Source organism: Macaca mulatta, chromosome 7 (genome assembly GCF_049350105.2).
Source record: "Macaca mulatta isolate MMU2019108-1 chromosome 7, T2T-MMU8v2.0, whole genome shotgun sequence".
NCBI classification, from domain to species: Eukaryota; Metazoa; Chordata; class Mammalia; order Primates; family Cercopithecidae; genus Macaca; species Macaca mulatta.
In genome coordinates, this window is record NC_133412.1 from 120,031,484 (window position 1) to 121,184,916 (window position 1,153,433).

The following is a 1,153,433-nucleotide window of genomic DNA, read 5'->3' on the forward strand; positions in this document are numbered from 1 at the left end:
TTCTATTCTTGACCATGCATATCTCCATTCTTTGCCAAGCATGTTTTCAGTGAGTCATATTCTAGCTGAATTTTGTCCCTTTGTTAATGCTTTCTATATTCTGCAAGTCTGCTTTGTTTTACAAATCAAAGTTTACTGTTTCAATTCTTTTTTTATTTCTTATATTCATCAAATTATTCTGAAGCAAAATTTAACCTATTTCTTTATAACTCATAATTTTTTTTATTTGTATATGAACAGACAAATAATTTATTTTTCTAAATATTCGTAAATTCCCTGTGGGAGTTTTATAGGCTGAGATTTTTTTCTGCATTATTTTTTTCTTTATTTTACAAAATAGATGATTTTATGGAAATTCATAAATTTAATTTTGATTTTGCTGTTTGTTTGCAGTTATATTGTTATTAGAAATTAGGTATATTAATATGCTATGCATCAGGTTCAGTACTAAGTAATCTAAATGGATTATTTTATTACATTAAAAGAACTGTATAAAAATTTATGTCATTACACTCACCTTTCAATTGATGAAACTGAGGAACAGATATTCTAAGTAAATTTCCCAGGCTGGTTTTGTAGCTAACAAAGATCCTGCAACCACACATCTTGTATTCTGTAAATATTGATTCGTGCAGTTTATCTTACTGTTTATTAATAACTGACAGCAGGCCCATTTTGTTCAAGGACTAATGATGCTTTTTGTCAGTACACTTAAAAGAGATTTCTTTATTTTGGAAAGCAGATGTGCCAAAGGCTGATAATGTTCAATCTGAAGCCTTCAAGGCCAATGTCTCATATCTGTGGTCTGGGGAAAAGTATGAAGTTGTAATAAACTAAACACCCCTTTGGAGTTTGAATAGTGGATTCAAATATATGTATCACAGCTATGTGTAACCTTGCCTGTTTTGTCCTCCAGTCCTACCATCGTTGGATATCCAAACCTAAGTGGCATGAGAGAAGGATACAAAGGGAAAAATTATAATCATCCCAATGTCTTTATTTTCCTGACCATCACACAGCCACCTAATAGATGCTTCCAGAGAATGTGGTAAGAGATGAGGACTTTGTCAGTTTTGTCCCTAGAGTGCAGTCAATGTCCTCCTTCCAATCCAGAGATTCACAGGTACTACAGGTAGTATGGCTGTTTCTCAATCCTGCTTCAAGTGTGCATTTGTAGAATTATAACAGATATCTTTATTTGAAAAAAGGACTTCCACAGTTCGTTTATCTGTTTGTCACATAACTTGTTTGACGCTTTCATGGCTATTTTAATGAGAAATAGAGAAAGGCAATCACTAACAGAAAAGCTTGGTTAACAGCTTTTGGAAGTACTGGCTTGTGTTCATTGATGCAAATATCATATTTGGACATCAAAGAAATCTTTGAAGCCAGCTTTTTCTCACCCAGATATTAATTCAAAAAATTTTTATTTTTCCTTCATATTTTTAGACCCTTTGCTTTCAGATTTATATATTCAATTACTCTATACAAGCACATACATATCTAAAACATTAAGAGATATACAAGATATATTATTCTGATATTTTGAATGAGAAAGGGTTGTATACACACACTTTCTAAAATAATTTAATAGAAAAATTACATCAACTTTAGCAACATAATTAGATGAAAAGGAGCATGTTTCTTTTATAATTATCTTAAAATTTGTAAAGAAATGACTTAATTTAACTTGAAATTTATTCACAGACATAATCAGCTGTCTTGACAATGTTTGGAATTCAAAACCCTATGCCCGTTAAGTAGTTATTCTCCCTATTCTCAAAAGTGTATTATGTAGGCCGGACATGGTGGCTCATGCCTGTAATTCCAGCACTTTGGGAGGCCGAGGCAGGTGGATCACGAGGTCAGGAGATCGAGACCATCCTGGCTAACACAGTGAAACCCCGTCTCTACTAAAAATACAAAAAATTAGCTGGGCGTGGTGGCAGGTGCCTGTACTCCCAGCTACTCCGGAGGCTGAGGCAGGAGAATGGCGTGAGCCCGGGAGGCGGAGCTTGCAGTAAGCCGAGATCACGCCACTACCTTCCAACCTAGGTGACAGAGAAAGACTCCGTGTCAAAAAAAAAAAAAAAAGTGTATTACGTATTTCTAATTATACACACACACGACTATATGTGTGTGTATGTATGTATATGTGTGTGTGTATATATGTGTGTGTATATATGTGTGTGTGTGTATATATGTGTGTGTGTATATATATATATAAAGCAACCTTGTTTTCAGATTGTTCTTATGGTTGTTTTCCTAGAGCTGTTTAGCATTCCCTTCTACTATGCCTCAGTTCATTTTGTTACTCTACTTTTAAATGTCTCCAGAGATTCCTCATTTAAAAAAAAAAAAAAAAAAATCTCTGCCCTGCTTTTTACAGAAAGCCTCTTGGGATTTCTAATTGTTGCTATCCCAGCCATCTGTCCAGGTTTCTTCTCCCAACATCTCCTTTTTTCCTTTGCCTGGGACCCACATGCTTAGCTCCTTTCAGTTGCCTCACCACCACCCATTTTCTACTCCTCGGTGTTTCCCTTCATCCCAGGTTCCTAGCTCTTGCCTCTGCTGTTCCAAGCCAGCAGCATCCTCTGTTTTCATGCCCCTATTGATGTTTTTTTTTCATAAAATGCTTTCCTATTTTATTTTGTCTATTTTACTTTTATAGATTCAATTAAAATCTATCTTTTGCATAAAACCTTGCCAAAGAACACAAATGCTGATTTTCCTCCAGATTCCTAAACTCCTTATAGTCAATACAAAATTGTAAAGTACTTACCTATTTATCCTTCGATACTATTTATGCTGAAATTTCAAAATTTCAGTTGTTCAAACTACAGTTTTTCTCCCACAACCGTTTTTCACAATGGTAGATGAGTTGTATTATGAGATCTCTTACTAGAAAGAGTTATGAGAAAAAATGTTTGACCACACTACTGGACTCCATCTTGGTTTGATTCACTGTGCCAATTTGATTTAGCAACCCTAAAGTGTACAGAAAGAGAAATAACTCCTTAAATTAGTTCATAGATCAGCAATCAGTCAACATAGTACTCCCAGGCAGCCAACCAATCTTCAGTTATCAAAGACAGACTTGACTAACAGAACAATCACTTTTTCTGATAAAATATGTTGCACTTTCCCTTAATAAGACACCCCTTTGCCTCTGTTCGAAGTTAATGGTCTTCACAGAGAGTGCTCTTCCTTACTATGTATATGAGTTAATAAAATACACTTTTTAAAAAGTAAAAGTACCATTCTAATACAGCTATAAAATTAATGCATGTCAAAGATTGTATACATACTTATTGAGGGAACTGGTTTGGGTTCAAATAAAAATTTGACATATACAATATATGTTTGCACACCTTGGAGATATTGCAGGTTGCATTCCAGACCACCACAATAAAGTGAATAAAGCAATAAGGTGATTGCTTCATTTACTAAAACCAATTTTTTTTTTTAGTTTTCCAAGGCATATAAAATTTATGTTTACAATATACTCTAGTCTATTAAGTGTGCAGTAGCATTATGTCTAAAAATATGTACATAACTAAACTAAAAAGTATTTTGTTGCTAAAAAAAAAGAACTAATGATCATCTGAGCCTTCAGAGAGTTGTAATCTTTTTACCGGAGAAGGATCTTTCCTCGATGACTACAAACTGATTAGGGCGGTGGTTGCTGAAGGTTGGGGTGGCTGTGGCAATTTTTTTAAAATTTGACAACAATGAAGTTTTGCTCCATCAATTGACTCTTCCTTTCATGAAAAATTTCTTTGTAGGATGCGATGTTCTTCAATAACATTTCACCCACAGTAGAACTTCTTTCAAAATGGGAGTCAGTCCTCTCAAATTCTGCCACTGCTTTATCAACAAAATTGATTAAATATTCTAAATGTATTGTTGTCATTCCGACAACATTGACAACAACTTCACCAGGTTGTGAATGTTATTGAATGACAACAACAGATTTGGAATATTTAATAAATATATTGTGTCTCAAGAAACCACTTTCATTCTTTATCCATTTAAAAAAACCTCCTCATCAGTTAAAATTTTGTCAGATTGTAGCAATTTAGTCACATCTTTGGGCTCATCTTCTAATTCTATTCCCTTGCTCTTTCTGTCACATCTGTGGTTATTTCCTCCACTGAAGTCTTAAATCCCTAAAATATTACCCGTGAGGTTTGGAATCAATTTCTTCCAAACTCTCGTTAATGTTGATATTTTGACCTTGTCCCATGAATCACAAATGTTCTTAATGGCATCTAGAATAATAAATCCTTTCCAGAAAGTTTTTAATGTACTTTTGCCCAGATTTATTAAAGGTATCACTATTTATTGCAGCAATAGCTGTATGAAATGTATTTCATAGATAATAAGACTTGAAAGTCAAAATTATTCCTTGATCCATGGGCTAAAGAATGGATATTTTGTTAGCAGGCATGAAAACAACATTAATCTCTTTGTACATCTCCACTGGAGTTCTTGGGTAACCAGGTGCATTGTCAATGAGCAGTAATATTTTCAAAGAAATCTTTTTTCTGAGCAATGGGTCTCAATAGTAGGCATAAAATACTCAGTAAACCATATTATAAACAAATACACTGTCGTTCAGACTTTGTTGTTTAATTTATAGACCACAGGAAGAGTAGATTTAGCACAATTCTTAAGGGCTCTATGCTTTTCAGAATGGTAAACAAGCATTCATTTCAACTTAAAGTCACCAGCTGCATTAGCTCCTAAAAAGAGAGTCAGCCTGCTCTTTGAAGTTGTGAAGCCAGGCATTGATTTCTCTTCTGCTTTGAAAGTCCAAGGTGGCATGTTTTTTTTCAATAGAAGGCTGTTTCATCTACATTGAACATCTACTGTTTCATGTAGACACCTTCATTAATGACCTCGACTAGATCTTCTGGGTCACTTGCTTCTACATCAGCACTTGCTGCTTTGCCTTGCACTTTTTATGTTATGGGGATGGCTTCTTTCCTTAAACCTCATGAACCAACAAGTGTTAACCAAATGTTTTTCTCCTGCAAGTCCCCACCTATCTCAGCTTTCATAAAATTCAAGAGAGTTAGGTCCTTCTTCTATATTAGGCTTACAAGAATGTTGTTGCTGATTTGGTCTTTTATCCAAACCACTAAACTTTCTCCATATTAGCAATAAGGGTGTTTTGCTTTCTTATCATTTGTGTGTTCACTGGAGTAGTACTTTTAATTTCCTTCAAGGACTTTAACTTTGCATTAAAAATTTGACTGTTTGGTGCAAGAGGCCCGGCTTTTGGTCACTCAGCTCTCGACATGCCTTCCTCACTAAGCTTAATCATTTCTAGCTTTAGATTTAACATGAGAGATATAAGACTCTTTCTTTCATTTGGATGCTTAGAAGTCACTGTAGGACTATTAACTGGTCTATTTCAATATTGCTGTGTCTCAGAGAATAGGCAGGCCAGGAGAGAGATGCAGAGAGAGAGAGACAGGGAGACAGAGAGAGGAACTGCTGGTTGGTGGAGCAGTCAGAACACTTACATAACACTTGTCAATTAAGTTTGCCATCTTATGAGTGCAGCCCAAGGTGCTCCAAAACAATTACAATAATAACATCAAAAAACACTGATCACAGATCATCATAACAAATATAAAAATAATGAAAATGTTTGAAATATTTTGAGAATTACCAAAATGTAATAGAGATATGAAGTGAGCATATGCTATTGGAAAAATGGTGCCACTAAACTTGCTCAACACAAGTTGCCCCAAATCTTCAATTTGTAAAAAATACATCAGTGAAGCACAGTAAACTTAGGTATGCCTGTATTATATGTACATATTATCTACTGGACATTATATACTTGCATTAATGTGCACAAGAAGTATTTGCATTCCCATCAGTTTTCTACAACAAACTAAGTTGTTTTATCACTCAGGAATGTAAAATAGCCTTGTCAAAACAACAAAAGATACACATTCTTTTTTTTAACTTTGATTTTAGACTGGGGAGTACATGTGAAGGTTTGTCACATAGGTAAACACAGGTCACAGGGGTTAATTGTACATCTTATTTCATCACCCAGATATTAAACCCAGTACCAAATATTTATCTTTTCTGCTCCTGTCCCTCCTCCCACCTTCCACCCAGGGCCAGAACCCAGTGTGTCGTTTCCTTCTTTGTGTTCATAAGTTCTTATCGTTTAGGTCCCACTTGTAAGTGAGTACATGAGTGAATACATGAGGTTTTCTGTTCCTGCATTAGTTTGCTAAGGATAAGAGCCTCCAGCTCCATCCATGTTTCTGCAAAAGACATGATCTCATTCTTTTTATAGCTGCATAGTATTCCATGGTATGTATGTATCACATTTTCTTTATGCAATCTCTAATTGATGGGTATTTAGGTTGATTCCACGTCTTTGCTATTGTGAATAGTGCTTCAGTGAACATTTGCATTCATGTGTCTTTATGGTAGAATGATTTATATTCCTCTGGGTATATACCCAGTAATAGGATTGCTGGGTTGAAGGGTAATTCTGCTTTTAGCTCTTTGAAGAATCTCCATACTGCCTTTCACAATGGTTGAACTAATTTACACTCCTAACTGTGTATATGGGTTCCTTTTTCTCCACAGCCTCGCCAGCATCTGCTATTTTTTGACTTTTTACTAATAGCCATTCTGACTAGTGTGAGATGGTACCTCATTGTGATTTTGAGTTATATTTTTCTAATGATGAGTGACATTGAGCTTTTTTGTTCATATTATTGTTGGTCACACATATGTTGTCTTTTGAGAAGTGTCTGTTTATGTCCTTTGCCCACTTTTTAATGGGATTTTTTTTTTCTTGTAAATTTGTGTATGTTCCTTATTGATGCTGGATATTAGACCTCTGTCAGATGCATAGTTTGCAAAAATTTCCTCCCATTATCTAGGTTGTCTGTTTCCTCTGTTGATAGTTTATTTTGCTGTGCAGAAATTCTTAAGTGTAATTAGATTCCACTTGTCAATTTTTGCTTTTGTCGCAATTGCCTTTGGTGTCTTCATCACAGAGCCTTTGCCTGTTCCTATATCCAAATATTGTATTCCTTAGGTTGTCTTTCAGGATTTTTATAGTTTTGAGTTTTATATTTAAGTCTTTAATCCATTTTGAGTTAGTTTTTATGTATGGTGTAAGGAAAGGATCCAGCTTCAATCTTTGGCATATGTCTGGCCAGTTATCCCAGCATTATTTATTGAATAGAGAGTCTTTTCCTCATTGCTTGCTGTTGTCACCTTTGTTGAAGATCAGATAGTCTCAGATGTGCGACCTTATTTCTGGGCTCTCTATTCTGTTCTATTGGTCTATGTGCCTGTTTTTGTACAAGTACCATGCTGTTTTGGTTACTTTATCACTGTAGTATAGTTTGAAGTTAGGTAACGTTATGCTTCCAGCTTTGTTCTTTTTGCTTAGGATTGCCTTGGCTATTTGGGCTCATTTATTTTTTTATTTTTATTTTTATTTATTTTTTTGTCCCATATGAATTTTAAAATAGTTTTTTCTAGTTCTGTGAATAATATCATTAATAGTTTGATAGGCATATCATTGAGTCTGTAAGTTGCCTTGGGCAGTATAGCCATTTTAATGATATTGATTCTTCCTATCCATGAGCATGGGATGTTTTTCTATTTGTTTGTGTCTTCTCTGATTTCTTTGAGCAGTGTTTGGTAATTCTCATTGTAGAGATCTTTCACTTCTCTGGTTAGCTGTATTCCCTGGTATTTTATTCTTTTTGTGGCAATTGTGAATGGAATTGCCTTTCTGATTTGGCTCTTTGTTTTGCTGTTGTGGTGTATAGGAATGCTAGTAATTTTTGTACATTGATTTTGTGTCTTGCAATTTTGCTGAAGTTGTTTATCAGCTGAAGGAACTTTTGGGCCAAGATTATGGTGTTTTCTCTTTATAGAATTATGTCATCTGCAAACAGAGATAGTTTGAGTTCCTCTCTTCCTATTTGGATGCCGTTTATTTCTTTCTCTTGCCTGATTGCTCGGCTAGGATTTCAATACTATGTTAAATAGAAGTCGTGAGAGAGGACATCCTTGTATTGTGACCGTTTTCAAGGGGTTTTCTTGAAAGCCAGGTTTTTCTCATTCAATATTATGGTTGTGGGTTTGTCATAGAAGGCTCTTATTATTTTGAGGTATAGTCCTTGAATACCTAATTTATTGAGAGTTTTTAACATGAAGGGGTGTTGAAATTTATCAAATTTATTAAAATTCACATTATTATTGAATCAGATTATTCCCAGAAGTATCTATAATACAAGAACAATCCATTGCAAGGATACTCAGTCATTGCTTTTGTTTATTTCTGTTAGAAGTAATTTATTTATTAATTGTGTTAGAAGTAATAGGCATTAGAGTTGCAATGATTTAAACAACGGAGAAAGGGAAGGAGACAAACTCCTGGCTCAGAAGCAGCTCACAGTAAGACACAGTAAAATCATGTAAAATAAATTACAAAACAGTATGACAAATATGAGATAAAGGTATGAATAAGTATTAAGAGTACTATTCAAAAGTGTCAAAAAACTTTAGAAGTATTTAGATTAATAAAACATTTTTTAAAAATAAATTGATTTATGTTAACAAAGTATGAGTCTATTTAAAATTAAGGAAAGCAGACAAATGAAAATTTATAAACACTGTAAGGAGCAAAAACAAAAATAAAAGTCCATGCTTTAATACACAGCAATTAACTTAAGATTAATCCACTGGAGTTCCCCCAGACTTGAGATGGCCTTCCTCAATTTTCCTTCTTGAGTGTATATCTTAAGGAATGTGTCATTTGAGGTCTCTAACCTCTGCCCTTGTTACTTTCCTTCTAATACTAACTTTTACTGCAACATTTTTTCAAGCCTCTTAAAATATTGGCACTTTTTTCTTCCCCTTTGTTTTGTTCATCATTCTCTTGCTTTATTATTGCCATCACAAAGTTATTATTCTTTAATCTGTGTTTGCTAATCTTTGGGAGAAAAAATAAAGGTTATGATTCTTTTAGAAATGTGCTGTAATATGTCTAACATTCCTACATAATTTTTTTTCTTGTTTTCAATTTCAAGAAGAACAACCTTAAAGATGCTATCTTTTCAGGGTCCCGCGCTTTCTTTAGTTTGGTTTCTTTCAACTCAGAGACAAAACAACAACAACAACAATAAAAACCCTAAAACAAAACAAAACAACTGTAAGTTGTGTTTCCTTTAGTGTTGTGTATATTTTATCTACATGTCTAATATTATCTTTTGGTTATGTAACAATATTAATTTTCATTGTCATGACGATTAATTGTTACTTGTCTTTTTTTTCAGTTTCCTACCCAATCCCTATTTTCAGTAGATTCATTATTAAAACATAAGATTAAAATTAGAAGAGGCTCATAAGAAAGAATGAGTTTTGTTTGTAAGTGCAAAGACTTGACCTCAAATGTCTTTGATGAAAAACAAAATTATAGAAATAGTATATTGTTGTACATAAGAAAACTAAGGGAAAGATAATGGTTATGAGAACTTCAGATTAAAATGCATTCAGGTCTCACTCTCTAATTCTTATTTCTATAATTGTCTGTATTTTCTTTAACTGTATTTCTTGAAAAACGAGAAGCATTTACTTTTGTATCAATAGGACTACATGCTCGCAACTCCGATCTGTGATAAAATACTCCTTTTTAAATGTGTAATATTTAACAGAAACCATGGAAGTCTTCTTATGTCTCTTGCTTTAGGTATATGTTTGTATTTTGGACTACTTTATCTCCTGAGATGATCATGAATTTAGCCCTTTATTCTATTAATGTGGTGAATAAGATTGATTATTAAATAATAACCCAGGATACATTTTTGGAATAAACCACACTAGATAAGTTTTCTAGTTACCTATTACTGCCTAAAAAACCATCCTAAACTCAGGGTTGATATAATAACAAATTATTTTTATTTTTAGTTTGTATGGCTTAGGGGGTTAACTAGGCTCACATGGGTGGGTTTTGCTCACAATCTCTTATAAGTTTGCAGGCAGATAGTGGCCCAGGCTGGAATCATTCCAAAGTCTTCCTTATCCGTATGTAAGGCAAATGAAGCTGGAAATCTCTCCATGTGATCTAGGCTTTTCCACAGCAGTGACTGGGTTCTCAGGACAATACCACTGAGAGAAAGGAGGAGAAATGTTGTGTTGCTCTTTAAAGTCTAGCCTCGTAAGTCTTTTTAAGTAAACAAAAATTAAGATAATTCGTCAGAAATAGGTCTACACTTTAAGAATGTTAAAGGAGTTTCTTCAGGTGATGGATTTTGCATAAACCTGGGATTATGGAGGTTTTCTGCCTCTCTCCTACTGGCTAATATTTGCTTCATAGGAGAGAATACTCTAGAAAACTGTCTGAGATTTCTAGGCCAAACCCCAAAGCAGTAAATCACCCACTGCATAATTTTACCTCCAACAGGAATTTCCCTCTCCTGTTCCATGCTCAGTTCCCAAACTTTCTCAAGAGCATCTAGTGATGACCCATGGAAAAGATCTGGAGGGTGTGTGTGTGAAACAGTCTTGCTACAGAACATTCACAGTTCTGTAAATTGTCTTGCTACCTTATTTTTGCTCTTTTATTTTTTCCTTTTTTTTTTTTTTTTCTTTGACACACAGTCTTGCTCTGTTGCCCAGGCTGAAGTGCGGTGGCAAGATCATGGCTCATTGCAACCTTGACCTCCCAGACTCGGGTGATCCTCCTCAGCTTCCAAAGTAGCTGATGCTACAGGCATGTACCACAATGCCTGGCTAATTTTTTGCATTTTTTGTAGAGACAGGGTTTTGTCCTGCTGCCCATGCTGGTCTTGAACTTCTTGGCTCAAGCAATCCTCCCCGCTCAACCTCCCAAAGTGCTGGGATTACAGGATTGAGTTGCCACACCTAGCCTTGCTCTTTAAGAATGTGTTAAAATTGTTGTTTTTTCTTACATGATTTTATTCTCCTAATTTTTTTCTTTCAGTACTTTGCCAAAGGTAAAACAGTTTCCGTGTTCCATGTTTTCCAAGAGAAATTTGTCACCCTTTGGAATTCAAAATACTTATTGTTATATGACTTCATATTTCTGATTACCTTAAATCAAACAACACAGTTTTTTATATTGTTTAGCTATTTTCTTACTGCTACTGGAATAATGACATTCACTTGGGTCTTTCCATGTCCTAATATTATCTTTAACACTGATGGATCTTTTTGCTGGATGTAGAATTTTCCTTTGACAGATTATTTTTCCCTTTGAACATTCTAAGAATAGCTTTTCATATTTGCCTTAATTGCATCATTGTGATTAGCAAGATTTTAAGTTTTATCTCTTTTAAATATACCATATATCTTTTTGGCTGACTTTAAGATTTGCCTTTTTATTTCAATTTTCAACTTTTGATTATTATGTACCTAGTTATAATGTCGGGGGGTTTATCATACTTTAAATTTACTGAGCTCCTTGGACATATGAGTTGATATTCTTGATAAAAATTGATATTGGGACTTTATTTCTTCAAATATTCTTCTACCCCAATTTTTATTTTCTTTAGTTTTCTTCTTCTCTTCCATTAAAAATCTATTGGATTCTTTGATATAATCTATTTTTTAAAGAATTGGTCTTACATGTGTATATATGTGAAAAAATATGGAAAAGAAGAAAGTAATTATGAAATCTAAATATGTTTGGAACAATTTAGAATAACTGTCTTCACATAGCCTCTTTCTCTCTGTGCTTCAATTAAGATAATTTTTATATATTTATCATTTCTTCTGCAGTGCCTAATCTGCTGTTAAGCGTATTCACTAATGCTTTATTTTATAGATAATAATTTTATTCTATAATTTCTAGTATAATTTCTAGTCAGTTCTTTTTTATATTATTTCATTTCTTTGCTGAGATTCCTATCTCGTAACTCATCATATTCATCTTTTTTTTTTTTTTTTTTTTTTTTTTTTTTTTGAGACGGAGTCTCACTCTGTCGCCCAGGCTGGAGTGCAGTGGCCGGATCTCAGCTCACTGCAAGCTCCGCCTCCCGGGTTCACGCCATTCTCCTGCCTCAGCCTCCCGAGTAGCTGGGACTACAGGTGCCCGCCACCTCGCCCGACTAGTTTTTTGTACTTTTTTTAGTAGAGACGGGGTTTCACTGTGTTAGCCAGGATGGTCGCGATCTCCCGACCTCGTGATCCGCCCGTCTCGGCCTCCCAAAGTGCTGGGATTACAGGCTTGAGCCACCGCGCCCGGCCATCTTTTTTCATTAAATCATCAACCTCATTTATAATTGGCTTCACATTCATTGCTGGCTACTTTAACATCTGTGTTAACTATATTATATGCTATACATTGTCAATGCTATGTTTCTGACAGCTTAGAATTTATTTATTAATTTATTTATTTTAAAGGGTATTAAATTCTGTTCTACCAACATGTTTTTAAAATAGTAAATAAACTTGGTTGTCTCCATATTCTGTTTCAAGATTTTGAGGGAAGTTCAAGAATAGTCAATTTTCTCATGCTACAATCGCTTTATTTCTAAAATCTGGTTAAGTTTTAATTTATAACAACTTCAGGCTGACTCCTCTTTCAAATAAACTTTGACTTTTCTTTCCCTAGTCTTGCTTTACTTTAAAAGAAAGTACATCTATTTTCATGATTGACCAAGTCATGGTGTCATAGAATTGGAGTGTTTTGTTTATGCTGTTTTCCATTTATTCTATTTTGTAGTAATGACAATTGCTGTGGAACGATATTGATGTGAAGAACACTTGTCTAGTGCTTACTTTTATGCAATACTCTTCCACATGAGCAACATAGAACTGATCAATTTGCAAACCATTATTACTTTTGGAATTGCTCCCAGGAGAGAAAAAATAACGATTTTCTTATTTCATCTTCTTAAGAGTCACTGTTTTCTTATCATTACCCTCATTTTTTTTTTTTTTTTTTTTGAGACGGAGTCTTGCTCTGTCACCCAGGCTGGAGTGCAGTGGCCGGATCTCAGCTCACTGCAAGCTCCGCCTCCCGGGTTTACGCCATTCTCCTGCCTCAGCCTCCCGGGTAGCTGGGACTACAGGCGCCCGCCACCTCGCCCGGCTATTTTTTGTATTTTTTAGTAGAGACGGGGTTTCACCGTGTTAGCCGGGATCGTCTCTCGGTCTCCTGACCTCGTGATCCGCCCATCTCGGCCTCCCAAAGTGCTGGGATTACAGGCTTGAGCCACCACGCCCGGCCAATTACCCTCATTTTTTGTGATAAAATTTTTTTTTACTTTCATAGTAACAAAACGAATGGCATCTCTTTATTAAAAGGTGTGAAGAAGTCAGCTAAATAACTAGTGCTGACAGCTGTAATTCATTTCCTCAGCAATCAATATGCTCCAAAATGAAATCATTTATAAAAACATCTCAGAAAGTAATTTATAGGAATCAGTTACTGCCACATGATGGAGAGGTATTATAAGCTGTTATCTAATAATAAAGAGAACAATCTATCAAATATAACTGACCCAGAAATGACAAATTAATAGAATTATTATCAAAGGAATAGAAAAAGATATTAGAACAGTGACTGTAACTGTATTTCATATGTTCAAGAAAATAGAGAAAGATTGAAGATGTTAAGTTGTATTAGCCTGTTTTCATCCTGCTGATAAAGACATACTCAAGACTGGACAATCTACAAAAGAAAGAAATTTAATTGGATTTACAGTTCCACATTCCAGGGGAAGCCTCACAATGATGACAGGAGGCAAGGAGGAGCAAGTCACCTCTTAAGTGGATGGTAACAGATAAAGAGAGAGATTGGGCAGGGAAACTCCACCTTATGATACCATCAGATCTCATGAGACTTATTTACTATCTCGAGAACAGCACAGGAAAGACGTGCACCCATACTTCAACTACCTCCCACCAGGTCCCTCTCACAACACGTGGGAATTCAGGATAAGATTTGGGTGGGGACACAGCCAAACCGTATCATAAATGGAGACATAGAAGAATCAAAAAGACATAAATCAACTTCTAGAGATGAAAGTATATTTAAGATTAAACAATACATTTGATGGAACTAATAGAAGGTTATATTTTACAGAAAAAAAAAATTAACGAATTTAAAGACATAGCAATAGAAAGCATCCAAAAGGAAATGTATAGAAAAAACGAATAGATTATCTAGAGCTGTTGAGCAACTTCACGCAGACTAATAAGTGTATAATTAAAGCAAATGAAGTCTCCACAACAGGACTGTATGGTGGTTTTAAAATGTAACTAAGAGAGGAGACCACCCCTCATATTGTCCTATGCCCAATTTCTGCCTCCAAAGAAAGAAAAAGTAAAACCTAAAGGCAGAAATGAAATCCACAAACAGACAGCCCGGCACCACACCCTGGGCCTGGTAAAGATCGACCCCTGACCTAATCGCTTATGTTATCTATAGATCACAGACATTGTATAGAAAAGCACTGTGAAAATCCCTATCCTGTTTTGTTCCCATCTAATTACCGGTGCATGCAGCCCCCAGTCACATATCCACTGCTTGCTCAGTCGATCACGACCCTCTTACGCGCACCCTCTTAGAGTTGCGATCCCTTAAAAGGGACAGGAATTGCTCACTCAGGGAGCTCAGCTCTTGAGACAGGAGTCTTGCCGATGCCCCCAGCCGAATAAACCCCTTCCTTCTTTAACTCGGTGTCTAAGGAGTTTTGTCTGCAGCTTGTCCTGCTACATAACCACAAATTCATTAATATTCTTGTTTTTAATATAAGGAGCCTTATATTGATGCTCTTGAATGTGAAATGGACTTATGACTTGGTTCTAAAGAATAGAAGAAAGTGACAAGGATGGAGTGGGACTTTGGAGAGTAGGTCATAAGAGGTACCGTAGCTTTCTTCTCAGTCACTCACATTTGAGAAGAAATTAGCTACCATGTTGTGAAAATAGTCCTACCTGGTAAAAAACTAACGCCTTTTGCCAACAAGAATTGAGGAACTGAGGCATCCTGCCAGCAGTTAGGTGAGTGAGCTACCTTTAAACACATTATTTAGTCCAGACAAGCCACTAGATGACAGCAGCCCTGTCCAACAAGTAACTCTAACTGCATGAGAGACTCTGATTCAGAACTATCCAGTAAGCTTCTTCTAAATTCCTACTCACAAAAACAATGATATAATATTCAGTTATTAAAGCTGCTAGTTTTTATTTAGGAATTTATAATACATTTAAGAATTTATAATATATTGGGAATTTATAATATAGGAATTTATAATAAATTGATATTAATATAGTATAACATGAATAACATGTTATACAGCAATAGATTACTAATATACATTTTTATGCCTAAAAATGAGGAACTGCCACAAAATAACCATATACTGTGAGAATGACTATTAAACTGAACAGTGGGAAGAAGTTGGGAACATTTGAGAAGGTTTATAAAAGCTGAAAAAACTTAGAATAAAGTGTTTGTAGAAGTACCATGAACTTTTGGGAGGCTCTAAGTGAGGGCTTAAAGGAAAGTGAGACAAATTTAAAATTGGAGGAGAGTGGATACTTGTTACGTAGTGGGAGTTGGAAATACTGTACCTTCTAGTAATGTTTAACATAAAAAAATACACCTAATGAACTGGATTATCTAGCTAAGGACATTCCACCCTCATTGTTGAACATGCTTTCTGGTGGCTTCTTACTGCTTACAGTAAAATATGAGAGGAAAGAGGTAAACAATGGAAATGCTCTAAAACAATAATAATTAGAGATTTAATAGCATTGAAAATTATCAGACTTTCCAAAAAACAAAACCTGTGAAAATCAAGCAATGGCTTCCAAGAAATAGTCAAACACAGTTCACTGTAAGAAAATCATTGTCTAAATATGAAACCAAAGGCATGAATGTAAAATGCGTTGTTAGGATCTCAGAAGTATCAATGGTCTTGCCTCAGACAAAAGATCCACTGAAGAATTTAATTAATCATCTCATGGATCCTCTCAAACAAGTGATAGGTTTTCTAAGAAGCTTGAAGGCATTACCCTTGCTGTCACAGTAGAAGTCCTATGTAGAGAAGACTTATCTTGAAGAAATTTGTGAGTATAACTTTTGAGAATGAAGTGAACTCCAGTATTATTCATGCATGACCTACGAAATTTGAAGACAATTACATTCACTAAACACTGTGAATTTACAATTAAAAGACACAAAGGCAGTAAAAAGTGAAAATAAGTTTTTGGATTTCCAAAATTTGACTAGCAGGAAGCGGCCTAAGTAAATTATGCATCAGCAAACATGGGTTACCTTTTACAGAAAAGAAGTATGATTTATGGGGAGAAACCAAGAGCCCAAAAAGCACAGTAAAAAGCCCCAGAAGGCAAAGACAATTGTCAGGAAGCATTATTTCTTAGAAAGACTAGCATGAGTTACAGTCAAGGACCTTCTAACACTTGTTTGGATGAATTTCAAAATTAGCAAGAATTAATGATTTTGTTATTTCCATGTTTTTCCCTTTGTGAACAGGAATGTCTATAATAGTTATTGTATATCTGTCCCACCACTGTATGTTGAGAGTAGGTGGATATCATGTCTGTTTATACCTTAGGTCTTACTTCAGTAACTGTATCTAAGAAACTAAAGTGAGGGAGCGGCTTCTCCATATGGAACTGGTATAAATGGCAAGATAAGGAACTTTTTGTTAGTTATATAACGGGATAAGACTTTGGGAAACTTGGAAAGAGATGAATGAATTTTGCATATGATAGGATTATAAATAGTTTATCACCAGAAGCTAGCACTGTATATTGCAAAGATTTGTCTTTTCTTTATTAAATTACCTTGGCATATTTGTCAAAAATCTGTTGACTTTATATGTGTGGGTGTATAGTAGGATATGCTATTCTGTCATATATATTTATGTATCCATACTTTTACCAATACTACACTGTCTTAACATTGTCTTGAAGTCAAGTAGTGTGTGTTCTCATTTTTTTTTCTTTTTCAAAATTGTCTTGACTAGTGTAGTTATTTTTTATTTTTCATGTAAATTTTAGAATCAGCTTGTAAATTTTTACAAAAGAAATCCCCCTAAAATTTTGATTGTAGTGTATTAAATTTGTACAAAAATTTAGCTTCTTAACAATTTCTCGAGAATAGTGAGTCTTCCTATCTTTCAACTTATAAATCTCTCCATTAATTTCAATCTTTTGAATTTCTTTCATGAGTATTTTGTAATTTTCAGCACAGAGATTTTTACATTTTTTGTGCTATGTATACCTGTTTCATGTTTTTCAGTACTATTATAAGTATTATTGTTTTTTCAATTTCAATTTCCAGCTGTTCATTGCTATTATGTAGAAATATAATTGATTGCCGTATATTTATCTTACATATATTTACTTCATTAAGCTCACAATATTTGTAGTAACTAATTTTTGTATCTTTGGATTTTTCTATGCAGACCATGATTTTCCTGTGCATAGAAACAGTTTATATCTTCCTTTCCAAATGTATGCCTTTTACTCCTTTTTCTTATCTTATTGTACAGTCCAGATCCTCCAGGATAATGTTGAATAGGAGTGGAGAGATTGAATATTCTTTCCTTGTTTACTGTTTTCGGGAGAAAGACTTTCACTATTGTCTATAATGTGAGCTGTAAGCTTTGTTTTTAATAGAAAGCCTTTATCAGGTAGAGGAATTTATAATAAGTTGATATTGACATTTTTTGCATTTACTGACATTTTTATTATTTTTTTCCTTTTTTGTATGTTTAATTATATTGTTCTTCACATGTTGAATCAACTCTACATTTCCTGTATAAACCCACTTGTCAGGATGTGGTATACCTTTATACATTGCTAGATTGGACTTCCTGACATGTTGTTTGTAATCTTTCTGTCTATGTCCACACCGTGTAGTTATATTTTCTTATATTTTTTATCACTGTTGAATAAACTATTTTTGACCTTCATGTCTCTCTTCTAATGTTAGACTTATATTTAAAATTTAACAGGGCCACATCTTTGATGAAATAAAAAACTCCTTTAATTGGCAATGTGTCACTTATATCATACAAAGTTGTTTAAAAGGAATAACCCATAAGTTTTATAAATTCCAATTTTCATCATTTAATTTAATGCTAAAGATATGATTCTCTGTTGCTAGGGAATTCAGGGAAGTCAATGTTATATTTTAGGAATACTATGTAAAGAAAATGCTAAAAATAAAGCATTTTAACTATGGTGAGTAGGTTTTTTAAATTATTATTACTAGTTTACCTAAACACCAGCTCAGAGTGTTGTGATTATCAAATGCACTGTAGTTTAGTATGTTATTCAGCACCCATTATCTCCTTCCTTGTTACTAACTTAGGGATTTTTTTCATGCATATGTTGCCAGAGGGCTTAGGTGTGTCTCCAGGTGCTGATGAGATCACTAGCCCCAGCTGGTGTTTCAGGTTCTTGAAACTGCCACAAGAAAGCATTCAGAGACAAGTTAGAATGAAGCAAAAGGCAAGAAGCATTTATTGCAAAGTGAAAGTACACACTCAAGAGGGGGAGTGCAGGTGTATTTGGGAGAGTAAGTCGCGCACAATGGAGTTTGAGTTTCTAATTTTATGGACTCTTCTAATTAGGGAGTGGAATAATCTTGAGGTTTTCAAGGGAAAAGGTGGAGATTTCTTACAGTTGAGATGCCACTAGTTTTTATACTCAATATGGGCATGCTCGGATATGTCATGATGCTGGTGGGTGTGTGATTTAGTATGGTAATCAGCACATAATTAAGTCTGTGATATGGCGTGGGTGAAACTCAACACTATGTTGGACCCAGTCAGTTTCAACTAGCTTAGTCTCCACCCTGTTTTGTTAGGATCTTATCAGCCCAGGCTCATCATCGTCCTTGTAGCTAACGTTAACAACTCCTTTCTTGCTGTTATGTGAAATTACTGCTGATACGTTTCCCACTTCTCTGGTGACCCAGCATTCCTATTTTATAGGTGTTTCTTTTTTTTTTTTTTTTTTTTTTTTTTTTTGTTGAGATGGAGTCTCGCTCTGTCGCCTAGGCTGGTGTTTCTTTAATTAGGGGGTGGAATAGTCATTAGATACTCTAGAAAAGGAGGGGATTTCTGGGACCCTCAGTTACTGACCCCTTTTCCCCTTCTTTAGGTTTGCCTGAGTCATGGACATGTCACTCTGATTGGGATTTTGGCCATTTTCTCTCCCTTTTGTTGGGTTTTCTCTTATCCTGTGGTTTCTTTGCCTAGTTCTGTTTCAGCTGTCGCTAGGGTTTTTCCATTGTCCTGTTACCATACAGCACTATTCCTACATCATATCCATCTCTCCTCCACCAGTTTACCCACTTCAGAAGGAACTGATCCCACCATAACCTACAGGGCTGGACTTTTTTACTTATGACATTAGATTTCATTCCTTTAACTTCAGTGGCTATTTCTGAGGTAGGTATATGATATATACCTAATAATTAGGATGAATTTCAGATATCTTATTTAATATTCTGTAAGAATAACTCCCTCTTCTCTTTTGGATGATGGTATATGTGACATGAAGCCTTGAAGTGCTGTAGTCATTTGGTTATTAGAAATAAAGGAGTCTTATACAAAAGTGAATCATATAGTAAAGAAAAGAAATGGGATTCTTCAGTGACCATTTAGGCACTAAATTAGATAATTCCAGAAGCTCACTCTATATCGGCACTTTCAACAATGTAAGCCAACTTTATTTAGGTTTCCTGTTATTTATAAGTATTTGACTCCTGAAAGACGAATAATGTTTATGAAATTATTTTATTAATTTGGCTATGACATTTTCCTCGATAAAGTCATTTTATTAATTCCAATTGTTTAGGGGGTAAAGGTACAGTTTATAACATAATCAGCCAGTCACTGCCTAAAGTAGACTAGGGAGGCCACCCTCCCCTCCCCTTCACTCTCTAAACTTCACTCTTTCAAATATACCATATCCTGTTCTGCTTGAGGATTTTGTATATGCTATTTTTTCCACCTAGAATGCCTACCTTTGCCTAGTCATTGAGCATATCTCATGCTGACCAATATTTCTTCCAAGGCACCTCTACTTATGACCACCCAACCAGATTACATATTCCTATTATTCCTTTTTTTTCTTTTTTTGGCTCAGTTGAGAAATTTCTGCCTCCCCACAGGATTTCAAGGCATCTTCTTTGCAGCCATTTTATACCCAGTGCTTATATTTAGGATATAACATAATAAGTCTTCAATAAATATTAATAATAAAATTATATTTTATGTAATTACATATGATTGAAAATTATGTATTAACAAAATTATTAATATTATTTTAATGGCATTATAATATATTTTTACTCACAACATTACTAACATCAAACATGTGGGTTTTGTCCATACCAACAACCACTTCTTCAATTCTCTGAACCATCAACTGGATGTGACACAACTCAATTCAATTGTGACATCAACTCCCAGGAGTAATTGTCAGATTCCACCAGTTTAAGGGATCCATACCACAAGATTGTCCTCATTACAGATGCAAATTACAAGAATCGTGAGACTAGGGTACCCACACTCTGTCTGAGCTGGCTACAATGATGAGGATTCCTACAACCTCCTCCTTCAGGTTTGATTATTTCTAGAATGGCTCATAGAACTCAGGAAGACACTTTACTTAACTGTCATTGGTTTATTATAAAGAATACAATAAAACACAGCCAGATTAAGAGGTACATTGGGCTAGGTCTGGAAGGATCCTGAACACAGGAGTTTGGGTGTGTCACCCTCCCGGCATGCTGATGTGTTTGCCAGCTCCGAAGTTCTGCAAATACCCTTGTTTAGGGTGTTTTTGATGTTCTCGCTTTTTTTTTTTTTTTTTTTTTTTGGACATTTTGCTATAGAAAAGGGGCCCTAATCCAGATCCCAAGAGAGGGTTCTTGGATCTTGCACAAGAAACAATTCAGGGCAAGTCCGTATAGTGAAAGCAAGTTTATCAGGAAAGTGAACGAATACAAGAATGGCTACTCCATAGACAGAGCAGCCCTAAGGGCTGCTGGTTGCCCTCCCTGCCTCCCCCCCAACCCCGCTTTTTTTTTTTTTGAGACGGAGTCTCGCTCTGTCGCCCAGGCTGGAGGCAGTGGTGCGATCTCGGCTCACTGCAAGCTCTGCCTCCTGGGTTCACGCCATTCTCCTGCCTCAGCCTCCTGAGTAGCTGGGACTACAGGTGTGCACCACTGCGCCCGGCTAGTTTTTTGTGTTTTTAATAGAGATGGGGTTTCACCGTGTTAGCCAGGACGGTCGCTATCTCCTGACCTCATGAACCGCCTGCCTTGGCCTCCCAAAGTGCTGGGCCCGGCTGGTTGCCCATTTTCATGGTTATTTCTTGATGATATGCTGAACAAGGGGTGGATTATTCATGCCTCCTCTGTTTAGACCATATAGGGTAACTTCCTGATGTTGCCATAGCATTTGTAAACTGTCATGGCACTGATAGGAGTATAGCAATGAGGACGAACAGCCATCACTCTCGTGGCCATCTTGCTTTTGGTGGGTTTTAGCCAGCTTCTTCCCTGCAACCTGTTTTATCAGCAGGGTCTTTATGACCTGCATCTGGCGCTGACCTTCTATCTCATCCTGTGCCTTAACCATCTGAGAATGCAGCACAACAGGTTTCAGCCTCATTTTACCCAGCTCCTATTCAAGATGCAGTTGTTCTGATTCTCAAGACACTGACACTTTCACTACATAAGCATGATTGATTACATCAATGGCCATTAGCTATTAACTCAACCTTCAGCCCCTATCCTCTCTTTGGTAGTTGTAGGATGTGGCTAAAATTTTTAAGCTTCAAATCAAGACTTGGTCTTTCTGGCAACCAGACCCCATCCTGAAGCTATCCAGAAGCACCTCAGTCAAAAAGTCATATTATTAGCATATGAAAGTCACTCATCACTCAGGCGATTCCAGGGGTTTAAGAAGCTGGGTGCCAGTAGACAGGAACTAAGCCCAAATATGTATACATATATTTATTTTGCCACAGACATGGAATTTTAAAATGTAGTTAGAATGGTTTACAAAAAATGATAATTACTAGGAAAGAAGTTATTTTTATATCATATGGTCATAAATGAGGGAAACTTTGAATAATAAACTTGTCTTTAAATATTGAACTATACTGGGTTTTGGAGGTAATAAAAAAGAAAAAAATATCCAGTGTTTCCTAAAACAGAGTTGACTCACTTCCTAAAATATCTGTTAACTATTATACTCATATATATGAAATAGGCAAACTTCCAAAATGATTCTAAAATTATATTTTGAGATATATATGACTTTAGCTTGCTTAATTTATTTTTGTTAGTTTGAGTCTTTTGGCAGAATAGATACTTTGGGTTTCTTTTTCTCAATTTCCAGATAGTGAAAAATTTATAATTTAACAAAGCATTACTCTTATTAATGAAATAATTTACGCTTGCATATTATGAGGGTTTTCAATAAATTATGTAGTACATGGTAACTGTTATATATGACTGTGATTTTTTTTTATAACTGTGAATGGTGGATTTATATAGTATGTTCTGTATCCCATTTTCTCCTTGGAAATCTGCAATGTTGAATTGAAATGCATGAAATTTAAGATTGGACTCTTTCAGCCTGGGAGATGTTGAAGGGACAACATCAGTTTTCATGGCAGTTATCTTATTCTTCAACTGCTGGGGAAAACAAACCAAAAAAAAAAAAAACAAATAATGAAAGGAACAAAAACTTTAGCTTCTAATCAGGCATCCAAGAAATCTCTCTTTTGTCTCCCATTTCAGGAGATTGAGAAGAAAATGGATGAAATAAAATGATTTTACAAACGTCTTATGATGTTAATATTTCTTAGGGAGCAAGCTATTGAAATGTCAGAAGTTGCTAAAAGAAGGGGATATATTTGGGAACAGATTACATTGCCAGTTTTTCATTGTTTAGCACATTTTATAACCCTCCCTAAAGAACACGGCTTGATAACATTACCAAATATAATCTGACATGAGCCAAAGAGTAGAAAGTAATTCCTACTAGGATAGAGTACAGTTATTAAACATAATCAAAGTAATGCCCTGATCATGTTCAGTGGTTTGGGAATGCATCAGAGATAATCATAATGACATAAATACCTAATTGGTCTGAAAGGAAAGAAAAAGTGACACACAAAGTGAGAGTCTTGGATATGCCCCTGGTTGAACAGAGATGATATGTTCACCCTTTGGAGAAGCAATGAATCCTCATCGAAAATGGGTTAGGATATCAAGATTGATGACACCACACACATACAAAAATGAATCAATAGATTTATCCATAACACAATGAGGCTTTTGAGAGAAGCAGGGGAGGCTCCCAAGGATGTCCTAGAATGGCTTGACAGAGCAAGGATGAATCACTAGTCTGGGCTTTTATTGGGGTTAAGAGTGGGGTTAATGTGATGGTTTCCTCATGAAATCCAGGGACCATGTGATTTGAACTTCTTGCCAGTGCCACAGGAGATAGCATATAGCTTTCTGATTGGTTTGCTCAAATGTTGGGGAAAGAAGAGAAGAGGAAGAGGGAAGGATTCAAATTGTCTGCAGTTTAACATTTAAAATTGAATTAGCCTTTCTATTACAATAGGTTTATTTGACAAGTCCTGTACAACGGAATCCTGCTTAGGTATGTTAGGTATGCAATACACCTTATCCCCAAGGGAAGGGTCCTTATCTAGTGACCCCACCCCATGTACCACCACCAGCATAGCCACTAACATTCTGGTCTAGAAGAGGAGTTTTGCCACTGATAAAAGGGGAGGAGACCTAACTGGGTTTTAATGCTCAGATGCACATATTTTCAAGAAAAATAAGTAATTGTAGTGCTCTTGCTTGTAGTGGTTTTGCTTCCTCGTGGAGTATAGGTGAAGGCTTCAGTGAAACATCCCTTTTAGCTGTTTTTATTTTTTCTCCTTTTAAGATTTTTAAAATCATATTTTCTTTTCTGGCCTTTTTGCCCATAGCCTCCTTTTAGATATCTTACTCTGCTTCCTCTTCTTATTTTTGGGAATATTTCTCTGTCTAGACTCACATGGTTGTTTCAGCAAGGGCTGAGGATCAAGCATACTTTGTAATCCTATTGCCAGTGGTACCACTGTTTATAAAGTGAAGTGAAAATTTAAATAAGGCCTTGGAGAGAGTATGTATACAATATTTTGGCATGCCTATTGTTGCTCCCATATTGTCCTGTTAGGTTGATATGATAAACTGTCATCATAACTAGCACACAGTAAACAAGACTAAATACTTCTCAGTCACATATATATGATAATATTGTAAATGAGTCATTGGATACAACTTAGCACAGTGCCAGACATATAGCAAACCTCAGTAAATGATAGCTAATATTATTAATATTATTATTATAACTAGCACATCTTGTGTTCTTGATTTCATGGTCATGAGAATAGAATGAAGAAAATCTTGGCTTGCTATCAAGGAAAGATAGATATATTTATATATACCTTTCTGTATGTGTATCCACATGATAGATAGAGTTCTGTGACACGCTCCGGTATAAACCTTTGGAAGAAGCTATGCTAATCTCTCAAACTCTCAGAATATTCATGTGGACGTGGGAATGATGGCAAGAATGTGCCAGTAAGTGGTGGCAGTCATGCTAAAATAATACAAGAGTGCAATCTGGTCATAACTCAGCACAGAAGAATCAATAAATGTCCACAAGCAAGTCTAATAGTACCCTATGGATCTATAGTATTTATACTTCTGTTATTCTTCAAAGCATCTTGTGAAGTGAGAACCATGTCATGCTCTTTTAGAAGGAGAGAAAGGCTAAGGCACCAGAAATCATTCAGTTTGTTTCATTTATTTCATTACACGCATGCATTCAATTTGCTTATTGGGAGTGCTTCAAAGCAACATGTTAGGCAAGAGATATACAGATATATCTGTAAGTCTATAGGTATAACTGTGTGTGCATGTGTATAAATAAATATAATAAATATATAGATTTAATAAAACACAGATAAGTCCTGACCAAACTCAAGCTAGAACTACCTATGCTGTTAAATAGGCAAATGAATCTAAGAAGTTTTACATTTGGATCTATAACCAGAATTCTTTTCCAAACTTTAGGCTTATATCTGCTATTTTAAAAAGACATATCTTAACATTTTAAAAGACAAAATATGCAAAAAGAACCCTTGACCTCAAACCAGCCCTGCACCCCAAAAAGCTCTACCTATATAATTTCTTTTCTTATTAACACATCTACTTTCCAGTTGCCCAGCCCAAAACCTGGGAGTCTTTTTTAACTGTTAGCTTACTTTCATACCACATGTCCAATCAATCAGGAAATATTGCCACTATCTTCAAAATATATACAAATTTATCCACCCCACACTATTTCCAGTGGTTCTGGTCACTACTATATTTTACCTGGATTTCTACAGTAGCCTTGTGATTTGATTCTCTACTTCCACCTTTGCTCTTTCTAGTCAGTTTTCAACAAAGCGGTCAATATGATCCACTTAAAACACGGGAGAAGACAAAAAAAAGAAAACTATAGGCCAATATCCCTAATGAACATAGATGCAGAAACCCTCTACAAATATTAGCAAACCAAATCCAGTAACAGTACATCAGAAAGTCAATTCATTGTGTTGAAGCAAGCTTTATTCAGGGATGCAAGGGTGGTTGAACATACACAAATCATAAATGTGATCCACTACATGAACAGAACTAAGAACGAAAACCATATGATAATCTCCATAGATGCAAAAAAAGCATTTGATAAAAGCCAACATCTCTTAATGATAAAACTCCTCAACAAACTGGGAATAGATGGAACATGCCTCATAATAATAAGAGCCATCTATGACAAATCCACGGCCAACATTATACTCACTGGGGAAAGGTTGAAAGCATTTCCACTAAAAACTGGAACAAGACAAGGATGTCTGCTCTTACCACTCCTATTCAAATGGTACTGGAAGTCCTAGCCAGGGAAACCAGGCAGGAGAAAGAAATAAAACGCATCCAAATTGGAAAAAGGAAATCAAATTATCTCCTTTTGGTGAATGATAGTACACCTAGAAACCCCTAAATGATAATCGTGACCAGAAACATTGGAAATAGTGTTGGGTGATTGAGTTCGTACATATTCTGAAGATAGTGGCAATATTTCCTGGTGGATTTTATATATCAGAATCCTATACCTAGAAAACCCTAAATACTCTCTTGGAAGTCTTCTAGACCTGATTCAGTAAAATCTCAGCATACAAAATCAATGTACAAAAACACTAGCATTTTTAAACAATAACATTCATGCTGAGAAACAAATCAAGAACTCAATCTTATTTACAAATGGCTATAAAAATTATAAAATGTCGGCCGGGCGCGGTGGCTCAAGCCTGTAATCCCAGCACTTTGGGAGGCCGAGACGGGCGGATCACGAGGTCAGGAGATCGAGACCATCCTGGCTAACACGGTGAAACCCCGTCTCTACTAAAAAAATACAAAAAAACTAGCCGGGCGCGGTGGCGGGCGCCTGTAGTCCCAACTACTCGGGAGGCTGAGGCAGGAGAATGGCGTGAACCCGGGAGGCGGAGCTTGCAGTGAGCTGAGATCCGGCCACTGCACTCCAGCCTGGGCGGCAGAGCGAGACTCCGTCTCAAAAAAAAAAAAAAAAAAAAAAAATTATAAAATGTCTAGGAATACAGCTAGCCAAGGAGGTGAAATATCACTCTGTAAGGGGGACTATAAAACACTGATGAAAGAAATTGTAGATGACACAAATAAATGGAAAATATACCATGCTCATGGATCAGAAGAATTAATATTGTTAAAATGATCATATTACCCAAAGCAGTCTACAGATTCAAAACTATTCTTATAAAATTACCAATGCCATTTTTCAGAGTTAAAAAAAAAATCCTCAAGTTCATATGAAACCAAAAAAAGCCTGAATAGCCAAAGTAAGAAAAAAGAACACATTCGGAGACATCACACTGCCTGACTTCAAATTTTACTATGAGGCTATAGTAAATAAAACAACATGGTATTGATACAAAGATAAACAGATCCACCAATGGAACATCATAGAAAAACAAGAAATAAAGTCACATATCTACTCAAAACTGATCTTTGATAAAGTTGACAAAAATAAACAATGGGTAAAGAACACCCTATCCAGTAAATGTTGCAGGGAAGACCGTCTAGCTATATGCAGAAGAATGAAACTGGACTCCCATCTCTCACCATGTAAAAAACTAAGTTAAGATGGATTAAAGACCTAAATGTATGATCTGAAACTATAAAAATAATCTAAGAAAACCTAGGAAAAAAATCTTCTGGACATTGGCCGAGGCAAAGAATTTATGACAGAGACCCTAAAAGCAATTGCAACAAAAACAAAATGAAAAATGGGATTTAATTAAACTAAAGTGTTTTTGCACAGCAAAATAATAATAATAATAAAAAAATAAATAATAGACTAAACGCATAACCTACAGAATGGAAGAAAATATTTATGAGTGATGCCTTTAATAAAGGACTAATATTGAGAATTTATTAAAAAAAAAAAAAAAAAAAAAACAGTAAAAACTAGGCAAAGGCCCTGAACAGACACTTAAAAAAAAAAAAAAAAAAAGAATACAGCCAACAAACACATGAAAAAATGCTCAACATCAATAATCAGCAGAGATATGCAAACCACACTGATATGTTATGTGTCAGAATAGCTTTTATTAAAAAGTCAAAAAATAAAATTAAATGTTGGCAGGAATGTGGAGAAAAGAAAATGCTTTTACACTGTTGGTGGGAATGCAAATCAGTTCAACCTCAATGGAAAAACGTATGGAGATATCTTAAAGCACTAAAAATAGCACTGTCATTCAACCCAGCAACCCCACTACTGGGTATGTACCCAAAGGATAAGAAATCATTATATTAAAAAGGACACCGACATTCATACGTTTATCACAGCACTACTCACAATAGCAAAGTCATAAAATCAACCTAAGTGTCCACAAAAAGATACTTAGTTGATTAGATAAGTAAAATGTGGTGTATAGGTTCACCATGGAATACTATGCAGCGATAAAAAAAGAATGAAACAATATCCTTTGCAGCAACATAAGTGGAGTTGGAGGCCATATACCAAGTGAGTTAACACAGAAGCAGAAAATCAAATATCACATGTTCTCACATATAAGTGAGAGCTAAACAAAGGGCACATATGGATATAAATTTGAAGAGAATACACACTGAAGACTCCAAAATGGGGGTGGGAATGAGAGGAAAAGGTTTGAAAGATTATCTGTTAGGTACAATGTCCAATATTGGGGTGATAGGTACACTAGAAGCCCAATTCCCACCATTAGGCATGTAATACCCATGTACACAAGCACGTGTACCTCCTGAATCTAAAATTAAAATAAATAAATAAATATTATAGATCATATTCTCTTCAAAAGTCCTCAAAATCTTTATGCTTCACTCAGCAGGAAATACAAAAGGCCCTACATCCTCTGCTTTCCCTCCTTATCTCTCTGATCTTACCTCCTACTAATGTCCCTGATCAACATGCTCTAGCCACAGAGGACGCCTTATGGTTTTTGGGACATAAGAGGCACACTCTCACCTCTGACCTTTGTTCTAACAGTTCTCTCTTTCTGGAACATTTTCCCCCCAGACTTTCATGGAGCTAACTTCTTCACCACCTTCAAGTCTCTGCTCGGACTTCATCTTATCAACAGAAACTTCTTATTAAAATTATAATCTCTTTTAATTTTAAAATTAAAAATTATGGTTTCAAATTACCATTGCTCTGCTTTACATTTTTATTTTTTCTTTATAACACGGATCACCATCTAACATAATTTACTTTCCAAATGATATTTATTGTTTATCATCAGTCTCTCCACAACTAAGATAAACATTCAGGAAATCTGGATATATATCTGTTTTGTTCACTGATGTTCAAGTTCCAAATGCCAAGAATATAATCTGGCACATGATAGGCATTCAGTAAACATTTATTGCATGCATAGGAAAGCCAATTGGTAGCAGAAAGAGAGGAAAATCGATTCAGATAGAAATAAACATACAGAGACAGTTGAGGCACTGTAAATGGAGAGCTGTATCATGCACATTCTTAACGTTTTGTTGCTTATACAAGCCTTAGATTTAAAAAGAATTCTATTCTCCAGCCAATAAAAGTTCCTCCTCATCGATGTTGTAAAAGTTGGGTTCTCTTATACCCAGGCACATCCTTACTTCTAACCTGCACTACCTGAAATAACCTGTTCCTGTGATCAACAATGCCAGGCAAAAACACAAACAAAAAATATCCTAGACTATGACACGAAGCATCTACAAAATGTGTTTCAAAATAATTTTGGCTCTCAATATACCATGGGCTTTTTATATCTATAACTGAGTAGTATTCATATAAGAGACTTGATCATTAAATCTATTCATTAATATTCATCCATTATAAAAGCATTGTAAAGTAGACTAGCATAAAGATAGCTGGTTGCAAGATTCAGAATCAGCAATTCTTAGAGTAAACTTATTTTTATTTAAAAAAGCAAACTCAGGGGCTATTGTATGTGGTGTTCTTTTTGAAGCCTGAGCTGAAATATGAAAATAAAATACACCAATTAATCAAAACTTCTTTAACCTTTCAATGTATGTACCATGTTTATACCCTTGTGTTCTTCATGTCCTTATGTAATTAAACATTATATCTATAAGGTCAGATATACTTTTTGCTTGTTAATTGAATAACCTTGAATAATTAGCTCTCTACTTATGTATGGGTGGCTTTTTTTCCCTTTTTCCTTTGAACAGCTTCACATTATGGTGTTTAGCATTTGCAGTAAGATTTCAGGATAGTTCTTACTTTGACTCTCAAGTATTGAGAGAAAACTAACTTTGTCAACTACAATTTGTCACATCAAACTTAATCCATTTAATATTCCAAAAAGGCTCTTAAAGTTTCTAACTTCTTAAGAACATGCAATACCTAACTGCTTATGTTATGGTGTATTTTTTCCTTATTCATTTTTAATGATAATTTTCATTCCTGCAATCCCTGAATATACAGATAATCCAATAGTAATGAAGTGATTGAGTGCTTACCTTTGTGGGGTGCATTAGATCTTTCAGGCCACTTAGGTCCATTTAGTAAATTGCTACTCCAGTGCATTAAGTGCAACTCCAGTAGCCTAAAATTGTTAATGCACTTAATAATTTGGCACTTGTAATTGCCAGTGATGGTAGTACATTTGCTTTCAGATTCTCTTAGTAATGATTATGAAAAAAGAATTTGTGCCCAAAGAATTACATGGTTGGCCATTAGAATTATATAGCCTCTTTAAAATTTATAATAAACCCCTTTGCCATCTAATACTAAATAATGGATACTTCAGAAGATGCTGCCAAAGATTTTCTTTCTTCTCAAAATGCAAAATTTGTTCCTCTATGCAATAAAAGAAGCCACATACCTATACTCTAGTAAATAAGTCAGTGCTACATTTTCATGTTGTCTTTACATTTAACTGCATCCACTGTGAAAAACCTCATGTAAAAGTAATATATTCTATGTTATGGAGGGAAACGGAAGTGTCAGGGTACAATGTTTCAATTATGTAGGATGAAAGAGTTCTGGAGACCTAATTGATGGCATGATGACTATAGTTAATAATACTATGTATGCCTGAAAGTTGCTAAGAGAGTAGATCTTAAATCTTTTCAACACACACACAAAAGGTGACAAATATGTTAATTAGATTGATAGTGGCAATTGTTTTACAATATATGTATATAAAAAAGTCATAGTGTTCACCTTAAATATATACAATTTTCATTTGTCAGTTATACCTTATTAAAGGTTAGTAGGAAATGATATCACAGAATGAGAAGGAATTTGGCAGTTCCTTCCAATAGCTGAAATACTATACCTTCCCAACCACAATGCAGAATGCCACATTTAAAACTCTACAGGATTTTTTTTTCTTTAAGCATCAAAATTTTTTACTAAGAAAATAATGGTTAGTTTTTATCCAAATTGAAGGCATAATCACATATTTCTAATTTTCTATGTTGCACGAAATGACTACTCAGTTATCAAAGGCAACCATGGGTAACAAGTAATTAGTTTTAGTCAATAGACTTCCTTTATGGCTCATTTAAAGCCACCCATTATCTCTCACTGCCGTGTGGCTCACCTTTGTCAACGTAACAATCAGAGAAGCAGCATCTTTAACGTGATGCGCTTTCCAAAGCATAAGCACATGTTACAGACGATCTAATTCACCCTCCGTGTTTCAATTCTAAAAGTTCAGCAGAATTCACCATGTGTTTTCAGGAATCCTAATTTCTTGGCATTTCACTTCTTAATTAGTTGGTGAGAGGTAAACCAAGCTCTGTGATCCTGAGAGGAATTGATGTAAGGGCAGTGTTTAATTGGAGGTTTAAAATCACTCAGAAATTGCTGTTATCCTTAAATATATGGTGTCCTTCCATCATGTTGGTGTCATTTAATGAACTGATATAGATCAAGAGTCAGCTTATAAGCTAGATAATGAAACCACTTTGTTTATGCTTTGCTTCTGTAAATTTTCTGCTGCACTCTGTGAAGAGTTTCGTCTCTGTCAAGTATAAACATAAAATGGCTTTATTTTACCTGTAACTCTTACCCACTCTGTTCTGTTACCATTATTTTTGCTGAGCATCAAGATCACTTTTGAATATTTTAGTCCGATTCCATGACTTGTTATTCACCTTGGGTTATCACAACAATGTGATTCAGTTACTGCGATTCTATCCTACAGATTTAAAATGTAGATTCGTATTTACTGAATGTTCTTCCCCTTCCCCGCTACCAGGGTAAGTAAAGCCCCAGTAGCATGCATTGTAGGGTGGGTAAACTTGGTGTGCTTCTCTCAAAGTGGCCTTTCCACTGTCCTTGCTCTCGGGGGTGAGACAAAAAGGAAGAGGGAAAGATGACTGTTTTTCAATGTCTGTGGCAATTTATCTAATTCTTATGATCAATCATACGTAACACAAGCAGCCACACACTGGAGATGATAAAGTTGTGGTCCTTTCTACGGTGGTCATTATCTTGAGACAGTCAAGTATAAAGGGGTCCCTGGGGAACTCCCCACCGGCCTGTGCACTGGGAGAAATGGGTGGAGCTACAGTAAGTTTGCACCTTTTGCAGTAGGGAGGAGCGTGGCCTCTCCTTTTCCAGGATGGGAACCTGGGATTCAGTCTGCGAGATGAGGGCCTGTTAACAGGAACCCCTCTCTGGCTTTGCTGTGTTGTTTTTTCCTTTTACCTTTTCACCCAATAAATTCCGTTTCTCCCACCCTTCTATGTGTCTGTGAGCCTAATCTTTCCTGGTTGTGTGATAAGAACCCAGCTTTTAGCTGAAGCAAGGAGAAAGTCGTCCTACAACAATCTCTTGTGTAGTTTATAGGATCAATGAGAAGAAAGGCAAAAACTTCCTTGAGAAGACACTTAATTTTAAACAGTCTCTCTAGGCATGGGGAATTTATTTTGGCTTGGGCTACATCTTTCACTTGCCTCCCCAGCTCGGGGGCTTTACATTGCATTCCACTGTATGGATCCTCTTGCTCTATGTTGCAGTAAGTGAGGCAAACTTGCTCTACAAACTTCACCTACTTCTTATGTCCCAGATCTGGGGAGCTACAAATCCCAGAGATCTATCTTCACTACCTTTCAGGAACCTACACTGCAGAAATAGTCTTCAGTCAGTCAGTCACACAGTATTACTAAGTCATCTTGGCTGAAATGGCACCTCACAGACCTCAGGTGTGTGCTTCTCTGGGTTGACTGGATGCTTCTGAACTTTTTAACTATTAACTCTTTTGGTTTGTGTGTTTGTTTGTTTGTTTGTTTTTTAAGAGACAGAGTCTTTCTCTGTCCCCGTGGCTGGAGTGCAATGGGCCAATAGTGGCTCACTGCAGCCTCAAACTCCTGGGCTCAAGCAATCCTCCCAACTCAGACTCCCTAACTGCTGAATTACAGGTATAAGCCACGTACCTGGCCCTATTTATTCATCAATAAGAGCTGTGGACAATACCTTCAGGTCATGGTTCTCAAACTACGATGTTCATGTTTCATTTGGCAAGCTTTAAAAAATGTGGATGATGGTTTATTTTAAGAATATGTACTGAGTTAAGGACAATTTAAAAATATGGGCCTCACTTGGAAAAACATACAGTGAAAAACAAAAGACTTGAGAATACAGACTGCCTCAAAGCAGACCTCGTAGTTCTGGTTGTGATTACAAGGTAGCTCAGCAGAAATCTGTGGGGTTCTATCATCTATATGCATAGCATGTCTCTCCACATCTTCTCTCCTCTCAGACATTATAAACTACTTTTTCTCTTTCTTTATTATCAATATTTTTCCCAACTTTGTAGCTTCTCATATTTCTTAGAATACCTGCTCTAGATTGTTCCTTTTTCTACAACCGAAAACAACTAACTCTAAACTCAGCCCCACACGAAGCTAGTATTAGACAGAAAGATTTAAGGAACCCTGACTCAAAATGTTGGGGCTTAGCCCCAAGTTAACATTCTTGCCATTTGGATCTTTGTTTGTGCTGTAATTCAATGGAATTTAATTTAATAACCAATTAATTAGTAAATGCTTTGTGCTTGACACTGTTCTAGGGATAAATTTAAATAAGGAGTTCACAGTGTGAGAGAGAAGACAGATGTCTAAAGAGTACTTATAAACAAATTAGGTAGTTAGAGTATATTTTGGGAAAATTGAGGAAGCCAAAACTAACTCAGCTAAGAAGTGCATCATGGAAGAGGGAACACATAAATTGGGTCTGATAGGGTGATTAAATTTTGAGTTGCTAGACTGAACTTTGATCCCTTCAGTAATAGCTGTCTCCCCCAATGTCCACTCATCTCAGAGGACAGGAAGAATTCTAGGGCTTTCTTTTCCTAAAATGCTCAGCATTTGCCAAGATTCAAATCGATAAAACGTAATATTAAATTAGAGCAAGACAAAATAATATAAGCCATGCTAATAAGTGATGAGGGAACAAGCCCACATGAACATAAAATAATAAAGATATTTTAGTGGAAAACAGCAAAAGACAGCGTATTGAAAACCTAGAATTTAAGAAAACGAATATGTATGCATAAGGCCATTTTGTGCAGAAAGGAAAGAAGATACCTTGGAAAGGAAGATATCATGAGCGAAGTTTATAGTCAAGAGAGCAAAGGATATATTAATAAAATCAGTAATGCAAAGACATGGGAAGAATAACTTACTGGTAGAATTTGCTTACTGATCAGATTCAAGACAGATAATCAAGCAAAGAAAGATAGGAGTTGGACTCTAAAATTTTGGATGTTTTCTCTGGAAATACAGATTGGAGAAGAGTTTAAAGATAAAGGCAATTGACTTCTCTATATTTAGAAATCAATTAGAGTTAAAATTATGAAACTTATTTTTCATATGTATGTGCCTTTTGGAGAGAGAGACAAGGAGTCAAAATCAGAAAACATTGGTCAGATTAAGTAAATAATCTGAACACCCAGCTTTGAATTGGTAAACAATATATAACAAAAACTGAGTTAATTTGCAAGTAACTCACACAGAACTATAAAGATTTAAGTGTTCTAAATGTAAGGTAATTGCTTGGATACTAACTATAATGTTCACGCTACTTATTATAGACAGCAATTCAATTTTTGATGTAATAATTTTCTTCTTTCTAAAGGTATTTAACACATCAGAAGTTGTAAATGACGGTAAATACATCTCTAATTTTTTTTATAGCGAAAGTGTGAGAGCTTACCTGCAAATAGCCCCTTTTATCCATCTTCTAAAACAAAATATGGTGCATAAGAGAAGTGAGATATGTACAATAATCAACACACCTCATATGAATTTTAATATCACAATTTTTATATTTTAAAATTCTATTAAAAATCAGTTATTGTTTTCAATCCTAGCATAGTTGTTTGAGAGATATCTGATTTTGAATTATTTCTATACATGTGCAATTCTTGATTTTTATTTTTTCTGTTCCTCCTATTAGGGGAGAAAGAAAGAAAAAAGATTTATTTTTAGGTAATTTTCATTCATTTCATTTGATACAAATGAATGCTTTTTTTCTCTTTATTTCTTTGTCATACATCATTTCAATTAATTTCCTAAACTGTTCTTAAACCTATGAAGAGCAAATCATCTTACAACATCTTAAAATTCCAATGCTTTCCTTCTCCCTGGCTTTATTATTATTTTTTATTCATAGCACTTGTCACAATTCAACGTGTAAAGCAGTATATTTTGTTTTGTTTGTGGTGGCACAGGTGGTGGTTTATACTTCTATTAGAACGTAAGCTACATAAGTGTAGGTATTTTTGTCATTTATCCTGTTGTGTTCTTAACACATAGAACAATGCCTGGCTCATAGATGCCACTGATTTGTTGTTGTTCTTATTATCAAATGAATAGGAAGACAGATACATTCTTGAACCCATCATTTTAAAAAAAGCCCATTACATTTGTGAATAGAACCATTTTATTACAACTTAGAAATTGATTAAACAAAAATGAAACAACTTTAACTATAATATCACTGAAAATTGTCACTTTACAGAATCATTCAATCTGCGGAAATTTCTATAGATTGGGGACACAATGTGGTTGAAACAAAATACAGGTAGTCCTCTAAATCCAATGATGTTATTTCTAGGTTATTTTTCCTTTATACTTGCAACACAACCCTGGAAGGTTTGCTTGCAATAGCTAATCAGATAAGTATTAATTTACTTAAGGATAAAGAAAGTCAGGCTTGTAATAGCTTCTTTAGAAATGGGCATATTTACCCAAAGACTCTTTAAATATAACTTCTTTCTCAATTGACTGCACAGCATCACAGATTTTGTTAAGCTCCTGGTAAGTATATTTCTTTTTTGAAATTAAATTTAGGTTTTGGGTCAGAGCTAACCTCACAAAAAGATAGTTTGCTTATGTTATACCCCCAGAATTTTTAATACACTTGCCTTATAGCTCTAACTAATGATTTTGCAAAATATCAGATCTGAGAGAAGTGAGGGCTCTGAGCAACTGACTTTGACAGAGCCTCACAGCATCCTTTCTCCAGAGTGTCTGCATTCCCTCCATTCACGACCACCATATTTTGTCACTATAGCAGTTTCACCAAATAAAGGGATACTGGGTTCATGGGCTAAGAGTAGTTTGTGGAGGCAGAGTTTTATCTTATTTTCAATGTGATTCTCCTTAATGTTGCAATGCAAAACCAAGAGTAGATCCAACATTCACAAATACTGGGTGGGTGGGGTATATTTAAGAAACATTTTACTGAGAATTGAATAGAGCTACTGCAAGTATGCACGTAAATATTTCATTCAAGATTTATTACTGTTTCCCACCAAGAAGACTGAGACTAGATTGCCTTAAATATAAAAAAACAAAAGCTCACTTAAATTGATGATATTAACTTGAGAATGGGCAGTGTCGTACATCTTGTTCACATTGCATTCCAAGTTCTAAGCAGCATGCCTAACTTGTAAGAGCATACTCTATAGTTCTGTGAAATTCATGCATGCTTGAAGAAATGAATTCAGAAGTAAAAAGAAAGCAGAATAGTCTAACTCCAGCATGACTGAGTTGTAAGGCCTATACTCTAGTTAGTACATGCAACCCATCTGCCTTTCCCTCAATACTAAGCACCCAATCAACTCACAATTAAAAAGAATATAAATCCAAATGTAGGAAAAAAACCCACAAAAAAACTCAGAGAAATTCAACAAAACAAATAATATCATTTAAACTACTTTTAAAAGACTTAAATGTTCCTTTTGTCAGCAAATATTTCTTAGAACAAACTTTTCCTTTCTAACAGAAATTATGTTTCATGTAGGACATTGCTCTTACACTATCAAGTTGCAAAATTGTTATTTTTCTAGGCTTATTCTTTGGGACAGAAAATAAATTTATTCAAAGAAATTAGCAGTAGCAATACTGGGAAATCTTTTCAGAAGAGGCATGACCTTCTCCTTTGCGTATTCATTATAAATAAAAACATTAATCCTGTTTATTTGACTTCCTTACTTGAATTCTGCCTTTATGAAGTTTATCTCTACTCAGTTTCAGCATAGAATTAACAGTCTAGAAATTCCTTCTTAATATTTGTAGCCAATTGGAAACAGTCATAGTACTTCTTGACAAACGGGGTGAAGGGAAATTACAAATAGATTTTCCTTACAACTAAGTCATGTCATTTCTTTAGCAATATCAGCGCACTTGCACTTAAATCTCTTAGTCACACCAAGTACTTAGTGTGTCAGAAAAGTCTTTTATATGTTTTTGATATGAAAACATTTCATATTATTACCATGGAAATTCCAGTTCTTCCCTTGAGCCTGTATTCAATGCTAAGGATGAATGAAGAAGACTATTGAAGTTTAAACACCATGTCTTCCTTGTACAATTTTCAACATGACTCTGAATCCAAAATGCAAAGTGTCACAAGGGGATTTGAATCTGACTTATTCATGTGAAGACTGCTGTGTACAAATAACACTAAAATAATTGAAGTGGCTGCAGTTATATGAACCTTAGTTTATGCTGATACATTACAGATAATTTCAAACTAGAATGAACATGGTCAAATTTTGAGAAGAATGTAAATATTTTCCAATTTTCTTCCCCTTTGAACTTCTATATTATATACAGATTCATGATCCCTCGTCAAGAAATTAGTTTAGCTTCTGAGAGATAATTCTCACAACATTTATTCTAAATTATAAGATGTTTGGGAGAAATAATTAGGTACCTAGAATTTTCAGTCATAAGCTATGTATGTATATGTGCTGATCTATCTACATACATTTACAACAAATTGTGTGTGCATATATATTCATATACACATACATATATGTATATGCATAAACATGTATTCCTAATTTTATGCATGTGTGCCTATATAATTATAAATAACTAATAAATTCTAATTATTGCCATTTCTTGTTTTTGCATTAGTTTTGTCAGTCTTCCCTTCATCTTTAAGAATATTCAGAATATGTTTACATATATTATGCCTTTAGATAAAAAAATTAAACTATCAAACACCATTGATACATTAATTCATTTTATATTTGCAAATAAATATTACTGGGATTATGAGACAGTGTAAAATGGTGATGAATGTTAAAAGACCCTGGTTTTAGTTCTATGCGCATCACGTTTTGGGGCCTTAGTAGGTCTGTTATAAAATCTCTTACTCCGGTTTGCTGATCTTTAGAATGAATATTCTATTATTTATTCTGACTATTTCACAGAACATTTGGGAATATCACATTAAGGTTTTATTAGATAATTTGAAGACAAATCCTATAAGCATTAATAATATTAAATCTTATAATAAAACAAATGATACAGCAGGAACAATAAAGTCTTTATTCTATACATTCTGATGTACAAATTTTAATGATTTCTTGAATCTTTTCTATATATGTACATTTTTATTAGTCTGGTTTCCTATATATTTAGTTTAATTCAACAAATATTAATTGAGCACCTGGTATATGCCAATCTTTGAAATTGCATGACTGGGAACATAAAACTAATAAGAAATAATACCTGCTCTCAAGGAGCTTACAGTCTCCATTAAGGAAATAAGACAAGGACCTAATAGTTATGATATAAAGCAAAGTATTCATAAAAGAGCTGCCAAAATGTGTTATGGAGTTCAAGAAAGTTATCAGAATAAAAAGTAGCATTTGACACGAATGTTCAAGAATGAGTAGGACTCCTACCTCAAGATCATAAGCTAGAAGTCACTTAAGTCAAGTGGAATAGTAAGATAAAGCTTAAAGAATTTAGAAAGTGTGAATATGTTCAGTGGAGAGTATGCTTTTCAGGAAAATTTCAATGCATAGTAATCTGGCAAGATATATTATAAACATTTAAGAAAAATTGTGGGTACTCACTTAGGAGTTTGTACCTTAGTCAGCATACAATAGGTAGATACTAAGGATCCCTGAGCAGGGGACCAAAATATTTGAGGCTCCACATTCTTGTAAAGGAGTAAAACTATCTTTAGGAGGACAGATTTCACACGGTTGTGATGATGAATCTCGGGTACAAGGGTAATGACATGAGTTAGTATGCTGTTACAATGTCAAGACAGGTTCTGTCTGAATTTCTCTGAAAGCAGAATGAAATTTTAAAAGGGTTAGAGATGACAGAATAAGGAAGCAATATTGATTAAGTTTTGGATACAACATATGGAGGCAAAGATGATTCTATGGGTTTTGAATATACTTGAACATAGTTGACTGGAAAAATGGGAGCATAATGGTGACCAAATTAACCAAGATAGAGAATTCAGAAGAATATCACAATTTAGGAGAAAAAACGTTTTTTAGTGATGAAGAGGAAACTGGTTTCTGATTTGGACTGTAGCGTATATGATTCATCATAAATTTTGAATCTATATAACAAATGTAGTCTGGGAGATTGAAGTCAGTTTGGATATTATCTATTGAGATATAGTTCTTGTAATGGGTGGGATGAACATAGATCTATGGAAAATAGCCACAGTTGAAGATAAAAGAAGAAATAGGTGGTATGTGAAGCAACAGATACTACTCAAAACAATTAAGAAAAACCAGCAAACATAGTAACACCAACATGTTTTAATTTCAAAATTAAAAAGTGTGATGAACAGTCTAAAATAACTGAAGAGAATGAATCTTTGGGGAAATCTTTGGACTTGGCTTCTAAGGGATCAATAGAGGGGAAATATAGTCATTCATTGTCTTTTAACAAATATTCGAAACCCTCCTATGAATTTTTTTAAAGGTAAGCAAAACAAGCATATTTCCTCTGGCTTCCTAGAGCTTACAGTGTAATAAGCTGATAATTAACTGACAATAATAAAACACACAAATATTCATTAAACTTTTGAGGAATGTTCTAAGGGAAAGGGTAAATATAATAGAAAAAAACCTATTTGGCCTAAATAATAAAGAAAGGATTTTCAGAGGTTTGCATGTATAAGCTGAGACCAGGAATGAACTGGACAAAGGAAGAGGGGTTTAGAGCATTAGGAGACAAAACAAAAGCAGACACAACCCTAAGTATGGAGGTGGCACTAGGGAAACTAAAAAAAAAAAAAAAAAGTTCTGAAGCAACGTGAGTGAAGGTGGTAGGATAATCATTCATTTCTTTATTTAAATCTGATGATAGATTATGAAATATGATATGTCCTGGGGAGTACCAAGTGCCCACCAAACGGGAGATATAAGGCTGGATTGGTGAGAAGAAACCAGGTCATACAGGCTTTATGTCCTACTTTAAGGAATTCATCTTTATTTGGTGAGCAATGGGAAGATTTTAAAAGGCTTTAAGAAGGAGAATGTGTATAGTATTTGCATTTTAAGACAGTCACATAAGGTATAACAGAGAATGACTAGAGATGGCAGGATTGGTTGTAAAGGTCTATAAGAAGAAGTTATTGCAATATTCTAGCAAGAGTACATGGTAACCTAGTCTGGGGTAGTGACATTAGACATGACAAGATAGATTTGAAATATATTCAGGAGGCAAAACAAATAGATGTGATGGTTGATTGAATAGAGGGAATGAAGAATGTGGAGGTATCAAGGTTGATTCCCAGTTTTCTGCCTTAAATTTTAGTGACTGTTGCTGCCATTCCAGACAAGGGGAATACTGGAGAAGCATAGGGTATTAATACACCAGTGAAAAACAAAGTTTTGATATTTTTATTCAATAACGGTAATGAAAACCATCAATTTAGCTGCACAATCTTAGTCCCATTTCTGACTGAGAATAAGCATTGGTCCGATGTTTGGCCAAGAGTAGCAGGTTTTTCCATGGAGTTCATCTCTCCATGTATAGCTAATTAGGATGGGGTTTGAATCTACAGCACTGGCCTCATTACCACATGCCCAAATCAACAGAGCTAGCCAGGCCAGTGAGATGAAAAGAAATGCATTCACTGTGATGGCGATTACTTTCATATGCAGTGTACTATTTTCCAGAACAAATAAATACAATTGAGAGACTATAACTGAGATCAACAAATAATTAGTGTACTGGAAAGAAGGGATAAAAGTGGGAAAGTAGTCTTAAGCACATGTCCATTATATTCTAACACAGAAATTCTACATGTTTCTTCTGGCATTTAAACTCGTCATTGTTACCAGTCATTAATACACATATTATAGTTTTCATGAACTCACAATCAAGATTTTTTCTTTTCTTCCAACTAATATTCCCAGCCTAAACTTTGAATTAAGTATGCTTCACCAAGTAGAGCATAATTTGGCTTTTCAACCTACTTGATTTCCTCTGCCAATGTGCACCATTAAGTGATATTTGCCTTTGATAATTATCCTGTTTTCTGTATCCCAGCACATCCCTAGGACTTCACTAGGCAGATGTGGTTCTCCTTACTGTATTATACTTCCCTTGTAGAATGCCTAAAGCTTTATTTCCTAGGCCAAATCTAGAAAAGATTCACTTTTGAAAAATAAAAACTCCAAAGAAAACCTTTCCTTGCACTGAACAATTTTCTTCCTTTTCTCTCATCAGGTGTTTTCCTTCCTTTTTTAAGACAACAAAACTAACATATGTTCAATGTAGGGGGAAAAAAAAAAAGGAACCCAGAATAGAAAATGAATAAAAAATGAAACTGCTTCACTATATCTACGAGGCAGGAAGAATCCTAGCAGTTTAGGGTATACATGTTTTTATAAATGTATCAGATGACATATAACTTTATGTATTTTTTAGCTAAACGATATATAGTGGACATATTTATATGTCAATACATATATCCGATGTTAAGTTTGAGCCCATTTTCTTAAACAGATTCTTGCTTCTCTATTCTACAAATAAATCATTGTTCTTTCAATGCAGTATTTTATCTGGATGGTGATGCCAGTAAATTTTGAGATGGGAGGAAACGAGAAAGGGAGTTAAGACAACCAATAAAGGATTGCTCTTGATCCAGGGACCATGGTGAGTAATAAACTTGGTCTCACTGGAGAACTCTGGGTGTCTATAAAACAGGCTCCTCAGAGCTATTCTCTCTCAGGGATGGAAATCTGAGGAGTTGATCCAAGGCTGTGGTGCAGGGTGGGGAAACAGGAGAGTGTCTGGTTGTGGTGGTGGTAAATGTCTGACACTTTTGAATCACAATCATGGATAGGTCCTGGTTCCTGAAAAAATCTCTCATGCAGTCAGCTGTCCTCAGGATGCACTGTGCTATTAAAGCTGGAGTAGATATAAGAGCACACATGCTTTATGTCATGCTCCCTTTCTGATGGGCAATTAGATCGTTTCCATTTCTTTCAACATTATAAACTACCACAATATCCTTGTACATAATTATTTGTATGACTGTCTGATTTTTTACATGATATAATTCCTATAGTGATATTAAAGGGTACTTCAAAAAATTCAAGGTTATAATCTGTGGGTATGTTTTGGGATAAAGAGAGGCAACTTTCTTCTTCTTAAACGAATGTTTCTATGGAATGTCAGATAATATATAATTAAATGTTACCTTCTAAATTTAGATTTAATACTTAAAATATCTAACTTTTGACCACATTTGATAATTTTACATATTTCATCATTGCTATGAAAAAAGCCAGTACTTTGAGCTAAAATAAATGTACCTAACATAATACAAGTCTAAAAATTTGTTTTATTTTCTATTTTAAGATAAGGGCAACATTGATTTGAAAATTACAACGGGAAGAAAATATTTAGTAGTTAAGCCTAGACAAAGCATCCTTAGACTTTACATCAAAAAAACGCAATCCATAAAGGAAAAATAAATAATTTGGACCTTATCAAAACTAAAAACTTTCTCTCTGCAAAATACCATGTGAAAAGGATAAGACAAGGTGCAGGCAGGGAGAAAATATCTGAACAACACATTTCTGGCAAATGACTTTGATGTTGAATATAAAAAGAGCTCTCAAAACTAAACAATTTAAAAATGCAATTATAAAACAAACAAAGGACATGGTTAGACATTTCACAGAAGAGGATATTCAGATGGCAAATGAAAAGATGTTCAACTTTATTAGCCTTTAGGAAAATGCAAACTAAAATTGCAATGAGATATTACTATACACCTATCGGAATAGTTAAAACAAAAACAAAACAGTGACAATAACATATGTTGGTGAGAATGTACAGAAATTTGATCACTCATACATCGTTGGCAGAAATGCAAAATGATATACTTACTCTGGAAAGCAATTTGGCAGTTTCTTATGCAACTAAACATGCAACTACTATGTTGCATGCCATTATAGTCCTGGACATTTATCTCAGAGTAATGGAAATCTAAGTTCACACAAAAATGTGTACATGAATGTTCATAGCAGCTTTATTTATAATAGCCCTGCACTGGAAACAATCCAGATGTCCTTCAATGGGTAAATGGTTACACAAAATGTAGTACGTGCATACTACACAATATTACTCAGCAATAAAAAGGCACAATCTATTGATACATACCACAACTTGGATAAATCTCCAGGAAATTAGGCTGAAAAAAGCAACTCCCCAATATTTACGTAGTGTATGATACATTTATGTAACATTCCTGAATTGACAAAACTGTAGAAATGGAGAATAGATTAATTGTTGCCAGTGGTATAGAATTGGCTGGCTGAAGGGAGATGTATTGTCAAAAGGCAACACTAAAGCAATCCTTGTGGTGGTTGAACTGTTGTGTATTGACTGTGGTGATGGATAATGAACCTACGGATGTGTTTAAAATACACAGAATTAAATACACACTTACACGCAAGCACAAATAAACCTGGGGAACAAGATTAGTGGATTGTATCAATGTCAATGTGTTTGTGATATTGTACTACAGTTTTAAAAGTTATCATTGGGGGAAAATGGGTAAAGTGTATATGAAACCTCTGTGTTATCTCTTACAACTGCATGTAAATCTATGTCAAAATAAAAGGTTAAATTTTTACAAATTAGCAACATTTCTGTCTATAATATATGTACATATATAAATATTAATGATTAACTTTTGAAGAATGCCAAACTTGTGCTTATTCACTAATACATGTCTAATTTTTCTAACTTTTACATTCTAAAATAAGCATGATTATTCAAAAGTCATTTATATTAGAAAGTAATACCAGAGAACTTACTTCATTTGAGGGCTAATATAATTTATGTCAGTTACATAACAATATGAAAATATTTGCATCATTAAAATGTCGTGGAAAATTCTTCCTTGTCTATCCTCAAGATAAAACAAGGTTAAAAAAAGGGTTATTCATGAACAAAAATTTAAAACTATTTAGAAGATAGATTACTGCATTAAGCCATTATTTTGGGGAAAAAATCCAAAATGGTTTCTTTGCTAAATATTACACCTGATATGCATTACCTCATTTAATCATCATGGCATTATGAGATGGGTATTATTATTGCTGTGCCTTTTTTTACAGGTGAGTAAACACTTATGTAGCACTTCTTATTTACCAGTAATGTTCTAAGTGTTTTACATATATTAGCTCATAAATTAGACAACATACTACCCCCTTTTACACCTGAAGGAATGGAGGGAAATTGTATAAGGAAGAATACAGGCAGTCTGGCTCCAGACTGTTCTACGATGTGTCCAAGAGACACTAAGTAACAGATAATTTAAACCATCTACATAAAGTCACACAGCTACTAATGGTGAAATCCGGATTTGAATGTATATTCTTTCCACTATACCAATGTTTACCAAATTCTGATTTTTTGATCATATACATCAGAATTATTTAAGCAGCTTGTTTAAAACCTAGGCCCTCTCCCTTCCTGCATCTCTATTGACTCTAAACTTCTAGTGCCAAAACCTTGGAATCTGAATTGTCAACAACCATCCTAGGAGGTTTTGATTAACATTAAAGTCCCAATCTGGCTGCATTCTAATACACAAAGCAGGTTTTCTATGAGGCTCGAATGAAGTATCTGGAATAATTATAAATGATACCATATTTTATCAATTTTAATGTTATTTATTTATTTATTTATTTGAGAAGGAGTTTTTGCTCTGTTGCCCAGGCTGGAGTGCAATGGTACAATCTCAGCTTACTGCAACCTCCACCTCCTGGGTTCAAGCGATTCTCCTGCCTCAGCCTTCTAAGTAGCTGGGACTACAGGTGCCTGCCACTACATCCAGCCAATTTTTGTATTTTTAGTAGAGACGGGGTTTCACCATATTGGCCAGGTTGGTCTTGAACTCCTGACCTCAGGTGATCCACCCATCTCGACCTCCCAAAGATCTAGGATTACAGGCGTGAGCTGCCGCGCCCGGCCAGTTAATGTTTAATTTTTAAGAACACTTTAACATCTCTGAAATAGGACTAACTGGTAAAACTGGTGGTTCCCGTAATCACAATAAAAACAGATTTTTTTTTCTTCTTCATGCTACGTAAAATAATGTTGCTTTAGATGTGTTAATGTATGCAGGTTCACTGGATATTAAAATACAAGAGACATTGCTTATTAAGCACTGTTTTTGTTTGTTTGTTTGTTTGTTTGTTTTTCGCTCCGGGGTCACACATGAAAGGGTGCCCTTCTACATGCCGTAAGAGTCAGAGTTCTGGAAAAAAAAAAAATCTTAAGTCTTCCATCATATGTAGAATCACATATACTGTGTGTAAGTTACTAACCCATGAACAGATAAAATAATGAGTTTCAGAACACTTTGAAAATGATAAATCGTTATGTAAATGCTGTGTGTGTATGAGTGTAAGTGTAAGCATGGGCTTGAAGTAAGATTATTAGAGAAAGTAGAAATAACTTGATGATGCTCATTTCCAAACTTGGCACATGCGCATTGTAACAGACATCATGATTTTCAATATTCTTCTTTTTCTTTCTCTAATAATAGGAAGCATATCAATAAAGAGTGCTCTTTATTGCTTGCTATGCTCTAGGAAATTATTTAAGTGCTTTTCACAGATTATCTTATTTGAGCCTCCCATGAATCCTGTGAGATACCATATTATTACTCTTGCTATTATCCCTATTTTACAGGAGAAAAAAGCTGAGTTGTAGGAACATTAAATAAGTTGATTAAAATTACTTAATGAGAAAGCGCTAAAGTAAAAGTGTGAGCAGAAGCACTCTGAGACAGGAACTTGCTTGTTGAAATACGTCTTAAAGTAAAATTTACTCTAAACTAACCTACATAATGCGACTTCACATAATACAGTAAGGAGAAAGTGGACAGAGAAGTCAAGTTGTAAATAGTCACTGAAAAGGAAAGAAGAGAAAGCAAGAAGATCATGCGGTAAAATATTTGCAAATGTGTTTATTGCAACTCCTTTTCAAACTTACTTGAATACTTTATTTTCACTTTCTAGATTCTGTCTCTACCAAATGCATTTGATTACAAAATTTTCCTTTTGTCTCTCTTGTACTGATGTGAGCACTCATTTAACTAACTTCATTTTAAACTACATTATCCATACCTATTCATATTTTCCCATCTCTGTGACTTCATTGTCTGTGATTCTGTTCTATAAACTCTACAACTCTGTTCTTTGATCTGCTGCATATATCTGACAGGTGGACATTCTTCTCATTCTATCTACATTTTCTGCATTGGGTATGCGATCTGAACCTACTCTCAGGAAAATTATGAAATGAATGTAGTCTTTCAAGTCCTATACATCTTCTTTTAGCATGCTTCTCCTTCTTTTTCCTAGTCCTTCCTGGTAAGTTTTCTCAGTCTATTATTCTAGTTATTGGAAGATTTTGATCTGATAAAATGTGCCCCATATTATTAGGAACTAATATCTTTGTCTTATGAAAGTATTTGTAGTTTAAAAGAAGACTAAATGGAAAAAAGTAACGCTAAGGATGAAGGAATGGATAACTGAGTGAGAAATTGCAGAATAATTGCATCATATTCTGTAGTGGGGGCATTGATTCAGAATGGGTACCCTTCTAGCATGCCCAGATACGACTGTATTGGAAAAGCCTTTTGGATACATTGGAAATCTCAGTCTTGTACAAGATACTATCAAAATCTGAAAAAAGAAAGATGTATGTTTCTTTCATTAAAAATTCCAAACAGACATTGTATTACTTATTTTTCATTTACTTAATAATTATTATTTGGCTGCCATATATTAGCACCATACAATCCTTATATTTTGGACTCATCAACCTGTTAAATTGTGTTAGTTTTGAAAATTAAAAAATGTAATTTAAGGCCGGGCGCGGTGGCTCAAGCCTGTAATCCCAGCACTTTGGGAGGCCGAGACGGGTGGATCACGAGGTCAGGAGATCGAGACCATCCTGGCTAACACGGTGAAACCCCGTCTCTACTAAAAAATACAAAAAACTAGCCGGGCAAGGTGGCGGGCGCCTGTAGTCCCAGCTACTCGGGAGGCTGAGGCAGGAGAATGGCGTAAACCCGGGAGGCGGAGCTTGCAGTGAGCTGAGATCCGGCCACTGCACTCCAGCCTGGGCAACAGAGCGAGACTCTGTCTCAAAAAAAAAAAAAAAATGTAATTCAAGGCAGAAACAAGTTAAAATAATAAAAATTAATAGTCCTCTCTATTCAAGGCTGTTTCCAATTTTGAAAAATAATTTGTTTCTTATTATTTTGTTCCATTCATAAGATCTAGTTTCTGCTGCATGAACTATTATCCCAAAATAGTCTTAATTTAAAAATTTTGTTTTACAATTCAAATTATCATACAACTCTGAAAAATATTTGCATGTCTGAGTATACTACACTTCAAGTTTAGATCCCAAGAAATATATACTGCAAGGAACACTAGAAAGGAGCTAAGACTTTGAATTTAGTTGGAGCTTATATGATCCTACTCATGTAAAATGAAGCATAATATTCTATAATTAATACATTTTAGTTATAGAGATTCCCTAAAGTATTATTTTCATGTATAATTATGATATCTAACACAAAATATACAGAATTCATCTAATTTTCCTTAGTTTAAATATACAATGATTTTCTTTGCAGAAACATTGACATTTGCTCTTTTATTAAGAAATACGATTGTTTTCTGTAAAAGTAAGAAGTGCTAGTAAATTATGTTGCAAATGGTTAAACTGTTTCTTCAGTTGGCTTCTAATTTTTTCTCAATATACAGGAGATCTCTTCTGTCTATGAAATTACATTGATCTCATTAGTGAAAGATGAAGTTGCTGCTTATTTTTAGGTTAAATGAAAAAATTCTGGTCTAAATATGACTCTAAATCATAAATTATTTCAATAATCATTAATTCAGTAGTCTCCATAGAACCCTGACTTACAATTTACCTAGGTTCAATAGAGACTACTGAAGATGTGAATGACACATCCTTGCGATGGAAGAGGTTACAGTTTCATTGGGGAAGCAAGTATGTAGACAACTAAAGACTATTCAACTAAAAAAGCATATGAAAAATAAACAGTAATTAACGCACAGTTAGAAAGCAGTTGGGGGGTTGACTTTTGAACACTGTCAATGAGTCTGTTAATGTTAATTGTACCTGCATTTCCAAAATTTGTTAGATTTATTTAGATATGTAATACCAAAAATAAAGATAAAATTAAGCTAAAATGTCAGTAGGGAAACAATGATACGCAAGTTAATTTTTAGAATTCTCTTTACGCTTTGGTTCATTCAATCATTGTCAAGCAACATTATTTGTTTCTCCCAGAAAACTCACATTTAGCCTAGTGTCCCCATGAAATATGTGATTAAAACTATCTTCCTGAATAACATTAGCACCATTAAACCACAATTATTTCACCTATCATACAGAAGCCCAGAGTTACTAAACTGAGTTATAATTCTTAAATCACATTAATTCAGGAAGATTTTAGTGCCTGCTTGTTTAACACAATCTTATAAATGATCCCATAGAAAGGATGTAAAAATCCACACATATCTTAATGGGCTAATTGTGCTCACTGCAGTGTTGAGTCTATAAAAGCTTTTCAAAAGTGAGAGAAATGATGGCATTTTTATCTTAAATTGCAAACATAATTGCTCTTCTAAATATCTTTTTGTTTCTAACTTAAGTGCTATTGACAGTAGAAATTTCCCCAAAACACTAATAGAGTATTTAACATAATTTCATTTATTGAAAAAAAAATCCAAGGGAAAATAACATACAGCTATCTGAAACTATTTAGCAGGAGGAAAATATCAAAAGGAAAATGAAATTAAATCTAAACTTTGAGATTTGAAATGAAACTAATATTCAATATAAATTTAATACAATGTATATTTGATTAAACTTACACATTTAAATATATTGATGAAACTCAAGAAATAAAAATGACATCCTGGAAACCCAGGACAACAATTAAGAGTACAAAAACAAACTGAAACTAACAAGCTAATCCCTATTTTATAGAATTTCCCATTGTTTTATTGAAAAATAAGAATACATTTTAGCTCAACTCATGGAAAATTAGTACAATTGAAACTAAATTCAATCAGTTGTAAATATTTCCTCGAGAAAACTATTTCAGTTTCTACCCAGTGTTTAACCTCTGCCCTACTCAACATTTTGAATTCCAGTTCCCTAATTTCAATATGTTCAATGTACGTTCAGGGTAGTGATATCCGCACTCTTAATTTATTAAGCTTTAAATTAATATGTTAATAAAGTCATCCATATACAAATATATGGAATATTTCTCCCTCTCTAAGCCTCGCTTATTTTTCTAAGCAGACATGAACATATGGATTGATTCAGAACTGACATAGTTCACATAAAGATTTCAAGTCTTTAGTCTTTCTTTTTCTGTGTAATAACAACATACATGTTTACTGATAAATATTATGCATATTCGGCAAAGAACGTTTTATATTAGATTTGAAAAAAATTCCGATCATTCTGTGGTAGCTTTTCTCCTACATAGAAGTAGAAAATGCCAGACATTGCTTTTTAAAAATAAGCACTAAGAAAACTAATAAACTGATTAGTCACAAAGGGAACATTATAGGAAAGGAAATAGCTTGGGAGTGAACCCTATGATTTTATTGTTTTCACAGAAAATGCAATAACTCCTCATTGACATCAACTACCCAGTTGCAAGAAGAGTGTACCTTCTGCTTTGGTGAGACACAGATGAAGCAATTAGTAAAAAGTAGTCATCAACCAAGAAGCAAATTAATTTGGGGTAAAATTTTTCCAGTTTAAATGTCTGTTGATTGGCCCTGATCTTTGAAAGGCACATTAAAAAAAAAAAAAAAAGTATTGTGGTAAATAATATGCATTCACAAGAATACTTGGAAATCAGTCTATAAAAATCAGATTATTCCATCACCATCTTTCAAATCACTAATCAGAGCAAAGAAAAATCGATCATGAAAAACAACACAGTCAGGTTCATACAGTCTTTATAACTAAATGAATTAATTGTTCTTCGAGTTACACATTTTATTGACATATGTTTATTATAAAGTTTTTAAAATAAAAATGCATGTTTGGTGAAAAGTTAATACAGTTGTAATTTGTATTTCATCATATTTTAAAATACAAAAGAATGGAATTGTTTTTACTCTATTACATGATGTAACTGACTAGCTGGGTTGTAATTCTCAATGTTATAATTATCATAATTCATTGCCATGCCGAAGTCAATTCTGCGTTATGTGTGAAATGAAATTCCTCTTTAGTTTAGCCTATTGCATGACATTGTGGTGCACCATGCATCTTTCAAATCTCTTTAAGAAAAATTAATGACAGGCCAAACTTGTGACAAAGTACTGTGAATAACATTGAAGGAAGAAACATTTTAAACAGGGGTATATTATGATTTGTGGTGGAATTAAAAAACACGTAGCAGGAAAAAGAAAAAAAAAAGAGTGAACCTAGGTATATATATAATGTACTTAAAGAGAGGACTCAGATTTTTTAAATGGTCAACATAAAAATTACATTATTTTTAAATACTGCATAGTCAGTGAGCATTTGATGTAAACCTTACAAATATGGTTGGGTGTTTTTTTTTTTTCACTTTAGGGTTTGTTGAAAAGTAGTAACATTAGGCATTGTTTGGCACTTCTGGCAATGTTAGTGACTTCAGTGAATTTCATTATATCTATGATGCATTTCACATATCACTACAAAGAAATGCTGCCAATTGCAGTTAAAATGGGCCCAATTGCAGAGATGTTAATATGGAGAGAGACAAGCATTCTTGAACCCATGAAATAGAATAATACTCCAAATTAAAATTGGGATCAATTACTGGCAATAAGAGATTACATGGTATATTCTTTCTTCCAGAACATTAAAAACTCCATTGCCTGGTGCCTCTCTATAAAAGAACAAAAAATATTGGCATCAATTACACTTTAAATATGTTATCAAAATGGAAAAGGAAAAATACGTTGGTGAGTCCAGTTCATAATAAATACAAAAAGTATTAGGAAAAGGAAGGCAGTTGCTAAATGGGTGTTTTAAAAGTTTCATTATTTTTACTAACATTAAAGAAGAGGTTACTTAACAAAATTTACATTTCACTTGTTCCAGTCTTTTAAAATTTCTGCATTTTATCCATGTACTTTCAATTAAAGCAACTGAACATATGATCTGTAGTGAAAAATGTTGATTCAAATTGTTTGTTGGTTTATGTGAATGATCCAGAACCCATTTGAGATATACATTTTATTACCATCTCAATAAGCCTGATTGCTTTGCACTTCTTCTGATTGCCCCTTTGTTCTTCACATTCATCTGCAATTTTTAAAAAAATTAATCAAAATTAATTTGTGAAGTACCAGCCAGTTCTCATCAACTTCTGAAGCATTGTGTATTCTTACTATTTGAGATGGTAGGAAAGATTTTAGTATTTTATAAATGCTTAGTAGGAGGATTGAAACTTTTTCTTACAGTAGTTTCTTTGTGCAGGATTACTTAGGATAATAGGACATTTGATTGTTTACTGGAAAAGGACACATGTATATTCAAATATTCTGAAAATAGTCTTTTTTTATTTAATTCTTATTTTTTTGCAAAAGCCTCACTCAAATCAATTTAAAGATCAAGGGAGGGAGAGGCAATGAGTTGAGTCTCCTTTTAGATCTCAAACATTTTCATTGCTACTATCATGAATGAGAGTACAGAAAATCAATTAAAAAGGGTGATCTACTGATAAGAGATAGTGGAGAAAAGGGGCTAGTTGCCACAAAATGGAAGTCAAGATGAAGAGAAATTTTGTAAAAAGTAAAAGAAATGCCCCAGATATCGTGTACTTGAATCTCTTTGGTCTGATAAAGTGTTTAGGTTACTGTGAAACTCTGAAAAAATTTTAGTATGCCTAATTCATTCAAATAAGTTATGAAACTCATTTGTTTATTATGTTTAATTTAAAGGGCTTGGTTCAGATCAATTCCATCATTACCTAAATATTCAAACTGGTCCCCTTTTGAACTGACTGAAAATAGACATTAAATTCCAGGTTCATATATATTTCATATTTAACTTTCAAAGGTTTAACTGCTTTTTGCATGTATTACAAATATAGGAGAGTGCATCAGGGAGTTCCTATTAAAATTTCTTTCTGCAGACATTAAGGTATGTGGAACACTGAAGATTTATCCCATGGTAACCAATAAATTGTATAACTAATTTCATTTTAGTGATAAGTGAATATTTCTCAACAAACACACATACTGCTTGTCATACCTTACCTGGAAAGAGGCTTTATTGAACATAAGCTGTAAAATTATATTTTAAGTTGAATTACTGAATTTGCACAAACATTTCTACAGAATTGTTTTAAAAAATCAAGCTTTGTCATTTTCCACTACATTTTGTTGTGCTTTTTATATTAATACTCGCAAATGTTATAATTTAATACTTATATTCCAATTACTTGCATAAGCAGGTTTTTTTAAATCCTGGGGTGTTGAGAGAACATATAATAATAATATTCTTCTTAGACAAAAGTCTTTTTAAATGAAGTTAAAAGCTGAGATAATTTAAGGAAAAGGATCTTCAAATTTTCATAACCAAGAGGTTTAAGTGAAATTTACAATGCATTGGAAAACTGGCTGGTTAAAGATATGATTTGTCCTCAGGTAGCTCAAAATCATTTTTACAGGTTTTTGTTTTTTTGTAAAAGTGTTTTTTAATCTTGGTAAAATAATAAAATAATATTTCACAATTTGCACAGAGTCTGACTAAAGGGCAGAGGCATATTACCCTCAGAGTTTAGAATAAAGCCAGATTTTTCAGGCCCAGTTCCACTGTAGAGTTAGTATGCACTGCAATCCCAAACATTTTCTTGTTCCCTCTAAAGCTAGGGCCAATTTCATTTCAAATGGAGGTTAGAGTAAAAAAAATCACTTTTGTGTTCTACCACTTTCTGCACTAAGTATTCTTAATAACCTTTTGCTCTGGTTGACCCATTTAATAACCTGGAAGAAAAACAGTGTTGCTCCATGTCTGGTCTCAATGGAAGTAATTTTCTAATGGACAATAAGCCGAAAGGCCATGGCTGTCTAGGAGGTTAAACAACAAATATCTTGTCTGCATGGGCTTACGCAGCAGCTTCGGTCCTTTCTTCTTCAGAAGCGGCTTTGTTGTCTTGCCTGTAATTTGCACATTTAGGCTCTGTAGTTTGTTTATAAAATAGTTTTACACAAACCACTCTTAGCAGTGCAAGCTTCTGAGTTGAAAATTATTCAGGCTTGTTTCATTGAAGGCACTTGGTTTCCATGGCAATTTATAAAAGATGGTGGTTTGGTTTCTTCATTGGAACAGATGACGTAGTTTGGGTGTTCAAGTGGCCGCAAGCAAACTCCGATAAGCCTGTGTAATATGTAAGCCCAGGTTTACCATCCTGGATAGTAGTGCATGCAAAAAGAGACAGCATACAGTTATCTAGCTTAGCCATGGGAGAAAAATAATAATAATAAATGTGGGATGGGGATAAGGTGGGGAGAAACATGAATGCTTTAAATAATTCTGAGTTCGGGTTATTTTCAAGGAAGGGTAACAGCCAAAGGTAAAAGGGCCTACATTTATTTAATTCTCTATGAAAACCTTCTCGAAAGGAAAATAAATGCCAGCTCTTCACGTACCCTGTTTACAGTGAGGTTTTTGTTGGCAGGCCATTAGGTTTCCATGGTAACAAGCAAACTATTCATTTGAAACAAAACCAGCCATGACTTTGTGCTTTGACAAGGATTTCTATAGCTCTTTTTTTTTTTCTTTTTTTCGTTTTTTTTTTTTTTTTTTCCAGAGTTCAACCAGATGACGCTGTAATCTTTTTTAGCCACAAAAGCACCTGAAGGTCTCTTCTCTACTCAGGTCAAGAATATCTTTTATGTTTAGTTTGGAATAAGTTATACTTCCATGATGTCTTTTTATCCCCAGTGCTTAAAAAAATTTGTTTTTATTATTTTGTTTTTGAGTCAGTAGTCAGTGGAGGAATCTTTGGTAGTTTGTTTGTTCAATGTCCATTTACAAAGACTCTTTCTTCATGCCAGTGCCTGGTGAATCTTTTATAGCCTCTGCCAGGATAAGGTCACCTTCGAGGACTTAAGATAGAGATGAGGACGATAATGGGAAAAAGCCATATATGAACCAAAATCCCAACAGCACCATCAACGGAATCTAAAGATAAGGAAAATAAATGCAAACAAAAAGAAAAGAAGAATAAGCATTTCACGTAGCTACTAACACAATCTGGGTGAATAATAAAACAAGTATATGGAAGATATTTATTTTTATTTTGTTTTGTTTATCAGCTTCATTGCTAAGGGAAGTGAAAAGGAAAATGAATATATGGTAAGGCACTTGATAAAAAGATTTACAGATTTTATATTGATATAATATGCTATGATAACTTGTTCGTGAGCTATTCACAGAGGTTTGTGGTTGAGCTCAATCTTAGAGAGTTCTGCTAGCCCTAGGAAAGCAGGAACATGGAGAAAATTATCAGAAATCACAAAGTAAGATTTTTGTTTTTCAAGCTTCCAGAAGTGGATAAGTTTGAAGACTGAAAGAATATCTTAATGAAAACTAGAAAGGGATGATTATGTGTACCGAAATTAACTATTGCAACTAGTAGATTATCCATGTTTAGATCAGTCCATTATCTATAAATTATACAAATCATTTTCTCTTTAACTTTTAGAGGCATGATGAAGTCCATTCTAACTAAAAAATCCCTTCCACCAATCAGCCTGGAAAGTTCTACTTAATTGGGATTTCTGTTAAAACCTGGTGTCCAGGTGATACCTCTTAGAGTGCATGCCTCACTGAGGAGGGATAACACAGGTATAATTCATTAACCTAGCTAAAGTTACAAAATGACTTGTATCTAGGGTAGAGTTGAGTTTGCCAATGGAGACATACAATCTTATATCTGGATGCTGTGGACCATAGTTCCATTTATCGCCTGGAAATAATTGGCAGCCTGAGGAATCAGGAAGAGGCTTTCAGCCTTCAGGTTGGTCTGTACTTAGAATATAATATTCATTTAATAATCATCAATCAATCAAATCCTAGTCATCAAAATGAACTTAATAAATGGTAATTAAATGACACAAATGTAACTGTAAACTTTCTGATACCAAATAGATTATTTTTGTTCAATTAAGATTATTTATTTCCCCTAATTTATAGAGTTTAAATAAAAATATCCCCAATACATATAGGGGGTATTTTCATATTTAAAACTGCCGCACATTTCTTGGACTTGCTAGTTTAAGAGGAAAAAAACTAATTATAAAAATGTTCTATTGTAATAGAACTTGTACAGTAATGAAGTCCCTATGGGCTTTCACAGGCTACTTTTATCAGTTATGCTTTCTTTCTGCACTAGGGAGTAAATAATTTCCTTTGCTTTCCTCCTTTGAAAAGTTTAATTCAATTTATTGAATTTATTTATAAGATTTGTGCTTACATTATGAAAATGTAAAATTTCTGTATATAGTTGTAACTGCCTTTAATAAAATGTTACTGCCACTCAGTCATACTATGAAATTCAAAAGAAATACTATTATCCTTTGAGGAGAATACATGTTTTCCTGTGCATTAGAAAAACTGTTCTTTTGAGTATAGATACTGGTTTTCTAAAGCAGAACTAGACAGACACAAAGATAAATTTTTACTAAATATGTTATTTGAAATACTAAGTTTATGACAAGATACTATGAGCAAAATGGCTCGTTGTTATATAAAAATCTTAGTTTTTGTCTTTTGACAATACTTAAGAATTGAGTCAATTCAGTTCATATGAGTAATCAGTGGACAATTGTACACATTTAACTTTGAACATCTAGACTGATATAGTTTCTCACCAAATATAGAAAATTAACAAAGACTCTGATTTGCTCTAGACTTACACAAGATAGATTTTCATGCTTTTGTATGTGCTAAATAATTGATGAGCAATTTGCGTAAATTTAGTTTGATTACTTTCTCTATATATGACCACAAAATAAAAGATTCCAAATGAGTCTAAGATAATCCTTCAATTGCAGTCATTTTTAACAGGAATGATTTTATAGATTTCATAGCTTCAAATGTGAAATACAGAGATGAGGATTTTCAGAAGCAGCTAAACACATACTTCTAAATCTTTGTGCATTATTTATCATGTTTTATTTATATCTCTTCTATTATAAAATGGACCTGTGATGAAAAAATAAAATTAAAGATATCATTAAACCGTCATATTCAGAAGAGGGTATAAAGTGAAAATCAAATTACTAAACAAGCTTTTGGTGCAGATAGGAGATTAGACCATATTAGGGCTACTTCATTACTTAATATATGTGTTTAGGCTCTTTACAATGCTGAATCTGTTAAAATGGCTGGCAAAAGGCCAGGAGCGGTGGCTCACGCCTGTAATCCCAGCAGTTTGGGAGGCCGAGGCAGGTGGATCACCTGAGGTTGGGAGTTCAAGACCAGCCTGGCCAACATGGTGAAATCCCGTCTCTACTAAAAATACAAAAAATTAGCAGGGCGTGGTGCCGCGTGCCTGTAATCCCAGCTACTCAGGAGGCTGAGGGAAGAAAAATAACTTGAACCCGAGAGGCGGAGATTGCAGAGTGAGCAGAGATTGCACAGTTGCACTCCAGCCTGGGCAGTGAGAGCAAAACTCTGTCTCAAAAAAAAAAAAAAAAAAAAAAAAAAAAAAAAAAATTGGCTAAGTCAGGACATATATTCACTATATTCACAAACGGGAGGCATAAAAACATCTATGCTGACATGGTAAGGCTTGTGTCCTCACACAAATCTCATCTTGAAATATAATCCCCATAATCCCCACGTTTCAAGGGAGAGACCAGGTGGAGGTAATTGAATGATGGGGGCGGTTCCCCCATACTGTTCTCATGAAAGTGAGTTTTCACTAGATCTGATGACTTTATTATTTTTATTTATTTATTTATTTATTTATTTATGTATTTTGAGACGGAATCTTGCTCTGTCGCTCAGGCTACAGTGCAGTTACGTGATCTCAGCTGACTGCAAGCTCCGCCTCCCGGGTTCACGCCATTCTCATGCCTCAGACTCCCGAGTAGCTGGGACTATAGGGGCCGGCACCACGCCTGGCTAATTTTTTCTTTGTATTTTTTAATAGAGACGGGGTTTCACCGTGTTAGCCAGGATGGTCTCCATCTCCTGACCTCGTGATCCACCCACCTCGGCCTCCCAAAGTGCTGGTATTACAGGGGTGAGCCGCCGCGCCCGGCCAATCTGATGATTTTATAAGGGGCACTTCCCCCTTCTCTCAGCAATTCTCCTTACCGCCTTGTGAAGAAGGTACTTTGCTTCCCCTTCACCTTCTGCCATGATTGTGAGTTTCCTTAGGCGTTGACCAGCCTTGCTGAACTGTGAGTCAATTAAATCTCTTTCCTTTATAAATTGCCCAGTCTTGGGCAGTTCTTTTTTTTTTTTTTTTTTTTTTTTTTTTTTTGAGACGGAGTCTCGCTCTGTCACCCAGGCTGGAGTGCAGTGGCCGGATCTCAGCTCACTGCAAGCTCCGCCTCCCGGGTTCGGGCCATTCTCCTGTCTCAGCCTCCTGAGTAGCTGGGACTACAGGCGCCCGCCACCTCGCCCGGCTAGTTTTTTGTATTTTTTTAGTAGAGACGGGGTTTCACCATGTTAGCCAGGATGGTCTCGATCTCCTGACCTAGTGATCCACCCGTCTCGGCCTCCCAAAGTGCTGGGATTACAGGCTTGAGCCACCGCGCCCGGCCTGGGCAGTTCTTTATAGCAGTATGAAGATTGACTAATACAATTTACATTATAAATATGTGCTACGTATACAGGTTCATCAAATATTTTAATAAAAGTTTTAAAATCGTCTAAAACAAGTAATGTGAAATAAAGTTTTAAAATCTTAAAAATAAAAGTGTACTTGCCTTACACAAATCTAAATCAAAATCTCACTTCTATTTTATCTTAGGCCAAATATGTCTGCAATTGAATTTAATACTTTAAAAATAACTGAAGAAACTTTAGGGTATTAGATATAAGAATTTTTAAATAAACCAACTAAAAATAACTTTTTAAAATTAATTAAATTAAATGTTAATCTAATAGTAATATTACTTTAACGTTACAACAAACCAATCTCAAGCAAAGATACTTACTCTTAGTTGCTAGGTCTTGTTTTGCACATTCTCCTTCTGCAATTGATACATCATCAATAGCAATGTCACCTTCTATTCCAGGACCTCGGATACCTTCAAAAATGAGCTACAAATATGAATGAAACAAACCTAAATATGGAGCTTTGATTTGCAGATCAATTTCTTTTGAGAAATCAAGGAGACAAAAGTAAACTTGTCAGTAATCCTGGCATCTTTTAGATTTGATGACTTTCAGAATTAAAACATGCAGAAAACATAAACTTTCATCCCCAAACCGGTAATTCAGTCTTCCTTGCATTATATTAGTTTTTCTCATCAAAAGCTCTGTGTCAATTTTAAAGCAAAACTAAATTTAATCAAATAATACAATAAAAAAACAATGACTACACATCCTCTTTTAATTTTTAAGGATAAGAAAACAATGTTTTATTTGAAAAGTCTTTCTCTGACATAGATATTTTCTGGTTTTATCTGAACATAACTCGTAACGTTAGTTTTCTAGAAATACTTTAAAGAATGAATCAATTCTGGATTCTTTACAACAGTAATATGTATATTGAAGCCCAGACCAAAGTTTTTCTATCTCTGAAATTGATTTCTCACAAACAGATTGAATATGTTCGTCATATTCCCATGTTGACTTTATAATTTACCTCCATGGTTTCACTGCTGATATTCCATTTTTTAAACTTGAAGATATTTATCAGTCTATTTATGTTGAATATCTCATGGTATACCTTTGAATTTATGGTGGCTATAACAATGGTGGTCACTGAGGCTCAGTGCATGAATATTGAAAGAATAAATGAGTACAATCAGAATCCTTTATTATTAAATACTCAATACAATGACAATAGAAGCACAATTAGCAAATTTATATATATATTTTATTTTTACAGAAACAAGACTCTTAGAATTTTCTTTATGACTCCCAAATTATTCCTTGCTTTCAGGGAAACTTTTTAATCTTTTTGATGCTGTAAGGCAATTCTTGCATTTAGTGGTGGGTGTATAGTTCTAGAAAAATATTTACATGTTAAAAGAAAATATCTACTTTGGTCATTCCAAAGAATAGTTTTATAAAAAGCTGTTTCTAACATCAATCTGGTAATGTACATTATTAATAACATTTCTAGACTTATGTCATCACAACAGATTTGACAATGTTTATTTTTATCAATGCCAAAGTTTTTGTTTTTGTTTTTATTTGAAAACATCTCCTCAAAGGCAAATCAGAGTCATTTCTGAACTTTTCAAAGCTGCTGTCCTGGGAGAGCCGTAGCTTAATTACGATGATTTTGAGAGAACTTAGGCTATTTTTGAAAATTGATCCAATGGTCTTTGATATGCTCTCATAATTTTATCAAAGGGAATTTCCAGGTAGTAAGCAGAGGGAATCAGTTACCAACTTTTGTATTGAGACCCCGTCCTTCACTTAAATGTAGTTCATAAACAAAGAATAATTTTCATGATTTGATAGCAGAGAAAAATGTGAGTTCTTACTGATATATAAATATGATAAATATGGAGTTTCCTGCTTATCTATGTTAAGATAAGCATGTTCTTAAAGATTCTCCAAAGCCATCTCTTTGAAAAACATTTAAAATGGTCTGTTTCACTGAAGCCAAAACAAAATGGCAGCTGCTAGCTTGGTTCTCCTGTTTTATGTATTACGCTTGTTCCTTTGAATGATAAAAGGTTTTGTAGCTACCATGGCTCATCAGAAAACTTCAGCACAAGTGTATTACATAAAACACTATAACCAAGTTAGCAGTTTAGCAAATTCTCAGTCCTCAGATAGAAGTATTATTGTGGCTGCTTGGAATTGATGACTTCCATTTGAGATAGGATGGTGTCTGGAAAGGTAACTGGGAAGTGCCTTTAAAAAGTCTCAGAAAACTTTTAATGAATTTAGAAAAAAAATGAAAAGTATAAACATTTGAGAGAATTGAATATGGAGAAAGGGAAGTCATTTTAAGGTGCAGGATATTCCACATTATGGATATAATTTATTTAACCAGTACCCTATAGTCATTGTTAGACATTAAAACTATTATCTCCTATTATGAACAAGGCTGAGGTGACTACATTTCAAGCACATTGTTGTTTAAGGTCTATAAAGTGTCCCTATGAGCAAACTACCTGTAAGAAAATATTTCCATTTTTCCAAAAGGTAGATTTTTAAGTCTTGGGGTATATTTTCCCTCTTTGATATGTGTCCTTACATGATAGAGAGTCAATGTTAGAGTAAATCAACAGTTACTATTAAATACTGTTTGTAGAGTGCAATACAGGTTTTACAATGTAGCCATAGCAAAGATAAGGGGTTTGCATTCCCATGTGCTTTATGTGGGCAAGTGAAATGTGGTGAAGAGTCTAATAAAGGTGGGTTAAAATGCTCTGCACCTGCTCGCACTTGAAATTTACACAGATGAAGCTGAAGTCAAAATCCATTTATTAGGAAGGATGTTTGAAAAACATCCCTGTGTTCTGTATCACTGAAGCCAAAACAAAATGGCAGTACATGGATTTCCCATCTTAGCTATGTAAGGGTAAAAAGTTTGAAGAAAATACCTACGCTTTTTCTTACTCAAAGTACACAATTGCTTTTACTTAGTAAGTTCTTGTTAATTCCAGGTAGGAGTCATATAAAATGGTGAGATTTCTTTAAAAATCAGAACTAAAACATACATGTCATCAAAGTCATTTCTGAGTTTTTCAAAGCTGCTGTCCTGGGAAAGTCATAGTTTAATTACAATGATTGTGCCATTACTCAAAGCATTTCAACACTTCTTCTGCTACTGCCTTTAAAGGATTAAACAATTCTCCTTTTTCTGTTACTTTTCTTTTTCATCCTGCCTTCCTGCCTCCCTGTGCAGCTTGATCAAAATCAAAAGGTTGGACCTAGGCTTGTGCTAAAAAAAAAAAAGTCCAAGAGCAGTGAAATTGTGAAAGACAGACCCTTTTGTAGTCAGATTGAGAGAATGTGTCGGAAACCATCTGTAGTAAACATCAGGAAGCAGACTGACTAATGTAATTTAATATGTGTGCCACCTACCTACTGGCAATATGTTGACTGTAAGTTTGTGTTCTGCTGAAGAGCAAAAGTAGAAATCAACAAAAATCAAAGCGTCATGTGTCCACAGGGCTTCCTATACCTACAACATTACCTTATGTGAATATTTCATCCCTTGGTGATACCGAATGAATGAAGTGGTACAGTAAAAAAAAAAGTAGGCTGATTTGCAAATATATTATTTACAGTTACATTTACAGTTATTGATACTACATTTTGTCATTGATAAAGCAAGGTAATTTCTTTAAGTATAGCAGGAATTTTAGACATTGTGTGTAAATAAATCTAATTAGTGGTTATTTATTGGAATGATAAAAATAATTTCTAGGAATAAAACTCTTAGTACAGTCATAATTTATATTTTTAATATTTATTTGTAATCTTGTGATGATGAATCTATTTTAATAGGCCAGAGAAATACTTGCAGTCTTCCACAGGGTCCTTTTTGAACAGAAAGAAAAAGGTCCTGTGTAGCATGTTTGTTTCCTTTTGATTTCCACAGTTTTGCTATTAGGAAAATATAGATTAGTTTTTAACTGGTTGAATTTCACAAAGAAATATTTATTGCATTGTTTTATTTATGCTCTGAGCTCTTGACCACGATTATATTTCTGAATTATTGTAATTAAATTTTACAGATTCGAACAGATTCATAAATGACTCCTAGACTAAGATCTGGAAAGAGCATGTTTGACTTGACATTGTTTTTGTGTGAGTTAGATTAGACAAATATAAAGTGTAGATATTAAATTTAAATGATGTGCCTTAGACAAACTTTTAAGCATTTTTAAAAATAAATCTTTGCTTGGCATTTTCTAGAATATAAAGATGAGAAATTATAAGTCCATTAAAATATGATGTGTTTAGCCATAGAAGATGTGATCTTTACACAACAACAAAAAACATTAATTATATTTATTTTGAGAATTAAGACTCTAGTTTAAAAAGTTAAATTGTCATATTTTTATGACTTTCCATCATTATTTTGACTACTATTACATTACAGAGATAAAACCATTTTCGTTTCCTCTTCAGTATTTCTGAAATGCATTTTAATGGTGACTTTTGCAAATATTTACAACATAGCTTCTTCCTGACAAAAGGCAAATCACTTCTAATCATTACTGCTAAGGCAAATGCAAAACCCTAAGACTGCAGTTTGAAAACCAACAGTACATATCACTTTGAAAAACTTCAGGATATAAATATATTTTAAAATAACCATTAGCATTAATAATATTATCTTTATTTTATTACTGGTTTAGCAAATAATTGAACTATCCTCAACCATTACAAAACAAATTTGAAGAGAGACAACATAATAGACCTAGTGGGTAGCCTTGGCTTTTTCCCTGGGGAAACCATCTCAAATCAGAACGGTGAGTTTAACTTCACAGTGCTCTGCCAGTTCAACTTGTGAGACAAATGTCAATTAGCTGTCAGAATTTCTAATGTTAAATAATAACATGAAAGTCGACTGTTGGGAAAGACAAAGAAATTCATCAAGTTGTGAGCTGCAATTGGTAAATGTTTTTAATGGTTAAGTCAGGAGTCACCATTGTGTCCATATAATTGCCCTGGAATGTGGCTTAGAATGCCAGATATGCTACATGAGCATGTAATGTCTGCTAATGAGGACAATATTTTCTAGCTTATTATTATTCTTAGTTGGAACATAGGGCAGAATGATGTAAGGAGAGCAGTATAGTCTCTTTTCCAGTCCCTGTTACAGTGTTAAGCATTTCTACCTTTATTTTCTCAAAAATTATGTCAAAACCTATTTCTAAGTCTTAAAATGAATAAGTAAGAGCAGGAGATTTCCAGAATCCCTTTCACTTAAACTAAGAAAATGTAAGGAGCATTTTGTGTCTTATAATCTATTTATATACTTTACCCCTGGAAAATATTTGGAATATACTATGAAAGAAGTAAAACATTAAAAGGGGATGGTTAAATATTTTCCTTGGTATGGGATGCAAAATTAATTGACATTATAAGAATATATCCATTTTGTTTCTTTGGAATTGTTGCCCTAATTTTTCCAAATGTAGCAAAATATATTTTCATCCCAAGCACTGATCATGCTAAGTTAATTCTAGTAAATGAACCCAACATAAATTTCAGTAGAATAAAACTTCTACTTGTCTTGAAAAGTACTAAACAATAATTGTATTTTCAACTAAGCAAACTAATTGGACCCACTCAAACAAAGGACTGTCCAAGTAATTTTGTAAAGGATTTATGGATCAAATTAATTTAAAGTCATGCAACTCAAAACAAATAAAACAGCATAAATGTTAGTGAAAGAGACTCAAAGTCACTTATATTACATTTAAAATTTCAAGAGGTAAAAGTTTTGCCTTCCACTTGAAGTAAATACATCCTCAAATGCCAGAAAGTTACATTTGAGTAATATTAAAGCTTCTCACAACTTAATTTATATGGTAATATATTGGTATCATTGTTGTTATCAGGAGTTCCTAGAAGATGTTACACACCAAAAAAAGTATTTTTGAGAAGCTTGACAAGTTATAAAAGATTTTTGGGTAAAAAAAATACTTTGTATAAAAAATTCAAAACATATCTTCTCTAAAATGAAATAAGACAAAAACAACAAAAGCGGCACGGGATTATTTAGTTGTGTTTCATGTTTCCTTAAACAATCAAGATTAATGAAATAGAGTCCTTAGCCAATAGACCTAGAAATATGTTGGGAAATGAAAGAGCATAGATCAAAATAAAAAGATGATTTTATCTATCTTTATTTTCCATTGGTAATTTAAATAGCTTAAACATGCATCAATTCAAACTATTTACAAATACAAATTTTTCCATTTGTTTCCAAGAAAAATAGAGTAACAGGAACAAGAGCTATCTTTCTACTTTAAACAACCAAATAACTGGGCCAAGTATATGAAACCACAGTGTTAAGGATACTAGATATCAGATAATGAAGACGTGTGTTCCCTGGGAAATGGGAGTCAAATAAGGTGAATTCTTTTGACCAATACAAAGTTTATAGGCCATGGTGCAAGTAGGGGAAAAGAAGGTGAAACCTGGTAGAAAATCTGAGTTGAGGAGATGAGAGTTCAAAAAAACAAAGGAAGCTGGAATGTTCAGGGCAGAATACCAGAGAAAAACAGTGGCAGAGAAAAAGAGAGAGAGAAACAGAGCACTGCAGAGAGTCCCCCTTGAGTATTCAGCAGAGTACTGATCAGGACATGAAATGAGAAATCTACCCAATACTTGGGAAAGAACCAGAGGGATCAATTTGAGTTAACAGTGCCCAGCCTTCACAGGACTGGGAATGGTGACTGCTCCCATCCACCACATGGAAAAATTTCATAATACATGGGACATTTGATGGAGGATTCAGAATAGTCTTGCCTCCATCATGAGAAATAATTAGCCCTATATCAAACATTACTCTAGTCTCACCTGACAAATCTTAACAGCAACACCTAAAATAATGAAACTGTTTTGAAGTGACTTAACTATCTTCCCTGAAAAAGCTCAAGAATATTTATAAGAATACAAAAATATGCAGCACCTATCAAGGTAACAGTCACAATGTCTGGTACCCAGTCAAATTACCAGACTTGTAAAAAAATAACGAAAACAATGATCCATTATGAGAAGAAAAATCAATCAACTGAAACCAACCAAGAACTTATATAGATGTTGACAATAGCAGATAATTTAAAATGGTTATGATAACTGGATTTCATACATTTAAAATATTAACTAAAGACATACATATATTTGCTAAAAAGATTCAAATTGAACTTACAGAGATGAAAAATCCAATGACTTAGATGAAAAATACACCAAATAAAACTAAAAGTAAATTAGACATTGTGGAAGAAACTATTGTTGAATGTGAAGACAGAATAAAAACTATCACAAATTAAACATTAATAGAAAAAAATGAAAATGCCTTAATGATTTGTGTGACACTTTCAAGCGATTTTATCTATGTGTGATTGAAATCTTCAAAGGAGAGGAGGACTAGCAGAAGTATCTGAAGAAACATTAGTGAGAAAAACCTCAAATTTTATGAAAACTATAAATCCACAGATCCAAGAAATTTAATGAACACGAAGCACATATAGAAGGAAGAAAAATATATCAAAGCACATCACAATACAATTTATAAAAATGAATGATAAGGAAAATCTTAAAAGCAACCAGAGAAAAAAGTCACATTACATACAGAAGAATAAATTTAAGGCTATCCACAGATTTATTCCTGGAAACAATGCAAACAAGAAGAATATGGTACAATATCTGAAAAGTTCTTAAAAACAACAACAACAACAACAATAACAACAACAAAAAACAAGGATGCTTAATCAGAGGAAACTTTCAAAAAATGTGTGGTATATTATGATCTTGGTATTTTGTTTATTGTGAACTTTGCTGGAATTTCGTGTTGGAGAGGCAGTCATGTGGGAAGTGAAAGTATATCTAGAATAATATCAACTTTTTAGAAAAAATTTTGCTTTTTAATGACAATATCAGTATATACATTTTAATATTAAAGTTACTTCTGTCAGTAATACTTTGGAATCCTATCTTCACAGTTTAATTTAGTCTGATGATATGTTGTCATTCATTCGACTGTATTGTTCTTCATAGAAACAAAATGATTCTTTTATTTTTCAGAATCATATGGGAATAAATCTTTTATATATCTGTAGATAATTGGCTAGTCTTACTCTCTGATTCTTTATCATTGTGAATGACTATGTATTTTTATCATCCTGGTTTGATTTAGAAGTGCAATCTCCAAAGCAATTAGAATTTATAGATTAGATTACAAGAAAAGGTCATTCCACCAATTAAAAATTGGCACGATTTTCTATACCCTTACAACATATGCCATGAAATGCATCCAAAAAAAACACTAGTAGAGGAAACATTCAATGCTATAAATACAGTGTCATGAAATAGATTTGAATTCTTTTGAAATAAGGCATAGAGCTGCAGAAGATATATGTCATAGACTTTGAAGATATTTTACCATATTTTTAAAATATAAAAATATTTGGATATGTAGATATATATTTATATATGTATATATGTTTATACACATTAAAATTATTAAAAACTGTATTAACTCCATTGAAATAGCTTAATCATCTGTTGTCTCTAAGTATAATGGCCAGTGTTGCAGTCTTTACAATTTCTGTATTTTTACTGGTAACTCTCTTAGCTAACTCTCTAAGTTTTACTTCTTTTCTATATAGAAACAAAGAAAAATAAAGTCATCTTAATTTTAATAATCAGTGATCAATTACTGATATGGCATTAAATCAAAAGGAACTTTTTGCTATGAGTACATAAAACTTCATCAAGAAGAATTCAAACAGATTGATAATTGATTACCAAGTTCCATTATTATAGAAACTTATATATATATATATATATATTTTTTTTTTTTCAGGGAGTAAAATATAAGCATGTGGTTTTATAGAAATGGATTACATTTTTTCCAGGCAAATCATTTAAATTTTGATAAACTATTATTCAAACCAATTACTTGATGAGTATTAATGAATAAAGGAAAAGCGCATTTATCTTTATAAAGCAGCTTTTAGAACTAAAGCAAAACTTAATCATAATTTTTGTGATGCTTATATCATGGGATTTCTGAATATTCATATTTTAATATTTCCTCAAGATCTACCTTTAATGTTATGCTCATTTACAGCAACTAATTAGCCAAAATTACTATTCTTACCTGAAATGAAGTAATTGGATATATATTAACATGAGCCTCATTCCATCTTTGTCCTTTATTCCCACTTGAAGACCACAGTGGATTCTCTATTGTTGTTTGCCCTTTCAAACGTAGATAAACATTTAAGACGCCTAAAAATGACAATAAAATTTTATTTTGCATAGTCATTTTCAACTCAAATTTGTTTTTCCTTGACCAAATACTCGTAAACTTTTTAAACTGAAATTTTACAGAACACTCTAGTGTCTTGTCCTCTCTTCTCCTCTCATTTCCTATTTTGCTCTTATGACATTTGACATTTGATCCAAAAGTAACCATGTCCTAATTCCCTAGAACATGTGAATGTTGCCGGATACTGCAAAAGGGATTTAAGGATTTTGCAATGGGGAGATTATTCTAGATTATTAGGGTGAGTCCTAAATGCAATTACATATAGCTTTATAAAACAGAGGCCGAGGGAGATTTGATACAGGAAGGAAGGCCATGAGAGAGAAAGAGATGTTACATGGCTGGTTTCGAAGATGGAGGAAGGGGCCACAAGGACTACTGGCAGCTTCTTGAAGCTAGTAAAGACAGAGGAAAGGGCTTCTCTCCTGGAGCTTCAGAAGAAGCCAGCTCTGATGACATCTTGATTTTAGGCCCAGAATGCTTTCTGTAGATTTCTATGCTCAAGAATAAGATAATAAATTTGTGTTGTTTTAGGTCATGAAGTTGGTGACCATTTGTTATTTGTTACAGTAGCAAGAGGAAATGAATATAGCATGTAATCATGTACTGACTAACTTGCTCAGAGTTGGACTCTAATTCTGTCGTCTTATATTATCATTTAGAATCTTATTTTTTCAGTTCGATTTTTACCCGTCTCATTTTTCTTCTAAAATAGTTATTGGAATATAAAATGAAGATAGCTTTTATCTCATTTGATATCTCTTTCAACAGTTTAATGTGCTGTACACAGTAATGATATTAATGATGATAATGATATTAATACAATAAATATATTTCGAACACTTACTCCAGATGAGGAATTAATCCTCTCAACAATCCTATGAAGTATTTATTATTATTATCCCCACATTATAGATGAGAAAACTTAGAGGGGTTAAACAATTTGCTCTATGTCATACAGTAAGAACATAGCACAAGCAGGATTTGAACTCAGGGAGTTTCAGAGTCTTACATCTTAATCACTAGGCAATCAATATTTTAATAGATAATTTTAAAAATCAACTTTATTGAGGTAAAATTTACATGCAATAAAATTCATTCATTACTATGTGTATACGCCAATAATCTTAGACTAATGTCTACTACAATGTAAGTACTTGATCAAGATACAATCAATGTATCTTGATCAATGTTCAAGATACAGAACATTTCCACTTCCTCAAACAATTCTCTCACTTTCCTCTGTAGTTTATCTTGCCAGCCACCCTACCTTTGCTAGATAACTAGTGATCAGGCTTCTATCTCTAATTAATGATTTCTTTTATAGAGTGTCATATTAATGGAATTAGGCAGTATATAATTTTTGTGTGTTTGGTGACTTTCCCTCAGTGTAATACTGATGATATTTATGTCATTGTTTTATTAGTCATTTTAAATTCAATGCTTAGTTTACTTATGTTTAATGTACTTTATTGATGTGTTTATACTTAAATACACCATCTTGTTGGTTTGCATTTCTTTCTTCTGTTTTTCCTTCTCCCTATCCCCTTCCATTCCTTTTTTCCAGGAACAGATTTTTTTCAGGATTTATAAAAAAATAAAAGATTTCAATTTATGTAGTCTACTGACTTCTTAACTATATCTCCTTTTACTATGCATTAGTGATTATTTTAGAGTTAACAAGATATAACTTTTCAGAGTCTAATTAGAGTCAATATTTTACTTCTTCATACTTACAAATCGTAATTCAAACTCCCTTCACATGTTCCCCTATTACCTTATCCTATTCACTTCAGATTCTATATCTCCACAAATGTAACAACCTTACACAACATATAATTCATTTATCTGCCTCATTTCTTTACTCAAATATATTTTACTTTTGTTTACATTGTAAACCTCACCTTACGGTACTATTTTTAAGAGCCAGATATGAATATATTTTCTATAAATTATAAGAAGAAAGGAAATATGGCATTTCAGTTTCCACTTATTCCCATTTCTGGTGGTTTACATTTCTACCTGTAGATCTGAGTTGCAATCTGGCACCCACGGCCCAAAAGGCATCCCTTAGCAGTTTTTTGCAGTGATGAGCTTCTAGGGACAACATTTCTCTGATTCCTTTAGGTAAAAATATTCTCATTTCTCTCATATTGCTCGTGAGGTATAGATGGCAGGGTTTGTTTTTTTTTTCCAGCATATTAAAGGTGTACCATTATCTTCTGCATGCTATTTCTAATGTGAAATAAACCATCATTCATTTTTGTCTGTCTTGTACATAGTATGCTTTTCTTTCTCTCTCAGGCCACTTTGGAGAATTTCCCTTTGTCTTTGGTTTGCAGTAGTTGATTGTGATGAATGTAAATACGGTTTTCTTTAGATTCATCTTGCTCAGGGTTATGCTGAGTTTCTTCTAAGTCTTTTCCATTAATTCTTTTTCAAATTTGTTTTATTTAATCTTACTCTTTTTTTAAGAGATGGGGTCTTGCTCTGTCACCCAGACTGGTGTGCAGTGGTGCCGTCGCACCTCACTGCAGCCTCAAACTCCTGGGCTCAAGGGATCTTCCCACCTCAGCTTCCAAAGTAGCTCATACTGCAGGGGCACCCCAACATGCCTAGCTTTTTTTTTTTTTTTTTTTTTTAATGAATGGAGTCTCTCCATCTTACTCAGGTAGATCTCCAACTGAGTTCAACCAATCCTTCTGCCTTGGCTTCCCAAAGTGTTTGGGATTACAGATGTGAGTTACCATGCCCGGCCCCATTATTTCTAACAATATTTTCTGCCACGTGTCTCTTTCCTCTCTTTTGCACAATTGACTTATATATAAGTCAATTATATATATAATATATATATTTAAGTACTTATATATGTAATGTAACTTGATATTCTTGTATAGGTCATTATGGCTCTGTTTATTTTTCTTCAATATTTTCCCATATTTTCTCAGATTAGAAAATTTTTCTTGTCTTCAAGTTCATTGACTTTTTTTTCTGTCATCTCCAGTCTTCTGTTAAGCCCATCCAGTAAATTTTTTGTTTATTGTACTTTGTAGTATAATTCTTATTTAGTCCTTTTGTATAGTTTCTTTCTCTGCTGAACTTTATCCATTCACTCATTTTATTTCCTTTGATTCTTTCAGCACATTCTCTTATTTCATTGAACACATTTATAATATCTTTTTTTTTTTGAGACGGATTCTCTCTCTGTCGCCCAGGCTGGAGTGCAGTGGCGCGATCTCGATCTTGGCTCACTGCAAGCTCTGCCTCCCGGGTTCACGCCATTCTCCTGCCTCAGCTTCCCACGTAGCTGGGACTACAGGTGCCAGCTACCACACCCGGCTAATTTTTTGTATATTTAGTAGAGATGGGGTTTCACCGTGTTAGCCAGAATGGTCTCCATCTCCTGACCTCGTGATCCACCTGCCTCGGCCTCCCAAAGTGCTGGGATTACAGGCGTGAGCCCCCGCGCCCGGCCTATAATACCTTCTTTAAAGCCTCTATCTGCTAAGTCCAAAGTTTTACTTTCTTAACTTTGGTTTCTACGAACTGATGTTAACTTTTTATGGCTATGAATCATATTTTCTATTTATTTGTATATCTAGTGACTTTCAGTGAGTTATGGGCATTGTAGATAGACCATTATAGAGACTCTTCAGCTGTAATGTTTCTCAGAAGGCTATTGGCTCTTGTTATAGCAGTTCAGTTATAAATTGACCATGCTGAACTTGTATAGGCTTGGTTTTCCACTACTAATGCAGATCTGTGAAAACCCAAAATTGTTGCCCTAAATTCTCTAACTTTATGGGACTCAATCTCCAAATCTGTCTTACCTATGAATCTTATTGGGGCTTGCATTTAGGCTTTTTTAGAGAATGTCTAGAGAAGGCCTTTCTCCCAGGTATGATTCTAGCCTTTCTGGTTTCATCGTGCTGCCAGGGATTTTATGAGATCTCTACACTCTCATCAAGTTTCATGGCTGAGACTTCAATATTGCATGCTGCTCTCCTCTCAGGTCTCTTTGCACTCCCCATCTTTGTTGTGCTGCCAGTCTCACAAAGGTTGCTATAAGTCTTGGTTTTTCTAGTCTTCTACATGTACAGTCTAGCCTTCAGCAAATACTCCTGAGGGAACCCCGTACAGACTTCTGGATTCAACCCTGCACATCTCTTTTCTTTCTGTTGTCCTGACCCACAGATTCCAATGACATCAATTGTACAGTACGCTAATCTTTGTTCCCTGACTGAGTGGGATCTTCACATTCTGCTTGAATTTCTGGGATGTGTGGCAAGTTCAGGAAATTGTCCTTAGGCAGAGAGCTTGACTGTCATGGAGATCACTCCATTAGTTTCTCTTTTCTCATCCATTGCAGTCTTACCCTGTTTTTTGGTCTATTCTCTAAAAAATGGTTTCTAACATATTTTGCCCATTTTTATGCTTGTTTAGGGCAATAGGACTTATCTGATATCATTTACTACTCCTTGGCTTTAAGACGATCTCATTTTGATAACAGATAATTATATAAATTATTAGTAATATGTTAATATATACACTTCACAATAGACATATAAAATTTCCACATAATGTAGTATATAGACTTATTTATATGAATATTGTACATAAATTCTAATGAACAGAAAAGACAATATAACATTTTCATTAAATGAAATCACTCAGAGGGTAGCCTTCTTAACATTTTGTTGTATGTTGCTTTAGCTTTTAAAGCAATGTATCGTTATATGTATCGTTATATGATATAGTTTATTCTTCCAATTTTTAGAGAAATTTTCTTTAATTCTTTACACGTAAGACTATATGTATGCATATAATAGAAGTATATAAATATGGGTATCCACTTTTTAAGCAAAAACTGCATTCTTTATATCACAGCTGGATGACTGTCTTCATATCTAAATCTCTAATTCCCTCAACTTCCTCATTAGGCAAATGATAACTAAATGATGATAACTAGCATAAGCTTTAGTGAGAATTAAAGTATGTAAACCATATATTATTTCTTATATAATCAGCACTACATTTCTTATTACAGGAAGATATTCAACTAAGGTTTCTCTATTACTCTATTGACGTGTTAGGTTATATTAATGCACTTTATAATATTGAACTAAATATTATATTGCAGGAATAAAATGTACTTTATAATAGACCATTGACTTTTTATTATAAGGTTGAGTCAATTTGCTAGTATTTTATTTTGGAATAATCCGTGTATATTTATCCATATGGTTCTCCAGTTTTCTTTTTTGATTTTATCTTTCAGTGTCGCATTTTCACTTTTTGCTTCAAAATTACCTTCTATCATTTTTCCCCTTTAGGGTCAGAAAGAATCTCAGACTTGTCTTCCACAGAACTGACGTTAATTTCCATAGCATATTTTTGTTTCTGTTGTTTTGTTTGTAATGTCATCTTTATTCTGCTATTATACTATTTAAAGTGTATTACTCTTTTGTGACCTCAGAATTCTCCTTTATATCTAGACTTTATCCAATTCCATCTTTTTCTTGGTCCACTGTTCTCTTATATTCTTTCATAAAGTTCATATTCTTATATGCTTTATTAAACATATAAAGCATATGCTGTACACATTTTACTTTCACTGGAAGTAATTCAGTAAGTCTTTTTCACCAGTATGTGTTTCTTCTACTACATGCCATGTGAGCCAGTTTTTATTCTATGAAATTTTCATTAGAACCTCATGTTTTTCTCTATTTTCTTCATCTTTATTCATTCTTGAATAATAAGAAGTAATCCTTTGGCATTTTTCACCAGACAATTTTTGAGGCTTCTCTTATACCCTTTCATATAGAGTTTTATTTCTCTTGGGTTGCATGACCTTTTATTTTGATTTAATTGACAGGAAATATATCCATCCAATCAAGAAATGGACTTTTTAAAAAATATTAAAAGAATATTTTAAGACCTATTATAGTTCGCTAACAAAACAGTGCATACTACATGTCTTTCAGAATTCATGCGTTTTAATACATACATGATTTAGTAAAACACATTAATATGTATGACTTATCTTTCTTATATCAATAATGATAGGGCATTGTGTCAGTAATGAATAATGTTTCTCACTAAGGGAATTCTGTTTGCCTGTGATTATGTTTATTTCTTAACATTTTCTTTTTACATATGTAATATACATTCAAACTTGAGTTATTTCTGTTTGTTGAATACATAATATGTAAAAAAATGTTTTGCCTAGGTTTAAAGAAGTCAGGTCTGAATTATTCGAGCTCTTGTTAGGTTTGAGAATAGACTAAATAAGGTATATTCATTTGTGGCTAGATTATATTTAAAAAGGCAAATTTTACTTGTTTGATAAGAAAAAGACAAAAGAACTACAACATTGAAATAAATCTTTCAAATATAATTTCAATGTCTTACATATATAGTAATAATTATATTATTATCCCAGTCAGTGAATGCAAACTACTTATTACTGGTATATTTTAGAAGTGATGAGAAAAGCAGTGTTAATCAACAAATGATTTTGGAACTTTTCTCTCAGTAAGTTTCCAGTTCTTAAGTTTATAAAAGAGAAATTCATGCCAAAAGATATTTAAACTTATGTCAAGTCATCTTGGTCAACAAAATTAGAACTTCTGAAATAGAATAAAGCTATTCGGGAGAAGTTAGGTTCAGCAAAGCTGATTCAGCACATTATAGATTTATAGTAAAAAAAAAAAAAAAAAAAAAAAAAACAAACTCTGAAGTGAATATGATGGATTGTGTTAATACTCCTTAAAAGTAAGTTTAAATCCCCAGAGACACTGTGTTCATGCTTTAGTAGACATCAGATACCAAAACGTATAAATTTAATCATCCCCAAGGATTTTCAATTTTATAGGAGTTTTCAAATTCTGCAGTTCTAGAATACGAGTTTGAAGAAGCTAAGCAAAACTCAACTTTTTCTTTTCCTTTGTTTCTTCATTCTCATCTTTTGATCACAACTCTCCAAAAATCAGGTGCTAGAGCTTAGAGGACTTTAGTCAGCTCTTATGTTTAAAGACTGCAGGCAAGGCTGGGCACGGTGGCTAACACTTGTAATCCCAGCATGTTGGGAGGCCGAGGCAGGTGGATCTCCTGGGGTCAGGAGTTCGAGACCATCCTGGCCAACATGGTGAAACCCCGTCTCTACTAAAAATACAAAAAATTAGCTGGGCGTAGTGGCGAGTGCCTGTAATCCCAGCTACTTGGGAGGTTGAGGCAGGAGGATTACTTGAACCTGGGGGGCAGAGGTTGCAGTGAGCTGAGATCATGCCACTGCACTCCAGCCTGGGCAACAAGAGTGAAACTCCTATCTCAAAAAAAAAAAAAAAGACTTCAGGCAAAAATGCTAAATGATGTAAGTGCTGTCTTATCTCATGAATAATGGCCAAAACTTTGAGGTTATTCATGGCATTATGTAATAGTCCGATTATTATTTTAATATTATTTACTATATCTTATAATATAAACTATAATTTGCAAAAATAATATTTCTCACTAATGTTACCTAGTTCTCTTAAGTTCTTAACATAATTTTACTTTTAATTATTTTTCTATAAATATGTATTGTATATATTTTTGATACATAATTTAAGTATATATTCTAAAATGTGCATACATATTCCCAATAGAGTCTTGAAATTGCCAAGTTCACATGAATTAATTTATAATGTGGTTTATTCTGAGGTGTGGAGATCACTTGCATATGAATCACATTGTTGTTATAATCAGTAACACACTTACTAATTTGAGTTTCACGTTTCATGAAAAATAAGGATGTGCCAAAATCATCCAGCTCTAGGCAAGATCTATGTATACTGATAGGTAATTGCTAGCATCATTTGTTTTATACATACATACAAAATGAGAAATTATAAAATCATTATTTTCTGCTTGAATAAAAACAGCTGCACACACCCATTGATATTATTTTTTCAACATATAATTGCAGTGTTATCCTAAATGAAAAATGTCAGTTTATTTTCTACAGTTATTACCATTCCTTCTGGTGCACAGGTGAATTTGTACATTAGAGTCCAAAATGTTTTTAAATTATAGCTTTCCTTTCTATTTCTCTGATGTAAGTCAGATCCCTTATGCTAACCTTTTCCGTCTTGGGTTCTATCACTTTCTCTACTCTCCCATAAGCACAGTATTCTCCCTTGTCATACACTGGCTCTGTCCATTTCTCATATTCTTTGACCTTTGTTCTCCTCCTCCTATATAATTACCTCTTTTGGAGGACGCCTTATATTTCTTCTCTTCCATAGACACTTTTATTTTAATGTACTCCTCAGTGTTCTCTCCCTTGTTCACCCATGCCATGGGCTTGTCCTACATTTTGATACATATTACTTTCAATTTTTATTTTATTCAGAAATTTATTACCTAAAAAAGATGATGAACTATTTTATGAATAAAAAAATTTCATCATATTTGTATTTTATTCTCTATAGAACCCTAAACACTATTAGGCACACAGCCTGTGCAATTCATCTTATTGTAGAGAAATGAATGAATTCAAAACCTAAGGGTAAAAAAAACCTTAATGTCAGTGAAATTAGTTTTAAAAGTTTGGTACACTGGATGAGAAACAGAAGCAGTTAATTCAATTGCTTACCATCAAGTCAATTGATGAAATAATATTGTCTGTTAATTATGCTGAAAATGAGACTCATATGGTTTGAAGTAACAGTCTTTCTCAGCTACTGAGTTCTCAGCCTTACTCAGTTCATACATTAATTTTGCCTAAACACACTAGATTTTATTATATACACTGTCTAAGGGACCATCATCAATGAAGAATTAAATAGAAAAAAGATTAGTTTAGAAGTAGTTAGTGGTTCAAACCTGGATTCTAAAAAGATAAATGTATTAGAGATTACATATAGTTTTACTAGCAGGTCTGTAACAAGTATCTGTAAAAAGAGTTTTATTGTAAACTTTTTTATTTTAAGTTTTTATTGTAAAAAGAGACTTATTGTAATAAGTCATGGCTAGATTCTATCCACCTCCTCAATTTTAAAATATATCTCACTTAGCAAAGCAGTTTACTGAATGAATGTCTTCCACCCATAGCATTATTTTCACATTGACAGCATTGGCATCATCAGTATTAAATATAAACAGGACTTCACTGACAGCATTGACTAATTCTTAACAGAAAGCGTGAATTAATATTAACTATTATCAAACAGCTCATGGTTTGGTAGTTATTCCCTAATATCTAAATGGAGAACACTAAGTAGCCTTATCTATCCCCTTGGCCACCTAAGAGTTGTCTCCTGCAAGGAACTTAATTCTGAAAATTTATCAGAATACAAGTACCTTAATATTTTATGTTTATTCCACTGAGATTCTCCCAGAGTCAGTGTAATCAAGGCTCTAAAATAATAGTTCCTTGTCTTAAGATTCTTTCTCATATGGCATTTAACTCCACGGAAGAAAAATCCCAGTATGTGAGCTGATTCCCTATTTGAGAATGTATTTGATATGTAAGCAAGAATCTTGACATTTTAAATTCTAATCAGAAGAAATACAGTCTTTGACCAAGACGAGAATAAAAATCAAACTCTTAAAATCTTGCAAAACATTATCTTTGCTTTCTCAATATCTTGTATAAAAATATTTAAGTTCCTAGTTTAAAATCCTTGAATGCCAGCATATCTGTTGAAAGCATTAATCCATTCTTGCCAAACTCTTGCTTAATCTAATAAATCTTATTAAGAGAAACTTAATGAGTAATTTCAGATTCTTTACATTTGAACTCTACATTAAGTTAGATCATCATAAGGTGACATACCTGGTCCTTAATATTTCAGCTCAAAACAAAAATTTTGTTTTATCCCTGTATTATGGTTTATCAATATATTAAATTTTTATTTGAACAAGTTTTATATGTTTATTCTTTATATGAATATCTTACTAAGTAAAGATATTACTGATTACATTACTCAAGTGTAGTTTTATAATATGCATTTCTGTTTGCATTAATTGTTAAGAATATGTGACACTTCTGCTTTTCTTTTTGCTTTAGTTGCCAGAGCATGTAGATGAAAATTCAAGTTAAGTCATTTAAGTTACTAATAAACAACTTCTTCTCTCTCTCTTTTTTTTTTTTTTTTTTTACAATCTATAATGTCTTCATGAAACTACCTTCTGTTTCCAAACTAAACTGCATACTTTCAGTTCCCTTGTTTTGTTATTCTAGTATATTCAGAAGCAAAAGAATCTAGTTTGGATCATTCTTTAAATCTATTGTGTAAATGTTGTTTCAGAGAATCACATATAAATAAATCATGGTTATTGCTCTCAAGAAGTTTACAATTTTACAGGGGTCAGTGTGACAAACATTATGATAGGTATGCATATCAGGAGTTTTGGGAATAAAAGGAGCAGAGAAGATAGGAAAGAATTTCAGCAGATGTCCCTGAATTGCCTTTTCTGTTTGTTTGTTTGTTTTGTTTTGTTTTTGAGAGGAAGTCTCGCTCTGTCCCCCAGGCTGGAGTGCATTTGCGCATCTCAGCTCACTGCAAGCTCCGACTCTCGGGTTCACACCATTCTCCTGCCTCAGCCTTCCGAGTAGCTGGACTACAGGCGCCCGCCACCACGCCCAGCTAATTTTTTTGTATTTTTAGTAGAGACGGGGTTTCACCGTGTAAGCCAGGACGGTCTCCATCTCCTGACCTCGTGATCCGCCCGTCTCAGCCTCCCATAGTGCCTGAATTGCCTTTTTAAGGAAGGTTATGCATGACTTAGAAGATTAAATAGGAGAAAAAGTACTTATACAATTAGACAATTAAACAAATATTTGTTTATTAATTTTTTGGGGGGTACTTGAATATTTACATGCAGGGCAGGGTGTTATCAGAAGAGACATTATTTCTACTCCCATCAAGCCTACAGTTCATCAGGACAAGGGAGACAGCCTGTGAAGAGGCTCCAGGCACAAGAGAGCTTGTCCAGGAAAACTTCAAGTATGACTGGAATAGACTATGAAGTTAGCCCAAGGAGAAGCCAGAGGGGCATATATCCTTAGGGTCCTGTTACTGCTTTTAGAGAAAGATCTTTACCCTGGAAGCTATGGACTAAAAAGACAGCAAGAAAATCAGTTAACAAGCGAAATGTAGTACTATGCACAGATGGAGACTCAAACTGGCCATTATATTCCAAAATGCATTTCAGAAACCTAAAGACTGATGTCCTCATCTCCAACCTCTCCAACTGTGTCTATATTGTCAGTTACTTTGTGTTCCCATTTACCACTCTCCTAAAGCTATCTCCTCTTGGAACATGTACATCTGTATCTGTTTTGTAGAGAAAATAGAGACTGTTAGGAAGGCAACTTTCATGTTAGCTTGCTGTTATTGCAGCTAGAAATCTATCAGAAGCTATGTTACTATTAATACTTAATTCTTTTTTTCCCACTTTAGTGGAAATGGCATCAGTTTCTCTCTTCAAGTCTCATTTCCCAACCAGAGCTCTAAATTCTCATCTAAGCTTACCCTTTTTATTACCTCTTTTTCCTCTTAAAATAAGCCCCTCTACAATCCCACATCTCTCTACTTATCAGTTCTTTTACACTCTCCTGCTTCTTCATTAATGAACTCCTTTGCTTTCCTCCTAATTCTACTTTGCTTTACTCCATAGTAGAATTAGCTTTGTAGAGACACAACTTTATTGAACCATTCGTATCAAGTATAGTGAATGTATTTATAAGTGCCTTAATTTCCTGGTATGATATGACCCTTACATTGCACATTCTTTTTTTAAAGAAATGAATAATATATTTAACTTATTTTTATAAGCTTTTGTCATATCTAGTGATATCATATGAGATCCCCCCCTTTTTTTTTGCAAGAACATTAGAAATTCAGTAGATTCATTGAGAATTGAAATGTCCATTAGTAGTCACAGGAATGCTGAAAAAATATTTTAGTATTATCAATGGCCAGATATTATATCACTTACATATAAATCAGCAGGTACTTTAAGGATAACATTATAGTTTTCCTTTGGAAACATGTTTTTTTTTCTTCAATCAATTTTGATGAAACATTTAACTAAAAAGAAATTGTACCAGTGTGGCAGAGCTCAACTCAACCTAGGTCCTAGCATGAACACTCTTGTGCATTTCTCTTCCCTTGGGTAGGGGCTTGGATTATCAACACAGTCACATTAAATGGAACAAGACACATATTATGGGATATCACTTCAGGAGTTAGGTTATGAAAAATCCTGGGCATGCATTCTCTCTCTCTTATTAATGGATTACTTGCTTTGAAGAAAGCCTGCTGCCATGTCATGCGACAGCCCCGTAGAGATGTCCAAATGGTGAGGAATTGAGGGAGGCCTCCAATCAACAGGCAGCAAGAAATCAGTATCTATAGTCCAATCTCTTGTGAGAGCAAAGCCTGCCAAAAATCAAGCAAGTGGGCTTGGAAGTGTATCCTCCCCAAACTGAGTCTTCAAATTATAGCAGGGCCCTTGTCTGAAAACTTGACTACAACCTTAGAAGGGACCTTGAGCCAAAGGCACTCAGCTGAGCTATACTTGTATTGACCCACAGCAATTGTGAGATAATAAATATTTATTGTTTTAAGTCACAAAAGTTTGGGGAAACTTGTTATACTGCGAATAAGTAATGCAACATATTTGACTTTGGTTCAAAGAGGAAACTCTCTTCTTAGTAGGGTATTTCTCATTTCTGTATTAGATAATTCTGAACCTTCTCAATGGTATACCGTCCTTTTAGTCACAGTTAAAAGTGCAAGATTTATTTACAATTACTCAAGAAGTTATAAATTTAATTAGGCTATTAGAAATTCAAGACAAGGCATCTTTGAACCTGGATTTCCAAAAGAATGACTAAAACTGAAAATACAATTTGTAAAACCAGTGACTATAAGTGCCTCTTGAGTTTACAGATGAATGAAAGTCTGAGAATAATATATGCAAAGAGGGAATGTTTTAACTACCAGCAGATCTCTCTAATGAACTATCTCATCTAGTTTTAACTGATTACTCAATGTCTGGAACAGGTATTTTTGCCTAGATTTTACTAAGCAGCATGCCATGCCTGCAGCTTGCTGAGAGGAACCCAAGTAATAGACCTGATTCCCAGACTGCAACCTTCAGTCTGATGAAGCAAAGAAATGACACAGGGGTCAAAATATAAATGTTTGCCAAGACATGGAGAACTGTCCTCCTAATTTGCCCTTATCCCAAAATAATCAGAATAAAACTAGCAGAACGTCAACTGGACATCCATTGACAATAAAGAAGATAAGACTAACTAACAACTGTTAAGTTAAAAGTATATTACAATGATGTATTAAAAGTATTTTTAAAGTATTTTAAAAATTATTTTAAAATAAAGCCCTAAAATCTAGTCTTATAAATAAGGTGAACATATTTTATGACTTAAAGTAATTCTAAATATTGGTCTTGGAAATATTTATTTAAAAATCAATTAAAATATGTGATCCAATGTAAATCAGAAGAGGAGAAGGAACGTACATGAAATATATTCAAAATAAAGAGGAAATAGAGTATACATTATTGACAAAAAGGAAGAACTAGAGTTGAGCTAATCCTACATTAGTAATAATATAGTAATCCCGCAATAAATAAAATGGTTTGGCAATTATGCGATTTGTTTCCTTTCATTGGTTTTTTAAGTGATTCCCAGTTTTCCCAGTTTAGATTTTGTTTCTGAATGATTTTTACCTATTTTTATGTTTTTTTTTCCTAAATCAAATATCTCATTATGCTTTTTGAGGAAAAATCTAATAACTCATGCCACTACTAAATAAATGTCACATACTTAGCTAGGCTTGCAAAAATCTTCCAGCAAGTGTTCCTGCGCAGTAAGAAAACAGGCAGACTCTGTCCACCTTCCCATGTTTGTATTATGGCTTCACTACTTAGCCATATGATGGGCATGGTAACTAAAGTTCTTTGTATTTCAATTTTGTTATCTATGAAACAGGATAATGATTTTAATAAGCACAAATGTTGATCATGAAAATTAAGAGAAATAATCCACAAAGTATCCTAGCCCACGATGAATACTTCATAAATGTCGACTATTACTTTATTATTGCTATTATTATTGCTTTTTCAGATTCAAAGTAACCTAAGATTATGAGTGTCTGCCATCTGGTTGAAGATACTATGTATGTTGCCTAATTTAACTTAAACTACAGCTTTCTGAAATAAGAGTTATTAGTCTCATTTTACAGATAAGGGAAACTAAGGTTCAGACATTTTAAGTGATTTCTCTAAAGTATTATAGTGATTAAGTGCTACAGCCAAGTTCCTGCCCAGGTCTCCTGATTTCAAGTATATAGTAGTTTAACTTCTCAAGAGCTTTCTGGCTAGGCACAATGACTCATGCCTGTAATCCCAGCATTTTGAGATGCGGAGGTGGGAAGGTTGTTTGAGACCAGCCTGGGCAACATAGCAAGAGCCTGTCTCATAAATAAAAATGAAAATAAATTATAAAACAAAACAAAAAAAAACTCGAGTGCTATCCATTTAGGCTTGTCAGTATACTATGAAGAATACTAGTTAATACTGTTGGGTATGAGTTTGAATCCCAGCACAACCATTTACTTGGAAGTTCACACAAACTTCTTGAGGTTCAGTTTTCTCCATGGTAAAAGATAGACAGTGACGTTCACTTTTGCAGACTTAATTGAGAGTATTACTTAGCTTAAATAATATGGTGGCTGATATATATTATGAGTCCAATTGTATTAGTTTATATCATATATATTTATACTATTATTTTATTAATTTATATAAAGACACTAATGTAATCCTAACTTCTCAAATTTTACTTCCTTATTACCAGTGCCTTAACCTTCCCTGTGCTAATCTCTGCTTATTGAAAACATACCCCTTTTGCATACCCAGAGAAATGCTCTCGTTTGTATTGATGCACTGACTCATTCCTTAACTAGATATAGATCCACAATCCCTGGTTCAAGCTCTATGCTTCATTATTCAGAATTTTGTCGTATGTTAGAAAGGTGAGAGATTATATCATTTATATTATGTGATATGTCCTGGAATGATGTGGAGTAGAATCCTATTATTAAGAAGAGTAACATTTTTGCTGCAAATGGTATAAATGTTCACATTGATTTGGATAGAGAATATAAATAGGTTCATATCAGTTCAGCTTATATATCAGGCTAACATGTAATGTCAAATAATTAAATTTTAAAAATTGATATTCAATTCTCAGGATTTTAGAATTGCAGATAAAGAATGGTAGACCTGCATGATCTTTTTCCCTGCAGAGTTTACTAGGTCTACTCTCAGTGTAATGTCATGCTCTATCTGGCACAGTTGTGCATCTAATCTTATCCTCTATTACTGTACAAAGTCTCTAAAGGAAGGAAATGTGTCTTTATCTTTGTATGCTGTGAAGGACCTAGAACATTCTAGGTGTGTGTTTGGCATACTTTAAAAACATGAAAAAAATCACACCAATATTTCAAAAAGGTGGATGGTGCTAAAAATAACTGTCAATATGGCAACATGATAATGTTACTTTTCATCATGATTAATATGCATTCAATCACTATCGAAGCAAGTTTCTTTGGAAAGAAGCAGCCTAAATTATGCTGTGTCAATTCTATGAGATCTGGTAAAGAGTTTAACTAATTGATGGTCTACCTGATTTAGAATTCCAAAGGGAGGTAGGTGATGCTCTAAAATGTCAAATTCTAATCTAAATTAGATGATGGGAAAAACTTCTTAGTATCTTATTTTGCAATTTGCAGATAAATCATTTAAAAAGTAAATTGTAGCATTCTTTGACCAAAAATCGTTTTAATGCTGTGTGTTTATGAACTTTTTTCTTCTTAGTTATCATTAATTTTATAAGAATCAGTAATTATTGCTATCTCACCTATATGTTGTCCATACATGTGATAAAAGAAGCTGAAACAATATGCAGTGTTTGTGGGTCCATAAGGGTTTTTGGGAGCTATGCTGAAAACAGGGCTGAGAAGTCGAGCCTTTTCGCCTTCCAATCTGGGTCGTGATGTCTCAATGTACATATAAAAACCTTAAAACAGACAAAATAAACTGTTTAAACACATTATTCTTAGGCATAATGAAATTTCAAATCACTGAGAAGTCTTATAGTTTTCATACAAAATAAAGATGGATAGGAAGATTTGCATCTCATTTATAAAATCTGTATGTGTATATGTAACTAATAGTGGCTTTAACACAAAGAGTAAATGATCTACCAATTTAAAGATAAAATGTATAAAAAGTTGAGGACAAATTAGAAATTTAGACTTGAATTATCAAAAAATTCCTCTTCTCTCTACTATACCTATCAGTGAGTTCTGAGAAAAAATTAATATCTACAAAGTTTTATAAATATCTAAATTGATAATGCATGGAAAATTTAATATTTTATTCCATAATCTTCAAGTATATGGCTAAATAATAGTATTTCATACTTATAGCAATTTTTAAAAGTCTCTGATTGTTATGAACACAACAGGTCATACCCTCATACCTTCTTTGGAGCCACTACGGTCAGCATTAGGTCCTGTATTAGGAGTATATTTTGTATTTCTTGTTGCAGTACTTTGTTTTGTCCAGTCAAAATTATCTGTATCATCTTGAGTGAACAAACAAATATTACCATCTTCAAATCCACAATGAAATTCTCCTGTTGATAAATTTTAATTAAATTAATATACATACTGCAATATTTTCATAAGAAAAAATAAAATATTACATAGCAATAATAATGCAAGATTGTGATAATGGCATGAGAGCCATAATAGTGAATAAGATTACAACTAAACATAAAACCGATATTTAACATCTCATTGAATAATTTAATATCTCATTGAATAACCAAACAATTTTTCTCTAAAATATCCAGATAACTCAAATTAAAGAATACAATTATGCTTGAATTATTGCTGAAGAATTTTCCCAACTTTCATTTTGTCAGTACAGAACCAACCAAAACAAAACTGTCAATAGGAAAATTACCTTTATTAATTTACCTGAGGGTAGTTTTAAATAGGTGTACTTTAAGTTTATAATTTTTCATGCATGTCTGGAGATGCTTTCAAATATCCATTTGCATAAATGGAAGTGTGTTTAGGGCAAGCTAATAGCAAATTATTTTGAAAAGTATTTATCCTTCCTACTTTATCTGAATGTGGGTTTCCCAGATACTTGAAATTCAGTATGGAAATGAAGTTTAAAAGAGCTTTTAAAGACTTTGAAGAAGGAGTGTGATTTCTTGGATGCCTAACGTATGTTGAGTTCAGGGCCAACACAAGTTGAGAGAAAGACTCTTTCAGTTATCCCTGAAATGTGGGTAGTAGTAATGTTTCTAGGTATCAAAGATTTTCTTACTGCTTGAAAAAACAGGTGTAAATAAAGAAGTTGATAAGGTCCACTAGATACATTATTAAAGAGTGTGTATCCTTGAGAAAAAATAAATGTAATGTATATTATTTCACTCAGCCTCATAACAACTCTATGAAATCACAATAATCCTTACTCATGAGGCTTCACAGAGGAGAAAACGCTGGCAAAGGTCAGCTATTAAATGATAAAGTCAAATGGAATCCAAATTCCCTGGAATTCATAGAGATATAAACACTTAAAGAACAGATACTTCCATTTTAGTCTCTCTCCAACCTACCACAAGGGGTTAGATTTATCAGATATCCTTGGAAATGGAGCCCTGGTTGAGATCATGTACCAATTAATTGAAAATTATTGGTACTTACAAATAAAAATAAAACAGAAGGCTTTCCCTTTAAATTTAGGAAATGAGTTTATGTTTTGTTTTTGTTTTTTAGACTAAATACTTGCTTTATCTCTTTGTATTTATTTATATTCTATATTCTGGGTAGGTCAGGTTACAGGAAATATACATATTTAAGGGAGTATAAATAAATAAATCAATAAATTTCTGAATAAATAATATTATACATAAAATATTGATTAGACACATATTTATGTCACAGACCTTGTACCAAACAAGACATAACCTTTTGATGCTATCAGTTGGAAAAATAATGTTGGTAACAGCAGTGTAGCAGTGTATGCATTTATATACATGCATGTATTTCTTTAACGATATTTTAGTCATGACATGAAATTCCATTAGTTGCTACTCTGGAGTTTTGAATTCTATAAAGGCAACGTTTGATTTTGAATGTTTTCAGTTATTTAATTACATATTACATATGCACAAAAAAGAGTTACAGAACAAATGTAAAGATTAAGGATTTCAGTTTATATATCTACTGCCAAGTCTTCCTTTTTATATGTTATTAAAATTATGTATAATGAATTTTTATAACACTGTTGAACCATTTTTTTTTGTAATTTGAACTTGGTTAAAAAGAGAAAATATCTTGTCTTTAAAAATCATACAATACTTTTTGAGACTTAAATATTTAAATCTTTCATAGTAAAATTAAGCAATAATGCAGATTATGAAAACTACAAAAAATGTCAGTTGTGCTTAAAAATTTTCATAGTTTAGGTTATTTTATATGGTGTAAGTTGTTTATAATATTATAACTAGTGTAATAATTCAAATCAAATAAAGATACTTAAGCAACATCAATAGCTCTTGATTCCTTCTAAGGACATATATCTTTACAATAAATAAACCTATTACTGAAGAAAATTCATAAAAAGTTGGCAGGTAAAATGAAAATGAAACTCACTAGTTAAAACCCAAGAATTTTATGATTGTCCTGTCACTTTAAAAAGAGACAATTATAAATATGTGCAAATACATTTAATCATTTAAAAAGTTTATTTGAATAAAGAATACCTGATAGATAATGATCATGCAATGAGTTGTACAAACTTTTCAAAAGCCAATGCAATATAAAATACGAAAAGAATTTATAAGTAGGAAAGTAATAAAGTCCAGGATTTTCACAAAGATGTAGAACTGAGAATTGAGTGGATCTTGAATTTTCCACTGGTTTTCTAATTTCAGCATGATTTTGGCAGAGTTTCTGGGGCTACATAGAAATAACTAAAGATATTTTAAATATTCTCCATTACATGGTCTTCAAAATTTTGCTTTATTTGGTCTGCAGAATTTTCCCTGAATCCTTCCTAATATGATGAAAAAATAAAAATAAAAACTCAGGAATAAGAAGCCTGATACCCAGTGGTCCTTTTGCACCCAGAGACGACGCAATGCTCTTTAGTCCTTAAATTTGTAAAAAATCTAACCTTAAATTACAAATAAATAGCTCGGATTTTAGAATATGTCTTCATAGTAAATCCTCTGTTGATTAAAAATTATTTTCCAGGGAGAGATAAGTTTTAATATATGGGAATATTTTTCAGGTAGATACATATCATCTTATAACATTTAATATAAAACAAAATAAAAATAACTTTCCAGAAGTCCCCAAATTTAACAATTTTACAGAATTCATAACCTAAATTAAACCAAATACATTGGGGTGTAAGCTAGTGTTCTATAAAAGAAAGTCTCAATTAAACCCATCAAACACCAACTTTCTAAGTAACCATACTCTTTTATAAGTGGAATATAGAAATTCAAAGAAGGAAAATCAAAGAAACATGTAACAACAATAAAAATGATATGCAATCCCACAAAAGAAAAAAATAATCCCACAGTTGCAGAAATAGCAAGTATTAAGCAGGTTGGTAAATGGCTCCATATTTCAATATTTAGGAAAATCTATAAACCTCAATTATCAGTATTAAAAAATTTGTCTTTATACCCCTATCTTTTGAAATTTAAAATCTACATTTAATGCCAATTTTACTGATTCTGAACCATTGTGTTTTAAACCAACTAAGTTACTAAACAATCTTTGTATATTTATAAACATTCTATTTTTGTATTTATTAAATATAGTACCATTTTGTAAGTTAAAATATACTTACTCAAATGAGGATTTACAGGAGCTACAAGAAAAGCAAAAGAAACAAACAAACAAACAAACAAAAAAAACAATGTTAGCATGGCTCGAATGTCTTTTATAAATAAAAGTCTAATCAGTGTCTCATAGTTCCTTACCAAAACTTAATGATCTTTCCCACTGTGGCCATTGAGATTTACATCTGCAATCCATTTTGTTTTAGAGGATTGAATAGAATCTGCTTTGGAGCTCAGCAATAACAGCCTCAAATTACCAAAAAGACCAATGCTAAACAGTACAGGAAATGTTCCTTTTTCAAGGTATAGAGTTTCTGACCTCTTAAATATCTGAACTAATACTAAACAAAAATATTCAGATATCAAAACTGAGGCTGACACTAGGCCAATCTATAATCTAGATGATTTAACAATGAAAACAATTATCTAGCAGAATTTCCACTTCTGTTTTTTGCTGATTTCTACTTCTACTGAGAATAAAGCAGAAAGTTAAAGGCACATATGAAAGTAAAGCAATCCTGATATGTTGTAATATGTGTACTAACATGAATAGCTACATCAATGCCTTTTTGTCTAATTACATTAAAATATACACATACATACACAGGAGTGCATGCACACAGAGTTTTAAAATGATGAGCAACAAATTTTGTGTTCTGGGGTACCAAAAGAATTGTTTTTCCTAGAAAACTAATTATATTTGCAATACAAGTGCCAATGAATTTCCACCCAAAGAGAAACAAATACTTTAAATATAACTAACACATCAACAAAAGTATCTCTCATCTAAGGGCCAAAGTATCTGTATGTATAAATTAAACACTTATCATTCTGAGAAAATATTCCAATCTGGATGATAGAGAGCATTGATGTAATTCCCCAAGATTACAATGGGCAGAATTTAGTTTCCCAGGATTACAATGGGCAGTTAATCTACAGTGCAGAAGAACTTGTCATTTTTTTAGTGGTTGTCATTAACCACCTTTATTAAATTTGTGCAATACTAATAAAGTCTGATGGGCAAAAATATTAATATATAATTGTAACATTAATATACAAATGGTAAATTTTAACAGAGTAAGTTTTTCAATGATTTTCACTATCCCTACATACAGAAGACAATTCCCATTACTGTAGTTGTTTTTGATTCTACATTCCACATTGCAAATTATGAAAAGAATAACATAGAAAAGGAGCTGAAAGTGAACTAAAAATAACAACTGAATTTTATGGCAAGATATCAATGTATTTTAATTTTAAAATTAATAAAAATTAAAATTATTTCACAGTTAATATGAAAATTTTTTAAAATTATGTGCTATCTTTCAAAGATGTAAGCATCCTTGAATTATAATTTAGTTCTAAGTATGTCATATGTACATGTAAAGCTCTTACCAGATTGAATTTTAATTGAGACTTCTCCTCCCACATTTTAGTCACCAAATTCACTATACAAAATGCAGCTAACTTTGTGAAAATTTGCAAATCTAACTTCTAAATATTGTGGCGAGTCCATTTTTTTCTTTTTTCATTTGAACTTGCATGTATAATTTTTTATAAATGCATATTATAGACTATTGTGTCCCCACAAAAATTCATATGTCAATGCTTAATCCCCAATGTGATTGTATTTGGGGATAAAGCCTTTAGGGAGGTAATTAAGATTAAATTAATCTTGGTCCTAATCCAATTGGATTGGTGTCCTTATAAGAGGAGGAGACACAGAGAGCTCTCACTGACATGTGAAGAAAACACGGTGAAAAGGTGACCATCTAGAAATTAGGAAGAGAGCTCTCACCAGAAGCTAACTGTGCCAGTGCTTTGATCTTGGACTTCTCAGTCTCTAAAAGTGTGAGAAATAAATCTGTGTTGTTTAAGCCTCGCACTATGATATTTTGTTATGAAAGCTCAAACAGACTAGTACATTGCCTCTAAACCATTAAAGTATACATTGCGCAAACCTGTATTACATAAAAATAATTTTAATAACAATGTTGGAGATTTTAACATGTATGCCTAAGTATGTAAAAACAATTTTGAAAACTTATTAAAAGTAATATCTATTTTCCACATCTATTTTTCATTTTAGTTTGTTGCCTCAGAGTTTTCAATAACAACTACTGAGCTAATTAACTTTTTAAAATCTCTTAAGGAAAGTCATAATGATCAATTAACTTTAGCAAAGAAGTCAAGATCTTCTCTAATGGAGTGGTGAACCCTAATTCTAGTCAGGTTTGTCATTTCACAGTCATTTAACTTTGCAGGACACTGAAACTTTCTGGGTCCTAATATCTTCATCTTTTAAAAATATTGATATTAATGCACTCTACATTATACATCTTATTTTTTTTGTAAAAATTGTAAGTACAAACAACTTTAATGAGTTTTTAATAGTTTTACTTCATTTTTCACATTTGACAGTATGCACTACTTCCCCCTTAAGCAGGAAACGTATACTTAAGGGTAAACACAATGGAGAACTTCAGCTACAAACAAAGTATTCTATTATCTTTTTAAGTCAAGCTCTGATAATCAATGATAAAAAGAATCATGTTCCTGCCGGGTGCTGTGGCTCATGCCTGTAATCCTAATACTTTGGGAGGCCGAGGCAGGTGGATCACCTGAGGTCAGAAGTTTGAGGCCAGGCTGCCCATGGAGAAACCCCCTCTTTACTAAAAATACAAACATTAGCTGGGCGTGGTGGCAGGTGCCTGTAATCCCAGCTACTGGGGAGGCTGAACCAGGAGATTCACTTGAACTCAAGAGGCGGAGGTTGCAGTGAGCCGAGATCACACCACCGCACTCCAGCCTGGGAGACAGAGTGAGATTCCATCTCAAGAAAATATATATAATAATAATAATATTCTACTGAAACAATACAATAAATACGACTTTAAATAATGATTCATTCAAACCTGAAATACATTGAAAATTCTACAACTAACACTGAATATTAAAATTCTAAAATGCACACAAATTTCAATTTTTAAAATATTTCTCTCTTTAGTATACAGTAAAATAACATATCTAGGCTGAGCGCGGTGGCTCATGCCTGTAATCCAGCACTTTGGGAGGCCCAGGCTGGTGGATCACCTGAGGTTGGGAGTTCCAGACCAGCCTGACCAACATGGAAAAACCCCGTCTCTACTAAAAATACAAAATTAGGAGAGCATGGTGGCACATGCCTGTAATCCCAGCTACTCGGGAGGCGGAGGCAGGATAATTGCTTGAACCCGGGAGGCAGAGGTTGCGGTGAGCCGAGATCGTGCTATTGCACTCCCATCTGGGCAACAAAAGCAAAACCCTGTCTCCAAAAAAAAAAAAAAAAGAAAAAGAAAAAAGAAAAAATATATATCTAATTGCCGTTGTTTCTCTTTGAGGTATTAATTCTAGACAAAAGTTTTAGATCTACTTTTAACTTTTTCAAAGTTCTGCGCTAATTTCTATTTTTCTCCAAATAGGACATTTAAGTAGTGAAGAAATATTTTATGCATATAGTTAATAAAAAGAAAACTATGACTAACACACACACAAACATTTAGCATTTTTTAACATTAGCAATACGAAAAATGAATGGCCACCAACAACCAAGACCAAAATCCAGCAACTAAGATGTCTTTTGATATGTATACAAATAAACTGTAGTACATTTATACAAGGGAGATTATTCAATGATAAAAAGAAATGTGCTATGAAAGCCCAAAAAGGCATACAGAAACCTTATGTATTTCTAAGTGAAATAAGGCAGTCTAAAAAGCATTACATGCTGTATGATTCCAAATTTACAACATTCCCGAAAAGGAGAAACTATAGACAGAGTAAACATATCACTGGTTGTCTGAACTGGAGAAAGGAGAGAGAAATGGGTAGAGCATGGGGATTTTTCAGGCAGTGAAACTATTCTGTGTGATACTGTAATGGTGGAGAAATTATATACACTTGTCAAAATCCATATAACTGTACAACACAAGTAACTGTAATGTAAAATACTGATTTTAATAATAATTTCTCAGTATTTGTTAATCAGTTTTTACCAGTGTACTACAATAATGTAAGATGTTAATAATGGGGATACTGTGTCAGGGAAACAGGGCTCTCTATACTTCCTGCCAATTTTCTGTACACCTTAAACTGCTCTAAAACTGAAATCTATTAATTTTATTTAAAAAACAGAAAATGACATTTTGATCCTTTTTTACTTCTTAATAAGTTTTAAAGTCATTAATAATTTGAAAAGATAAAATGCAGACAAATATTGTACTATAACTTGTGGGATCAAAAATAAAGAAACATTGCTTATATCACATAGGTTCACAAGTAAATTATCCTGTATCTCTATATTTGTAATCAAATGTCACATTTGTGGTGATTAAGGTTTTGGTTTTGGTTTGTTTAGTTAACTGGCTAATGATCCAGAAAGTCTATGGGCTAAGTTTTACTTTGTGTCTACATTTGGTAGAGAGCAGCACCAAAATTTTCCATACGGTTTGATATATAAATAATTTTAAATAAAAGGCTACTTACCACTGTATTTGATCACACGAATTGTTGAATCTCCTTCACCAAATTTGGTGAGAGGAGTCAGTCGGACTTCATAAGCTTCTGGTTTAATTAGCTCTGTCAAGTTATATGTAATTAATTCTCCCTTTTGAATATTCCCATTTATTTTAATCTCCTGCTCCCACCAACGCTGCTGCCCAGCCTGAAATCAAAACAATAGTAGAATAATGTTCCCAGTATGTTCTTCAGAGGTACTAAGAAAATTGAAAGCACATTCTGAAATTTTATTAAATTAAAATGTACATTAATGAACACATATCATTAAAGTTCAAGTTTCTATAATGAGACACAAATTTTGAGATGTTTGCATGCATATGTTTGCAGGTAATTGCCAAATGATCAAAGGTATTTAATAGATTTAATATATCAACTAATGTTTAGTAAGAGAAAATTCCAAAGTGTCTGTGATCTGGAAGTCGGGAGAGATCTAAGTTTAGCTACTCCTTGCTTAACATATTAATGGCATATGAGATTCTTGAATCCTTACAACTCTTTATCACATTAGCAAACATATGCATTGCATATATAACAGTTCCCATATATTCTGGGCAGTAGAAGTATAAAACAAAGACAAATCCGTAACTTTTCAAGTCTATTAAAAAGAGGCACAATAAACAAATGTATAATATAAAATTTCAATTAGTCATATGTACAATAAAGAAAAATAAAAAATCACAAGGGGATTAAGAGTCATAGTGGAAAGGCTGGAGAGGGGCACTCTTTTATCTAGTTAACCAGGACATCTCCATAAGAAGAATGTTGGGAAGTTAAGATGAAGGCTAGGAATTTACCGTGGGATTTGGCAAGATGGAAGCGATGGTCACCTTGAAATAAATGGTGTCAGAGTAATGACGATGAAAGGATGATTGTAGTATGTTAAAAGAAGAATGAATTTCCCAATGCTTCCCTCACTAAAAAATCACAATGCTCAGATAATTTCACAGCACAGTTATCAAAATGTTCAGGAAACAATTTTAATCTTTTATAAAATCTTGCAGATATTTTTAAAAAGAAAAACAATAACTCTCCAGCTATATTATTTAATTTAAACCAAAAAGTAAGGATGGTACAAGAAAGAAAAATTATATGCATACAAACTAAATTCATAAAGTTTTAACATACAGTATTGTTTCCAAATTCATTATACAGTACTGTTACCAAATTCATCAAGTTTTACATCCAGTATTGTTTCTCTTGCAAGGATGCAAGAATTGCTTAACATTAGAAAGTATGTTAACATAGTTAACTGGTAAAAGAAGAAAAAACATATTTCTATTAGATGGAGAAAAATTTGGGAAACATCAACTCCTATTTATAATAAAATTATGAACAAGCTAGGAATGGAAGGGAACTTGATTAATCTGATAAAGAAGGTCCAACAAAAAGGTAAAGGATGCTTTATTTTTAATGCTTATATATTAGAATTTTTTTTAGAATTACAAGTGAGAAAGAATGTTCAACATCATCTATTTAAAATTGTACTTTAGTAACAATGAAGTGTATAATAATTGGAAAAACAAAACCAAAATAGATCTATAGAGCTGTCTACGTAGGAATCTCTCTCTCTCCTTTTCTCTTGCTCTACCCTTCCATATGCATATACACATGAATGTCTTTTACAAGCACTTTGAAGCTTTCTTTATTAAATTTATGTATATAATTTATTATATTAGATAACAGGTAATCCACAGCTTTGTTTGCTATTGTAAATTGTCACTTTTAAGCTATTAATATTTTGCTGGCTTATACAATTGTGACAGATTTTTTATTCTCCTTACATTCAGAGAGAGATATATATGTATATATAACTGTATTTGTTATATACATATGTATCTATACTATATAGTATAAGTATACATATGTATCTATATTTATACATATAGTATGCATCATTGCCTTGTAATATGTGTCTGATATTTTTCATAGTTGAAATCTATGGTATCCTCTTTAATGGGGCTTTTCTCCTTTTATTTGCTTGGTTATTTTTCATTGGGTGCTGATAATATGGGTTAAAATTCTATTATTGGGGGTTATCTGTGGCCTATGACAAAGACATATTCTGAATAGATGTACCGTTGTTTCTGACATTCTCCTAAGGTCATCAACAATATGGTCTACTTTTACTTTGATTGTGAAACTCTTTGGTGTCACAAATTAGAGTGGAGAAGATCCCTTGTTTTCAGAAGGTCTTGAGTTTTCATTGCTGTCTGCCTCAATGGTGACAAACTATTAAGAATCAAAGTTCAAGTTTGTCTGGGTTGGCAAACAGCTGAGGGCAAAAGTAGTTTGGGCAGAAATTCTATTTGTTACTTTGGAATGCCATTTTTCCTTGGATTTTTACCTAGTACTTTCTCTCTCTCTGTATACACACATACACACGTCCACACTATATGCACATGTACACACACATATACATATCACACAATATGCACATATGTTCACATATATGCACATACTATATGTTCATAAATATTTGTTTTCTGAAGGTTAAGTTGGTCCTAATTATATAGTCTTGACTGCTACATTTCTGGAAATAAAAAAATACAATATGTGTGCTACTAGCACAGTCCTACACAAATGACAAATTAAATAATGGAATGGGACAGAAAGCCCAAATATAAAATCTATAGAGTATCTGCACAGTAGAGAGAAAAATATAAACTATTCCGTTGGTTATGCATATGGAAAAAAAACACTTGAATTGGAACCTTATATCTTATACATAAAATTCCGTCTCAGGATAATTAAACAATTAAATTTAAAACACAAAATTTAAATCATTTAAATTTAAATCATTAAATCATTTAGGAAAAATACAGAGAAAATGTTATGATCTCAGGTAATATATTTCTTTTTTTTCCTTTTCCTTTTTGTTTTTCTTTTTTTTCTACTTAGACAGAGTCTCGCCCTGTCACCCAGGCTGGAGTGCAATGGTGCTATCTCAGCTCACTGCAACCTCCGCTTCCAGGATTCAAGCAATTCTCCTGCCTCGGCCTCCTGAGTAGCTGTAATTACAGGGACCCATCACCATACCTGGCTAATTTTTTGTATTTTTAGTAGAGACAGAGTTACACCAAGTTGGCCAGGCTACACCAAGTTGGCCAGGCTGGTCTCAAACTCTTGACCTCAAGTAATCGCCCACCTTGGCCTCCCAAAGTGCTGGGATTACAGGCGTGAGTCACCATGCCTGGCCAATATATTGCTTTCTTAAACAGAACAGGGAAGGATGAATCATGAAGAAAAAGACTGATAAATTTGTCTATCAAATTTAAAATTAATTAAATATAAACTTTCAAGTTAAAAAATTTGTTCTCATCGGTATTCACCATTAACAGGAAAAATACAAGCCAGAGTTTGAAGAAGATAGTATACACATGTTAATATACACAATTAACCAGACTTTATTAAAAACTTATTTTAATAAACAAGGAAAAGAATTCAGTAGCAAATTCAGCCAAATAACAACAAGTAATCATAGACGAAGAAACCCAAATAAGTAACTAAAGAAGAGCCTCAGCCTCACAATGAATCAAGGAAACAGAGATTAAAACCACAATATTACTTTCTACCATCAGGTAGGCAAAAACTTTTTAAAAATTAACTATTAGGGCTTTGTATAGATGTAAAACAATGAGAATCTTTGTTCATGTCAGAACCAGGGGATTGAGGGGGGGAACAAATGAGATTTTTATCCTACATATAATCTAACAAGTTAGCCTTGTTAGACTGGAGACTACTTGGGTCAAATGAAATGACTGACTCAGCATATATCCCAAGCTTTATTTTAGCGTTGATCCTTCTTACCTCTGAAGTTCCACAGAAGTACTGCAGATGTGCCAAGGAGGACGCTGCACATGCCTTGATTGTGCATCACATCTGAAGGACTCTGAGTTTAAGAAACCTTAGTCTTTATAACTGATAGTAACCAAATGTGTCCAACCATTGCCCAAAAAGGAGACATCCTTATTATACAGGACATCAAACAAATCTCACCTCTGTTCTAGAGGAAGGCACTACATTCAAAAGACGTTTGCTATGCAAATGACTTGAAAAGATAGGCTGTAATATAAGGGCAACTGGTGCTTCTGTACACAAGACACAAAGAAATATAAGAAAACCATGAAAAACGGAGGTTGCGTTATATCCTTGATGAAAATGCAAGTTGGTATACGTTTAGAGAGTAATTTGGCAATAAAAGCCATGTTACAATGAGAACAGGTAAATTCTTATACTTGGAAACAAATATATTCATGGCATAGAAAATGGAAAATGATCTATACCTCAATCGTTTAAGAGGTGATAATCAAATTGCAGACTCTTCATAAAATGGAATATAAAATATAGCATGAAAAAGGAACCTATTCCACATACATCAACATGGGTAAATTTCACAAAAGTAATATTGAACTAAAATTAATTTTGAAGTAGATATAAAATTTACTTTTAAACTATGTATTTTAAAGAGGATGTATAGATATATATGCATTAAAGAATAAAGAAATTCAGAGAAATAATAAACACTGAGTTGAAGATACTGTTTAAATAGGTTAGGAGAGTGTCAAAAGAAGATGATGCAATTGTGTGGGATAAAGAAAGGACTTCAACTCTGCTGGGTGATTTCTGTTGTTTTGTTTTAGATTAATGGTAGATGTAAAAAATATGATTATGTTCTTTTGTGTAGGTCTGAAATGTTTCTCTGTTTTTAATAAAGAGAATTAGAGAATAAGAGAGAGAAGGAATTCTGAATTTTCTTAAAACTCTTTCTCCCTTGAATTCTATGACAGTGCTGTCTCTCATATTGCTTCCCACATCTGCATCTTTGACTACTCCTTATTTTCTTTTCCTGTGTTCTAAATGTTGATGTTCTCCAGAATTTTGTATATGGTGTTTTTGGTACTCTGTATTAGTGGTTCTCATATTTCCGCATGCATGAGAATCACCGGACGACACTGTTAACCAAAATTGTAAGTCTCAACCATCAGTAAGTATGGTTCAATGAGATCTAGAAATACAATCTTTGAAAAGCATCCCCTCTCCCACATAGTAATCTGGATACAAATAATCCAGAGGCTACATTTGGTGAGGCACAGATTAGTCCTGCTAAACCACCTCATTACTATTAGTAGCTTCTTCTAATATCTCTACATTGATAACTTCTTAACTTGTATTTTCAGCTCAGAAAATTAAGAAAAAAATGTATCTATTAGTCTTTACCATGTGCCACCATTTTAACTGTCTTATACCTATCATTATATGTACTTTATCCCACAAACCCTAGTAGGTAGTAACTATATTTAGCCCTATTTCATGAATGAAAAAACTGAGGCAGAGAGAGGTTAAGGTAACTCTTTAACTGGCAGCTTCAGAATGTGGTTAGACCAAAAATGGCTCTTTTGGGTATCACTTCCTCCTTTGTTTTCCCTGAATATATTGCTCCTTTAATTGTTTTTACCAGATCTGTTATATATTTAGTTACAATACACTATGTCTGGTCATTAACTTGATAGAAATATGATGAAATTAAATGCCAGCATACAATGTATATTTAACTGGCCTCCAAGGAGTAGGGCAGAAAATCAAAGTTATTTCAGTGAAAACTGCCTACAGTCACTGAATTTACATACAGTGGTGAAGGATAAAAAACCTAATTCCACAGAAAGTACTTATCTTTCAGATAAGAACGCATAGTTAATACTAAGTATTATGAAGCTTCTATTAGTTCAGTAGGTTCAAATTCTATAACATAATATAAATGATGACACTTTTACTGTCTCTTAATTTTCGATTTATATATATATATATGAACAATGGGCAAAGTGCTATGATTTTTAAAGATAGATAAAATCAATTTAAACACACAAAAATATATACAGAATAATTTGACATTTTACTGTTACCTAAAGACACAAGTTTAATCAAGGTGTACTTTTCTGGATGTTAACACTAAGTTTAAATAAGAGTTTAATACCACTGAAAATTTGTAGTACATCACAAAGGAGACACTGCTGGTCTCCTCTTATTATAATGAGTGTTCTACTCAAGTAATTTTGGTCGGGAAATACATTAATGTTCTTACTTATTACAAACTCCAGTGTCCATAACTTCATATGTGTATTAAAAAAGCAATAATTTTGATTCCAAGTCTTTAATGTAAGCTGTAATGAAAGTATATACTTCAGCAGTTGGCAGAATAAGCAATTAAATACTTCATATTGTATCTCAGTGAGCTGTGCAAAATGTAAAAATGGAAAACTAAATGCAATGTTTGCACACACACAAAAGGAGATGCAATATTATTCCACTGATTGAAAGTAATACCAGAAAACTCTGAAGAAGATGGGTTCTAAACAATACTGCAGATGACAATCCCAGATCATACTTATAAGCATGATGATATGTAAGTAAGTGTTAAACTATTTTCTTCATATCAATTTTAAAAATCCATTGAATTTTTCTTTTATCCCTAGGAGGTATATTCCATTCAGATGATTTAGAGGTTAGCCTAAAAACCCCCAAGTCCCCTAAAATGAGACTTTTTATTAAAAACTGTAATTTGTTATTTTTACCACAGAGGATAAATAAAAAGCTATTGCTGAAAAGGTCTCAGGAGGAAAAATCATGTTAATTTTTTCTCTTAATTTTATAAGAAACAAAATTAGCTAATTTAAAAGCAGAAGGCTGCAACAGATTCTGAAATGTGAAGGGAATAGAAGTGGCCATGTTTTCTTTTTTTTTTTTTTTCTTGGACTATAAATCTTTTTAACCACTATAATGAGCTCCACTGAAAAGTACCAGGTAAGTGAAAACTAAAACAGGAGGGGAAATGCAACAACTGAATACAAGGCATATATGTGTGTTTATTTCAATTATTTTTATGTAACTCTGTAAGAGACAGATTGATATATCCATTTTATAGGAAACTTCTGTTCATGTTTAGCAACCACAGTGATAGTAAAAATAATAGCTGATGTTAAAAATCCAGGTGTTACAGACCCTAAATCATGCACACTAATGATTATTCAACAGAATAAGAAATCATGAAGATGACATTTTCATGGATTAAAATCAAATTGTCTATAATCCCAAATAAAATGTAACACTGATTTTTAAGATGCACTAGTGTTTTAATAACCCCTTTTAGGGGAAAGGAGATAATAAGTAACATGGCATTAAATGAATCTTATTTTTATTTTCTACTAATAATAGCAAACATTTATTCAACTAACTACATAACTTTTCTTCTTTCATTACCACAAATTTGAGTATCAACTTCTTTACATTCAGCAAGAATTCTTCTGAGTAGGTAGGCACTTTTCACATCATATAAATATTTTTCTTATCATACTTTGCTCATGCTATTAACACCTTTAGAAGTGACAGTGTATTTTTTAGATATCCAGATATTTATAAGTTTTTGTCTGCCTTTGGTCTTTGGAATCTTGTATTATTCTTCTTAATTGAATTACATCTAAATTGAAAGCATCCTGGCGTGGTAGTGGGGCAAATACTTCTTGATTGAACTCAGTCAATTTCAACTGGTCTTTCTAGTTGTGTTCTAGTGTCTAGCATCTATAGCATTTACTTTTTATGTCCTTGGAACTGTCTTGGCCTTTAGTCACTAGTTCTATTCAGTCTGCATTTTTCTTAGGCAAATCACAAGTTCTTTGAGTCTAACATCATTATCTTTGCCTTTTCTTTTGAAGGGGTGTGGAATTGGTGAATCCTGACAGCTTCCCCAGAAATACAGTAAGGCAAAGAACTAGCCAGGCCCCATTCCTTGAAAATTTGACTCAGTCTACCCTACTATGCTACTTGAGTGCTCCCCCAAGTGGGACCTAGATCTCAGATCTTCTAGGCAAGTCTTGCTATCTTCCCTAACTACATGTCGGGAAGTGAGCAGGCATCGTTCTTTCCTACTGTGGTGGGTTGTAGATGCCTTTTTTCAGGGAATATAGGCACCCACTCTATTGCCCTTCTTTATCAGGGAATATGGGACCCACTCTATTGCTCTTCTCTCACTTACACTAAAATAATCCTCTTTCCCATGCCTGGAACTCTGTATTTTCATTGGGAATTGCTCCTGATATTTTTATTCCTGACATAAAGCATTTCAGAACTCAACGCTTTTTCTCCCTTAGCCACCTTCTGCTCACTTCTGCCACCATGACCTCTATTAGATTTAAATACTAGGTTTTCAAGGCTACTGTTTTTGCTTGGACTTTATACAATCTATTAAAAGTTCATTTGTCACCTTTCTTGTTTTGTGCAGGTGTGGGTTAGTCTTCCCATTCTTGTGCCATAAACCTTAGCCTTCTCTGTTGTAATTTTAAGTAAAGAGAGAAATAAAGAAAATTACAAGAATAGAAAAATGCATTTGTTAATTTGTCAAGTTCTCAACTGACCTTTTCAAAAAGTTTTTAACTTATATAGCAAACTACTTTGAACTTGCATTTAACTTTGAGTATCTTGAAAATAATTCCCTATAGTATTATTTATATTTCTTTTAGCATCAGTTACTGATTATAAAACAAAACAAACACAGCAGCTCTCAGGCAAAGACAGCATTGAATGTGTCCACAGCATCAGTGGGTCTCTCAGTCTTCCATGCAGTTTAGCAAGTTTTCTTCCTTCACCTATCTTAGTGAGTCACTGCTGTCTGAAGAGATTTGAACTGGCTATGCAAGCAGAGTCTCTGGTAAAGCTCACCAGTAAATAAATGAAAGGCCTTGCAAATATACTTCAAGGATTTTTTTAAAGAAAACTAAGCATTAAGCACAGAGAACAAGGTCTTTAGTGACAACCAAGGGAAATATTCTTGCTCAGTGATCACATAAATAGAAGTAATAGAAAAAGTAGAAATTGACGTTGAAAAAACATCAAACCTAAAACTTCCTACATATATGAAGGGTGTTATGACAAAGTTAAATATGTAGTTCCAAAAAAACTATGACACATACAATAAAACAGAACTTTTGAAAAAAGTAAGTTCTTTATTATGCTTTCACAGTAGCTAAAATTGAAGTGAAGATGAAAACAAAGATTGGCATTTTACATAGTCTTTAATATTTAGTACATATTTTATGTGACTTTATGTTCCTAATGTGTCAGTTTAAAGTATATTAAAGAGATATGTGAGAATATTTAAAACATAGCCAATACTTATTGAGTGATTGCTATGTTCTTTTAGTTAATTTAATCCCAAGCAAATCAATGAGATAATTAACTTTAAATTGTTTCTATATTTTTATATTTTAACCCTTTCTATTAAAATGTGTAGAATTATTGTTTCTAAATATAATTCTAGAAAAAATAAAATAAAAATGAAGAGAAAAGAGTAAATAAGGTATCAGAAAACATACAGAATAAATAATGTTCAAATGAATCTTGTTAGCCTTTCTTATTCTTGCCCCTTTGTAATATTTGAAAGGTAATTGCTAACACTTACCTTAGGGAATGATTAATGTTTTTAACTTGCAGAGCATATTTATCATGTTATATTAATATAATTTATTTCCTGTGTTATATAGTTAGCAGTACGTTTAATAATGAATTATAATCATGATTAAGTAAATTATATTGACTAATACTGTTTATATTCATGATTTGGTAGAGTTTAAAAGATTTGACATTTAATGAATAGGACATAAGAAGGTGAAATTTAGATAAATTAAATAATTTTTTATTTTAGTTTCTAAAAGAATAGGTTATTATTATTTAAAATCTAGCACATATATAGGATTCTAGTAACTACAGTTTAATCACCAAAGCATTTCCTTATTATTGGATTTTTTAAAATGATGGGACTTGCTTTATAACACTTATAATAAATATCATAACAAATATTTTAAGACTTAAAAATGAAATGATATTTGAACTTTTGCAAGTTTCCTATCTAAACTTACAGAAGTAAATGTGTTATGTAGTAGAAGTTAATATGAGACATTCTGGCTCATAATAGCCACTTTGGTCACAGTCAGATTAACATACCCTCATCTGTGGGGAAATGAGCCATAGAAAATATAGAAAACATCAATCCTTAAGATACAAGTGGCTTTATTAAAAATGTTTTTAAAATAAGCTTATTTAAAGAAAATAATATAAAAATGTATTCACAAAGCAATAGTAATCAAAACAATATTGGACTAGCATAAAAACAGACATACAGACAAATGGAACAGAGAGCCTAGAAATAAACTCAAGCATATACAGTCAACAAATTTTTGACAAGTCCACCAGGAAGACCCAATGAAGAGAGAATAGCCTCTTCAGTAAATAGTGTGGGAAAATGAATATCCAATGCAAAAGAATGAAACTGGCTCTTATCTTACAGCATACACGGATTAACTCAAAATGGATTAAAGATCTTTGCATAAGACCTGAAGCTATATGATCCTAGAAGAAAAAGGGGTGGAAGCTCCTTGATATTGGCTCTGACAAGAATTTTTTGGATATTCAACCAAAGGCATAAGCAGCAAAATAAAAAATAAACAATTGGGACTACATCAAACTAAAAAGCTTCAGTACAACAAAGGGAACAATTAACAAAATGCAAAGCTAGCAATGAACTGTAAAAATCATGTGTGAACCGCATTATCAGATAAAGGTTTAATGTCCAAACTATGTAATTAACTCATGCAGATCGACAGCAAAAAAACAAATAATCTGACCCTGCAAAAATAAGCAAAAGACAAAAGATATTTCTTTAAAGAAGAAGTAAAATGGTCAACAGGTAGATGAAAAGGTGCTCAATATTACTAATCATCATAAAAATGGAAATCAAAACCAAAATGAAATATCATCTTACATCTGTTGGCATAACTATTATAACAAAGATGAGATAAGAAGTATTGGCAAGGGTTTGGAGATAAAGGAAACTTCTACACTATTAATGGGTACGTAGACTGGTTCAGCCATTGTGAAAAACAGTATGAAGCGTCCTTAAAAAGTTAAAAATCGAACTACCATATGACCCAGAAATCTCTTTTCTAGATACCTACCCAGAAGGAATCACCAACTTACAAAGACAACTGCACACCCAGGTTTATTGCAGCATTATGCACAATAGCCAAGATATGGAAACAACATCAATGTCCATGAATGAATGAATGGATAAAGAAATTGCAGATTACACAATTGAATATTACTCAGCTTAAAAAAAAACAAGGTACCGCTATTTGCAACAGCAGGACGGACCTAGAAGAATTAAGCTAAGTAAAATAAAGCAGACCCAGAAAGAAATAGAGTGCACAATATCACTTATATGTGGAATCTAAAACAAAACAAAACAAAACAAAAACTCACATACACAAAAATAGAACATGGAAAAGTGGCTACCAGGGGTGTAAGTGTGAGGAAAATTGAGAGATGAAGGCCAAAGGGTACAACGTTCAGTTATGTAGGATAAATAAGGATAGAGATTTATCACAGAACATAAGGACCACAGTTAATAGTATTACATAGTATAAATTTGCTAAGAGAGTCAATTTTAGGTACTCGTACCACATACACCCACATATGGACAAACAAAAGAGAACTATGTAAGATAATGAATATGTTGATTTGCAAGACTGTAGTAATCATTTTATTATGTATATTTATGTCAAAACATCATGTTGTATACCTTAAAAATGTACAGTTAAAAAATAGAAATTTAAAAATTATTGACAGTACATTCACATTTTAATACTACAAATTTCTAAAAACAACTTTGACAACTACATTATTCTTTACATAGGAATTAAAAAATGTAATCAAAGAGATTGAGCTATTTTAAACATTATCTTCTGTGTTTTTAGTACAAATTGTACTGTCAGTCTCCCTTAAATTCACTGTGATTTCCGTCAGTAGGGTGCCTAAATATGAAATTTATAATGTCACCATGGATATTTTATACATTTTTTTAGACTTCTATATATATATGTCCCTTAATTCCACCACCAGACATCAGAAAGGCTGGCCCCTTTAATGGCACATTTTATTCATTTTCCACAATTTTCAGAATTGCAGTTTGGGGTGACAGTTGAGACTACTCAACTAAAGTATTTTTGTTTACTAAGAAAAACAAAAAAGTAGTAACTATAATATTTTTGAGGACTCACTATTGCCAGATATTTTGCTAAATATTTTACACATTATTTTAATTTAAATCTTATAAAAATCTATTGAGGTTAGTATTATTATCTTTATTTCCTCAGTTGAAGAAGTGGATTAAACCAATAAACTTTCCCAGGTCATACAGTTGCTAAGAAGCAGAAGATAATATAGAATTATTACCCAATATTGTCCAATTTCAAGGCTACTCTCTTAATCACTATTCTCCATTTCTTCTTCTTATATCAAATGTGTTGCTTTCACAGGTTTTCCTGACAAATATGCGCTGTATTTACATTCCCTTAGAAATTTATAAATTTTTTTTCACCATTGGAAATGCCTAATTATGTTGAACTCAATTACATAGCAAGGGGCGACAGAGGAAGATAATAAATCTAGCTTTTATCTTTAGGACAAGGGTTAGTCATACAAAAAGCTTTTGATTTTGTGAGACATGACAGTTAAAGTGAATTCGGATTCCGCTTTCCATTTTATTTAGAGACTCCAGTGAATGTGTGCTTTGGTTGTGCTGAGTTTGTACTCCGAACTGTTACATAAATCATCAAATGACAGGGTATTTCATACTGCCTCAGGAAAGAATTTATATGTATTACTCACATATCCCCCTACCATGTATTTATTACTTCCATCTGTTAAAGCAAAACAGCATTGAAAACCACCCAAGAGACCATGTGTAACAGTAAAAATAATCATTCTTTAGCAGGTTCCGATAAATTATTATGAAAGAAAAACTTGCTTCCTATCAAGTTTGGAAAAAAACACATTCTAATTATTTTCTTGTCATGCTTGGATCAGCAGGTGAAAGGACACCTCAACCTAAAAATTCATTTGTTATAGATTTCAACCCTGATAAATTGGAATTAAGCAGTTCAGTCAGCATCTTTCTTCATCAGGTATGTTTTCTAAGGACTACTAAAAAAATTTCTAGGAGGTAGGAATAAATTAATAATTAGGGATTAATTTTTTAAGTTTTTATTCATCTTGGTATCAGATATGGTTTGGCTGTGTCCCCACCCAAATTTCATCTTGAATTGTAGTTCTCATAATCTTCACGTGGTGTGGGAGGAACCCAGTGGGAGGTAATTGAATCGGGGGGCAGTTGCCCCCATACTGCTGTTCTCCTGATAGTGAGTGAGTTCTGACAAGATCTGATGGTTTTATAAAAGGCTTTTACCCCTTTGCAAGGCACTTTTCTCCTTTATAAATTACCCAGTCTCAGGTATTTCCTCATAGAAGCATGTGAATGGACTAACACAGTATCTATTTTATATAAGGGGAATCATAACCACTTCCTTCAATTATTTTTAAGAATAACTAGGTTGGCCAGGCAAGGTGGCTCATGCCTGTAATCCCAGCACTTTGGGAGGCCGAGGCGGGTGCATCACCTGAGGTCAGGAGTTCAAGATCACCCAGGCCAATATGGTGAAACCCCGTCTCTATTAAAATACAAAAATTAGCCTGGCATGGTGGCGGGTGCCTGCAATCCCAGCTACTCGGGAGGCTGATGCAGGAGAATTAGCTTGAACCCGGGAGGCGGAGGTTGCAGTGAGCCGAGATTGCGCCACTGCACTCCAGCCTGGCCGACAGAGCGAGACCCCATCTCAAAAAAAAAAAAAAAGAATAGGTATATTTCAATAAACTTACAGGATATTTTAGTACTGCTATGTTCTGGATTTATTACTAATAGTCTTATATTTTGATTCTGCAGTGCCGCTTGTCCCTTCTGTGTGTCGTTGATAACTTCCTTTAACAGTCTTTCAAGTGAAGTTCTTGGCTTCTGGTGAGTACCGATTACTGTCCATAGTACGTATTGCAACTAAAGTTCAATCTTACTCCCCTGCTTAAACTATTTGAGTAATTGCTCTTTTGTAAAATTATTTATAGTAATAGGTATTATACCACTTTGATTCACTTTAACTGGGTTAAAATGTATAGTGTCATCATGGATATTTTCTAAGTTTTGTTAGGCTATTTTAGCTTGATATCACTTAAATATCCATTTGGGCAGTCATTTTGGTTAAAATATTTTCATAGACTTTACACAGTAGAGCATATTGATACATATATTTAAACATACTGATGTACTGTAGCTTTAATTCAATTATTGACAATGATAAAACAATTTAATTCTCAAAGTGTCCTAAAATTATAGACATAGAACAAAAGTAAGAAAAACAGGCAATGCTTCTTGTTGTGAATACTCATACAAATGTATAAATAGAGATTAGCATCACTTACTACGCTTTGGATTTAAAATGTCAGTAATAGTTTCTTCTCATAGAAATTGTACAACATTAACTGATACATTTATTCATTCATTTAAAATCATCTAACTTATGTTGGCATGATAAAAGTAATGAAGGACCAAGCAGAGTAAGCTCTTTTTATATTATATATTATATATTTGATATTTGTAATCCCAATTTTAATATGAGCATTAAAATTGGGAGTGTAAGGTAGAACAGACATGAGCATGAGGATGTTATCTAAAGCATATTCAAACATAATTTAATATAATTTTAAGCTCTCTATACATTTTACCTGAGTCTTAGAAAATTCAAAATTTAAAATTACCTGAAATGAAATATTGTTTTTAGTGATTTTATGGCCAATGAAACATAATAACTTTTTCTTAATGAATATATAGGACATTATGACAAGAAATGCTACTTGCTAATCTTTTCCCAGTCCACTTACTCATTAACAATTTTTAGCAGTGCTGTATTTCTGAGCATTCCTCTAAATTAGGTGTGGTCATATGACCTAGTCCTGGCCAATGACATGTAAGTGGAGGTGCTGTGTGAGGCCTCTACATCTTTTCAGTAGTAACTATTGAAATAGTGATATATCCAGTAGGGTTCTTAAACATGCCTCCCAAATGGCACAAAGTAAATTGATAATTGAACCAACCAATGACAATTTAGAATACATATTTTAAATGTTTTTCAGAAAGCCCTAATGTGATATCCATATTTATTCCTATATGAAATCCATATTTAGATTATTGTTCTCTACTAACATACTTACATTTACTAAGCATCTAATCTAGTATCACTCTCCACTGAAATATGCCTGTTTAAATATTATTTTAACTTAATATCATCTTCATATTTGTACTGTATATTCCTGTCAGTTTCTAGAAAAATGCTTTTTAATCATCAAAGATTTCTTAATGCATTGCTTTAGGAAATTAACAGTCGGAGAGACACTCAATGTCTTATACGAAGATGTACATTAAGGTCATTTGATATTTTGAATGGCAAATAACTACAACATTCTATTTTAATGGAAAATGTTGCACAATATCATAGATTGATTCAGTCACTGAAAGCCATCTGTTGAGAGCCTATTAAACAAATTAGACAGTCTTTGTTCTCCTTATATGTTAAAGTGTAACCTATACTTGCCTCATTGAGTTATTCTGAGGATTAGAAGAATTAATATATATAAAGCCCTTAAAAATGTTTAACAGAAAGTAAGCATTATATAAGTGTTAGCTAATGAAACAACATCTTCTATTCTTACTACCATTATGATTAAAATTACTTGGTTGCAATTGGTACGTGTGCAGAAAGAATGCAGTGAGCAATTAATTTAATTATCACTCAAAATATATAATAATAATCTGGGAGCATATAATATGAAAAACATGGAGATATGACCTTGCTTAGGAATAGTAATAATCTTTATCTATTTTTGGAAATTGGAAAATTCACCAATATAAATGATAGATAGATCCTAATTTAAAAGTAAACAATGAAACTATAAAGTGTTACAAGTAAATATCTGAGAATGTTTTTAGATCTTTGAGTGCACTATGTTTTCTAAGAGGATCTGAAATTCAGAGACCACACAATGGAAATATTGCATAAAAATGTAAAAATATGAAAAATAAAAATAAATAAATGAAAAGATAAATGCATGGAGGACTATTTCCAAAACATATCACATAATCTTTCTTAATATATACAGGGTCTGTATAATCAATAAGAAAATATTAGCAATTAAAAATATAAAATATAAATGGAAAACAATTTGGAGGTCAAGAGTTTATTTTGGAAGATAATCTGGTAATTTCTCTGGTAAGAAATTGAAGTTAGTGATGGTGGTAGATACGAATAAGGGTTGAAGGATTTGAAGACTATTGAAAAATAAAATTGGTAGAAATTATTGATGAATTGGATATAGAGAATAAAATAGAGAAAGGTGTCAAGGTACATTTTCTTGCTGGCTTGAGCAATGGGACAGATAATGGCCATTCAGTCTAATGGAGATCACAAAAGGAGGACAAGGTTTGAGACAGAATAGGTTAGAATATAGAAGCATTAAGTTTGAGAGGCCACTGAGGTATGCAAGTACAGGTTTTTCAAATAAAGAGGTCTAGGGAGGTAACATTAAAACTCTGACAACTTCATTCATCAACATGTTCTTTGGTACTTGACAAATAATTTGAAGTATTATGGCAATCACATATTGTGTATTGGCTCCTTTAAAGAAAACAACCAAAGAAAGGAAGTTAGGGAAAAAAGAGATTTATTTACTCCAGGACAAGACTACAAGACTAGATAGGACGTGAGGTTTGCAGGAAAATGAAATATTTCATTAAGGTCAGACAACTGACTAAGAACAAAGGGTGTCAATCTTTTCAATCATATAGATGGCATCAACAAAAATAATGAAACAGTATAAAATATTAGCTTAGGATAAGCAAATAAATTATTTAATTGTCCACACTGCAGTTCTCAATTAAAAAATAAACAAACAAACAAAAAACTAACAGAATCTGTGCCTCTCCCCAAACTCAACCTTGGAGACACCATAAAATTAGAGGGAGATTTCTGAACCTAAGGGGAAAATTGCAGCCCCTAATGGAAAGGGGATTATGTCACAAACAGGAAATAGGGTGGCATATTATATTTTATTTCTTTTGTCCCACACCACATCATTTTTATAAGTCTGTCATTACTGAAGATTTTTCCTCTGAGAAAACAAAAATTAATCATTCCAGGTAATAGGTCAGGAGTAGATAAAATTTGTACCAAACTGGCAACCTCAGTATTTTCTCTCCTCCCCACCCTTTTTTCCCCAAAATGATTACATGTGAAGGAGCCTTTTCAAAGCAGAAGTACAAGAAATTTCCCTGAGAGCTATAATAATGTATGGAGAGGAGTCAAGTCCAGTCTGCAATGCCAAAGGCTATGCTCTGAGATGAATCATTTGTACCATTCACTTTCTGTTTGATTATCGAACTCAGGTGGTTAGAAAGAAGTTACGATTTGAGTTTTAGCTTATCTCACAGAAATATATTACTGCCCAAGACAATTGACATGGGCAAAAGACTCTATGCTCACCAAAAGAATATGCACTCACCAAGAATATGGGGCTCACAGAAAAGCTCAACCACGATAAATAATGATAGAAAAAAAAAAAACCTAGACCAGCTGAGGATGCAATTAATGTTAATTTTTAAACCCAAATGTAAGATAAAAATTTTAAATTAACAAAACTATTCTCAAGGAAACAGAAGTGATATTGTAAGTTGTTACTTGGCAAAAATATAGCTTTAACACCTTTGAGAAATACTGGGTACTGCAATACTAATTGCAATAAAGAACCCAACAGATAGGCTGAATTGCAAAATAGATCTAACTTAAGAGAAGGTTTTGAACCAGATTATGTCAAACAATGCTCTCAGAAGGCATCAGGAGAGTATCAGTATGGTTTAAAAATTATAAAAGAAGTCAAGAAATATGTAGGAAAGAAATGTGTCAATATCCATATATACTTAGAAAAGAAAAAAATAAACTTAAAGTAGTCACTACTTGAAAATACAATGGTACAATTTTCTAGGATATTACCTCATATTTTTTAAAAGTGGGCAAAAAGACATGCACAGACATTTCTCTGAAGAAGATATACAGATGGAAAATAAACATCTGAAATATCATTGGCCATTAGAGAAATACAAATTAAGACTAAATATTATATGACTACACACCTATCAGGATGGCTGAGATGAAAATAGTGAAAACAACAAATCCTGATAAGCATATACAGAAAGTGACTCACTCATGTATTTCTGGTGGGAATGTAAAGAATAAAACCACTTCATAAAATAGTTTGGCAGTTTCTTTAAAACTAAAAATGGACTTACTACACCACTCAGCAACTGCATTGTTGGGCATTTATCCCAGTAAAACAAGTATTTATTTTCACAGAGGAACTTGTACATGAATGCTTGTAGTACCTTTATTGTTAATAGCTAAAAACTTGAACCACCCAAATGTATTTTAAAGAAAGAATTATTAAACAAACTGTAGGACATCCATACCATTAGAATACTACTCAACCATGGAAAGAGTGAACTACTGATACATCAACAAGTTGGATAAATCTCAAGGAAATTACACTAAATAGAAAAGTTAATTTCAAACAAATAAGTATTGCATAATTCCATTTATGTAACAACTGTGAAATAATACAATTATAGAGATGAGGAGGATATTAGTGGTTTCCAGGGATAAGCGTAGATTTATTAAAAGAGTAAGATGAGGGAGTCTTATGGTGATGATACAGTTGAGTATCTTGTTTGCGTTATGGTTACACAAAGCTACACACATGCAAACACACATACACAAACAAATGAGTACATGCATGTACAATGGATGAACTCTGATTAAATTTCATGGATTGTACCAATGCCAGTTTCTTGGTTTTCATAACGTACTTATGTTTGTGTAGGATTCTGGCTTGAAGTGGGCATAGTGGGGGAGGGTTTCATGGAACTTTCCTGTACATTTCTATGTAACTTCCTGTGAATATGTAATTATTTCAGAATAAATGTTTTTTACAAAGAAAAAAAATACACTGCTTATTGAAAAGGCTTTTAAAGTACTGAAGGGGATATGTAAAGGTGAGAAAAAGATACACAAATGACACACATGAATACTTACACACAAGCTTGTTATAGTAAATTTTAAGAATATCAAAGAAATAGAAAATATTGGAAAATCTAATAAGCATGAGTATTCAAGCACAAAGGATGGAAAATCGGATTCGCATGCTTCTTCCTAGCATCTTGCATACAAGAGACAATGGAGCAATATTAAAGGAGAAGAAAATCAAACCTAGAATAAATATTCAGCGAAACTATCCCACATGTATTTATTCATTTATTCAGTAAATACTTACTGTACAACCACTATGTGCCAAATAGTACCAGGCACTGAGGATAATGCAGAAAATAAAATGAGAAAAATATCTTATTCCATGTTTTTATGCAATTGTAAAAGCAATTTAATTAACCTATAATGCTCTCCACATTTCTCAACCACTCTGGAAAGCCTTGTTCAAACCTTTTCCTTTCCCTTAATAACCGATGCTCACTGCTAAGGCTTAAGGATGGTGAGCTGAGCCTGTGACCAAAACTGAGCATTCTCTGAACCATATTGCCATGGCAATCTTAATTGAAAAGCTATGGCCGCCGGGCGCGGTGGCTCACGCCTGTAATCCCAGCACTTTGGGAGGCCAAGGCGGACAGATCACAAGGTCAGGAGATGAAGACCCTCCTGGCTAACCCGGTGAAACCCCGTCTCCACCAAAAATACAAAAAATTATCTGGGTGTGGTAGCGGTCGCCTGTAGTCCCAGCTACTCCGGAGGCTGAGGCACGAGAATGGCGTGAACCCGGGAGGCGGAGCTTGCAGTGAGCGGGGACCCTGCCACTGCCCTCCAACCTGGGCGACAGAGCGAGACTCGTCTCACAAAAAAAAAAAAAAAAAAAAAAAAAAAAAAAAAAAAAAAAAAGAAGAAGAAGAAGAAGAAGAAAAGAAAAGCTATGGCCAAGTCTGAAAGGAGACTCAGAAAGGAGAACTGTGGCTTGTGTGGAGATCTTAATTATTCATCACCATGAAGAATATTGCTTGGGAATAAGGATGACTTTTAAGCAATTACTTCATAAGGTATATCCAGATGCCACTAGGTTTAAATGCAGTTGTCACCGATGAACCCCTCTTTCTTGTTCCCTCCCTTTTAGGGATATAAAAGCATGACTGATTATTTGCCCTCATTTTCTCCTTGTTTTACAAGAAAGAGTTTTATGCAAACCATATACCGCTGTAGAATAAGTGTAAATGTCTTTATATAAATACGTCTATTTTTAGTTTAGTTGGTTTTTTTCAATAGTAGCACCATGACCTCAATTTTGAAAGTGTTTGCATTTAAATTGTTATTACTATTTTTGTTTACTTCCCAATGTTAACATAAGTGGTAATTAGTGGAACTGGATATTTGCCTCAGAGCTCTTTTCAAAATAAATAAAACTTTGCATATGTATGGAACCCACATTCTATCTTTTCTTAAACCTGTCTCCTCCCTCCCTTACTACAGGGAAGAACTATATACAGTAGGTACCTTTTTTCTTTTCCCAAATATGGTTATATACCTTTCCAGCATATATTTGAATACACAGAAATTATACTCTTTGAAGAATAAAAATCTTATTTCCTTCCAAAATATTTGCTTTCTTTTCTATGCTAAGAGAAATTTTCTATAACTAAGGTTTTGTTTTGTTTTTTAAGCAACTGAAATAAGGTAAGCATAGCATTGTATTGACGCTGAATGTATATAATACAAGGACTACAATGAGGTCCTTCCCACTATTTGTCTACTTTTATTGCTTCATATATGGCCATGATATTTTCACACTCTCAATTAATAATGTCTAAGAATCTGCTTTATGTTCAAGGTAATGCCATCTAGAATTTTATGGTAGAGAATATAAGCATTTTCTGAAGATTTACACTACTTAATGTGACAATGCTTCATTTGCTATAATTTCTAAGGCACCAGGAATACACAGACCTAGTTAAATATACAGATTAATCAGTGTTTCTTTTCTTTATTTTATAACCTAGTGATAGATGCAGAAGGCAAACAAGGGGGAGGGCCCCAGAGAATCTCCCACCACCCTACACACTGCAAGAATGGGTTGGAGCCACGGGAAGTTTGAGCCATGTGCAGCAGGGAGGAGCCTCGCCTCTTCAGTTCCTGTGCTGTGGCCTGTTATTCCATCTGTGAGATGGGAGCGCTGGCAGGAACCCCTCTCATTTTGCTAAGAGTTTTCTGTTGTTGTTGTTTTGTTTTTTCCTTTTCGTCCAATAAATTCCGTTCCCGTCACCTTTCAATGTGTCTGCATGCCTAACTTTTCCTGGTTGTGACACAAGAACCCAGATTTAGCTGAACTAAGGAACAGAAATTCTGCAACAATAATCTCCCTTTTAGAATATATGTTAACAGAAAGGGTTATGGAGTCATGTCATGTCAAGAAACACATTCTTTTAATTTTATTGTTAGGGCAGAATTAGTCTAGTGTAACCTGTATAGGTAAGAATGTAAGAATGACAGTTACTTATATACCTTGACTTTTTCTTACCTCAAAACAATAAATTTTATTTGGATGATTTAGAAGTCTTATGTTAGAATCTTAATCAAAATATCTAATCCTATACTTGACTTCAGAGAATGTCATTCTATTTCAAATATATGAAAGCATTTCCCCTTTTCATCTTTATTACAGAGCCATTGCTCTATAATTAATTATTATATTTCTATTTATTATTGATCATCAATATAATTTAATTTTTCTCCAAAAATTCCAGTTGAAGTTAATATTAGTCTAATACATATGCTGGTTACATTATTTGTAATATGTGGCATACTGGAATGCCTGTTTTACTCTATGGCAAAAAGTTCCTACTTTATCTTGGTTTGTGGCTTTGCCCATTTACTGAACATGACTGTGTGATTTATTATGATAGCCTGGTTTCCAAGCAACAGTTTTTTCAAGTTGAAATAAAATCTAATACCTTAATATATAACAATGTATTCATGCTTTCTGTGTGTTCATCAAATTTGAACTGTCAAATCCAGATCATACTATGAAATTATCATCTAAAAAGGAAGAAGATTTTTAAACCATGTTGAATCAATTAGAATTGCTTTATAAACAAGGGTGTTTTCAATGTATCCATTTGTTACTGAAAGGAAGACATATAAAAATGGCCAATTTTGGGCCAGGCATGGTGGCTCACACCTGTAATCTCAGCACTTTGGGAGGCCGAGGCAGGCGGATCACTTGAGGTCAGGAGTTCAAGACTAGCCTGGCCAACATGGTGAAAACCCATCTCTACTATAAATATAAAAAATTAAAAATTAGCTGGGCCTGGTGGCATGTGCCTGTAATCTCAGCTACTCAGGAGGTTGAGGCAGGAGAATCGCAGGAACTCAGAATGCGGAGGTTGCAGTGAACCAAGATCTGCCTGCAAGAGAGAGGGAGACTCCATCTCAAAAAAGGAAAAAAAAAGCCAATTTTATTTTAAATATTTGATTAAGAAATTACAATTTGTAAACAACAGGTGCTGGAGAGGATGTGGAGAAACAGGAACACTTTTACACTGTCGGTGGGTCTGTAAACTAGTTCAACCATTGTGGAAAACAGTGTGGCGATTCCTCAAGGAGCTAGAACTAGAAATACCATTTGACCCAGCCATCCCATTACTGGGGATATACCCAAAGGATTATAAGTCATGCTGCTATAAAGACACATGCACATGTATGTTTACTGCAGCACTATTCACAATAGCAAAGACTTGGAATCAACCCAAATGTCCATCAGTGACAGACTGGATTAAGAAAATGTGGCACATATACACCACGGAATACTATGCAGCCATAAAAAAGGATGAGTTCGTGTCCTTTGTAGGGACATGGAAGCAGCTGGAAACCATCATTCTCAGCAAACTATCGCAGAACAGAAAACCAAATACCACATGTTCTCACTCATAGGTGGGAATTGAACAATGCGATCACTTGGACATGGGAAGGGGAACATCACACACTGGGTCCTATTGTGGGGAGGGGCAGGGGGGGAGGGATAGCATTAGGAGATATACCTAATGTAAATGACGAGTTAATGGGTGCAGCACACCAACTTGGCACATATGTAACAAACCTGCACATTGTGCTCATGTACTCTAGAACTTAAAGTATAATAATAATAAAAAGAAATTACAATTTGTATGGTCATTATTAAGAAATTACAATTCGTATGGCCATTATTATCGATACTGGCATTAATAGCAGAAGTGCTAATTAGGAAAATTGGGTCAAAATTGGATCTAATCTACAAAAGAATATGTAGCTATCCAGAGCTTTGAAGAGGCTAAGTACTTTTATGTGCCTAATACACTCCACCTGTGAGCAACCCAAAAAGGGTTGCTCATTACTCGTGATTGTTCAAATGTACTAAGAATGTTTGAGAAAATTCATACCAAAGTCATTTATTTTTATCAAACATTTTTATGTCTGTACCACACAAGCTAATGTGTTTCAGTGTTCATAGCCACATGTTTACATTTAAAGAGTAGAGGCCCATAAATAATGAAAACTTATATAGTTCTTAATCCTTAAATTCCTAAGATGAACCTTCACTAGAAACTCCGAACTCAGGTGAGTTCTCTTTTGACATATCCAACTTCAGGCTCTCAACATCCTTGTTTCTTAGAAAATTCACCCTTGTTCCATAGAAAGCTACCTCCAGTTTCTGAAGTTGTATTATCAGGATAGTCTATGTGGAACCAATGGAAATAAATGGGAATCTCTGTAACTATGAGAAAGGATATGGAAGTCACATTCTATCAAAACAAAAGTAATGGAACATGCAGGGACAGCCCTATTCAAACCAGACAACCAGGCAAATTTTTAATGTTGCACAAGACTCTTCTCTGTACCTAGATGATTATCTTTTATTTCATTTCATTCTCACAATGTCATTATTAAGTTCCCAGAAGATAACTTAAGTCTTTAAAGTGAGTCCTGGAAAACTCGTTTCATACAAGAGGAGATGTGGACAGAAAGTATTTCAGATAGTCAATGAAATTTGTAATGGTGCAATTTTAAGGTCAGAAAAGGCTATTTTCAAGCAGTTGAGACTTATTGAAACCTATGACAAAATAAGTACTAACCACTGCAGGAGCACAAGTAAAACAATTTCTTTCTTTTTTTTTTTTTTTCTCTTGGCAAGTGTATTCATTATGCTTCCAAATTCCATTTTACAATTTTATTTAAGTCATTTTGAGATTGCATGCAAACTATCCCATACATAACTGTTGATACCAATTTGTGGTATTATGCATATGCACAGTAAACAATGCACATATTGAAATACATGCGAATGCAAGCAGATTGAAAAAGACTATGTAATGTTTCTTAAATCTTAAAATTTATCAAGTTATTATCTGGGTATCCAATATGTTACTAAAATATTGTAAAAGAGTTACTATATTGCTAGATGCTTTGAGCATCAATATGACTGATGATCTACATGACTGAAAAAATGAAATATTCATAGGCATAAAGTTCAATTCATGATGACAAAAAGAAAAAAAATCATGTTCGTTGAATTCTTTGAAAATTAGATAACTAAAACAAACAAAAAACCCCACAAATCTCCTCTTTGGTGAGCAGCCATAGTTAATCTTTGTTGGAAGTAGTAAAAGTTACCAAATTAAACATAAATCCCTGAGGGTCAACAGGTATATAGTGGGCACTGAAAATATGCATAGTTGTATAGATAAAGTTGTTGAAAATTGAAATAGAAATATTGTGTTATATTAATAGAATTTATAAAATTTTCAAAACTTACAATGGCATGTTGTCATTCTATAAAAGAGTCATCAATAATTTATGCATAGTATATAATTAGTATTAATATTATACAGTTAGTATTGATATTGCATATTAAGCCACTCTGTGCTAGATACTGTACTACAGAATAAGCAGGGAGAGAGGGAGATGTACTTCAGAAAGGAATGACATTTTTCTTGCTTTTGAAATGATTTCATTCATTTATCTGTACAATATATACCCCCAAAATGAGTGCATAAGCTTACTTTGCTTAAAATGAGATGTGTCCTTAAAATAATAATAATAATGATAATTTTACTGAGAGTTTACTGTGTGCTACTAAATTCATAGTCCTAAAATATTTAAAATATGAAGTAATAGTTGGGACCAGAATTATCGTACTTTCTTTTTGCGAGTAAATAGGTGCCTAGGACATGCTAAATAAACCTGGATATTGATAGAAACACTGAGCCTTGTCATTTCCTTGTTTTATAAAATAAAACCTATCATGGCACTTTCTAGTAAAACCATTAATTAAAAAATATGATTACACACATGTTCTGTTTAAAATTTGGTAAGACTTCACAGTTCTATTGCTGATACAAATTGGAGCATATATTTACTTGCCATCTGTTAGCTAGAACTTTGTACTTTATAACAAACAATAGGTTAATGTATCTTTTATAATACAACTCTATGAAGGGAGATAATTTTCTTTGTTTGGATCACCGTAATATTCCCACAGTCTAGACTAGTATTTATTAAAACGATGTATAACCATAGTAGAGTCAATTACTCAACAGAGAGATGTGTCTTTCTGGATCAGAAGGAAATCATTTTGCCCACCCTGACAAAATGTGCCATTATTTAAAGTTAATGGCACATTAAAAATGTGCCAATACACAGATTAATTACCAATGGACTCCCATTAAGCAATCTCAATTACAACATTGCATTCTTCGCTTACTTTTTTTTTTTTTTTTTTTTGAGACGGAGTCTTGCTCTGTCACCCAGAGTGGAGTGCAGTGGCATGAACTCAGCTCACTGCAACCTCTGCCTCACAGATTCAAGCAATTCTCCTGCCTCACCCTCCCAAGCAGCTGGGATTACAGGCCCATGCCACCATGCCTGGCTAATTTTTGTATTTTTGGTAGAGACTGGGGTTTTACCATGTTGGCCAGGCTGGTCTTGAACTCCTGACCCCAGGTGATCCTCCTGCCTCGGCCTCCCAAAGTGCTGGGGTTACAGGCGTGAGCCACTGCACCCGGCCTGCTTGTCTTGCTTTCTGGCAAATCATTTGTGGATTTTGCATTTTCATCTCCCACTAACAAGTGTTCTATTGGTCCTCTCATTCCAACAATTTGAGAATATCTGCTGATCACTCTTCTAATCTGCAAAATGTCAATCCTCTCCTGTTGACCTCTATATTATTCTAATGATTAGATTCACACTACATTTTTTAATTTAGACCTCTATTATTCTCATAATATACCACTGTAAATTTTGTCCAAGAGACTTTTGATGATATAGTGCCTACAGAAATAGATATTATATATATGTATTTGATTTACATATGTATAATTTACTGAGGCTTTTATTTTCCTATGACGTACTTATGTGCTGCTCTCATTTCTTAGCTGAATTATTTTGTGACACCTTTTTTCATATCATTTATGTCTCTATTCAAATGCCAACTCCTTAGAGAGGCATTCCGTGACCACACTATCTTATACAATAGCAATGCCACTCTTTTTCCATTATCTGATTGTCTTCTACCCCTCAAAAAAAAAATTATTAGTACCTGATATCACAGTAGCTGTTTATTTGTGTACAGTATTTGTATTTCTCCTAAATAAAAAGAGAAGTTTCACAAAGTAGGAATTTTTCCTGAGTACATAGTTAAGGTTGTTTCTGTCTTCTCATTAGTGCAGAATGAGAGGCACATCTTTGTCCTGGGAATTAGAATATTATATACCAATTTAAAGGCAACAAAAAGAGTTTTAGGCACCATTGTGTTACATTGATATAAGTCCCCACAAAGAGACAATAACTGTCACACATATCATCACACATCAGAAATAAAACAAAAATGATCCTTAAAATTACAATTTCTGGTGCTTATTATAAAATATGAACTAACAATTTGGAGTGGTGTAAACCTCTTTCAAAATTTCAGAGGCTTAAAATGTAAAACAAAAGCTATTTGCTAGAGTAGGCTGCCTGAAAGGGGATGGAAAGAGCTAAAACTCTAGCTCTTGATTTCCTAGTACTTTATATGCTGACTGGAACAACTCTTCCCTTGAAAATTTTATCTTCTGCCACTTCTCTGTTAGCTTTTGTGACACTCTAACCCTGATCAATTCTTTGGAACTATTTAGGATTATTCTATCCTATTTAAAAATTGTGATTATTGAAATAGAAAATTCACAATAATTATTTAAGTAAGCATGAAAATGCAGTATTGATTGAAACATTTAGGAGTCTTAACCACTTTTAAAGCAGGGCTAATTGCCTCCATGACAATGCCTCCTAGGTCCTCATAAGTTCTTGTTTGTTAAGAGTTTGCTGTGCCAAGTGATCTGTCTTGTAAATTGTCCACAGGTTTTTACATATCCCCCAGACATAACACATCCTCAAAATACATAGATTTAAACCGTATTCCAGCTCCGAAGATTTTTAGATTTTTAATTTCTTATTCCTGAACATAATTTACGGTTCTAAATGTAGCCACTAAATTTTTAGGTAATTTACCTTATCTCATATAGTTTTTAAGAATAAGTAAAATGTCAAGTGAACATGAGAGAAGTTATTGCTTCATTTTAATTATTGTGCTTGATTATCCAAAATTAGATTCCTTCTTTCCCCAGATTGAAGTGTAAGTCCACTTTCCACCCAGGTGGTTTGAAAATTGTCCCAAAATAATGAACATGTGGGAAATGTAAAGATCAGCTTCTGCCACCTTCTCAAATTTTCAATCATTTGGCACACAGAATGAATGTTAACGATGCCAGTTTTCCCTCTATGTCTGTTTTATTTTTTGCATAGCATTAATTGCTTTTTATCCATTAATTTTTTGTCTGCTTTCTACTCTACCAAACTATAAGCTTCATGATATCATGGATATTTTCTTTCTGGTGCACTTCTTATCCCATTTACCCATAGTAGAATATAATACATTTAATTGCAAAAGAGGAATCAAATCTTTATTCTTATTCCTTTAGTATTCTACAAATAAACTTTAAAAGTAGATCTTTTTGAGGTTATATTTTTAGGAAATCAAACATACTATTAATATATTCAATCAAATACTGCTATTCAGAAAGGCAGAACTTTGTAGTAATTTGAGCTCTTCTCAAGTATTTGGTTCTTTGATTTCTTGCAAGTTCAAAGAACATCTTATATTCCCTGTGTTTTCCTCAGATCAAGTCAAGGGGTTGCTTTGGTGAAGAAAGTGTGAGCAGAAGCACTGTATGTCCTTTCCAAAAGGAGAAATTGAGACCTGGTACATGCATCAACATGCTCCCTCCAAAATACAGTTGACATTCCAAAGATAATTTTGTATCAATACATAGAAACACTTAACCTAGTTCACTAAGATTAGTGGGATACTAACACACTTTCCTTTTTTTTTTTTTTTTTTTTTTTTTTTTGAGACAGAGTCTCGCCCCAGCGCTAGGCTGGAGTGCAATGGCGCGATCTCAGCTCACTGAAAGCTCCACCTTGGCTAATTTTTTGTATTTTTAGTAGAGACAGGGTTTCACTGTGTTAGCCAGGATGGTCTCTATCTCCTGACCGCGTGATACGCCTGCCTTGGCCTCCCAAAGTGCTGGGATTACAGGCGTGAGCCACCGCGCCCAGCTAAGATAGATTCTAATATGAGGAAAGAGTAATTAAAAATTATAGAGGAGATACTGTAAAGGAAAAAAAATACATCTAAATAGAAATTATTTTTAAAAATTCTTCCTTTTTAAAAATTATGACCTATCATTGCAGTACCTTATATTATAGCATGAACACATATATCTTCAAAATTCGCTTATCTAAGCAGATAAACTGCTTATTAAATATAAGAAAACTATGAATTTTGTATTGTGTCATTTTGCTAAGATATGGAACTCTAAAGGAAAAATTTTAGCTTAAGATCTTTAGAACACAAAACAAATGAACCTCATGGATATATTAGTACATTGCAGATATTTTTACATTTTAACTTGAAACTTTCCACAGATTTTGTTTATAAATGTTATAATTTTACATTTCCTTGAAAACATTTCATGAAACCTGTGCCTAACATCCATCTCAATGACAGTTAATTTTCATTTTTAATATAACAATCATGTTCAAGGATATGTTCTCAATATATAGAAATGAGAAAAATATTTATATGAATTGACACAAGGTTGTCAAAAGACAATAAGCATGTAAATAGTGAACATTGTTTTCATTCGTGCCTTTTTACTCTCTCCCTTCCCCCAGCCTCCATTCAATCATCAAATCCTCCAGATTTTGCCACATATATTTCTCTCGAATTTCCAGTGCAGCATCAGATTCAGGTCATTATATTTCATTTGAAAAAAAGAACAGCTTTTACTTCGTGCTTGTTGCCTATTAATTTAGTACCATATTAATGAGTATTTGACTTTTCTCTTTTGACTCTTTCAGTGTCTCCCCACTTTTCAAGGTAAAGTTTAACTTCTTTGGAACTGTTCCTATGGCCCTTCATGCCTCAAAATAATAACAGCCATCTATGACAATACTGCAGCTAACATCATACTGAATGGGCAAAAGCTGGACACATTCCCCTTGAAAACCAGCACAAGGCAAGGATGCCCTCTCTCACCAATCTTATTCAACATAATAATGGGAGTTCTGGCCAGAGCAATCAGGCAAGAAAAAGAAATAGAGGACATTCAAATAGGTAGGAAAGAAGTCAAACCATCAGACTTAATGACATGATCCTGTATCTAGTAAACCCATAGTCCCGGCCATCAGTGTTCATCAGTGGTAGACTGGATAAACAAAACATGGTACATATGCACAAGGAATACTATGCAGCCATAAAAACGAATGCAATTATATCCTTTGCAGGGACATGGATGCAGCTGGAGGGTATTATCCTTAGCAAATGAATGCAGGAATAGAAAACCAAATACAGTATGTTCTCAGTTATAAGTGGTAGCTAAATGATGTGAACACATGGACACATAGAGGGGAACAACACATACTGGGGCCTATTGAAGGGTGTAGGTTGGGCGGAGGAAGAGAATCAGGAAAAATAAACTAGTGGGTACTAGGATTAATACCTGGGTGATGAAATAATCTTCACAACAAACACCCATGACACAAGTTTACCCATATAACAAACTTGCGCATGTACACCTAAACTTAAAATAAAAGTTAAATAAAAAAGATAAGTGATGCCTATGATATCTAAACCATTACCTTCAAATTTCTACTTACATTATTGCTTTCATCTTTTTACAAATGGTTTCCAAAACTTGAAGTCTGATAAAGCAACTTAAACACTCAGTGATATTTTGCATTTCTTTCTTGAACGTTTTAAAACAGAAAACAGAAGCTGAGAAAACATGGCAGTCCATTATTGAGTAGTTGTACAGCGCTAGTTATGCAGTTTTATTGACATCTGTCATGTCAAACACTTATTATTCAAAGATAGATATTGTTTCAGCTATTTTAGTTAAACTTTTAAATGTTAAAAAACCGTCAGATTTTTGGTATAAAAGTATAAAAGTAATGGGAAAATGTGGATGACTCCACACTTCAAGATAACTTAAGAAACTTGAACTGCAACTGAAAATGATAAAGCTAAACTAATAGTCATTTATCATTAAACTTAAAAGGAGCAATTTAAACTGATGATAGATTCAAAATCAACTGCAAGTTTAAGTGAAATGACATATAAGGAAACCAATTTTACCTTAAGTTAATTGATATCTAAACAAGTGTTAAGATCCCATGGCATAGTTCTGGTAATAAAAACATCACCAAACTTCTAAATAAAGCCCTAAACACTTCTAATATTAAACATAAAATAAATGTGAGCTATACATACATTTAAGAAATATTCATAAAAACAAGGAAGATAATTATTTCCCAGTTATTCCAGTTGAGGTTCCTGGTGTGGGGGCAGGGCTTATTCCAGCAGCCAGGGCACAAGACAGGAACCAACACTGAACAGGGCTCTGTCCCATTGCAGGGCACACTCAGACACACCCCACTCTCACTCAGACTGGGAGTGATTCATTTAGACATGCCAATTCACCTCATGTGCACATCTTTGGGATGTAAAAGGAAACCAGAGAAATCCACAGACAAGAGAGAACATGGAATCTCCATACAGACAGTGGTCCCAGCCAGGAACTGAATTTTTTTATCATCAACATTATAGCCATATGACCTTAAACAAATGATATTATTCAAGGATCTGCTGTACTTTGCTCATAAGCAAATTTGCATTTTCATATTTTAAAATTTTGTTTGTAATACAAACATACACACAAATGCACATTCACACACTGTCTTCTTAGTTTCCATACAAATATAAGATTTTTCTACCTTTCAGTTCGTTTTTGCCGGAAATTCTATGACTACTGTCTTCAGATGGAAAATTTACGCCTAAATTTTTGCTACCTTCAGTTTCATATCTAATGCTTCGACTTATAAATTAGTATATTGAAGAAAAAGTATTCACCCAAATTCTAGTAGCACGTTTCTAATCTGGATAACTGTTTTATGCTCCCCTGTCACTTCAGCCTAACAAGTCCACATCTGGAAATATGGGAATACTTGTAAACATTGATTAAAAATCTCATTAATGTCAATAATTTAACCTTCTTTCACTCTTTTAAGTGTTTTTGAGGTTGCTTGTTTCCTCCACATTCCTAATTAGTTTTCTCAAACCGTATTTCTAAACAGAATTAAATCTATACAAAGGCAACAGAGAAAATCCTCAGGAAGTACTTGGAGTTTTCCAACACAAGGTACCCTTATTTTACAGAAACTTCTACATCAATCAAGGGTCAATCCCTCAGCCAGGTCTCTCAAATTTACCATTTATATATCCCTTCTAATAAACACATTGTAAAATTAGTTGGCAGGAATGAAATAGTATGTCCAATGTCCTTCATTTGGAACATGAAGATAAACTTTACTTTTTACAACTGACATATGGCTTATTTCTTTTCCAGAGCCACAGAGACCATTTACAAAATGGTTTCTCTACATTTCTCTCAGTCCTTCATTCTCTCTCATTTCTATATGTTTAGTGCTTTCCAGAGCATTCACTAAGGAAATCGAAGTGAATATCAGAGAAATAAGGTCACTATCTTTTTCAAAATAGTTCCTCAAAACAAAGTCAAAATTCAAGTTCTGCCTATTTTAACATTTTCTTAATTCAATTTTTCTTCTTCTCCCCTTTCACTATTCTAATCTAAATCATCAGTACGTACCCCAAATATGTGCCTAACTATTGTACCTGTCTCTATTGTAAAAACATTCAGTATACTCAGTATGGTATTATAAGATTAATCTATTGGAAGATGTCATTTTATTCATGATATAAGATTATACAAAGAATCCAGATTATCAAATCTCCACAGATTTTCCTGAACTGGCATGAAATGTTCCTCCAAACAGTTCTTGCAATAAAATCTGTCTAAATGGGTTAAGTCAAGCACACAGGTTATCCCAATTTCATTTGTCTTATCCTACCGTTCTCTTTCAGCACCTGTAGACTGTACAACACTATTAAGCCTTCAACAAGCAACAATAAGCAAACAATTATTCACTACAATAACTTTTAAAAATGTTTTAGCTGAAAGGAGAAATAAGCAACAGCTCAACCGTTACAGTCACATCAACTGAAGACCAAAATTAAATTTGTAATAAAGTTATCCAACAATCAATTGTATCAAACACATGTATTGGCTTAGTAGTTTTTTATTAGTAATTAGTGATTACTAGTGGTCGCCATTTAAGAAGAAAGTTGAGGAATAAACTTATAAAACTAACAAACAAATGAAGTTTGCACCTTAGTGATCTTGTCTCTTGCCCCACTACCTGGCAGTACTAACTGCCCCCATGGATTTCTATAGTACTCTTTGTTTATTTGTATCATACCACTTACTTTTATAAGATGCTGAGGACAATACTTCTTCATTTTTAAATTCCTGGAAATTACCATATAACTAATCTAATCAAAATTTTATTGACTGAATGGGAGAGCAAATAAGTATGATAATTCTAAATTTTTAAATACAACATGACTTAAAAAGACAGGAATGGGTCAATTAAGGTTTTTTTTTTTTTTTTAAATAAAATATCCTACTTTCCAAAGGTATAGTCAAAAAGTCACATCATTGTGTATTTCTATGGCTGAATATAAAAAAGGAAGCTGTATAAAATTGTTTATTATTTAAAACTGTAATTGTGTACATTTCAAATGAAGTCAAATGATGTTTACGTTGCTTGGTATATTTAGATAACTTAGAAACATTTTCCCTGTTTTTTAAATTCCTTAGATACCAAGGAAAGTAGACATTCAAATAACCTTTTTCTCTTTCCTGTTAAGCAACAAATGAAGCAAATAATTGGAGGTTAGTAGCTGTCTAAGGAGATTAAACAATTGCTTAGCTAAGCCTAAAAAGTACAACTTTGTTAGGACATAAAGATTCTGAGAAAACTTTTTCCACAAATTAATGTTTTAGCTTCTCATTATATATTGGTTCTTAAGTTTCTTAAAGTAGTGATTTCTGTACTTTTTTTCTAGATATAATGCATTATTTTATAAGAAAATTGTATAAGTCAATACTGAAATCTGAGACAATCTTCCTAATCAGATTTAAATACAGACCATACAGTTTAACCAACAGGGAATGCTGGGTTCAACTTATCAACCCCATACATCTATGAGTTTAATAACACAGCAATGGTTTTACAGTCTTATTTTATTTAAGAATCACTAATAAGGTTTCTAAAGGTTTCTGGATTAAAAACAAGGTAAAGTCTTAGGAACTTAATTTGCTATTAGTCTTAAAGAATCTAATTTGTTTTCAGATTTCATCTCATACACAAATGCATTGTGTAATCAAGGCAATGTTTGATATTAAGAGGTGAGATATTTTGTACTAGATAACCTAGGTATTTTATAGATAGAAGAAATCATTTACATGTATAGGCTAAAAATAGAAATATTGCCTAAAATAATAAGACTTTAAAATCACAAAATATTTAACATAAATTAATAATCCTTTGAATAAAATTTGGCCTTCTAGTAAAAGACATGAACTACAGTTATTAGGACAGAAATCCATGTGTTTAAAAATGTATATTGCTTAGGCCAATGCCTAACTCAGTTTATTTAAACCATCTAAGTTATGTTTACTATGTTCAAAAGCTCGTTGATTTAGGATTCTGAAATAGTTTGGCAGAAGAAAAAGTCTACATGCATGTAATATAAAATATTCATTAAAATAATAAACAGTTCAGTATTCAAGAGTGATTTCAATTTCTTTCCCCAAAGGTGATTTTTAAAAGTTAGTATCTGATTGTGTCCTAAGATAATATCGATATTTAAATGTCAATGCCTGGTAAAGGAGAAATTCAAATTTTCTGAGATAATATAAAAATACACCTATTTCCATTAATGTCTTTGTTTCCTGTTATTACAAAAGAATTTTTTAAAAAGAACTACATCGATTGTATTGTATCTAGAATACTTTTGCCTTATCATCCTAAACTTTTGTTTGTAAGTGAATCTTCAAAAGCAATGTTGCTTGCTGGGACCATTTTGCATGTAGAGATGTTTTATGCAAGAGTTCAGTGCAGGGGTTATAGTTGTGAAAAAAAAAAGAGGTGTGTGTCTACGTGCTCCTTCTCTTCTTACACTCCATCTACAAACAGCACCATCTTATTCACATTGGCAGAATAGCGCAAAGTCATTACTCTTTATTGAGACATCCCTGAAAGGTACATCAAAGTTTTCTCTCCCATGGAAAGAGTAAAATTACCAATTAGAATATGGCATCATGAAAAGCACCCTAGAAAAAAATACTTATTTCTAAATATAAAAGACAATCCTAAGAACAAAGGAGTCCAGAAAAGAATGTACATAGTGGCAGGTAAAGAGTTAGTTTCAAAAATTGAGTAAGGGAAGTATCTGTTTTCTGCACCATGATTTATTACACCAGAAATATGTTTTCTTTCTCTAGTGGATAGCATGCCTCTTACAAAACCTGGAAAGAAGAGTATTAGTATCAGACTTACTGATCCAATCAAGAAGGCTTGAAATGAACACTTGAAGTGGAAGAGAAAAATGTGAATCAATAACACAGACCTTACAGAAGACAATAGGTTTGAAATGAAAATGAGACATAATAATAATAAAAAAAAGGTCTAGAAATTGTTTTGTAAAAACCATGACTTGAAATAATGCATAGGCTTAGAATATAGAGTATACTAAATAAAACTCAAATAATAAAAATATTAGACATGCTCAGCTCATGAAATGTACTCTTTTAAAAAATCTGTATACAACACCGACAGCTGAGTATAAGAATTGCCATAACTGTTTGTGCAAGGAGTGCCCTGCACAAGAGTACCTGGCCTGTGGAACAAGTGGGGGACATAATCCACTTCATACTCCAATTGCCTGACAGGTATAATCTTCAATTTACAGGATAAAAACCCAGGCTTAGATATGTTCAGAAACATGCTCAAGGTTATGTAGCTATAAAAATATGAGGCTATTTTGGCTAGAATTGGAAGCCAAGTGTGTCTGGAATTCATTATTTTTAAAAAACATAGAAAAGGGAAATTTATATATACATATGGAAACATATATAATTTATTCTAAAGGAGAGGAGTAGGAGAAAATTCACTAATTTTTCAAAAGGAACAATACAATGACTGAGAAATGTGTGTCACTGCATATCAGGGAGTTATAACACCAGTTTTATGATAAAAATATTAAAAATTGAATTTGGAGATGTTCATGTCAGGAAAGGAAAATAAAAGAAGAATTTGTCACTGGAAAATGGTGCAGCAATCCTAACAAAAATATTACAGAGGATAGTTTGCGAATAAGTACAAGATATGGATGAGAAAGAGAAGGCTTAAATAATGGGATCTCTTTTGGGAGGAATTCTAACTTACTAAAATTTGGCTTATAGGTAAGGATTTGATTTGCATCCACAACACAGATACTGTGTGGAAACAAAGTTTTTGAGGTGCATACGAGTAAAGGAAGAGGATGATGAGAAGGGTTGGGTAAATTCTATGAATTTAAAACACACAGTTAGTAATGGGAAGTTACCCAGAGACTCCAAGAAAACACAACTGAGGAAGAAAGTAAGAAACTAAATATACAATTATGACTTTATCTTTGCAAATAAACCCATAACCAGAAAATAGCACAATAATTACCTAAAGAAAACAATTTTACAAATGAAAATTTAGTCATAGGTTCTTACATTTTTACAAAGAATGTATAACAAAAAAGTGAATGTGAATGATTAAACAATGTAGTAAAGAGTTTTAAAAAGTGTATTAGGGTGTAAAGTCAAGAATCCTTATAGATACTCCAAATATGAAAGGTTATAAAATACTAGCTGTGTTAAGAAAAAAAGAAGCCCACAAACTGAGGGAGAAAGAACTGCTAATTTGTTTTGTTGCTGCTATTGTTTGTATCTTCTCTGTTAAAGAAAATTAGCAAATTAGAATGAGTAGAACAATGTTCATATAGATTTTGGTTTTGCTCAGATTTACCTACAGACCTTTTTCAATGAGGGATAACCAGGGAAACATCAAGAATGATCCACTATGGTCTGCTATATCGGTAGCCTGTGAGCACTTAGAGAAGATTCCAGTAATTATCAAAGGCCAGGATAGGAAAAGCTCTTTCACTTTTTTGAGAATCTTAAACAGGCTGAATAAGAATATGCAATTCACAATGTATCTTAATGTGAGTAATGTATTATACAAGTGATTTTATTGTAACCTTGTGAGCAAGATTAAAAAAACAATGGTTTTATGATAGAATAGCTGAATGAATCGTTGGCGGTTAATCAATCTTACTCTATGACAATTTTATCCTTTCTACCATCCCAACTCAAAAGATTATTCTGTGATTTAGTTAAGGAAGTGGAACATATACTTTGCCAATCCAGGGATAATACAAGATTTTGGGAGAGAGCTAATAGATTACGTGATGATCAAATAAATCTTCAAAAATGTTTTGTTATGCTGAAATTCATCCAGATAATATGCTAACAAGAAACAATGTAAAGACCTACATTTAAATTTCAAAAATATCATTTATACGAAGGATACGTGAATTTAACATTTTAACCCTTTGAAAAAGATACAATTTTTTCCACATAACCCTTGATTTTCAGCTCCCTTAAGAAACTATCATACTTTAATTTCTGTTCATTTTACAAAAATATTTCTATTTCTCAGACATATTAAATTAGCTTATGCAACATTCTGTATATATCTTGAACTCCTAAAGTAAAAATATGTACGACTTCTGGCTTCTTAGGAAACAAGACAAATGCTTATGCAGTACAGATGAGTGTGAGCACATCTGAAGTAAGTTCCTTTTATGAAGTTATACCATGTAATTTATCTCACATATCTAGTGATGAAGGATTTTAGAAGGCTCAAAGGCTGTCACTTTAATATGTCTGCTGTCATAGTGAAAAATGTGTAATTTCAAAGATTTTTAAGTAATTTGGAACAATTTGTGTAGAGTAATATACATATGGTGAAAACATATATATATGTGTGTATAGATACACACACACACACAAACACATACACATAAAATATATTTTGGAATCCATGCAAAACTATTAGAAAAATGGTAACAACAAGGTCTTCACAGAGGACCACAAAGTAAAAAGGACATCGATTAGATTTCTCACCTGTCTGATACCCAACCGGTATGCAACAATCCGATCCACTGCATCAGGATTCATCTGTGTCCACTGTAGACTGTAAGAATAAACACGGTGTCTGTTCTGCCATACTGGATTGTAGGTATCATAATAGAATTCTGGAGCATAGGCCTTTCCTGAAAACAGAAGTGTGTTTAAATTTGAATGATGACATATTGTAGTGTAAGCACACTTATTCCCTTTGGCCCTTTTACCATTTCTCCTCTACCTTCCACTAGTAAAAATCCAGTCAATTCTCTGGATACATTTTGAGAACCATGTGAGATTTCCTGGTTGACTGGATGAGCAGGGTGAGAAGAGAAGGATGAACACAAAGTGTTTGGTCTAAGTGATTGGAGGAATGGGATTTTCATCAACCAAAATGGAAATCTATGGGAGGATGAAATCTGGAGAAAGAAGATCAAAGTCATTTTTAAATAATTTGAGTGATCTAAACGGATACATCAAGTATGCAGTAGGATATAACTAGTCTGGAATATAAGAGAGATCAGAACTGGAGATATAATCTTGCTAACCGTAGGTATGCAGATAGAATTTAAATTTAAAGCCATGATACTGAAGGAGTGTGAGTAGATAGAGAAAGTGAAAGTCTGACACTGGGGCAATCCAAGGTTGAGAATTATGGGAGGAGATAAAAATCACACAGAAGCCCAAGAGGGAACAACCATAAATTTGGGGAAAACTAAAAATGTGGTATCCTAGAGGTCAAAAGAGGTATTTTGGGAAGTGAGTGATTCACTGTGTAGAAAACAATTAGCAGAAATGAAAATTTGTGTTTGTATTACCTGCGGCTTTCATCAATAAAGTGAACTTAATACAACTTAAAACAATTACTTAATAAAAGATCTAGTCAATATTTAGCTTATATTTAGATTTTTAAAGAAATATGAATTACATATAGCGTATATAGCACATAAAAAACATCTGTTTTTCTTAATTGCCAAAATGAAAAGTTTACACACCATTTGGAATTATAGATCCAACTTCCCAATATTCTGAAGCATAATTTTTTCTATTACAAATAACATATTTATTTAATAATACAACAATATTTAATGACAATCTATTCAATGAAAAATATTGTCCTAGATATTAAGAACACAATGAATGAGGAGGTGTGGCCTCCTCATTCATGGAAATTAATTACATTTTTTCCAGACTTTTCATGTAGCTTTGCAATTCTTAATAAGTGGAAAAGCTGCATTTCTGTCATCACTCATTTAACATCTTTTCTTTTTTTCTTTCTTTCTTTTTTTTTCTTTTAATTAGATTAGGCCAGCTGTAGGGCTCATGCCTGTAATCCCAACACTTTGGGCAGCAGAGGTGCTCGGATCTGTTGAGCCCGGTTGTTAAAGACCCACCAATCTGAGCAACGAAGCGAAATCATGCCTCTACCAGAAGAAAAAAAAAAAAAAGCAAAGTCCCAAATGAGAGGAAAACAACATACTGAGTGAAGGAATCAATTAGCAAAACATTCTTGGTAATTTGTATTTGAAACAAAATTTTTCAAAATGAAATAAAGGTGGTGAATTTAGTAGTAGCTGAGTCAGATAGCTAGAGGTTTTAATTAAAAATACACATTCAATACCTACAAATTTACTAGAGAAGTAATGAGCTGCTTAGATGAGTAACATAAACCTAGAGTGTTTTCATTACAGACTGGTATCTAGATTGAATTGGGGAGGTAAAAGTCTAGTGTTTCTTTTCTATGAAGACTGAGGGGTTGCTTTTGTTATTTAATCAAGGAAGAAGCCTAAGGGTGACTGATTCAGTTCTAGGTAGCCCATTCTTAATAAAGTAAACAATTCATTCAAAGAGAATCAAGAAGAGAATACTGGCACAACTAGGGATTATTTAGCATGGGAAAAAAGCGGGGGTGGGGGGTGGGAGAATAGAGTTTTCTAGGAGTTGAAATAGATCACAGATAAAATCAGAATAAACGTTAACAGATATATGAAATAAGATGAACACCAGTGATTTCCTATTAAAATGGGTACATACTTTGACTTAGAAATATTCTACCAATGACTTTTGAATATGGAATGGCCTACCTCAGTAGACTATAAATTTCCCTTTACTTGAGGTATTTAGTCAACACTTAAACAGCCATTTAGCAGGGCTGAGGTGGGTAGCTGCCCACAAGATGGTCATTTAAAATAACTTTCAGTCCTGAAACTGAACTGTAGGCTGCTATAAAACATTGCCTGTCAAACTGGATTTGATATGTTAACTAATTTTAGACTAAATAAGGTTTAAATACAGAGGAACTGGCACTTCAAAATTATCTCATAACATTAAAAAAAAAGTTCTCTTGAAAGGCTACATATTTATTGTAAAGAAAACTATCTTTCCAAATATAGTATTCATAAGGATGAATTCACCTCTAAGGTGGTGACCAGGAATTCAGACATTCTCAAATACCCTGGGTTATTCTGATGCAAGGAAATACAGGTCTTACAATTTGGAATGCTTTAAACAGGCTGAAATTTCTCTCTGAAATTACCTCCAAGTCTATATAATAAAAGATGTAAAAACTTATCCTAAAGTCATAAGAAACATCTCTTTGGTCTTCTTCCTCCTCTGAGACTGGATGCCTGATCCGACAGCCAGGATCTCTCTGGGGCAAGACTGAGAGACATCAGATAATGGGGATGGGGCGAAGTAGGATAGAATAATAACCGGAAATATTCGAAGCATTTCAGGAAGTAGCTATCCTAGTATAGTTGACTTTTGTTGACTACCACGAGGATAACTGGCTGCATGCCCTGAATACAAATTGCCATTGTTCTAGGAACATTATTTATCTAAATGAACACTTTTGAGGTTACTGAAATAGTTTTACCCTGAAGTTAAAAAACAGATCCTCATGATCTTGTGAGTAATATGAATTTGTTTATCAAGATCCATTTTCAAGGTAGTAAAAAATTAAGCTCCAATCTAACCCATTAAAATATTACAAATAGATCCAATTTCACTATAAAATGTTATCTTTATATTTAATTGCAGGCTATTACAAAGGTTTTCCAATGTATTTTTAAAAATGCTTTATCTGCATTGGCTAAACCACAGGTAATATTTTTTCATGGATCATTAGATGAGAAAATACTTTAGAGACTATTTCAATATCTCATATTATATATAAATAAATAAAGGTGCAGAATGGAGATGGGGATAACATATGAAAAGTTATACAAATAAATAATCAAATACAATAAGATCTATTACTTTTTTTACTTAGAATCATGAGATTAAAAAACAAATTAGTGAAAGTTTTTTTTAGTTGAATAATCATATTACTTGGAATTAAAGGTAAAAAACATTTTTAGATGGTGCATAAATAGTAATGTTTAGTAATAAGTAATTGCTAATCAGAAATAATTTTCAGTTATCACGATTAAATATAGACGTGCTTACTTATTAAATATAGACGTGCTTACTTACGCCTCACGGCATACTTTCTACTGAACCTACCAAGGAAAAGCTTTAAAAAGGAAAAATGCTTCTTGATTTTATTGGAAAAGGGCATCTTCAATTTTTTGAAATGGGACACACTTAATTTTCTCCTCTAATTTCAGAGCCAATTATACTTTATGCTTATATACTGATTTGTAAAAAAGACACAGTAAAACTAAGGAAATAGCCTTATAATAATCTTGGGCTTTGACATCCAAACATGACATCTACTGGTTGAAAAGGGAAAGAATTTGTAAATATTTTTTTCCATTTTATACCTCAGGCATTTTAATTCTTCCAGTAAGCATACCAAGAACATTTTCTTACTCTTTCACATTCTAGTTTTATTCTTATACAATGTTGTTCCAATCTAAATATTTTCAGATTAACTGACCTAGAACTATATTCATTAACTGAACTGGGAGGTAATTTTTGGAATCATCATGTATGATTATATATAAATCTTGGATTTAAAAAATATCCCTAAAATATCTATATAGAAAAATTTGTTTTTGAAAATATTCTATAGATTTATATAGAAATACTGGTATTTTGCAAAATGGTTTTGAAAAATAATTACATTGAGATTACAAAATATAATTTTATGCATAAAGTTCAAACATAAATTAAAAACAATTATTATTCCCACTATGAACACTTAAAATGTGCTTGGATAAAGGAACTGATTTTAGTAAAGTCAATACAGTTTTTGAAATAAAAACAAAAAAATATATAATAGTGATCAAGACCAAACATACCTTGCTTTTGAAAATAATTCACATTTTGGAAAACAGACTGTAGGAAGATAAACTTAAAAGAACTACACAGGTTTATAGGACATGTGTGCAAATTTAGGGATATCTATTAATTTTTCACTTTGTAAAAGAGACAATATGTAGCTAATATATATTGCTTTCCTACGAGGTGCTGAGAAAATCTAGATAAATAAAATGAGCCCACTTTATCATGAAATTGCACAATCTCAGAAAAAAAGAAAAGAAAAGAAAACTCATACAACAAATTCTGATACAGTTGTTGGCATAATTGACTCAAAACAAGAACAAATTTATATCTCTCATCTAGAAATGCTAGATAAAATTATGCCAAACATCTTTTTAGATGTATGTTTGCAAGCAAGAAGAAGAAGTCTCTAGGGATCACAAAACACCACTGAAAACAAGACATTTAATGAGAGTTAGGGGAGATAAATAGAGTGCTGTTCGTCTTTTTTACCATTGGGAGATGGATTTTCAGGCCCATGGGAGATAAGGTTAACAGACTATTGCAAGAAGAGACGTTGGTAATGAGGCCACCACCTATGAACAAAATCTAGAAAAGTTATGGTTTCAGACATAGGATATACTAGAAAACATTTGACCCTCACCAGTATAGGAAGATGACAAAAATATTTATGTTACCATAAAATTTTTTTTGACTAGTGATACTGCTGGAGTGCTTGAAAAGAGCTAATGCCAAAATGATCTTGAAAGACATGTTGTCAATTTAAGGTGCAGATAATTCCTCTAAATCCCAATGATTATAAATTCACAAACATTTTGAATACACAAATACACAAGAAAACATTCCACTGTGAGAGATTAACAAGGTAAATAAATAGCAAGATTAGATATCAGATAAGAGAAAAATAAAATAGAATTTAGGCTGGGCACAGTGGCTCACGACTGTAATTCCAGCACTTTGGAAGCCCAAGGTTGGAGGATCATTTGAGGTCAGGAGTTCAAGACCAGCCTGGCAAACATGTTGAAACTCCATCTCCACTAAAAATACAAAAATCAACTGGGAGTGGTGGCAGGCACCCATAATCCCAGCTACTTGGGAGGCTGAGGCAGGGGAATTGCTTGAATACAGGAGGCAGAGGTTGCAGTGGTCCGAGATCGCCCAACTGCACTCCAGCCTGGAAGACAAAGCAAGACTCTACCTCAAAAACAAACAAACGAAAAAACAAAAAAGAAAAAAAGAAAAGAAACGAAAACAGAATTTGTAAGTATACATAAGTATACTTAATAAGACTGAAGTCATACAATAGAAAAATATAAACGAACACCATGGAACATTCTATGAAAGAATAATTGATACTCTCTACTGGGACCATAGAAAGCCTTCACAAGAGAAATGTCTGGCATTTTAACTGATCTCGAAGAAGAAAAAATAAAATCTCTCAGACAGACAAGGTTGGTTCATGAAGGGATAAAAAAGAGAAGAAATAAAGTGTGACTATATGTGGAGAAAAATGAATATGTTATAGATACTTTTGAAACTACTTTAGGATACGGTACTGTTGTAACATTCAGTGCTCACCTTTCCTACCAAACTGTGCACTTCTCAAGAACAGGGATGATATCATCAGCTCTTACCACAATGGCTGACATAATCCATGTGCTTGCAGAATACAGGAAAAATATGTCAGTGCTAACTGGTGAAGCATCTATAAGATGTTGAATATTTACTCTAAAGTCCAGTTATTCTGAAATGATTTTAACCAGTTCTCATGTAAATGGGAGAAAAGATTTTATAGTGAATCCACTGATTTTCATTTTTTTAGTGTGAAAAGAATTGAGTGATGGCAAATAATTGGATAGGAACCAAATAATTTAAATGATGGTAAGGAAAGAATTTCACAAAAAACACATTTGCAAAGTATCAAAAATAATTAAACCTAATTCAAAACTTCTCAAATGTATACTGAAATCCAAGGTGAACTTAAACACTGATGATACACTGATTTGAAAAAAAAAAAGAAAAAAGAAAAAAAAAGCCTTCTAAAAATCAGAAATCACAGCTCTAGAAGCTAATCAATATAGTGAAACTATTTGAGAATCAAAGTCATATTGTGTTTACATACATAGACTGGCTAAGGCGGTGGGTTATGTGTTAAAATATTAGATAAAATATACAATAAAAATATATGCAGCTCTCTGTCATTCCTCCATAGGGCAAATCACAGATGTTAACATGCAACTATTGGAACCAAAATTACATTCTCTTCAAATTAATGAATCTTGAGTCATATTAATTAGAAGAGAGAAAAAAATGTTTCTACAAAAAAAAAAGGCATTTTTCTAAATATTTAATCAGGGAAATGATATAAATTTATTTTATGTTTTACAACAATAACTGCTGGGAAAGAAGCTAATGGATTGAATGAGTGAGAAACCTTAGGCAGGAAACTAGTAAAAAAATACTGCCTATAAAAAACAAAAGATATATTATTTGAGAAAAGAAGAAAAGCTGATGAATTCAAAAGTGATTGTGCATAAACTCCTGATCAGCATGTGTCTTCTGACTGGATCCTGAGCGTAGACTACTAAATTTTCAGTCTTGAGAGACTGAATGGTCACTAGCATCTCTGAGAGGGAAAATGACTGTGAGCATCTCATCCTGGAAAAGGAGTGAAAAATTTCATCACCTCTTGAGATTCTGTCCATCTGAAGGCTTATTGTTTAGATTCAAAGCCATATAAAAATATGTGTCATGAAATTAGGAGCATAAAGAGTACTTTGAGGAAAATAAGATTTAATTCTGTCAAGTCAAAAGAAAAATTTTAAAAATAGCAATATACTCATCTCAGTTATCTTTATTTGGCATTTATTTGTATGGTATTTAATATTAGGTCTTATCATATTAAAAGTAAGTAATACAGGAATTATTACCAATTTGATGAGTTCTACCTAGTTCAGTGGCTTGAAAGATGCTAAATTAATATGAAGAAGGAATTAAAAATGTTAAACATGCAGGCAGTACTTAACAAAATAAACAATTGTATCTGACTTTAAAACAATATATTGGAATTAAGAAGAATGTCACAGCAGCAATAAAACTCAATGTCATTAATAGTTTGTTCAACAGTGATAACTTGTCAATATGTATGCAGGAAATAAAAACATAACAACAAATTAATACAACTGTGAAGTCAATGACAACATCTGTCAGTTAAAGATTCATTTTTAAAATGAATGCAAGATGTGTGCAACAATTTTTAATCCAACTAAATCATTTAGGTCAAGTGCCTTTGTACTTGAGACAGAGAAGTGTTTATCAAAACTGTGTCTTCCCATTTAGTAACAGCGAATATATTCTTCAATGACCAGTCATTATCACGACATTAGTTTTAAATTGCAATATAGCTGGTTTATTCATCCGTTACTTGAATTCATTTTCTTCTGCTGGAGGCAGAGCTGTACACATCACATTAAGGCAGACTACCCTGGGACTACATTTCAGCACTCAAGAACTTCCTAAGAATTTATAGCCTTGGAAAGTAGGTTTACTGATTAGTTAAATAATAAAACTATTGATTATATTGTCAGTCTTTACAAATCTCTGGGATCTTTATAGAAAGCCTTTAAATCTTCTCAGGCATAAGGTACAATTGCTTTGGTTACAATATTATGATTTCTCTTGTAGGTTATGCCTCTTCAAAATAAATCTGCTGAAGAAATAAATGTCTCATTTCCCAGAAATGATTTTATTTAAAACATTCTGTGTCAAGTTAGTATTCTTATTATTAATCTGGAAAACTTGTTTATAAAAATCAATTTTAGCATTATTTTTTAAAAATTCAGTCACAAAAACAATACATTCAGCCAATATATGAATTTATGAACTGATAAAGTCATAATAATATGTATAAAGCATTTTTATGATGAACATATACCAGGAGAAACTGGGAACAAGCTTTATGGAACTTATGGCTAAATTCACTTATAAAAGGAAGTCTTGCCCACTCATCTTTTTCTGATTCCTCTCTTGCATTTACAGATTCATCTTTTAGAATGCCTCTTCTTTGTAACTATTAGAGTTTATTCTAATAACATTGGATCTTACTCTTATCACTTCACACCAACAAAAGCTTTGCAACTCAGTATTTATTGAATAAATCAATCAATGAATTTTCCACATGATTTCACTTCTCCTATTCACTTTCTAGTGACTCAGCATGCCAATGACTGAATGTTTCTAAAGCCCCAGTTTTATCTTCACACACCTTGATCCCATAAACTAAAATACTTTCCTCCTGCAGTTCCTCTCTGCTTTTCAATTGTTATCTATCTTTTAACACCAAAATCACGACTATCCTTCCTTCCTTTAGTAACTCTTTGTTCTATGATAATTATTTACATCATAGTACTTAGCATTTAATTACAAAAATGTCATAATTTTATTCCAATACAAAATAATTTCTGAAAATGCATTCTATAAAATCATTTTTATTTCTTGTTGAGGCCCTTTCCCAGGATTAGACATAATATAGTTGAGGCCAGTAGAGGGTACTGAGCAATACAAAGCAACCACGCCATTTAAAATGTAAAAAACATTCTTAGCTCATGGGCCATATATACACAGTTGGCCAGCCGAATTTGGCTCTGGGGTCACATCTATGACCCATGATTGCTAAACATATATATATATATATATGTGTATATATATTCGTATACACATATATAGAGATATACATATACATACACACACACACACACACACACACACACACACACACACACACACATATCTATTTTTTTTGAGATGGACTCTCACTCTGTCTCCCAGGCTGGAGTACAATGGCGCCATCTTGGCTCACTGCAACATCTGCCTTCCGGGTTCAAGTGATTCTCCTACTTCAGCCTCCCGAGTAGCTGGGATTACACATCCAGCTAATTTTTGTATTTTTAGTAGAGACAGGGTTTTGCCATGTTGGCCAGCTGGTCTCGAACTCCTGACCTCAGGTGATCCGCCCTCCTCAGCCAGCCAAAGTGTTGGGATTACAAACATGAGCCACCGCTCCCGGCCCATGATTATATAATTTGAGAGGGTGACAAATGCAGAATTCACCTAATCATGCAATGAGTTGACAGGTTATTTGTGCTCCTATTTTTATTATTTTCAGAATTGACCATGTCATTCCAATTCTAAGTATTCATTTACAACTGAAAACTATTTATTTCATGAATATGCAACACCCAAAGAAGGAAAGAAATAAAACTGAAAAGATTGAGAAGTTCAATATTTCTAACATGTAATACCCAAATGTTGGCAAATGGCTTCAATAAAGTTTAACAGAATTTGTCTCCCACAGATAGATAATTAAAACTTAGTCCCCACTGCACTTTGTAGATGCAGTACAAACAATACTTTTCAAAAGTTCTCTAGAACAAATTAAAAGAGATTTAAGATGTCATCAGAGTATTTTTTTAAGCCAAATTACTGTCATATCCTTTTTGGTGTTCTATGCATTATTCTTTCATATACCAACACCAGTGAAAAAAATAAACTTTGGTAAATAAAAACGGTAATATTTAGAATATTTAATGGACTTTTTAAAAATCACAAACTTAAAAACCCTTAGAAGAAAACTTCAGCTAAAATAAGCGCTTATTTTCCTTGCTTAACTAATCTTATATAAGACCTGTTTAATGACAAATAATGACTAAGAAGATTCTATTTGTCACATGTACTTGAAATGAGAAAGAGTTAATCACTCTGGCATATCTTTTCTTTCCTTAGGATTATTCATAAAATCCCTATCCTTATAACTACCTTCATTTTGATAAAATGACTGCTGTTACTAACGAAAATACCTCCATGCAATGACCACATTATATTTTAACACCTTTTCAATAGTTTATTGTCGTAATTTATCTTCCTGTTTTTTAAATAAATTGTAAGCTGCAGATGGCAAATATCTCTTTTTCATATATTGTCCCATCGGTTGAGGATCTAAAAGGAAATCAATTGTACTTAAAATAAAACTCTTTTTAAAAATCTCAAAATCTGGGCTGGGCACGGTAGTTCACGCCTGTAATCCCAACACTTTGGGAGGCCGAGGCGGGCGGATCATGAGGCCAGGAGTTCAAGACCAGCCTGACTAACATGGTGAAACACCGTCTCTACTAAAAATACAAAAATTAGCAGGGCATGATGGCACACGCCTGTAATCCCAGCTACTCAGCAGGCTGAGGCAGGAGAATCACTTGAACCAGGGAGGAGAAGTTACAGTGAGCCAAGATCATGCCACTACACTCCAACATGAGTGACAGAGTGAGACTACGTCTCAAAACAAAACAAAACAAAAAAACTCAAAATCTTTTTATTGAGATAGTCATTTGCAGCTGGTAGGGAAGAAGCAGGAATTTAGGCACTTCTTACAGAGTTATCAGAAATGTGTTAATTTACATTTTGTCAATTGAAATAATATTTTAAAATTTGTTAATATTAGGGAAAATATCTCCTCTGAATAAAGCACTCAAATGTGTACCACGTTTTTCAGTAGAACCTTGGAGGACAATTTCTTTTATAATTTTCAATTATAATTTAGAAAAAAAATGTGTTTCATTCCAATTTCTTTGTTTATTTTTACTTCTTTTTTTTTTTTTTTGAGATGGAGTCTAGCTCTGGCACCCAGGCTGGAGTGCAGTGGTGCCATCTCAACTCAGTGCAACCTCTGCCTTCTGGGTTCCAGTGATTCTCCTGCCTCAGCCTCCTGAGTAGCAGGCACTAGACGCATGAGCAACCACGCTCAGCTAATTTTTGTATTTTTAGTAGAGACAGGGTTTCACCGTGTTGGCCAGGCTGGTCTCGAACTCATGACCTCAGGTGATTCACTTGCCTCAGCCTCCCAAAGTGCTGAGATTACAGGCATGAGCCACCGCGCCCAGCCTACTTTCGTTAGTATAATTGAGAAATGTAATCAATTTAATTGTAGTCATATGAATAAAAACATTTTTAAATTTTTCATTATATTTTTAAGTACATAAAAATGACTGGAGTAATCCATAGAATATCAAAAATATCCATGGAATAACAGTAACTAATATAGAGTAAAATGGAATAATGTGTGTGTACATAACCCATAATTTGACAAATTCCAATTATTTAAGCTTTAAGTTTTTTACAATACTCCAATCTTCAGAGACGCATTTAAAGAAAATGCCATATAGCAGGATTCTCATGATATGCAGATCATTTCCTTTATTAATATGTATAAGCATAAGGAATGATAGCTATGAAGTAATTAAAATTATGGCAACTTCAATTTTCTTTTCCTAATTAAAAAAATGGAAAGGAAGATCTTTAGACTTGTATGAAAACTTGTAACTTAGTCTTTTTATAATTTGCTTTAATAATTTAAGTTCACACGAATATAATATTACGTTATATAATCTAATTTCCTTTACAGATACTTTTAAAATGTTTAGATATTCACAGAATGTATGTTTATAAAAATATATACTTGAAAAGTTATTTAAGTATAATGAGTTAAAATGATCTAAATTTAAAAATCATTTTTTCTTCAATATTTTAAATACAGGATGAACACAAATCTAGTTTTATAACCTTTCCTAAAATCATCTTCCTGTATTAATACTTTATAACCATTGGGAAGGCAAAGATCATTAAAATAAGGCCCACGATGATGCCCTCCAGGCTTACTGCTAAGAATTAGAAACTAGAAAAATGATGATCAGGTCCCAAGACTGTGTAATTCACCAAGAATCCTGCCATTGGTTATTAGGAAACAAGTCACTCAGACTGAAATAGGTAGGCAACCTACTTGGGAAGGGTAGAAATAACATGGTTTAGTAATTACTTCATCCTTACAAAATCATGTCTGTTTTACCAAACCACCAAATGTTCACTCCACACATACTCCACATCAGTTGAATGCTAACCTGATATATTTCCCATTGTAAAATTTCTCCCCTAGTTTAAGACACATTCCAGAAGAATTCATGTCATTTGAGTAGAGCTCTGTCATGGAAAATCAAGAGTTCTTACTCATAAAATTAATTAATAAATATAGTTAATTAGCAAAATAATATTAGTAATAGATTGATTTCATTACTAGCAAGAAGTCTTCAAAAAATATTTTGGTTCTCAAAAGGACAATTACTTTATGAATTTGGCTAGAATAAAAAGACATATCTGAAGATCCAAAAGGATCATAATACACAAATTATTTTTAAAAGTACCTGGATTAGTCTATATAAAATACCTATCATAACACTTGGCAAAATATAAGTGTTTAATAAATATTGATCTCCCACTACACTTCCCTTGCCACTCCAACAACAAAAGAAAATCAAATCAAATAACGTTCTTTAGGAAGATTTCCATAAGTTAATTTGATTATTGTTAACAATCAAATTTGATTGTTATCAAATTCCTCAAAGGAATTTGAAGGAATTTTAAAATTAACTAGACAATTTTAAATGAGTTTGCATTTATTTTCTTGAAACTTTAGTGAGGCATTATTTCAACGCAATTGTGTCACCCATGGCTTCTTTTTGGCATTGCCCTACAGAACTATACAAAGTTCTATTGGCTTATGCAACAAATATATATATAACATATATATATATATATGCTTTTCTTGGGCAATATAAAATAAATTCATGATTTAACAGATAAATAGTGTTTCAACTTAAATGAATAACTCCTTGACTCTGAAATCCTGGATATACTTTGCAAAAAATGATGAAAAATATGAGTAATACGTGTCAATTTTTTTTCTCAAAATAAGTTTAGTTAAGAATTTTGTCCAAAAATTCAAAAAGATTATTTAAATTTGATGAAATGATAGTGTTTACACTTGGCATGCAAGTAGGAAATTGTCTAGGACTTAAAAAATGTTGGGAAATAAAAACTATATTTTCATTTATGTTGTACTTGGAATCTTCAAATTCTCTACTCTTATTATCCTCTTGTTTGTCTATTATAGAGATTTCCAAGGGGCCTTCATTCATCACTACTGTAGCAAGTATTTAAGACACATACCAGAATTATGGACCTGCACTGCTGTTTATAAATTATTCTTTTATAATTTACCACTAAAAACATGGACTTATGAAGCAAGAAAAACCTTGATAAATGAAAATGGTATCTCAGTTTTATATAGGAATTTACAGCTCACAAAGAACTTTCACAAATATTAACTTAGTTCACTCTTCACAGAGCTGAGGGATTTCAAATACACAGAGGCATATTTCTTGGCTTGAATTGCAAATCTTAAAAGTTTATAAGATAATCATAATTACTGAACTGACACATACTACTGTCCTTGTCTGGTCTGCAGATCATACCTCAAAAAGATCTAAATGGATATTTTGAAGGAAGAGAAGTTGCATAATTCACCTAAATCTACAAAGAAAGCTGGCATTCAAACTGAGAGGTTCTGAGTACTACCTTCCTTAAGGTATGTTATATCAGGAATGTTATGGTAAAATGAAATGCTCAGAAATCCCTCCTTATGGAAATATTACAGCAAATGCTGTAAGAATGCAGAAAGAACACAAACCTACTTTTGCTTCATTTTATATTTTAAAAAATCATTTCATTAATACACGGTGTATGTCAATTGTCATTACTACTTTTTTTATCAGTGGGTGAGGAAAGCACAGGTCAGAATAGCCATGACATGCTGCATTTGGCTTTCGTCACAGTTACGGTTCTGGGTCAATTTTGTGATTCTCTTTTGCTTGTACAGAATGTTCTGCAAACTACTGCTTCAAGAGTTATGCCACTTCATCTCCAGGTGGATAGTGTCAGAATTAAAAAAAAAAAAAAAAAAAGAGTTATGCCACTTATTTCACATTTCACCACCATATGTTTTACTGAACCAACCGTAGAGAATGTGAATTGGTGGCATGGAGAGCACAGACATTATCAGGAGTTCAGAAGAAATTCCACGGATGTTATTTAATGAGATGGAAGCAGAAAATGATTAATGTACATTATGCCCAATTTCTGAGATCAGCACAAATCACCCATTTTGCAGTGAGTGCACCTTTGTTATAAATCTCCCACATTATAGGCACCGTGAGCACACTTTAGTTCTCTTACCAATCCAGCTCACCCTATATATCCCACACCTAAGAAATACTACTTGATTCTCTGCTGAGACTCAATCTCTAAACTATCTAGCCAACCATATAGAAACTCAATTGTTTGTTTGCATGTGGGCCATAAAAGAAACATAAATGTTATCTGTAATCCTCCTAAATACACAAGATATACAAAAGCATTTATAAGCCAATATATAAAATAACCCCAAACTCAGTTTATTTAGTAGAACCCACATTCTTACAAGCCCTAAAACCTTTTCCTGGCTCTTTCTGAGAATCCCCAAGAGATTTCTCACATGTGATCACAAAGCCACTTACATCAGGTTTTCCTGCCCTTCCTTTCTTGCTCCATCTTCCACCAGTCCACGGTAAATGCCCACAAAGCTAGCTAGACAAAGCTAACCACTGCCTTCACCTTCACCATCGCCACTACCAGATATTCTATCTAGAGGCTTCCAACACTTCCATGAGTGTGGAACGCAAGGAGAGGTTTGGCAGAAAGTGCCTGGGTTGACATGGAGAGTTGGGGGAAGTTGTGACACTTCCATTTTACTTGACAGAACTGATTTATTCATTAGACACAGGAGTCACAGCACCTAGGACCTATGATAATTTAGAGGTCCAAGAAAATGTTTTAAATTTAATTCATTTTAAAATTGGAAAAAATTAACATAATACTAAATAAATAATAATAATAATAATTTTGGGATGTAGATCCTATTTATATAAATGCAGTCATAAATATATAATTTTAAATTTTGATGTATTACTTATTTTATTTTTTAATGAAGGAAGTGGTCCACAAAGACAAAGGTGCCTATGGTTAAAAGTCATAATTTGTCTCTGCCAGTCAATCACTTGAGCTCATGTTCATGTCTACAATTTCATTCTTGAAAAGTTCTGTCAACTTCTGACACCAGCCCATAAGATAGGGGCAAACCACAAGCAACCAGACAATCAGAGAACAGATATACACCTTTCCCTTACATCATCTTTGCTCTTCTGCTGGGCCTTCTCTTCTCCCATGAGGGACTGCTACTTTTCGCCCCCCATTATTAAATAAAATATCTTTATTTATGGGAATGGAGGTCCATGTATATTGGTACATGTAGGGAGATGTTATAAGAATTTGAATTGTATAAGTAAAATAATATGTGAAAAAATGCCAACATACAAAATTTGAAATAGAGTGTATATCCAAACAAGGAAAAAATCTCACTGATAATGTATTAGAAATTTAATTTATTTTTGTTCATCTCTGTAATATCAGATATTGAAGGACTTTTCTCTTCCCTTCATATACTGTGGTATGGATAGCTTCTCATATATCACATCAACAGGATAAAGGACAAAAACCATATGATCATCTCAATAGACACAGAACAAGCATTTGATAAAATTGAACATTCCTTCATGAAAAAAACAAAAGCTCTCAATAAATTAGGCATAGAAGGCCCACAATACAAGGAACCTCAACACAATAATGTCTATATAGGACAAACCCACAGCTAACATCATACTGAATGAAGAAAAGCTAAACATGTTTTTTTCGAAGAACTGGAATAAGACAAGGATGCCCACTCTTGTTCAACGCAGTACTAGATGTCCTAGTCAGAGCAATTAGTCAAGAGAAAGAAATAAAAGGCATCCAAATTGGAAAAGAAGAAGTCAAATTGTCCCTTTTTGCAGATGGCATACTTTTATATGCAGAAAAACCTAAAGACTCTACCAAAAAACTCTTAGAACTGATAAATAAATTTTTAAAAGTTGCAGGATACAATATCAGCATACACAAATCAGTAGCATTTACATATGCCAGGAGTGAACAGTCTGAAAAAGAAATAAAGCAAGCTATGCCATTTACAACAGGCATACCACACCCCCCAACACACGAATACCTGAAGCAAATTTAACAAAGGAAGTAAAAGATCTTTATAAGTAAAACTATAAAATACTGGTTAAAAAAATTGAGGAAGACACCAAAAAGCGGAAAAACATCCCATGTTAATGGTCTGGAAGAATACTGTTACAATGACCACACACAAAAGTAATATATAGATTCAATGCAATCACTATCAATTACTAATCAAAGTACCAATGACATTCTTCACAGAAATAGAAAAAAAAAATCCTAAAATTTGTATGGAACCACAAAAGATTCTAAATAGCCAAAACAATCTCAAGCAAAAGAAACAAAGCTGAAGGCGTTATACTACCAATTTCAAAATATACTACAAAGTTATAATAACCAAAACAGTATGGTGCTGGCACATAGACAAATGGAATAGAATAGAGAACCCTGAAATTAATTGACATTTCTACAGCCAACTGATTTTTGACAAAGGTGCCAAGAACATTTCTTTGGGAAAGGACAGTCTGTTCAATAATGGTGCTATGCAAACTAGATATCCATATGCAGAAGAATGAAACTAGACCTCTATCTCTTACTCTATGTAAAAATTAATTCCAAACAGATTAAAGGCTTAAATGTAAGATCTGGAATTATAAAACCACTGGAAGAAAACATAGGGGAAATGCTTCAGAACATTGGGCTGAGAAAAGATTTTATGAATAAGACTTCAAAAACACAAGCAACAAAAGCAATAATAAACAAATGGGATTACATTAAAAAGATTGTGAACATCAAAAGAAGAAATCGAGAGACCGAAAAGACAATGCAGAATGGCAGAAAATATTTGCAAACTATTCATATTACAGGGACTTACTATCCAGAAAATACAATGATCTCAAACATCTCTAGCACAGAAATAAACAATCTGTTTTAAATGGACTAACAATCTGAAAAGATATTTATCAAAAGAAGACATATAAATGGCCAAAAAATATTTGAAAAAGTGCTCAACATCACTAATTATCAGGGAAATGCAAATCAGAACCACAGTAAGATATCATCCTGCCGAGCATGGTGGCTCACGCTTGTAATCCCAGCACTTTGGGAGGTCAAGGCGGGTGGATCACCTGAGGTCAGGAGTTCGAGACCAGCCTGACCAACATGGTGAAACCCCTTCTCTACTAAAAATACAAAAATTAGCTGGGTGTGCTGGCGGGAGCCTGTATTCCCAGCTACTTGGGAGGGCTGAGGCAGAGGAATTGCCTAAACCCTGGAGGTGGAGGTTGCAGTGAGCCGAGATCGTGCCATTGCACTCCAGTTTGGGCAACAAGAGTGAATCTCCATCTCAAAAAAAAAAGGACATCATCTGACCCCAATTAGAACAGCTATTATGAAAAAACCAAAAAATGACAAATGCTGGTGAAGACGGGAAGGGGAATGCAAACATTGTTGGTGGGAATGTAAATTAGTATAGCCACTACAGGGAACAGTATGGCAGTTCCTCAAAAAACTGCAAATGAAAGTACCATATGATTTAACAATCCCTCTACTGACATTTATCCAAAGGGAAGGAAATCAGTACAGTACAGAGATGTTTACGCTCCCATATTTATTGTAGCACTATTCACAATAGTCAGAATATGAAATCAACCTTAGTATCCATTAAGGGATGAATTGAAAGATAAAATGTAGTACATATACACAATGAAACACTATTTGGCCATAAAAAAGTATGAAATTCTGTCATTTGCAACAGCATGGATAAGCCTGGAGGGCATTATGTTAAGTGAAATAAGCAAAGAACAGGAAGTTGAACATTTCATGATCTCATGCATTTATGGAAGCTAAAAAGGTTGATCTCATAGATGTAAAGGGTAGAAGAGGTTACTAGAGCCTGGGAGGGGTAGTTGAGAGGGAGAGAATAGGGTGAGATTTGTGAGAGAATAAAAAATTACAGATAGGAGGGATAAATTGTACTATCTATAGCACTATAGGATGACTACAGTTTACAATATATTATATATTTTCTAATAGCTAGTAGAGGGGATATTGAATGTTCCCGACACAATGAAATAATAAATGTTTGAGATAGTAGATATGCTAATTACTATGATTTGATCACTACATATTGTATATATCAAAACATTGCTTTGGACTCCATAAATATGTAAAATTGTTATATGTCACTTAAAAAATTTTTAACAAGGTTCTCATGAAATGCTTTCCACTGAGATCTTTCTATTCATAACCTTGTAAACCTGCTTCCAGTGTTCTACCACAGAACATTGTTCACAGTAAATACTACAAATTGCAGTTTCTAAAGCATTATTTGGAAGCTTAATCTTGGATAAAACAATTATTTCTAGGCCTAAGGAAGAATTGGTTCTTAATCTCTCCCAGACAGAACAAGATGTTTTAAGGCACTTTTGTTGTTAGTTGCTGTATTTGTCAGGCACCATGCTAATCAAGTTGTATACATATATTTTTTAAAATATTTACAGTCTCATGCAAGATGGCAATATGATTATCATTTTGTCCTTTCACAAGACTAAAGTGCAGATTAGAGATCTTAAACCACTTGCCCTATAGTAAGCAACCATCAAGTCACGAAGCTACATTGTGAACTCAGGCTGTCCAAAGTCCATTTTACACTAATTTCCAATACCTTTGGGTATGATTTCTCACAACCAAGTGCATGCCTGGCTGAAGGCATGACTGAGGCTGAAATCCAGGCTATATTACTATTGCTACCACTTGTGCCCTGGTATAGGAACTACATCTACTTCAAGAAAGGAGCTTTTCTCCCCTCCTAATGTACAGAGTTACTGTATAGGTTAGTGGACTTCCTGATAGGATGGAGGACTTACTGCAAAAGGATATCCACTTTGCCTCTCTGAGTATGGAAACTTAAACTACAAGTTTATCCCTAGCACTCAACCATATTTGCTATAGTATATCATTATTTGAAAGTATTGTCGACTCAGAAATTTATAAAGATAAGGATTGACTAAATCTCTAGAATAAGAACTACAAGTACTTTGTTAAATATTTAACTCAGGAATAATAAGTATACTATAAGCTGCAAGTAAATGTATTTAGTCTTCACTAAAGCTATACATTTCCTTAAAACTTAATAGTACTGGCCGGGCGCGGTGGCTCATCCCCATAATCCCAGCACGTTGGGAGGCCGAGGCGGGCGGATCACCTGAGGTCAGGAATCCAAGACCAGCCTGGCCAACGTGGTGAAACACCGTCTCTACAGAAATGCAAAAACTGGCCAGGCATGATGGCAGGAGCCTGTAATCCCAGCTACTAGAGAGGCTGAAGTGGAAGAATCGCTTGAACACGGGAGGTGGAGGTTGCAGTGAGCTGAGATCATGCCACTGCACTCCAGCCTGGGTGCCAGAGCGCGACTCTGTCTCAAAAAAAAAAAAAAAAAAAACTTAATAGTTCCAAAATATCTAAAAGCCTTGTGTTCATTTAAAGGACCATTGGTTGAGTGTGTGCGTGGAGGGGAACAGATGGATGAACTGATCCAGCGACTCTCAGGCTGAAAGAACTGAATGTTCAGTGGTGTACTTATAGACCACATTAACTTCTTGGCAAGTGCTGCTGCTGCACATGTGGGTGGTCCATTGCTGAATATGAATGTGCTGAATATCATTTGGGCAGGGAGCAAGAGGTGTTCAAGTGAGTTGGAGAGAAGCCCAGAAGGTATGCTGTTTATCTTCTAGGAACATTTATTTTCTCCAAAATATATAACTTGAGTTAATAAAGTAGATATAGATGTGGATAAAGGAAACTGGTTATTGAACCTGCATCACTGTGACTCTCCAGGAATAACTGAAAGTCTTGAATATGAATCCTAGAACAAGAAAAAGGATACAACACAAATAACTGCTCTTATCACCTTGCAAGGAATCACTGGACTGGATCTGACTGCAAAGCAGGTATCTATCTGCTGGCAGTTGGATCCCAATGCTCCTAGTAACTGTCATTGTGATACATTCTTTTAAAATAGTCATTAGAATGATAAAAGAAGGAGATTTCTCAAGTAATGCTCACTTAAGTAATGTGAAATTATAAGACTTTGGTTATATCCTCTGGTCTGAATCCTTGACAGAATTTTTAACAAGAAAACCTCTATTGACTTTCTAAACTTAGAGACCTGTCACAAAATCTCTCTTGAGAAATGATGCCAGATCAGGCTGTGGGCTATCATCTGTGGAATCTCTCTCCTGACCACTTTAAGTCTGGCTTCAGGTATGCCCTTGGAACACACTCTGAACTGTTCTTATCCATTAATCATTCCTTCAGGGTGAAAGACAGAGGCCAGGTGCTTAAACAGACACCGGGAGGTTTGAGAGATGGCTTTGATTCCACTGAACTAAAAAGTTCTGTGATTCCTTCACAGATTGGTTTTATTACCACTCAATATCTACTGAAAAATCCAAATGTGCTAAGAGCTAAATAGGCCCTTAAGAAGAGCAGTACTAAACATAGGATATTAATATACATAGATGTGCTTTTCTACATTCAGTTTTCTTTGTTTCATTCTTCTCTGATGTCAGTAAATATTAGAAAGTTTCTTTTCTCTCAGAGGAAACTGTTTGAAATTTTAGACCGTTTCTTATTATCTACAAATTAGATCTAATGCAGACTAAAAAATAATGTGAGCAAGCTGTAAGACACGGTTTGCAACCCTACACCCTACCTTGTTCGAGACTGATATCTCCATCTTTCCATTATTTTATACAGCAGTGACCGTCTCTGCTTACAAAATGGTAATATTCTAAAACCTAATTGATATCTTTCTGATTCAACTTTTATATATGACTTTTGCTACCAATTTGCTACCAACAAATTGGGTCATTCCATATTTTTGATGTAACATTTGCTGTCTCTTCATGCAAGAAACATAATAGAGAAACAATGATATGGAGAGGCGAAATACTGTGAAGAATAACTATTTTCGCTCCCCCAACTAAAAGAATTTTGAAGGCTAGTGGAGAAGAAAAAGGAACAAATCATTCTTGAGGAAAAATTAATTTTGCTAAATTACTTTGCATATGTTACTACAATATGCATTAGAAAAATTACATACATTCTAACATTACATGGAACAAATGCCATTCACAATATGAAACACTTCCTATTCTCAAGCCTACCTTAGCTGGCAGATTTTTTATCCATTTACAACACCATAGTACCTTATTAAGATATAATTTACATATAATAAAATTCATACATTTTAAGTGTGATTATTGATGAGTTTGGAAAAATACATATTGGTATGTAATCACCACAATAATCAAGATACAGATTCCCATCTCTGCAGAGAGTTACCTCCGGCCCCTTCGTAATTAGTCACCTCCACCCTTGGCCCAGGCAAACAAAAATCCACTTTTCATTAATAAAGATTAGTTTTTCCTATTCAGCAAATTCATACAAATGAAATAATAAAATAAGCACTTTCTGTGTTTGGTTCTTTTCACTCGACATTGTTTTTGAAATCCATCCACTTGCATGTATCAGTAGTTCTTTCCATTTTTAACACTGAGTAAAATTCCGTTTCATGAATAGATCACAAGTTGTTCACCTGTTGATGGATATTTGGATTGTTTCTAGTTTGAGGCTATTACAAATGAAGCTGATATTAAAGTTTGTGCCTAAGTCTTTGTGTATACATATGGTTTCATATCTATTGGGTAAATTAATTTAATTTACTTAATAGTATGCTTAAAATCTTCTAAGACATTAGTGATTTTTTTTATCTCCATATTCTATCAATCACGAATAAATGGGTATTAAAATCGTGAACTATAATTGTGGAATAGGGTGTTACTCCTGGTAGTATTTTTTATTTAGGAATTTTGAGGCTGTATTAATAGATGTTCACATAATTTGAACCGTTTTGTCTTCCCTATAAATTCCTGTTGTAGTATTATTGTGTTCCTCTTTAACTCTTGTAATTATTCTATCTTGAAGTCTACTTTTTCTGATAATAGTACAGCCATGCCAGCATTTTTATGTCTGCTGTTTGAAAGCTATGTATTCCCCCATTTCCTTTCAGTCTTTTTGTGTCTTTCTATTTGAAGTGCATTTCACATAGAAAACAGTGTGTATCTTATAGATAGTTTGCATTTTTTTTCTCAATCCAGTTCTACCATTTCTGACAGCTAATTGGAATCTTAAATTCATTTACATTTAACGTAATTGTTAACAGGACTGAGTTAAAGTCTGCCATCTTTCTCTTTGTTTTGTCTCTTCAATATTTCATTCTTCTGTTACTCATTTCCTGGGGGTATTTTGACTAATTCAAAAAAACTTTTTAAAGATTTTTATATGGCTTAAAGTATGCAACATTCACTTACCGATTCTACTTAGAGTCAATATTGTACCAGTTAACATATCACATTCCATACTTCGTGCTTCTCTGAGGTCTCTGTTTACTTTTCACTTCCCACATCACAAATGTAATAAATTTACAACAGTATAATTCAAATTAATTCCATCGCTTGTGCTATTGGCATGTTTTAGTTCTAAACATGCTGTGAACCATAACTTACAATGTTATTATTTTTTCTTCAAACCGAAGATTGATTGGCAGACTTATTTGTAAAGGGCCAGACAGTAAATATTCTTGGCTTGAGCCATATGGTCATTGTTGCAACTACTCACCTCTGCGGTTGTAGCGTGAAAGCAGGTATAGACGATACATAAACAAATCAGGGAAGGTGTGTTCCAATTAAACTTTATTTACAAAAACAGTTTGCTGACCTCAGGCTGCTATTTGTTGACCACCATTTATACAGATGTTTATCAGGAAAATTGAAAGATAAAAGAAACATAACCTTTTATCTTTATCCACTTATTTACTATATCTAATCCTCTTCATTTATTTTTATAGAAACTGGTTTTCACTGATAGCCTTTCCCTTAAGTATAAAGATCACCGTTTAGCATTTTTTGTACTGCAGTTTTGAAAACTACCAATTCTCTAGCTTTTATTTTTCAGAATATGTATGTTTATTTGACTCTAATTTTTAAAGTATATTTTCACTAGACATAAAATATAAATTGACAGTATTTTCAAAAGATATTTAAAGATTTAAAGATGTCCCATTTTTTCTAGGCTGTATTGTTTCTAATGAGAAAGTAATTGTCATGCATATCATCAGAATATCATTTTTTTTTTTCTGGCTGCTTTGAAAATTTTCTCTTTATTATTAGTTTTCCACAGTTGGACTATGGTATTCTTACGTGTGGTTTTCTTGTATTTTTCTTGCTTTGTGCACCATGATATGCTTGGATCTGAGGGTTCGATTCAAAAATTTGTAGAAAACTTCAGCCATTTTTTCTGCCCCATTCTCACTCTATTTTAGAACTTCAAGTGCACTTGTTTTCAACTGTTTTACATTGTGCCCCATGTTTTTAGGTCTCTTCTCTTTATTCTTCAATCCCTCTATTTTTTTTTTTTTAATCTACCAGGTTGGATCAGCTCTTTCAATTTGTTTTCAATTTTACCAGTCCTCTTGCCTTTTCCAATATACTATTAAGCCCACCCATAGAATTTTTCATTTCAATTATTTTGAGTTTTAGTTGTTCAATTTGCATCTAGTTCTTTTTTAGGGTTTTCTGTATGCTAAAATTTCTTATTCATTTGCTCATAAAATCTGCATTTTTCTTTAATTATTTGAACATATTTTCCCATAATACTTTGAAAATATTTATAATAGCTACCTGAAGCTGTTTGCTACATCCAACATCTGATCTACCTTAAGGTTAGTTTTTAATAAACTACTATTATTCTGGACCATAAGTAACATTTTCCTCTTTTCTTTGCATGTCAGGTAATTTTTATTGTTTAATGAACATCATGAATAATATATTATAAATAACTGGTCTGTGCTCTCTTTCACCCTGTAAAGAGTGTCAAGTTTTAGTTTAGTAGACAGTTCAATTACCTGCTGTCCCTTTTGAACCTTTGTTTGCCAGCTTTTTTACATTTCATTAAATGTAAAAAGTGATGAAATCTGTGGAAATCCAAGGATGTTCCTAAGCTCTTCTAACTTGGTGGGACTCACTGTGAAATTCTACCTCCCTCTAAATTTTAGCAGAGCTTGGTATTCATTTTTGTTATGGAGTACCTAGAGTAAGTCTTTACTCTGACATGGTTTTTATTGCTCTGACTTAATCCTTTTGGAGTTGTTTAGAATTTAAGGAGGTATAATCTATCCTGATGAGCTGAAATTCCGGCTTCCTTTAGCATTGCTAGAACTCTATTATCAATTTTCTGCTTGCAAAAATCCCATAGAGAAGAAAATGGTAAATCACCTCATCCTTGTAGAGTCTAGCCCTGTGGTAAGGATCCACACTAACCCCTATGACCCTTCTTCTACAGAGTTTTTTAACTATACATTTTGTCCTGCGGATAGATGCTTTTGCTGCTTTGAGTTTTAATACATGTTTCTTTAGCTTAGCCAGAAATTCATGCTCTGCTCGGACTCTACCTTGCTATGTTTATATATAGCAAATTCCCCAAAATGGAGAGCTAGAATAATCATGGGGCTCAATTCATTGGTTTCCCTCTCACAGGAAATGCAGTCTTGCACTGTCTGTTTTTATTCCTTAAAACTGTAACCTCATGTAGTTTGCCCGATGTTATGGTTGTTTGTAGTAGAAAGGCTGGCTCCATTAGTATTTTCCAGATAACTTTCAAGATTTTAGTAAAGCTACAACACAGTATTCAAAAGCTTTTAACGGAGACATGAGTTGTATAATGCATGTATTTTAAAGACATGCTTAACACATATGGTTAAGTAGATAATGTTGCTTAAATTAGAAGTCAAAGAAAATTAGAATAAAGAAAAAAATATGCTATAACACAGATAAACTAAGTCAAAAAGTGGACAAAAATCTTTAAAACTATAAATGATGTTTTAATTTAATCTAAATAAAAATTCAGGTATGAGATCTAAACTTCTAAATTTTCCTTCTCTTCCTATAGCTTCACTCATTGAACAAGTATTCACTGGTAGTGCTCTATGTATAAGGAATTCCTACAGATATTGGAGGGGAGATTGTAGGCAGTGAGCTCAATATGATATAACCTTATTGTTTGATTTTACAGCTATATTGCCAATTTATATGATAATTATTGAAACTTGGTATATTCTCCCTTGTTTACTCACAAAACAATCTATTAACGTGCCTGCAAAAAAAAAAAAAAAAAAAGACATTTTCAAAGGTTTCTGTACTTCGAAACGAATTAATGCATTTGCTTGTGAACTAATATTGCACTGGAGTTGTGTTGCCAATATAGCAGTAAATGAAAGGCTAACAAGCAGGAATAAGTGCTTGTTAAGAGAAATCTTAATGGCCTGAAATATTCATTCAATAAATGGACTGATGTTTGCTCCTATGGAACATACATTATGATGTGGATGTAGTCAACAAACAGTTACATAATTTCTGGGTTTGACAATATTCTGAAGACAATCTCAGAGATGACATATATTAAGACTTGTAGAACAAGAAAAGGCTAGTCATACCAAGGCCAGAGAAGAGGATTCCAAAACTAGAATTTTCTCTTTTATCCCGAAGTTCCTCCAGTCACCTCACTTACACCATAGGCCCAGAGAAAACTGACAATAGAGTGAAACACTGATTTTTTAGTGTCAATAACTCCCTACCATGACTGACAGGTCAGAAGAAGGATGCCAGGTCCTTCCCCTTATGTCCTCATAAGACCTGTCCCCTTACGTTATATTGGCATCGACTCCAGTCTTAATACTGAATTATTATGAATAAAATATTTTAAGCATTACTTATTTACAAAAAACGGACTTGATTAGGTCTTTACTCATCCTTTCTTCTTTCTCATATTCCATTCTTTTCCCCCAGATTCATCTCTTTCTTGCTTAATTCCAACACTCAAGAATTTTTTTAAAAATAATCTTTGTAAGATCAACTTTTAGAATAGGAGTATTTTTATCATGTCCTCACAATTAAATGTACACTTATTTGCATGCAAAATTCTTTTTCAATGTATTTTATCTTTAATATTTTGAAAACATAACTTCATTATCTCTCTGCATGTCAAGTTGCATGAAGTTTAATGTCTATATAATTCTAAATCCTGTATAAATGATCTACTTTATCTCTATAAATAGCTTTTTAAACATTTTTGTACTTGATATTTTAAAATTCATTTAAATTTATCAGAGCATGTAAATTTTTCTCCCAATCTATTGCTACTGTCATTCCATGAGCCACATCACTCAGAGGTCTAGCCAACATGGTTTGGCTGTGTCCCCACCCAAATCTAATTTTGAATTCCCACATGTTGTGGGAGGCACCAGGTGGGAGGTAACTGAAACATGGGGCAAGTCTTTCCCATGCTGTTTTCCTGATAGTGAATAAGTCTCATGAGATCTGATGGTTTTAAAAAAGAGGAGTTCCCCTGCACAAGCTCCCTCTCTCTCTTTGCCTGCTGCCATCCATCTAAGTAAGACATGACTTGCTCCTCCTTGCCTTCCACCATGATTGTGAGGCTTCCCCAGCTACATAGAGCTGTAAGTCCAATGAAACCTCTTTCTTTTGTAAATGTCTCAGTCTCGGGTATGTCTTTATCAGGAGTGTGAAAACGGACTAATACACTAGTGCTTTGTACTTTCTAAATTAAAAAATATCTGTTATTTTTTTTTTAATTTAATTTTATTTCTGCATTTGGTCTTTTACTTCCTTATGGGTTTCCTGCTAAGCAGATATTTATTCTTTTTCCTTCACATCTCTTAACACTTGACTTATCTTTGTGTCCCCTGCTGGGAGAGTTCCTCTATGATATCTTTCAAACTACTTATTCCTGCCTTGTCCCTATTCTGCAATTTAGTCTAGTAATGTAGTTATTTCTATCAACTGTTATATTTGTATACCCATTGTCATCAATTTCTTTTCTGCAATGCTCTTTTTTCTTCTTCATGTTTTTTATATCCTTCCTGCTTTCTTTGAGGATGAAATTTTATGTATTTAAAACTCTTACTTTCTGTTTCTTAATACTGCTACCTAATGTGGAATAGATTATTCCATTTGTCTTCTTTCTTTCATAATTGTTTTGCTCCGGATTTTGCAGATTTTATTCCTGTGAGAGCCCTAATTGCCTTGTACCATCTATGAGAGTTAAGGATGACCTAGGCTCTTGCTTGTGTTCCTTAGGTAAAGAGAAGGAGTGCTTCAGGATGGAGAGATCTGGTTGCAGTATCATTTTTACCATTTCTATCTTCTCTTCCCTCTACTCTTCAGTTTTCTCCCTCCAGTTCTCCCAGTTTAAAATACTCTAGGTCCAGGCCCTGCTGTTATCTTAGGTTGGCCTGCCTCTTGGGTGTGGTCTAGCTTGAGGCAGTGTGAATGGAGATGTGAGGAGAGGAAGAACAGTAGAAACTCTGAGAGCCAACCACTCTGGCTGCCCTCATTTCTAGACACTGTCCATTCCAGCTCTTGTTCTCTCTCAATTTTTCTCCTAATATTTGAAGTTAGAATTGCTGCTTTTCTGCTCCTTGGTAATGTCAGGCAATAAGCCATCCAGAATAATACACAGAGCAGAAAAAGCGCACCTAAAATGCAAAGTTCTCTCTCAGACTAGCCACAAAATATTGTCACTGGCCTCATTGGCTCCAGCCTAATAATCTTACCACACTTCTCTTCCAACCAAAGCTCAGTTGTGCATTGATTACTTACTTTATCTCTGAAATCAGTCATCCTCCCCATCTCTGCCTTTTTGGAGGGGCATTTTTAATTGTTGTGTTATTCAGAGAGAAAGTAGCTTACCTATGGCTAAATCTGGAAATCTTCTCATCTTACGTTTATATGATCATATTGCTTTGTTTTTAAAACACTCACATTGATTAGCTTATCAGATAATCCTAAAATTATGTGAGTCATGGGAAGCAGATTTATCATCTCCCATTCGACAGATAGAGGAAGCAAGACCACAAAGAATTACATCGCTTGTACAGAGCTAATCTGTTAGAAGATGTTAAAATCTTTCATTTATGGGAGAACTTTCTTTACATACTGACCAAGAATAAAAGACAGCTGTACCCACAACAGATTATCCACAAGAGTTCCATGTGGACTAGAGGAGTTCACGTAATTTTCTCCATGTTGTAATTTGATACTGTGATTTCTTTTTTTTTTTTTTTAAGATTTTTGGGGCATATGTGTAGCTTTTTACATGGGTATATTGCATAATACACCCATGTAAAATTGCCTTCTAGTGTACCCATCATTCAAATAGTGAGCATTGAAATGTTTCCCAATGTGTAATTGTTTAACCCTCACCTCCCTTTCTCTTCTCTCATTTTGGAATCCCCAAAGTCTATTATTTCCATCTTTATGTCCATGTGTATCCATCGTTTAGGTCCCATTTATAGATGAGAACATTGGTATTTGATTTTCTGTTTCTCAGTTATTTCACTTAGAATAATGGCCTCCAGCTTCATCCATGTTGCTGCAAAGGACATGATTTCATTAATTTTTATGGCTATATAGTATTCCTCATATATATATAACACATTTTTTAATCAAGTCACCTATTAATTGATACTTAGTTGGATTCCATGACTCTGCTATTGTAAATAGTGCTGTGATAAACATACAAGTTGAGGTATCTTTTTTATATAATGATTTCTTTTCCTTTGGGTTGATACTCAGCAGTGGGACTGCGGGGTTGAATGGTAGTTGCGCTTTAAATTGATCTTTAGCATTGCAATGCTTTAGTTTTAAGAGGGTCCAATAGTAGATTTTTGATAGTAATATTGCTCTGAATCTTTTATTGAAGAAATTACATGATTTTATAATGAAGAAAATGAGTAATGCAAATAAATTAAGGAGCCATCAAACTGCTGTACAAATAACAAAAATTTTAATTGAAGTTTTTATTTAAGTATAATATGAAATATAAATACCTCGTCATACGTTTACTGGAGAAAAATAAATTTTTAAAAACATTATATGAATTTAAGTCAAATATTAAGGTATATATTGTAGTAATAAGTGACAGCATTAACTTCGTTAAGTGATACTTACATTTTTATCCCTAATTTTCCAGTTTTGCATGGACTCTCTTATATTTTATCTGGCTTGATTATTCAAATATTCCTTTATCATCACTAATAAAAGAGTCACTGACATGTGTCAAAAAGAGTTTGAACTATGCTATTCTTGGCTTCCTGGACCTCTGTTAGTTTATCTGTCAAAGGAGGGTGACACCATCTCTTCTGCCTATGTAGTAGGGTTGTTGGAGATGATAAGGGTATGTGTGGAATCACTCAGTAAACTACAGAAGGCTGTACATGGAATGGTTAGGATATATTATAATTTTCTACTTAAGGTTATTTTGCAATACAACTGCAACTCATAAGCTGGCTAAAATATTGGGATCCACTAGTCCACCTGTTATCATCATAAATAAAATTCTAATACATTTAGCAAAATTCTGGCCTTGAGAAACTTTGATTTGACACTGAAATTTCTTGTCTTTTAGAGTTATCACAGGCAATTTTACTGGCAATTATTTTTCATTTTCAAAGTATATTTAGACTACTTCTGATAGTTATTAATGATTTTTCAACAATATTATTTTGCTCATTTTTAGACATTATTAAGAAAGAAATATCTAGCTGAATAGCAATAAATAAATAAATAAATAAATAAATAAATAAATAAATACAAACACTGCCAGAGACTAAAATATATTTTCTATCTGGTCACTATTAATTCAATCCAAAATTAGAAAGGAAAAAGATAAAACACTTTAGTTTTTATGTGTAGTCAAATCTCCTTTAGTAGCTGTTTCTTCTCACTTATTCTTCAGGAATAAGACATGCTAGATTCCTCCAACATCTTGTTTTAGGTGATATTAAAATCCTCAGTCATTTTGAAATTCTTCATATACTGAACATGGAGAAATTGGTAGTTTCAATATGTCAATATGAATATTGTCATATGCCAAAAGGAAAACACAGGATGTGAAATCCTAGCTCAAATATTTCCAAACTAAAGGTTAGAGTAGCAGTTACAGGCAAACTTTTGCTTTGTAAAACCCTATTTGGCAGGATTAAGGAAAGGGATTAAACTCTGAAGGATTTCTTTAGTTAATATTTCAATAGATATAGCAGTTTCATTCCTATGTAGGCTATGTTCAAAAAGGACTCCCAGTGGCAGGAAATGCTGGTACTTGTGGCAGAAAGACCCTAAGATGACTCCCAGTGATTCCTGTCTCCTGTTTTTCATATCTTTGCATAATTCCTTCAGTGTCAGGGAAAAACCGTGACTTCTTTCTGATTAATAGAATCTAAAAACTGTGACAGAATGTCACTTCTGTGATTGTATTATGTACATAAGATTCCAGTTTAGCAGACTGGAGCTAGAGATTCTTCTTGTGGGTTTGAAATAAGCAGCCATTTTTGAGAAGCCCATGGGACAAACTATTGAGGGCAGCTTCTAGGACCTGCAGGCATATTCTAGGGTCTCAGGGTAGGTCCAGCAAATAGCCAGCAAATGCCAGGGCCTCTATCATACAACACAAGGAAATTAATTCTTTCTGTAATGTGAATAAGCTTGGAAGGTATTTTTCCCCAGCTGAGCCTCTATACAAGAACACAGCCCAACCAACAGTCTGATTGCAGCCTTGTGAGACCCAGAACAGAGGACCTACCTAAGCCATGCTTGGAATCCTGACATATAGAAACCGTGAGACAATAAATATGTTATTTAAAGCTTTTGACTCTGTAGTAATTCTTTATGCAGAAATAATAACCAACACAGCACCATCAATTTTATTATGTTTAGCATTAAAATATCTTGAGTCACTAATCAAACCTCTTATCATCTATCTTTTGAAATTATTCTGAGACTCTAAATGTTCATGGCTCTGAAAAAGGGGTATAATAGTGTTGGTGCAAGGTTTACACAAATAAAACTATAGTTCAAGGATTCTCTTTGGCAATCTCATTTTAATTTCATTGTACTATTTTCAATAAAGGCAACATATATATACACACACACACACATATAGTATATATATGTATATATACACACATATATGCACATATATATACACATATATATATGCACATATATATACACACATATATGTGTATATATATAATGCAATTTAATCTTCTTAAAATAAAATATATGCCCACAACATTAATTGACAGTGAAGAAATATGATTATTTTCAATATCCAACCAGAAAAAAATGTGTAAAATTATTGGGAAGTGTCCTCAAAAAGAAGAAGCATGCTTCACTTTTGGAGGAAATGTGGAATTAATAGCTGCAATTTAAGTAGTCAGAGTTATAAGATGTACCATTTATTGACGGTGGTTGAGGATTAAGATGGAAGAAGCCTGAATTCCCAAGGACTTTGTGGAGCAGAATCATCGTGTTACTTTCTGAAATGATACATCACAACCTGAGTGAAATAATTTTCTAGACTGTTTAAATAATGGTTAAGCCATGTTTAAATCCTGGTTATTTGGAGTTTATTTACACGTTCAGAGAGAAGCAGTTACAGCAGTAATCATGAATTTGTGAATCATAAAATTTTATCACAGCCTGCACCTGTGTATTTGGTTGAAGAACAATGATCGACATAACCCTGGCAAAGTCATATGCAAAAGTCACTATAACTGTAGCATAGAGATACACAAAAGGCTAGTATTTCAGAATAAAGAAATATGTGAAGAAAGACAGAGTCCTACAAATGTGTGATGATTTGGGAGAAGCAGCATAGTCACATTTGAATTGAATTTGGAATAACTGGTAGAACTGAAGTAGAGATTATGCTACATATTTTATTTGAGATATTAATGAGTGCTTTGAAGAATTATGACAGTGAAGAATTTGCATATCATCCTATAGGCAATGAACAGAATCAACCTTTCTCACTTAAGATAAGCTAGGTTTTCAAGGAAAATAAAGCCCAACAATATGAAAATTTCAGAGATCAGATAAAAGGAAACTGCAATGTCCCAGAAGAGAATATAAGGCTTAAGAAGTGCAATAGATACAAAAACAAAATTACTTCAAGATGCTATGCACATGTAAAACTGGCAAAGTTTTTCAGAGAAAGTTTTTATTGTTCTCTTTTTGATGTTTAATCTTGTACCTCACACTTAGTAAGTAGACAGGAAATACTTGTTAAATACATTCCTGATTGTAAAAAACAACTCAGTTGAGAGTACATACTGGTGGTTTTATATTCAATTATAATTTATGGCTATGCAATAAAAAATCTATTATATATATACACTGTTACCTTTAAAAAAAAAACACTCCTTTAGTATCTTTCATTTAAAAGAATCTTAAAATGTCTCCATTGATAAAATTCCTAAATGTTTTACAAGTTTAAGTATATATAACTGTATACATGCACTTTCTGGAAGTTAGAAGGGCATTCTACTTTTATCTCCTGGATTATATAGGGAACATCGATTACCATTTTATTTTGCTCTTATTTTCTTTTATCTAAAACCATGTAATAGGCCGGGCGCGGTGGCTCAAGCCTGTAATTCCAGCACTTTGGGAGGCCGAGACAGGCGGATCACGAGGTCAGGAGATCGAGACCATCCTGGCTAACACAGTGAAACCCCGTCTCTACTAAAAAATACAAAAAACTAGCTGGGCAAGGTGGCGGGCGCCTGTAGTCCCAGCTGCTCGGGAGGCTGAGGCAGGAGAATGGCCGTAAACCCGGGAGGCGGAGCTTGCAGTGAGCTGAGATCCGGCCACTGCACTCCAGCCTGGGCGACAGAGCGAGACTCCGTCTCAAAAAAAAAAAAAAAACAAAAAAAACCATGTAATAAATGCATATGTTTAGACTATTGCATTTAAGCAACTAGACAAAAAAGCTAATATAAAAATTATACTTTTTTCATATTATTTATTGCCTTGCCTGACTTGTCAAGAAATCTTAGTCTCCTGACACCCATAAACATTTCAATAAAAACATAATGTCAGAAGCAAGTCTGTTAAAGTGAAGAAATATGAAGAAAGTGTAGTTAGTGGGAACATAATTAGAATAGCTTAGAGCAAACATCTTGATTGCTAAATATTTAGGAATATCAATTAGAACAATTTGAAAGGCACAGATAATTTAAAACTTTACAAATAAACACTGCATTTGGCTGCAGATTACCTGGGTCTTCATGTTCAAAAAAAGAATAAAAGTGCATCTTCATTAATCTGTGGTGTTGTCAACAGAATCTACCAGTAGATTCTGTCATCTGGTTTCTTACATAATCAAGCTGCTGGAAACATCTTTTCTCTGCTATATTATGTAATGGGCATAACATTTCAATGTTGAAGCATCCCTTGTGGTTGGTTTAAGCCAATGTGTAGCTTAAACCTACACAATCTACTGATGTAGATGACCTGAGACCTCCCAGGTTGATTTTCCGCACTGACTGCCTCTTGCAGTTGTACGCTTGTTCCAGCTGGCCTTTTAGGTGGCAAAAGCAACCCCTTCTTACAACTTTGCTGAGATGTAAGACACGTGCACCCATGTCTCCAGGGTCTAGCCTGCTTAGTGTGATAAAGCTGAGGACAGTTGACAAAACTGTTCTATTCATCACGTAAAATTTTTAAGAGAGGGGTTCTTTGAAATAGTGAGTTGTAATGTGTATTTGTTATCTAAGACTGCCATAACAAACAGCCACAAACTGGACGGCTTAAACAAACAAACAAACAAAAACTATCTTCTCCCAATTCTGAAGGCCAGAAGTCTGAAACCAAGGTCCTGGCAGGACCCTACTTCCTACTTCTGTAGAGACTCTAGGGGAGAATATATTCCTTGCCTCTTACAGCTTCTGGTGGCTCCAGGGGTTCTTCAGATTGTGGTTGCATTACTGCATACTCACATTGCCTCCTCTTCTCTCTTAAAACTCCCCCTGCCTCTCTCTTATAAGAATACATGTTATTGCATTTGAGACCCACCCAGATAATTCAAGATAAGCTCCTCCTCTCAAAATCCTTAACTTAATTACATATGTTGCCTTGTAAGTTAATATCCACAGTTCCCAGGGATTAGGACATAGACTTACCTTTTTCGGAGGGCACTAGTTAGCTTTCTAAAATATATATGATTTATTTTCAACTTAAGCCATCCTTTTACTCTCTCTGTATTCACTTTCTTTCTCATTTAAAAATTATTTTCAGAAATTTTCTTTCATTGAATCAATTCTTTTGTTCATCCTTCATCTATTTAATCACTCTAGAGTTACTGGTTTTCTTTTCTAGATCAAGCAATGTGATGGGACATAATGGGGTATAACATAGAATGATATTCAGTCATGCCATGAAAAAATAAGCCCAGATATTTTGAAGTATTGAAGAATATGTTTTTCCAGAGTTAAATATTGAGACATTTTGAATCTTTGATAAACTGAAATGCATACTCCAGTTAAATCCTGTGCTGTAATATTACAGAACTATTAAAATGGAAATATTTATGTCTACATATTAATATATAAGTAATATAGGTAATACTTGGAATTTCAAATTTACAAATGGGCTTATTCTAATAAATCAATATGCTACATTAACCTTTAGAACTTGTAAAACATAGCCCATCGTAGAAGATGAAAAATGGCATCTGGGTTTCTACTAAAGCTCATGAAGCTCACTTAAACCACATAAAACTGCTGTGACTTCACCATTAAAATATGAATACATAAAATGTATACAAATGCAAAGTATTTTTTAGTATTATAGTTAATTATCTTTAATATAGATAGCATACTACAAGCTAGGCTCATCACAGTTTCCAAAATACCTTGGCTTACTTTCTTCTTTTTCCTAGCAGGAAAATATTCTCACACCTCTTCTGACATCTAAGTGAACACAACTCTATTCTTTTAGCCCCTTACTTTAACATACATCATAAACATAGAATTTTAAAAGAAGAAAGAAAAGAGGAATACTCTTTTAAGATTTCCTGTGAGTTAATACAGGTATAGATGTCATTGCCTTTTAGTTTGATTCTATACATTTTGGTGTATAGTTAGATCAAGTCTACTTTGGGATGACTATACAAAATTCATGGTAAGTGGAAGAGTAAAATAATTGTAAAAAATAAAATTTAAAATGTTTTTAGTTAATTTGAGTCTCAGAAGTAAACAGCATTATCTTGAAAGATTTGTTTTGTGCATTAAAAATATATGGATCTTTGTATACTTCTATTCCATGGCTCTCTTATGTTAGATTCAAAATTTTGAGTTATGAGAAATCCATAAGGAATACTAATCCTGATATGTTTTAGTAGATGAACTAATTGGTGTTTCAAAGTTTCATCCAGACATCTGATATGCTTTCCTAGATTAGACTAGCTAATATTACATTTCAGAAAGCAAAAATGGCTAAAGGCAGTTCATAATTAGAAAGTTCCCTCACAAGTTAGAAATTATCATTTATAATTTATGCTATTAATAAGTTTTAAGTTTGGAACATTTTAATCACTTTTATGACTTCTTTTTAGATAATACACAATGTCCAGTTTCTTTTTTTACTACCATGAACATTTCAACTATTACAACTAACTACCTATGACAAAAAAAAATGAGGAGTATTTTCTTTTAATGCATTCCTAATTTGTCACTCAAAAATAATGTGCAGTATATAGATTATAAAAACAATGTAAATAATTACATAAGTCATAATACAGAGGGAATGTTTAAAAGACAATGACATCAAAAGTCAATACTTCTCCCTAATTTACTATCTGTCAGATACAACTCTACTGCTTTTTCTTGGAATATTTGTAAACATATGGCCAGTCAAAGACAAAATTGAAAGTTACCATATATTGAGAGGTAGTAAATAAATACATACATAAATAAGCAAATAAACAAAAGAAAAAAATTCTGGTAATAAGAAAACCAGAGCAATTATCTATTCACATGAGATTTGAAAAGAAAAAAAAAATTTGCAACTTGATCTAATTAAAGCCAGCCAACACCACAGTATGTCTCATTATTACTGAAATACTCTAAATAACTGATATGGTTTAGCTCTGTGTCCCCACCTAAATCTCATGTGGCATTGCAATCCCCACATGTCAGGGGAGGGCCCTGGTGGGAAGTGATTGGATCATGGGGGTGGATTTCCCCCTTGCTGTTCTCGTGATGGTAAGTGAGTTCCCATGAGGTCTGATGGTTTAAAAGTGTGTGACACTTCCCCCTTCACTCTCTCTCTCTCTTTCCTGCCACCATGTGAAGTAGGTCCTTGCTTCGCCTTTGCCTTCTGCCATGATTGTAAGTTTCCTGAGGCTTCCAAGTCATGCTTCCCGTTCAGCTGGCAGAACTGTGAGTCAGTTAAACCTCTTTTCTCCATAAATTACCCAGTCTCAGGTAGTTCTTTATAGCAGTGTGAGAATCGACTAATACAATAACCTACCTCCTCCTCACTAACTCTACTAGAATTCAGATAAACTTCTATGTAATTTTGTAGACCCGTGCACCCTTTATACTATTAAAATAAATTTGACTTAAAAATAAATGTGTAGAAGCTCTAACTTGAGTAGTCAAGCTGTTCTATGCTCCGTTGATTTACAAAGTGTTTTCATTCTTATATTGGCATAGCTCTAAACTCTCTTGGTCTAAAAAAACAAAACATATAAAAAGAAAATATCTGGAATCCTACCTGTTACAAGAAAGCTGCATCTCCCAGCTCCAGCTTCATTTATGATGCTACAGTTATAAACTCCATAGTTTTCATTGGAAAGACTCTTCACAGGGTACTCTGTGTATTCCTGAGAGTCAAATTGACCCGTCCTTAATAATTTATTGCCCAAGCGCCACTCGTAGGTCAGCACCCGTATTGGATAGGCTCTCAGTACTCTGCAGCTCATAGTGACACTTCGATCCTGTCCTTGCCGGATTTCCAAGAATGCTGGTTCCACTGCAGGGGGATCTGTAGAAAAGATATGTAAAAACAGATGAAAGATGTGACTTGCAATAAGCCAAAAGCTACTCTTATTAGAAGAAGCCATTTTTAATAACACATGCAGCAATAGAGGAGGAGTGTGAGAAGTGAATGAAGAACACATTTAAGCCCAGAAATTTTAGCTTGGGTTGGGAAATGTGATTTCCTGAGGGTAGGAAGTAAATGAGTCTCCTTGCTTTACAAATGCATTTGCAGGTGAAACTACTAGAGCTGACTGATCCTTCTTACCTCTTTCAGCAAATATTTTTAAACTTACCTATTAATTCTAATATTATCAATATTCTCCTCTTTTCTTTTTTGTTTGGGGCCCTTTGTTTAAAAGTGGTAAGAATTCCTTTTTTAATGTAAAATGAAAAGATTCCTCCCTTCATTCACTTCATGGTCTGATACCGAAGGCAGCTATTTAAAAAGCTAATTTACAAAACTGTATGAAAAATTATTCTACAGTGCTAAGTAAATAAGAATTGAATGACAGTATGAGAGTTGACCAGGCAAATATGTTACAAAAATGATACTCAGTTGTGTCTTCAAGAATGTACAGGGAATGGTCAGGTGAGTAAGCAGTAAGAGAAAGTATTCCAGGTAGAGAGATGTGTATATTCAAAGGTACAAAATCTGAAGAGGAAGGGATGTTCAGAGAAATGCAGATGGATTAGCATAGCTGATGCACAAAAGAAGACCATAAGCGCTTGGTGGGAAATAAAGATGAAAAGAAAGAGACTCTATTCAAGGAATGCATTTTCTTGGTATTGAGGAGATCTTCTAAAATTTTTAAATAAAGGATTTATATGATCAAATTAATTTTTTTTTTTTTTTAGGAAAAATATTGTGGTAGATAGGAAAAGCAGAAACCACAGAGGGAAGAGACGAGTTGCAAAAAAATTAAATCACTGGTGAAAGTCTGAACCAAGGTGAGGTCAGTGGGACCAAAAATGATGCCTTAGGCAATGAAGGGGATAATAGCGCCAGTCATGAAGACAGCGAGGAAAAGGAGAGGTAGATCGATGTATGTATAATGTGTCAATTTTATGCATCTGTCAATCACACATCCAGAAGCAGTGTTTCTTCATTTCCAAATATATGCGTAACATTTTATTTTCTCTTTGCTTTTGATTTTTTGCTTAACTGAACTGTAGTCAGATAAAATAGTCCACGTTTTCAATCCTCTGAATTTGTTAACACTTGCTGTATGACACAATATACAGAAGATTTCTGTTCTTGGTGTGCTCGCTAAGAAGGAATAGTCTGCACTTTTGAAGTGTGATATGTATCTATTGGGCTGAGTCTAATATCGAGGAGTTGTCCAAATCATCCATATAGTTGTTTATTTATTTTTTGCCTACTTATTCCAGTTGAATTAATTCAGAAGAGTATGTTAAACTCCTCTAAAAAAAGTTATAAGTTTTAGATACCTAATTTAAAAATTCTCCTTGTAGTTCTGCCTCCGTTTTGCTTGACCTGTTTTGAGGCTATGCTATTAGGTAGATATGAATTTAGAACTGGTTTATGTTGTCCATGAGTTGAATATTGAATATTTTATCACTATGGTCTCTTTTGTCTCCAGCAATGCGATATCTATATATGTGTGTGTGTGTGTGTGTGTGTGTGTGTGTATGTGTGTGTATATATATATACACATATATAGTCTAACATTATTATAGTTACATTGGCATTTATTTTGTTAGTATTTGCATGTGATTTTTTTCCATCCTTTTAATCTTATACTTTCAATATCTTTATAAGTATTCTTATTCTTATACTTTCAGTATCTTTAAATTTTACAAGCATCTCTTTTAAACATCGTGAGCTTATGTTTTATTTTTTAGGATATTTTTAAAGTCTGTCAATCGTTTTTTAACCCAGAGCACTTATTAGCACTTTATTCATTGACATTTACTGTAACTACTTATTTTGTACTTTTATTTTATTGCATTTTTGTATTAAATTTACTGTAACTTATTATTGTGTACTGTTTGTTTTCTGCTACTTTTTATTGCCTTCTTTTAGATGGATGGATTACATTATCATTCTGATCTTTTTGCTGCTACTACTTGAAGATTTATTTACTCTGTTTCTATTATTCCGATTATCTCAAAGCTTGCAACATGCATACTTAAGTTATCCAAAAACATCAATCAATACCCTTATTATACTACTGAAGAAAACAATAATCTAAGGATAATTTATTCCTTTTATTCTCATTCTAACATGTGTTAGTGAGTCATGAATTTCAATTCTCTTTTTTTTAATAAAAAGTCTATTGTACATAGTCGGGCGTGGTGGCTCACGCCTGTGAGCCTCCCAGCACTTTGGGAGGCTAAGGAGGGCGGATCATGAGATCAGGACTTTGAGACCAGCCTGGCCAACATAGTGAAACTCCGTCTTTACTAAAAATACAAAAATTAGCCGGGCATGTGGCGTGTGGCTGTAGCCCCAGCTACTCAGGAGGCTGAGGCAGTCGAATCGCTTGAACCCAGGAAGCAGAGGTTGTGGTGAGCTGAGATTGCGCCACTGCACTCCAGCCTGGGAAACAGAGCTAGACTCTGTCTCAAAAAAAAAAAAAAAATTATATTGTACATTATAGTATAATATTGTATACCTATAGTATTTTTTTAAAGTCCAGATATTTGCTAGCTTATTTGCCCTTCATTCCTTCTTTCATTGTAGACTTTCCATCTGTGACCACTCTCCTTGTGTCTGAAGTTATCATTTAGATCTATCATATCTTTAGTGAACTCTTCGATCATGATTTTCTAAAAAATATATTTTAGTTTGTGGGGCTGGGAAACCAAGAGCTCTTAATGCTATGCCCAAAGACTGAAGTTCTCTATAGGAAACCATACACATGCAATAGTGTTATGTTTTCCTGAGGAAATCCAAGACTTAGCCACTCATAAGCATGCAATAATCCATGACTAGTGATGTGGAGAAGTAAACAAAGGTCCCAAAGTGTATGTATATATGTATTTACGTGTGTGTGTGTATACATGTATATGTTATATACATACACACATATACATACATATATGTATATATACATATATGTGTACATGAAATATAATTTTCATTTTTCATATGTATATGTGTATATGCACATATACACATATGTAGAATTTGTGTGTACATATACATATATAGAATTATACATATTATGTATAACATATATATGTACATATAAGTTAAAATACATATATATTTTAATATTTTATATATACATATAAATATGTTTTATATATACATACATGTATGTGTATATATATTTAATGTTTTATATATACATATATGTGTATGCATATATATACACACACACACATTAAACATTAAAAGGTATTTTCTTTGTAGGTTGTCAGGCTTTGTTCTTTCAGTGCACCATTATATAATTCCACTGTCTTCAGATGGCTCTTGTTGGTGTAAAGAGGTCAACTCAAAGTCTTACACTTTGAAATGAATGTCTTTTTTTTCCTCCAGCCACTTTCAAAATATCTGTGTCATTGCTGTTCTGCAGTTTCAATATACGGTTCCTAGGGATGGGTTTCTTTTTCACTTACGGGTTTGAAATTTGTTGGGCTTCTTAAATCTGTTAAGTTTGGTGTCTTTCATTTGAAGTAATTTTGGAAAATTCTCATGATTAGTTGTTTAAATAACACCTCTATTTCCTTCTTTATATCCTCGTTAGATGATCCTGTTCATTCTGTTTTTGATGTCTTTTAACCCCTTTTCAAATTTTCCACTTGTTGATTTTTCTGAACTGCATTATGAATAAATTCATCTGAACTAATTCAGTTCATTAATTCTTTCTCCAATCCTACTTAATCTGCAAAATATATATTGTGTTTTTAATTCCAATAATGTATACTTCATTTATTCCTCTTCTGTGTAGTTATTTTGTACACCTGCCATACAACTTTTTTGTATGTTTCCACTACCTGAAAAAGTAGTTAAGCTTATCTTACACTTTTGTGAACAAAGTAATTGTTTTATACTGCCTGATATTTTTTTTTTTTTTTTTTTTTGAGACGGAGTCTCAGTCTGTCACCCAGGCTGGGATGCAGTGGCACGATCTCGGCTCACTGCAAGCTCCTCCTCCTAGGTTCACGCCATTCTCCTGCCTCAGCCTCCCGAGTAGCTGGTACTACAGGCACCCGCCACCATGCCCGGCTAATTTTTTTATTTTTAGTAGAGATGGGGTTTCATCGTGTTAGCCAGGATGGTCTCGATCTCCTGACCTTGTGATCCACTCACCTCAGCCTCCCAAAATGCTGGGATTACAGGCGTGAGACACCGCACCGGGCCACTGCCTGATAATTTCAATTGAAGTTTTGAGGAAGTTTTTCTGTTGGTTTTCTTTCGAAGTACTGTCGTCCTGTGTGTTCTTGATTACTTTCGATAAATTTGATTCTATGCTATTCATTGACCTTTAAAAATATTTATAGGATATTTCAATGACTAAAATGATGGTTTCTTTCTCCAGAGAAAATTTGTGTCCGCAGGCAACTATAGACATCACTGTCTAGGATCACATTTAAGTGCATGACCTCAGGCTAATTTGATTTATCAAGTGACTTGAATTTGAGTTAAAAATCCATATAAAGGTCAACTATCAACTATAATTTCAAGAATGCATTACCACATCATCCCATCCTGTTCATTTCAAAGTCACACATTTCTTGCACTCCCTTAGGAGTGGGAATGTGTAGATTGGGTTTACCTCTGCTTTACTCCTACCCTACAGATATAATCCTTTGAGTTCCAACTTCTTGGCAGAAAGTTCCACCAACAGATCCCTCCCCTAGTGAATACTCTGGGTTTGAAGTTCTGCACCTCTTGCCCAAAGATGCCATCAGAATTTGGAAGCTTAGATTTGTCCATGTTCAACAAATATCCTCAAGGCAAATGTAACTTCATTTTACTTCTTTCATTAAATTCGACAAAGTAATTTTTCAAATAAACATTTTAAATGTTTTTAAAATTAATTTTACAATATTGTCCAGAATTTTTAGTTGTTTACATTGGAGAGGTTTTACATAATATTTTGTCTATTACATGCCTAGAAGCATGTATCTAATTGTCAAGAGAAAATATGGATCTAAAACTCAGAAGAAAGGACTGACCAAAGGTTACAGTTATTAAGATAGCTCAGAGTGAATACAGATAAAAAATAAGTAAAATGCCAAATATGGACTTTATTCTTGAATATAATCACTTATGGGGTTAGAGAAAAATAAAAGCTTTTAAAGGAGAATAATCATAAACAATCAATGAGATGTGGGGATCCAGAGTGTTGTGTTACAAAAATTAAAGGAGCTGCATGTTTTAGAGAATATGAGCGGTCAAAAGTACCAAATGCCATCAAAAACCAAGTTAAGACTGATGATATGTAGAATATATATTTTTTCTTTGACAAGTTTAGTACCATTAAGGAATACAGTAAAAGCAGTTTTACTGTGTATTATACGTAATTTGGGTTTGGGGTATGTGAATTGATGGTTAAACTGTGGAAATAATGAGTGATAACTGTTCAAGAACACTGTCCATGATTTTAAAAGATAATTATTTATGTTGATTCTACCTTAAAATATTTTAGGAGCTTATAAATTTGTCACTTTATCCACTACCACTACCATTGTTTCTCACATGGACTACTACAAATTCCCTGCAGTGGACTTGTAATAGGTCAATGTACTCCTTTTGTTCTCTCATTCTTCTGAGATTTTTCAAATGTGCGTTTAACAGAAAAATAAGCTCATGTTACTTTCCTGTTCAAAAAACTTTATGGACTCACCCCTGCTTGCTATTCAGGACTTCAAGGTCCTGCAAGTTCTGGCTCTGCCCATGTTCTCAACCATTCTTGTCTTGATGACTATGTCCCAAACACGTAAGTTTTCTTCTTGTTTCTACATGACAAGACTTTTGTAGACTTTAGACCTCTAATTTGTTCTTTCTGCCTGAGATGTTCTTTCCTTTGGTTTTTCAATAGCTCGCTCATTCTCATCATTCAGATTTTACCCCTTCAGAAAGCCCATCTTTGATGACAAGTTGGTAAAGTAACTTCTCCCATGGTTAATTTTTATTTATTATTCCATGTATTTTCTGCATATCTTCACTATTTGTTCATATCTTGTTTATGTAAGCTCCATTACAAAGGGACCTAAAATTCTCCAATCATTGTTGCATCCCATGTGTCCATCACAGTATCTGTCATTATAGTTGGTGATATATCATTATTCATTGAATAAACGAATACATGAGTGGTGTTAAAAGACTAAAGATGTATACATTTTCTTCAAAATTCCTCCCATCAAGACCTGGAGTTTACGTTTATTTCATTAAGTCTGGATGGGCTCTGTGATTATTTTCACTATTGGAACACAGAGCAGAAGTGATGCTGTGCCAATTGCTGGGACCAGGACACAAGTGTCTGGCAGTTCCACTTCCTATCTTTTGAAGTACCCACTCTGGAAGCTCTGAACCCCATGTAAAACTTCAACCTCTCCTCTGCAGAAACCATATGAAGAGGCCCAGAGACAATATGGAGAAGCAGAGGGCACAGTATAGCTAAGACTTCCAGTTGTCCCCACCAAGGTTCCAGACATATGAAATCATCTTGGACATTAGAGACCAAATCAGCTATCCACTGGTTAGAATTACTATGATTAGATATAATAAAATGTGGTTCTTTTAAGCTCTGAAGTATTGCAGTAGTTTGTTATACAGCAAGAAATAACTGAAACAGATGCCTTCTCTCCTTCAAAAGTCGAGTCTGACACTATGAGTGGAGTCAAAAGAACAAGGAGGCAAAACATTAAGGCACAGTTTAAGGGACAGTCTAAGTTGGTTCAGGAAGGAAATAATTCAGAAGGAAACTCATGGGGGAAGACAACCAACAGATTGATTTGCTAGAACAACTAAAAAACTTGAAAAGCAAATATATTGAGAACAAAGGTGTCTGAGAGCCAGAATGTTGCAGTCAATACACAGGATATTGTTGCAATTTAATAGTTCACAGGTAGAGAAGTTTGGAATGATTACAAAATCAAAGATATGATCATTGGAATGTAATACTGAAGTGGAGTGAAGATTAATGATACTAGAATCAAATGCTAATAAGTTAAGTGAATACAGTCTTCGCTCTCCAGTTATATTTGTATTTGCCTAACAAAGCTAAATGTGTTTGCAGCTATTTTGTTTCTTCTTATAAAAGGAGAAATTTCCTTTTAAGTGGAAGTAGTTATCAGTGTAATTAATTATACCTAATGGGAAAATATCCCCAAATGCATATTTACTTTTTTATAGATTATTTTTGTGAGAATTCTTTGAAAGTATCTGACTTAATGAATTATTACCAGCAATGGGGGTTTTTCTAGACTCTCTCTCTCTATGTCATTTGTCCACATCTGAAAGATTCAGCCCATTCAATTTTCAATGGCCAGTAAGGAAGAATGATAATGTTGGCTTAAAATTCTTCAAACATAGTCTATTTTCATACAGTTTAATAGAGTCTGAGTTGGAAAGCATCCCTAAATTAAAGGCTACTTAAAAGGTCTTTTATTTAAAAGACTGCCCACACTACTTTGATTCCAGGGTAGTTTCTTCACCTCAAAAAAGCTAAATAATACGAAACCAAGCACACTCATTATAGTGCACTCAAGTCTGCCAATGGAAATTTTCTCCTGATAGAAGGTTCATTTTAAGCATACTAGCTATTAATAGTTTGACATTTCATTCTTTGGAATATCCAGTGAGAAGGATAGGCCTTTGCAGTTATGATTAAATGTACAGTGTGAAAAATTTGAACATGATGAAAGAAAGCTTCAGGTGTTAAAAAAAAGAAAGTTAGAGCTCACTATTCTGATAGAATCAGTTTTTTTATGGCATAAAATTTATTCAGAATGTTATTATGAAATATTTAACATGAAGGAAATGAAATATATAGGAACATTATAAGAAAATCTACTTAGCATATTCTGAAATGCTTAAAAAGTAGGATTTCTTAAGAAAAGTAGGTGCCTGTGTTTTGTTCAATTATATTATACAAGTTTTTCACTTATACTGAAATATCTGATTAAAAAGTCTATGAAACTACCACACTACATGTATACTAAAGGATGATGATTATAAAAACAAAAATAAAGATTATATTTCTTGATACTGAATATTTACTAAATGCTAGATACTGTATTAAGATATTCACGGCCGGGCGCAGTGGCTCACGCCAGTAATCCCAGCACTTTGGGAGGCCGAGGCGGGCGGATCACAAGGTCAGGAGATGGAGACCATCCTGGCTAACACAGTGAAACCCCGTCTCTATTAAAAATACAAAAAAATTAGCCAGGCGTGGTGGCGGCCGCCTGTAGTCCCCACTACTCGGGAGGCTGAGGCAGGAGAATGGCACGAACCCGGGAGGTGGAGCTTACAGTGAGCTGAGATCGAGGCACTGCACTCCAGCCTGGGCGACAGAGCGAGACTGTCTCAAAAAAAAAAAAAAAAAAAAAAAAAAGATCTTCACACAGATTATCTTTTTATAACAATAACCCATTTATAGAAGAAAAAGAGAAGAGGAACAGAAAAATTAAGCAAAATCACCCAGCTAAAAAGTAGCAGAATAAGGAATCAAACAAGGCAATCTGATTCCACAGCCTATGTCACATTATTTCCAATTGCAAATACTACCAGTGGTTCATGAATTAGCTCTCTGCCTAAAAGAGGACTTTGAAAATCTTGCCTTACTGGTTATATAAAGTTGTCAATTAAAACAGAGGTTGACCTACTCACACCATCATTTAGAATTCACAAACTTGCAAAGGCATTAAAAGAAAAGTCACGCTTTGTGGAAAGCATCAAAGTATTACAATAAAACTACTAATTTAAAGAAAAATATTACAGAATTTTAAATCAAATTCAAATTGCAGTTTATATGGCAATGTAATTCATGTAAATTAATTTTGGTAGTACCCATATATTATAATATATACAAGTGTTTGTAGAATATGAAATGTCTGAAGGTAAAAGTGTGACCTTTCAAAGTAACTAAGGATTTTAGTTGTAATAAAGTCATTAAGTAACACGTGCCCAAAATTAATGATTTTAGCATTTTCATTTTGTATCTACTGGCTCAAGATGTCCGGCAAGGTTTCCAAATACTCAGTTCTAATGTTCAAATCCATATAGAGATATCTACCTTATTTGGGAAGAATAACGCATGAAAATATCAGATTATAGGAAAATGTTTATTTGTGTATATTTCTTAATAAGGGGATGAGAGAGTAGTTCATGCATTTTTTTCACAATATGAATAAAATTTTGCCTTTATTTCTTGAAAAACAATTGCCAGTTTCAATGAGTACCAGAAGTGTAGGCAAAGCAATAATTTTAATTTTAAAAACAATAAAAGATGTTGAAATAAATAAAACCTTCAAATTAATATTAAAAATATTAATATAACCTGTTTTTAAATATTTAAGGGAGTGTGAGACAATGGATGTTAAATATGCATAGGGCTGTCTTCAATCACTTACAGTTGAAAGAGGAGTTGAAACAGTCCTGTCTATTTGGAGGACTTCATGTAAGTACAGTCTTAATTATTTAACCATTAGAGGAGCACTGAGAAATATGTACTCATTAGAGTGATTTCCTCTCGAGCCACATCTTCCCAAGTCAAAAGCATGCCCAACCAAATACTTGTTGTCTGGTTCTTTGTTGGGATTAAAGTCATTTAAGGAAAATTGTGCTCTTAATTATTTACAAAAGCAATATAAAAGAAAATCTAGGAGTTAGAGTATTAGGTCAGTGAATTAAATTCTTCCATTGCCCATTAAAAAGAGTTAAATTGCTACAATTAATGTATGACAACCTCTGTCTCCATGAACATATAGAAGTGTTGGCGGGGTGGTGTCCCTGAAGAGAGCATGGAAGATCTGTACTTCACCTTCATCAGTCCTTACCTACTACATCTTTTCTATTTGGCTGTCCCTGAGTTGTATTCACTACAGTTGTCCCCCCTTATCCATGCAGGATACATTCCAAGACCCCCAGCAGATGACAGAACTTGCAGATAGTATTGAACACTATATTTACTGTTTTTTTCCTTATACAAACATACATACCTATGACAAATTTTCATTTATTAATTAGGCACAGTAAGAGATGGACAACAATAACTAATAATAAAATAGAACAATTATAATATACAGTAATAAAAAAATGTAAATATAATCCCTCCTCTTCTCTCTCAAAATACTATAAAAAGGAAAGAAGCTGCAGATTCAGGGAGTGAGTGACTGACCCCCAGGACTTCACAACCTCACCAATAACTTCAATAATCCTAAGCATGAGAAAACCCCTTGACTCTCTGGGGGCCTCAAGGCGAACACAGAAAGCTGCCTAGATATTATGTAGAGGAATTGCTCCGAGAAGGAACTCATTCTGGGTCCCACATGTTTCTGAGACCTGAGCAGGTGCAACATGGTGCCATTCTGAGAGCTCAGTCCTCAAAGACCTGCGAACTGCCCTGGGGCTAACACTACCTCTGGCGCAGCTGGCCAAGGTAGAAGGCGGGAGGCTGGGCACTTTCACACACCCTGAGGACAAATCGCCCTGATGCTGCTGCTGCAGGCTGTTATGGGACCAAGACAAGGGGAGATCACCTGCCCCACAGGTGCCTGCCTGAGCTGCTCCCACAGACAGTGGTTCCACCTTCTCCAGAGACAGGCTCACAGCACAGCAGGCCAAAATCTCTGAAGGTAGGTGTAAAAATTCCCAACAAAATATTACCAAATAGAATCCAGCAGCACATCAACATAGTACTGGACGTCCTAGTCAGAGCAATTAGCCAAGAAAAAGAAATAAAAGGCATCTATATTGAAAACGATGAAGTCAAAGTGACCTCTTTGCTGATGACATGATCTTAGGTCTAGAAAAATATAAAGACTTCATTTAAAAATTCCTAGATTTGGGCTGGGCGCAGTGGCTCACACCTGTAATCGCAGCACTTTGGGAAGCCAAGGTGGGTGGATCAACACCAGCTTGGCCAACATGGTGAAACCCCGTCTCTACTAAAAATACAACAACAACAAAAAAAATTAGCTGGGTGTGGTGGTGTATGCCTGTAGTCCCAGCTACTTGGGAAGCTGAGGCAGGAGAATTGCTTGAACCTGGGAGGCAGAGGTTGTAGTGAGCTGAGATCATGCTACTGCACTGCAGCCTAGTCAACAGAGCAAGACTCTGTCTCAAAAAAATAAAAATAAAAATAAAAATAAATAAATAAATATCCTAGATTTGATAAATAAATTGAGGAATGTTGCAGGATACAAAATCAGCACATAAAAATCAGTAGTGTTTCTATATACCAATAATGAACTAGCTGAGAAAAAAATCAAGAAAACAATCCCACTTACAATAGCTACAAAAAATAAATAGGAATAAATTTAACAAAGGAGGTAAAAGATCTCTGCAAGGGCAACTACAGAACTGATGAAATAAATTAAAGAGGACACAAACAACTGGAAAGACATTCCATGTTCATAAGTAAGAAGAATTGATGTCATTAAAATGATTCTACTGGACAAAGCAATCTATAGATTGAAAGCAATCCCTATAAAAATGTCAATGTAATTTTTCACAGAATTAGAAAAAGAAAATAATCATAGAATTTGTATGAAACCAAAAAAGAGTCAGAATAGCCAAAGCAATCCTAAGCAAAAAGAAGAAAGTTAGAGGCATCATATTACCCAACTTCGAAATATAATATAATACAAGGCCATGGTAACAATAACAGTATAGTATTCATATAAAAACAGGCATAGACCAATGGAATGGAATAATGAGTCCAGAAATAAATCCACATATTTTCAGCCAACTGACATTCTGTATAGGTGCCAAGAACATACACTGGGGAAAAGATACTATTTTTAATAAATGGTGCTGGAAAACTGAATATCCACATGCAGAAGAAGAAAACTGGATGTCCATCTTTACCCATGTACAAACCCAAGATGGATTAAAGACTTAAATGTAAAATTTAAAATTATAAAGCCAACTAGAAAACAACATAGGGGAAACACTTTAAGACATCAGTCTAGGCAAAGATTTCATGGCTAAGACATTGCAATCACTGACAACTATAACAAAAATAGACAAATGGGACTATATTAAATTTAAAAGCATCTGCACAGCAAGAGAAAAAACAGAATGAACTGACAACCTGCTGAATGGGAGAAAATATCTTCAAACTATTTATCTGACAAATGATAATGTCTAGAATATACAAAGAACCCAATAACTCAATAATTTTTTAAAACTCTCATTAAAAGTGGCCTAAAGCCATAAATAGATATTTCTCAAAAGAAGACATAAAAATGGCCAACAGGTATCTGAAAAACTGCTCAACATCACTAATCATTATGGAAAGCAAATCAAAACCACAATTACCTTACCAATCACTTTACCCCAGTTAGAATGGCTATTAAAAAGACCAAAAAAAACACAAAACACAAAAAACAAAAACAAAAACAAAAAACAGATACTGGTGAGGATGCAGAGAAAAGACAATTCATACACTACTAGTGGGCATGTAAATTAGTACACCCACTATAGAAATCATTATGGCAATTACTCAAAAAAACTAAAAATAGAACTATCACAATCCACCAATCCCACTGGCTATTTATCCAAAGGAAAAGAAATGTATATATCAAAGGGATATGTACCTGAATTTGCACATTTATCACAGCATGATTCACAATAGCAAAGATATAGAATCAACCTACGTCCACCAATGGATGAATGGATAAAGTAGCATATGTACACAATGGAGTACTATTCAGCAATTAAAATAAATGAAATCATGTCATGCAGTAACATGGATGAAACTGGGGGACATTATCGTAAGTGAGGTAAGACAGTCACTGAAAGACAAATACCACATATTCTCTTTCACATGTGAGAGATACAAAATTAGATCTTATGGAGATAGAGTATAGATAGATACTAGAGGCTTGGAAGGTATATGGATGGGAGGAGGGGATAAAGATATGTTGATTACTGGGTACAAATATGCAGTTAGATAGAAGACATAAACCCCAAAACTCGATAGCGGATTAGGGAGACCATAGGTAGCAACAATGTATTATATAATAAAAATAGTTAAAGGAGAGGTAAATAAAGAGGTAAACAGTTAAAAAAAAAAAAAAAAAAAAAAGCTAAAAGAGCCATGTGTTACCTACACATACAAATGATAAATACTCAGGGTAATGGATAGCCCAGATACGCTGACTTGATCATTACACCTTCTATACATGTAACACATCCTCACATGTACCTCATAAATATGTAAAATACATTGTTATCAATACAATTTTTAAAATTCTGTAGTATTTTTTGGACCACTGTTGACTTTGGGTTGTTGAAATAATGGAAAGTAAAACCTACTGTATAATAAACCTATAAATGTAATTAAGATGTTTTCTTGTGTTCCATGAGTTCATCGAGTCAACTATCTAACCTGAGGTGGCAGGGGTTGTCATAGGAACCTCAGAATCTATAGCTGGTAGGTTAGAAATATGGGTGGCAAACTGGGATTTGTGACTGGCATTTGAAATGGGGCCAATCTAGTGGGGCTGAGTCCTTTAACTTATAGGATGTGTGCTACCTCAGGATATTTACTGTGAGAATTGAACTGAATTGTTGAATACCCAGTTAGTGCCGGAGAATTGGAGAATTGATGTGGAAAACACACCAGGTATTTGGTGTCAGAAAGAACAAAAGAACTGCCAATTAAGTTTTAAAATAAATCCAATTTATTCAGTAGAGAACTATATGAAAATCATCTACTTGAGAAAAGATACTGAGACGTTTGTAGGATCTGTCTGAATGTATATAGAAGAAAAAAGGATTGAGATGGCCAACAGTTTTTAGATTAACTCAGTATGATTATGCTAGCACATTTCACATACTTATTACTTCATTTAATATTTATAACAAATTTGTAAACTATTATCACTAGCTACATTTTATAGATAAGGAAATTAAATATGAGAAGTTACATTTTCAAGCAACCCACGCATTCCAGATAACAGGTTTAGATCCAAATCCAAATCACATGACATCAAAGTCCAAAGCTACACCACTCCTACAAAATAACATAGAAAAAAAGCTAGATGACCTTGGGCTTGGTGATAGCTTTTTAGATACAACAACAACGGAATAATTACTGAAAGAAGTAGCTTTTAAGCTGAACTCTAATTGAAATTATTATTTCGTTGTTCTGCAAACACATGGTCAAGAACATGAAAAGAAAAACTACAGACTGGGAGAAAATATTTGCCAAGACATATCTAATAAATGATTGTTATTGAAAACATACAGAAACTCTAAAAACTCAACAATAAGAAAATAAATGACCTTATTTTAAAAATGGGTCAAAGACCTTAACAGACACCTCACCAAAGAAGAAAAACAGATGGAAATTATGAGGAGATGCTGTGCATCATGTCATCAAGGAAATGCAAATTAAAACAATAAAATACTCTGATATGGTTATTAGAATGCCCAAAATCCAGAAGAATGACATCACCAAATGCTGGTAAGGATGTAGAGCAATGTGAATTTTCATTCATTGCTGGTAGAAATGCAACATGGCACAGCCACTTTGGAAAATATTTTGGCAGTTTCTTACAAAAGTATACATATTCTTACCGTGTGATCCAGCAATCATAGACCTTAGTATTTACTCAAAGGATTTGAAAACTTATGTTTACAAACAAACAAACAAAAAAACAACCAATATCACAGTGCAGTTAAATTCAGCTAGTAATTTTTTTGAAGAAGACTTGTTCAATAAAGGAAGTAGTGCATCACCTTACATTTTAATACAAACAATGTAATCCTATTGTGCAGCTTGTACAAAAAGCCCCTTTGAGAAACACTGACCTGGACTCCATGTCTTAATGAAATAATTGGTCAATGTTTAACAGACAATGCAGGAAGCTCTGTACGGAAGGCAAAACTGTCATGACAGGACTCAGCCTGCTGTGAAATTAAAAAATGAATGGAGATTTAGAATATATGCATTCAAAAATATAGCTATCAGTGACATGTGGGCAGTTTTTTCTAAAAGGCAAAAGATTGTTTCAGCTAAAGATGTTTCAGGTAAAATGAAACAAACTCCAAACTAACGGTATCCAAATTGTAAAGAAAAAACTAAAATTACCTCTGTTTGCAGATGATAGAAAACTATGTGAAAACCCTAAAGATTCCATGTTAAATAGTTGTTATAACAAATAAATCAAAAAAGTAAGCAAGCAAAAAAGTCAACATACTAAATCAGTTTCATTTCTTTCTTTATTATTATTATTACTATTACTACTATTATTGGAGATACAGTTTTATTCACAATCATAGCCACTGCATCCTCGGACTGCTGGATTTAAGTGATCCTCCCAACTCACCCTCCCAAAATGCTGGAATGGCAGGTATAAGCCACCACACCCAGCTAATCAGTTGCATTTCTATACACTAACAATAAACATTTTGAAAGAGAAATTACAAAAAAAAATCCATTTATAATAGTGTCAAAAGTAATAAAACATGTAAGAATTCATTTAAATACTTAGGAGTTAATTTAAACAAGGAATTAAAGGACTTGTGCAATAGAAACTACAGACCATTTCTGAAAGAAACAAGACATAAATAAATGAAAATATATCACATGTTCATTAATTGGAAGACCTAGTATTGTTAATACATCAAAACTACCCAAAGACATATGCAGATTCAACGTAATCTCTATCAAAATCCCAATGCCATTTGTTTTTTGCAGAAATAGAAAAACCCATTCTAAAATTCTTATTAATCTCAAGGGTCCCTGAATAGCCACAACAAATCTTGAAAAAGAAAACAAAGCTGGAAAACTTGCACTTCTTGATTTCAAAAGTCACCACAAAGCTCCAGCAATCAAAACAGCATGGTATTGGCATAAAAATAGACATATGGATCAATCAAACAGAATGGAGAACCCAGAAGTACCCCTTGCATATATGGTGAAGTTATTTTGTAAAAAGGAGGCGAGGTCATTCAACGGGGAATAGATAGTCTTCTCAACAAACGGTGTTGTGAAAACTGGATATTCACATGCAAAAGAATAAAGTTAGATCACTATATACGGAAATTAATTTAAAATGAGTCAAAGGCCTGAATGTAAGATTTAAAAATATAAAACTCTTAGAAGAAAACATGGGACAAAACTTCATGACATTGAATTTGTTGGTAATTTTTTGGGTATGACACTAAAGGCACGGATGACAACAGAAAACAAATGGAATTCATAATTTTTTTTCAAGTTGTGCATTAAAATAGCAACAGAGTAAAAATGTAACCCACAGAATGAAAGAAAATATTTGCAACTCTCATTTATGGTAAGCAATTAGTATACAGAATGGATAAAAACTCCTAAAACTCAATAAAAAAGCAATAGCTCAATTCAAAAATGGGCAAATAACTTGAACAGATATTTCTCCAATGATATTCAAATGGCCAGTAAGCACATAAAGATGCTGAACATCAGTAGTCATTAGAAAAATGCTAATTAAAACTACAATGAGATGCCATTTAACATTAGAAGAGCTATTAGAAGAGCTTCTACTTAAAAAAATGAAAATAACAAATGTTGGTGAGAATGTAGGGAAATTAGAACCCTTAAGCACTGTTGGAGGGAATGCAAAATGGTACAGCCACTGTGAAAACAGTATAGTTGTTTCTCACAATTTATAAAAAAGGATTACTACATGATCCAGGGATTCTACTTCTAAGTGGACACTTAATTGCAAGCAGAGTCTCAAAGATATATTTGTACATCCAGGTTCATATCAGCATTATTCACAACACCTAAAATATAGGATCAAAGCAAGTTTTCATCAACAGATGAATGGATAAACAAAATGAGGTCTACACGTACAATAGAATATCAATCAGCTTTTAAGGGGAATGAAATTCTGACATATGCTACAACATGGATGAAGTTTGAGGACATTATGCTAGGTGACATAAACTAGTCACAAAAAGAGAAGTACTTTATGATTTCACTCATATAGAGTACTTAGATAAGTTAAACTTTTAAAAACAAAATGAAATAGTGGTTGCCAGAGGCTGTTGGAGATTTCTTAGTCCATTTGAGTTACTATAAAAAAAAATACCATAAACTGAATGGCTTATGAACATTTATTTCTCACAGTTCTAAAAGCAGGGAAGTTCAAGATCAGGAAACCCGCAGATTCAGTGTCTGAGGGGGGCCAGTTTCCTGGTTCAGACATAAGGATTCTTGCTATGTCCTGATACGTGGAAGGAACAAGACAACAATAGTGAACCTCTTTTATACAGGCACTAATACCATTCTTCAGAGCTCTGCCCTCATGACCTAACCACCTCCCAAAAGGATCAACCTTCTAATACCTAACAACATTGGTGAATAGGTATCAACACAATAATTTTCAGAGAAAATGAGGAGTTATTGTTTAATATATTGAGAGTTTCAGTTTTACAAGATGAAAAGTGTTATGAAGATGGATGATAGTGTTGGATACACATCATTATGAATGTATTAATACCACTAAACTATATGCTTAAAAATATTTGAGATGGTAAATTATGTGTATTTTACCACAGTCACAAAAATGAACTCAGAGGCTTAAAACAAACAAAAACAAAAACACAGTGGCTTAAAACAAAACAAAAAAGAACAAAACAGAACATCAATAAACCACTGTTACAGAAATTGATCAATAATCAATCGTTACAGAAATTGTTTATTTATTGATCAATAAACCACTGTTACAGAAGATTACTGTAAATTTTAAAAAATAGAACTGAAAAAGGACAGTGACATCATTCTTTACCTCTAGAACAAATGATACTATTTGATGTGACTTCATAGTTGTGAATCAGGAAGTAAGAAAACAGCTTTGTTAGAGTTGTTTTCTCTAACAGTTGGTTAGACATTCAGGCAGTAATTTGCTTTTATTTTACATGATCTAGCATGCATAAAAACCAATCTGTGAATAATTCTTTGAAAATACAAAAAGGTTGATCCCAAAACAAAGCTATCATATCCATTATTGGTGCATATAATGTTATTAATTTGATATTGAATTGAGTGTGCTGTCTTCATTGTTTTATTTAATGACTGTCAAGATTTTTCATTCATTCACACATTTCTTCAGTTATTTAACATACTTTTTTCTCATATTTTTCTAAAAGCAATTCTTCTAGAATTGAGTTTTCAGGAATATAATTTCACAGGTAGAAAGGAACTGTGCTTTTCTTACTCATCTGCTCTCAAATTACATGCACCATTATTGAAACTAATGAGTAGATAATTGCAGATTAATTGTAATTTTAACAAGTTTGTGCCTTGGAATGTAAACATACCATTTTATATTATTCAAACTTCATCATTCTCATGGAAATTAAGACAGAAGTCAAAAAAGATTGTCTATCCAAATTATGTTACTAATGACATGGCGACCAAATTCTCAATTCTTTATTATTTACAGTTTTGTTTTATAAAATAGATATAGCACATTAGAGTATGCATGACTATATGACATATGTATCATCAAGCTCCAAGAGTAAAAATTAACTCTAGAAATTTCTTTTTTTTTTTTTTCTTTTTTATTATACTTTAAGTTCTAGGGTACATGTACATAACGTGCAGGTTTGTTACATATGTATACATGCGCCACGCTGGCGTGTTGCACCCATTAACTCATCATTTACATTAGGTATATCTCCTAAGCTATCCCTCCCCCCTCCCCCCACCCCACAACAGACCCTGGTGTGTGATGTTCCCCTTCCTGTGTCCAAGTGTTCTCATTGTTCAATTCCCACCTATGAGTGAGAACATGCGGTGTTTGGTTTTCCGTTCTTGAGATAGTTTGCTGAGAATGATGGTTTCCAGCTGTATCCATGTCCCTACAAAGGACATGAACTCATCTGTTTTTATGGCTGCATAGTATTCCATGGTGTATATGTGCCACATTTTCTTTCTTTCTTTTTTTTTTTTTTGAGGCGGAGTCTTCACTCTGTCGCCTGGGCTGGAGTGCAGTGGCACCATCCCGGCTCACTGCAAGCTCCGCCTCCCGGGTTCGCGCCATTCTCCGGCCTCAGCCTCCCGAGTACCTGGGACTATAGGCGCCTGCCACCGCACCCGGCTAATTTTTTTGTATTTTAGTAGAGATGGGGTTTCACCGTATTAGCCAGGATGGTCTCGATCTCCTGACCTCGTGATCCGCCGGCCTTGCTTCCCAAAGTGCAGGGATTACAGGCGTGAGCCACCGAGCCTGGCCTTATGTGCCACATTTTCTTAATGCAATCTGTCATTGATGGACATTTGGGTTGGTTCCAAGTCTTTGCTATTGTGAATAGTGCCACAATAAACATATATGTGCACGTGTCTTCATAGCAGCATGATTTATAACCCTTTGGGTATATACCCAGTAATGGGATGGCTGGGTCAAATGGTATTTCTAGTTTTAGATCCTTGCGGAATCACCACACTGTCTTCCACAATGGTTGAACTAGTTTACAGTCCCAGCAATAGTGTAAAAGTGTTCCTATTTCTCCACATCCTCTCCAGTACCTGTTGTTTCCTGACTTTTTAATAATCACCATTCTAACTGGTGTGAGATAGTATCTCATTGTGGTTTTGATTTACATTTCTCTGACGGCTAGTGATGATGAGCATTTTTTAATGTGACTGTTGGCTGCATAAATGTCTTCTCTTGAGAAATGTCTGTTCATAACCTTTGCCCACTTTTTGAAGGGTTTTTTTTTTCTTGTAAATTTGAGTTCTTTGTACGTTCTGGATATTAGCCCTTTGTCAGGTGAGTAGATTGCAAAAATTTTCTCCCATTCTGTAGGTTGCCTGTTCACTCTGATGGTAGTTTCTTTTGCTGTGCAGAAGCTCTTTCAATCCTAAGCCAAAAGAACAAAGCTGGAGGCATCATGCTACCTGACTTCAAACTATACTACAAGGCTACAGTAACCAAAACAGCATGGTACTGGTACCAAAACAGAGCTATAGACCAACGGAACAGAGCCCTCAGAAATAATACCACACATCTACAACCATCTGATCTTTGACAAACCTGACAAAAACAAGAAATGGGGAAAGGATTCCCTATTTAATAAATGGTGCTGGGAAAACTGGCTAGCCATAAGTAGAAAGCTGAAACTGGATCCCTTCCTTACACCTTATACAAAAATTAATTCAAGATGGATTAGAGACTTAAATGTTATACCGAAAACCCTAAAAACCCTAGAGGTAAACCTAGGCAATGCCATTCAGGACATAGGCATGGGCAAGGACTTCATGTCTAAAACATCAAAAGCAATGACAACACAAGCTGAAATTGACAAATGGGATCTAATTAAACTAAAGAGCTTCTACACAGCAATAGAATTTCATATCAGAAAAAAAGCCAATTTTCACATTTCTTCTCATTTTTTTTTTTTTTAAACACTTTCACTAGTCACTCTAGAATTCAAGGCCCTCCTTTTTTTCTTAAAGGATAATATGAATGGGAGGGGTTGAAATAAGAAGTTACGTTTCTAATTTTTTTTCCCTGTCACAAAGATTGACAAGCATTAATGCAAGAAACAAAAAAAGATGAAAACAGAGATTTCATTTCCTAGAATAAGTAACCCTAACTATATTAGTAAGTAATCATAATTAGACCATCTATTTTATCATTGTCCACATTTTTACATCCAAATACGAAATGGCCATTTGATAATAGCCACAATTAGGCAAATATTGGCCTCCCAGAAATGTAGTTAAAATGCAGCCTTTTACACCAGGAAGTCTATTATAACTAACCATTTTATATGCTGATAGTTCTAATTAAGTCAGAATTTTACTTAAGAAGACAGATGCTTAGTTTGACAAATGCAGTATAAATTGATCATCTTTTACAAACCAGTTACAGATATACTATTGATCAATAACATGGTAGTAAACTTAGTAGGTATAAAACTTTTCAGAAATAATTTTTTCACAACAACAGAAATTGGGGCGATAATGTAGGGGGACCCAGCAAAAGAAATATCCTTGAAAATCTTGCTGGAGAAATTGTGAAGACTCGTCTTAGGCCAAAAAAGTAGATAATGTGTTGCTTTAGTCTCAGTAGTAAGGGACTATAAAAATAAATTTCATCACCAAAAATGTGAGTGAGTAGAGATTGTTTTCTTTCCAGTTTTTGCTTATGGCTTAACAGTTTTTTTCAGAGTATCTTTATATTGAAGAAGTATGTTTGTCATTTTATTTTTCTTGAGGATTAAAGACATTCATTATGTTCTAGGTATAATAGTTTCAACAAAACAAAATAAAGCAAGAAAATAAAACTAAAATGATTATAATTCCAGTAGCTGTAAAATTGTGTCATATCAAGCATAGTGATCACATTGTCTTACTTTACTCTTTTGTCTATTTTAACAAAGATAAACATTCTGATGAAAAATGTTAGGAACCACTCATATTTAGAAAATGTTTTAATATACCACTGTTATTAGGTTTCAAAATTGGCTTCTTCATTTATTGTAATTTAAGGAAGATATTTAACATATGTGCTAATATTGAAGTGCTGCATTAAATGAAGAAATGAAATGAAGAATATGGGCAATAATTTAGACAGCAATGAGTTTTGCTGCTGATATTAATTACCAAGCATTATAGTGGATGCTCTCATGATATACTTCAAAATAGTGACTATAAAAATATATTTTTTCACTATATTTCACATACAGGTACTGACAGAAGAAGCAATGCACTTTTTAATGTGCCATAAATTCCTTTATATCAAGTAGCTATAAATATGAAGTTTCAGCTTTTGGAGATTATTGTTGGTAACAGGAGAAAAGCTGTTATCATTGCCTCTCCCAAGTCATAGTTGCTGCATTTAGAAACATTGAGAAAATACTACAGAATCCCTATTATAAAAAATGCTAAATCCTTCCTGAATGACTCAGAGAGGCAAGCTAATATTTATATCTCCATTCACATTCAGTATTATGGTAACTACATTTTTCTTAAATACTGAGTTTGCAAAACAGGTCATTTCATAGACTTTCAATATATATGTGAATTGACTGCTCATGTAAACAGAGGTTGCTATTCAACATTGTAACTATTTAAAAACATACCTTGTTTTATTGCATTACACTTTATTGTGCTTCACAGACAACGCATTTTTTACAAATTGCAGATCTGTGCCAATCCTGCATTGAGCAAATTTATTAGTGTCACTTTTCCTATAGCATATAAGAAGTTACGTTTCTAATTTTTTTTCCCTGTCACAAAGATTGACAAGTATTAATGCAAGAAACAAAAAAAGAGACTTTGTGTCTCTGTGTGACATTTTGGTAATTATTAAAATATTTCCAACTTTTTCACTATTATTATATGCAAAATGGTAACCTTTTTTTCAGTGATCTTACTATTGTTACTGCTATTATTGTTTTGGAATGCTGGGAACTGCACATATATGACAAACTTAATATGTGTCGTGTGTGTTCTGACTGCTCCACCAACCAGCCGTTTCCCTGTCTCTCATCTTCTCCTTCTCCTTAAGCCTTCCTCTTCTCTGAGACACAACAATGTTGAAATTAGGCCAATTAACAACACTACAATGGTCATTAAGTGTTCACATGAAAGGAAGAGTTGCACATCTCTCACTTTAAATCAAAGCTTAAAATAATTAAACTTACTAAGGAAAGCATATATGAAAGATATTTCATATCTCATATTGAAAACTGAGATAAGCCAATAGCTAAGCCTTTTGCTTAGTGAAAGCAAATAAAAGGTTCATGATGAAAATTAAAAGTGCTACTCCAGTGAACACAGAAAATGATTAAAAAAAAAAAAAGCAAAACAACTTTATTGCTGATATGGAGAAAGTTTAGCGGTCTGAATAGAAGATCAAACCAGCCACAATATGCCCTTACCCCAAACCCTAATTTACAGCAGGGTTCTAACTCTCTTTAATGGTATCAAGGCTGAAAGATGTGAGGAAGCTGCAGAAGAATAGTTTGAAGCTATCAAAGGTTGATTCATGGGGTTAAAGGTAAGAAGCCATCATGATAACTGAAAAGTACAAGATGAAGCTGCAAGTGCTGATGTATAAGCTATAGCAAGTTATCTGGAAGATCTAGGTAAGGTTATTGACAAAGGTGGCTACACCAAACAACAGATTTTCAATGTAGATGAAACAGCCTTCTTTGGAGAAGATGCCATTTAAACCTTTCATAGCTAAAGAGAAGTCATTGCATGGCTTCAAACCTTCATATTACAGATTGATTATACTGTTGGGGGCTAATGTAGCTGGGGTAAGTGCATTAGTGTAAGTGTAAGTCAATGCTCAATGGCCATTCCAAAATCCTTGTGCCCTTAAGAATTATGCTAAATCAACATTATGAATTATGCTACAATCTACATTTGTGATTAATGGGAGGAGGTCAAAATATCAACACTAACAGGAGTTTGGAAAAAGTTGATTCCAACACTCATGGAAAACTTTGAGAGGATCAAGACTTCAGTTGAGGAAATCACCTCAGATGTGCCGGAAATAGCAAGATAACTAAAATTAGAAGTGGAGCCTGAAGATGTGACTGAACTGCTGCAATCTCACAAAATAATTTCAGTGAATGAAGAGTTGTTTTTTATGAATAAGCAAAGAAAGTGCTTTCTTGAGATGGAATCTAATTCTAGTGAAGATGCTGTGAACATTGCTGAAATTACCACAAAGGATTTAGAATATTACATAACATTCATTGATAAAGCAGTGGCAGGGTTTGAGAGGATTGACTCCAATTTTGAAAGAAGTTTTACTGTGGATAAAATGCTATCAAACATCATGACATGCTAAAGATAAATCTCTCATGAAATGAAATGATGAGTTAATGTGGCAAACTTCACTGTTGTTTTATTTTAAGAAATTGCCACAGCCTTCAGTAACCACCACCACATTGAGTCAGCAGCCATAAACATCAAGGCAAGACCCTCCACCAGCAAAAATAGTATGACTCAATGACTCAATAAAGGTTCAGATGATTGTGAACATTTATTAACAATAAAGTATGTTTAGTTCAGCTATGTACACTTTTTAGATATAATGCTATTGCACACTTAATAGACAACAGTATAATGTAGCTATAAATTTAATATTCACTAGGAAACCAGAAAATTGTGTGACTTGTCTCATTTCAGAATTTGCTTTATTGCAGTAGTCTGGAACTGAACTCCCAATATCTTTGAGGAATGCCTGTGTTTCAAATTCTGACTTTCGATCATCTTAGACTTTAAAAAGCCTTTTATTATTTGTCTCTGGATAACAGCATATATTTATGATAATAAATAATCTCTATTGAGATTGAAGACTACCATCTAAGACATTTTTTTACCCTTCAAAATACTTTTTAAGAGTCTGGGCCAGGCGTGGTAGCTCATGCCTGTAATCCCAGCACTTTGGGAGGCCGAGGAGGGCAGACCATAAGGTCAGGAGTCTGAGATCAGCCTGACCAACACGGTGAAACCCTGTCTCTACTAAAACTACAAAAACTAGCCGGCTGTGGTGGTATGCACCTGTAATCCCAGCTACTTAAGAGGCTGAGGCAGGAGAATCGCTTGAACCCGGAAGGCGGAGGTTGCAGTGAGCAGAGATCGTGCCACTGCACTCCAGCCTGGGTGACAGAGCGAGACTCCAAGAAAAAAAAAAAGAAAGTCTGTACTAGAATATAATAAATTAAAATATAAATTTATGTTTTTAATACTACTGTATGGAAATATGCATTTCAGGCCCTCTTTTTATAGGGTTTATGGCTAAGATAAAGAAGATAAGGCATAAATATATACACATTTAAATAATACAATAGATAAGTTTAATAGTTTAAAAATGTCAAGTGGTAGGTGTCAAAAGAGTGATATAGAGTACCAATGCTGTAAGTTTTCATAAGAAGAGCACATCATTGTGGGATGAAGTGATCTAGGTTATCATGACCTGTTTTGTAAATAATCTTTTGATCAGACAGAGAGAAAGAAGTCGAGAAAATTGTGAGAAGGTAGCATTCACAGTAGAGAGGGGCTGAGACTAAAAATCAGAGCATTGTACACCTTCTGAGTCTGCATTTTTAATATATTTGGGTCTTGGTCAACTAAAAGATACGGACTAGCCACAAAGATGAATGATTCTTTAAACAAAATCACAGAGGTGACACACCAAAAGCATGTTGACAAAAGTGATGGATAGCAGGATACTATCAGTTCAACTTAGAGCTTCAGAGGTTGAGCAATATGTGATATGCATATAATCGGATTTATGAGTCCATGCATCCATTCAAAAGTATTTGAGCATCACCTAAATATTAACTAGTCTTTCAGACATAGTATTTCTGAGTGATGTCTGACACAAGTGTTGTAACAAGAACTTTTCAATTTTCCTCAGTGTTTCAGCTATATACACAAGTGACTACAATAAAAGACACCATATGATACGAGTACTAACATGAAAAGACTAGTAGGGTAACCATATAATTTATCTTCCAAACTGTGTAAAGGAGGTCCATAAATTATTAAAATAGTATTATGCTATGATTAAAATGGTGTAAAACTAGTACTATTAAAATGGTATATAATTATTAAAATAAAAATATTTATTTACAGATGGACAAATTAGTTTTAATATATTAGTATAACCAAAAATTAGTTCCTTTAAAAAACTAATGCAGGCTGGGCATGGTGGCTCACGCCTGTAATCCCAGCACTTTGGGGGGCCGAGGCAGGCAGATCACGAGGTCAGGAGATAGAGACCATCCTGGCCAACATGGTGAAACCCTTTCTCTACTAAAAATAGAAAAATTAGCTGGGCGTGGTGGCACATGCTTGTAATCCCAGCTACTTGGGCTGCTGAGACAGGAGAATCATTGAACCCAGGAGGTGGAGGTTGCAGTGAGCCAAGATCGCGCCACTGCACTGCAGCCTGGCGACACAGGGAGACTCCATCAAAAAAAATAATAATAATAAAAAAATAAACTAATGCAAAAATATTTTTAAAAAGTAAAATATAGCCTATATCTATGCACACTCCTAAAGAAATATTTTAATTACATTGTATTGGTTAAAGGAGCATTATAAATAAAATAAACAAAATTGTTTTTGGCAAATAATCATGTACCTTATTCAGTTGCTTAGCTGAATCCCTCTAATATTCTCATTAATATTTTTCTGATGAATATATTTTCTAATGTCTCATATTATTTTTAATTTTTACATAAAATTTTCTGAAATTTTCTTCACAGTTATATTTTATGACTTATAAATTTGAAATTAACAGAATCTTGAATTGGTTTTTCTCTGTCAACTGAAATGTTCTATTAATAAAATAATGCCTTTAAGTGTGCTTCCAGCAAAGCATCATCAAAAAATTCCTACCACAAGTTGAGATATCCTAAGTGCCACTGGAGAATTAAAAATTAAATGTCATACATTTGAGAACTTGTTTAATTTGTTTAGTCTACTTGCTCTGTAGGATGAATTTCAATATCTTGCCGGTTGCAGACCCGATTTTCAGTAATATCAAGGTGCTGAAAGTGTCAAAATTTAAATTTTTTGGCACTCCACACATTAAGAGAGAATAGTTTCAGCTGTATGGTAACTTTTCACTGACATATTTCTTGTCTTTGCCCTTCAAAACAGATGAGAGACAGTAAGAATTTTGATTAATTCTCTTCTCCATCCAACAAACTGCTAACCACATAATACTGGGACGCTCAATAAAATTAGTTTGAATATTTAAGTGTATAGAATTAATATTATAATTAATATTTATAGAATATTACAATTATATTTGTATATTATGTTAATTATATTATAACTAATATGATTAATATTATAAGTGCAAATACAGTGCTGTAAGTATATTAGTAATAAAACATAGTTATATTACTTGAATAAAAATATGTCAAATATTTTACATGATTCCACTGGATATCTTAGAACTCTAGATTTCAACCCCCAGGGCATATGTACCGGTCTCTACATCTGCATCCTCAGTCTTGCTTCTTTACTTATGTTATCAAACACAGAAAATCATATACTCAGTATTTCATTTTCCTGGTATTCCAAATGAGTATCGGGTGTAAATTTCTATGTCCTTAAACCGTTCCACTTCCTCTTCCTTAATAATGTTCAGTAAAAGTGTTCCTATTTGTCATACAAATATGGAAGCATTTATTTTATTTTTACTTGTGTGTGGGCAGAAAGTATTTTCTAATTGGAAATATTATGAGTGCTTCAATTACATTTCATATATTTTATATAATTCTATTTTTGATTATATTTTATATAATCAAAGCACCCATAATATTGCCAATTAGAAAATAGATGCTTTCTGCTCACACATCTCTAACTAGAAAATCAATGCAATTATATCAAAATCATGATAGTGGTTTCCAATGGATTCTTGTATCCAGCTGTCCCCACTACATTTCTCAAGAATATTTACCTTGTCCATCAATTCCCCAGTTATAATCTTACACAGTGGATTTATAGTACTACAGTTTGTCTTCAACTATTTAACTAGATGTGTTCTGGCAACGATATCAAAGTACTGATAGATGAATAGTTAGTTGCAATTGCCAATTTGCAAAAGAATTAACAATTACTTCCATGTTGTAATTTTCTGTTAAGAAAAATACAAAATTTACACTTAACTCAAGTTTCCACTTTGCGCTTTCATATTTAACACCCAGTTTTGCTAACACTGGCAAAACTTAAGCTTAGGCCTAATAACAGTCATTCTAAATTATACTTAATTCTGAAATTTCTAAGTAGGCACTTGCTGAATTTCCCTTAAAGTACTTTTAACTAGTAATTGTTCTTTAAATATCAGTAGTGTACATTTTTTTCATATTCATTTTCTCCCTTAAATCTTCAGAAGAGAATTAGACTGCAGTAAGAGAAGAATAGAGTAGAGCTACAGACATGGAAAGAGAACTCTCCTCCCATTGCTCAAGCTGATAGCTTGAGTTACTAGGACCAAGCTACTGACCTTTCTGGGATTCAATTTCCTAGTTTGCATTTTGTGAAACTTAGATATAGATTTCTCCTGTCTTTATAAATGAGTTCTTATAAAGATTAAATGAAATAACGTGAAAATGGCTAGAAAGAAGTAATACAAATATAATACCTTGGCAAGGGATAATCTAGTAGCATCAATTTTGTTTTCTGCTACTAATTTGTTTGATCTGTGTTTAAGGAATCCAGTGCAAGTACTTAAGTATAAGTAGGAATCTGTTGAAAAGAGCTGAACTGAACCTAGAGGATTAGGCATTTATATGTAATCATACATTTAAGTTTTTATGTACCATGGGATGCTGAATTGCTTTATCAATTTTTTGGAGAAGAGTAAATTTTGTGGGGCATACTTGTTTCTTACCTGAGTTACTGCTACCCCAAATACTGTTCTGTCAAAAAGATATTGTATACTTAAAAAGAATTCAAACAATAGTAGAAAAATCTGCTCTCAAAATTAAGCAATGGAATACGGCACTTATCCTGACAACTCAGCAAACCTTTGCTTGAATGGTTTACTGTGGAGCTGATGAAGTCGAGCATCAGTGAGCTGCACATTTGGCATGGTAACATATATTGATCATGAAAATAACACAAAGCAAAGTCAAAGAACACCTTCATGGACCTTACATAATTTCAATGAACAGGTTAATCAAGTGAAAAGAGTGTTAAGAATCACAGACCTCTTCCACTTATCTTATTTCATTAATAATGCTCTTATTCACCTTATTGAGAGTCACCATTAGTTATTTACAAGTGAGTCATTTTTTCTAGGAAAAAGACACAAAACTCCAAGACTTCTAAGGTTTCAAAAGTTTCTGCAAGAATATGATTCAGCAAGAGGCAAACATTAGGAGTGTTATCTTTGCCTACCAAAAAAGTGCCATTGTAGTTTGTTAGCCATGACAGCCTGAGGAATCTTGCTAAAATATCAAGTTCCAAGTGAAGCTTGTAGCTAGTACACTATAGTGCTCACAGACCACTGTTTTTTGCTTATAGTGTGGGCACTTGGCACAGACACAACATAACAGATGGCACAAATATATCGATTGTTCTCAATTCAAGAGCAGTGTCACACACAGAACTCAATTATGCACATATGGATACACAAGTCCTTTGTACAAGAAGTTTTATCAGCTACCTCTACATCTGTGCCTTTATTATTTATACCAACAAAACCTCTTCAGGAATTCTTTCTGAGATAAAGCTACTCCCTTTAATTATAAAGCACCAGGGTGCTTTGCTCAACACTAATGACTGCATAAAATGGGAAAACAATATTGAAGGCTGACAACCTGGGTGTCTGCCAACCCTGATGCCAGAATATCCCAATCATATTCCCCCAAAATACTGATGTTAGATCTTCTTTCTGATTATCATGTACAGGTTGAGTAAATTCATAATTAACTTTGCTGGATTCCAGATAGCCTCAAACAGGCTATTGATGAAATTTCCAAAAGATAAATGTCTCAAGGAAATTAGTTTCAACAGAAATCATCTACCCAAAAGACACAACTAGCTGCTTAGCATGCTGTCTTAGTTGTCTTATAAACATACTGGCAAATTGTTTGTCCCAAAGCATCAAGAGTAAGCTATATTATATTGCCTAGGACTGATTTAATTATTGAAGTCAGTAGAACTGAGTAACTTATTCTACACTTTTTAGCATAATCTGCCAAGTGTGTCTGATTTTCTATCAGAAATTACTTAGAAAGCTTGGTTAAGAATGCTTATTGATTTTCACGACCATTCTGAGAGATGTACTTTACAACTCATGAAGGCAACTTTTCACATTTGCTCAAAGTGGCCCTAGCTCAATTTCATGTCATTACAGTGACACAACTCTGTCCCAGTTTTATGTAAGTAGACATGTAGGTATGCATGTGTGCATGTATGTGTCTGCATATTAGTAGTAATAATAGTTCATGATAGTGACACTAAACACCTAACATAGAATGTACATTCACCTCAACTTATTTTAATAAATTTATTGACAGAAAGCTTATTTTCAAATGACAGTTCTCTCAAGTAAATGGTGAACACTAATATGCCCATGGTGACTCTTTGGGATAAGACTGGTCAAGCAAACAGGGCTGGTATTTTCATCACTGGTTTGTTAGTCCATGTGATGAGTGAGTCCTCTTGATTACTACTGAAGCACTGTCACAAAATATTTTTGTGATTTGCCCTGCCAAGGCATAACTGAGAATTTGACACAAAAATGTCTAACTTACAAAATGTTGTTATTCACTATTTACTCATGATATCCACAAGAGCTACTCTTTATCAGAAATCACAGAGCAGCTTAATAGATATTCTCTCCTTTATGCAGAGGGCAGAAGGCCTGTGTTCTGAGTGTTCCCGAAGTCAGATGCAGCCACGTGTCACTTAGCACATTGAAAAATTGAGAAGGGGCCGGGCGCGGTGGCTCAAGCCTGTAATCCCAGCACTTTGGGAGGCTGAGACGGGCGGATCACGAGGTCAGGGGATCGAAATCATCCTGGCTAACACGGTTAAACCCCGTCTCTACTAAAAAATACGAAAAAACTAGCCGGGCGAGGTGGCGGGCGCCTGTAGTCCCAGCTACTCGGGAGGCTGAGGCAGGAGAATGGCGTAAACCCGGGAGGCGGAGCTTGCAGTGAGCCGAGATCCGGCCACTGCACTCCAGCCTGGGTGACAGAGCGAGACTCCGTCTCAAAAAAAAAAAAAAAAAAAAAATTGAGAAGGAATTTACCTTGGTGATACGAAAATAGAAAATCATTTTAAGGAGCAACACTCGTGTATCTGATCGTTTTTGTTTAATTAAGCTCCTAAGTATGCATAAGACTAACAAAAAGAACAATGCCTCGCTGATCTTGAAGGGAAAGAAATGACAGTGAAACTTACAACTATGTGAAAGGCAACTACTATGTTGCTTCTATGTGCAAAGCAATTTAACCTGCATTAAGTTAATTCAAAATACGGTAATATAAAACTGTTAAGGGCCTCAGAAGAGAACATCTTCCTTATTAATAAACTGCTATATCTAGTAAAGTAAGGGAACTATATATGCCAAAAAGTGTTGGGACTGAATATTCTGGGGTAGGGGTGTGTGCGCGTGTGTGTATGTTGTAATTTGCTGTGGAAGTATGTTACTATTATGTAAAGTACAGAGTATAGTGTGTGACGGTGAAAGGAAAAATGAGTAATATAATACTGAAATTAATATTATTAAAGTAAAATAGTAATAAAGAGTGGAGAACATGGCTTCTTAGGATGGTGCTAGCTATCAGTGCCATATATGAATGTATGAGAAGGGTTGTATTTTTTTTGCTCTCTGTGGTCTATTATTGTGTCCTCAGATTCATAATTGGAGAATCATGCTGATTATTCCATAAATCATAAAGAACGAAATAGAAAACTAGGGTCAAATAAAAAGAAGCAGAGTTACTAAGAATTTATATTTACCTTACAGAATGAATAGAAACAAGAAGGGTTGATGGGAAAAAAAATCAGGTAACAGTAGCATAATTTTGATTCGACGACTGAGACAGCTGTTGCCATAAAGTTTAATTTGAACATAAGCAACTTAATAAAAACTGAAACACCAGGGAAGCAAAGGTTAGATTCTGACATGTTTGCTGATAGGAAGCTGCTGACGTGGTGTATGGTGACAGTTATGTTTCAGTTTTCAAAAGATTTAGTGTAGCAGTTTGACACCGGGGTAGGCATATTATGGTGAGGAAGAAGCTAATGAGTGGCAGAAAGACTCATAGAAAACCAAATCTTAATGAAGATAATAAATAAGTGCAGCTTCCATATGCATCAGTGAGGATGCCCTGTGTGAGCTGGAAAGAGGGATGGATGGAGTAGAGCTTTAAGGAATTTTAGGGAGATGTCATTTATCTATCTCTTCTCAGGTAGAAGTGAAATTTGTGTTCTATAATGATTCTACCAGCAGGAATGAGACGTATTTCAGAATAGATTCTTTAGGAGAGTAATTTTCAACTGTTTCTCCACCATAATGCTTGGAAAATAGTCCTATGCACAACAGAATCCTATGTGTTCTCAGATTAGAGGTAAGGATTTTAAAAGGCTATGTGCAAAGTACAGTTTCTGGACTGCTAAACTCCATCCTTCATTTTAAAGAAAGCATATCCATGGCATAAGCTCAAATTTGTAATAATCTCTTATCATTTATACTTACATAAAAAACCAAGTCACAGACTTTAGTACTTTACATGAATAAAAAATTAGTCATTACATGCACCTATAATTCTTTGCTCGGCTATCACTTTTCTTTGTATCTGTCCACACAACTCTGAGTTCTAATGCCATTTCGAACTTCCACTTTCTGTGTCTATGTAGTTTTCCCCAATTCCACTAGCAGCTGTTAGTGGTTTGCTCCATTTATATGGGCTAGGAATACTTGTAGGATAGTGGAGGGAAAATGGAACTTCCCCCACACATATCAGAAAAGGATAGCTGCACTGGAGGAAAAAAAAAAAGGTACCCTTGTGAAGACAATAAAAAAGACTTGCCTTGGGGAACATGATTTCTTACCAGAGTGAACTCCAGGTACATTTAAACACAAAGTGGAAAGCTCATAATTTTTCATCTTGGCAGGTGACAATATGTGACTAATCCATCTTTTTCTTCATGGCTAGATTACATAATGCTAGTACTATCACAGGAAAGACTAAAGATTACATCAACTTGAAACTTCTGTTGGCAATAGCTACTCAATAAAGATGCAGTAAACTACTGAGTAACTTGCCAGTGGGAAATAAAAATATGTAGACAATATGAGATAATGGATTGCTTCTACTTGCTTCTACTTCCATATAGATTGTGTTTTTTTCAGATAGAGCTATATACAGGGACTTACATATATTCTACACAATTAGCTACCTAGGCAGGACCACACCAGATGGCAGAGGAGACAGCTGGCAGGGACCACCAAGTAAATCATTAATATTTCATAAAATCAAAAAGAATTCTCAGAATTTGAAAGAACAACAGAGGCTAGCATGTCAACAGCCCATTTAGTTGAACTGAAATTTCTGGTACCAGTATCCCAGCATTCAATTTATCCATATTATGAAATTAAAATAACAGCCCCAATTTTTATGTATATGACAGAATATTTGCTTTTGTCTTTTATAGGACAGGCTGTTATTAAAGAATACTCTTCTATATAATACAGTGTTCCTAAGAGTTCATAGGTTGAAATCCAGACTTTATCACTTGTTAGACATGTGACCTTGAAATGTGTTAACTTCATTTCCCTTAGGTTTCAGTTTCCACATTTTTAAAATGAAGATAACAGTGCTTAACTCTTAGGTTTGTCTTGAAAATCAAATGAGATATCATATATGAAGCACTTAATTATAGTCCCTTACTCCCTCTCAGCAATTAGAAAGTTTCTGTGGAATATTAGTCATAATAGACTAGTTTACTGTGAGATTAGGACTTGTAATGCTTTGTTTACTATAGTAATTCAAGTACTCATTTAATATTTCTTAAATAAATTACTAGATATAAATCATGAACATTTCATGAAAACTAAAACCTTTAGAGTAAAATTTGTTTAGAAATTCTGCTACAGTTTCTATTCTCCTCTTGAAAAATCCATGATATTCTTTAACAAAAAAAATGTTCTGAGAAGTATTGTAAACATACAGGAAACAGGTAAAGAAACATGTTGACATTTGTTACACATTTTCAAAAAACTGGTCACCACTCCTTTTATTTTTGAGGTTCTGCTAATGTCTAATTACACATTAGAAAATAGGAGTCTTTGAAACATTGTGTAATTTATTATAAAGCAAGGTCAAAGATTAAAAATAATTTATAGTAAGGCTCCTAGATTCAGATACATAATAAAATACAAATTTTGCTTGGATAGTATGTCAAACTTTACTTTGTTGGTTATAGAAAGATGATTACTAATCTGATTAAGTACAAAGAGGTATAAACATCAAGCTTCGAATAATCATATATGGATTCAAACGCACACACACACACACACAGACACACAGACACACACTGCATAAGACAGAGCTGGAAAATACAGAAGCAAGAGATCATTGATTGCTTCTTTAAAGGATTATGGGATTACAGTGCAAGTATCAGAGCACACACTCTGAATTAGGCTTTATCTCAATGATTTTGTCTGGCTACCAACTGGTCCTTCAATTTGAAATAAGTAGTGGTAATATATTTAACTTGTCTTATTGGGGTCATATAGCCAGACATTTTTTTATTATTATGAATGTACTTCCTGTTCTGTCCTTTCATATTTCTATTTAAAGTTCTGTGGAAATGTCACATAGTTCGACAGGAGCATCAAGATACAGAATAATAAAAGGAAAGACATCCTCTGCCTTAGAAAGGTCATTTCCTGAGGATTATTTAAATCTTTTATAGAATGTAAAGGAGATCTTATAGTTTTCAGAAAGAAAAGAAATATTATGCTCATCTTGGGACTTAGAAAACAACTTTTATTTTTAAGTACTGACTTGTCCATTCTATTTATCAAAGAGAACACTTATTAAACAGCAATACCAGCTGTCACTCAATCATTTGCCTTGATAGTCCCTAGCACCATCCCTTTTTCATTTGTGTCTTAAGAGTCAAAGCAGTAAAGTTTAGTCATCTATGGCCTGGACATTTAAATTATTTGGAAATTTTATATTCACTAAATGGTACATATGAAAACAATACATTTTATGGAAAAAAGTTAATGATGTCTGTGAGAACATTTTCAAACTTACAACAATAGTTAATCAGTTTTTCTCCCCTCAGACTGGAATGTTTCTAAGGGAAAAATATGAAATTCCTTCATTCACTGAAACTAAAACTTAGTCATTTTCCCTAATGTTTGCAAGAGAAACAAAATAGTTAAGACAACTGTGTTTTATAATAAACTCCTAAAATTAAAAGTTAATGTTCAAATATTTTTGTTCCGTCAATACACTAGCTAGATCACTTGGCTAGAACTCAGCTAAATCACTATCTGTAATAACATAGAATTCAGGATAAGACTCTCTTGGATCCCATCCAAAGGTCGAAATACAAAAAGAGACTTGTTTATAGGTTAGCATTTTGTCATGGACTCACAAACTTGCACAGTTGTATGATCTCACTAGGAGGAGAATAATTGCTTCCAACTCATAATTTCATGATTTAGTAATAAAAGCTACTCCTAACAATATATTCTTTCTGTCAAAAGATCAAAACTAGCAGATACTTTCAATAGTTGAGGTACACAACACGACAATAAAACTGCTTCCACTGACAAAGTTTAAGAAATTCTCAATTAAAATCTATCCACAATATGAACATAAGCAAAAGAAAGAAAAGAGTGGTAATAACTATAGCAAATCTAATTTGGAATTTTAAATTTGGAGGTGGCTAAAATTGTTAAAATGTCCACAGTAAAATTAAATCTGTATTTTTATTCAAAAGAAAAAATAAAATGTAGATTAAAATCTACCAATGTTACCAGAAGAAGTTAAGGACTATTTACCATTTAAGTGATTAGTTAAGTTTTGAACTTATTTTTTTTTTAAATCTCACAGTTTTCTTCTTCCCATAAGGGGACAATTATTGGCAACTCCATGTTTGTTACAATGAAATGCTTCAGAACAATTTCCTAGTAATTTATATACTATAACAGTTGGTAGAAATCATTTATGCTTAAATTTATTATGCATTAGAATAGTACAGTGCAGTGACTTTTATTTGTATAATGTTTTTCACTCAAGAATAGAATATTCTATCACATCATTCGGATCATTTGTTGGTACTATTTCATAGTAATTTGATAGAAACCGGAGTTCTCCAGCAATCATATACTTATTTGTACTTTGCCAAAAGCTCCTATAAGATGAGCATAGCTGTGGAAATTGTTTCACTTTGATATGTAGAGAAATTAAATTTTGAGTTCAGTGCTGCAAAATGAATTGTGAGCAAAAATAGCATCCATGTCTGTCCTGATGATTCCTGAGCCATGCATGAAGTTGATTAATAGCATAGCAATATGCCTTGACTAAACCTAATCACTTACATATAATTTAATATTGACAAGCGAAAATGAGTGATGTGAAAACATTTTCAACCAAAAGCACTGAAATTGTATACTTCGTTCCCCAATAACTATAACTTATTCAATCTTAAGCTTTACTTGGCTCTTTAGTTATTTGTCGTAAATAGTTATCCTTAAAAAAAAGATTCTTCTCATACACTAGGAAAGCAACCTCTGATAAAAAATGTTAACAGATTATTAGAAATAAATAAATACATTTTATTATTCTAGCATTATGATGATGCGAGGCATGCTTTTAATAAAATAGCATTGTTTATTAAGCATATTTTGTCCCAGTTATTCATAATTGAATAGAGATTGCTTGAAAACACCTGGAAGCAATTTACCTTCCCTATCAACATTTTACTTCCAGCAAGGTTATTTACTTCCTAGTTTGGTTTCAAATTTAGTTTGGTTCTCAATACTTCATAATTAATAACTATTTATAAATACTGAACATTTACACCACTGATGATAAATAATACTTATTGTACATTTTACACAATTGTCACTTTTTTTCTATTTTTTTTTTTTTGAGACTTTTTTTTTTCTGACACAGAGTGTTGCTCTGTGGCCCAGGCTGTAGTGCAGTGGTGCAATCTCAGTTCACTACAACTTCTGCCTCCCGAGTTCAAGCCATTCTTTTGCATCAGCCTCCCGAGTATCTGGGATTACTGGTGCATGCCACCACGCCCAGCTAATTTTTGTATTTTCACTAGAGACGGGTTTCGCCATGTTGGCCAGGCTGGTCTTGAACTCCTGGTCTCAACCGATTCGCCCACCTCGGCCTCCCAAAGTGTTGGGATTACAGGCATGAGCCACTGCACCTGGCCCCTATGTTGTTCTTATATACTAGGATCCATACTGACTTTTAATTTAATCTTTCTGCTTTAAAAAACTATGTAGTATAAGATTTCGTCTTGCCCAAAGAGAGGTACTGCCTTTGTATTCAGCTTCTGGGAGGTATCTATGTTATACTTGATACAAGTGTCTTTGCTTAGGTTGGGAACTGGCCACACCCAACAATCTTAGGTTGTAGTATAGACATGCCAGAAGGACCAACCACGTGATTTAGAGGGGAGACTTTGGGTCAGACCATCTCAGTTGACCTGAGTTCAACCACGAGGTAATCGATCAATCAGTCATGCCTATATAATGGACCTTCAAAAAAATATCTGAACACAGAGGTTTGAGTAAGTTTCTCTTGTTGGCAATACTCTGTGCATACTGTCACAAATCAGTGCTGGGAAGGTAATGCCCATCCTGCTTCCATTGGAAAAAGGATGGAAGCCTAACACTCAGAACCCTACCAAGCTCTGCCCTACATGACTCTTCCTTTGGCTGATTTTAGTCTGTATTTTTCCCTATAATAATCTGTAACTTTAAATACAGTCACTCCCAATGAGTTTTGAGTCCTTCTAGTTATCAAACCTAACAGTGACCTTCAGGACTTGCAATTGGTGTCAGGAGTTAGGGCAGTCTGCAAAGGATTGTGTCCTCAAGCTTTGCAGTTGGACTAACTCATGGGCAGAAGTGCTTGGATGACAAATTAACTAAAAGGCAAACACGCACACATACAAACACACACACACACTCACACACCCAAAACACTCGAATACATTAACACAGAAACTCAGTCCACACATAAAAAGGAACATCAACAGACCAAACTGTAGATTAATAAATATATTTTAATAACTTACTGTCAGTGCCACGTTACTTCCTCTCATGCCTCTTGCACTATAAATGGATTTTAATAGTCAATTCAAGTGTTGATGCAAAACAGCCTTAAATATAAGAGCAAAACACCCTTAAGTATAAAGCTTCTAAAATTGAAAATATTAAATCATTAATTGTTTGTCTTGATGAAAAGGTAATAACATAGGATGGTGGAAATGCAATTAAATATAATTCCCTATAATGTGTTCCTTCTTTAAAACACAAAGGATAGCTCCTTTAATCAGTTTTCTGAAGACATCATTTTCAGATCTTGCCTCATTACTTTGTCCACAGGTATCATTCTTGTGGATACACCCATATTGGTCAATACCAACATTAAAATAAAAAATTTGGAATTCCGAATTCTAAGTTTATCTTGTTTAGTACAGAGTAAAATCATATATCTAAAATTTAATAAGAGTAAAATAGCATTTCTCTGATCAAACAGAGATGGCAACAAATATTTTATGAAAAGGATTTGAGGCATCAAAAGACAATTTAAGTAAAACAAAAAATTATTCTGTTTACCTTAATTCCATTTTGTTCTACTAAAGTACTATTACTGGCTGTCAAATCAATGTCCATTAGAACCAACTAGGGAGTTTTTTGATTTTCAGATCCTAATTCATGATATCCCAAATTGACAGACTGGGCAGAATCCTGAGTTTCTGCATTTTAACAAGCTCCTAGATAGTACTGTTGCAGACTAAAGTTTAAGAACTACTGATAATATAATTTAAAAGCTTAAGGACTGGACCTAGAACACTGCTTTGTGTTAAATAAATATGGCAAAATTTAAATTAATTACATTTTAGGAAGTTAATGAATTAACATTTTTAAATTAATTTGTGATTTTTGACAGGTAATCAATGTGTTTAAACTATTTCATAACCATTGCTTTTTTTTGACTATACATTTTGCTGATCCCTTATATAAAAATAAGTCTTGCCAGTTGTTCTGAATGTTCTAATGTTTCATTTGATAATGTTTATATCAAAGTTTTTTCAGCAGAAACTTCTTCAATATACCTTTATAAATATGAAAAATCGTTCTTCACACATTTAAAATAAGGAAAAGATTAGTATAAGAAAATTATCAAATGTTTTTAATGCAATAATAAACATTTATATTCATTTCTTTAATATAAAATTATTTATTTTATTATTCACCTAACAGGGTAAAAATATTTAGAATTAAAGCAAGTTAAACAAAAAATTTCTTAAATTCTGTATATTATATATTTTGTGTAAAGGTGAGATGTTTAACTCAGTTGGTTGAAAAAATGAAGACCCCAATTTATTTTTTATATTAAAAAAAAAGCACTGGTCTATATCCAGTGGTCTATATCCATCCAGTGTCTACTCACTTCTAAGCCTGTGGTCATAAAAGGAGGAAAATCGTAAGTTTGTGTTAAGAGTTCTGTAAAATCCTTAAGTAGCATCTTGGGAGATATGATATAAGCATCATTATTTTCACAGGTTTTAGGAAAAGTTTCTTATTGTCTAAGTTTTACCATTACTTTCAAAGAGCACCAAATTTCTGCTGATAGGAAATTAAATTCTTACATACTTGAATTATCTTTCTAAATCTCTGTTTACTCAACATTGTTTGTATCCAAAATGCCAAGGAAAACCAGTGAAAGGTAGACTGCTGCAGGAGCTACAGGGTTCTGAGGTATCTTGGGAACCTACCATACCCAAGCCTTCTGGGCCTCCTTCCTGAGGGAACCACAACCAAGATGTGGAATAGTGCATTTGAAATCCATGGCTACTCCAGCTATGGAAGAGCCAGTGGTTGTGCAGAGTTCCCTGGGGATTTGGAACACTGATGTCGTCTCAGAAAAAAATATCAAGAGCCTAAGCCCAGAACATTGTACTCTGTACTGTATCTCAGCTGCTTTTTGCTATTCTTGTTGGTGAAATATTCAAAATTTGGAATGTTGAGATTTCTCAGATCATTACTGTGGAGGTAATGAGATATTGCAGAGAGGACTCCAGTCAATATTGTTGATGAAATGGATGACACAACGGTTGCATCAATGGGTGCTCACCAGTGATTTGATGCAGAGGGTGTCAGTGGTAACCACACTGTGGTTCCTTCAAAAACATATGGGAAAGTGACGGCCATCTGAGACCTTTTCAGAACAAAAAGAGCCTAGTAGCTTTTAACATCATGCCCCTCAAGGATATGAATGAGTTTTCCACACATATTCTGGAAGTAGCCAACGGATATGATGCTCAGCAAATCTAACAGCAAGGGAGAGCACCTAGCAGCAAACCAGGAATGGGTGAAGTAGGGAACTTTGGTGGGAATAGCTTCATGCCAGGAAATGGCTTTATAGTGGCCAAAAACTAGGTGCTGGATTTGATTAAGGTTTGCCCAAGATTTGAAAGATTGAGCTTTCAGGATCTTAAGAAACAACTCCAATATGTCTGTAGCCTCAATCAAGGAAGCAGTGAATTTTCTTAGAATACAGGGATACATTTATTCCACTGTGAATGATGATCATTTCAAATCTATGGACACCAATAACTGGATTTAATTGGGTATTGGAGATATTTTCCAGCAGGACCTGTTTTCAGAATCCATTGGCTACAGCTGTGTCTATGTTTGGCCAGTTGACTTCTAAGAAGTAGGTCTCATAATAGTTTCAGTGGCATCCTTATGAAACCTCCTAGTCTTCTGTTTCTGCTTTGTTGTTGATTTTTTTAAGCTCAAAGGGAACTGATAGAGATGCATATTCTAGGCAAGAATTTCCCGAAGAAATTACAAATAAGCTTGTTATAACATCAGGCTAGAAGGAAGAAAAGTGCCACCAACAGAGGTAAGCAGTATTACTTAAATAACATTTGGGGGTTTGTATTCTTAAAATGTTTCCTGTTGAGAGAAAATGAGCAGAACTAAGGCCCATGGTTAAAGAACTAGCTAAGAAACCCACTAACCCCTGCCTATTTGTGTTTCTCACTTTGATGATTTAGCATTACTGTCAGAATTGCATTTTCTTTCACTTTTTTGTTGTTACTGCTGCCAAAAATGAGTTTATAGGAACATAAGGTTCTGGAGTGGTGGCCTCAAGGGGCAGAGGAGAGAAAGAATTGTGACTACATTTTGTACCGAATAAATGCTTCCCCATGCTTAATAAAAGTGTTGTATTGTAAAAAAAAAAAAATGCAAAAGAGAATATAAAATGCTTCTTATATTTATGAGTATTACTAATGAAATTCTATTATAATGGGAAGGAAGTAGGGTGAACAAGTTTTGTGTGTGGCTGATTTCAAAATCATAAACAATCAAACCTTCTGTAGATACTTTAAGTTTAAAGGCCCGTGAATACAGGATTTTATGTAGATTGTGCTTTATCAGGAAAATGGTGGTTTTGTTATTTGAAGATTTTTGAATAATCCTTACTGAATATCATCAGAAAAAAATAAGAACCAAGAGTCAGAAATTTAGACAAATAGATGGAAGAGAAGGAAAAAAGTGTTATTTTTGAAGACCCCTGAAGAAGAAAAGGGAAATGAAGTCAAATATCATAGGGCTTAGAAAATAATTTATCTAGACCAGGAATGGTGGCCCACACCTAAAATTCCAGAACTTTGGGAGGCCGAGGCAGGAGGATTGCTTGAGCCCGGGAGTTCGAGACTGTCCTGGGCAACACGGTGCGATCCAGTCTCTATAAAAACTGATGAAAAGAAAAAATAATAATTTATCTATCTATGAGGAGTGAGGAAACCAAGTCAATTGTAAGAAGGGTGGAGCTAATGAAGCTATCTTGAAAAACCTAGGGTTATATAAACATATGTATTAGAGGAAACTTTAGAAATATATTATCTGGACATATTTAATAAAGCTAAGTTGTCTAAATAAAGGTTACATAAACTTCTCTATTTAATCTTAAAACTCCAATATCAAGCTCTTCCGCATTTCTGAATCCAGTGTGAGACCCAGAAGTTGAAAGCCAATAAGTATGAGTCACAAAATGAGAAAAGCTCGTGGAAAGTCTGATACTGGTACAAAATACTTTTTAGTATAGCTATTCTTTGCAAAATAAAAATAATTAAAATCATTTTTCAAACCACTCAGAGAATTTTAAAGAAATTTAAAGAATTTAAAAGAATTTTAAAGTTTATGTTGCCAATTGTGAATAATAAATGAACACTAATTATCCACTACCCATCAATATTAACTAAATATGTGTATGATATTATTTATATAATCTTAATTAGTGGATCAACTTTTATCTTATTCAAGGTACTTACAAATTGGACAAGGAACTTGATGCCTTCATTTCTAACCTTGATTTCCCTTGCTCTGTTTTTCCTATATAATGTTAAGTTGTTCAACTACAAATTGTTCTATCATAAGAAATCTCAGGAACCTACCCTTCCCAGTAGGAAACAATCCACTGTTTACTAAATAATCTGTCAACAAAATGATAACGTGAAATAGAAATGCAGAATGGAATATAGTAGATGAAAAATACTATCTCTGGCATACGCTGGTTATTATTATTTTTATTCACCAATCAGTAGTGTTGTTTTTTTAGTCAAATTTAAAATACAGCATCTTAAAATATGATTTAAGTATACATTGTGGAATCAGAAGGCAAAAGTTCTACTGTTGTCACAGCAGGTAAAAAAAAAAAATCTGCAAAGCAATGCAGTCCACCTATTTTACAATATAATGCTAATAAAGGTAATTAAGGTAATAAATAAAAAAACCTTTTTTCCCCAATTATTGAGATCATAAGCACTAGTGAAAAAGCAGTATTTGCAGATACTATTGATTAGTTTTTAAATTAAGGTCAAGTGTTTGGAAAGGTTTTGCAAAACTAGATTTGTCATTACTAGCCCAAATAGGCACAAAATTACTTGATTCTAAATGTGGTGTAATATCTCAAAAAGAAAATGTATTTTATTGCATTGTAATTGAAGAGTAGAACAAATTTTCCCCTGATATTTCTCTTTGCAATTTATTGATAGATGTATTTGCAGTAAGGTAGACTTATTCTCATAAGTATAACTGAATAAACATGAATCCATCATTATTTAAATATTTAAAGTATTGACTAAGAAAGAAGGGGGCTGTCAAGGAAACAAGGGCCACTGTATCTTCCCTCTTCTGACAGCTGGGAAACCAAAAAGAAGGCATTCCTCCACCCCCTTTTCTCTGGATTATCTTTGTGGGTATCAAATCCCTCTTCTGAAATTTTGAATCATCCTGACTAATATTTCCATTGGTGAAGAAACAGCCTGGAAGGGCACACATACCAAACAAATTAGGACATGTAAGATCATCTGCTCTGTCTACCTTCACACATGTCTAAGTGGTGATACATGCTCATTAGATTTAACACATAGTATTTAATTATGGTGAAGTTTGAAGTGAATCACCTGGATTGAAATACCAGCATTGTCCTTTGATAGCTGCACACATTTTACAAGTCATTTACCCTTTACAACTTTTAGTTATCTTGCCTAAAAAAACCTGCAATTATATGTATAAAAATAACAAAACTATTATAGCTAAAAAATACACTAATATTAGTGGTTGCCATTTATCTGATACTTACTATATGCTAGACATATTTAATTCTCACAACACTGTGAGTTAGACATAATTATATCTATTTAATACACAAGGAAGTTAAAGGGTAGAAAGCCTGACTTCAAAGCATGTAACTGCTCTAAGGATAATAATAGCTTTCTTGTTTAGGTTCCAGACAGCTGTGAGTATATATATGTGTGTGTGTGTGTGTGTGTGTGTGTATATATATATATATATATATATATATATAAAACTATGTGCAAGATCTTTGTAAGTTAAATTGCTAACTCTGCATTGTTGGCTATTATATCATGATTTTTAAATATAAGAGGAGGTTTAACTCCCAAATTCATAAGAAAATGGTATAGAATGATTATAAAGTTTTAACATTCAATATAAAACAAAAGCTTTCGAGATCTTTTAGGCCTTTGTAATCCATAAGTTCAAATATTAGATATAGGGCAGTCAAGTAAATTGCCTAAGGTCATGCAATGAGGTTGCAGCAGACCTGGGAAGAGAACTGAATAGCTTAGATTCATAATCATGGTGTTTTAGCATCCAAAGGAGGCTACGCTTTGAATCTTTGACTTTTCACAGATGATGTTCCTTTCAGTATCAACATATAGAAGAAAATAATATAACATTTGAAACCTAAGTAATTCTTTTTTTTTTTTTTTGAGACGGAGTCTCGCTCTGTCACCCAGGCTGGAGTGCAGTGGCCGGATCTCAGCTCACTGCAAGCTCCGCCTCCCGGGTTTACGCCATTCTCCTGCCTCAGCCTGCCGAGTAGCTGGTACTACAGGCGCCCGCCACCTCGCCCGGCTAGTTTTTTGTATTTTTTAGTAGAGACGGGGTTTCACCGGGTTAGCCCGGATGGTCTCGATCTCCTGACCTCGTGATCCGCCCGTCTCGGCCTCCCAAAGTGCTGGGATTACAGGCTTGAGCCACCGCGCCCGGCCTTGAAACCTAAGTAATTCTTTGATTATTAAAGTAACCATAGTTTGATCCTAAAACTAAGAAAACTACATATTATTTCAATACGACACATAAAGAAAATAGGTTAGCTTATCAAAGTATTTTAGGTGAGAAAAAAGTACTACATCATCAGCCCATGATGTGTACAAAACATAAAATACTCAGACTTCCAACACTGAACTAGGGGAGGAAACAGTGGAACTACAGTCAGGAAGTCAACTGCATCATATCACAGCAAGTAAATTTTCTCTTTTAACCTGTGAAATCAGGAACAAGATGGAAAAAGTTTCAAGTCATTGATGCAGCCAGGTTAGGAATACAAAATATAAGCAAAAATTTAAAAAGGAAAGGAATATGATGTACAAATGTGGACAAGAAATCCAGCTGAGTAAAAAAAAAAAAAAAAAAAAAAAAAATCACAATTGCAGGAATAGAAGAAAATTTTATATAAGTGCTCTATGAAATAGGATATCTTAATAAGAAATTGAGTTCTATAAAATAGGTGTTCATAAACGAGGAGTTAAAGCAACAAAACAGGATGAAAAGAAATACTAGGCACTATGAAAACAATCTGAGGACCAAAACAACCAAGAAGATAAATTAGAAACAAAAGGGAACAAAACTTATGTGGCTGAAAGTTGTTACTAACATGGTAGAAAGACTTGCTGTCTTTCTACCAGGATACATGCGTATAGGAAAAGAAAGAGACTTTTCAAATAAGAAAGGAACTAATATATGGAGAAATCAAACACTATTCAATACAAAAATAAAGTATTCCTGAGGTAGTGACCTGAACAAATGAAACTGCAAACTACACAAAATGTTATTCATTTTTCCTTAAAATAAATAATGCACGTTATCCCAAGAGAAAAACAAAACGATGTATAATACTCAACACTGGTACATATCCTGGTTAGGTTACTGAACTGCAAGGATATAAGACATAGTTCTTCAGTAATTCACATGGACAGAATAAACTGCCTGGGAGAAGTATTGGTGGCAGCAGTGGTGGTATATACATTCTAGACATTTTCACAGTAGTAATCATTGGAGTGGGGAGAGAGAGGGAGTGCACAGGCAAGAGAGATCTCCAGCCAAAATGTTGCTAAGCTATGAAAGCAAGAATTAAGATTCTCAACTACACATTTTTAAAGGCAAAATATATTGTATCTATTATCTTCAGGTGGTGGAGTGGGGGCAATTCAATTGAAGATGCTGGGAATGGAGAAGTGCTGAGTAAACGGAACTGGTGGTGGGCACTAAACTAATGTAATGCAACTATTAGACTAACACTAAATTTAAAAAATAATAATTATAAAACAAAGTAAATTGGATAAACCTTCCCAATGTAAAACTAATGACAAAACTTACAAAAACAAGGCTAGAAAATCAGCTTGAATAAGGAATAAGAAGGCTTAAATTCATGAATATGGTCTGAAGTTCTATATATTGTTAAACAATATATAATGGTTTATGTGTCTTAATTTTTCTTATAATTTCTTTTTGTAAGTTTAGAGAAATGTTTTAGAACAAAATATCTGTTGTGGTGAATAAATATTCCTGACGGATTAAGCAATTCAATAACTTATTTCTTACATTAAAAATTTTGAGGCCAGGCACAGTGGCTCACACCTGTAATTCCAGCACTTTGGGAGGCCAAGGTGGGTGGATCACCTGAGGTCAGGAGTTCAAGACCAGTCTGACCAATATGGCGAAACTCTGTCTCTAATAAGTAGAAAAAAAATTAGCCAGGCATGGTGGTGCATGTCTGTAATCCCTGCTACTTGGGAGTCTGAAGCAGGAGAATTGCTTGAACCCAGGTGGCTGAGGTTGCAGTGAGCCGAGATTGCACCACTGCACTCCAGGCTGGGCAACAGAGCGAGACTCCATCTAAAAAAAATTTAAATTTATTTATACTTGAACTTAACATATTTGATAAAGTATAATTAATATGATATTTTTAGATAAATATATGCATTTTGTGTAAGCCTGTCTTAGCTTTGTTGAGGTATAATTGTCAAAAAATAAACTACACATATGTAAGTATAAAATTTGATAATTAACGACATATACTTTGACAAACCTGTGAAGTCATCACCACAATTAAGTTAGAGAACATGTCCATCAACCCCAACTTTCTTCATGCTCCTTGGTAAATCATTCCTTTCAATCCTTCCTCCTCACTTTGTCCACAAACAAGAAATGATCTACTCTCTCTCACTGTACATTAGTTTGCATTTTCTAGAATTAATGCAACTCAAATCAGACAATATGTACTTTTTAGAAACAATCTGGCTTCTTCCATGAAGAATAACTATTTTGAGATTCATATATGTTGTTGCGTGTGTCCATGATTGAAGTTTGTTTCCTTCACCTATTTGTGGACACTTGAGTTGTTGCCAGCTTTTGACTATCACAACCCAAGATGCTATGTACATTTGTGTACAAGTTGTTAAGTAGACTTATGGCTTCATGTTTCACTGGTAAATACCTAGATGTGGATTATAATAAGTGAATGTTTAATCCAAAAAAAAAAAAAAAAAAAAAACTACCACACTGTTTGCCACAGTGGTTTGTACCCTTTTACATTCCTCAACAGCAGAGTATGTTAAGTTCCATTGCCTACTCATACCCTCCAGCACTTAGTATGGCTAGTCTTTTTAATATGAGCCATCCTAATAAGTGAGTAGTGGAATCTCACTGTGGTTTGAATTGCATTTCTCTGATGAGTAATAATGTTGAGTACTCATTCTGGTGATCATTTGCCATCCATATATCTTCTCTGGTAAAGTGTCTATACTACTACTTTTTAAAATAATTTTCTCATCAGTGAGTTTTGAAAATTCTTTACATATTCTAAATTTGCAAATATTTTCTTCCAAACTATGGCTTGTCTTTTCATTCTTTTATCAGTATCTTTCAAACAGCAGAAGTTTATGGAGTTTATTCTGTAGTGTCTATTTTATTATTTATTTCTTTTGTGGATTGCATTTTGGGTGTTAAATTTAAGACATCATGAAACCATAAAACTTGTAGAAGAAAATATTTGTGACCTCAGATTAAGCAAAGATTTCTTAGATACAATACCAAAACAGAATTTATAAAAGAAAGAAACGATAAGTTAGACTGTATCGAAATAAAAAAATAAAACAACTTCTGTTGAAAGACACTTAAAAGAATGAAAATACAAGCTACAGACTGTGAGAAAACATTGGCAAAGTATACATTTAATGAAAGATACATATTCAGAATATGTAAAGGTGTTTCAGAACTACACAATGAGACAATGGCTTAAAAATAGATAAAATTTGAACTGACACTTCATCAATAAAGATATATGAATAGCTAATAATTACATGAGAAGATACTCAACCTTGTTAGTCATCAGATAAATAAAAATTAATGATAAATTTTGTGTTAATTTTTGTATGTCGATCAACAGGTGGATCAAAGTTCACTTTTTGGTGTATAGAAATTGAATTGTGATGATATAATTTGTTTAAAACACTATCCTTTCCCAGCTAAATTGCCTTAGCATTTTTTGTAATAACCAGTTGTCCACATATATGTGGGTTTATTTATGGATCTCTATTCTGTTCCATTAATCTAAGTCCATCTATTCCAGGACCACATTCTATTTTTGTAATAAGCCATCAGATAGTGTTAGTCACCCAACTTTGTTGTTCCTTTCCAAAGTTACTCTGGCCATAGTTGTTCCTTTGTATTTCCATCTAAATTTTAGAATCAACTTGTCAATGTTTGCCACACCAAAATCCAAAAACACAAAGAAAACTTCAAGAATTTCAAATGAGCTTGTTTTGAAAATATAGATTCAATTGAGGAGAATTGAAAACAATATTGAATATCACAATTTATGAATACCACATATCTCTCCATTTATTTAGGACTTTGTTAATTTTTTTCTCTCAGCAGTATTTTATAGCTTTTAGTGTGCAGGTCTTTCATATCTTTTCACAGATTTTTTTCCCTGACAATCATATGGCATCACATTTTAAATGTTTTTAAAATGGTATTCTTTCCTAATTCTAACTTCTGTTTATTATTTGGTCATACATAGAACATAAACAGAAGATATGTGGTGAATTACAATTAATTTTTGTATATTGAAATCTTATTCTGCAACCTTGTTGAACTCATTAGTTCTAGTATCTTTTGTAGATTCCATCAGATTATTTACATAGATAAGATCATCTGTGAATAAAGACAGTTTTATTTCTTTCTTTGAAATATTGATGCGATTTATGTCTTTTCCTTGTCTTATTGTAGTAGCTAGAACCTCTAGTAGGTTAATGAACAGAAATAATAAGCGATGACATCCTCGGCCTTTTCCTAACTTAGGTGAAAGCATTCAGTCTTTTATCATAGAATATGATGTTAACTAGGATTTTGGTATCTAGTTTTATCAGACTTAGTAAGTTCCCTTCTATGTCTAGTTATCTAAGAGGTTTTTTTGGGGTTCTCTAGGAACTGTTGTTGGATTTTAACAAATTTTTTTGGCACTTATTGAAAGAAGCACATGGATTTTTTTCTTCAGTTTATTAACATGAATTATATTGCTTAACTGTTGAGTGTTAAAGCAACTTCATATTCTCAGGATAAACTCCACATCATCATAACATATTATTATTTTTATATATTGCTTGATTCAGCAACTAAAGTTTTGTTTAGAATTTTCATGTCCATGTTCATGAAGGATTTTCGTTGGTAGGGATTTTTTTATATTTTTGTATGGTTATTTTCTTTTTTATATATCTGAATAATGTTGGCATAATAGAATGACTTGGGAAGTATTGGCTACACTTCGGTTTTCTGAAAAAATGTGTATAATACGAACCTAATTTTGATATTAAAATTTTATACAGTTATTTTTCTATTTTTCATCTCCCTATATGTATATTGATACCAATCTAATATTATTGATACTAACTGCTGAGTGGTAAGAATTATAGTGCTTTGTCTATATTTTTATTTGTATACTTAAACATTGATTGTATGTTTATAAGCCATGTGTAGTATTTTTAAAACTATGCAAATCTATGTGTTAAATTTTTTAAAAAAATTAAAAACTATATTATAATATTCTGCAATTATAAATGGATGCTGTCAGCACTTTAAGCTGATTGTCAGAGGACTATACTTTTCAAAATGTTTTCTGAGAATCACTAGTTTATCTGGAGTCCTATGATGTGGTCATCAGTAAACATGGTTGTGGAAAATAACAGTACGTTCAACTATTTCACCTCTGTTTACCAATTTGAAATTTATGAATAGGAACTATTTTCAAAAAAATTTTGTTAAAAATAATTACTTTTTTCAAGTGTTGAGCATACATTGCAAGGACTATTAGGGTCAGTTAATCTCAGGTATCTTTCAGCTGTCAAGATGCAATTCATTTCGTCTCATGTTATTTTCAGAATCTTGTGGTATTAGTGCTTATAGTAGCTAAATTTGAAATAATGTTCAGTCTCCATTTCACAAAAAAAGATGTAAAAATGGTTCACTACAACATAAACTAAAAATAAAATGACAATTATTATAATTATATATTTAATTATAAATATATTTATATAATTATATAAAATATATTTATATAATTATAAATATATAAATAAAATTTATATATTTATATAATTATATTTTAATTATAAATATGATTTTAAAATATATAAAATATCATTAATAACATAAAGAGTGAACAGAATTCCAGTTTGTGAATGTGATAAAATGTGTATTTATGAGCACCAGTCAACTATTCTATCATATCAGATAACTTAAATAATATAAATCAAGTGTACAATAAGAAAAGGAAAATGTCTTTAATCCCCCATTGTTAGGGAAGCTGATGATGTCTATTATTTAGTTCTTTCTCAGAATTGACTTGCTTGGAGTATCACCTGATGAGGAAATGGACATAGAACTTTTATTTTCTATTATTTTTTAAGCTATAAGAATTCCATTTAAAATTTGCTAACTTTTTTCCTTTAAAAGGCAAGATGCAAACTGATCTTTAAACAGAGTTCTTGTGTCAGAAAATGACCCCCTAGGTCTCCAATTTTAGCTAGGTAGATGTAAAATAGAAAAGTATGCATTATTCTGGGAGAATAGTATTAACAGACTATTATTGTCCCGGAGCAGGCTGGAGACTTAGATGAACTCTTTGAAGGCTAATTTAAGCAATGTTCTTTCTCATTGCAACTCATTGCCTCCACAAATTTATGTATATACCAAGAAACTTTAAGGAAAGAATATTTCCTTTTAAAAGTTCCAAGTTCCGGGTAACTGATAAACTGTGATAACATCCATGGAGGATACATCGAGGACTTCATATGGAATTTGCATCATAAAAGAGTGATAATCTGGTCTTGTGGTTTAATCCCCACTTCTGGGTCAAGATTTTTAGAGAAAGGATGGACTAATGAACAGAGATACCTGATGGTGAGTAATATTATGTATTGAACAAGCAGAGTAATAAATATCAAATACAAATGCTTAAGGAAAAAAATCCAAACATCCAGTCATAAATTGCTGCCCTACAATTTTTCACATTGATTCTACTTAATGAACTGAAGTTTGAGATTTCATGTTGGGTAAGTGCTCACCATACACCTACTCATAAAGGCTATTTTAGTATACACTAAAATTGTATGGTATCTTCTTAGGTGTGAGAGGCACACAGATAACTTAATGAAGACACCTTGAACATGAGCTTGCTACTTTGAGAAGGAATAAAACTTTACGTAGCCTGTTTAGAATGTAACAATCATTACAGAGGGTCAATTTGCGTTTCCTCTAAGATTAGAAAATTAAAGAAGATAGGTAGGGAAATTAAACACAGTGCAAAAGCATTGATACTTTTCAAAGATCACCCAATCATTCCTCTTGTTCCTCAATTATCTGTTTACCGACATAAATGTGTATCAGATTATTTTGCCTCTCATGTAAGTGATACTCATTTTAATGTCATAAGTTGTTTCATTTGCTAGAATTATATTAAATTAGAGTGGAACAAATTCTAAAAGTACTCAAATATATTCATTTCCAATTATGATCTAAGAAAATAAAATCAGCACAGAGTGTATTGTAATGATAAAAATTTTTGAAAGCATGCAATTTCCAAATGCATTTGTTTTATTTGTGACCTCTATTTGTTTCTACAATTCCAATTTTGAGTTTACTAAGCATTAAATAGCAACTAGTAGTCAACTACTGGATAACCGTGTCTTTAAATATTCCATAATGGATAAGTATGTACTGAGTCTCATTCTATATATAAATTATGTGGACCAGGGGACCTATGTTTTAGAAATGTGTATGTTAGAGAAACAAAAACATTTCAGAGGTCCTCCGAACAAATATGAAGAAGGGCAAAGATACTATGAGAAAAACAAAAACATAAAGGGTAAATACAATTTCAAAGCTAAAGGTGGATAAAAAGATTCCTAACAGGTAGTGTTGGCAGAACAAGACCATACCTAATGTTATTGTTCTCCTAGCTGGCTCAAACAAGCAGCTAAACAATATATCTGGCATATGGAAGTAAGTCTTTGAAACCAAATATTCCCTCGACCGCCTTGCTAAACAAGCTGTAGTTTCTAAGACTGATATCCCTTGGTTTCTACAGTTAAGAAGCATGATGTATTTTACATTTCTGCCCAGTAAAGCTATTTTAGACAGACTTAAATATTTAAATACTTTACGGGATTTGACAGCATGGGTGAAAAATGGCACAGGTCTAGAAATTTTGGCCCCAGTTCTGTCGCTAATAAGGTGTGTGATTTAGTTCAGTCACTTAACCTCTTAAGCTATAATGTCATTGTCTATAAAATATCTGCTCTGGAAGTACAGTTAAAATAATGTGCTTGGAGGGGTTTTTAAAAATTAAAATGCTTTAAAAATATAATTAACAATCATTCTATCAGATCTCACTCTCCAGTATTTTTCTGCAATAATATTTATGATATTTAAAACTAGGAAAGATCTTTATTAAATATTAATTCAAATGTTTATTTCTCCCTGAGCACATCTTAGCTGTTCAATCATTAAATCTTACTCAGCAAATTGTGATTATCTTTCTTTCTATTTTTAAAAAAGGGGCTTGGAAGGACAAGAAAATATTCCCATTGTCCAACTCATAAATAAAATAATGTGCATTTGTTCCTAGTGAATATCAACAGGTTTAATATTTAATTAAGCAATGTAATTTAATGTAGCACTCATTTGATAGATAAATAAAATGGTACAGTATAGCACTCCAAATAGTCCTATAGTTTAGTTTACATTTTCCACATAAATCAAGTTAGTACTACAATAAGTTTTTGCTTATATATAAATTTATTCTATTGTCTGGAATGAACATTAAAGCAATAATACATTATAGAAATAAAGAGATGAGATGTTCTAAAAAAGTTAGCCAATTTAATATGCTATAGTTTCTCCTAAGATAACTACTACGAGAATAAAACATGAATGCTGCTGATTTCAATCTGACTACTCTTTACGAATCAGACTACCTGAAACTTTTTTACCACTTTACCTAATTATGGAATCCTGACATGCTATCTGGCCTCTCTATCCCTCTGGTTCCCAATTACTAAAATCTAATCAATATCCACTTTTCTCTAACCAAGCACATTTTAAGTTCTATCAGCAATACAAACTCAAAAGGAAAAAAGGCAGACCTATAGCAACTAGGATGTAAGAATTACTTTTTTATGGTCAATGTGATACAATGAATGAACACTATGTATACAACATTAAATTGTCATTCTATCTTCTCCCAGTGAGGCAGTGCATTTAATTTCCTCAATTGGACATACTTACTGAATCAGATTAGATGTCGGTAAGAATTTTGAACTTTTAGTTTCTCAGGGAAAGAGGGCAGCAGTAGGAAGAGACAGACAACACTTTAGCATTCCATGACTTGATCCCTACCACACCTTTTCCGTCCAAGCTGTGCCTTTTCTATCTTTAATTTTCACTCTAGAAATGCTGAGCCTATCTTTGTCATCCATATACATCATGCTATTTCTAGCCCTCTGAATCTTCATGCATGCTGGTTTCTCTGCCCCTTACCCACCTTTCCCAACCTATTAAGTCTGATCATCTTTTAAAACTCAGTTTAGACACCACCTTAAAGAAGAGTTCTGATTACTCCTTCTACTATGTAGGATTGAATCTTCCTCCATTAATGATCTTGTAACATCAAGTCCCTGTGGCGTCTTTGCCTTTACTGACTGGCATGGAAATGATCCATGGATATTACTGACTTCCTGGCCAGTTGGAAATTGTGTAAGGATAGAAATTAGATCGTAATAATCTTTGGATCCTCAGCACTTAGTCCAATTGCTGGCATGCAAATAGTCAATATATGCTTTTTGAACTGATACAAAGAAATCTTAGAGATAATCGAAGTGCTAGCTTAAAGGTAATCAGATAAGGATTTAAGATCTTAGGAAAAATTAAATTAGATATGAAAAAATAACATAAAATTCTAGTTTACTAAAGCGGAATGTATACACTCTGAGGTAAAATATTGGGGGACTTACCTGGTTAAAATATGGGTACTTTATTTACCTTTCTGACATATTCCAATAAACTAATCATTTTTTCTTTTATTATGCCTATTATAAAACTGATTATTTAAATTCATAACTATACATTTCCCAGTTTTGTCTCCTACCCCACTTTAAATATTTGGTGGGAACATTTAAGGGAGTCATTAACACAATGCAAAACACATAAATTTTGCATTGTATTGTTGACTCCCCTGTGTCCCCACAAAATGTCATGAAGTTTTTGGCATTGCATTAATGACATAGGTAAGTGTCCCTACCTAAGTAATTAATACAATGTGAAATTTAAGTTTTTCTAGTCATTGAATATAAACAATTGCATAGAAATATCTTCATCTAACTTATTCAATGCTTTTGAATGTCTAGTTTCCTTTTGTTAACCAACTAAATACTGTATTAATTAAACTTGGTACCTCATTATGATTAAATAAATGTAAGTCATGGACAGATGGACATGAATTAATTAGATCAGATTTATTTTCCATTAATATCCATTTGCAGTAAGATAATGGAGTTTTATTTTGTTAACTCATACTTCACATTATGTTTATGTAGAGAGAGTATTTGAGGTTAATGATTAGAAGTATACTTTGGAAAATAAAGAAAGTAGGTAACTTTTTAGCATTATAGGGAAAAGTGAATTTGGAACTGGGCAAAGATAATCTGAAGAAAAGCAGAACAATTGCAAACAAACATGCAAACAAACACACAAAAACTTACTCTACTGTGGAATTAGAGCTCGGAGAAAAAAAATGACTTCCTACATAGCATGAAATTAGAACTATGAACTTGGAATAACATTGTTCTTGCCATAATTCATGAACATTACATAAATCTGTGGTTGGCCATAGGAATGTACACACAATTCATCACATTATTTTCTATGTGAATGCATGTTCTAAAATTTAAAATTTAAATAACTGCCTTATAAGTGAACTTTTATAAGATAATCTAATGAATCTGTTTTCTGCTCATATGTTGAGAAACAAAAGTAACAAGTTCAGTTGGGTGTTTCTGTTGAACCTATACATTCTACGAGTGTTTCATCAAAACATGTTTCAAAGTAGTATATTGGGAGTTCTAGAAATAAATTTTTCATAAATTCCACTGACTGTGTATGTACAGTCTACTAGTTTCACACTCTAGTATATATATTTTAATTTATTTAATGACATGTGGACAAAAAATGACACTGTGTTAAATGCATATTTGTAATAGGATGCTTATATATATGGTTTATTTTTTACACTTTATTTCTGATACTGTATAACAATTAGGACAATCTACATTAAGAGATCCAAAGGAGAGTAGAGAATATCAGCATGTGGATAGCTCTGATATCCACTATGGAAAACAGTAACATACTTTGTAAGTCATGTAAAAGTAGAAATCATGAAATTGTATACAGTTTTTCTCAGATTCTCTCTTTGCTATTTTTCTCAATTTCAATCTTCACCAGCAAAGAAGAAATGTAATGTCAACGTGTTCATTTGAATATGTGCTATTGTCATCAGCACTTTCCTGAATTGTGTTGTCATCATTAGCTTTTAGGCATTTACTTTTTTTTTTTTAACTTTAAGATTTTGATGATTTCCTCAGTCTCCATGTATGCCAGGACTATACTAATTAAAATAGTGTATGATGACAAGATCAGAGAAAAAAATGCAAAAGTGAATTAATTTAAAAATCAAAGATTGGTATAAAGGATAGAGATTCACTCAAATGTCTCCTGAAAAATCTCTTCTCTATAAACTGAATATACTCGTTTGCATAAAATGATTTGACTTGTCCATAAAATAGTCAGTTGAATCAACCTCCATGATGCAAAAGGTAAATCAGTTAAAACATACACTTCAGGTGCTGCATTCTTAGAGTAACATTTTCCACTGATTTATTACATCATTTAGTAATTTTTTATGAATATTTCATTTTCAAATACCAATTTAATGTCAACTACTAAACTGTCTATAACAGAAAATACAAAGATAAATCAATCACAACTTTAGCTTTAACAAACTTAATAAGCTTAGCTCCTAGGTTAGGAAAGGAACACAGAAGACTTAAACACAAAACCAAATAAAAATACATGTACATTTGGAGAGTGACTTAAAGTTTAAACCAAATAGTGCATATAAAGCACTTACTATAGTGTTTAGCATAAAGTGAGTATTCGACAAATATCGTTCTCATTGTTACTGATGTTATGTTGATTAACCTGGGTGTAGAGGCAGGAGGTCATATTTCAGTGGGAAGGTTCAGTACAGACATCTTGATGGAGTTGGCATGTACAAGCATACCTCTGAGATATTGCAGTTCACTTCCAGACAACTGCAATAAGCAAATATTGCAGAAGAGCAAGCCACCACATTTTTTGGTTTCCCTGTGCACATAAAAATTACATTTACACTATACTGCAATCTATACAGCATGCAATAGCATTGATCTAAAAAAAAAAAAACAAAAACAAACAAAAAAAAAAACAAAAAAAAAACCAATGTACTTGCCTTAATTTAAAAATCCCCTAAGGCAAAAAAAATGCTAATGATCATCCAAGCCTTCACCGAGTTGTACTCTTTTTGCTGAAGTGTCTTGCCTCGATGTTGATGGTTGCTGACTGATCAGGGTGGTGGTTGTTAACCACCACCGGCCTGTGGTGATTTCTTAAAATAAGAAAACAATGAAGTTTGCTGCATCAATGAACTCATCTTTTCATTAAGGATTCTCTGAAGCATGTCATGATGTTTGATAGCGTTTTACCCATAGTAGGACTTCCTTCAAATTGGAGTCAATCCTTTCAAACCCTACCACTACTTAATCAACGAAGTTTGTAATATTGTAAATCTTTTGTTGTCATTTCAACGATGTTCATAGCATCTTCATTAGGAGTAGATTCCACTTCAAGAAATGACTTTCTTTGCTTATCCACAAGAAGCAACTCTTCATCCACTGAAGTTCTTTTGTGAGATTGCAGCAATTCAGTCACATCCTCAGGCTCTACTTTCTAATTCTAGCTCTCTTGCTATTTCCAGCACTTCTGCAGTTACTTTCTCCATTGAAATCTTGAATCCCTCATCCATAAGGGTTGAAATCAACTTCTTCCAAACACGTATTAATGTTTATATTTTGACCTCATCTTATGAATTATGAATGTTCTTAATGACATCTAGAATGGTGCATTCTTTCCAGAAGGTTTTTAATTTATTTTGCCCAGATTCATCAGAAGATCTGCTACCTATGGCAGTTATAACCTCATAAAATGTATTACTTAAAGACTTGAAAGTCAAAATGACTCCTGGATTCATGGGCTGCAGAATGGATATTGTGTTATTAGGTGTATGAACACATTAATTTCCTTGTATCTCTCTCCTTTTTTTTTTTTTTTTTGGACAGAGTTTTGCACTTTTTGCCCAGGCTGGAGTGCAATGGTGTGATCTCAGCTCACTGCACCCCCGCCTCCTGGGTTCAAGTCATTCTCCTGCCTCAGTCACCCAAGTAGCTGGGATTACAGGCGTGCACCACCACGCCTAGCTGATTTTGTGTTTTGAGTACAGACGGGGTTTCACCATGTTGGCCAGACTGATCTTGAACTCCTGACCTCAGGTGATCTGCCCACGTTGGTCTCCCAAAGTGTTGAGATTACAGGCTTGAGCCACCACCCCTGGCCCTTCTTGTATATCTTTATCAGAGTTATTGAGTGACCAGGTGCATTGTCAGTGAGCAGTAATATTTTGAAAGGAATCTTTTTCTGAACAGTAAGTCTCATCAGTGGGCTTAAAATATTCCATAAACTATGCTGTAAAGAGATGTGCTGCATCCAAGCTTTGTTATTCCATTTATAAAGCACAGGCAGAGTAGACTTAGCATGATTCTTAAAAGCCCTTGGATTTTTGAAATGGCAAAAGAGCATTGGCTTCAACTTAAATGCACCAGCTACATTAGCCCCTAACAAGAGATTCAACCTATCCTTTGAAGTTTTGAAGCCAGGCATTGATTTCTGTCCCGCTATGAAAATCCTACTGACATTTTCTTTCAATAGAAGGCTGTTTTTTCTACATTGAAAATCTGTTGTTTAGGGCTAGTCACCTTCATTAATGATTTTAGCTAAATCTTCCAGATAGCTTGCTGCAGCTTCTACATCAGGACTCGCTGCTTCACCTTGCACTTTTTATGTTATGGAGATGGCTTCTTACCTTAAACCTCATGAACTGACATTTGTTAGCTTCAAACTTTTCTTCTGCAGTTTCTTCATGTCTCTCAGCCTTCATAGAATTGAAGATAATTTAGCTTCTTGTTCTCAGTTAAGCTTTGGTTTAACGGAATTTTGTGCCAGGTTTGATCTTCTATCCAGACCACTAAAACCTTCTCCGTATCAGAAATAAAGCTGTTTTGCTTTCTTATCATCCATGTGTTCACTGGAGTAGCACTTTTAGTTTCCCTCAAGAATTTTCCTTTGCATCCACAACTTGGCTACCTGGTGCAAGAGGCCTAGCTTTTCACCCTCTCAGCTTTTGACATGCCTTCCACACTAAGCTTAATCATTTCTAGTTTTTTATTTAACATGAGAGATGCAAGACTCTTCCTTTCACTTGAACACTTAGAAGCCATTGTAGGGTTACTAATTGGCCTAATTGTAATATTGTTGTGTCTCAGAGAATAGGGAGACCCAAGGAACAGAGGAAGAAAGACATGAGAACAGCCGGTCAGTAATATAGTCAGAACACAGTATTTAACAGTTAAGTTTACTGTCTTTTATGGGTGTGGTTCATGGCACCTCTAAACAATTAAAATAATAACATCAAGGATCACTGCTCACAGATCACCATCACAGATATAATAATAATACAAAAGTTTGAAATATTGCAAATTACCAAAATGTGACATGGAGACATAAAGTGAGCATATGCTGTTAAAAAAAAAAAAATGGTACCATAGATTTGCTGGAAACAAAGCTTCAATTTATAAAAAACATAGTATGTGAAAAGTCAAAAGAAGTAAACGACAACAAAACGAAGTATGCCTCACTATCCTCAGGTAAAAAAAGCAAAGGAGAAATGTAAATCAAGTCGACATGAACAAAAAGTGGCAATATGAAAACGTGGGGAAGTGAAAACTGAGCTATCTATGGCTGCAATGGAGAGCACATGTGGAAAAGTCATGGCTGGGAAGGCTGGAGACCAATTAAGTTGTGCCAATAATCCAAGGCTAAAGGATGAGAATAACAGAATTCCAAGAAAAGAGAATATCAAAAAATGAAGCCAGGACTCAAGAAAGGGTAGGCAAGAGCCAAGGAGTGTCTGAACTAGGACTTTGGAAGTGAAAACAAGAATGTAACATATGCTTCCAAATAAGGAGTCTGAGAAACATACTGATAAAATTAGAGAGGAGAAAAAAAATAAACCCCCAAAATGCAGAATTACAGAAATCTAAGGAGCCCAGACATAAAAAACAAAAACAAAACATGAAGTAAGAATTTGGAGAGGTATAATGACCAAGAAAAAGGTAAACCATTTGGAAGTAGTATCCCAGACTAACCACTAAGGTGGTACTAGTAAAGCATTAAGTGATCCTGCTTGTCTGTTTATTTGGTAGAGACATAACATTGTTATTAGAATACAGGCAAAAACACATTTAAAAATTTTTAAACTTATTTCTTTAATTGTATTTTTTTACAACTATCTAGGTGGACAGAGTCTGCAAGCTGTCCTGTGGATTCCATGTCTTTTAGTTACTTCAATTGCCAACTCACTTACAATATTTGCATGGTTTTTAATGGCTTAGTCATTTAAAAATTGTTGAGTAGGTATGTGTTCTTCATAGGATTGCTCTGAAGAGTAACAGTAAGTCCTTCATAACATGAGGTCCAAATTATATTAAATCATTAATAGCACTTCAAGTATTTTCCCAAATAATGTAGTATTTGTTATTATGTTACATCCTTAAGCCTGCTAATTTTTTAAGATTTACAAACAAAGATTTACCAAAAAAAAAAAAAAAAAATTGTTCTTTATATTTCACTTTGTATAGTCAACATAAAGTTATAACTTTATATGAAAAGTATTTCTAAATATATAGTTAAAAAATAAATGCACTGAAAAGGCTATGATCGTATGAATTTCCATGACTCACTCTGAATATCTACGTATGAGGAAAGAGCTCAAAACCATCATTATTACTCTACTAATTTGAAACCTATGATGATGCAACTTGGACACAGCTTTTGGAACTGTGAAAATGTTTTACGAAACAAATTCATAGTGAATATAACTAACATGAGTATGTTTTAAAGCAAGGTTTATTATTTATTGTAAATATATATTCATAATCAAAAAATTAAAGAAATAAAATTAATAGTCTAAACTCTGTTTTGTTAATCCACATCATATAGATCCAAGTTAATAGGAAATTATGGAGCGTTTACGCAACTCACCTGCAAAAGCCTCTAAAACATTTGCTCAAAATATTTTTATATGTCTTATTCATAGTCATTTTTACTGTTTTCTTCCACATTCTATCCCATTTTCTGTTTTGTTGTGTTTCCAGCTTGCAAAATACTTGCATTTTATGTGTAACCTCCTTTCCTATTTAGGAAAAGTATATGATATTGCATATCTATTTATGTCTCTATTTCTCTTGGTTTCCATTTGTGTTTATCTAGTCTGATTGACTTTTATCAAGGTGCTTTATCCTTGAAGTTGACTTTTCAAGCTTATCAAAGGTAAACATTTTCCTGACTTCATGCTCTTTTGCTGTCCATAGGTTTTAGTTTAGATCTAGAAAGGGAAGCATTGCTCCATAAGGGCCTCTGACCCAGAGGGTCAAAAAGAATTCATCAAGGCCCACATTAAAAAAAAGAAGAAGAAGAAGAAGAAGAAGAAGAAGAAGAAGAAGAAGAAGAAGAAGAAGAAGAAGAAGAAGAAGAAGAAGAAGAAAATTTAAATCTAGTTTTATTTTTGCATTGTCTTTAGTGAGAGATATAAAATATTCCACTGATTGATATTTAAACTGAGTAGGAAATACACATAATAAGAAATAAAATACATTCTAATTCTATATTATGTCCAACTACAAAGATACAGAGCCATAAAAAGGGAAACGAGAAGAGCAGAGAAACAAAGCATGACACAGTCTCAGGGTTTAACCAACCCTGAAATCAGAGCAGGAACATTTATATAAATATATGCAATCTTCAACATTCAGGGGGAAAAATACAATACAATATTCACATAATTTCTTAAGAAAATTGTTTTAAAATTCCACATAAAGCTGAAAAATACAGAATAAAAATAATTGCCCTCATTTATTAGAGATATAGGCCCTATCTTCCTGCTCTAGTGAGTGAAAAATATATGTTCTCAAATTCCAGAGATCCCATGTAAATCTACACTACCATCTTGTATTTTAAATATTGCTTCTAATGATCTAAAACACATTGCAAGAAATGAAACTAACATGATGTCAAACTCTCAAGAGGACTCCATGCAAAATGTCTGTTTGCTTAGATATTTTTATTTTATCACTATGCCGAATTTTAGACTCAATATTTCTGGTATTTGTTGCTCTCTGTTCTTTTCCCCAGTGCATTCTGCCTGCTTTATCTTTGATATTCCTTCCTACAGACACAAGAGCACTAGTACATGCAGAAACATATATATTCACACACTATAGACAGAAGTAAAAAAATGTACTGTTTTAAAGTCCAAATTGACCCTATGTTGTGGAAATATAATTTTTTTTCCCCTGGGGTAATTGACTTTTTTTCCCCCTGTTCTTTTTTTTAAAGAAACGACTTTAGTAGTCTGTTAGATTGTGACAGGAGTCTAAATAGGAGAACATTACCATGAAAAAACTAAATTGCTGTACATGAGAAGTAGGATGTTTATGAGTTGTGCCTTCTGCTAGTGACTTTAGCACTAAGGATAAAGAGAAGTAAAGATCTCACTCAGATGGGAATTAACAAAAGGCTTACAAAGGAAAAGTTGCTTATGCAGAAAAATGCTAATGATGGCTATCTGGGAACACTGATAATTCATTCGGAATATCTCTTTCATTTCCCCTCCTCTTGGCTTCTAGAAATCTTCAATAATCTGTTCTGCCTCTTGTCCTTAGATTAAAACTGCTCTGAAAAAATTATAAAAAGAGATTATGTCTAACAAATGAAGTAATGTGAGAGGAAAATTATAATTGCTAAGGGATGATAGCAAAGTAGATACTGAGAACACAGGAAGAATTCAAAGCAAGAGATTCGCAGAGGACTTGGAGTCTCCAGAAATTCTCAGAAATATTAGGAAGGCAGGCCAAGCAACTTCCCAAACTGTAAGGCTCAAGCCATTTTACAAAAAAAAAAAAAAAGTTTCTATTGAGAGAATCAAAACAAAATGAGAAAATGGGGGAAATCTTTTTACACATTCACATCTATACCTATTGATACTGGTAAACTCAAATGTAAAAATACACACCAGACACGTATGGCTGTCAGGACAAAGCATAATTAGCTTCCACCACCCCTCCTCTGTGTTCACATGGCACCTCTGAAACCTACCTTAAAAGTCTTTGTCTGATTCTACATTGGATTATAAACTTCCTGGTATACAGATTACCTTTAATTCTTACTGAATTTCCCTTAATCTATCAGAGAAATTGGTAAAATTTTATTGACTGAATTAATATTTATTGATGAGTTAATTGAAGTAAATATTTATGGACTGAATTCCTTAAAGCTTTCAAATTTGAATACTGGTTAAAGTTGAAATACATGAAAAATAGTTTCATTACATTGAAAATAATGAAGCATTAAAAAATAAACATCACTAAGCCAAGAATGAAAACAATGCCGATGTCTTGAGTATAATGCAGGAAGAATCATCATAATTTTGACAAAATTATAGGAATATGTAAGTACACAAAACAATAATAATGAGATATAGAGGATACACTATAAGTAGATGTTCTTTTATAATCTGGCTTTTTTAAAAGTCAGTTCATTGTTGTTATCTTTATTGTTGCTGTTGTTTTATTAGGTTGGTGCAAAGTAATTGTGATTTTTGACATTAAAAGTAATGGCCAAAACCTCAATTACTTTCTCAACAACCTAATAACAACATGTAAAGGGATTTGGAACAATCAACATTTCAAGTCAAAACATCATCTACTTCTTGTAGGCCAGGTGCGGTAGCTCATGCCTGTAATCCCAGCACTTTGGGAGGCCGAGGCGGTCGGATCACAATATCAGGAGATCGAGACCATCCTGGCTAACGCGGTGAAACCGCATCTCTACTAAAAATACAAAGAATTAGCCGGGCGTGGTGGTGGGCACCTGTAGTCCCAGCTACTCAGGACGCTGAGGCAGGAAAATGACCTGACCCAGGAGGTGGAGCTTGCAGTGAGTCGAGATTGCACCACTGCACTCCAGCCTAGGCGACAGAGTAACATTCCGTCTCAAAAAAAAAAAAAAAAAAAAAAAAAAATCTACCTGGTAAAAGAGATAAAACACTTTAAAACCTCAGCATCATATTTAAACGGATTTGTGCAGCATTACTATTGCTAAAAGGAAAATAGTATGCATTTATATTTCTATTGGTTTTAGTGTAATTGGATGAATGCAGAAACTTCACTTTCAGTAGGGTCATACATACATTTTATAGACATATTGTGCACAACTTTTAAAACTAAAGCTGAGAATTCAAGGCACAGATATTTTAGGATCAATTGTCAACAAAGAGAATATAAATGCAGATCTTCAATCTTTTTCCACCTATGGGAACCTCTTTATCTAACAATGAAAATGCATCAGTGTTAAGGAATTCTATGGATGAGCTAATTAAAATATAAAAATATGAAATTACTGGAGCCTATATTTGAGAGTTGTAAGATCAGCATCAGATGGGATTCTTAATAAATACTAGAATACATTTATTTAGTCATCAATGTCAAAACTCTAGAATTATGGTCAAGCTACAACTTGGGGTATTTCATAGGATGGTACCCATCTTATGTACAAAAATGAAAAAAAGATCAAGAATGTCTTATGTAGAATTCTAGAGAAAACCGATCTGATTGTTTAAAACTAGTAAGTGACAGATATGTTCCATCTTCACACAAGGAGCAATAGACTCAAATTACAATCCCCTAAAAGTATGTATGAACCTACATGTGTGTATAGAAAGAGAGAGGAAAAGAGGAAAGACAGAGAAAAACTGTGTGAAGCTAAGAAAGCTAAGAATATTCAAAAGCAGCCTAAGAAAATAATCACATTTTCCCAAGACTATTGAAGGAAACCTAACACACCTACTGTGCCATTGTCACATGACTTATTAAAAGTTACTTTGTGTGCTGCCAAAGATCAAAATGGTCATTTCAATTCAAATGTTTTTCAACTCCAGACAAAGGAATTTTTGTGTGCTGAACAAATTAGTTTTTCTTACCCGAATGAACTAATACATGTAAAACACTGGAAGCAAACCTTTATGACAGTGTACTTTCAGAGAAAAAAAAAAAAAGAAGAAGCTTTTTAAAAAAGACACTAAAAGAAAAAGAAAATAATTTTTAAATTAGGCATTTGACATAAAATGGCCTTTGAGAGAGAAATATGAATTTCCAGACTACTATATTTTTCCATCGCTTTGTAAAATTTATCTTCTTTACAGATAAGCTGCAAAGAATATCTACAAAGAAACAGACATGCAGACAAAAATAAAACAATTTAAGTCGATTTATCAAGCATTATGATGTTTTTCTTTGTATTTATGTAAATGTTTGGCTACATCAAGAAGAAACAAAATAATAGTATCCTTCATAAATTAGCACATCCACAGTCTTTAAAACTAAGGAATTGTAAAATAACATACGTTTAGAGGCACGATATGTGGATCCAGTAGTGTACCTAGCAACCATCCTTATTCTAAACAGAAGCTAACCACAAAACAACGAAAGAGAAAGATTAAGGTAAAATTCACAAGACATCATCCTTTATAAACTTTGAAAATTTTATTTCACCGGGCACTGAAATTTTGTCATTATATATAGCAAGAATTCTTTTTTAATAAGATTGCAAATGCACTGCATTTTCTCTAGTGGAAACAAAGTTAAGTATATATAATTATGTATGCCTCTAGCCTTCAATCTCTTATTTTTTATTCTTGTCTTTCATTATAACATATAACTGAATTATTTTAACACAGATAACTTGTTGCAATGAAATTTTGTCATCCATGCATCCTTTAATTCAAGCATGTAGTTTCTAGGAGATTTCTGAAACAATTAATAGAATATGCGGTTTCTGTTACATATGCATTATTATATAAATCAGAAAATTTTGTTGGTAATAACTTCCATACTCAAAGATTACTTAGAGACCATCATACTAAGCCCTTTATTTGCATAGAAAATTTGGTGGTAGAAACCGACACAAGTCACACAATTAAAATTGGCACTGCTAGAATTTGAATCCAGAGCCAGACTTAGAATCAATCCTCCATATTTATAGTTCTTTATTATGCCTCTATTCCAGACTGTAACCATATTCATAGTTATGGTTAAAACTGTTTCATATTTTATTATTTATTATTATTGTACTATGTCACCTGGGTTGAATTGCAGTATCAAAAAACTTTGTGTATAGAGTTATATCTTCTCTGACAACACTGTAGCTGAAAAATACAATCTGAATTATCTGAAAATAAAACAATTGAATCTAAAAAAAAATTTTTTTTGAGACAGGGTCTCACTCTGTCTCCCAGACTAGAGTGCAGTGACACAACAATGGCTCACTGCACCCCTGACCTCCCCAGGCTCAGGTAAGTCTTCCACCTCAGCCTCCCAAGTAGCTAGAACTATAGGTGTGCATAGTTCTAGCTACTTGGCTAATTTTTGTAGTTTTTTGTAGAGATGGGGTGTTTCCCAGGCTTGTCTTGAACTCCTGGACTCAAGCAATCTGCCCACCTTAGCTTCCCAAAGAGCTGGGATTACAGGTATGAGCCACCACGCCCAGCCTAAATAAATAAACATTGAAAATGAAATAAATGAAAAACATAACCATATTTCAAATAATTCACCAATTTACACACTTACTGATCTAGGCATTTTTAGAGTACACAATTATGTCACGAAGAAAGGAGTTTATAATCTCTTATGAGAGAGACAGAGAGAAAAAAAGAAACACGGAAAATGTCTCTGTATATTACTTAGGAGTTGAAGACTGAAATTGCTAAGTTCAGAAAATTTTTAAAAAGGTACAGATTCAGAATTTTAAAAAATTACATATAGCTGGAGACTTCAGGGGAGAGCACTAGAGAAATGACATTTGAGTAATGTCTTGAAGATTGTAAAGAGTGGGCTCATAAAGATTATTTTAAGGATATTCATGACATGGGGAATGAAATGACAAAAAGTAATGAGTTCAAATGTGCATAAGAGAATGAACTGTTCACCTTGACTGGAACATGAAATGTGATCTCACAAAGGGTAGGGAATGCTATTTGCCAGTTTAGGATACCAAACTTTGAATCACAGATAATGAGTAGTCATAGAGAATTTCCAAATAGAACAATGCTTGCATTTATGCCTCTGCTGTGGAGTGTGGTTACCCAAGCCAAACCAATCACGTCTCTTTGTAGTTAATCTCCGGGTGAGAGACAAAGGGGCAAGCTTTTTCAGGTGGACTGAAATGAGAACCACTGAGTGAAGCAAATACAGAAAGAACTGAGTGGATAGTTGAGAAGATGGTAATGTTTACATTCCTGGAACCCACTACACTTTCCTGCCTATAACAGTTAGATAAGAATTTTCCACCAGTTGCAACTGAAAGTATTCTCACTCATAAAAAAAGAAAAAAAAGAAAAAAAAAAGTTCATCTGACAGCAATGCAGCAATGTTGCCAAGGTAAAGAGATCAAAGGTTGTAAAAATAGTAGGAATTTCTTGCAGGAGGTAAAAGGGTCTGACCTTTGAAAAAAAGTTGGAATGGAAAAGCAGGGATGAATTCAGAGGATTTTGGAAAGAAGAGGTACCTTAAGGAGTACTACTGACATTGTCAAACACTGGTCTAAATGCTTTGTAGGCATCATCTAATTTAATCCTCAGAGAAATCCATCATAACAAGATTTCTTTTCATCATGGAAAATAAGAAAGTGAATATTTAGAGAAGTTATGAATAAAGAGCAAAGCTGGAATTCAAACCAGGTCTTTAATTCAGAATACAATATCCTAATTTGAAATGTATGGTAGAGAAAGGAAAGACAGAATGACTTTGCTCTTGATAATAGAGAGGAAAGGGATCTTTTTGGAGGAACAGGGAATTCAAGAGGAAAAAAATAATGAAAAGGAATTACTATACTTTTAATTTTAGTCACATTAGATTTTAGAATTCATGCAGAAACTAAGTTGACATTTTGCAGTAGCTAAATATCTCAGATACAAATTTGGGGAAGATCTGCTTAGCAATGACAGTTTAAGTCATTATACTGCCAAGCAAGAAAGTGTAGAGTAAGGAAACAATAGGATCAAAATCTGATTTAAAGATAGGAAGAATAAATAGCAGCCAAAACAAGACTGAAAAGTAAAAACAGAACTAGCATTTACAATATCATAAAAGACAAAGAAGAAAAATGCATTAACAGGAATGAGTGTTCACTCAATAAATGCCTCCTCTGCATGGAGACAACACAGACATAGACAGACAGACAGGTGGATGGATAAATAAGTAAATAGGGATACATCACTGCATTCATACATATCTCTCTAAATATCTGCATCATCTGCCTCTATATCTATGTATATCTGTGATTGAATGATTGTGACTTAGAGCTTCAAGTGAGCACTTAAAGTGAAAACTTTGTGTACTCGAATTACTTACATCTTTTAACTGAGCTATAAAGCACTATTCATCATTTTATGTTGTACACAAGGCAGTTATGTTGTGTTTATGAACATATGGCTTCAAACACTGGATAAACTGTTGAAACTAATGGGCACAAAGAAACAAAATACTCAAGAAACATCTGATCGCTTCTGTCATTTCATCCATGTATTTCAATGCAAATAATTTAAATTATAAGAATTAATACTTCCTATTTTTCTTAAATACATTTCAGTTTCCTGCTTAGCTTTTAATAGTTTCCTCCCTTGATTAATTGAGTGCAATTATCTTCTTAAAAAGAAATCTTACTCAAGTTAAATAATCTTTTTCTAGAAAAATATTTTAAAACTTTTATTTCATTGAATGAAAAACAGTATCAAAGAAAACAATACACATATTAAATTTCAAGAAAAGTATTTGACTTATTTCTTTATGAAAATAGTTTGAATTAAGAAGAAAGAGTAATTTCCACATTTAAAATAAGTCTTAATGGTATATAATCAAGATTTTATTTTAATGTTATAATGCATGGTCAGTTTAAGTCCTGACGTGTCCTTTTGAAGAATCTTTATTTTTGCTTATTATAATTTTTAAGGCTTCAAGGAAATATTCATTTGCCAGAAGAAAGGAACTCACAAGGTAGACTGAAATGATTTGATGGAACAGCATGAAATACAGCTACTTCCTGCCAAACCCAGACACAAAGCCAAAAGGCTTATGAAGGAAGAATACAGGCACAGCAGTTCTTAGAAGATGAATCAAAAGCCAAGTTAAAAAACAAAAAGATATATTGGAAACATACTTTCTTAATATATAAAACTATAATTATTATTATCAAATGCAGAAAAAAATAAGAGTAAAAGAATTGCTAAGAGTTTAGTATGGCAGATGAAAAGAGTAGGTGCAATTAAAGGAATAAACCTTTTCCCTTCTGTATGAGAATTTGACCTTCTTTTAAAATTCTATCTCTGATCCCCTGATAACCTGACAAGGGAAGAATGTCAACTATAATCTTAGGAGGCATTTCTACATTAAGTTGCTTCTGGATTTGAGAGGAATGTTAATACTTAATAGGAAGCCATAGCTTTGAGCTTAGTGCAGCGGTTCTTGTAACTGGCATGTCTCTTCAAGGACCCTGGAAATTCTGCCTATAGATTTGTTACAAGAGACATTGGCTCCTGTGGGGCAGAGGATTCTCCCAGAGTTCCCATCCCCAAATTATGTAGACCTTGTCTCCTTGTCTATGAGTCATCATCTAGGCAGTGGTTCTTAACCGGGGGTGATTTTGCCAGTCGGGGATATTTGGCAATGTCTGGAGACAGTTTGTATCATCATGACATAGGGAAGAAGGACATATTACTGGAATCTAAAGATTACAAGCCTATGTAGCCTCTAAACACCATACAATAAACAAGCTAGAGCCTCCTCCACCACAAAAATATATATATATTCTGGGCAAGAAAACTCTGTGTTGGAAGACTGCCATATGCGTTTGGGACAATTAGCAGTAGCCCTGGTCTCTACTCTCTAGATGCCAGGAGCATTCCTTTTCCTCCACTGACTCAATTAAAACATGTTTTTAGACATTTTCAAAAATCTGCAGGGAATGGGAGTGGAAGGGCATGTTGGCAAGCTATTGTTTCTGTCTTATACCCTTGTATGTGAATTTTGATACCAAATATGCCTCTAGTAGTCCCGCAAGTTTAAAAGCAGTGGAATCTAAGACCCTTGGTAGATTATTCAATACAGGAATTTACTACAAAGTAAAGTTATTAGTGTCATGTAATATAACCCAACATAATATGATATACGCAAAACCAAAAAATGTGTGGCTGGTACTGAATATTAAAATATGATATTACATCAAAAATTGATAATAAAGATACAATTGCTAACAACATATAAGCTAAAAATCTACATGAATACTGCCTGGAGGGGATTAAACACTCCAGTAAATTAAACACTCCCATTGCTGGAGGGAGAGGAAGTCATGTCTTTCTCTCAAATACCGCCTTTGATTTCTCACTTTCAGATTGGCTTTATCATGCATTAATTAAAGTACTTTTTTGACAATCAATTTCTTATATTTTACTTAACATCTGAAGTTCTTTGAATTTATTTTTTTCTAATCAAAGACCAAAATACATGGGTCTTTGATTAGAAAAAATTAACTTATACCCTTGTAAGTTAATTTGATAGCACTTTATATTTCCCTCTGCACTAAGCATATTATTGTTGGTATATTTAAAATAAATTGATAATACCACAGGAATGTTCATATGATATATTATTGTTCACCTTTATGTGTGATTTATTATAATTATTTATTATTATTACCTTATTACAGTTACAGGGGAGATGATCACAGTATGAATGAAATGCTCAAATTCTGTATTTGGGAAGAATGAATTTAGTTTTTGGAATAAAGATAAATTCCTTTTTAACTAAGAAAGATTATGAAGGCACAGAATTTTTATAGTTATACATATATATTTATATATGTGTTTATGTTCATTTTTCTTAGAAGAAACTATATTTCCATAAAGCAAAAAAGGGAGAAAGAAAAAAGCCCGCAGGAACAGAGGCATGTAAACTTTTTATTGAAAACTTAACTCAGTGGGGCATAGTGGTTCACACCTTCGATGCCAGCACTTTTGGAAAGCTGAGATGGGAGGAGCGCTTGAGGCCAGGAGTTTGAATCCAGGCTGGGCAACACAGCAAGACTCTGTCTCTAAAAAAAATGTAAAAATTAGCCCAGCATGGTGGCTCACACCTGTAATCCCAGTTACTCAGAAGACTGAGGATTGCCTGGGCCAAGGAGTTGAGGCTATAGTAAGCTATGATTGTGCTACTGCAATCCAGCTTGGGTAAGAGAGAAACCCTGTCTCAAAAAATGGCGGGGGGGGGGGGGGGAACCTATAAAATAAATTTAACTTAATCACATATCTGAAGGGTTTCAATGGAAGAAAATATCCCACGGCCTTAAGGTATTATGGAAATGATATAATGATATTATCCAGTTGAATTCATTTTGCATAGTTGGCGTGGACAGAAGTACCTAGCTGACAATACCAATAAAAATAAGTCTTGCCTGGCTTAATTTGTACCTTTAATCATTCTGTTAAAACTACCTGGTCACTCTCACACTTCTTTGCATAGATTCTGAAAAATAAAAATTTTAATCCATACACTTTTCTAAACGTTAAATTTTGGTTGTACTTACATTAAGACAGCAGCAGAGAAGAAACCAGAAAAATAAACTATGCACTTACTTTCCTTACATGAGCCACATACTTGATAAACTGATCTTCTTTTCAGATAATGTGTAGTCAATTGCTGTATCTGAAGATATTTTATATATATATATATATGCAATGTACTCCATCTTTAAGTACATTTGGAAAATAACTTTGAACTTACCTTAATGTTTCTACTAGAGTCTTTGGAATAATCTCAAAGGTAAGTCTTCAAATTTTGAGTATAAATTTATATTATGGAAGGAAACTAAAGGCTGTTAGAACCAAGTCACTTTGGTATTAAGAAATAAATACAATTAGATAATAACAGTTCAGTGTAAACATACACAACCATTAGAATTATTTCTCAACTATCTGTATAGCCAATATTACAGGATAGTTCTGAGAAAGGCAATACTGAAATAAAACCTAGTGATTTTGAAAGAAACATATCATCTAATGTGTATCTTCAAAATGAAGTTTTACTTTGAAGCTCTAAATTGTCTTCTACATACTAAGGCTAGTGTCCATGGAGCTATCAATAAAGATCTTTCATCATCATCAAGAGGCAGTATAGAGGGGTGCGACTTAGCTAGGACTTAAATGGCAAAAAGATTGGAAGAATTGTTATAAACAGAAGAGGAGCATAAAAGCCTAGCCAGAGAGGCAACATTCAATTACCATGCTTATGAGACTGAGAAGAGATGGACTGAATTATTACAGAAAATAAGAAACAGACCTGGACAAGTAAAACTTGTTCAGGCTACTGAGCTGAAAGTCATTATTACCCTCTTAATAAATTAAAAATTCATTTATTCATTTGTAAAATTTTTGGATAGCCTTTTTGCCTGGCCTAGATCCTCTTGTATTTCCTCTTTTATCAGTAATTACCTTGTCTTTGATATTAGTTTTAGATTAATCCCTAGTCACACTGATATTTCCAGAATAATTTTGCTTTTAAAAAATCACAAAATTGTTATATTACCTCAGTACACTAATTCTATCTATGTCAACACTACAGAACATTACTCAGTAAGTTGTCTAACAATAGTGAGCATATGTGTTAGAGCACTTTCCAATCTATCTTTAATTTTCTTTTTCTTTGCAAGGTTCATGAGATTTTGCTTTTGTTGAATATTCATTTTGATTAAAAGTAACTGGCATACTCTCTTCATTAGATTTCTTGAGAAAAAGCCTCAAAAATAAAACCTTGATCTCTGGCTTTCTCTCCTTCACCTAATTTGGTCTTGCTTTGGAAACTGAAACAGGTGAGGAACATCGGTTTATCAACAGTCCTGATTATTTTCTTTCATAATTTTTCTTTGTTTGGAAAATACAAATTATAAGGGGTGTATTAATTAGATTTGGAATTAGGTAAAAGGCAGTTATTTAACACAATCTAACACTAACATCTGTCTTTGGTTTTCAGTATATATTTTATACCTCTTAACAGAAATATCATGTCATTAGTTGAAGGTACAACAAATGTGCATATCCATGGTGGAGACTTAACAGCAAAAGTAACATTCAATGCAATATATTCTCCAGTTAATTTTCAAGGAATTATACTTTGAAATATACTCACGTTACTAAAAGACTTGAATAGTGCTTTGAGATGAAACTAAAGGACAGCTTATATTAAAAATAAAATGTATAGTTTATCAAATTAAAATTGTAGCATATAATTTTATAAGTGTAAATATAGTTATATAATACAGATATGAAAAACAATACTTTCTTTTAGGAAGACAATAAGCATATCCTGTATCTTGTTTTTGCTTTATTTTGTTTTGTTTTGTTTTGTTTGAGACGAGTCTCGCCCTGTCACTCATGCTTGAGGGCAGTGGCGAGATCTCGGCTCACTGCAACCTCCACCTCCTGGGTTCAAGCGATTCTCCTAAGCCTCCCGAGTAGCTGGGACTACAGGCGCACACCACCACGTCCAGCTAATTTTTGTATTTTTAATAGAGATGGGGTTTCACCATGTTGACCAGGATGGTCTTAATCTCTTGACCTCGTGATCCACCCACCTCAGTCTCCCAAAGCGCTGGGATTACAAGTATGAGCCACCTGCTTGCCCGCATATCCTGGTTTCTCATTTAACATATATATTTGAAAATTCAATGGAACTTTTGTTTAATTAGTATTCAAACAATCAGGTACTTTGTTTAGAAAGTTATTTTACTTGACTGGGCGCAGTGACTCACACCTGTCAAATCCCAACACTTTGGGAGGCCGAGGCGGGTGGATCACCTGAGGTCAGGAGTTGGAGACCAGCCTGACCAAAATGGAGAAACCCCATGTCTACTAAAAATACAAAAGTAGCTGATCATGGTGGCACATGCATGTAATCCAAGCTACTCGGGAGGCTGAAGTAGGAGAATTGCTTGAACCAGGGAGGCGGAGGTTGTGGTGAGCCGAGATCATGCCACTGCACCCCAGCCTGGGCAACAAGAATGAAACTCCGTCTCAAAAAGAAAAAAAAAAGAGGAAAAAAAAGAAAGTTGTTTCAGTTGTGTTTGGTAAGCCCTATACATACTGTGATTTTTAAATACTATGAATAAATTAATATATGTAATACCTTTATTTTCAATTATGCTATTCTAATGCTGCTTCAAATAAAAATGAGTCAAATACTTAAAAAAAATCATATTACCATTCCAAAAAATGGGAATAAATTAAACAATGGATAAAATTTTTTAATGTTATTAAAAGTTTTACCCAGAAAAACCTTTTAAGTTTAATTTTAAAATATTTTTGTTTCAAAAAACTTATATTTTCAACTTCATACTCTGGTCGATAAACTGTGTGGTAACTGACAATTGTAGAAGTTAAAGGTCATAAAGAAAAAACCTTTTGCTTTCTACAAATTAGCAATGTGAACAAGAATTAATCAAACTGTTTCGTTGTTGTGACTATGTTACTCTTAACAGGATATAGAAGGGTCTGAAATATCTCTAGGCTTCTGTCCTTCATTTTGTACAAATTTTAACAAGAGGCAAATTAATTAGTGAGAGTAAATAATTTGAAAAGTTTGTATAAACTTTATAATTTTGTAAATTATATTGCTTCCTTTTAAGCATAACATTAGCTAAGAATAAACCTCATTTGGATATTTAGACCCATAAGTGGATGGTTCCATTATTTATATTATTTAGAAATATATATATGTACTATTTCCTTTTAGGGATGGATGCCCTTCACTCATTGATGTCCTATATACAATTCATTCTGTGCTCCTTTAGTTTTTTTGAGTGGTTATTGTTTAGTTGGATGCAAGTAAAACTAAGCAAGTAAAAAATGTCTTGAAAATACTAGATTTTTTCTATCTTATTTATTATTGCCACCTCTTTTACATTATTTTATGTCTTAAAAGATAAAATTATACATAAACGTGTGTGTGCTCGTGTGTAAAATAGGCAGTTCCAGAATTAACCAATGTAATAAACATCTTAAGGAAGAAATCTGTATGCAGCAAATCCTCAGCTACCCCTGAAACTTAAGTAATAAAGAAACAGGTGATATGGTTTGGATCTGTGTCCCTGCCCAAATGTCATACTGAAATGTAATCCTCAGTGTTGGAAGTGAGGCCTGGTGATAAGTGATTGGATCTTGGTGTGAGATTTCTCATGAATGGGTTAAACACCATTCCCCCTTGGTACTGTCATTGCAATAGGATAGTGTGAATTCTCGTGAGATGTATTCATTTAAAAATGTGTAGCGAATCCCAGGTTACTCTCTTGCCCCTGTTCTGGTGCAAGCTCCCACTTCACCTTCTGCCATGATTGTAAGCTTCCAGAAGCCTACCCAGAAGCAGATATCAGCATCATGCTTCCTATACAGCCTGCAAAACTGTAAGCCAATTAAACCTCTTTTCTTTATAAAGTACCCAGTCTTAGGTATTTCTTTATAGCAATGCAACAATAGACTAACAAACCAGGCATGAACTTTTTGTGTGTTGTGTTTACACAATAAATTTACTGTTGAGTAAACTTATATTTACTCAACAAATTTACTGAACAGCTATAATGTAAAATATATTATGCTGGGAATACAAAATATATAAAGCATAGATTGTTATCTGCATTGATAGACTTAATTGCTAAGGATGATACAAAATATATATATATATGTATACATATGTATGTTCACATATGTATGATATAACTTAGTTTTAATATTACATATTAATATTTCTTACATGTAGCACAGGTATCCAAGTTAAGCAAATGATAAATTATTTTCAAATTAAAAAAAAAATCAGCATGAACATGGTGACTCATACCTGTAGTCTCAACATTTTGGGAGGCCGAGGCAGGAAGATCACTTGAAGCCAGGTGTTAGAGACAAGCCTGAGCAACATAGCAAGACCCCGTGTCTACACAAAATTTAAAAATTAGCCAGGTATGGAGGTGCACACCTGTAGTCTCAGCTACTCGGAAAGCTGAGGTGAAAGCATCGGTTGAGCCCGATTTTACTGAGCAAAGCTGCAGTAAGCTATAATCATGCCACTGTAGTTCAGCCTGGGCAACAGAGTGAAACCCTGTCTCTTAAAAAAAATGACTATAAAAGTTAGACTGTTTATCAATTTAAAAACATTATCTGAATTCCTATACTATTAGTTTTGCAAGAATAAGCCTTAGATAGGCATGTAGGCAAGATCTGCTGGCAGAGAATATATGTCTGGAAAATGAACCTTTGATGTACTCAGGAATATTCTGGAGTTGTTACCAGTTATTTGTACCTGGAAAATTACCATGTTGTACCAGGTTCTTCAGAAGAGTTGGAAATATATGGAAGCGAGGTCCTTGAAAGCCATGATAACATGATCCTCACCTAGAGCTGGCAAGATTGCCTGCATTTGGTTGCCTTCCTGGGCAGGCCAGGGAAGTTTGCCTCTGAGAGGAAATGCTGTTGGATTATACCCCCTGCTCCAGGAAGTCACCTTGGGATGCAGATAAATTGTATCATCTTACCCATGTTAAAATAACTAAACTTTGCCTGTGTCTATCGGTATTTTTTATTCAATTATGTTCATCCCTGTCACACTAGACAACTGTGCCACTGTTAATTGTCATTCCTATTATAAAGTTGAATTTTAAAATCTTATGCTGAATTTATTTTCTAGGGGACTAATTAAGAGGCAGGAAAAAGGAAAAAACAGGAAATTTAGTTAATCAATAAAATTCTGGATTTAAGTATATTCTATGGAGAACAGAGATTCTGATTTCTTGAAACTTTAATTTGAAGTTCTCTAGAGCCATCTGGGTTCTGTAGCTTTTATTAGCATCAGAGCCTCTGCAGAAAGGAGTGAGCAGAGTGAAAACTAATTGCACTAATAGCTGCAGGAACACTGAAGCTTTGTGCATAACTCGAAGCAGCTCAGAATTCTGTGCTTACCAACAAGATTGAAGTGTTCCAAAGTATATCAAATTCCTTTGTGGTCACTTAAGGTATCTTTTTTTTTTTTTTTTTTTTTTTTTTTTTTTTTTTTTTAGAAAATGGGAAGCAGTTTCTCTCTCTTTTCTTTTTTTCAGAAACCTGTTTTCACATGATCCTCATACCCATGAACAGACTGTCATGAGTATAGAGACCAGTGAGAAAAAGGCAATATTCCATTGCCGAATGGAACCTGACATTGAAAACCTACCTTATTTGGAGAAAAAAACTCATAATCAATTAGAAATCAAGCCAAGTTATTTGTCATTTGTTTGCAAATATCAGTTTGCATATTTATAGGACAAATAGCACAACTGGAATCTGAGGTTCTATAGGAGAGGGGCAGGGAATGGTTACGCAGCACCCAGAACCTTGTCTCTCACCCCACACTCATATCTCATACACAAATACATTTGTAGCTAAGCAGTTCCACGCATATTTTCATACTTTCATTATTCTCTAAAATATAAAATAGTTAATTCATTCTGCCAACAACTTTAAGTCTAATATAAAAATAGACATTCTTGGACTAAATTCTATTTTCAAGTTCCTGAGTTACAAAAGAGTTAGATAAAAATGACATTGTTTACTGATGTGCATGGTTTTAACCTAATTCATCTGTTTAATGAAAACTTTATGCCATATATTTAACAAATAGTATATCAACTAAAATTTGCAGTAGAACTATTAGAAACTGAGTAGACTGTGTTTCGTTTTCTCCTCTTTCAGCAGTGTCTTTACCATTGGGCAGCCCAGTTACCAGGGCATTCTGTAAAAACCAAACAATAGTAACACTGGTGCATTTTCTTGACCCTTAAGTGTGTAGATTTAGGTGGTTTTAATGCTAAAAGCAAATGTAAAGTCCATAATATCTATATTTTTAATTAGAACTATAACTATGATTTCAGTAAAAATAGAAAAATAGTTAAAAATGTATCTTATTCAGTTCTCAGAGTAAAACAATTACCTGCTAAGATTAAATCAGGTAAAAATTCAGCATCTAAGACTTTCCTGAATTATCACTATATTACTAGATAATTATGTAATTCACTGTTACAACTTCAGGTATGCAAATATAACATTTCAATGATTAGATCTCCAAAATTTAAGCAAAGAGATGCTTGAAATAGGTAGATAATTTGGGAAAAGGACATGCAATTGCCTGAAGTAAAAACACGGACTGTGAAAACAAACATGTATTACAACCTGAATTAGCAATTACTTCCAGTTTCCACTTTGCTTATTGCACATGGACAGTTTCTCACCATTAGATTTGTTGATTATTTGGCATTAACTAACCAGATAACATCATCATAATTATCATACACACACACACAACACTATTAGTGTGTATAAACTCATGCAAAAAGCAGATTTAGGGTAGATTACAGTTTAAATTGGGTATCATTAATGTAGAAATAGTTCATTCAATCCCATTACAAAAATCACCTCATATTACTAGTAGAATAATGGTAACAATTCTTCCCTTGTCCCCACATGGAAATGCATAAAAGGGAATTTACTTACACTGAACGATGAGCTGCACCAAGGCTTCCCTTGGTTTCACGTTAAATCCATTGTATTGGCTGGTCTGACATCTGTACATTCCTGACATTTCCCTAGACACATTCACAATCCTCAGTGTTCCATCATAACTCTCCATTTGCATTGATCCATCAGGCATTGCAACTTCTTTATCCGCTCTAGACCAAAGGATGATTGGTTTAGGTTTGCCAGTTACTTGACATTGCAGTTCTATTGTGTCTCCTTCTCTGGTGACCAATGGTGATTTTTCCTGTGGAACAGTCAGATTGGGTGGAACTTGAAATGGGAAAAAGAAAATTTTTCAAGGTTAGTATAAACTGGTAAAGCATATTCAGATACAGAAAATCATAAGGAAACAATTTCTGCTGTTGGAAGAAATGTGACAATTCGGATGCTCAAAAACCTTGGGAATAAATGGAATATACTCTCACTTAAAATCATTCTTAATTGTTTTCACTGTATATTTTAAAATGAGGACTTCAAACATTAGCAAAATAAATAAGGCATTCAATTGAAAAATGAATGGTCAACATAAAAATAATCTTCTCAATGACCTGTAATAATTAGTCATTAACTGGGGCTTTAACATTTGCATTTCATAGGAGAGTAGCATTCAGCTGTGTAGACTTAGCAGTCACAGTAAGTGCAAGTAGTCAGAAAGGGAAAAAGAGAAACCTCTGATCTAAAATCATAAGATTTGACTGGTTTAAAACTTGCCAAATTGCTAAGATTTAAGATTTGTTTTTTTTCCCTAGTGGGAGTAAAATCAAGCAATTTGACAATCCATTCTATTCTCCATTTTTGGACTTTTAATTTTTTGTGATATTTGAATTTCTTATTATTTCACTTCATAATATTTTGATGTCATTGTAAATAGTTTGCCATAATGTTGCCAATATTTCTACAAAGTTAATTTTAATTAAATCTTTAAAATATATTTCAATGAATATAAGAATTATAATTTTTCTCAAGTAAAGCTAGTTTCTGATTTACAGCAGATATTTATGAAAAGTTAGATTGATTTTACTGTAACTTACTTTATTGTGCTGAAATATATTTAGGTTAGAATTCAGTGAAAAGCATTAAGTGATATGAGGGAAGTACTATACAATGATCTTTCTTACAAACATTATCACTAGTTCCACTGGAAGATTCTTATTTCTTTTATAATTGTATATGATTTCAAATGCATTTGTGCAGTAGAACATCTATCAAAAAAGGGCAAGCTAAATAGAATGCTATAAATACAAATAACCAGAAATATGAATAATTCTATCCTTCTGATAAATGTTATCTGTTCCCTTTGGAAGTAGTACTGCACATGAATGAAAAGTGAAAGGTTTTATTCTTCCTTTTAGTTTGATTATGCCCCAGTGTCCAGGTACAAAACCAAACATAGTTACGTTTAAAATTATTTTTCAACTAATTTTGAAATGTTGTTGCCCTTATTATAGAGACAAATAAATTCAAGTTCAAAGTGATATGACAACTATCTTCCCATTCAAATATCTTCAATTCACTTTTTAATTTAATTCCTTCACTTACTTATTGTTTAAAAAACAAATTACATAATGCATAACATCTTAGAATTTAAACAATATGAAATATTAACCACCATCATTTTGAAGTAGATATATACATCCTAGAAATTGACATTAACAAAATACATGTTTAAAATGGCTTCATTTTATAAACCCAAATGGCTAAATAATTTGTTCTGGTATATAGAAACAATTAAATAATTTTGGCAAAGTATTTGTTCTTTTCAAAGTGAATGATGTAATTAAAATCTAAGCAGCATACTGTAACAATGGGACTGGAATGGAACTATGATACTTACCCTCCATGAGAAAGGGTGCAGAATAACCTCAGCATTTAACATTTATTATCCCCCTACTATGTGACAGGCGCAATTAAGTATTTTATGTTTTCATTTAAACCCCCTTGATAATATTAAGGACCAAATATTTAATATTAAAATAAACAATTAAGAACATTGAGAATAAGAGACAATAAATACTTCAATTTGAACAGAATACAAACAAAAACTAATTTATAGTAGGTAGCTAATGTATAAATATGAATACTGAAGCAGGCTCAATAAACAATGGTATCTGGAATTAATAACTTTTGAGTGTTCGCAATAGACTCCTCTCTTCATGCTCGTGACAAATTGGACAAAATCCCTGCCTGTCGTTTGGTCACTGTTTCAAATATGAAAGAGTCAAGATGAATGTGAGGGAATATACAGTAAGTATTTTGCAAATTATCTTATCTATCTTTTATCATCTTATTTATTTAGTCATTTATTACTGCTATCACAGTGGATAAGGCCAACGTCTATATTTCTTAAATAACTACGTTGATCAATTATCTATATCTGAATATTTTTCATATGTCAAAACTGCTTATAAGATATACCAACCCCAAAATAAATATCCAAATTTAGATAAATCTGTGAAAAATAAATGAAAAAATGTATAACTTTAAAGACTAATGGAGTGTTATTACTTGAAATATACAATCCATATCTGTTCCAAAAACAAGCTACATGATCTTGGCCAACCAAAAACACTGTCTGTATTAATTTTACTTTTGGTGGTGGTGGTTGTTTTGAGATAGTCTTGCTCTGTTTTCCAGGCTGGGGTGCAGTGGCGCAATCTCCACTCAGTGCAACCTCCATGTCCCAGGTTCAAGTGATTGTTCTGCCTCAGCCTCCTGAGTAGCTGGGATTACAGGTGTGCACCACCACACCCAGCTAATTTTTTCGTATGTTTAGTAGAGACAGGGTTTCATCATGTTGACCAGGCTGGTCTCAAACTCCTGATCTTAGGTGATCACCTTCCTCAGTCTCCCAAAGTGCTGGGATTACAGGCGTGAACCACTGTGCTTGACCTTACCATTTTTGAAACTAAGAATTTGTACTTTATTAGCCTCAACGTTAATGATGTTCTGATTACATGAATAGTAAAAAGTTAAAAAGAGAAGTGGTGTCAAAAGATAGTGCTTACTTCCTAACTTAATAAAATGGATATTTAAACAACTTATTACATTAGACCATTCAAATCACAATAGATTCTTGACTAGCTATAATTTTTTAAAATGTTATCATGCTAAATAGTTCAAATATCCCTTTTAAAATTTGTTTATGTTTTTCATGTATTTAGATAAACTTTCCTCCCTGCCGAATTAAAGTTACAGAAATATAAACCTCAATTTTAATCTCAATAACACAAAAATTGATTTTTAGATAAATTAGCCCAGGTTTTACAAAATAGCAAAATCTAGCTAAAAGATTATTTAATATTTATCTCTTCCTAGGCCAGATGTGGTGGCTCACGCCTATAATTCCAGTACTTTGGGCGGCCGAGGAGGGCGGCAGGAGATCACACTGTCAGGAGATCAAGACCATCTTGGCCAACACGGTAAACCCCGTCTCTACTAAAAATACAAAAAAAAAAAAAAAAAAATTAGCCGGTTATGGCAGTGTGCACCTGGAGTCCCAGCTACTCTGGAGGCTCAGGGGCTCAGGCAGGAGAATCGTTTGAACTCGGGAGGTGGAGGCTGCAGTGAACCAAGATCGCACCACTGCACTCCAGCCTGTGTGACAGAGGGAAACTCCATCTCAAAAATAAATAAATAAATAAATTTTAAATCTAGAAGTCAGGGTTAACCTTTCCCTACAACTCTCCTGGCCAAAAAACTATAATTCTCAAAGCTGTTATATGCTTCTCTATCTCTCTGTCCCCACTAAATTTTCTATCCCTTAGAATTACTCAACTCTCTTAATTGTTCCTATAATTTTTTCTGTTGAGAGATCTCATTTGTTCTCATAGATTTCTCTTTATGTGTTGATAATAACAAATTATAACTTTATTCCAATGGCTCATAATTGCAGCCTGTCTTTATATTCCAAAAGTCTTTCAAACCTAAACACTATTTTATTTCTTGACTTGGTTAATACTTAATTTCAACAGATTCCATCTGTTAATTGAAAACCATACAATATTATGTTTCACCATTTCCTCTTGTTCACCACTTCAAAACAGCCATCAAATCTTGTTGTTTCTTTATTTAAAACTATGTCTCATATCTGCCTGTTTCTTTTCATGGCCATAGGCAGTTTTCTCAGTAGAAGTCATCATTTTATCCTCTTGTGACAGCATCCTAAGTGGTCTCTCTGTCACTAGCCTCATCTTCCAGGCTTCCTGCTGCCCTGTCTAAGCTTTATCATCATAAACAGTTTTGTTCATGTCACTATGAAGACTACAATCCTAGATGAGAGTGCTTGTCACAACACTGGTTTAGTTTAAAAAACAACCTGAAAACAGCTTAACGGAGTTGTTAAATAAATCATAAAATAGTTGAAAAATAGAATATGACACAGTCTTTTTAAATGATGATGCAATAGACCTATATATTGATAAGGCATTTATATTAAGTGGGAAAAGCATGTTAGCAAGTAGTATAAATAGCTATAACCACTACTATTCAGTGTGTAAAACATGTCACTGTGCAGTATAAACAGTTATATCTAATTTTTATATATTAAATAACTAGGTATTAGCTGCTCTTGGCTCACACACACACACACACACACACACACACACAGAAGTAACTATGCGAGATGATGAATATGTTAACTTACTTCACTATAGTAACCATTTTACTATCCATATGTATCCCATAATATGTTGCAATCCTCAAATATATACAATAAATTTTTTTAAAAAAAAATTTCAATGAGTGTTAACAGGAAGCTTCTTGAAGGGTAGGCTGTACATACATGCTCTGTCTTTATATTGTTATCATCTAGCACACCATCTCTCACAAACAGAAATAGAGTACAAAATTTTACACAGAATATGTACATTAAGTAGCAAGGTAATTGGGCACCAATTCAGGGAAGAGGAGACTTACATAGGGAAAAGTCTAGAGGAAAAGAAATCCTAGAAAGAACTATACCAAAACACTAAGAGTGGTTCTCTCTGAGTGTGGGATTACTGATAAATTTTATTTTCTTTATTTCCCTCTTTTTTTTTTTACTGTTTAAACAATATATATAGTACATATTAACATATTACAGGGCCCAAGAAGCCCAGAAAATTTAAAAATGTTAATTCAATCTATTTCCCAAAACTTATTCAATGAAAACTTCACATTTTAGTAACACAAATGTTTCACTCTGGAAATGATACTCTGAAAACATAGACTGAGAAATGCTTTTCTAAAATCACTAACTCCTGTTAACACTCCTTTACTGAAGTTTCACCGACTAGTTCACCTCTGAGCCCTTGAACGAGGAGTTCTTTTCCATGGTCAGAGCGTCTGGCTCTTGCTGTCTTCTAGCACCCTCTGTCTGCCCCATGTGTTGAAACTCAGTTCAAATCTTATTCCTTTTGTAACCCCAGGCTGACCTGGTTACTTATTCTTCCTGACTACATACTACATTGTATGTTTTACCCATTTAACTTATCCTTGTGACTTTGTCCTGTATTTTCTTCTATGTTTATATCCCTGACTAGGCAGCTCCTTAAAGGCACAGAGCCTTAAGCTGTCTCTAAAGTCTAGGGTCTTGCTTTCCTGCTTGGCACAGATAAGAAAGTTGTGAAATAACTGAGAAAGAAAGAAAGGCAGAGCAGAAGATGGTAGGAACATAGGAAAATAAAAAGCTATCAAATAATAGATAATAGAGATAAACATAATCGATATGAATCGTGTATTTTGGAAGAAATGTGATAAATAATAATGAAATATAGTAATTCTACAATTAGTAGCTCATACAAGTAGCATAATCTTATGCAAAATACATTGTTAGAATATATTTCTGATGCAGATCTGGAGATGTGTGGGTGTGTGAAAAAGTTAAAGAAGTCAAGAAAAGATTCTTCCAGTTTTCTTTTTTCTTTCATTTAAATATTTGAATAGATAAGTTATGAATTATTTTAAAATAACACAGAGGAAAGAGGCAATTTGAAGACATGAAATTTAATTTTATCACTTGGTTTTTAGGTCTTAAATCAAATTATTTTTTTAAAAAATTGTCTCATAATGAAAACATATCAAATTTAGCATAAATATTTGAAATGTCTATACCATGTAAGATCCACATTTATGCAATGTACTTGCTAGAAAAATTCACTCCTCCTCTACTCCCTCCTTGGCGACTGATCATGCACCCCTTACCATCTCATTAAAACCTAATCACCCTTACCCCACTCAACGCCAATATCCCATCCTGCCACATGCTTTAAAAGGATTAAAGCCTGTTATCACTTGCCTACTACAGCATGGCCTTTTAAAGCCTGTAAACTCCCCTTACAATTCCCCTATTTTGCCTGTCCTAAAACCAGACAAGGCTTACAGGTTAGTTCAAGATCTGCACCTTATCCACCAAATTGTCTTGCCTATCTACCCTGTAGTGCCAAACCCATATACTCTCCTATCCTCAATACCTTCCTCCACAACCCATTATTCTGTTCTGGATCTCAAACATACTTTCTTTACTATTCCTTTACACCCCTAGTCCCAGCCTCTCTTTGCTTTCACCTGGACTGACCCTGACACCCATCAGTCCCAGCAGCTTACCTGGGCTGTGCTGCCACAAGGTTTCAGGGACAGCCCTCATTACTTCAGTCAAGCTCTTTCCCATGATTTACTTTCTTTCCACCTCTCTGCTTCTCACCTTATTCAATATATTGATGACCTTCTTCTTTGTAGCCCCTCCTTTGAATCTTCTCAACAAGACACACTTCTGCTCCTTCAGCATTTATTCTCCAAAGGATATTGGGTATCCCCCTCCAAAGCTCAAATTTCTTCACCATCCGTTACCTACCTCGGCATAATTCTTCATAAAAACACATGTGCTCTCCCTGCCGATGGTGTCCGATTGATCTCCCAAATCCCAACCCCTTCACAAAACAACAACACCTTTCCTTCCTAGACATGGTTAGTGCAGTCAGAATTCTTATACAAGAGCCGGGACCGTGTCCTGTAACCTTTCTGTCCAAATGACCTTACTGTTTTAGCCTAGCCCTCATGTCCGCGCGCAGCGGCTGCCACTGCTTTAATACTGTTAGAGGCCCTAAAAATCACAAACTATGCTCAACTCTCTAGAGTTCTCATAACTTCCAAAATCTATTTTCTTCCCCCAACCATCGCTCAAGACAACACTTATGCTGATAATGTAGCTAAAACAGTAGCCATCAAAAGGCATCAGATGCCGTCACTCAGGACAATGCTTATGCTGATAAGTTAGCTAAAAAAGCAGCTAGCTTCCAACTTCTATCCCTCAAGGCAGTTTTCCTTCTTCACTTCGGCCACTCCCACCTACTCCCCCGCTGAAACTTCCACCTATCAATCTCTTCCCACACAAGGCAAATGGTTCTTAGACCAAGGAAAATATCTCCTTCCATCCTCACAGGCCCATTCTATTCTGTCGTCATTTCAGAACCTCTTCCATGTAGGTTACAAGCCAGTAGCCCGTCTCTTAGAACCTCTCATTTCCTTTCCATCCTAGAAATCTATCCTCAAGGAGATCACGTCTCAGTGTTCCATCTGCTATTCTACTACCCCTCAGGGATTGTGCAGGCCCCCTCCCTTCCCTACACATCAAGCTCGAGGATTTGCCCCTGCCCAGGACTGCCAAATTGACTTTACTCACATGCTCCGAGTCAGAAAACTAAAATATCTCTTAGTCTGGGTAGACACTTTCACTGGATGGGTAGAGGCCTTTCCCACAGAGTCTGAGGAGGCCACCGCGGTCATTTCAGACATAATACCTTGGTTTGGCCTTCCTGCCTCTATACAGTCTGATAATGGACCAGCCTTTAATAGTCAAATCACCCAAGCAGTTTCTCAGGCTCTTAGAATTCAGTGAAACCTTTATATCCTTTACCGTCCTCAATCTTCAGGAAAGGTAGAACAGACTAATAGTCTTTTAAAAACACACCTCACCAAGCTCAGTCACCAACTTAAAAAGGACTAGACAATACTTTTACCACTTTCCTTTCTCAGAATTCAGGCCTGTCCTCGGAATGCTACAGGTTACAGCCCATTTGAGCTCCTGTGTGGACACTCCTTTTTATTAGGTCCCAGTCTCATTCCAGACACCAGATCAACTTAGACTGCACCCCAAAAAACTTTCATCCCTACTGTCTTCTGTCTAGTCATACTCCTATTCACCGTTCTCAACTACTCATAAATGCCCTGCTCGTGTGTACACTGCCGGTTTACACTGTTTCTCCAAGCCATCACAGCTGATATCTCCTAGTGCTATCCGAAACCGCCACTCTAAATTCCCTTTTAAAGTAAATAAATAATGTCTGCTGGCAAGGCTATGCTGAACCTCCTTGGGCACTCTCTAATTAGATGTCCTAGGTCCTCCCAATTCTTAGTCCTTCCATACCTGTTTTTTCTCCTTCTCTTACCTTGTATCTTCCATTTAGTTTTTCAATTCATACAAAACTGCATCCAGGCCATCACCAATCATTCAATACGACAAATGTTTTTTCTAATGACCCCACAATATCACCCCTTACTACAAAATCTTCCTTCAGCTTAGTCTCTCCCACTCTAGGTTCCCACGCCGCCCCTAATCCCGCTTGAAGCAGCCCTGAGAAACATCGCCCATTCTCTCTCCACACCACCCCCCAAAAATTTTCGCCACCCCAACACTTCAACACTATTTTGTTTTATTTTTCTTATTAATATAAGGAGGCAGTAATGTCAGGCCTCTGAGCCCAAGCCAAGCCATCGCATCCCCTGTGACTTGCACGTATATATGCCCAGATGGCCTGAAGTAACTGAAGAATCACAAAAGAAGTGCAAATGCCCTGCCCCGCCTTAACTGATGACATTCCACCACAAAAGAAGTGAAAATGGCCGGTCCTTGCCTTAAGCGATGATATCTTGTGAAATTCCTTTTTCTGGCTCATCCTGGCTCAAAAAGCTCCCCCACTGAGCACCTTGTGACCCCCACTCCTGCCCACCAGAGAACAACCCCCCTTTGACTGTAATTTTCCTTTACCTACCCAAATCCTATAAAACGGCCCCACCCTTATCTCCCTTCGCTGACTCTCTTTTCGGACTCAGCCCGCCTGTACCCAGGTGAAATAAACAGCCATGTTGCTCTCACACACACACACACACACACACACACAAGAAAAAAGAAAAATTCACTCCTAAAAAATGCAGATACATTCTCTAACATACAGTCTATACACAGCCCTTGATATTTTTTTGTCTGAAATGCTACTGTAGGAGATGTAATCAGAGAAACTGGAAAAACATGATATGACACCAAAGTTTCTCATTCCAAATGTAAATAAATAGACAAACGACTAGAACAAATTGCTTTTCTGTCAACTTTTCCACTGATCACAGACTGTAAAATAAAGCAAATATAGAAAAAGAAAATATTTTCATTTCTTCATTGGGAAGGCAGCTGAGAAAATTTAATCTTTATTCTTTACTTAGAAAATGGCTTAAAAAGAATGCAGAAGTTTAGTTCATTTGAACTATGCGGAAAAATATCATGCTGTCTGAAACAAAGACATCTGAATGTGCTTTTTATGGAATTATTGGTTTAAATAGATGACTGTAGTGTACTTTAATAGTAAATATTGAAACAAAAGCTATATTTCTTTCAATATAAGAATCATAAGAAGCTCAGTAATAAATAGAATTTTCCTCCGAAAGACAATCAGACTCATATTTCCAAGAATCCTAAAATAAGCATGGCACTAATTCAATTATACCTGAATTTTGGAGGGAAGTACTTTATAAAAGATATGTATGTTCTCAAGTAGAATGTATAGTCTACATTTAACATATAAATAAATAAAACTTCAGAGATACTGTGTTTATGAAAGTTACCCTTAGAGAACAGAATTCAATAATTCTCATCCTGACCAGATATAAACAAATGTAAAAAAGTACAACTAAAGTAAGTAGTAAATGTGTCAATGCAAATAATCCAAATGAACCAAATCTGTGTTGTGTGTGTGTGTGTGTGTGTGTATGTATGCGTGTGCACACAGGTGCGTTTCTTCAAAACAAGAGATGGGTTAAAAAATTGCTGTAGACTTGATGAGTTTCATCTTTGGTGATCTGATTGAGACTCCAAGGTAAGCAACATCTTTATTTCAGAGCACAGTTTTAAAGGAAAGATATTCTGTCACACTTGAGTGCTGTTTCAGTGTTTGTGTCAGCAGTCCTCCACTCCATCTCTTCTTTGCTAGCACATTTACAGATTGGCTTCATAAGCATGAGACATGCACATGAATATACTCAGATTTTGAAGTTTTGAGAAGTCACAAAGTAGTTTTACATAGAAGCAAAGAACTAAATAATATGCGTTGCAACAACTGTCAATGGCACATCAGTAATGATAGCTCACAATAGGATAAGTAAGATAAGCCTCTGGTTAAGTGAAATTGTCAGTATGCTTGTTGTAACTCCACTCATTTCTCTTCCATTCAAGAAAGTACATTCAGTGTAAGTGAGAATAATGTCATGACTGTAATATGTATTTTAAAACCTCCATACATTAATATTTGAAATATTATAATTACCATATACCTCACAGCTGATATGAACACACCACTGAGATTTGGAAGAATTGCCTTAAAATACAAAATTTATAAGAACACAGTGGCCACTGGAAAATATTCATATAATGATACAAGGCAAATTTGAGAATTTCATTCAAATTAAAAATAATTCCATTCCAAGTCTGAATAATACCTTTTAAACTAGTATGTTGACCCATTTCCAGTATGATTATAACTGCGTGTCAATTTTTAAAACACAATAATGTGCGTTTGAGAGATGTTCAGGGTGACCAAAAAAATCCAACATGCTAGACATTCCTCATTTATTAATGGACCTGCTGATATTTGCTTCCTTTTAGAGATCATGATTGGCAACAAACGGTTTGATGGAAGATGGCTAAACTACAACTCATTTTTTATTAAAGGAATAAAGGTTGCTATTGGATACTTACTGGAAAAAATTCTTAGTATATAAAAATGTGAAGTTAACATGGTGAGTAATATAGTATGCAGCACCTAATTTTTTTGTGTGTGGTGGTTGTTTGAAAATATGCAGAACTTGCCTGAGCCATAGGTTAATATAATAATGTTATCTTGTTACACGTCCTTCTGGATTGTCTTTCCCCTTTTAAATGAATTACTAAGATCTGATTGACTAATGTCTCTTCTTCATCTAAAAAAATTATTTACCATTTCTCAATTAAATCTTTCTTAAAAATCATGTCACTATATTATTTAAATAGCTACAGTAGTTTCCCATTTACCAGAACAGAAGGTCTAAATCCCACTGCTTGTTTTCCATCTTATTTGTCAAACCTTAATAAGCCATAGTGCTTCTGTGGAAAGCTCTCTATTCAGTTGAGGCTGGTCTTTTCATCTGCTTAACATACTTGACTTATTCAAAACCCCAAACCTTCCTTCCTTCTCTTCAGGAATGAGTTTGACCGCACATCCAATGATTGTTACGTTCTTTAAGGTCCAATTTAAATTTCATGTTGTATTTAGTCTTTCCTGATTTCTGCATTTTTATTCATCTTCCATGTCTCTGAATTAGAGCATGTCCAATTTATTCTGTATATGTCATGACGAAATGTACACTTACATATGTAACTAAAGTGTCCTGATGTAAGCATCAGGGTTTTATTATTTCTTCAGTAGCTCCCACATCATGTAATATTTTAAAGTTTTTTTTTTTTTTTTTTGAGGTGCTTAATAAGTGGATTGATTGATGGAGCACCAATCAAGGTTATTAAGCAACCAAAGTAAGAAAACCATTGATTAATAATCAGCTCTTGATTATCCAAGGCTTAATTTTAAAGCATATAAATTTCAAGATCATTTTTCATATATGAACTATTTTCTTTTTAAATTTTAAATATCCACCAAGAAACAATATATTTTTGTAATGTTAGTACTTCTACTAGACTTTGATTTGGAGACAGTAACGATACAAGGAGGTAGAAATAATACGCTAAAATATTGGCAGCACTTGGTAATACTGAGCAATCTGTCCATTCCATGACTTTCCTCAATCAACAGTAAAGGAAAGGCTAGTTGGCCTTATGATAGAATGTCCATGTGGATCTATATTCTAAGACTTGTATTACTTGCACTCCTGTGTGTAAATGTTTCATATATGAAACAAGCAGTTATTTATAAATACATCTTCACACCAGATGGTATGCCTAGTGTTTTTGTCCATAATATGAATAAGCATAATACAACTCTTATCACACTCTAAATAAAAACTGCCTTTTTTTACACTGACAGACACTTTCAAGTAGCTCACCCATAATAAATCAGAAGATGCTAACAAACCAGGATTGACAATGTTTACAAATCTAGCAATCGAACAGGATGAAAACCTACATTAAAAACAAACATGAGGTTAAAATATCACAGCATGTGCATTTGGAAGTTTTAAGGGGAAATGTCCGTGCATATACACACATACACAATGCCTATATTTGAAAGAAATGGGGAAATCTTATTAGAATGGCATTGTTCATTACTTGAAACATATGGGGAGAAATAGGTTCCTAGAGGGTAGCAACTCTAAAAGGTTTGGTATTGGACATGGGGAGCATGCAGTGCCATTCAATCAGGAAAACAGGTTTGGCAGGCAACAGTTGTGGCTGTTCCAACTTCCCTCACCCAGCAGGTGTTGCTATGGCATAAGAATAGTCTCTGAGGGATTCAGTAGAACACATAGTGTAAGATGAAAGAACAAAATAGAAAATCATTCTCTGCGTGGCATTCATATTTTCCCTGCTACTCAAGCTACAAGACCAGTTGCAAATAAACACAGGTTCTATTCTTGCTGCCTCATGAACAGATAAGTGAATGGAACTTCAGCTAAGGTTGCTACGGTACTATTTGGCTAAGATTTCAAGTATCTCAAATTGTTATGATTTTCATATAATTTGGTTTTCTAACTTGAGCTTATAATAAAACATTTTTAGAATAATTAAAATAAATCTCTTAAGAGAATGTCCTAACCTCTTTGGGAAAAAAAAAAAAAAAAAAAAAGAAACATAAAAGCAAATATTTCTTTCTTTTTTTAACCTCCCTGACTTGTATGTTTCTCATATACTAAAATACATAAATAAATAATCATCACTAATTAAGTATATAAAGTCTCACATGTGGAAAACTTTTTTTTTCTGAAACATGTAAACAGGAGCAAGATATTTCAACTTGTTAAAGAATTATGTCAAAATTGTAGTAAGCAACAAATATATATTAGATTGAGAATGTTGGAGGGGACTCTATAAAAGAAACACTGGATTTTTTTTGCTATAATAAGAAAGGGGGGCCAGACACAGTGGTTCACACCTGTAATCCCAGCACTTTGGGAGGCCAAGGTGGGTGGATCACCTGAACTCAGGAGTTTGAGACCAGTCTGGCCAACATGGAGAAACCCTGTCTCTACTAAAAATACAAAAATTAGCTGGGCGTGGTGGTGGGCGCCTGTAATCACAGCTACTTGGAAGGCTGAGGCAGGAGAATGACTTGAACCTGGGAGGTGGATGTTGCAATGAGCCGAGATTGCGCCATTGCACTCCAGCCTGGGCAACAGAGTGAGACTTAATCTCAAAAAAAAAGGTAAATAAAAGAAAGGGGGTATGATAGAATGCAAAACATCAAGTAAAGCGATGAGATACTTATTTACTAAGAAATGACTAGGTCATTCCATGAAGAACTAGTAACCTATAACCATTTCTGAGAACTAGAAACCAATTCCTCAAATTAACTTTCTTAATCAAGTTTTAGTCATGTTTATTATTTTTTCAAATAATGCAGAGTAAATCTGAAAAACTGTAATTATTTACATATAAGCAGGCAATAAAGAATTTTAGCCTTAAAAGTTGGATACTGCACTCCAAACAGTTTATTATACAAACCACAAATAATAGGCAGGAGGATCCTATAGCTAAAAAGCCAACTAAGATTCTCAAATTCCTACAGTTCTTATATTCCATAACATATTTGCATCCTTGCCTACTTGCTCTTAGAAATGCTGCCATGATTTACCCAAATACACTTTTATACATTTATACAAATGTATTAGCCTTTAAATTAATAGCAAGCACTCTGGGAGTAACAAAAGCAGAGTCACATATGTTACAATTTGTACCCAATGTTAGAGATAATACCAATTTATTTTAATATACATTTTTGATTCCCTTGAATCAACAAATATGCCTAAGACTAGGGGCAAGACTGATAAATTTGGTTATTCATTATCTTCAATTACACTATGTATTATGAAAACATATATTTGTATTTCACAAGAAGACTTCTTGTAGCTGATAGTTGCTAACGATTGTTTCCAAATTAAAAGATTCTTTTTAATAAACATGGAGAGTCTGGAAGGCTTGTAAATTTACAAGATTAGAAATTTGACTTGGGCTCAGGTTGTAATCCACATACTGGCTGTGTAACCTTGGCAAAGGGATGTCTTAATTTTAGTTTTCTTGTCTGCAGATTAAGCTGATGAAAAGAAGAATTTAATGAGTAATGATAAAATGGCACAATGCTCAAGAAAGTGTCCTCTAAACACTTTGAATTTTGTAATATATTTGTAAAGAGCAAGACTTAGGTCTGGCTGCCTAGATTCAGTTCCTAGCTCTATCACCTACTAGCTGGGTGACCTTGGGAAAGTTGGCTAGTCTGCACCTTTCAGTTTACCTAAAGTGAGCATAATCGTACCTACTTCACATTTTTTAACACTCATAACCTCTTAAGCCAAGGTATGGCATATAGTAAACACTCAATATATTAATATGTTAGTTATTATGATGTTTTCTTATCACTGTACTTTGTGTAATATCAATAACCATACTTCATTATTATGCATACATTTCTATATAGAGGGCATAGATTTTGTTTATTCATACTTATGATGTCTCAAGTACTGAGCATAGGTACTTACATGGTCAAACAAAGGTTTATATAATTCAAATATATAAATATATTTATACCTATATAAATACATTTTATTGCTATTGTCTGTTGTCCAGGAGACACATACGCATTTTAGATGAGGATACTATTTGAAGAAAATGACATTTTAGAAAAGACAGGAATACACCTTTTCTAATCTGAATAGTCAGACGCATTCGCCCAAAGCCATCCAAGGAAAGAAGATTGCATTTGTCTCCCATTAGACATAATAATTTGATCCATATGTTTGGTTAATATAACAAAATGGCACATAATACAGATATCTCAGCTCTCATTCTATTTCTCTGAAATAATGAGTTTTGGACATCTCTATATACATCTACACCTCCTTTACAAGGATAACAAAATGTCAGTGCTGTCCATTTTTACAAAGGTCAAGGTGTTGCCATGAAAACCAGGGACTAGTAACGTATCAGGAGCTGTCTGATCATGTTAATTATGGTATTGCTTTCTGGTGGATAAAGGAATTCTAAATTAAAAGGAAGATAAGCTATAAATTATACATTAAAGGCATTTTATAAAAGCATTGAAAAAGAAAGATGCTTTAAAGTAATCCACAATTTATTTTACTTTCTGGAGCAACTGTTGCTCACAGTGGTAAACTCTTCAACGCAGAATGGCCAGAAAAAATCAATTTTTTATTACTTTTGCAATAAAAAGGCCATTTGTCTCCTTGTAGAACCCACGTGACATTGTTAGCTCTCTTATAAATGATCACTCTGGACAATGCCTGTTTTACAAATTCCCTAATTACACCACTGATTGTATACCACTGAATATGCCTTATCCTGTGGAAATAGACACTACTGCCACCTTAATAAACATTTTGACATAAAACGAAGCTGACAAAAGCTCGTCCTTTGTCAAGAGCAAAATGAAACAACCAGTGAACACAATGTTCTATCAACGGATCAGGGTCACATGTTCTTTAGAGCAAATGAGGTTTAATTAACAGATCCGATAATAGATAACTGGTTAATTAAAAAAGGAGTGTCTTCTTATAGCTGCATGAAGGCCTTATTAACAAATATTCTACTGAAGGATGATTGCATTTTACAAACCATTCTGCTAGTCTGTAGAAGTATATAGAAGTCTACAATAAACTTATGGACCTGATTTTAAAACCACATAAAAACTTATATAATGTGGTTGATTGGAATGACAGACAACTCATTCTGCGCTAATATGTGAGTGTGAAGAGTTTAAAATAATTTTTAAATATGGTTTTATGCTGCATTTTATTCCCAAGAAAGGACATTTCTTTTTAAATGTCAACTGTATCTATTTTGTTTGCAAGTATTATTTAGATAGCCTTGGTAAAAGTGGACTACTTATGTTTCATTTGCAGTGGACTGTCATTCATGCTAAACGCATTTTAGACATAGACATTTCAACTGCTTTTCATTTTATTATTTCTACTTCACATATTTAAATTACCAGCATACAGATACAATTCTTCCTTGATATTCACAGGACATGGAGATGGAGGTGGGGGGAGGTATTGGTTTCAGACCACATCAGATACCAAAATCTGTAGATTTTCAAGCCCCTTATGTAAAATGGTACAGTATTTGCATATAACCTATCTCATCTTCCCACACATGTTAAATAATCTCTAGAGTAGTCATATCTAATACAATGTAAATGCTATTTAATAGCTGTAGTATATTAGTTATTTGTATAATTTTTATTGTTGTATTTTTAATTGTTTTTCTTCTGAATACTTTTTAATAACTTTGACTTTTATTTTAGACTCAAGGGGTACACATGCAGTTTTGTTACATGAGTATATTGCATGATGCTGACCTTTGGGGTAGGAATGATCCCACCACACAGTGAGCACAGTTCAAGACTGATTGAATTGATGGATGTAGAAGCACTATATATGGACAGCCGACTGTATTTCATTTCATATTCTGCATAGAATCTTTTCAAAAGTGCAGTGACAGTCTTCTCATTTCACACATTTTTGGTCTAGTGATTATTGCTGACAGACCATCTATAAAATTTGGGAAATTCTGACTTCTTTACCCATCATATACTTGGAGAGGAGTCCACTGTTCTCAACTCTTTCCCTCCCCTGCAAATCATTGCTCTGCAACCTTTTCTAAAGCTTTTGGTCCTGATCCTCAGCATCCTCTTGGGCTAAATTACACCCAACAGGATTTGCCAGGCTCCAATTCCTTAATCAAATAGGTCAGAAGGCAGACACAATGTGATTTGAAGTTTCTAAAATGGATTCCCTCATAAAAAATACATTTCTCACAGTGTATCTCCAGAGCCTAAAATCTCATTACCTGATAATCTCGTGCCCCATGATCAACAGAATATGTCATCACATGATCCAACTAGAACGTTACCTGAATCACCTCTAGAATATTGCAACACCTGTCTACAACGACCATTTCTTGTGTGTTCTGTGTAAAGAACCCAGGTTCTTCAGCCAGAATTGACCTATGTTCAACACTTTATGTCACTACTTAGTAACTGTGATGTCGATAAAAGTCAGGCCTATGCTTTCTACAGCTTAAGCTTCTCATATGTAAAATGAATATAATCACAAAATCTGCTTAAATGGTGTCCTGAGGAGTCAATGAAATACCAACTGTAAAGTGTTTAACCTAGCAACCAGAATGTAATAAGCACTCCAAACACCTTAGTTTTTCTGTCTATTTGTAACTTACTTTGAAATACTTCAGCATATGGCAACACTTTGTATCTTAAATTTGGTTTTGACACGTGTGTTTCACAAAACTGCATGCTTACAATTTATGCATTTTTCTGTTTCTGTTATATACTGCAATAAGGGTTGAAAAAATAATTCACCATAAACAATGTGATCTTCATTTGTGTGCTGTAAATTTTATTGTATATTCTAGCGATGCTGTTAATATTATACTACTCATGTGTATACACTCCAGTTGCAGTTAGATAGCAATTTAGAAACCCAAACCATGGGTCCACTATTTTCAGGCAGCTAGGAGAAGCCAAGTATCATCTTGAGCTGAACCAGAGAAATTTTAATGTCGCATGATGTTGAATATGTTCTTCTGTGGTGAAATAAATACTATTAAAGATACTTGCATTGGTTAGAATAAGTAAGATCTCTCCCAACTTTTGTGAGCGGGATATGGGGCTAGCAAGCAGAGCCTAACATCCTAACACTCTTTGGAGTCGCATCCTTGGAATATGGCTCTGATAATCTTGTGCCCCATGATCAACAGAATATGTCATCACATGATCCAACTAGAACGTTACCTGAATCACCTCTAGAATATTGCAACACCTGTCTACAACGACCATTTCTTGCAAGGCCTTTATCAAAGGGGTATGACTGAGTATTTGAATTGCCTGAGATAATAAAGGGAAATATTCATTTAATCTAAGATTCTAATGCATACTGCAAGCTTTCATACTGGATTTGAAATCTGAGATTTCAAGCTCAAGTCAGGATAAAGCTTTAGGAAGTGAACATAGTATCTATACTTCTGGGCTCTATTTCCTTCTCTATAAAATGAAAGGCATTAGGTCATCAATAAGCCCTCAGTATTTTAAGTCTGTGCTAATAATTAAGACATGTAGGGATCTTTTAAAATCGTTTTATGAAACAAATATGTGGGGACCTGCATCAATAATCCTTTATTTTCTTTTTAAATTAAGAATAGATATTTAGAATACACCACATATTCCATAAAGGCACCACCAAAACCCAAATTCAAGATTTTCTACATTTTTCTAGTCCCTCTTCCAAACCTCACTGATATCTAACAATGTTGAATGAAAAATAATCAAAAGATTATGAAAATTAATTAGGTTCTTTTAAAACTGAAAAGATATTTATTGGCAAGCAGATTTGAGGGGAGAAGTTCTTTGCACTAATCATAGTTCTAGTTTCTATTTGGAACCCTTGAAAGAAAGAGCTTTAAGACATTCCAAACTGTAAAATGAAACTTAAACACATCACATACAAATTAAATCACTTTAGTAACTGCTCTCTCTGTTGCTAGGAGGTCTAGAGTTCTAGAGCTTTCACTACCACATAGAAGAAAATGGTGATGAAACTGTTAGCCTATGGATCCAATCATCATAAATATTTCTATTTAATTTTCTTTTTGCCAGTTGTGAATGGTAGGTTAGTAGTGTCATGGGTGACCATAAAAATCTGAAGTGTGATCATAACTACATTAGTAGTGAACATACCATTTCCTATATACCTCTATCTTCTCCTCTAATAAAAGACTTCAGGGTAGGTCTTGGTATTACAGCCTTTAAATAATATGCTGTAATGTACATTCCATTGTTAACTATAAATCTGGTGGAGGCATTTATTCTTTATCAGTGAATGGAGATATTTGTCACGAGTGTTTCTTTAACTCTAATACATTACTCACTGTTATCATTTTAAATGCAAATTTTGAAGCTAAAATATTATTTTCAGTCCTCATTGGAGAATTTTATATCCAGTCATTCAAAATTCAGATAGTTTCTATGTTCCCATTGCTTGCATTAGAAAATAATGAAGGGCATAGGAAGCATATATTGGGTATACTTTCTTATTTCTCATTGATCTGCTCTTATTTTCATATCACCTGAGAATTTGAAAAAGTATTTAATTTTATCAAATGAAGAAAGTCCCCAACACCTGGGACAGTAATTAGACAAAAGCAAATTAACCACTGTTAAACAAGTTGTAAAGTCAAACCTTTGTTCTGATATTTGGGGAAAATATTGGAGTATTTTCAGATGATAATTGGAGGGGAATTTATAAATCCAATGTTCTTTCCATAGTAATACAGATTCAATTTTATGTGAAAAATTCCAATAGAAAAACATGTTTAATGTTTACTGAACGATTATAGGCCCATTTTTATATTTATGTCCCTCAAAATATCAATAATAAAATATTGATATAACTTATGCTTCTCAAAACAACTTGCAACTAATGATGTTTTAAATAATCCCTTTCACTCCTTTAAATGGTCTTCTTGAAAAGAGGATTCATGTAATTGTCACTTTCTACAAGTGTCTATAATGCTACCTGTGGCTTTTTAAAGAAGATGCCACATAATCTGAGGATGTATGTTCTTCATACCAAAATACTCTATTTAGACTCTGATGACCTCTTATCTTGACCTTCCCATTTTCCCCTCTCCTCTTTTCCTCTTATTCCTCTGTCTCATACTGTCTCTTTCATACTCCCTCACTCTTTCCATATTCAATCCTTTCACTTAAATGAAAATAAGGGCTCACTTCCATTATCAAAATCTATGCATCAATATTACGGTTTCTGGGACAAATACAATCATTCACATTTATTTTCATGCAGATGAAGAAGTATTGAAGGCTATGAAGATGCTCTAAATACAAAAAGCTTTCCACTGCATGAATTTTTTTTTTTTTTTTTTTTTAAGATGGAGTCTCGCTCTGTCATCCAGAGTGGAGTGCAGGGGCACAGTCTCGGCTGACTGCAAGCTCCGCCTCCCAGGTTCACGCCCTTCTCCCGCCTCAGCCTCCCGAGTATCTGGGACTACAGACGCCCACCACCACGCCCGGCTGATTTTTTGTATTTTTAGTAGAGACGAGGTTTCACCGAGTTAGCCAGGATGGTCTCGATCTCCTGACCTCGTGATCCACCCGCCTCGGCCTCCCAAAGTGCTAGGATTACAGGCGTGAGCCACCGCACCCGGCCGATATTCTTTTTTTTACTCAAATTAGAGAGCTTATTTTCCTTGATTTCCATTGATCAGTCTTCTCATTTGCTTCATGGTTTCTTCTTTTTGCTGTCATCTCCGTGGACAGTAATAGCTTTGCTTCTTATTCTCTTCTTGGGTGGGACCATCTGTTTCAAATTAATACAATCACTTGTGAAGTCTGTTTTAGTTCTGACCTTTTCCTGATCATCAGAACTGATTTTCTAATTGCTCACCAGAAGCATGAAGATGTTTCACCATCCCTTCAGTTACAACTAATCCCAAACCACTTTGTTCTCTCAAACCTTCTCATAGACATAAATCCTTTATGTGACATTACTGTATTCTAAATGACCGAGGCATAACATTTTGGGATCATAGTAGCAAAACAACACACTTAAAAGGAATGGAAGAATTCATCTAAGCTGATGGCTTTCAACTATGAGTAGTAAATACTACTAGTGTGTATGTATGTGTATATATATGTGTTTGTGTGTATATATATATACACACACACATACACACACACACACACATATATATGGCTGAGAATCAGAATCCTTTGTCCAAATATAATCTTACATAGAAGTTCTATGTATACAAGAGAAACATATTTCACTCTGATTGAAGTTGGAAAGGGAAGAAATGAGTAAAATTCTCTGCTGGTTATTTCCTTTCTCTCTGCAGTTTAGTAGCACTTGCAAATATTCCAAATTGCCATTAAAACACTATTTGGAAATCAGTTCTCCAGCTGATCCCATTGTTCTATAGATGAAAAGTTTTGAGGCCCAGCCAGACCAAAGTCATAAAGCTACTAGGAGGTAAATTTGGGCCTGGACTCTGCACTGCATTCGTCTGCCTGATGTCAATCAGGCTCTTTCTTAAATTGACTTAAGAACATTGGTCACTGACTTAACTGTCCCTTTATGAGAGGTTATGAGGACTACTCAGCACCTTATCTGATTCCTATCTATCCATCCAGCTGAATAAGTGGTACCCTTCACACACAATCTGCAGAATTTTTTCTTATGCTCCCTTTCATTCATTCTGTTTCCTCAAGCTCTGCCTTGTAAATATTCCAAACCCGTGGTGGAGAGATAAGAAATCTAACATGCAAAGAGGTTAACTGACTTCTCAGATGTTGTTCCTGAGTCTCAAAGCTTTTTTTGTTAGCTAAGCTTTCTGTATCTTTTTTTCTTACCTAGCCACTATTCATAAAATATTGCTTGTCCCCATTGTCCAATTGTTTTTTTCTTTTCTTTTTTTTTCTCAACAGCTCTCACTCTGTCACCCAGGCAATTTTTCTAATAAGAGTGTTTTGCCTTTCTCTTTTACATTATCTCCAAATAATTCACTGAATACTCTGTCACGACGTAAAGGTAGTCTCACTGTTTGGGAAACAGGAAAAGCTGTCTTTGTCAGATTGATTGTTAAGCCTTAAGAATGTCTTTTGAAACTCTCTTTTATTTCTCCACCATCATTTCTCTAATTGTCTCTTTTCTGAACTCTGAAGATTCACCAACTGAATAGGCCCCCAAAGCACAAATCAGATCATATTGCTGCCCTGATAAATACTTTGGTCATTCTTGATTGTGTGAATGTGAGCTAGTAAGATCTAATGAGATTCATTTCCTTCTAAGATCTAGTGCCTTATTCTTAATCCAGCTCAGATGCTACCTGCTCTATGGAACTCTTGCTGACCAGATTCAGTAACATTATTCTGTATGCTCCCGTATAATTTCTATAGTTTATTAAAGCAAGTGCTAGATTATATCTGTTAATAAGATTTTGCCTCAATCTTACAAAATTTATTAATGTTTGTATAGAAAAGTAACAGTTATGTGTGAGTTTAATTTTTTTACTAAGCCCATGAGGTTCAGCTTTGTAATTATTTTCTTTCTGAATTAATAGGTATCAAAAGTGTAGGTTTGAGGTCAATGCATTATAGCCTGTGGGCAAAATATGGCTACCACCTGTTTTTGTAAATAAAGTATTATTAGAACACAGCTGTGCCCATTCATTTATTGCCTATGGCAGCTTGCCCATTATCATAGCAGAGTGGAATAGTTGTGATGGAAACCATATGGCCTGAAAAGCTGAAAATATTTACTATCCAGCCCTTTACAAAATGTTTGCCAGCCTCTGATGTCCATCATTAATTCAGAGGTCATGGATTGTACTTCACAATTTTGGATTCAAGGAAAGAAATTGTTTATCTGTTCAGTAACTCAGATGCTAATTACATAACTTTTGATTTCAGGGTAGCTTCCTCTGATCAAAGGTTTGCCAGGGTATTTTATGTGATAATCTTAGGACTTCTACTTACATAAAATAACCTATTCCTTACCATAGCCATTCTATAGAACTTCAGTTTTAATCAGCAGAATTTCATGAGTTTCTATTTCTCCTTAACTGGCAAAAGGACAAGGAAGCAAATCCAATTAAGCGGACTTAGTAATTTTTTTCTGTTGCCCTCCTGTTTACTAACTATTCTTCTTTCTTGTGTACTGTAGTCCTGTCCTGTGTTATCAACAACTGTCAGCACTTTGGGAGGCCGAGACGGGCGGATCACGAGGTCAGGAGATCGAGACCATCCTGACTAACACGGTGAAAGCCCATCTCTACTAAAAAATACAAAAAAAAACTAGCCGGGCGTGGTGGCGGGGGCCTGTAGTCCCAGCTACTCGGGAGGCTGAGGCAGGAGAATGGCGTCAACCCAGGAGGCGGAGCTTGCAGTGAGCTGAGATCCGGTCACTGCACTCCAGCCTGAACGGCAGAGCGAGACTCCGTCTCAAAAAAAAACAACAACAACAACAACAACAACAACAACAACAAAAAACAACTGTCATTTTGCAGATGTGAATACTTGTACAGACACTGGTTAAATAAAATAATTATAGTAACTAAATGGGTGGCAGCAAACTAAAAATTTGAACAGATTTTCTCAGTTGGTCACCACTATGCACCTATGCCTATGCTTCAGCTTCTTGTTTAAACCTCTAAATTTTGATCCACTTTCTGCCTAAAAATGTCCATGTGCTCTAACAAGGTAGAAAAAAAAATCATCAGAATGTGTATTGACTGTTCTGCTATATTTGTCCACCAGATGTCTCATCATGGGAATTCCACAGATCAGCAGTTTCACTGTTTAGGTTTTCAAGGCATGATGCAGATGCTTCTGAGTTTACTATAAACCTACAAGTTTGTCAAGTCATACGAAGAAATAAATGCAAGCTAATGAGCATCCAAGGACTCTACCATGGAATAATACTGTAAGAAGCAATGAGATATTTTGCAACAATGCCTCTGAAAATTAAGTCTACTGCTGTATAACAATTACTTTTTTGCAAATGTGTGACAATCAAGTGACAATAATTAAGAATTTAACTTTCGTCAAAATTTTAGGCTAAAATTCACATGCATTTTTCAGCAAATATGTAAAGTTTTTTTTATTTTGTAAAATCGAATTATAGCCGTTAAAGTTTCAGTATATTTAAATTTTAATTGAAACATTTATAACAATTTTAAGTTACCTACAGTCTAGCCAGATAAAACATAGTTTCAATAATAAAAAAACTATAAAGTTGTGATAAACCAATATAATTTGCTTATATTCCTATCAGTGAATATCAGTCCTACAGTAAAAACAATAATTATCACTTTAATATTCTTGAGACTTTCTTCATCCTATATATTCTGCCAAATATATCCTCCTTCCACTGTCACTAGCACAATGCTACTTTTGTCAACATTTATCTCAAATGTCATTTCTCTGTGAAAGTTTCTTATATTCACATGAACAAAAAATTCACAATTTCTACAGAAGTCCAACCAAGCTTTAAGCACAGTATGCAACCACTACATATTGCCTAGTTTCTATGTAATCTGTCTTGACGATTTAGATTTTAAGCTCCTTAAGGGCAAGGCCCATTTGTACTATCACCATATAACACAGAGTGTGTATGCAGCAGTAATACAGGAAAGAAATCTAAGGGAAACACTCATTTTAAATAAAAAAAATACTCCCAATGAAACAATTTGCATGTTTAAAGAATCAGGAGGAAAAAGGTATCTAATATTCAATTAATGTGAAAGACAACCTATAATCATATATATCATAGTTTTCATCACTCAATCAAATTCAAACTCCAAAATACATGAGGCCTCTCTTCTCTCTTCTTTCCTTTTCTTTCTCTCCCCTCCCTTCTTCTCTCCTCTCCAGTCTGCCTTGCCTTGCCTTGCCCTGCCATACCTTGCCCTGCCCTGCCCTGCCCTGCCTTGCCTTGCTTTGCTTTTATGAGACAGAGACAGAGTGTTGGTCTGTCAACCAGGCTGAAGTGAAGTGGTACCATGGTAGCCCACTGCAGCCTCAAACGTCTGGCCTCAAGAAGTCCTGCTGAGTCAGCCTCCCACAGTGCTGGGATTACAGGTGTGAGCCACCATGCCTGGCCCTAAACTGTCTTTGAAAATCAAATCACTGTGTTTTAAGAATATGAATAATTCTGTAAATTAGGATTTACTTCCCTGAAATATTTTGTATTTCAATTTTAAAAGTCATCAAAAACATGTTGAAATGTGGCTCTGTCATTTAAGAAAAATGATTTTCTGTCTTAGGTAAAAATGCCTTGTGGTACCTCAGCCTCTACTTTAAAAATATCATTATATGTCTCTTAAAACATAGTAACACTCAAATTGAATGATGAAGAATTAAAGAGAGAGGAAAAAGAAACAACACAGTAACAATTGAAAGTCGATGTAAGATTTTATATGAAAAACAAAAAGCTCAGAAATGTTCAAAATGTTTTAAAATGTCACCCCAAAATGCCTTATATTTAACATAAAGAAATGCTTAGCACACAGGTAAGCTACTGACCATTTGGTCAATGCTCGATTTCCTATAATAGAAATACTAGCAAAACCAAGAATCTAACACATCACCACATATATATTTATGTCTTACATCATTGTTTCCTTTTCTTTGACTCACTCACCCCATTTGTGCGAATTTCCTCAGTATCCTCCAGGGTTCATAAAATTGATATAATCCAAGATTTCCTTTCATGCTATAGCTTATTCATTTTCACTGTTCAAACTATATCCTAGAATACATCTATTTTCATATTAAAGCACTTCAGTCCTCAATAGTATTGGGATAAAAATCATTTTAATGATGTCAGTTGAATCATACAATCTCAGATTTATAGAACTTTATACTGCATTCTAGTATTCCACTCTATTGTAAGCAAATTGGAATATCAAAAGTCAGTTTTGGCTTGAAGACAGAATATGTAATTGTCTTCGGTAACTCATTCTTTAGGTTAGGCATCATCTTTTCTAGGCCTTCTATCACAATACAATCTCCTGGTCCATCTAGACTCAAGAGTCTGCCATCTGTGTAGCCACACTAAGAAGAGCCCCAACTTTGCCTTAATGCTCTAATGTTGCCATAGTGAATTTATTAATTTTTGAAAAAGGGGCAGGCATTTTTATTTTCACTGGACACCACTGATTGAGAAGCTGCTCCTCTCTTTGGGAGTGATAAAACATTAAGTCACTATAAATTTATCTATCAAATAACTTTAAGTCAGTAAGGAATTAAAACAAGGGTAGTAAGCAGAACAGTAAATGTCTATATTACAGAGACAATGGGAGGAAGGAAAACCTAAAATGAAAGGCGTATGTATAAATTAGTCATTTTCTTAGTTAATAATTATCTATTTAGTACCTTCTATGTGCCACGTATTGTTTCGACTATTGAGATTATAGCAATGATTGATGCAGACAAAATCTCAGACTTCGTGGAGCTTCCACTCTATGGAGAAACCACATCTATCTATAGTAAGTGGGGGCTTTCCAGGGGCAGTGTTTTGGAAGAAGACAATATATTTCTTTTATCTCCAATAGTGCTACCTTTGGTAGCCAGGAAAATTAATGATAGTTAAGAAAATTTAATGATTACAACCAATCTCTTATTACTAATCTTGAATTTTCTTTAAAGGATTGTTGGACATTTCACAAATCAATGTTGGTCATCTTTACTATTTTGTCCCATATAAAACATAGTTTCAAACAGGCCATATAACTAGTATATTTAAAAATAAATGTTAGGGCTCGTTTTGTGAGCCCTATATATAATGCTGCTTTCTTCTCTCCATTCTGTGCTCCATCTTTTGTCTAAGTTTAATGGTATATAAACTGTGCTCCCATCAAAGGAGTTCTTTTAGATAAAAGCATTGATTCTTTGGATCTGAGCTTTGTGTCACTGGTTCTGCAAAGGAAACAAGAAAAAAAAACCAAACAAACAGCAAAACCCAACCAAACAAAGCAATGGTTTTGATTAAGTCTAGAACATTTCTGGAAACTATCCCTCAGAAAATGAGGACAAATTATCCTGGATCTACAAAATTGTTCTTACTCTCTTAAGGAAATATCATATTGGAATGTCATATAGTACAGTTTACAGTATCACCTAGCACACTGAGGTGAAGAATCAATGGATATTTGTTGATTGAATGAATACATAAACAAGTAATAACTGACTGTGTGTATCAACAGTTTTCCCTCAGAGATCCTAAAAGAATCCCTCTCTTAGTGCTAGCACCAATGTTTAAATGTCAGTTAGATTAAAAAAAAAAAAAAAAAAGTTTTTTTTTTGTCTCTAGCTATTTTTTAAGCTAGAAAAGAAATAATGTCCAAACACAAGTAATTTTCATCACCCTAATTTCCTTTTGTTTTAGTTATAGATGAAAAAAATTAAATATCTTTTAGGAACAAAGCACAATTGTACAAAGTTACCACACTTTTGTCAGCCTGAATCATAAGCTTCTATTCTTAAGAAGTAAAATCAATCCAGTGTTCACTGTAATTTGGAACCATGAGAAGGCACAAAATTATAGGTGAATACCTCAATGTACAAGATACAAAATGCTGCCTGATCATGTGTCTACTACATTTGTCTCTATGTTTTCAACACATATTATTTATCTTGAATGATGTAAAAATCTTCCATTAAAATTCAATTTGGTAACAAGTTGGCAAAACAAATACAGCTACTTTGGAACTCTGGATGTGTGCTGATTGTGCCTCACAGAATCACAGGGCTTTAAAGCATCTGAATGAACCCTCCTCCAACAAATCCCTGTAATTTTCCTTGTCAACAGATGTACATTTAATCAAGAAAAAACTAATAACATGTTTTCGTTTTTAACTTTAAAAGAAAGAATTTCACTCCAATATATTTTCGTACTTAACTATTTTCATTATGAACAGATTTCACCATATGATTCTGCAAAAAAAAAAAAATCACATCTGACTACAACTTTAACATATCAATTTTTGTTAGTGTACGGTACATTTCTTACGTATTTTGCATCTGAACAGTCTTAAATTATCTCAGTATTTTCTTCTTAGCACTATGCATTTATGCTTTCTTTAAAATGTCTGAAAATTGTCTTAACTCTAGACATTTGCTGTTTAACTTTATTAATATAATTTTAGATTCTGCAGAGTATTTTGATGAAATACTAGTATTATTAGAAGCCTATATCTATCTTAGTCAATGCTATTAATTTTATTTGGATAATTTCTGTAAAATCTCATGTAAATCCAAATCAAAACAGATGAAAACGGTATTTCAGAACCTAATATTCATTGAGCATTCAGAACATTATAATTTTGTTTTTAGGAAATGTAAAAGGGAAAAAATATTTTTAACTAAAAACTACTTGATCTGCTAAACTTCAATTATTCTAAATGTGAACATCTTTTACATCATAAATATATGCCTCTTACCTGTGCTGCTGGATATATTAACATCGATACTGATATCAGATATTCCTCCTCCCTTCAGAGATGCTACACATGTGTACGTTCCAAAATCCGTGAATTTTAAATCAATGATGTCCAAGTTTGTTGTTCCTGGAGAGACATCAGGATCAGTCTGTGTAATGACCATCCGCTCAGAACTTCTTAATGGACGACCATTTTTAAACCAACTAAATGTTAGCTCCTCAGAAGGAACAGCTTCTACTTGGCAAGATATTTTCACCTCACGGCCAATCTGGATGTTGTCATCTTTGTGATAAGGATCTGGTGTGATCCAAAATCGTCCTTTTTTTAATGCTACAACATAAAAATTCCATAAGGGGTTAGTGTTACTTTCATAATTTTAAGGATTCATTCACTCTAGATAATCATCTCTGAGTTGAAATAAAGTAAAACCAAACTTGGTTATAGCCAAGTAGTGTGCATATCAGTAAACCTCATTTAGGTAATCCAGAAATAATCTTAAAAAATCTAAGTCAATTAAAGACTGTGAACACTTATTTTTATAAATTTGGTAATATTTTCCAGTGATATTAAAAGTAATGCCTTAGGTCTATGTGCAATTATACTTAAATATTGACATTTAATTTTGAACAAATAACAGATTCTATGTAGTCATAGGGTATTAAAATTAAAAGTAAGAATATGGGTCTCATTTAATCTAATTATTTCCCTATGTCATTACTTAATTATCATATAATTTTCCAAACAACTCAAAAATTACACAAAGGACATATGAACATTCTCCTAAGTTGTATCTACATGTTGACCAACACTAGTTTGGTAACATTTGAGTCCATTTCCAGTTAAAACTGTTTGTTGGCTCTCTAATGCAGATGACCAAAAGAACCTCTCCACAGATAGCTTAGAAAACAGGTTTGTATGCTAACAGAAGTGTTTTCTAGGTCTAAATGCAGTGCTGTTTTCACAAGAGATCAGTAGTAATGACTACCAGAAGGCTGCCAAGGGAGCATCTATAGGCTTTCTAGTAAGGGCCTGAACGTTGAATGATACTACAGTACTCAATATGGAAAAGCATTTTCTCTCTATTGTGATAGTGATTCTCTTATGCACACATTTTTCTTTTTTTTCATCATCTTCCCCATTTCCCTCTCCTTTAACATGACTGTCCCCACATGACAAAATGTAGCATAAACAGTGAAACACAATTATCAGGATAAAATATTGGTCATTCACTTTTACCATGAAGCCCAAATATGTAATGATATTGTCAAAAATGCCATGAATTTAGTGGACCTGCAGACACTAGAAGGCTGCTAACAGCATTCTGGATAGCCCCTCTTTAGTTTAACCACATTTTTGTCAGTTAGTCCAATAAAAACCAGTGAGAACTATGAAAATCTATAAAATCATGCAGAATGAACTAGAGATGAATATACTTTTAAATGTGAAAAACTTTTCTAGGTTTTAAAACTCTTTAGCCTCAAATATTTTCATGTGCTTTTTTGTTGACATCTTAATAAGATATAATTAGATATCAAAAACAATGTTTGTATCTTTCTTTTTCATTTATTTGAAGGGCTCCTCCTCAAGACTAGCCACTAGGCTGGGTTCTGACTACAGGACATGAACGAAATAGACATAACCATGGCCCTCATGTACTGCAGCTTGCAGATTCATAGATTAGAGGCCAACTTATTCACACAACACTTATGATACTTATGTCTAGAGAAACCACAGACATATATAGCGATGAAATGTTTTATATGCCTGAAGAAGTTTCAATCTCAGAGCACAGTGTCTCTAAATTATTGTTTAGAAAATGCACTAAGCTTTAATCTTAATGAAAACATGAGAAGACAAATACTTAAATCACATTCTCATACTGTCATTTGTTACATTTTTTCATAATAAAATGCAACTTATGAATCTTATTTACCCCGAACCATATCTTTATCAGTAAGTTGCTCTAGGGTGAAATTAGGATACATTTTGGTATTCTGTTACCTAGAATCATATATTTATATTTTCACAGGCACTGAAGTATGACTTTGCATTGTATTAGGGAAGGGAAATGTGATGAAAACGTCCATATCTGGCTGCTATATTTGGTATATAATAATCGTGCTCATACAATGCCAATGTAATGGAAGTTTTACAGTACAAAGCAAATTATATGAGTAAAAACATATTTTCTTTTAAAAACAGATGTAAAATTTAATATGTCAGGAGCATTTACTTTTATTAACACCGTAACACTTAAAGGAGAGTTTCCTTTCATTTGCTAAGAATTTTCTTTATCCTATTTTTAAAGAGAAATTTTAGTCATAATTTTGAAAGTTTTACTATTGCATATATTAATTTATTAATAACCATATGATTAATATCAGGGTTCATATGGGATACCTTTTAGAATAGTTTTCACTACAAAGATACATGTTGGTTGCGTATATAAACACACACAAAATGGAGATGTTTAAGTGGTTGTCATTTATTTACCATGCAGCTATTGTTTTCTAGTTCTGTGCTCTGCATAGTGACATATTAAAGTGACATTGAGAGAACTGCAAACTTATCAAATTAGATTTAATGTACTAAACAACTCAAAAAACACTGATTAAAAATATGAAATCAATATCTGTATTATGTGTTATAGAATATAACAACTTTAAAACCCAAAGTAAAAATATTAGAGATTATAAACCCATAATCAATTAATACCTAAGATCATATATAATATGCAATTATACAAATTAATAAAAAGCAATATAATCAAGCATGCTTTTAAGAATGAACTCGCAGCAAAAAACATTGGTTAATCTTAGTATCAGATAATTCTATGATTTGGCCTAAGTCAATTGTACTAGTCTTCCAAATGACACAGAATCTAAAGTGAAAAAGAGAAACAAGTCTGCTAAGTGAGTTCAAGTTAAGAAATATCAGAATAACTAACATAGATTATTTAATAGAGAGTCATTTCTCTGTTTATGTTGTCCCTCTAACAAAATAACGTAACTGATTTTGCATACAAAAAAGAAATGTTCAGATAAAAGATGTGTGTGTGTACTTATATATAGTAACAGAGGACAGAGAAATTCTGTTTTCTTATTAAGCTCAGAAAACTAAGAGCATAGCTTTGTAAACTAGGTCTGGGTACATTGAGAACTTGCAACCTAATTCCAGTTTTTCATGTCTATGTAGTCCAAGATGGGCAATCTCATTTTTTTTTTTTTTTTTTTTTTGAGACGGAGTCTCGCTCTGTCGCCCAGGCTGGAGTGCAGTGGCCTGATCTCAGCTCACTGCAAGCTCCGCCTCCCGGGTTCACGCCATTCTCCTGCCTCAGCCTCCCGAGTAGCTGGGACTACAGGCGCCCGCCACCTCGCCCAGCTAGTTTTTTGTAGTTTTAGTAGAGACGGGGTTTCACTGTGTTCACCAGGATGGTCTCGATCTCCTGACCTCGTGATCCACCCGTCTCGGCCTCCCAAAGTGCTGGGATTACAGGCTTGAGCCACCGCGCCCGGCCAGGCAATCTCATTTTTATGGATCAAGCACATCATTTATAAAAATAGAAGGTGATAGAGTTAGGCTCCCTTAGAGACACATTGTGAGAAATAGCTTATTAACAATTGTGCCTGAGTTTTGAAAATATAGAGTGTTTAATATAGTTAATCAACTGGGCAGCAGGTTCCTTCGTTTATAATTAAACACTCTCTTTTTCAGTGAACAATTTATAGTAGTTCACGTAATGTTAATTTAAAGCCATTTCCTGCTACCAGTTAAGATTTCAAACTTTTAAAATCAATCTGTGATTAGTACTGGAGTATAACAGAGGTCCAATAGACTTAACGAGACTCTATAGAACTAAAGAAATTCTATGGAAAAAGGATCAGAGAAATCCCTTTCCCCAGATGCAATTTCTCAGTCTGAATATTGAAAATCCCCTAACACCAGCCTTAGAGAACATTAGATTTGGCTTAATGTATCATAAATCGTGATGGATGAACCTTAAAAAGTACTTGTTTAGTCTGGCAGTGCATGTAAAAGATTGGCATCAAGTTGAACCTCTGTTCTGGATAATCATTTTGGAAACACTGCAATGTAACTATAGCTTCCCTTTTTTTAATATTGTGAATTGAATGCAGGCTTGGCTCTACATTCATTTTTTAGCAGTTTACTTGCAAGGACATTCTAATTGCACTTACTGAAATCCTTCTTCTTCAGGCTATACAGATGTGCTCTGTAAATGGAGTGAAACCCATGTACTGAAACGGAGGCCACTCACTGCAAAAATTTGGGTAGGGTTTGTTGCTGACCTTCCCTAGAAATAAGAGTCCATGCCTGTGAATGTGAATGCCAATGGTTCAATGGAAGACTTCAGTTATGTAAAACTAGATTACATCTTGAACTTATGCTTGAAAGAGGGAACACTGCCTTCAGAGAAGTCTAGGCTTGTGGCTTCCACAAAGAGGAGGCTGAGAGATTGTATCTTGACTGTAGTTATAGATTTAAAATTATAACATACACTGTTTTGTTGGTCAAATGTTCCATGAAGTATGCAATACATAGTAATTCAATAATAAACTAAAATTTATTGACAGAACAAAAAAAGACAACAGTCTTATACTTTAATGTGAAAAACATCACTTTGGAGATAATAAATATGAGGTGTCAGCTTTTAAGTTTCTGTTAAGTATCTATTTCAGAAGAATGATAAGATACAGAGTGACCATTGATCACCATTTCAGGTTGATAAATTGCTGAACAGAGTGTCTTAATTGATTATGTTTTATAATCAGGTTGTAGGATTCTGGACAACCTGAAGAACTGACAAAACCTTGTTGAGATCTGGATATAGAAACCATTAATAGTGTAATCAGATAAATAAAAATCAATTTCCTATTTATTTATTCTTTGTTGAAGAAAATAAAAATATCTATGTGTGAAAGATGAAGTATTTTCCTGACCCACCGAATGCCAATTAAATAAGCAGTTGGAAATAGGTTACATCAGCAAAGCAACTTAAAAGATAGTAAATGATAGTATGTATAATCTGTCCTACTATACCTAGCAATCTATCTTTCTCCTCAATAGGACTGTGAACACCTGGGGTTGGAGTGGGTACACCTTACTCTTCTTCATTGCCCCCAAATCCTGAATATGGTGCTTTGTTACAGTTGGTACTCAATACACTTTATTGAATTTAATTATAATTGACATTTCAAAGCATTAACTTTATAGATGCCAACAGTATGATAACTTCCTGTTAATTTTGATTTTGTGTTGCAGTCGTGTCTTCTGAGATGCATCTGGGGAAATAGAATAGGAAAAAGAACAGATCTGATGTCCTCAAGGATTCAGTGATTTTGTTGTGGGAACAGAATAACACTTGATGAACAAACAGCATCAACATGGGAATATATGTGAGGAAGAGAATTCTGTACACAACACAAGAAACCTCATTCTAGCACATCCACTGACTAGTTAGCTATGTGTATGGGACATCAACTACCAAACAACTCTCTTTATAAAGGAGGATTTCATCCAAAAGGGCTTGTTTATATGCTTCAGATAATAATCATTTCTGAGCAAATATGGATAATTACTCAACTGATAATCAGTTGATAATCTGAGGAAAGATGGAAGAAGGAAAAAAACTGACATCTAAGCAGATTTATATTGTCTGAAATAGTATTTGCCAAAATCTGTTTCAGAAAAAGGTTAATAGAGGTTACATTAAAACAAAGTGTAGGCCAGGTGTGGTGGCTCATGCCTGCAATTTGGGAGGCCGAGGTGGGCAGAGCACCTGAGGTCAGGAGTTCAAGACCAGTCTGTCCAACACAGTGAAACCCCGTCTCTACTAAAAAATACAAAAAATTAGCCCGGCATGGTGACGGGCACCTGTAATCCCAGCTACTTGGGAGGCTGAGGCAGGAGAATCTCTTGAACCCAGGAGCTGGAGGTTGCAGTGAGCCACGATCACACCACTGTACTCCAGCCTGGGTGACAAGAGCAAAACTCCATTTCACACAAACAAACAAACAAAAAACCAAAGTGTAACAAAGTTTGGAGATTGACTATATGAATAAAAGTTTGCATTTTCCCCAAACTTTTCAGCACTTTGAACATGCTAACATGCACATTGTCACATTACTAGAGAGGCGATTGCATCTACCAAGGGACCCTTTATTTATGGAACATCTCTTTGACGACTAGCATCCCAGAAAATGAAGTTTGGGAAACAATGACCTAAGAAAATCTATCAGTCAAAGAGAGTCAGTGAAAAGACACTAAAATTAGATTCCATTCTTAATATTGTAGGCATTTCCCTTATGAACATCACGAAATACTCAACAAGGTGTGACTCTCTAGTGAAAATAATATTTATTATTTAAAAAGCTAAAGGGCTTGGCAATGATCTTAATTTTTTAAGTTAATAAGTAATGGTACATTGAAGTTACAAAAATATATTTCAGAGTCATCTAATAAACTCACCTACACTAAGGGCCGCATGCCTCTTTCTTTCCAACCAACAATTTAGAAAACAAAATTAACTTATCAATTTGTTCCTGTCTCTGAAATGTACATTTTGCAATATGCAAACAGCATTAAAAAGAAGATAAATGCATCAGCTTTTGTACAACTCCAAGCACTGGTGTCAACAAGACTTAATCTTTCTCATTTGTTTGAAGAAATAATAATTTGAGTTAATTTATTTATATCTTATGTTATTATTAAAAGTATATGCAGTGTTAGTCTTAAAAGTATTAAAGCCTCTAGAAAATGGATATGAGCAGGAAGGTCTTTTAAATTTTTTTTCTCTGATAAGCTATTAAGTGTTCTTATATTCACTTTTCTGTATCTAACAACTCCAATTGCCAATCTAGTCTGAATGGAAGTTCATTAATAATGCAAGAACAAAAATACATTATACCCTTTCCTAAAAGTGGTTTAACATAGCACCCCGATCATCAAAATGTAGAATCAGATGATGAAATGAAGTTGGGGTTCTATTTAATTATAAAGTATCAAGGCTTTATTTATTTTGTGAATTTACTCAAAGCTAATTAGTACAGTTAATCATTTAAATTGTTTAAGCATAGTATGGTTGAATTGAAAGTGTCTTTTGAATGTCCTTTCTCAAAAGAACATCAGCAGGTAAGCATTTTGGGTAAGAATTAAAGAAAGAAAGGACATTTTAGGCAGGCACAAATTATGCTTTTTGGGGTAAATTCTTCAGAAGGGGGAAAAAGTGAACTAAAATAATAATAACATTATTATCATTATTATTTTGCCATTCCTAGCCCTATTTTGCCATTTTAGCCCTATTTTAAGTAGGAAAAAATATATATATTGCTGATAAATTACCAAAATGTCTATACTAGTGTCATAAATAAAAATCTTTTACATGTGGCTACCATGTATATGGTATTTGAATTAGCATGATACCTTAGCACCAGTTACTTGAATAGAAGATTATCACTTTGCTGGTCCTATAATGTTAAAAATTAGTGGGTATTTTGAGCTCACCTTTTCTATGAAATTTAATAATACTTTTTCACTATGAGAAATGAGAATGTGTTCAGGTATATTATATTTTTTATTAGTTGCTAAAGACCTAGGACTGGAAGCAGCCATCAGATGAATGGCAGCTGAGAAAGATTGGTACAAAATATAATTCATTTGAAATCCTTTTGAAAATAGTACATCCTTAATATTTATGAAACTGATCATGTAGTAGTGAAAATTAGATGAGATAATGAGACTAATTTAATCTAAAATCTTTCATTACCTTTATTGAGCTTTTTTATTTTCTGTCTCATAAGCAGTGCTCTTTCCCTTTCTAAAGTGATTCTGCCCCTCTGCCAGCCTCTCTCATGGGACCCTGAGGCCCTACATTCAGTTGGCCACTTCTTTTGAAATATCAATATTTCCTTTTCCATACTTTATTCCCTCAGACTGGAAACTTGTTTAGGTCACATCTAAACTTAAAACCCTTCTCTTAACCCCAATAATCCCTCAAACCATTTGTGGCATATTGCTTGATAAAATGGTGACATACCAGTTGCACTCACTCACTAGGATATCTTATGTGCTGGGTTTCACTGGCGCTACTCTGGCAGTGAGGGCTCAAAGATTAGCAATGATCTCCTAATCAATTAATCCAATATTTTCTAGCTCCCATTCATGTTTGTATTATTCACACTTTCCACTTCTTGTCACTTTACATTATTGGCTCTTCTTTCTTGAACACCTCTTTTATACTGGCCTCTATAACTGGTAGGATATAACATTTAAGAAAACAAATTAATGGAATGTTCTAATTCACATCACAATTGTCAGGAGAGTCTCCCTTGTTCATTTGAGTTCTGTCATTCGAACAGTTCATTTCAGTTTTATCACTTGAACAGTTCTAACATTAGAAAATAAATTAGTGAACTGTTCTCATTCACATCACAATTGTCACGACATTCTCCCAGTTCTATCATTTGAACAGCAGTTGTAAAGTCAGGCTTGTTGAGAAAGGTAGGATTTTTCTAAATTATTTTGCCATAATTGGAAGCCATGGAGTTTTTCCTTGATGTTCTCTCTTTCCTTTTGCTGCCCATGTTAGAACATGTGATAGTTGTTTGTTTGTTTTGTTTCTTGAGCTGTAGAATATTGCAATCATATTTGTGCATATTTCAATTTAAAAGAAAAATGTGTTAAAATCATTTTAATATATGTTTTCATTTTAACACTACAAAGCAAATAAAATAACTTAGATATATTGAATGACTAAATGAGAAATATCTTTAATTACTAAGAATTTATATAAATTATCTTAATTACCTTATCTGATAAGAAGATGAAAAGTGAATACTATTGACCTGGTCCATCTAAACATTCCCCTTATTTTAACTAAACTTTAGACAGATTTATTTCTTTTTCTTTTTTTTGGGAGGGGTGGGGTGGGGTTATCCATCTCTTCAAGTACTTATCCTTTGTGTTACAATTCAATTACACTTTGTTATTTTTAAAGGTACAATTAAATAATTATAATTGACTGTAGTCCTCCTGTTGTGCTATCAAATACAAGGTCATACTCATTCTTTCTAACTATTTTTTTATACCCATTAACCATGCTCATCTTCCTCCCCCCAACCCCCGCCACCACCACTCTCCTTCCCAGGCTCCAGTAATCATCCTTCTCTTCTGTTACATAGATTTATTTTTTACTATAGGCCCCTGGTCCTCATTTTCACAGAGCATTTATGCTAGAAAACTTGAAAATTTAGAGAAATTGTAAATTCTTCCTCTGCTCCATCGAGTTGTAAATAATCTGAAACTCAAAAATGTTTTTTCTCAAGTATCTGGGAGCCACTCCTTTGAAATACAATCATCATCTTTGAAGTCTCTGAGACATCGTCGCTATCTCCCATTCTCTGAGGAGGGTAAGAGCTTAACTTTGAAATGTGAAAAGAGACAAATAGCAAAGACAGATGTCTTAATCACATTGACCAACCTCTCCCATAAAGTCTTTCAGTACTTTTTGTTTTGTTTTGTTTTGTTTGTTTTTACATAGTCTCGTTCTGTCACCCATGCTGGAGTGCAGTGGTGTGATCTCGGCTCACTGCAACCTCTGCCTCCTGGGTTCAAGTGATTCTCCTGCCTCAGCGTCCTGAGTAGCTGAGACTACAGGCGTATGCCACCAAGCCTAGCTAATTTTTGTATTTTTTTGGTAGAGACTGGGTTTCACCATGTTGGCCAGGCTAATCTCAAACTCCTGACCTCAAGTGATCCACCTGCCTTGGCCTCCCAAAGTGCTGGGATTACAGGTGTGAACCACCACACCCAGCCTATTCCAGTACTTTCTATTAGTTCACCCAGGATTTAAAAATCCTCCTGCTTTTATTTCACCTGAGTTGAGTTAAATATCTCTCCCCACTGTAATGGTTTTAAATATTCCTTGTTATTTTTAACAAGCGTCCAATGTAATTTTTCTTTCACAACATTAAATTTAATCATGTGCATTTTTAAAATAGATGAAAATAGGATCAGTCTAGGAAATTCGTTGCTACAAAATTTCAAATGTCAAAGAAATACTTATGGTTACAACACATACACACACAGACACACACATACACACATACACACACACACACCACAGTATGTTGCTCAAAGATGGAATGTCATATAAGTACAAGAGTATTAGAGAGTTAAAGACGTTAATTTAATCCCTTTATAAAGCTATCTTCTCCAATGTGGTAAGCTCTATTTAATCTTTAATGCCCTGCAGGTATAGAGTTTCTGATAATAAACCACAAAACAAAGATCTGAATGTGTTGGTTAATTAAAAGATGGCAGGACTGCAGAGGCACGAAGAGACTCAAAATTAAATAAATTTAATATGTTATATGTATTATAAATAGAAACGTATAACCTTTCCTTTTTGAAGAAGTATACCCTACCTTTCTTTAGATGTGTTTAAAGTATATTTTTAAAATACATACTATAGTGTGTGTGGATTTTTTTTCTCTTTTTAATGAGAAAATTCTATCAAATAAGCAAATAAGATAGGTCAAAATGATGGTGGTATAGACATACTTTTCCATTCTGTACAATTGTTAGTTGAGCCACAAATTGGCTTTACTCTTTGCAGTAAGAAAGGCAAAGAGGGAAATACTAATTTCACAATTCACAGTATCTGGGACTTAAAAATACTCTAATTCCTCAAATAAACAACAAACAAAAATTACTATTCCTGTTTCAGAGATCTGAATTGAATTTATTTTCTGCACCTGCATAAAGGAGACATGCAACAAGTAGCATTTTTACTCACTTCTTTAGAGTAATCATAACAATGAAATTCACAATCCTAGTTGTCAATCTATACCTCAAGGTGAGCTAACTACTGTAACTTTATACAGGAACCAAATGAGTATGTTATCACCGTATAGTTGTTCAGGCTCAATTTAAGGAAAACTCCAAAGACATTGTCTGGGTAAGTATTAAACAAGAGTGAATACAAGTTTATGTTCTATGAAAATGACCTAGGAAGGTTGTTGGTTGTTGTTTGGGAGGGGGTTTTGCAGATATTAAATGTTACAGATACATGAAAATATATTTATTAATAGTTAACTGATAAGAAATAAGAGTCACATAATCTTAGAAAGGAGAAAAGACAAACTAGGACCTAGATGCTGTAGTGAGGTAGATAGAAGAATATATGTGGAGGGAGACATTATAGAAAGCTTATATTGTACCTATACACAGTAAAAATACAATTTTTTCAGTGCAAAAACTGTGAGCACCTCAAGAAAATATTTTGCATTCAATTGTTTGCATTTCTTAGAGACTTGTTGGACATAAGCCCGTCTAATGTTAAGACACGTTTAACAGAAACAATGACTATTATGTTGGAGGAGTTGATCTAAACTCATTCTCAAAGAAAAATGAGTTGATGGTAAGCCCAGTAATCCACTAAAGTTATCTCTACTTTTTGAAAGTAAAACTATGATAGCGATAGTTTGAAATATTGGTTCTCCAAGTATGGACCCTAGTCCAATAGCAGCAGCATCACCTGAGAATTTGTTAGAAAGGCAAGTTCTTGGATGACACCCTGGACCCAATCCTCAGTTTTGGGGATAGAGTTCAGCCATCTGCATTTGGACAATCTCTCTGAGTGATTCTGATGTACTCTCAGGTTTGAGAACCTCTGTTATTGAAAACATTTATGCTACCATTCTTTAGAAATACAGAGAGAAGGCAGGTCATCAGCTTATCCAGAAGGATTATTGAGATATTAAAGCACAAACTAAAAAGTGCCATAGAGTATCTTTTTACTTTACAGGGTCTTCAAAAGCCTGTTAATCCTAATTATAACATTTGAAATATTATTTTAAAAAAGCTCCCATAATATCTAACAAAAGAGTCTAACATTGTCTCACATAGATTAACATGGAACTACTTCCTTTCCACATGGCCAAAGCTTGAGAAAAATTTCACAAAAACACTTATTATTTCCAGATTTCTTCAGAAAATGATAAAAATGTAGAGTGCTCAATATTAAGCACCTTAAAGTCAATCTTCTTTACCAACGAATTTCTAACACTGAGTATTAAGAAGGTAACCAATCCTCGTTAGGGAATATCTAAATACCTGATATGGTCATAATTTAGGGGTAAGCGATTAATAGTTTATTAAGTTTTTTTGTGAGTGGCAATGGTTTCTGGGAGAGTCAACACAGAAAACAGTGAAGAGCAAGCATTCTGGGGTCAGACTGTCTGGTTCTAATATGATTTCATCATTTATTGGCAGTGTAACATACGGTTAGCTCTACAGAGACTCAATCTCCCAAATCTGTAAAATAGTAGTAATTATGAAGCATACAATTGATCCATGAAGCTCTAGTATGCTAGTCCCAACACAGAATAACCAAACACTAGATGTGAGCTGCTTTTTATTCTGTATTTCTGAGCACTCACAACATGTCTATCCCTATACTTGCTGCCAAGGGTGCATAGATGAAGAGCTTAGTGGTGGGGAAAAGTATAGAAACCAAAAATCTTATAAAGACAAGGAGTGACAGTACTTTATTGTAAGACAACTCATTATTGTGAAATGGTAAGGGAAGACTTCATGTATTTGGTGGCGCCCGAGAATTCAGGTAAAAAGGAAGACGGACAGTTAAAGATGCCGAAAGGCCATTCCAGACCGTGGCAGCTTCATGGGTATTAGAACAGGAATTCTTACAGTACCAACCATTGGTTTCAGCTCAGCTTTCAATAACTCTAGACAATCCTCTCATATTCCTTCAAAATGTGTTTCTCTATGATTTCAAACATTCACTTTCATTTCCCTCCCATCTCTGAGGATGTGGGGTTAATCTTGCTAAAGCTGACCTTTTAAATTTTGCGTCTGAACTGAGATCCAGCTTTGCATTGAACATCATTCACACATCATCAATTTTCTCTTAAATTTCTTCCTCACAGGAAAAAATTCTTTTTTATACGAAAATTCTTTCCCATGTATTTATGAACATGATCAGAACCTCTTCATTAATTAAAACAAAGAGACAACTACATAATACAGAAAGCCTTTCCTCAACTTCTTTATCTTCTGAAGCGACTTCTTATTTACTCTCTTTATCTCTCACTCTCAAAATAGTAATATAGTAATATATAAACTACTCACTTTTAACTTCTTTCCATAGTTTTGATTCCCACCAGTAAAAGAAGTTTGTTTTTTTTTTTTTGAAACAGGGTCTCGCTCTGTCGCCCAGGCTGGAGTGCAGTGGCGCGATCTCGGCTCACTGCAGGCTCCGCCTCCCGGGTTCCCGTCATTCTCCTGCCTCAACCTCCCGAGTAGCTGGGACTACAGGCGCCCGCCACCACACCCAGCTAATTTTTTTGTATTTTTAGTAGAGACGGGGTTTCACCGTGTTAGCCAGGAAGGTCTCCATCTCCTGACCTCGTGATCCACCCATCTCGGCCTCCCAAAGTGCTGGGATTACAGGCGTAAACCACAGCGCCTGGCCTAGTAACAGAACTTTTAACAATTGCCAGGGAGAGTATGTTCTAAGGAGCGACAGCTCAGTCCAAACTCCTGCTGCATTTGCTGTATACAACCTATTCTGACTTTTTGTTTATAGCTCCCAGACTAATTAGACTGCCATTTCCTTTGTCCTGAATCTGGGCACCTCTTGTCTCCTCTCCGTCTACACTATCACTTCTTCACAGCTTGCTTTTACATCCATAGTTTCTATCTCAGCACAGGTGCTACTTAAGTAAAACCCTCTGGTCTCAACTCTCTGAGATACAGTTGCTTATTTCCCAATGCCTGTTCGATTTTTATGTGATGCAGCACTTCAGTCAATGTTCCTCAATTAAATGTCTTGTATCACTAAGGTATGTCTGATCTTTTTTTCCTTCTCACTCTTTCATTTATGACACATTCTCCACATAATTAAACCTTTCCCCGCCTTTTCCTTTACTGTTTTCAGTCTCCCAGAATCTGCCCTTACTGTTGCATTCACCTTGTATGACATCTTGTCCATGCTCTCTGTCCACATTGGATCCAGTCACTGAAGCCCAGATCTAATGTCATCTTTTTTATAATGCTTTCCGCAATTCATGTAATGAGTCTGAAGAATTGCCACTATTCTTTGTCTATAAGAAAACCCTCTTCCAGATATTTTATATTCTATGGACTCGCAAGCTTCGTGAAAACGGAAGTACTTCATATTACTGTCTTCCTGAGCACCTTCTCTTCCACAGAAAAAACTGTCACAGCACTTAGGTTGGTGATGTGGAAGATAAAACACATGTAAAGCTTTTCATCCACAAGGGACATATCTGAAGCTATTACCAAGTAGTCATCAGATTGATTGTTGACACCTAATAATTAACCTGAACAAATTTGTTCAATTTTGTAAATTATCACACAACTGACAAAATTTGAATAATGGGCTATCGATGAAGTAGTATTTTGTCAAGGTAAAATTTCCACATTTTAATAACTATACTGTGGTTATACAGGAAATGCTCACTAAAGTGTCTTGTGTAAAGGGGCACTATATCTCCAAGCTACTCTCAAAGGACTCACAAAACATTTATACATGTATTTATAAAAAGAATGATAATGTTAATAGAAAAACTCTTAACTAACAGTGAAGCTGGGTAAAGGCTGTATATGAGAGTTTTTTGTACTATTCTTGATATTTAAAAACAGTTTTCTTAAGAAGTTGAGAAATTAATATTAAAAAATCAACTGGTTTGTTGTTGTTATTTATATCTACAGATACAAAATCTGTACCCTCCAGTGATAACAGTGGAGTATGTTACATTTCTAGATTATCCTCCTCCTATTAAACTATTCTCCTCAAATTAAGCTTAACATTTATGACCCTTTGAAAATTATCACCAACATAAAAAATTAGTATCGAATACTGACAAAAAACCGAAAGAATAACAAATAAAACTAGTGAAGAAAACTGACTTTTACTCAATAAAATATTTGTCAAGCAAATAAATTAATCCTTCTTATACAAATGGGTACAATTAGTGATGTTGCCTGATAAATACTATATACTTTTTGTAAACTACTACTCAATATCTCATAGAAACTTATACAACATTTTTTTAGTTTAATTAAAACAAATGAACTGTCATTCTGAAAAACATGCAGAGAAAAAAAACTGTTAATACTTCTAGATATTTTGAAAAAAAATCAACAAAAATATAAAATATGGAGCCATCCAATATATACCATGTGTAATATTTTTCATTAATATTCATAATTTCTTAAGATTAAGTCAAAAGGATACATTTTTCTTAATGTTTCCCACACCTATGCAGCCACATATGACTCTGTGAAAGCTCAGTTAGGCCAAATGAAGATGTATAAATGGGGCTGCTGAAAGTACAATGCCATGTTCCATCACATTTTATCAGGGTATGACATATTTCAACATATGTGTATGAGTGTGTGTATGTACGTGTGTGTGTGTGTGTGTATTACCCAATGAGCATTATTTTTTAAAAACATCTTTAATTACTCTGACTCTCCTTTTTCACTTCATATTTTATCTACATATTTGAAATCATACTATATGAACCATATACCTTTATTTGGAAGTCCACATGAAACTTGGGAACAAACCAATGAGAATTTTATAAAGCTATTATTCTGAAGATTATATCAGAATTAATTCCCTTGAATCCACTCCCTTGACCAAGGCGATAGTGCAATACATTAGCTTCATATGTTTTATTTCATCGTTATTATTCATGGAAACAAAACAGAGTCGTAATTGAAATTTATCTGACCTGGAAAACACTTCCTTACGTGAACATCCTGCACATTTCTACTCATCCATTTTTTATAAGATAATGATTTCTCATTTAATAGGGCTTTGCAGCAAAGTTAAAACTTGCCTGGTTGGCAACTCATCATGAACTTGTAACAAGTTTTTGTTTGTTTGTTTTTAGTATCATTGAAAACACCACTCTAAAACCACAACTTTAAACATTAAGCATTTTGAGGCACCAGCATCATGAATTTACACTACTGAACAGCACAGTTAGGCACTGGATTCCTTTTGATTATTTTTTTTCCCCCTTCACTAAATGGCTACAGGCAGGCATGCATTTTTTACTTTGTGTCAGTTGCTTTTGGTTTTGGTCACTTTCTTTGCTAGTAACTATCAGCTCTTATTCCTTACAATCATCATAGGGTTAGTGCAAAAGCTTTATTCCTTTCCTAATTTCCTATACAGCCTCTTTTGTGAAAGATGTATGTGAACTTTATCATATGCAGTTGTTCTCTACCTTTTCATAGTTATATTACTGTTTTTTTTTTTTTGTTTCCTTTTGTTGTTTTCCAATTCTTAGTCGTGTTCTTCTGGGCTCAGTATGATTGCTGTATATGTGTGATGTTATTTTGTATTTCTACATAATGGGACTTAACCCAAGTTAGAAGCTGAAATTAATTTACTTATACCTAGCCATGTTCTAAGAACATTTTGCCAGGCGTTCATATTTATTGTTAACATAGTGCATCCTGCAGAAAAACAAAAACACACACACACACAAAGAAGCAATGACAATATCCAGTTAAGAAAATAAGACAAAGCCAGAACTGACATTGATAAAAAAAAGTACAATAAATTCTATATATTTTACAGTGGTAAGTCATATATTACATAATAAACATTACAGCAACCAAAATAATAAGGAAACCATGGTCAATTATAAAACGGACAGTTTTTGCAGATTAAAAAAATAGTTGTACAAGAGAAGTACAATTTCTCTTTTATGCTTCTCAGAAAAATGGTATAAGATACAGTGATTAATAATATCTTTGAAAACTTTCTTACAACAAACAAGAAACAATTTTGGAGGACTATTTATTTAAAAATTGCTTAGTGTGGGCTTAAAACATCAGGTGAAGAGAAATAAGCAAAAGGAATTATAATACGTGAGGGATGAGGAAATATGATATAATATGATAGGATATGTCAATCCAGGGACAGATTTCAGTTCATTGAGGCCAGTTGTTCTTAACAAAAGGTAAACATCAGACCACAATGTCTGAATTACATCCCTTACTGATTCCAAGTATGTTATTTTAGAGTAGAGACTGGATCTAGATTTTTAAGGTCTACTAAAGATTCTGATTCATCCTTCAGAATGAGATCTACTGACCTAGAAGAATAATTGAAAACATATAGTACATGCTTCTCCTCCATATATATTGATATCCTGAATTAAGGCTTTGAAAGATATTTGTAGCAATAACTGAGTTTATACTCCCCGACAAATAACTACAGGGCAAGTAATCTGAAATGACAGTTAAGTACAGAATCATGTGCTTCAACAGTCAGTCAAGCTGAGACAGCCTCCCATAAAAACCAAGGAGCTAAAATCTCTCACAAACTCATTAGAATGTCAATATATCAAAGAAAACATCCATATCAAATTTTTGAAATATAAATCCAAATTAAACATTAGGACAGCACAACCCATCAACCTATGTGCCTGTTTTTTCCTTCTAAAATTTGGGGGGAAATTATTAAGAAAAAACTGAGATAACTTCATTCACACATTTTTCACTAGAGAAGTAAAATAATCTTTCAAAAATAAACTCCTGGAAAGAAAATGTTGTTGACTACTAAGCACAGCAAATATATATTTCCATCTCTACTTTCTCTATCTATAACAATTGCTGAAAAATGATCCTAACAGTCCTTCCAATCCAGGCCAGATAACACCTAGAATTTATTTAGGACATAGTTCTCTAGGAAGCTACTAATATTTGACCAGCACTTGCCTTGCCAAAAAGACCTCTCTGGGCTTATTCCTCCTACCTGAAATTTTGTATCCTTTGACCAACATCTCCCCAGTACTCTCTATGGCCCCAGTCTCTCGTAACCACCATTCTACTTTCTACTTTTGTGAGTACAACTTTTTTAGATTCCACATGTAAGTGAGACGGAAAAAAAAAAAAAAAAAAAAAAAGGAAAACTAGGATGGAAGGAAGAAAGGAAGAGAGGGACAAAGGGAAGAAAACTTTCTGAACATCAACAGTTACTTAATCTTCACTTGACATAAACATTCCTTAATAAAATACCCTTTGTAATTTACAGATTGCTCGGGTGATATTTTTAGTCATTTAAAGAAGGCATAAATTAGGACAAGTTATTATGTGGATAAGTTCTCATTAATAGATTGAGAGATTCACAACTACTCACTGCTCAAAACAATGGAGCCAAACATTTAATTTTGTCCTTGATTCTAACATTTCTGTTTGCAAAACTGAGCAAAACCCAAGCATTGATGAAATGTCGTAACTTCAACCTTTAGATATCAGAAAAATTCAGCATGGAATTATATTTTTATTAAGTATTCCCTTATTCTTAACACTACTTGGGGTACAAGCTAGAATGAAATAATATTGGAATGTAGGCAAATCAAATATGAAAAATATAGATAATTTCTGATAGCATTATTTAAAATTTGGCAATACATTTTAGTGATAAGAACAGCCAAATTATCCCTTTGCACTCAGTTTTACTTTAGAAAGACATTTATTGCATCCAAATGTCAGTAGTTATGTGGTAATAAGTAGTTTTAGGCTGTGTTGACAAAATATGAATGTTGCCAAATACTGTGTTATTTGATTCAGCTGTTTTTCTCCTAAATTCTATTTGTCGTACACCTGAAATTCAGTAAAATAGAATGAGTAAAGTATAGGAAGGTGAAAGTTAACACTTTGTCTAATTCAATTTAACACATACTAAATGTCAATTACATAATTCAGGCATTAGTGGGATATAGTCCTATCATTACAGATAGGGTAGAAGAAATGATTGTAAAATCAAGCTGGACATGCTAGAGACTAAGAGTAGTAAAAATAAGTTTACATTTCACTTACGTTTAATTCAATTATTTCTGGAGGAGATGTCTATTCAATTTATAACACAAGATCAAGCTAATTTTCTTCCACCGAGGTTTTGGAAAGGTTTTATTCAATGAGAAAATATAATTTCTGACCGTCAATTAAAAATATTTTTCCATAAAACAAATCTTGAGATATATATGAGTTAGTTTTAAGTTATTTTATTTGTTATTAATAAATATTAAGAACATGGCCACTTAATATGCAACAATCTCTCTGTTACTCAGTGATGTTTTGTGCATCCTCCCTCACATGCCCTTATCTTTGCTTCCAGAATCTGTTCGTATTATCCTCAAATCCATACCTGAGCCTAATGGTCACAGTCAGCAAAAACTATGGCCTCTTACTTCACTAAAATGGCATTAAGTATAAATGCCCAAAGTGAATTGCATACCACGTCAAAGCTCATTTATAGTTCCACCTCTTTCTAGCCTTTTCCATTGTGTCTCATAATGATTCATTCTTTGTCCTACTGCTATTGTACCTGGGCCTGGATCTATCATGCTCCAGCGCTCAGCTCACTTCTTTTCAATTGTCAGTCTCCATCTTGTGCTAATTACTTAACTCAAGCTTTTGCAAGTGCTCAAGTCTCTGTAATATTAAAAACCATTCTTTCACAAATCCTACTTTTACTTTTATTTACAGTCAACTTCTGCAAATCATCCAACTTCAGTCTTTATTTCTGAAATACTAGTTACTTCCACGCTCTGCCAAAATGTGCTTTCTTACTCGCGTCTCTATGTTACAGTATACCAGCGGCTTTATTTTCATGTTTCAGTCTTCATCTACCTTAACTCATTCTGGCATTTTACATTGTTGACACCTTCATTTTTAAAACTTCCTTTAAAAATATTTAAAATAGTATTACTTTCTGGTTCTCATTTTACCTCATAAACAACTCTTTCTCATTAAAAAAAAATTAGCTATTAATTGTATATATTTTTCAAAAGTTCATATCCAGGTCATTTATACCATATTATCTTTAGTCTATAGATGGTGAAACAGAAACACGAAAAACTTAGTGATAAGATGTTTCTAAGTATCGAAAGTATCAAGCTTATAAAAATCAAATATTTTCCAACTAATATTTTAAATATAATTTCACAAAAGTATTTTTGTAAAACAATATACTACCCACTTATAATGCAACTTCTAAACATAACATCTGTGCCTTTAGTTTTTTTCTCCAAGGTCAGGAAAACTAGGCAGAGAATTTGGACACATGTGTTTTTAGAAAAACAAAACAAAAACACTAGAGTTTAGTCATCTAGAAAATACTATTATGAGCTTATTTTTGGAAATGACATGTAAATAAAATTGCTGTATTGCCCACAACCATATATCATATGTTAACTGGTAATTATGAATGGTTCCTAAATTATCACTGGAAAAACACATATCCATTACCATATTATTTTTAGTATGCAGTGACTGCAATTCAGACATAACCAATTAGGGAAGAAAGAATTCTGAATTTATTGCTCAATTTAAATGTTGTCGTCATTTTCTGATGGAACCATTTGCCAATTATTGTTTCAGGGCTGTTGATCATTACGTTGTAAAATTATGCTACTGTTATCACCTTTACTATGTAAATACATGAGATTATAAGTCTTTTCAGATTTTGTTACATTTTTTGCTACTCAAATTTAAGAGATAGCAAAAGCTCCTTTAACTATAGGAGTTTAAGGCAGTATCAGATTTATGCTGGAAAAAATGAACCAACTTAAGCTACTCAGTTATGTTTTATTTTACTCACTTATAAAATTTGAGTTTTCTGTGTTCTATCATCATTGTTCTTCAAATACTCATACAAACTTAGTCTATCTCACTACAAATACATTCTGTTCAAAGTACACTGAATTGCATTTCCATTTCTGACTTTTCTGGGGTCACTGGCAGCTGATCAACACTCCCATAGAGAAAAAAGAAAATCCAATGAGATTTTTTTAAGTCCTTTTTGAAAGTATCAGATATCAGTTCAGGCAACCTCAACTTGAGAGATCTAATTCCAGAGAAGGAAAACAAAACAAAACAAAACAAAAAATGAGCTTTGCATACTATAGCTACTTTTCTTTCAAGTCATTGTCTATTTCAGGTATATAGCTGTAGGCTGAAAATGCAAGCAAAAATCTGCAGTGAATGACCCAGAGTATTCGACTGGAAACACTGAAAGGTTATGTCCTAGGAATAGGGCAAATAGCAGACAAATATAGCATTACCAAGCCAATCTTCAATATGCTCAGCCCCTGATTGGAATGAAACAATAAGACTACTTTATCTGCCTAACATAAGATGAAGTAATATAAAAAAGAAAAGAAAAATATTTCTGAAGAAAGATAACCTAATCCTGAGCCAGTTTTTCATACAAAATAAATGGCAGTCAGTAAAAAATAAGACGTGTCAAGAGAGAAGACAAAGAAAAATAGAGCAAAGTCAACAGACCACAGATGATCAAAACAGGTGTTCTCAGATAAAAATAGTAAAATAGCTATGATAGCAGTGCTTAAGAACATAGGATACAAAGCTGGGAAAAGCTAAATGAAAACATGAAAAATTTTGCCAGATAATTGGAACCTATAAAACTAAATCAAATGTAAAGTTTACAATGAAAAAAATTAAATAAGTGAAATGAAGAATTCAATAAATATGTCTAGTAGTAGATTAGAAACAGGAGAATACAAGACTGGTGAACAAGAAGATGGGGCAATAAGCAATATGTAGACTGAAGCACAGATGGAGAAGAACAAGGAGGAAAAATTAGGAAACAGCATAAAATATGTAAAACTCAGTGAAAGGTCTAACATAAGTAAAAATTGAATTAATGAAGGAAACAGGAAAAATAATGAGAAAAAATAAATATCTGCAGAAATGCTGGTCCAAGATTTTCTAAAACTTACACAACTGTAATCTACATATTCAAGAAGCTCATAAAAATCCAAGCACAATAAACACACAAAAAAATCCACATTTAAGCACTTACTATAAAATGTCTAAAGATACAGAGAAACTCTTAGAAATATAGCTAGGGCCTAGGTGGGTGGGGTGGAGGGTGGAAAGCTATATAAAAACATACACTTAAAAATACTCTACATCAAAATGTAAAACAGAACTCTTGGGATACAGTTAATAGTACCTCTAAAGGAACATTTACAGTCTTAAGAGGCTACATGAGGAAAAATAGAAAAGATAAAATCAATACTCAAATCATTGCTTTAAAATGATTACTTAGTGAAAGGAACAGGGAAAAGTACACTACTCCATATTCTAGGAAGTTCTTCATGTTCAAGAAACCCATAGGAGGTCAAGACAAAGAAAACAGAAATAAGAAATAGAGAATTAGAAACGAAAGGTAAGTTGCAGACAAGCTCTAATATTTCAATAATTATACTCAGGTGTACATTATCTAAATACACCGATTGAAACAAGGATTGGCAGAGTGGATTTTAAAAACTTGACTCACCTATATATTATCTATAAGAAATTCATTTCAAATATAATGATATAGGTAGATTAAAAGTAAAAGGACAAAAAATATATATCATGCAAACAACCATCAAAAGTAAGCAGGGTGGCTAGATAATGTAGACTTTAGGGCAAAGAAAATTGCCAGATTCAGAGAGGGACATATGTAATGACAAAAGGTCCAACCACTAAAAAGTCACAGCAATTGTATATCTGTATATACCTTTCCCCATCCAAAACAAGCAGAAAATATGTGAAGCAAAAACAAATAGAACTGAAAGGAAAAATAGACAAATCCACAATTATACTTGGAGACTTTGACATCCCCCCTTTAAATAGATGGAAAAACTAGATAACCAATCAACAAAGATTCCATAGAACTCAACTAATAGTATCAAATCAACATTTATAGAGCATTATTCCCAACAACAGAAGAATGCTTACTCTTCTCAGGTTCCCATGGAACATAGGATAGACCATATGCTGCTTAAAAACAAACCTCAACATATTTTTTAAAAAACAAATTGTACGGAGTGAGTTCTCTAACCACAATAGAATTAAAAGAGAAATAAGTGACAGAAAGATTATAGGAAATCTCCAAATTCCTGGAAACTGAACAACACTCGTCTAAATAATCTATGGGTCAAAGAAGAAGTACCAAGGGAAATTAAAAAACAAATACACTGAACTGAATGAAAACAGAAGATACCAAAATTTGTAAGACAGCTAAAGAAGTGTTGACAGGGAAATTTGCACTGCTAAATGCATACAGTAGAAAAGAGGAAAAGTGTCGAGTAAATTATCTAATTCTCACTTCAAGAAGCTAAAAAAACAGCAAAAATTAAAAAAAATAAAGCTGACATGCTGAGTCATAAAGTAAAAATAAAAGTAATTCAGTGTTATGGACTGAACGCATGTGTTTTTCCAACATTTCTTTTGTTGTAACCCTACTTCCCCACCCTAACCCATTTGTAATAGTATCAGGACGTGGGGCTTTTCAGAAGGAATTAGGATTAGACAAAGTAATCAGAGTGGAGATCTCATGAGTGGGATTAGTACCCATATAAGAGTTACAGAGAGAGCTGGCTTTCCCTCTCTGCTGTATTCCATGTGAGGATATGAAACGTTTGCAGTGTGCAGCCCAGAAGTGTGTCCTCACTAGAATCCAACCATGCCGACGCACTGATCTTGGACTTCCAGGATCTAGAACTGTGAGACATCACTTTTTGTTGTTTAGAAACACCCAGTCTATGGTATTTTTGTCATAGGAACACATGCTAAGATATTCAGAATCTAAATTCTGATCAAAATGAAATTAAACAATAACAAAAATATAATTAGAAAACCCACATGTTTGAAACTTCAGAAATAAAATTCTAAGTAATCCCTGGGTCAAAGAAAAAAAAAATCACAGTGAAAATAAGAAAGTCTTTCAAACTGAATAATAATAAACTTATTACATATCAGAACTCTTGGGATACAGTTAATAGTACCTCTAAAGGAACATTTACAGTCTTAAGAGGCTACATGAGGAAAAATAGAAAAGATAAAATCAATACTCAAATCATTGCTTTAAAATTAGAAAAATAATTAGCATTTGAAATATAATGATATGGAAGGAAGGAATAATCAAGGATAGAAATCATTATAATAGAAAACACATGTACAACAATCAAGAAAACCTAGAATTCAAATGTTGGTTCTTCAAAATAACTAAGGAATTTGAATAACCTCTAGCAAAACTAATAGAGAAAAATTGAATGATATTGACACAGATGATCAATATCACAGTCTGGTCTCACTACAGATTACAACAGTGGTTTGTTGGAACCACTTCAGTCTTGCTTGTGACAGAAACAAAGAATTATGTTTGATTAAATATATTTAGAAATAATTGGAAGCATTTAGAATGAGCACTGAATTGGAAGACAGCAGATTATATGCATCTCTTTCCAACTACAAAACTTGGATATTGGCCATGATCTGATTATATATGCCATGAAAATTGGTAAATACTGTAAATCAAGTCTTTTTTTTTTTCCAGAGAGCTGGTTTACCAGCACACCCTGGACCCTCTTCCCCCCAAATTAAAAAACATAATTACAGGAATTACAACAACTTTATATTAATAAACTTGACAACTGAACTGGCATATTCAGATTCCTATAAAAACAAAACTAAGATGTAAAAATGTTTATTCCTGAACATTTGGCTAGTCTTATACTTATTATAAAAAGTAAATCTAAAATTGCCAATCTTTGTACAAAGCAATCTGCAAGCCCAGACGGCTTCTCCTCAGAATTATTTCAAACAATTAAAGAGAAAGTAACACTGATTTTACATAAACTTCAAGATAGCAGAAAAGAATATATCCCAATGCTTTTAAATTAATTATCTTATTTTGAATACTGAAATATAATTTACATACATTGAAATGTTCATGTCTTAAATGTATAGTTTAATCAGTTTTAACTACTGTGATTATGGACTTTGAATGTGTAAGTTTTTTTGTTTTGTTTTGTTTTGTTTTAAGCAGTCACTAATTCTTAGTTCATCTTAACAGATTGTTTGGCTAAGATGGATTTGAATTACTGGGTTGATGATTTCCATTTTCATACAGTTTTCAGATAAGTATATTTGTTGAGCCAACAAAGTAAAAAGAAGATGAGAAGATTCTTTGAAAACTAAAATTAAGAAATTTTCCTATGGAATCTAGAAAATAAACAATTAAAGAATTATATTTGATTAAATATTTAGAAATAATTGGAAGCATTTAGAATGAGCACTGATATTGGAAGAATTTGGACAGAATTCAAAGAGAAACAAAAACACGGCAAATGGAAAATTTGTCAGGTTGTTATTTCAATTAAAAATTGTATGTAAAATCTCATGCAATTCAAAATTGCAAAAATAAGTTTTAAGCATTATTTTGAAATCAGAGAATAGAATGTATACTTACTTTTTGAAAAGATTATATTATTAAAGATAGAAGTTAAACATAGATATTTTTACTTTAAATAATTATCAACAGTTTCTAATACTTCATAAATAAGAAAATGAAGTAAGTTCAAAAAAACTAGTTAATGTCACCATTCTGGGCAGCAAATGAAAGAGATATTTTATTTCTGAATATGTAGAGACTCTCATTTTTCAAAGCCCAGCTAATTGGAACCATCCTCTGAGGAATTTTCTCTATCTCCCTAATCAGAATTAATTGTTTCTTCATCTGAGATTTGAACAGCACATTGCCTATGCATCAATTGTGATGTTAGTTTATTCTTTTGCATGCTATATGGAGAGAATTGCCCTGATATCTTTGTCACATAAGCATATGAACTCTATGGCCTCAAGGACTTTTCCCTTGTAGCAACTAACACAGATATAGCAAAGAGGAGAAATTATTAAAATACCTATTATAGCATCACTTGCATTTATTTTCCTGGTTTAATATCCTGACATAAATAATCTATACATAGTTTTTTAGAGTATAACTTCATTAGGAAATTAGTGTTCTTCAATAATTATATGTTAATACATGTAAATCCATAAAGACGCATGTCCTCTTCCATTTGTAATGAGTATGGATCACGGAGCATTTTGCTCTTATAAAATTATAGACGGTTGGCTGGGTGAGGTGGCTCACACCTGTAATCCCAGCACTTTGGGAGGCCTAGGGGGTTGGATCACCTGAGATCAGGTGTTTGAGACCAGCCTGGCTAACAGGGTGAAACCCCATCTCTACAAAAAAAACACAAAAAATTAGCCAGGTGTGGTGGCAGGTGCCTGTAATCCCAGCTACTCAGAAGGTTGAGGCATGAGAATCACTTGAACTTGAGAGGCAGAGTCCATTTCAAAAATAATAATAATAATAATTATAGATAGAGCAAATCTATCTTAAAGCTTATGTACTGCAGTTTCTTAGTATCACAGAGAAGTAACCAAAGGCCTATTTACATATCCATGATGTGAAAGCTAATTTAAGGCAAAACCACAACCAGATCACAGATACCTTGCCCGATATCTTCCTGCCTATAGATCATTTAGTCCAAACTAAATCTGGTAAGCCAGTGAATCTGGGAATTAAGTTCGTGCCATAACAATGGTAAAAATGCTGAATTATGTGTTTTCATATTAGTATTCATTGTCTTGGCACTGTTTTACAACTGTAGGGTATCAAAAAAAAAAAAAAACAAAAAAAACTACCAAGGGTCTCACAGAAACTAATTAAAAAATTTTAGAAATGTTATTATTTGAATAAAATCCCCCTTTTCTGGACACTAACCAGTGCTGACTTTTAGAGCACTATTATCATTTTTAAAAGAAAACTGAAAGATTTTCTCTTGGCTAGAGTAAATATGACAAAGGAGACTCCATTTACTAAGTAGGAAAATTTAAAAGTTTTAATAAAATAATCATGTATAACTAAGCTGCCTGAATATCACTACATAAAAGTAATTATAAGATTTTTCAATATCTAGACAAAATTTTTTATTTGAAATTGTATTTATGATAATTTTCATAAATTATTTTAATTAACAAGGATAAGTTATATTTATTTTATTTACAAAAGGAAACTGAGCTACCTAAATTCAGATGAGAACTACTGAATGATAATTTTTAGATTTCATATGGCCTTGATTAATTTTTAAAAGATAATAATGAAACCATTTTTGAGCTACAAAATAATACAATAAAATTCGCTCTGGTGTTTTGGGGAGGTGTAATTACTACAGAATATTAAATTGGGAAAAGAGAAATAAGCACTTAATCTGCATGAATAATTGGGACATCTGCACAGAGCAGACAGTTCTGCTTTTGGGGAATGTGAAGGCATTGGTTTTCTACAATTTTAGCCATCATCATTATAGTTTTAATAATGAAAGATTATGTAACAAAGCTATTGACTAAAAATTAAATTTGATGAATCTAAATGCTTGGGAAGAACTACACTGGCCCAGTAACTGGAATTTCACCACTAATTTATATTCAGAAATGGATATGGGCATATGGGCTAAATTTTATCAAATCATTCTAGGAAATTGCCAATTAACTCTGATTGACACTCCGATTAATAGCTTAAGAAACATACCTTTCAACAAAAACAGTGAACACACATTTGTAAGTATACGTTGTATTTTCTTGCTTATGCTAAATGTTTTAGTTATGCAAATATTTTGTTACGTAAATATTTGTCTTTAGTGATCCCATTGATCTCTTCCAGTAACTACAAATTCTTTAAAAACTTTGTACAGTCATTTATAAGAAAGCCAGTGAAAGTCAGTCATATCAAGTTCTTCAAAATATAATGATATTCAGAAAATCATAAACTGTAAACACTATGATAGTTAGAACTTGACATTAAGTAAGATTATGTCCACCATTACTGGAGGAAAAATACTGATTAACAAAAACAGAATTTCCTTCAATTCAAAGAGTCTGTATATATGGGAAAGAAAACAATGTTACTAAGAAAAATGTCTGAAGACTCAGTATTGTTGAGATTTTTTTCATGAGTATAAAAAGAAGGGATTCACAATCTAGAAAGAATCCCTAGTACATCTTTGGCAATGCAAGAATAGAGGAAATAAAAAAGGACCATTATCAGTTCAAATATTTGGAAGAAAATTAAATATCTGTAAAAACTTGGCTAAAATTTGAATGGCTCCTTGGCTAAGAAAATGGCCCTGGAAACTTATTGTGTGATCTTTGAATCCCAGCTCTATTATTTAAACAAAGCTTGCTTTGGGGAAGTTACCTAATGCTCTTTTTTTCTTTCTTTCTTTCTTTTTCTTTTTTTTTTTCTTTGGAGATGGAGTCTCAAAGGCTGTCTCCCAGGCTGGAGTGCAGTGGGGCAATCTCAGCTCACTGCAGCCTCCGCCTCCTGTGTTCAAGCAATTCCCCTGCCTCAGCTTCCCAAGTAGTTGGGATTACAGGTACATGCTCCCACGCTGGGCTAATTTTTGTAATTTTTAGTAGAGATGGGGGTTTCCCCGTGTTGGCCAGGATAGTCTTTTTTTTGTATTTTTTTTATTATTATATTTTAAGTTCTAGGGTACATATGAGCAACATGCAGGTTTGTTACATATGTATAGCACATATACACCATGGAATACTATGCAGCCATAAAAAAGGATGAGTTCATGTCCTTTGTAGGGACATGGATGAACCAGGATGGTCTTAATCTCCTAATCTTGTGATCCACCTGCTCAGCCTCCCAAAGTGCTGGGATTACAGGCATGAGCCACCGCACCCGGCCTTCTGTTTTACTTTTGAAAAAAAATGGGAATAATAATTTTTTACCTCATAACTGTGTTGAGATGATTAAAAAGCTTATGCATATAGTGTTACTGGTAGCCTGGTATACAATAAGTGCTCAATCAATGTTATTTATTACTATTCTCTAAACATACTGGTACACTCAAATGTCAAAAACTTTTAATCATAAAACTTTGGAATTACAAGTCTTTCTGTAATAAGCATAAAGATAATTTAGAAATATTAGCAGTGCTAATATTTTACATGTTTTAGTCAAATATATTCATAATAAATTACTTAATATTAAAATTGATATTTTAAAAAATACAGTCCTTTCACGTCGATAAACTAGAATTAGTTAAATCATCACTTTTTGGAACAGAGTTATGATGTTCCTGTAGGTTACAGGATATTTCTGTGCAGTTAGGAAAGTATAAATTCATGCCTCACTGAATACATATTGACTTCTTCCAAAAAGGTTAACTCTATTTCAATATTGACATACTTCTTTACTTCTTTATATTAGGACTCTTAGATCCTAGCCAAAAAAAAAAAAAAATGCTGAAATAATTCTAAAATTAATAAAGAGCACATTTCATTGATTCTAAAATCATTTACAGTGTCATTTTGCAGAGGCTATGGGTTCAAAAATGGAAAAAGTAAAGGTCTAAATGAGTATCAAGGCATCATGGGAGCATGATGTGAAGAATATAGTTTATGAAGTATACTGCATACTACAGTGGCTTTAAAACGTGTCTGTTCCATAACAGGGTAGAGATATTTGACCCTTCCAGGGACTGGGTCAGACTTTGTCACTGCACTGAAGAATGGAATACAATAATGATACTGCATTTCTTCAGAAGCTACATTACAAAAACCCATGCAGTTCTTGGAACACTAGGTCTGGTAGTCTTATAGAAGTCTGGCTACCTTGAAGCTGCCATGTGAAGAAATCATGTAAAGAGAAAAGAATGAGAGAGAGACAAAGAGAAGAGACAGACTGCCCTGAGGAGCCCAGCTGTAGGAGCTTCTTAGTACAGGCACTAGATATTTGAATAAAAAAAATTGAAGATTACTGCAGACCTAACCACCCTCTAGCTGCAATTATATGGGATACCCTGAATTTTTTAGCTGAGCCTCTCAACTCCCAGATTTGTGAACAAAACAAATGATTACTATTGTTATAAGCTACTCTTTTGGGATGGTTTGTTACATAGCAATAAATAATTAGAACAATGTGGCCTTTCAAACAAGTTGGTCACATCACACAAATTATTTAATGATTGAGTATGTACATGGAATTTTCTAGTTTTACTTAACATCATTTAATACATACTTAGGCTATCAAAGAGTCATACCCAGAAAAGAAATCTGAGCCGATGAACTTAAAAAAGAGATTCTCTCACTAACCACATGTTTATTGAGCATCTACTATATGCTGGGTAATATTCTAGGCTCCAAGACTACATCACTAAATAAGACAACAAACAGACAAATTCTGTACCCCTATAGTCCTATTAAAAAGACAGAGAATAAGTGAAGAAATATGGATAAAATAATTCCAGGTAGTGATGTGATAAGAAGCAATAAATCATGGTATGGAAATTAGAGATATGCTATGTTAAGATAGGGGAGTCAGAGAAGGTGTTTACCAGAGGGTAGTATTTGAAAAACAACATTCAAAGCAGAAAGACCAATGTGTCTAAAGTAGAGCAACTAAAAATGGGAGGCATATGAAATGATGATGAGGAATTTTAATTCCATTTTGGGTGAGATGAAAAGCTATGGGAGGAATTTGATCAGGATAATGAGATTTTTAAAATTATTTGAGTGCATAGTACGAATTTTCCAGCCTTCAAGTCATTGGGTATGAGCATGTGTCTGAGTTCCAGTCAATAGACTTGACTGGAACTGATGTGTACTTCCCATAAAAATCTCCCATGTGTGCTCATTCAAGCTCCATCCCATTCCCGACGACAGGGATGGAGGTAATACCCATAATAACCTTAGCAGCCACTGACTGAAGATGGCAGAGACATGATGAGCCTTGATACCTGAATGACCACATGGAGCAACCCCAAGTACACTCAGCAGCAATATGAACTAGTAAACACTCTGTACGCTTTCATGAACAAAATCTGAAGTTCTTTTCTTTTGAGAAATTACGTGTATGGGTATATTTATTAACTTAGCGCAGGCTACTTTATCTAATATAGCAGGTGAATTTCTAAAAAAGGGGTACAGTGGAAAGAATAACAATAGAAAGCTATTTTAATCAACCAGGAGAGATACATCAATGATTTGGACATGTGTGGTAGCAGTGAACATGGAAAGGTAGGATCAGATTAAAAGTATATTTTGAAGACAGAACCAGAAGGACTTGCTGATAAATCGCCTTCAAGAATGCCAGTTAGAAAATCTGAAAATTCCTCTAATCCTCCTACATTTTTGTAAAGCTAGATGATAGAATAGACTTTTACCAGCTCACTTTTACCTGAAAATAGAACACACAGAATTCCATAGTAAGTGCAAAACAGACCTCCCTCTTACGTAGAATTTTTGGAGAAAGTGGAATAAATTTCAAGCCATGATTCTTAGACTTTACAGACAATTAAAGGTAAAAGAAGAGTAAGAAACCAAATTTAATTAGAAGGATATCTTTAGAGAAAACTGTGAGATGCAACTTCTTCCAAACCCAAGGTGGAGAAAGGAGACCCTGTCTGTTTCATTTCAGTCCTACTGAGGAGCTTTCCATGGGACCTGTCAGCTTTGAAATATTTTCCCTCCAATGTTGCCTGACTCATATCTGAGGAAACTAAAACCGGTGTGGCAAGAGAACAGAGGTAGTACACTGAAATTTATGTGCTCTCATAGTCTATTGGTAAGCATTTCCACCAGACAGATGTGAGTCTCACAAGGAAGGGACATGACCATGTCTTGGGCTCTGTTTAGTTGGCTGCTTAGAGGAAAAAGGAAGCCATCAGCAGAGAGGGGGTAGGGGCACAGCACAAGATGCTCAGGAAATGTGGCATATCCATGGACTCAGGGAAATGCCCAATCACTGGATACCTCGCTTTGATCTACATAGATGCATATATTGTCTGGGTAGAGAAACTTTCTAAGGGTCCATTAACATGTCACCAAGGAATTGGGAAAGCTTTGTATACAGATCTTCATAGCTCACTCTGAGCTAGGGTGGTCAGAACCTAGCTATCAGGCTGGGGTTGGGCTAAGTGGAGAGGTAGGTGGAGAGATAATAGACAAAAAAGCCAACTGTGCTCCATCTCCTTTTCTTACTTCAGGTCTCCAGCCCAAAGTGGACACAAGTTGGGGAGGGGAGAGAATTTTGCATTAAATCAGGTTTAGAGTTATTACTATTTTGGACCATGAATCCAAAACACTGAACTAAATGTGTTTGTGATTTGAATATACTACAGAACATTCAAAGAGGCCACTGTACACTAAAATACAGTAATGTCTTGATATTTTGAACCATACATGTTCAACACAGTGGTTTAATTCATGACACAAGAGAAATGTAGGCATTTCTAAGTAGAATGAAGCATGAAAACAGAGACCTTTACATGGAAGTGTCATATCTAACAGAAGTTTGGAAAGCATTGAGCTCAGGGCATGGAACATGTGGATAGGAAATCAATGCAACATGCCTTTTAGGCAACTGCTTCTCTCCTAACTTAGGAGAAATGTAGCTCAGTCACTGCATTTAAAAAAAAAAATGATAAGAAAAGGCATTGGTGCTACGTTAATAAATGTTCTCCCAAAGTAGTAAACCATATGAGATTTGTATTCAGTTTTCTACTTCTTATCTACATGGAGTGTTATCTCCATTATTTACTTTACACTGTTCTCTATTTTTATAAAAGTAGAATAAAGAATTCAGAAATGTTTCTTGAATTTTGTTTCTATCAGCACTCTACACTCTTATTCTGTGCATGGACCTTCTTAAATGAGGATGGGAATTCCATGCACAAAATATCTTTGTGGTTACTCAGAAACCTGGTCCATGGATCCTGATTTAATTACAGAGAAGAATGAGAGGAGATAAACCTAGGTTTCTATATCTACTGTATCCATGACACAGTTCATCTAAGACTCACAGAGGTCTATACATTCAGAAGGCTTGAAAATAATTTCTTTGTGTAATAAAAAGAAAACTGTTTTCCTTAATTGAATTTCTTGACATCTGTGGACCAGAAATCAGATGCCTCATATTATTGCAGTGGTTTTTCTCCCCACAATTTAATCTAGGATCCTTTAAAACCAAGGCTACTTCTATATTCACTAAGATTATATACAAACTTGATTTTATGAATTATGTGAATGCCACTGCTGAGAAGTCCCACTAGCAATATAATACGATTATGCAAATGTACACATCAGACAAATTAAAGGCATAAAAAGAAATCATAAGATTGAAGAAATACATTTTTTTTTTTTTTTTTTTTGAGACGCAGTCTCGCTCTGTCGCCCAGGTTGGAGTGCAGTGGCCGGATCTCAGCTCACTGCAAGCTCCACCTCCCAGGTTTACGCCATTCTCCTGCCTCAGCCTCCTGAGTAGCTGGGACTACAGGCGCCCGCCACCTCGCCCGGCTAGTTTTTTGTATTTTTAGTAGAGACGGGGGTTTCACCGTGTTAGCCAGGATGGTCTTGATCTCCTGACCTCGTGATCCGCCCGTCTCGGCCTCCCAAAGTGCTGGGATTACAGGCTTGAGCCACCGCGCCTGGCCGAAGAAATACATTTTTAAGGCTTTGTTGATTTCAGGTCTTTCATGTCAAAGTTGGAAACTTTCTTTTGTAAGAATACAGGTGAAACTTGTTAGGTGGGGTAGAGAGGAGAAAATCATTCTCTAGGCACATATTTGCTGTTCACTGGGTTAGTCCCTTATAAAGGGTGTATAAGCCACATAGATATTTTATACTGGACATTTTGCCAGTTGTATGTGGGTTCCATATAGTTGCAAATGATTCCATTATGAAAATTAAATTCAATTCATCATTTTTCTCTAACAAGTTACTGTTCTTGATAAAATAATGGAATAAAAGATTCTGCATTGTATCGGCGGCACTTAAGGACAGATGTTGTGGTACTTTGATATTACACTTTCATCATTATACTTCAATACTTCAATGCTTTAATCATCATACTTCAATACTTTCATAATTACAGTAAGATTTGGTAGATTATTTTATGCCTACTTAGAAAAACAAGTATTTTAAAGCAAACAAACAAAAAATAGAAATAAAACAAACACCGAGGACAATACAATTTTTCTATTTCTTTTTAAAAAAATGGGGTAGAAAGAGAACAGAATCTGGTTGCTCACTGACACAAGGCTTAAAATGTGCCCCATTTCTCAATACTAATATTTTTAAAAATAAAAGTTGGATACTTCCATTGTGAATTATTTGTTTTCTATATATTTCCATATACAATTCCTTTGTATTTCTATATTCCATAACGGACTGTAAACTCCTTTGAGGGCAGACGTTTAGTCACTGATCTTTGCAGTCACACTCATGCATTCCTTACATTTGCTGCATCCTTAGCATATGGTAGTTGTGCAGTAGAAGTTTGTTAAACAATTGAAACAAAGAGCACATTTCATTGATTCTAAAATCCATCTTTATTTTTATATTTTAACAATTCTGAGATCAGAATGCCTCTTACATTCAATAGTCTGTCATGGTTGCTATTAGTAATCATGACCTGACTTAAAAGAAAATCTCAGAGACAGTATTTCTCTATAATTTGGAATTATTAATGCTCTTAATGACACAAGAACAATATCGTATAGCAAAGCATCATCATCAATGACCTTGTAATAAAAACTAATTTAGAAGTCGAGTTCTGAGTGTGAAGTGTTATGAATAATTTAATCAATTTAGTTTGCTTTTATTGGCCTTTTTATGTAGGCTAATAAATGTTTTAAAAGAAACATTTTAAAAGCATGTTTTAAAAGAAAATCTAAGTATAAACAAATTTAGAAGAGCTTTTTCAATAATCTTCTATCTCATAACACATTATGGTAGTTTAACTGGCAGTATGTTTTATTTTGTATTGATATGTAAAATAATTGTACATGTTATAATTACTAAATATTGTATGGTATACAATTTTGTGGCAGATGGTATGCTATTCACAGTGTTTTGATTTACACTGTAACTTGAAATGTTTTGAATAGAGTATACTTTTGTCAAATTGCATATTTCTAATAATTTGCATAACAGATAACTAAAACCACCACAGTCTATATTCACATGTTTATCTCTATACACTTGATTATGTTTTGCTTCCATCATAAGTAATTTTCATTTGCATGTTCAAAAGGTCATCTTCAGCATATGGATGTCTATTTTAACTTCAGAGGCATCAGTGTCCACCCTCCACTTCCAACCCAGGACCATACCAGGTGAAGTGAGACATGAAGAAGCATATGGTCTCTTTGTACATCTGCCTCAGAACTTCTTTCCATCTTCCAAAATGGAGGGAAAACATGCCTGCGTGGTGCCAGCATACTAGCTGGTAATGGCCACATTAGAACAGCATTGCTACTTTGACTTACTGACTTACATTTTGCTTCAGTTCCTCAAATAAGCATTGCATGTTCTATCTCTGAATTTTCTGTCTTTTCTCAATTTCAATCTGTCAAAACACTACTCAACTTATAAGCTCTAGTACAAATGTCATTAGATATTCCCTAATAACCTCAGCCTGAAGTGGCTATACATTTCTCTTTAATTTCTATATCTTTTGTTTGTTCTTTTCAAACACCTTATCACATGACTATTGATAAATATTATTTTCACTATCTGACAGTGAAATCCTGAGTACAGGGTAATAATGTTTGATAGATCTCTATATAACCTCACAATTTAAAACCATGATTGTAATAGGGGCTGAATGAAAGTTTATTAAATTGATAAATTTACTGAATTCCTAAACTATGTTACAATCCATATATTTTACACAGTGAATGTTTTAAGCTGTATGCCACATTTTTTGTTTCAATTTTTTTAACAACATATAAAAAGCATTTGATGGTATCACTAAGAATGTGTTGTGAAAGCTATTCAATGCAAATATAAAGCACTGTTATTAATCTTTAACCTGTTTAAGTTCCACTTATAATTATCCACCATTATGATTTATACATGATTTTCTCCGTAAAGATATATGCAATATTTGAAGAGGTAATTTTGTATCAAGCATTATTCGCTTTTTGAGAGCCTAACCTAGGAATCTATGTTGTAACATCCTCTCAGCAAACTTACCTCTCACAATGATGTTGGTGGACTTTTTTGCAGGGTTTCCCACATTATTATTGGCAATGCAGCTGTAAGTACCAGCATCATCTGAGGTGATAGCAGGTATGGTCAAAGTTCCTCCATTCAAAACAGTCTTTTCAGGCAGAGTCCCAAAGGACCTGACCCAGGTGAGAGAAGGTGCAGGCTCTCCTCCTGTTGTAACACATACTAATGTTATGGCCTCTCCAGGATTTACAACTATAGGATCATCCACCAAGAGTTTAATTGACGGTGATGCTAAAAGACATAAACAAAAGAACATGCACCTATTTAGATATGCCACAACTAGAATTCAACAGCATGCATTATATTGGTTCATTCAAGAAATTAAAATGAAATACAGTCCTCTGTTGCCAAAATCATACTGTATTATACTCTCTTACTCAAATTTAAACAAGATTTAATGGTTTCTTATTTTAATTAAGTGGTATAAACATGTAGAACTGTATTAAGAATCTTACACATAGAAAGGGGAAATAAAATTTATATTTCCTGGATTATTGTTCTGAAATTGGAATAATAAGCATGATTAAGGTTTTAAAACAAAATATCCCTTTCTTTTTTAATGCTGACAATCGTCTTCTGTTTTTATCATTCCCAGTACAGATACTGCAGATATTCAGTCCTTGTATTTTCATGGTGAAGATGGTTAATCATTTATTTTTTGGATCATTCTGAGATGAAATGATAATTTTTTGCAATCTGAATACAACCAAGTGACAGATAAAGTCATGGATCACCCAGGCTTTTACCATTCAGTGAGCCTGATTTTTGTTCTCAAAAGAAAACGTAAAATCATCTAATTCTAATGCAGTGTCCATACTTCATCTCTAACCTCTTCACTTACAAAGGTCAAGGCAGTGAGCTCCTATAAACACTGCTTTAAAACTTATAAACAAACATTTGAGAGCTCAAACAGCCACTAAACCATGCTTGCCACTACTGTTTGGGTTATAATAATCCCTTACTAAAAACAAGTCTTTTGTAATCTTTTAGGTTAAAAAATACAAAGATAAACATTCATTCAATAGAAAAAGCTGTGTGCAGCCTTTTCATCAAACACTCCAAATAGAAACTGTACAAAAACTTTATTCACATATAGCACTTTTTTTTTCTGCTTCCACTGCCGTGCTAGCCTAAATAATGCATCCCTAAATAAAAACAGGGGAAATACATTATAATGACATTTCAAGTCACACATTCAGAAATATTTTGTCAATGTTAGAGCTGTATTGTATGAAATCAATCTATATTAGAAATATTTAAACTATTCAATTGTACTGTGTGATTTTTTAAAATATATTAACTTCAGCTTAGAGTTGAGTGTTTTACTCAGAATAAAAGTTAGACTACTTGTGAAGTTCAAAATTGTCTGCCTTATTTGAAAAAAAAAAAAAAAAAAACACGCCAGAAGAGGCAAGAAAATAATTCCACATTATAGTTCTATGGGAAAGGCATGAAGTGCCTGTATGACCTTTTTAAACATCAATGTTTCATGTTGACTCTTCCAACATCACTTTAAATAATATGGGAATTTTTAAAATGTCATACTATTAGCCCTTCTGAAGAGTTAATATGAAATTATAAATATTTATGATTGAAAATCTGTTGGGAAATGCACATCATGAAAAAGTATGCAAAAGTTGCCATATTTTAGTGACAAAAATCTCAAAGAGTTATTTAATGTTAAATTGATGGAGGACATTACTAATTAAATATTCTGAAAATAGACATTATACTTAATTATTAACATATCGTCATGAAGAGGTAAAGAAAATCTCTATAGCCTGACTTAAAGTAAATAGCATAATCATAGAAAATTATTTGATTAAAATATAACTATAGAGATCTCAACATTTATATCATATTAACAAAAATTTATTTCTTTTACATCACATTTTAGTCTAATTAAAAGACCCAAGGCCTAAAGGTCATAAACAGCTTATATTTGGACTATGGACACACACAATGGTGACATTAAGTCAAGGAATATTTGCCCCTGAAATTGATTTGTATCGGATGAGTTGTTTTCTATTAGATATTATTTAATGAACAAAAGCTTAAGATAATTTCAAAGTTTAAAAATAATGCATATATAACAAGATCACTGTTCTAACTATAATACATTTTAGAACTACCTTCACAACATTATTAAAAATGTTTTCTTCCAAATTTGACTTGAAAACACAGTATTGCTCAAGTTACTTTTATTGATGGTGGCACTTATTTTATCTGATTATACCTGAAACTAAAAATAGCCCAGGTAGACCACAAAACACATAACAATTTCAAGACTTTTAAAACATGTATATATATTTTAATACCAAAATTTGCTAGCTTTAAATTTCAAAAAAAGAAAAAAAAAGTTGAAATCATTGTCATTTTGTTCTAGTATTTCACTTTTTCTTTCTTTCTTTCTTTTTTTTTTTTTTTTTTGAGATGGAGTCTCGCTCTGTCGCCCAGGCTGGAGTGCAGTGGCCAGATCTCAGCTCACTGCAAGCTCCGCCTCCCGGGTTGACGCCATTCTCCTGCCTCAGCCTCCCGAGTAGCTGGGACCACAGGCGCCGCCACCTCGCCCGGCTAATTTTTTGTGTTTTTAGTAGAGACGGGGTTTCGCCGTGTTAGCCAGGATGGTCTCGATCTCCTGACCTTGTGATCTGCCTGTCTCGGCCTCCCAAAGTGCTGGGATTACAGGCTTGAGCCACCGCGCCCGGCCTATTTTACTTTTTCTTTCATAAATATCAGCTTTTTAAAACTGTAAGCCTTTGCTTAAGAACCAGAGACATTAGGATTTATCAAGCTTCAGTGTAAATCATGTCCTTGAGTAAAAACTGATATACGAAAAACATAAACATATTTTTGTCTATTAAAATATTTGAAGGAAAATATCTCATATTGGATGAATCATTTGCTAATTTGGGGGTATACAAAGAGTAACATAAAACATTCTAGGTTAGTCATTCTCTTTTTATAGGTTTCCATAGCTACCCCTGTCAATTTTTTCTTCATATTACCTTGTATGTTAGCCAGGCTACCACTATGACTCTTCAGCCAGATGAAAAGTGTCATGATTGCATTCTGTGAAGTATTATATAATGTGATAGCTAAGTGGTAAGAGTACAAATTCCAGAGCAAGGTACCTGGTTCAAGTCTTGACTCTGCCATTTAATACCTATGTGAACTTGAGTAAGTTCTTTGTCTTCAGTTGAGGGTCTCAATTTTCCATTGTTGAAATGGGGAAAATAATTGTAACTATCTTGCAGCATTTAGATAATTTAACATGCATAATCTAAAGCCCTTTCAATAATAGCTAGTACAAAGGATGCACAAAGTGATAGATAGATAGATAGATAGATAGATAGATAGATAGATAGATAGATAGAAAGAAATAATTGGTCCTGGAGAGGCATGGCGAAGTTGAATGACAAGAAAATAAGAGAGAAAGAAAGCGAAAGAAAGGAAGGGAAAGGGGAGCAAAAAGTCTGTGGTTTCTATTTTCCAAAATCATAAAATCTTAATAGAATTTCAATAACTGCAACATAGAAAGTATATTTTAGAAAATACCTTTGAGAAAAAGGAATTCTTCCTATGTCCCCATAAGCACCTCTTCTCCTGGCAAACAAAGTTTTCTTGGACTGAGCAACAGACATTTCAGTGGGTCCAAGAGAGGAATAACTGGCCTCTTGACCCACACCAAATCCCAAACATTTGGATATTCAAGATCATAGGAGATCAATTTGTCCCTTCCTATTTGAGCTCACTGAGTGTGGCTGCCTATGTAGACAAGGACATAGTCATCTCATGGAAAAGACTCCCATGTTCCAGGGAAACAGCTCCCAGTCCACAGTGGTGGAATGGAGGGAGCAGAGAGACCAGCTAGCACTGAAAAGTGCCAAAACAATAGGGATGAGAGAAGTCTCAGGAAATATATGCCTGTCAAAGGATTCAGATCTCATGCTCCAGGCCTTGGTACAACAGCATCTCCTAGAATTTAAATTAAGTGGGAATTCCAAATTGATAAAGTTTTCTGAGGTTATGGCAGAATAGGGAGTTGAAAGAAAAAATAATATTGAATTATGAAATAGTAGAGACAGATACATATTTTTCAAACCCAAGTTTGTATACTGGGGTTGACGCCCACTAAAAATTGTAGTGATTCAGTTCCTCATGACGTATGCTGGGTGTGTGATGCAAATATTTAATTTGGGGGTTAACTAAGAATACATTATATAGAAAGAAAATACTATTTTAGCAGAAGTCATTGACTTCTTAGGTGCTTTGTTTTTGTCGCTACCTAACATAATAGGTAAACATGAAGATAAGCATCTTTTTTAAAATCTGAAAGCAGGATACAGTGTTAATCATCTTTACATTCTTACAGACTTTGACTCTCTGTAGATCTGGAGCACTTAATTATGAAAAAGGAACCCAGCTTTCCATCCAGACTCCAAGCAAATTAGAAAGCAGTTAACAACTGTATAAACCTTCCAGTTGCCTTGAATTAGAGATATTCTAACTTAAGCTCAAGACTTTCTTTTTTTGAATGGAAATAATCTAAGTATTATAGAGTAACCTAATTCACAGAGAACATTGTGAGGAAGGAGAAACACACGTACACACACACACACACACACACACACACACAAATAAATAAATAATAATTTAAAAAAAAAAACAGAAAAAAACTCCAATTTTAAAATGCTCAGGTAGGAAATAACTGCTTAGTTTGAATCCCCTTAAAAGCAGGTCCTGGCACAGCAGTTCATTTGGGCTGAGATCACAGGAAACATTGAAGAAGCAGAAAAGGGCAAACCAAGGATAGAAGAAACGCCAGTAAAGGGGCACTAATGAGCAGGTTATCACTGTGGGAAACTTGGCTCCCTGCTGCTAGGAACCCTCTGAGAGACCAAGTTGAGGGCACCTCAAAGCTCTCTATCTAAAGAACAAGGAGCCTGACTCAGGTGTTTATCCGTCAACTCCTGCTCCTCATTAATTGGGCCTTAACTTTCCCATCTCATGCTCTGGCTGAACACATTCCTGCATTCAATGAAAGTTGCCAGATCGAATAATAAACATGCAATCTGTCCAAAGAAACTGCAGTAACCTCCAGGTCAGGACAGGAGGAAAGGCAAGACACACACAGTGTCTGCTATGACTTTTTTTCCATGTAAATCCAGTGATCAGCGAGTGGCTACATGGAGACAATGTGTAAAGGGTAAAGAAAGAACACGGAAGGGGTAGGTGGTAAGTGAAAGCACCCTTATCAATCAAGATATAGTTGAAAAATGAAATAATGAGAGCACAGTATGAATTTAAGAGAGACGAGGTAAAAATACACAATTAACTTTTTGCTTCTGTTCCATGACTACATTATTTAAATCATAGAACATACACAGATGCTAAACAAATTAAATCCAGCTTGTATGTAGAGAAACATGCTTAAACTGTGCTTACAGATTCAAGGAACAGAAAAATATTTCTCTTGGAAGAACTAGTCATTTCACTGCGATGAAGATATCACTGTATTTTCATATATTTCATTGAAATTCATTTTCAACATGTATTTCATTGAATAGAAGTAGCAATGAATATTTCACAAAATAAAGATGAGATAATATATTAGAAGTTGATATGAAAACTCAAAATAATCTACCCATTTATGTGGAGTTATTATTCAAATACTATCATTCACATATTGATTGATTCTCATTAAGCCCAAGATTGGTATCATGCTGGGAAATTCTATTTAAAATGATGCTCTAAGAAATAACAATATTTGAAATTGTATTCATAAACAGTTTTTAATGTAGGAGTAAACTTTTACTACAAATATTGAAGCCAACATGCATTTCTCATTACTTTAATATTCACAGGACAGACATTTATGGAAATGATTGCGAAGGCAGAGTAACTGTTTCTTTTTTGACAATTGTATAACTTTTAGGAAGAGATGTGATTCATACGACCATGGGTCCTAAATGAGAGATACCCTAGATGGGTTTTGTTTGCCTGGCACAGTATCTATTGTTGTTGTTATCATGAGTGAATGAATGCCTTTAGGCATTGCTTGTTCTCCCGAGTACAATACGTTCCCTATCCATTCATTCAGAAGTATTTCTACAGCATCTACTATGTGTCCCGCCCTGTGATAGTAAGCTGTGAGGTATCAGCGAACAAAAGAGTCAAAGAATCCCTGCAGTCAGAAGCTTACAACTTAACAAGAAGAGAAAGAGCACACTCCGCATGACTCTCCTTGTCTTAACTGACTTTGTATGTTTACTTCACCTGCCTGTTCTCTAAAGTCATATGCATTTATCATGCTTGACTGGGATGTTTATGTCATCAGAGCACAGTGAGCAAAGAAAACTGCCAAAAGGTACATGCTTCAGTAAACTAAGACTTTACGAAATACAGTAAGTGACACTTACGCTGGAATCTAATCACTGAACAATACAAGTAGAAAATCTAGAGAAATAGAACTTGTGTTCTAAGGTGAGCAAAAGTCAATGAAGCAAAAAAGATGATCCCCGTGTATAAGCTATACCAGTAGTTGGGGTACTAATACCTAGCAGCTTGAAAGGTCTTTATAAACATTGTCAAGGTATGGTGAAGAAAAAAATTAGCACTGCACATATCTCCTTCCCTTGATCAACAGTCCTTTACTGTTCTTTCCAACAGGTGAGCCCCCGGCAAACTTGGTCTCATTCAAGTTGACAGGAAGCTGAGCATTCATTTGCTGCAGAATCCCAGAGGGTAATCTCTTATAGAGAGAAAAATCCAAGCTAAGCATTTCCAACTGAAGTATTTGTTGTCCATAAAATTTTCTTATTATTAATGGAAAACACCAGAATTTTAAGGACAGTACTAGATTGTAAAGACACTTTCATCACAAGATCAGCAAAGAATGAACTTTCTATTTCTTCTGCCTGGAATTCTCTTCCAGTGCTTGTCCACTCATTAAACCAGTCATCAGGAAATTTATCATGTTCAAATAACAACAACAATTCTTCCCTAAAATTTCCAGCTTTTGTCCAGACCAACTGAGTTGCTTCTTTCTTTGTGTGAGAATAGTTGTTTATGATACCCCCTCATTAGAACATTTGCCCCTATGCTTTCACTGTGAGATATTTAGAAATAGGACACCAGAGTAAAAAGGGTAGTGTTTTTCATCTTTGTACCACCAGCACCCAGAAGAATATCTGACAAAGAATAGGTGCTCAATAAAGTTTTACTGAATAAAAGAAAGTTGAATTTAAAAATTAGTAAACTGAAACTCCACCTAAGCTCTGAATATTCATCAAACTTAATTTAAAATGATGAAAAGGTCAGGCATGATGACTCACACTTGTAATCCCACACTTTGGGAGGCCGAGGCGGGAGTAACACTTGAGGTCAGGAGTTCAAGACCATCCTGGCCAACATGGCAAAAATATGCCTCTACTAAAAATACGAAGATTAGCCAGGTATGGTGGCACAGACCTGTAGTCCCAGCTACTTGGGAGCCAGAGGCACAAGAATTGTTAGGACCCGGGAGATGGAGGCTGCAATGAACTGAGATTGGGCCACTGCACTCAAGCCTAGGGAGACAGTGAGACTTTGTTTCAAAAACTAAATAAAATAAAATAATAAAAAAAAACCTACCAACTGTGAAATAATGTGACAGATGATAAGAATTTCATGAGCCATTTATTGACAAATTCTAGTTATGACAACTTGCAAATTCTTTCATTGTTCTACCCATTTAAACTTACCTATGTTTTATATTATTAACAAGGAGATGACAAAGCATTTATCTATCAAAATGTAATGCACCACTCACAAAAAAGTAAATACAGCATATTGTTTGCACTCCTTTGTACTTATTTGTTCAGTTATACCATCGAACATTATGTTTAATAAACCATGTAACTCAGCCAAATGCTGACTCTGAAACCAAAATAAAGGCTACATGGCCTTTTTCACAAGAGGGCTACTATGTACATACTTTAATAGGGATTTAGCAAATTAGTCAAGATTTAAAGCTCTTTTCTGAGTATGAAATAGCAACAGCAGAAGAGATAAAGACATCACCTCTAAGACCAACTGGTGTTGATCTCATAGCTATAGTTTTTACTTTTTCATTTTGTACCATATGGAAAGGTACTCTCCTATTGGGAAAAAGATTTTGTCTGAAAAAGATTAGTTTTCTTTCTCATAATCCATTCTGGGGACACTTTATCGCAGTGTAATATTTTGAGCACCTTTATGACTCTGTAATTTTATTTTATAGAAATTTCGACTAACATTTATTTATAGCCAATCTTAAAGAATAATGTTGAATAAATTTAACTCTGCTGGGCCTCTGTTTGCTCTTCTAAAAAATAAGAAAATTCTGTTAAATAATTTCTAAAGGATTGCTTAGAGTAAGTTTTTATCATGATTAGGAAAACACCTGGGCATATAGCCTCTATATCTATGATATATCTATGTTTGGCTACTCAAATGTCTACATTGGTTCCATAATATGGCAAAGATTAAAAATCACATCAGGAGCTTAATTAGGTAGGCCAACGATTACTACCAAATAAACTCATTGTAAATTTAGAGATGTACATATGTTCTATTTTAAGAAAAAATGTTATTTCAACATATATTTATTAAGTACCAATTGCATACCAGGCATTTAGGATGTTAGAAAAAAAAACAGGCCAAAATCCTGCCCTTGTGCAGTCTGTAATTAGATGGAAACAATTACAGCCCTTAAAATGTCCTAGACATTCTCCAAAAGCTTTGCATATATTAACTCACTTAATTATAGGAGATAGGTACTATTATTACTTTATTTTACTTTTTACCAAACTTGAGAAACCATTTAGAAACACTTTTGATAACCCCTAAGTCACACAGCTAGTGAAAGGTGAAGCCAGGATTCTATTCTAGGGAGGCTGGCTTAAGATGAATGTAAAGGGCTGTAAACTCTAATGCAAAATAAACAAAGTTCATAATTTCCAAGTTTGATTGAATATTTGACGATATTTTGGCCAGGAGAAGAATTAGTGCTGCCTCTCTAACAGAAAGAAGGAATAACATTGATGACCTCTAGTATATTATGAAAAAATTGGATAGAGTAAAAACAAACTTGATTTGCTAGTCAGAATTCCAGAAATATTCACCCTCCAAAATAGAAGTTGAAAAGGTTTGTGAACCACATAAGTCATAATTACAAAGCCTAAATTCTGAAATGTCTGCGGAAGAGGTTCTTAAGCCATTGCTGTGGATGTGTTCATGTCTCACACATAAAAAACTTTTTAATTGGCTCAGTGCTTTAAATTCTCAGAATCTAAGAGGTAATGAGGAGAAATTTAAAATAGAAAGACTTCTTGAGGCAGGAAAATGGAGAGCAACAGTTGCAGTTGGTAATCCACCAGCAAGAAAAGGGTAAAATAAACAACTATCTAATATAGAATAGTAAATGGGGTCACAAAGAACAATATTAACCTAGCTTCCATATGTTTCAACCATCATCCCAAAATGCCAGATTAAAAAAGATAAGAGGTAATACACTTGAGCAGCTAGATGTTGGTAATAATATGAAGATTTTGAGATACAAAAATTTCATAGTTTTCCATAGAAGAGCCTGACAAGGATGTAGATTGTCTGACTGCAGAGCTCATGCTCTTACTCTCTGCTCAGGCTAACTCTGTATCATGGATGTATAATATGAACAATGAATGGGCTAAGTTGAAAGGACAGAGATGAGGAACCTGGAATGCAGAACAATGGCAAAGTTTATTCAACACTAAGAAAAGGGAGGAAGGAAAGAAAAAGACAGAAATGGGGAGAGAAGAGAAAGAGTGAGCAGAAAAAGAAAGACCGAATGAGAAAATTTTTTGCTTATGCTTTAAAAAAAAAAATTATTTTATTTTAAGCTCTTGGATACATGTGCAGGACATGCGGTTTTGTTACATAGGTAAACGTGTGCTATGGTGGTTTTCTGCAGCTATAAACCCATCACCCAGGTATTAAGCCTGGCATTCATTAGCTATTTATCATGATGCTCTCCCTCCCCTATGCCTCAAGACAGGCTCTAGTGTGTGTTTTTCTCCTCCCTGTGTCCATGGGTCCTTATTGTTCAGCTCTCACTTATAAGCAAGAGCATGCCGTGTTTGATTTTCTGTTCCTCATTAGTTTGCTAAAGATAGTGGCTTTAAACTCCATCCATGTACCTGCAAAGAACATCTTGTTCCTTTTTATGGCTGCATAGTATTCCGTGGTATATATGTACCACATTTGCTTTATCCTGTCTATCACTGATGGGCATTTGGGTTGATTCCATGTCTTTGCTATTGTAAACAGTGCTGCGATGAACATATGCATGCATATATCTTTATAAAAGAATGATTTATATTAGTTTGGGTATATACCCAGTAATGGGATTGTTGGGTCAAGTGATATCTCTGTTTCTACGCCTTTGAGGAATGCCAACACTGTCTTGCCACAATGGTTGAACTAATTTACATTCCCACCAACAGTGTAAAAACGTTCCTATTTCTCCACAGCCTCACCAGCATCAGTTGTTTCTTGACTTTTTAATAATCATCATTCTGACTGGCATGAGGTGGTATCTCATTGGGGTTTTGATTTGCATTTCTCTAGTAATCAGTGATGTTGAGTTTTTTTTCATATGTTTGTTGGCTGCATAAGTATCTTTTGAGAAGTGTCTGTTCATGTCCTTTGCTAACTTTTTAATGGGGATATTTTTCTCTTGTAAATTTGCTTAAATTCCTTATAGATTCTGGATATCCACTGACCCCACAGAAATATAAAAAAAATCAGAGAATACTATAAACACCTCCATTAAAATAAACTAGAAAATCTAGAAGAAATTAATAAATTCCTAGACACATACACCCTTCCAAGTTGAATCCCTGAATAGACCAATAACAAGTTCTGAAATTGAGGCAGTAATAAATAGCCTACCAACAACAATAAAAAAAGCCAACGACCAGACGGATTTACTGAAACTATTCCAAACTATTGAAAAGGAGGGATTCCTCCCTAACTCAGTTTATGAGGCCAGCAAGATCCTAGTACCAAAACCTGGCAGAGATACAACAAAAAAAGGAAATTGCAGGCCAATATCTCTGATGAACATCCATGCGAATATCCTCCATGAAATACTGGCAAACTGAATTCAGCAGTGCATCAAAAAACTTTTCCACCACGATCAAGTTGGCTTCAACTTGCAAGGTTGGTTCAACATACATAAATCAATAAATGTGGCCGGGCGCGGTGGCTCACACCTGTAATCCCAGCACTTTGGGAGGCCGAGGCGGGCGGATCACAAGGTCAGGAGATCGAGACCACGGTGAAACCCCGTCTCTACTAAAAATACAAAAAATTAGCCGGGCGCGGTTGTGGGCGCCTGTAGTCCCAGCTACTGGGGAGGCTGAGGCAGGAGAATGGCGTGAACCCGGGAGGCGGAGCTTGCAGTGAGCCGAGATCGCGCCACTGCACTCCAGCCTGGGCGACAGAGCGAGACTCCGTCTCAAAAAAAAAAAAATAAAATAAATGTAATTCATCACATAAACAGAACTACAGACAAAAACCACTTGATTATCTCAATAGACACTGAAAAGGCCTTTGATAAAATTCAACATCCCTTCATGTTAAAAACTCTCAATAAACTACGTATTGATGGAACATACCTCAAAATAATAAGAGCCATTTATGAAAAACTCACAGCCAATATCATACCGAATGGGCAAAAGCTGGAAGCATTCCCCTTGAAAATCAGCACAAGACAAGAATGCCATCTCTCACGAATCCTAATCAAAATAGTACTGGAACTTCTGGCCAGGGCAATCAGGCAAGAGAAAGAAATAAAGGGTATTCAAATAGAAAGAGAGGAAGTCAAATTGTATCTCTTTGGAGATGACATGATCCTATATCTAGAAAACCCCATTGTCTCACCCCTAAAGCTTCTTAAGCTGATAAGCAGCTTCAGCAAAGTCTCAGGATACAAAATCAATGTGTAAAAATCACAAGCATTCCTATACAGACACAGAAGACAAGCGGAGAGCCAAATCATGAGTGAACTCCCATTCACAATTGCTACAAAGATAATAAAATACCAGAGAATAAAATAGCAAAGGAATACAGCTAACAAGGGAAGTTAACAACCTCTTTGAGGAGAACTACAAACCACTATTCAAGGAAATCAGAGAGGACACTAACAAATGGAAGAACATTCCATGTTCATGGATATGAAGAATCAGTATTGTGAAAATGGTCATCCTGCCCAATATAATTTATATACTCAATGCTATTCTCATTAAACTACCATTGATATTCTTCACAGAATTAGTTAAAAAACTACTAAATTCATATGGAACCCAAAAAGATCCCATATAGCCAAGACAATCCTAAGGAAAAAAGAACAAAGCTGGAGGCATCACACTACCAACTTCAAACTATACTACAAGGTTACAGTAATCAAAACAGCAGGGTATTGGTACAAAACAGACACACAGACCAATGGAACAGAATAGAGTTCTCAGAAATAAAACTGCACATCTACAACCATCTGATCTTTGACAAACCTGACAAAAACAAGCAATGGGGAAAGGATTCCCTATTTAATATATAGTGCTAGGAGAATGGGCTAGCCACATGCAGAAAATTGAAACTAGACCCCTTCCTTACACCTTATACAAAAATTAACTCAAGGTGGACTAAAGACTTATATGTAAAACACCAAACTATAAAAACTGTAGAAGAAAATCTAGACAATACCATTCAGAACATAGGCATGGGCAAAGATTTCATGACAAAAACATCAAAAGTAATTGCAACAAAAGTGAAAATTGACAAATGGGACCTAATTAATCTAAACAGCTTCTGCACAGCAAAAAAGAAAAAAAAAAAAAAAAAAAAAAAGAAAAGAAAAAGAAAAAGAAAAAAGAAATACCTATCATCTGAGACAGCCTACAAAATGGAAGAAAATTTTTGCTTATGCTTTTAGGGTGTGCTATAAAATATAAGAAGTGGACAAAAGGACAAAAGTGATCAACATTTTGCTGAATACACTCTAGACTAAAGGGCAGATAAAATAAATAAAAAGTATTCAAATTACATATAAATTCATACTTAACACATTCAAGCATTACAATTGTCAATTACTTTTAATTTTAGAAGTAATTTTATAAAATATAATAAGAATATCATACCTTGATTTCTTGAGTTGGGTCACAACTCAGACAAGTACAGTGTCACGTATCCCTTAAATCTCACCAAATACTCATTACTAGTTCATGTCTGGGATTGCTGCTCTACCTTCTAATGGATATGTGTGCATTGAAGATGTCCAGATGAGGAGTCTAATTCTAGAAGGCAGAAATGCCTCAATAAATTGAGGCCTTCCCTAAGAAACCCAAGAAATATATAGATTTTGTTTTATATGTTTGTGTGAGATATTTGCTTTTCAGGCACAGATATATCAAGTTTTTTAATTTTTATGTTTATATTGATATGCCTTCCACATGACTAATTAAATAAAAAAAAGCGGGGGGAAGAGAAAGAAAAAGATTCAGAGCATCATTTGTTACAGGTATCATTCAACATAAGAAAATCAATTAATATGATACACTACATTAATAGAATAAAGGATAAAAAACACATGATTATCTTAAGAGATGTAGAAAAAGCATTTGTAACAGTTCAGCACCCTTTCATTATAACATTCTCAACAAACTAAGAATGGTAGGAAATTACCTTAAATTAATACAATCCTATATGTAATTCCCACAGATAATATCATATTCAGTGTGAAAATCAAAAAGGTTTTCCTATAAGGTCTTAGGATGCCTGCTTTCACCACTTCTTTTCAACACAGTACTGTTTGTACCAGTCAGAGTAATTCAGCAAGAAAAAAGAATAGGAGGCATTAAAACTGGAAAGGAAGGAGTGAAACTGTCCCGGTTGGCAGAACATATGATCTTATTAATAGCAAGCCCTAAAAACCCTATGAAAAAATACGTCAGGAAAATTGCAGGATACAAAATAAATGTACAAAAACCAGTTCTGTTTGTACTATTAGCAACAAACTGTCTAAAAAGAAAATTTGAAAAACAGTCACATTTACAATAACACCAAAAAAATAAAATACATGGGAATAAGCTTAACTATGGAAGCAAAAGGTTTGTATACTAAAAACTACAAAACATTGGTGAAGGAGGTAAACCAAGACCCAAACAAATGAAAAGACATACCATTTTATGGATTGGAAGACTTAATATTGTTAAAATGTCCACACTGCCCAAAGTGATCTACAGATTCAATGCAATCTCATTTATTATTCCAGTGGTATTTTTTACAGAAATAGAAAAAAAATTCTAAAATTCATATGGAACCACAGAAACCACAAATAGCCAAATCAATCTTGAGAAAGGAGAACAAAGCAGGAGGTAGCACACTAGTTGATTTCAAATTGTATTACAAAGCTATAGTAATCAAAACAGTAGAGCACTGGCATAAAGACAGACAAATAGACAAATGGAGCAGAATAGGGAGCTCAGAAACCAATCCACAAATATACGTTTGACAAGTGGGTCAAGAAAACACAACAGGGAAAAGACAGTCTCCTAGACAAAGTCAAGAGGTATTGGAAATACTGGATTTTCATATGCAAAAAAAAAAAAAAAAAATTAAATCAGATTCCTAATTTACACCATACACCAAAAGCAACTCAAAATGGACTAAAGATTTAAATATAAGACCTGAAATTACAAAACTATTATAACAAAACACAGGGGAAATGATTCATTCCATTGATCTTGGGAATTATTTCATAGATATAACACAATAAGTATAGACAATAACAACAAAAATAAACAAGTGGGACCATATCAAAAAAAAAAAAAAAAAAAAAAAAGCTTCTGCATAGAAAAAAAAAAGAGAGAATGAAAAGACAGTCTATTAAGTGGGAGAAAAAAAACTGCAAACCATATATCCAATTGAGATTAATCTTAAAATATTTAAAGAAATCCCAAAACTCCATAGCAAAAAACAAACAAACAAAAAACAAATAACCTGATTCAAAAATGGGATAAAGATTTGAACAGACAGCCTCCAAAGAAGACACACAAATGGATAAATATATGAACAAATGCTCAGTGTTACAAATCATTAAGGAAATGCAGATCAAAATCATAATAAGATACCAACCCACACCTGTCAGGATAACTACTACTTTTAAAGAGAGACAGTAAGTGTCAGCAAGGATGTGAAGAAATTGGAAGTGTTGTGCAATGCAAAATAGTCCAGCTGCAATGGAAAACAATATAGAGGTTCCTCAAAATATTAAAACTGTGTCTACCATATGACCCAGTAATCCTACTTCCAGGACTGCTTATTTTTCCAAAATAAATGAAATCAGGATCTCAAAGATATATTAGGATTCCTATATTCACTGCAGCTCTGTTCACTATAGTCAAGAGGTGCACACAACCTAAATGTGCATCAACTGATGAATGAATATAGAAAATGTGGTATGTACATATAATGGAATATTATTCGGTGTTAAAAAAATAAGCAAAGTCTGTAGCATGTGACAAAATAGATGAGCCTTCAGAACATTATTCTAAGTGAAAGGAGCCAGAAAGACAAATACTGCATGATTGCATTTATATAAGGTACCTAAAGTGGTCAAATTCATAGACTCATAGAATCAAAGGATGGAAATGTGGCTATCAGGGGTTGGGTGAGGAGGGAAATGGGGAGTTACTAATCAACAGGTATAAAGTTTAAGTCAAGCAAGAAGCATAAGCTCTAGAGATCTGTGGTACAACATTGTAATTATAGTCAACAATAATGTGCTGTGCACTTAAAACTTTAGAAGCATATATTTCATGTTGAGTTCTTACTGTAATAAAATAAATTTTAAAAACCATATTTTAAAAAATAAATGTGCCAAGGAGATGGATTTAGTTCCAAGTTTTGCATGCAGTTAGAAGTCAATTTAATGAACTGAATTACAAAGCCATAAAAAAGTGTTTTATCTGAATAAAATGACAATTTTAAACTACAGAACTTGTAGTAGGTGTCATTACTTATTGACTTACCATAAATACTTAATGCTGCTTAGTACTGTTATTACAGATCTAATTTCAACAAGAGCCAATTCAAGCCTAACTATTCAACTAGCTACATTTCTTATCAGGGATTTCAGACAGTCAGAGCAGATTGTTGCCATGTTCTAGGACAATGCTGCTATGTGATAAAGGAGGTATTTATTTTTTGAATAAGATAATACTGTAATGAAATACATATAGAAGAACTAAATAGATTACTACACAAAATGGAATATTGTTTTTTATTTTTGGAATATTGTTTAAGGAAATATTAAAAAGCAATAAAATCTTTTTAATACTATTTTTAAATGAAAGATAAAACATTGGCTCACCTCTGAATTCACTTCCTCTCTGTCAATATTTTACTTCTTGAAGCTACTGAAAATACAGCTTTCAAATTCTAGTTCTGGTATTTTCAATATAGATTTTGGTACCATCACATTTCTCTTTTTTATATGATTAATGAGCTACTAAAATATCCTTGTAGAGCAAAAACAAAAATACCATTTGTTTTCAATATAGAATTATTTTAATTTACGGTTTTCAAGTTCTTAATGTCTGTTTGTGTTGATTTGCCTATTTAACTCTCCAATGACTTGAAAGTTAGACCCATATTATATATGCTTTTTTTGAAAAAACAAACAAACAAACAAAAAAGGTACCTCACTCTGTTGTTCAGTCTGGAGTGCAGTGGCGTGATCAGAGCTCACTGCAGCCTCGACCTGGCAGGCTCAAGTGATTCTCTTGCCTCAGCCTCCCAAGTAGCTGGGATAACAGGCACGCACCACCATACCTGGATAATTTTTTCAAATATTTTTCACAGAAATGAGTCTCACTATATTGCCAGACTGGTCTCAAACTCCTGGCCTTAAGCAATCCTCCCGCTTCTGCCTCCCAAAGCAGAGATTGGGATTACAGGTGTGAGCCACCACGTCCAGCCTACATACTATCTTTTGTTTGTTTGTTTGTTTTTTGAGACGGAGTCTTGCTCTGTTGCCCAGGCTGGAGTGCAGTGGTGCAATTTTGGCTCACTGAAAGCTCCGCCTCCCGGATTCACGCCATTCTCCTGCCTCTGCCTCTCCAGCAGCTGGGCCTACAGGCACCCACCACCACTCCTGGCTAGTTTTTTGTATTTTTAGTAGAGACGGGGTTTCACCGTGTTAGCCAGGATGGTCTTGATCGCCTGGTCTCATGATCTGCCCACCTGGGCCTCCCAAAGTGCTAGGATTACAGACGTGAGTCACTGGGTCCAGCCCTACATATTCTTTAACTGTGGATCTGTATGCATACAATAATGCTTTCTTAAATGTGTATTCATATCTAACATTTTGCTTAAACACACAATGTTTAGTGTGCAGACCATGCATATTCACTGAATATTTGAGTTCCTTAAAATGTAGTATCTTTGTACAGTTCACAGTATCATAATTTTATATGGCTATCACATCAGATTGCTTTTTACTGATGATTCCAGAATGAACAAACAAAGCCACAAACATTACAGCTTTCTTCACATTGAACTAATTTAAATTTGAAAGACAATATGCAGTAAGGCAGGACTTTATTAAGTATTCCTGATCAAGGGAATTAGAAAGATGTATTAAGAATATAAGGAATTTAGTCTCTGTTCCTCCTTTTTTCTGCTTCAAGACAATTGTCTTTGTAGATTAAATCCCAGATAAATAAATAACCCATATCACCTGCTTGCTTTTCCAATAGTTTTGTTTGTCTTTTCTGTGGTGCCTAATATTTTCTCTTTTCACTTTGGACATAGGTATTTTAATTTGCACTTAATATGTGACAATCATTTTGAAGGACTCTCATCTACTGTTACCTGTTAAATCAAGCTATATAAAATTACCTCTATTTGGTCATTTCAGAACTATAAACATTTGCCAGCAAAACAGTGAAAATGGGTTTTGATGAATTTTCTAAAAAGATACAACACTACCCAGTGATGCTTCATTGGGAACTACAAATCCTACCTTTTCCTCAGTTGAGTACAATGTCATAATGCCAAATCAAAGTAAAAAACTTTAAGAGTAGCTTCTTAAAGTAAAAACGTAAAGAGGAGCTTCAATTGTCACACCTATTTGTGCCCAAAATCTAATACCTTGTTTCTTGATAATTTCCATGCTTATGAAACCAAGGCAATAGGTACCCAGAACATGAGGGCAAGGTTCCAATAAAAAAAATTCCTATGACACACGGTGCCTATCAAAAATCAATACTGCTAACTGCAGATTTATTGGATAGAATATGATTGAAAATGCAGTCCATAAATGATTAAACAGTAGAATAGAGCAACTAAAGCAGAATGACTAAGGACGTAGAAGAAAGAAATACCTTTGAAAAATGTAAACAAAAGCATATTACTAAACAACTGGACATACCTATTTTCTTCAGCAACAGAACAGTAGCAAGAAGAGTATGTTGTTATCAAGAAAAAAATAAATATAAAGGTGGCTCTTAGAAGAGACTTTGCAGAAGCTGGAAATTGAGGGAACCCCTGAAACTACTGTGATGCTTTGGAAATAGTTGCCACAACTATAGACCAAAAGTACACACTGCATCCAGATGTACAGTCAAAGGTTGATGCTAATACATCTCTGATACTCTGCCTGTTCACTATTGCCCAGCGTACCAATCTTCTTTCCTTTTAGTCCCTATAACAATGGACTGTATACACTATCCCGGCAATATGGACTACCACATAGAGTCATTTTTTTCTGATCTAATTAAAAGCTCCATGTAAACCAACGTGGATGTTTTAAATCATGCCTAGTTGTGGTACACATGCCTCTGTAATATTAACAGTGGCCCCAAGGCTACGTTTAGCTATACCGCATTATTAAATCCTATGAGTGTAGCTAACGTCAGAAAATGTTTTGAAAGCACAAATATTTTAGCATGAAGATTTAACAAAAACGTGTTTCATCATATCAGAATATCAGAGGGGAAAAACCCACTCATTTATGACTGAGCCAAAGGAAAGCTGTTTGCATTTTGCCTTGTCTCTAACGTGGAAATGTATCCTATAAGTGTTCTTTGGAGAGATAAAAACCAGTTTCTATTTTCCTACTAAAACATTTTTTTAAATTGTATTTACCTGGCACTGATTAGTACACTTGGTCTTCAGACACAACAAGAACATGTTTAGGTTTCTTCATTAAGTAAACATAGAATATTCCAAAAAGGCTTTAGAAAATTCAGCAGAACTAATGTAATAAACATACTCTAACATGCGTAATAATAATATAATTTACTTTTAATGGATATACAATTTTTATATTTACTTATTTTGCCAACTATTGACAAAATTTTGGAATTTAGCTATGATTTGATATTAGTTCTGAAACATACATATTAGTAGATAGATTCTATCATTAATACTTTTCACTAAATAGGAAGGAAAAAGGAAAATTGATGAGCTAGATGATATTTTAGAAAGCCTCTTTGCTTTTTTCACAAAGGATATTTTCAGTACACCCACTACCACCACCATAACTAAGAGCCTACTATTTGCCAGGCACTATAAACATATGATTTAATTTTATCTTCACAATATCTGTAGTGAGGTACAAATCTGGAGAAACTGGTACTCTAAATGACTTAGAGCTTGAAGAAGAACAGTGGCTAGGTGTGCATCTTCTCTTAAGTTAGGATAAAATATTCCTGACAGTGACTTTTTCTATCAGAAATATTGATAGCACAAATATTTGCAAAGATTCACTCAAATATGTGCATTAGGTCAAGAAATAACTTGCCAGTTAATTTTTAAGAAATAATCATGTAAGCCCCATGTATAAAAGGATAACAGCACAATCAGGTAATAATCTTCTCAAATTCCATACGACTGAACTTTGCTTGCATGTACCTTGGGGCTCAAGGGCAGCTGTGTACTTATGGGCTGCATCTACTCTTTTGTAGCAATCTCATTTCTTCTGTGTTTTGTTATTGTTGTTATTGTCATTATTTTGCTAAATAAATGTAAAATTTTATTGTGAGCGTTCTCTTCCCAACATTATGTTACCTACCCGAGAGCATCTCATAAACATGATTTAGCAGAAAGCAAATTCAAAGAGTTGAAGGAATTGATCATAAGAGAACCAGAATCCACACCCAGCTCTTGTTCAATAATGCTTCTTTAGGTAGAGTTGTTTAAGGCTCCATATGCACCCACATTAACAATTGACATTAAGACTTGAATCTTGTATGGAGGTAGGCTGGATAGTTGATTAGTTCATTGAGTGACCAATTGTTTTGTTTTGGGAGAACTATTGGGTTTCCCAGGATGTGGGACTTCCACTAAGTCCAAGGCAAATTGGGATGGTTGCTCTGCCTAAAGATGACATTTTGACATAATCTATCCTAGTATTCGGAGTGAATAAGCAATATGACTGGCTACATGCACTTAAGAAAATAATATTTTGTATTTTATTGGATCTCCTTTGTTAGAGCCAGTAACCTATAAAAGCAAATTGTCAGTAAATGATCATGGAGCTATTCTAAGCCACAAGTTATATATGGCTAGCTCCAAAATCATGAAGAAATTGTAAAATGCATTTCTACCAAATGAATTATTGCCTATGATAATGCAATTCTTAGTATTTCACTAGACTAGTAAAACTCTGAAAAGGTTGGTCTACAAATCCATAATCTAGGAACAGTTTGAAAATTAAAAATTAATTGTTTTTAGTAGTATAAAAATCCTATTACTTTATTTTAGCATATCCTCGACCCAATCTACTGAAACAAATATAAAATACATGGTCTGAGCTTTTGCAAGATTTTCTCATGAATAACTATTTTAAATTTTGAATTATAATCTAAGAGCATATTAAAAATAATAAATACTTAAAGTTAGAAAAATATAATCAATGACTATCCTAGATGTTTGCTAAAACACAGATTATTGGATATGGTCCAAAGTATTTCTATTGTGAGATGGCTTTTAGTGTTGCCTTTCATTTGACTAAGGTTGTTTATTGTATCTGGATTATGATATCTTCTGGGAGAGTTACTAGTTTTTGGGGTATATTTATGTACGAACCCATAGTTTCAAGATACATTTGAATAAAGAAATACAAAAATTTCATTGCTAGGACAATAAAATGCACAGGTGTAGGGAGATCCCAGCAACATGTAAACTTCCTTTTACGACAGCAATAGAATTTTGAAAAATCTGGATCATCTTATTGCTCTATATACTGCCTTAGTAAAACCAAAGTTGAAACCTCACAATGACCATTGCTTCTATTTAAGATGTGCTGACTTATCATCATCTATATTTTTCCTCTCTGAAGTTACATTAGTGAAAATAGGTCATATATATGCTTGATTACCTCAGGAAATGACAGAGCACTGAAATGAAGAATCTGTTGAATATCAACAACCTTGAAGTTTCTTCATTTCCTAACAAACCACTATCAATTTCATAAATAATATTTTGTATTTATGTTAAACATTTGTTCTCTTAATAGGTTAGATATAAATATACTTACAATATGAATCATTTCTATAGATTTTAGTGGGAAATACTAGTATCTAACATATGCAGTGACAAAAGTCATCCATAAAATGATTGTGAACTTATTTCAAGATTAATCATCAATGATTGAAGCTATACACTGTAGGCAGAATAATGCTCTCCCCAAAAGATGCCCATGTGTTATTATTTTTGAAAACAAAAATGTTTTCTTCATTTTTAAGAAGGTGAAAAATAAGTTAAGAGAAGCTAACTATTAGTAACTTCCTAAAAGATTTAGGAACCAAAATTTAAACCTTAGACTTTTGAATGCTAAAACGTATGCAAAAGAGCTATAGGGAACATCTTATTCTCTATATCTACAATATTCTAATAATATTTGTTGTGTTCCATTATTGGCTGTAGCAGTAAACACTGTTGTTCAGATAACCTGGATTGTTATCTATGACAAAAAATTATTAAAGCACCCATATTTCCAATATTTTAGCACGTGAAATGTGAAAAGTCCAATGTTTTTTCTTCCATTTCACATATTAGCTTTGCCCTCACTGAAAAAGAGACTCAGGGGAAAAAAAATCCAAGAATAATGCACAAGTTCACTGACTTATCATTTATGTCCCTGCTGCAATCTTTTGACCATGCTTTTAAAAATTCATGATGTATTACAGGAGTGATATCTGTCTCTCCCTAAAATTTCATCTTACTTTCTTCCTTTAGAGTTGCATTCTTCATATTTCCTGAAAGCTAAGAATACAGGGCCATAAATGCTATCAATGGAGTCACTTCTTTAATTTGAGTTCCCAGTGAGGAATAGGCTCTTTAACACATCTGACTCATTTTCTTGCTTTGATTTAGCATATATTATAAACTTATGTCTGAAATTTTAAGGAAAAGCAATCCTAAATGCGAAGTTCACATTCAGTAATTTGTGAGTATTATAGACTGAATTGTGTCCTTCCCTCCAAATTCATATCCCGAATCCTGTCTTCCAGTGTGACTGTATTTGAAGACAGGGCTTTTACAGAGAGGTAACCAAGGGTAAATTAGGTCCTAAGGATGGGACTCTAATCAAATACGGCTAGTGTCCATATTTGGGACACTAGAGGAAGGGACACTAGAGCTTTCTCTCTTTCCCTCCATGAAAGCACAGAGGAAAGGTTATGTGAAGACACAGCAAGAAAGCTGTCACCTTCAAGTCAAGAAGATAGCCTTCATGAGAAACCAACCCTGATGGCACTTTGATCTTAAACTTGTGGCCTCTAGACCTATGAGAATTTAAATTTCTACTGTTTCAGTCTCTCAGTCTGTGGTGCTCTGCTATGGCAGCCCAAGCTGACTAACATAGAACATCATCATATGTATACCATCTATTTTCACAAATCTAAATAGTCCTTAAAAACTGATATTGATGGTTAACTAGCATATCTAGATTCTAAATAAATGATTCTCTTGATCATCTAGATGCTATGAAGATCATCTAAACCCAAGAGGCTAGAAAAATTCATATGACTAAGGAAAATGGCTGATGTTAGTATTAAGGTGCAGGTTAGGGCAAAATTTTTACTGTTACTTCCTCTTGCACTTACATTGGCTGTCTATGACCATAGGTGTAGCATATCACAAGACAAATTGTTTTTGTATTTTGTTTCATGCTCACAGTTATAAAAATTCTATAACTAAAATATTTTCTTTTTCATAAGGCTTAAGTAAGTTACTTAAATTCCTCTAAACATGAAGGGAACTATCATGAATAGATAACAGTATACAAAATGTGGGGGTTTTTTTTGTTTTATTTTATTTTATTTTATTTTTTCATTTTTTGAGATGGAGTCTCGCTCTGTCACCCAGGCTGGAGTGCAGTGGCCGGATCTCAGCTCACTGCAAGCTCCGCCTCCTGGGTTTACGCCATTCTCCTGCCTCAGCCTCCCGAGTAGCTGGGACTACAGGCACCCGCCACCTCGCCCGGCTAGTTTTTTTTGTATTTTTTAGTAGAGACTGGGTTTCACTGTGTTAGCCAGGATGGTCTCGATCTCCTGACCTCGTGATCTGCCCGACTCGGCCTCCCAAAGTGCTGGGATTACAGGCTTGAGCCACCGCGCCCGGCCCTACAAAATGTTTTATATTGAAATTCACAACAATTGCTGGGCATTTATATTACAACTTCCCTAAGAGCTACATAAAATAATAAAAAGAGATAATAGCTGCCTAACATAGGCAGCCTAACAAAGCAGCCTAACAAAGACGTTTCTTGACCTCTATCTTCTTCCATGATAATTTATTGAGACAAAAAGAAAAAACAAAAACAGAGTAGAAGAGAAAGGACAAAAAATTGAAGAATAAATGAGAGAGGGAAGGAGGAGAAAGATATATATTTTCCCCCTATTTCTATAGCCAGTAATACTTTTATGGCTTGGTTCCTTGAATTAAATCCCATTTAAAGATGATATCTTAATTAGATAACGTTTATAAATGCTAAGGTAGAGCAGACTAAATCAAGGGACTTATATAATTAGGCCAAATGAGCCACACCTATCCCTTTTTTATACACTTCATCATAACCTCTCAAGCAGGTAAAAAATATGTTTTTCATCCTAATATAGGTAACGTACTTAATTCTTATTTGCCTTTGAAATTGTGAGACATCAAGTCATTAAGTGCTTGAAATTCATTAAAATAAATAAAATTTGTTTTATCATAATTTCTATGTGTCCTAGTGTTGGTAACACACATAATATGAGAAACTTAAAATAATTTATACTCAGTTATCCTAATTATGATAATTTCAAAATACACCTATATTACCATCTAAACTTATAAATTTTAACAGGCTTATTTTAATAAACTATGAGAAATATAGCTACATTAAGAATTTACCAATCAAGGATCAAGGGAGTATATATTCACGACAATTTGAATTTATGCTCCCAGGTTAAATATATACATATATATATATACACATGTTTTAAAGATAATTTACCAGTCAAGAGGTGATACCCCTTTTCATCCAAATATGAGTAGGGAAACAACCAAAACAACTTCTAGACCCTCCCAAGCACTGTGTCAATTGATCAGGGTGCATGACAATAAATAAATAAATAAGTCACTTTATCTTTTATAAAATTCTATGCACTGTCTCAATAAATTTTAAGACACCTAGATTAGGTGTGATACATAATGACACTTCTGTGGCAGGAGACATTTTCATAGCATGCCAAACAAGAAATGGGAGCCAACAAATTAATTAACACTTTCTATGGCTGATAGACAATTATGAGTTCCATCACGACACTATTTCATAGTAGGAAAGTTAAGAAACCACGTTATTGGTAATTCTACAGATGACATTGACTTTACCATGACACCCAGACATTGCCTTTCGGAGCAATTCTAGAAAATTAATTTCTATTCACAAAATGGAATGGGCTCATGGAAACAGTAGGATAACAAAGACTACATATTGCTATCATCCAAAGTAATTATTTAACTTGTTTAAAGTGTATATATTGCCAGGTCATCTGCCAGAAAGTCTAATTCAGCACGTATGGGAGGGAGCCAGAAAACTTACTCCATGGTGTAACTGTTCCACTGTAAGAACATTTTAGAAATTTTTACTTCTATTATACATTATTTCCATCTTTACATCCTGTTTCATTTGGACATTGTGCAAATCAGGTCCATAGACTAATTGCAATTAAAAAGTTGATGTGATTGTGGAGATGTTCCAATGGCATTTTGTCTCTACCAAAAGTACATTTATTAGCCAATTATTTGACATTAATTGTAAGAATAATTTCTAAACTAAAGTAAGACTTTTATAAACATATTGCCTTACAGAGAAGATTAACCAAACATATTACAATATTTATAATTTTCTCCTGTCAATAAGGTACACATTTTCCTTGACATTTTGCAAACCAACAGTTTAAAATACGGTAATTTTACATACATCACTTAGAGATTCAAAACAGTAAGAATCACTAGGAGCAACTGACTTTCACATTGATTATAGCAATGGTAACTAATATTCCTCTTTCACTATTAAAAGAGCACTGAAATATCTGGCATGTAATTATTTGTAGTTTACAGACCTATTTGCATGAGGATGTTCTAAGCTTAATTTATGCCCTGTGTACTTTGAAAGCTACCTCAATAATTTCACCTATCTGAAATTCATAAACTCTTCCAACTATGAGCACCACCAGATGGAAAAATTTCTGAAATAACCCAGTTTGAACGTGTAAAGCATGAGGCATATGACATGTCTGATTACAGTTACTGAAGAGTTGAACGGATACTAGCTTATGTTTTTAAACTCAATTACTTACCATAATTCTAATACTTATTTTGTAGTGAACATCAATCAACATTTTTGTGAGATAATTTATAAAGGTGAATAATAGGTTTTTATGTTTGCCCAGTCTAGATACATATTAGCTGAAAAATAAAAAATGCAACATAAAGCTGAAAGGTTAAATAAAATATCTCTAGTTATAGCACTACTGTGCCCTCCATAGAACAGGTATTCAACGACTGTTTTCTGAGCCTTTTTTTTTTTTTTAATAATCACAGAAATAAAGTCATCCAATTACTTTAAAAGATTTCAGAAATTCTACCACTTTTCCCGGTAATCTTCCCCTTTTAGCTTTAAGGTATGAAGTCCTTATTTATTCCTAACAAAACACTCTGGCTGAGATTTAAGTTCATTTTCTCCATCTCTACGAAAACTAAGAAGAGCTGTCAGTCTCCTATTTAGAATAACTTTTCAAACATTGGAGTCAATCTAGTCCCCATTCCTTATGAGCTGTGGGACCTTGGAAAATGATAAAAATCACATCTACAAGATAAATATATTAAATATAATTTTATTGGTTATCTTTGTCTTTAAAGAATTTTTGTGTATGTCAATTTAGTTCATTCTCAAAACAATCCAATGAGGATGTTTCATTACTGCAGGACAGTTCATTATGTGTCAGATGATAGAAAAAGACATGACAAGAAAAATCTGTTTATGTTCCTATAGTTATAAAAATAAACTGAGATAAAAAACACTAAAGACTTTAAAAATTATAAGGCACTGCTAAAGTGCAAGGTGGTAACTTAAGTAATAATATATCTCAGTGTTTTTTTCTTCCTCATTCCAGAGTAATGCTTTTATTCATCCCATAGGTCATACTTTCATTTTATTTTTTCCTCTGTGGATCATATATATTTCAAGAAAAATATCAAAGAAGCTAAGAAAAACAAAATTAGTTATAAGGCACAATGCATTTCATGCCAAGAAGAATAACATAATTACAACCAGTTCTTACGTGTTAACCTGTTTATTCTTGTTTCTCAATATCCAATTTCCCCTTTTTTAAGTCAGATGATATTAACTTTTTTAAGTCCCAAGTCCACTAAGATTTTATATTTCTATTTTTTTTCTGCAACATAATTTCCATCAACTTTTTTTTGGGGGGGAAACAGACTCTCGCTCTGTTGCCCAGGCTGGAGTGCAGTGGCACTATCTTGGCTCACTGCAACCTCCACCTCCCAGGTTCATGCCATTCTCCTGCCTCAGCCTCCTGAGTAGCTGGGACTACAGGCGCCCGCCACCACGCCCAGCTAATTTTTTTGTATTTTTAGTAGAGACGGAGTTTCACCGTGTTAGCTAGGGTAGTCTCGATCTCCTGACCTCGTGATCTGCCCACCTCGGCCTCCCAAAGTGCTGGGATTACAGGTGTGAGCCACCACGCCCTGCCTCCGTCAACAATTTCCTACGATTATTGACAAAGTTTAATTTTCTCTCATTGTTCTTGTACTTTAATGACTTTTAACTGATATGAAATAGAGCATTCTCTAGTTTAAGACAATTTAAATCTTAGCCAAAATCAGTGTTCCTATCATTGCTGAACCATAGGAGGGTCCCAATACGTTTGATGAATAGAAAAATTAATGTATAAATGAATGAACATTTCAAAATCTTGGCAGCTCGATGGAACATATGTTGATGAACCAATGCCGTAGCTGACTTTTTAAAATATATTTTACAATAAAGTCCTAAGTTTCATCTTTTTACCAACTAAGTTGGTTGGATTTGCTGACCAGCTCTTTGTTAGAAGAACTAGTAAAGTGTGTTCCACATGCTTTATATGTATCCACTCTAATTCTTTCTACAACTTCATGAATTTATGAGGAAATCAGGCAAAGAAGAGTTAGGTGACTTGCTCGACAAGGTGCAAAAGCTAGTAAGTGGCACAAGCAGAGTCTAGACCCAGACACAAAAAAGCCCATACTTTTAGAGATTTTTGTTAATGGGAAAAGGGTCTTTAAAAATCTTTAGTTTAATACAGTTACTTAAAAGTAAAAATTTATATTAATTGACACAAAAAGTTGGAGTTTCTCAAGACCAGTTCAAATTTTAATTTATTAAGGTGATTGTTTAAGCACAATCATACAAAATATGTTTTACTCATATACTCTCTCTTTGCTCTTTCATTCATCAATTTATTTTTAAGATGTTTACCATTATTCTGGGGTCTATATTATTGAACAAAGGCTAACTTAAGTTTCAATCCTATTAAGGCTTTAACTTTTATTTTTTTTTTTTTGAGACGGAGTTTTGCTGGTGTTGTCCAGGCTGGAGTGCAATGATGCGATCTTGGCTCACCGCAACCTCCGCCTCCCTGGTTCAAGCGATTCTCCTGGCTCAACCTCATGAGTAGCTGGGATTACAGGCACCCACCACCACGCCCAGCTAATTTTTGTATTTTTAGTAGAGACAGGGTCTCGCCATGTTGGCCAGGCTGGTCTTGAACTCCTGACCTCGGGTGATCCACCCGCCTCGGCCTCCCAAAGTGCTGGGGATTACAGGAGTGAGCTACCGTGCCCAGTCATTTTCTACAAAAATACTGTTTTAAAAACATCTATCTGAAATTACCTATTAGTTTTCTTGATTTGACACAAAGCAAAAGAAAGATTATTTTACTTAACTCTGAAAGCACAAAACTCATTTAGCAACTTCAATCATGAATTTTTATATGAAGCATCTAGTATTTCTCAAGAATATTTTTGAACAGGATATACGCTCATTAGTGACATTTTAGAATGCAATACTTTAAAGAGCTATAATATTGTATGTTTACATGTAAACATATTACATGGAGTATATTACAATGACATTTTACTGTGTCCATGTATGAAGCTTTTCAGATATCCCAGGATTTTCTGGGAATAAAGGTGCTTATTCCTACATACACCATAGAAATAATTTGGTCTTTAAAAAGTTAAAGAGAGTTTTTAAACATTAGTTGTAGATAAGATACATGTAACATATGGAGATAATTCCATACCTGTTTTATTGGACAGTCTAAATGACACCATCTTATCAGGAATATTACATACGTTCCTCACTGAAGCAATGCAGCTATAATTAGCATAGTCCTGAGGTCGAAGATTCTTTAGTTTTAAGATCTTTGTTTCACCCTGAAAATGTAAAAAAAAAAAAAAAAAAGCATTAGAAAAAGCCAACACAACCAGAATGAATGAAACATCACATTACATTGTATTAAATCATATTATTATGAGAATATGACAAGCTGTCTTTTTTTAAGGGGCATGCCCTAACTTTAAAATAAGTTATAAATGAACTAACTTTAAAATAACACTGCATTTTAAAATAATACTGTAATATTAAGTATGCCTGGAGATAAAAACTAACAGACTACAATGAAAATTCATAACATTTTCTTTGCAAACTAGTTTCCCCAGGGGAAAAGTCTATTTCTGGTGGTAGTTACACAAATTATTATACAAGGATCAGAACAGTGTACTTAATAATGGAGTGCATTCAACAAACACTGCAAGCTATTCAGACATTGACGTGAGAAGACAAAGAAAAGAATCTGAAGAAGAGCCAACAAATGAAACACAGTTGTTAGAACAAAGTTAATTAAGTAAATCTAATGATAGATAATTAAATTTATAAACATAAATATTTTGTATATGAAGCAATGACAGGTGACAGATCTAAAACTGAAGGAAAGAAGCATTCATGAGTGTTTCTATATTATTATTGTTCTTGTTATTTCATGTTCAAGAGTTTAAGGGCTAACCCTCCAGGTAAATCTGCACAACTGTAGATAGATGCAAATCAAGCAAGTGGCCAGAAGTATCTAACAAACTCTTGATGAGCCAAGAAAAACTTTGTAAAAACATTGGATTGAAATTGCTGAAGGGAAAAAAAGAACATACAACAAAATTTAGTCTCCTGCCCAATTCAAATTAGGTCCCCTGGACTTTCTTTGCCTTCTAAAGTTATTAATGCATTATCTCAAAACAGTTCTTCTTGTAAATAACTTACTTATTTTGATGGCAAAATAGTGTCCCAGTGATTTTATAGTATTAGGGATACTATAAAAATTCAAAATGTTAATTTTTTTCCAGATAATGTGTGTATGGAACAATGTGTTTCATCACTTTACCTGGGTAACATGTGTCGAGTTCTAAAACTTGTAATACTTTCATATGTTACTGAGGAGGACTGGAATACTTAGTGACTTACTACATAAAAACACTGCTGTTCATTTGCAAGAAAGCTTACCCAGACATAGGCACACAGTTTTGCAAATGTGTCAAATGAATCTCTATTCTAATGTGCATGGAATTATGGTCATAAGTATTTTCATTCACTGTTCAAATTCAGTCTTAAATCAGTCACTCCTTTAGCATTTCCCTCAGTGGTATAAAAAAAAAAAATACCTTTCAATTTTTGTTTAGAGGAAACACTGAATTTTTAACATACGATAAAAATAAATGTATCCCGTACAAATATACACAGAAGTCTATGCGTTTCTAGAGTTTATATAAAAAACTATTATCTTGCGTTACAGAATTCCCATACATGATATAAAATGCCTAGAAAATGTGCTTAGCTAGAAAGAATAGTTGAAAGAAAATGATATGCTAGAATGAGTCAACTCAGATAATTTTTGAATAAAGTGATACATCTTACCTCTCCTACCTTTGTCATACTTATTGCTCAGATTTCCTTGCTTTTATTTCTCCTCTCTATATGACTAGTGTTATTCCTTGGAATTCTACTTGTTCCATAGTTAACCTCACTTTATAATATTTCATTAGGTGGCATTATCCTTGCTGATGAATTTCTACTACAAGCTCTATTTCTTGCCCCACTCCAAAGTCTGAGCCCCCATTCCAGAATTCTCCCTGAAGTTTCAGATACACATAACAAATGTTTGTCAATATGTCCATTCTGATGCTTCAGACACATCTAAACTCAACATATCCTAAATTGAACTTCAAATCTGTTCCTTTAAACCTACTCCTATTTCTGTAAAAATTGTAATTTACACCTCAGCAGTTTAGACCTTATCAGTTATAAGTACTTTACCTTTCTTTGGAATATCCACTGCATCTTATACTATGACATATATTTGTAACTCACTATTTAGTGTTTGCTTATGAGTTATCATTTGATGTGTTGAGTTGTGCTCTTTAACTGAATCGTAAGCCCCCTAGGGGCAGAGGTATCCTGTATGTCCCACAACAGCTAAAAGAAAGCATTTCCTATCCATAGCTTAATAAATATTTGGATTAACAAGACATACTTAAATTTTGGTCTTTCTGACAGGAAGACCATTTAACCCAGCCATACTATTATTACTGGGTATATACCTAAAGGAATATAAATCATTCTATTACACAGATACATGCACACACATGTTTATTGCAACACTATTCACAATAGTAAAGACGTGGAATCAACCTAAATGTCCATCATGTTAGACACTGGATAAAGAAAATGTGGTACACATACACCATGGAATACTATGCAGCCACAAACACACAAAAATGAAATCATGTCCTTTGCAGGAACATGGACGGAGCTGGAGAACATTATCCTTAGCAAACTAATGCAGTTAAAGAAAACCAAATACCACATGTTCTCACTTATAAGTGGGAGCTAAATGATGAGAACACACAGACACATAAGGGGGAAATCATACACACTGGGGCCTATTGGAGGGTAGATGCTAGAAGCAGGGAAAGGATCAGGAAAAATAACTAATAGATACTAGGCTTAATACCTGGGTGATGAAATAACCTGTACAACAAACCCCTATGAACACGTTTACCTCCCAAGTAGCTGGGATTACAGGCGTGCGCCATCATGCCCGGCTAATTTTTGTATTTTTAGTAGAGACGGGGTTTCACCATGTTGGCCAGGCTGGTCTTGAACTCCTGACCTCAAGTGACCCGTCTGCCTCGGCCTCCCAAAGTGCTGGGATTACAGGCATGAGCCTCTGTATCCGGCCCACAATGATTTTACAATAATAAAAGATAGAAAACATAAAATCTATCTATACAAATTAGACATCTTCATTCTTCCTCATTAAACAACTCTGCCCTTAGCTTATGTCTGCTGTACTTCTTATATTATCCTCATTACTTTATAATTTTTTGCCCCTTTTACAAATGTTGTCATACTAATAATCAGCTGGAAACTGTCTGATTTTTTCACTGTAATGTTTCTATATTTAAATATTTTTACTTGAACTACTAAAACCTGTACATGGCCAAACTGTCTCCATGTTCCCTGTAAAACATAAAAATCATATCAAGGAAACTCAATGATTTTAAATGTTATCTTGCCATGGCATGTCCTATCTCACAGTTTAAGAAATAGTCAGTTGTTTACTTTAAATTAACTAAAAACAAGGAGGGGATGAACTCCTCTAATGTTCTGTTTCTTGATCTTCAAGCTACTACAAGGGGTGTGATCTCTCTAAAAACTCATCAAGCTGTACACTTATGTTTCATGTGCTTTTCTACACATACATTTCGATAAAAGTTTATGTAAAATTAACTATAGCCTTATTTCAACAAACAGACAATCATTTAGTGTATACTCTGTGCCAATTACCTTTTGAACGCTGGGAACACAGCGGAAAGAACATGGAGCATATGTGTGAAACAATAAATGTCTACACAAATACAGAGGATGATTTAAAAGAGTATTAAATACTACGAAATAAATCAAACAAGAGAATAGATAGAAATGAAGATGTAGTAAGCTACTTTAGATGGAACAGACTGGAAAGCAGCTCTCATTAGGTCTTACTTGAGTTGAAAGTTGAAGGGCTAGAAATACACTGGAGAGATGAGTGATACAGAATGACACTGGGACCCACAACCGTGGAGACCCTGACACAGCAGTAACGTTGGCATGTTGGAAAGCTAGAAAGAAAATTAATGTGACTGGAGTGCAGCACAATAAAGAACATAAAATGAGGTAAGATTTCAAAGCTTGGAAAAGGTCATATTAGATGGGCTATGATTGCAGATTTGTATTTATTCTAAAGTTACTTATTCTGTGTTTAATGCTACTAGTCTCTTCCTTCTAATTTTTTTCACCAAGGATTGCTTTCTCCTCTTGGAAAATACTTTAAACTTGATTTCCACCATCCCTAATTCTCCATTTCACCAAGCAACTCTACTCTCCAGTCCTTTTGAAAATTATCTGACAGCCATTATTTCAAGAAAGAGTTTTCTCTTTCTTTCTTTCTCTCTTTCTCTCTTTCTCTCTTTCTCTCTCTCTCTCTCTCTCTCTCTCTCTCTCTCTCTCTCTTTCTCTCTTTCTCTCTTTCTCTCTTTCTCTCTTTCTCTCTTTCTCTCTTTCTCTCTTTCTCTCTTTCTCTCTTTCTTTCTTTCTTTCTTTCTTTTTTGACATAGTTTAGCTCTGTCACCCAGGAGTGCAGTGGTGTGACCTCGGCTCGCTGAAACTCCGCCTCCACGTTCAAGCAATTCTCATGCTTCAGCATCACAAGTAACTGGGATTATAGGCGCGTGACATCACACTGGGCTAATTTTTATATTTTTAGTAGAGATGGGGTTTCACCATATTGACCAGGCTGGTCTGTAACTCCTGGCCTCAAGTGATCTGCCTGCCTTGGCCTCCCAAAGTGTTGGGATTACAGGCATAAGCCGCTGCACCAGCCTCAATATGAAGAGATTTCAACCTAAAAGTTCTTACTTCTGATCCATCCTCTAAAAGTGTATTCTTCCTATGGGTATTCTCCTTTACTTTTTGAGTTAATGCTTTTTGTCTATTTATATCAATCACATTTGAGTATATATTTATATATGTTTTTATTGTTTATATTATGTCTATGTATTGATCCTGCCTTTTCATTTAATGAGATCACTTCAAATTCTCTTCCCTACCATTTGGGCAGTGTTTTGCATGTTGTCAACTCAGAAAAGATTGCTGACTAGAAAGGAATAGAGCCAGCTCATCATATTGCACATAGTAAGTTTTTAGTAAGTTTCCTGAACCATGTTGACTCTAATGGTAGTAATGGAAATTTAAAAAATCTTTACATTAGGGTAGCCTGCAAGATAGATTTATGAAGCTGCATTTGGGGCCATCCATAGGAGAGCTGAACAGTCAATTATGGAAAAGAGAATGTAAAAGAAAGGTAAGCCCCAAGGAAATATATACAATAATCAAGTACAGAGAACCAATATCAATGCAGCTCTGGCCATTAAAATGCAGAGGTGGTTTTTGTAAAGGATGCATTCTTAAAATATTTTGTACACCTGAATTTTTGTGATCAGGGACACTGCTAGTATTTATGTTATCTAAAGGTAAAAAATAAGAATTTGGTGGTAATATTGAGATTACAAAAGAGAATTTGTGCTACTGTTTGAGATGATTTCTATTCTTTAAAGACCTACAAGTATAGCCCTATAAATACAATGGTATGCATATGTATATCCTAGTTAATTCTTATTCAGAACACAGCAGCAAAATGGACACATGAGAAGGTGCTGTAGTTTAGATGTTTGTCCTTAATCCTCATGTTGAAATTTAATCCCAATGTTGGAAGTAGCGCCTAATGAAAGATATCTGGGTCATGGGGGTAGATGCCTCATGAATAGATTAATCTACTGAGGGGGGCTGTGAATGAGTTCTAACTCTATTAGTTTCCTTGAGAGCTGGTTGTTAAAAATAAATCTGGAACATCCCCCCTCTCTCTCTTGCTTCCTCTCTCATCATGTGATCTCTGCACATACCAGCTCCCCTTTGCCTTTTGCCATGAGTGAAAGCAGCATGAAGCCCTCACCAGATGCAGATGCCATATCATGCTTCCTGTACAGTCTGCAAAACTGAGAACCAAATAAATATCTTTTCTTTATACATTATCTAATCTCAGGCGTTCCTTTATGGCAACACAAAACGGACTGAGAAGAATAGACAAAAAAAGAAAGAAAAGCCTCTAGATGCATGATTTCCCAGTGGTTCAGCTATCATGGGATTGGAGAGTTGTTCTGGGTCAGCTAAAATGATTACTTCTTGCAGTCAGAAAACAAGATACCAAGATATGTGAAACTAGAGGAGCCAGGTAACATGGTCTGTAAGTCAATATATAAGATTAATGTATATACCATGTCAATGGGTAGAGTGGGTAATTCAGATGAAGTCTGTTAATGGAATATTTTTTAAAATAACAGAATTATGGAAAACTTTGAGGCTTACCTTCTTAATTCATGACAGTCAGGATATAATAAAAATATTTTAAAACAACACAGCAGAATGTATAAGAAAGCAGAGAATATATGCACACACAGATTAATGTTATCAAATGGCATATATGTGTACATGTGGTAATGAGTATCATTTAGACTTTACTATTTATAACTACTTTATCACATAACATTAATTGCATTTTGTTATCATTTGAGTTTGATATTTTGGGTGTTGGGAGGCTTTTTGTATGTGAATTTTCATGATTTGTAAAAAGGAATTTTGAGTTGATTATTGTCTAATTGTATAATTAGTCTAATTAGACTAATTACAACTAATTATGTAATTGATGTAAACATGTTCAGTCTTGCAATTAGATGGTGTAATTACAATACACAAGATGATGTCATGAACATCTTTACAAAGTTCTAGACAAATGGAAAGTGAATTTTCAATTTGTAAGATTTAAGTAATTGTTTAACATTTCTTAAACAATTACAAAATTATCTGCAATATATATATTTAACTTTTGACATTACTTTTTAACAAAAGAAATAAAAGGAAGACATACAATGTATATTAGTTAGTGGCCCTTACCAATGCTGACATTGCTCTAGTGAAGGAATACACACAGCCTCAAGCGGTATTTCCATATTACTTATAAAATAAAGCAGAACTTTAAAAAAATTATATTCATTCATTTTGATACTTAGATATCAGTAAAAACTAAAGCCTGTCAAGTTAGATTCATTTTATGAAGCTCTAATGACTAATTTACTACAAACTTATAAATAGAAAATTATATATGCTAGCCTATGTCTTTTAGTAGTAAGTGAGTGGAAGTACAAAAAATATACTTATTCCTCCTAGAAATATTGCATTATGTACTTATGAATTCATACCAGCTTTAGGAACACAGACCAATTTTTTTCTGGAAACATTGTCTATAAAAAGGTATAAACAAGATTTTTGTCACTCAACAGAATTTAGGAATAAATATTCAATTCAAATTACTATAGTTATTAGCATATTATTAATCAGCATACAAAATAGATATATCTCATTATCTTAGAAATTCTATTTATTAAAAACAAGACGTTAGTAAATAACATTATTATTGAAAACATATCTTGAAAAGAAGTTTCATTTTCTAACATTAAAACTTCAGCAGACATCTGAACCCTTCCACCATATATTCCCAATATGCCTCCCCAGCTTCACAGTTCCCTGTCATCCACACATACTAAGTATTGTTCTAACGAACGAGAGACATGGATACTCTTTGGAGACATTGTCTTTCTTCTGCATTTCTTGCAGGTGCTAATGTCTCCACCTTGAATGCTCCCTCCATAGCAGTGTTGTGTATCTCTATTTTGACAATGATTTTTATTTTATATCATAATTATTGATCATCTTAAGTTTTCCTTTATATATCAACAAACATCAGAGGAGGAGCCTTGCCTAGTACCTCTGTATTTCTGGCAAAGGTATGCCCATATCTTGAATATAGTAGATCTTAGTTATTTTAACTGAATCTTATTTACGTCATGAAGCCACAAAGGCCAATGGCTATCAACCTAAGGAGATAAATTTAAAAATTAAAATATTATTGAAGTGCCCCAATATGAACAATGCTAACATAAAAGTTTTTTTCATTATAAAGTACACATGGCAGTATGGGAAACAGTAGTTCAAGAAATCAATAACATCTAAGAAGTATATATGTATATGTTTGTGTAAAGTTATATATACATATATATACACACACATATGTTTTGTCCTTCCCTACATATATATATGTATACATATATATACATATATATATATAGAGAGAGACATAAAAACATTAGCACAATAAGCAAAAGATAAAGTAAACAGAGAAAGAGTAACCCAATATGGAGGTATAAAGAAGGAAGGAATGAGACGTTGTATCAGCTTTTCAGAGACAGCTTCCCTGAGATGATGAGTCTTCAGTGTTAAGAAGGCCTCTGCCATATTATCTAACTAAAGAATACCTAGAAATAAATTTAACCAAGGAGGGGAAAGATTGATACAATGCAAACCATCAAACATTGATGAGAAAAATTGAAGAGGATACAATTAAATTGGAAGATATCACAGGTTAACAGATTGGAAGAATTAACATTGTTAAAATGTCTGTACTATCCAAAGTGATCCACAGATTCAATCCAATCCTGTTAAAATACCAATGAAATTCTTCACAGATATAAGAAAACACAATCCAAAATGTGTATGAAACCACAAAAAATCCCAAACAGCCAAAGCAATTTTGAGCAAAAACAACAAAGTTGGCATCATACTATCTGACTTCAAAATATTCTACAATACTATAGTATCCAAAACAGCATAGTACTGACATAAAAATAGACATATAGGCCAATGGAATGGAATAGACAGCACATAACCAAATCAACACACTTACAGCCAATGAATTTTCAACAAAAGTGCCAAAATCTCACATTAGGGAAAGGAAAATGTGTCTTCAGTAGATAGTGCTGGGAAGCTTGAATATTCACATGCAGAAAGGTAAAGCTACACTTCTATTTCTCCTCATATACAAACAACAACTCAAAATGAATTCAACCCTTAAATGTAAGACCGGAGATAACACAACTACTAGAAGAAAACATAGGGGAAATGCTTCATGACATTGGTCTAGGGACAGGCAACTGAAACAGAAATAGAAAAATAGAATTATATTGAACTAAAAAGCTTGGGCATATGAATGGAAACAATCAACACAGTGAAGAAACAACCTACAGAATGGGAGAAAATATTTGCAGACTATGCATTCAAAGTGATAAGAGGTTAATATCTAGAAAATACACAGAACTTAACAGCAAAAAAAAAAAAATCTTATTTTAAAATGGGCAAAAGATGTAAATAGACATTACTCAAAAGAATATATACAAATGACCAACAGTTATGTGAAAAAATGCTCAAAATCACTGATTACTAAGGACATGCAAAACAAAACCACAGTGAGCTATCACCCCCCCTCCCATTCGAATGGCTATTATCAAAAAGACAAAAAATAACAAATTCTGGTGTGGATGCAGAGTAAGAGGAACACTTATACACTGTTGGCGGGAATGCAAATTAGTACAGCCATTATGGAAAACAGCATAGGGGTTCCTCAAAAAATTAAAAATAGAGCTATAATATGATCCAGCAATCCTACTGTTGGATAAATCCAAAAGAAATTAAAACAGTATGTTGAGGAGATACTTGCACTTCCATATTTATTACAGGACCATTCACAATAGACAAAATAGGTAATAAACCTAAGTGTTCATCAACAGATGAATGGATAAAGAAAATGTGGAATATGTACATAATGGAATACTATTCAGCTATGAAACAACGAATGCAGCTATAAAATAATGAATGTTTATTTTACCTAATATAATGTCCTCCAGATCCGTCCACATTGCTGCAAATGATGGGTCTGTCCCAGAGCCAGCAACATGGATGGATCTGAAGGACATTATGTTAAGTAAAATAATCAAGGTACAGAAAGACAAATACTATATTATTTACTCATGTGTGGAATCTAAAAAAGTTGACCTCCTAGAATTAGAGAGCACAATAATCGTTAGCAGTGGCTAGAGAAAGGGAGGTAGAAGGGAGAATAGAAAGAGATCGGTCAATAGGTGCAAAGTTACACTTTGGAGGAACAGATTCTAGTGTTCCATTGCAGAATAAGTTGACCATTTAACAATATTGTATTGTATATTTCAATACAGCTAGAAGAGAATATTTTGATCATTATCATCATGAAGAAATGATAAATGTATCAGGTAATGGATATGCTAAATACCCTGATTTGATTATGATACAATGTGCAGACATGTATCAAAACATCACACCATACCAGATACATATGGACAGTTATAATGTATCAATTTTTTAAAAGTTTGACTGTGCTTGTTTAGTAAATTTAAAATAAATCCTTAAATATTTTGATAGTATGAAAGATTTTCCAAAATCTGGACAAGACCCATGTGTTCAATTCCAAGTGATTGGACCCATTTGCAGGTTAGAAATAGCCATATAGCTAGGCACGGTGGCTCACACCTGTAATCCCGGCACATTGCAAGGCCAAGGCGGGTGGATTGCTTGAGGTCAGGAGTTTGAGATCAGCCTAGCCAACATGGTAAATCCCATTTCTACTAAATTTACAAACATTAGCCTAGTGTGGTGGTGGACACCTTTAATCCCAGCTACTCAGGAGGCTGAGGCATGAGAAACGCTTAAACCCGGAGGCAGAGATTGCAGTAAGCAGAGATCATGTCACTGCACTCCAGCCCAGGTGACAGAGCGAGGCTCCATCTCAAAAACAAGCAAACAAAAAGAAATAACCATATAGTGAAAAGATGTTTAGAATTACCTTATTTTCTATAAATGTTACCATGTTTGAAAAGATTCTAGAGGAAAAGATGTTTTCTAAATCTTAATAATGTGCATATTTTAAAAATAAATTGACAATAGAAAAATAAAATACGTAATAGATGATCATTTATCTGGATAACATTTTAAACCAAAAAATCATTTTAGTAACAATTGAAGAATGAATTAAAGCATTACAGAAAGTATGGGGGAAAATTCAGTCCTACCCGTTGGCAGAGAACACTTAGTGTCACAGTGGCCTAAATCAAGAGACAATCAGATTAGAACAGGCCTCAGTACTATGTTATGGTGAACTGACTAGCAATGCCATGTGCGATGCTGATTTTCAGAGATTTATATTTTGGCAAGTTAAAACTGTTCTATACCTTTTAAAAAATAAAGAATACATATTTTTATTTACAATCTATTTGCAAAACAGGAATATATATGACATGTGCAGATGTTATATAATCACTGCATTATTCCACAGTTAATGTCTAAATATTGGCAATTATATTAATCTGAAAGAGGTCAGGCCTTAGTTTACCATATAAGGAAATATATTCAATGGTGAAAAATGGGATGCTGGGATATTTACAAAGTCAAAGTAACCTTATGTTATTAGAGTTTAGATATGAAAGCTGTATTAATCTTTAAAACTGTGGAGTAAAATATTTATAATAATTAAAGATTAATTATACATTTTCCTAGTTAGGGATATATACATATCTCAAATGTATGTACAATGTGTCAAATTCCTGCCTATCTTGTGATCTATATAATATCCTTTTTTTTTTTTTTTTTTTTTTGACAGACTCTCACTCTGTTGCCAGGCTGGAGCACAGTGGTGCGAGATCTCGGCTCACTGCAACCTCTGCCTCCCGGGTTCAGGCGATTTTCCTGCCTCAGCCTCCTGAGTAGTTGGGACTACAGGCACATGCCACCATGCCCAGCTAATTTTTGTATTTTTAGTAGAGATGGGGTTTCACCATGTTGTCCAGGATTATCTCTATCTCTTGACCTCGTCTCAGCCTCAGCCTCCCAAAGCGCTGAGATTACAGGCATGAGCCACCACGCCCAGCCAATTTATATAATTTTAAAAATTATTTTTCTTTGTCACAATACTTTTGAACATTCGTCCACATTTTTTTTATTTAAAACTTTTTCCTTGTTAATTTAGGTTTGTGCTTCTTTCTAGTCATCAAAAAACCTTTATAATAACAGCACGCAAATATTCCCACAAATTTCAGTATCTTCCTGAAGACTTATTAATTCCTTACTCTTCGTGTATTACACAATAATATTTCATATTACATTCATTCTATGTAAAATTAATTCAACTTTTATTAAATACATTTGTAATGACTCCTTAAATATTTTCATTTTTAGCACAATTAAAGCTCTATTTCTAAACCAAGTCAAAAGCGAACATGACTAAAGGAAATTAAAGATATATCTCTCCTAAAACCAAAGCCAAATAAATTTCAAACAGGTTTCTTCATGTGTTTAATAGCTATTCACCATTTGCAAATGGGGAAATCAAAATCTCTCCTTTTGAGAAATACTTTCCACAAAACCCAAATCAGCCAGCAAAATGTATAACTATGTATGTTATAGTGAAACATAGGAAAACTTACATATTAAAAAAAATGTTAGGACATATTAAGTTAAAAAATGTTTTCAAGAGTTAACATTTTAAATTTAACCACATAAAAATAAGTTGTCCTTTATATTTAAGTTCTCTAATCTTTAAGGCAAGCACATATTGGTTTTTGAAAGGCCAGAATAGAGAAACTATGTTTTCAAATAGCTATGAATTCATGCTGCCTGAATTAGGAAAGTATCCTAGCAGAGTAGGGTGGAAATACTGTACCTTAATTCATACCTGGGTAAAGAATGGTTCATAAATCTCAACTCCTTTATCAGATCCTTGCAGCAAGACCTCCTGGCCACGTCTCCAGCTATACCGAACAGGAGGATTGGAATTGGCAACACACCGGAGGAACACTGTTCTCTCATAGTAAAATTGTTCTTTAGCTTCACCTATACTTTGATGAACAGTTACTACTGGATCATCCAAATCTAGAAGAAATAAAAACAACCAAATGGCAATGTTATGAGATAGATGACTTTTAAAGAATTGTGCATATACGACCCAACCAAAAATGCACATTCCTCACTGACTGTATTACTTATCACTAGGTACTTTTTTTTCACTCAGCTTATTGAATTCATTTGCAAAGACATTTCCAATGATAAGAAGTAAAGCATATTAGTATCTCTATTTGTTGATATAGTACAAATAATCTTGTATATTTCTAACTTTTTGTCTATAGCCACATAAAACAGGGTTCCATGAGAGAGATAAAAAATTAAAACACTCAAATTCAAGAGCTTAGCCAAAACAATGAACCTCAGTGACCAAAAAATTTAATATCAAGCTGCCTGACTTACTCTTTCTCTTTTTTCTTTTTTTAAAACAGGGTCTTGCTCTGTCAACCAGGCTGAAGTCCTGTGGCACAACTCAGAGCTTACTGCAGCCTCAACCTCCTGAACCCAAGCAATCCCCCTGCTTCAGTCTCCTGAGTAGCTGAGACTACAGGCATGTACCACCATGCCCGGCTAATTTTTTTTTTTTTTTTTTTTGTACATACAGGGACTGGCTATGTTTTTGGTACAGACAGAGACTGGTTGTTCTTAAACTCCTAGCTTCAAGTGATCCTACCACCTCGGTTTCCCAAAGTGCTAGATTACAGGCGTGAACTACTATACTAGACCTCTTTGTCTTAATATACTTCTTTTTCCAATTATTTATAACTGATATATTAAAAATAATAAAAAAAACTTTATAAATTATTAGTCTATGTTTTGTACCAAAATATGATCTTGCACAGGACTAAATGTTATCTCAAATTTTATATTCCAGATTATATTTGTTAATTTGAAGGGTGCTAAAAGGTATTATTAAAAGGCACTCCTATTTCTATTACTGGATATTGGAACCAATTATGTGTCATTTTGCATGTATCGTAAAGAAAGACTGTACAGCAGAGGCTCAGCATTTTCTGAAAAAGGTTGATTCATAAATACCTTGGGCTTTGGAGGTCAAATGATTGTTTCAACTACTCATCTCTACCATTGCAGTGTGAAAGCAGCCTAACACAATAGGTAAATTAATAATGAATGTTGCTGAGTTCCAATGAAGCTTTATTTATAAATACAGACACTCCTCAACCAGCTTTGGCTACTGGGCCATAATTTGCCAACCCTGACATGGCATATTCCAGGTTCTTTTCTTAAGAGTAAAATAAATTTTAAAAGTGTACTTGCATTAAAGCAGCAAGTTCTTAGTTCCGTGTGCTAGTATAAACTTAGTATATACTTTAAGTATGATACAAAACCTGCTGTGTTCATTACCACCTTCACCCAGCTTTACCCCTTTGAATTATAACCAAGAAAGATTACTTAACTTTGGAGTCTTCAATTTCCTTGTCAGCAAATCAGAATAATAATGATACCATATTATTTAGGCTGTTGAAGGATTGAATTAGATAGTCCACAAAGCCCTGGACACAGAGTTTTAAATTGGTGCAAAAGTAATTTCAGTTTTTGTCATTACTTTTAATGAATGCTTAATAAAAGTTAGCTATTACTATTATTAATAATATTATTACTATCATTATTGGAGTCTCATTTAAACTCCTATTGATTCTATGCTGTTTTCTTGTTTTTATTTCACCAATTCATAATACATTCAACTCTTATTATAAATAAGTAAAATGCCACTTGTCCATTGTCCAGACTATCAAACGCTTCTACATGACAAAAACTTTTACAAAGGCCTGGAAATAACCTACAGTATTTATGTGGACATAAGAATAGTGAAGTGTGTGAGCATATGCTACCCTGAATATTTAAAAGACATTGGTCCTTAGAAAAGATTCTGTCTGATGTGTTAACATAATAAAAAGGCAACCAAAGTAGTGAAGTAATAGCTACCCTAGAGAATCAAAGTAAAGAACAGAATCCAAAATTTCCCCATTCTTTAAAAAGTTTTAAATTTTTTTTCAAATGTGATTTGCTTGACAGTCCTACTTTGATTTCTAGTTTTGCAACATTCTGAGGGTTTTTTTTTTTTTCTTCCAACATCAGAATATTTTCACAGCTACCTCAAAGGCCTCTAATTTTAGTAGTGTAAATTTACAGAACAACTGCTGCTTTTTGGTAAAGCTTAAAGGAACTTTCCATTTAAATTCACTCTATTAGCTGTGCAGTGATATATGCTGTCAGGTTTTATTAAGTTGGGATATTTAGGGATACCAGCATCATTATCATAAAATGTTTTGAGATTTTAAAAATCTATCAAATATTTATTAATTTGGTGGTTAGCCTTTCATATATATCATATATATTGATTAACTGAATTTAGCCTTAGTGACTTGAAAAAAGATACTCTGATTCAATTGTAAAAAATTTATTTATTTTTCTTGTTCAAAACATAATTTCTTTAGTCACAGGCTCATTTTTAGAAGTTATGAGCTGTATATTTTGTAAAGATTAAATTCTGAATTCAGAAAGCTCAGGAATAAAACAGAATTGGATGGTAAACAGTGTAACAATGATGACTTCCGAACAGTTAATAGGGTTGTACTTTCCAACACCCATTTATTGATGTATCCCCAGCTGTTTTCTTGTTAGGTGGTAGTGTCAACAGACTCAGTCAGGAATAGACCAAACCTGTTCTTCCCTGGTCTGGATGACTTGTGGGTCATTGGTCTTCAAGATTCTAATTTTGTGACAATGGCTTATTGTACTGGCTAGGTTATCTGTTGAATTCACTCATGCTTAGAAATTTCTAAGTGTTTTTTACATTTCAGATTTAAAAACAACATGCCAGAACAAGATTTGTGTAAGACAAGTGAAATGGGAGCACAGCTAAAAATATATAATTTTAAGGGAGATTATATATGTATGTTTGTGTGTGCCTACATCTATGCACATGTGTAGATACACATAATTATATATAATAATATATAATGTAAGTAATTTATACACACATATCACTTAAATCTATTTTAATATATATTCTTTAGATTACTAAATATATATCGAATATTTGTATTTGAGTTAGGACAGGTTTCTGAGAAAACAGATGAAGAGATGTGTGTGCAGAAATGGTTCTGGTAAGTACCTTATAGATCAACACATGTGAGAGAGTGAAAGAAGTAGGATTGATCAAGGGGAGGGTTGAACTACAAAAGGTCTCAGTAGCCTTGCAGAACTTTCTGAGCCGTGATAGCCCCTCAAAGCTGCCCTGCCCTGAGGCAAAGGTGCTAAGCCTTTATACACCCACCCCCTCCCCTATCAACAGGTCATTCAATTTATGCTACTCCTCACTAGGAGACATAACCTTAGGAGGGCCTGCTCTGTTCGGCTTATTTCTAGAGAGGGCAGTTCTAGCTGACAGCAATCATCTTCTAATACTCTCAGCAGTGGGAGGAATGAGTGCTTCAGTCCCGAGGAAGGGATGTGACTGCTGCACTGCAGTATCCAGGCAGATCTACTTGCTAGGTGTGATAAATCTATCTGGGAAAAGCTACTCCAAGACTCTGGTTAGTCTCTTCCTGGGAAAACTTTCAAAAGGAACTATAGTAGGACTATATCCATCATCTCCTTCTACTATTGCCATTCCAGATTCCTCTCACCCTGAGCTAGTACATTTTTTGGTGTAGGTAGCTTACCTTGTTGCATTACTAGAATTTTGTCAAATTTGAGCCCTTGATCATCATATCCTTCTCAAACCAAGGTTGATGTACTTGTCTGTTTATGACCAAAATTGAACAAGAGAATACCAAGAAATGACTCATTGCATTAACTGGTTATCAAACATATTGCTCCCTGCCTCACTATGTAACAACAGTCCTACCAACACAGCCTCATATAGGCTGGTCACTCCCACTAGGATAGTGATTCCTCTTATCTGCTGCTTCCTGACACAGAAGCCTAAAGTAGCTGAGCTGATGCCATGGCTTAAAGATTAATGGGAATCTTGCTATGTCACTTAATAGAAGGTTTTTCCCTTTCTGGGAACTGGGAACTCTAAACTGGCAGAGCCCAGAGTTGCAGGAAGGAAAGCATTCCCCCAGTGGGTCATTGGATGTGATGATAGTGAGGTCACTTCTTGGTTCTTGGACCTGTGTATTCTATAAGGAGAAAAAGCAGCATATAATAATGGTCATTGATTTAGAATTTAACTGCATCCTGGAGGGTAGAACCCACCCCTTACTGGATATTTTCTCTGTAAAACTCAATTGCCCTCTCTAAAAGGCCATTCCATCTCTCTATTAAGTTGGCAATTTTAGTTGACGTAGTACGTGATATGACCAGATAATCCATGGCAATGTGCCCACTCCGGAATCCTGATATCCAAGTCAATTTGGATCCTGTGTATGACATCTCTCAAAGTATCTCAGGAGTCCATTTTCCCTAGTGTATGATTATTCAAGTAAATCGATGTAGGTTTTCTGTAGAAAGAACTGAGAGAATAATTACCATATACATTAGCTATGGTGTTTCAGGGTTCTTTCTGGTGATTCAGTTGAAGTCTTCAGTTAACAAGCTCAAAGTCTGAAAACTGCCTCAGGTACAGTAATTGGACAAGGATGGTGGCTTTTTATTAGGCAGCCATATGCAGACTCTTATTCACCGATTTTTAATTTATTTAAATTGTGTAGATTGTGCAATAGTTTGTTGGCTGTCCACTTATTTTCCCCTAGAGATGCTGTGTTCTGTTAACCATCTCCATAGCTCTCTGTGATTCTGGAGTCTTAGATATATTTGAACAAGCCATTCATTAAGATAAGTGCACCTGGCTGGGCACAGTGGATCATGCCTATAATCCCAGTGCTTTGGGAGGCCCAGGTTGGGTGGATCATTTGAGGTCAGGGGTTTGAGACAAGCCTGGCCAACATGGTGAAACCCATATCTACCAAATATACAAAAATTAGCCAGGCATGGTGGCAGGCACTTGTAGTACCAGCTAGTCGGGAGGTTGAGTGGAGAACTGCTTGAACCCGGGAGGTGGAGGTTGCAATGGGTCAAGATCGCACCACTGCATTCCAACCAGAGTGAGACTCTGTCTCAAAAACAAAAACAAAAAACAAAAAATAAGTGTGCTTACTTTTCTTGTGACAACTAAGAACTACCTCCTAGCCTCTATTACTTTGAAAATCTGTCATCCCCACTGTTATGAGAGAGGCCAATTCTATAATAGCATCTACTGATATCAACATTTGCCTATAGAGAACAGTCCAGTCACCACTGAGCTTCTTAATGATGCTTGTGTCTCAGTCATCAGCATATTCTTACTGCTTTAGTCAATGAGGTGTTGTCCAAGCCTTTACAAAGAAAAAGTGAGCTGATGATATTTCTGGAACTTATATGACATATTCACTTTAGCATTCGCACTTCTCTGAGTCATTTGGTCCTTTTTTCACTGTCTGCACAGCTGTTTGGGCATTTATACTTTATTTAGTGGAGACCATTGCTTTCCCCAAGTTTCCAAGAGCCATCCTAGCAGTGTATGACACTATTTCCTGCTGTCTTTGTCTAAGTGTTAAATCTTGTATCATGGTAGAATGTTCCCATATCAAGAATCTATGTCACTATCCTCACTTGATCCTATTTTCCACCCTCATTGTTATTCAGTCTCTTATTCTCCATCCCATCTCATCCAGCAGCCTCAGGATCTAGCTCCATACATACTTCCCTAACTCCCGGCTGGGGTCTACAGCTAATTTAAAGCAAAATATTTTTCCTCTCTTAGAAGCCCAACAATTCCAGAGCCAAGTAATGTTATCTAATGGCCCTATATGGATCTGGTGGCCAGAATGGAGGTGGGGTTATTTCCTAAGAAGGGTGTGAGTTACCTCCAAGGGAAGAAGTTTCTGTGTCATCTTCAAGCAAGATGGAAATGACTGCCTCTAATTGGAAGGAATAGGCAAGTTCTGTAGGTCCAGATGGTTTAGGAAAATTTGAGACTTCAAGGTTATGGAGTCCATAAACCCAGTTGTAACCACCCCCTATAAGACTCGCCTTGTTCCCAACCAGGGTTCAGACTCTGGCATAGCTGAGGATGCAGGCCTCTTGAAATTCTGTTATACTTTTAAATAAGCCCTAAGCCTTATTATCTGCTGGTATGACCTTTGACTGCAGAAGATAAGAATCTCTTTGTATTTTTCCAAAGAGGTCTTATGCTCACATACCATGGTCAAGTGATGATTAATTACACTTAGCCTTTCATTTTTTTTTCCTCCACTGCATAACAGGAACCCAGCAGAACCTAATTGATTCCATTGTCCTTATAATTATTACTTTCCTCTGAATTCCTCAGAAGCCTGAAATATTGAATTCACAAGGCATTACCTTTCATCAGTACCTATCCTTATCACAGGTGAAGATTTTAAAAACTTCCCACTATAGCAATCAAGAGTGGTTGGCCAGGCGTGGTGGCTCATGCCTGTAATTCCAGCACTTTGGAAGGCCAAGGCAGGCAGATCATCTGAGATAGGGAATTAAAAGACCAGCCTGGGCAACATGGTGAATTAGTCTCTTCTAAAAATATAAAAATTAGCTGGACATGGTGGCACACGCCTGTAATCCCAGCTATTCAGAAGGCTGAGGCACAAGAATCGCTTGAACCCGGGAGGTAGAGGTTGTAGTGAGCTGAGATCATGCCACTTTACTCCAGCCTGGGTGACAGAGCAAGATTCTGTCTCAAAAAAAAAAAAAAAAAAAAAAAAAAAAAAAAAAAAAAAAAAAAGAGCTATCAGTGGCTGCCCTCCAACAGCAATGGGGCCCTCATTACAGCCAGCTAGTTGGCTGGTGAGTGATCCATCTCTAAAGTTCCATTTTAAAGTTATCTTCCTCAGATCACCTAGAATGGGTTCTTTGGAAATCTTATTCTTTGATGAAGACATGCATTTTGGAAGATGTTGGAGAGTGCCCTCAGAATCAACTCATGTGGTAGTGTTTTAAAAAAAGAAGGATTAGGCAGTGGAATGAGTTCAACTGTGATGTATTACTTCCAAATAGGTCAGATGGAGCTGTTGAGTTGAGAAGGCCTTTCAGAGTCACCCTGCAGAGTTTTCCTACAAAGGATATTGATGCTTCACTGCATTAGCACTTCCCATAGTGAGGTGGCTTTTGCCAGCTGAGGACAATTCCATTAGAAGGACTGACTTCAGAGCCAACATCTTCCAATGCTTCCAGGAAGAAAAAGCACCTGCTACACACTTTTATCATAAGAACTTGAAGTTACTATTCATAATTTTCTCTAGCTTTTGAATGTAGTTCAGAGAGCATAAAATGTCTCCATATTTATTCAACAGTCAATTTTCATACTCTATGACCCTGACAACATTACATAACCACACTGAACTATTTTCTGTTATTGTTATTTTATTTGTATTTATCTATTCTCTTTAAAATAAATTTAATTTTATAGGCTAAATGTGTTAAATTCAAATATATAAATATTAAATAATGTAATTTTAAGAGCATATGATTTTTATTATTAAACTGGGGCCAAAATTCTTCACATGTATATAGTAATGTACATAATTGAGTATCTTATTTGATATATGAATATTTATTTTAAATATATTTTGATAACATAATATGGTTTCCTATAAAATATATTTCTATGTGTATAGGACTCATACCATAGTTATATTTATATTCTTAAAAACCAATATAATGGGCATAAATACTCAATAATAATCTAATAAATTAATATAAAGGAAGATTATTCTGTCATGAATATAGTCAATGTCAGTTTTCAGCAAAGAAACTGATATATATCATAATGATAATCTAAGAAAAATTTGTTTTTTCATTTAAATGCAGTAGCTACCCCTTTATAACTAAACTACTTTTCTTGAAACTTTTTTTGGCTGATTAAATGTGCCAAACACTAGTAGATTAAAGTCAGTTTAAGAAAATTAATGTAATGTATGCTGTTTTCCTTAACTCTAGAAATAACTATCTCCCAATTGTCTCCCAAAAGAATTTGTGGTATGAAAAAATTTGACAAAGGTTTTGATGTAATGGTAAGAGAAATGTTCCAAGACAATCTGAACATTTCCACAGTTTTTCTCTGTATACCTGTAAGAATTATCTTCTTAAGATGGCCGAATAGGAACAGCTCCAGGCTACAGCTCCCAGGGTGAGCGACATAGAAGATGGGTGATTTCTGCATTTCCAATTGAGGTACCGAGTTCATCTCAGTGGGGCGTGTCTGATAGTGGGTCAGGACAGTGGGTGCAGCCCACCGAGCAAGAGCCAAAGCAGGGCGAGGCATCGCCTCACCCAGGAAATGCAAGGGGTAAGGGAATTCCCTTTCCTAGCCAAGGGAAACCATGACACACAGCACCTGGAAAATCGGGTCACTCTCACCCTAATACTGCACTTTTCCGAGGGTCTTAGCAAATAGCACACCAAGAGATTATATACTGTGCCTGGCTCAGAGGGTCCTAAGCCCACGGAGCCTCCCTCATTGCCAGCACAGCAGTCTGAGATCAAACTGCAAGGCGCCAGGGAGGCTGGGGGAGGGAGACCCGCCATTGAGGCTTGAGTAGGTAAACAAAGTGGCCAGGAAGCTCGAATTGGGTGGAGCCCACTGTAGCTCAAGGAGGCCTGGCTACCTCTGTAGACTCTGCCTCTGGGGACAGGGCATAGCTAAACAAAAGGCTGCAGAAACCTCTGCAGATTTAAATGTCCCTGTCTGAAAGCTTTGAAGAGAGTAGTGGTTCTCCCAGCAAGGAGTTTGAGATCTGAGAATGGACAGACTGCCTCCTCAAGTAGGTCCCTGACCTCCGAGTAGCCTAACTGGGAGGCACCCCCCAGCAGACTGACACCTCACACAGCCAGGTACCCTCCGAGAGGAAGCTTCCAGAGGAACAATCAGGCAGCAACATTTGCTGTTCAGCAATATTCGCTGTTCTGCAGCCTCCGCTGCTGATACCTAGGCAAACAGGGTCTGGAGTGGATCTCCAGCAAACTCCAACAGACCTGCAGCTGAGGGTCCTGACAGTTAGAAGGAAAACTAACAAACAGAAAGGACATCCACACCAAAACCCCATCTCTACGTCACCATCACCAAAGACCAAAGGTAGATAAAACCACAAAGATGGGGAAAAAACAGAGCAGAAAAGCTGAAAATTCTAACAATCAGAGTGCCTCTCCCCCTCCAAAGGATCGCAGCTGCTCACCAGCAATGGAACAAAGCTGGATGGAGAATGACTTTGACAAGTTGAGAGAAGAAGGCTTCAGACGATCAACTTTCTATGAGTTAAAGGAGAAAGTTTGAACTCATCACAAAGAAGCCAAAAACCTTGAAAAAAGATTAGACGAATGGCTACCTAGAATAACCAATGTAGAGAAATCCTTAAATGACCTGATGGAGTTGAAAACCATGGTATGAGAACTACATGATTAATGAACAAGTTTCAGTGACTGATTTGATCAACTGGAAGAAAGGGTATCAGTGATTGAAGATCAAATGAATGAAATGAAGCAAGAAGAGAAGTTTAGAGAAAAAAGAGTAAAAAGAAATGAACAAAGCCTCCAAGAAATATGGGACTATGTGAAAAGACAAAATCTACGTCTGATTGGTGTACCTGAAAGTGATGGGGATAATGGAACCAAGTTGGAAAACACTCTGCAGGATATTATCCAGGAGAACTTCCCAACCTAGCAAGGCAGGCCAACATTCAAAGTCAGGAAATACAGACCACGCCACAAAGATAATCCTCGAGAAGAGCAACGCCAAGACACATAATCATCAGATTCAAGAAGTTGAAATGAAGGAAAAAATGTTAAGGGTAGCCAGAGAGAAACGTCGAGTTACCCACAAAGGGAAGCCCATCAGACTAACAGTGGATCTCTCGGCAGAAACTCTACAAGGCCAGAAGAGAGTGGCAGCCAATATTCAACATTCTTAAGGAAAAGAATTTTCAACCCGGAATTTCATATCCAGCCAAAGTAAGTTTCATAAGTGAAGGAGAAATAAAATCCTTTACAGATAAGCAAATGCTGAGAGATTTTGTCACCACCAGGCCTGCCTTACAAGAGCTCCTGAAGGAAGCACTAAACATGGAAAGGAACAACCAGTACCAGCCACTGTAAAAACATGCCAAAATGTAAAGATCATCGATGCTAGGAAGAAACTGCATCTACTAATGAGCAAAATAACCAGCTAACATAATAATGACAGGATCAAATTCACACATAAAAATATTAACCGTAAATGTAAATGGGCTAAATGCTCCAATTAAAAGACACAGACTGGCAAATTTTATAAAGACTCAAAACCCATTAGTGTGCTGTAGTCAGGAGACCCATCTCATATGCAGAGACACACATAGGCTCAAAATAAAGGGATGGAGGAAGATCTACTAAGAAAATGGAAAACAATAAAAGGCAGAGGTTGCAATCCTACTTTCTGATAAAACAGACTTTAAACCAACAAGGATCAAAAGAGACAAAGAAGGTCATTACATAATGGTAAAGGGATCAATTCAACAAGAAGAGCTAACTATCCTAAATATATATGCGCCCAATGCAGGAGCACCCAGATTCATATAGCAAGTCCTTAGAGACTTACAAAAAGACTTAGACTCCCACACAATAATAATGAGAGACTTTAACACTCCACTGTTAACATTAGACAGAACGAGACAGAAAGTTAACAAGGATATCTAGGAATTGAACTCAGCTCTGCACCAAGCAGACCTAATAGACATCTACAGAACTCTCCACCACAAATCAACAGAATACTTCTCAGCACCACATCATATTTATTCCAAAACTGACCACACAGTTGGAAGTAAAGCACTCCTCAGCAAATGTAAAAGAACAGAAATGTTAACAAACTGTCTCTCAGACCACAGTGTAATCAAACTAGAACCAAGGATTCAGAAACTCACTCAAAACCACTCAACTACATGGAAACTGAACAACCTGCTCCTGAATGACTACTGGGTACATAACAAAATGAAAGCAGAAATAAAGATGCTCTTTGAAACCAATGAGAACAAAGATACAACATACCAGAATCTCTGGGACACATTTAAAGCAGTGTGTAGAGGGAAATTTATAGTACTAAATGCCCACAAGAGAAAGCAGGAAGGATCTAAAATTGACACCCTAACATCACAATTGAAGGAACTAGAGAAGCAAGAGCAAACACATTCAAAAGCTAGCAGAAGGCAAGAAATAACTAAGATCAGAGCAGAACTGAAGGAGGTAGAGACACAAAAAAACCCTTCAAAAAATCAATGAATCCAGGAGCTGGTTTTTTGAAAAGATCAACGAAATTGATAGACCACTAGCAAGACTAATAAAGAAGAAAAGAGAAAAGACTCAAATAGATGTAATAAAAAAATGAGAAAGGGGATATCACCACCGACCCCACAGAAATACAAACTGCCATCAGAGAATACTATAAACACTTCTATGCAAATAAACTAGAAAACCTAGAAGAAACAGATAAATTCCTGGACACATACATACTCCCAAGACTAAACCCAGAAGATGTTGAATCCCTGAAGAGACCAATAACAGGCTCTGAAACTGAGGCAATAATTAATAGCCTACCAACCAAAAAAAGTCCAGGATCAGACGGATTCATAGCCGAATTCTACCAGAGGTACAAGGAGGAGCTGGTATCATTCCTTCTGAAACTATTCCAATCAATAGAAAAAGAGGGAATCCTCCCTAACTCATTTTATGAGGCCAACGTCATCCTGATACAAAAGCCTGGCAGAGACACAACAAAAAAAGAGAATTTTAGACCAATATCCCTGATGAACATCGACGCAAAAATCCTAAATAAAATACTGGCAAACCAAATCCAGCAGCATATCGAAAAGCCTATCTGCCATGATCAAGTGAGCTTCATCCCTGGGATGCAAGACTGGTTCAACATACACAAATCAATAAACATAATCCAGCATGTACACAGAACCAAAGACAAAAACCACATGATTAATCTCGATAAATGCAGAAAAGGCCTTTGACAAAATTCAACAGCCTTTCATGCTAAAAAACTCTCAATAAATTCGGTATTGATGGAATGTATCTCAAAATAATAAGAGCTATTTATGACAAACCCACAGCCAATATCATAGTGAATGGACAAAAACTGGAAGCATTCCCTTTGAAAACTGGCACAAAACAAGGATGCCCTCTCTCACCACTCCTATTCAACACAGTGTTGGAAGTGCTGGCCAGTGCAATCAGGCAGGAGAAAGAAATAAAGGGTATTCAATTAGGAAAACAGGAAGTCAAATTGTCCCTGTTTGCAGATGACATGATTGTATATTTAGAAAACCCCCTTGTCTCAGTCCAAAATCTCCTTAAGCTGATAAGCAACTTCAGCAAAGTCTCTGGATACAAAATCAATGTACAAAAATCACAAGCATTCCTACACACCAAAAACAGACAAACAGAGAGCCAAATCATGAGTGAACTCCCATTCACAATTGCTTCAAAGAGAATAAAATACCTAGGAATCCAACTTACAAGGGATGCAAAGGACCTCTTCAAGGAGAACTACAAACCACTGCTCAACAAAATAAAAGAGGACACAAACAAATGGAAGAACATCCCATGCTCATAGATAGGAAGTTCAATAACGTGAAAATGGCCATGCTGCCCAAGGTAATTTACAGATTCAATGCCATCCCCATTAAGCTACCAATGACTTTCTTCACAGAATTGGAAAAAACTACTTTAAAGTTCATATGGAACCAAAAAAGAGCCCACATTGCCAAGACAATCCTAAGCCAAAAGAAGAAAGCTGGAGGCATCACGCTACCTGACTTCAAACTATACTACAAGGCTATAATAACCAAAACAGCATGGTACTGGTACCAAAACAGAGATATAGACCAATGGAACAGAACAGAGACCTCAGAAATAATACCACACATCTACAACTACCTGATCTTTGACAAACCTGACAAAAACAAGAAATGGGGAAAGGATTCCCTATTTAATAAATGGTTCTGGGAAAACTGGCTAGCCATATGTAGAAAGTTGAAACTGGATCCCTTCCTTACACCTCATACAAAAAAAAAAAAAATACAAGATGGATTAGAGACTTAAATGTTAGACCTACAACCATAAAAACCCTAGAAGAAAACCTAGGTAATACCATTCAGGACATAGGCATGGGCAAGGACTTCATATCTAAAACACCAAAAGCAATGGCAACAGAAGCCAGAGTTGACAAGTGGTATCTAATTAAAGAGCTTCTGCACAGCAAAATAAACTACTATCAGAGTGAACAGGCAACCTACAGAATGGGAGAAAATTTTTGCAATCTACTTATGTGACAAAGTGCTAATATCCAGAACCTACAAAGAACTTAAATGAATTTATAAGGAAAAAACGAACAACCCCATCAAAAAGTGGATGAAGGATATGATCAGACACTTCTCAGAAGAAAGCATTTATGCAGCCAACAGACACATGAAAAAATGCTCATCATCACTCGCCATCAGAGAAATGCAAATCAAAACCACTCATATATTTTCCTTTTTTGACTCATGAACTGTAGGCTACTTGTAAACTGAGTGATTTATATAATGCTCAGCATACTGTAGACATGTAAAATGTGCATGAAAATAATAAACATAAACTTTTTTTTTTTTTTTGAGACGGAGTCTTGCTCTGTGCCCCAGGCTGGAGTGCAGTGGCGCGATCTCGGCTCACTGCAAGCTCCGCCTCCCGGGTTCACGCCATTCTCCTGCCTCAGCCTCCCGAGTAGCTGGGACTACAGGCCCCCGCAACCTCGCCCGGCTAATTTTCTTGTATTTTTAGTAGAGACGGGGTTTCACCGTGTTAGCCAGGATGGTCTCAATCTCCTGACCTCGTGATCCGCCCGTCTCGGCCTCCCAACATAAACATTTTAGATTAAGACATATTTGATAATACTCATCATGTCACATATATACTGGCAAATTACTTCATCTCTCTGAAACTCGACTTCCCAGGACATTAAAAGAGATGAAGTTGCTATAAAGATGAAATTAGTTGGCATATGTAAAGTTTCTTCCAAAACATCGTAGCCCCAAATAGGTTTTCAATAAATATTAGGTATATCACTCATTAGTTGATTATTTGTACACCATGTCCTGAACACCTACATGTTGAGATTAATAGAAGCTCAAAAAAATATTGCAAAGTAAAACTGGGGAAGTAGATGATTTTTTTTTCTATTTGATAGAATGTTTATTTTTTCATTAATTTACTCACATATTTGTACGATGACTACATCATACTTTTAAAATTAATTAATTTTTATTATGCTTTAAGTTATACTTATTATACTTTATTATACTCTAAGTCTTCCACAATGGTTGAACTAGTTTACAGTCCCACCAACAGTGTAAAAGTGTTCCTATTTCTCCACATCCTCTCCAGCACCTGTTGTTTCCTGACTTTTTAATGATCGCCATTCTAGCCTGTGCGCCTGTCGTGGGGTGGGGGGATGGGGGAGGGATAGCATTAGGAGATATACCTAATGTAAATGACCAGTTAATGGGTGCAGCACACCAACATGGCACATGTATACATATGTAACAAACCTGCACATTGTGCACATGTACCCTAGAACTTAAACTATAATAAAAAATAAATAAATTAATTTTAAATAGTATGATGTAAATAGTCATCATACAAATATGTGAGTGAATTAATGAACAAATAAACATTCTATCAAATAGAAAACAAAAGAATCATCTACTTCCCCAGTTTTACTTTGCAATATTTTTTTTGAGCTTCTATTAATCTCAACATGTAGGTGTTCAGGACATGGCGTACAAATAATCAACTAATGAGTGATATACCTAATATTTATTGAAAACCTATTTGGGGCTACGATGTTTTGGAAGAAACTTTACATATGCCAACTAATTTCATCTTTATAGCAACTTCATCTCTTTTAATGTCCTGGGAAGTCGAGTTTCAGAGAGATGAAGTAATTTGCCAGTATATATGTAACATGATGAGTATTACCAAATACGTCTTAATCTAAAATGTTTATGTTCATTATTTTCATGCACATTTTACATGTCAACAATATGCTGAGCATTATATAAATCACTCGGTTTACAAGTAGCCTACAGTTCATGAGTCAAAAAAGGAAAATATATGAGTAAGAAGAAAAAAAACAACGCAGTTAAAATAAATGATCCTATAGAGATCTAAGCCAAATACAGACAACTATTTCTTTCCAGAAAGAATAGTAAAGACTTCCTGAAAAGATGATACCTGAAATAAATCCTAAATTGTGAAGAGAGTATGCCAGATAATATATTAAAATAAATTGTAAAATGTTCTTTTAAGAGCATATGATTTTTATTATTCAACAGGGGCCAAAATTCTTCACAAGTATACAGTATTGTATACATGTGAAGAGTAGGAAGTAGCACATACAAAGTTCTGAGATATCAGAGCCAATATCAGATACCAGCAAAACTAGAAAAGACTTCTGAGTATTGGGGAATAATAATTTGGTATGATGTTTGAGAGACAAAAATGGGCCAAATCACTAGTAGCACCGTCTATACTAAAGAAAATCCATTCCATTATGTTACTATTTTAGCCAGGCTTTCACTTTAGAAAGATTATCCTGGCTCTTTCTGGAGAATAGATTTGGAGGTGGCAAAAAGAGTGGTAAGGAGATTAGTAAGAAGGTGGTGGTAACAACTGAGATGAACAATGACGGGGGCTTTGAAATAAGGGTGACAATGGGCATGGAGAGGAGGCTTAAATGAACTGAACTGGGTGAGTGATTAGAAACCGGGGTGGGCAAAAGGTGAGAGTTAAAGAAGGTCTCTAAGGACCTGGATTTGGCAGTTAGGTAGACAGTGCACTAACTGAAACATGAAATGTAAAGAGAGAACTTTACCTGGCTGTGGGTGAGGTGGGATGGGAGGTGTAAAAGGTAAGAAAAAGTTGTAAAAAGTAAGAAAGTACAGGTCTCCTAAGACCTGTACTATTGCTCAATACTTTAGGTGTTTGGCTCACGCAGCTCCTCCAGTTGCAATGTACATGACCTAGAGCCAGAATAAGTCTGGGCTACAGATACGGATTTGAGAGTCATCAGTATGCTGTGGAGGGCAATGGACCACTCGAGGAGTATGTAGAATGGAAAAAGGGAAGGACCCAGTGACAGAGGTCTGGGTAGCACTAAGTACAGGGAAAAAAAAAAAAAAAAAAGTTGGGTGGGAGAAGTTTGTAAAAGACTAAGGAAAAAGTGATAAAGAGGAAGAGAGGTAGAGTCAAAACAAATCAATAGTAAATAAAATAGCACTTCCACAGCCATGGAGAGGTTGGAGAGCAGAATAAGTGGTGAAAAGACAACAGAACTGGAAAGTGGCTTTAAATTTGGCAAGTAATAGATCACTGGTGACCTTTGCCAGAGTTGTGTCAGTGGAGTGATGGGTCTAGCATTTTCCTGTACTTTATAGAGTGAAAGTCAAGTAAAAACATGGAGAGATTAATGGGTATAATCCTTTCAAGAAACTTGGCTCTAACAGAAAATAAATAAATAAATAAATAAATAAATAAATAAATAAATAAATAAAAATAAAGGAGTTAGGGGGCTAGAGGACATGTGATCAAGAGAGTCTTGTTTTGCTTTGTTTTTTGTTAAGCGGAGAGTTTGTTTTTCCTTAAGCTGAGTGCATTTAAATTCCTAGGATAAAATAAAACATAAGGAGCTTTAGGAAAATACCCAATGTTTGAAATAGCTATTTTTGTAGTAAATAATTATTATTTTAGTGGTACAATTTGATGGCAGCAGTGGCACCATTTGGAGTGGCAGCTGGAAAGGCGATGACTGCAGTGGAGGAGATGTAGCTAGGGCTGTGCACTCCATGGACGCTGCAGGAGCCGGGAACAGGCAAGAGCCCTGCCCCCTTCCAAGTTGGTAGGGTGGGAGCCCTGTGATCCCAGGTGCAGCTGCAGCCGCCCAGCCGCAGCAGCAGACCCGGACATCCCTGTGCTCTTGACCCGCGACGCCCCCCGGCCCTTGCATACTTGGAAGTGCCGGCTCCCACTGCCTGGCCTCTCCCGGCTCCCAGCACCTGCTCCAATTTTGGAGCAAAGTTGTGGTCCAGCCCGGGCGCTGTCATGACCAGGCCTGGTGTGTTTGTGCTAGGGTTGACACTGACACACCAGCCTCCTACTGTCTCACCCACCTCTGGACTTTAGGTGCTGACAAATACAGTACAGAGGCCCAGATGGGGCTGAGGGCCACTTGGCACCGGCCTGCAGGTACCCCCTAGCATGAATAGCCAGGGCGCCATGAAGAGGGCAGAAGGCAGATAGGCACCTAGACAGAAAAGGGCAGGACCCCTGTGAAATCCCACCTTCAAACCATGGACTCTGTAGCATGGTGCCCAGGCTGCCAGTTCCCTCTACTAAAGTGAGAACTTATGGTGCTTTTTCCAGGCTTGCCCGTGGCTGCCCATGGACCAATCAGCACGCACTTCATCCCCTCTTAAGCCCATTAAATTCCCAGACTCAGCCAGACTGGGATAGACAATGGAATGACCTGCCTAGGGAAAAGAGCTACACACTGTGGGTCTCCTCTCCACTGAGAGCTGCACACTCATCATGACAACCTGCCTGCAGATAGGAGCTACCCGCTCTGAGTCTCCTCTCTGCCGAGGGCCGCACAGATGCTTCCATGACCTGCCTGCGAAAGGAGCTACCCACTTCAGGTCTCCTGAGACCTGTACTATTGCTCAATAAAGCTCCTCTTTGCCTTGCTCACGCCTGTAGTTGTCCTTGTACCTCATGCTTTCTGGATGCGGGACAAGAACTTGGGACCTTCTGAATGGCAGGACTGAAAGAGTTGTAACACAAACAGGAATGAAACATGCACCCCTGCTCACCACATTGTGGGTGATGAGAAGAAGAGAAGACAGAAACAGAGAAGAGCCATGGTCCTTCGGGAAAGCCAGACCTGGGAGCTCCCCAAGCCAGAGCCATGACACTCTCTTTGGAGCTCTGCAGTTTCTTGCATCTCCAAGATTCAGGGCACCACCACATTCCCCAGTGTCTGCAGTGAAAGCCACTTGCAGTACGCCTGGTCCAGCTGCGACCTAGCAGGGAGCAAATGCCCATGCCAGTGCCGGTAGCTGCCCACCCCGCCACACCTGGCGTGCCTGGCTGTACACAGTGGCCAGACCCTGTGGTTGCTCACACAGCCTTCACCATTCCGTGCCTGGCTCACTCTTGACGGGTGTGAGATCCAGGCCAGTAGCGCAAGCTGAGCGCAGCCTAACAGGCCGAGTGGGCAAAACAAACCCAATGGACCTGAGCAAAACTTGGGCAAAGGTGCCACCCAAGGGCCTTGTGACACTTTTTATATGAATTTTTTACAACTCCACGCTCGACATTAGTAAGATCTCTCTCTCTCTCTCTCTTTCTTGAGTCTCGTTCTGTCACCCAGGCTGGAGTGCGGTGGCGCCATCTCAGCTCACTGCAACCTCCGCCTCCCAGGTTAAGAGATTTTCATGCCTCAGCCGCCGGTGTAGCTGGGATTACAGGTGCGCCCCGGGCTAATTTTTGTATTTTTAGTAGAGGCGGGGTTTCACCATGCTGGCCAGGCTGGTCACAAATATCTAACCTCAAGTGATCTGCCCACCTCAGCCTCCCAAAGTGTGGGATTATAGGCATGAGCCATTGCACCTGACCAAGATTTATTTTATCAGTTGTGTGTCCCTATTTTTCAGAAGGTTTTCATTTCAGATTCTAGGATTCTAGGCTAGAAAACTTAAAATTATTTTTGACCCCTCCCTATACTTACATCAAGGCATACGCTTTCTTAACTTTAAAAATTCCAAAGTTAGTTATTAAATTATGGAAGCATTTGTTTAGTCCACTCTCCACTACCACTCAAGTTTCTCTAGTGACATAAACAAGCTCACTCACCTCCCAACATGCACTGGCGCAATTAATCCATAAGCTTATGATTAATCAGTTATTAACTGCAACTGAAGTCACAGGGTGCAGTTACAAATTAAAAAATCAGTTAATCGCAAAAATAATCACAGCAGAAGCATGTTTTCCACAGGGGTTTATTCCACCATTTGGTCCAATTTTTCTGTCTTTAATCTTTGAATTAAACCAAATTAATCTGAAAACCCAGATGGAAAGACACACTAAAAACTATATTGGATGTCATCTTTTTTCTCTGGAAAGTTCCAGAAATCTTAAAAACCTATACAGAAGATATGTAAATGTGGTTCCTTAAGGAAAATAACTGCTCAATATACTTGGAAGCACTAAAGCTAGAAAAGTGTATTATTTTTTCACTTTATGAACAAGAATTTATATTACTAATATAACTATAGTATGAATGCACTATATGAGTGACAGCTCATAATAATAGATAATGCTAATTACATGCATATGACTGTCAATGACCACAACCTGAATGAAATGGTTACTGTGAAGCTATACAAAAGAGAAATTAAATCATTGTTAGACATTAATAATTAAGAACAAAGCATCAATATAAATGATTTGTAGTTCTGCAGATATCAATTCAAAAGCACTGTTTTCTTTGATAAATCAATGGGAAATTTTGTGCAAATATTGATGACAGGAAATGTTTCATATCTTTCCTACATAGCAATTTTTGAACAATGGGTAATCTTATTTGATCATCCATAATAAAAGACAAAATGAATACTTACAGCCAACTTCCCCAAATTGGATATTTCTAAGAATGAGGCTATGTATAAAACTTAGATTCATTCATTCTAATGTGAAATTTTGTTTTTACTCATTTACTCACACAAATTAGAATCCATTGCACCTTCAATAAGTTTTTAAAAATATATGCAACTACCTTTTTCACATATCTTTGTTAATATTATCCTGATGGTTTTATGTATCATTCTAGAGAAATAGTTTTTGAACCTTGATATGTCCTGGAAAAACTCTCGAGGATTTTTCTTTTACCTCTTCCTCACTCATTTTCTATCAAACTCCTGAAAAATGAAAATAACAAAGGATATAAATTTTTAAACTATGTATATATATATATATGTGTGTGTGTGTGTGTGTATCTGATATGGTTTGGTTGTGTCCCCACCAAATCTCATCCTGAATCATAGTTCCCATAATCCCCACGTGTGGTGGGAGGGACCCGGTGGGATGTAATGGAACCATGGGGACAGTGTCCCTCATGCTATTCTCTGATAGTAAGTTCTCACAAGATCTCATGGTTTTATAAGAGCTCCCCACCTCACTCAGCTCTCATTTTTCTCTCTCCTACTGCACTGTGAAGAAGTGCTTTTAACCATGATTTTAAATTTCTGGAGGCCTCCCTACCCATGCAGAACTGTGAGTCAATTAAACATCTTTTTTCGTAAATTATTGTCTCTGCTATTTCTTCACAGCAGTGTGGAACAGACTAATACAGTATCTATACTCACATACAAACACACACACATACGGTATACAATCATGTGCTGCATAACCGTGTTTTTGTCAACAACAGACTGCATATAAAATGGTGGTTCCACAAAGTATTGTTGTTTTATTGTTGTTTTTCTATGTTTAGATACACAAATATATATTGTTGTTTTTTTGTTGTTTTTTTTTGTTGCTGTTGTTTTTGTTGTTTTTCTATGTTTAGATACACAATATATATTTTTATTGTTGTTTTTCTATGTTTAGATACACAAATATATATCACTGTGTTACGATCGCCTACAGTATGCAGTATAGTAACATGCTGTAGAGGTTTGTGGTCTAGGGGCAATAGGCTATACCATATCACCTAGGTGTGTATTAGGCTATACTATCTAGGTTTGCATAAGTATGCTCTACAATGTTCATACAATGATGAAATCATTTAAGGACATATTTCTCAGAACATATCCCTGGTGTGTGTATGTATGTGTGTGTGTGTGTGTGCATGCACACATATAATGTATACAGATTTTTGTCTTTTTGTAAAAATTAAATCATATAACACTTTTTTGATATTTATAGAAGCTTTCTTTCTTTTTTTTGAGACAGAGTCTCACTCTGACACTCAGGCTGGAGAGCAGTGGCACGATCTCGGCTCACTGCAATCTCCACCTCCTGGGTTCAAGCGATTCTCCTGCCTCAACCTCCCGAGCAGCTGCCAGGCTAATTTTTGTATTTTCAGTAGAGACAGGGTTTCACCATGTTGGCCGGGCCTGCCTCAAACTACTAACCTCAGGTGATCAACCTGCCTTGGCCTCTCAAAGTGCTGGGATTACAGGCGTGAGCCACAATGCCGAGCCAGCAGCTTTATTTCTAATTGTCAAAACTTGGAGGCAACTAGGATGTCCTTCAGTGGGTGAACTGATAAATAAAAGGTAGTACATACAGACGGTGGAATATTATTCAGTACTGAAAAGAAGTGAGCTCTCAAGCCATGAATACACTCGGAGGAATCTTAAAAGCATTATCAGTAGGTGAAAGAAGCCAATCTATAAAGGCAACATGATATGATTCCAAATATATGACATTCTGGAAAAGGCAAGCAATGGAGACAGTAAAAAGGCCAGTGGCTGTCAAAAGTTTGTAGGGATGGAGGGATAAATAGGCAGAGCACAGAAGATTTTTAGGGCAATGGAACTACTCTGTGTGATACTAAAATGGTGGATATGTGTCATGATACATTGTTCAAACCTATAGAATTTACAACAGTAAGAGTGAAGCCTAATGTAAACTATGGACTTGGGTGATAATGATATGTCAATGCAGTTTCATCAACTATAATCAGTCACTCTGGTACTGGAAGTAGACAGTGGGAGGGGTTGTGCATGCATGGAGGAGGAAGTACATGGGAATTTTAAAATAACACTTAAAAAAAAAAAACAAAAAACAACAACTTACTTTTCTCACACAAACTACTTCATTGAAATTCCTCCAAGGTAGAGCTCTAATCCTCCTCAACCTTTTAAAAATAGTTGTATAATATTCCTGGTCATGAATGTTTTCTAATTTAGTCAATCATTCCCATTAATTGACTCTAAACTCATACCTTCAAACTGGTGGCTTTATTTTGTTAGGAGAAATTCTTGTAAGGAACCTGGTTTGTAACTAGTTGTATCGAATTTTGTCTGATAGCTTTCCAAAATGAATGTACATTTCACCACAAGCATATGAGTATTCTTCTTCCTGAATTTCAGCCATAACAGGCTTTTTTGCTCTTCTAAATTTTTGTGCATTCTGATTGTGTGAAGTGATAGCTCATTGTTACTTTATATTTGCATTTCCCTGATGACTGGTGAACTTGATTTGGCTTTCATTTGATGATTTTCTAGACTTTTGCTTCCTTGAACTGTCTACTTAGATCCTTTGTCTATTTTTATCTTGGATTAGTTATCTTTTTATTTAAAAATTAAAAAAAATATATTGGTATATTATGGATAATCTTTTGGTTATTATTTTTCTATTAATTCTGTTCAGCAAATCTCATTTCATAGATATATAACTTAATTTTTATATGGTAAGATATGACTGTCTTTTCTTGCATAGCTTTGGATGGCAAAGTATAATAAAGTATGACTAGTTTTCCTCTAGATTGCAGATGAAGTCTTTACTCCATCCAGAACCGAATTTTGAATGTTGTGTCACTTTGAGGTCTAATTTTATTTTCTTTTAATGGAGATATAGTAGCCACACCACCATTGAATACTCATTCTACCACAATGAGTTGAACCCAAAATTTACCATGCATTAAAGTTTCACAAGTTGGGATCTACTTCTGGCTTATCTTCTCTGTTACAAGAATTTATTTTTCTTTTCTTGTGCAAAACCATATTAGTGTGACATAGAAGTTTTTAGCTTCTGAACTCTACTAATAAAACTTCACCCTGTCCCAGTCCCTTGCTGCTATTCTATTTTGTGCTTTTTTGGTTATTCTCAGGCATCTATCTTGCAGTTAATGCTCACATTATTTTCTTTTACAAACAAACAAAAAAGCAGCTGAGAAGTGGTTCATGCCTGTAATCCCAGCACTTTGGCTACAATTTCAACACCAGCCTGAGCAACATAGCGAAATCCTGCCTCTATAAAAACTAAAAATTAGTTGGGCATGGTGCATCCTGTAATCCTTGCTGAGGTTGAGGTAAGAGAATCGCTTAAGCCCAGGAGGTCGAGGCTGCAGTTGTGAGTCATAATTGCATGCCACTCCACTCCATTCTGGACCACACAGCGAGACCCTGTCTCTAAAATAAATGAATAAATAAATAAACACACACAGGGAGAAACAAAACTATGCTGGGATTGTTCATTGGGAATCAATTAAATTCACATATAAATTTTAATTTTAGGTAAGTGAAAACTCAGATATCCATCTGACATGGTACCATCACCAAATACAGATATTTAATCACATTTCTAACACTAACTTTAAAAGCATATTTTTTTACTTGGCACTGCTCTTTGGACAATATTTAACAATTTAAATTTTGCTAGAAAATAATCAATTTCCTTAAGAACTGCATGAAGCATCTCTTAATTTTGTGATCTCTCCTTTATCTAAGGTTATGTCTCTTTCCTCATTCTGAATCAGGAATATTTTTACTTCCTTTCTTCCCTCTTTTATTAGAATGACAAGTTTGTCATTTTTATTTTCCTTTTAACATAACCAGATTTGCGTTTTAAAAAATTTCTAGCTGTATTTCCTTGCTGTTATGCTACTTTCAGCTTTTACTTTACTAATGCTGTATTAATTTACTTAATTTAATTACACCTTTATGATTCATTAGGATGAGAATTTTCAGTGTTCCATTACTTTCTTTTTAATAACTACGGCATTTTGAGCTGATTTTCCATTGAATTTAGCATTTGTTTTGTTCATAGTTTTTACTATCAATTATCTCTTTAAGTGCCTCCTAAATGGTATATAATTTGCCTATTGATTTTCCTTTGGTACAGAGATTATCAAGGTATGTTTAAAATGTCCAAGAAGAGGCCGGGCGCGGTGGCTCAAGCCTGTAATCCCAGCACTCTGGGAGGCCGAGGCGGGCGGATCACGAGGTCAGGAGATCGAGACCATCCTGGCTAACACGGTGAAACCCCGTCTCTACTAAAAAAAATACCAAAAAAAAAACTAGCCGGGCGAGGTGGCGGGCGCCTGTAGTCCCAGCTATTCGGGAGGCTGAGGCAGGAGAATGGCGTAAACCCGGGAGGCGGAGCTTGCAGTGAGCTGAGATCCGGCCACTGCACTCCAGCCCGGGCGACAGAGTGAGACTCCGTCTCAAAAAAAAAAAAAAAAAAAAATGTCCAAGAAGAAATAATTTAACAATCATCTTTTTATTACTTATTTCTATTATGGTTAGAACTTATGCCATCCAAATATTTACATATTGGAATTTGAGGTTTTATATATATATATATTTAGTCAAATACAATAATTTTTGAGAGAATACCCAAGAAGAGGTAATTTTTTTCATTTCCAAGGTGATCAATTTCTCCCTCTTCCCCTCATTTCAATAAAGCAAAAATTTTAGATGCCCTTCAGGGCACACTCTTACCCCATCCTCTGCTGCCCACATCCTTGCCCCTGATAAGGAACCTTAGAACACTTTTTATTTCTTCCTTTCTCTGCTGCCAACCTCAACTCCTACATTTTGTTTTTGTAGCTTTAGATTTCCCTTAAACTCATAGCTTTCAATTTTAAGAATCTAGTTGAGTTCTTATTCCGCATACTGCAGATTGTTTATTCATATCCATTAGATTTAAACACCCCACTCCCCACATTCCTTTTTTTTTTTTTTTTTTTTTTTGAGATGGAGTCTCGCTCTGTTATCCAGGCTGGAGTGCAATGGCACAATCTCAGCTCACTGCAACCTCCGCCTCCCAGGTTCAAGTGATTCTCCTGCTTTAGCCTCCCGAGTAGCTGGGACTACAGGTGCGTGCCACCACGCCCAGCTATTTTTTTGCATTTTTAGTAGAGACAGGGTTTCACTGTGTTAGCCAGGCTGGTGTGGATCTCCTGACCTCGTGATCTGCAGGCCTGGGCCTCCTGAAGTGCTGGGATTACAGGCATGAGCCACCGTGCCCGGCCAACCCACATTCTTGCCCCATTTGAGGTCACTATTTTTTTCTTTCAATCTTTTCTAGAGTATATACCTTAGACTGTATAATGTAAAGGAATTCTCACTGGATTCCTGTACAATAATATTTTCTCCTTATGGTCAATGATATGGTCACTGGCTATAGGATTCCTGAGTTGCAGTCTTCTTCTTTAATAACCTATAGATAGTATTCTGCTGCCTTTTATCTTTTGAAATCAAATATAAGAACTCTGATATAAATCCTTTTTTAAAATTTGTCCTTTTTTGCTTCGTGATTTCCTCTTTCTCCTAGGAGTTCATATTTTTTTGTATTAGCTCAGGCGGTTATCTTTTCTCCCCATTCAGTATGGGTTCAGGATTTTCAGTAATCACAGCTACAAATTCAAGCCTTTTCAAGTTAATGTAATTATTTTCTAAAATTTCTGGTATTTGTATATTACTTCCATAGGCTATATCCTCCAAGTCTTTCTCCCTCTTCCCCCTCCACATGATTTATATATCTTCATACTTCGTGCTCTGTATTTTGAGATATTTCTAGCACTTCCTGTCCTAGGCCACTAATTTGATTCCCATTTTGAGTTTATTTACTGAACTATTTAGTTAAGAAATTATGATTTTCAGTATCACCAAATCTAGCATGCATATGTGTATATATGTGCACATGCACTCAAAGGTATGTACCTGGCAAATAAATCTCTTTAAATATTAGCCTTCTTTTTATTTATTTGTATTTATTAACACTTAAGCTGTTCTGTGTTTCACTGGGTATATATTCCATTTAATTTTTACTAACCTTTGCTTCTGACACAGGACACTGTTGATAGGTTACTCTTCTTTGTCAGATCTTTGGGGCTCTAATCTGGGTGGTGGTGAAGAGGCAGGCTAGCCTCTTCTGAAGCACTGGAGACAATCTCCCTGCCTTCTTTGTCGCTTCTTTCAGCCTCAGGACAGAGAACACTTTCCCAGCCTATCTCTTCTATGTGCATGATATGGTTTGGCTCTGCGTCCCCACCCAAATTTCATCTTGTAACTCACATAATTCCCACTTGTTATGGGAGGGACCTGGTGGGAATCATGACTGAATCATGGTGGCGGGTTGTTGGGGTGGGGGGCCTTTCCCATGCTGTTCTGGTGATAGTGAATGGGTCTGGTGAGATCTGGTGGTTTTAAAACTGGGAGTTTCTTTGCACAGGCTCTCTTTTTGCCTGCTGCCATCTGTGTAAGATATGACATGCTCCTCCTTGCCTTCTACCATGATTGTGAGGTCTCCCAAACCATATGGAACCGTAAGTCCAATAAACCTCCTTCTTTTGTAAATTGCCCTGTCTCGGGTATGTCTTTATCAACAACATGAAAATGAACTAATACAATGCACTTTTGTTTTTCAGCTGAGGAGGAAAACACATTTAGCCAACCTTGCACTCAGACAAATCTAGTCCCCTAATATTCTGTTGGTGAAGAACTGGAAGGACCCATTCCAGTGGCATATGGTCATAGTAGTGACAACAATGTTGTTTCCTGGGAAGCAGAAGCAACTGTGCTAATTACAGCACCCTGAATTTAATATGAGCAACAACAGCACACATTAAGAAATTCAGCACACACTGGCTGCAAAAGAGGCAGCCATGTCGTCACTGGCTTGTGGAGGGATCGAGGGCTGTGCTTCTCCATGTCATCCAGCTCACAGACTGTTTTCCAAATTTCATTCTATGACCATAAAGCAATTCTATAAAGTTCACTTTTACTTATTTATTTGTTTAGTTAGGAGGTGAGTCACTAAGTTAGTTGATTAATTTAAATCAGCCAATTTTGTAATCTGCTGCTTGTATGGAACAGTTTATTAAATGAGTATTAATCAATAAATAGAGCTATAGATTAACTCCATTCCCCCTCCCACTGGCCCAGAAAGCCTATGTGATAGGCTATTTCTTATCCCACTATTGGATGAAATTTTAGGCACATTCCACAGCTTTCCCAGTCCCCTGAGTCAATCACAAGAACAGTCTCATTTCTGTAATTAAACTGTCCAGTTCAATAATTTTGAAAAAGACCTGTGAAGTTTCTGCTTTAAAATTTCTCTATTCCTCCCAGCTGTCTTCTAGTTCAGGCTTGATATCCTGAAAGTTTGAGGGGGAAAGAGTGGAAGTGGTGTTACTTATCCTTTCTTCCCTCTTTACCTACTTTGTTCTTTGACCCTTCCATTTTCACTAGCCATAGGGTATAACTCCTTCAGGGTTGTAGAGGTGATGATGGAAGGAGGGGAGGTAAGGGATAGAGGTATCCCATCCTTTGTAGAGGAAACAGTCTACAGATCTTAGGGTGGAACTCTTGAAGGATCCCTCAATTGCTTCCATTTCTAGGTTCCACTCTCAGCTGCTTATATATACCAAAGTGGAAGGGTCTCCCATGCTGGTATGGATGGTCTTTTAAAATGATTTCACCTTTAGGCCGGGCGTGGTGGCTCAAGCCTGTAATCCCAGCACTTTGGGAGGCCGAGACGGGCAGAACACAAGGTCAGGAGACCGAGACCATCCTGGCTAACACGGTGAAACCCCGTCTCTACTAAAAAATACAAAAAAACTAGCCAGGCGAGGCGGTGGGCGCCTGTAGTCCCAGCTACTCGGGAGGCTGAGGCAGGAGAATGGCGGGAACCCGGGAGGCGGAGCTTGCAGTGAGCTGAGATCCAGCCACTGTACTCCAGCCTGGGCGACAGAGCGAGACTCCGTCTCAAAAAACAAACAAACAAACAAACAAACAAACAAACAAAAAAAAGATTTCACCTTTTAGGCCTTTGCCAAAACTGATATACAAAGAGGCTCGGTTAAAAATAATATTTTCAGAACAAATTAGTAGTAATAATGGAACTATAAGCCCTCATACATAGATATTTTTGGCTCTTGTAACAAACCCTTGTCCCAAACTAATCTCTACATACTGATAGGCAGAATAAAAACACACATTTGTGTTCTACCTTGATTTGCATAAATAAAAAAAGAATTGGTGGCTAAATATGAGATAATTCCATTTTTTGAAGACCCGTATACACCTTTTTCTCTGTTTTGATTTATCCCATTTTATGAGCGGCACTGTTAACTTTTTTTTTTTTTTTTTTTTTCCTCCAGACAGAGTCTCGCTCTGTTACCCAGGCTGGACTGTAATGGGGCGATCTCAACTCACTGCAACCTCCATCTTCTGGGTTCAAATGATTCTCCTGCCTCAGCTTCCCGAGTAGCTAGGACTACCGGTGCATGCCACCACGCCCGGCTAATTTTTGTATTTTTAGTAGAGATAGGGTTTTACTGTGTTAGTCAGGATGGTATTGATCTCTTGACCTTTTGATCTGCCTGCCTCAGCCTCCCAAAGTGCTGGGATTACAGGTGTGAGCCACGGCGTCCCACCACTGTTTACTATTTTAACCTTTAATTCACTCTTAAAAACTTTCAAAAGATTTAATACCAATAATAACATATATAGAATTTATTTCATCAGTTCAAAAAATAGTTATAGATATATAATTTCCTATATTTTCTATCTACTCAAAGGAAACATAACTGCATTTCTTTCTTTTAACAACACTGGCTCTGTCATCCACAATGCAGTCATCAGCATTGTCTGGTCTTAGGCAAGATAGCTTTATTAGCACCTCTTCTAAGAATAGGTCTTTAGAATTGTCCTCAAAAGAGATACAACCAAGAGAGAACTTTATCTCCAGTTCTAGACTTCTAGTCTACAAAGCTTGAAGGAATAGGAGGAATAAAACTTGAAACAAATGATTATCAAAATGAAAAACAAAAGCCAAAACAAAAATATGAACCACCACAACAAAAACTTCACCTGACATAAGAGCATATTATACACATGACTCCAGTTGTAGTCTGATGCTACTAAGAGCACAACCAACTTTGTACCTTCCACTGATTACCAAATGCTCCTCATTCTAATTATTACTTTTAAAACTGATAAACAGGGCCTCCAGGCTGACAAGACAGTTTGTGTCAGCTAGAATAATCAGACAATCCAGCCAAGTACCCAGCACATAGGATTCTGCTCTCAGTTGCCATCTCTGGTCTGGGCTTAGCTCTCAGAAAATTGGGGAAAATTAACAATATTCTCAAATGTAAACTCTGACCAGTCACCACCGGTATGCCTAACTTAGGAAAATCCACCGACTCTCTCTGTATATACTTTCAATGCTGTTCTAGGATAAGCTTTCCAAATGCAGATGTGATCATTCATCTTTTTTTTTTCTTTGTCCAGACTATTATTGCTGAAGTTGATACATATTTTTTTAAAAATAACTGGATAAAACAAATTCTCATTTAAGTTGAATAAGAATTAGTTTATATGGCTGGGCGCCGTGGCTCAAGCCTGTTATCTTAGCACTTTGGGAGGCCGAGACGGGCAGATCACGAGGTCAGGAGATTGAGACCATCCTAGCTAACACGGTGAAATCCCGTCTCTACTAAAAAAATACAATAAACTAGCCAGGCAAGGTGGCGGGCGCCTGTAGTCCCAGCTACTCGGGAGGCTGAGGCAGGAGAATGGTGTAAACCCGGGAGGCGGAACTTTCAGTGAGCTGAGATCTGGCCACTGCACTCCAGCCTGGGTGACAGAGCGAGACTCTGTCTCAAAAATAATAATAATAATAATAATAATTAAAAGAATTAGTTTATCATACTGGTTACAAGGTGAACTAAGTAATCACCAAGATCTTTGCTCTTCTTATAAAACTAATATTGCAATTTAAGGCAAGATACTTAACCTCTCTGTGTGTTCATGTCTTCTCTTTATAAAGGCTCTGCTGTGGGAAGCACCTCCAAGCCAGTTGATTATGAAAAACATAAAGCACGTTCTGAGTGAGTGCATAGGGAGAAAGGCAATATAGGTTTTCTAGGAAGAAAAAATCAGCAGCAGTAAGTGTTCTTCTCACAAGAGACAAAGTTACAGAGGCCAAAAGGAGCAGAAGGGAGGCAAGAATAGCAAAAGTGAAGGACTTCCAAGCATCAGGGAGCGTTCTGATTGACACTCCTCTCACGCATATTAGATTACAAGAGTTAAAGCACATTCCAGATACACATGGAAAACATCTCACGGAGTTATGGAAATAATTCAGGAAGGTCAATCCTAGAAAAATATTTCAATTTCTTATTTGACAAGTGAGTGGTTATATGAACAAAATGATATTTTACTCTAAGTATAATTATTTCATTTATAGTCTCAATCAGGTAAAACTTGAAAATCTTGGTAGACCAGCCTTGCAATAATGAGTGACTGCTGCCTGTGTAATGTCCCAAGTATATAACTTAATTGCATTTCAACCACAGCTGCATCTCTTTTATTGCATATTTCCATTTGATAAAATGTACAACTCCATTGCATTTGGCCATTTATGCATTGTTTATGGAAAAATATCTCTATTTCCCCATTTTAAACTAACAGGATTGGATTGTCAACATATTAGACATGTGTTACAGAAAACCTGTGTATCTGTAACTGGCTTGGATGCAATGGGAGTAGGTCTACATCTCTTTATTTGACAACTGCCTTCCCTTCTCTGCCACAAGCGAGTTTGCTTTTCTTCTCATGGAGTTTCTAAGAATATTTTTTTAAAAAGAAAAAGAAGCCTAAAAGCAACTATTTGCTGTTTCTCTCTCTCTCTCTCTCTCTCTCTCTCTACACACACACACACACACACGTATATACATATACAAATATATATACACATATATATACATATATACATATATGAATATATATATATAGCGCGACAGGGCGAGACTCCATCACCAAAGAAAAAAAAGGCTTAACATCTTGACCACAATTAAATGCCAGTTTATTTTCAATAACATCTATACTCTATATAATTTTTCATCATAACTTTACCATAATTTCATTATCATAATTTGAGTAAAATGCTGTTATTTATATATAGTTTATATATATATACAGTTTATATATATATACAGTTTGTGTGTGTATATATATACAGTTTGTATATATACACACACACACACAGACAAAAAAAAATCTCAATCAAAATAATGGGAATTTCAGCAAGAATACCATACACAAGAGAAAAGTATAACCGGCCTGGGGGGACCTCACGTCGATATCCTGCTTTATGACATTATCATCTGCTGTGTGATTGTCTTTGAATCCAGCATTCAAACCTCCCCCATACCACCACCACCAAAAAGCAAAAAAAAGGGAGTCAGGAACTGGTTTCCTGCTGTTGAGAATGCTAAAACATTCTAAGGTTAAGAACCCACATAATTTATTTGGGTCAGATTTATCGTTTCTGCAGAACTAGGGGCTCTCAATCAAAATGATCAATGGCTACTTATTCATGATTGTCAAAATGTGCTAGGATTCCTCCACACTAGTTTGTAAATAAATTTCTAGCATGGGAGCAATAATAAGGTCAGCTATTGGCTAGACTTCAGGTAACGATGAGATATTTGAAATTCAGTACCTTCACTTTCAACACTGAGTGGCATCATCAAAAGCAGACATAGAAGGTAAGGCCTTAAGTTCCAAAAAAAAAAAAAAAAAAAAAAAAAAAAAAACTTTTTTAGAGACATTTTACAGAATTCCTTCAGATTAGAAACCAGAGTCATGATTCCATGATTGTGCTTAAAAAGGCAAGCTAGACATGCTTAAATTGTCAGATGAAATTGTCAAGCTTGCCCATGTGCAGGTTTGTGAAGGAGGTCTTGTAGTCCACCCATTATATTACGTTAGCAAAAAGTCTCACCATAAAAGCTTAACATCGGGCTGGGCATGGTGGCTCACGCCTGTAATCCCAGCACTTTGGGAGGACGAGGCAGGTGGATCACGAGGTAAGGAGTTCGAGACCAGCCTGGCCAACATGGTGAAACCCCGTCTCTACTAAAAATACAAAAATTAGCTGGGCGTGGAGGCGTGCACCTGTAATCCCAGCTACTCCGGAGGCTGAGGCAGGAGAATCGCTTGAAGCCAGGGGCAGAGATTGCAGTGAGCCAAGATCGTGCCATTGCACTCCAGCTTAACATCTTGACCTCAATTAAATGCCAGTTCAATTTTGTTTTCAGTAATGTTTATACTCTATATAATTTTTCATCATAATTTCATCATATAATTTCATTACCATAATTTGAGTAAAATACTGCTAAAGTAATACACAACTCTTCAGATTATTTTAAGTTGGGTATTCTTAACTGATATAAGCTATTGTATTTCTTTTGCTCAAGTTCTTTTCCCCTAATTACCTGTTTCTCATTGGACAATTGATGAAAAGTTATTACTAAAGAGAGTGTTAAAACTAATAATACATTACATAATTTAGATGTAGAGCAGTTAAATGGCATGTACTGAGTTCTAGAAACAAAGATAACTTGAATAAATGTGTGCTAAGTTTTATATTCTGATATTGAGCTATCAACTAAGTTCATTTTAAGAAACTGCCTCAAACTCAAATTAATTCACCTTAAATTACATTTATATGTTAAATTAAAGAAGATGAAATTTCACAGCAAAGTAATAAAATGCTAATAAGGCTAATGGAAGAAATTTTGCCTTCAAGACACTAATTCAACGATTTTCCTTTTGACTGAAAACTGAATCACCTGAAGTATTTCAATCTGTTAAACCTTAGCAACATTTAGACCTGATATTTCTGGATATAACTAAAATAACATGAGACTTTAAATAGTACTCTTTTGTTGTCGCATTATTGATAAAATTAAGTGGCTAATTCAGATATCTATATAGTTAGAAATTTAATTAATTAGTTTTATTTACTTAGTTGGTCTTTCTTAGGCATTAAGGAGTTCCATGTGAACTTACCTAAATTCCCCTTCCCAATGGGCATGGTAAGGTGACAGGAAACAAAAGCCATTTTGCTTTATTTACATACATCCTTCAACACAGGCATGCTGAGTATATTGAATCTCAGCTTACTTATGAGTTCGATACGACCAAATATAACATTTGACAATTTTAACAACTAATTTCCTTTCAGAATATTTTCTTCCATTTCTTGTTCTTAAAATATTCATAGATATTTCTATAATTAATTAATTATACAAGGAATTGTGAGCCAATGGCTTATATGATGTTACTTTTTCATATATATATATATATATATATTTGAATTAAGTTGTATGCATGAAGCCAATATTTAGTGTGTCAATCCCTGCGATTAAAGGGCACGAACTGGTTTTTTTCTAATCAGAAGAGCTCTGTGTTCATGTATGAACTCTAGGATTTATTCTGGTGATTGACAGTATAGGCAGATTAACTCAGGATTGTTGCAATATTATATTTAACATTCTGTATTTACTTAGTAATTCATTGTATTGTCTTGGCCTGACTGGGAATGTTGTGAATGTGGAAGGAGAGTGGAGTGATTTTTTAACAGTATATGTAATTTTTTTAAATTTCTGGATGAGTTTTCTCATTTAAATATATTTGATTTATAATCATATTTTAGAGTAAATTATCATTTAAAAACTTTTAATCAAGTAGTATCTAGTTAATAAGCTGAGAAACTACAGAAATTTTCAGTTTTAGTAAACTATAGAAAAGTTTGTCTATTATACCATTGTTATTTTATCATAACTGTCAAGTAGAAAAACTGATTATGTATTATTAGCAAATATAAAAATCTCAGTTTTTAAGTTAATACTAGGCTTACTTTTGTTCTAATTAGATCCATAAATTTATGCCTTAGTATTAAAATTTTTTTTCATATGTAAGTAGTAGTTTATTTCCATGTTGACAATTTTTGGAAATTCTTAGCAAAATTACTCATTACCAATAAATATGAATCTTTTTAGTAGTATTTATAGAAAAGTGAAGGCAACATTATATATTTTGAAAAGTTATAGGTACAATTATATCTGATTGACAGATGAATTGTTGAGGAACAAAGGTTAATAGAACTGCTTAGCAGATTAACTGCAAATATATATAGTAATATTTCATCATAATCAATTCTGTTCCATGGCTATTAGTGTCAAAGTAGATTCCCCTTGGAATAGTGTCACAAAAGAAGATTCCCCTTGGAGTGCATCCCAGGGATATATTACTTAATATACACATTGAAGGGGTTGGGTGTTGTAGATTCATAATCCAAAAATATAGTCAAGGACAGCTCCATTTTGATTGGAAAAAAATGTTAAAGGCATTAAGTAATATTAAAATTCATTTGAAAAGTACCATGGTGTTTTAAAGTAACTGACATAGCACTGTCATTTTCCGTTTTAAAACAAGAAATTCACATTTGGCAACTCATTAAATTCCCAGGTCTTTTCTAGGGCCATTGTTTCTTTCCATACCTAAAAAGCATTCAAAAGCATCTCTACTTGGTCGAGAGCCATGAGGCTGACATCAATCTTTTTTCACTATTCATAATAGATATTTAAAGCTGGGACTATGCCTGGAAACCTTTGACTATATTGCCTTTTATTGGTTTCTAACTTTGGGCTCTTGGAGATACAAAATACCTTTTTCCCAGTCTATTTTCTTTCAGAGCTTTACAAAATGCATTGTTCAGTTAATTCACTTATTATACAAAAAGGTTTCATGTTTACCATTTATGTACCAGGCACTGACCTAGGTATAATAAATAAATAAATAAAAGAACATTTCTACTTTGGAAGAAGTCACAATTCAATGAGGCAGAAAGAAACAAATATAAACCATCATCATCTTGTGTTGTGGTGCTATGGAAACTATCAGAAAAAATTATGTTATAGAAATGTGATTAACTACACAACCTGTCCAAATATATAGAGAGACTCAGTCAGAAATAGCAATAAATTCTACCTGAAGGAATGTAGAGAAGGCTACTTTACCTGAGTTTAGAAAGTGAGTACTGTTCCAGGTAGAGGGAACAGCAAATACTTGTAGGTGTAAGAGAACAAGGTATATTCAGGAAACTGCAAAGAGCTATCTATTAGAGCGACATATGGGAGCATTGGTCTTAAAAGCAATGAAGATCCACCAGGGACTTTGGTAGATAACAGGTCTATATATTATTAGAATGTTAATTTGTTTGGTAAACAATTTTAGTTGACAACCTACTGTGCACAGCCTTTTGTTAGAAGACAAACAATTGATTGTGACCAAAACACAGAGATTGTCCTCATGGGGAAGACAAATATTCAACAAATAATAATGATTAAATAATAATTACATGTGTACAATATTATATGCTGAACCGAATCAACAGGACTCATAAAGTTTTCATATGTAATAAAAATATTTATATTTATGTTCTCTAATTTTGATAGAATCATTACTTGAAACTTTTACTATTTTTCTTCTATTTATATCTACACTACATAATTCTTTCTACTGTAGCTTAATAATATTTGAGGTCAAATATCCTCACTTTTTTCATAACTCTTTGACTTTTAAATATTTGTATTATTGCAAGTAAACCATTACATATTTGTGAAGACCTGACATATCCATACTATTCAACTCCTAAAATCATGTTCACAACACATCCCTGTATTAATTAAAATCCTATTTATACATAATTAAAGTTTGGGGTTTTCTTTGTAAAATCATTTTTTGTTATATATTTTAATAGGCTACTGTGATATTGGAGATTTAATTATATATACATCACATAAAAGTATTTAAAACACAGAATTATAAGGTTCTGTGGTTCACAGAGGTAGGTAAAGAATGTTAAACTAACAATTGTAAAAATTTTATTATCAAATTGAAATATTTCAAACTCAAATATTTCTTCTCACTAAAATATTATATTGGAGTAGTTACTCACAGATTCATGACACAAAGTTATTCTATTTTTTATTCTGTCTTAACCAGATTATCTTTTGTAGAACTAAACTTGAATATTTCCTTAATTTGTCAATATCTTCTTAGTGACTACTTTGGGATTGTTAGACATACTTTTATTAGTTATGTTAATATATTTTAAGGTGTTCTAATAAACTTGACTTCTTCATTATTTTATTCTTATTCTATTCTTTTTTTAACTTTTATTTTAAACTTTTATTTTGAGTTCAGGAGTACAGGTGCAGGTTTGTTATACAGGCAAAATTGTGTCATGGGGGTTTGTTGTACAGATTATTGCATCACCCAGGTATATTGAGCCCAGAACCCATTAGTTATTTTTCCTGATCTTCTCCTTCCACCCACCCTCTGGCCTCTGACAGGCCCCAGTGTATATTGTTCCCCTCTATGCATCCAGTGTGTTCTCATCATTTAGCTCCCACTTATAAGGAAAAGGACATAGGCACAGGCAAAGATTTCATGACAGAGACACCAAAAGCAATTGCAACAAAAGTAAAAATTGACAAATGGGATTTCATTAAACTTAGGAGCTTCTGAACAGCAAAAGGAACTATCAACAGAGGAATCAACCTACAAAATGAGAGAAATTTTTTGCAAACTATGCATCTGACAAAGGTGTACTATCTAGCATCTATAAGGAACCTAAACAAATTTACAAGAGAAAACCCCATAAAAAGTAGGCAAAGGACATGAACAGAAAATTTTCAAAAGAAGACATACATGCAGCCAAAAAGCACACGAAATAAAGCTGAACATCACTGATCACTAGAGAAATGCAAATCAAAATTACAATGAAATACCATCTCATAGCAGTCAGAATGGCTATTACTAAACTCATACCTGTAATCCAGCCCTTTGGGAGACTGAGGTGGGTGGTGGATCATGAGGTCAGTAATTCGAGACCAGCCTGGCCAACATAGTGAAACCCCGTCTCTACTAAAAATACAAAAATTAGCCGGACATGATGGCACGCACCTGTAGTCCCAGAAACTAGGGAGGATGAGGTAGGAGAATTGCTTGAACCCAGGATACTAAGGTTGCAGTGAGCTGAGATCATGCCACTGCACTCCAGCTTGGGCGACAGAGCAAGACTTCCTCTCAAAACACACACACACAAACACACACACACACACACACACACACACACACACACACAGATGCTGGTGAGGTTGCAGAGGAAAAGGATCGTTTATATACTTGGTAGTAGTGTAAATTAGTTCAACCACTGTGGAAGACAATGTAGTGATTCCTCTTATTCTATTTCTTTAAAATCTTTTTTTACTTTAAATTCCAGGATGCATGTGCAGAATGTGCATTTTTGTTACATAGGTAAACATGAATCATGGTGGTTCACTGCACCTAGTTATACAGGTTTTAAGCCCTGCATGCATTAGGTATTTGTCCTAATGCTCTCCCTCTCCTTGTCCCCCACCCCTGATAGGCCCTGGTGTGTGAAGTTTCCCTCCCTGTGTCCATGTTTTCTTATTGTTCAACTCCCATTTATGAGTGAGAACATGTGGTGTTTGGTTTTCTGTTGTGTTTTGTTGCAGCATTGTTTACAATAGCAAAGCCATAGAAGCAACCTAAAGGCCCATCAATGACAGATTGGATAAAGAAAATGTGGTACATATACACCATGGAATACTATGCAGCCATAAAAAGAAATGAGATCATGTCTTTTGCAGGGACATGGATGAGGCTGGAAGCCATCATCCTCAGCAAATTATTCTATTATTGAATCCTTTCATTTATATCACTATGCTTTTACTTAATCATAAATAGATTAATACAATCTTAGCTTGTGATATTTTAGAAACCAGGGTTTACTACTTCTCACTTCAGATTCATAGATGACAGTCCATTTTAGTTGAAATTTAGTTTTATCTTTTCAATTATTTAATTTTTTCCTATTAAATAAGTGAACGTCACTTCTCTTGATCTTTTTTCTCTCCTGATTTCTATTTTCATACTTTGCTTTGCAAGTCACATTATACTGCTGTTCCTGTAAAGCAATATACATCATGAACTAGTGTGGATGAAACAAAAATTAAAAATACTATGTTCTAAACACAATTTTTCCATTAAATAACTGTGTGACATTTGAAAAGCATTTCGACTGATCTTTAATTTTATTCGTATTTATATTAAAAAGGTGAAACTGAATTATTTCTTAGTTCCTGTATATAAACATCTAATTGTCTACATTTACTGATAAACTAATCAAATAGTAATTTTTCACTTAGTGTTCATTCAAAACTTAATAGTTTAACACGTTAATTTATGCTAGGAACTGTTCCAAATATGTGTGGGAGCAGGCACCCTCCTTAATATTTGATTCTTCTGTTTATCTATGATATCAGGATAATTACTCTTATCTCTTCATATAAAATACTCTTAAGGGCTAGGTTTTTTGCTTGTAATAATTATTTCATTGAGGTAGTTTTAATCCTCCAGCAGATTAGGATTTTCAACTAGTTTTGATATTGTAACTGTTATAGACTAAGTTATATACCCCACTCCCAAATTAAGATGTTGAAGCCCTCACCCCCAATGTGGCTTTATTTGGAAATAGGGCCTTTAGTGATGTAATTAAAGTTAAATAAGTTCATAAAGGTGGGGTCTTAATCCAATAGGACTGGGGTCCTCATAAGAAGAGGAAGAGACACTAGGAGTGCATGCAAACAGTGGAAAGGCCAGCAGAAGAAGACAGAGAAAGAAGTCAGCCATCTGCAAGCCAGGAAGAGAGGTTCACTGGAAACCCACAGGGCAGACACTTTAATCTTGAACTTTCCATCTCTAGAACTGGGAGATAACAAATTTCTATTGTTTACAGCCAGTCTGCAGTATTGTATATCAGACTGAGCAGACTAAGACAGTAACCAAAGATGTATACTTTAACGCAAAATTGGTCTTTGTAGTTGACATTTTGAATTAGTTGAAAATAACACCAACATATTACAAGAGCTATAACTCATACAGTTTTATATTTTCTGCTTTCCTAATGAAATTCACATACAAATCTGCTCTCAAATTAAACTGCTTTTTTGGATTTTTTTGTGAGCTCTTTTTATTCCATTTGATATTTAAATATGGGTGGGTGTTTCTCAGGTGTGTTCTCACTCTTCACAGAACCTCAATTCAATTTAATTCACTTCATGATTTTAGCTTTAATCTACATGTTGATTGTTAATCTACATCTTTATTGTTAGTTGACATATCTCCTAAACTGAAATCCAGCTCAAAAAACTGCTTGCTTAGACGCATACATTTGGTTGTTTTCTGAACATTTATATGTGTACATGTTCAAAATTAGACTCATTATCTTCCTCTGCATATGGGCTCATCCCTCTGTTTGTTTTTCCAGGGAACTATATTATCATCTATCTAATTTACTATGTTTGAGACATCTTCATCAGCCTTGATTTATTCTGGTTCAACTGCTGGATCTAATAACTAAGCCCAGCGCAGTTGAACCCATAAGTATCTCTCCAATTTTATCACTCTCTACTGCATCTACCACAATTTAGGCCCATCATCTCTTATGTTACAAGCATTTTTCCTTTCTGTTTCATTCCACCTGCCCCTACATTCATTCATCACAGTATAGCAAGAAAGAGCTTTCTATATTCCAATTTTGACATTTCAATACATCCCTACTGCCACAAAGTAATGTTCATATGTTTTAATGAGATTGATAAGATGGTTCATGATCTTCCCTAGTTTGTCTTTTTCTCCTACTTTAATTCTTACTACTCTTTCATTTTAGGTGTGCTCAAATTATGTAGAAATAATTCTAGTATCTTAAATAAGCAACAGTAATAATGACAGCAAACACTGCAACAATAATTATAATAGCATATTTATTGGTCACTTACTTTGGGCTAGGAATTGCACAAAACATACACACACACATATATATGCATAGCAAATCTCTAAAACAAATTCGAGATAGATATTATTATTAGAGATTATACAAGTATTTGAAATAAAATGACTTTTACAAAATAGTTGAGCACCAGAATTCAAATCCAGGTCTACCTGACACGAAAATCCCCTGGGTACTTTTGCCTCTGTGCCTTATATATTATACTTTCCTCTGTATAGAAATCTCCACCTCTCTTTTTACATCCTTAACTCTTACATAGTTCTTAAGGTCTCAACTTAGACATCAATTCCAGGAATATGCCTTCCATAATTCCTCCTGTTTACAAATACTGACTTAAATCCTCTTTCCATGCAATTTAGATGAAAGACTTTATTTCCTCTATTATACATTCACTATATATAATAAATAAATTTTAAAATCTATGTGTATGTGTGTATGTATGAATGTGGAACAAAAATATTTATTTTAATATGTTTTATAATTGTTTACTGTTTAAACTTCACCCTGTTTTAATATTGTCTTATTGATTTAAACTCTTTTGCTTCCATATTCCTTAATTAAAATGTATTAGTGGTCAATATTTCCTTGAAAGCTAGTCTAAGATGTATTTATTCATGAATAATTGCTTTGTAGATAATAGTAGGGTAAAACAATCAACCAGCTGCAAATTAGAACTCCATTGGGATATTTTAGAACATTTTTTTGTCCATGTAGTCAATTGGAAATCAACCCAGATAATGACAAATTTTATAAATTGATACTGGTATAACTTTGGGTTATTTTATTAAATGCCCATGTAGCCCAGATTCATTTCTATATTCTCTCTTTCTCTTCCCAAGTTCTTACACTGTTTCATAACCTATAAGACTAGCAACATTTGCATTTTTCAAAGGAAGTTTGGCTCTTTGATACCAATATGGCTATATACAACAAATATTCTATGACACTTCTTTAAAAATACCACTAATTAGATGACACTTAAGGTGAAATAATTGTTTTATAAAAGCAGAGCATAATATTCTCTCTTTAATTTTCAGTAGTAACAATACTATATTAAAAAATTTTGATTATACTAACAGACTTGTAGCACATAGAAGATTGAGTTGAATAAATATATCTAAAGCATATATATCATGAAGGGAACTGAGACACTGCTTAGTGTTTAACACAGAAGGTTGAATATGCATGCTAAAATTTTAGTTGTTAAAATGTAAAAATAGAATGTGTGAATTTAAAACCCGTTAAAAGAATAAATAAAACTAAAAAAAAAAAAAAGGTATGAAAGAAAAAAATGAAGCAAATAAACCATACAAAGTAGAAATTAATGAGTAATATGCTAGAAATATATCAAATATATGTTTAACTTGATAATAAAAGAAAAAAATAATAATTTGCTTTTCAAAAAGTCTAATGATCTTTTACAGGAGACATACATAAAATATAATGTTAACATAATTTTATAAAGTTTTTGAATAAAAAATATGAATAGGAAAAATAAAATATTAACCAGAATAATATTATGGCAGCACTATTAATGTAGAAAATAAGGCAATAGTGATAAAGTGTGTCATTACTTTATAATACGAATAATTATTCTGGAAAAAATGAAAAACTATATGCCAGGTGGTGTTCTTTAATCACTTAACATGTATTATCTTAATTAATCCTAAAAGCACCCCTACGCTTTAGGTACTATTAATATTCCCATTTTCTAGTTAATGAAGCTAAAGGTCAGAAAGTTTAAGCAATTTGCCTATTACCACACATTATTATATGATGGCTATATATATACTATAAGCATTCGTACACAGTATCAAAATTGGCTCAAGAGTAAATAGAAGACATGAATAGAATTATAATTCAATAAAATTAAATGAGAGTCAAAACTGTAAAAAGAAACATGTAGACAGTTTACAGAGAATGTTTACCAAATTACCTAGGAAAGAAAAAATCTGTTTCATGTGGCTAACATAATCCTAACCGTAAAACTGGTTAATACCATAGGAGAAAGGACATTTAGCTAATCTCATTTATGATTACAAATCTTATTTATAAACATATTCAAAAATCTTAAATATTAGCAAGATCATTCTTAATTGTATTAATCACAGAAATATCGGTAAAATTTGATGTTTGGAAGTCGAGTACTATATTTAGCCACATTAATATAAAAGATACAAAAAACCACAAATATAGATGACAAATCAATGCAGACAGAAAATAACATTCAAACATTTCAATACCTATTTATAATTAGGATGGAAGTCTTGCTATATGCAAGCTTAATACATCAAAATCAGTAATATGTGTACATATGTTCATACCATCAATACTCATTTAGACAAAAAAGAAGAAAAAATTCATTCATAAAACAAGATTCCATAAAAAATTCAGGGCCAAATTAAATAAAATAAATTCAAAACTATTAGAAAAAAATAGAACTATTTTATTGAAGTCATTAAGAAAAATACCTAAATAATTGAAACAATTTCCGTGGTCACAGATAAAAATATTCATTATTGTAAAGCAGAAACTCCCACCCCATATCAATTCATAAATGTAATGCAATGATTACATAAAGATTATGTTATGGAATTCAGCTTTTAATTTATTAATTTTATAATTTATTAATTTATAATTTTTTAATTTTATAATTCACATAAAAGAATAAATTGCCAAAATAATAAGACAAACTTGAAAAAAGAGGAGTGGAAGGACTTGCCCTATTAAATATCGAATTTCTTATAAACCTATAATACTAAATTATTTTCAAATAATCGGAAATCCACACATACATGAATCACTTGTAAGAGCTAACATTTATAGGGTGCTTACCATAGCCTCGTTACTTTTCTTCATGCTTTGTGAAAATTAACTCAATATTCAGAGAAATCCTATGAAGCATAGGAGGATTACAAGCAAGGAAACAGAACTGGAGTATTTAGGAAACTGTCAAGATTCCATAGCTATTAAGTAATTGAGTTGATTTTCAAATCCAGACAGTCTAGCTCATGGTATGAACCAATGTGCCTTAAATATCAGTTGACTTAACTGTCATTGAAACCTCTAGTAATTTAATCCTTTTCAAATTATTCGACATTTGTAAATCAACAGATGGAATCTAATCCTCTCTGAAGAAATATATCTGCTAGATTTCTTCGATTTTCTAGGATTATTATGTATTGTTGATTATCGTTATTACCACCCTTCTTTTGACAATCTGTTCTCTTGTTTTGCTATGAGTTTATAATCATTTGTTTTATCTCATTCTGAATATGGCTCTGTTTCTACAATGAGCCGGGCCAATATTCCCATTTATTTCTGCTGCCAATAATGAAGAGTTAGAAAGATGCTATTTACACATGTTATTATTTAAAATGTAAATAGTTAGCCACAGCTGCTGCAATTTTCCCAATTGTAAGAAAGCGAAATGAGGTGGGGAAATGGGGGCACAACTACATCTATCAATTCTCTAGGCATTCAGAATAAAATATGAAAGAAAAAAAAATAAGAAATAATAATTTGCTTCCAGGGCACTAAACTTTGAATTGAATAAGCCTACGTAAATCCCAGCTACACTTAATATATACAATAAGCATAGTCATAAGATAGGCTTGGAATTAGTAATTTAAAAGTTTACACTTTCATAAGAGTTTTCAGAAATATTCTGTTTAATTTCCCCATATAAACAGTTGGCAAACTGAAGAAACAAAGTGTAAGATATAATTTCTTCAGTTTCAGGAAAGGTGACTTATATGCATTTTTAGCAAGTAACTTTGAACCACTTAAAAATTAGGTGAGTAAAAATATGTATTAAACATATTTTCTTCAATTTAATGCTTGTGAGATGAATCCATGTTAATATGTGACTCTAGTTCATTCATTTTCACTGTGCATAATATTCAACTTTATGAATACACCAAAATTTATGTATCCATTCTGTTATTAATAGATATGTTGATTGTTTCCTCTTTAAAAGTTTTAGATGTTTTGGTTGTTATGAACAATGCACTTTCCAACAATCTTTAACATTTATTCATGGGAACACATAAAGATACCATTAAAGTTTTAACACAACAAAATAATAACACATTGTTAATAGTGCATATATCTAGCAAAATTACAAGTAAATATATTGGGAGGAAAATCATCAAAGTCAGGATGTCAGTCATCCCTAGGAAAGGAAGGGTACATCAGGGATTTTAACTACATTGTTCATGTTTTATTATTAAAGTAGATTTTGTGTGTGTGTGTGTGTGTCTTATTGCTGTACATTTTTTATGTTTCAAATACTCCGTCAAATTACAAAAAGTGTAGTAAAAACATGAATGTAACAACAGTCTAAAGGAAAAAAATATTTTCCCATTAGAGATTCTGTAAAAATGACTCAGGAAACTGTCTTTTTCTGTTAGATTATTTGGTAACATCGTTGGTTGCATGTCACTATTTGTGATAAATAGCTCCTAAAACAAAAACCCAATGATTGCCTCTATCTGATAGTCATGTCTTGGTATAAGCTTTTCCCTTTGAATGTGGGCTGGACCTACTGACTCACTTCTAACAAACAGAATACAGCAGAAATGATAGAATTTCATCTCAAAAATTATGTTACAAAGGCAGTGTGGCTTCCTTCTTGGGTGTCCACTATTGCTCTCTTGCTTGCTCTAAGAGAAGGTGCTTACTATGTTGTGCGCTGCCACATGGCAAGGAACGGATATTTCTGGCAAACAGACTGTGAGGGAACAGCACTTGAAGCCCACCAACAATCATGTGAGTAAGCCTGAAAGTGAATCTTCCCCGAGTCAAACTTCTCCTAGATGACAGATTTATGACAGCCTTACCTGAGACTCTAAACAGGAGACCTAGCTAAGCCATGAAGGGATCCTGGACACACATAAGCTGTGAGATAATAAATGTTGGTTATTTGAAGTCATAAAACTTTGGAGTAATTTATTCCACAGTAATAAATAAGATTCTCTTCTTAGGAAAATACTATAAACTGGGCTATGAAATGTAAAAAATGTTTCTAGCAGTAAAATTACAAAGAACAAAAATGAAATAGTCTTGAAATATTCAAAAAGATGATTACAGGAGATTCATTTCTAGCATGTCAGAGCAAGGAGATAAAAAAAAAAAATTCTCAAATACTCTCCCCAAAAGAAAACCAACATTCCAATATCCTGGAGAAGGACCGTAAACATACAACAAGCTGTTGTGTGAACATTTATTCACAAAATTTACTGAACTTCAAGTAAAAGCAGAAAAAAATGTGTGATGTTTATGCTTGTGGCTACTCCTCTACCCCAATCAGGTTTTGTCTGTATAGTAGTCTAAGCAGTCCTTAGAAACAAGAAGCTTTGCTGTTGTTGTTGGAGACAGCTTACTTAATTTGAGATATTTTTCAGTTAACAACAAGCAGACAGGAGAGCCAACAGCTTTGGTATCCTGAGATTGCAACTCCAATCTCACTCTATCCTGTGGCACATATTCTCTCTCTTCCCCCTTCCCCTTTTTCACCCCAGCGTCCCCTCCCAAACCCCTCCTCTGGCTTATATAGAAATACCCATACATGCTTAGCCACAAACACACACTAAAGTATATGAACAATTTTATCAGCGCTGCCACTGCAATCCTTCATGCTTCAGGGACAATTCAGAGCTATCATGTTGCTCTTTTGTGAAAAGATTCCTCCCAGAGTGACTTGACAAGAAACCATAGAGATTACTGCCCCACAGCCATGGAATATAGTAGGTTTAAGTACCTCTGCTTAAGAATCATAAGATAAAGGTGAAAAATACTACTTATGGCAACCACAGCTGCTGATACCGAGTCAGCTGTCATTTATATTCCTCATTAAAAAAATTGAGATATTCTGAATCCATTTACTTTTCCTCCTCTCCATCACCTTTTAAACAAAAAATGCTGTCATTGATTTGCAGGTTTCATGATGACTGAAAGCACGCTTTTGCTGTTAGACAAACAGTCATCATTTAAAAGTTTAATCCCATAATTGTTTCCTAAATCATAAAAACAAATCTTAAATTTCAATGTATATTTAAATTATTAATGTGACAGACAGAACTTAGATACATGATTTTTGAAGAGTACAGACTTAAAGAGGTATTTAATCACTTTGCCAGGTAGGAGATGGACTTAATATATCTAAAATCATTTTTGGTGGTCTTTCTCACTGAGGTGGTGATAATTAACACCTAAAAGATACCTTCATGTAGCAATAAAAATAAATAATGAGGCTGTGTTACAAAGCCCTAGGAAAATGTCACTCTTTTGATTACTTCTCCAGAATTTGTCTGCCAAATCCCATCATTTCTCTCATTTATCTGTCACTTTAGCTGTAGGGTAGTGGTAGCATCTTACAGAAGTGCTCAGGTTCCTGGCTATTTACTAAACAGTCCATGATAAATTCAAATCAAATCTGTCACTACACCCAAAATGAGGCTAGAGTTAATTTACTTGTATAAATTGAAACATGCCAGATCTTCCTTTTGTTTCCATATAGTTCCCGGACATGGCCACTTTGCTGATCTAGAAGTTGGAACCTAATTACCCTTTGCAACGCTGCAGTGGTAAAATAGCATGAATGTGTAACCAGTCTCAGTGACAGCAATATACACAGCCTCCCAGGACAGAAAGCCAGATTAAAATCAATGACTTGGGTCGAAGGGCCTTCTTGTCCTTTGGGCTGAAATATTAGAAAGTCAGGACATGCTGTATTATATAAACACATCGACCTTCAAGGTATATGTCCTTTGGAATTTTTCTTATAATCTCCAGAGGAAATATAAAAACAGCAAATTCAATCAAGTTACTTCACAGATTGTCTTGAATGGTCAAAGTTCCCAGATATAGACCTTAAAACATTATCTTTGGCTATGTAAAAATAACAACAAAAACAAGAAAATAAAAGCAAAAGTGCATCTCTACAAGGTTGCCATACCTGTACAACATTATGTAACATTTAGTTTCATAATGTTGAGAAAATCATGATCCCATATAAACTATTGGGTATTTTTCTTTCCTCTCTTAATAAAATAAGTTTTATCAACAGAAATATTTCCGGGGTGGGGGTACAAAAGAGAAAGTAGCTCACTGTGGAACTAACTAAATCAATTTTCATTTCACATCCATAGTTGAATACAACTATAACTGGCAGGGGTAATATAGTGGAAAAACCAATATGGAGACTTGTATGTGCACTGGATTTTCAATCTTATTACACTACCTTGTTTGAAACAATACAGTTAGAGGTCAGCTAGTGCAGTTTTTTTCTCTGCATAAGCTCAGTTTGTCAGGAGACAGTCATTCATTCAACTGTTTGAAAATGCATCAAGTTGAGACTTGCCCTATGGTTGTTATATTAGATTTAAGGAAGGATAGTTTTTCAACTGAATGTTAAATTTTTTTAAGTTCAAAAAATACTTGTAGCATCATGAATTTAGCCACTCCAACATACATATATATACATATCTCTCTCTCTCTCTCTCTCTGTGTGTGTGTGTGTGTGTGTGTGTGTGAGAGAGAGAGAGAGAGAGAGAGAGAGAGCGCTCAAGTATGTGTCTATTTTTCCCCCTTAGGACTACAATCTCATGCATACTAACACTTCAAAAATTTGAAAACAATGTGGAAACCCTAGAAACCCACCACAATGTTCTTAAATATGCTGCTTTTATACATCTATATTTTTAGACTCAATAAAATTAACTAGTATCATTTATTTCATTTTAAGAAAGCAAAAATTTCTTCCTACAAAATACATTAACTTCTGAATATATGCATTTAGGATATATATCTCATATATATTCACACACACACACATACACACACATATATATATGAAAATTCTAGAAGTATTATCACCAATTCTTATAGTATCCATTATTAGAAAACACTATCTTAGGGCTATCTTTATATTCTCAAAAAGTTTCAGTTATCACATCTGTTGTTTTAACATCTTGATTTGATTAGGTGTTGATTAACAACTTTTTTAAATGAACTTATTTACTAGAAAAATGACACTAAGTCCATGAAAACAACAAGATTACCAAAATAAGAATAATATAAATTTTCCCACTAATAATGACTTGCTACTTTTCTACCCATTTTTTCATCGACTGGCCAATCTTTGCAATTAATGGACATATCATAGTTAAATAATAAATCTCCTGATGTACCATAGTCTGAAAAGAGTACTACTGCATATCTATTTTTTAGCTTTTCTTCTCAGAGTCAGAACAGAGTAAATGAACCCACCCATGGTGAGCACATAGGGAGGGAATATCAAGGCAGAAAAAACTGGATGCTAATCAAGTGCAGAATACTACAGCTCATGTAAATGAGAAAAACCAACCCAGATAATGAGTAACTGACTGCTTGCACCTTAGTGAGCATATTGGAGAAAACAACCACCCTAGCCAGGCAATTAATGAAGCCTCTACATTTAAAATCTGAACTGTGCTCAAGTACAGACATTAAGAACTTTCTGCAATTAGTACTTGATAATAAGGGCAAGAAAATGACAATTGCAGCGGAGATAAGTGTGAGATGGACTGAGAGAAATTTGTGACAGACAAGAAGAGCAACAATTGCTTTTCTAATTCTTTGAAAAGATGTGTGGGGCCGAACGAGGTGGCTCATACCTGTAAGCCCAGAAAGTATGAGATGGACTAAGAGAAATTTGGGACAGACAGAAAGAAAAAAAATTGCTTTTCTAATTCTTTGAAAAGAGGTATGGGGCCGAAAGAGGTGACTCATGCCTGTAAGCCCAGAACTTTGGGAGGCTGAGGTGTGTGGATTGCTTGAGCTCAGGAGTTGGAGACCAGCCTGGGCAACATGGCAAAACCCCATCTCTACAAAATATACAAAAATTAGCCTGGTCTGGTGGCACGCAGTTGTGGTCCCAGCTACTTGGGAGGCTGAGGTATGGAAATTGCTTGAACCTGGGGGCAGAGGCTGCAGTGAACTGAGATCACCCCATTGCATTCCATCCTGGGTGACAGAGGGAGACCCTGTCTCAAAAATAAAATAAATAAATAAAAATAAACAAGATATGGGAACAATAGTATATCTTCAGAATATATTTAGACTTTATTGTACAAAACTCTCTTGAATTTAGCTATAAAACAAATTATACAAAATTATTATTTTATAGAATGTGTTCAATCATTCTCAGAGTTATTAAATGTGTTAGTTAAATAGGCCAACAATGTATGCTTGTTAACTTCAGCAAGGGTGTCTTCTAACCAGTCATGTGTAAAAACAGATTGATATTCACTGTTATAGACCTCCTCCCCAAAAACTTACCAGTGGTGCAGGCCTGTGTTCAAAGGCAGGTGCTATCAATACAGTTTTCATGTAAACCTCCCGTGAGAGCTATCTGAATCCCATTGGAAGCCTATCATTGTATTGTTTAAAAATCCCAAGTTCAGGAAACCTTTTTATTCTTAAGTTATTTGGTAAAATTCCTAAGCATACTTTAAGATTTAAGTATTATCTTTCTTGGAAAACTTTCTCAGTCCTCTTCAAAAGAGTAAGATTTCAGTAATCGAATGCAACCTTATTTATCCTCTGTAATAACTAGATTCCAGGCAGGATCTGTCATAATAGCAACAGCAACAGCAGAAACAGCAACTAATATTGTTTGGCACTGAATGTAGCATTTTACCATATTATATTGTTTAATACCTGTCATTACATTGTATGGTAGCTACCATACCACTATTAACTACTTTAATATCTGGAACCTTACCTATTGTCTCATAGATGGAGTAGATTAGGAATCAGACCCATCTGTCCCAGAGTCTGGGATCTTAACCATGTGACTATATAATACTTCCTCATTATTCCAAATTTTTTTGCAGTAGCCTATGAACTTTCTGAAGATGTTGACTATGTCATCCTGTTTATCTTTGATCTCTCAATGTATAAGATGGGGAAGTGGTGGTTTTCACGATACCTATCATGGGGGAATGCTTTAAATAGAAAAATGCACATAAAGGGCTTAGTACACTAGCGTTCTCATATTAGCCGACAGAAAGCTACTAATTAGTGTCTGCAAAGTCAGTGAATTATGGCATTATTTTAGGTGTCCTAGCCTGGATTCACAGCCTACCTAGAGCTCAGAGAATGATAAAATTGTACTCCTTTCTTAGGGTGCTTTTCAGTGGCTTCCTTCAGACAGCTACTGAAAATGCCACTTGTCACTTCTTGCTTGTTATAAAATTACATTAAACATGCTATAACTATAAAAGACAGTAGGAAAAAGATTTCCTATAGTGGTCTTCAATTAATTTAGTCTTATGGTATAGTTATTAAATGGTCAGACTTACCTCTTTAGCCACTAAGATCAAAAGCAGAATAAATTTTCTGAAGTCTCTTTAGCACAAGTAACTCAAAAATCAGTTCTCCGGCATTATATCTCAAAGAGGTGTATAAGAAATATTTTCACATATTTCCCATAATTATATTTCTATTTTACTACAATGTATCCTAAATAGCAAAATGACATGCTGGTAATAGTGTTGAAATTTAACTGAAAGGGATTTTCTAGACACAGCAACAATGCTCTTCAATATTTTGAGAGACAAGACTGATTTAATTAAATAACAACAGATTCAGAAGGTTCAGGCTTAAGTTCATCCAGAAGAATGTGGGTCATTCTTTTTCCATTTTTCTTCTGCTGACTCACCAATAATAAAGGCTTTTATCAAAAAGTACTTTCAAAGCAGCTTCATTTTAGATGTATATATAACATAGACACCTTTAATCATCAGTAGGTTTTCAATGAAGAATTGCTGTTAACTCACCCAGTTTGAGAGAGACAGGTGTGTGTGTGCATATATATATATATATATATATATGCACACACACACACACACACACACACATATATATATATACATACTTTTTTTTTTTTTTTACAGTATCTATACTTGAAAGTTGTTGAGCCTTTTAAAAATAGGTATTATCCCTTTGCATAAGAGGAATAGTAAATTCTCATTCAACTAGGTTAACTGGACCCTTGGGCCCTCTCTAGGAAGCACAGTTTCAAGATAAGCACTTGAATCTGACAAAATAAAGCAATCAGCTAACAATAAACCAGGAAACAATAATAAAACTATAGTATTGAACTGAAGATTCAGATAAAGGAATGCCACAGAGATATGATGCTTTAAGTTATCCTAGAATTACAATTAGGAAGTGAGGTGAATCTCAATCTCTCTCTCTCTCTTTCTCTCTCACGCTCTCTTTCCTTGTCACAACTTTGCAAGATTATTACTATTATACTTGTTTTTAAAAATAGGAAATTTGATTTTAAGGATACTTCATGCCTTTCTCACAGCCATGTAGCCAAAAAATGTAGAGACAGGACCAAATGCATTGTTTGTGTTCTCTGTTACAATGTATCATTTTCTTACTAATTTTATATATTCTGGAATAATTGTAATATTAATGTGTTTGACATAAACGCAAGTTCTCACTTTTTCTCTCCTGTGCATTAAGGTACAATTGTCATATTTAGGCTAAAATTCAGTGTATCTGTTAAATAATGATGGTACACATTCTATTTAAAACTAGTGGCATAAAAATTTTTCTTCATTCAACTTCAAATTATATTCTTTTCATGCACACTTTACTTATATTTCAAGTTTCAATGATTGCATTTTGTTATTTTAGTTTCCATCAAGGTTGGCAATACTTTTTATATTTATTTAACTACCATGAAAAGCATCCTCTTTCAACAAAATTATTAATAATATTGCTATTCTACTAGAAAATAGAGAAAATATTCTTAAAACTCCAAGGAGCACTCTTAAGCCCTTAAATTATTTAAAATTTGCAAATACCTTTTATTAAAATGTGAAGACATTAAGGCCCATCAGCTACTACATCTCAATGCAGGGAGTGTTGGATGTGTTTGATGAACTGGTTTTATTGGGCCATGGGAAAATGATACAGAATTAATATGGGCTTACATCTACAAAGTTTAATCATCTTCCTATTAAGGTTTCTTTTGATATTCAAATCAAGAAATAACCTGGTGATTTGAAAAAAAAAAACCATATAAAAAGAGGTAAGTTCAAACAGTTCATTGACTTTTGTTGTGTATCTTAAACAGAAATTCAAAATGCTATTGCAGCTGAGATTTAAAATTTGCTTAAGTCTGTAACTGACAATTGAAAGTCAGGAAGGCAGCCGAGGAATTTATAGATTACATATTCCCTTCAATCTGTGGATAACATCTTAAGTGCCTGAGAAGTGCATTTAGAGAAAGTCATCCAAAAACCATGCCTAATAAAAATAATTAAAAGCCACGTTTGAAATAAAGTTAAAAGTGACACAAAGAGAAAATGCAGCAAATTATGATTTTTGAGCATTCTAGTATCAACTAATTTTAATTTCATTTACATTTTAAATATATCCTATTTTGGCACTTACTCCAGGCATTTAGTCCTATATACATATATATCACTAGTTAAATAGTAAGCTTATAAGGAAGAATTTTCAAAACAAAGAGACATTTATATAATGACTTGGTAATCTACTTAATTTCTAAGAATATTGCAGTCATTTTTAAAAAGTGTTTTCTGCTTTTAGTTACTTATTTTCAGGGAAAATGGAACTAGAATACCTTAAAATAAGCTAAATAATTTTCCCTTGAGTTGTAAAATTTATGTAAAGCACCAAACACATTGTATGAAACAACTGGTACTCATTAAACATATTATAGGAGAGCATAAGTAGCTGTAGTAGTAATAGTCTACAGGTTCTCAGTGACAAGAACCCTGGGATGAAGAAATCATTATTTCCATTTATTATTTAAGAGAATGATGAAGAGGTTTTAAATACTTTAAGATTAAACAACTTCTAAGCATTGGAGCCAGAATTTTAAGTACTAGCTGCTTCCTAAGCTTATACTTTTTGCAGTGATTTAACACCACCCACTAACTTCATATAACATCAGGTCCCACAAGCTACATTATAATATAAACAGATGAAGAGTGGCATAACCCTAAAAAGTTGATTTATAAGAGCTTCACATTTTAAGAAGTTAAAAATTATTTCACTATTTAAAAGTATCTTCTCAATTTAGGGTTCATGTAGCATCATTTACAACATAGGCATTATTTTTCTTCATTTTAGGTTCAAAGAGTATGTGTAGGTTTGTTATACAGGTAAACTGTGTGTTGCTGAGGTTTGGTATACAAATGAGCCTATCACCAAGGTAGTGAGCCTAATACCCAATGGATAGCCTTCCAATGCACACCCTCCTCCCCACTCTCTACCCTCAAGCAGTCCCCAGTCTATTGTTCCCTTCTTTGTGTCCATGTATATTCAGTGTTTAGCTGCCACTTATAAGTGAAAATATGCAGTATTTGGTTTTCTGTTCCTGTGTTAGTTCACTTCAGATAATGGCCTCCCGCTGCATTCAAGTTGAGGCAGAAGACATGATTTCATTATTTTGTATGACTGCATAGTATTCCATGCTGTATATGTAGCACATTTTCCTTAGCCAGTCTACCATTGATGGGCATCTAGGTTGATTCCATGTCTTTGATATTGTGAATAGTTCTGTGATGAATACAAGAGTGCATGTGTCTATTTTTATAATACATAAAACATATTTCTAAGGGTTAATTGCTGCTATTGACTGAATGTTTATGTTCCCTCAAAATTTATATGTTGAAATCTTGACCCCAAATGATATGGTATCTGGAGGTGGAGCCCTTGGTCAACAATTAGGTAATGAGGGTGGAAGCCTTACGAATGGGATTAGTATCCTTTTAAGAGATAGATCCTTGCTGTCACTCTCTGTTCTCCACCATGTGAAGATAAAGCAAGAAGACAGCCATCTGCAAAGCAGAAAGTGCTCCATGGCTCACCAGATACCATATCTTCCAGCACCTTGATCTTGGACTTCCTAGGCTCCAGAACTGCAAGAAATAAATGTTTGATATTTATGCCGCCCAGTCATCTATGGTATTGTAATAGTAGCTTGATTGACTAAGACAACAGCCCTTCAAGAATTATCATATATTCTATACTACCTGATTCTCGAATAAAGAATATTATTATCAGGGTCTTTATTTTTAAAGTAGACATAAGTCCTTTGAATTTAAGTACTTTTTAGTATTTGCAACCTCAAGCAATATTTAGCACAACAATTGCCATGACTTAATAATGAATGATTTCTAGAATTCTTTTTAAATAATACGTGAGATATAGTGGAGTCAGCCAAGAAATTTCAGTGAGGTGAAGTGGTGAGATAATGATTTAAAAAAAAAAATATTGGGAAACTATTGTTGTGCATTTACAAATAGGAAAAAGAACTGTGTAGGCAAGAAAATAACTGTGAAAAGTACTAGTAAGAAGAATTCCTGTTTAGAATCAATTCTGCCATACTGGCCAAGCTAGACACACCCAGTAAAATATATATAAAATAAATAATATATAACATATTATTAATTATAATTATTATTTTATAATTAATAATTACAATAATTATTAATTAGAATAGTATAAATATTATAATATATATGTTGAGAGGTTGATATCATATAGCGAAATATACTAATCACTTGAGATTATTTTTAGCCTAAAATAAAAACAATCATATATTAATGTGTTGTCAATGATATGCTTTAAAGCAACAAGAATTATGTTTTTTTAACTCAGACATGTTTGTCAGAAATGTTCTTGTTGATGAATTTGAAACAAGATTAGAAAAAGGTACCATAGGCTGGGCGCAGTGGCTCACACCTGTAATCCCAGAACTTTGGGAGGCCGAGGCGGGCGGATCACGAGGTCAGGGGTTCGAGACTAGCTTGACAAACATGGTGAAACCCCGTCTCTGCTAAAAATACAAAAATTAGCCGGCGTGGTGGCGGTGCCTGCAATCCCAGCTTCTCAGGAGGCCGAGGCAGGAGAATCGCGTGAACCTGGGAGGCAGAGGTTACAGTGAGCCAAGACTGTGCCACTGCACTCCAGCCTGGGCGACAGAGCTAGACTTCACCTCAAAAAAAAAAAAAAAAAATCTATTCATAGCCATATAATTATATCTCTAGCTACAGATATGTGCATATTATTGTCTTCATATATATGCATTGAATTACTTTTATGTGACCTAGTCCAAAACAAACTGGTCAAAACAACAATTCGTTTAAAATAGATTAAATGGTTAGTTTTTACTTTTTAAACTTCAGCTAGTGATATCCACTTTAACTTGCTTAAAAAATGATTGAGGGCTGGATGCAGTGGCCCACGCCTGTAATCCCAGCACTTTGGGAGGCCAAAGCGGGTGGATCACGGGGTCAGGAGATCGAGACCATCCTGGCTAACACAGTGAAACCTCGTCTCTACTAAAAATACAAAAAATTCACTGGGCGTGGTGGCAGGCACCTGTACTCCCAGCTACTCAGGATGCTGAGGAAGGAGAATGGTGTGAACCCGGGAGGCAGAGTTTGCAGTGAGCCGAAATCGTGCCACTGCACTCCAGCCTGGGTGACAGAACGAGACTCCGTCTCAAAAAAAAAAAGATTGATAAAATGATAGGATGAGTACTAGCTATAAATGAATAAAATTATGATGAAAAGATTGCAATGATGATATGAATATTCTGTTAAAGCTTTCAACCAGATTCATTTATTTTATTTAGCAATGTTTTTAAATTTTTATTTTATATGTCTTTTATTTTTAAAGAGAATTAATTAGACATTTGGATGAAGAACAAACTCTCAAAATGATTGAAAGAGATGTGATGAGTAATTTTATGTGTCAATTTGCCTAGGTTATGGTGCCCATTTGCCTGGTCAAACATTAATACTTGGAAGTTATTGTTTAGATGTGAATATATCTTAATCAATAAATGTTGAATAAAACATATTATTCTTAACAATGTGAACAAGCTTCAAGTTGAAAACTTTAAGAACAGAGACTGAGGTTTCCAGAAAAGAAGAAATTCTCTCCAAGACTGCAATATAAAAACTCTGCCTAAGTTTCCATCCTGCTGCTTTGTGAAATTAGGATTCAAGACTGAAACATTAATTCTTACCTAAATTTCTATCCTACTGACCTGCCTTACAAATTTCAGACTTGTCAGCTCCCACAATTGTGGGAGCCAATTTCTTAAAATAAATCTCCTCTCTCCCTCTCTCTCTCTATACATGTATATGTCATATATATAACTTGAAATAGTATTTTCACATCTGATTTTTTAAATAAAGACACATAAAACTTGATGTCTAGGTAACTTCCCATCTTCCAATTCAACATTCCAACAATTTTAGCTATTTATCCTAGGAACACTGTTTCTTTAATTCAACAAATCATTATAACAAAGTTAAAGTGAGCATCTCGGAAAGAATAATAATAAAATGAGTTTTTAAAATATTCACTTTCTACTAATTTTTTGGTTTCACTAATTTGTTGCTTTGAAACCATAAACTTATCAGAAATGAAGATTGTAGTAAAATGTCAGTGCTAGAGTGGACCTGAGAAAAACGTCTTCCAACTCCCTCATTTCAAAGTGATTGTTGCTCTGAGGTCATACAAATAACATAACAGGTTGAAGTCTACCAATAAGGTACTACATTGATATCATACTCAAAGAAAAACAATCATACATTATGTGGAATAAATATTAACAATAAGCAGACAGGTATTTATTACATAATTGACAAAAGATAAGGACAGTTTCTTCCTCCCCTTTTTTTCCAGCTTACAGAATAGTAATTCAGATCAATTTGTAAAGAATGTAAATATGAACTTGATTCTCAGAAGTTTTAGAACAACATAATGTATGACATTTCTACTTCATTGCAAGTTTTGGTTTAAATGGCTGACCAGTGGTAAAAAGCATCCTTAAGTAAATTTAAAAATATAAAACAATAATATGGATCTCATAATATAAAACACAGATAATATTTATAAGAACCCAGAAATAATACGTAAACCAAACACAATGAATAAGGGTAAATGAAAGAAAAAATTAGGAGACTGAAACAAAAAGACAGCTGATAATAGAGAAGAAATGGAAAAAGAAAACAGAATACATGCTTTATATATATATATATTTATATATATTTACTTATATGTTTTATATATGTTTATATATGTTTATTCTATATAGTAATAAGGATGACCAAAGAATGAAAAAGGAAGAATGAACATAATAGTAGAGAAGCCTTAGCACAAAAAAAATCAATTGTTACCACCATATATAGCATTTTTATTTATTTTTTGCTAAAGTAAAATGTAATCAAATACAATAGAGCTAAAATAATTAGAAATATTTATTGAAGACAGAACAGAATGAACAAAACAATTTAAAAGAATATCATATTTCTAAAACTATTCTCTTTGTATAGAATAAATCTGTTTCACTGGAGGCAATCAAGAGTTTAATGCCATAATCAATATATCACACTAGTTTTTAATTACTCATATATGCAACCACTTCCCTTTTTCTATTTTTATTGCATTATCTGCTAGTTTACCTACTCCATCAACTTCTTGAGGAACACTTTTCACCTGGTTATAACCCCTCTCTCTTACATGATTCCTGCTACGAAATGCTGTGATTTCAATATCCGCATCAATACTATATCCATCCTCACTAGCTCCATATTCCCTAATACCCTCTACTGAAAGGACAGTCACTTCCATTTCACCTTGGCAACACTCTCACAAAATTATTACCTAGACCTTAGGATCACACAAAGACATCCTAGCTCTGAAATTATAAATCCAGATGGTTCTCCCTTCTACCTTGGCCTACAATCTCCTGTTCTTTCTCTGTCTTGCCTGGTGCACCTACTCATCAACCTGACTGAAGCCTTAGTGCTGTTTCACAAACCTCTTTCCTCCAAATAAATGGCATGTCCTATGTTTCATAAGAATTGTTTCAATTATGTAGAATTCTCTTCAGACCTCTAACCCAGCTGTTGCTCACATTCTCACCAAAATAACTTACTTTCTATTTTGGTGTCTCAAAATGGACAACAGATATGAACTCCTTCAACTTCCTAGCCACTACCAGCCTACTTTATCTGTTTTTCTATTTCCTTCTTATCTACCTTTGTATTACAAAGTAAGATAATTTTTCCTAAAGTTATCTGAGTTTTTATTCCAGTCCCTCCGGATTCTCAATTCCATCAAATATCCTCTTTGCTTTACATCATTTATCTTTCTTCCCACTCATCATCTGTAAAATGGGACTTGTATATATTTAATGAATTATGTGATATATGTAAAGCACTTGACACATGTACAGTACATATTAAACGCTATGAAATGTTATCTTTTATTGTTAGTAGAGTACCAGTAGTGATATAATTTTAACATACATGAAGTCTTTTACACCTACATATAAACAAATTAAATATGACATATCCCACTCCCTCTTCCTTTCACTCCTACTCTTTTTCTTCTTAGCATCCTTTCATTGAGTTCTCACCATGTCATTCACCATTTTAAACCTTTCTATAGTTGTAAAACTTAAAATCCTTATAATGGTCTTAACACTTTTGGGGGCAAATAGCAAGTACTTGATTAATGTTAGTAAAAGTAGTTGTGATGATTAGATAATAAAAACAACTGTATAGATTAGATATCATCATTGTCCTTTGATAAGGAGCTAAGGAAACTGCCCAAGGCTAAAGGTGAAGATGTATGCTTCCAATTAGATTAACTCATTGACACATTGGCTTAACAATCCCTACCCTTGGAATATTTCCACTAACTTCCTGATTTATTTTTTTAAAAAAGAGCCTCTTATCAGGCACCAACCCATGTGAAGGTCACAATGCTGTCAATAACAACAATTCTTCTTGGAGCTTTTGTCTCCTATAACCCTAGCATGCCATTTGTCAATAGGAATTAAGAGCTGACCTTCCTGAGTTCTGACTTTGTGTCAGCCATTGAACCAATAACTATACAGGCCCTGACTTATTTTATCCTCACAGCAATTCTATAAGAGACAAATTGTTATTATTGTCTCCATTTTACAAATGAGCAGCATTTAGTTGCATGAGCTTCCAACAGTGAAAATATCTGGATCATATGGTGATAAAATGTATACAAGTGACAAAGTATAAATCCAGGATGAGAAGTCAGCAACTTGGCTCATGTTTGTACTCACAATGGTGCTCTAATGACCTTAGTGCCAAGTTAGTAGCACATAATACTGAATACATGGTTGTGGGACAAATGTTTATGCTATAGAATTAATATAACACATAGCTAAATACAATGTTAAGGAAGCTCTTTGAAATATTGGAAAATAACTTTTCTCTCCAGTTTTGGTGCTTTAAATGCCTAAAAAGAGCTTCCAATCCTCACGTTCAATTTGAAGCTAAAGGATTTGTGTTCACAGTCTTAACATATACCGAGACATTAAAAAAGGAGAAGGGTAAAAGCAATTACAGATCCTATCACGAACACCACCTGGGCACTCTGCAGTTACAGGAATCTAGGTATTTCTTATGTGGATATAACAAGGTAGAGGCATTTCATTGATCTAATATTTGGCCCTAGTTTCCCCAAAGAGATCACTCTTTTAAAAATACATTTATAGGTGTTCAGGGTGAAGGTAGAGCTGGGAGGTTGGGAGGGAAGGCCTATCAGGGCTTAAAGAAGGGGAATGCTATTTATCATGACATGGGAGTTGATGACAGATGGGGAAAGAGATTTGTTGAAAGGAAGAAGGAAGGAGAAGCATGCAGGGATGAATGGTGCCAGGAAGACAGAGAATGTTTGAATACACTGAGGGAACACAAGAAACTAGGATCAATGATTCCATCAGGTCCAGGTAAAGCTTTTGGTATGGCTAGGAGCCTCAATTATATGTGGACAATTTTCAGTTAAGTCTGCTGGGCTCATGGAAGCTTGGTGGTAGTGGAGTTTTGGTGTGAAAACAAATGGCAGCATGCTTTATGGTTGGCCCAAGCAAGATTGCACAGTGACAGAGAAAGAGAAATAGAAGTCCAGGAGGCAGAGGGCTTTGTGAACCAGGGTAATTTTCAGAAACCCTGGGGGAAGACTTTTGACAGTGTTAAAATGACACACCTAGTTTTGATTCAAGAGATTTGGGCTTAGACCAAAAGTCTCCAAATGTTTTAAATCCCAAGAGATTAGGATACACAACCAGAGTTAAAACCCACAATGTAGTTTCAGAGCTAGGAGAAGGAAACTTCTCCGAAAATACTTCCTGAGGATACACTCTAATTGCAACAGAGCAGATAAATGTCTTTGGGGCCTTTCGGCAAGTTAAGAGAGGTGGTGAGATCTGACAGTTGTCAATATGAAAAATTAGAGTTGGCACACAATAATATTTAGAAAAGTACAAAGATGAAAAATTCAAACAGAATTAGAAATGAGCACATACACAGTGGACATTTTGAAAGGACTATACAATCTTAATTGAAAGGCTTATTAATTAATTTTTTATGCGTACTAACACGGGAGTCATTCCACCTTGTTTTATCCAGCAGTTACAGTCAATATTACCAGTATTACCATTGTTGTCTTAGAACAACACTACATGTTTAACTTACAAGAGAAGATATATGGTAGACAAAGCTGAATGGAAATGAACTTATTGTGGAGAGAAAATAAAGCAGCAACAATTTAGTAAAATTATTTTATTATAAAGTTATGCAGAAAATGTGTAATTTATGTATATATGTCTTTCAAGTAAAATAAAACACAAATTCAATGGGAAAGGAAATCCTGAAATAGAAGTGAAAACTGAAATCTTCTCTGTCAAAAGGTTAACGAACTTACTGAAAAAGTATATAATAATCAGTTACTTCATTTTAGGTATATTTTGCATTCTCTTCTAAACTAGAGTACAGAAACTATATTCATGGGTTTTTAAAAAAATATTATCTCATTCCTCTAATTCCCATTGGGTGCAACACCTTCTTCATACCTAGTATTATTCTATTAACAGTAGAACTTCAAACAGTTGTGCTCACTGAATGAATTAGCTTGTTGACAACAGTTTAGAACAGTTCAGACTCATAGCGAACTTGTTATTCATTATGTTATTAATAAAACATGTCATTTGCTAAATAATATGCTGAAAAGGAAAATGTGCTAGTTTTCTATTTCTAATGTTGAGTTCTTCTACTACCAACATTATATATTTCAAGACAATTTTACTATATACCAATTGTGGGTACATAGTTACAAGACTTAATTTCTAATTCTTAGTTTTTGCCAACAACATGCTGTGAAGATTTAAAATTGGAGTGGCCTAAGTCACAAATGTAGAAAACAGGGCTTCTGTTGATTGCTTTCTCTCTCTCAGCTCCTTCGTCATTCACACATATACTAGCAAATCTTTTTCAAATGACAATTGATATATATAGATACATAACATACATATATAGTTTGTTTCTGTCTGTAAGTGTATACTTGTGTTTGTGTGTACATATATGTGCATATGTGTGTGTGTATTTGTGCATATGTGTGTGTGTGTGTATATGTGCATATGTATGCATATATATGTATCCCCATTCTCCCTGTTGGAAAAATACCTCCCTCTCATCTAGACTTGCTAAGTCAACTCTTTCTTGACAACTTCAACACTTCCTTTGATCATGATGGTCTTTAGTGACTATTTATTCCCCTCAACTTCTGTAATACCTCTTCCTTGTGCTTATGATCCTATGTCTATTCTTACTTCTCAGAGTGTCTACAATTTGTTATTCGGTAGATAATATGCTTTATACATTTTAATATCTCCAAGCCTAATGAGTATTCAGAAAATATTTATTGGTATATTAAAATTATTCAGAACTGTTCTTAGAAAAAGAAAGTAAATATATGTTTATTAGAGGTATATTTTTCCTTCCATACTACAAAACACCCTCAAAAATCTTCATTCTAGATGATTTCTGCTTAATGTGAAATATCCTTTCAACAGAAAAAAAAAGTTCATAAAGCATCTAAAACTTTTGCAAATGATTAAGGATGTTTCATCCAATTTTTTCACTTAGAAAGGAAAAAAACAAGCTTAGACCTAGAAAGGTTAAGTAAGTCTCTTTGTTAAATTCACAATTTTGCAAGTCTGAGAGCTAACACAAGAAGAAATGGAACCATGATCTTCTAATCTTAGCTTAGCATTTCGGCTACTACAAGAAGTATCTTAACTCTTCTATGCTGGATTCTACTCTCTCTGATGATATAACTATGCTGGTTCTGTTTACCACTGTGTTCCCAGCACTGAGTCACACAAAATCTGCCACACAGAAGTCATTTGATAATTGTTTGTTGAATGAATACTGAATGCTTCACTATATACTCTACCATATGAAGTAGAATTTTACTCCCATAAAAGGCACTATTCAAAAGCATTGTTTTGCGGATCTCAGTCTCACTTTGAAAATACTGCTGTTCATAGAAAAAAGAAAGGACATGGTTAAATTCTAACTCTGGGTTTTCCAACCAAAACATACTGCCCCCTCAGAGAACTGCCATTAAGATTATTAGTCACTTGCTCTCTTTTTCATAATATACATATGGACACATGCCATCATGTCTTTGCCTGGATGCTTGCTTTGAGGAAATTTATAAGAACACAGTTTTTAAGCAGTAAGTTATTGTAATCACTGGGAATGAGTGATCACAGACTTTAATTTAAAATATATAGAGAGGCCAGGCCTGGTGGCTCATGCCTGTAATCCCAGCACTTTGGGAGGCAGAGGCAGCAGAATCTCTCGAGACCAGGAGTTTGAGATTAGCCTAGTTAACAGAGTGAGACCTCGTCTGTACAAAAACAAACAAACAAAAAAATAGCCAGGCATGTTGGCACCTGCCTGTAGTCCCAGCTACTCAAGAGGCTGTGGTGGAAAGATTGCTTGAGCCCAGGAGTTAAAGGTTGCAGTAAGCTAGGATCACTCCACTGCAATTTGCCTCTGTCTCAAAAATAAATATAAAATAAAATAAAATAAGTATATAGGGCTGGGTGCAGTGGCTCACACCTGTAATCCCAGCACTTTAGGAGATTGAGGCGGGAGGATTGCTTGAGGCCAGGAGTTCAAGACCAAACTGGGCAATATGGCTAGAATCAGTCTCTACAAAAAACTAGTAAATTAGCCATCCATGGCAGTGTGCACCTGGAGTTCTAGCTACTCAGGAGGCTGAGGCGAGAGGATCACTTGAGCCCAGAAGTTCGAGGATGCAGTGAGCTGTTAACCGCACCACCGCACTTCAGCCTTGGCAACAGAGTGAGATCTTGTACTAAAAAATGGAGAGAGGATAGATAGATGGATGGATAGATAGATGACTGATAGACTATTTCTTAGAATTCAGAGATCATAAAAAAAGCCCACAAGTCTAAGGAAGGATGAAGATAAAAATTCAAATGCACATTTTAAAAGAGGTAACATCTAACAGTTTGATTTTATCTACAATGCCCTTTAGTAATTAAGCAACACGTGTTTCTCATACCCTATTATAAGTTTGTCACTGAGTTGTTCATTTGGACATAGTTAGGGTAAATAATGACATAAGGTGACCTCTATTCTGTAGGAGTTTACAAGACCTTTGGGAGAACAGAATGTATAGCTATGAATATGGGGGTCAAGAAGCATGATAGAGGATAAGGAGCAGGGAGGTGAGGCCGAAGGATGTTGCTTTAGGAGGATGAGGAATTAAATTTCAACACAACAGGAGAAAAAATAAGCAGAGAGGCTTGGATTTTTTTTAATCAAAAACATGGAAAGAACGTAAATTTCTAGCAGCAAGTACTGTGATGAGCATTGAATTTAAGGAAGATTGATCTGGCAATAATATGTAGAATAAATTTAAGGAGTGAACTATTATTGAGGGAGAGGTCTGCTGGGAGGTCTTTTGTAGGAACCAGGTGTGAAGTGATGAGAGACTGGAATAAGATAGTGGAAGTGGGAATAGAAAATGAAATTTGTTCCCCTTTCTCTATTTTAGCTCATTCTGAAAACTGGAAAATATTTCTAAAAGCTTTTTTTCACATGTTCCCTTCTACATTTAGAATATAGCGCTTAGGGATGGACACCTGAAAATGTTTGAAACAAACCCTTTCATTTATTTCATTCACAGCCATCTGGATGTCTTGATTGCATATCTGCCTCAGCGTTACCTCATGAAAAAGGGATTTTTATATTCTAAGCCTGGTGACAAACTCAAGAGATCATGAATAAAAACACTGCAGTGCCCTTTAGTAGGGTGCAGAAATTTGCACTTCACTTTCAGTTTAAGAGATTGAAAGTAGGCTGCTTTTCAGATATTTCAGTATTTCATGGATCAATCACACCAGTATGTTTCAGAAGCTAAGACATATTAAATTTTTCCCTCTATCAAGAGAGAACAGAGCTAAGTTTTTGAAAACATCAAGTATCGAAGCAAGGTCAGATTTATTCTCCGATACCCTTCTCAAGAATCATTTCCTTCAATTGTCGAAGGGAAAAAATAAAATAAACTCTTGCCTTAAAGTTGGAGGTAGAAATAATTTTAAGTTTAAAGAGCTTCTTATTTTGTATGAATCTCATGGCTTTTTTACTCTTTAGGAGAATCCTTCCACCTTATCCTGTAACACCAGTCAACAATGGGTATTTCAAATTTCTCGACCTGACTTGGTATAGACCAAATAGCAAAATCAAAGGTGGCCAGGTTTTCTTGAAACTGTTATAAATTTAAATTTGATAGTACAGTGTATTCTGAATACATTCAGAGAAAGTATGGCCTCAAGTGCTAAATAATTAAGTAGGCAATAATTTACCTTTCAAACTTTTACTTTATCTTCTGTGTGACTCAGAATGTGGACTTTAAAATACATGGGGAAAAAAAAAACACATTAAACATCCTCTCTTTTTTATATTCAAACCATTTTATTAGCTCACTTTACTTGTACAAATTATATACCTTCTCCAAACATTTTTTTTTTTTTTAATGAAATGTGTATGCAATACAGAGTTGATGATAGCAGACTTCGCCCTTAGGAAGAAAGCTAGATTCAGAGGGCTCCATGGACTGCCTGGAAATCAGAACACTGGATGCCAATCTCCATTCTCTGGCTGACTCAGCAGGAGCATCTGCCTGCCGCTTAACCTTTGGCTAGAGAATCCCACCCAGACCATGGTCTGTGTTCTTACAGGCCTTTTATTCAGTTTAACCATAGATTTACCTCTTTTAAATGACAAAATGTATAAATAATTTTTAGATGAAAGAGAACCTTTACGAAATTCAGATGTGAACATTTTAAAAGATATCTTGGTAACAATAAGAGCAAAAGTATAAACACAGTCACACATTCTAATAGCCTTCTATCTTTATGAAAAACACTACGAGCTTTCACTACAAACGTATTCCTGAGAATATGTTTGCTCAGGAATGGATAGTTTTTACCAGAGTAACAACCTAGAAATTAAATGCAGACTGATATAATGATTATATCCATTTTTTTGAATTCCTTAACATATTTAGTGAGAGGGCTTTCTAAGGAATGTCACGCATCACTTCTCCCTTAGTACTTTTGATATGTAAATAAATTTTTTAGACTTACCTAATTTTTAACCAAAATACTTTTACGTCTATTTTTCATGTCTCCAACTGATTACAAGGTTTACAGGGCAAAAGCCTTGTATTTTTGTTTCATCTCTCACCAGTAGTACGAGTAGAGGGTTTTTCATATTGTAGGTCATCCGTTAATATTGCAAACTGAGACTAATTGAAGTGGCCTTCCCAGCTCTCCAGCTCAGAGGGCTGATAGAATGCCTGAGATTTTCAGAATCAGGTTGAATGAGGGACCTAAAGGCAGTAGGAACAGGTGCAGAGCAACTGAGGGAAAGCTACCAGTTGCCATTCTGATTGTGTATTTGTGAGATTCAGGAAGATTCCAGTAGGTGCTCTTTGAATGCATCTTAAGAGGGTGCATTTGACCAGTACTGAATGGATAATAATTGAGATAGGACTAAACTGATTTAAAAGTAATTCTTCTCTAATGTCTCCTGAATAAGAATCAGTAAACAGGTATGTAATAGGATTTTTGACAAAGCTCTTTTATTAGGAACTCTAACACTATTTGGAAATTAGACTGGTTGTATGTCCCACTTGTAAATAACACTGATAAGCAAGCACTCCATCGGTATAATTCAGAAAATTGTGAAATCCTGTCTCAAATGTTATTAATAGGGCAATTTGCATGACAGCAACTCATTTCAATAAGCATTTTAATTGCCACATCAAATATTATTAAGACCTTCCAAACCCAAGACTGATGTTTTGGGAGGATGGGTGGTAGGTGAGAAAACTATGCTTAATAGGATTTACATAAAGGATTTTTTTTTTCCAGGGTGTTTCCAGAATTCCCATTAGTCATTCTAGCACTTTTCCTAAACTTTTCTGTCCAAAAATCATGATGGTTCCACTAAAAATAAACTCATTGTCAATAATATTTTGCTGCTTGGTTTATAATTTTAACACAGGTAAATTGTCCTTGTAGAATAAACTGATAATGTTATACTAATCTCCCAGGTGAAAACATAATAAATCTATCAGACAAGGACCAAAAATATCACTGCTTGTTCTAAACATAATGAAATGCAGCAATCTACCTAAGTGACATTAAAGTAGGGGATATGCTTCAGAAATAAGAATGCTTACAACATGTTTAATGGATATTGGAAAAGATTTGTCTCATGTGTGAACAGTGTCTGCACACATAAAAACTTATTAAGCTAATGGCTCTCAGTCTAATTCCTTTTTGAATTAAAAATAAGTTGTAATCAAACCCTAACCTTTAAAGTTATATGACCTCTATTACCCTATGAACCACACAGTCATGGCTAAGAATAAGTGAAAAGATTAGATGAACACACTCCTAGAAAATTATTTAAATGTACTCAAAAATCTAAAGGTAACAAATATATTTGGGAATAAGCACATTAAATTCTATGACAACATTTTTTTTTCTACCTAGGATATACTCTTTCTTCCTCCAAAGACAGATTTTAGGGTTCTCAATAAGTGGCCATTGCTTCTTAGAGAGGACAAACGAAGCAGTATCAGTATTAGGATAATGCTGACTCTCATCAGTAGTTCTACAGTTATAAAATTACAGTTGCAGGGGCTGGGCACAAGTGGCTCATGCCTGTAATCCCAACACTTTGGACTGCTTGAGGCCAGGCATTTGAGACCAGCGTGAGCAACACAGCAAGACCCCACCATGCATGCCTGTAGTCCTAGCTACTCAGGAGCCTGAGGCAGGAGGATCCCTTGAGCCCAGGAGTCCAAGGTTACAGTGAGCTATGATTGCACTGCTGCACTGGAGCCTAGGTAACAGAGCATACCCTGTCTCTAAAAAGAAATAAAAATAAAAAGTTACAGTTTATTTATTTTGCATCTTACATAAATGGCAGATCATCATTCATATGGTAAAAACATTGGCAATAAAAGTTCAACATAACTATGACATAATTAACAGTCTATCTTTCAATTTAAGCTCTCATTTCTCCTCCAAACCCACCATCTTAACCACTAGTCCCTAAACTCTGTGGGATTATTCTCCCTTATTTTGTGCCTTAAATCAAATTTCTCACCCATTAAAAGATATCTTTGGCCTTCCCCACTACTCTGTTAAGAATGGTGAGGGGTCTGACATTTTCCCTATTTGCTGGCTAATATGTTAGCCTGCCACAGTTTCATGGATGCTAACTGAAAACACAAGACTCCTGGGTCTGAGAGAAACGACCTCATTACTGAAGCCTCAAAAGTTTCCTGTTTTCACAGGTTTTCCCGCCTTAATTTTCATAGGGACAATATATTGGGCAGCCCAGGTGAATGCCATGCACACCACTGGTTTTTGACACAGCTAAGGGACCCTGAGCTCAGGAAGCTCCCCATCTTATAAAGGTCCTGCAAGAAAGCCTGATAATAAAGATATTATCTTTACTATCCTGGTCAGGAAACAAATCTGCCCTCTTCCCTAAAGGCAGGCACTATCTCTATTGCCCAAGGCTGTTTGTTACACAAGCACTCTTGAAAAGGAGAGTACCTGGCACAAGCTGTCAAAAGATGTGTAGAAATGTCAGGGAGAATTCTTTCAAAACCCATCCTTAAAACTGCAATGTAAATCCTACTTCTTTCATAAGAGGCCACAGTAACCTTTTACTTCCAGCACTATATTTTCAGGGTCATTAGCATATCATTCACTGTTGTGTGGCATAATTTATGTTACTAACCTTATTGCTTCACATTTGTAAACCATTTAAATGAATTAAATTTTCACTTTGTCTTCTTAAGTACTTTAGACTCACTGAAGGTACAAATTATTTAATAAGTTCCTTTTTAGCCCCACAAAATTCAGTGGAGCTATATTTTGAATACTACTCAATGAATGATGTAAAAGTCAAAGTTATTTTTTAAAATATTTTATTCTAAACAACATGTAAGAAAACTGTAGTGGAAATTAACCTAAAGAGTTTTATTCCAAAAAGTTTAGAAGAAAAATTAGTTATCAGAATGTAGCACCAACATTCCCTGTGCTATTTGCCTATCTTTTATATAGGAGATAATATGTTTTTAGTCAACTTTATTTGGTGTCAAATATCAAGGAATACCAATTCTTATGAATAAATAAAGTGTGAGTATAAATCTAGTTTTAAGTTTTTGAATTAATAATGATCTGCTAAAAATTTGGAATGAAATCGGTTTTGACTTCAGGGAGCTTAATAACAAGAACCTCCAAGGTAAAAATCTTCAAATCTATATTTTATTAATTTTTTAAAAATCAAACTATGCAAGTGCAGTTTTAAAAGCCAAATAATGATACATCAAACAACCTTAGGCATTTCCAATACCCAGAGGCAACCTTTTCTAATGCATCGCTTAACTATTTATGAATGGTTTTGCCTTCATATTTTTAAGTGTTGAACTATTTATAGACTTACTTTTCATTTTCATATTGTCTTGCTGATTTCTTCTTATAGAAAGGAAGCATTTAACTCTTATACTAACCTTCCCTCATCCGCTATATATTTATAGCATGCTTGTGGTTAAATCAAGTGTTGGTATTACGACTCTGAAGCAATCTTTACAGCTGAACCTTGTAGTATATTTAGATTACATTTCATTTAATAAAGTTTCTTACATTCCCTTAATAACTCACATTTTGTATACTCAATTTTGTATCCAATTGTCATTACCATATTATTAAGCTTTCCATGATAATTCATCTCTAAAATATCAGGTAAGCATCGTTATTCCAGCTTCAATCTGTCCTGGTTGCTTCTGAAGCTCAAAGTATGACAAGCTGCTATTGTCATGCCATCCTGCTTCCTTATCATTTTTAGATTAACTTCAGTATTTTCCTATACATAGCTTCCTATTTTGGGGATGATATTTCTTTCTTTTTTGTTTACTTCTTAGTTTTGGAGGAAAATAGATAAAAGTAGTATCCTCAGCAAGGGTGCATTAGCCAAAAAAAAAGAAATCTTATAGGTCTAAAAATGTCTTTCTTCTTCTTTGATATTTGAAAAAAAAATAGCCTGGCTGTACAGAAGATTCTAGTTGAAATAATTTTTCTTCAGAATTTCAAAAGCTTTACTCAGTTGCCTTCTGGCCCCAGATTTCCATTGTGCAGACCTGTGCCATTTTGATTCCTAATTTTTTATATGAGAGCAGTTTGGAAAAAATAAAAACTCTTTGGACATTTTTAAGATCTTCGGTTTTTTCTTAATGTTTTGAAGTTGTATGCTGATAAGTGCATTGGTGAAGATTTTATTTATTCCATTGTATTGAGGATCCAGCGATAGCTTTATAATTAAAAACACATGTTCAACTATGATAGGAAATTCTTAATTTAAAAAAAAAAAAAAAACTTCACTTTGACTCCGTTTGGAACTCTTATTATTCTAATGTTAGATCTGCTAGATTAACACGAATTTTCTTATCTTCTTTCTTATGTAGTATCCACTTGATTGTAAAATTTTGTTTTACTGTTTTATTTCCCAGCCCTTCCCCTGTTTTATGTTATCACTTTTAATATTGTAAGAGCTATTTTATATCCTCTGAAAGTCCCTTGTTTGTGTTTTCCTGTTCTTGTTACATGAATGCAGTATTTTCCTTTTTTTTTTTCTGACAATACTAATTGTATTAGTCCGTTTTCATACCGCTATAAAAAACTGCCCAAGACAGGGTAATTCATGAAAGAAAGAAGTTTAATTGATTCACAGTTCAGCATGATTGAGGAGACCTCAGTAAACTTACAATCATGGCGGAAGGCAAAGTGGAAGCAAGGCACTTTCTTCGCAAGGCGGTAGTGCTGAGCACAGAAAGGAAAGAGCCCCTCTTTAGCTAGTAGTCACCTTCTTCCCAAGGAAAAGTGCCGAGCGAAGTGGGGAAGAATCCCTCATAAAACCATCAGATCTCATGAGAACTCATTCACTATCGTGAGACACCCGCATGAGTCAATTACCTCCACCTGGTCTCTCCCTTGACACGTGGAGATTATGGGGATTACAATTCAAGATGAGATTTGTGTGGGCATGGGGGAAACTATGTTCAGACATTCAGAAGACACTCAGAAGCAATTTCCCCCAACCAAAAACAATTGTAATTGGTTAGCTTTTGATCAGAAATATTTGCATAAATAACCAAATCAGATTTGGGAAAGAAATTTAAGTCACTGGTTATAAAATCTACCAGCCTATAAATATATTTTATCAATAAATTATATTTCCTAAAACTCTTGGAATGCTTTTACAATTCTTAAATGATAAAATTATAGGTCCTATAAATTGAGGAACATGATTATACTAATTTTTCAAACTGTATTCTTGATTAACACAATAAAAAAATGCATATTGTAGTTCCTTTATAAAATCTATATAGCTTAATATTTTCTCCTAAATGAAATTTTAGAAAATTATGTGGGAAAAAGTCGCCAATAAAGATACATAAACTTTCTCAAAGTGATAAAAATGTTAATATAGCTATTACAAAGATTTCAAAATATCGATCTAAAGAAAGTCATTTCATTTTATATTATTCACCATTGTGTTAAATTCCTTTCCTGAAACTACATTTCCTCATCAAAATAATGACTGGTTAGCACGTAATTTTATTTTAGGAAGGTTTTTGCTCTAAAGGTAGAAAGCTGTATCAGAACGTGGGATTTGATGAGAGATACCCATTTTCACTATTATAAAAACTCTCTAAGACTACTGATGCATTACATTAATATCTACATTATGTGTTGTTATACATCAATAGATTATGGGGCAGATTTTAGAGATAATATTTTACAAGGGATTCAAGAATAAATTCTAACATTATTAGTTATTATTTTTGGTAAATCCAAGTCATAGTCTGCCTCAGCTTGGTGTTGTAAAAATATTTTTTACTGCCGATTTTGCATGAGTGTATTTTGTTTTTATGCATATCCTCTTTCCAAGTTCTACCGATGGTGATGAAAGTACCACATGTGAAATCAGTTTAGAAAAAGAAACAGACACCTACAATGCAGTGGATGATTTTAAAGGCATGATTCCAAACAGAAAAAAAAGTCCTATTTTTTTTTTAGTATTTCCTAAAATAATTAAAGCAAAAGTACCTGAAATAAATTAAGTCATTCACCTGCTTGTAGTTTATATAAATGAGTATCTATTCAACTAAGCTGTCCAACATCCAACCAAAATTAGAGCACAAATAAATCTTAAGGATTATAATTCAAATTTAGACACCAACATTGCCAAATTTAAACATAACATGAATACAGTAGTCATGTCTTTATCAGCAACGATAAAGCATGTTTTAAATTATAGAAATTCAGGTAGAGAAAATGTACTTGAACCGAAAAACTCTGGGCTTCAATCAAGGTTGTATTTGGAGCACATGAACTCCTTAGATAGGTCTAGTGATCTCTGTTGTTAAGTGTTCTTATCACTCAAAGCATGTTTGAAAATTTACTATCTGAAGGAATTCATTTATTCAAGCCCTCAAAAATAGGCATAACTACTTTAAATGTATGTTTACATCCACAGAGTAGAAAGATCTCTGGCGCTAAAGGTAAGGCATTCTCTGGGAAATTCATATTAGAGAGATGTCATGTTTATTCATAGAGTGTGGAACTTAACATCATGTTATTTTCTCAAATGGTACAATTTTAGACAGTTGTTAATAAATCCTAGCCACCAAACATGTACTGAAAATAGAACTTCAACATGGTATGCATCACAGTGATATTTCACTGAAATAACATAGAACGAGATGCTTGTCAAGTTGAGGTTGCAAGAGAAAACCCCAAAGGAAGTAAAAGAAAAGGAAGGTTAACAAAACAAATGTCTTCAGGCGTGGTTGAATGGAAGAGGAGTCAAACTTTAAAAGGCTAGCAGGGTTTGGGAAACCTGGAGAGAACGGTGCTATTATTTCCAGTAAGGTGTGCGATATGAATAAGGCACTCAGGCACAACCCAGTCTGCAGAGCAAGAGATATGAGCAGGTAGAAAGGAGAAGGGATAATGGAGACTAGCAATGAAAAAGGCTTTCTAGTAAAAGGAAAAAAGAGAAAAACTTTTTTAAGTCTCTAAAAATGTGAATTTTCCCCTTTATATTTAACTTGTTAACCCAGCAATACAAATTTTAAATTATCAGACCTATTGTTGTAGAAATGCAAGCCAAAAACCCCATATTCAAAACCTTTGGAGTATGTGTTTCAGAAATTTTCAGATTTTAGAAAGGTAATATAGTATACATGCCATCTATTATATAACATACTCAGCTGGATCTTTGGCTATATTTTGTAATCAAACACATTTCCTGGGCAAAACGTGATTATTCAAAGTCTGGTAAATAAGGAGTGTAAAGCTTTTTTCTACTTTTCTATTCAAGTCATTTGAGGTCAAATTTTGACACTACACTAGCTAACATCAGGTTTTGCTTACAAAAGTTACAAATAAAACATGCCCACTGGTTTTCAGAATTTTTTAGATTTTAGAATTGTGTTTAAGGTATTGAAGAAGTGTATTTTAAAATTTAATGACTTAAACTACAATAACTAAAAGAGCAGAAGTATGTACTCTAGACTATTATATTACAAAAAGTATTCAATTCTGTAAATTAAACTTAATCTAATTTAAAATTGCATATGAACAAAAACACTGAAAATATTTGGTCAGGAAAATGGAAGCCAGGGGCTGTATTATTTTGGGTAGTATACAGGTATGGTCAACCTGTGCACCACAATAAGGAAAGGGTAGTACAGGGGATGAAGGTTTCCAAATTATGCTGAGGGATAAGGGGGAAGGTGCCTTAGGAAATAGAAGATATCAGAGAGGATGAAACAAGGATCTCTCGCCCATCCTTTCCAGAAGGAAAGCAGGTATCTGAAAGTGGAAAGCAAATTCCAAGTGCTGCTTTATCACACACTTCTCAGTCATCTGAATAACTAAATGAGATTCAGCAGAGCATCTCACAAATAGACCATGTATAATTTCAAGCCCCTTCCTAACTATGTAACATCCTATCCTGCACTGAAAAAAAGGAAAGGGAAAAGAAAGGAAGATAGGCAGAAAAACAACATCCTCACTTGTTGCTTATGTCTAAATTACTTTAAGAAAAGAAAAATAATTACCTTACACTAGAGACTTAAAAATTAAAATGCAAATTCTTGTAAAAACATAATGAAATGATAGAAAAACCTGGGCAAAAGACCAAATTAAATGTAGGCCTTTGCTTTGTTTTGGTGGGGAAATAAGTAAGGAGACCAAAAAGATTTAAAATATTATCATCAAGAGCAAAATGTAGGAAAATGAGACTAAGAACAAAAATAAATCAACAAACACTTTTCAGGTGGCACAGCACTGTCCAGGGTTGGTGCTGATTACTTTTAACAGAGTTGGACCAAACGCAGACTATACGTAGAGATTTTTGGTCATTTACAGGCCAATTCATAATGCTCTGTTTGTATGATGTACATAAAAAAAAAAAAAAAGAAAGAAAGAATAGCTGTATTCACATGTAGGTAAAATTCACAAACATAAGTTAAAGAATATACAGCATGATCTTATTTTAATAAAAATATAAAAATGCATGTATATATGTATATATAAAGATAAAAAACTTATACATTAAAACACTAGTTATTGGTGGGATTACCCATGGTTATTGTCTTCTTGTTAATGTTGTTCCTAAGTGTTCTACAATGAATATGTATTATATCATAGAAGTTATGAAAGTTTCTAGTGAAGATTCCTTTCTTCAGGGATGTTTTAAGGGAGCTATCATTATTTTACACAGTTTTCATTCTCAACTAAACAGAACTCTACGTTTTTTGAGAAAACCATAGACGTGTAGGACAAAGGAAATCCGTACTAGGCTTAATTATAGTTTTCTGGAAAATTTACTTACAGTATACATCCACTCTGATTGACTTTATCGCTGGGGACCCCAAGCCATTCTCTGCTTTACAGTAATACCGGCCTCCTTGGTGTCGCTGAATATTTGTAATCCTCAAAGTCTCATTGAAGACACTTGAGTCTTGGAATCTGTCAGAGGCACTTCCTGCTGTTTTGGTCCACCTGATCTGAGCAAGCATCAACAAAGATTGTTACTTTAGGTTGGTTTCCCCACAGATAAATCAAATAGCAATCACTCATTTGAAGAGTTTGCATTTAGAGCTGCTACATTGCCTCTCCCATCAAATTATTGAAAAAAAAATTAAAGTTTACAGACACGATTGAATTTAAAAAATTTTAATGTAATGTCATCATTGTACAGTGTGTGTAATTTGAATTCAATTGCATAGAATTCATCAACTGCCTAATCAGTGTGGAGGGCAATATAAATTATAACATAAAGGGAGTTAAATATCAGTAGTACATTGAAAATACAGATTAACTTTTCTTTTTGTTGGACATTTAAATTTGTTTTTCATATTTTCCAAACCTTATAAGATTATTTTACTTATTTAGTTCAAGTAGGTTCTCATTTTATTTTTGGACTTGCCTCATTCTTTTATTTGAAATTTCCTATTTGATTTGAATAGTTTAGACATAATACCATAATGGCGTATTGAAATTATGTATAATTTTAAACACCTGGTTGTTTAAGAGTTTTTTTTCTTTGATGGCTTTGCTGTAATAAGCTCACAAATGATTTGTCTATTTTGGTCATTAGTATTCACTTTACATCAATAATTATTTTTTAAAAAATATGTAAACTTTTCAAGGAGAACATTTCTAGTAAACTGCCAAAACATTTTGAATATCTAAAACATTTCATTATAAACAATACCATTCTTTTAAACACAGCTGTGTACAACAGACTTCATTCTTGCTAGCAATAATGACTAGTATTCAACTCAACTTTTGTGTATTTTAGTGTATAAAACCTGAATAAAAGCCACACGCTCATACTGTAAAGTGATACAAAATAGAAAGTAAAAATAATTTGATTTTATTTCCCTTTGTGCGCCGCTGTATATTTCAGTTTGTTTTTATTTTAAGGTTGAGAAACAGCTGATAGAAATCCTCTGTTCAAACACATATGCTGTGACATGGAAAATGAAACTAAATACTGAATCATCAAAACACAAATCCTATACTATTGCCATTATATATACCTATTTTCATATGAAGTTAATTAAAATGTATGATCTAATGGCATAAAAAGTATCTTTAAAAAGTTATCCACATAATTAAAATATCTGTATAAATATAACCATGTTTGCCCTTAATTGTGAATGGAATAAAAATGTTATTAAGAGATGAATTTTTTAAAAATCTGTAAATCACAAAAAGAAATACCAAATATTTATTCAAAATCTTCTATATATCTGGAATACACAAAGATGAAAATGGCATAATTTCTGATTTCAAGTAGTTTATAAATGTATTACTAATATACCCATAAGAAGAAAAGGAGAATTGTGTAAATTATGTCAAAAATGGAAGCATACTCACACTTTCACTTAGCAATTATCTGGTTAAAATTTACCTTACTAACATATTTGCAAAATAATGCATAGAAATTAGCCTACTGTATGTGTAAAACTGTAACACTGGAAATGATATAAATGCTAAATGATAGAGAGGTGGTTATAAACTGACTCTAAAATTGAACTGAATACAGTCATTAGAAAAAATAAAATACGAAATGTATTATTAAGTTAAAAAAGACAAAAAGCAAGAAACAGAGAATATTCTCATCTGTGTAAAAATAGCATATGTGTATATTTGTGTGTGTACATATTACTAAATGTTTATTAAAATTACACAAGGAAACATACAAAGCTCTGTAAATGAGACTGGGAGTAAAAAGAGGATAGTGAAATGTGTTCTTTTCTTAAGTTGTACTTTAAATTCTTATTTATACTTAATTTACTTTACCAGAAGCAAATATTGTGTTTATTATAAAGAAGTTTTAAAAAGTGAAACAATTCTCAAATGAAACATAGGAAAGAGAAAAGTAAACAATAGAAGTAGAAAGGAATGCAAATAATCACTTAGAAAATTTTTCCTCCCTTTTTATTCTCTACTTTTAAGAAATAAATACTGAAATAAAATATTCCTGAGTAGTAGAAAGATATAAGTTTACACATTGGGAGAGTTTACCAAGTCATATGCCTAACTGATGAGAAAAGAAACCTCCATATATACTCTGACAAAAACTGTGACCTCTAAGTCTATAAAGAAAACTGTTCAGCCTTCCAGGAAAAAGGGACTAACTTGTAATGTCATAGGGCCTGGTCACTCCCTAATGTTAAGTATTTTCTTCTTCTTACACCGCAAATTATTAATCGCCACATGACTGCCCGGGATAAAAACATTTCCCAGTCATCCATTTAGCCACATTCTTGTTGTTTCAAGCAGAAATGTCCTTATAGGGAAGCAGCCCTTCATGTTTTGCACATTTTTTGGTAGCTTCCATTTGAACAGTGAGCCGATTTGAAACGAAAATCAAGCACAGAGAAGTAGTACAATAGAAGAAACCTGAAATCCTGACACCATGGAGTTATACCTACCTAACCTAAACTATTGATAGCCCTGGAGTTCTATATGGGGAAAAATAAAATTCTTGTTTACTTCTTCTTCAGGTTTTTCTGTGACTGATAGCCAAACTCAATTCTAACTGATTTTCCTGGAGTGGTATGGAGGTTAGTTTGTCTTCAGGATTCTCATTTCCAGCACCGAAAGCTCAAAAACAGCGGAATAACATCCACATTTACTGAAAAAGGTGAGGGAAAGGGATATCTCCCAATAGCCCATACCCATTCAAGAGCTCATTTGTTCTAGGGTGAAATAAAAATATTCAGTGCTATGCAAACATGTTAACCTCAGGGTTCAAATAGCCCCGCATGATGAAAATCTTTGAAATACTCTAACTCCCAACAAATGAATTGTATCTGAGGTCTGGGATTTTGAGAAGATATAGAAAAGCACATCACAGTGGGCAGTTAATAGATACTCATTTAATGAATAAGGAGGATTTCCTTGGGTTAGTATACAATTTAAATACTAAGTAAAGTTTCTTAAAACCAAAAGGACATAGAATAAGAAGATCTGTAATAACCTAGCAAAACCTAGAAGTTTGGGGTGGAAATGTAATGCAAAGCAGAGGTAACATTGTAGGGATGGAAGGAAAGGAAAGGAGAGAAAAAAGTTACTCTGGAATCTTAAACTTTGGGATAATTGAAAGGGGAAAATGTATCCCTGTGGGAGAAACAGTTAGGTATCTTGTATATACATTTTAAAAAGCATAAATGTCAATTAAAGTAACAGGAAAAAAATCAGTTTCATTAATGGAAGGAAACATGAGATAAAGTTGGCCAGGCGCGGTGGCTTACACCTGTAATCCCAGCACTTTGGGAGGCTGAGGCGGGTGGATCACGAGGTCAGGAGATCGAGACCATCCTGGCTAACACGGTGAAACCCCATCTCTACTAAAAATACAAAAAATTAGCCGGGAGTGGTGGCGAGCACCTGTAGTCCCAGCTACTCAGGAGGCTGAGGCAGGAGAATGGCATGAACCCAGGAGGCGGAGCTTGCAGTGAGCAGAGATCACACCACTGCACTCCAGCCTGGGCGATAGAGCGAGACTTAGTCTCAAAAAAAAAAAAAAAAAAAAGAAGAGATAAAGGGAAGAGAGTGGAAAAAATATAAACTTGATAAAACGGGCAGAAAAAAAATAGGGCAAAGGTAAAAGAAAAATGTATAATTTAAAATGAATACATATTTAATTTTCATTTTATTTTTAATTGCCAAAAATATACATGTGTATATATACTTGGGGTATGATGTGATGTTTTAATATAAGTTTACATTGTAGAATGATAAATCAAGCACATTGACAAATTCATCTCTTCGAATACTTTTTTGTGGTGAAACATTTGAAATCTACTCTTTTATTAATTTTGAAACCGGTTAACAGTATATTATTATTAACTAGAGTCACCATTCTATGCAATAGACCACTATCGAGTAAGATACAACATTTATATCAGTCATAGACTAGATGTGAATAGACTGAATTTGCCCACTGAAAGAGCCTACTAGACTGAATTTAAAAGTTAAAACAAGCTTGCATGCAGTTAACATCTAATAACAATAAATGATTGGAACAATAGAAAACTGGAAGCCAAGATGGGAAAAGAAGGCATGGATAAAGTTGTAATGGAATTATGTAAACTAAAATCAATCAACCAATTAGGAGTGATATATATATAATATGTGATATATATGTGTATATATATATCACATTACAAGATTATATATACACATATGTGTAATCTTAATACATATATTAAGATTAAATTAATAATAAATTTGCAGTTAAAAACTAACAGGAAGAGAAAGGCATCACTTTTTGTAATATTAAAAGTCAAAAGCATAAATATATTACTTGTAATTGGTATTCAGTAAAGTACAGAGCCACTAAAGACAAAAAGCAAACAAAATTAAAAAGGGAAGAATTTGACAAACATGCAATTGCAGTAGAAAGTTCCAATACAGCTCTCTGAGATTCAGGCAGTTCTTGATAGTGCAACTTTTTTAGTTAAGAGGAAAGACAGGACAAACTAAAAAACTACAATCAACATATAAGACTAATAAATATACAGAAAGTCGTCTATCCACAGGATTAGTAATTTTTTTCTTATGTGCATTAAATATTTACAAAAATTGATCATGTAGTTGATAGCAAAGTAAAACTTCACTAATAAAAAATTAGAGGTAGGACAGGCATGCTATCGAAACTTAGTTCAATACGTTATAAATAACTTATCAAAAGTTGACTAATACACGGAAACCTTTATTCACATTGTTATTGTTCAAAGAGAAAATTAAAAAGAAAATTGCTAAGTATCCAGAAGCCAATGAATAGAAAACCATTTCATACTAAAATCTATCAATACAGTTGTACTGGTATGTTTTCACACTGCCCATAAAGACATACCTGAGACTGAGAAGAAAAAGAGTTTTAATTGGACTTACAGTTCCAAATGGCTGGCAAGGCCTCAGAATCATGGCAAGAGGCAAAAGGCACTTCTTAAATGATGGTGGCAAGAGAAAATGAGAAAGAAGCAAAAGCGGAAACCCCTGATAAACCTGTCAGATCTTGTGAGACTTATTCACTATCACAAGAATAGCACGGGAAAGATCGGCTCCCATGATTAAGTTACCTACCAGAACATGTGGAAATTCCGGTAGATAAAATTCAAGTTGAGATTTGGGTGGGGACACAACCAAACCATATCAACAGTGAAAAGAATACATATAGGAAAATATAAACCTTAAGTACTCTCTACATATTAAAGAATGAATGAATGAATAAATAACTCATCTGAATTTATTTTAACTTAATTCAGTACTCATCGGAATTTATTTTAATTTAATTTTGGCTTGAGCTGTATCCTAAACCACTGCTTGAGATTGTTTAGGAGAGAGGAACAGGCAAAAAGCATCTGCTAGTTGTTTTTTACAGAAGGTTCTAGAAGCTGCCTCATGACACTGCTTATATGATATAGTTATTCTTCCTTAGTTACAAGAAATGCTGGGAAATATACTCTTTACTCTGAATAGCATCTTCTTCCTCTCCCCCAGCTAAAATTTGATAGTTCCTTAATTCTGGAAAAACAGAAGAGTGGATGTTTGGGACAACCCCTAGTTTCACAATGTGAATAAAATACATCCAAATTTCAGATATGTTATTGCATTAGTCCATTCTCATGCTGCTATGAAGAAATACCCAAGACTAGGTAATTTATAAAGGAAACAGGTTTAATTGACTCACAGTTCTACATGACTGGGGAAGCCTCAAGAAACTTACAATCATGGGGGAAGGGGAAAGCAAAAACATCCTTTTTCACATGGCGGCAGGAGAGAGAAGTGCTGAGCAAAGTTGGAAAAGGCCCTTAAAAACCCATGAGATCTTATGAGGACTCAATCACTATCACGAGAACAGCATGGGGGGAACCACCCCCATGATTCAATTATCTCTCACTGGATCCCTTCTACCACACATGGGGGTTGTGGGAACTATAATTCAAGATGAGATTTGAGTGGGGACACAGCTAAACCACATGGGCTATATTATTACATTTGTGTTTAAATCCTCTTACAATATAACATTAAACTCATTTCTGTAAAAATAACATTAACAGAAAAAGAATAATACGAGAGTTTAGGAAATACTTTTCTTGGTAACTCTTCCTAATCTGAAGAAACAACATGGAGATTCTCTTATTTTAGGCCTATTCAATTCCCAATAGTATTACAGATATAGATAAAGATATAGATATAGATACAGATACAGATATAGATATTTCCTGAAACATCATTGCTTTTACATAGCCTTAAATAAAATCAGTATTGATTGAGATAGTCTTAGGAAAATATTAAAAACCTGAAGCATAGATAGACTTGGCTGAATCCAAAAAGTATATTGTGTAGATGCAACAAACTCAATAAAAACTTTGACCCGAGACTTCTAGGTTGCCCCATTTAATTAATGTCTAGTGAATGAGGATTTGTACACTGAAGCTCCTTTCTATTGTTTGCCAAGGAGTTCAGCCAGATGTACTCATATCAATGTGAGCATTGTCCCAGCATTATTTATACTCTGAAGGAAGATCCTTTAGCAGTAAGAGAATCCTTGAGAGAAAATCAGATAAACATCACCTGACCTGCTATAATTATTGGGATGATCTGCCACCAGAGCCTTGGGAACTAAACCTAAAAAGGTACAGAGTGCCAGCTTGCAAGAGTATTAAGAACTATCAATGGTATGTAATTACTAATAGGTAGTGTTTATTAGAGTTTTCAAAATAAAAGTTATTCCTTTCTCCTGCACTGATATCAGGGAAAATTACAGAAGAAATAGGTTCTCTTTGAATTACTTAATAGAATAAGTGGAATTCTGAATGGCACAGGACTCTAGAGCATACAGGTACAATTTTTAATAAATTGTATCAGTCTACAATAATTATAGCAATATGTCTCACTTATTTCTAAATCTGTTTTTATAAAAAAAGAACCACAATTTTCTAACAAAGCAAAAAAAAAAATTAACCTTAACAATTGTCTACTCTATGCATAAAAAACCATTTTTCTAGTATATCCAGAATATTAGGGACCATGATTACTATTACTATTACCACCACCACTACTACTACTAAGATGCAATTTGAAATATTTCTACAAGATATATGCAGATAAGAAGCTCATGACAGTAACAGAAAAAGGGAGACTGGCCAGCTCTTGGGGAGGCCAAGGCAGAAGGATGGATTGAAGCCAGGAGTTTGAGACCAGTCTGGGCAACATAGAGAGATCCCTCTCTCTACAAAAACTAAAAATAAAAAAATTTCCTGGCTGCAGTGAGTTATGATGGCACTCCAGCCCAGGCAGCAAAGTGAGACACTGTCTCACCATAAATAAACAAATAGGAGGAGTCTGAAGAACAAGGGATTCACAAAGCAGGTCTACTCACTATGCAGAAAACAGAATGATGAAGAGGGAGCCATCACGGTAGACAAGAAACAGAGGTAAAATAACGGGGCGAGGACATGATATTTCTGAACACTAGACGGGCCTTAAAGCAGATAGCAATAGGTTTTCTGATCCTTTTTTGCATTTGTCTTTTCTTTGAATTTAACCTTTGAGGAATGTATTCACCTCTTGTGTGAATAAACAATCGGAGAAAACAGATAAACTTAGTACTTTTCTTAAACAGCATCAGACTTCCTATATGCATCTGAAGCACTACGATAGGGCCTGCTGGCACTATTTCACACCAGAGGTGACAGAGAAGGGTACATCTTGGTGCAAATGCTTATAAATATAAAATGCTGGAAATTAATGCAATCATCATAGAAAGGTTTGATTTTGTAGCATGGCCAAGACATTACTCCTGGTCCCCAAACCACCATTATCAGAATTCGATTTCTTTAAAAGTTTACAAAATGTTATTGTTCCATCCTCTGATTTTAATGCCATGACATGCTTAGAAGGCAAGAAAACTTTTTCTCCCATTTTACAGCTCCAGTCCTTCCACGGCCATGAGACTATGTGCTATTATATACTGGGATCCTTTCTGACTTGAAAGTTCTCCCTTTTTCCTTCATTTAGTATCTAGTTAACACCCTCTGGTCCTCCAGATATCATTTTATTAGAAAGCTTTCCATCTCTCATAGAGCTCTATTATGTCCTGCCCCCTTTGTTGCCATGGCACTCTGAGATTCCCTCTGTGAGAGTGCTTATCACATGCTTTAGAAATCAGCTGTTTAGATGTTGTAGGAGACAACTGGTGTTCTGTCTGATTCCCTTAGAACCCTTTACCTTTCCTATATGTTACCTTACTAGGACATTTTGTTTTTCATGAAATGAAAACACTAGGGATTCAGAGTTACCTGCAGTCAGAGGGAAATCCTGGGAAATCTTGGGAGTTTATTCCCTACCCCTGTGACTCTTAGCCGATGAATGATTATTGTGGAATATGAAAGCCCTGCTCCCGTGCCTCTAGATGGGATAAATTCTGCAGCATAATTTACACCCCAATTTCTTTGCAGTGTCAGGCTGACGCCAACCTCGTGAAACCACATCCTGGCCCAGCTTCCTCCCTTTCCTCTCCTGCTTTCTTGCTCCATTATCAGTTTCTCCTAAGGGCATTTCCTTAATAAATCAGTTGCACATGAATCTTCATCTCAAGCTCCATTTCTAAAGAATCAGACCAAAAACAATGACTTTGCCTTAACCAATGGTAAGTTCATTAAGGCAAGGACTATTCTTAAACTTGGTATCTCCAGCCCAAATAACTGAGCCTGAGACATAGTAATGATTAAAAATATATATATATCATTGTTGCTTGAATTGATTCCTGGCACTATAATTCTGCTCAGAATACAATTATGAATTAGACAAAATTCCACTCCACGATGCATCCAAAATAGAATGAGTTTAGTCTATTTTGGTGGTGTTTACTTATCTCCCTGACTTCTGAACAATCGACTGCCTTAAAGCCTCATCATTTTCTTTGTACATTCACTTCCTCAGTCACTTTATGGAGTACTTTAAATACCATTTATGTAATGATGGTTCCTAAATTAGTATTTGTAGTTCAGGCCTCTCCTTTGAATCCCAGACTTTTAGCCACCAAGTGCCTGCTCTCCATTGCCAACATAACATATCCAAAATGAACTCTTGATCTCCCCTCCAAACCAACTCTCCCAGTCTTTCCCATCTCGATTAGTAGTAACTCCATCCTTCCAGTTATTCAAACCAAAACTTTACAGTCCACCTTGATGAAAAGAGAATGCTAATAAAAACACAAAATACTAGTATTTATCTTAGTTATAAAAAAACTATACTGCATCTGTGATAGACTTTAAAACGTGTTTTATAACTTGAAAAGTAGTAAAATAGTCATTTACTAAATATTCTTGTTTGTCAGGGATCCCCAAGACCCCATCAAGGTTCAATGATTCACAGAGGACTTTGTGGAACTCATTATACAGTCTCTGACTGATGGTTTCACTTACAATTTTTTTGACTTAGTGATTTTTCTACTTGACTTTTGACTTTATGATGGTGTGAAAAAATACACATTCAGTAGAAACCATACTTCAAATTTTGATCTTTTCAATAAATTACAGGAGGTATTCAACACTTTATTACAAAATAGGCTTTTTGTTAGATGATTTTGCCCAGTTGTATGATAATGTAACTGTTCTGAGCATGTTTAACTATCATGTTAAGGTAGGCTAAGCAAAGCTATGATGTTCAGTAGCTTAGGTAAATTAAAGCATTTTTTTCTACTTATAGTGGGTTTATTGGAATGTAACCTCATTGTAAGTCAAGAAGCATATGTATAGTTATATTCATGACTATGATATATTATAGTGAAAGAAGACAAAGCACAATTAATAAAAGGAAAAGGCGTTTTGGGCAAAGTTTGGTGAAAAAAGGATACAAGGTCCTGAGTCCTCTCCCTATGGAGTCACATAGGACATGTTTAATGTTGAATTATGACAGCTCTTGGGAAATGCTATCTACCAGGGAAGTTCATCAGAAACTCAGTGCCCAATATTTTTGCTGGGGGCTGGCCACTTACGCGCCCTCTGCCCAGTATATCAAAATTCCAGTCTCCCAAAACTAAAGCAAATTTCTAGCATAAGCTGTATTGTTTGCAAGAATAGAAGAAGAAGAAGAAGGAGGAGGAGGAGGAGGAGGAGGAGGAAGAAAAAAATAGACATAGTGAGCCATTCTTATCAGCTGGAGAATGGTGGGACCTCTCTTGAAATCCAGATTCACAGATGCCAGCCAAAGGCCAACCTTGCAAGCAAGCATGGCATTTTCAAGCTTGCTAGATTAACTATTTTATTTTTTTACACACATATACTATACTGTGTAAGCAGAAGTGTCATGTGGGAATTCTGAAGAAGCCCCTTAAAGGAGCTTATCTTTCTAGCTTTTCTTCCTTATTCCTGAAATTCAAATGTGATAGCTGGGAATTCAGGATCCAATTTAAATTGTGAGCATACCTCAAGATAGAAGTCACCTGCTAAGAATGGGTCCCTGGTGACACCATGAAGCCACTATACCATCTCAATAATCTCTATCACTAAACTTTCTTTTCTGTGAGCAGAATTGATGTCTATCTTGTTTTAACTATTATTTCTAAATTCAGAATTAGCAGCCAATTTATAATAAAAAATTAATTAATAAAAATTAACAAATACATTTTTAAAATGTGAAGGCCCTGTAAATAAAAGATCTTCTCTGTTAATCAAATGCAAAATAATAAAAGTAATGCTCTTGAAGAAACAACTAAAAGTAACTAAAGAAATAAATGAAACTGCATTCATTAGAAATGCTATATTTTAAAAATCTAAAAAAAAAAATATATTGAGTAGTAGCTCATGAGGGAAAGAATACACTATTCATTTAAAAAAATTAAACTGGGCCTTTAATAGCCTAAAACAGGAAATCATAGCTTAATTATCAATATGTCATTTTTATGTAGGTAAAGATGCTGTAATGACATACAGCATATTCCAAGCCCTTTTTTGTAATGAGAGTTAATAAACACAGGATGATATTCCAGTTGGCTGTAATGTTTCTCCCATAACTTCAAAAGATTTTCCTGATCTAAATTTGGCACTTTTATACTTAATAATCAATATTGATTTATCACACATTTTACAAATGGAGGATATTTTTTACGTGTTGCTATGGAACAGCATTTCCATCTTTTCCTTGTGAGTTTCTTATGGGAATTTTTTTTCACCATTACTCTCAATCTTGTTGAAAATGAAGCAGAAATTCCTTTAATGATTTTTTATAATAGAATATAATCTAAATTAACAATATTACAAACACTGACGAGTATTAGAAATGTAATAAAAAATAAATAGCTCTGTTCCACTGTGCTCTACTACAGTCATATTTATATCTATTCATAAGGTAACCAAATAAACTCCTGCTATTTAAGGGATAAAACACCAGCACTATTATACAACAGCATAATTATAGAAAAATGGGATGCTTCCAAGGCATATAGGTTTGACATAGATGTTTGTAATTACACCATTCAAGTATTCTCCTGGTAGGTAAATTTAGCCAGACTACACCAAATACATAATATAGTGCAATTCTAACAGTGTTTTCTAATAATTAATCTAAAATCCCCCCCAAAACAAGTTACATTAAAATGGCTTAAGGAATATTACAGAGTGAATCATCTGCCCCTCTGCATTTTTCCAGGCACCTAGAACTGGGAAGAGAAAATTAACATCTCCAATTCCTATGGGTACATTTTCAATCTTATGGACACATTTTTACCTCACATTTTGCCACTATAATATCTGAACTACTTTTAGAAAACTAAGAACAAGAAAAACAACATATTTTATGGGTACCTTGCAACATTTGGAGATGTCGATGACCTTTACATCTAACTGTCAGTTTACAATTTAAACTCCATTCAACATCCAGATGATTGAAAAATATCAATAAGATGTGCAAAACTAAACGGAGGCATAAGAAATAATATACATTAGAGGACCATGTTAAATGTTCATGTAAATAGCCCAATTTTAGGACCAATGAATCAGAGAGCATTAACAGTACACTATTCCTACACACATTTGAAATATTTCAACCCACTAGATTAATGTCAGGGTTAAATATTGTAACAATTTATATTTAACCTCTTTGGATTTTGAATACAGCTTAAAAAGATAAGAAATGTGAACTAATTTGTCGCTGGATTTTCTATTGGGAACTTTGCAATAATTGTTTTCATGTAAACTCCACTAGTAAATATATTGTAGTCTTCAATTTGTAATGACTAAATTGAGATTCAGAAATATTAACTAAGTTTCCTAGTACTGCAAAATTAGTAAATAGTGGTTCCAGGATTCCAAAAAGTATCTGTATGACTGTTGTTTTACTGAAAGTCACACATATTTACTAAGGACTTACGTGTGCAAATTATTTATTAATGTATCTCATTTAATCCTCCTAAGAATCACATCAACTAAGTACTATATCCTCACTTTACAGATGAGGAAACTGATGCTGCAGACAGGAAAATGATTTTCCCAGATTTCAAAGTAGTATATGAGCAAGCTAGGATGGAAGTCCCATGCCATCTGAGTCCAGAGCCTATGCTCAATCTCACTTTGATATTAAGAGACATTGACTCCAGTAGCTTTAATTTAGGTAGACCAGAAAACCTTTCTTCAAGAACAAGTGAAAATAGAAGGTTGCTGTAACTCTTGGTAAACTGAGCACACATTATTAAATTTTATTCACCATTGTAAAGTTTCCTATACATATTTACATATCTACCAGATTTTTTTTTCTAATTGAAATGGAAATGAAGAATAAAACACAAAGTTATCCTATAATAACAATACCTGGGTTTCTTGGAACTGAATGTGCCTGGGACGAAAAAACAAGAAGAAAAAAAATTGAACCTGCATGTTTGAAAAAAAGAGAGAAGATGGAGAATTCAAAAGTTAAAATGAAAAAGGTCTATCTGAGAACCTTCGTAAAACAGAGTGTTCTTTTCCACAAATAGCAGGGAAATGACAGGACATAATCATCAACATATTGGCAGCTTCCAGACATATGTCTTGGGTAGCAAGTTAGATATTTTGACTTTTGTTCAAAGACGGTAAGAACAAATGGGTTATGGGAGTAGATGGATAGGAAAGTTCTGAACATGATTGCCCCATATGACCAAAGGATACAGTTTATTGGACACTCATTGTCTCTTTCAATTTTTGACTAGAAGGCCTTCTTGCAATTCAGGGGCCAGAAAGCCAAAATCTACATTTACCAGACTCCCTTGCTCTAAGCTTGCAGACAGAGTTTGGGTATACCATCAAGAATTCAGAACCAGATTAAGTGGGAAGAGATGTGCTTGTATTAAGAATTCAGAACCAGATTAAGTGGGAAGAGATGTGCTTTGTAGAGAATCAGTTTTTGTTGGTGCAAATCACAGTATACATGGTTAAGAAACAGATCCAACAGTTTTAGGGCAGGCTTCTTCATCCTTCGATTATAACTAACGTATATTTTTCTTGGACCTTGGTAGGGAGGGTTACTTTGTTTTTCTAATAGAAGAAGCAGTTGTCTTGGTGGGCAAGTGCTGTGATATTATTCTGTATGTTATTCTTGCAGGCATAGCCTTAGGACGTTTCTCTGCAGACTTTACTTTATGTTTTGTAAGGAATTAATTACCTAGAGTAATCCACTTGTGTTTAAACAAGCTAAATGAATTCTATTATCTGTAGTTGAACCCTGACTGCTAAACCTTTTCTCCCTTCACTCTCCACTACCCTCAATGAGGTTCACCTTTAAAGCCAGGCCAAGGAAAGTGAAGTGTAAAGTCAGGACTACTATGCCACCTCTACAGCCCCCACTCTCCAACACTATGCTCCCTCCAGGGAATTACCTGTGGCACCTATAGATGAAAACTGCAGCTTTGTTCCAAAATTATAAATCAACACCAAGAATCTAACTGCCCAGCGAAATTTATATATTGACAGATACTCTTAGCTGCCTAAGTATTATCTGTAAATCCATGAGTTTAAATAATGGTTTTCAATTCTATAATTTTAATGAGAGAAAGAGGAATGATGGAAAATAGGAGGGCATTGGTAACTGAAGAGAGAAGTGGCACCATCAACAGAGTGTGAACAATCAGAAGTTACATTCTGCTGAATAAAAACATTACTTGGTACTACTTGAAACATGCAGAAGCTACTCTGAATAATTCATAAAGACTTTAATGTATCTTTATGAAAGTAACTGAAAGTACTGAAAGTAACTGCTATTATAAAAGAGTTTCATACTCAGTATTTAAATTATCAATGTGCTTACATTTTAATAAATAACTTTATAAAGTTTAAAACTAAAAGTTGGCCGGGCGTGGTGGCTCACGCCTGTAATCCCAGCACTTTGGGAGGCCAAGGCAGGTGGATCACGAGGTCAGGAGATCGAGACCATCCTGGATAACACAGTGAAACCCCGTCTCTACTAAAAATACAAAAAATTAGCCGGGCGTCGTGGCGGGCGCCTGTAGTCCCAGCTACTTAGGAGGCTGAGGCAGGAGAATGTCATGAATCCAGGAGGCAGGGCTCTTACAGTGAGCAGAGAGAGCGCCACTGCAGTCTCGCCTGGGCAAAAGGGCGAGACTCCGTCTCAAAAACAAACAAACAAACAAACAAAAGAAACCTAAAAGTTTGCTGTTTGACAGTAAATTATGTTACAAGTTCATCTATCCACGTAAAGATAAAATCAAAATCTGCAAAAACCCACGAATACTTAGTTTCATCCTGATATAAATGAAGCTATATTTCACAATACTTACAATCCATTAGACCTTATAACTGTGAGAGAACTGCATATAAAACACTAAACTATATGTTAGGTAAAATATAAATATAATTCTTATTACAAAACTGATATATTAAAATCTACGTCAAACTTACAATGTGTATGATAAAGATTTGTTCATCTCTCCTTACACACTTAGTTTTCAAGCTAGAAATTATGTGAATATATATTCAATTTGCATCAGTGTATTGTCCTTAATTTCTTAAAAAGTCCAACTTTGTACTTTAGACTTGGTTGTCACTTTCTTAAGGATATCTCATTGTTTTGAATACTCTTCATGTGATATGCAATATGAGTAAGGTGGGTGAGAAATAGCAAGATGGCAGAAGGAGAAAAAAAATGAGGAATTACAGGTCCTAAAATTCAAAGAAAAAGATGTTACTGTAGAAAATGTTATGCAAAGGGTGGGAAAACAACATTTTGTTACAGTTTATAAAAGAAACTATGCTATGTGGTTAACCAGAAGGAAGAGTATTGACCTAATAGCATATTAGACTGTTTTAATTCAAACCTACATTTAGACACTTCTGGGAACATTTCACTCCCACCACAAGGATTGGGGAGAGAGAACTCAAACCTTTAAAACTTATGAATTAGAACCCCTACTAATAGATCTCTCTATTAGCCCCACAACTTGCACTCAGATCCTCTAAGAAAATGGGTGATACAATTGAAACTATTCAGTCTGTTTGTTGCTTCCTGAACTATTGAGGGCAACCCTTAAAAGGTTTTCGTCTACCTGGCTAGCTCAAATTAAAACCAGCAAAATATCTTTTTTAAATACTTCTTTTTCTTGTCACTGAACTTACTTTTTACATTCAGATAATAAAACCCAAAATCACATAGCAATAAAAATAAAATAACCAGACACAGTAACTTAATATTGTCTCAATAATATATGTGTGTGCATATGATATAAATACTTATATCATTAAATTATAAATATTAAATATAAATATTCATATTATATAGCATATAAATGCATATATGTAGATACATGTGAAACTATAATCATGAGTCATCTAGTATAATAACAAACCCGCTAGTATACAAAATACCATGAGGTAAATTATAGACACCGTTTATCAATTATCAATTAAGGTTTGGACATACCTTAAATTTTGGTTTATCATAGCAATTTTCACATATTGTATTCCTTAAGTAAAGGAAACGATAAAAACCTGGGATCTCAGTATTCCAATGCACATCTACCACTGCAACTTCTATACCTCATTCCCAAGAAGCCCCGGGATATTAAATATGTTCAAATATAAATTCCTCTGGCAAGAGTACATGTTAAAGATACAACACCAAGAGGAAATAAATGTATATTGAACTTATCAGGCCACAGGAAATGACACACATTCCAAGATGCTACTGTGGCATTTCATGATAAGGATTTTTGCCTCACCTCATACATTTATACATTCATTATTTTAGGTAAGAGTCTCACTGCAACTCTCATTGCAAAATGAATACAATGCACATAAGACTTCTAACAAATAGCAAATGCTAGAGTTCATAGAAAGGCATTGTATCATAGAAATGTATTTTTATCCTTCCCTAATATTCTTTGATGGAAGTATTTACTTAATTTTGTCATTTCAGTCAATTACGGTATATTTACAAAGTTGGCTTAATTGTCTTTAATTAAGAAATTAGTGTTCATATGTGTAACAATTTGAACATGTAATTATGATACCTAAATATATAATTAGAGTATGTTGAAATGATCAAAATCTTCATTATCTTACTGATTTTAAGAGTACAAGATATTTATTAAGCATCTCAAGCATCACTTACAATATTGTCTTCCAAATTGCTTACTTTCCAAAGTTAACAAGACTTGAAAGACAATTAAAGAGAAGCTAATGACAGAAGTCATGTATCCTACTAGGTCATAAAACAATTTTTGCTTATCACATCCTATGACAAAATTCCTATTAGTAATAGCTCATGTTTCTTCGGATCAATCATTCAATTTATTAATTTATAATATACTCATTACTTAAAAGTTTTGACTGGGAAGAAATTTTTCTTAGTCCTGGAATTATGATACAAAAAAGTTTCAGTGTCTTTTGAAGGAGGAGGTTTCATTGTTTTTGCTTTTTTAGAAACTCATCCTTGAAAGAATAATGTGAACAAACTAATAGCAATTCAGACAGTGTAGGCAGAGGGGTCTTATAAACCTTTCTGTTCCTCACGGTGTTTGCTAAATGAGTAGATTAATAACAGTTATCTTAGTCTGAATCCTTTAAAAAGACCAGAGACTGAAGCAAGGATTAGAGTATTGACATTTTCTTTGAGAGGTGCAAGCTCGGGAAATGAAGATGTGGGAAGAAAAGGGGATGCACAATCTTGTGGCAAGGAAAAATGTGAGGAAATGCAATGAGTGTGTTGTTCGTGATATGCCTTTCTTCTGCATAACAGATTATCTGGAAGGTTTGCAAAGGAAAAACATACTTCCATTGCCATTCCCTGAGGGGAGAAATAATAATAAAAAATTATCTGTCTTACCCCTTCCTGTTTCCCATACATCTAGACTCATGCCAAGAGGAACTAACTTTTCCACATGGCTGAGCTCCATTAGCTGACCCCAGTGGCTGCTCAGGAAGCCATACCTGAAGGCTAAAATTGGCCTTGGGAATTAAACACTTTACCAATGCCAATGAGTGCCTGGGTCCAAGGGTCAAGAAGTGGAGAGTCAAAGTTATGGTTAGAGAAAATGGGTTACAAGCAAAAAACTGTGGGGAGGCAAGAGTGTTATTACAAGACACTTTTCCAAGACCAAAGCTGAAGGATACACTTAAGCCTAGCAGGAAATGTGTAGGAGCAGTTGGTGTTTGAGGAAAGTCATGAGAGACAACAGTGATGAAGGAGACTGAGATTCACATGCTATTTCTGGGATAGAGAAATGCTAAATAGGCAGTATGCTTTCCTCCAATGGCCTTTTAAAACAAAACAAAACGAAAACAAAAACCCTGATTTTGCTAGTGATGTCTTCTCAAATGCCTCCCTAGTTTCTGGGCAAAGATAGATGAAGCAATGATAACACCCCATAAGTGATTGCTAAATGAATAAAGAGCCATTTCAGTGCCTTCTGGAAGCAGATAAAAGGATATTGTGTCTTTATACATTAACAAAGTATTAAAATGCCCAATAATCAACTAGTTTGAAAATGTCCCAAATAAGTTAACACAAAATACCAGCTTTTGGATTTTGGAAAAGTTTATTTTCAAAAAGGTTTTTCCTGAACTGGGACATAAAATATAAAGAAAAGTTTCCATGAAAATGCACTCTAACTTTGCTTGCAAAATAAGCCAACCTGTTAGAAACCTTGTAAGGCACCAATTTAATATCTCCCTCTGACCCAGTTCTTAGAAATTTGTTATCAAGTTACCTATTAATATAACTTACTAGTGCAAATACCCTGAATGTGGAGTGCTTATAATATTCAGGTTCCTATAAAAATAGCTATTGCCTCCCCTAAAGTAGAGCAAGTCTTCCCTTTCCCACAACCTAAATCTAATTTAGACAGACTTATTATTAATTCAGAATGCCAGAGAATCTAGTGCATTAAAAAAGAAAGCCTTGCAAAGGAAAAGCCATTCATTTATTGGGCATGAACCAAGAAGATAAGGTCCTAAAATCTAAAACACCTTAGTTCCCGGATTAAAAAAAAATAAAATCACATTAAGCAAATTGGAGAACTCTAACTTCTAATATAATCACATGATTTGTAACACTTATGAGAAACATTTCACACCCAGGTCTCCCAGGCCTTGCCCTTAATGCAGGCTTTCCTTTATACCTCTGAATTCACCTGAGACAATGTAGTAGAAATGATTCTAAATAATGAGTAGGACTTGTAAACATAGTTTTACAGGTAAAAATGATGGCATATTTCTTCTCAGTCACTGAAATGGGGCAAAATGGAAATAAGAATCAAGATATTCTTTTTGGAATGATCACAGATTATCACTTAGCTGCACAAAAATATTATAAATAAAATCTTTGTTATACAAATATATCTGTTCGTAATGGAAGTCGAAGTGTACTGTCAAAAAGTAGCAAATTAAAACTCCATATCCATGTATATGGCATGCACCATTCACCCAGTTCCTCATATCAAAATTCTTGAATCACCTCCATATGCAGCCCCTCAACAAAATTATCCACTGAAAATATATTTGATCTACTTTTTTCTACTATTCTAAATATTCATCTGCTTGCCCATGTCACCATCATCTCTCCCTGGACACAAGGTCCAGCTTCCAATCCTGACCCCTCTAATCTATGTCCCACATTGCATCCAGAGTGATCCTATTAAAACACAAGTCACATTCTAACTGCTTAAATCCTCTTTTGGCTTCCCATTGCCCAGAAAATGGAACTCACTCCTGTTCACCAGGCCCTGTATCCTTCTTCACATCTTGTCACCCACCCCCAGTCGCTGAACTCAAGGCAAACCTACTTTCCCGAAAGACACCAAGAGTCCTCGTGCTTCAGAGCCTGTACCCTTTTGCTGTCCCTCTTTTAAGTTCATGCAAGCCTCTGCCTAAATGTCATTTCATCAGAGTAGGCTTCCCTGAACACTCTATTAAAAATAGCAGTTCCTATTATTCCCAATCACCACATCTACTCTAATTTTCTTCAGCACCCTTACCAATACCAGAAATCAGAACATACATGAATTAGTGTATTACCTGTTTTTCCCTAAAAAATATAACCTTCATGTGGGCTGAGATTGTGTAGGTCTTGTTGATTGCTTTATCCCAGCACAGTGCCTCACACTTAGTAGGTGCTTAATACTCACCTCCCTTCTATGACATGATGCTGTCTTTCTTTAGAATATTCTGGGTAAGTACTGACAAGCAGGAATTATCTCAGTAATGCCCCCATGTAATTCTAACTGGAATCTGTACTCTAAGAATTTCAAGGTCTTATGTGCTTACAAAACAAAAACAAAAACAAAACAACAACAACAAAAAATTACCCATTTAGGAATAGTAAAAACATCAACACTATTAATTAAAATGTTTGTGTTATAAATTACCCTATGGACTTCTCCAAAAAAATGTGGAAATGCTGTGTTCCCAGACAGGTATTTATTCAGAGAAGAGGATTTATGAAGACTTTAAAGTTTAGTGGTGTTAGGAAGAATAGAAAGTAAAAGTTCAGGAACAAAAAGGAGATATATTCATTAACTTCTCCACATATAATTATGTAAAAACAAAATAAAACAACCCAAAAGATACTGTTTTTAGTAAAACTATGACTAATGCAGAGGACCCCAAATAATACAAAATAATTTATAATAATATTTTTTAAATTTATAGAAAGAATGAGCTAAGAGGTGGAAACTTTAATATGGGAAGAAATATCTCAATTTTTGTCATAAATAAATTGTGATCGGCTCTGCAAGGATCTGTTTATTCTTTACCACAAACTCCATTATTGGTATTTATGTGGCTAGGTTTAGTTATTCTTGAACAATTATCAAACATAAATTATATTCCACAAATTTGAGTGCTACTATTGCCACCATAAAGTTTTATTGAGGGCCTAATATGAACCTCATGCCAGCTTGGGGGAAACAAAACATATTATGTGACCCTGATGACCGTAACCTTTACAAAAGTCAAAATTTATTTAAAAAAAAAAATGGCTCAATAAGTGCTAAATTAAATTACGGACAAATTCTGTCACATTGCATTAGTTTCCTGGACTAGTATCACTGAGTTGAAACATATTATTTTAATCATAAATATTTCACTATAGGCTTCTACTGTAACATGTCTAATATAAATTACTGTACATTGTGTAAAATAATTTATAAACTTTCTAAGGGATGAGAAAATCAGCCTTCTCAAAAAGATGTGTTTGCATTGCAAACAAAAGGCCAGTAATATGCTTTGATCAATTTGATGTGAAACATAAAAAGTGTCTTTCGTATAAAACAGATACCAGGCATACAATTTTAATTGAAGAGAATTTTTGTTACTTCTTAATATTTCAAGGGAACACATACCAAAAGGAGTTGTAAGTCAGTTATTTTATTATTACTTTTGGCTATTTTACTATTACCTTGCAATAAGATAATGAATTTTCCTTTGGGGAAAAAACAGTCTTCAATGCTTAACAAATGAGATCATTCTAAATTAAATTATCTGCCCGAATAGACACTATTTTATTAAATATTTGATTGAATATAAGCTTTTTTCCTCCATATACACAAATGTTATTGCATCCTTGCTTTTTGAAACAACAGGCTTTATATCAAAATTGTATATCATTTTTTAAGGCATACATTTTTTTTTCCAGAGTTTAGTAGCAATCTTTTTCTCCATATATTTCAGTCCTTGAAACATATTGTGCACATTCAGTGTTATAAACTTGTCACTCAAATATCTGATACAACACAAAGTGATTTCACCAAAAATAATGGAAGGATAGACACTATTCTTGGTTAGAAACAGTTTTTGTTGTATTTTTTGGGACAGAGTCTCTCTCTGTCACCCAGGCTGGTGTGCAGTGGTGCGATCTTGGCTCACTGCAACCTCTACCTCCCATGTTCAAGCAATTCTTCTGCCTCAGCCTCCTCAGTAGCTGGGATTACAGGCATGCATTACCACTCCCAGCTAATTTTTGTATTTTTAGTAGAGATGGAGGTTTCACCATGTTTGTCAGACTGGTCTTGAACACCTGACCACCTGCTCCACTCACCTCAGCCTCCCAAAGTGCTGGGATCACAGGCATGAGCCACCACACCAGGCCAGAAACATTTATTAAGAAGAATATCGTGCTTGTCATGTTCAGTTTCTTGAACCGGGTTATCGTAATAATAAATAATAATAAAGAGTAACTAGATAATTAAAAAGTTCAAGAAGCATTGTATTTTGTCAGTGTCTGGGAAAATAGCACCCAATGTGCCTTTCTCTGTGGATGCTCCACTTAGGAAAAGGTACAAATTGGAAATGAAAAGGAACGTGGTATGGGAGTGGAGAGAAAAAGAAGTATTTGAAAAGAAGTCTCAGAAATCATGGATAGAAAACAATTAATGATTATGACTATGGAAGTAGTCTGTGTTTTAGAGTATTGCACCCATAACTGAGAGGTTTTAGAAACAAATACATTCCCAGAAAGGAAAATGTAAAGAGGAAGCAGTGTGCTAAATTGCTGTTGCTGTCTCCTGATCTCCCAATTAGTGAGCCCTTAGCCAACTCTCTTGAAAGCAAATACCTCTAAGGAGGGTGGTGTCACTTAATTATTCATATTTTATTGCCAATTACTTTAATCATATGGTTTCTTCATAACATTTGGCTGAATCAGCTAAATTTGGAAATGTTATGCCTACCATCCAACAGTATAAAGAGGCACATGTGTAATTTTAGAAAATGGGTTATTTGAAGGAAACTTGCTTCAGATATGTTTGTTGAAATAACTGAGGATTTTCAAGTTCTACTTGAAAACTTAACCTTTAGGAGAGGATGACCAACCCAGGAGACGGGCTTTCAGAGTTACCTGATGTTGCAAAGTTGATCATTTAAAAGGTTACTTTAATGCTTCCTTAAAGTAGGTATAATTAATTCAACTCTTAGAAACCTTAAGATGGCCTGGGGGAAGGGAAATACCTTAAGTAATCATAACAAAAGCTAAGTCTGTGCTTTAAGGTTGGAGGCACATTCAGGTAAAATGGTGAAACCATTGCTCTCCTGCAGCCTCCATTTACTTTTAGATAAACATCCAAACATCTCATATTGCCTCAGGCTATTTTCACAGGGCCAACTCCCTGGGACTTAGAAAAATCCTATATATTGCATTAAAATGTCAATTCCTTCACAGGATAGAAGAAATTTAAAAATTATTGTCTTTTTGTGTGTGTTTCTTTCCATTGTCAAAACTTGTTAATGTTAGAAAGGTTTTAGTTGTTTGCTTTAGCAAAGGTGTTTTCTTTACTTAAAGGTCACTCCTTGAACCAAAAGGTTAAGTCATCAGTGAATTATTTGTGGCCCAAATTATTTGTATGAATAATTATGTGAAAAGAGTAGAAATGTTGCCCCAAACACTTTCATCTTCCTACTCTTTTCCTCTGACTGACTGTCCTGTATTCCAGAATGTTTCACTGTATCATAACACCCTAGCACATATTTTAGGATTTTTCCACTGAGGTAAAAATAATGTTTAATATTGAATTGAGAAAGTGATGTTTACCTACCAAGAACATTTTTACGTAGGGGAACAAAAACAAAATAGTTAAATTGAAATCCCTTTTTTACCATGAAATCGCTTTGTGATCATGAAGAAGGTACTCTTTTTTCTAGAACTTCATTTCCACATCAGTAAAATAGAGCCAATTACATCCAACATAGAAGGCCATTGTGAAGAAAAAATGAGATGGTGCATAGAAAATGAGAATAAGTTTTGTTTTTATTTTCCGTAGTCTCTTTTCTGCTTCCCTGGCACTTCATAAAACCTACTAAGTGTCTTATCCTAATAACCTATTAAGATTGCTACTATTTCATTTCGAATAATTGTTCATACAGATTGTAACACCTTCCCCCACACATATAGGTTTGCAGTTCTGCTTTTCAATAATTATATAATTATTCAGTGGTTTGATAAAACATTGCCTTGCATGGAGGATATTAAACTCATGAAACCAAACACTCCAACAATGTCAAGTGGCGACTGGAGACCAATGGTAATAGGACATACATGTGATTATTTCATCTCTGCCTATAGCTATACCATTATGCTCTGAGTCTTACTTTATGGCTCTGTAAAAAATTAGATGACCACTGCAATTCTTTCTAGCTTAATAATTCTAAAATTTATGATCTATAAATAATCTATTCCTACCCCTGATGATTTCCCCTTGATGGCATTTAGCAGGCTTGATAATAGTTTCTTTATTTAGCTCTCTCTTGTGAGAGATTCTGCTTTTGAGGGGACAAACTTACCTGTTTTGTTAATTATTTTATCTCCAACAGTTAGCGCAGCGCCTGACACATAGTAGTGAGAGACAGGACTAACTGGATTTCCTAGGCCAACTAAGAATCTCTAAGTCTAGCTGGGAAGGTGACCACATCCACCTTTAAACACGGGGCTTGCAACTTAGCTCACACCCGACCAATCAGAGAGCTCACTAAAATGCTAATTAGGCGAAAACAAGAGGTAAAGAAATAGTCAATCATCTATGGCCTGAGAGCACAGTGGGAGGGGCTATGATTGGGATATAAACTCAGGCATTCCAGCTGGCAACTGCTACCCTCTTTGTATCTCCTCCCTTTGCATGGGAGCTCTGTCTTCACTCTGTTAAATCTTGCAACTGCACTCTCTTTTGGTCCGTGTTTGTTATGGCTCAAGCTGAGCTTTGGCTCGCTGTCCACCACTGCTGTTTGCCACTGTCACGGACCCGCTGCTGACTTCCATCCCTCCGGATCCGGCAGGGTGCCCACTGTGCTTCTGATCCAGCGAGGCACCCATTGCCGCTCCCAATCAGGTTAAAGGCTTGCCATTGTTCTTGCAGAGCTAAGTGCCCGGGTTCATCCTAATCGAGCTGAACACTAGTCACTGGGTTCCACGGTTCTCTTCCATGACCCACAGCCTCTAACAGAGCTATAATACTCACAGCATGGCCCAAGATTCCATTCCTCGGAATCCGTGAGGCCAAGAATCTTAGGTCAGAGAACACAAGGCTTGCCACCATCTTGGAAGCAGCCCGCCGCCATCTTGGGAGCTCTGGAAGCAAGGACACCGCCCTCCCCCAACCCCGTAGCAGTAGGCAGAAACTACCTGCAGAACTATAATGTACTGGCTTAACAAATGAATAATGCCCAATGTATTATTATAGAAAAGATAATACAAGTCAATTAATTTTAATGTATTTAAGTAAAATTCTATTTACCCTAAAGCAATGTATTTTCTGTATAAGTTATGCACCCTCTGGAATTAAGTGAATAAGCCCTTATGTATCCAATTTTACGTTCTTGCCATTTTTATGTATATATCTGTCTTTTCTACTAGAACGTCTTAGCTATTTGAAGGCTTATCTCTGGCCTCTGGTGTCTAACATACATTTTTGGCCACATATACTAGAATACTCTATAATTTTCCATTGAAAGAATCTCATTTACATACTTACAAATATAATTGTCTTAATTATTTAAAATTAATTTTGCTTATATCTGTAAAGGTAAACTGAGGCTGGAGCCCAACCGGGAAAGAAGACACAAGGCAAATGGCAGTGAGAATAGCCTTTTATTAGGGCTTGCGAGCGAGGTTCTTCGGTCCAAAGGCGTGGGCCGAGGAAGTCGCGCAGAGGGAGGAGGGTAGGGGCTTCTTATAGCCTGAGGTAGGGAAGTTGGTTGTGCAAACAGGGCCTGGGGTGTCTTGAAACTACTAGGGCAGGAGTTAAGTAAGGGTCACGAGGAAGGGGTCTTTGGAAACTGTTAACGGAAACTGCTGTTTACCAACTTGTGGAACGCAGGTGAGCTACAGGTCATGGAGGAGTGTGGTTGCCCAGTCGGAACTCTGACGCATGTAAGTCTGCGGGTGTGTACAATGGTGAAGGGAGTCTTTAACAAAAGGCCTGCTACGCCGGGTAACACCGCCATGTTGGGTCTAGATTTCTGCCTAACAATATCCTTTTCATTTGACTCTTGTATCTGTGTCAATACTGATTTCCAAAGCTTCAGAAAATAGAGTCAGCCTTTATGGCAAACATATTGTTGTCTAGGTTATAGCACACAGACCAGCTGGTATTTTTCAATGACATGTCATCATGATTAAAGGTGTAGAAGATGCTATCCTGTGAAAAGGTTTTGAAAATGTGGGTTCTGTGTCTGTATATTTTTATATACACATCCCAAAACAGTATTTTGTTCCCATGTTCTCTTAGAACAAGACCATTTATATGTGAATTTTCTTCCACCTCTTCCATCCCTAAGACAGCAAGATTAAGTCCTCCTCTTCTCTTCCTCCTCAGCCTATTCAATGAGAAGACAAAGATAAAGACCATTATGATGATTCACTTCCACTTAATAAATAGTAAACATATTTTCTCTTCCACATGGCTTTCTTTTCATTTCTTTTTTGATTTGTTTTTGAGACAAAGTCTCATTCTGTCACCCAGGCTGGAGTGCAGTGGTGCAAACATGGCTCACCACAGCCTCGACCTCCCAGGCTTAAGCAATCCTCCCAATTCAAGTCTCCTGAGTAGCTGGGACTACAGGCACATGTCATCATGCCTCGCTAATTTTTAAATTTTCTTTTGTAGAGATGAGGTGTCCCTGTGATGAGCCCAGGCTGGTCTCGAACTCCTGAGTTCAAGGGATCCTACCCCCTTGGCCTTATGAATTTCTTCATAACAGTTTCTTTTTTTTATCTTCCTTTATTGGGTATAATACATACAACATACAGAATATGTGACAATTTATGTTGCTGGTAAGGCTTCTGGTCAACAGTAAGTTATTAGTAGTTAAGCTTTGGTGAAGTCAGAAATTATACATGGGTTCTCGACTGTGTAGGGTCCATGGCCCCTACCCACTGGGTTCTTCACGGGTCAACTGCACAATTAATTCATGATATAGAGGGAGAAGGATAGAATAAAGGACTTCAAAGTTCCTTCCTAACTCTAAACAACTATGAAATAAGAAAATTTTTTATGTCCTGACACAGAAAATTGTTCAAGACATATTTTAAGTGAATAAAAGTAAGTTGTAAAACTGTAGGTACACAGTGGTAGTATTTTTTGTAAATATATAAGATTTTAAATTTATTCTTATTTCTAACATTTAAAAAAAAAAAAAAAAGTTAAAATCGTTCATTACCTAGTTGGAAATTCACTCAAATATGGCAACATCCTATTTGTAATTGCGACCATTTGCTTGAGAAAATAATGGTAATCACTTACAGAGGTCTCCATTCAAGCATTTTAAAAAATAGTTTTATGAACATTAACTCATTTAATATTCACAATAACCCTACAAAGTGATTGTCATTATCACCTCTTTTTGCAGATGAAGAAATTGAGGTAAGAAAAGCAAGTTTCTTGCTCAAAGCCACATAGAGCTAATGATTAGTGGAGATGAGCTTCACAGAGAGATTCTTTGGCTCAGAGGCCAGTTTTCTCCAAGTCCACTTCCTACACTATGCTGCCCTATGCTCTTCACTCAACAGCCCACTCCAAACAGTAACCTGATATTTATGCTAATCAACAATTTGATTTTATATTTACTTTCTATCCATTTATTTTACAAATATGCTTTGAACACCAATTATGTGCAAAACACAGCTTTATCTCCAGTAATTGATGAATCCAGCTTTTCAGTTTGTTCCCATTAATAGCTAGCCCAAAATTTATCAGTCCTTCTCAGGATCCTGATCTCGTCATTTCACAACCATTTCTAACATCAATATTGGTAGAAAATAAGAGGCATTTGTAGGCTGCTAGTAGAGATATAAGGGCACCTACTTCATTACCCTCCAGAAGGCTGCAATTTCCCAAACTCATTTCTTGCAACTCAAAATACTCACGTATTAGAACAGGTACTGTATGCATACCTACAGTGAATTGTTAGAAGAAACTACTGACAGGTATAGGAGGTTGAGCTAGATGACTCCTGAGGTTCGTCCAGATAAGTGTGGGAAGAGCCAGTTACTTACTATCTCTTGCCATGGAAAGAATAGCACTTTCCCTGGGAATGAAGACTAGTAATAAGGTCAACAAACTGCAAAAACCAAATGACTCCTCCCTTCATTTTTTAAATAAAAGGTGTATTTAAAGATGTATTAAGGTTTCCAAAGGAAAGAAGAAGAAAGGTTAACAGGAAAGAATAAAAACCCTTTAATTCTGAAGCAGGTAATGAAACACAAACACACATACATACACACACAAGGACGTATCAACAAAAAGCCAGATGATCCCTAGGAGTATAATAGGTAGCACAGGGTGAGACTGCAGTCCTGGGTTTGGAGAATAGGAAGATTCTCCATAATCTACCCGATGCCTATAGCCAAAGCAAGAAGTTACTGCTATATTGTGCAATCCTCAGTTACCAGATGGGCATTGCACACATTTTTCTGTTGTTGGTGTGTTTTTCTGTGAATAAAAATTACTTTCTACCATGTAATGTTAAGGTTCTACTTCAGGCTGTATCTTAACCAGTGTCTTTTGGTCTCAGGACCATTTTGGACACAAGGAAAATTTAAACCTTGCAGGACAAGAGGTGCTGCATCTGCTGAACCTGCATCTTTGGGATAAGGATAGTATTTAAACCAAGGAGTCAGCTGTGGAACTCCTCCAGGTGTGGAGACAGAAATAAATAGGTGTGTATATCCCATAGTGCTGATATAGTTTTGGATTTTCTTTTTTTTTTTTTTGAGACAGGGTCTCACTGTGTCACCCAGGCTGGAGTGCAGTGGTATGGTCTCAGCTCACTGTAACCTCTGCCTCTCAGGTTCAAGCAATTCTCCGGCCTCAGCCTCTTCAGTAGCTGGAAGTACAGGCACCTGCCACCATGCCCGCTAATTTTGTAATTTTAGTAGAGGTGGAGTTTCACCATGTTGGCCAGGCTGGTCTCGAACTCCTGACCTCAAACGATCTGCCCACCTTGGCCTCCCAAAGTGTTGGGATTACAGGCATAAGCCACCATGTCCAGACTAGTTTCATTTTTTAAATATCAGTACATATTATTATTATTATTATTATTACTTTAAGTTCTGGGACACATGTGCAGAATGTGCAGGTTTGTTACATAGGTATACACGTGCCATATGGTACACCCATCAACTCGTCATCTACATTAGGTATTTCTCCTAATGCTATCCCTCCCCTAACCCCCTACTACCTGATAGGCCCTGGTGTGTGATGTTCTCCTCCCTGTGTCCATGTGTTCTCATTGTTCAACTCTCACTTATGAGTGAGAACATGTGGTATTTGGTTTTCTGTTCCTGTGTTAGTTTGCTGAGAATGATGGTTTCCAGCTTCATCCATGTCCCTGCAAAGTACATGAACTCATCCATTTGTATGGCTGCATAGTATTCCATGGTGTATATGTGCCACATTTTCTTTACCATTCTATCATTGATGGGCATTTGGATTGGTTCTAAGTCTTTGCTATTGTGAACAGCGCTGCAATAAACATACGTGTGCATATGTTTTTATAGTAGAATGATTTATAATCCTTTGGGTATATACCCAGTAATGGGATTGCTGGGTCAAATGGTATTGTTAAATAAGTGAAAAAATAAAGACAGAAAATAAATATAACATATATTATACAAGGAGTAGGAGAGAAAAACGAAGAATTTATCTTACAAAAAATGAGAAACATCAGGTGGAATAATAGGAATGGAAAATTATAATGTAAAAAGCATGCCTCTTTCCACATCTTATATAAGCCTCACAGAACAGAGAATATCATGTTAGAAAGTTTTGGAAAATAGATTAATGAAAGAAGTTTTTTTTTATGTGAATTTGCAGAAAATCATAGCTAGATAGTAGCCACAAGGTAATAATTTAGACAGGGCAAAGCTAAATATAAAGTTATACTTTTAAAAAGTTATATGACAAATTAATATCTAATTGAAGTTATACAGTTTTATAGTAATAAAATAAGTCTTAAAATTGGCAGATGACTGGCATCATGCAAACTATATTGTCTGAGTTTTGAAGGAAGGAAGGAAGGAAGAAAAAGAAGAAAAAAAGAGAAAAGGGGGGACAAGATGATGGAGTTAGCTTAGTTGTGAGTAACAACACTACTTGATTGCGGCTTGCAGTGTGTATACTCCTCTGTTCAAAGCACTCCAAATAGCTTCCTGGCTTAGAATAAAACCCAATGTCATTTCAATAGACAACATGGCTCTGTGTTTATGGGCCCTTTGCTTCTCAGATCTTATCTCTTACACTCTCATAGCCCACACCAGTCCCCTCACAATGACACTTTACTCAGTAATACTTGTGTGATCTCACCTCAGAGACCTTTCCCTTGCTGTTTTCTCTTCCAGCATCACTCCTTTGCCTCCTTTAGATTTTTGCTCAAATATCAGCTTCTTACAAAGGTTTTCCTAAACATTTAATTGGATCTTATTTACCCCTTGACAACCTCTTCCAGCTCTCCCCACCTACTGTTCTTATATTTTATTAAATATGTTTATTGTCTCATGAACATTAGAATGTTCATGGAACAGGAATTGGCATCATTTTGTTCATGAGTGGTTTGCCTAGAACAGTGCCTGGCCTATAGAGTTACTTTAACACAATTTTTGTCTGAAAAGACAGGAAGAACAGAGGAGTCTGGGCATCAGAAAGAGAACCTGAAGCCTTATGTCAGTTCTTTCCAGAGTGTTTGGTAGCACTGGTCTCCACATACTTTTTGTTCATATCTCTCCTAGATGACTTTTGAAAAAACAGATACTTCTCATATATTTTTATTGATATCTAATATTATTTTCCTAAGTTTAACTAGTTGCAAAGATGCATTTTAGCTACTGAGATTTGAAAGTAAAATGGTTACATCACCACTTTAAATAGGTCCATGGAATATACAATCTGATACTCAATATCTTTCACTGGAAAACATGCCTTCTTTAATAGAAATGTTATGTTATTTCTTTTTCTCCTTGGATCATTTTCCATGGCACTTTTCTCCACAGAATTTTATCTTCGTGTAATATGTTCATATGCTAGAAAATCATTTACTAATTATGATTTCATATTACATGGTGTATTAGTCTGTCCTCACATTGCTATAAAGAACTACCTGAGATTGGGTAATTTATAAAGAAAAGAGGTTTATTTGGCTAACGGTTCTGCAGGCTGTATAAGAAGCACGGCTGCAGAGGCTCAGGAAACTTACAATCATGGTGGAAGGCGGAGAGGAAGGAGGCGTATTTTACATAGAGCAAGAGGAAGAGAGTGAAGGGGGAGATGCTACACACTTTTAAACAACCAGATCTGAGAACTCACTCACTATCACAAGAACAGCAAGGAAGAAACTCACCCCATGATCCAATCACTTCCCACCAGGCCCCTCTTCCAACACTGGGGATTATAATTCGACATGAGATTTGGATGGGGACACAAATCCAAACCATAGTCACATGGGAAGTGGGAAAATGTAGGTTTTTTGAGACTGAGAATCTTATCACTAAAACTATATTAGTACAGACTTGATTTACACAGTATAAATGTATTATATAATGTGAAAAGTATTTATTGGAAATGCATCAGTTAATCAGATGGATGAGGCTATTTTTTTTCCAATTAATTCATGTACTTGGAAGATCATCACTTGTTGCTGGAATGGAACAGAGGGTTCACTAGGCTGCTTTTTTTTTTTTTTTTTTTTTTTTTCATTTTTCTAATTAAGAACTGAGAAATTTGCTCACATAAGAATACGGAAATTTTAATTCCTGGAAATTCTTCCAAGCTACAAAAAGAATATACATACTAAATAATAATAATCTAAAATTGTTTAGATTATTAAATCTAACTAAATAATATTATAATTGTTAATTATTAAATCATACTAAATAATCAAAAATTGTTTCCCGTAACCTGTCAGCTGAAACTCTATTAGGTATATCTTCAATTATGTTGAAAACAGAAAGAATTGAAAACCACCTTAGTTGCAGAAGAATCTGTTACTCAAACCTAAAAGCTATTTACTGTTTTCTGCACCAAGACCAAATTCCATTTGTTTAGTGCCCTGGAGCGTTTTGTTGTTGTTGTTGTTATTGTTGTTGTTGTTTTCCATGGACTAATGTACCAATAATATGATTAAGGTTGCTCAGTATGTGGATTTTTTTCTCTTTTATAAAGAGATAAGAGTGATTATAATGGGTGGGGGAGGAGAACTTAAATCTCATCAACTCTTTCTGAAGCAGATCAATTTTAGGAAACTATACACATACAGGTTGTAGATATTTAGGTTGATTCCTTAAAAATATACTTCTACTTGCATACCCTTGTTTGAAGCTTGTACTTTAAAACAAGCAAATCAAAATAACCAATCCTATAAATAAGTGTCCTAAAATGTGTACCAAAAAGATATGTTTGAGAAATGCTACTTTTGCTTTTCCCCTTAAAAAACTCACAATGTTCATTGTTGGCATATAATGAACATATGGGTGTTCTTTGGTAAAGAAACCTGTTTGGCTTGTTTAACACAGGCTTTCTAAATCAAATTTGAACACAGGACACTTTTCTCTTGTGATATTATTTGACAACCCATAGTACTAATATTCCATTGGTACACATTTTGCACTATACTAGATGTGGCTGAAAAGAATGGCTATATATAAAATAGGAACTCAGAAGAAAAGTGGCTTTAGAAAATAAGGGCTCAATGACACTGGTTGCTGAAGTCATAGGAAAGTGAATGTTGATAACTATGGAAACTGAGAGAGTAGAGCGGGACCCAGGGGCTGAGCAGGATGTTGCATATTTAGAACAGAAAGAGGTCTAGTTGAAGAAATATGGGGGAAGGGAGAAGACTCAATATTGCCACCAAGCTATTATATAAGAGACTTTGACAAGACGATCTAACATCTAGGATATTTCATACATATTCAACAGATAAGCTGCTGCTGAGAATATTCTTTCATTTTGAAGCTGGGGGCGGATGGGGAGCCTAGACAAAAAATAACTCTGCATCTCCAGAGATCAAGGGAGTTAAGAAAATTCATTCAGTCTCAAATGGTGCTAGATGGAAAAATGGTAATTTAGAGGAGGAGAAAAAGGATAGCATGGCCCAAAATATAAGAATATGTGAAAAACTGACCTGCCTGGAGAAAATGAGTACAAAGTCCAGATGAGAGCAATGAATCTTTAAATTGATGCAAGATGAATTAATATGTGAGATGTGGGAAATTTAACTTGTTTTGTTTTTTGTATATAGACAGCTTTCTCTCTGAGATTCCCTAGCACTATAATCAAATTTTGTGTGCTCAATGCAGTGCATATATTTTGGGGGAAAAAAGTGACATAAGAGAAGTAAAAGACGACAGTCAAGCTTTAAGCAGGAGGTGGAATCTTTACTGAGCCTCTAAAGGACACAGAAGTCACCTAAGACACAGCGCTGATAATAAGATGTGCCCAGAAGGTGTCTCTCTTGAAAGACTTTCTATAATGTACCTGTTCTCCTCTCAGTACCCAGAGTGTAATTTTTAAAGGTTTAGAAACATTACAGAAAAAATTACAAAGATAAGTAAAGGAGAAAAACTGAACAGCATAGACAGCACCCATAGTGAAAAAATACAATTTTTGTCTATATATTACCTGTAACATTTAGATCAGCATCCTTCTTAGAGTTCTCTGAACATATATTTGACAGGAATGGACTGGATCTGAACACACTGTAAACTGAGAGCTGATACTGGATGTCACTGCATTGACTCCTCAAGCAAACCTACATTTTCAGGGTGGCTTTGTAATATGTATCCCCTTTGTACATAGTACCTTGTACTATGGTCAGTCCATAGCATTACTAAAGAATGCAACTACCAGCAAAGATTTAAATGTGGAATCCAAGAGACAGATTTTATTTGGCTTTAATATCAGTTACTATGACAACAAATGGGCTATTTAAAGTTGTTAGCATTCTAGCCCACTGAGTTAATAATATGGACAAGAATGGCATAAAAGTTGAGCAAAAGCAAATTACCTCAATGTCATATCACATAGCAATGACAATGAAAGCTGTGTAGGCTTAAGAGGGTTCAGAGGGTTTGGAAAAACATCGTTAGGAAGGACAAATCCATCAAAAACAATAAATAGTCTTATTTATAACTAGCAGTACATTTTTGATGTCTCCTCAATATCATGTTCTTCAGGCTGTTTAAAATGTTTCTATAATGTACCTGTTCTCCTCTCAGTACCCAGAGTATAATTTTAAAGGTTTAGAAACATTATAGAAAAAATTACAAAGATAAGTAAAGGAAAAAACTGAACAGCATAGACAACACCCACACTGAAAAAATACAATTTTTGTCTATATAGTACTTGTAACATTTAGATCAGCATCTTTCTTCTTAGAGTTCTCTGAACATACATTTGACGGGAATGGACTGGGTCTGAACACATTGTAAACTGAGAGCTGATACTGGATGTCACTGAATTGACTCCCCAAGCAAACCTACATTTTCAGGGTACCTTTGGCTTCAGATTTAAAACAAAACAAAACAAAAAGTCAAATTGGAACATAAATTGGCATTTAGCTAGAATCTTACGACTGCATGATCTCCGTTTACTAATTATCCCGTTTCCATCTCAAGCACATGGTCAAGAGTGAAATGTGCAATTAGATCTTGGATATCCAGAAGATTTTAACAAGGAAAAAGGTGATGCAATAAGTAAGGATCAAATTTTATAAGCTGTTGTTTGAAAGATTCATCTGCTAAAAGCAGCAAAGAATGGTATATCATAAGATGTTAAAGCAGATGGCCTAAGTCACAGTGCTACATTACACAAGTATGAAGACTAGAACTGAAATAGCCTAAGTAATATTTTTATTAACAAGATGCCAAGTACAGCAGTAAAAATACCTTTAGGAAGAAATCTCACTTCAAAAAAGGTTTTTCCTCTTTACACTTGATGCTATTTTCTGAATTACTCTTGGTCTGTTGCATATGTTTAAGCGTCTGGGTGCTCACCGTGCCCAGATGAAAGAAACTAACCCCTTTCCTTAAATGAGGGCCTCCTTGTCTTATGAGCCCACCTGTGTGATGGAGATAAATGAGAGTAAACTAAACCAGCAACCTAGGAAATAGTGCACTATACTGTATAATCTGCAGATAATTTTTTGCACAGTAAACAGGGAGAGTGGGGAACTCAATGGTCTTTGAATTAGTTATAAAGAAAGCAACACTCATTAAGTCTGTAGTGACACTAAATGTTGCTGGAGTGATCTTAAGATTATAAAGGTGATGCCAGGTGGTCACTTCCAGAATCCAGACACACAGTAGTGGCTGTAAACAGAGAGCTGTGATTACCCACAGACATTTCAACTACAAAAGCAGGCTACGACAAGCAGATCAGAGAGCTGACACTCAGACATGCAAAAGAGTTTTTCAAATCAGAAAACAGGCTAAGGCTGACAAATGGATTCACCTATATAACCCTATCAATACATATTGTTCACTAATATGTGTGTATTCATTCATCTATGGATTATACTTAGAGACCATTGTGGGAATGGTGTAGTGGTTAAAAGCATGGAATTTCAAGTCAGACAACCTGGTTTTGAATTTTCAGCTCCTCCACTCTCGATGAGTTAACATGACTTAATCTTGGCTTTATTTGTATTTTTCTCGCAAGGCTATCCCAAATATCGAATGTGTTTAAAGCCCTTAGATCAGTGACTGACACAAAATTTACATTATACACTGTTTGATGTTACTATAAAATAGTATGTGCATTGTAAAATATATATAAAATGGAAAAATGATGCAAATAGGCACCAATGGAAATTCTGATGTTTTTCTCTCTTGCTCCATGAATTTGCTTGGGCAACACCACCTAGGCCATCAAACTGAAGAACAGAAGTTCAATAGGGAAAGTTTTGAGCAAAGTACAGTCAAAAGACAAAGATGGCAGACCTTATTCAAATACAGAACAGGAAAGTTAAGACCAAAAGTTCATAATATTTGGCCTGACAGGCCCTGGTGTCTTGGACTTCACTTTCATGGAGATGAAGAGAATAGATTTCAAAGCTTAATATCATTATATGCGAATCCTATATCTATCTCTCTTTATTAAAATTTGGCTTTCCTTACAGCTTTCTAGCAAGGAAAAAAAGTCATAGCCAAAGAATGATACTACCTCTTCGGCAGGTAAATGGATCATAATACATAAATTAATCATCATTCTGCTTATAAACTTAAAATTATCGTGAGTTTTTTCAGCATGAGTCAGCCTCCCTAGTTCATTGCAAAGTTTGAGTTTTAGGGCCTATCAGGCTGTGGGGTAGATCCTGGACAAAGGCAAATTTAGCAGGGTAATTCTTGCCTTTGCCTGCCTGCCAGTCTGGCTGTATTGTCCTGGTGACATCTAGTTTCTAAGATGCTATGACTTTAAGTTTTCTAAGTTCAATCTGGCACTGCATAGTTGGGTCAATAAATTGGAAATTCCTCCTTTATGTTTCATGTCTCACAAATCTTAAGAACCTAGATTTACTTAGGTATGTGGATTCAAATTATAAATTGTTACTTTGTTTCCACCGCCCCCACCACCGCCACCCATCCCCCATCCCCAAAAGCCTTATGATCTCATCACCTAAGAAAAGTATTCAGGACACAACTATAGAGTAATATGAAGCAATATTTTTCAAGCTTCTCTTAGAAAATGTGTGATTTATATTTTCTGGCTGAAGGATTATCTTTTGAATCAGAAAAGTCTTTGATCTACTACTAGTTTTTTAGTGTTTCAGTGGAGTCCTCATTAAAAAATGAGGGTAGGACATTTTTATTATATTTAATTTTATTTTATTTATATCCCTATTATAGGGTAGGACAACTGATGATATTCTTTATTTTATGACCATTACTGTGATTGTCATACATGCAAAGAGCTAGAAAGTTCCAATAGATTAATCTGCATTGGATTTTCTTAGGCCAACTCTCAGGCTTCATTTCATGGTGGTGATCACATCTGAATAGCAAAAGCATCACATTTGCCTTGCAGTTGTCAGAAGATGATTTGCCTTGACAAATACTCACTTGTAAGTCAACATTTTTTGCTATTCTTTATATCAAGATGAAAAATTAATTTATTAATTTTACCCTAATTTTTACCATTTGTCATTTACAATTTTTACCAAAAATAACAATTCAACTCTAAGTTCAAAAACCCCAACAAGCACCAACCTGTGACCACGCTTCCATCTGTGGAGCAGTACAAGCTTTCAAAGTCATGTTCCGTTATGTAACAGGTTTCACTAAAATGATGATATTCAAACCACTTTTTTTATCACAGAATTTACCCCATTACCATTTCTCAAACCCATGAAGAAAATTAAGGCTATTTAAGTCAGCGTGTCCTTGTGTAATAATTTAATAACTGCAATTGTTTTCAAGAAGCAGAGAGGCATTAGTTTTGAAATCTGTCCTGTATTTGTACTTCTGAAACCCATCTATAATGAACTCACTAATAAATCACATACTGCTGAAAATTTCTTCATGAGTTTTTCTGCTCTAAAATCTTTGGCAAATGGATCATATCACTATAGACATCATCAGTAAAAGATAAGAAACAAAAAATTATAAAAGAGCAAAACTACTAAAATTCATAAGTATTTCCTCCAGGTAGGCTAAAAATATTGGGTTGACTTTAATTTTTCAACCATTTCTTAAAGCATATTTTTGCAACACAGTAAATTTGGTCTTCTATGGCATTACCCAAAGAGGATACTTTTAAAGAAGACTTTCGACATCCAATGTACTCTAAGCCTTATCTACAGTCTAGGGCTGAACTAAGTTTTCTACTTCCAAGTCTTACCTTCTAAGGAAGTGTCAAATAATTTAAAATACTTTCTTAGTAATTAGGGCTTTTCATTGCATTGACTCTAGTCAATATCTTTCACTTTAACTTTGAAAAATATTTGTGATTTTTTTCTCTAAAAATTTTATGATTTTATTTTTATTTTATTTTATTTTTATTGTGGAATACATATGCAGAATGTGCAGGTTTGCTACACGGGTATACATGTGCCATAGTCACTTGCTGCACCCATCAACTTGTCATCTACATTAGATATTTCTTCTAATGCTATTCTACCCCTAGCCTCCCATCCCCCAGACAGGCCCCGGCATGTGATGTTCCCCTCCCTGTGTCGATGTGTTTTCATCGTTCCACTCCCACTTATGAGTGAGAACATGATTTTATTTTTTAATGTTGCTGTAAGAAGGTACCTATGTTCAGTGTTATGCTGGTAAATGTTTAACAACTAGCTCTGTAAACAAATCACACCAAGCAAAACAAAAAGCTTTGATTTGTAGCATTTGCCAATTTCTATGATGAAATATTCTCAACAGGACAGTTTTCAAATTACCACTATAATGGCATTGAATGCAGAGTTAGGAAGAGATGCACAGCACATCATTACAGAGCATTTCCATCGTATGGATTCAGTAGACATAAGTAATTTCAAGAGCACTGGTAATAGAGTAAAAGAATTATGAAGTGATTAGTTTTGAATATGTATTACATTTGGTTTTAATATATTTAATTGTAACACCATGTAATTTAATTTGTAATAGTCATTGTGTTTAAGAATAATCTTTCACAGGCCATTAAGAGATGGCTCTAGCACATCACTCCCTGTGTTATAAAGTTAATCACGATTTAATATCATATGTCTCTCCATGATAGCAAAGTTCATATTTTAAATATCCATATAAAAAACATTCTAGAGACTTTTCATTGGTTGGTCTATTTTCTATTGATGGTAGTTTGAGTATTCTACTATATTATTTGCTTTTAAGCTCATGGAGAAGACCCTAAATGTAATGTCATAAACCTGACATTATTGTGGAAGCCAGTGTTTAACTTTGTTTTGGGAGTTGCATTTTTTTTAACTGATTAGCTTATCATAGGATAAAATTATTTTATTTAAAAACTGACCAGCCAAATCTGAAAACTCCTAGAGAAATCACAACTACACCGTGAGGGGTGGTGACATTACTATAATCTTATCTCACGTTAGAGGTCTTCCATGTTAATACCAACTAAACTAATGTGCCCAAGTTCCAATAACACAGAAGTTTAAAATTTTCCAATCAAGCACTCTTCAGACCTTTAAAAACCAAATCACAAATCACAATGCCTACAATGTAAGATATACGGAAATCATAATCTCTAGCCTCCACAAATCTTTACAACTGTTATTACAACTAATGCTATTAATTGCAAACACTATGAGCAAGGCATGGGTCTAGGATTAAATGAGGTCATATAATCTTTATATGTCATATAATCTTTATATGTTACCTCATTTAATCCTCACAGCCAAATAGGGAGGTACCTCTTATCTTCAATGTATAGGTGGACAAACAGATGTAGTTTAAATAGACTAAGTAGCCCAGATTATTGCAGGGATAAAACTGGAACCCAAACCCAGGTCTGCCTAACTCCCAAGCCCATTCTTTACTCCAGAACATTTATTGTCATATTATCTCTACTCACCTGTCCTCCATCTACCCAGTGTTCAAACTAGAAACCCCAGATTTACTTAATTTGGTCTAGTCCTTCACTCCCTACATATACTCAATCACTAAATCCCATAGGCTATACTTCTAAAATAAGTCTCAGACAAGTTCATCTCCACTGCCGCTACCCTGGTCAGGCCACCATTATATCTGACCAAAGTAACTATGAGTCTTCTACTTGGTCTCCTTCCCTTTCATCTTGCCACTATTCCCTGCCTCCTCATGCTCATCCATTCTTTAGTATGTAGCTAGAATAATCTTTCTGAAATTAAAATCTGATTCTGTCAATATCATAATTAAAGTATTTCAGAGAGGACTCAACTCCAAAGTCCTTATGTAGATTTTCCTCAGCTCTTCAGGATCTGTTCCCTGTAATCGCTTCAGTCTCTGGAATTACATTTTCCCCTCTTATAGTGACCAATTTCTGGTTCTCTGAAGGTGTCAAGCTCTTACCATCTAGCTTCTGAACAAGTAATTTTCTCTGCCTGAGGTGCTAATCTTCTGCTCCTACTCTTCTCTAACACTTCCATTCTAATTTGATTAATTATTCACCTTTCAACTTCACTCTCTATGGATAGCCTTTTTGGAATCTCAAAGTCTAGGAGAGATGCTCTGCCTTCATGTTATCCAGAACAACCCCATTGAGAACACTTAGAACACTAACTCCTAATTTTCCTGTTCTCTGAAGTCAGAAACCATGTCTGTCTTATTTTTGTCTATATATCTAACTTTGGATATAGTGGCTTACATAGTAATGGTAATCACTAAACATTTGTTGAATGAATTGATGAGTTTATTCTGAGGATTAAAAAGGGATGATTACATGAAGTACCTGGTAACACTGTCCTTGTTAAGAATCTAACCATCTCTATAGACACAAACGTGGGGTAGGGAAATGACACAGTAAAAGCTATTTTGACCTATCCACTGTGATCTCAAAATATGATCTTTTTTTGGTAAATACACAGTTTTTAATCATAATTATATGAATGTGGAAATATTTTAAGTGAAAAAAAAGTCTTTAAAATTAAGATCACAAAGCCAATTTAATCACTTGGGAAGGAAATGAAATGATTTTAAATTCCATTAAAATTCATTTTGTTGAATATTTTCATTTGTATCCATCATAACTAATGTTAATGATATAAAAAATTTGACTCATTGATTTAATTTTGTCCATATCCAATTTTTAATTGTTACTTATGTCTTTTTTTTTTTTTTCTTTTCTGGTCACTGCGACTATTGATTTCTAATTTCTCATGTCACAAATGGCAAATAGAATATTTGTCACAATAATTTAATTTTTCAATTATTTTCTGGAAATAATGTTTTAAGTGTATGCATATCTGAATAATATCTGTTTTTATAGGTTACTTCTAATGAACACACACATGCCATTTTGAAAATCCCATAGAAAACACAATCTTCTCTCAATTGTTTTTCTCTTTTTTTTTTTTTTTTTTTTGAGACGGAGTCTTGCTCTGTCGCCCAGGCTGGAGTGCAGTGGCCGGGTCTCAGCTCACTGCAAGCTCCGCCTCCTGAGTTTACGCCATTCTCCTGCCTAAGTAGGCCTAAGTAGGCTACAACCTACTTATGCAACCTCAAAACATCTAACTTCGTTTTCTTCTTTTTTTTTTTTTTTTTGAGACGGAGTTTCGCTTTTGTTGCCCAGGCTGGGGTGTAATGGCGCCATCTTGGCTCACTGCAACCTCCGCCTCCCGGGTTCAAGCGATTCTCCTGCCTCAGTCTCCTGAGTAGCTGGGATTACAGGCGTGCGCCCCTTCGCCTGGCTAATTTTTTTCTATTTTTAGTAGATATGGGGTTTCACCATGTTGGCCAGGATGATCTTGAACTCCTGACCTCAGGTGATCCACCCACCTCAGCCTCCCAAAATGCTAGTATTACAGGTGTGAGCCACTGCGCCCGGCCTTTATTTCCTTTTTATATACAGGCAACTTCATTATAAAAATAATTTTCAAAAATTTATTTTAAAAAGAATGATACTAAAAGAACAAATGGCTGGATTCTATCAAATATTTAAAAAACAGAAAAGGCAGGAATACAAACAATAGTCAGGACTAGAATTCAGACACATTCCATCTTGAAATCCTATAATAATGAGAAAGCAAGGTGGCAAATGCTTCTAAACCCTCCATTTCTGAAAACTTGAAGTGTTTTACTGTCGTATGTCTAGATGTAATTTTGACCTCTTTGGTGCCAAAACCTTATAATTATGTATCCTTTAGAAACACAGATGCACCTTGGGTTGCACAGTTATGTCTACCCTGTGATGATCTGATGATACTATGATAACTCAACTCCAAACTATGTCCAAAACACTCTTGGCACTCATGAAGCATGAACTCTATGAGCAGATAAACTGTTTTCTTGGCATTAATGAAGCATGAGTTCTAGGAGTAGATAAATTATTGGCAATGTTAATGGAAATCAGTGTTAAAGGATACATGCTGCCATATGCAATAGAGTCATACCAAAATATGAATTAAATAAATACGCTTTAATTTTTCTGTAAACATATTAACACTTTTGGGATTATAAAGTTTTCACAGAGTACGGTGAAGTAAGGCTAACTGTGAGCTAAGTCCTACTTGCTAATACCTGGGTAAAACTGAGGAGGAGAAAAAAAATCTCTGTAGATTGAGGAAGCCTCCAATGGTAGGACTTGGCAATTAAGTACAATAGTTAAGGTTAGTTGAGGGATATAGTTTAGGAAAATATTCTGTCATCCTTAAGATCATCGCCTAGTACTATATGTAGTAGGACTTCATGGGCCCTTCCCTAAACATTTTCTTTGGTGAAGCTATGTCATATATATGTTCTTATAAAAGGGAAGCTATAGGCCCTTCGAAATGATCCATTATCATCATTAACTATATTCATTCATACCATTCTGTATGTGAAGAACATAAAGTCAGTTACTTTCTCAGGTACCGGTTTCCTTATCCAAAAGTAAAAATACTAGACAAGATAGTTTTCATAGAATAAGTGTATAATTTGTATTTCTAAATCAGAGGACTTTGTGTCTTCATTGAAAATTTAGGAGACCATCATTAATCAAAGAAGCAGCAGTAATAACTCATTCTAACCAGCAAGTAGCATTGTTTATGAAATTTCCTGAAACATCAAAAATAATCAGATTTTGAAAAAATTCAAGTAATTGCAAGCTATACAACATAAATATGCTTTGTTGATCCTTGCTTCATTAAAGTATCAGTAAAGTATATGACAGACTCTAGAATTAGGAAAGTTCTAGGCTCTTACTCAGAGCATAATGTTTTTTTTCAGATTTTTAACATAAAAATTTCAAGTTTATGACATCTTTGTGAGTACTGAGATGAGAAAAATTCAGTAGAAATAAGCAAGTGATATAGCATCCTCTGTGTAAGGCACCTTTGAGGGGCTGTTTTCATCTATACACTTAGATTCTTTCAACATGTGACAAAAAAGACTGATGAAATAAAGTCTGGAAAAACACCAATATTTTTTCCCCTTGCAGCCCATTACATCAGCCAGCATTTCCCTGTAGTTGTGATTATTACATTATGACTTGATTACTAACTATTACTGCCACAGTTGGAAAAGTGAAATCACAGCGTGGAGCCATTTCCATTAAAAGAATATGAAATTCCATAACAAGCTCTGAGGCTGCATGGCTGCTGTGGGGTTGAACTCAGAAGTACATAATATCTACTTAAGATGCTGTTTGAAGGAGCACCCTAACTTACATCATTATTTCATTTAGTTTGAACTGTACCATGGATTTTTCCATTAAACAATATCAGACACTTAAACACTGTTATTTGTGCTCCAAAAAAGGTAGTGATTTTTTTTTTCTACTTACTTTCCAGAGTACCAGAATTTTCTACTGCATGTATGTGCAATCCTGATTGTGCCTAATAGGACAGGATCAAGTGGTTCCATAAACTAGAGACTGCCAGTCATCTTGAAGTGGCATAACTGAGAAGAGAAGCATTAATATTCATGTGGGTAATATTTGTATCTGCCATGTGAGAACTCAGAAAGTAGTTTCAGTTGCTATGATTTAACAGAAGAACATACAATAAAAAGACCCAAATATATTTAAAACATATAGATTAATGTTAATGGGGAAAAGGAATGGTAATACCACTTTACATCTCTTCTTGGTTTATGTGTGGCTCAATTGACAAGGTGGCATGAGATGAGGAGGGTGATGGGAAGAAGCTCTTTTACAGTGTTTGTAGGACAAAATATAGTGACGGAAAAATACAAAAACTTCTTAAATATTTTATAGGAGAGTGATAATCACTGCAAGAAAACTACGAATACATTTTAATTTATGCTTGGAATAGGCTGCATGTAAGCGTGCACTGTTATGCGTGTGTGTGTGGGCACGTGAGCACACGTGTGAATATGCTCTCAAAATAATAGAAAGACCTAGAAATATATGTCTTGATTTGACTTTCAAAACAAAAGAGGCTTGTTTACTCACGTGATTTCCTCTAACCGCAATCCTGCAGGGAAAATCTATACTTAGCAGGATTGAAGCTGTCCCTAGAAGCTTTCCAGGGAAAGTTAAAAGGAAGTTACTCCTCCTCTTCTGTCTGTTTGCCATTTTCTTTCCTGTGTGGGATTACTAACTTTAGTCTTGAATGCATATGCTCTGACAGTAGCCAATGCAAGGTTTTAGTGTCTTATTATCAGAGAGAGGAACTTAAAAACTCTCCCAAACCTCCGTATCTGCACCCCAATCCTTTCCTGCCCCCAAAGTCTTAGCTCTGCCTGCCTTTGCAGTAGTGCTACTCCAATACTAGCAACAGCTTCACCTTCGAATTCTTTCTCTTTATTTTTAATATTTTAAACACAATTAGTTGAAAATCTCTAATGCAATTGTGTCCTATTTCCCCACAACTAATTTTGAACAGAAAAAACCTACAAAAGTACAGTGCGAGCAAGTCTGTTGGCCAACTAAAAGTTTGTGTGTGTTTTTTCTTTTTGAAAAGGATAAAAATAAAGTTGAAATGTAAAAGTCTAAAATGTGGTTCCAGGCTCTTTTGCAAATGTTCACTCTGTAGCAGAGAATGAGAAATGCATATAAGTAGAACCCTGGGGAAAAGCAGACTGAATTGAAAGATGCTGGGAGCACTCATTGCCCTGGAAAGGAGTCATCAAACAGCAGTAGGAATGATAAATGTCAGAGTTCCAGTCCCATTCCTGTGGCTGGCTCTGCACCTCCTGATCTATAACAAGTCACTTAAGTTACAGAGACTATTCTTTTCTCCCTTTAGACATACAACATCAATAATGTTAGAAAATAGATAAAACACTTTAAAATTGTATAAATGATTTTATCAGTAAAATTTTGTTTATAAACAATTTCTCAAATGTCAAATATTCATTCCTTACTTTCTTCTGGATTTCTAAAATAATTTTCTTTCTCAATTGTGGTGACCAACTTCCAGAAAAACTGTTTTAATCTAGGACTTCACTCTTGGTAAGTCACAGTATGCTGAAAATCACTTTTTAGTAGATAGTTTACTATTGTGTACACCCCAGTTTTGACACTCTAGATATGCATAAACAATGTTTTGCTTTTCCTTTACATGCTATTTCATGAAAGTATCCTCAAACCAAAACCTTGAAAAAGTCAAATGAAAATGCTTAGCATTTTTTTTCTTTAGTTAAGTATAAATAAGAAATACAACACATTAAGTATTAAAATGAAATTTAAGGGAAGACAGAGGGAAAGGAAACAACTAATGAAAGAGTAATTGTTAATTTCACTGGGACCTAACTACATGCAAGGTACTTTGCCAGGTGCTTTCGACGGGCTGCCTCACTTATCATCACACTACCCCATGAGGGAGGCATCATGATTATCCCTATTGCACAAATGAAGAAACTGAAGTCAAAGCTAAAGGTCTTACTGAAGGTTTCATTGTGGGTGAATGGCCAAGCTATCTCTGATATCAGGTATGTCACACCAGAAGAAAGGAGAGAGAACAAGATAGAAATAGAGATTAAAATCATGGTCAAGAGAAGAAGAAGGAGATGGGAGGGGGAGTTGAAAGAGGAAGGGAAGGAAAGGTTCTCATCTATCCTCTGCCCTTCCAGGATGGATCTGTTCACTCCCTTCACCCACTCTGAAACTCACATCCAGGGTTAGAAGCAATCCCCATATCAGCTATTACTTCACTCTTTTCCCGTACTCCAATTGGGCTTTTAATGAAGAAGAAAAGGGAATACAAATAATTCGACTATAGAAATATCTTCAGGTTTTTATTTCAAGGAAACTATTTGCAAAAATTGACACTTTAAATATTACTGGTAACAAATTTCATGCAACTCATTCCATAGCTATTTTCATCACACCAGTGTGTTTTCACACGGTTAACCTATTAACACCTTTCTATTTTTAAAAAATCTATAGAACAATATACATATGATGTAGGTGTTTGCTAATCAGTTAGCGAAATGCCATTAAATTAGCTTAGCTGAAAGTAATTGGTTACTATAAAAAAATACAACTCCTCAGATGCAGGGAAATGCATAGGCCTACTTTCTACTCAACTAAGGCAGTGATTTTTTACTCTAAGGAGCCTGAAGCAATCTTTGGAGGTATCCCAGGAGACGATGGTGGCCATGGGTTGGGTCTCTTGACCCCCTTTTTATTCCCTGATAAGCAGAACATCTCTGTTCTTCTGACTTATACGCTAGATTTTTAATAAGATTTTGGTTGAAGAAAGAGTTCAGTTTAAAAAAATCTTGCAAATCACTGAGGTAAGGGACTTTCTATTTTTCTCAAGCATAATTTTGAACACAAAATCAACTCATAATTGTTACTTAAAGCCGTCTTCAAAATTCATGTCAAATTATATTCTGATATTATTAATGAAACCAGGATGACAGTGGAATATTTCAGTACAAGCATATGATAATATTTGAATAACAAGATTTTAGTGGTTCAATCCAGCTCTTTTGCTCAAGTATACTGAGGCAAGGAAAAGTCAGAGCAAACTCACAGTGTTTGAAAAGCTTAATGGTGCTTTAACGAAAGATAAAATAGTCATAAGGGTTTTTTTTTTTTTTTTTGAATTATAAGATCCTTATAAGAAGAAAGTAAAATGAGGCTGATCTGATTTTTGCTTCATAAAATCATATTAATGGCCTGGTACATTTTGTCCCTTTCTGTATGTAAATATTGATTGTCTTCTCTTATAATTTATTATCATTCACACTTTCAAGGTGGAACCTTTGCCTTATTAAAATTTATATTTATTTTCAAACATTTAGGGAGAGATTTTTCCTGTCCATAGCCACTTTTAATATTAAATATTTTTTGAAATAATACCAAAAGCCTGTTTGAATGTAAAGGATAATACGGTGAAGTTCATTGTATTCTACCTACGCCAGACCCTGGCAAAGATTTTTAAACAACAATAGTAATAATAAAGAAGAATTTGTCTCTGATCATGAGGAACTTTATGAGTTTAGTTGAAAAGATTGACATATGAGGAATTTATATGCCAACATAAATATAAGCACAAGCAACCAAAAGAAAGGAAAATGAGCTCAAATTGAGTTTCAGAGAAACTATTCTAGAGGCTATACTAAGAGTAAGGCTTTTATTTTATTTTATTTTATTTTATTTTTTGAAATGGAGTCTCACTCTGTCACCCAGGTTAAAGTGCAGTGGCGCGATCTCAGCTCACTGCAACCTCCACCTCCCAGGTTCAAGCGATTCTCTGCCTCAGCCTCCCGAGTAGCTGGGATTACAGGCCCCCGCCACCATGCCCAGCTAATTTTTTTGGTATTTTTAGTAGAGACGGGGTTTCACCATCTTGGCCAGGCTGGTCTTGAACTCCTGACCTTGTGATCCACCCGCCTCAGCCTCCCAAAGTGGCAGGATTACAGGCGTGAGCCACCGTACCCGGCCAGGTTTTTATTTTTTTTAATGGCTTCACTGCAATCACTATTGAGATTTCATTCATACCATCCAACCTACCCATCTAGAGTTTTACAATTCAGTGTTCAATATATTCACATGGTTGTGCAACCATCACCAAAATCAGATTTTAGAACATTTTGGTACCCTCTAAAAGAAACCCTGCAGACATTAGTTTTCACTCATCATCTCTTGCCATTGACTCTTTCCCCAACGCCACCAGCCCCTAAACAACCACTATTTACTTTATGTATGCATGGATTCGCCGATTCTGGACATTCTATATAAACAGAAGTAAGCACAATGTTTTCTTTTATGACTACTTTCTTTACATAGATTAATGTTTTCAAGGTTCATCCTTCTTGCAGCATGCATTATTAGTTAATTTATTTTTATTGCTGATAACATTTCATTGTATAGATGGGCCACATTTTATTTATCTATTCATCAACTGATGGATATTTGGGTTGTTTCCACTTTTTGGTATTATGAGCACTGTTGTATGAACATTTATGTGTACAAGTTTTTGTGTGAAGGTATGTTTTTATTTCTCAAGTGTACACTAAGTAGTAAAACTGCTGGGTCATATTGTAACTCTATATTTAGCTTTTTGAGGAATTCTCAAACAGTTTTTCAAGGTGGCTGCATCATTTTATATTACTACCGGCAATGTATAAGGGTTCCAATTCCTCAACACCTGTTATTGACCTTATTTTTGTTCATAGGCATCTTAGTGAATATAAAGTGGTATCTCCTTGGAGTTTTTAATTTGCATTTCCCCAATGACTAAAGATGTCGAACATGTATTTTACGCACTTATTGAATATTTGCATGTTTTCTTTGGGGAAATGTCTATTCAGATCCTTTGCCCATTCTTAAATTGCATTACTTTTCTACTATTGAGTTGTAAGAGTTCTTTATGAACTCTGTATACAAGTTCCTGATCAGATATACGATTTGCAAATATTTTCTCCTATTCTTGAGGTGTTGCTTCACTTTCTTGATGGTCCCATTTGCAGCACAAACATTTTTAATTTTGATTTAGTACAATTTATCTACTTCTGTTGTGATTATTGTTTGTACTTTTGGTGCCATATTAAGAAATCACCTCAGCTTAAGTTTGAATGATGAGTAAGAAGGAACAAATTTAGAATAGTGGAACCTTATTCCAGACAGAGGTTAGCGAACAAGCAATGTCATGCAACCATGATACACTGTGAATTCCTCTTTTGTTTGCTTAGAAGTCCCACAGAGCCACACCTAACAACTTTGGCATACCATTATATAGATTTTCTAATGTACGATGTGGTTCCCAGATGGATATTATTCACACTATGCTATTGCTAGTTACAGGTTAAGCTCAGTTGAAAGAGTGTATGTGCTGAAAGAAGGCCAATATAATGTAAACATTTCAAAAATGTATATATTCCTTTAAATAATTAAAATAACAATTACACATTTAAAATATTTATGCCCTCTTATGTGGAGGCCCTAAGGCAAAGTCCAGTTTATATATTTTAGTTACTATCCTGGATTTAAACTAGATCTAGATAACTGTCAAATATACCTAAAGGGCTATAATACTACAATTCAATGAAGAAAGGGGGAAACATTTAATAATATTGCTGACTGTAGCACTCATTAATATTTTTGCTTTAGACAAATCTGTATTTCTAGTCTCATTTTTTAAACATGCAGTATTTTGCTAGTTTTGTTAAAGTTTAGTACATTGAACTGAAGCAGACAAGCTCCTGGCCATCTTACCTTACAGGAGAGAAATATTTCACTTCTGCATGAGAGCAGCCTGCGTAAGGTAATGAGCCAAGGTCTAAGAGTTGACACACAATTCCTGTTCTTCCCTGCATTAACTTTGTGTCCTCTGACACATAACTTGTCATCTCTATATTCCCATTGTCTCAAGCAAAAAATTCAAGGGTCTGACTAGACAATCTTTCCAACTATGACTTTCTTGGATGAAGTGGCCAAACAGAAACTACTGGTGAAGCCAGTGATAGATACCTCTATCAAGGCGGTGTAGGCATGCAGTGGTATCACCTCCATGATTTCATTTGAGAGTGTCTGTTCAGTCTGTCAGAAGTATCTTCCATCTATTCATCTCTTAATTAAACATGATCAGGCATTGGTTTAAAAATGTGTAACACTACCGGAGTCCAAATTATAAGTTCTAATCCAGTCTGTGAGGTAAAAGGGAATCACCTTAGATGAATGAGGAAACTAAGTCCTGGAAATGATAAATTGATTAAAAAACATGCTACTATTTAGTTGCAGGCCCTGGTATCTCTCCAGATTACTTATCAGAAAGGAAATAAATACTTGTACAGTCACCTTGTTCTTAAATCTAAAAATCCAGAAAAATGTGTATCAGGCAATATAGATTAATATCTTAAGGTAGTCAGATAAACCACCAAATGTTGATGGAGGTGTTTTGGTTAATGGAGTAAACTACCTTTATAAAAATGGGTCATTTGTATTTATTCTAAGTAAAAAGAGATAATGGGTCATACTATAATTCCATTTCGTCTCCAATAGAAGTATCTCTGATTTTAAAAAATCCCTTTAAAAAAGACACTAGCAAAAAGACAAATTGTAACTCTGCAGTTGCCAATGTCTCTGCCAATTAATATGTGATGACTATTCTGTGCCCCAGCAATGTGTTATTTGGAGTGGTCAATGAGTTTGGTCAACTTGGTCTGAACTACACATCTTTAGTTCTTCCTCTGAATTACAGCAGCAATTTATTTTTTCCGCTTTCATCACACTCCTCATTATCTTCTTCTGACTAGAGTCTAAGCTCCTTGATATTCCCTACTAACTTACTTTCCATTCATTTCTCTTACAAATATATATTTAGCAGTCCTAGGTCACTGTGTGGAGTACAAGGTCAGAAATCCAAGACTAAAATACCATACCACGCCACTACCAGTCTGGGAATTATCTTTTCTAGGGACAGGGCTTGACCATGTCTGACAGTGCAGTGGACTCAAAGCTACAAGGGATAGGGAAGCTCTGAGGCATAAAGCTCTTATGAAGGATCAGGCTGAAGCCACCCTCTCAGTGCCTTTGCCTGAGCTCACACCCTTGTTTTGCTTCCTTCCCTGCTCCGTCCTGCTTCCCTTAGTCCCTGCCAGTCTCCTATGAGCACTTCCCTTAACAAATCTCTTGCATGTCATTCCTCATCTCATGAACTGTTTCCAGGAAACCTGACCTAAGACACACTTATAGAAGATAAACAGTTTAAAAAAATATGCAACATGGGCCGGGCGCGGTGGCTCAAGCCTGTAATCCCAGCACTTTGGGAGGCCGAGACGGGCGGATCACGAGGTCAGGAGATCGAGACCATCCTGGCTAACCCGGTGAAACCCCGTCTCTACTAAAAAATAAAAACTAGCCGGGCGAGGCGGCGGGTGCCTGTAGTCCCAGGTACTCGGGAGGCTGAGGCAGGAGAATGGCGTGAACCCGGGAGGCGGAGCTTTCAGTGAGCTGAGATACGGCCACTGCACTCCAGCCTGGGCTACAGAGCGAGACTCCGTCTCAAAAAAAAAAAAAAAAAAAAAAAAAGCAATATGGATAAACAATGAACAAGACATACTTCTATTTTACAAAGGAGTCAGGCTTAAATAATTAATTGCATATTTAGATCATTTTTATCACCTTGATTTAACTAGCAATGCTCTAGCAGATATTCGCTAAATATATGTTGAGTGAAAAATTATAAATAATTAAGTTAACCAACAAACATAAAATACATATATTCATTGTCTAATTCCTATGCATTTGATTGGACAATATTGACCAGATAAGGACTTTAGAAAAGAAATTTATTTAATTCAAGATGAAAAGTAAAACAGGAGTAATATTAACTAGGAGAAACTGAAAGCATCAACTGGGGAAAAGTATATAGGTCACTTGGACCTAATCTACAAAAACTATGAAATGTTTCTCCAACCAAAATGATAGGGCTAATAAACACAGTGGGAGTTGGACTGAGATGAATTAAAATCTCAGGAAGGCTAAATTGTTCATGCACTTCTCTTGAATGTCTTGGTAACAGGACTGAGTCTTGAGCATACTTACTGACAATTGCCCCACCCCGCCAGTTTCCTGGAAATGTTGATGGCTAGGAACCTCACCCTAAGTAAGAGTTTATTTACCATCATTCTGCTCTATGACAAAGTGAGCCCAGAGATGAAGAGGAAGCAAAAAACAGGCAAGGGATTACAGGCATCAGCCAGCAGAAGGGAAAAAGAGGGAGGGAGGGAAAGTCCAACTAGCTATAAAGGGGAGTAAAGGATGGAAAAGAGAAATTAAAACCTCTGAGGTTTAAAACTTCCATGGCTGCAAGAATGGACACAAAATTCAAATTGAATGATGAAGAGTCAAGATTAATTAATTAATTAAATAAAAATAAGTGAATGAACACAAAAAAATCAGAAAATTACTGTAATAACAGGGATCAAATTCAATACATAAAGTAGTAGTAAAAAGGTTACTCTTGGAGAGTATTTTTCATTTTTTTCAATTTTATTTTTAAATTGACAAATAATAATTTTACATAGTCAGGGGGTACACAATGATATTCTGATACATATAATGTACAGTGATCAGATCAGGGTAATGAAGCCAGAACTGAAACTGTAAAGCTGGCCATAGCTCTAGGAAACACTGCCCCCTAGAGGTCCTCTGTGTTTTCAGAGAGACCAGCTTTCATCGCAAACTCAGGAGCCAAAAGCCACAGACTCAGGCACCCGGGATTCCCAGGCAGAGATCTCAAACCAGGTCCAAAATTATGGTGCAGTCATCTAAAGACCTATGTTAAGTATCAGGGCTTAGTGAAGAATGTCAGAATAGAATGAGATTATTTTTCTTTTTCTAGTCCTCACCAACCTCTCAGTAGTACTATTCAGTTTTTAAATTTAAGGTATGGAATAGAGAATATATGCATATGACACTCAATTCAAAAGAAACAAGAAATGTATATAATAAAAAGTGAGTATCTTTCCTCCCAATACCCTGTCCCCTACATTATTATTAGCTTTTTGTGTGTTCTTTCAGGAATATTACATGAATTTTTCATAGACATGCCAGTACTGTGTTTCCACTTGCCTTGTCATTTTTCCCTTCTAATTTAATAATACGTCTCGGGGAAAGTTTGACATCAGAATATATAGAAAGGCCTTATTATTTTTAATAACTGCATAGTATTCAGTTTTTTGATTGATTTATGTATCTAATTCCCTGAAGTCTGACAATTAGGTTGCTAGTATGTAATGTTGCAGTGAAAACCCTTGTTATACATGCACGTAGTATAAATGACAGTATACGCATATATACATATGCAAGTATGAATACACTGAAATGAAATTGTGGTCAAAATCTAGGTGCATTAGTTTTAATCGATATTTTCAAACTGATTAAAAATGTGTGCTTCCATCAGCAAATTTTGAGGTTATGCATACTGATACAGTACATTATCCATTACTTTTTTCTCTGCAATGTAACATTTTTTAAGTCTCTATTTTCCATTTTTATGAGGCGTATTGATAAGTGTTAGATTAAGCTAGTTTGGGTATAAGAGACATTTGAGTGTGTGTATTTCTGCCTATTCACATTCTTAGACCATGTTTCTCTTGTACTGTACTTTTTCTTATAATATGTTGTGCTTTTCTTTTGTTGAAAACATTATCTCTTTTTCTTGGATATAAGCTGTAAATATTTTATATATTATTTTCCAGTTTGATATTTGCCTTTAATGTAATTCAGGATTTTCCCTAGACTTATTTTGCATTATTATTATTATTATTATTATTATTATTGTTACTTAATGTATGCAAACATACTAGTTATTTATGGCTTCAGAGTTTCCTGTCATCCTTAAAAAGCTTTCCCTCCCCTGTGATTTTTTTAAAAATCATGTTTTCCTCTAGTATTTTCATTCCTTTTCTATGTTTGACTCTAGATCTCTTCCAAATAGACAAACACACCCACACACACACCCATTCCCCTACACACACACTTTTTCTTTTTTTAAAAAATTCAAATGACATGTTCCTTCCCCCACCCCTAAAAATGGCTTTATTAGACAACGGATCCTGGTATGTAACTGCTCACAATTAAAAGGACTAGAGGTGGGATCTCATTTTATTTTCCAGGCTCCAGGCTGGAGTGCAGCGGCAAAAGCATAGCTCTCTACCACCTCGAATTCCTGGACTCAGGAGATCGTGCCTCAGCCTCCTAGTTGTTGTTTTTCGGTTTTTTTTTTTTTTTTTAAATAAGATATTGTTAGGCCGGGCACATGGCTCAGGCCTGTAATCCCATCCGAGCACTTTTGGGAGGCCAAGGTGGGCGGATCACCTTCTCTGAGGTAGAGAGTTTGAGACCAGCCTGACCAACATGGAGAAATCCAGTCTCTACTAAAAATACAAAATTAGCTGGGTGTGGTGGCACATGCCTGTAATCCCAGCTAGTCCGAGGCTGAGGCAGGAGAATCGCTTGCATCTGGGAGGCAGAGGTTGCAGTGCACCGAGATCGCACCAATTGCACTTCAGCCCGGGCAATAAGAGTGAAACTCCATCTCAAAAACAAACAAACAAAAAAAAAAGATATTGTCAGACATCGATCTATCTCATTACCCACACAAAAAAAGCAAGTTAATTCTTGTGTACAATTCATTACGTATTGTATAATCCATGTTATAGTGGCTGTAGCAGGAAGTTACTATGTTCAAGAGTAAACTGTTGTTTTTTTTTTTTTTTTTCTTTTTTTTTAGACGGAGTCTTGCTCTGTCTCCCAGGCTGGAGTCCTGAGGCGCGATCTCGGCTCACTGCAAGTTACGCCTCCCGGGTTCACGCCATTCTCCTGCCTCATTCTCCCGAGTAGCTGGGACTACAGGCGCCCGCCACCACGCCCGGATAATTTTTTGTATTTTTTTTTTTTTTTTTTTTTAGTAGAGACGGCGGTTTCACCGTGTTAGACAGGATGGTCTCGATCTCCTGACCTTGTGATCCGCCCACCTCAGCCTCCCAAAGTGCTGGGATTACAGGCGTGAGCCACCGCGTCCGGCAAAGGTTAAACTTTTTATAGGTGTTTTACTATGATTAAAAATCGCATTTTCTAGATATTTAGCTTGCAATGTTTTAAAATGTTTTTCAGACTAAATCTCCAACTGCAGAGATTTGTGGACAGCTCTATGGGACAGGATTCTGGAGGCTCTATCACCTGTTCATCTGCGTGCCAATCCAATGCTACTTTTTCATGTTCATCATATTATCCTGAAAAATTGTAAATCGACTCAAAAGTAAAGAGAATGGTTTAGTAAAGCCATATATACTTATCACACAGCCTCAACAAATGATAATTTGCCATTCATAGTTCCTCTATCCTCCCTCTCACCTTTAAATAATTTATTTTTGTTTTATTGAAGTGTCTTAAATTCCAGACATCATATCATATTCTCTGTAAATACTTCAGTATGAATCTCTAACAAATAAACACATTTTTTAAAACCACCATACCATTTTAAACCTTGTAATATAAACAAAAATAATATAATATACTATAAATATAAATATAATATAAATATAAAAATAATATAAAAGGTATATATGATATAATAAAACAAAATTAATATGATATTATATAAAGTATATAATATATGATATAATAAAATATGCAATTAATATAAAATTACCAAGTTGTGTTCAATTAATATAATAGAAAATAAAATATAATTAAATATAATTAAATATACTATGAAATATTAATAATTTAATGTAAGATAAAATAACCAATATAATTTAATATAACCAAGCTGTGTTCCTCTATTGTCTCAAAATGTCTTTTTAAGTATTTTTTTTTTTCAATTAGAATCTGGAAAAGGTCTACTCATTGCATAAGGATGGCATGATCATTAAGTATCTTAATTAATCTATAAAATTCACTCCCTCCCACCATCCCATGTCAGCTACTAGGTGATTTGTCCTATAGATTTTCCTACATTATGTATTTTAGTGATTGTATTCTGATGCCAATTAATACATTTCTCCATCCAGATATTTTCCAGAATTTGTAATTCATTCTAGAGGCTTAATTGTATTTATTTCCATTTTTAAAATGTATTTGATAACAGAGCATGAATAAATCACGGATAGCACTGTATTGCTCAGTGCTTATCAAGAGGCACGTAGAGGCACATACTAACCGGTTGTATCATTCTTAGGTTAGGACTTACCAGAGGATCTAAGTATTGTCATACTGATCTATCCATCTTTAATTTCCTCAACATATCTCAATTAATGATTTTAGCAGTCATTGATGATCACTGCATAAATCCATTATTTTTTAGTTGTTGTAAAATGTTGATTTTTGAATTCTATAATTTCTTCAGTATGTATTAATTGAATTTCATCTCTAAAGAAGACACTTGCGGCTGGGCACAGCGACTTATGCCTGTAATCCCAGCACTTTGGGAGACCTAGGCGAACAAATCACCTGAGGTCAGAAGCTCGAGACCAGCCTGGCCAACACAGTGAAACTCCATCTCTACTAAAAATACAAAAATTAGCCGGGTGTGGTGGCCCCCCTGTTGTCCCAGCTACTCAGGAGGCTGAGGCACAAGAATCGCTTGAACCCAGGAGTTGGAGGTTGCAGAGCTGAGATCGCACCACTGAACTCCAGTCTGGGCTACAGAGCGAAACTCTGTGTGTGTGTGTGTGTGGCGGGGGCGGGGGGGGGGGGGAGTTAAAAAAAAAAAAAAAAAAGACACTTTCAACAATTATTTGGATACCTTGAAATGATGTTTGTATAGAAAAGCCAGGAAAATGCTTGACTCTTTATTATCATTTTTCCGAAAAACGAATATATGCATAAGCAAATTCTACATGTGGCCATTCATTCGTTATGTTGTTGTTGTTGTTTTCATGGGCTGGTATCATTATATACTGATATATTTGACGTTAATGCAGTCACTTGAGGTTCATGCAACTTTCCACGGAATGATACTAAATAAATAGTTGACTTGAAGAGCTAGAAATTCCCAGTTAAGTTCATGGACGGATGTTTACAGAAATTCAAACTGGGCAGGGTGCGGTGACTCACGCCTGTAATCCCAGAACTTTGGGAGGCTGAGGCAGGCGGATCACAAGGTCAGGAGATCAAGACCATCTTGGCTAACACGGTGAAACCCGTCTCTACTAAAAATACAAAAACAAAATTAGTCGGGTGTGGTGGCAGGCGCCGGCAGTCCCAGCTACTGGGGAGGCTGACCCAGGAGAATGGAGTGAACCTGGGAGGCGGAGCTTGCAGTGAGCCGAGATCAGGCCGCTGAACTCCAACCTGGGTGAGAGAGCGAGACTCCATCTCAAAAAAAAAAAAAAAAAAAAAAAAAGGAAACGGATATTCTGTTCTATACAATCCGTCATCTTTTAAAAAATGTAAAATACACGTGAATATTAAGAATGGACTAGCTGGGTGTGGCGGCTTGTGCCTGTAATCCCAGCTACTCAGAAGGCTAAGGTAGGAAGATTGCTTGAGCCCAGGAGTTGAGGCTGCAATGAGCTATGATCATGCCACTGCACTCCAGCCTGAGCGACAGATAAAAGATCCTGGCTTTAATAAATAAATAAATAAATAAATAAATAAGTAAATAAATATACGTTTTTAAAATGGAAAGGCAGTGAAAATGTCTATTGTTCAAATGTACACTCCAAAAATCTCTTTAGTGATGAAGTCATCACATATCAAAGGTCTTTGTTCCATTTTTATGCTTACGGCTATTAATTTTGGGCAAATACTGAATGCTTCTTTTAAATGTATAGATTGTGGTAACAGAGAAAGGGAGGAGAAGCGAGGGTTAGGGAAAGAAACAGAAAGCAAAAGAAAGGAAAATATATTGAGGGGAAGGGCAGTAAGTTGGTAGATGAGGGCAAAAGTTCACAAAGAATGAATGGAATTTCAATCAGTCCTCTATTTTCAAGAAAAGTGAATTAAAATGAGATTTGGAAAGGGATAGCATGAATACTGGCATGCTCTTCTGAGAAGATGCTTCACTCAACTCTATTTTCTGCTATTTAATGCAATAAAATTTAAAATTTTAATATTTTGTGATAGGGTTCACTTTGTGTGTGTTTTGCATGTCACCTAGAACATAACCTTATACATATATATTCTTCATGCATCTGCAGTGAAGTTAAGAATAAACATTACATTAATACCATTTTGTTACATTCGATGCAACTTACAAAAGCCACCGGGTAGACCGTAAATAAAATTCCAAAGAGAGAAACTATTATGCATTGTGCCATAAATGTAAATATTTTTGATGCTAGGTGCTTGTCATTGTCAAGTTCTCAAACCCCATTTTCAGGTGAATATACTTTTGTTTTTGCTTTGTCTTTTAAGAAATGATGATAATCCTGTAGTGCTATTTAAAAAAAAAAATAACAAAAATTAACCACCAGCTTTCCTTTCTATAGTTGTTTTAATAAATAAATAGCAGGGCAGTGGAAAAGTCCTGGAGTTAGTTACATTGGCTGTGCTTTTGATGGGTGATGATAATAAAATCTAAACAAGTCAAGTAAGATCATTTCAGTCTACAAAGCTGAAAAGTATACAAGTCCTAAAAAGGGGACAGAAAGTGTATAAACGTGTGAAGACATAGAGCAGTAGAGTGGAAGCAACGTGAAGCCAGCACTTTGGTAGCTACCTGGTAATCTAGCCTCTGTCCCCAACAAACTACGTGACCTTGGTCTTGTCACTTAATTTTTCTAGCCTTAGTCTGCATATTCATGAAATGCAGAGGAACAAATAAGATAAAATCAAAGTTTCATCAAAATTTTGTTTTTCTAATAAAATATAATAAGAAGCACCCATCCTAAAGAACTTAAAAGAGACTATCCTCAGAGAGGGCAGTTATGATTAATTAAGTACAATCTGGAATAGAGACATGCAAAGTCAGCTTAATGAAGCCAAATTGTTAACACATCTCTGTGACTTGAGTGTAATGTGACTGAATGTATTAATATTAATATGGCTAAAGAAAGAATGTGTCAGTCAAAGCAGTAATTGGTCAGCCCTGAGAATGAAAAAACAAGCTTGTGGGAGGACAGCTTGGCAAGTAGTACCTATTTGAGAACTGTCTGAGAAAGAAACTCTTTGCTATTGGACTCAAGCCCATGGTTTCCTACTCCACAATAGGTAAGATAGCCTTCAGGTACCCCAGTCGAAAGTTTTTGCTTGTCAACCTGATTACTATTTGGTTCTTTGGTTGACTTGCATGCATTCTCATTATTTCTCATACATAGTGAGAAATGTACCCAACCTGATTTTTGGATCGTTTGTACATGTGTCAGCCTTTATGAGTCTGGAAAATGCAAACCCATCTCTAATCTACTGCCATGATACTAACAAAACCATATTTATGAACTTGTAAAATGAATATTAGAACCTGGAGCGGTCTTATTTTGCCAAGGTTAATGCTGTCCTGTGTATAACTGCCTAAGAAGCAAGCCGGCATTACCCAGATGTTATCTCTTTGACTGTCTGCCTGTACCTAGGCAGCTACCGACTTAGCTTATCTGTATGTCTAATAGTATATTAAATGTAGTTTTTAGTTTAATTCATGAACATACCAAATCACTACAGAGGTGGACTAAATGCTTAGCAATGTTCAAACTAGTAAACATAATGCTACAGAGTGTCATCACAATATTGGAACATTTACCAATTCTGTTAACCAACATATTGGCCAAGTCACTATGTTGCTCTCCAGAGAGGGTATCCGAAGATATGTTAGAGAAGTTTATACTTCTTAGAATATACAATTTATGGATCACTCATGCATCCTATTTCATGCATCCAAATTCTCTCTGCCTATAGAGGAATTAAATTTACCCTTGGGTTTTCTGTTTTGTGCCAAACAGAGACAATGTCCCCTCAAAGCCTTCTAGCAAAATTAACTATGGCTAGTTGTCAGTATGAAGCTGAATGCTTTAGCATACACCTTTTGTAACTCTGTTTTATTTTCTACTAACTTGATTTTTTTTTCCTTTTCTGACAAAAACCAAGCTTTCATCATCTCTGTATTATTAAGACATAGGATTATAACTTTTTAGTTTAGTGTAAGCAATAAATTATAAGCAGTAAATTTAGAGATATTTGTCTAAAAATCTAGTACTTTGTGCATATGTTCCAGTGACTTGAGATCCCAATGTTTCACCATTACATCTGTACTTAAAACTGTGTTCTGTTGTCAAAAGTGACGTAGAGGGTTTAAAGCTACAATTTTCTCTGACTGAAGAGCTTTAATAGCTTCATATTATTGAGTCCCATTTCCCAAGTGTCTTTAAGTCCAAGCTGGGTAGCAAAATAAGAAGACAAATTAAGTGTTCTAAGCCATCAAGGGAGCATTTAATACATCCCTACAGACATTGAGGTATATGGCTTCCAACAGTACCTCATGGACATAAGTGAATCGGAAGATTTCCTTATTAAATGCTAATTCTTAGAGGTAAATGGCAGAAGCACAGGCAAATACAATTTAGTATTTTCCAAAAGCAGCATAATTCATTAAAATACTAAATTAACCAAATTCACAGGCCTAGAAAGTGGAGACATTAGAATTTAAAACCATGCCATTTGACTCCAAAGTAATAATGCCTGTCATACTCACTCATTAAATAAATATTTGAGACCTTCTACGTGTGAAGCTTTTATGTTTAGGGTCCTGTGTGTGTGTGTGTTTGCGTGTGTATGTGTGTGTTTGTGATATATATATATGACTTTTAATTCTTTTTAATTTTTATGGATACCTAATACTTTTACATATTTGTGGAGTTTTTGTGATGTTTTGATACAAGTATACAGTGTGTAATAATCAAATCTGGGTAACTGGAAGTACCAATCACCTCATTTATCATTTATTTAAGTTAGGAACACTCCCGATCTACTGTTTGTATTGTTTTGAAATGTACAAAAAATTATTGTGAACCACAGTCACCCTATTATGCTACCAAACATTAGATCTTATTCCTTTTATCAAACTGTGTGTTTTACACACTAACCGAACCCTCTTTATCCTGCCTTCCCTATTACCCTCCCTGGCCTCTGGTAATCTCCATTCTATTCACTGCTTCTATGAGATTAGTTTATTTTTAGCTCCCACATGTTAATGAGAACATGTGACATCTGTCTTTCTGTGCCTGGTTTATTTCACTTAACATAATGACCTCCAGTTCCATCCATTGTGTAGCAAATGATGTTATTTCATTCTTTTTTTGAGTGGGTGGCATAACATTCCATTGTGTGTTTATACACCACATGTCCATTATCCATTCATTCGCTGGAGGACATATCCGCTGGAGGACATTTTGGTTGATTCTGTATCTTGGCTATTGTGAATGGAGATGCAATAGGTCCCATATATTTTGTCCCCCAGAGCAGGATACTTTTTGAACTAGAGAGAGAATGCTTTTGAAAAGTATAGTGGAACAACAGCCACAAACCAGGACCATCTCAGGCATATCATTATACACACACACACACACACACACACACACACACACTTTGCTATCATAGAAAACGAGAATGCAACATGAAGTCCCTGTTCTCTAGGAATTTATAGTTCACTGAAAGACAGAAAATTTGAAAATAATTTGATTATTCTCTTTTATAATTCTACCATAATCATTATTATCCAGAGTTTTAAGTCTTTCCAAGTATGACTTTATTTGATCATTAAAGAACTCTATTATATAAGTACTATAACTATTCTCATGTTACACAAGAGGAAGACAAGTAAAAGAGAGGTTAAATAAATTAACCAAATTCACAGAGCTAGAAAGTGGAGACAGTAGAATTTAAAACCATGCTGTTTAACTCCAAAGCCTATAATCTCACTCACTCCCCAAAACAGCGTCCTGTGATACATGATAGTAGGGAAGTGGCCAGGTATTCTCTGCACATGGAAGAAGCACTTAGTCAAGCCTCTTAAACAAACCAAAGCTTTTGGGAAGAGGTGACAAATAAGGTGTTTACTTAGTTAGCCAAGATGAAGGGGTGGGAACAAGTAGAAGGGACCACAAATACAGTCAGTAGGAAAAGCACTGTCACTTCCTTCAATAGTAATGATGCACACTAGTCATATTGATCACGTTCTATTTATTAATATTTTATCAACAAATAGTTGGGAAATATGAATTATATATTTATAGTGTACAATGTGATGTTTTGATATATGTATACATTGTGAAGTGGTTAAATCAAGTTAATTAATATATCCATTGTTTCACATAGTTTTCATATAAGATCTACCTCCTTAGCAATTTTCAAGTATACAACATATTATTATTAAGTATAGTTACAATGCTGTACAATAGACCCTGTAAAGGTAGCCCCAGGATTTGTTCAGTAAGAGTATGGATTATCTAATTTCAATGAATAAGTAAGATATGTTACAGGTTGATTATGGGCCCCTAAAACATACACTGAAGTTCTAATTCCTAGTACCTCAGAATGTGATGTTATTTGGAAGTAGCGTGTTGCAGGTATAACTAGTTGAGATGAGGGTACTGGAATAGGGTGTGAGCCCTTAATCCAATCCACTGGTGTCATTACAAGAAGAGGAAAACCCCACGTGAAGACAGGCATGTGATAACAGAGGCAGATATTGGAGTGATGCAGCTGAAAACCATAGGACACCTAGGATTGCCAGTTACCTCCAGAAGCTAGGAAGAGGCAAGGAAGGATTCCACCCAGAATCTCAGAGGGACGAAAGCCCTCCTGACGCCCTAATTTCAGAATTCTAGCCTCCAAACAGTGAGGGAATACATTCCTGTTTTAAGAACTTTCTTTGTGATACTTTCTTATGGCAGCCCAAGGGAAGCAATACAAGGCACTATCATGGAATTCAGGCACTTGCCCAATTTTGAAATTGGAGAACCATTTAGACTCATACTGGATGTTAGCTGATGTAAAATTTACATACATCACGAAATGTGTTTACATTCATTCTGTACAGTAACAGATATCATTCTTTTGTGCTATTTCAGAAAATTATTTTCAAAATGACCTGTAAGTTTGACTGACTACCGTACATCTTCCTGAAGACACCACAAAGAGTTATTCAAAATGGAGAGTTGTTCTGATTACGTATCATATCAACACACAACAAATTACATAAATTTGATATCATATTGCAGACCCAGATGCACAAAAGTTAATTTTTAAAAATACAGAATTTCTATGAAATACACCAGAGAAGGCACTAATTAACTAAGGGTTGTGTTCTGCTCAAGCTTATCCAACATCATTTAATGATTTCTGCCAAAGGCGAGTAAGTAAACAAGAAGAGGCCAAGTTGTAGAGGATAATGTTTTCTCATGTACCACAAGAAGCAGAAAAAGGGAAGAAATCAATGTTTGCTGATGGAAGAGGATAAAACTGCCAGGAAAATAAATGTTATTTTTAGTTTTTTGTTAAGACCTTGGCATTAAAAGGAAGTTAAAATAAAAGATTAACAATTCCTTAAAAAAGAATTGATAGAATCATTCTTAATAACTGTTTTCTTATTTTTCAGTTCTGGAAATACATTTTATATGCACTTTCCTTGTGTAGTATAAGTTAACTTTTTCAGATCACAGAAAGATTGTTATTCCTTATTGACTTTGTTTGAAGTATCTTGCAGCTTTTCAGAAAATGGCTGGGATGAACCTAATTTAGAATAAATGTATCATGTTTACAACCAGCAGTTGTATAGATTATTAATTACCACTGATGGCATATTCCTTTGCATAGAAGCAGATAGGCAGTATTTTCTATATTTGTAGGTTAAATTATTAAACTTAAGTCTGAAACCTCCTTTAAAGTCATTTTAATGAGTGTTTCATTAGATTACAGATATGAAAACACAAGTAAATTAATTGTCTTAATTGGCATCTTTAATGTGATAACCAAAAGTGAAAAGGATAAATTGTGTCCAATAGGACCACAAATAGATTGCTACAATATTTATTTCATGCTACCTTTTTAAAATAGTAGGGGCGGATATAACAAATAACTCATACTGCGGCCGGGCGCAGTGGCTCAAGCCTGTAATGCCAGCACTTTAGGAGGCCGAGATGGGCGGATCACGAGGTCAGGAGATCGAGACCATCCTGGCTAACACGGTGAAACCCCGTCTCTACTAAAAAATACAAAAAACTAGCCGGGCGAGGTGGCGGGCGCCTGTAGTCCCAGCTACTCGGGAGGCTGAGGCAGGAGAATGGCATGAACCCGGGTGATGGAGCTTGCAGTGAGCTGAGATCCGGCCACCGCACTCCAGCCTTGGCGACAGAGCAAGATTCCGTCTCAAAAAAAAAAAAAAAAAAAAAAAAAAAAACCTCATACTTCCTGGACTTTCACATATAAACACACACACTCACACTCTCTCTCTCTCTCATACTTAAGATGTATACATAATATAGACTCATAAACTGGATCAATTAATTTGATTATCATTTTATGATTTAAAAACTCTCTTCAGGCTATGGTAAAGTTGGTTAATCTGAGGAAAAAACATATTGTGAAATATTTGCCATTTAGTGATCTTCCCACTTAAATAATACATTTCTGAATGTCAATAAGAGTCTTCTAATAATAAAAACACAAAATTCAATTCATTAATGTTCATGTAACTGTTCAGAATTTCCACATTAAAGAAACTGCAACTGTTTTCCTTAAAATGATGTATTTATAACTATAAACAACGCAATCAATAGATTCTCAATTCTATGTTGACAGACAGTATTTCTTTCTTCTTGAAATGCCCGAAAATCTTCACATACTTATTTCGTATCAACTCTTGTAGTAAAACAATGGTCCTTATCTTATCCTTCTACCTATATAATATTTTTCATTAAAATATATAGATTTCACAAGGAGACATCTAATTTCAAATTTTCAACTAAGTTGTATACCTAATTATTTTGATTCTGAGGTTTGAGATCCATTTTCAGAGCTCCCACATGATCCAATTTTGACCATCAGACAATGTGAGTGGCAAAGTTGTTAGGATCAAACAAATGCTTGCTCTGTGTTTATATCATAAATCTCTATCACACAAAATTCTTTGGGCATGAACTTGCAAACTTAAATTGCTTAGATTTAGTTCAAGTAAAAGACATTTTTTTAAGAGATGAGAAGAACAAACAAGGAAAATATAGCCTATACTGCTATGCTCTGAATATCTGTGTCCCTCCCCAGAATTCATTCATATTTTGGAATCCTAATCCCCAGTAGGATGGTATTAGTAGATGAGGCCTTTAGGAAGTGATTAGGTCATGAGGGTAGAGGCCTCATGAATGGGATTAGTCCCCTTATAAAGGAGACCCCAAAGAGCTTGTGCACCCTTTCTGCCATATGAGATTAGAATAAAAAGGAGAACAAGTATGAGCAAATCCTCATCATACATGGGATCTGCAGGTACCTTAATCTTGGATTGCTCAGCCCCTAAGACTGTGAAAAATAAATTTCTATTGTTTATAAGCTACCCAGTTTATGTTATTTTGTTATAGCAGTCCAGACAGACGTAGAAATATGTTCATGGTAATTCTGTTACATAAAGGTCTTAAGAAATAAAAACAAAATTTCACTAAGCATTATACCCTGGCTAATGACTTATGACTTTTCTTTACAAGTATTTAAGAAAAATAAAAGTACAATAATTCTGAATCACAGTTAAGCAACACAGGTCAGCAGCAAGGAAGAAGATACTAGGGTCACATGTATGGATACACTCCTCATTGAGCTTGGGTCCAGAAGATTTGTAGTGTCTTATTCTTTTGGCTTGGAAAAGGAAATGTGGGATAAAATTCTATAAAAAGGTAGTTTATTTTGGGAAATAATCCCAGGGAAACCAAGTAGGGGATTTTGAACAGTGATACAAAGAATGAAGAAAAGCCAATATAAGAAAGTGTGATTCCTTTGGTCATTGCTGAGAGTAACAGGCTCTATTCTACTGTGAAACTGACAAGGCATGCAGAATGTGCCCCAGAACTCCCTGACCAAGGGACAACAAAGGGAGCATGTATCAGCTAAAACCTACTTTTTTTTTCCTTTTATTATTATTATTATTATACTTTAAGTTCTAGGGTACATGTGCATAACGTGCAGGTTTGTTACATATGTATACCTGTGCCATGTTGCTGTGCTGCACCCATCAACTCGTCAGCACCCAACAACTCGTCATTTACATCAGGTATAACTCCCAATGCAATCCCTCCCCCCTCCCCCCCCCATGATAGACCCCGGTGTGTGATGTCCCCCTTCCCGAGTCCAAGTGATCTCATTGTTCAGTTCCCACCTATGAGTGAGAACATGCGGTGTTTGGTTTTCTGTTCTTGTGATAGTTTGCTAAGAATGATGGTTTCCAGCTGCATCCATGTCCCTACAAAGGACACAAACTCATCCTTTTTTATGGCTGCATAGTATTCCATGGTGTATATGTGCCACATTTTCTTAATCCAATCTGTCACTGATGGACATTTGGGTTGATTCCAAGTCTTTGCTATTGTGAATAGTGCCGCAATGAACATACGTGTGCATGTGTCTTTATAGCAGCATGATTTATAATCCTTTGGGTATATCCCCAGTAATGGGATGGCTGGGTCATATGGTACATCTAGTTCTAGATCCTTGAGGAATCGCCATACTGTTTTCCATAATGGTTGAACTAGTTTACAATCCCACCAACAGTGTAAAAGTGTTCCTATTTCACCACATCCTCTCCAGCACCTGTTTTTTCCTGACTTTTTAATGATTGCTTACTTTTAATTAAACAAACAGATGCTTTTCAAACGGTAATTAGTATTTGGCTGCAGAAAGTTTAGTCTTGCTCCAAAATATAAAGTTCTGTTCTGTGATTCTCTTCTCAGACTTACTGAAAAATCTACACAGCATCTTTATCCAACATCAAAGCAGCTAGATTGTATTGCCTGAGCAGTAGGGCGATTTTCACTCAAAGCTGGACTTGCTGCAGAACACTTTCTTTCTCTGAGCCCTACTTGAAACTGACAGCCTTCAAAATTAACTGATACAATGACTTGGAGATATATTTTAAATGTAGTATATGCAACCCATAGAATCCAAAGGTCTATCTTATTTTGCACCCCATTCTTAGTGATAGGACTTGTGAAGAGCAACAACTTTTACCACCTTCTGTTATGCACACAGCTTACTATGGTACCCAGACTACTCACTGCTTCCTGTTCACAAAGGTAAAAAATGCCATGATGTAATCAATACAATGGACCGGTACAGATGCTTCTCAACTTGTAATGGGGTTGTCTCCTGATAGCCTCATTGCAACTTGAAAATATCGTGAGTTGAAAATGCACTTAATACATCGAACCTACCAAATGTCATAGTGTAGCCTAGCCTATCTTAAACATGTTTAGAACACTTACATTAGCCCACAGTTAGGCAAAATCATTTGGCTACACAATATACTGTAGATTATCAGTATTACATGGTTGTCTGAGAGCTGAAGCTCACTGCCACTGCCCCTCATCACAAGAGAGTATCGTACTGCATATCACTAGCCTGGAAAAAGGCAAAATTCAAAATTCAAAGTAAGATTTCTGCTGAATGCTTATGACTTTTGCACCATTGTAAAGTTGAACAATCATGTTAGGAGACCCTCTGTGTAATCGTCTATAGGTTACCAAGACAATCAAGTTCCTTATGCACTGTAATGTTACAGAGAGTGAGTGTTAGCCCTGATCTAAGGCAGACATGTACATGTGGATTGCTGTCTATCCCACATAAGAACAAACTTCTAAATTCTCTTTCATGATAAGAATTAAAAAGCATGCATTTGTTAGATTACTAGCTGCATACCAGCTAGTGCCAGGGGTGTGGTGGTGTTCCAGTGAAGACACCACATCTGATCCAGCAGCTGCTTTGGTTTGGTTGTTAACCATAAGCTATCATATATCATAATCCGCCTGACTTTTTAGTTACTTTACATGTGAAGTGAACAGGTGCATGATGGAGACTATGACTCCTTCACTGTTAAATCTTTGATGGTAGCATATAATCTCTGAAGTTTCTCCTGGGAAGGAGTGTTACTGATGATTTCATACGTTGGTTTGGGAAGAACAGTTTTATAGGATTCCACTAGGTCTTTTCTACTAAAATGATTCTGACTTATTCCAAGGGTCATATAACCAGTGTGAGGATCCTGCTTGTTGCTAAGTATGTTGGTCCCGATTATGTACTTGGGAGTCTGGGGAAATAACCATAGATCAATCCATTTACCTAGGCTAGGACTCCATTTATCTCTTGTCTTCCTCAAATCCCCATTCTAACTCTATTAGCATTACAAGACTACTGATGTCAGTGCTAGCTCAGGCTCTGTACCTTTCAGAGGTACAGAGGCTTTGCTAGTTCACTTTTTCCAGTGTAAATTTGCTAGTTCACTTTTTCCAGTGTAAATTGCTATGTAAAATGGCTTTGCTAGTTCACTTTTTCCAGTGTAAATTGCTATGTAAAATGGCCATAAATCCTTTTAAGGAAGGATTGAGACAGCATTTTTTTGTGTAATTTTCAGTGATATTGCTAGGTCTTTCTTTAAGAAAACCTGGTTTCCCTTTCAACCAGTAAGAGTTGGCTCCATGAACTAGTTTAAATTTGGAAACTGGATGAATGATTGTGATCTTCTATTATAGTGGAAAATGTCTACTTCCTCAAGGTGTCATTTTTGTCTTTTTAGATACATCAAGTACTACTCTAGTCAGCTATCCTTGTGTCATAAACCCTTGTTGATAAAAGAATTCCGGTTGCTATTCTGACCTTGTTGCTCTTCACACTATCGATATCAATATTGAGTTTGCTGGTAAAGTGTTACTACTAAACTTCTGCCATTTCTGAAAATGGCAGAATCAGACCATTGAGTTTAGAGATCCTTGTACTATGGTAGCATCTCCTACTACACCCTGGGCTACAGAGGACAGTCACCCTGAGCTTTTCATAGATGCCAGTGTCCATCTGACTACTGCATTTCTCACAGTGAATGCCTTGGGAATTCTCTAAAAACAAGCCTCATATAATAAATATGTGCTAACATTCCCACCTCCCTGAGTCTTCTAAGTTTTAATATTCTGTGAAGGCAGCTCTGTATCTCTAGCTCACTTACCATGAGTCCTCATGATGTTTAAATTTCAAAGAACTAACAGCATATTAGGACTAGCTCCAGGTATTCTTACTCATAATTAACCCAAGTCATGGAAGAGTACTTTATCCTTAAATTCTTCCTAGCCCAGTATCATCACACTCTAGACCCACATTACCGCTACCTCAAAGTCCAGTGGCCAAATCCAGGCATAGAGAGAGACAAATTTCAATGGGACAGGAAAGAATATCCACCTACTTTATTGAGTTAAATGTAAGTATATAGTAATAACAGTAAGAGCTTATAATTATTAAGTTTGTAAATAAATTATTATGTGGTATCAATGACTCAATCACAAATACGATTATCATTTACTAAGCATTTATGTTGTGCTAGGCACTCTGTCAAATGATCTACACGTATTGTCTCATTAATTACATTGACAAATTTTTTTTTTTTGAGATAGTATCTGGAATGAATGAGATATTTTAGATTGTTCATAAAATTAAACAAAAGATGAATTCAGAGAGAATAGTAGATAGGTAAATCTTCTGATGAACAAAAATAACTTTTCCTGAGAATTTTAATAAAATTTCTAAAAATATTTGGTTGATGCTGATACACTGAGAATAAAAAGTATTAGCAATTTAGGAGTATGTTAAAGTGTTGACCCCAAAAAGCCTTTCTTATTCTATATAAAAATAAATGGAAACAAAACTATTTGAAGACTATAAGGAAGACTCTAAGTGTTTCATCCTAAACAAGTTATGCTAAATACATTTACTCATGTAACCATGTACTTAATAAAGATGTACATCACCTGGAGATGGGACTAGGTATATGAGGCAGGGACAGGGATTGTGAAAGCAGCCATTGATATGGCAATCTTTTTTTTTTTTTTTTTTTTTTTTTTGAGACAGGCTTTTGCTCTTTCGCCTAGGCAAGATCAGGGCTCAATGAAGCTTACACTTCCCCAGGCTCAAGCAATCCTCCCACCTCAGCATCCCAAGTAGCTGGAACTACAGGCAAATGTCACCACATCTGGCTAATTTTTTTTTACTTCTTTGTAAAGACGAGGTTTTGCCATGTTGCCCAGGCTGGTCTCGAACTCCTGAGCTCAAGCAATCTGCCTATCTCGGCCTCCCAAGGTCCTGGGATTACATGAGTGAGCCACCACACCCAGCTGATGTGAAATTTTTAAAAAAATAAATATTTGGATTCTTATTCTAAACATTTTCCACATCTTATCCAAAGATTATTTGAAAAAATATTAGTTATTTTAGTTGGAAACTCTCTAACATGATGTAGCAGACAGTTCAGTCTAGATATGTTTATCACAGATGAAAAAAAGCAAATTATATTAATTTTATAAAACACAAAAAAGAATTAATATAATAATTGATTATAGCAGAACCTAAACCTGCCCACATTAATTGGAGATAAATCCAAATATCTAGTATGTTTCTTATTCAAGTGCATGCATTCTCATTTTGTAAAAAAAAATTAACAGACTAAATTAGAAAAAAAGTAGAGGAATATGAATCAAGATATATAAAATATCTGCAAAGAACAATACACATAGCACTAATGGTTTCGAACTGAAGAACTGGCTACTAACATTTGTAAGATTTTTATCATGATAAGATTACCATTTGAGAATCTGCAGAGAAGATTAACAAGGACAAAAGCATCAATAACTCTGCAACAGCCTTGGTAGTTAAAAATACATTTATACAACAATCAAATGACTGAATACAATTCTATTCTAAAATTGAAAAATGGCCCAGCCTAGTTTTTTTATGCAAAAAGCAAATGCTCACTAAGGTTAAGGTGTAATAAACTAGTAGACAATTTTAATGCTTCCTAGTGTTTTGGATTTACATAATTATTTTTAAAGAGTGGCTTTCAAAAATATTTTAGTGATGAAAAATATTATTCAAATGAAATCCTACCCAGCAAGTCAGCATATAAAATGAAGAAAAGCAGAGCTGCTTTGATTGATGCACATTTTTTTCTTTGTTTTGTTTTGAAAGGAGAAGGTCAGTATCTTCCAACCTTGCAAACAGGTATACCTATGTTTATTATTAAAAGAAATTCAAAGACCCACACATTATACTGGTTACAATTAAACTGTATTGCTATCTGAGAAGTCTGAAATTTAAAAGTTCAAATGTTCAGTATTCCTACTGAGAACTTCCTTTTAAAAGCCGGTCATGCTTTCTACATACGACCTCATTGCAGCAAGAATAATGCAATGTAACTAAAATCTCAACATTTATTTGGGTGGAGAACATGAAAATCATATTTTCTAATTTATAGGGTAGATAAAAAATGTTTGAGGTCAACGGAGGAAATATTTTAAAACAACTATAAAGGAATGACCTGCTTGTTTATATATCAAAATATATTATAGGCCAGGCGCAGTAGTTCACAACTGTAATCCTAGCACTTTGGGAGGCTGAGGCGTGGATCACCTGAGATCAGGAGTTTTGAGACCAACCTGGCCAACATGGGGAAATCCCGTCTCTATTAAAAATACAAAAATTAGCCAGGGGTAGTGGTGTGTGCCTGTAATCCCAACTACTCAGTACACTGAGACAGGAGAACCGCTTGAACCCGAGAGGCAGAGGTTGCAGTTAGCCGAAATTGTGCCACTGCACTCCAGCCTGAGTGACAGAGTGAGCCGCTGTCTAAACATATACACACACACACACACACACACACACACACATAGGTATATATGTATATATTTTATTAATTATATTAATTTTATTATATAAATTATATCTATTTTATCACATAGTATATATAAAATAATATATATTATATAATATATTAAATATTATGTTATATTTTATATATTATATAATATACATTGAATATATGTTATATTTTATATATTATTTAATATATTATATATTAAATAATATATTTTATATATACTATATATTATATATTTATATTTATATATTATTTATATTTTTTACATAAATAGTAAAGCTGTAGAAGGTAAAATGGAATGGAATTGGTACAGAAAAGAATAACAGAAAGGTGCAGACTAATGTAATTTTGTTAATGCTAAAAAGAGCATTTTGAAGCTGTCCAGTGGAATATTGACCATCCTATTTATATAAGGGCAAGAGGGAAAAAGAGAGAAGAAGGAGACAGAAAGCACACTAAACTAACACTTCATACTAAGGACAAAATGATTTCCTGATGATTAAATTGTCAAATACATAAATGACTATAAGCTGTTAGAAAAACAAAACTTAAATGGATATAAGGAGATCTTGCTAAAGTAGCTACAAAAGTCATAAGCCAAAAATGATTCCTCTTTTCAAAACAAAAACCTAAGAACAAAAGTATCATAAACAATCTTAAAACACAAGTAACACCCTGGGAGGTGCAATTGGCAACATGTTTATCAGCAATTGAATTTATTTATGTAGTATATTTGTCTTCACAAGTCTACAAGAAGGAGCAAACTAGCAAGAAAAGAGAGGACCAGTAAATAGAGATGTACAAATGACTGATAAACATGCAGGAAAATGTTCAAATTGGCTAGTGATTTAAAATGCAAATTTAAATTGCAATTGAGTGTAATTTACTTTCTTCCATCAAATTGACAAAAATAAAAAAATAAAAAAACACTCCCATTGAGAAAGCAAGTAAAGGTCCCTTTCAACTTTGGCTAAATAATTCCATTTTGAGGAGGGAATCTAAGATACAGCAATGCTACCATACATTTCACAAAGATGTACATACAGGCAACACAAACATATACCCTACAAGTATTCATTGGATTGTTTATAACAGTGACCATCTGTAAGTAATTCCATGATGAACAACACAGCAGCAATTATACACATTTGAGAGTACTCACAGCAAAATTCAGTGCACCCATACAAAGAACTATTCAGCCTGAGCGAAGACAATGATCCAAGCCACTGGTTCAAACTTTAGCGTACATCAGATTCACTTGGAGGGCTTGCTAAAACATGAATTGCTGGCCCCAATGCAGGGATTTCTAATGTGAAGTGATCTGGAATTTTCATTTTTAATCAATTATCTCCAGAAACCACACATTAAGAACTACCAGGCTAGACCCATACTTGGTGTTTTGGACACATGGCCAAGTGAAAAATTCTAGTCATAGAATAATACTTTTCATTATCTCATTTATTAAAAATTGAAAATGGAACATGAACATAAATAATTATATAAAGGAAATGCATCGAACAAGAACTGAAAGGTGATATGCCGAACTATTACTTCTGGGAAGCAGGGCAGGTCGGAAGGAGAAGAGAAACATTTATGTTAAATATCCTACTGTTTAAGTCATTTACAAGACTATATTTATAATGTATTTAAATTATTGATGTGATAATTTTGAGAAAGGAGAAAGAGGAAGGGAAAGGAGGGGAGGGCAGGGCAGGGCAGGGCAGACAAGGGAAGGGAAGGGAAGGGAAGGGAAGGGAAGGGATGCAGAGAGGGGAAGAAAGAGGGTAGCTGAATTCTGAAGCTGTAGACATCTAGAGTTTATACTAGATTATTAGATTTACTGGCAAACTCTTTCTTTCTTTCTTACTTCTTCATGTATCTTTGTAATAAACTCTCATTAAACGAGGTAGTCTGAACATAGTTCTATTCCTTGCAAGCTAAAAAGGCTAATTAACAGAGATGTATAGGCTGTGCAGAGCAATAACACACAAAAAAAATACTGAAATTGATTTAAATGCATCTAATTTAAAGCAGGATATAGGAATACTAAAACCAGTTTTAAAACCTACTTATTTTCGGCCGGGCGCGGTGGCTCAAGCCTGTAATCCCAGCACTTTGGGAGGCCGAGACAGGTGGTTCACGAGGTCAGGAGATCGAGACCATCCTGGTGAACACAGTGAAACCCCGTCTCTACTAAAACTACAAAAAACTAGCCGGGCGAGGTGGCGGGCGCCTGTAGTCCCAGCTACTCGGGAGGCTGAGGCAGGAGAATGGCATGAACCCGGGAGGCGGAGCTTGCAGTGAGCTGAGATCAGGCCACTGCACTCCAGCCTGGGCGACAGAGCGAGACTCCGTCTCAAAAAAAAAAAAAAAAAAAAAAAAAACCTACTTATTTTCATACCTACATATCCAAATATAGATCTTAGAGTTGATGCTCCTAAATTACTGAAAAATAATAAAGCCAACATGTTTCTATTACATGCTGACACAATGCTTATGTACCAAGAAAGTATAGTTGTATTTGTATGTATGTGTGTGTGTATATATATATGTATATGTGTATATATACACACACAGGATATATGTGTGTATATATGTCCATAATATAAATTTAACTCTCGAAAGGATTCTATGATACAAGATAGTTATTATCATCCCGGAAATATAAAAAAGAAAACTGAGGCAAAGAAAGCTGGGAGATTACGGAACTTTTCCAAGGTCACACTGTTAGTCCTGGTGGAGCCAGAGTTACATCCAGACAGTCTGGTTCCAGCATCATGCTCTCAACTATTACATCGTACTGACCTCTCCTTCACTTGTTTTATTTTCTTTGGATACGTCAATACCTTCAGGCCACTACCTATCACTAAACAATACACCATAAAAAATTAAAGAGGCTAGAAAAAATGCTCTCTACAATACTTTTGGAAATAAACAATCTTTATGACTCTTACTGCTAGAAGAATAGGTAGCAGATTAAGAAATCTGCTGATGAGTGAATGAGGAACCTCTCTCTTCCACTGCATTTCCAACTATCATACTCAGATTAGACAAGCAAGAAAGTCATTCCAGCTTTCTGATATCAGCCAACAAAAATCATCCTCAGGACCAGCTGCCAATAGCATGCCCTTTAGACTTTGGCCAGAATGCCAAGCCCCAGCTGTTCTGTCAGCCTTCCTTATACAGTTTGTTGACAATGAAGAGGCCCAGTTAATTTTTCAACTGGCAATATAAGCTGAAACTGATTCACCTGCAAACACCTTAATTAATTCTAGGAATAAAAAGATACTGATACCAAAACAATACATTTTTCTTAGGATCGAAACACATTGAAATGTTTCCCAAAAATGGAACTGCTTAGGGGAAAAAAAAAAAAAAAAAAGAATGATCTACTTCTTCGTTTCAGAACTTAATCTGGTTTGTCTTGAGGTCAAAGATTGTACTCCTGATTGTGAATGATAAAAAGAGAAAATGTATGGAGAAAATGGGAAATTTCCAATATTAAAGGGACAGGAGGATGGAGAGAGAAGCAGCAGAGCAACACCTGGGGTGTGTTAGAAACAGAGATAAGAAGTTGATTTTTTAAATATAATTTGGAGTTCAGAAGGTGTAAATTTAGTACACTCAGTGAAGGACTAATGGGAGCCTCAGTGAATCTTCTCTTGCCATAAATTGCCTCTCATAAAGCTCTTCACAGCTTCTTTTAAATATGTTTGGACCCTCCTGTTTAGATCCCAACTTTTGACTCTGAAATTTCTATTCCATGTCTACAAAACAAAACATATAATCAAATTATAACAACACTGTATTTTCTTTGAGTTAATATTATCTTAAGTCTATCATTGTTTAAATTTTTGGTAACATTATTTTAACTGGACATTGTTTTCTGTATAAATTTTAAAATGAAAATGCTTCACATACCCATTTCCTTGTTTCAAATTTTAACAATTATCAGTCATCAGTCTGTCCTTGTATGTTGTCTTTTGGAATCATTTTTTTTCTATCAAGCGTAATTATCCTGGCTCAAATTGTGTTTATCTAAATTTCATTAAGACAATTGTATTCTTTAATCCATTTTCATTTAATAGCAAATGTTATAATTTGAAATTATAGTTATCATGAGTTTTCCTTTTTTAACATTTTTAATAATTATTCTTTCTAGATTACTTTTGTTCTTTTTCATTTTACCAACAGCATGAGTTTTATTAAGCATATTTTACCATTTCTGTTTTAGCCATGGTCTTGTCTATTTAATGCTTCATTCTGTGATGCTTTATATGCGTATTTTTATCATTTCAGAGTCAAAATGGTAAATAAAAAGATCCTTGAGTTAAGGATCTGTCAGTAAGAGTCAAGAATGGCAGAAGTTAAAAACAGGGTTAAAATGGTGAGTTCATAAAATTTCCACATTACTCTTCACTTTTCCCTCTGTAGCTTTGTTGGCTGGATTTTTTTTTTCCTGTAACACAAATACTTAAAATATGTAACTTTATCTACTAAATGAGACTACTTTTCCTACCATAGTGCTTGTGTTGATTACAAATGTGAATTTTGAGCTAGTAAGGTTATTGACAATAAGAATTATCAATTTTTGAGTAAAATATCCTCAATATTCTGCATCTAAATTAGATTGCCGCATCATATATATATATATATAACCTAAACATATTATCTTCTATCTAACTATTTTGTTCTTACAAATATTTTGTTTTCTTTCTTTTTTTTTTTGTTTTGATTGTTGTTTGAGACAGTGTTTCTCTCTGTTGCCCAGACAGGAGTGTGGTGGTACTGTCATGACAACCTACAGCCTTGATCTCTTGGGCTTAAGTGATCCTTCCACGTCAGCCTCCAGAGTAGCTGAGACTACGGGTGTGCACCACCAGGCCCAGCTAATTTTTAATTTTTTTTTTTTTTTTTTTTTTTTTTGTAGAGACAAAAAGCTGGTCACCAGCTTCTGACCTCAAGTGATCCTCTTGCCTCAGCCTCACAAGGTGCTGAGGTTGTAAGCATGAGCCACCACGCATGAGCTTTGCCTTTACATATTGTTGTAATTTTAGTGCCCTTTAAAAGTCTCCGTTTTTATTGCTTCTATAAAATTAGCTTAAGAAAGGTGTAGCTGATGATTCTGAAGGCCTGAGTGCATACAGTATCTGCAACTGTTTGTTTTTCAAGGTTTTCTATGAATAAAATGACTAGGAGTAAGAAAAGTACATGTGACCTCATGCTTCACATTCTTCAGAACAAATACCTCTCGGTTGCAATTATGTCATCATGAAATCATGTCCCACGTTTTAAAATAAACTCATTGCCATATGAATTGTTATCCTACTGAGATATTTTTGTAGTTGTCTGTTTAACAGCTTCCTTAGAAGTGTCTTCTACATTTCCCATAATACCAAAACAAAAATTTCTTTTTTCATCTTATACACAAAAATAGCTCAAGTTTGAATGTTCTGAAATCCACACTCTTGTCCTGCATTGCACATATACTTGCACTTGAGTTACAAACACACACCCCCACACACACAGTTTTAGCTAAATATTCTAAAATATACACTTTTTGACTTCCAAGAAAAGTCAGAGAGTGTTTTCTCCAGTGTCACAGTTCGGGACTCACCTGTGGACGTGGATGTCCTGTGACTAGACAAGTCAACTCTAGGGTTTCTCCTTCCCGGATAGTGTAGACCCTTTCAGAGTAGCGCTCCTCTTCAATGTTACAGGCCAAGCCTGAGTGCACAATACGAACCGTAGGAGGAGCTGTCGAGTCAGGAAGAAGAGAGACAAGATACATGAAAAGGTAAGTAAGTGATCTGCTCATGAACCATCTTGACTATAAAAGCAATTCTTATTAGACTTCACCATAGTCAGATTAGTCAGATTCATCAGTCTTAACACCACCCCAAGGCATTAAAGATTTTACTGGAAGAAATCTTCAAATTTATCTAACAGTGACCAACACATTTCCAGGGGAACAAGGTAGTGGAACATTGGTGCCTCAAGAAATCACCATCAATACAAGACCACATGATAAAACTTGATTGTTAAAATGTGAGAAGGTCTCTTCCTTTCTGAGTTCAATCAAACTTTAATATAATAAGGAATATTGCACCAAAAATATGTAGTGCAAAAGAAAGAAGACAATTGGAAGAGAAAAGGGAATTTGAATTGAAGACATTGACATTTGTCTATTAATTATTTAAGCCATGTAGCACACAAGAAGCTCACAAATAAGATGATTTGGTTTTCAGGAAGTGAAAACCAACTTAATTTACCATACTTATAGACATCTGTATTGATGTAAACAAAGTATGATTCTTGATTAAGCCATGGAAGAAGACAATATACTATTGTTGCCTGAGTCTAAAATTCTGATTCAAAAGAAACTTCATTAGCATAAAGCTGCCCAAATTTCTAAATATAATTTTCTCCTACTTCAGTGCCAAGGGGCCAATAAAATTTAACTAACACTCCTTGACTTACATATCATTGGGAACAACTACATGGAAACTTTCTGTGGGTCATGAGAAGTGCTTAGCTAATAAGATATGGTGCTTGCCATCACGTAAATTATTGACAGCTACTAGCTTCAAATTGGAGATCATCTCCTTTTGTGAACTCAGCATTTTTGTTTGTAATACATTTTGGAGTGAAACAGAATGGTTATTTAGTTAAAGGCAAGTGGAAAGATTATATCTACATATAAATGACAGTGATCTCAAGAATTTCCTGATAGATATTTCGACCTAAACAGTAGTATTACTAGCAGAGGTTGTGATTGCTTAAAAATTAATGCCAGTACCAGCATATTAGGAATGTTTTGTCTAACATTTAAGACGATAAATCTTACAGAATTTTAAAATAAATTTGGTGATTCTATGGAAGAAAAAAAGATTATAAGGCCAACTCATGAAAAAATTCATTCTGGGAAAATCTGTGTTCTGAAAGTAAAATAGAATAGTTTTCAATATCTACTATTTTGTTTTATATAACGTAAGAGCTTAGTAACTGACATCAGGGCGTATTTCATTATCTTTCTCAATTTCAGGCAGAAACTGGAAGATGGAAAAGCCCACTTATGATTAATAAAACAACTGGCGGCCGGGCGCGGTGGCTCAAGCCTGTAATCCCAGCACTTTGGGAGGCCGAGACGGGCGGATCACGAGGTCAGGAGATGGAGACCATCCTGGCTAACACGGTGAAACCCCGTCTCTACTAAAAATACAAAAAACTAGCCGGGCGCGGTGGCGGGCGCCTGTAGTCCCAGCTACTCGGGAGGCTGAGGCAGGAGAATGGCGTAAACCCGGGAGGCGGAGCTTGCAGTGAGCTGAGATCCGGCCACTGCACTCCAGCCTGGGCGACAGAGCGAGACTCCGTCTCAAACAAAACAAAACAAAACAAAAAAAACCAAATAAAGCAACTGGCTATGTCCAGCTCTTTCTAGGTACCAATGCATAATCCTGTTACTCAACCTTGAAACTCAGAACCCTGATTCCAATATGCATAATCAAAATGACAAGTAAAAGTTTCCAATTCCAATAATAGGATAAGAACAAAAGAGTACTTCTAGAAAAGTGGCCTTGACACTAAATATGCATAATAAACGCCCCTCAAGAACTTGTTAAAAATACAAATTTCAAAGGTGTTCAGAGACCTGATATATCTGCAAGAAACCCCAGGAATCTGCATTTTGACCGAACACTCAGATAGCTACAATGACAGAGCTACATAGACTAGGTTCTGGGTATTATATTTGTTAGCTAAAGAAAAATACTCCAAGGAATAAAATATCCTTTTCCTCTGTCTTTTTAAAGTAACTAAACTTTCTGCTATGCATCATTTCACTGATTTGAAAAATTAAACGATGCTTAAGTCAAATGTCCAGTTTGGTCTATGAAACCAATTTATTAAAAATTTTCCATCATGTCTCTGGACTCTGTCTAGACATTGTAATAATTTGTTTGATTTTATGACATTAGAAATCCTTATCTTTGGTGTTTCTCTTAGTGCTCTGATATGTTTCACACCACATTTCCCACAAATCATTTCAGGCAGTGATCAAATTTGGACTTCAATTTAGATAAGTAATACTAGTGAGGTAGTTATATTTAGACATCTGTCTAATATAGTCATATCCATATTGTAGAGGTTAACAAACTGATGAAAATCTATAAATGTTTGCAAAACAAAATAAAATAAATTTTCAATAGAAAATACAGAACCATTTTCTTAAAATATATTTTCATGCTAAATTTAGCTTCATACGTGATAGCCCACATGTTTATTAATATACCTAATTATGTAGTGACATGACATCTTTTCCAGACTAATTTACACTTGTTATTTTTGTTTTAATTTCAAATCAATGCTTAGTATTGTTATTTTTAAGGTATATCTTTCAAAAACATCATTATGCAAATAAGTAGCTTTATTTAAACCACTTAAATTATGCAGTAAGCACACTGTGACATTTACAAGGGTTAATTTTCTGCTATTTTCTTCTATATTATAACACATTCTTGGAAAAGGTAATTGCCTGCATACTGCAGTCATCATGAACCTACCACCTCTCCTGTAGGAGGGTGGAATATTCCACCAAATTTTAAGTGTGGAAGTTGTCTTCCTCTTAGTATTCATTAAAATATGTGCTCAATATTTTAGCTGCTCAATGATAAGGAGAGTATTTTAGAAGCTTCCCTTAATTCTTTTGTTTGCACAAAGCTCACTTGAAAGGACCTTAGAGTTCATATAGGTCAGTGCTCTCATTTCCCGATTAGGAAAGAAAAGTCTGAGGACATCAAATGATGTCACAATCCTGTGGCTAGTTGTGGCTAAATGAGACCAGAGCCACTGGCCTATTGTTCTTTTCACTACTTGATGCTCTCTATTTAAACTATGTCTGTCATAGTTAAATTTGTGTTCTAAATAACTCCCAAACTAGACCCAGACCTAGACCAGGCTAGGGGTATAAAAAACGACTGAGAAACTATTAATAAAGCAGTTAGAGCACCATAAACTAGATTAAGAATGTAAGTAGCAGAATTGCTCCAAACTTAACCAAACTTAACAATAGACCGTTGCCCCAGTTCATCATCCTACCTCCAGTACCTGCCAAATCCATGACATCTCACAATGATCAAAGTAGTATTTTGAAATTTCTATTTACATTATGTTGTTTCTCTGCTTAAAAACCTACAATATCTCCCTATGACATTTCATAGAGTCCTAATCGCTGCACATGAGTGCATTTAGGCCCTCTGGCAAGGGTCCTCACGCTTACTATCCAACTAGAAGCCCCATTTCTCTGTAATATCAGGCTATCCTCAGGGAGAATGCAAAGAACCCTGAGATTTTAAGAGTCTTTGCTTATAATGTTCTCCCATCTAAGATTCCCACACCAATAATTGGACCCATGTTCCTGATATCTTCTTGGATTACTTATCAATGATTATCTTCTCTTTTATTCCAGGAGGTATGTGTTTATTGCTTTGTGATTTTCCTTTCTCTTAACATTCAAACACGATAGTAAGCATCTCAGTGCCAGACTGAGCATCATTTTTGGCATCATCCCCATATCATGTAATTCACAGCACAGAGGAGGTATTTATTAACTAATTGAGTTTTAGTTTCTATTTTAGCAACTATCACTATAATGACTCAACTTCTTACTTTAGCAAAATATCAACTATTATGGCAGTGCATTTGCTTACTTTAAATATAGATGCAATTTGCAGTTTTATACCTGAAGCAAGACATCTCTGATCCTCTGCCTTGTTGGTAAAAAACCTCAATTCATCATCCTTAAATTGGACTAAAGGTTATGATCTCCTTTGCCCTGTAGAGTCAGCAATGAATTACAATGTTAAAATATTGCATGAGACTCATATTCATCCAAATTTTCTTGAAGTAAACCAAATCTCATTATGTAAAATCTTTCCTAACACTAATCATATCAATTGTCTTAATCTGAGGATATTTTGGCTTTGGGTTGAAGAGGTCGCCTAAAAGGGCAAAAGAGAGACATTCTTTTATCTTGTTAGAATATACTTTTGAAAGTTAAACCAAATTCACTCTGGAGAAAGAGTACAAATAAATTATTCTACAATGACAACAACCAGGGGCATTTTAATCTTTTCATCTCAGATACAGACTTTCAAGCACATATTTATTGAGCAACTGCGATGGTAGGCATGAGACTATGTGCTGGGGATATGATGATTAATGCCATGAGCTGCCCCTGCTAAGGGCTTACAGCCTACTGGGTTTGTCTAAATTATTTAAAATTATATGATAGTTGAACAGGATAGATACTCTAACAGAAGAAAATGAAAAGTGCTAAACAAAGACAAAGCAGAGGATAGCTAAATCTGCCTAGGGAAGTCTAACAAGTTTCGCAAAGTCAGTGACATTTAACCTAAGTTTGGAGAGATGCTCTTGGGAGCAAAAGAGGAAGGAGATTTCAGAGACAGAAAACTGTGTTCAAAGGCAAATCTGAAATATGCCTTTGTAATATGCCAGTGTCTATTGTGTTTCTGAAATAACCATGTAAAAAATGTGTCCCCTGTAGTTTATCATTTACTTCATGCCTTGCCACTGTACAGCCTTATCAGCTTGCCATTATGTCTCAGACACAGGAGAGACACTGGAGAGGCCTGGGAATGGATATCGGAGGAGAGACACATTTTAGAGGTCTTGCTAGATAGGACATGACAATTAACTGAATCTGAGGGTGAGGGAAGAAGTTTATACCCTGACTACGTGAAAGATGACAATTTTTTTTTATTTTAATAAGATATTAAATAGGGTATAGGCCGGGCGCGGTGGCTCAAGCCTGTAATCCCAGCACTTTGGGAGGCCGAGATGGGCGGATCACGAGGTCAGGAGATCGAGACCATCCTGGCTAACACGGTGAAACCCCGTCTCTACTAAAAAATACAAAAAGCTAGCCGGGCGAGGTGGCGGGCGCCTGTAGTCCCAGCTACTCGGGAGGCTGAGGCAGGAGAATGGCGTGAACCCGGGAGGCGGAGCTTGCAGTGAGCTGAGATCCGGCCACTGCACTCCAACCTGGGCGGCAGAGCGAGACTCCGTCTCAAAAAAAAAAAAAAAAAAAAAAAAAAAGATATTAAATAGGGTATTTAATAAAATAAATTTTATTATTTATTTAATATTTTTATTTTTATTTTATTTTGATTGCCATGGAACTCACATTACCTACAGTTCGGGGAAGCTTGACATGAGGGGCTCTGAGCCCAATTCATGGGGGGTGGAGGGTTGTTGGCATGAGGGCTTAGATGAGAAACATTTTTGATGAAGAAACTTTTTTTCAGTAATGGGGATGGTTCCTGAAAAACGTGCTGCTATCAGACATTTATGGTTTTGGTACTAGGAGCTTTCTCTCCTCTAAGAGCTTCAAGTAACAGCCTGGTTCTTTAGTTAAATCCCTCAAATCCCTCATACAGCTATTCTGTGGGAATTCAAGTTGCCACCAGCATGTTGCTACCTTCTACACTAGATCAATGTAATGTATGTTCTTGGTTAAGGTCACAGACCTGTTTAGTTAAGCAGTGTGGAGGGAAGGATGTTCACTGGTCCTCTCCTAGAAGCTCTAGTGAACAGCTCAGTAAACCATGCTGTGCCAGCATTACTCATGTACTATAAATGTTCTGAAGACAGACAGAGAGAGAGAGAGACAGAGACAGAGAAAGAGGGAGAGAGAGAGAGGCAGATAGACAGAGACAGAGAGACAGCCTATACCTTACTGTTGTCACATGGCCAAAGAGTCACTATGTATTACTTACACCATTCTCTTAATAAGCATTCAGTTTTGCTTGTAAAGAAAACATAACAATAATCAAACTTTTCTCCCAGCTTTCTATTGGTTTAAGTGATCATATGCTTTCATAAAACACTTCTCAGTTTTATACAACATGTTACATTTAGCTAATCAGCATTGTCAATGGTTGGTTTCTTCTGTTAATTTCAAAATATTCAATGTAGCACATGTATAGTACTTCTAGGATATGGTGGCTTCCATTCTTCTTTTCTTTCCTACCTGAGTTTCTGGTTTAAGATAGTACATGAGATCTCCCCCACCTCCCTTTTTCAAATGGTATTCTAAACTGATTTTTATATATTTTTTGTGCATACAGTCCTAGTCCATAATTACTCCTGTTGCTGACAACTCCATTGCCTAACATCTTCCTCATTAGCCTAGTTACATGTTTTATCATCAAAAAATTTGACAGGGCCAGCTGTGGTGGCTCATGCCTGTAATCCCAGGACTTTGGGAGGCTAGGGCAGGCAGATCACCTGCGGTCAGGAGTTTGAGACCAGACTGGCCAACACGGTGAAACCCAGTCTCTACTGGAAATACAAAAATTAGCCAGGCATGGTGGTGGGCGCCTGTAGTCCTAGCTACTTTGGAGGCAGAGGCAGGAGAATCACTTGAACCCAGGAGGCAGAGGTTGCAGTGAGACGAGATCTGAGATCGTGTGACTGCACTCCAGCCTAGGTGACAGAGAGAGACTCTGTCTCAAAAAAAAAAAAAAAAAAAAAAGACAGGAAAAAAATACAAAGATTTGAAGAAGACGGTGAATAATTCAGTTTTGGATGCTGTGGTGAATTCACCAATAGTTGACAAGTTGCTGCTGGACATTAAGTTTGACAGCTTTCAATGGTAGTTGATGGCTACATAGAATACAGGAGAGTTCTACAGGAGAGCATGTAGAGTGAGAATAAGTCATGAGAGAACCATGATAAATATGTATTCTTAACTAGAGAAGCTAAAGAAAGGACTTGGTGTGATTATAAAGTCAGAGAGGTAGAAGGAGAACAAAGAAAATGAGGTGCTTTTTAAGTTACGTGAGTAGACAGCCGAGCACAGTGGACTGTCCAAAAATATTACTTACCATGGAGTTGTCAGTTAAGAGCAGCACAGACAAAAGGTCATTGCCTTTGGGAATTAAGGCAGCATCAGTGAATTTTGACTGAGCTATGGCTGCAGAGAATTGGAGTCAAAGGATGAATGATGTATGGTTTGACTGAGGAAAAAGATCTTAGTAGGTCAAATCAAGCTTGAAGCAAATAGTTAAACTGCTATTTAGGCTTACTCATATGTAAAAAGGAGTGATAAGTGAAAAACTGAGTATTTCAACACTATTGTACCAGCATTTTAGGACTGCAAAGAATCATTACTTTCATCATAAGAAACAACAACTCATCATGTTTATACTTCTAGCACAATTGCAACTTTTTGCCACTACAATATTATTTTCTAGTATCCTTCCACATTCTTCAAAAATAAATCGCTCTAAAAGCCCACTTTCTTTCTTTTCTTTTTTCCCTCCCTTTCTGGTAGTTTATTTTTTTACAAATTCAACTCTGACAACTTCAGGACCACATATGAAGGAATCTCTCAAAGCTGTTTAATCTCTTCTGTAAAACAATCAAGGCTAATCCTCAACAGCATTGAAATATGCTACAGCATATAAATAAGCTTAACACGTTCCATTAAAAAAAAAAAAGAGAGACAAAACAGTAACATTTATCCTCCTATCATCCTATCAACAGGACCCCTCTTGTCTTTCCTTTACTGTCTAGTGAGTAGAAATAATGATACATGTTTACAGCCATCCTCGGCATGTGCTTTGCCCTCCTCAGTCCACTGCAGTCTGGCTCTGCCCTATCATTTGTATTTCTAAAAGAAAAGGGCAGGAAAATAGAAGACCACTTTGGTAAATCGCTATTTCTTTTTTTGGTCATTATTGTGATCATTTGCCTCTCCTTCAGCCTTAGCTTACTTTCTTTTACTTTGATACAAAGATCTTTGAAATTACATACTTGCCCTACACTACAACACAATAAAGACTTTTGTTTTATCCCACTGCCATACTTCCTGCACCCATGAACATAAACACATATCCAAACATGCACATAAGCTAATGTTCAACTTGTATATTTATTCAATAAATTCTTCAAAAAATAATTAAAATCTTTCTGTAACTGTCATTTATGTAATCCCAAATAGAAATATATTCTCACACATAAACAACATATAGATTATTTTAAGTCAGCCTGCAGATCATTTTATTTGTTTGATTCCATTGGTTATTTTAAACTAACTACAATGTCCACATCAGTGTGAAATTATTTCTCCACTCCCTCTACCAACCTCCCACCGCCATGTTTGGTTAACATTGTATTCCTGTCCACTAGAGGTAAATATTTTTTTGTCCTTAATTTGATGAGTTGTAAAGTGAAAGTAATAAGATCCTATTGATATATTGGATTTAATAAAGAGAAGATCATATGTTTCTCATATGACTTTAGTTGAAAGGCCTTGATTATGAAAGGGTTTTAATATTTTGTATTATTTCCTTAGTACATGTTGGATAGCATTGTTACAAAGTAACTGAACCACTCTAAGAGACTGTACGAAGCCCAGAGTAAGGCAATTAAATTAAATCCAGAAGCCTCTGGCTTTAGATGGCAATTATTAATGTTTGCTAAATAATAAAAGTTGACATGATCTTTTAGGTTGATGTTAACCAAGAATTTAAAGAAAAAACTTTAAACTTTTAATTTAAGTTAAATTTTAATTTTATTTGTAAATTTAAAGTCAAATTACTTGTTTATGTGCAGTATATTGTACACTATTTTGAAAGAGAGATGAAAGTTTGTCATCAAAAGAGAGCAATGACATTCAATAACAGTTTAATTTTAAACTTACAGTAAATATACACTAAATTTTAATGATAAACAAAAAAGAAATTATGTAATTCAAATTCTAATGGTAAAACAATGATAAAAAGCAATCATATTTTCTGTGTAAAAACTATCTTGTTTGACAAGTATTAACTTCATAAAAATTGAATACAAAATTGCAAAATATTATTCTGAATTATCTTCCACAAAACAACATGTGTCCTAATTTTTTAAAATAAAGCACTATCAATTCTAAAAATGTTATTTCATGAAGATTTTCACATTTACAGCTTCAGATTTCATCAGGATTACCTTTATTTGTTTTCATCTAGAAGAGTTGCCTATTAGCATCTAAGCCTAAAACTTCAAAAACCCTTGCATGTTTTAGAGATGGAAAAAAAAAAAAGAAGTTCACTGAATCTAAGGTTCATAACATTCTTTTCAAATACAGCATTTGACAACTTCTGACAAGTGTGCCAGAGAAGAACCATGGGCCATCAAGTCTAGGCAGTCACACATAGCCATCGGTCATCCATGTTCCCTGTCTCTACCTGGCTATTCCCGCCCTAAGTCCCTCACTATGTTCTTCCCAGTAGATTTGACCTCAACCTGGAAGATATTTGAAAGTCCATCAAATATTTAACTAATCTCATATGTTGCTCAAAAGACTTGTATAAACTAAGTGGAATATTCCAACTTGAAGGTAAATATTGTAGGGAACTAACCTTTCCTCTTCTTTGGTATGAATGTAATATTATATATATATAACATAAATGTGTGTATATAATATATATGTATATATAATATAATATATATATTATATATGTGTGTATATATATGTTCTTTAATATTGGATCCTATGCTACATCCTGAATTGTCTCTAACTAAAGGTTAAATTAGATATTTAACAAATCAGTAAATTTTAGACCAAAAACCCCATAACTATTCCAGAAATCTTGGCAACTAGGTCATAGACTATAAAACAAACAAACAAACAAACAAACAAAAAAGCCGAGATAAAAACAAGGGAACTTACCTCTTGCTTTTATGGTACCATTTTTTAAAGGTTTTGAAATTTGTACAAGAACATAGCAAAGGAGGGAGAGAAGCTATTATAACACTGCAGGAAAGGATGGCATTTAATCCTTAAAATCTTTGATCAGGTCTTTCCCTCTAAATCAAACTTGTGAAATGGCATCCTGTTAATAGTATCAGAAGCCATATATCATGTGGTCAATGAACTCATAAAGGTTCTTTGAACCAAATCTTCCTTGCCTCTTATAAATTATCACAGCACCTGAAGAGATCAGGACTCCTAAAGGCAGAGGTACTAATGACATCATTTTTTAATCTCTCTGGACTGATATGTATACTTAAATCCTTCTCTAAAATTAAGGGCTCTTCAGTTTTCTTGGAAACATCCATAAAGCCCCAGAAAATACTAACCAAAATGAAATTAGTCTTAGCATTGTGCTCCAACCTTAAGCATAAATTGGGTATTTAGAGAGAGCCGTTATTTCTTCCAGCCTAACTCATCAGGAAAACAAATGAAATTTACTCTGAAATATGACAAAAATGAAAACTTCAAATTGCTTTTCCAAGAGTAGCAACAGTAGGCAGAGAATTGTCAGGATCTGGCCTGCCAATGTCCCCACTGTTTCTCTCCACTGAGAAATCACTGCCACTGCCTGTGACTAGCCCCAAGGACAAGTTTCTTAGCCTGTCAGAAAAACATCTTGGATCCCAGGAGAGAGGGATCAGTGAGATAATGGCACATACCCCAAGTCTGGCTCTTTTCTCCTTCTACAAAAGGCAGAAGAACAGTTACCACAAGGTAGAAATGATTCAGACTCCACTGGGGCAATACCCTCATTGACTGCAAACTTAGTAAATACCAAGCACCTGTGTAATTCATGTTATTTTGATGATCTGTAGTCCTCTCTAAAACCCTGAAAATCATGTGTTTTTTATTTCCATTTGAACAAAATTAATATCCCCAGTGAAGGTTTGTGAATTGCCAAAGCTTAGTTTTGATGCCAATTCTGCTTTATGCTAGAAATACATTTTGTGATTTTTTAATATATATATTATAATTTCATTTTACCCTGCTGCATTTCCATTTTCAAAAGTCTAGACATTCCTTTGTGTCTTTGGGGATTTGGGGAGAAAGAATAGAATACAGAAAAAGAATTATAAATCATTTATACTCCAATTAAAAAGATACTCTTATTAAGTTAATTGGTGCCACGAGAATCTGAAGTAAAAACATTTGTCTAAACCACACAATGTGAAACATAAGCAATTATTAGTACATATTATAATTCAGCTCCTAATTTTTAAAATATTAGGCTTTGACAATCTCGTAGATTTATATATAGGAGCTGAATTATCCAAAATTTCTGCTCAAACAATTCAATTTTCATTTATTTGAGGATGGAGTTCCAAAATTGGCTCTGTAAGTATGTATCTCAGTGATTCACATATGTGGCAATGTGGCATGGTACTTCCCAGGAACCTTCTTATACCTGCCATCTTCCAGATTACCTGTAACCTTACGCTCCCAGGGCTGAGCCTCACACTCTGGCCTCTTCACAAGCACTTGTACCATTTTAGCTTGCAACAGAGCAAGACTCTACTCTCGGTAGTAAAGAGAATATACTTCATTCTCCTGAGTAAATTCATAACCACTCTTATAAGAATTGTCATAATTGTCCTTAATAATGTTAGAGTTTGTTAATAAAATAAACAATATAGGAAATTTGCATTGTCATGACAGTCCTTTTTGTTTTATAAGGCAGTGGCACCATCACAAATCACTGTAAACTCTAACCTTCTGAGCTCAAAGGATCTTCCCATCCCAGCCTCCTGAGTAGCTAGGACTACAAGGTCACGTCACCATGCCCAGCTAATTTGTAAAGGTTTTTTTTTTTGTTTGTTTGTTTGTTTTTTTTTTTGTAGAGATAGGGTATTTCTATGTTGCCCACACTGGTCTTGAACTCCTAGTCTCACAAGATCCTCCCACCTCTGCCTCCTGAAGTGCTGGAATTCCAGGCATGAGCCACCATGCCTGGCCTATCGCAGAACCTTAGAATCTTAATAATAGTAGAAAATCAAATGGGTGACTCACAACACTTAAATGTACAAGACTTTTTACTTTAATTACATATATATATAAATATATATATATATACTCACCTATTTTCTCTAATACAAACTGCTAATTAATATTTCCCTGCAGTTTTTAAACTAATGAAGAAATATTAATACATAAAAAGTAACTAACTGGCCGGGCGCGGTGGCTCAAGCCTGTAATCCCAGCACTTTGGGAGGCCGAGACGGGTGGATCACGAGGTCAGGAGATCGAGACCATCCTGGCTCACATGGTGAAACCCCGTCTCTACTAAAAAATACAAAAAAACTAGCCGAGCAAGGTGGCGGGCGCCTGTAGTCCCAGCTACTCGGGAGGCTGAGGCAGGAGAATGGCGTGAACCCGGGAGGTGGAGCTTGCAGTGAGCTGAGATCCAGCCACTGCAACTCCAGCCCGGGAGACAGAGCGAGACTCCGTCTCAAAAAAAAAAAAAAAAAAAAAAAAGTAACTAAGCATTACTTGTAGCCATACACCCTCATTGCTAAATGTAAAATTATTTTGCCTAGATTCTCACAACAAAATTTGCACAACTTTAATTTTAAATGTTATCTTGGAAATTATTCTATTTTAACACCAGAGAAGTGATGAGATCATGTTTTTGTTAGATGTCAAACCAAATAAGCTATTTAGACTTTAACTGATCTAAGTTGTAAAATGCACGGATCGGTGCCTTTCAAAATATACTTTCTTTTTATTTTACTTTTTAAAATAAGATAGGGTCTGGCTCTGTCATCCAGGCTGGAATGGAGTGGCACTATCTTGGCTCACTGCAGACTTAACCTCCCAGGCTCAAGCAATCCTCCTGCCTCAGCCTCCCAAGTAGCTGAGAACACAGGCACAAGCCGCCATGACTGGCTAATGTCTTCTTCCTCTCCTTTTTTTTTGCTTTTTTCTTTTTGTAGAGATAGGGTCTCATTGTTATTACCCAGGATGGTCTCAAACACTTGGGCTCAAGAAACTCTCATGGCTCTGCCTCCCCACATACCGGGATTACAGGCATGAGCCACCATGCCCAACTCAAAATGTACTTTCAAAAACAAGTGGTCTATACATGTTCAATGTTGTTCTATCTAAAGCATTTTTAAAGCAATTTACATAATTCAGTAATTTATTTTTGCCTGAGATATTAGTAAATGTAATAAGTAAAATAATTAATTGGTTACTCCTAATGCTGGAGTGTGAGGAAATATATGCCTCCTTACTTACTGGATGAAGTCAGTACAGTTGTAGGGGGAAGCAGTTTGTCAGTGTTGATCCAAATATGAAATATACTTAACTTTTGGCCCATATCTAAAAAATTACTGTAAGAAGACAAATTGCCAAAAGATACATATATAAGTATGCCCACTGTAATATTTATATTGGGAAAAACTGTCAATAACAGCGTATATGGAAAAACATATATTTGTAACTCCAAATATTAAAAATGGAATATTTGTAATATTTCCATTTTACAAATGGAAAAAATATTGACATCATTTGATTTTTAAAAACACAGTTTGAGAAGAGTGTGGAGCGTATAGAGATTGAGTAATCACTGTGGTTTTCATCAAGCGCTCTAAACTCAGATGTCCAGGTTCAAATCCTCACTCTGACATTAACTGTGTCACACTGGGCAAAATGGTTTGACCTTTCTGTGCCTCTGTTTCTGTATCTGTAAAGTTGATTAATAATTTAATCTTCCACAAAAGATTTTATGAGGATGTGATCATTAATGCTTAATGGAACCATGTCCCACCCATAGTGTGCTGGCAGCAGGTGTACACCATTAATATTTTTTAATTTATGTGTAAACTTAGTACATATACAGATAGTATGTACACATAGGAGTTCTCTAAAAAGATGTTCTCAATTTTTTTTTCTTGAAATGTAATTGTTCAGGCACAGTGGCTCATGCCTGTAATCTCGTAGTTTTGGAAGCTGAGGCAGGAGGATAAGGCCATCCTGCACAACATAGCAGGACCTCATCTCGACAAAAGAAAAAAAAAATAGCTGGGCTTGGTGGCATAAGCCTGTAGCTCTAGCTACTTGGGAGGCTTAGGTGGGAGGGTCCCTTGAGCCTAGGAAGTCGAGGCAGCAGCGAGCTATAATTGCACATTGCACTCTAACTTGGGTGACAGCAAGATTCTGTCTCAAAAAAAAGTGATAACAGAGATAATCATACAAGAGGGAAAAGATACGAACAAGTATAATCATTAAAGTGGTTTTATTTTTTAAATGATTGATAAAATTATAAATATCAAGCAATAAAGCATTCGATTAATAAAATGTGAAAAATCTATAAATAGATTACCATATGACCAATACAAAAATGGTATAGTTTATTGACATGACAAGAAATCCATAATATATTGCTAAGAATAATGTGAATGGTATGACCCCAGGGATGTACTATTGCATACTGTGTACCTAGAGACTTGTCTAGAGGGATGTTAACTAGAATGTTAACAATGATGATGTCTTGGAGCAGTTAATTTTCTGATATCTTTGCTTTTTGCTTAATATGGTTCTGTATTTTTCAATTTTGTTTTGTACAATGAACACATTTTTTCCCCCAGAACTAATATAATGATTCTGTAGTTTATTTCTAAGTTTTGGAGCTAACTTCTATCTCCCTGACTATAATACTTTTTCTGCTTCTACTTTACAGTTACCCCGATTCTCTTAATCCAGATGGATAAAGGAAACACTTATCTATCTGGATCCACTATATTTTTCTCTGTGAACTTCTGGTCATTTTTTATGGACTTAGAATCTTCTGACTTGTCTTAAATTTTGTTTCTGGCCTTCAGAAGCTCACCCTCTTCTTTGCCCTACCAAATCTGCCTGAAGCAAAACCAATACCTCTATTTATAACTTCTAAAAAGTTTGCCTTTTTCACTTATTGTGTTGCTGTAAGTGACTTTCTTGGCAGGGTCTCAGTAGGCATCCCGTGGTATAAATCTTGGGTCATCATTGGAGCATAACAAGTATTTGTCATTTTCCAAGATGCCAATGTAAATTTTTGCTTTTCCTTAATGAAACTCAATGCCTTCTTGCACTCTTCCAATCTCATTTGAATTCTCTACAATTCATATGTATAGCAAATAAGACAATACATAAAAATCCAAGGAATGACCAAGCTCATTAAGGTTTAGGTCACCATCTCTGTCAACTTGGCAAGGTCACTTTCAGTGGCTCAGTGTCCTAAGGATTTATCTCCCAAATACAAATATTACAATTTTACAATATCAACACAATTTAGAGCAGTAACTAAAATAGTCAAAATTTAAAGCAAAGAAAAAAAGCCATGTCATTCCTTCAATAATAATGTTCTGCCACAAGGTTTTTTTTTTTTTCACATCTGCTTAATGGTATTGGCAAAAAATTTATTTATATTTGTTCAAATGAATACATATATATTCATATATAAGTATAGATTCTGTATATACCTTCCTCTAGTTATAAAGTCTCCAGTGATAAAAGACTTAAATCTTCTCAGTGTTGCTAATTTATTGTGACATGTGCGAAGTTGGATTTGCTGAGTTGGAAATGCTAGCATAATCTAAGGTAATTGCCTTTTCTTCATTTGTATAATGGGGACGATATGGCTTTCTACCTCATACTGTTGTAGCACTCACATTATATAATTCATATGTAGGAGTTACCACATTTTCTGGCTCATGGCATTAATCATTCAAATTTTTAGTTTTTGTTGAGAGTCTGAAATCTCCATGTATGGAGCAAACATGTGAAATGTAATATTATTGCTCATTACTAAAAAACATTACATTTTCTTCTCAACAATTTCTATAAAACCCCAAAAAACCAAAAATAAGGTACATTTGTAAAAATAAACCCCAACTTTATGTATATTGCCCACGTAAAGAAATGATCAAAATTGTCAACAAATCTCAAGCTCTCTTTTTGAGGTCAGTTCATCAAATAAATGAAGGAAAATTATTGCTGAAAATTTCAACTGAAACTGGGCTTTTCAATAATAAACATGGAAAATAACTGTTTAATTAAGTACTATTTCATTTACTTAATATCACAAACAACTTAAATGTATAAAAATAAGAAATATCTAATAACTAACTAGCAAACTTATCAACAGAGAAGCAATTCTGATAAGCTTCTGTCTAATCAATCACTAGAATCAGCATTCTTAGAAATAACATTTTAATACTTAGAATGCAAAGTATGTATTTGATTCCCTATTATAACCTCAAAAGGAGCCAAATACTTGTAGAAAATTAAAAGAAATATCCAAAAAAGCTATTATAAAATGGCATTTTCCATACTGAAATTTCAATACCTAAAATGAATAGTCAAAAAGCGACATAAACCAGAAACGTTATTATGCAGATTAAACCTCGATTTTAATTAATGGTTGAGAATGAGAGACCTGAGGGTCTAATTCCAGAGCTATTTTGACATATATCAAACGTTCCTTAATTTACACTGAAAGACCTTTTTGACAAGTTCTCATGTCGATAAGTTCCTATTAGCTACTAGTACCTTAAAGTGGTATTTTGTCACTGACCTACATTAGTATATCAAACTGTGACAGCAAATTAATGGTTACACATAATCCTAATTCAGATTACAGTCTCTAGCCAAACATTTAGAAGAGCACCTCAATAACAATGAAATACAAATATTTCTGCTTCTACATTACTCATTTGATGAGAGACTCTAAAGAAAAGATAAATAGAATAATAAGTAGCTGTACCGGTACTCAAAAGTCTTTTTTTTTACTTAGGATTTAATGCAAAGATTGCATAATTCAATTCTGGAAATAGACTTCCTCTTTAAATAAACAGAGAAGTAATCATTAATTTTGAGAAACCTAAGGACTGTCTTGCTCATGATATATGTATGTATATTTATGAAAACCTCAAGTCAAAAATATTTCTTTATGTCATGATATTTGTTTTGAATTATTTTGTATCATTCTTGAGATGGAGACTGCTGACAATGTGCTGTGAAGATAAGTGCATTTATACCTTTTTTTTTTTTTGGAAGAGTTCACCTAAAGCTCTGATTATATCTTTTCAAGAAAAACTTCCTGCAATGTTAGTCAACACTAAATAAGCCTCCCCTAGAAAGATCATGTTCTCCCATTAGTGATTTATATGGGGAGAGGACCTAGGGCTCATCCCAATTTGGTTGTATAGGGAAAAGAATCAAAAACCAAAAGACTGTCCCTATGCTACTCTAGCTTTTTCTCATCCATTCTTACCTAGAGAACACACACATTATGTTTAGAACGGCCCAGTTACCATCTATATGGTCCACAAATTTATATTTTCCACATAGGCCTTGCTCTGTCTTCTAGGCCCCCATGCCTAGCTGTCTACTTGACAGTTTCTCTTGATGTCTTAAATATATCCCAATATATCCAAACTGAATTGATGTTCAACACCTCTGTTCTCTCAAAAAAGGTGTCTTTTTTCAGCCTTTCCTACATCATTGAATGGCAATATCATCGAAAATGTTTCATATACCACAAACATAAGAACTCACCCTTTTAATCTGTCCATTTCCTCCATCTTTGCCATTCTCATGCCAATGCAAACCAGTATCATCTCTCACTCTAACTACTGCAAAAGCAGTCTGATGGTCCCTATCCCATTGAATCTCCAGGGAACACACTAGTGATCTTTTCAAAATGACCATATTAATCCCTTACTCAAGAATCTTCAATGCTTCTCTAACACTTTAAAAGTAAAACTGTCATTAACATGACCTTAAAAATCCCAGAAACTCTTCCTCTGCTTCCTCAGGGTATTCAAACTCCTTTCTCTCTCTTCTCAGTCTTTCTAACTTGCTCTGTTTAATCCTGGCCCAAGGCCTTTGCATGCATGTTGTTCTCCCCAGTTTCAAAGTCCTTTCCACTAATACAATTGCTTACTCAAAACTCAGCTCCAGTGTCCCCTCCTCATGGACACATTCCTTGACCCCCATGAATAAATCCAGTCATTCATTTATGGGTACTCAGAGCTCCATTAACCAGCTCTTCATACTACTTAATGCAGATACAGTTTTACACACACATCTGTGATGGTTAAAGTAAATCACCTTCTGTTAAAAATAAACTCCTTACAAGCAAGAACTGTACCTGATTTTATTGGCATTTTATCCCAAGGACCAAGCACTGTGACCAGCACATTGTGTTGTTCATTCAGTGCTTACTGAATGAATTAATTAATGCAGCAGAAAAAAAAAAATGGCCTATCTAGATCTATAGTAGAATGAAAAGGAGGGAGGAATGGAGAAAGGAAGGAAGGGAGGAAAGGAAGGGAGGAAGGGAGGAAGGCAGGAAGGAAGGAAGGAAGAAAGGAAGGAAGAAAGGAAGGACATAGAAAAGAGAAGCTAAACATAATTCTTGAATATGTGCAAACACTAGAACTCTAATTTTACAAATTACTTGCAGTTCTATTTCTAAATTCTATCTTTTCCTAGTTGATTGTCAATTGAGCAAATGAAACTAATTCAGGTCAATATCTCCTATGGTAAGATAAGTTATATCACACTTTCCTTTAAACTGAGGAGTAAAGACTAATTGCCTTTCCCATGGTCTATTTATTATGTGGTAACTTCTACATATAAAAATGTCTGAAAGTGTGCTGCTGAAAATGCATATTATGATTGTGTTACAATATTTTCCCAAGGTGTCATAGTATAATATTCTTACTGGTTGGTGGATCATCAATTACCTCCTATTACTCTGGACTGGAACAAGAGACTATCTGCTTTATGTAGGCAAGTCACAGATACTGACATTTGTAATTAACATCCTTGAGTTTGAACAAATTCAAACAAATCTTCTCTTCTGTGAGTGTACATTTCTGACTTGCAGGCAAGTTGTAAAACATCTATTATAATCTGCAAAATTCTATTTGTTTTCAAATAATGAAATTGTTTTTACCCATTTCTAGACCTTCATTCACCTTAAAGTATTAAATATATGTTCCTCCTATTACATCAACACCTTGTAAACTAAAAGATTAAAAGCATACCCCACTTTCAGCTAACACATGCTACTAAACTCCAACCTATAGAAAGAAGGTGCTAAGGATACTTCATCTCTTCAGGCTCATCTCCATATTTTCTATAGACCTGATCAAAATTATCAAAGCTTTATTTTCCATGATATACTTCCTAATAGATATTTCACCTACTATTTTTTATGGAAAAAAAAGTACACTATGCTCTACTACCTTGAATCTTTTGTTTGCTTGTCTTATGGCAGCAATAGGAGAAACACACTCTAAAGACTTTAACTTTTTTCTGTAATATTACCAAAAAAAGGACATGTCATTTGCTATAGATGGGATGTGTTCCCCCAAAAGAGAAATGTTGTAGTCCCAACCTCTGTTAATTCAGAATGTGACTTTATTTAGAGTTAGGATCTTGACAAGGGTAATCAAGTTGAATTGAAGTCTTTAGAGTGGGCCCTAATACTATACAGATGTTCCTGTATAAAGGGGAAATTTGGACACAGACAAGCACACAAGGAGAATGCCATATAAGTATCAAAACAGAGACTGATGGGTTGCATCTGGCCAAGTCAAGGAACACCAAAAGCTAGGGGAGAGGTTTGAAACAGATTCTTCCTTACAGCCCTCAGAAGAAACCAACCCTGTGGACACCTTGATCTTGGACTTAGAGTCTCTAGAACTGTGAGACAATAAATTTGTTAAAGCCATCCAGTTTTCAGTACTTTGTTGCAGCTGCCCTAGCAAATAAATACACTATTAAACAATTTGTGGCTGGGTGCGGTGATTTATGCCTGTAATCTTAACCCATTAGGAAGGCAAGGCAGGAGGATCAGTTGAGCCTAGGAGTTCAAGGCTGCAGTGAGCTATGATCATGCCACTGCAACTCTAGCCTGGGTGACAGAGATACTGTCTCAAAAACAAAAAAATCTGTGAGAAAGACGGGATGCTTACAGTTTGGCATTTCTCCCTGATTATATGAGAATATAGTTATCAAACCTATATGTGAGTAGGAATGAGAGCATCAGATACATCTACCTATCCTTCCTTTCTTCATGCTCCCTTCCATCTTCCCCTCTCTCTACCACTTTCTCTTCCTTCGATATTTTTCTCTCCTCTTTTCCTTCATCCCTCCATCCCTTCTCTCCTCCCTTCCTCTCTTCCTTTGAATAGCATGATGAATAATGATGGTCTCAACCTTCCAAATACTAATAAAGAGAAACTGTATCTTAACTATATCTTACTATATCTTAAACTTAGATATAGTAAAATTAAGTGAGGGATGGTTATAAAATCTGAATTTATATCAATAACCTCCTCTATTTTTTCCTGGAGGAGAAGAGCCTGGGTTACAGAGATTTAAGAATGCTTTGAGTACTTGTGTTTGCCCTAAAGTTAGGGGAAATCTATCGGTCTCTGCCATTTACACAGGAAACATTGTGCCCCAGATTAAACTGAACCAAACTTTATAAGAGATTATGGGCAAAGAAGACATGAGCAAGCGCTTCATCAGCAGAGGAGTTTCAAGGACACCCTATGGTATATTATGGCAAGGATGTGACCTTTCTAGGAAACACATGTAAAGCATATAGGCGACTATACAGGACATATTTGAAGGTGAATGAAGGCAGACAGAGTAGATTGTGGTTCCTGAGTGATTAGCTGTCTGCTCTGTCTTAGCTTGAGAGTGGAAACACACACACACACACACACACACACACAAAAGTGACTCTGTACTCAGTTCTGGGTAACCCTATGCATTTGCTCTTGTGATTATCTTATGTGACAGATCTGACCTTGGTCAATGCAGTAAGAAAAGAGCGTGGTTGGTATTTTTCCTTGCCTTTCAATTAATAGCTTTTTGACACAGCTAGTATTTAACAGAGCATTATGAACATCACATCACAAAAATAGTTCCTGCAGATTCTCTTTATCAAATGAAATGTCTTGACTAAAAGATGCATTCTATTTCTTGCTATCAAACATCGATTGCCCTAAAGGCTGGTAATTGAAACCCACCCTCTACCTGCTCAGCTTGTCAACATTTAATGCCAGTTGTCTCCCACCAGAGAATGAGATTACCATCTGCTATTCTGTGGTTTCTTCTGTGCTACAAACAGATTTAGTAGGAACTATTAAAGCTAATTAACAGTCATAGACTACCCTGTGATGCTCAACTTACTACATTTTTATCTGAGCTAGAGAAAAAAGAAGAACTACAATACTGTTCTTAAGTGATTGTTTAGTTACACGAGTTAAAGATGCTTACAAACCAAGAGCAATGAAATGACCGTAATAAGAGTGTAGTCACATTGCATTACTAAATTTCCATAAACTTTTTGTCTGGAAAATTGCTACGTCTTTATTTCCATCTTCTCTCTCCCTAATAACTATTGATCGGTAACATTCAAAAAAATAATGTTTCTTTAATAATTCATTTTTAATAATGTATATTAAGAAAGTCCCTTTCAGTTCTAGAACTTACTATTTTACAACTGTATGAAACATTCCACTTAGAAATAAATAGCTAGTTTATTTGTCATTAAAATGCTAAGAATGGCTCTTCTTTAAAAATATTCAACTTCAAATGTAAGAGGAAACTGAGTGGGGAGAGAGAGAGAGAGAGAGACAGAGAGACTCCCAGATATTCCATAGAAAAAGTACTTCCCGTTAACAGTGTTATATTTGGATTTGATTTCCTATCAGTGGAAAAACAGACTGACAGACAGGGGCCATATGTCACAGGGCATACATTTTTAAACCTTAGCAGAAATAACTTGAACAGCAGAGTAAACAGTTGTAAAGCAGGGAAGCTAAAGATTTCTACATGTAAAATAACATTTTCTCTTCTTTAATAGGTATTCTACTGACAAGCTTTAAAGTGTGAAAATTAGGTTATCCTCTAACAACAGTCTTGGGAAGTAGTTTTGTGCTGTATTTCATTTTGTGCTTTATTATTATTATTTTAATATTAGTGCTTTCTAGCAAGAAAATAAGGAAGCCTGAAAAATAAAAATTACTGCTAAGTTTTTTGAACTCAAACAATCTGACGAGGAGATACAGATCCTGGAGGAACAGAGCTCAATCAGATTTTATCCTTCAGGAGCAGTGCTAGATAGAGCAGGCGGGACTTTTAATATCACAGGACCCAGAAAATACAACCTGCATGTAAGTAAGTTAACTTCTGTGGTATATCCACCTCTCAGATTCTATTTATCATGTGTGGATATTCAGATTCTCAGTTCGGGTTGAGACAGTGTAATAATTCTACCTTCTGTGAAGAGTAGCCTGTTGTTATTAATATTCTTTGAAGTTTATTTACCTGAAGTCTGAATATTTTTTCAAAATCATAAAGCCAAGATGCAAATACAGGAAATATTTTATCAGCATTGTATTGCATCTGCTAATGTAAACCTCCCTCTGCCTTCCCACCATAACTGGAATCGCCACTACCATATTATCTCACACACACATTCATCCTCCTCCTTTGGACAGCTGCATGGTACTAATAGAAATTCTGTAGTTGCCATACATAATGAAGGAGAGATGGTGCCTAAGGCTCTTTCAGAGAAGCAGAGGCACGAATTCTGAAGTGGGAGAACTCTTCTCCCCATTTTAAAGACTAACCACCCGTTTTCCTGGAATGAACTTTGTTACGTGTTGAATAAGCCCCAGAGAAAAAAAGAGTCATGAATGAATATATATATATATATATATATATATATATATATATATATATTTATTTATTTCATTTTGTGCTTTATTATTATTTTAATATTAGTGTATATATAATTTGTGTATATATATAAAATAATATTTTATATATATATACACAAAAAGCAACAAGACAGAGAAAATAAAACTGTCTTTATAGAACAGTTACTAAACGTTTTCAACTGTAATGACATCTTCAGTTAGAATTAGTTTACAATAGAACTTTGAAACTGGAAGCTGGCAAAAGCACAAGAGGGAAAATAACTTAAACTAGAAAGGAATTTGATAATTACGAAAGCATGAAATAGCATGGAAGAAATCGGTATGAGAAAAAACAAATCCTCAGTAACTCAATTCAATTCAATTTGATGAATATTTAATTGGACAGCTACTCTATACAAAATGTTGTATTAAGATAGAGATCTTAGAGTGGGCCGGGCGCGGGGGCTCAGGCCTGTAATACCAGCACTTTGGGAGGCCGAGGCGGGTGAATCATGAGGTCAGGAGGTCGAGACCATCCTGGCTAACACAGTGAAACCCCGTCTCCACTAAAAATGTAAAAAATTAGTTGGGCATGGTAGCGAGTGCCTGTCGTCCCAGCTACTTGGGAGGCTGAGGCTGGAGAATGGCGTGAACCCGAGAGGCGGAGCTGGCAGTGAGTGGAGATCAGGCCACTGCATTCCAGCCTGGGTGACAGAGTCAGACTCAATCTCAAAAGAAAAAGAAAGTAAAAGAAAAAGAAAAAAAGATCTTTGAGTAATGCAAAAGTATAAAAAACTTTTTTTTATTTCTTCCTAAAGTACAAAATATAATTAGGAGAGTCAGATACATTGGTGTTACCCATAAGCCAACTGCACCAGAATCACTGGAAATATAGATGTCAAAAATGCACATTTGATTAATTAGGCTGAAAATATCAAAGTTACCTTCTATTTAGAGAAACTCAGAACTTTTTTTTCTTTGGTAAAAATTCACCCAGACTCTGGAGTTCTCTGTGTATCTTTCTAGTCACAGAACCATTGAGCCAACTCATTGTTTTATCAATATTATCACAAGAGTGTTCTTTTCGTATGTATTTCCCATCTTAGTTTCCTTGAAAAATGTGACGAAAATGCAAAGATCACAAATTCATGCATGTTTTCTTTTTGACTATGAACCTTTGTCTATGTATTAATAGTTCAGGTTCTAACATCAGTTGTTTTATCTTTTATAAATGGTTTTAAAATTTAAACATGCAAGAGGTTTTCTTGATTTCTATTAGTGATTATCTCACCCTCGTTAAAACAGAAAAGAGTGTTGTAAATGTTGTGATTCAGTACTGTATACACAGAGAGAGAGAGAGAGAGAGAAAGAGAGAGAGAGAGAGATGAGGCAGTTTTCAGAATAATTAAATCAAAAAGCTGTAGGCTCCATACATGACATAGCAAAATGGGGAAAGATTGATCAAGGGAAAATAGGCCCATATATCTGAATAAAAAGTAGAAGAATGGTGCTATAATAAAAGTAAAAAACAGGGCATGATTATTGTTTTGTAACACAACTTTAGGAGTAAAAGTTGATAAGCGTAGGAGAAAGAAAAAAACTAGTAATAGAGAAGTGGGAAATAGCATCGAAGATATGGGTATGAAAGGTGGCATATTCTGATAGTTTTGGTTGGATATTCAGTATCTGACTGATCTCTCAACTAAACTATGAAACTGAAATAGAAAATTCAGCAACACTGAAGTCATGCATCAAATAATGGGCATGATTGCATCCATCCACTTATCCCATGGGAGATATCACAATTGTGAGGGAATAGTAACTTCATAACAAGATGAGATGCCATAGGCATGTAGACAAGTAGTGTCAATCCTTTTCTCTTTGACTATTGATTGTCAGAAAATAAGCTTCTGCATTAAAACCTGCAGACCTAATGGATCAGAATCTCTTGGGTTAGGGTACCTAAGGAGCTGCATTAATGACATTCGCAATATAATCTGAGGATCTCTTTTTTAATACAAAAATACTTTGAAAAGTACTATAATAGATCATCACTTAACATGACATAAGGACATGAGGGATTGATAGAACACAATTAAGATAGCATGAAGGAGTCAAAAATTGAACGTGACCTGAGCTTTGCAAGATGATTAGAAGCTTACTAGGCATGTGCAGGAGACAAGTATATATGTCAGGTATAGGGGATAAGCTTTAACAAGGCTCAGAAATATCTGATAATGGAGTACAGTGAAGAAATAAAGCAATATATAATAGGTGGGCCAAATGAGCAATAACTCTGAATTGTAGATTATTCTGGAAATACCAGAGAGCCACAGATGGTTTTAGATAACGTTATAGAGAGGCCACTTTGGGTAGGATGAACTGAAAGAAAGATGCATTGGATCATTATGGAGGACTCTACTAGGGATAATGGGACCAAATTAAGACAGTTATAGTGGAAGATGCCCAGAATTCACTTGAGATTCCAAGAAAGGGGGTTTATTTGAGCATATTGAGGATGACAATATTAAACATTAATCTAAGATGACAGCAGTGTGAATTTGAGGGAAAAATGTGCATGGAATTAAGAGAAACATGTGAAGATCTAAACTTCCTACTAAATTATCTACTTCAGTAAATGGTACCAAAAAAATCACACACTGTCACATCCTATATCTGCAAGTCATCCTAGACATGTTCTCTCTGCCCACATCTTTCCACATCCATAAATATACTGCTAATAGGATTTAAAATATGTATTATGTTTAAAATGTGCCAAGAACTATTCTATGCGCTTTACTCATACTAATTTAATCCAAACAAACACTCTATGAGATAGGTACTGTTCTCCCGACTTCGAAGAGGTGAAGAATGAGACTCAGAAAGGTTAAATAACTTGTCCGGAGTCACAAAGGGAGTAAGAATCTGAGGATTCTTAAGCATTTTACTATAGTACCCCTCAAATGGCTTTCTAATTATTCCTTTCTAGTACGACTTTCCTCCTACTGATCTAGTTAAAGTTATTTTCACCTCTTATCGAAATTACAAAGGTCTCCTTTGTAATTTTGAATGTTTCTGCCTTCAGTTTTATTCCTTCTCAAGTCACTCTTCTTTATGCTGTTGCCCCAGTCATTCTAAAATGCAAGTCACGTCATCACTTTACCCTTAAACCAGTAAGATAGTACACACACACACACACAAAATTGTATCATTTTTATAAACTCTTAATCACACACAGAGAGAAATTCAGGCAAATTGGTTACGGCTTGTCTTGGCTTTAGAAATAGAGACATTAATTGCTATTGATCCCTGGAGTTACATAATCTATTGTTCCTTCCTCTCTACAGAGAAATCATTAATTTTATTTCGTTGAAGCTTTTTTCATCAGTCAAAGTCCTGTCAGGTATCAGATAGCACACTCAAAATCGTGATTGAAGAGATATTAATGAAGAGGCTGCTTACCAAGGAGAGGATGGAGTTAAGAGAAACAGCGAGGAGTGTGAAAGACTCTGGAACTAGTGAAGGCTAGAAGCCACTTCCCCACCTGGGCCTGAACAGATAAGAAGTCTGGACCTGGCCAGGCCTTTACCTGATGAGGGTCTCCAGGCAGGAGCCATTACTTGGACAGAGGAACACACCCATTGACAAACTGTGGCTCCCTAAAAGAAAAAGTTACAGGAATAAACCCCTTAACCTCTTCTCCTCCTAGAAATCAATCTCTTTCCCCTTTGTTCCATTGGCCTAATCCAATGAGAGCTCAGCTGAGTCAGTCTGTCAGGGAAGAAAGCCAGGTAAACGGGGTTAAAGAGTGAGTATGGAAGCACCAATGGGAAATACCCAGCTTGTTTGTGTGCCTTTATATATAACAGTCTTGTCTTTGACATAAAATTGTATGAATTCAGGATTATACGAGTGTAAGAAACAAGGATATCATCTGATTCTCCACAACAAGAATGCTTGCTGGACTTCCATTTCCCACTGCCTTATTGCAAGGATTTTGGCACGTGGAGACATGAATAAATCCTTATTGCCGACTGATAAATCCTAATGGAAAGCAAGACCAGATTATTGCACTTGTTTTCCAGAAATAACAGTTTATTTCCTCTTTCTGGCTCTTAGAATTGTTTCTCATCATGATTTATTCAAAATGTATAATATAAATTACTACACAAATTATAAATTTCACATACACACATGTTATGCATATACAGTATAAACATTTATATGTGTGTATTTCCATAATTTTAAATATACTGGGCTCTTTGTTATGTGTTTCGCATAGAGTTACTCATTTAAAGTTCAACAAGCTGGGATACTGTGTCTCATCATCATTTACATAGAAGAATCCTAAAGCTTAGAGAAAGTAAGTGAATACCAAGAGTCCACATATTAAGGAAAAGTTGGAAGCTAGAACGCAAATTACAGGAATCTGAAAGTGTCTCACTCTTAATGACAAAGTTTTCCTGCCTACAATCGCTGAATTACATAGAGTAATGTACTCTTACACATTTTGTTTGTGTAATGTCGAGTAATGTACCATTACACATTGTGTTTGTGAAAAATTATTCTTCCCATGATAATCTTAACAAAGTTACTCTCTTTCTGAAGCTCCTTCATGATCAAAAGATTGGGGTGATTTTTTAACCATCACTTGACATCACGTAATTTTATGGTCTGAATACTCCATATTGGGCAGAGGGGGATAAACTAAATCACTGGAAGACAAATGTGGATTTAGACACAAATTCCTGAAGAAACAGAAAGGGAAAGATTTTCTCCACACAGTATTTGTCAACTGCTATGAAATCCTGTATTTCCACTAACTCAGGGAAACTTTAAGGAACAGTTGGGGCAAGTACAGAAAAGAAGTGTTCAGGAGAAGAAAACTACATATTGAAGAATCTATTGTTCTTCTTTCAGGGCATACAACAAAAATTTAAGCTAATATCATGCTGCATTTTAAAGATCCTAAGTAATACAAGCCTATTTTTACAATTTGCACATTTTATGCATTCTTGGAAGAAACTTCATTCACACTGTACATGCTCACAGCCTGTACTCTTGGAACTAATTGGCAAGTGTGAATTCGTAAGTCTGTCTGAAAGAACTGTGTCCCTGTGTACGTATCCAACTGTTTTGATTTTTACAAATTTATTTGTTTTTACTTTTCCAGGTATCTAATGTGAGAGCTAACCAACAACCTTTAGAGAAAAAGCCTTTCACTGAAGGAAATTCACATTATAAATATGAGACAACGAAGACAAGCAAGCAAACTGAGTGATTTTAAAATATAAGTTGTGGATTCTTTTTAGGACCTGCTGCCCAATAAGCCAATTAAGATTGTGGAGAATATAAGCATTTTGGAAGGCACTGCATCCCCAAATAAAAAAGATGAGAATCATAGCAACATTTGGCTACTCTCACATTGTGGATACAGTAAATAGAGCAGGAGTCACAAAATTTTTAACTAGTTCTTGCTTTTAATCTTAATTGATTAATAAATGCCATATATGTGAAAGCACATAAAGCTAATTCATATTTTAAAACAATGCATTTGTTATAAACTAGGGGGAAAATTCAAATATATATATATATTTGAACAAATATATATATATATTTGAACAAATATATATATATAATTAGAGATGGGGTTTCACCATGTTGCCCAGGTTGGTCTTGAACTCCTGGACTCAAGTGATCTTCCTGCCTTGGCCCCTCAAAGTGTTGGGATTACACGTGTCAGCCACCACGCTCAGCCTGTAGTCTCTATTATGTTGAAGAACTATCTAAAGACAAACAATGTAGCTTAGTTTGTTAGACGAGACATTTATTTCTTAAACATGTCTTATTTGTAAAAAGAAAGAAAACAAGAAAAAAGGAAGAAAGAGAAGTGAAGAAAATAAAAGAAAGAAAAGAAAAGAATATGAGAGGGTATCACTCTAATAGGGAGGGCCCAAGTGAACCTCAGTAGTTCCTAGCATAGAAAAATAGGTGCTTCTGCCTGAGTTTCTCGAAGTTGATATTCTTCAAAAGCTTCTCACTTCCCACTAATGAGCACACAACTTTTCTGTAAGATTCAAGTTCGGTTTATTTTCTTCCAGAAACAAAAGTAAAGCTGTCTATGATCATTTAATACATTCTTTTTTTCTTTATCTTCTGCTCTCTAAGAAATTTTTTTTTTTTTCTTTTTTTTGAGACGGAGTCTCGCTCTGTCGCCTAGGCTGGAGTGCAGTGGCCAGATCTCAGCTCACTGCAAGCTCCGCCTCCCGGGTTTACGCCATTCTCCTGCCTCAGCCTCCCGAGTAGCTGGGACTACAGGCGCCTGCCACCTCGCCCAGCTAGTTTTTTTGTATTTTTTTTAAGTAGAGACGGGGTTTCACCGGGTTAGCCAGGATGGTCTCGATCTCCTGACCTCGTGATCCGCCCGTCTCGGCCTCCCAAAGTGCTGGGATTACAGGCTTGAGCCACCGCGCCCGGCCAGAAATTTTTTTAAACTATATATCATGAATACTTGGAAAGTCTCAAATTTTTATAATAAAAATGCCAGGTGTTAACTATAGTGAACTAATTATTGCTAGTGAATATATACAATTGGACATGAAGGATAGTGAAAAAATACATATAAAAATCAATAATCACAGAACTCTAGGTAATCTAGCAATCATTTTATAATGAGAAAACTAAAGAAAAATTAAGTGGTTTACGCAAAGCCACACCTTTAGACTTCAACTTTAAAATTTAGCCCAAATCATAAAGTAGAAAGTGGGGGGAAAATCCTCTATATTTAGAAAGAGAGAAAGAAAGCAAATAATTTCAATGAACCAATCAGGTGTTTTAATAATATTCAAACTGTTGTTTATTTTCTTGAAATAGCTGCAGGGAAACCACTTGGGCTGGAAATATTAAGGCATAACAATTTAAAAGGAAGAACTGCAGAATCACTTGTGTCTACACCTATATGTATATTTCACAAATGTCAATTTTAAAGGTTACATTTCTCTAATTTTTATGAGTGAACTACAGGTTACTTCATATAAATTTTAATTTATATCAGGTATTTCATATGTCAATTTTATTTATTTGTACATACCTAGATCTAAAGCTGACACACATTTCAAGAATTATTATTCCTTTATATATTTTAGATATATTAATCTATATCAAAATTTCTACTTGAGATATCAAATGCCATAGTTTGTGCCATGTGTCTATGCTTTGAATAACTGGGATATACAAAGAAATGCAGAGAAAGAAGGATATATATTTCAAACAGTATTTATATGACATGGCTCATAATTCAATGCACCATTAGAGGAAATAATCTACAAACATTTGGTAAATTTTAAGCCAGGAAAGCAGAACTCTGATAGTGAAATTAAACTGTGTCTTCAAAAAGAGAGGTTTAAATGTACAGAGGATATTTCTTTATCTCTGATGAGCCTAACCAGTATAACTTGTATTCCCAAGTCAATTTCAATCAGGACATTAGGTAGTATACTACAGTAAATATTACAGTAAGGCTATATCATAATGATTCTCATCTTTCTGCAGTCACCAAAAAAAGAAATCAAAGACATGAGATACTTAGGCTCAAAAACCTATGCAAATGGTTTCTCAAAGAACCACAGAGGCCATTTCCTTTTCGACAATTGAAATACATATGAGTAAAATGAAGAATCAATTTAAACAGTTACATTCCATAATATTTTTCAGATCCTTTGTTTATCTAAATTTGTGTGTTTCAATAAAGTCAAAAGGTAGTTTCTATGAAAAAAATTAGACATTAATAAGACTGTGTTATCTCTGTGTTTCTGTGATGTCTAGAGCTGTAGAACCTGGACACTATTAATGAAATTCAGACTGAGTTGACTGTTTTATCAGTATTTAAAAATCCAATTCTTCTTAGGTTTACTAAACCAGAAAATTTTTATAATGAAAGTTTTGTAAATTGCTGTATCATTCCATTAAGAATTTTATTAGAGATCAATGAAAAGTTAAGTTTAAAGATAAATACATATATCTACGTAAACATACATAAACTCCCCATAAAATACTGAAAACCAACACTACTTCCAACATTAGGGGAAAACATACTTTTATGACAAAATATATTCTTTATAAAATGGTAGGTAATATAATTCTTCAATCAAATGCTGAGATTAGAAAGAAAAATATAATTTCCTGTATTTAGCCTTGAGCACTTTGATGTGAAGTAAGAAAGAAAAACCAACAGAAAAATTACTATACATGTCATTATGCCAATAGGAAGGTACTCAAATAAAATTTATGCTATAGAAACTAGTATTTTAATCTATGTGTAGTTAGTTTCGCTTATAAACATAGACATCTGAAAAAGTTCCTTTCACAATGCTTCTGTTGGCACAGATTCTTTACTGACTCTCCCACTGTTTCATATCATATGTCATGCAGACATATTTCCTCTCTTTTTCTCAAATAACTTGATATTCTTCCTGGTTATTTTAATACTTGCCTGGAAAGCTACTTAGCATTGCTTGGTTTTTGCTTCCAAATTAGCCTATCAGGACTAAAGGAAAGAGAAGCTTATTAGATTATATAATAGGATTAATAAAGACCAATTGCCTTATTTTGCACTCACTTATTAGTTTAACTAGATCGGGGACACCTTTGCTGTCAGTGATTAAATTTAAGTATTAGTGAATTTTCATTTCTAAATCTCAAACATTTCAAAAATAGTCCTTTTTAATAATTGACCACTTGCATGTTTTTCTAAAAGGAAATCAAATAAAACAACTCTCACTTAGCACGTACGAACATTTTGGCATAAAGAAGTCAAACAATTTAACCAAGGATACAGAAAAATGGAAGAATAGAAAATTATATCCAGTTATTCTCGTGTCCAGTCATAACAAAAACTTGCAAAGTTATTTAGGATATGTCTATGCACACAAAATAATAATATGGAGTTTTACTACATGACCTGTTACTTTTATCCCATTAAGTTCTGGATCAAATCTAAACTTCTTTAACTCTCTGTGTAATTCAATAAAAGGTGATCGTATTCATTGTCTCAGCTTTCTCAGCTGGAAAGCTGAAAGACAGTCATTTTTGAGGTTTCCCTCAAGCTCTCAAATTCTGTTAACCAGCGACTGGTTTGCATTTAGAAACTGGCCAAGTGACCACACTGGCCTTACTCCAGTCACTTTTGGCAACAGCATGTCAGCACAACATTGGCAGAATTCAGACATGCTGTTGAATCCAAACAACATTAAAACAATGGCAACCAGAAAAAATTAAACAGCCAATTGGAGTTAATACACAAAACTATAACCCTATCAGAAAAAAAGAACAGTGCATATCTGCCTATGCAGCTGAGAGGGAACTTTGGTTATCATCAAGTCTTATTGAAAGAAAAAGATGTAAAGTCCTTAAAAAAAATTCAAAACTAAACACCAAGTTAGCTCACTGTTAATGTAAAACATCTTTCAGAAAATAATTCTAGTTTTATATTTTAAAATAAAAATTAAATAACAATTTTTTAAATTTGTAAAATATAAAGGGTACAAGTGCAGTTTTGTTACATGAGTATATTGCCAACGGTGAAGTCTGGGCTTTTAATGTAACCATCACCAAAATCGTGCACATTGTACTCATTAAGTGATTCCTAAGCCCTCGCCCCCTCCCAACCTCCTCCCATTTGAGTTTCCAATAACTATTATTTTAAGCTCTATGTCCATGTGTACACATTATTTGGCTCCCACTAATAAGTGAGAACATGTGGTACTGTTTCTGAGCTGTTTCGCTTAAGATAATATGTTTATTGCAGCCCTATTCACAATAGCAAAGACTTGGAATCAACCCAAATGTCCATCAGTGACAGACTGGATTAAGAAAATGTGGCACATATACACCATGGAATACTATGCAGCCATAAAAAAGGATGAGTTTGTGTCCTTTGTAGGGACATGGATGCAGCTGGAAACCATCATTCTTAGCAAACTATCACAAGAACAGAAAACCAAACACCGCATGTTCTCACTCATAGGTGGGAACTGAACAATGAGATCACTTGGACTCAGGAAGGGGAACATCACACACTGGGGCCTATCATGGGGAGGGGGGAGCGGGGAGGGATTGCATTGGGAGTTATACCTGATGTAAATGACGAGTTGATGGGTGCAGCACACCAACATGGCACAAGTATACATATGTAACAAACCTGCACGTTATGCACATGTACCCTACAACTTAAAGTATAATAATAATAAATAAATTAAAAAAAAAAAAGATAATAGCCTCTAGTTCCATCCATGTTGCTGCAAAAGACATGATTTGATTATTTTGAAAGGTGAATAGTATTCTATTGTATCTCCATGCCACATTTTCTTTATCCAGTCATCTGTTGATGGGCATTTAGGTTGATCCCATCTTTGCCACTGTGAATAGTGCTGCAATAAACATACCAAATGCAGGTAACTTTTTGATATAATGATTTCCTTTGCATATATAACCGCTAGTGGGATTGCTGGGCTAAATGGTAGCTCTATTTTTAGTTATTTGAGAAATCTCCATACTGTTTTTCATAGAGGCTGTACTAATTTACATTTCCCATCAACAATGTAAAAGTGTTTCCTTTTCTTTACAGCCTCAACGATCTCTGTCATTTTTTGTCTTTTTAATAATAGCCAACCTTACTGGTGTATGAAGATTTTTCCACAAACTGTCACACTAGTAGAAAATGAATGTTTCAAATTATTTTGAATACAGTTACATTCTAATATGTAGTCACAGTAGATTAACAGTGTAAGATTAATATTTTATCTCAAATTACCAAAAATATCAAAAATCTTTATTTCGGCTATGAAGTCTTAATCACTATAATCCAAATGATCAGACAATTTTTATTTGTTTCAAAATATTATTTGTTATTAGTAATATAATACAGAAATAATTTTTAAAGTTATAAATTTAATCACAGTTCCACTATCAATAATACGCCATACAACATAAATAAGTCTTTCTCCTTCATTTCTCCCAATTTCCACCCTCAACCTTCATACTCACACAAATTTAATGTCATCATTTAACAAACTAGGAAGATAATTTCACAGATAAAAATGATTCCAAATCTATTTTAAAAAGTAATATGTGTTAATATTAAATTACATTTTGACTTGACAGATGAGAAACAAAATTACTCTGAGCCTACATTTTAAAATATATATTTGTACTGTAGTTTTTATTTAAAATGATTTCTCAGTTTCAAGTGATAAATAATAATATTTCTGGATCCCTATATATTATAAATATGGTTCAGATATTTCCTCTAGGAAAATGTTGGCATTCAGAATTTGGAGGAAGTACAGCTCTCAACAGAGATGATAACGACAAACTAAAAATAAGTCTATAATAGAATTATGACTCATCACACTCAAAAGGTGATATCTAGAACTATTTGAAATCTTGAAATGACATATAAAAACAAAGCAAAAAACCTTCTTGGCTTTTTTATGGTGCTCTACAGCACAGACTTAGTACAGAAAAAGCAAAAATTAAAAAAATATATCTAGAGTTGAGATATATCAGACCTGTTTTCAAACCTTACGTCTTATGATTTTGACTCACCATAATGAAATACAATTATACATTCATTTTTAAAAATACTTTTTGTAGGAAATTTGCATTTTCAGTGGATCAAGTCTATTTTGTGTGGTGTTATTTCTTTAAAAGTAAGTTTCTGGAGTGAGTTAGCACAGCTTTTAGTTGATACTTTATTTACTACTTGCACAATCACAGGCAAGTCACTGAACCTCCGGAAGCATCAGTTTTCTCAGTTTTAACAGGGGTTTATAATACATCCACAGGATTGTTCAGACCATTAGTGGGATAATTTCTTTAAACCACATGCAGTGAATGAATATTGTTTATATCTAAATTTTTATTGAAATACATTGCTCTTAATATCTTTAATTATTTCAAGTTATATACACAAATGAAAATTAGGTTATGTGAGTTGTTAATCTTTTCTGGACAATTCTGTAAGCAAAGTAAAGATGTTATTGATATCTGTCTGGCCAGATTTTCAATATTGTGAAGATGCAGGCTGTGGCATGACTGATAATTCAAATAGAATAAAATACAAGGAACTGAGACTACTCAGAAATGTGGTGGAAGGAACTGTGACTACTAATGTGGTGGAAGGATCCCTGAGGTGGAGGTCCAGACCAGATCTGTCTTTATACTGAACGGGCAGTATCTATTGAATTAGCACTTGAAATCTTTGAGCTTTGGCTTTCCAGATAAAACAATGGGAATGTGAATTATGTAATTGCTGAGATAATCTGGTGTAGCTTTGAAATTGGGTGGTTTGTAAGATAGTAGTAAAATTATTATTTGTTGCAGACTTTCCATGAACCAAACAGCATGCACTGTATGTATATTTCCTTATTTAATTTCATTAATTTAAAGCTATTAATGAAACCTACTAAGTGCTAGCCTCTTACTCTTTAGAATGATGAGGTTCAGCAGTGAAAAAGCAAACAAAATTCCTGCCTTCGTAATTCCTATATTGTAGTAGCCAAGACAGATATAACTTAAATAAAATGTGAGCAACATTATTTGGTGATCAGTACTTCATAGAAAAAAAAATGTATATGGTTAAAAAAAAAAAAAAAAGATTTCCGGAGGTTGAGGGATTGCAATTTTAAACAGATTGGGTCAGGGAATACTTTCCTGAAAAGAAGATATTGGAGCAAAGCCTTGATGTAGACGAGGGAATGAGCCATATGGATATGTGGGCGAAAAGCCTTCCAAGTGGCGGAAGCAATAATGCTAAGATCCTGAGAGGGAGGGATCCTGAGATGGAGCTCGTAGAATCATGCAGACTGAGGGGACAGTCGCGGCAAATAAGGTCAACAGCTACAGGAGATCAGATTGTGTAGGGCTTTTGATCTTTGTGTTTACACTGAGTAAGGTAGGAAGTCATCATGTTTGAAATCATCAGATGATTTTAAACAATGAAATAATGCAATCCTACATAAATACATATAGGTGTGTATATATGCATGTATTTGTGTCAGATTACATGTATATGTTATACATACACATGCACACAGATATATTATATATACATACATACAGGATCACTCTGGCTGTTGTGTTGAAAATACACTAAAGAGAGAGAAAATTTGAAGCAGGAAGGCCAGTTAGGATGCTTTCAGTTTAACTCAGGCGAAAGATAGTGGATTTCAGGACTGAAATGTAGGGTGTGAGAGAGAGATGAGCAGGAGAGCTACATTTGTGGGTCCTAGTGAAAAAATAAAAATGATGTAGGATCCCTTGTTCAAATTTCAATACAGTGATAGTGGAGCAATAAACCAAGCACAGAACTTTTCTGAGTGTGAAGCCCTGGAAAGAATTTGACAATGACTTTAAGTTTTTTACCTGAATGGAGTGACGGAGCTGCCACTAATTCATATAAGAAAAAGTGTAGGAGTGGAAGGTTTGAGGCTCAGGAAAAGGTCAGGAATTGTAAATATCAACATTTAGGATATGTCTTCTAGACTTCATGTATCTTTACCTTTAACAACACACCAGTCATTACCGACCTCAACAGAAAACTTTGGCGGACAGAGTGATAGGAGGCAGGGCACGGGGGAGCCTCTAGTAATTTTGAGGAAGAATGGAATGAGAGATTAGCCTCAGCAAGTACACAGCCATCTCAAGAATTTAGCTGAGAAAGAAAGAAAGAAATGGAGATTGGCATTAAGGAAAAAATAGAATAAAGAAGATATGTTTAAGAGGAAGAAATAATTGCATCCCCCTAATAATTATTTGAAGTTGGCATTATTTTTCTTATTTTATGAAGTATAAGCAACTTGCCCTAGATCACAGAACTAGTAAGTTGCATTAGTATGTAACCACAAATTATTTTGGTTAAAGTACCCACTTTGAGTCACTACATTAGATTAATTATTTAGAGTCTTAGAATCTTAGTGTTTGAGGAAAGAGCTTTTACATTAATAATGCAGTAAGATCTCAGCTTAAATTTCACCTCCCTCAAACAAAAGTAGGCCCCCTCAAGATCTCCAACATATCACATAGTATGCTTCTTTAATAGTGCTCAAAAAAATGTAGTTATTACATTTATTTATTTTTTTATTTACTTATTTAGTTTCTCGAGTGTAAATGAGTTCAGGGATCTTTTTTGACTTGTTCACCATTTTTTCCACAGTACCCAACACAGTGCTCGTTGTAGTATGTGTTCAATGTATGCTTGATAAATATCTGTTGAATGAATGACTACCATTCTTCCATTTCTCCTTTTCTCATTCATGCCAATGTGCAACACATAAATATGTATCTGTACCTGCCTTCTTGGACATTGTTATATCTTGCCAACAACAAAACTACAAATAGTCATTAGTTATCTTTTCAAATCTGATTCCACTTACATTTCAACCCTAATACTAACTATAAATATAATTTACATTAAATTATAGTGATACTGTTTTTATATAAATTGTATTCTTTACTCAGTTTCTCATAGAAATTACCAATGACATAAAGTAATAAATTCAAGGAAGGTAAAATCTGTAAGTATGTTAAAAATTCTCTATGTTCAAAATTGTTTGTAGACAATGACAGTTTCAGTAACAGCATAGCTGCAAGAGGTGATGTGGGTGCCACTGACAGATCAAAGGCCTAGGATTAAGAGAAAAGTGGGCACCAACTTGCCTTATTGGCTATTCTTCTTTCTGAGAAATGTTGATACAAATCTGTTTATAAATTAGAGCTCCCATCTATCTGACTAATTTGGCAAGAACTAATTTTGTGTCAATTGTATTAAAAGAGAAAAAAATAGAAAAATGTAGATATAAAGTAAAGAATGAGAAAGAGGAGAGGCACTTTAAAATTTCTCAGATATAAATACTACTAGAGACTGACAGCACAGCGATGTTTTTTAGAAATAGAGCTGTAAAAATAAAATCAAAAGAAATCAGACATTTGATAAAGCAGGAGAAAGAGACAATAAAAAGAAAACAGGGGAACAAGTTGCTCAAATGATGGCTATTAATAATTTTTACCCTTAGTTTCATAATGTATGATATGATATTAAGCATTTAGAATTATACAATATTCGATATCACATGATCAGACTGTGTACATTAATGTATGTTTATATTAGAGGGAACATCAAGAAAAAAAACATGTCACACCTGCATTGCCCACTTGGTTTAGTGTAAGCTAGTCTATAAATATCCCTGATTTTGAAAATATCTTGTTTCCCATGATATGTTGTTTTGAATTACACGCACACCAGAACACCGCACTGTAGTTTCTACTACCTAGTCTGATTTTCCCTTTGAGAGTTTTTAAATAATTGTACGGTGCAAGAGAGCGATTTTGTTCTGAAAGTATCTAAAAATAAGCTGTATGTTTACTTTATTCTTTCAACTAATCTAGGTGAGACAAGCCTGGTTTTCAATAGCTGTTATACCCTAATTGTGTATTTGTTTTTTTTAATTAGCATGCCATCAAACTAGATCATGAGGATTACAGCGAATGAGATTTCATTGTATTTGATATGGTCTGCTTTAAACAGCTTGTCATGTTTATGGAAATCATTTTACTGTCTAGATAGGATATATTAAATATGTAGCTTCTGGGGAACTCTATTATGCCATGGGAGAGAAGAAACATGATGCTAAAAACACAAGAGGTCTATCTGGATAGACTACATATCTTGCTAGTATCATGGGCTATAACATCCTCATATATACATATGAAATATATATAGAGATGTTTATTTTTGAGAGATGTGAATATTAGTCTCTTTTAAAAAGCATATTATCAACCCAGCTGTACGTTCGGATTTATAACCAAAGGCAGAGTTCACATAATACATAAATAAGCACTTCTAGGAAAATAGTTATTCAAGTAGGTTGGTGAACAGTGGTAGCCATTTTAGTCAATCCATCAAGTTAAGAATTCTGTGAAGATGTAGTCGTAGGTCCACGCACACTTCAACATTCTACTCACAACACAACAATTGCTTTCTTTGGAAATAAAAGTTATCTGTAGATTCAAATAAGGCTATTTCACAGAAGCACTGTAATTCAAAAGGCATGTTTTTGAGTTATAAGATATTATGATTCATCTCTTCAACTCTGAAATATTTGCAAGTATGTAAAACCCAGTAGTGAATATTTTCACTCCTGAAACTTGGCGTTAAGCAACATTAAGGATACATATTGTTGTTCATATGATGTACGGTCCTTTCTAACTGGCTCACAAAATTCTAATTTATCACAGTACAATTAGCCATTACCTTCATTAGGAGATGCTCATTTTGAAATTTTCTATGGGCCTGTTAAGTATTTAGAAAGAAAAAAATCTGTCTATGTTATACTGATTGAAATGAATCACTAATAATAAATTTGTATCTTTTACAGGGAGTCTATTTAAAATGGACTATCATGTGTTCATTTATAATCATTTACTCTTCAAAGTACAAGGGTGTGTGTGTCATATTTAGGTGTATAAAAGAATGAGGGAACTGGCATTAGTATTTAGAAAATGAAACACTATTTTTTGCATAGCTTAGTTTAATATTAATTTTTTGTTTGCAATTACAAATAATACAAAAAAGAGATTTTATGTTTCTCAAGAAAAGAGAATATAATTAATAAAAGTTTAAAAATAGTATTCTGTAAATTATACTGCTATAGTTTGGATATGGTTGGTTTGACCCCTTCAAATCTCAAGTTGGAATTTAATCCCCAGTGTGGTGGTATTGGTCAGTGAGATCTAGTGGGACGTGTTTGGGTCATGGGGGCAGATTCCCTCATGAATGACTTGGTGTCTCCCTGGAGGTAATAAGTGAGTTCTTGCTCTGTGTGCTTGTGAAATCCGGCTGTTATAATAAAGAGAACCAGGCATCACCTCCAACTTTCTCTTGCTTCCTCTCTCACCATGTGATCACTGCACATGCTGGCTCCCCTTCTTCTTTCACCATGAGTGGAAACAGCCTGAAGCCCTCACCAGATGCAATTGCTGGCACCATGTTTCTTGTACAGCTTGCAGAACAATGAGCCAAATAAACCTCTTTACTTTCTGAATTACAGAGCCTTAGGGATTCCTTTATAGCAACACAAACAGACTAAGACATACACCTTACAAATTTCATAACAGAAAGCATGATTTCTGTGGCTTACATTTACATAAGCATATGTATATATACATTATATAATCACGAGTTTGTATCCACACAGGTGTTTTCCCTAGTAATGCCAGTCCTATTCTGAATTTTCAACAAATTGAGACTTACATAGTCTCAAAAAAAAATAATAAAATTTATCAAATATGTATGCTCTAAAGATAGATATATGAGTAAGAAATTGCTTTTGATCTTAGACTCACATTAGAATTAGAAGAAAAAAGGAAAAACAGCATTGCGGTGCTGTTGGCTGGCTACTCGGAGAGGCCTTCCAGAGACAATCTTGATAATCATAATTTAGGGGTCCTCAGTTTCACAGGTAATCATTTAACTTTGTCAGCACAACCAGAGATCACAGCAGGATATACTCAATTGGAATGATTCTGGCTAGCTAAACTCTCAAGACATCAATGCATAAACCAACTTATAAATAGAATTCCTACTTGTCAATTTATAATGAGAAATAGAAGTGCCAAATAGACCAAACATCCTTTATCACTGTGGTCTTTCCCAGTCAGTAAACTAAAATGAAAAATAAACAAATCGCCAAAATACTAATTTTTACTCATAATTTCAGGATCCAGGGTAATTATATAGAAGGCATCAATAACGAGTGCCATCTAGTTATCCTACTCCAGAGAATCTATCTCAATCACAGAGATATAATTTCCAGATGGGTCTCTTATACTGGTGGCACTGTCACTTGTTAGTGCCAAAACCCAACCAACAATTCATTTCAAAATTGTCTTATAAAAATTCTTACTGACCTCTTAGGGTTTGTGAATGTAGCCTTTTGTGAGACAGAGGAACAGGAGCATCAGCAAAGAGTTTGCTGCCATTTCTTAATGCAATAGCATGGCAGATGTCAATTAAGGTCCTCTTTTCTCATAAATCTGGACTCAGTTTTCAACTCATTCTCAGACCAGGTAATCACTACACGTTTATTATAATTGACATTTTAAATGAAATTTGTTTATCTCAGAGTTAGAATTAAGTTTCAGTCATATTATATATTCAAACACTCAAGATCCAATGTCATAAAATTCATCCTGCTTTGTTATGCTGTTTCTGTGATTTTAGACCCAACATTTAGAGAATATTGATTCAGGTGGGTTGCTTGTACTGATGATTGATCCCACCCTCTATATTTAATTTCCTATAATTTCATTCTCAATGGAGGCCTTATCTTCACATTTTAATGGCAGCTTGTTGTTGCTTTCTACATGAGAAACTGCATTCAGTTTCATCTGCTATCTTGTAATGTGGCTAACTTACATTTCCATAAGCTAACTTACATTTCCCTCCACATTGATCTTACTCTAAACAGTCCTTTCAAGGAACATTGCAGTTAGTAACATGCAAAGGAACAGTTGAATTTCACATAATAGTGTTGGTTGGGAAACTATTTCTTAAGAAAATGCAAGTGAAATAGTATTTGCCATAACAAAATCCAAGGATTCTGGAATTCTTGATGCAATGGTATGTGGCCAAATAAGCCGATTTTACATATGTCATAGAGTGAAGTGACTAAACCTAGATCACTCTTTTCAACACTGATGACAATAAAGTGTTAAAATGAAAACTAGAGTGTAAGAAATATCTGCTCTTTAGTACGTAATTTCTTAATTTGGAGTAAATTCTAAGTCCAGGTTTTGTTCTTTAATGCAAAAATAAAACAAATACACTCAGTTATTCAAGAAAATCTGAAAATAGGAAGTTACTTCAATGCAAATAATATTTTCTTTGATAATACATATTTGACGAAGACAAATCCATCTTAAAGTTTAAAATGATCTCTGTAAGTTCTAATATTTCTTGGAAGAAAAGTGTTATATGCTTTCCTTTCCCTAGAAGTAATTGAGATATTTTTGTGCAGTTATCTGTGTTATTTTGGGGGCAGCTATTTGCAAAAGACAGAGGGCTAAAGTGGAGAAAACAGCAGCATGGTTCTGTGGGAAAGGGTGTGACTAGAACCGGAACCTGGCTTCTTTCTTCTTCTTTTATTTCAAGACAGAGTCCCGCTCTGTGGCCTAGGCTGGAGTGCAGTGGTCTGATTTTAGCTCACTGCAACCTCTGGCCTCCCAGGTTCAAGCAATTCTCCTGCCTCAGCCTCCCAAGTAGCTGAGATTACAGGCCAGCGCCACCAGGCCTGGCTAATTTTTGTATTTTTAGTAGAGACAGGTGTACCACATTGGCCAGGCTGGTCTCAAATTCCTGACCTCAAGTGATCCGCCTGCCTCAACTTCCCAAATTGTTGGGATTACAGGCATGAGCCACTGTGCCCAGCTTGGCTTATTTCAATTCATAAGCTAGGCCTGTGAGTTCCTACATCAGGATTTTATTTATTTAAACTTGCTAATAGTTACTGAAAATTTATGCCCAGCACAGACAAAATGTGTGTGTGTGTGTGTAAACATATATGTTTATATAATATATATACAATATGTGTGTATATATATCTTCTTCAATTTCTATATGAAATGAACAATAATTATTCCCATTCTACAGATGAGAAAACAGAGGTTCATAGCTAGTGAATGGTGGAGCTGAGCTTCAAACCTTAGGATCTCTTATTTCACAACCCACGTTCTTCTATTCTTTACTACCTTCCACTTAAAAACCTAGACCTAGGAAAATGTACTCCTTTCAGAATATTGTTTTCTTTTTTTTTTTTTTTTTTGAGACGGAGTCTCGCTCTGTCGCCCAGCCCAGGCTGGAGTGCAGTGGCGCAATCTCGGCTCACTGCAAGCTCCGCCTCCCGTGTTCACGCCATTCTCCTGCCTCAGCCTCCCGAGTAGCTGGGACTACAGGCGCCCACAACCGCGCCCGGCTAATTTTTTGTATTTTTAGTAGAGACGGGGTTTCACCGTGGTCTTGATCTCCTGACCTTGTGATCCGCCCGCCTCGGCCTCCCAAAGTGCTGGGATTACAGGCGTGAGCCACCGCGCCCGGCCTTCAGAATATTGTTTTCTTGTATCTGTGGAAGCAGTAGATAGTTTTCTCTGATAGGAGTAGAAAATGCAGCTATATATTTTACTAAGAAGAATTCCAGCACAGCATAGAAAAAATGTGTAGTCTTGTGAAGATACTGACCCAGGAAAATGGAGAAATGTTTTTCAGGTAGGCCTACAGTCTGGAGAATGAATGCTCAATTGAGGGTATTCTTAGAGGAGATAAATTTTCCTAGATTTAGGCTGACAAGTCACTTTAAAAAGTAGCAGCAAATTCTTCTCCATGTTGTACTTCTATTAAACAAAGAAAGTTTCCTTAAACACTTAAAGGATAGGTTCTGTGGCGGGGTGGGGGGAAGAGGAAAAGAACTCATTTCGTACCTGGGATAAATTAGGGAAAACCATACCTTCTGAAGTCACAGTAGTGGGAGAAAGGAAAGGCAGCTTTGCCTGGCAGAATGCTACGTCAGGGGAGTCGGCCACAGAGTGGGAGAAGCAGGCAGCACTACCCTGAGTCCTGCGGCAGATCCCAAGGGTTTCACACCTAAACATGGAAGCCTCACCTGAATAAGCAGATGCTGGAGGCACACAATAATTAATGAAACAGCTGAGAGTATTTTGAGGACTCATTTCTACGTATCCTTTTGGTACAGTTTCAAGCTATTAAAAGGAATGGTGATCTCTCTTTCTTTTTTTTTTTTCAGGAACGATTATCGAATTCTGGGTATTGCATTACATCAGGAAGGCAATGTGAACTAAGTTCTAAGTAGTAATGAGATGCTGTGAGTCTGTTATGAACTGAATACTCCCATAGCTCAAAGGAAGACAGAAAGCAGTGTGAAAAGCCTAACTTTGAACCAAACATAAATATATGTCTGTGTTCTTTGTATCATGTCACGACATTTCACTTATCAGTCTCATGTATAGGCAGCCATTCCATTTTTCCATTATTTTTGTCATTTTTCCCTTAATGGTTTTCACGATGGCTTCTTTTTAGCTTTATCTTCAGTTGATATAGCATAATTAACTGCCACAGAGTAAAAATAGTTTCTCTAACAAAAAGGAAGACCCAAAGGAACAAAGATGCCATTTTCATTAATTATCTAAATGAAATGGCATGAAGATACAAAGGAAAGTTATTTATCTCCTTAAAAAGTTTTCATTTAGTTAGTTATAATTTCATATTGCTCTGTTAATTGATTTCTTAAAGCTCTCCCTAGTGCTCTAGGTGTTTTTTTCCCTAGTGTATTCAAACATACACAATTATATGAGCTCTATCATTTTAAAATGCATTAAAAAAGAAAACAGTTAAGGTAATATGCATTAATTCAGAATAAAATAGCCATATGTCCCTGAAAACCCACAAAGCTATTCACTATTCAATTCAACAATGGAATCGACTGCTTTAAGGCTCGCTGATTTATCTTGCCTCTTGGAAAAGAGTGTGTACCTCTGCATATCTAGAAATAACTGAACTGTCATTCTTGCCCCTCTGAGTGAAAACAGCTGATCACTGTTTAACCACACAATCCCTCTCAACTACTCAATTGTTTCCCTCATTTTCTTTACAATTTCCTTCTGCCTTCTTTATCCTTGGCATTTATCAAAAACATTTCTTTTGAGGGTGAAGAGGTTTATTTATTTCCTAAAGAGGAAAGAATCTTTAGTTTTGGCATGTGCGTAAGTCAGGTATTTTTCACAATGCCATGTTGTCAGGACAAATGTTTTGCCTCTCATCCTGTTGTTAAAGATTGGCCAGGGTGGGGCCTATTGACATTCCTTTGTATTAAAACCTCCCTTCCAGAATTCACAAACAAACAGTTTTGGGGTAATATTTTGCCAGGCAAACCACAGCCAATTATTAAAATAGTTGATTCTTCCCTTAAACACTAGTTTGCTGTCCCAGAAAGATTATTATTAAAGAATGTGAGCTTCTCAAATTTTTTACAAGATGTATGATGGCCAATAACAATAAGTCATAAATAGAGTTTGGCATTTGGGTAGGTTCTAAATAAAGAGAAATATAACAAATCTCTGTTGTTATTTTCTTGGTTTTGTTTTTTTGTTTGTTTGTTTGCTTGTTTGTTTTGGTTTTGGTATACTGCTCCCTTGGCTCCATGAAAGAAGATATTCATTAATTAATATCTGTGGATAGAATATTAATATTTATTAACCTATATAAAACTGTTTTAATTTTGTTTCTTTTTTCGCATGTAAATGATGATGAGTTACATGCAAAAAAAAAAATACTTTCCCAAGAGCTGGCAAAATAGTATAATTTAACATTTTTATCATATTATCATAAAATTGCGACTTAATATGAGACTACAGACGGGTGTCTGTATGTGAGTGAGAGAATGTGTGTGTGTGTGTGTCTGTGTGTCTGTGTGTTTATGATATACACAAAATCAATGAATTGGTAATCATTATTTAATAACAAGTTCTAAAAAATCTTACAGGAGAGACATAGAAATGAAAGTAGAAATGTTTGGGCATATTTGATCTTAATATTCAAACCAAATGTTTTGTGAATGAAAATGAAAAATAAATGTCTACATTTTTTTTTCTCACACTTCTCTCCTTAGGGAATATACTACCTCTTCCAGGAGAGTTCAAAACCAACAAAACAAGGAAGCAAACCCCATTTAATATTTATTTTTAGCTAGGACTTGGCAAAACCAGATGCCAGGAGTAGTTCTACAATTCTGAATACTAAATGTTCAACAGATGGCTCTCCTTCGATTTTATCCAATCTGGAAATGCCCCAACAGGAAACAAAGATGGTCTTCAGCCTGTCCCCCTTTATAATAAAATATACTTCCCACACATGCTATAAATAGGAAGGTAAGAATTACAATCTGGTTCTATAAAATAATGAAAGTTAAAGGACTGTACCAATATTCTTTATGCAAATAAATATCTCCCCAAACAAGTTTTCATATCCATTTGCAAGTGAAGTATCAAGAGAATAAAAGATGCAAAAAAAAAAAAAAAAAAAACTAAACTCAAAGATGTTTTTAAATTCCCACTTTTAGCAATTTCTGGGTGACAACTTTCAACTATCTAGTGCCTGTACAATTTGAAAATGTATATCCATACCCCCACCCCTACTTCCAACTCTCAAAAAAAGCTGCTTGGTTAAACAATAAAACCACAGAAAACTGACAATTTCCACAGCATGAGGATTTCTCCACTGTAAGACTGAAGATGAATCACAATGAAGTTAAAGAATGGTCATAAATTAGCTAACCCAAATACTAGACATTTCATATTCATAGAAGTGTAGTGTGTGTTTACTGTTTTCATTATAAACACAAATACATTTGTGGATAGTATCTAAGTGAGTTGAATCAAAAGTAGCTCTTTTCAAACAGTCAAGCTTTTTCAGCTAAAAAAGTTGATCTCATAGAAGTAAAAAGTAGAACAGAGGATACTAAAGGTTGGGAAGGGGAGAGGGAAGGGAGGAATGGGGAGAGATTTCTTAAAGGATGCAAAAATTACAGATAGGAGGAATGCATTCTAGTGGTCTATTCCACTGTAATATGATTATAGTCAAAAATATACTATATATTTTCAAATAGCTAGAAGGATGATATTGAATGTTTCCAACACAAAGAAATGATGAATGTATGAGATGATGAATATGCTAATTATCCTGATCTGATCACTGTTATGTGTACTCAGACCACTATGTGCCCCATAAATACGTACAATTATTATGTCAATTTAAAAACTAAAAATTAAAAATGTAAAAACAAAAAAATTGTCATGCTAACATAAATTAAAGGACGGCTTTAATTAACTTAGCAAACATCCAATAAGCAGTAACTACTATTCTTGTTTTATTGTTAGTTGTAATCTGCAAGGCATCATATAATCTTGTGTCTGATGAAAAAACATATGCAAATTTTATATTTTAGCACTTTAAAATTTTAGCCAGTGAGGGACAGAAAAAGCAAAACTGAACCAAGGTTAGAGGTTATCCTACTGCATTTTTAAAAATCCTTTTCTTTCTGACCTTGGACAAATCCCAAACTTTCTATTTCAGTTCTTTCATGCATAAAACAATAGTCCTTCCTACTCAGAGAGTTGTTTTAGTATTGCATAACATGTTTGTGAAAATACTTTACATATTAGGTATTAAAATTCCCTCCAACTGGAGTAAATATTCTTAATTATAGTTTTCTTATGGCACACATCCTATTTGTATTAATTCACTCAAGAAACATTTATTTAGCATTTATTGTGCCTGCCACTATTCCAAGTACTGGGAATATAATGATAGACAACACTGATATGATTTCTGCCCTTGCAAAGCATATAATCCATGAACAATATAATTCATGGCAGATAAGGACAGAAAAGCAGGCAATTACAAAGCAGTAAGAGTTTAGATGGTGAAGTATACAGAGTAGGAGCAGTTCAGTAGGCCTTTTTAAGAAAGGCTGAGAAAAACTTGGTATCTGAAAACGGAAAGATGAGACTAATGGAAGGAAAACTGGGATGGGGGAGTGCACCACAAACACAACCACTGTGTTTAAGGAAGTGAAACTCTTGCATGGCTGGTTCTAAAATATATAAAAAAAGGATTGAGAAATGATCAGACGTAAGTAGGGGACCCACTAAACAGAGCTCTGCAGCCACATTACAAAGTCTGAACTTTGTTTTATGAACACTGAATTTTAAGCAGGTAAGTGACATGGCCAGATTTTCATTTTTAAAAGTCATTCTAAAAGCAATCACACATAATGGGTTCAATAGGGAAGAACGTGTTAAGAATGAACTAAGAATGGGCACCTTGACGACACTGAGGCAATAATGCCAGTATTTGAGAGTGGTACATACTCAAGAAAAAGGTAGAAAACATGGCAATAAGAATGGATAAAGGTGATAAATGTAACATATGTTTTGATGGTAGAATTTTAAAAACGTGGCATTTTATTTGCTTGTGAGTAATAATGGGCATAAAGGAATGGAAAGAATCGGTAAGTAGTCTAATAGACAAGATGACTCTAAGGCATCTGTCTCGAACTTCCAGGTGGTTGCTATTGTCATTCGCTGTGCTAGAGAAGACAAGAGGAAATACGGGTTTTGGAAAATGTGCGTTCGGATTTCAACTTGTTAAGTTTGAAATGTTTGTAGCACTGCAACGTGAAACACAGGATAGAGATATGGAATGGAGACAAAGATTTGGGAATCAGCAGCATGCAGTGGAAATTAGTCATGGGGATTTTGACAATTCAACGAAAGTGTAGGAAGCAGCAGAAGAAAGTGTGAAGGACATCATTATGATGTCCAATACGTAAAAATGGACAGATTCCACAAAAATGACTGACATGAAATGACCTGACATATTGGTATATAATGGGAAAAGTGCAATGTTATAAGAGCCAAAATTTAAGGAAATGTTCAATAACATCAAATGCTAGGAAAAGGTCAAGTAAAATCAGAATTGAGAAAGGTACCTAGGAAGAAGACAAGAGTGAAGTATTAGGTGGAGAAGGCCGACTGAATTCAGAGATGAGAAAATAAAGTTAGGAGTACAAACTTTTTCATAAGAAGCCTGTCTATAAAAAGAAAAATTTAGCTGCAGTAGCTGGAGGAATACTTAGAATTGAAGAAAATAATTAAATAATTGCATTGTGCTCTCTCTCGCTCTCTGTGTGTGTGTGTGTGTGTGTGTGCACGCACTTAAAAGAGGAAAATCCTTAACTTTTTTTTTTTTTTTTAAAGATACAGTCTCACTCTGTAGCCAAGGCTGTAGTGCACTGGTGTGATCTCACTGCAACCCCTGCTTCCCAGGTTCAAGTGATTCTCGTGCCTCAGGCTTCAGAGTAGCTGGGATTACAGGTGTGCGACACCATGCCAAGCTAATTTTTGTATTTCTAGTAGAGATGGGGTTTTGCCATGTTGGCCAGGCTGGTCTAGAACTCCTGACTTCAGGTGATCTACCCACCTCAGCCTCCCAAAATGCTGGGATTATAGGCGTGAGCTACTGCATCGGGCCCTTAACATATTTAAATGCTCACTGTAAATTAATGAGAATTAGAAATTAAATATAATTGCTTGAGAGAGGGGCAGTTTCTTAAGAAAGCAAAAAGGGATGAAATCTTTTGCACATTGGAGGGATTTTACTTAGAAAGGAACAGAGCACCCCCTTAACTGTAGCAGAAAGAGCCAGAGACAGAGATGGAGACAGAGAGACAAAGGCAGAGTGGAAAAAAATGAGTGCAGAAGCAAAAATCTTTGTAGAAATGGTGGCAAGAACTTAAAATTTTATTTGGATGACTTCTGTTAATCTAAAAGTGACTGCTGAATTTTTGAGTAGAAGAGGGAGCTAGTTTGCAAGTGGAGAAAATTTGAATTTTAAAAGATCTCCCAATAATAAATGGAGAGAGAATTACTGAGAAACATGAAATATTTCCTATGTACTGAGAATCCAGTGGACATTGAAAGGATGGAGAAAACAAACTTATAGTGAAATCAATCTTTTTGCTTATTTGGCCTTCTTTGGCAGTGTACAGAATTTGTGGTGTAGGAGTAAAGAAAATAAACAGTTGAATTGATACAAATATTGACAAGCAACTGTAACAGAGAGACAAAAGGGAACTGGAATTGAAAGTATTCCCTAGAGCCTACTTGAAGTGATGAACGAAGAAATATAACATGATAGGCAGACAAGTGCTAATAGAAAAGGGCTGTCAGAGGGCAGTAAAGTTTACCGACACTGGATTGCCCTAGACGTGAGTCCAAAGGCCTTTTCGTTTCTTAAATGTTTAACCTAGGATGAATCCATTTAAAGAGATTAAACGGGTTTAGCCTCTTCAGGTAACAGTTATGTGCTTGTCATATAATAAATACTCAACAAATGATAACCATCATTATTCCTATTGACAAAGTCAAATTTTTATAGTTAAGATAGAATGTTTAATAGAAACCACATAATTAATATCTGGTTGATATAAGCTTCCCTACCTACAAACTTATATGTGACTTTTCAAAGCAACTGTACGATCTCCTTAAAACAATGAACTTTTCCTGCTTTGGCACAAAAGGTTTTTTAGGACTATGTTAGTATTTTCATTTTCGTTTTAAATTTTCTTTGAAAATATTTATTTTTTAAAAGATAACATGAATTATGTTTTCAAAAACAAAGTATCTTACTTTCTAATAATAGATTCTGAAATAAAAAAGCAATCGATACTAGATAAAAAGCAATCGATACTAGAGTCAGTCATTTGTGTTCTTCCCTGAGCTGCAAATTAACTGCTGACTTTTCCATGTCCATTCTCTCTTCTTCTCATTCTTGTACCCCCAGAAGGTTGATCCTTAGGGTCATGCATTAACCTGGCCCTCCTTTGCCTGCTGCCTTCCACTTGGCTCCCACCAGTGAGAGGGACTGGCAGGAGATGAGAGAGCAAGAGCTATCACATCAGATACATCCATTTCTCGAAGGCAGGACCTGCCCTGGCTTAAGCTTCATTTCAGGAAATAGGACAGGGACCTTATAACCCTGAAGACAGCACATGGCTGACTGTGTCCATTTAGAGCTCTGTTTATTGTTTGGAATTAGATTCCCTATTATGCTCCGACAATGTTCTGGAAATCTTTTTGTTAACTTTACTACTCCCCCAGGACAGAATCTGCCTTCTTTTAAACAATCACCTGTAACTAGCCCATATTTATACCATGATCTGCAACTGTATTGTGTGTAAGTTCACCCAAGGGCGCTAGTGCATTTCCTGGCCCAGTGTAAGAGTTCTACATGCTGCTCTCATTTTCTGAATGGAGTAATATTAAAGTAAAATAATACAGGGCATTTTCAAGGGGGGAGAACTGTCCAGTTAGGCTAAAGTATAGACAGGGATATAGAAATAGCAGGTAGAAAGATTAGGACTCTAAGTGGGATCCAAAACATTGGGGGAATATCTGAATTATACTGTTACATAGTTAAACATAAATGTTGTATATTAAATTCTAAATATACAAAATACAGCATGTTCAAAATAGATTAGTCATTTTTGTAACAGACATCACGTGTGTGTGTGTGCGTGCGCGCGCGCGCGTGTGTGGGCACATAAGACAATATAAATAATTGAAGCCTTCATTCAAAAAACTTTTGAAAGAATTTCTAAAATCTGGAATCCCACTGGGAGAATATGTCTTAGAGGTAGAGACACATAATCCTAGCATTTTAATAAATTTCCATTTCAATAGCTCTCAAGTACCTAAGCGGTTTTGGTAGCTGGATCCAGGGAGCATGAAGAGATTTCAATAGAAAGTTTAAATAAAAGACAAGGGAATTCTGAGTGTAGTGGGAAAAGGACAGTCAAAGGAAGAAAAGTGGTTTCCTGTGCAGGTGGATTTCTATTACATGATCAAGTATTTTTGTTATTTATTTATTTATTTATTTTGAGATGGAGTCTCGCTGCAACGCCCAGGCTGGAGTGCAATGGCACAATCTCGGCTCACTGCAACCTCGACTTCCTAGATTCAAACGATTCTCCTGCCTCAGCCTCTCAAGTAGCTGGGACTACAGGCCAGTGCCACCAGGCCCGGCTAATTTTGGTATTTTTAGTAGAGATGGGGTTTCATCATGTTGGCCAGGCTGGTCTTGGACTCCTGACCTCAAGTGATCTGCCCGCCTGAGCCTCCCAAAGTGCTGGGATTACAGGCATGAGCCACTGCATGGACACCAAACTGAGAGCTACAAAAAATATCAATCATTATAACTATATTTTTATCCTTTACCCCTTAGCAAAGTGTAAACTCAAGGGCCAGGATTCAGCATCTTTAAGATTATAACTATTCTTGGTTAAGGCTCAATAAACACTTGCTAAATGAGATATAGAGTCTGAAAATCATCTACCTGGACTCAGCCTTTAATGAGTTTCTTGTATATCCATTATTCCATCTTATTTACTGAAAAGATCTGCATCAATTATGTATCTCATCATAAGTTTCATGGTAATACCTAAGAAAATAAGCCAATCATCATTTTAGTTATTGTGAATTGCTAATAGACATAGAGAAGAAATGGTTTCACAGATGATTTCAGGGAAACCAGAAAAAGTACCTCAAATACTTGAAGTTACAAATCATAATTAGGAAAGCCTCATCATATCTTCAGCAGAATTTCATTCTAGGACTTATAGATGTTATATGCTCTCTAAATTAAAAAAGATACACACACACACACACACACACAAAAATATACACATACATATGCATATATAATTCCATGAGACTTATCATGAAAGGACCTTTTAAATAAGAAAGAAATTAGTTTCCTATTCTATCCTGAGTTTTGGTTTCCTCTTATGTAAAGTAGGCAAAAGGAGTTATCAGGATTCATTGAAATAACATTTATAAAATACCTGACACATGATTATTTCAAAAAAAATAAAAATGCAATTTGTTCTTGACCATGACACCCATCTGCCTCAGCAACTTACCTGGGCTGTACTGCCACAAGCCTTCACAGACAGTCCCTATTACTTCAGTCAAGCCCAAATTTCTTCCTCAAGATCTGAGTCCTGTGAATCCTCCTTTTCTACAGACCTATGCTGAAAAATTACGTATTTCAGCATAATTCCTCATGAAAACACACGTGCTCTCCCAGCTGATCGTGTCTGGCTAACCTCCCAAACCCCAACCCCTTCTGCAAAACAACAACTCCTTTCCTTCCTAGGCATGGTTAGGTACTTCCACCTTTGGATACCTAGTTTTACCATCCTGACTAAACCATTAAATAAACTCACAAAAGCAAACTTAGCTAACTCTCTTTTTGGACTCAGCCCACCTGAACCCAGATGAAATAAACAGCTTTATTGCTCACACAAAGCCTATTTGGTGGTCTCTTCACGTGGATGCGCATGACATTTGGTGCTGAAGACCCAGACAGGAGGACTCCTTCAGGAGACTGATCGCTGTCCTCACTCTCACTCCCTGAGGAGATGCACTATGACCTCAGGTCCTCAGACCAACCAGCCCAAGGAACATCTCACCAATTTCGAATTGGGTAAGCAGTCTTTTCACTCTCTTCTCCAGCCTCTCTCGCTACCCTTCAATCTCCCTGTCGTTCCAATTTCAGTTCTTTTTCAACTGTCTAGTAGAGACAAAGGAGACACATTTTATCCGTGGACCCAAAACTCTTTGGCACCGGTCACGGACTCAGGAAGACAGTCTTCACTTGGTGTTTGATCACTGCAGGGACACCTGCCTGATTATTCACCCATATTCCCTTGGTGTCTGATCACTGCAGGGACGCCTGCCTTGGTCATTCACCCACATTCCCTTGGTGGCAAGTCAATTGTGGGGATGCCTGCTTTGGCTGCTCACCCACATTGCAGCTCAGGGCTGCTCACCACCCCCTTTCTCTTCTCTACCCTCTCTTTTCTCTGAGCTTGCCTCCTTCACTATGGGCAACCTTCCACCCTCCATACCTCCTTCTTCTCCCTTGGCCTGTGTTCTCAAGAACTTAAAACCTCTTCAACTCACACATGACCTAAAACCTAAATGCCTTATTTTCTTCTGCAATATTGCTTGACCCCAATACAAACTTAATAATGGTTCCAAATAGCCAGAAAAGAGCACTTTCGATTTCTCCACCCTACAAGATCTAGATAATTCTTGTCGTAACATGGGCAAATAGTCTGAGGTGCCTGACGTCCAGGTATTCTTTTACACATCCGTCCCTTCTTAATCTCTGCTCCCAATGTGACTCGTCCCAAATCTTTCTTCTTTTTTTCCTGTCTGTTCCTTCAGTCTCCACCCCAGATCTGAGTCCTGTGAATCCTCCTTTTCTACAGACCTATCTAACTCTCCCCTCCTCCCCAGGCTGCTCCTCACCAGGCCAAGCCAGGTCCCAATTCTTCCTCAGCCTCCGCTCCCCCACAAGGCTTCACAGACAGCCCCCGTTACTTCAGTCAAGCCCAAATTTCTTCCTCATCCATTACCTATCTTGGCATAATTCTTCATGAAAACACACTTGCTCTCTCTGCTGATCGTTTCTGGCTAATCTCCCAAACCCCAACCCCTTCTACAAAACAACTCCTTTCTTTCCTAGGCATGGTTAGGTACTTCCGTCTTTGGATACCTAGTTTTACCATCCTGACTAAACCATGATATAAACACACAAAAGCAAACCTAGCTGACTCTCTTTTTGGACTCAGTCCACCTGCACCCATGTGATTAAAAAGCTTTATTGCTCACACAAAGCCTGTTTGGTGGTCTCTTCACATGGACATGCCTGACAGTTCTTACATTTACTATGACTTTCTCATCTAATCTCATTTTTTCCTGACAAGATTATTCTGAGAAAAAACATGGCATAATATTTGCAAAAGTTTTTTGTAAATCATAAGTTACTAAACAGATATCAATGAGTATTTTCAGTAAAGTTACTATACTACTATTCCCTACATTTCAATATCTCCCAATTTGTCATTAATCTTTTTTTGTGTTGATTATTTCAAGAGCATTGTTGGGGGCACATGCTTTACTTTACAATGCTTAATGCTTAGTGAATAGTCTGGAAATGTTGATGGCCGTTATGATACCTCACTTCTTATGTTTTTGGCTTAAAAGAATTTAAATGAGACACACAGCAAAGGAGATGCAGCATAGAATAATTCACTGCAAAAGAAAAAGAATATTTTGAAAGTTAGGTGCAGAATAGACAGTACACCCTGAAGCAGAGGATTCAGGCTGAGCTGCCTGTAAGGTGAGGCAACATTAATTATTGCTGGAGAAACTCCCTTTATGGGAGTTTTACATGATTATTCAAGAGGAGGTGGCAAGAGGTGTTACTAGTGAGCATGTTCTGGGTGGTCTTCTGGGTGCACACGTGCAGTAGCTATACATGCTTGCTCATACGTGGCATGTTTCATTAGCATCTTAAATCTCTACCCAGGGGTGTGTCTTTTACTATTACAATGAGCAAAAGGTCGGTTTGAGGAAAGGTGAAATGAAAAGGCATATGCTTTCTAGAAGGGAAAGTCCCTACTGAAGATAGCTTCGCTTGAATGAGCTCAATTACAATGAGAATGCTAAGGTTTATTATGTATGATGTATGGTCACTACAGTTGCTGCCACCAGAAAACACGATCATTTCTTTGACTACCTCTCCTGCCTCAGTAAGTCATGTGTTACAAGCTAGATTGTGTTCTCTCAAAATTTGTATGTTGAAGTCCTAATCCCTATTTCCTCAAAATATAATCCTATTTCGAGAAAATATCTTTTAGGAGGTGATTAAGTTAAAATGAGATTGTAAGAAGGAGTCTTAATCCAATCTGCCTGGTGTCCTTATAAGAAGAAACAGAAAGCCTGAGTAGACCAATAACAACAACAAAAAAAGAAACTGTAGAAGTAAACAGCTTGCAACAAAGAAAAATCCAGAACCAGAAAGCTGCATGACTGAATTCTACCAAACATTTAAAGAACTAGAATCAATCCTTCTCAAACTCTTCCAAAGAACTGAAGAGGTGGGAATACTACTTCCAAACTCATTTTACAAGCCCATCATTACCATGATACCAAAGACAGACAAAAACACTACAAGAAAAGAAAACTACAGGCCAATATTACTAATGAATAAAGGTGCAAAACTCCTCAACAGAATATTAGCAAATTATTTTCAACGGTAAATTTAAAAGATCTTTCACCACAATTAAGTGGGATTTATCCCTGGGATACAAGGATGGTTCAACTTACCCAAATCAATAACTGTGATTTACTACATTAATGGAATAAAGGACAAAAACTATATGATCATCTCAATAGATACAGAAAATGCATTTGACAAAATTCAACATCCTATCATGAGAAAATTTCTCAACAAATTAGGAATAGAAGGAAAATTTCCTCACAGACCATTTATGAAAAGCCCACAGCTAACATCATAATCAATAGTGAATATTTGAAAATTTCCCTTCTAAGATTCAGTGCAAGACAAGGATGCCCATTCTCACCTCTTCTATTCAACATATAACTCATGTGGTCTGTGGGTTTTGGGGTACACACTGTGAAAAAGTACCTACCTGCAACCATTGCACATTGAGTTCGTGTTGTTTCAAAAAGTTCCAGGAAGAAGCTCAGCCCCAGAACAACAAAAACAGTCAGAACCAGAGATGCCTGATTTGGAGATGAACTTTGGCAAATTCTCACCACCAACCATGCTAAAAACCCCACCCCGGGAGGAATTTATTGTCCATTTTTATACACATGACATATGAAAAAGCAAGATCAGCAACTGTGCCTGTGCTGCCGCTGCTCCACCTCTACATGCAATGACTCTGATAACCAGCCTCATGAAAGGCTCTTTTCACCTCTCTTCTGGGAGGCACTGCTTTGAGAACTATCCGCAACGTTTCCTTTACTTGTTGCAAATAATGAAACCCCTTGTTAAATCCACCCTGGTTGTGGTCATTAGACTCTCACCCAAGCGATCAAACAAATCTTGTCTTTGGCTGGTTGGTGCCCTGGGGGACTGAGAGACATATCTCTTGTGGTCAATGGTAATCCAGATCTGGCTAACAGTGAAATTAACTGTGAAGATTAATTTTTTTTTTCCAAAAAGGTGGGTTTAAGGTCTATAGGTGTGTGTGGTGGGCGAGACATTTCCCAAAACTAGAAGGGACCCAAGTATGCCCAGAAACCCTCAACCTTGACAGGCTGGGACAATTTTAACTTAGGAGAATAGGCTCTTACTACCTGGGTACATTCTGGGTATATTTTCAGATATGTTTTTAAAAGAAAGGGCAGCTATTGTGCCCGATGCCTGAGTAGGTAGTTGGGCAGCACAGTTGGAGTTTGTGGGGAGCACACAGTTTGTGGGCTGCCTTAGGGCCCCACCAGCCCTCACACATCTGCTTATTTTTCTTTTACACATCAGAGAAGTAATGATCGCATATCAGCATAGCCAACACCTCATTACTTGAACACCTTGGGACCTATGATCAGCCCTGAACGAGGACACAAAGATATCAGGAAGCCAACCTCTCTCCTGGAGAAAAGCCCATTAGGGTGCATTCGCTAACGCTGGAAGGTCTTTGGGTATTCCCCAATGACTGGAAAGCAGATGATTTTCTTCTGCAAAATAGCCTGGCTGCAGTGTGCCCTAGCCAGGAACCATGGTAGAAGATCAGGTCATTTGATTACCATACCATTCTACAGCTAGATCTTTTCTGTAAGGGATAAGAGAAATGGGATGTGATACCCTATGTCCAGTGTTTTATGGCCCTGTACCAGAAGGGATCCTACAGATGTAGTGCAGGCTTTGCATTCTCTAGGTGGGACCACCCAAATCTCCCACTAAACTGCCAGAGAAAGTGCTCCCAATCCTAGAGAGCCCCCTAGATGAGGAGGACTTCCTCGGCTCCACAAAGCTCAGGAACCAAGAGGACAGAGAGAGGAAGGCTATCATCCCAAACACCTGGGCCTTCCCTACCTCTACAAGAGAAGTCACTTCCCCAGTCAAAGTGTCGGGGACTTCCTATTCCCACTCCCAGCATCAATCCTCCTCTCCCAGTTAGTGCAACCCTGAGTGGAAACTCTTAGAAGCTAGGAGGCAGATGCTTCTCTTTCGACGTTTCTGAATGGGGATGGACATTTAATCTGAGTGCATACGTCTTTTCTGCTCTTAACCATTAAGGCAACCTCAGTCTCCCAGTCCTCTCTAAGGTGAAACTGACCTGTACAAGCCAAGAGACTGGGTATACATCAAGAACTGAATGACTGGCCCCACCCTGGACCAGCTCAGCCTGCATGACAAGACCTGGCCAAATGCTTCTAGGTATTCATTCTTCCCTTAAACTCCAGAGGGTAATACCTTGGATTCATCACTCAAGAGAGAAGAAAGCCCAGGAGCCCCTAGAGGACCCCTCCCCAGCATATACTTGTGAACCTGTCAGGGATATCAAATTGGTTTTCAGAAGAAAAGGCTCATATAACTAAAATGTTCCCTTGCCATTCTCTCGACATACTAGGCATCTTTCTCATCCTTGTAGGAACCCCTATACTTACCACCCTTTTTCACTCTGTTAGGTCCTCAATTGGTGGTAAAGCCCTCCATACGACACCTTAAAATGAACCCCATCTTTTCCTTATGCTTCTTGGACCTCTTAGTTCCCATGGCCAGTGGTCTCTGGGAGGCCAGTGCAATAGTAAACTTCTCCCATGTTATAGCTGGTAGAGATAATCTGTCTGAATGTTGAATATGCCATGCATATCCCCAGACTCAGACGGGGTGGCCTGTTGCTTACCCTTTGTAGGGGAACATTAACATCACGGTGGAAAGAAGGGGATCCAAAATCCCGCCTGAACCTATCTCAGCATAAAGGGGCCCTTCCCCATCTGTGGGTTGTGTGGACCTCACCCCTAAGGGCAATGTCACCATGAAAATAGACCTCATTTATTTAAATTGTTCAGAAAAAGGAGAAAAACACCAAATGCATTCAGAACAAGAAGGTAGTGGAGGCAAGTCTGATATCTACCTCCCTTGCCTTTAACCTCACTAAACCTTGCGTTCTAAACACCACCCATTGGTGTGCCCTCACAGACAGCTATGGGTACTCGATAGACCCTAACACCAAATGTCACAATCAATGTAAAATTTGGTAAGAGATAAACAACTCTCTGAATATTGGAGACTATCATATAGCACTCCTCCAGCTGCGGGAAGTGCTCCATTGGAAAAGTGAATCTTAGTGGAGATTTTACTTTTACTTAGCGGAGATTTATGGAGAACCGTTATCTTCTCAATGTTATGAGACTACCTCTCCCCTTTGGGGTCCCTGATTACTTGGTTGGTTAAACCGTTTCCTCCTCGCCACAATTTGCAGTGGATTACTCTATTGTAGATAATGTAACATACTCAGGACAGTGCACTGTGAGCCTACAGGGGCTCATCTGGATAACAGTCCATAATGAAACCAACCACCATAATAGACCCAAAAGGACTATTGGACTAATCTTGTCAAGCACCAGACTTGCTGTAGGGCTGGCTGCCCCTTTGGGGGGTTTGCATGCCAGGAGATCACCCTAAAAAAATGTCACCCTATCATCCAACACTTTGGTAGCTAACAGAGGGAAGCTCTCCAAAATGTGCATATTTCTCCAAATTCACTAGTCAGTTTAGGGTTGGACAATCAATTGGCCTTAAACTATTTACTAAAAGAACAGGGAGGGGTATGTGCAGTCATCAATACCTTCTGTTGCACCTCTGGGAAAACAGAGGTTAACATAAAATAAATATTCAGACACACAGAATGGCTGCATTCCTTCAACCAGAAGGGTAGTTCAAGCAACAAGGTTTGCAAGACAGTCAAGTCCACTATACCTCACCTCACCTGGGTTCTTCCTCTGTTGGGGATTCTAGTGACCATTGTTCCCCTGTTACTTTTTGGTCTTCATATATTTAAAGTGATAGTAAACTCTGTGTCTTACAGACTTCAACAGCTTCATCTCTAGCTTGTATTACAGCAAAAATATCAGCCCCTTTGAACAACTCCAGGGGACCCCAACACTTATTTGAACTCAGTAGCCCAAGAGTTTCACTCTTCTAACTTTAGGAGGACTCAATGCCCCTGGTCTACATGAAGTAGTTACAGAGCAATGACCTCCAGTTCTAAGAACGAGGAGTAGAATGTCTCTCAAGGGGGATTTGTAACCCATAGTCCCTAGGTTTTCTGGTACACACTGTGAAAAAAGTGCCTACTTGTAACTGTTGCACCTTGAGTTCTTGTTTCAAAAAGTTCCAGGAAGAAGCTCTGCCCCAGAAAACCAGCTGGATGCATACATGCCTGAATTGGAGATGAACTTTGGTGACCTCTTCTCATTAGTATACTAAAAACCTCACCCAGAGAGGTGTCTATTCACCATTTTCTATGAGTAGATGTGGAAGTGTGATCAGCAACTGCTCCTGTGCTGCCTTTACTCCACCTCTATATGTAATGACTCAGCTAATAATAGCTGAGTCTAATAAAAGCCTAATAAAAGCCCTGTTTTCATCTTTCTTTGGAGAGTCACTGCTTTGAGAACTTCCCTAGTGTTCTCTGTACTTGTTAAAAATAATAAAATCCCCTTGTTAAACCTTTCTTGGTTGTGGTCATTAGACTGTCACCTGCCAAGCAATCAAACCCACCTGTTGTGTGGCTATCAAATATAGTACTGAAAGTACTAGCAAGAGTGATCAGACGGTAAAAGAAATAAAGGGTATTCAAATCGGAAAATAAGTAAAATTATCTCTATTTGCAGAAGACATGATCCTATACATAGAAAACCCTAAAGATAGCACCAAAACCTTAAGAATGAATTAATGGGTTCAGTCAAGTTGCAGGATGCAAAATCAACATACAAAAATCAGCTGCATGTCTTTACGTCAATAAAGACTTATGCAAAAAAATAAGTCAAGAAAACAATCCCATTTATGACAGCATTAGAAACAATAAAATACTTAGGAATAAATTTAATTAAGGAGTTGAAGAATCTGTACACTGAAAACTGTAAAATATTGGTGAAAGAAACTGGAGAAGACACAAATACATGGGAAGATACTCCATGTCCATGGATTAGGAAAACTAATATTGTTAAAATGTCCATACTATCCAAAGTGGTATACAGGTTCAATGCAATCGCTAAAAAATTCCAATGGCATGTTTCACTTAAACAAACGTATGAAAACCTCTAAAATTTGTAGGGAACCACAAAAGACCTCAAGTAGCCAAAGCAATATTGATAAAGAAAAACAAAGTTGGAGACATCATATGTCCTAATGTTAAATTATATTACGGGCCAGGCACGGTAGCTCATGCCTGTAATCCCAGCACTTTGGGAGGTCGAGGCAGGCAGATCACGAGATCAGGAGATTGAGACTATCCTAGCCAACATGGTGAAACCCTGTCTCTACTAAAAATACAAAAGTTAGCTGGGCGTGGTGGCACACACCTGTAGTCTTAGCTACTCAGGAGGCTGAGGTAGGATAATCGCTTGAACCCAGGAGGTGAAGGTTGCAGTGAACCGAGATCACACCATTGCACTCCAACCTGGAGACAGAGCAAGACTCTGTCTCAAAAACAAACAAACAAGCAAACAAACAAATGAAAAACATTATATTACAAAGATATAGGAACCAAAGCACTAAAAACCAACACATAGACTAATGCAACTGAATAAAGGGCCCAGAAACAAACTCTCAAGCATATATGGTTAACTAATTTTCAACAAGGGCACCAACAATGCACAATGAGGAAAAGATAGTTTCTCCAGTGCTATTGGGAAAACTGGATATCCACAAGCAAAAGAATGGATCTAAGACCTTTATCTTTCACCATACATTAAAAAAAGCTACTCTGGAGGCTGAGGCAGGAGAATCACTTGAACCCAGGAGGTGTAGGTTGCAGTGAGCTGAGATTGTGCCACTGCACTCCAGCCTGGGCCACAGAGCAAAACCCTGTCTCAAAAAAAAAAAAAAAAAGAAAAAAAGAAAAAGAAAAAATGGAAAAAAAGTCTCTTGATACTGTCCTTAGCAATGGTTCTTTGGGTATCACACCAAAAGTTCATACAACAAAAGCAAAAATAAACATGTAGGGCTACATCAAACTAAAAAGCTTCTGCACAGCAAAGGAGACAACAAAATAAAAACTGAACTTATAGATTAAGAAAAAAAATTTGTGAGCCATACAGCTGATAAAGGATTAATAACCAAAACATAAGAAACTCACACAACTCAGTAGAAAAAATAAAACACAAATAACATGATTAAAAGATGTGCAAAGGGTCGGGCACAGTGGCTCATGCCTATAATCCCAGCACTTTGGGAGGCTGAGGTGGGTGGATCACCTGAGGTTGGGAGTTCAAGACCAGCCCGACCAACATGGAGAAATCCCGTCTCTACTAAAAATATAAAATTAGCCGGACATGGTGGTGCATGCCTGTAGTCCCAGCTACTCGGGAGGCTGAGGCAGCAGAATTGCTTGAACCTGGGAGGCAGAGTTTTCAGTGAGCCAAGATTGTTCCATTGCACTCCAGCCTGGGCAACAGGAGCGAGACTCTGACTCAATCAATCAATCAATCAATCAATCAATCAATAAAATAAAATAAAAAAACAGAAGTTTTGCAAAGAATCTGAATAGACATTTCTCCAAGGATGACATAAAAATGGACAACAGGTATATGAAAAGGTGCTTTCCCAATCAGGGAAATGCAAATTAAAACAACAATGAAATTTCACTTTACATCTGTTAGGAATACTATCAAAAGACAAGATATAACAAGTGTTGGAAAGGGTTTGGAGAAAAAGAAACCTTTGTATACTGTTGGTGGGAATGAAAATTAGTGCATTCATTATGGAAAACAGTGTGGAGATATTTCAAACTTTAAAAACAAAGTTTTCATTTGACCCAGCAATCTGTCTGTCTGTATATATACCCAAAGGAAATGAAATCAGAACCTTGTAGAGATATCTGTGCTCCCATATTCACTGCAGCATTACTCACAATAGCACAGAAATGAAAACAACTTACGTGTCAGGTGGATGAACCTGAAAGACATGAGGCTAAGTAAAATAAATCAGATACAGAAAGGAAAAGGTTGAATACATAAAAACAAAGTAACAAGTGGTTACCAGGGATGATGGGGGAAATGGGAAGATGTAGGTCAAACGGTGCAAAGTTGTAGTTATGTGGGACTAATAAGTCTAGTGATCTAATGTACAACATAAAATCTATAGTCAATCATTGCATAATAAAAATTTGCTAGGAGAGTAGATTTTAGGTGCTCTCACCACACACAAAAAATTGTATAATAACTATGTGAATTAATATGTTAATTTGCTTGCCAGTAGTAATCATTTCACTATGTATATGTATTTCAAAAAGTCATGTTGTACACCTTAAATATATGTGTGTGTGTTTGTGTGTGTCTGTGTGTATATATATATATATATATGGCAGTAGTAACTACAACACACACAAAATATCAGGGTGCTTGAGTGTGCAGAGGCACAACCATGTGAAGAGTCATCAGGAGGCTGACCATCTGCAATCCAAGGAGAAAGGCCTCAGAAGAAACTAACCCTGCCAGCACCTTGCTCTTGGACTTCTAGCCCTAGAATGTTGAGAAAATAAATTTCTGTTGTTTAAGCCATCCAATCTGTGGTATTTTATTGTGGCAGTTCTAGCAAACTACTATACCATGCCTAAATGCAGAGAAAACTCTAGGGTTATTTAAAACTCTCAGCACTGTCTCTGATTTCAGGTTTTTTGTTTTGTTTTGTTTTGTTTTGAAGTATGTTGCTTTCACTCCCAAATAACTAATTCTGCTTCTCCCCTATGCCTTCAGATTTAAAGTATGATTATTATCCAGTGCTTTCTAATGGGCTTCAGAATGTGGGTTTCCTTAACCTTAAAAATAAGAGATTTGGCCGGGCGCGGTGGCTCAAGCCTGTAATCCCAGCACTTTGGGAGGCCGAGACGGGTGGATCACGAGGTCAGGAGATCGAGACCATCCTGGTGAACATGGTGAAACCCCGTCTCTACTAAAAAATACAAAAAACTAGCCGGGCGAGGTGGCGGCGCCTGTAGTCCCAGCTACTCGGGAGGCTGAGGCAGGAGAATGGCGTGAACCCGGGAGGCGGAGCTTGCAGTGAGCTGAGATCCGGCCACTGCAACTCCAGCCCGGGAGACAGAGCGAGACTCCGTCTCAAAAAAAAAAAAAAAAAAAAAATAAGAGATTGGACCAGATGAGTTCTTGGACTGCTTACATAGGATTCCATTCTTGAATCCTTTGGTTTTGAACTGAGGACTCAGTTGTTTGGTTGATCATTGATCTGCATACCTGGGCAGTTTATGAGAAAGTTTTCACCAGAATATAGGAACATTAGAATAATATAAGGATATCAGAGTATGATTTTCAAAAAGCTGGAATTACCTAATTCGAAGCACTCTTCTTCAATCTGCGTTACCATCCTTCACTTCTATTTTGATTTTTGGGTAGTAAAATATGTCCTTTCTTTAAATGGAAATGATAGTGGATTTTGTTTTAACATTATACTTTGCAAAATAGAAAGTTTGTAACCTCCGATGAGACAGCATACATCTATTTGCATATATATCACTCTTCCATTTGATTTAGCAGTCCCAAATCTTGAGCTAGAAGCCTGGCTTGGGTTTCTATCCCAAGTGGCCTTGGATTTCATTCTTTCTCACTCAAATGAATTTGCATTACTGATTGAATCTCATAAAGGGAATATAGACATCTTCATGGATTCTGAAGTACCTTTATTTTCCCTTTGTTTCAAAGAGGACTCCTTTCCACATACATATTAAAATGAAGTTGTGAATACTTAGACTCTAAAAATAATAAAAATCAAATAATTTTGAAGGTATTGAGTGTGTATATCTACAGTAACACATCAATTTACTCAATTTTCAATTAACTGGGTTATCACTTATTTAATGTTTATTGGCTTTAAAATGCATGTATTTGCTGTAAGTATTCTGCCAAATAAATGAAAATTTGAGATATTGATATTTTTTAATGTGCTTAATATTATCCAGCTATTTGCTGCTTTTGTTGCATTTACTTTTCTTTCTTTTATGCCTTATATATATTTTCACTACATTGCATTTTTTTCTAAAAAGATTACTCTGAATATGTAAAATTATAAAATTATTAGGTAAAAGTTAAAAGTCATCAGTTTCTATGTTTTCCCAATTGTTTTGAAGAAATACTTCATCATATTTAACACAACATTTCAAATTTGGCTATGTTTTTATTAGTCTGATATTTTGCTTGCTATTACTATACTCAAGATGGAAGCTTTCTCACCAGTTTTGACAATAGGTATTATTTTATTGTACTTATCCTGAATTACTTCAAAATAAATGCATCAAAAACTATCATATTAGTGTATTGAACACTGTCAGTAAAATCTCATTCTGTAGGAGCACTTAGAACTAGAAATGCTTGATAGTTTTTATTTTGAATAGAATATCTGCATCCTTGATGCAAAAGCAATTAGTAAAGCTTTTGAAAATCGTCAATAATTTGATCATAGTAACACAATTTTCTATCCTTGCAAAAGCAGCCTCTTTTCTTTCCCTTATGGATAGCTGAAGATATTCATGTCTCTGTTTATCATCTTGGTAATGATATAAAAATCTAGTGAGGATGTTTTCCTTCACTTTTACATACCTTATTTTAATATATTTTATATATACTATCAGATTTCATAACTTATTAAAAAATGTTTGACTATCTGGGTTGTATCAAATTATGTATTTATTTATTTGTTTATTTATTTAATTTTTTTATTTTTATTTTTATTTTCTGAGATGGAGTCTCGCTCTGTCATCCAGGCTGAAGTGCAGTGGCATGATCTCAGCTCACTGCAACCTCTGCCTCCCGGGTTCAAGCAATTCTCCTGCTTCAGCCTCCTGACTAGCTGGGATTACAGACGCACGCCAACATAGCCGGCTAATTTTTGCATTTTTAGTAGAGATGGGGTTTCACCATGTTGGCCAGACTGCTCATGAACTCCGGACCTCAAGTGATTCCGCACCTCAGCGTCCCAAAGTACTGAGATTACAGGAGTGAGCCACCACGCCCGGCCTGTATCAATCAAATTTACATACACACCAAATACTGACACAAATTTCAAACAGCTTCTGCTCATTGAATTATAATAAAAAGTCACACAGCATGGTAAATGGATTGGTAATCATTTACGTTCTTTTATAAACAAGGGCTAGAAGAAGAAAGAGACAAAGAGGGAGAGGAAGGAACAGGAGGAAGAGAAAGCAAATAAGGAAGGGAAGAGAAGGCAGGAAGAAGGAAGGGAAGGAGGGACAAAGGGGGAGAGAGAGAGAGAGAGAAAGAGAAAGCCAAAATAGATGAGCGCAAAGAGTATTTCTAGATAGCATCTAATTTAGTCTAGAATGTATCTATTTAAATACATATTGCATGTCTAACATGTATGCTTTTACTTTGAATTTTTAAAAAATTTGAACTATATACCTTAAAGTGTTCATAAATGTATAGATAGTAACTGTTTAAGTAAAAATGAGTTTATTAAAAGTTACATGTTAAAGGAAAAAAATACACCAAATTACATGATTATAGATGAACCACAAATAGAATCTGGACAGTCTCAAGCGTGGCTTCACCGTCTTTATTTCAGGTAATCATTGCAGTGATTTCCTCTGAGTTTATTGTTTCTACTTTTAATGCTATGTGTGAGTCATATCTAAAGGGTAAGTATGTATGTAAGGACTCAATAGTGAATATGCTAATTTGTTAATCCAGAATTATATTAAATGATAGAACACAGCTCTCCTGTTGAATGATAGCCAAATAAGGACCAAATAAAGTCCTTTCTTTAAAGCAAATGCAGATATACTCACTTTGTTTTGTTGTTGCTATTTTAAATAAAAATTGTATATGTGTAAAAATAAACTAAAAAACAAAAGCAAATACAGATAGTTAAAAGTGAGTGATGTACAAATTTCCATTGAGGGAATTTGTCCCCCAGGAGTATGTCCTCTTGATATTTTAAGTTGAAGCTTAGAGTTCATTTTCTCCCATAAACAACATGGGGAGAGTTGCCTAGTAAAGCCAAAATGGAATTATTAGCAGTTTATACGTAAAATAGAATTTCATGGTCTCATCTAAAATTGAATTACCCAATATAACATTGCCTTCATGATATAGTATGTATGAATTCCAAGAAACAATTTAAGTCAATTTGAACAAAACCCATCTGTACAAAATAAAGTTCCTTTGGGGAAATTTGTAGTTGTTTTCTACACCCTTCAGTGGGATTGGGGAACTAAACAGTTGCCCAAGCCTATTATCATATAAATCAAATAAAACTCAACACTTTCATCTCCATCCGCCTCTCAATAGTATATTATTTCTTAAAGACTTAAGATGGGGTTTGTTTTTCTTCCCCTTATGGATTAGAAGGAAGACATGCCTTTCTGAGCACAGCTGGAAAATGTGCATCTTGGTGGTCCACCCCTGCCTTTCCCTTCTGTTAAGGTTCACCCGTAGAAGCTGAAGCTTGCTGTATGCACAGCTGCTAAGGCGGAGATAACTCTGTCCATAATAAATGAAGGGAGCTCTTCACTGCATAGAACACAAAGAGTTGATTGTACTGGGATGGGCAGAATTACTGCAGCTACACTGCTGGCAGCTCAACCCATTGCCATTCGTAAGCTGCTCAGTGCCCACGAGCAGTACTGGTGGACAGAAACCTAGGAAAGGCCTAGACAGCTCAGAAACATTGCACAATATTTCTCAAACTGAGAAGGAAATAATATTCTCATTTTACTCTCCTTTTATCCCCCCACATTAAGCAGTATGAGGCATTCAGGTGTTCTAGATAGTAAATGGTAACTAATTCTGTTTCCAAGTAAAGGTGTGGCCAGAATATTTAGGGAGAAAATCCAGAAGAAAGGACATTAATACGCAGTCTTAACCTTCTCTTTCTTGCATAACATACTGCTTCATTGGACTATTTAAATAATTTTTCCTCCTCCTTCTGTTTACAAATATTTATAGCTATAGTATGGCAACACATCCTCATTTGATGCCATGCCAAGGCATATTCATTCTTTTCATCTTTCCTAATAAATCAATACTTCTAACTCTTTCATCATTTTTGTGGCTTTTCTCAGAAGCTCTTTTAATTTATCTAAATCTTTTTTAGAGCTAAGGTGCCAAGAACTCAATCACAAAGACAATCTCAATAATCATGCATGAAGGGAAAAAGAAAAGGCGGAAAATCTTAGCTCCAAAGCACTTTTACAAGTCATACTACCAGTAACTGCAGTTCTGACTACAGGGTCTATTCTTCCCACAGGGCAAAGAGAATTCAACGGTTCTTTCACGTAGTTCAAACTTCTCCAGATTGAGGGCTTTGGACTTTTGGTGTTGGAGGGAGGTCAGGAAGACTACTGGAAGAGTGCTGAATTAGAGAGTCCCAAATGCCAATCCCCTCTTACATAATAGTGTCTTTTCTGCAGAAAGGGTAGGAAGAATTTTTTTTTTTTTTTTTTTTTTTTTTGAGATGGAGTCTCGCTCTGTAGCCCAGGCTGGAGTGCAGTGGCCGGATCTCAGCTCACTGCAAGCTCCGCCTCCCGGGTTCACGCCATTCTCCTGCCTCAGCCTCCCGAGTAGCTGGGACTACAGGCGCTGCCACCTCGTCCGGCTATTTTTTGTATTTCTTAGTAGAGACGGGGTTTCACCATGTTAGCCAGGATGGTCTCGATCTCCTGACCTCGTGATCCGCCCATCTCCGCCTCCCAAAGTGCTGGGATTACAGGCTTGAGCCACCGCGCCCGGCCAGGGTAGGAAGAATTTTAAAATGTAAATCCCCTAAGGACATCTGGCTCTGATGTATTAGTCCGAAAAAAAAAAATAAATAAAAATATCCAAGGAAAAGAGGGTTGTTCTAGAATTTCCTTAGAGAGTTGATGATTCTTTCTAGTCCTTTTGGGATGAGCCAGGGTGAACTGCGTCTCTTTTCTATGATCTCTATTAGCAAGAGCCAGAATAAAAGCCAAATAAGGATTCCTACCTAATTACTTTCTTCACCTGGCTACTTTTACCAGGCGGTATAGTTTAGTAAGTGCTCTACTTACCACTCAATAAAATGGACAATACAACCTCTTCATCTGTTACAAAAAATAATGTACTATATTTTTAAAGTATATACTATTTACATTTCGTCTTCTGGCTCTTTATTATTAATCAGTACAGACTGAGTACAGTTTTTGTTCATTATTGTTATTATTATTTGCCTTTTTTCAAGTGAATATATTATTTCACTAGAAGCACTTATTACATGTACTTCAAGTCATATAACAGTACTTATCTCCAAGCAGATTTAAATTCCTTAAAGATTATGTTTGATACTCTGTTTTACTAAAAGTTAGATATAATGCAATTACTTTTAGTTTGACTTTGGCCTACTAGTTTTGCATACAACAAAAAAATAGAATTTGTATGTGAAAATAAAAAGTAATGAGCAGAAACCTTAATCTACATTGTTAGAACTGTTACAAATAAATGTGTCCATAGACTAATCATCTGTCATCAAGTAAAAGACTGACAGTAGTGAATAAAATCTGACTTTATTAGCCAACTACTGTTAACATTGGCAGAGTAATGCAAATATAATTGAGCTACCTTAATTGTTCTTTATTTTATTTTATTTTATTTTATTTATTTATTTTTTTTTTTTGAGACGGAGTCTCACTCTGTCGCCCGGGCTGGAGTGCAGTGGCACGATCTTAGCTCACTGCAAGTTCCACCTCCCGGGTTTACGCCATTCTCCTGCCTCAGCCTCCTGTGTAGCTGGGACTACAGGCGCCCGCCACCTCGCCCGGCTAGTTTTTTTTGTATTTTTTAGTAGAGGCGGGGTTTTACCGTGTTAGCCAGGATGGTCTCGATCTCCTGACCTCGTGATCCGCCTGTCTCGGCCTCCCAAAGTGCTGGGATTACAGGCTTGAGCCACCGCGCCTGGCCAATTGTTCTTTATTTTATAGTAAACAGTTAAAATACACAGGGATTAAGTAATCCATTAACTCTTATGGGTAATTTCACAGAAAGTATATTCTTTGTCTTTGCAAGAGCAACCATCCATCTTGTTTCAGGGTATGATAATTTTCTGGAATTTTCAAAACAATTTAAATCTTTCGTATAGATTGCTATATCTAAAAATGTTTGTCTTTGGCTGTACCAAAAAAGAGTATGAAACCAATTAAGAGTTCACGTAACCAAAATGCTCAAAAAAGACTAATGTATAACCAACCCTTCAATAGCATCCAGGAAATATCTTTAAAGTCATAATTTGTCTCTATTTACATATAAAATAATAATAAATTTGATGTTAGAACTACCAAAAGTACTGTTTCGCAGGTAACCAAATGCCAATTTTCTAGTTTGGAGTAACACCATCACAAAATAAAACTACAGAATGATAGGCCATAAACTACAAGAGATTTCTATGGGCGAGCCATTCTAAAAACTGTGCTACTCTTTTTCTTCCACAATTTGCTAAAATCAAAACAAATCTCAGCTATGCAAGAGCAACAATTACCAACATATGTTTCTTGACCTCTTACCTCCCTTCTGAAATTCAGTTTTCTCTGCTTTAGTTAATTCCCTTACTTGACTAACACCTCTTTTGGCCTTTCTCCAAACCTTACTTCAGGTGACTCTGAATAAGATTGTTTATTACTAAAGCAATGTTCTCTGTGTCTATCTGGGGAAGTAAAAATATATCTTTCCAAAGGCAAAGTGTTCTTGAAGTATAAATTTTATTATTTTTCTCTTTTTTTTTTTTTTTTTTGAGACAGAGTCTCGCTCTGTCGCCCAGGCTGGAGTGCAGTGGCCGCATCTCAGCTCACTGCAAGCTCCGCCTCCCGGGTCTACGCCATTCTCCTGCCTCAGCCTCCCGAGTAGCTGGGACTACAGGCGCCCGCCACCTCACCCGGCTAGTTTTTTGTATTTTTTTAGTAGAGACGGGGTTTCACCGTATTAGCCAGGCTGGTCTCGATCTCCTGACCTTGTGATCCGCCCGTCTCGGCCTCCCAAAGTGCTGGGATTACAGGCTTGAGCCACCGCGCCCGGCCAAATTTTATTATTTTTCTCTAAAAATATCAAAGTAAAGTACCCTATGTTAGCCACACACTTTCCAGAAAAAAAGATATGGCCAGGTGCGGTGGCTCACACCTATAAACCCAACACCTTGGGAGGCCAAGGAGAGTGGATCACCTGAGGTCAGGAGTTTGAGACCAGCCTGGCCAACATGGTGAAACCCCGTCTGTACTAAAAATACAAAAAAATTAGCCGGGAGTGGTGGCTCATGCCTGTAATCCCAGCTACCCAGGAGGCTGAGGCAGGAGAATCGCTTGAACCTGGGAGGCGGAGGTTCCAGTGAGCTGAGACCACATCATTGCACTCCGGCCTGGGCAAAAAGAACCAAACTCTGTCAAAAAAAAAAAAAAAAAAAAAAAAAAAAAAAAAGAAAAGGAAGGAAGGAAGGAAGTTGTGCTACATTAATCTGGAACTGAAATAAATAAATGGTTGTATAGACCCAGTAAACACTAACTTTAACAAAATACATTTACAAATTAAATATTTCTAACTACCATCTAGATTAGACAGGGAATAGAATTGAATAATCATACAGTGTAATAAAATTGGATCACTTTTGGAAGCCTGATCACTTTTGGAAGCCTGGATCACTTTTGGTAGTTGAAAGCAAGAGAGAGTTAAAATTCTGCCTTAGTCTTGTGCTTGCAAGGTTATACTTTCAGGGGGCAAGAACATGAAATACTGCTAGTCGATGGCAATTTCATGTCACTCGTTATTAGGATATAAGATATATAACTCCATTTATTGTATCTCATTTTCATAAATAGTATCTAAATGACACCATCTATTCTAAAGAATACCATCACATTTTATATTTATTCAGGTTTTACATTGTCATTAGTGTAAAGCTTTGAGTTCAGAATTAAAGAGTTTTACTAGAAAGTGCATAATTAGAGAGTTCATATAATAATAACACATGCTTGGAGAAAAGTCACGCGAACTTGCGCTCTGACTTTAAAAAATTTAACCTAAATTTATACCTCAAAAAATTAGGAAGTGACTTCCACCATTTGTATGCCATACATGCATTCCTAAATACATTGTATGAATTTTAAATAATACTTATTACTTCTTTTCTAGATTATAAGCATAATAATACAAAATGCAGAACAATTGTGACACTACAAAAATTTTAAAAATAAATGTAAAAATTAATGAATAATAACATTATTAGAGAAAAACACTACTGTACAATCTGGAGTTTTATGCCTAGATATGTATCTATTTACACAGGTAGATAGAAAACATGCTGGATATATAGTTTTGCAATACAATTTTTCCCCCTTAGTGATATATCATGAACTATTTCCAATGAGAGTAAAAATCCTCTGATAACTTCAATTTACATAATGACATATATCCATATTATGATGATATAATTTGTTTGATTCCTCTCCTAACTTTAAACAATTTTTGGAACCTTAGGAACAAAAAATAATACAGAGATGAAGGTCTTTGTACATACAATTTTGTCCACTTAGCTGAAAATTGCCTTTAAAAAATTCTGGAAATGGAAATACTTAAAGAAAAAGAATATTTTTTAAGATTGACACTATTTCCTAATTGCTTTCCAAAAATGTAGTAATCATTATCATGCCTTCTCACAGCAATGTATGAGAACTCAGGGTTTTCATCGTCTTACCACCACCCTCTACCCTGCAGTCCCCTAACTCCCCTGGCCCCGACACCACCAGCCAACAAAAAGATGTCACAGTGTCATAGTGATAGATAAAAATGATGCTCACTACCATTTTATTTTGCATTTTATTTGATTACAAATAAAATATGATTTTTTTTCCATCAATATACTGGTCATTTGCTTTCCTTTTAGGAAGTTTAATAACTTTTTGCCCAGTTTTTAGATTAATCATTTAGATAAGTTGAATATTTTCATCATGATTTGTAAGAGCTAATTCTATATTAAGAACATTATCCCATTTATATATTTATAGCATATATTTCTACCAGCTAGGCACTTACTTTTTAATAGGTTTATAATATTTTTGTATATACAGGCTTTTAGACATGTAGGTAATCATTTCAACAGAACTTTCTTTGTGATATTTTATATCATTTAATGCCTAAAATGTTATTCCTTATGCAGCCATCTTTTAAAAAAATAACTCTTTAATAATTCTGACATTTATTTTAAAATATGAAGGTAAAAGACAAATTCTTTTTTTCATTTTTTTCTCAAATGATAACCTTACTTTTTCAACATCATTCAATAAATAACGAATTCAATCATTCAATAATGCATTCAACAGTTACTCATTCTTGCCATGAGCTTAATACTATTATAAGTGATATAAGCCAGTAGTGAAACAAAGACTTTACTCTTAGAGAGTTTGCATTCCAGGAGAAGAGAAAGTAACAAATAATTACATAACATATTGTGTACTACAGAAAAACAATGCTTTGAATTTAAAAAAAAAAAGGCAGATTAAGAGAAAGAGAGGACTAAATATTTGTGAATGGAGGGACATTTTTAACATGAAAAAAAAGTTCATCAGAGACCTGTATCTGAATTAGTATTTTCTAGGTCTACTTATTGTTTGTGTGTGTGTATGTGTGTGTGTGTAAGATTTTTATGTTTGGGCATTCAAAGAGAAATTTAGAAAGTTAGACTTTTCTATTTCAAACAGTGTCCACATATTCAAAGAGAAATTTAGAAAGTTAGACTTTTCTGTTTTAAACAGTATCCACATATAAGAATGTGTTGCTTACTGAAATAGTTTTGTTTATATTATATATAATTCAAACTGATTAAACGTCCTTCTAGCACAGCTTATATTTATCTCTTCTTTTCTCCTTCTGCTCTGTCAATACCCTCTCTGTAAACCACCCTTTATGTAGACAAACAAATAATACAAATCACACCCTTGCTTTAGGTTTACAATGACTTCCAAACTTCAAATAATACATCCTCTTCTATATTCCCATTTTGCTTAGTTGACACTGCACTACCTAACCGCTTATTAAATTTTGTCTTATATTTTTCTGATTAATACTGTACTGAAGGTACATTTTATATCTTGAACCTTATTACAAATTCATCATAAGTAGGGGATATATTCTATACCTAGCTGACAGGACAAAAGGAATTTTAAAATATCCTTTGACTTGAAAAACTTCTAGAAAAATGCACTAATAAACGGGGTGAAAAAAGAGTTCTATAAAATAATAATAATTTTACAATTTGAAATACACTTGAAAAATGAACGATAGTATTATTTTTCTCTCAAACTTTAAAATTGCAAGCCAGGATTCCCTGCTAGGGCATGGGATTGTATTATAGCAAGTTTTGTTGAAGATAGTTTATTATTAAGCAACAATTATGATATTTTTAAAAATAAACATAAGCAATTTTCAAATGCTGATCTTTCTAATGCACTGAAAGAATTTTTAAGTTTTAGTGTAAAATTTTAAAACCTAAGGTACTACTTAAAGTCTCAAATACAGACCCAAGTTATTTAGAAGTATCAATCTCTTTTAGTCATCTAAATTAATGTACTGACTCTCTCCAGTCATGGATTATATTCAAGACAATATTTAATATATTTTCTCACAAAATATTAACATTATAGTAATTAATCTCCTTACCCCAGGCACATTTTTATATTCCGAATAAGCATAAGGGAAGCACAGAACCGGTTGAATAGTTTCAGGATGGTAAGGCAAAAAGTAGTTTCCTGTATGGTAATATTTCTGAAATTCTCTCATCCCCAAAATGTACCAATTAAGAGGTATTATATGAATTTAAAATTTTCCCTAGTCATAATGATATTCCAACTGTAAGAATAATAGATTCTCATTGTTACTGAAAGGGAACCAGAAAATAATAAACACCAAAATAGTTTCTATATTGATTTATACATTCTAGGTTTCTAGGTTTATAAATTGAGATGATTTATGTTATAGCATCATATAAATTAGTATTCTTACCTTTTTGATAAAAATATATATTAGCATTATTTTTCATTTCATATCTGATAACATTATAAGTAACCTTTTTGGAATTAAACATTTACAATATATACTGTAATCTTTCAATGATTATTTTGAAATATATTTACAAAAATAAAATGTATATAATTTCATTTTATAAAATACTCTCAAATTATATAAAGCATCTGATATTTAGAAAAGGAACTAAGCAAAAATGCTGGATATTGCACTAACATCAGGAGTATTACTAAATACCTTAGAAATATTATGTCCTTTGTTTAAACATAGTATTAGTCGAAATGCACTTAAGAAATGCTTTAAAAATCATATGAAAATATTCTATCACCAGCAGGCAGAAAAAGTGCTCCTGAGCAAACCGAAATGACTGGGGGGAAAAGAATAGATATATTTGAGTACATTACAAACAATAATGGCAAAAGACCAAAAAAAAAGTCAAAAATCAAATGATAAAATATTTGAGACACAAACGATAAGCAAATGTTAATATCCCTAATATGTAAAGAGCTCCAATAAATTGTAACAAGAAAACAAACAAACTTGATAGAAAAATGGTAAAGGAAAGAATTAGCAATTCACAGAAGAGTAAATTTAAATTGCTAATCAACATATGAAAAGATGTTCCCTCTCACTTGTAGTCAGATAAATGCAAATTAAAGCAACAATGAAATACACATAAAATTGACAGACTTAAAAAGATTTACTATATCCAGTGCTGGTGGAGAAACTGAAACAGTTACTCTCATGCATTATTGGTTAGTGTATGAATTACTACCCACCATTTTGAAAATGAATTTAGCAATATATAGTAAAATTAACGATTACTATTGATTCAGTCAACCTAATTTGGGGAATCTAGCCAATAGAAATTATTGTATTACTTATAAAAACATATTTAAAAAATGATTATTGTAGCTTTGTAGCTGCAAAAAGCTGGAGGGAAAATAATTAAATTTGACTATCCAATAATAGGGAAATGTTTATATACATTTTATTATACTAATTTTATGGAATGCTCTGTCACTGGGAAAAATGAGTCAGAGCTATCTCTTTTGGCCTAGAGGAAAACTCATGGTATGCTTTTAAATGAGAAAAAAAAATGTATTGTAGAATAATGCAAATACCAGTATTATCCCATTTTTAAAAATTATATAACAAACCTCATATGTGTATACATTACATTTTGCACTTGCATAAGTTTGTATTTGTGTTTTATATGTTTATAAGCATACAAGAACAGTATAGAATATGGAATGACATAAACTAGGCTATTATCTTTGGTTATTTGGAGAGTTATGAAAAGAAGAAAGGGTGGGAGATATTTTTAATTGTTTTATTTAAATATAGCAACACTAATTCATTCAATTCGCTTTGGGAAAAACTGTGACAATTAAGACTAGTACAGGATAAAGTATATAAATCCCAATGTCACTTTAAAAATATCTGTGATCCTAGGTATATATCCAAGAAAAATGAAAGCATATATGCATATATAAACTCATTAACAAACATTCATATCGTCACTATTTATACCACCTAAAAGCTGAAAAAAACAAGTATCTATTAACTTATAAATAAATTTTTAAAATGTGGCACATAAATACAACGAAATATTTTTGGTAACAAAAGGAATGAACTACTAATACATGATACAGCATCAGTGAACCTTGAAAGTATTAAGCTAAGTGAAAGAAGCAAGTCACGAAAGACCACATAGTATATGATTACATTTATATAGAACTCCAGAAAAAAGAGGCCTATAGAGACAGAAAGTCAAGGGTTGGCTAGGGCTGGGCTGTGGGGCTGTTGAGAGGAAGATGGTGAGTGACTGCTAATGGGTAGGGGTTTCTTTTCAGAGGGGACAGGAGGTGAAAATGTTCTAAAATTAGATTTTGGTCATAGCTGCACAACTTTGTGAATCTACTAAAAAACCTTCAATGTGGGCCTGAAATGAGTGAATTGTATGGCATTAGAATAATACCTCAATGTAGCTGAAAGAAAACCTATGACCAATTTTTTGAACACGTAAATTGTTTCTTAACAAATTCATTTTTACATATTATACTCATTAAACTAAAAACCTTATCATAAGCCATCAAAGGAGAATAAGGTATTCCACACAAATAAAATTTCCTGTTAGTGAAAAATTCCCACTTAAAATGTCAACACTTTCTCTTAATTTTACATATTTGGGATGGGAAAATATCTTTGTTATAAACCTACTTGACTTTTTAAGCAGTGTCTAATAACAATAAGCCATATTTTTCTTGAAAACAGGTGTCAATAGGAACATCATCTTTAATGTTATGACTATGTAGTTTAAATATAATACACCAATAGTTCCCCCAGGATTTCCCACTAATTATCTTTGATGGTAAAGATCATTAAATATACATCTAAATAAGAGTGAAAGAATAAATCTCATTTAAGAGAAGGCCTGAGTTCCCATGAATAATATACCTGACCTTAAATGCTTACATATTGTGAGATTGATTTTGGCTGTTCAGATCGTTTCCCTCGATTTTTGGTTATTCACTCTCTTTTTTATAAGCAAGATTGCCAGACCCTAAGACACATGTGATATTAATATCTCAATTTACATTCTGGGCAGGGCTCCTGATATTCTTGGATGCTCAAATTATTAAGATTTTCATATCTATTTTTATCCTGTTGGTGATTTAAATCACAGCATGAGTATCTTTTTTTCAGTATAGAGTTTGCCAAATGCAGTTGTCATCAATGAAGGCAGCCACTAACATTTTGAAATGAAACATCAAAATGGTTTCAAATTCTGTGACAGATCAATTTAGGAGTATTATACAAGAGCAAGAAAACAGACTGGATTTGCTTCTGTGGTTTTCTGTACATTTCTTTCTCAAACAGATGAATGTCATTATTTAGAATTAGAAATATGTGATACTTTCTGTTCCAATCTTGTATTTGTAATGGTATGTCTTCTAAAATTTATAACCAAACTAAATTATTAGATGTTAAGAGAGATTAAATATAAAACTCATTACTTATCCAAGTGTGAGCTTTGACTTGATTTTCTTTAAACTTGACCTTACCCTTACAACTAATCATTTACCTATATTTCAAAGATTTTTTTTCAGTATGTTATAGTGGTAAGAGCTTTAATTTTGAAGTCAAATATAGGGCTTATCTTAAATTCTGCCTTAATTTATTTCTAAGCATTTACTTGGTTGCTTACTTAACCTTTCCAAACTTATTTATTTTTCATTTTTTATAAAATTAAAATAATAATATCTACTTCCTAGTTCTTCAGAGTGTTTAACTAGTCATCATTAATAAAAAGTCTTTCATATATAGTGCCCTTAGGAAAAGAAAAACACACCAGTAACAGTTAATTTTCTTTTTCTTAACTGCTTAGCCTACAACTTCCGTCTTAATCAAAGCCCTTATCTCTTTGTTTGATCTTTATACAGATTATAGCTGCCAGCTTTATCTTCCTGAAATCCACTTCACGTCTTCACTCTTCAAAAATCTTCAATGGCAGGTGATGGGACTAACTTGCCAAATAAACTCAAAATGCTTTAGCTTGACCTATAAAATCCTCCTTAATCTGGCCCCATCTTTCTTCTATTCCGAACTGATGTACTCATGATATTTTAAATAACTTGCTCTCCCTAAATCTGCCATTTTCTAATGTCAGTCCTTAAAAAAGAGAATATTAACTTTTAACTCATTTTTCTGATTCTATAACTACATTTTAAAGTTTCATTTTCCATTAAATCATCTAATAACATCTTACTTGTCCAATTCTCACAACTATCCAGATCTCAATTTTTATTTACCTCATAAAACTTTTCCTGATTATTCTAATTAGAATTCACATCTACCATTTTCTAACCTCTAGAACAATGGATTTAGAGTTCACAATGTGATTAATTTTGTGTTTCTATGAAATGTTCAGGAATTATTTGCTGTGACTTATCATTTATGTACAACATAAGTAAAGTTATGTTTTACCCACAGCTGCCCCTCCCAAAAGAACCTGGCCCACAATGGGTAATTTATTACCTACTACCGTGTGGAAAACTTGATTTGCTCTTATTTAGTTAGTTTCCACTCAGTCAACCAATGATACTCTACTTACCTATATTTACAAGATTATTCAATGTAATGCATGTTTCTGAAACATCAAGAACATTAACTCCCACTGTATTTACTTTAGAAGAGATTTTTGTCAAATCTCTTCAAAACTATAAACAATATTTTGCAGCATTTTCCTTTAAACAGAAAACACAATTTACTTCAGTGACTTCTCCCAAAGCATGTTCATTAGTCTTTATTTTATATCTATTACATTTTAATCAGCTTGGGATTTTTGATCATTTAATTTTGAAAACCTGTGTGAATAGTTCTAAGAGTGACTGCAAAAATGTGTGCCTGATGCTGAAGCTCATCTTTTGTAAAGGAGCCAAATATTTTATACACATTTATTCTATACTTGTTTTTTCTGGAAAATATCATTAGTATCTGTATTTACATGCCCAGTATACATATAGGCCAATATGTCTAATAAAAAGAAAAATTAAATTGTATAATCCAACTATTATTGGTCAATCTCAGACCTAGGTTTGTTCTCTTATTCAAGTTGTAAAAAAATATAAACAATATAAATTTCTACAAGCATAACTTTATTTTTAGAACAATTTTCATTTAATGCTAACTTTAAACTTTATCTTCTGTGCCTTTAGTTCTTCTCACCTCAGTAGAGGATTAAAATCTGATAAATACTTGCTGATTTCCTTCAAATCCTTTGTTTTATAGTTATTGTTCTTGCTCTCCGTTTTCCTGTCTAAAATTGTATATCTAAAAACTGCCATACAGCCTCACGCCTCATAGGTGTCATGCTATTTCAGCAAAACAATGTAATTAGTTACGTTGCGAAAGTTTACTGAGCAGTCATTTTGTGCAGGGAACTAAGACACTGTAGAAACAAATGCAGGAAAAACTGCATAGCCTTGAGGGGTTTCGCAATCTGCTGGAGGTAGGAAAAAGAGGGACACAAAAGTTCCAAAAGATTAATTACAATCAATTGAAAACATCGACATGCTATCTACTCAACATATAAAGTAACAATAAGAGTTCTGGCAGAATACAGAAAAAATAAAGAACTTGTTAAAGAAAAGTTTTAAATTCTTTGGATTTGAAGTAGGCAAGTTTTAGAGTAGTGAGCCTTGGATGTAATAAAATGAAACTAACATAACAAAAAAGCTGTGTTTTCCTGTGGAGAGGAGAGACGGGTATTTAGAAGGAGATGATATATAAAGTGGCAAAGAGGTAGATAATGAAAAATTAAAATTTATAGTATAATTCATTGATGTAGTTGAAGCAGAGGATTCATAAGATTAAATATGATAAAGCTGAAGAAAAATATACTGGATTATGGTCGTTCCAAGATGGCAGAGCAGGAACAGCTCCAGTCTACAGCTCCCAGCATGAGCAATGCAGAAAACGGGTAATTTCTGCATTTCCAACTGAAGTACCGGGTTCATCTCACTGGTGCTTGTCGGACAGTGGGTGCAGCCCATTGAGTGTGAGCCAAAGCAGGGCATCTCCTCACCCGGGAAGTGAAAGGGGTTGGGGAATTCCCTTTCCTAGCCAAGGGAAGCCGTGACAGACGGTAACTGGAAAATAGGGACACTCCCACCCTAATACTGTGCTTTTCCAATGGTCTCAGCAAACGGTACATCAGGAGATTATATCCTGCGCCTGGCTCAGAGGGTTCCACACCCACGGAGCCTTGCTTACTGCTAGCACAACAGTCTGAGACTGAACTGCAAGGCGGCAGTGAGGCTGGGGAAGGGGCGTCTGCCATTGCTGATGCTTGAGTAGGTAAAGAAAGCACCTGGGAACCTTGAATGGGTGGAGCCCAACGCAGCTCAAGGAGGCCTACCTGCCTCTGTAGACTCCACTACTTGGGGCAAGCCATGGCTGAACAAAAGGCAGCAGAAACTTCTGCAGGCTTAAATGTCCCTGTCTGACAGCTTTGAAGAGAGTAGTGGTTCTCGCAGCATGGAGTTTGAGATCTGAGAATGGACAGACTGCCTCCTAAAGTGGGTCCCTGACCCCCAAGTAACCTAACTGGGAGAAACCTCCCAGTAGGGGCCGACTGACACCCCATAGAGCTGGGTGCCCCTCTGAGACGAAGCTTCCAGAGGAAGGATCTGGCAGCAACATTTGCTGTTCTGCAATATTTGCTGTTCTGCAGCCTTCCCTGGTGATACTAGGCAAACAGGGTCTGGAGTGGACCTCCAGCAAATTCCAACAGACCTGCAGCTGAGGGTCCTGACTGTTAGAAAGAAAACTAACAAACAGAAATGACATCCACACCAAAATTCCATCTCTATGTCACCATCATCAAAGACCAAAGGTAGGTAAACCACAAAGATGGGGAGAAACCGAGCAGAAAAGATGAAAATTCTGCAAATCAGAGCACCTCTTCTCCTCCAAAGGAATGCAGCTCCTCACCAGCAATGGAACAAAGTTGGATGGAGAATGACTTTGACGTGTTGAGAGAAGAAGGTTTCAGACAGTCAGTAATAACAAACTTCTCCATGCTAAAGGAGGATGTTTGAACCCATCGCAAAGAAGCTAAAAACCTTGAAAAAAAATAGATGAATGGTTAACTAGAATAAACAGAACAGAGAAGAGCTTAAATGACCTGATGGAGCTGAAAACCATGGCAGGAGAACTACGTGATGTATGCACAAGCTTCAGTAGCCGATTCAATCAAGTGGAGGAAAGGGTATCAGTGACTGAAGATCAAATGAATGAAATGAAGCAAGAAGAGAAGTTTAGAAAAAATAGAGTAAAAAGAAATGAACAAAGCCTCCAAGAAATATGGGACTATGTGAAAAGACCAACTCTACGTCTAATTGGTGTACCTGAAAGTGGCAGAGAGAATGGAGCCAAGTTGGAAAACACTCTTCAGGATATTATCCAGAAGAACTTCCCCAACCTAGCAAGGCAGGCCAACATTCAAATTCAGGAAATACAGAGAATGTCACAAAGATATTCCTTGAAAACACCAACTCCAAGAAACATAATTGTCAGATTCACCAAAGTTGAAATGAAGGAAAAAATGTTAAGGGTAGCCAGAGAGAAAGGTCGGATTATTCACAAAGGGAAGCCCATTACACTAACAGCGGATCTCTTGGCAGAAACTCTACAAGCTAGAATACAGTGGGGGCCAATATTCAACATTCTTAAAGAAAAGAATTTCCAATCCAGAATTTCATATCACGCCAAACTAAGCTTCATAAGTGAAGGAGATATAAAATCCTTTACAGACAAGGAAATGGTGAGAGATTTTGTCACCACCAGGCCTGCCTTACAAGAGCTCCTAAAGAAAGCACTAAACATGGAAAGGAACAACCGGTACTAGCCACTGCAAAAACATGCCAAATTGCAAAGACCATTGATGCTGGGAAGAAACTGCATCAACTAATGAGCAAAATAACCAGCTAACATCATAATGACAGGATCAAATTCACACATAACAACATTAACCTTAATTATAAATGAGCTAAATGCTCCAATTAAAAGGCACAGACTGGCAAATTGGATAAAGAGTCAAGACCCATCAATGTGCTGTATTCAGGAGACCCATCTCACGTGCAGAGACACACATAGGCTCAAAATAAAGGGATGCAGGAAGCTCTACCAAGCAAATGGAAAAAAAAAAAAAAAGCAGGGGTTGCAATCCTAGTCTTTGGTAAAACAAATAAAGCATTCCTATACACCAGTAACAGACAAACAGAGAGCCAAATCATGAGTGAACTCCCATTCACAATTGCTTCAAAGAGAATAAAATATCTAGGTATCCAACTTACAAGGGATGTGAAGGACCTCTTCAAGGAGAACTACAAACCACTGCTCAACAAAATAAAAGAGGACACAAACAAATGGAAGAACATTCCATGCTCATGGTTAGGAAGAATCAATATCGTGAAAATGGCCATATTGCCCAATGTAATTTATAGATTCAGTGCCATCCCCATCAAGCTACCATTTCACAGAATTGGAAAAAAACTATTTTAAAGTTCATATGAAACCAAAAAAGAGCCCACATTGCCAAGACAATCCTAAGCCAAAAGAACAAAGCTGGAGGCATCACGCTACCTGACTTCAAACTATACTACAAGGCTACAGTAACCAAAACAGCATGGTACTGGTACCAAAACAGAGATAAAGACCGATGGAACAGAACAGAGCCCTCAGAAATAATACCACACATCTACAACCATCTGATCTTTGACAAACCTGACAAGAACAAGAAATGGGGAAAGGATTCCCTATTTAATAAATGTTGCTGGAAAAACTGGCTAGCCATAGTAGAAAGCTGAAACTGGACCCCTTCCTTATACCTTATACAAAAATTAATTTAAGATAGATTAAGGACTTAAATGTTAGACCTAAAACCATAAAATCCCTAGAAGAAAACCTAGGCAATACCATTCAGCTCATAGGCATGGGCAAGGACTTCAAGACTAGAACACCAAAAGCAATGAAAACAAAAGCCAAAATAGACAAATGGGATCTCATTAAACTAAAGAGCTTCTGCACAGCAAAAGAAACTACGATCAGAATGAACAGGCAACCTACAGAATGAGAGAAAAGTTTTACAATCTATCCAACTGAAAAGGGCTAATATCCAGAATCTACAAAGAACTTAAACAAATTTACAAAAAAAAAAAAAAAAAAAAAATCAAACCACCCCTTCAAAAAGTGGGTGAGGGATATGAACAGACATTTCTCAAAGGAAGACATTTATGCAGCCAACAGACACATGAAAAAATGCTCATCATCACTGGCCATCAGAGAAATGCAAATCAAAACCACAATGAGATACCATCTCACAACAGTTAGAATGGCGATAACAAAAGTCAGGAAACAACAGGTGCTGGAGAGGATGTGGAGAAATAGGAACACTTTTACACTGTTGGTGGGATTGTAAACTAGTTCAACCATTGTGGAAGACAGTGTGGCCTTTCCTCAAGGATCTAGAACTAGAAATACCATTTGACCCAGTCATCCCATTACTGGGTATATACCGAAAGGATTACAAATCATGCTTCTCTAAAGACACATGGACACGTTATGTTTATTGCAGCACTATTCACAATAGCAAAGACTTGGAACCAACCCAAATTTCCATCAATGATAGACTATATTAAGAAAATGTGGCACATATTCACCATGAAATACTATGCAGCCATAAAAAAGATGAGTTCATGTCCTTTATAGGGACATGGATGAAGCTGTAAACCATCATTGTGAGCAAACTATCGCAAGGACAGAAAACCAAACACTGTCTGTTCTCATTCATAGTTGGGAATTGAACAATGAGAACACTTGCACACAGGGTAGGGAACATCACACACTGGGGACTGTCGTGGGATTGGGGGAAGGATAGCATTAGGAGATATACCTAACATAAATGACAAGTTAATGGGTGCAGCACACCAACATGGCACATGTATACATATGTAACAAACCTGCACATTGTGCTCATGTACCCTAGGACTTAAAGTATAATTAAAAAAAAAAAGAAAGAAAAGAAAAATATACTGGATTACTTGGTAGTGCATATCAAATGCTTGCCTAATAAGGTCCATGTATTAAATCACTACTGTATATAATATTTGATTCATTGAAGAAATATTAATAAAATTCTGTGTGGAAAGTAAATGACACATATCGCACCATTCTTCTGAATGGAGACTCATTCGAATTTCTTTTTCTTTCTTTTTTTCTTTTTTCTTTTTTTTTTTTTTTTTTTGAGACAGGGTCTCACTATCTTACCCAGGCTGGAGTGCACTGGCGCTATTTCAGCTCACTGCAACCTCCACTTCCCAGGTTCAAGGGATTCTCCTGCCCCAGCTTCCCGAGTAGCTAGGATTACAGGCACCTGCCACCATGCTCAGCTAATTTTTGTATTTTTATCAGAGACAGGGTTTCGCAATGTTGGCCAAGCTGGTCTTGGACTCCTGACCTCAGGTGATCCACATGACTTGGCCTCCCAAAGTGCTGGGATTACAGGTGTGAGGCACTGCTCCCGGCCGATTCATTAGAATTGCCAATGCACAAAACACTCTAATTGTGAATATATAGTATGATGATTTTGATCGTGCCTGAGACAAAAAAAAAATTGTCATCTATGGACTGCATGGTGCTTAAGGCAGCCTTGCATAAAGTATCTATGTAGAGAGAGAGAGAGAGAAAGGGAGACAGAGAGAGAGAGATTAGATAGAGAGATAAATAGAACATAATGATATTCCATATTGGTTAGTAACTAATGAATACCATCGAATACTCTCTCCTATACTTGAATATGAAAAATATATACAGAGGCTTACAAAGTATTGTAAAATAGAACCTGATAATCATATACACATAACATTAAAAAGTCCAGGAGGCAGTAAGGAAGGCGGAGAGTCAATACTTGGCAGCACTGATAGAGGCAAAGGGACTGGGTCAGAGAATGGACCATTAGGCGAGTTGCTGCTGAGCCACATGAGGGGCTCTAGTATCCAGGTGACTCCAATGTTCTGCATAATATACAACCTCATTTTGATACTAAACCTCAAAATAATCTTAAAATCTAGAACAAAAGCAAATGTACAGATTCTATTTTATTTTTCCCCAACCCCATAATAATCTTAAAGTCTAGAACAAAGTGAAATGTACAGATTCTTTTATTTTTCCTCAAGCAGCAATTTTCCAGGATCATTCCTCATAGAATTGTTATCTTGTATTATTCTTTCTTTTCCTTCTCAATTTCTTCTATTTTCTTCTTGGTATTACATGGGCTGCACTTGGAACTACAGAGATTTACCATTATTTGCATTCCCTCCTTTCCAATCCAGTATATTTCATACTTTTATGTTTTGCAGTATGGCTTGAGAGGGTAACTTTGCCACATACTGCCATCCAAATCACGGCTCCTGATTGCTTGGGTGGGTGCCACAGTACTTCCATACAGCTCCCAGTGGCTCCATCCCACCTGATATACCCAATTAGAGACTCTCCAGTGGAGAACAAAATATTGCAAAAACAAATTGAAAGTCACTGAACAAATGAGGGTGTTAAGCCCAGTAGGGTGGCCCAGATGAACAGAACACTGCAGAGCTAATCAGGAAACCATGCAACCAGAGAATATAAAGATAGCTGAGCCTATAACAATGGAGGAACCATACAATGAATACTTCTGATGTCTTCAGCTATTTCAAATTTGTCTTGCCAGGGTTTCGTAAAAGGGAGCAAACATTTTTCTTGATGTGAGCAGACATGATTTCAAGTTCACACTGTTATTACCTGCTTATATAATCCTAGGCGAAGCAGCCAAACAGTCTATAGAGCCCTAGTTGAAGATAATACTGACTAATTTTACATATATGATGTGTATCTAATAATAATACCAATTAGATTTATAAAATTATACTATTCCTAAAAAGTTTGTATGTATGTTTCAAGTAAATTGCATATTAAGTCTAATAATTATAACTATATAGATATAAATATCTACTATGACACTGATAGTTTCTGGATCCAAACAAAATATTATGAAGGCTCACATTTACCAAGATTAGAAACTGACATTCATTCCCTTAGGTACAGCAAAATTCTCTTAGTAAAAATTGAAAAAAATTGAAATAAGTGATAAATATAATTTATTAAGAGCCATGTTAGCTAGCATACATTTCGCATATGAAATTACCTATCAAAATAAAAGTTCAAGCACAATCATAAATATTTTCAATAATGGCACATAGGATATTGTTTTAAATATGGAATAATAATATTACTCAAGAGAAGAACACTGATAATTGGACACTGATAATTAAAAAGCTATTTTTTTCTCTCAAAGTTTAATATAGTTCAAAAGAAAGGTGAGTGAGCATCAATGATTCCTCTTTCCATCTTCCTTCCTCCCCAGCCATTAGCAATGCTGTCTAATTTCTTCCTAAATGCCAGGAGCAAAGAAGTCATACATTTGCTCTCTTTGGAGGAAAGAAGGAAATGGATAGCTTTTGTGTGACCAAAATGAACAAATTATCTCTAAGATATTCTAAAGAAAGTCGGTGATGATAGCAACTGAGGCAGTTGCTTACGTATTTTATAATGTTGATAAATCCCAGAACTGTAATCACTAACATACATGACCGAGGGAAAAAATAATAAATGCAAGTTGTAATTCAGAATGGTATAATGAATTAAGGAAACTTATATCATATCCATTAGAGTAGTTTTCTAATTTATGAAAGTATAGATTTAGGCTGGACACGGTGGCTCACACCTGTAATCCCAGCACTTTGGGGGGCCAAGACGGGTGGATAACCTGAGGTCAGGAGTTCGAGACCAGCCTGGCCAACATGGTGAAATCTTGTCTTTACTAAAAATGCAAAAATTAGCCAGGCATGGTGGGGAGCACCTGTAATCCCAGCTGAGGCAAGATAATTGTTTGAACAGGGAGGCACAGGTTGCAGTGAGCCAAGATCGCACCACTGCACTCCAGTATGGGCAACAAGAGTGAAACTCCGTCCAAAAAAGAAAGAAAGAAAAGACGAAAGTATAGATTTCATTTATAATCTTTTCAATGATTTTGATTTCATAGAAACTGATTATGGTGAATTTTATCAGAGAAAAAACCATTAAACCATTGACTGATAACACATAGTTAACAAAGACATAATCATCATCAGTTTCACAATAAAATGGCCACCACTCCTCAAAGATGTGAACATGGTAATCATTTCAGAAGAAATGTTAACAAGTGACAATTACAAGGTAAAAGTGTTCTCAGGAAATGGTAATATAAAATGTGAGGCCTGCTGAAAAGTACTGATTACCTAAGAAGAAGAGTGAAAACAGATGAAGAGAAAAAGGAAAAATGGAGAGATAGGTACCAAGACTATTTATACCTGTTGAAGTTAGCCTCTGTGAATTTGTCAAACTAATAATAATAATAATAATAATAAAAAGAGTCCACTTTCACAACTATGGTATTTATATCGTTCAGGGATTATATACCGGCTGCAGCGTGACTCAGTGTGACAGAGTATCCGTGAGCATAAACTCATAAGGCAGACCGCCTGGCTTCAGATTCTGCTCTGCATTTACTAGTTGTGTGATCTTAGAAAGTGTCTTATTTTCCTCATCTGCAAAATGAGAGTATACTACTTCACTGAGTTTTTATGAGGAGAACATGAAGGATTTAAAATAGTATATATGGCACATGGTACATATTCAACAAACGACAGCTCTTGATACATAATGAATTTAAAATGGCACCAAAGCAAATATGATCAGACTGTACAGCCCCATGACCGTTCTTCTTCAAGGTTATCTTTAGAGGGTATGATTCGTGTTTCTGCTACTGTTTTTAGAATACTTTACTAGGAACTAGTTGCTGTACAATCTCAGGAAACATTAAGGATACCTCTAACATTATTTCAAAATTTCATAGACCAAATTGGTTCTACAATTGGCATCCTTTCTTCAGTTCATGAACAGGTTGTTTGAGACCAAGACAAACAGAGTAAAGTGGGTTCCTTTGGTACCAGGGTTGGGTTATTCTCTCCCCACCTGCAAGCCCAACCCTCTATCTTTTAGACGGAAAGGATGGAAGTTGGAGGTGGAGACTAAAGTTGTTACGACCCTATCATGCATTTCGATCTTTGTGGTGAAGACACCAAAAGAGCTGGGTGTTTTTCTCTCTGTCCTCACTGACTACCAGGTACCTCTTATGCCCACACGACCCCTCCTCTATTACTCTCCCTTGTACTCTTTTGATGTAAGCAATTTCAGCTAAATAAAGTAAAAAAGATAAAAATTAGAAGTTGCAGAAGTTGTTCTAAATTATGCTGCTTAGTAAATCAACCAAGATATTCAATTGTTTTTGAAACATCTGAGGCGGAAAACACTTCTTTGTCAAGTTCAGCATGTGGGCATAATTATTTTTAACATATTTATACTTTGAATATCCATGTGTCAGGGTAAATATACTTAACTGACATACTCTAGGCCCTGCATAGAATGGATATGACAACTTTGAAAGCCATAGATCTCACCATCTCTCTGGACTAAGGATACGTTTAAGTGTAAGAAAGACCCTCTCTATTTCCAAACCTATCTGTATTTAAGGTATGGGTCAGACAAGCACAGCCGTCCATATAAGGGAAAATGATAACATGTGGATAGGAAACCCCTTTTGGTCAGTAAATCTCACTTTTGAATATTCACTACATTTATTTTCATTGTTTCCTCTGATCTTAATGTATGGTTACTGAGAAATCACAGACTAAAATGATGACAAACACTATTTCCATATTTTCCTTTCTATCTAATCCGAAAACTCATTCCTGGATGCTTTGAGGAGTTTGTTTTTGTCTTTATTGTTGTTGATTATTTGTATTTTGCTTCCTTTCTTCTGTTAGGTATTGCCAGAATCCTTGTTGAAATTATTCTGGATATGGAGACATAAATAGTAAGAAACAACGGCATAAGTGATTTCTTAGTTTGAGTTCCTTTTCTAAAATCTAGTTTGAAATTAAATACTGTCCACCATTATCCGTGTTAAGAATAGTATGTTAAAGTAAACTAAATCCTCAGATAGTTCCTGCCTGGCACTAAATCAACTGTTTCAGACTCTGTTATCCCCAATACAGTGCTATTTTTCCCCTTTACAAACCAAGGCTTCTTTCTGCTTTTGTGCATTTCCATAATCTGTTCTACCTCCATCTAAATGCTGTATCTTCTGCCTACCTTACTCTTTTTCTAGGAACCTATTATCAGTTCATCTATCTTAACTGGTTGCGCTTTTGACTGAAGATTTCTGACTTGACTTGACCAAGTAAGATTCCCTTTTTCTCAGGATATTGAAATCAGGACTCTGAGATGCCAAGTAGCATCTTGAACGGATGTAGAAAATTAGGGGTTTGGAGTGTGAGTTGTATTCTTCTATCATGCTTAGAAATGTACATAAAGCTGATCTCAGGGAAAAAGGCGGAAAGCAAGGCAGGTGCACATAGAGAAGCCTAGGTAGGACGATAAGCGACCCAAGGAAAAGAGAAAGACAAAGCAAAGCCACTTTGGTTCTTAACAGCTCTTGAAGTCTGAGTCAAACTCTCAACCGAGGATAACCTACTCAGCCTCCTTGCAGTATAAAGTGCTTTCTACCTCTCAGTTACACCACACGTCCTGATGGAAACACTGACTATCATTCAAACTCAAGGTCATATTTTACCTTCTGTATTACATCTTTCCTGGTTATTTCTTTTTTTTTTTTTTTTTTTTTTGTATTTTTTTAGTAGAGACGGGGTTTCACCTTGTTAGCCGGGATGGTCTCGATCTCCTGACCTCGTGATCCGCCCGTCTCGGCCTTCCAAAGTGCTGGGATTACAGGCTTGAGCCACCGCGCCCGGCCCCTGGTTATTTCTTATTGATGTCTAAACTTTAAGAATTCCATTGCAATAGAGGTTTTGTGCCATAAAATTCTGTGCCAATTATACAAAGTTATGCATTATCTATATCTGTTAGTCACATTTCACCACCAAGACTGTAAACTCCTTGATCAGCATCAAGTCTTTACTTTGTAAAAAATGTTCAAATACATCAAGCACAGTACTAGCAAATAACTGGTGCTTCATTATAGCTTTGATTAACACAGTGTATACTTTGAATCTATGAAATGAAAAATTAATGTTATACAAATGCTGTATGGTCAAAATATAGGTGTGAGCATATAAACATGTTGACTTCTAAAATAGATGATGTATCATGAAATTAAATAACAAAAAGTTCCCAAACTGACATATAATGACTAAGCAATGTATGTAATAATACATTGTGCATGTTTCTTAGACTCGCCTTACTAATTTTTGCCATTTTAAATGGCATACACATAGAAATACTTATTTTTAATCTATGGGGTCCTTTTTTAAAAACTGCTTTCTAGGAATGTCTTTAGATGATAAATAAATGGAAAATACAAAGCTATTTGAACAATTACAGAGCACTTGTCAATTTCCCTTTTGTAGGAAAACACACACACACACACACACACACACACACACACTTCACAAAGCAAAGCAGCCTCACCCCCTGCAGCTGCAGAAGTGAGAAGGCAAAACACTGCCCTACTTTGCAGTCCTTGGGCCTCGGGTAAAAAAAGTGGGGAGGGATTTCCCAGAGAGCTGTGAATAAAAACTGTTGCCAGAGTCAAGTACTTTAAAATGCCTAAGGGTAGAGGATTCTAACATAATTCCCTAAAATACATACAAACAACATTTTAAGCATAGAGCCAAAGGACTTGAAAAGGATAGCAAGAGAGAAGCCATTTAACTATTTAGGGGTGAATGTCTTGACTCTCAGACAGAAACAATGTAGGCTGGCTCCTTGAATATGCTCATAGGAGTAGAGAGGCTACCTATGGAAGTAGAGGACACGCCTCTTGGAGCTGCAAATAAAACCTTCCTTAGACTCTTAGTGGTGCCCCCTCCGTAATCCGAAGAACTTCAGCATTTGAGATGTTGATCACTCTCAATTTAAAACTGTCCCTAAAGGCAAATACAGATTAAATATGAGAGGCTTAATTCTCCCTGTTGAAAATAAGGAAATAAATTTTGTCTGTCCTTTTCTTGAAGTATTTTCTTTAGAAAAGTTTTCAGTTCTTCCTCTTCTCTTTGAAATATATGTAACTCTTTTTCAAAGATAATAAGCCAGCTCTACAACGCTGGAATGTCTTTCTCAAAGACTAGGGAAGTAACTTTTTAAAATGGAATCATCAAGGAAGATAGATAGTGTCTCTGTCTCCCAGTTTCTAAGGAATAGTAGGAGCCTAACTTTGGCTTGTGCCTCTCTCCAAAACAACCTTCAGTCATAAAGATACATTTGTTTTTTCTTTGGATAAAGCCAGCTAGCTAATAAGACAATATGCATGGTCACCCCAATTACCAAATGAAGTTAGGATGAATTATATGTAACAAATGACGCTGTCAAGTTCTCTTACTTGAGAAATAGCTACTGTTTATCTTGGGAACATGTAGGCAATGAGTTGTACCTGCTCGGACACATAAAAGGGTGATTTCTTTCTATCTTTGCAATCTTTTTGGTGGATTTCTGTGATGCACGTTACATTCCAGTTTAATGCTTATTCAATAATTAAACTGGTTTCTTTCTCCTTTACTTTCGTGGGAGAGGCTTTCCAGTTTGGGAGATTTTGTTTCTAATTTTATTTCCCTAACATCTGCTCCTGGTTTCCGGGACACCAGTTTCTCCTGGATTTTTTCCTATTTCGCTATCTGTTTCTTCTTGATCTCCTTGGCTGAATTCTTTTCCTACCACAGAATGGACCACATTTTTCAAGGTCTGGTCTTCTTTCTATTTTTCCAATCCTTATCCTGGCTGTTTCCACTCCTACCATCTCCTGTCTAGCCAGCCCTTGCATACTTTACAATGTAACACACTAGACTAGAGACATAGCATGTTACTTTTTTTTTTTTTTTTTTTTGAGACGGAGTCTCGCTGTGTCGCCCAGGCTGGAGTGCAGTGGCCGGATCTCGGCTCATTGCAAGCTCCGCCTCCCGGGTTCACGCCATTCTCCGGCCTCAGCCTCCCAAGTAGCTGAGACTACAGGCGCCCGCCACCACGCCCGGCTAGTTTTTTGTATTTTTAGTAGAGACGGGGTTTCACCATGTTAGCCAGGATAGTCTCGATCTCCTGACCTCGTGATCCACCCGCCTCGGCCTCCCAAAGTGCTGGGATTACAGGCTTGAGCCACCGCGCCCCGCATGTTACTTTTGATTCTATACTTTTAAGGTGCTGGAATCATATTCTCCATTCTCCTTGGCAGACACATAATACCCCTCCTCCGGTATGCCGGTATGATATCCTCTGTGAAGCTTTTCTGGACCAAACTCTGGTAACACTTCTTCCTTCTTTTAGTGCAAACTCTGCTGTGATTTCATGCTGTCCTAGCAGCTTTTTGATTGTGACTGCCTATACTGTAGATTTGCCAAAGGGAGAAAATGCACAAATCTGCTCCAGAATTCCTGCTCATGTGGCAGTGATTTCTCATTATAAATAGGGTGGCATTGTTTTCCCATGGCTTTTAGGAATCTGTTTCTGTGAACAGACAAGTGTGAAACTGCCTCTAAGAAATGGGATGATCCATTCAGAGTTATTTCTGAGGTTTGAGACAGTGAAAGTCAGACTCAATATAATGGCAGCCATTAGCACTCTGTGGATGCCAGCTAGTCGGCCTTCCCTGGTTATATGTCAACCCCATCTCATTTTGGACATCTGTTTAAATTGTATTTTTTCTTGTCACAGGTATGCATATAAATGTAACACATTAATTAAGATAACTCATGTATCTCATCTTGGCTTTGTCAATTATTAAATGTCAGGTTTGATTTTTATCATCTCTAAAAGTCATTCTCACAGTAAAATACATGAATTTGAAAATGCTTTTCTAATTTTCAATGTCAACACCAGCAACTATGAGAAACACACAGCTATATCTGATTAGTGTGAGACATTTTGTTTTCTCTTTGGTGAGCTTTGTTGTCTATAAACCCCCTTCAATATAAGTATCTCAAAGATTTGATCTAAGCAATTTAGAAGCCTTAATTAAAAGTTACTTTAAACTGAAATCTCTTTATGTTAATTATTTTCATATGCATCACTCAAACAAAGAGAGGGCTAAAGGAGACCACTTTTGGCATGCTGTGAGGCAAAGCTGTGCACATCCCTGTAATTCTGTCTGTAAGAGGGTGACCTTAAATTAAGTTCCCTTTTATCTTATCAAATTTTCAGAATTTCAAACTATTAGGCAGGAATCTAGACCCAACATGGCGGTGTTACCCGGCGTAGCAGGCCTTTTGTTAAAGACTCCCTTCACCCTTGTACACACCCGCAGACTTACATGCGTCAGAGTTCTGGCTGGGCGACCACACTCCCCCATGACCTGCAGCTCACCTGCATTCCACAAGTTCGTAAACAGCAGTTTCGGTTAACAGTTTCCAAAGACCCCTTCCTCGTGACCCTTACTCAACTCCTGCCCTAGTAGTTTCAAGACCCCCCAGGCCCTGTTTGCACAACCAGCTTCCCTACCTCTCAGGCTATAAGAAGCCCCTACCCTCCTCCCTCAGCGCGACTTCCTCAGCCCACGCCTTTGGACCGAGGAACCTCGCTCGCAAGCCCTAATAAAAGGCTATTCTCACTGCCATTTGCCTTGTGTCTTCATTCCTGGTTCGGCTCCAGCCTCAGTTTACCTTTACACAAATTTTTAACACTTAGATCTCCTGAAAAGTGCATCAAATAGAGGGTCTATGTAAATAACTGAGTGAATAATGAATGCATAAGTAAGTAAATAAATAGATAAATACATCATTTAAGGTGAGGTTGAGGAAAGGAGAAAGGCATAGTTAATTATTGAAGTCAAAGGGGCAAAGACAAAAATGAAGCTTCGAAATCATTAACTTTTATCATTTCATGAAGCAAATGATCCAGCATTTAAAGTGATGGGAAACTGTCGCCATGGCATATTGAAATAAAAGATCTAGTTTTGCTGATGTCTCATAACCCACATCAAAATGTCCCACAAAAAAATTTTGACCCACATAAAATGTTTATTATAATACAGACTCATGCAAGTAGGCCTTTGAGTCCTAGCCAGATTTCAAGAAAATCTATGTTTATTCCACAAATATCTTTGAGTGGATGATACAATGACAAACAAAATAAATATAGACTCTGCCTTCAACAAGCAGGAGAACTTTTAGCGTAAAGTCCAGAGAGACCTTACTGAGCTGCACATATCCTGTGATGTTTCCACAACCTTGTCAGGAAGCAAGGCTTTGCTAACATCTGCTAGGAACAGATGAGGAGCTGCTTTACATGGCAATGTGGCTCAGCCTACATTCCCACTTATACTTACTGTCCAGAGGTAGACATATTTTTAAAAAACATAAATAAATAAATAAGAAAAATATCTGTTGAATGAAATTTCTTAATTTAAACATAAAACACGTAAGTCTGTTATTGCCTAAATGGAAATAAGGACCACATTCAGAGTAAAGAAAAAGCTCAGAAGCATGGGAATAATGTAAGTTTGAGCATCTCATTACTTTCATTTCTTCATGAGCCAAGGACATTCTGGAGGGAAATATTAGATCAGACCAGTATTTTTTTCAGAAGCTTTTGCAGCTAAAAAAGAAAGTAATCTTCTAAACTAAAAATCTTAAAAACTAAAGTGTTTGTTAGATGAACCTTGAATTGCTGGTAACCAAAGAAACCAGATAATTAAAAAAATAATGATAATTGCAAGAAGGGATACAAATAGCTTGCTGTGTCAAAAATCTTTGTTATCTGGAGACTGACAGGCTTGAGAAATTAAACAACTTTATAGTTGCTTTAATTGAGGAATCCAAAGCATTCATTTATTTCACATCCATGAGAATCTGTGTACTTACTGTGGCAAAATAACTTACTTCTAAATATACTGCTTTATATTAAAACCAGAATCCCTATTTATTTCAGGATTTTTTTTTTGTTTTTTTTCAAACTTTTCTTCAATTTTGGGAAAAGTTTAAAGTGTTTAAATTGCAATTATTTTAAAATATAAAAAATATAATTACACATTTAATGCATGAATATATTTGCCATGTCAAAATTAAAATACCACAGATAACAGCTATTTCTTTTAAATTGTGGGTATATGGGGGAAGAGAAAAGTGGATTTATAATCAGCAGAAGCTAATTTCCCATCATCTTAAGCTTAAGGCCCCTTATTTGCACAGTCTGTTTCCAAGGACCTGCCTCTGGTTTTTGATTTGTTATTTCATATTCTATTCATTTAGAAGCCCTTCCGCCTTCCTTCAATATTTAAAAGCTTCAAAGGCCAATGAAATCTGAATGTGATATTGATAATCAGGTAACATTCTACATCGATATGATCACCAGCTATTTTTCCATCTTTCAATAGTAAGAAAATCTTGTGACTTGTGCCTGTACAGGAAATGAGGAAATGTATTTGTGACTTGACTAATCATACTGGCTTACCAGGAACCGAAGATTTTCTTGGAAAACCTTGTATTTTGACTACAAATATAAACGAACATTTGGTACCAAAACGAGGACAACTGGTCACTGGAAGTTTGGGTTGGACAGTGGCTTCGTCAGAAGAAGGAGGACAATTAAGTTTGTTTAGTCATGTTCTCAAAATACAAAATTGCTTGTGAACCTGCATTTTCTGTCCCCCTTTTCTATCCCTATGAAATGAAAATGCAAGTTCATCACTTCCACCGTCATGAATATAAATAACATCACAATAAAAAATATTTTTATAATAAAAATGCTATGCATTTGTTAGCATGTGGCATTCCTCTAATTGCTTTTTTATCTATGCATTCATTTGAACTTTTAAACTATCCACAAAAGAATAATATTTTCACTTAATAAAAGAACTAAGCCACTGAGGTTTTTCATAAACAACTTAAGGAGACGTAGCTTTTTAAGCCTGGACCAGACCAAAGCTTCTTGATTTAGAACACAATAAATCAGTAAGAAGGCATATGTAACCTAGTGTAGAAGATCCTAGACTCCAAATATTTACCAGCAAGAAACCATCTTAAAGTTAACCTCAACTGTGATAGCAATTTAACCATATCAGAAACAGTATCATATAAGAGTGGCTATTTGATTTTATCTGCAAAAAAAAAGTGGTCTTAAGTTTAAACAAGCCAGAGAGGCTACTGTATGGCTTTTTGAATACAGTATACTGAATACTAAATACTAAATTTAGTATTAGATTATGAATACTAAAAACTGTTTTGAATACTAAAACAGAATACAAAGAAGACTTAATGTTTCTCTTTATATACGCTGGTATGCATGCCTTTCTATTTTTAGTTACTGGGTCTCTTTAAAATTGTAACAGTTTAATTTGAGAATTTCATAACTATATAACTATTAAAATGTGTGGATTTATTCACATGATTAAATGTAAAGTGTCAAATTAGAACAAAAATATATTATGATCATGAATTTTTCTCAAAACCACAATTATCAGAAAGTTTTAAAATGAATAATTTTTGACAACAAATATAAAGTTACGTATTAAAGATTTAAAACTATGACCAGCCAAGCGTGGCGACTCATCCCTGTAATCCCAGCAATCGGGGAGGCTGAGGTGGGAAGATTACTTGAGGGCAGAAGTTCAAGACCAACTTGGTCAACATAGTGAGATCCCGTCTCTGCAAAAAAATTTAAAAAATTATCAGGGAGTGGGGCCTCATGCCTGTGGTCCCAGTTACTCAGGAGGCTGAGGCAGGAGGATAGTTTGAGCCCAGGAATTCGAGGCTGCAGTGAGCTATAATGGTGTCACTTCATTCCAGCCTGGGTGACAAAGAGTGAAAACCCAGCTCAAAAAACAGAAACCAAAAAAACTATTTCTGATATGCTTAGACTTTCATATATTGCAACATAAATATCACACCTAAACAAATTAGAATCCTAATTTAAAAAAGAAAAAAGTTTGATGCAGAATAAAAAGAACACTTCAACATTTTATACCAGTTTTGAAAATAAGTTCACAATATGTAGTCATAACCCAGAGTACTGGTGTTTATCAACTTCCCCATAGTATTCTTCTCAGAATAAAAAATATGATGAGTCGTATTATAATATATATCCATATATAATATTTGGTCTTTAATATACTTAAATTTTGACTTTATGGCAAGTGCCATACATAACATTAAACGTATTGGAAAGCAATAATTTAAAAAATATTAGCCTAAAGTAAATACCTAGTGATTGGAAAATGATGTTATTCAATATGAACTTGATTTTTGAGAGTTACAATGAAAACTATAAGACAATTAAAAATGTACATGATGATCCCCAGAAAAAAACATGACTGAATCACAGACAATGACCATATTAATAATTATTATATATTATCAGACAAAAATATTCATTTAGTAGGTTTTCCTTAATAAAATATGAGTTGAGAATGAATTCACACATAATTATAACTTTTAAATCATGTTCATATATAAAAACAGTATAGTCACCATTTTGTTTAACTTTGTTACAGTACTCAGAATGTTTAAATACGTGTTAAGTTAGAAAATAAGTAAAGGGGCCGGGCGCGGTGGCTCAAGCCTGTAATCCCAGCACTTTGGGAGGCCGAGACGGGCGGATCACGAGGTCAGGAGATCGAGACCATCCTGGCTAACACAGTGAAACCCCGCGTCTCTACTAAAAAAAATACAAAAAACTAGCCAGGCGAGGTGGCGGGCGCCTGTAGTCCCAGCTACTCGGGAGGCTGAGGCAGGAGAATGGCGTAAACCCGGGAGGCGGAGCTTGCAGTGAGCCGAGATCCTGCCACTACACTCTAGCCTGGGTGACAAAGCGAGACTCCGTCTCAAAAAAAAAAAAAAAGAAAATAAGTAAAGGACCATTTTTCTTTTAACTAGCAATTTATGCCACAGGTTCTCATATTTACTTTCATGTGTAGTAAGCATGAAAAACAAAAAGTAAACCCAAAGTCTGGATATTTTCTGATAGTAAGAGAATCTATGTGTTTCATAAATGTTGGAATGGGTAAAAGTGAGGAGAAATAGTAGACTGTGCACTAATAGTCATGAGGCGAGTGCACAAATCAATTTCCAATAACAAACTTAGCCTGAAACTTAAAGTGAACAAACAGACTTTTCCTAATAAACCTATTTTCAAAGTTGAGGAATTTTATTTTTTTTCTGTTCTACTTTATGTAATACAGAAGGCTTTCATTATTATAGTCACATTTGTACTTCTAAACTCTTATATGTATTCTCTGATAAAACAATTAACTCAAGATGGATTAAAGGCTTAAACGTAAGACCTAAAACCATAAAAACCCTAGAAGAAAATCTAGGCAATACCATTCAGGACATAGACATGGGCAAAGATTTCATGACTAAAACACCAAAAGCAATGGCAACAAAAGTCAAAATTGCCAAATGGGATCTAATTAAACTAAAGAGCTTCTGCACAACAAAAAAAAACTGTCATCAGAGTGAACAGGCAACCTACAGAATGGGAGAAAATTTTTGCAATCTATCTATCTGACAAAGGGTTAATATTCAGAATCTACAAAGAACTTATATAAATTTACAAGAAAAAAAACAACCCCATCAAAATGTGGGTGAAGGATATGAAGACACTTCTTAAAAGAAGATATTTATGTGGCCAACAAATATATGAAAAAAAGCTCGGCTGGGCGCGGTGGCTCACACCTGTAATCCCAGCACTTTAGGAGGCTAAGGAGGGCAGATCATGAGGTCAGGAGATCGAGACCATCCTGGCTAACATGGTGAAACCCCATCTCTACTACAAATACAAAAAAAAAAAAAAAGCTCATCATCACTGCCCAAATAGAAAAATGCAAATCAAAACCACAAAGAGATACCATCTCACGCCAGTTAGAATGGCAATCAGTAAAAAGTCAGGAAACAGCAGATGCTGGAAAGGATGTGGAGAAATAGGAATGCTTTTACACTGTTGGTGGGAGTGTTAATTAGTTCAACCATTGTGGAAGATGGTGTGGCGATTCCTCAAGGATTTAGAACCAGAAATACCATTGGACCCAGCAATCCCATTGCTGGGTATATCCCAAATGATTATAAATCATTCTTCTATAAAGACACATGCACACGTATGTTTACTGCAGCACTGTTCACAATAGCAAAGACTTGGAACCAACGGAAATGCCCATCAATGACAGACTGGATAAAGAAAATGTGGCACATATTCACCATGGAATACTACGCAGCCATAAAAAATGATGACTTCATGTCCTTTGCAGGGACATGAATGAAGCTGGAAACCATCGTTCTAAGCAAAATAACACAGAAACAGAAAACCAAACACCACATGTTCTCACTCATAAGTGGGAGTTGAACAACGAGAACACATGGACACAGGGAGGGGAACATCACACGCTGGAGCCTGTTGGGGGTGGGAGCTAGGGAAGGGATAGCATTAGGAGAAATACCTAATGTAGATGACGGGTTGATGGGCGCAGCAAACCGCCATGGCACGTGTATACCTACATAACAAACCTGCATGTTCTGCACATATATCCCAGAACTTAAATTATAATATAAAAAAAAAGATGACCAAAAAAAAGAAAAACCGAAAAAACTAAGACCTAACATTGAATTATGATGGAAGAATTACCTAGGAAATTTTCAAAAGCCAAAATAAAAGAAAGAAGTATAAGCAAATCTGGACGTTTTCTTTTCTTTATAGATCAATAGATAAGTATCTTTATAAATAGATCATCTCTATAAATATAAATTACATGAGCACATATATAAATACATGCAAACACAGAGATATTTATATATAAATACATGTAAACACACAGAGATATTTCAAAAAGAAATGCTATATAATTGTATTCTGGATACAAGGAGGTCACTTTAGGGGCTGGTTGAAGAGACCCAGATTAAGAGAGGTAAACACAGAGAACGTAAAGTTCTCATTATCAAGTGCATTTGCCTCACCTTTTTAGATAACTCAAGAATTAGAAAGAGCTGGTGACTAACAATTATATAGCACTTACTATGTACCAGGCACTGTCTTCAGCACTTTCGTATATTTTCATTTTATCCTCGCAACATCCCTTTGAGAATGGAACCATTATTGACCTAATTTTACAGAAGATAAATTGAGGCCCCATAAAATGAAATGACACTGCTGAGGTCACATGATTGGTGTCTGGTCCAGGTATCAAACCCACGGTGGTTGGGCTTCAGAGTCTACCAAGACACTATATATAGGCTCTTCAATTAACTGCATGAGCCCACATTTTCCATGATATAGAACTATAGCTTAAATATAGTATGCCCAGGTTACTTATAACTCAAAAAGTACTCAAGTAAAGAAATCAATACTATTTTGAGAGTTACAATTTCATCTGCATTGATTCTCTCAAGAGTCTTGTAGGAAGTAGTACTGAGCCAGGCAGACCTGGGTCCTAGTGCAACTCTACTAACTTTTGCCTGTCAGAGTTTAGGCAAGTGTTTAATTCATCTTCCATCTCATTTTATACTTTACGGTATAAAGAAAAAACTAGTGTTTGGAGAGGTTGTTATGGGGATTATAGAAACTATATATACATTTTCTGGTATTTGATGAGGACTTTATAAATGATAGCTATTATTAAACTATCATTATTATTTCCAGCCACATATGAGAAAATCAACGATGAGAGAGTGTAAAGGATTTTTCTACGGGTACACAACGTTTAAGTAGTAGAGGTGTGACTTCAACTCAGGTTCTATGGTGCTGTATTTCATGCAATTTAGTGTATTTCAGGGCACCACCCTGCTTTTAAAATTCCCTAATATGTAGCACAAACTTCATCTTTTCAGTTATTTCCCTTAGTTCTTTACGTTCATATCACCTTTTCTTGATTTTAAATTTCTATGTAGTACAAAGTTTGTAAGATACAATTTAGTATTTAGCTATTTCTAGCATTGCAATTGTTGCTTCTTCAAAAACATTTCAAATTGCCTGAGGACAGACTAATTGATATATACACAACTGTATCTACCTGTACCTGTGTACTCACTAAGTAACTTTACTTGATTTCATTATAGAACAAACCTTACTCTTTCAACAAATACTTAGGGTCTAATTGTATTCATTTGATGAGCCCTCTGCCTCTCTAGATTATTTCCTCTCCAACCAAGAAAGAAAACCACATTTTTGGTAGAAATTTTGGTATTGAAAGATATTTGCAAATGTCATAGGCAATAAATAAGGGAATGTACAGAAGAGAAATGTCAAAGATAAGACAGAAGAAAGAAGGAAGCATCCATCTTAAAGAAGCATACCGCAAGGCCGGGCGCGGTGGCTCAAGCCTGTAATCCCAGTACTTTGGGAGGCCGAGGCGGGTGGATCACGAAGTCAGGAGATCGAGACCATCCTGGCTAACATGGTGAAACCCCGTCTCTACTAAAAATACAAAAAACTAGCCGGGCGTGGTGGCAGGCGCCTGTAGTCCCAGCTACTCGGAGGCTGAGGCAGGAGAATGGCGTAAACCCGGGAGGCGGAGCTTGCAGTGAGCCGAGATCGCGCCACTGCACCCCAGCCTGGGTGACACAGCGAGACTCAGTCTCAAAAAAAAAAAAAAAAAAAAAAAAAAAAAAAAAGAAGCATACCGCAACACCACAACAAAAGAAAAAAGGAGCAGGAACAGGAAGAGGAATGGGTTTGACACTGAAATTCATTGTGCCCAATCACTTGAATATAAGAAGATAAAGGACCCACAGATATTGCAAAATGGGAAAAGCAGGTACAGAAACTGGAAATAGGAAATATCTATTTGCATAGTTGGAAGAGAGAATGAGGAATAATTGTCCAACATCTGCTTCTGTATTCTCAAAATAACTAGCTACTGCTGCTTCATTATCCTAGAAGAAGATTTATTTCAATCTCTTCAGAAACCTCAGAAGACCTCCAATATGATTGAATTAGATTCTAAAACACCCTGCACAGCATGGCATGGCATTGTGTTTTAACTCTAAGGAGCACACATAACACATTTATAGGTGCTAGAGCAGACTGAACAAATGCGTATAACAATAAAGTGAAGTGCCCAGCAAACACTGAATGCTCAATAATTGATTCTTTAAAGATTTTATAAAGAGTTTACAAAAAATCAGGAAACAAATCGGGTCTGTTTTTTTAAAAAAAAAAATGCTGTATAACAATGCATGGTAATTATCAAATTTGGGATATAAAAATAACAAGCTCTAGGATTTTAGAGGAAAGAAAAGTCACCATGGGTCAGCTGATGTGGTCAGAGAAGGTATCCGTAAAGAGGATCCAAGTACACACTGAGAGTGTGGCACTGAGAATATATAATTAAGCAGTGACACCTAAAAGGCTTACATATGGCATAAGAATAGCACTTACCTCCAATTTACTTCCCTTTTTCCCCTGACAATGTTCTTCCAGTTTGAATGCATAATGTTCTGGTAAAAATAACCTTGTTGACAGAGCAATCATAAACAGAAAAAAAATGCAGAACATTTAAAAGTATATATTTATTATGAGAAAATATACTGCAGCACTCATATTCCTGTAGTATGATTTTTCCTGTTTCCTTCACAATTTAATGTCAAAATCTTTGTTCTTCAATGTGTATACTCATGGTCCCAAGCTGTCAAAGGTGACATTTAATTTGAATTCTCTCTCAAACTCATACAACTGTACATTCAATGTTTAATTCCCTTCTTTTTATGACTATTATTTTTTCTTTATTGTTTTCTGCAACTTATCTTCCTTTACTTACTATTTATACAGAATAAACGTTTTGACTGTTCTCTCTATTCCCTTATACTTACACATTTGTATCTGGCTCTGAATTAAAATCTACCAGTTATATTTGTTTAGCTAATATTAAAATATACTTTGTAGGACTGGTATCAGTGACACCAACAACGAACAAAACACTGGAAGAAAAACAACACATAAGCTTTAAAACCCTTAGTGGTAGGAGGCTGAGGCAGGAGAATCGCTTGAACCCAGGAGGTGTAGGTTGCAGTGAGCCGAGATCGTGCCACTGCACTCCAGCCTGCACAACAAAGCAAGACTCCATCTCGAAACAAAAAAACAAACAAACAAAAAAACCCTTAGTGGTAAGGCATTTTTTTTTTCTGTATGTCCCCAGTACTGTTCCGGGTGCTTCATTTGTCTAATTAACAGTAGAATCTCAATAAAAATACATAAAATAGATAAATTAACAACCAAAAGCAATAATCACACGATTGCTCATTATTATTTTTGTTCATCTATTTAGTTTATCATTAATTCTTACCTCCATTTATTTCAACAGGCATTATAGGGATAAAAAATAGAATGGAATTCCAGCCTTGAAAACAGTAAAAGTCTCCTTAGGGAAGATGACAGGAACACGTATAATTAAAACAGACATTGAAAGCTTAGAATGCCTTAAGATTAAGATTCCGAGCTATTACATGGGAAATAAGGGGAGGGGGATAGCAAACCATGTTTTGTTCTGCTTGCCAGAAAAGGGCGATAATGTAGCTTAATTATGCACAACCAGCATAATCAACTTTAGAATGAGGTACTCACCAAAATGCTTAAATTTTTTACCAACAAATTCTGTTATAGTTTGGTTATGTTTGCACATCAACACTGAATGATTAAATGAAATAAAACTGTGGGTTTGGGTGATGATCTGTTTAGTACTAGGCTACCGGGCCGCAAATTACTGACCAACCCATAGCCTACAGCTGTTGTGTGATTCTATCCACTCAATCAGATCAATTCTCCCAGAAGTCTAAGCTGCATCTTCTGGGGCCATGTCTCCAGAATTCTAAGCTGCATCTTCTGGGGCCATGTTTCCCGCACAATCATCTGAAAGCTCTCTTAAGCAAACCTCATGCCAGCCAATGTCATTGCACAGTTTCGCTGATTAAATTAAGTGATAAATTATGATGTCCATTGAGTGGTAAGATTGCTTTATTGTAAAGTAGAATTAATACAGTCATTCTCGAAGGGTTGACAGATGAGAGACAGTAAATAATCAATATTCAAATGTCTCGTAACAAGTAATGCTCTGGCTTTAGGACATGGGGCCTAAAAGTACAAAAATCCAATTCCATTTTGTGGTCAAAAGTCAACACAAGCATGTAGTTTATCAGTGTCTATCTTACGCGGGCTAGGAGAAATACTTAAGATCTTCATGATTCGTTTCTCATTCACCAAATTAAATTTTGCTCAATGCCTATATTTGCAGCTCTCTGTAGACAGTATTAGCACATCTTTAAAAGGCATTAAAAGTGGAATTTCAGACCTCGAGGAGCTTTGGGAAGACAGGAGAATGATACATTGGCAAACTAAGTGGTACTGTTACTACTGTGTTTCCACAAACCTTATTTAGGAAACTCAAAAACTAATGACTGGTGTATGCTAGGGTAGAAACCCCAGAGACAAAAAAAAAAAAAAAGAGAGAGAGAGAAAAGGAGAAAAGAAAAGCCGTGATTCTCTAACAGAGTCTTATTTGCTACAATCAGAGGCTAAACTTGTCCTCAGGTGCCACATTTACAGCTCACTAAGGAATACATTATCCTTCCAATGAAATGCTATAAATGATACAGAAGTTCCATTTCTAGCCTACAAAGCATGTGTGTTTTGTAATGTTGCTGGAACGATGTAGAAAAGGTAGTGGAAGAGGAGAATGTAAAAGAAGAAAAGAGAAGGCAGAACATAAACTGTTCTCCTTTAAAAATGTGTTTTTAAAAATTTTTGCATTTGTATAGCATTATGTAGTTCACAAAATACCATATGCACATATGTTTCATCTTTGCCCTAAAATTTGCATGGAATAGGGAAATTACAACTGAGGAGACTGGAACACACACACACACACACACACACACATACACAAAATATTAACATTAAAAATGTACCCATTCAGTATTATAGTTAATTTTTCAAAATTCTTCTCTTCTGTTCCATTCACAAAGAGTCTGTAGTCCTGTGAAGGACTATTCCCTCCTCACCTATGCTGTAAATTCTCCACCTTTTCATCTCCTTAGGCATTTGGCACCATCACTTAACTCTGGTATTTAATTTCTCCCTCTTGACTTTTCTTGTTTCCCTCAACACAAAAGCATTAAGATCTCGCCCATGTTAAAAACAGCAGTCTTTCTCTCCACACTATCTCTCTCTAGCGTCCATGCTGAGTGGCATTCTTTTCCTCTTATTCCTAGTCACCACTTTCCATTTCCAGCAGCATTCACTAGCAACCTATCAACTTAGTCTCATTTTCCCCAATCCTATAAAAGCACTCTTGTAAAGTCCCAGATGTCCTACCTGCTCATTCAACTGGGCATTTCCTTTTCTGAACCAAATTAACATCTCTGCTGCATTTGACACTGTCATCCTCCTCAAAAATCTTATTTGCCATTCTGGAATCTGGAAATCAGATTTTTTCCTCTTGTCCATTCCTTATCAGTCTTCTTTGTAAACTCCCCTTTTATGCTGTCTAGATGAATGTTGGATTATCACATTCATGGTCAATATTGCAGTCTTCTTGTATTTTTCCCTCTCTTTTTTCCCCCTGCAATGAACTGATCACCAGGTACTGTGCATTCAAATGACACATCACGTGCAAATGCCAATCTCCTCTCTGCATCTCCACTGCCATTGTCTCAACTTGTATCCTCTCCCTCTATTACTTGAATGACTCTTAGTTTGCTAACAGTTCTTCCTGCTGTTTCTCACCATTTCCATGACCATCACCATCACCAGTTCAAATTGAGTTTGAATTTGCGTCCTTTAGCTTTCCATAATGATGGTGTTCAGGACATGCTATGCCAAAATACAGCACCTTAGCATTTGAGAAAACAGCAAAAAAAAGGAAGGTCTCCTGAATTTTCCTCTGTTCTCCCCTGAAACAGGCCATAAAATATTATCTGATTTTCCTCTGAAGCCCACTCTCTACCCAGAGAAAAGGGATGTCCTTATCTCTGAAGACACAAGGACTCAGAGATGTATCTAAAAAGTGGACTTTCCTAAGGCCTCCCTGATAGAACATAGCTTCCTTGTCTCACCATACAGCTGCACAATTGTCCAGTCTTCATCACACTCAGCATAAAAATACCTGTTTCCCTGTTTCTTTGGGTCTTCATTTCTGAAGGCTCCTGTATCACATAAAATTTATATTAAATAAATTTGCATGTTTTTCTCCTGTTAAATCTTTATTTTGTTATAGAGAGTTGTCAGCCATGAACATAGCAATGGGTGAGAAAAGAAATTTCTTCTATAATACCAACCTTTTTTTTTTTTTTTTTTTTTTTTTAAGACAGGATCTCGCTCTGTCACCCAGGTTGGAGTACAGTAGTGCAATCTCATCTCACTGCAACCTCCAACTCCTGGGGTCAAGTGATTCTCGAGCCTCAGCCTCCCGAGTAGCGGGGATTACAGGAGTGCACCACTATGTCCAGCTAATTTTTGTATTTTTAGTAGAGATGGGGTTTCACCATGTTGGCCAGGCTGGTCTCAAACTTCTGACCTCAAGTGATCTGCCTGCCTTGGGCTCCCAAAGTGTTGGGATTATAGGCATGAGCCACAGCAACGGGCCAATACCAAGCTTAAAAAAAAAAATTGAGGCCGGGCGCAGTGGCTCACGCCTGTAATCCCAGCACTTTGGGAGGCCGAGATGGGCGGATCACGAGGTCAGGAGATCAAGACCTTCCTGGCTAACACAGTGAAAACCCGTCTCTACTAAAAAAATACAAAAAATTAGCCGGGCGAGGTGGCAGGCGCCTGTAGTCCCAGCTATTCGGGAGGCTGAGGCGGGAGAATGGCGTAAACCTGGGAGGCGGAGCTTGCAGTGAGCTGAGATCCGGCCACTGCACTCCAGCCTGGGCGACAGAGCGACACTCCGTCTCAAAAAAAAAAAAAAAAAAAAAAAATTGAGACAGGGTCTCACTCTGTTGCCCATGCTGGAGGGCAGTGATGGGATCATGGCTCACAGGAACCTCAAACTTCTGGGCTCCAGTGATTCTCTTACCTCAGTCTTCTAAGAAGTTGAGTCTATAGGTGTGCACCACCACATATGGCTAAGTTTTTATTTTTTGTGGAGATGGGGGGTCTCGCTATGTTGCCCAGGTTGGTCTTAAACTCCTGGGCTCAAGCAATCCTCCTGCCTTGGCCTCCCAAACTGCTGGGATTACAGGTGTGAGTTACCATGCCCAGCCTACCTATCATTTTTAAGCTATAATAGGATTGTTGGTTTATTTGCCTTATTTTGAGGGATTGATTATGACAGATATCTTTTAAGTATGTGAAGACAATTTCTCATCTTACCCTTAAATGAATATTAGATTGTCTGTTTGTGTCATAAAGACTTTACCCATGAAAACAATGATGAAAAACTGCAGCTCAGTTTCAATAAATATTAAAAGTAGTTTATAAGTTTTGGAGTCTGAAATAATGAATGATGTTTACAGCAATAATTAATCGTTGCTTTCTAAGCAATATCTCAAAAAGCATTTTGTTCTACGTATTTCTTGTCTAATAAATACATGTATTATGCTTATGTAAAAATGATTAATAACAAGAATGACTCAATGCGGCTTTATCAAAAGTACAAAGTAATTAATTAAAATCCTTTTTAAATCAAGAAACTATAATGTGCCCTTCATCTTACAGTTCTTAATTGAATTTCTAAATAAAATTTAAGCCATACCCTCGTTTTATGTTTTTCACTTGGCTCTCTCCTGATGAATATAAACTCTGATGTATTACTGCTAGAGTGTACCATTCTGTCATATATATAAATTCTACAAAGTCTTCAGCCATGAAAAAGATGGTTACATGGTGCTTTTTAAAATGTCTGAGAATTAATCATTCATTTCTCTTTCTTGACATATCTTTTATGTTTTGCCTGTTTCTCGAAGATAAGGGGAGTAATAATGTTAAGCAACATTACTATTCCTTACTGGTGGAAAAAAACGAAACTATCAGTCACCAAACAAAGCTACGCACTTGACTTTGAAGGTGCAATACTTTCTCAAATTTCAGTCTTTCCCAAATACCTTTTTTGAATTATGAAATGCAAAATCACTTTGACAGATACAGCTTCTATTTTTAGAATCTGTGCCTTTGTCATATAATTTTGCATAATCTTCCAAGCACTTGGGGCATGAAGGCAATAAGAGGGAGATTTAAAGTGCTTGAATTGCTACAGTATAAATGACACATGAAGCAATCATATAAATTTAATCAAAAGATTTACCTCTACAAAGAACATTTCTAAAACATTATTTATGTTCATGCATGACTCAACAGTGTAAGCAGCACCTGTATGGTTAATATTTGAATAAAAGAGAAGCAATTGAAAACCTTAAGGATTATTTGAGTTTAAGCTTTTCAATCGTTTTCAGTATAACTAAAATATTCCTATAAAGTATAAATGTCTAAACCTAGGTAATGGTCCAGAGAAACGAAAATTAATTGATCTCTTTATGTGGAAATACTAAACAAGTGGTTTAATTCAAGAAAGGAGTTGTTCCTAGTTGTAAGAATTAACATATGTAAAAGTTTATACTCTCATACTGCTGGTAGAAGTGCAAATAAGATTTCATTTTGGAAAAAAATTTGGAAATAATTTTCAATAAAACTAATAAAATGTACCAGTTAAGTCAGAAATCTGTACCAGGGAGATAATCACAAACTTTCTATGTAATTAAGTAGTTCATTCCAGCATCCTTTAAAATGACAAAATTATAAAAACAATAAAAATTTATGAAATTATGACAAGTGTTTATTAAATATAGTATGAGTGATTGACAAGATGGTAACTATTTACTTAATTATCGTACAAATTTAGCATGCTTTATTAAGCAGGCACTAAAATAGCAGATTTGGAAACAAAATAAAAGTCTGAGGAGCAGAATTTACGAGGGAAGGGTTGGGATAAAGAGAGAAAACATGACATATCCTAGTATTCACATCCTATTAATTTTCTCTTCTTCCAGGGATAAATCAGAAAGAATAGACAGAAAGAGACATGAAATATTTAAAGTAGTAATTGCCTGATTTCCTCTTCATTTCTCTATTCTTTGGACTTAATGGCTACCAATAGAAATAGGTATGGTTCAATGAGTCAGCCTTTCATCCTACGTTGAACATAATATTTAGTCTTCTTTAATGATTTAAATAATTTCCTCTTCAATATTAAAGCACTGCAACCTTACCGAAGAGAATTATAAAGTTTTGCAAAGTTAGAAAGAACGTAAAAACCTCACTCACTAGGGACTGCCACTCACTGTTTGACAACTTGATGTTTTTTCTTAATTATATGATGTACGAATATAGAAATATGTACCATGTTATGTACAGTATGAACTTTTATTCATTTTTTCATTTAATATATTGTGATCATTTTCTCATTTCTTAAAAGTTATTGTATTACTTGTAAAATACAATCCATTCCCTTATCAAAACATTATGTAGGTTGTTTCCAGTTTCTTCTAAGGTTGCAATGAAGAGATGTGTATATTAATTTGGGCCCAAGTTTCTGTTTTGTTAGGCACGATTTCTCCATTGTGCATTATAGGCTAAAACCTAAGAGCTCATTTAAGATTCTGGTGTATTTGGTTTTGTTTTTTGTTTTGTTTCACTTTCCAAAATGCAGCAGTTTATACTCCCACTTTCATTTGTACAATGAAATGTATGTCCATTTCATTGCACCCTAATCAACATTCAGTATAATCATATACAAATTATTTACTACTTTTCAAGCTTAAAATGGACTCTTTTGTTTTATTTTCAATCATTTTATTAATAATGTAATAATCATTATTTTTATTAGATATCTTACTTTGTATTCTGCTTGCTTATTCATATATTTTGCCTTTATTCAACTGGAATCTTGGTGAGTTCTTTATAGAATTCCATGATATCTTCAAATGTCACCAAAAGTAGCAATTTATATCCATAAAAATATAGTTCTTAATTTGTCCTTTGGCTTTTAGTATATTTTCTCATATTGTGTGTTCTTAAAGAAGGATATGGGAATGCATTTATGTAATTAGATTTAACCTAAGATATACATTCAAAGTAAGGTTAGAATTTCCACATGTTAATTATTTTTTTTCTGATGCATCTTTAATCAACAGTGCAATACCTTAATATTATAGTGAAAATGAGAGTTGTTTATTCATTCCTGTCTTTAATACTATATATTGAGCAGTCGTTGGCTAAAAAGGCCTCCCTTCAGACACCAGATACATCAGTTACACAAAAGAGGTGCAGATTCTTGACTGCAGGAATCTTTCTTACATTCTAATAAGGAGAGATAGACAACAAATAACACATGTAGTAGGCAGAATAATGATTCCCCAAAGATGTCCCTATCCTAATCCCTAAAACCTGTGACTACTGTCTTATAGTCCCATGGCACAAGGGAATTTGTAGATATAATTAATGTTGTGAGCCTTAGGGAGATTATTCTTTTTTTTTTTTTTTTTTTTGGACGGCGTCTTGCTCTGTTACCAGGCTGGAGTGTAGTGGCACAATCTCGGCTCACTGCAACCTCCACCTCCCGAGTTCAAGTGATTCTCCTGCCTCAGCCTCCTGAGTAGCTGGGACTACAGCGGTGCACCACCACGCCCAACTAATTTTTGTACTTTTAGTACAGACGGGGTTTCACCATGTTGGCCAGGATGGTCTCGATTTCTTGACTTTGTGATCCACCCGCCTCAGCCTCCCAAAGTGTTGGGATTACAGGCGTGAGCCACTGCGCCCAGCCGAGATTATTCTTATATGCATGGTAGACTCAATCTAATCATATGATCTTTTAAAAGTAGACAACTGTCTCTGGCTGGAATTGTAAAGGAGGTGAGGCAGAGGGAGAAATCAGAGATAGCTTATGCCTAAGAAGGATTTAATGAGCAATTGCTGGCTCTGAGATGTAGGGATCCAGATGCAATAACTTGCGAAAGGACTGTAAGCGCTAAGGAGGGCCACCAGCCGGAAATCAGCAAGGACAATGAAACCTCTACAAAGTTTTATCAACACTCTGATTATGCTTGGAAGTCTATTCTTCTCTGAGCTGCCTCTATATTTGTGTAATTTGTCCTCAAATCAGTAGAAACCTAACTCAAAATGCAAAATAATTAAATCAGATAATATTAGGAGATATTATTAAGTACTCTTTTTAAAAAAGTAAAATTAGTGTAAGGTTAGAGGGGTCAGGAATGCCTGCTTGAGGAGACCAGGCAGACGGAGGATTAAATCGGATGGACAGATTGGGACTCTTATCAAGAAGGTAATATTTGAGAAAAGACATGATGGAGGTAAGAATGTTGGCCAGGTGGACACATGAAAGAAGTCTTTTCAGGCAAAGTGACCTGAGAGACGAAAGACTCCAAAGCAGACTGGCATCTCTGAAGAACAGCAAGAAGCCTTGTGTGTCTGGAGTGGATTGGTGGAAGAGGGCATGTGGTGATAAAACCAGAAAGGTGGAGGGACTTAGAAACTGTAACTTTTACTATGGGTGAAATGGGAAAGCAGTGACAGATTTAGAGAAAACAAATAATATTATATGACTGAAAAGTTTCAAAAGCCAAGGTGGCTGCTGTATTGAACATAGCCTATTTTGGGAAGATGCCAAGAGATTTGTTCTGAGGTTACTTCGCTAAACCACATAAAAGATAATGGGAATTTAACTAAGGTTTTAAAGATGGAGGTGATGGGAAGGGACTCTGCTCTCTAAATAATTTAAAAATGTACATGGAAAATTTAAAAGATTCTTTTTCCAGGTAGCCACCATGGCATTCCTAGATGGCGTCACTTAATTATCATAAATGTATCACGCTATTATCAAACATTCATCATACAGATCTGAAATCACATGTTTACTCTTTCTCTCCTTCTAGACTGCAAATTGAACTCTAAGAAAAGCAACTGTGTATTTTAAGGTGAGCCTAATAAAAAGCTACATGCTGCCATCCCTATTTCTAATCAGTACTGTAGGTACAGTTCAGTTTTCTAAGAAGAGTTATCTTTTATGACACAGCAGAGGTCCTTCAGGCCACTTCCCTCAGAAGCTGTATCACTTCAAACCACCCAGATGACACGTAGAGGTGAAAGTCACGTTGATATTATTTTGATTTTTTTAAGAAAGAAAACCTCACGAATATACTATAATCATCAGTAGAAAGACAGTCAATTTGGAATATTGCTTCTTGGGTTTTAATTTACGTTCCCCTCTTTGTGGGTTGGAGCATTCTAAAGAAACAACGTGGACCAATCCAATAAGAAAAAAACGTGAGCAGTGACACCATGTTCACATATCACTGAGGAGTAAAGTGCAAAAACTTCAAAGTCTGTGAAGGATGTGTGATAACTGATTTCTGCTCCATAATAAGCACCACAATCATTACAGGCTATGAGATTCATTTTGTTTTAAAAACTTTTTAAAATTGGTCCGCATACTAACAATAGTCAACTAACATTTGTTGTCTTCAGACAGGAAGCTTGTCAGGATCAGAGCAAAGACCATTTTGCATTCTAATCACTGGTTAGAAGACATGCCTATAAGTTAATCTTTGGCACTAAAGGCTTTAACCATTTAGTACCAAGAGAAGCATACTTAACCTGGAGTGAAGCTTGTATCTTGTAGTTTACTTAAGAGGATGATCAAATATGGGAGTGTGAGTGAGAGAAAAATTAAGTAGTGATAACTTCGTTTTCCTAGCTTGGAAAATTTTAACAAGCATGTTTAAGGTCATTTAAGGAAACCAGGAAATCATTTATATCCTTTCCTTTCATTTTTATAGTACTAATTGGATCCTGGTATTTGCCAGTTTTCTTGTTGTTTTTAGATACTTGTGGTTTACCTCCTCACTCTTCTTAGTCTTTGTAACAAACTTATAACCAGTGATTTTGGACAATAAATGACGTAGCGACCATAATCACTTACATAAAAGAGATATTTGAGATACACTTCTAGTTTTGAACATGTAAATGAATCAAATGCATGGCTGAAGAGAGAGAGAGAGAAAATACACCATTTCACAGAACAACAGCTTTTGAAAACTTATGATTCTAAAATAACTGCAAAATGTCCACATTCCTAATTTTTCTTTGTAAATCAGCCTGTTGCTTTTACCATAAGTTCTCTCTAAAGTAAACTTGATAAGTATTTTATGCTCAACAAAATTGGTCTAATATCAAATTTACTTTTTTACTAATTGAATTAACAAGTATTTATAAAGTATCTACTATTCATCAACCACTCTGCTAGTTATTAAAAATAGAAGATGTCTAAGATTTTTATTAAAAAATAAAAGATGTCTAAGACACAGACATTTGAGACTCTCAAATACTTTTTTGAGAATTTTTTTGAGAGTCTCAAATACTTTTCTAATACAACTTTAGTCTGTTGAATAGGCTTTCAATCCTGGATTAAATCTGTATCTTCTAGGGCTTGAAAGTTCACCATAATGTGTTGGCAGGCCACTGGCTTAGTGTAGGAGAATTAATCTGATATATATAGAATTACCTACAGACAGGTACATCACAGTTTATGAGGGAGGAAAAGTATATCTCTTCTGCAAATGGAAGTAATCAGAAAAGGATGATTTGTAGGTTGCAAAAAGAAAGGCAAGATAATATGAATTGATCCCCCTATAATTATAATAAGAATGCCGTAAATGTCCTTTTTTTTTTTTTCATCCAGTGTGAGGAGGTTAGTGGTTAGACAGCAATAAAAAAAACTCCCAAGCTTTCAGAGTACACTACAGAGTATAATATTAAAAGGGGAAAAGAAAACTAAAGCATGTATATAAGTGGCTAATGTGGTGGGGTTGGAACATTCCAGAATGTCCTCAAACTCTGGACAAATTATCATGACTAGAACTAAGGCCATTTATGTCACTGTCCAGATAGGGAGATTGTAGCCAAACTTTGCATTCCCTTAAATAATTACATATAAGCTTACCCATACTTTTGCTCTCAATTATTTAAATTTTACTACATCACTAGGACCATAACAATTGGCCTTGGGAAACAAACAAAAAAAAAACTACAACTATAAGCGGAAAAAGTTATATAGGACCAGAAGATAGGAAAATAAAGCATATGGAAATGAAGAATGTTAACTGGCAGTAGGCGCATGAAGGAGCACATAAGGAAAATGTTAGCATTAACCTATGTGTAAAGCAGGCGAATCACAGCCATCTGCTCTACTGGTCTGTCAAATTCACAAATTCTGCTTATCAATGCATATTCTAGAAAGGATCATCAGGCATCCTTTCCTATATTGGAACAAGGGCCCTGGCCATATTAGATCATTTCATATAATCCCAAAGACCCGTAAGATTTCCTGTGGAGTGCTATGTTTCAGATACTGTAGCAAATGCTAACTATTCACAAAGACGTTGAAAAGTAGGCACTCTGACTAGGAGTATTACCATCTTACAAATTGGGAATCAAAATCACGGTTAAGTTAAGAAGCCTGTCTAAAGTCTCACAGTCTAGCACCCATTTAGTTTGGTAATATTTTTTGGAAAGAAGAAGGAAAGTGTAGTCATCAAAACACTCACAACTGTCTTCAGTTTTCCTAATATAAAATGTCTGTCAATTTTCATGGGAAAGGAGAAGAATGAATAATGTGAGGCAAAAACAAACAAACAAACAAACAAAAAACCTTAAGACAGGAAACTCTAAAGACAATTATTTAGAAGAAAAACAAAATAGAAATAAAAAAAAATTATTTCCTTTTTTTTTTTTTTCAAGAGATACAGTCTCATTCAGTCACCCAAGCTAGAGTGCAGTTGTGATCACAGCTCACTGCAGCCTCCAGCTTCTCCTGGGCCCAGCAATCCTCCCTCCTCAGCCTCCCTAGTAGACGGGAATACAGGTGCATGCCACAACACCCAACTAATGTTTTTAATTTTTGTAGAGATGAAGTCTCACTGTTTTGCCGAGGTGGGTCTCGAAATTCTGGCTTCAAGCAATCTTGTAGCCTTGGACTTCCACAGTGTTGGGATTACAGGCAGAAGCTACTGTGTCCTGCTGAAAATATTTCAAGTTGCAAAAATACTTTTGAAATGATGTAGATTACAGATAATGCATAAATTCTGTGACAAATTATTTTGACAGTAGATTTACAGAAGGAGGGAGAGACTGGAATGAAAGAAATGCTCCAGGCTATCACCAACATCAGCCTCATTTCCTCGGGAAAGAGCCTCAAGGTTTTCAGATGCTATTGATGTACACACACAAACCACATGACGCCCATGCAGTTTCGAGGTGAGATTCTGAGAAAAGGGCCTTTGAGCTAAATAGCTTTGCATTCATCCTTAATCAGAAGTCAAAGATTTTAATCCACACTCTAACTGAAGGCTGAACATATTATAAATAAAGCAAACGGATGTAGCTCAGATATTTATTAATGTGCTTTTGAAAACTATCAATATCTCATCAAAATTTGTTTTTTCAGAACCCTTTTTGCTTTAGTCTAGAAAAGTGTATGATGCTAAACCTTTTAATTCCATGTGACTAAAATCATTCCATCAGGCCAATTAACATTGAGCCATATTTCAGTATTTCAAACTGATATTAAACCTGGCCTATCACTATTGAATATCTATAAAAGGACAAAAGTTTTTACCAGGCTGCAAAATATTTGACTGGAAGTAAACATTAGACACCAAGGAAAGCACATGCTTTAATTACTGGTATATAGGCTGGAACCTGTGCTTGGTTAATTGCTGAAGTTAAGAGCATGTCCTTTAATAAAATGAAGCCAAGAAAATTACTAAGTCTCTACTATGTCTCATGCATTGCATTAGGTGTTTGAGTTTCTAAAAATGGATCTCTGTTTTCAAGGGGAAGGGCACTGGGAAAGAAAGAAGTAACATGAAAAAGGGGAATAAAAAAGTAACTAAAGGCATTGCCTGGGTCTTCAAGAATCCTGTAAGGGAGTAATTTCAAATCTTTTTTTGCTAAATAATTGGAAAGAGTCAAACACAGATTACTATTCTGGTTAAAACATCTGAAATGGACATTTTCAAGGTAAGTATCTATACAACAAAAAGACTGGCCTTCCCTCTTGATGCTGTATTTATTATAAGTAATAGTTTTTTGTTTGTTTGTTTGTTTGCTTTTACTTTGAGAAAACAAAGACACTTTTCAGCTTTTTGGGACTGAACTAAACACCAAGTGACATGTTCTCTATACAATGAAACATAAATTACAGAAGAACGTTATGAAAACAAGGGAATAGAGTGAGTTAGCTAATCAGCCATGACAACAGCATGGTTAGAAATATTTTAGAATTAGAGTAGCAGAAATCAAGCTTCAGTTCTGTTATGAACATCATTAAAACTACACAGTGCCTATGTCTCAGGCTCTTTCAAGTTCCAAGTAAAGAAGAGTACCAGATGCAGGCTTTCTAGGACGTGCGAGTCTATTCAGAAGATCACATTTATAAAATGATAACCAGCTTTTCTTAAGAGTAAAGAGAATGAAAGAGATATAATGTCACTCAGGAACTAAGGGACATATGAAGTCCTACTGGGATACAGTGAAAAAACTCTGCTGTGAAATTGAGTTATAGTCCTAGACTATTATCTAGCTACATATCCCGAATAAAGCTGTATCATTTCCACGTCCATGAATATTGCAGATAAGTCCACTGACTAGAAACGAGCAGCACCTTGTTGTAACCCAAGATCCATGCTTACCAGTTGTATGGCTTTGGCCTAATAACTTAATCTTTCTAAGACTGAGTATTTTATTACAGTATGAGAATAACAAATGACCACTTCATCAACTAGCTATGAAAAATGAACTATATAATTCATAAAATATAGCTAGTATATGCCAAAGCGCTCAGTAAATGTTGACTATTAATGGAAAGAATAATAACCTTTGCTAAATTACAAATGAGTATCTAAAAATAAATTTCTTGTGATATAGATAGATAAGAAAAGGGAACTAATATGAGATTAAGCACTTGCTGATTCATTAATTAAAGTAAAAACTAAAAATTAATGTTGAGTTTCCAGAGCTCTACAAAAATGCTAACATACATTGTACTTGTGGATCTGAAACCTGTCAAGGTTGAGGTATTTGAAGTTACTTTCCTTGATTCATATTTTACTGTATATATTACTACTATGTTGAACATTTGATCATTATTAAGATTTGTGATGTTTTCTCCTGATTTAAATTTATACCATGTAGCCAAGAACCCAACAAAAATTTAGATGGAATAAAACAGATATTTAAAGAAAGATAATAGCAAGCAAAAAATCCTTAAAATTAATGTAACCATCATTTTTTACTAACATTGCAAAGATTTAGATATAATTCTATTGCAAATAAAAAACACAAGGAAAAGATTAAATTCTGTTCAAATAATCTTAATGGTGAAAATATAAATCATTATATATATTTAATATAAATTTGAGTATCTTCCATCATCAGGTTGTTTAGTTCACCCATTTCCTTTAACACCAATAAACTAATATTACTATTCTGACATGATGAAGACTCTTTGGGAAAATCTTAATTGGAGAAACAAAACCGGATCCAGATGCAGAGTAATTTCTATATCAATAATCCTTTTGTACCAGATATAATTTTGGTTGCTAACATATAAAGAAGAAACATGGATTAATCAATAGAGATGTTTCATGAATGACAAACTCAGCAATCTATCTTTGCCTCATAATCTCAGATAACAAACATTAGCAATATTCTATAATTTAACCAACTTTAGTCATCCTACCTTGTTTAAAATACGTTTTATATATAATTTGGGTATCTACACATACTCACTAGTAACCCCCCTTATACGCTGTTTCACTTTCTATGGCTTCAGAAACCCGTGGCACAGTACAATAAAATATTGCGAGAGGGAGAGATCACAATCATGTAAGTTTTATTTCAGTATATACTTATAATTGTTCTATTTTATTATTAACTATTATTGTTAATCTCTTACTGTGCCTGATGCATAAATTAAACTTTATCATAGGTATGTGTATACAGGAAAAAAAAAACATAGTATATTACTATCTGCAGTCCTGCTAACCCCAAGAGAATTTTTGTATAAACCTGAACAGAACACACTCGAGGTATATAACCAAATATCCACAGATTGGGCTATTTGTAAACAAAAACAGTTTATTTGTCACACTTCTGAAGGCTAGAAGTTTGAGATGAAGGTGCTAGCATGGCTTCTGGTGAGGGCCCTCCCCCAGGCTGCAGACTGCCGTCTTCTTGCAGCATGCTCACATGGCGAGAGGATTGAGGGAACTCTCTGAGGCCTCTTTTATAAGGATGCTAATCCCAATCATGAAGACTCCTCTTGCATGACATAGTCATCTGTTAAAGGGCCAATCTGTAAATACTATCACTTTCATGTTTAGGAATTCAAGGTATGAATTTTGAGGGTTACACAAATATTCAGATCATACTATTCCATCTCCCACCTGCCCAAATTTGTGATTTTTTCACATGTAAAATACAGTAATTCCATCTTAGTAGCTCCCAAAGTCTTCATTTTTATCAAGCGTCAACTCACACACCTAAGTTTAGAGTCTCATCTAAGTATCATATAAATCAGATATGGATGAGACTAAAGGTATACTTCATCCTAAGGGAAATTGCTCTGTAGCTGTGAATGTGTGAAATTAAACATGTTATGCATTTCCATAATACAATAGTGAAACAGGAATAGCATAGATATTCCTCTTCCAAAAAAGAAAAAGAAACAGGAAAGATGTAAGGGATTATAGGTTCTGAGTGAGTCCAAAACCTTAATTTTCAAGAATAATCTTTGACTTGATATCCAGCCTCCCAGACACACTAAAGCAAGGAGAACCTCCAACATTGAATAGTCCTGCACCCACAGCCCATTCTGAAGTTCTGCTGGGTTGTAGTTAGGGACACGTCACTCTTCCAGGTTAGAATCACATGAAGGCCGCTCTGCTGGTCCAGAGTCACAAAAGTGCCCACAGCCCCATGACTCCACTAGGCACTGCCCTAGTGGAGAATCTCTGAAGTGGCCCTTCCCTTGGGATGGCCTTCTGAGTGTGGCTCCAAGTGACTCATTCTTTGACATCTAGGTGGAGGTAGGTATACTCCCACAGCTCATGCATGATGTGCACCAGCAGAGATGGCCCTGTGCAAGGTTCACCACCTGTGCCCTCTGGAGAGAGCTTCTGCATCCGGTGCTCCACCTGGGTCTACTGAAGCAAAACCTAAGGTGACTAAAGAGCACTATGCCAGAATACAGTGAACAAAACCATGAAATCATTCTGCCCCCACCCTCCCCAGTCACTTGCACTCTGGGTTTGTAATGGAAGAGGCATAATCTCCGAAATGTCCTTTGGAGGTCAGAAAGAAAAGAGGAGGGCCGGGCGCGGGGGCTCAAGCCTGTAATCCCAGCACTTTGGGAGGCCAAGACGGGTGAATCACAAGGTCAGAAGATCGAGACCATCCTGGCTAACACAGTGAAACCCCGTCTCTACTAAAAATACAAAAAACTAGCCGGGCGAGGTAGCGGGCGCCTGTAGTCCCAGCTACTCGGAAGGCTGGGGCAGGAGAATGGCGTAAACCCGAGAGGTGGAGCTTGCAGTGAGCTGAGATCCGGTCACTGCACTCCAACCTGGGCGACAGAGCGAGACTCCGTCTCAAAAAAAAAAAAAAAAAAAAAAAAAAAGAAAAGAGGAGAGCTGTAGAGAAAGCCGCCATCATCTCAGAGAACATATAGGTAATCCTGAAGAGAATGCTGGTAAAGTTATTGTGATGAGGTCTCATTGTCTTGATGAGTAATTCTTGGCTTCTGTTGAGATGGCACCTTCATATTAATCTTATCTGTGCTTTCTCATTCTTTTCTATATAAATAAGTTGAGAATTTTCGTAATTTTAAACTTGTTTCCATTTTGATTAAAAATTTTGTCTTTAAATAATTTCTTTTTTTACATTTTGCTAGCATTCAAGCGAAGCCAAACCTCACACTCAACATTTTGCTGGAAATTTCTTCAAACATTCTACTTTGTCACTCACAAATTCTACCTTCCATAAAACACTAGGACAGAAACACAATTCAGCCAAATTATTTGCCACTTTATGACAAGGTTCACCTTTCCTCATGTTTCCAGTAACATGTTCTTCATTTCCACCTGAGACCTCATCACAGTAGCTTTTACCATCTATACTTCGACCAACATTCTCTCCAGGATCACTCATATGTTCTTTGAGATAATGGTCTCTTTATCTACTATAGCTCTCCTCTTTTCTTTCTGAGCTCTAACCAGAATCACCCTGAATGGTCCTTTCACGCAATGCAGGCTTTTTGTAGCATTCACCTCAAAACTCTTTTAGCCTCTACCCTTTACCCAATTCTGAAGCTGCTTCCACATTTTTAGTTACTTGTTACAATATCACCTCATTCTTGGTACCGATTTTGCTTCTTTATATTTTTGAGAGAGGATCTTTCTTTATCACCCAGGATGGACTGCAGTGGCACCATTACTCACTGCAGCTTTGACCTCCTTGGAGCTCAAGCAATCTTCTCATCTCTGCCTCCTAAGTAGATGGGACTACAGGTGCACACCACCATGCCAGGTTAATTTCTAAATTTTTTACAGATGGGGTCTTGCTATATTGCCCAGACTGGCCTCAAACTCCTGGGCTCATGAAGTCCTCCAGCTGGACCTCCCAAACTGCTGCGATTATATGTGTGAGCCAGTGTACCGGGACAAGTACAAATTTTCTATTTTAGCTTGTTTGGGCTGCTATAAAAATTAGGGTACTTTTAAATTTTTTACTTTTTTGAGACAGGGTCTTGCTCTGTTGCCCAGGATGGAGTACAGTGGCATGATCTCGGTTCACTGCAATTTCTGCCTCCAGGGTTGAAAAAATTCTCCTGCCTCAACCTCCCTGGTTGAGGATTACACTGGGATTACAGGTGTGTGCTACCATGTCCAGCTAATTTTTATATTTTTAGTACACATGGAGTTTCACTATAGTGGCCAGGCTGGTCTCGAACTCCTGACCTCAAATGATCTGCCTGGCTCGGCCTCCCAAAATGCTGGATTACAGGTGTGAGCCACTGCTCCCAGCCTAAATTTATTTGTTAAAGTTCTGGAGGCTGTGAAGTCCAAGATCAAGGTGTTGAAAGTTCAGGCTGTGCTGAGTACCCACTTTCTGATTCCTAGATGATGGCTTCTTACTATGTCCTCACTTAGTGGAAGTAGCAAGCAAGCTACCTTGAGCCTATTTTATGAGGGTCCTAATTCCATTTATGAGGCATCCACCCTAATGACCTAATCACCTCACAAAGGCCCCACCACTTATCAAACTGAGAGTTAGGATTTTGACATATGAATTTTGGGGGGACTCAAACATCCAGACCGTAGCACATGGTTTTAATGAAAATAACATATTCAGACATCACTTGTTAGCATCTTACTGCAATTTACTTCCTTACTTCATTTTCCAAGCATTATATCTAACTGGTATGAGATAAATAGAACCCAGGTCTAAGGGAATAAGAAGAACATTAGGTCAGAAATTCTATTAAGAAGGTCAGCTCATTGGAAAGGGTTTATTTGTTCAGTGAACACTGTTGATACCACTACAAGCACTCTATGAATTCTGGTGACAAAAAGTGGAATACTATTCAGTTCTTGCCATATAGAGAGATTGTAGATTAGAAAAGGATTAAAGAGAGATTAAATGGAGGTTAAATTTAAAAAGTATTCAGACACAAAACTAAATAATTTTTATTTATTTTTAAGAAGGGCAACTCTGAGCAAGTCATTCACTTTATACCGATATATCAGTTATCCATCTGCCAGTGGTTGAACTAGATTTTAAGTTGATACTTACATGGTATAAATGAATATTTGTAAAGTTAATGGCAAAGGCTATCAAGAAGAAACAAGGATTATAGACTGAAGTGATACTAAATGCAGAGGCACAGACACATAATCAGACTGTCCTCATTTTATCAATACTGCACACTTGAGAGAAGAATTCAGCGAGGCCGGGCACGGTGGCTCACGCCTGTAATTCCAGCACTTTGGGAGGCCGTGGAGGGCGGACTACGAGGTCAGGAGATCGAGACCATCCTGGCTAACACAGTGAAACCCTGTCTCTACTAAAAATACAAAAAATTAGACAGACATGGTGGCGGGCACCTGTAGTCCCAGCTACTCGGGAGGCTGAGGCAGGAGAATGGTGTGAACCCAGGAGGTGGAGCTTGCAATGAGCCAGAACGTCACCACTGCATTCCAGCCTGGGCAACAGAGTGAGACTCTGTCTCAAAAAAAAAAAAAAAAAAAAAAAAAAAGAAGAAGGAAAAAAAAGAAAGAATTTAGCAAAATGGGCCTTTTTTTTTTTTGGTTCTGTCAGAGATTTAGTTATTGAAATACCAAATGATATTTACTGTAGGCTGATTGACCCAAAAGAAGTCACAGGCCATGACTCAAAGAAAGTAAGATGCTCGAAATCCTTAAATATGTGTCAAGTAATCATGAGAAAAATGTATAAAATGTTTCTTACAGTAGCCTTCCTTTACAGAACACATCTTAGCACATAATAAAATTGATTTATTATATTTAGTACTCTTATATTTTTAACTACACTACTAATGACCTTTCCTTACACATTTCTTACACAGATTTGCTGCTTATTTACATATGCCAGCTATAGTTCTAGCATTAGCTAAATTTGTTTAACTAATTTGTATTGAAATCATGTAAAGAAAATATACTATATCTTGGAATATATACAATATATTATTATTGTTATAAATATACTGCATATTCATATTTAAGTTGATAACTGTGGAATTGATTTGATAATTCAATAGGGGATAAAATATTTTTCTAAGCAGACCATTTTTCTTGTGAGCTAATTGGAAAGGTCTTTTTATGGAGGTAGGCATACTTATCAAAGGCTGAAATTTCTTCAAGGAAATACAACGTATATACAAATAAAAAGAAGAGGAAGGCCGGGCGCGGTGGCTCAAGCCTGTAATCCCAGCACTTTGGGAGGCCGAGACGGGTGGATCACGAGGTCAGGAGATCGAGACCATACTGGCTAACACGGTGAAACCCCGTCTCTACTAAAAAATACAAAAAAACTAGCTGGGCGAGGTGGCGGGCGCCTGTAGTCCCAGCTACTCGGGAGGCTGAGGCAGGAGAATGGCGTAAACCCGGGAGGCGGAGCTTGCAGTGAGCTGAGATCCGGCCACTGCACTCCAGCCTGGGTGACACAGCGAGACTCCGTCTCCAAAAAAAAATAAAAATAAAAAAAAATAAAAAAAAAAATGAAGAGGAATAAAAAAATTAAAAGGTAACAAGATATAAGCCTTGTAGTGTGAATAAAAACTAGTAATAAAAATGATCCAAGTAATTAAAAAGATCGTCAACTTTATAGTAAGAATTACTGGGTAAATTATGCAAGTGTGGGGTTTGGATGGAAGGAATATGCATAATACATGCATGCATGCATACACATATGCACACATATAATGCATATGATAGCTTAATATTTATAGCCAATTTAAAAAAATACTTTAGAATAATGATTGTAAATTGAAAGTTACTCAATTTAACTGTAATAACTGAGAAGACACCAATTGACATCAATCTCTTCAGAAATAATTCTGACATAGTAACATGCTCATGTAACAAGATAAAGATGAATGATAAAGAATTCAAATGTGGAAGGAATGAGACAGACTAGGTCTAAGATAGTTCCTGGTCTTCTGTTTTAGAAACCACAGTATCTGTTGTAATTCCAATAAATTCTTTACTTGGGAAAAATTTACATACCGAGTTAGCATAAAAGGTCTTTTAATTAACTCGAAGATAGCAAAAGCAAAAGAAAAGAGAAGAAGGAAGTAGAGGAGAAGAAAGGAGTTATCTAAATATATGTTGATATTTTCTTCTTGGTGCTATAAAACACAAATTCTAAAATTTGGAGCTGATGAAAATGGACACGTGTGGCCAGATGGGCTCAATTGCGTGCAAAGTTCTGAGCACTGTAGGACTCCTTTTCTCACTATAATCTTTTTCTCATGAAGCCATAGGTATTACAGGCCTTGGCTGGTGAAAAAGGCCCTTACTGTTGTTAAAATCAGACACTAATTTTTATAAGGACTCCCATTTTCCTTAGATTCAAAAGCAATATCTAAAAGCAAGAAAGAAAGAGAGAGAGAGAAAGAGTAAATTAATCATAATAATAAAACGTCGTAGCACAAACTGTATTTCCTCTATCAGGAAGAGCAAGCACAAATGGTGCACCCTTTCAGAGGACCATTTTCATTCTTTTTTACATATGTAAAGAAAACATGCCTATTTCAAGCATAAAACCTAACTGAGAAATATACTAGAGCAAATAGACTTCAGAGCTGAGAATAAGATAGGAAGAGCGCTGCTGTTCTTTCCAGAGAGTAGAACACACACATGAGGTCAAAATGTTACATTTTACCTGGTCAATCAATAACCCCTAATATAAATCTAGGCACCTACCTTCTGGGTCAGTTTGATGTAACGTTATCTGGAGAATTTCACTCTGGGGTCTCTACTTATGTCTATCTGAAATGTTTACATTTTCAAATTATGTTATTCAAAGGGAGTAAAAGATTAAAAGTTCATTTCATGAGTCATTTAAATTAGGTAAGTCAATAAGCCAAGAAAAACCAAAACAGAACAAACCAAATTGCAAATTGTGGGGAAGAATCCTGCATTCTCTGACTGGCATCATAGATAGTCAAACAAAACAAAGTTTGAACACTATGATTCATGTTTTCAGATAAAATGGACAGTGGGACACATTTCTCTAACTTCCATACTTTAATATGTGGACCAGCTGAAAAGCAAAGCAGAATCAAAAACAAAAGCAAAACTGTGCTGCAAATGCTTCCAGTCTGTTATTTAAGGACAAAAAAGTACAACCATATTGTGTTGATACTCAGGGAAAATATTTATTTTGTATAATGGTGCATAAATAGAGCTATAATTATCACTGGTAGATCACTGAGCTACTAGTGAACACCAATATACAACCGATGCATGTGAGGAAACAAAATCAAATTTAAAAGAAACTTCTCATGAAGACTAAAGCTGTTCATTATTAACAGGATAATAGTAATGGAATTAGAGAACTCTCGCATTGCAAAAACTAGATTATATTTCCTAAATGTTCTTAATTTAAAAAGAATACTTACAAGAATGCATTCTTTTTGAGTTCATTTAGTTTGTTTTGGTGTTAGATCATCTGCTAATTGCATTAAGTTTTAAATCCATTTTTCTCAAGTTAAAAAAAAATCATATGCTTGACAATTTTGAACTTTTGGCGACTGTAATAAAGTATGGTACAAAGTTAGCAATATCCTTTGAAGTTTAACTGCCACTAAAAAGACACTTTATAAAACACAGAAGTGTGCTATGGCATAGACATTTATGTTCTCTTTTGTTTAATAATTGCCAGGCCAGCATTTTCTGGTTTTTATTTCCAAACTCATAAATTTTCTACTCTCTTCCTTGGTTCAGCATTCTCAGTAGTTTGTAATAGCGATAAATTAAATATTTGAGTTTATTCATGAGCAAACTCTCCATAGACTAAAAAGGAACTATGAGTGCTAATGTTGACTTCCCAATTACTTTTTTTCCTAGTAAGTCCTGAGCTTTTCTTTAGGTTTTAATTAGGAAAGCAAATGTGAATAAGAGGAGTGACCTCCCTTGTCTCCAAAGAGGAGTGGCAGACCTCTCTTGACCTCCCTTGACTCCCTCTTGCCTCCTCCAGCTTCCAGGTTAACAAAAGGAAAATGAGTTAACCAAACATGTCTTCCAAAGGATGAGAGAACTGCCAGGATATTCCCGAAATTCAAGCTAAGAACCATTTAAAAGCGAGGCTCGAGTGAAAAAGCTTAAATTAAAGGTATATTTACATTGAATAAAGTTTTGTTTCCATCATTCAAATATTAGGTCTGAAGTTTTCTAACTTTTTACATTGTAATTTTCATGATATCTATTTTTGCCATCCCTCTTTCTCTAACTCCTTTCCTATTCGTAGGTATTGACTGAGCTGGTGACAGTGCAAAAATAAAGTGAAAAATAATCAGCTGAAATTTTTCATGAAGAATATGTTTGTTCCGTTTTTCAAATGTCATCAACATGAAAGCCACAATACACGTCTCTTCTGTGTCAGCTCACTTATAAAGACTAAGTATAGAGTTAACATTTGAATTCTATACACTCAAAACCCTAGCAAGATATGATAGATAAATAGGTGGATTTTAAATAGATAGATGATAAATAGATAGATAGGTAGATATTCAGATGATAGAGTTTACTTGTTAATCTCAGACGATTATTGTATCTCCTTTTTCCTACCCGTAATTAAATAACCAATTGTTTTCTCTTTTATGTATGTGGAAGATATTTTTATGCTTAGGCAAATTATTTTGCAGTGTTTAGATGTACAATCCTTGCTTTCTCTTCTTGTTTTCATTCTAATGACTCTAAACATGTCACATCTTTATAATTATATATTAAATTTTATCCCCACTGATAGTATCATGAGCTAAATTTGAAATTCATCACTCTTCTTATTGGTCATAAAAATAATGAAAAAGTCAAAAGCATTTGCAAAATGTTTTAAATTTCTAAGTAATTTACTTCTGTGAGTTAACTTTCTTCCTCTTCCATACTAAGTAATTCTACCCAACACTTACTAGTAAAAGCTGGGAAACTAACCTTTATTAATGCTGATATCCGTCTACCAGATACTAGGTGCTTTACGTGCACTGTTCACCTAATTTAATCATCAGAGCAACTCATTTGACAAATGAGGAAAGTGAAGTTCAGAAGTGTTAACTTGCCCAAGGTGACACAGCTACTAATTGTCAGCCTTTATTTGATCTCAGTTTCCCCTACCCCCCCACCTGTGTGTGTGTGTGTGTGTGTGTGTATGTATTCTGTAACTTCAATATGGTAATTAGAAGGAAACTGAAATTTTGTGTATATTCGTCATGCATTAGGATGTTTTATTTTCTTATGTAGCTTTTTAAGAATTGTGATAGAACTTAATATATTATTTCCTACTGAATTTTTCTAGTGACTAACATTGTTAAAGTCAAAAGATATGTCAGTGTTCTGAGAACTAATACACTGTTTATTCTATTTAATCTTCATTTATTTTAGTTTATTTTTGAGACTAAGTCTCACTCTGTCACACAGGCTGGGGTTCAGTGACATAATCTCGGCTCACTGCAACATCCACCTCCCAGGTTCAAGTGATTCCCCTGCCTCAGCCTCCCAAGTAGCTGGGATTACAGGCGTGAGCCACCACACCTGGCTAACTTTTGTATTTTTAGTGGAAACAGGGTTTTACCATGTTGGCCAGGCTGGTCTCGAACTTCTGACCTCAGGTGATCCACCCGCCTCAGCCTCCCAAAGTGCTAGGATTATAGGCATGAGCCACCATACCTTATCAGGCTTAATCCTTATTAAATCTTTAAGAGCAGCTGGGCACGGTAGCTCACACCTATAATCTCAGCACTTTGGGATGCCCAGGCATGTGGATTGCTTGAGCATAGGAGTTTGAGACCAGTCTGGGTAACATGGAGAAACCGTTGTCTCTACAAAAAATTTTAAAAATTAGCCAGTGTGGTGGCTTGTGCCTGTGGTTCCAGCCATTTGGGAAGCTGAGGTGGGAGGATGATTTGAGCCTGGGAGATGCAGGCTGCAGTGAACCATGATCACACCACTGCACTCAACCTGAGTGAGATTCTGTCTCAAAAAAAAAAAAAAAAAAAAAAAAAAAAGTTTTAAGAACAAATTTAATTGAGGTTCAGAGTGACTATCCACGTTTCCATAATTCACCCAACAACTGAATGACATAGGTGGATATAGGAATTCAGCACTCTTTGTAATACTCCACCAACATCTTCTCATGTGTGTCAGAACTTTATCCCTTATACTCATTTGTATATTAGAAGGGCATCATTCCTCAGCACATACAATTATGAAAGTAGTGATTCTGATTATTATTTGTGATTCTGATTATTATTTAAGCAAACGGTGAATAGTGATATTCTAGATGTGACATGGACTGTATATTATTTAGTTAATTCAGAGTGGAGCTAGAGAGTCTTACACAGGAGCAATACATATCTATGTGACATAGGTAACTGGTCTCTTCATGTTTCTGTTTTCCATAAGAAAAATTCTGATTTCACAGACTAAGATAGAAGTTCTCATTCTCCACGTACCCTCTCATTGCCTAGCTATGGATAATCCAAAGCAAACAACCTTCTATAATCTTATAGTTTTTATTTTGGTAACTCTAAAGGAAAGAGATGTGGAAAAGGCATCTTGTGTTGGTAGGCTGTAGTAGAAGGCAATCTGAAGTGTGGAGAGAAAGATGGGGCTCGATAAAAAGGAAGGTGAATAGGGGGAATCCAGTAAAGAAGTAGCCCAAGTGGGATGGGAATTGGAGCAGCTCCCAAGGTAGACCTTCAAACAGAATTTCTCATTTAAAGTTATCAGGCAATTTAAATTTAGCTTATCTGATAAGTCTCCATAATCCCTAGTGTATTTCTATAAATTTGTGAAATCCTTGTCCTTGAAAAATGTGGTTCAATGTTAATGCCTTATTGGGAGAGGTTGCACCAAGTCTGATATTCACATTACAAACTTCAGATTTGGGGATATTCATTTTTAGCACTATCTGGTAAAAGAGGTTTTAAATATTAGTGCACACGTCGATCCAGACAATAAAATGAAATCAAATAAATACACCCTCATTTAATTTCAGTAGGAGATACATGTACAAAGAGTTACCTAAAAGCACAAAACAAGAGCATCCATTACCATCAAATCCTAAGAACGCTTTCTAACAGAAGGCCTTTGGGAACTAGTGAATATGATGTCAGTTAAATGTCTAGGAGTAAAGGAAATATTAAGCACACACACACGCGCACACAAAGAAAAGCCACTGAGGCTACAATCTTCTAGGAACAGGAAGTAAATTGTTTTCTGTTCAGGAATGTCAAGGAGTGTTAGGATATTTTTCACTGAAGTATAATTTAAAGTCTACTTTCTCCAGAGAGTTTCAGAACGTAATGTTCATTTTAGCTCAATTTTGATATACTATTCCTGAGACATTTTGTATCTGTGTGTATATATATGTGTGTGTATTTTGACATAATGTTAGACTTTTAAAAGACTTGGAAAAGAGTAGAGAGAGTGCCCGTATGCCCTCTACCCAGCTTTCCTTTATGTAAAAATCTTACATAGTCACAGAATATTTATCAAAGCTAAGAAATTAACTATTGGCCGGGCGCGGTGGCTCACGCCTGTAATCCCAGCACTATGGGAGGCCCAGGCGGGCAGATCACTTGAGGTCAGGAGATCGAGACCATCCTGGCTAACACGGTGAAACCCCGTCTCTACTAAAATACAAAAAATTAGCTGGGCGTGGTGGTGGGCGCCTGTATTCCTAGCTACTTGGGAGGCTGAGACAGGAGAATGGCGTGAACCTGGGAGATGGAGCTTGCAGTGAGCCACGATCAAGCCACTGCACTCCAGCCTGGGCTGCAGAGCGAGACTCCGTCTCCAAAAAAAAAAAAAAAAAAAAAAAAAAAATAGAAAGAAAGAAAAGAAAAAGTAAAAAAAAGAAAAAGAAATTAACTATTGTACAATATTAAATTCACAAATGCAAAGATTTTTTTTTTTTAGATGTCATCGGATTTTTTAATGAATGCCCTTTTACTGTTCCAGGATCCATCCCAGGACCCCATATTGAACTTAGTTTTCATGTCTTCTTTCTGTCCTCCAGTCTAGGAGGGTTCTCTGACTTACATAGCCCGGATGTTTTCAAAGAGTACTGGTTGTTTATTTTGTAGAGTATATAAAATAACATAAGAGTTTTGGCAGACAAGAACATGGACATTTTGGTGGGGATACGTTCTTCTGTATCCTTCACAAAGTATTTGCTAGAGGATATCCTGTTTCTGCCCACTCATTCTGCCTCCTGAATTTTTGCTAATTTGACTTCCATCGGAGGATCTAGCCTATGGCAGTTATTACAGTGGTGATCTAATTGTGATTTTTTAACTTCTATTCTTATTTATCTTGTTGATCAAGTTATTCCAAATTTGGTCATTGGGATCTCTTTCAGAAGGATCCTATATGTTTTCAGTATGCCCCCACTTTTTTTGAGCCCTTTCTTTTCTTTTAAGCACGTTCTTACTTTTTTGACACCACAAGATGATCTGGGTATAACTGTTCGTTTAACAGAAAGATAGCAACCATTTTTAACTATGAAATATGCAAAATATGGAAGTTATTAATATTACTAAATAGATAATACAATTTTTAAAAAGCACTTAAAATTATTTTTTAGAAAATAAGCAGATTAATATTTTATAAAAACATATTTTTTGAAAAAGCATCTCTGTGTGTGATATATAAATATATAACACATTATATATATATATCATATATATATATCTCATGTAGTGAATAACATAGTTATCCAACAATAGGGGATTAACTAAATTGTAGTATTTGATATAAAGACTTTAACATATGATATAAATTCATATTTTCAGAGGAGGAAGGACATTTATAATATACTGCTTGATGAAGAAAAGCAAGTTTTGAAATTCCCTACATATTATGAATGTATATTAGAGCATATACATTTGAGTTACTTTCTTAAATCATAGGAAAAATGTCTGGAAAGTAACACACCAAAGTAATTATTGTTAGTAAGGGCTAATTAATTTCAGGTGATTTTTACAACTGTGTGATAATTTAAAAAAATGTTACTAGTTACTAGATTGTTTCTAAATTAACAGTATTTAACTAAATCTCAGTCTAAACAGGTATAAACTTCCCGTAAAATGCCATCGTGCCATTATTGTCAATAAAATAAAATGGTACACAAAGCCATTACTTTAGTATTTTAAAAATGGCTTTAATGTGTTGTCTGAGGCAAAACACCACCCTCTTCCTCCCTTCCCCCCACATTCACCTCCAAAGCCTGAAAACACAGAGAAGGATTTAAGGAAAATGATAAACACTTTTAGGCTACCGAATAGCAAAAGAGAACTGAGAGGTGTCAGGTAAAACAGAGGGATAGATGGCTATTATCTCCAAATGCCATGGTTTGCAGATACTGTGTTTTCAACACTAAATATTCAGAGTACTCACCAATTTGATCAATAGTAACAAGAAAAAAGTCTTTGGACCAGGTTCTCCATGTCATTTTGTAATTATTCATTCAAATACAATTACAGACACAATCTCCTCATTCTCTGTAGCCCTACTATCTTTTTGCAACATTCTCAGTAGAAGCAAGAATTAATTGCAATTGAGTATTTGTCACTAGGTTATGTGGTGGGAGACACAGAGACAGGGTCAAAAAAGAAGAACCACTTTTCTCTTTCCTGGGATGTCATGTAATGCCAGATACTTCCTCAAGTGGTGAATTTGTTTCAATTATGTAGCAAATCTTTCTCTCTTAGAAAATGCCAATGAGCAGTGAGTTAGGGGAAGCCTCACATGGCTCTGCTAAACATTTGATTCAGTGCAGATGGTGTGAGAGATGTGCTTCTCATTATTAAGAGATCTATCGTTTGAACATGCTAGGATTAAAATGTATCATGCAATTAGTCTAGATCTATGGATTAGCTGCAACCTGAGAAAGAAAGAAACTGGTGCTAAATTCCTAGGAAAGATAAATTATTCCTTGATTTCACTAAAGCATATTTATTGATCTTGCCAGATTTTTTGTTTCTTTTTTTGAGTAGCTATTTTAATTTCATGATCTGTTCACAAGGAAACTTTCCTAGGGATGCACTGCATTAAAAATATATAATTATATTCTGTATCCCACTTCAAACCTGATATAGAATTAGAAAACAGGAAAAAATTAAATAAACTCTTTACTCACTTTTTTTCTATGTATTATTAATGAATAAGGATAATTACTCTGAAGAATACCATATTAGTATCATTCAGTCATTCTCATATTTGAAAAGATTAATGTGTAGTTCTAAAGTACAACTGTGTTTTACTGCAGTTGTTGCTGTGGCTTGCTTTCAAGATTTTAATTAGGCACTTTATCTTTACATTACAGTAGTACAGATGTTTTTATAGTGAGTTATTCAGTCTCACCATAAACTAGGGAAATGTTGATTAGTCTACATAAAGATTAATTTTCAAAATCAGGTATAGATTTGATTTTCAATATTTGGAATGTGCTGCTGTTTCACAATAAAAATGACCCCTTAAAAGATTAATTTTCAAGCATCTGAGTTCAGAATTCTCTCTACACATATGTTTTGTATTCTACTATCTCATTATCGTATCAAACCCAAATAGTAAACCCTGGCGGGACAGCCTTTTCTAAGTAGAGCTTTTCCCTATCATTTCTGTCTCTCACTCACTCTCCATACATACATACATATTTATTTATATAAGCACACATATACATACATGTTACACATATATTTATGTATACATACCCACACATACATAAATATATATGTATATATGTAAAATACATACATATATATAAACACACACACACATACAAAATTCTTGACCTTAAGAACCACATTTTTGTAAAATGCTACATGGAATAGTTATTTATACAAAATAATAAAAGCTTTGTTGAACAGAATCAAATCAGAAGCTGGTAATAGGTTCATCCCTAAGTTATTCTATAAAAAAACTAAGGGGAGGCCAAGGCAGGTGGATCGCTTGAGTTCAGAAGTTCGAGACAAGCCTGGCCAACATGGTAAAACCCCGTCTCTACTAAAAATACTAAAAGTAGCCAGGCGTGGTGGTGGGTGCTTGTAATCCCAGCTACTTGGGAAGCTGAGACATGAGAATCACTTGAACCTGGGGGGCAGAGGTTGCAGTGAGCCGAGATTGCATCACTGCACTCCAGCCTGGGCAACAGAGTGAGACTGTCTCAAAGACAAAAGACAAAAAAAAAAAAAAAAACCCCTCAGAAATTAACATAATTACCAAATATGAAGAGATATATATATATGTATATATATACACACACACATATATTTTTATATGTGCATATATGTCAAAGGAGAAAGACAGTTTTGATATTTAGTTCCACTTCTTTCTCACCTAGAAAATTATAACAATGCTTAGCAAATATAACACATGTAATGGTTTTGTATCTTCTGGCTTTCTCTTTTACTTTACTCATGGTCTGCAGACTTTCTGTCTTTTCCATGGCATTCTTCTCTCATAGCATTCTGTTCTGGGAAAGTCTTATTCTTTTTACAAAGTATCCATCATCATCTGCATCTCTGCATTGTGACTTATCAAATGCTGAAAATTCATATTAGGTATAAACTTTATAAATCAGTTTTGGTAGACTTGCTTTTTCATGCAAATGCTTAACGCCAGCTTCATTTATTAATCATGATGTGATGTATATTTATTCATTGTAAGACATTTTATTGAGTTCCTCGAAGTCCGAGGCACCATTCTCAGTACTGAGGATAAATCAGTGAAAAAGAGAAATAAGATTTGTATTTTAGTGGGAAAGATGGAGTAATACCAAGTAATTTCATGTAATGAGGAATCCTCAGAAGATGGTAAAATAAAGCAATAGAATCAGTAGCTAAGAGAGAAACAAGGAGTGGGGGGACCATAACATTACATAATCTAAAAACTGACTGAAAAGAAGGTCTGGATGATAATAACAAGAACAGCATTCTAGAGGGAAAAGCAAGTGAAAAGTGCCTGAGGTGGGAAAGAGAGGAGGACCGTGTCTCTGGAAGGTAATGAATACATGGGAGAATGGAGTTGAAGTCAGAAAGGTACAGATCTGCACTACAGGTACAGCTCCTACAGTGCCTTGTTGACTCCTCTGCACCCTTTGGATTTGATTATAACAACACTGATAATAGTCTTAAGCAAGGCAATGTTGTGATCTGAGATATATTTGTGAAAGACCCTTTCCCAGAGAGAAGCACTTAGGGAACTGTTGCAGGAGATAATGGAAGTAAAGCCACTAAAACATGCTGATGAGTTGATCAGCAATTATAAACTAAAAGAAGGAGACGATTATTTTTGTTTGTTTGTTTGTTTGTTTGTTTTCCTAAGCAACTGAGTGGATAGTGGTGCCAAGACAGAGAATATTAAGATTATGTCTGTGTTCTTAGCCAGTTAGTTTTCTATGATTATCTTACACGTGATCCCTTTATCATGATCTGTGTTTCTTATACTTCATTGAAGAAAGTGCAGGCTTAATCAATTTGAGTGGGAAGACACTTTTTTGGGGGTGTAAGAAATTTTAAATACCTACATAAAATTTATTCTCTGTGGAAAAGAAAAAAAGGGGTACCATTATATTACTTTACTCAGTCACAATTACAAATACTGCTCTAACCTATCAATAATACCAATAATAGAGCAGCTTAAGGTGTTTCTGTTTAAACATACAAGATCCTATATTAAGTAAGCACTTGGAATAATATTTTCATGGCAGTTGAGTCTTATTCATTCAAATGATGGCATCTCATTCATTTAAATATTGACAGTACACAAAATAATCAACTATAATATTATCTAAATTCAAATCCTGGTGCCACCAGTCTAGCTGTTTGACTGGGGGTAAGTTAATTAATTCGAATAGTTTCACTTTCATCAGCTGTAAAATGCTATCAATCTCATATGGTTATTTTGAAGACTGAGTGCACACTCACCCATGTGAAGGGCTTAAAATTGTGCATACTTGAAGAACTCATCAGGCATTTGCAACCCTTATAGTTTTTATGTCATTATCTGTTTTGATTGGGGATTGTCCACAGACATAGGCAATATTGGTTAGCCCTGACCATGTCATAATGTGTGATTGGATAGGTTCGTTCCACTTTTTATTTTCATGTACATATGATTATACGAGAATATATATAAGTATATATTCATATTCCTGTATGAATCCTTAGAGAGAATGAATAATTATTAAACAATTAATCAGAGGTTACAAGTATCACCATAGGCAATGGCAACTAGCTCAGCTTTAAAACTCACAGTGTAAGTTTTAATCATCTAGTTTAGGGAAGGGAAAAATACAAAATTTTCGAAATTTAGTGAAAAAAATTGCTTAAAAGTCATTTATATTTATCTTTTCATTCAAAAGTCCTGAGTAAAAATAGAATTATGATAGCCATGTCATTGGAATGTTATGGGAATCATATGTGAAAGATACATAAAATATTAATCCTAATGCCTAGAATTTGTTAAATGTTACGCCTTTGTTATTGTTATGATGGAAAAAGCAGAACACTTACAAGAGGTAAATCCACGTCTTGGCTTTACTACTAAATGTGCTTTGAAGAAATCTGATCATGTTTAAAATTCTCCCCAGAGTGCTGGTTTTTCTTTGCACAAATGAGGATTTGGGGAGTTAACAGTATTATATTATTACAAAAATAAGTTACACTTAACTGCACACATTTTTGAAACTTCATAGTGAAAAATAGATGAAGACCATCTAAAATAGAGAATTAGTTACTACAAACATTGAGATTTGTCTACATTTTTTTAAATGGCAATTCATGCTATATTTCAGTAAAGAATCTAAAAAGTGCCACAGTAAGGGAACCTTTAAATTTGCCTAACATAGCTTTCCACAACATATTTGACTATAAGCACTCTTTATTTCAAAGACCCTTATGAACAACCTGAAGCATTATTACTTGAAGGAACGAAGTCTGAGAGACACAAATATAGATAGCATATTATTTACATCAACTTGGTTTTTATCCAATGGAGATGAACATAAATGACTAACTCTTGAAAGACTGTGTCGCTGGGCGCGGTGGCTCAAGCCTGTAATCCCAGCACTTTGGGAGGCTGAGACGGGCGGATCACGAGGTCAGGAGATCGAGACCATCCTGGCTAACATGGTGAAACCCGGTCTCTACTAAAAAATACAAAAAACTAGCCGGGCGAGGTGGCGGGCGCCTGTAGTCCCAGCTACTCGGGAGGCTGAGGCCGAAGAATGGCGTGAACCCGGGAGGCGGAGCTTGCAGTGAGCTGAGATCCGGCCACTATGTCTATTAGATCAAAATAATCTAAACGATTGTGCTAACCTATGGGTGCTGTGCACATGTCAAGCTCTGATTGTTTTTTTAAAGACTTTGTAGAATAAGTAACTAAGATTCATATGGGGATTTTTTTGCTCTTAGTTTTGTGGTTAAAAAATATTAAAAATCTATGGCACAAGATAAAAGTCTACTTAATGTCCAGAGTTAAAAGATATTACTGAATTAATGTCCACTTCTGATGATAAAGGGACTCTCACACTTATATGTGGGGCCACAGCTCTTGTCCAGCAGTTGAAATGTGTCATACTGTGTTATCTCATATATATCTGCTAAATTAGATTTATCAGTCCTTGGGATAACAATCTGTATATTAAAGTTAATAACTTATATGCACTTTCTGGCTCCTATTTTATCTGCATCACATGTAGAAGAAATTTCTCCATGGAATATTTAGCTGAAATTTCTCCATAGTATATTTAATTGAAAACAGGATAAGATCTCAGTCCACCAGTATATTCATATTTTCACTTATATGAACTAAGGCCTTATTAACTACCTTATACTTTCTGTGTCCTTCTGAAAAAAAATAATGCTTGTATTGAATATAAAATTTGAAAAAAAAATTTTAAATATGAGTGCTACAAAAATTGATCTTCCAATCTTGATATTACTAATTTGTGCAATATAGTCTCAATATATTCTAAGCAATGAATTTTTGAGGAATGACATTTTGGAAACTCTAGTTTGAAACAATCATCTCTATTTTATTTTGTTGGATGATGCAGGTAGATGAAGATTAGAGTGTTGAAGAATAATAATTATTTTAGAAGTTGGTTGCATATCAGAACCCAGGTATTAATATAATTTCATTAATTCCTTTCCTATTTATCGAATACCCACCATGTGCCTGGAATTGTGTCAAACACTGGGACACACAGATGATGAAGAATGACTCTCCAGGAGCTGTCCATGTGATCACATGAGGAAGGCATGTACTGAGTAGGTAATGAGAGATATAACTGCCTTTTTAAAAGAGAAAGGATAGGGTATACACAGAGCATAGGGAAGTTTTAGAAAAAAGTGTTCGAGGGGAAATACTAATTTGGTTAGTTATAAGATGGTCACAACCACAGTCAATCTTTTTTTTTATTATTAAAAGCATTTTAATACTATTAGACATAGAAACCTTAAAACCAGCAGAGTTGTCCTTCTGGGAAACAGAGGCCTCTCTTCCTTCTACTTGGTTTCTTGACTAGGATTGTCTTCTGGAAACACTAAGTATTGATTAAGAAAAAAGGTGAGATTCCTCCATCCACCTGAATTTTTGGAGAAACTACTCTTCAATTATCAAAGCTAAACACATAGAAAAATAGAGAAGACAAGAGAACTGAAATAATTTAAAATCACTGTGAAAAATATTTTTACCCTATAAAATAATCAAGATGACTATTGCCAGTTTTGAAGCAAGTAGCCTGATATCTTAATGAAGATATTCCCTAAAGCTTTATAAAATCTAATTCAGAACTAAGGAGACATTTGAAAAACTATTCACTAAGGGAAATTAGAAATTCGGCCGGGCGCGGTGGCTCAAGCCTGTAATCCCAGCACTTTGGGAGGCCGAGACGGGTGGATCACGAGGTCAGGAGATCGAGACCATCCTGGATAACACGGTGAAACCCCGTCTCTACTAAGAAATACAAAAAACTAGCCGGGCGAGGTGGCGGGCGCCTGTAGTCCCAGCTACTCGGGAGGCTGAGGCCGGAGAATGGCGTGAACCCGGGAGGTGGAGCTTGCAGTGAGCTGAGATCTGGCCACTGCACTCCAGCCTGGGCTACAGAGCGAGACTCCGTCTCAAAAAAAAAAAAAAAAAAAAAAAAAAGAAATTCTGGATTCAGGACATCAGGGAAATGAAATGTTGTGGGGGTGATGCTGCCATTTACATTGTTATTCCATGAAAATGGAATAAAGCTGTAGACTTCAATTGTAAGCACACTGAGAAAAATGAAATCATCTCTTTGTTATTCAAAGCAGACAAAGCATTATCTGCTATTTAAATATCTCATCTAGCTATGCAGGAAACTAATACATGTGCTAATTCAGGAATGTGTTGAAGCTTCACAGAGAATAATTTGAGATATGGTCAGTGAAACAATTATCAGGCATTGTAAAGTTTTGCATCTGTTTGAAAATTTAATCATGTGGTGGACATATTTGATATTAGCATATGTATCCATAATTATCATTCTCAAATTAATTTTAAATCATTGCTAAATAATAAGAGAATATATCTCTTAAATGATAAAAGCTTTTCATATCTGAAAAAAGTCATCTTGATAGCAAAAAATAAGACTTTTGGTGACAAAAATATACATTAAGATTCTCCAGTTTAGGAAATCATCATTTAAGAATAGCTTATCAATTATTGAATAGGTGCCTTTTTTTTTTTTTTTTTTTTTTTGAGACAGAGTCTCGCTCTGTCCCCGGACTGGAGTGCAGTGGCCGGATCTCAGCTCACTGCAAGCTCCGCCTCCCGGGTTCAGCCATTCTCCTGCCTCAGCCTCCCGAGTAGCTGGGACTACAGGCGCCCGCCATGTCGCCCGGCTAGCTTTTTGTATTTTTTAGTAGAGACGGGGTTTCACCCTGTTAGCCAGGATGGTCTCGATTTCCTGACCTAGTGATCCGCCCGTCTCAGCCTCCCAAAGTGCTGGGATTACAGGCTTGAGCCACCGCGCCCGGCCAGGTGCCCTTTTTAATCTTGCCATATGAATGTTTTTCTGTGATAATTTCAATTTTGACAAAAATTCAACTGTTTCAATAATACTCAGATACAGAGTTTACTTAAAATCTATCCAGTAATTTGTTACTTGTAGGGGTTTTGTGCTACTGAGTATATTAATGTTACCCTTTAATTTATATGAAAAACAGATAACAGATGTCATATCTCATAGAACTAGGATAATTTGTAGCATTGTGAAACTTTGTCTATTGAGTTCATAGCTTATTGAGTGACTTTTCAGTTGGAAAGCTAACATGGTTTACACTTTGATCAAGTGATTCGCACTAATTCTAGACTATTTCTCTGAGGTCCAAGAAGGTATAATATCATTCTCAGTGTATATGTAAAAGCAATGTGGACTTTTGTATTTATTGCCTAAAATAAAGTATTTAACAGATCGTGCATGATAAGATAGCCGAAAGATGGCTGAGATGTTAAGTACATCACAAAGATATAGGGGAAGTGGTAAATATAGCTTGTGTTGAATGGGCTAATGTCATTTCCACCTTGTAGTTACTTTCTAGTTTTATTTAGTTATAGTTAGAAGCAACATTTAAGTGTGGGGTGCATAAATTTTGATCTGGTTACTCTGAACCCCACCAGTTCAAGGTGGTGGTTTATAATGCTTTAATTAAAACCAATGTTGAGGCCAGGCACAGTGGCTCAAGCCTGTAATCCCAACACTTTGGGAGATCGAGGCGGGTGTATCACTTGACATCAGGAGTTAGAGACCATCCTGGCCAACATGGCAAAAACCCGTCTCTACTAAAAATACAAAAGTTAGCCAGGTGTGGTGGTGCATACCTGTAATCCCAGCTACTCAGGAGGCTGAGGCAGGAGAATCGCTTGAACCCAGGAGGTGGAGGTTGCAGTGAGTCGAGATCACGCCACTGCACTACATCCTGGGAGACTGCGCAAGACTCCATCTCAAAAACAAGACAAAGCAAAACAAACCAAAATTGCAATATACAACTGCACTTTATGTAGGCAAATACACTTATTTACCACGCTTAGCTCTAGTGAACGTATCACTCATGAGAAAGAGGTGCTGCATTGTACCCTTCTAAATATACCCAATTCTCTTACTTTTTAACGAAACCAAGATTTTGTGTTCTGCCAGACATTTAAATACATTTCTGTAATGCAAATATTTTTGGCTGTTGTATACTTTTTCCAAAATTACCCATCATTTCCTAAATAGGGATTGTGCACATTTTCACCTGGACCCATACATTAGTGAGGATTTGGGCTCTGAAGCGTGGACCACAGCAGCATGTCTGAGTATAACCTAGAAATTGGCATTCTTGAGCATCAGTAGATTTCACTCACAAAACCCTCAACCCACATTTTAACCACCTGGCTTAGCATTATCTAGGACCTAGGCCATGTGACTACTGTGGCCTTCACAATAATGTTTAATTTGTTTTCTCAAACTTTCTAGAGTCATCATGAATGGCCATTTGCATTCATGGTAACAACTCACAAGTATTAAAGGCTTATTGAAAAATGCGAGTCCTGCCAAACCTCTCTTGTACTGAGAAGCACATGGCTTTTTGTTCCTGCCAACAACGCTGTGATGGATGATTCCACTCCCTCATGGCCAGGTTACTGAAAAAGTGCCCCCTGGACTTTATGCTTCTGGACTCAGCTCTCTCAGATCCATTCCCTATGAATCTGGCAGAACATGGCCATCAAACAGTTTGCATCATTCAATTTCTTTCTAGAAAATCTAGTGTTTCCAACTGACCTAAAATCATAGGCTTTTTTTCTGGGGACTCTTTTCCTTTTTTTGTTTCTCTTTCAAGCTGGTCGCTTCTAGTCAGAGAGGCCATCCTTATGACCAAAATGGCTTCTCAAGCTTGACTCCTACATTCTGTGCACCCAAAACCTCAATAGTAAAGTCCATAGATTATAGTTGTCTACAAACTGGGACATCTCAGGGAAAACTCATCCATAAATATATCGCTGATATTCCCAGTGTTTTCATTTCTAAATTTGAGAAGTTGTCTTTCTAAGAGGGATAAATGAAAGCTGATAAGAAATTCAAGCTTTTTTAAATGTCTAAAGTTTATATAATAGTTCAAGCAGTCTAGTGTAGCAAGGGTTAGAAATAGGTTTCATGTTAAGTTATACAGAATCATCTTTATGTATAAACTGAGTTTCATAATGTTACATGTAGTCAGTCTCTACTAGTATAGATAAGCAGAACAAATGGCATTTTCTTTTTAGGTTGTATAAAGAGGGGACCCCAACTGGACTTCATAGATAAACTAGGAGAATGGCAGGGAAAAGAACTTCACCTGATGGAGTGTACCATACTCTCTGGGTGAACACAACATATTTCTTTATAATACCCAGGGTTTTAGGGAAACCATAGAAACTATCCTCTAGCAAAGGGGTGTCCAATCTTTTGGCTTTCCTGGGCCACATTAGAATAAGAATTGTCTTGAGTCACATATAAAATACACTAACACTAGAGATAGCTGATGAGCTAAAAAAAATTGCAAAAAAAAATTTTTAAGAAAGTTTATGAATTCATGTTGGGCTTCATTCAAAGCCATCCTGGGCCACAGGCAGCCCATTGGCCGCAGGTTGGACAAGCTTGCCGTCTAGCCAGTTCATTTCTTGAGGAAAGCATTAGCTCAGGATCCAAGTTCTTGATACATGCTCGCTGCACCTGTACCTTGCAGAAAAAATAATGAGACCTAGCCGCCCTTGAGTTCTCCTCTGTGTGTTCATCATAGTTGTATGCATGTATACCTACCACAGTACTTCCCATTCTGCAGTGTAGTTTTTGGTTGATTTGTCTCTAACACCAAGCAAAAAGCTACTTAAAGAGCAGGCACACTACTTCATTCTTTTTAGCCTAGAATAGTATCTTTTTTTTTTTTTTTTGGTAGGGGGGCAATTCCTCTAAATTCACCTCTGTAAGAAATGAAGTCAGATTAACTCCTCTCCATCCCAAAGCAATTAAATAAACATATAACTGTATGAAATAATGGCTAACTATATGGACTACTAGCATTCAGATTTTAAAGCAAAATATTCAACTATCTTGTCCCTTAGATATTTCAACTGGAGAATAAGGATGATAAGGCTGCCTACTATAGGGTTGAGAGGTTTAATTAAATGTGATAATGCACCTAACCATGGCCTAGTCAAGGGTATATGGTAAATCTCAGTAAATAACAGCTAGTATTTGTATTCCATTTCATATCTTCGATATATTTCCAGTTGTTCCATGTTGCTTATATGTTGCAACTCTGGAAAGATTGCAAATTGCTAGAAGACAATGTCTGTGCCTCCATTTCTTTAGTGGCTATAGTATTTCCTCATGTCTTGTACTCAAATCCACCCACAGTTTGTAAATGGAATGGGTTGCCAAATTTCAAATGAAGTACAGAGTAGAGTGGAGGCAACAAATGATAGGAAGTTACTGTGTGAAACAAATCAGCCTTCAAATGTGATCAAGGAACTGGGGCCATCTCCTAATTTAAGAATATGATCAGAATTTCATCTGCAGCTGATCATTTAAATTAAACAAACAAGCACAGCTGGAAAAACACATGCAAATGTTGGTATTTCAGTCCAGCAATATGCAAGCATATCCACTGTAGGGGTAATTTGCTGAATAAGCCTCATTAATGAGCTCTAGCACCAGTTTATTCTGAGTAGTCATGCTACACTCTAATAAAGGCAACATTTTTCTGAGCACTACATAAGGTCAAGTCTTATGTGTGGCATCTTTCCTCATAAAGCACAGTACCAGTCTTTCTAGTCAAGAATTCCTCCCATTATAGGTAGCTTGTCAAATATACATGGAGCCATGTATTTCTCAAGACCTCATTCTGAAGTACCTTTAGACTTAATTGTTATAATCCATTCTACATTAAGGTATGGTTCAGAAACACCAGTGGAAGGATTGGGTACAACCTATCCATTACTGAACTGTACTCTTATTAACCGTCTGTGCATGGATTTAGCTTCCTATTACATTTGCAAACTTGAGGTCTAAAAATAGAATAATCTAAAGGTAAAGATTTTAGCTCACCTTCAATACAAGAGTAAGGTTAGATTTTGCAATTTTGCAATGGGAGGCTACTCAACAGCATACCGAAAATTACTGTCCTCTCTAGAAAGGAGTGGCACATGTATCTAATCATCCCACAACCCTCAAAGAAATATGGATATAACGTGATAGATAAACACTGTGTTCTGACCTTGCAGTCTAGCACCGGTTTACATATGTGAGAAATGGGAACTGTTTAGAGCCCCAGTCATTTTTCACATAATTTCAAATATTCCTGATCAGGCTCTAGACGGCTCCCGTTTCTCATATGTGTAAACCAGTATAGCTACTTCCCTCTCTAGCTCCGTTATGACATTTTCAAGAGACAGGAGCCAGAAATATGCTGCAGTTCTATCCCTGCAGCTGCAACTCCCAAGCTGGAAGGAGGAAATGTCAGCAATGCAAAAAGCAAAAGAAGAACCAGACCAATTGGTGCTGTTAGGGCCTGATTCATTAGCATGGGCCACGGTTTATTTTCCAGTGTAGAAAAAACTGGCACAAATGCTTGGCAATGTGCTCCAAGCTCTATCAGGGAAAGGAATTGATCATTTGGATAAGGAAAAAAAAAAGTCTCTCGCTGCTTCACTGTGTCTCTTATGTGTGGTGCTACTGTACTGCCTTAGGAACAAGCATAGTGTGTCTATTTTTAGGGCAAATGTGCCTACTCTATCTTCGCCAACTAAATCTTTCTACATGACTAATTTGCAAGTTGAATTATCTTGGTAAATAGGCTGACTCACTAGCAAATAATCTGCAGAATTTATGCATTAGGCTTCTGTAGTGAATTAGGTCCTTTTGTCTTGCTCAGGATGCTGTAATAAACTGCAGTAGTGCTCTGGTTAATAATAAAAAAAAGAAAGGCAAGGCAGAGAAGTTATTCCAAACAGATGAGGAGTCTTTCTTTAGAATAGTTAGTTATGATAGAGATATATATAGGAGGTTATATGGAGGGATACGGCAATGACTTAAGTCAAATAAGGAAATGAACCAGGATATAAATAGATATAGGCACAGTTGATGTTTGTATATGTAAGTATGTTTTGTGTCTCTGTTTGTGAGTGTATGTATGTGTATGTTTATCTCCTAAATATGTTAATGGAATAATTTATAGTTACATAATCATTTATCACAAAATGTGCATAGCAATCAGTATCCAACAGCTAGTAGTCATTCAAGAAACATTTGTAAAATGGATGAATTACAATGTTAGGTTAACATTCTCCATTGTCAGTGGTGCTCCCTTTCAGCTGTCCCTACTCCCTGTATGCTTGTGGTGATTCAGTTGCAGAAAGACACATCTATACTTCATAGCTGTAGAAAAGCACTTTCTTTTTTTGTGGTTGATTTCATGTGGTTTAAAAAGAATGCCAAATTATTTGTACCTACACAGATAATGACCGACTAAATTTTTTTACATATGTGTGCGTGTGTATGTATGTATGTATAGTCTAAATATTATTGTCTAGTCATGGCAGGGATTATGGTTGTATGTACTCAAGTACCTAAGAATGGGCCAGGACAGTTATGCACTAAGGGAGTGTGTGTGTGTATGAGTGTGTATGCATATCAGGGCTAGAAGTATTTTATTAGTCAGTTTCCACCATTGTTGGTGCATGAAGATAATAAAAAGTAGAATGGCCGGGCGCGGTGGCTCAAGCCTGTAATCCCAGCACTTTGGGAGGCCGAGACGGGTGGATCACGAGGTCAGGAGATCGAGACCATCCTGGCGAACACGGTGAAACCCCGTCTCTACTAAAAAATACAAAAAACTAGCCGGGCGAGATGGCGGGCGCCTGTAATCCCAGTTACTTGGGAGGCTGAGGCAGGAGAATGGCGTAAACCCCGGAGGCGGAGCTTGCAGTGAGCTGAGATCCGGCCACTGCACTCCAGCCCGGGCGACAGAGCAAGACTCCGTCTCAAAAAAAAAAAAAAAAAAGTAGAATGACTTTTAGCCTTTTTTCTTTTTTTGGTTTGTAAATTCTTTAAAGAAAATGTACCTTTTTATTGCCTGCACCTGGGGTGCACTGTTCTTTCCACCTTTCTTGCTAGTGCCAAGATTCTCAGCAGATACCTGCAGCAGTATAGGTAGCACAGTGCAGACAATGTCACTGCTCCATCCATACCTCTAGGATTGTTTCCCCATCACATGTACTGACTCCAGTGTCTCACTCCCAACAGCATATCCCTGAGGATCCCTGGAGGAAAGCAGCCATTCAGCTGCTGCAGCCTGCCTTGCCTGCCCACAGAAAAAAATGCACATTTGGGGCAGACCTTAATGAGGACGTATAAATATCTGGCCCCTGATCTGACATCTCTGAAGTGTGATCTCCACTATTACCAGAGCTCCCCTGAGGGACTATGTCCGTGGGACTTTGTTTATCTCACATCCTTACTTCCTGTCCTCCCCTTTCCTGTGCCATTTCCTCACTCATGGGAATGCTTTCTAGTACATCACTGTCTCATGAAACCTTGTCTTAGGGTCTGCTTATTGGGAGAGTGAGGGCAACTTAAGTCACAGGTAACTGTTAAACCTAGAATTGGCAAAACTCAGAATCACTGGGCAATTTTATATAACTGCTTTTCCAGAGAAGAGTGAAAAGAAATTCTTCTAGTTGGTATCTCTGGTAGATACCATAAAGTAATAAAGAAAAGCTAAAATAAACCCCAGGGTCTTACTCAGCGTGATTCTACCCTTTCAGTAGGCTTCTAGAAATTCCCTGGAAACGGAATTGTCAAAATATCAAAAACAATGAGATCTTCCTGTCACTCTAGGGGTGCCCTTTGTCCTCACAGTTATGCTTTCATAGGGAAAGATGTGATTATTTCCTCTGGAATCCAAGGTATCATTATGTAAAAAAATTTTACTTGTCTTATCTCTGCCCTTTACCCTTTCCAGAGGTAGAATTAAATTCAAGGGTACAGCTAATAACTGAATACATGGTAAGTACTGATTTCATTTGGGGACTGCAAATAGACAGTCAAACAAACATTCCTTACCTTCAGCTGTATTATAATACAGTAAGAGTGACAGATCTGTGCAAAGCAACTATAAAGCAAGGAAGGAAATACATGCCACAAAGAGAATGATAAATACAAGTTTATGGGAGCCAAAAGGTGAGACCGATGAACTCTGAACTGAGTGATCAGGCAAAGTAGCAGAGCTAAGAAAGCTCTTGAGATCCTTTAATAGGCAAGATTTGATCAAGCAGAGTCAAGGAATTCCAAACTGAGAACAACGTAACAAGGGAACAGGTTGTGATGTGTAGACTAGGGCAGCTGGTCACGGAAAGCAAGTGTGGAGAGCAGAAACAGAATGGGCTCACAATGCAGGTAGCACTGAGCCGGACAGGGAGCAGGTAGACTGGTGAGGCTTCAGGAACACAATGAATACCCCCGACTGGATTTCATTGATTGAAATTCCACAGACCAATTGAGGTTGTTCAAAATGCACATTTGCGCAAAAGTGCAAATGTTTAAAAAGTCAAATAAGTGACGGAAGTAAAGCATTTTTTAAAGACATTGTGAAGTACAAGGTAGGAAAATTAAGAGATGATCTAACTCTAATTACCAAAATAAGTATATAAATAAATATGTTCTCAACAAACTTATATTAAGCATCAATAAGTACTAAGGTTATATTATTGAGCTGTATAGACTCCCTTTCCTCATGGAATTTACAATTTTTTGAAAATCAGATTTATAATGGGTACAAAGAGCATATGACAACCAACAGAGTACCAGAATATATACTTGGTAGATAAACTATAGAATTAAATACGGTATTATGCCAACTGGTAGAATACTGTTAACAGAAATACAAATCAGTACTTGAAGTTTTAGTGAAACTTATTAATGAGACCCGATATCATGAGTACAAAGCTGAGAACGATTAGAAACAGCTGCCACAATGTCTCTTGGGATAGAATCAGTGTCAAATGCACAATGGACAAATATTTTTGTGCAACAGAACAAATATTTTCCTATTTGATTTCAGAAAATAGATAACCCAGTCAAATATATTGATTTAAGGTTCTATTTAGGAAAAGAAAAAAAACCCTTCATTGCAGTCCAGTGAAAAGGTCAACAGGCTTGTGGTTGTAGAAAATGTGGGGGCTCAAACAATCACTACGTGTCGTGTGATTTATCATAGGTTGGGATCAATTTTTAACAATATAATCGATACTAGAGGCAACAGAGAGGATACTTTGAGTTCTTGCTTTGTGATAAGTAGTTGGTTAAGGTATGTATACACATTTACTTATTTCTTCATTGAACTTACATTTATTGAGTGCCTGTTTTGTGTCAGGTACTGTCCCAGTTGGTACAGACCTAATGGTGAATAAACAGCAAGAAAGGCTTCTCTGATCATCTGAAGAGAGACCTCCATGAGAGAGTAAGGCAGGCAGCTGTCTTTAGGCTCAGTGTTTCCAGCACAGGGAGACAGCCAGGAGTCAGGGGTGCACATGACCTGGTTTGGGACTTAGTTGGAGGAAGCTGGTGCACTGAGGTGATGTAAGCAGGAAATCTCACCGGAGATGAGGTCAGTAGTGAAGGCAGGAGCAGAGTATTAACAAATTTATCCTCACAATGATTCTACCTTATAGGTATTATCATACCCCTCATTTCCTACATGGGCAAACAAAAGTTTAAAGGCATTAAAAAAGTGAGGCACAGCAAATGGAATGCAGGCACCATGAAGCTGAGCATGTACTCTAATCCCCATATCCATCACCTTCCTGCGGATACCACATCTGCGTATTCAAGTCCCTGTTTCATCCAAAGTTTTGCTTTTTGCAATTTCATTTACTCTTGGTCGACTGTGATCTGAAAATATTAAAAGGAAACTCCCAGAAATAATTCCTAAGTTCTAAATCACATGCTGTTTTGAGTAACGTGATAAAATCTTGCACTGTCTTGTTCTGTCCCACTGGAAGACAAATCATCCTTCTGGCATACCCATCTTGTCTATGCTACCCACCCTTTAGTCACTTAACCATCTCAGTTATCATCTCAGTTATAAGATAAGTTATCAGTTATCTTAAGTTATCACTTAACCGTCTCAGTTATGGACTGTCACTGAATTGCAGTTTTTGGGTTCAAGTACCCTGATTTTACTTAATCATGGCCCCAATGTGCAAAAATAGTGATACTAGCAATTAAGATACATCCAAGAGAAGCCATAAAGTGCTTCCTTTAAATGAAACGGTGCACGTTCTCAACTTAAGTAAAGAAAAAAATTGTATGCTGAACTTGCTAAGATCTACGGTGAGAACAACTCCAGAGATCATGAAATTGTAAAGAGGCAAAAAGAAATTCATTCCAGTTTTGCTGTTGCACCTCAAACTGCCAAAGTTATGTCCAGAGTGCATGATAAATGCTCAGTTAAGATATAAAAGGCATTAAATTTGTGGGTAGAAGACATGAACAGAAATGTGTTCCAACTGGTGGCAATTGTGTTCAGTACTATCCAAGGTTTCAGGTATTCACTGACGATGATGGAATGTATCCCCCTTGTATATAGAGAACTACTATATGACACTAGGAGAGCTCTAGCTTCAAAACAGATGAGAAAATGGTAATTGTGTGGACTGACTCACAAAATTAAAAGAATTAGACTTTTCTATATATGTATTTCTGTCTGCATATTTACTATATAAAATTCATTGTTTTGCATTTCACCATTGCATAATTCAGTCCATAAATTATGCATTTATGTTATATTTTGTTTTTATAATAAAATAATATCAAATATGGTACTAATTACCCAAGTTCATCCTCAAATGCCTGTAATATTTCAAAGAATGACAAATCCAGAATAAAAATTGAGATATCAATAAGCTGCCCCTTGCAAAGAAGGACACCTTTCACCTGTATATGACTAGGGATGTCCCTAAAGAGGGAGGTCTCAGGTGAGTGTTGGAATTTAGGCATCCATAAGGGAGAAAGTCCAATGCCTTCTGCCTAGAAACTCCCAAGGATGTTCTTCAATCCTAAGCTTGTCCCTGAAAGTTGTACTTTTTCTTCCTATATAGGTTCTGGGGATACCCTTTTTGCTGCAACACAATCACTCGATTATAATGTTATTGAAGATATATATCTTTTCCATGGCATGGGTTCTTGCACATAAGAAACACTAAAGAAGTACATGTTTATTTTACTTTTATTTTTGTTTGTTGTCTGTTGAGCATTTTATTTGTAAGCATTACATCCCTAGAAAAAATAATCCCCAAGGTTTTCCCTACTGTGCACTTTCAGCTTGCTCCTTTGTGGTCCGTGATGCCAGCTGAGGTTGTCAACACAACTAAACTGACTGGAGAAGAGCAGTTATTTTGCCATTTTTCTAGCTCTTTGAGTTGTACATCAAAGTTGAAGTTAATCATGCCACACCTGTTTAACCTGCCTGAGAGGTTTGCAGCTCTTTTCCCAGATGTGTGATTATCAATGATTTCAAATTTGCCAATGTAACCATGCTTCATCATCACAATGAGAAACCAGATGATGGCTCTGGAGCATGGCCCCATGAGAACCTGACACTTGCCTCTCTTTTTAACATTGTTATTGCTCTTGAGAGCATCAGCCAGGACAATCATGAGCACCATTATGGTGGCATGGAAAGATGGTGGAAAAAGGACAGAAGCACGTGTTTAAATGAGAGATCATCTTGATTCTAAATGAATGGCAATTTGACTGCCTGTAGGCCACCTGCTAAAGAGTAAAACTTTCTATCTTATATTCATAAAGCACGCATGTAAGACACCTGGGTTTTCAAAAGGGTCATCTTGTATTAAAACCTTGATTATTCATCAGACCTTTAAAAAAATGGAAGGGCTAACTTGATGACGGTAGGTAATTAGATGTAATGGTCACTAAGCCTCATAGTCTTAGCTTGTAATAGTAGTGAATCATGCACTCCATGAGAGGTCACTAAGACTGGATTTACCAGCTCAACCTTACTTTTCTCAAGTTTAAAGGGAGGAGTTATACATTGAAATCTTTATATACCATAACCTAATTGAATAGTGACATAATACCTACTTTTAAGGACTATATACTCAAAGTATTATAAAATGTACAATGATGCATTCGAGAAAGTTAATTAGTCAGAGATTAAGTCTTTATCACAGTATCTGCTCTGAGGTGAGACTCTTTAGGGTATGCATGGAGAGAGAAAGTGGAAAAGATGGTTAGTGTAAAGGTAAGTGCTAAACCTGGGGTATGGGTGAACAAAAGTAAGAACAGAAAACATCGATCCTGGATGTCACCTCAAGTCTCCTGGTATGCTCTCTCCATTTTTGAAGATAAGTGAAGTTCAGCGGTGGGGCATTTGATTCCCACACTGAATATCAATGTTGACTATGAGGAGGAAGAAGAAGGAAAGAAGGAAGGAAGGAAGGAAGAGATAAAACACACTTGGAACAGCAGCAAGGTCATGGAAAAATGTCTGCTTTTGGCCACCTTCGTCACCTGGGTGTAGTTACCTTTTCTGTTTACACACATTGTTCAGAGAATAAGCATCTACAGCTTCTGAAAGTAAATGTTTTCCCTCATATATCCCCAGAATTCAAAACAACAGTACAACTTTTAAGTTGCAAACCATGCCTTGCATACTCTATTTAAATTGTAACAAGAGAGTTTTATTTTTTCTTTTTAATTTGTGACTTCATGTTTGTCAACTTTCTTTATTATGAAGTGATAAGGAAAAACTTCATGAAAAAAATTATTGAAAAAACCCAAGTGTAACTAATTTCTTAATTTGTATTCTTATCCACTCTTACTCATAAGACAAAATAAAATCCAGAGAGGGACAGCAATAAGAAATAGTGACAATAAGAAAATGAAGAATACTTTGAGGGATAAGCAGAGGGGAGGGAACAAAGAGAAAAATTACTGCACACCAACTTCATTGGATGTCATGTGGTCCCTTTGTAAATTGTCTGGAACAAGATAAGCACAAACAGAAAAAGCAAAGCAATGAGTCAGAAATGGAATTCAATTTCTTGATAGCACAATAGTAGAGGTAGGATAGCTGAAAAATAGAAACAATGGAACAAAATATAATTTATTTCCATAACTCTTGTAGGGACACACAAGGCAGTCAGTTTGAGTCAATACTTTACATGACAAGCACATAGCTTTGTAGTCTTAGCCTGCAAAATCATGTAGCTATTATTTTTTCAAGTGATTCTAACAAATCCACGCTTATGTACAACTTTTTACTCACTTCCTTAAAAAAGTAAAGAACTATCAGAGAGTCATCCCTGTGTGTAATTATTAAAGAGGAAATTTTACATGAAGATGTGTATGAGTACTTGGTTGGAGGTAACAAAGCAAAAACATCTTGGGAATTTTGTCTTCTTACCTACTCACAAAGAAGCAGGGGAAAATGTTATATTCATACATTGGGAATTATGTGTGAGAAGATTATACAAGAAATCTGAGTGGAAGAATACAGAATCAGTCATTATAAACAACAATGACTGTGACCCAGAATTTATCCTGGTTTCATTACAGCTTATAAAGGCCTAAACAGAGCTACAGCTTAAACAGTCATAAGTTTCCTCTTCCTTTTGGGTATGGTTCATTGTGAAATAAATGAAAATACTAGAAATATTTTGGTGGGTGGTTTGTTTTAAAAGAAAATTCTTTGTAAAAACGAAAGTAGGGAGTGTTGTTGGGGTCTCAGGGTAAAAAGAGAAAAAAAAATTCTTGCATGATGAAGACTTGCAAGACTGAAGTTTACATAACGTTCAAAAAGATAGTTCTCCCACTTGTCAGTGAGATCATCCACTCTCCTATTCTGCATCTCTTTAGCTAGATCCCAGAAGTAAGTAAAATTAAAAAAAGCCTAAGCCAGGGTATGTGGGTGTAGAAAATAAAAAAAAGTAAAAGACAGGGTGGGGGAGATCGGAGAGCACCCACTTTCTAAAGTCAAATTTAAACTGGTGATATTAATATCCATGATATTTATTTTAGCCCCCCTCTATTGCAGACTTAAGTGTGGCACAACAGAATTCTATTCACATACTATGAATGAATCTCATGCATTCTTGTAGCGACTCTAATCATTATATTGAATGTGCTGAACACAATGGTATAGCATCAAAAAACAATTTATTTTTTTCCCACACTATTCTCTTAAACCTAACCCATGGACTCATTCTTCCTTAACCCATGGATGAAATATTTTCCTATTACTTCTAGATAGTAAAATAGCTTCATGCTGCTCTCACATACTCTCACGTGCTAAACATTACCATTTTCGTAATGAAACTATTTAGGAAGCTACTGACTTCACAGAAGGTAATGCTTTCCCGCATACCCTACTGTGGCTTGGCTTGGTACTGCAAGCCTGGAAAATTTCTTGCTGAAGACAAGAGAAAGGTGAGGCTCTTATCTCGTGCCTACCCCAATGCCTCCCTCTACTTCCTGGCCACAGTTTCTGAATCCATTTAGGGGATTAGTGCAGGGAAGAAATGGGACAAAGAAAAAGGAGAAGGCCTCCTTCGTTGCCTCAGGTGCCAGTGGGTTATTGGGCTGGCTTGTATGGTAGTTTTTCAGTACTAATGCTGTGTTTTCCTTTGTTGGATGCTGATGTGGGTTATATGTAAAATCTCCACAGTGACAGGAGACACAACAATAAACTTCTCTAGCTGGTCATTTATGATGGCAATTCTTAACATTCTATGGGGGCATATGGTCTACGTAAACTCTTCAGAGATTTGGTGCCTCCAGACAGCACTCCTAGCAAAATTCTCGCTAACTTCACTGTAGATGGTTCCCAGTCCTGTGATCCATTACAGTCCATGGGAAATGTAGACTTTTGTTCTTACCATCAGTAGGAATGATTTCATTCCTAATGCAGTGAGCTGTCTCATAGATGAGGACACAGCTCCAGTCAAAGCTTATTGTCTCTAAATTTCTCAGGCAGAAACAAAATATCAGGGTGTTAGGCACTTCCAAAATTCTCTCATTTGACTTGAGGAGGTGTGGTAAAATAAGAAATAAGAAATTGTTTTTGGTCCCTTGTTTCTGACAGAAGGCTCCTAAAACCCCTGTATTTTCCTGAGTGATTGGGGTGATAAGAGTGTCTTTCAGAGGGACAAAGAGCTCCTGGATCCCTTGGAATTTTCTGGGTAACAGCAATCCCTTTTATTCTAGTAGATAACTCTTGGCTGAGAACCTAGATAGCTTTTGGTTTCCAGAAAAACGAAGCTTTATTTGATGCATACTTTTCTTTAAAAAGTAATTAATTTTTTTTTTTTTTTTCCTGACAGAGTCACTCTGTCACCCAGGCTGGAGGGTAGTGGCAAGATCTTGGCTCACTGCAACCTCCACCTCCCGGGTTCAAGCAATTCTCAGGCTTCAGCTGGGATTACAAGCATGTGCCGTCATGTTCAACTAATTTTTGTATTTTTAGTAGAGATGGGGTTTTCATCATGTTGGCCAGGCTGGTCTCGAACTCCTAACCTCAAGTGACCTGACTGCCTCAGCCTCCCAAAGTGCTGGGATTACAGGCGTGAGACACTGTGCCCAGCCTGAAGTCTACTTCCGATCCCCCCACCCCCACCAACAACCTTTCAATACCACTGCCCACAACTTCTTGGAAGAGAAGAGGAGCTGAGATTTAGTAATGAGGTTTGGAGACTTTCCAGACAGGTGACGCTTCCACGTGTTGAAAGGGTAGTGTACCCTAAGTTAGCAGGACAGACGCTCCTGCACTGGGGACACTTTTGGACTTCTCTTTATGACCCTCTTCACTGGCTGTTCATTTGTATGCTTTATAAACCAGAAATAGTAAATAAAGTGTCTTCCTGAGTTCCTTATGCTGCAAATTATCAAGCATAAGAAAGAGATTGCGGGAAACCCCTGAATTTATTGCCAGTTGGTCAAAAATTTCAGTGGTCCAGGACTTGCAACTGGCATCTGAAGTGGAGGCAGTCATGTGGAGCAGAGTCCTTAACTTGCAGGATCTGATACTAACTCCAGATCGTTAGTGTCAGAATCTCATTAAATTGTAGGTTGCCCAGTTGCTGTCCAGAGAGTTGGAGAACTGGTTGCTGATACGAGGAAAAATCCTACACATTTGGTGCCACAAGTATCGTGTTGTTAGAAACAGATGATAATAGGTGAAAAGAAAGCATTTCTCCAATTATTTCCAGAGGAATCTTAATTACATTAGATTCTTCAACCTTAAAATTAGATTAACAGCAAGGACTCATTAAACTAGCATTTTGTCTTTGCCTGTCCTGCAACAGTAGTCCAGTACCATTCCTAAAAATGTGAAGGCATGTGGCACTTGTTTTGTTCTTTACTTTTGGAAACTCTTCAACCCTATTTGTGTCTGAAAGAGTATACTTTCATTTAAACACTATTATACCCACAAAAGCAGATTTCATATTTTACATTCGACTTTCATATGCGTCTCAAGCAGAAATAAATGAAGACTTTGCTACAGAAGGAGCAAAGTAGACTATTAGACTCACCTCTACTATAAATCAATTTAGAACATATTCTTAACTATTTTTTGTGCCTATTACAGTCTTTTCATAAGTAGGGACTGATGAGAATTGGCCACAGTGACTGTTTTATTTCAAAGGAGCATAAATTTTTGTTTGTAAATAAAAGTAAACTTAGAAATCATTTAGTTTACCTTCTTAAATTACATAGATTTAACAGAGACAGTTAAACACACTTAAGAGGTTAATAACATTAAAACTATAGCTAGAGACAGTCATATAATACTAGTATCTGATTTTGTAGCTAACTACATAGCCAAAAAGTAACATGAAAGATAAAAAAAAAATAGTTTCAGGTTTTCTAAATATACATAATCATGCAGAGCAAAAGCAAAGCTACCTAGGCTGACATTGACCAACTTTTTTATGCTTTGTGAAAATATTCCAGAATCTTGGTCAGAATGTGCTTTCTTATAAAACAAACAAACAAACAAAAAACCATGATTTAAAAACAGTTGCTACCTAAAAATGTGAAAAAAAAATTTGTCATAGCCTAAACAAGACTCCATAAATTCAAATTCTTTCATTTTTTTGCAGTCATCATTGACACATAGATAACCTATATGTTCTTTTGCTCCTATTTAGTTACTACTTTTTAAAAATTGACATAAAATTGATGCAATTATTGTGCACAATGTTCTCTCTCTATATATATAGTGCAATGTTTCCATATAATTAACACATGCATTACCACACAGATTCTTTTTTCTTAATATCTATCTTCATTTGAAGGTTTTTTTTTGTACAGATAGCTTTTTATATGGTAAATGGATTTGAGGTTTACTCCTTTCTTAAAAATGGGACTTATCATGTGGTAACAAATATTAGACCCTCAATGCATTTAAATATTACACTTTGTAGAGCTGTCATTTTTCTCCCTTTATTTTCTCTAAGCAAAATCTTTTGAAACACGTAAAATAGCATCCCCCAAGGCAAAACAATCAGAAGAAAGGTAGATCTCACAGATCAGATTTAAATGAGCATCATCTATTTCCAGCCTCAAATAAGTTGCAGAGGAGCTGCTAGTCAGAAATTGGGAAATAATTTCCAAGCACTGCTGTATTGACACTGACATCATTAACATTATTAAAGATACTGAAGAGACTCTCCAAACGAAATGTAAGGATAAAATTTGAAAATCTCAGTGTCAAATGATAACATCTGTTTTTCATCAGCTGTCATTCTGAATTATTCTTATTGCATCTATGAGAATTATGAAGACATTTTTGAGAACTGACTACAATGTGATGCATTAGGATCTTCAGGACAGTTACATATAGCCTTTATAATAATGGGAAAAAATGTATTAGTTAATATGAATAAGGACTGCTTATTTTCAAGCTGAAGGGAACTGCAATTGTTGCAAAAAAATGGTGAATAGTTTAATTTTTTCAAGTGATTGTGATTGGAATGTATAATAAAGGTTAATGGAATAGAGAACTGAAGGACTTGCTTTTCAAATAACCTTAAGGATTCAAATTAAAAATTCTTACTTAGCTGAGGCACCATTAAATTAACATTTCTGTAGGGCAGGTGCTCTCAACTTCTATTCTCTAACTCATCTGAGAGAGATGACATATGCCAGTGACCATGACTCACCACAAAAGGGACTCTAAAATGGCAGCTACTCCCTAGAAAAGGCACTTCAGTGGACTCTTCCCTGTCTGTCTCCACTACTACAACCCTCCAAATCCTCCTTCCTAATCACTGAAATAAGGCTTACTACCTGCAGATTTTAAAGATTTGCTAAACATCATATATTATAACCTTAGGAAGTAGCTGGAGGTCATTCTCTCCTACTCAGGGAAGATGATCTCTAATTTGAATCAAGTATATCAAGGGTTCTTTAAGAATACTCAAAGGAGGACAGTGGGGTAAGGGAAAAACTTTAGTGAATCTGTGGAAGGAATGAAGTGATCATAAATAGATTTGAAAGGAAAAGATTTTTTTGATTTTTTTCCTGATCACTTTGCTCACTTCCAACATATATACCTGGTATATTAAAATGGACTCTGAGAAACCCAGATTTTCCTGTCTTTGGAAGCTGCACAGATAACAGGATATGGTTCTGGGAAAAGAGAATGTGGAACTGACTGCTAAAGCTTCCTTCTAATCTTAACATAAACTAAAGGAATCTTTGAGGCTAACGTATATGTGACAGTCTACCAAGATGAGAAAATAGATGCATTTAATGGGCCAAAAACCTACGTAGTAATAAAGATAGTTTTAGTCACTGTGCATCTTTGTTAACTACATAGGGATAACAGTGAATACATTAGGCAGCTAGTTGTTCAATATAATGAGATTTTGGTCCTGCCCAGTGGATTTTTTTTATCCTCCTCTATGTAAATGAAAATGCAGTAATATATGCTACAATAAAATGTTCGCCATTTCCCCACACTGACACAAATTAAGCAAATGGAAATATATCCAGACAAAGAAGAGAAGTCCTTGGAAAGACTCAGTAATGTTCGGAGGAGAATGATGAGAATAGTCAGAACGTATATCTTGTACTGGTTTGAAGGAATTGGAGATAGATAACTTCTTTGGGTACATTTTGAGGGATGCCATTACGGAGAGGCACTAGATTTGCTCAATATGGTGTACAATTTCAAGGGCAAAATCTTCAAAAAGACTTGTTTTTAATAGCTAAAAACAAATATTTTGAACACAATTCTTTAAAGATGGAAAAAGCAGTGTTGAGTGGTAATAAGCAGGCTATCACACATGTAGAAGCAGGTCAAAAGTTTCTCAATGCCTCCCCTCACACACAAACTTACACACATTAATGCATGATGTACACATTCAAAACATGCTCACAAGATTCCCCATATTTGGCTGAAGGGATCCAATAAATAGATTTGATGACCTGTAGATTATATAGTATTTTGCCATATTACTTGAATGCAGAAGAAACTTGAATGTGAATAAAGGTAACAATGAATGAAATCAACTATTTCATGACAAAAGTAAATCCTATGAAAACTTTAAGACATTTTTAGTTACTCTTAAAATTATTGGATTTCATAAAAAGGACTCAACCATCAGACATATAGTTATATCAGATGACCTTTAGGAATTCTTCCAAACCACAGATTTTTACCATACTGCAACTGAAATGACCAGCGGTCTACCAAAGATTTGTGCTCTTCTTTAAAAACAGAATTGTTGCTCCTTAGCACTAGTCTAGCCAAGGATATATTTCCCAGTCCCATTGCATTCTAGATGGGGTCATTTAACTAATTGTCTAATATAATGTTAACAGAAGGGATATTTATTAGTTCTAAGACAAAATAGCTAAGAAATTCTTATATCTTTACCATGCTCTCATTTTTTGTGCTTTGGTTAAAAGGCAAAAATTACATTGTTCTAGGGGAAGGTAGAGACATAGACTGAAGGCATGTGAGACCATGAGTCACATTGTGGAAGGCCACCAACTTTACGTGCACATTAGAGTAACTGTTGTATTGCTGGGAAATATATAGTTTTATTATATTATGTCACTAATAATTTGGGGTTAATTATAACAATCTATCTTAAGTTATCAAAATTATAATAATTTCTGGCTCACGCCTGTAATCCCAGCACTTTGGGAGGCCGAGGCAGGCGGATCACAAGGTCAGGAGATCGAGACCACGGTGAAACCCTGTCTCTACTAAAAATACATAAAATTAGCCAGGTGCGGTGGCGGGCACCTGTAGTCCCAGCTACTCGGGAGGCTGAGGCAGGAGAATGGCGTGAACCCAGGAGGCGGAGCTTGCAGTGAGCCGAGATCGCACCACTGCACTCTAGCCTGGGGTACAGAGGGAGACTCCGTCTCAAAAAAAAAAAAAATTATAATAATTTCTCATTTTCTAATAAAGTTTAAAGTATTTCATATGGTCTGGCTCTGTAATAATATTATAATTTATTACATGCTCTATTAATATATACATTTATAGAAATGGAAGAAATGTCAAAAGAGTAACTTTAAGTAAAGGCTACCTTTTCAAGTATGATCAACTGATGATGAGGCCTGAGTTTTACTTTTGATTATTCCGGCTTTGTCATATTTCTTAAATTCCTTTGCCTTCTCATATTTAAATATAAAAATTTTCCTTACAAAGGAGTGCTGTAGAGTTTCAAAGCATATTAAAGTCTTTTGTCTTTGACAAATTCAAAACTCTAATTGCAGACTTGTGAAAAATAATAAATTTGTGTCATTCTAAGACACTAAATCTGGGAGTGATTTGTTACTCAGTGAAAGATAACCCAAATAAGTGTCATAATCATCTCCCTCACATAGTAAATTCTGAGTAAATCTTGAACTGTCTAGAAGACTGTTTTACTCATTTCTCACTCTTCTTGGTAATTTCTTCCCTCCTGATCAGATGACTGTCTAACTCTAATCATCATCTACGAGCCAAATTGAAAAGTACAAGATTTGAAATCTCATGATTTCAAGCCAAAAAAAACAAAGATCTTATGAATATTAGTTAACTAAATTTTAGAGCAGTCATTCTGATAAGAGTTGTTTTAATTATAGAATTATCTGAAATCCTTTGTCAAGCTCTGAATAATTGGCTAGTCTACAGCCAGTTCATAAAAGGAGCTAAAAAGGTTAAAGCAGTTGGAAACGTCTGATGAGATCTGATTTTGGGTGAGCACTGACACCTATCAGGTGCAGTGAGTTCCATGAACTGGAGTTAGCTGATGAAATGGTAAGGGATAACTTTGCTCCTGTGAGTCTTCTAATCTCGTGGAATATTAAGCCATGTAGATGAACATGTTAAAAGATGAGGTAGCAGATGTTAAATGTCATGCTAAAATTATAGCAGACATTTCTTTGAAATCTTCGATTTGTCATATTATATGTACTCCCTCTGCTACTAGAATTGTGAAAACGGCCCCCAGTAGGGAGGTTTAGCTTAATAAATGTAGCCTCTTTGTTCTTTAGGTTGCTGATCCGTGTGATTGATTGACACTTGCATTTCATCCAGGGAGGTGGGAGAGTGTCATAGGCAGCCGACTCTTAATTTTTGATGTCTGACAGAGCAAATGGCATTCATGTGACAGACTTTCCTTTCCCTCTGAACTGCATCAACATTTATTTACGATGAAGGGGAAGCTGGGTGAAAAACAGGCAGTATCGTTTATCATAAATCATGATGTTTTACATTCTGCCTTATAGGATGAGGAATGACTGGGCCATTGTACATTTATAACCTCAGTATTTCTTTAGTAATTTAAATATATAAAACGTAGGACCAAAATCACCTACAAGCTAATTCAATAGTACTATTTAATGTCCTTAAGGTATCAATACAATATTAGTATTCATTCTCTGTTTTGTTTTTAAAACTGTGTATACAGTTTTCACATTCTGTAAGAATAAGCTTTTACACATGTACCTGATTCTCTGAGCTTATAATAATTTCTCAAGTTCAATAGTGGTGGTGTCTTGATAAAAAGATTCTGTTTGAGATGTTACCTTATGGGCACGTATTAAAACGGCTGGAATTAAAGATCTGAAAGTGTGTTGAATGATTACCTGAAGTAATGAATGATAAAAAATTTTTTTTCAGGATGTCTGCAGGTCTGGAATCCATTCTTCTGAGTGAGATAATTGCACATTCTTCCAAGCAAAGATGACTTTGAGAAAAGATTAAATATGAATAACCAGGAGACATTCACTCCTGGAAATGGGGACTGTTGGGAAGCTAGCACTCACAAATGAACACTAATAACCACAGTGGAGAAGTGGATATAACAGTGTGATTGAAAGGCATTTATACGTATATGATCGCTTCATTCAGCTTTGTTAAATAGTCTAGAAAGATGAGAAAACAATATCATGCAACACCTTTTAAAAATATGAACAGTAGATGATAAAGCATGGACATTATACAGACGAGAATAATGAAGCAACTTGTAACATTTCTGTTGTATAAAATAATAAGCCAAAATGAGCATGAAGGTGTGTACGAATATATATTATTTAGCTTTTAAGAATGCATTGGGGGCTGGGTGCGGTGGCTCAAGCCTGTAATCCCAGCACTTTGGGAGGCAGAGACGGGAGGATCACGAGGTCAGGAGATAGAGACCACCCTGCCTAACACGTTGAAACCCCGTCTCTACTAAAAAAATACAAAAAACTAGCCGGGAGAGATGGCAGGCGCCTGTAGTCCCAGCTACTCGGGAGGCTGAGGCAGGAGAATGGCGTGAACCCGGGAGGCGGAGCTTGCAGTGAGCTGAGATCCGGCCACTGCACTCCAGCCTGGGCGACAGAGCAAGACTCCATCTCAAAAAAAAAAAAAAAAAATGCATTGGGGTCGGGTGCGGTGGTTCATGCCTGTAATCTCAGCAGTTTGGGAGGCTGACGTGGGAGGATCACCTGAGGTGAGGAGTTCGAGACCAGCCTGGCCAACATGGTGAAACCCCATCTCTACTAAAAATACAAAAATTAGCTGGCTGTGGTGGCACACGCCTGTAATCCCAGCTACTCGGAAGGCTGAAGCACGAGAATTGCTTGAACCCAGGAGGCAGAGGTTTCAGTGAGCTGAGATCATGTCACTTCACTCCAGCCTGGGTGACTCAGCAAGCCTCTGTCTCAAAAAAAAAAAAAAAAAAAGAATATGAGTGAGTGAGAATGGACTGTGAAAAAAAACTGAGATTTCTTGAATGAGTTTGTAACAAGTGTTGCAAGCCAAAGAAGGAGAGGAGGGAAGGACAAGCCCTCTATTTCTATTGCCTTTTATGTGGCTTTAGGGGATATAATATTTTAGATTATTAAGAGATAATGGAAAGGTTGTCAAGAAAGAATTATAATGCTTATCCTAAAATAGACAGTTGAGTCAACGTGAGCAAGAAAATTGAATTGTTTACTTTTTTTTTTTTTTGAGAAGTAGTTTCACTCTTATTGCCCATGCTGGAGTGCAATGGCATGATCTCGGCTCACTGCAACCTCCGCCTCCCAGGTTCAAGTAATTCTCCTGCCTCAGCCTCCCGAGTAGCTGGGATTACAAGCATGCACCACCACGCCTGGCTAATTTTTTTTTTTTTTTTTTAGTAGAGACGTAGTTTCTCCATATTGGTCACGGTGGTATCAAACTCCCAACTTCAGGTTATTTGCCCACCTCAGCCTCCCAAAGTGCTGGGATTACAGGCATGAGCCACCATGCCCGGCCAATTGTTTACCTTTTAAAAGAGTTATATAGGTGTCAAACGATAAGATAGTGGACAAATCAGAAGACAAGTGGGATGTTAGAATGCCCTTATGTGAGAGATAAATAAATGCACATGATTAAATGGAATAAACTCTTTGAAGAAAGAAATATGTCTGAAATTAAAGGGCTTCTTTTCTCAAAGTTGCTGATATAGGAGCAATAGAAATATAGTGACTCTGTGAGTATGTTCTGGTTACAAGTAGCACTAGGTCTTACTGAATAAATTTACTTAAGAGAAACACTCAAAACATACTCAAAAAAACAAAAACAGAAACAAAAACAGAAACAAAACAAAACCCTCATGCTATATGTAGACTCTAGTCAGCACCTCAGATATTCTAGATTAGTCAGTATAATAAGATCTTTAGAACCAAAGCTGACATACTACAACAACTGGCTGAACTTGGTGTTAGAGAGATTAATGAGGAAATATTCTGATAAAGCACATATGAGCCAACACACAGTCAAAAGTTCTGAATTAGTTAATGGAGTTAGATAATTGTACTGATGGTAAATATTTTAATATATATATATTATACTACCAACTTTGAATGAGAAAATTTAGTGTTTCTTCTTGGAATGTGTTCTCCCATAAAAGGAAATATTAGTCATATATTATCAAACAGCATGCATTAAAAAAATAATTTCAATTCCTATTTTAGATTCTGGAATATACGTGCAGGTTTGTTAGGTATATTGCTTGAGAGCATGCATTTTAAAAGGCACGCTTTCTGCAAATATTTAATAAATGCAATGAGAAACACACTAGAACAAACTCATTACCCTCATAAATTAAAATACAATTGAGAATTAAGACATGAAGAAATTTGAATTCAAGATGCTATGTGGTAAGCCATTCTGGAATGGTATAAACAATAAATTAGAAAACAAAAATGTTTAGAGAGAGAGGAGATAATATACTGTTTCCAAAGAAGACACTCTGAGATAACTTCTAACAGTGTTCCTCAATATGACTTATACTGTACAATGTTAACTTGACTGTTCTTTGCCTCGAATTTGGAGTTAATTATGTCACTTTCGTTTTCTATTTCAGCTACTTAAAAAAAATTAGTTTATTTCCTTTTTTAAAAAAATCTTAGTCTGAGTCCGTCTATGTGCTTTAAACATAATTTTAACCTTTTATTAATGATTTTCCCTCTCAGGCCACAGGGTCATATTTTTTTGTTTTTGTTTGTTCATTTGTTTGACTTTTTATTATTTTTTCTAATGACGAGAGCAGATATTTTGTAAAATCATCTACTGTTATTAAATTATTTTCACAAGTTCATTCTTCTTCCAAGTGGTTAAGAGGATATTGTTCATTTTTATGCAATTAATTTAATTTTTTATCTTTTTCATAAGATGTCTCCCCCATATATATATATATATATATATATATATATATATATTTTTTATCTTGTCATGATATCCTGGTTAATGACATATTGAGAGTACACCTGTTGGCCATTTGTAAGTCTTCTTTGGGAAAATGTCTATTCAGGCACTTTGTCCATTTTTAAATCAGGTTGTTTTCTTGCTACTGAGTTATATGTGTTTCTTATATATATATTGGCTATGAATTCTTTACCAATCATATGGTTTGTAAATATTTTCTCCTATTCAGTTGCCTTTTTCACTTTGTTGGTTTTATCCCTTGCTGGACAGAAGCTTTTTAGTTTGATGTTGTTCCACTTACGTTTTTGCTTTTGTTGCCTGTTTTTGGCATCATATGCAAAAAATCATTGCCAAGACCAATATCAAGCAGCTTTCCCCTCATGTTTCCTTCTAGAAGTTTTATTGTTTCAGGTCTTACATTTAAATCTTCAATCCATTCTGAGTTGATTTTTGTGTATGGTGAGAGCAGAGCGTAAACTGGTGGTTGGGAAGGACTGCAGGGAGGGGCAAATGGAGAGATGTTGGTGAAGGGGTACAAAGTTTCGGTTATGCTGTATGAGTAAGTTCTGGAGAGCTAATGTGTAGCATTGTGACCATAGGTAACAACTCTCTGCTGTATACTTCAAATGTGCTGAGAGGATAGATCCTAAGTATTGTCAGCACACACTGAGACGTAACTATGAGAGGTTATGGATCTGTTAATCAGCTAGGTTGTGGTGATTATTTCACAACATTAACACATCAAATCATCAAGGTGCACCCTTACTATATACAATAAACAAACAAGAAAAAGTTTTCCAACTGAAGAAAGGAATGTGTGAATTAATCTTTGTACTCTTGTTGTCCTCTGGGACTGAAAGAATATACCACTTTTTGGCAGGGCTGAGATGCAGTACTTCCAGTTCAATTTCCAGCAATGACCAGAAATTTATCTAGTATAATTCTGTGGGATGAAGGTATATTTTCTTCTGCCCTTCAATAATTCTTTAACTAGGGAGAGAAGTATTTATGTCCTAGTGAAATTGAGTCAGTCTATAATTCTTTGACCAGAAAAATCTCTAAATCCCTATGGCTCAGCCTATTTCTACTGTTCTGCAGAACACTTTATGCTGGAAATACACCTCCAGAAGGAAATGTGATGCCATCAATTTCCCCTCCATTATTCTTGATGTCTTTGAATTGTTGACTTACTGATGATGGGTGAAAGGAAAACGACTCTTACTTTCTCAAGAAGGATTACCTCCGAAGGCTGGCATAGTTTCTGGAGGTTGGGGGTATAAGACAGTGGCCTGGTTTTCTCCGTAGTACAGGTCCTACATTCCCAAGAATATAGGAGTCTGGGTTGTACTATTTTAGAGCATGAAGAATTCCTCTTATATTGTGGTTAGTGTTTAACCATTAGCTTCATCTTTTTTTTTTTTTTTTCAGAATTGTGAGATTTTTCAATCAGTCATCTTCCTTCCATCTTCTCCTTCCTACCTTCCTTCCTTCTTTCCTTCCCTCCCTCTGTTCCTCTCTCCCTCCCTCCTTTCTTTCTTTCTCTCTCTCTTTTTCTTCTTTCTTTCTTTCCTTCTTTCCTTCTTTCTTTCTTTCTTTCTTTCTTTCTTTCTTTCTTTCTTTCTCTCTCTCTCTCTCTCTTTCTTTTTTCCTGCTTTCTCCTTTGTGTAGGGGTGTGTGTGTGTGTGTGTGTGTGTGTGTGTTTTATCAGTAGGAGACAATTATAGCAGGATATATAAAACTCTTAAAGTGAAATTACATATTGAAAGGAAAACTTCAAATTAACTGCATTTTCGTTCATTATTCTCTGTCTCAAACACTATTATTCTTATCAAAATTGTTATGGAATTAATACCAAGATGTACTGATTTATGTGTTATGGTAGCTGCTTATCCCAAGTTCTATAAAAATGCTATGAAGTAGAATTATTTTCAGAGTAGTGACCAGAAGTAGGAAAAGAAGAACAGATTTAAATTTTTCAAACCAGGCAATTTATTTTTGAATGATCAAGAGTAGATTTCTCAATATAGTAGTGGCTGTCTACCTTAATTTGTATCTGTTATTTTTAACTTCAAATTTTCAAAATATTTTCATTTGATCTGATTCTAGTATTTTATGATGAAAGGTGATACCATTTTCTTCATTCTCACTCATCATCATTATTAGAATTGACTCCTAAAAGATTTAATTCTCTTTGTAGATACGCCTAATACAGGAAATACTCTGAGGACATCTTGTTCCTGTTTTAGGCATTACAAACTTTGATTCTTTAAATGATCATAAGTCATAAGTAAATGCTTTTCCTGCTCTGCCTGTAAACATGGGTTCATGAAGGAAAAAAAGAGTAAAGAAGGTTTGAAGTGATTTCAAAATAGTCTGAGGATTAAGTAGAAACAAAAGGTTATAACTGAGAGAAGAAATGTAAAATATAAGTACTGTATTACAACGTTTACAATTTGGTGTATTTTTGCCTTTCTATTTTTAGAAAAACATTAGACTTACTCATTTAGATGAGACACAGAAGAGAGGGGAAAAAATTACTATAAAAACGGGAAAAAGATATACAAATTTTTGCAAAATTCCTAACAAAAGATGAACAAGAAAGTTTTATTAAGTGTTGGGAGATAATATATACAATTTTATACAGTAATATTTTCACAACTCAGGTCTCACCATGAAGTTCATCCAAAGATGTGCCCTCTTTAGAAGATGGGATATTACATAATAGCATGCCATGGTGGACTGAAAACAGAACCCAGGAGGTCCCTGGTTCTAGGTGGTGATTATCAAATAGACTATGACAAACAATAATATGAGTATTCCTGATCCATTTTTCACCTTGGAATGACTCTAAAACCATACAGGCCAACAAGTCCCATCATCAGAAATGCAGACAACCCAAGACTGAGAGCATATATGAATTTTACGCACTGTTGTCTAAACACATTAATTATAAACCTTTAAATAAGAAATGTATAGAATGCTATTTATTTCACAGTTTTACATCCTATAAAGGAATTCCTTTCAGTTTGATTTTTTAAAAATAATATCTTCAAATATTGTTTTTTGAAATCTGAAGGAATAAATTTTGTACAAGTATAAAATTGCTTATCAGTAAAAACTCTGTTTTAAGAACTCACCTTACACAAATGGCAATCATTAACAGCTAAGAGGATAGGACCAGGGATGCTAGATACGGAGTCAAATCAGAATAACCCTAGAGTTTCCTAATTACTTCAATGAAAAAGTCAAAATTAAATACTTTCATCATTCCATGTAGTCCAAGTTAAAAAAAAGTGTGTGTGTGTGTGTGTGTGTGTGTGTGTGTGTATCTACCATGAGATGGAAGCACAAAACCAAAACAGCAGGGTCCAGGCAGCTGCACCAGGAAGAACATTTGGTCAAACTTCTTACTCAAAATAGAAATAAGAAAGAGAATTGTACAGCTCTTAGAACAGAGGGGATTCAAACCTAGAAATAACAACGAAGAACATGTCTTAGTTTTACTAACAGAATAGCACTGTGAAAAAATGGAAGCAATTTAAATTTTCTGTGGTACATTTATTTATCAGGAAAATGGTTTCCCACTGTGAGCATCCTCTCCTTTACAGGCTCTGTGCCCAGCAGTTCAAATATATTCAAGCCCCAAGAATACCTGTAATGATTGTGGATTACAGATTGAACTACAAGTAGGCAGCAAAAATGAAAAAAATAAAAATAAAAGAAGACCAGAGGTAGGTATGTATTGAAAAGAACTGAACAACAAATGATCCCCATTTTCTTATTTTCATGTGACATGAACCGTACTACTGAAGTTCAAAGCTATCCACTTTTCCCAGAAACCCATTTAAAATTATTTCAAAGAGCACTTTGAAAGGATTGAAATAACAACAATAACAAAAGAAACCTATAGATGAGTAATGTGCTTTCAGGATAGTTCCTGAAATAAAATCTGTAAGATCCCTACATAATTGATTGAGGACAGTAAATTGTTCTATTTAGAAATATCTTATAAGCAATGAAGACAATTCAACAGCTAGCAATACTTTTAGGTGAGTGATTTTCTTTGCCATTAAAATAAGCTTAATAAACTCTAATTGCTTTGCTTCCTTTAAATCCAACTTGCAAGAGGTGTTCTCAGTAAGACTAGTGATTATGTTAGGTGATGCCACAAAGATTTGTAACTAGGAATGATGGAAACAGACAAGAAGAATAACTGCTTCATACAGATGTTTCTCCAAACTTCATGGATGTTAGGAATTGCCTGAGGTACTTTTTAAAAATATAAAATTCTGCCAGAATATAAGTTACATTTAAAAATACAAACTGTTGTTAAAATTACAACTTCCACCTAAGAGTCGCTGACTCAGAATCTCCCAGGGAAAGACAGGAAGCTTCGTGTTCCAAATGATTACTATCAATGTAGAAGTTTTGGAAACACTGATGTGATGCAAACAATGAAGCATTTTTTTAAAAAATGGAGCATAAAAAAATCAAATGACTAAAATAAGTGATATTTTTGCCTAGAAAGTTTTAAAACTAAATAATTATTTGGACTTTTTCTTCATCCATCTCTCATGTGGAAGTGATTGAACACGTTAGCAATATATAAACGTCAGATGATCAAAAAAGCATATAAAGTTTCAAAATTGAACTTTACTAGCAAAATTGAGACATTTATTTATAATTGTGGCTTGCCACAAAAATTCTGGAGGAGTTAATGATCATTTTAGAAAAGAAATCTCTGTGTGTGTGTGTGTGTGTGTGCATGTGTGTGCAGAAATAAACTAAAATCTAAGACATGGAAAGGAACAAGAGTATTCAGTTATTCAGTAGTCCTATAATTCCTAAAAACCTAGCTATATAACTGAGGACAACAAACATTATGTCATAGAAAATAGTTTTTAACAAATTTAAATCTCAAATTAAAATTTTATTAAAACTACTTCATTTCCTTGTCCCATTCCACTGAAAAAAAATTCCTTTTAAAATCAATTATTTACAAATTCCTGCTACAAATCATATGAATGCTTGCCTCCAAACATATGGTGCAATGATGGATATTGTGTGTTAGACTTTGTTTTCAGGATATTCACAATTTAGGTATAGAATGAGGGCTCACAGACATACAAAAAATAAAAATACAAATAATAATAAATACAATAAATAATAAAAATAAAATAAATAATAAAAGTAAATAATATGCAAGATTACAAATAGCTGTACATTGTACAACATATAAATATTGTGTATCATCCAAATGAAGTACCTGATGAAAAATAAAGTCAATTGGGTTTCATATGTGAGCCTTGATTGATAAGCTATACCTTCACATAGGAAGTAGTGATTGAGGTTAACTTTGAAAAATGAGAAAATTCAGATATGTAAAGAAAGGGGTAGGGGATTATCTGGAAGTAAGAGTTCTTAATTTCCAAGCAAACTTCTGGGAACAGGGTCATATACTTAGTATTATTAAAATAATAGCTAATTTTTTAAATCACCAGTTATACGTCAAACATTGTGGCAGGCACCTTTCATCTCATTTAATTGTCATATTTTTGTTTTTTGTTGTAGTTTTGATTCCTTTCCTATAATAATGTAGAGGCTCAAAAGTTCTTCTGATTACTCCTTATGTAATGGCATTACTTTAGTTTGTAATGGATATAACTTAAAATATAGTATTTTACTTAATCACACTACAATTTAATGGCTAAATACTCATTGAGAGGACTGATTAGGACAGATTACCAATGAGTATAATCTAAGAATGTTGTAACAATACTCACAAACCTCTCTAGAACAATTAATGAAAGAAAAACTGGATAGTTTAGTTTTAAAATTCATTTCTCATTTACTATGTACACACACACACACACACACATACACACACACACATACAGAGCCTCTGTTGCTTTATTGGTATCAGCAGACATGAATCAGAGCTGACTGGACCTGAGATGGACCAAAGGTGGATGTGAGATCCAGGATAAAATAACACAAGGGGTAGGAAAAGTTAATCAAATTCTCTTTCTCACAAGTATTTGAATTAAATATATAAATTAAGTAATATTTGAATTAAAAGAAATCCTAACTAAAGCAATCAGACAAGAGAAAGAAATAAAGGATATCCAAATAGGAAGAGAGGGAGGCAATCTCTCTTGGCAAACGACATGATTCTGTATCTAGAAAACCTCATAATCTCGGCCCAAAAGCTCCTTCAGCTGGAAAACGTCAAAGTTTCAGAATACAAAATCAATGTATAAAAATCATCAGTCTGCCTATGCATCAACAACAGCCAACTGAGAGCCAAATCATAAAGGCAATCCCATTCATAATTGCCAGAAGAAGAATGAAGTAGTCAAGAACACAGCTAACCAGGGAGGTGAAAGATCTCTACAATGAGAATTACCAAACACTGCTCAAAGAAATCAGAGATGACACAAATAAATAGAAAAACATTTCATGCTCATTGATAGGAAAAATCAACATAATTAAAATGGCTATACTGCCCAAAGAAATTTACAGACTCAATGCTAGTCCTATCAAAATACCAAAGACATTCTTCACAGAACTAGAAAGAACTATTTTAAAACTCATATGGGCCGGGCGCGGTGGCTCACGCCTGTAATCCCAGCACTTTGGGAGGCCGAGGCGGGCGGATCACAAGGTCAGGAGATCGAGACCACGGTGAAACCCCGTCTCTACTAAAAATACAAAAAATTAGCCGGGCGAGGTGGCGGGCGCCTGTAGTCCCAGCTACTCAGGAGGCTGAGGCAGGAGAATGGCGTGAACCCGGGAGGCGGAGCTTGCAGTGAGCCAAGATCGCGCCACTGCACTCCAGCCTGGGCGACAGAGCGAGACTCCGTCTGAAAAAAAAAAAAAACTCATATGGAACCAAAAAAGCTAAAGGAATCCGAAGCAAAAAATAAAATAAATTAAAAATAAAAGCCAGAGAGCCAGAGTCATCACATTACCAAACTTCAAACTATACTAAAGGGCCACAGTAACAAAAACAGCATCATACTGGTACAAAAACAGGCACCTAGACCAATGGAACAGAATAGAGAGCCCAGAAATAAGTGCACAAACTTAGAACCACCTGATCTTCGACAAAGCTGACAGAGAAAAATGGAGAAATGACTCCCTATTCAATAAATGGTGCTGGGATAACTGGCTGAAGCTGGACCCCATCCTTACACAATACAGGAAAATTAAATCAAGAGGGATTAAAGACTTAAGTGTAAAACCCTAAACTTATAAAAACCTCGGCAGATAACCTAGGCAATACCTTCCTAGAGATAGAAACAGGCAAAGATTTCATGATAAAGATACCAAAAGCAATTACAATGAAAGGAAAAAATTGACTAGTGGGATCTAATTGAACTTAAGAGCTTCTGCACAGTAAAAGACACTATTAACAGAGTAAACAAACAACCTACAGAATGAAATAAATTTTTTGCAATCTATCCATCTGACAAAGGTCTAATATCCAGAGTCTACAAGGAACTTAAATTTACAGGAAAAAAACAAACAACTCCATTAAAAAGTAAGCAAAGGTCATGAACACATACGTCTCAAAAGACATACATGTGGCCAAGAAGCATATGGAAAAAAAAGCTCATTATTACTGATCATTAGAGAAATGCAAGTCAAAACCACAATGAGATATCATCTCACACCAGTCAGAATGGCTATTATTAAAAAGTCAAAAAATAACAGATGATGGCAAGGTGGCAGAGAAAAGGGGACACTTATCCACTGTTACTAGGAGTGAAAATAGTTCAACCATTGTGTAAAGCAGTATGGCGATTTCTCAAAGAGCTAAAAGCAGAATTATATACCCAGAGGAGTAAAAATCGTTCTACCATAAAGACACATGCAGGTGAATGTTCATTGCAGCACTCTTCACAATACCAAAGACACGGGATCAACTTAAATGCTTATCAGTGACAGATTGGATAAGGTACATATACACCATGAAATACTATGTAGTCATAAAAAAGAACAAGATCATGTCTTTTGTGGGAACATGAATGGAGATGGAGGCTATTATGCTCAGCAAACTAACACAAGAACAGAAAACCAAATACTGCATGTTCTTACCTATAAGTGGGAGCTAAATTATGAGACCTTATAAACACAAAAAGGGAACAACAGACACTGGGGTGTATGTGAGGATGGAGAGTGGTTAGGAGGGAGAGGAGCAGAAAATATAATTATTGGGTACTGGGCTTAATTCCTGGATGGTAAAATAATCTGTACAACAAAACCCTGTGACATGAGTTTATCTATCTAACAAAGCTTTGCAGTACCCCCACACCTAAAATAAAAGTAAAAAACTTTGAATTAGGAACAATTAAATGATTCTTGTTATATAACTGAGGCTAGGATTTACATCCTTATTCGGGTCTATGTGAAAACAGAATTGACAGATGGAGAGAGATAAAATAGAGCTAAGTAGTTGAGAGATACAGAGAGAGAATACGCACCAGGTTTATCCTCAAGAAACAGAGAAGAAACTTCTTTTCCAATTTTCCAATTTCAATTCCAGCCTCTCTGTGACAAAGCTGTGCCTCATTTACAATACAGGGATGTCCATGGGATAACTTGATGCCACTTTTCAACTCACATTGTAATGAATGGGTTCTCGTTCTTTGAATTACAGGGATACATTTCAAGAGGACTATTATTTCAAAGCGAAGTCTACAAAATCCTCCTCTGAAACAGATGTTTAGAGCAGTGGGGTGGGTGAGGCTTTCTACACATACACATACATGTGATATATTAGATATTAATATATTCACAATATATTACTATCATGTTAATAACATGTTATAATACAAAATTATATAAACATTCCTTCATTCTGTAGGTACCTTCAATTTCACTTTCTGACCCTTGCACTTTACTGGGCACAATGTAAGTAATAGAAGGAGTTGAAGAGAGAACAAGAAGGGTAGTTGAATTACTTCTAGAAAAAACAAGGCCAAGTGTTTGAGACACACCACCAACTCAGAGGCAGTGAACTGAAGTAATTGTAACTAAGGAAGATAGTGAAGGTGCCACTAAGGAAGTAACTCTATTCTTTAAAATGGAACCAGAATCATAAATTACTACTTTCTCAACAAAAGTCACAAAGATTTATGACAAATGCTTGCCAAAACACTAAAAAGAAGCCAAAATAAGGCTGGCAGTTAGAGGAGGAAAAATAGAGCCTCTTAGTATGTGAGAAAGGTTTCCTTTACCCTCATCAAAGACTAAGCATTATTATGTACCAATGGCTGACTATGGGTAGCTGAGATTGAAATGCTAGAATGCAAACGGCATGTGCTGCAGGAATGAAAAAGTAACAATAATAGTTTCAAGCAAAAGGAAATCTGAAAGTAGAGAGACACAAATCTTGTAGCCTGATATCCAATACAAGTTCTTGATAAGGTCTCTGGGGGAAGAGAATGTCACCTTTCCCCCTCCTCCTTTCATTAATATGCACTACAATTGCATGAATGAGGACATTCTTTAAAGGTTTTGATAGCTTGTCATAATTATCAACACCCAGAAGTAGCTAAAGAGGCAGCAGAATGCAGTGGGTAAACTGAAAGTCTCTGAGAGCCATGTTGCTTGGGTATGAATCCTCACTCTTCTACCTACCAGCTCTTTGACCTTGGGAAAATCATTTAGTTTTCTGTGCCTCAGTTTCCTTCTCTGTAAAATGAGGGACAAATGAAGTTGTTCTGATGATTCAGTAAGTATGTGTGTGTGTTTAAAACAGAGTCTAGTGCATTTTTGATGCCAATATATCATTTTGTATTATTTAATATTTTAACCTTGTTGATTGGCCTTATACAAAATGACCCACAAATTTTAACTCTGTACTTAAAACAACAGTAAAATGAAAACTCAATTAACATAGTGTCATTACTTAATGAAATGTATGTATAAAGAAGGGGCAGAAAATGGGAAACACTGGTTAAGAAGTTAAAGAAACCAGACTTTGTCCTATAATAATGGGTAGTTATGGAAAGTAGTAGTTTACAGAAATGGCACATTGACAGCGATGTGGGTTTTGCATTTCTACAAGGTAAGTACAGGAGACAGACAGCTGAGGAGTGGAAGGCAATCAGTAGAGTGCTGCAATCCTCTAACAATACAAGTATTTCTAGGTGGGTAACAGTGACAAAGACAGTCTTAGGATAGCCTCAAACCAACTTTGTGAGCTCTTTTCCAGTTATCTAAGGTCCTGCCTATCTGTAATCATAAAAAAAAAAATGTCTCAAAGAAAGAAAAGAGTAATGAATAGATTTGTTCTTTATGGGAGTTAAAAACTGAATATAATTATGGCAGCTTCAAAGCAGACGGACACATGTTGATTTTGTTGCCCTTCATCCTGTACTGCAGTTGAAAAGTCTGACCCCAATTATTTGTCCCTCTGTGCTATAAAATTCTTAATCAGAGCTGAGTAGAATAAGTAGTCTTTGTTTCTGAAGCCTATTCAAAGAAAGACTTATGTGAATAGCAACTTTGATTGTGATGAGGACTGAGAGTTGAGACCAAAATTAATCCAATTCTAAACGACACTTAATAAGTCAGCGAACACAAAGATAGGCTGGAATTGTTAGCTGTGCCCAGCAAAACTTCTTCAGACCTCATAAATTGAATTTCTTATGGTTATTTTTTGTTTAACTAAGGAGTTAAATAGTATTAAAATCAAGCTTAAACCAGTGAGGAAATTTTTTAAAGTATATTTTAGTTAAACTCGACACCTCTTTTGGATATAAATGCCAGGTGCACTGCTTTTCACACGATTTCATCTCATTGCAAAGTGTGTGAGCATACAAGGAATCTTGGGAATTTACTAGGCAAATAATAATCATTTAAATTGCCTTTAAAATGTCAAATCTGCTCCATACTGAGGGCTGAAAATTTGAAAAAAAAATATTTTTTTTCAGGTTTTACATGAATGGGAAAATTCTAGAAATAAGTATGATTCTATTCAATCTGATTGCTATATACATGATATATCCAAAGGAATATGAAAATTATATATGGTGACCTACATAATAGCATAATATAAATATTCAATAACTGCTAGGTAAACAGGCTTATTTAACATTATTTTGGATTAGATTTGGAAAGAAATCAGCACTTTCATGTTATATTAGAAGGGCAGCCTGAAAGCGAAAATCTATAAGGATACAGAAACTGGGTATCTCCTATCCCCTTCCCCACATCTCTTCTCTGTATAAAAGAAAGGCAAAATGTCCAAGAAGTTAAAACAGTCAGTAACATCACAGGCCGGCTCACTCTAAGGTCAGCTCTATCACAGTGGCAACTAGGAGATTTTGTGAGGCTTCCTCTGGGATAGGTTTTCTTTTGGTTTTTTTTTCTATCTTTTTATTAATTTATTTTTATTTATTATTATTTTTTATACTTTCAATTCTGGGTTATATGTGCAGAACGTGCAGTTTTACTACATAGGAATACACGTGCCATGGTGGTTTGCTGCACCCACCAACGCATCACCTACATTAGGTATTTCTCCTAATGCTATCCCTCCCCCACCCCCACACCCTGTGACAGGCCCCGTTGTATGATATTCCCCTCCTTATGTCCATGTGTTCTCATTGTTCAACTCCCACGTATGGATGAGAACATGCGGTATTTGGTTTTCTGATCTTGTGACAGTTTGCTGAGAATGATGGTTTCCAGCTTCATACACGTCCCTGCAGAGGACATGAATTCACTCATTTTTATGGCTGCAAAGTATTCCATGGTGTGTATGTGCCACATTTTCTTAATCCACTCTATCATTGATGGACATTTGGGTTGGTTCCAAATCTTTGCTATTGTGAACAGTGCTGCAATAAACATATGTGTGCATGGGTCTTTATTGTAGAATGATTTATAATCCTTTGGATACACGCTCAGCAGCGGAATTGCTGGGTCGAATGGTATTTCTAGTTCTAGATCCTTGAGGAATAGCAACACTATCTTCCACAATGGTTGAACTAATTTACACTCCTTGTGGGATAGGTTTAATGGGACTTCCACTAGAGGGTTACCCACCATTTCTATCAAAATTAAGAATGAAAAATTCTCCCAGGAGTAGCTATTTCCGGTGGCCAAATTGTCATCAATTAATGAAAGCATGGAAGTGAGGTTGATTTTATACTTAGTAATGAAACTAGTTTTTCCTTAAAGTTTATAGGAAATTTTCAGGGAGTGAATTTACATATTATGATTTACCAGAAACAGTGGATTTACTGATAAGTGTTATCTCAAGGTTGGTGGCAATGGGCAGAAATGAGGGAAGATTACTGACTTCTTTACTTGGGTAGTGTTGGAGGTGAGGTTGTAAATTATACTCACCACTGTTTCAGTATCCCCAAATATTGTGAGTTGATAGTGCAAGAAACAAGTGTGTGTGTTTCTTTTGTATCTTGCCAGGTAAGTGGTAGATGGCTATCAGAATAAAAATTAAAGATGAAGAGGAGGTATTCTTGAGCATCCTTCTGTTCTTGTGATTAATGGTATTAATGCAGTTTTTTTTGTTTTTTTTGTTTTTTTTTTCACCGACAGACTCTGGATGTTGTCACCTTACCATTTTTACACAGTCTATGCTAAATCACTTAGTAGTGAGAAAGCTGTAAAATTGTCTTGACATTTAAAAAATAGCACTTTATTTCTACTCTAGATTAAATTAGTTAGACATGTTTTAAAATCAAGTAAATCAAAACGGGGAAGAAAAATTATTATATGAACCAATCTAAGAAATACAATTTTAGCAAAATGTTTGTTTATTCAAGGAACAATTTTATCATGACAGCCTTTTCCCCCATTTTTAGAACTAGTCTTCTCTGGCAAAATGCTTTCTATTTTAAAATTCAAAAACATCTAGTTTTGCTTACATGGATTTACTCAATTCAAATAAAATAATTGATATTAGATGTTGTTATTTGGTTAGTGTGCAAATAGTTATAAATTTCCACATTGCCTCAATCCTCTTAGTGGCATATTTACTCATTGGGAATTAATTTAGTAATAAACTCTGTGAAAGCAAAAAAACATGGAAAGCTTGGAAAGTAAAATAATTCTGTGTTCTTTAAGAGTTCCAATTTTATGTAATAATAATAATAATTAACTAAATTCGAAGTTAATAGCTGAAAAATCATTTATATCACTTTCCAAATAACTTTAAGCTTGTTACAACACCAGGCTTGTACAAATAGAATGTTTATGGTGTTATTATATTTTCAGCGAATACTAGACAAAATGCTTTTCATTCAAGGCAATGTAATACAGTGGGGAACAGGAAGTAAATAGAAAATAACAATGTGAACTATGTGATTCTTTTTCTTCCTTTTAATTGTAAAAGTAACATATCAAAACTAATGATAATCCAGAAAAAGGGAGAAAAAGTATGCACAATCCACTATCCCAGCACAATTAATTCGTTATTAATTACTACATTTTGAGTTATTCCTATATACATATTTTAGCTATGAAATAAATGGCCATATTCACAGTATATACAGTCATGTGTTGATTAATGACAGGGACACATTCTGAGAAATGCATCACTAGGCAATTCTGTCATTGTGCAAACATCATGGACTCTACTTACACAAACCTAGATGGTCTGGCCTACTACACACCTAGGCTATATGGAATAGCCTATCACATCTAGGCTACAAACCTGTGCAGCAAGTTACTGTACTGAATACTTTAGGCAGCTGTAACACAATGGCATTAGTGTATCTGAACATATCTAAACATAGAAAAGGTATACTAAAATACTGTATTTTAATCTTATGAGGTCACTGTCTTGTGAGACCACAAGCAGACCTTGTCTGCTTCCATGACAAGGTAATGTAGGTTTAGTTAATGCCAGTGGAGGTTAGGATGAGATGGTTGGAGTGGATTTAGTATATTAGCCAGCCATGTATCAGACATGGTGGCAACAAAGAAAGGGGAAAATAAGGTGGGGGAACTTGACTATCATGAAGTACAGAGGGAAGGGGTGAATGTTCAATGCAAGAAGCTGGGGAGAGGGCTTCTTCTCTTACCAGCTGGATAACTTTAAAAGCCCAAGCCTCCAATTCCTCAGATGTTGAATGGAGAAAATTATAATGATGTCTACTTCATGGAATGGTTGTATGACTTAATGAGTTTATACATGAAGGGTGGTTACAGGAGTCTCTGGCATTTTTTAAAAAAACTCAAAAATGTTATTTGTTGTTGATAGTATTCTTCAACCAATTAAAAAGACAATTCTACAGTTGTGTAACTGAGGGTTAGAACCCAGGAAGTTGATTTGGGGAAATGCGAGGAGAAGCACATGATGCCCAATGGGAGGAAAGACCTGCATGATGCAGTTTATTCACAATAGAGGATACCTGGGAGCAAGGTGTGCTATGAGTTTATCAGGATAAATAGAAGGATATGAAGAAGGAGCTACAATAGGAAGAGTCACCAATCAGAGCAAGTGTGAAGTCACAGGGGCACAGGCCCCACTGGCTCTGTCCACTGGCAGCCCTGCTCTGTGGTTCTAATTCCACTCATTTTGAGTTGTTAGAGCAAGGGGTCCCCTTCCAAGTCACAGAGTATGACAGGTTCCAACAATATGCCATGGATGTAACAACTCTCACTTGTTACATTAACAATTACAATACTAATAAACAACTTGGATTTATCCTAGCCTTAGCAGTGCCTAAGAGAATATATTGTGCTCTGCAACAGTTTTTGAGAGAGCAAGCCCTTTCATGTTTTAAAATGAAATTTTTAAAAACCAAAGGCAGAAGTAAAAAAGGGAAGCATCAGTAAACTTCAATAAATTAATGTTAACCTATTTTCAATGTAAAAAACACTACGGGCCGGGCGCAGTGGCTCACGCCTGTAATCCCAGCACTTTGGGAGGCCGAGGTGGGCAGATCACGAGGTCAGGAGATCGAGGCCATCCTGGTAAACACAGTGAAACCCCGTCTCTACTAAAAATACAAAAAAAAAATTAGCGGGGCGTAGTGGCGGGCGCCTGTAGTCCCAGCTTCTCAGGAGGCTGAGGCAGGAGAATGGCCTGAACCCGGGAGGTGGAGGAGCTTGCAGTAAGCCGAGACCGCGCCACTGCACTCCAGCCTGGGAGACAGAGGGAGACTCCGTCTCAAAAACAAACAAACAAACAAAAAAAACACTATGAAGAAAATTGAAGAGCAAAAGAGAGGGATTGCAAAATAGAGAGTGAAGAGGTTAATATTATGGTATGTAAAAAGCCTTACAAAGAAAATTCCCAAAATGAATACTCCAATAAAAAATGAATAAGCTTATCATATAAACAGAACTAAAGACAGAAAACACGTAATTATCTCAATAATCAAAAAAAAAAAAGACCTTCAATAAAATTAAACATCTTTTCATGTTAAAAACTCTCAGTAAACTAGGTATTGAAGGAACATACCTCAAAATATTAAGAGCCATATATGACATATATGACAAACCATATGCCAATGTCATACTGAATGGGTAAAATTTGGAAGCCTTACCCTTGAAAACTTGCACAAGACAAGGATGCCCTGTCTCATCACTCCTATTCAACATAGTATTGGAAGTTCTGGTCAGGGCAGTTAGGCAAGAGAAATAAATAAAGGTATTTAAATAGGAAGAGAGGAAGTCAAATTCTCTTTGTTTGCAGATGACATGATCCTATATCTAGAAAACACCACTGTCTCAGCTCAAAAGCTTCTTAAGCTGATAAACAACTTCAGCAAACTCTCAGGATACAAAAAGCAATGTGCAAAAATCACTAGCATTCCTATATACCAACAAAAGGCAAGATGAGAGCCAAATCATGAATGAACTCCCATTCACAACTGATACAAAGATAATAAAATACAGCTTAGGAATACAGCTAACAGGGGAACTGAAGGACCTCTCCAAGAACTCAAACCGCTTCTCAAGGAAATCAGAGAGGACACAAACAAATGGAAAACATTCCATGTTCATGGACAGGAACAATCAATATGAAAATGGCCATATTTCCCCAAGCAATTTATAGATTCAATGCTATTCTCATTAAATTACCATTGACATTCTTCACAGAATTAGAAAAAGAAAGCGAATTTAAAAATATATGGAACCAAAAATGAGCCAGCATAGCCAAGACAATCCTAAGCAAAAAGAACAATGGTGGAGGCGTCATGCTACCTGACTTCAAACTATACTACAAGGTTGTAGTAACCAAAACATCATGGTACTGGTCCAAAAACATTCACATAGACCAATGGAACAGAATAGAGTACTAAGAAATAAGACCACACACCTACAACAATCTGATCTTCGACAACCCTGACAAAAACAAGCAATGGGGAAAGGATTCCCTACTTAATATATGGTGGTGGGAAAACTGGCTAGCCGTATGCAGAAAACTGAAACTGGACCCCTTCCTTACACCTTATACAAAAATTAACTCAAGATGGATTAAAGACTTCAAAGTAAAACCCAAAACTATAAAAACTCTAGAAGAAAATCTAGGCAGTACCATTAGTACATAGGTATGGGCAAAGATTTCATGACGAAAATGCCAAAAGCGATTGCAACAAAAGCAAAAATTGGCCGGGCGTGGTGGCTCATGCCTGTAATCCCAGCACTTTGGGAGGCCGAGACGGGTGGATCACGAGGTCAGGAGATTGAGACCATCCTGGCTAATGCAGTGAAACCCCGTCTCTACTAAAAATACAAAAAAATTAGGCGGGCGTGGTGGCGGGTGCCTATAGTCCCAGCTACTCCGGAGGCTGAGGCCGGAGAATGGTGTGAACCCAGAAGACAGAGCTTGCAGTGAGCCGAGACTGCGCCACTGTACTCCAGCCTGGATGACATTGCGAGACTCCATCTCAAAAAAAAAAAAAAAAAAAAAAAAAAGCAAAAATTGACAGATGGGAGCTAATTAAACTAAAGAGCTCCTGCACATCAAAAAGAAACTATCAACAGAGTAAACAGATGACCTACAGAATGGAAGAAATTTTTTGCAATCTATCCATCTGACAAAGGTTTAATATCCACAGTCTATAAGGAACATAAACAAATTTAAAGAAAAAAACAACCCTGTTAAAAAGTGGGCAAAGTACACGCACAGACATTTCTTAAAAGAAGATATTCCTGTGGCCAAGAAGCATAATGAAGGTCAACTTCACTGATCATTAGAAAAATGCAAATCAGTACCACAATGAGATACCATCTTGTGCCAGTCAGAATGGCAATTATTAAAAAGTCAAGAAACAACAGATACTGGTGAGGTTGTGGAGAAAAAGGAATGCTTTTAACACTATTGGTGAGAATATAAATTAGTTCAACCATTATAGAAGACAGTGTGGCGATTCCTCAGGGATGTAGATAGCAGAAATACCATTTGACCTAGCAATCTCATTACTGGCTATATACCCAAAAGAATATAAATCATTCTATTATAAGGATACACGCACATGTATGTTCATTGCAGCATTACTCACAATGAAAAGACATGGAATCAACCCAAAAGCCCATCAATGATAGACTGGATAAAGAAATTGTGGTACATAGACAATCATGGAACTCTATGCAGTCATAAAAAGGAATGAGGTTATATCCTTTGCAGGGACATAGATGGAGCTCGAAGCCATTACCCTCAGCAAACTAACGCAGGAAAAGAAAATCAAACACTGCACGTTCTCACTTATAAGTGGGAGCTGAACTATGAGAACACATGAACAGTAATTGATAGTAGTAGTAGAGTAGTAGAGGGAACAAAACACACTGGGGCCTGTTAGGGATCGGCGAGGATCAGAAAGAACCGAAAGACATGCTGGGCTTAATACCTAGGTGATGGGTTGATCTGTGCAGCAAACCACCATGACACATGTTTACATCTATGTAACAAACCTGTGCATCCTGCACATGTACCCTGGAACTTAAAAGTTTAAGAATAAAGTAAAATAAAAGAATAAGCTTAAAGTAAAAAATCAATTCAACAAATTTTAATGGCTAAAAAAGCATATATAAAAATGTTCAAGCTGAGTATTAGGCAAAGATTCATGAATATAAACAACTTGCCAAATTATCAAAAGTACAACAATATGCAAATATATATGTGAAATCTGCTGTTGGACATGAAGAAAAGGGCAGTCAAACTTGCTAGGATTATAAAATGTCATTTGGGTGCACAATTCAACAAAACATAACAAAACTCTCACAAATGTTTATAAATTTAATCTAGAATATCCTAAACAATAAAATAATGTTAAATAAGTTTTAGAGACACACGTAAACAACTTAGATTTTTTTTTTTTTTTTGTAAAATAAAGATTGAGACAAAATAAGTGCTTACTGATAAGAAATTTGCTAAGGAAATGCATATATTTGTTAATTGAATATCATATGATGTCATTGAATTTGATCTAAAAAATATTTACTGGCCTATAAATATATTCCTGAGCGGAGAAAAAAATAGAAAACATACACAGTGAAATTTATTTTTTTATGGATACATTTTATATAAGTGTGTGCCTAGAAAAAATCTGAAGGACACAGAGTTTATTACTTAGCATGAGATTATATATATTTAAATTAGTCTTATTTTCCCTAATTCACGTTTTGTAAATTTTTTTTTTTTTTTTGAGGAGTCTCGCTGTGCTCCCAGGCTGGAGTGCAGTGGCCTGATCTCGGCTCACTGCAAGCTCCGCCTCCCGGGTTCACGCCATTCTCCCGCCTCAGCCTCCCAAGTAGCTGAGACTACAGGCGCCCGCCACCACGCCCGGCTAGTTTTTTGTATTTTTAGTAGAGACGGGGTTTCACCATGTTAGCCAGGATAGTCTCGATCTCCTGACCTCGTGATCCACCCGCCTCAGCCTCCCAAAGTGCTGGGATTACAGGCTTGAGCCACCGCGCCCGGCAACGTTTCGTAAATTTTCAGTAACAAATATGGACATATGTGTATGGGTATGTAACAGAGAAAATATAATTGAAAATATAAAAATATGACTTTTGTACACAGTCAAATCTAGCACTGAGGGCCAGTTCTGCCATCAGTGATCTTATAAATCTCTTTAACATTCAATATTTTTATCTAATAATAACATCCACATTTCACCGGGCGTGGTGGCTCACGCCTATAATCCCAGCACTTTGGGAGGCCTAGGCAGATCACCTGAGGTCAGGAGTTTGAGACCAGCCTGACCAACATGGTGAAACCCCGTCTCTACTAAAACTGCAAAAATTGGCCGGGCGTGGTGGTGCAGGCCTGTAATCCCAGCTACTGGGGAGGGTGAGGCAGGAGAATCGCTTGAACCCAGGAGGCGAATGTTGCAGTGAGCGGAGATCGTGCCACTGTACTCCATCCTGGGTGACAGAGCGAGATTCCATCTCAAAATACATAAATAAAAATAACATCCACATTTCAAAATTATTATATTAAATGAAATAATTCATGTAAAGTGCTTGAGACAAGGATTGACATTTAATCAGTATTCAATAAATACATTTTTTTCCAGTTTTTAGTCATTTTATTTGTAAGAGCTTTAAGATTCAAGATGTTAGAAAACATGTATTTCAATTTTAATATCTTTGGAACCCAAAGTAACATCAAGTAGAAAGTAATTCATTGCAAAATGGAAGGAAGACTGAACACACGATATGGAAAGCAAGCTCCCACTCCATTAATGTCTCAACCAGAGTCCATACGCTGATTCTTCTGATTTTGCTAAGTCCTTACCCACGTTTTCATTTATGATTCTAACTCTGACTTTTGCTTCATGGAGTTTTTGTCTTTACCTGATTTAAGTAATTGCTGGTTCTCAACTTTGATTTCTACCTTGGACTTAAGTTATTCTTGAATGCCAAATTATATGTAATATTTGACCAAAGGCTCCCCAGCATGACAATTTCAGTTTCTTTATGCTAACCCTCTGAGACATAAGAATGATATTCATTCATTCATAAGAGAGAAATTCTAATAGAATAAAATTGTGAGAAGGATATTGCCTCGCTTTAATCAAGAAAAAAATTTGTGACATTCCAGAGATTCCTACTTACATGTAGTGTCATGAACCCTGTCAGATCATCAAGCAAACCTCTTTCTTTTATAAAGAAGAAAACTTTGCCCCTGAAGTTTAAGGCACCTGTCCATGGCAAAACAGCTAATTAGTAAAAGAACTCAGTTCAGACCTTCTTATTCCCAGACTGCTGCCCTTCCCACCATATCTTGTTGCTTTTAAGGTACTTAAAAATAGAATCAGTGCTGCTGAAACATATTATTTTTGTTCTTAAAATGGACAAGACTTCTTGTATTCTAGTTCGCACTGCCAAAGGCAAAACTCAACCTTACATACTTTTTCTAAAGAAAAGTTTAACCTTAAAAAGTTTCAGGTGACTAGTAGAAATTTAGTCTTCAATACGATTTATTAGCCAAACTTCAGTCCAGAGCTTTCTTGTGTTTCTTGAAGGAGACATATTTTCAACATGCAGACATATCGCATATATTCTAAATGAACACATTGATAGCCAAAACAAAAAGTTATTCAATATCAAATGTTGTATTCCATGATACTTTTATTAAAAATTCAATTGTATTTGCAAATATTATTATTTAGAGACAGGATCTCTCTCTGTCACCCAGGCTGGAGTGCTGTGGTGCTATCACAGGTCACGGCAGCCTTCACCTCCTGGCTCAAGTGATCCTCCCACCTCAGCCTCCTGAGAGCTGGGACTACAGGTGCCCAATACCCTGACTGGCTAATTTTTGTATGTATTTTTTGTAGAGATGGGGCTTCACCATGTTAGCCAGGCTGGTCTCAAACTCCTGGGCTCAAACTATCCACCCGCCTCAGCCTCCCAAAGTGCTTGGACTATAGACATGAGCTACTGCATCTGGCTGCAAATATTATTTTATATATGTTTTAACATACAAGAGCAGTATCACTCCTAGTGATCCTTCTCTGATGAGGGAGAACACGTTGAGAAAATCTCCTGTGAGTTAGAGGTTAAGTGGAGAATGTTTCACCAACGGATGACAGATCACGCTAAATAGATGAGTGAAAGACATGGCTTTGAAGAATTAGAAATCTTTTAAAATCTTGAAGCCTTTGAAATGGTAACCAGTTTATGAGGAGCCTCACTCTTGGCTTTTTATGGGCAAGTCAGATTTTGCAATAGTTCCCTGTCGTCTGCTCTATCGAAAGGAAATATCCACGATGCCTGTTTTAAAACAATTAGTTCTGAGAGTAACAGTAGCAGACTCTTTGTGGTAACAATCTTATAAACATGTTAAACTTTTTCTCGAACTTAATTTGCAAGGTGATCTGCATATAATAATTACTAATTCCTGATATAAAGTCAGAAATAATTTGAAATAGATAACATCTTCTCTTTCGAGATGTAGGGTGAAATGATGATGATTTAAATAATAATATTCAATCTGAACATAACTGCTTAATTTTCAAATAAGGCTTAAATCACTTCAAAAGCAAGGACTTACAGTGAAGACTACTTACATACTTTTAATGTTATAGTCCATAAACCCAAAGGTGCAAACTGTACAATGTAATGAAGGATCTCCTGCTGCTTCTTGGCATCTAGCCTTAATTACAGGGATATTTCATAGAGGCACTTACTGACCTACACATTTATTCATTACTTTTGGTGAAATGTTTTTCTAAATAACCATTGGTAATCATTCAATATCTGATGAGTAAGGAAAACAAACCGAGTTTTTCCACATAGTAATTATTTATAACATCTCCTATATTCATTCCCTTAGTGATGGCATCAACCTCTCTGCTAACCACCCAAAACCTCAGTCATACTTACACAAACAATTTACAGCTAATAAGTCAATCATGTCTGTTCCATTTCTACTTTCCTTGCCACTGTACAGGTTCACATCTCACCTTCCAAAAGTTATGCAATAATATCCTTTCTGTTCTCTCTTCCTCCAGGTTCATCCCTTTCAAATTTCATATGCTAAACTGGGCACAAAATATCATAAATAATGTGGTTCCTTTACAAAAAAATTCAATGTTTTGATTAGTTAGAAATATTTTACACCTAAGTTTTTCCTTAACATTTATTTAAAAACTTCTAATGTATAGCTCAAACTTTGGTATGTGTAAAATTAATTCATAATCACAAAAAAATCAAACATTTTCAGAGGGAAGAGCTAAACATATCAAGGTTTACAAATTCTCAGCTTACTGTTAAGCTAAGAACTGCATAATGTTAACATAGTTTCTAGTGGTATTTTACATAAGCATTGGATCACTATTTTAAAATGTCAAAGAAATTGTTTCTAGCATGTCTTCTAAGCCTAAGCAGTAATAATACTATAAAAGTAATATGATTTATCTACAATAAAGTGATTTTCACCAATAACAATAATATTTAGTTCCCAATTGCTTTTATGACTTGGCAAAAATAATTACAAGAATTAAGACTTTAAGCAAAAATATCAATAATTCCATATTTTCCTATTAAAATATTGTTTAGTAGACATTAATATTATTTTTAAAAATACTATTTTCTTGCATTTTTGCCTTGTTTTTCAAAAGTGATGAAGATGCCCTTCATTTTCTAATTATTGTTCACAGAAGAAGGAAGAATAAACTTAGTCCACAGGAAGTGGTCCTCAAATACCTCTAGTAGCTTCTGAAACCTAACATTGAAGATTAAGCAAAATATTTTTGTGTGTGTGCCCTAATATGAATCTCTAAGAAGAATGAGATATTGTAAATTCTTCTGTAATAGTTATGACAAAGTACTATTGTAAAAATTCTCAAATTATAGAATGATTATATGATTCATGTTTACACTGATAGGGAGAAGCACCCTAGAGAATTGTTCTGATAGTAGTAATTACCTTGCTATTATAATGGAAATCTTCATCTTATATGAGAGTAGAAATGGAGAAAGAAGGGGCAAAAAACGCTGAGAAATTATGTCTTTATATAAGAACACCCTAACACTTAAGAACAAGTAATATCGCTAAACAGTACATAAATAATGACATTGCCATTGAAAATATGAGTTAACCAGATCCAATTCTGCCTAAGTTAGTGTGATGCTAAGAAAAGATACTAGCTTTATTCCTCCTACTCTTTTACTCCATTTTCCACATATAAAGTGATAAGCGTAGGAGGAAATCTGACTTGGCAAAGAATCAGTACTATTTCCAGAGAGGAAAAAAATAATTTCAACTTAGAAACTTTTAAACCAACATCTAACTGAGTAGACTATCAGAGTTTTGTTTGACAACATTTACATGATGCACTGGTTTACAGGAAATGAAATTTGCAAATGATATGGTCTGCTTGTAATGGAAAATAAGTTTTATAGATGCAAGGTATTTTGTCCAACATATTAATAGCCAAGAGGAATGAGTCCTTACAGACACTAATATCCTGAACTGCTAATGTAATGTTTCTCTGTGTCTTGATACAGATTTAAAATAGCTCTGCTTCAAAAATATCCAATCTTTGCCTAGAGACAAAAGTAATCAAATTATACCATAGTCATATAATCACTTATCAGTGACCAAATGGCTCGAGTACTTTTTATTATCCACTAAATTAAATCACATAAGAGAAATGATGTTTTGCTTAGTTTCTCCATCCTAGGTAGAAGGCATTCAAAGACAAAAACATTTATGGGCCAGAAATGATTTATATTTGACTTGGAAATTTGGCAGTAAAAATATCGTATCAGGCTTATTTCTCCATTGGTGAAAATTAAAATACTACAAAAAATGCAATTTTCACTAGAAGTACCATAGATTATTTTTGAAAAATAAAAAATCCCAACTATCCAAAGTATCCTATATATGAGTTACTATTTAAGTAGTCAGAAGTAAAGAAACAGTTAAAAAGAGGAGGATATTGTTACCCTCGATTCAGTAATGTTACAGGTACACAGGCACTGTGATATAGAAGTCTTATTTGACATATTAGTAAGATACTGTAAATAATCAGCAGTCTGAAATTTGAAGCTAGATTTTCCAGTTAGGATTTATCATAGGTTGACAACAGTGGGTGAAATGTAGCTCCAGAGTTAGTTCTTAAAGACATTATAATTTCCATGTGAAAAGAAAACAAAAAAAGGAGGCTTTAGCTCTCGATTCTTAGATTCCCAAGTATGGAAGAAAATTGTGTGGTCCCAGGAATGACAGAAATTTAGGAAAAGAGGAATGGAGGGAAGTTTCCCTAATATAAAAAAGGTTGCAAAGAATTAATTACAGAGTTTCTGCTACAGGGCCATTCACAAAGCAGCATTTCGCGTGACTCTGGACATCACTCAATTTCTTCTCAACAGTTTTTATCTTCATACTGGAGGAAACACCAAACTGGAAATTAGTTCCAGGTCTAAGTAAAACTATGACATAGAACATATTACCTCCATCTTTCACCGGGCTTCAGCTGCCTCATTCAGCACAGAGAGCAATGGATTAGAGTTCATTCTGACTCTGAAAAATGCAGATGTATCTAATTTTAAAATCTATGATTTATTTTACAAAAGTTAATCAAATCTAAATTTCTAGATTGTACTACAAGGAAACCTGTGTCAAAGACACAAAACCTCTGTCTTCCTTCTTCATTCATTCATTTATCACTTAATATTATTGACCACCTTCTAGCTATCATTCTAACTCCTATGTTGATAAGCTATGGTAAGTAAGGTAAGATCAGAGAGACTTATTAGGATTTTTGGCTTGTACCAAGATGTTACTAGCAGAGGTGATAAAATTTCTAGATGTATTCTTGAGGTCAGATTCTAGATATATTCTAAAAATATAGGCAAGAGGATTTTCTGAAGGATCGGATGGTGGAGTAATGAAAAAAAAAGAGAGAGAAAAAGAAGTAAAGAGACATTCTGCATTTTTTGTTTCTACATCCTCATACCTTCCCCTTCTAATGCATTTATTTTTCCTTTTCAAGTTTAAAATACTACAGTGAAAACATTTCACAATACTGAACTGACATTTTATGACATACTTCAAGTTTAAAAAAATAAGTAATCTTTTTTTAAAAAAAGTTTTTCATTTATATTTTTTCAGATCATGGCACTCAGAAACATCAGTTGGAGTGCCTTTATTGACCCTATCTCTTCTTCTACACAATTCCAAAACATTTAATATCTATGTTTTAAACTTGGTAACTTGTATTTACTGCTCTTCTACATTACTTTCACTTTAAATGATCATACATTGCAGACATTCCATATTGTTCTTCCTCTTTCTTTTCTACTAACTTCCCTGTCTTTGTCAAGCTTTCAATCAGAAACCTTGACGAGCAAGAGCCTGCTTCAAAGAGACACATACAATGACCATAATCATGATCACTGGACCTGCCTTTTTATTTTTTTTTCATTCCTCCTGTCCCATCATTCTCATGTTCAAAGGTGACTTCCAACTTTGAGAACTTCAATTTTAAGACTCATTCTAATTATTTGAGACCTTACATTTCCAACAGTTGCAACAGAAAACTGTTCTAAATCCTGTCTCGCACAGCATCAAGGTCCACCATGTATGTACAGAGAAGTACAGATGGTGACAGACAAAGCTGAAAGCTCATGAGTACATCACAGAAGTCAAAATAACAGTGGCTTTCCATCTGTTAACATATTCATATTTACCTCATTTTCCCACAAGTACTCCTCTCTACTTTCCACTCACACTGGCAAATCTCAGCAGGCAGTGAGTGGTTGGCATCTATTTTCATCTTGTAGTAGTTCTTGTTTCTCCATTTTCTAAACAGCATGATATTATAAAGACAAGAGCTGAGGACATATTCTAACCCCCAAGAAGTGCTGGAATATTCCCACTCCTCAGCAATTTTAACTTTGTCTGACCAGTATTGGTAAAAAGTGTACCTGCTATCTGTTGGTGTAAAAACTCTTGAGATACAAATTTTCTCTAATCAGAAACTGTTTCATCCTCATTTTCATAGTTTTAAAAAGGTTTTTTTAATTAATTTAGTAAAACATATTCAAGGGTAAATGAGTTGGAGAAACCTCAAAATTAATAGTAGGTATATGGCTACATGCATATTTCTATTTCCTTCACAGATTTATCACTTTTTGATATTTTTTGAGATAGCTATTTTTTACAAAGCTTTGGCTTTATACTATAAAGTCATATCAGAATTACAATATAAAAATTATAAGCCAGGAAATATATATATATTTCCACAGGATTTACTTTCATGAACACAACCAGATGTGAAATACATTTGGTCTTCAGTTTTCACACAATTATAGAGGGATATTTTACAAGATTGCAAAATAAAGTCGAGTTCATCCAATAGAGCAGCCCTTGATAACAGTGGGATAATCAAAATGAAAAATTGCTAAATTAGTGCTTTAAAAGCAGGGGAAAGAGTCATCAAAAGTGCAGAGATGTTTGTTAATTTTAGGGAGGATTCACTAACTAAAGATTTTCTTAAAATTGCTAATGGATTCAATATGATCTGTTAATTTTGCTCTCCTGCTTGGTGCAAAATTCATGGAGATTTCTGCAGTCCAAAACAGCTATTTAAATTTCACATGGTGATATGGTTTGGCTCTGTGTCCCCACCCAAATCTCATCTTGTAGCTCCCATACCTCCCACATGTTATGGGAGGGACCCCGTGGGAGATGACTGAATCATGGGGGCAAGCCTTTCCCATGCTGTTCTCGTAATAGTGAACGGATCTCACGAGAGCTGATGGTTTTAAAAATGGGAGTTTCTCTGCATAAGCTCTCTTTCTTTGCCTGCCACCATCCATGTAGGATGTGAACTGCTCCTCCTTGCCTTCCATCATGATTGTGAGATCTCCCCAGCCATGTGGAACCTCAGTCCAGTTAAACCTCTTATTATTTTTTATTTTTGTAAATTGCCCAGCCTCAGGTATGTCTTTATCAACAGCATGAAAACAGATTAATACAGTAAAATTGGTGCCAGTAGAGTGGGGAACTGCTGAAAAGATATCCAAAAATGTGAAAGCCACTTTGGAACTGGGTAACAGGCAGAGGTTGAAACAGTTTGGAGGGCTCAGAAGACAGGAAAATGCACTAAGTTTGGAACTTCCTAGAGACTTGTTGAATGGCTTTGAGAATAATGCTGATAGTGATATAAACAATAAGGTCCAGGCTGAGGTGGTCTCAGCTGGAGATGAGAAACTTCTTGGGAACTAGAGCAAAGCTGACTCTTGTTATGTTTTGGCAAAGAGACTGGTTGCATTTTGCCCCCGCCCTAGAAATTTGTGGAACTTTGAACTTGAGAGAGTGATTTAGGGTATATAATGGAAGGAATTTCTAAGCACCAAAGCAGTCAAGACGTAACTTGACTACTGTTAAAGGCATTCAGTTTTATAAGGGAAGCAGAGCACAAAAGTTTGGAAATTTTGCAGCCTAATAATGTGATAGAAAAGAAAATCCCATTTTCTGAGGAAATTCAAATCAGCTGCAGAAATTTGCATAAATGAGCAGCCAAATGTTAATCCCCAAGACAATGGAGGACATGTCTCCAGGGCATGTCACAGGTCTTCACAGCAGCCCCTCCCATCACAGGCTCAGAGGCCTAAGAGGAAAAAGTGGTTTCTTGGGCTGGGCTCAGGGTCCCTGTGTGCAGCCTAGGGACATGGTGCCCTGTGTCCCAGCTGTTCCAGCTGTGACTGAAAGGGGACAATGCAGAGGTTGGGCCATGGCTTAGAGGATGCAAGCCTCAAGCCTTGGCAGCTTCCACTTAGTGTTGAGCCTGCCAGTAAACAGAAGTCAAAAATTGGGGTTTGGAAACCTCTGCCTAGATTTCAGAATATGTACGGAAGCCCCTGGATGTCCAGGCAGAAGTTTGCTGCAGGAGCAGGGAGCGCTCTCATGGAGAACCTCTGCTAGGGCAGTGCAGAAGGGAAATGTAAAGTTGGAGCCCCTACACAGAGTCCCTGGTGGGACACTGCCTAGTGGAGCTGTGAGAAGAGGGCCACTGTCCTCCAGACACCAGAATGGTAGATCCACTGACAGCTTGCACCATGCTCCTGGAAAAGCTGCAGACACTCAATGGCAGTCTGTGAAAGCAGCCAGGAGGGAGGCTATACCCCGCAAAGCCACAGGGATGGAGCTGACCAAGACTACGGGAATCCACCTCTTGAACCAGTATGACCTGGATGTAAGACATGGAAGGAAAGGAGATCATTTTGCAACTTTAAGATCTGACTGCCCAGCTGGATTTCAGAATCGCATGGAGCCTGCAGTTCCTTTGTTTCGGCCAATTTCTCCCATTTGGAATCACTGTATTTACCCAATGCCTGTACCTCCATTGTATCTAGGAAGTAACTAACTTGCTTTTGATTTTACAGGGTCATAGATGGAAGGGACTTGTCTTCTCTTGGATGAGACTTTGGACTCTGGACTTTTGAATTAATGCTGAAATGAGTTGAGACTTTAGGGGACTGTGGGGAAGGCATGATTGGTTTTGAAATGTAAAGATATGAGATTTGGGAGGGGCCAAGGGCAGAATTATGGGTTTGGCTCTATGTCTCCACCCAAGTCTCATCTTACAGCTCCCATAAATTCCACATGTTGTGGGAGGGACCCAGTGGGAGACTGAATCATCAGGGCATGTCTTTCCCATGCTGTTCTCATAATAGTGAATGGGCCTCACGAGATCTAATGGTTTAAAAAAAAATGGGAGTTTATCTTCAAAAGCTCTCTTCCTTTGCTTGCCACCTTCCATGTAAGACGTAACTTGTTCCTCCTCCTCCTTGCCTCGTGCCATGATTGTGAGGCTTTCTCAGCCATGTGGAACTGTAAGTCCAATTAAATCTCTTTATTTTGTACATTGTCCAGTCTCAGATATGTCTTTAGCAGCAGCGTAAAAAAAGACTAATACACAAGGGCACGGCAAATTAATACTGTGGGTTGTTTTTCTCCTTTATCATTCTTATGTGTAAATAAGTTTCGGAAAGTTTATACATTTATTATCAATTCACAATATCAGAAACATAAAAATCTCTTCCCTTAGCTATGAAGAATAACTGCTAATTTTCAATGATTTCTAATTTCATCACAATCACCTTTCCTTAGCCAAACCTTGAGTAAACAAGCAGTATCACAGGCCCCGTTCAAAACAAGGGACACAGGTATTTTATGAAACTCTGCTTTATTCATATCTTCCTGATGTATGTTAAGCTATATCAACATTACTGTTGATAATCCCAGTGGAGAGTTAGTAGACCACATTCAATCAGATGAAAAACTAGAATCCATCTGGGTCTGATTTAAAGAAGATTTAGTATCTTTCCATAACAAGGAATATGAGCCACACATTAATAAAACTCACACCTTGGGCAGATTACCAAATACTTCTACAACTTATTTGTAAAATAAAAATCATCAACCATAAGTAACAGAGTTGTAAGAGCTGAATGAAATAAAGTGAAAGAGTATGGCACAGAGAAGACTCACAGAAAATGAAAACTTTTATGATCACTATCTTCACTGACTATTCCTAATTATTAATATTCAATATTCCTAGCACTTTGGCTTTATTATTATGTCATCTAAATGACTTCTTTACAGAATGGAAGAATGGAAAAGAATATCAGGTAATTATTTGAGCCTGACATCTCTTAATGTTACTTTTTAAGTTTATTGGTTGCTTATTTCTAAATTTGGAAGCAGTCGCATACATAGAAAATGCTTAATACCTCTTTGTTGTTTAATAAATCTTAATTTACTGAAAATTAACTTTTCTTTTTAGATTTTCCAAGAATTATTCCTTTGCTTAGTTTTGGCAATAATCCCCAAAATGTCCATTACAACAAGTCTCTATTTATGCTGCTTTATGGGAAATGATTTAGATTTTAAATTATCATTTATTTTTATATATCATACCAGAATGTTCTTGCCTATGAAGCATTGCTACAGTAGGAAAGTAAAACTATTGGTGGGTTAGGAATGGTTTTTTTGAGTGCAGGCTGTCTTGTAGGAACTATTTAATGCTGCACAGCCCTGGGGCTCTCTGGGCTATCTCAATGCTCCAAGCCACTTGTTTTCTACCATGGTTAGATCATTGGGCATTTTAAGTTTAAATGAACATTTTATTGAATTGAGTAGGTCACCCTATAAGGAGTATTGTCAGTTAGATGTATGAGTCGACATATGAGATTTCAAACTAAGGTGATGTACTTAGGCTAGAGAAGGAATAGAACCTCTTAAATATCCAAATGACAGAAAGTAAAATCTCTTTATAAAGCCAATTTTTGCAAAGCAAGAGACATAAGCTGACTAGTTACTTCTCCCAAAGAAGCAAATGGTCTGTGCATTTTCTTCATGCACCAGAATCAGGGAAATCATTATACTCTTTGTCATCCCACTTCCTATATTTCTACTACTTTGTGTGCTTTGTGACTGATTTAGTCTTAACAATGTACCAGTGAAATGAATGCCACTTCTTTTATAAAGTTAACAATGATTAGCATAACAGATTTTAAGGCATATATGTTGATGAATTAAAACTATATAAAAAGAACAATTGAAAAATGAGCTTAAGCAAGGAATGGATGAAGAAACACTACATAAATGCAAGTAAGGTCTTAGTTTTCATTTTAAATGTCATTAGCAATTGTTTATTAGAGATTTATAAGTAAAGCCAAAAGTTAGAAAACAATAAATAAATAAAAGCAGGCCATGTATGGAACTATTGAGAGTATGTAATAAATCAAGGAGTCAAAGATGATAATTCATAACACTCTGCACAACAGAGGTTCACTAGAAGAGTAAAGAAAAATGTGCTATGGGAAATATGTTTGTCATAACCAGGAGAAAGAGACAAATTACTACAGTTTTCCTCTTAGGTAAGAGGAAGTTTTCCTCATAAAACAGGTAAGACAAAGTTACGATCTGATAATTCGCAAAACAACATAATTAAAAAATTAATCAACATAATTAAATCAACATAATTAAAATTAAACAACATAATTAAAAAATTAATCTTGTATACCATTCTGAGGACTCTCTCAGTTATGCATATCAGTCCTGGTATTTATTATGATGTAGGTTTTTCCAAAAAAAAAATATGTGGCCAATTTAAGTTCCTTGTTAGTTTATAATAATTTTGAGGACTGACAAGATTTAATAAAAATATAAATGGATGAAGAGAAATTAGTGCTTCCCTTACACTAAAAAATTTGAACTAAAATCTTAATGACAACTAGCACTCTTAAACACATTTTAAATGTTTTTCTTTCCAAATTTATAAATGAAATTCATTAAAGTTATGGTTTATACTGAATTTATGATAACTTTTTTGTGGCACTCATTTATTACAAAATGAAATAGGCTTTTTAGTTTATGTTTTATCCCTGAACATCGTACTCAAAGAATTCACAGCTAATTAAACTAATTGACAGGAATAAACAAGATATTTCCGAAATGCTACTTTTTTTTGGTGGCCCGTTTTACTTTCTGCTCCCCATTTATTTGGGGGAGATCATAGTGGTCTGTGAAACGCATAAACCAGGTAGTCAAAAGAAGAGAAGCAAATGGCACTGATAATCCAAACAGTATATGGACTATATAAAATTTGCATGATAAAATTTTAAATTGTTCAAGGTTTTTAAAATGCTGTTTATCTGATAGAAACCCTGTAAGCATTCAGAACTGTTGCCATCACCATCTTATAAAGGGAAAATTGAGGCAACAAATGGAATGCTGCCAATGTCATGCAAGTACTCAGTGAAAGAACTGGGTAGCACTTGATTCTCTTCACAGTTTATTACATTTCAATAGATCTTCATTTCAGTTTTTCCCCATGAGTTTTTTTTTTTTTTCTTACATAGCTCAAATTAGTCATCAGCATTCCTTTGCATCCTAGTGAATCACTTTCCAAAAACAATGTTACTTTCAAGATCAGAAGTTACTTGGTAGTCTTCATATATATACTTTCGTGGGAAGCCTGTTTTCTACAGGATTCTAACAAAGAATAAAGAATGACTATATGCACCTACTTTGAATTTGAACAACAAAAATGAGACAGTGATTGCTGTCTTAATGAGATATACTGTGTCAGGAGTAGGATAAAAATTATTCCCCAAGTGAATGCCTACAACAGTGAGATTAGTCAGCCTTTTTGCTAATAAACTATGTAAAGATTCCAACTCTTGGGATTAGCTCATATAAAATATTTTTGCATTCTAGTTTTCTGTGCTTGTTAGTTATTTATTCAAAATCACTTTCTTACTTGCAGAAAAGTTGAACTCTACTGACTACCCCAACACTAGTATGCATATATAGAGAAATCATCTTCAGTAATTTGAAAACATTTTATTTAAAGCAAATACTATCAAAGAACCTAATGAAATGAAATATTTGAGAAAAGAATCTTACTCTTAATACATTTCAAGAAAATAAGCCGCTGTTCAATAACTAGTGACTGACAGCATCATTTAATAACTCTTTGAGGACTAAATGAAGATTCATTTTGAAATAAAATCAGGTAGTGTAGTCTGTCTCCTCTACACACATCACATTAACTCAGTAATTGCCAAGTCTCACTTTCACAATCTTACACATATTGATGAGCATAAAAGGAGGTGCTAAAAAGCTATAATAGAAGTTATATTAAAGGTGTTACATTGTAGAGTTTTAAGAGAACAAGAATATGATGTAAGAATTTTCAAAGGAAGAACTTTGAAAATCTAAAAACATAAGTGATAATAAAAAATATTATATTAGCTGTGATAAGGGAAACGTCACCTAGTTACAGGGAACTCTGCAGAATCCCCTCCAAGGGTGGTATGATTCCCTGATCCTCTAATAGAATGAATTCACCTCCTTACAGGAATCAGTTGGCTAGGCCTGGTATAGATAACTCTTTCAGTGATGAGCTGTGTATATGCAATAAGAGAGAAGAACATTTCACAGAACCTGTGACAAGACTGCTGCCAACAGTCCTCTTTTTTGTCTGTTGAAGAACTGGAAGAATTGGCCTTTGATACTCTGACAGTGGGTAGACGAACAGATAGTGTTAGATAGATAAACAAATCTAATCACATTCCAAGGGCAAATGAATTTTTAGGAAATATTATAATGAAATGTTAAGTAGAATTTTATTTGTCTTCCTAGAATTGTCACTAAGGCTTATAGCTAAACATGAAATTCATTAATAAGTCTACATCCTAAAGCAATATTCAAGTCCCTCAAGCTGTGACCAATTGCCTGCTACAGAATCGATTAAGTAGGGCACAACTGGCCCTCAAACCACTGAACACCAATAAAACAACCCCTCCTGAGAGTTTCTCTGACGGTCTTAGGAGTACAGATTTTGCTGCAAAATCACAAACATTTTTAAGATTTCCTTTCCTCTATGAGAATAAGGGACTGGTGAATTGTATCCTATTTGAAGCCATATGAAAGAGGCACCAAGATATCAACAATAAAGATTAAGAATGCCTATAGGAAGGAGACACTAGATAGTACTTTATCTCCCAAAATCTCTGCTTAAGCAAAAGACTTACTCATTAGCGGAAGTAAGCAGAACTCATAATAAAAACCATGGAGATCCAAAATGGAGGCCTGAGAAGGTGTAGTTGTTTTGTTTTTGCTTTTTTAAGCTGAACTGGTATTGCAGATATACAGTCATGATTAAGAAATAATTATCTTTTTTCTCCCCAAGAATACCACCAGGATGATAAATACCTGTCAACAGTAAATACTAACTTTGGACAATTGTTATTTTATGTGTGCGCCACGGTAGTTATGTAACAAATCCGATTGAAAAAAAAAAAAAAGACATTAAAGCTATTATTAATTTTCAAAGTCTCCAATAGTTATTCCTAAAAAAAATTCTAACATAAAGTTATCACATTTGACCACAGTATTGGCGTAGTATTTTCATACATCCTGGTAATACACACTTTTCATTCAATAATTAAATAAATTATTATTCTATTTACGGCAATGACATTGTTTAGAATCTGAGTTTAACCAGCAAATATATTTGTCTTCACAGTCTCCAGCAATCTGTGACCATTTGAGAATATTTATTCTCTTTGAATCATGTATCACAAATATAAATTCTTCTTTTCTTTCAAAGATTCCTCATTCCAAGAACCCTCAAATGAATCCAATTGTGCCTTTGCTTACAATTTTCATTAATCTTAAATTTTCCGTTATTAATATGTTAACGTTGATTTCGATGCAGAATGAACCCAAAGTGCCTATCAAATTTGCCATGGTTTTTGGTGTTAACAACTAATACAATGGACATAAACAGAAGGTGGAGATGATATATTCACTCAATCATCCATTCGACAAAGATTTATTAAGTCTCTATTTAAGTACAATGTTCAATCTTGGTTCTGCAGACAATGCAAATATTAATCAGACAGATAACACTCTCAATGAGCTTACAATGAGTGCTCATTTTATATATATACACACACACATATACATGTATATATGTGTGGATATATATATATAGATATACATATATATCTAAAATTATGATTCAGGACAGAAAACGAGAAAAATGACAAAAGAAATTCAGAGCAATTGTTTTGTACTTTAGCAGAGGAAAAGATCATAAATCTTATAAGTTAATTTTCATCACCATAGACAAGTTAAAATACGATCAATTTCAGATCACATTGTCTGTGCTTATTTTTACTTTGACAGGACAGTTAAGTATTTTAAAGCACTGCATTAAATATAGTTCTGTCTATAATAATATTATCAAGAACATGTAAGAATTTTTTTTACTGTCCCAAACCTCACCCATGACCTTGCTAAATTATATGAGCAACAATAAAAGTATTATTTCCATGACAGACTTATGCAATATATACAGTCTTTTAGTTCATAATTCAAGGTGAGACAGTTCTATCTTAAAAGTATCAAGCCAAAAACCAGAATTACTTACTTTATATGCATCTAGGGAAATTTTGTTTCATTTTATTATTTTCTCTAATACTACATCTATCTTTCAATTATTGTTTGTATTCTTGAAGAAAATTTTAAAAATCATTCTAATAATACTTATTACCAGAATCAAAATAATAGAGTGCATAGGTATCATAAACGTGGCTCCCTAACATTTGTTAACTCTACATCTTAAACTATCTTTGCAATCTTTAAGCTTAAGTACTTAAGCCATCCAGTTATTCCCCATCTCTGAAAGAATCGAACGGACATGTACACCACTATAAATTTAAAATATTTCTGGGACTGTTATAACAAAATCACCTAAAATATATATTTACATAATTTTATGTAATATAAAAATTATATATATTATATAAAATTATACATATATTTTATATTATATAAAATATATATACACATTTTGAGACAAGTTCTCACTCTGTGGCCCAGATGGGAATCCAATGATGTGATCTCGGCTCACTGCAACCTCCGCCTCCCAGGCTCAAGTGATTCTCCTGCATCAGTCTCCTGACTAGCTGGGATTACAGATGCGCACCACTACTGCCTGGGCTGAGTTTTGTATTTTTAGTAGAGACGAAGTTTCACCATATTGGCTATGGCTGGTCTTCTTGAACTCCTGACCTCAAATGAGGCCACCTCGGCCTCCCAAAGTGCTGGGATTACAGGTGTGAGCCACTGCACCTGGCCTAAATCATCTAAAATAGTTTTTAAGTATCTGTTTGAATAATATTATTTCCCAAAAAGTAACTATCAAATATTTTTAAAATTCCACTTTGGAATATTTTTCTCTCCCATAGATAATTAAGTATATTATTTAAACATTTGGCTTATTTTTGTCATTATCAATGCACATAACAAATGGAACTTTTGATTTATAATTTTTAAATATAAATTCTAGAAAGTCATTCTAGCTGTCATTCAAGAGATAGATATAGGCCAGGCGCGGTGGCTCAAGCCTGTAATTCCAGCACTTTGGGAGGCCGAGATGGGTGTATCACGAGGCCAGGAGATCGAGACCATCCTGGCACACATGGTGAAACCCCGTGTCTACTAAAAAAAATACAAAAAACTAGCCGGGCGAGGTGGCGGGCGCCTGTAATCCCAGGTACTCGGGAGGCTGAGGCAGGAGAATGGCATAAACCTGGGAGGCGGAGCTTGCAGTGAGCTGAGATCCGGCCACTGCACTCCAGCCTGGGCAACAGAGCGAGACTCCATCTCAAAAAATAAAAATAAAAATAAAAAAAAGATAGATATAGATATCGATTGCAGTGTGATATGGTTTGGCTGTGTCCCCACCCGTAATTTCATCTTTAATTATAACCCGAATTGTAATCCCCACGTGTTGTGGGAGGGACCTCGTGGAACGTGATTAAATCATAGGCTTGGTTACCCCATGCTTTTCTGGTGATAGTGAGTTCTCATGCGATCTGATGGTTTTATAAGGGGCTTTCGGCCTCTTTACTCTGCACTTCTCCTTCCTGCCTCCATGTGAAGAAAGACATGTTTGCTTTCCCTTCCACCATGACTGTAAGTTTCCTGAGGCTTCCCCAGCCATACTGAACTGTGAATCAATTAAACCTCTTTGCTTTATAAATTGCCCAGTCTTGGAAAGTTCTTTATAGCAGCATGGAATCAAACTAATACATTGTGTAACATGAAATTGAGTTTTATAGAAATATTTGTGCAGTGATTGGTATATAAACTTAGTCTTCCTGAAACTCATTCTATAATCACCATAGTTTGGCTGCTATCCTACTATTTTAAAATTAAGGCTAACAGCCAAAGCTACATTCCCTCAAAGCATGCAGAACAAAGCCTTTAGAAACATATTTGCATTGTTTGCAAATATTTTCTCCCATTCTGTAGGTTGTCTGTTTACTCCGATGATTATTTCTTTTTCTGTGCAGAAGCATTTTACTTTAATTAAATCCCGTTTGTTTTTGTTGCATTTTCTTTTGAGGACTTAGCCATAAATTATTTGTCTAGACCAATGCCCAGAAAAGTTTTTCCTAGGTTTTCTTCTAGAATTTTTATAGTTTCAGGTCTTACATTTAGTTATTTAATCCAACTTGAGATGATGTTTGTATATGGTGAGAGAGAGGGGTCCAGGTTCATTTGTCTGCATATGGTTATCCAATTTTCCAAGCACCATTTATTGAATAGGGTGTCATTTCTCCAGTGTGTATTTTTTGACTTTGCCAAAGATCAGTTGGCTGTAGGTATGAGTCATCCATCAACAGTTGACTGGATTTTAAAATGTGATTATATATATATACATATATATACACACACACACAGAGGTCACATTTTCACATTTATTCATTAGTATTCTATAGTGTATGTATGTGTGTATATACGTTAGATAATAGATTGGATATTTGTATGTGTATATATACACATACATACATCATAGAATGCTACTCAGCCATAAAAATAAAATTGTCTCTTTTGCAGCAACATGGATGGAACCGGAAGCAATTATCCTTGGCGAAATGACTCAGAAGCAGAAAGTCAAAAACCACCTGTTCTCACTTATAAGTGGGAGTAAATAATGCATACACATGGACATACAGAGTGTAATAATAGACACTGGCAACTTCAAAAGGTGGGTGGTTGGGTGGGATGAGAGAAAAAATACTACTTATTTGGTACAATGTACACTGTGTGAAGATCAGATTTTACCACTATACAATACATCCATGTAATAACTCTACTTGTATTCCTAAATCCAGAAAACAAATAAAAATAAAAGAAAGAAATTTGGCAATATTGCTATGGAAAATTGGAAACCATGCTGCTTTTACTTTATTTATAATTCCTCCACCAGTAATAGTCTAATAAATCAAATCAACCAGGTTTGGCCTCAGACAACTCTATTTTCAAATTATATATCCCCTATTTGCCATCTTCATGGTTTTGAGCAATTTTATTTACTCCTTGTAGCCTCAATTTTCTATCTGCAAAATGCGATAGATCTACCTTCAAGGAATGTTATTTGTGGTGATTAAATGCTATTGTATGTCTAATGCTGTTGAATAACTATTCAAGTATTTCTCACAGTGCATGTGAATTGAGAACGGTGATCATTCAATAGAAGGACAGAAATTATCATTGCTTCACACAGATATTTCCAAGTTGCTTTTCAAAGAAGAACAAATTTTCATTCTCAGTGGCAGTGTACATAAATACACATTTTATTGTTCTTTCAAAATCACTGGTTCTCTCTTATTTAAAAACATTTCTTAATTTGATGTTTGAAAAATTATTTCACCCTAATTTTAATTTTAATTTCTTTGAAAATTAGTGAGACTGAATTTTTTTCAAAGCTATTAGATATTTGCATTTTTGGGTAAATTGTCTCTTCATATACTTAGTACATTTAATAATTAAAATAGATTTTTTCAATATATTAATAATTTGCTTGTCATATTTTTATAATTGGACAAAAAATTTTTGAACCAAATGAATGAATGAGCTAATGCTGCGATAAATTTTCTGCAAGCAGGTGGAAGAAGGAAAAATAATATCTTTTGTACCTATCCATATTTTTACAAAATTTTATTTATTTTTACAGACAGGGTTTCATGCTATTGTCTACGCTGGAGTGCAGTGGTGCAATCATGGTTCACTGTAATGTCTAACTCCTAGTGTCAAACAACCCTCCCACCTCAGCCTCCCAAGTAGGTGGGTCTACAAGCACTCACCACCAAGCCTGGCTAATTTTTAATAATTTTGTAGAGATGAGGTCAGGCTATGTTGCCCAGGCTGGTCTCAAACTCCTGGTCTTAAGCAGTTCCCTTGGCTTGGCCTCCCAAAATGCTGTGATTACAGGCATAAGCCACCTTGCCCAGCCCCCTGAACCCTCACCTTTTTTTATACAAAATTTTAACTTTCAGGTGTGGAAAAATGAACATGGAGAATTTACCTAAGAAATTTTAAAAGAAAGATATCTGATTAGTGTTGGAATTAGAGATTAAGTATGCTGATATACTGTTTAATTATAATATATACATTACTGAGCATATATATGCTACTATAATATATAATATGTTCAATAATCTATACATAATATTTCACTATAATATATATAATATATTATACATATATGCACAGTAAAATAAAACAGTGGTCCCCAACCTTTCTGGTGCCAGGGACTGGTTTTCTGGAAGACAAGTTTTCCATGGACTGGTGTTGGCAGGGGGATGGTTTGGGGATGAAACTGTTCCACCTCAGATCTTCAGGCATTAGATTCTCATAAGGAGCAGGCAAATTAGATCCCTCTCATGCACATGCAGCTTAAAATAGGGTTTGTGCTGATCTGACAGCAGGTAGAGCTCAGGTGGTAATGCTCACTCACATGCTGCTCACCTCTTGCTGTGTGGGGCCCAGTTCCTAACAGGCCATGAACTGGTGCCAGTACATGACCCTGCTGTTGTGGGAAGTCAGGGACCCCGAACGGAGGGACCAGCTGAAGCCGCAGCAGAAGAACATAAATTGTGAGGATTTCATGGACATTTATTAGTTTCCAAAATTAATACTTTTATAATTTCTTATGCCTGTCTTTACTGTAATCTTTGAACACAAATTGTGAAGATTTCATGGACACTTATCACTTCCCCAACGAATATCCTTGTGAGTGCCTATGCCTGTCTTTACTTTAATCTCTTAATCCCGTCATCTTCTTTGTAAACTGAGGATGAATGTTGCCTCAGGACCATGTGATTGTATCAACTCACAAATTGTTTGTAGTGCATGTGTGTTTGAACAATATGAAATCTGGGCATCTTAAAAAAAAGAACAGGATAACAGCGATGTTCAGGGAACAAGAGAGGTAACTTTGAACTGGCCGCCGGTGAGCAGGACGGAACAGAGCTGTATTTCTCCTCTTTCATAAGTAAATAGGAGAAATATTGCTGAATTCTTTTTCTCAGCAAGGAACATTCCTGAGAAAGAGAATGCGCCCTGAGGGTAGGCCTATTAAAGACCCTCTCAAAGCGTGCTGTCTTTTATGGTCGAAGCTGAAGGGATGAAATAAGCCCTGGTCTCCTGTAGCGCTCCCAGGCTTATTAGGACAAAGAAAATTCCCACCTAATAAATTGTGGTCAGACAGATGGTCTGTTCTCAAACCCTGTTTCCTGATAAGATGTTATCAATGACAATGCATGCCGGAAACTTCATTAGCAATTTTAATTTCGCCTCATTGGATGGTCCTGTGATCTCGCCCTGCCTCCATTTGCTTTGTGATATTTTATTACCTTGTGAAGTATGTGATCTCTGTGACCCACACCCTATTTGTGCACTCCCTCCACTTTTGAAAATTGCTAATAAAAACTTGCTGGTTTTATGGTTTAGGGAACATCACGGATCCTGCTGACATGTGATGTCTCCCCCCAACACCCAGCTTTAAATTTCTCTCTCTTGTGCTCTTTCCCTTTATTTCTCAACCCAGCCGGGACACTTAGGAAATAGAAAAGAACCCACGTTAAACATCGGGAGCGGGTTCTTCCCATACCCTGCGGTTTGGAGACCCCCGAAAAAGGATTTAAGTTCACATCAGTTATTTTTTCCACAGGTCATTTATGTTCATAAATTTAGAAACCATTAAAAATGTTCATTGAGAACGAGATTTAACTACTCTTAGGATTTTCAATATTGAGTCTTTTTAAAATTTTTGAGACAGATTCACTGTCTCGCCCAGGCTGGAAGGCAGTGGCCCAATCGCTGCTCACTGCAACCACCATCTCTCTGGCTCAATCAATTCTCCTGCCTCATTCTCTTGAGTAACTGAGATTACAAGCATGTACCACCACGCCCAGTTAATTTTTGTATTTTTTAGTAGAGAAGGGGTCTCACCATGTTGGCCAGGCTGGTCTCGAACTCCTGACCTCCAGTGATCTGCCCACCTCAACTTTCTAAAGTTTTGGAATTACAGGAGTAAGCCACCACACCTGGCCAATATTGAGTCTTTTAATACACAAATTCAATTAATAGAGTAGTTATACATTACCACTGATTGGTTTGGTGAAATATCCTGGATAATTTACTGAATCTGCTTGTATGTCAATTTAATAAAGGGTTTAAAAATTGAACATTACATGAATAGACTATGCTCTAGTTAAAGCAACATAATATTAAAATTTAAAATAAACATATTAGTGTGTAATGACTAGTGTTGTTGGGGTACTTTTCCCTTTATAACTACTTTATCAGAACATTTCCTTTAAATTGTGATTATCTATAATCTAAGAAATTTCTGTTACCCAATCAGTAACTTCTGACGTATACAAATTTAGGAGGTAATAAAATTTGCACTGTCAGAGGCTAGTGAAATTTAAAAATAAATCACAAACACTGTGTCTGAACTGTTAACATAAGTCAATGTAAAAATACAATGTAATTCACAATAATTCACTTTGTATGTTACTTTCTGATAAATATTCCTTTAAGTAAGGATTAGGTATAATAATCTATTTTGGGCACTTTTTCTGAAAGTTAAGTAATCATCTAACAGGCTCCACATGGGAAGCAGAAAGCAAACAGTAGAAGGAGCAGAGATGAAAATAAATAGGTCCACCGGACAGGAAACCTGGCATGTTGGTTATAAATCTCCGACTTTCTTATCAATATACAGATACCAGAATCTTCCTCATGTACCTTTCTTTGCTGTAATATAATTCTTTTCATTGCCGTAGACTATTCCGAGGCAGTTACCCTCTCTTATCAACTCTAATTATATGTATTGCAACTTGTTCACTGAACTAATATTCCTACAACAAAACGCTGAGCAAAGGATACTTTCTTTTTTTTTTTCATGAAGCTGTTACTGCAACAAGCAGGCATAGAAGACCTTGATTTTTGCTGTTAGACTGTGCTATTAGTGTGAAGGCATCCTCATCCTAACCTACTGTTAGTATATACATGGGCTCACAATGTCTTTCCCATCATTATAGGTACAAGAGAAATGGTACTTTGAGTGAACACAAGAAAACTTTCCTTCAGGAATTCACCAACAAAGGTTATATTTCTAACACATTCTTAAGTCAGGAAAAAAATAATGGCATTACTTAAATTGTTATCAAATGCACTGGAACAAGTATTTCCACATTAGCAATGTATATGAAATAAAGGGGACCCAATGCTTCACAATAAAAATATTAGGAAAAAATATTTCAACTCTTGAATTGAAAAGGAAAAGCATACAGTTCTAACGGGAAGGATTTTGACATAGCAATTTTTGGCATATATATATATACTCTGTGTATTATTATGTATTTTAGTCAGAAAACTTTTTTAAAAAGCAGTTTCCTTATTTATTGCTCTGACATCACCACTTATAATTTATGAAACTACAGTTTATAAATCATGTAGCAGGGAAGTAGTCACTCAATATCTTAATGCTTAGCTATTCTGGCACTTTTTTATTCTTCAGTATTTATTTTCCTTGTATTATATGCCAATATGTTCATATCACTCCAGGATAGCTCATCAGCTAATCTTAGTCCCTATTTGAAACCAAAGGTGTGTGTTCAATTTTAGGCATATTTCTTCATAATTATTTCAGCTGGAATTAGTCCATAATATAATATAATGGAACAAAGTTGCATAAAATGTACCTGGCTGTCTTCCCACTGACTGGTCTTTGTTAGACTGAGATATCTTAAATCTCTAGCAAATTCTAGCATATTGGAGATATCAATACTCCAGGATTTGCTATAAAGGTGAGCTTTATCCTTTATTGTGGATTTTGCATGTATATTTGTTAACATTGGAAAATCATTGAAAACTAGTTTATATGTCTGTTTCAATATGCAAATATAGTTATTTCTTCCCCTACTTATACAGAATTAAAATTTAACCAGGTTAATGCCCTTCTACCAATAGTCACAATATACATAAACACTGTTATTCCCTATTCTTCTAGACCAAGAAAGTATTTTATAAATTGTAAATAGGCAATTAATTTATTTTTATGTCCATTGCTAGAATCTGAACAGTGCAGTTGTCCTATAGCTTCCTACCACTACCAGCTTATATACCTATAGCTTCCAGCAATAGAGATGAGCAAAGATTGGCTATTCCAAAGATAATAAGAGGAATAAGAGGCACAACAGAAACAGCACTTATCTTTTGATGAGTTTTTGTACTTACTAAATCATGACATCCAGGCTCTGTCTCCCGAGAAGGGGCAGTTCATAGGCACTGAAACTCTGCGTGAGAATTTACAAACATGTTTTCATTTTCAAACAGATCTAATTTATTTTACTACAACTGTGCATTCTCTCATTTTGTGTCCAGGCATTTATCTTTGTCCAGATAACCACAGGGATATATGTGTCTATATTTAATTTGAAGATGAAAGAAAATATGAAATTTAGTAGTAGACATTGTTAGAAAATACACCAACACTAAGTTTTTAAAACAATTTTTAAAAAATCTGCACGTCTACTTCCCCTGAAAAATCATTTGCATATTTTCACAAAACAGTATGATAAAATATACTTGAAGACATGTATAACCCCCACACATAAATCTGTGTGGCTCATACCCCTTCAATTAAGTCAAAACTATGTTGAACACATTTCCTCATCTGCTCCTGTTGACTGAACTCCTTGGATATTTTAAAAGTCTTTCAAAAGGTAAATTAATCCTGTGACTGAACAATTGACCATTTAGAGGCCTCAACCAGTAACAGGAATTCTTTCCCTATTTAGGTTATTTTGTATATTATTACAGTTGTAACCAGGGGTCTTCTCTATTCATTGGTAATAAGAAAATCAAGACTACAAAGGAATATTAAAAAAAAACTGGTCATGAAAAATATATACTGATTTAGATAGCTGAGCCAGAAAATCTGAAATGAAATTTCATTAGAATTCAAAATTTAACAACTAGCACCAAGTTTGTGGTATCCAAATACTAATTCTCACTTAAAGGATCCAGTGCTTCCCAGAGAAATAGCTGACTTTTGGACTCTTGGGAGGATACATAAAAGATGAACCTGGGGCATGTGCTGACAGGCTTGGAAGTTGCCAGAACCAAGCAGAAGGGGTTCCAATGGGTCCAGAATGCAACAATTTTAGTACTAAAAATAATCATGATTACAACTGATCAAAACACATCAGATATTTTAAAATCTGTATATTCATAAGGAGACTAATGAAAGTTAATAGAACCAATTCATTACAACTGTAGTTAGTTAGAAACAACTTATATTCAAGGTTGGTTAGAAAAAGAAAATATATCAAACATTCACCCTGCTTTTTCTGAATAATTTGGGAGAGTTCTTCTCTATTAAAGATTATAGCTAAAAATACAAACAGGGTAATAAAAATTACTATTTTGCAACCCCAATGAAATCATAATAGATCTAGGTAATGATCATCAGTGAATTTTGTTAGATTAAATATTAATGTATATTTTATAATGCAAAAATAAGGGTAACCATCCCTGAAACCACTGATGAATTTTATCCTCACTGGAAATGGAATGGTCAGATATTACATGCTTCATGATATGGTATAACATTAAAAAATCTGAACTTAAATATGATTAAACCTCTGAATATTACTACCAGTTTACAGGTAAGAGATGATAGCAGAATTAGTTACATGACTTCATAAGAAATGATTCAGTCAAATTCAAAATGCAGAACATTCTATAGGACAAGTAAATCAGTTTCTTGACAACTCAATGGCATTTCTAAAAAAGAGGATGGGATAGGGTCCTTTACAGAATGAAAAAGACATCACAAAGAAATATAACGAGCAGATACTCCTTGGCTCCAATATTTCAGATACCTACTAAGATATTTTAGAACAAATCAAGGAAACCTGAATAAGAACTGGTGTTAGTGTTAAGGATTTTGTAAATGGTGTTAGATAAAGTTTATTATGAGTTGAATAGTGTCAGCCCAAAATGATATATTTGAGTCCTAACTCCTAATACCTCAGAATGTGGTCTTATTTAGATAGAAAGTCTTTACAGAGATAAAGTTAAATGAGGTCAATTAACCTCAAGTTAAAATTAGGTCATTAGAGTAGGCCTTTATCCAGTAGGACTGATGTCATAAAGGGAAAGATCTGGATACAAAGATTGACACAAGTAAAAGTAATATGATGTGGAGAGGCAACAGAAGACAGCTATCTACAAGCCAAGGAACAGCTCTTTCCCCAGAACTTTCAAAAGTGCATGGCCTTGCTGAAACCTTAATTTCAAATTTGTAAACTCCAGTACTGTGAGGCAATACTTTTCTGCTGTTAAGCCATCTTGTTTATAGCACCTTTTGATGGCAGCCCTAGCAAACTAATACACCATTCAATTATCTTTATTAGTTGGACATACATTATATAAGTATTTATACATGAAACAACATGTGCAAGATTTTCAGTACAATTATCTAACAAAACAGTGAAAGAGAAGAAATAAGATGAGAGGCTTCATAATTACTGGAGTTACGGATACATAGAATTAATGCTATATTAATTTGCAATTGACTTAAAATGTCCATTTAAAAGGTTTAAAAAGCAGACAAAATAGCTGGGCCTGTAGCCTCTGCTACTCAGGAGGCTGAGGAACTTTTTCTGAAGCATCTAGGAATGCTTTTAATTACATAATGTACATTAAAAAGTATCCCTTACTTTTAGAAGGATCCCTTAAGCTAGGAGTGTGAGGCTACAGTGAGCTATGATCATGTCACTGCATTCCAGACTGGGTGACAGAGTGAGACCCCCTTTTCTAAAAATAAGCAGGAAGGAAGGAAGGAAGGAAGGAAGGACGGAAGGAAGGAAGGAAGGACGGAAGGAAGGAAGGAAGGAAGGAAGGAAGGAAGGAAGGAAGGAAGGAAGGAAGGAAGGAAGGAAGGAAGGAAAAGAAAGAGAGAGAAAGAAAGAAATTAAGGTTCACACTGATGAAATTAAGGCTCCCTAAATTCTGTCTTATGTGTACAACACCAAAGCACAAACCAAAGAACCTAGCCAGAGAAATGCCACTCATCAGTTTTATCATGAAGATTTGTATCTCAATCTGTACCTTTTAGGATGTTGATAAGCCCACTCTAATAACTAGCTTTCTGAGAAGGTTTTTATTAAATACTATACAAAGAACTGAAATAGTTTGTGAATCCAGTATAAAATTTTAAATATAAAAGATAATCCTTTGGATTTTTTTGATTTTTTATTTGTATTTTTTCTTGGGGGACAGTGTCTCACTGTGTCACCCAGTCTGTAGTTGAAGTGCAGTGTCGTGATCATAGATCACTGCCGCTTCCAAACTCCTGGACTCAAGCAATCCTTCTGCCTCAGCCTCCCAAGCAGCTGGGACTGCAGACGCTTGTCACCACGCCTGGATCATTTATTTTAATTATTATTTTGTAGAGAAGGGATCTGACTCTGCTGCCCAGACTGGTCTCAAACTCCTGACTTTAAGTGATCCTCCTCCTGCCTCCAGAAGTGCTGGAATTACAGGCTTGAGCCACTGTATCCAGCTAAAAGACACTTTTTTAATTTTTTTATATTATTTTTTATTTTATGATTATTATTATTATTATTTAAGATGGGGTCTTGCTCTGTCACCCAGGCTAGAGCACAGTGGCGCGATCTCGGCTCACTGCAAGCTCTGCCTCCCAGGTTCACGCCATTCTCATGCCTCAGCATCCCGAGTAGCAGGAACTACAGGCGCCTGCCACCACGCCCGGCTAATTTTTTGCATTTTTAGTAGAGATGGGGTTTCACCATGTTAGCCAGGATGGTCTCGATCTCCTGACCTCGTGATCGTCCCACCTTGGCCTCCCAAAGTGCTAGGATTACAGGCGTGAGCCACCACGCCCGGCCTCCTCCACTATCTTAACTCTATCATTGCTTCTTATTCCTTTATTTTGTTGTCAATACCAATACAACTTTCCTGGTTGCCAATACCAATGCATATTCTCTGGAATATGGTTGAGTGGTACCGATGTTCAAGATGATATTTACCTTCTCCTTTTTCACTATGTACCTGTGATATTCTTTTAAAATGTGGTTAACCTGTATCTAGTTCGTGAATGCTTAGTCCTAGCTTCCCTCTCTAAATAAGGGTTCTCATCTTTTATAGAGCCTAGTACCAAAAATAGACGTATAAAATGTGTAACCCTAAGATCTTCTTAATAACCTAGAATACACAGCAATTTTATGATGCTTTTCATACAGCTAGGTGACATAATACTTACTGGTTACATTGTAATAAAACGAATACATCGGGGATTAAAAGTAAAGGGAGACCAAGGAGCAAATTCTCTAAAAAATCTAAATGAACTCTTTCAAAACTTTGGTGTTTTAATTGCTCAGTAATTCATTTTGTCATATTTCCATTCTAAAAATGGTTTTCTAAACCATAATTATTCTTTGGATGCAGTTGTTAATTTTCTCCATAATTATTCTTTGGATGCAGATGTTAATTTTGAATACTGAGCTATGGACTAGGAACCTGCTATAGGTGACCAGTTTTGATAACATTTACAACAGTTGGGTAATTTTACATACATATATATATATATACACACACACACTATATATATATATATATTTTTTTCAATGCTCTTCTTCTCCATCACATTATATTGAATTATATTGTAATATTACAAAAGGGAGAGTACAAAAATGATGTCTGGCTTCTTCATGCTATATCTGAAGTCTCAAGAATGCCTGTTGCAGAAAGATCTTAATGGACATTTTCCAAAAGAAGACATACAAATGACTAACAGGTACATTCAAAAATGCCCATTACTAATCCTCAGGAAAATGCAAATCAAAGCCACAACGAGATACGGCTTCCTTCCATTTAGAAGGGCTATTATGAAAAAAGAAAACAAGTGCAGGTGAGGATGTGTGGAAAGGAAACACTAACAAACTGTTTATGCTGTTGTTGGGATAGTAAACTAGCACAACCATTATGGAAAACAGTATGGAAGTTCCACACAAAACTAAAAATTGAACTATCATATGATCCAGCAATCTTAGTAGTGGCTACACATACAAAGTAAACGAAATTGATATGCCAAAGAGAAAACCACACTCCCATGGTTCATTCAGTATTATTTGTAAGGCCAAGACATGGAATCAACCTAGCTGTCCACCAACAGATGAATGGATAAAAAAAAAAAACATACTGTATACACAATGGACTTACTATTCAGCCATAAAAAGGAGTGAAATACTGTCATTTGCAATAACATGGATGAACCTGTAGGACACCATGTTAAGCAAAATAGTAAAATAAGCCAGACACAGAAAGGCAAATACCACATAATCTCACTCATATGTGGAATCTTAAAAAAAAAAAAAAAGTGGATATCACAGAAACACAGAATAGAATAGTGGTTGTCAGATAGGGGAGAGGGAAGGGAAAAACGGAGAAAGGTTGGTCAACAAGTGCGAACTTACAATTAGGAAGAACAAATTCTGGTGTTTTATTGAACAGTGATATGACTGAGATTAGCAGTAAGATATTGTATATTACAAAACAGCTAGAAAAGGGGCTTTTGAATGTTCTCACCACAAAAAAATGATAACTGTATGAGGTCATGTATGCACTAACTACCCTGATTGACTCATTACACAACATAGATCTGTATGAAAACATTAAATTATACTCATAAATAAGTACAATTAAGATGTGTCAAAATAATTTTTTTAAAAAATGCCTGTTGAATCACTAAAAACTCAAGTGTTTGTCAAATAAAGAAATGAAGCAACTGATGTATAATTAATCAAGTTTTTAATAATCCATTCTAGTAAAAAATGTACTATTTTTATGTAATTATTTGCAAAATGTGTACTAATTCTCCCTTAGTTTTCAATTTACCCCCAAATTTCAATTTACATTGACATTTCTTGCAGCGTTAATACAAAATCATAAAAAATATAATTTGAATTGAAATCCAGAGTTAATTTATCTATGGAATAATTCCTAATCTGTGGTAAGACCTTCGTGTATTCTGCATATATCCATTATGAATCTTGCCTATTAATTTTTTACTTGATTGGACCTAAATCTCAAAAAATAATAATCAATTTACTCATGAATTCACTGAATGAGTACTGAGAAGAAATGATGCTCAAAGCATTCTTCTCATTCTTCACAGTGAAGTAGGAGAAAACTATGAATAGGACACAGATCCTGTTCTCTGTGGACAAAAAGTTTGTAGGAGAGATAAGACATGCACATAAATAACTACTAAAATGCAGAGTTATTAGCGAGGAGAGGAGTATAGATAAAGAGCTATGAGAGCTCAGTAGGTTCCTATTGTCTGATAGGATCAGCATCTTCTCTATAAGGAAAGCAATTTTTGAGCACAAGTGTTTGGGCAAATGGAGTTTGGATGTCAGAGAAGACATCCAAATGGGCTAACCAGTTTGAGCAAAGGCACATAACTAAGGCTGACTGACGCCTAAGATAAAATAAAATAAATATGAAAGATAGAAATGATTAAAACAACAGCTAATTTTCCTCTAAAAAATCTATTTTTCCTACAAACACCCATTTACAAGCTTTATTTCCCAACCTTGCTTACAGTCAGATACGGTCACATGAACGACTTCTTGTCATAGTACGCAAATGCAACTGTCGTGTGCAAATTTCTTCTCAGTGTTTTAAATTAAATTGCTTGCCCTGGACTTCATATGTTTCTCTCTCTTTTCCCTTATAGGCTGGAAGTTTCTGACACTTGACTAGGCTACACTGTATATGTGAGAACAATGCTTTAAGGTCACTGTCTCTGCAACAGTGGCCACCATTCCTGGCCTGTTCTGTGCTGTCCAGTATGGTAGCCACTAGCCAAACAGGTGGCTATTGAAGACAAGTCCTCATTGAGATGTGTTGCAAATATAAAATATACACAGGAATTTCCAACACTTAGTATGAAAAAAAGAGTGCAGGCCGGGCAGGGCGGCTCACGCCTGTAATCCCAGCACTTTGGGAAGCTGAGGCGGGAGGATTGTTTGAGGTCAGAAGGTGTGAAGTCAAAGGATGGAACTGAGGTCCCTGGATGGTTTCCTGCAGCAGACCCAGCCTAGATCTCTAACATCCAGAGTTTATTTTATGGCCCTGGATGCCAGCGTGAGTTTAGACTTTTTTCCGTTTTTATGGTCACTAGGAGGTGGAGGAAGAAGAGACAAAAGGGCTGCTATTTTTTTTTTCCTTTGGCACACTTACTGTGTACCATCATTGTGCTCTTCCAAGTTATTTCACTAGAATTTGATAAGAAGCACTTGTTGGCAGTTGAGCATATAATGGATTGAAATGAGGATACATGATAATATCAAATCTACTTAATATCATAAATGAAAATATGAAAGAGAGAACAGAGAGATAAACTGTAGCGAATGTAGAATCATGGTTATAACAAAGGACTATCCAGCTGCCATAGTAACGTAGGAGATAATGGAGACTGGTTACTTTCAAATTAGGTAATGGAATAAGGAAGAGCATTTAGAAGACAGAATTGTGAATATGGTTTGTGAAAAAAAAATACATTCAATGGTGATTTAAATATTCAAAAGAGGAACTACCAGGAGAGCAGGACTGCCACATCAGTTTAGAAAGCCATTTGCATAAAAATAAATTGAGAAAATAAGCTCCGTGTAATATCAATTGTAAAGAGTGTACAAAACAGACCAGATCTGAAAAGGAGAGAGAACAGGATTTCACACAGCCATCTTTGATCCTAACCAAAAAAGAGCTAATAAACCTCACTTTTAGTCCCTTTCAAGTAGTTCTAACATGTTGGCTATAAATTATCAGACACTAGAAAAAGAAAGGTTTTGAATAGTGATTTCAACTTGTCCCTAGTGATATAAGTAATGCATTATTCTCTTAGTATTTTTCTTTATACTTAAAAGAATTCCTCCCAGATAAAACTTCCATGGATCTCATCTTCAGTGTCAGAACTGCCTAAATAATTCATACAAAATTTTGTTTCTGCTGAGATTATGTCAATAACTGAAGAAAATTAAATTTGGGCTTAAGATCTTTCAGTTGATTACTTGGGTTACTCTTTATACTCCTGTTGCAACACAGAATCTGAGAACTGAAGCAGGAATTGAAAAAAAAACCGCAACTTTAATGCAGTCCAGCTCATCCTCATACATGAATCCCACTACGCCTCTCTTGACAAGTCTTGCCTCTATCTAAATATCACTGGGTACTTCCTGACATCAGTGAAAAAGAATTCTATTTTTGAATGGCTCTATTTGTTAGGAAGTCTTCCTGATATAGTAGTGTAATCATTTCCATTCTCTATGGAAGACTTCCAACATAAGGATAGCTACTTTTCAACAAGGCTACAATTCAAATATTCGAAGAAAGTTATGTCTCCTATAAATCTTACTTCCAGACTAAATATTTCCCATTCCTTCCACTATTTCTTATGTAGCTGTTTGCTCTATTTTTACTATACTGGTCATTTATTAAGGAGCATGCTTCCTGTAAAAATATCTGAGTAATGTAGAGTTAATTAGTGGCAGCCACGTATTTCCTAATTTGTTGATTGACTCTCTCTCTATATATATATATTTGCTACCAGTATATATATATAATATTTATATATAAATATATTACATATAATATATTAAATATATATTTGCTACCAGTAGTTTTTCTGATTTTTTAAAAATATGAATGAGAAACAGAAGGGAAAAAAGAATAACACTTACTCTCATTGTTGTTATGAAAACAAAGTCTCCACGTATAAGTAAGAAAGGTTATTTGTTGCTGTTGCATTGTTTGTTGTTGGTGGATATTTCCATATGGATATGAAATCTAGTGGGTAGCTTAGATACCCTGACTAGAACACTATAGGAAGCAATAAGATAAACACAGACATAAAAATAAGTCTTGTGCATAAAAGAATACAACTTTTTTGTTTGTTTGTTTTTTGAGACGGAGTCTCATACTGTGACCCAGGCTGGAGTGCAGTGGCGCAGTCTCAGCTACTGCAAGCTCTGCCTCCCAAGTTCATGCCATTCTCCTGCCTCAGCCTCCCGAGTAGCTGCGACTACAGGTGCCTGCCACGCCTGGCTAATTTTTTGTATTTTTAGTAGAGACAGGGTTTCACCATGTTAGCCAGGATGGTCTTGATCTCCTGACCTCGTGATTCGCCCTCCTCGGCCTCCCAAAGGGCTAGGATTACAGGCCTGAGCCACCACGCCTGGCCAAGGAACACAACTTCTTATGAGAATATAGGCAAAGAGTTAAGATGGTTGCAGATGTAGATAGGTTTCTATGAAGAAAGTTGGGTTACTCAACCTTCACACACTTTACACACACAAGAGAACATGAGAAAGTAGTTGCCATCTATACCAGAATGCTGTGAAAAACAGACATGTCTAGATGGCAGAATTTAGTCTACATTAAGTAATCAGGTAAACTATAATACAGAAAAGATAGAATGCTAGAAGCAGCTTTGCTGGGATGGGATGGGATAATATTGTTCATGGGTATATTTTGTAAAACTCTTGAAATATTTATTCTGAAACGAAGGACAATGAGTTAAAAAATTAGTCTGGAGATCATAAGTGGTTACCCATGAAAGTGGATCAGATCAATGAAGGAAACTGGTATGAAAGCACAGAAGGGGGAAGTATGGGGAGCTCTTTTATTTGAAGTATGTAGGCAAAATGAGCTGTGTCCGGACAGCAGAGCATTGGGGGCATGACTGCCTCTACCTAGCTTTCAAAGGATATGATGACCTGGCACAGCCACAAGTACGGGACTGCAGCCCAGGATAGCTGTGGGACCTAGGCAGAGAGCCGCTGGGGTTGGGGGCCTTCCTTCCGAGTCATGTGGATGGTATTTTCATCCCACTGGGCCTGGAAAGCAGAGTATCAAATCAAGAGGATTCTTCCTGAGGATTAAGATCTTATGAAATTTGTCTTGCAGTTTGGAGTTAGGATCCTTTATACCTTCTTTTCTACGTCTCCCTTTTGGACAGGAAGTATCTATCTTATGAATGCCTCCTATGCTTGTATTTTGGAAACCTAACATGTTTAATTTCACAGATTGACAGCCTGATAGCAATTTGCTTTGGGATGAATTGTACCTTGAGTTACATCCATATCTGATCAAATGATGTTTAGATTAGACTTTAGTGTTGATGCTGGAAAGAGTTAAAACTTTTAGGGCTGTGGGGATGTTAATTTATTTTGAACGTGTGAAGAATATGAATTTTGGGGGGCCAGGTGTGTAATGCTATAGACTGATTTTTTTTGACTCATGAAAATTCATATGTCGAATTCCTAACTCTCAATTGTGATGGTATCAGGAAGTGGGACCTTTGGGAGGTGATCAGGCCATGCAGGCAGAGCCCTTCTCAGTGGGATTAGCGTTCTCATAAAAGGGGCCCCAGAAAGCTCCCTCACCCTTTCCACCACATAAGGATGAAGCATGAGGACAGCAGTCTGCAACCTAGAAGAGAGCCCTCACCAGAAACCGTATTAATACCTTGATTTCAAGCCTGCAGCCTCCAGAACTGTGAGAAATAAATTTCTGTTGTTTATAAGCTACCCAGTCTATAGCACTTTATTATAGCAACCCGAACTAAGACAGAATTATATAGTGAGAAGTAAAGAAGAGATAGAGTTCTCCTGGTTTAACATTTTCTAAATAAGACATGAAAAGCCCTTTTAAGCAGTTTTACAAACCTTAACTTATTTTGGCCTTTAGCCTTTGGATATTAGCTTGAGAGTTCTGCCTAATTTTATTTATTTTGATTGTTTAACTCAATGTCTTAAGAAAATCTGAGGTAATCAGAACATCCTTGAATAGTCATGTTGCTCTTTTTAGTTATTCCTCCCCTCCCTTTTCTTCCTGAAATGGAAGACTGATATCACCTAGGTGATATAGGGATAAATGGGAAGCCTTCCAGTGATTTTCCATTGTGATTACAATAAAATCCAAACTTCTTGTGGTTGTCAATAAGTCCTTACAGGAGCTGGCTCCTGTCTCTCTGATCTCATCACAGTTAACCTCCCATCAGTAGTGATTCTTTCTGTCCTGATCCAACATAACCCTGCCTGACAGACTTCGCATTTGTCAATTACTTAGCCCAGAATGGGAGTGCTTTGCTCCCATAGTTTGGATCTCAGCTCAAATGATTTTTCTTCGGCACAGACCTCATTAAGTATCTTGGCAAAAACAGCCTTACCCCTACAAGTTGTTGTTCTCTATTCTGTTGCCCTGTCTCAACTTTATTATGGCAGATCTTGTAATCCACAGTTTTCTTATTTTTATTGGTTTGTGTTGTGTCTACCTACCAACCTACACATGTTAACTCTATGAAGGCAAAAACTATGTTTCATTCATTAGTGTTCCTTCAGATCCTGGAACAGGACCTATCAGGAAAAAGACCTTCATTAAACAAACCTTACTATAATGAATTCATGAATGGAGGAAGACAACTTACACTTTGACCCAAAAGAAACCTCATTACTGGTGGAAATGAAATTGAATTTTGAAAGACTGTGTCATAAGTTCAGCATTAAATATTTTTATAGAAAAAAAAACCACTTATAATATAGAACATATCTATTAAATAGTTAGACATTTAAAAATTATTTTATATTTAAATAGTATACATGGAAGAGATTGTTTTGTTTATAACACAAAAAGTATCTACTAAATAACTACACTATTTTAAAAGTTCTTTTTGTGGAAACAGTGAATGTGTAAGAGGGTTGCTTTGTTTGTTTTTTGCCCTTTTTCTATTGTCTCAATTCTAATGGACTTAAAACAGGACTTATATTTTCCTGAGTATAAAGATTGTTTCATGCAAGTTATTGTAAAAGTTTTGTACATTGCATTCACCGAAGAAAGGAAAGGTAGTAAATGAAGACAGATACACAGACAAACACATTTTTAAACTATAAATAGTGCAACTGGTGAAGCAGCCAGTTCAGGCAGGAAGTCTATCTTCATTTAACTGAGTAGAAGGGAAGAGCAGGAAGATAGTGAAAATGGAATGGTGAAGGTGAACAACTTATGGCAACACAGAGTCAGGTCTATCCCTCAAAGAAACAGGTGTGTGTGTGTGTGTGTGTGTGTGTGTGTGTGTGTGTGTATGATAAACACTTGCAGGCCTACATATTCCAAATTGCTCTAGTCATTTTGCATACATAAGCACAAATAATAAACTTTGGTTGAGTAAAGTCCTTGTCAAGAATCACAGAGCTGGCATGTGCTACTATCTCATGGGGCACCATGAGAATTACTGAAAACTGCCCATTGAACACCGTGCATATCAACTGACTTAGTATATTATTTTCTTTCTAAGTTCAGGTGGCATACGTGGACATATAAACATATTAGAGTGTGAAATGTTTGCTGTTTATATCTGATTTTGATGTTCAACAATGAACTAAAATTAAATAATTGTCAGAATTTTTAAAAAAGTAACCTTGAAACTACCCATTGTAGCTTTTTCTTCTCATTCTTCTGCATTAGGAAATTTTCAGTAAAAATTTTTGGTATATATGATAATTTCCTCATTATAAACATTTAATGTGATCTCAATTAAACTATAGTTCAAAATCACTCATAAAGAGTCAAATAGACCCCAGAGTTGGGGGACTATAAAATCATAAATCAAATTCTACATTTTACTTACTGAAATGGTATCACCTTTCAAGTGCCAAAGATTTGAATGACTTATTAAGAGATGCTTTGTTCTATCGACATCATAAATCTATCGTAGTCTACGCCAAGGTCCATACTTAATAGTATTTCAACTGTGAAATACTAATTTAAATCCACAGTTCAATGATTTTCTCAGGAGATGACAGCATAATGTTGAAAATTATTGATGTCAGTCTCTTATAAAGTAGATTCCCTAGAGAGCCACTCAAAATCCATAGCTTTTTCTCACTGTGAGGGTGTCAGCCATCTCTGAGCTAGATGAAAGAATGGGAAGAAAATAGGTCCCATGTTTTATCATCCTCATTTAACACACGTTCTTTTCTAGCTCTCAACCACCATTCAGAGGTGAACTTCAAAACTCTGCTGGGTTTATACACAATGCCATAAAAAAATGACTAAATAGCATTCAAGGAAACTTTTAATAACATCCTTATATTCTCAAAGTTAGTTATTGTATCATTTATTTGGTGTACATTTCATGTACCTCATCATCAAGAAAAGAACTGTTCCACCGTTTCCTATTATATATACTCATTCCATGTCAATAGCTTATGCTTTTTTTCTAACAAATCTAAAACACTGATGATGTTTACAGAAACAATGTTTCTTATACAGCAGTGTTACTGAAGTAAAGCTCATGATGAAAGAAAGCATCACCTTAATAAAATAGGAACTATTAACAAATTATATAAGAGAAGTATTCACTCACATTCCTCAAATGTTTATGGAAGACTTTCTTTTTTTATATATGGCTGATATGGCAGTGAACAAAACAGTAATAGTTTATGTACTAATGGAGCTTACAATGAAAGAAATATTCTAAAACAATCACTTTAATATATACATGGGACAACTTAATATTTTGTGCAAGATCTCCTGATGTGGAAAATGTTGAATCATTTAATTCTTTCCCACTAGTATTTTTAGTGACTTTTCCTACCCACAGAGAAAAACAGACTGATAGTTTTATTTACCCATTCTGGAAGAATGAATGGGTAAATGAACATTTCACCAGTAATTTTTAGTGATTTTTTTCTACCCACATAGTAAAATAGATATTTTTACTTACCCATTCTAGAAAAATGAACGTGTAAATAAGCATTTCACCAGTAACAGCAGAATCAATCACAATGTAAACATTTCTTAGGGTGTAAATTCTGATACATATTGTTCCTAAGGCTAAGAACCATAAATAAATGATAGCTGGAGAGTGACATTTAAGAAACTAAAAGTACATTAAGTTGGCATTCCCTATCATATGTTCTGAGTCAAAAATTAATTGACCTCTGTTTCTAATGCTGTAAAAATTAATATTAAATGGTTTCTCCAAATTCAGTCAGTAACTCACATATGAACCAATTCAACAACATTTATTATGTACCTTCCCTCCTTTTGTAAGAACTCACATACTATTGGAATAGTCTAAGATGAATGTGTAACATCTGAAATAATGTAAAAGCTCAACAAATCTTGTTGATTTCTCGGAAGAGTCTAGTAGGCTAAAACACTATGTAGAATGTAGTGACACTGGAGTGGGGAGTTGAAACTCAGAAACTGACAACAAAGCCACCAACAGCAGACCTAACAACAAGGAGTTCTGGTTTTAACAAGGTGACCACCTTGACAGCCTTTTACTGTTTTCAAATCTTTTGTTTTGTTTTTGAGAAAGGTGAAGGGAAGACTTGCTACAATTACTAGCTGCAGTTGAAGAGAAAACTCTACTTGGTACATTGTGTTTTCCTCCTTCAACAACAGGCCTCATTTTTTAAGTCTAAAAGAGAGACGGGCAATGCCCCCAAGTTCCTGAGAAATGTTACACTGACGAGCCATCTTTCATTTGTGAGCTCCTAATTGGACTTAAGAAGCAAGTAAAATTAGATCAGAAAGCAACTCTAGACTAAAATTAACTCCTGGAATTCTGCCCTTCTGAGTTTTCTGCGGTAATTATTGGAGAAGGAGGGATATTTAGATGTCTCTAATCCTTGCTTTAAAAACAAGAACACTAGAAACTCTTGAGATATTTTTCGATAAATCACAAACCTATTGACACCAGCCCTGGGTCTAGAATGGCATCTGGTAATTCTACCATCAGTATACTTCCATTATATCTCATGCCTTGTAGTGCATTTTATACAGATGGGTCTTAATTTATACACGTATAAAGTAAATTGTCCTTTATACTTGAAAGATCACATAGGAATAATAGTTCTAACTAAGGGCTCTTCTTATCCCTCCTCTTATTTTATCTCTCCTCTCCAATGATTAGCAAAAGACCACTCATTTATTTCTTTGATACTCTTAGATACCGCTTGTCAGCCAAAACATTTGATTACGAAGGGGTCACATCATGACAATGCTAAGTGCTTTCTTCTTTCCCACCTCTCTAGATATTATTTTCTTTTTTTTTTCTTTTATCTTTTTTTTTTTTTTTTGAGACGGAGTCTCGTTCCGTCGCCCAGGCTGGAGTGTAGTGGCTGTAATCTCAGCTCACTGCAAGCTCCACCTCCCGGGTTCACGCTATTCTCCTGCCTCAGTCTCCTGAGTAGCTGCGAATACAGGCATCCACCACCGCGCCCGGCTACCTTTTTGTATTTTTAGTAGAGACGGGGTTTCACCGTGTTAGCCAGGATGGTCTCGATCTCCTGACCTCGTGATCCGCCCTCCTCAGCCTCCCAAAGTGCTGGGATTACAGGCATGAGCCACTGCGTCCCAGCCCTCTCTAGATAGTCTTATGCCAGCAGGAGACCAGTGGCCCTGTCCCATCTCCTGTGATAAGAAGCTCTGAGATGTAATTTAAGCCGAGTCATCTCTAAAAATACAGATTAACTATATTTTGTCTCTTCATCTATACAAAGTTCTACCTTTGTTCCTACACTCACTTTGTATTATAAAGTTTACTGAATAGACAAATTAGTTGAAGAACAGAGTAGAAAAGTGGCTCTGCCAGTCATAGTTAGAATAATGGTAAATAGCTTTTGCAGAAAAGGAATTTATTTCATCATTTAGAGTGACTCCTAGACTTGCACAGCAGACTAGAGAATTAGACCTGCAGGAGGGGCTGACTAGTTGATTATAAAGGTGATGTCACAGCAATGAATATTTAAGATGCTTCCCCTGGCATCATCATAGTAATTTTCAGCAATGGTGCTGGAATCTCCATTTGGTTACCACTACTGTGAATAACCTGTGAGTATCCTGCACATATCAAGATGTAAAGTTCACATCTGATAGGCCAAGCTTGTGTCACACATTGACACGACTGCAGTCAGTGAGCAGAGCGTCTGCTATCTTTGTATAGAGGTCAATGGGGCATTGTCTCCTGATTCTTCCGGAATCTTCACACACTGAAAACAGAATGAATGAATATCCAGTGGCTGGGTGACAAACATCAACAAGTACTTAAGACACAGACGAGAGGGAAACCGAATCTAACACCCTAGTTAAAACTGAGGGAGTTAGTTTTAACTCTCAGAATAATATGCTCAGCAGTACAAAAAGATAAATAAGCCATGTTGTGCAAGTCTAGAAACCTAAGTTAGCAGGTACCACAAGATAGTTTTAGGAATAAAAAAAGGCCCAACTTTGAAGGACACTATATGCAGCGATTAAGAACACAGACTGTACAGGTATAAATGCCATTTCTGTCACTTACTATCTGTGTGGCCCTGGTCAAATTTACTGAGTTTTCTGCACCTCAGTTTTCTCATCTGCAAATAGGACAGAACCAACATCTACATGTGTATTTCAAATTCTGAAACACCAAATACATTTTTGAATCATAATCAGTTATTAAGTTGAAGACTGCCTGCATTCCATTGTCAGGAAATTAAATCAAAGAGAATGAGACTCTTTATTTCTAGAGCCAGTGGAAAGTAACCATAGTTCAATCATTAGCTCCAGTTCAAAGACTTAGTACATTTTCTTAGGCACAAAGTCCGTTTATGCATAGTTTTCTGGAAATAAGACCTGACTTGTAGGTGATGCTTATGTCCCCTCTTTGCATATTCATCAGTCCTTTATAGTACCTATCCTGGAACCATATCCTTCATCTGCATTAAATTTTACCAAGTAAAACCGTGAGTTTACAGGAAATTAAAAACAAATCAGTGATCATTTTTCATAGGAAGTGTTGTAAAATGGTCTTTTACAAATGACCTGTAGCAGACATTTAGTCACCTTCTCAGCATCTAATTCCCATTTAATTCACCAGTAGCACCCAGATATTCCTCTGCCAAATTCCTTTGAACTCATTCTTAGCCTGTGGAGCCTTAGATTCAAAGGGACACATGTTTAAACCAGGAACTAAATTACTCCTGAGCAATAGACTTGAATATATTCTTGAGTACAGAGTTTCATTCAGGGATGAATATCTCAGATGAAGCCAACGAGCCATAAGAAGGTATTTGTTGGGTTTTGTTGGAGAGTAATCTCACCATCTTTTTAAGGGGAAATACCAGAAGAAATCTTCCTGTGATCTTCAGCTGCCATGTGGGAAGCTGACCTGGACACGGTTCCTGTTCATAGGGTCGTGCATAGCTGAAGCAGTGCACATAAGCAAAGCCAAACTTCAAAGATGACATCAGGAACCTTTAGATCAAACTGTATATCAAGTTAGAGAAATCTTATTTTGCAGATACACAAGCAAAATTACGATCTTTTAATTTTTTAAAGCCCATTTTGGTTAAGTTTTCTACCACACGTAACTGAAAGATTTCGAATTCAAGAGTAAACTAGAAAATGATTAGAAAATATACTGTTGCCCATAAGAACAAAAAAAGTGGACACTTCTTAATAATAAAAAAATTGCCCCATGCACTATAGATACATTCATTAGAGAAACAATCAGAAGAAACAATTGGAAGGAATCACAGATTGAGATTCAGGATAGTTGTATTATTAACAAATAGTTTATATATGTCAATAAATATTTTCACATATGATTATTTGTCCTCCTTTTAGACTGAAAATACCAGTCAGATAAAATGAATCTTCGATTGAATTTTTAAAATTAGTGCAAGGAAAATATCATGCCTGCAAAAAATGCTTTCAGCTGACTTTTATAGTTTAACTCTCAATGTGGGAGTCTTTTGATGACTAAAATAAAGAGAAGTCAAGCTTAAAACATCCCAGAGCTCCGAAAGAAAATTATGATGTTAAAATATATCCTTCAGTAAAAGTTAATGCAGAGATATTAGCATGCCATCATGTGAACACTCGTCACAAAAGTGCAAAATGGCAGAAGAAAACAGGATATTTAGAGCAAAATATTTAGAAAGTTATAACTTTCAAAAATACTATCTTTAATCTTCATTTAAAAAAGTAATATGCAACTCAGATAAGATTTGAAAAAAATCACATATATGTAAATTTATATTAAATGCAAAACATGATGTTAAATGACTCAGTATAACATTAGTCTATTCCAGAAAGATAGAGGCAATGTACTCTTAGATTCTCCCATGCAATTAGCTCAGTGAACTTGGGCAGTGCATAGACACCTCTGTCCTTCAGTTACCCACATATTTGTGCATAAGGCTACTGAGTGAACTGACATTACTCAAACATCATGAAGAATAGATTATACTTAAATACATGAAACTGACAAAAATGCTTAATAACCTAATTACGTGAGTTCATTTGTCCCTATTTGTGAAACTATTTTTTCAACTAGAAAGCTGAAAATTTTAATGTAAAGAAAAAGTGTGGCTTAAATGTTGTGTCTTAAATCTCCTCACTTTGTAATTCTTCTTTCTTTTAAAAATATCAGTAGTGTAGAAAATTAAAGTGATGAGTGCCCATGATGAGGAGAGGAAAATGTATATGCTTTATTGTGTGTGGTCATGGGGGTGTTTATGTAGTAGAAATAAAGAGATTTTATGTTGTAGGTGACTGGAGCAGTGAAGAGTGAAGACGTATGGGTGTGCTAACTGGGCATGTATATGTATATTACTAAGGCAGGCAAAGAAATAATTCTTTCACAGCAACTGACTGATGGTACTCTAGATTTCTAGAAGCAGAATATTGTAACCAGAAAATCTTACTAAATTTGTGGGGGTGGAGGATAGGCAGGTGATAGTGAGTTCACCAGGCTTCACAGATACTGCAGGAGAATAAATTTGCTACATTTCTTTTTAATAAGAAGAAAACAAAAATGCAATTTTAAAAATACCTATATAGAGATAAATAAATTCTGAAGAAAACGTATGCTAATGTTACATATGCATATGTGTGTTGATAAATATATAAAACTTGGTATAAACCGTTATAAGATACTAATTAATTGTTTAGAATAAAACAAAACATTAACCTTTTCATTATTGATCTACATAGCACATCACACACAGAAACAGATAGGAATATGTTCATAATTTGCAACAATATACAAAAAGCATTTGCCAAAAAACATGCTGTTATCTTATGCCTACTTTTATGCTTTTTCTTCTTATCTAATATTCCGTAACATTAGATATCTTTATAGGGAAACCTTTTAAAAAGAGAGTTGGATGACTAACATGTTTAAGCCTCTTACAGGAATCTGACAATAAAGCTACTTAGGAGCCATAAGCCATCTATAGCATCAGTGTGCTTTATATAAAGTCTGATGACACTAGAAGCTGTCAAACACACATTCAGGAGACATAGATAATTAGCTAAGTGCTAGACTATCATAATTTTTACTATTTTCATCTTCTAACTTTTGCCTCTTTTGGAGGCCATATGCCCTTGGTTGTTAAAAACCAAGTTATAGGCTGGGCGCAGTGGCTCATGCCTGAAATCCCAGCACTTTGGGAGGCTGAGGCGGGCGGATCACCTGAGGTCAGGAGTTCGAGATCAACCTGGCCAACATGGTGAAACTCTGTCTCTACTAAAAATAAAAAAATCAGCCAGGAGTAGTGGTGGGTGCCTGTAATCCCAGCTACTTGGGAGGCTGAGACAGGGAGAATCGCTTAAACCTGGGAGGCGGAGGTTGCAGTGAGCCGAGATCGCACCATTGCACTCCAGCTTGGGCGACAGAGCAAGATTCCGTCTCAAAAACAAAACAAAAACAAACAAATAGAAAACCTTACCAATTAAATATTTTTATTTTGTTTTTAGTTCTTAATCTATTTTATATTTCATGCATACCTACATTCTAATTTAAGCAGCTGATTTTTGTTTCTCCATAGTTCTCTTCATAGGATGGAAGGTCCACATGTCTTAGGCCACCTGTTTTGTTTTCCCCTCCATGGAATTATTTTAAATTGCAATTTTGTATACAGCATATGACTTAAAAATATAACTCATGTGGTCAATTACACTGCTACTCTATCTTAGAGAGTTTGAATTTACACGTAATGCTTAGTGGAAATAGTTGATGGTTTTCTTTTACAAATGATGAGTAAATGCAGGTATAAAAATGGCAAAGGTTAAATTCTCCCAAGTTTTTATTTGATTATTTGTCAGAGGGAAGTGGAAAGATTTTATCCCTCCTTACTCTCCCTAATTACTTTCCAAGTCACATTGTTTTAATCTTCTGGAGTCATCCTTTCATTTGGAAAAAAAAATATGAGTTTATACCATATATGGGCATTCTTACCTTAATAAGCTATAATTTGTGAGATAATCATTTCCATATGAGTAAGGACTATTTTCTCCTCTTCTTTGGAAATAAGTGATAAACCAAGAGTCCAAAGACTGTTTTTCCCATCTCAGTAATACTTCAGGTAAATAAGGTGCACTGAACTAGAAGGTCATTATGCTTCTTGATAATAAACTCTCTCCTCTCCATGAAGCCAGGTCATAAATCAGTAGAGCCCATTGCTTGAGAACAAGGGCAACTACGTTGGAACAATGTCGTATTTTTAAAGTCATTTCTTATTTGCCAAATGCCATGTCTATTTACCTGACTTAGGAGACAGACTAATTCCAGACCTCAGATATTATGAAGTGCAGACCTCTGAGCCATATTCCTTAGGAAGCATCACATCATTAAATCACCTACTTCACTTATTCTCAGTAGCAACTATGAGCTCTCTAAGGATTTGCATTCACAATGTACTAGTCTCTCTTTAATGATGTTTTCCTCTCTTTTTAAAAGTTACTCTATCCTTCTGACTCAACAAATACACACTTTCAGAAATCAAGCTAAATGCAATGCACTCAGATATCTGCAACAAAAATGCTGCCTAAAATCATAAAACACTGAAAATGATCATCCAAAAGCACAGTTGCTACTATTATACCACTACAAGCAACTCATGAGATTAATTTCCCAGAAGAGGCTGATGTCAATGATAAGTAAAACTGCATATTATGAACCCATGTGAACTTTCTAATGTAAAAATCTATAATATGGACATTAAAGTATAAGTACTTTTCAAGACCTGAGAAATTGTATTAGTCATTTTTTTTCTATGACACATCACAAGTAAGTGTAGTCAGAAAATAGATACAGAACACAGAACAGGAGAAAGTTGACATTTTATTAACAATTCCATTAAAATAAATGAGCTCACATCCAAGCAAAAATCAAGAATCAATAAGTGTTTTAAATTAAGCACTTGACATGTTGGAAATGAATGTACACTTTAGAACACTGAAGGAACCAGTGACCATTCCTTGAAATATGATTCCAATCTATTAGATTCATTACATGAAAAGCTTAAATAAATTTCCCTTGAGCTAAAGATAAATTCAGATTTAAACTAATATTGACCTTCCTCAAAGTATAGGAATGGTGTCATTCAGAATTAAGGAACAATAACTTGTCAAACAATATCAGTACAGGATGAATTTCAACTTACCTGAGAATTTTATTTCTTTTCTAATGCTTATTGAAGACATTGATATTTTGTCATTGATTTAAATTCAAGGATAGCAAAACCTGTCATGGATAAAATAATTAGTGAAAATACCTTCCACTTTGAAGGCACACACATATATAGAAATTAAAATTGATTTCCCACATTGCCTGACCCCAGTCTTTTCAAGGAAAGACTTGCTTCCTCCTTCTAGAGCATTTTACTCATTGGTTCAACGACTGTCATTTTTTTATATTCAATTATTGCATAAGGAAGTAGATCTGGATGTGGGTGATTATTTTTTAGATGATATCACATGTACTCCTTTCAGTCTTCCTCAGGGTACCTTGCAAAGTTCCCTGACTCATCACTCATGCATTAAGAGCAGTTTTAACAAGAACATTTACCAGGTGCAGTGATGCACTGCTAAGTTATTTACATATATCTTATTAAATTCTGACCTTGCCATTGCCCTCTCCAAAAAACAAACAAACAAATAAACAAAAAATCCTATAGAGCAGTAGTAATTAGGCTCACTTTATGAAAGAAAAAAAAAATTGAGGCTCAAAGAGTGTAATAATTTATCCAAAGCACCAAAGGTAGTAATGGTAGGAGCTCAATATGAGATGGGATTATACAAATTCCAAAATGCTCTTCAAAACACCTTTATGTTATTAAAAATTGTGATTTTTATCTCCATAGGCACATTTATTTTTTATTTTTGTTTTTGAGACAGAGTCTTACTATGTCACCCAGGCTGGAGTGCAATGGCACGATCTCAGCTCACCACAACCTCTGCCTCCTGGGTTCAATCGATTCTCCTGCCTCAGCCTCCTGAGTAGCTGGGATAACACGTGCTCACCACCACAACTGGCTAATTTTCATGTTTTTAGTAGAGAAGGGGTTTCACCATGTTGGCCAGGCTGGTCTCGAACTCCTGACCTCAGGTGATCCGCCCACCTCAGTCTCCCAAAGTGCTGGGATTACAACCGTGAACCACCACACCCAGTCCATGGGCACGTGTATACTTACTTTTTGGACAAAACAAAACAACAAAACAAAACAACAAACTATCCTTCTAGTCGGTGTTTTTTTTTTTTTTTTTTTTGAGACAGAGTCTCATTCTGTCACCCAGGCTGGAGTGCAGTGGTGCCATCTTGGCTCACTGCAAGTTCCGCCTTCTTGGTTCACGCCATTCTCCTGCCTCAGTCTCCCAAGTAGCTGGGACCACAGGTGCATGCCACCAGGTCTGGCTAATTTTTGTATTTTTTAGTAGAGACAGGGTTTCACCGTGTTAGCCAGAATGGTCTCCATCTTCTGACCTCGTGATCCGCCCTCCTCGGCCTCCCAAAGTGCTGGGATTACAGGCGTGAGCCACCGTGCCCGGTCAAAACTGTCCTTCTAGTTCTTAATATATTAAGCCCCTGAATGATGCTAATAGGAAAACCCTTTCCTTTTCTATTTCTCCTTATTTTAAATACTCCGCTGAACTAAAATTAAAGACATTAACTAATATAAACCAATGGTCAGAACCCTTTGCATTTCAGTTTTTTTATACAAGCATGCCAATGATTTTCTCTTGCAATAGAAATGCAGGTTAACATGTGAAATAGATTAATCAAAACAACATAATATTGTGTTTTATTTAAATATATAGAATATATTTATATGTGTGTGTATACATACATGTGTATATATACACACACACTATTAAATGTCAGTAGAAATGCTATGTTCAGTTAGAAGTGTTCACTAAAGAAACTGCCTTCTCTTTCTGCTTTAAATAATTTTATACATGTAGTTCTGAGTAGTTTCACTACCATCTGACCAGGGAGAATGTCTAAAACTGTAAAATTACAACAATCCAGAAGAAGTGAATGAGGTAGCTAATAACTAGTGAGGTGATATTTCTAAGTTTCAGATATTAATAATTTGAAACAACAAGAAGGAATAGAATCAGCAATAATAGCAGAGGTATTTCCTTCAAATGTAATAGTTAGATAAAATAATTCTAGTGCTAAATTAATTTAAAAAGTAACTATTACATTCAGAAGTTTATCCCTACTTTGTAGTATTTCAAAAACCCATTATTCTTATACAGTACTTCCATAACTAGGCTGCATTCATTAAGATGCCAGAATTTCAATTTTCCAAAGAGATTGACACTTTCGGGTAATCTCCACAATTTTAGAGGCAATTCAATCTATTTTGATTTAAAATTGATTAGCATCTTTGGAAATAATGTGTCGCGAATTGCTGAGCTAATCAAGGTAAATGGGGCCATGCATTAAACATTCAAGAACGTTATTCAATCACAAAATAACCCACATTTCCAAGCTCCAAATCAACAAATTAAAGCTGCCCTTTGCAAAGCTTAATTTCTTTGGCTCATCAGTATTGTTGTGTACATTTATATAGTTATCAAACATTAACAACATGCTCCTGAAATAGGAAACAGCCTGTCCTCCCCATCTAGGCATGCCAAATAAGCAAAGGCCAGGAAGGACGAAAGAAAAATAATGAAAATATAATCAAGTCCGTATTTCTTGCTTATTCCGGTTTCACATGACAAAACACCCAGTAAGTACACAAAGTTATTATGGCAGAACCTACCTTAATTAGAATCACCAAAATAGTTCTGGGGATACAGTAGAATTTCAACACAAAAAGTAGAGGTTAAATATAATTTAATTGATATTGATCCTGAATTATTATCTATTATTTTAATTATAATTTTTTAAAATTTTAAAGTGATTTAGAGAATGCCCTTACTTCAATCTATTAGTATGCTTTTAGCAAAAGCTATTTGAAGTGGAAAAAGTGATGACAAAGAGACTGGAATTCAGAATACTCAGAGGTTATATCTGTAATCGGTGCAGGGAATCTTCAGGTTGTCTCGATATAAATTCAAATGAAACTGTGAGGGATGACAACAGGGAAGGACCATTCAGGGAAACAGACGAAGCAAAGGCACCTGCACTTTGCTCTAATCCCCAGGTGGGCTCAGTCTCCAGGTGACTCCAGGTCTGTCTGCCTGCCTATATGTGAGCTTATAGCTAGACTAGGGGTGGGTTCATTAAGCCTTCAGCACACGATCACAACAGAGATATCTGTTTTTATTTTGCTATCCATCATATTACAAGCTGCTTTTGCCTTAGTTTGTCACTGAAACAAAATGTCCCTATTTCTTACTTCAGCAGCTTGCAACTTGAAAGGTGTATCAAATGGGAACACAACGTAACAGTTGAAACATTTATTTTCCTCCAAAAATGATCTTCAGGCAGTGGAACTGACAATACTTTTCAGTAATGCTTGAGGGCAAATCAAGGACAGAACAGAACTGAGGTATGTGGTATTTCTTTTATTTCCTCCTCCAGTTTAAAGGTGCTTTTAAATGTAAAGCATCTTTTCTACTAGATGATAGTTTTTAAAATAGACTTAGTATGAAAGTATATTTTTGAAGATTTGTATCCTTATCATTTCAAACTACAATGTAAGCCAACCCTTCAGCCTAGATTATTAAAATGATGGGATCAAGGAGTGTTAAACCTATTAGACTGAGTAGGAGAAAATGTTTGGGGCAGGAAATAAGTGCAGAGGATTTTACTTTAATGGCACAGAAAATACATTTAAAAATTACTATTAATAACATCTTTCTTCTGCCATTACATAAAGGCTTACTTGATCACTTCATGCCAGAAAATTGGAATAATTACATTGACAACTGAAAACAGAAAGTAGAGATCATTGAAGAAATGAAAGATAATTTAAGATAAGAACATTGAGGCCCCAAGTATGGCTTCTAGAGAATTAAGCTACAGTATGCTAAGATCATCTGAGTGTCCTGAAAAGGGTTATATTTATAGCAGTTTTGTTCAATACATGACAAACAGCACGTAATCTCCTCTGTAAAAAGGAATAAAATACCCATTTAGTGGCAATGAATTATTCTTTTACACTATTCAGCTCCATTTTAATAATATATGTCCTGTCTTCTCTTATACTAAGTTACATTATAGTGACCTGAATAAGTTATAAACTCTCCAGAATAGGCTTTCTCATGTGCACAATCAAGATAATGTCAGGGACTGTGTCTTATGCCTCTTGGTAGCTCCACTGCCTGTGAGGGGGCCTTCCATGAAGTGGGTCTTCAGCAACACTTGCTAAGTTAATGACTAAATGAATGATTTCTTAAGTGAGTTGTGGTCATGAAAATACAACCATCAGTCACTAGAACGCACATTACAGAGTTATTTAACCTTGGAGTTACAAGGAATCTTACAGGAGAGCTCATTAAACTCACATTCAATTTAAGAATACCTTCTACATTTGTGAAGCTTCGTCCTCCAAATCTCAGTTTAAAAATCTCAATGATTGGATTGAGATTTTCATTCAGCTTCATCTGTTAAACTTGCCTATGTTGAGTCACAAATTGCTTCCTTGCAGCTTGCATCCTAACTCTGTCCTTTGGATACCACAGAACAAGAAAATTGCCTTTTCATCCTGACAACACTCGAAATTTTTTAAGACTACCGTTAATTGTCTCACTTACTCGTTTCTGGTTTAATGTTCCCATATCTCTCACCTTTTTATGGTTTTCTGGTTTCCAGGTCCAGTCCCTTGGTCTTTTATGATCTCTGGACACTTGCCAATGGATATTCTCTACTTTTTCAATCACCTTCTATAAATGTGGAACTCAAAATGAACAAAATTAAAAGAGCCTGGCTGGCCAGGCACGGTGGCTCAGTCTGTAATCCCAGCACTCTGGGAGGCCAAGGCAGGTGGATCACCTGAGGTCAGGAGTTTGAGACTAGCCTGGTCAACATGGTAAAACCCTGCCTCAACTAAAAATACAAAAATTATCAGCGCGTCATGACACACAGCTGTGGTCCCAGCTACTCAGGAGGCTAAGAAGACACAATTATCACTTGAACCCGGGAGGCAGAGGTTGCAGTGAACTGAGACTGCACCACTGCATTCACTCCGGGCGACCGTGAGACACCGCCTTAAAAAATAAAATGAAATAATAAATAAATAAAACATAGCTTAATTGATTTTAAGTTTTTTCTCTCTCTTTTTTTGCAGCAGTTTGATTATGGTATGTCCAGATGTGTGTTTTGTTTTGTTTTTTCTTTATATTTACCCTCCTGGAATGTACAGACTAGAATGTATCTGTAGCTTAATCATCAGTTTAAATTTTTTATTGATTCTGCCCCATTCTCTTGCTCTTCACTTTCTAGAACTCTAAATTATATACATGTAGGCACATGTCACCAGTTTTTAAACATTCTTCTTCATTTTCCAGGCTCTTCCCTCTTTGAGCTTTAATCTGCATATTTCTAGGCACTGATCTTTCAGCTCACTGACCCTCTCCTTTGACTTGCCCAATCTGTTATGAATCCCTATATTGAATGTTTAATTTTCAATCACTGCATTTTTCAGATTCCAGTTCTTTAAGAAAATTCTCCATCTTTTTCTCTATTTCTTGAAAATATTAATCATAGTTACTTAGGGGTTCCTGATAACTCCAAAATCTAAATAATCTATTAAATATCTATGTTTTTTCCATTTGTGGTCATCTAAACCTGTTTATCAGCATGCCAGATAATTTTAAATGAATATTATATATGGTACACAAGATATTGCACAAAACCTCTGGTTGGTCTGATTTTTCTCCAATTAGAATATTATTTTATTCTAGAAGACAGGTAAGGTACTGATATCTTCAGTTAAGTGTGAGTTTTGAGATTTGTTAGAGATGGTGTTTTCTTCCAGTTTGCTCTTATTCTTGGATCATGGTACTTTTGGGATCAAAACCATAAGCTAGTGGAATTTAAAAGGGCCACTCCACTTTCCTAGGCAATAAACTAAATTCTCTCTCTCCAGGATGACTGGACTGGTGATACCTTTGCTCAGCTATTTGGTCTCCTGGGAACAGGTTTCTGCTTGATTTCAAGGAGTTTCACCCTACAGCTGTGTAGTGTAAGAACTGGCAAAATGCCTTCAGAGGAAATCACCTACTGTATATCATTTCTGGTTTATTCTCTGAGATTTCTTCCTCACCCCCAAGTCCTGATCTACTTGGCAGCTCTGGCTGTGAAAGTCTCTCTCTCTCCAATCCAGCAAGTCTGTTGTAAGCGTCTGACTTTATACTTCCTCCTCAGGCTCTCTTCTCTTTGCTGAAAATAGACAGATTTTTGTGAGAAAAAAGTAGAACAATTGTTGAGATCACCATGGTGCACTCTCCTCTCCAGAATGCTGGCCCAAGCCCCATCTGCTTTGAGTTTTCACCCACGTCTCCCAAGATTTTAGAATGTCATTTTAATTGTAGAGTGTAGTGAGCTTATCACGGTATCAGTATGCTTAATGAATATTTACTAAGTCCCAAGCACCATACTGAACAACCTACAAAGGTGATTAAGACATGGTTCCTGCCCTTCACTTCACTTAACACAGAGGGTAAGGTCAAGTGTGTGAGATGGTTACAGGAGAGTGTATTTATTTATTTATACAAGAGGGTATTTATTCTTGAGAATAATCACTATTTCTGGTTGTTCCTAGTTGGAAATAATTTTGCTTTTTACTTCTGAATTTAAAGCTAATTCACATTCATTGTAAAATAAATCAGAAAATAAATAAAACTATAAAAAGAAACTAGACACAATCTCTTGGTTCCCACTAGGAAACAGCCATTGTTTTGTTGTGTATCTGTCAAGAATTTTATAGATGGATTCTTGGAAGGAACAAAAGAAAGGAGGATGGAAGGAATAGAAAAAGGAAGGGTAGGAGGTAGGAAAGAAAGGAAAAGACAGTTATTATAGAGGTTGTGTTAAAAATGCTTGCCGTGGAAAGGATTATCTGTGAGGCACGTGTGCACGAAAACAGAAGTGAGCTCAAAACTGAGGGCAGAACCTTGGGGAGAGCTAAAGTATAAAGTAGGAGTGATGTGTATGAGGTTGGGTAGTTAGAAAAGAGGAAACTCTGGAGTCTCTGGAGCAAGAGAATAGAGTTTCGAGAAGTAGATGTGAGGAGAAGCCTCAAATGCAGCAAGAATTTCTTAGAAATACCTTCTGCATTTGACCCTCATAATATCAGCCTTAGAGGCTTCAATGGAACTATTTTGAGTGCAGCAGTGGTGGCAATGCCAGACTGCAAAGAGGTTAAGTGGAAATGAGAAAGGAGAAATTGAAGACATCCACTACCAATTATCCTCCTTAATAATGTGGACATGAGAGAGAGGAAAGAGAGAAAAGTAGTGGGTAAAAGTCAAATAAGTTACTTAGTTTTAATGCTGGAGAAACTTGAACATGTTTACACAGTAAGGGCAAGGAGTAAACAGAAGGCAGAAACAGAAAATGCTGGCAAGAGCACGAAGCTAACAAAGTAAGATTCCTTTCTTAGATGTTATAATACAGAATACTATTACCCTGGACCTTTTTCGTATCCACATTTCAGAGCAAGCACACATAAAACTTTAGGCCAAATAAAGCCACCACATCCTTTGCACAACAACTGCGGCCAGGTCAGGACTGTTCTTCTCAGTGCCGAAGTCCACTAGAAGCTTTTCTCCTGTACCTAAACACAGCACTGCTAACACAGTCACACCTCTGACCCACCATGCTCTCATTCAATCAATATTTAATCAGTACTTGTCATAGGCAGAGCATGATGTTAGCATGCAGAATAAAGCAGTATGAAACAAACGCTGTTCCTGCCCTCTGAGAGCTTATCTTCCAGGTGTTTACAGCATGATATATTCTCCCATCAAACAGTCATCATACATATTGATAAGAATCCAAAATATGGAAGTTCTTTGGTCAGTGGCTGTGGAAACTTATGGCAACTTTCCACCTTTGAATAAAAGAAGATCATAGTCTCTTCTGTCATTGCCTGAGAATAGATTTTCAGCAGATTTGCAAATAGAATTGCAGACTAGAAAACAATCATCCACAAAAAGTATAGACATATTATGGAAACAAAATTAAGTAAAACAAATGTTTTAAAAGTTACATTTAACCAGATTTTTAAATGATCTATACAACAGAAAGTGTTGATTAGATTAATATTTACTTGCTTTGGAGTGCATTAGTTTTTTAAGACCAAATTGATCAAATCAAATAATCCTCTTCTAACTTTACATATCCTTAAGTGAATTCTCTTTTTGCATCTGGTTGTGAAAATCATGAATAAGATCATCAATATATTTTACCTTGTAAAACAATCTATCTACTACACCAAGAAAATAATCTAAACATCTACTCTCAAGTACAAACTATATGTATTCCAAAAAATAATTTCAGAAAACTCTCTAGGAAAGAGCCATATATCATTACCTCCTATAGTGTCAAGGGAGATTTTACAAACTTTTTTATAAACTACATCTACAGTAAAGCTCATTGCTGCATAACTTTAGTGAGTTTATTTTCGGATAACCATCCCAGAAAAACTTCTATAAATCACAGACAGATACCAACTCCATCCTTTCTTAGAAATTCTATCATGAGCAATGATCACTTTTTAAATTTGTTTTTAATTTTATGAGTACATAACAGGTATATATATTTACCTGGGGGTACATGAGATACTTTGATATAGTAATGCAATGCATAATAATCGCATCAGAGTAATGAAGTATCCATGCTCTTAGGTATTTATCTTTGTGTTACAAACAGTCCAATTATACGCTTTTAGTTATTTTATTTTAAGAGATTTAATTACATATTAATAAAGAAAAAACATGTATTCTTTGTAAAGATAATGAAAGATAAAAATCTGCCTTTTAAATTTTTAAAAATATTCTTAGTGACCATTAACAAATAACTCTTCTCCAGCATTCTGAACCCTTGATTTAAATTGCTAAATTATTTTATTTCATGAAAGATACTGAGAATGGTCAGCTAGAACTACACCTGGAGAAACAGTTGTTTTGATGGGTAGGGGTAAGTTACATGTTTAACTAAATGCTGTTATGCATGTCACAGTCAGAAACTTTCCTGAAAACTCTTTAGAAGTTGCAGGATATGTATGAGTATGACATGTATACAATTCCAAGCATTTTTCACCATTCCTGTTTGCCATAGTCATTAGACGAATCTCATTTTCACTTGAATTTTTTGCTACTTAGAAACATGAATGAGCAACATCAAACTGATAGGTAAAATAAAACAAATATTTTTTCTAGTGTTCACCTTACCTAAATTATAAGTAAATTAAGTTCATGTAATCTGCATACCTTTAAGTTTTTAAACTAAAGTTAATTTTCCATATAAGATTTAAAAACACCTCGGAAATTAACATTACATTCTGGTAGAGGATACAATATTTTGGATCTCTCTTTTAGAAAGACTTCAAATATAATCACTCTCAAAATGAGTATATAAGATGTATAATAACATAAAATTTGTATGTGTTTTATGGTCCTTCAAAAGACAATACTAGCAATGACTCATATTAAAACAGAAAGGAAGTATTTGACCTATTTTAGGCAGCCATTAGAAAATGTAATATTATTATATGTGTGACTTAACGTATCTGAACTTCAACCCCTTGCTTGTAAAATGTAGATAATAATAAATCAGCACATAGAATTGTTATGAGAATTAAATAATTAATCTCTAGGAGCATGGCATGTTCACTGTTGTCATTCTACAGCATTAAGCTAAGCAGTATTCTTTCATCTTAGTCGGGGAGACTCTTCCTTAAACTTAAGACATGTTGGTAAAGACTTGTCAAATGTTGACTGCAACACTGAATGCATTTGCCCTTTGAAATTAAGGAAATAATGGTTTCTTATTTGTAGCACTTATTTCTATATAAGTAAAAATCATATAAATTTGAAAACATTCTATTTGGTTCAGGGAATTGTGTGCATTTATATTTAGAAGTCTGTAACATCAAGGGAAAAAGATTCTGAAAATAATTTAATGAGGAAAAGACCAACAAACATATTAGTATGATCAAAGCAAATGTTGTAGAAAATAGACCACCATAAGGATTATTCGACAGAAACCACCACATCCGGAGTCTCTAGTCCACCTGAGGAGCTCCTTACAAGGGTGCTAAGCCTTTCATATAATTTGAGGTTAACAGTGCAAAGTGAGGGGAGATGAGCTACAGACTCTTATAAATGCATCAAACAGCAGTCTTCGTCTCTACATATTTATGATTAATTACCAAGCCCTTTAAAGGCAGAGAAAAATTTCCAGTTTTCATCTTCCAAGTCAATTACGATTACAGTCATTAGCATTAAAGAAATGCATTAGATCTATCAATTTTAATTGGCATTATAAATGTTTCTCTGTCTTTGGTTTTTATAACCTTGACAGTTCCTTACTTGGTCTTTCCTTCTTTATTATTGCCTTCCTTATCGTTTCACCCACCAATTTTGCCCTAACAATAAAGTTTCCTCTCTAAGTCCACTGCAGTTTACTGTTTATTATTCATGAGTTCATTTCTAATGAATTTAACTGTTATCTTAATAGTTACCCATAGGTCCATACCTCTAGCCCTGCCCTTACTTCTATTCCAGTCCAATAATTCCAGGGACCGATAGAGCAAATCTACTTTAGTGTATTTCCACTACATTATATTCACCTCCTTGCACTATCGTATTAAAATTAATCTGTGATTTTCAGTGATACTACTTCCTTCTATTTTCTTGCTACTGAGCTCTTTTCCACAAGTCACACCACTGAATATTTTTTTCTTTTTATCAGTTAAAACTTCTTTTGTGGTCAGTAACAGTAGAACCAATTCAAAATCATTTTTAAGGGAATAATTAGCTCAAGCAAATTAAAATCCAGATGTAGTATTGACTAGGTTCAATTCGAGGCTTTATCTAGTGCCTCAAACAATGTTATCAGTGATCTGATTTTGCTATGCTTTCCTGTTCTTCCTTCCTTGGAATAGGCTACATCTTAGGCTCCATACTATGGCCTCCAAAATATCATGCCTTCCCTCATGGTAGCAACATGGCTGCATCAGCCCTGGTTCTCCAATTGCCATATGACACCTGCATTGAAGTCAGCATCTTTTCTGACAGCTTCCACTTAGTCCCAGGATTATTTATTTCTTGTCCTGATTTAGGTCATATATCCATCATTAAGTCAATCACTGAGACCAGAGATGGTTTCTTGTCCTGATTTAGGTCATACATCCATCATTAAGTCAATCACTGAGACCAGAGATGGTTCTAGTGAGTCAGTGGCATCCTCGAATCTTCCCACTACACATAGCTTAGAATGGGGGCAGGATGAATCCTTCAAAGGAATGTCAGGGTGCTGGAAGAAGGAGAAATAAGCACTCGGAAAGAAAGCAACGTATGTCTGAGACATGTGCCAATCAGATTACAAACTCTGAGTACAGATCACATTGTGTACATTCTAGTCTTCCTTCCTCTCGTCTCCCCTTCCATTCCCATAATATCCAGCACTGTGGAAGACCCACCAGCTGATTCTTAGTATACATGTTGGGATTTATTGATTGATCAATAAATAAAATTCCAATCTGAAAGACACATATTGGATCAAACGTTTTACATAAATTCATCTAGGACTAAGAGGCTTGGAAGATACAGAAATAGACGATGCCTCTTTTCACATGTATTGTCTGCCTCCACACACATATGGAGAAGGCTCAAAACACCACCACATATGAGAATATAATTTGAAATCAGCATATGCTATCATGCCTATGTCATAATTTGGAATTTTGAGAATAGTGACCTCATTACTGACTGTGTCATGACATCCTCCTATCATTCCTGTGTATTTTTAATGGATATGTGTGTCTTTAGTAGACTGGATACTTATTTAGAAAAAATAAATAACTTCTTACTGATCATTTTATTAGCTCCAGAGTTGAGTAAAAGATACGTACACAGTAGGTCCCAAATATCTATTTGTTAAATAGCAGTAATTATTATACTGTTATTTGATTAGTAAAGACAGTAAGCAAAAAGTACAAATATGGCATTCCCTTATCATGATAAATGCAGCTTAAAAGGTCAAATTCATTACCATAAAATATTCTTTATAATTTACAGGAGGTCCTAGTTTAAGCAGCCTAAACCTTTTCCACTATAGTAATTAAATGGGTCTGGATATGTGTAGGGAGCCTCACATAACTTAGAAAACTACTGGAAAAACAAGTATCCAATGGGTGAGACATGGGGCTCAATAGAAGTTCAAAGACAGTGAGCTAATTTTGGTTAGGTAAGAGTGCTTTACAATAGGGGAAACATCTGTTACTTGGGTTGATTTATAGCCCCGTCTTCATGAACTCATAATACTTAAACCCCAGAGCAGAGGTGTGATTGAGGGAGAAGCTGATAGCTTCAATAAAAGATCAAGTAACAATGAAAAGGGCTGACTTTAGATTCAATAGCTTTGATACCAACAACAACAGCAGCTGTATTAGTCCATTCTCACACTGCTATAAAGATACTACCTGAGACTGGGTAATTTATAAAGAAAAGAGATTTAATTGACTCACAGTTCTGGACGGCTGAGGAGGCCTCAGAAAGCCTAAAATCCTGGTGGAAGGGGAAGCAGGCATGTCTTACATAGCAGCAAGTGAGAGATAGCCAGGGGAAATCGCCACTTAGGAAACCATCAGATCTCATGAGAACTCACTCATTATCCCAAGAACAGCATGGGGGAACCACCCTTATGCTCCAATCACCTCCCACCAGGTCCCCCCCACTTCACATGTGGAGGTTACAATTTGAGATGAGATTTGGGTGGGGACACAGAGCCTAACCATATCAGTAGCTTCAAAAGCACAGGTTGTCCTGGCTCTCTGAACCAAGTGTGGGAACTTTTGGAGAATATATTGGGGCACCAAAAGCAGAAAAGGTAGACAGTATCAGATAACACGTGACAAATTTTAGAACTACAGTGAAACATATAATGGAAACCTCCCCAATAACTCCCAGTCTATCTGGAGAGAAACTGAAGCACCTAAATGTCTCACAGATCCATTTGGAAACAGCTGAGGGAACACAATATTGCTGGTCCTGTAGCAGTCGTTTGTGAATGCCACTCAGCGAAATCCTAGGAAAACCCAGACTGTGTCTCAAAATTAGAAACTGAATTGTGAAGTTTTATTTTAATATGTCAACATGTTTTTTACTTCTATTTCTTCAGAATCTATTTGTTATCATTAGGGCTTCCATGTGTTGGGTATTCAGTCTATATTTTAATTCCTATCTAACAAAATGAAAAAAAAAATAAAAAGCAGCTATATACATTCCATTTATATCACTTACACAATTTCTTCCATATAACAGGACAATTACTTGCTTTTGATGGTTCTAAGAGCAGAAACAGAATTTCCTTTTTAGGGCAAATTCATTGTTCCGGAAGGAGCCATTTTGTTTTCCTCTCTTGGGCATGCAGATGTAAGCCAGGTACTAGTTTATTTAGGTTAACACCTAACTTTGGGAAATTAAGTCAAATGCAAACAGTTTAAATGGAATGGAAGTAATGTCATGTCTTACATTAGCAGTCAGGCAGGGGTCACTTTTGTGAAAGACCTTTAGAGGGAACTGGCAGTCATTGTGAGGAGTTTGCCATTTTTCCCTGAGACTACAGGCCAGGGTTTAGTCAGCTCTGTGTTAGAAAGGACGTGGAAGAAGTGACTCTGAGTTGGGAAGGAATACATTTCAATAATAAAGTGACAGGCTAAAAGTAGAAGCAGATAATGGATCTTAGAAGTGGTGATGTTTTATATAAATAAATTTAGACAAAAAAGAGGATACAAATAAACATGAAATAGGTGCAGACTGAAATTTTTCATCTTCTTTAACTTTCAGTACAATAGTTCTAAAGGCAATGTTCTTCATAATAAAAGCCACTGAATCAATCAAAATTTTAGACACAAATGTGATACATAACAAACCACCCACAAACTCAGTGGTTTAAAATAACAATTGCTTATTCTCGCTCCCATGTCGGCCAGTTGGCTGGGGATTGGCTGGTCTAGGCTGGTCTTAGCTAGTCTTGCCTTCCAAGCGGGCTTCACATGTCTCTTCTACTTCTTGGAGGAACAGGTTAACTGAGCCCTCACGGCAATAGCAGAACCCAGGAGGGCAAGCCCAGGCATACCTTGAAAGCCATTAAGTGTGTCCACATCTGTTAACATCTCATTGATCCAACTAAGTAACATGGCTGAACTCAAATCAAGAAATGGATCCCTCCCTCTAGGTGGAGAAACCACAAAGACCCAAAACGATGGGTGTGGATGTAGGGTAGGGTGAATAATTAGAGCGGATAATTTAATCTATCACAAAGACACTGTCAAGCAAATACAAATTACCAAATGAAATATGTACAAATGAATCATTAAAAACAAACTTAAAGTTATATTTTTTCTTCAGATGGTGGTTGTGTATTTATATCACGCATCTGTGATCTTGGGGATTGTATGTACAAAGGTGACATAAGTATTAGCAAAATAAATGAGTAAGTAATAATTGTCCTATGTTCTGACTATTCTGAAGCATGGAGGTAATTGTGAGTCTTACATTGCTGCAGCAGATGGGAGTTTCCAAGCATTTTGTCACTTAAGAGTTAAGAGTTTATAAGTTCTCTGTTGACTTGTTAATCACACTAGTCAACCATCATACCAGTTGGAACAATGGAGAAGAATAAGTGCTAGAATATATTTATACCATTGTAAGAAATAATTGGGAGTTTGTAATGAAGTGGAAATTACCCAGCAAGACAATCCAGAACTCCAGAACTACTCCTAACTTCTTTTTCTTTTTCTTTTTTTTTTTTGAGACAGAGTCTCACTCTGTTGCACTACTACTAACTTCTGTGTAAGTAGTAAAAGGATTTTACTTAACCCATTTCCCCTTTGCTCTGAGAAATGAGCACTGGCAGGAGGCTGCACTGTTTTTTTCTAAACAGGAAATGGGTTAAATCACCAATAGTTTTAATAACTAAGCACATATATTCCATACAGCCTTGCCATCCAGAGATTTCAGAAGTCCAATTTCCCTAAATACATAATCTTGCCCTAAATTTAGCCACATAACAAAAGAAGTAGACATCTTTCTGTCTACTCAAAAGCAAAATATGACGCTAAATTCATGCATGTAACTAAAGCTTACAGACCACTTCATGGACGAATGGCAGACTTAACTGGTTAATCCATGAAGAAAAAAAGACTTTGAAAAGATGTCAAGTGACTGTGGAAAAATTTGAGAACTGCAACATCTAGAAATGGAAGTTCCTTCAAACGTGCAACCGTTACAAATTCTGCCAACTGTTGTACATGAAAGAAAGATGCTACTATGCAGTTCAAGAATTAATCTAAAGAGGAAACCTGGGGCTGCTATTATCCACTGTTACCTTCTCTCTTTAAAAAAAAAAAAAAAAAAAACTTAAAAATAAGCAAAAGCTTGTTACAGTACTAAATGTGTCACATTACTGTTTAAATTCATCAGAGGCAGATGGCTAATTTGACTAAACCAACCTTTGTTTACACTGGAACTGATCCATTGATCCTGTGCAAAAGAATTGTGGTTTAAACTTCCCCCTACTTCAGCTACCACATTAATTCCAGGGTTCGCCACATTTCAAAAGAACAAGATTAAGATTTCCACATATTCCCCATGAATTAAAGCAACTGGATGAGTTCATAGTAATAAATATTTAGGAACCAGACTTCCCAAGGACAACATAATGAATAATAACCATGTACAGTATAGGTGGGCAGTTTTATATCTTAATATATTATTTATATGATAAGAAAAAAGACTGCTAAATGCAAAGTAATTCTACCAGCACTGATGTTTAAGACAATACAGATTCAGATAAATAGAACCTCTATGTTTTTCCATTTGCAATTTAAACTATAATTGCTAGACTCTTTTAAGTACTAATTATTTAAAAGAAGCAGTAGTTAAACAAATGTATGGTGTTTTGAATCTGTGCTAGCACACTGTAACCATATGCAAATATGTGCCCTGGAGAGATATGGCTTAGTGATAAAATAAAATTGAGAGCTTTCCCTGCCCCAATATTTTATTAAAGTATGACTAAATAATTGACATGCGCTTTCAAATTTGTGAATTATTTTTTTTTCCTACAATTAACAGAATCCGGTCAGTGAACAATTTCATGAGTGTTAAGTAAGCATCTAAAAAGTTGACTTCATTATTCAAATACCAAGTGATTCCCAGTAAACTATAGTTCTGGAACCAAAATGGGTAAGTCAAAGTATCTCAGTCTGTAACAAGACTAACCATCCTTAGAAATTATCTTTTGTATTGAGATTTAGTGTTATATACAAAGATAACAACACAACAACTCTTGACTGGGTGGGCCTTAAAGGGAGGGTTTTCTCACACTCAAAACATCTCTAACTCTCCCTGACAGATGTACATGACCTTCCTATTACATTTACTCTGTCACTTCCATCACAGGTCTTACCATATGATGCGCAGTAGATAGTGGAGAAGTCTGCTGAATTGTCCAGACCAGAATTGATCCACATTTGTCTAAACTAGCAGGAAACTTCCCTCAGGGTACAGGCTGGTGAGGGCTGGTTGGTGCACACACAAATGGAGTCAGAGTATTGGAGCCTGCTCACCAGCAGAGCTGCAGGAGACCAACTGTACATTGGCGACCGCGTATAACCCAGGGACAGTCATGGCAAGGACCTGGTGCCCTGGACTGCATGCACTGGGTGTGTGGCTAAAGCAGAGTGCCACTGGATGTTCCCATGCAGGCATTCTTGCAATAGAAGCAAAAAGCAAAACCAAATCATACCAGAACCAGGAAGAGAAACCCTTTTCCTTCTGCAGTGTTGCTTTAGTGCCCTCTACTGACAAAGTTTAATTTTAAGATGTACAAAGGAGAAACGCTTGGAGGGTCTAACTCCATTACAGCGGAGCAGATAATGAAGGGTGGCTATGGAGCCGAGAGGCAATGAATAGATAACCAGAACATCACTCAGCAATCAAAAGTGAAATCTGTGCTCAGCAAGGACCCATTTTAAGACCTGATCATTTCTATTCTGTTATCTTTGGGACCTACCTGCATCGTTTCTTCCAAACGATCGATCGCAGTGAAGTATAGAGATTGTTTAAAGAGCACAGTTTACCCTTACTTGTATCTGAGAGAACTGGGAATAGTTATATAAGGTAAATCATATCCAGCTTCATGGTGTAGCTTAGAGTAGATTTGGCATAAATTCATTTCCTTTACAGCCTAATATTTATAGTTATGTATGGTTCATACCATATTCTGTGAAAGCTGAGGCAGTAGCAATCACCTATAAGGCATTCCAAATCTGGACCCTTGTTACTGCTCCCACTGGTTCACTCCATGCTCACCACACTGGCCTCATCAAGGTTCTTAGAACACATTAGCAAATCCATTCAGGGAATCTGGCCTTGGTTTTTCCCTCTGCTCAGAACACTTTTCCTTAAAAAAGCCACAGGGATCATTCACTCATTTTCAAATGACTCAAGTGGTACTTCTACAATAAGACTTTTCCTAACTATCCTATTTAAAATAGCAACCCACTGATACTTCCTGTCCCCTTTCCTGCTTTTTCTGCTAAGCATTTATCACCAACACACACACTCCCTCCCTCCCCCTACCTTTTCTCTCTTTCTCTGTGTGTGTGTATGTGTGTGTGTATGTATGTATGTATATGTATATATAGAGAGACAAGATCTAGCTCTTTCACTCAGGCTGGAGTGCAGTGTGTGCTCATAGCCCACTGTAACCTCAAACTCCTGAGGCCAAGCAATCCTCCTGCCTCAGACTTCCAAGCTAGGACCACAGGTACGCACCCCCATGCCGGGCTAATTTAAAAAATGTATTTTTTTTAGATACGGGGTCTTGCTATGTAGTGCAGGTTGGTCCTGAACTCCTGACCTCAAATAATCCTCCCAGCTTGATCTCCCAAAGTGCGAGGATTACAGGCATGAGCTACTACACCCAACCACTATATATTTTATTTGATTATTTGGTAATTATCTGCCATGCACATTAAAACAGAATCACCATGAAGGAATTTTTTTCTGGTTTCTTCACTATGTTGTATTTTAGGTCCTAGATTACTGCCTGACCAATAAATATATGTCAAATGACTCATCCTACAATCTAAGATTAGATTATTGCTTGCTCTTTACTTCAGATTTCAAAAAATTCAAATCCACCTAGATACCAAGGCAGTCATAGAAATGACTGAAGCAGTCTGGGGTGAATCCCTGAGTGAAGTGATGAATGTGTGTCTGAAAAGAGTAACTATTTATGATCTCTATTGAAAAGTGTGGCCATACAGGAATAAGAATCACGCATTGTCATTTTCAGACTTTTCAAAAGTAGAAGAAAATAAGGACTTTGGGGTATAATCTAGTCTGTAAATGTTGGCACTAATTCAATTTAAGAACAAGAAGTATCCAAAAATAAAACCAAAACACTTTTCAAGGCAAACAAAGTGTCTAGAGGCAGAAAGCAGTCACAGCAGGTAGGAGGCCACATAATTTTCTCACACTTGGGGTATATTAGGGAAATTCCTTGTTTGGTTTCTAAATTTACCCTTTCTGTACTGATGCTCAAACTCTTAATGTTGCAGTTCTCTCTCTTACCAATAAGCTCTTGTCCCCATAAAGACATCACTGTCTCTTCCCTTTTCCCTCTTTCTATTCTCTATTCTTTCAGTCTTTTCTGCCGGTAGCCCACACATAGTAAATTTTCAGAAGGAACATCTGCTTCGGAATGAGAAAAAAAGGGGGGAGGGGAGAGTTGAATCATAGTTTTAGGTCTTAATCGCTCTGAGAGCTTGGAGCAATTTCTTCATCTATAATCTCTAATTTTTTTACAGTGTTTGAGTTCCCCTGGAAACCACTCCATTTTATCCTCTTCTTAAGCCTTGCAATAACTTCCCAATACCATTCTTAGGTTGTCCTCCAGGGATCTGGCTGCTCCTCCCCTGAGCAGCCTGAATCTGTCTCTGCATGATAGGGAGAATCACACAAGGCTCCTTTGTCTTCTTAAGAAAGTAAAAAGCTGGTGCTGTCACTCATTTTACCATATACTATTCTGGACTACTGAACTGCTCTCTCAATGCATTATCATCTACTTTCCTTACTTCATCTAACACAAAAGGGAAAGGAGAAACTGACAAATATAGAGATAGAGAGAGAGAGAGTTAGGAAAAGAGAAAGACACAAAGATAGGAAAACCATGAAGGAGGAGGATAAGGAATAAGAAACAATAATAATTTTGTTACAAATTATCCCTCATTCAAGGCAAAAGAATGGATGATGTAGCCTTAAAACATAATCTTAAAGCACCACTGTGTTCCATGATTCTGCGACTAATAAATAATTAAGATTGTATTTTATAAAGAGCCAAAATATTTATTTTTTGAAAAGCACCTGTTTCTCCTTAGGATATTCTACTCACAATACCTTCTATTATTATGCCTTTAACAGACATTTAAAAACTCATCTTTATTTCTGAAAAGATTTGTACTTAGACAACTTCTATGAGTTTTGTAAAAATCCCCGAGAAGCACATTCAGTGAATCAGCTGGTACACAATAGAAGTCAGAGGTTGATTATGATTAGTGTAGTTGATGCTCTTTCACTTTTTCTTTAATTTTAGTGATATTTATACTCTTACTGGTAAATTCAGAGTCAAGACTGTTTCTATATCCTTTACACTCTAGTATAGTTTAAAGAGAGACAGTATTTAAAACCATTAGTAGGCTGAAGACATAATAATATCATTTAGGTTTTGCTTAATAACAATGCATTTGTGTTCACAAAAAAAGGTTTAAGAAAAAATGCTATGTACATACAAGTCAACTGGAGCAAAAATAAACCAGTTAAATCAGATTTAAAAAGAATTTTGAGAAAACAATTCTAAGATGCTATTGTAAAAATGCTACTTTATCTTTATATACATTTTAGTATTATTTTAATTAACAAGCAATAATTATTTCTTTTATTTGGTATTAACTAATTAGTGGATATTGACAATTGGATAATACAAATATGTGTCAGGCATTGTGTTGAATTAGAAAATAGATCTATAGGCTGGGTGCACTGGCTCACACCTGCAGTTCCAACACTTTAGGAGGCCAAGCTGGGCAAATTGCTTGAGCCCAAGAGTTTGAGACCATCCTGGGAAACATGGCAAAAACCTGTCTTTACAATAAATAGAAAAATTAGCCGGGCATGGTGGTGCACACCTGTAGTCGCAGCCAATTGGGAGCTGAGGTGGGGCAATCACTTGAGCCTGGGAGGTCGAGGCTGCAGTAAGCCATGATTGCACCACTGCACTCCAGCCTGGGTGACACAGCAAAACCCTGTCCCAACAACAACAACAAAGAAAATAAATCTATAGAAGTATTTTATCTTTTAGGTTATAGAGTAATGCATGCACTCAAAAAAAAAAAAAAAAAAACAAGCAGCATGGGAAGTAGAAAAATATAAAAAGGAGGCAAAAAATAATAATTGCAATTATGAAAGTGTGACAAACCACATCAGGCACAGAGTTCACTGTCTCATGGATTATTATAATTTGCCTTATTGTCTTAAGATGTACAAGTAGAAAGAAAACACTAACCTTGAAGTAAGGAGATAGCTGGTTAAACTGTTGACACTTCAATATAAAAGAGTTTAGGACATAAGCATGATCCAAAGCAATGAACTGAGTATAACTTCTGAGCAGGTGACACCATCAATTTTCTAGTTTTTCCCCACGGTTAATAAGTTAATGACCCTTATTCTTGCCACTTCAAATGAATACACTCAGATAATTCAAAAATATCTTGTGTTCACTTATGCACCCTGCTAGAGGTATAGTCATAAATCATCTAATCTAGTCACCAGACTTCATAAAAGTCTATAAATTACCAAGGGAGATGTTTTGAAAGATGCTATCTAAGAGATTAAGCACTAAAATATCATTTGGCAAAGTGAATACCACAGAGCATTAGTCCAGTGAGCTTTCTAAGTATAAAAAAGAGCATGGGTCAGTTTCTTAGCCTTCTCTGCCAGAATCCAGAGTCGCAAAATATGTAACATAGAAAGGCTTTGAGAAAATGTATTGCAAGAAACATGATGAACTTTGTTTAATCCAGTGTTTTTCCATTATATTTACCAGGAAACATTTAGCCAAACTTTTTAGGTCCTCCTCAGGCATATCTCGAAGCTTTGAGAATGGGTCTTATAAAGTTCTAATACTAAATATAGTCAAAAGAATTAAAGATAATGTCCACACATTTGAAATATAAAGACTATAGAAAGTATGTCAGGGACTAAATGCTAAGATTAATATCACCAGTGAGAAAATAACCATTATTAACGTGTGTAAGCTCCTCTGATTAAAAAAAAAAAAAAAAAACATTAGCAGGTTAAAGTATACTTTACTAACTTGCTTTCCTAAGGTAAAATGTACAATTTTCTTATTTAAAATTTGTAGTTATGGGCTAACAACTATAATAAAATATATGCTTCCTAAGTTGCATAATTTTTTAATTGCCAGGAAAGCTCAATGTGAGGTAATCATTGCCTCTTCAAATCCAATTCTGAATGAATGGGTGGATGGGATATGTCAATCATGTGTCTGCCAAGCCTAATATTCCTCTCTCCAGCAAAGATGCTTCTTTGTAAGACAGTGCTATGCTGTGTGTGTGTGTGTGTGTGTGTGTGCGCGCGTGTGTGTTTGCTTTGTTGTTAATGCTATTGGTTGGTTTATTTTTTTGTACAGAGGGTAGTCACTGATGGGTCCAGAGGAGTACACTGAATACCAGGTCAATTGGTTAATGACCTCGGAAGTGCTGGGTTGTAAGGACTCTGTCTTCCCACCAGAGGTGAGGTTAATTAGCAAAGCCAATCACATAATTTCTCCCATCCACTCTGTACTAGATAATACAAAGAAGACTGTCTAACGGGATCAAACCTGTAAATACCATGACAGTAATATTACAGGGCCAATATGAAAGAGCTTATTCCCAGAACCACTTTAGATCACCAAGGATGGCTGCAGTTTCAGACTGGATTTATTTTTAAAAGTAAAACAACCTTTTCTACATTTCATCTAATTTACTAACAGAATGATACCAAGAGAAGTGAGTATAAAATTATTATCTAAATTCTGTGCCAACAAAAATTGATTTTAATTTTGTAAGAAAGAAGAATCATTTTCATTATGCAACTATGCAACACCAAGTTCAATATTTAAATGAAAAATCCTGGCCTTCTATTGGTATTGTAAAAATCTGTCAGGTTCTGTGACAAATGAGTTTCATATCCATGAATTAATTCTAAGTCATTGCTGGCTGTGTTTAATATTTGTGCAAAAAAGAGAACAAAATACGAAGGCTGATGCCACTAAAAGCTGATGGCTAAACCCTAAATGCATTTAAGTGTCCATATTTAATGGTTGAGAAGCAGTTTAAATGGCACACCATAAAATCCATCAACACACCCTTTCGTTAAAGAGTAAATCTCCATTTTGTGGTCAGATAGACTCAATATTTGGTTTGAAAACATCTCATGTTTCTATAGATCAGAAAAGATTAGAAAGGGGGCAGGGATCATGTGAGAGGTGCAGAATACACTTTATTTCTCAAAAAAGAGTATGTTCATGATTTGATATACATTGTAAAGAAGAATGAAAGCTAGAGATTAAAGGTCTGCACATACCAAAAGCAAAGGAAAACTATGCAAGGTTCTACTTATAATGTTTTATTTACACAGGTGACTTTCTTCCAACAAAGCTTTATTTCCTAAAACACATTTCAACTCTGTGGTTTCAATCAATGACATTTAAGAAGTCGTCATGGTCAAAGGAAAAGAGATTGTACTTGGATTCTAACATCGAGTATTTAATAATTATAACAAGAGAAAAAACAGCAGCAGTCTCATGTACAGCAGTGGGCTACAAAAATAAATCAAGAAGGAGATAGTGTTGGGGCTTGAGAGCAACGCCCATCAAGTGCATCTGATCAATTTAAAAATAGTGTTTATTGAGATGCCTGGCTGGAATTAATGTAGCCCACTTTATGAACAGGCTGTATTTTAAGTGTTCATCTCAGTATGCAGTGCTGTGCTAAGCACTTTTGGGAAATATTTAGATGCTTCAAGCAGAATTTCTGCCTTTTAAATGACTGGTTTAATGGTGGAATGGAGAAGAAAGTACTGTATTTAGGAGAAAAACAAAACTATTACACCAAGTAGTATATTGGTATGCTAAAATAAATACAAACATAATTTTATGATAATTCAGAAGAAGAGAAGTTACAGATGGAGAGAAAAATACTTTATATAGAAGCTTCATTTTAACATGAACTTGGAAAGCATGATTTAAGCAGAATGATATAGCTTAACAGGCATGAGAATCCAGTAAAGATAGGAAATGGAGACTAATAAGATACAGTCTGAGAGCAGCATGTAACTAGGTATGCTGGGAAGAAAGGAGTCCTGCTGGAAAACACTCAAGGGGGTCAGGTGGTTGCTTTGGGGAAAGATTAGAAGACACAGTTACTAATCAACTAATAGTGTGGACTAATTTTGTGTAATATCCACATACACACAGGTATATGTTTACCTACAGAATCTACTCATCATAGTATTTCTGAAGCAGGCTACAATACTTACTGAATATTGAATATGAAGAGAACCATCATATTTCTATGGGAAAACAAATTCAAGGACTGTATTTGGACCATCAGGAAGTAATTCCATACAAATGCAGAAGTTTTGCTTTGCCACTAACTCTATCCAAAGAGCATGAGAAATGGAAAGGCTCCAAAATAAGCCACACAGGAAAACCCGTTTGGTTTTCACCAGGGATCTGGCCATCAAAGAAGGGTATGGGAGCTCCAGAAACGGGGGCTGAATGTCTGAGTTTTCATATTAATTTAAAACCTTGAGAATGTTTCTTGATCTCTCTAGCTCCTGGGTTATTCCCTTTTTTACCTTCAGTGGATCTCCAAAAAGTCAGGGAGTTGAATCCTGTTCACTTTAGAGCCTGATGCCTAGAACAGTACCTGATTCATTTTAGGCACACAGTAAATTGAACGAATTAATGTTAAAGCTGTCAATAACTTATTTTAACCAACTTTATCCTCCATGATTCACAAAGGAACAAAACAAGTTGTGTTGTGTTTTTTTTTTTTTTAATTATCCCCAATGTATATTTTCCTGAAGCATGTTATGTAGGCCCATTCAGTTTTTAATGAGGGTGTCTCATACGAATTACTAAAAGGAAATCTAGACTAAAACAGCTCTGTTTTAGTCCTAACCTAATTTTTTTCATTATTGACAAGACAGTGACAGATTGAATTAAGATTCTTCTATACATGAAAGAAAGACTGCACCCAATATATACAGAAGAGGGCCAGGGCAACAATAAAAGGCAGAAGGTAATGGGCAGAATTGCAGTCATCAGTTGCTACATGCGTTCATTACAGGCTGTGAAATCTTTGAAACCCAGCCCCTTGGTTTTTGGTTTTTCATCCTTGCACCTCTATTTTGTATCACTGTTGGTGCTCAACAGAATCAAACACTGAAGGAAGAAGACTCTAAGAACATGATTTCTCCAACTTCCTCATCTTCCTGTTTTCCTTTCCTAGGTTTTATGTGTTTCCATCCAGGGTTTCATCTGAACAGAATACAAAGTGGGGAGGCCAGTAGTTGGGAATCAGTCATGCCAAGTAAGGGTGACAGTCAGAGAAACTGGCTGCAGCTGAAAGAGAAATAGCATTTTTCACAGGTACTTGACGTTCCCAGGTTTATCCAGGTAAAAGCATAAAAGTTGCTTACTGCTTTATAAAATTCTTTCAAAGCCTAAAATATGTTAAACACAGAGATTCTCAATTAAGAAGTCTTGGATTTAAAATCTGACTCCGTGCTTACTCTTGGTATAACCATGAACAAGTTAGTTAAATTCTAAAACTGTAAATTCTTAAAGCATCAATTGAGCATTTGTAAATGGATAAAAATTATATCCCTCGGTTTAGATGTGGTTGTTATTAAATACGATTATTCTAAAATACTTAGCACTAAGGAGAAGATGGTTTTAACCACACTGAGTATTACATATTGTGGCTATTATTGTCCATTAATACAAATATGTAATCATTCTGTGTTTTAAAATGAGAAATCACATTAACTTAATGCTTTATAGATGAACACTCACGTCTGAGAGTGAAAGTTGAACCTTGTATTTTATAATATCTGATGTATGACAGAATCAAAATATATTTATATATTCACTAAAAATAATGGTTTAAAAACTGGTGAAATAATTAGATGGAGCAATAATCTTTGTTCTAATTGTTGGTTACAAATCACATCCTTAGTTCCAAGTTCAAAAAATTTTGTCATAGAGCAAGTATAATCAAAACAAATGAACTGAGTTTAAAAGAAACAAAACATTCACTTGCTTTACTTATCTTATATGTGTGAGTGATATCAATAGCTCTAAAGCTCCAAGGTCTAAAGGAATGGTTATATTTTTTGAAAATTCTGCTTAATTCCCATCTGGATATATAGAATATATAGAATAAAAATTGTTAATAGTGGTATGCATTTTCTAAAGTTACATTTCATATTCATAATGATAGCAGTAAAACAATTTATATGTTATTAATAACAACATTTAATTGCTAAATAAAGGTTATGCTATATAAATTGAATTAGTCTGTTTTCATACTGCTATAAAGAACTGCTTTAGATGGCCAGGTGCGGTGGTTCACACCTCTAATCCCAGCACTTTGGGAGGCCGAGGCGGGAGGATCACGAGGTCAGGAGATCGAGACCATCCTGGCTAACATGTTGAAACTCCGACTCTACTAAAAATACAAAAAAATTAGCCGGGTGTGGTGGCAGGTGCCTGTAGTCCTAGCTACTCGGGAGGCTGAGGCAGGAGAATGGTGTGAATCCAAGAGGCAGAGCTTGCAGTGAGCTGAGAACGAGCCACTGCACTCCAGCCTGCGCGACAGAGTGAGACTCTGTCTCAAAAACAAAAACAAAAACAAAACAAAACAAAAAAACTGCTTTAGACAAGGTAATTCATAAAGGAAAGAGGTTTAATTGACTCACAGTTTAGTATGGCTTGGCAGGTTCAGGAAACTTACAATCACAGCAGAAAATAAAGGGGAAGCAAGACACCTTCTTCACAAGGTGGCAGGAAGGAGAAGTGCTAAGGCAAGGGGGAAGAGCCCCTAATGAAACCATCAGATCTTGTGAGAACTCACTCACTATCATGAGAACAGCATGGGGTAAACCACCCCCATGATTCAACTGCCTCCAGTTGGTCTCTCCCTTGACAGTGGGGATTGTGGGGATTACAATTCAAGATCAGATTTGGGTAGGGACACAAAGCCTAACCATATCATTTATGGGCACATATACACTTCATAGTCCTTAAAATGGGAAAATAATATAGTACCAACAATCTGTCCTCATTTCCTTGAATAACAATGTCTTTAGTTTCAAATAAGAAAGTTAGTTTGTTGGTTTTCTTGCTGTTATTTGTTTTGAGACAAGGTCTCATTCTGTCACCCAGACTTGAGTGCAGAGGCACGATCTCAGCTCACTGCAACCTCTGCTTCCTGGGTTCAAGCGGTTATCATGCCTCAGCCTCCTGAGTAGCTGGGACTACAGGTGTGCGCCACCATGCCCAGCTAATTTTTGTATTTTTGGTAGAGATGGGGTTTCACCATGTTGGCCAGGCTGGCCTCGAACTCCTGACCTCAAGTGATCTGCTCGCCTCGGCCTCCCAAAGTGCTGTAATTACAAGCGTGAACCACTGTGCCCACCTTGTTTTCAATTTTTTCAACAGTATCCTTTTTAGCAAAAAAGTGTTTATATTTAATGTACAGTTAAATATATCTAATTGTTCTTTTATTGTTTGTGCTATTGGCATCACATACAAGAAATGGTCAGGAAGGTTTACTTCTTTTTTAAGAGTTTTATGGTTTTAACTCTTAAATTTAAGCCAATGATCCATCTTGAGATAGTTTTTTTATGTAGTATGAAGTAAGGGTCATTTTTTTGCATATGGATATTTGGATGTTCCAGCATCATTTCTTGAAAAGTCTATTCTTTTCCCTATTGAATTGTGTTGGGCATCTTTGTCCAAAATTAATTGACCATAAAGGTAGGGGTTAATTTCTGAACTCTCAATACTATTTCACTGATATATATGCCTATCCTTATTCCAGTAACACATAGTGATTAGTGATTAATGTAGCCTAGTAGTTAAGTTTAAAAATAATAAAATGTGAGTTCTCCAGCTTTATTTCTTTATATTGCTTTCTCAACACTGAATCACTTGTATTTCCACACGAATTTTAGAATTAGCTTGCCATTTTCTAAAGAAACTAAGCTCCTGAAATTTTGAGAGATTGCATTAATTTGTAGATCAATTTGGAGAATACTGCCATCTTAAGAGTGTTTTTATCGATGAATATGGAATATCTTTCTGTTTATTTAAATTCCGAAGTACTTTCATATATATTTTATTGTTTTGAGTGTACAGATTTCGTACTTCTTTTAAATTTATTAGTATTTTATTTTATGCTATATGTAGAAATATTTTCTTAAATTTATTTTGGGTTTTTTTCATTGGTAGTATACAGAGATATAACTGATTTTTGTAAAGTAATTTTGTATCCTGAAATCTCACTAAATTTTTCTATTAGTCCTAATATTTTAAGGGTTCCTTTGGATTTTCCATAAACAAAATCAATTTTTCTGCAAATAAAAACGGTTTTCACTTGCTTTTTCCAATACTAATGAATTGTATTTCTTTTTCTTGCCGTATTTCAATATCTACAACGTCTAGTATAAAGTTGAATAGAAGTGGTGAAAGCAGACATTCTTGTCTTGTGCCTGATCATAGGGGAAAAGTATTAGTCTTTGATAACTAAGTATAATGTTAACTCTGGTGGGGTATTTTGTTTTGATTTTTTGGCTTTTTTTAAGATGCTCTTTGTAAGGCTGAGGAAGCTCACTTCTAATTCTAGATTGCTAGAATTTATTATAATTTATCAAATGCTCTTCTGCATCTATTAAAATGATCATGTGATTTCATCGTTGACTTTTTGGAGGTTGAATCAATCTTGAACACTAATAAATCCCACTTGGTCATGCTCTTTTGGATTTCTTGGTATATCCGTGGTATTAAAGATAGTGTTGACTTCAAAATATGAGTTGGAAAGTATTCCCAACTCTTTTTTTCAGGAGAAATAGGAGAATTTGTAAACAGATATTATTAGTTCTTATTTAAAAGTTTGGTAGAATTCACCAGTGAAGCAATATATGCCTTGAGTTTTTCTCTATGAGAAATTTAAAAATTCTCTCACAAGTAAAAAAAAAATTGTTGACTTATTATACATCTATTCAGACTTTTTCTGTTTCTTCTTGAGTTGATCTCAGTAGTTTGTGTCTTTCTAGGGATTTTTCTGTTTCATCTAATTTATCCAATTTGTTGACGTATAGTGTTCATGGTTTTGGTAGGCAGAAGAATGGTCTTCCAAAGATGTCAGTATCCTAATTCATGGAATTTATAAATATCTTACTTTATGGCAAAAGAGAACTAAAGCAGATGGAGTTAAGTTTGCTACTCAGCTGACCTTAAAAGAGAGATCATCCTGGATTATGGAGGGCCCTTAAATGTGATGTGAGAACCCCATTAAGGCTGCTAATCGGCTGAGCTTAAAATAGGGAGAGTATCTTTTATTATCCAGGTTGGCCCCCTATAATCAGAAGGGTCCTTAAATATGGAAGACAGAGACAGAAAAAGAGGTTAGTCTAATGCTATATGAGAACTCCACCAGCTGTTGCTGGCTTTGAAGATGGAGGAAGAAAGTCACAAGCAACGGAATATGGACACTTCTAGAAGCTGGAAAGAGCAAGGAAACTGATACACTCTAGAGCCTAAGAGAGAAATGCAGCCCAGATGATTCCTTGATTTTAACTCAGTGGGTCCCATTTTAGACTTCTGAACTAAAACTCTTAAGATCATAAAATTGTGTTGTTTTCTTTTTTATTTTTTATAGGTTTGGACTTAAAACAACAACAACAAAAAAAAAAAAAAACCAGGTCTTTCTTTGTCGCCCAGTTGGAAGTGCAGTAGCATAATCACAGCTCACTGCAGCCTCAGCCTCCTGGACTCAAATGATCCTCCACCCTCAGCCTCCTGAGTAACTGGGACCACAGGCATGTGCCACCATGCCCAGGTCAATTTTTATATTTTTTGTAGAGATGAAATCTCCCTATATTTCCCTGACTAGTCTCAAACTCCTGGGCTCAAGTGATCTTCCCTCCTCAGCCTCCCAAAGTGCTGGGATTTCAAGCAAAACCCACTGCACCCAGTTGGTATTTTTAGCCTCTAAATTTGTAGTTGTTTCCTACAGTAGCCAAAGATATCTAATATACTAGTATTCCTTTATAATCCATTTATTTTGTTTTTTTTTTTTTGAGACAGAGTTTCTCTCTTTTTGCCCAGGCTGGACTGCAATGGCGCCATCTCGGCTCACCGCAACCTCCGCCTCCCGGGTTCAAGCGATTCTCCTGCCTCAGCCTCCCGAGTAGCTGGGATTACAGGCATGTGCCACCACCCCAGCTAATTTTGTATTTTTAGTAGAGACGGGGTTTCTCCATGTTGGTCAGGCTGGTCTTGAACTCCCGACCTCAGGTGATCCACCTGCCTCGGCCTCCCAAAGTGCTGGGATTACAAGCATGAGCCACCGCGCCCGGCTAATCCATTTCATTTCTATAAAGTTATAGTGATGCTTCCTTTTCCATTCTTCGTTTTAGTAATTTTAGTCTCCTTTTTTTTTAATTAGTCATTTGAGCTAAAGCTCTGTCAATCTTGTTAATCTTTTCAAAGGGTTAATTTTTAATTGATTTTTCTCCCTACTCTTTATTTATTTTCATTTTATTTATTTATTTCATATTTATTTATTTCAAAATAACTAACTTGAAGTCTTTCTCAATTGAACCCATCATCTGAACTTCCTCAAGAATAGTTTGACTTTTTAAAAATTATACTTAAAGTTCTAGGGAACATGTGCACAACGTGCAGGTTTGTTACATATGTATACATGTGCCATGTTGGTGTGCTTTTTTTAAAAAAAAACCTCTGTATGAGCCATGCTTTCCTGTTTCTTGTGGGGGTTTTTTGTTTGTTTTTTCTTTTGGTTGAAAACGGGACAATTTAAGAAACAGATTCCCCCATCCCCAAAATTTGTTGTTGCTGCTGTGTGCTTAGTGACTAATTTTTTTGCTTAAGGACTAACTCAGAAAGTCTGTATACTTTGTTACATGCATCCATAGAAGTCTCTGCTTAGTTAGCATATAAGCAGCAAATGATTTAGGCAGAGATTTCTTAAATGCATTGAACCAGTAAGTTTCTTAGCTTTTGAATAGGAGCTCCCTGTGAGTATTGGAGGTGTGTGTTCAAAATTCTAGCATTTAAAAACTGTCTTATACTTCACTTCTTGTTTGTGCAAAGCCTCGAGATCAGTCAGGATTGAGAAATTAAGGTCTTCTGAATTCCTTTCTGGGCATGCACACAACCCTGAATGTGGCCAGGGTGCACATGCCTGTGGCCTTCTAGGTCTCCAGGAGTATGGCAGAGAATTTCATATCTCTTATGGTCTTCTCATTCCTTAAATTTTCCTTTAAAGTTGTGTTCAGTCTATTATTTGGCCCAAATGGTATCACTACTTCAGAGAGCAACAATGTTCACAACTGCAGCTGAGGTTATTTATTTATTTATTTCAACAAACTCCTAAGTGATACGCCTTTCCTCACTGAGTGAGCTCTACGTGAGGTAAGAAAAGATATAACTTGTGAATGGGGCTTTTCCAGGGTTCTGCCAGACGGGTCAAATAGTGACAAATCAGTGAGGATGGAGTTTTTTGAGGGGTTTCAAATCTGTTGTCTCTCACCAATGGATGATACCCTGCTGGTTTCCGTAGCTACTGCTTTCAGGAAGCCCCTGGTTGGTTAGGGAGAGCGGGATGAACACAGAGAAAGCAAAAAATGCCACAAAGTTTTTTGCTCTTATTGAAATTCAATGATTTTTCTCAAATAAGTACTCTGGACTGTTGCAGCTTTTTTGAGTTACTTCTAGAATTCTAAACAAGTTTGTGTTGATAGGTTTCACCAGCATTCTCTCTCTCTTTCTCTCTCTCTCTCTCTCTCTCTCTCTCTCTCTCTCTCTGTCTCTCTGAAGAACAGGTTTTTGGACGTCCTTTTTCCACCATTCCAGTGTGATTCTCTCATGATGGCACTTTATTATTCAGAGTCAATGGTTTCCCTTAGTCTTCATCATTCTTTACTATCAGACTTTTCCTTTGGCTTTTACACTCTTATATTTTCAAAATGCAAAGCATCAGTAATTCTACCTATTCCTTGGCTTTGCTGACTACTATGGACAAAATTAAGTTCCTTCCAAAATTCATATGTTGAGTCCCTAATACTCAATGTGACTATATTTGGAGCTATGGCCTATAGGAATGTAATTGAGGTAAAACGAAGTAATAAGGGTGAAGAGCCCTGATCTGACAGGACTGATTGTCCTTATAAGCAGAGACACCAAATAGTACTTTTTTGCTCTCATACTGCCAACCCTCACCATACGCATGCATTAAGGAGAGGCCATATGAGCACACAGCAAGAAGGTGGCAGTCTATAAGCCAAGAAGAGAGCCCTCACCAGAAAGTGACCGTGCTGCACCCTGATCTGTGACTTCCAGCCTCCAGAACTGTGAGACAATAATTTTGCTGTTGTTTAAGCCATTTAATCTGTGGTATTTTGTTACGGCAGCCCAAGCTCACAAATACAGCTACTATCCCCAAATCTCCTTCTCAACTCCCAAGCTCACTTGTGAATTGTTAGCATACTTTAAAAAAACTTCCTGCTGGGTATTACTTCCTTGATGTTCTTTTGTCCTCATAATTTCAACAAGTTCCAAAAAGAACTTGTAACTAAATCAGTACCCCGACACCCCGTCTTTCCTAATTTGAGCTAATAATTCACACTCCCAGATACTCAGGTTCATATACTCTAGTAAAGTTAATTTTATAAAATGTCTTTCAAAGCTATTTAGTGACAATTTCTAAACTAGACATTTAAGGCTAAATAGCATTTTCTTTTCTTCACTAGTGACTTCTTTGTGAATAAAATGATTATAATCCTATTGTGGCTGTGGCTATAGGATGCAGTACAATATGTTTGGCAAACCACTTCAATATGTTAACATTCCTTCACTGATTTCAGAATCAACAGTATCAAGCATATAAAAGCCATGCTCTAGAAATATAAAATCACTATCGCAGACACTCACATTGCAGAGAATGTATATGTGATGCTAAATGAGTGTACAGTACTGCTGAACAACCTATCAGTAGAGTAGATGATTTGGTGAAGAAAATCACAGCAATTCTTAGATGTTATGTAAGTTAATATATGATTCATTCACTGTTTTTTCTTATTCACTTTTAAATTCACTATTCCAAAAAAAAGAAAAGACCAAATTCTTGTGTCACTATATGAGACTGCGTCTTTGTAAACACTGCCCCTGCATTTAATAATAAAGCAGAATTCCTGAAATTATATGAGTGTTGCCACATGGGACAATGGTTTGCCTCTGTTACAAGTCATAATCAGTTCTGTTTAGGGGAATCTTATTTTTGATAACCAGGTAACACACAGGAAAACACTCCCTTGTTGAATTTAAAGAGCAGAGGTTGGCCCAGCATTCACACTGAGAGAGTGGCAGTCTCTCTCAGAATCTACCCTGCCCAAGCCAAGCTGTGATCACCAGGATGAATTGATCTCTATAGAACATTTAGGAGGCAAACCAACCTAGCCTTTTTAAAGCACGAATAGAGTCTCATTAATTTATACTTTTGAAGGGTATTCATAAAGGCAAAAGTACTTATTAAAATGAGAAAGATATGTGTCATATTAATGTATTAGTATATATGTAAATATTAAGTTAAAATACAAATCAACTTTAATAATTGTTTAATATAATTAAGAGGATATTGTTTTTGATTAAAAACGTTTCAAAATGCATAGCTCTAAATTCTGCCTCCAGACTGCTTAAGTAGGTGGTTTTCCTTTTGCCTTTTATCACAGACCAGCCTTTAACTTATTAGAGTGATTTCTGATGACCAGCTCAGAAATAACTGAAGCCTGTCCTTTGCCTGGGGATAAACACTTTTTCTTTCTATGCTTTTCTGTTCTAACAAAACATCTCTACTGCATGCAGCTGCACTTCAGGCTAAATATCATGATGTTCTCACTTCTTCACACCACACCTAAATATGTACATATTGTTCCTCTGGGTTTCCATGAAACACCCATTTTATTTAAATAAAGGATATCCATGCCATCCTACATTAATAATTTCAACCTTTCCCCCAATTTGATCTCTTATTAATCACTGATAGACATCTCTGCATTATCAGACATTTTATATATCAATCTTGCATCTCCCAAGAATTCTCACAAAATTAAAAGCAATAGAAATATTAATAAACTCAAAGCCAGGTTTCCCAAGACCTTAGTATTACATGTCGATATCCATTCCTTGACATATTGGAACACAAAACAAACAAGTTCAAAAGAATTTGTAGCCATATTAAAAATTTTTTTTCATGTAATACTTACGAGGTAAAAATCAATTCCCATTTGTCCTTTCCCAGTAGATCTTAGCTTTATTATTTTTGGAGCGGTAAAAGGAAATTATGTATGTGAAAGAGGAAAGTGAAAAACAGTAGGAGAAATAACATCAACAATAATATTTACAAAAGGACTCCAGTTGTTTTTCTGTTTTTCAATAAGAAAGGATACTTTATTTCTGAAAGATTTATGATCATATGGGGCTTATTTTAAACCAGACTAAAAATAATATTTCAAGACATCAACTTTCCTAGTTGTCTTTCCTCCTCCCTTGCCATTTCATATTAGCCTGATTTTATCTCAATTCAGTGACCCTGTATATTGTAGTTCTCCCAGGATTAGCCCTTAACCTTCATTTTTACTGTATAAGCACTCACTCTGCCAGAGACCTTATCTAGGTCCATAGACTTAAATATCACCTTTGACTGTCTACTGTCATATATATCCCTCCAGCCTCAAACTTTCTTCTGAATTCCAGACCTGACTATCCAACTGTCTGCTCAATGACTCCATCTGGATATTAAATGGGCATTTCCAAACTAGTATGTCTAAAACTGGCTTCGAGCTAAAGCTCTTCCACAGTTTAACCCTCCTTAGGAAATTGCAACTATGTCCTTTCCATTGTTCAGGCCAAAAATATTGAGGAAATTCCTGAATTCCTTCTCTTATACCACAGTAGCCAATCTTTCAGCAAATCCTATTTATTATAATGTCAAAATACACTTAGAATCGATCACACCTCATAATTTCCACCACTTTTATAATAGTCCAAATCATCATCATCTTTTCACCCTTGAACTAGAATAGCCTCCTAACTGGTCTTTTTCTTTCCCTCTGTTAAAAAGAATGTAAGAGAAAAAGTCAGATCATGTCACTCCTTTGGTAAAAGCCCACCAATGGCTTTTCTTAAAATTTTAAATTCAAAGTAATAGTCAAATTCTTTATTTCTTACTAGAAGCACTATAACATCTCTTACTACCCCAACTCTTGCCTTTTTTCAGTCTCCATGTGACTCCTTTGTATGCCTCAAACACACTAAGCAAGTTCTTGCTACATCATCTTTGTACTTAGCGTTCCTTCCCCATGGATTGCTTCTCCCTCAGCTATCTGCTGGCTGGTTCTCTGACCTCGTTCAGGTATTTACTCAAATATTACCCTCTCAGGAAGACTTTCACTAATCAACCTATTTTAAAAGGCAGCCCTAACCTCTGCTTTGGCACTCTGTCACTTCATTGATTTATTTTATCTACACATTGATCATAATCTGATGTACTGCATATTTATTGGTGGCTCCTATTATCATTACCTAACTCTCCCCACTAATGTGAGCTTTCTGATGGCAAAGAATTTTGTGTACTTTTTCACTGCTTCTAGCAACAAGAAAAGTGTTTGGCACAGAGTAGATGTCTAAAAAACATTATAACTATGGCTATGACATGTGGTGTCTAGAAATCAACTAGTATATTATGGTCAGTTCCTTGGAACCTCTGCTAGGCATTCAATAATTTCTATTATTATGTAACATGAATAGATAATTAACTTATTAAGTAATATCTGAAATGAATTATATCTTTATTATTTATTTAATGTTTAAATACTTTCTTTTTTCAAATAATAGTGTGGACAACTGAAAGCTTTTGGAAAACACTAAAAGGTAAAAGAAAATGTCACCTCTATTTTAATGTTACTGATATTTTGAAATATTTATTCTTGATATTTTCCTACATATACATTGCATACATACAAGTATGTGTATACATATGTGTGTCAGTGTAATGTATTTATATATGTATATATGTGTAGATACACTTATAAAAACAATACTATAGGATATAGTTCATAATATAAGAAAAAATATGGCATAAAAGGATATATGTTGTCTTACATTTTATTGCATCTCTGAAACTTGCCAATTTTTTGCACATTAGTGGTTTAATAAATATTTATCAATAATGAAGGTAATATGTAACTACCTATACTTTCCTAATAGCTAAGTTACAGGTGAAATAACATCACGCATTCTGTTTATTTTTGAGGTGGGAAAATAGCAGTTTTACGTATTTTCATCTGGGTTTTGTTGTTTTAACCCTTCCCCCTTTCCCCCTCCATCCCTGTTATCATTTAAGAAATCCATTTTCTTTCAATGAACGTTCAGTTGCTGAAATCGCTCTCCATTATGGAAGAGCATTTGATTCTCCGGATGCCTATGTCCTAGGTTTTGGCGTGGGAGTTCCATTACAGGTGATATTGATTTGGGCTGTGTTCCTTTCTCTGAGCTGCAGTCTGCATTTGCCATCTGACTGTCTCTGATGATGAGTTTATCACATACCTAGTAGTTTGTCTCTATTTTATTTCCCAGAAAAGCAAATATATGGATAGGAATTTTGTTGCTAGGAAAAATAACTTTGAAGATTTTTTTTGAGATGCATGTTTGTTTTTTCTCATGTTTGTCTGTGATGCACTCAAATAATGGCAAAACCTTGAAAAATTATCCTGTCTTCAGAGACTATCCTGGCAACATAAGAACTAAATTATTCTAGATGGATGAATATCTGCGTGAATAGTAATACTGAACAGCTTAGAAGTTGGTAATAATTATTGGGAAAGTTTCCAAGGAACAAGGTAATTTTATTACTAGTACATTTTAAATAAATCTGTTTCCCTAATTGTTTTCATGATAATTTTTAATGTTAGGTGTTTTGTTTGAATAATGAGTTGATCCAATTTCCTAATTTTAATGACAAAAAAATAATTTTCCATTTCACTTAAGAGTCTCTGGTTGAGACTGGACTCTTTCTCTTCTAATCCACTACCTCTACACTTTGGTTACATTCAAATACAGAGACTTAGAAGACTTAGAATACAAAGTCTTTACACTTTGGCTTTAGTAATCACCTCCTTCAGATGCTTTCTTTTATCAATGTGGAAACGGAGACCAAAAGTTATTCACCACAAGCTGTTATGGACCTATTTGACCTCTCTTTTCCTTATTCCCATATTTCTCTTTTCTAATTTTCCCCAGTGGAGTTACAGAATAAGGCAAACCCCAGACAAGCAAATAAGTTCAACTAAGCCAAAATGACATTCTGAATCCTGAGTTGGGCCTATAAATGTTATGGGAAAGGAGATTATTAGAACAGAATGGCTACCTTTGTCAAAGTACAAGCTGGCAACAAGAGATACGATTACTATTGTGTGTGTTCTCACTGATCAAAAGGAAAAACAAAGGCATTACCAATGATGCTTTCTCTGGCTTTCTTCGCCAAGTTGAAAGTAAGTATCTCTCCAATATTTTTAACCAAAGTCGTACAACTATCTAGCAGTAGCAGTAGAGTTAGAACTCAGAAACTTTGACTTTTCATTGCTTTATATTCAACAATGCTGCAACTTTCTCAGTCACTGAAGTCTCATTTCTTATAAGAACTGGGAGTGTGTGGCTGTGGAGAGTTTGTAAGTTGTGTATAAGAGAGATCAATGAAATTGGACATAGAATGGAAGGAAGACTATATACTCCTGAGCCTGGGAAAGACACAGCATTTTATTCTGACCAATATGTGTGTTGGGGATATCTGATGATATCATAATCAATGTTGTCATTAAGTTGCCGTGTATGTTCAAGTTAAAGTCATAAGCATCCCATATCATCAGGAGGAAGACTCAAGAGGCAGGAATGGAAGTAACAATCCACCACAATCATATTTTTAAAAGTTAAGAATATTTACATTGCAAGAGACATTTTCCCAGAAAAATGAGGAATAAGAAAATAGAGCAATAGTGAGTCAGTGAAAATTAGAGTCACTAGATCTTCTCCACCTCCCACAATGAAATAATTAAGTTGACAAAAACTCCACTAGATTTCATTTAAACTGCTCCTTCTACCTTCAGTCTCTTCTATCCATCTCAACCCTTTGGTTATTATTTTTTCCACAAACACAATTCTATCATTTACCTTCCTTTCCATGTAAGCCCTGTTTGTGAACCCTGAGAAAGCTCCTCCATCTCCCTAGCCATCAGTGAGGGCAAACTGGTTCTTCAAACAGGCTTCAACCAAACAAAATTGTTGTTTGGACTTAAAAGTTTCCTTTGCTTAAAAGTTTTGACATTTCTAAATTTAGGGCCTATCTTGAGCTAGGTTCTTACAATCACTCTTACTGAGTGACTCCCTTCCAGACACCTGACTCCCAGTTCTTTTGCTCAGAGATTTCCAGGCTGCATTCGAGTAGGTAGCTTCACTCACATTTCCCGGCATCAGATCTCAGGTTGTGCCTGGCTTCTAAGTTGGTTCTGTCATTGCAAGTGACACATAGCACAGGTTACAGCACGCTCTTGCCCACTTAGTCAAACAAGAACTCCATATAGTGACATTTAAGACTCCACAATCTGATCTAAACCAACTATCAGAACCAATAATTCACTGCCTCTTCACTTCTCTCCAGACATCTGCAAAAGTCATTCCAAATCCTGGCCAATACATTCCCACCCCTGATCCTTTCTTCACACAGTCCCCCGTGTCAGGAAGGATCTTCTCAGAATTCCATCTGCACTTGTTAGAATTCTATGCATTTTCCAAGGTAGCATTTTAAAGACAATTTTTCCAGATTATAGCCAGAAATAAACTCAGTGTCCAAAGTTTCATCACCTCGAGCAGAACCACAGAGAACCTAGATTATCTAGGTTTGGATCTTTAATACACCAGCTGGAACAGCCTGGTCAAGTTAAGTTTCTTTAACCTCTGCATCCCAGTCTGCAGAATGGAGAAAATAATAGTTGCAACTTCATACAGTTATTGGAGAATTATCTGAGTTTAAAATGCAAAGTGCCTGGCATGTAATACATGCTCAGTAAATAGTTGCTATTATAATATAGTTCTATGGTACTTTTACTAAAATAAAACTAAGACATTTAATTGGTGCAGTACCTCTCTCCTTTTGTAAGCTTTTCCGGTCTCTTTACGTGCTGTTTGATTATTTGCTAAAATTTCTGCATTAAAAAAATTGAATGCACACAATAACTCTGTAATCGATGATTTCTCCCCAGTTCACCAATAAAGAAAAGTAAGACTGAGAGACAAAGTGACTGATCCAAAGACACATCAACCTAGTGAATGCCACACTCTCTGACACTAGCCTCAGCAAGCTCCACAATGGCACAGCTTCTTCGGGCGGGAACAACCATGTGTTTGGAATCTTTCCATTCCCCAGGGCGCATAGTTCATTTTATGTTTGTACAAAGTAGGTACATAACACACATTTCACAAATTATTATTCAGGAGTAAAACTGAACTTTCCCCAGAAAGACTGTTACCTCGACTAATTTAACCAAGGAAGAAAAAATGGCACTATAAGGGAGGCAAGATTTACAAATCTAATAGAAGTAAAATTTACAGAACTTTGAGGATGGGCACATTTTAGTATTTAAATGATTATAAAGATCATGATAAAATCAGGAACATTTCAGAAACTGGGGTGTCATTTTATCTCTGGGAAAATTTAAGGATGTAATATGCAATTATAAAATAAATAGGTTCGGTTCTGCAGTTCCTTAGGTCTATAGAACATCCCAATAGTCTAGGCTGATAAATCAATTGTGAGAAAAGACTCTTTCACGACAGGTCTTTAAGAAGCAGAGAAAGTGAGAGATGTCCAACACCTGGTAGGAAAGGGAGGAGAGGCAGATACGTTATTAAAAAGCTTGAGTCAACATTCAACAGTTCAAAATAGAGAAAATTTTTCACAAATGTTACATTGCATCAAACTAAATCCATTTCCTAATTCCAAAACCTTTCACTAAGTACCTACTACAAGGCATTGTGCTCTATATCAGGCACTATAGATACAATGTGAATAAAAGATTTGTTTGTTAGGAATAGTATCCTTAGCCCTATGTCTATAACTCGTGTTATAACTGTATATGATTGACTTATGAGTCATCTTTAACAAACGTTTGATTTGGCCTCCCTTTATTAATTTGTATATTCAAAACTCAGCTCTCCACATTGTTATATAAAAGTTTTAAACAGATCCATAAGATGGGTAAACAGATTTTTGGATTATCCACATTTGTCATTATAAATATTTCACTTATCTTACATAGTTGAGACATCAGTGTGAATAGTCTATTTTCTAATAAATATGAATCATCATGACTTTAAAAAGTAGAATCCTGTGGAATAATCGACAGTGAAAATGAAGGCAAGTGGGGAGTGTGGCAGGAAGAAGGTATGACTGACACCATAATGCCAGAGCCCCTAGAAAAAAAGACTATAGTTGGGTGAAGACTCTATTCCCATCTATGCCTATGGATACAAATGTAATGTTTTCTAAAAATAACATTACTCTTCAAAGTGTATCTAATCCTGGTTTAAAATAATCTTTGATAGGGTTAGGCAGCGGTAAGAAAAAAATTAGTCCACATTGATATCCTGGAGAAATTTTAGGTTTAGGCTAATATAATGCTAGCTTTGATTTTAACCTAGCATCTGGAGGAAGTTATATTTTCAATATAAAAGCAATGTTTACTGAAAATGACTGACTGACTATGCAGTTTTCTGGGGGAGTACATGATTTGTACCTTAACAAATGAAGAACAACTGTCAAGTTTCCAAAAATAATAAGTAAACATCTCTGGATTTCAGAAAATAATAAGTGATGTAAATTGACAAAATAAAACAGGCTCTTAAGTAGTGGATTTCATCATTAGCCTCTGTTTTCAAGGAGAACACACGTGTGCAGATCCTCTGCCCATTTTGACAAGTTATCTGCCTTTACTGAAATAACTGTTTCCTGCCAGTCAATGATAATATGCTTATCCTTTTTATAAGTGCATATAAATTTAACTCTTTCACCAAGGGCAGAGAGAAAATGTATATTAAATAACGACAATTATAATAAAACCTTGCGGGTGTATTTATGAGAAATGATTATTTTTAACAATAGAGCTTCTCACAGAATGCTGATTAGATAATTTTTTATCATTCCTGCTTGATTTTTTAAAAAGAAGTAAAATAGGCAGTTATACTCTGTAAATTTTATTACATTTTCTCAAAAATTTGAATATATACATATGATACACATATGATTTTTCAAAAGACCTTTATATTAAATTGTTCAAGATTTTATACAGGAATCTCAAATAATAAAGCACTTTAGAACTTAATCAATAAGACCATAGATGAAAAGTTTAGATGAAGTTTTTATTTTTATTTTTTAACTTTTAGTTTTAGGTTCAAGGGTACACGTGCAGATTTATTACATAGGTAAACTACGTGTTGCAAGGGTTTGTTGTACAGATTATTTTTTCATCCAGGTAATAAAATAAGCATAGTACCCGACAGGCAGTTTTTCAATCTCCACCCTCCTCCCTCCCTCTACTGTCAAGTAGGTCCCAGTGTCTTTTGTTCCCCTCTTTATGTCCATACATACTTGATGTTTAGCTGCCATTTATAAGTAAGAGCATGTGGTATTCGGTTTTCTGTTGCTGTGTTAGTTCACTTAGGATAATGGCTTCCAGCTCCATCCATGCTCCTCCTGCAAAGTGCAAAGGACATGATCTTGTTCTTTTTTATGGCTAATCATTCTATGGTGTATATGCATCACATTTTCTTTATCCAGTCTATTATTCATGAGCATTTGGGTTAATCTCATGTCTTTGCTATTGTGAATGGTGCTGTGATGAACATGAATCTAATTTTTTTTTTTTTTTTTAGACAAAGTCTCACTCTGTCACCCAGGCTGGAGTGCAGTGGCATGATCTCGGGTCACTGTAACCCCACCTCCTGGGTTCAAGCAATTCTCCTGCCTCAGCCTCCTGAGTAGCTAAGATTACAGGTGCCCACCACCACGCCCAGCTAATTTTTGTATTTTTAGTAGAGACGAGGTTTCACCATGTTGCTCAGGCTGGTCTCAAACTCCTGACCTCAGGTGATCCACCCGCCTAGGCCTCCCAAAGTGCTGGGATTACAGGCGTGAGCCACCGTGCCCAGCCAAGTATTTTTATGGTAGAATGATTTATATTCCTTCGGGAATACATGAAGTAATGGGATTGCTGGGTCAAATGACAGGTCTGTTTTAAGTTCTTTGAAAAATCGCAACATTGTTTTCCACAATGGCTGAACTAACATTTCTGCCAACAGTGAATAAGTGCTCCCTTTTCTCTGCAACCTCACTGGCATCGGTTATCTTAGGATTTTTTAGCAATAGCCTTTCTGACTGCTGTGAGGTGGTATCTCATTGTGGTTTTGATTTGCATTTCTCTTATAATTAGTGACATTGAGCATTTTTCATATGTTTCTTGGCCATGTTTATGTCTTCTTTTGAAAAGTGTCTGTTCATGTCCTTGACCTGCTTTTTAATGTGGTTGTTTGTTTTTTCCTTGTAAATTTGCTTTGTAAAGTTGCTTATAGATTCTGGATATTATAGCTTTGTCAGGTGCACAGTTTGCAAATATTATCTCTTATTCTGTAGGTTGTCTGTTTACTCTGTTGATAGTTTATTTTGCTGTGTAGAAGCTCTTTAGTTTAATTAGATCCTATTTGTCAATTTTTGTTTCTGTTGAAATTGCTTTTGGCATCTTCATCATGAAATCTTTGCCAGGTCCTATATCCTAGGTAATCTTCCAAGGTTTTTATAGTTTTAGGTTTTACATTTAAGTTTTTAGTACATTGTGAATTGATTTTTTACATATGGGGTAAGGAAGGGGTCCAGTTTCAATCTTCTGCATTTGGTTAGTCAATTATCCCAGCATCATTTATTGAATACAGAATCTTTTCTCCATTGCTTGTTTTTGTCAATTTTGTTGAAGATTTGATGGTTATAGGTGTGCAGCATTATTTCTGGGCCTTCTATTCTGTTCCATTGGTCTGCAGGTCTGATTCTGTATTGTTCCATGCTGTTTTGGTTACTTCAGCCCTATAGTATAGTTTGAAGTATGCTAACGTGATACCTCCATCTTTGTTTTTTTGTTTTGTTTTGTTTTGTTTTTCTTAGGATTGCCTTGGCTAATCTGGCTCCTTTTTGTTTCCATATCAATTTTAAAATAGTTTTTTCTAGTTTTGTGAAGAATGTCAATGGTAGTTTTAGAGAAATAGCATTGAATCTGTAAATTACTTTGGGCAGCATAGCCATTTTAACGATGAGTCTTCCCATCCATAAGCATGGAATGTTTTCCTATTTGTTCACGTCGCTGACTCCTTTCAGCAGTATTTTGTAATTGTCATTACAGAGATCCCTCACCTCCCTGGTTAGCTATATTCTTAGCTATTTTGTTCTTTTTCTAAGTTTCATGGGTGGGATTACATTCTCGATTTGGCTCTCACTTTGCATGTTGTTGGTGTATAGGAATGCTACTGATTTATGTACATTGATTTTGTCCTGAAACTTTGCTGAACTTGTTTATCCGGTCAAGGAGCTTTTGGGCAGAGACTATGGGGCTTTCTAGGTGTCAAATCATATAGGCTGCAAACAGGAATAGTTTGACTTCCTCTCTTCCTATTTTGATGCCTTTTGTTTCTTTATCTTGCTCTATTGTACTGTCCAGGACTTCCAGTACTATGTTGAATAGGAGTGGTGAGAGAGGACATCCTTGTCTTGTTCTAATTTTCAAGGGGAATACTTCCAGCTTTTGCCCATTTAGTATGATGTTAGCTGTGAATTTGTCATAGAAGGCTCTTATTATTTTGAAGTATGTTCCTTCAATGCCTAGTTTGTTGAGGGTTTTTAACATGAGGAGATGTTGAAATTTGCCAAAAACCTTTTCTACATCTACTAAGATGATCATGTGTTTTTTGTTTTTAGTTCTGTCTACAGGATAAATCACATTTACTGATTTGCAAATATTGAACCAACTTTGCATCCCAGGGATAAAGCCTACTTGATCATAGTAGATTATCTTCTTCATGTGTTGCTGGATTCAACTTGCTGGTATTTTGTTGAGGGTTTTAGCATCTAAGTTCTTCAAGGATATCAGCCTGAAGTTGTATTTTTTTGCTGTTGTGTCTGCCAGGTTTTGGTATCTGCACGGTGCTGGCCTCATAGAGTGAGTGAGGGAGGATTCCCTCCTTCTCAATATTTTTGAATAGTTTCAGTGGGGATGGTACTAGATCTTCTTTATACAGCTGACAGAATTTGGCTGTAAATCCATCTGGTCATGGATTTTTTTTTTTTTCTTGGTTGGCAGGTTTTTTATTACTGATTCAATATCAGAATTCATTATTGGTATTCAGGGATTCTATTTCTTCCAGGTTCAGTCTTGGAAGGTTGTATGTGTCCAGGAATTCATCAATTTCTTCTAGGTTTTCTAGCTTTTGTGCATTGAGGTGTTCATCATAGCCTCTGAGGGTTTTTGTATTTCTGAGGATTGGTGGTAACATCCCATTTTTCATTTCTGATTATGTTTAGTTGAATATTTTTTCCTTTATTAGTCTAGCTAGTGCTCTGTTTATCTTAATTTTCTCAAAAAGCAAAGTCCTGCATTTGTTGGTCTTTGGTGTGGGTTTTTTTGCATTTCAATTTCCTTTAGTTCAGCTTTGATTTAGGTTGTTTCTTGTCTTCTGCTAGTTTTCGGGTTGGTTTGCTCTTGTTTCTTCAATTCTTCCAATTGTGATGTTAGGTTGTTAATTTGAGATTTTGCTATCTTTTTTTCGTGGGAGTTTAGTGCTATAAATGTCCCTCTTAACACTGCCTTAGCTATGTCCCAGTAATTCTGGTATGTTCTATCTTATCGTTGTTTTCATTAATTTTAAAGAATTTCTTGACTTCTGCCCTAATTTCATTACTTACCCAAAAGTCATTCAGGAGCAGGCTGTTGAATTTCCATATAATGTTATGATTTGAGTCATTTTTTTAGTATCAATTTCTATTTTCATTGCATTGTGGTCTGAAAGCATGGTTGGTATGATTTCATTAATATTGATATATACAGATTTGTTCCTGTCATCATGATGTTAGCTGGTTATTATGCAGACTTGTTTGTGTGGCTGCTTTATGGTGTCACTGGTTTATGTGTGTTTTTGTAGCGGTGAGCAATGGTCTTTCCTTTCCATGTTTAGCACTCCCCTCAGGATCTCTTGCAAGACAATTCTAGCGGTATTGAAATCCTTTAGCACTTGCTTGTCTGAAAAGAATCTTATTTCTCCCACTTACAAAGCTTAGTTTGGCTGTTTATGAAATTCTTGGTTGGAAACTATTTTCTTTAAGAATGATGAATATAGGCCCTCATTCTCTTCTGGACGGTAGGGTTTCTACTAAAAGGTCCACTGTTAGCCTGATGGGGTTCCCTTTGTAGGTGGCCTGCCCCTTCTCTCTAGTGGTTTTTAATAATTTTTTTTTTTCATTTCAACCTTGGAGAATCTGATGACTATATGTCTTAGGGATGGTCTTTTGTAGTATTTCATATGGGTTCTCTGCATTTTCCGTATTTGAATGTTGGTGTATTAGTCTGTTTCCACCCTGTTGACAAAGGCATACCTAAGACTGGACAATTTACAAAAGAAAGAGGCTTCATCGGCTTATGGTTCCACAAGGCTGGGGAAGCCTCACAATCATGGTGGAAGGCAAGGAAGAGCAGGTCACATCTTTCACAGATGGAAGCAGGCAAAGAGAGCCAAGCAAAAGGGGTTTCTCCTTATAAAACCCTCAAATCTCAGGAGAATTATTCACTACCATGACAGCAGTATGGGAGAGACTGCTCCCATGATTTAATTATATCCCACCAGATCCCTCCCACACGTGAGAATTATGGAAGTTCAATTTAAGATCAGATTTGGGTGGGGACACAGAGCCAAACCATATCAGCTGGCCTCTGTAGTGAGGTTGGGGAAATTTTCATGAACAATATACTGAAATATGTTGTCTACATTGCTTGTTTTCGCTCCCTGTCTTTCAGGGATGTCAATGAGTCACAGATTTGGTCTCTTTACATCATCCAATATTTCTCAGAGGTTTTGTTCATTCTTCTTTATTCTTTTTTCTTTATTTTTTGTCTTACTGAGTTATTGAGGAGAACTTGTCTTCAAGCTGTGAGATTCTTTCCTCAGCTTGGTGGATTCTGCTGTTAATACCTGTGATTGTATTTTGAAATTCTTGTTGAGTTTTTCAACTCCATCAGCTCAGTTTTGTTCTTTCTTAAAATGGCCATTTTTTTTTTTTCCTCATCTCCTGTATAGTTTTAATGCATTCTGCAGAATCCTTGGATTGGGTTCCGACTCTTTCCTGGATGTTGATTATCTTTGCTCCTATCCATATTCGGAATTCTGTTTTGGTCATTTCAGCCATTTCAGCCTAAGTAAGAACCACTGCTGGGGAACTAGTGCAATCATCTGGAGGTGAGAAGACTCTCTTGCTTTTTGAGTTGCCAGAGTTCTTGTGCTGGTTCTTTCTCATTTGTGTGGGCTGATGTTCCTTCAGTCTTTCAAGCTGCTGTCTTTTGGATTGTTGTCGTTATTTTGCTTTGTTCTGTTTTGTTTGCTTTTCTATCTTCTTTGATGTCCTTGGCAGTTTGATTGTGGCATAAGGTGGGTCCAGCTGACTGGCTTTGTTTCTTGTAGATTTTTGAAGGGCCAAGGTTCAGCTCAGTATTACTGGGGTGTGTACTTTAACTTTGGGGGGCTGTTATCAGGCCCCCAACTTTGTTCTCTGGCTGGAGGTTGGAAACCTGCTGAGCTGGAGGGGCCAAGGCATTCCCAAACCGTTGGTCACAATTCTCTGAGGGTGATGCCAGGCAAAGTTCTTTGTTGAGTAGTGGCAGCAGACCTCGCTTCCTTGACTGTGCCAGTAGTTGTGGCCATATGACAGGGTGTACGCTTGTTGGATGGGGTGAGATGCTGGTGGGCCCTGGGTGCCAGTCTCCATAAGGGTGTTGGCAGCGGTGGCACAGGTGGCCCTGGGGGCTAAAGCCACTGAAGTCCATGTGCACACATTTGTACTCATGGCTGCATTGGCATGGGGACCGGGTACTGGCAGGTATAGGGCTGGCAATTTCTGTCCATGTGTTCATGCCAGCAGCAGTGACAATGTGGGGCAGGGAATGGGGCAGGGGATGTCCTTGAGTGCATTCACTCTGGCAGCAATGGCAGTTTGGAGTGGGGATGGTGTTGCTGGTGTCTGTGCATGTGTTTGTGCCAGCAATGGCAGCATCATGATGCAGGGCAGGTGCTGCACTCACAACAGGAACAATGGCATGGTGGGTGCACACGTATCCACATGCCAGCAGGGAAGGAGAAGCAAGTTCTGCCTGCACGTATGCACACCAGCAAAGTGATGGGTGGTCACTGTGGATAAGTGTGTGCCAGTGAAGTGGCACAGGAGAGGCTGTGGTTAAAGAAGGACATGTGCAGGCTGTTGTGTGTCAGCAGGGGCTGCTCTACTAGAGCTCTCTGATCGTCAGGTGTGGTCTGCTAGTACAAGAGCTATGATGTGTGCCCTTGAAAGGCACCTCAATTGGGCATCCAAGGCTGTACAGCAAGCAGGGACATCCAGGCTGGGATCCCAGGAGAGGTCAGCAGACAGAAGCATGCTCAGGTCAGACTGACCCTGTCTCACGGGCAAGATCACCCTGGTCTCTTCAAGGCTGACAGTTCACCTAAAGCTAGAGTATCCTATGGGAGAAGGCAATCCTAGGGGATGAATGTCCCTGGCTGTGCTCCAGAGCACATGTTCCCACATCAAACTCTCTGGGCTGCACACAGGCTGGAGTCTTGTATCTATCACTTCTCTAAGCAGCTCTTCCTGCTAGTTTCCTTCAAGTTTCCATGGGGGCTGGGGGAACTTCTGCTGCCAGGGTTCCAGAGGTCTGTGGCATGAGCAAGTTGCACCATGCCTGCTTAACACACTCATTCCCCAGGAGTCATTGGAGGCCAGGAACAAGTCCTAGTAGGCGGTAGCCCCTTGCAGCGTTCCCTGGTTCCTCCCTCTTCAGCCCAGCATCTGTGTCCTCCCTCTGTCCACTCTCAATGCCTTCCCTCTGCAGATCTGCTTGGGGTATGCCAGTCTTCCTGGTGTCCCAGTCCCTTGGTGGTACACTCTCCTCCTTGTTGCATCTAGTCATCCATCTTAATTTTTTTTTTTTCTATTTTTTTTTGAGAGAAGGTCTTACTCTGTTGCCCAGATTGAAATGCAGTGGTGGGATCACAGCACATTGCAGCCACAAACTCCTGGAATCAAGTGATCTTCCTGTCCCAGCATCCTGAGTAAATCGAACTATAGGCATGTGCCACTATGCCCAGCTATTTTTTTTTTTAATTTTTGTAGAGATGGGGTCTCACTATGTTGTCCAGGTTGGAACTCCTGGGCTCAAGTAATCTTCCCACGTCAGCCTCTCAAAGTGCTGGGACTATAGGCCTGTGTCACCATGCCCAGCCCAATAAAGTATTATTTTAAAATATTTTAGAAGATATCCATCCAAACATTTATCTTATATAATTATTTGCAATTCATGTTTATTATAGAACCTGTGACAAAAAGCATCTGTAACAGAATAAGATGGTAAGCTTTACTTATGACTAGCTAAAATGAGGAACATAACAACTGAAGGAAAAACACTTATCATACATTATCCTAGAAATGCCACATGTTGAATGACACACTGTAGCAACCATTTAACATTTGCTTGCCCAAACAAGCAGCAATACTGTTTGTCTAGAAACTAAATTTCGTCTTTCTGAGCTCATTCCAACTATGACAGAGAATGCCTGCTCCTCTGAGGTAGCTGCTATCATCTGCATTTGCTTGACCCAGAAAATGCCTAGACTTCCAATTCCACTTCACTAACACTCTTTTCTTATTGGGCCAGGGAACCTGATCTAAGAGTGTTCCACTAAACTACGGCCTTAACTCTATGTATAGTTTTTGTTTATTTTGTTTTTTAACATATACCTCATCAACAAAAAGTACAAAATTTTATTTGTTGTACTTCCAGGCATGACCGAATTTCACTATGAATTGTCAGATTATCTAAAACCTCATATTCCTCTGTGACATATGTTCTTGCTGGCATGTTCCAAACACCTGGGTATGGTTTTGGACTTTCTGGGCTATTCCCATGCTAGCTCCCAATAAGCATCTAGCCCTATAGGTTTCCTGAGCTCACTCTCATGTGTCCACCAAATCCCATTTTCCTTCTTTTCTTCATTAGTCAGTACTGCTGGGGCCCTAATAGTATGAATTATGTTCCAGCTTGCCTGAATTATGACACAGCGAGGTTATTAAAGTTAAAAGTTTTAAAGTCACATGTGGATTTTATGGAATTCATGCTGTCTATATAGACTAAAGTCATCAACCAACTGCTGTTCTGGGGGATTTTACTCCAGTACCACAAATAAGAATGTTAAAGTTTTTCAGCATCCCTTATTCCTGTCCACTTAAAGCATTCATCAGCAGTCATTTTTTAAATATAACATATAAAACTTGCCCGGGCACTCTGACCCATGCCTGTAATTCCAGCACTTTGGGAGGCTGAGGAGGGTGGACCACGAGGTCAGGAGATCGAGACCATCCTGGCTAACACAGTGAAACCCCTTCTCTACTAAAAAGACAAAAAATTAGCCAGGTGTGGTGGCGGGTGCCTGTAGTTCCAGCTACTGGGGAGGCTGAGGCAGGAGAATGGCGTGAACCCGGGAGGTGGAGCTTGCAGTGAGCCAAGATCATGCCACTGCACTCCAGCCTGGGTGACAGAGCAAGACTCTGTCTCAAAAAAAAAAAAAAAAAAAAAAACCCAAAAAACACATATATAATACAAAACTTAATGAATCAGACAAATATAACAAAATGCAGTTATTTTGGAATTCGTTTTTTGACAAGTACATCTAAATACTGAATATGACTGCATGGACTATGGATTAATAACCAATTTTTAGCAAAAATACATCACCAAGAAAAAAGAGCATTTTCTTCACAGTTCAGAGAAACTTCAAATATGACTTTAGAGAAGGTGGTATGGACGATTTACACCACTTAAAGTCTATTTAATTGATCATTTATTCCAGTTTAAATTTCACAGATAATGCCCCAAACACTATTAAGCTTATATTCTCTAAGGAGAATAAAGTTAAAGAGGGTTTAAATAATTGCTGTTAAGAAATATTTGTAGATTGGTAAAATTATCTTTCTGCCAATGGTTACAGTATATAAAAATAATCCTGCTATATTGTAAATTGTTGCTGAGGTCAGAATATTTTTTAATGCAGAATTTTTCTCATGATCAATTTTTGATGACATTTACTTTGCTAGCTATTAAATATGTACTTCCAATTTCTCTTTAACTTTGCACTGATGTTTATGAACTAAGCTTCTATTTGGAGAGTTTTTAACTTTCTTTTGGTAGGGTAATTTCTTCCCTCACATCTAACTAAAACATAAAATTACTGTCTTTTTTTTTTTTTTTAACAGGATCTCAGTATGTTGCCCAGGCTGGTTTTGAACTTACTATCACACTTATTGTCATTTTTGATCTAAAATTGGCTGATGACTGAAATAAATAATATATCTAACCTTGCAGAGATTTTTGTTTTTAATACCTTAATTGCTTTTCAATATAACACTCTCTGTCAGCACCATAAGACAGGGTGAGAAAAAACAAAACAAAACAAAAATAACACTCTCTGATAATCGGAGATCTTATCCAAAAACTAAGGTTGAAATTAACATGAATGCTGGATTATGAAACAATACGTGTTTTTAGTGCTGAGAGTCAAAATCTAATAATCATTCTCCTCATTTTAATCCATAATTTTGTTCATGCATCTTCCTCACAACTGCCTCCAGGGGATGGATCTTGAGTACTGCCGGCTTACCAGTGTATGGCATTAACATGGCAACGGCAGTTAATCTGGTCCAGTCAGGTTAAAAAAATGATTTACAGTTCGTGATTAGGGAACAGATTCTCTGTCTCTCATTGACTATGAAGAAAAACCCAACACAGTCCCAGGTCATGTTCTCAGCCATCTTGCAAGCACAATGGAAACCAGCCAAAGGAAGAAACTAGTACACCAAAAACAGTAGGGCAGTGAGTAGAGAGGTCCTGATGTTATGGTTCAGTCAACAACCAATTATCCAGCACTGAGAAATTCTGGAGATAAAAATTTCTCTTCTTATTTAGGCCAGTTCTGTCAGAATTTCCATTACTACAGCTCAGAGTGTCTTAATTCATTCAGTTTGCTAAAAGAATAATCCAATTGATAAATCAAACTTCAGTATATTTCAGGTACAGATTATTCTCTTGTTGTTTTGTATTCTACTTATGTACGATTAATAACTTCTAATGTTTTAATTTCAAAAAGATCACTTTTAAAGAAAGGTTCATCATAAGCATGAGGAACTGTAAATGTGCTTTTAAAGATCTATGGTTACATTCACAAAGCAAAAACTTTAATGAAGTGTGGAATAAAATGTTTAGGCAAAATAAATCTTACATTGTTGAAGATACGAAAATATTTAAACTGGAATCAAGGGTAACCTCATGCATTGATCAAATTTAACGAATAAAGGAAAAGGTTTTTTAAAAATCAATATTTAATATTAGAATGTGTCGAGATAAGATGCCATAAAATATTAACCTTAAAAATGTTATCTTCTTTCTCAAATATGCCACAGAATTAATTACAAAAACTAAAATTAAAAGAAAGAATGCTTTTCTACTTAAGAAAATAACAGACATAGGACCCACTTAGAATCCTCAATATATTATATTCTTGGTGCAAACATAATTGCGGTTTTTGCCATTACTTTCAATGGCAAAACCAACCTAACACGAACATTCTCTAAACCAAAGCTGCTACTATCATATTCAAATCAGCACAGATTTTGGAGTTAGAGATACATGTTCAACTTAGACAAGTGCTTTAACCTCTTTAAGTCAGTATGCTCATGTGCAAAATGAGGATAATAATTTTCCTTTCATGGAGTTGTTAGAAAATTAAATGATATATTACTTTGTAAATGATACATTTTTCTGTATTTCCATTTCATATTTTCAACCAAAGGTATATTTTCTCTTAAAAATATACAGCCCCAGAAATAACACCACACATCTACAACCATCTGATCTTTAAGAAACCTGACAGAAATAAGCAATGGGGAAAGGATTCCCTATTTAATAAATGGTTTTGGGAAAACTGGCTAGCCATATGCAGAAAGCTGAAACTGAATCCCTTCCTTACACCTTAAATAAAAATTAATTCAAGATGGATTAAAGACTTAAACATAAGACCTAAAACCATAAAAACCCTAGAAGAAAACCTAGGCAATACCATTCAGGACATAGGCATAGGCAAAGACTTCATGACTAAAACACCAAAAGCAATGGCAACAAAAACCAAAATTGACAAATGGGATCTGATTAAACTAAAGAGCTTTTGCATAGCAAAAGAAGCTACCATCAGAGTGAACAGGCCACCTACAGAATGGAAGATAATTTTTGCAATCCATCCAAAGGGCTAATATCCAGAATCTACAAAGAACTTAAACAAATTTACAAGAAAAAAACAACCCCATCAAAAAGTGGGCAAAGGATATAAACAGACACTTCTCAAAAGAAGACATTTATGCAGCCAACAAACATATGAAAAAAACCTCATCATCACTGGTCATTAGAGAAATGCAAATCAAAACCACAATGAGATACCATCTCATGCCAGTTAGAATGGCTATCATTAAAAAGTCAGGAAACAACAGATGCTGGAGAGGATGTGGAGAAATAGGAATGCTTTCACACTGTTGGTGGGAGTGTAAATTAGCTCAACCATTGTGGAAGACAGTGTGGCGATTCCTCAAGGATCTAGAAGTAGAAATACCATTTGACCCAGAAATCCCATTGTTGGGCATATACCCAAAGGATTACAAATCATTCTACTATAAAGACACATGCACACATATGTTTATTGCAGCACTATTCACAATAGCAAAGACTTGGAACCAAACCAAATGCCTATTAATGATAGAGTGGATTAAGAAAATGTGGCACATATACACCATGGAATACTATGCAGCCATAAAAAAGGATGAGTTCCTGTCCTTTGCAGGGATATGGATAGAGCTGGAAACCATCATTCTCAGCAAACTAACACAAGAACAGAAAACCAAACTCCGCATGTTCTCATTCGTAAGTGGGAGGTGATCAATGAGAACACATGGACACAGGGAGGGGAACATCACACAGCGGGGCCTGTCGAGGGGTGGGGGGCTAGGGGAGAGATAGCATTAGGAGAAATACCTAATATAGATGACAGGTTGATGGGTGCCGCAAACCACCATGGCACGTGTATACGTATGTAACAAACTTGCAGGTTCTGCACACATATCCCAGAACTTAAAGTATAATAATAATAATAATAAATACAGCATACATTCACACACACACACACACACACACACACACACACACACCCCTGAACAGCACATTCTTACGCACACACATACATACTTTGCTCATTTGTTAAGTAAAAGTATATGCAGTCTGAACACAGGATCTGGTTTTTGGTCTCCACCATTTATTCTCATTACTCCTTTCACATAGCATTGTCTTCCATGTCTGTTTTACTGTGGAAAGAAGTTCCAAATAGAATTTGAGGCTATCCAATCCCATCCCTTGCTGTTCCAAATTCTTGCACTGCTTGTGGCATTTATGATTTATTACATTGCTGATTTTTCTTCTCTACAAAATACAAGGTATGTGTGTATACAGTGACTATGAACAGCAATTTTGACTTCTGTGTGCTCTCTTAATACTTTATAAAAGTCGCTTGTAGGGCCGGGCGCGGTGGCTCAAGCCTGTAATCCCAGCACTTTGGGAGGCCGAGACGGGCGGATCACGAGGTCAGGAGATCGAGACCATCCTGGCGAACACGGTGAAACCCCGTCTCTACTAAAAAATACAAAAAAAAACTAGCCGGGCGAGGCAGCGGGCGCCTGTAGTCCCAGCTACTCGGGAGGCTGAGGCAGGAGAATGGCGTAAACCCGGGGGGCGGAGCTTGCAGTGAGCTGAGATCCGGCCACTGCACTCCAGCCTGGGCAACAGAGCCAGACTCCGTCTCAAAAAAAAAAAAAAAAAGTCGCTTGTATATTTTTAATGTCCCCACACACACTTTCTATAAATCATGGGCCATATTTTATATATTAGAATAACTGCTAGCTGTACATCTTGCTTAAATCAGAAACATGTGGGATCATGTTATTAATTACAGCAATCGCTTGAATATGATTAAGGCTATGAAACTTTGATTGCATAATTTTAAACAAATTCTGACCTGATTCAAACATAAGAATCGATCATCAAAAATGTTTAAGGGATGAATTGGTGGTATCCCCTAGGTCAATACTCAGGTTTTTGCAGAGTTGGCTTACAAAGGACCAAATCTTTCAGGTAGAAATTCCACCAAATCCCACAATAGGCAACATGTCTTCTCTAGGTCCTCTGGGAGGATCTCTCCACCTCCCTTGGTACTGCTCAAGAGAGGCAGCCCAGTTTCTGGGAAGGCAGCTAGCTGGACTTACAAATACAGACCTCAGAAACAGAAATGTATTTTTTTCACAGTGGAAAATTAACTGGCCCATATATAAATGGAACCAGAAATTCCGGCCTCAGCAGCACAATCCAATAGGGTAAACCAATCAGACCTGCAGACTCATTTGAACTGCATATGTGAAACAAATTTAGCCAACATTGATTAGAGTTTAATATAAATGCTGTTTTTTGGTTATTTTAATATTTTCTTTCTAGTTCAGTGCAAAGCAATGATTAAAAGCAGATATTATGCTAAGAACCAAACAATCTAATTCATTTACCACGTTCTTCTGTTTTTTTATGAGCAGATCCCTATGAAACAATACCAATGACCAACTCCTCTGCAACTGATTATTTCTCTAATTTAATGCATAATTCTGTAACCAAATATATCCATTAAGGAATTTGCTTCTCTGACTCATTTTACACCTCTGGAAACATTAATAGACATAAGTTCCATCAAAATATCAATGAAAAGATGAGACTTGATTAAGATAACAACACTGAAGAAATCAGCATTATTCTTTTGGGGAGTGTTTTCGAAGCAGTTGAGCATGAACTGTTGGTTAGAGAATCCAGCATAATATACATAGACTATTTCTAGCTCTGAAAAAGTAGGTTGCTATCAGCCACATTATAATCTTTTGGATAACACTGGCAGCAATGTTATTACATTTCTCATTTCCCGGGCCCTGAGGACTTGCCATATCACTAGACAGCACGTTTTTTTCACAACCCAATGTTCATCTTACACACGTCTTTAACCATTAGAGTCTAACAGAAAACAAATCTTTCTCATGCTCAGTTTCCTTATCTGTGAAATGGGGGAAAAGTAATAATTACCTAATGTGCTCGGGTGTTCTGTGGTTTAACTAATTAGAGGTTGTAAAGCCTGATAAAGCACTAAGTGGTATTAAATGTCTATATAGCATGCATTTACTGGCCAACTCGTGCTCCAGCTGCTCAAACACAGCTGCTCTTAATAAGTAGGAGAAAATCAGCTAAAAGCGTATGAAGAACTGACTGGAAGAAATGACATGGAAGGAGTGTTTTACAACTCATGAATTTGCTAACCTTATTTTTAAAATTAAGAAGTGATTTCATTGTAGAATGCTGCTGTTTTCAGAAATTCCAGAAAGGTGAAAGAGTAGAGAGTAAAACTTTGAAGTTAATAGAAAAAAATAAAAATACTTTCAATTCTATGGACTGCATCAAAAGTGCTTTGAATCAAAATGAACATTTTTTGTCTTTATTCGCTATTCTCTTTTCTCTTTGTTATGCTGATAATAAACTTCACATCATGTATGTAAGTACAAGCAAAAACATTAGGTTATGCATGGCAAGTTCTTATGGAGAAGAAAATGGGTTCTGTGGATTGTGGCTTTTTTTACATGCTAGAGTCAGACCAAGGAAGAAAGCAGATGAAATCCAAATCGGTATTACGCGATTCAAACACTATTAGCCTTACTCAATATCAGCGACTGTGGCCCTATCCATATCATGAGCCTAGGTAAAGGTACTTCACCACTCCTTTAAGGTCGTACTTCCTGGGCTTCTTGCTAAGGTCCCCATGCCAGAATCCTACACATCAGCCAGCTTTGCAAGTGCATCTTTCCTCTCCTGGGTTCCTGGGCTTGGCCCAGCAACAGAACTTTCATCTGCTTTGTCCCTGACCTCTAAGCCTAGCTCAGCCACCCTTATATTCCAGCTCTCTATTTCTTAGTCCAGTTTGATGAACTAAATACAATTTTCAAATATTATTTTGCTTTCATATTCTTAATTACGAATTGTACCCTAATTCTAGTTAATCCAGTCATAACGGGTCAATTGTAATATCTGATTTCTGGCTTTAAAATGAAGAATGTTCTTTGCCTTCACGTCTGGTACCACTACTATTATTACTAATAATAAAAATAATAGATAAAATTTTATTCAGTGCTTATTATGAATGAGAAAAACTTCTTAATACTTTACATATACTAGTTATTTAACCTGAACACCAACTCTCTAAGGTAGTTGTTACTGTTATCGCTGTTTACAGATGACAAAACTGAGGCACTGAAGAGTAAATAATCTGCCCACAAAGTTATGGAGCTGGTCACTAGAGCTGGAATTTGAAGCCAGCAAGTCTGGCCCCAGAGTCTGTGCTCCTCTCTGCTCTATTCCAGCTGCTATGTGGCCCTGGGTTACCCACACCCTCTATCTTCTATCATTATCTGGCATAAGTGCATGAGTATATGTGGGTCTGTGTGTATAAAGTGTATACGGGTCTGTGTGTATAAAGTGTATATAGGTAGGTGTCTTCTATTTTTGGAACATCCATGGCTTATTTTAGTGTGAGTGACTTCCAAGTTTACTATTCCAGATTACTTTTCTGAATAAGTAGATAATTTCTAATCATTGTGTCCATTTTAAAAAAGGCAATCAATATATTAACTTTGCAGATGAACCACTGTAGTACACGAAATGATGGAGAGGATGTTTTATTAGATAATTGAAAAACAGAAAAAAAATCAAATCCCAGTACTACAGTGAAGAGTAATTTCCTTTTAAATACTGATGATATGATTTTCATCATTTTAATGAATAGCTTTCATATAAAATAGCAAGTAAAAAAATCTGGTCCCATTATCTAAATATTTGAAGAAATGAGTCACACATTAATTCCATCAAAAGCATAAGCATCCTTTCTGGCAAATAACCAAAATCATCTGTTCTATGTTTAAAACTGTGTAAACTCAGAGAGAAATTCCACCATGTCCCTTGGAACCACTGATTGACTGGCTGAACATGGTGACGATTAATACAAGTTTTAAAGTATTTCCAGGCAAAAATTACTTTTGTCATGTCAACCTCATAGGTATTCATTAGAAAATAAAACTTAGGATGTTTTGCCATCTACTTACCATTAAGGACAAGGAGTAATGTTTAGGAAAAATGTGTGTGAACCACCCTTTCCCTTGGTTCTTTAAATTTTATCAGAGATCAAGATGAGCTATTGTAATGATTTGAATTTCAATTACATAAGTTTTGTCCCTCACAGAATCAACTTTACTAAAAGACAATTTAATATTGTGCCCCTAATTTTGAAGGTCACATAAAATATACATAAAATTTAATATTGATATTATGTAAAAATATAATTTAGGACATTTTCTATCAATTTATATTGAGCACATAAAAACCCACATGATGCATTTTGGAATTCAGTCTAAAGAAATCTGGGCTTCACCTGAAGAAGTATTATATCTATTCCTGGGGGGGCGGAGCAAGATGGCCGAATAGGAACAGCTCCAGTCTCCAACTCCCAGCGCGAGCGACACAGAAGACCGGTGATTTCTGCATTTTCAACTGAGGTACTGGGTTCATCTCACTAGGGAGTGCCGGACAATTGGTGCTGGTCAGCTGCTGCAGCCCGACCAGCTAGAGCTGAAGCAGGGCGAGGCATCGCCTCACCTGGGAAGCGCAAGGGGGAAGGGAATCCCTTTTCCTAGCCAGGGGAACTGAGACACACAACACCTGGAAAATCAGGTAACTCCCACCCCAATACTGTGCTTTAAGCAAACGGGCACACCAGGAGATTATATCCCACACCTGGCCGGGAGGGTCCCACGCCCACGGAGCCTCCCTCATTGCTAGCACAGCAGTCTGTGATCTAACCGCAAGGCAGCAGCGAGGCTGGGGGAGGGGCGCCCGCCATTGCTGAGGCTTAAGTAGATAAACAAAGCCGCTGGGAAGCTGGAACTGGGTGGAGCTCACAGCAGCTCAAGGAAACCTGCCTGTCTCTGTAGACTCCGCCTCTGGGGACAGGGCACAGTAAACAACAACGAAAGCAGCAGAAACCTCTGCAGACACAAACGACTCTGTCTGACAGCTTTAAAGAGAGCAGTGGATCTCCCAACACGGAGGTTGAGATCTGAGAACGGACAGACTGCCTGCTCAAGTGGGTCCCTGACCCCTGGGTAGCCTAACTGGGAGACATCCCCCACTAGGGGCAGTCTGACACCCCACACCTCACAGGGTGGAGTACACCCCTGAGAGGAAGCCTCCAAAGCAAGAATCAGACAGGTACACTCACTGTTCAGCAATATTCTATCTTCTGCAGCCTCTGCTGCTGACACCCAGGCAAACAGGGTCTGGAGTGGACCTCAAGCAATCTCCAACAGCCCTACAGCTGAGAGTCCTGACTGTTAGAAGGAAAACTATCAAACAGGAAGGACACCTACACCAAAACCCCATCAGTACGTCACCGTCATCAAAGACCAGAGGCAGATAAAACCACAAAGATGGGGAAAAAGCAGGGCAGAAAAGCTGGAAATTCAAAAAATAAGAGCGCATCTCCCCCGGCAAAGGAGCGCAGCTCATCGCCAGCAACGGATCAAAGCTGGACGGAGAATGGCTTTGACGAGATGAGAGAAGAAGGCTTCGGTCCATCAAACTTCTCAGAGTTAAAGGGGGAATTACGTACCCAGCGCAAAGAAACTAAAAATCTTGAAAAAAAGGTGGAAGAATTGATAGCTAGAGTAATTAATGCAGAGAAGGTCATAAACGAAATGAAAGAGATGAAAACCATGACACGAGAAATACGTGACAAATGCACAAGCCTCAGTAACCGACTCGATCAACTGGAAGAAAGAGTATCAGTGATTGAGGATCAAATGAATGAAATGAAGCAAGAAGAGAAACCAAAAGAAAAAAGAAGAAAAAGAAATGAACAAAAGCAAAGACTTGGAATCAACCCAAATGTACATCAGTGACAGACTGGATTAAGAAAATGTGGCACATATACACCGTGGAATACTATGCAGCCATCAAAAAGGATGAGTTTGTGTCCTTTGTAGGGACATGGATGCAGCTGGAAACCATCATTCTTAGCAAACTATCACAAGAACAGAAAACCAAACACCGCATGTTCTCACTCATAGGTGGGAACTGAACAATGAGATCACTTGGACTCGGGAAGGGGGACATCACACACCGGGGCCTATCATGGGGAGGGGGGAGGGGGGAGGGATTGCATTGGGAGTTATACCTGATGTAAATGACGAGTTGATGGGTGCTGACGAGTTGATGGGTGCAGCACACCAACATGGCACAAGTATACATATGTAACAAACATGCACGTTATGCACATGTACCCTAGAACTTAAAGTATAATAATAATAATTAATAAATAAATAAATAAATAAAAAAGAAGTATTATATCTATTCCTTTATCAGTGTTATAAATTACATAATTACATAATGTTTGCTTTTTCCTTAACCCCAACTCCAGTTTCCTAGAAGCTGAGGTACAAATCTGAATGTCAATCACAGAGACTATATGTATGCTTATAACTTGGCTTCTATATATTTGAAACAGATTTTCTAACTTCATTTCTATTTACCCATTTCATTACAGATACTACTTTTAAGCCAGTATTAAAGATTTTATGAAATGGTTAAGCTGTAAACAAAAACAAAAAACATAAAAATCAGCTTACTCTAAAGAGAATTGAATATATATTTCTATAGTATAGACCAGTATTGTTAAAACTGCTTCCATAATGGAGTTTTAATATTAATTATTGGTGTGATTTTAAGAACAACTAAGAATAGAGAGATTCCTTCCATATGAATTTGGCTCTTCATGTCCCTGCTTTTGTCATATCTCAAAATCAAGTTATGCATGATGGTGCAAATGTCAAATCAATCATTATAAAAACAAAGAGCCATATTTCCCCAGTGTTCAATCTCCAAAGTCAATCTGGCAATATTGGAAGAGTACAAATTAAAAGGAGCCCATGAGGTACATACACGAGAAGAGAACCTTGCAAAAATATACTAGATTCTCAGTGTGTCACCCAGGCTGCGATTTCAGCTCACTGCAGCCTCGACCTCCCAGGCCCAAGAAATCCTCCTGCCTTAGCCTCCTAAGTAGCTGGGCATGTGCATGTGCCACTATACCCAGCTAATTTTGTTTATTTTTTATAGGGATGGGATCTCACTATATTGCCCAGGCTAGTCTCAAATGCCTATGTTCAAGCAACCCTCTTGCCTCTGCCTCTTAAAGTGCTAGGCTCATAGTATGAGCCACCATGCCCAGTCTAGAGTATTCTTAAAGAAAGATGGTAAAGTTAATCATGTTATTGTGCATATTTCTGAAAACGAGAAAGATCAATGAGACAGGAGACAAAAGTAAAGTAAGCTTGACAATGGGGAAAGGATTCCCTATTTAATAAATGGTGCTGGGAAAGCTGGCTAGCCGTATGCAGAAAATTGAAGCTGAATCCCTTCCTTACACCTTATACAACTTATACAAAAATTAACTCAGGATGAAGACTTGAATGTAAAACCCCAAACCATAAAAACCCTAGAAGAAAACCTAGGCAATACCATTCAGGACATAGGCATGGGCAAAGACTTCATGATGAAAACGCCAAAAGCAATTGCAACAAAAGCCAAAATTGACAACTAGGATCTAATTAAATTAAAAAGCTCCTGCGCAGCAAAATAAACTACCATAGGGTGAAGAGGCAACCTACAGAATGGGAGAAAATTTGTGCAATCTACCCATGTGACAAAGGGCTAATAACCAGAATCTACAAGGAACTTAAACAAATTTACCAGAAAATACAACCCTATCAAAAAGTGGGCAAAGGATATGAACAGATACTTCTCAAAAGCAGACATTTATGCAGCCAACAAACATTTGGAGAAAAGCTCAACATCACTGATCATTAGACAAATGCAAATCAAAACCGCACGCCAGTCAGAATAGCGATTATTAAAAATTCAAGATACAATAGATACTGGCAAGGCTGTTTAGAAATCGGAATGCTTTAACTCTGTTGGTGGGAATGTAAATTAGTTCAACCATTGCAGAAGGCAGTGTGGTGATTCCTGAAAGATCCAGAACCATTTGATGGAGCAATCCCATTACTGGGTATATACCCTAAGGAATATAAATCATTCTACGGTAAAGATACATGCACACTTATGTTTACTGCAGCACTATTTACCAAAGCAAAGACATGAAACCCACCCAAATGTCTATCAATGATAGACTGGATAAAGAAAAAGCAGTATATATACACCATGGAATAGTAGGTAACCATAAAAAGGAATGAGATCATGTCCTTTTCAGGGACATGGATGAAGCTGGAAGTCATCATCCTTGGCAAACTAACACAGGAAGAAAACCAAACATCACATGTTCTCACTCGTAAGTGCGAGTTGAACAATGAGAACACATGGACACAGAGAGGGGAACAACACACATCAAAGCCAGTCAGGGGGTGGGGTTGAGGGGAAGGAGAGCATTAGGACAAATCACTAATGCATGTGGGGCTTAAAACAGTTTGATAGATGCAGCACACCACTGCACACATATACCTATGTAACAAACCTACACATTCTGCACTTGTATCTTGGAACTTAAAGTAAAATAAAAAATTTAAAAAAAGAAATACGCTGCTTGGTCAAAATGATGTCCCAATACACAATGTCCCAAAAGTATGGTGAATTTCCATCTTACTCTATGGAAATTATCAAAATCTAAATTCAGTTCCCCAGCCAAGCAATGATGATAGTGAGACATCACCAAAATAGGACAAAATTAAGCTTTGCTAATTTTACTAATTTTCTTTCTTCTTGAATAATTATTAATTCATTCACTACCATAATACCTACAAAAAGTACTGACTTATTAAGTTCTTTTGGAATCTTTAAACGTTGTTTTTGTCAACATCAGAAGTATTTTTCTAAGTTTGCATGATCTTCATAATTATCATTGTTAGAGGCTACATGATATGCTACGCTGTTGATACATCATAATTTATCAAAGCATTCCATATGTTATCCAGTTGGCTTGTTTACATTTTGTACTGCAATGAATTTATTCTTGCTTGAGTTGAAAGATTTTCTTAAGGCGCACTTCTGGGAGTACAATGTTAGGTCAAAGTATATGAATATTTTACCCTTAGCATTCCAGGAAAAGTAATCATCACCATTTGCTATTTGGGTCCAATTTTTTAATATAAATATTTTAAATATATTTTTAAGTTTCACGAATAATTTACAGAACAGAAAGACAATGCATATATATTGTAATATGTAAGAATTGTTAAACATATTAACCTCTTTTCCAAATGAATTCTTGGATAAAAATATTACAAAAGATAACCTTTTATCAAAATAGAATGGATCAAGTTTTTGTAGTAAAGTATGACATGATAATGTCCTTCCAGTTGAATGACTAATGAAGTGAGAATGCCATATTTATTTTTGTCCTTAAGAAGATATTATTCATCCACTTATTCTTGATTTTGAGAAAATTCATCTAGGATACGGTAATCTGAAGACTCATGGTTTGAGATTTTGCTTAGAAATTTCAGCAACATTATCAAAGTCTATAGTGCTGCTGTTTCTTTTCACTCACTTGATAATTGCAGATTTTCTTCCCTTTTTAATTGTATTTTTTAGTATTTTTATGATAGTCGAACATTAATGATGAATAAAGAAGTAATCCCTGGGAATGATGAAACAGCAATGTGTTTCAAGACACAGGAAAAATGATACCACTCAAATCCCGTAATATATCTTAAATTTATAATAAGGGCCAATGGACCGATATGATAATTTAAAAAGATAGAGTAAGTTTTATTCTCAGTTTTAAAATGAAATATGTGTTCTCTTTGTGCTTTGGAAGACATCTAAAAATAATAAAAATCATGATACATCAATCTTTACAGAAAGTTAGGATTGCTCTCAAAAGACGCTAAAATCTAAAATTGAATCCAATAGACTCTTACGCTATACAGAAGGAAGACAGTCCTTGCTACATATCCATTTTCCAGGTGAAAACATTTTTTAAAAAAGAGATAGCAATCACTAAAACTATTGGCTACCTATTATTAGTATTATTACAGTTTATTATGCTATGTGAATATATATATTTACATCTAATTTACATAGTAGGTTCAAAGAGGGAGGAATTATTATTCTTATATTACAGATGTGAAAGCAGATCCAAAGAGACTGTTTTTCTCTGTCAAATTCTCACCCCAATTAAATGGTGGAGCAAAAACTTGAACCCAGATCTATTGAATACCCTCCAAAGCTCAAGTTTTTACGTGTAAATTAATGTCTTAGTTTGTTCCAACTACTATAATAAAATATTTTTGACTGGGTAATTCATACACAACAGAAATTTATTGCTCACATTTCTGAGGCAAGGAAGTACAAGATCAAGACCCAACAGATTCAGTGTCTTGTGTGTCCTCATGTGGTGAAGGAGCAAAGAAGCTCCCTCACACCTCTTTTATAAGGGTGTTAATCCCATTCATGAGGGCATTGCCCTTATGATCTAATCTCCTCCTAATGGCTCCATCTCTTAATCCTCTTACATTTGGTAGTAGGTTTCAACATATCAACTTTGAGGGTACACAAATATCTAGACCACAGCAGTGAGTCTTTACGAAATGTCACCATATAAACAAGATTCCATTCAAGCCACTATTTTAAGCTCTATCAACAGAAGATCTGAGATTGTGGAAACAGAAATTTAAAGGGAAAATATTCCACCTGCCAGTAATCTCTGAAAAGAGGAGACTATATGGAGTCTCTATATATTTGAAAGCACAAAGAAAAAAAGTCAGTATGTCTCTTGGAAGCCTTTTTTTTTTTCTTCGAAACAATGTGTATTTACAATTTCCTGAGGCTTTACAGCAGAACAAGGTACTGGCTGTCTTACCCCATGGTTTGCAATTATGGGAAATAATGCTTCCAGTACATAACATGCTGCCTGTTTCCTCTTAGCCAACTTGGTGGCAATGGCCCTCTCCACAGGTTACACATTATAGGAGCATATATCAACAGTAGTTGGCTGGCTTAACCAGACTTCTCTAACTTGAGTCATTTTAGAAAAGAAAAATGATTGCTAATAAGTTTGAATAGCTCCACCACACTGGGTAAAGCAAAATTTTAATCATGTGAAATCAGGAAAGCACTTACAACTTATCAAAATGCCTTAAATTTCTTCAATAATTTGCTTTAAAAGCTTTTATCCCTTCATTCAGCTTTCAAGCTCATGAAAGCCTTAAGCATGTGTTTTCATGAACATTTGGAAAGAGAATTCCCTCTCCAACCTCTCCTATATTACATTCTGCATTTGAGCTCACTTACTGACTGGAGAAAAGCAGTATTTTTAGAAAGTAGTTCTCAACAGGATTTGAGAATAACAGTGAGATACAAAAGCATCATTTCCACATTACCTCTGCCTGTTAACTTCACTCAATCCTCATTTTCAATAATCCAAGCTCTGGTTAAGGATGACTATTTTGATTATTTGAGGATATAAAAATTGGGAATTGTGAATAATCAAGTTTTTATGGAAATACGTTCAAATATAGTCTTTTAAAAAGAATCAAATAATCCAGGGGATACACTTTAGAATAAACTTGGCTAAGTAACATGGAAAGAACATAGAAAGCTCTACTGTATGAAATACATACAATGCATATTCCCACTCTAAATCCTTATATTTTGTTGTCCCATTGATTTTGGACTCAAGTCACATGACTTGTGTTGATCACCAGGATCTGAGAAGAAGTGACCGTTTGCCTATTCAGAGTAAAGCCTTCTTTAGCAGGCATAAAACTCTTTTTCTCTTTTGCTTCTTCGTGAGACGAACATGCCCCAGTGGCCAATGGTCCCAAAATGAAAACACAGGTGAAACAAGCTGAATTTATGCAGGAAAGTAAATGTTTACCATTACAAGTCTCTGAAATGTTGTTGTTAGTGCTTTCTAGTATATAAACCTGGCCAATACACACTGGGTTTCAAAAATTATTTTTACATACCTGTTTCCCTCATTCTGCCCAGTGCTGCATTCATGATTGGAGGTAAAGCAATAGCAATTAAGCATGCAAGTTCTGAAATAAAATATACCTTCAGTAAATTAATTTCTGCAACCTTATTCAATTGTAAAACTGACATAATATTATCTATCTCATGTTGTTATTGTTAGTGCTAAGTAAGATAACAGACTTAAAATTCCTAGTACAGTGTTTGATATACAGTAAATATTCACTAAACGTTAGCTGTGGTATTGTTGTTTTTCCATTACTTATGTCTTAATTCCTGACACAGCATTATGGCACACACTTTGTTAAAGGCCTAAGTAGGATAAGAGACATAAAAGTGGGAGGAAGAAAGGAATGCTCTTCCAATGGCCAGTCCTCCATAATAGTGTCATGAAAATGAACCTCTATACTTCATTCAAGATTTTTCATAAAACATGCAAAGATGGAATCATAATCAATTCAATTCATGTTTTTAAAATGGGATGACAATGACTTTTACATGTGACTGAATCTGATGTTTACACTGAAATTATTTTCAGTCCTTTTGATGGAAATGTTTCTAATTTATATGCTAAACCTTGCTTGTTCAGTGTATGGACTTTCTGGAAACCTATTCATCTTTGATGACTCCATGTCTTAACTTCTTATTAATTTTTAGTAATTATAATATTTTGTATTTTCAATATGGAGTATCAGTACTGATTCTAGAGCAAACATTATGGCTTCTATTTCTCAATCGAATCATACACAATCTTTTTGATTGTTTAGCTTAAATATCAGAGTAGGATGTATCAATGCTAAGCTTGTGCTACATGACCATTATTCTACCCAGATAAATTAATCAAAGGAAGCAGCAGTTTTCCTTGGGGTTTGTTTTATTCTCAATAAAACTGTACTTTATTCATCAGTACTCTTTGATGACATAGCATTATTCAAAACATCTTCTCTTAATCCAGAATTAGTAACAACTTCAACCTCTTTGTCAGGTTCAACTCAGTCTCTCACTGCATAAACTTCTAATTATGGCAAGTGAGCAGATGTACATCTTATCGTGAATACCACAGCACTCTCTTTGATGGGTAAATAACACCATCTTGTAAAAACTTAAGATTGTTTCTTCTGGAGACAATCCAAATTATGATTTTTATTCATAACTCGTTAATTCAATCAAATTTTACTGAGAACACACAATGTATGGTTTTTGACACTGGAGAGAGAGAAGTAAGCAAGACAGACAAGGTCTCTACTCTCACAGAGCTTGGGGTGAAACAGGCAAAGTACAAGTAAATAAAAGAGTAAGTGTAGTGTAATGCAGAGACTTAAGATAGAATTATGTGAGGGAGAATGGCTAGATTAGATTGTATGGTCAGGAAGGACGTGTCTATCAGGAGATGAGATTAAAGCTGAGCTCTAAATGACACAAAGCAGCTAGCCAGTGAGAAAAGAGAGCTTGGCAACTCCTGATTTAAATAGCAATATGAGCCTTTGAATCACCTTGACAATTATCATTGAAAGCATTTAACTGATTTCTCATTTATTTTCAGAGACTTTCAGCTGTCAGACTTTGGGATGTTGAATAATCACGATTTTCTCGAAATATAAATATATTTCAAATATGTATGAGTCCTTTCAACCTGAAAAATTGATAAATATCTTAAGGCCCAGCAATAAAACCAACTATCTGCCTTTAACTTTCAGGAGGATGGAGAAAATGATAAATTTTACATTATGTCTGTTTATTAATAACTACTACCTGTTCTTTATTTAAATCTCTGTATTTGGATCTTGGATTAAAATAATCTAAAACTGCATCTGTCTTCAGGCTGGAATATGGTCCCCAGATGATACGTGATTATTTTTAAAGACAATTTCTTTATTAGCTGTCTTTAGAATTTGAAATTATTACCTTATGTGTAAACGGCATTTTCTCTGAAGAGTTTAGTTGTCCCTTTAGTGTTTTATTTTTAATTCCTTTAAATCCGCATAATCCTGAACACATTTTAGTGATGTAAAGGAAAGACGGTCTTATCCCTACTGTGCTAATGAGTAAACTGAGGCACTAGGCAATTAAGTTACTTATTTCTGATTATCACCTGCATTTTCACGGTCACAAAGTGTCTGGTAAAAAGTAAGCACCCTTGTAGTCCCAGCTACTCGGGAGGCTGAGGCAGGAGAATGGCGTGAACCCGGGAGGCGGAGCTTGCAGTGAGCCGAGATCGCGCCACTGCACTCCAGCCTGGGCGACAGAGCGAGACTCTGTCTCAAAAAAAAAAAAAAAAAAAAGTAAGCACCTTCCCCAGTTATCCCTCTGATGCCAATATATTTGAGAAACATATAGATGTTCATTTAAATAATAAAATCATCCATATTTTATAAAACCCTTTAATTTTTAATCCAGTGATTCCATGAAATTTGTTAATATTTCACTCACCCACTGAACAAGCATTTGCTACATACCTTCTATTACCTGCACATTGTGCTAGGTACTGAGGATACAAATGTGAATCAAATGTGTTCTCTTCTGGCAATCAAGTCACTGATTTTTTTTTTTAATGTAATATGTTATACAATGTAAAACATGATCACACTTGTGAATATCTGTTTGCTACAGATTAACCTTTAATCTGAGAACATGATGGCTGTTCAATCAATACTTGGTGACTGATAATATTTTGTTATGTAAATATAATTTAAGTAGCAGAACCATAAATAAGACAGAGCTTTGCTTACAGGTTTTATGTAGAGAAAAGCACTGTTCTGTTATTGTAGTACAGATAACCAAATTTCCTATTTCTTAAACATCTTAAAAACTCTCACACCAATCCTTTCCATTCCTTCTGCTATGGCACTGGTTCAGAAATTTAGAGCCTCCTGCCTGGATTATCACAAAATCTCCTAAATCTCCCCTATTGCATAAATCAAAATCATCTTCCATTTTTAAAGGTTTATCTTCTTATGCCATCTTTGTGAATACCCAATTTTCAGTGATTTCTTTTTTCCTACTAATAAAATTCAAACTTCTTATAATCCCATAGAAGTTCCTCCATGAATTAATCATTGCCTACATCCCATTAATACCCCACAACTCAGCCAAGCTGTTACCGTTTCCATAACAATCATTCTGTTTCATGGCTTCATCCCCTTCCCACTTGCTCCCTGTCCTTAGAATGCCTTCCTCTTCAACCTGAACGGCAAGCATTTATTCATATCAAGATGACACTCAATAAAGCTTTTTCTGAATCCCACTTCCCCATTCAAGCAAAACTTTATTTCCTACTTAATGCTCCTTATAACAGTTAATATCAACTTAACTTGTAATGCCCAGACTCTAACATACTTTTAGAAACACATATGCATATAGGAGTATCTATTCCTGGTTGAATACACTCTGCTGAGGTTTACAATCTTTACTTTTTATTCCAAATAGGAAATTTGGCACTAAATGAAAATACATTCAGTGACTATTTTAAAGACAGTATAGAAGTCCTGTAGGAAACAAAAACATGCGCAAAATAGGATGGCTGCCTTTCCCCCAACTCTCCAGATGTCGGTTCACCCAATAGCCTCTCTGCAGTATTAGCAACACTCAGCTTCCAGAATAATGATGGGTCACCACAGAACTTGTACTTTATGTTTAAGATCCTGCTTCTACTGTTGACAACAAAAACTTGAGCAAATTACTGATATCTAAACCCAGTTTTCTTATCTATAAAATTGAGATAATAACAATATACATCTCAGAAGGTGCTATAAGGATTAAATGAGAATACAAACACAGGGCGTATAAGAAAGTATGGCATACAGTAATGCGCAGGAAAGAGAGATATTGACAGTTAGTAGTCTCTCAGGTGCAACTGATTACCCAATGAAAGCCAACAGAAGCCAAAAGAAGAGTGATTCACTGGCTCCCTTAACTAGGAAGTGTAAGGCATCTAATAGGCTGCCATAATTTCTTAATTCTCTTTCACTTTCGGACTCGATCTACCAATCTCTCCACCTACTCCCCTTTCATCCTTCCCTTATATATAAAATCTATTTTTCATAATATTCCTATGTACATTTTTTCCAATTGTCTTCCACTGTGTATCACTTTCCTCAGTCCAGGAGCTCCCAATTTACACATCATTCAATCTTAGCAAACCACTAAGCAAAACAAGAGGCAAGAAACATTTCCTTCTTTCATCTCACTCAGTATATACAGTCTCTGGGAAGGCCTCTGACTGGTCAACTCTGAAGAAATTTTTGCAGTTGGGAGAATTAGTAACTACAACTTGTTCAACCTAGGTCACATGTTTACTCCTGAGTTCTGTAGGGTGGTGTCTGTTACCAGAACAGGAAAGGGGGTATATTGGACAGATGTAAACAGTAGTTATTATTTTATTCTTCTTAATAATATCTCCATTTCCCACTTGGTCTTAGTTGAATTAAGCTTGTTTCAATGATTCATTTTAACTGACTACTCCATAAAGAACTGGTGTACAGCATTAACCATTAGCATGAGACTGCACTTAATACTACTACCACCACAACCCTGACCAACAACACAATGTCTTCACACTCTACCTGACCACCTATGTTAGTCAATGAGATTTAGTTTGTCATTATGATTGTTCTGTAATGTCTTCACTCATAGTTCCTGTTTCAGTGGTATCTAAAATTTTAATTTTTTTAGATGCAGACCCAAAATGCCAAGATTTGAGTATAGCTGAGTCTTTGCTAGTATGATCTTAGAAAGCTTAGAATAAAATAGGAAAGCAAGACAATGAATGCAAGTAAGCCAACATGATAGGCATCAAAGAACAGGTTATATCTGCAGCCATCAGGGACTCAAGTCCACTAGGCACATCTGGGAAATGGTCTACCACTCTTCCCAGAGTTGTTGTTTCCAAAGAATAGAAAATCAGGGAATATTTATCCTCCAGCATTCATTTGGCAGTGGTTGAGGGCAGTTCTAGGGTATGTCTATCCCCAAGCATTTCCTCATATCCACGTTCCATGAGCGTTGAAAGAAAGACCTCCAAGCCAAAGTCACAGAAGCTTGCAGGAGGACAGCAACATAAGGAAATTGAGTACCTAGCGGACATGGGCTGAACCACACAAAATCATCTATAAGTGGTCTCCACATGCTTTGCTCTGTCCAAGCACTCTTTCATCATGAACATCAGTCCCTGTTTCCAGTCATGTTCAAACTTCCTTAGTAGTCATTGTCCATTGCATGGCCTTTCTTTCAGAGGTCAGTACCTTAGTCTAAACTACAAAAAGCTATTAAATCTTGGACTTTTTTAGTTTTGGCCATGCAGCTGAATTTATGCTATGTGCTCCTACAATAATGAAGGCATCAGGACCAGAAAATCAAACACTGCCTGTTCTCACTTACAAATGGAAGCTAAATGATGAGAACACACGGACACATAGAAGGTAACAAAATACACTGAGGCCTATTAGATGTTGGAGGGAAAGAGGAAAAATAAATGGGTACTAGGCATAATACCTGGGTGAGGAAATAATCTGTACAAGAACCAACCATTACACAAGTTTATCTACAAAACAACCTGCAGGTGTACCCCGGAACTTAAATAAAACTTAAAATAAAAACCTGAGATATTTTTGGAATATATATTTATTAGATTTTTGTTTTTTTTCTAAAAAAAAACCCTATTCATGTTAAAACCGAAAAAATAAATATAATGAGGGCTTCTAGCTATTCCTGTTGGCTTCACTGTGCCATTTATACACCCTTGAACTGTCTATTTTATCTGATACTGTGTCTCCCAGAAATGCACTTCTTCTGTTAGGGAAGTCACTGGCTGCAAGAGAATACGAGTAAACAAATTATTTTATGGTCCTACTTAGATATCTCTTCTATAAAGAAGTCTTTCATAACAACCTGAGTCATGTTGAGGTAGCACTCCTAAGTTATGGAAATACTTGCATATTTCTATTCAAAGTATTCACTGCCCTGAATTTTTTTTTTTTTCAATTTTTAATAACAACTCTACTCAGATACAATCTGCAAGCCATAAACTTCACAATTTTGTGTCTTTGGTGAGTATATTCACAGAATTCTGCATCCATTGCCACAATCTAATTCCAGAATGTTTTCATCATCCCAAAAGAAACTCCATACTCAATAACAATCTCTTTGCATTCCCTTGCCACCCATTAGACACTCCTTGCACCTCTTATCTATTGTCTTTTCCTATGAATTTGCCTATTCCAAACATTTCATATAAATGAGGTCATATAGGAAATGCCAGCCGGGCGCGGCGGCTCAAGCCTGTAATCCCAGCACTTTGGGAGGCTGAGAGGGGCGGATCTCGAGGTCAGGAGATCGAGACCATCCTGGCTAACACGGTGAAACCCCGTCTCTACTAAAAAATACAAAAAAAAAAAAAAAATTAGCCAGGCGTGGTGGCAGGTGCCTGTAGTCCCAGCTACTCGGGGGGCTGAGGCAGGAGAATGGCACGAACCCGGGAGGCGGAGCTTGCAGTGAGCTGAGATCCAGCCACTGCACTCCAGCCTGGGCGACAGAGCCAGATTCCGTCTCAAAAAAAAAAAAAAAAGAAAGAAAGAAATGCTGTTTATGTCTGGTTTCTTTTACTTAACATGTTTTCAAGGTTCATCCATATTGTGACATATATTATTACTTTATTTCTTTTTATTACTGAATAATATTCAGTTGTATAAATGGCCCGTAGTTTATTTATCTATTCATAAGTAGATGAACATTTTGTTGTTTCTATTTTTGAAGTATTATGTTTCTAATTTGAAGTATTATGAATAATGCTGTCATGAACAGTCATATACAAATTTTTGTGTAAAACTATATTTTCAAATCTCTTGGAGGTATATATGTGTGTATATATATATATACACAATATATATATACACACACATACATATATATACACACACACACACACACCCAAATTGGTGGCTCATAAGTACTTTTATGATTAACATTTTGAAAAATCACTAACTGTTTTCCAAAATGGCCGAAACATTTTATATTTCTACCAACAATGTATGAGGGTATCAATTTCTAACATCCTTGTCAACATTGCTATTGTTCATCATTTTCATTACAGTCATCCTAGTGTGTGAATTGCATTTCCTTGATGAACAATAATGTTGGACATCTTTCCATATGCTTATTAACAATCTGTGTATCTTCTTTGAAGACATTCAAATTCTTTGGCCATTTTTTAATTGGCTAATGTATCTTTTTCTTGTTGAGTTTTAAAGTTCTTTATATTTTCTACATGTGAGTCCCTCATCAGATACATGATTTTCAAATATTTCCTCCCATTTTTGAAGTTGTCCTTTCACTGGCTTGATGTTGTCCTTTGAAGCACAAATGGTTCAATTCTAACGAAGTCCAATTTATCTATATATTAGGCTTCTATTGTTGCTGTAAAAAATTACCACAAACCTAATGGCTGAAACTAATACAGAATTATTACGTTACAGTTCTAGGCAAAATGGATCTCACTGGATTTTGGCAGGACTACATGACTTCTGGAGGCTCTAGGAAAGTATCTGTTTCCTTGTCCATTCAACTCTAGAGGCTGCATGTATTAGCTTTTGGCTCTGCATCATTCCACCCTCTGGTTCCACCTTTACATTTCCTCCTCTGATTACAACTCTCCTGCCTTGTTTTTTCTCTTGTAAGGACTCTTGAGATTATATTGGGCTCATCTAGATAATCAAGAATTATCTCCCCATGTTGAGATCCTTAACTTAATTACATCCACAAAGTCCCTTTTACCATGTGAGATAATTACAGGCTTTGAAGATTCAAATGTGGACATCTTTGTGGGGCAGTTATTTTAACAAACACACTCTATTTTTTTCTTTTGTCACTTATGCTTTTAATGTCATTTCTAAGAAATCATTGCCTAACCCAAAATCATGAAGGTTTAGGCCTACATTTTCTTCTAAAAGTTGTATAGTTTTAGTTCTTACATTTAGGTCTATAATTCATTTGGCATTAATTTCTGTATATGGTGTAAAGGACAAGTCCAATGTCATTCTTTTGCATGTGCGTATCCATTTGTCCCAGTAACATTATTAGTTCAGAGGACTCCTTTTCTCATAGAATTGTCTTAGCACCCTTATGAAAAATCAACTTAACAAAAATATATGAGTTTATTGCCAGACTCTAATCCACTGTTCTATGCTATATATCATATCACATTGTCTTGATTACTGCAGCTTTGTAGTAAGTTTTTATATCAGGTCATGTGAATTCTCCAAATTTGATAGTCTTTTTCAAGACTGTTTTAGCTATTCTGGGTCCTTCAAATTTTCATTTGAGTTTTTGAATTAGCTTGTTAATTTCTGCAAAAAAAGCAGAGGGGGTTTTGATGTAGATTGTATTGCAGCTGCAGATGAATTTGAGAATTATTGTCATTTTAATAAGAGTAAGTCTTCCAATCCATGAATATGAGATATTTTTCTATTTACTTAGGTATTCTTTAATTTCTTTCAATAATGTTTTGTAGTTTTCAGTGTACAAATCTTGCACTTTTGTGAGATTTACTCTTAAGTTTATTTTTTTTTCATGGTATTATAAATGCAATTGCTTTCTCAATAATGTTTTTGGACTGTCCATTTGCCAGTGTATAAAAACATGAGTGACTTTTGTGTATTGATCTTGTACCCTACAAAGTTAACAAACTAGTTTATTAGTTCTAATTGTGTGTGCGTGTATGTGTGTCTGTGTGTATTCCTTATGGTTTTCTATAAAGAAAAACATGTTGTCTGTCTACAGAGATAGCTCTACTTCTTCCTTTCCATTCTATATACCATTTCCTTCTTTCTTTTCTTTGCTTAACTGCTCTAGCCAGACCCTACAGTATAATGTTAACTAGAAGTGGTGGGAGCAGACATCACTTTTTATTTTAATTCTAAAAATCAAAAGATAAAAAATGCCAAAAGAAAGATGCAAATAGACATTTTAGGAGATGTAGTTATCACTTATTAGTAGAAATAAAAGACCATGGCCTAGATCCTTAAGGATGAGTTGGAGTCTGACAAAGTAAGATGCATTCTGGGCAGAGGGAAAGGTATAAAAAAATACATTTAGAAAGAAAAGATAGGGCATGACTATGAATATTAGGTGCAATTTTTACAGATTAGAAAAATTGGAGGTCTGTCTTCATTTTATTAAATTTAATTTTAAAATACCAAGAATATAATATAGATTGGTTAAATCAACATATTTGATAGCACTACAGGATAACTACAGTCAACAATAATTTATCGTACATTTTAAAATAACTAAAAGACTACAATTGGATTGTCTGTAACAAAAACAAAGGATAAATGCTTGAAATGATGGCTGATGTGACTATTATACATTGTATGCCTGTATTGAAATATCTCATGTACCCCATAAATATATATACCTACTATGTAACCACAAAAATTTTTCTGAATAGAATAAAATAAAGAAAATTTCATAAGCAGTGTTTCAGTACAATTATATTAGCATTGCATTAAACAATATTTTCCAGGATGTTCGCTGACCAATCACAGTCAGGAGAAGGATAATTTTCCATTGCCTTCACAAAGTAATATTTTCGAAATCTGATGACTAATCAACAAATGATGATGAACTGTTAGAAAAAAAAAATGTCAATTTAACCCAATTACAGCCTAACTCTGGAACAGGACCGGACATTTCACCTTTAAATTGGCAATGAATAGACCTTTGATAAGTCAAAAGAAATGACTCTATTCTATGGAATCTTATAAAATTTTAGTACCAGCTTTACAAAGGAAAATTTCTCTCTCTGCTTATCCTTATGGCAAAAGAAAACCGCTAATGTCTGATGTGAAAGTTCCCAGGTTTAAATTCTGGGATTGTACATCTGCCATTCATGCTCTCACACTTATTTGTTAAAGTTTGGCAGAAATTCAAACAAACTGAAAAGCTCAGTGCAATGCAAAGGCAGCAGTTTAGTTAAGACGACATGACATTTATAGCTGAATTCTACCAGAGGTACAAAGAAGAGCTGGTACCATTTCTTCTGAAACCATTCCAAACAATTTAGATGGAGTGACTTCTTCCTAACTCATTTTATGAAAACAGCAACATACTGATACCCAAACCTGGCAGAGATACAACAAAAAAAGAAAACTTCAAGCCAATATCCCTGATAAGCATCGATATGAAAATCCCCAATAAAATACTGGCAAACTGAATCCAGAAGCACATCAAAAAGCTTCTACCACGATCAAGTCGGCTTCATCTCCAGGATGCAAGGCTGGTTCAAAATATGCAAATAGATAAACATAATTCATCATATAAACAAAACTAAAAACAATATCTCAATAGACTCAGAAAAAGCCTTCGATAAAATTCAACATCCCTTCATGTTAAAAATTCTCAATAAACTAGGCATTGATGTAATATATGTCAAAATAATAAGAGCCATATATGACAAACCCTCAGCCAATATCATATTGAACGGGAAAAAGCTGGAAGCATTTCTTTTGAAAACCGGCACAAGACAAAGATGCCCTCTCTCACTCTTATTCCACATAGTATTGGAAATTCTGGCCAGGGAAATCAGGCAAGAGAAAGAAATAAAGTGTATTCAAATAGAAAGAGAGAAAGGTGAAATGCCTCTGTTTGTAGATAGCATGATCCTATATCTAGAAAACCCCATAATCCTAGTCCAAAAGCTTCTTAACCTGATAAGCAACTTCAACAAACTCTCAGGATAAAAAATCGATGTGCAAAAATCACAAGTGTTCCTATAAACAAACAACAGACAAGCAGAGAGCCAAATCATGAATGAACTCCCATTCATTATTGCTACCAAGAGAATAAAATACCTAGGAATACAGTAAAAAAGGGAAGTGAAGAACCTCTTCAAGGAGAACTACAAACCACTGCTCAAGGAAATCAAAGAGCACACAAACAAATGGAAAAACATTCCATGCTCATGGATAGGAAGAATCAATATCATGAAAATGGCCATATTTCCCAAAGCAATTTATACATTCAATGCTATTCCCATTAAACTACCATTGCCATTCTTCACAGAATTAGAAGAAAAAAAAACTTTAGAATTCATACAGAACCAAAAAAGAGCCTGTATAGCCAAGACAATCCTAAGCAAAAAGAACAAAGCTGGAGGCATCCTGTTGCCTGACTGCAAGCTATATTTCAAGGCTACAGTAACCAAAAAAACATGGTATTGGTATGAAAACAGACACATTAATGGAATGGAATAGAGATCTCAGAAATAAGACTGTACATCTACAAGAATCTTATCTTCAAAAAACCTGACAAAAACAAGCAATGGGGAAAGGATTCCCTATTTAATAAATGGTGCTGGGAAAACTGGCTAGCCATATGTAGAAAATTGAAGCTGAACCCTTTCCTTACACCTTATATAAAAATTAACTCAAGATGGATTAAAAACTTAAATGTAAAACCAAAAACTATAAAAACCATAGAAAAATAATCTAGGCAATACCATTTGGGACATAGGCATGGACAAAGATTTCATGATGAAAATGTCAAAAGTAATTGCAACAAAAGCAAAAACTGGCAAATGATATCTAATTAAACTAAAGAACTTCCACACAGCAAAAGAAACTGTTACTGGAGTGAACAGATAATCTATAGAATGGGAGAAAATTCTTGCCATCTATCCATCTGACGAAGGGCTCGTATCCTGAATGTACAAGGAACTCAAACAAATTTACAAGAAAAAAAAAAAAAAAGAAAACATTAAAAGTGGGCAAATGACATGAACAGACATTTCTCAAAAGAAGACATTTACACAGCCAACAAACATATAAATAAAAGCTCAACGTTACTATCATTAGAGAAATGCAAATCAGAATCTCAATGAGACACCATTTCACGCCAGTCTGAATGGCAATTAATAAAAAGTCAAGAAACAACAGATACTGGCAAGGCTATGGAGAAATAGGAATGCTTTTACACGGTTGATGGGAATATAAATTAGTTCAAACATTGTAGAAGACAGTGTGGCAATTCCTCAAAGACCTAGAACCAGAAATACCATTTGACCCATCAATCCCATTACTGGGTATATACCCAAAGGAATATATCATTCTATTACAAAGATACACGCATGCATTTGTTCACTGCCACACTATTCACATTAAGAAAGACATGGAATGAACCTAAATGTCCATCAATGATAGACCAGAAAAAGAAAATGTGGTACATAGATACCATGGAATACTATGCAGCCATAAAAGGAACGCGGTCATGTCCTTTGCAGGGACATGGATGGAGCTGGAAGCCATTATTCTCAGTCAACTAACACAGGAACAGAAAATCAAACACCACATGTTCTCACTCGTAAGTGCGAACTGAACAATGAGAACACGTGACACAGGGAGGGGAACAACACACACTAGGGCTTGTTGGGGGATGGGGAAGGGAGAGCATCAGGATAAATAGCTAATGGATGCAAGCCTTAATACCTAAGTGATGGGATGATCTGTGCAGCAAACCACCCTGGCACACATTTATCTATGTAACAAACCTGCACGTCCTGCACATGTATCCCGTAATTTAAAATAAAATAAAATAAAATACTTGTAAAAACAAGACTTTGCCTGCCTATTTGTGAGCTTAGTTGCTGCAAATATTTCTTGCAGAGAGATTTTTGTCACTGACTTTCACATTTTAAATATTTAAAATATAATTGAATGACCAGCAAAACTGTAGAAGTGCTACGACTTTTCAGGATAAAATTTACAAATTTTTCAAAATAAATCAATCAGTGCACTTTTCTCCCTCAGAAAAGAATTTAGATTCAGCATGGAGTGAAGCAATAGTGCTCGTACAAAATATAATTAATTCCTAAATTAAGGCTTGCTCCCTTCAAAGAATTTATGATTTTGTGTAGGACAAACATTAGAGTAGGTGGTCATACTGTTAAAGACCCAGTTAGAACATGGTGAGGAGATGGAGATGAGTATTTTCCTCTATCTTAACATATTTTCTCCTATACATTTATAATAGCTACTGCTGGTGATAACTAATCCTATTCTGATTTCCATCATGAAGTGTTAGCATAATGTCTTGAGAGCATGTGCATAAATTCAACAGTCCCATGAAAGCAAAGCTTCATGTACAGATTTCTCTGAAGGACCCACAGAGTTGTTTTCATTGGAAAGGTATAATAAATTAATAGACACATTAAGTTTCAGTTTGAGCAAAAGAGGACTCTTTCATTTTATGAAACACTCTAGGTCTAGTGCTCCTCAAAACTTAGAGGAGGAAATACCGCCCCCTAGATGTTGCTGGTATTCTCAGAAGTCAGACATAATCATGCTACTTACTTAAAGACTCTTTAACCATGATTCTTAACCACATAGGTACTATAGATCCAGAGCCATTCCCACTAGGCCTAGTTCACACTGTAAGGTTCCATGCACCCTTTCATTTTTAAACCAATATGTATTGAGTGCCGACTATGTAACCAGAACTGTGCTAGATGCTGATGATCAAATGGAGCCAAAAAGCATCTTTGTTCTCAAGTTGCTTGCAGAACAATGGGTAAGAAAGATTGTATGTTGTAGATCACAAATTATCTATCATCTCCGTAATTTCCTCCATCTCCCTCAAACCTTCTGGCCTTCATTAGTACTTATTCTCCTCACCGGAGAATACTTCCCCACTCCTCATAATTAAAACCTTCCCCACTTTCAAGGTATAGGTAAACATTTTTTTCCCACAAATCCCAGACTGATATACACCTGCTTATCTAGAACAAAGCCTGTAACAAGTTCCTCTCTTATCTCTGAAAGTGACTAACAAAAAGTTTGCATGCTATAAAGCTCTCATTTGGACATGGCAAGGGACTAATAATTGGGGAGAGATTTTCGAGCCATTTTTCTTGCGGACCTATAGCATTAAAGAGAAAAAAAAGAAAAACTAATATACTTTAAGAAATTAGTAATCCCAGCACTTTGGGAGGCCGAGGCAGGTGAATCACCTGAGATCAGGAGTTTGAGAACAGCCTGGCCAACTTGGTGAAACCCCTTCACTACTAAAAATACAAAAATAGCTGGGCGTGGTGGTGGGTGCCTGTAATCCCAGCTACTCGGGAGGCTGAGGCAGGAGAATCGCTCGAACCTGGGAAGTGGAAGGTGCAGTGAGCCAAGATCATGCCATGGCACTCCAGCCTAGGCGACGTGTGGAACTCCTTAAAAAAAAAAAAAAAAAAAAAAAAGCAACCCATAAAAACTCATCCTACTATGTTTTCAGTTGAATCCAAGTGAAGGATTCACTCAAGGACACGACAGCATAATGAAGTGAGAGGCATGAATTATATTCTTTGATGTAGCCACCCTCAGCCACACATCTTAAATGTTTATTACCTGGAATGAGTCACTGGGACAGTGCTCACTCTAGGCAAAAGCATATAGGCATATAGTGACATAGAGTGATCTCTGCCCCATAACTCAGTGTTCTTATATGATTAGGTAGTTTTCATAGCCCCAAGTAAAGAAACAGACATCTGCATAAGGTATACTGCTTTTTCTATGGGAACAAATCTGACTTTAAAAAGATCCCCATAGGGAATGAAACAAGCCAAATATGAAAGGTTATATTCTATTTAGTTACATTTTTATAAAATTATAGAACACATGAAACTAATCTATAATTCTGGAAAGTAGATAAGTTGCTTCCTGGGGCCAGGGTGGGGAACCTGGCAGAAAGGAAAGCTAGATAGTTTGGGGGCATAATGGAAGTATTCTATATTTTCATTGTGAAGGTAGTTACACAGGTGTACATGTTTGTCAAAACTTATGGGCCTACAAACTTAAAATAAGTGTATTTTATTGCATGCTAATTATATCTAAATGAAATTTATTTAAAAGTTAAATAAAAAGTAAGGCAAAACACATACAGTTTTGTTCTAGTAATTCTAGAGGCAAGAAGTAGGACTTTCATGAGAATTAACTAACTTTAAGCATTTGACTCACCCTAAGAACTGAAACCTGAAAACAGATAAGGATTTAGCTCTTCATCATCTTCAGACAGCATTTCTGACTCATTCTGGAAGTCCATTTTAGCGGCTTATTTCCATATTTATGTTTTTCTTTGATGTTTCATATATTCAGGGACTACAGTAAAATTATTATGCAGATGACGTTTGCTTTTGACCATTATCCAGCTTCACTTTCAGCATCACCTTCCCCACTGTGTCTCCTCCCAGAAAGCCCATTTTGTCCTTGGCTGTCCCAAAGGGCTCCTTGTGATGTAAACAGCAAGTGTCTAGAAATTGCACTTTTCTGTTTTCCTCCTATCCTCATACCCCTACCAAAAATTACTACCAATATCATTAACAGCTGATACTACCTAAACATACAACATCTCCCAGGCATTCTGCTAAGTGGAGTAGTTCATTTAATTTTTAAAATATCCCTCTGAGGTTAGTATTTTGTTATTCTCTTTTTGCAGATGAAGAAACTAGTCCTGTGGAGGTTAGGAAGCTTTCTTAACGCCTAAAAATTAATAAGTCATGGAGTCTTGATTCAAGTCCAAATCAAGAGCCTGTATCCGTAACTAGTATGTCCTGGTAGATAAGCCCATTCTGTAAGAGCCCTGGTCTGCCTTAATCAGTAGCTAAATAAAATAAAGGATTCATGCTAAGATGTTAGTGACTCACTGTGTTACTACACTAAGAGCATACATTCAAAATCCCATCAAAACCTTCTTACTATAGATGACTGAGAGTTTCTATGATAGAGGGGTATGTTCAAGCAGTTATGAGACACTTTCATTACAAAACTATGGTCATGAAAATTTCCCCTGAAAGGTTAAATTTTCTGGGTAATCAGTTTAAAAAATCTAAGAGAATCATTAAAATAAATTCAAGATTATTTATCACAGATTTATCACGATTGTCTGTTTGGGTAATAATTGATCTCTATGAAGTAATCTATCCATCTTTTAAACAAAATGAATATTTGAATTAAAGAAATTATTTTTTTCTTCAATGAAATCGAAGTCAATTGGGAAAAATATTATAGGTGACATTTTCCAGTATTCTTTTTTTCTTTCCAGCAAATTCACCAAAATTCTTTTTCAATGATGAACATAAGTTAATAATGTTGGTAAAATATTCCAACTATAATATGACTAGCCCTTGCAGTGCCATGGAATATATTAAGTCTTTTAACTTTGTATTTTTATATCTCAAAAATTGGAAAACATAAAAAAGAAATTTATAGTATCTCCCTTTCTTTTATATTCATTGCTTATGAATATAAATATGACAAGTTTATAGTCATTTGAATCACAATAGACCTTTGCTAAACACCCTTCTCCTAATCATAATTATTACAACAACTTTAAAACACTTTCACACATCTTTGTTTGGGTTTAATAGCTGCTACAATGGCTTCCTTTAAAAAATATAGTCAATTAGAGTTTATTTTAGAGAGAGTTAAATGTATGGAAGATTCCTTAAACACACACACAGACACACACACACACAACACAGAGTCTGGACTTGTCACTGCTAGATATAATTCTCCAAGAAAAAAATATTGATTGATTAAGACATTGAGCATGTGTATAAACCTTTACAAGTAAAGTATCTATAAGACATATTCCTAAAGTGTGCTTTAGTATACATGTGGGAAAAACAAGCTGCCATAAGCATGCAAAAAGGCATTCAACATCATTATTCATGAAGGCAATGCAAACCAAAGCCACAAAGCTAGGACTTCACAAATTCACACCTGTTATGACGGTTATAATTTTTAAAAGAATAGAAAATAACAATTGTTGGTAAGGATATTGAAAAATTGCAATCCTTATGCACTGTTGGTGAAAACACAAAATATTACAGCTGCTGTGGAAACCTGTCTGGTGCTTCCTCAAAAGGTTAAACATAGAACTACTACATAGCCTGTCAATTCTACTCCTAGGTATATATTCAAAATAACTGAAAGCAGGAATTTGAAAAAATATTTGTACACTGGCGTTTGTAGCTGTATTATTCACAATAGTCAAATGGTGAAAACAGCTCAAGTATCCATCCACAGATAAATGGATAAATAGAAAGTGATATGTATATATACATATACAATCAAGTATTGCTCAGCCATAAAAAAGAATGAAATTTTGATACATGTGACAACATGGATAGATGCTGAAAACATGTTTAGTGAATAAATCAGACACAAAAGTACAAATATTGTGTGATTTCACTCACATGAGGTATCTGGAATAGGCAAATTCACAGAGACAGAAAGTAGAATAGAGATAACCAAAGGCTAGGAGGAAAAAGGGAAGGGGAAGTTATTGTTTAACGGGTACAGAGTTTATGTTAGAGATTATTTCTGAAAAGATTTGGGTACAGATAGTGGTGATGGTTGCGCAACACTGTGAGTGTATTTAATGCCACTGAATCTGTATACTTACAAAGAATTAAAATGATAAACAATATGTTCTATGTATTTCAAGCTACAACTATCTCTACACTCTTCCCCATCTAAATAAGGCTCAAAGACTTTCTCCACAGAAACAATAATTAGGAGAACTAACTGCTATGAGATACATTGTAAGGAAGTGTTATTTTAAAAATCTAGACACAACACCTAGTGAATATATACTTAGTTTAGTAGAAAGTATCTGAGTTCAAATCACGAATCTCATGTGCTACACCAACCATATGTCATCCTCTATTTGTTTCCCATCAGTTTACTTCATCTCCTAAACTAGATAATAAGACCATTTGGGAAGACATTATGCCTGTCCTCCTCTAGTATGCCTCAAAATATCATTATGCACAAAGAAGATATTCCATAATTGAGTCAATAATTTTAACTTAAAACGAATCTGTCAAGCCATTCCATCTGAAACATAACTAGACAGAAAATCTGCTAGTAGGAAATAATGAAGTCAGTTGGAAACTAAGACAAATGCTGTTGTTTCTTGTTTTTTGCATTGTATTCAAATGGCAGCAAATCAAATTAAGATAATTACTGATGTATACTTAGGCACAAAAAGAAAAGGCAATATATGGAACTCGGAACACTTACACACAGCTATTTACTGCATTTAATATTTTATTTCTTCCAAGAAGTAGTAGAAATTAGCATGAGTCATGAGATTTTCATTTTAACTCCACCAATTAATTTGATCCCATACCAAACAATAGGCCTTAAATAAGTTACTGACTTCGTTTGCTTCCATTTCCCCATTTGGAAATCACAACATTTCCTCCATACATTTTGCGAGTTTCTGATCTAAAATTATACTAATGTAGAACTAGAATGGATTTTTAAAATTAAGCGTGTCCCCATCTCTTCCTTTCACAGATAAATAAGGACAAGAACATGTAAATTACATTCTCAACGCTGCTCTCCTGGTCAGTGGGTCAGTGCTAGAGCCAGGGCTCAGCATCAAGTCTACAGATGGATTATTGTGTGTCACCATCCCCTCAACTCATTGTGTTTTAAAATGAAGAAAAGGTTTTTTTGGAATGTATAAAATATATACAAATGAAAGTAAAGATTTAATATATTTATGTAGACAACCTACTGCATATTTCGTATATCCTCAATAATGTCACTCCACAGAGACAAAATAAGAGCTTATTTGGTTGTTGGTTTACACTATACAGAATACAGAACTGTAATTCAAATTTTCAAGGAAATGTGGTATATGTGACTTATAGCCATTTGGACGACATGGCTACATTGAATTTGCTCTTCTATAATATTGTATATGGGCTAGGCACGGTGGCTCATGCTTCTAATCCCAGCACTTTGGGAGGCAGAGGTAGGTGGATTGCTTGAGCTCAGAAGTTTGAGACAAGCCTGGCCAACAAGGTGGAACCCTGTCTGTACTAAAAATACAAAAAAGTAGCTGTGCATGGTGGCATCCACTTGCAATCCCAGCTACTAGAGAGGCTGAGGCATGAGAAACACTTGAATCAGGGAGACAGAGTTTGCAGTGAGCCGCAATCATGCCACCACACTCCAGCTTGGATGACAGAGCAAGATATTATCTCAAAATATTTTTTTAAAACATACTGTATATGATTGTTCTAGGAAAATAGTTTAATACTTAACCTAATTCTTATTGAATTAATGTCTACACGGTTCCTTTTAAAGGTAGTAAGAATTGTGTCCAAACTTTTTCCAGGACTCTCCATAGTCTTCATTTATTGGAGTTCTAGGTTGTTGAGATAAAAGAAATGCATCTAAACCCACAGGTGAGGATGCTTATGTGTCACAACTCAACCTCAGTCATCCTTGTCCTGGTAAACTACGCGAGTTGTGTCTTTTCTCATCGGATCATTAAAAAAAAAAAAAAAAAAAGGCAGGGAAGAGAGCACTTCAATTATCAGTCCATCCCTACTGACAAAAGGCAGCTTTCAAGTATCTATCTGATCGCTCATAAGTCATTTCCAAGTAATGAAAAAGTAATGTTAGCCAGTAGGTTTCCCATGACTTAATGAGCAACTTTAACAAGAATTTTAAATTTAGTGATACCAAAATTATATGCCCTTAATATAGCACTTTCTTACAACATAGAGATATGTGGTACAAAATATCTACTGTTTATAAGACTGTATAGCTATCTAGAGTAACAGTATAAGTATGTTTTCAGAAGGTTTTTAGAGTACAGGATGACAAAATATTTTATATGAAGTCAAAAAGAAATCCTAAGCATCTTAATTTAACAAATATCTTTGAGCACTGACTACGTTGTATATTGGCAACCTCCTTTTGCTCTGTCGAATAAATACTAGTCAATGTCATCAGCTAAATAGAGATGAGGAGTGAGATAAGAGGCATGAAGAAAGTAGTGACGGTCTCTAATACTTAGAGAGAATAATGAAGAGAGGCTGTTTGGAACAGCTGTGGTTATAGGGCAAGATCAAGGACTCCTTTGAGGTGACAGGCCATGAAGTCAATATTTTTGTGACTTTCTTCACTAGTCTCTGCATCACAGGTTTAGAAGCAAAATTTTCAAAAAAATCTGTATTGATCAAAGGCAGTTATCTTTCTGGAAGATGACAAAGGATTAAAAAAATAGTTTAAGGTATGACCCTTAAACTATAAAGGATGCTTACATACAAAGCTATTTTCTATTACTAGTGTAGGATAAAACAGCTCTATTCATTTTCTTTTCCATTATTCAACAGTGAAATGAAATGGTTTTATTTAAAACAGTTCTTATTTTAAACAAGAAAGACAATAGCATGTAAGAGTTACACACAAAGTTGAGACAAAACTGAAATTTTGTTCCTACAAAATGTGGGTAAAAGGTTTTTTCATTTCCATTTCAGTGGCATCTGAGATAAGGTCAAAGTGTCATGTTTTAGCAGCATCAGTGAATAGTGTTTAGATCTGTTAGCCCAGTGCATATGAAAGCGAGTCTGTGTATGTATGGGCCCATGCTAAAAGACATTCTTTAATGAAAGTTGAACTTGATTTAACTACAAGGAAATCTATTGAATCCATAAAAGTACAAAAATTATATTCTCTCCCCCAGCTTCGGAGTTTTGATTTAGGCTTACTTTCCTGGAGTCGCTATGCACTGTTTTATGTATGGCTACTATAGGAAATTTACTCATTCAGAAAGGGAAAGAATGATACATTTATGATGCAGAATAAATGATACAATCTATGCTACATTATTAACCTAACAAAGCTCCTCTCAGGACTGAAAACGTGTGACTATTTTGAATGCTAACAAACTATTTTTTTTTAAATAAGTGACACATATTATGCTTCAATCTTGTACCAGCAATGTAATGTTTCTATGAGATGACCATGTTAAATAACCAACCAACAGACCCAATCACAAAAGTGCCCTATGAGTGCTAGTCATTCTAAAATCCAAAAACACGCGTAAGACCTAGAGTCCCAGCACGGAGTGAGTGCACTATAAGCACTAATTAATGCCTGCTTCGAGATCATGGTGAGCCAAGACAAATGAACAGCATTAACTTTGATCAGATGATCACTCATTAAAACAGTAGAATAATTCAACTTCATTTTACAGGGTGTTTACAGAGTTCTGAAGCTCTTTATTTAAAAAAAAAAATCACAATTTTTCTAAAAGCAGCAAGAAAAAAGAGACCACCTATGTTTCTTCTCTTTTTAGGTTGAAATGTGCATATTTTTAGTTTCCTACACTGTCTCTATCAAAAACTATTTACAGTAAGGAAGAGTTTGCACAGGAATTTCTTTTCGCCACCTTGGAGGATAAAAGTGACAGAGAGAAAATTGTTAGACTTTTTCCAATGGCAGGAAAACTTACCACCAGTTTTTCTGTAGCATGCAAACCAGATAAAAGAGAGAGCCTGGTGAAAAGTAACCCAATATCTATGTTTCCCTTATTCAGGGCTCAAGGACTGTGAAATACGTTGTACTATATATAGAAATAGCTCCACAGTGCGGAAGGTTAGGATTAGTCCTGCATCATACTTCTGAGCTTTGTTCTGATTGAATATATCACGGGAGTCCAAGTGAAGTACTTGGTAAGTCTGAATGGCTAAAGTTATCAATAAGAAGGAAACAAGATGGACCATCAGTCCTATGCAGTACTTTCAGTTATTACCCACACAAAGCCATGGGAGCCTGCTTCTCCTTACAATTCATCTAGTCAATTTAGGGTTTTAAATTGATGAGTCTATATATAATCTACCCCAATAAGAATTGGGACCACAGCTCTCTAAGTAACAACATAGTCTGTCTGCCAAGATGCAGAGACATGCAATATTTTTACTTTTTCTACCTTCAAAGATTTAAAGGAATCCTAACTTTTCCTGTCTCACTACTAATTGACTTTGTTTTTATAATCCTTTCTCAGTCATTAATGAAACTATCAGATTTCATTTGAATGCTTTATTACACGAATACATCAGTCTGCACTATTTCCACATAATGATGTATCAGTCCAAACCATCAGAGTACATCCTCAAATTGTGTGCCATAGATATAAAATCATCACTGTTAAAATACTAGCTTCTTCAAAGGGGGTCATATTTGATGTCACACTGCAAAGTGCTATGCCAGATCCTTCCACCGAACTAACAAGATACCTATATTCTGCATAATGCTCATTAGCAAATGCCCTTATTTTGTCCAATGATTGAGCTAAAATTAGAATGAAGATTTGTTTCCAGTTCCCCCACTCATTCTTCATTGTCTCTCTCTCTGTTTCTCTTGTTCTCTCTTTCTGTCCTCTTCCCTTCCTCGTTTCCTTCTACCCAGCACCCATAGTCTCTGATATGATTTAGATGTGTCCCCTCTAAATATCATGTTGAAATGTAATCTCCAATTTTGGAGGCAGGGCCGGGTGAGGGGTGATTGGATCATAGGGGCAGATCCAGTGGACGGCTTAGCACCATCCCCTTGGTTATTAGTGCTTTCTATTTGTGAGTTCACGCAAGACTCGGTTGTTTAAAAGTGTGTGGTACCTTCCCTGCGCTCTTTCTTGCTCCTGCTCTTGCCACGTGAAGTGACTGCTCCCTTTTCACCTTTCACCTTGGGTACAAGCTTCCTTGAGGTTTCCCTAGAAGCTGAGCAGGTGCCGGTGCCATGCTTGTACACAGCCTGCAGAACATGAGTCAAATAAATGTCTTTTCTTTCTTTATGATTTCCCTGGTCACAGGTGTTACTTTATAGCAATATGAGAACAGCCAAACACAGCCTCCAAGCCCTTGGAAGACTTCTCTTAACTTACATATGGCTGATTGACAGTACCTAAACCAAAACAGAATAAAACTTGGAAGGAATATTTGTAAGTGGCATTTCAAATGTCACTTTCTCCTTTCCTTCCCACCTCCATCCCTTTCTCTCCCCTCTACCACTCTCATCCCATGTTTATTATTTTTATTTAGTTTTGTTTTTATTTTTTTAAGAGATGGGGGTCTTGCTCTGTCACCCGGGCTGGAGTTCAGTGGCACAATCATAGCTCACTGCTATGATTAAACTCTTGGACTCAAGCTATCCTCTCACCTCAGCCTACCAAGTAGCTGGAACTATAGGTGTGTTCCACCATTCACAACTTCCCCGCCGCCCCTGCTACCCACCCATAAAGACAAGGTCTTTCTTTGTTGCCATAGTTGGTCTTGAACTCCTGTCTTCAAGTGATCCTCTAGTCTCAGCCTCCCAAAAATGCTGGGATTACAGGTGTGAGCCACCACACCCAACCTAGTCTTTAATCTTGATCTTACTCTCTCTCACATGTAAAAGGACCACATAGTCTTTGCAGCCCCTTTTGTCAAGAATGCGAATTTATTTCCATACCCCTTTAGTCTGGGCTGGTTCTATGACTTTCAGTGGAAATGATCTTGCAATTTCCAAAAAGACCTCATTCTCAATCTTTTGGTACTTTGAGATTACCTGCTCTCAGAAAGCCTACTCTGGCTTTCTGTTTGAGGCTGAAATGCCACATACAGAAAAGCCCAGCCATCCCAGCTGACCTACCTGAACAGGATTGCTCATTACAGAGTACAAGCAAGATCAGCAGAAGAATCACCACACAATTCACAAAATCACGTTTTTTTGTTTTTTGTTTTTTGTTTTTTTTAACCACTAAACTTGGCTGGCGATATATGCTGTGAAGGCATACATGCCTGATAGACTCCATTTTCAGTGTCTCAATTTCTTTCACTCTTCCTCTCCTTTTTTCCCAATAGTTTAAAATGCCCTGTACTACCAATGCTACAGTCATTTGTCTAGTGGTAAGAGTTTCCTTAGGTTTATTTATTTTGGTAAATCATTTTTTTTAAATGAGTAACACAGCGGTAAATCATTTTTTTTCAATGAGTAACACAGCACTTGACCATGACCCCATGAATTTATTTAAATTTTCAATGAGATAGATGAAGGCAATCATTCTTTTCCACTTATAGATAAGAAGAAAAATAGTTAAGTGGCAATATATGTGTGTTTGTATATGTGTGCATATGGATGCATGTGCACACACTTTTTATTATAGCCTCAAGGACTTTATGTACTAAAATGTAGAAGTCCTAACGACAAGAGAGATGTACGGACACATGGAAATGGATGACTCAGCTGGTAAACAGAAAATCAGAAACTGCTATATCTTTCACATTTTTCTATAAACATTACAGATAGAATAACATCACTTGCCAGAATGGAGAAAATCACATCAAATCAGTCCAGCAAATATTCAAGGCAGGAAAACTAAGGCTATGCCCAATGTTCCCATAGTGCCATAGGTAAGCTTTACAATGAAGAAAAAAAAAAGATTAATCAGAATTCCTCAAAATCACTTTAATATAAGTTCTGAAGGACATTGTGGAATACTTTTCTAAAAATTGAGGACTGATAATCCCTCACAAAAGGCAAATTTGATTTTACAGTAGGTTTTCAAAATCTCTATTGCCATTTGGTCATATGGTATACACATATTTCATAATGTAATGCCCTCAGTAATCCAGTTCCCTCCCCATCTCTCCTTATCTCCTTTCCCACTCTTTAATGTGTCCTTGTTTTATCTCAAATATGCTCAGTCCACACAAAGGGCCATCTCCTAGTCATCATCCAAGTCTCTTCCTTCACAGTGCTGAATCAAAGAGGCCATCTTCAAACACCATATCTAATGGTGCCTGCTGCCCAAGTTAGTGTTTTAAATATTAATCTGATATACTACTTTACATAGCACATATCATTAGCTGAAATTACCTTATATTTTAATTTGTTGACATTTATTATTAATTGCCCTCCAACTAAATAAATAGTTTATGAGATCAAGGACATTCCTTTCCATATTACATCCTTAGTATCTAGAACATATGTGTTTGTTGGATGAGTTGGACAAATGAACTAGATACAGAAAGTGCAAGTTAATCTACCAGCCAGGCTAAAGTATTTAATCCCACGTAATTTCTTCCTGCCACATAATTTGGAATCTCTTGCTTTTCTATCAACACCAGTACTCCAAAAAGAAAGCTAAATTTTGATATGGGCCTAATGAAACTTTTAAAATTGTATATATTGTGGGGAACACAATTTAATTCAAAAGCTAAATATATATTCTCTATATTTAAATGTATTTTATTATATTAATCACATGTCAGAGCATGAGATACCTGCACTTCTCCATCAGTAGAGGTAATTGAGACCTGGCTGTGTATAGCAATCTTAGAATCATGGCCTCCAGCTAAAAACTTACATCTGAGGCTAAATACTAAAGGTACTGTTTGCCTTGTGTCAGCAGTTCCACCACATCACTTTGAAAATGCACCACCCTTCCCTACAGTGCATACTATACTTACAAAGATATATGATATGATTTGTTTCCCACTGGGAAGAAATGGTTTGTAGGACAAAAAGAGCTGTTGTGAGTGAGTCAGAAGCATGCATCTTGTGCAAAACTGAAATGCCTCGCTCCATGAAACACAGAGAATTTTGTAAAATAATTCACCAGTTTTCCCTAATGCTTAAACTTCGGCATTTTATTAGCAGCTTAGTGAGTAATACAAAAAATGTCCTGTATAGGTAAAAGTTATAACATTAAGATGCTTGAATAAAGAAAAACACATGCACTGCAGTTAACTAATTTTTTCTAAATTTTAAATGGTAGAAGAAAATTTTTCATCACCTTAATTTAAAAAATTGCATTATTGTTTGCTAAAGATTATTTTGTCAATGACTAGCAAGAGTCAAATTACTTTCAAAGTTAAGATTTGTTATAAGATATAAATACCCAAGGAAACAAACCTATACTTCTCTATTATATTGCATACTTTAGCAGAATACAAATTGCCTGACATTCATCTCCAGCTATGTGCTGCTTTTCGTGTAACTTCTTTACTCTCCTATGAAAGAGATCAGCGTGGGGAAAAGAAGAAAATAAAGTGCATATTTATAAAGATACGCATTTCAATTTCATTTATAGTTTAAGAGGACATTACAACTAGTGATATATGAACCTTGTTCATCCACTTATTTTTTACCTTTCACGAATTTTACTGCAGCTAAGAGGGAAAATATAAGGTTATTTTAGTTGCGATATATCAACAGAACTATTCCTTAGGCAAAAGAAAATTTAAATACAATCTTCTGTGCCTTTGGTTTTAAAACAAACATTTTAAACTAGGAAATGGTTCAAATTGTATGGTTAGACAGCAAAGATCAATGGAAGCAGTTTTGGTTCATAACATCTAAGTCAATGAGCTGAATTTTGAGGGCATAGAGGGCAGGGGGTTAGAGGGTCCTTGCAAGCAATAGGGTAGTGAGGTCATCAGATCAATGGACAAAGCACGAAGTCCATTGCATCCAGAGTAAGTGGTTTTGACTGCATCATGTAGGCCAGAGGGGATATGGGATTTGTATTTTATAAAACTGTTTCTTAAGCAAACTTAATTCAATATGTTCAAATAAGTAGTCAATAGCTATCTGAATACTTAAAACAGGTTAATACTCTTGTATATATTAGAAATGGCCTAATCCGGCCCCATAGGAAAATTGTTCATAATATGACAAAAGCAAGTATTGTGGTAATACTTTCAATTGCATCACAGCCATTTTTTTTTCTGATAAACTTACATTTATTGATTGTTTTTTTCCTAATAAAAAAACACAAAGCTCTAAAAGACTTGTCATTATTTAAATTACTATGCTTTTCTTTTACATTTCCATAACCACAATGTCACTGGTAATGGTTTCAGAGACTTAATGTAAGCCCAATAAAATAACAGTTTAATCTCCATTGAGTGATATCATTAACTCATGGTGGGAAAGGCATCACTGAATGGTGCATAGCATGTATCACTGTTCATAGACACTGGCTTAGGAATAAGCACAAGTAGTTCCTAGTGAAATGGGGGTCTTTTATTATGACTTTTCCACTTTTATCTGGACAGAACTGTGAGAAACAAATAATCCTAATTATATAACATGATCCTCAGACAGACATCAGTAAGGCAACTTATATGTCAACTTTTGTGTAGATCCCACTAAAGCCATACATTCTTGCAAAAATATTTGAGAGCATATGATGTTCAAGAGAAAATTCTAAGTGCTGCAGACAGTGAACAGAACATACAAAAATATCTTTTCTCGTGGAGCTTAGATGAGTCGGGAATGGAGAGAGCATACAGGCTAATACATAACATATCAGATGATGATCAGTAAAACAAGCCAAGAGGTAATAGGAAATGTTACATTGGTGAGAGTAACGGAAATTGCCCTTTTAAGCAGAGTGGTCAGGAAAGACTTTGGCATGCAGACTTGAAGAGAAGAGTAAGACCTGAGGCTCGTAGGGAAGAACATTCAAACAAAGGAAATAACAAAGACAAATAAAAAGGCTGTGAAATGGGTGAATGCATGCTCGTATATGAAGAACACTGAGCAGAAAGTCCATGTGGCTAGAGTAGTAGGGGATAGGCATTGTAAGAAGGAAATTCAAAGAGGCAACAAGGGCCTGATCATGTGGAACTGCTATGCCACTGTAAAGATCTTTGGCTTTTCTCTGAATGAGACAGGAAGTCACTGGAAAGCGAAAGACATCAAAAGTAAGTTTTAAAAGAATCACTCTGGCTGCTGTACTGAAAACACACTGGAGGGGCACAAGGAAAGAAGCAGGAGACTTGTCTGTGATTCAGTTGACAGGTGATGACATGACTTTTGATGAGGGTAGTAGTAGGGAAACTGGCTGGATTCTGGATATTTGCGGAAGCAGAACTATGCTGACAGGTTAGAATTTGGTCTGGAGAGAAAAACGGGAGTCAAGATTTTTGCCCTGAGCAACTAGAAGAATGAATGTACCACTTACTGAGAGAGAAAAAAAAAAGTCTAGAAGAGCAGGTCCAGTGAGGGAAAATCAGGCATTCAGTTCTCTTTTTTAAATTTTTTCATCGATTATTGGGGTACAGGTGGTATTTGGTTACATGAGTAAGTATTTTAGTGGTGATTGGTGAGGTTTTGGTGTACCCATCACCCGAGCAGTATATGCTGCACAATATTTGTTGTCTTCTATCCCTCACCTCCCTCCTACCCTTCTTCTCAAGTCCCCAAAGTTCACTGTATCATTCTTATGCTTTTGTGTCCTCCTAGCTTAGCTACCACATATCTGTGAGAACATACGATGTTTGGTTTTCCATTCCTGAGTTACTTCACATGGAACAATGGTCTCAAATCTTATCCAGGTCACTGTAAATGCTGTTAATTCATTCCTTTCTATGGCTGAGTAGTATTTCATCATATATATATGTTTCTTTACTTGTTGATTGATGGGCATTTGGGTTGGTTCCATGATTTTGCAATTGTGAACTGTGCTGCTATAAAAATGTGTGTGCTAGTATCTTTTTTGTCTAATGACTTCTTTCCCTCTGGGTAGATACCCAGTAGTGGGATTGCTGGATCAAATGGTAGTTCTACTTTTAGCTCTTTAAGGAATCTCCACACTGTTTTCCATAGTGGCTGTAGTAGTTTACATTCCCACCAACAGTGTAGAAGTGTTCACCGATCACTGCATCCACACCAACATCTAGGATCAGATGGATTCACAGCAGAATTCTACCAGATATTCAAAGAAGAATTGGTACCAATCCATTGACACTATTCCACAAGATAGAGACAGAGGGAGCCCTCCCTAACTCATTCTACGAAGCCAGCATCACCCTGATACTAAAACCAGGAAAGAATGTAACCAAAAAAGAAAACTACAGACTGATATCCCTAATAAACATAGATGCTAAAATCCTTAACACAATACTAGCTAACGGAATCCACCATGATCAAGTGGGTTTCATACCAGGGAAGTCAATAAATGTGATGCACTACATAAACAGAATTAAAAACAAAAATCACACGGTCATCTCAATAGATGCAGAAAAAGCATTCAACAAAATCCAGCATCCTTTTATGATTAAAACTCTCAGCAAAATCAGCATAAAAGGGACATACCTCAGTGTAAAAAAATTGTCTATGACAAACCCCCTACCAAAATAATACTGAATGGGGAAAAGCTGAAAACATTCCCTCTGAGAACTGGAACAAGACAAGATGAGTAAGTTCTCTTCCACCATTCCTCTTCAATATAGTACTGGAAGTCCTAGCCAGAGTAATCAGACAAAGTAAGGGCATCCAAATTGGTAAAGAGGAAGTCAAAGTGTCACAGTTTGCTGACGATGTGATTGTTTATCTTGAAAACCCTAATGACTCTTCCAGAAAGCTCCTAGAACTGATAAAAGAATTGAGCAAAGTTTCCAGATACAAGACTAAGGTACAAAAATCAGTAGCTCTCCTATACACCAACAGTGACCAAGCAGAGAATCAAATCAAGAGCTCAACCCCTTTTACAATAGCTAAAAACAAACAAACAAACAACAACAACAAAAACGTAGGAATATACCTAACCAAGAGGTGTAAGACCTCTACAAGGAAAACTATAAAACACTGCTAAAAGAAATCACAGATGACACAAACAAATGGAAACACATCCCATGCTCATGGATGGGGACAATCAATATTGTGAAGGATAGGGAGAATCAATATTGTGAAAATAACCATACTGCCAAAACCAATCTACAAATTCAACGCAATCCCCATCAAGATACTACCATCACTCTTCACAGAATTAGAAAAAACAATTCTAAAATTCATATGGAACCAAAAAAGAGCCCGCGGAGCCAAAGCAAGACAAAGCAAAAAGGACAAATCTGGGGGCATCACACTACCTGATTTCAAACTATATTATAAGGCCACAGTCACCACAACAGCATCGTACTGGTATAAAAATAGGCACACAGACCAAAGCAAAAGAATAGACAACCCAGAAATAAACCCAAATACTTACAGTCAACTGATCTTTGACAAAGCAAACAAAAACATTAAGTGGAAAAAGGACACCCTATTCAAAAATGGGGCTGGGATAACTGGCAAGTAACATGTAGGAGAATGAAACTAGATCCTCAACTCTCACCTTACACAAAAACCAACTCAAGATGGATTAAGGACTTAAACCTAAGACCTGAAACTATAAAAATTCTAGAAAATAACATTGGAAAACCCCTTCTAAACATTGGCTTAGGTAAAGATTTCATGACCAAGAACCCAAAAGCAAATGCAATAAAAACAAATATAAATAGCTGGGACTTAATTAAACTAAAGAGCTTTTGCATGGCAAAAGGGTCAGCAGAGTAAACAGATAACCCACAGAGTGGGAGAAAATCTTCACAATATATATATTTGACAAGGGACTAATATCCAGAATCGACAACAAACTCAAAAAATCAGCAAAAAAACAAAAAATCCTATCAAAAAGTTGGCTAAGAACATGAAGAGACAATTCTCAAAGGAAGATATACAAATGGCCAACAAACATGAAAAAATGCTCAACATCACTAATGATCAGGAAAATGTAAATCAAAACCACAGTGTGATACCACTTTACTCCTGCCAAAATGGCCATAATCAAAAAATCAAAAAACAGTAGGCATTCAGTTCTGATTTTACGTTTGAGATGTTCCCAATCTTAGGTGCTTGGAAAGCCACGTGCCAAACAAAGCATAGTAGAGCCAATGAAAATAACAGGATTATCTGGGATGCAGTGCCTATTGATCAAGCATTTTGTTGGCCAAAAGCATAACACAGCACATCAAAAAGCAATTATGGGGAGCAACAGCAGAGTAACTCACCTATGTGAAGCACTTGCTCAGTAAACAGAGAAACACTAAAACCTATTACTTCCCAAAAGTGGAAAGTTGTGTTTAGCAAGGCAGAGATACCACAGAATCACCAGTATAAACAATTATTTGGGACTCAAACAAAATGTTTAGAGGGAAGAAACTCTGGCTATCTTATTTGGCAATACTTCTCAAGTTTCCAAATGAATGCTGAATCCAAGAGATACGATTTCCCTATTCTGTACCCAAATTCTACTTTATCACTGCATTCACCAAATTATATTTCATATTTCAAATGTGATAGATAGATAGATAGATAGATAGATAGATAGATAGATAGATAGATAGATTTATCTTCCATGTTTTATTAATTACTAGCATCTGGCATGAAGTGTGACATCCCACAGTCATAGGATAAAAGCTTATTCGATAGAATTCATGTAATTTAGGACGTTACACACACTCATGGAAAAACTACAGATCTAAAATAATAAGTTGTTATGTTTCTAATACTCCAAAATATTTTTTTCAAATACAAGCTTTAAGAACAATAACAAAAACGAGTAACATAACTTTCTTAAGCTGCTCAAAGTTCTGGATGCCAAAGGTTATAACCTCTGGCATCTCAATTTTAAATTTTATGAGTATTTTAAGGTGATTTGTCCTTAACCTTCTTAAACAGTATTTATAATGTAATTTTTTAAATTACTGGTTATGCAAAACTATTTGGGTATGCTTCTATACCTTCTCCAAGCAATTTGCCACTGTTGGTACTCTTTAAAAGCTATCTGTACTTTGTTTTTTTCCCCACATGAGGTGTAAAATAGCATTTCTATAGGAAATGTGTTACATACAAGAAATTAAGTGTACTTTATACATATTCCACCAGGTAAAAATACACAGAATAAAACTCATATCTATTTTAAAATATGGTACTTATTGATTAGGAAAATGTGCTCCAGTCATCTAAACCTTACAATACTTAAAACCTGATCAAGTTTACTGGCAGGACCTAATATTTCCCCTTCCTCACCTCTCCAACAATTTAGCATCCTCTGGAGACCTACTGATACCATATTTTCTTTCCCTTATTGCGGGTATTGAAAACTGAAGTTAGGGAAGAATCTCAGAAAGCCGTTTACATTGAGTTTTAAGCACTTTCCATCCTCCAGCTATTGTGATCATTGTTACAGCTTTCTCATTTCTTTTTCATACCCACTCTGAAATAACTACCATTACCTTATTTTCCTGTAGAGATAATTGAGGAGACCTTAGGGTATAAATAACTTGCCTATGGCCACTCAGCCAGCTACTGGCAAGGGTCAACTCCAGCTCTGTCTGACCCCAAAAGCCCTGTTTTTCATTAGACTGCAAACTGCTGAAAGCATATCCTATTCAAATGAATTCTGCATCTGAACACATTAGCAAAGTTGTAAACCGAAGAAATAAAACAAGCTGCAAGGTGGATTTCAGACATTCACCAGAAGATGGGAATGTATATTTTGGGCAGGAGGCTCTGAATCTACTCTTTGCAGGCAAATTTACTTCATTTATTACACACACACACACACACACGCACATGCACACGCGCGCGCGCACACACACACACCCCAACCATACCAGAAATAAACAAATCCTGAACTTGCAGAACTATTATTTATTGTGAAAGAGAGATTCATTTCATATTGTGAGGGCTAAAAACACCCAAACAATCTAGGATGTGAATTTAATATGTTATCTGCACATACATTTATATATAGCTATCCTGATTTCCTTTGTGAATGATACACATCTGTCCTATCAACATTCATCACACGTGATGACAATGTAATTTTCTTTGCTGGTAAAAGATCTCATGAGGTTAACTTTTCATATCACACTAAAAACAAACCCCCATGCACTTATTAAACATTTTACCTATACTTTTATATGAAATATTTTAAATTTCTTTCATCAGTTATGAACACATTTAAAACATCTTTGTAATATTTGGAGTTGTGTTAAATATAGCTACTATGTTGCTCTATTGGAGGGGTTGACAACAGAATTTGTGCCATTCTAGGAGAAATTTACATAGATTATTTAGAAGTTATGATAAAGTTTTCCCAGATAAAAATCAATTTTCCCCATAAAAGATGTTGTTTAAATTTGCCCAGAGATTGGTTATTCCTGTTTTCTTGGATTTCTGCTTGTTTCTGAATTTTTTTTTTTTTTTTGAGTGTCTCAAAAAAAAAAAAAAAGCGGTGCAGTGGTGCGATCTCAGATCACTGCAACCTCTGCCTCTCGGGTTCAGGTGGTTCTCTTGCCTCAGCCTCATGAGTAGTTGGGATTACAGGCGCCTGCCACCACGCCCGGAAATTTTTTGTATTTTTAGTAGAGACTGGGTTTCACCGTGTTGGTCAGGCTAGTCTCGAACTCCTGACCTCAAGTGATCCACCCACCTTGGGCTCCCAAAATGCTGGGATTACAGGCATGAACCATGGCAGCCAGCCACGTTTTCACCTTTTAAATCAATGATTTCTCTCAGATGCATTTCACTCAGTTTTATAGAGCAGAAGCCTACCTCTCTTACACCCAATACTGGCCTTGTATTAATGTAATTTTCATACTCATTATGCTAACTCACAGAGAAATTATAGATTAATTTTAATACAACATCCTTTCATGCAGTCATATAAATTAGAAGTGTTCACCAATAAGTGATTCTTAAAGATGGCTATAGATTTCAAAAAAAACCAAGTTTCCTAATTTAAAACCCTCCAGTGGGACAAGGATCTAAATTGCTATCTGATCAGATAAAACCTCTACTGAAGAAAAGGCAAAATGAGAAGTGTAGCAATTTGTATGCATCCCAGATTTAAACCAATTCCACATTCTAACATGTTAAGGTACATGTTTCCAGGGCCTAGTAATTATACAACTTCTCTATCTCTTACTTTTCTCTTCTATAATATGCTGCCAATAATAGTACCCACTTCAGGTGGTGTTTGGATTTTTAGAATATTGTATCTATTAAGGATTTAGCCCTATATCTGGTACATAGTAAATGTTCCATAAGTTTAACTTTATTAGTAGTATTTGGCAGTCACAAAGTAGATTCTATAATTCGTGGGATTATTAAGCACCTAATTGCTTTTTTTCTTGGAAAGAGTTCATTATTTAATTTTAAAAATCCTATAGCAATTTTGATTCATATTCCTGATGTGCTATTATTATTATTAATTGCCTTTATATTCTTTCTCATAGATGTATGGCCATAAAAAAGACAAACACATTTATTTTATTTGTCTTACCCTCCTGAGCAACAGATGTTGAATTAATTTAAAAAATTCAGAAAATTTAAAAATAACATTTGTTTTAGTGGTGCTTTTAATTTCTACCAAAATAATGATTTTAACCATTCTATAATAACATATATTTACTAAAAATTAATGTAAAATTTGAAATTCATGAACATTTTAAGAGTAATTCCAGTTATACAGACCAGTGGGTATGTTAAGCATTGAGGGACTGACCAAGATAAATGTAAAGTGTATGATTCTAGCCCAAGCCCACATACAGAACAATGTTTCACAGTATAGTAGCCTGGTGTAGTTAAAGTCTGAAATGTGGAATTTGCAAGTCTACACTAAGTAGAATAGTAGCTGGGCCTTTCCAATATCCTAAGTTAGTTCTCAGTGGAGATATTTACAGGGATTGCAGTTGAATTAGGTCAGTTAGACAGAGGATAGAAGGAAGAGAACAAATGCACATTGAAATGGTCCCCCAGATATTCTAATGGACAATCCTAAAGCCTCAATCTCACTTCTCACCAGCTTAGGTGTGGCACATATACACCATGGAATACTATGCAGCCATCAAAAAGGATGAGTTTGTGTCCTTTGTAGGGACATGGATGCAGCTGGAAGCCATCATTCTTAGCAAACTATCACAAGAACAGAAAACCAAACACCGCATGTTCTCACTCATAGGTGGGAACTGAACAATGAGATCACCTGGACTCAGGAAGGGGGACATCACACACCGGGGCCTATCATGGGGAGGGGGGAGGGGGGAGGGATTGCATTGGGAGTTATACCTGATGTAAATGACGAGTTGATGGGTGCAGCACACCAACATGGCACAAGTATACATATGTAACAAACCTGCACGTTATGCACATGTACCCTACAACTTAAAGTATAATAATAATAAATAAATTAAAAAAAAAAAAAGAACTATTAGGTTTCAAAGGGGTCTAATAAATAACAAACCTCTTCCCCACCTGAATTCTGAACTAAGAAAATAAAACCAGAACCTCACCTTGATTATTAATAAAGCGGAAATTGTAAAGTATGACTGAAATCTGTGAGCAAATGAGATTCCTGATACTGACCCCAGAACTGAGTGGGACTGACCATGTCCATTCAGCACTGACACACTGGAACAATCTGAGACTGCGCCCATCAGTAGGGTCTGTGGTACAAGCATAGGTGGGGCTGGAAATACTAAAGGGGGAGGCCTTGTTCCTCCTTCCAATCTCTTCAAGCACAAAAGTTACTCCACTTCTCCTGGGAGGAATGTGTAGGAGCAAGAGAAAGTGAGGAAGAGTGATCAGGACCACAAAATCTCAGCACAAGACCAATAAGCACTGAGAGTTTCAGTGCTATAACTAAAATATATTTGACTCTGAATTGTGAAGCAGATGGTAAAATATGAAGGGCCATTACTGTCAAATTTGACAGGAGAACCAAAGTAAATGTCTGCACATTGTCTGCTCCTCCTCTGATACACTGCTAAAATTTCCAGACTACTTTGTTCCTGGCAGTAAACTCTGAATTAGCCAGTCAGAAGAGATATATTAACAGTGTCTGTTTATGCATTTATGCTACTCACACAATTTGTAAGACAATGGTTGTTTTATTATTGTTCTAGGTATTAGGTTAAAATGCCAAAAAAAGAAGAAGACCTAAATTTTATAATGCTGTTAACTTCTCCTTCCTCATTACTTACCTGCCAGTACAGTTTTGGAGCACGTACTTCTTTATCTCAGAAACCTTTTGCTTGAGGCCTGTCTTGAGTTTCCAAACGCTCTTCTATATTCTTCTCCTGTGAATTACTGGGTCTACTTTAAGCACAAAATAATGGGCCAAATGGTTCCTTAAGGCTACTTTTAGAGGCTGTCACACACAAAAGGGACAACTGAAATCCCACTAAGTTCTAAAGTTTGCACCTAAGAAAGCATAACATAAAAATAGAACAATTTTTTAGATAATGGACTGTAAATGCATTTTCCATATTTGTATGAGCTCATATATAAAATGTTCACAAGACACATTTGTCCAAAAACATTAGAAATATGACATGAATCAGTTAAAACTGAGCTACATACTAGGTAGTCACTAATCATATGTGACTATTTAAATTAAAATTAGTTAAAATTAAACAAAAGTAATAATTTACTTCCTCATTCTTTCTAGTCTCACATCAAGTGCTCAAAAACCAAATGTGGTTAGAAACTGTCCTATTGGACAGCACAAATACAAAACATCTCCATCATTCAAGTATGTTCTACTTGATAGCAATGATTTTAGAGCACCACTGTTGGAATGATCTTGTTATTAAATAAAGAACTTTAAGGGATTCAACTCATATGCCTACAAATCTAACAGTCTCATATATAGTGAAGACTAGAATATTCTGCTAAATTGGGTGAATAATAAAGTATTTCTAAGATTATTTACATTTTATGAATTTTTTTTTTTTTTTTTGAGGCAGAGTCTTGCTCTGTCGCCTAGGCTAGAGTGCAGTGGCCCGATTTCAGCTCACTGCAACCTCCACCTCCCGGGTTCAAGCAATTCTCTGCCTCAGCCTCCCGAGTAGCTGCGATTACAGGTACCCACGACCACGCCTGGCTAATTTTTGTATTTTTAGTAGAGACGGGGTTCACCATCTTGGACAGGCTGCTCTTGAACTCCTGACCCCAGGTGATCCACCTGCCTCGGCCTCCCAAAGTGCTGGGATTACAGCTGTGAGTCACCACACCAGGCCTATTAGTCCTTTTTAAATGAGGAACTGGTGAGCTTTGCATGCTGCTATCAAGTCAGTACAGTTTTAAAAAACAATTTCTGCACTAAACCTACTAGCTTGCTACGGTTCTTAGGTCTCATACAGAGTTTCTTTATTAACTGTCTCCTAACACAATTTCTTTATGGATGTCTTACAAAACCATAACTGAGTTGCTTGGTAAACTAATTTATATTTATTGGTTTTTTTTCCTTAGGTTGCATGCATATTATTTATATATTTGCATATAGCATATTATGTGCAAACTAAATACTATACATAGACCAAGATGGATATAGAGACAACTTCAGGAACAATGTAATTGGGGGATGGTGGGTAAATTCATGTTCATTGTACACAAATGAGTGGATTAATAACAGATTTATATTAAAAAATGCCAGTACTTAGAAAAAACCCAAAGGGCTTCTTAATATATAACTTTTTAATTAAAAAGTTTTCAATATAAGCCGAATCTGAGAGTCTGAATTCAGCTAAGAATTCACTGGTTTTGCATCTCTTAGCTACATCCTATCAGTGTTCAATAGGGATGAAAATGGCAAAACTCAGAGCAATTTTGAGAAACATAATTATTATCATTATGGCCAAAAGGGAGACAAGGATAAACATATGCATAAATACAAATAACCGTACTAGCTTGAGTTACTGCTTCTAATCAAGCAAAATGCTCCACTTGTAAATTGTATCACAGTCAGTCTTAAATATCATTTGGATGCCTATAAAGTAGTGAGGAGCTACTCTGGTGCACTTTTTGCAAATGCAAAATTCAGAATGAAAGGTAAGTGAATTCTATGAAAGTTAGTAGGCATTGTACCTCCATTTCTGTTGATCTGTTCCTTTTGCCAAGTGTCCATCTGCATGTTCCTCATTATCAAAAGCCTACCTGTCCATCAAGTCCGTGTGGATGTCTTCCTGGATGTTTCAATTATCCCCTACTCCCTGAATGTGACCCGTCCTTTCTCAAGACTTTCTAAAACTTTCTATTTTTCTTACTGCAATACATGTTAAGTTCTCTAAATGTGTTACAAGCAGGCACTGTATGTTGCTCATTTTTGCAATATCTAATATTTTATGTTGCTTTCTGAATGCTGCATCTAATATTTTATTTTACCTATCTTGCATTTCTTCTTTGCATTTACTTTGCAACAATGGCTATTCTAGTACTTTTAACCAGCCACAAAATTACAAATGTCCATAAGCTTGGAACGCATGAACGAAATTAGATTTAGTTTAGAAACAAAAACAAAAAAATCTTAGTAGGCTTTAGAGTTTTCCAAATTTCCTCTTCAAGGCAATCATAGAAAAGGACCACACATACAGGGCACACTGGAGGGAATAAAAGTCTTTCACAGTGGTCAGACATGACTCCAGGGACTCCAGCTTCCGCAGGCTTCTTTTTTTTAATAGGTTGAAAGGATGGAAGAATCAAGGTTTTGGTACACAGCCCTGAAGTACAAATGTCTAGGTTATAACGATTTTGATACAATGATATTATAGCATCTCCGAGCCTCAGTTTAATTATACACACACACACAGAGAGAGAGAGAGAGAGAGAGAGAGAGAGAGGGAGGGAGGGAGGGAGGGAGAGAAATACATTATCTACAAAACTGCTAATATGACTGGAAACAGTGTCTATACAGCACCTAGCATTGTGTTAGATACTACTAACTAGACAATCATAAACAGTACCTAATAATTTTAGTGCCTAATAATAATATTCCAAATATAAGCCACATGAATAAAAATTGTACTCTTTATGGTATAGTGATTAGCTGCATCATCATCACAATGAGGTGGGCTGCTAAGAAAGAAACGGATGGCTTACTTTTTTGAATGAATTAGCAAGCAGCCTAAAGTACATGAAAACTAATACTAATAATTTCATAGGTAAGTCAAAGTCTTCACACATCAAGCGAAGGGTGGAAGTAGCCATGACTCAGAACTGTGTGTTCAGTCAGAAAGCATCTGAGGAGGCAGATAAAGGGCACAGCGACACATCTCTCCAGCTTTCGGATGGCAAACATGGAATCTCACAACGACCAAGGCTTTAAGGGCTTTCAAGAGAGCACGTAGAGCAACTCACAGATGAGTAGGTAATTCCCTGTACTCACAGGTCAAGCATAAGGAGCTACATTGCCCTTTTTGATCCTGGTACTGATGTTTTAAAAGGCTGTGAATTTTATGTTTTGTTTCCTTTGACAAACTCAGTCATCCAGTTGGACACTTTTCACCACAGACAATATCTGAATCGGTTTTTAACACTGATTCTAAATGCGATTGAAATTTAACTTATTACTTAGATATCCAGGGCTGCTCTCCTCTTGACAGTGGAGCCTGACTGACCCACAGATTGATCTGTTGTTGTCCTCGTCTGAGCATACAGTCATCCACTTGATTCCGATGGCCCAAACCTTCCTTCACATCTTGGCCACCAAAGAGGCTCCAATGAAAGGTTTACAGGAAGCTCTTGGCTAGGAGCACACATAATCCTTCGCTTAATGCTGGCATACATGAAATCTGAAGTTAAATATCAAAGGATGGATATGAGGACCTAACCATGCATGTAATATGAAAACCAAGGCACCGAATTGATGCTACATTTTAGAAATAAAGGAATCATCAAGCAGCTAATGGCAACAGAATATTTTATCTAACTATGAATCACTGTTTCTGATTCAAGAAGACATTAATAACAGAGTTTTTGGATGACAGTAAATAACTATCAGTTATGATACTGTGGCCTGTGCCAGGACACATGGAACAAAATGACATATAGTGGACACCACAGTGATATTGTTAACATATATAAAGATACTCTAAGAAAAGTGTTGTTTAGAAGAAATCTTTGGCAAATGCAAGTTAAAACTTTCTTCAATTTGAATTCCAAATTCTTAAATCATAAAGATCTGATTACATGTGAATACTTTCCATCTAATGATAGATGTACATTGTAGATGCTTACAAATATACTTCTTCAAATAATGATGAGAGGGCAGGAGAACCTAATTGTTTTCCTAATTAGACCATAAACATGGCCCCCAAATTTTGTCTATTCCAATTTCTAAATTATAAGATTAGCTTATACACCACCCTTCAGAGTATCAAAAAATTTTAAATAAGATTAAGAATCTGGTTGCCATTGTATGGCTCAAATACAGGATAAAGCTTTGAGGGAAGAATGGAGAAACTGAAAGTATGGGCTTTCAGTCTTTTGGAATAGCAAACCTGAACTTTCCCCAGCAGTAAATGACTGGGTATCTGTGTTCACCGTGACTGGGTCAGGCTGGCTGAGGCACAACATCACTTTAATTAAGACAAGGTAAAGCATGAGTTGGCAAAATTGCCCACTATTTGTCACCTGAAGCCCAATTACAACTGTAATCACTGAGCATCTCCAATGCTGAAAATTAGATCCAGACATTTACCTGTAATATACTTTAACATAACAAATATTTGAAGATTATTTAAACAGAGCAAATCCTTTGAAATTTTGGTCACCCTCCTTCTGCTGGCCAAATGAATGATCTTTATGCCTGAATACATGCATTTGGCATTACTGAGCACTCTCGTTAACTACCACCACTCATATTCTTGCCTATTAGAACTTCACTTTCCTTTTATTTACAATTCCAAGTCCCTTCCCAAATTCTTAAACCCTATATTAAATACAGTTAGGATCTAGTCCTTAGGAATTATTATTCTCCCTTCTTCTTTCCATATCACTTTTCTTAATACTTAAACATGCATGGGAGATCCTGCCGAACCTCCCTCATCTTTTTTTATTATTTCTTTTTTAAAAATTATTTCTTTAGAGACAGGGACTTACTCCATCGCCCAGGCTGGACTGGAGCTCCTGGGTTCAAATGATCCTCCCACGCCAGCCTTCTAAGTAGCTAAGACTATAGGAGTTCACCACTGTGGCTGGCTTCCCACTGCTTAATAATACATTCTTGCCTCTTTCCATGTAATTCTCTTGATCATGCCCCCAGAGCAAACAGCATCTCTTCATAAGTATAACACATCAAAACATGGGCATCAGGAGCGGCTATATGATTTCCTCTGGCCAGAAAATGTGAGCAGGAATGATGTTAACTGTTTCTGCCACTTCTTTATTTTCCTTCTGACACAAAAATGTTAAGTCCTACTGTGGTCTCAATGTTGCTAACCCCCAAGAAGGACTAAGACACATCTTGAATAGGGGCTGTTCACTCTGTTTAGTTCCCAAAGTGAAGAGGACACAGAGCAGAATTACAGCTGAAGCACAGCCAACATATGTTGCAAGTGAAAAATAAGTTTTTATTGTTCTTAACAACTGAAATTCTGAGATTATGCCACCAGAGCATAATCTAGAGAAAACTAATACATTATTACACAGGAATTAACAGGTAATGATGGTTAAACATAGTGAGGATTAAATGAGATAATGGGCATGGTGATAGGCACTGTACTTGTAATATAGTAAGTAGTCAATTCATATGAGCTGTTATAAAGTATTCCACAGGTATCTGTTTCATTTTCTAACATCCTTCAAAGAACAAAACTACGTGTTTTATAAATTCCTGATATGCCTAGAAGAGTGACAGGTACTTAATAAATACATATTACATTAAGTCAAAGTTAAAGGTAACAAAAAGGTAACCTGAAGAGAGCCACAAAAGAGAGAAGAAGAAGATTTGGAGGGGGATGGGAGAATGAATGACATCACTATTTTTTACTCAATAAATATTTATTGAACACTTAACTATGAGTCAGACACAGTGATAGGCATTAAGGAGACAACTGTGAGGGAGGCAATTCTGCCTTCATTGAGTCAGAGAAATCACAAAAAGGAAGCAGCAATTATAAGCACATGTGTCCTCCAGTGTGAAAAAACAGTGACTTGGAAACACACAAAAGGGGTCAAGGACATTTTCCAGAGGTTGTAACCTCAAGAATAAATGGGAGGTATGTAGATGAAGTAGACAAAGTTGATATGGAAAGAATGTTTCAGGTAGAGCAGACAGCCGATGATTATTTCCCAGTGAAAACAAGTAACACCATCTGTTGTCAATTAAAAGTGATGGGGGACCAAAGCTGAGCTTTAGGCAGTTGCATGAGGTCTGATGCAGTCATTACACAAAATACGTAAGGAAACTGACCCATGGATGCAGAAATCTTCTAGCTGTTGTTGTTAGCCTGTTGTAAAACATCATCAGAATGGCAAGAATCTTCAGAGTTGGGCGATTTTCTATGGCAACACTAGAATTGGTCATAGTCATAGAGAAATAGATAGGTGGCTTGTTCCATAGTTCCTAATAAGGAAGCTAATAAGGAAATGAATTGTGGATGCTGACCAGGGTGTAGCTGTCATTGCGGACTATGCTATCTAAGTCAGGAAAACTAAAGGATGGTGGTGAGGGTGTGGTAGGGTTTGAATGTGTCCCTAACGTTCATGTATTGGAAAAAGAAATCCCCGATGCAACAGTGTTGAGAGATGGGACTATTCGGAGGTAATTAGATCAAGAGAGCGCTGCCTTCATGAATGGATTAATGCCAATATCTCAGGCATGAGTTTGTTATTGCAGGAGTGGGTTCGTGATAAAACAATGAATTCAGTCCCTTTCCACCCTCTCTCACACATGCTTTTTTGCCCGTCCACCCTTCCACCATGGGATGATGCAACAAGAAGGCTCTCACTAGATACCAGCACCTTGATATTGGACTTCTCATCCTCCCAAACTGTGAGACATAAATTTCTTTTCTACATAAATGAACGAGTCTGTGATACTCCATTGTAGCAACAAAAACTGAACTAAGACAGGATGTTTCTATTGACAAGATACTATAAAAGCTGAAGTTTCAAGGGACTGATGGTCTCAATGAAACTAATATATAGATTTTTTTAAAAATTAGGTCACATACAATATCAAATGCAGTACTGTCGGCCTATGTCATCAGGATATATTAAATACTTCTCTCTGTGAACTAGCAAAGGCAGGCATGTCTCAAGTGATCTAAGGGGCTATTACTACTTTATTTGCATAGCACCTCCCTTTTTTTCAAATGCTTTCCAATTCATCATAAACACCTCATTTAATTGCCATTACAATTTTGTGAATTACAGAAAACCAGTATTAATATCCTCATTTTATAACTGAAAAAATAAATATTGAGGCTTGAGCAAATTTTAACACTTGCCTAAAATCTCAATGTGAGTTTATAACTAAAATCCAAACTATTACCCCTTTGGTCTGTGCCACTTAATCTATGCAGAAAAGTCAGAAGCATTAGCTCGTTATCTATATGGCAAAACCCAAGTATATACTGAAATTATCTATCATTCCAAACAAATTCTTTTGTTTGATTCCAAAACCAAAGAACAAGGCCTACTTCTTCTGGTAATTTCAGTGAGAAAAATGTTCAGCTACATTGTATTCTCAGAAAGTTATTAATCTATGTTAGCCTTACCATCCCCTTTTGTGAGGCACTGATTTTCCTTTAATGTCTACCCATATAAGTATTGTTTTAATTTAATCATTGTAATTTGTAAATGATGTGTTCACAACGTAGTAAGGTTAAAGGTCCTCATTGCTTTTGTTTGATAAATATTTTTCTAGGCCGGGTGCTGTAATCCCAGCACTTTGAAAGGCCGAGGCAGGTGGATCACCTGAGGTCAGGAGTTCAAGACCAGCATGGCCAACACAGTGAAACCCTGTCTCTACTCAAAACACAAAAATTAGCCAGGCGTGGTGACTGGCACCTGTAATCCCAGCTACTCAGGAGGCTGAGGCAGGAGAATCGCTTGAACCCAGGAGGTGGAGGTTGCAGTGAGCTGAGATTACAACACTGCACTCCAGCCTGGGCAACAGAATGAGACTCCATCTCAAATAAATAAATAAGCAAACAAATAAATACATAAATAAATGATAAATCTTTTCTATTTACCCTTGAGAAAAAAAAAACTATACATTTTATCAAACTGTAAGGATATAAATAGAGCCAAAGGGTTGGTTCCAGAACCTGAATATAAATGAATATTCTTATATCTAATCAGTTTTTTTAAGCTCCAGGCTATAAGATAGATGGTAAATAATTTCCCTATGTGCTTCTAATTTTAAATTAAAATTGAGGTCACATTGAAATGGTGGAAGTCAAAACCAATTTAGTTCCTTTGATCTCAACCTAGGCAAACATACACTTCAGCTTATCTTCTTCATAACAAGAAATGCTTCTCAGATAAAAACTGTAGTACATAGAAATAAACAGACGGTATGTCAGGTACCCCATAAAACTCTGCATATATAGGATAAGTGAATTTTGAATACATGATTTTAATCTTTGCTCATACAGATATTTCTATTATTATCATAATTAAATGGAACCATCATTTAGACCTGGTTCTACTATTAACTTGACATATAAATTTTTAAAAAATCACTGAAACTCTCATTTTTAAAGTTTATGTTGGTAGAATGGTGCAATATATATGCCCTGACCAACTTATAGGCCCTAAAAATTAAAGTTTGCCCTAGATTGTACAGGTAGTAAGTGACAAACCTATGGCTCCTTTCACACAACAGATTACAGTATAGTTGTTTCTGTGACAAGTTTTTATTTACCTTGGAATGCTTTTCTTTAGCATACTATAATGGCCTCTATTAAAATGTGGTCAAACTTCTTAGATCTGCAGTGAGAGTTATGATAAAGGACACAGATGATCCTAAGCAATGTTTATGCAAAAACAAAAAATATGTATGTCATTTAACTTCAGAGTACAAGATTCTTTACTGTACTAAAATATTTGTATAACAATGTTTTACTTAATCTCCTATTAAAACTTATATTAAACTATACCTGCTACTCACATACCAGTGCTGATGCTCATAATACCACCCTAACAGCAATGTTACACAAAATTTATATTTGTATTTTCAGTCTTAAGTAGGGTAACTGTGCTTTCCAACTATCAAAATTGTCCCATGACTTTTGGATATCAAATAAAATTGGCAAATAAAAATAGACATATATAGATTCACATGAAACATTTTTAGATTCTGTTCCTCAATCTTCATTTTCAATGTCTCAAAATAAGCCTTCTTTATTATCTAGATTACTGAAATGTCTTTCTAACCATTTCCCTACGTTGAGTCTTACCAATCACTCTCCAAACTTTATTTCTCAGGACTAACAAAGTTATCTTTCTAATACGGTCATTAGGCTGATGGTCATTTTTCTGCTTTAAAGGCTTCATTAGTGCTTTAGTTTTCAGAATAAAGGAAAAATTCTTAACCTTAATCTCAGGAGCCCAATGACTTAGCCTTTGACTTCTCTTTTGCCCCACGTTCCTTTGCTATCTTTACACAGCTAATTATCCTGAGTGGAACCTCAGGACAGCAGACAGAGTTTCCAGTCTCTGTAAATTCCAAGTTACTGTTTTCCTGGCCCTAGAATCCTTTGCTTCCCATCATTGCTACAGTGAGGCTCATTCATACTCAAGTCTTTGCTCAAGCATGGCACTGACCCTCTGATTAGATGCCCTCTTGGGTGGTCTTAGTGCATCCTCTGAATATTTGCATTCTATCCATCAACAATCTGGGCTGAATCAATTTTCCACATGGCAGATAGGGTGTTTTTGTTTTGTTTGTTGTTGTTATTGTTGTTATTGTTTTTTGGGGGGGTTGGTAATCTAATCATATCATTAAAAACAGTCAAGACTTGTCTCCTAAATTCTGTACAACAGCCTCCTTAGGCTCTACCTGAGATAGTCCAGTTCAAGTCTTCAGCCTTACCTGCCTCACAACATTCTTCTTCCTGTCCACTATAGCACCTGCCATAGTTTTGGGGTTTTGGGGGGGTGGGTAGTAGAAAAGGAGCAAACCTGAACTTCTTTACCAGCTTTAGCATATTCTCTTCCCTCTGTTTCAAGTTCTCTTCTCCCCATTCTTGCCCTCACTTATCTCCAGGTCTCATCTTACTTGACACTTTCTCAATAATTCCCCTCACCCATTTTTATGCAAATTGGATAATTATGTGCCTATTTGCATGACTATTTGTTTCATGTCTGTCTCTACATCCTTCATAAGTTCCATGAGGTCTGAGAACACATTGGTTTTGTTCAACACCCTAAACTCAGGGCCTGGCACAGTGACTGGCACCATGTGGTGCTTAGAAATATTTGTTGAATGACTATTTAAAGTCTCTTTCACTAAGCTTCATTATTCTTGATTAACTGTGATTCTACGTAACCTTGTAACACTAAGGAATTGTACAATACAGAACTGCCCATAGAGGGTTCTCACTAAGTATTAGATTAACAAATGGGCAACTTTCAAAGACCAACCAAAACTCCTAAGATTAAAACTATGGTGAACGGTACTAACCTCTTTTTGAGTATCTGGATATACTGAAGGACCTTATATTTCTTTAGACTTACATCTCAAGGGGAAATATGACGCATGCTATGACGCACCAGCCAGACTCCCCTTCAAGAATGAAGATTTACTCCCCCCAGCTGGTGTTAGAGTTACAGGTCACTTTGTGCTTCACTTAAGCATAGCTTTAGAAAGTCTCAAGGGAAGGCAACTGCTGCGTTTGAGGACTTGCCTCCTTGCAGGGACATTCATACTTCAGGTATATAAAGGTCAGCCCCATATTCCAACTTGAGACGAGCCTGAAGAACCATCCCACCTCCAGAGCTCCCCATGGGGTCCACAGAGGCTGTCACAGGCACTGTAGCCTCTTCCTATCTGTGACAAGAAAAAATTGTTAGGGTTGTATGTAAAAAAATGGCTTATAAATAATCCGTGTCATATCTGTGTTGTGGAGTTGTATATGTTATTATTAAATAACTAAGCTACTAGAAGGGCAGCATATGATTCTGACAATAGCATTATATTAATACAATTCTGATTCATTTGAGCTGAGTGGAGGTTTACAGATATATTGGTATTATTGTCTTGGTTTTTAAAAAATTATTAACTATTACAGTCTGCATTTGCCTGATAAACACAGGCTAAGTAATACATTATTGAAGATAGTTTTATGCCAAAAAAGGAAATAGTGGAGGGAAGGCACGCCCTATTTGTGCCATACCACAGCGGTTTCTGCTCACCTCCCTGAAAATGGGAGATCTTCCATATAAAGGCATTGGTTCAGATAGTAAGTACTGCAGAATGAAGATATAACTAGTTCAGGGTAAGAAGGGATGCCTTATACAAAAGGAAGGAGCTACAACTTTGTTATTAAAATAAAGGAATTATTGTTTTGCAGCAGACTAGCTAAAATGTAACCCTTATTGCTTTCTCCCTTATACATTAGTTATGCATATTTTATAGTTAAGCAATTAAAATTAGGTACATCCTTTCTTCCTGAAGGAATAAACATTCTCCTTCCTCTGCAGCTCATTAGAAAATGTCTACTAGAGAAGAAAAGGCTTCCCTTGAGGCACTTGGGCTTCTCAAACATTACTGTGAACACAAATCACCCAAAGGATCTCATTAAAATGCGATTCTAATTCTGGGGGTCTGCGGTGAGCCCTGAGATTCTGCATTTCCAGTAAGCACCCAAGTTATACTGATACTGCTGGTCTATGGATCACACTCTGAATAGCAAGGTATAAAAGAAAAACACAATTTGTGGGAAGGGCTGACAGAACATGATTTAGATATAAGGCAGTAATTCTCATACTAAAAAAAGGATGTATACCATTTTTGTGAAGGAAAAAATACATACACACACAGCATAAGTTTAAGAAAAGTCACACAGGCACTTAATTGTTGTACTTATAAAATGAACACGTAGGCAAAAGTCTAGTTAGCAATCACTTCTGCAATATATACCTCAAAAAGTTTTATATATTTTTATAAGTATGGGTTACACGGAGCAATAAAGTTTCAATAGGTTATGTTTATACTACGGAAACTAAATCTTTAGCTTGTAATTTGAGTATTTATGTATGTAGTATATGCCTATGTATGTGTATAAGTGTGTGTGTGTGCATCATACACAGATTCAAATTTTGTATGTCAAAGGTTATGGAATGCATTTCAGTGACAGATAATACAAGTTGATGATCAATCCAAACACTTCGGCTTCATGTTTGTTTCTTCAGACAAGAAAAAAATCTTACTTTTTGTGCTTATGGAATTATCCATACAATACAGACACTTTCTTTCTGGAAAGAATCCTATACTTTCAGTTGTCTAAATATTAAAAACAAAGGCAATCATCAAAGTAAGCCATATGCAGCTGTGTATCCTATAAGTCTGAAAATGAATTATTATGATAGTACAAAAGGAAATAAGGACATCTAGAGTATCTATTCCCTATCTGTTCCATTCCAATGAGGTCAATACAACTATCCCAATGTTCTGAGTACACAGAACAGCCAGATATTAGAAATGAAATATTTCTAAGAATTCTTTTCTATTTGGATACAAAGAACACCACAATCAATATTCATTGTGTACTTCCTATATTCCAGAGAGTAAGGTAGGTGCTTTACATCTCTTTGGTCAGCTATTCCTCACAGCAACCTAGTGAGGTAAGCCCTATTATCCCCATTTTGCAAGTGAAACAGAAATGCTAAGAAATTTGTCCTTGGTCACAGAGCAAGACAGCTCCTTTTTTCCTCTGAAAAGATAGGTAAAAAATCCTCTTAATAGTTCTCAGCCATGGATACGCAACGTGATCACCTGGAAAGCTTTTGCAGTACTAATTCCTAGATGCTACCTCTTAGAGATTCTAACTTAAATTGTCTGATGTTTGGTCTTCATAGCCAGAAAGTAGAAGTCCCTCAGGTGATTCTCATGTGCACCAGAGCTGAAAACCACTATTCTGGAGCATTTAAATAATCTTGTTCTCTTCTACTCCCTTCAGTGTAACCAGATGATGACCTCATTTCTCATTTCTCAAGGAGAGCAGATGCTGTGAAATGGATACTTTCTATCCATATCCCCTTCCTCTGGTTTACACTGCAGAGTCATTTTTGAATCCCTTCTTCCCCCACCCCATACTCCTTTCCAGGAACCTCCCTGAATACATATCCATTACTATTTTAAAATGGTTAATTTTCTCTTATTTTTTAAAACAAAAACAAAAAGCCTTCTTTGTCATCACATACCCTTTTAGCCTATCCTATCCCAACAAAGCCAAATTTATTCCCCAAATTATCCATAATGGATGACAGTATTTCCTGCCATTCATACATTACCCTGTTAGCCTGATTTCTACCTCAATTCTCAATATAATCTATTCACACCAAAACTACTCATCCAATACCTCTCCTATCAATAGTTGACTCTTAATATCTTCCTTTCCCAATTGTTTCTTTTCATAGCTGCAACACTGCACTTTCCTGGCTTTTTCTCCTATGATTTGTAAGGTCCTTCTTAGTCACTTTGCAGGCTTCTTGCCTTGCATGTATTGACACGAGACAAGGGTTTCTCATACTATCTAATACAAGCTTGTCCAACCTGTACCCCGCAGGCCACATGTGGCCCAGGACAGCTTTGAATGCCGCCCAACACAAATTTGTAAAGTTTCTTAAAATGTCACAAGATTTTTTGATGTTTTTTTTTTCTTCTTTTTTTTTTTTTTTTTTTTTTTTTTAGCTCATCAGCTATTGCTAGTGTTAGTGTATTTCATGTGTAACCCAAGATGGTTCTTCTTCTTCCAATGTGTCCCAGGGGTGTCAAAAGATTGGACACCTCTGATCTAATGCATGGACATGAAACCCACATGAATACTGCTTTGGGATGTAAATCACAAATTCTGATGCCCTGTTTAATCTTTCTTGAACTGTGCATTCATATGTTCTACTATAAATTAGACATGTCTGCAGTCACTTAATATGTCCAAGGGCAAACTCATCATCCTCCCCCACAAAATTGTATCATCCATTTTCCCTATAGAAATGAACGGTGCCATGAATTCACTTCCATCCCAGAAACATACCTGCATTCCTGAAACCTCTCTCCTCCTACACAAACATCCAACCACTGAGTCCAAACCAATCATTAAGTCTTTTTAATCCTTAAATATGTCCTCTTGATATCACCCTTACTTTCCCAGCCTGGCTGCTATTATCTAGTACCTAAATTACTATTCCTAACTGTTCCCAGTTTTGTTCGTTCCCTCTACTCCAATACACACATGGTAGTCATAAGAAACATTGTAAAAAGTAAATTGTTAAAGGTCATTTTTCTTAATAAAACTTCAGTGGTCCTACAGTTCCCTCAGAATAAAGTTCAAGCTTGTTATCTTAAAAGATCCTTCATGAACTGATCATAATTTTCCTTTATGGCCTTATTGCATGTGATTTTGTCTTTCACATTAAAAGAAACGTCCATAATGGCCTTCTTAAATTTCCTCCAGTTTGTCATGCTCTTTCTGGCTTCTGAGACTTGGCATAGTTTCTTTTTTCTTTTTCTTTTTTCTTTTTTTTTTTTTTTGGCCTCTTTCCTTCCTTTCCCAACCTCTCTCTCCTTCTGATTAACACTTCACTCATCTTTCAGGATTTTGTTCAACAGTAAATGCTTATACTTTTAACTCTGCCTGTGTTTGAACTGGGACTCTATCATTTCTTACAGTGTGAACCTGAAAGCGTTGTTTAACTTCTCTAAGTTGCAATACCCCATGTGTATGCTCACTTAATAAATTCTGTGTAATATGCATATTTTTATAATATGTATCAATTTTAAAAATTCCCCAAATGATAAAACACAGTCTTAAAATTTTATTAATACTTTCTGTTGTAAAAGAAAAAATCGCTGGTAAATCTGGCCTCCAGTATACAAAACTGTTTTTTCTTTTTTAGGTTTTCTAAGCTATATTTTGTACTACATTTTAAAAATAAAATGATCAACTTTGTATTTCATATGCCTAAACCATAAACTTTAGTTAGCCTGATTGATCTTAGTAGCAATAAATCTGACTTTATGAGTTCTTGAGCCCCAGTTCATACAGGACAAAGAATACTTTTATTTACTTTGGGATAAATAAAAAATCTCTACGATGCTAGGCAAAAGGCTTATTGCTCTCAGAGTCTTCCATCTACATCATTATCATGTTCAGGTTCATTAACTGAATCACTTTCAAAAGAGCCCATTAGTATGAAATAAAACAATTTCAATGGCAAGCTATAAAATCATAGTTCAACTCTCCTTTAACAAACTGTGTGACCTCAGGAAAGTGACTTAACATCTCTGTGCTTCAGATTGTTCATCTGATTTTTATCATGGGTAACAATAATAAGACCTACCCAATAGAGTTGTGCTGAACATTAAATGTGTTTATAGACAGAAAGCATTTAGAACAGTAAATGGCAGGTGGTAAAGAAACATTTATTATTTGTATCATCGCCACTCATTTTTAATCACAGCTAGGTTTTACATTAAACTACTCTACAAAACATGGCAATAAATAAATTGTATGTTGTTTTTCTAAGAGGAAGTCCAAGGATTCTGTATCTCAAAGTTTTGACCTTAAGCAGGTCACTTATTTATCTGAGTATCAGGTTCATCATTAATAAAATCAGATAAATGCCTATAGTATGATTTAGATATGATTAGAAGAGACATACAACAGAATTGAACACAATATAATCAATTTAATCTCTCTTAATTTTTACATGGCCTGACATAGTATCTAACATAGAGCAGATGGTTTACAAATAATAATACTTTTTAAAAGTAGGGATAATTGTGCAAAATAAGTTGCTCCAGTAGACATGAATTTAATTTATAAATAATAATCTCAACAGGCCAAATCTCATGAGTTGTCATCATCCCTTACATATTAAATGTACTTTGATGCCAAAGTGCAAATACCTTTCTACAAGACTAGAAAAATACCAATTTCTGGGTAGAAAGGACTGTGGCTGTTGTCTGATTTAAATCCGTCTTCACAGAAAACAATGAACTCCCCAAATTCAATGGTCCTTAAAATCAGAAGTGTTAATGTTTTGTACTCTTGCAACTCAAACTTTCAGGAACGATGATGCCTCTAAGTGCTGATTTGCTGTCAGGAAAATTATCCATGCCTTGTTATCTTCCAGTGAGTGTAGGTTTAATACAAGCAGTGTCTGAATATCCAAGAATCAGGTGGAAAAGTATTAAATTAGAAAACATAAAAATAGACACACCTTATGTAAGACATAATCTGAGAGAATGATGATCAGACAATAAACTTATTGACAAAAAACACAGGCATTTGCAAATCTTCATTCAAAAAGTTGCCTATTTTAAAATACTTGAGCAACTAAGAAGCAGCAGGATAAATTGGAAATTTTTTTCAAAAAGCTACTTAAGGAATAAATAAGGCTTGCCAGTAAAGGACAAACAATTTCTTACAACATGGATATCATATCACTATATCTGATCTTTTTATGGTTATATAATACTTTCAAACACTTTGATCCCCCAGACTCAAACACTCCTAAAACACACATATCCTCGTAAGGTATAACTTGAATTTAAGCAAAAATGATAAAAGAATATTAATTTTACTATTAAAAGCAACAACTTCTCAGTATAACTGAAAATAAACTGTATGAAACCACAAAGCTGTCTAACTGTGCCTTCATGCATGCAAATGAAGAAGGCAGTTTTTGTTGGTTTCTAAGTTTGAATTAATCATCAGAGCAAAATCCACTAAAATTGTTGTAGCTACAGAAAGCTACATCAACTGAGGATATCTAGCATCCAGAAGCCAGCATTAATAAATGCATGAGTGGGCCAGGTGCAGTAGCTCATGCTTGTAATCCCAGCACTTTGGGAGGCCAAGGCCGGCAGATCACCCGACGTCAGGAGTTTGAGACCAGCCTGGCCAACATGGTGAAACCCCATCTCTACTAAAAATACAAAAAATTGGCCGGGCGTAGTGGCAGGCACCTGTAGTCTCAGATACTCAGGAGGCTGAGGCAGGAGAATGGCGTGAACCCTGGATGCGAAGGTTGCAGTGAGCCGAGATCGCGCCACTGCACTCCAGCCTGGGCAACACAGCGAGACTCCGTCTCAAAAAAAAATTAGCTGAGCATGGTGGCACGTGCCTGTAATCCCAGCTACTCAGGAGGCTGAGGCAGGAGAATCACTTGAATCTGGGAAGCGAAGGTTGCAGTGAGCCGAGATCATGCCACTGTACTCCAGCCTGGGTGACAGAGCAAGACTCTGTCTCAAAAAATAAAATTAAAAAAAAAGAATAAATGTATGCATGTACTTGAAGCAGTTTAAAAAGTGCATAAGTATTTACAATGTTTTAAACATCATAATAAATATGTACATCCCTTTTCACATTTCATTTCAATATATAAAACAACTTTATGAGACCTGGTATTTTATCTGCATTTTATTTATAAGGACACAAGTCTCATAAAACATACTTATGCATATGGGTATGTATATAAAGTTGAATGACTTGACCAAGAGCACCCCGTTGACTAGGGGTACAAACAGGATACAAACCCAAGTAGAATAACTAAAGAGCTTCTAACTCTAACCATTATGAGATGCTGGTTTTGTTGGTTGTTAAGATGCCCACAGTTAATTTTTAATTTTATGAATAAACTTTGGCAGGAAATTATTTAAAATAACTAAATTCAGCATAAATATAAATATAAGAAAATGAATTTGAGAGAAAAATCACTCTCCTAATGGCTGAGTTCCTCCTAGATAATATAGCCAAATGGTCACTCAAAATAACTAGTACAAAATTTAGTTTTAAACAATTTTCCAAGAATAATACCCTTGTGAAACTTTAAGGAAATAATGTTTGGAGGTTTAAATATCTCCCTAAAAGGTTGTACCACTCCTACCTCTTAAAAATCTAAATTCTGCATATTGTAAATACATGTAGCTCTGCATAAAAATGCCCTCATGAAACATATTATAAGAAATAAAAACCCATGTGAATTGACCATAGAAAATGTTATCCAAATTGTAACTGCAAGATAGTTTTTAGATAGTGTCAAGGGTCAGATTTCAGATATGATATACGTAATACTAAACTTTAGCTGGTCTCATTTCATTGTTCTTCCTGGATGAACTTTCATGCTAATTGCACAGCTCTGTTCCTACATTGGCTTTGGTGAGGCAAACTAAAACACACTTAGATTAAATATCAACGCGGTTACCCAAAGAGATGATAGGACACAACTCTGATCCATTTGCTTACTGTCTCCTTTGTCATCATCATTCTCAATCAAATCCTGCCAGGCTTTGAACATGTGATTACACTCTTCGAAGCTACAACAGAATCACAGAAGCTGGTTTAATGATGCCTAAAGCAAATAATTTAGATGAGGCCCCTGACATCCCGAGTCAGAAATACTCAGTAGAAAAGGGGTCCATGCTAAGTCTGTACATGTCCACAGAATACACACATGCATTATGGGTGTGTGTGCAGACATACAAATGTTTAGATATAAATGTAAAACCCATTTTGCAGTTGAAATCAATCAATAAATTTAATTTGAGCAGTAGGAGTAGCAGGCAGAGAGCATTCATGGGAAGATAATAAATTAGAAATCCAGTTTTGCTATGAGAAAACTTAGCAACAACAGTGCCTAGGGTGATTTTTGCACCTCAAACAAAAACTGCCTCTCCATCCTTACTTTAGGATGGAATTAAGGCCAACATTCATTAAATGTATACCATGTGCAGGCTCTTTGGAACATGCAATTGCCAGTGTTAGGTAAGAAGTAGGAATTACAGATCTCCCAAACAATTTCACCTTAGTATTTATTCAGCCTAATCCTGCACCATTACTCCGGCTAAAATTCCTGAGGTAGTTCTGGTCTTCTCTCTTTCTCCCATACCCCTCACCCAGTACTCAAAACTGTTAAGCCTCTACTTTCAAAATCCATCATGAATCTTTGCATCATCGCCTACCCTAGTCTAAACCGCATCATCCTTCTCCTTAACTATGGCAAGTTCCTTCTAACAGGCCTCTCTCATCCAGGTTTAACCCTTTATAGTCAAGTCTTTACCCATCCACCAGAGCCATTCCTTTAAAATCCGTGATAGATTATTTCACATCACCATTCAGATCCTACCGTTCATTATTAAAATGGTCAAGGCTCACACGACTGGCCCCTGATTATGTCTCTGGTCTTACCTTCTATTACTTTCTCTAGTTCTGTGTAATTTCTTGGCATTGTTTGAAGATACCAGACATACACATACATTAGGGTCTTGGCAGTCAGCATTTCCTCACCCTGCAATGCTCTCTCTTAACTTCATCACATAATTTAGGTCTTTGATGAAATGTCACCACAAAAAGTCTTCCCTGGCTACTTTAATTAGGAACCTCCTCTCATTTTTCTTTATCTTCTCAGTTTATATTTCTTTATAGTACTTATTACCACCTGATTTGTGTAAGTATAAAGGTATGCATATAGATATAGATAAAAACTTGTCTATTTTACCCTCTTAGAATGTAAGCTCCATGTGAATAGCTATTTATATCCTTTGAAAATGTCATTCCATTAAAAATTTGATGAACAAACATATTCACCAGACACCACTGCCGCCCGACCATGCCTCATCTTCTGTGAACGTCACTCTCTGACAAACTCTGAGGAAATCCTTCTGCTTTCCTCCGCCTTCTTCCCCTTCGAATACAACAGAGATAGTAGTTTTTTAAAAAATTATTTTCTCTAAGAAATGAGCCCTCCTTGCTTTTACGGTTACTAGTGGGCTCCAGCCTACGGCGCTTTGCATTTTTGCCTCAGAGCACTACAAGTTGAATTCTGCTCACAACTATATCATGACTCCTTACAATATGGGTACAGATCACCTCTTAGATTTCGAATTAAAATGCTATTTTTTATTCTTCTTCTATTTAAGACTTTTATAGCGTTTCATATTGTATACTGTTCTATGTTTCCATGTGTTTCCCAGTTCAGCTCCTACCAGAGGCTGCTGCTTCCCAGTCTCATTCAAGGACCTCTCCTCCAACACCAATCCATCAAAATGTTAACGCTCTATAGAACTCCACATGTGCCTTTCTGTACAGTAGAAACACTGCCTGAACAATCTCAAATATCTCTATAGCTTCAACTCTCAAATACCCATTATTCGTTTTACCATTCTTAGCTCCTTGAGAAAAGGGGCCTTAACCTACTCATTACTGCCTCACTAGCTTTAAGCCTAGTACTTGGCAAAGCATGGAAGGTAAGTAAATATCTGCTGAATGAATGAGAACTCTCAAGTAAATGTGTAACTCTATGTAACATCTCACCTTTGCTTCCAGAACCGTAGCACTTTCTAACTACTACTAGATATGCTCACTTGACTGGGAGTGTCTTCGTACATTTAATGCACACGTTCACAACGTAAGTCACATATTTCTCCATCTCCTCTTTCCTCACCCTCAAGTTTAGTGCCAAATGGTCCCCTTCTTCTATAGTTTACATCTTGAGTCAAGCATTTGAGAATCATTTCTCCTCCCTAATGGTGCATATCCAGTTTTCAACTTCTGAAGGCTTTTTCTTCTAAATGTCTCTTCAGTGAGTCTTCCCTCATTTAACATTGACACGATTATGTCAATTCATGCCCTCATTATTTCTTACCAGATGTACTGCAATGACTTCTGAACTGTCTTTCCTGCCTCCAATTTTACCCTACTAGTCTTCCTTATGGTTGCTCTTTATGGTTGTCGTTGTTGGTTTTAATGGTAAAATCATCATATCATATTACTTTCTAAAAATTTGTGGAGAGAGTTCTGTATCATTCTAGAATGGATATAAATCAAATTTTTAGCATATCATAAAAGCCCAGCATGTTAAGAATCTAACCTCTTCTTTGTACATCTTCCTTGACCCTTGACTGTTCTCTCAACTTCCAAGATCCATCTACTCTCCAGTAGTTGTTCCCCTTCTAGTCATCCAAGTGTCAGAAGTTGTGGCTTACTGCACATGCTTATCCCTCTGCACAAAATATCCTCACCTCCCTCAATATTTCTGATGCTTTTACAAAGACTTAAACACAATTTCTTTTAAGAAGCCTTCCTTTCTTTATGTTATCATCAAGCCCTTTCTTCTTTCTCTCATATACAAGATCCCAGTGTAAGGCTGATAAAGGCAGGAGCACTTGTCTCTCGTTCACAGCTAGTATTATAGAGCTTAGTATGACTTGCACCAAGGAAGTACATATCAACCATTTCCTGAATAAACAAGTTTGCAATGATTACTTTTTCTTTTCCCTACTCAAGTAGCTCCTCAATGGCAAGAAGCAATGTTCATCTCCTTCCCAGTGAACGAAACACTGCAGGCATTCCATGTTTTGTTTTACTCATTTAATTAAAAATACAGAAGTATTCATGTGTACACCTATACATATGTATGTATTCAATGCAAATTAAGTATGTCTCAGTTTATTATACTTGAAGTCAAGCCAAGAAGTCCATAGGCTTGCCAGGGATACAGATTGTTAGCTTGATTCCTAAATGACCACGTCTGGTCTAAAGGATAAAACAGGTTCCTTAGTCAAGTATATGCAAGTCTGATTCCAAAGCATGATCAGTTATTTCATTTACATTGTCAACTCTGCCCACTCTGGACAACTGTAATCCCCGATTCAATGAATGTCTCTAGAGACATCTCACCATTTCTGATTACTTGAGTCCAGGTCCAAATGTGACTATAAAAAATAGACTAATGAAAATGCTATAATGAGGATCCAACTATTAGAGAAAAAGGGAAAGGAGAGAGAAAATTCAGTGGAAGAGAAGATATCAAAAAGAAATAGCATTTGAATAGGGAGTTGAATGGTGGCTAGGAGTTCAAAAGTTCAGATGAGAATCAATAAGAAATCAAAAGAAAGATTGATAAGTAGTGGCTATCTTCTAAAAAGTTGCTATTTATCATAATGAGGATATCAACCTCTTAGAATACATTTTAAGTTGAACATTTGTGGTAACAATTTGATATGAAATAATTAAAAAGTTTTGCTGTAATACCTCATCTGCATGTAATAGCTTTAGCTAAGGTTGTCAGGCACTGCATATAAAATGCCATTTTAGAAATGTATTAATTTACTAGTTCATTAATCAATTGAACTCATTTGATAGGGAGGAGATACAAGGATAGGAATGTAGAAAAGAGGAGAGCAGAGGAGAGTGAAGGGGAAGGAAGAGAATCAGCACAATCTGCAGATGAAAAGCTAGAACCCAAGTGGTGAAGAATGGGAACAGGGTGTCACAGTGCTTAATTACCTCACTCCAAATGTGTAACGCAGGAAAAGGTGTAAAGTGGAGTAAAATAAGGAGGGGAGAAGATTCTCTCCCAAGGGGAACTTGCTCTTACAGATGTGAGCTACTTTATTTATGAATAAGGAATGGACTCTGGAGACAGTTCTGCCACTTGTTATCTCAGTAGCCTTCAGCTATTTGCCCATTTCTTACTACTCAGCTCCCTCACCAGTAAAATGGGAATTATTTTGGTACTTATCTCATTGCACTCTTATGAAAATGAATTGAATCAGTATTCCCAAGGCACTGATAAAAGGACCTGACACATAAATCAGCACTACCTAACTCTGTATGCCGAACAAATATGTATGCATTTTAAGATAACAAAATAAGCTCAAAACATGACTTTGCAGCATATTAAAAACAGACAATAACATACATCCATTGACCATTCCAGAAGAGGGCTTGGAGAGAGCTTTAGTTCCCACAGATTATCTATCAGATACATTTGGATCAAAAATTTACATTTCTCAGCCTCATACATATTGCTTGGCAAACACTGCTTCGTATCCTACCTAACTGTGTTCCTAAACCCATATTACATAGACGTACTAGAGTCCTCAATTCTACCAGCCCTATCTATCTATCTATCTATCTATCTATCTATCTATCTATCTATCATCTATCCATCTCTAAATAATAATATCTATATTAAGGCATAAACATTGTAAATTCCATAACTCAACTTCCGTTAACTAAAAAAGGTTAACTTTGTAAATTTAGCCTCCAGAAGATTAATAAGTGGATTAGTTTGTTCGAATTTCATCAAGACTACTCCTTAATAAGATTTTAAACAATCCAATATAATTTATTTCTTAATGAGCTGGAGCTAGATTGGGTTCAAACTCCAGCTGTTTATTTAAGACTAATGGGACTTGGGCTTCATGTGTCTTTGCCTAATTTTCCTCATATGTCAAATAAAGATAACAATAGAGTATTTCGTACATATGTTTGTATGTATGTATGACACTTAAAATATCACCTGGCAAATACCACTGTGTAAGCATTCACTATGATCACTACTGTTGTTATTCTGGATAAAGCACAATGATTATATCCCTTCCTTATACTAACGAGAAATCACATTCTATTCTTAAATGAAGAGCCAAATATATAACGGGTTCTATAAATCTCCATTTATTTTAAATTCTATTCATAAGCAAAACATTTTTAAAAGAAATATTTTGAAGTATTACATCATTTTTAATAAAATGTCTATAAAAAGTTGAAAACATATTTAATGAGCACCTGTTTTAGCATCTATGGTGCTTCTTGTCAATCATTTTTTAAATGATGCAGCAATCATTAACATTCACCATTTTTGAACATACATATGTAAATTAATGATTTCTCTACACCATCAGATTTGCTATATGGAAATTACCTATGTAAATAGCATATGGCAATTTCTTCCCAATAATTCCTAGATACCCATCCCCTAGTAGTAGTTTAATATGCAAGAGAATAGCATCCTAGTTCCTGAAATAAAACCTTGCATCTTTCTATCACCAGCCATTCACAAGTAGGAAAGCAAGGAGGCACCAAATGTTAACCTACCTAACAGTTCTTAATCTCTTCTTAAAAGGTCTGCTGTGTACATAAAAAATAACAAGAAGTCATAATTTGACTGACACATTCCTTATGTAACAATAATCTTCATTTGATAGAATAACGAAATATTTTTACTTTCTCATTTTACCTGCAATGACAAATTTAGGAACAACCAGGGCCAGAATTTTTAAATGGCATAGATTCTCCACTTTTCTTTATTTAAATAGAAAAGAAAAATTTTTGTGAGGGTTACTGATTAAATCAGTTCTTAAAAATACAGTAATAGCTAAAAGCTCATTAATGAGCACTCTCCTTGTTCAGTATAATTTATATAGTGAAAAGGAGGAAATAAGCCATTAAAAAGTCATTCAGTGGGATCAGAGTGTAGACCAGGTGAGTTTTTCCACAGCCAATTTGAAATTAGTTTATTAGAACATCTATATGCATACAGTAGGATATACAAAGATATGTTTTTATACAAAAACAGTCATTTCAGTCTATATACTAGAATCTGTCTGTGGTAGGCAGAATAATGGCCCTCAAAGATTCCCACATTCTAATCTCTAAAAGCTGTGAATATGTGTGAATATGTTGCCTTCTGTGGCAAAGAGAACTTTGAAAATGTAATTACATTAAAGATCTTGAGACTCAAAGATTATCCTGGATCATCCAGTTGGGCTCAATGGAAACACAAAAAGATTCTTATAAAATCAACCTAAGTGTCCATTAATGGACAAAATGGATAAAGAAAATGTGGCATGTATACAAAATGGAATCTTAATCATAAGAAAAGATATTACAATCTTGTCATTTTTGAATAAGGATGAATCTCTAGGATGTTAAGTATAAACATATACTTAACATATATTATTTTTATATAATTATAATTATATAAAAATAATAATTTTTATAATAACAATTATTATAATTATGGACTGTTTTATTATTACACAATTTTTTAAGATTTCATAAAACTAGCACCAGCACTAACAAAAATGTTTACACCTGATCAAAAGAAGCTCTAACTAAAATGTAACTATTTAACAAAACAGATTAACACCACCACCCAACGTTAAAGAGGAAGAAAACTGGCTGGGCGCAGTGGCTCACACCTGTAATCCCAGCACTTTGGGAGGCCGAGGTGGGTGGATCATGAGGTCAGGAGATGGAGACCATCCTGGCTAACACGATGAAACCCCGTCTTCAATAAAAATACAAAAAAAAAAAAAAATAGCCAGGTGTGGTGGTGGGTGCCTGTAGTCCCAGCCACTCGGTAGTCTGAGGCAGGAGAATGGCGTTAACTTGGGAGGCGGAGCTTGCAGTGAGCTGAGATCCGGCCACTGCACTCCAGCCTGGGCGACAGAGCAAGACTCCGTCTCAAAAAAAAAAAAAAGAAAAAAAAGAAAAGAGGAAGAAAATTTTCCTCAGTTTTACTACGTCACAGAAACTTTCATTTTTGAAATACACTCAATGTTAAATACAAAGATATAAATATATACAATATACCAATAGGTTTTGTTTTTTTCACTTACTAATGATGTGTGTAGGATAGATTACCAAACTAGTTTCTTAAAGCGTATTTCAAGAATCTATACAATTACTTCATTAAGCTTTTCACATACATATATGCATGTATATACATATGTACACATATAACATATAATACTCATATATATAATACATATAGATGCATATATATTATACATATAATTCTTTCCAGATTTTTAGCTTAAATTTTACTTCTGAAGCCAAAACAGTGGAAAAGTGATTGAAAATGCATGCTTCGGAGTCTTTCTTCTTGGGTCTGGATCCTTGGATCCTTGGTCTGCCACCTACTAGTTGGGTGAACTTGGACATGTTATTTATCCTCTCTAAGCTTGGTATAATAATCAGTGAAGTGGGGATAACAATAGTACATTCTTCATTATGATGTGCAGCCAAGAATGCATATGAAATACTTGCCCAATCATGAGCGTAATTTGTATGAATAAAAGTTTTTCTTATACATCATTTAGTGCTCTACAACCCTTAGTGTAAAATCTGGCACATTTTGAACAAATATTAGATGACAATTTAATTTTAGGGTTGAATTTGGATCAAAGAGTCATTTTATGTAAAACGAAATTGTTTGTGAGTCTGTAATTTGAAAGTCAGATTTACTTGCTCCTTAAATCCACACTCTTTAGTGTGTGTAAATAGTGCTTTGTGTGATTAACATCTCTGCTTCCCTTGGACAAGTTTCACTCAACTATTTAGGAGCATTCTACTGCACCATAATTTACATCAATATCCAAGAGACAGTTTATTAATGAAACACGTTGCCATGTCTTATGAATTATGACTGTCTATCCTAAATATTGTTTGGATTAATCTTTTGCTCTATCGTCTTATATGGTATTCTAATATGTCAAATGTTCATAAAAATAAATGTTTGTATCCATTTACCAAAATACATGTCATGCAGATTAAGTCAGGAAGATTAAAAATACTCTAATATTTTAATTATTCAATTGTATTTTAGGTCTGTTCAAACATTTTGAAGTCTCACCTTAAAAAATCAACTTCGAAAGTTTTCTATTAATTGCAACATGTTATATTAGATTATAAGCAGTGACACACATGGCCTATTTCAAATGAATTATTCATTTTATTGCACTGTATGAATCTTTGTAATGTCATCCTTGGGATGACTTTTCCTTATAATAGCAGGCATTAACATTAGACACAAGCTTTAAAAAGGCAAAAAAAAAAAAAATGAGAATTTCTGTGAAACACAATTCCACTTCTCCATTTGGCTCTGGGACTGAATGTCACAAGATTTTTCATCCCAGATGATGAAAACCCAACTGGAGAAATAAACCATAACCTTTTGTAAACGCTGTATACAATATTGATCCCCTTTTGTAGAAAAAAGTATTTCACATTGCCCATGTTGATACTTAACTTACTCTGTGTAGTACAGTAATATTAGGGTGGGCAGGTAGCTTGCCACTTTTCACCTACCACAAAATAACATGGAAATATTAATACCCTTAGGTCCAAAACATCTGTGTTTTATAACTGTTTTAAAAGTTTTAGAAGGTTAAACATGAAATATAAAACATGAAATCAACTATATACATTGCTGTATCTTTGTCATTGTATTTTCTGAATTCTATAAATTATTGTTTTAACTTATATAGATCCATTTTTGAAAAGACAAACATTTAAGGTGATGGCTATCCCCAATACACTGAATTGATCTTTACAAATTATAGTAATGTATTAAATTATTACAGGCACCACCAAAATATGTATATCTATTATGCATCAATAATTAATAAATAAATAAATGCCTAGAAAACAATAAACTATGACCAACCACTGTCCGGAGCTGCACGCCCCGGCCATAGCGAATAATAATTAAGGATTAAACGCCTGAGCTATATTCATTTCCACCCCACACCTTCTCCCTATCTTTGCCTTTTTTCCCCTGTACTAATACCTCATTAAAGATGGCGCTCTTCCTGCTTCTTCTTCACTCACTTTTCCCGAGCCGCGGAAAATTGTTACTTAATAGCGGAAGCGCAACATGACCTCCGACCAGAGAAACCGAAACTAACCTGGCCACCCCCTCGGCAATGAGATCATTTCCGCCTTAGCCCAACCCCTTCCCTTCCAAGTGTATATAAGGCAGTGCATTACCACCATTAAACGAGACTTGATCAGAGCACTGTCTTGTCTCCATTTCTCGTGTCTCTTGTTCCCCAAATTCCCACCCCCTCCTCCAGGGCCTGCTCTGACTATCCCGCGGGCCGGGATAAACCACTTCAAATTGTGTGGGCAAATATCTACTCACATACACACAACTTCAAACTGTGTTTCCTGTGAACCTTCCAACGGTTTGCCTATGTCATACTGTGCCATTTTATGCCGTTGTTAAGAGACATGAATACAGATTATCGAGTGAGACACTTCTGTTTTTAATCTAGGTTTTCAATTTATTGGTTACATAACCTTTCACAATTTATGCAGTCTGAGACTTAGCCTCTTCCTCTGAATTTTGAGATACTATTAAAGATGTTGAGAATTTTTCAAATCAAGTTCCTTCTACATAGCATGTTCTCAGTAAATGGTATTATTATGGGCATGATTATAAATTCCCTTATCTTTCCAATAAGAGTATATGCCATTTGAAGACAAAAACCATTTTTATAGTTCTTTGAGTGTTTCCCTCAATGGCTAGAAAGTAGCCTGTTATATATACATAATGTCTAATAATGATTTGCTCAAAGAACAATTGTAATAAAAAATAAATAGAGGGCAATAAGTGCTAAACCATAAGGCACTGAAATATAAGCACAAGCAGAGTTCAGCTGCAAAGAATATCTGAGTGGGCTGGTATAGTCAGAGAAAGATGAATGGCAGAGAGAGAACTAGGAATGGAAAGTAAAAGCATTTCATAGGTAGGATAAGACTGGATAAATAAAATCACCCAATGTTCTCTGCAGAATACATTTCAGAAGCGTATTTTGACCTAATTGAAGTGTACTTAAAATAAAGTTCATAAAGTATTCATAAAATCACTTAATTTTGGAATTTCTTCATGTGTGTTCAACACTTCTATCTTAAACCATATTTAAACAGATCTTCTTTAGAATACAAACAGAAATGGAGAAGAGATAATACATTTTTACCTAAAATTATGTTAACATCAATTGTACCTGCAGCTATCATATTAACACTTAAAAATGATGGTTTATATATGTATTCTGACCTCATGTCTGGTACCTAGAGGAAATAATTATTTAGTAATATCAATACATTTTTAAATGTCTAAAATTCATCATATAAAATATTTGTATACTCATTAAATGTTTTAATCATTATTTCCATAGTCATAGTAATTCAGAGTAACTTTAGATTTCTGCTAAAAATCCTATTGGGTATTTTGTTCTTCTTAATAATTGAGGGAGTAAATTGCAACTTACTACTGGAAAACTTTCTTACTGTCCTATGATTCCAAGACCGTAGCAACTGCTTCAAAGGTTATCTACGGACAATTTTAAGCTAAAGAGTTTGTTCATGGATCTACCCATTAATTCTGTGGACCAAGTAAAATAAATGTGTTGTGTCAAGCAAACTGCTAAGTGCTTTATGTATAAATGGCAAACAAGTCTCAGTAGTTCCTATCCTTTTGGTCATCCAATTTTACACATTAAACAAATCATTTCACAAATTTATACAGTATAGCCTGGGCGACCAGCCTGGCCAACATGGTGAAAACCTGTCTCTACTAAAAACACAAAAATTAGCTGGGCATAGTGGCACGTGACTGTAATTCCAGCTACTCAGGAGGTTGAGACACAAAAATTGCTTGAACCTGGGAGGCAGAGTAGAGTAAACCAAGATCATGCCACTGCCTTCCAGCCTGGGCAACAGAGCAAGGCTCCATTTCAGAGAAAAAAAAAAGCCCACAAATATATAGAGCATAATAAATTATAATAAGTACTCAGAGAGAAAATATCTAATGCTATAGGAGATATAACAGTGGATTTAAATTTAAATTTCGGGGATGGTGATTATTGAGGCGACTCTATTTTAATCTGAATATTGAAAAACCAGGATGAATTTGGCTAAAAAAATTGGGAGAGAGGAAGAGAATGTAATGGTTAATTTTATGTGCTAACTTGACTGGGTAATAGGATACCAAATATTTGGTCAAACTTTAAGTGTTTCTGTGAGGATGCTTTTAGATGAGTTTAACATTTAAATCAGCAGACTGATTAAAGCGGACGGTCTCTCTAATGTGAGTGGGCCTCATTCAATCAACTGAAGGCCTGAAAAGAACAAAAGGCAGACCCTTGCCCAAATAAAAGGGAATTCCTCCTGCCTGACTGCCTTCAAGCTGAGACATCATGTTTTTTCATGCTCTGGGAGTCATGCTTAAACACTTCTTTTTGGGCCTAAAGCATGCCAGGCTTTAGGCTGGAACTACATCCTCAGCTCTCCTGGGTCTCCACCTTGCCAACTGCAGATCTTGGGACCTGACAGCCACCATAATCATGTGAGCCAATTCCTTATTTTATATATGTAGCAGGTCCTTGAATAACATTGTTTCTTTCAACATCTTTTCATCATGCTTTTGATGAGAAAAAGAAATCAATTCCCAGCAGCCTGTGTGGAGTGAGGAGGTTCTCCATATCTGCATGGGTTTTTTCTGGGTACTCCGGTTTCCTCTCAAATTCCAAAGACATGCACATTAGGCAAACTGGCGTGTCTAAACTGTCCCAGTATGAGTAAGTATGGGTACGTGTGAGTGCACCCTGTGATGGAATAGCAACCCATCCAGGGTTGCTTCCCAACTTGCACCCTGGGATGCTGAGATAGAGTCTGGCCACCTGCAACCTTGAACTGGAATAAGCAGGTTGGAAAAATGCATAAATGAATGAATTAACACAAATGATTGTAAAATAAAAATCTGTAAAGCAGATGATAACCATACACATGCACGAAAAAACAATGTGACACGAATGCACTCAGCAAGCCCACCATATCTGTTATTGTTTGTTTTGAATTGCATGATGGTAGGTAGTGACAGTTTTCATTTTGCAAATGTTGATTCCTTGATTTGACCCACTGCCACTACGACTGCAGTCACTCAATGATTCACCAAAAATTGGGTAAATAATTATCTTACTTGGTGTTATGATTTCTTAAAAGTCTATATAACTAACATTTATTTCAATGTTTAATATTAGAAGCTTTTTGGGTCTTTATTTAGAAATTTGGTGATGAGTTTGTGACCAAAAATATACCACAGGAACTTGACTGTCATTTATGTTAACTAGTCTATAGTAAAATTCGTTTCATTATATGTCATTTTGCTTAAAGTCACAGTTTTTAAGAACCTGTAGATGACCTTAAGGGAGACTCTGTGTGTGTGTGTGTGTGTGTGTGTGTGTGTGTGTGTGTGTGTGTGTGTACACCCATAAATACTGAAGAACTCTAATACAGGGCAGACATTTTTGGAGCAATGGATAAGCACATACAAAGACTCTGAGGCAGAAAAGAGCTTAGAGCTTCCGTGGGATGAAATAAAAATCACTGTATCTCCACCACAATGCTTAAAGGGGAAGCAATTCAAGATGAGGCAGCAGAGTGGGCAGGGCCATATCTGGAGTGTGTGAGAATGATAGTAGAGGTGCAAATTTATCTTCAGAGGAATGAGAAACCACTGAATGGTTTTCAAAGCAGAAGAGTGATGTAATCTGCTTTGTTGTTTTTAGCCATCACACAGGCTTGATACACGGATGTATGGAGGGAGGTACATGAAGCATGAGGAAGGGGCACTCACAGGGCAAATGGGAGACTAATGAAGAGAATACTGAGACAAAATAGAAACATGGAGGGGATAACAGTGGTGGCAGTGGTACATCTGAGATCTATTTGGCAGAACTGATCCTCAAATAAAGGTGATGGTCTGCTTTCAGGGATAAAAACGGAAAGGTCAAGGTCAAGCATGACTTTCAGGTGAATGATATGTGGACCTGGGTGACTTAATGAGAAGGAGTAGGGTGAGAAGAAAGAGTTGGGTAGACCAACAGTCCAGCTTTTAACATAATAATGTTGATGCCTTTGAGCACTCTGAGAAAAAATGTGAAAGAGGCAGTTACACATACGGATCTGGAGCTCAGAACAAAGACCTGATATGTAAGTTTAAAAGTTGGCAGACAGGGATGATATTTAAACTGCCTAAGGCAAGAGGGTGCGTGGTGAGAAAAGAAAGAGGGACAAGGCCAGAAACATAAGGATCTTGATCACCTGTGATTGAGGAGAAGAGGAAGAACTAGCAAAGGATATACAGAAGCATTAGCTGTCAAATATATTTATCTGCTAGAAAGTATTATTATCTTCTTTTGCTATAAAGTACTATCAGAACATCTGAAATTATTTTGGAATAGAGAAGGTTATTTACACAAAACCTATATGCAGCCCATATTCCTCTCATCTATTATTTCTGAGAACAAAATTTTAGATAGCCATTATAAATTATTCACAGAAAAACCTGAACTTTTACTATACATACATAACAGCAGTAAAAGTATCAGAAATAAATGAATGTTCTTAAATGTTATATAATGAGACTATATCCAGTGATGGAAAAACTAAAAAGTAGGTTTCCTTTATCTGAAAATACTAATTTGTTCAAGTTATAATAGTTACATGTGTTGAAACAGAATTAAGCTTTGATTCACAAGTAACAAACTTATAAAGATGATATTAAAATTTCATTAAAGTTTCGGGATTATATAATTATTTCCTGAGTTAAAACAAGTACTGTGAAACATCAGCAAACCAGGCAAATGGATATTGCATAAAAAATTAGTATCTTATAACTCTTTAGTAATTTTTAAAATTGCAAAGATCATTTCAATGCTGCTCCCCTCCCCTCAGGCACACACAAATATTTATCCAGCAACTGATAATTAATAGTGGAAAGAAAACATATCACTTTTAATTTTTTCAAAAAAGTAAAAATGAATAAGAACTATAACTCAGAGTCAGAAATCGGGATTTCAAAATCCCTAAAGAACTGACCTGTGTGGCCCAGATTCTTACCACACCACAGGGAAGTAATTGAAAGTCTGAGCCAGATTCAGGCTGAAGCACTGTCTGACAAACTATCTTCTCTTCATTTTTATCCCACTAACTTCCAAAAACCAATGCACGGAGCCACTGGTGGATGTGAATGCCATACCAGAAGAACTTCAATATCCCATAAGAATCTTAGATAGACAAGAAATAATTCTCACCATAAGAAGATGTGAAATTGCCACAGTTAAGGTCTTCTAAAATAGAAAAATCAATTTTCTATGGAACACACACACACACACACACACACACACACACACAACTCAGGAAATAAGAACAAGACAATAGCAATGATTTTTCCAAGAGAATAGATTTCATTCATCCAGGGAATACTGTGGAAGCAATAGTTCTTTTTTGAGATTTGCTGAGATCTATGACTGAGATTGCTCGTGAGCTTTCTGTAATTCTGTCTTCTCTAGGTGAAATGGGATAATATACCAGAGGAAGGTATGTGCAATGACGCTGGTGCTTGAAGAGTTGGGAAAAGTAATAATTATAAGGACTACAAAATTAGATGGTTATCTCTGGAGGCTACCCACGCATTTGAGAAAGCCAGTGGAAAATGGGAAGATGACACTGATGTATTACTGTGGTAAGCAGTAATAAACCAGTAACAAACAAACCAAACCTCGCCAAAAAAAGTCCATATCTTAATTCCCGGAAACTGTGAATATGTCAGACTGCATGACAAAGCGGAAGTAAGACTGTCAATCAGCTGTCCTTAAAATAGAGAGGACATCCTGAAGTATCGGGGTGGGTCCAATGTACTCGAGGGTCTCAGAAAGTGCAAGACAGAGGAGGAAGAGGAGAGTCAGAGGGAGACAGGACTATGGAAGAAAGGCACAGAGAGATGCGATGTTGTTAGCTTTGGAAACAGAACAAACAGGCCATGAGCCAAGACACATAAGCAGGCTGTAGAAGTTGGGAAGAGCAAAGAAATGGATTCTCCCTTAGAGCTTTCAAAAAGAAATGCAGCTCTGCTGAACCCTTGATTTTAGCTCAGCGATACCCATGTCAGGCTTCTGACCTACACAGAGAATTAATATTGCTTAAAACCACTAAGTTTGTGGTAATTTGTTACAAAAACAAAAGAAAACTAACACAACCATCAATTTAAGGCCAAAGATCTTCCCAGGGAGTAAAAAGAATTTCACCTCTATAAATAGCGTAAAAATTCCTTAGCTTCAGATAGAGAACTATAAGAGCAAAGATCTAGATATGGTTGAATTCACCTAAAAAGTTAGCTACGTGAAAGTAAGGGTGCAAATTAGGAGTATAAAGAGGCCTAGAGATAACAAAATCTGGTTTGATGCAGTCAATAATCTTGATCATCAGGTTCCCATGGACATTATGTGCCTACAGAAGTCTCCTCCCTGTTAAGAGACGAGTGCTTCCTGCTTCCCCCCTGCTTGAAGACAATGAAGATGACTCTTCCCTGAAAAAGAACATAAGTCTCACCCAGGATTTTCCAATACCTCCTCTGCTGGCCATATGGCCAATAACTAAGGGCAAGTCACAACTGGCTGAAGTGTTAACTCTTCAAAAGGAGGACAGGGACAGTAGTCCAAAAGAGCCACAGGACCTAGCCAATATGTTCCAGTAGAATCAGGAGAACAACTTTGGAACCAATTCTGAAGATGCTGGGTCACCAGAGAATGGAACATAAAGTTGAATAACTGAGAGTGCCAGTTATGAAGAGATCTCCACCTATCAAGACAGTATATTTCCCCCTTAGAATATATCCCAACTCCCCTACTGGCAGCCAAACTCATCACCAGGGTTAAGTTACAAGTGAACCCAGCAATGAAGGTGCTAAGAGTACCAAGGGAGAAAAGAAGAAAAAAGACTATGCTCTGAAAGAGGTAGATTTAACCAATAAGTACTGGCAGAAGCTAGAAGAGTATGTAGGTGAATTGATTCTAAGGATGCTAGATTAAGATGGAAAGGAATATAATGCTGGGTAAGGGAGGCATTTTTGATGTGGGAGGACCCTCCCAGGATACAGGATTTAATAACACCCTGGTGAGGACTCCAGAAAATGGTGTGATAGTGTTGATAGGATAAAGACAGTATTGCATTCTAAAAACAATGTAAGATATCAGTACCACTCTTAAAGATCTAAAGGAGGCACATTTTATAGTACTCATTGTGCCCTCCATTTTATTCACCACTCTTGTTGATACAACAAGCAGATAGATGCTGGAAGCTGGAATTGAACTACACAAATTCAACCAAGTAGAAGCCTGAGTCGCCGGTGCTTGGCCAGTTACAGTATCTTTGCTACAGCAGATTAATGCAACTTTAGGTCATGGTACCTGGCAATTATCTAGCGAAAACACTGTTATCCATCTCTACCAAGAAAGTGAACCAGAAGCAGTTCTCATTCACATGGACATAACAACAGCATGCACCTTCCATCCTAACCGAGGACTAAAATAACTTTTCTGTCCTCTGCCACAATATAGTCTGAAAGAATGTGAATTTATTGGATATTAGAAAGAACATTATCCTGGTCCATTATATAATATCAACGACACCCTGTAAGAGAACCAAATAAGCAAAAAGTGGCAAGTAGTTTGGAAGTCTGGGTAAGACATGTGCTCAGAGGATGGAAAATGGACACCTCCTCAGTGAGTTGTAGGAGTCTATGGCCTGAGTCATGGAAAGACAATCTTTCCAAAAAAAAAAAAAAAGACAAATTGATGCACATTCCAAAATAAAGGGCAATCTTCCAAAAAAAGAACAAATTAGCTCACTATCCCTATCAATAAGAAGGTAGCACAATCCATAACAGAACACTTTAGATCTAAGAGAGAACACAGTCCATGCCGGGAATACTGTTCTGACCTACTTACCCGGGCCACAGAAGGATGCTGGCTTGGACTGGGGCTTAGGGCAGTTAAAGACCTTGGAGGAGGTACAGGTTCAACTGAAGAATTAATTCCTCAAGCTTAGACCATATAACCCCAAACACCCCATGATATTAGAAGTATCTTCGGTGTGACAAGCAACATGTAAAGTCTACAGGAAGTCCCTGTATGAAAATCAAAATGTTAGCCACTGAAGGTTTTTCAGCAAGCCTGTACCATTTGCAATATAGAATTACAAATCACTTGACAAACAGTTTATGGTGTACTGCTGGGAACTTACTTAGGCAGAATGCCTGAAAATAGGCAATTAAGAGACCATGGTGCCAAAAATGTCCATTATAACTAGGTTTTGTCAGCCAAGTCACAAGATCAAGTAGGTCCTGTAGGAGTCCATTATTAAATAAAAATGATACATTTGGGACTGAGCACAAGTAGACAGAGAAAGCCCAAGTAAGCTACATGCAGAAATGGCAAACCCCTACATCTTTCCTGTTGCACTGCCTCATTTCCCTCAACTCATCCCTATGACTGCATGGGCAGTCCTTTCTAACCACCAAGTTCAAGACAGGTTCACAGATCAGTTAGCTCCACATGTGGTATAAACCAAAAAGGTACTGCACCTGCCCTGCAGCCCCACTAATGGGTGCCTTCAAAGAGTGCAATGAGAGAAAATATTCCCAATGGGGTAGAGCTTCAGGGACCATACACGTTGTATGGGAAGAGAAGTGGCTGCAGTAAAAATAAACATAGTCTTATTGGCAGCAGTGAATAACTTGGCTGATTGTTGGCTGGAGGCCTGCAAAGAGAAGTGACAGAAAATCAGCAACAATAACTCAGAAAAACAGGTATGCAAATGCACCTCCTATGGGAGTGGGTACAAAGTAGAGACATCTTTGTAGACCATGTAATTGTCCCCCAGAGAGCATCCACCACACAAGAGGCATGTGGCAGACTGTATTCTTTTAAAAAGGCCACAACAATTTCTCCAATTCTCCAAGTCCTCCATTAAATGTAAACTTAACACTATTCCCATAAAGAGGTGTAAAGAGGTGGGATCTATAATCCCTTTCTTTCAACCTGAGTGGACCTTTTGTCTCTGCCTCAAATAATAGAGCGCCACATAATTGATGCATGTAACTTCCAAGGCAAAATTCGAAGCAATCCTTTGTACCTTTTCAGGATACTTACTCTTAGAATCCTGACACCATGCTCTAAGAAAACCCAAACTATGCGAGAGTTCATATGGAGAGGTAACATATAAGTGTTCCACCTTCCAATTCAGCCGAAGTCCCGGCTATCAGCCAGAGTCTTAACTATCACATGTGTTAGTGAAGATGCCAGCAGATGATTCCAGCCCCCAGATGTCAAGTCATCCTCCATCTTCAAGTCTTCCCAGGTAGGGGCTCAGAAATTATGGGGCAAAGATAAGCCATTCTGAATATCCCTCGTATAAATTATTGGCCCAAAGAATCCACGAATACAATAAAGGGAGTGTTTTACACCACAAAGTTGGGGTGGGTTGTTACAGAGCAATAGTAATTGGAATCAGAATACACAATAACTTGATTTATTGACATTAGTCAGCTTGCCATTGCTACTCCAATGTTGCATCAATAGACACAAAAAGGAAGAAGTCATAGTGAAAAGTATGGACATTATCCGTATACTGAATAGCAAAAGCTCCCATTCATCAGCGTTGACCTAGCTAATGTTGCAGTTAAACGTCCAACCTGCCAGCAGGAGGAACCCTGATGTACCCCATTCCTCAAGGAAACTAACTAGGCATTTGGTAGAAATTGAGTACAGTGGACTCCACTTACAAATGAAAGATCAGAAATTCATCTTGATTGGAACTGACACTTACCTTGTGCCTACAGTGCCCCATAAAACACATCAATATAAGAGGTTTCAGAATATGTGATATACCCAAAAGGGGATCTCTCCTAACATTGTACTAAACAAAGGGATCCACTGAACAGAAAAGAAGGTGCTGCAATGACCATGGAATCTACTGGTTCTGCCACATCATCTAATAGAACACTCTTTTGAAGGAGCAGCATTAATACAGCAGCTTGGAGATGATGCTCTTAAAGAACTGGACCCCACATTTGCTGGATATGACACAGTCCTAAATTAATGAATATCATATGTAGCTGTGTCACATAATGACTATTATTTGTAGCAGTAGGTAGAATACATAGGTCCAAGAGCCAACAGGAGGCGGTGTAGTGTCCTCAGTCATCTTCACTCCCACAACATATGTAGGGTATCTGTACTTCCTGTCCCCAGAATTACAGGGCCTCTATGGCTAACATGTGTTGGTTCCCAGAGGAGGAACACTTTTCTTAGGGACAACAGCAAGAGTCTCAAACTCTTGTGACAGTTGTCACCAGTTTATTTGGGTTCCTTATGCAAAAGACAAGCAGGCAAAGGACAAAGTCACTTTTCAGGCAGGGATAATAAATCCTGATTGTCTGGAGGAGGCAAGGCTGCTGTTATGTAACATGAGCAGGGGAGAAGACCTCTGGCACCCCAGTGACCCACATAAGTATGTGTTGATGCTCCCCTACCCAGTTCTGGTAAAAAACCAATAAATGCATCAGCTGTGACCTGAGAAGATCTTGGGGACCAGGATCTTAGGTCCTTCAGGTCACTTTGCCAAGTTCACAATCTAGTCCTTTAGAATTGCTAGCTGAGGGTAACAGGTATCTAGAAGAAGTAGTAGAAAGGGGGAATGATGAGTATCAGACATGGTTCTGAGACCAGACGTAGGAGCTGACGTTTGTCCCACTAACATCCTCTTTTGTAAGTTTCCTTAAGATAAAAGGCCAGCTCCTGAGGGTCCAGTTCTCAAATAGGATAAGCAAGCAGATATGAGCAACACAAGTGGTCTAAGATGGGATGTAACATCCAGAACTCCTTCTGCATGAAGAAGACATCCACTCTCCCAACTTCCAAGAGTGTTAACCGATGGTTGCTCACAACTGAGTTCCTTCCAGAATTTCCCTTCCACCAAAGGGAGCTGCCTAACCCAAATATAGTGGTTCTGCCCCAGGGGCAACCCACGTCCAAGGACTGGTAGAAGAGGGAGTAGACAGAATTATTTTTCTATTTGGAACATCTCTGAAGGTCCATCCCAACTCTACAGCATCTCATGCACTCAGCCTAGGACTCTGCTGCAAGTGAATCAGAGTTCACCTTCTCCCTCTGCTCTACCCAGGTTCCCTGCTTCCCTTACAGTTGTTCTTCCCAACATCACTCTCTAATAAGTTTACTCTTCGTGTAAACCTTCCACTTGGGGTTGGTTTCCTGGAGAAGTCAATCCATGACTTGCACACACTGCATTCTGCCTTGATCTATTTTATTAATCCTCATGACATGAAAGCCTCCTATCACCCTGCTATGTCAATAAATTTATTCCTATTTCTCTAGGCCTATTTCTCCAGGCTAAGATTATGACCAGGCTAACACATCTGCTCCTACCTATGCAACTTCAAGTCTAATCCCCAGAGCAGAGCACAATAGTAGGCTGAAATTCTGCTTTACTATTTTCATTATTTGCTTTATAAATAACTTTCCATCCGTAGAAATGCTGAGTCTTTCATTAATACTGTGAAAACCTCTGAAATGTCATAATAATTGTTGAGAGGGTGACAACTATGTAAAATGAATGAGAAGCAGTCAATAGTTAAGCCGCTAAAAAAAATTCTTAGAACAAACTTAGAAATACCTTAAGAAAGTCTAAGTTAGTTTTCGTCACAGCTAAAGACATTTAAATGGCATTTTTAGGTTCATAAGATATTTTACCTTTTACTTTATTTAAGAAACTCTATTCCACCTTTCATGAATATTATTTAATTATTGTTGGTAAAATTAAATGATAAAGCACAACATACAGATGTACTTAAATCTTAGGTGTATAAGCGTGTACCTCAATTATGAAGTCACTACCCACTCTCACTCAAAATAGAGCATGCATCTAATATATCACAACATGCAAAAATTGGAAGCAGAGAAAGATTTTAAAAAGGTGTACTATATTCTATGAGTACTCCCAAATATAGAACTAAATGTGTAAATTGTAAAAACACGAAATCTATTGAACTCTTATGAACTTGGATTTGACTCATCTTTTACTCTGCCCTTTACAAAGGCTTCCAGTTTAATTTGAAATTTTTGGTTACAAAATGCATGATGGCTCCACCATTTAACATTAGCACTATTTCCAGTGTGCAAAAAGTCACATCCCATTAGTTTCAAGTATTTGGTCAGATATTAGGAAGTCATCATTTAAAGAAGGAATTCACAAAATCAGTGCTTCTCCATGCTTTTTTTTTTTTTTAAAGAAGAAATCTGGCTTTGAAATACAATAACAACAGTTATGCTACAGAATTAATGAATTCCCAATTGTAAAATGTGAATGTATAATGAATTTCAGGGCAGTGCTCTTGCAGCCAGGCTGAATTAAGAGTTAAAGTTCTAAAGACTCAATTGCCTCTGAAAATTTGAGGGGGGATGTTTATCAGTTAAAGAAAACATCAGCTGCTTAGAAATGCATGGCGCTACAGCTGAATATAATACCTTTCCTGTTCTCTCTTGAAATGGTTTCCTATTGAAGCAGTTTCTGTATCAATCACACAATAGCCACAATGATACAGGGTTATACTATAGGACACAATAACAGCATTCAAAAAGCATAGGAAAAATGACTTTTATAGTGGCAAATACTGTAGCTAAAAGCCTAAAACAAATCACTAAACTGCACTAATTTGTAAGCTTTGAGGTTTGAGGAACTCACCGTCAGCTAAGAGAAGGGCAGAGCTCGCAATCAACTGTCCTCTTGAACACACAAGATTTTCAAGAAAAGAAATCCGCTGATAGAGTCTCCTCAATTAACTCTGTGTGAAAAATGCCCAAGCAATACCCAGAGGCAACTCAACAAAATTAGGCCAAATATGACATTTAACTATCAGTCTTTCCAAGGCCAGTGATTGTTAATCAGCCTAGGGAGAAATAAAGTAGTACACCTGACAGCGGTTATTTTTTATAAGCACATACCTACTATTGTACATGGAGGAATATAACTACTTCTGCAGAATATGTAGTAGAACCATTTCTTCATTTTTAGAGGTTACCAATTATGAATAAGCTTAAAATATCATATCATTCCAAAAATAAATTATATGAGAGAGAGTCCTCAATATGGGCATTTCAATACTGAAAAGAAAAAAGAATTATAAATCACATCTTTCTTTCCTAAGAAATAAAACTGTATGGTATAAAGTGCTGACATTAGCTACCTATATATACTTCTCATGTGACAAGCTAAAATGTATTACCCAAGCTGCATTTCAAGTATATACTGCTTGAGATAATTTTCATGCATAGCCCAACGTGAGCTACCTAACTTTGATGATTTCATTAAAGTATAAGCACACCCATCTGAATATAATTTTAATAATATAAATAAATATGTATACAAGTATTTATTTTTACATACATTTCATATTTGATTCCAAATTCCGCCACCAGTAACTATATGGTGGTTATTTAAACTTCATAAATTTCAGATTTTGTATCTATTGCATACAAAGATTAGAGTATGGCATAATGTGTATAAAACTTCTAATACAAGGTGTGGCATACAGTAGGCACTTGATAAATGGCAATTATGTTATGAAAAAATACTATATCTCATCTTTAATTATTTTCAATTATAGGTGAAAAAAGATGAAAGATAATCCAAGTTGCTTAAGTTTTGTTTGTGCATGTATTTTAGAATCCAGACATGAATATAGACATGCTGGTGCACTAAAAGCTCACTTATAAAAAAGAAAATACAACTTAAAGGCCTGATTAGTAGAACGGCAGGGATGGTCTTCTGAATATGCAAGTGATGCTAAGCTTCAAATATATACATTATTGTAATGCAGGTGAAATAAACTGCACACGCATTGCTGTTAGGCAGCTAAGAAATACTTCTCTTTTGTCAACTGCAAAAAACAGAACTAATTGGAGTTTCTTTTTTTTCTTTTTTTTTTTTTGAGACAGGGTTTCGCTCTTGTCGCCCAGGATGGAGTATAGTGGCGCAACCTCCGCCTCTCGGGTTCAAGCAATTCTCCTGCCTCAGACTCCTGAGTAGCTGGGATCACAGGCACTCGCCACCACGCCCAGCTATTTTTTTGTATTTTTAGTAGAGACGGGGTTTCGCCATATTGGGCAGGCTGGTCTCGAGCTCCCGACTTCAGCCAATCTGCCTGCCTCGGCCTCTCAAAGTGCTGGGATTACAGGCGTAAGCCACCGCGCTCGGCCAGTAATCGCAGTTTCTAAAGGTAATTTTGTAAACCCATGAACAATAGAAACACGAATGTATCACAAATATTTAAATACAAACTGAGTATTAGGTGAGAGACTGCATACTCTGCTGCCAATACTGAATTAGAGTTAGCTTTGCAAGAGAAGTGGGAAAAACACCCAGTTTCTTGGGATTAGCCTAAATAAAATTTAGCTACTATTCCAAGCATTGTTGAATACACACACACACTCTTATATACTCTTAACATAGTTAATAGATTTCTATTTGAACATGTAGTATGTATTTTTATAGTATACATGCCAATACTCTATATACAAATATATATTTGTATTATGAATGTGTGTGTATGCACATGCACATGTGCCTGTGTGTGTGTGTATCTTCTTTAGCTCTCTCTGGAAGAGGAGAGGTGGTTAAACATAAGGGTGTCAAAGTACTTCTTTGCATAAGTAAGCTTAGAGAGTTAAGGCATTAACAAATTAAACGACAGAAAATAAAAAACTTAAATACTTTTTGAAATATTAATCAAAAAGACATAATGATCATAGAGTTCAGCTGCAAAATCACAGGAAGCAAGAAGAAGGACACTTTCCACCCCAGCTGCTGCAATTGGAGGGATGTTTGATAGTGAGGCACAGGAAATAATCAGAGAAGAAGCAGTCTCTGAGAAACAAGACAGATTATTTCAGGCTGCAGTCCACTGGGAGTTATTCTTGTCTTGGGGAAAGACTGGGAGGTTTCTAAACCCCGATTTTCACAGTAATGATGTCATTATGTAGTTTATAATATTGTAGGGAATGGTCATAATGGAAAAGCGTTGCACTTCCTTACACAACTATATTTAGATGAATCTATGCACAACAAAGGAGGAAAAAAAATTAGTCAAAGGTTGAGCTTTGATTGATTGGGACTAAGACCTAAAACTCCAAAATGAATATAGCATCTCTGTTGCACAGGTGGTACAAACCAGTGTGAAACATGAACCAAATGAAAAATGTAAGTTACTCAAAGGATGAGACAGAATCACAACAACGATGTAGAGTAACCCATGAAAAACAAGGAACAAGTTCAGAACTGAAATAAAAACATTAACTATGCCAACTCTTGATAATAACTTCACTCATTCTAAGATACCAAGTTAGACGGACAACTGTGAAATACTCGGGAGTTATATCTGTCCATATTACAGAGTACTGTGTGTCTTTGCTTAAGGTGATTTGTTTAGCAAAGTCAATACTGCTCATTTCACATAATGGGAAAAATCTTCTCAACTAACAATTTTTGTTGTCTTTCACAGTCCTGAGTAAAGACTGCCTTCTATTTGGTTAAAGAGATACTCGACCAATATACTCGACTAATATTGAGTTAATACTCAGACATGGAGAAGAATAATTGAATTAAGCAATTACAGCCATCTAGTTAATTATATGAATAGAGAATATGGAGGTGAACTACCTTCCACCTTCCAAAAATAGAAAGTGTTTGCCAAAGAAAACGAAAATGCATCATGTATAAAATGCTTTCTTAGGTATGTGGCTGTTACAGTTTAATGGTGAGTAAAGTCCCACTCAGCCTTTTCAGTTAATTCTAATTTAAAGATGTTTTAAATGATTAGGTGATTGGGTGGGAAACACCAATTCTGGTTACTTCTGGATCAAAACTAGATCATGTTACACAGTAATTGTGTGATGACCCCATTTAATGGTTTATCTTCATTTTCTGTTTTTATGTATTAACTACCAATTATAAGTATTCTTATAAATATATCCCTAGGTTACTTTTTTCCAATTGGATGGCTGACTTTTATATACTCCTATTTTTCAATTAGTATTGAAATGAAGAATATTAAGAATATTCTTGCTCCTTGATTCAAAAACAAGATAGATACACGTATTTGAACACACTTATAGATTTATATAAGCATGAATTTACCCATGACCATAAGGTTCAGGATGCACTAATGTTCTCTGGAGCCCTTAAATGAGTGGGGGATGCCAGCTCCTTGCTAACCACCACCATTAAGGAGAAGAAGGAGAAACTCCTGGGTTATGTGGATTGAGAAAGGAAGACCAGCATAAGGAACAATATAAACTACACATGCATCGAAATACAACATCAAATCACATTTTCATGCACATATTTATAATACAGTGTTTAAAAATACTCAATTTCTGTCATTTTCCACTAGACTGACACAATCAGAACATATTTTTCCAGAAAAAAATTACTTGGTCTCTGTTACCTCCTAGCTTCTTCTTCTGCTCTAAAAACTAAATGACAGTCCTATTATGAGGTTCAATTGCTAGAGCATCTAAGTGCAAATTTTTAAGAACAGAAGGGAAACTCTCCATGCTCCCTTCCCGCTTCTACTCCAGATATAAAAATGCAGGCCGGGCGCGGTGGCTCACGCCTGTAATCCCAGCACTTTGGGAGGCCAAGGCGGGCGGATCACGAGGTCAGGAGATCGAGACCATCCTGGCTAACACGGTGAAACCCCATCTCTACTGAAAAAATACAAACAAAACAAAACAAAACAAATTAGCCAGGCGTGGTGGTGGGCACCTGTAGTCCCAGGAACTCGGGAGGCTGAGGCAGGAGAATGGCGTGAACTCGGGAGGTGGAGCTTGCAGTGAGCCAAGATCATACCACTGCACTCCAGCCTGGGCAACAGAGCAAGACTTTGCCTCAAAAAAAAAAAAAAAAAAAAAGGCAGCCGTACTTTCTTATTCTTGCTAATATCTACATTTCTCCTATTCATCAGCACACTCTCCTAAGAGTTTATTAGATGTGGAAACTGAGGGATAGAGATTAAGAATTTTGCCTGAGGTAACACAGTAAAGCAGCAGCTGAACAAGAAGAAAGCCCAAGTTACCCAACAGTTTTCAACTACATCACGCTGCATGGCACAATAATAAAAAACAATAATGAAAGCATATACCTCTCTTTTCACAAGGGCAATGCCTTCATCTCAGTGGCTGTACATGCGTAAAGAACAAAATGATTTTTTAAGTCATTCTGGACCCATAGTCTGCTGCTGCTAAACAGCACTTCTTTTTAGCACTCTAAAAAGACTTTAAAAAGTCTTTGAGTTTACCTCCAAGAGGAGTTGCCCCCACAGGAACTTTAAAGATAACTGTCCTATCTTCTGAAGAAATGGTCAGTTAGCTTCGCACATTTAACACACACCACTTCAGAAACTTGATGGACATATATATCTGAGCAAGTTCCACAGTATCATACAATAGAATTGTATGATCACATAGGTTAAAGGACAGATACATCTTTCTAGTTGGGGTAAACTTTAAAGAAATTCCTGAGGCTTTATTACATACCCATTCCAGGACTACTTTTCTTTCTGCACCACTATTCCTCCACCTAGAATCCACGCTATAGAAATGCCCCTTCTTCCTTCTTTATCTATATTATGTCAACCCACTTTCAAGTCTTACCTGTTACAAGCTTTTTCAAGTTTTCTCCAACCACAATAGGAAATGTAATTCCTCTCTCTGGTCTAGGTACATACATTTGTGTATTTCTCATAGCCTTATTTTATTTGTTTTTCTATTTGTTTTTATCTCCTGGATTAATGCATAACCTCTTTGATTTTACAGACCTTACTACATAGCTACATGCATCATCCACAGCAGTTACACATTAATTAGTTGACTGAAGTTATGAGAAATGAACTTAAATCAGCCTAGAGTTTGTGCGGGGAATTCTCACTGGTCACCACTTCTGAAAAGTAGCACATCTTCCTCTAGTATTTTCTAGCCTTCCTAGTAAAGAGTCCAGCAGAGGTGAGGCAAACACCCAACTCACTTACACTCAGGAGTAAAAGACAGAATGCTCCAATGCTCAATCTGTACCCAACTTTTCCTTGTGTTCCCAAATCCCACAATTCATCAGCAAGAAGAATAATCTGGTTCAGAGTGACCACAGGCCCTATTAAGAGCCCTTTATCCCCTCACCCTTTCCTTTCAGGACACCAGAAAAATCTCCCTCAAGATGGTCTTTCTTCGGGCAGGCAGCAGACATTTTTCTTTTCACTCTGATGCACTACAACAAAGTTCTAGTGGCTTCAGATAAAAATATATGCTTTTGCTGTTTGGCCATTATTTAAAGGGTAGATACATTTTTCTAAAAGCCTTTACTTCCTACTCACCTTCTTCAGATCTCAGCTGCCTTTTGTGCTGTCCATTAAGACTTTGAGACGCCTAGCTGTGAACAAACCCTTCCTCTTTCAGGAAGACATGCTTCCCCTTCTACAGGATCACTTGATTATTTTTATTTCCACCATTCACATTACAACAAAACAAGACAAAAAATATACTGCTTGAAGATACTGACACATGTCATATATATGACCCCAAATATCAGCCACACAACAGTCCTTAATAAAGACTTGAGCAGGAACAGCAGGAAACTGAGGTTCCTGTTTATGCAAAGTTGTAGAGACAGAAAGAGTAAGTTACATCATAATTTCTAATGCCTTTCATCATACCATAGTATGTATTTAAATAACTTTGTAGTAAATGTGTAATAGCCAAAAATGTGTTTATAATAGTTGAAATCCTATTCTGTAATTCCTAGAGAATATATGATTTGGATGTTGAAACAGAAAGCGTAGATCTTACTCAAGTCAATCAATGAAATCAACAGGAAAAGAAATAGTGTTTAAAAATATAAGATTAGAAATGGCATAGTGTCTTGGAAAAGTAGCAAGAAACTGATACAGAAAAGCTGAAATGGGATCAGTGCAAGGTGGTATAGTTAGAAAAGAAAATGGAATTGCACTGATATAAAATGGAAATAACAAAGTACATGCCCCATTATTTTAATAACAGATTATTTTAATAAGAGATTTTAGTAGTTTGTGAAAAACAAATCCATCTAATGAATACGACTGAACCCTGGAGAAAACAAGTTTCACAAACAATGTAGGACCTCCATTTGCCTGATATAATGGTAAAATCACTGTGTCTTGAATTAGTGAGATGATTTAATGATATCTTAAATTCTCTTCTCACTTCCAGCTTTATGATTTTACAGGGCCAAAAGACTGTTAATTGGATTTGAAAATAAAGATAGGATATAGTTTTCTATGAATGCAATATTTTATTGTTTGCTCTAAGTAATATGGTGTTTACACTCACAGTCACTAAAGCAAAGAAACAAAAGTTATTTTGTGGGACCATTAAGTTACTGTCAATTACAAAGAAACTAAAAATGTTCACTCTATTCATACTTCCAATGTATGCAATATACTTTGCATATCCTTCCAAAACAGCCGAAAGGGAGCCTAAGGAAGACCTCCTCTTGTTTAACTGAGATGACAGCACATTCCCTTAGTTAATCTGAGCTACCAAAGAGCACAAGCTCTCGAGCTCAGTTCCCAGAGTAGGATGTTGTATCTGGCTGTTTGCTGTTGCCTTCGCAGATTACAAACCTGGAGCCCAACCCTTGCAAGACTCTTCTCAAAGCATGGGGACCAAGTCAGAGAATATGAGTGATGAATCACCTCTATACCTGGAATACAACCCCAAACCATGGTTCCTGACAATGTCTTAATAAAATATAATTGAATTCACAGGCTTATGCTCTAATCCCATCCCCATGAGCCCTACTGCAGTTACATTAAAATAGTAAGTTTTAAAAAAATACAGAGCACTTCCTTTCAGAAAAGTTTATTTGTACCCTTCTTCTCCAGCAGGGTTTAAGGTGTTTTACAACTATAAAACAAAAATAAAAATATTGGTAAAATATAAGTATAAAGAAGCATAACCAAAGATAATAAAATTAAGCAAAGAAATCAAGATCTTGAAAAATGCCTTCCTAGAATTTCTCTTGTGACATCTATTCACCAGAATTATTTCATCTCTAAACTTTTATCTCTGCCTCTTAATTGTCTAAACTCTGGCACCCTAACTGACTTATTCATTGTAAAATAAGTTAGGCTCAACCTGCTCAATCTAAAATATTTATTAATCCACTTAGGGGCTTTCCCAGGGAAATATAGGACAAGAGCAAGTAACACTATATAAAATAATCTGCCCATTTTGCATGTGAAATCTCAGTAATATGACCAACAAGGACAATTTTTGAATGGGCAAAAATGATCCCAAGATACAACGAACAGTCCAGTCACTTTTCTTTCGTGATCGTGGCCAAGGTGATGACAATAAAAAATGTGCATGAGTTTGTAGGGACAATGGAGTGAGAAGAGGAGAAACAGGTTTGAGCTGATGCTATATAATAGAGCTTCACATTGATTTTTAAACAGCATTTATTAAAATAATCTCTTCCTCTTTTCCTACAGACTAACACCCTAAATATGGTTTAGTCAAAGGCAGTATCTCATCACAGGGCCTCTCCAAACCCAATCTGAACAAAAATCATAATCAACATACGCTGAGATAACGTACTTTGCTATAAGAATGGCAACATCCTGAAACTGAATGTAATGGCCAACCGACCGTCCATGTCATTTTTATTCCTTCCTATCCATCCAAATTCAACCCACTAAACTACCGTCTGAAATATCTTCCAGAGCCGCCTCGTATCACTTATGCCCTTGTTCTTAATTCCACCAAGCCATTTCTCTCCAGCTACTGCCTGGGGTGTCATTCTTAAATTGTATGAGATTTACTGATATTACCTGAATTGAGTTAATATAGCTTGCTAATTTGTCATACTCACATGTTTCTTAAGCTTACTCTATTTATTACTTTTAATGCACTCTGAAAGCTACTTTTGGACAGTGAATTAAACATTTCAGGACTCCAAATCATCTTTTGATTTGGTTCCCAATAAAACTATTCAGACTTGGAATTGTATTTTGTTTTTTGTTTGTAGTGGGGATTTGTCTGTGCTGATGCATTCATAATGTTTAATAACTTTCTTAGCAATTAAAGGCATGATGACCAGAAGCAAAATTACAGAATTCAACAGAATAATTTTTCTTTCTTTAGCAAGTCAGCTGATAAGTTTACAGGAGATACAATTTTTGATATGATGTCATTATCAGTAGGATCTCTAAAAAAACAGTTAACCCAAATGACTTACTACCATAGAACGACTTACAAAGAAAACTTTCAAAACTAAGAAAATGTGTTGGATCACTTAGCTCTAGGTATTTCAATAAGCATACAGATAGCTAGGTTTTACATTCCAATTCTTAAGGCCATGTCAATCAGTTATCCTAAATCTAATGAAATGTGAGTGCAACAAAATTAATAATATGAAAACCAGATACCAGTTCATTTAATGACTTTTTGTTATCCAGTGGTGTTTAATGAAGCTAAAAGGAAAATTCAAACAAAACTTTAACATTCCAAGAGTAATTGGGAGAATTATTTTAATATAAATAGCTTTTTAAAATCCACTAAGCAAAAATCTATAGCTTAACAAAGTAAAACTTTTTAAATACACAGATTCATATTGCCATATATATGTGTCAAGTGGGTATTATCCATTAAAATTGCCATGGTTAGCTCATACGATTTTTTTTTGTGCTATTCTATTATGAAGAGGTTTTCTTGCAATCTTTCCTTCAGAAATATTTTCAAATAATCCATATTACTGTAATGTTATATCTGATATCAAAAATGTAAAAAAATATAAAGTACAAACAAAAAAGTTTATAGGACACTTACAAAAAAATTTATAGGACGGAATTGGTGGTGGAAGGTAGGCAGTTAATAGATAATCTCCGTCATCCAACTCTGATACCATATATAAATCTTAGCTATTGTGCAGTTAGTTTGCTAAGCAATATTCCAAGATAAATGACAGTAAGTTCCTAGGTCTATAGCAGAAACTTTTATACTTAAGTATTGCACATGGTTGTCAAACAGATTGGGCATAACAGGAAGAAGATTAAAATACTTGAGAGAAAATTATCCATGCGTTACAACAAATATTCTCAATTCACTAGAAAATAGAATCTGAATTTCATGCTCAGAGTTTTTCAGTGAGGAAGTAGAGAAGAAAAGGGATACCCTAGCTATTCCAGGGAATAAAGTTTATAATAACACAGTTCTAAATCATGTAAACAATTTTAGGCTACAATGAAGTGATTTTTGCTTGAGTAACCTAGAAAATCATTTGTGTTTCCTCTTGAACCACGCTACTAGAAAACACTATTGAGAAATATTAGTTTGTGTGTAGTATGAATGGCTTTACCTGTAGCAAATATAGGCAAATAAAGGAAGACAGATTTTTATGCTAGCAAAGTTCCTATCTAGACTTTTGAAGCTTCTGTTTATAATAACCCTGCCTTTTAAATTAATCATTCTCAAAGTTATTCATATAAAATGTTCAAAACACACTTTTTAACCTTACACTAAATCTTATGTCTATGTCCTTTACAATTGATTCCTTTTTTAGATAAATTTTTAAAATGTTCTCTTCCTTATAAATGCTTCCACAAATGAAAATAAAACTACTTTAGGTTAAGAAAGTTCATTATTTACAAAATCAAAGCAATGAAACTGTAAGTCTATGTCAGTGTTTCTCAACTTCAGTGTCCACTGTAATCATCACTTGAGGTGATGAACACAAACCACTGGGCCCTACACTCTGAGTTCCTAATTTAGAAAGTCTCAGAGGGGCCCGAAAACGTGCACTTCAAACAAGTTCCAGGACGATGCTAATGCTGAAGACTAGGGGCCTAATCTCCTTTGAGAACCTAACTTCTGTGACAGGTAACACATATCTGAAAAGTAATATATAATTTTTAACCCATCTCATAGCTGTGACATTTATAATGGCCAGGAATACTGATTAATATTTTTCACACAAAAGCAATTCTATTCCTAGCTACATGAGTAATAACCACATCAATATAAAAACAAAACTAAATGAAAAAGACCCCCACCTTCATCACAATCATCAGCTCAGTAGTGGAACTGCCTCCTTGTTTATTGTTAACAGACATAAACACAGAATTATTTTAATGCTACTGTTTCCTATTTGTCTTCACTACCAGATCTTACCCTTTTCCACTACCCAATCTGAGACTTGCCAGGACAAATAATCTGAATGACAAAAAGTGACAGGAAAATGGAACCACGCCCTTCCGATCTAGATAGTTTTCAGCATGTCCCACTGTCTCCCCATGCCCCCAACCTTTCTCACTTCTCATCACCCCGTCACACACACATACCTTCACACATGCATATACACAAATCTGAAAAACACACCAGAACAAAAAATTCCTTTTAGCTAAGATGATCTGAATCAATGAGAGAGGAACACAGAGTTGGGCATGGGATGAGAAGAATTCAGACTCTCCCATCCTAAGGAACAGCCCTTTGAGAAGGCTTTATCTCCAGCATTCCCCCATCGCTAGAATCCCCATTTTTCTCAGCCGTTCAGAGGGCACCGGGGTCCAGGATAGTCACAAAAGCACTAAGTTAATTCCTACTCTTTTCAGGCCCCACCTCCTGTTCTCAGTCAAACCTTGAGGTCTGCCAGGAGACTCAGCATCTCTCTCATACACACTTCCCCCCCCTTACCACAGCCACCACCACCACCAGACAGTTGTCTTTCATTTGGGAAGGAGGGGTTGGGAGAGGGGACATCCGATCCTTAGAGATGGGAAAAAGTGAAGGTTTCTTGGAAGCCAAGAAGGGAGCTAGAAACACAGGAAAGGGGAGGAGCAGATGGAGTGCAGTGGGTACCAGAGCTCACCTCAGCACTGTTCAGCCCTGGACAGAACACAGTGGACAGAGTAAAGGCTGGGTCTGTGGCATCCATCCCCAAACACCCACCCACTGTGCACTCCGTTCCCAGAGAGTTTGAGGACTCAGGATTCACTGGCACCTGTGTCCACTTTGCAGTCAGTTCTAGGGTCTGCAGGGAAAGCTCTGACACTTCCACAAATATTCATTCCTTTTTGCTCTGGGTCAGCCATTGACTTAGTCCTGCAGCACCAGAGTCCAAACACCTAAGTGAAACCAAGGGCAAGTGGCCTGGATTTTCAGCACACATTCTGCGGACACTAACTCAGGGGCGAGGGGTGGGATTGGCTGTGGGTGGGTCTTGGCTTGATGTCCTCTCAAGGGGTGCACCTCTAACCTCCCACCAGACCTCAAAAACACGGAAGTTATTTTTTGGGCACCACCTGCTTGTCCCAAGAAAAGACTTACATTTTAGTCCACTATAAACATGACCTGGATATGTGTGTGTGTGTGTGTGTGTGTGTGTGTGTGTGTGTGTGTGTGTGTGTGTGTGTTTCAATCCCGAAAGCTAAGGGTGCCAACTGCTGACAGGCAAAAGAACCTGAATTTGCTTTTGAGGACTTCAAAACCTCCTAATTAACAAGCTTGCCCTTCTCTAGTTCCTAAACCTAAATCTGGGTTTTCCAGAAGGGAGATGAGATTGTGTTCCCGCTGCAGCGAGCTGGTGTCCTGCCCTGGAACCCAAACGCGCGGACTTAGCAGTCCGTTCATTCATGCATTTGTTCATCCATTCACACAAACATGTCCCTTAATTGTGTCTGGCACCGAGAATCTTGTCTGCTATTTTCCCCTCCCCAAGTCAGTGCTCATGGCAACGGCTGGTGCAGAACGCAACTCAACTGTCACCCCACTTCCTGAGCCGGAAAATCAAGGCATGTAGGCATTCACAGAAAAAGGAAAAGGTGGAGAGGAGGAGGCGGCGTGGGGCGGAGAGGGGTGGGGAGACTCACGGGGTCACACTGGAAGCTTCCCTGGAGGGGTGGGGGTAAACCGCGGCACCGACACCGTGGCATGCAAGGAGCCAAACCATTATTAAATCAAAGACTGCTGGAGCTCGGATTCCCCGCGGGGATAAATCAAGTGCAAAGCCACTCGTTCGCACGAGTGCGTTGCTGCCGGCTAGACCCAACTCCGAGCCGGAGCCCAGGCGCCGGGGGAGCGGCTCGCAGCCCAATCCGCAGCGCGCTCGCTGCCTCCTTATCGCTCCCAATAACGTGATGAAGTGTAAATCAAATGCCACGCCGGGAGGGGCCCCAGAACGGCGCGAGTCGTGCATTTTCGCTCACCAGCCTATCTTGCCTAAGAATCACAAGGTCACGATAGCGTCGCGATTCCACTCACCGTACACTCCTTGGCCAGAGATCCCCTCCAGGAGGACTGTCAGCAGCCACACGAGACCGTACAGTAAATCCATCTTCACGTGAACATGAACATATCCAGCCCAGGGGGGACGCAGCGGGACCTTCCGGAGGCCGGCGGCCAGCCAGGCGCGCTCCACTCGCGCCCGGGCCGAGCCGAGGTGCCCGGGAACCGCTCGCCGAAGGAGGAAGCGCCGTCCGTCTGTCCTTCCCCGGCGGCGGCCGCGAGCGGAGCGCAGGAGCCCCGCACTCCAGACACTCATGCACACACACACTCACACACACTCACACACTCTCCCACAACACAAAACCCTGACACACTCACACGCACGCCGCACTCACACCGGGTGCCTGGGAAAATCGCAGACGCCGGGGAGGAGCAGGGGGCGGTGATGGGAAGGGGAGCTGCGAGGCGAAGTGTTCTTCAGGGAAGCGGGCTCGAGTCTCCGCAGCGGCGGCGGCGGCGGCGCGCTGGGCTGGCGGCGGGCGCGGGCAGGGGGCCGGGGGTGCCGCGCGGTGGGAGCCTGGCTTGGACAGCCGAGGAGCAGGAAGTGGCCTCTGACCCGGGACACCGAGCAGGGCTCTCTTGCCTGGGTTCGCCTTTACAAAGTAACTCGCGAAGGTCCCCGGAGGGGCGTCAAGCGGCGACAGCGGCCCGCCCGCCCGCAGTCCGAAGCCCCCAGCCCTGCTGTCTTGCCTTCCCCCATTCCATCAGTTGCCATTGCAACGCCAATCCTGTTACACGATACAGACTCGCATCGCCGAACGGGGAGAGGAGGAAGAGGAGGAGGAGGAAGAGGAGGAGTGGGGCTAGGGGAACGGGGGTGGGGAAGAGGGAAGGGAGGAGAGGGAAGAAGGAGGAGGAAAGGGTCCAACAGGGAGCGGAGTGTGCGTCTGGAGCTCGCTTGGGCACACCAGCCACTGCCGCCGCCGCCACCGCCACTGGTCTCCAAAATAGCCTTTAGCGCCCCGCCAGCGTAGAGGTGCTCTGGCCGGCCGCACCAATTCCCGGAGCCGAAAGCAGAGTCCAGGCACCGCCACTTGCAAGAGAGGGAGAATGCCAAGCAAATACCCGATCCGCACACGTCTACGCGTGCCCACCGGCACTGCGCGCGTCCTCTTCGCTTCCGCGCCGCCCCCGCCAGGTGGAGGGGATGGGGGCGGTCGGGACAGGCGGGAGTTTAGAGGAGGGAGCCGCAGAAGGGGTTCCCCGCTTGAGCTAACGTAGTGGTGGCATCCAGAGGTGAACGCGGGAGCGGCCGCCTGCGGAGGGCACCCGGCTGCGTGGCGTCCGCTCGGGCCGCTGCTGCGGCAGAGGTGCCCTGGCTGGGCTGCTGGGGGCCGGGGCTAGACGCCGGCCGGGATCCCTGGGTGTGCGCGGAGATGCGCGCCGCGGAGGCGAAAGGAGGGAGGAGGAAAAGGAGAAGGAGGAAGAGGAGGAGGGCGAAGCGGCGAGCGCGGAGCGCAGGCGGACCGGCTGCCGGGCTGCCGGGCTGCTGGGCTGCCGGGGAGGAAGGCTGTGTGTGGTCACGTTGTGCGCTACGTGCTGAGAGCGCGAGCTGCTAGCCGCAGCCGGGCGACGTCAAAGCCGGGTGCGCGGCTCTGCCGCCTGCCTCCGCGCCTCCTCTGCCCCTCCTTTGCTCTGCCTTCCTGTGTCAGCCCAGCTCATCAGTATGGACAACGCCGAAAGGCTCCGCGAGGCCGGTGGCATCAGGCCTCCAACCTCCCCCGCCGAAGGGCTCCCTCGCCTCTTGGGGAGCTCCGCGGCGGCTAGTGCCGGTTATGTATTTCTGATGCCGCCGTCTGCGTTTGCACGCCGAAGGGCCAGCTACCCACCTTACACCCGGGGTAATTACATGACACGCTATCTCCTCTCCGCCGCCCAAGGTCTTCCAGGATCCGTTATGCTTGACTAGAGGGCAGAACAGGCCACAGCATTTGGAAGTGGCAACGTTTCTTCTCTATTTCTGTCTTCTTTAAAGGAAGTATGGTCATCACAGTAGATGAAGGCTCTGGGGGAAGGCACACTAGGAGTTCAGAGATTAGTTTATTTTATATGCAGTGTCTCCTACTAAAGTTAACTGCTTGGAAAATCTTTTCCTTGTGTGAAAGACAGGCTCTTTTGTTGGGGCAGAGGTAGCTGTAATGTTTAAGGGGTTTTAAAAACTTACAGGTACAAAAGGATTAGAAAATCTAAAGCATCTTTAATTTACATTGCAACAAGTGTGGAAATACTCCGCTAAAAATTAATAGGGAACATCTGGGAATATAGTAGTGGTTGATTTTTTTCTGTAACCAAGATAATAATGTTTCCTGTATGCAGTCCACTTTGTTGAAAATATTCTTCACTATTCAAACAGCATATGGGTAGGAAGTGATTGGAATGGTTTAAAACGCGCATTTGTACATGTGTTACAAAAGTAATTGCTATGGGAAATCTGGAGCACAGTATTCATTTATCTGCTCCCATAATAGACTAGTAGAAGACACTGCAGGTCCCTCTCCCCATGCTGTACTTCTGCTGGGGGCAGGGGACCCTAAGCACTAGAAAATGCTTAGTCCCTAGTCTTTCCCCCAAGGTCCTTTTCCTCACTTAAATGAATGGTGCATGTTATTTTTTATAGAGTGCGATTTGGTGCTTACCCTCTGGGTTTACAATATATGAGAAACCAAACATTTTGAGAGGGTCCCCCAGAGGATCATTCACACAGTGTTGAGAACCCGTTATTTATGAAATTCCACTTTCACTCGATGGTATTAAGCGTCATGCTATAAATAAACTCAGTGTGTGCGATTTCTGAAGAAAAATGAGTGATGCTCACTTACTGGTCACCTGTGGCATAAAAATTGTCTCATGATTTTAGAAATCTGCCTTTTGTGGGTAGATAATTCCTGTACACTTGCAGCACAGGAGCTTCATGGGGCAATAAACTGCACCTCCTGTCTCAGATCAAAGCTCATAATGTATCTTGTCCATGAGGCTCTTCCTGATTTCAGCTTATCATGTTCTGAAGTAGTACTTCACCCCCATATTTGTACTGTACTTTTAAACACGTAGTTATGGAATCATAGGATCTTTGAGTGTGTGAAGAACTATAGATTGTGATATTTTGTCATCCCCAAACGTCAGTGTATCATTTTAGGAGAGCCCAGACTGAGTATGGAGATTACTCTTCTTAACCTTCAACATTTGAACAGAGCCTTAGGAGCCCAGGACCTTTCTTTTCCATATAATGCTCATCTCTGCAGAGGAAGGAACATGCACCCAGTGAGCCCTCAGCAATGCCTGAGTGAAATCTTTGGAACTTGGAGAGAACTTAGAGAACCCAGTCAATTTACAATTCCAGTTGTAGTTTAAATTAAAAATGAGGAAATAGCTAGATGCAGCTACTCTTTGCTGGGCCTTATCCTAGACTGTTGTACACTTAAAGATTTTATAAGACATATTTCCTTCCTTCAAGAAGCACACAATCTAGTGAACAGAGTGCATTGGTCAACATATGCACCATTACTTCTACTGACACTGTAAGTGCTGCAAATAAACAAAGTCCTAGGGCACAAAGTGGCAAATTTTACATGCAATCATTAAATGGCTTATATAACAGTTTTTTTAATGCACTGGATTTAATATGGTTTTCAGTTCCTGTGAAAATGCTTCATAGATTACTTATGGAAATAATTGCCAATTCAATCAAATGACATTTTTTTGCTTCTTGAAATTCAACATTCTTCAGGCTGCACTGACCAGCCAGACATAATATATATAACCACACCTTAGCACTGGCTAATGAAGGCCTCCAGGTGGTGAGCCTGAGCTGAAGCTTAAGGACAGGCAAGAGATGCTTTATCAGAGAGAAGGGAAAAGCTATAGAAGGCAGGCCCAGAGACTACTATGAAATCTGGCCCAGCAAACTTTATATCGCCCATTAGAACAGTTTTCTACAGGAGTAGTGTAAATAATTTCAGAGATCACCAGTTTCTTGGATTTTTCACAGTGAATATGGATGTTGCATAGAGCATAAAAATCCCACATAAACTGTCATCATAACCTGTTATCATTTTATTGACTATAATTTTATTTAAAATTTCTGTCTCCATTCTCCAATATGAGCTTGATGTTCCAACCTCCATAGCTTGGAGGAGGCATTGTCATGGAAAGAGTCACAGGTTGGCACAAGACCCAACCAAGGTAGTGGGACAGAAGTAAGAAAAACTGCTGTCTCCAGAGATGCAGTTGAGTGAGGCAAATTCAGAACAATGGGGACAAATCTGTCTTTCTTTCCAATTTAGCCTCTTCCCAGAACACAAATCTCAGGCCCTGTTTGTTGTTTACATCAACTTCCATTTTCCCTGCCGGCCCTTTAAGTCACACAAACTCCCATAGACACTATTGCCAAACAAGAATGTGAAAATCCTCAGTGGTGATGGTAAATTATTTCTAGCCAAATCCCTGTTCACCTGTTTCTTTCTACTTAGCAATAGCTTCCAGCATGCAAGCTTAGAAGTCTAAGAAGCATCACATAGAACTGGCTGTTTCAGATGATAGTAAAGCCATGAGGCGCAGAACAGCATTGGAGATTCCAGGTGCTGGTTATTTCAGGCAGATAGGGGGCAGTTGCTCCTAAGCAGTGGGACCCAGATACTGCTGTTAGGTATGAGACAATGATTTCATTTAGGGAAACAGAATTATCTCTCAAGAGGGCTTTAGTGAGAACAAAAAGAGGAATAAGAATGGTTAATTCTAATATTAGAAATAAGGAGGCAGGTCAAGTCCCAGATCCCCACTGTATGGACTGAGAAAGGTCCAGGAGAGATATTCAACTTGAGGAAGCAACAAAATACCCAAAGAACAATCCCTGGAGATAGCAAATCCGGGGTGCAAATAGAAAAGTAGGTACCCAGGAAAGGCTGTATATTTGGATACCGTGAGAGGATGCCAAGATAATTTGTAACCAGATGATGGGGCTGAGGTCTCAGATATTTTGTGGCTGCCAGTGAAGAGTATCTAGCTAGGAAAAGAAGAAGGAGAGGCAGAAAGCATGAGGCAAGGGTCTTGGTATTCTAGATATTCTATCTTCAGCTTAAAGTAGCAGCACATTTCTGTGAGTTTTTACTTGTTTGGTAAATGCCATCCCTTTTTCAAGCCAGACATGCTAGTCCCTAATTTCAACTTTCAGGATTTTGTGTACCACTCATGATTTCTATACAATTTGTATCTTGAACCTATAATTATTTTTTAAAAGACTACCCTTAGATACCATATCCTGGGTAATTTTAGTAGCCCTGCCCTAGATTTATTCTTATTCTGGCATGTCTACCTTGAACTCTTATTATAATTCTGACACTATTTCAGGAACAGACACAAGGCTGATTTGTTCCAGAGTAGAAGATGTTCAGTGCAGGGCAGTGTGACATAGTAGGTAAATGTCTGAGCTTTGACAACAGACTGCCCTAGGCTGGATTGTTGACGTCAGTATGACCTTGACATTCCCCTTATTCCGTAAAAGGAAAAGAGCAAAAAAACCTAGAATTTTAAATAAAATAATACATGTAAGATATACTCATCACCCAGCATATAGTGGTCAAGAAATATATTATTCTTACTCAATATATTTATTGATAGTATTTTTAGTTAAAGGGCATTAATATATGGGGGTAATAACTTGAGTAATTTCCATTTGGGGATGAACTGACAGCTTAGAACGTTTAGTTTTATAAGTATGATGACATGTTTTTCTCTAAAAGCATTACTTTACTTTCTTTCATTCAAACTTCATGTGCCCCATTTCTGTCCAGTCACATCGAATTCTGAAGTCTTTCCGCAGTTTAGCTGTAATGGTTTGGCAGTTTAGTATTAGGCATCACTTAATATCTTCTGGAAACATGAAAATTTGAGAGTGCAATTCTGCTTCAAGATTATTTTTGAAAGTGCCACATCCCTGGATGTATCCTTGGAGAACTCGACAGCTTAAATATTAATGTGAAGAAGTTCCTGTTCATCACTATGCTTGGTTTACTGTCTTTTAAAAGCATGTTAGTATGAAGCAATGCATACATGTTTAGATTGCCAATAGACCAGATTAAAGATAAATGTCAAAGTTAGATCAGAAATTTTGTGATGTAAATATTAAAACGTCTATTGTTTCTGACAAAGAGATGATCTGATTAACCCACAGATAAGATATAAAGGACTAGAAGAGAGTTGAAAAGTTTTTCCAAGATTCTGTATTTGGAGCAATTTACAGATGTGCATGTACTAGGAAATAAAGAATATTTGCGTCTTAACCAGATGATAGGCTTGAAATTTGCCATCACAACAGATATTTATAGAAATGTAACTTTTAACATCCTCCATAATTAAACTCAGTCTGCTAATGAGCTACTCATATCAGCTAATGTTTGGACATCAGAGAAACTATCTTCTGGGTTTACAACTTAGTCTCCTTTATGTAATTACCCAGTTTTTCTGGGTTACTCTCACACAGTCTTCTCCTTGTCCTCTTCCCATGTCCTGACAATGGGGAAGGATGTCCTTTTTTGTCCAATATTGCTGGCCTCCACTTGATCTATGAGTGTCTGCCACTTACCCTGCTACACCCACAGCTCACATCTTTGCCCACTGGCTTTGAGTACAAAGGACGTAGCTCCCTCCTCTTCCAAACATCAGGCTTTTCCCAGATCTCCAGCCATGGAAGCGTTTCCCATTCTCCTCTGAGGCCATCAAGAAGTTCTGGAGCTCTTGCACATCACTCATATTGGGAAACCAAATGGCCCCACTCTTCATTCTCTGTACCTGGATATACCATGTTGACATTTCTACTCCTTTGTATGTTTTCTAATGTGTACTCTGTGATGCATTTCCATCAGAGTTAATGCAAGATTTGAAAAAAGACTTTCTATGCCACAGAATGTTTAAAGTGTAAGGGACATTCATATACCTATGCCAACTTTGCTGTCTTTTGTCTCTCTTTCTCTCTCTCTCTGTTCCTCCATTGTCCCCCAACCCTCCCACCAGGGGAGTTTTTACCTTCCTTGTATAGGGAAAAACAGACCTCATTTCAATCTTGCATTCTCCCTACTCACTGGTTTACAGTAGACTGCCGTGGTCTGAATCCTCTGAGCTAGAACGTAATAATTTAAAGCTTAGGTCTGGGAGTTCCCCTAAAAAACCTTTTCTCTCAAATATCTACTCTGACACATTTTTTTCTTCCCTTGGCTTTTGCCCTTTCCCTGAAGGGATGCTCGACTTCAATAAACGTGAAACCATAGAGCAGTAAGAATTACAGGGAATCAGAAACAAATTGAATATAAGATATTTTTAATTTATAGCTGCACTGCCCAACCCTCTATAAATAAGTTAGTAAGGTGGTAGGACCAGAACCTGCCTATCTGGGGTGACCTAGAAAGGCAAAACATCTTTTTGTAAGGTCAGGAGGAGATCCACAGAAATTCAGGGCTAGAGTAGGAGGATTTCAGAAGAATCAATGAAAAGAAGTACCTTGAGGAAGGGGGGAAAACACCTGTAGGCAGGAAATTGATTGTTAGGAGTTTGGAGAGGCAGGTATCCCCGTGTGTGTCATCAAACCGGAAGGGTAAAGAAAATAAGACCAGCCAAATAAACCTGTGCAACTGAGGTACCTGATGTAGGTCAACAAGCAAGAACATGACAAGATAGATACAGGAAGAAGAAATGTGGCAAAGGGAGCTGTACTAGATAGTATACTTACTGTCCCCCCAAAATTCACATCCTTCTCAGAATCTCAGAATGTGACCTGATTTGGAAAACGGTCATAACAGATGAAATTAGTTAAGATGAGGTCATATTGGAGTAGCATGGGTCCTTAATCCAATATGACTGATGTCTTTTTTAATTTTCATTTTCAAGGTTTATTGCTTAGCAGAGCAAGGAAACAGATGGGAATCAACATGTTCTAGTAAAGCACAGCAAAAGACACACACACAGGGGAGGACGCCATGTGACAATGGAGTCAGAGATTGGAGTGATGTATTGACAAGTTCAGGAATGTCAAGGATTGCCAACAACACCAGAGGCTGAAAGAAAGGCATAGAACACAGTCTCCCTAGATCCTCCAGAGAGAGCATGGTCCTGCTGATATCCTGACTGAATACTTCCGGCCTCCAGAACTGTAAGATAAAAATATTTCTGTTTTAAGCCACCCAGTTTGAGGTACTTGTTACAGCATTCCTAGGAAAAGAATATAAGAGCTCATTTTGTACCTTAGTTGAGAGTCTACATACAAGTTATTTGGCTAAGACCAAATAACTAGGGTCTTTATCCCAGTTCCTTGTCTTTAGGAAATTTTCTTTTAAATCATTATGGAATCGCACTTGCCTAGCTTAGACAAATCGGTAGCACTTGAGTTTCTGCATCTGTAAAACATACTTCAGGAAAATATCTTGAGAGCTCAGTGGAATAACGCTTTTTAAAACATAGATGACATATTATTCCCTCTCTCAGGGAACCAGAAAGAACAAGGAAAACTAGACTTGAAGGACTCCTCCACCCAAGTTAACTTCGATGAGGCTGCTTTCCAGATAGAGGTGAAGTAGCCCGAGATGTCCTAGAGAAGAATCAAGGCAGCAGTGCCTTGATTCTTGATAGGTGCAGGAGAATGCTGAGGACTCAGCATTCTCCTGCACCTATCTGATGAAGACCACTTTACTTAGAAAAGGTGTGAGGAAATCTCACAAGCCTTCTCCTCTTTTTTCTTACTTTCCTTTGACCAGAAGAGGAGATTTCCCTCTTCTTCCTGTTTCCCTTCAATAAAATGTATGTAGAGTAAAAGCTTTCAAACTGTCTTTTCTTGCCATTTTTTTAACCTCAACCCCAAATAATATCATGAACCAGTACACACACACACACACACACACACACACACACAGAGGCACACACAATCCAGAATGTATTTTTTCCCTTAGAAAGCAATTACCCTTAGCACATGCAAAGTATTTTGATATGTTTCTGTCTATTCATTCCATTTTATTCCACATTATATTTAAAAAGTGTGGTTGGAACATATAAAAATTTTCTATAACTATTTAGTATGTCATGTGTTATGCTAAGTGAAAATCCTGGTTTGGGTCCTGGCACAGTGGCTCACGTCTATAATCCCATCACTTTGGGAAGCCAAGGCAGGCAGATTACCTGAGGTCAGGAGTTCAGCCTGGTCAACATGGTGAAACCTTGTCTCTATTAAAAATACAATAATTAGTCAGGTGTGGTGGCGGGTGCCTGTAATCCCAGCTACTCGGGAGGCTGAGGCAGGAGAATTGCTTGAACTCAGGAGGCGGAGGTTGCAGTGAGCCGTGATTGCACCACTGCACTCCAGCCTGGGTGACAGGGCAAGATTCCGTCTCAAAAAAAAAAAAAGAAAAGAAAAGAAAAAAACTGGTTTTGGGATACTGAGGTGCACGTCCAAAAAAAACAAAAATAAATTTTAAAAAAGCAACTCCTCTATCTAAAAAGCCTGAAGAGAACATTTAAGATTTATCCTCACTCTGCCCTGAGGTAACAAATCTTTTAGGCCTTGGAGGAGGGATACTTATATATCTGTTAATATATCTGTGTGTGTGTGTGTATGTCTATATGTATAGATTATATATATGTAATATAGATCTAGATCTATATAGGTATATAATAGCTATATCTGTATATCTATATAGAGATATATGTACCTATGTATATATGTATATACATTTATCTATATATATCTCTATATTGATATATATAAAGATATAGGGAGATATAACATATATGTTTTTATATATAGTTCTATATATATCGATATAGAGAAAGATATATGTTATTCTTTTTATCTAAGAGTATGTTGTACGCCTTAACCAACCTCTCCCATCCCGCCTCCTACCTGCTGCTGACACACATCTTTCTCCACCTCTGGTAACTATTATTCTACTCTCTATCTCTATGAAATCAATTCTTTTAATTCCTGTATATTAATAAGAACATTTAATGTCTGTCTTTCTGTGTCTGGTTTATTTCACTTAATATGTTGTCCTCCAGTTTTAGCCATGCTGTTGTACATGACAGGATTTCATTCCTTTTTATTGCTGTATAGTATTCTATTGTGTAAATATGACACTTTCTAAAATCCATTCATTCACTGATGAACACTTAGATCAATTCCATATCTTTGCTATTGTGAATAATGTTGCATTAAAGGTAGGAATTCAGTTATTCCCTTGATATACTGATTTCCTTAATCAGTAGTATTGATTGGATGAATACCCAACAGTATTTGGATAAATAACCAGTAGTAGGATTGTAAGAATATATGGTAGTTCCATTTTTAGATTTTTTGAGAAATCTCCACATCATTTTCCATAATGGCTTTACTAATTTACCTTTCCATGAACAGTGCATAGAAGTTCTCTTTTCTCTGCATCCTCACCAGTATTTGTTATTTTTAGTCTTTTTGTTAATAGTCATTCTAATTGAGACAAGGACAAGATGATACTTAATTGTGTTTTTGAATTGCATTTTCCTAATCATCAGTGATGATGAGCATTTGATGATGTACCTGTTGGCTGTTAGAATGTCTTCTTTTGAGAAATGTCTGTTTAGGTCTTTTGTCAATTTTTAATGAAATTATTTGGGTTTATTTTGCTGTTGAGTTGAGTTCTTTGTCTATTTTGGATATTAGTGCCTTGTTGAATGAATAGTTTGTGAATATTTTTCCCATTCATCAGGTTGCCTCTTCACTGTATTGATTGTTTTCTTTGCTGTGCAGAAGCTTTTTAGATTAATGTAGTCCTATCTGTCTATTTTTGTTTTTGTCACCTGTGCTTTTGATGTCATAACCATAAAATCTTTGCCTGCATCGACATCCTGGAGTATTTCCTCTATGTTTTTTGCTAATAGTTTTGTAGTTTTATAAATTTACACTTAAGTAAATTTACAATTTATGTTCAAGTCTTTTATCTATTTTGAGTTAATTTCTGTATATGGTAAGAGATAGGGATCTAGTTTCATTCTCCTGCATATGGATATCTAATTTTCCCAGCAACATTTATTTAAGAAGTTGTCCTTTCCATGATGTATATTCTTAGCACCTTTGTCAAAAATCAGTTGGCTATAAATACATGGATTTATTTCTGGGTTCTCTGTTTCATTGCTGTTTCATTGGTCTGTGTGTCTGTTTTTACGCCAATACAGTGCTACTTTGGCTACTATAACCTTGTAATATATTTCGAAGCAATGTGTTGCCTCTAGCTTTGATCTTTTTCCTCAGGATTGCTTTGGCTATTCTGAGTCTTTTGTGGTTCTGTATGAATTTCAGGATTTTTTTCTATTTCTTTGAAAAATAGCATTGGTATTTTGATAGGAATTGTATTGAATCTGTAGATTGCTTTTGGTAGTATGGTCATTTAAATGATATTAATTCTTCTTATCCATTAGCATGAGATGTTTTGCTGTTCTTGCACTCTTCAATTTCTTTTATCAGTGTTTTGTAGTTTTCTTTGTAGCTGTCTTTAGCTTTCTTGGTTAAATTTATTCTGAGTATTTTATCGTAGCTATTGTAAGCAGAATTGCCTTCTTGAGTTCCTTCTCAGTTAGTTCATTATTAGTGTATAGGAAGACCGCTGATTTTTACATATTGATTTTGTATCCTCTAACATTTCTGAATATGTTTATCTATTCTAAGAGATTTTTGGTGGAATCTTTAGGGTTTTCTAACTATAACATCATGTTTTCTGCAAAAAGGGACAATTTGACTTCCTCTAACTTAGAGTCCTTTTATTTTTCTCTTGTCTGGCTGAGATTTCTAGTACTGTGTTGAATAGGAGTGGTGAAAGTAGGCATTTTTGTCTTGTTCTAGTTCTTAAAAAAATGGCTTTCAGCTTTTCCCTATTCAATATGATGTGAACTCTGGATTTATCATATAAGGCCTTTATGGTATTGAAGTATGTTCTTTCTATGCCTAGTTTATTGAGGGTTTTTATTATAAAGCAATTTTGAATTTTATCAAATGATTTTTCTCTGTCTACTGAGATGATCATATGCTTTTTATCCTTGATTCTCTTGATGTGATGTATCATGTTTATTGATTTGCATATGTTGAGCCACCTTTGCATCATTGTGGTAAATCTCACTTGAACATGGAGTATTATCTTTTCGATGTACTGTGGATTCATTTTGCCAGTATTCTGTTGAGGATATTTGTATTTATATTCAGCAGGGATATTGATCAATACTTTTCTTAGTTTGTTGTGTCATCATCTGGCTTTGTTAGCAGGGTAATGCTGGTCTCCTAGAATGAGTTAGAGAGAATTTCCTCCTCTTTAATTTTTTGGAATACTTTGAGGACAGTTTGAGTTAGTTCATCTTTATAAGTTTAGTAGAATTTGTTGGTGAAACCTTTGGGTCCTGGGCTTTTCTTTGCTGGGAAAGTTTTTAATACTGATTCAATCTCTTTACTCATTATGGGTCCGTTCAGATTTTCTGTTTCTTTCTGATTCAATGTTGTAGGTTATATTCGTACAGGAATTTGCTTATTTCCTCTGGGTTTTCGAGAGAGAGAGAGTCTTAAGTGTATAGTTGTTCATAATAATCTCTGATGATCTTTCACATATCTGTACTATCAATTGTAATGTCTAAGTTTTTGTTTCTAATTTTATTTACTTGAGTTTCTCTTTTTTCCCTTGGTTAGTATAGCTAGTGGTTTATTTTAATTATCTTTTCAAAAAAACCAACTTTTCATTGTATTAATCCTTTGTTGTTACTGGTCTATTTTGTTTAGTTCTGCTCTGATCTTTATTATTTCTTTCCTTCTATTAACTTTGTTTTGTGTTTTTTTTTCCTTTTCTAGTTTCCTGAGGTGACTTGTTTCTTTGAAATCTTTCTAATATTTTGATGTAGGTGTTTATTGCTATAAATTTTTCTCTTATCACTGCTTTTACTGTATCCCATAGGTTTTGGTATGTTGTGCTTCCATTTTCATTTTCTTCCAAAATTTTAAAATTTCCTTCTTCACTTCTTCATTGAACCAATGATTGTTCAGAAGCATGTTGTTTGATTCCCATGTATTTTTACAGTTTTCAAAGTTCCTCTTGTTATTAATTTCTAGTTTTATTCCTTCATGGTCTGAGAAGATACTTGATAATCAGATTTTGATTTTTTAAAATGTGTTAAGATTTCTTTTGTTGCCTTACATATAGTAGTATATCCCAGAGAATATTCTGTGTGCTGATGAGAAGAATGTGCATTCTGCAGCTGTTGGATAAAAGGTTTGGTAAATGTTAGAATTATTTTGTCTAAAGTCCAGTTTAAATCCAGTGTTTCTGTGTTGATTTTCTAGACTGCTGAGATGTGGTGTTGAAGTTTCCACTATTATTATATTGGAGTCTATCTCAACCTTTCTATCTAATAACATTTGCTGTATATATCTGGGTGCTCCTGTGTTGGGTGCCTATATGTTTAGAATTGTTACATATTCTAGATTAATTTATCTCTTTGTCATAATATAATGTCCTTCTTTATATCCTTTAACTATTTTCCACTTAAAGTCTTTTATTGGATATAAATATAGCTACCTTTGCTTGCTTTGGTTTCCATTTGCATGGAATATCTTTTTTCCATCTTTTTGCCTTTAGACTACATGTGTCTTTGCAAGTGAAGTGAGTTTTCTATAGGCAACAGATAGTTGGTTCATTTTTTTGTTTTGTTGTTTATTCAGCCAATCTATATATCTTAAGTGGAAAATTTAATCTGTTAACCTTCAAGGTTATTATTGATATGTGAGGAGTCATTCCTGTCAATTGTTTTTTCATGATTTTGTGTGTCTTTTGTTCCTTTATTTCTGTCTTATTATTTATCATTGTGATTTGGTGGTTTTATGTAGTGATAATATTTGGGTCTTTTCTGTTCCTCATTTTTGTGTTTGCTCTACCAGTGAGTTTTATACTTTCATGTGTTCTCATGATGGTAGATAGTGTCATTCACTTCCAAGTTTAGGATTTACTTAAGCATTTCTTGTAGGTCTGGTCTAGTGGTGATGAATTCCCTCAGTTTTCGCTTGTGTGAGAAAAGCTTTATTTCTCCTTCATTTATGAAGGGTAACTTTGTTGGATATAGCATTTTTGACTGACAGGGTTTTTTTTTTCCTTTAGTACCTTGAATATGTCATCTTACTCTCTCTTTACCTGTAAGGCTTCTGCTAAGAATCCCCCATTATCTAATGGGAAGCTTCCCTTATATGTGAGTAGATGTTTTTCTCTCTCTTTTTTTTTTTTTAATAATTCTTTCTTTCTCTTTGACTTTTGGCTGACCATAGTGTGCCATGGAGAACCATTTTAGGTTATATGTATTTAGGGATTCATGAACTTCCTTCCTGTATCTGATGTATAAATCTTTTGCTAGACTTGGAGAGTTTTTAGCTATTATTTTGTTACACAGTTTTTGTTGTTGTTGTTTGTTGGTTGGTTGGCTGATTGGTTGGTTTTTGCCTTTGGCTTTCTCTTCATGGTTTGGAGCACCCAAAATTCCAATATTTCATCACTTTAAGGTGTTCCATTCGTCAAGTAGGCTGCTTTGTTTGTTCTTATTCTTTCTTTTTCTTTCTCTTTCTTTTTTTCTTTCTTTTTTTCATTCATTCTTTCTGTGTTTTGTCTGACTGGGTTTCAAAACATCTTCAAATTATAAAATTTTTTTCTCTGTTTGATCTAGTCTATTTTTTAAGCCCTCAAATATATTTTTTATTTCATGTATTGAATTTTTCAGTCTGGGAAGATTACTTCTAATATCTCTCTTAGTGAATATCTTATTTGTACCCTGAATTGGTTTCCTGGCTTCTTTGTATTGTTTATCTGTGTTCTCTTATATCTCATTGAGCTCCTTTGATATCATTATTTTTAATTCTTTTTCTGGAATTTAATAAATATTTTTCATTGGAATCTGTTGCTAAATAATTATTGTGTTCTTTTGGAGGTGTAACATTTTATTGATTTTTATACGTTCTCATATCCTTACATTGATAGCTAGTGTAACAGTCACTTCTTCCAATTTGTGGATTGGCTTTCAGAAAGCAAGACATTTTTCTGACATTATCTATGGTTGGGTAGGGCACTTTAGCTTTGTTTCTGGGTACCTACAGTAATATGGTCTCTGTATGATTTCCCTGGCTACAAACAGCATCAGTGGTGTCAGTGATTTCCTAGGTAGCTTGGGTGCAGTTGTTAGTGTAGGCTTTGATGTAGTTTTGGTAGGGACACAGTGATTTCCTAGGTAGCTTGGGTGTAGTTGTTAGTGTGGGATTTGGTGAGGCTTTGCAAGGGACTGAGCCTAGTCCTCAGGCTCAGCAGCAGCTAGCCAAGCATGTGTTTCCTTGAGCCCCCGGGAAGCATAAGGTAGCACCATTGTTAGTGGGTCAAGGTGGGTCTATTCTTTGGCCTCTAGATGGTTTGTTCAAGGGCCAGCAGTGGCAGCAATGGGTAACAGCGAGATGGGGCAGGGCTGTCATCAGGTCCCACAGTGATGCAGAGGGGCAGAGACCATGATGCATGGAGCAGTGCAACCTATGGTGTTGGGTGGAGAGAGCATGAACTCAGGCCACATGCAAGTGTACAGTGACCCTGCTGCTGGTGGGGGTTGGAGGAATTCTATCAATGGGAGAATTCCCAGGTAGTTGGGAGGCTTTCAGTCTCTGGGGAGAGTGTGTTTGGGCCACTGGTGGCAGCTGCAGCAGTGTACAAGGAGCCTATTCTCAGGGTGCATGTTCGTGCACAGCAGCCCTACTGCTCGGGGCCAGGGGTGTTACTATGTGGGAGCAACTCCAGGCAGACATATATGTGGCTTTAAGGCACTGGTGAGCACACACTTTGGCCCTGGTGGCAGCAGTGGCAATGGTGGTAGAAGAAACAACCTGTCCTAAGGGTGTGTGATAGTGCTCTGTGGCCCTGCTGCTGGTGGGAGTGGGGTTGCTGTCATCAACCCCAAGAAGACAGCTCTCAGGCTCTGGGAGGCAGGTGCTTCAATTCTCTTAGTCCCAGGCAGTGGTCTCCCTGGTGAGCTGCACTGCCTCTTGCCTGGGGCGTAGGACTCTGTGTGAGCTAGAGTGCCGGGGACCCTGCCGCACTGCTGAGACCGGCTGGTGTAGCACTGCCACAGCCCTCTGGATGGATGCAGGGGGATGTCACTGAAGCTCTGGGATGTGAAGATGGAGGGATCCCGGGAAAGATGCATTCTGGTGGGAGCTGAGCTCTCAAAATGGCACTGTGCTGTAAGTGCTCTGTCTGTAGGTCTCAGAGGGTGCTGGGCACCCAGTATGAGCTTTGTCTCTAGAGCAATGTTGTCATGCAATCTCCAGGCAGCTCTGTATAATAACCTCAAGGCCCACAAGGATCAAGGGGCTGTCCTGTAACTTGGGTTGCAGGGGTGTGTGGTGAGAATGTAGATATTTGAGGTTCTCTTACTTATCCTTCCCCAGTACTGGGGAGCCTCTCAAGGCTCGCAGCTGATTTTGGTGGAGCTGGCTGCCTCACTTCCCTCTCCTTTTGTGTCCAAGGTGTTTCCCATCTTTTCTCTTCTGTATTCCAGTGCTCTCTCTTAAGTGTTCTATTAACAGTGTGATTATCTATTTACTTTTTTGATTCTTGTTTTTTGGAGGAGGCAAGTGTTTAATGCTTCTAGTCAGTCATCATAAACGCTCCTCACATTAAGGATAATATAAGATTTTTATAAGTATTAAAAAAAGGGTGTGATAGAGTATGAAAAGGTTTGGAATTAGATTGATAATATCAACAGGAGAGTACTACTGTGATAGACCTGAAGGATAAAATGTCCACCACATGCAAAGGTAGGGTAAGATCTATAGACAAAGGAAATAAAACAAAAGTTCTTGGAGCTTACTGCATTAAAGGAACAGAAAGAAGGTTTTCTGAGAAGTGGTTAGGGACCAAGTCATGAAGGACTCCATAGGCCAGTGTACAGAAATGGCTTTATCCTTGGTGTAAAGAGAAGCCCCTAGATAATTCAAAGAGATAGAAATAGAAAGTAGAGAGATATAAAGATATAAAGAGCAGAGACAGCAGAGAAACTATCCCAGAAGAGGAGAGACAAAAACTATCTTCAGGAGAGGAGACAGCCTATAATCGGTGGGTATATTGGATATGGATATCAATGAATTGATTTGGGAAATCAGCATATGGTACAGTCAATTTCAGATTATAGAAAACAAACAATTTACACACACCTAATAATGTGTATTATTTTCAAATTCACTTAGGTTTTATGTTTTTAAATATTATTTTATACTTTTAATTTTACATGTTTTGTATATTTTTATAAAATTATACCTTAGTTCTATGAATAAAAAACTTCTAAATTATATTTCTGAATTGATTATAGTTGGTATATAGGTGTATTAGCTAGCTTGGGTTGCCATAACCAAATATCATAGACTGGGTGGCTTAAATAATAGAGATTTACTTTCTTACAGTTTTGAGGCTAGAAGTCGAAGAGCACGTGTGAGTACAATTTCTGGTGAGGGCTTTCTTCCTTGCTTGTGGAAAGCCATCTTGTTGCTGAGTCCTCACATGACAGAGAAACAGAGACAGAGAGAGAGAGGGGGAGAGAGAGAGCGAGCTGAGGGCAAGAGGGGAGAGGGAGAGAGAGACAACCTCCTCTCTGGATTCTTTTCGTATACATAGACACTAATGCCATCCTGAGGTTCAAATCCCCATAACCTCAACTAAACCTTATTATATACCAAAGGCCCCATCTCCAAATACCACCATATTGGAGGTTAGGGCTTTAATGTAGAAATATTAAAGGGACACAGCTCAGTCCATAGTGGTAGCAAAGTTATCTGATTTTTGTATAATCATTTGTTAAATAGATGAAATTTTTTTGTTAAGCCTGTTTTTCATTTTCATTGATTATCTTGAGTTTATAAGTTAGGGAGACAATCATATAATCTCCTGATAATGACAATTGTGTTTGCTTCTTTCCAGTAGTAATGAGTCTCCACTCTTCCGTTTTTGCAAAATTTTATTGTTAGAAATTTCTGTCATATAGTAGAAAAATGGTATTGATAACATGTTTCAGATTATCATTGGATTGCTTCTGGTGTTTCACAGATCAGAACAACACTGACTGTTAGTTTCAAATGGATGTACAATTCCTAGTTTAATAAAAGATTGGTCTCGCTGAGCATGGTGGCTCACACCTGTAATCCGAGCACTTTGGAAGGGCAAGGCCCATGAATCTCTTGAGCTCAGTAATTCGAGACCAGCTTGGGCAACATGGCGAAACCTGCTGTCTACCAAAAATACAAAAAATTAGCCAGTCATTATGTTGCATTCCTGAGGTCCCAGGTAGTTGGGAGGCTGAGGTGGGAGGATTGCTTGAGCCTAGGAGGCAGAAGTGGCAGTGAGCCCTCCAAACTAGGTGGCAGAGTGAGATCTCATCTAAAAAAAAAAGATTTCTTTATGTTGTTTTTTGTTGCAGTCATTTTTCGTGTTCTCCCACCTAGCTCACCCAATCTGCATGGCTGATTAATTTAACCAATGCCATTTTGGTATGAATTATAAATACTTCACAATGATTTTAAACATAAGTTCATTGTAATGACAATTACCATGAAAACTTATAATGTATTAATCACAATAAATCTAGAAGAAAAATATAATTGTATATTTGCATCTATAAAAAGATGACATTTAAAGAGGTTAAAATCATTGTTAGATAGAATTCTAAATACAAATCCATCTGATCCAAAACCACTTTGATGAATTTTAATGTGATTAATCAATGTTCTTTGCTATTATATTAGTATGGATAGACACTATTACTCAAGGTGTTATGTAACAAAATTTCTAGGGCATTTAAAGTTAATACATTCAATTTTCCTAATCACCATATGAGGTAGAGTTTATCATTACTCAGTTTGTAAATGAGGAAACTGAGGCACAAAACACTAATCATGTTGAAAAATCTTTGTATTTCTGAGAAAATCCCACACATAATAATATATTAGGCCTTGGTAAAGTGCTAAATTTACTAGTAATTTTATTTAGAATTTTCTTGTGTTCATATTTCTATTTGAAATGTATCTCAAATTTTTTGTGCCACATTTATTAGGTTAATTAGAAAGCTTCTAATTTTTATGAGCTCCAGAATATTATAGAAATAATTACATAATTTCAAGAAGCTTACCTGTTCAAAAAGGTTCAAAAGAGCTTACCTCTTAGTTATCTGGATTTGAATGTTTTTGAAGGGCATTCTCTCTCAATTTATAGTATCACACCCGTGTATTTCTTTACATTTATTAAATAAAGTTTTATAAGTAATATCGTTTTACAATTTAATAAATATCTCTAAATATATTTGTATCACTTTTCTCATTTTAAAAATTTAGGACTTTTATTTTCTTTGTGCTTATGTATATTAATATATATATTTTGCGAGTTAACAAGTTTAATGTATTTTTTGGCCTATTCAATCAACTAGCTTTCAAATTTATTTGTTGATTATACTGTTTCTTGTTTTGTTTTTTTGTTTTTGTTTTTGTTTTTGAGAGGGAGTTTCACTCTTGTTGCCCAGGCTGGAGTGCAGTGTCTCAGTCTTGGCTCACCACAACCTCCACCTCCTGGGTTCAAGTGATTCTCCTGCTTCACTCTCCCAAGTAGCTGGGATTACAGGCATGCATCACCACACTGGCTAATTTTGTATTTTTTAAAATTTTTAATTTATTTTAATTAATTAATTTATTTTTTATTTTTATTTATTTTTATTATTTATATACTTTAAGTTCTAGGGTACATGTGCACAACGTGGAGGTTTGTTACATATGTATACATATGCCATGTTGGTGTGCTGCACCCATTAACTTGTCATTTACATTAGGTATATCTCCTAATGCTATCCCTCCCCCATTGCCTCAACCCAGGAAAGGTCCCACTGTGTGACGTTCCCCACCCTGTGTCCAAGTGTTTTCATTGTTCAATTCCCATCTATGACTGAGAACATGCAGTGTTTGGTTTTCTGTCCTTGCGATAGTTTGCCCAGAATGATGGTTTCTAGCTTTATGCATGTCCCTACAAAGGACATGAACTCATCCTTTTTTATGGCTGCATAGTATTCCATGGTATATATGTGCCACATTTTCTTAATCCAGTCTGTCATTGATGGACATTTGGGTTGGGTCCAAGTCTTTGCTATTGTGAATAGTGCCACAATAAACATATGTGTGCATGTGTCTTCATAGTAGCATGATTTGCAATCCCTTGGGTATATGCCCAGTAATGGGATGGCTGGGTCAAATGGTATTTCTAGTTCTAGATCCTTGAGGAATCGCCACACTGAATTCCACAATGGTTGAACTAGTTTACAATCCAACCAACAGTGTAAAAGCGTTCCTATTTCTCCACATCCTCTCCAGCACCTGTTGTTTCCTGACTTTTTAATGATTGCCATTCTAACTGGTGTGAGATGGTATCTCATTGTGGTTTTGATTTGCATTTCTCTGATGGCCAGTGATGATGAGCATTTTTTCATGTGTCTGTTGGCTGCATAAATGTCTTCTTTTGAGAAGTGTCTGTTCGCATCCTTTGCCCACTTTTTGATGGCACTGTTTGATTTTTTCTTGTAAATTTGTTTAAGTTCTTTGTAGGTTCTGGATATTAGCCCTTTGTCAGATGGGTAGATTGTAAAAATTTTCTCCCATTCTGTAGGTTTCCTGTTCACTCTGATGGTAGTTTCTTTTGCTGTGCAGAAGCTCTTTAGTTTAATTAGATCCCATTTGTCAATTTTGGCTTTTGTTGTCATTGCTTTTGGTGTTTTAGTCATGAAGTCCCTGCCCATGTCTATGTCCTGAGTGGTATTGTTGAGGTTTTCTTCTAGGGTTTTTATGGTTTGAGGCCTAACATTTCAGACTTTAATCCATCTTGAATTAATTTTTATATAAGGTGTAAGGAAGGGATCCTGTTTCAGCTTTCTACATATGGCTAGCCAGTTTTCCCAGCACCATTTATTTTTTAGTAGAGATGGGGTTTTCTCCATGTTGGTCAGCCTGGTTTCTAACTCCCAACCTCAGGTGATCTGCCCACCTGGGCCTCCCAACGTGTTGGGATTACAGGGGTGAGCCACTGCGCTGGGCCCTGTTTCTTGTTTTCTAATTAATCAAGTCTTGCTTTTGTTTTCATCCCTAATTAATCCGATCTCTTAGTTTCCTTGAGAAAATTTGGCATTCCAATTATAGTTTCTTAAATTGAGTAGTTTATTATTTGTATACTTATCTATTTACTTATGAAATGTTTAGATTTATACCTCTGATTTTGAGTGTAGAATTTGCTGCTTCATTCTGTTTTGCACAGATTCTGTTGTCTTTTTTGTTAGTTCCCACGTAGACTGTACAGATTTGCTTTGAATTCTGGGTTACCTATGGATGTTAGGAAGAATTTTTAAAAATTACCTTTTGATTAGATAACTGCCCCATTAAATATATCATACTGACAAAAATGAAGACTATATTATTTTTGCTTTTTTAAGTTCATTGAAATTTGTATTGTGGCCTTTTAGGGTTCTTCTAGGTAAATATTTTCTAGACTCTATAAATAGTGTGTAATCTTAAGTGTGAGATTAAAAATTTATCTATAAGTTTAAATATAAAAACCCTTAATTAGATTATTTATGTGCATTGTATCTTGATATAATTTGATGCCTTCTGCACCAATGTATTTTGTCACTCGTTATTGTAGAGAAGATATCTGAAGCCAGGTCTATTTTTCATCCACTATAGGTATCTGCTTTTTTCTCTTAAATTGAAAAACCCTGATTCTTTCAGTGTTTTTTATTTCCTGTTTGTGATTTACATATTTCATCAGGATATATATATATATATATATATATACTTTCTAAGAAATTATACTTTAAATGTAATAAGCCCTTTCTCATCTCTGAAATGTTGTCTCTTAATTATGTCTTCCCTGTTTATTCTAGTCATACAGTTTTGGGAGCAACTGCTATTTGCTTTATGCTAAAACCTCTTTCATATATATATGTGTGTGCATGTGTATGTATATTACATATACAAAATAGCACATACATATATATCTCCTCAAATGTATGAGATATATAATATTATACATGTATATTATACATAATGTATTATCTTATACATTATATATACATTACTATTATACATGTATTATACATTACATATTATACATTATATATAATATACATGTATAATATAATATGTTTGTATTATATATCTTCATGTATTATATATACATATATTCCCCATATATTATATGTGTATATATTACACATGTATATCATATATACATATTATATATTATATACACAAATAAATACACACAGAGGCACACACACATATATATGTGAAAGAGGCTTTAGTATAAAGCAAATACTTAAAAAAAATCTTCTCATGATTCTGGTCTATATACTGCTGTGATTTTCCACAACAGTGAATAACCACTCAAGAGTCAAATGGAGATTTTATCACTGATTTATAATTTACTTGAAGGTTTTTGATAACTTACTTATTGCTTTCTTTTCTTCATCCTGTTTTTGTCTTATGTCCTCCCCTGACACTTAGGAAGTCCTAAGCCTTGTTAAATAAGTAACTATAATTTTCTTCTAGATCCTGAAGTAAATTATTGTCTGAGATGTACTCTCTTCAGTGTTACTCCCTTACTCTTTTGCTGCAAAATTTTGTATTAGCCTGATGCTAATTACTTTTCTTTTAACAGAGAGTTTAGATCTATGAGGATTTAATTGTTGTTAGCAGAACAAATGAATTTTCTTAGGTCCTGTTTTCTTATTATTTGTGCAATGGTGAAATTCCCTTCTGAGAGAGAGTGATCGCTGAGGGTAAGTTGCTTTAGCCTTAGCAAGGAGCAAGCCATGCAATTCTTTATTATTTTCAGGCTTTTTTTCTACTACATGCATAATCTGATTTTCTGGTCTAAACCAATATAGTAGATAAATTCCATAATTTCCAGCATGCTGCAACAGGGTTTTTAAAATATCTGTCACCTCTTCAGTGCTCACTTTGTAGTTAACTATACTTTCTGGAAAGTATGCATGGTGTCACTTCCTTTGCCAACTGCACCTGAAAGGTAAAGAGGAGTGCTTGCCTAATATTTGGTTAGTACAGATTCTGAATTAGGGAATGCAAAAAAAACATCTTTCATGTGTTTTGCAGTCAATCTCTTCACTTTAGTGGAGGCTAATGCCAGAATTAGATAGGTTCTTTCTTCCTATCTCTCTTTCTTTCTCTCTTCCTTCCTTCTTTCCTTCCTTTTTCTTTCTTTCTTGCTTGCTTTCTCTCTCTCTCCTTCCTTCCTTCCCTCCTTCCCTCCTTTCTTTCTTTCTTCCTTCCCTCCGTCCCTCCCTCTCTCCCTCCCTCCCTTCTCTTTCTTTCTTTTTTTTTCTTTCTCCTTCCTTCCTTCTTCCCTCTCTCTGCATGCCTCTGTCCCTCCCTCCTTCTCTCCTTCTCTCCTTCCTCCCTTCCTTTCTCTTTCTTTCTTGCTTGCTTGCTTTCTCTCTCTCTCCTTCCTTCCTTCCCTCCTTCCCTCCTTTCTTTCTTTCATCCTTCCCTCCATCCCTCCCTCTCTCCCTCCCTCCCTTCTCTCTTTTTTTCTTTCTCCTTCCTTCCTTCTTCCCTCTCTCTGCATGCCTCTGTCCCTCCCTCCTTCTCTCCTTCCTTCCTTTCTTTCTTTCCTTTCTTTCTTTCTTTTTCTTTCTTTCCTTCCTTCTTTCTTTCTTTTTCTTTCTTTCTTTTCTTTTCTTTGCCTTTCTTTCTCCACATTTCCCTTCTTCCTTCCCTGCTTTCCTCCCTTTCTTCCCTCTTTCTTGTGTTCTCCCTTCCACTACTTCTGTGTCTATTTCAAGTATGTCAATTGCATCCCAATTATAGCCTAAGGCTAAGGATCTCTTTTCCTTATTAGTTTTTGTCTTTTTCTGTGCTTTTTCTTTTTTCCTATCTAGAGAAGGCACATTAGGGGTCTCATAGCCACATATCATTTAAATGGGAATTATTACATTAAATGTTCTAAACTTTTAGTTTAAGTCATCATCTTTACTTTCATTGTTGTAAACAATCCAACCATTCTGCATATTGTTACCTGGTAGCCATAATAAATTTTGCTTTGCTTGTATTTGTTAGGTTACTTTGAATTTTGTTAAATTGTCCTTATTGCTTACAAAATATCCATAAAAAGAATGATAGAATCATAAAGTATCATTATAAGATTGTATTATAAACAAATCTCATTCTACAACAACAGAAATGAAATTGAAATGGATTTAGCACAGGTCACCTGTTTTGAAAGTGGAAGAACTCTTGCTTCAGAATCTCAGAGAAAATTCTTAGAACCCTGAACCCATACAAAACATCTGAACCAAATACATTGTGCATCTTCCTATTACTTTTATTATCAACTTTATATGAAACAAAAGGAAGCAAAACCACAAAGTATGAATTAAAAGTTATTAGATGAGTAGTAATATTAATACATTTCAAACACTGGTTAAATACATTCAGGAATGTGGAGCATTTTTATAATGCCCTGACCTTACTCTTTTGGTCCTGGAGGTCACCTGCAGTTTCAGTAAAGAATGTCATACAAGCCAATGGCTTCCCACCTCAGACACCTCAACCCAAGGGCTGCCTGTAGTTGTAGAAGCACATAAGGTCTGCTTAAGGAGCAGGTCAGAGGTGTGGGAAAAGTAATGCCCATAGGAGCATCTTTCAAACAATAAGGAATATTGATTGTTAGATAAAAGCTCAGCTTTCTCACTCACTGGGGAGAAATTCTCTCAGTATGAAATCAGCAAATCTGAGTCTCCAGTTGCTCACAGCAATGACCATTTATTAGCACATGGTTTACTGACTTTACCCCCTTTTTGATCTCTCTTCCCTAACTGTGCTTTCTGGGATCAGGCTCTACTTGTGAAGAAACGTCACCTAAGAAGTGCCCTTCTTTCTTAGAGAGCATTTCCCTTTCTTAGACGTGATTCTTAGACTCAGATTCACCTCCAAGCTTTGTATATATGATACCAAATCATTACTGGAGGTGTCAATCAATGCATATATGTCCAAGAGGTAATTTCTTACAAATTTATTCTATTCAGTTAAACTTGTCATCAAAACGTTTGTTCCAAGCCATTGTTTTACATAATTATAATAGTGCTAGTTTCTCATGTAAAAGCTTCATGCCAGGAAGTCAGTAATTGTTGCCAACCCAGGTATCCATCTTGCATCATCTTACTTTATTTTAAAAATCTTTTAATTTTTAATTTTTTGTTTTTTATTTTTTTTTTGATATGGAGTCTTGCTCTGTCGCCCAGGCTGGAGTGCAGTGGCGCGATCTCGGCTCACTGCAAGCTCCGCCTCCCGGGTTCACGCAATTCTCCTGCCTCAGCCTCCCGAGTAGCTGGAACTACAGGCGCCTGCCACCTCGCGCGGCTAATTTTTTGTATTTTTAGTAGAGACGGGGTTTCACCGTGTTAGCCAGGATGGTCTCGATCTCCTGACCTCGTGATCCGCCCGCCTCGGCCTCCCAAAGTGTTGGGATTACAGGCGTGAGCCACTGTGCCCAGCCTAAAAATCTTTTTATTTTTAAAATTTCAAAATATGTCAAAATTCTAAAAGCAGAGCATAAGACCCCATATATCCTGCCATTCAGTTTCAGTAAATATTAACATTTGCTATACATTTTAATGTGTCCTATCCCAATTTAGGTTTTAAAATCTTCATGGAATTGTAATATACACAGAAAAGTGCATATATCATAAGTGTACAGTAAAATGAATTTTCTCAAACTGAACACACTGATGTAACTAGCACACAGATGAAACAAACAGAATATTGTAAGCACTTCCAAATTCCTCCCCCATTCACATTCCTTTCAGTTAATACTCACATCAACAAAGGAACATATTAATTATTCTATTTTTCAAGAGTCTTTTAAAGCAAGTAACACTCATCCTGTCATTTTATTATTAAATCTAATCTAAGGACAAACCACTCTCTAGTCACACCATGCTTTACCTTCCTAACAAGCATACGGTTTTTCCAAAAATTTTGTTGAAAAATGTTTTAATTAGAAATGAACAAAATCTGGATTTAGTTAATTGAACAAAAATGTATAATGACAGAGTAAAATACATGCTTTCACTCTACAGGTTTGGAATTAGTCAGAAAAATAGTGTCCCAGGCTCAAAGATTGTGAAAGGCACACACTGACTTTTAAGAGACTTGCTATGTCTTCATACCTCAAATTGGATTAATTTGCTAAGAAACTGTAATTTTATTAATAATATGCTTAGATTATAGCATTACATTCTAACTTTAACCCAAGTTTTCAAGTAATTATTTTATTTGGGCATAAATCATAATCTATGTTGAAAGACTTATTTTAGGATGATTAGAAGTGTTTCAGAATAATTTTCTTTTTCTTGGGACATATCTGTTCATTTAAAATCCAGCTTTGAATTTGCAGATGCTCAAAATAATTAATTTTGATGATGACATAATGCAGTATATATTTTTTAAATGTTGTCTTTCCCCACAACATAGAGTAATTCCATATTTATTCAAGGCTTCTTTATTTGATAAACAAATGCCCAAAGGATACAATTATTGCTTATCTGACTCAGTGAACTGCCTTTTCTGCTGAAATGTAACCTTTCCTCTTGTTAGCTTAGAAATAAAGAACTGCTAGTGAATTTTGAGTTACTTCTTTACATTTCAAAATAAAGTGAGTCTCATGTTTATTTTCCATATTGAATTAATAATGTTAGAAAGAGTTGTAAACAGGAAATTGTGAAAACATACCTGGTTAATTATCACTTTTAAGAAAGTCTAGGTTTGTAATAAAATAGTTATATTTGCCCTCCTTCAATGATATGATGCAAATAAATAGTATCACTATTCAAATAATATCACATTTAGTTAATAAAACATTCAAGTAAACACAAAATATTGATTTATCACACAATGTTGAAAACTAGTAAGTATAAAATAAAATTATGTATAGAAAATCAAAGCTCATGACAGATTATTTCAAGTAACTTATAGTGAATATTATTGTTATTATTATTATTAATTTTAAAGTCAGAGTTTTTTTCTGTTAGCTAGGCTGGAGTGCATGGTGTAATCTAGCTCACCACAGCCTCAAACTCCTGAGCTCATGATATTCTTCCACCTTAACCTCCAGATTATCTAAAGGACTATAGGGATGCACCATCACTTCTGGCTAATTTTTAATATGTATATATTTTGTAGAGACTTGCTCTCACTTTGTTTCCCAGACTAGTCTTGAACTCCAGGCCTCAAGCAATTCTCCCAACTCAGCATCCCAAAGTGCTGTGATTAGCAGCATGAGCCACTGCATATGGCTTATAATGACTGTTATCTTTAATCTTAATTTTTAAACTCCCTAAAGAATTCACACTCAGAAACAATGACTTCCAGCATGCAGAATTGAAAATTACCTATCTTGTTTATTTTGCAGATAGTGTATAATTGCCATTTATTTTTCTAATTCAGCAAGCATTGAAAATATATGCATTTCTTAAAATTCTTTGACTCAAAGATGTTTATTTTATCTGTCTAAATCAATTTTTGAAGAAAATATTTGAAAGCATAAGTTTCCAGGGATGCTTTCAAAAAGAAGGAGGGCAGTAATATAGTAAATGTCTCTAACACTAATTGTTTACCTCTCAAATAATAATTAAAAGCACTTGAAATATGTATCAATAAAAAAACTCATTTTTAGTTCTTTCTTTCTCCAGTATCCTTGCTATCATAGCTAATTTGAGCTCATTAAGAAGTATCAGTGGGGTGGAGCCTTTTTCCTGGTAATGACAATCTGGTAATTTGGATGAAAATTGCCACTGAAAAATCACTATTTTGTAATGAGAATTTCTGTATAGCTACATATCTACATCTACATCAATCTATGTGTTTGTCTGTCTGTCTGTCTATCTAAACAAGAGAACTAACAAGCTAGTGAGAATTGTGGGGCTAAGATTTAAGAGATAAGAAAACCTAGAATAGTAACCCAAGCATTGAGGTCACTTTCCCTTCTCTTCACACAAAGAATTAGCATGTTCCTGAAGATGTGGCCAAGAGGCTGAAAAGCAAAGCAAAATATTTCAACAATTTCAAAGGTCTAGCAGGGTAAAGTTGTGATTTAGGATCCACTAAAAAAATAAAGCATGGTAAAATACCAAGTTTAATTTGAAACCCGAAAGATCTGCAATTTAGGAGTAAAGATGGAACTGAAATAGACTAACTCTCACTGGGTCTGAATCACAGCTTTAAATCAATTCCAGCACTTATATGATTAAGGTAATCAGATAATATCATATTGCCTCAACTCTCAAGTAAGTTCTACAATTTATTTATTTTCCAATTATTTTTAGTTTCTTTATATTTTAGAGATGGGGTTTTGCTATGTTACCAAGGCTGAACTTGAACTCCTGGGCTCAAGCCATCCTCCCACCTCAGCCTGCAGACTAGCTAGGATTACAGGCTCATGCTACTGAGGCTGGAAGCTCTACAATTCATTTTAAAGTAAACAATACTGGTGGCTTAATCCAGTATATCCAAATATATGAAGAAATAAGGCAAATTGATTGCTGTTGTCTGAATTGTGCCACCTCTGTCCCAAATTCATATATTGAAGTTTTAACTTCTAGTACCTCAGAATGTGATTCTGTTTGAAGATAGGGCCTGTAAAGTGGTGACTTAGATAAAATAAGGACAATGGATGAGTTTTATCTGATATTATCTGATGTGGTTATAAGAGGAGGATACTAAAACAGACACAGAGGGAAAATGATGTGAAAACATCAGATGAAGATGGCCATCTACAAGCCAAAATTGTGAGAAAATATATTTCTGTTATGTTAGCCACCTAACTGGTGCTTGTTCATCACAGTACTGTTATACCAATAGAGTGATAACAGCCCAAGGAAACATAAAATAGAAATATCTATAGGGAAGAAAGATAGTTGTGGTCTATATATAGGGAAAACAAAGTCTATCCCTACAATATTCCAGGAACTAAAATAAATGATTTACACAGAAATGGACACTGTGATAATAATCTGAGAAACTCTATAACTGGAAAATTGAGAAACTGAAATCAAGAACTCAAAGAGTGATTTAATAACAGTTTTGATATAGATGAAGAAAGACTATTGAACTCAATGATAGATCAGAAGATAATTTCCCAAATATAGAAAGAAAATATAGAGGAATAGAAAATACAGAAGAGAGCATATGAGACAAGAGATCAATAAAAATAGTCGATGTATACATTATTGGATTCCAAAGAGGAAAAAGTATTAAAATTTAAAGATATGATAACTGAAAAATTTTAAAACAGATGATAATGTAAAGCCTCAGATTAAGAAGCAAATGTGTAATGACACCCATAGACTCAAAGTAAAGGGTTGGAGAAAGACCTGTCGTACAAAAGGAAAACAAAAAAAGGATCACTATTCTTACATCAGGTACAGTAGACTTTAAACCAACAACAGCAAAAAAGACAAAGAAGGACATTACATAATGATAAAGGATTCAATTTAACAAGAAGACGTAACTACCCTAAATACATATACACTCAACATAGGAGCAGCCAGATACATAAGACCACTACATTTGGATCTAAGAAAAGACTTCCACAGTCACACAGTAATAGTGGGGGACTTCAAAACCCCACTGACGGCATTAGATGGATCGCTGTGGCAGAAAACTAATAAATTCTGGATTTAAATTCAACACTTGACCAATAGGACCTAATAAACATCTACAGAATACTCCACCCATCAACCATAGAATATACATTCTTCTCGTCTACACACAGAACACATTCCAGGATTGACCACATTCTCAGTAATAAAGAAAGTCTCAATACATTCAAAAAAATCAAAATCCTACCAACTGTACTCTCAGACCACAGTAGAATAAAACTTGAAATCAATATCAAGATCTCCACAAATCTCACAATTACATGGAAATGAAACAACTTGCTCCTGAATGACTTTTGGGTAAACAGCAAAATTAAGACAGAAATTTAAAAAAAAATTATTGGACGTAAATGAAAACAGAGACACAAAGTACCAAAATCCCAGGGATGCAACAAAAACAGTGTTGAGAGGAAAGTTTATAAGGCTAAATGTCTGCATCAAGAAGTTAGAAAGATCTCAAATTAATGATGTAACATCACACCTGGAGGAACTAGAAAAGAAAGAACAAACTAACCACAAACATAGCAGAAGAAAAGAAATAACTAAAATAAGAGCAGTACTGAATGCAGTTGAAATCCCAAAGCCTATACAAAGAATCAACAAGTTCAAAATTTGGTTCTTGGAAAAGGTAACTGAGATTGATAGATCTCTGGCTAGAATAACAAAGACAAAATCCAAATAAGCACAATCAGAAATGACAAAGGGGACATTAGAACTGATCCCACAAAAACACAAAAGATTCTGAGACTATTATGAATACCTCTATGCACACAAACTAGAAAATCTGGAAAAAATGGATAAATTCCTGGAAGCACACAACTCCCAAGATTAAATTAGGAAGAAATTGAAAACTGCAATAAACCAATATCCAGTTCCAAAATTGAATCAATAATAAAAACCTAGAAAAAAAAAAAAAAAAAAAAAAGCCCTAGACCAGATGAATTCAGAGACAAATTTTATCAGACATACAAAGAAGAGGTAGGACAAAATCTACTGAAACTATTCCAAAAAGCTGAGGAAAAGGGACTCCTCCCTAATTCATTCTAAGAAACCAGAATCCCCCTTATAGCAAACCTGGCAAAGACACAATTAAAAAAAGAAAACTACAGGCCAGTTCAAAAATCCTCAACACAATACTAGCAAATCAAATCCAGCAGCACATCAGAAAGTTAATTCTTCATGATCAGGTAGGCTTCATTCCTGGGTTGCAAGATTGTTTCAATTGTTTCAACATGCACAAATCAATAAATGTGATTCACCACATTAACAGAAATAAAATAAAAACCACATGATTATCTCAGTAGACACAGAAAAAGCCTTTGATAAGATCCAACATCCCTTCATGATAACGCCCCTCTCCCCCACCCCCAGCAAACAAGGCATTGAAGGGACATACCCCTAACTATAAGAGCCATCTATGAAAAAACCCTCAGCAAACATCATACTGAAGGGCAAAAATTGGAAACATTCCCCTTGAGAACAGAACAAGACAAGTATGCCCCCACACTTACTACTTCTAATCAAAATAGTACTAGAAGTCCCAGCCAGAGCAATCACACATCCAAGAAAGAAATAAAAGGCATCCAAATAAGAAAAGAAGTAAAACTATCTTTCTTCATTGACGATATGATTCTATACCTAGAAAACCTTAAAGACTCTGCCAAAAGGTCCAACACTAATAAAACAACTTCAGTAAAGCTTTAGGATACAAAATCAATGTACAAAATTCAGTAGCATTTCTATACACCAATAATGTTCAAGCTGAGAGCCAAATCAAAAACACAGTAGCTACAAAAAAACATAACACACCTAGGAATACATCTAAGCAAGCAGGTGAAAGATCTCTACAAGAACTACAAAACAAAACGCTGCTAAAAGAATTCACAGATTCCATGAACAATTGGAAAAACATTCATGTTCATGGATTGGAAGAATCAATATTGTTAAAATGGCCATACTGCCCAAGGCAATCTATAGATTCAATGCTATTTCTCTCCAACTAGCAATGTCATTTTCCGCAGAACTAGAAAAAAAGCTACTCTAAAATTCATATAGAACTCCCCCCCCAAAAAAAAAAAAAAGAAAACTGAAAGCCAAAGCAATCCTAAGCAAAAGGAATGAAGCTAGAAGCACCACATTACCCAACTTCAAACTGTACTGTAAGGCTACAATAACCAAAGCAACATGGTACTTGTACAAAAAACAGACACACAGACCAGTGGGACAGAGTAGAGAACCCAGATGTAAAGCTGCACACTTATAACCATCTGATATTTGACAAAGTTGATGAAAATAATCAATAGAGAAAGGACTCCCTTTTCAATAAATGGTGCTGGAATAGCTTGTTAACCATATGCGGAAGAATGCAACTTGATTCCTACCTTTCACCATATCCAAAAATGAACTCAAGATGGATTAAAGATTTAAATGTAAGATTTCAAACTTTAAGAATCCTAGAAGAAAACCTAGGAAACACCATTCTTAACATTGTCTTTAATGTTAAGACATTAAATTTAGAAATAATTTATGACTAAGTCCTCAAAAGCAATTGCAACGAAAACAAAAATTGACAAATGAGACCTAAGTAAACTAAAGAACTTCTGCACAGTAAAAGAAACTATTATCAGAATAAATGGGCAGCCTACATAATGGGAGAGAACATTTACAAACCATGCATCTAAAAATGATTTATAAGGAACTTAAATGATTAAACAAACAAAAAACTAATAACCCCATTAAAAAGTGGGCAAAGACATGAACAGTCACTTCTCCAAAGAAGACATACAAGCAGTCACAAGTACATGAAAAAATGCTCAACATCAGTAATCATCAGAGATATACAAATCAAAAATTCTGTGAGATACAATCTCACCACCAGTCAGAATGACTATTATAAACAACTTAAAAAACAATAGATGCTGGCAAGGCTGTGGAGAAAAAAGAATCTTTATACACTATTTGTGACAATATAAATTAGTTCAGTCACTGTGGAAAGTAGTTTTTAGATTTCTCAAAGAACTTTAAACAGAACTCTCATTTGACCTAGCAACCCCATTACTGGGTATATATCCAAAAGTAAATACATTGTTCTACCCAAAAGACACATGCACTTGTATGTTCATCGCAGCACTATTCATAATGGCAAAGACAAGGAATCAACCTATGTGTGAACCAATGGTGGAAAAAGAAAATATAGTACATATACACCATGGAATAATACATAGCCATAAAAAAAGAATGGAATTATATTCTTTGAGGCAACATGGAAACCATTATCCCAAGCACAGGATGAACACAGAATTAATACAGGAACAGAAAACCAAATACTGCATATCCTCACTTGTAAGTGAGAACTGAACATGGAGTGTTCATGAGTGTAAAGATGGCAACAATAGACACTAGGGACTACTAGAGAGGGAAGGGAACTTGGGGGTTCCGCATTGAAAAACTAACTATTGGGTACTATGGTCACAACCTGGGGACAGAATTATTTGTATCCCACACCTCAGCATCACACAGTATACCCATGTAATAAACTTGTACATGCACCCCCTGAATGTAAAATAAAAAGTTGAAATTATATTTAGCCATTATATTTATCAGAAAGAAGTCAAATGAAGAAAATGCACTTCCACATAATAAGATAAATGTGCTACTAAAACTAAACAAAACAAACAAAGAGAAATCATTAAAGCACCCGGAAAAAAAGATGGGTTACCTGCAAAGAATTTAAAATAGGATTGAAGTCAGATTCCTCAACAGAAAAAAATTAAAGCCAGATGGCAGGGAAATGATATCTTCAAAATATTAAAAGTTAAGTATTCTATACACAGGGAAAATAATCTACACAAATGAGTGAACAAGAGGAAAAGGTGCTCATTCTTAATCACAATATGATATGGTTTGGATGTTTTGTCCTCTCCAAATCTCATGTTGTAATGTGACCTCCAAAGTTGATAGTGAGCCCAGTGGGAGGTGTGTGGGTCATGGGAGAAGATCCCTCATGAGTGGCTTGGCGTTGTCGTCTTGATAATGGTGAGCTCCCACCATACAAGTTCATGTGAGATCGGCTTGTTTAAAAGAGTATGACATCCTTCCTCTTGCTCTCTCATTATGTGATACACCTGCTTCCTTGTCCTCTTCTGCCATGATTGTTAGCTTCCTGAGGCCCCCACCAGAAGCTGTGCAGATGTTAGTGCCATGCTTATATATATAGCCTATAGGAAAATGAACCAAAATAAACCTCTTTTCTTTATAAATTACCCAGTTGCCATTCCTTTATAGCAATGCAAACAGACTAATGCAAAAATGCAAAATGAATGTGCACTATATGTCTTTTTTCATCTATTGTAATGGAAAAAGTTTTAAAAGTTTGAAAGTATTATGTTAGTAAGACTTGGTGAATAAGCATTCTCATTTAGCACAAGATAGTGCAACAAGTATGGAAAGAAGTTAGGCAACTTGACGATATCACATACACATTTTCCCTTGTATCCAGAATTCTTTCCTATCCCAAACATATACTGGCAAAAGTATACAAATAGACATGTGTACAGGAAACAAAATGTAGTACTATTTCTAAAAGAAGAGGAATATAATACAGTGCAAATATACATTAATAGGGATTGATTCAATGAACTATGGTATGATATTTAGTTAAGGACTTTTCCAAGCAAAGTTTTGCAGATGTGACCTGATTTATGCTTGGTGGGGATAGTAAAATTTGAGAAAAGAGAGATAAATTGAGAGAAGAATTATTATACTAAAAGGACAAGGACTGATGATTTTTGGAAATTCTCAGCCAATCCATATTGCAACTATGGTAAGATAAAAGAAATTTACAATCAGGAAAGTGTGATCTATAGAAAATGCTGGGAATGTGACCTTAAAACTCTTTCCTGAAACCTCATAAAGATCAAAAGATATGAGTATTTCGTCACACAAAAAGCCTTTTTTTTTTTTTTAAGATTAAGGGTGTCACTCACAGAACTTCTCAATTAAACCATAGGACCTCTAGAAAACTTGAGGTCAATGTTCCTCAATAGTAGCAAAAATCAAGAAGGGATTATTTATGTAAGATCTCTTAATAAGTCTCTTGTATATTAGAGCAAATTCCTGTGATATACACAGAAAGTTCCTGAAATTTTTATGTCTAGAGAAAAACTATCTGGTTGGACTAAAAGTGACAGAGAGTAAAAAATTAAAGAATGTTTCACCCCAAAAACTCTAGTGGTAAAAACTACGCTGATTAAAGTAGTCATATGTAGAGTGGAGCAAGATGGCAGAATAAGAGGCTCTCTCCCCATTTTCTCCCCATGGACACACTGATTCAACAATAATACATGAACCAGTTTCCTTGGTGAGAAATTAAGAAACCAGTTGAGTGGCTCCAGTACTCCAGAAAAGAATGAAGCTAGTTAGATTAAAGTTTTAGTAAAATTTGAGGATCCTTTTTACTGTAATCCCACTGGCGCAATGCAATTCAGAGGAAATCCCAAGGGCCTAGCTTCTTCCTGGAGAGAAAATGAAAGAGCTGAATTGTATATCCAATGTTGTCTCCTTTGGCTGCTGCATGGGGGACTGACTTCTGTTTTTCCTGAATCTGAACACTGACAGGAAAGGACTCATATTGGGAACTGCTGAGAACAAAGACAGAAGTTGGACTAAAACACAGGCACTCATTATAGCCCAGAGGTGTCCAATCTTTTGGCTTCCTTGGGCCACATTGAAAGAACTGTCTTGGGCCACATATAAAATACACTAACACTAACAATATCGGATGAGCTAAAAAAAAAAAAAAAGGGGCAAAGAAATCTTGTAATGTTTTTAAAAAGTTTACAAATTTCTGTTGGGCTGCATTCAAAGTTGTCTTGGGTAACATAAGGCCCATGGGCCATGGGTTGGACAACCATAGCCCCTATCCTGGCTCAGTGCAGAGAAAGCACATGAAACCCCCCAAACTTAGCCTCTCCCTGGAGAGGAAAAGAGTTAAAGTATGAGTCCAATATTCCAACTTTTCAAGAGGTTGCCTGAGAAACTGACATCTGTCTGCCTCTCACAGAGAACTGATAGTACCTGGCAAATTTAGATGCCCGAGGGCTTCTGAGAACAAAGGTGGAGACTTATTCTAGCACATGTTCACATGACAAAATCCAGCTTAATGTAGCATGCTTGGAAAGTCTTTCAGCTCCTGGCTTATTGCAGGGGAGGGAAATAAACAATTGGAACATCTGTCCAGTGTTTGGACTTTTAAGGTGACTGCCCAAAGGACTGGTTTTATTTTCACCTGTATTGGAATGTGGACAAGACCTGGCATAATCTAGATTCCTAGAAGCTACCAATAATGAAATAAGAGACCCTAGGAATTGCTTCAGCTCCAGAAGCCACAGTACAGCAGAGGCACACCAGAGGGAGGAAGCCATTACAAACTTCTGAAAAAAGAAATAGGAAAATCTCTCTAATGGAGAATTTACATGAACAAGTCCAGAGAAGATGCATACACAGATTTAGAGGCCCCCAGAACATCTGAGAGTTTAGGATCTCTTCCCTTCTAGGTTTTCACTAAAATTTAAGGTTACTAAAGATAAGAATTCTAGTTAAGATATAATTCTGTATATGAAATGTGCCAAAAAGATGTGTTTTATTGAGAAAAAGAATAATTTTGTCTAATTCAGAAGTTATCTAAAGATGAATTCACATTACAGACTGGAAAAGGTTATTTATTAAAACAGTAGGAAAGAGGAGAGAGATGTGAAAAAGTTATGGATATGAAGATGTGTTTTTGGTATGGAAGTTTGTAAAGAAAAAAAAATTAGGATGAAACAAAAAGTCCAAGAATGTTATTGATAGTGTGAGTAAGTCATATGCAGTTTTTCTCCTATTTCTCTGTATGTGTGTCTCTGTGCACCTTCAGAGAAAATAAAAGTTGAAAAAATTTAGATAGTGAAATATTATTTAAAACCTGATAGGAAATTGGAGAAGTGTCTAATTAACCCTGCTCATAGCTAAAGTTCTTAGTCTTGATGAAGGTAAATTAAGAAATACTGTAATAAAATACATTGGCAGTTTGGCAATTCTTTTTAAACATAGTTAGGCATGAAGCCAGATTTAACATGGAGCCAAATTTCACATAAATGTCTGCATTGCATTATTTAATATTATATTTGCTTGTCTGCATAGGTAAAATTCTTTGGGTTTTATTTACATGTACATATATATAAAACCATTGAATTTTTTAGGTTCTAATGGAAGGCTTTTATTTGATTCTATTTATGAATAACCATTTTGTTCCCTTTGCATTTCCAGCAACTTCTCAGTGGTTCTATGTATCTAAAATTCCTAAGCTACCTTTTTCAGCCTGCAAAAAATTGATAGAGGATACCAGCCACTTAAAATTTGATTGATTTTGTTTGCTTCTGGTGATCTAGAGGGCTATGTGAGCTTTAAGGTTCCCAGCAAAATGTAAAATAAAAATAAAGGACTTATGTTTACAAGTTCTAAGCCAAAACAGTACATTATTTTGGTATTTGTTAGGTGAGAATAAAAATGTTTAAATCGTGTTTATTTCCAAGGTAATTCAATTTAATCAATAATTTGAGTTGTTTTCGAATCTCCTCCTTTAAGTAATGAAAAAAATCTGTGATACAAGTACAAAGTGTTAGTGTTCAGCAAAGATTGGCCTTGTCTGCAAGGAAATTATATTCATTGGGATTTATATCAAACTAATTTTGTTATCTTTGCCAATATTGAAGTGTAGTGATGTTCACTTGGATTAAGTAGTAATAAAAATATGTGAGACTTTCTAGTGATTTTTTTATCCCAAGACATTTATCACTGATGTGGCTTCATGTATGTACTTGAAAACAAAATATATACAAGTGTTCCACTGGTTTGAAGATTTTAATGGTGGAAATTGCCTAATCAGTTGTCAGCACTGTATCTGGAAACTAATCTTGGTAATGTGTGATGATGCTCTTTCAAAATAGCTGAAAAGAAATTACCTTGTGCTTGTTCTTACTTCATCCCTGTTTTGTTGTATGGTATTTAAATGAAAGATTATTTATCCTCCTATTGAATTTCCAAAGCTGATGTTTGCATTTGCCATTTTTTAATGATGGGTAGAAACACTAGTTGTCTTACTTTGCTAACTTTGGTGTAGGACCTATCATATTTTTCATGTTTTTCGTCACAGTCCTGTTACTAGAATGCTAGCAATTAGACATACACAATGAATAACCTAATTGCTTTCATACAGTGATTTGAAGTGCTGCAGGCAGTAATTCCTATACTCCGAATCACAGTGTTTTAACTTGTAACATGTTAGAGGGAATTAAAGGACTTTCTATAATATAAATATCCTATTAACTAATTCTTGTGCTGTTAAGTTACAGGCTTGGAGTTCTGGGCCTGAAAAAGTCACCTACTTCAGCTAAATCTTGAGCATTGACACAAGTCAAAGTCTTGTCTTCAAACCTGGGTGAAGGTGACAAGAAAAATGAACTGCTTTTGTGAGACACAGGGCCAGAAATTACAACCATTCAATCCATCTAGGCTCAGGGACTATCACAGAAGAGGTGGGCATATGAAATTGTCAGGGTCAATTCTGAGGGGTAAACTTAGATCAGAGTTTTTCTATAAATTAAATATTAATATCAAAAGCACACTAATGCAAGGCCAGTGTTGGAGCCCATGTGTCAGAATAACAGGGTTTTCTTGAAGCACTGGTCTGCTCTTTAATAGCAAGTTGTAAAAGTTTATAAAAGGTTTATGGAAATCTTGCCTTATGGTCAAACTGATTAAAATTAGATAATTTGTTTATAAGGTTTTATTAAAATTAGTTTTAACATTAATAATATACTATACAAAGGTAAAATTTGGTTTTCTTTTCTGAAAAAAAATTTTATGTAAGGGATAATAAGAGATTTTTGTTTACGTTATGAGTAAAATGCAGGGGAGAAAAGAAGGATAGGGGAGACACAGATTTATTTGGCCTCATGCTATCTTTATTAGATCTTATTGTTTGGGAAATTGAGTCTACTCACTATCAAAGGGTAAATGTCTTCATATTATCATCTTGGCTAAATGAATGACTATTTTAGAGTAACTTGTGATTATATTTTGTCATATCAAGTATCTTAAAACTTTAATATTTGACATATTTTCCAATGGCAAAATTTTAAGTTTTAAATTCAGTCTTTTTGACCTCAAAGTAACTGTTTTTGGATATTGGGTTCCCTGAAGTCCGAGTGAAACATATTAGGCTATTTGTTATGTAAAATTACGTAGGAAGCATTGTCAAATGTGAGGTACTATTTAGCTTCATTCGAGTTGTATTTATATAGATGTGTTAATATGTGTTCCAGGATTGTGCAACATTCCTGAAATTCTGATGTGTGTGATTATGTTGTCAGTAATGATTGCAATTATTATTTTAAATTTTTGTATGACAACAGAAATAACGAAATTTCCTTGCTAACTGTGTCTTTACTTATGGCTGCCCTAAGACTTTTGTCATTCACAATTGTTTTGTGTTGATTCTTCCCAAAAGTGACTTATAATCAACTACAGTCCAGAGCTTGCTTCTTTGGGGGAGCTCATGGAAAGGACTCTTGAATGCAAGTTTCTCATAACTTTGGAAATTGTATCACTGGATTAGAGAGAAACCTTCTGGGACCCTAATTAAAAGACTAATGTGTTCACGAAGACTACTAACCCAATATGAAGCAGAGCAGGAGTTGGTTGAATAGACTGAACTAATGGAGAACTGAAATAATTTTTATGGCTTTTTAAATTTGAAATGTTGATGATTATTTTTGTTTTGTTTTTTCAGGGTCTGGAGAACTTTTTTTGAGCTATTTATAGCTTTTAAATACACTTTAGGTATACTGAGTAGAGTATACAGAATTTGAGGCATATTTATCTCTCTTTGCCTAATTTCTCTGGAATTTGTAAACTATTTGTGATTCTTAATTTATGGCAATGTGTTTGTTTGCATACGTTTAATAAGAATCTGTTTCCTTTTATAATGGGACACAGTTGAAGGAACTAATTATTTTCCCATGGCTTTGACTGAAATGACCTTGTGAGAGGTTCCAGCAAAGCCAATTTAGAAGAGCCTTTGTAGACAATGATTCTTGCTGCACTTTGTGTGGGTAATCAGGCCAAGTATATGGGACTGAAGATTATTTGGTAGGTAAGTTGGTCCTGCTGTGATTAGTCTTTGGTAGAAGTGGAGGACTATGGAGAGAAAAATTGTGTTTCAGAAGATAACTACAGTATTAGATTAACCTTTGATTCCTGGGTGGCCACGTGGTCACCCATGGTATGGAGCTGCAAAGGACACCCCCTTATCAGCATGAAGCAGCCAGAAACATTGACAACCAGATTCCCAATGACTAAGGAATCAATCAATACAAAGAGGGGACTGAAACTGTCCCACAGACAGCTTTGTTTTTTGTTTTGTTTTGTTTTGTTTTTGATAAACATAGAAATTGACCCTTCTGGTTTTAAGCTTGAAACAGCAGATCCTGACAATGAGAAACCAGACTTCTCAAAAGTTACCAAAGAACTGAAACATCCCATCTAGACAATGAGAACCAGGCCCTTCATTCATTATGATTGCCTTCTTACTCCTCCTGAGTTCCTGTTTTTCCATACATAGTTACATTTCTTCCCTTTCATATGAATCCCTAATTTTAGTTGGTCAGGGAGTTGGATTTGAGACTGATCTCCCATCTCCTTCACTGTGCCCCCAATTAAAAGCCCACTTCCTTGGCAATAATCATTGTCTCTGATTGGCTTTCTGTGCGGGAGCAGCAGGACCTAGACCAAACCTCTCATGTTTCAGTAACATAGTCTCTATGAGAAACAGTATAGTGACTCCTCAATATATTAAAAATAGAATTATCATATGATCCATCAATCCTACTTCTGGGTATTTATTAAAATAATTGAAGCTGGGCGGGTGCAGTGGCTCACACCTGTAATCCCAGCACTTTGGGAGGCCGAGGCAGGTGGATCACAAGGTCAGGAGTTCAAGACCAGCCTGACCAACATCGTGAAACCACGTCTCTACTAACAATACAAAAATTAGCCAGGTGTGGTGGCCTGCGCCTGTAATCCCAGCTACTCGGGAGGCTGAGGTAGAAGAATTGGTTGAACCCAGGGGGCGGAGGTTGCAGTGAGCCAAGATCATGCCATTGCACTCCAGCCTGGGTAACAGAGCTAGACTCTGTCTCAAAAAAAAAAAAAAGAATTGAAGTCAGAATCTCAAAAATTTATTTCTGTTTTATTTTCATCTCAGTATTCACAATAGCCGAGATTTAAAAACAACCTAAATGTTTATCAATGGATGGATATATAAATACAATGTGGTATACGCACTCAATGGAATATTATTTTACCATTAACAAATAAAAATCTGCAATGTGTGACAACATGGGTGAACCTGCAGGACATTATGTTAAATAAAATAAACCTGTCACATAAGAGCAAATACTGCATGATTCCACTTACATAAGTATCTAAAATAGTCAAACTAATTGAAACAGATAGTAGAATGGTAGTTGTCAGGGGCTGGGGATAGGGAGAAGTGGGGAGTTGCTATTCAAGTTGTGTAAAATTTCATTTATACAAGATGAATAAGTCCTAGAGATCTGCTGCATAACATTTTGCTTATGCTTAACAATACTATATTGTATATTTAGTGATTTGTTAAGATAATAGATCTCACATTACATGTTCTCATCACAATAAAAATATTAAAAGCAAAGTAAAAGTTGGTGTTGGCAAGTCAGGTTTGGTCCATGGAGTCCTATTTGCTAATCTTTTGTCTAGATTATCCTGACTGATATAGTCTCATAATGGAGTCATGGGAAATACATGAATGTGAACTTCAAATCATGTATTTTGATTGATTCTCCTAATGTTTTATATCTTGAAGTTAAACTAACACTTGCAAAGCAGTTTTGACACTCTGTCGTTTTCATTTTCCATGTAGTTTCTAAATAATTTTAGGACTGTGCTTAAATTTAAAAAATAAATTTCTATACCCTTGAGTTAAAAAACAAACAAACAAACAAAAAAACTATTCACCTGCAAATCCTGCTAACTATCATTAAAATGGAAGGATAATTTGTGAGGTCAGCAGAGACCAGAGCCACAAAGAATTACTCCAGGTCATGAAACAAATGGAGCTTGCTGGGCTTGATTTTGAAACTATTTTAGAATGCTTACTCCATTTTATATTCAATTTCCTCTCTGTTTGAACCATAATGTCTGTAACTGTTATGCTATGCCTGTCCCACCATTGTGGTTGGGTAGAGAAAATGTCTTTTTAATGTCACTTATTCACATATGGAGAGAAATTGTTCCCAGGTGCTATACCTAATGGATTACTTAACGAATTCAGATGATGTGATTTGGGGGAACTATTGAGATGATTGGATTTGAGATTTTAGACTTTGATTGGATGCTGTAATGGACACTAGAAGGTCACTGCAAGATCAGAGCAGGAGGAAAGAACTTTCCTTTTACCTATATGATTTGTCCCACATAAAAGTTAGTGGATTGTTATGTAGGGAGCCTACTATTATTCAATCACAGCATCAACTTTCATAGGTTATGAGTCCTTGCCTCCCAGCAAGTTTCTCTATTATTATAACAGCAGCTTTTCGACTCCATTGTGCCCAGAACCCTTCAGAATTTTTTGTCATTGTTCACCAGACAAAGCAGGAGGTAATGGTAGTTGGGGAAAGCTGAAGTCTTAGCCCCAGTTTGTCACAGTGGGCTCCTAGTTGGCCTACAGATCAATTCCATAGCTGTTTTTCCAGTTTCTGAATATGTATTTAAAAAAACACACTTGGCAACTGGCAAAATCCACACTAGCTTTGTGGCCCGTGCATAAGGGCCACAACAACAACAAGGTCTAAATGAAAGCCAGTGGGCCTTTTTCTCCCTATTCAGATATTAAACAAGAAACAATGTTTAAAGGCTTTGAAAATATTTGTACTGTCATCATATACACTTGTAAAAATGCAAGGTGGTGATACTTATCATATCTTCATTTAACTTGACTATTTGACATACACAAAAGTTGGATGTATCTTAGAGAACAATTTTGATGACTCTGTTTGCAGTTAATAATCCAGATATAATATTTTTACTATAAAAATCAATATAGTGCTTGAGACTTTGTTTTCAGATACTGACCTAACCAATTCCTTTTTCTCCATGCAAAAATTGCAAGGACCACCAGAAGTTTGCCTCATCTAGCACCATCAACGGTACATTCTCACAGCCATACCTCAGGGTTACATCTCTTCCCCTCTGTGCATAATACAGTCTTCAGAGGTCTTGATCACCACATTCCACAAAACATCACATTGTTTCTATAAATTGACAGTATTGTTGAAATTGGACTGGATGAGCTGGAAATAGTAAATTTTTAGATATCTTAGTAATACATATATGAGTCAGAGAGACAGAGATAAGCCCCACAAAATTTCAGGGGCTTCTCACGTCAGTATAGTTTCTGTAAGTCAGATGGTCTGGGGCACAAGATATATTCTTCAGGTCAAAACACAGGTTACTTTACTTCTCATTGTCTAACTACTGCCTGCCCCCAACTCCCATCTCTATTAAAAATACAAAAATTAGCCAAGCCTGGTGACAACCGCTACTTGGGAGATTGAGGCAGGAGAATCGCTTGAATCTAGGAGGCAGAGGTTGCAGTGAGCTCCATTACACTCCAGCCTGGGTGACAAGAGCAAAGCTCCATCTCAATGAAATAAAATAAAATAAAATAAAATAAACTATCAGAAGATTGATTATCCTCTCCATGTTTGAACTTTATAAAACTTTAAGGTAAATACAATGAGACTAAGTGAATTTGATGATGAATTAATATAAACAACAATTCATATAATGATGATTGAGACTGTATGTCTCCTGATGTTAAGGAGAGGATGAGAACTTCTTTACTTGTGTGAGGTATGGCTGCATCTTGTCATATGGAAATACAGAGCTGTGTTATTCACCCCTCCTCTATTTTGGAATAGAAACAGCTTTCTGTAGTTGTTGCTTCTACAAAAGTTTACATTTACTTTTTGGAGGTTAACCACTTTTTACTAATTAACAGACTTTATATTACATTTTCCCTGTTCAAATTGCTGTTGTGGTTTCTATCTCTTGTTGGATGCTGATATGTTACTTCTACATATCTATTGCTGTATAGCAAAACACCCTCAAACTTCATAGCTTTACTCATCAATGTATTAGTATTCCATGGTTTGACAGCATCAGCGGATGATTCTCTCTTGGAGTGTCACTTTTTCTCATGTGGCTACAGTGAGGTGAAGGCTTTACTGTGCTGAATGTCCAAGATTGCGCCCTCATAGGGGTGGTAGTTGATGGTGGGAGTTCATTTAGGGCTCTCAACTACAGTATCTACATGTGACCTTCTGGGCTTCCAGTACAGAAGGTGTGTTGCCAGAGGTATCATCTTAAGAGCAAACTTTCCAAAGGAAAGAAAATGAGAGATCTCAAAGCAGTCAAGAGCTATGCCGAAAGACAGTGCCACTTCTGCCATATTTTTACTTTTGTCCAGCCAAATAAATATTCCAAGATGCTATCACTTTCCTGGGATTCTGCTGCATCACTTTAGGTACCAAGTTATCAGTTGAGTTTCTTATGTGCAACCATCATAATCTGACTTTGGCAACTTAATAACAACAAAAAATAACTTTATTGGAAGGATGTCGAGGATCTCACATAAATACCAGAATAGAAGAAGCTGACGGTCTTCTTCTATTAGGAAAGAGCCTAAATCCTTTCCTAACAGAATTACTGCTTTCATTGGTAAAAACACCATTCCACAGTTCATCTTGCCAAAAATAAAAGCACTGAGCACCAAATGCTGTTGTCCTTAAAACCTTACACTTACTGCCTCTGCTATAAAGAATTCTCTATGATGCCCAAGTCTTTGAGTATTAGCTCAAGACTCACACATCAAGGAGCTTCATAAGCTTGGCCAAATCTAGATTAATATTCTGGAATCCTATTTATCAGAAGAAATTGGTAAGTTAGAATCTTATGCTTTCAGCTTTTATAATTGTGGTAGAAATTTGCTTCCAGTCAAGATTTTTACAATGGAGCCTTCTCCAAACATAGGAAAAGGCATGGATACTAGGCAGGCTCCCAAATACAAAAATGTCTGTTATGTATAGAATATATTTATTTTCAAAAAGCTTTATAGAAATATTGAGTGAATTGTATTCAAGTCTCTAAGATACAGCCTTAGTCAAATAACAAAGTGTGAAAAAAATCTTTACACACACTTATTAACATGGGTGCAGCTTAATCACTGCATGATATGGTTCCTGTACACCTGTTTCGATTACCAAATAGGGTAATTAAATAAACAATTAATTGAGTAATATCGTTGTGAATGATTAGCATGATATGTATGAACACATTTGTTTTCAGGGATATCAATGTGTAACAGTGTAATTTTTAAGGTGGGGGCAATATAAAATGCTGGCTTGTACTCCTCATACTTTTGATATCCATAACAATTTTTTTACCTGATGTTACCAATATAAAATATATTTTATTATATGAGTGTTAGAAATAATCAAGAGGTTTTATGGTATTCGAGATAATAATAATCACAGCAATGATAACGTGTTCCATTAGTACAATGATAGTATTTCCGATGATGCATGGTTTTAAACTTAGATTCCATTCTTCACAACTTAAGATTTAGAGGTTAAGAAAAAAGGCCTTGGAGGAAACAGATACTTCTTTAAATCTGAGGAAAATATTGACTTGCTAGGGGAAGGTTAAAAGCACTAACAGATGTATATATATCTCCACTGTACACGGCTTTAGAGGAGTGGCTAGAGGGAAAGAAAGAGGACTCTATTGAGCAGGAGACAACAGCCCCATACACTACATAAACCTGTCTACAAATAACAACTTATACTGTAACATGGCTATAGAACAGGGTTACCTACAGATAAAACACAACAATATCAGTTAGTTATTAGGGACCCAGGTAAAAATGTGAAACTAAATATTCTTTGAACGGTTAATAGGGAATTTATGATTCATGCAATTTAATTCCATCTACCCATCAATCCATTTATTCATTTTTTCATTAATTTACTAAGTAGTTATTGAAGGCTTTCTATTTGGCAGCAAAGAAAACACTAATGAAGCAAAATATCATTTTTTTTCATGTATATTTGGTCAAATAGGGAAGAAGACAAAAATTTAATTAATGACTATATGAATAAAGTCACAAACACAGAAGTAACCAAAGATTGCACCTAGAATATTTTGTGGAGAATTTACTGATCGGTGTAGTGGTCCATGGACTGTTATGATTTGTAAACTGTGTATTGCTGGCTCACAAGGATGTAAATACAGAAATTGATAGTATATATTTAGAAAACTCCATACTATTTTGACAGAGTAAAATTTGATAACTGTTAAATCAATAATATATACACAGGCTTATGTTTTATATACTTTTTCATTTTTTTCTAGTATCTTATTTTTGTCTTATTTTGCAAAACTATCAGTCCACAAGGATTTGGGGAAAAATAGAAACCTATCCTCTATTGAACATGTTTGGAGAGACCCTGCCCTTGAAAGTAAGCCGTTTACTTTCTTATCTTATCCATCTCATAAACCCAGGGCCAGTTTTTATAGGCCAATTGTAAACATTCAGTTAACTCTGTTTGAAATGAGTTGACATGACTTTCATTAAGTTCAAAATTTATATTTCCCAAATCATAACAGATAAAGAGAGAAGTAACTGGAAAAAATAAGTAAAGATAGAATATGAAAATAAGGACGATGACTCAAAAGCCTTAAAATCAAAATAAAACATGGATGAAGGGCCAAAATCCCTGCACTACCTCAGTGTTCTTAAAAGCATATCCTACACAGGAGAGTAACTGATCTTCAAAACTAGGAACCTGCATCAGGAAGAAAATGCTCCAAGTATATATTATTTATAGTGATAAGCAATGCAGTACATTTTTTTAGAAAAATCCAAAATTAAAAAAAAATAATGTCACACAGTGAACTGTATAAAAGTTGTAAGAACGAAGTAATTACTACTCATAATAATATGGGCAAATCTCATAAGCATGTACAAAATAACCCAGAAACAAAAAGTTACATAATAAATGATTCTATTTATATAAAGTACAAAACAGGCAAAGCTAATCTGAGCTATTAAAAGTCAAATAATGCTTTTCCTTTTGATAAATATTAATTTGGAGGAGAAAAGAAGGGTATTTTGTAGGTGTAATACTTGTTCTTTTGGTTTTGGTACTGGTTACAGAAATCTGAAAATTTTGTGAAAATTCACTGGCCTATACATTTGTGGTTTATTATACTTTTGAATAAACTTGAAAACAATCTTTTTGTGTGTTTTGAAAGAACGAATATTCAGCTTTCTATAAAATTCTAACTTGAATGATTATTTTCCTAAATAATCTGGATAAATCAAGATTTTTATTGTTGTTTTTGAGTTTATGTCTTGCTATAAAGCTTCTCCTTAAATTCAGTTGTTGATTACTAGTTTATAAGAAGTCTTTTCATCTAAGATTACTATAAAAAAAGTCATTGAGATTTGTAAAAAAATTCATCACAGTTGGGCAATAGCTCTGCAGATACAGTAGAGTATATATTGGAGAGTAACAATATTCGGAGACCAATGTATAGCTATAAAAAGGCATATTGTGTGTACTCTGGTTATGTATCAATACAGTAGTCCCCTTAGCCACAATTTCACTTTGGTGATTTTCGGTTACCTGTGGTCAACTATGGTCTGAAAATATTAAAGGAAATATTCCACAAATAAACAATTTGTAAGTTTTAAATTGTGCACCATTCTGAGTAGCATGATGAAATCTTGTGCTCTCTTACTCCATCCAGCCTGGGATGTGAATCACCCCTCTGTCCAGAGTATCCATGATGTATATGCAACCTGCCTCTTAGTCACCTAGTAGCGGTTTTAGTTATCAGACCTACAAATTACAAGAAAAAGAAGGGTCAGTTTAGTACAGTAAGACATTTTGAGACATCATATTCACATAATTATATTGTTATAGTTTTCTTATTGCTATTGCTCAATTTTATTGGATAACGGGAATTACTGTAACAATTGTTATTGTTGTTACTCTATTTTATCATTAGCTACTGCTGTTAAACTCTTATTGTACCCTATTTATTTATTTTTAACAGTATTTTTATTTATTTATTTATTTTTATTTTTTAAATTTTACTTTAAGTTCCTGGATACAAGTGCAGAACATGTAGGTTTGTTACATAGGTATATGTGTGCTATGGTGCTTTGCTGCACCTATCAGCCTGTCATCTACGTTTTAAGCAACATATGCATTAGCTATTCGTCCTAATGGTCTGACTCCCCTCGCCCCCCACCCACTGACTAGCCCAGGTGTGTGTTATTCCCTCCCTGTGTCCATGTGTTCTCATTGTTCAACTCCCAATTACAGGTGAGAATATGCGGTGTTTGGTTTTCTGTTCCTGTGTTAGTTTGCTAAGGATGATGGCTTCCAGCTTCATCCATGTCCTTGCAAAGGACATGAACTCATCCTTTTTATGGCTGCATAGTATTCCATGGTGTATATGTACCACATTTTCTTTATCCAGTCCATCACTGATGGGCATTTGGGTTGGTTCCATGTCTTTGCTATTGTAAATAGTGCTGCAATACACATACATGTGCATGTGCCTTTACAGTACAATTATTTTTTTCTGTGGGGGTTTAGATGCCCAGTAATGGGATTGCGGGATCAAATGATATTTCTGGCTCTAGATCCTTGAAGAGTCGCCACACTGTCTTCCACAATTGCTGAACTAATTAACTTTCTCACCAACAGTGTAAAAGTGTTTCTATTTCTCCACAGCCTCACCAACATCTATTGTTTCTTGACCTTTTAATTATTGCAATTCTGACTGGCATGAGATGGTATCTCATTGTGGTTTTGATTTGCATTTCTCTAATGACCAGTGATATTGAGTTGTTTTTTCTTTTTCATGTTTCTTGACTGCATAAATGTCTTCTTTTAAGAGTGTCTTTTCACATCCTTTCCCCACTTTTGATGGGGTTGTTTTATTCTTGAAAATCTGTTTAAGTTTCTTGTAGATTCTGGATATTAGACCTTTGTCAAATGGGTAGATCACATAAATTTTCTCCCATTCTGTAGGTTGTCTGCCCACTCTGATGATAGTTTCTTCTGTTGTGCAGAAGCTCTTTAGTTTAATTAGATCCCATTTGTCAATTTTGGCTTTGGTGGCAATTGCTTTTGTTGTTTCTGTCATGAAGCCTTTGTCCATGCCTATGTCCTGAATGGCATTGCCTAGGTTTTCTTCTAGGGATTTTATGATTTGGGGTTTTATATTTAAGTCTTTAATCCATCTTGAGTTAATTTTTGTATAAGGTATAAGGAAGGGGTCTAGTTTCAGTTTTCTGCATATGGCTAGCTAGTTTCTCCAGCACCATTTATTGAATAGGAGATCCTTTCCTTTCCCTATTGCTTGTTTTTGTCAGGTTTGTCAAAGATCAGATAGTTGTAGATGTGTGGTGTTATTTATGAGGCCTCTGTTCTGTTCCATTGGTCTATATGTCTGTTTTGTACCTAGTACCATGCTGTTTTGGTTACTATAGCCTTGTAGTATAGTTTGAAGTCAGGAAGCATGATGCCTCCAGCTTTGTTCTTTTTGCTTAGGATTGTGTTGGTTATACTGGGTCTTCTTTGACTCCATATGAAATTTAAAGTTTTTTTTTTTTTAATTCTGTGAAGAATGCCAATGGTAATTTGAAGGGAATAGCATTGAATCTATAAATTACTTTGGGAAGTATGACCATTTTCATGATATTGATTCTTCCTATCCATGAGGATGGAATGTTTTTCCATTTGTTTGTATCCTCTCTTATTTCTTTGAGCAGTGGTTGGTAATTCTTCTTGGAGAGATCTTTCACATTCCTTGTTAGCTGTATTCCTAGGTATTTTATTTTCTTTGTAGCAATTGTGAATGGGAGTTCATTCATGATATGGCTCTCTGCTTGTCTATTGTTGCTGTATAGGAATATTTGCAATTTTTGCACATTGATTTTGTATCCTGAGACTTTGCTGAAGTTGCTTATCAGCTTAACGAGTTTTGGGGCTGAGATAATGGAGTTTTCTAAATATGGAATCATGTTGTCTGCCAAAAGAGATAGTTTGACTTCCTCTCTTCCTATTTGAATAGCCTTTATTTCTTTCTCTCGCCTGATTGCTCTGGTCAGAACTTCCAATACTGTGTTAAATAGGAGTGGTGAGAGAGGGCATCCTTGTCTTGTACTGGTTTTTAAATGTAATGCTTCCAGGTTTTGCCCATTCAATATGATATTGGCTGTGATTTTGTCATAAATAGCTCTTATTATTTTAAGATATGTTCCATCAATAGCTAGCTTGTGGAGAGCTTTTAACATGAAGGGATACTGAAATTTATCAAAGGCATTTTCGCATCTATTGAGATAATCATGTGGTTTTTGTCCTTGGTTATGTTTATGTGATGGATTATGTGTATTGATTTGTGTAGGTTGAACCAGCCTTGCATCCCAGGGATGAAGCCAACTTGATTGTGGTGGATAAGTTTTTTGACGTGCTGCTGGATTCAGTTTGTCAGTATTTTATTGAGGACTTTTGCATCAATGTTTATTAAGGATATTGGCCTGAAGTTTTCTTTTTTTGTTGTGTCTCTGCCAGGTTTTGGGATCAGGATGATGCTGGCTTCATAAAATGAGTTAGGAAGGAGTTCCTCCTTTTTGATTGTTTCCAATAGTTCAGAAGGAATGAACTTTGTACCTCTTCTCTGTACCTCTGTTAGAGTTCAGCTGTGAATCCATCTGATCCTGGGCTTTTTATGGCTGGTAGGCTATTAATTACTGCCTCAACTTCAGAACTTGTTATTGGTCTATTCAGGGATTCGACTTCTTCCTGGTTAGTCTTGGGAGGGTTTACGTGTTCAGGAATTTATTCATTTCTTCTAGACTTTCTAGTTTATTTGCATAGAAGTGTTTATAGTATTCTCTGATGGTAGTTTGTATTTTTGTGGGGTCAGTGGTGATATCCCCTTTATCATTTTTTATTGGGTCTATATGATTCTTCTCTCTTTTCTTCTTTATTGGTCGGCTAGTCATCTATCTATTTTGTTAATTTTTTCAAAAAACAACTTCTGGATTCATTGATTTTTTGAAGCATTTTTTTGTGTCTCTATTTCCTCCAGTTCTGCTCTGATCTTAGTTATTTCTTGTCTTCTGATAGCTTTTGGATTTGTTTGCTCTTGCTTCTCTAGCTCTTTTAATTGTGATGTTAGGGTGTCAATTTGAGATCATTCTAACTTTCTGATGTGGAACTTTAGTGCTATAAATTTTCCTCTTAACACTGCCTTAGTTGTGTCTCAGAGATTGTGATATATTGTCTCTTTGTTCTCATTGGTTTCAAATAACTTTTTGATTTCTGCCTTAATTTCATTATTTCCCAGGAGGCACTCAGGAGCAGGTCATTCAGTTTTCATGCAGTTGTGTGGTTTTGAATGAGTTTCTTAATCCTTAGTTTTAATTTGATTTCACTGTGGTCTGAGAGACTGTTTGTTATGATTTCTGCTCTTTTGGATTTTCTGAGGAGTGTTTTACTTCCAACTATGTGGTCAATTTTAGAATTTGTGCCATGTGGCACTGAGAAAAATATAGTCTGTTGATTTGGGGTGGAGAGTTCTGTAGATGTCTATTAGGTCCATTTGATTCAGAGCTAAGTTCAAATCCTGAATATCCTTGTTAATTTTGTCTCATAGATCTGTCTCATCTTGCCAGTGGGGTGTTAAAATCTCCCACTATTATTGTTTGAGACTCTAAGTCTCTTCGTAGTTCTCTAATAATTTGTTTTATGAATCTGGGGTATATATATTTGGATAGTCAGCTCTTCTTGTTGAATCAATCCCTTTACCATTATGTAATGCCCTTTTTGTCTTTTGTGATATTTATTGCTTTAAAGTCTGTTTTGTCAGAGACTTGGATTGCAATCCCTGCTTTTTTTTTTCTTTCCTTTTGTTGGGTAAAATTTCCTCCATCCTTTTATTTTGAGCCTATGTGTGTCTTTGCATATGAGATGGGTCTCTTAAATACAGCACACCGATGACTCTTGACTCTTTATCCAATTTGCCAGTTTGTGTCTTTTAACTGGGGCATTTAGCACATTCACATTTAAGGTTAATATTGTTATGTGTGAATTTGATGCTGATATGGTTATTTTGCACACTAGTTGATGCAGTCTCTTCATAGTGTTGTTGGTTTTATATTTTGGTGTTTTGTTTTCACTGGCTGTTACCTGTTTTTCCTTTCCATGTTTAGTGCTTCCTTCTGGAGCTCTTGTAAGGCAGACTTGGTGGTGAAGAAATCCCTCATCATTTGCTTGTCTGGAAAGGATTTTGTTTCTCCTTCACTAATGAAGCTTAGTTGGCTTGATATGAAATTCTGATTTGAAAATTCTTCCTGTTAAGAATGTTGAATGTTGGTCTTCACTCTCTTCTGACTTGTAGTGTTTCTGCTGACAGGTGTGCTCTTAGTCTGATGGGCTTCCCTTTGTAGGTGACCTGGACTCTCTTTCTGGCTGCCCTTAACATTTTTTTCTTCATTTCGATCTTGAACAACCTGAAGATTATGTGTCTTGGAGTTGATCTTCTCATGGAGTATCTTAGTGGTGTTCTCTGTATTTCCTGAATTTAAATGTAGGCCTGTCTTGCTAGGTTGGGGAAGTTCTCCTGGATAATATCCTGAAGTGTGTTTTCCAGCTTGGCTCCATTCTCCGTGTCTCTTTCAGGTATTCCAATCAATCGTAGGTTTGGTCTTTTTACATAGTCTCATACTTGGAGGGTTTTTTTTTGTTTCTTTTCATTCTTTTTTCTCTAATCTTGTCTGCATGCCTTATTTCAGCAAGGTGATCTTCAAACTCTGATATCCTTTCTTCTGCTTGATTGATTCAGCTGTTGATACTTGTGTATGCTTCATGAAGTTCTTGTACTGCATTTTTCAGCTCCATCTGGTCATTTATATTCCTCTCTAAACTGGTTATTCTAGTTAGCAACTCCTATAACCTTTTGTCATAGTTCTTAGCTTCTTTTCATTGGGTTAGAACATGTTCCTTTAGCTCAGCAGAGTTTGTTATTACCCCCCTTCTGAAATCTACTTCTGTCAATTCTTCCATCTCATCCTCTGTCCAGTTCTGTGCCCTTGCTGGGGAGGCATTGTGATCATTTGGGGAAGAGGCACTCTGACCTTTTGGGTTTTCAGCATTTCTTTTTTTGCTGATTCTTTCTCATTTTCATGACTTTGTCTAATATCAGTCTTTGAGGCTGCTGACCCTTGGATGGGGTTTTTGTGGGGACGTTTTTGTTGTTGTTGATGCTGTTGTTGTTGCTTTCTATTGTTTGGTTTTTCTTGTAATGGTCATGTCCCTCTTCCGTAGGGCTGCTGCAGTTTGCTATTGGTTCACTTTAGACCCTATTTATCTGGTTTACCCCTGTGCCTGGAGATGTCACTCAAGAAGGCTGGAGGACGGCAAAGATGGGTGCCTGCTCCTTCCTCTGGTATCTCTGATCTTAAGGGGCACCAACCTGATGCCAGTAGGAATGCTGCTGTATAGGGTGTCTGACAAACCCTGTTGGAGAGTCTAACCTAGTTGGGTGGTACAGAACCCATTTAACAAAGCACTTTTACTGTTGCTTGGTGGAGGGGGTGTGCTTCATTTGGTGGAAATCCACTTATCTGAGATGCCAGGATTCCTCAGAACTAGCAGGAGGAAAGTCTAAGTCTGTGGGTCCGCAGTGACTGTGGCCACCCATCCGCCTAGGGGCTCAGGCCCAGGGAGATCAGAGTTCTATCCCTGAGCCCCTGTCTGGAGCTGTTGGAGTTCCTGCAGGGAGGCCTGCTCAGTAAGGAGGGATGGGTCAAGGTCAGGCCTGAAGAAGCACTCTGCCCACACTCTGCCACAGCCTGTGTGTTGGGCTGTGGGGGATACCTCTTGGGACTATGCCTCTGAGCCTTCCCAGCTTTAGCAGGGGAAAAGCACAGCCTGGAGCTACAGAGATGGCTGCCTCACTTCCCCAGCCCTGGGAGTTTAGTGTGTTAGGTGGCTATCAGTCCAAGTGTCGGCTGTCATCCCTCCCACAAGGAGCTCAAAGGGCTAAGGCAACGGGCAGCTGCAGTTGTGGTGCTGGTCGCCCCTCCCCTTGGGAACTCAGCAAACTTAAGCAGATTCTAGCTTAGGGGCTGTGGAGAATCTGCAGGGCTCTGTGGTTGGGACCCTAGGCCCCCGTGGCGTGGACTCATGAGTGGGATCTTCTGATCTGCGTGTTGCTCAGTTCTGTGGAAAAAGCACATTTTCACACTCTGGGTAGCATGTTCACTCACCACCTCTTTTGGCTGGAGCGAAGCAGTCATCCGTCCCACAAGGAGCTCAAAGGGCTAAGGCCTATCCCATGTGGCTCTTGGGTGGGCTGCCGCACCACATTGCTCTTCCTTCTTCTCCGTGGGTCAGGCCAGCTGCCTAGTTAGTTCTGATGACAGAACCTGGATACCTCAGTTGCCAGTGCAGGGTTCACATGCTGTTATGGTTATTTTCAATGGGAGCCTCGGATCACCACACTTCCAGTTGGCCCTCTTGGCCCCATCCCTTGTGTACTTAACTTATAATTGAACTTTATCATAGTTAAACATACATAAGAAAAACATGGTATATATAAGGCTCTGTAGGTACTAGCCATGGTTTCATGCATCCTTTCAGGGGTCTTCAAATGTATCCCTCTCTGGATAGGAAGGAACTACTGTATATAAAATTGAGTTAAAGTATGATTAAGCATGTGCATTTATTAGGTTTCTTGATTGAAAGCTATAAAAACTGAACTTGAGTAACCCAGGCAGAAAATCAATTTATTGGAAAATTATTGAATTATATGAAGAATGAGGTACACGGACAACTCGAAGGTGAGCAAGACAGAGAAGAGCTTCATTGAGCAACAGAACAGCTCTCAGGAGATCCAAAGTGGACAGCTCCTTTCTGTAGCCAGGTCATCCAAAAAGTATCCAGCTCTAGGCAGAGAGTAGACCCACAGTGTGTAGTTCCTTTCCACAGGTCTCAACATTTGTCCTAGTCTGGCTGAGTCTGGGGTATTTATGGTCTCAGAAGTGAGGAAGCATGTGCTGACTGGTCCATGGGTGGCCACGGGCAGGCCCAGAAAAAGCACTATAGATTCTCACTATGGGTACCAGACTCCACCTAGAACTGTCAGGCTTCAGGCTATCCCTGGCTTAAAGGTGAGATTTAACAGAGACCCACCCGTTTCCACCTGTTTCCACCCAGGAGCCTGTCTTCCTCCTGCCTCTGTCAACATGCTGTTCACAGTGACCAGGTCATTTGTGCTGAGGGGCACCTGCAGGCCTGCATTGAGCCACCATCAGCCCGCTCCCCAAGTCTCACTCCCCGAACTTGTCAGTGCCCAAAGTTTCAGAGGGGGCCAAGGCAGTAACGAGTTCAAGGAGGGAGGCTTGGGGTAGGGGCACTGAGGGTGGCTCAGTGCATGCCTACAGGTGCCCCATCAGTGCCCAAAGTTTCAGAGGGGAAAAGCAGCCTGGCATGTCAGCGCCACCCCAAGCACACGCACACCTGTCCAGGTCAAGACAGTGCCCAGGCTTGGCTTCAACTTTCCTTAAAAATCAGAGCAGGTGCCGGGAGCAGGGAGAGACCAGGGAGCAGGAACAGGCACTTTCAAGCCTGCAAAGGTAGGGGGGCTTCCCGGGCCCCCAAGAGTGTAGGGGTGCCTGAGTTCAGAGTTATGGCTGGGCACCTGCAGTTGCACCTACCAACTCAGTACGGAGGGGGGCTTCCACCTGTTCCCATCCCCCTCTGGCTCCTTAAGTGCACATCCCCAGTGCACCTCTCCTGCTGTAGCTGGCGTCTTTGTAGTGGTCCCTCCAGATGGGCCATCAGTGCCGTCACCATGTTTTTGTTGGTGGTGTTGGTGTTGTTTTGCCTTTAACTGCTTTCTTCATTTTCTTTGCCTGAGATTGTACTTTCAGATTTTACCACTCAATACCATGAAGTATCATTATTATAGAACAAATAGCACATTAAGAAATAAATTAAACTCTTTAAGACAGAATTGTTCACGTAAAACAAACTGTACCAGTTTTAGGCCCCATAATCTTGATTGTTAATATTTAAGTAGGCTTCATTTAGTCCTATCTCTAGATAGATAAGTATATCAATGGAAAGGTAGATGGATGAATGTATAGATAGCTCATTAGATGGATAAGCATATATATAAAATGCCTGTTAACTTGGGACTTTGTTGCAAAAAAAAAAAAAAGCATATTATTTATTAATAATGATTTAACTTACTTTTTGAAATAAATACTTTTTAACACTACCCATACACCAGGAATTGCAGATGTGCAAATGGATTCTGATCCTGCAAATGGATTCTGATCAGTCTTCAAATCCTTTTTTTATTCATCAACTACTATGGCCAAATAAATAGTTCCTGTTTAGTTTGTATCTGTATTAGTTATCTATTACTTTCTATCAAATTACCCCAAAACTTAGCAGCTTAATGTATTTACTCTCTCATATACTTTCTGAAGATGCATTATCCTGGAGCAGCTTGGCTGAGTGATTTATGCTAAGAGTCTCTTATGGAGTTATAGTCAAGCTGTTAGCCAGACCAGTGGTCATCTTGAGGCTTAACTAGTGCTGGAGGATCAGTTCACCTGATTATTAGCAAGTCTCAATTTCCTTAAACTACCATCCAGCATTGCCATTATTAACATAAACAGAAATTATATTTGAATATATAATAGGAAAATATAATTATAGGAAAAAGAAAAACCATTTTTGATTGAGTTGTCAAACTTTGATATAAAAATATAATCTAAAAATTTTTAATGTCTATGGCAGAGAGGTTAATACAAATTTTATTTTATATTATAGGATATCACCTGTCTTCAGGGATTTTATAGTATTTCATGGATATGGTTTGTGAAGAGTTTTGAGAAACGGTCTGCCCTTTTCACGCAGTGAGAAAGTGTCCAAATTCTTATGCATTTCTAATCTGTAACACTATATTATTAATTGCTTTATGTTAAAAAATAGCAATTTTATTTAACTTGTGAGTGCAGGTACACTTCAAATCTGTGCTGCACTTCTGAGGTTATGTATCTGTGTATACCCAGTTCTGCTTGAGAATCTTGTGGCATCAACCTCTGAGGAGACAAGAAGAGTCTTTTCAGCTTCTGAATGTTTTCTCTCGCCCTTTCTATTACCCTTAAAAGAAATTTCATTGATGGTACAGATGACTGAAGTCTAGTGTGGACTGGTTCTATGATGATAACTTGAAAACTCTGGAAAGTGTTTCAGAGATAGTAAGCAGCAGGGAGAGCATCAGCAACAGCATCATTTCAAGTTCACAACCAACCAAAATCCTAATAAATTGTCTGCACTGAAAATACATTGTTACAATTTTTGAATAAAGACAGAGAGAATTCTTATATCACTCGTGATGAAACAGTACAACAAAAATCAATGATATTTTAGCAAAATGAACATTTACAATGACGACAAGAGGTATTTCTTATTTTGTTTTTTTTGTTTTTTTTGGCCCAGTATTGATCTAAATATGGAAAATGGCAATTGTTTTATGGGCAATATACACATAATTAGAGCTGCATGGAAAATTTTCATATCATCTGTGAAATTATTTTTGCTAGAATTTTTCATTTTTTGCCAAGGGCCTTTTCGTTAATTTAGTCATACATAAAAATAGCTTTCGTGTAAGAACAGCTTTCTATATTCTCTATTCTAAAATTGTTGTCTATTTTTTCCTCAGGGAAAAAATAGTAATCTTGTATGTGTACTAGAGAAGAAAATAAATCAATATAAGGAATTGTCACAGTTAATTCACATTTGATTATTCAAGGTTTTTGCACAGTGAGTGGAACTTGGATCATTCAGGGAGGCTTTGGCTTTCAGTAAGAGAAAACTCAATTAAACATGGCTTAAGCAATATGGACAACTAATTCAAAAATTATACCCTAAAGCTCTAATGTGGTTCCAGAGCTATTGAATTTGACACCTCTGAGAGGCTATTAGCTTTATTGTCATGATGACACAATCAGTCATGTTGCTCCAGGAATCCTGTCTTTCCACATCAGTGACCAAGGCAGGCAAGAAGACAGGGCATGGGGTACCTTCTAGTAGTCATGTCTTTATCAAAATAAAAGTTCTCTTTGCAAAGTGAACAATGAAGAACGTTCCCATGACCCACATTTAACAAATGAAAGGGACTACAGATGAGCCCCTTTCTTCCATGTATGTCCAAGTTAACTTGTTTACGTGGTAGTCATATCTTCTTTATAAAATAGAATGCAAGAGAAAACATTTGACCTTATTTTTGGTTGAAATTTGCAATAAATTGGCAATTTTAATATATTTTAATCTTTCACACATTAAATAATTTAGTTAACATACTTCCGTTGGCTTCTCTGGAAACAATCTGAATAGTAACCACACTTGACAATAAGTATGCTGGGCTAAAATTTAGTTTCTAGAATCATAAATACCTAAGTTAAATGTAAATGCATGACATTGGAAAAATTGCTTTGTTTATTTGTAAAGTGTGGATAATAATACTAGGGGGGTGTGTGTGTGTGTGTTTGTGTGTGTGTGTGTATGTGTAGGGAACATTAAATAAGACCATGCTCATAAAATGTCTAGGGTATTGTTATGCAAAGTCAGCATTCAGCAAATATGAACTACCAGAATGTTGATAATGAACAAGAAGAAAAAGATGATGATTTGATCTTGTATTTCTGGCTCTGACCTGGAAACTAAGCATGGTCACATGAATCACATATCCATAACCCTATATTGATGCGAGTAAGTTGACTATTTAGTGCTCAGTTTAGTGCATATCCTTCCTCTTTTTCCTGTCATTTATTGAATATTGACTGTTCTCTAGACATTGTGCAAAGCTCTTATTTGCCTTGTTTTAATCCCCAATTAATACTTGTTTTGCTGAAGAAAAAACAGATTCAGAAAGTTAAATAAGTCATTCAACTCACGGTTAGGGAGAGACATAAGTCTGCTTTGCTTCCAGCTTCTGTTTTTAACCACTGTAGAATTCGGCTTCTTTTTTACAATGCTTTTATGATTTTTTTCTTCTTTTCTTTCTTTTTTTTTTTTTTTTTTTTTTTTTGAGACGGAGTCTCGCTCTGTCGCCCAGGCTGGAGTGCAGTGGCCGGATCTCAGCTCACTGCAAGCTCCGCCTCCCGGGTTTACGCCGTTCTCCTGCCTCAGCCTCCTGAGTAGCTGGGACTACAGGCGCCCGCCACCTCGCCCGGCTAGTTTTTTGTATTTTTTAGTAGAGATGGGGTTTCACCGTGTTAGCCAGGATGGTCTCGATCTCCTGACCTCGTGATCCGCCCATCTCGGCCTCCCAAAGTGCTGGGATTACAGGCTTGAGCCACCGCGCCCGGCCTTTTCTTTCTTTTTCTTTTCTTTTTTAAACAAAACCCACCTATATAATTAAATTTTAAACTAAAAATATTGCCCTTCGGTTTAGAACTCTAGAGTTCTGTTTTTATTTTTCTTCTTTTCTCTTGTACTTTTCATTCTTCACACGTCCTCTTTACTTACCTAATACACATGTGAGGGGATTGTATAAGAACAGCTGCAACCCTGCAACCTGTTAACTAGTTTCCCTATACAAACATTGGCATTGTGTATAAGTTGGGGTTCTCTAGAGGGACAGAACTAATCGGATATATGTATATATGAAAGGGAGTTTATTAAGGATAATTGACTCACACAATCACAAGGCAAAGTCCCATAATAGACTGTCTGCCAGCTGAGGAGTCAGAAAGCCAATCGGAGTCCCAAAACCTCAGAAGTACAGAAGCCAGCAGTGCAGCCTTCAGCCTGCAGCCAAAGGTCTGAGAGTCCCTGGCAAACCATTGGTGTGAGTCCAAGAGTATGAAACCTGAAGAACTTGGAGTCTGACACGAGGGCAGGAAGCATCCAGCATGGGAGAAAGATGAAGGCCAGAAGACTCGGCAAGTCTGCTCCTTCCAATTTCTTCTGCCTGCTTTATTCCAGCTGTGCTGGCAGCTGATTAGATGGTGCCCATCCATACTGAGAGTGGGTCTGCCTCTCCCAGTCCACTGACTCAAATGTTAATCTCCTTTGGCAACACTTTCACAGACACACCTGGGAACAAAAGTTTGCATGCTTCAGTCCAATCAAGTTGACAGTATTAACCATGACACATTGTAACTCATTTCTTGATTTTTTTCCTATTAAAATTTATTATTTTTACTGAGTTTCTTCTCTGTCAATAAACTATTTTAAATTTTTTATAAGATATGCGTGCTTGCTGACTAAGCAGATAACAATGAGGTTTTCACATAAATTGGCATTTGCCTGTCTTATTGCAATACTGAATTTTGAGTGGATGATGTAAGTGTTTATAGTTCATGAGATGAATTGAATTGTGTTCCCCTAAAGTTCATCTGTTGAATCTCTAATCCCCAGTACTTCATATGTGGCTATATTTGAGCTTAAGGCCTTGAAAAAGTGATTAAATTAAAATGAAGTCTTTAGGGTGGGCCTTAATGTAATCTGAATGGTGTTCTTATAAGAAGAAATCTGTACATACCTAAAGGCAGCAGAAATGAGCATGGAGAAATAAGAGACCATGTCAGGACACAGTGAGGGAAGAGTCATCAGAAGCCAAGGAGACAGGCCTCGGGAGAGCCCTACCCTGGCAACACATTGATTTTAGACTTCCAGCCTCCAGAGCCTTGAGAAAACAAATTTCTGTTGTTTAAGTCACTCATTATACAGTATTTTGTTATGGCAGCCCAAGTTGACTAATTTATTAATTTATTTATTCAATGAATATTCACCACAATTCTCCACTTCACTCCAGATATGTTCCTAGTACCTTGGCATGCACGGTTGGATGAAATTATGAAAAGTCTGTAGAATGTTACTACCATGTATGAAAAGAACAGAGTATAAAGTGAGACTGAGATATTGTGATTCTTATGGTTGTTGCTGGAGAGAAAATCATGATCATGATAATGTACCATGAAAATCAAAATTTCCAGGTGAGTTTTTGTGAAAGAATTTTTTTGTGAGAGATTATGAAAGTGTATATATAACAACGTGGATGCTGTCAAACTGATGTCCCTCAATTGTTAGTAATTCTCTGTGCACTGTGGCAACTAAGTCCTTTTACACTGAGAAGTTCAATGTTATGAATGCCTTATAGAAGTAGGTAACATTGGCCGGGCGCAGTGGCTCACGCCTGTAATCCCAGCACTTTGGGAGGCCGAGATGGGCGGATCACGAGGTCAGGAGATCGAGACCATCCTGGCTAACACGGTGAAACCCCGTCTCTACTAAAAAATACAAAAAACTAGCCGGGCGAGGTGGCGGGCGCCTATAGTCCCAGCTACTCGGGAGGCTGAGGCCGGAGAATGGCGTGAACCTGGGAGGCGGAGCTTGCAGTGAGCCGAGATCCGGCCACTGCACTCCAGCCTGGGTGACAGAGCGAGACTCCGTCTCAAAAAAAAAAAAAAAAAAAAAAAAAAAAAAAAAAAAAGAAGTAGGTAACATTAATTTCTTCCCCATTCCCTGGACCCTACTCTTTCTGCCTGTATATACACATATATGTATATGGATAGACAGTTATATATTTATATATGATTATATAATTATATAACTATATATAAAATATAAATCTATTTATATATGATTACATAATTATATAACTATATACAAAATATAAATCTATATATTATAAATATAAATTTATAATATATTATAAATATAATCATTACATATATAGAGAGAGAGGGGGCCAGGACTATATTTTTATATATAGTGGGAGCCAAGAACTATATTTTTATATGATATACAAATAAATATAAATAAAATATATATATATATCTTTTCTGATTTACATGGAAGTTGAAATGCCTCACAGGAGACTGACATGTTTAGACATATTAGGTATATGGATTGGCATGTAAAAATGGAGACAATTGGCAGGAGGTTGAGCTATCAGAGAAAATGTCACCAAGGAACTTGTGAAGTGTGGCATGATGAGACAGCTTTAACGACAGGGCCTGAGGTTCCTAGTACTGTGTGACAGCTTTGACCCAGATTTTCTAGAAGCAGATATGTGCTGTGGGGATAAAGAACTGTGTGAAATGCTGAAAGAGTTGTATTTTTAAAGTCTGTATTAATTTGAGAAGCAGAATAAAGAGAAAGGAGACATTTGACTGTTTTCTTCAGAGAGTTCAAACAGCACCTTTGTTGGCAATGCAGCAACAACACAAGAGGAAGCCTAGATGGCATTCTGGTAGTTGTCTAAGTGGGAAACAAAGGGCTTGGAGGAGAGGACTAGGCAGTCTATGGAGAGCAATCTGAGTGAAGCTGGACTTGGTCCAGATGAGTCTTAAGTCCATTGGGCATATAACCCAAGGCTGTATACATTCTAGATGGAAAGAGCTTCTTGGAAGAAGGCTGAAGTTCTGCAGTTGTGGAGTTTGAAAATGAGGAACCAATAGCTAACCTGATTTACTTGTTTTTCACATGCAGATCAGGTTTTGGGATCATTTTTGATGGCACTGTGACATATCCTCCAAACCAAGGGGAGATAATCAAATTGGCTACTGAGTGTCCTTATTGGAAACGTTTATTATACATAAGACTTGAAACTAAAATGCAATTCTCATGTTACGCATTTTCTACTATGATTTAAATCTCTTCAAAATTTTTTAACATATGATTTTGTGGGAGTCCATGCATCACAGTTATTCTTTGTTATACACCGGATTTTATAATTCAGAACAAAATAATGGTTTTATACCAAAATTAAATTGGACAATTTCCAAATTTTTACTCTTTTTAAGAACAGTTGAAAAGAAATGCCAACAGTGGAATTAAGATTAATGCCTATAATCCCAGCACTTTGGGAGGCAGAGGCAGGCAGATTGCTTGAGCCCAGGAGTTCGAGACCAGCCTGGGCAAATGGTAAAACCAAACCTTAGCCAGGTGTGGGGTCATGCACCTGTAGTCCAAGCTATTTGGGAGGCTGAGGTGGAAGGATGGCTTCGGTTTGGGAGGTGGAATTTGCAGTGAGCTGAGATAACGCACTTCAGCCTGGGTGACAGAGTGAAACACTTTCTCAAACAAAAAAACAAAACAAAACAAAAACAAAAACACTTTCCAACAGTAAAGTCTATTCTATTTTTAGTTCCTTTGCTGAATTTCTGAGTAACTTAATTTTGCTCATTTTCCTCACTTGTACTAACAAAAAATAAGCAAAGAACAATGGTGAATAAAGTAAGGTGACAATTCCTTGAAAGATCATTTCAGTAATACGCAGTCTACAAAATAAAGCAATATTACACAAATGTAATATATGCAGTGCTGTTATCTGATTTGCAATAACTGTTATCTGAATTTATAATAACTATTCCCTTCCACTTTCTTTTTTTGGAGGGTTATCCATTTTGCTTTGAGATAGACTTTTTTTTCTGAATGCAATTTCTTGCTCTCTTCCTATATAATTTGTGGTTTTCATTTCTTAATCTCTTTTATAGTCTAAATTGAAAATCTGAAGAGAGTTCACATTTACGTTACCATTTGCAGTCTTTAAATGAAGCACTCAAGTCATCCTGGGTTTATGAGCCTGTTGTAACTGCCAGATACTAAATTCCAACTACAACATATTTTCAGTCTATTTCAGAAAGGAGGATAAATATGTCAGATAACTTTTACCTCTTCTGTCAATTCACATAAATATAAAACTCATTAAAACATTTTTAACTATACCCTATTTGTCTAAATAAATCAAGTAGATGTAAAGCCAGTTTTTTTTCCCCCCCTACTTGCCCTGTGTTTCACAAAATCCTGAATCTCTACTAACAGGTATTTCTATAGCCACCCAAAACAAACGTAGTTACAAATAGAACAGGCTTTGTGATGGTAAAATATTTCAAATAATATTTTTAGGTTGCTCATTTAGGTGTATTGCATTGGGGGTGGATACTGAAATATAGACGAAGCGATGTGATCACATTTAACTGTGCAAAATAAAAAACTGACAAGCACTTATTGGTTTATGGGCATTAGGAGCTAGGACAGACTTTAGCTCTTGTATTTCTAATAACTTAAAACTCGTGTAATTAAATAATGACTTGGGGAAACCTTTCATATATACTATGTATGTAGTGCTACTATTAAAATTATCCATTTAATTTGATTGTGTCATGGCTTAAATTGCTACAGTTTTCATTGGTAATACACATCTGAGAATGTTCTCAGAGCTTAAGATTATGCTTCTATCTGTGTCTGGTAGTAAATATATCTCTATGGGCAGATAAGTTCGTGTTTATCAAGTGTTTAGAGCAGATTTTCAAACTTTTATTTTCTTGAAAAAATTATAGATTCCCTGGATTCCACATTAAAATTCTGATTAATGAGATCTGAGATGAGTCACAAAATAGTACAGAGTATTAATGTGTGTATGCTTTCTTGTTATTGTGCAGGTTCTGGTGGTTGGGAAGAAAGAGAATGTGTTTTTTTGTTTTTTGTTTTTTTTGTTTTTGTTTTTTTTGAGACGGAGTCTCGCTCTCCTGCCCAGGCTGGAGTGCAGTGGCCGGATCTCAGCTCACTGCAAGCTCCGCCTCCCAGGTTCACGCCATTCTCCGGCCTCAGCCTCCCGAGTAGTTGGGACTATAGGCGCCCGCCACCGCGCCCGGCTAGTTTTTTTGCATTTTTTAGTAGAGACGGGGTTTCACTGTGTTAGCCAGGATGGTCTCGATCTCCTGACCTCGTGATCCGCCCGTCTCGGCCTCCCAAAGTGCTGAGATTACAGGCTTGAGCCACCGCGCCCGGCTGAGAATGTGTTGATATTAAGTAATACGGAAGTGATCATCTTAAATGCTCTCTTTGCTTAAAAAAAATAAATAAAAAGCTCTGTTTGTACTTCACCATTAGGCCTTTTCAATACTGAAAGAATGATTTTGATCAGTTAAAGAAGGTTGTGTGTTATTAATCCTTGTATTATGGAAGTAAACATTAATGTTTCCATGAGTATCAGTATAAGCCACCATCCAAGCCCAGCAGTTATGAAAAGAGTGCATGTGCAGCAGTTGTTCTTCTTCTTATTTTTTTTTTCTTGAGGTGGAGTCTTGCTCTGTCACCCAGGCTGGAGTGCAGTAGTGCAATCTCGGTTCACTACAACCTCTGCCTCCTGGATTCAAGGATCCTCCTGCCTCAGGCTCCCGAGTAGCTGGGACTATAGGCGCCCACCACCACGCCCAGCTGATTTTTTGTATTTTTAGTAGAGACGGGATTTCACCATGTTAGTCAGGATGGTCTTGATCTCCTGATCTCGTGCTCCACCCACCTTGGCCTCCCAAAGTGCTGGGATAACAGGCGTGAGCCACCGCCCCCGACCGCATCAGTTGTTCTTTTAGAGACTTCATTGCACTCTGTTGGCTGGGAGGCTGAGAAATGAAGTAACCCCGGAGACTAAGAAATTAAACACCTCCATTATTTGACTCTGTCTCTTTCCCTGGCAAGAGAATGGAATTTTGACTTCACAGGGAAGACTGGCCAGTTGTTGTTGCCTTCTGTCTCCTTAGATTCCACTACCAACAGTTGTAAATACTGTCAGTCACAACATTTTACTGTAGCATATAAATTAACTCATAATACAGGCTTTAGGAACATGCTAAAATTTTTCTTCCTGAATAAACCACATCATCAATTGATTTTCCTAGTGTCTTTTAAATACTCAATGAAATAACAAAAAACTGAAGATTACTAAACACATGGAAAAACATGTATCCAGTGAAAAGCACTTTTGCTTAATATTTTAGGCAAACTGTTTTTCTTAAAAATAGTTGGGAGGTGATTATTCATTAAGTGGAATTGAAAGTTTACATTGTACCATGAAAAAAGTAGAAAATAAGCATAATAAGAAAATAGATCATCCTGGCTGGGCATGGTGGCTCATATCTGTAATCCCAGAACCTGTAATCCCAGTCTCAGAGGCTAATAGACAGATCGCTTAAGTCCAGGAGTTTGAGACCACCTGGGCAACATGGCAAAACCCCCCATCCTCTACAAAAATTAGTCAGGCTGGTGACGTGTGCCTGTAATCCCAGCTACTCAGGAGGCTGAGGCAGGAGAATCATTTGAACCTAGGAGGCAGAGGCAGCAGTGAGCCAAGATCACACCACTGCTCTCTAGCCTGGACAACAGAGGGAGACCCTGTCTCAAAAGTAGAAAACAAAAAAGAAAAGAAATCATAAATCCCAACTGAGGTTATTGTTCCTGTGGACTGTTCCTATAGATATTTGGGCAGAATAAAATGTGGACTCTCTGTAAAAAAGGATAATATAGTTGGTCTGTTGTTTCAGTAGATCAAGAAACACTGCTTCCTGGTATTTTGTTCCTGGGATAAGATATTTAAACATTTAGGTACAGTCTCTCCTTTATATGCATTGTGTTAGAACTATAGGATGAACTTCGGGTTTTATTTCTTATTTATTTATTATCTTGCAGCCATTCTGCAAAGATATTTTATCAATGAATTTGATTTTGACAAGTGAAATCAATGATGTATAAATAAGAGAAATAAATAGAAATTAATTACCTGTAAGAATTAGTATGTTCTAATGAAGTCATAAGACATCAAAAGTGGACAGTCATAGCATTTTAATGCCCTATTGTCTCTCTTTAGCTTAAGGAATTCAGATTTCAATTTTATGGATCATAGGAGTACAAATAAATAAAATAATTCGTATCTCTAGTTAGCAGAAAATTTCTATCACTTAAAAGCTGTTAAAATATTATTTTCTTAAACACATTTTCAGTTTTATCCTGTTTTACACAGGCAGTTCACATTTTACTCTTTATTACTCACTTGCTACATCACATTTTCTTACTAATTTATTTAAGTGTTTCTTTATTTGATTTTTTGCTGGTTTTGAATCACATTTAAAGACTTCTGGATTTTTATGAGGCAATGAGAAACATATACAAATACATAGATGCAGCTTAATCAGGTATCAATTCATACAAGATGTTCACAGAAAGAACTTTAGATCTGTAGCGCAAAAGAAACTTCTTCAAATAAAGATGGCTTTGAGAGACACATTTATTTATCCTTCATCTGATGAAATCTGGGAGACACAGAGAAATGAAGAGGAATCAAGCCTAGTTTCAGACCAACCCAAAGTTTATGCATAAGTACTGTGTTTTCAAATCTGAGGTCTGCTGCTAACACGCTATGTAATTATGGTTAGGTAAATACATGTGTGTAGTACATACATTGTTTCCTAAAGAGAAATTACCAATGACAGTCTTTATACTTTCCTATTCATGATCATCTAGATATTCAAAAATTGATAAGCTTTCAGGAAATCTATCATTATTTTTATACTGAATGATGAAATGCATATAGTATCAAGTAAACTATGAAACCAAAATGTCTTGTCTATCAGACTTCATAAGGCATTAAATTGCTTTTATCTGAAACCATTAAACCAGTTTCCAAATTTATCTAAATATTACTAAGTTAAAAGCATTTAAAAAATTGGTTGGAGTGCACTACTGAAAGGCAGCATATTCATTTTTCTATCTCATAAAATTAATATTCCCCCAGTGGTTGGTAAATACAACCTCATTTTCAGCATATTGTGTAAGATGCTATGGTTTTCTGCTCTTATAAATTTTCAAGTAAAATCTGAAAACCTAAAAAAAGAAGGCAGCTAATGCTGATATTGTTAAATGGATAAGATTCTAAGAAAATAAGTTTTCTCCTCCTAATATGTCTTCATAGTTTAACAATAAATGAGTTTCATTTAAAAAACATTTGTTTAATGTCCAAGAAAAGGAACATTTGGACACAAATGTAAGAGCAATAACATAAGCTTTGTAAGGCCAAATAAAGATAAAGGGCCCATGTGGAGAATATCTCTTGACAGCATTATCTTTCTTATGCCAGTATATTTAATCCCTAGGACAGAGATTGAATAATATAGATTGTTTCTATAGACTTATTTCCCAGACTTGCTATAGTTTTATCCCTTTGATTCATCATGACACTGCATCTGGGAAACCTTTATTATTTAAAACGTTCTGATTACATCACTCCCAATTTTGAAACCATTCATTTGCTTATATTGCCCCAGAGAAAAATCTAAATTCCTTAATGAGACTTAAAGAGACCTTCAGGATTTGGCTTCTGACTTACCTCATCAACCCAGTTTCTTATGGCTCTCCACCCCGGGTTCATGTATCTAATCAATCAACATCTGTCTTTTGACTATCAATTGTGTGTCAACAACTGACCTAAACTGTGAGGATACAAAGGTAAATATGACCTACTATCCATGTTCTCTTGAAATATAAGAATGAAGAGGAGGGAAGTGTTCATCCACTTGTTTAATACATATTTGTTGAGACTCTATAATATGCCAGGCACTGATCTAGATACTGATGAAATAACTTTCAAACACCAAAAATTATATCCTGAAACAGAGATAGAAATGCTCAAATATAGGCAATAAACAAGTACAGTAGTGCCCCCTTATCTGCTGTTTCACTTCCGAATGTTTCAATTGCTAGCAATCAACTGTGGTCTAAGAGTATTATATTACTCTTGGAAAGAGAGAGTGAGCATAACATTCACATAACATTTATTACAGTATATTATTACAGTTTTTCTATTTTATTATTAGATGCAGTTATTAATCTCTTACTGTACCTAATTTGCAACTTAAATTTTACCTTCGGTACGTATGTGTAGGAAAAAACAGTGTTTTTAGAGTTTTATACTCTCTGTGGTTTCAGGCACCCACTGGGGGTCTTGGAACATACCCCTCTGCGGATAGGAGGGGACTAATGTAATGATGAAAGTAAGTGATTATAATTTGCTACAACTATTAATACTGAGATTCTATAGGTTTTCATGATGGTAATATAAGGGAGATATGGTCACTTAAGTATGTCCTTGAGGAGGTGAGAGCTAAGCTGAGAAAAAAGGATAAGATTGATCCAATCGTGGCAGAACCAAATGGGCAAAGAGTGTAAATCAGGAAAGAGCTTAGAGTGTTGGAGATGTGAACCAAAGCATAAGAGACTGAAGAATAGCAAACATTTAAAGAAAGCTAAAATGTAAGAAGCAGGTGATAATGCAGAGTATTAAGAACTGTGGGAATGAGCGTGCATTCTGTATGCTAAATATTTTGATTTCTGAGAAGGTGCCATGTTTTCCATTTACAATCTGTTTTCTACTTATAATGTTTTATTTTACATCTGCTATTATTTCCTAGTCGTCCCTATCAGTGACTCTTCTTCCTCAAAACCTTCCTCTTTTTTCCTTTATAACCCATTTTACGCTCCTACTTTGCCTCAGTTGTGGCATTCATCCTACTATATTGTAAATCACAACTTATCTAAATCCATAGGCTATAGTTTCCTTGGGCTGGTGCTATTTAATTTTAACCTTTCTGTCTTCAGCATCTAGCACAATGGCTGGCACATAGCAAATGCCTGGAAAGTATTTGTAAAACAAATGTGTTCATTTCCTAGTGTCAGCTCTGCCTCAATGCATTTCATTCAATGTTAAGCTTGTTCAGCTCTTGAAATGTCAATTATCCCCAAAGCCAAGCAGCAGTGTTAGACATGGTGATTGCTCTCCTAAGTGCCTTCACTTCCAGCTGGGATCCTGGACCTGGCACTGAAGCCAAGCTACAAGTGACCTAATTAGTCCTTTGGTTATTTCCAAAAAATTGGGAATAATCATGAACGGGGATGGCCAAAAACTAGGACATGCAGAGTTTGATGAAAGCTGAAATGTCTAGGGTGCCAGATGCAAGTCTTTTGGACAGTATCAATAGCTCCCAAAACAAAGTAGTTTGCATTTTAACTGTTTTCTGGAGCTTTTATCAACAAAATATGTTCATTGACTAAGCAGATCTTTGTACCAGATTAGAAATTAACGGTGTGCTGGCCACAGAAATAAGATACAAAATCTCTCTCTTTCTGGCCCTGCTATAAAAGAATTTCTGACAGCATATTCAGCCAGATGCTGTGTTTCTTTCCAGAGTATAATTTTGGGTCTAACAGTGAGCTGCCTTCCGATCCCATGCTTCTAATCAATGTCAGGGAATGGATGCTAAGAAGGAAACTCTCCCACAAGAAATCAGTAGTTGATAGATCTTTGACAGGCTTTTAATGTTTTTGTTTTTGTTTTTGTTTTCCTGAAAGCTCATCTCTTGCTTCATAGTCACAGTATGCTGGCGAGTCTGCTGGCTGATGTCATAGATAAGTGTAACCAATACCCTGTTGGTATCGTATTAACTCAGGGGAAAAGCCAGGGGCAAGATACTCTTTAAACAAGACAACGTTCATGGAGCAGCTGATGAGTTTAAAGTTAAGCGCCACGTATTTAAGGTGACGGTAACTGTTACCAAGAAATTGTACTTAATCTTTAGAAGGAGATCGAGACCATCCTGGCTAACACGGTGAAACCCCGTCTCTAGTAAAAAATACAAAAAACGAGCTGGGCGAGGTGGCGGGCGCCTGTAGTCCCAGCTACTCGGGAGGCTGAGGCAGGAGAATGGCGTAAACCTGGGAGGCAGAGCTTGCAGTGAGCTGAGATCCGGCCACTGCACTCCAGCCTGGGCGACAGAGCCAGACTCCATCTCAAAAAAAAAAAAAAAAAAAAAAGAACACTCCCGTAGGTGGCTAGCATACAGTATCTTGCAAGAATTTGCTTTGGGTCCTACATGTCATTCTGAAATGCTGAAGTGACAACTGACACTCAAAATATTTACTTACTTGGATGGAACACGGAAGTCAATGTATAAATATACAATTGAATAACATCTATATAACCTACATTTATGGATTTTATACTATGTGGTTCGTGGTTCTGGAAGTGAGTAATAAATACTCTCTAGTTTTGAGGACAACAGCACCAACGTCCAGGCTGAGAATCCAAACAGTCAAAAAATACTGAGCAATATTGGAACTATAATGGTTAAAGACCATGTATAGAGATTTTAATGAAATAGCTGAGATTTGAAAGCCAGATCTGCTTCTTTCAAACACTTGTATAAAAAGGGGAAACTGATCATTGTACTCACTGATGGGAACTTTAAGTTTTTTAAAATTAGGTGACCAGACCCTTGTATTGGGACCTGTTTGGATAGATGTGCACATTGACATCACAGAATCAGCTAATAACAGATGAACAGAATGAAAAACAAGCCTAGGGAATTAAATGCAAATATCTAGGGTAATCCAGCTTTAAAGTTATTCATTTTTAACTCCAACATTTTGTAATGAGTTCTCTTTAACAGTTTAAACATTCCAGTAGAGTTCTGCAGATTCGTTCTGCTTCGGTGGAAATGCCAGTCTTTCTGTAAAATCACTTTCCGATCATAATAATACAGGTGGGTCTTTGTTGTGTGCATAAATCTGTTGTACACATTAAATGATCCTTTTGAGTATAGATCTTAAATATTGGAATGTAAATGTATCCATCTAAAGTGGTCTGAGATCACTTCAACCAGAAGATAACTGCACATTTCAGGCAAATATTCCCACCTCTTTTCTTTACTGTAGCACATGCTTACTCTATAAAAAAATTTTTTTCCCCTTTTTCTTTCGTTTCTGAGTATAAATTCTCTCTCTACTTCTAGGAGAAAATTCAGGGGTTTGTGGGGCTTGAAATTCATACAATTTTAGGAGCCCATAAAAAAGAAATTGCATTATTTTGTATTTTATTATACTGTACATTATATAACATTACAAATAAAAAAGCATGACAGTCAATATTTATTCAGAAATAAAAAGTCATACAAATTACAAGTTTTTAAAGATTGAAAGATGCATGATCATACAATCTTGAAAAATACCATTATTTTAATTTAACTTCCATTATCACACTCCGATACTATTAGTTGTCATGTTTCTTTAGTCCCTTTAAATCTGGCACTGTTCCCTAGTCTATCTTTATCTTTTATCATCATAACATTTTGAACAATCTGTGCCAATTGCTTTGTAGACCCTCAGTCTTGCTTGTCTGAAATTTCTTGTGAAATGATTAAATCCCTTCTTGATTGGTGGCTTGCAGTATTGTACTTTGTAAATGTCTTTTTTGTTATTGTTTGCCTGCTTTGTATATGTCCTTGTTTTATGCCACTGGCTGCAAATCTTCTTGCTACAATATTTGAAGTGGTGAATCAGAGAACACAAGAAGAGTAGCTAGCATAGAACTTGACAGATAGGTGTTACTCAATAAATAGCAATTCCCTCCACTTCCATTTTCCTGCTTTGTGTTTCTAAATGTCTTTCAGAGTTACAATATTTTTTCAGCTTGGTTACATTTTGCATCACTCAAGGGAAATTATTGTTGCTGAAGTAATTTTTTGATGCCTTCTGAAAGTCTAGGTTAAAAAATACTGTTTGCTGTCTTGAACTCTTTGTCAATTGGAAGACCTCACTGTGTCCTCCCGCCTTTGTTTCTATTCATACTATTAGCATCCTGTGGTGTCTTAACTGGTTTTGCCATTTCTCCCATGCTCTTCTCTCTTTGACTGCATTCTCCTTCCATTTTCTGGCAGCAATCTTTATAATATTTTCAATTATTACTAATTACCCTTTTAAAGCTTGTCATATCTCCCACACTTGATTAAATACACAGAAATAGAGATTTTAGTCTTATTTCAACTTTTTTCCCCCTCTACTTACTCTGATCTTTTAAATAACAGCTACAGTCTATGCATTCTCCTGGCCATAAGTCTAGGAATCTCATTTAATTTTTCCTGTATATTCCTTGCATCAATCTTTCTGTTGTTAATTCTCTGGTATCAACATTTTCCTCCCTTTTTCCATGACTTAAACTCTCATCCTAATGGTTAAACTCACAACTATAATATTGTCAAGTTCTCAATGTGGAAACATTTTCCTTCACCTATTTTATGTGCTTCAGAACATATGAATTTGTCAACATCTGTTTTTCATGAATACTGAGAACTTCTGGTTGAGAATACATTTTATGAAAGAACAAATAGATTATCTAGGGACAATAATCACTTGAATAATATATGCCAAATATATGTTAGATTAGTGTTATGCTTGGCACCCGTCTGTTCCTCTACTCTTAGTATGCTTGAGTATACCTTTAACTTTCTCCAAACCAACCTGCGAATATGTCAAAGGCATAGTTATTTACGCACTAATCTTGTTCCTAAAAGATAGAAAGAAAATTTGCAATTCATAGGAATATATAAAATAAACAATAACATACAGAAGAAATTGGTGATACAGGAAAAGATATGTAAAACACGGGCAGGAATGCGAAATGATGTCTAAAATGAAGCTAATACAAAAAAAACCATAAAGCATACCACCTCATAATATAAACATAATGTTCTGAGTGATTAAAGTTATTTCTCTTCATGGCAACTTAAATGATCTTTAGATTTGTCTTTGGAGGAATAGTCTCAATGTATTCCATTTATTCATATTCTAAGTGTGACTTGTAGGGCAAATGCAGGCTGGCTGCTTTTACCTTTCATGTGATCCACATAAGTATTGTTCATGTTGTTCCCGAAGGAGGACAAACTCATTGAGAGGGCATTCCTGCAATGCGTGTCCACTCCCCTGGCATAGAGTAGGTATTAGGTTAATGTATTAGTCTGTTCTTGCATTGCTATAAAGAACTACCTCAGACTGGGTAATTTATAAAGAAAAAAAGTTTAATTGACTCACAGTTCTGCAGACTGTACAGGAAACATGGCTGAGGAGGCCTCAGGAAACTTACAATTACGGCAGAAGGCGAAGGAGAAGCAGGCACATATTATGTGGCTGGAGCAGGAGGAAGAAAGGGAAGGAGGAGATGCTACCCACTTTTAAACAATCAGAGGCTCCTCCTCCAAAATTGAGGATTACAGTTTGACATGAGATTTGGATGGAGACACAAAGCCAAACCATATAAGTTAATATGTGTGCAGTAAGATGATAAACTGAAATATTTATGTGCTTTCTTTACCTGTATTGTCAGAGACACCTACATCATCTGTGGAAGAACAAGGTCATTATTGGAGAAGAGAAAGACCTAGTGAACAGTCTGTTTCAAAACTCCAAAATAGCTTCTGAAGGCCACATCAGTACAACTATTCTGAATATCAAAGCTTTGATTAAAAAAGTATTTGGAAGAAAAATATGTCTTTGAAGATTAAAAAAGAAAGTCATGTTCTTCAATTAATGGGAAATAAGCATAAAATAAGATCAGCCCAGGGAGAGTAGGTGAGCATCGTCAACCTGGGAGGTGGCAAGAACTGCATGGTCTGTAGGGCTGGCAGTGAACAGGTGGAATCTGAGTGACCATGTGGGGAAACAGACAGCACTGAGATATTTCTCTATGCTCTTTTTCTCATCATCAGTGAGTTGAGCAGAAGTTGAGACATCTGCAGATCACCCCCTCTTACAAAAGTTAGTATGGCATTTTATTTTGTTTGAGACATGTTTGTTTAATTTTGTATTTTAGCTCACATAGTATTCAAGCTAAGACTATTCTGTAATGCCAAGGTTAATTATTTTTTCATCTCCTTATTAAGGAATTGTAAAATTTCTTTTAATTTTTAAAAGGTGAACTTTCTTGATCAATTATTGTTTTGATCTCTTTCAAATGTCTTATAGTTTTCAGACTGCTAATGCACTAGTTTGCACCTACAGAGGCCAAAGATTATTATGCTATCATGGAAAATATAATGGTTAATTCCTGAGGAATTAAACTCATTTACATATTTTATTGCTAGCTTTATTTCTTTCATCAATTACCTTGTGATTTCTCTTAAGTGGGAAGGGGATATAATATAAGTCCTACTGGTCCATAATTCCCTGTATAGCCACAAACATCCTTTTAAAATTTCAGAACAAACACAACATCTGGTTTTCTAGAAAATAATTATATTTTCTATTAATTATTTTGAGAAGTTTGTACTTTAGAACGTTCAGAATTCTCAGATGAATGCTACTCTTTTTCCAGAGGTTTAAAATGTTGTTCTAAACTTGCCATTCAAACATTTCTGTTCTTGATAACTTATGTAAGTCTTATTTCTCTTATCTATAAAGAACAAACAAATGTATGAATATTTTTCACTACTGTGAGCAAAATATTGAACTTTTTTTGTGAGTTTTACATACATTAAAAAAATGCACAATATGTGATGATTCTGTTATTTCCTTAAACTGTGTAAACCGAATAGTAATGTCTTATATTAGAATAAATGTGTGAATAGAATGCACTGTAGCACAGTATCATCTGTTTCAACAAATGTGACAAGTTCATCTAGTGGTTTACAAATATTTAAACACATAGTTAATTGCTCTCCATTCAGAAAACATATTGGTTGTTTTCAGGTGTTGCTAAGAAAAATCAGGCTATGATGAACATTACTATAATTTCTCCTTATACATATATATGTGTGCAACAGTTTCTCAAGGATTTATTCCAGGAGTTGATTTATGGTGTCATAAATCACATTAATCATCAGTTAACCATCAGGAGCAGGTTCTCCCAATATCTGTCGCCCAATGTGGGGCTCGAACCCACGACCTTGAGATTAACAGTCTCATGCTCTACCGACTGAGCAGGAAGTCAGGGACCCCGAACTAAGGGAGCAGCTGAAGCTGCCACAGAAGAACAGAAATTGTGAAGATTTCATGGAGATTTATTAGTTCCCCAAATTAATACTTTTATAATTTCTTACGCCTGTCTTTACTGCAATCTGTGAACATAAATTGTGAAGATTTCATGGACACTTATCACTTCCCCAATCAATACCCTTGTGATTTCCTATGCCTGTCTTGTCTTTACTCTCTTAATCCCATCATCTTCTTTGTAAACTGAGGAGGATATATGTCGCCTCAGGACCCCGTGATGATTGTGTTAACTGCACAAATTGTAGAGCATGTGTGTTTGAACAATATGAAATCTGGGCATCTTGGAAAAGAGAACAGGGTAACAGCGATGTTTGGAGAACACGGGAGGTAACCTTGAACTGACTGCCGGTGAGCCAGATGGAATAGAGCCATATTTCTCTTCTTTCAAATGCAAATAGGAGAAATATTCTGAATTCTTTTTCTCAGCAAGGAACATCCCTGAGAAAGAGAATGCACCCTGAGGGTGGGTCTATAGATGGCCCCCTTAAGGCGACCGCCTTTTGTGGTGGAAGCCAAAGGGATGAAATAAACCCCAGTCTCCTGTAGCGCTCCCAGGCTTATTAGGATGAAGAAATTCCTGCCTAATAAATTTTAGTCAGACAGGTTGTCTGCTCTCAAACCCTGTTTCCTGATAAGATGTTATCAATGACAATGTGTGCCTGAAACTTCATTAGCAATTTTAATTTCGCCCCATCCTGTGGTCCTGTGATCTTGCCCTGCCTCCATTTGCTTTGTGATATTTTATTACCTTGTGAAGTATGTGATCTCTGTGACCCACACCCTATTCGTGCACTCCCTCCCCTTTTGAAAATCGCTAATAAAATCTTGCTGGTTTTATGGCTCGCGGAGCATCATGGAACCTGCCAATGTGTGATGTCTCCCCCCAGCTCCCCCCGCCCCCGACACCCAGCTTTAAATTTCTCTCTCTTGTGCTCTTTCCCTTTATTTCTCAAACCAGCCGAGAAGCCTAGGAAATAGAAAAGAATCTACGTTATCGGGAGCGGGTACCCCCGATAATTAGATATACACATCTTTTACTTCTACCAGATAATGTCAAATCATTTTCCAAAGTTATCATATCAAATTACATTATGCCAGCAATTGTTCCACATCCTTGCACTTAGTATTGTTAGACTTTTTAATATTTTCTCTCTGGTGGGTGTAAAATTGTATTATATTGTGACTGTTAAAAAGTAACTTTATGGCTGAGTGCGGTGGCTCACGCCTGTAATCCCAGCGCTTTGGGAGGCCGAGGTGGGCAGATTACCTGAGGTCGGGAGTCACAACCAGCCTGACCAACATGGAGAAACCCCGTCTCTACTGAAAATACAATATTAGCCGGGCATAGTGGCTCATGCCTGTAATCTCAGCTACTCCGGAGGCTGAGGCAGGAGAATCACATGAACCTGTGAAGTTGCAGTGAGCCAATATTGCGCCATTGCACTCCAGCCTGTGCAACAAGAGCAAAACTCCGTCTCAAAAAACACCAAAAAAAAAAGTATTTTAGAATGACTAGTTAGGCTGATTGTTTTTTCATGTTTTTATTGGACAGAGGAATTTTTTCTTCTGTGTAATATCTATTCTTTTTTTCATTTTCTATTGGAGTAATTATTTGCCTTTAATATGATTTAAAAAATTGTAGTTTCTAGGTACAATTATTTGTTAGTTAATGTTGTTGAAAATTTTTTTGAATTTGTATATTGTCTGTATGGTGACTTTTGATTAACAGGTGTCATAATTCCCTACTTTTAAAAAGTAAAAGTTCTACATTTTGCTTTTACTACTTACATAATAAGTATTCCTGGAAATGATTTGTATAAGATGTGAAATCAAAATCTCATTGAATTTTTTAAAGTAAATTCAACTAATTTTGCTAGTACAATTTTTTTTTAATACTCCACACTTTTCCTATTGATTGGCAATGATAGTTTTATCATTTGGCATTTAATATGTAAGCCTGGGTACTCTAGTCTCTGTAATTTATCCATTCATCACTCAGTCTTAATTACTATATGTATATATATTGTCTCCTTGCATATGCTCTACATGTGGTAGAGCAATGTCATACTCATTCTTTTTTCAGGTATGTATGGGAGCTAGATGTTTTATACACATTTTGGTGTTAGAAAAACAAAAACAAAAACAACAAAACAGATGATATAGTGATGATGATTGGAGGGACTCTGATTTTATATATCAATTTGGGGAGATTTGATATTGGAAATATTGAGTCCTCTTAGTCTGGTTATGATATGCAACTCATATTCTGTAATGTCTTTTTATTTTTAATCTCCTTGGTCTAAGGTGATCCTCTCACCTTGATCTCCCCCAGTAGCTGGGACTATAGGTGCGTGCCACCATGCCCGGCTAATTTTTGCATTTTTTATAGAGACAGGGTTTCACCATATTTCCCAGGCTGGTCTCGAACTCCTGGGCTCAAGTGATCCGTCCCTCTTGGCCTCCCACATTGCTGGGATTACAGGCATGAGCCACTGCACCCAGCATCTTTAATGTCTTATAATAAAGTTTTGTAATTTTAGTTTTAGTCTTAGATATTTTAGTTGTTTTAGAATCTTTCATAGTTATTGTATTTTTATGAATATTATAAATTATATTTTAATTTATTACTATTTTTTGAGATGGGGTCTCACTTTTTTGCCCACACTGGATTGCATTGACACCATCATGATTCACTGCAGCCTCAACCTCCTAAGCTCAAGTGATCCTCAAGTCCTCAAGCCTCAGCCTCCCAGGAGCTGGGACCACAGCTGCATGTCACCACGCCTGGCTAATATTTTTAAATTTTTTTTTCTTTTTTTTTTTTTAGAAACAGGGTCTTGCTATGTTGCCCAGACTGGTCTCAAACTCCTAGGCTCAAGCCATCCTCCTGCCTCAGCTGCCTCAGCCTCTAAAAGTGCTAGAATTACAATCGTGAGCCACCAAGCCTGGCCTATTTTAATTTCTGATTGATAACTTGTATGAAAATTTATTTTTCTATAATGATTTTATACCTAGGTTTTGCATTTAAATATTTTGCCCATTTCTTGTATTAATTTCACCTGCTATTTTCTGTTGGTTCTGAGGCCCACACTCACCTTCAATTCTATCCGTCTACTGCTGAAGCTAGATACTTAAAAATGAGAATTTCTAGAATTCCTTGAGAACTAGATTGGGATTGTTTCTGCCAAAAGTCAACACTCTGAGATTAGAGAGGAGGAAGGTGCAAGTCATTGGCCTGTGGCTTCCACAGGCAACTGTTGGCTTTCACAGTGTCAGCGGCCGTAGCAGAGGTGGTTTTAGGCAACTGATTATAGCAATTGATTATGGCAACCATGGTGTTGGTGCTGGTAACAGGAAACAAATGGCGCCTTCTGTGGTGATTAGGTCATACTTGGGAACAGAGGGAAGTAAGTTGAGAAGAGCACAGGTTTTGGAGGCTGGTAACCAGCAAAGGGCTGAAGTTTTCTGCAGTAGGGTCTGCCCCTGGGATAGACCACCAGATCTCCCTGTAGTACCTGATTTCTTCCCACATTTTTCCTAATCTCTTTATCATTTCCTCTTTGTTTTGTTTCTCTAATCCACCTAGGAATTTTGTAACCTAATTACTGGCATTAAATTCTTGTCTATCATTTCCATTTACCTGACTGTACCTTGAATTATATATTAATTATGTATCTACAGATTTGGGGGGTTTTCTGTTTAGGGTATCTTATAACATGCTTATTATGAAACACTTGTTTCTTCCTTTTAAATCTTACATCTTATTTCTTTATGCTCTCTGATTACACTGACTTTAGCATCCTGTAAAAGATGGAATAAAATTGCTCATAGTAGGCATAGTTTTGATTTATAATATAATCTCTATTTTAAAAGGAATACATGATTTTAATATGTTTCACTATCAGTTTTGGGTAAATATTCTTTATCATATTTTGAAACTTTTCTGTCTTGTGTTGAAGGGTGTAACATGAAAAATTATAGACTTTTTATTTATATATTTTCTCCCTGTGTTTATCAAAATGATCATGTAGACATTCACCTTTACTCTCTTAATGTGGCAAATTACATTAATAGTCTTTGGCATGAAACTAACTGAAATTCTGGGTTAATCTCAAATTCTCAATAAGTTATATATTGTTTCTGAGTTTTGTATCTATATTCAATAGTAAAATTGATATATAAAAATTCTCTTTCATAATGTCCTTATCTGTTTTTGTGTCAATGTTATATAATTCCAGAAATGAGTTGTAGGATAGTTTCTCTTTTCTATATAAAAAATGTTATCATCTATTATGTAATATTTATTACTTACTAATAAAACCATCTAGGCATGATGTATTTTTGTGGAAAAATTTAAACTTGCTGAATTAAGTTCTTTAGTAGTTATGGACTATTCAGTTTATTTACTTCTTTTTGAGGCAGTTTTGTTAGTTGGAATCTCTGTAGGAAATTGTAAATTTCATCTAAGTTTTAAAATGTTTTGGCATAAAGTTTTACAGCTTTCTTATATCCTTTTCTGTGATTCTTTCTCACTGGAAGCTGTTGATAGGTGCTAACTTCTACTACTTTGTCTAAAGTCTGCTTTGACAACATTGACATCCTGGCCAAGAATGTTGTCTACTATTGCTTGCAAAATTTAAGATCTTAAGATATTAAAACAATGCACAAACACTAAGAGTTCTCAATCTGCTAAGAACATGACATATGTATATGTATATGTGTGTGTGTATATATATATGTATGTGTGTGTGTGTATATATATGTATATGTGTGTGTGTTTTTGCATAAACATGAACAATTCTACTCTGTCACTCTTCCTCACACATTTTTCCTTTGTCATGAAGCATTAATCCGATGCTTGTATTTCAAAGTCCCTTGAAGACTGAGCTCGGATTCAGCTTTCAGGGTCTCTCTCCTTGAGATTTCAGCATGAATGAGGTCTGGCGAGGGGGCTACTCTCCACAATACACCGTTTTTCAGTCTCTATGTTTCCTGCCCAGGCTTGGATGTTCCAAATACTCCTTCAGCTAGTGAGTTTGCAAATCAACTCCTAGAGACTGCAGCCATCACTTTATGAGATGAGATGTGCCAGACATGTTGATCAACAATTATTATTCATTTTGTCACAGAATAAATTTTTTTACTTCAATTATGAAACTTATTTAGTGATGCTGTTGGTATTTTAAACTCTTGTCAAGTTAAATTTTATAGTATTCCATATTAAATTTTCTATATTAATTATTATGGTTTCCTGATCATGGTTTTGATGTTGTTTACAAGGATATTTAAATTTTTGTAATAAAATTGTGTTATTGATTTTTACAAATAATTTCATTTGATTACAATATTAGACAAATCTTTATCTTTCTACCAATTAATTAATGTATTCTGATGTTTTAACTGTATTGATCACTGCAACCTAGCCCAATGAGGTATGTTTTAAAGGCTATCTGTACTGCTATGTTTGTTTTTGTATAAAAAACAATATTTTCAATACTAATAATACTTTCATTTTACATTTGAAGCTGTTATTTGGTACCTAATGCTCAGTTAATGTTATTATGAATTGATTAAATTATCCTATTTGCCTCTTACAATGCTTGTGCCTGAACTTTACTTTGAATATAGACAGGAATATGATCAGAAATATAATCATTTGAAATGATCGTATTCCAAATAATGACATGGAATTCAAAGGCATGGCAGAGATCAGAGATTAGAAGTGGATATTAAATACATAAAGATGGTAGATGAAGTCTTAGAAGTAAATGTTAATTTTCATGGCTAGACAACAAAGAAATGAAGGAACAAGGGAACATAATTTTGGAAACATTAATATTTAAAGTCTTGAAATAAGAGCTAGCAAAGGAAACTAACATCAAGTTGGTAGAAAAGGAGTTTGGCAAAGAAGTGGAATTAAAATATATATTCTTGATATATGTTGCATATGTCAAGAAGTTGGTGTTGTCAACAGCATCAAAATATTTACTGTGCACAAAGAAGTTGACATCCATTTTCAGCCCATCTATTCAAACATATAGACTACAATGCAAGATGGAAGACATTTTAAAATGTTTTCTTCACTGGGGTATATCCAGATTCTAAAACATTGTCTGGCACTTAGTAGACAGGAATAATATTTGTTTAATGAATTAAATAGATGAATTTGTTGATTATGAAATCAATTATCACAAGCATATAACATTTTTAGACAAGTGTACTCTGATACTCAAATATTTTTTCTATGTCCACTATGCTACATTGTTGCTTATAGAGTTAAAAAGACCACAAAGTAGAACTATTTGAAACACTTTGGTTATAGAATAGTTTACTGGAAACTATTGCATAAAAATATTATATATTCATGTCATAACATTTTTCCTTTATTCACTCTAGTTTCATGAAGGTATACACATTTATTAATAAAACTCAATTTATCTGTCCTAATATTGATAGTTCATCATAATAAAATGGCCAGTTCTTATAAAATGGAATTTAGAATGAAATACCAGATGAATAATTACTATGCTGACATTTTTATATATAGGTAAAAGATAAATTGTTAAAAGCTTACTTTACAGAAGTTTATTAATATACTTAATTCCACCTAAAAATTTAAATAATAAAAAAGCAGTTATAAAAGCCCCATAATTTTTAAATGACATAGACTCTTTTCAAATTTTATAACCATGTAAGAGCAAGTAAATTATTGACTCAATCTAAATTAATTAATAGAAGAAAAATAGTAGAAACAATTAAGTCAATCTTAGAAATTCTATTGTGTTTATGTTTTCTGCTTGTTTTTCATTTTATTTATTTACTTATTTTGAGATGGAGTCTTGCTCTGTTGCCCAGGCTGGAGTGCAGTGGGGTGGTCTTGGCTCACTGCAACCTCTGCCTCCCAGGTTCAAGCAATTCTCCTGCCTCAGCCTCCCGAGTAGGTGGGATTACAGGCACACACCACCACACCCAGCTAATTTTTGTATTTTTAGTAGAGATGGGGTTTCACCATGTTGGCCAGGCTGGTCTTGAACTCTTGCCCTTAAGTGACCTGCAGGCCTCAGCCTCCTAAAGTGCTGGGATTACAGGTGTGAGCCACCACACCCAGCCATTGTGTTTGCTTTTTAAAAATTGTAAAGTAATTGATAGACTTTTGTAAAATAATGCCAATAATTAAAAAAAAAAAACTTTTCCAAAACGTGTATAATTAAAAAGTAACTGTTGTCAAGATAATAGTTAATTATGAAACGATTCACTTCTTCGAAATATGCTGCTTCTGCCCTTAAAGTTCATTTGGAAAAAGAAAACAAGAATGAATTAAATACATATATCTACCGTTTAAATGTTTTAATTAAAATTATATTAGGGCTGGGCACAGTGGCTCACACCTGTAATCCCAGCACTTTGAGAGAACAAGGCGGGCAGATCACTTGAAGTCAGGAGTTCAAGACCAGCCTGGCCAATATATAAAATCCCACATCAACTAAAAATACACAAATTAGCCAGGTGTGGTGGCACATGCTTGTAATCTCAGTTACTTGGGAGGTTGAGGCAGGAGGATTGCTTGAACTCAGGAGGTGGAAGATGCAGTGAGCCGAGATCGTGCCACTGCACTCCAGGCTGGGTAACAGAGAGAGATTCTATCTCAAAAAAAAAATTATATTCAGAATCTGTGACGTATTCTTGTTAAATATAGATTTGAAAATTATAAACATTTCTCATTCTGAATTTTTAAAATAATATAGAATTTCTACATACTAAGTTTGATTGATATTTTGATCTAGTGAAATAAATTATGCATAAAGAGGATCTAAATCAACCCATTGGCTTCTTATGACTTTAAAGCACATAACTTTTTGAATATCAGACATCTTTAATTTTTCTCCTTGGCTTTTTGACATATATTTTTGCATATGCCCAGACACCTATGTCTTTGCCTTGACAACTATTTTCTGTAGAAATGCTTTGCTTTACTTCTTTCAGAATAAAGAATGAGTGTTTATTACTCAAAATGTGGAACACCGTGTTCTGTAAAAATATTCTACATGTTCATGGTGTTTGAGAACTAGTCATATAGATCTAAATTCAGATTTCTTTATTCTCGTAGTTTATTTTCTTAAGAATTCAGATCTGAAATTTCTGATATTTTCATCAGTACTAGAGTTAACTTGATGACTGTTTTGTATATCATAATGACCATCTTTTCTATAATTTTTAATCCTTTTGTGCTGATAAAAACGTTTATTCTTGAATTATCTTTAACCATGTTTTAAACAGGTCAGTTGTCTCACTTGAAGTTCTTATTACAGTTGTACAAACTGCAATATTATTCCTTCATATGAAAAACAGCATACCTTTCTCATCAAAGCTATTAACATAAGAATAAATTGTTAAACTTAAAATTTGGTGTTGTAATGCAAAGTATATATTTGTACTATCACCCAGTAGTATCTCCTCAAATACTACATATTCTAAAAATTCCTCATATTTACTTTTTATTAGTGTAATAAATGTGCTGACTCTGTGCTAGTCTAAGATATGAAGCTTTCACAAGTAGATTTTACTTGGGCTAAACACAACCAGTTCAATGTATAATTTTTTAAACAACTTGTGAATATGTCCTCCTATATTACCTTTGACAAAGAAGTAGAGACTGAATGCTTATGGTATTTTTGGATTGACTAGAATTACTGCGTTCAAAGACACTTGAAGAATCATTTGTTTGCCGGGCACGGTGGCTCAAGCCTGTAATCCCAGCACTTTGGGAGGCCGAGACGGGTGGATCACGAGGTCAGGAGATCGAGACCATCCTGGCGAACACGGTGAAACCCCGTCTCTACTAAAAAAAAAATACAAAAAACTAGCCGGGCGAGGTGGCGGGCGCCTGTAGTCCCAGCTACTCGGGAGGCTGAGGCAGGAGAATGGCGTAAACCCGGGAGGCAGAGCTTGCGGTGAGCTGAGATCCGGCTACTGCACTCCAGCCTGGGCGATAGAGCGAGACTCCGTCTCAACAAAAAAAAAAAAAAAAAAAAAAAGAATCATTTGTTGCCAGTCTGGAGAGAGGTTTTCACTACAGTGTTTGTATTTACATCTATCTTGTTCAATACTTCAGATCAACAATTTAGATGAATGATTTGTCATATCTATTAGATTACAGATTTAGCAAGAGAACATCAAATGGGCTAGGTTCAAAATTTAAAAAAAATAACCTGCCTATGCGGAATGAGACAGTTTGATTTTATCAGCAGAGTGTATAAAAAGCCTTAGAACTTTTATTTGGCTGAAATCTAAATGTTAGTCATTAGTGGGATACGACTGCTTGAAAATACAGATTTAGGTTATATTCTGAGAGTAAGGGAGGTCACAGTCTTATACTTTCCCCTAGTCAGAATAACCCTTGGTGTTAGGGTAACACCATAAAGATAATAAAATAAAATAAAATAAAATAATAAAAGAGTGTCAATGGATTTGGAGGCATTTGAAAATGTATATAAACTGTCTTCCTTTAGAATGGGAAATTTTACCTTTGAAAAATAAAGAGCGGTAAAACTAACTTTTGTTTCCAAATGTTTAAGAATGCCTTTTGGTGACTTGTTCTGCTTGGCGGCAAATTGTTGCAACACCATCATGGAGAGGAAGTGCCAGAGAGGCAGTTTTGTTTTCTATTATAAGAAAGAACTTTCTAATAATGGTAGATATTCAGATAAGGAAAGAGCTACCTTAAAAGTAATGATGTTTATGCAGCTATGAAAATGTATTAATAGCTCGTGATTTTCAGACTCAGAGGATGTTCTGGCTAAGGAGGTCAATTGGTAGGACAAGAGACCTCTACTTCAACTTAAGTAAAACAACTCCACATTTTTGTATTTTACATATCCAGATTTTAAAAGATGAAAAGATAACAAATCTATGTTTTAAAATTTTACAATCACAGAATTGCATTGGCAATATTGCTGTAAAGAACATTTAAGCATTTGAAAGAGTGTTTGAATTAGCCTTTAAAGTCTTATCAAACATCATTTTAATAACTATCATGAAATTAAAGCATTGTCAACAAAGTGCTAGAGAGCTTTAAAACTCTCCTTAATCCTCACCATAGCCCTGAAAACATTATTATACTCATTTTAAATATGAGAGGAATGAGGATCAGAAAGGTTCAGCACTTTGGATGAGGGCCTATGGCATGTGGAAAGAGCTGGGCTTATAACTAGTTATGCTCGACTTGTACCATTACACAGTATTATAAAATTGTAGAGTTGGGAGTGCTCTTAGGGATCATATTCTAAAATATTCTGGTTCTGTTATTTTAAGGCATATAAAACATCATCATCTAGTGATAGGCTAATCTGTATTTTAATATCTTCAAACTCACTCCTCTGTTCTTGGGTTATCTAATTACTTTTGGAGTACTTCAAGGTTAAATTCAGAAGTATCTTCCTGTGTGAGCTGAAATCTGCTTTTTCATGCAACCCAATTAAAAATATAGTGCTTTTTTGTGTTCTGTTGCTCTGGTCTCTTCTTTGAAGGTATTTATATTTAAATTGCAGAAATACAACATGGAGATAAAGCATACAAATACATTAAGAACTTCCCCAGTAGGATTATACCCTTAAAAACCATTTGTCCAAAATAAATTATAATTTAAATCAAAAGAGTTAGCATAATCACCCATTGTCATTAGGTCTGTTCTGGTAAACATATTTGTAAGATAAGAGACTATCATAACAAACATAGTAGTAGCTCAACAAACAAACTGCAAATATCCATTCTAAAGGATGGTTCAATCTGCAACTGAATATTAGAGAATCATAAGATCTAAGTGGAATCTCAGCTGCTAGGTTGGTCAAATCAATCAGGAGGCAACAAGGATGTCCTTGACATGGGTGGAGAAAAGCATTTCTGTTGTCAGGCCCTGACAACAGAAAGACATGGGTTAAATCAAGAGAGATTTTACAGCAGGTACCCATTCATAAATACAGGGCTCCAAGTCAGTATTTAATTTCCAGGACAAAGCAGTATCTACTTCTCAGCATACCAGTCAAAAATAGATATGGGCAAATGGTAAGTCTGATCACTAGATGGCAATTCATCTCAATATGTGGATCAATAACTTAAACCCAGGTAGACAGTTAATTGTAGAGTGACCAAGTTTAAAAGCTGATTAGAAACACACACACGGCCGGGCGCGGTGGCTCAAGCCTGTAATCCCAGCACTTTGGGAGGCCGAGACGGGCGGATCACGAGGTCAGGAGATCGAGACCATCCTGGCTAACACGGTGAAACCTCGTCTCTACTAAAAAAAATACAAAAAACTAGCCGGGCGAGGTGGCGGGCGCCTGTAGTCCCAGCTACTCGGGAGGCTGAGGCAGGAGAATGGCGTGAACCCAGGAGGCGGAGCTTGCAGTGAGCTGAGATCCGGCCACTGCACTCCAGCCTGGGCGACAGAGCGAGACTCCGTCTCAAAAAAAAAAAACAAAAACAAAACAAACAAAAAAAAAGAAACACACACACACATACATACATATCATACATGTAAGTACAAAATCACACTTATTTATCTTAATAAGGAACTTTTTCAATTTTTTCCCATTACTTTATGTTAGAACATTATTATCACTCAGGAGACCAATTTTGCTTTTAAAGATAGAAATATATACCTGGTCTAAAATGATAATCAAGCTAATTATATATCAAAATGTTCGTAACATTGATAAGTTATATTATCTTTTGTACAAAAAGGTATACTTACCATCTGAAATGCAATCACTGAGCTGGACCTCATGTCCAAATGTGCCCATTTTTTTCTGTATTCCCATTTGGACATTAATGGCCCCCAAAAAATGCTTCCCAAATTTGGCGTAGAATATCACTGAAGACAATAAGAGTTCAATAAAAGTAACATAACATTTCGGGCAAACTTAATGTATTTACTTACTCGAGAGAATCCAGTGAATTTTAGCAAATGCAACCATGTTTGCTAAAGCTGAGACAGAGCACACATACAGGATTTCATGAGATCAAAATAAGAGCCGCTGTTTCATCACTGTTATTACGTGATGGTGCTATGGGCAATACGCAGAAGCTAAATGTAATTCTGTTCATTTCTTTCTCATTTTTTCTAGTCTCTAATTTTATGAGCTCCTAGCAAACTATAAAGTCTTCTGGGAAAATGCTAGTTCATTTTAATGGAAATATGCAAATAAAAAGAAAGCACTGTTAGAAACTATATATATACACACACACATATACAGTTATTATATATAATTATATATTTTATATACTATATATATATATATCTCTGTATAATACACACACACACACTCTGAGAAGTATCACAAAATTTGCCATTATCCAGCAATCAATTTTTGACTGCTGTGTTTGTCTTGTGTAAGATTTCAGGCTTGAATCCTAAAAGGAAATGTTTCTCAATTTTATCTATATTATTTTCTTTAAAATAATTATAACCTTATCTTTGTACTTTTACATCTTTTTTTTTTTTTTTTTTTTTTTTGAGACGGAGTCTCGCTCTGTCACCCAGGCTGGAGTGCGGTGGCGCGATCTCAGCTCACTGCAAGCTCCGCCTCCCGGGTTCCCGCCATTCTCCTGCCTCAGCCTCCCGAGTAGCTGGGACTACAGGCGCCCGCTACCGCGCCTGACTAATTTTTTTTTTGTATTTTTAGTAGAGACGGGGTTTCACCGTGTTAGTCAGGATGGTCTCGATCTCCTGACCTCGTGATCCGCCTGTCTCGGCCTCCCAAAGTGCTGGGATTACAGGCGTGAGCCACCGCCCGGCCTGTACTTTTACATCTTTAAAAAATAAAGAATGGTATGCAGTCAAACCATTTTCATTATAGAGAAATATCCTGAATAACAATAAATGGAAAAACTGGGAGTGTTAGAGAGCTCATATAAAGTTTATAATGGGAGTTACAAAAAGGATTGAAAAGTTGTCATCATTTGCTAACACATTCTGCAATGACTGCTTAAAATCAAGTTAGTTTTTTTTTTTGAAATCACATTTCTATGTCACTCCTGATATATCATTTTAGCTCCCCTCTTTGGTTCTGCTTATTTTATTATGATGGAATCATATTTGCTTTCATTTTACAGAAGTATGACAGCCCTGGGAAAAATACTGAGAATTCTAACAAAGTACCAATAATGCAATAGGAAAAAGAAGGAAATGAATATTTCAACTCCATTTTGTTCTGACTCTCATGTTTTGGACGTAGTTTTCTGCAACTTGGCAGCAATGATGCTGCAGGCAGAATCAACAACTCACTTTCTACCACATATTTAGTTATTAGTTTGCAGGGATAACGCATAATGTTGGCATTGGCTTTCTTGTTTTGAACTTAAATCTTCCAGGGAAGAAAAAAAGCATAATCTCTTTTCCCTCCTTCTGTGATTAATTTCTGGAATGTTATATGTGAGGGAAGCTGAGTGATGCTGTGCCCAGCAAGCTGTGGTGGACATCTGCTTTAAAGAAGTTAGTGACTTTGCAACCAGCTCTCTGTGGGTGTCACTTGTGTGCAGTGGTGCAGAGGGAAAATATGGAGAGGATGAAAAGAAAACCATTAATGCAGTTTGTGTTTCAGATTCCATGCCAATTTAATATTGTGTATTAATGATGCATTTTGGCAATAAAATCATTTAATAATCATTAAACAGAAATTGCCATTCCCCATTAAGTACAGACTGTGTTATAACACATTTGCTAATTTCTCATTAAATTCAACATAAATTAAATAACAGATTTTATGTGTATAACTAAAGAGAAAAACCTCTTTAATTTATTTTCCAAAGAAAATAAACATCTTTTGGGAAAATTGTCCAAACCTTCGGGATATAATTAGAGAACAAAATGGAAAGCTTCTTTTTTTTTAACATTTAAAATTAACATCCAAAGAAAATGAAGATTGTTCAAATATGGTGTCTTTTGAAAGAATGGTTGTTAAATGCAAGATTCAAATTTGCAACCTACAAATGTATTTAACTCTCAGTCATTAAAAACACTTCAAGAGAATTAAAGGTGGAGATTCTCAGTAGTGAAGCGAAAAGGGGAGATGGGGATAGTGGTTCTAGTTCCTCCTTACTGCCATTTCCCAGGCATAGTTTTGAGATGCTATCTGAATAGGTGGAATTCGGTAATATTGGTCCTGCCAGGTAAAGTTTGGAGGTTCACCTCTTCTTAGTTGTCTATATGTATCTGGGAATGTCAAAAGACTTCTAAACTGGGAATGTTACACTCATTTTCACCCCAGAAGAGGTTAAAACATTTTAAGTGATATTTGATATTTATTATTGTAACAAGTGCTTGATTACAGGAAAACTTAATAGAGACCCCTAAAAAGGAATAAAAGTACAAAGGAAGACATCTGCATTTGCATCTATAGAAGTGTGGTTCTAGACAGAGTTCATGTGTACAGAAAAACTGTTAAAAATCTTTGCTTCTGTCTTGTGAGATTTTGAGTGGTTTTAACACTATTTCTTATATTTCTAGTTGGCTCTTGAACAATATTGGTTTGAACTATGTGGATGCAGTTACATAAGATTTTTTTCAATAACAGTCACACCCAGTGTGCCTGCTTACCTGCCTCCCTCTCTTCCACCTCTGAGACAACAAGAGCAACCCTTCTTCCTCCTCCATCTCAGCCTACTCTAGGTGAAGATGAAGAGGATGAAGACCTTTACCATAATCCACTTACACTTAATGAATAATAAATATATTTTCTGTTCCATATGATTTTCTTAATGACGTTTTATTTTCTCTTGCTTACTTTTTTTGTAAGAATGTAGAATAACGTAAATATAACATACAAAATATGTGTTAATTGACTTTAGGTTATGCATAAGGCTTCCAGTCAATGGTAGGCTCTTAGTACTTAAGTTTTGGGGGAGTAAAAAGTTATACACAGACTTTCAACTACATTGGGATGTCAGAGCCCCTAACTTCCGTGTTGTTCAAGAGACACATGTACATATTTAACCTTCTTCTTTATATTTGTCATTATTGTTGATTTTTCTATGTAAGTGTTTTTCAATTGGAAAAATATGTTCAAAAATTATTATAGTTGAAATGATTATATGAAATACAGAGATAAAGACAAATGAAAAACAATGATTAAATTTAATAGTATGAATCATACTGAATATTTGTTAAATAAAAAATTTATTTAGAATTGTGACCGGGCACGGTGTATCATGCCTGTAATCTCAGCACTTTGGGAGGCTGAGGTGGGCTGATCATTTGGGTTCAGGAGTTCTAGACCAGCCTGACCAACATGGTGAAACCCCATCTCTACTAAAATACAAAACTTATCCAGGTGTGGTGACAGGTGCCTGTAATTCCAGCTACTCGGGAGGCTGAGGCAGGAGAATTGCTTGAACCCAGGAGGCAGAGGTTGCATGGAGCCAAGATCGCGCCAGTGCACTCCAACCTGGGTGACAGAGTGAGACTCCATCTCAAAAAAAAAAAAAAAAAAACAGTATCTGAAACAGGTCTCACTCAGCTTAGAAGTTTATCTTGCCAAGGTTAAGGGCATGCCCGGAAGAAATAAACCTAATATCACAGAAACAGTCTGTGGTCTATGTCTTCCTCCAGAGATGACCTTGAGTACTTCAAGATGTAAAAGGGAAAAAATGGGCTGAAGGAGAAATATGGAGGGTCTGATAATTCACACGTTGTCAGGGAAAAGGAGCAGGTAGGGGAATATTCAATATTACATTCATCTTGCACTCAGTAAATTGGCACTTTACATAAGATAAAGTGAGCATAGAGTAGCTACCTATGGAGACATTTAACCTTTTACCTGTAGCTATCTGCTTAGGAACAAAAGGAAAGGCAGCTTCTTTCATGGCTCAACTTTCAGCTTTATTTATTTATTTATTGGCGTAGTAGTGAATTGGAATCCTTGAGTTTTTGTTTTTCTTTCACAGAATGGATAGATAATACAGAGCCTTCTTTAAATTTAGTGGGAAATGATTGTAGTGGCTATCTAATAATTAAGCAGATGAAGAGTTTTTTTAATGAATTGATCAACTGAAAGTCTACTTAAATAAAAAATAATGTTTTATTTCTAAAGCGTGTCTATGCAAAGTTGAAACATAGTATCAGGTAGAAAATATAACTCTCTAATAAATGCCATATACATAATTTTAAGTATTCGTTGCTCAAAATATTCTTGTGATGCCAACCGTGAAGTAAGGAAATGTTACAATACTTTGTAAGTCATTCATGGCATTGACCATATCTGCAGTTTTATGAACAGCGTAGTTTAGCACCAAACTATTAAGAACTTCTGAGAACCACTTAATCCAAACCTTCACTTTTACCAAGAAAGGACAATACCAGAAGTCTTATGTAATCCTATCAACTTTTTCAAAATACTAAAATGTGCTTTCAATTTTTCTTCAAGTCCTACTGTATTTACCTGCCTCTGCTTTCCCCAGAGATTTCTCACTGCTTACTTCAACATAGGTTTTTCTAAATTCCTATTCAATTATTAAAATTAATGCCTGCCAAGGCATTAATAGTGACTATACTATTAGCTTTCTTCTCCCATCCTCCTTGCAAACTTATTAAGGTACGTTGTTAAGTGAGATTTTCCAGTCTCTAGTGGTTCAATTCCCACCAACTAGAGCTTCTTCTTTGTCCTTGACTTTTCTTACCTGGCAATCAGGCTCTGGAGCTGCTTCTCATGACCACTCCTTTCACATACCTCAGCACTACCTTCCAAAATGTTTGTTGGCTTCTAGGAATTTTTCTATCCTTCTCCTTTATATCAGTACTTGCATTGTTCCCAATACTTGGCTTTGCTTTGAGACATACGCAAAAGCTCTGACTAATGTCATAATATAAAAATCTCAAATCCTATCCAAAAAGTAATCAGTAAACTAAACCCTCTCTTCCTATATTTGATCAGCTACCTTCATGGAAGTGAATTGTGGCTCCAGACAAACTTAGAGATTCTTGCCTTTAATTCTGTGAACCAGATGAGTAACCAGTCAAATTCTGACTCCTAAGAATTAAACCTTAGAATGAACCCTTTCTGGATCATTCTCTTTAGCCCACTTCTGAGAAAATCCTGAAACCTGGATAGGCTAGAAAGAGGAGATAACAGCACTAATAAGCTACTTCATAGCAAACCTTAGATGCTTCACCTCCTGACCAGACACAGTGGCCATGCTGCACAGATGCAGGTCTGAAACTTTTTAATTCTGAAATGTAATGTTTATGTTGTGCTCACGTGTAAAACACTTTGTTCATATTAAATTGATTGGATATTAACCAAACTAAACTATAGCCAGGCTGATCAGAAAGAGAGAGAGAGAGAGAGAGAGAGAGAGAGAGAGAGAGGATACAAACTAACAGCAGAAGGAATTAAAGAAGTGACATCACTATGAATTATATAGATATTAAGGAAATATTAAAACCATTGCTATAACAGTATATCAATAAATTCAACAATGTCAATAACAAAGACACATTATTTAACAACCTCAAACTACTAAAGGTCATGGAACAAGGATAACTGAAATAGCCTTATATTGACTAAAGAAATTGAATTTAGAGTTTAAATCTTCCCATAAAGAAAACTCTGACCCTATATGCCTTCACTAGTGAATTCTATTGAACATTAAGGAATAAATAATACTAATTCTACACAAACTCCTTCATATAATTGAAGAGAAGGAAATAGTTCTCAACTTGTTCTATAGGTCAGCTTTCTCCTAATACTAAAGGGACAAAGACATTACAAGAGATATAAACCCACACAAAAACACAGACCTATATTCTTATAAACCTAGGCACAAACATAGGTGCAAAACATAGGTGCAAAAACTTTATAAACATGGGTGCAAAAATTTTAATCAGCAAGTCAGATGAAATGACATTTTTAAAAGTATAATATGTTATGAGCAAGTGAATTTATAGAGACTTGCATGGTTCTTATTTTTGAGACAGCATCTCGCTCTGTTGCCCAGGCTGGAGTGCAGTGGTGTGATCTCAACTCACTGAGACCTCCTCCTCCCAGGTTCAAGGGATTCTTCTACCTCAGCCTCCTGAGTAGCTGGGACTACAGGTGCATGACACCACGTCTGGCCAATTTTTTGTATTTTTTAGTAGAGATGGGGTTTCACCATGTTAGCCAGGATAGTCTCAATCTCCTGACATCATGATCCACCTGCCTTGGCCTCCCAAAGTGCTAGGATTATAGGTGTGAGCCACCGTGCCCAACCTGGTTCTTTTGAACATTTGAAAATCAGCTATTGAAACCCATCACATTTGCAAACTGAAAAAGAAAAGGTGTATGATTATCTCAATGGATATAGAAAAAGCATTTGGCAAAAATCTAATATTTGTTCCTGATAAAACTATCAGAAAAATAGAAACTGAAAATGACTTTCTCAAATTTATAAATAGCATCTATGAAAAACTTACAGCTAATGTTATATTTCATTGTAAAATACTGACTGATTTTACCCATACAATCAAGAAAAAGACAAGAATGACTACCCTCACCACTTTTCCTTAATATTGTACTGAAGGTTGTAGCCAGTGTAATATGACAAGAAAATAAAATCAAAGGCATACAAATAGGAAAATAAGTTAAACTGTATTGATTAGCAAATAACCTAGTCATCCATATGAACAATCTGATGAAATCTAAAACAAATCTACTAAAACTAGTAATGGAGTTTAGAAAATATTCAGTGTAAAACATTGCTTTGAAACATATAAATTGTATTACTATCTGCTGGCAATAAAAATAGAAAAATAAAAATTTAAAAATTAATTTACAATGGCATCACAAACTGTTAAATACTTAGATAAATCTTACCTAAAATATGCAACACTTGAACACTGAATAAAAACACAACATTGCTGAGAGAAATTAAAAAAACATAAGTAAATGGAAGGACATATTTTGCTCATGGGTAAGAATATTTAATATTGTTAAGGTAACATTTATCCCAAAATTGATCTGTAGAATCCACATAATTCCAATAAAAAATCCTATCAGTTTTCTTTTTGTAGAAGTTGCAAACTTATTGTAAAAATGCATGTGGAAATGTAAAAAAAACAAGAATGGTCAAAATAACTTTGAAGGGAAACAAAATAGGAACACTAACGTTACTTGATTTCAAAATATAAAGCTAAAGTATTTAATATAATTGAGTGTGATATTTGCATAAAGATCAACAAACAGTTTAGTGGGTCAGAACATGAGTTCAGAAATGTACAACAAATTTTTTGGCAAAAGTAAAAAGTATTTGTGTGGAGGTAGGATCAGCATCTGGTGACTGAATAATTAAAATTCAATATCCTCCCTATTTTCTTATAAAATGAACTTATGTCTACCCAAATACAAAAATTTTAACACAAATTGGATCTTATAGTTAAGTGTAAAACATAGAACTATAAGATATATAAAAGAGGCCAAGTCCTGTGGCTCATGCCTGTAATACCAGCACTTTGGTAGACCAAGGCCTGGGAAACATCTAAGATCGAGTTCAAGATCAGCCTGGCTAACATGGTGAAACCCTGTCTCTACTAAAAATACAAAAATTAGCTGGGCATGGTGGCAGGCACCTGTAGTCTAAGCTACTCAAGTGGCTGAGGCAGGAGAATCACTTGAACCTGGGAGGTGGAGGTTGCAGTGAGCTGAGATTGTGCCACTGCACTCCAGCCTGGGCAACAGAGCAAGACTCCATCTCAAAGAAAAATAATACTAATACATAAAATAATAAAATAAAATATCTAAAAGAAAACAAAAAATCTTTGTGACTGTATTAGTCCATTCTCACACTGCTATAAGGAACTACTGGAGACTTAGTAATTTATGAAGAAAAGAGGTTTAATTAACTCACAGCTCTGCAGGCTTAACAAGAAACATGACTGGGAGGCCTCTGGAATCTTACAACCATGGTGGAAGGTGAAGAGGAAGCAAGCATCTTCTTCACATGGCAGCAGGAGAGAGAGGGCGAGGGAACAGGGGGAACTGCTACACACTTTCAACTAATGAGATCTTGTGGAAATTCTATCAGAAGTACAGCAAGGGGGAAGTCCGCCCCCATAATTCAATCACCTCCCAACAGCTCCCTCCATCAACACTGGGAATTACAATTAGACATGAAATTTGTGTGGGGAAACAGAGCCAAACCATATCAGTGATTTTGGGTCCCATATGTTGCAAAAATAATGAAATAAAAAGTTGTACATTTTGAATTTATCAACATTAAAATATTTAGTGCTTCAAAGGACACGGTTAGGACAATAAAAAGAAAAACTACAATGCCGAGACCAGCTCTGTTGGGGAGACCCTAACCCAGCAGTGCTAGAGGAATAAAAGATACACGCACAGAAATATAGAGGTGTGAAGTGGGAAATCAGGGGTCTCACAGCCTTCAGAGCTGAGAGCCCCGAACAGAGATTTACCCATGTATTTATTAACAGCAAGCCAGTCATTAGCATTGTTTCTATAGATATTAGATTAACTAGAAGTATCCCTTATGGGAAACCAAAGGATGGGCCAAAATAAAGGGATGGGTTGGGCTAGTTATCTGCAGCAGGAGCATGTCCTTAAGGCACAGATCGCTCATGCTATTATTTGTGGTTTAAGAATGCCTTTATGCGGTTTTCCACCCTAGGTGGGTCAGGTGTTCCTTACTCTCATTCCAGTAAGCCCACAGCCTTCCAGCGTTGGCGTTATGGCCATCGTGAACACGTAACAGTGCTGCAGAGATTTTGTTTATGACCAGTTTTGTAGCCAGTTTATGGTCAAATTTTGGGGGGCCTGTTCCCAACATTACAAACTTGTAGGAAAAAAATTGTAAACGATTCTTATTAGAAGATACAGAGAAAATATAAGGAATCCCTAAACTCAATAAGAAAACAACCAAAAATAAAATAAAAAAGAATTTGAACAGATACTTTGCTAAAGAAGATGTATGAATAAAATATAAGCATGCAAAAATAATCAATATCATTAATCATTACAGGAATATAAATTTGAGCCACAATAAGAGATTACTATATACTTATTAGATGGCTAAAATTAAAGACTGACCATACAAATTGTTTGTAAGAATGTGGAGGATCTGAAATTCTCATTCATTGCTGATAAGATTAGAAAATGGTGCAATCATTTAAAAAAAAAAACAGTTCAGCAGCTTTTAAAAATACATGGAAAAAAAAAGAAATACCTACCATTTGATCCAGCTATTGACTTTTAGGTATTTATGCAAGTGAAAATACAGCCTATAGTCATACAAAGATTTACACATAAATGTTCATAACACTTTATTGTAATAGCCAAAAACTGTAAATGATCCAATTCTCCATTAGCAGGTGAATTGATAAACAAATAGTAGTACATCCATATAATGGAATCATATTCAGCAATAACAAAATGAACTACTAACACAAACAAAAACATAGATAAATCTAAAAGTAACTATACTAAAGAAGCCAGACAATAATCTTTATATATTGCATGATTCCATTTATCCAAAATTTGAGAAAATGTAAATCAATTAATAGAGACAGCAAGGAGATCAGAGTGATTCCATGTGGAGGGCTGCGATGAAGTTGGAGGGAGATATTATACAGATGGAGGGTGGGATCACATAGAAGGAGGGAGGGATTGCATAAAAGCAGGAAGAATATTTGGAGGGGGTGATGAATATGTTCACTACACTAATTCTAATGATGGTTCTTCAGGTGTATGGACCTGTCAAAACTTTTCAAGTTTTAACTTTAAGTATGTGTAATTGATATACATCAATTATACCTCAGTTAACAATGAAAATAAAAACATTAAACCTTTTAATTCTAAAAAATTGCATTCATGTGTTTGACTCACATATAAAACCAGTTTGATCTTATAAAAATAACTGGACATTATCCTGTAGTTTTTACTCTGAGGGAATACTTCCTTATGTTCTTGTCTAATTTAAAATAAATTTCTTTCAGTCTTACTGAGGTAGAGATAAATAAAACAGCAAATTAGCTCCTCTGTCTAAAAATGTCCATTAGTGTTTTCTTCTAAACAATTTACTTTTCATTAGTAATCAGATCTCATTTTGGCAATCGTAATTTTCATTCCTTTTCTCTAAACCATAGTTTCCTTTTTCATTCAAGGGTACATTAGTCGCTAGAAGATCTTGTCTAAATCCTAGAGGAAAATAGTTGACATATTCTAATTCAGTGATTCTCACTGGAGTCTGAGAATCTGGGCTAAGCAGAATTTATATGTATCACCTGGAGAAGTTTGTTAATATTATCAGTACTTGATCCACACCTTTGTAAATCCTAAATCCTATCAGGAGTGGACAATCTTTATTTCTTAAAAGCTTTCCTGTGTTGATATGTAATGCATGGCCAGTCTTGGGAACCACTGGATGTTTCTGAACAGTAGGACTTTCTAAGAAACAGTAAGAAGTAGAAAAATTCTGATAAGTGGATTTGAATCAATTTATAAGATCAAGGAAATACGTATACATTTCTTCAAAGGAGAGACTCAACTGTGATTAACAATTTAGAGCAGTTAACTTCTCAAAGAAAGTAAAAAGACCTGTTTCCTTAACTACAGAAGGAAAAGGGGAATATGGACACTTGCCAAGGAGCCCAGGCAAGTGTAAAATGAAGTGGAGAAGAGTAAATGTTTCTTTAGTTTATATCCTGATAGAAGGATATAAAATATAATAGTATGTTCAGACTATAATTATAGAAATTCTGACTGATATGACAGTTTTACCCCTTGCCATTCATTACTTCCTAAAAATAAATAACATTCTGAAATAGCTACAAAATATTTGCAAAACATAGTTATGTCTTGTTTTGGCATGAATTATTTAGATGATTTCTGCAATACTCCACTTAATTTAGCTTGAAACTAAGAATGGTTTCAATCTTAGGCTAAATAAACATTGGGGAATTACTTTTGCAGCCAAAGCTCACAGTTTTGTCTTGCATTCCAATAGTATTTCCCTTCCCAACTACCCACCCAAAACTCATTAGTTCCCAAATCATATTTTAGTGATCATATCAAGGATCATTGTATCCAAAATCCCTTCTGGAGAATTCACTGGAGAATGATTAGAATTTAATGACAGAAAGGCTAGCATCTCCTTCCTCAGACAATTTCCACACTGTAATCAAGCAAGAAGACCAGGGATTTCCATTTTGTTAATGTGTTTGACTAGATATGCTGAATATCTTTCTATTGTAAAGCACTTAAACTTATGGATAAAACATTGAAAAACAAATATTACAAATGTACAGCTAAACTCTCAATAAAGTAAATAAAATATTTATGTTTCAGATTGATGATGAGACTGAAAATTAGAGTGATAAATTTAGGAGGTGATGATGCAGCTTTACTCTCAGGGAAGAAAGAAATTTTAGTAGCTTGGTTACAATGTTTACATTAGAATAGAACATGAAGTAGAGAGTGCTGGTAGTGAACTGGAACTGAGATTTTCAGCAGAAAGTGCTAGATCTGCAAAAGTGCTATACCTTCACTGGAATGATAGAATAAGAAAACACAAGTTTCCTCTGGCACTGTAAGACAAATTACACCAGTCATGGTGGCTCACACTTGTAATCCCAACATTTTGGAAGACTGAGGCAGGGGGATCACTTGAGGTCAGGAATTTGAGATCAGCCTGGGCAATATGTAGAGACCCTGTCTTTACAAAAATTACAATACAGAGCTAGGCGTGGTGGTGCAAGCCTGTGGTCTCATCTACCCAAAAGGCTAAGGTGGGAGAATGGCTTCAGCCTTATAGGTTGAGGGTGTGTGAGGAAGATGTGAGGGTGTGGAGCCACTATTATGCCACTGCACTCTAGCCTGGGTGACAGAGCAAGACCTTGTCACCCAGGCTGAAGTGCAGTGGCACAATAGTGTTGTGATATATATATAATGTATATATATATAAGCTATATATAGAGAGAAGCTATATATATATATATATCATATATAAGCTTTTTTATTGTGACTCGGTCTCTGGGTAAAGAGTAAAAAACATCCTCCTTAGAATTTGTAATCAGATGTTGAGGTTCTATATCACATGCTCTGTGTCCAGCTTCAAGTTCTGCTACAGCTGTGGTAGAGGCTTTCTATACGTTTAGTGGAGTCCTCAACTCATGTAACTGCCCCACCCCCCAGCTTTTCTCTAAAGCCCATAACCCCTCTTGGACAATCCTCAATCAATGGAGGATGGAAGTTAGGAAAAACATTTCTCAACTCCTTTCCAAAGGAAGATTCTGAGGGATATTTCACATTGTTTCTGAGAACAGCCCAGAACTGTTGAGCCCCATCTCCCTCCAGCGATGATGACAGCTCACTAGCATACACTTTATTGGTATCATGTTCTTCACTGCCCCATTCTGACTTACTGAGAACCCCCTCCCAAATATGGCACCTATACATAAGTCATTGTATCAAGCAATGCTTTCAGGAAAATACAAATTAAGACAATGCATTTCATGACATGTGAATCTGGGCTTCATTTTTTCAATTTTCTATAAGATATGGGCATCCTTGAGCTAAAAGTATTGGTGTCAAATTATACTTAGATCAGTGGATCCCCTCATGCATCTGACAAAAACAAATGCAAGACACTCTGATGGTAAACACTCTAAAACCAAACCACCTGGTGTCATTCCAAATAAACTCTTCCAAAATGAGTTCAAAATACAAAATGGCAAACCAGGAGAAGAAATAATCCATTCAAAGCAGTATCCAGCACTAAAGATTGTGGTATTTAACTTGCTTAGCGGCTTAAAGAACACTAATCATATTATCTCTTAGTTTTTAAGGGTCACACACTCAGTGCAGAGGGGTGCTTTCTTTCCGCTTCCACATTACTGGACATATCAGCTGGAAGACTTGACGGCTGACTGATTTGAATTATCTAAAGAATTGGCCGGGCGCGGTGGCTCAAGCCTGTAATCCCAGCACTTTGGGAGGCCGAGACGGGCGGATCACGAGGTCAGGAGATCGAGACCATCCTGGCTAACACCGTGAAACCCCGTCTCTACTAAAAATACAAAAAAAAAAAAAAAAAACTAGCCGGGCGAGGTGGCGGGCGCCTGTAGTCCCAGCTACTCTGGAGGCTGAGGCAGGAGAATGGCGTGAACCCGGGAGGCGGAGCTTGCAGTGAGCTGAGATCCGGCCACTGCACTCCAGCCGGGGCTACAGAGCAAGACTCTGTCTCAAAAAAAAAAAAAAAAAAAAAAAAAAAAAGAATTCATTGGGGATAGAGAAGCTGCTTCTAATGTTACTTCACACGGCTGGAGAATTGGCACTTACTGTTGGCAGTCAGTCTCAGTTTTTTCTCCATATGATCTTCTCTACATGGCTACTTGAGTGTCCTCAGAACATGGTAGCTAACTCCTCCCAAAATGAGCAAAATGGAAGACCAGAGAGGAGGCTGTAAACTTTTTAATGACCTAATTCCTACATCACACACTTTCACTTCAACAATATTCTATTTGTCACATATGTAAGTCCTATTAATTGTGGGACAGGATTAGATAAGAGTGTGAATACCAGGAGCCAATGCTTACTAGGAAAATAATGAATGTTGGTTACTACAGAGACCATGGTGGAGTTGTCTTATATGCCAAATGAACTAAACTGGAATTGCATTCCCCAGAATTCCCAACGAACTCAGATATATGATATAAAACTATCCAAACCGAAACACAAAGAAAAATAATAAAAAGCCACTGAACAGAGTCTCAGTGATGTGTGAAGCAATTTCAAGTGGCATAAACATTACGTGATCGATGATATAAAAAGGAAGATGAAAAAATATTTGCAAAAATAATTACCACAAATTTTTCCCATTTTGAATTAAACTATAGACAACTACGTTTTCAAAACTTAACACACTTTTGTCTTTATATAAAGAAAAAGAAAATCACAGCGAGGCACATTATAATCAAATTGTTGAAAAATCAGTGATAAAAGAGAACATCTTAAAAACAGCTAAAGAAAAATTACACATTACTCAGGAACCAAAATAAGAATATTAGCACATTTCTCATCTGAAATATTACAATCCAGAAAACGATGACACTATATGGTTTATATTTATGTGGGTAAATACATTGTTTCTCCTCATTTAAAAATATTTAGAAATTGTTAAAAGCAAACAGATTATAACAAGTGGAAATAAAGGGAATGTCAATAATAACAATTATAACAATAAAAGGATGAGAGGGGCCGGGTGCGGTGGCTCACGCCTGTAATCCCAGCACTTTGGGAGGCTGAGGCGGGTGGATCACAAGGTCAGGAGATCGAGACCATCATGGCTAACATGGTGAAACTCTGTCTCTACTAAAAATACAAAAAATTAACTGAGTGTTGTGGCAGGCGCCTGTAGTCTCAGCTACTCGGGAGACTGAGGCAGGAGAATGGCATGAACCTGGGAGGCGGAGCTGGAAAAAAACAGAAAAAGGACAAGAGGTAGGAAGTAGAAGTATACAATTGTAAGATTCTTATGTTGTAAGTAAATATATGATATTGGTATGCTATTACTCAATGATATAATACGGTAAGTTTGTAAACATGAGAAGAACTACAATTCACCCTTGAACAACTCGACCCCCATGTAGTCGAAAATCCTTGTATAACTTTTGACTCCCAAGAAACTTAACTGCTATTAGCTTCTTTAGAAGTCTTATCAAAAACATAAACAATTGACACGTTTTGTATGTTACATGTATTATGTTCTGCATTATTAACATAAATTAAGCTAAAGAAAAGAAAATATTAGGAAAATCCTAAGGAAGAGCAAATACGTTTACAATTTATTAAGCAGAAGTGGTTCATCATAAAAACCTTCATCTTTATGAGCTTCACCTTGAGTAGGCTGAGGAGGAGGAGGAAGGGAGGGGTTGTTCTTGCTGTTTTGGGGTGGCAGAGGTGGAACAGTTGGAGGAGGTAGAAGGAGAAGCTGGAGAGAGGCTGATGTACTCGGTGTAACTTTTATTGAAAATTATCCACAGACAATTGGACATGCACAATTCAAACTTGTGTTGTTACAACGGTCAACTGTGCTACAAAAATAAAAAGTGGGGTATAGTTACTAAGCCAATATTAGAAATAAAAAAAAATACTTAAAACTACAATATCAATTCAAAACAAGGCAGGAAAAGTGAAAAAATCCTAAGTAAACACTAATATACAACATGTTAATAGATCGAAAAATTCAGTATTATTAAGATAATTTTCTTTCATTGAGCTGCAGAATAAGCAAAATCCCAATTAAAATCTCAGCAGGACTTTTGTAGAATTTGGCAAACTGATTGTAGAATTTCCATGTAATATAAACAATTTTAAATAGCAACAGTGATTTTAAAAATTAAGAGCAATGTTGAAGAACTTACACTACTAGATTTCAAGACTTATCATACACTGCAATAATAGATGGAGTGGGGTATTGGCATAAGGACACATATTTAGATTAAAAGAATAACATAATTTGGATATGTTTACAAGTATATATAGTCTGTTGATTTTTTTTAAAATCAGATTTGCCAATGTAATTTAATGGGAAAAGAATGGTGCTGGAACAACAGAATATCAATGTACAATCACTGACAGCGATTCTAACAGTAAAAGTCAGGCTTTTGGTGGTTGAGGGCATGATGGGACATCTACAAAATAAAGGACAACTATTTCTTACTGCACTGCAGTAAGATGGAAGCACAACGTTAGGTAGTCCTTTTTGGATAGAGGAGGCAGCATAGCTCACATCTGAGGATGCTGTACCAGACCATGTATTAGGTAATACAAATGTTTGCATTCATTAGTGTACACTAACTGTGGTAGAAGTGCTGAAGCACTAAAAATCTTAGTTGACAGAATGATTTGTCCAGCTGATAGCAACCCATGTTTGTCAGGGTTCTCTAGAGGGACAGAACTAATAGGATAAACGTCTAGGTGAAGGGGAATTTATTAGGAGAATTGACTCACAGGATCACAAGGTGAAGTCCCACCATTGGTTGTCTTCAAGCTGAGGAGTCAGGAAGCCAGTCTGAGTCTCAAAACCTCAAAAGTAGGGAAGCTGATAGTGCAGCCTTCAGTCTGTGGCAGAAGGTCCAAGAGCCCCTGGCAAATCACTGGTGTGAGTCCAAGGGTCCAAATGCTGAAGAACTTGCAGTCTGATGCTCAAGGGCAGGAAGCATCCAGCATGGAAGAAAGATGGAGGCCAAAAGACTTAGCCAGTCTGCACTTTCCACTTTTTTCTGTCTGTTTTTATTCTGGCCATGCTGGCAGCTGATTAGATTGTGCCCACCCGGATTGAGGGTGGATCTGGCTTTCTCAGTCCACTGACTGAAATGTTAATCTTCTTTGGCAATACCCTCACAGACACACTGAGGAACGATGCTTTGCATCCTTCAATCCAATCAAGTTGACATTCAATATTAACCATCACACAACCCAAGTGTGAGTACGAGGGGCATGTAGACATGATAACCGAGGTGATGTAAGGAAGAGTATGCATAAATTCAGTAGAATGGGTTCCCTATCTCCAAAACAAATTTATCTACTGTTATTGCATGATGTCCATACATACAAGACAATCACTGAATCCCCCTAATAGCACCATTCTGCATGGAGACCAATTAGCTGCTGGGTGGCGCGTAGTGGAACAATGGCATGTTAAGTTAAAGATTTCAATGGGATGCCTAGCTCAGACATGAGACCATACAAAGATGGGCTATCATTTTTTAGGGTGTGTATTCTAAGTCAACAACCATAATATGATTTTTTTTCCCAGTAGATAAAATACATGAGTCTAAAATCAGGGGCTTAAAATATAAATAACTTACTTAACACCACCCCATTTCTCATTTACAGAGTTTGAGCTTTCCAGACCCGCAAGTTTGGACTGCTTGATGCAGAAGTTCTGGTCGACAAAGGTAGAATACATTGACTCTGGGACACTGCAAAAATTTCAATGAACTTAAGTTATACCTTCTTCCAGTGTACTTCAGGGGACTTTTCCCAAATGACTTGAAGAGAAGTCACTATCCTGATAGGATGATTGATCTGAACTTCAGAGAAAGGTAGACAGAATGTAAAGCAGGAGGAATATTTTTAACAGTAACTAATCCTAATCCACTTTGGTGTCTTTTGATATTGTCTTGTACAACTTTGAGAATCAATGTAATAACACAGCAGCCAGGATCCGAGAAGGCACAGCGACTGTGACTATAGGACTGTCACAGATGAAGGTCTGAGTCTTCCGAAGTTAGGCCACCTGACCAGCAGAGGTGCTATTTAAGGGTAAAGAGGGTGAAAATGCATAACTAAGAAGTATCTTAGCTCAGGCCTCTGTAAACAATACAGTGGGTGGCTTAGAAACATAAATTTATTTCTCGCAGTTCTGGAGGATGGAAAGATCAAGGTGGAGGTGCTGGCAGTTAGTTCCTGGCGAGGGCCCTCTTCCTGGTTATCAGATAGCTGACTTCTTGCCGTGTCCTCCCATAGTGGGGAGAGAGTGAGAGCTTTGGTCTTTCACTTCTTATAAGGACAGGAATTCCACCATGGGGCCCCCCACCTCTATGATCTTAACTAAACTTAGCTATGCCCCAAAGGCTCTTCCTCTCAATGCCATCACATGGGAAGTTAGGGGTTCAACATATGAATTTTGAGGGATACAACATTCAGTTTACAACAAGGATGGTAATGTTGTATCTCAGTTACAGCTCCAAGATCTACTGCAGAGTTGGAAGCTGTGTGGTTTCTTCATTTAAAAAGTCTCCACTAGAGAAACAAAAAAATACACACATACCGGAATCATGGAGAAGCTGCTCCCAACGTATGTGTACACATGGATTTGAGCAGCATGGATTCACTGAAGTGGACACTGTGCTTCACTACCCATTTCCTAAGCTGCTTATTATATAAACTGTTAAGAGTGCTGCTGCCTAATAGAACTGCCTTCCTGGAAGTCCTTCATCTTTTTATCTTTTCCTGAAGCATCTCACATCCAATACTGGTGGATGCATGAGTAAAAAGTTCTGGTCCGGTTGCAATAAATCAGAGAAATGCTAAAAGTTATCCCAGTTCCAGAACTCTAAAATAAGCTATTATTGTGAATGAATCAAAATTCAACTTTTTTTTTTTTTTTTTTTTTTTTTTTGAGGTGGAGTCTCATCTCGTAGCCCAGGCTGGAGTGCAGTGGCATGATCTCAGCTCACTGTAACCTTCACCTCCCGTGTTCAAGTGATTCTCGGGCCTGAGCCTCCTGAGTAGTTGGGACTACAGATGTGTGCCACCACGCCCAGCTAATTTTTGTATTTTTAGTAGAAACAGGGTTTCGCAATGTTGGCGAGGGTGGTCTTGATCAAAGTCCAACTTCTTTGTCTTTAAATTCTGCTTCCTTTCCTTTCCTTCCTGGTGTTAATTCTAAGAACACTACCCAATCAACCTACTCTGCTATGTTTTACCTAAAGTCTGCTTCCCAGGGAGCATAACTTGCAACATTAAAAACTTGAGAACAAACATATAAAAGTGAAAAATCAACAAAGCAACAAATTCTTTGAAATGATGAATCAAAGTAATAAACTCCTAGGAAGACTAATCAATAAACACAGAAAGCACACATTTAAAATATGCAGAATAAAAGAGGATATCACTATAGACTGTAAAGATGTTAAAATATAATGAGGATATTATAAACAATATTATCCCAATAAAATTTGCAACTTATAAGAACATATTTCTTGAAGAAATTTACCAAATTTACCAAAACAGACATTAGAATAAATAGAATCATGAAGAACTTTGCTAAAAAATTTGAAAAGAGAAAAATAATTACAAATACATAGATAAATATAACTTACCAAAATTTATAAAGAATGGCTTTACGTAATCATAAAAGAATTTAAAGAAAACACCAGGCTTGATGCTTTTATGGTGAAGTCTGCTAAAATTGAAAAAAAAATTTTAATTCTATAGACAACTTCAGAGGATGAAAAATAAATATAGGTCAGAAACTCAGATCTACATACAGAAAGGAAAAGCATTTTTAAAAAGTGAAGGCTGAAATAAAGACTTATTTTTCTTATTCTTAAGTGAGCTAAGAAATAGTGATTAGTTCAAAATATTAATAACAATAACATACTTTATTATGTATGTGTATATGTATGTATGTGCACATATATATATAAGTGAAATGAATGACAGTGATGATAAAGGAGATGAGAGAGAGGAATTGGGATATTTAAAAATTATTACTATAAGGTACTTGCACTAACCATAAAGTGGTATAGTGTTATTTCAAAGTGGACTTGTTTAATATATATTTCAAATTCTAGGACAACCTCCAAAAAGCACTAATAAAAGAAGTATAACTAATGCTAAGAAAGGAGAGAAATGGAATTATATAAAATGTTCAGTTAAAACCACAGAAGTCAGTAAAAAAGTGGAAGACATCAGACTAAAAATAAAGGGAAAGAAAAAGACATGCCATGATCTCACTAATAAAAAAGCAAGAATAGCTATATTAATTTTAGACAGAGCAGACTTCAGAGCAAATAGAGGTATCAGAGGTAAATTAGTACAGTCATTATGGAAAACAGTATCACTACTTTGTTTAAAAAAAAGAACCTAAAAATGTAACTAGCATATGATTCAGCAATCCCACTTATGAATATATATCCAAAAGAAATGAAGTCAGTATGTCAAAGGGTTATCTGCACTTTCATGTTTATTGCAACATTATTTGCTAAGACATAGATTCAACCTAAATGTCCACCAATGGATGAATGGATAAAGAAAGCCTGGTACCTATACACAATGGAATACTATTCTGTCTTATAAAAAGAAAAAATATATGAAACAACATAGATGAGACTGAAGGAAGTTATGCTAAATGAAAAAAGCCAGACACAGAAAGACAAATATGGCATGATCTCACTTATACTTGGAATCTAAAATAGCTGAAATCATGGAAGTAGAGATGAAAATGATAGATACCAGAGTTTGAGGGAGGGGGATAGAGAAAATGGGAAGTTTGTAGGCAAAAGGTACAATGTTTCAGATAGGAAGAGTAAGTGTTGATATTTATTGCATGGCAGTGTGACTACGGTCAATAATGTATTTTATATTTCAAAATAACTAAGAGAGTACATTTCAAATGTCTCACCATAAAAATGATGGATAAAGTAGGTGATGCATATATTAATTAGCTTGATTTAATTATTTCACATTGTACACACATATCAAAATATCACACTGCACCCTATAAATGTACAATTATAATTTGTCAGTTAAAAATAATATTAACTTAAAAGGAGGAGCATTGCATAATGGTAAAGGGGTTCATTCTTCCAGAAGTCATAACAACCTGTAATGTATATGTGCCTAAAAACAAAGTATCAAAGTATGGAAGGCAAAAACTGATGAAACTGCTAGGTGCAATTGATGAATCCACTGTTTTAGTTAAAGATTTCATCCTTCAATCATAAATGGACACATCCAACAAGCAGAAAATAAATTTAAGGCCATAGTTGAACTCAATAGCATCATCAATCAACTGGATATAATTGACATCTATAGACCTACTTTATCCAACAACAGCAGAATATATTTCTTCTCAAGCTCACATGGTACCTTAACTAAGATAGAACACATGCTGGGCCATAAAACACACCTTAACAAAAATTTTAAAAAAGAATGATGCATTGTCTGCTCTCAAGCCACAATGTAATTAAACTAGAAACCAATAACAGAAAGATAACTGGAAAAATCTCAAAATAACACATTTCAAAATAACATATAAATTTAAAAAATTAAAAAAATGGGAATACATGAGAGAAAACACTGTAACATTTGTGGGATATAGTAAAATTAGTTCCTAGAATTTATAGCGTTGAATACATATTTTAGAAAAGTGCAGTGGCTCACACATGTAATGCCAGCACTTTGGGAGGCCAAGGCGTGCGGATCTCTTGAGGTCAGGAGTTCCAGACCAGCCTGGCCAATATGGTAAAACCTTGCCTCGCCTAAAAATACAAAAACTAGCTGGGCGTGGTGGCATGTGCCTATAATCCCAGCTACCCAGGAGGTTGAGGCAGGAGAATCGCTTGAACCCAGGAGGCAGAGATTGCAGTGAGTTGAGATCACGCCACTGCACTCCAGCCTGGGCGACAGAGCAAGACTCCATAAAAAAAAAAAAAAAAAAAAGAAGAAGAAGAAGAAGAAGAAAGATCTAAAATCAATAATTTAAGCTTCTACCATTGGAAATTAGTAAAAGAAGATAGGATTTAATTCAAAATAAGCAGAAGAAAAGAAATAATGAAAACTAAAGCAAAAATCAATGAATTTGAAAGTAAGATATCAATAAATAAAATCAATGTAACCAGAAGCTGATTTTTGCAAGGTAAATAAAATGGATAAAATAGATAAACCTCTACCAGGTCAACTAAAAGAAAAGGACAAAGGACACAAATTTTTCATATCAGAGATGGAAGAGGGAATATCACTACAACTCCATTGACAACAAAAAGATAGTAAAGGCATACTATGAACAACTGCATGCCCATAAATTTGACAACCTAGATTAAATGCATCAATTTCTTGAGTAACAAAATCGGCCAAAACTCACACAAAAAGGAATACAAAATCCAAAGAGCCCTACATCTATGAAAGAAATGGAGTCAATAATTAACAACCTTCCACAACAGGTAACATCAGGCCCAAAGAAGCTCACTGGTGAATTCTAACAAAGATTGAAGGAAGAAATTATACCAATTCTCTACCATTTGTTTCAGAAAATAGAATTAGAAGGAGTACTTCTCAACTCATTCTATAGGAGGTCAACATCATCCTGATATCAAAACCAGACAGACTTTATAAGAAAAGAAAACTGCAGACCAATATCTCTTATGAGTATAGATGCAAAAATAAACTTCAGCAAAGTATTTGCAAATTTAATCCAACAATATATAAAAAGATTTATACATCAGAACCAAGTGGAATTTATCCCAGATATGCAATGCTAGTTCAACATCAAAAATCAATTAATGCAATCCATTGCATCAAGAGGCTAAAAAAGTCATGAAATTGTATCAATAGATACAGAAAAGGTATTTGACAAAATCCAACAGTGACATATGACAAAAACTCTCAGTAAACTGTGAATAGAAGAAATCTTCCTCAAATTGAAACAGAATAGCTATGAAAAGCCCACAGTTTAACATCATCTTTAATGATGAGGACCTGGAAGCTGTCCCACTAAAATAGAAAGAAGGCAAGAATATTTCATGTCACTACTGCTTTTCACCATTGTCCTGAAAGTCCTAGTTAATGACATAAAACAGAAAAGGAAATAAAAGGTGTACTGATTGGAAGGGAAAAAAATAAAACTTTGTTCACATATGGCATAATCATTTATGTAGAAAAGCCTAAAGAATTTACCCAAAAACCCTCCTAGAGCTAAGAAGCAATTATAGCAAGGTTGAGGGACAAAAGGTTAATATGCGAAAGTCAATCACTTTCCTATATACCAGCAATAAAATTTGAATTTGAAATTAAAAACACAATGTCATTTATATTAGAACCTACCAAAACAAAAACTTAGGTGTAAATCCAACAAAATATGTACAAGACTTGTATAAGCAATACTACAAAACTATGATGAAAGGAATCCAAGAAATAGAGTGATAATCCACATCCATGGACAGGAAAACTCAATATTGCCAAGATGTCAGTTCTTCCAAACTTGATCTGTACATTCAATGCAATCCTCATCAAAATCTCACTAGTCATTTTGTAGATATTGACAAACTGATTCTAAAATTTATGTGAAAAAGAAAAAGAACCAGAATAGCCAAGACAATATTAAAGACTAGAACAAAATTGGAGGATTGGTAGTATTGACATCAAGACACTGTAAATCTACAGTAATCGAGGTAGCCTAATATTTGCAAAAGAATAGATAAACAGATCAGTGGAACAGAAGAGAGTACCCAGAAATAAAGCTACATGAATGTACTCGACTAATCTTAAACAAAGGATCAAAATCATACTGTGGAGAAGATAGTCCTTTCAACAAATGGTGCTGGAATAACTGGATATGTACATGCAAAATGTTAAATCTAGATGCTAGTCTTACACTCATCACAAGAATTGATTCAAAAAGGTGGAAAAACCTAAGTGTAAATGCAAATCTATAAAACTAAAAGGAAACATAGGAGACATTGTAGATGACCCTGGATTCGCCGATAACTTTTTATATATGATAGCAAGGGCACAATTCATGAAAGAAAGAATTGGCAAGCTGAACTTAATGAAAATTAAAAATGTCTACTCTGTAAAAGATATCGTTAAAAGAATGAAACGACAAATCACAGACTGAAAATATTCGCAAAAGACGTATCTCATGAAGGACTGTTATTCAATATATACAAAGAACTCTTAAAATATAATGATAAGAAAACAATTTTAAAAATGGGCAAAAGACCTGACACCTTAGCAAATATGATACACAAATAGCAATAACCATGTAAAAATATGCTCCACATCCTATATCATGAGGGAAATGCAAATTAAAATAAAGAAATTCCACTAAACACCTATTACAGTAATCAAAATCCAGACCATTGACAACACCAAATGCTGATGAAGATGTGGAGCAACAGGTACCTTCATTCATTTTAGGGGGAATGCAAAATGGTATAGCCACTTTGAATGACAGTTTAGCTGTTTCTTACAAAACTAAACATTCTCTTATCCTACAATTCAGCAGTTATGCTCCTTAGTATTTACCCAAAGGAGCTATAAACATGTCCAAGCAACATTCTGCATATGGATGTTTAAAGCAGCTTCATTTATAATTGCCAAAACACGGAAGCAACCAAGTTGTGTTTCAGTAGTTCGATGAGTAAGTAAACTGTTGTATATCCAGACTATATAATGTTATTTATTGCTAAAAAGAAATAAGCTGGCTGGGCGCGGTGGCTCAAGCCTGTAATCCCAGCACTTTGGGAGGCCGAGACGGGCGGATCACGAGGTCAGGAGTTCGAGACCATCCTGGCTAACACGGTGAAACCCCGTCTCTACTAAAAAATACAAAAAAAAACTAGCCGGGCGAGGTGGCGGGCGCCTGTAGTCCCGGCTACTCGGGAGGCTGAGGCAGGAGAATGGCGTAAAAACCCGGGAGGCAGAGCTTGCAGTGAGCTGAGATCCGGCCACTGCACTCCAGCCTGGGCGACACCGCGAGACTCTGTCTCAAAAAAAAAAAAAAAAAAAAAGAAATAAGCTATCAATCCACAAAAAGACATGGAAGAAACGTTAATGCATACTACTCAATAAAAAGCCAGTTTGAAAAGGGTACATACTGTATCATTTCAACTATATGACACTCTGGAAATGGCAAAAGTATTGAGACAGTCAAACAGTACAGTGCTTTCTAGGGGGTGAGGGGAGGGATGGACAAATAGGTGAAATACAGAGCAAATTCAGGACAATGAAAAATCATCTATCTGATATTATAAAGATGGATACATGTCATTATAAATTGGTACAAACCTATGGAATGTACAACACTAACAGTGAACAATAATGTAAATTTTGGACTCTGGGTGATGATAATGTGTCTGTGAAGGTTCATCAATCATAAGAAATGTACCACTCTGGTGGGGGATGTTGATAATGAGAAATGCTATGCGTGTGTGGAGACAGGAGGTACATTGGTGCTGTGACCCTTCCTGTCACTTTTGCTGTGAATATAAAACTGTTCTAAAAAAAACCATGGTGAAGAAATTTATAAATAAAGACAGGCTATTGTTGCTTGTTTGTTTTATAACCCTGTGTTTTAAGCAAGAGAAAAAGTTGTTCCCAATGAGCCCTAGGTTCTAGTCAGGGCCACAAAACTGTCACATCCTCCAATAAGGGTTGATGATAGCGTTGAAACAAATGAGGCAATGCAGGCCTTTATGTATACTCATGGTTTTTGATTTTTATCACCTTTTATTACCTTTTTCCATTTGGTTCAACAAATGAAATTTACTGATATTTTACATAAATGTATATCGCGGAGCCCATTTCTTCTTTTGCATCAGGCTCAGACATGACTTTTCATGGCACTGAGGAAGAGATTTATTCTTCCTGACTCTGGGGTTTCCTAGTCCTTTCTATCTCCATGATAATGGCCTAAATGAACTGAACTTCCCTAGCACTGTCTCTGCACAATAATCTCATGGGTCTTTTTTCCCTAATCTGACTATTAAAGGCCTTCTGAGTAAAGAAAGAAGATCCTAGGGAATTCTGAGGTAGGCAAAGGTGTTTCTGTTGTACTTCAATTTCCAACTTTACATCATTTTACTTTCAAAGTATGCCCCCATTTTCACTCATCAACATTCATAGTATTTTACCTTTTTATCATCTCAAAACATTTGAGAAATTTGTGGAATAAATTAACTCATTCTGAGGTTAAAAAAAAAAATTAAAATCAGCTGAGTGGGCTCCACACACTGCACAGAAATAGCATCTGTTTTACCAAAATTAAAATTTCGTTAGCTAAAATAAAACACTAGCTGCTAAATGTCAAGTATTAACTCATGGGTGAACTAGTGAAATCTTTCAATAGCCCTTTAAAATTTTTAATAATTACTTCTTAAACTATGCATAAAAACCAGTTTTAATATACAACACAACAAAAACACAGAACAACTTTTTCGAAAAGGTCAAAAGTTTTATTTACAAAACAATGTCTCTGGATGTGGACATTAAAAAGACTACTTCCAAGAAAATTAAATTTTTGAAGTCTTAATTAAATCCAAAATAGGCAATGTGTGCCAACACTACAAAAGACATCAAAAGTCTCTTCATCTGCCGAATGTTGCCCAATTTGAGTACAGATTTTATTTCCCGTGTGAATGCCATGTCCTATTCCCTGAAACCTGAATGACTAACATTGAAAAATATGAGACACGTAAAGTGATAGGTATTATGTGCAAACTTTATTAATAGCACAACAAATAATCTTTAGTGAACAAAATGGACGGTTTCCATGACTGAATCCCAAGAATTAGAATTAGAATGACTGAATGACTAAATTTATAATTTAGATAATATTGGTTTTTTACTTGGTGACTTATTTAGGTAGTCACAATAATTGGTATTTTCTAAGCAGTTAACATGTGCCAGGCATGATAATAGGCTGCTAACATAGTTTATTTGTTTACTTTTCACAAGAGTCCTAGTTAATCTCCTTTTGCATATTTTTCATATGAGAAAGCTAAGTTATATTCTAAGATTAAGGAACTTGCCCAAGTTTACACAGGGATGTAATTCAGGACGTGCTATCCAAAATACAGCACCTTGACACAATAAGTATTTTAAGCTGAAGGAATTGATGAAACCACAGACACAGGAAGCTGTCTCTGAAGCAGGATATAGAAACAGTTAATAGAAGGAATTCACCTTGACCTTGTCTCCTGAAGCAGACCATAAAACCCAGCTGAGCTTCCCCTGAAAATAGGTCAGAAGACTCTCATTTCAGGGGATTTTTGAAACATACTCAGAAGAAAGGAATGTCACAGAGGAACACCAAGAAAAATCTGAAGGGGAGAAAATATAATATTTTTTCTGAGTCCTCACAAGGTCTTTGCTAGGATACCTGTGTAAAAAAAAAAAAAAAAAAAAAAAGACAAAAAAGACAAATGAACAGGAACAAAAAGGTATACACATTTTACTAACGTGTATATAGATATAGGAGTCATGCACAGAGTATGAGACTCAAAGGAAGTGCCAGATAGCTGAAGTTTTTGTACCATCCTGAGGTTACAGAAGGAATAAGGGCAAGGTAGGATATGGGAGGCAGAGAAGAGGAAAGGTATGGTGAGCAAAAGCATTCTTGTCATTGCAGATGAAATCTCACAGGTAGCAACTCTCAGAAAGAATACATGGTGTCCAGCAGTAACATTTTTCTGTCAAACCTTCTTTAAAGGTATAAGACTTTAAGTCTCTTTTTCTGTGAGTTAATCTTTCCTAGATCCGGATAAGAGGACCCTCAGAAAATGTCTGTTTGTGTTGCTGCATATTTTTTACTAATGCAGATTTTCTCTATAATGCAAATCTCCCTACAAAAAGGCAGTTTTTTTCAGAGGTATTTCTGTGGGTTGCAACCCTTCCGAATAGCCATATAGAAATATGCCAAAGAAGTATATTTTGTGGTGAAATATTCTGGTTTCTGTCAGAACAAACAGGTCTTGCTAAATTTTCCCCCAGTTTATAGCTATTAAATCATATTTTCCTTTTTCCCAATCATGTTCCTCCACATTGTCTACTTCTTCATCAGGCTTAGCACAAAATATACACAGTTTTCCCTGTTTCTTTAGTTCTTCACCTCTGAAGTTTCCATATTACAGAAAATGTATATTAAATACATTTGTATGGTTTTCTCTTGTAATCTGTCTTTTGTTATAGAGGTCACAGTCACGAACCTAGTTATGGGCAAGGAAAAGAAAGAGCTTTTTCTCCCCTGCGGTTTCACAGATAGCACATGCAGAAAAGCTGGTGAGACACACATATTCAGCTGGAGAAAATACTTGGCACATCACTTTTTTTTTTTTTTTTTTTTTTTTTTGAGACAGGCTCTCACTCTGTCACCCAGATTGGAGTGCGGTGGCACAGTCTCATCTCTGGTAGAGACGGGGTTGCCTAGGCTGTTGCCTAGGCTGATCTCGAACTACTGAGTCCATTGGATCCACCCACCTTGGCCTCCCAAAGTTCTGAGATTTCAGGTGTGAGCTACTGTGCCCAGCCCATATCACATTCTTAACATATGCTACTACATTCTTTACTCACCAACTTATAGTTCACTACTATTTTCCCTCTCCCTTTCTCATTTTTTAATTTATTAATTTTCCATTACTTGGAAGGAAAAACTCTCATGTAACATAATAGCAATCTGTATCCCTTTAAAAACATTGACTATTTTTACATGCCATGTAAACCTCAGTAAAATGAGTACCTTAGAGAATTATATAGATGCCTCATCAATTCCAAGGGATTCAATATCCTTTCCCTGTTGCAGATCAGAACTTTATCAGGCTACTTAGGTGTGAAGTAAAACTACCTGTTCCTGTTTTCCATGAAGCAGAGCAAACAATAGGCAACAAACAAACAAAAACCCAAGCTTGTTGAAGCAACAATAGCAACGGAACAAATAATAATATGAAATTGCAATACAGAATTCTTTCAAAGTTTTTCCTTCTACTGTTCACAAAAATGTTCACCAAAACACCAGGGTCACCGACACAGGACAAACTGTGCATAATGCAATATGTTAAATAACAAGCATTGTCCATTATAATGAAATGAAACAAGCGTCAAAGGCACAATATTCATAAAACACTTGGAATCCATAACCCACTAAAATTCAGGCTACCAGCCAAATATTACAGCATCTTCAAACATCAGGTAACTTAAGGTGTATGATTTGAAACTCATAACACATAATTTCCAAAGAGCTCTGTATAGGTAAACAGTGGTGATGCAGTGAGCTATTTGTGTCGAGTATGTCTTTGCTGTTTAATTGCTCCAACTCCCTAGAGGTTAGGAGTCTATCACCTGCAGTTCTTCAGCTGCTAAGATCAGAGAATATAACACAGATGGAGTGAGCTCTGGTCTCATGGCTGCTGCTTCACAGAGATAAGGCTGCAGGTTGGAGAAGTGCTTAGCTCTGCCTTCCTCTGAAAGAGCCTGAACAGCTCTCAGTAATTCCCAGTTACTTCTCTACTGTTATGTTAAACAACACTGCCTTGCATACACAGGTGCAATTTGATGAAAGAGAGTTGTTTAAATCACTTGAAATGCCTGTAGCTTTATTATTGCAAGTCTTTGTGTTGTCTCTTGTCTTCTCTTTTTATAAAAAAACTTCTTTTTCCGGCCCACTCCCTCCCTCAGGTCTACTGCCAAACGGCAATGATTTAAGAACCTGGTTAAAATATTGGGTCACATTTCTTCACCAGTTGCCTTGAGCGTGTTTGGTGAGCTATTCTTCAGCCAACCTTGTCATTCTGCTGTCACTCACAGCATTATATTTCTAGGTATGAGAACATTGCAAAAATCAGCTACGCTCATTCAGGAACATGTATTATGTCTGGATATGATCTCACAATTAAAATAAGCCAGTTTTCAGCAGCCAGGGTATGGTAGCTGTAATCCCTTGTGTCACTGAAATCTATACAGTTCTTAATTTTATCAAAAGACAAAGATCATTTTACTTCCAACTCCTAAATATGCAAATACAAACTCTCCACACCCTCTTCCTGTCACTGGAGAGTGGTAGAAAGACTCAGACTGTGCTACTAAATCGGGCTTCATATAATTTACCATTTTGATCAGTTATCATAATTGACATCAGCTTTTGCTTCCTGTGAAGCAGCACGTGGAATACGCTTAGTGCAGGGCCTCCTAGCCTATTTTCAGATATCAATTGATTACCGATGTATTTGCGGCCCTTTCCCTCCTGATATGCCCTTGAGCATCAAGTTCAGTGGCTGTTTTCCCCCACTCAGCCTAGATACTCTGGGATTCTTTGAAAATAAGCTGATATGACTTTCAACAGTGTCTCCACACTTTAAACATTTATCACGAACACTGGTACAAGTGTTCTTTATTATATAGAAACAATGATAAGGGATTCATTGTCATAAGATTTTTAAGCAGTCAACTGATTAAATACTCATTGCTTGGGTTAATTTTACATATTTAAAATGCTTTTTTTTTTTTTTTTGAAATGGAGTCTGGCTCTGTCGCCAGGCTAGGGCTCACTGCAACCTCTGCCTCCCAGGTTCAAGCGATTCTCCTGCCTCAGCCTCCCGAGTAGCTGGGACTACAGGTGTGTGTCACCATGCCCGGCTAATTTTTTTTTGTACTTTCAGTACAGACGGGGTTTCACCATGTTGGCCAGAATGGTCTCGACCTCTTGACCTCGTGATCTGCCTGCCTCCGTCTCCCAAAGCGCTGGGATTATAGGTGTGAGTCAATGCGCCTGGCCAATGCATAGGTTTTTTAATAAGTGTTTCTCATACTTTTCCTTAATCTCCTTTATAGTACTAGCACCTTATTCTTTACTGTTAATATAACATTCTGATTCCCCCTGTAAGCTCAAGGTAAGCTGCTTCTTACTAAAAACCAATCATTTTTGAAACAGTTAAACATGACCAAGCAAAGACTGAGCTGCATGGTCACACTCTGTTATGTAAATGAGGTAATTTAAAACAAACTTAGTGTTTTGTTCTTTTGTATTTAAGCTTATGTTTTACCTAGATGTTTAAGCAACTCTGCCAAATGTACAGTTCACAGTGTATCATAAATACTATTACAAATTTATTAAAATTATTTTCTGACATTTATGTAGTATATATGTATATATATTTTAAACTTTAGTTTAATTAAAAGATGTTAAATAATTTGTAAACCTTAGAAGTAAATTATTTTCTGGATGAATGAATTTCTGATTTTATATAAAATTCAGTTGGAAAATAGCACTACAGTATTCTGTTAGCAGACCACATCTTCTGTTTGATACCTAAGAGACAGTCTACAACCTCAAGTCTCTATGGTTGTCTACAATTCATCTGAGCTCATCAGGCTTACTGGAGAGTCAGGTTTCCCTGTGTGATGCCATATTTCATAGACTAAGCATCTTTCCCCTTTCCCCTGGATGTTCATGGTTTCACACCTTGGAATGGTAGAGGTCACCAGGCTCCTCTAGCCCACAGTGTGTTTCCACGTTGACATCCTCCCAGTGGATACCCCAGTTAATAAACACCAGCAGCACCGATGATGGCAGCAGTTTCTTTTAGTCTCCTAGATGACCCAGAATTTCTTCTTTCCTTCAGTAACTGGTACTTCTGGGAACAATACCTCTGAGAAAACCTGTTTATCTCTTATGATCTCTTGGTAGCTGGGCAACTCATTATTACTTTCTTGACTCCATGTTAAGAATTCATGTTAGGCATGATTTTACAAGCATTCAGTGTCCTGTAGTACAGTGTCATTAAACGAGTATCTGTAAGGGGAAACATGTGAGATATTTTCTGTAAAGTTGGAAGACACAGTTCACAAGACCATCCTCACTCTGAATATCAATTATATGTTTGGGGTTTCCCAAGATCACTCTCAGATTTAACAAGTCACTAGAAAGACCCACAGAATTGACTGAAAGCTGTGATATATTCATGGTTCTGGTTTATTATAGAGAAAGAATGCAGAATAAAATCTGCCAAGGGAAGAGGTGCACAGGGCAGAGTTCAATGGAGTAGGGGTGTGGGTGTTTCAAATGTGAGGCTTCTATTATTTTCAGGATGCATTACCCTCCTGACATCAATGTGTGACAATATGCATAGAATATTGGCAACTGAGGAAACTCTTCAGGACTTTAGTTTCCAGAGATTTTACTGGAACTCCATGTTTGACTGCCCACGTGGCTGGCCTCTAGTCTATGGATATGTCACCCAAAGCTGTCATCATAATTCACATGAAAAGGAGCACGATTTCAAATTATTACATGTAATATGTATGGATCAGTGGAACTTGTGGTTTCCATTGCTCTGTGTGTGTGAGGGTGATGATAGAAACCATGAATTATTTGACTGATGACTGTATTTTAATGCATATCTTTTGAATTTAGCAGGCCAGTAGATTTTTTGTTGGTTCTCAGATCAGTGGAGGTCTCTCTAGCACCTCCAATTTGAGTTTCAGAATCCTATAAAGATAATATTCTAGGTAAGTCCATCGACTCAGGTTTTATTGGTTTACAGAAACATAATTGTATTGTCTTTATTTGGATTTGAATATAAGTAAAATGTTTTCCGTGGTAACTCATTCTTTCTAAAAAGAAATGTGGTGTCTTTCTAATTATTCAGGTCTTGTTTTACATTTTTAAGTAGAGATTTATTATTTTCTTCATAACAGTCTTGCAGATTAATGTTGTTTAACCCTTCTTTTATTTGTATTGTGGGAAAGATACTTGTATTAGTCTGTTTTCATGCTGCTAATAAAGGCAAACCTGAAACTGGGTAATTTATAAAGGAAAGAGGTTTAATTGACTCACAGTTCCACGTGGCTAAGGAAGCCTCACAATCATGGCAGAAAGCAAAGGGGAAGCAAGATATATCTTACATGGTAGCAAGCAAGAGAACGTGTGCAGGGAAGCTGCCCTTCTATAAAATCATCACATCTCATGGGACTTATTCACTATCATGAGAACAGCACAGGAAAAACCTGCCCCCATGAATCAATTAACTCCCACTGGGTCCCTTCCACAATTATGGGAGTTACAGTTCAAGATGAGATTTGGGTGGGGACACAACCAAACTGTATCAAGACTTTTACATTATTTTTTAAAAATCTGGTTATTTCTGATATTATAGAGCTATAGTATAGAGCAGGCATATGGCATAAGGTATGATATATCTTGTCTTGAATCTTACTGTGTTCTCTGATAAATTTGAATATCATGTTAGTCAATGTGCCTATATTTCTATTTATTATTAATAATAAAAGCTATCATTTTTTTAACATTCCATTACTAAGATGACTAAATTCTTCAACTTTCTACTATATTTCTTAAAATAATAATATAAATAATAGTTGTTCAATTGGGCATCGTTTCTTTGTTCTCTGTTAATAAGGGGTTTTCTATTGATTCATGATATTCTTCAATAGGGTAAATATTTTGTGTCCTATTCTTAGTTTGTCACATAATTGTTTTTTAAAAAGTAAAGACGCACACTGATTTCAAATTATTTTTTCATATCTTAAAATATCTTTGTAGAGTTTTCTTTTTAATCTAATAATATATATTTTTATTTCCTACTTTCTCATAACATTTCAGAGTTTTAATTTTTTTGGAAAAATTTTAGCTGCATTTTGTAGTATTTTTATACATTGTATACTCAGTTTTGTTCAATTCTAGTTTATAACATACTTTGATTTCCTGTTTATTTGAATAAATATTTGGAAATGTAAAACATTTGATCTTTATTCCATTTCTTCCTTCTCTCCTTTCTTTTTTTCTTTTCCTTTTAATTTTCCAATACCACTTTCCAAAACTGAACAATTTGTGCTAAATATTTTTATGTTTGGCTTTATTATGTTGTTGGATTTTTAACAGTGCATCCAAAACATTGTTATCCTGGCAAACAGTATGGTTTGCTTAGCTAATAGGTGTTCTCCAGTCTTGCATACCAACAAAACTCTTTGTTTTGACTCCAAAGTTCCCACTCTAAGAGGATTCATTATCATTGGTTTTGGTCATTGAAGCCAATCTTATTCTCCTTGATAAATCCTTGCTTTCATGACTGTCCTTGCTGCTAAAGCTGAGCATGTGACCTAGTTCTGTCCAATGAGTTGTAACTGGAGATATCCTGAGGAAGCAACTGGAAAAAGAATATCCTCTTAGATAATAAGGGGACAACGGATGGAGATAGCTCCTGCTTCTTCTGCCTCCTGCCCTTGAATAAAATCTAACTTTGCGGTGGCTGAAGCTGTGACAATCCTTTGGTATCCCAGGGAAAAACAAGAAAATTATAATAGAAACAGTTTAAAGTCTATATATGTACCAACTTTTCTTGATGCTAGTTGCTGTCAGGTCTTTAAGTTCTGACCAAAGATATGCAACTTTTGATATTTTTCCTTTCTGGTTTATCCTGTTGCATACAGCTCTAGCTAAAGCAATTTTTTTTTTTTTTTTTTTACCTTAAGGTGAATTGAAAATGGAATTCCAAATAAAAATGATGTAACAAGATAAGAAGATGTTAGATCTCCAATTCTGTGGAGCATCTTTTCAGCCGTGGTTCATGTATCTGAACTTTTACACAGTAAATAATTAAATTTCCATATTTTTAGCCAATTTTTATTTTGAATTTTCTGTCCCTTAAATCTAAAACTAATCTTAACTAACACTGGTGTTGACTCAGAATCCTGATTTTTTTGAGATGAGTAAGGAAAAGTGTGACTGCTTAACTTTAGGTTCTTGTTAAGTGAAATATTCTCTTACCTCATGGTTGGTTTTTCGTTGCTTGTAGGAAAAGTGTTCACTATAAAAAATAAAGACTTCCCAGATATAGTCATAGATTTGATAACTATCCTTATTTGTTATATTAAGTTCTCTACGTGAGAAGAAAAGGAACTGCCAATAACCTACAGAATTGATACTTCTGGAGTACATTTTGCAGCATCATATTTGAAAATGAACCTATTTACCTCTGTTGCTGATTTTCATAGAGCTTTTAAAGAAAATAATCTCCCTTATAAGATAGCATTTCCATTTCCATATTTCATAGCTATGTTATAATATAGTTTTTTTAGTATGATAGCATAATTTCTATTTAATTTGATACCTGACTTAATATATGTATATCTATATTTATCTATGTGTTTAAATTCTAATATTCAAAATTTTTCCAAAAACACAATCTGCCCTTTGTGATATGATAAAGCCCAGATAAAAAGCTCTTAATTTTTGTCATTTTTAATGGCTTAAATAAAAGCTGTCATCCAAATATAAAGCATTCTTGGAGACACTACATATTATAAAGATCGTGGCTAGTGGACTGAGTTTAGTAAATTAATATGTAAAAAGTTAATTCTAAGTTAATTTCATAAAGAGTGTCCAGGGTACAATAAGTAACTTGAAGAAGACAATTGTTCAGAAAAGTAGAAAGTTGTTGCTTTTTCCAGCTGGTTGATATTTCAGGGTCATTTTATATTTTAAAATTACCAGTCTTTCTACCACTTGAATGTCTTGGAGTTGTGTATATGAACACAGTCAACTCTTCTATTGCCTTGAGCATTGCTGGAGGATATTCAAGTTATTTGCTGATCTCTAGCTATGTTTTAACCAAACTTTATTTTAGAAAGAGTCCCTAGGTGCAACTATGAGGCATTTTTATGCCTCCTTTGATTGATTCTTCCAGCCATAGCCCTCGGTGATTTGGTAATACTTTAAATCCTTGCCTAAGTTGTTTCACTATTAGATAACCAGTGTGTAGAGCTGCCAGAATATTTGTATTCCTTTCTCTGTGGCCAAGAACTGACTTAATGTTCCCTGAAAGAATTTTATTGTTTGATGGCCCTCCTCATTCTGTTTTCTATGGTCTGTGGTTTTACAGAAAACGTATTATCTTTGAAGTTAGACCTCATCTTCTTATCCTTCTAATCCTATCACTTCCAGTTGTTTTTTTTTTTTGTCTTAGAGATGGAATTAAAAGGCAGTCATACCTGATTTTGAAACTAAGCCCCACTAGTGTCTAACTAATGCTAAAAACTGACCTCTTAACCACAAGTCCCATAAACTGCACATTGTAGAAAATAAAGTTGTGATGTAATAGTGCCAGTCACATGGTAATTGCTTAATAAGCTTCAGTTTCTCTCTTTCCCATTTACTCATATTGCAGTTCTAATTTGTCCTTTTGTATTGAAGAACTAATGGGCTTTTTAATAATAAATATAATCTTCAGTCAACATTTATTGTATATGTATACTCAGATTTAATCAATAATTTGTTTTTATTCTTTTTGTTCTTGAGCTAACTGGTTGCTAATTTGTAACTCAGAACTTTTCTGATTAATTGGACAACTATGCATTTTTTAAACCAGAAATAAATGGTTGAAATAGAGCAATACCAATTTGTTACTACATTTGGAAGAGGATGCACATTTTTGAATTTATTGAATAAAAGTAATTTTTATGGTTAAACCATTCATTAGTACTTTAGAATATATTAATCTGGAGTTTTCAAACTTATATTCAAGGTGATTGTATGTTAAATTGCAAATAATATTTTATATTCAGGTTTTGTAAAAAATATTGTTTTGCCTCTCTTGAGCTTTAAGCATTGATTTACATAAGGTCTAAATGATCAATTTTTTAAGTGATCAATAAGTGATCAATCTTTGTATTCAACATGACTTTTATGTTCCCAAAACTATCTGAATCTCACCTGGAATTTTGTACTTACACTTCAGGATTCTTAATTCCATAGCAATATTGTTCTAGTTTTACATGCAGGAAAATTTTGCTTTTAACTTGTGGTGTAAAACCAGGATATTTTCTTAGCAGTTAACTGTGTGTGTTTGTTATTTTAGCTACTGTAAATTGGATTTATGCCTGGGATTTAGTAAGCTCAGGACAAAGAAACTGTGTGTGTGTGTGTGTGTGTGTGTGTGTGTGTGTGTGTGTGTGTGTGTGCGCATTTATTTATTTATTTTTTGAGACGGAGTCTCGTCGCTCTGTCACCCAGGATGGAGTGCAATGGCGAGATCTTGGCTCACTGCAACCTCTGCCTACTGGGTTCAAGCGATTCTTCTGCTTCAGCCTCCCGAGTAGCAAGATTATAGGTGCCCACCACCATGCCCAGCTAATGTTCTATAGTTTTATTAGAGACAGGGTTTCACCATGTTGGCCATGCTGGTCTTGAACTCCTGACCTCAGGTGATCCACCTGCTTTGGCCTCCCAAAGTGCTGAGATTACAGGTGTGAGCCATTGTGCCTGGCTGAAACTGTTTATTTTTCTGAGATTCCAATATGGTGGGCATCTCAATATTTTTAGGAAAAATAAAAGCTTTTATTCCTAAATAAGCTTTTAGAAATAAAAAAATTTGCAATTTTTAAAAAAAATTCAAAACTTTTTTCCTTAATCATTTTACAAAGATACTAATGGGAGAATTAGTCCATTAAAACTAATGAATGATATTTTCTTTTTCCACTTAGAATGTAGAGTTGCAAGAGGATGTCTCTTCAGCCCTAACCACGAGAACCTTAAAGTCATAGTTTCTTAAGCTCATTACCGTGGCAGCAAGCAAAGAAACCTACTAACTTATAACCCACACAGTGATTTGCTTAGAACAGAAGTAATCCACAAATGCTTTAATCTGTGGCCAAACAGCTGGATAATGAAGAAGCCACCAAAGCTATGACCAAGAAGAAAACAGTTATACGTTCAATGAGTTGTTAAAGCCTAATAACAGACTGGTATGACAGAATCCCTAGGAGTCACAGATGAAAAATATCTGCAACTATCTGCCAACTCTTTCCCACAAGCCTTATTGAGCTCTCATGAGAAAGATCGTGGGCAGCACAGGAGAGCTGAGACAGATTCCATGGGAGGTTCAGGTGTGTGGGGGCTGCTGAAGTCTGAGGAGAAGAAGTAGGACTGAGAGAAACCTCTGGACACTTCAGGTACTCATCAAGTGGTAATGTGATGAGCCTGCTAAAATGTGAGGGCAGAGCAGTAATACTGCAAGAAAGTCCTTAGGCCACGGTGCCTTATACTTAATAGGGAAAAGCACCTCTCTGTGCCTAGAGAACAGGTGAGAATGACCTCTAAAGGTGCAAATGTACGGAGATTACTGAGGTCTAAGGACCAGGAGAGAAAAAAAAAAAAAAAGGAGGGCATCCCTATATGCATTCTGGGACTGACAGTAAGCATGCAGCAGAAGCCATTTGTAACTGGGTGTTGGGAAAGAAAGATGAGATAAAACTATCCCAAGTGCATGAGCATGAGACGTGAGGACAGGAAAATAAATGGTTCAGACACTCAGATCCCAAGTTGATTAAAAGAAAGGTTCTAAAACTATCCTTAAATAATTTGAAACCTGTAGGGAACTAAATCTACCTGAAGCAACAACAGGGTTTAGACCTAGGTCAACTATAGACTAGGTTGACTCAGAAGGAGCATGCCCTTTTATTGGCACAAATATTTACTTCAGCATCTTTTTTTTTCTCACAAATTGTCCAGACTGTAAGCAAAATTTATTAGACAAATGAAGAGGAAAGAAAATGAGACCCACTATCAGGAGAGAAGCAGTCAAGAGATGTGAGAATTATCAAACAAGACTTAAAAATAACTGTAATAAAAATGTTGAATGGTCTTAAGGAAAGGCCAGCTATTTTAAAGTAACTATGTGAAATACGTTAAATGACCTTGGGCAAAAAGCAGATGACAACGAGCAGGAACAGATGGGAACTGCCAGCACAGACAGATATGATAAAGAATAAGGTCAAAGGAAAATGCTAGAAATTAAAAATATGGCAACAGAAATGAATAATCCTTATGATCAGCTAGCTTATTGGAAGACTGTGCAGAGCAGAGGAAAGAATCAGTGCGTCAGTGACCAACATGCAGGTAAGTAGAAACTGTTCAAATTGAAATACCAAAAGTAAAAGACTGTATTATTCCATTCTCTCATTGCTATAAAGAACTACTTGAGACTGGGTAATTTATAAAGAAGAGAGGTTTAATTGACTTAAGGTTCCACAAACTGTACAGGAAGCATGGCTGGGGAGGCCCCAGGAAACTTACAATCATTGCAGAAGGCAAAGGAGAAGCTGGCACATCCTTCATGGATGGAGCAGAAGGAAGAGTGAGTAGTGGGAGGTGATACACACTTTTAAACAACCAGATCTCATGAGAACTCACTCACTATCATGAGAACAGCACGGGAGAAATCCACCCCCATAATCCAATCACCTCCCACCAGGCTCCTCATCCAACACTGGGGATCAGAATTCTACATGAGATTTGAGTGGGGACACAAATCCAAACCATATCAAAGAGTAAATAAAAGAGAATGGAGCTTGCATGATTTGAGGGATACTATAAAATATAAATATTGAATATAAAACTAAAACATAATATGAAACATAGTATTTGAAGCTCAAGAAGCTGAAGTAAAATTGCATGTAAAAAATGATTTGAAGATAGAATAGCAAATGTTTTTTCAAAATTGGTATTATATCAATTCACAGGTTAAGCACAATGTGTATGCTGAAACTGTACATGGACATATCATAGTGAAACTGCTGAAAAACAAAGAAAAAGAGGAAATAGTAAAAACTGGTGGAGAAAAAAAGACATTATATTCTTTAAGGTGGAATAACATATAAGAGAGTTGCTGATTTCTTACCAGAAATCATTGAAGCCAAAAACTGTTAGAATGAAATCTTTATACTGTTGGAAAAAAATTATGCATAAAAATTTCTATATTCAAAGACAACAATCTTGTAAAAATAAAGGTATGTTTAGGTAAACAAAAGCTCAAAGAATTTGTCTGTAGCAATGCATTACAAGAAAGACTAACATAAGTTCTTCAGGCTATAAAAAGTGAATATCTATAAATCTAATACACATAAACCTAGAACATCAGAAAGAGCAAATATGTAAGTAATTAGAGCAAATATGTAAGTAATTATAAAGAACATATTTACAAAAATTTCTAAATATCTACATCTATGTTCATGACTTTATATCAATATTTATATCTATCTCTTTAAATATCTTTAAGATACTATCGACTGTTTAAAGCAATGTAACAAAGAACTGTGATATCCTGTAACGTTTGTATAATTAAATATATGATGAGAGTACAAAAATCAGGAAGGTAATAATTCAAATTATATTTTTGTGATATTCTTATTGCTTACAAAGTCATACATTATTTTAGAAGCAGATTGTTATAAATTAAACATACATAAGAGAAACCACAAAATAAATAACACAGAGAAACATAACTAAAAATGAAAAGAAGAGATAAAATGGAATACTAAGATATCAGTTCACTCTAGAGATGAAAAACAAATACCATTGTAGTAGACTTAAACTCAAACATAGTAATTGTTACATTAAAAGTAAATGTCATTTGGTTCTTCTAGAAAGTTTACTCACACAGAGTAGAAGTTCAAGATATTTTCTCATGGTAACACCTGTGAATAACAAACGCGAGGGTCATCAAGAATAGCAGGAAAGCCTTCCTATTGCCAATGTATTAATACTGGTAAAACTAGAAAGAGGAGGAAAACAAATTGCATAAAAATAGCTTTATATTGTAAAGTATCTTTTTCATCACCTTTTAGTAAGGATGTATGCTAACAGCATGACTTATTGTTGATGATATTAACTTTGATTACCTGACCAAAGTAGTGTTGAACAGCTTTTTCAACTGTAAAGGCATTCTCCTGTCTTCCATACTGTAGTTTTTGAAAGCAAGTCACTATTTGCTACAACCCACACTCAAGAGTGTCTTAGTCTATTTGGACTAATATAACAAAATATCATGAATTGAGTGACTTAAAAATAACAGAAATTTATTCCTCACAGTTCTGGAGTCTTGGAACTCTTCAGTTCAAGGTATTGGCAAATTCAATGTCAATACTTACATATTTGTATCTGTATTACGCTGAACATAAGTTCATACAGCTGTCTCTAACTCTAATCCATTACCACGTGGTTCATTCTAGTTTCCCCTGTCCTTGCCTATCTGAAACTGCTCTTCCAATAGGAATAAACCTGCCTCACAGCATCCACCATGTATTTACGTATTTGTTCAACCCTACTCTATATATACAGTTTTTTCAGAATTGTTAACCCAGACCACTGTGAAAAACAACTAGAGTATAGTGTTTACGTACAGTTCCTTTTGTTTCTAGTCTTACAGTTTCCAATCAAAGCACCATTTTCCAAAGTTACTTGTCAGCTAGTTTTCTGCCCACCCTTTTCAGTGAGGATTTTCCATAAATTTGTTATACAACTAGAATCTTTTTGTCACCATGTTCATTGCACACAATACATTATTCTGGTTAATTCTTTTAATTTGCATAAATTAAGATTTACTCTTTTTGTTGTACATCTTTTTTTGTTTTGAGATGGATTCTCTCTCGTCACCCAGGCTGGAGTACAATGACACAGTCTTGGCTCACTGCAACCTCCACCTCCCGAGTTCAAGCGATTCTCCTGCCTCAGCCTTCAGACTAGCTGGGATTACAGGGACCCGCCATCATGCCTGGCTAATTTTTGTATTTTTAGTAGAGATGGGCTTTCACCATGTTGGCCACGCTGGTCTCGAACTGCTGACCTCATGATCCACCTGCCTCAGCATCCCAAAGTGCTGGGATTACAGGTGTGAGCCACTGTGCCTGGCCCTTTTGTGGTACCACTTCATGGGTTTCAATAAATGCATAGAGTTTTATATCCACCACTACACTATAATACCAATTAGTTCCACTGAACTGAAACATCGTAGTGCCTCTCCTAGTCAAACACTCTCCCTTCCACAATCATTTGAATACCCTGATCTGTCTTTCAATCCAACAGTTTTCCCTGCTCAAAAATGTCATATGAATGGACTTCAACATGTAGACTTTCAGACTGACTTCTTATGCATAGCAACATGCACTTAAAGTTCATCTAAGTAGCTCCATGAGTTAATAGCTTGTTTCTTTTTATCACTAAATAATATTCCATTATATGGACATACCATTGTTTGTTTATCCATTTATCTAACTAAAGGATATTATTTCAATGTTGCTTCAAATTTTTGGTGATTAAGAATAAAACTGCTAAAAACATTCCTCTGCATGTATTTTTCAGACATACATTTTCAAATCAATTGTGTAAATATTCAGGAATAGGCTTGCTACATTTAAATCTAAGTTATATTTAGTAAGATACTGACAAACTACCTTGCAAAGTGCCATTTTGTGTCCCCACCAGCAATGAATGAGAGTTCCTGCTGCTCTGAATCCTTGCCAGGTTTGGGAATTGTCGGTGAAGAGTCTATAGATCTTCTGCCTTGTTTTTTAAGTAAAAGTTCTTTATCAGATATATTATTTGCAAATGTTTTCTCCCAGTTTATGACTTGTCTTTTCATTCTTGCAACTGTATCCTTCACAGAGCAAAATATTTTAAAGTTTTATTTAAAGTTTAATTTATCATCATGTTCTTTCATGAGTTACACTGTTAATGCCATACTTTAAAACACATAGTCAATCCCTAGGTAATGTAGATTGTTGTCCTATGTTTGCTTCTAGGTGCAGAATTTCTTTTTTACTCTTTTTGTTATAAATTTTTATGTGTTTTGACCCTATTTGTGTAAGTATATTTTTGGAATCTCTATTGTGTTCCATTGATCACTATTTCTATCTTTTTGTTAATAGTAAACAGTTTTAATTACTGAAGCTTAATAACATGTTTTAAAATCAGGTAATTGGAGTCTTGGAACTTTTTCTTTTAAAAATTGTTCTGATTATTTAAGTAGTAGCTTTACCTTTCCATATAAATATTGAACCATCTTATAAACAGAACATCTACGAAAAAGCTTGCTGAGATTTTTTTTTTTTTTTTTTTTGAGATAGAGTCTAGCTCTGTCACCCATACTGGAGTGCAGTGGCTCGATCTCGGCTCACTGCAACCTCTGCCTCCTGGGTTCAAGCGATTCTCCTGCCTCAGCCTCCTGAGTAGCTGGGATTACAGGCACCTGCCACCACATCCAGCTGATTTTTGTATTTTTAGTAGAGACTGGGTTTCACTCTGTTAGCCAGGCTGGTCTGGAACTCCTGACTTCGTGATCCGCCTGCCTCAGCCTCTCCACTTGCTGGGATTTCTATTGAGATTCTGTTAAATTAATAGATGAAATTGGGAAAAATTAACATCTTAACATTATGGGATGTTCCAATTCTTTCTTCTTTTCATTGCTGAGTATAAAAAATTATTTTAAACTTAAAAAATACTAATTATAATGGCACAAAAATTGAAGCACATAGACATAAATACAACAAAATATGTTAACATAAGTTTTAAAGAACAGAAATCAACAAAGTATGTTCTCTGACCATGTGGAAATTAAAATATAAATCAATAACAGAAAGATAATTTTGGCAAACAGCAAATATGTGAAAATTACTCAGCATACTCTAAATGACCATGAGTCAAAAAAAAAAAAAAAAAAAGAAATCAATATTAGGATATACTTAGAAATAAATAATAGTAACAATGTGAATTTTCAAAATGTGTGAGATGAAGCTCAAGTGTATACTACAAGGTAATTTAGTACCAACGTTTACAAATCAAAAATACATGCAATTTACAATGTATGCCTCAAACTTTTGAAGTTAGAAAAAAGAAGAAACTAAAGATAAGAGTGGAAGTCATTACACTGGCAACTTTGAAAAGGTCTGTACAGTCAACGGTTTCCCTTGGGGGCTTGAAATAAGACCACCAGTGGTCTCAAAGTTGAAGTGTGCTTCAGGGCCAGTGCATATTAGTGGACAACACTTAGCAGCTGTGGAGGAATATGCAGAGTCAGAAGATGAAGAGGAGGAGGATGGGAAACTCTTAAGTATATCTGAAAAGTGGTCTGCCCCTGGAGGTGGTAGCAAAGTTCCACAGAAAAAAGTAAAACTTGCTGCTGATGAAGATGATGATGATGATGATGATCATCATCATGATGAAGAAGATGATCATGATTTTGATGATGAGGAAGCTGAAGAAAAAGCACCAGTAATGAAATCTATATGAGATACTCCAGTTAAAAATGCACAAAAGTCAAATCAGAATGGACAAGACTCAAAATTATCATCAACACCAAGATCAAAAGGACAAGAGTCCTTCAAAAAATCAGGAAAAAACTCCGAAAACACCAAAAGGACCTAGTTCTGTAGAAGATATTCAAGCAAAAATGCAAGCAAGTATAGAAAAAGGCGATTCTCTTCCCAAAGTGGAAGCCAAATTCATCAGTTATATGAAGAATTGCTTCCGGATGATTAACCAAGAGGCTATTCAAGATCTCTGGCAGTGGAGGAAGTCTCTTTAAGAAAATAGTTTAAACAATTTGTTAAAAATTTTCTGTCTTATTTCATTTCTGTAATGGTTGATATCTGGCTGTACTTTTTATAATGCAGATGAGAACTTTCCCTACCGTGTTTGATAAATGTTGTCCTGGTTCCATTGCCAAGAATGTGTTGTCCAAAATGCCCATTTAGTTTTTAAAGACGGAACTCCACCCTTTGCTTTGTTTTAAGTATGTATGGAATGTTATGATAGGACATAGTAGTAGCGGTAGTCAGACATGGAAATGGTGGGGAGACAAAAATATACATGTGAAATAAAACTCAGTATTTTAATAAAGTAAAAAAAAAATAAAATGGACAAAAAGTACAGAATGTCAACAAAGTAAAAAGGCAATACTTGAAAAGACTAGCAAAATTTGTAATCCTCTGGAAAGAGAGAAGTTACAAATTACCAAAATAAGAAATGCAATTATGGATGTCATTTTGCAGTATTACATTACTAAGAAAATGCAATAAATAACTCGGTGTGAATAAGTTTGACAACGTGAATGGTGTAGAACAATTTTTTGAAAGACATAATTGGCACAAGACAGAAAATCTCAATAGTATTATTTATATTTAAAAAATTAAAATTTTAATGATGGAATCTTCTTGCAAAGATAACTCTAGGACTGTTCTGCTTCACTAGGGAATTCTAGGCATTTAAGAAAATGATAATATACTAATTATATTAGAAAATAGAATAAAAATAAGTATTTCAAACTTATTTTATTAGGCAAGTATATCTTTGATTCCAAAACCAGACAAGGATACTCAAACAGAGAAGTATTACAGACAAATACCTCTCATGAATAAGAGGTACATTTTTCTTTTAAAAATATTATCAAATGGAATGCTACATATAGAACGTATTACAAGAAAATATGACTTATCCCAATAATATAAGATTCATTTAAGATACAAAAATATACAAAAATTATTTAGTGTAACACATTACTAGAAAAAAGAAAAAATTTTATGTGGTCCCTTCAGAATATTAAAAATATGATTAAATTTAATATCCACTGATGAAAAAGTATCTCATCAAACTAGAAACAGGAGGACATATCTTTAATGAATGAAGTTATTTAAAATTTCTGTAGTTAATATCACACTGAATATGAAATAGTGTATTTCCCCTCGAAATTAAAAACATAGCAAATGATTTTCTTCTCACTTTTTCATTTAAGATATGAGGAGACACTGGCTAGTATATATAATAAGTTAAGGAAAAGAAATAGATATAGAGATTACAAAGACAAAAATAAACTTTCTCCTATGACCTCTTTTGTGTGTAGAAAACTCTAAGGAATCTACCAAAGAATACATATAGAACTAAAAGTAAATATACCAATGTTGCAGAACACAATGTTAATACCCAAAAGTTAATTCTCTCTTTTAATACTATCAATTAAATATTGGAAAATAAAATTAAGGAAATCTATAAAAATATCTACTAGGGGCAGTAAATGAATTTCACAAAAATTCAGGTCACTAAGTGCTAAGGTCTGAACATTTGTATTCCCTTTATATTCACATATTGAATCCTAATCAACAGTGCAATGGTTTTAGGAGGTAGGGCCTTTGAGAAATAATTAGCGCATTATAGCAGAGCCCTCATGAATTGCATTAGTGCCCTTATGAAAGAACAGCCTGAGCACCGCCTTTTCCCTTTGGCCATGTGAGAACATGGCTAGAAGGTGTCCTCTATGAGGCAGAAAATAGCCTTAAACAGACATTGACTCTGCTGGCACCTTGATCATGGGATTGGCCAGCCACAAGAACTGTGAGAAATAAATCTCTTTTGTTTATAAGGTATCCTGTTTATGGTGTTTTGTTATAGCAGCACTACTGAATTAAGACACTAAGTTAATATCAAAAAATCACTTGAATTTCTATGCATTAGCAATGACCAATTAGAAAATAAAATTTTTAAAAGAACAATTTACACTAACATTTAAAAACATAAAATACTTTATGGTAAATTTAATGAAAAATATGTAAGACTTCTTCTCCAAAAGCTCGTTGATTACACTCTAAGAGTATTTTAGGTATAAAAGAGAAGTGAACAAAGTCCTTTTTATTAAGGTAAAAATGACACTGGTAAAGTGGAGAAAGGAGCAAATACAGTATTTTTGGAATTACCAAGTAGTTCCTTCACCTCCATATCATGGTTCTTCAGGTCCCAGATGCGAAGAGTCTTGCCGCATGACACAGAGACCAAAATCAAACCGCCACTGGGTGTAAAGCTCAGATCTGTCACAACATCTTGGTGGCTGGAAAGATTCAAAAGCAGGAGCCCCATCTGCACCTCCCAAATCTTGATCTGCCTATCACTGAGTCCCATAGCAAGGACCCCACAAGAGACGTCTGGCACTTGGGGATGGTGGCATGCCCAGAGCTTCCTGCTGGGTGGGAAATAAGTAATGAAATAAAAAGGTATACCACGTGGGTGGATTAAAGTACTTCATTTATGAATATCTTAATTAACCCCAAATTGATATATAGATTTAATGCAATCTCAGTATCCTAGCAAAAATTTACAAATAAATTAACTCACTGTTCTAAAAATTTATATAGAAAAACAACAAAATAATTGTGAAAAAAGAACAGACTTAGAGAACTTACTCTAATTCACTTCAAGATTAATTATTAATAAAATATATAAAAATCAGGATATTGTGATATTGGTGAAACAAAAGACCATAAATGGTATTGCACAGAATAAAAAGTTAAAAACAATTCCTGATAAAAGCCTCAAATGATTTTGATCCAGTAGCCAAAGCAAGTCAATTGGGAAACAAAAATTATTTACAACAAATAGTGTTTAAACAACTATATACATATATACACACACACACACATACATATTCATATATATTTATATATATGAACCCTTGACTTCTATACCGCCTTTGAAAATTAATAGAATATGAATAATAGACCTAACATAAGAGCTAAAAGTAAAAGCCTTCTGTGGACAAAAACAGAATATCTTCATGACATTATTTGTGGATACTCAAAAAGTATCAGTGGACTTTTTGGTATGTTAAATGAAATACTACATTATTTTGTAAAATAGAAGAAGGAAGAGAAACCCTGAGAGGCCCTTTTATAACAATATATTCTACAAGATGTAATTTCTCCAAAGACATGCCCAAAATATAATTGTAAGAAACGATTTATAAATAAACATGAATCCATTTAATAACAGAAAATACAAATACTGGTTTGAAAATGTATAATGACAATATATGAAAGTGTGCACTAAGATGCATTTTTTTAAAGAATGTAGTGATTTAATTAAAATTTGATCTCTGAAGATACATATAAAACTTTTTATAAATGAACAGAATTCATTTCTAACAGAATTTGATGAACTGTTACACGACTAAAATACTAGTAAAGAAAAATAATGTTAAATTGAGGATTTATTATTAACATTAAGAAAATTAGGAATAAAAAATTATTGAAATTAAATGAGATACAGATAATTATCAGGAAAATAGGGAATATTATTTAAATAATTTTATCTGGATATACAAAATTAAAAAGAAAATAACAATGTTTCTAAAGTTGTAACATTTTCAAATATTAAGTGGAGTCAAACACAATAAATTAAATAATCAAAAAGGAAATTAAAAAATTATTCCAGAATCTACTATATAAAGGCTTTGAGTTAGTGCACTATGAATAGCAAAAGGCATAAAATATATCTCTGGTATCAGAAAGCTCAGATCCTAACTGAAAAGATAAAAGACACTCATAAAAGAAAGGCTTTGTAAGCAGCACATGACCAGTACTCCATGATTTGTGTGCACAAGTGCTGCTGGAGATAAGATCAATCTTGTTGAACTATGGAATTTATTAGTTAGGAGTAAATATAAATAATAACATAAAGCTATGAGTTCACAGATTTATTTTTTCTTTCTCTTCCCTGAGTTTAGGAGTAAAGCTTACTGTAGTAGCCATCTTGATTTGTTATCAGTCAAAGGGAGAGCTGAGACTGCCAAACTGTAGCCCTGAAACAAATCCAGGGAGCAGCATCTATATCCAAATATTTACTCTGAATCATGGCAATGAACTGTGTTCTTAGGATCCATTCCAACAAAGTAATCCAGGAAATTAGGTAGCCAGAAAAGATAAAATTTGTCACACTGCACAGAAATATTTTTCTTAGAGAAGACAATGGAAATATAGGCTTTGTTTATCACAGAAATAGCTGATACATTCTTATGGTGAATTAATTTTATTCTTTTCAATTTGCAATAGACATGGAATACACCTTAGAATAGAAGACAGAAGAATGGTATTATAATGTTAACTCTTTTGTTGACAAGTTGTTGGAATTTCTGAAAGTCACTTAACCTCCATAAGACAGTTTATTTTCCTAAACAAATAGAAAGTAACAATCTCAGATTGTTATAACTAAAATTTAGATAAGATAAGCAAATGAAAGCAAGCATATATTCAGAATACCCAGTATATATGGAAATATTTCTTGGCAAGAATTTTATTGGGGCAATTTTGTGATATTATGCATTATCATCTTGTTTGTTCTATCTTTAAAACAAGCAATATTGTACTTGTTCCTATTTCTCCTTAAAGGTTTAGTAACATCAAAGTGGATTAATAACCTGAAGTATTTATATATATAAATTCAGTGATACATAATATAATGCTAAAAAGAGCAAGTTGGTTTTTATCTTGGAAATTACTTTCTGCTGTAAATAAAGAGAAATCTATGCCTTGGCAGTTTCTGTTCACCCATAATAAAAATATATGCAATGCTATTTTATTAAAATAATCTTCAATATATATTCTATCTTAGTAATATCTATCCGTAAAAGCTATTGATATCTGTAATATACTTGTCATTACAAAATTAACAATCCTGTATTTGGCACCAAGTAATTAGGGAAGGATAATATTTTAACTTCTTCTAATTCTTACTGTACCAGGTTAAAATTTTTGATTTTGTGGAGATAACGTCTTCAATCAAAAATAGTGTTTCTATTTATGATAATCTTAGTCCTTATGCAGATCAATATTGTGAGCAGAGATTTGCTGAAGAGAGATACATTTCTATAAATCGTATGAGGAATGTTGTTTAGGATCAACACTGTAATAAGGTTAGCTATATCATTAGCAGAATTATCTTTAAATATATATAATTTGGATTTTTTTAAAAAGGTGCAGCATGTATCTTTCATTTAACATAAAATCTCACATAAATATCCTACGCAAACCTCACAATAATAGAATAAAGCAGATAACAAACTTCATTTTGCTATGCAGGCCAGTGGTATCCATGTATGTAAAATCAGAGTTGAATATTTTTGGCTTAAAATACCCAATCTCCGATTTTCGTACATTACACTAAGCCACCGTAAGTTAAAACCTGAATTTGCAAGTCCAATGACTCTATGATCCTGCCAGCAGTGAACAATGCTGATTAAGGACCATATGTCATTTAGTGATTATTTCACGACACAACGATCATTTCAAATTGTTAATGAAACAAAAGAAGTATTTTCATAAAAATACAATTTTGAATACTATTTTATTTTCTAGATGAATGCCCATTTATTGTTCTTTTTTTCCCTCCCAAATCCCATGGAACATGTCAATATGTAAATAAGTCATTAGCCAAAGGGAAGGGAAATAAATAAATCCCTGTACTCAGCCCTAATAAGATTTCAGATGGGCTCCTAGTAATAAGCATATGAAAATGATAGATATATTCTCTACTTCCTCCAGGAAATTTCTATCTGACCTAGTTGCAATGCTACAGAGTTGAGTATGTTTCCCTAAATGTTAAGGGAAATTTGGGAAGCTTTGTGACTTCTTAATGTACTAAAAGAGAAGTGAAATAACTCGGGTTTAAGTGAGTCAAACAAAATAAAACCTTGGTTTTGTAAAACTGGAAAAAAAGAGTAGAACTGTTCTCAGAGATTATATTAATAGAGTATAATTTCAATATAATGTGGACATACATATGCATACATTTATATATGTATGTATTGGTATATTTTTCTGTTTCAGGACTCAAAAGCAACTGGAAGATTATAAAAAAATAGACTAAAAACAGAAAAATATATAGCTCCAGAGTACCCTGACGCTAAGGCCACTTGCAATCAAGGCCCTTCTTAAAATGACAGCCAGCAGGTGAGCACTGTGAGATAGGGGAGCCAATGGAGTGCAGGCTTCTTGCGCCAGACAATGCCCAAGTGATTGCAAATGTGTCAGAACTGTATTCCACTACAATCACCCAACACAGCCGAGGGGGGTGCGAGGTTCTGTTGACAAAATTGTATGACGTTAAGTTTCTTCAAAATAGAACACATTTTCAGGAGAAGACACACTGTCATCCAGAACCCATGTGCTTTTATAGCTAACAAAAAAAAAAAAAAAAAGGAAGAGAAAGAAGAAAATAGGATTTCTGTGACCCTTCCCTTTCAAAGACCCCATTTGAAATATGAGAAATGTTCTGTGGAAGTGAAATAAGAACATTTAGAATAATGCAGGAATTTAAATAGCTTTTAAGGAAAAAAAGAGCCCGTTTCACTGAAAATTTAATGTCAAAAATGGAAATAGCATGGGAGGAAGACAAAAGTGAGTTGGACAGGGCCAATTTATTGTAAATCAGGTCTCTGAAGAGGAGCGAGACTTAAGAGTAAGCTCAATGGCAAGCAGTGAGAGAAATATGTTAGGAGAAAAGGACAAACAATTAGAGATTAAATTTATTACTCACGATTTCTACAGCTACCTCTCATTTCTCCACCATCATTCCTGCTTGCCCCAACACTCGTCCTTGAAGTCTGGAGTATTATTGTTTAACTTGCTTGAGATTTTGAGTTCAGGCTGAAGGACGAAAGAGAATTTAGGTCAATTTATCTAGTCAATGTATTAAAGTTGCATGCCAATGAAAACATTTGTTACAAAATTGTAAAACTACATTTTTTGAAACCTATTATGGACTAGACATAGGTATGAAGCTCAAAATCTAAATTATTAATTTTTATAAAAATATTTGATAGGCTGGGGGCAGTGGCTCACGCCTGTAATCCTAGCACTCTGGGAGGCCAAGGCGGGCGGATCACAAGGTCAAGAGAGCGAGACCATCCTGGCCAACATGGTGAAACCCCGTCTATAGTAAAAATACAAAAAATTAGCTGGGCTTGGTGGCACGCACTTGTAGTCTCAGCTACTCCGGAGGCTGAGGCAGGAGAATCACTTGAACCCAGGAGGCAGAGGTTGCAGTGAGCCAAGAGTGCAACAAACAAACAAACAAACATTTGATAAAATTTAATATTAAATCATAAGTATGTTATAATCTGGTTAAAAGCATAGATAAGAATTATGTAAAAATGAATATTAGAACAATTTCTTTAAAACTTTTAAAGAGGAGAAAATAGAAAAAGACGAGTAGAACAATGATTCTTCACAACATGTACGCTATGAGTTACAGAATGATATCGTTGGAGAATCATCAAGGCAAGTTAATAATAACTTTACTTATTGAGCACTTAGTAAGCATATGATAATTACCAGTTATTATCATATGCCAGATACTGTGCTAAGCATTTTCATAATGTATTATATTCCATCCAGGTAACTAGTCTATGGGAACAGATTTGATATTCATGTTTTCCAGACAAAGCGTAGTTGCAGATACTCAGTAACTAGTCCATACTCATAGGGTCAGTAAATGATAAGTATTTGAATTCATACTTCCCTGACTCCAAAATTTATTATTTTGTTTACTGAGTTATGTATGTTTTTAATATCATAAGCTATCTCCAGTCTCAGAGAAAATACACAACTCTTAGGCTATGACTCCCTGAGAGCATGTTAATTAATGAGAACCTCAACCTAAGACTTAAACCAAACCCCAGACTTGTGTCTATCCCTAACTCTACCTCTGGAAATAGTAATGATCTCAGTTATCTTGCTCCTCTATGAAGGTGTTTTATGTTGAGAGGAGAGGCCAGGCATTTATGTTGGTGAGGCTGGTGAAATAGCGCAGGCCTGAATATGCAGACTTCAAACCTGTCTCATTTTGGGAGTCTGAGTCATGATAGGCAACAATCTCAGAATTACAATGTGTCAGCACAACATTTAATGTTCTCTGAGGATGCATGTCCAATGTGCATCATCATGTGAGCTCTGCTTCACAGCCATTGAGAGACCATCCAGCAGAGCACATGAGTCAGGGAAGAGTACAGAGGGAACGCACACCTTCATGTCCGTTCTTATCCTGGAAGTGGCACGATTCACTTCTGGATTCATTGCCTAGAATTAGTTTCATGGCTCTCTCTTCATATGCAAGCACATGACGTATTTGGTAAATTTTATATTTTTGCTACTAGGGGTAGGGAGAAGGACCTGAAAGGCTGTCGAAATCACTTTCTCTTCACCCTGTGCCAGGATTTGTGTAGACAGAGAATGTGTTTGATGTTATGGTCTTTTCTTGGGAAGTTTTTTAGTTTGTTTTGTATTAAAGCAGATTCTCTCAAGAAAGAGTTGTTTAATTATCCACGTTAAAATGTATTTTTATGTATTTAAGAACCGTAATATTCTCATAGTTATCAATTAGATTATATGTTAAAATTGTTTATTTTCATTGGCATGAATTTTGTAGATTCAGTTTTATTCTAATAATATAAATGTGACATTTAATTTTTTTATGTTAATGGCAATATTGTGCTATAATACTTTAAATATATATTATGTAGAGTCATATATTAAAATAATTTCAGTAATCTAATTTATATTTTAAATTCTATTGATTTTACAGCATTCACTGTTATCTCATTTTTTTTAATTTTTAACTTTTGTGGATACATAGTAGGTGCATATATTTGTGGAGTACATGAGACATTTGGATACAGGCATGTAATGTGCAAATCATTACTCGAGATTTCTACAGCTACCTCTCATTTCACACCACGGTAAATGGAATATCTGTCATCTCAAGCATTCATCCTTTGTGTTACAAATTATCCAATTATGCTTTTTAAGTTATTTCTGAATATACAATTACATTATCATTGACTATAGTCACCCTGTTGTGTATTCAAATACTAAATCTTATTATTTAATTTGTTGGTATCGATTAACCACCCCAATTCTCCCCCACTCCCCACTACCTTCCCAGCCTCTTGTAGCCATCCTTCTACTCTCTATCTCCATGAGTAAAATTGTTTTACTTTTTAGATCCCACAAATAAGTGAGAACATGTGAAGTTTGTCTTTCTGTGCCTGTTTTATTTCACTTGACATGATGACCTCCAGTTACATCCATGTTGTTGCAAATTACAGGGTCTCATTTTTTTAATGGCTGAAAAGTACTCCATTCTATACATGTACCACATTTTCTTTATCCATTCATCTGCTAATGAACATCCAGGCTGCTTTCAAACCTTGGCTATTGTGAATAGTGCTGCAAGGAATGTGGGAGTGCAGATATCTCTTTGATACACTGATTTCATTTCTTTTGGGTATATATCTAGCAGTGAGATTGCTGGAGCATACAGTAGTTCTAATTTTAGTTTTTTGAGGAACCTCCAAAATGTTCTACATAGTGATTGTACTAATTGACATTCCCTCCAACAATGTACCAGGGTTTGCTTTTCTCCACCTCCTGCCAGCATTTGCTATTGCTTTTCTTTTTGATAAAGATCATTTTAATGGAGTGAGATAATATCCCATTGTTTTCATTTGCATTTATCTGATGATCAATGATGATGAGAACCTTTTCATATATCTATCATTTGTATGTCTTCTTTTGAAAAATGTCTATTCAGACCTTTTGCCCATTTTTAAATTGGATTATTAGATTTTTTTCTATAGAGCTGTCTGAGCTCTTTATATATTCTGGTTATTAATCCCTTGACAGATGGGTAGTTTGCAAATATTTTCTGTCATTCCGTAGGTTGTCTCTTCACTTTGTTGATTGTTTCCTTTGCTATGTAGAAGCTTTTTAACTTGATGTCATCCAATGTGTCCCTTTTTGCTTTGGTTATCTGTGCTGGTGAAGTATTACTCAAGAAATTCCAGCCCCATTCAATATTCTGGAGAGATTCCCCGATGTTTTCTTTTAATAGTTTCACAGGGTGAGGTCCTAGATGTAAGTGTTTAACCCATTTTTGTACATGGTGAGATAGTCAAGTTTTATTCTTCTGCTATAATATCCAGTTATCCCAGCACCATTTATTGAAGAGACTGTCCTTTCCCCAATGTATGTTTTCGGTGTCTTTGTTGAGAATGAGCACCCTATAGATGGATCGATTTATTTCAGTGTTATCTAATCTGTTCCATTCATCTATGTGTCTGTTTTTATGCTAGTACCATGCTGTTTTGATCACTATAGCTCTGCAGTGTAATTTGAAGTTAGATAATGTGATTTCTTCAGTTTTGTTCTTTTTGTTCAGGATAGCTTTAGTTATTCTGTTTTTTGTGGTTCCATATACATTTTAAGAATTATTTTTTCTATTTCTGTGAAGAATATCATAGATAACTTGATAGACATTGCACTGAAACTATAGGTTGCCTTAGGTAATATGGTCATTTTAGCAATTATTTATTCTTCCAATCCATGAGCATGGAATATTTTTTTATTTTTGTGTCCTCTTCAATTTCCTGCATCAAAGTTTTGTAGTTTTCATTGTAGATATCTTTAACTTCTTTGGTTAATTTCTAAGTATTTTATTTGTAGCTATTGTAAATGGGATTCCTTTCTCGATTTATTTTTCAGATTGTTTGCTGTTGGCACATAGAAATGCTATTGATTTTTGTGGATTGATGTTCAATCCTGCAAATTTACTGAATTTGTTAATCAATTTCAATAGTGTTTTGGTGGGGTATTTAGTTTTGTACAAACATGAGGTCATAGCATCAGTAAAAAAGGATGATTTGACTTTTTCCTTTCCAATTTGAATTGACTTTATTTATTTTTTCTTTCTGATTGCTCCAGCTAGGACTTCCAGTACTACATTGAATAACAGTGGTGAAAGATGGCATTCTTGTTGTATTCCGGATTTTAAAGGAAAGGCTTTCAGTTTTTCCCCATTCAGTACAATACAAGCTGTGGGTCTCTTGTAGATGACTTTTCTTATGTTGAGGCATGGTTTTTTATACCCAGTTTATGGGATTTAGATAGTAAAGGGGCATATGTTGAATTGTTTTTGAATACCAGGGATAAATCCCACTTAAACACAATTAATGATCTTTTTATTGTGTTGTTGAACTTGGTTTGCTAGTATTTTCTTGAGGATGTTTGCATCAATTTTCAACAGGGATATTGGCCTTTAGTTTCCTTTCTCTGATGTGTCTTTGTTTGCTTTTGTTATTAGGGTAAATCTTGCCTCATAGAGTAAGTTTTGAAGTGATTCCTCTTCTAATTTTTGGAATAGTTTGAGTACAACTGTTATTAGCTCTTCTTTAAATGTTTGGTAGAATTCAGCAGTGAAGGCATCATGTCTTGGGTTTTTTGTTGCTGGAAGAATTTTAATATATTAATATAAGCAATGGTTTGTCTTCTTCTTTACCGATTTGTATGACCTTTCTTTTTTCTCTTGTCTTATTGGTCTGGTTATTGCTTCCAGTACTATGTTGAAAAGAAGTGGTGACATTGGGCATCCTTGTCTTGTTTCAGTTCTCAGGGGGAATTCTTTCAACTTTTCCCCTTCAGTATAATGTTGGCTGTGGGTTTTTCATAGATAGCTATTATTACCTTAAACTATGCCCCTTCTAGGTAGATTTTATTGAGGATTTTAATCATAAAGTGATGCTGGATTTTGTCAAATGCTTTTTCTGCATTTATTGAGATAATCACATGATTTTTATTTTAAATTGTTTATGTGGTGTATCACATTTATTGACTTGCATATATTAAGCTATCCTTACATTTGTAGCATGAAACTCACTTGATCATGGTGGCTTATCTTTTGGATATGTTGTCGGACTCAGCTAGTATTTTGTTGAAGGTTTTTGTATCTATATTCATCAGGGATATTGGTCTGTAGTTTCCTTTTTTTGTTAAGTCCTTTCCTGGTTTAGGTATTAGGGTGGTGCTGGCTTCATAGAATAATTTAGTTAAAATTTCCTCTTTCTCTATCTTATGGAATGTTATCTAATACTTTCAATAAGATTGGTACCAATTCTTCTTTGAATGTCTGATATAGGCCGGGCGCGGTGGCTCACGCCTGTAATCCCAGCACTTTGGGAGGCCGAGGTGGGTGGATCACAAGGTCAGGAGATCAAGACCACGGTGAAACCCCGTCTCTACTAAAAAAAAAATACAAAAAATTAGCCGGGCGCGGTGGTGGGCGCCTGTAGTCCCAGCTACTCAGGAGGCTGAGGCAGGAGAATGGCGTGAACCCGGGAGGCGGAGCTTGCAGTGAGCTGAGATCCGGCCACTGCACTCCAACCTGGGCGACAGAGCGAGACTCCGTCTCAAAAAAAAAAAAAAAAAAAAAAAAAAAAGAATGTCTGATATAATTCAGCTGTGAATCCATCTGGTCTTGGACATTTTTTGGTTGGAAATTATTTTATTACCACTTCAAACTCACTGCTTGTTATTGGTCTGTTCAGAGTTTCTATTTCTTTCTGATTTAATCTTGGAGGGTTGTCTATTTTCAGGAATTTAGTCATCTCCTCTAGGTTTTTTAGTTTGTGCGTATAAAGGGGCTCATAGTATCCTTGAATGATCTTTTGTATTTCTGTGGTATTGGTTGTAGTATCTTTCATTTCATTTCTAATTGAGCTTATCTGAATCTTCTGTCTTCTTTTCTGGGTTAACCTCACTAATGGTTTATCAGTTTTATCTATCTTTTCAAAGAATCAGCATTTTGTTTCGTATATCTTTTGTGTTTTTTGTTTGCATTTAATTCAGTCCTTCTCTGATCTTTGTTATTTCTTTTCTTCTGTTGGGTTTGTTTCTATTTCTCTAGTTCCTTGAGATGGGACCTTAATTGCCTATTTGTGCTGTTTCAGACTTTTTGATACACGCAATTAATGCTATGAACTTTCCTTTTAGCACTGCTTTTGCTGTATCCCAGAGTTTTTGATAGGTTGTGTTACTATTGTCATTCAGTTCAAATATTTTTTAAATTTCCATCTTGATTTCATTATTGACCAACAATCTTTCAGGAGTGGATTATTTAATTCTATATATTTGCATACTTTTGAGGATTCCATTTGGAATTGATTTACAATATTATTCCACTGTTGTCTGAGAGAATACTTAAGATAATTTTGAGTTTCTTAAACTTATTGAGACTTGTTTTGTGGCCTATCATATGATCTATCTTGGAGAATGTTCCATGTGCTGATGAATGTAATGTATATTCTGCAGTTGTTAAGTAGAATGTTCTGTAAATGTCTGTTATGCCCATTCTTTTCTAGGGTGTAGTTTAAGTCCATTGTTTCTTTGTTGACTTTCTGTCCTGATGATTGTCTAGTGCTGTCAATGGGGTATTGAAGTTCTCCACTAATATTGTGTTGCTGTCTAACTCATTTCTTATATCTAATATTAATTGTTTTATAAATTTGGAAGCTCCAGTGTTAGAATATATATTTAGGACTGTGATATTTTCCTGTTGTACTAGTCCTTTTATCATTCATTACATAATGTTCCTCTTTGTCTTTTTTAACTGTTGTTGCCTTAAAACAACTCATTTTTGGTGTCCATTTGCATGGAATATCTTTTGCCACCTTTTAACCTTCAGTTTATGTGGGTCCTTATGTGTTAAGTGAGTCTCTTGAAGACAGCAGATACTTGTTTGGTGAATTCTTATCCAATTTGCCATTCTGTATCTTTTAAGTGGAGCATTTAGCTCGTTTACATTCAATGTTAGTATTGAGATGTGAGGTACTATTCATTCATCCTGCTAGTTGTTGCAGGAAGACCTTGTTTTTTTCCTTCATTAGTGTTATTGTTTTATAGGCCCTGTGAGATTTATGCTTTAAGGAGGTTCTCTTCTGGTGTATTTAGAGGTTTTGTTTCAAGATTTAGAACTCCTTTTAGAAGTGCCTCTAGTGCTGGCTTGGTAGTGGAGAATTATCTCAGTGTTTGTTTATCTGAAAAGGACTTTATCTCTCCATGTACAAGCATTGTTTTGCTGGATACAGAATTTTTGGCTGATAATTGCCTTGTTTAAGGAAGCTAGATACAAAATTCTTAGCTGATAATTGTTTTGTTTAAGAGGGCTAAAGATAGGACCCAATTCCTTCTAGCTTGTAGGGTTTCTGGTGAGAAAACTGCTCTTAATCTGATAGATTTTCCTTTATAGGTTACTTGATGCTTTTGCTTCACATCTCTTAAGATTCTTTATGTTGACTTTAGATAAGCTGATGACTATGTGCCTAGGCAGTGTTCTTTTTGCAATGAATTTCCCAGGTGTTCTTTGTGTTTCTTGTGTTTGGATGTCTAGGTCTCTAGCAAGGCCAGGAAAGTTTTCCTTGATTATTTTCTCAAATAAGTTTTCCAAACTTTTAGATTTCTCTTTTACTTTAGGAACACCAATTATTCTTAGGTTTGGTCATTTAACATAATCACAACTATTGGAGACTTTGCTCATTTTTTAAAATTCTTTGTTTCTTTGTCTTCATTGGATTGGGTTAATTCTAAAACCTTGTTTCAAGCTCTGAAGTTCTTTCTTTTATTTGTTTGATTCTATTATTGAAAATTTCCAGTATATTTTGCATGTCTCTTAGTGTGTCTTTCATTTCCAGAAGTTGTGATTATGTTTAATTTATGATATCTATTTCTCTGGAGATTTTTTCATCTATATCCTGTATTATTTTTAAAATTCCTTTAACTTGGTTTTCACCTTTCTCTGGTACCTCCTTAAGTAGTTCAGTAATCAACCTTCTGAATTCTTTTTTTTTCTGGCAAATCAGAGATTTCTTTTTGGTTTGGACCTATTGCTGGTTACCTAGCGTGATCTTTTGGAGATGTTAAAGAATCTTGGTTTGTTATATTACCAGAATTGTTTTTCGGTTTCTTCTCATTTGAGCAGACTATATCAGAGGAAAGATCTAGGATTCAGATTCTTCTGTTCCAAAGGGTGATCCCTTGAGGTGGTGCTCTCCTCCTTCCCCTAGAGATGGGGCTTCCTGAGAGCTAGACTGCAGTGATTTTTATTGCTCTTCTGAGTCTAGACACCCATTGGAGCCATCAGGCTCTGGGCTGGTACTGGGGAGTATCTACAAAGTGTCCTGTGATGTGATTTTTCTTCAGGTCTCTCAGCTGTGGCTCCAGCATCCTTCTGCAGTGGAGGTAGCAGTGGAGTGATCTGGACTCTGTGAAGGTCCTTGGTTTTAGTTTTGTTTAATATGCTGGTTTTCTCAAATGCTAGTTGTGCAGGCAGTGAAGTCATGTGGACAGACTCAGAACCTCTGGTTAGTCAGGATATTAGAGGTGGTAGAATTAGCCATTGTTTTCTCCTTTCTTGGAGCAGGGTCATTCTTTTATGAATTGTTGTAATGGCTTGAGTCGGTTAGCTTCCAGTCAGGAGGTGGTGCTTTCAAGAGAGCATCAGCTGCAGTAGTATAGTGCAGATACAAGCTTGCCCTAAGGTCATTTGGATAGGTATTTTGGTTTCTCAGGCACTGGGAAGAGCCATAGAACCCCCAAGAGATTATGTCTTTTGTCATTGGCTACCAGGATGGGTAGAGAAAGTCCACCAGGTGGGGGCAGGGTTAGATGTGTCTGAGCTCAGACTCTTCATGGGTGTGGCTTCTTGCAGCTGCTGTGAGAGATGGAGGTGTGGTTCTCAGGCCAGTGGGGTTATGTTTAACAATTGCTGTGCTCTCCCTCACCCAAACACACAAATTCTCTGTCTGCACCACCTGCTGCTACCACATGATGGGGGAAAGGGTGGTGTTGGCAATTCAAGACTGTCTTCCTACTTTTGCAGTGCCTCCTTTTAAATATATAAAGTTAAAAATAGATACTGAGGGATCACCTGATTTTGGGTTCTTATAAAGGTTTTTTTTGTGTGTAGATAGTTGTTAAAATTGGTGTTTCTGCAGAGGGAATGGTCAGTGGAGGCATATGTTCAACCATCTTGCTCCTCTGCTCCAGCCCCATTGTTTTAATGCACATGTATTTGTTTATTTCTGATAGTAAACATGTAAATCTTTATAATTATTCTTAATAAAATTGAGTTTTAAAACTTTTTTAGTGAGATTGAACATTTCAAATATGTCATATATGTTTGCTCGTTTAAGCACCTTACACTATAAGTCATTGTAATAAGGCGTACATTTACAAGCAAATGTGTTTCTGCTCCATAGAAATTAATGAAAACTACAGGGAACTTGAATATAGAAATTGGAAATGATTTTATTAAATGTATTTTTAAGGAGGCTCCATTCTAGAATGTTTGTTTTCCTATGAGGATTCTCTTATGAGCAGCTATTTGTTTACAGCATAAACTGTTTTAAAATTGTTTTAGGTCATGTTCAATTATATGAAAACAAGTATACCAATATACATGTTTATAAATATAAAGTGAATTAACATTTGAAGTTGTTTTATTATCTTTTTAAAGAATTAATTTCTTTTGTACAATATGAATAACTTGTTATTTCTAGATTCTTTAGTTTCTTTACATTAGATTTTCATTTAAAATAATCATATTAATTCTCAAAATTTGTTTTTGGTCTCCACTATATATCTTAATTGCATGAGAATCCATATCCTTAGAGAACTGGATAGTGTACTTCATTTCTAAAGTCAGAGATCTGATTTTCTTCTTATTCTCTCCATTTCAACTATGCTATTTTCTTTCCATTTTGGTCAAAATAAGGCAGTGCAATTTCACTTCCAAATTAATTAATTCTCTCATCTCTAACAATTATAGGGATTGCCTTTTTCTACAATTTCTACTTATCATTTTTCTTTTTTCACCACAGCATCCTGTAAAACAAAATATATTAACAACATTAAATTTATAAGTATTTATTTTAAGGTGGAAACTAATATCAGCTGTTTTCAAGTTTTATCAGTAGTGGTCCTACAAATTAATTTCTTAATAAAGATCAAACATTTATGGGGACATCCATGAGTGAAAGAAATTGTGGATGTGAAGAATCGATAAAAAGCAATGATTTGTTCCTATAATGTTTACATATATAAGTAGAAATTTAGAACATATCAATAATAATAAAGAAGAGGGACACTTTTATGCATCTTTCTCATTTAATATTTCTACATTTATTTATACTGTGGGTTTGTGATACTAGGAAGTATTGTTTGTGAAGAAGAAAACACAAAAAGAGAGAGGATGATAATGAAGATAACCAGATGTTTGGCAGACAATCTTAAACTCATTCAGACAACAGATATTTAGTCCAGTGTGCCTAGGAAGAAAATATTTCACTTTCTCCTTCACCTTGCCCCACTGCCCATGAGTCTAGTTCCAGTTTTCTTTTTTACTGAAACACGGTCTCACTCTGTTGCAGGCTGGAGTGCAGTGGCTCAGTCTTGGCTCACTGCTGTCTTGACCTCCTGAGCTCAAGCAATCCTCCTGCATCAGCCTCCTGTGTGGCTGAAACTACAGGTGTGTGCTTCCACACCTGGCTATTTTTTTATTTTTTATTTTTGTAGAGACAGGGGTCTCACCTTGTTGCCAGGCTGGTCTCAAACTACCTGACTCAAGTGATCCTCCAGTCTCCACCTCCCAAATTTCTGGGATTACAGGCATGAACCATTGTACCTGGCTAGGTCTAGTTTTTTAAAGGAAAAAAAATTGCCTAGGAAAATAATGTGGAGTATTTCAGGTATCAGGGAACTGACAGCAGAATCAGAGAGAGAATGTGCTTATTATTTTCCAACGCTGGAAAATTACTCTATGGTGGGAAATTCAATCGGAAATGAAGCTGTGAGAAGAATAGCTGACTGTCCCAATTAACAACGTAAAACCGCAAGAGAAACTATATAAGTCTTCACAGGAACAATTGCTTAAAAACCTAAGTTTATATCAAAGACTAATGAATAGCCTGGCTGGGCTGAATCTGTCTCTTTAAAAGTGAGAAGAAATGCAGATACAAGTAAGACTGGGATAAAAGCCTGAGTGACCATAGGGAGACGATAAATTGCTTTCCAATCATCCCATCATGAATACTGCTTTTCAGTGAGACTAATATTAGTGGAATAGATGATTTATGGGTATTCCAAAGAAATTGTGAATATAGAAAGCATCTTAGAAAAATAAAAATACTGAGGAGTAAGAGTCTAAAAAGAACTAAATAGCTTTATTCACACTGATAGTTCTGATGAGGTTTCTGAAATGGATTTTCTCACAGTTCTAATTATAAAACTAGCAATATTCTTAAAATCCTCACATACAAGTATAACTTTTAAATTTACCAGTTTAAGGAAATTCAATACTTTCAGTATAAATATGAAACACGGTAGCATTGGCTTGTTTATTTCCAAAATCCATGTTACTAGTCTACAGACTATAGCAAACATATTTTAGGAGAAATATGCATTTAACACTTATTCAACAATCAAAATGCTCAATATATTGAACAGCACACGATTAAAAATAGCAGGATGCTTCAATAGCCTTAAAAGTGAACAGAATAAGTTGAGTATAACGACAACAAGGGAGCAAAGTATCAAAACAAACAAACAAAAACTAGATGCCTTAAAACACATTTCCAAAATTATTTTGATATTCTGGGAGAAAGGAGCACTAAGTCATTACAATACATATTTATCACTAACAAGGGGGCCTTTTGAAAGGAAAGGTTTGGAACACTCCATGCACATATAAGCTGAAATGGAAGGTGGGGTGGTAGAGTAGAGAGGCTTAACCAAACTCGACTTTCATTATGACTTTGACAATGTCATTTAATCTGAGATTTATTTCTTCATCTTTAGTAGCTTCTTGGGATTGTTGTAAGGATTAAATGTGTATTTTAATATTTTGATAATATTAAATGTACACTAAGTCCTTCCCTCATTTGCAACAAACACACAAATACTGTATGCAAAAGCAAGTCAATGATTACTCTCAATTGTGTTTCAAAGGGCAAAGCTATGTTATTTTTTCATTTAAAATATATATTGTGGTCACTACAACATTTACTAAATGACTGTATTTATATAAAATATGTTAAGATGAATCTGTATCTTATATGTTTAATGTAAAACTATGTGTCTAGCAGTACAGAAACAGAAATTTCGTGTCAGAAATACAAAAAAAAATCGTTAATTCTTGTGAACTTGCTAAAAAGCCCCCTAATATTATCTTTCTGTGATGAGCCCAAAAGTCTCTTGCAAAGGTTAAGTTTTTAATAATAGCTGCTTTTATGAAGGAGATTATGATATAGCTAAGATTATTGATTTAATATAAAAGGACACTGGATAGCAGTTGAGAGGCAAATGTGGCATGAGTCTGCAATGGTTTTCCCATGGATAACAGAATTCACTGTTTTATATCTGAGTCAGTGCTCTCCTTGATGACAGAGCCACAACCCCTCAGGTCATTTAGAAATTTATTGGAGGCATTTGAGTTATTTGAGATATTTGAGTTATCAATGTAACATACCTGTGTATGTTTGCATTCATAATATATTTAAGAAAATTTTAAATATAAATTTTAAAATCTTATTTTAAAATGTTGAATACAAAGAAAATGTATCAATTATATTTAGCTGGTTATTTAACACTGTTTTATAGCTTATCTAATAATTGAACCATTTATCATATGACTAGTCTACCAACACTTTTAATTTTGAGACAGGATCTCACTCTGTCACCCCAGCTGGAATCCAGTGTCATGGTCATGGCTCAGTGCAGCCTCCACCTCCTGGACTCAAGCCATCTGCCATCTCAGTCTCCTGAGTAGCTGCACTACAGTTGCACACCATCACAGTCAGATTTTTTTTATATTTTGTGGAGAGGAGGTTTCACCAGGCTGATCTTGAACTTCTGGTCTCAACTGATCCTCCCGCCTCAGCCTCCCACAGTGCAAGGATTATAAGCATGAGCCACCACAGAGCAACAGATGTTTAAATGAAACAATAAAACTACCAGATTGAATGTAAATTTTTCTAAGGAGCACACTGATTAAATTAGCAAGGATATAGTATAATGTTTCTGAAATTTATGAGAAAAGTTTGAAAACTGTGTTACTGTCACCAAGCTGTTTTAAATGTGTCCTAATTGGAGAAATAAAAGTCTCATTATTTGTTACTAAATAGCACAATGCATTATAATATAAAGCCAAAATATTAAAGAATATTAATATTACCAGCTGTATGAAACATTGCTATTTTATGTCAGAAAGAAATTCAAATAAAAAATTTGTATTTCACTAAGCAATGATATTGTGTTAAGAAGGCTTGATGAAATTGTGAAAAATGTCAAAGATCATTGACACTTGTTGTATGAAAATGTGCAATGAACTGCATCCCAGCACACTTTCATACAACAGATGAAAGTATCCTGTATGAAAATAATTCAATGCTGCTTATAAATCAGGTTCAAAAAGACTAAAACACATGAAAAAAATGTTACTTTCAAAAGTACTGAGAATAGATACAAAGAGATTGTCAATTTTCAAATCCCTTAAAAATATGGAAAAACATATTCACTTTCAAAGATTTGGATATCAGCAATGATGGTTCTACAAAGTGAATTTAGAGTCAACTTCAATAGCACTAGGTACTTTAGTAATTCACTGCATTATTAAGTGGCGATATGTAAGCATTAGGGATGCTAAAGGAATAATTCAAAATCAACGAATGTTGCATTCAGTGTATTAGTACATTCTTGGGCCATTATGAAGAAACACTTGAGCCTGGGTAATTTATAAAGGAAAGAGGTTTAATTGACTCCCAGTTCTTCAGGGCTTACAATCATGGTGGAAGGGGAAGCAAACATGTCGTTTCTTCACATGGTGGCAGCAACAAGTGTGCAGTAAAGGGAGGGAAAAGCCCCTTATAAAACCACCAGATCTCATGACAACTCATTCACTGTCATGAGAACAGCATGGAGGTAACCACCCCCATGTTTCAATTACCTCCCACTGGGTCCTTCTCATGATATGTGGGGATTATCGAAACTATTATATAATTCAAGATAAGATTTGGGTGGGGACACAGTCAAACCACATTATTCTGCCCCAGGCCCTTCCCAAATCTCATATCCTCACATTTCAAAATGCAATAATGCCCTTCCAACAGTCCCCCAAAGTCTTAACTCATTTCAGCATTAACTCAAAAGTCCAAGTCCAAAGTCTCACCTGAGACAAGCAAGTCCCTTCTGCCTATGGGCCTGTAAAGTCAAAAGCAAGTTACTTATTTCCTAGATACAATGCGGGTACAGGCATTGGGTAAATACAGCCATTCCAAATGGGAGAAATTGGCCAAAACAAATGGGCTATAGGCCCCATGAAGTTCAAAATCCAATAGGACAGTCATTAAACCTTAAGTTTCCAAAATGATCTACTTTGACTCCATGTCTCATATCCAGGGCATGCTGATGCAAGATGTGGGCTTCTGTGGTTTTGGGAAGTTCCGCCCCTGTGGAATTGCGGATTACAGACCCCTCTGTCTGCTTGCAGAGGCTGGTGTTGAGTGTCTGAGGCTTTTTCAGTTGCATGGTGCAAGCTGTCAGTGGTTCTACCATTCTGGGGTCTGGAGGATGGTGGCCCTCTTCTCACAGCCCCACTAGGCAGTGCCCCAGTGGGGACTCTGTGTGGGGGTTCCAACCCCACATTTCCCTTCTGCACTGCCCTAGCAAAAGTTCTCCATGAGGGCTCCATCCTGCAGCAAACTTCTGCCTGGACACTAAGGTGTTTCCACACATCTTCTGAAATCTAGGTGGAGGTTTCCAAAGCTCAATTCTTGACTTCTGTGCACCTGCAGGCTCAACACCACCTGGAAGCTGCCAAGGCTTTGGACTTGCACCCTCTGAAGCCATGGCCTGAACTGTATCTTGGTCCCTCTTAGCCATGGATGGAGCAGCTGAGAAGTAGGTCACCAAATCCCTAGGCTGCACACAGCACTGGGGGCTCTGGGATCAGCCCATGAAACCATTTTTTTCTCCTAGACCTCCAGGTCTGTGATGGGAGAGGCTGCCACAAAGGTCTTTGACATATCCTGGAGACATTTTTGCCATTGTCTTGGTGGGTAACATTCAGCTCTATGTTAATTATGCAAATTTCTGTAGTAGGCTTGTATTTCTCCCCAGAAAATGGGTTTTTCTTTTCTATTGCATCATCAGGCTGCAAATTTTCCAAATTTTTATGCTCTGCTTAGTTTTGAATGCTTTGCAACTTATAAATTTTTTCTACCAGATACCCTAAATCATCTCTCTCAAATTCAAAGTTCCACAGATCTCTAGGACAGGTGCAATATGCTGCCAGTCTCTATGATAAAGCATAGCAAGAATCACCTATGCTTTAGTTCCCAACAAGTTCATCAACTCCATGTGAGACCACCTCAGCTGGAACTTCATTGTCCATATCACTATCAGTATTTTGATCAAAGTCATTCAACAAGTCTCTAGGAAGTTCCAAATTTCCCCATATCTTCCTAGCTCCACCTCCGTGATCCAATTACTTCCCACTGGGTCCCTCCTACAACACATGGGGATTATGGTAACTACAATTCAAGATGAGATTTGGGTGGGGACACAGCCAAAGCATATCACAGTGTCAGCAACAAAAAAATAAATTATGCAATGGTAATTGCATTCATTTGAAATTGGAATTTAGATGAGTTTTTAATGTATATTTAATTTTTTTATATAAAATTATTTTAAAAATTTTGATTCATTAAATGAAAAATTAAGTATCATAATTCAAATATTACAAAATGATATGATATATCTTTCAGATATCTTTATATATTGGTACAGTTAAATAATATCCTTTATAAGCTGCTAGAAAATAAGATCAATCTTATAGTAACCAGAATTGTCATGAGATATTTAAGCAAACATATGTTATTTAAAAGTAGCTTGAGCATCAAACATTTTTACAGCTCTTATTTTTGCAGAAGTTAGATAAATCCAAGTAGATTGCTTTTCTTTGAATGGCTGCTAAAATGAGATGATGATTACTTTTTTTAAATTTTGGTTTAATTTACAAAGCTGGACTGGGTAATTAATTTATTTGAAAGAGAGGAAGAACACTGTTAGCCAAAATTTTCTGAAAAATTTAATTGAGCTAAAAATCAATGTTTTCAGGGTGCAAAGTACACTTTAATCAATCTAATTATGCAAGGTGTTTGATGCTATTAAGACTTACATACATTTCTTTGGAAAGAAGAAAGTCAAATTGCTCTGGAATTTCCAAGAACATATTTGGTTGAAAGGCTGTCAGGGTTACAGTTTAGTTCTGGCAAAAGTAAGTTACTGATGGGTCTGTGTAGCACACAAAACATGAGATTCCTTTTAACACACTTTAAGCAACTTCAATAGAACACATAAAATTGAGAATTCTCACTGAATTTCATGAATAAAGATTGTTTTAAAATTATATATATATGTATATGCACACACATAAGTATGCAATTTTGTAACATGCACAAACCTAGGTTGCAGAAATCACATATTGAAATAATGTATCTCAGTTATAAAAATCACATATTGAAACAAATTAGAGAGATAATTTATCATTAATCAATTTTATCCTGCTACTGTGCTCAGAGGTCTAGCACTCACTTTGACAAGAGCAACTCTGTGTTATGGAGATACAAATATAAGTCACATTTATCATTTGAAATGTTTTAGTTGCCACATTACAAAAAGTAGAATAAAGTAGGAAAAATAATTTTAATTATGTACTATATTTAACACAGTGCATCTCCTAATTGTAATCCAAACCTATAATTAATCAGTGTAAACACTACTGAGATATTGTACATTTTCTTAGTTTTTAATATAAATCTAACTTTCCTAAAATTAAATAATATTAAAAATTCAATTTTCAGTAGCACTGACCACATTTTAAATGTTCCATAATCACATCAGGCTAGGGGTTATCATATTAGACAATACTGGTCTGTACTGTTATTTATTACTGTTATTAGCTATCTTACTGACAACTATTAATTAGCTTAATACAGTTTTTATTTTAGTATCTGGACACACCTCTTTTTTTTATTTTCCTGAACTAGTTATATTAAGCTCCTTCTCTTATGTTCACACTTACCTTAAGAAGGTGCAGGAATGTAATGACTTCATAAGATCTTTTATAACAACTAATTATTTTGCAATAAATCATGTTTCTTTCCTTTTGGTTATGTGTTATACTGATAATTTTGAATCAATGTAATATATGATTTTTGCATCAATAATATGTGACTTTGAACTATTCTAATGAATGGTTTTAAATTATATTTTATTTATTTATTTATTTATTTATTTATTTATTTATTTATTTATTTTGAGACGAAGTCTCATTGTGTCACCCAGGCTGGAGTGCCATGACGCCATCTTGGCTCACTGCAAGCTCCGCCTCCCGGATTCACACCATTCTCCTGCCTCAGCCTCCCAAGTAGCTGGAACTACAGGCACCCACCACCATGCCCGGCTAATTTTTTGTATTTTTACTACAATCGGGGTTTCACTGTGTTAGCCAGGATGGTCTCGATTTGCTGACCTTGTGATCCGCCTGCCTCGGCTTCCCAAAGTGCTGGGATTACAGGCGTGAGCCACTGCTCCCGGTCCTTAGATTATATTTCCTATACATGTGATTTTAAGCTGTGCAATAGACCGTGTTCCCCCAAAATTTGCATGATAAAACCTCCTACTAATGTGACGGCTTTTTAGAGGCAATTAGGTCAGGAGAGTGCCCTCATAAGAAGAGACCAGCAAGCTGGCTAGTTTTCTTTCCACCCTCTTTCCACCTTGGAAAGATGTAATAGGTACACAGTTTGCAATCCAGAGAGGGCACTAACCATGCTGGCTCCCTGATCTTAGACTTCCAGCCTCCAAAACTGTGAGAAATCAATTTCTGTTGTGTATAACGCATCCAGGCTATGGTATTTTGTTACAGCAGCCTGAACTGGTAAGGATGTACAGTGTAGGAAATTTTAGAAAATATTAGAGAATGTAAGTCCACTGATCTACATGAACACAGTAATAGTTTTCTATGTCTGCAGCAGGAGGAACAAGCCATGTTCTCTGATTGATTTCTAGACTGGTTAAACTGCTACACCAGCTTAACTTTCTGAGCACAGCAAAACCTTACTGGCTATCATACTGACGTTCTTTCATGATTCCATGTCTCCCAATTTTTGTCATCATTCCTGTCCATCTCATATTTTCGCTAAGCACATTAGACATATGTGTCTTCAAACTAAGTGTTCTAAAATTTGAAGTGAGAAAAACAGAAAAAGCCTAAGAAAATGGATCAATAACATTGACAATAAAAAATGACATATAGTCAGTACTTACCATGTTTTAATTACTATCTTAAGGGCTTAACGGCTTAATATATATTAGTTGACATATCTCCAAACACTCTTGGAAGACTGTACAGTTGTTTCTAAAGCTGATATTTGCTTAGTTCAGATCAGTACTGAATAACTCAGTTGAGAATTTCACCTGGATCTGTAGTTCTGCAAACTTTTGATCCTAAGAATTATGATATATTTCTTTACAAGGAAATACAAACTGTGAAATATAAATGTGAATTTAACAGATGGATTGATGCCTCACACTAACACACCTGCATGGAATGTAAGGGAAGATTATTACAATTGCATATTGTGTAGTTTTGACTTTAGCCCTTTTGTTTAAATCTAATAAACTGTTGCTGGCAGTCTTCAAATGAACAACACAGATGCATTTATGTAACAGTGCCCCATGACCAAAAGATTATGTGGTGTCTCGCTCTCTATCCTGTTCTACAATATTAGGTTTGTGCTAGTCGTACAACTGTTGCTAAATAGAGACTCCCAAGAACTGTCTGAGTTAATATTCACTCCAATCATTCTGCTGCCCTGTGGAGTATTAGAGCATGACAGGGCTGTAGTCACATTTCAAAGGTAAAGGACTTCACTGTTCTTAGATCACACACACCTAATATGCTAGTCCTACACAACTTGCTCTTTTTTTTCTTTGCTATTACTCTGCTCTTGCTATATGCAGTCATTTGCCTTTCAGTCATTTGCCTCATAAATTTCAAAATTTAATTAATTTTATGTATTTTTTAACTTTAAATCACTTATGTCATCTTGCAACAAAGAGGAGTAAGGACTTCCACAGTATTTATTTCCTTAAAATATGTTTTCTGTACATTAGGGGGCACTCATGTTTTTGAGGGAACCAATTTCAATAGGTTGATTTTTTGGTCTTCATTTTAAAGGTGAAGCATTATATTCTTTGAAGTGTTTTTCTAGGAAATATTTAAGGGAAACTTGATCAATTACCTAGGAAATTTTACCCATTATCACCCTGACACATGTAGAGTATTGGATTTTAGGAAAGTGGCTAAAATGGCTGGTTTATTTATATTTATATTTTTATTTTTAGAAGGAGTCTCAATCTGTCACCCGGGGAAGGGGTGCAGTGGCATAATCTCAGCTCACTTCAACCTCCGCCTCCCAGGTTCAAGTGATTCTTGTGCCTCAGCCTCTGGAGTAGCTAGGATTTACAGGCACACACACACCACCATGCTGGGCTAATTTTTGTATTTTTAGTAGAGACTGGGTTTCACGATGTTGGCGAGGCTGGTCTCAAACTCCTGACCTCAAGAGATCTGCCCACCTCGACCTCCCAAACTACTGTGATTATAGGTGTGAGCCACCATGCCCAGCCAAATAGCTGGTTTAAAATGGTGAGGGAACATAATATTATCAATTCCCAAATGTTTACATATTTGTATTACATTGATTTAACTTATTACAAGCACATTTTATTTAAATAGTTACTAAGTAAATTTTGTTTATAAATATTTTCAACAAGAAACTTTACTTTGGTCTTCTTATCTGTAAAAGAGGAATAATTATTAAAAAAGAATTTCTTAACATTACAATAGGGACCAAATGAGATAATATCTGAAATTTAATTTATACATGGAATTTACACATATTTGTATTTCATAAATGTTTTTCATAATTGATGTAATTAATGAGTTCTACTTAGACTATTTTTGATAAAATTCATTCTAGCAAACATTGAATTTCCTCCATAGACCTACTTCTATTAGTTTAGATTTGATTTTCCCCCTCTATGAATATGCTTTCAACTAGCCTTAAACTAACAACAAAAAGAAATATTCTGCAACAGTAAGAAAGATTTTTGCAAGGTTAAAAAAAATGTATTGTTAGATGTGTGCTAAAATCTTAATATATATTTTATTTCAATTATAAAAATTATCATTTTCTAATTATTTCTTCGATAATAGTTTTAACATCTTTCAACCATGTCTTGTCTAAAATATGTTAGTTTGGCTAAGCTATAATTAAAATATTAATGTGTATCAGTCAGCTATTGCTACAGTAATGCTGTGTAACAAGTCACCCTAAAAATCAGTGGTATAAAACAGTAGCAATTGATTTTCATACTCATGGCCATGGGGTTACTGCATTGTGGCTGGTCAAGGATGTACTCTAACATCTAGACTCCAGGCTTCCAACTGTACACTACAGATTGGATTCAGGTATGCTCCTTATGATGCTCAATCTTCTGGGTTGAGCAATCATCCAGTGCATGTGCCCATCTCCATGCATCTTATTCTGTGATCCAGGTAGAAGACCAGTGGCTTGCTGGGGTCATTTTCTTCTCATGGTGAATCACCAGGGTTGAAGAAGGCAAACTGAACTCCACAAATACATTTTGAGACTCTGCTTAAGTAATTTACACTAACTTCTCATTAGCCAGAGAAATTCCATGCTCAAGTTCAGTGGCAAGATGAGGGCAAGTACACCTTGCCAATAATGAAGCTATGGCTATAGTTGTATAATTATATCAGAGACAAGTGAAGAGTTGGAAAGCCTATCATTGAAGTTAAATGGTTTGTTGAATGAGATGTATGCAGTAAGGTTCAATCAAAAGGCAAATAATTTTGTTCTCACTTCAGGTCTTGGGCTTTCCATAAACCTCTCCTATCTCTAGGTGAAATAAAATGCATATCCCCTATGTTTTGGCCAATCTGACATAATCAAATAGGAAATTCAAACTCTAATACAGTTCAAACTGCATATTAAACACCTCCAACGGTACTTGGCAAACTGGGCCCAGGAGAAAGGTGATGGTGAATGGATATCATGTTTAGGGAGAACGTGACAACTATTGGTGTTTGCTGCATAGACTGTATTAGTGTACTGTGCCTTCAGATGTTATTACTTAGTATAAAATGTGAACAAACTGAGAAACTTTCTTATAAACCAATGCAGTTATACACTATGTTCTTTTTATGCCATTTAGCAATCATATATAATTTAATTCATCTAATGAAAGGATTCATTGTAGCAGAGAATACCGTAGAAGTGGCTTCCCAACTTGTCAGGCAACCTCCTGATCTGGGTTAGAGCAACAGTTGAAGATCAAATTCTGTGGGGTGGCTTTTGGTGCATTCCTACCAACTCACACTCTATTATGTTTCATCAGCCCTTTCAGAAATCCTTTAAACTACTTACTACCTTGAAATAAATCCCTAAATCAGCTAGAAGGGATTATCTTTTTTTGGTACAGAACACAGATGGATAGATTAAATATTACACAGAGATATGGAAGGCCAGAGGATCTCAAGAAAAGAGAAGGCCTAAATTGCTAAATTGATCTGGTTGGGTTTGAAAGTAATAAATATCTTTCTAGATAGATCCTAGAATTAAATATCAGAGAACAAGACAATGCCCCAGCACATAGTCCATAGTTGTGAAAGAGGTACTTATATTTTTATGTGTAGTTGTTAGTAGTTGCTTAGAATAAAGTGCTTATCATGTAACATGTAATATAAGACTGTGTGTTAGGCTCTTTTCCACTTACTTAGCACTCTTATAGAAAAAATAAAATGATTAGAGTAGGGCCTAAAATTCTTCCTCAATGAATTGTCAGAGGATGAGAGATCCATGTTGCCTCTTAGTAGAATCTGTCTCTTGAAGGCACAATGCTATTATACGAAGAATCAGGAAAAGAGTCTGATTCTTTGGGTTGCCAAATTACAAAATAAGTTGAATTGATTGCTTCTGAAAATATCTTATTTAAATTTAGGATATCTGTTGGAAAAGAGTGGGACTCTCAGAATTGATATGTGGTGCTTTCTCAGTATCTGAAGTCTAAGTTCCACTCAGCCTTTCTTGTCAGCAGAAACAACCCTTCCCTATCTGATAAGATTGTTCTTCTCCTGTCTGAAGTTGTTAATATGTCACTTGAGGTAGTAGACACACAAAGATATATTATACAGTATGTTAATTTTTATATTTACATCTTTTGTTCAATATACTTTTTTGAGAATCATGTATATTGTTGTATATATTAGTAAATTGTTCCATTTATTGCTAGATAGTATTAATTAAATGAATGCACCACAGTTTTGTTATTCATTCTCTTATTGATTGACATTTAAGCTCTTTTCATTTAGAGTCAATATGAATAAAGCTACTATGAACATCTTTTTAAAGTCTTCTTTTTATATATTAAAAATAATTCTTGTGTAAATATATAGGAGAGGAATTGCCCAGTCATATAATAGTTGTTTAATTACTGTTTTAAAAAATATTAGGATATTTTACATAAATGTAAGAGTCTGGTTGCTGCTAATCATTGCTAACATTTGGTGTTATCAATCTTTTTAATTTTAGCCATTTTAGTGGATTTGATGTAGCATCTTATTGTAGTTTTAGCTGATTTTCTTGATTACTAATGATGTTGGGCAATATTTCATATTCTTACTGGCCATTCTTATATTTTTTTCTTTTGACGTGTCCATTTAAGATGTGGCCTATTTGTTTTATTGAAAGTATTTGTTTATTATTTTAACTGAATTGCAGAAGTTCTTAATATACTCTAAATTTTTAATTTGGTGATTAGTGATTCCTATGACCTGTCAAAGAAAATTGTGCCACCAAGATCACAAAGATTTTCTCCAATGTTTACTTATAAAAGTTTTATATTTAGTGGCCTCTTACATTATTGGTCCTTTATGATGTTTTAGCAATTATAAATAATAAACAATTCCATTAAAATAAATTTTGTTTCACCTAGTGTTAAAAGTTATACTTTTGCTTTCCTTAGGTTATCTTTGCATATCTTCTTCCATTCCTTTACTATCAACCTTTCTTTATCTACCACTGTCCTCTTTCAAAATGTGTTCTTTGTTGTTACATAACGCTGGATCTTGTTTTTACAAATTATCAGGGTTTCTCTTTTGGTAAGTGAATTTAACTTATTTACATTTATTTTAATCAATGAATAGATACGATATTCTTCTGTACATATGCAAATTTTATGTTTGACTTTTTGCACTTCACTTAACATCTCATTTATAAAGGTCATTTGAAACATTTTTCTCTGTTACTTTCTTGACATAATGAAAATTTCCTTCCTGTCAAAATGCCTGGCATATATTCATTTCCTGATTGTTCCCTCAGTACTCCAACCTCCAAAACCATCATTTGGTATTGTTTTATTTAGTTGCGTATTCTTTTGAATATTTTTTGTTTATTATACATTTAGATAATAGCATAATTCAGTAAGCTATTCACTGACCCTTACGCACAATTTATGTTTGAGCATCCTCTTAGATTTATCACCATCCTTTTTTGGTTATTTCCTCCATTTATAATTTCAATTATGTTCTTAGGTTCTTTTGTTGTAAAACTTTTGAGACTTTTTGTGTTATTAAAAATAATTTTATATGTTTATTTAAAACTAGTTTGCCAGTATAAAATTCTGGCATTTATTTATTTATTTTTCCTTAATCACTTGAAAACTATGTAACACTGGTTTTTTTGCCTGCAGTGTAAGTGATTCCTCATGTCAATCGGTTGCTTGCTCATTTAGGGCAGAAGCTTTCTCTAGAAGCTTTGGGAAATGTCATGGTATTTTAGATACTCTTGCTTGAATTTCACTATAATTTATAATTTACCTAGATGTATGTGTGCATATTGATAAATCTTTCTGGATTGTTTTTATCTTGTATACATATATAGAAGATTATATAAAACTTGAATTTTTAAATCTTTTGTGTATATATAAAATGTTAAAACTATATAAAAACTTTATATATAAAGGGTCAAGCAGAGAGATATTTAGTATAAGGAAATGGCTCATGTGGTTGTGGGCTTATGAGGTTGTATGGGCTGGCAAGTCAAAATTCTTAAGGCAGTCAGATATACTGAAAATAGGCAGCAGTTAATGCTGTAGTCTTGAGGCAAAATTTCTTCTTCTATGGGAAACCTCAAGTTTTCCTCTTAAACCTTTCAACTGATTGGATGATCCTCACCCACATTATTGAGGATAATCTCCTTCAGTTAATGTCAAATAATTGTAGATCTTAACTACATGTATAAAATACTTTCCCAGCAACACCTAGTAGGTTTGGTTTGATTAAATAACTGGTTACGATGACCTGGCCAAGTTGATATATAAAATTGACTATCACAGCTACCTTTCCAGTTTTAAGGAGGCACTGACCTGCCTAGTAAATAGGGAAGAGAAAAGATCCCCCAAGCATTCCCCATCTAGGATGTCCAATGAACTTATCTGAACTGCCCATTTTCACACACATGGAGAAACAATGACTTTCTTCTTTGCCAAAAGTTCATAATTTTACATTTTGTTTTTTGATCCATCAGTGTCTTTTTATTTATGTTGTATATCTAGGATTGTCTTGGAGGTAGGAGCCAAATGCCCATATGAGTTTTCCATATTCTCTGAAAATAGAAGACTTCAAAGAAGTTTGGGTACAAAGACTACATTAAACTTCCTTCCAATTTATCTGGAATAGACAAGCATGCCACATATCTACTCTCGACAATTTGCTTTAAGGAGATAGTGAAGAAATAGTGAACTATTAGGAGGCTCTTTTGTTAAAATTTCTGTCACAGAAATTTCTTCATTTACAGTGACTATTCCTTTGTACAAATATAAGAAGGCATATAGAAGATTTTTTTTTGGGGGGGGGATATATTTCCATAGTTAAAAACTTAGAATCACCTGTACGCTGATTGATGCTCTGAATCCTAGAAGAGCTTCCAAATAACATCAAAACATCAACAAAAGGCACAAAAGGACTAGTGTCGGCAGTAAAATCTATTTAGATAATTGTGATCTGTATCTTTTAATGAGATTCATTTCCAAATCTATTTGGAGGCCCTGCCAAGTTTTCTGAAAAAGCCCTCTAAAAATATTTTAGGACAACTAAATAAAATTAGAGTTCTTCAGTAAGACAATGGAGTGGCAAGACCTTTGGAAACTCTCAAGTAATGGTCCTCAAACATTAGTGTTCATACATGACTTATCTTTTGAGTATAGGCAATTCTGAAAGAGGTGGTCTGTATTAAATTATACTTTATAACGTGATTATTATTACTATATTTTTTGATGATCTTTCACATGGGAACTCTATCTGAAGCAGGAAGAGATCTTCAAGGCAAATTCAGTTCCTCAAATCAAAATTCAAATCTCAACATGATTATATGATTTCTAGAGATCTTGATCAAGTTACAGGGTTCAGTTAATTCAATATATATTATGGAATCCAAATTTTCCAAACATTCAGAAACAAAAATTTGTGGCAAAATGACAACATGTAATTTTGTTTCTTTCAAATTGTTTCAATATTAGGTCATGTTTTTCTACAAAACAAAATAATGTCAGTGAATTTTGAGTTCAGGTAATAATGATATAATTCTTTCTTCAAATAATTAGTCATTTTGTTCTTTTTTTAACAAAAGGAAACAAGGAAACTTGTGTTTTTCATGCCTTTTCCTCTTTTATAAAAACAAACTTTGAGGCACAGTTTGAAAACTACCAAAAATTTGAAGATTATCACCGATCACATAATTCAGATATTATGACTATTCAGATAGTATTACCATTAATATTTTGGTGTGTATCTTTGCTGGTTTTGTTGTTATAAATATATCATTATATGTCTCTATATTTAACCATCTCTAATATGTAAGTAAATATTTTTATATAATGAAATATCTATATACATAATGTATAATTTTTTTTTTTGAGACAGAGTCTCGCTCTGTCACCAGGCTGGAGTGCAGTGGCGTGATCTCGGTTCACTGCAACCTCCGCCCAAGCGATTCTCCTGTGTCAGTGTGCCATGTAGCTGGGACTACATGTGAGGACCACCATGCCCAGTTAATTTTTGCATTTTTAGTAGAGACGGGGTTTCACCATGTTGACCAGGATGGTCTCGATCTCCTGACCTGGTGATTCGCCTGCCTCAGCCTCCTAAAATGCTGGGATTACAGGCGTGAGCCACTGCACCCGGCCCATATATAATGTATAATTTTTAGAATATCTGTTTTACCTATTCTATTTCAAGTTTTCCTATAACCTTACATCTTCAATAACATAATTTCAATGAGTATATCTTATGGAGGTATCATCATGAATTTATTTGCATTAAGTATCTCATTCCGTTTTGTTTCATAGTGATATAATCCTATAATGGTTAGGTCTGCTCTTATACGATGTGTATAGATTTAATATTTAGACCAATCTGAGAACTTTCTCTATTATTTAATGTATTTGCCTTTTTAATATTCATTGCATTTACTCCCTTTGACTGTATTTATAAAATCTTTTTCTATTTTATTCTTTAATTATTTGTAAGATATTCTATTAGTGGCTAGTATTTGCTATTTTAATTTTATTTTTTTTCTTTTAACTTTTATTTTAGGTTCAAGGGATACATGTGCATGTTTGTTGTGTGGTAAATTGTGTGTAGTAGGAATTTGGTGTACTGGTAATTTTGTCACACAGGTAATCAGCATAACACCTAATAGGTAGTTTTTTAAATCATCTTCTTCCTGTCATCCTCTACTCTCAACTAGGCACCCGTGTCTATTGTTCCCATCTTTGTGTGTTTGTGTACTCAATGTTTAGCTCCATCATGCAGTATTTAGTTTTCTGTTCCTGCATTAATACATTTAAGATAGTGGCTTCGAGCTCCATTCATGTTGTTGCAAAGGGCATGATATTATTTTTTAAAAAAATACCTGCATAGTACTCCATTGTAAATATGTGCCAGGTTTTCTTTATCTAGTCCACCGCTGATGAGCATCTAGGTTGATTTCATGTCATTGCTGTTGTGAAAAGGGCAGTGATGAACATATGTATGCATATGTCTTTATGGTAGAACAATTTATATTTCTTTGGGCATATACCCAGTAATGGGATTGCAGGGTCTAATGGTAGTTCTATTTTAAGCTCTTTGAGAAATCTCTAGACTCCTTTCCATAGTGACTGAACTAATTTACATTCCCACTAGTAGTGTATAAGCATCCTCATTTCTCTGCAACGTCATCAACATCTGTTATTTTTTGGCTTTTTGATAATAGCCATTCTGGTGTAAGATGATATCTCATTGTGGTTTTAATTCGCATTTCCCTAGTGATTAGTGAAATTGAGAATTTTTTCATATGCTTTTTGGCCATGTGTTTGTCTTCTTTTGAGAGGTGTCTATTCATGTCCTTTGACTATTTTCTAATGAGGTTATTTTTTGTTTGTTTTTGTTTTTTTCCTTGTTGATTTCTTTGAGTTTCTTATATATTCTAGATATCAGACCACTGTCAGATGCATAGTTTGCAAATGTTTTCTCCCATTCTGTAGGTCATGTGTTTACTCTGTTGATAGTTTCTTTGGCTGTGCAGAAGCTCTTTAGTTTAATTAGGTCTCATTTGCCAATTTTTGTTTTTATTGCAATTGATTTTGGAGACTTCATCATGAAGTCTTTGCCTGGGCTAGGACTTCTAGTACAATATTGAATATGAGTGATGAGAGGGGGCATTTTTGTCTTGTTTTGGTTCTCAAGTGGAATGCTTTCAGTTTTTGCCCATTAAGTATGATGTTGGCTGTGGGTTTGTTGAAGATATTTCCTATTATTTTGAGGAATGTGCCTTTGATGCCTAGTTTGTTGAGGGTTTTTAATATGAAGGAATACTGAATTTTATCAAAAGCCTTTTCTGTGTTTATTAAGATGATCATGTGGTTTTGTTTTTAGTTCTGTTTATGTAATAAATCACATTGGGATTAATCTGTGTGTGTTGAAACAACCTTGCATCCCAGGAATAAAGCCTACTTGATTGTGGCTGATTAGCTTTTAATATGCTGCTGGATTTGGTTTGCTAGTGTTTTGTTTAGGATGTTTGCATCTATATTCATCAGGGTTATTGGTTTGAAGTTTTCTTTTTTCATGATGTCTTTGCCAGGTTTTGGTATCAGAATAATGCCGGCCTCAGAATGAGTTAAGGAGGAGTGCCTCCTCCTTGGGTTTTTAGAATACTTGAAGTAGGACTGGTACCAGCTCCTCTTTATTCATCTGGTAGAATTTGGCTGTGAATCCATTTGGTCTGGAGGTTTTTCTGGTCGGTGGGTTTTTTAATACTGATTCAATTTTGGAACTATTTATTGATCTGTGGTACAATTTCTTTCTGATTCAGTATCAGTTGTTTGTATTTTTCTAGGAATTTATCCATTTCTTTTAGATTTTTTTAGTATGCATACAAGCTTCTCCACTATCATGAGACTTATATTTGAAAACTTTCCCCTTGCTAATGCCTCTATGAACAAAAGAATTGAAAAGGGGGCCTATTGTGTGCACTCATAAGGTATAATTTTCTTTGTGAATGATTTTGCAGCCAGCCTTATACATGGATAATCTAATACCTTAACCGAAGATGAAGGCCTAATGTAGGTGAGAAACTTTACTGGAACATATGTTGCCTTATACCTTATACCAGAAACTGAATACTGGTTCACTCTTGTTAACCCACATCATGGGTTAAAGAGAACGTTGCCAGGAGGCCTTTCCTCTTCTAGAGAGGCATCATTTGTTTGATCCTTTTTTCCATGGTTTGGAGTAAAAGAGGTGATAATTAAAAATGTACCCCTTATGATAAGCTCTGTGGTAGATTCTACTATAAAGGCTATGGTTATACAACAGACTTTAAATTCTCTTGTGAAAGAAGTTATGCTAAATAATAGAATTGCTCCAGATTGCTTACTAGCTAAACAGGAAAGTATCTGTACAGCTACTGGCAGTTGTTGCCTATGGAGAAATACATCACATCGGGTATTACAGAGATTCAGTTGTAGGGGATTAATGAAAAACTGTTTAGTTAAGTTAGTAGATTCTTTATCTAGCTTATTCTTTGATTTATTTGATTTTAGGTGGTTTGGTTCATGGGGACCCTGGGTAAGAAGCATAATCCAAACTCTTGGTATTATCCTTCTGATAGTCATAACAGTAGTCTCCCTGGTACACTGTATTCTCTCAAACGTTTTGAATGTTTGCATCAGCCATCTCTAGAATGTCAAATGCTCTCTCTTCAACTGGAGCGACAAGAGCTGAAAGAAATGTGTGACCATGAGGACACAGTAACCTATGAATGAACATGCTGAGACTGGAAACTCAGAATGGTAGTAACCAAGAGTGGCACTAAGGCACCAAGATTGGTCACACGCTCACCTAAGTGAGAATCTGACCAAAAGAAGGCAGTTGTTCAACCAAATGGCAGGAGGCCATTGTTTTGGACTGAACTCACGCACTGGGCCCCAATAGACCAGACAAAAACAAAATGGAGTTGCTGATGCTAAATGTGACATAATCAAACTAAGACGTTAAGGAAACAGATCCTAGAACAGACCAGGTTTTGTCTTTCTCATGTAAACAAGATATTCCAGCATAAGGAGGTACCCTCTACTTAGTCCTTGTTTCTACCTTGCAAAACCCACTGTTCTACTGTTTCCCAGTGTGCCTCAAGGTCAAATAAGTCCATTTATAAATGTGTTGATGACATCGGTGACTAAAGTTTTGGTCAATTTGTCAAAGAAGATGACCAAAAGGAGGGAATTGCTAAGTCAAGTTTAGCCTAAAGCTGCCTCCTTACATATTTTAAGTTCAGCCTAAAGGTTTTTCTGTACATTGTTGTGAATTATAACAAGTGATGGTATAAACAGACCATAGCCTACACTTGTGCCAGTCACTGAGCATTGGCCAATCAAATATAGCCAACTGTTTCAGCCATGTTCAAATAGACAAAAGTCAACCTGTAACCAATTGAGCTATTTCTGTATCTCATTTAAAATCATGCCACTTTCCTTTTTTGTCCATAAATCTTCTTCCACCATTTGGTGGAGTCTCAAGCTGAGTCTCTGAGCTGGAGTCTCTGAGCCTACTGTGACACAGGAGGCTGCTTGATTTGTGAATCATTAATTGCTCAATTAATCTCCTTTAAATTTAATTCAGGTGTGTTTTCCTTTTATCAGCTGGTTGTTATGTAGACTTGATTGTGTATTTGCTTTATAGTGTTGATCATCTATGTACTTGTGTTTTTGTGGTGGTCAATAATGGTCTTTCATTTGCATGAAAGCATTCCCTTCAGGACCTCTCGTAAGGCAGGCCTGGTGGTAATGAATTCCCTTAGCATTTGCTTGTCTGAAAATAATTGTATTTCTCCTTTGCTCTAGAAGCTTAGTTTGGATGGATATAAATTCTTGGTAGAAATTTTTTTTCCTTAAGAATGTTGAATATAGGGACTCAGTATCTTCTGGCTTATAGGGTTTCTGCTGAAAAATCTGTAGTTAGCTGGAAGGGTTCCCTTTTTGGTGACCTGCCCCTTCTAACTAGCTGCCTTTAATTTTTTTTATATGCATTGACCTTGGAGAATATGATGATTATGTGTCTGTGGGATGGTTGTCTTGTACAGTATTTCACAGGGGTTCTCTGAATTTCCTGAATTGTAGGTTGACCTCTCTAGTGAGGTTTCTTGGACAATATCCTCAAGTATGTTTTCAAAGTTGCTTGCTCTGTTTCCGTCTCTTACAGGGATGCCAAAGGGTTGTTGAGTTGGTCTTTATGTAATCCCATATATCTTGGAGGTTTTATTCATTTTTTTAAATTCTTTTTTCTTTATTTTTGTCTGACTAAATTAATTTAAAAATCTTGTCTTTGAATTCTAGGATTCTTTCCTCAGCTTGGTCTATTCTATTGTTAATACTTCCAATCTTATTATGAAATTGTTGTAGTGAGTTTTCCAGCTCTATTGGCTCAGATTAGGTCTTTCTTAAAATGGCTATTTTGTCTTTCATCTCTTAGATTGTTTTCCTGGATTCCTTAGACTCCTTTGAATGGGTTTCAACTTTCCCCTGAATCTTAGTGCTCTTCATTGTCATTCAGATTCTGAATTCTATGTCTGTCATTTCAGTCATTTTCTTCTGTTTAAATAACATTGCCGGAGAGCCAGTGTCGTTGCCTGAACATAAGAAGACACTCTACCTTTTAGAGTTACCAGCATTTTTGTGCTGGTTCTTTCTCATCTGTGTGGGTTGATGTTCCTTCCGTTGTGGTATAATTTAAGTATAGTCAGTTGACTTCGTTTCTGGATGTTTTCAGAGGGTCAAGCGATTGTGCAGGGTCTTTATTTGTGATCTAACTCCTGTCCTTGGCTTCACAGGGGTGGAGTATATCAGCAAAGTATATTTGGTTTTGAAATTTGGGATTTGCTCTTATAGAGGGTACTAAAGTGTAGTGGGATCTTGCTCAGCCATGCAGCTCCTCCATTTCCTCGCATTTGCAGCTGTGCTTCCTCTCAGTGCTCTGATAGTGTGGGCTCCTCTCCCACTCAAGTGTTCACCACAGATTTTGATTTGGCATTCCTGGGCTGCATACCACAGCCCTGGGGTGAGCTGAGGCTTTTTATTTCCTCTCCAGCTTTGGGGCAGAGGGGAAGGATCCATGGCCGTGGCAGTGACAGAGGGCCTTTCACTTGTCTTTTAGGGCTCCACCCCAGAGAAACGCAGAGCCACTGCCAATGGCAACAATCAACCCACGGTACAGTGGTTGCATTGTGGGCCCAAGCCAGGGGGCATTGCCTGGTGATGAGCAAGCGGTGTGGGAGGCTCACAAGGAAGATAGACTGTCCTCTTCTCCATAAGGCAGGTGTGGTGTGCTTTAGGTGTGAGTAAAGCACTCAGGCTTTGTTCTTCCTCCTGTCCAAGGGCAGTGAGGGCAGTACCAATGCAGTAGTAGTGGCAGAACTCTCAGTTGCCTCTGAGAGCTCTACCCTAGAGAAAGGCAGAGGTGCTGCCAATGGGAATGTTCAGCCAGGGATGGGGCTGCTGCACTGCAGCCAGAGTCAGGGCCCTGCCTGGTGAAGAATAGGGGATGGGTGCACACATGAAAGAGAGACTGGGTTCCTTATCCTATGGCATCTGTGGTGTCCAGACCCCAAGAGAGGGTTCTTGGACCTCACACATAAAAGGATCTGAGTTGAGTCCACAGAATAAAGTGAAAGCAAGTTTATCAGAGAAGTAAAGAAACAAAAGAATGGCTATTCCATAGGCAGAGCAGCCCAGAGGGCTGCTGGTTGCCCATTTCTATGGTTATTTCTTGATTATATACTAAACATGGGGTGAATTATTCATGCCTCCCCTTTTTAGACCATATGGGGTAACTTCCTGATGTTGCCATGGCATTGTAAACAGTCATGGCACTGGTGGGAGTGTAGAAGTGAGGGTGACCAGAGGCCACTCACATCATCATCTTGGTTTTGGTGGGTATTTTCTGTCTTCTTCACTGCAACCTGTTTTATCAGCAAGGTCTTTATGTCCTGTATCTTGTGCTGACCTTCTATCTCATCCTGTGACTTAGAATGCCTTAACTGTCTGGGAATGTAGCCCAGTAGGTCTCAGCCTCATTTTACTCAGCTTCTATTCAAGATGAAGATGCTCTGATTCAAATGCCTCTGACATTTCCCTACTCTCTTTTATAAGAGAACCCTTAATCTTAACAGTGGCAGAGGGATGAAGATTCATCTTCTGTAACTTCTTCATGCTGAATAGGCGTGGTAATATTCCTGCCCAACTATTAGTGTCTCCTGTGTTCAGGTGGAGGGGAACTTAATTACAAAGCATCGATATGGTGAGGGCCATTCATAACTGTGAGTTCTAACAAAAGGTAATATCTGGAAGATTAATAAGTATTTAATTTAAGAGAACATTTAGTAAACTTATCCTGCATTCCTACACAAAAGTACAACAGCTATATATTCCAAAACAGTAAAACAAAATTAGTAAAATTATCTCAAGTTAACTAAATTAGAAGGTTTCCATGAACTGGGCAACGGTTGAAACCAAGCTGATGTGGGGTTGCTAGCGGATTCTAGTACATACCCCAAGATTTTTACATTACTCATCCCTTGTTTCTTCTGAGCAGCAGTCAGAGATCACCGGTTGGTTCATAGGAATAAGCAGGGTTAGTCTAAATTGCAGAAACAAGCTTAAAGACCACTAGAATTTAATAACCGGTGTACCATATTGTTCTTGAAACATGATTTTTCTTTCTCCAGCTTCTCGTTTTTACCAAAGACAAATCATGGTAATACCAATTTGCTTTGTTATACTTGGCCTAATTATCTGTATAAAATGCAGCAAGAGTAATTATTTTTCACACAGGCTTTTTAAATTGGCTTTGATGTAACTTTGTTCTATAGAAGGAATCTCAGATAAGACTTTTTTTTTTTTTAAAGCCGAGCCCAGCCATGGGTTTGTACCCAAAAAATACCTACACAAATTGGATGCATTCCTCTCCTCTTGAGGTCCCTAGGGTTCCTCAGTCGGTCAGAAGGCAACATTCTTTACTTTTCAGAGGTCAGGAACTCTGCAGAGAGACTGTGTAGAAAAGGTATGAGGCCAGCTTGCTCAAGGGGCTTTCATTGGCTTTGCAAGTCAAGTTTGATGCCTTAAAGGAAAGCACACCATTCCAATCAAAGCCTTGGTAAAATAACCAGTTTCCCCAATTGTGCTCTGTTGCAAAAGAAAACAGATTCTTATTTCACGTATGCAAATAACTACACTGCAGTAAGTTAAAAATACAACTAGTTTCAAATTCTGGAGAAATCAGGTAGACCAAAACAAGACAATTGTTTGTGGATGACAAAATGTCTTAGGACAGCCATAATCAAAAACATAATTGACAAAAAAAAATTGCTTACCTCTGTGGCATACAATAATTTTATATAACAATAACATACACTAAGTCATATCAGGATTACAGGAGTTTCTCATAATTTTGGAATGCATACCAATAATGTATTTATAATACAAATATAGCCCAAAGAAAGCCAAACATTGCTTTATATTTGACAACGTTTTCTGTATGATTTTTATACCAAATAAGCCAAATTTCACCTTTACATTTGTGCATTATTGATGTCACACCCAATTCTTAAATCTTATAGACATTTCTACCCAATTTTAATGTTTGACCATAAGGTAAATTTCTCATAAACATTTTATAACCCTTTCCATTTGTTGTTAAAGAGCAGATTATAAGCAGGTTTTTGCTTTAAGAAAAACCTGTTCTGCTTTTATTTCAATATTTAATTTACAGAAAAACTGAATAATGCCCCTTTGACTTTAGCCAATATTTTAACACAAAAAATTTTTTAACAAGATTAATTTTTTACAAACCTTCCTCAACTAGCCTAAACCTTCAGCTTTACCTTATTTAACTTAAAGCAATCCTTAATCCTCTAAACTAGGTAAAAAATTTCACATTCCCATGACTTCTTACTATCTTTTACCAAAAAGACTTAACTTTATTTACACACCTTGCATGTAAAACTGATTCGATTTCCCAAAGATTACCTACATCATGTGAACCAAAAGGCTTTACACTTTCTACTTTTCTGCCAAAATATTTGATTTAAGCACTTATTATTTTTAAACCAATTAAAGCTTTTTTTATATCGCACATACACCATATATAAATACACAGACAGAGAGAAGATAAAGAACTCATTCCCTAAGCCAGGAATTGAATCCTGGCTTAATGAATCCTAAGGTTTCCTCCAGGGTGAGACCATTGAAGAGCTGGTGTTTACTGGCCACTGTATCTCCTCTCCGTGAGAGCGGCAGACAGTAGCTGCTTCTAGTCAGCCCTTTTGGCACCAATCTTTATTATTATGCTAGTTTTAAACGTCATTATATAAACAATTTTTCTAATTATAGTTCACTTTCAAAAATTACATATTACTTTCTCCTTTCCGGCTCATTTCTAGAGAGTAAAATTATATGAACCCCATAGATTCGATAAACTCAAAAAGGTAGAAAAATAGAATTAATAGATTTTCTCAGGATTTTAATACTGGAAGGTGAAATAATTAATTAAATTATTTTACCTGCAGTTCTCATACGGAAAATCTCCGTTCTATGTAATTTTAATTGTCAACAGAATTTAGCAAATTTATCTATCAAATTATTTTATATATATTAGGTTGAAGCAAAAGCAATTGCAATTTTTCCTGTTTACTTTTGCACCAAACTAATAGTTCAATGTCCTGGACTGTATCATAGGAAAATAAGAATCACAAAATTTAAAGATTGGTTTGGTACAACTATTTGGAAGAATCATTTTATTTTTGTTTCTACTTAAACTACTATGTAGAGTGTATGTAAAATTCTGAGAGAAATAGTATGCTATTTTGTACTATGTGTGTAAAATTCTGAGAAAAATAGCGTGCTCTAAGGTATGTTAATCTCTTTTTAAAAACATTACTATTTTATTCTATTCTGTTTTGTCTATATTGGTTATGTACAATTCATACCTTCTGCTTCCCATTCTTTCTCAATTCTTATAAATTTATAGTTGATAATGAATGAAAACCAGTGTGTAAATTATTGTTCTTTAACTTCTATTCTTTGAGCAAATATATCCCTCTTGGTGGATAGAACCTCTGCATTGGTCTTTCATTTCCTATGAGGAAGTACTTTTTGACCAAAATGAATTATCTTTTGCCACATGCTATTTTCATCTGTCATAATATCTGCAATTAAATTTTATACTTTTGGCAATAATAAAATATATTGCAACTATTTTTAAGGAATAAGGTTATATTTATTGTGTCATTTGATTTTCTAAAACTGTATTATATAATAATGCAATTGGGGATAGTAGATTTTTACTTAAGGATAAATTAGATGTTTACAAAATTAGGAAAATATTCTGATTGTCTATTTCCATAATAAAGGGAAGTTAAATACTCTTGAATTATCAATGAGTAATTAAAATAAATTATTTTTGAAAGGAACCATAGTATGTATTTATCATAAGTCTAGTTTGTATGCTGTTCTCTCTATTTTTTTTTTTTATTTGAGACAGAGTTTCGCTCTGTGGTCCAGGCTGGAGTGCAGTGGCATGATCTCGGCTCACTGCAAGCTCCACCTCCCGGGTTCACACCATTCTCCTGTCTCAGCCTCCTGAGTAGCTGGGACTACAGGCATCCGCCGTGCCCAGTTAATTTTTTGTATTTTTAGTAGAGACGGGGTTTCACCATGTTAGCCAAGGTGATCTCCATCTCCTGACCTTGTGATCCACCCTCCTCAGCCTCCCAAAGTGCTGGGATTACAGACCCCGGCATATGATATTCTCTTAGTTATTGACATCTTTAAGCAGCACTATAGTTTTTCACATTTATTTGCAGACTGGTCATCAACCAATAGTGTCTAATGACTAAACAGTTACAAACATCATATTACTATTAGTATAATAAAATGAGAACAAATTTTCCATAAACATTAAAATTTAGGGTCATTTAAAAAATTTACATAGGTAAGTCTGAAACAATAGGTAAAATTGTAAACAAATTTGCATAGGTAAATAAAAAATAGTACTGTGCTTTTCAAAATTTTTTTCTATACTTGGTTTTAAACTCTCACATACTGCCCTTCTGAGAAATATAAATGTGTCTGTTTGTCAAGAATGTGCTAAGTTAGTAACTATGCTAAATACTGTTTTCAATCCTTTTTGTGTTTTAAAGGATATAAGTTTGCTTTGCTAAGTGTATCTTAACAAAACTTGTTAAGAACAAAGCATTCACCACTATGATGACTGGTATCATGAAAACCACAAATACTTAAATGCTGAAAGATAAGAGATGTCGGAAAAAATAACTTTGGATGGGTTTTGAGAGCAGGCATACAGGGCCAAAACAAGCCGTGGGGCTCATGTAGGGTATGGGGGCTCAAGGTTGCTAGTTGTGAAAATGTGAGGTGTCAGTTCTACAGAGGGACAGAAGGTCTGGATGGAATTGTACAGACTGCTGTGGCATCTTTCAGGCTGCTCTACTTTCAATGCCAGAGGGTGCGGGTAAACCTCTATTAATGTAGAGCCCCTGGATAGCGCAGTTTTTCCCTTTTTTGCAGGGAACTCTTCAGTTATTGGGTAAATTCCATAATTCTCGTTTTTAACAATTATTCCTTTGCTTTACCCTGCTCCTCATTCCTAAAAGTTTGCTCTTTTTTTTCTTTTCTTTTTCAAATTTCCACTTTTATTTTAGATACGGTGGCACACATGCAGATTTATTACATGGGAATATTGCATGATGCTGTGGTTTGGGGTATGGATCCTATCACCAAAAGGTGAGCACAGTACCTGATAGGTAGTTTTTCAACATATTCCCCCTCCCTTCCTCCACCCTCAAGTAGTCTGTGGTGTTTATTGTTTCCATATTTATGTCCATGTATGCTCAATGTTTAGTTTTCACTTATAAGTGAGAACATATGGTATTTGGTTTTCTATGTTAATTCACTTAGGATTATGGCCTCCAGATCCATCCACAATGTTACAAAGAACATAATTTTATCCTTTTTTGTGGCTGTGTAGTATTCCACAGTGTATATGTATCACATTTTCTTTATCCAATCTACCATTGATGGGCACCTGGGTTGATCCCATGTCATTGTTATTGTGAATAGTGCAGTGACGAACATACAAGTGCATGTGTTTTTTTGGTAGAGGGATTTATTTTCATTTGGGTATATGCCCAAAAATGAGATCCCTGGGTCCAATAGTAGCTCTGTTTTAATTTCTTTAAGAAATCTCCAAAATGCTTTCCACTGTGACTGGACTAATTTACATTCCCACCAGCAGTTTATATGCAGCCTCACCAGTGTCTGTTGTCTATTGACTACTTAATGGTTCCTCTTTGTGGTTTTGATTTACATTTCTCTGATCATTAGTGATGTTGAGCATTTTTTCATATGTTTGTTGGCCACATGTAGGTCTCCTTTTGAGAAGTGTTTGTTCATGTCCTTTGCCCATTTTTTAATGGGGTTATGTGTTTTGTGTTTGTTGATTTGTTTAAGCTTCCTATAGATTCTGGATGTTAGACTTTGTTGGATGTGAAGTTTGAGAATCTTTTCCCATTCTGTAGCTTGTCTGTCTGCTCTGTTGATAGTTTCTTTTGTTGTACAGAAGCTCTTTAGTTTAATTAGGTTCCACTTGTCTGTTTTTTTAAAAATAGATTTTGTGGACTTTGTTGATAATTATTTGCCAAAGCTGGTGTCAAGAAGAGTATTTCCTAGGTTGTTTTCCAGGATTTTTATAATTTGAGGCCTACCCTTTAAATCTTGGATACATCTTGAGATAATTTTTGTATGTGGTGAAAAGTAGGGGTCCTAGCTAGTTATCTCAGCAGCATTTCTTGAATAGAAAGTTCTTTTCTCATTGCTTTTGTCAGCCTTGTCAAAAATCAGATGTTTGTTGTTGTGGAGCTTTATTTCTGAGTTTTCTGTTCTTTTTTTTTGGGTCTAGGTGTCTGTTTTTATGCCTATTCTCACATTCTTTTTCAAAATAGTACTAGAAATCATAGCCAAAGCAATCAGGGAAGATAAATAAATAAAAGGTATCCAAATAGGAAAAAAAGAAATCAAACTATCACTCTTTGCTGACGATGTGATTCTATACTCAGAAAGTCCTATAGACTCTGCCAGAAGGCTCCTAAAACTGTTAAACAGCTTTAACAAAGTTTCAAGACACAAAATCAATATACAAACACCAGTAGTGTTTCTATACAGCATCAACGTTTAGGTTGAGAGTGAAATCAGGAATAAAATCCCACTTAAAAGAACCACAAAGAAAATGAAATACCTAGGAAATTCACCTAACCAAGGAAGTGAAAGATCTCTACAAGGAGAATTACAAAACACTGCTAAAAGAAATCAGAGGCAACACAAACAAATGGAAAACATTTGGTGGAGCCAAGATGTTCAAATAGAGGAAGCTCCATTCTGCAGCTCCCACTAAGAAGCAAAAAACTGTGAGTGCACTCTGCATCTTCAATTGAGGTACCAAAGCTCTCTTATTAGGACTGACTAGGTGGTTGGTGTGGCCCACTGAGAGTGAGCAAAAACAGGGTGGAGTAAGATGCCACCCAGGAACTGCAGGTGATATAGGGAACTCTCTCCCCCAGCCAAGGGAGATGGTGAGGAATTGTGCTTCCTCTCCCTGCAAACCAGATTTTTCCCAGAGATCCTTGCCACCTGTGGATTAGGAGGTCACCTCCTGAGCCACGCTACCAGAGCCTTGGTTCCCAAGCACAAAGCTGTGGAGAATCATGGTGGCTGCTCAGGTAGACTGCTCATATGGGTGGCCACTTTGAGCAGGCACTGAGACACAAGAATACTCTTGCATACTTTGGCTCTGGGAATTCCCATGAGGCAGGAGACCCATCCACTCTTGTGGGAAGGAGGCTGAAGACAGGGAGACAAGCAGCCTCCCTCTCAAGGAACTCCACAAGCTAAAATCCACTAGTTTGGTATCACCACAGGCCAGCACAGCTGACTAGAAACTGCTTAAGAAGACCGAGTTCCCTGGGGGGAGGGATGGCCACCATCACCATAGCTCCAGTGGCTGCTTTCCCTTGCCACTGGTGCCAGTGAGATGGGGTGGGACCCTGATCCACTCCTCACTGGGTGGGACCTCCCTGTGGGAATCTCAGCATCCCCAGTCAGGGGTTTATGGATAGAACACTGATAATCTTGAGAGGAGCCCCTGGCAGGAGGGCTGGCTGCAGTATCCTGGATCAGTGATCTTAGTCTTTTCTGCCTGCTAGGTCTGGAGAGTCAGGACAGCCCAGAAGAGGGGGATTTCCCTTAGTGCAGCATACCCACCCTGCCAAGAGGCAGATAGACTGCTTATTTAAGTGGATTTCTGATCCCACTCCTCCTGACTGAGTGAGATCTCCCAACATGAGTCTCCAGACACCTCATACAAGAATGTTCCAGCTGGCATCAGGCCTGCTGGGAAAGAGCTCCCAGAAGAAGGAGCAGGCTGCCCTTTTTGCTGGTCTGCAGCCTCCACAGGTGATATCTCCAGGGATGGGAGAGACCCAGGTGAATAGGGGCTGGAGTGGACCCCAAGCAAACCACAGCAGTGCTATAGAAGAGGGTCCTGACTGCTAAAAGAAAACAGCAGAAAGCAACAATATCAAAGACACCACAAAAACCCATCCAAAAGTCAGCAGCCTCAAAGATCAAAGGTAGATAAACCCATGAAGATGACAAAGAATAAACACAAAAATTCTGAAAACTCAAAGAGTCAGAGTGACCTCTTCTCCTCCAAAAGATCGCAACAAGTCTTCAGCTGAACTTAGAATGGGGATGAGGCTGAGATGTAAGAACTGACAAAAGCAAGCTTCAGAAGATGGGTGACAACGAACTTTGCCAAGCTAAAGGATGATGTTCTAACTCACTACAAAGAAGTTAAGAACCATGATAAAATGTTACAGGAGCTGTTAACCAGAATAACCAGTTTAAAGAGGAACTTAAATGATCAGATGGAGCTGAAAAACACAACACGAGAACTTCAAAATGCAAACACAAGTACCAATAGCGAAAAAGACCAAGCAGAAGAAAAGATATCAGAACTTGAAGACTATGTTGCTGAAATAAGTCAAACAAGATTAGAGAAAAAATAATGAAAAGGAATCAACAAAACCTCTGAGAAGTATGGGATTATATTAAAAGACTGAACCTAAGACTGATAGGGATACCTGGAAGAGACAGGGAGAACAGAACCAAGTTGGAAAACATGCTTCGGGATATCATCCAGGAGAACTTCCACAACCTAGAAAAACAGGACAATATTCAAATTCAGGAAATCCAGAGAACTCTGGTAAAATACTCCACGAGAAGAAAAATCCCAAGACACGTAATCATAAGATACTCCAAGGTTGAAATGAAGAAAATAATGTTAAGGGCAGCTAGAGACAAGGACTAGGTGACCTATAAAGGGAAGCCCATCAGACTAATAATAGAAGCCACAGAAACCCTACAGGCCGGAAAAGATTAGGAGCCAATTTTCAACATTCTTAAAGAAAAGACTTTCCAACCTGGAATTTCATATCTGGCAAAACTAAGCTTCATAGATGAAGATAAATCATTTTTTTTTCAGACAAGCAAATGCTGAGGGAATTCATCACCACCAGGCCTGCCTTGTAAGAGCTCATGAAGGAAATACTAAATATGGAAAGGAAAAAACTGTTACTAGTCACTACAAAAAAACAAAACAAAACAAAACAAACAAACAAAAAAAAACACTGAAATACACAGACCAATGACACTGTGAAGCAAAAACATAAACATGTCTGCAAAATAACCAACTAGCATCATGATGTCAGAATCAAATTCATACATAGCAATATTAGCATTCAATATAAATGGGCTAAATGCCCCAGTTACATTTGCCCAAAATTACAATTACACAGTAATTGTAATTGCCCCAATTACAACTACAGTAACCCAGTGGCAAGATGGATAAAGAGTCAAAACCCATGAGTGTGCCATTCAAGATACCTATGTCACATATGCAAAGACACGTATAGACTGAAAACAAAAGGATGGAGGAAAATATATCAAGAAAATGGAAAACAGACAAAAACAAGGTTTGCCATCGTAGTTTCTGACAAAATAGACTTTTAACCAACAAAGATCATAAAAGACATACTGGTAAAGGGTCAATTCAACAAGAAGAGCTAACTATCTTAAATATATATGCACCCAATACAGGAGCAGTTAGATTCATAAAACAAGTTCTTAGAAACCTACAAAAAGACTTAGACTTCCATACAATAGTAGTGGAAGAGTTTAACATTCTACTGTCAATATTAGACAGATCATCAAGACAGAAAATTAACAAAGATATTCAAGAACTGAAATCAGCTCGGGATCAAGTGGACCCGATAGATACCTACAGATATTTCCACCCCAAAACAACAGAATATACATTCCTCCTGGTGCCACATGGCACTTACTCTAAAACTGATCACATAATTGGAAGTAAATCACTCCTCAGCAAATGCAAAAGAATTGAAATAATAACAAAAGATATCTCAGACAACAGTGCAGTCAGATTAGAACTCAAGAGTAGGAAACTCACTCAAAACCACACCACTACATGGAAGTTGAACAACCTGTTTCTGAACGACTCCTGAGTAAATAATAAAATTGAGGCAGAAATCAAGAAGTTCTTTGAAACCAATGAAAATGAAAATAGACAACATACCAGGATCTCTGGGATGCAGCTAAAGCAGTGTTAAGAGGGAAATTTACAGCCCTAAATGCCCACATCAAAAAGCTAGAAAGATCTCAGTTGACACCCTAGCATCACAACTAAAAGAACTAGACAACCAAGAGCAAATAAATCCCAAAGCTAGCAGAAGATAAGAAATAACCAAGATCGGAGGGGAACTGAAGAAGATAGAAACATGAAAGACTCTTTAAAAAAATCAATGAATCCAGGAGCTGGTATTTGAAAAACATTAATAAAATAGATTGACTTCTAACTAGACTAATAAGGAAGAAAAGAGAGAAGAATCAAATAGACACAATAAAAAATGATAAAAGGAATATTACCACTGACCCCGCAGAAATACAAATAGCCATTAGAAAATACTATAAACAACTCTATGCAAATAAACTAGAAGACACAGAAGAAATGGATAAATTCCTGAACACATACACCCTCCCAAAACTAAACCAGGAAGAACTTGAATTCCTGAATAGACCGATAATGAATTCTGAAATTGAGGCAGTGATAAGCAGCCTACCAACCAAACAAAGCCCAGGACCAGATGGATTTACAGCTGAATTCTACCAGAAATACAAAGAAGGGCTGATAACACTTCTTCTGAAACTATTCCAATCAACTGAAAAGGAAGGACTCCTCCCTAACTTACTCTATGATGCCGGCATCATCCTGATACCCAAACCAGGCAGAGATACAACAAAATAAAGACATCTTCAGGCCAATATTCCTGATGAACATCAATGCAAAAATTATTAATTAAATACTGGCAAACTGAAACCAGTAGCACATCAAAATGCTTATCCACTATGATCAAGTTGGCTTAATTCCCGGGATTCAAGGTGGTTCACCATATGCAAATCAATAAATGTAATTCATCTCATAAACAGAACCAATGACAAAACCACATGATTATCTCAACAGACGCAGGAAAGGCCTTCAAGAAAATTCAACATCTCTTTGTGTTAAAAACTCTCAGTAGACTAGGTATTGAAGGAACCTACCTCAAAATAATAAGAGCCATTTTTGACAAACCTATAGCTAATATCATACTGAATGGGCAAAAGCTAGAAGCATTCCCCTTGAAATCCGGCATAATACAAGGATACTCTCTCTTGCCACTCCTATTCAACATAGTATTGGAAATTCTGGCCAGGGCAATCTGGCAAGAGAAAGAAATAAAGCATATTCAAATAGGAAGGGAAGAAATAAAATTGTATTTTTTGTAGATGACATGATCCTATATCTGGAAAACTCCATTGTCTCAGCCCAAAAGCTCCTTTAGTGGATAAGCAACTCCAACAAAGTCTCAGAATACTAAATCAACATGCAGAAGTCACAAGCATTCCTGCACCCCAAAACAGAGAAGCAGAGAACCAAATAGTGAATGGACTCCCATTGACAATTACTACAAAGAGAATAAACTCCTAGAATACAGTTAACAAGGAAAGTGAAGGACCTCTTCAAGGAAAACTACAAACCACTGTTCAAGGAAACCAGAGAGGACACAAACAAATGGAAAATATTCCATGCTCATGGATAGGAAGAATAAATATCATAAAAATGGCCATATTGCCCACAGTAATTTATAGATTCAATGCTATTACCATTAAATTACCATTGATATTCTTCAAGGAATTAGAAAAAGAACTATTTTAAAATTCATATGGAACCAAAAAACAGCTCATATAGCCAAGACAACCCTAAGCAAAAAGAACATAGCTGGAGGCATCACGCTACGGGACTTCAAACTATGCTATAAGGCTACAATAACCAAAACAGTATGATACTGGTAGAAAAACAGATATATACACCAATAGAACAGAATAGAGAACTCAGAAATAAGATTGCTAATCTACAACCATCTGATCATTAACAAATCAGACAAAAACAAACAATGGGGAAAGGATTCCCTATTTAATAAATGGTGCTGGGAGAACTGGCTATCCATATGCAGAAAAGTGAAACTGGAACCCTTCCTCACAACTTATACAAAAATTAACTGAAGATGAATTAAAGACTTGAATGTAAAACCCCAAAGTATAAAAATCCCAGAAGAAAATCTAGGTAATACCATTCAGGACATTGGCATGAGCAAATATTTCATGATAAAATCACCAAAAGCAATTGCAACAAAAGCAAAAATTGACAAATGGGATCTAATTAAACTGAAGAGCTTCTGCACAGCAAAAGAAACTATCATCAGAGTCAACAGGGTATCTACAGAATGGGAGAAAATTTTTGCAATCTATGAATCTGACAAAGGGCTAATATCCAGAATCTACAAGGAGCTCAAACAAGTTTACAAGTAAAAAACAAGCAACCCCATTAAAAAGTAGGCAAGGGACATGAACAGACACTTCTCAAAAGAACACATTCATGCAGCCAACAAACATATTTTAAAAAGCTCAACATCACTGATCATTAGAGAAATGCAAATGAAAACCACAATGAGATACCATCTCATGCCAGTCAGAAAGACCATTATTAAAAAGTTAAGAAACAACAGTTCCTGGAGAGGTTGTGGAGAAATAGGAACACTTTTAGACTGTTGGTGGGAATTTAAATTAGTTCAATCATCATGGAAGATGGTGTGGCAGTTCCTCGTAAATCTAGAAAAAGAAATACCATTTGACCCAGCAATCCCATTTCTGGTTATATACCCAAAGTAATATAAATCATTCTATGACAAAGATACGTGCAAGCATATATTCACTGCAGCACTATTCACAGTAAAAAAGAGATGGAATCAACCCAAATGCCCATCAACAATAGACTGGATAAAGAAAATGTAGTACATATACAGCATGGGATACTATGCATTCATAAAAAGGAATGAGTTTGTGTCCTTTGCAGGGTTGTGGATGAAGCTGGAAGCCGTAATCCTCAGGAAACTAATGCAGGAACAGAAAACCAAACAGCTCTCACTTATGAGTGGGAGCTGAACAATGAGAACACATGGACACAGGGTGGTGAACAACACACACTGGGGCCTTTTGGGGGGCTGAGGGAGGGAGAGCATTGGGAAAAATAGCTAATTCATGCTGGGCTTAATACCTAGGTGATCAGTTGATAGATGCAGCAAACCACCATGGCACACATTTACCTATGCAACAAACCTGCACCTATTGTACATGTACCCCAGAACTAAAAATAAAAAGAAAAAAGAAAAACATTCCATGCTAATGAACTAAAAAATAGCTATCATAGAAATAGCGATACTCCCCAAAGCAATTTACAGATTCAATGTTATTCCTATCAAACTACATCATTCTTCACAGAATTAGAAAAAACTTTTCTAAAATGTATATGGAACCAAAAAGAGCCTGAACAGCCAAAACAATCCTAAAAACGAACAAAGCCAGAGGCATAACACTACTCAACTTCAAACTATACTATAAAGCCACAGTAACCAAAACAGTTTACTCTCTTTTCTTATCCTATTTTTCTTTACTGTTACATTAGTAAATACAAACTACTTACTCATAAAGGTTCTCATAAAGGATGTAGAAAGTCATCTAGTCAAATAATAAATGCCTTTGAGAGGAAATGTGTGAGCCTATTCTATGTAATCTCTATGAATGATCATGAACAGGACACAGCAAATGTTTCTTACATATTTCCCCTGCTTTATATTCACAAAGATACTGTAAGAATTCAAGTGCATAGTATACTCTACATTCACTATTTCAATGGCTTTCTTATTGGTCTCTTTGCATTATTTTCTCTTACCCTAAATTTAGCCCATAGGCTGATGACATCGTACATTTTCTGAAGGAGTGACATTCAGCTTTTCAACAAGGAAGTCAAACTGTTCAACTAACATTCAATAATCTACCTGAGTTGCCACCACGCTGTTGTTCATGGCTTACTTTTTACTATTATACTTGGTGTACAGTATACTCCAGAAGAAGATGAGTTTGGTTAGGCTGAAAATATGCTTAATTTTTCAGTCACTGTCCTGTACTTAAGCATTTCTCTCCACTGGAAATGATTTTTTCTTCAACTTCGTGATCTCTCCTTTCTAAAAGCTTTTAAAATAATCACACCTAGCTTGAATGATTAATTCTCCTGTAATCATTCCCTGATAGCTTATAATCACTATTCTTTTCCTTCACTTGGGGATTTCCTCAGGATATTTTGTTCTTTTTATTGAAATATTTTATTCTTAAAGCTAATCTTCTCTACTGGATATTAAGCTTCCTGGAGTAGATCCGGAATCTTACTTTTTCTCCAAATCACAGTAGCTAGCAAAGTATCTGGAATATAGTAGGCCTTTGATACACATTTATTTTCATTAAAGATTATAATAATATATATTTATGTGTGTGAAATAGTAAATCAAAAATAAATAATACTTATATTATGAGTGTTATTTCATAAGGGCACGTATCATTTCATATTTAAAATGTAAATTTGTTTCCTCCTGAGATAAACATGAAAAGTACCATTGTTAGGAAATACAAAAATAGTGTAAGACATATGAAATAAAAGAATTCTATTTTAAAATGAATAACATGATGAATATGTACTATAAACATAAGCTATTACTTGATGATTATATCTTATTTAAACTAAATCCAATTAAAATTAAGTGCTACTCCTTATTTCAAAACAGTAAAGGATTAGAATTAGGTTTTGTAATTAAATTTAAAATTATGTTATTATGTTTAATATTTTGAAATGGCAAGACGTGTTTTGCATTTGGAGATTTTTTTTTCTATTACCTCTATGATGCTTGCTGTAACCCCATGCTTATCATTTTTTTCTCTGTATTAGCATTATTTATGATTATGTGATTTTTTATTTGCTCATATTTAAGCTCCATCATCACTACGTGTTCACTTAAGTTCTTCATTTTGCTTCTATTTTTTTGGTGCATATGTACATCATTTTGCTTCTATTTTGTGAATGCATATGTATATCATTTACCTCAATTGATTTTTAGGAGGCAAGATAAATTAGTAGTTGGGGAGAAAATTTATATCAGCACAAACATGCACAACTATGAGGGCAAGAACAAGATAAATTTTATGGAAATAAATTTCCATAAAAGAGAGTGGAAGAGAGAAACAGAGTGATATTAAAGACAGGTCAGAGTAAAAATATACGGTTACTGACTCAAGAGAAGATATGAATGTAACAATATAGACTGCTAAGAGCAAATAATGCAAAGGCTGATTGACAGGTTAAATTCCAGTTCTGGTACTTACTACAGGTAGGATCTTTGGAAAGTTACTTAGTACCTCTATGCTACTCAGCAGGGTTGTGTTATTAAATGAGTTGATTTACATTAAGCACTTTGAACTTACCAGTTGTATGTAAATGATACATGTTGTTATGTCATAAAAACTTCAAATATCCAGAGATAATGGAATAATAATGATAATGATAGAGTATAATAATAATATCTAACCCTTTTTGTAGAACTAACTCTGCTATGCACTGGACACATATTATCTCCTTTAATTTCTTCAATTACTCTCTGGGTGCCAACAGGAAAATAATGGCGTATTGGAAACAAATGATGTAAGGAGAGTTGAATCTACCTCAAGAAGGGCACTGATATCATGGGGCTAGCATAGTGGAAGTCTTTCACCATCCCTAGACCTGAAGGGGCAAATGAAAGGAGGAATTAATGGAACCTATAGTTATATGAATTGTTGCCAATCAGAAGCTATGGCCCTTGGTTGGTGAATGCAGCCAATGTACAGTAACCTGGCGAGAAGAAAGGAGAATAAATACTCTTACTTCACACTCCACCTTCTAGATCTCTGGTCCAGTTGGAAGCTATCAGGCAAGAGAACTCGATGATTCCGTTTGTATGAATACACCTCCCTGAGTGCAGAGCAGACTGGAACTAGGTTCAGAGGGGAATCTGGTGGGCAAATACAAGATACACAGCACAAAGCCTTATGAAATAGGAGCTACTGCTCTACTCAGGTACAGATGAAGAAACTGAGGATCAGGAAGTTTAGGTGATTTGATCAGTGCCACAGTTACTAAACAAGTAGTAGCCTCAAGGTTTGAACCCAGACAGTCTGGCTCTGAGACAATTGTCTTAAACACTGTACCATGCTGCAAAGTGTATATTTACTGGAGGTTATGCTCAGCAAAAGCAGAAATCAAATGAAGCCACACCAATTTTTCTGAGAAGAGTAATTTTAAAAGATAGAGAAAGCCATGAGAAAGGTATTGCTGCTATAATTTATTTAAACTGATCAGGAGTAATTGAGGAAGTAGAGGTTTTAGGAAATGCGAGTTTTCAAGTTCATAAAAATCTTTAAATGTAACAGAGCAGAGTGGTTGTAACCTTCAAGTGGTAAATAATTTTGAGTAGGGATAGAAGGCTTTATATAAATTGTTAATTTACATAAAAATTGTCAGAAGGAGTGATAATGGGAATAATATTTATAGAGATAGACATAAATATTATACTTGCAAACTGTTGAAAAAGGGTGCTTGTTTTGAATGATATAAGGTACTTTATATTTGAGTGAAAACTTAAAAGTGCTAAACAGGAAAACAAGGCATGTTCATACTTTGGACTTGGTACAGGAAGAAAAACTTGGGAGAGAAAGTTGTATAGCTTGAATAAATCTATTATATTATTTGAGATTAAGTTCCCATTTTCTTCTAACTTCTCTGTTAGGAACTCACAGTCTGAAACGAATCATGATAACAGGGGAATGAATCCCAAGACAGTTAAGGAGATTGCTCAACAGAATTGAGCCATATTAAATGAGTTTTAAGTCCCCAGCTCCAGATAAATTAACATTGTAAGGACATTTCTACAGTCTTAAACTTTTCCAACTCCATGAAGGACATTTTAACACAATAAAGGTGTCTAATTTTTAATGTTTAAAAATAAAAATAGTTCACTTTCCATCCCCAAATGTGCTCCTATTTATCTTTTTTTAAACCTAGTCTCTTAGCTCACATGATTCTCCCAGTCATGTGTTCCTCAGTCCTTGTATCAGCTGTCTTTCCCATTTGATGGATCTCTATGGTCAATCAAGTGTCAGATGGTGCTAGCAAGCCTCCCACCATTTCTTAAATCTCCCAGATCCTGTGCAGTTTCACTCTTAGTTAAATTAATACAATAACTTCTTATTTAGCATGTATTATGTACTAGGAAATATGATTAATAATATGCTGCTTGTGCTATGAAATATTTCATACTTTAATCTGTTTGGGTTCCAAACTATTGTAGTCATATTTTTTCTTTCCCTCTTTTACCCATTCTAGAAGCAGTCTGACTTATCATGGAGATAAGAATGCTAGAAGAATGTCACCTAATTTTTATAAAAATTGTCAGAAGGAGGGATAATGGGAATAATATTTATAGAAGTAGACATAAACATTATGTGTACAAACTATTGAAAAAGGGTGCTCATTTTGAATGATATAAGGTGCTTTATATTTGAGTGAAATATAGTCCAAAAAAAAAGATCTGATCATGTCATATCCTAATCGTCTTTGCAGGTATCTCTCTTAAATCACCAAAGTTCCATTATGGCTGAATAAATAGCATGAAACTTGTTCTAAATGTTTCTTATTTTCTCAATGGGAAGTTGTTGGGAGAGGTGGTGAACAGATAAAAAGAAGAGTACCTTATCTTGTAGGAAAATCCCTGAACTCTGAATATCCTATGCTGAGAGGTGATGAGAAAAGAGAAGCTCTTAAGAAACTCTTTATAAGGCTAACGTCTGATTTATGAATATGCACAAACATATATATTTTTCTAATTATTTTAAGGTTTATGATTCTAAAAGTTTTACAGAAGAAAGTGGGACTATAACCTTCATACATTAATTATGCAACTATTTAATAGGATTTTTTATGCTCACTTGTCTTTTAAGAATACATAAAACAGAGAGAAAATAAAAGAGCAAATTGCTGTGTTATAGGCTAAACTATAAAAAGAATAAATGCTTAAGTAGTTTCTTTCCTAGCACTTCTAAAACTGCTCTTAAATTCTATAATAAAGTTACAATTTTATAAATTGAACTACTCTAATGGTATTAATGACATTAGATTCAGCCACTTCCATCATTTATATTTAAACTTTCCTAATTTAAAGAAAAAAGAGGGAAGAGAAGATATACAGCGATGGACATCAGGGTGTTGATTTAAAGGAATATTATTGTCTTTCAAAAATAAGTATTTCTCTCCCAAGCAGTGCCCAGATAAAGCAATTCTAATTATTACAGTTCATTAGACTTAATAATTTTACACACAACAGAATGAGACAGTTAAAATGTCTTTTCACAGATAAGGAAAATGAGGTTTATCTCAATAAATATCTCAAAAAAATTATCTTGATAGAACTGAAATAAGTTGCCTAGGGTCACATTGCTATTAAGAGCTCAAGCTGAAAGTTAAACCACAGTTTTTTTTTTGTCATATTATACATTCCAAGATCTTTTCACTTTGTACCATTCTCCCAATCAATATTTTTACTAGACTATTTATCACTGCAAATATTCCAAATCTAATTACAGAAGCACTCAGGGGTGAGTTAAATTTTGGCCTCTAATTGCTGTTCATTGGGAATGTGGTAATATTCCCTCAATAATTGGCTTGATTTATCTTCTTTAGTCTTTCCCCTTGGCTTGTTTCAAAGTGCTAAAATGCTGCTTCCACAAATATCTCACTGTCCTATTATCACCAGTATTTCTAAGACTTCGTACACCAGCAACATATTCTTTCAGACTCATTTTTTCTTGACTTCTATTTCTTCTGAATAATCTTTTTTTCCATATTTCTTTCATTTTCTCCACACAGTCTATGATTCACTTTCATTACTTGCTTTTCCATTCTACAACCATTTGCTCCTGCTATTGCTTTGCTTCGTGTAGTGCTATTTTATTTTCCGTTTCCAGTCGTCATGTAAAGGATCATTTCTTTTGCTTTAAAGACCTCAATGTTTAGAGTGAAACATCTTACTCCTGAGTAAGCCACATGAGGAAAACAAATACTCTTGAAAACATCACAAATGTCTTCACTGTGACTCTTTTTCTCCTCAAATTTAAACCACCTTCTGCTCATGAGAACATTTACCTAAGTATCTCAAAGATTGTTAGAAAGAATGTCAACATGATGAATTAGTAAATTTGACTTTTAATCTTCCACTGTTCATCCACATTTACATGTGTTCACCTTACATTAAACTACATGACTCTTCATGATATAAATTATTTGGTTTATCTTGGTAATTAGGTTTAGAAAATAATACAACATTGTTAAATAATTGTTGTAGTTTGAATGTGTACCCTCCAAAATTTATATGTTGAAACCTAACTCCTATCGTGGTGGTGTTAAGAGGTAGGGACTTTTGGGAAGTGATTAAGTCATGAGGTTTGTGTCCTCATGAAATAATTAGTGACTTACAAAGGGGATGGAGGGAAGTAATTAGGCCCTTTTTGTTCTTAGACCCTCTTCCCATGAGAAGATATAGCATTCATCCTCTTTTGCCCTTTCTCTGCCTTCTGCCATGTGAGAACACCTAGATAGCACCATCTATGAGCAATAGGCCTTTACCAGACATCAAACCCGCTGGTGCCTTGATCTTGGACTTCCCAGTCTCCATAACTGTGAGGAATAAATTGCCGTTATTTATAAGCTACCCAGCATTAGATATTTTGTTATAGCAGCACAAATGGACTAAAACAATACTATTTTGTTTTCAATAACCAAAATACACTTAAGACTTTACTATTGATAAATCAGGAATAATTTTTATTATTTTTAATTTTAATTTTTGTAAAGTTTAGATTTAGAGGTTATATGTATGGTTTTGTTACATGGGTATATTGTGTGATGTTGAGGTTTGGGTTTCTATTGATCCTGTCACCCAAATAGTGAATATATTATCCAATAGGCGGTTTTTCAACTTTGTCCTCTCCCTCTCTCTCCCCTTTTAGAGTCCCTGCTATCTATTGCCTTGCATCTTTAGGGCCATGTGTACTCAATATTTAGCTCCCACTTGTAAGTGAGAACATGCAGTATTTCCTATATTAATTCACTTAGGGTAATGTTCTCCAGCTGCATCCATGTTGCTGTAGATGACATGATTTCATTCTTTTTTATGGCTGTCTAATGTTCCATGGTATGTATGTGCCACATTTTCTTTATCTAATCCACCATGTGAGATAGTATTATATGGTGCTTTTAATTTGTATTTCTCTGATGATAAGTGATGTTGAGCATTTTTTCATATATTTGTTGGTCATTTGTATGTTTTCTTTAGATAAGGGTAGGTTCATGTCTTTTACCCACTTTTTAATGTTTTTTTTTTTGTTGATTTGTTTATGTTTCTTATAGATACTGGATATTAGACCTTGTGGGATGCATAATTTGTGAATATTTTCTCCCAAGTACAAATTTTAAGTCGTTAGATTTCTTAACCTGTTTTATTCGAATTGCTTGCTCTTTTACCTTTTTCCTCATTTGTTCTTGGAAAAGACGCTAGACTAAGTATTATTTTAGGGATAGAACATAAATATTTCTTAATTATTTACTCTTTGATACAAATTATGCTTAGAACAAACCGATTCATATAATTTCTGTGAATTTTGAGAATATATGCTAGGCAAAACAAGAATCATTGAAAACTGTAGGAATTCTAAACAGCTTTCAGAAAGTTTGTTTGAATAAGCAAGTCCTGCTAAGTAGCTCATCAAAATGAAAAGCATACTAAGTGTACCTTAGAAAATAGCATAACTGATTTGGTGTTTTATCAAGGCCTGGGTGCAATAGGTATAAGTATTTTGTTCATATATTGTCAACTTGTATCAATTCTGGAAGGCAGGTAGAGATGCCCTGAAACAAAATTCTAAATCAGGAAATTAGAGGATAGCTTCTTTGGGTTATGGAAGATTTTAGTTAAATCATACCAAGATCACAATGTACTGAGATCTTATGATAGGAATTAGAGTGTCTGGTGGAATTTTATTGCTGTTTAGAGACTATCTTTGTGTAGCTGATCCAATTCTCATAAAATGGACAAGTAGTAGAGCAGCAAGGTTAGCTACTTTGATTATCACTTTATAATCCTTTCACTATGGGTCTTGAGCAGCTACAATGCCGGACAGGTCATCCAGTGGGAGTTGAAGTATCAGGGAAGTGTATTTGATTTAACTGAAGGGAGGCTAGCAGGTAAACCCAGGTATTTTGTCTAAGGGGGAGGTCTACAGGACAAGGAGTAGTGGTCAGGCACTCAGGCATAAAGAGATGAGGTGTGCCATTCAGCAAACCAAGTGATGCAGAAATCCAATTCCTATGAAAGTGATTAGTGGACCAATATTTTTTGCACAATCAAAGGCTAATGTGGAAGTCTTGGCACTCAGTAGTTCATGACTAGATATGAAATGTATTGTTGTTGCATCGTAAATATAGCTTATATTTGAGTCTGTGTGTGTGTATTATAAATAATGAATTTTGCTCTAAGGCATCATACACATTCATTATTTCATCTAATACTTAAAACCACCTCTGGAAAATGTTACTCTTATATTGAAGAGAGTAACAGGAGGTTACTGAAGTAACAAAAATGGAGTCGACATTTGGCCATATGTTCCAAGGTGAAATCTTTATACAGTTTTCCCTGGTTGCTTATGGGTTTCACATCTGTGGATTTGACCAATTGCAGATCAGAAATATTTGAATGAAATCCCAAATAATAATACAACAATGAAAAAGTACAAATTAAAAATATAGTATGTGTTGGCAACAGGCCCCAAAATCTGGCCATAAACTGGCCACAAAACTGGCCATAAACAAAATCTCTGCAGCACTGTGACATGTTCATGATGGCTTTGACACCCATGCTGAAGGTTGTGTTTACCAGAATGAGGACAAGGAACACCTGGCCCACCCAGGGCCGAAAACCGCTTAAGGCATTCTTAAACCACAAACAATAGCATGAGTGATCTGCGCCTTAAGGACATGCTCCTGCTGAGATAACTAGCCAGAGCCCATCCTTTTATTTTGGCCCATTCCTTTGTTTCCCCTTAAGGAATACTTTTAGTTAATCTATAATCTATAAAAACAATGCTTATCACTGGCTTGCTGTCGATAAATATGTGGGTAAATCTCTGTTTGAGGCTCTCAGCTCTCAAGGCTGTAAGACCCCTGATTTCCCACTCCACACACGATATTTCTGTGTGTGTGTGTCTTTAATTCCTCTAGCACTGCTGGGTTAAGGTCTCCATGACAGAGCTGGTCTTGGCAGTATGAAAATGACTTACACTGTATTTACATTGTGTTAGGTATTATAAGAAATCTAAAGATGATTTAAAGTATATGGGAACATATGTGTAGGTTATACTCAAACTATGCCATTTAATATAAGAGACTCAAGCATCCATTGATTTTGGTACATGTGGGGGAAAATATCAAATTCCAATACAAATACTGGAACAAATCCCTCATGGATATAGAGGGATGATTGTACTTGTTTTATGTCCGTTGCTATAATTAAGTTTATGCCTTAATTTACACATGAAGTTTAGGGATATTTGTAGAAAGGGAACCACACAATCCTAACCTTGTAATTTGTTCCCAAGCAGAATAGATATTTTCTTATATTTGAGTACTTTAGGTCTGATGGGGCAGAAAATTACATGGAAGTCCTATTATGGTCATATTGTGGTAAGAACCTTTGTGCAAAAACGAGGCAAACTGGATTCCATAAGACCACATCGTAAAAGAAAAATGATGTTTTGGTTGGGTATGGTGGCTCATGCCTGTATTTCCAGCACTTTGGGAGGCCAAGGCAGGTGGATCACCTGAGGACAGGAGTTCAGGACCAGTCTGGCCAACTTGGTGAAACCCTGTCTCTACTAAAAATACAAAAATTAGCCGGGTGTGGTGGCAGGTGCCTGTAATCCCAGCTACTTGGGAGACTGAGGTGGGAGAATCGCTTGAACCTGGAAGGTGGAGGTTGCAGTAAGCCAAGATCATGCCACTGCACTCCATCCTGGGCGACAGAGCAAGAGTCCACCTCATAATAAATAAATACATATAAATAAATAAATAAATACTGTGTTTTTCACAAGTAATTACTAAACACTGATGCTGTGGTGCTGGAACTAGTGATATTTATCTACATATATATTGATTTGATAGTTTGAGTGAAATGAGAAAAATGAAGAAATATGTTTAGTTTATATTAGGCTAGATTTATTACATATAAAGTACTCTTCTTCAGATTAATACATTTTCTGCACTTCCAAAAATCTGAATTTTACTCCTCTTTTTTAAAACAGGAATACAAAACACTCATATGTAATGAAAATAAGCTATTTTTAAATGGTAGAGACTATGTGCCAGCACTGTACTTAGTTCTTTACAAGTACTACTCCTGAAGTATATACCTTACAACGGCCAGACATTATTTACTGCTTCTCCCATTAAGATGTGGAGTTTATTTCTTTCCTTTTCAAATCCTTATGATTTGCTATTAGCAATCCAATCAGAAAGAACTAACATTTTGTTGCTTATCAGTCTTGCCCTCAAGGGGTTTTTACAGATTCTGCTCTCTCCTACTTGGAATGTTGCTTGCCTCAATGTAAGAAACCCCAGCACCCCAGCAGCCCTCTGACCAGACCTCCTGGAGGAGCTCCAAGGCACCCAGTTAACCCATGAGATATGCGAGTGAGGCCATCTGGAACTAACTACCTAACTCTTGTGAAACTTCTAGATTGTGATGAAAGGACACAAAGATAGATGTGTACCCGCCCCCCACCCGCTACACCCTTGTTCTGCTCTCTAATCTTTGCACATACCAGAGATTTCATAAGTTCTGTGAGTACCTGGTTTTCTGCACGTACCAGAGATTTTGTTTTGCACATACCAGAGATTTTGTAAGTTCTGAGGCAAGGTCACAAGACGTGTTTAAGTAAGATAAACTCTTGCTGCCATAAACCTGCTCTCCCGCCTCAAAGTTTGAACCAAAATATCAGAAATGGCAGGAACCAATCATAGTTAGCCAAATCGCCTTGTTCAAACACTAGCCAATCATATATCTGATTTGTATAATAACTCTATGCCCACTTTTCTTAGACTATATAACATTGTTTGGAGCTGAGTGGGGGAGCTCTCCTGCCCGTCTCGTTTCACGAGCGAGGGAGAGTTCCAGGTTCGAACCTGTAATAAAGATCCTTGCTGCTTAGCTTTGACTCTGGACTCTGGTGGTCTTCTTCGGGGAATAAACGGTCTGGGCATAACAGTGACAACTACGTGAATGACACCAGAGAGAGAAAGCAGTAGAAACAGGACTGTTGATTCCAGCCCCACATTTTAGAATTCTGAGAAAATTAAACGGTTGATATTTTAAGCTACTTAGATGGGGGCTGGTTTGTTATGCCACAAGAAATATCTGATATACTTTATTATCTATTATCTACTGTGCTACTATTAGAACTTTTTATTATGCTATTATTATCTCCATTTTACAGATGAAGGAGCTGAGGCTCAAGATATTCATAACCTGACTAAAGTCCTAACAACTTATCCAATGCCCTAACAAGTAACATTCTTTACATTCAGATATAGGTGAAAATTTCAAACCTAGTATTATAAGAAAGTGATTATTTCGTTTTAAATGTTCATACTTGTTAAAAAAAATAGTTGTCAATACTACATTAGTCCTTTTTTTTTTTTTTTAATTTTGCCTGTTGGTGAAATTAAAAAGCCTAGAAATTAGTCTCTTTATATTTATCATGTTATAAAGTAGGAGACAATTATATTCAAAAAAGACTCTCAATGTGTTCATGGTTGTATGTCTTGTTTACTGTTTTGTCTGAGGTTCCTGAAAGCTAAGATTACGGGAGGGTTTGGCATGCAGGTACTTTACTTAGGAAATGATCCCAGGGAGCAGGAGTTAAGTAATTAAACAGGAAAATGAGCAAACAATCAAGTTGGCATTTGTTATTAGCCACCTGAGCTTTATGGAGGAAGACCTCCCAAGGAGTTTTAGTAAATTAGCTAGGAAACTATACACTTGAAAGAAGGGGAAACATTGATCTCCATTAGTTGAGAGCAGTTTCATAGTTGTTAACTCTCCATACTTCTTGGCAACCCATGTATCCAAGGGCAGAAGACAAAAAATACAGGACACTGGCATGAGCCAAGGCATTGCTGCATTGCCAAGTGCATCTTCACAAAGCTGGTCAAAGCTTGCAAGGACATGGTGACCAGAACAATGGCTTAGGAAGCAGTGGAGCCAGAAGAATTTAAGGTGATTATAAGAGGCATCTTATGCACATAGTTAAATACATACATTTCTCTGAAAATGCAAGAATATTGCTTTGTAAAGATACCCAATAAAGTTAAATAACTTTAGGTTGAATGATTTAAAATCAAAATTAGAAAGATTAGCACAGCAAAGAAGGCATAAACACTCTGACTTCTAGATACTTGCTTCCAGCCGAGTGTCACGAGCAAGTGAAAAGAGGCCTTAAACTGCATGTGCTATTTGACCTTGCCTGAATTTTCACTAGTTTGCAGCCCCATCTCATTTTATTTTTCCTTCTGAAAACCAACCATTAGTAATATATCCATGCAAGAAAAATGCTACAATTCTTCTAATGAGCTACCCTTGCATTCAGTTACATAAGGTCAGAGATAAGTGCACTTTATATTTGAGCCAAGCCAACTACTCACAGCAATGTCAGTGCAAGAGAACCCATTCGAAGTTAACATTAATTAGCTTTTTAGTGGGTTGTAAAACTTGCTTAAGGTATGAAGTACTTCCTAATTATAGGAGATTATGGTCATATTCTGAAGAACTGAGGCAGAAAGAGCCTAAATAAAGCAAACTGCATTGAGTTCTTAATTACAAGGAAGTTCAATGTGTTTCATATCTTTGGGAATGTTTGGAGATGATTTTAATAGTGTGAGTTTTATAAACTTTTAAGAGACAACAAATAATTGCATTAGACATGTAATGGCTAAAGTGTTAAGTTTATATTTATAATTTATGGTAAGTTACATGAAATAAGATTTCTTTTTTTTTTTTTTTTTTGTTTGAGACGGAGTCTCGCTCTGTCGCCCAGGCTGGAGTGCAGTGGCCGGATCTCAGCTCACTGCAAGCTCCGCCTCCTGGGTTTACGCCATTCTCCTGCCTCAGCCTCCCGAGTAGAGTAGCTGGGACTACAGGCGCCCGCCACCTCGCCCGGCTAGTTTTTTGTATTTTTAGTAGAGACGGGGTTTCACCGTATTAGCCAGGATGGTCTCGATCTCCTGACCTCGTGATCCGCCCGTCTCGGCCTCCCAAAGTGCTGGGATTACAGGCTTGAGCCACCGCGCCCGGCCAAAATAAGATTTCTTAACACCTGGAACTGGCTAAATTTCTCAAAGCAATCAGTTTACTCAGTGCAACTATAGTTTGGTACTGACCATGTATTATTTAGCAATGGCATGCTTTTACATTTATGGGCAAGTGTAATTTATGTTCTCATTTTTGAAAGGGGCAGTTGCTTTGCTCTTCACAACAAACATAACTTTGCTGTAACTAAATATTCACAAATGACGTATATTAAGTATTGCTTTCAAGACACATACCAATTTCGTTCTTTAAAAATCATTTTGGATTTTTACCTAGTGTCCCTGAGGCGATTTATAATTGGGAAGGTTGATGTGAAGTTGACGAAATTTAGAGATAAATGTACATGAGAACAGATATAGCTACTGAGTGATGCAAACGTACTTCTATTATATGCACCTAAGCCATTACCGAAAGTGTACATAACTTTTGTGAAATGCTTTTGAAATTATCCTCGAACTCTAGTGAAGGATGCAAAAGAGATGGTCAAGTGCCATTCACAAGTGTGTTTTACTAATACTAATTTAGTTTACATTTTTAAACTAACATGAGGAAGAATGGAGCCCAGTGTTTACTCTCCTTTGCTTTCTAAGAACTTGTACATGTTGTGATAGAAGTAGATGTAGTTTACAGATAATGTTTTCCCCAAATTACTGAATGACATTGATTTGGAATGATATAGCAAAGTACTCCTTACTTTGCAAAGAAATGTTGGTAGCTTTAGTGACTGTATTAATATGTGAGGTATTAGTTGAGGACTCAATCCAGGAATCTTTCAAATCTGAAAAAGGTGCTGACTGATTCGTTAAAGATCAAGTACAGTTTGTAATCAGCCTTCAACTTGGGTCTGCAGAGAAAAAGAGTAGTGAAATGGGGATGAAGATAGAAAGTTAAATTTCAAGAATTCACTTGTGCTACTTACTTAAAATCTAAATATTATAGCCACGTTACAGAATTTGTAATGGCATAATTGATTGGTCCTTCAATCTGATCTACAAATTGAGTTAAATGTTTTCTTTTAGAATCAAAAGCCGGGCTCCCTTTCTTGACCCCCTCTTAATTACTCCTGTAAGTGCATCTTTAGATAGAATTCAGTGTCACATTTAATATTCATATTATCAGCAATTCAGCACCACAGGCTCAATAAAAAGAATGTCAGTGGTCCCAATGTCATCATTAACTTCTAAGCAAGGTCTGACCTTTACTTATTTGTATACATTAAAGGGATCTTTTATACACTTATATGTATGTAAATACATTACATTTTGAAAACATAAAGCAATTTCTTCTTAGTGATTGATAAAAAGACACATTTGAATTTACAAATAAATGCAAAAGGAACATTAATTTGAAAATACAAATCACTAAAAATTTAGGTCCATTTCATTTCAGAAACCACAAATAAGCAATAGATTCTGAGGACACGTGTCAATTTTATAAATATTATAGAATGTCAGCATTGGAAGACTTCAAAATTTATAGATTCACAAACTCTTATACAATATCTTCAATAAATTGTGAAATGGCATCTATAAGCTAATTAATTAATGAAGTTATACCACTTTCCAGATACATTGGGATAGCCTAAATATTAGATTTTTTCCCCGAAAATATCAATCTACTACCATCTAAAACCTAGACTTTGAAATAGTTATAGAAACCATGACAAATGCTCCATATCAGCCTCCCCATCACCTTCACCTCAGAGCATGTTGTTAAACATTTATCAGTACACTACCTTGTTTTAGATTCATTATGTTGTATTGATTAATGGTTCATTAATTTTTATTGTTGAGTAATATACCAGAAGATTAATATACCATGTTACTCTATCCCAGTGGGTCTCAACTAGAGGTAGGTTTTGTGCCCTGATGGTACATTTGGTAATGTCTGGAGATATTTTTGACTGTCGTAAGTATGATATTGCTAGTGACGTTTAGTGGATAAAGGCCATGGATACTATCAAACATCCTATAATGCACAAGATAATTCCCACAAAAATAATTATTTGGCCCAAAATGTCTATATTGCCACTCTTAAAGAAGCTGGATTATTTTCTCCTCTCGGTGGAAATTTGGCTTGTTTCCTGTTTATGGCAATTATAAATAATGCAGTCTGAGCATTTTTAATATCTTCCTGGGGACATAAGCATTTATATTTCTTGGATAAATAACTAGGTGTAGAGATGCTAGCTGTCAGGATATATGGATTTTCAGTTTTAGTAGATACTGACCACAGGTGTCCCAAAGAGGTTATCCCATTTTACACTCCTATCAACAATGTATAAAAAGTGTAGCTATTCTGTATCCTCAGCAACACTTGAACTTCTTGGACATTTTTCTTTTTGAGGTAAGATTTACATAAAGTGATAAATTCATATGTTGTATACCCTTTGATGAAATTTGACAAGTGTTACAATGTAGAATATTTCTATCAACTCAGAAAATTTCTTTTTCTCTTCAGATTAATCCCTATCTCCATAAACAATCACACTTCTGATTATACTAAAATATGTTACTTTTGCCATATATGATAATGCTTAAGATAATGCTAACATTATATTGAGGTTCATGCCTGTTGTTGAATAAGTCAGCAATTCACTTTTATTTCCTAAGTAATATTCCACTCTGAACATATCAGAATTTTAAAAACCCATTCTGCTGTTGATTGACATTTGGTGTTTTGGCAATTACTAATAAAGCTACCAAATATTTTATCTGGAATTATTTAACAGTACATGAGTTTTACTTGAGGGGATAGCCTAATAAGTGAAATCTGGTGTCATATGGTAAACATGTTTAGCTTAATTTAAAAAAACACAATTTTCAAAAAGACTGTACAATTTTACACAGCCCCAGCAATGTAGGGATGTTCCAGTTGCTCCATATCCATTCCAATGTTGATGCTGACATTTAATTTCAACGATTCTAGTAGATGAGAAGTAGTATGTCATTGTATTTGTAATGTCATTTCATGGATGACTAAAGATATGGAGCACTTTTTCATACATTTATTTCCAATTTATGTCTTTCTTTAAATTTTCTGAATTTTTTTGTCCCAATTTGGTTGAAATTATAAAAATGCTTTATCAGAGTTGCTCATATATGTTGAATAAAAGAAGTATTTTGTCACATATATGAGTTTGCAAATATGTTCTCCCAGTCTGTGGCTTCTGTTTTTTTATTTCCTTAATGGTTACTTTTGATAGGCAGAAGTTTATGATATTCATGGAGTTCAGTTGTATCATGTTTTGTGGTTAGTGCTTTTTCTGACATTTCAGTTTTCTAAGAAAACTTTGTTTACTATAAATTATATAGTCTACTATGTTTTCTTTTAGAGGCTTCATAGTTTTAGCTTTTTTATTTGGGCTTATAATAATTTCAAATTATTTTACTTTTATGATGTGAGATCAGGGTCAATATATCTCCTGAATTTATGCAAGTGCTCCAGCAACACAACCTGAAAAGAGTTTCTTTATTCCACTGAATTTCCTTGGAGATTTTGTCAAAAATCTATTTACATCATATGTGTAGGTTAATTTAAGGACTCTATGTTCTGTTCCATTGACATATTTATCTTTCCTCATGCCACTATCATACTGTCTTGAATATTGTTGCTTTATTTATATTTTGAAATCAGATAGTGAGTGGAAATAATATTTTACATTTTCATTTTTTAAGACTTTTTTTTTTTTTTTGAGACAGAGTCTCATTCTATCGGGCCAGGCTGGAGTGCAGTGGCATGATCTTGGCTCACTTTAACCTCCGTCTCCTGGGCTCAAGCAATTCTCCTGCCTCAGCCTCCCAAGTAGCTGGGATTACAGGTGTGTGCCACCAAGTCCAGCTAATTTTTGTATTTTTAGTAGAGGCAGGGTTTCACCATGTCACCAGGCTGGTCTCGAACTCCTGACTTCAGGTAATCTGCCCACCTCAGCCTCCAAAATTGCTGGGATCACAGGTGTGAGCCACCGTGCCTGGCCCAAGACATTTTTATCTATTCAGGTCTTTTTCATAGCCACATAAATTTTAGAATGAGCTTGTCCATAAGCATGACTTGATACTTTAATTGATATTGTATTGATACTATTGAACTATTTGCAGAAAATTTATATATTTACAATTTAATTTTCCCACCTATGAACATACTATAACTTCTCACTCATTTAAATATTACTTAATTTATCTTTGCAATTATGTTTTCAGTTTGAGGCTCACAAGCCTTCTGATTAATTTGTTTCAATTTTGATGTTACTGTAAGTTCCACTTTTCCCCCAATACTGTATTTTAATATTTTTCCGCTAGTATAAAAATATATACTGTGATCTTATACACTGTACCTTCCTAATTTCATGTCCTAGTCATGGAGGATTTTTGGGTAGACTCCTGGGATTTTAGAGTCAATCAAGTGGTCTGTGAATAAGACAGTTTTTCTATTTCCTTTCCATGCTGTATGTCTTTTATTTTTTATGTGCTTTATTGCACTGACTAGCATCTCCAGTACAGTGTAGCAGAGAAGCAATGTAAGCAGATGTGCCTGCCTTGTTTGTGGAACTGTTTTAAATTATGAATTCAAATTTTTAATTGATATACAGTTAGTCCCATTTACTGATTCCTTTGAACCTTTATGGTTAACTTGTGCCTTCCAAGAAATTTCTCCAAGTCATTAAAGATGTTGAATTGATTGACATAAAGTTGTTCATAACATTAACAATATACTACTTGATGTCTATAGAACCTACAATAATTTATCCACATTCAATCTTGGTACTGGAAAGCAAGTCCTTTCTCTACATTTTTTTTTTTTTGCTACTATTCCTAGTGATTTAACAATGTTAATAGTCTTTTAAAAGAAATAGCTTGTTTTCATTGTTTTTCTCATTTTTTTGGTTTACTATTTATTTAATTTTTACTCTTTATTTTTTTCTTATTTACACTTACTTATTTTACTCTTCTTTTTTAGTTGTTTAAGGCAGAAGCTTGGATACTTAATTTTAGACATTTTTAATTTTTGAATGTGAACATTCAAAGCTATAATTTTACTAGCAGAAACTAATAGCCTGAAACTTGAAGCAAGAGGGATACTGTGAGAGGTCTAAAGACTCAGCAGGCTTCATTTCCAATGAGGCCTAGTTTGCAAGATAAGTTAACTAAATTTATTGCGCATGTATGTATTGACGGTGGGTGGGCAGGCATGATGACCACTGATACAGTGATTCCTAATAGTGCCAGTTCGCAAATTACAGAAAGAAACTAATGCCTCAAATAATGTAAGCCTATAATAAAACAAGTAATAAAACCAACACACAAAGCGGGATATCTTCATTATGGTCATGAAACCTCCTGCTACAAAAGAAACTTCTAACTGTAGTTAATTCTTATTACCTACATACAACTGTACTTCTTAGCTGGCCTCTCCAAAAAATTATAGTAAATGAGGTCTTTCCCTTTTCTTACTTACTGAGGCCTAAATTCTTTTTAATATAAACCAAACAGATATGTTAACGTAAACCCATACACCTGACCAGAAATGATTTTACTCTCTCTAGATATTATACATACACAGGGAAAACAAATATGAAGTTTATTGGATATGTGAAAAGACAAGGAGGAAGCCACTGTAAGGAATCAGACATGAGTTCTTCAAGTGAGCTTTACTTTGATAAAATGTTCCCTTCATATTAAATTGTTTTAAAATGAACTTCTAGATGTGCAGATAGAAGTAAATGGGAATCATTTAATTTTTTTTTTTTTTTTTTACATGGAGTTTTGCTCTGTCACCCAGGCTGCTGGACTGCTGGAGTGCAGTGGCTCACTCTCAGCTTACTGCAGCCTCCACCTCCCAGGTTCAAGTGATTCTCATGCCTCAGCCTCTCGAGTAGCTGGGATTGCAGGTGTGTGCCACCACGCCCAGCTAATTTTTTTGTATTTTTAATAGAGAAGGGTTTTCACCATGTTGGTCAGGCTGGTCCGAACTCTTGACTTCAAGTGATTCGTCCGCCTGAGCCTCCCAAAGTCCTGGGATCACAGGTGTGAACCACCACACCCAGCCCTATTTTAAATTTTGAGGAACAATTAAATGTACCACTTGTCCAATGGATAATCTGTTTATTGGGAGTATACTCCCAATAACGATAAAGATAAAGATACATAAGGTTCTTTTATAGATATATGATAAAACATATGTTGACACAAAATCTAGGTGTCATTGAATTCATTGTAACAGTTGACATAATTAAGAAGAAAATTTAGATGTCACATCATAGCCAAAAAGCCTATGGTATTGTTCTGAATCATTTGAAATAATTTTAAGGCACTCATGTTACCACTGTTCTTTGAAATATGCTTTATATTAATAAGAATAGTAATTATTATTATGGTCTGATTTTTATCCCCAGATGATATGGATCAGTAAAATTGGAGTGAATATTTATTAAACAACCTTATATATTTCTATGTCAATTTTAATCTTTTTCTATTTCCTTTAATCCATTTTTAGGAAATTAAAGTTTTTCAAACATGTGTAAATGCTAACGTTTATATTTTTAAAACATTAATAATTTCAGATCTGTTTTAAGATTCTTCCAGGCTGGGCAAACTCAATAGCGCCTCCAGGATAAAAGAAGTAAAGTTGCAGGCAGTCATCTCTTGTTTTACAGCAAGAATAATTTATGTTTGTCCTAGAACTAGTGCTCTTTTCTGAACGAAATTAGTGTCACCTAATTTGCTTTTTTTATAAAACACAAAACATTATACATTTAGTAGTAGATACAATAGGAAGTAAGAGAATGACAGCATTTTTAGAGAGAGCTGTGTCGGAAAGTAGTAGCAAAGACTGGCTAGAAGAGGAATGATTTAATGAAATAGCATGTTGTCCCAAAGAGTTCACTACACAAAAATCATGCCGAGAAAACAGCAGGCTCCCAACTTAGTGTTGACTCTTCCTATGAATCAAGACTTAACTCCCCTACCTGTGTAACTAATAAAGTCATCATTACTACCGGGTGTTAATGTTCCAAAGAAAGCGAAGCCATTCCTTAAAGAAAAAGAAACTAAACTACATGGGAAAATAGAGTATAATCTGAAATTGAATTTTTATTTCATTCACACTATATGACTTTAAAATAAGAGGCATATTAGCTATTAAAGTGAGACTTGAAAAATTTGTTTAGTTCATTTGGACAATTTTTTCAAAAAACTATTCAACACTTCATTCAAAGGTACATATTATGCCATTGTTATTATTCCTATTTAGGGCAGTGTAAAGTTTTGATACATGATCAATTCTAGTTTCATTGTCTGAGCTCTTGATCTAAAGGTAAATGAAAGAAGGAAATTTACCCTTAGTGAGGGCCGACAACGGACTGTTTAATAAATTAGGCATCTTTATACCTTATCTTCCTTAATTCTTCAAACCTCAGTATTTTGGGGAGACACTGAATTTGTCCATAACACTGCCGAAAACAATTTTCGAAAACAATACAAATATATGAGTCAATGCTTCTCAAGACAATGGACATCACAACAAAGAACCATGATCTCTAAAAAAGGAAAACAGGTAGATGAGCCCTACAATATCTCCAGTTTACTACCTAGAGAGAGATACTAGACTGTGGCACTGAGTAAAAAAGCAAGATGGAGTCTGCTACTCTACGTGAATACAAAAAACAGAACTGGGGGTCTAAGAAGGCCAAGATGGCTAGAGTTTGCAGGGCAGAGTATCAGTGATGAGAAAGTTACACAGAGAGAGAACTCCAAAGATGCAGATATCGCATGAGTTTTCTGTTGAACCCTAATCAGGAGGTGGATGAGGAAACTACCAAACCCGGAATAGATTTCAGAAAGGATTAGAAGGAAGAAAATCCCCAGAGCTCACACTGGGCCAGAAATAGTACATTTTCTCACAAATCATAGTGGAAAACTTCAAAATTGATAGGATATTTAGTAGCATGTTCAATAGTGGGGCAAAATTAAGCCTCAAATAAATGTTATTATGGTCCCACCCAACAAAGTTTAAGACCAAGATCCCAAAAGGTTATACTGTTTTCAGCTAACTTAAAATATCTCAGGATAAGAATAAGACATACTAAAAGAAATACAAAAAATTACCTAACAAAGCAACACTTACAATGTCTAGCATTCAATAATGTTACAGGCAGACCACCCCCAAGATCCCAAAAGGTTATACTGTTTTCAGCTAACTTAAAATATCTCAGGATAAGAATAAGACATACTTAAAGAAATACAAAAAATTACCTAACAAAGCAACACTTACAATGTCTAGCATTCAATAATGTTACAGGCAGACCACCCCCAAAAAAGCAAAATTATGATCCTTTACGTGGAGAAAATTTAGTCAATTAAAATCAATAACAATGATAAAATTAGTAGCATAGGTCATTAAAATAGTTCATATAATTGCATTCCATAGGCTTAAGAAATTTGGGAAATGATTTGAACCTGTTAAGTAGAGAAAGGGGAGATTTAAAAGCAACCCAAGCCAGGCGCAGTGGCTCACACCTGTAATCCCAGCATTTTGGGAGGACTGGACACGAGGATCACTTGAGCCCAGGAGTTCAATGCCAGCCTGAACAACATAGTGAGACTCCATCTCTATAAATAATTTAAAAATTAGCCAGACCTGGTGGGTGTGCTACTTGGGAGGCTGAGGAGGAAAGATTGCTTGAACCCAGGAGGTTGTGGTTGTAGTGAGCTGTTTGCCACGGCACTACAGCCTAGGCCACAGAGCAAGACTCTGTCCCTAAACAAAATAAATAAATAAATGAATAAAAGCAACCCAAACTGAACTTTTAAAGATAAAACTGCAATGGGAGAGGTAAAGTATACGTTGGACATATAAATGGTAAATTAGCCATTTTGTAGAAGTAAACGTTAATGAAATTGAAAACAATAAAACCAATATAAAATGAAACGGATAAAGGGGACTTTTAAAATTAGCTGGGTAAGGTGTGGTGGCATGTCCCTGTAGTCCCAGGTATTCATGGGGCTAAGATGCGAGGATTGCTTGAGACTAGAAGTTCCAGGTTGCAGTGAGCTAGGATTGCACCACAGCACTCTGTTCTACAGCTTGGGAAACGGAGCCAGACTCTACTATCTCTTCTAAAAAACAGAAACAGATGCAAAAACAAAAAGAACACAGCAAGAACAGAGCATCAGAGAGTGCTTCGGAACAAACTGAAAACAGTGTTTCATAGTTAAGCTCTGAGTGATAGTGCTTTGAGGAAGGGGTCTGGCATGAAGTTTATTAAGTAAAAACAAAAAACAATCACGAATGGTTCGTAGTCCATACAAGGCATGGCACATTTGGTAATGGTGCAGTTGAGTTAGGGGCAACAATCACAAGTTCACTCGCATGTGGTTTTTCGGTTGGTGTCTAGTTACTCTATATGTGTTCTTGCTTCTGGGCATGCTGACAAAACTTCTAATTTCTCATACCTTTTGAATTTAGGGTTCTGCATATACTAATTTCCATTTTGCTCAGAATTTTTCTTAATATTGTGAAATCCTTAGAATGGTGTTTGGCACATGCTTAAATATTTGATGAATACTATTTTATTTCTTTAGTACAATCCTCCAGGAAATAATCAAGTTATTAGGTAAATTGCATTCCAACACAACAATTTACAACAAATGACTAGAACTGGTGTTTTATTATATTTACTTCAAGGGCAAATATGTGTTTGGCAGACTTCTGCTCTAGGCCATAGTCATAGCTAATGGAACTGTTTCAATTGGTGCAGGATGCTTCTTCATTTTTGGCAAATCGTCTTAATGGGCTTGGGACGTAGTCAGTTGTCAGGCAAGCAGTTAACCAGAAGTTAATATGTATACGAGAAGGTAACATGTCTTGGTTGGTGAAGATGTGCTGGAATTAACGCCTGAAGAAGTTTGCTTTGTGGGCTGGAGTGAGGAAGCAGGATAAATATGTTTTTCTGTGTGCTTGAATAAGAGAGGTTTTTTTTTTGTCATGATGTGGTTTTCATTGTGGATTTTTACTTTTGAGAGTTACTTGCAGGATTTGAGCAGCTGAGGGGAGATGCGGGAAAAACTACACTCAAGAGAAACTTTTTGAAACTTTGGCCCTAAGTACTGCTGATTTGAGGAGCAGATGAATAATTTTAGCTCGGAGTTGAGAAGACAGTCATTCTCTCTGTTTACACTCAGAACCCGGCACTGCACAGAGAGTGGGAATACTGGAGTATCAGGGAGAATATCCCGGGCAAGCACATCGCTTATCTCTTAAGAAATTCCACTGCCAGGTAGAAATAGCCCATCGCTTTCAAGTGATTGAAGGGACACTGGGCAGGAGTAGCTGGATTAGCAACGAAGGAAGACCCTGTGTTGCAACTATAGAGGGCATACTACATTGTAAGAACAAGTGACACTCCCTTTTGTGAACTCTCAGTAATAACTTGGGAGCATTCTGTTTTGCTGAGAAGTTTGAGATGCAGCAATCATGAGGAGGGAACACAAGCTTCTGCAATATGAAAACATGACTTTATATTTATTTAGATTGGTAAGGCCTGAATACGTGGCCTACTCATACTTTGCACGGCACAGTAAAAGAAAACTAGGTTCAACCAGCACATTCTGATTATTCATGTGTATGATCAATAGATAATCTTTATAAAATATGGATTATCATTGAGACTACAAACAATCGTAGCCCAATGATCTGCCAATTGCATTTTGCTAAAGGCATTTATGCTTTGAAGGAAACTTAATTAATATCAACATTAACAAAACAACTGAATAAAGAACAAAATAATATTGAAAATCTATCTGATAGTGTATGTCATCCTAAATACAGCCCATTGACATGTTATATACATGAATGTCCACAGAGGAGAAAATGGCACAACTGGCTGCAGTTGAGATCTCAGTCCTAAAATTACATTGCTCTCATGTACACAAATACTAAGGATTTTTTTAAAAGGTAAAACATTACAGATTTTGAAGAGAGTAAAATTTGTGGAAATGATGACTTTGCAAAGTGAGAAATGTTATCCTAACTGTAGATTAATTAGCCAGGGAATGTGAGTGGACATGAGTTTTAAGTTTGAGGCTTTTTAAAAACTCATACAGGCATGGTGGCTCACACCTGTAATGCCAGCATTTTGGGATGCCACGGTGGGCGGATCACCTGAGGTCGGGAAATGGAGACCATCCTGGCTAACACGGTGAAACCCCGTCTCTACTAAAAACACAAAAAGTTAGCTGGGCATGGTGGCACGTGCCTGTAATCCCAGCTACTCAGGAGGCTGAGTCAGGAGAATCGCTTGAACCTGCGAGGGAGAGGTTGCAGATAGCAGAGATTGTGCCATTGCACTCCAGCCCGGGCAACAAGAGTGAAAATCAACACACACACAGACACACACACACAAGCAAAATATTGAGAACTAATGGGCATTTAACTAAATTCCCACAGCAATAAGAAAATTGAGTCATTCAACAATTCAACGTTGCTTACTGATATAAATGTTGCACTGAACATTTCAAGCACTTTCTAAAGGTTGTAACCTCTGAGGACAAAGGATATAGGTTGTAGTGTCAGTTTTATTTCATACATAGATTTAGTTAAAAGTATAGTTCACCACTGTCTGTGCCTCTCATAGCAGTTCTCACACTTAGCATGCTTTTCAATCTAACAGGCATTTTTTTTTTTAAAGTGAGTTTTTAAAAACACTGGATAGCAAATGCATTTCCTTGACAGGATTTGACCTCTTATTATTTGAGGTTAGTCCCTGTTGCTTTCCCAAGTGGCTCATTTAAGTAGTCAATTTGTACTTTCCCCTACCTTTCAGATAAATATACAAGGGCCAGCAGCACATTTAAGGATCCAGATTTTTTGTGTGTGATTTTTTTTTTAACACTATAAGATAAAAAGATGGCAGGAGCTATACATAGGCCCTGGTAATCTAAAAATATTTAAGATTTAATGTGACTTTTTAAAGGCAGAATTTCCTGAAGAGAGATAGCTTATAAAATTATTTGCTACATTTCAATTTAAATTGGGGAAACAACACAGTATTAATTGTGGTCCACAGTATTTATAAGCATATGAAGGAATATAGGTTTTAGATTTTTTGGCCACAAATTAGTAGCAATTAATTAAAAGTATATCCTAAGAAGTGTTTAATATGTGTGTCTTATCCTGGAAACAAATGTGTCACTTGAATATATTCAAAACACAAACTAATAATATATTTAGAAGGTAATAATAGAAAATGTGTAAATTTAGTTCCTTAACATTTACCCATAAATTTATAGAAAACTAATTTTATGACTAGTATCAATAAACCCTTGCATCTTCTGACAGAAATTCAGTAAAGTTGAAGGACACAAAATCAACATACAAAATATTGGTGTATTTATACATGCCAACAGTTTACAATCTGAAAAGAAAACCGAGAGTGTAATCCCATTTGCAGTAACTGAAAATAAAATGAAATTCCTAAAAATAAACTTTTCCAAAGGAGGGAAAGATCTCTACAATGAAAATTTAAAATACTCATGAAAGAAATGAAAGAGATCAAATGGTAAGACATTCTATGTTCATGAACTGAAAGAATCAATATTGTTAAAATATGCACGCTATCTGAAAAAATGCACACACTATTCAAAAAATTCTACAGATTCAATGCAATCCCAACAAAATAACAATGAAAGTCATCACAGAAATGGAAAAAGCAATCATAAAATTTATGTGGAGCCACAAAAGAGGCAGAATAGCAAAGTAATCGTGAGGAAAAAAACCGGAGGCATCACATTACCTGACTTCAAATTATATTACAAAGTTATAGTAACAAACAACATGGTATAGGCATAAAAGCAGACACTTAGACCAATAGAACAGAATAGAGGACTCAGAAATAAATCCATCCATCTCCAGTTAACTCATTTTTGACAAAGGCAACAAGAACATGCCAAAAGACAGTCTTTTCAATAAAGAGTGCTGGGAAAACTGGATTTCCATATGCAGAAGAATGAAACTAGACTCCTCTCTCTCACCATATACAAAAATCCAACCAAAATGGATTAAAGACTGAAATCTAAGTTTAAACTGTGAATTAACTGAAAGAAATAATTGGGGAAACTCTCCAGAGCATTGGTCTGGGCAAAGTATTTCTTAAGTAGGACCTCAAAAACAGAGAACCAAAGCAAAAATGGTCAAATGGGATCACATCAAGTTAAAAAGTTTCTGCTTTTTGGTAAACACACCAATCAACGAAAGAATGAGACAACTTACAGAACGGGAGAAAATATTTGCAAACTACCCATCTGACAAGAGATTAATGACCAGAATATGTAAGAAGTTCAAACGACTCAATAAGGAAGAAAAACCCAAACAATTCACTTTATAAATGGGCAAAATATCTGAATACATAGTTCTCAAAATAAGACATAGAGATGGCTAACAAGTATGTAAAAAATACTCAACATTACTAGTCATCAGAGAAATTCAAATAAAAACTACAATGAAGTATCATCTCACCCCAGTTAAAATGGCTTTTATCCAAAAGACAAGCAATAATGAATGCTGGTGAGGATGTGGTGAAAAGGGAACCCTCGGACACTGTTGGTGGGAATGTAAATTAGTATAACCGCTATGGAGAACAGCATGGCGCTTCCTCAGTGAACTAAAAATAGAACTACCATTTGATCCAGTTATCCCACTTCTGGGTATATATCCAAAATAAAGAAAGTCAGTATATTGAATATATATCTGCACTTCCATGTGTATTGCAGCACTATTTACAATAGTCAAGATATGAAAGCAACATAAGTGTCCAATAACAGATGAATGAATTTTTAAAAATCTGGTACACACATGTTCTCACTTATAAGTGGGAGTTAAACATTGGGTACTCAGGGATATAAAGACAGCAACAATAGCAACTAGGGACTACTAGATGGGGGAGGAAGGAAAAGGGGCAAGGGTTGAAAAATCAACTATTGAGTACTATGCTCAGTACCTGGGTGACGGTACTCATTCATTCTCAAACTTCAGTATCATGCAGTATACCCAGGTAACAAATCTGCAAATGTAAACTCTGAATCTAAAATAAAAGTTGAAGAAAAATGTGGTACATGGACACAGTGAAATATTACTTGGCCATAAAAGAATGAAATCCTGTCATGTGCAACAACATAGCATAACTGGAGGACATTATTCTAAGTGAAGGAACTCAGGAATGGAAAACCAAATACTGTCATGTTCTCACTTATAAATGGGAGCTAAGCTATGAGGATGCAAAAACATACAAACTGATGTAATAGACTGTGGGGATTTAGTTGAGGGGAAGTTGAGAAGGGGTTAGGTATAAAAGACAACATATTGGGTACAGTGTACACTACTCAGGTGACAGGTGCACTAAAATCTCAGAATTCACTACTAGAAAACTCATCCATGTAACCAAAATCACCTGTGCCACCGAAAATATAATTAAAAAAAAGAAAAGAAAAACACAAAAAATGTGGTATATATGCACAATTAATTACTATTCAGCCATAAAAAAAGAATGAAATCTTGTAATTTGCAACAACATGAATGAAACCGAAGGACATTATGGTAAGTGAAATAAGCCAGGCACAGAAAGGCAAATTTTGCATGTTCTCATTCATATGTGAGAGCTAACAAAAAAATGAACTCATGGAGATAGACGGTAAAACGATGGTTGCCAAAAGCCTGGAACAGTAATAATGAGAGGGAGACAAAGAAGAGATGGTTAATGGTTACAAAAGAAATACAGTTAGATAGAAGGAATAAGATCTTAGTGTTTGGTAGCGCAATAGGTGACTATAGTTAACAATAGTTTATTGTATATTTCAAAGTAACTAAAAGAATGGAATTGGAATGTCCCTATCACAATACAATTGATGAATGCTAAGGTAGTGGATACCCCAAATACTCTGATTTGATTGTTACACATTATATACTTGTATCAAAATACCATATACCCCATAAATATGTACAACTATTATGTATTCATAATTAAAATTTAAAAAATAAGCAATATACGTTAAAAGGAAATCATCAAAAATATATTCATTCTTTGAAGTATTTTTTCTTAAAATGCTATCCATGTTAAGGATACATTTGAGTCATGAGCAAAAAATTGGCGGACTAGTGAGGGAAATAATGATAATGATTAAAAACCTCTGATAAACAAGGAGTTCTAGGTCTTTAGACTTTTGAGTTGTTTTTCAACTATTGAATTAGTTATGCAAAAGAATGACAGATAATTGGGGTATATTTTATGTGCTTGGATGTAAATGCAATTTCAATGCTTTTTTTTTTTTTTTTTTGAAAACAGGTATCATTTGGTTATCTTTTTCTTTTTATGTTTATTGCAGCACTATTCACAATAGCAAAGACTTGGAATCAACCCAAATGTCCATCAGTGACAGATTGGATTAAGAAAATGTGGCACATATACACCATGGAATACTATGCAGCCATCAAAAAGGATGAGTTTGTGTCCTTTGTAGGGACATGGATGCAGCTGGAAACCATCATTCTTAGCAAGCTATCACAAGAACAGAAAACCAAACACCGCATGTTCTCACTCATAGGTGGGAACTGAACAATGAGATCACTTGGACTCAGGAAGGGGAACATCACACACCGGGGCCTGTCATGAGGAGTGGGGAGGGGGGAGGGATTGCATTGGGAGTTATACCTGATGTAAATGACGAGTTGATGGGTGCAGCACACCAACATGGCACAAGTATACATATGTAACAAACCTGCACGTTATGCACATGTACCCTACAACTTAAAGTATAATAATAATAAATAAATTTAAAAAAAAATAAAAATAAAAAATAAAAAGTTAAAAAAAAAAAAAGAAAACAAGTATCATTTGGTTATCTTTTTCTTTTTATTTTCATCCAAGAATATTTTTGGAGATCTTCAGAGCACTTTATCATTATATCAATCCCTCAATATGTCTGCAGAATCTCCAGGGATTCCATTCCCAGCTGGCAAGCAGACATTCTAAGAATTTGCACTGAATTTAAATCTGATTTACCAGACTTAAAAGGCTTTCACAGAAATGCAGAAATAGAATATTATTTTTGTTACATTACTTTTGTTCAAAGCAATTGACAAACATATATATATATATACGATATTAATCATTATCAGGCAATAGGAAAATAATGATGATTCGTGAATGTATTTCTTAGGTTATTTGGCATAGTCTTTGAATAATTAATAAAAATGCGTTAGATGTAGACTATAATAAAAATTAAAAATGTTATTTTATTCTATGGATTGAAGAACAATACTGAATGTGATTCAGCTATATGTGATATTATCACTTCTAATATTTTTTTCTCAGTAATTGTACATAAGTATTATACTTTTAAATTTAGAAAATAGAACGTCTGAATAATTTTCAAACAAATGATCTTGGACTACTGATTTGAAAATTAAGGAATGGCATAGAAAAAATAGCCCTTGGCAGTTCTGTACAAAAGACCTACAAATGTCTAACAACACTATTATCTGGCTGGTGCTACTTTGTAATAATTTAGTCTATCTTTAAGCAACAAACATTAGACAGAAATCACATATACATTCAAGTTTCCCTAATAATGTAATTTACTCTTTATTTGCATAAAACAAAGAACCTATAAGTTTGGGACTAACATGATGAAAATGAAAATGTTGAAATACATATGTATATATATTGGGAGCCTAACGAGTGCTCAAATATGGGTATGAGAGAGGGTTATAAGAGTGCCAAGAGGAACCCTTACCCGGAAGAAAAGTAGGAAGGCATCAGTGAAAGTTTCCAGAAAGAAGAGGCATCAAAACTGAGATATAAGCAAAATCAAAGATAAAATTCTATATATAGAAAAGGGCATAAGAGAAGCCCCAGATGTGAAAGAGCACTTAGAGAGTTTTAGAAATGAAAACAAAAAACAAACAAACAAACAAAACCAGGGGATTGGATTATAGAGTTGTATGTGAGAGGATGAAGGCTTTCAGGAGACTGGTCTGAAATGATAAACAATTCAAAAGGAGTCTTTGTGTATTTTGACTTCTATGGTATCTTTAGATATTTATTTCTATGCCTTTTATCTGTTTTATTTTTTTTCCTGGAATTGACATAATGAACTTTAAAAAATAATCATATGTGTTTTTAATTATTTATTTTGTATTTTCAAATACTTATTTTAACTTTTGGGAGAGTTTTGAGATTTTATCTCGTATCTTTTATTCTGTTAAGGGTGTCGTCATTTTTTTAAATTTCTGAGAGTCTAAACACTCTTTATATGTTTAGTTTTCATTACATAGACTGTAATTTTTTAAATATTTGCTTTACTTTTATCAAAGCAATATATGAACAGCATTTTCTAAATTAATGGAAATAAAAGATTGAAAACAAAAAAGTCAAGAATGTTCTAGTGATGTCACTATTCCCGAGGCGCACCTCTCATCTGCAGCATAGGCTCAGCTTTTTATTTTCATATTTCCATATATCTAAATCACATATACTGTTATCTTTTGATTTATCAGTTTTAGAAAAGAATATTGACTTTCTGTGATGGTAGGTAAGTATTTAGATCTTTGATAATATTATTCTTTCTACATTTATTTTCCCATTATCCTGCTACAGTTATATTAAATTTTAGTAAAGTCAATATTGAATGCCTATAGTATTATGTTTGCTCAAATATTACCCATAGCTGAACGCTTTAGTGTGCTGCAATTATGTCTCTTTAATACTTTTTGATTTAGCTAATAATTGCCTTGTTTTATAATTTAGCCAATATCTTTACACCTACTGATAGTTGATGGATGTATTAATTTTTTAGGTCAGCCATAACAATGTTATCTCAAGCTAGGTGGCTTAAAATAATAGAAATGCATTGTCTCACAGTTCTGGAGGCCAGAAATTCAAAAGCAAGCATTCATTCCTCAGGGCCATACTCTCTCTACAACCTGTAGGGAGGGCTACAGTAACCAACAGCATGGTACTGGTACAAAAACAGACATATAGACCAATGTAACAGACTAGAGAGCCCAGGAATAAGGCCACACACCTACAATTATCTGATCTTCAAAAAACCTGACAAAAATAAGCAATGGGAAAAAGAGTCACCATTCAATAAATGATGCTAGGAAAACTGGCTAGCCATATGCAGAAAATTGAAATTGGAACCCTTCCTTACACCATATACGAAAACTGACTCAAGACGGATTAAAGACTTAAATATAAAACCCAAAGCTGTAAAAATGCTGGAAGACAACCTAGGCAATACCATTCAAGACATAGGCATGGGCAAAAATTTTGTGATGAAGATGCCAAAAGAAATTGCGACAAAAGCAAAAATTGACAAATGGTATCTAATTAAACTACAGAACTTCTGCACTGCAAAGGAAACTGTCAACAGAATGAGCAGACAACTGACAGAATGGGGAGAAAAATTGCAAACTAAGGTCAATACCCAGATCTAATATAAGCAACTTAAACAAATTTAAAAGACAAACAACCCCATTAAAATGTGGACAAAGGACATGAACAGACACTTCTCAAAAGGAGACATACATGTGGACAACAAGCATATCGAAAAAACTCAACGTCATTGATTATTAGAGAAATGCAAGTCAAAAACACAATGAGAATGGCTGTTATTAAAAAGTCAAAAAATAACCGTTGCTAATGAGGTTGTGGAGAAATAGGAACGCTTATACACTGTTAGTGGGAGTGTAAATTAGTTCAACCATTGTGGAAAACAGTGTGGCGATTCCTAAGACCTAAAGACAGAAATACCATTTGACCCAGCAATCCCATTAGTGGGTATATACCCAAAGAAATACAAACAGTTCTATTATAAAGACACATGTACATGTATGTTCATTTCAGCACTATTCACAATAGTAAAGACATGGAATCAATCCAAATACTCAGCAAAAACATGGAATCAACACAAATGCTTATTATAAACTGGACAAAGACAATGTGGTACATGTATACCATGGAATACTATGCAGCCATAAAAAATGAGATCATATCCTTTGCAGGGACATGGATGGAGCTGGAGGTAATTATCTTTAGCAAACTAACAAAGGAACAGAAAACCAAATACTTCATGTTCTCACTTATAAGTGAGAGCTAAATGAGGAAAACACATAGACATATAGAGGGTAACAACACACACCGGGGCATATTGGGGGGTGAAAGGTGGAAGGTGGGAGAGCATCAGGAAAAATAGCTAATATGTACTAGGCTTAATACCTGAGTGATGAAATATTCTGTACAACAAACTTCCATGACACAAGTTTATGCAGAAACCTGCACATCCTGTACATGTACCCTGAACTTACAACAAAAGTTTAAAAAAACAAAACAAAACAAAACAAAAAAACAAAAACAGCAGGGAAGAATCCTTCCTTGCCTCCTCCTAGTTTCTGGGGGTTTGTGTTCATTCCACAGCTTGCGGCTGCAGCACTTCAAACTTTACCTCCTACATCACAGGGCATTCTCCCCCAAAACCTGCCACTCCTGTGTCTGTGTCTCTTTTCTTCGTATAATCTCACTTGTCATATTGGATTAAGGGCTCGCCTTACTTCAGTACGACCTCAACTTAATTACACATGCAACAACTCTATTTCTAAATAAAGTCACATTTTGAGGTGCTGAGGGTTAGGACTTCAGCATATTTTTCTTTGAGAGGTGGGAGGGGAAACAATTTAATCCATAACAATAAATCTTCATTTTTTTTTTTTTCCCCTCTTGGAAACATTTCCTTTGGGACTCTGAATTCTTCTAACTGAATTACTTTCTCTTCGGTATGTCGCGCACCTATTATCCTGGGAAAATTTTCTGCTGTTATCCTGGGAAATTCTCCGTGTCCTTCTCCTGAGTTGGATTATAGGGATTTCATAATTTCTTACAGTGGCTTAATCATGTCTGTCTCATGATTCACATTTTCTCTAATTAAACAGTGACAACAGCAGCAGCAGCAGCAGCAGCAAAATAAAGAGCTCACTAGCACAATTGGCACAAGTGAAGACAAAATTAATTACCAGTTATGTCAACAGGAAAAATTCTTTCCAAGTGCCAACAATGAGAAAAGTAAATAGAAAACATGGAAGAAAAGTCAAGAGCCAGAGAGATAAGTCTAGAAATGACAACATCCAGCAAATAGAACTTTCAGAAAGACAAAACAGGAAATGAACATAACATAAACCTCAAAGAAACAATCGAGGGACAGTGTTCAAAACTAAATAATGTCACATCCTCAAACTAGAAGAATCCTCCAAAGTTATAAGTAACATTAAAAAGATTAGTACAGTCTCTGGAGAAATATCAGAACATATAAGGTGTGATGAGAATATCTTAAATGCTTCCAAAGAGAAAATATATGTTGTAATATATTGTCAATGTTATGAACAAAACTAGTTTTAAAAATAAAATTATGTACTCACTCTACTATTAAATGTGAGGTCAAAATAAAGACACTTTTAGACATTTAAATTATCAGAAAATTTACCATACTTAATTTGGAAGCATTACAAAATGAAGATAAATGCCAATAAATATTTATTAAAGTATTAAATATTAAAATGAATCACTATTAATATGGTATAAAATAGACAATGATAAAATCATTAATATCAATTAAATCAAGTTAAATAGTGGGTATAAAGCATAATAATAGTTTTATTATCACATTTATATAGCATCATTATTGGAGATGGAGAAGCAGAAGGCAGGGATCATGGAAATATTAAGCCTTGGTCTAGTTCTGAATAGAAAAATCAGACACTCATTGACCCAGTAATGTTAATATTTTTAAGGATAATTAGGGAAATAGAGATTAAAAACACAGCTTCTAAAATATTAGAAAGGAGAGTAATAGAACAAAAAGTTAATATGACTGGTGTAAGAAGACACAAGAATGAGAAAACCCATGAAAAGAAAGCCTGTGGTATAGAAAACAATAAAATGATAACATGTATTAAAGTACATCACAAATCATGGTATGTGTAAATACTCAAACTCACCTATTAAAAAGTAGACATGATTATATCAGTAAAACCCAACTAGCTTGCAACAACAACAACAGAAAAACAAATAAAGGCAATTGATGAGGCCTCCAATAAAACAAAATTATAATAGAATACTGACTATCAAGGGATAAAAAGCATTAACTACATGAATGACAAAAATTGAAATATAACAATACTGCAGACTGAGGAGAAGTCAAAGCAAAAAATTAGAGAGAGAAATGGGGGACATAAAAATAAAATTTTAGTACTTACCAACAAAGCTATGAGATACATTTGAAGAAACTGTTTAAAGTGTAAGAATTTTTTACAAAATTATAGCACAGGCCAGGTGTGGTGGCTCATGTCTATAATCTCAGCACTTTGGGAGGCCAACATGGGAGGATCACTTGAGCCCAGGAGTTCAAAACCAGCCTGGGCAAATGGGGCCCTGTCTGTATAAAACAAAATGTACAAAACAAAACAAATAAAACAAAAGTTGAAAAGTTTAATATACCTCCTCAGAAATCAAGCTATCGAAATGATAAAAAATTAATGTATGGAGGAAGTGAGTAACACATCAATACATTTGACAGGCCAACATATATAGAATTCTCTATTCCCCTCCAAAAAGGCACATCTTTCTCAAAAGCACATGGAATCTTAATAAAAAGTGACATGTCGTATCATAAAGTTAATATGAATAAATAGCAAAGTAATTTGAAAAGTATAGACCTGATAACGTTATCATTTAACTTTTAACACTTTAGATCTATTGTTCTATTGAGGTCACAAAAATTAAATTACTAGTTCAAACTAGAAATATATATTATCATGTATTAAAAACATTTAAATTATATTTCTGTAAGCTTCTTTTAATGTACTAATATCACAACATTTAAAAATTTATTTACTGTTATTTTTGTGTTTGTTTTGTAATAGACAATATTGTTATACTTTCATTTTAATTACATGTTACATGGCCAATATAATTTACTGTTTACCAAATTTTTTATTTCTTATTTTGTGAATTGGTTATATTTCACAAAATGCTTTTATAATAATTTGTATAAATGTTATTTGAATTTACTATCAAATTATCTTTATTTTCATACTATATTTTAATTTTTACTGTCAAATTTGCCATTTTTTATCTTTACTATCTATTTTATCCCTTTTGAACTTACAAGTTACTCCTTCCTGTTTAGTCACTAGTCAATTCAATTTCCCTCAAAATTTTGTGCAGCTTTAATTAGAAAAAAAACTACAAAAAAATCTTAGGTTTTAGGTAAATATCTAAGTTGATATTTTTGAAAAAACTAAAGAGTTAATACAAATACATTAATTATAACATTTGCCAATTTAGAATGGATCATTTCTCCAAAGAAGACATAAGAACAGCCAAGAGTTATATGAAAAGATTTTTAACATCACTAACCCTCAGGGAAAGGCAAATCAAAATCACAATGAAATATCAACTCATATCTGTTAGGAAGGCTATTGCCATAAAAATAAAATATAACAAATTTTGGCAAGGATATAGAGAAAATGAAACACTTGGAAACTGTTGGTAGGAATGTAAGTTGGCACAGCTGCTGTAAAAAACATATGGAGTTTCTTCAAAAAATGAAAGGGGAAACTACTGTGTGATCTAGTAATTCCACTTCTGGGTATATATCTAAAAAAATTAAGATATGTCTGCAACCTCATATTCATTGTAGTTTTATTTACAATAGTCAAGATTTGGAAAAAACCTAAATGTCCATCAACTGATGAGAGGAAAAAGAAAATGTGGAATAAACACACAATAAATATTATTCAACTATAAAAAGGAAGAAAACCCTGCCATATGGGTAAATCTGGAAGGCATTATGCTAAGTGAAACAAGCCAGTCATAGAAGGAAAATACTTTATAAATCCAGTTATACATTGTGTTTTAGCCTGTCTTGTTATATAACAAAATACCTGAGCTTGGTAATTCTTAATGAATACAAATTTATTGGCCCACTGTTCTAGAGCCTAGAAAGTCTAAGAGCATGGCACTGGCATCTTGTGAGGACCTTCTTGCTGTGTCATCCCATGACTGAAGGACAAAGAGAGGATGAGATGAGAGAGATAAGAGAGGGCCAAATATTATTTTATAAGAAACCCACTCCCACAATAATAGTATTAATTTATTCATGAGCATTGAGCCTTCTTGACCTAATCACCTCTTACAAGTTCCACCTTTTGACACTGTTGCATTGGGGATTAAGTTTCCAACGCATGAGTTTTGGGGGAAACATTCAACCATAGCATGAGGTAAATAAGCAATAAGGAAACTCATGGAGACAGAGAGTAGAGTGATGGTTGTCAGAGAGTGAGTGTATGGTAAAGTAAGTGGTTCCTGCTTAACAAGCATGATTTCTTAGTTATGTAAGATGAGTAGGTTGTAGAGGTCTGCTGTAGAACATTGTGCCTATAGTCAACTGTTAAAGAAAAATAAAAAAGAGTATTCCAAACTTAATATACTCAAAACTGGGTCCATGATATTTCTTCTAATATTATTCTCTTTCAGTATTCCCTATTTCAGAATACATTTTCATCACCTATTCAGTTATTAAAGCCTCAAATACACAACTCTGTCCTAACACCTGCCATTACCACAATGTTGCAAAGTTGGGTAAATGTCATCTGGTAAATATATTTTGAATTAATCCTTTCTCTCAATTTCTATTTATTTTTCTATTATTTTTTGTATGGCCTCTTTAAATTGCTCTTTAAAGAGTCAATCTGCATTTTATCCATTTTAGTCTTTACCCTGTGGCCAGAGTGATTATTTCAAAGTTTGCCTGATTATCTCACTTCCATGCACAAAAATCTTCAATAATTCACTGTGACTTGTAGATAAATTTAAGTCCTTAAAATGCTTTATGAATAAAATGACTATACATACTACATTGCCAAGGCAGTTTCAGTTTATATCTGTTATCTTAGTGGCATAATTTTCAGTAGCAGCCCTTTCATTCATGAGGGTACAAAATTTGACAATAAATTTTATGCTCAACCTAACTGTAAGGCCCTTTATTATCTGCCTTCTCCCTTCCTCTTAAGCTTCATTCTGAACCTTGGTCTTTCTCACTCTCATAGCTCCAGCTTTTTGCTCATTCCTTGATCTATGCCACACTCCCTCTCCACTCAATGTATTTGCATAAACTCTTTCATATGCCAGAGACTACCTCTCCTTATTCTTCGGGTGTCAAATGGAGTGCTACATCCCCTAATTAAGAATTATCTGATCATCTAAAATGTTCAAATCCCCCTATTATGTCATGCACCCATGCTTTGTTATACTTATTATGAGAGTAATTTTAAATTATTTGTTTGATTACTTTGTTAAATTTGCTTTGTGTACTAGAAACTTACTAATGTATAAGCACCATGGCATTGCTAAATAAATAAATTGGTTAATTTTAATTCTTGGTGTAAAATGATGAGAAAAAATAAAAATTTCCCCTTGTGCACAGCTCAGTTTCCATGGTCCATCATTATAATCACTTCTTTGCACAATAACCACTTCCTTGCCCTTTTCTTCCTTTTTCATATGCATGTGGCAAAATCTCAACCTTGGAGGAAACCGAGTACTGATTACCAGGAGGTCTTTAGTGCCATGAGATAATGTTACTATCTTACTTTCCTGTTTTATAAGAAAACCATTTCATGTCAGATGCTCTCTACATAAGTTGTTTACACATTCTTCCTATTTTATCCTCAGCTGACCATTTTTCTTCCTATTTCACAGAGAAGGGAACTTGTATAGGCTCCCCTAATATATTAACACGTCACCCATGTATCTTCTCTCATATCCTTATACTCTGCCATTTCTTCTGACAATATTTCTACTAATTCCCTCTTACCTACTGAAAGGGAATTCTTTAATTCTAATTTCGACATCATCATTTATTCCGTCTCCACAATAGCATTTTAATCAGTAATTACATATTATTCAGTATTTTTAAGGAAAAAAAAATCTCCTAATACCCTATATATTCCCCAGCTACTGACCTATTATTCTCCACCACTGTACAGAAAAAAAACTCCTCCGAAGTCATGCCTGGACATTCTTTCCCACAAACTATTTAAATTAGACCTTTTTTCCCCACTGCTCTATGAAAAATATTCTTCATCACTAACCATTTCCATATTGGTAAATCCAGTGGTGATTCGTATTGTTATCTTGCTTGACCTATCAGAGGATTTAAAAGAAAGGACTGCTCTTTTTTCTTTGATACATGTTCTTCACTTGTATTCTGAGGCTCCATGTTTGTCCGGTTTTCCTCTTATATTGGTTGCTCTTTTGTCGATCTCTTTTGCTGGTTCCTTCTTATTTCCCCAGACTCTTAATATTTTCATGGTTAGAGCCCAGTCTTCAGACCTTTATCATCTTTATCCATATGAAGTCCCTCAGCAATTTCACGTAGTTAGATGGCTTGTAATACCAACTGTACTCTAGTGACTCTCTGATTTATGTCTCCATATAGATGCTGTGACGTGAACTCGACACTTTCATATCCACAAGTACACACAGCATCTCTACTGAAGATTTAATAGCTGTCTCAAAATTAACATGTCCAAAACAAAACTCTTTCCTGTTCTCAAACCTTGTACTTCCCCCAATAAATTCAGTGCTAAAGTTATTTTTCCAGTTTGCTCATACCAAAAACATCTTTCACTCCTTTGTACTTCCCACTTAATACCCATTCTGGTTGCAAATCTTAAATCTTATCTAGCCAGCATTCAAACGGCGTTCATCTGAACACTTCATATCATTTCCACCACTGTCACACAGTATAAGTCACTATCATCTCTCAATGGAAATTTACAAAACATCTTAACTGGTCTTTTGGTTCCACCCTTATCTTTCTATATTCTTTTCTCTGCACAGACTTTAGAGTGGTCCTTTTCAAAACATGTTGTATTGTGTCACTCTTCTGCTGAGAATCCCCATAACTTCTCACCTCACTCAAAAAAAAACTAAAGTCCCCTTAACACCCTATAAGGCTCTATAAAATATCTCCTTCCTTATTTCCTTTATGGTGATGCCTTTCATTACTCTCCTTCTTGCTCAATCTGCTCTAGACTCACCAACCTCCTTGGTATTCCTGAACACCCTAAAATGTCCACAGCTTGCCTGTACTTTGGTGACCAGGATGTTTCTCTCTAATAACATCATTTGTCCCCTTTATTCTTCATATCCCTATTCAAATATAAACTTATTAATGAGAAATGTGTTAATCAACCATTTAAGAATACACACTCCTCAGCCCTCTTCCTTATTGTCTTGTGTTTCCTCAAAACAATCATTCCAATTGCTATACTCCATGTTACAGTTTTGTATGTTTTTTTCATTTGTACCTTTTCTCTATGAAATTAGGGATGTTTTATCTCTTTTTACTTTCATTTTTACTCCTGCATTCCTCAAATTTAGCAAGGATTTTGGTATATGGTAAAACTCGACATACAAATTGTAAGTGAATGAATGAATAATTAATTAATTAAACTAATATAGACGCTTAGAGCCACTGATTGATATGGCTGGATTAATTGAGCCCAGCCCACTTCCTGTAGCTGCTATAGATTTTCCAAACACCAGGCATGTATTTTAAGTCAGGCAATTGGAGAGGCAAATTAACCGATTGCTGAAGGCACAGGAAAAGGCTTATGTCATTTGAATATTGCAGCACTTCTCTCCCAGGGATTAGTAGGAACTAGGATAAATTTGGAGACAGAAGGGAGCGAGTGTTTGATGGACCTGCATAGTAGGTCACAAAGAATAAACATTCAAATTCATTCTATGAATGATTAATTACTTGCACTACACACAGAATGGAATATTATTTTGTGTCATTGCTGGGGAAATTTACCTAGAACTCAGTGTGTGACTTAAAACCAGCCATTTTCTGATAATGATGTGGGAGTTCAGGATCAGGCTGACACAGATAAAGTTACATGCCAGGACCCAGGCAGGGATAAGGGGGTGGCTGGATTAAGTACCAGATTTAGTCTACTTAAAAGGTTGGCCCAATACTGTGCAAAATGCTGTGTGTGTGTGGGGAAGGGAGGGTGAGCAGGGGGTGGGGTGCGTGTTTATGCCCTTTACATTGACATTTGATATACACTAGCTTACTGTAGAAATACAGGTTTAAAAGAGCAGACATGCTAAGGTTAATTCAGAAAGATTTAATTTGGGAAATGTATAGTTTGCAGCAGTATTTCTGGTTTGTAAATAAAGCATTCTACCAGGAATGAGGGAAAGAGATATAAGCTATACATAGACCTTACAATTCTGTATATAGGTAAGTTTCACTAGGTAGAAGTTTAAAAGATCTGCTTATCAGTGCATAAATATTTTAGAGATTGCCTAAATATCTAAGCTCTATAAACTATATGTATTCCTTTAAAGTAGAAGCAAAAAATAAAGAGACAGAGAAAGAGAGCAAATTGAAATGCATGTGGGTCAGCATACCATATATATGTTAACTACAACCACCTTTCACAGAGAAGAGTTAATACTTTGCATTTTGAAAAAAGACACTCCTCACCCCCTCTTTTTTTTTTTTTTTTTTTTTAACAAACAGAAGATAGACTAGAAATAAAAATGAATGCAGGGAGACCAGTGAAGGGGTTATTGCATTTGTCCTGATAAGAGATACTTATACGAAGATTGGGTTAATATATACAGATACAATTAGACACATATGAGATATATTAAAGTGTCGAATTGATTGGACTTGCTACTGCTTGCCTTTGGTGAAGTGTAGAGAAAGGGAAAAGCTGTGAATGACAGACTTCGGATTTTAGCACTTGGATTGATGGTAGCGCCATTCACTAAGGAAAGGAGCTAATGAGGGCAGTTTTGTGTGTGAAAGTGTGTATGTGTGTGTGTGTGAATTTAAATTCAAAATTACAAATTTTGTATCAGACTTTGAAATATGTGTGAGACATCCCATTAGAACTAGTGAAAGTGCAAGTGGATACATAGATTTAAAACCCTGAATTATCATCTAGACTTAGTAAATAAATTCGAAAGTCATCTCTTTATAGACACAAATTGAAGGCAAAAGAGTTGATGAAATTTATATTAAAAACTATTAGAAGAATGAGAAACTGGCCTAATATTTAATACTATAAATGGAGTCAACTTTTTTTCTATAAAGGGCCAGATAGTAAATATTTTAGGTTTTGTAGGCCAAATGGTCTCTGTTGCTACTACACATTTGCCATTGTAGTGCAAAATTGGCCAGACAATATATAAATGAATGAACATTACTGTGTTCCAATAAATTTTTATTAACAGATGTTAGGAAGCAAACTGGACTTGACCCATGGACCTTAGTTTGCTGACCCATGAGCTAGAATCCTGAATCTAAATATCAGATAAGTGAAAATGAATTGGTAAAGATGTGGGAGAAGGCAGAAAAAGATCAACTGAGAGTTGTGTTAGAGACGCAGATAGAAGAGAGAACTCAAGAAAGATAAAAGTTTTTTTAATTTAAAAATCCTGTTGGAGTTAGCCACATAATAGTCATTGATCGCCTTGTTAAAATCTATTTTAAAGATATAGTAAAAAGTGAATGATTGCAATGGGTTGAGGAGATTGGAAAGAGGGTAAATGGGCACAGTAAATACAGATAACACCTTTATGAAAACTAGACACGAAGAGAACAGGGATAAAATGTACCTGGAAAGAGAAGGGTTTTCTCAATGTAAATGCAAAGTAGATCTAAAGTAGATAGTCATTTACATCAAGATTGTATGTAGTCAGTATGTAGTCACATGTTTATGCGCCCTATTTCAAGCTCCTTACTTCATTTTGTTCTCACTAGTTTAAGCTAGAGGCTTTGAGACTTGGTGCAGCAACTGCAGATTACAGTGTCAAAGCTCAACAAAGATCTATTTTCCAAGTCCTACTCACCTGTAAGGGAGTTAAGTTCATTTTAGGAATACATTTGTTTAGGACATGGAGTGGGGAAACTATTTCTTTTAGTAATTATATCTTGTATCAGTGACAGTATTGGATAAGAAAACAACAAAAGTGAATGATTTTTATTAAATGTAGAGGTTTTATGTTAATTTGTTAGTAAACCAGTTGTAAGCTGGCACCCCTGCAGATTCAGAAACCTAGTTAAACTTAATTCGTAATCTTTGAGAATCAGGAGGGCTCCCTGTAACTGCTGAAGATTAGCTTATAGTTAACATGCCTATGTTATCCTTTGTAGGTGCTTCACCATTTTCCACAAAAGATTCCTTGCACCTTGATACGGTTTAACTGTGTCCCCACCCAAATCTCATTTGAATTGTAACTCCCACAATTCCCGAGAGTCGTGGGAGGAACCCAGTGTTAAGTGATTGAATTATGGGGGCGTTTCTTTCCTTTGCTGTTCTCATGATTGTGAATGAGTCTCAAGAGATCTGATGGTTTGATAAGGGGAAACCCGTTTCACTTGACTCTCATTCTCTCTTTGCCTGCTGCCATTCATGTAAGACCGGACTTGCTCCTCCTTGCCTTCCACCATGATTTTGAGGCTTCCCCAACCATGTAGAACTGTAAGTCCAATTAAACCTCTTTCTTTTGTAAATTGCCCTGTCTCGGGTATGTCTTTATCAGCAGTGTGAAAACAGACTAATACACACCTGTAATTTATTGTATTCATTTTCTGGAAATAACCACTTTCCATTACTTTTCTTTATTCAGCTTTAATCTGCTTCACTTTCCTCTGCATGTGCTCCCTTGTTTTCTGGAGGGAACATACCCACTTTTCCAACTGTCTCAAGACAAATGCTTTTTGAGAACTTTTCCCTTTTTCTCCTTAAGAGAGAAGGTGCACAAACTACTAACAGTATAACAATTTCTTTATCTCATTACATTTGTGTTCACTCTTCTCCGGAAAAAAATTGAGCACAGCATTTACGATAAGGGCCTTTCTCTCAGCCAGATTTTTGACCTTATTTAAAAGGCAGTCCAAATTCCTACTTAAATTTATCCTTCAATTAAAAATGCACATTAAAGACTTCAGTGCAAACCTGCAGGACTGCCTTAATTTTCTTCTCTCCTTTACAATCTGAATTACATAAAGAATTAATGCAGCATTTTAAGGTAGCTAAAATACTTCCATGTTGTAGCTTTAGGCAAGCGTTGTCCTTCACACTGCTTACATTGCAGCTTAATATTATCTAAGGACAGTGGGCACCTTTAATGTACTCAGTTATTTATTAAGTATACCTTCATTCTAGCCTTAGAGATTGATGATTATTTAGAGTTCTAATTTATTGTAAAATGTTAAATTCATATTTTAGGCAAATTCATACTGATGAGGCCAAACTCAGAGAACATCTTTGTTTATAAGTGATCTGAAGCCACTTTACATCCCATTGATAATGCTGTCAAATCTTTAGCTATATAATTATTTTTAGAATTCCAATTTCTTTCAGAAGATGATGCTATATTTGTTAACAATCCTTTATAGAGAATGGATGTAAATTACCTATGCCATGCAACTTAGGACCAATATGCATTTGGATTTGAATCCTAGAATCGGAATTAAGAGAGTAAGATAACTATATGTTATGAGCAAAAGCCATAGATACAGAAAAAAGCATGGTACCTAGCTTTTTAATTTTTTCAACTATTTTTGAGAAAAATATCCTGATACTCAGAATGTATCCAGATCAATTAAATCAGTATTTCTGGGAGTGAGACCCAAGTATAGGTATATTCTTAAAGTTATCAGGTAATCCTCATATGGGCTAAGCTTATGAATCATACATTTAGAGACTTTGGCAAATAAATGTTGTAGACATCAGTGAGAAATAAATTTAATATTGTATCTAATTCTGCACACTTAAACAAGTTTTGTATTTTTTATATTAAAAGAATCCATATTTAAAGACTATTGACCTGATACTTGCAAACAGGATCAGTAGAGTTTATTGGAATTATTTGATTGTGACAAGAAAGACAAACAAACAACAACAAAATTGGGCCAGAGCCGGTAACTCTAAGAATAAGAAGAGTTAGCTAATGTATAAACGTTAGAGGTCATTGTATCTACTTGTACCTAGGTATTTATAGTTCTTTAAATTTTGCTCTAATTTTAAATATCAATTAGATAACTCCAAAATACTAAATTTTTTTGTTTTGCTGTTTACGTAAAAATTAAAACATTTACATTGAAAGGCATGCAAAACACTTTTTTTTTTTCTAAGTTAATATCATTGTTTCAAGACTTGCTTTTTCATTCAAAGAGCTTATGGCCAATACCTTGAGTCAGATTTTCCTGTTTCAGGGTTTCTTGTAATGTGGTTTATAGTTCACATGAATCACAATAACACTGACTCACTATTAAAACTGAAGGTTCATGATCTCTGCCTCAGATATACAGAACCATAATCTCTAGAGAGAGGCTTTGTAACTTAAATTCTATTTACAATCTTCCCAGAGGATTCTGATACACAGTAAATTTTCAGAATCGTTGCTTTACTTCCCTCCAAGTAAAACTCTAGATTTATACTTTCAGCAGTAGGATTAAATGTTTACATGCCATAGAAGGCCAGGAGAGGGCAGCAGAAAGCTGAAATTTATGGGAAAAAAAAAAAGGGAAGACTTGAGGGACCTTGGAAGTCCCCTAGAATTTGAGAGAACACACATCTAGAAAAATAGGTAAGAGTTTGTAACTGCAACTAAAAAGTAAATCTATTGGTCCATTTTGGTAGGTAATTTAAAAACAGAGCTGCAAAAGGTGAGAAGAGTTCATTCAAAACCATTTGCCAAAGTGGAAAGCAACTCAACTGGAAAGCATGCCTAAGAAACTGATTTTTCGGCCATGAATATGCCCAGAATAAAGAAGACAGGCACTAGAGGAAAGGTACTAGAAGAAACAAGCTGAACAAAAAAGTATGACAAGTTAGTGGTGATGATTGTGAAAACATAATTCCATCGATGTATTAACTCAATTCCTTAAGAAAAAAATAATGGCCTTGATGATGCTGAGGAAATAAAAAACACAGTCTTAAAGCATTGATTTCCAAAATTTTCATAAATATAAAGGAGTTAGAAAACCTTTAGCTTTGTTTAATGTAATTTTTTTTGAGATTCTTTACACCTTAACAACTACTTTGTTAATCTTTAGTTTACTACTTTGTGTGTGTGTGTGTGTGTGCGTGTTGTCTGAGCAGAAACTTTAGCTAAAAATTTGAACTTCCTTTATATTTCATGCTTACATTTTTATATTTACCTTTCATCTTACTAATGTACATTTCCCCATTCTATTTACCACTGTGCATAAATGGCAATTTCTTTCTTGTGGACTGAGTACAAATTGTCTACAACTATAATAGGACAGAAAACCAAACACAGCATGTTCTCACTCATAGGTGGGAATTGAACAATGAGAACACTCAGACACAGGAAGAGGAACATCACACACCGGGGCCTGTTGTGGGGTGAGGGGAGGGGGGTGGGATAGCATTAGGAGATATACCTAATGTAAATGACTAGTTAATGGCTGCGGCACACCAACATGGCACATGTATACATATATAACAAACCTGCACATTGTGCACATGTACCCTAGAACCTAAAGCATAATTAAAAAATATATATATGGAAAAACAAACAAACAAAGAAAAAACAGTAACATCTCTTGCTAGAATGTTTATGAAGTTTGTCAGCACTGAAATGTTCTCCCAGTACTAAGCATTCAATTGATGTTATTGGCAAGCTGATTTTTATTAGAAGGAAAAGAAGTTCGTTATCCCATTCAGTCCAAACCTTCTACAAGTAATTAATTTTTTCAGATGTTTGTTCCTGCCAAAGAACGACTTGCCAAGTTTGCTTTAGACCATGTCTGTTGTTACTCACGCTGTCATGTTTTCATAACCATGTTTAATATTACATATATCCTGCAGACATATTATATACATATTGCTTGTCATTCCATTATTTCATATGATTAACTCTCTTAAATTAGTAGGAAGTAGTTTACCCTAGTGTATTGCCAAATACAGAAACACAAGAGTGAATAGTTGTGTGTGTTCAGAAATTTTAATAATATAAATAAATTTTAATTATAAATACAACAAAAGGAAAATAGCTAGTCTATGACTAGTAACTAGTATTTGTTATGTAGTGATGACAGATGGTCAAAAGATTACAGGTATTTTCAGAAATGGTTTAAGAAGAAAAGAGTGTTGTTTTTTGATGAAAAGCTAGACTTTTTAAGAAAAGCTAGACTTTTTAAGAACAGCTGACAACAAAAACTTAATTGGAGGAAGTCTTTTACATTGTTGTAAATATTCTGCTGTATGGTAGGAAGGAAAATACGAACTATTTTTTTTCAGAAATCATTAATAGCCAATTGATCCTCAAGTTGAAAGAGAAATTAAATATTTATATATGGTCTCAGAAAAAAATATGAAAAAATATATGAAAAACAAAGTAACTATAAAGCTATCATAGTGTATAATGCAAATATAAGACAATCTCCAGATATAAAAACCTATTTGATAAAACTGAAACAGTTGAGGTACTTCTACTAAAAGCCCCCACCATATATATATATGGTATATATATATTTGGTATATATCTATATATATTATATATATGGTATATATATTTGGTATATATCTATATATATTATATATACGGTATATATATTTGGTATATATATGTGTGTGTATATATATTTTTATATGCCTCAAAATAAAAATATAAAAATGAAATTATTTGATTGAATAATTTTAAGTGAAGAATTTAGGAGAATGTAAGAAAGTATAACTAAACTGTGTCAAATGAACAATCAAAATATCAGTCAAAAGTATCCTATAATGATAATATAAATATAACAAACCAAGGACACAGGGTAAGAAGAGAACATTGATGGGTTAAAATCCAACATCTTTTCAGTGCAATTTCATTACACTAAAAACTTAGGGAACCAAACACAAAAGCAGAGAGAGTTAGACAGGATTAGCCACATTCTGTTCCTCAAAAAGCTGTTAAAAATAATGATTCTCAAAAAATAAGAAAGTAATGTGTTCTCAAAAGCAATAGTAGTAATACCTTGCTGAAGTTGCTTATCAGCTTAAGAAGTCTTTGGGCTGAGATGATGGGGTTTTCTAAATATAGGATCATGCTGTATGCAAACAGAGACAGTTTGACTTTCTTTCTTCCTATTTGAATACCCTTTCCTTCTTTCTCTTGCCTGATTGCCCTGGACAGAACTTCCAAAATTATGTTGAATAGGAGTGGTGAGAGAGGGCATCATTTTCTTGTGCCAGCTTTCAAAGGGGATGCTTCCAGCTTTTGTCAGCACGACATTATGGGTTTGTCATAAACAAACCCATTATTTGGCTCTTATTATTTTGAGATATGTTCCATCAATAACAAGTTTATTGAATGTTTTTAACATAAAGGAATGTTGAATTTTATCAAAGCACTTTTCTGCTTTTTGTTTGTTTGTTTTTCTTTTAACAGTCAGGCTCCTCTTCCGTAAGGCTGCTGTGATTTGCTGGGGGTCCACTCCAGACCCTATTTGCCTTGGTTCCTCCCGTACCTGGAGGTGTCACCAGTGCAGGCGACAGAACAGCAAAGATGGCTGCCTGCTCCTTCCCCTGGGATCTCCATCCCAGAGATGAACCGACCTGATGCCAGCAGGAATGATCCTGTATAACGTGTCTGGTGACCCCTGCTGGGGGGTCTCACCCAATCAGGAGGCACTGGATCTGGGTCCTGGTTAAGGAAGCACTCCGGCTGCCTCTTGGCGGAGAGGGTACCCCACACAGGGTGAAATCCCACTCATCCAGATTGCCTGGATTCTTCAGAGCCAGCAGGGGGAAAGACTAAGTCTACTGATTTATGGAGACCATGACCACCCCTCCCCACAAGGGCTCCGTCTTAGGAAGACCAGAGTTCTTTCCCTAAACCCCTAGCTATAGTTGCTGAAATTCCTGCAGGGAGGTCCCACCAGTGAGGAGAGATGGGTGCAGGTCTGGCCTAAAGAGGCAGTCTGGCCACAATCTGCCATAGCTGCTGTGCTGTGCTGTGGGAAATTCCTCCTGGGTCCAAACTATCCAGTCCCTTCAACACTGGCAGGGGAAAAACGGCAGACAGGAGCTTCAGTGATGGCTGCTGCTCCTCCCCGGGGAAGCTCAGTCAACTTAGGCAGCAGGCAGCCACAGTGATGGCAGCCGCCCCTCTCCCCACGTAGTTGGTAGCCTTAGGCAGTTTCCAGCTGAGTGGCTGCTGAGAATCTGCACAGCTCTGTGCTTGGTACCCAAAGCCCTGGTGGCATGGGCTCATGAGGGGGATCACCTGATCCATTGATTTCACAGATCTGTGGGAAAAATGTGGTTTCTCAGGCAGGGCAGCATGATCACTTACCACCTCCCTTGGCTGGGGGTGGGGACTCCCCTTGCCCCGTGTCGATCCAGGTGGGCTGTTGCACCATCCTGCTTTTCCTTGGTCTCAGTGGGTTATGCCAACTGTCTAGTCAGTCCCAATGAAAGAACCTGTATACCTCAGTTGCCAGTGCAGGATTCACTTGCCGTTTCGTTCTTCTCAGTGAGATTCTCTGACTGCAGCTGCTTCGAATCGGCCATCTTGGCCCCTATTTTGGTTTTCTATAAACATTTATTTTGTGTATGTAACCCTAGAATGTTGTATAAAGGATAGTTATACCAGTTTAGACAGAAGCATTATACAGTCTTTACCTATATTCAGATAATTTTTAAAAGCTTTGTATGGCTGCTGAGATGACAAACGGATGAATTGTCTGTTGTCTATTAGGCATAACCACCACATGCAAGACTGGAAACACTTCATTATCATATTCTTTCCTATATGGATCCAGGTTAGAGTTTACCAATGAGATGAACTAGCTCAGGATTTGGAAAACAGAAGTGAAGCAAAGGCTGTAATTCTAAAAAGAGAACATGGCTGTCAGACTGCCAGATGCAGTGGCTTCATCTAGACATGGTGGCTTCACAGGCTGTTCCGTCAGTTACATATCACAGGCTTTTCCACCAGTTACATATATAGTAACGAACTATATAAAACTGTCTATAAGCTCCCAATTCGTGATGTCAGTTTGGTAGCTAGACATTTTTCCCCAACCCATAGTAGCTTTTCAACTTACTCCAGTGCATCAGACTAAAGTAGTAATGACCTTTCTTATAATCTTGTTGTAGCCTTCCAGATCTTTATTCCTCCAATCTCTCCCACATCTGTGCAAACTCAGATTCCTATAATAAAAGCGCTTCATCTGTAATAATTGTGGTTGGCTTTGTTTTACTGTTCAGGATTAATAATAATGCCACTCTGTACCATATTGGAGCCCTAGTCAAATGGGAAAAGTAAGTATTACTCATGCCTATTATTACTTAAATTATTATTTAAATTTTTATTATTTAAATTGTTTTAATAATTTAGATATTATTTAAATTGTTATTATTTAGAATTTAAATATTTTCTCATGAATTTTACAAATCTAATTGATTTCTTTAAATATTACTTGAAAATATTATTGATCCAGAGTTTTTTTTGGTGCACCTTAACTTTTGCTCCTAAGGTGAGTCCCCGACTTGCCTCACTTTGGTCCCCACCCTGGCCCCAGCATATGTCATAGGAAGATATATCACTATTCACTACTTTTTGTTTACCTTGCTCAGTCAGAACAATGATATCAATGAAGCAAACCAGAATGATATCCAAAATTCATTCCTGAAAAGTAAATTATTATTATTATAAGGTTAGACATGAATTTATATAGCTCTGAGGTAAGATAGTAAATGTATACTGACATATATTGCATGTTATCTTTGTCAGGAGAAGGCAAACTTATCCTGTTTATCTCTACTAACAGATTATAACGTGTGCGTGTGTTTGTGTATGTGCTTGTGTGTTAGCTTGAATATTAGTTGCATATCGAGTATCAAGACTGTTGATTTGCTCCAGTAAAAAAAATCAGGAAAATGGGCTGAAAATTGAGTTAAAATATGATTAAATGTACAGTAATCCCCTGTCATTCTCCAATATCCATCTGTGTCCTTCACAGACAGTCAAGCAGACAAGTAAAATGGGGCACAATAGTAGAAATCACTACGCTTTTCTCCTTTAAGTCTATGATGGTAGCACACAACTTTGCCATCTTTCCAGGGATGTAGCATTGGTTTTGAATTATTATTTTAATAGGGAGAAGCAGTTCTAATGTCCTTCCTCTTTCAAGTCTTACCATAGTAGTTCTTACTCCACAGGTCAGGAAACTTGTAAGGAAATTCTACTGTTTGTTGAATATGTGTGTTTCAACTGTGCAATTTGGAACTGGGGTAAATAACTACAGAAGGTATTTAGAAACCCACTGAACCTACCATGAGACAGACCAAAGCCAAAACGTCATTAATAAACTAAACCCACTAGTCCCTACTTGCAGTGGCACACCAAAATGGCATTTTGGGTTTCAAGGAATTAATTTCAGTTCAGAGCCAATTTCAGTAATTTCTGAAAAGTCTGGGAAGTAACCTTCTTGTAGATTCAAGTACTCAGATAAGAAAACCAAAACAAAATGAATCAAACACCTCTATAAAGGTTTATTTGTCACTTACAACTGAAATAACATTTTAGTAGATGTACATCAATTTCAACCCAAGGAACATCAACAATGGTGAGTACTGCCCCAACCTTACTGCCCATTATAGTTATCCACAATCATCTTGTCTGATTTACCTTCACGTAAGGCCAGACCTAGCAAGACTTTCATCTAAGAGCCTGGTCTATTCACCAGGGCCTCCTCACATGGAGGGTCTCAACTGTAATTTCTTTCTTCTTGGGCTGATGAGACAATTAAATTATCTGCTTATCTTTGAGAGGCTATTTAGTTATCTACTTCATTGTAAATGCAACTTTACTTTTTGGCAAATGTCTTTAGGGGAAAAAGGCTTACTTATAGGCTCAGCTCTCATTCCTCCCCTCTCATTTGGCAAACTTTTTTTTTCATTTTTATGTTAGGTGTATGTATTTATGGTGCATGGGAGATATTTTAAAACAGGCATACTATATGTAATAATTACATCAGGGTAAATGGGGTATCCATCACCTCAAGCATTGATCATTTCTTTGTGTTACAAACATTACAATTATATTGTTTTAGTTGTTTAAAAATATATAGCAAATTATTTTTGACTGTAGCCAGCTTGTTGTGTTCTTTCATTCTATCTAACTATACTTTTATATCCATTAAGCATTCCCCTCCCACTCACTATCCGTCCCAGCCTCTGGTAATCATCGTTCTATTCTCTATCCCTGTGAGTTTAATTGTTTTAATTTCTCAGCTTCCACAAATGTGTGAAAAATTTATCTTACTTCTGTGCCTTGCTTATTTCACTAACATAATATTCTTTCAGTCCATCCATGTTGTTGCAAAAGACCGTATCTCATTATTTTGTATGGCTGAATAGTACTCTATTGTGTATATTACCACATTTTCTTTATCTATTTGTCCATTGACAAACACTTAAGTTGCTTCCAAATTATGGCTTTTGTGAATAGTTTTGCAATAAATGTGGGAATGCAGATATCTGTTTAATACACTTATTTGCTTTATTTTGGCTATATACCTCACAGTGGGATTTCTGGTTCATATGATAGTTGTATATTTAGTTTTTTTTGAGGAACATCTTAGTGGCTGTACTAATTTACTTCTCACCAACACTGTAGGAAGCTTCCCTTTGCACCACACCAGAATTCATTATTGCCTGTCTTTTGGATAAAAGCTGTGTTAACTGAAGTGAAATATTCCATTGTAGTTTTTATTTGAATTTCTCTGATGATCAGTGATATTGAGCATGGTTTTATATGCCTGTTTGCCATTTGTATGTTGTCTTTTGAGACATGTTTATTCTGCTCTTTTGCCCTTTTAAAAAACAGATTATTAAATTATTTTTCTCTGGAATTGTTTGAGTTTCTTACATATTCTGGTTATTCATCTCTTGTCAGATGGATAGTCTGCAAATATTTTCTTCCATTCTGTGGGTTGTCTCTTCCTTTGGTTGTTTGGTTCCTTGGCTGGGCAGAAAATTTTTAACTTAAAGTGATCTCATGTGTCCATTTTTGCTCTGGTTACCTGTGCTTTTGGAGTATTACTCAAGAATTTTTTTTTGCCCACTCCAATGTCCTGGAGAATTTTCCCAATGTTTTCTCTTAGTAGTTTCATATCTTGAAGGCTTAGACTTAAGTATTTAATCTACTTTGATTTTATTTTTGTTATGATGACAGATAGGGGTCTAGTTGTATTCTTCATATGAATATCCAGTTTTTCAAACACCATTATTGAAGACATTACTCTTTTCCCAGTGTATGTTCTTGGGGTCTTTGTCAGAAATGAGTTCACTGTAGATGGATGGATTTATTTCTGGGTTCTGTATTCCATTCCATTGGACTGTGTTTCTGTTTTTATGCCAGTACCATGTTGTTTTGATTATTATAGTTCTGTAGCAAAATTTGAAGTCAGCTAATCTGATTCATTGAGTTCTGTTCTTTTTGCTTGAGATGGTTTTGTCTATTACAGGTTTTTTGTGGTTCCAAATAAATTTTAGGATTGATGGTTTTATTTCTGTAATCAACATTACTGGTATTTGAATAAGGATTACATTAAATTTATAGATTGCTTTGTGTAGTCTGAATATTTTAACAATATTGATTCTTACAATCCATGAACATGGAATATCTTTCTATTTTTTGTATATCCTCTTCAATTGTTTATATTAATATTTCACAGTTTTCATTATAGAGATCATTCACTTTGTTTTTTTTTTTTATTATACTTTAAGTTCTAGGGTACATGCACGCAATGTGCAGGTTTGTTACATATGTATACATATGCCATATTGGTGTGCTGTACCTGTTAACTCATCATTTACATTAGGTATGTCTCCTAATGCTATCCTTACTCCCTACCCCTACCCCATGACTGGCCCTGGTGTGTGGTGTTCCCCATCATGTGTCCAAGTGTTCTCATTGTTCAGTTCCCACCTACGAGTGAGAACATGTGGTGTTTGATTTTTTGTCCTTGCAATAGTTTGCTCAGAATGATGGTTTCCAGCTTCATCCATGTCCCTACAAAGGACATGAACTCATCCTTTTTTATGGCCGCATAGTATTTCATGGTGTATATGTGCCACATTTTCTTAATCCAGTCTATCATTGATGGAAATTTGAGTTGGTTCCAAGTCTTTGCTCTTGTGAATACTGCCTCAGTAAACATACGTGTGCGTGTGTCTTTAGAGAAGCATGATTTGTAATCCTTTTGGTATATACCCAGTAATGGGATGGCTGGGTCAAATGGTATTTCTAGTTCTAGATCCTTGAGGAAACGCCACACTGTCTTCCACAATGGTTGAACTAGTTTACAGTCCCACCAACAGTGTAAAAGTGTTCCTATTTCTCCACATCCTCTCCAGCACCTGTTGTTTCCTGACTTTTGTTATCACCATTCTAACTGGTGTGAGATGGTATCTCATTGTGGTTTTGATTTGCATTTCTCTGATGGCCAGTGATGATGAGCATTTTTTCATGTGTCTGTTGGCTGCATAAATGTCTTCTTTTGAGAAGTGTCTGTTCATATCCTTTGCCCACTTTTTGATGGGACTGTTTGATTTTTTTCTTGTAAATTCGCTTAAGTTCTTTGTAGATTTTGGATATTAGCCCTTTGTCAGATGGGTAGATTGTAAAAATTTTCTCCCATTCTATGGGTTGCCTGTTCACTCTGATGGTAGTTTCTTTTGCTGTGCAGAAGCTCTTTAGTTTAATCAGATTCCATTTGTCAATTTTGGCTTTTGTTGCCATTGCTTTTGATGTTTCAGACATGAAGTCCTTGCCCATGCCTATGTCCTGAATGATATTACCTAGGTTTTCTTCTAGGGTTTTTATAGTTTTAGGTCTAACATTTAAGTCTTTAATCCATCTTGAATTAATTTTTGTATAAGGTATAAGGAAGGGATCCAGTTTCAGCTTTCTACATATGGCTAGCCAGTTTTCCCAGCATCATTTATTAAATAGGGAATCTTTTCCCCATTTCTTGTTTTAGTCAGGTTTGTCAAAGATCACTGATCTTTGAGACATGCTATTTTCTTGGAGGCATGCTTCATTCTCTTTTCCTTTGTCTTCTCTGACTGTGTTTTCAAATATCTTGTCTTCAAGCTCACTCATTCTTTCTTCTGCTTGATCAGTTTTGCTGTTAGGAGACTCTGATGCAATCTTCAGTATACTAGTTGCATTTTTAAGCTCGACAGTTTCTGCTTTTTAAAAATTATTTTAATCTCTTTGTTAAATTTGTCTGATAGGATCCTGAATTTCTTCTCTGTGCTATCTTTAAAATTTGTTGAGCTCCCTCAAAACAACTATTTTGAATTCTCTGTCTGAATAATCACATATATCTGTCACTCTGGGATTGGTCTCTGGTACCTTACTTAGTTTGTTGGGTGAGGTCATATTTTCCTTGATGCTTGGAGGTGTTCTTTGATGTTTAGGTATTGAAGAGTTAGGTATTTATTGTAGTTTTCTCAGTCTGTGCTTGTTTGTACCTATCCTTCTTGGGAAGGCTTTTTGAGTATTCAAAGGGAATTGAGGCACCTAAGCCTCTAGATAAAATTCTTCCCACTCTTCCCTCTCCTTTCTTCTTTCCTCATGCAGAATTAGTCTTTCCCCATGGCCACCACAGTGCCAGGCCCACGGCAAGTACTCTCCGGCTATCACTAATATTCACTCAAGGCTAAAAGGCTCTTCTGTCAGCTTGTGGTAAATGCTGCCAGGCCTGGGTATCCCTCATTAGGGCAGTGAGCTCCCCTCTGGCTCAGAGCAGGTCCAGAAATGCCATTCAGGAGCCAAAGCACAGCATCAGGGACCCCAGGATACTGCTAGGTGCTCTACTCCACTGTGGCCAAGCTGGTGCCTAAGCTGCAAGACAAAGTCACCTTTACTCTTCTTTCTCCTTTCCTTAAGCAGAAGGAGACTCTCTTCATGGTCACCACAGCTGAGGATGAGCTGAGTCACACCTGATGCCACCATGGGCCTGGGTCTTACCCAAGACCCACAGTGGGTGCTGCCTGGGTACTCCTAGTGTATATTCAAGGTCCACGGATTCTTGAGTCAGCATCTTGAGTCAGTATGTCATGAATCCTGCTAGGAGTAGGTCTTTCCCTTCAGGGCAGCAGGTTCCCTTTTGGCCTAGGGTGTGTCTAGAATTGTCATGCTAACTAGGGCATGGAATGTGGGCCACAGAATTCTGTCTGGTGCCCTATTCTACTGTGGCTGAGCTGGTATTCAAGTTTCAAGACAAAACTCTATTTATTCTCCCCCTCCTCTTCTCAAGCAGAAGGAAGAAATCTCTCCCATAGCCGTGAACTGTGCTACTTGGGGTTGGAGAAGGGTGATGCCAGCACTCCCATGACTGTCCTAGCTAGTGCTTCACTAGGTCTTGTGCACTGCAAGTCCACTGGCTCTAAGACCAGCACAGTACCAGGATTTGCCCAGGAATTGCAATCCTGTGACCTTTCAAGTGTACGACCCCAGAATGCTTTATCCTATGGTGGTGGAGCTTACTGGAACTCAGGTTTCCACTGCTGGGATGGACATGTCCCCTCTGGCTAGGAGTGGTCTAAATGCTCCCTCCATGGGCGCCAGCTGAATTCCTCCCTGTGTTGCTTTCTGCTGTAACAGGGGATCACTGAGTTCCAAAGCAAAGTCCAACAATCACTGTGCTCTCTTTCCCCCAAGCATACAGATTCTCTTTTTGCACCACGAAGTTGCTTCTGGGGGATGGGGTAGGAGTAGTCTCTGCAATCCAAGACTGTTTTATACCATCTTCAGTGCCTCTTTTCTTGATATGGTATTAAAACCAAGTACTGTGATTGCTCACCTAATTTTTAGTTCTTAATGAAGGTGTTTTCTTGTGTAGATAGTTGTTCAATTTGATTTTCCTGAATGCAGGACGTTCACTGGAGGGTTCTCTTTTTATTCCTTTTTGTTGTTGTTTCTCAAATCTGTTTAGCCTTCTGAATGAACTGAAGTCTCTTATTTCTTTTCTACTGCTTAAAAGTAAGCTTTTCTCAGGCAAAACCCAGGTTCTTGAACTCTTGCCTAGGGACCAGAATCAGAAAGTGTCCAGAGGGAAGAAGGCAATAGCCTGTCATGTCATCTCTTCACAGTTCTCTTGTTTCCTCTACTCAGGTTGATTCCTCAGCTCTGCAAAATCAATAAAAACATACATTTGTGTATTTTCCATCTGAGTTATTCTTAAAAGGGTCATTGGTAAGCTACAAACAACTCCTTCATACCCAGAAATACAAGTCATGCTAATTATGTGAAAATAAATGAAATAGTTTTCATTGGATGGTTAAATTTAACTGGAGCATTTTTGGGTTAACAACTGGTATGCACCACATTTCTTCTCATATTGATTTATAATGTTATAGATAAAAGAAGGCCATCTTGCTTTTTTTTCTCATTAGTTTTTTTTTTTTCTTTTTTTTTCCGTAGAGCAATACACAGACTCAGGTCTATACATTTGGATATTTTAGAAATTTTACTTTTGCTTCTCTACTGTTATTTTTCTGATCTCTTATTTTTAGACAAAATTATTTAATTTTAAAGTTCTTTTATGTCCCCCATATCTTTTACTTTCTTATCCTTTGCATATTTCCATTACTGCATTTTGAATTTTGAGTAGAATCCCTTAACTTTTTTTTCTATGCCAGTAATATGCTTCACTAAAAGGTGAGTTCTGTAGTTAGGGTTTAATTTTGTCAACCCATTTTTTCTTTGGTATATGTGTTCATACACATTGATACTTAAATATCAGCTCCCCTTTTCTTGTGCCCTTGATTATCTTTCATGAATATGAGTATTGCCTCCATGTTAAGAATGTCAAAGAGATTTTGAACAGTTGTCCTGTTTTTAGCAAAGAACCTTTTCCCAGTTAAGAGTTTCTTTGAAACAATAGGAAACTATTTTCCATGCCTTTCAGTAAGTTTTCAACAGTGAATTATTAGGGTTTTATTTTTCTTTAACTATGTTGTAGAAAGAAAAGATTTATCTGACCAGGAGTTTGCCAATAGTCAGGGCATTTGCCTTGCTTATTTCCCATTTTTAGGTTAGGTAAAAATCTTTATCACAGCTAGAATGAGAATGTGGAGTGGTAGTTCAGGTTATACCCAACGTCCAGGACTTAGTGCGCATTCAGCTAGTGCAGCTTTACAGGGTTGAAGTGGGTTGTTCCTTGACCACCAGACCTGACTCTTTTTATTAGTTCCTGATTTTTGGCAAAGGGAATTTGTCAGTGATTGTTGCTGAATCAATACATTTGTAGGGGGACGGATGGGGAAGGAAGGTGCAGGGCTTCCTAATCTACCATGTTGCTTCTGTGACGATTCTTATATTTGTTTCTGAAAATAAAGATAATGAAATGATTCAATGAATGTATCATTGTGTACACATACACACGTATATGTGCATACATATATATGTGTTGGTGAGTTAAATAATGAAGAAAAACAGCGATTAAAAAAGATCATGAGAAAACCAACATTTCTGAATTTTGTAGCTGATTTAGCAATTTTTTTTCATTTTCCATGTTATTATACATTTCTAAAAGTTCTAAAAATAAAGATTTCTAGCATACAAGTTTTGTGACTATATCCCCATTAAATGTTAAAAGAGTTTTTTTTTTTTTTGACTTTATGAACTCTATGAACATTTGTTGTCAATACAGTACTTGATTCTGTGATTCTGTAACAAGTAAACATAACCAAGTTTCATTTCTCTCTTCCTTCTTCAAATGAGTGCTTGTGGCATAAATTAGTCCACACATGGTTATGCATCATTGCTTACTGACATCTCTACGTGACATACAATTTTAAAAATCACCTTGAAAGAAAACTCAAGCTGTGAGACACCAGATGGGAACTGGATTTTAAAATATATTCTGTGATTTCTTTTCAAATTTGGCTTACAGTTATTACATAAAACTATAGAAAAATGTTCAGATATTTAAATTTTTACAGGTCAGTCAGAGACACAGTTGACAATTTTAAATAATCAAGTTATCAAATTGTAGCAAAGATTTCTTATTGAATGATCTGCATTGAACATTGGTATTATATAAAATTAATATTCTCAGCTGGGCGCGGTGGCTCACTCCTGTAATCCCAGCACTTTGGGAGGCTGAGACGGGCGGATCATGAGGTCAGGAAATAGAGAGCACCCCGGCTAACATGGTGAAACCCCGTATCTACTAAAAATACAAAAAATAGCCGGGCTTGCTGGTGGGTGCCTGTAGTCCCAGCTACTCAGGAGGCTGAGGCAGGAGAATGGCATGAACCCAGGAGGTGGAGCTTTCAGTGAGCCGAGATCGTGCCACTGCACTCCAACCTGGACAACAGAGCGAGACTCTGTCTCAAAAAAAAAAAAAAAATTAATATTCTCTGATTTTCTGTGAGTTACATTCTTGAATAGTCTAATTTTTATCACTTTAAATGTTTATGATCCTTCTATACTCTTACTACCAAAATTTGGAATGTATTATATTAAAACAATATCTTCTATCTTCTATTTTGGAAATAAAATGTGTTCTTCAATTTTGATGCCAGTTTTGATGCTTAAGTTAGTCATTCTATCACATGAACTAGGAGCTAAAAACCACTCCATTTGCAAATTTAAATCATAGGAATACTTTAGGAATACAATCTGAAATTGGAACCTTGAATGTAAGTCTTATCAAGAAGTAATGACTACTGACCTGCTTCACCTATGTTCTTGCTGATGGATATAATACAATTAAACTGATGCCAGACAAAGTCAGTCACATTTTGGCCATATTAGCATCATTCCACTTTTTAAAAGGAAATAATTACTTTCCCTTTCTTTTCCTTATCCTGGCTTCATATATACCTATATTAAAACAAATCACTTAATTCTAAATATAGTCATAGTCATAACAACAGTTGAAAGAAATAATGAAATTTTAGTAGTCCCTTATCTAACCCAATCAATTTATGAAACATAGTCTTCTTATAAATCAGGAATCTGAAAATCACATGATTAGATGATCTAAAAGTATTTCTTAGCCATCTGGGGGTGTGCAGATTGGCAGAGCTACCACTGACATATGATGAAAGAAACTCAAAGATACTTTGATTTGAGAGGGCAGGACAGTGGGGGCATAGTTCTGGATCAGTTAGGAGAAAGAAGAAGAGAAGGGAGAATGGGAGAATGTGCATGAAGACTAATCACAAGGACTAGGAACTGGACTGGGAGCTATGATTGAGAACATAGTTTTAGATTTAAGCTGCTTATAATTTAGGAATGGCATGGACCATTGAGGAGTCTATTCTTGGTACAAAGACCTTATAATTTTTAAAATACGGCATTGAACCTAAATCATAGATTTGCTAGATTTTTCCCCAAGAAACAGTAGCTAGACAAATAGGAATCACATTTAAAAAATTAAGATAATAATTCTGATTCAGTTATTTCATTGATTCCTAATAGTCATTAAAACTGACAAAAAGACCTAAGGTAGCTCTAGCTTTAAATAAGCCATTTGTTACACCCCCACACTGTGGAAAATAAGGTTGTGAAGAAGTTAGTCAGGATTAATGACTTGGGGTTTAAATAAATCACTTATCTTAAAAATTCAATCAGAAAAAAATGTTTAAAAGCAGGTAGAAAGAGATAGTATGGTAAGTGTGGTTGAGATCTGGAGTCCCATCCAGCTGGATTCAGATCATGTTTTTCTAGCATTATTAGCTGTGTGGCCCAATTTAAACTACTTACTCTCTGAAACTCAGTTTCCTCATGTAAAATGAGTGTAATAATATAAACTGTATGTTTATGAGGGCTAAATGAGATAAAGCATGGTGTAGTACTTGGCACAGTGACTGGTACATATCAAACACATATTTTAGTTATTGTCATTACGGTTAACGTAATCATTTTGATGTCTGGTTACAGGTGACAGCTTCCCAGTTTAGAAACATAAAGGGATCATGGTTCAGACTTAAGCAAGAACAATACGTTGAAACCCAGTCAGTCAATCAGCCTTGTCAGGAAAATGCTGTAGCTAGAAAGGAAACAACAGTGGAGATTAAAATTGGAAACTAAATGAGGCATGGCAAACCAATGATCCTCAAAAAGATAGGGGATTAGGGGTCCTCAGCCTGACTTGGCCATGTTGAAGTCAGAGGGGGAGGTAAACGGAAATCTAGACAACTTTTTGAATGCAATATAACTCATGGACATGAACAAAAGGAGCAAAAAGAAAAAATTGGTAATGATGAAGTCACAATAGGACCAGGAATATACTGATGTCGTTACCCAAGTGTGACCTAGTACTCTTTAAGTGTCTCTTGGCTACAATAACACTATTGATCAAAACCTTGTTACCAGTCATAGGTAATCACTAACTGTTGAGAAGTCCTGAAATTGCAGGAATTTCAGGCCACTCAAATCATGATATTGTGGGTCAGAAGTTTGGAAGGGTTTTATCATAGGTTTACTTATCTTTGCTAAAAATCTCTGCTACTGGCTTCAGCTTAGTCCAACAAATGATCATGTCTTTTGAAATGTTTACCTATCACCTTACTGGCAATTTTCTTTTCTTTCTTTCTTTTTTTTTCCTTTCAAGTTCCTGTTAGCACAGGCAAGCTTTATGTAGATGTAGATTGGTTCATCTTTCTGTCTTCCTTCATAAAAACTTTTAAAGAAATGTCAAGAGAAAATAGTGTCCAATCTATGACCAAACTTTGCATTTAGTTTCAAATTCCTAAAACTACAAATGACACATGTGAGACAAGGGATAAACACTTTTTATAAATAAATCAGATGATGGACTTAAGGATTTGGGAGTGGAAACTTAATAGAATAAATGGGGATTGGGAGATTACTAATATAAATAAGCAAATGCAAAAGTGAAATCATAGAGGGAAACGAGAAAATAGAGGTCAGATATCATGATTGTAAAAAAATTGGGGTACATTAGGTTTTTTCATTTTTTCTCCTGTTCATTACTTTGCTATTCCTATTTTTTTTTGTTATAATAACTAAAAATACTACTAAAATGCAAAGGATTACATGTTTATATCTAGTTTTACCAAAGAAATGGTGAGGTAGAAACTCTGTTTTGTATTCAGTCTTTAAAAATGATCTACAAGGGATGGAATAGGAAGTGGTAGCAAGTGAAAAAGCAGCCCAAATCATGTGTACATACAGTAGAATATAGATGAATATGAAAACAAGAGTTGATATCAAGGAAATTTCTAGGATTCTATTTCATTAATCTTTTCTTCTTCAAAAAAACAGATGAAAATGTATTATATAGTAGACTATGTAGGTGACTGCTTGGCAAGATAGTATTCCAGGCTGACATGAAATGCTAACACTATAAAAATATAAACATAGATCATGGTTTCAGAGTTAAGCAAAGACAATACATAGAGGCTCAATCTGTTAGTCAGTTTGTGTAAGAAAATGTGGCTGCAGTTAGAAAACAAACAAAAAAAACCCCAAAAAAGTAAATCTTTACATGCACAAAAAGGAGAGAATTTGATGTGAGTGCTTTATGTACAGGCATATGCAGTACTGACTGAGGATTGTGTGGGAGAAGGTTAGTATATAAGATCTAATAGTGGGGAACTATAGTTTAAATGCTCAAAAGTAAGCATAAGATATGGCTTTAAGCCTAGTCAAAATGCAGCTCAAATTAAGAAATTTTCATAAATCGAGAACCTTCAAAGACTAATGAGCATATGGAAAGAAAAAAAGTTTTAAATGTTTGCTCACTGGTTCAGGTATGTCTGAAAGATACTGTAAAGAGCTCATTAAAAGAGAACATTCATAGGATCCAACTTCGATTTCACAAGTTCAAATTAGCTCTGTACTTTGAAACCATTTTCCATGAGAAAGAGGGGTTAAACTTATGATGACATCTCATGTGTCAATAATGATGGACATTTTAGACATGGATAGTCTCATAATGACTTTATAGATGCAAAGGACCAGCTTAGTAAGCAGCTCGTTCACCAAAACAAGCCAAAAAGTGGATGAACATCTTTTAAGGGTTGTTAACTATGTTCTAAAAGCCTACAAATCTACTGTTCTTAGTAAGTAAAGTCCTAAATGCTCCATGCTCAAATACTTTTGTTGAGAGGATATTTATTTTTATGTCATCACGTTGAACTGACACCAAGGATCAGTGTCATGTGGGCTTGATGAGAGCAGAGCTGCATGTCAAAGTGAATTTAACATTTGCTCTCTGCAGTTTTACTACTCCATAAAAGAAGGATGCCCTAAACGCTGCAAGCATTAAGAGAATTATTAATGGATTAGGAAATAGAAAATTAAAATACTCTATTGTGCCATGGGACAGAAAGAAATACGTTATTGTTATTTTTTGTAACAGCAATATCTGTCCATAAAGAGTAATACTGTATAAGTGGTTTGTAAACAATTTACAATTATAATATCTGTTATTTTAAAAAAGGAACAGTACAGTAAATCATCACTTAACCTCATCAGTAGGTTCTTGGAAACTGTGACTTTGAGCAAAACAATGTATAATGAAACCAATTTTACCATAGGCTCATTGATATAAACAAGAGTAAAAGTTCCTAAAGTATATTTGTTGTCACAAAAATATAACCAAACTTCTAAATAAAGACTCAAAACACTTCTAATATTAAACATTGAAATACATGTGAGCTATATTTACATTTAAGAAAGATTAATAAAAACAAGTAAAATAATTATTTACTTTATTTTTGGTTATTCAGTGAGTGACAGTGGTGAGTGAGTGACAGTTGTCAGGAGTTCCTCCTGTCACCATGCAATTGTCTCATTTATTGTCATGCATTTATATGATTATTGTAGACGTATTAAAAATTTTTATTTTACAATAATTTTTCATTTATTTTCTAACCCACATATTCCAGTCAAGAGAGGTGGGTGGGCCAGGCATGGTGGCTCATGCCTGTAATCCCAACACTTTGGGAGGCCCAGGTGGGCAGATCACAAGGTCAGGAGATCGAGAGCATGCTGACTAACATGGTGAAACCCCGTCTCTACTAAAAATACAAAAAAAAAAAAAAAAATTAGCCGGGTGTGGTGGTGGGCACCTGTAGTCCCAGCTACTCAGGAGGCTGAGGCAGGAGAAAGGTGTGAACCCAGGAGGTGGAGCTTGCAGTGAGCCGAGATTGCGCCACTGCACTCCAGCCTGGGCTACAGAGCGAGACTCTGTCTCAAAACAAAACAAAACAAAACAAAACAAAACAAAACAAAACAACAACGAAAAAAGAGGTGGGTGGCTGGAAACTCCTGGCAGTGCAGAGAACAAGATAGGAACTAGCCCTGGACATGGCATCATCCCACCACAGGGTCAACACACCCATATGCCTACACATTCTCAGACTGGGAAATTTAAACACTGGTTCATCAAACTTGCACATATTTGGGAAGCAAGAGGGGTCAACCTAAGATAATCAAAAGGATCAGAATCTAATTGAAAGATAATTTGTTCAAGCACAAAGTATGAGGCTAGACCACCTGGAAACACCAATGCCAAAAGAATGGAGTCAGCATTCCAAAGCAGGAATGTTACAATTTTATGTAAAGGCAGAGACAGAGGAGTTTTCAGCAGGATTACATTATTTGTATTATACAAGGCTGGCACATAATTATAGCAGTTGATTAGTTATAGGCAGTGTTTCTTTTTGGGAAGGGTACATTTAGCACTTTATAGAGAGGATGTAATAATCATGGGTTTTCTGTCATCTGGTCTAAGCAAAGCAGGACAAAAAAAGGGGTAGTTAATCTATAATAAGCGTCACTAATTAAGAAGGCAGGAGGTTTTTGTCCCTGACATTGTTTCATTCTCTTTAGTAATTGTACGAGAAGAAAGCAAGTTAATCTATAATCTGAGAACAGAAGTTGTAATCATATGGGGCTCAGATTACAGTGATATTTCTCTCAAGGCTTAAAATGTTTTTTGGAGTTCCAACAGCTTTTAAATTTTATTTCTTTTCACAAAGGAAATTGGTGTACCTAAAGAAAACCCAGGCAGACATGGGGAGAACTACAAATTCCACACAGTCAGTGGCCCCAGCCAGAAATAGATTTCTTTCTAGGCAGTGTTATAACAAAATGACATTGAATGAAATGACATTATTTGAGGAACTACTGTATATTAAGACAAAAAAATACATTGGGAAAAATGGCAATTAGAATTGTTAGAAAATGTAGACATTAAAATGAATGTGCAGAATACTAGACATTGTTTAAGGGAAAATTATTTAAAATACCTGAAACAGTGAAATGAGAGGATGAGTATACTCAAAAAAGATGAAGATATACGGAAGACAATTAAAAAGGGAAACATACGTCTGATTAGAAGAGCCTGATCCAGGAAGTCCAAGAGAAGAGTTTCTCTTAACTGTAGGTAAAATGGAAGTTAGATAGAGGCCTGAGGCCATGGCTCATGCCTGTAATCCCCGCACTTTAGGAAGCTGACGAGGGATGATAGCTTGAGCCCAGGAATTTGAGATCTAGCCTGTGCAACACAGAGAAACCCCGTCTCTACAAAAACTACAAAAATTAGCAAAGCATGGTAGCACACACCTGTAGTCACAACTATTTGGGAGGCTGAGGTGGGAGGATCACTTGAGCCTGAGAGGTGGAGGCTGCAGTGAGCTGTGATAGTGCCACTGTACTCCAGCCTGGGTGACAGAGCAATATCCTGTCTCAAAAAAAAAAAAAAAAAAAAAAAAGAGATAGAAATAGCTGTAGAGAGAGATAAGGAAGGGAGGGAATGGTAAAGAAAGAGAAATTGGGAGAGAGCACGAGAAAGAGAAAAAGGAGAAAATATGAACAGCATTATGTATTTAAGTTAAAAAATAGATGAGATAAATACTTTTCTACTAGTATTTATAAATTATTATAAATGTTTCTAGACAATGAACCAGGGAATTTATAGATCTATAGTATTGAATGACATTTAATTATTAATGTGACATGAACCCCCCAAAATGTTTACAGGTAATGCTTCACAATATCTTTGGGGAATAAAAAGCTCTTTCCTGTAAATAATCTTTCAGAGATTAGAGGAAAATAAAAACAACTGTAGGATGGACTATCTAACTCGTGATATATGGGAAATTATAGTTCTAAAATGCATATATAAAATATTCTGGGTTAGATATGTTTTAGAATTTACCATTTGCTTTATTTTTAGAGTAGTAGTGTCTATATATTTGCAAACTATGTAATATTCTCAATAACGTGCAACAGTCTATCATAGTAATAACATGTTTATATGAATATTAATATTTCTATAACAAAGTATATAACTATTCACACTAAATTAGAAAAAGACTATTATGTCTATTGTTAAAGCAAACCAAACATGGCCCGAGAAGAACTGTACTTCTATATCTGAGTCCTTGTGAATGAACTGTAACCTACCTTAACAGTCAGACAAAAATGAAAACTTGGCTGACGCAGTGTAATTGCCTGTAATTCCAGCACTTTGGGAGGCCAAGGTGGTGGATCACCTGAGTTCAGGAGTTCAAGACTAGCCTATCCAACATGATGAAACCCCATCTCTACTAAAAGTACAAAAATTAGCTGGATGTGGTGGTGGATTCCTGTAATCCTAGCTACTCAGGAGGTTAAGGCAGAAGAATCGCTTGAACCCAGGAGGTGGAGGTTGTGGTAAGCCAAGATTGCACTATTGCACTCCAGCCGTGGTGACAAGCAAAACTCTACCACACACACACACAAAAAAAAAAAAAAAAAAAAAATTGAAAACCTAACGATAGTACGCACAGATGCATGGGTAACAATAGCTAAGTGTTGGCCACACTTCAGCAGCCATACTTCAACCACTTATAGACCTATAAGTGTTCAAACTGCATTCAAATAAGGCACAAGCCTAGCTATAACCAATCTCTGTTTCTATACCTCACTTCCAATTCCTGTACATCACTTTACCTTTTTTGTCTATAAACTTGTTCTGACCATGAGGCACCTGGAGACATTCATTGCTGAATTAAACTCCTTTAAATTCAATTCAGCTGAAGATTTTCTTTTATCAGATGGTGTCAGAAGTGGGATCCAAAGTGAGCTTCTAGCAACCCCCAGGATCACGGAGTGAACACACAAAGTACCTGCAGGACCCACTTGTGTCCATTGGTCTCTCAGAGCAGCCGGGATCGTGGGTGAGCTCCCTCTTGGATTTTGAAGCTCCATGGATTTGTTTTTTGAGCTCTCTGAGTTTCCTTGAGCAAATTTCTGATCCAGACTGGGTTTGGAGTCGAGAAAGAAACTAGATTGGGTCCAGGAATGGATTTGATCTGGGAATTAACTGGCTTAGATCCATCTAGAGGTCTCTTACATCTGACTGGGTCAGAAAGGAACTGATAGTAAGCAGTAATATTACAGGGGTTATAAAATTTGGCTTTTGAAAATTCACAGGGATTTTTGTATTCTACCCATTTGTTTCATTTTTCTTGCAAGCTTAGGTAGGAAAAATCATTGGCCAAGTTAATCAAGAGAACCTGAGAGTAAAGTCAGTATTTTAGGCAAAATGGGATCCTTCATTTTGGGAAAACTGAGTTCCTTCTGGCTTATACTTTAGGCCTGGGAGGCAGCAAAGTCATACCGAAACTGCAGAATCTTACTAAAGGTAACAGTGGAACGTTCCGAATGAACAAGAGTGCACTGAAGTATGTTTAAAAGTGAGGGCTCTGGGTAAAGTCCCTTCTGGCTAAGAACAGGTTTGGCACAACAGGATGTCAGCTGCTATTCTCTTTGGAATAATCTGCCTTGCCCTCTTTGCTGATGGCTGTGGGTGACAGGATTAGGCATGTGCAGGATCATGAGATATGGGAAGCTTTTTCCTCCCTAAAAGGGGAAACTAGAGGTGATGAGACTGCTGGAAAAAATCCCTTTGCTACCGAGAAGCAGCCACCTGAACTTTTCAGTGTCACTACAATGGGTGGGGTCCTTCTCTGGCCTCGCTGATCATTTTGCCTTCTCCACCCTGCCACAGGCAATGCTTTTCTTTCTCCTTTCCCTTTCTTATCTTTTCTATTACTCAGGGTGACTATTTTACCCAGAGACCACGTGTTGAAATTCCTAGTTGGAGGTTGGATTAAAGATGATGGGGCCCATCTGAGGGCAAATTTGAGATTTGCCAGTTTGATACTGGGTGCTAAGCAGAGCGGCTAATGTCTACGTTTTATCACATGTATTTTGATCTGGCCAGAATGAAAAAAGATAATTTTCCTTTATGATGCGTCTTGGCCCCCAGCACGATGGTGCCACAAGCTGAGTCCCTAGGGCAGCTCAGAAAAAGGGAACCCAGAAGCCTAGCATGCGGGCAAAAGGGTAAGATTTTCTTACCAGTCAGATTTTTGGCTTCTCTCTCTCTGTGCAAATGGTTGAATGAATGATAAAAATCACTGTTTATCTCTTCTGTAAATTTCTTATTAACGAGAAAAAGAATTGTGAGGCTAGTCCTTAAATTGACGTGCTGTGAATTTGCTTTTCTCTGTCGCGGGGTACCTTAGGATAAAACATGAGCTTAGGACCCCATAAGCTTGCACTCAAGATGGCCCAGCAAGCTGGTCAATAACAAACTTTCCTGCAGGTCCCTGAAACAAACCAAAAAAAATAGATGGGGTCACTATCTTGTTTTATGTTCTTGGGAGCTTGACCTTGTAACCACATGGCAGTACTTTTGGTCTCCGCCTTCCAGGGAATAGGAATTCTAGGGTTTATGTCATAGTTAGCTCTAAAAGTTATCTTGAGTAGTTAAAAATCTTTACAAGCTCAAAATTAACTACTCTAGACTCCTGCAGGGAAGTATTACAGAGACTGTCCTGTGCTATAGCTCAGTAGCTACGTTCTTGCCCTTTCGCAATGGTGGTCTGGAGGTGGGATTCCCTGCTTAGAAAGTAAGTCCTTTCTGGTTTCATATCTGCCAGACCTGTTGTCTTTACCTCCACAGACTATTTTAAATTTTCCTTTCTCTGAGCACCTGGGAGGTTACCTTTGGTAAAATTCAAAAGCCAGAAATATCGGCCGTTTGGCCTGGCTAAAATTGGGTAATAAGAAATTTTAAAAGGGCTTTATTAAATTGTGCTATGGTTAAAAGCAAGCTTAATTAAAAGTGGATATTCAGGCTTGAACAGCCTGGACTCCATGGGAAAAACAGGAGGCACCAGAAATCCCTTTCCTGGCCCTGTACTTCCAAGGACTCCACCATAAAGCAAATAACTGGGTGAGAAACTTAAAAACAGATGAATGAAAAATCTTTCAACTACTGTAGTAATCTTCCATCTGTCTGTGTAATTATATATTTCTGTGCATAAAGTTTATATAAAAGAGCTCTAATTTATTGGCTTAAACAAAAACAAGCGCTTAAATATTTTTAAAGCAAAATAAAGTGTTAATGCCTTTTAGTTCATGTGACTTAAGTAATCTTGGGGAAATAAAGATAGTTTTGAAAATTATTGGGGAAGTAAAGACATTTGGTCTAAATTATGCAGGTCAGATACTAAGTTTACTAAATGCTTGAAGGTTATAAACTGCTTCCTAGGCTGCTGAAAATTGTTCAATTTACCTGCCTTGGAGATATTAGGTTCTAGATAAGGCCTGGGGATATGTGGACTGGTTAGCCATCCCCCCTAGCTGTGCAGGAGAGTCAGACCTTTTCTGCATTTCTGCCTGGTGTGTCCCAGGCTAGGCTCCATGCCTAGCACATAATTAGAATCCCTTACTTACCAAGGTTTTCACCAAAAGTAAAAGTCTCCAAGAGTTAACATTGTAATATGTAATTGAGACTACTGAAAAAATAAGTTTACATACAAGATGTTTAAGTAGAATAAAATGTGTTTTTGTAAGAGGTTATAAGAAGGTATGGGAATGTAAATTTTTGCCTAGGTTAGAGGGTTAAAGGATTGTTTCAAATTAAGTAAAGCTAGAGGTTTGAACAAGTTGTGGAAGGTTTATAAAAATTAATTGTAAGATATTTTATGTGTGAACATATTGAAAAAAGTTAAAATGACATTATTCATTTTTTTTCCATAAATTGGACATTGGAATAAAAGCACAACAGAGTTTTCTTGAAAAAATATTGTAAATGGTTATAAAAGATTTATAAAAAATATTACCTTATCGTCAAACTAAGACTGAATAGATTTATAACATGTTATTAAAAACTAGCTTTAATATTTAAAATATACTAATGAAAACATAAAATGTGTTTTTCTCTTTTAAAGAGGATTTTTATGTAATAGTAAAAGCTAATGAAAGGTTTTTGTTTACCTTTTAAGTAAACTACAAAAGAAAATAGGGGAAAAGGAAAGAAAGGAGACCATCAGTTGGCCTCACGCTCTCTTCATTGGGTCTTGTTTGGAAAGCTAAGTCTCCTGTCTTATCAGCATAACACTTTTTCCTTTAAAAATTTTTTGAATTATCATTTTGGCTAAGTAAATGACTTTTGGTAACCTAATATTCTATTTTATAATATCCAATGTTTTAAACGTTTGGTATTTAACAAACCTGTTCAAAATCAGACTCTAGATTATCATGCTAAATCAGCCAGTACTAAAATTGTTTAAATATACAATTTGAATGAACTACATGGTCTAAGTCAAATTACCTATGATAATCCATTAGTTTTCAGTGCTATGCAGCTAAATTGGAGAAACAACTGGTATTCAAGAGGACATAAGTCTGATGTTAAGCATGCACTCATAAAGACCCAAGACGGCCACCTTGTCCCTCCTGAGTGCTAAAAGCTTTTGTTATTAAAGGTTCTCCATTCCATGACTTGTCATGGAAAAGATAAAATAATTCAAATGGAATATATTGATGTGGTGACTTATAAATTGTGGAAATAGTTTAAAACCAATGTTTGGTTCCATATTCCTGGAAAGACAATCAAAGCTTCAGGTACATTTGGCTACCCAATGGGCCATTTAAACATCTGTAAAGGGATTTCATTCAATTGTTATTTTCGATGCATGTTTTCTGGTTGTAAAAAGCTTTCCCATGCAAGGAGGCTGATATTGTAACAATAGATTATTATGCTACAGTGTATTTTCACCATGTACAGAAAGCTTTTTATGGTTCACAGAGGACAATTCCTTCACAATCTAGAACCTAAAGATTGGATCTTCTGAGAACATCAGAGAAAGACTGTCCTCGGCATCCACACTACTGAGAAACTTTGGAGCCTTGAACCTTGGGTTCCTAATCTCACAACTGAGAAAGGTCCCTCCATGCTCCTGGAACTGTACACCCATTAGTACCCTTAAAGCAAAACTAACCAGGAAAGTTTCTCCCCAGAAGAAGATGGCATCCTTGATATGAACAGCTTTTCCCAAGATCATGGCTCAAAATGTCTACTATCACAAGACTCTTATCTTTGAATATTTTTCTTTGTTTATGCCTCTATGAACAATACAAATGAAAAAGAGAAATGCAGTTATAGGGTATACTTTTATTTGTGAAGATTTTTGCAGCCAACCTTATACATGAATAAACTTATACTTTAATAGATGAAAGATGAAGGCCCAATGTAGGTGAGAAACTTTAGTGGTACATATATTGCCTTATAATCAGTCAAAACTCTTCTTAACCCACATCATAGATCAAAGAGAACATTGCCAGAGAGCCTTCACTCTTCTAGAAAGACATCATTTGTTAGGTCCTTTTCCACAGTTTAGAATAAAAGAGGAAATAATTAGAAATGTCTCCCTCATAATAGGCTCTACAGCAAATTCTACTTTAAAGGCTATCGTTACACAACACACTTTAAATTCACTCGTGAAATTAAACTAAATAATAGAATTGGCTAAACAGAAAAGTACCTGTGCAGCTGCTGACACTTGTGGCCTCTGGAGAAATATATCACATGTAGATTATAAAAAATTAGTTGTAGGGGATTAGTGAAAAGACCACTTACTCAAGCGAGTAGACTCTTTATCTAGCTCATTCTTTAATCTATTTAATTTTACATGTTTTGGTTTATGAGGACCCTAGGTGAGAAGCACACTCCAAACTCTTGATATTATCCTCCTGACAGTCATAATGATAGTCTCCCTGGTGTGCTGTATTTTCTCAAAAGTTTTAAATGTTTGCATGCCTCCATTTCCAGAATGTCAAATGGTTTTTCTTCAACTGAAATGAGAAAAGCCGAAATAAATGTGCCACCATGAGGACACCATAACCTATGACTGATGTGCTGAGACTGGAAACCCAAAATGATGGTAACTGAGAGTGGTGGTTAAGTTTTGGTCACACTCTCACCTAAGTGAGAACCTGGCACACAGGGGGACATCTTTTAAAACCAAATTATGGGAGGCCATTATTTTGAACTGAGTTTATGCACTAGGCCCCAACAAACCAAACCAAACTAAAATGGAGTCACTCATGCTAAATGTGACATAATCAAACTAAGGCTTCAAAAAAACACACAGATCCTTAAACAGGCCAGGTTTTGTTTTTTCTCCTGTAAACAGGATGCCCCAGCCCAAGGAGGTACCCTCTACTCAGTCCTTATTCCCTCCTTGCAAAACCAACTGCTCTGCTTCCCAGTGGGTTTCAAAACCATTTAAGTACATTTACAATAATGATACCAAAGGTTATGGTTGTTCTCTCAAAATTGAGAAAATGACCAAAAAGGGAAAATTGTTAAAGCAAACTAAATATGGCCTCAGAAGGACTCTGTACTTTCATATTTGAGTCCTTGTGGGTGAACTGTAACCTAGCTTAATAGACAAATTGAAAACCTAGCAGGGCACAGTGGCTCATTCCTGTAATCCCAGCACTTTGAGAGGCCAAGGCGTGAGGATCACCTGGGGTCAGGAGGTCGAGACCAGCCTGTCCAACATGGTGAAACCCTGTCTCTATTAAAAATACAAAAATTAGCTAGGTGTGGTGGCGGGCACTTGTAATCCCAGCTACTCAGGAACCTGAGGAAGGAGAATCATTTGAACTTGGGAGGTGGATGTTGCAGTGAGCCCAGATTGTGCTGTTGCACTCCAGCCTGGGCAACAAAAGCAAAACTCTGTCTCACCAAAAAAAAGAAAAAAAACCCTAACTTAATAGCATGAACTTGTAACAATACCTGACTGTTGGCCAGTCCCAGCGGCCATACGTCAACTACTCGTAGACTGCTGAGTGTTCAGACTGCATTCAAATAAGGCACATGCCCAGCTGTAACCAATCTTGCTGTTTCTGTAGCTCACTTTTGATTTCTGTACGCCACTTTACATTTTTTGTCTATAAATATGTTCTTACCACGAGGCACTCCTGGAGTCTCTGTGACTCTGCTGTGATTCTGGGGGCTGCCCAGTTCATGAATCGTTCATTGCTCAATTAAACTCTTTTACGTTTAATTTGGCTGAAGTTTTTCTTTTATCATTATTTATGCACATACTGTGTTTTGCTAAAGTGGTAAATGAAATAGTGGGGATAAATATAAACCATAAATACTAGAAGTTCTTATTTTTAATGCATATATTTAATAAAACTTCTCACATATGCAGATCCAAAGTACATTGTATCTATACACATATGTGCAATACACATTGATTACAAATATTTGAGGATATTGGAAACGGAGCTGTATTCAATCTGGAGTTGGACATCTCTTGACAATGATAGAATAGGGTACTTAGGGATAAAATAACACTAAAACAGTTGTTTTAAAAGCCTTTTAAAACACTATGGTATTGTTATCTGGTCCACTAATATGGTTTTCTGTCTAAGTAATCCCATTTTAATTGAATAAATGGCCTTGAATCTCTTGCTTACTGAAAAATGCTGTTCAAGGGGAGCAGTTAACAGAATATACATTATTACTGTATCACTAACAGTGGTTTTATCACCTGCATTTACATCATTAACATCTTCAGGAATATCTTATGCTTACAATTATTTAACAACAGTAGAGTAATTTCCCCATTATGCAAAGAAGACATAACCAATATATCATTATCAATGTTTATTATTTTTTCTATGTCAACTTCTAACTTATTTAAACTTTTGTCTGATAAACTTTTGGAGTAATACAGTTTGATACTCATTTCTCATTAATAAAGTTCCATTTCTAGTTTCAATCTCAAACATCATTGTAGGACACACTAAAATCATTCTTTAAAGTTCACTTATTAACATTAACATTTATTTATTATAAATTTATTATACATGAGTATCCTTAAGATCAAATTATTTCAGGAACTAATGATTCATTATCTTTATTCACTACAGGAAGTATGCAGGGCAAAAAAAGTATTTATAGTACAATTTCATGGGAATTAAATGTTTTTCATCAAAAAGTTCTACTTAAAATGTCATTTTAGAGCTAAAGTAAATGCTGAAATCCTAGATTTTTGTAAATAAAACTAGAAAAGGGATCAATATTTTTCCTTTTGTTTTTGTTTTTTATATTAAGATATAATTTATATTTGGTACAACTCTTTTTAGTGAAGATTTCTGCAAGTTTTGGCAAATGCTTGCAGTCATGTCTATCAAAATCATTCCCCAAACTCCACAATCCCTCTTTGCAGTCAACACTTCTGTTCATGCCCAGTCCCAAGCAACTTCTACTCCACTCCACTTTCTGTCACTGTAGTTTTGTCTCTTTTAGAATGCTGTATAACTGGAATCATATATAACTTTTAAATTCTCACTTATTTTACTCAGCATAATCCATTTGAGATTTATTCATGTTATTGCATAGATTAATAATTTATTTTTTTATTGAGGAGTAGCATTATGATATTGCTATTCCACTATTGTATGGATGCACCACAATTTATTTATTAATTCAATAAATGAAGTATATTTGGGCTGTTTCTAGTGTTTAACAAATATGAACAAAGTATACATGTTTGCATACAGGCTTAGTATACATGTTTGCATACAGGCTTTTGTAAACAAAATTTTAATTTACTTGAATATATACTTGGCAGTTGGAATGCTGTGTCATATAGTAAGCATATGTTTATGTTTATATAAATGTGCCAAACTCTTGTTGCAAGACTTTCTCCTTAGTTCAGCTAAAAATCAGATTCTTAGCACACGACCAGGAAAAATTAGGCTCTCAGACACTTTGAAGGGCAAAGGGGAAGGGAATTTACTGGAAGCAAAGGAAAAAGGAAGAACAGCACAGCAAAGTGAGAGGGGTTACTGTTAACAGGCACTCCCATGTCATCGATTGAATCCCAGGTTACCACAGGAACAGGAGGGGCCAGGCTCTTCCCACTTGCAAATGGGTGTGGCTCCACCCTGTTCTCCCAGTGCGCAGCTGATTGGAGATTCTTCAGGGACCCGTTTATAGTTGGCTGTCTCACTCTGCTCCAAAGCAGCTGTACTTTTTATACTTCCAGCATCAATGTATGTGAGTTCCCGTTGTTCTGCAGCCTCACAAACGTGAAGCACTTGGTATTCTCTGTGTGTGTGTGTGTGTGTGTGTGTGTGTGTGTGTGTGTGTGTTAAATCATTCAATTAGTTGTCTGGTAATATATAGTGATGTAATAATTTACATTTCCCTGATGACTAATGATGTTGAGCATCTGTTCATGTGTTTATTACCCTTCGTATATCTTCTTGGGTGAATTATCTGTTCAAATCTTTTGCCTGTATTTAATGGGTTGATTACATACTTATTGAGTTTTGCAAAGACTGTATATATTCCGGATCCAAACCCTTTTATCCAGTAACTTGCAAATATTTTTCTCGTAGCATGGGATGTCTTTTGTTCTCTTAGCAGTGTCTTTAATTTTGATTAAGTACAATTTACTTATTTTTACATGGAATATGTTTTTGGTTTGATGTTATAGTAATATGGAATTTGCTTAAATCATGGCTGCAACAATTTTCTCCTGTTTCTTACAGAATTATTTTCATAGTTTATATTTGTGGTCATGAGCCATTTTGAGTTCATTTTTGTATAAGGAATAAAGTGTAGATTAAGGTTCTGTTTTTTTTATAGGGATGCTTAATTGTTCTTTTACCATGTGTTGAAAATATTATCATTGCTACATAGAATTGCCTTTGAATTTTTTCAGAAATCAACTGACTATGTATCTGTGGTTCTCTTCAGTACTTTCAATTCTGTTCCATTGATCTGCATCTATACTACTCCAGTACCACAGTGTCTTAACTACTATGTCTTTACAGTAAGTTTTGAGTCAATGATGAGCATCATACAATTTAAAAAAAATTATTTTGATATAATTTTGCATTTGCATGAGATTTACGAAAGTAATGCACAGAGTTTACATCTTTTAGGCAGCATTGCCTCATATTATATCTCATATAACTATTGTACATTTGTCAAAAAATAAATTACTATTAGCGTAATACTCTTAACTACAGGCTTTCTCCAGTCTTCCAGGATCTATTCAGAATACCCAGCTGCATATACTAGTAATTTATGTAGGTTCATTATTCTGCTTCAATGCATGACAATGTCATCACCTTTCTGTTTTTCTGACTTAGACACTCGGGGAGTAGTAATCAGGTATTTTACAAAATGTCCTTCTCTTAGTTTTGTTTTGTTTTGTTTTTCCCCCAGGTGTTTTCCCATGATTAGCCTGAAGTTATGGATTTTAGGAGAAAAATAAAACAAGGTGGCATGTTCCCTTTATCACATCATATCAAGCGATACATGATGTCCACCTGACAATGCTGGTGATAGTAATGTTGATCACATGGCTAAGGTACTATATCTTAGGTTTCTCCACCCTAAAGTTACTATTCTTTCCTTCCAAGCTCCATTATTTAGAAGTAAGTCACCATTTCCACCCCAAAATCAAGAAAATAGATTAAGCTTCTCCCAGAGAAAGCAGCATCACAGATTTTGTAGACATATGGTAAAACTACAAAAGTAATTTAACACATATTTTGGACAAGATATTTTAGGCCTTACAATTATCCTTTGTACCTAAATTTTAGCCCAATAATTTTAGTATTCTTGAGTTCATCTTGCCTCAGTAATTGTTTCATTATTGTTCTAAAGGTGATTTTTTTTCTCATTCCTTCTATATTTGTTATTTGGAATTTCTCTGTGAAAAATTGTTTCTTCTCCCTCATTTATTTATTCGACCATTTATTTATATCAACATAGGTTCAATAATATATTTATTTTGTTTAGTTTTTAAATAATTTTAGGTCTTATTTTATATTCAGGGGGTATATGTGCAGATTTGTTACATGAATATATTGCATGATGGTGAGGTTTGGGATACAAATGATCCCATCACCCAGGTAATGAGCATAGTACTCTACAGTTAGTTTTTCAACACTTTCCCTCTTTCTAGCCTGTAATCCCAGCTACTTGGGAGGCTGAAGCATGAGAATCGCTTGAACCCAGGAGGTGGAGGTTGCAGCAGTGTGCTGAGATTGTGCCACAGCACTCTAGCCTGGGCGACAGAGCAAGATTCTGTCAAAAAAAAAAAAAAAAAAAAAAAAAAAAAGGAAGAAATGTCTAATTGTGATTAGTCATATCCAGTGGAATTTTTATTTCAGATATTGTAATTTTCAACTCTAAAGATTTGACTTGAGATTTGTCTATGTCTCTACCTAACTTCTTGAACATATGGAATTTAGCTGTAGTAACTTCTTTAATATCCTTGTCTGCTAAATGTAATATTTGTTTCAATTCTTGTCAAAGTCGATCAATTTATTTTCTCCTCACTTTAGGGCATATATTTGGCCCTCTGTATTCATGGAGAATTGGTTCCAGGATCTCTGCAGATACGACATTCATGGTACTCAAGTTCCTTATTTGAACTTCCATATTCACAAATGTGAAAATCATGTATACAGAGGGCCAATTGCATGTTTTTGTTTCTCTGCGTTCTTGGAGATCTTTTATTTGATCCAGACATTGTGGATTTTACATCCTTGTGTGCTGGATATTTATATATTCCTAGAAATACTCTTGAGCTGTATTCTGGGACACAATTTTGTATTTGGAAACAATGTGATCTTTTTATGAATTCATTGATAAAAAAGTAGGTTTTAAAAATCCATTAAACGAGAGAAGCAGTTAATTTAAGGTTAAATCTTCACCACTACTGAGGCAACAACCTTGTGGATACTCTATTCAATGTCCTGTAAATTTTTAGATTTTATACTTTGATCAGGAGAAATAGATGTACCTTTTCCTCTAATCCTTTTGGTTGGTTATTTCCCTTGCTTTGAATGATTTGCTCACATTTATGTTCTGATCACTGCTGAATAGTCAAGGGATACCCTCTACAGATACCAGATTCTCTGTGAAGTTCTCTTGTCTCTGGTATTCTGCGTGGTAAATTCTGCCTACCTTAGTCTATGCAGAACCTAAGCTCCATCTTCTTAACTCAGGGAGTGAGCTGAACTTTGCCTTGATTTCCCTTCACTGTGTCAGTGCTTGTAAACATTTTATGTCAGTAAGTGGAGGCATTCCTAGGGCTAACCCTAGCTCTTTCTTGTCTCTCAGTGAACTCTATCCTTTATTGCTTGATGTCCAATATCTTGAAAACCATTGTTTCATATATTTTATTTTTTTGTTTTTGTTTTTGGTTATTACCTGAAATTTCTACCACCTCAATAAGATAATATATATTTTATTAAAAAAAGATGATTGAGCTTAATAGTAGCTTACATCAGGAACAAAATATTGAGATTATGAATTGATTTTAAACAATTAGATGATCAAGATTAATCAAACAACTCTAGCAAATCAGTGTTACATACATGTACTTACACAATAAAATGCGCAATATGGGAAAGTTTCTTAATTAATAATGAAAGATGACCATTTTTATCATTATAAGTCATCAGCTTCAGAGACTCTCTATTAAAATTAACCCATCAACCTCATCATAATCAAAATTATCCATTTTTTACTTTTAAAGTACATAATGATTTCTTATGTGTTCACTGTGTGTTCATTTTTCATACTGAGCCCAAAATCCCAAAAACAATATTTAGGCACTGAGAACTAGAAATGCTTAAGAATTAGAATAATATAATAATGTCTTTTCTATTAAAGAGATTAGTTCAAATTCATAATTAGATTGAGAGAGAGAAGCCATTATTTGTTCTAGAACATTTTCACTCTTCATATTATCTTTAATTTTGGTGACTTTAGATTTTATATATCAATTTTTAGTGTTAAATTAATAATGTACTTTTTAATGGCAGCAAATATACAAAGTAACTAAGAATGAATTTAGAGAAAATACGAAAGATAAAAATAACAAATTATTGAGAGACATTAAGGAAGAATCAAAATAAATGGAGAGATATAGCATGTTTATACAATCATGCATCATATAACATTTCAGTCAATAACATTCTGTGTATATTGTGGTAGTCCCATAAGATTTGATGGAGCTGAAAAATTCTTATCTCCTAGTGTTTACTATACTATAGTTATCCCTCAGTATAAGCAGAGGAATGACTCTAGGACTTCTCGCATATACCAAAATCCACACATACTCAAGTCCTGCAGTTGGCCCTATAGAACCTGTGTATACGGAAAGTTGGCCTTCCTTGTGTATGCGTATTTCACATCCTGCAAATACTGTATTTTTAATCCATGTTTGGTTGAAAAAGATCTGCTTATAACTGGACATGTACATATTAAATCTATGTTATTCGTTTGATAGCTGTATGTTTTTTATTGCTATTTTACAGTGTACTTTTGCTTAATAAAAATAATTGAACTATAAAAAAACAGCTGGCCCGGCGCAGTGGCTCACACCTGTAGTCCAGCACTTTGGGAGGCTGAGGCGGGTGGATCACCTGAGGTCAGGAGTTTGAGACCAACCTGACCAAACCCCGTCTCTACTAAAAACATAGAAATCAGTCTGGTGTGGTGGCAGATGCCTGTAGTCCCAGCTACTCAGGAGGCTGAGGCAGGGTAATTGCTTGAAACCGTGAGGTGGAGGTTACAGTGAGCCAAGATCATGCCACTGCACTCCAGCCTGGGCGACATAGTAAGACTCCATCTTTAAGCTAAGTGTTTCTACAAAAGAGTCAAATATTAAAATAAATAAAATGTTTATAAAGAAGTTACAGTAAGCTAAGTTTAATTCATTATTGAATAAAATTTTTTTTAAAAATTAATATAACCTAGGTGTCCAATGTTTTCAAAGTCTACATAGTGTCTAGTAATGCCCTGGGCCTTTCCATTCACTTACCACTCTTTCACTGACACACTAAGAGGAACTTGCATGCCTGCATACTCCATTTATGTTAAGTGCTCTATTTTTATCTTTTATATCATATTTTTACTGTAACTTCTCTGTGTTTATATATTTAGATACACAAATACTCACCATTGAGTTATGGTTGCCTACAGTGTTCAGTAAAGTAGCATGCAGTTCATGTTGGTAGCCTAGGAGCAAAGGGTTCTATCATATAATCTATGTGTTTATTAGGCCATGTCATCTAGGGTCTTTTTTTTTTTTATTATACTTTAAGTTCTAGGGTACATGTGCACAACATGCAGGTTTGTTAAGTATGTATACATGTGCCATGTTGGTGTGCTGCACCCATTAATTCGTCATTTACATTAGGTATATCTCCTAATGCTATCCTTCTCCCCACCCCCCTCCCCACAATAGGCCCCGGTGTGTGATGTTCCCCTTCCTGTGTCCAAGTGATCTCATCGTTCAATTCCCACCTATGAGTGAGAACATGCGGTGTTTGGTTTTCTGTTCTTGTGATAGTTTGCTGAGAATGATGGTTTCCAGCTTCATCCATGTCCCTACAAAGGACACAAACTCATCCTTGTTTATGGCTGCATAGTATTCCATGGTGTATATGTGCCACATTTTCTTAATCCAGTCTGTCACTGATGGACATTTGGGTTGATTCCAAGTCTTTGCTCTTGTGAATACTGCTTCAGTAAACATAAGTGTGCATATGTCTTTATAGCAGCATAATTTATAATCCTTTGGGTATATCCCCAGTAATGGGATGGCTGGGTCAAATGGTATTTCTAGTTCTAGATCCCTGAGGAATCACCACACTGTCTTCCACAATGGTTGAACTAGTTTACAGTCCCACCAACAGTGTAAAAATGTTCCTATTTCTCCACATCCTCTCCAGCACCTGTTGTTTCCTGATTTTTTAATGATTGTCATTCTAACTGGTGTGAGATGGTATCTCATTGTGGTTTTGATTTGCATTTCTCTGATGGCGAGTGATGATGAGCATTTCTTCATGTGCATGTTGGCTGTATGAATGTCTTCTAGCCATAAGTAGAAAGCTGAAACTGTATCCTTTTCTTACTCCTTATATGAAAATTAATTCACGATGGATTAGAAACTTAAATGTTAGACCTAATACCATAAAAACCCTAGAAGAAAACCTAGGTAATACCATTCAGGACATAGGCATGGGCAAGGACTTCATGTCTAAAACACCAAAAGCAATGGCAACAAAAGCCAAAATTGACAAATGGGATCTAATTAAACTATAGAGCTTCTGCACAGCAAAAGAAACTACCATCAGAGTGAACAGGCAACCTACAGAATGGGAGAAAATTTTTGCAATCTACTCATCTGAAAAAGGGCTAATATCCAGAACCTACAAAGAACTCAAACAAATTTACAAGAAAAAAACAAACAACCCCATCAAAAAGTGAGCAAAGGATATGAACCTCTAGGGTCTTATCAGTACACTCTGTGATGTTCACACAGTGACCAAATCACCTAAGGAGGTATTTCCTAGAAGGTATCTCTGTCAATAAATGATGCATGGCTGTATATTGAAATTTGTAATTTTCAAAAACTCTGATACTCCAGAATTTAATTTCAGATTTCAGTTAATTTAATATTAACTATTGGCAATCAGGTTTGATTGAAGAATAGGATCCAAATATTTTCAAATATCAGGTATCTCTATTTGTGTATTTATTTATTTATTTTTAAACTTAAAACAATTATTTTAGCCTCAGGGGTACATGTGCATGTTTGTTATATAGGTAAATCACATGTCACTGGGGATTGGTGTACAGACTATTCAGTTACACAAGTAATAAGCATAGTACCCGATAGGTAGTGTTTGATCCTAACCCTCCTCTCTCTCTCCATCCTCAACTAGACCACGGTGTCTGTTACTCCCTTCTTTAATTTCAAATTAGGATTTAATTCCAACACATTTTTTGTGAAATTGACAAGCTGCTTCTAAAATTCTTAGAAAAATGCAAAGGACAAAGAATCCCAATTTAGTATTTTAAAAAAACGAAGAGTATTTACATGATCAGATACATGCACTAAAGATATAGCTATGGTAGTAAAAACAGCATAGATTTTGTTTGAGGATATACATGGACTGATAGGATGTAATAGAAAACTCAGAAACAGAGTCACACATACATAGACAATTAAAATACAATGAGGTGCTACTGCAGAATAGTGAGACAAGGATATCATTTTAACAAAAAAGCTGATATAATTGGGTATCCATATGGAAAAAAATTAAATTATACCTCTACCTCACTTTTAAAAATGGAAATTCTAGTCAGATCAAAGACTTAACTGTGAAATCTAAAACTGATCCTATTCTAGAAGGTAACATAGAAAATGATCTTCAATAATTTATGGCAAAGAATGACATCTAGAAGAGGAGGTTATTTATTATAGCCAATTTTATCATTACATTTATTTACTAAACTAAAATTGGCTAAGAGGTAATTTATAATAGCAAATTTTATCATTACATTGAAATAAGTTACTTCTTAGCCAATAAATGACTAAAATAAAAATGTTAAATCTTAAAAGAAACTTCACATAAAGAAGACTATTGTTACACATATGGTAGAGGATGAATAGTAGCTACAATATATAAGGAATCCACACCAGTCAGTGAGAAAAAGGGAGGTAACTAGGACTAGCATAAGTTCTTCATAGGTGAAAAAATGCAAAAGGCCAATAAACACATGGAAATATTTTTCATACTATTGGTAATCAAAAAAATAAAAATTGAAAAGACAACATGTTGCTATTTTTTATCCACCAGAATGGCCAAAATTTCCTTATGATTGGTAACTACTGGCAAGATTGTGGGCACCTAGTATCTTCATATTCTGTTAATTAGAATGTAAATTACTTCAATCATCTCAGAAAACAGTTTTACATTATTTAACACATTTTAAGACCCACAAGCTGTCTCATGTAACAATTTTTCTCTTAAGTACATATGCAAATATTCTGTATGCATTCTTACAGTTATATGGACAAATTTTTTAGCATATTCATTCAATGCAAGAGTTTAAGCAAAGAAAATTAATAAGCAATGTAGACTAAACCATAGCTGAATTTCAGGAACTTAACATTTTTGAAGGAAAAAAGCATAAAAGAATTCATGATTACATTAATCTAAAAGAATTCATGATTACAACTAAAGGAAATTAGAATACGGAAGATGTGCATAATCTGATATATTTATTGATTTTTTATTGTAATAGTAATCTTGTTCTACAACAGCTAGGACAGGAATCTAAGTTTATTGATGGCTTAACTGACTATGCTACATAAAAAGACATTTAGCTCTGTTAACCTGTTAAAACCATAGCATAGATCAGAGAAGCAGAGTCAGAATTAGTAAAAATAATTTATGCTACTTATCATTCACTGTTAATGGTCAAAATAAATAGACAAGGTATATACTTTAAAATTTCAATTAAAGAGAAACAAATTATTTATTTAAATTCATAGGAAATCTTTCTATTTACTGAAAAAAGGATGTTAATAGTTATTTGATGGCATCCAACTGATGACAAGATGAATACAACATAAAAAATTATGTTATCACAAAATTTAAATTTTTGGAAAATAGCTCAAAGTATTAATTTCAATACAATTCTGCTATTGGGAGTTGTACATGCATTGGGAGTGGTACATACTTTAGCAAAACATGTTCCTTTACATTAAAAAATGTAATCCACTCCTAATTATTTTTTCTCATTTATTCTTTGCCTTAGTGTTCTTTTCTCAATATACTCATCTCACAATGTTATAATATTTTCCAATCTTGGAGTAAAGCCAACAACAAATAATTTGTCAGAATCAATTTCAATGTTGTATAATATATGAGCTACTTACACAGACAGCACACCTGGTTTTTGTGCAGCCATAGTTTTATTCCATGGAAACAATAGATAATTATGAGGAAATAGGAAAGGAGTACCTGTTTTTAATATTAACTATTGACAATCAGGTTTGATTGAAGAATAGGATCCAAATATTTTCAAATACTAGGTATCTCTATTTGTGTATTTATTTATTTATTTTTAAACTTAAAAAAATATTTTAGCCTCAGGGGTACATGTGCAGGTTTGTTATGTAGGTAAATTGCATGTCACTGGGGATTGCTGTACAGACTATTCAGTTACACAGGTAATAAGCATAGTACCTGATAGGCAGTTTTTGATCCTAACCCTCCTCTCTCTCTCCATCCTCACCTAGACCACGGTGTCTGTTACTCCTTTCTTTATGTCCATATGTACTTAATGTTTAGCTCCCATTTATAATAAAATGGTTTTTTTAAAATTCCTATTTTTCTTTAATATATAGAAAAGGGCTAAAGGAACAACCTGTTCAACAATTAAGGCGTAACGCCTCCTTTAATTGTTCTAGAAGCCTAAAGCTAAAATGTTTTTCTTTCTCATTCACATGTACTTAAATAGATAACTTTCATTTTTTTTCTTTCTTTGCTATCTTCTTTGCCTCTCCCAGTCCTACCCAATTGTCTCTCAAATAATGTATAGCATTTTATTTCATGGTTATGTAAACTTGGAATGCACTTTCAGTTAATCTAAACATGAGTAGAAATTCACCACTAGATCTTAATTGTTTTATAGCTTTTAAAAATGCTGTCTCTTTTCTGCATGAAATAGTCAACTTCAGCTCATGTCTTCCTGTGGGTAAGTGTTGTTTCTTTCTTTAAGAAAGCATATAGGACTATTGTATTATTTTGTCAACAGGCTGGAAAACTATCACAAGTCTGTGTCTTTCATGTAATTATTTTTTCAAATAATGGTTAAATTTGTAATGGTGAGTATGAAAATTGCTGTCTATATTTTGAAATTTTTTATAGCACTTAACCTATACAAATTTCATTTCTATTTTTATTGCAATTATTTCAGCCATTTAACAGATTCTACTTTTTAGACCGGGCACGGTGGCTCACTCCCAGAACTTTGGGAGGCCCAGGTAGGTGAACTGCCTGAGGTCAGGAGTTTGAGACCAGCCTGGCCAATATGGTGAATCCCTGTCTCTACCAAAAATACAAAAATTAGCCCAGCATGGTGGCAGGTGCTGCCTGTAATCCCAGCTACTCGGGAGACTGAAGCAGGAGAATCACTTGAACCCCAGAAACAGAGGTTGCAATGAGCCAAGATCTCGCCACTATACTCTAGCCTGGGTGACAAGAGTGAAACTCTATCCAAAAAAAAAGAAAAATCTGCTTTTTAAAACAAAGAATTTTACTGTTAGCTCGATGATCAGTTTGATAATTTCATGTGAACTTCAGTGTTTTTTCTTATGTATATACACTGGAGAGTTCTCATACTTTTGCTCTTATGTATTTCCTACAGTAGAATGGAAAAATCCTAGATTCTACTTAAATGTGAATTTACTAAGATAGATAATAGGAGTTAAGAAAAAACACACAAAGACAATTTTTGTAAACTACTGCAAGATGATGTGTGTGCATCTATTTGTGTATTTTCATAGATTATTTCATTTCCCAGCATGGTTGACTTTGGCATTAGGCCAAGCTCCGTATAGTTGTATGCAAAATAACTCAAGAAAGGAGAACATTCTGGTTACCAAGTAAGTCTCTCTAGGAGCTAAGAACCTTGGCTTACTAAATGTTTGCTGAAAAATCACTGACATAAGGCAGATTGATTGCTAGAAGAAGGAGGATTCAGAATGAAGACCCAAAGACACAGGGGAAATTTGCCCATTTTTACGCTTAGGTTCAACAAAGTATGGACAGTTACGTAGAAATGTGATTACACAAAAAGGATATGATCTCATGCTAATAGGTTGAGTGTGGAAACCCAGCAATGCCTGCCTAGACTCTTCTTGGCCTCTCTGAACACGCATTCCTTCTTTCTGGGTGCGGGGTAGGACCCTCTCTGGAATGGGGGTCTTATGACCCACAGTCAAACAAGTTAAGTAAGATTTCTTTATGATCAGTTTTTACATAGAACATTTTTAGATTTTATGACTGGCTTTCAGGAAAAGGTGTTCTGATTTCTACGGCCTGTCTTGGGGAAGAGGGGTTCTAGGTTTAATGGCTATTCTCAGGGGAGAGTGAGACAGAAAGACAAGAGGGCAGGAGAAGGTCAGAGAAAAACAAAAGAAAAAGCAACTTTTGTGTTTGAGGATGCTGCTGAGGATTTCATTTTGGGGTGTTGTTTGCTGAGCCCCAACATTCCAATATAGCAGAGTGTGACAGATTGTCTCAAACACAGGGGAGCTGCCAACATTCTTCAGTTCGTATCTCTCAGGCTATTAGTAATTCTGAAATATATACTCGTTAATTATCGAAAAAACATTGTAAAAGGAAAATATTAGTTTAATATGTATATAATTCAAAATTATTTTTGCTGATATTTCTTTCCTATGAATTTCTTCAAAATTCTAAAAAGAAACAATATGTTACATTTGCATAATGTAATATTCAAAGAATCTAAACTAATTCTGGTACAATGGCCCAAATCCCAGATTGTACTTTTTCTTAATGCCCATTACAGGTTTGAATATTAATGACTCCTCAAACTGACGAACTGCACATTTCCATCTGCCCTGAGTTCCAAAAACTCTGAAT

At 35.3% G+C, this 1,153,433-nt stretch overlaps 1 protein-coding gene, 2 long non-coding RNA genes, 1 other non-coding gene and 1 pseudogene across 4 annotated transcripts; 2 read left to right on the forward strand and 3 right to left on the reverse strand.

Annotated features, from left to right (window-relative positions):
• Positions 1 to 52,800: 52,800 nt before the first annotated feature.
• On the reverse strand, positions 52,801 to 884,821 carry MDGA2 (MAM domain containing glycosylphosphatidylinositol anchor 2). Its single transcript, XM_001097544.5, has 17 exons — positions 883,280 to 884,821; positions 502,159 to 502,298; positions 425,516 to 425,690; positions 351,148 to 351,344; positions 338,656 to 338,788; positions 309,695 to 309,964; positions 273,752 to 274,081; positions 245,233 to 245,526; positions 166,864 to 167,133; positions 129,968 to 130,116; positions 92,194 to 92,371; positions 87,678 to 87,698; positions 84,277 to 84,432; positions 83,653 to 83,811; positions 67,548 to 67,678; positions 58,729 to 58,834; positions 52,801 to 54,736 (listed from the first exon to the last, which is right to left on the reverse strand). The coding sequence occupies exons 1-17, from the start codon at positions 883,557 to 883,559 to the stop codon at positions 54,648 to 54,650; spliced, it is 3,078 nt and encodes a 1,025-aa protein (XP_001097544.1). The 5' UTR covers positions 883,560 to 884,821; the 3' UTR covers positions 52,801 to 54,647.
• Positions 884,822 to 884,886: 65 nt separating this feature from the next.
• Positions 884,887 to 891,443, forward strand: LOC144329744 (uncharacterized). The gene is made up of 2 exons (XR_013395383.1): positions 884,887 to 885,144; positions 891,182 to 891,443. It is a non-coding gene; the product is annotated as an uncharacterized LOC144329744 (long non-coding RNA).
• Positions 891,444 to 958,824: 67,381 nt separating this feature from the next.
• TRNAN-GUU (transfer RNA asparagine (anticodon GUU)) lies at positions 958,825 to 958,905 on the reverse strand. The gene has a single exon. It is a non-coding gene; the product is annotated as a tRNA-Asn (tRNA).
• Positions 958,906 to 985,953: 27,048 nt separating this feature from the next.
• LOC106999418 (uncharacterized) lies at positions 985,954 to 1,010,717 on the reverse strand. Its single transcript, XR_001446234.2, has 2 exons — positions 1,010,680 to 1,010,717; positions 985,954 to 988,754 (listed from the first exon to the last, which is right to left on the reverse strand). It is a non-coding gene; the product is annotated as an uncharacterized LOC106999418 (long non-coding RNA).
• Positions 1,010,718 to 1,013,881: 3,164 nt separating this feature from the next.
• LOC706467 (nucleophosmin-like) lies at positions 1,013,882 to 1,014,925 on the forward strand (annotated as a pseudogene).
• The last annotated feature ends 138,508 nt before the right edge of the window (positions 1,014,926 to 1,153,433 follow it).

Excerpts from the sequence above, each read along its gene's own strand:
- MDGA2 (XM_001097544.5), bottom strand. The coding sequence starts at position 883,559 with ATGAGTGTCTGGAGTGCGGGGCTCCTGCGCTCCGCTCGCGGCCGCCGC. Across the intron at positions 130,117-166,863 it reads ATGCAGCTTTCTTGTAACAG|GAAAGGCCTATGCTCCAGAA; the intron begins GTAGGATTCCAG and ends TTCTGTTTTCAG. Across the intron at positions 87,699-92,193 it reads TCGTGTGATCAAATACAGTG|CTCCTGTAAATCCTCATTTG; the intron begins GTAAGTAGCCTT and ends CTTTTCTTGTAG.